Genomic DNA, 1,153,433 nt, shown 5'->3' with positions numbered 1-1,153,433 from the left:
GTTCTCTAGATAAGTTTCAAAATCCAGAGGCCGGGCCCGTTTGCGGGGCTGGCTGAGATCTGGACGGCTTGGTCTGACGTGGCTGTCCCTTTTGTGGTGGTTTGGCTGGTCTCACACGAGGTGGGTAGTACTTGTGTGAGCGATAAAAGGGTCTTCTGGCATCCGTTCTGGTGGTTTTATGAGCAGAAAAAGGAGGTTCCGTGGAGACTGTGGAAAGCTGATGCAGGGTCTCATGGTGATCTTTTGAGTCACTGCGTCCTGACTCTTGTCACCAAAGAGATTATCTCTGGTGCAGGGAGATCAAAGAGCTTGTCTTGAACTTCTGTTTGCAAGTCAGATGCTTTAAGCCAGGCCCATCTTCTGGCACTGATTCCTAGGGATGTGAATCGTGTCCTCGATCGTCTTAACGATCGATTTCGGCTGGGAGGGGGAGGGAATCGTATTGTTGCCGTTTGGGGGGGTAAAATATCGTGAAAAAATCGTGAAAAATCAAAAAAAACGTAAAATCGCAAAACCGGCACATTAAAACCCCCTAAAACCCACCCCCGACCCTTTAAATTAAATCCCCCACCCTCCCGAACCCCCCCCCAAATGACTTAAATAACCTGCGGGTCCAGCGGCGGTCCGGAACGGCAGCGGTCCGGAACGGGCTCCTGCTACTGAATCTTGTTGTCTTCAGCCGGCGCCATTTTCCAAAATGGCGCCGAAAAATGGCGGCGGCCATAGACGAACACGTTTGGACGGCAGGAGGTCCTTCCGGACCCCCGCTGGACTTTTGGCAAGTCTTGTGGGGGTCAGGAGGCCCCCCCCAAGCTGGCCAAAAGTTCCTGGAGGTCCAGCGGGGGTCAGGGAGCGATTTCCCGCCGCGAATCGTTTTCGTACGGAAAATGGCGCCGGCAGGAGATAGACTGCAGGAGGTCGTTCAGCGAGGCGCCGGAACCCTCGCTGAACGACCTCCTGCAGTCGATCTCCTGCCGGCGCCATTTTCCGTACGAAAACGATTCGCGGCGGGAAATCGCTCCCTGACCCCCGCTGGACCTCCAGGAACTTTTGGCCAGCTTGGGGGGGGGCCTCCTGACCCCCACAAGACTTGCCAAAAGTCCAGCGGGGGTCCGGAAGGACCTCCTGCCGTCCAATCGTGTTCGTCTATGGCCGCCGCCATTTTTCGGCGCCATTTTGGAAAATGGCGCCGGCTGAAGACAACAAGATTCAGTAGCAGGAGCCCGTTCCGGACCGCTGCCGTTCCGGACCGCCGCTGGACCCGCAGGTTATTTAAGTCATTGGGGGGGGTTCGGGAGGGTGGGGGATTTAATTTAAAGGGTCGGGGTGGGTTTTAGGGGGTTTTAGTGTGCCGGCTCACGATTCTAACGATTTATAACGATAAATCGTTAGAATCTCTATTGTATTGTGTTCCATAACGGTTTAAGACGATATTAAAATTATCGGACGATAATTTTAATCGTCCTAAAACGATTCACATCCCTACTGATTCCTGTTGCTGATAAGCAAGACGCTGTCTCGAAGGAATCATATGCAGATCTGACCTCATGTTTTCCTGTCTTGAGGCCTTTCTGGAGAATGGCAGTGAGGTTTTCTTGTTCTTGTGGAGGCAGAGTCCGCTATCCCTTGGACCTGCTTCCACAGGTTCCTCTGGTATTGTGTCATGTTTAATTGATATGCAGCTATGAGTGACACTAACATAGATCCCTGAAAGATCTTCCGGCCCAAACCATTCAAGAATTTTTGGTCCTTTCCAGGGGGAGCTGAAGAATGGGGGCGCAGCCTCTTGGCCTTCTTCTGTGCAAATTCCACTACCACTGACTGGTGAGGAAGATGTGGCTTCTGAAACCCTGGAGTGTGCTGGACCTGATATGTTGCAGCTGTCTTTCTATTAACTGGTTGGACAGTGCAAGGATCCAAGAGCACCGAGGAAGATGATGCAGATCCAAGAGCACCGAGGAAGACTATGCAGATGCCCTGGATGTTGTCGGTGACAGACGGTCACCGCTGCCTTGCTGCTCCCGGCAGGTTTGTTGATGGATTTTGTCGATGTTCCTGCCAGTGATGACTGGGTGGACGTCGATGGAGTTAGCTTTATCTTGAAAAGGGACTCCATCTTGTCCAGGTGGACAGGCCTGCCCTTTGGGGTCATTTGAGCACAGCTAGGGCATCGACGAACAGGAAGCAGGTGGTGGGAAAAAAGGTCCAATGCAGATGGATACTTAATATGAAGAGGTGTCAGCAATTATGGTCATCCACGCAACATCTTGATACGAGACTACATGTTTACATTTGCAGGGGAAGAAGTGTGTGGAGTAACTGTTGAGTGTGAATGATGAGGGGATATCAGGACAGTGTTTCTATTCTAAGACTCTTACTACGAGATACAAATGCCTTGGGTCTTTGCTGTTGCACTGTAGAAAATGAGGTCCTCGCTAATAAATAGCTAACTGAGTGATTTAAGCTGTTTCATCACTTGCTTTTTTTTTCCTGTTTTTGAATGAGCGAAGAGAAATGGAAAAAAAAATAATCTAAATTATAGGGATGTGCAGCTAAAAAGAAAAGTGGTTTCATCCTTTTGTTTCATTTTAAAATTGTTCTAATTTTTTTTTATCTTCATTTCGTTAATGTTTAGTTTTGTATTAGATTTTTTGGGGGGGGGCGCATTCATTTCCAGTTTATTTTAGTGTGTACTAATTGAAACAAAAGGAAAAGACTGCTGCACATCCCAACTAAATTACTGCCTCACTACTGCAGATGGCTGAGAAAAATTCAAGTACTGTGATGGCACTCATGTGACTGCATCAAAACCCATTAACTAGACATTAGACAATGAAGCTGTAAAGGAAGCTTTAATGATGGTTGGCAATGACCAAATAGCAACTAAGGGTTTAATACAGGGGGTTCTCAACAATGTCCTCGGGACAGCCTTAGCCAGTCAGGTTTTCAGGATATCCACAATGAATATGTATGAAACAGATTTGCATACAATGGAGGTGATGCAAACAAATCTATCTCATGTATATTCACTGTGGAAATCCTGAAAACCTGACTCACTGGGAGGCTGATGCAATATCATATGTGTAAAAAACATGCATCTAAAGTGGATACACTTTTTTTTCCACTCCATGCAATAGGCATTGAGCTGCTGTGCTAAAAGGGATGTGCAATGGATAATTTGTGTATTCCTAGCACTCTGCATCAGGGCCCAGAAGTGGCTGTGCACCCACAACAGCCTGGCCAGAGCTTGCTCCTCACCCTTCCGGCAGGGCTATTCCCAATTGGTCCTTTTCACTGCCAACAGATCTGTTCACTGACAAGTGTCAGTAAAAGGACCAATCCCCTTTCAGGACAGCCTTTTGAAAGGGGATTGGCCCTTTCACTGACATGTGACAGTGAATGGATCAATCGGCAGTAAGTGAAGCAGTGAATAAATTAAGTACCCTGTGGGTGGTTACCAAAACAGACCCTCAATTTATGAGTGTCTATTTTATTCTGCAGCAGCTAATTTACCTGCATAATACACATGCACAATATACATGGCCATGAGCGTGTACATTATGGGTGTATATTGTGTGCCCAATTTTTTTTTTTTTTCACATCAATGTTTGCATGGTGCTGCTCTCTGGGGTTCTTCCTACTTAGTATTTTGACAATATTAAGTAGGAGGAACCACAGAAAAGCAGTTTTTTTTTTTGTTTTTAAGTTGAACCTTTGAGCCGCCGGAAGACTTTATGCCTGCTTTGCACAGGTGTAAAATCTGACAGGTTAAAAAGTGTGCCTCAGGCGCACAGGGATTTTTTACATCACAGGGTAATAGCCATTAGCACATTTTGGAAGCGCTGATCCTCTTATTGCATCAGGAGTTATGAATGTACGACCAAAATACATGTCCAAGTGCTCAACCTATGCGCTAGGCTCAGCACACAATACTGCATCGGCCTGTAAGTGGGTCCCAAGGACGGGGTTGAGAACCACTGGTTTAACAAACCACAAAATTATAAACATGTATTTTTATTTTGAAAACATAGCTTCTTGGCCCCAGAAGATAATATAACTGCAACACCATACTAGAAGTATGGATTAAAAGATTTTTATGCATGTCTTGTGTTATTGCACAATTTATGGAGATACTCAATTAGCCTCACCCAAGTTAGCTTACTATAATATAGCAGGATAAATTAGCCATTACATATGGGTGATGTTATCTGGTGGCACCGAATGGACTCCTGTCATGAAGATAATAGAGCTTTGGGCTCTACTGAGTATATGCAGGTGTTGTCTCAAGAGCCTCCTCAGTCAGTCCCAGAGAAAGCTTTGTAGTTGATTCTCTAGGGAGGAAGGTGGGTATTCTATGGTTAATTTATTCTATTTACAGAAAACACCATTTATGGTAAGCAAGTTTGCTTTTTCTGTCAATAAGCAGGAGTCCCAAGCTGAAGGTCGCAGTGGAGCATTTATTTAGTAAGCAACCCAGACTACACAGTAATGAGTAGACTCCAGTGAGAACAGATTGTGCAAAACTGCTTGTCCAAATTTAGTCAGTCTTTGAGATATTAAGACAATAATGGGATGTGAAGGTGTGACCTTAAGAACATGTTGCAGCTTTGCAGATATGCTCAATGGGCACTTCTCAAACATGAGTGACAGAAAAGGCCACAGCTCTCACTTAATGAGCTTTAACTTTGTCTATAATTTGTATTCCTACTAAGGTGGATCAATGATGGAAGCACTGAGCTAACCAATTAGATAAAGTACGCTTGCCAACCTCTACTCCCAGTCAGCTAGGGTCATAAGAGAAGAAAAACTGATTGGTTCGACAATGTAGCTGAGTTCGTCAATAGGCCAATGCTTGCTTACAGTCTAATGTAGGAAGGCTTTTTCGCTGTCATGAGTGTGTGGCCTTGGAAAGGTAGGCAGGCAATACAATAGATTAATATGGAACACCAAGATTACCTTCAGTAGAAACTTGGGAGTTTGGAGAACTACACTATTATGAAAGAATTGAAAGTATGGAAGATAGAAGATGAGAGTTTGGAATTCGCTGCCTCTTCTAGCAGAGGTGACATTGATGAGAAAACTCACCAAGTTAAGAACATCAAAGAAATGGATTCCAAAGGCTCAAAGAGAGGCTGCTTCAGTTGAGAGAGGACCACATTTAGATGACACAGCACAGGTTTTTGAGGTGGGGATTTTACATGTCATAAGCCTTTCATAAAATGAGTGATCAGTAGATTAATGGAAATCTGCTTGTCATCCAGTGGAGTATGGTAACTGCTATGGTACTGAGGTACACTCATACAAAAGTAGCAAGTCCTGAGTTTTAGATGTGAAGATACAGCAGTAGATGAGGCTTACAGGAAAAAAGGGTTGAAATCATCCTGCAGGCACCATGTGGAATATCTATGACATTTGAAGGCATAGCTTCTTCTAGTTGATGGTTTTCTAAATTAGACCAATATTTTATTTATACTTTGCTTTCAGGAAATTCAAAGTGGATTACATGCAGATACTGTAGGAATATCCCTATTCCCAGAGAGCTTCCATCCTAAGTTTGTACTGAGGCAAAGGAGGGTAAAGTGACTTACCCAAGATGACAAAGAGCAGCAGTGAGATTTGAACCCTGGCTTCCCTGGTTTGTAGCCCACTGCTCTAACGTCTAGGTTACTCCTCCACTCATGATGGTTGCTAAGGCTGAGGGTAGTGATCACAACTATCAAATTTGACTTAACTGGAGGGGGTACAAAAAAAGTCCACTGCAACAGCATTTAACTTTTAAAAAGGTGACTATACTAAAATAAGGAAAATGGTTAGGAAAAAAACTGAAAGGTGGTTAAGAGTTTAGCTCAGGCATCTACGTTGTTTAAAAATACCATCTTGGAAGCCCAGAACAGTTGTATTCTAAGCATCAGAAAAAGTGGAAGAAAGACTAAATGACTACAGACATGGTTAAAAGGTGAGGTGACAGAGGCTATAATATCTAAAGACATCCTTCAACAAATGGAAAAAGTACACAAATGAAGAAAACAAGAAACGGCATAAGCACCGGCAAGTTAGATGTAAAAGCAGAAGTACAGAGAAGGGCAACCAAAATGATAAAGGGGATGGAACAGCAACCCTATGAGGAAAGACTGAAGAGGTTAGGGTGTTCAGCTTGGAGAAGAGACAGCTGAGGGGGGATATGATAGAGGTCTTTAAGATCATGAGAGGTCTTGAACAAGATGTGAATCGGTTATTTACAATTTCAAATAATAGAAGGACTAGGGGGCATTCCATGAAGTTAGCAAGTAGCACATTTAAGACTAATCGGAGAAAATTCTTTTTCACTTAATGCACAATTAAACTCTGGAATTTGTTGCCAGAGGATGTGGTTAGTGCAGTTAGTGCAGCTGGGTTCAAAAAAGGTTTGGATAAGTTCTTGGAGGAGAAGTCCATTAACTGCTATTAATCAAGTTTACTTAGGGAATAGCCATTACTATTAACGGATTCAGTAGTATGGGATTTTCTTAGTGTTTGGGTAATTGCCAGGTTCTTGTGGCCTGGTTTGGCCTCTGTTGGAAACAGGATACTGGGCTTGATGGACCCTTGGTCTGATCCAGCATGGCAATTTCTTATGTTCTTATAAGGAAGGCAAAGAGAATTTGAAAAGATGCTTGCCATGGAAGCAAAAACTCAGGTACATTAGAGGTAAAATGCCTGAGAGGAAATCAGTTGGACCATTAGATGATAAAGGGTAAAAGGGGCACTTAAGCATGACAAACCTAAAGTAGAGAGACTAAATGAATTCTTTGCTTCAGTCTTCATTGAGGAAGATGTAAGATATCCATGCCAGAAATGATATTCAAAAGTGATGATTCTGCACAACTGAAACAAATCTCAGTGAACCTGGAATATGAACTAGAGCAAATTGACAGAGCAGCAAATCACCTGGACCAGATGGTATACATGCCAGAGTGCTGAAAGAACTGAGAAATGAAATTGCGGACCTATTAGCAATTTGTAAACTATGATTAACAGTCTACGGTACCTGAAGATTGGAGGGTTGCCAATGTAACACCAATTTTTAAAAAGGGCTCAAGGGATGATCTAGGAAACTACAGACCAGTGAATCTGGAATCTGTGCCAGGCAAAATGATAAAAAAGTATCATACAGAACAAAATTGCTGAACATATAGTTATTCATAGTTTAATGGGAGAAAGCCAACATGGATTTAACCAAGGGGTGTCTTACCTCACCAATCTGCTACAATTTTTTGAGGGCATATACAAATGTGGATAAAGGTGAGCCAGTTGACAGTGTATCTGGATTTCCAGAAAGCATGTTGGTCCCTCATGAGAGCCTTCTTAGGAAATTAGAACGTCATGGGATAGGGAGCAGTGCCTTCTCATGGATTGCAAACTGGTTAAAAAATAGAAAAAGTAGGGATAAATGCTAAATTTTCCCACTGGAGAAAGATAAAATAGTGGAGTGCCACAGGGATCTGTTCTGGGACCATTGCTTTTTAATATATTTCTATTAACGACCTGGAAATGGGAACAAGTGAGGTGATCAAATTTGCTGATGTAACCAAATTATTCAAAATTGTCAAATCAAAAGAGGATTGTGAGAAATTGCAAGAGGACCTTGCAAAACTGGGAGACTGGGCATGCAAATGGCAAATGAAATTTAATGTGAATAAGTGCAAAGTGATCCATTTAGGGAAGAGTAACAAATTATAGCTACACAATGCAAGGTTCCACATTAGGAGTCGCCATTCAGGAAAAGGATCTAGGCGTCAACTTAGATAATATGTTGAAATCTTCTGCTCAGTCTGCAGCAGCCAAGAAAGCAAATAGAATGATAGAAATTATAAGGAAAGGAATGAAGAATAAAAACAGAGAATATCATAATGCCTCTGTATCACTCCATGGTGCAACCTCTTCCTGAATTTCGTGTGCAGTTCTGGTCACCACATCTAAAAAAAAAAAAGATAGCAGAAATAGAAAAAGTACAGAGAAGGGCAACCAAAATGATAAAAGGGATGGAATGATTCCCTTATGAGGAAAGGCTAAAGAGTTTAGGTCTCTTCAGCTTGGAGAAGAGACTGCTGAGGGGAGATATGAGAGAGGTCTATAAAATAATGAGCGGCATGGAACGAGTAAATGCCGAGCAGTTGTTTACTCTTTCAAAGAGTATAAAGACTAGAGGACACACAATGAAGTTAGTAGGTGATATTTTTTTTTTACTCAATGCATAATTAAGCTCTGGAATTCATTGCCAGAGGATATGGTGAAAGCTATTAGTGTAGCTGCGTTTAAAAAATGTTTGGACAAGTTCCTGGAGGAAAAGTCCATAAACAATTATTAATGTGGACTTGGGGAAATTCATTGGTTATCCATAGGATAAGCAGATTTGAATCTATCTAGCCCTTGGGATCTTGCCAGGTACTTGTGACCTGGATTGGCCATTGCTGGAAACAGGATACTGGGCTTTATGGAGTTTTGGTCTGACCCAGTATGGCAAGTCTTATGTTCTTATAATCATAGAAGGGCTGTCGTGGTGTGGATGGGAGCTCAAGGCCCACTGAGCAAAATTGAACTGCACATTCTCATTCTTTATCTGCATTCTTTATCATCAAAGAGACTGTCTGCGACAGGGAAAGTCTGCTAGCTTTTCATGAACATCCTCATGCATACTGATACACTCTGTGCATAGAATGTCTCAAGAAATCCTGTGGTCACCAGATGCAAGCTGCACTGCAAATGTCAATGCATGTTATGCTGACAGTTCCAAGAATGACAGAGTTGAGGGGGCTGGTGCCTATGCACTTCATTTGGAATGCTTGTATTTCTTAAGAGGCGAGCTCCAACAGTTCCAGCAACTGGTGGCACTTTTTCTTCGACACAGGGAGGCTGGCTGAATTCGACCCATGTCCTAGCTTGTGCTGATAGGGGAGTCTTGGAAGAGGTACAGCTCTGCACTATGGAAGGAGGATCTGCAGTGATTCCTTAGAGATTTGTGCAGCACTGTTATAATCGACATTTCTTTCACTACCTCCACCACTATTTACCTTGCCCACCCCTCAACACATTATCACATATACTACAAACCTATAAGGGCTACACCCCTCCCTCCATAATACAAATTGATAGACACCCTTGTTTCTAAGATTATCATTATCCATGTTCCATAGTTACTCACAGCACAGACCATTGTTGTAAAGAAGAAACCTATACAAATGGACTCCTTTGTATCTATATAAACTATGCTAAAGCAATGCTAAATCTATGATAAATCTTTACTAAATTCTAGGTAAATCCATATAAATCTATGCCATGGATTCCACTACCACTATGTAAACTGGTGTGATAACACTAGTTGAACATCAGTATAGAAAAACAAACAAACAAACAAATAAATACATACATACATACATACAGTGGAACCTGGAGTGTTGAGAATGCAAGGACATCTACCCACATGCATTAACAATTCTGAATGTCACGCCCCGGGCCCAAGCAGACGTAATATAACTCATGGCCAGCAGTAATGGATACTAACTTTCCACATATACACCACTTAAAACCGCTCACTGCTGGCTTTTTACAGGAAGGAAGGCCTCTAAAGAGAGGTGTGGAAAATTGGTATTTTTCTTCCTGTTTGTTTTAATTCGGTAGCACTGAAAAGTGCTTTTCTGGGGCTGCTGAGGAAGCAAAGTGACGAATTTAAGGAAGTATCAGAAGAAGAAAAATGAATTTTGTGAAAAAAGTCTGAGGAGAGGCAGACCACTTCTGTGCAAGTATTCAGACAAAAAAATGAGTGAGGCAGCACATTAGGATGCCTGTGTGGGAATTCCCACACATGCTAAGCAGAACTCAAAGCCCCATCATCTTAAAGCAATGAGCTGTTTGGTGCCACCTGATGAGGTCACCCACATGTAATGGCTAGTTCAGCCTGCTTATTGGAAAAAAAACCATACACTTGATATACATAGAACCATATGCCTGATAACTGCAATTGAAATGGGGAAAAGCAGAGTTGCTTACCAGGTGTTCTCCCAGGACAACAGGATGTTGGTCTTCACAGATGGGTGACATCATCAGATAGAACCCTGTCACGGAACACTTTTGTCAAAGTTTCTAGAACTTTGGCTGGCACACTGAGCATGTCCAGCATACCAACTCCGTGGCCACACGGGATACCCCTTCAGTCTCGTTTCATAGCAGAAAAGTACGCGTGAAAAATAAAGCAAACCCAACTCCGCAGGGTGGCAGGTGGGTTTCGTGAGGACTACGATCCTGCTGTCCTGGGAAAATACCTGTTACAGGTAAGCAACTCTTTCTCCCAGGAGAAGCAGGATGGTAGTCCTCACAGATGGGTGAATAGCAAGCTGCAGGCTGCTCCCGGAACACCCTGGGCCAACAGACACCCAATAACGAGCAACAAGCACAACAACAGGGGTGCTGTTGGCACCAACGGCGCAGCCTGATCATACTGGGCCCTAGGTAGAAAGAATTGGGTTTTTATACTGGAAACAGATTATGGAGGACAGACTGGCCAAAGTTGCTGTCTTGTCGACCATCCTTGTCCAGGCAGTAATGGGCTGCGAAGGTGTGGAGGGAGCTCCACGTCACGGCCCTGCAGATTTCAGGAATAGGGACTTTCCTGAAGTGCACCACTGATGCTGACATGGCCCTCACTGAGTGCACTTTCACTCGTCCCTCAAGCGGAAGGCCTGCTTGCTGGTAGCAGAAAGCAATACAGTCCGCCAACCAGTTTGACAGGGTCTGCTTGCCCACCGCAACTCAGAGTCTATTTTTGTCAAAGGAGACAAAAAAGAGTTGGGTGGACTGCCTATGAGCTGTCGTGCGATCTAAATAAAAGGCGAGAGTACACTTGCAGTCCAAGGTATGCAGAGCCCGGTCACCTGGATGGGAGTGTGGTCTCGGGAAAAAAAAGGTGGGCAACACGATGGACTGATTTAGGTGGAAGTCAGTCACTACCTTCAGCAGGAATTTAGGGTGAGTGCGGAGAACCACCCTGTCATGAAAGAACCTCATGTAAGGCGGATAGGTCACCAAGGCCTGTAGCTCACTGATTCTGCGAGCAGATGTAACTGCTACTAGGAAGATGGCCTTCCAGGTGAGGTGTTTGAACTCGCAGGAGTTCAAACAGAGGCCGCATGAGCCATGTGAGCACTATGTTGAGGTCCCAGGCCACAACAGGGGGACGTAGTGGAGGCTTCAGTTTTAGTAAGCCTCTCATGAAGCGCCCCACTAAGGGTTGTACCGACACTGGAGTGTCACCCACTCTGTGGTGGTAAGCGCTGATGGTACTCAGATGTACCCAGATTGAGGCAGTCTGTAGACCAGAGTCTGAGAGGCACCAGAGGTAGTCTAAGAGCCTAGTCGTGGGGAAAGACCTTCCTGCGTGCACCAGGACGAGAAACTCCTTCACTTTGTTTAGTATTACTTCCACGTGGAAGGCTTCCGCGAAGCTACGAGGACCTGCGAGACATTATCAGAAAGGTCAAGGGATTATAATATTAGACGTTCAACATCCACGCTGTTAGAGACAGCGACTGGAGGTTGGGGTGGTGCAGCCTGCCTTGATCCTGAGTGATGAAGTCGGGTGAGGTGCCCAGGCGAATGGGCTCCTGCACAGAGAGGCTGTGGAGAATGGGGAACCAGACCTGACACGACCAATGCGGGGCTATGAGGATCATGGAGCCTCGGTCCTGCTGTTGCTTCATGAGAGTCTTGGCTATTAGTGGAATCGGAGGGTATGCATAAAGGAGGCCTCCGGTCCAAGCGTGGGTGAAGGCATCCACAGCTGGTCTCGTTCAGCTCCCGTGCAGGGAGCAGAATCGGTCCACCTTGTGGTTCTGCGGGGACACAAACAGCTCAACATCTGGCTGACCCCACCAGCGGAAGATTCTGCCCGCTACACAGGTTCAGGGACCACTCATGGGGCTGGAATGTCCGGCTGAGTCGGTCCGCTATTACATTCTCTGTGCCCGCCAGCTAGATGGCCTCTGCAGGAGCATGGAACGCGACAGGGCCCAGGCCCAAATCTGCGCTGCCTCTTGGCAGAGGAGATAAGAGCCTGTGCCCCCGTTTGTTCACGTACCACATGGCTACCTGGTTGTCCATCTGGATCAAGATGACTTTGTTGGACAGGCAGTCCTGGAATACGTAGAGGGCATACCGCCTGGAGTTCAGGAAGTTTATCTGGCAGGCCATCTTGGCTCTCGACCATAGCCCCTTTGTTTGTAAACCATTGACATGGGCTCCCCAGCCTAGGTTGAAGGCATCCGTGGTCAAAGTTACCTGGGCAGCCCAGGGCTGAAAAGGAAGTCCCTTGCTCAAGTTGGATTCCTGCACCCACCAGGCAAGGGAGAGCTGGAGTGGGTTGGTTATCGGAACCATTGCCGAGAGTTTGAGTGGTTTGGTACCACTGAGACTGCAGGGTCCATTGTGTGACTCTCATGGCTAGACGGGCCATTTGGGTGACATGCACCAATGATGCCAGGTGGCCTAGCAACTGTAGGAGCAGATGGGCGGAGGCCATCCGCCGGTGACGGATGAATGTGGCCAGCCCAGTCAGGGTGGCTATGCATTTGCTGGGGAGGAAAGCCTTGGCCACTGTGGTGTCCAGGTCTGTCCGATGAAAGACAGTCTCTGGGACGGAGTCAACTGGGATTTCAGGTAGTTGATGAGGAAACCCAGTGATTGGAGGCTTAATGACACGTTGATGGACTAAAGAGCTCCCTCTTTCGATGGGCTCGTGATCAGCTAATCGTCCAGATATGGGAACACATGCACACCATTCCTGCGTAAATGTGCTCCTACCACTGCCAGGCACTTCGTTAAGACTTGGGGCACGGAGACCAACCCAAAGGGGAGAACCCTGTACTGGAAGTGTCGGTGGCCTACAATGAAGCACAGATATTTGCGATGAGGTGGAAAAATCGTAATATGCACGTATGCGTCCTGGAGATCCAGAGAGCAGAGCCATTCCCCTTGATTCAAAAGTGGAAGTAGGGTACCCAGGGATACCATCCTGAATTGTTCTCTGCAAAGGAATTTGTTTAAGATCAAGGATGGGACTCAAGGGTCTTTGCGTGTTCTACAAGGCTCCATGCCAGGAGGTCGGGGAGTCTGGAGGAACAGTGAGGAGATTTAGGTGGTAACCGTGGGCTGCGATGGACAGTACCCATTGGTTGGTGGTAATTGGGACCCAGTTGTTGAGAAGTGGCATAGACGACCTCTCATAGGTGGGTCGGACGGTGCAGGCAGAGGGCACTGGTTTCTGCTCTCTGGATGCCAGTCAAAAACCAGCTGCAGGACCAGAATGAGGAGCTGGTTGAGCTCTAGATGCTCTTTGTTGGCGAGGGTGGCCTCTTTGGGAGGACTGAACTGTATGGGCACAGAAAGCCGGATGGTAGTATCTCTGTTTGTAGAACTGCTTCCTGGTATTCCTACGTGGACCTCTAAGGGTTGCTGAGGAGGCAGTTGATAGCTGATGCAGGGTCTCATGGTTATCCTTGAGTTGGGCCACTGCGTCTCGTATCTTGTCCCCGAACAGGTTTTCTCATGTACAGGGGAGGTCGGCCAATTTTTCTTGGACCTCCGGACGAAGGTCTGAGGCCTTTAGCCAGGGCCAGCATCTGGCACTAATGCCTGCCCCCGAGACTCTTGACACTGTTTCAAAAACATCATAGGGAGCTCTCACCTTGTGTTTTCCAGCCTCCAATCTTTTTTAAAGGATGGATTCTAGGCCCTCCTGGAATTGCTATGGCAGGGTCTCCGTGAATTCCTGTTCCTGTACAACTGGTACGCCGCTATGCGAGTGATAAGCATAGAACCCTGGAAGACCCTTCGACCCAGGGCATCTAAGGCTCTCTGGTCCTTTCCTGGAAGGGCGGAGGAGTGAGGGCGGGTCCTTTTGGCCTTTTTCTGGGCGTATTTCACCACTACGGACTGGTGTGGCAACTGGCTCTTCTGAAACTCTAGGGCCTGTTGATCCAGGTAGGTGGCATCCGTCTTTCTAATGACCGGAGGCACAGTACCTGGATGTTCCCAGAGACTGTGAAGGAGGTCCAGAAGAACCTCATGTACCAGGACAGCCATCACCTCCTTAGGAGCGTCCACAAACTGTAAGACCTCCAACATCTTGTGGCGGGCATCCCCTTCTGTCGAAAGTTGAAAGGGAATGGTTTCCACTATTTCCCTGACAAAACTTGCGAAGGAGATATCCTCCGGAGGGGAGCGCAATCTCTCTTCTGGAGGGGAAGGCTCTGACAGAAGGTCCTCGGAAGCATCCCCCCCCATGGGTCATAAGAGGCCTCTTCATCACCAGCAAAATGTCTGGGTCGAGGAGTGGGGCTTATGTTCCAGGATATGGGGCACGGGCACAGATGGTCGGTGAAGTGGAACAGACAGCGGTGGTGTCAGCACCGAGCGCACCGGGACCTGCAAGGGACATCGGGGCACTGGGAGGCCCAATGTCCCGGGGACAGGATCTGGCATTGGTGGCTCCACCCGTGAAGATGGGCAGGGGGCCGCATCTTCCTCCTCCGAGGAGCCCGGAATTGGGATCGTGACTGGAGGAGGTATCGGTGGTTGGCAGGGTACAGAGAGGCCCGCCGGCATGGGCTGTGTTGGTAAGGCACAGAGCAGCATGTCCAGCCTGTCCAGGAGAGGTGCCAGCACAGAGGGCACCGGTTCCGAGGCCAGTATGGTGGCCAGCATCAGTGGCATCTGGAGGCCTCAAAGGGCATTAAGCACTGCCTGTTGGACAACTCAGTCCAACTCCTCTCGAAATGAGGGTGCAGAGAAAACCGACCCCGGAGTAGGAGGCAGGCTGGGAGTCACCAGAGTATCCAAGGGGTCCGTGGAGGCTCGGTGCCCAGCACCGATATCTGTGAGGAATGCCCTGGGCTCCCGGGTCCAAAGGAGGATGGGGCCTCTTCGGTGGGGGTTGGTGTCGGAATTGGTCGGTGATGACAGTCGGTGCCGGTGTTGATGCTTCCCATCGTGCTCGGCCCAGTCCTTCGGCGCACAGGATGACAATGCCGAAGTCTTTGAATGATTCAATGCCGGTGAGGGGCAGTCTCCCACTCCTCGGTGGGGCTTCAATTGGGAAGGTCCTGAGTCAGTTTGATCACCACGACGTGATGCTCCTGGCACTGGAGTCAATTGCTTAGAACCAAACAAGTGCTCCATCTTGTCCAGGCAGGCGCGCCGGCCTTTGGGGATCATCTGGGCACAGCTGGGACATCGACAGATGTCATGGGAAGGCCTGAGACACAGGACGCAGACGTCTAGACCGCGGACATTCCGGCAAAACCGGTCGCCATGATAAAAAAGAGGCAGCATGCGGTCAATGACCGGTCATCGAGGGGTGGACAGACAGGAACAGACTGTGAGAAAACGTGAAGGAACTTACCCAACGCTGGAGGAATCTGTGTGCGATGGGGAACCCTGGAACAGAAAAAAACTTTGAAAATTCCATGAGGAATAGTGTGAGGAAAGAAATTCTCACAGAGCTCCAGCAACCACTATGCGGAAAAGAGACTGAAGGGGTACCCCGTGTGGCCACTGGGTTGGTGGCATGCTGGTCATGCTCAGTGTGCCAGCCAAAGTTCTAGAAACTTTGACAAAAGTGTTCTGTGATACGGCTCCATCTGATGATGTCACCCATCTGTGAGGCCTACCATCCTGCTTGTCCTGGGAGAATAAGAATATTTGATTTATATTCTTTTTGGCACTTCAAAGCGGATTACATGCAGGTACTGTAAGAATGAAGCCTTACGATTCCAACCTTGAGGCTAAACAGAAAAAATAAGGCATACTTCAGAAAAAAAAAAGCATTCACCTAATTGCTTTTTGCAACATTTAAAAAAATGTTAATATAAAAGAACATACTTTGTACGAAGAGCAATTAAAAAAAGAATAATCTATATTATGTAGAAAGAACAATGAAAAATTCTGATTACCTTGGGGTTGGATGCCTCAAGGTGCAGTAGGTTGAGTGTATGTGTTTGTATCCGTAACTTTACTCATTATAATGCACAAAACATGTGCACACAAATTAGTATACCTCCATGCAAATTCCATTTTAATTAAGACATTAGGAAGTACTCCCCAATGCAAAGTGGTATTTTAAGTCCCTGAAGCACCTCATGGTTTTTAATGCTGGAAGTTTAATTTCTAGTTAAGAGGTTGATAAAATTAACTGGCAAGTCGGAGAGAAATTCAACGCTCAATTGAAAAGCCAATAGAGAGAGAGAGAGAGCGTGAAAACAATCTAGATTGTCCTTACTGTGCTTCTTACAATTATTTGTAACTTTATTGCAAATGCGAAAGTCTACCACTTTACAATGAAGATGTCCACTTAATGGGGGACACTATTCTGCTTTAAGTGGACATCTTCATTGTAAAGTGGTGGAATTTCACATTTGCAATAAAGTTCAAATAATTTTGTTGTAAGAGGCACCAGTAAGGACAATCTAGATTGTTTTTCACGCTCTGTCTCCGTGTTGGATAAAATTTACTCACATTTCTGGGTCTGTTAGTTTCTGGTGCTGTGCCAGTGTGGTCCCAGACCTAGAGTTCCTGGGTGTGGGAGCTGTGAACTCAGGGTCTCTCCCCATGTGTAGGGTGAACACTTCTGGGAACCCCAGGTCTCAGATCACACTGCAAAGCACCATAGACTAACACTAGCCCCGTAAAAAACCCGACAATACCCAAGTCAGAGATGAAATAAAAGTTAAAAACCTGGGGGTGGCTTCCGGTCAAGATGGTGGCAGGAAGTAAATGCTGAAAAGATCGCGGCTGAAAATTTCTAGATTTCCTCGAGAAATGCCTCCAAAAAGAAAAGGAAAGGTGAGGGTATATCCATCTGAGATAATACCCTCACCGATTCAACAAGAAATTTTTCGGTATTTGCTCTCACCTGTTACTCCAGGAACCGAGGATACTGCTGGACGCAGAGACCTGGGAGAGTCTCTGGTTCCCTTTGAGGAGGTTTCCCTGAGCCCAGATCTGAGGAGGCCACCGGAGCGAAGGGGCGATGAGAGTGACGCGACGATTGACCCGGGAAATTGCATTGCTTCCGGGGTCACTCGCGGACCTGATGGGGGAGCTGGATCGGAGACGCTGGAGAAGACATTGCCTTCGACCCCAGAGGGGTTTCCCGTGTTAGAAGTCTGGGACCCGGGAGAGCCACAGCAGCTAATTCATCCTATCGAAGGCACGACTGTGACGACCCCAAATACTGCTGGAGCAGGAGTGGGAGAGACCAGTGTCAGCATCGGATTCAGAGGTGACCCCCCCGCCCCTCAGTGGTGACCTTAGAAGGTATCTGGGATTTAGTAATGGGATTTAGATCCGAAATGAAAGCTGTTTGTACAGAACTAAGCCAAGCTTCCTCCAAGCAACATCAGGAATTAAAAGTCTTAGAAGGGAAACTAACTGAGACTAATTGCAGGATAACCCAATTGGAAAAAAAAGAAAAAACTTTGGAATTCAAAGCTGTTGTAGCCAAGGATCGACTGAGGTTAGAGAAGCGCATGGAGACTCTGGAGAATAATTCTAAAAGTTTAAATTTAAGATTTCTAAATTTTCCTCGTATTGTAGGAGAGTCTCCGTACACTACTTTGAAAAAGTTCATGATAGAGATACTAGGCTTTTCAGATTCAGATATACCTGCGGTAAATTCCTGTTATTTTTTACCTGTTTCAAGAAGTAGAGAATCCAATATTCCTTTTCAAGGAGACTTAACCAATTTTTTGGAAAATTCTAACTTAGTGGTAATTGATAAGGGTACATTATTGGTTTCTCTACTTACAACTTTTGATATAAATAAAGTGATGAAGGTTTACTTTAGGAAGTACCCGGTTATCTATCATGACATAAATGTAAAAATTTTTCCCGATTTAGCCATGGCTACTCAACAAAGAAGGAAGGCTTTCTTGACCTTGCGTCAAGAAGCCATAAATTTGGGATATAATTTTCAATTACGATTTCCGTGCAAATGCTTGATTAAAAAAAGGGATGAATGCAATATATTTTTTACTCCTGAACATTTGGCAAGGTTTACACAACTTAAAGGACAAAGGAAAATTAGGTTCTTACCTTTGCTAATTTTCGTTCCAGTAGTACCATGGATCAGTCCAGACGGCTGGGTTATGCCTCCCCTCCAGCAGATGGAGTCAGAGAGAAAACTGAAAGCACCCCCTAGATACACTGGTGTGCCACCTGCGATCCTTCAGTATATGTGATATCAAAGCAGAAGTAATAAATTAAGCACTTTCAACACTGCCCCCAAGAATCCCTTTTTTTTTTTTTTTTAACAAGTGACCAGATCAAGTAGAAACATCCTTGAGAACAGATAAAACCAGACACAACAAATAGGACACCAAGAGTGTACAGCAACACACGATACACTGGTATAACTAGAAACGGAACCTTAAACGTGTGGTAACAGTCGCAAGACCACTGAAAATGGAAAAAATAGAGAATACGAGCGGACTCCCAGAACCCTGTGGGCGGGCGTCTGGACTGATCCATGGTACTACTGGAACGAAAATTAGCAAAGGTAAGAACCTAATTTTCCTTTCCCAGTACGTACCAGGATCAGTCCAGACAGCTGGGATGTACCCGAGCCGCCTTAACTGGGGTGGGACCCTGAGAGTCCCGCTCGAATCACACTGCTCCCAAAGGACTCTGCAGGAGGACCACGGACATCCAGGCGATAATGCCTGGAAAAAGTATGCCAGGATTTCCACATGGCCGCCCGACAAATCTCTTGGCAGGAAACCAAGTGATTCTCTGCCCACGAAGTCGCCTGAGAGCGCAGCGAATGAGCCTTAAGTCCCGCAGGAACAGGCTTACCGCAGGCCACATACATGGATGCAATAGCACCCTTTAACCAGCGCGCAATAGTAGCCTTGGAAGCCTGAAGACCCTTCCTGGGTCCATTCCACAATAGGAATAGGTGATCTGACCGTCGAAAATCATTGGTAACCTCCAAATAGCGTAAAAGAATCCGACGGACGTCGAGACGCCTCAAATCCCTACCTTGCGAAGACTGGAGATCCTCCTCCGAAAAGGAAGGCAATTCCACTGTTTGGTTGACATGAAACGCGGAGACCACCTTAAGCAAGAAGGACGGAACCGTTCGCAGAGAAACTCCGGATGCAGAGATGCGCAGAAACGGTTCCCTGCAAGAGAGAGCCTGAAGCTCCGACACCCGACGAGCCGAGGAAATGGCCACAAGGAAAACCGCCTTGAGGGTCAGATCCTTCAAGGAAGCCGCCTTGAGAGGCTCAAACGGGGCCGCACACAAGCCACGGAGTACCAAATTTAAGTTCCAAGACGGACAGGGAAGCCTGACGGGAGGACGCAAGTTTCTAACCCCTCGCAAAAAACGAGCCACATCTGGATGACCCGCGAGGGAAGACCCTTCGACCTTACCCCTCAAGCAGCCCAAGGCCGCCACCTGAACACGAAGCGAATTATAGGCCAGACCCTTCTTTAGGCCATCCTGCAAGAACATAAGGATATCCGCCACTGACGAACGCCTGGGCGAGGTACCCACCGTGTCACACCAATCATGGAAAACCTTCCATACCCTTGCGTAGGCAAGCGTAGTGGAAGACCGACGCGCCCGAAGGAGAGTAGACACCACCGCCTCCGAATAACCTCTCTTCCTCAGTTGCTGCCTCTCATAAGCCAAGCCGCCAGACAAAAATGATCCGCCAGATCGAAAAATACTGGACCCTGACGAAGGAGATTGGGAAGATGACCGAGACGCAGTGGACCGTCTACTGCTAGGTTGACGAGATCCGCAAACCACGGGCGACGCGGCCATTCCGGAGCCACGAGAATCACTGGACCGCGATGGGACTCTATGCGTCTGAGCACCTTCCCTACTAGAGGCCACGGAGGAAACACATAAAGAAGGATGTGGCGCGGCCAAGGAAGTACCAGCGCGTCCACCCCTTCCGACGCGTGCTCTCTTCTGCGACTGAAGAAACGCACCGCCTTTGCGTTTTGGCGGGTCGCCATGAGATCCAATCGCGGAGTCCCCCAATGTCGAGTGATGAGAACCATCGCCTCCTCCGAGAGCTCCCACTCTCCTGGATCCAGGTGCTGCCGACTGAGGTAATCCGCCTGAATGTTGTCCACGCCGGCAATGTGGGTGGCCGCGAGACGTTCTATGTGCCGTTCCGCCCAGGCCATCAACAGCGCCGCCTCTGTTGCTACCGCTTGACTTTTTGTGCCTCCTTGTCGATTGATGTACGCCACTGTGGTCGCATTGTCCGACAGGACTCTTACTGCTCGTCCGCGCACCATCGGAAGGAGGCTGCGCAAGACCAGACGAACCGCTCTGGTCTCCAACCGGTTGATGGACCACGTCGCTTGGAGCGCTGACCAGGTACCCTGGACTGCACGGGACTGGCAGACCGCCCCCCAGCCCGAAAGGCTGGCATCCGTTGTCACCACCAACCAAGACGGGGGTTTGAGGTCCACCCCCTGTAGGAGATTGTCGGGAGTCAGCCACCAGTAGAGACTGGAGCGGGCCGGCTCCAGCAAAGGCAATTCTATCCCGTAATCCTCCGACCTGGGATCCCACCGAGATAGAAGTGCTCTTTGTAACGGTCGCATATGCGCAAAAGCCCATTGTACCATTTCCATAGTAGACACCATATGACCAATGACTTGTAAGTAATCCCAGACCGTAGGAGTCGCGAGGTCCAACAGGCGACGCACCTGAGCCATGAGATTGAGCATGCGTGGCTTCGGAAGAAACACCTTGCCTACCACTGTATCGAACCGAGCCTCCAGGAACTCCAGCTGTTGGGTCGGCTCGAGTCTGCTCTTCACGAAGTTGACTACCCAACCCAACGCCTGGAGCTGGCGCACCACTAGGGAAACCACCCGGGTGCAGGCCGCATGCGACTTTGCTCGGATGAGCCAATCGTCGAGATAGGGATGCACAAGGACTCCTTGTCGCCAGAGGGAAGCCGCTACCACCACGAGAACTTTGGTGAACACCCTCGGCGCGGTGGCCAACCCGAAGGGAAGGGCGCAAAACTGGTAGTGGGACCCCATCACCATGAACCTCAAGTATCTTTGATGTCGTTCTCGGATTCCGATGTGTAGATATGCCTCTGTCAGGTCCAAAGAAGCCAAGAATTCTCCCTTGTGGACGGCCGCAATAACAGACCGGAGAGTCTCCATCCGGAAGCGAGGCACGCGCAACGCCTTGTTTACTCCTTTGAGATCCAGAATGGGCCGGAAGGTGCCCTCCTTTTTGGGAACCAGGAAGTATATGGAATACCGACCCGTCCGGAGCTGGCCCTGCGGAACCGGAACCACCGCCCCCAGAGCCAGTAGATGATCGACCGTTTGGGCTATAGCCATTTGTTTTTCCACCGGACCGCAAGGCGATATCATAAAGAGATCCCGGGGGGGACGTACACAATCCAACTTGTAGCCGTACCGTACCACGTCGAGGACCCATTGATCCGAAGTAATTTTGACCCACTCCTCCCAGAACCAGGACAGCCGCCCTCCGATAACGGGAACGGAGGAGTGGGCCTGCGCACCTTCATTGCGCGGGCTTGATGGCAGCAAAACCTTGGGACGAGCCCCCACGTTGAGGCCTCCTGCCGCGAAAGGAAGGGGACCAAGACTGGGTTCTCGTTGTCTGCTGCCGCTGGGGAAAGGAACCACCTCTTCCCCCACGGAAACGCCTTTGCCCCCGGAGGCGAGCCCTGGCATTTCCAAACGACTGAGGTTGCCGGGGCTTATCCTCCGGCAATTTGTAAACCTTGTTGTCTCCCAGGTCCTTAATGAGCTGATCTAGTTCCTCGCCAAACAGCAACTTGCCCTTAAAGGGGAAGGAACCCAACCTCGCCTTGGAGTTGGAATCCGCCGACCAACGACGGAGCCACAGCAACCTCCTGGCTGAGACCGCCGAAGACATAATGCGAACCGAGGTGCGTAGCAAATCATATAAGGCATCCACCGTATACGCGACCGCAGCTTCCACACAATTGGCCTGCTCAGCTTCGCCCGGAGGAAGCTCCTGCGTGGTCAGCAGCTGTTGGACCCAGCGCAGGTTGGCCCTCTGCACGAGGCTGCTGCATGCTGCCGCCCGGACACCCAGTGCCGCCATGTTAAAGATGCACTTCAGTAGGACCTCCAGCTTGCGATCCTGGAGATCTTTCAATGCAATACCCCCCGTCACGGGGATAGTCGTATGCTTGACCACGGCCGTGACAGCCGAGTCTACCGCGGGTGTCTTCAAAAGCTCCAAGGAATCCTTAGGTAAGGGATATAGCTTTTCCATGGCACGATTCACCCGCAGGGAAGCCTCTGGTAGCTCCCATTCCTTCGAGACGATCTGCAAGACCTTGTGGTGAAAGGGAAAGGTCTGCGGGGGGGCTCTAATCCCTGCCATTGCGATATCCCCTGTAGACGTGTCCGCCTCCTGAGGCGGAGTCGTTAACTCTAGCTCCTGCAACACCTGGAGAATAAGGGAGCTTAATTCCTCTTTTCCAAACAAGCGTAGTACCTGGGGGTCATCCCCCTCTACGGCCCCCTGATCGTCCGTCGTCAGCAAGTCCGGAGCCCCCGGGGATTCCGGAGCGGCTCCTGTGTCTCCCAGGTCCTCAGCTCCCCCCCCTCGGGCGGGGACCCTTGACCCCGGAGGACCCCACGCCCGGTGGGCTCCCCCGGGGCACGGAAGTGGTCTTGGGGACCTTCGGGGGAGCGGGAGCCTCCGCCTCCCTGCCGGATTCTGCCTGCAAAAAGGCTTTGTGCATTAAAAGCACAAAGTCCGAAGAAAATGGCACTGACCGTTTTAAATTTTTCTTCGGGCCATCCGATGAGGGGGGGCCGCGAGGAGACGCCAAATCGGGCTGGTAGCGCGGGCTCTGTGCCTCAGGAGAGGGAGGAGGGGAGATTTCCTCCTCCGATGCTGAACATGCAGGCTGCCGCGTGTTCAAGATGGCCGCCGCACTCCTCCCCGGTGGAGGAGGGGCCGGAGGACGGCTGCCGGAGACGCTGCTGTGCCGCGCCGCAGAGGGGAGAGATCGGCTGCGGGCAGCGCTCGGCCCCCCCGAGGGTCCCTCACCCCCGGGAACACATCGGGGACAGAGACCCCCGCGGGAGAGTCGCGCCCCCGCCTCTCCACAGGTCAGGCAGACCGAAGATCGCGGCATCAGCACCGCGAGCGGATCAGCTAGGAAGAAATGGCGCCAAAAACCCCGGTGAGGAGATCCCCACAGCAAACGCGCGCCGGGTGAGCTAGCCACCCCCTCCGGGGTCCGAACAGGCACTGGCAGGCCGGGGTCAGGAGAAATGAGCGCACTGCCTGTCCCCAACAGGACTTAAATGGCTCTGGAAATAAAACTTTAAACTTTATTTATTTATTTATTTTTTAAACCCCCTTCAGGACTAAAACCTGGAATTGGGGGGGGGGAGGGTGATCGGCCCACCAGTAAGCTCTCCCCCAGCCTGCGGACACTCTAACCCGGGAATATCAGGAGGGTACTACCCTCCGAGCCTGCCTCACACTAATCTCTAGCTGCGCAGCGCAAGACACTCACACAGACATTCACGCAGACCGACAGGCAGACAGAGGAGAGAAAGGAAGCATCCACTGATCTTGTCCCCTGTCCTACCTCACTTTTTTTTTTTTTTTTTTTAATTTCCCAGTACCGAGAAAAACCGACCGGAGCAGGACCGCAGGTTATGCCTCTCAATCTGCTGGAGTCAGAGAATATACTGGAGGATCGCAGGTGGCACACCAGTGTATCTAGGGGGTGCTTTCAGTTTTCTCTCTGACTCCATCTGCTGGAGGGGAGGCATAACCCAGCTGTCTGGACTGATCCTGGTACGTACTGGGAACCCACTTCTACTTCTACCCCAGATACGTAGTTAAAATTACAGGTCTTATTATTGCTACTATCTTTTCTTTCTTTTAAAGCTTGTGTAAAATTTACTTCCTATTAATTTCAAGCCTCTAATTTGAATCATTGTATGTTATACTAAGAATTACCACATATATGCTTTATTTTAGATATTAAGTTTCCTCTTGTTTAAATGTTAATTGATATGTGTTAATATCTCAGATTTCGGTTATGAACTAATTTGGTTTGTAAAATTATTTGAAAAAGTCAATAAATAAAGAATTAAAAAAAAAAAACAAAACCTGGGGGTAAGCACAAGGGTATCTGAGTCTGGAGCCCCAAGCCAGACAGACTCTGTCCCAGGAACCCACCCACTTACCCCCTCCCACATACTTTCTAACAGCCTCCCCCCCCCCCACTAACCCCCCCTTCTACACTACAGGCCCCCCCCCCCTCAATACTTATCTCTCCCGGCTCTTCCTGTCTTCAGTGCCAACTTTTTCAGTTTTATGTGCACAAATCATGTTTTATACAGGCTACTCATACTGGGGCTGATGAATTAAGGTGTGCTACGCTGAGCACACAGTTTTATTTAGTGTGCACACATTTTTGTGATTTTTTTTTTTAAACCTCCGGATGCATTTGCATACCATTAGTTTACTACATCAGAAATTAACTTATTTTCCAGTGTTGAGTAAAGAAAATGAGTGCTAAAATTTAACACACAGTTTTTACTCATGTTTTATTGGCTCCTTGGAAAATAGGTGTGAAGTTCATGTCAAAAGAAGGAGCCAGAGCTTTGATTCCCATTTCTTTATGAGTGTTGCTCACCATATTTAACATACCAAAATCACCAAATAACTGTTAAATGTACAATCTACACACAAGTACATATTATAAATAACAAACCAAAAACTAGTAATACAATTTGGAGTTAGCTGCCAGATTTTAAAAAATTATTTTCTTGTGCCATTAAGTCAACATATAGATGAAAAAATTGTTCTAGCCTTCAAAGTCAACAGCCCGCAGGGAACAAAGCTTTCCAAAATAATAATGAATAAGCTTAGATTCCAATGATGATGCAGTCATGTGTCAGAACTGAATGCAAATATTAGAAATAATAGTAGTAATATGCAGGGCTGATGGAAGCACTAGGGTGCCAGGGTCCTAGGGGCAGCAGCAGCCATGATAGTGACCAACAATCAATCTGTCTGTCCTTACGCTTCTCTCTCCCTTGCAGGCACAGACAGCTTTCTCCACGTGGAGGAGTGGTGCGATAGGGGAAGAGCGCGTGACGAGGAGGGGAGGGGGGGGGGGGGTAGCGCAAGGCAGAAGGCACCTAGGGTGCCTAATACTCTTGCACCAGCCCTGGTAATATGGTAGTGAATAAGAGTATAAAAACAAACCGTACAAACATTAGGCGACAACACCATAGAGAACACATTGAAAAAGTGTTCTAACTTAGAATAAAAAGTTTTCATGTATTCTTATAGGTCTAGGATTTGAAGGAATACGTCTGTTTTGGGGATCAGAATAAAATCCCCACTACCTTTCTGTCAGGCCGATACAGTAAAAATCGCGGGAGAGCGCCTGCTCTCCTGTGCGCGCGATTCAGTAAATAAAATTATTCAAATTAGGGCCCGCGGTAAAAAGAGGCGCTAGGGACACTAGTGCGTCCCTAGCGCCTCTTTTTGGACAGGAGCAGCGGCTATCAGCGGGTTTGACAGCCGACGCTCAATTTTGCCGGCGTCTGTTCTCAAACCCGCTGACAGCCACGGGTTCAGAAACCGGACGCCGGCAAAACTGAGCGTCTGATTTTCAACCCGCGAGCCGATTTAACATTTTTTTTTTATTATTTTTAACTTTTGGGACCTCCGACTTAATATCGCCATGATATTAAATCAGAGGGTGTACAGAAAAGCAGTGCTTTTCTGTACACTTTCCCGATGCCAAGAGAAATTAACACCTACTTTCTGTATTGCGCGGGAATAACTAATAGGGCCATCAACATGCATTTGCATGTTGCGGGCACTATTAGCTTTTGGGGGGGTTGGACGCGCTATTACCCCTTACTGAATAAGGGGCAAAGCTAGCGCACTGTACTGTATCGGCCTGTGTGACTGGACAGGTTTGACTGTTCTGGCTTAAGCAGCTTCTGGAGCTGAGTGAGCTTTCATGATCTTTTGGGTGGATGATTTTTATGGAGTCCCAACAGGTGTAATCTGTAGCCTTCCTTTACTGCCCAAAGGACACTACTTTCCCAGTTACAGTGGGCCAATAGTTTATGAAAAACCTCAACCTTTTCCTTCCTCACCAAAAGAGTGGTCTTTAAGAAAAGAGACTGGGATTCTGTCAAAAAATCTTTAATTTTGACCAAATGGTTGTATGGGAAATCGAGCTCCTCTAATCTCATTGCAAGGCCTTGACCCTATTTGGAGCAAGTAGAGCCTGGAAAGTATTTCTTTTGAGGGAAAAACTGATTCCTAGATATATTACTATGAAACTAGATGTGATTGTGGAGGGTTTAGGCTCATATCTGCTTTGAAAAACACTAAATAAAATTGTGAAATAAGACTTGTAACATTCAATGCAGCAACAAGGCATCTTGGAAGTACCATTGCCACTTACAAGGATGGATACCATCTAAAAGACTATTTTAAGCCATTATTCAGGAAAACAAATCAAATATCAAAATAGTACAATATTTGCAAATTTTATTTTACAAACAAAATTAAAGGGTAAAACAAATGTTAACACCAAATAATGTATAGACTGCTTAAATTAAGCAGCACCTTAAGAGTTGCCCCCTGATAAGTCATTTATTTATTACTAAGAAATATGGCATACTAAAAATGTAATCAACATGCCACCACCCCTTCCCCCTTCAACTATCATAAGGTACACTTGTGACCTGGATCAGCAATATGAAATGATGACAAATCAACCTTTGTTCCTGATCATGTTTAAAAACACCTGCAGATAAAGAAATTTCAGAAGCACATGAGAAGATATAATGGAGGTAACAGCTCCAAGAAAACATTCAGTGCTCAAGTTCAAGATCACCACGTGAATATACTCAATACGCAAATAGCAAATCAATGAGCTAGTATTGTTTCCACTCCATGTCATCAGGTGGCTTTACTTCTACTTTCTTTTTGCCCACATCTGACCAGTTGGTGCTTAAAACAGTACCTCCAGACTCCATCTGCAAAAGGTAAAAACAGTTTCAGAAGTTCACTAATAGATCTGAAGTCATTAAAACAAGTAGGCAAAGTGCAGTCCTACCAGATGGACACAGAAATGCCAATCACATTCATTATAAAACAAACCCTGTCTCCTTTTCTCCACCAATACTAGATCACAGGTCAGAACGCCTACAAATACAAGACTGTAGCATAAGATAACAGAATTATACATGTATTAATACTATATATACATTTACAATAAAATAGTCTTTAAAGTTATTGAAAAGTCTGACCTCCATATTAAAGCAGAAGTTCAAGAAAACCTCTAAAATGCTGGTTATTTAAACATCAATATTTCTAACTACCAAGTATCGCTACATAAGTGATTTTTATTTTATTTTTTTAAAGTATATAGCCACATTTGTTTTGTAAGGATCCAAGTTATTCTTTACATATCCTCATGAATAACAGAGACATCAAAACAAAATAATTCATTAGGAGACAGGTGGGTAGTTTTTCTCTATAGGACTTTAGCATCTATCACACAGCTGACAGGGCAGGTAACTGAAGAACTTGTGTTATGCCCCCTACCCAAGAGCTGACACTATTACATAAGAAATGCCATGCTGCATCAGACTAAGGTCCATTGAGCCCAGCATGCTGTTATAACAGCAGTATACTCAGCCCATGGAGGCGGAGGAGTATAAGCAATGAAAAATTCAAGGCATTAATTTTAGACTAACAGGAGGGACTTTTTCTAAGTTTAAAGCAGAAATGAGTCCCAATAGTTCTCAGCACTGCTTAATGGTAGAGCTGTAAACATTCCTGAATTGAATACTATTGTAAGGTCAGACCGAAAAAAAATTAAGCATTGAAAAATTACTATTTGCATGTTTTCCCTAAATAAAATAAGTATCATGATATTTTTCAAAGTTATTATATGGTATTTGAATGTCAACCAAGAAAAAAAAATCTAGTGTCTTACAAATGACTTATTCATGGCACGTTTTACTTCATCTGTGCCATCCGCATAGATTTGCTGGAATAGCTGATTTAAAGCTGCATCTCCTTCTAACTTCTCAGTCTTCTCCTCCTCTTTGATCTCAACCACCAATTTATCCCAGTTCCTTGTATAGTGAGAGGATGATGGATACAAGTGCGTGGAATCTAGGAAGAAAATTCACTGGATATAAATCTTCACCCAACGTCAAAATTTCATGTCCTCAACTAGTCATACTAATGCATCATTAGAAAAATCGGAGTTAAGGCAAATTAGTTTGCCCTTTGACATTAAACCTGCATTTTAAATACGGAGGGGATAACTTTCAAAAGCATTTCAACAACAAAATTGCCTGCTCAATATGTGCGTAAACCTGCATGCATGTCGTGTTTCTCCAGGGACAAGCAGGCACAAAGTCAGCCACACAAGTGGGTGATATCTTCCAATGGCCCCCATGTTAATGCAACCTCTTTCTGAAGCTCAGCAGAAAATCTTTACTGAGCATGCACACGAATTGCTGCATTAGTGTTGCTGCACAAGTCCCACAATCTTTTTTCACCTGCTTTGCAAATGGTCAAGAATTTCTCTCTGTTCTATGATTTTTTTCAAGGGTTCTAGACTAAAATTTCACTTCTTTTCTTAAGTTTTCCATTTTTATTTCTCCACCTTTGTTTTTTGATTTCCAAAACTGTCCCCTCCTCCCGCACAAAAAAGTTAGATTAGTTCCTTTCTTTTAAGCTTCCAATTATGTCGAAGTCTTCAAAGGTAAGAAAGTCACTGTTTAAATCCTGCGCTAAATTTCACAGGAACCATAAGGTATGCTTCAAATATCTGGGGCCAGATCATGACACTTCTAGTTGTAGTCCATGAGGAAGGATGTTACCAAGGGCCAGCACATACAGAAAGCGCAGTTGCTTACAGGGAGAGACGGGGACGGTTTCCCGTAGTCCTTAGGCGTGGAGGATACAGACGCCGAAGTGAATGGTTTTGGAGAGCCAAAACGTTTCTCCATTTTGTCCAGGCGAGCATGACGCCCTTTGGGGTTCATTTGATCGGACGTTGTCCGAGGCCCCTCGTGCGAATCCATGATGGACATGGTCCGTGGACACTGGGGGCACCGTCAAAACCCCGACACCACCATTGAAAAAGAGGCCGGCACACAGTCGATGACGGACGGTTACCCAGAAATGGGAGTCTGGAATCGATTGCGAGTTGCGGAGGCAAAAGCCAAGGGTACCTACCTTGAACCGAATGCGAAGGTGGACCTAATGCAGAAAGAAAAACCCTGAAAAACAACACTTCAAGGGTTTGGGAGCTCCACATTTGTGAGGCTACTGCACCACGGAAAACGAGAGACGAGCAGATAGCAGCAGGCTGGACATGCTTAGTCTTCCAGTAAAAGTTTCTAGAAACTTTGACAAAAGTTTTCTGTGTCGGGCTCCATCTGATGATGTCACCCACATGTGAGGACTACCATCCTGCTTGTCCTAGAAGAAATGAAACTCACGTATGAGCTTTCTTCTCGTTCAGAAAAAAAAAGAATACTGGTCAGAACTCAAAAAAGGGTAAGGAGGATGTCCCCGATTCCCATGGCTCATAAAAAAACAAACAAACAAAAAAACCCCACCATCTCCTGCAGCGTTGGAGCCAGTTTCCATAAAGTATCATGCTGAACAAAGGCCACACTAGAAGTCGGCACCACCAGGTGCAGATAGCACAGAGGATTCATTAACACAGTTCACATCTATATTGTCTTCAGCACCAAGGACCATAGCGCCACCGTGCTTATCGTACCATCACGATGCCAGCATAGACTATTCGCCATAGCACTGAAAATTCGTCTGTGCTGAGCAGACCATTCCTTCTTGCAATTATCACCTTTAGTGGAATGCCTCTCTTTTGTGCAAAAGTTCTGGTCTGATTTTGTGGCATCATATGCAAGTAACATACCATCTACTTCTTCAGGGGTGAAAGTCATATAGTCTATTTTGGACAAATCTGCAAAAAAAAAAAAAAAAAAAGTCTGGATCTATCTGTTTTCAAAGGGGAGGGGGTTATCCAAGAGACATTCCACTTGTCTTGGAGTCAGAGGACTCAGATTCTTCTACATATTCATGCTGATCTTTTCAAACTTCACCAGAGCTGCCTTCAGACCCATTGCCAGAACCCACAAGAATCAACACAAATTATTTTTAACAAAACATATCTGAAGACATACCCTTTAAACTTGAAGAAAAGGCCACTCCAGAGGACTTCCAAATAATATAAAAAGTCATCCACCCTCCAAACCAGACTAAGGCTGTCCCAGTACATAAGGTGTTACAAGATCCACAATTATGGATCTGGAAAATGCCTCTCACAATATCACTGGTTGCAAAGACTGAGGATGTTAAATATAGAGCACAGCAATGGTCAGAATTCGATAAGATAAAGTTACCACATTACTCTTTGGTGGTAGTGTCTGCCATGAAGAGGATAAATAAATCAAAGATATACTCCAGTGTGCTATATGGGAAAGAGTCAAAACCAGTGGCGTAGCGAGAACTGATTTTTTGAGTGGGTTGTAGGCATACAGGTCTGAACTCTACTGGTACTCTTATTGATAAATAATGCCTTAGCATGCATCATGAGTGAAACTTTTTAGAATATTTTAACTCATTTCAAGCATTTACCAACATAAAAAAATCTTTATTATCTGTATTAATTTATTTTAAGTTTATTTCAGTTTATAAATACACAAAATATCATGTAAAAAGAAAAGTACACAAACAGATCCAATAAATCATGTCATAAAATCATGTCATAACACAAATATCCATGTATTATTTCATGAATCCTTTTTCCAGAAAGGCAGAAAGCATACCACAACCACAATAAAATAGCAATAATCACAAGTATGGGTGCACAGCAAAACTATGACAGTTCATATTACAACCCAACATGAAAAAATAACTTTTTCAAATTCTGGAGTCACTTCAGCAAAAAACCCCCAAAAACCAAACAAAAAAAACACCTCCCTCCGCTGCTAAACATTTTGTGAAGTAACACAAACCCCTGCAAAAAAAAGGTGTCTAGAACCTTGCCATAGCATATAATCAGAGTACTGACACTCTAGACTCAAACAGAAGCAGCCTTATGAAAAAACAGAAATGCAAATACTACACTAGGCCCTAGAACATTAATACACCACCTCCTGGGGTAACAGAACAAACAGGACAGTTACAAATCCCTACAGGTAATCTACACGTTAGCAGAAATATTGCACCTCAGTCACACACAGGTAGACCCTTACTTAATACAGAAGAAAGTTACTACAAATTAGAAAAAGAAAAATGCAAATAAAACTGAACTAGAAAGCCTGAGAAACCAGACTCTGAACAGTAGAACTCTAAAGAGCAAAATACAAAAATGTAAGAAATGCACATGCCTAAAGATGGCATATTCCAATTGCTAAAAACACATTTTTATTTTTTACCTTTGTCTGATCTTTTTATTTTTCTAATCAATTGGTCCTGGTCTCTTTTTTCTACTTTTCCCTTGTCATTCTTTTCCCAATTCTTTCTCTAGTGTCACTGTTTTCTCTATCTTCTCACTTCTCTCGCACACACACACACACACACACACACACACACACAAGCTCTCACTCATGTTCTACCACAAACACAAGCAAAACACCCAGGCTCCCATTCTTACACACACACACACCCAGGCTCCCATTCTCACCCCCCCCCACACCCCCCCCCCCCCCCCCCCCCACACACACACACTCAGGCTCCCATTCTTACTTGTATACACCAGGCCTCACTACCAAACCCCTTCTTCCACTGCCAAAGGGATGGGCTCCCATGGTGGCCTTACTCAAGCAGGTCTTCACTGTCGAAGGGATAGGCTCCCACTGGAGCCTTACATAGACGAGCTTTTTTCTTCACCGCTACAGGAATGGGCTCATAGTGGCCTTGCTTCAGCTGGGCCTTCTTTGCCACCACGGGGTTGGGCTCCAGTGGTGGCCTTGTTTCAGCAGGCTCTCTCCTTCTTCAGCCACCACAATGATGGAGTCCATGGCGGTCATTCTTCATGCCTCATTTAGTGTTGGGCAGCCCTACTTGGGTGGGCCTGAGCCCAAAATGGGTGGGGCATAGCCCACTTGTGGCTATGCTACTGGTCAAAACTAACTACTGGACAACTTTGGAAAGAGGGTTTTCCCACAAGGATCGCAGCTCATTTACTGCAAATGGTTCACTATATGTACAACACCCTGCAAAAGATAGAGGTTTCTTTACAATCAGAACTGCAGGTCCATAAAAAGATTAGTCCTCTACTAATAGAAACTGAAGAATGCATAAAACATTTGACTAGGTCCACATACAATGGTTTTGACACAGCCTCTATATCTTCAGCAGACACCACAGTGGCCAGACTAGCTAGGCTTAAAGCTTTTGGCGTGCAAGAGGATGTGAACAAGCTAGCTGATGCACCTTGCTCTGGAGACAACCTATTCAGGAGAAAAGGTGAAGGAAGCTATTGAGGTCTTAAAAAAGCATTCTACTGTCCTTTGAATACTAACAGCCACAGCTGACCAGTTTTCTCAAAGAAGACATCAACAATCATTTGGAAACCCATACTACTACTATACAAAGAGAAGATATAACTCATATTCCTATTGCTGACAACATGACTTGCCTCAATAGCGAACCCAGCCGCAAATGCTCTAACATCAGCAGCTATCAAGATCTTGACCTAGAGACAGAACACAATAATGTCTTACTTAGCAGTCATCCCAAAATACTGGTATGGGTTTTTGACTACCATCAGGTAAATTGCATTTCCCAATCTTAAAGTTTTCTAGTGGGGAGGGGATGAGACTTCAGTTTCTTCTACCCAATGTTCTCAAACAACTAATTTTAGCCAAGTCATATGACCAAAAATGTTAATTTTTTTATATTTAATTCACTGCAAATTAAAAATATGTATATGCCCTTATCTTGCTTGTGATTGTGTTACTTCAAGCCCTATTGGTTAATGCATTAGACTCCTCTGGCATGCCATTAAGCATGCTTCATATATAGACATCTCAAATTCTAATGGAATCAACATAGCCATCCTCTCTTGCAAAGTTCATATATTCCAAATGACTCATCCAGAACCTAGAATGGTGAACAGTTCAATCGAATCTTCTAAGCATTCTCTATTTTCATTCTCTTCAAGTTCAAAGCCTTCTCCTCAAGGCTGAAGGGCTCATCTCAATACGATTTGTACACAAGGTATGTGGATCCCTTCAAAGTCCATGCTACACATCAATTTGCTGGAACTCAGGGCCAAATTTAAAGCACATCAAGTCTTCGAGCCTTGAATAACGTACTGTTCTCCAGATCCAGACAATCAAATAGCAATGTTTTACATAAACAAACAAGGAGGAATAAGTTCCTTTCAACTTTGCAAGGAAGATCACAAGATTTGGAAGTGAGCACATATGATGAGCATTCATCTTGTCACAATTTACCTGCCAGAAAAAAACAATGTTATAGCAGATACGGCAGAGTTGCTTACCTGTAACAGGTGTTCTCCCAGGACAGCAGGATGTAGTCCTCACATGTGGGTGACATCACTGGACTGAGCCCTATCAAGGAAAACTTTTCTGTCAAAGTTTCCAGAACTTTTGACTGGCACCCTGAGCATGCCCAGCATGCCATAATCCCTGTAGCCACAGGGGTCTCCCTTCAGTCTCGTTTGTAGCAAAAGGTGCAAGCAAAAAAATAAAATAATAAAACGTTTCAGACCCAACTCCGCGGGGTGGCAGGTGGGTTTCATGAGGACTACATCCTGCTGTCCTGGGAGAACACCTGTTACAGGTAACCAACTCTGCTTTCTCCCAGGACAAGCAGGATGGTAGTCCTCACATGTGGGTGATTAGCAAGCTACAGGCTGACTCATTTAATTTGGACCAAGAGCATACAACTTGTGCAACAGGCACAACAACTGGTGTACTGTTGTGAAAAATGAGGAAGCCTGAAAATCACAGCAGATTGTATGTGGAAGGAGTTGGGATTATACTGGAAATAAGTTCAAGACGGATTGGCCAAAGGCAGTCTCTTGACGTCCTTCCTTGTCCAGGCAGTAATGTGCTGCAAATGTGTTAAGAAAGCTCCATGTTGCAGCTTTACAGATCTCAGCAATCGGTACTGAACGATAGTGTACTACTGAGGTTGCCATGGCTCTCACTGAGTGCGCCTTCACTCATCCCTGGAGAGGAAGGCCTGCTTTGTCATAGCAGAATTCAATTCAGTCTGCTAGCCAACTGGAGAGAGTTTGTTTGCCCACTGCAACTCCTGGTTAGTTTTTATCGAAAGAAACAAAGAGTTGAGTGGATTTCCTATGGACTGCAGTGCGGTCTAGGTTAAATGCAAGTGCATGTTTACAGACCAAGATGTGCAAAACCTTCTTGCCTTGGTGAGAGTGAGCCTTGGGAAAAATGTGGGCAAGACTATAGACTGATTTAAGTGTAAGTCAGTAACCACCTTGGGAAGGAATTTAGGGTGAGTACGAAGGACCACTCTGTCATGTAGGAAACCTTGTATAGGGTGAGTATGTGACAAGTGCTTGTAACTCACTAACCCTTCGAGCAGATGTAATGGCTACTAGGAAGAGAACTTTGCATGTAAGAAATTTAACATCGCAGGAATGCAAAGGCTCAAATGGGGAGCGCATGAGCCTGGTAAGTAATACATTCTGGTCCCATTCAGTGACCAGTGGCCGTAGAGGAGGCTTAAGTTGTAATAGAGCCCTCATAAACCAGCTCACAAGGGGTTGCGCTGTTACCGGGGCACCCCCAATTCTCTTGTGGCACGCCGAGATGGCACTCAAGTGTACCCTCACCGAAGAAGTCTGGAAACCAGAGTCTGTAAGGTGCCAGAGATAGTCTAATAGAGATGGAGTGGGGCAGGAAAAGGGGTCGATACCTTTTTGTGTGCACCATATGGTAAATTTATTCCACTTAGAATGAGAGTATTTTCGTGTGGAAGGCTTTTGTGAGGCTACAAGCACTTGAGAGACATCAGTTGAAAGATTGAGCGGTAGCAGGATCAAGTTTTCAACATCCAGGCCATGAGGGATAGGATTTGAAGATTCGGATGCAGTAACATGCCTTGGTTCTGAGTTATGAGAGTGGGCACCGTGCCCACGCGAATGGGTTCTCTGATCGAGAGGTCGAGAAGCATGGGAAACCAGACTTGTCGAGGCCAGTACGGGGCTATGAGTATCACCGACCCTTTGTCCTGTTGTAGCTATCAGTGGTATCGGGGGATACGCGTATAGGCGGCCTGTGTTCCAGGAGCGAGCGAAGGCGTCCATGGTTAACTTGTTTTGTTGCCTGTTCAGGGAGCAGAATCTGTCCACTTTGTGATTTAGTTGGGATGCAAAGAGGTCTATTGTTGGTTGACCCCAGCGTTGGAAGATTTTGCTCGTTACCACAGGATCCAGAGACCACTTGTGGGGATGGAACTGTCGACTGAGGCGATCTGCTACTACATTCTGTATGCCTGCTAAGTACGTGGCCCGGAGATACATGAACTGTGCAAGGGCCCAGCCCAGATCTGCATGGCTTCTTGGCAGAGGAGATAAGAGCCTGTGTCCCCCTGTTTGTTCAAGTACCACATTGCAACTGTGTTGTCTGTTTGTATGAAAACAGTCTTGTGTGAAAAGCAGTCCTTGAACGCATATAGAGCACAACTTATAGCTCGAAGCTCTAGGAAGTTGATCTAAAATGTTGCTTCGAGCTGTGTTCAAGTACCTTGAATTTGGAAGTTGTTCACATGAGCACCTAACCCAAGTTGGATGCATCTGTGGTTAAGGTCACTTGTGGAATTGGTTGCTGGAAGGGTAGACCTGTCAGCAAGTTGGCTTTGTTTGTCCACCAGAGAAGCAATAAACGTAGCTGGTGGGTTACTTGAAACCAGGATGAAAAAGGCTGAGTGGCTTGGAGCCACTGAGATTTCAAATTTCAGTAAGTGATTCTCATGGCCAGTCTGGCCATAGGAGTGACGTGGACCGTAGAAGCCATGAGGCCCAGCAATGTTAGGAATTGATGGGCTGAGGCTGTTTTCTATGTGCGCAGAGACATAGCTAGTTTGGGGAGTGTCTCTGCATGGTCGATGGGCAGGAAGGCCTTTGCGACTGTGGTGTCTAGATCTGCTCCGATGAAAGTAAGGAGATGAGATGGAGTGAGGTGGGATTTTTGGTGGTTTATGAGAAATCCCAATGCATGTAGCAGATTGATAGTGAGATTGAGAGCTCCTTACTTGGAATGCCTTCTGATCAGCCAATCGTCCAGGTAAGGAAACACGTGTATGCTTTTCTTGCGTAGATGCGCTGCAGCCACTGCTAGGCACTTTGTAAAGACACGGGGTGCCGAGGCAAGTCCGAAAGGCAGAACCTGGTACTGATAATGTTGATGTCCCACTAGGAAACGCAGGTATTTGCGGTGTTGTGGGGATATTGGAATGTGAGCAAGCGTCCTGAAGATCCAGAGAACAGAGCCAATCTCCTTTTTGCAGAAAGGGAAGCATGGTGCCCAGGGACACCATCCTGATTTCTTTGGAATGAGAAAATAGCGGGAGTAGAATCCTCTGCCCTGCAGTGCCTGGGGATCGGCTTCCACAGCCCTGGCACCCAGAAGGGTGGAGAGTTCTGACTCTAGAAGGGTTGTGTGATCTTTTTGCATCCACAGTGGATTGAGTGATGAATCCCGGGGGGTACCATGAGGAAGTTTAGATGGTATCCCTGGGTTTTGATGGATATAACCCATTGGTCTGTGGTAATGTTGAGCCAGTTGGTTATGAAATGGTGAATTCAACCTCTTACTGGCAAATCTGGGTCTGGATTTGTGGAGCAGTTGCTGTTCTCTGGATAGGTTTCAAAATCCAGAGGCTTGGCCTGTTTGATGTGTTGGCTGAGGCCTTGGTGTCTTGGGCTGTTGAGGATGTGCTCTCTGAGATGGCCTGGTTGGCCTCACACGAGATGTAGGTGGATAGTATCTGCATGGGCGATAAAATGGCTTTCTAGGGTCCCTTCTCGTGGATCTTCTTGCAGAGGAAGTGGTCTCGGTATTAACTGTGGATAATTGCCACAGGGTCTCATTATGGTCTTTTAGTTGAGCTACTGCGTCTTGTATCTTGTCTCTGAATAAGTTCTCACCGGTACATGGCAAATCAGCAAGTCCGTCTTGGACTTCAGGCCTCAAGTCAGATGCTTACAGCCAGGCCCACCTCCTGGTGCTGATGCCCGTCGCCGACAAGCGAGAAGCTGTTTCAAAGGATTCTTAAGCAGCAAGAACCTGTTTCCTAGCCTCAAGGCCTTTCTGAGGTATGGGGTTGAGACAATCTTGCTGTTGTTGGGGAAGAGAGTCGGCTATTCCCTGAACCTGCTTCCAGAGATTCCTTTGATACTGTGTCATGTGAAGTTGATATGCAGCTATGTGTGACACTAGCATAGAGCCCTGAAACATCTTGTGACCCAAAATATCAAGGAATTTTTGGTTCTCACTTTTTATGTTACCATTTTATATGTCATGTGTTTTATTATTTGTTTTATTTATTATCATGTATATATTTATTTATGTGTTGTAGCCCCTGATGCAGCCCCTTTGACAGAGGGCGAAACTCAGCCTGAGTCGGGCGTTTTTAAGATTTTAAGTCTTCAATAAAGGATTGAATTTTGGACATCTTGGCTTCTAATCCTCATTTTGTTGCCCCCACGGCTTTGTTAGATAGCCTTCCTTGTTGCTTTCTTAACGTACCACGGATCAGTCCAGACCATGGGTTGAGCCTCCTGTCCAGCAGATGGAGACAGACTAAAACTGAAAGGGTATCCTATATCAGGACAGAGCCTACCCTGCAGCCCTTCAGTATAACCATTGGCAAAGCAGTAAAAGGCATAAGATCAAGCAAGTAACAGATCAACTATTAAACTTTGGTAAAACAATCAAACAATAGAACCATCGAATGAACTGTGTGACTAAGTGCTCTTGCATGACTACCCAGATCTAGTCACATCATCAAAATCACAAACTTATTTACTACTCCAGAAGACCAGCACAGGACTCTATGGCATCAATTCCTTGGAATGAGGGTTTAATGTATGCATTCCCCCCAATCCATTTGATTGCAAGAACACTGAAGCTGAGAAAGGACACAGGGGACATTATTGTGGCCCCTGATCATCATGGAATATGCTTCCAGTGCCTATGATGAGAATCCAAGAGAGCCATGCAGAGACACAAGAAGGTTCCTAGGAGGAGGAAAGATCAGTGAATAGTTCGAGCGGACCGGATACGGGATGGCATCTGGACTGATCCGTGGTACTACAGGAACGAAAATTATCAGGTAAGAACTAATTTTCCTTTCCCTGTACATACCCGGATCAGTCCAGACCATGGGATGTACCAAAGCTTCCCTACAAAAGGTGGGACCGAGACAGTCCCGCTCCAATTACCTACTGAAGGAACAAACACTGGCGCCTGAACGTCAAGGTGGCAATGACGAGCAAATGTATGCAGGGATTTCCACGTAGCCACCCTGCATATTTCCCGAGGAGAGACCGCGTGACTCTCCACCCAAGAAGTAGCCTGAGAACGCAAAGAATGAGCTTTCAAGCCCTCAGGGATCTCATGGCCCTTACAGATATAAGCTGAAGAAATCGCCTCTTTCAACCACCGAGCGATTGTAGTCTTAGAGGCTTGGTCGCCCCTCTTTGGGCCGCTCCACAGAACAAAAAGATGATCCGAGACCAGAAAGTCATTGGTAACCTGGAGGTGACGTAGTAAGACGCGTTTAACATCCAGACGACGAAGGTCACTGCCTCCGGGCCCCGCAATATCCTCAGAAGAAAACGCGGGAAGTTCCACCGACTGATTGACGGGAAGAGAGGAAACAACTTTCGGCAAGAAAGAAGGTATGGTTTTGAGAGAGACGCCCGAATCCAAAAATCGAAGGAAAGGATCTCTGCAAGACAGAGCTTGAAGCTCCGACACCCTCCTTTCGGAGCAAATGGCAACCAGAAAGACAGTCTTAAGCGTCAAGTCCTTGAAAGTAGCCCGATGGAGAGGTTCGAAGGGAGCTGCACAGAGAGCCCGAAGGACCAAATTTAGGTTCCGCGAAGGACAAGTGGCCCGGACGGGCGGCTTTAGGTGCTTAGCGCTCCTAAGAAAACGAACGACATCCGTGTGAGAGGCCACCGCATGGCCCTCAATGGTGCCCAGGAGGGAACCGAGAGCGGAAACCTGAACGCGCAACGAGCCGATGGAAAGACTCTTGGAGAATCCCTGCTGAAGGAAGTTGAGAACCACAGAGACTGATGAAGAACAAGCCGAGACACCCAATTCTGTGCAGGCATTCTCAAAAACTTTCCAGACGCGACATAGGCCAGATACGTAGACTGCTTACGAGCCTGAAGCACAGTGGTAATAACCTCTTCTTTATATCCCTTTCGTCTCAAATGGCACCATTCAAATGCCATGCCGCTAGACAGAAGTGATCCGCCTGGTCGAAATATACAGGACCCTGCCGCAGAAGACGAGGACCGTCCGTCGCTAGATTTACCAGATCTGCAAACCACGGCCTGTGAGGCCACTCAGGGGCCCCGAGAACGACCGGTCTCCGGGTGAAGTTCTATTCTCCTGAGAATTTTTCCCACGAGGGGCCAAGGTGGAAACACGTAGAGGAGAATGTCAGAAGGCCAAGGGAGGGCCAGCGCATCCACTCCCTCTGAGCAATGCTCCCTCCAGCGGCTGAAGAATCTGGGAGCCTTGGCGTTGGCTAAAGTCGCCATCAGATCGAGGTGAGGGGGACCCCACCTGTGACAACCAGATCCATTGCCTCGTCTGACAACTCCCACTCACTGGGATCGAGCCATTGACGGCTGAGGAAGTCGGCTTGAACATTCTTCTTGCCCGTTATGTTAGGCTGCTAGACGATCCAAGAGCCTCTCCACCCAGGCGAAGAGCTTGCTGGCTTCCAGCGCCATCAGGCAACTGCGGGTACCCCCCTGAGGATTGATGTAGGCCACCGTGGTGGAATTGTCAGAGAAAACACGTACCGCTTTGCAGCAGATTAGGGGGAGAAAAACCTTGAGAGCCAGGCGCACCACCTGGGCTTCTAGACGATTGATATGCCAACGGGACTGGACTGGGGACCAGTGTCCATGAGTTGTTTGAGATTGACAGACAGCCCCCCCACCCAGAGAGACTGGCGTCCATCGTAACTATGACCCACGAGGGAGTCAGAAGGGCCATCCCCCTTCAGGAGATGCGCCAGCGACAGCCACCACTGAATGTCTGCAATGGTAGAGTCAGAGAGGGGTAGGATCTCCTGGAACTGTTCGGACACTGGGTGCCAGCGGGATAATAACGCTTTCTGTAATGGACACATATGCGCAAAAGCCCAGGGGACCAGATCGATAGTGGAGGCTATGGTCCCCAGGACCTGCAGGTAATCCCACGCTGTGGGAAGTGGCAGAGAAATAAAGTTGCGCACTTGATCGGTAAGTTTGAGCGCCCAAGCGTCCGGGAGAAATACTTTTCCCACCCGTGTTCCGAAGCGAGCTCCCAGGAATTCCAGGACCTGGGAGGACTGGAGAATACTTTTGGGGAAGTTGATGATCCAGCCGAGCGAAGTGAGAAGAGCAAGAACACGGCCGACTGCTCGTCTGCACAGAGCAGATGACTTGGCCCGCACGAGCCAGTCGTCCAGATAAGGATGGACTAGGATTCCTTCTCGGCGGAGGGCCGCCACCACTACCACCATAATCTTGGTAAAAGTGCGGGGAGCGGTGGCAAGGCCGAAAGGAAGTGCCCGGAACTGGAAGTGTTGATCCAGGATGTGGAACCGAAGATACTTCTGATGCTCTGGTCGAATCGTTATGTGGAGGTAAGCCTCCGTTAAGTCGAGGGAGGCTAGTAATTCTCCCGGACGTACCACCACTATCACTGCCCTCAGGGTCTCCATTCAAAAATGGGGCACCCTGAGAGCTCGGTTGACTCGCTTGAGGTCCAGGATCAGACGAAAGGCATTGTCCTTCTTGGGCACGATGAAGTAAATGGAATACTGGCCGGCGCCTTGTTCCTGCACCGGTACCGGGATTATCGCCCCTAGATCCTGGAGCCTGGCTAAGGTTTGGCAAACCGCAGGCCTCTTGAGGCGACCGCAAGTGGAGACGAGATGAAGATCTGGTAGGTCCCGGGCAAATTCTAATGCGTAACCTTTGTCTATCACCTCGAGGACCCATTGGTCGGATGTGATTTTGGCCCATTCCTCGTAAAACAGAGAGAGACGCCCACCTAAGTTTCGTGCGGAGGAATGGACCGGCCATATCTCACTGTGGAGCAGACTTGGTGGCCAGGTGCTGCTGACCCCCATCCTGGAAGGCACAGCGGCCACGAAAGGAATGAGACCATGACTGGGACCTGGAAGTACCACCCCGTGGAAAGGAACTGTGCCCATGGGTGTTGTACTGACGCCGTCCTCTGAAGCGGGTACGCATCGGAAAGAAAGACTTAGACTGCTTAGGGCAGTCCTCCGGCAGCTTATGGACTTTATTTTCACCCAAAGATTTAATAAGCTGTTCCAGGTCCTCTCCGAAAAGCAACTTGCCCTTAAAGGGGAGTGTGCCCAGCTGAGCCTTAGACGAGGAGTCTGCGGACCAGTTGTGCAGCCAGAGAAGGCGTCTGGCCGAAACTGCGGAAAACATTGCCATGGCCTGAACACGAAGCAAGTCATACAGGGCATCCACTCCATATGCAATGGTGCCCTCCAAGCGTTCCGCCTGCTCCGCCTCTGCAGACAGGAAATCCTGGGTACTGAGTAATTGCTGAACCCACCTAAGACTCGCCCGCTGCATGAGTCTGCTGCAGATTGTCGCCCAGACCCCCAGAGCCAGGACCTCAAAGATCCGCTTCAGAAAAAACACGAGCTTGCGGTCTTGGACATCCCTCAAAGCTGTAGTGCCCACCACTGGGATAGTGGTATGCTTGGTGACCGCAGTGACAGAAGAGTCCACTTTGGGAATCTTCAGCATGTCTAGGCAATCTTCGGGGAGCGGGTAGAGCTTATCCATAGCCCTCCCGACTCAGAGGCCCAACTACGGAGCTCCCCATTCCCGTAGAAGCAATTTATGCATAGGGTGGAAGGGGAACCTACGCGGGAGCGCCCTAAGTCCCGCCAGGACCAGGTCCGTGTTAGGTGGCATCGCCGCCGTCACCGAATCATCCAGAGGAGCATCAATCCCCAATTCCTGCAGGATGAAAGGGATGAGAGACTCCAGCTCCCCTCGCTGAAATAGGCGGAGGACACAGGGATCATCGCCTTCAAGCGGGGGGGGGGGGGGGGGGCCTGCTCCGAAGACTCCTTATCAGGATCATTAAGAGGATCTGCGGGAGGCTGATTCCCGGGACCACCCGCACCCGGACAGGGCCTTGCGGATCTGGAACCGCGGGGGGTAGCGACACGGGCATCCGAGGGATCTTCGGAGGGGGTGGAATTGAGGGGGTCCTCCTCCTTTTGCAGGCTAGATAAATATGATTTGTGCAACAGAAGCACAAAATCAGAAGAAAATCGGGCCCAAGATGATTTTCCCGCCGGGGGGGGGGGGGGGGGGGGGGGGGGGGGGCCGGGACATCCCCCTGAGAGCGCACCGGGCTCAAATCGGGAGGTAAAACGGGAAAATCCTGCTCCTCTGCTCCCTGTGAAGCAGAAACGGCATCGGGAGAAATACCCAAAATGGCCGCCGTTCCTGCGATTTGTCAGGTCAGGAACAGCCTGGCCATGCGTCAGGGAGCACGTCCCCGGACTTGAGTTTTGTGCGTTTCCGAGGAGGGGCCCTCCCCACCTGGCAGGCATCCGGAGCACACCCCATCTCTGGAGAGCCGGGAGGCCGGCTCTCCACACTCCACACAAAGATTTGAATGCGGCATGAAAATTGCAGCCCAGCCGCAAGACAAAAGAAAAACAGCTGAGTGGGGAACCCCAGAGGAAAAGTGCAGGAGATCGAACGCTGCTCTCGCCTTAATAGCCAACAAAGCCAAAACCTTTCTGCTTCTCTGCAAATAGTCTCCCTTTTTTTTTTTTTTTTTTAACAGGGGAATAAGCGTCCCTAAAGATTCACCCGAGGTATGGACGCCCCGGGGCAAGGCAGAAGGCTGAGGGGGAGTGACTGGCACCACCAGTATTGCCCCAGGTAAGGTGGTCACCGGGAAGGGAGCCTAGGTTGAACAAGTCAAGGAGCAAAGCCCCCCTAGGCAACCCAAGAGTGAGGGAGACAGGGCTGTCTCCCTGACATAGTCAAATACAGGAATTCAAATAAAGATCCTTTTTTTTTTTTACTAAATCAAATTCAGTGAATACTTTCTTGAGCTTGCCCCCCGAGAAAAGAAGCAAGGAAGAAACCCCGTAGGGGAAGGGCAAGCTAACAGGGAACCGCAGGGTGAGCTGTCTGGCATCTGCTGGAGACAGACAAATACTGAAGGGCTGCAGGGTAGGCTCTGTCCTGATATAGGATACCCTTTCAGTTTTGGTCTGTCTCCATCTGCTGGACAGGAGGCTCAACCCATGGTCTGGACTGATCTGGGTACGTACAGGGAACTTCATATTTTGGACTACAGGAAAGCTCTGCTGTTTTATTTAAACATAACTAAATCTTTCAGAAAGTCTTCATAATTATTTCTCTTTTATGAGGGAGCCAAGGAACATCTTCCCGTTTCTAAACAGATATAGTCAAGGTGGCTTTCACATTGCATTTCTCATTGTTTTTTCAGCAGCAGGAATGAATCTTTCACAAAAGATTAAAGCACACCAAGTATAGGCAACTGCAGCAATGATGGCGCAGCTTCAATCAGCTTCAGTTCAGGATTTATGCAAGGCTTTTACATGGTCATCGATACAAGTTTACGAAACATTACTATCTGGAATAAGAATCATCTGGAATAAGATTCACCTAACAACCATGCATTTGGCCAGATAGTTATGAAAAATCTATTTAAGTATAAGTTTCAACTACCCTCTTAACTCCATAGGCTATGTACTATCATGGTTTACCTCATATCTCACCCATAGAGAATACCTGGTCAACATTGACAACTCTGAGTCCCCACGCATACCCCTCCTCCAGGGTGTCCCCCAAGGATCCTCCTTATCCTCCACCCTCTTTAACATATATCTTCTTCCCCTCTGCTATCTACTTTCTAACCTCGGTCTCAATTTCTTCATGTATGCGGATGATGTACAGATCCTCATCCCCATGCAAAAAACCCTACAAGAAACTCTAAACTTCTGGGAATCCTGTCTTGCCTCCATTAACTCTCTCAGACAGCCTCCAACTCGCTCTTAACACAGCAAAAACTGAAATCATCCTCATTTCCAACAAACTCGAGGTTACCTCACAGGCCTCTACTAAAACTACCCCCACAACCCTCCCCATCCTGCCATCTGTAAGAGACCTAGGTGTTGTATTAGACAAACACCTTAATTTTCATCCACACATCAAATCCCTTCTAAAAACCGGCTTCTATAAACTCCACATCCTCAAAAAGCTCAAACCCCTCCTCCACCTTCAAGACTTTCGCCTTGTATTGCAGTCCACAATCCTATCAAAATTAGACTACTGCAATTCACTTCTCCTAGGCCTACCCTACGCCACAATTAAACCACTACAAATCTTGCAGAACTCCATGGCACGAATCATCACAGACACTCGTAAGAGAGAACACATCACACCCATTTTAAAAGAACTGCATTGGCTCCCCATCCCTTTCCGTATAAAATACAAAACCCTCACAATACTCCATAACATGCTTCACAAAAATGACCACGAATGGCTCAAGGAAACACCACGTTTCCGTACATCCAATCGTCCATCCAGAGCCTCCACGGCGGGCACTTTACACATCCCACCCCTCAAAATAGCACACCACTCAACTACCAGAGAGAGAGCCTTTACCATAGCCGGCCCCTCCCTCTGGAACTCTCTTCCCACGTATCTCCGCCTTGAACCTTCCTTACCCAACTTCAAAAAAGGCATCAAAACCTGGCTCTTCTTACAAGCATACCCTGACTCCAATCAGACCTAAACCCCCTCCACTGCCACTTCCAATTCCCTTACCCCTTCTAATCCGTTGATGCATCCTAGGGAATTGCTGATTTTGTAAATTTGTTAATTTTTTATTCTCAGTTTTTTTTAACACAGTTCCTATCAATTTCTCTCTCCCCTAGCACTTCACTACCTTTCTCCTTCCCGCAACTTCTGCGCTTACTGTCACCTGACCCCCATCCTCTCCTTTTCCTTCACTGCTCCACCTCCCCCCTCCCTGTTATTTGTAATTTCCTCTTCCTCCTTTACAATGTTGATTGTGAACCGGCATGATATGTCCTATGAATGTCGGTATATTTTAAAAGCATTTAAATAACTAAATAAATAAATATAAAGGGAAGAATGATCTAATAAAGATCGCAACAGCTAGGGAGTCCTCACTCATGTGTATGGACACTGTTCCAGCTTGACCATGGAGAATCAATGCTGCTTATTTGTAGCTGGTGTTATTCATGGACAGCAGAGCAAATAGTCACACAATCTCTCCCATGTCCCTGTATAATTGAAGTTAGTTTATTAAGAGACTAAGGAACTCGCATGGTGACATTAGCATGGGAATTACTGCACATGCTCAGTAAACATTTTCTACTGAGCTTGAGAGAGGATGCTCTGATAGTGCTGTCAGATGATGTCACCCACTTGTGTGGCTCTTTATTTTACTGTCTATGGACAACACCAGCTACAGGTAAGCATCTTTGCTTTGTATGCAATTTTACCAGAACTGAGCAAGGGTGCTCCCGGGAGCAGAGATCTGCCTTTTTCTCCTTCCTTTGGATTTTAGAAAGCATATACTAATATTTCTTTTTTACACCAAGAAGAAAGTAATTGCAAATCCATACTACATTAGCAATATGCTTTATAGAGAGATACTATTTATGTTATTAAAAATGACTAGGGATTTTGCTTCATATCAAATGGCTTAATATGGAAATGAAAGTAAGCTGTTTTTGAACAGAAAACATCCAATAGGCCAACAAACCTTGCGCAAAATGCTTTAAATTGAGGTCTTCATGCCCCTCAAGTTTCTCCCATCTTATAGCCTCCTGTTTTTTCAGCTTTATCTCAATCTGTGAAACAAAAGAAAATACAAGAGACAAATCAGTCATTCCAAAAGCTGGAAAGCCTGTAAATGCAGTAGTTTTAAAAGACAATATGTCCCTGATGAAAACTTCTGCATCATTAAATCAGTTTTATTACAACTCGACTGAACACCGATTTTTGTTTTAAACTTGGAATTCGTTTAGTACTTATTGGGTACCATAGAAACAGAATAGACTTCCAAAATGAGCACTGGGCTGGAGAGGAGTGTAATTTCCAGAATTAACTAAACACAGCAGAAGTATGTAGTGGTATACGACATTGGGTCTTTTGCTGACAAGGTTCAGTTTCAATCGAGACTAAAGTAAACAGATCTTGTTATTCTTCACTAGACTTGCAACAAACAATGACTGATGGTTCAAACCATTCATATTTACTTAAAATCAAAACCACTACATGATCTTTGGAAGTATAGGTTTTAAGGCAAAACTTTGAAGTTTATTGCGAAATAGACTTAACATTTTGCTGTCATCAATAAAAGTAATAGTGACATAACAAATGACAGCCCAGTGTCTTAGTGACATGTTTTGTACCGCAATGTGGAAGACCCAGATCTAATCAACAGGCCAGGTCTTTTGCTTTTTAGGCTGGCCAGGGCTGGAGATGCTGTGGAGGAAATGCTCACAGACCCTGGGGGAGGGAGTTCCAGCCACCATGCAATGGCAACACTTAGTGGCCAGATCTAGGGTCCATGATTACAGGGTTTCAGAAGGCAGTCTGGGGCATGGCTCTCGGCCAAGGACTATTGCTGCAATGATTGGGCTAGGTGCGTTGTGTGGAGGATGACCCTAATACCAATTAATCTCTCCCCCCAAAAACATAATGGATTAATGAAGAATTAAAGCTATTAAAATCTTAGTCATTTCAATCTGGGCTAACCCTAGAGCTGAATTGCATGCCATTAAAAGGAGCTCTGCTTTAGTCTCTCTGATTAGTCAGGGCCAGGGGAAGAAGGGAGTGTGGGGAAGGCCTATGGACATGATCCATTCAAACTCCAGAAGAACTGATACACAAATTTTTATTTATTTTCTTCAGATGGTTTAATCCTTGTGGTATGATCAGGCTCCAGTTTCATATACCAAATAGGATTGGGTGGCAGGGCATTAACTTCCCAATATCATACAGGTTCTCAATCTTAGTCAAAAGGTCAAAAAATGACCATCCTCAACTCATGGTTCAGCCTATCTTAGCCAAAAAGACAGAGAAGAAAATATGATGATCTCTTGAAGGCCACAAGCCTTATGGGAGACCCTCTCTGGAAAAAAGCACTAACATTCATTGTCAAGGAAGGTCCTCACAGATTGACACCATATCATCTGGGTTAAAATATCCAAGAATTTTCAGTATCAATTTAATTTCACTTTTATCAAAGTGAAAACATCTACATGTGCCAGGTATATGATACTTTTTAAACTAGGGATATTCAATTCAGGTCCTCAACTGCTACATACTGTCTAGGTTTTCAGGATATCTGAAATGAATATGGATGAGATGCATTTGAATAAAATGGAGGCAGTGCATGCAAATGCATCTCATGAATATTTAGTGTAGATCATGAAAACCTGACTGGCTTATGGCACTTGAGGGCTGGAGTTGCCTACCCAGGGGATTTAAATCATAGTCTGAAAAATGTAAAAGTGACTAATTTCAGCAGTCCCTTTTGCCACTTTTTTTTTTTTATTACAAGCTACTGAAATTATTTACAGAGAATCATAGCAAGAACACTGCATCAATAGTAATTAAAACTTGGGGAATGTGAAAAAATGAAATGTAATACTATATGCAAAGATGGAATTTACAAGTTAATGCTAGAAGAACCTCTATAATTCTAAGAGAAAGATGTCCAAGGCAAAGTAACATTAACTGGAAACCTTATCAATTCTGAGATCCAAGAAACTGCAAGTTCGATTGCTCTATGGGCTGATGTTCTAAAGGGATTTTCCCCCGTTTTGTGCCCATGGGAAAAATGCTTAGTACATCTATCTTAATAAATCAGAGAAAATCTGCTCTATTGATAAATTAACAGCAAAAAACAAATATAAGCACTGATATGAAACTTGCTTCACAAATGCTATTTGAAAACTAAGCTCATTTACATTTAACTGACAAATGAGCTGTGAATAATGGTGTATTAAAGCTACTCAATTAGTATGATATATTTTGAAATGGTTAAGTTATTTATAAAACTGAAGAGAAGAACTGGATTTATAACATTGATCATACTCATAATAGCCCAAGGCATTAAATCACAGATATGCAAAGAAGAACCTCCTAAAGGGAAACAGAACAGTTAACTATTTTTGTGTGTGTACACGGAACATCATTGTTTGTCCTTAAAGCAGATCTGCCATCAACTCAGACTGTGACTCAGGGGCTATAGAAATTAAAAGTAGCATGCCTGTACACTGAAACAAATTACTATTTTCAAGATTCTATTCAAGTTTCAAACAATCTAGGTAGCCTGGAGACATTTTGTTTGCTTGTGATGTAATTAATGGAATATACTGTGTCTCAACTGCATATTAGCCATTGATAGAGTATTTTTCTTTTCACTGGTTCCTTTGAATTTAGATTCACTGCACATCTCCAGAACAGTAAAAACAAATAAAATCTCCATACATAGAGCTGTCTTTGTGAAGAAACATCAGAAAGCATGTCCCCCTTCTCAACATACCAAAAATCAGTACTGATTTTAAAACCTTGTTTCCAAGATCACAATATCCTACATTAAGTGATTACCATGTCTATTTACAGCAATCTGCTTCAAAATACTATCAAAATACTATGATGGCCCATCTTTAAGGCAGCAGCACTACCTCATTCCTCAAAATGAAAACTGTTTTGGCTATATTCCTTCTGATATTGCTTTTATCCCTAAAGGTGGTTTACAATCTTTTCTAGCCAAAGTTTATTGTATTTTATTTCATATATATTTTCATGTCTCCTGTTTTATATTTAAAACCATCTGTCCCCAAATCATTTCATACTTATTCATATTATATTCTTATTTTGAATGCATGCAACACCAAAAGCCGCATATCACCAATGTTTTTCAAAGTATTAACCTGGACATCTGCACCTTTTAATCCCTGTCTCAATTATAGTCTTCCTTTCCTTCATTAGTGCAAAATATTTTATGTTTTCAGATGCGTTTATTTCTGCATTCAGTACTGAGATGCAAATGTTTAACAAGTAACACAAAGCGCAACGAAGCACTATTATGACCAACTCAGGCTTATAGTGATAGGAATAATTAATGAACTTTTACAAATTTCAAAGAGTTATCTATTATTATTATTACTAAGTCATAAAGGAAGGGGAATATTAGCACATTTTTTTATTCCAATTAGTTGCAGTCAGTAACAGATAATGCCAGACAAAGTGATTTAGAACTACATGGGTGCTACTGCTTTTCAAAATCTGCAATTATTGCAGAACCTGAGTATTTTATCTTGGGCAATCTCTAAAAATGTACCCAAAGACCAGATGATCTCTATAATGTTACTATGACAGAACAAGCAACAGTGAACAAAGCAATTACAAAATAAACTATTATTAAAACCTTGCGGTTTATTATTCCAGCCTTTATCAACTTTTGATTTTCATTCAGATTGTCATTTAAGGCAGATCGAAAACCATGAATCGCAACCATACAATATAAATCACGGAGTACCACAAGGATCTGCCCTCTCCTCTACTCTCTTTAATATTTATATCCTCCCTCTTTGTCACCTACTTACAGAACTTGGCCTTATGTACTTCATCTATGCAGATGACGTACAAATTGTTATCCCCATCACTGACTCCCTTAATGATGCTCTTAAAACATGGGATACTGCCCTCACCGCCATTAGTAACCTCCTTACTAGCATCAATCTGGCTATTAACCCTGATAAAACAGAACTTATGGTCATTTCCCCACAGAATCACAAAAACACAATTGCTGCCACTCACACATCACTCACTCCTCCTGACATCACTAACACTGTTAAAAACCTTGGAGTCACATTAGACAACCACCTTAACTTTAAAAACCATATCAACACCACCATTAAAGATGGGTTCTTCAAACTACACACTCTAAAAAAAATTAAGACCATTACTCTACCAACATGATTTCCGTACTGTACTGCAATCCCTCATTTTCTCGAAAGTTGATTATTGTAATGCCCTTCTTCTAGGCCTACCCAAAACTACCATCCTACCACTACAAATGCTTCAAAATGCTGCAGCACGCATACTCACCAACACCAGAAAATCGGAACATATTACTCCCATACTCAGAGATCTGTACTGGCTCCCCATTGCGCAGAGAATCATGTTCAAAACCTTCTCTCTAATACACAAGACCCTACACAATGAAAACATGACATGGTTCAATAATGATCTTTACTTCCAAAACACTCCAGAACCCCTAGAACACAACATGCAGCCACCCTACACACCCCCACACTTAAAACCACCACTCTTGAATCGACTAGGAAGCGTGCGATAACCATAGCTGGGCCGAGCTGCTGGAACAAAATGACACCGGAGCTACGGCAAGAAACATGCCCAATAAAATTTAAGCAAAAACTGAAAACATGGCTTTTCCTACAGGCTTATACTTAACTTTACGCTCTCCTTTCTCTCTTACTCCTACAGCCTTGCCCACTAACAGATCGATACAGTAAAGTGCGGCCGCGGTTACCCTGCTCCTAACTCGCCTTCTACTCACTTTCCGGCCGCGTTAGCCCTTCCCGCGATAAACTATCCCCTTTAACTCATCCCTACCGCCTCTTAAAATCCCCGGGTAACCCCTTCCACATGCGGCATGTATATTAAATGTAAACGAGCGAATTAGCTATTCCCTCCCATACAGTAACGCACGCCCCGACTATCGCTTTTTTACCCTGCCGTTTTGCCGCGCGTTTACCCTGCTAACTTACCGCCTACCCTTACCCCTGCGTTAGAGGCAGGGGTAAGGGTAGGCGGCAAACTTTCCCCCAGCCCCCGCTCACCTGCCCTGGCGCGTCCGGTCTCCGGTGCAGCACCAGTCCTGTCCCCTCCTCCCGAAGGAAAAAAAAAAAAAAACCCGAAAAAAAAAGTAGCAAGAGAGCGAGGTGAGAGACGGGCAATCCTACGCTCGGGCCTGCCAGTCCCTTGTCCTCTCCTCCCGAAGCAGGGCGCGAAAAGCAGCCTTGCTCCGGGAGGAGGGGGCAGTTTAAAGCGACTTACTTTTGCAGCCCCCCCTCCGGACATCAGCGACAACGACCGGGCAATCCTAGGCTCGGGCCTGCTAGTCTCTTCTCTCCTCCCGAAGCAGGGCGCGAAAAGCAGCCTTGCTCCAGGAGGAGGGGGGGCAGTTTAAAGCGACGAAGCGACTTACTTTTGCAGCTCCCCTCCTCCGGACATCGGCGACGACCGCAGCTCCTGCCTCCAGACAGACGCATCGCAAGTGGGAAAGCGGCCCCTATGCGTGCAATTGGCTGCTCAAGATGTGACGTCACATGCCGTGACGCCAAACGTCGTGACGTCACGTCTTGAGCAGCCAATTGCACGCATAGGGGCCGCTTTCCCACATGCGATGCGTCTGTCTGACAGCTGGAAGCTGGAGCCGCGGTCGTCGCCGATGTCCGGGGTGGGGGGGGGGGGGGCTGCAAAAGTAAGTCGCTTTGTCGCTTTAAACTGCCCCCCCCCCTCCTCCCGGAGCAAGGCTGCTTTTCGCGCCCTGCTTCGGGAGGAGAGGAGAAGGGAATAGCAGGCCCGAGCCTAGGACTGCCCGTCTCTCCCCTCGCTCTCTTGCTACTTTTTCGGTTTTTTTTTTTTGCTTCGGGAGGAGGGGATAGGACTGGGGCTGCACCAGAGACCGCACGCGGCCAGGGCAGGTGAGCGGGGGCTAATACCAGCGTGGCCGTGAAGTGTTAGGCCCGTGCACCCAGGATACTGTATAGGCGCTCTATACAGTAAAATGGGTTGCGCGGGCCTAACCTTCGCCTAACGCTTCGCAGACGCGGCATGCATTTGCATGCAATTTGAAGAGAGTATCGAGCGGTAGGTGAAGAGAACGTGCGGGGAACGAGGGTGCGCCTGGCACTGCCGCACTCTAACGCGGCATAACTGTATCGACCTGTTACTTAAGTGTACATCCCCATTCTCTCTCACCACACCTATAGCCTTATAGGCAACTACTCATATCTATTGTATTTCAATTGGACATAAGACTTCTATCCTATTTCTTTCTCTCAGGCCCAGCTTCTCTCTTTTCCAATTGTGTTTTATAAAACTCATTCTATTTATTTACAGACATAAGTTCAGCGAGAATTTGCTATGTACCACTATTTGATTTTTCCCTTCCATTGTTTCCACTGTTACCCCCCCGGTTAAATAAGTTTATTGTAAAGCACTGTTGCTTATTTTCATTAACAAGTTTATTGTAAAGTTTATTGTAAAGCACTGTTGCATATGTTTGTTCTAGTTTGCACAGCTGCAATATTTCTGTTATCTGTTAACCGATGTGAGGTTACTAAACAAATGTCGGTATATAAAAACTGCAAATAAATAAATAAATAGATCACATGCATAATCTCAATACATCACACTACATTTGTCAGTCAAGAGCAAGAAACAAGCAAATGACATGTATTGCTAGAAGATGTGACAAATGAACTCTCACTTAAAGCTTGGGTACTGTTTGAATAATTGCACAGGAAAAGAATTACAGTGCTACCTAAAGCCACTCTAACCTAGGGAACCATGCAGACCTTACAACAAAAAGGTCTTTGTGGAAGAGCCCAACTCCAAGCTCCTAGCAACAAGCTGCTTAAACTGTATCTTGCTGATCTGAAACTTCACACACAGTTCCTTTATTCACTACAGCAGCTTTAGGTAACCTTTGGCAATTTAAAAAATATTTAATTCTCTTAAATACAGTTACAAGGTGTAAGTATAGGAAAAATAAAAACATTCAAAGCTTTAGACTGTAAATTGTAATCTTGGGGTCTCTACATGTGCCTGCTCTAAGCTTTTCTTCCAATTTGCTCCTCTAAGTCTTTCCCTTTATCTGATGTCAAGCAGTTGTTTACTCACATGCTTCTATAGCTTAGGGAATTGCTTAGGTTTTCCTTCAGCAGACCTGTGGAGTTAAAGTCATCCCCCCCCCCCCCCTTAAAACAAAATGTGAACAGAAATTATGCTCACTGCTGTGTTAAAAAAGTGATCAATGTTTAAGTTTAGCTGGATTGCCACACTAAAATTCAAAGGATATTTTCTCTTAACCAGAGATTAAAAGATTTTAAATGTATGAGTTGAGTACAATTCCACAGTTTAACAAGTGCCATCCACAGGAGGCCTATATTCACTTCCTGACTGCTGCGATTTGAGCACACTGCATAAGTCATGTACTTCTGCAGGGCTAGATAAGCAGTGTGGGTGGAAGGGTGTCAAGCAGCTCTAGGTGATGTGGTCACATGATCTCTCTCTCTCAAATCACACATGACAAAACAATCCCAGCTCCTCAAAGAAATAATACCCCAAAATGGAAAATGCCCTCCATGCCTCAACTGTGCCACTTCTCATTTCGTCTATCCTTTCAAAACTGCCGTTCTCACCGGCTACTCTGCCACCCTGCCCACTTCCAGCACTCTAGGCTGCTGCCTACCCCACATTATGCTTCCACTAACCCTGTTGATAAGACATGTCCATACTGCAGGAGCAAACTGTATTGGCAAAAAGAGGAAATGAAAGGTGATGTTCCCTTCTAGGTGTTCAGCTTGTGGGGACTCCTGGTTCTTCTAACCCAGGGATGGCCAACTCCAGGGCCAGTGCTAGCATTTTGCTGCTCCATGTGAACAAGTAGCACACTGCCCTCCCCCGTAATTCACTCATTTTCCTCCAGCAATCCAAATCCTAAAATCTGACATTCCTCTCCACCCAGGTCCACCCCCTCTCCTCTGGAACCCATGGCCAATGCAAGAGCACTAGATGCCCAAGCACCCCCCTCCCCCCCTCTACAAACACACAATTACAAATTATGCATCTATAATAGCAGATTTTGCATTTAAATAACATTCAGAGTACAGTCTTCCAAGGCGAAAATATCCCCACAACCACCTGAACACTACAGCCACATGCACTGCTGTGTGCCAATCAGAAAACCCTGCAAACACACCCACATCCCACTAGGCCCACTGTAACGCATGTTGAATGTGGGCCCGGCCCCCAGAAAAACATCAAACTACAACATAGAAAACCCATGCCAAAACAGCACCAACTGCCAGCACTCAAACAACAATAATCCCGCCCATGAAAAAGCACTTGTGACTTGGATTGTCCACTGTTGGAAACAGGATACTGGGCTTGATGGACCCTTGGTCTGATCCAGTATGGCAATGCTTATGTTCTTAACTCTGCAAATACAACAGCAGCTCCCAAATTACCAATACACCTCCCATCAGGAAAACGGAAGCCAGGCTGTCACACAACCCCACACCTCTGCCACACATGCAAAACACTGACAGACCCCCACCAAACATAGAACAAAGAGACCACAAAGTAGAAATAGAAATGTGCAGAAAAAAAACGAACTAGACATCACAAGCCACAGCGCAACAATGCAAAAACAGAATCACCATTCCCCACAAAACATCAAACAAAATCAAGAAATATAAAACAATCAATAAAACCATATCAATAACAAAAAGAAATATTTCAAGACAGCTGAATAAACATCCAATATTTAAAAACTCAAATTGTCTTTTTTAATATCCCAAACACCAGCAAAATACCTCAAAACAGCAGACAGATCAAACACCCAATAACCAAAACGGATCAAAAAAAAAAAATCCCACTCTCCATAGCTAGGGATTAGTAGTGATGGGTGGGCACACAAACCTTTTCCCTTCTCTCTCTCAAATATGCACACACACTCCCTCTCTCACACATCCTCATGCTTCCTCACACACACACACACACACACACACACACACACGGGCTTCACCTTTTTTCTTTTCTTCCAATTTCTCCCTTGGGAGCTCTGGGCCTCTATCAGGTCGGGATCACAAGATGGCCTCCATTCCATTTGAGCTGCTGGTGGGATGCAGTCTGCCGGCAGCCAAAAGCCTCTTCTTCACTTAGACCATTGGCGAGCAGACAGATGGATGGGGTCCACTAGGCAGACTGCAGCCTCACTACCTCGGCTCCTTCCCCCACCTCTCATCCCCCTACCCCACCATCCCAGCTCCTCCTCCCCTCTCTCCCACCACCCCTCCTCCTTCCCCCACCTCCTCTCTCCCTCCAGAGGCTCCCCCCTCACACTACCTCAGCTCCTCCCCACCCATCCCTCCAGAGACTCCCCTCCCTCTCATCCCCTACTATCTGATTCCCATTTCTCATTGTATTTCCTCATTACCTCAGCTTTCTCCCCCCCCCTTTTCCCTCTCCCTCCTTCCTTTGCTCTTTCCTCCCATTCCTATGCTTTCATCACCTTCCTCCTCCTTCTCCCCACGCTGCTCCCCCACCCAGTCATGCCCCGGCTTTTCCTCCTCCCACTCCAAATGCAGGGATTCCTCAAAATAGTCTACTAGTGTCGGGCTTCTCCCTCATCCCACACGAGCTGGCAGCAGAAGCAGCACCTGAGTGACATCATCCCCCACCGCTGCAGAGCCAGTCTTACAGTAGGAGCTGCAAAATCTTGCTGCTCCTCTCATGAGATTGACCCCGCAGCAGCAAGAGACGACACAACCCAAATGCTGCTGCTGCTCCGGCTGCCATCTTGCACAGAGGATTCGTTTTCTCCCCTCCCCCCTACATGGGATTTCATAGGATTTGGCAAGCCTGCTTGCATCTTATGACTTTTTTTCACTTCAGCTGCCCGCGGGGTGGAGTCTTCCAGACAGCCCTGCAGCCTCTACTCCATCTCGGCCACCAGTGGACCCAGGCCTCCGCCTCCTCCTCCTCGGAGCTGCTGTCCTGTGCAAGTGCACGGCTTGCACAGTGCGTTGCGCCGGCCCTGGTCAACTCCAATCCTCAAGTGCCACAAAAACAGGCCTGATTTTCAGGAAATCTCCAATGAATATTAATAAAATAGATTTGCATACAATGGAGGCAATGAATGTAAATCTTTCTCGTGTGTATTCATTAGGCCTGTTTGTGGCTCAAGGACTAGAGTTGGTGAACCCTGATCTAACAGGAAAGTGCAAGAAAGAAAAATGGACACAAATATTAAATAAAAACAGTACAATTTATCACTCTGCCTCACAAATGTAAAAGAAAAATTTTCCTTCTTGTATGTTAGTCAAACATGAAAGTTTAGAGGACTTTCTCACACTACAAAACCATTCTAATAAGCTAATTTCTTGAGCAGCACCTGTTTGTACATGCAAGGTAAGCGATGCAAGTAGATGACAGTACTGCTTCATTAGAGCCCCTGAATTTAAGACAGCCTTGCCAGTGACATATAGAACTGCGGAGGTTAAGGTTTGCTTGTCTTACAGGTCATCTTTAGCTTATTTATGACTGATCAGGAATGAACTGCTATAGCAGTTAGAAAATTAGAAGATGACTGGAATAGATGGATTCCTGGTCTCTTTCCAAACTAACAGACTATGCAACTACACCTCATTCATGTTGATATTTTTGTAGTGCGCCTTCAGATTCTCTGCATTTGTTGCATACATAATAAAAACCATAAAACCTAAGTTTCCCTAAAAGGAAATAACAGATGTATACCTTATATAAATTACTTGTCTGAAAAGATCAGTTAAAAAAAAATGCTATTTTATGATCAAAGGCCTTAGTTTTCTGCCTTAGCCAAACGGCAGATGCTGTAATATTCTGTGGTCAAATGGAGAAACATCATTACACACAGATGGAAATTACTAATTTTGGAAACATTTCAGCTGATCAACTGAATATTTGCAAAGTAAATAAAGTCCAGAGAAGATGAAGAGGATCAAAAGTCCTAGAAAAACTGAGTCCTGACCTACAAGCGGTCATTATGACACTCAAATGAGCTAGACTCAGCAGAACATGCATTTCTTCTTCATAGTGGAGGCGATTAAGGCAAAAAGAAAGCATGGAGATAAGCACAATGAATCCTTAGTTGTGAAGAAGTGAAGGCTAGATGTCAACTGAAGTCAGAGGCACTGCAACAGAAGTAAACTGGGCATATTAGCTGGGCCTTAATGTTTATCGTATTCTATGTTTCTATGCATCAAGGAAAAAAAATAAAGGAGACAAACATGGAAAAGGAAATGAAATTTGAATGCAACGACCAAGGATTAGTACAGTCATGATAGAAATATACAATCCTAAAAGCAATATAAAAGCAAATGATCACAATGTCTCACTTTTACACGTTGTAAATGCACTGTTGCTTTTGGAAACAGAATTAAGCAAACCTTTTTGCAACAGAGGGCATATTTCTACAGTCAAGAATCAGCTGAATGATGCAGTTTCCTATGCAAAGCTCAATGTTAAGATGACAAACTGGTATTACCTCCAAGAACAAATGATGTAAAATAAACAAATAGGTCTTGCACCAGAAATTCAGATTAATGTTGACTGAAATATATCAATGTACAATAAACACAATAATCATATACAAAGCAGTCCAGTTTCTAAAGCAGTTGGAAGAAGTATTGATAATATACAATTTTAACTAGCCAAATGAGATAGCACTGGATCAACAGCATAAAATTATCCATAGCGAGTATCTGAACACTTAAGAGGTGATTACTCTGAACAATTTGTAAAGGAAGCTAAAGAGATTTCTGCATGTATAAGAAAACTATTTTCTATTTAGCTTGTAGTCATGCATACATATTTTGGAAGGCAACAAACTAAAAAGATTTTCCAATTTTCAAGATTTATTTTTTTTACTTTAATATAGAATTATATTGATGAGAAAATATTTGCTAGTAATAACATCTTGTTCTAGTACATATACATTGACATAGCATTTTACTAATTAATTTTATTCACACATGCTTATTTTTTGTGATTTAATATGCAAAAGTTTAAAGCAAAATGCTGCCATTTCATCGGTTTATAATAGTATATATGTATGTCAATCACTAGTAAACAAAACGATACTTTTCAATTGCTTATATCAAATTTTGAAAGTGTAAACTTTATTGCACAGACATTTTTCCTACCTTATAAAGAACTTTATTCAGAAAAGGAAAATGGCATTACATTTTACATTCCAGTACAAATGTATCATTAGCGAAATACAGATAACACTTCATGTCTATGCTGGCCTATATGGATGTAAACCGTTGTGACGGGAAAAATACTGAATGACGGTCTATAAAAGAATTCAAATAAATAAATATATACATATAACTAAAAAGTAGCTCTCCTTTAATGCTATTTCAAAAATTGTGGATCAGTAATCACTGCATTTGTGAAATGCATTATAAATTGGTTGCTCCCAGACTTCTCTATTTCTGCTTTAACACTTTGGCTCCCTCTACTGGAAAACTATATGAACAACTTTACTAGCTGCTCTGCTTCTGGACTAATATCTGCATAGCAGTTCTTTTTCATGTTTTCCTAGTAAGCACAAGCACAGATGTACATTTCTTTTCATGTCTTACAACAGATGTTAATTAAAAAGGTGCAGATTTTTCCTTCATTATTTGGTCTATAAAGACTCAATAAGTTGGATTTTATTTTCAAACACATTAAAGCAATGGTGCTCAATCTTTTTTGATCAAGGACAAAATAATCTGAGCTTATGTTAACATATTTTCTTCTTTTGTCCTCAAAATGTAAACTCAAGCTATCCCTGTGGCTTAGACCAGCGATTCTCAATCGATGTGCTGCAACACACCAGAGTGGTACCAAGCACCAGCAGATGTATTTCATGCTTCTCAGTCTCCTGCTGGAGCGACTGCTCCTCCCTCCCACTCCTCCACCCCAGTGAGAAGCAGACACTTCTCCACTAAGGGGCCGATGCAATACAGTGCGCTCAGCCAAGTGCACTGTTTAACCCGCTGTCGGACGCGGGTTAAATAGGTGCTAATCCACCCCCTAATGCAATAGGGGGATTAGCGCCTATTTAACATGCGTCTGACGCGGAGTGAATGAGTTAGCGCTCATCACATGCAAATGCATGTGAATGAGGCTATTACTCATTCACTCCAAATGCAAAGATAAATGTGCGTCTCAGACTGCCGAGTTATGAAGACTGATGCCGGTAAACTCAGCCTCGGTTTTCATAACCGGCCGTCTGCCAGTAATGAAAATGGCCGCCGATAAACTTGGTAGCCATTTTCATTACTGGCAGACAGGCAGGTTATGAAAACTGAGACCGAGTTTACCGGCGTCGGTCTTCATAACCGGCAGCCGTGGCGGATCGCATTAGTAAGGAGGCACTAAGGTCACGCAAGCGACCCTAGCGCCTCCTTCCTAGCGCGACCCCCTAATTTACATATTGATTGGTGCCCCCCCTTGTGGGCGCCATGCGTGCATTAAGAAAGCAGGCGCTGAAAAGTCAGCGCCCGCTTTCCACAAAGATTACTGCATCGGCCCATTACACTGTTGTCTTTGTCATCTAGGTCAGTGCTTCTCAACCAGTGTGAGGCCAAACACCGGCTGGTGTGTTGCGTGCTCCCGGTCTCTTCTGCTGCTCTTTCTTCCCTGCTGCCGTTTCCGCCGGGCTATCAGCACGTTCAAGCACAGTGGGAACGGCAGCGGTGCTAGAAGAAGCTGTGGCACCTGCGGCTGGCCTTTTCTTCTTCCCGCGCCTGTCCCCCACCCCCCTGTGACCCGGAACAGGAAGTGATACATAACATGGTGCGCGGGAAGGAGAAAGAGCCGTGCCGCATGGAAAAGTAGCAGCGGTGGCAACAGCATCGGCCCCCGAGCAATCGAAGCAGCCGGTAATCGGGAAAGGAGACAGCAGCATGAGCCTCCCGTGGCAGATGGGATTCTTCTTTCTTGGCCTGTGGGGGCTGGAGGAGGAGGCTGCTGCAGCTACCATTTGTGCTTGGGGAGGGGCGGGGGGGGGGGGGGGAGAGAGGAAGTGAGTGAGAGAAAGAGAGAGAAGCAGCTAGCCAGCCTGTGTGTAAGTGAGAGAATGTATTTGATTGAGAGCATGTGTGTGATTGAGATAAACTGGTCAGAGAGCTGATGTGTGTGTATATGTGAGAGACAATGAAAGTGACTGCTCAGGGAGATGACTGATGTGTATGTGAGAGAGTGTGTGTGTGTGAGTGAGAGAGAGAGAGAAAGCATAGAAGTGAGAAATCTGGGTATGTGAGAAAGCATGGGAGTAAGAAGCCTGGTGTTGTGGGGGTGTGTGTGCAAGAAAGCATGGAAGTGAGAAGCCTGATTATGTGAGTGGGAAGCCTGTGTGTGTGTGCATGCATGAGGGAGAGACTGGTTGGTAAGGTGAATATGTGTGTGAGAGAAAGAGACTGGTGTGTGTGAATGTGAGAGAAAGAATGTGATTCAGGGAATGAGAAGCCTGTGCATGTGGAGAGCGAGCATGGAAATGAGAGAGAGACTGGTGTGTGTGTGTGTGTGTGTGTATATGTGTAACAGACAAAGTGATTATGGGAATGAAAAGCCTGTGCATGTGAAGAGAGTGAGCATGGGAGTGAGAAACCTGGGTGTGTGTGACACAGCATGGGAGGGAGAAGCCTGTATATCTGAAAGAGAACATGGGAGTGGGAAGCCTGTGTGTGTGTGTGTGTGTGTGTGTGTGTGTGTGTGTGTGAGAGAGAAAGTGATTATGGGAATGAGAAACTTGTGCATGTGAAGAGTGAGCATGGGAGTGAGAAACCTGGGTGTGTGTGAGACACAGCATGGGAGTGAGAAGCCTGTATATCTGAAAGAGAACATGGGAGTGGGAAGCCTGTGTGTGTATGCATGAGAGAGATCAGGTGACTGGTGTGTGTTTGTGAGTGTGTGTGAGAGAGAGCAAGAAAGTGATTATGGGAATGAGAAGCCTGTGCATGTAAAGAGTGAGCATGGGAGTGAGAAACCTGGGTGTGTGTGAGAGACAGAGAAAGTGATAATGAGAGTGAGAAGCTTGTATATGTAAGTAGAACACGGGAGTGGGAAGCCTGTGTGTGTGTATGGCATGAGAGAAACTGTTCAGGAAGGTGACTGGTGTGTGTGTGTCAAAGACTGTTTGGGAGATGATTAGTGAAACTGGTCATGGGGGCATGACTGGTATTGTGTGTGTGTGAGAGACATGGGCACTAAGGAAGAGGACCATGAGTATAGAGCTTAGCCTCTACTGCTGCTTCTGCTGTGTGCTACGGCCTGCATGGAATAGGAGTAGGAGAGCTGCTGGAGGGGGTAAGTAAAAGTGGCTTTTTAAGTTTATTTTTCTTGATTGACTGCCATTTTAATTATTTAATATTATGTGATATGTCTGCTTTTTTTTAATATTTTATTGGTGTTTGGAGAATGTTTAATAGTTTTTATGAGTTTTTAATTGTTGGATGTTATTCTGTTCATAGCTGTTTTGAAACATTTATTCTGCTTATTAGTATAGTTTTACAATTATTTTTGTGTGGGGATCTATAGCTGCTTGCTAGATCTGTTTTCCTAATAAGAGGTGTATTGGTTTTTAGGGCCTGATTTAATATTTGTAGTGTTGCCTTTTCATAGATAGGGCTGCTCCTGTTTGAGTGTATTCCATAATACAGGCGTAACTGTGTGCGGATTAGTTTATGTGCATTACTACAGATCCTGGGAGTATGTTAGGTCGGTTCTCTGTCTGTTACCGAGATATTTTACTAGCATGTAAGCGTTTGTATCAGTCTTATTTGTTGTGTTTTCTCAAGAGGACATGCATTGGTGGTAAACTGTCTTTTCATAAGTAGGGCTACTGAGCCTGGAAGTAGAAGGAGTTTGAGTTGCTGTTACTGAGATGACACCAGACATCTTTTTTGTAGGGTGAGTTGTATGGGGAATGTCATAATTCTGCTTTACATCCATTATTGTGGGTCAGGGGGGTTCCCGTGGATGCAAACTGTACTTTTACATCTAGCCCCGTGACGATCATGGGTCAGTGTGTCATGCATGTGAGAACCATCTGTCAGGTGTGTCCTGACAGAAAAAAGGTTGAGAACCACTGATCTAGGTTATCAGCACATTCAAGCCTGGGTAGGAACGTCAACAGAGTCAATAGAAACTGGCAACAGCGATGTGGCTTTGTCTTCTTCCCGTTCTTGTGGCCCAAAAGAGGAAGCGATGTGCAGTGAGACGCATGGGAAGAAGAAATGGCCGTGTTGCATTTAAGAGTAGCAGCAATAAGCGGCAGCATTGGCTCTGAGCAGCAATACAGGCCTGGAGCAAAATGAGCAGCAGGCAATCAGCAATGGCAGGCAGTGTTAGACCCCGTGGCTAATGGGACTCTTCCTTCTTGGAGGAGGATGCAGCTATTTGTGCACGGGGGGGGGGGGGGGAGGGGAGTGAGAGAGAGCGCTTGTATGTGATTCAGAGCATGAAAGAACGTGTGCGATTGATAGCTTTGTGTAAGTATAAGAGCATGTGTGTAAGAAAAAGCGCTGTGACAGAGCGGGTGTTAATTGTGAGAGAAAGAGCATGAGTGTGATTGAAAGCATGTGTGTTGTGGTTCATTGAAACAGAACACTTAAAGCCACTAGCATGATTTCCCTCTCAAATGATTTTACTGATAAAAGCATTATGTAGAATATCAGTTGTATATTTCTAACCCCTAAACTAGGTTACATAATTGTCAGTTTCTGTGATTGGCTTTCTATTATAAACAAATAATCTGAACGGCCATATGGTAATTTAATTCTTGTCTCGTAGGTAAATGTTTTCTTGGAATTTGCAGCATTAGCAGCCTTGTGTCTGTTCTAAGAATATTTTCTGTAATCTTAAATGGAATGTCAACTAACCTTTTATCAGTTCAAAATGTTCTACAACACCTTGTGTCTCAGTATCTTTATGATGCTTATAGCGTCCGACTGTCTACAAAAATAAGGTTGTAACACAAATGTCATACAATGTTATACATGTTAAAGGCTGCCTATGATCAAAAATCAAAACCTTAGGAGAAAAGTAATAATGACTTGTGTTACATGTCAAAAAGTGTTTCACTGAGACTAAGGGCCTATGAGCACCCACATCAGTGTAAGTAAGAGAGCGCACATGTGTGTGATTGAGAGAAAGACTATCTGGGGAGGTGACTGGTGTCTGTGTAAAGCAAAATTGCTTACCTTGTAATAGGTGTTATCCCAGGACAGCAGGATGTAGTCCTCACATATGGGTGACATCACTGATGGAGCCCTATCGCGGGAAAAAACTTCTGTCAAAGTTTCTAGAAACTTTTGACTGGCAGCCTGAGACTACTGAGCATGCCCAGCATGCCATGATATGCTCTGCCACAGGGGTCTCACTCCAGTCTCATAGGTAGCAATAAGCTTTAGCAAAAAATAAATTAAGAAAAAATCTGAGACCCAACACCGTGGGGTGGCGGGTGGGTTTCGTGAGGACTACATCCTGCTGTCCTGGGATAACACCTATTACAAGGTAAGCAATTTTGCTTTATCCCAGGACAAGCAGGATGCTAGTCTTCACATATGGGTGATTAGCAAGCTAGAGGCTGAGTCATTTCAGATTGAGGCAACAGTGAAGTATTGTTGTTGAAATGAGTCAGGCAAAGATCACAGCAGGTTGATTGTAGAAGGAGTTGGGTTTAAACTGGAAACAATTTCTTTAAGACAGATTGTCCATAGGCTGAATCTTGTCATCCTTGTTTGTCCAAACAGTAATGAGCTGCAAAGGTGTGAAGAGAACTCCATGTTGCTGCTTTACATATGTCAATGATTGGCACTGAACGATAGTGTGCTACTGAAGTTGACATTGCTCTTATTGAGTGTGCCTTTACTCGCCCTTGGAGAGGAAGGCCTGCTTTTTCATAGCAAAACTGTTTGCAATCTGCTAGCCAATTGGATAGAGTATGTTTACCCACTGCTTTCCCTGGTTTGTTTGGATCATAAGAAACAAAAAGTTGATTGGATTTCCTGTAGACTGCAGTGCGGTTTAAATAAAAGGATAGAGCACGTTTACAGTCCAAGGTATGTAAAAAACCTGTTCTCGGTGAGAATGGGGCCTTGGGAAGAATGTGGGTAAAACTATGGATTGGTTCAAGTGGAATTCCGTATCTACCTTGGGAAGGAATTTTGGATGTGTGCGGAGAACCACCCTATCATGTAGGAATTTTGTGTAGGGTGCGTATGTTACAAGTGCTTGTAACTCACTAACCCTTCTAGCTGATGTAATGGCTATGAGGAAGATAGTCTTCCATGTGAGAAATTTAAGATCACAGGAATCTATGGGTTTGAAAGGAGAACGCATGAGTCTTGTTAATACCAAATTTAGGTCCCATTCTGTGACTGGTGGTCGAATTGGTGGTTTAAGTTGAGTTAAACCTCTCATAAACATACTGACAAGAGGTTGTGTGGAGACTGGTGCATCTCTTATTTTGTTATGGTAAGCTAAGATTGCACTTAAATGTACTCTTACAGATGAAGTCTAGAGACCAGATTCTGAAAGATGGTGTAAATAGTATAGTAGAGAAGTAATGGGGCAAGTGAAAGGATCAATACTCTTTTGCCTGCACCACAAAGTGAACCTTCTCCATTTCGAAGAATAGTTCATTCGTGTTGAAGATTTACGTGAAGCTATAAGCACTTGAGATACATTGGTTGAAAGATTGCGTGGTTGTAAAATCAAGCTTTCAACATCCATGCTGTCAGGGATAGGGACTGAAGGTTGGGATGGCGCAACTGACCCTGATCTTGAGTTATGAGAGTGGAAGCTATTCCCAGACGAATGGGATCCCTGACTGAGAGGTCGAGGAGTGTGGGGAACCATACTTGTCGAGGCCAATTTGGGGCTATGAGTATCATGGTCCCCTTGTCCTGTTGTAGCTTCACTAGAGTTTTGGTTATGAGCGGTATTGGAGGATACGCGTATAGTAGGCCGGAGTTCCAAGGGCGAGCAAAGGCGTCCTTGGCTGGCTGGATCTTCTGTTTGTGTAGAGAACAGAATTTGTCTACTTTGTGATTCAGATGTGACGCAAAGAGGTCTATTGTCGGTTGTCCCCAACGTTGGAATATCCTGGTCGCCACTGGGGGATCCAGGGACCACTCGTGTGGTTGGAACTGACGACTGAGTCGATCTGCCACTACATTGTGTATGCCTGCCAGATAAGGGGCTCGGAGGAACATTGAGTGGTTCAGGGCCCAGCCCCAAATCTGTGCAGCTTCTTGACAAAGGAGATACGAGCCCGTACCTCCCTGTTTGTTGATGTACCACATGGCTACTGTGTTGTCCGTTTGGATGAGAACAGTCTTGTGTGAAAGGCAGTCCTTGAATGCATGCAGCGCATAATGTATAGCTCGAAGCTCCAGGAAATTGATTTGAAATGTTGCTTTGAGTTTTGTCCAAGTCCCTTGAGTTTGGAGTGTGTCTATGTGAGCTCCCCAACCCAAGGTGGATGCATCTGTAGTTAATGTTATCTGTAGGACTGGTTGTTGGAAAGGTAGGCCCTTGCGCAGATTGTCCCTGTTTGCCCACCAAAGTAGAGAGGAGCGCACCTGAATTGGAGAATGTGGTGGTTGAATGGCTTGGATCCATTGTGATCGTAATGTCCATTGGGTTACTCTCATGGCGAGCCTTGCCATAGGAGTGACGAACTGTGGAGGCCATGTGGCCTAGTAAGGTGAGAAACTGATGAGCTGTTGCTTGTTTCTTCGAGCGAATCGAGTTTGCTAATAGGGATAAGGTTTCTCCTCGATCCTTGGGTAGAAAGGCTCTTGATAGGATAGTGTCCAAGTCTGCACCTATGAATTGAAGTAGGTGAGATGGAGTAAGATGGGAGTTTTGATAATTGATGAGAAAACCCATGGAGTGAAGTAGGAAAATCGTTCGACTGAGAGAGGTGAGAGCTCCCTCTTGAGAGTGACTTCTGATGAGCCAGTCTAGATATGGAAAGACATGCACATTTTGCTTGCGTAAATGTGCTGCTATTACTGCTAGGCATTTTGTGAATACTCTGGGAGCAGAGGCAAGTCCGAATGGCAGTACTCTGTACTGGAAATGTTGATGACCCACCATGAAGCGCAGATAATTGCGGTGAGGAGGGAATATTGGAATGTGAGCATAAGCGTCTTGAAGGTCCAGAGAACAAAGCAAGTCTCCTGTTTGAAGAAGTGGAAGCATGGTGCCTAGAGAAACCATCCTGAACTTTTCTTTTTTCAGAAATTTGTTGAGATTTCTGAGGTCTAGGATGGGACGTAGGCCTCCGGTTTTCTTTGGAATGAGGAAATAACGTGAATAGAATCCTCTTCCTTTCTGAGACCTGGGTACCAGCTCTACAGCCCTGGCTCTCAAAAGGGTGGATAATTCTATTTGTAGTGATTTTCATTGAGATGAGAGTGACTCGGTGGAAAATCGTGGGGAATTGAGATGAAATTGAGTTGATATCCTCGGTGTATTATTGATAGGACCCATTGGTCCGATGTTATTGATGTCCAATTGTTGTAAAAGTTGGACAGTCTGCCTCCTACTGGTAGTGCTGACTGAGGATTCGAGTAAAGGCTTTGTTCTCTGGATGTGTTTTCAAAATCCAGTAGCAGGTCCTGTTTGAGGAGCTGGTTGGGGCCTAGTTGTTCTCTGCTGCCTCTGTTGTGGTCTTTGCTGGGATCTGGGAGGTCTCGGTCTAGATGCAGGGGGATAATATATGTGTTGCCTGTAGAAAGGCCGCCTGGTCTCTCTTCGTGGGGGCCTGCGGCCAGTATGTGTGGAAGAGTCATGTGGAAGGGAAGATAACTGTCGCAAAGTTTCCGTGTGTTCTCGTAACTGTGAAACTGCATCCTGCACCTTGGAGCCAAATAAATTATCTCCAAGGCAAGGAAGATCGATCAGTTTATCCTGCACCTCTGGTCTTAGATCTGAGGCCTTGAGCCAGGCCCACCTTCTGGCACTGATGCCTGATGCAGCAACTCGTGAAGCCGTCTCATAACCATCATAGGCGGCTCGAACCTCATGCTTACCGGCATCTAACCCCCTGTTGATAATAGTTTGTGCAGCTTCCTGGTATTGTGTGGGCAGTGACGGCACAAACTCCTCCATTTGTTTCCAGAGGTTCCTCTGGTACTGGGTCATGTATAGGTGGTATGCTGAAATTCTGGAGTTTAGCATTGCACCTTGAAAAATTTACGGCCCATTTGATCCAAGAATCTGTTGTCTTTTCTGGGAGGTGTTGATGAATGGGCCCTTGTTCTTCTGGATTTCTTCTGCGCCGATTCTACAACCACTGAGTGGTGTGGGAGTTGTGTTTTTTTATATCCTGGTGTGGATTGTACAAGATAAGTTGTATCTACCCTTTTATTCACCGCAGGAATCGTGCAGGAATGCTCCAAGAGACGTTGCTGTAGTTGCAAGAGGACTTCATGAATAGGAATTGCAACTGTGTGTTTAGGGGGGTCTACAAATTGGAGTACTTCCAAAGTTTGTTGTCTGGCGTCCTGTTCAGCTTGCAGCTTGAAAGGGATGGAATCTGCCATTTCCTGCACAAAAATTGGAAAAGAAAAGTCTTCTGGAGGTGATTGTTTCCTGGCATGAGGTGGTGACGGATCAGACATAAATGCCTCTGATGAGGGATCTGAATCAGTGTCAGACCAAGTATCATAATCTGTAGGCTGATGATGAGGAGGTGTAGTCCTATGGGAAGGAGGTACACCAGAGGGTCCTGGTAAAGGCTCTTCTACTGGGTTAGATGGCAAGGAGGCTAGTAATTCATGGTGTCTCTTGGTAAGGATACCATGCAGTGCTGATTCTTCAGACCTTGGAAGCTCAGAAAATGTTGGTAGACGTTGAGTCATCGAAGGTTTTAACTTAGTCGATGACTTCGGTCTCGATATCGTTGCTTTCTTAGCCAGAGGTATGGTGGATGCCATAGTGTACACGGATATCGGTTGTGGAACCGATGGAACGGTCGATGTAGAGAGAAATGAAAACATCGATATTGGAGTAGTAATCGAAGATGTCGGTGGTTCCGAAGAACTTGGCATCGATGGAAGTTCTGATATCGAGAGAGGCACCGATATGGATGGTAATGGCACCGATGACGTAGTCGAAGACGGCATCGGCTTCAGAGTGGTTTGCGGCATCAGTATTATTGATGGCATCGGCTCGATGACCGGCATCGGCGATGTCGCCGGAACTTGTGCCTGCAAGGCCTCCATTACCATTTGCTTGATAAGAATGGCTAAGTCCTGAGTAGTTGGTGGTAATTGTGATGTCGATGTGGGCGTCGACGTCGATGGTGTAGACCAGCGGTCCCCAAACCTGTCCTGGAGGGCCACCAGCCAGTCGGGTTTTTGAGATATCCTCAATGAATATGCATGAGAGAAAATTTACATGTTATGGAGGCAGTGCATGCAAATTTTCTCTCATGCATATTCATTGAGGATATCCCAAAAACCCGACTGGCTGGTGGCCCTACAGGATAGGTTTGGGGGACCCCTGGTGTAGACAATGGCACCGTAGACACGGAGGTTAGCGGAACATCGGTGGGTTTATGCCGCTTTGTAGTCGGTTCTCCTGGGGGGGGGGGGGGGGGGGGAGCGACAGGGACGCAGAGGATCGACGATGCCGATGTTTATGCTTAGGCCTCTGTTCCGAGACTGACCTGGTCGATGATGTCGACGGGGCTGGCGATGAAGCGTCTCCGGATCCTTCGAAGTGTTGTTTTTTAAGCAGGAGTTTCTTTGTGACTCCTGTTGGAGATGACTTCGTCGAAGTAGATGGTGAGGGAACGAGCTGGAGATGGAAAAGATGAGTCATCTTTTCCTGCCAGAGCTTCCGACCCTTGGGGGTCATCTCTTGACATTGTTGGCATGATGAAATATCATGCTTTTCATCTAAACAGATCACACATTCAAGATGAAGATCTGTTACTGACATGGTCCGGTTACAGATCGGGCATTTTTTGAAGCCCGAAGCCATGTTTGTATCGACAGTCGTCGATGAAAAATTTTTGTGAAAAAAGAATCAATGAGAAAAGTGAAATAGCTATTAGTTTTGTCATCGTCCAGTGACAATTGTGAAGTGAGACCCGATACGGGAAAAATAAGTGACTTTTTTAGTCAAAATTGTGAGAAAACCTCACAGGGCTCCTGTCATCGCGATGCTGCTGGCAGCGCGGAAAAACGAAGACTGGAGTGAGACCCCTGTGGCACAGCATGTCATGGCATGCTGGGCATGCTCAGTAGCCTCAGGCTGCCAGTCAAAAGTTTCTAGAAACTTTGACAGAAGTTTTTTCCCACGATAGGGCTCAGTCAGTGACGTCACCCATATGTGAGGACTAGCATCCTGCTTGTCCTGGGATAAGAGACAGACTAATCAGCGAGGTGACTTGTGTATATGTGTGTAAGGGAAAAAGACTGGTCGGGGAGATATCTGGTGTGTGAGAGAGAGACTGGTCGTGAGGTTGTGACTGGTGTGCGAGAGAGAGAGAGAGACTGATCAGAGAGGTGACTGTGCATGTGTGAGAGACTGGTCAGGGAGGTGTCTGTGTATTGTGAGAGAGACTGTCAGGGGGGATGAGTGTGTGTGAGAGAGAGAGACTGGTCAAGGAGGAGGCTGGAGTGTGTTAGAGAGACAAGACTGGTCAGGGAAGTGTATAGTGTGTGTGTCTGTTAGAGAGACAGACTAGTCAGCGAGGTGACTGGTGTGTATGTGTGTAAGGGGAAAAGACTGGTCGGGGAGATATCTGGTGTGTGAGATAGAGACTGGTCATGAGGTTGTGACTGGTGTGTGTTTGTGTGACAGAGGAAGAGAGACTGGACTTGGAGGTGATGGCATGTGTGGGAGAGACTAGATGGGGAGATGACTGGTGTGTGGAGAGACAAAATGCTGAGGGAGGTGACTGGTGTATGTGTGAAAGAGTGAAACAGGTCAAGGAGATGACGTGTGTGTGTATGAGAGAGAGAGAGTGGTGGGGAAGATGTCTAGTGTGTGAGAAAGACCAGTCATGGGGTATGACCGGGGTGTGTGTGTGTGTGTGTGAGACTGGTCATGCAGGCGACGTATGTGAGAAAGAGGAAGAGAGACTAGTCAGAGAGATAACTGGTATGTATGTAAGAGAGCGAGAGTCTGGTCAGGAAGGTGACTGGAGTGTGTGTATGAGAGAGAGACTGGATGGGGAGATGCTGGTATGTAAGAAACAGAGACTAATTGTGGGGGTGTCACTGGTGTGTGTGAAAGTGAGACAGAGATTGGTTGTGGGCCCTAAGGAAGAGGACCGTGAGGCAGAGCTTCAGGAGCCACTACGCATCTGGTGTGTGCTAGTGACCTACAAGGGAAGGAAGTAGGAGAGTTGCTGGACAGGGTAAAGGTGGCTTTTTACGTTTATTTTTCTTGATTGATTGGGTATTATGTGATATGACTGGTGTTTTGAAATATTTTATTGATGCTTGGAGAATTTTTAATTTTTATGAGTTTTAAATTATTGGATATTATTTTATTCATCAGCTGTTTTGAAACATGTATTCTGTTTATTAGTAGACTTTTACAATAATTTTATATTTCTTGATTTTAATATTTGATGTTGTATGAGGAATATAAAAATAGAAGTGTGCAGACAAAAACTGAACTGGAAACAGCAAGAAACCATACTCTATGCAGTGCAACAATGGAAAAATAAAAACAATTTTATAGTTACTTATTCTGTATTTGGTGAGGCTCTATTTGTGTTCTGCATGTGTGACCAAGGTAAGAGTATTCTGCAAGATTGTAGTATTTCTGTGTAGGGTTCTATAGCAGCTTGGCTTGCTCTGTTTTCCTAATATGAGGTATTGGAGAAATTACTTACCTTATTTTGTATTCCTTAGTGTAGACAGATGGACTCAGGACCAATGGGTATTGTGCTCTCCTGATAGCAGAAGGGAGACCGAGTCCCATTTCAAAGCTGACGTCAGCCTACATATACCCGTGCAGCATGCTTAGATCTTCAGTAATCTCTTTGAAAAGCCAGTGTGGATATATGTTGCTTAATACTTGATTACACTTGATTAAACTTGAACTGGTTCAACTGACTATATAATTTTGGACTGGAGACCGCAAGTGCACTCAAACAAACGCTGACACCTGGGCAATTGCGGGTGTCTTGAACTAGAGGTAGGCCATGGCTTACCCGTACTTGCTTAGTCTAGAGATTTGATATCAGAGGTTCTCGATTTCTGGAGCAGCCGTGGGCGGGATGCTGAGTCCATCTATCTACACTAAGGAAAATGAAATTATCAGGTAAGTAATTTCTCCATTTCCTAGCATGTAGCCAGATGGACTCAGGACCAATGGGATGTACAAAAGCTACTCCCCTGCAGGGTGGGAGGCTGCCCGTGGCCCACTTAGTGCTGCCCTTGCGAAGGCTGTATCCTCCCTGGCCTGAACATCCAAGTGGTAAAACCTGGAGAAGGTGTGTAGGGAGGACTATGTCGCTGCCTGACAGATCTCGGCTGGCGACAGCAGCTTGGTTTCAGCCCAGGAGACTGCCTGGGCCCTTGTAGAATGCGCCTTGATCTGTAGAGGTAATGGTTTTCCTGCCTCTATGTAGGCAGCATTAATTACTTCTTTGATCCAACGGGCTATGGTGGCCCGTGATGCCTCTTCCCCTTGTTTCTTCCCACTGTGAAGAATGAACAAGCGGTCAGTTTTGCGCAAGGATTCTGATCTCTTCAGGTATCTTACTAGTATTCTGCCAACATTCAGGTGGCGGAGGAGGCGTGAGTCTTCCGAATCCCTGAGCTCATCCGGTGATGGTAAGGATATGGTCTGGTTCATATGGAAGTGGGAAACCATTTTCGGAAGGAAGGATGGTACCGTACGTAGCTGTATGGTGCCCGGGGTGAACCTGAGGAACGGTTACAGACAGGATAAAGCTTGGGGTTTGGAGATGCGCCAGACTTGAGCATATTGCGATCAAGAACACTGTCTTTAAGGTCAAGAGACGTAGAGACAGGGCGCTTGTTGGTCTGAAGGATTCCCCTGCTAGGAAGTCTAGTACTAGGTTGAGGTTAGATTGAGGCACTAGCCATTTTAGTGGTGGTTGGAGTTGTTTGACTCCTTTCAGGAAGCGGGACACATCAGGATGAGTTGATAGCTGATGTCGTCCACTTCGGACCTGAAACAGGCCAGTGCTGCGATGTGGACCTTGAGGGACAACCCCTTCTGCATGTCGTCCTGAAGGAATTCTAGGATTGTGGGAATCTTGGCTGTCCTTGGGAGGAGACCGCGGTCTTCACACCAAGCTTCGAATACTCTCCAGATCCATATGTAAGACAGAGATGTGGAGAACGTGCGTGCCTGAAGCAGGGTGTCAATCATGGCTTTTGAGTAGCCACGCTTCTTTAGGCTAGTTCTCTCAAGGGCCATACCATAAGAGAGAATTGAGCCGGGTCTTCGTGGGAGATCGGTCCCTGTTGAAGAAGGTCCCTGTATAGCGGTAGACGTAGAGCAGTGCTCCCCAAACCTGTCCTGGAGGGCCACCAGCCAGTCGGGTTTTTGGGATATCCTCAATGAATATGCATGAGAGAAAATTTGCATGCACTGCCTCCATAACATGCAAATTTTCTCTCATGCATATTCATTGTGGATATCCCAAAAACCCGACTGGCTGGTGGCCCTCCAGGACAGGTTTGGGGACCACTAACGTAGAGGATTCCCCGCCAATAGTCTTTGAATGTCCGCGTACCATGGTCTTCTTGGCCAATCCAGGACAACTAGTAGGACTAGTCCCCTGTGGTGATCTATCTTGTGGATGACCCTGCCCAGTAGTGGCCAGGGTAGGAAGGTGTACAGGAGGCTTTCCTCTGGCCAGTTCTGGACAAGAGCGTCGATTCCCTGACATTGTGGTTCTCTTCTGTGGGTGAAGAATCTGGGGACCTGGGCATTGCGACAAGCTGCTAGTAGGTCCATGACTGGGAGACCCCATCGATTTAATATCAGCTGGAAGGCTGTGTCCACCAGCAACCATTCCACAGGTCTAGGCTTTCTCTGCTGAGGTAGTCCGCAGAGATGTTGTCTTTTCCCGTGATGTGGTCCAAGATATGTCAATTGTTCATCTTCGTTCAACCTGGAATCCTCCTGGAGCCATTGACTCCCATGTAAAAACCTTTGAGCAGTTGGTTTTACGTGATATGATGACTTATGAGAATCAGGAACATCGTTGGCAATACAACCTTTCAGCTCTGTTGAGATCTGCTCTACAGTCACTTTCTCAAAATTCAGATTTAATTATCAAGCCAGCGGACAAGGGGGGAGGGGTAGTCTTACAAGACAAATCAGTGTATGATCAGGTTATGTTTCAACATTTAAATAACCCGTTGTATTACAAAAAGCTGGCTAATGATCCCACTGCAGGATTGTCTAAAATTCTTCAGGGTATAGTTGACAGCACTACATGCTTTACGGAGAAAGAGAAGAAGTTTCTGATCACTGAACATCCTCGGCTCCCTGTAATATACTCACTCCCCAAAATTCATAAAGATCTTCAAAATCCACCAATACGTCCCATTGTTTCTTTAAATGATTCGGTATTGGAAGCTCCGGCTGTATTATTGAATAAATTATTACAACATTACGCCACATCTTCTGCTTCATACATTAAAGATACTAGTCACTTGCTACAGAAATTACAAAGCACGATCTTGGATGACCAGACACAATACATATTGGTGACTATGGACATTAGTGCTTTATACGCCAATATTCCGCAGGTACAAGCGTTTCAAGTCATTGAACAATGCCTATTGCAAAGGTTGTCACATCAAAGGATCTCCAATTCAGTTATTCTGCAACTTTTGGAAGTGGTGTTATATAACAACTATTTCATGTATAATGATCAATTGTTTGCTCAAATACATGGAATTCCAATGGGTTCTCCGTTAGCCCCAACTACTGCCAATATCTATGTAGCTCACTTTGAACATAATATTGTTTACGTGTCCGAATGGTGGCGAGATATTGTGATTTGGGTCCGGTACATCGATGATATTTTTTTAGTGTGGAAAAATACCGAAGAGAACTTGGCACTGTTTTTTGAGTGGTTAAATCAGCAAGATTCCAACCTTCAGTTTACCAAACAGCAGTCATACATCCAAGTACCTTTCCTTGATGTTCTGGTGGGTTTGAAGAATGGTCAATTTACCACTACAGTATATCGCAAACCAACTGACAAGAATAACCTTTTAAAATTTCATAGTCATCATCCGCCATCATTCAAGCGTGGCTTGCCTGTTAGCCAGTTCTTTAGAATCAAACGGATTTGTTCTGATCAGAATCAATTTGAAAGACAATCCCAGATTTTAAGCAATAGATTTTTGGAACAGGGTTACCCGAAATCGGTGGTTAAACGAGCATATAAACGGGCAAAATATTCTGATAGGTTGTCTTTGTTATCTTATAAGCCCCTCAAACAAGACCCGGGTCTTGTGTGTGTATTAAATCAATCTGTTGCCACCTTCTGCTATAGCTGCTTCGATACGGCTACACTAGCCAGTTTTGGCGTTACATGAAATTTTTAAAGACCTTCCACTGATAGTCACAACACGGGGTAAGAACATTCGTGACACATTAATACATGCGGTGACTGATGGTCGCAGTCGTGAACCAGGAGGTAGCCACAATCAATGTGGACATTGTGCTCATTGTGCACAGAGTATCAATGGAGATACATGGATTGATCCCGTCACAGAATACAAAGTTTTTCGCAAGACCCACACCACATGTGAATCAGATCATGTGGTGTATGCCATTGTATGCACTTGTCCTAAGGTATACATTGGCCGAACCGTTAGGAAAATCAGAATTTGTCTAAATGAACATAAGTCTAAATTACATACTGCAACTTTAACAGCACCCATTGTTTCTCACTGTGTGCAGACAAGTCATGTTTTTACAGACTTGAAATGGACTATCTTGGATCAAGTACCATTACCTCCCCGTGGGGGTGATCGGATTCGACTCCTAAATAAGCGAGAAGCTTTCTGGATTTTCACTCTGCAATCACAAGCGCCAGCAGGGTTGAATGAACTATTAGACTGGAATTCAATTTTGTAATTTTTCAACTTTGTATTGATCGCGCACCGAATGGAGTCTGTTTCGTTTGATTGGTTGAACTTCTGTATACGTCATCTGTTCAGAACTTGATGGAGATTGGTTGCACAGCTAGCCTAGCATTGAGTTTAAATAGACGCTTCCGTTAGCCCATAGCGTTGTCAGCCTTGGATAGAGTCGCACGACTCACGCTACGAACCTAGCAGGCAATGGCTCAACATTGACCGACGAGACATCGCAAGAGGACTAATTCCCTGATGAAAGGTCTCAGTGTGGACCTGAAACGTGGCTACGTCGGTGACCCGCCAAACCACCAGATAAGTCGGGGTGTTGTACGAGCTTATTTTTAAGCCATAAGAGACTGCCGATTAAGCCTATCCAGGTCGTGTAATCAGCGTTTTTTAAAGATCCATCTATACCCTTTGTTGGGATCAGTTACAAGGCTGCGAGGAGCGTTCATTTGAAAACTTGGAGTGATTGATTTCACCTTGATTAATAGTGAAAAATGTTTTAGAGAAACACACACAAAAAATTATTTAAAAAAAAGCTTTTGGATTGTAGCACTGTTTGCACATTGACTGTACACACTGGTTGGAGGAGGGACGTTTATGATTACATCCTACAATCATATCACCCTGGTGGGGATTTATGATTATTGCATATGAAACGTTCCTCTCCTTCCAAAAAAAAATTTTTCTTGCTAAAAGTTGAATCTTCACACTCTTTCATGAGGATTAAGGAGTTGAATAGAGAAAAGCCATACAGGTATTATGAAGGATTAGTTTTGAGGTTTCTATTAGCATTGTAAGTATCCTTCTCAAATCGCTTTGGTGCCCATTGATAATAGGTCAGTATTTTGTTGAAGCATGGGCACTGGGGCAATTGCCTTCAGGCTGAGTAGTCTTGCTAGCGTGGTTTCCATTGCCAGTCTCTTGGAGTGGGAGTGGCACGGCAATTTCATAAATTTGTCTGGGGGAATGCTTTGGAATTCCAGCGAGTACCCCTCTTGAATGATAGTTAGGACCCACTTGTCCGAAGTTATCTCGACCCATATTTGGTAGAAGGTAAGTCTGCCCCCTTTGTCTTCTTCCTGTGGGTGGGTCTATGTCTTCTCATTGTGGGGTATGGCCGGGGCCTGCCCCTGAGCTTGCTCCTCTCTTAATGTGCCTGTTCCGAAAGGGCTGAGACCTTCCTGAAGGACGAGGTGCTTGGGACTGTGTATTCTTGTAAGGCTTAAAGCGCTGCGATCCTCTACCCTTGGCTCTTCTGGGGGAGGAGCGCTTATGTTCTTTTGTTCCTGTCCTCAGGTAATCGGGGTACTGGAGATTCACCACATTTGTTGGCTAATTTCTCCAGTTCGCTCCCGAACAGGAAGGATCCTTTAAAAGGCGTTTTTGTGAAGTTCACTTTGGAAGTCGCGTCAGCCGACCAATTCCGGAGCCATAATTGTCTTGCCGCCACTGCGGCGGCGGCGACACCCCTGGATGAGATGCGCACGAGGTCTGCGGTAGCATCGGTGAGGAAGGAGACCGCAGGCTCCATCGCTTCTCCAGGCGTGGTTGCATCTCTGGCAAGGATCAAAACAGGAACGTGCCACTAATGCACAGCAGGAAGCAATTTGTATCGTCATTGCTGATACATCAAAGGACTGCTTAAGTATGGCTTCCAGCCTTCTATCCTGGGCGTCCTTCAATGCCGCTCCTCCCTCCACTGGGATCGTAGTGCGTTTTGAGACTGCAAAGAGATCATAGCATCCACTTTGGGGAAACGTAGAAGTTCCTTAGCCGTGGGTTCCAGCGGGTACAGGGCTTCTAGAGCCCTCCCCACTTTGAAAGTGGCCTCTGGAGCATTCCATTCCAGGTCAATCAGTTCCTTAATGGGCTCCAACAAAGGGAAATAGCATGAGGCCTTACGGAGCTACACCAGCATGGGATTCTTCTTTGGTTCCCCTGTGGACTCCGTGCCTGGAAGACCCAGTGTCTTAATAGTCTGGGACACTAGGGTTGGTAATTTGTCCTTGTGGAAGAATCGGAGCATGGTTCGGTATGGCTCCATCCCTGGGGGAATTTCTCCTTCTTCCAGGGAGTCAGTTTCATCCTCTTGAGTTATCTGGATCCCCATCAGAGAGGCTCTTGGTTAGGAGAGGCATATCTCGAGAAGACCGGAGGTGCCGGGAAGGACTTGTGCTTCTGGCTGGGATTGAGTCAAGTGGGCAGAGGGGCTGGTTGTGCCTGGACAAAGGTTTGCAGCCCTTTGAAAAATTCCAACCAGGAGAAGGTTCCTGGATCCATGCTGGTTCCAGGAGGGGTTGCAGTGGTAGCCCCGGAGGAATTTTCCTGCGGGGGTGCAGAGGTGGAAATACTTAGGTCCGGGATGCCATCATCTGTGATACCGGATCCCTCTCCTGGCTGTAGAGGGTCTTGATTTGGTTCTCCCTGGTTCTGTTCACACTGTTGGCACAGGAGGGATTCTAATCTAGGCTGCGCGGCTCTTAAGTGGAAGGCTGGGCAAAGGAAGGGTCCCTTGGCTTTCTTGGATGGCGGTGCCATTATTTGTGCGCGTGTAGGGCTTAGGAACTTGTCCGCGTGTGGAGTTATGCGCGCGGATGCGCTTAGTTGTGAGAGTTGGATGAGCAGAAGTTATGCGCACGAAGTGCACACAAGTTGTGCGTGCGGGCAACGGAGTTTGTGCTCGCGGCACAGTTATGCACGTCGCTGTGCGCACAACCCAGATGTGTGCACCGCTGTGCGCTCAAACCGTAATTAAGCGCTTAAGTTAGGCGCTTCTGGCCTCCGGCCTGCCCCGCGCATATCGTTCTCAAAGGGGTAAAATGGCGTCAACAACCCCGAAGGCAATATGGCGACCCCCCCCCCCTGCAGGGCCTCCACGTGTGTGGACCCTCGCACCGAATCGGGGCCTGCCCAACCTGATTTAAACCTCGGAGGAAGGACGGTACGGCTGTTCGAGCCTTGGAGACCAGAGACTTAGAAGTAAAGGTTTCTACCTTACCTGGTCTCGGCGCTTACCGATCGTGTGCCGGGAAGTCTCCAGCTGCGGGGGGGAAAGGGGAATACCTTCACCGCCGCGCTCAAATCTGCACCCGCTGCCTTTCAGCTACCCTGGGGGCTAAGTCAACGCCAGGAATCGGCCGGCCGACTAAGGCTCACCTCTGAGGGATATCGAAAATCACCTCAGGAAAGTCTCGACTGGGGGAGGGACAGTTAGGTTTCACCGCAGGAGAAGCGGGGCTCTCTTCTTAAAGGTAAATTTTCTTTCTTCTTTCTTGTAAATGTTGCACTATTCTCGTTTGGGATAGTGTCCGCATCTGCTATGGAGACGGAGAAATACTGAAGAACTAAGCATGCTGCACGGGTATATGTAGGCTGACGTCAGTTTTGAAATCTGAGGAGGGGGATAAAATAATAGGATCAAGATGAAATGAGAGAAATTTAAATTGGGAAGAAATGCGAGAAATTTAAAGAGTAACAGTCAACTAATACAAAATGTAATGGAAAATACAATATCAATTTAACTTAAGGTGGCTTTTAGGGAGCCAGGGGTGTTGCAGGGATGTGAGGTAGTGAGAGGCTCACTATTCAGGGAATGCCTGTTTAAAGAGCCAGGTCTTTAGTTTTAAAATATTCAGGCAGAAAATGTTTAAATAAAAATGTTTTCAATAAGGTCTTAAATATCTTTAAGCAATCAGTTAATCTCAATTTCTGGAAGTGTTTTCTACAATTTTGGTGCAACAATTGAGAAGGAACGCTCCCTCATCTCTCCCAGGTGAGCATGCTTTAGAGAGGGAATATCCACACTGACAGGATCTTAACTGTTGCGTTGGGTTGACTCAAGTTTCAGTAATGAATTCACAAGTAAATGGAGAAATTACTTAACTAATAATTTTGTTTTCCTTAGTGTAGACAGAAGGACTCAGAACCAATGGGTTCTGCTACCCTGCCAGCAGATGGAGACAGAGTCAGGTTTCAAAGATGACATCATCCTAGATATGCTCCTGCAGTGACTTCAGCCCTTCAGTATTCTCTTCAAAAGCCACTGTGGACATAGTATCAAAAATCTTGAGTAAAAAAACTTGATTAAAAACAGATAGCTGTAACTGTACTCAACCAAACATTGAACCCCAGTAAGATTATAGATGCCCTGATCTAGGGACCTGGATGATGGCTTACCCATAATCTCTTGGAATCTATATCCAATCCACAGGTGAATCTTTGGCACCGATCTTGAACAGCCGGGGGGGAGGGGATGCTGAGTCCATCTGTCTACACTAAGGAAAACAAAATTATTAGTTAAGCAATTTCTCCATTTCTTAGCATGTAGACAGATGGACTCAGGAACAATAGAATGTACAAGGGGTACAGAGAAGGGCAACCAAAATGATAAAGGCGATGGAACAGCTCCCCTATGAGGAAAGGCTGAAGAGGTTAGGGCTGTTCAGCTTGGAGAAGAGTCAGCTGAGGGGGGATATGATAGAGGTCTTTAAGATCATGAGAGGTCTTGAACGAGTAGATGTGACTCGGTTATTTACACTTTCAAATAATAGAAGGACTAGGGGGCATTCCATGAAGTTAGCAAGTAGCACATTTAAGACTAATCGGAGAAAATTCTTTTTCACTCAACACACAATAAAGCTCTGGAATTTGTTGCCAGAGGATGTGGTTAGTGCAGTTAGTGTAGCTGGGTTCAAAAAAGGTTTGGATAAGTTCTTGGAGAAGTCCATTAACGGCTATTAATCAAGTTTACTTAGGGAATAGCCACAGCTATTATTTGCATCAGTAGCATGGGATCTTCTTAGTGTTTGGGTAATTGCCAGGTTCTTGTGACCTGGTTTGGCCTCTGTTGGAAACAGGATGCTGGGCTTGATGGACCCTTGGTCTGCCCAGCATGACAATTTCTTATGTTCTTAAAAGCTTTTCCGATCAGGGCGGGAGGCTGCCCACAGTCCGGCTAATACTGCCCTTGCAAAGGCTGCATCTTCTCGGGCTTGTATGTCCAGGCGAAGGAACCTGGAGAAGGTGTGCAAGGACCACCATGTTGCCGCTTAACAAATATCGACAGGGTACAGCAGTCCAACTTCCGACCATGAGATTGCCTAAGCCCTGGTGAAATGAGCTTTAACCTGAGAAGATAATGGCTTTCCTGCCTCCACATAGGCCCCTGTGACCACCTCCTTAATCCAGCAAGCTATGGTAGCCCGCAAATCTGGTTCTTCCTGCTTCCTTCCACCATGAAGGACAAATAAGCAGTCCATCTTTCGGACCCATTCTAAAACTTCCAGATATCACAACAAAAGTCTAACAACATTCAAATGATGGAGGAGGCAGTATTCCTCTGCATCCCTCTGCTTATCTAGGGAAGGCAACAAAATGGACTGAGTCAAATGAAACTCAGAGACTACCTTGGGCAAGAAGGATGGAACGGTATGAAGCTGTAACACTCTTGGAGCATATCGCCAAAGTTAATAAATGCCAGGAAAGTGCGTGCAGCGGCCGAAAGGCAGGGCCTGCCAAAAATTCCAATACTAGATTAAGATTCCAGAAGAGAATCGGCCACCGTAGGGGTGGCCGAAGGTGATTTACCTCTTTCAGAAAACGGGCCACGTCCGGATGAGCCAAAAGGGAGGTTCTGTTCACCTTGCCCCGAAATAGGAGAGAGTAGTTACCTGCACCTTCAAAGAGTTAAGGGCCAAACCTTTATTCAAGCCATCCTGCAAAAATTCCAGAAGTGGGATTTTGACCACCCAAAGGGGGACACTGCATTCCTTGCACCAGGCCTCAAATACTCTCCAGACCCGCATGTACACTAGGGACATAGAGAATGTCTGAGCGTGGAGTAAGGTGGCAATTACTGCCGCCAAATATCCTCGCTTCATCAGGCGAGTCCTCTCAAGGGCCAGACCATAAGACAAAGATGAATTGGATCCGTGTGAAGGACCGGTTCTTGCTGTAACAGGTCCCTGTCCGGCGGGAAGCACAGGGGAGTCTCAGCCAGGAGTCTCCACATGTCCACATACCATGGATGCCTGGGCCAATCTGGAGCTACTAGTAGGACTAATTCCCCGTGGTGCTCGACTCTGTGAATGATCCTGCCCAGCAGGGGCCAGAGAGGGAAGGCGTATAGCAACTTTTCTTCCGGCCATGTCTGAACGAGAGCATCAATTCCCAGGGACCATGGATCTCTTCTGTGACTGAAGAATCGGGGAACCTTTGCATTATGAGATGCAGTGAGTAGGTCGATGGACAGAAGATCCCAGCGATCTATCAGTTGAAAGGCATCGGCAGACAACACCCACTCTCCTGGATCCAGACTCTCCCTGCTTAGAAAAGTCAGCTCTGATGTTGACTTTTCTTGCGATGTGTGAGGCTGAGACTCTGTAGATGTATTTCAGCCCATTCCATAAGGAGGTCCATCTCCTGACATACCTGCTGGCTTAGTTCCTCCCTGGTGATTGATGTAGGCTACCCTCGTTGTGTTGTCCGACATTATGCGGACCGTTTGACCCTGGAGTATGTGGCTGAATTGCAAGCATGCCAGCCTCACTGCCCAGGCTTCCAGGCAATTGTTGTTCGAGAGGGCCTCTTCCTCTGGCCAACATTCCTGGGCTGTGAGTTCCTGATAGTGAGCTCCCCGGCCCTGAAGACTTACATAGAAACATAGAAACATAGAAATGACGGCAGAAGAAGACCAAACGGCCCATCCAGTCTGCCCAGCAAGCTTCACACATTTTTTCTCTCATACTTATCTGTTTCTTTTAGCTCTTGGTTCTATTTCCCTTCCTCCCCCACCATTAATGTAGAGAGCAGTGATGGAGCTGCATCCAAGTGAAATATCTAGCTTGATTAGTTAGGGGGTAGTAGGGGTAGTAACCGCCGCAATAAGCAAGCTACACCCATGCTTATTTGTTTTAACCCAGACTATGTTATACAGCCCTTATTGGTTGTTTTTCTTCTCCCCTGCCGTTGAAGCAGAGAGCTATGCTGGATATGCATCTAAAGTGAAGTATCAGGCACATTTGGTTTGGGGTAGTAACCGCCGTAACAAGCCAGCTACTCCCCACTTTGTGAGTGTGAATCCTTTTTTCTTCTCCCCTGCCGTTGAAGCTATGCTGGGTATGCGTGAAGTATCAGTTTTTCTTCTCCCCTGCCGTTGGAGCAGAGAGCTATGCTGGATGTGCATCGAAAGTGAAGTATCAGGCACATTTGGTTTGGGGTAGTAACCGCCGTAACAAGCCAGCTACTCCCGGCTTTGTGAGTGCAAATCCTTTTTTCCACATTTCCTCTTGCTGTTGAAGCTTAGAGTGATGTTGGAGTCACAGTAACCTTGTGTATGTTTATTGAATAAGGGTATTGTGTCCAGGCAGTAGCCATCATTCTGGCGAGTCACCCACTTGTAAGAACCAGCCAGTTTGGGGAGGACAGGGACACCCCCCCCCCCCTTCTCAGATGAGCCTCCTGCAACCACAACTTGAGGTGAGAGCAGACTCCCATTGGTAAGTGGAGTCAAATCGAATAATCTCGAGACTGAGGGTTCCAACGTGACAGCAGCGAGCTATTAAGTGGGTGCACGTGTGCTCTCGCCCAAGGCACTACTTCCAAGGTTGCTTCCATCAAACTGAGAACCTGGAGATAGCTCCACACTGCCAGGAGAAAAACCTTGCCTTGCCTGGTGTTGAACCGTACTCCCAGATACTCCAGTGACTGGGAAGGCTTAAGAATGTTCTTGTCCAGGCTTACTACCCAACTGAGGTCCTGAAGCAAGGAGTTCACCCTGTTGGTCACCCAGAGACTTTCTTCCACGGACTTGGCCCAGTTGGCCAAGTACAGGTGTACCGGGATTCCTTTTCTTCTCAATGCTGCTGCCACGACCACCATAATCTTGGAAAATGCTCTTGGGGCAGTGGCTAGGCCAAAGGGCAGTGCACAGAACTGATAAAAGATGACCCAGTACAGCAAATCATAGGAAGCGTTGGTGTTCTCGACGGATTGAAATATTTATGTAGGCCTCGGATAGGTCCAGGGAGGTTAGGAACTCTCCCAGTTGTATGGCCATTATCACGGAGCGTATGGTTTCCATGCAGAAATGACTCACTCGTAGGTGACAGTTGACACTCTTGAGGTCCAGGATGGGGCGAAAGGATCCTTCCTTCTTGGGTATGATTAAATAGATGGAATAACACCCCGTCTTTTCCTGGGGAGTAGGTACTGGGATTACAGCCCTCATACCAAGGAGCCTTAAAAGAGTAATCTCCACTGTCTGCTTTTTGTGCTGGGAGTGGCAATGAGACATCATGAATATGTCCCGAGGAGTGCTGTGAAATTCCAGTGTATATCCTTATTGTATGAGCTCCAGTACCCACTTGTCCGAAGTGAACTCGACTCACCTTTGGTAAAAGAGAGACAGTCGACCCCCTATCTCCTTATTGCGAAGATGGGTCGGTAAAATTACATTGGGAGATTCAGGACGATCCTGAACCTGCCCCTCTTAGACTGTCGACTACGAAAGTACTGAAACCTCTGAAATGTCAAGTTTCTATAGGGGCTTCCTATTATCTTCTGGTAGCTGGGGGACTGGAGATTCACCCCGTTTACTGGCCAGTTTTTCCAATTTGTTTCCAAATAGGAGTGATCCTTTAAAGGGCATTTTTGTAAGACTGGCCTTGGAGGTTGTAACGACTGACCAATTCCGCAGCCATAGCTATCTTCTGGCCACTACCACTGAGGCAACTTCTCTGGCTGAAGTACAGACTAAATTCGAGCCGGCGTCTGCTAAAAAGGTGGCGGCGGGTTCCATAACTGCTCTGAGGCTCACCTCCAAGTCATCCAGCTCCTGAGAGAAAAGTAGGCACAAACGCTATACCAAGGCACAAGAAGCAGCAATCTGTACAGTCATTGCTACTGCATCAAAGGCTTGTTTAAGGACAGACTTCAACCGTCCATCATTGCCATCCTTTAAGGCCTTTCCTCCCTCCACTGCAATAGTTGTTCTTAGAGACAGCGCAGACCAGTGCATCCACTTTAGAGAAACACAAACGTTCTCTCACTGCCGGATCTAGTGGGTACAGAGCTGCTAATGCCCAGCCCCCTTTAAAACTTGCATCTGGGGCATCCCATTCCAGTCAATCAACTCCTGGATGGCTTCCAGTACTGGAAAGTAGCAAGAGGCTTTGCGCAAGGAAATCAGAATGGGATTCTTCTTTGGTTTCATCAGATTTCGCTCCAGGAACTCCCAGTGTTTTCAGGGTCTGGGAAACCAAGGCCGGCAATTCATCTCTATGAAAGAACCTTTAACATGCTTCAAAACAGTTCTAATCCCGGGGGAATTTCCCTTTCTTCCAAGGGATCTTGCTCTTCATCTTGCCATCAGGGTCCCCACTAGGGATACCCTTGGTCAGGCGGGGCATGCCTCGAGTTCTGCCAACAAGAATGGGAGAGGGGACCGGCTGCGGTTCCGTCCGGAAGGGGCAAGCGAGGAAGTAGACTGCATGCCTGTACGAAGGCCTGTAGTCCCTGGAAAACTTCTACCCAAGAAAAGGCTGCCAGGTCCATGCCTAGGCCTGGGGGGAACTGGGGTGGGCCCATCTGAGTTTCCCTCTCTCATGGAAGACCCAGCCAAGGGGGTTACTCAGATCCAGAGTACTTCCAGTTAAGGTTGCCAATCTATCATCTGAATGGGAGCAGCTGGGCTCAGCAAAGTCCAGGGAGGCCAAATCCCCTTGGGCTTCCGCAGTGCTAACAAGTTGGAATTCAGGATAGGCTGGTGTGATAATAAAATTTATTAGGTGCATCTGTTTAGTGGAAATTTATCAGAGAGGTTCCAGGAGGCACTGCTAGGTCTTGAAACTGTCTGTAAAACCGTCTCCCACTTAGATAACAGAAAAGACAAATGTTTCTCTTTGTAGTTTTAGGAAACACAATGAAGAGTTATAAAAAAAATGCATGTCCTCAAGGTTGGTTAGCATTGCCAGGACGCTTAGGAATGTTAATATCAGCAAATGTTTTCACCCTGTGATCTTAAATCAAAGGAGTGTTGTACTAATTACTAGGGCAAAATTGTATTTAAGTACAGTCAATTGGATATCTGATTAACAGGCCGATACAGTAAAAATTGCGGGAGAGCGGGCGAGAGCCCGCTGTCCTATGCGAGCGATTCAGAAAAAAAAATTATTCAAATTAGGGCCCACGGTAAAAAGAGGCGCTAGGGACACTAGCACGACCCTAGCGCCTCATTTTTGAGAGGAGCGGCAGCTGTCAGCGAGTTTGACAGCCGACGCTCAATTTTGCCGGCGTCGGTTCTCTAACCCGCTAACAGCCATGGGCTCGGCAACCGGCAAAATTGAGTGTCTGGTTTTCAACCCGCGAGCTGCAGGCTGATTTAAAATTATTATTATTATTTTTTTTTTTTTAATTATTTTTAACTTTTGGGACCTCTGACTTAATATTGCCATGATATTAAGTCGGAGGGTGTACAGAAAAGCAGTTTTTACTGCTTTTCTGTGCACTTTCCCGGTGTCGGTAGAAAAGCAAGTTTGCTTACCGTAAACGGTGTTTCCATAGATAGCAGGATGAATTAGCCATGCTGTCTTGGGATCTGTCAATCAGGTCCAGGAGGCGGAGCTTGTCAAAGGAGAGATTAGAGTTTTTGCTCTCTGCAGCTGCGCGTGTGTTCCCGCGCAGGAAAGTAACGGAATCTCCTCAGTCTGGGATTAAGCTGAAGTGTAGTCGAAGACTAGGTGACTGCAAGGGAGGAGGGTGGGTCAGCATGGCTAATTCATCCTGCTATCTACGGAAACACTGTTTACGGTAAGCAAAATTGCTTTTTCCCGTCGATAGCAGGGCTGAATTAGCCATGCTGTCATGGGAGTCCCAAGCTCCCGATCACGTTGTTTATGATATATATATTTGTATGTGATCTTTGACAATGTGGCGGTCACCTTGAATAGGATGATAGAGATTGTAGGATTGCTTGCCCTATCTTCGCAACAGTGGCTGCCTGTTGATCAAGGCAGTAGTGAGATGTAAATGTATGAAGTGATGACCATGTAGCTGCCTTGCAATGTCTATGGGTTGCACATTCTTTAGGTGTGCCAATGATGCTGCTACTCCTCTGACTTGGTGAGCTTTAGGCTTTGAATGTAGTTGTAAAGTTTCTGTTTGGTCGTAACAGAATTTGATGCACTGCACTATCCAGCTGGAGATGGTATGTTTAGCCACTGGTAATGCAGGTGCCTTTGGGTCAAAGGAGACAAAGAGTTGAGAAACACAGGAGTCCGAGTTTGTCCCTTTCTTTATAGTATGCTAATGCTCTTTTGCAATCTAGTGTGTGCAGTAGTTTTTCCCTATCACTTGCATGAGGTTTAGGGAAAAAGGTGAGTAATTCCATGGTCTGATTGAGATGGAATTGAGAAACCACTTTTGGTAGGAAGGATGGGTGAGTTCGGAGAACCACCTTTTGGTGATGAAACTGTAAATACAGAGAATAAATGGACCAAGGCCTTTAATTCACTAACTCTTCGTGCCGATGTTACTACTGCGACCAGGAATACAACTTTCCATGTGAGGTATTTAATATGTGGCCGAGTCCATGGGTTTCAAACGGGAAAAGCATGAGCTGTTCCAGAACTATGTTGAGGTTCCATGGAACTGGAGGTTTGGAGATCGGAGGACAAAGGTGAGTTAACCCCTTGATGAAACGAGAAAGTAAGGGGTGATTGGATATAGGCATAATGTTAACTGGTCTATGATATGCCCCTATGGCGCTGAGATGAACTCTGATGGATGAGGTTGCAAGACCAGCTGTGTACAGTGTATGGAGATAATCAATGAGTAACTCGGGTGAACAGTCTAATGGTGGTACCCCCCGTTAGAAGTGCACCAGGTCGAGTATCATTTCCATTATTGTGTGGATGAGTTGAGCTAGGAGCAGAGTCTCTGTGCTGTAAAACTTTGAGGTGTTTTCCTCAATGGGATGGTTATTTGCAGGAAGGAAACTACATTTCCCAGGTGCCCTGGTAGTCAGCCTCAGGAAGGGTTGGGGCAGGAAACACCAGAGGCTGTGTCTTCCTAGGGAGGGGCACTCTATCTGACATAAAGAGAGTAGCCCTCCAAAGAGGAGAGAGGAGAGCTGGAGGGAAGGCAAGTAAGATCCAAAGCCTGAGGCTGGGGGATGGTGCCCAGGCAGACCTTTTCCACTAAAAAGCTAAGTCAGCTCTAATAGAAAATGGTTCTTAGAACGCACAGCAAGGGGAGCTTGTGGGCAGTGAAAAAGTTGTTTACTACTGAATTAAGGCAGCTGGAGGAAAGGAGGTAATTAGGACCTGGCAGCTGGCCTAGGGAAACGTTCCTGCAGTGGGGGAGGTTCAGTACTATGTTATATTTGGGGGAAGTAGAATGTACTGGGGGAAAAACCTACTTAGCCCACATGTTGTGCAGGGGAAAGTATACTAGAAACTCAGAGTGAGAAGCTTGGTGTTTTGGGATTAATGAATCATGCAGGTCTGGTAATACTGTTATGTGGAGTGTTTTTTCCTTCTGTGGAGTTTGGTTTATTAATAAACTTCAATACATAAGAAGCTTCTGCCTGAATGTAATATTTTATGTTAAAGGGCTGCCAGGGAGGTGACCCTTACGCTAGTGGAGAATGGGGGAAGTTTGGTCTCAGGGGCCTAGTTTGTAAGAAGGCCTTCCTCACAGGTGGGTCTGACCCTTAGCCTCCTTGCCTTATGGTTATCCTCTACTCCTGTCTCGCGGGAGAAACTTCAGGAAGGGATCTGCTATAAAGGACTTTGTGGAAGCAAGTCCTTGATAATTAGCCCCGAGCCCGAAGTCAACCGCTGAGGATCCTCCCTGCCACCCATGGGCACCATCATCGCCCACAATATCTATAGTTTTCCTTGCTGAGAGTTTTCCTGGATTCTAGCAAAATAAATTGTGCCGAAGTGGAAACTCCCTGTCCTGTTAAGAGGAGCCTTTCAATCTCCACGCTGTCAAATGGAGAGATGAGTGCAGTGGGTGTAGAAGCATCCCTTGATCTTGGCAGAGAAGATCTTGTCGATTCGGTAACCGAATTGGATCCATGATGGATAGTCGGAGAAGGAAACTGTACCATGGTTGCCTCAGCCAGGCCGGGGCGATGAGTATCAGTTGAGCTTTGTCTGCTATGCACTATTGAATTGTCCTTGTTATGAGTGGTATGGGAGGAAAGGCGTATAGGAAGGCCTGTCGTCCACTGAATGAGGAAGGCATCTTGCGCGATCCTGACTTGGCTTGGTCTATGGAACAGAATTTGGGAACTTGAGCATTGATCTCCGTTGCAAAGAGATCTATCGAAGGTGTCCCCCACTGCATGAATATGTCTTAGGCTATTTCTGTATTGAGTGCCCATTCGTGAGGATGAAAGAATGCGGCTTAGCCTGTCTGCTCTGTGTATTGCCACGCCTGGTAGGTAAGTTACTTGCAGATGTATGCAATTTCTGTGAGCATGTTCGAAGATTGTCAGGGTCTCCTTGCAGAGGGACCATGAACCGGACCCGCCTTGTTTGTTGATGTAAAACACTGCCTCTAGATTGTCCGTGTAGATCATGACCTTGAGGCCCTTCAGGTGGTCTTGGAACACATGTAATGCATTTCGAATTGCTCTGAGTTCCCAATAAATTTATTTACAGGTTCTGTTCCGAGATTGTCCATAACCCCTGTGTTTTCGTAAATCTCGAGGTGTGCACCCTAGCCCTTGCAAGACGCATCTTGGTTAAGACTGCATTGTGAGGAGGGGAACTAACAATGTTCCTTTGGACAGGGTGGAGTCCAGGAGCCACCATGTTATGTCCTTTCTCATCTCGGAGGTCAACGATAACTGCTGTGTCAATAGTTGCGAGTGTTGTTTCCATTGACGTTTCAAGCCCCATTGCAGGCGTCTCATGTGTAGCCTGGTGTTGGGAACCGTGAAAATAGCCGCCACCATATGGCCTAGGACTACTAAAACTTGTCTCGCTGAAGGTCTCTGAGTATGGTTTAATCCATGTAGAAGGTGACGGAAGTTTGATATTCTGTCGTTTGGTAGGTATGCCCGGTTGCAAGTGGTGTCCAGGCATGCTCCTATGAATTGTAGCTGTTGTGTAGATTGTAGGTGTGATTTTTGAAAATTGATCACCAATCCTAATTCCTGCAAGCATTGTATCACCCGATGGAGGTGATCGAGTAAGATGTTTGGAGCTGGGGTGATTATGAGCCAATCGTCCAGATATGGAAAGATGGTTATACCTTGTTGTCTGAGATGAGCCACCACCACAACCATGCATTTGGTGAAAACCCTGGGTGCAGCCGATAGTCCAAAGGGGAGAACTTTGTACTGGTAGTGTTGATTCTTGTAGCAGAAGCATAGGTAACGCCACGAGGATGGGTGGATTGGAATGTGTGCGTAAGCATCCTTCAGATCGATGGAACACATCCAGTTGTTGGTTTGAATCAAAGGAAGGATTGATTTCAACGATACCATTTTGAATTTCTCTTTGGTGAGAAATTTGCTTAATTCCCTTAGGTCTAGTATGGGACCAAGGCCACCCGACTTCTTGGGTATGAGGAATAAAATCCTACTGATTGGCTCCCCGGGGAAAATTTGTCAAATTGCTTGTTGTTTGCGAAGCAAAGCAATTTCCCTCCCCCAGCTGTGGTTGGAAGTTGTGAATCTTGAGAGTGGAAAGATGAGGTAGTATGGGTTTTGTGACAAAGTGGAGTTGGTAAACAGGCGTACTATCTCCAAAACCCATTGATCGGATGTTATCTTCTCCCAGGCTGCCAGGTACGAATGAATCCTGCCGGGGTGGTGCTTGATGCTATGATGGTGGCCTGGGTAACTAAAAAGATGGAGTCGATTTTACTGTAGTAGCCGGGCTGTTGTACCTGCTGTCTCTGGTTACGTGCTTTACCTCTATGTTGGTTGGAGGTATTCTGTTGTGGAGCAGGACTCTGGTAAGAAGGGTAATGTCTGTGTACGAAAGGACTGTTAAGACCTGTAAGGTCTCCTGGCATATGACTGTCGACAAGTAGATCCCATATAACAACGCATGGTCGAATAGTGGGGTTGTGATGTTAAGGATTGTACTGCTAGAGCTTCCTCCTTCAGTTTACCTACTGTGTCCTGGAATCGTTCTCCGAACAAGTTATCTCCTGTATATGGGAGGTTTGTTAGTTTCTCGTGTAAATCTTCACGTATCTAACTTGAACGTAACCATGCTAGTCTTCAGGCTGCAATGGCTGTTGCAGATGCCCTGGAAGATGTTTCATATGCTTCATAGATTGACCTCAAAAGTGTCGAGAACACTCTTTCCATGTCATAAAGAGGCGGAGGTATTTGAATCCGCAGTTGAAGACAACCTACCTTTTATAGCTTGTATGCACTCATATAGGTATTGTACCATGTAGAATTGATGGTGCATAATTCGGGCATTCAACATTGAGTTATGGTATATTTTTCTGCCAAACTCATCCAAATATTTGTTGTCTTTGCCTGGTGGGTATGAGGAATGCGATTTTGTTTTCTTAAATCTTTGCATCGCCGACTCTACTACAATTGAAGCATGAGGTAATTGTGGTATAGAGTAGGTGATGTTTTCCTCATATGAATTTTATATCCGTCTTCCTGGAAACCGCTGAGATTGCGTAGGGTGTTTCCCAGGATTTCTGTAAGACGGAATGCAGAAGTTCTTGTGGTGGAAGAGATGTTGGTGTTCTCCTGGAGTATCGGAATCTTTAGGAGACCCAGGGTTTTCTGATCTAGGGTCTGTCTCTTTTTGGACCTCTAGATGCAGTATTGTACCCAATTTTTCCAAAACCTTTGGGTAAGGTATTCCAGAGGGGAATATGGCTCCTGAGGTTGTTCTCCTGCGGATCCGATGGTAATCCCGTAGAGGATGATGGGGATGTTTGCGGTGAAGGAGAATCAAAAAGATGTATCCTGTTTATAATTCAGTGAAGCTGGTCGGTTCACTATGGGAGATGTTAGAGAACTGTCGGTGGAGCCTACATCAGTCTGTGTCTTATGTTCCGGAGAACTGACAGAGGAAAGATTAGACATTTTTTTGAATGATGACGGAAGTGTTTCATAAAATCCTGCTAAGGATTGAGACAATTGATAAAATGCCTCTTTTGTATGAGGGGGCATTATTGTACAATTATCTGGCTTTTGTGACTCACATGCTTTAGGTTGCATTGGAGTGGTTTGAGGTAACGTACTAGATACTCTATGATCTTTCTGTTTCTTTTCATATACTATGTCCATCGAATCCTCTGAAGCTGTAGAAGCGTTAGAGGAAACCACTTGTATTATCACTCTGTGGCAGAAGGTATTTGCATGTTGGTATATGAAATGATTTAGAAGTCAAAGGACTTACTTCCCATGTTGCACTCCTCTTTGCCAACTTTCCGTTGTGGGAGTGCCAAAAGTGCTTATAATAATAATGTGACGACGAGTCTGTATGACTTTTATGTGAAGACGGTGATCGCTTTCTACGTTTTATTGAAAACTCTGTCGAAGTAGCTCTCAAAGAGAGGGAAGTACCCGAACGAGGTGAGGTTATCGATGGAGAGGTGGAGTAAGACCTCTGTGAGCGTTCACGTCGTCTCTTTAACCCATGAGATGGGTGTTCAAATGTTTTGTGTGCTGATTTGGATGTGTGTGCAGATGTAGACTTGTGCGCATATCTTTTTGGCTCCATGCGTACAAGAGTTATCGGCACCGATGTCTCCGGCGCCGGGTGTGTAGAAATTCTTCGGTGCCATGCGCATAAGTATCCTCAGCGCCCTGCGCGCAGATGGTCTTCAGCGCCTTGCGCGCCGAAGTTTTGTGCGCCGTGCGCGCAGGGTCCTTCGGCACCATGCGCACAAGTGACTTCGGCGCCATGTGCGCAGTCTTGTGCGCCGATCCTTCTTCAAGCATGGATGTGTTATACGCCGTCGTTTCATGCGCATAAGGCATCTTAGGCGCAGAAGTTCTAGGCACCGAGATTTTATTTATTTATTTATTTAGCACTTTTATATACTGATATTCCGGTAACAGAGTTACCAATCAAGTCGGTTTACATTACAACAATAACCATGACATGAGAATGTCTTACAATAAACAGGATGAACGAACTTGGATACAACGAAATGGGTTTAACAGCGTAAATAAGATAGGAAATCAGAAATAAATAGTAGGACAAAGGAATCAAGATTTCACTACATCGGGCAAAAAAATAGGGCGAGAAATTCTCTTAAAGGGGTTACCAAAGACTAAGATCACTGGTGTGAAATCTAATATGATATTGAGTTAAGAGAAGGCTTGGTTGAACAACCAGGTCTTGAGTCTTTTTTTAAAGGTGACTGGGCATTGTATTAGCTTGAGGTCTGGTGGAAGAGAATTCCAATGCTTAGGGCCTGCAGTGGAGAAAGCTCTTTTGCTTAATGATGTTTTGATCGATGGGGCCTGAAGATTGTCTCTGTATGCATGTCTCACCGGTCTGGAGGAGGTGCGAGGTTGAAGTGGGATCCTAAGCTCCAGGGGGGTGATGTTATGAATCGCTTTGTGGATTGATGATAGAGCTTTGAACAAGATTCTAAATTTGATAGGGAGCCAGTGCAGGTTCTTCAAAATGGGTGTTATATGGTTTTTTTTGTTAGTTTTGGTTAGAATCCTTGCTGTAGCATTTTGTAACATCTGTAAAGGTTTTATAGTGCTCGCGGGGAGGCCGAGTAGTAGTGAATTACAGTAATCAATTTTAGTGAAAATGATTGCTTGTAATACTGATCGGAAATCTTGGAAGTGGAGGAGGTGTCTCAACCTTTTCAAGACTTGTAGTTTGAAGAAGCAGTCCTTTACTGTGTTGTTGATGAAAGCTCTGCAGTTCATTTGGTTATCCAGGATGACTCCCAGATTTCTGACTTAGGGGGATAGAATTAATTGAGAAGCGAGGCTTGAGTTAGATAATGGGCGATTCCCTTCTTGGGTGATGAGTAGGTATTCTGTCTTGTTGTGATTGAGAATCAAGTTGAGACTTGTAAGCAGATTGTTGATGGCTTGTAGGCAGGAATTCCAAAAGTCTAGAGTTTTGTGAAGTGTGTCAGTAATTGGAATCAAAATCTGAACGTCGTCAGCGTATAAATAATGGATTAGATTTAGATTGATGAGGAGCTGACAGAGTGGGAGCAAATATATGTTGAATAAGGTTGGGGATAGTGAGGAACCTTGTGGGACTCCCAGTGTGCAGCTGACTGGGTGAGACTCTTCTCTGTTGATCTTGACCTTATAATGCCTGTTCTGGAGGAATGATTTGAACCAATTGAGGGTGACACCTTTGATGCCAATATCAGATAGGCGGTCTATAAGTATATTATGATTGACCGTGTCAAATGCTGCTGTTAGGTCAAATAGGATGAGTAGACAAGCTTGTTTTTTTTTCAAGGTTCAGGAGGATGGTGTCTGTTAGTGAAATTAGTAGAGATTCTGTGTTACGGGATTGGTGGAAACCAAATTGTGACGAAGCGAGTATGTTGTTGTTGTTTAAGAATTCTGAAAGTTGTTTATTTACTATTCTTTCCAAGATTTTAGCGATGAGAGGGAGGTTTGCTATGGGGCGAAAATTGGCCGGATTATCTGGAGAGAGATTTGGTTTTTTCAAGAGTGGTTTTAGGATGGCGAGTTTGAGTGGGTCAGGAACTAGCCCCTGTGCTAGGGAGCAATTGATAATTTGGGCGATAGGCTTGGAGATGGTTTTAGAACAAGAGATGAGGAGGTTGGTTGGGATGGCATCCATGGGATGAGACGCTGGTTTGAGTTTCTTAAGCACATTTTCGATTTCTAAAGCGGAGGTATTTTGGTCGCCATTGTCTCCTGCGCCGGCGAGTCTATGGATTGTTTAAAATCCGATGGCCTTTGCCGGTCCGCCAAGTCCTTACCTCCAAAATTGGAGGACTGAGGATCCCATGATGATGCCCTCTTTTGTGGGGGAGCCGGTAAGATAGCTGGACCAAGTGACGAATGAGCCTCCGATGGATCCGGGGAGGCAAAGAGTTCCTGAAGCTTGTAGGCCCATTGTTTCAGGGCTCTCGGAGACATCCTTGAACAAAATTCACAATCCTCATGATTGTGATCTGGCCCCAGACTCGGTAACATCGGTCATGGCCATCCCTGACCGACATTACCTTGCCGCAATTACAGGGTTTAAACCCCGATTTTGACATGTTTAATGATTAACGCTGAGGAGAACAGCAGCTCCGCTTGCGATCCCGCGCGAGGAAAGAACAGACTGAGGAGATTCCATTATTTTCCTGCGCGGAAACACATGCGCAGCCGCAGAGAGCAAAAACTCTAATCTCTGCTTTGACAAGCTCCGCCTCCCGGACCTAATTGACAGATCCCATGACAGCATGGCTAATTCAGCCCTGCTATCAACGGGAAAATTAACACCTACTTTTGGGTAGGCGCTAATTTCTGAAAGTAAAATGTGCGGCTTTGCTGCACATTTTGCTTTCTGTATCGCGCGGGAATGACTAATAGGGCCATCAACATGCATTTGCATGTTGCGGGTGCTATCAGTTTCGGGGGGTTGGACGCGCGTTTTCGATGCGCTATTAAAGCTAGCACGTCGAAAACGCGCGTCCAAATGCGGGTTAACAGTGCGGCTCCGCTGGAGCGCACTGTACTGTATTGGCCTGTATGTCAGTCTCTCAAACTTAGGAGCTGACTTCCTTATGCGCATAAGAAATAAAGGCTTTTGATCATTAGAAATACACTGTCTGGGGCGCTATACTCCACGAGGCAAGATGGCTGCTTAAACCCGCTGCACCCGAAACCATCCACCTAAATCACCTGAAACGGCAAACGTCGCCGCATCCAAAGAGTGCAAAAGCCAGCAGAAAACTCTTACTAAAGATTGCCCTAATGGCCACGAAAAAAAAAAGTGAGTTACAAAAGTTCTCCTTTACAAAAGTGGCTACGGAATCGAGAAAAGGAGGGACTGAGATAGCTGACTGCATGGCGGGAGAGGGGGAAGGGATTGATATGGAGGCCCCGATACTCTCCCTGCAAGCGACGACGGACGCGGCACATTCTTTAGCTGACTTACCCACTAAATCGCTCATGCGAGAGTGGTTATTGGAACTGAGATCAGAAATTTAAAAAAATAACACCGATTTATTGGCATCCTTTGCCAAGCTCCGGAACGACTTTTCAGCCCGCGTTGAGGGTCATAACGCCACTATTCATGAATTAATACAAAATGAGGATGAGATGACTAAAGAATTCTCAATGCTCACACAAAAAAATAGAAGACTTGGAGTATCGGTCAAGAAGACAAAAATATGAAACTCAGGGGCATACCAGAAACTGCCGACTTTGCGAATAGCATGGCCACAGCAAAAGCATTCTGCATTCACATTCTAAGTCTTCAACCGGCTGGGAATGTAGAAACGAGGAAGAGATAGCCCCCACCATCCATATCGAACGGGCGCATAGGGCCTTAGGAACCCAACGAGATAATAGGCCCCGAGATATCATCATAAACTTTCAAAGTTATACCCAAAAGGAACAAATTTTAGCAGTCGCTAGCACAAAGAAAACATGGAGCTGGCAAAATGCTGAAATCGCAGTTTATCAAGACCTTGCAGGGAGCACGCTGAAAAAAAAGATATGAGTTGCGGGTGGCAACGGAAACGCTTCGGCGTGCAAATATTAAATATAGATAGAATTATCCCTTCGCATTGTCATTCCAGCACACAGGTAAAACATACGGCTAAAAACAAGTACAGTCAGGGCACCGATGAAAACCCAGCGCCATGACTCCAACAAAAGTTTAGCCACGGTGTGGTCGATGGCCAGTAGGCACGGAAGGGATAATTCGACAGGAATCGACCGCAACAAGGGTAAAATCTTACTTTTCAACCGCGGAGTATGGATATCGATGGGGGGGGGGGGGGGGGACACGACTCCTATGGGGTAGAATTTTTTGAAAAATTTTGAATGAAGTTCCGTGAGGAAAATTCCTGTCAGGAATCTCCAGAGAGCTCCTTAACCCGCGTGGATACTTCTGCGTGGTAAAAAGAAGACTGAAGGGGGACCCCTGCTGGATGCAGGGTCAGTGCATTGCTGGGCATGCCCAGTGGGTTGCCAGTCAAAGTTCTAGAAACTTTGACAAAAGTGTTCCGTGATTGGATTCCATCCTGATGATGTCACCCATATGTGAGGACTACCATCCTGCTTGTCCTGTGAGAACCAGGTAATCACTTTGGAATGCATGACAAGATATGAACTCCTTTTACAATCGGGGAATATTATCCTTCATTATTTCATCACTGTTCGGCCCTCACCCCTGCTACTTTACTACCAGAAATAATTAGCTTAGAAACCCCTGACCATGATTGTGCAATGCTAATGGAATATGAACTGCAGCCCAGGGAAATCTTAAAAGATATCCCTCTTTCTAATGCTGATGCAGTTTATTTTCTAGATGGCTCTGCTCTCTATGATGATCCAGGTTCACTGAAGGTTGGATATGCTGTATGTACCCAGTGGGAAGTGCTAGAAGCTGGACCTCTCACTCACGCACCGATCAGCACACACAGCATACAGACAGCAGAATTGGTAGCCCTTACTCGGGCTTGCTCTAGAGTCTAGAGGAAAGGGGTTACGTCTCACTGTTTACACTGATTCACGGTATGCCTTTGAGGTGGTCCATGATTACGGGGCATTGTGGTTTTTAACAGCCAATGGAGAAATAATTAAGAGTGGGTCCTTTGTTAAAGATTTACTGACAGTAGTTAAATGTGCTGGACATAGCAAAGAAGATTCAATTGTTGCCAAAGGGAACAACTTAGCAGATCAGGCAGCTAAGCATGCAGCTCTAACCAACAATACTGTGGGAATTGTGGGATGCCACTTGTTAACACACACGCCACATAAAGAAAACAAAGACTTTAATATTAAAATTTGATTCAGTGGCAGGTGCAGGATAAGGAAAAATTTTGGAAGCTGTGGGGAAACAAGGAGGGGCCACTATCCAAAAATCAGGGACAAGATCAAATATAGTTCAGCCCAAATGGCGAAATAGTGGCCCCCCCGACACTATACTGACCCCATATCTTACTTTCTATACACCAGGCATCCCATGCAGCCCCTGCAGCATTAGTGGTCATGTTCTTTCATCACTGGTGGAGGTTGATCTCAGCAGTCAGGGCTCTGGCTATTACCATATGTTTCTCAGTGCATGCAATGTAATTTGTACAAAGCATCCAAAGGCTTAGTCATCTCCCTGCACACCTAAAGCGCCCCCCTAGCCCTTTCTTGCAAATCCAAATTGATTTTTATCGAATTGCCTCTATGCCAAATATTACAAGTACGCACTAACAATGTTTTGCTGTTTCTCAGGGTGGGGGGAGGCTTTTCCAGTAGTGAAGGCAGATGCTATCTCAGTAGCTAAGATTCTGCTGAAAGAATTTATTCCAAGATATGGAATTCCAGAATCAATTGATAGTGATCAAGGGTCACACTTTGTTAATGACATAGTAGTGTCGTTAAGCAAGGCGTTAGGCATCTCTCTCATGTTCCACACCCTTTAACAAACCCCAAGCCTCTGCCCTTATAGGAAACTTCAATGGCAGGTTAAAAAAACTAAGCTGGGTATTATCATGGCTGCAACGAATTTAACTTGGCTACGGGCTCTCCCTTTAGCACTAATGGCCCTGCAGGCATCACCTCATTCCAAAAAAGGGCTTACCCCATTTGAAATAGTCACTGGACAACCAATGGCTATTGGGTCTAATACCAAAAACCCTCCACTGCCAATCATATTTTTCCCAATAAGATATTTAAACCATTATTTGTTTATGTTGCAGAAGTCTTGACTTCACACTGGCAGAAAGTACGAGCATCTTTTTCCTCCAGTGGACCCTGTGTCCTACTGAGAGTGTGAAACCTGTGATTTTTGTTTCTCAGATTTTTCCGATGAAAGAACTCCTTGACCCTCAGGTGGAGGGGCCCCTATCAGGTACATTAACCTCACATTCTGCAGTAAAAATTGGAAGGACACCCTACCTGGGTAAATCTTTCCCACTGTAAAAAAAAACAAACAAACAAAAAAAAACCAAACCAAACAACAGTACTACAACTATAGGAAGCTCTGAATATAGAACTCTCTCTCACGAGGCTGCAGAACAGACATGATACTGCTTTTGCTTCCGATTCATCTGCACCTCCGCAAAGGCATGGCCCTATCTTGGGCCCCATGTACAGACTTATCTGGCCTATACTAAAACACTGCAGAAATCTTTGAATCTTTCAGATTGCTGGCTATGTTATCATCTACAGCTGGATGGCTCTGGGTTTGTTCCTGTACCTTTTAATGAATCCTCCATCCTCAATTGGGATATTAAATTGCACCTACTGCTGTCTCTCTTACCCACGCTAACCCTTATGCCCTACCCCTGCGCACCAAACAGGCAGGGTGGTGTTTTCAGCCGGAGGGTGCCACACCTTGGGCAAACTGTACAGATACTATGAACGTCACTTATAAAAAGAGTTTACTACTGTATGGTGAAATATACCGTTTGTCTGCACAATGGAGCTTTGTGCATGAATGCTTTGACCAAGAAACTAAACAGGACTGTTCATCTATACAAGGTTAACAACAAGGTGGTGGCGGGGCATATCCTTCATACTGCAGAGACTATAAGCATAAGTGTCCTACCTATCCTCCATGCTTCAACAGGACTTTTACCTCGTTGTGACTACAGCAAAAGCAGCCAGTCAGTCCATGCTATTCACCAGCTGTGCCCTATGGAGGCTGAGAAAAGGATCCGGAGAACCTGCCCTACTGGTTATGGATGCAACATCAGGTGTACTGGGAACTATACACATGATGAGGTACACTCCTTTTCCCATGTTTTCTGCTGGCCAAAGCTTATCATGAAGCGCAAGGCTGTTCTGTGTTGGGCCTTCTTGTGTTACTGGAGGGGAACATATCAAAATCTACTTCACCACCTTTGAGGAAAGAGTAAATGACAGCAGGCTATCAGTCTATAATACCTCAGGACTATGATTCTTTGCACCGTGGGGAGCAGTAAAGACTATTTCCTTTAATACTACTGCACAGTTCTCATTTGGATACATTGTACCATTGTTTTTCCTAAACAAGCATCACCAGAACTGGTTTACCCTTAAGAGAATGCACAAGTCACTATTTGATTTCCAGATGGACAGTTTTGAGGACTTTTTTTCCCTGGTGTAAGAGTTTTTGAACTTGAAAGTACCTTTAAAAAAATCTTTCTGCACACTGTGGAAGTCACAATGAATGAGACAATGAAGATTATGGGACTAATGCAACAAGAGATTATGGGGTACATTTTAAAAGACAGCGCGCGCGAACAAACGTACGCTGGATTTTATAAGATACGCGCGTATCTTATAAAATCCGGGGTCGGCGCGCGCAAGGGGGTGCACACATTTGTGTAACTTGCGCGCGCTGCCCGTTCCCTCCGAGGACGCTCCGAAATCGGAGCGGCCTTGGAGGGACCTTTCCTTCCACACCCCCACACCCCCCGCACCTTCCCTCCCTAACCCACCCTCCCAGACCTATCTAGACACCCCCCCCCCCCCCCACCTTTATCTGAAAAGTTACTACTGCCTCCGGGCAGTGGTAACTTACGTGCGCCAGGCCCCGACACAGGCCGCGCCCCCGGACCACCCACACGCCCCCGAAACACGCCCCGATCAGAAACCACGCCCCCTGGCCACGCCCTCGGCCACCCCTTTTTGCAAGCCCCGGGATTTACACGCGTCCCGGGGCTTGCCGCGCGCGCCGCCGAGCCTATGCAAAATAGGCTCGGCGCGCACAGGGGTTTTTTAAAAGGGTTACGCACATACCTTGTGTGCATAACCCTTTTAAAATCCGACCCTATGTCTCTTGAAAAAAAGTTAAAAATAATCATATGGTGCTAGGTTATTAATACTTATAACAATAATAGTGTTTCTTCTTATTCTGTGTGTATCCGTTCAATGCATTTTTATGTAAAAAAAAGTATTCCTAAAATAATGGTCTCAGCCACACTTGCAGTGCCCCAGAATGTATCCTTAGATGAAGAATTTAATAGGTTATGCACTATGAGTGAAAATATAGTAGACATTTAAGACAAGCATTGCCCCCTGGGCCAAAAGGAGGGACTGTGATAATAAAATTTATTAGGGGCATCTGTTTAGTGGAAATTTACCAGAGAGGTCCAGGAGGCACTGCTAGGTCTTGAAACTGTCTCTGAAACTATCTCACACTTAGATAACAGAAAAGACAAATGTTTCTCTTTGTAGTTTTAGGCAACACAATGAAGAGTTATAAAACAAATGCATGTCCTCAAGGTTGGTTAGCGTTCTCAGGACGCTTAGGAATGTTAATATCAGCAAATGTTTTCACCTTGTGATCTTAACTCACAGGAGTGTTATACTAATCACTAGAGCAAAATTGTATTTAAGTACAATCAATTGGATATCTGATCAAGTCAGTCTCTCAAACTTAGGAGCTGACTTCCTTATGCGCATAAGAAATAAAGGCTTTTGATCATTAGAAATACACTGTCTCCGTTGTCCTCGTGTCCTTAGTAAACTTTACATTGCACTGGGAAGCCCCAATATGACAAGCAGCGCAGAGAGTAGGACAGTTATGTTTCTTGGCTGCTGGCACCATTGGCTGCGGTAACTGAATGTTGATCAGCTCGCGCTTAAAAGTTTATGCGTTCAAATTTTGAGCACCCGGCTTTTCCTGTACCCTGAGCTTACTTTATTGTGCGCAGAAGCTCACGCACAACATTATGCATGTGGCGCGTGCGCAGAGCAGACACATCGCGCATACTGACGTCCTATGGCAGGCAATATGAGACGCAGAAAGACGCGCACATGATAGCACCACCGTGGCCTACCACGCAGTCTGCCGACCAAGATAAAAGGGAGCCTAGCCCACTGAGGAGCTGCTCAACCTGCTCGTAAGCCCAGTTCCCTATGCCCCAATGTTGGTAGGGCACGCCGAGCAAGGAGACCAGAGGAAGTCTTGCCAAAACCCCTCTTCATAACATGATCAAATTTGAACTAACAACTGGAAAGGGAACAATAAGTAAATCTACAGCTCTAACACTAACTTTTCAAAAGGGAAACTTTGATAAAATGAGGAAAATAGTTAGAAAAAAAATGAAAGTTGCAGCTGCGAAGGTTTAAAAGTGTTCATCAGGCATGGACATTGTCTAAAACTACAATCTTAGATGTGCAGTCCAGATGTATTCCATGCATTAAGAAAGGTGGAAGGCAGGCAAAATGATTACCAGCATGGTTAAAAGGTGAGGTGACAGAGGCTATTTTAGCCAAAAAAACATCCTTCAAAAATTGGAAGCAGTATCCATCTGAAGAAAATAGGAAAAAGCATAAGCACTGGCAAGTTAAGTGTAAAACATTGATAAGGCAGGCGAAAAGAGAATTTGAAATGAAGTTGGCCGTAGAGGCAAAAACTCATAATAAAAACTTTTCTAAATATATCTGAAGCAAGAAACCTGTGAGGGAGTTGGTTGGATCGTTAGATGACCGAGGGTTTAAAGGGACTCTTAGGGAAGATAAGGCCATTGAAGGAAAGACTAAATGAATTCTTTGCTTCTGTGTTTATTAATAAGTATGTAGGGGAGGATACCAATTCCAGAGAGGGTTTTTAAGGGTGATGAGTAAGATGAACTGAACCAAATCACTGTGAACCTGGAAGATATACAGGACGATACAGTAAGGCCGCGGTAGAAACAGTGGTGGCAGTGTCAGGCGCACCCTTCCTCCCCGCACCACACAGTTCTCTTCACTAAGTCCCAGATACTCCTCTTCTAATTGCATGCAAATGCATGCCGCGGCTGTGAAGCGATAGGGAAGGGTTATGCCCGCGCAACCCATTTTACTGTATAGGCGCTTAATACAGCACCTATACAGTAACCTGGGTGCGCTGGTACCTGTCATTTCAAATGACATTTGGAATGACCAGGCACCGGGAGGAGGGAAGCGGCGAAGCGACTTACTTCTTGCTGTGTCTCTCCTCCTCCCGGAGCAGGGCGCGAAAGCAGCCTTGCTCCGGAGGAGGTGGGACACAGCGGCGAAGCAAAAAAAAAAAAAACCAAAGGCGCGTGTTCGATCAGGCGGGTAGGCGGCAGCAGCGGCGGCAGAGAAGAATAAAAAAAAACAAAAGCAATTTTTTATTTTTTTCAAAAAGCAAACATTTTGTTTTTTTCCAAAAGCGACTTACTTTTGGGATCTGTCAAGATCCCAAAAGTAAGTCGCAAAAGTAACTTACTTTTCTGAAGCCATCAGGAACAAGATCGTAGCTCCTCCCGATGAAGACGAAGATGGCCGCCCTGCACGGGAAAGCGTGCAATTGGCCGCTGAAGACGTGACGTCACGACGTTTGGCGTCACGGGATGTGACGTCACGTCTTCAGCGGCCAATTGCACGCTTTCCCCCCGTGCAGGCAGCCATCTTCGTCTTCGTCGGGGGGAGCTACGATCCTGCTGATGGCTTTCAGATCCCGGGGGGCGGGTGGGCGCGTGTCCGGCTCCCGCCGCTGCCCTGGATGGGTGGCGCGTGTCCGGCTGGATGAATGCCCGTGCGATTTTGGCGCTCATGGCATGAGCGCCAAAATCGCACGGGCATCCATTCCGGCGGGGGCCGTGCATTCATCCAGGCAGAGGGAACCGTGGGCCGTTTTTCGCCACCGGTTCCCTCTGCCTGGATGAATGGCCGTGCGATTTTGGCGCTCATGGCATGAGCGCCAAAATCGCACGGGCATCAATTCCGCTGCTGCCCCCGGATCCCGGATTGCCGCTTTTTTTGCTTCTTTGCTGCCCCCCCCGCTGCCGCTGCTGCCCCCGGATCCCGCTGCCCCCCCGCTGCTGCCCCCCGGATCCCGCTGGCCCCCCCCCGCTGCCGCTTACCCGCGAAATCGGGAGGAAGGGAGAAGAAGGGGACTACCGTAGCAGGCCCGAGCCTTGCTACTTTTTCGGTTTTTTTTTTGCTTTGGGAGGAGGGACCAGATGGGGCTGCAGGAGACCGGACTGGGGCTACACCGGACGGCTGGACCGGGGGACCAGGGCAGGTAAGCAATTTTTTACACTACACTAACTCCTACTAGGGGGAGGCGGTAAACTAGCACGTTAAGGCCGCGGCAGAACAGCGGGTTACTGAGGAGATAATATCAGCGCCCGTTACAGTATCGGAGGGGAAAAGCTTCATTATACAGCTTTTTCGTTCATTTTCATGCTGGGTGCGGAAGGGTTATGTGTCTATTTTAGGAAGCGCTAAGGACGCGTGAAACTGGAGACTGTATTGCTGGACCGCCTTACTCGTCTGTATTGTGCGCTCACAGCACGTTACAGACGGGGAATCTTTAACTGAACGTTACTGTATCGACCTGATAGTAGGCCAGATTGACAAACTAAAGAGCAGCAAATCACCTGGACCAGATGGAATGCATCCCAGGGTTCTGAAGGAACTCAAAAAATGAAATTTCCAATCTATTAGTTAAAATTTGTAACCTATCATTAAAATCATCCATTGTACCTGAAGACTGAAGGGTGGCCAATGTATCCCCAATATTTAAAAAGGGCTCCAGGGGTGATCTGGGAAACTATAGACCAGTGAGCCTGACCTCAGTGCTGGGAAAAATAGTGGAATCTATTCTAACCATCAAAATCACAGAACATATAGAAAGACATGGATTAATGGAACACAGTCAGAATGGATTTACCCAAGGGAAGTCTTGCCTCACAAATCTGGTTCAGTTTTTTGAAGGAGTTTATTTATTTATTTATTACATTTCTATACCGATATTAGTGGGGACATCACATCTGTTTACATCAAAACAAAATAACATAGAATGGAAAATACATAAACCAGGGCGGTGGGGAGGGAGAGATAGGATCTATAAGAACATAGCTTGAAATACATAGGAATCAGGCTAATCTGAAAAATGAGATAGCCAAGACGTTAACATTGAGCATGATATTTGTATAACAATAAACTATGTACAGGGTTTAGGTGTGTTAGAATGGTTCGGATGTTTCGGGGGGTTTGTATGGAGGGTTCGGGTTTATTACAAAACATGTGGAGAAAGGTGAACCAATAGATGTTAAAAAAAAATTAAAACCTCTGCTATTCCATCTGATTTTCGCTCAGTTACTCAGCATTGATATTCACAAATTTAGACTATTCTAATTCCTTATATTTAGGCCTACCCATATCATCTGTTCATCCTCTTCAACTTATACAAAATGCCACAGCTCGGATATTATTTAATTTAACGTGAAGAGACCATATTACACAAGTATTACAACATCTCCACTAGTTACCCATATCCTACCGTATTTCATATAAGATACTAATCACAATCCACAACCTCCTATATAATACTGATTCAGTTTGGCTCTGTTCATTATTACAAATATATAAGCCAACAAGACAACTTCGATCAATGGACAAATGTATCCTGGAAATACCATCCATAACAACAGCAAGTTTAGAGTTAACACGCAAACGAGCATTCTCTGTTGCAGGACCCATCCTCTGGAACTCTATTCCTGAAGAACTTCGATTGACAGCCAATAAGAAAGAGTTCAAAAATCCCTAAAAACGTATCTTTTTACCCTGGCTTACAAAATCAATTGAATTCTAAAGTAACACTACTGCTCCCCTCAACAGTCCCTCATTAGTCAATGTTGGAAACGAAGTATATGTTATGTTTTTATTTGTATTGTTATTTTAATTATGTATGTTAATTGTGAACCATCTAGACGGTCAGAATTCTGACCAATTCACTGTACACAAAATTGTTTAAATAAATAAATAAACAAATAAATAGTGTATTTGGATTTTCAGAAGGCATTTGACAAAGTCCCTCATGAGAGGCTCTTAAGAAAACTAAAAAGTCATGGGATAGGAGGCGATGTCTTTCATGGATTACAAACTGGTTAAAAGACAGGAAACAGAGAGTAGGATTAAATAGTCAATTTTCTCAGTGGAAAAGGGTAAACAATGCTCAGGGATCTGCATTTGGACTGGTGCTTTTCAATATATTTATAAATGATCTAGAAAGGAATATAATGAGTGAGGTAATCAAGTTTGCACATGATACAAAATTATTCAGAGTAGTTAAATCACAAGCAGATTGTGATAAATTGCAGGAGGACCTTGCAAGACTGGAAGATTGGGCATCCAAATGGCAGATGAAATTTAATGTGGACAAGTGTAAGGTGTTGCATATAGGGAAAAATAACCCATGCAGAAGTTACACGATGTTAGGTTCCACATTAGGAGCCACCACCCAGGAAAAAGATCTAGGCAGCATAGTGGATAATACTTTGAAAACCATCAGCTCAGTGTGCCAAAGCAGTCAAAAAAGCAAACAATTGTAAAGAATTATTAGGAAGGGAATGGTGAATAAAACGGAATGTCATAATGCCTCTGTATCGCTCCATGGTGAGACTGCACCTTGCGTACTGTGTACAGTTCTGGTCACTGCATCTGAAAAAAGATATAGTTGCATTGGAGAAGGTACAGAGAAGGGCAACCAAAATGATAAAGGGGATGGAACAGCTCCCCTATGAGGAAAGGCTAAAGAAGTTAGGGCTGTTCAGCTTGGAGAAGAGATGGCTGAGGGGGGGGATATGATAGAAGTCTTTAAAATCATGAAAGAGGATCTTGAAAACTGTTCTCGGCAGAGTAACCTATGATTCATAGATTTGCAGAAAGTGTGAGTGCGTGGGACCTTACAGCATTCTGTAATCTTGGCTGATGACTGTTTTCAAATTTATAAGTGGCCTGGAAGTTATACCAATAGAATGGGCCCATAGCTGGGGGTGAAGTAGGGACGACAGAGCAGTTTGCTGAGTGGGAGCCCTGATCAACCAATCATCTAGATAGGGGTAGACAAACACCTTGAGTCCTGAGGAAGGCTGCAACAACTACGAGGCATTTCATGAAGACTTGTGGTGCAGACGCGAGGCTGAACGGAAGCACTCTGTACTGATAGTGCTTGGGGCCTACCAGAAATCTCAGGTATCTGCGATGAGATGGAGTTATCGCAATATGTGTGTATGCGTCCTGGAGGTCTAGAGAGCAGAGCCAGTCTCCTCTTTGCAGAAGAGGAAGAAGAGAAGCCAAGCTTAGCATTTTGAACTTTTCTCGATGCAGGTACTTGTTGAGGGCACGTAGGTCCAGAATTGGATGAACGCCTCCCAATTTTTTGGGGATTAGAAAGTACCAGGAATAGAACCCTAGGCCGTGCTGAGAGTAGGGTACTGGTTCTATTGCTTTGGCCTGGAGGAGGAGGGAGACCTCCTGCTCCAGGAGTAGTGGAGTGGTTGGATGATCTCCACGTCGGTAGAGGTGGGGGAGGTCCGGTGGAATGGAGAGAAAATTCAGATGATAATCTTGAGCGATTATCGCAAGGGACCCACTTGTCTGAGGTGATTGAATGCCACCTGTTGTTGAAATGGCATAATCGACCTCCCACTGGTATCTCTGGCAGTAGAAGCTGGCTGCTGCTCCCTATGCAGGAGTCAAAAACCGGAAGCAGGGCCCGGCTGAGGAGCTGCTTGAAGCTTTTGTTTTCATAGTTGACGAAACTGGGTTTTTTGGAAAGGTCTTGTACAACGAGTTCTAGACGGTGGTGGGTAGGATTTCTTCGGACGGAAGATTGACTTCTTAGTGTCCTTCCGGAGATGCTGAGGAATACTCAGAAGGCATCAGAGAGAGCTTTCTCAGGGTCTCATTATGGTCCTTGAGTTCTGCCACAGTCCGTTGAATCTGCTCGCCAAACAGATTGTCTCCTACACAGGGCAGGTCGGATAATCTGTCCTGTACTTCAGGGTGAAGGTCCGAAGACTTGAGCCAGGCCCATCTTCTTGCCAAAATAGCAGCTGTAGATACCCTGGTAGCAGTGTCAAAGATATCGTAAGATGATCTTATCTCATGCTTGCCTGCCTCAAAGCCCTTGTTCACTAGGGTTTGAAGTTGATCTTGGAACTGTTGAGGCAGGGAGTCTGTCAATTCTTATATCTGTTTAAATAAGACCCTGTTGTATTGGGTCATAGAGAGCTGATAAAGAGGCAATTCGGGAGATGAGCATTGAGCCCTGGAAGACACAGCAACCAATGGCATCTAGAAATTTCTGCTCCTTGCCTGGCAGAAAGGAAGAGTGGGGTTTCGATATCCTTGCCCTCTTTTGGGCCGATTCTACAACCACAGATTGGTGATCCAACTGAGGCTTTTGAAAACCTGGGGCTGACTGAACTAAATAAGTGGTGTCAGCCTTCCTGTTGACTGGAGCAACAGAGCCAGGGTGTTCCCAGTTCTTTTTGAGGAGATCCAGAAGAACCTGGTGAATAGGGATGGAGGTTATTTCCTTGGGAGCATCCAGGAATTGTAATAGCTCCATCATTTGATGCCTGTCATCTTGTTCGGTCTGTAACTGGAAGGGAACCAATTCAGACATCTCCTTCACAAAATTTATGAAGGAAAGGTCCTCTGGAGGAGAACGCTTCCTGCTTTCAGTAGAAGACGGTGGTGAAGGCAAATCATCAGTGTCTGGGGAAAGAATCATCAGTCCAGATATCATCGGGATCAGCACCTGCCCTTCTAGGAACCAGAGGGGGACGGAGCGGTGGAATTCCCGAAGGTCCAGGTCTAGGCTCTGAAGGCAGAAGTGGAGGCACCGATGAAGGCATCGAAGGCACTGGTGCAAGCGAGGGGCATCAATGGACGGATCGGTGGTGCCGATGGACGCATCGATGGCTGAGGCATCGGTAGGACTCCCGATGGAGGGATGCGGAACGGTGTTCTCCTCCAGATGACCAAGTAAGCAAAGAGGGCACCGGAGCCATCAGTGGACCTGGGATTCATCGGTGGAAAAGCGGCAATAAGCGCTTCCATCTTCGAGAGCAGCGGTGACAGCGCTGCTGGAATCGGTCGGTGGTCGGTTCCACGATCAGCACCGGTGTCAGAGGAACTTGGAGTCGATGCATCGCCTTGTCGATGGCCTCCTGAACCATTTGGTCCAGTTCTTCACGGAGACCTGGAGCAATCAGCCCCGGCTCCGGAAGGGGAGAAGGAGGCAGAGGCATTTGCCGGAGGGACCACCGTTAAAGGTGGAGTCGTGGCTCCCGATAACCCATCCAGGTGAGGGTTGCCTCGGTGACCAGTCGCAGAAAAGGTCGGTGCCTTTTGTGGACAGGGTTTCTTCCATGGCGGCTCAGACAATGGCGAGGTCGATGATTTTGCTCCTTCGATGGTCCGAGATTTCCGATGTCAATGGCGATGTCTCTCTCTACGATCCCCTCGGTCCTGAGGGGGAGTAGAGGGCGTTGAAGGCCGAGAAGTCGTCGATGCTGGACAGTCACCGACCGGTGGTCGATACCGGGGTGAAGTGGACGGTGCCAGTTCTGACGTTGATGCAATAGAAGGCATCAGGGTTTGAGCATGGAAGAGAAGTTCCATCTTCTCCATTCTGGCCTTGCGACCTTTTGGTGTCATTAGGGCACATTTGATGCAGGTCAGGACATCGTGCTCACATCCGAGACACATAACGTAGACCTTATGAGGGTCTGTTATGGACATGGTCGGTTACAGTCTGGGCACCGACGGAACCCCAACGCCATGGCCTTGAAAAATTTGAGCTGCGGTACGGTCGACGGCCAGTTGGCTGCGAGGGCCAAACTCGATGGGAATCGACCGAAAACGGATAAAGAATTTACCGGAGTACCGCAGCTTGAAAAAGTTGAAGGAGGGACCCCCTGTGGGGTAGGAAAGTTTTCAGTTATTCCGTGAGGAAAATTCCTGTCAGGAATCTCTGTGGAGCTCCTTAACCGCGTGGCTACTGCTGCGCGGAAAAAAGTAGACTGAAGGGGGACCCCCTGCTGGCTGCAGGGTTAGTGCCATGCTGGGCATGCCCAGTAGATGCAGTCAAAGTTCTAGAAACTTTGACAAAAGTGTTCCATGATTGGGCTCCATCCTGTGATGTCACCCATATGTGAGGACTACCATGCTTGTCCTGTGAGGAATGTATTTACTGAGCTCCAAGCAGCAGCTTTACATACATCCTTAAAAGATAAGCCATTAAGGATGTATTGCTCTGACTTTCTGAACTTTTACATGACCTTGTAAGGTTATCTTCCATAACAAATTGATACATAATCTGAAATCCTGTTTGCAATTGTACGTTTGTAATGGATAATACAGATCTGTTAGTCATAACAGGAAGAGTTGGGTGGTTTTCTAAAAGATAGAGTTCTCTTACAATCCAAAGTATGTCAAGTTATCTCAGACACGTGTACAAGGTCTGGAAAAGAAAGTTGGAAAAATAATAAAGTGATTTAAATGAAAAATTGGAGACTGCTATTGGCAGAAATTCTGGATGCGTAAGTAACACTATTCTTTTAAAGAATTTTCAGTATGGTGAAGCTCACTGATTCTTCTGGTAGAAGTGACTGCTATTAAAAATACTACCTTTAAAGTTAGGAATTTGACATTACATATATCTATGGTCTCAAAAGATGGTCTTGTCAGTTACGAGATGACTACAATGAGATCTCAAGACCATATTGGTGGTTTTACAGGAGGCTTTAGGTGAAGTAGGCCTTTCATAAAACAAGTTTTCTGATAATGGGAATATACTGGCTTTCCCTCCTGACTGTAGAAAGCAGCAATTGCGCTAAGATTGACTGATGAGCCTACTTACTAAGCTGCAAAAAGGCAAATAACGTGTTATGAAGAAAATAACACATTATTTGGCAATTTTGCACAGTGTTTGCCTTTTCACAGGTTAAATCAGGCAAAATGTGAATAAACAGTAATGAACTGCTTTGCATGCAAATGTTTGTGAGGAAAAAAAAAAATCTGTTCTCTAAGGAAGCCTTGTGAACAAAACAAACCAAAAAAGTAAGAGCACCACAGGACATGTCTGACTTGTTCTTTGTACTTTTAGGGGTAATTTGTCGCACCACGGCTGAATTTACATGGCAAATACATGTGTAAATTACGCCAGTTTCAAAATGGACTTAAGCAAACAAGTCCACTATGAAAATAATCCCACAAAATTTACCTGCACACACTTACACCTATTTGGTGTACACACACTTTTGGGGATAATGTACATGCATGTTTGAATTTTCAAGAGTATGCCTATAAGCACAAACCCCTCCCCAACTCTGTGACCAGGAATGCCGCCACTCAGTTCAGGTAAGTTTACCTACATACAAGACAAACAAGATCAGGCAGACAACTTTGTAAACTGCTATTTCTGTGCATGACACAGAGTTTTACCCACAGAAGCCCATTTAAAAATCACCCTCTCAGTGCTTACCTTTGTTGAAAGCACTTTAAAAGTACTCTGCTCAGTTGCAATGGGATGAAGCAGCAACAGGTTTAACCTATAGTCTTCACCTGATGGAAGTCTAATCAATGCACTCAGCTGTTAAAAGAAACAAACCATTTTTATTAAGAACTACTAATGAGTATACTGGCTAAATGATTAAATGATAAATCTGTATACTGAAAACATTACAACATATATAATTTATGCTGTTATCTGCTTAGAATGGCTGGGGCTTATGATAGGGAGAAAATTGTAAATAAGAAATCCAAGTTGATTTGATCTCATCTTTGCTCATTATATAGAAAGTTGCCATAAAAGGAACAAAGGAGGACTGTATTTTCTAAAGTATATGTTATTTTCTACTTTGAGGTCAAAGTCCTTTGTAAATGAACAGTTTGTACAAAAGCACTTGTTCCAGTTTTCCAAATTACTGTTCAAAAAGGTTATCATCAAGTTCTTTGATTTGCATTTTTGGGCAAACCAGTTGCAGGATAATGGAAGGTTCCTGGAATATATTAACATTTAACACTGAAGCATTAGTTAATGGTGCAGATGGCCCTCTTCCTACACAGTTCACACTACACTACATAAAAAGTAGATAGTGATCATCATATATTTAACAATTTACTTTTAACACATCATATGCAGAATAATTAACAGTTAAAAACTACAAAAGTATGAGTAACAAACTTATAAAACAAAGCATAAAATAGTAAGTTATTTTAGATTAAATCTGTTTCTTGTAGTAATATTCTGAGGTATGACAAATATTTTGACATCAAAAGTCATATAGTTCACTACAAATTGGCCGGACCAGGGTTGAGGAGTTGGGTCCCCTTCTGAATTTATTCAGTGGTGGTAGTGGGAGTTTGTGAAGCAGAAGGAAAGGAGATACTGTATGTCCAGGCCTTTCAATGATTTCAAATGCTAGGAAAGGAGGGGAATCAGGTTTCCCTGAGGTGTTGCAGATAGTATCAGTAATATTTATACATTTCTTGAAAGCTGGCAATCCTGCCCCCTGCATCTGCTCCCTGGAAGAGTGAAGGTTGGGGTGTATGAGATACATTCCCTTCTCTCTCTCACCCACCTGCCATTCCCCGCTCCCCCCCCCCCCCCCCCTCACGTTTCCTGCGGCATTTTATCTCGGGGTTTGTGCAACCCTCTCCAGACTTCTTCTCATCTGCAACTTACTTTTTATGCACAGTGTTCGTTGTAATTTTAAACACTAGCACTGGCCGTGCTGCCACATGGGTCTTCATCTGCTGGGTGGGTTAGGGACTACACCAACATTACAGTAGTCACTGCTGTTTCAATGGGTTTAGCAAGCCACACAACACAAGAGATTTTATTTGACTGCCTGCCAACGATACACCAGGTGTGGAAGTACCTCATTGTGACACTGACTACAAGGATGCACCACCTGGGCTGCAGCCACTTCATTCAATGGTGCAAGATTTATTTTTTGAATGTGCCCTGATGCTTCTGACTGGGCCATGTGACAAAGGGCCAGAAAAAGACTCAGCAGGCTGGATTTGGCCCATGGGCCATAAATTGAGGACATTGATTAAATTCCTTAGCACAATTTTTACCCTTATCCTGTCCATAGCACTGCTAGAATATTGGGAGAGGTCTGCTTTTTCAGTTAAGGGAAAGCAAAGTAGTCAATGAAGTACTGCAAGCTACAGGCATACAATAGCTTACCACTACAAATCTAGGCCCCATTTAGCTCAATGGAGCAACCAGTTCTGGGAAACTGGTTCTGGGAGAATCATCACTTATTTCAGTCCAAATTAAACAAATGTAACTTTGTATGAGATCCTTATTAAAATTAATAGGAATACTAGCTTGAAAATAATACATAAACCTGATGGGTTTTCTTTGTATTACTATGTGAAGGTCTGCCAATAATCAAGATACTCATACCCCTGTGTTTTCTTTCTTCTATTGCAATATGGCATGTCTACAATGATTTGCAAAAAAAGTCCAGTTCTACACAGCTTAATTTTTCAGATCCTACATAAGAAAATGTAATAAAAATAAAATGTTACATTCAAAAAGCATAATATTAGTTTTATGCTTTGGTTCTCGAGATCTCAAAATCAGAAACCCATTTCAACATAGCTAACCAAGTGCAATCTTTGCTAATATGTACCAATACATTCCTTTATAAAGAAGGAAACGAACTATGACAATCAGAACAAAAACGTTTATGAATGCTTATCAGTGCAGTCAGGTACAAAAATTAGGATTTAGGATGCAAAGATTTAAAAAAAAAAAAAAAAAAAATTCATTGCCTCTTAAATCCAGCAAAAATATATCTATGAATTTGGCCTGGCCTGATCCTACAGTACTATGAGATACCATACAGGAAATATGGGATCAATTTCCAAGCTGAATTCTTCTCTTTGGGCTGGTAAGGCCTGAGAAGAGCAAATTTGCTTGCCATAAACTGTGTTTTCTATAGATACGGGAAAATAAACAAGCTACTGTACACTGATAACATCACTTGGGCAGACTTGGGTGCATGCATACCATTTTCTGGAAGGAGTCATACTCTGTAGCTCCAGGTCAAGAACAGTCACTGCAAGTCTCCACTAGATGGGGAGGAAAGGGAAATTAAAAATAGGGGAGAAACCCTGTGCTGCAAATGAAAGTTTATGGTGCCACAGACATAGAAGCCAGCTCTGATTAAGCTGGAAGCCCAAAGTGATATGGAGAAATCACTGGACAAATAAAAAAAAAATCTGAATGGGGAAAAAAACCCCCAAAACTACCACCACCTGATTTGGAGTCCTGTTGCTCAGCCCCTGTCCTAGGTCCATTGCTACAATGACCAGATTGGGAATAGTTGGAAAGTGGATTTATTAAAATAAGGAAAAAGCTCTGGGTAGTTGTGAATGAAGGTTCATGGTACCAGGATCGCAGCACCTGTTCCAACTGAGCTGGAAGAAAAGGGAGAAAGGAACAGCTACTGGGCCAAAAAATGCTTTTGTAGATTTGCAATTGTATATAGAATATAAAACATATTTCCCAGCACACATGCTCCTAGGAAAGCCTTCTTTCTTGCCCCATCTGCTACCTTATGAAAATGTTGCAGTTGACACGCAGAAAATACTCACCTCTTTTTCTGTAAAATGTATATTTACATCATTCTTCTGTAAATTTTTTATCATAACTGTAATGATAACTTGAGATTCTGTTTGGTACCAGTCATACCTGACAAGAAAGGAAAAAGAAACTTGAATAAAACTAGAATTTGTTTCCATTTTGTATTTGTTCCAAACATTTTCAACTTCACTATTTGAACTGTTCAGAAATAATGATTACTTTGAGATTTTACTTTTCACTTCATTCTAGTTAATGCTATCTATACATGTTAATGTAAACACAACCAGAGGACCTATAACAAACAAATCTCAATACAAAATATGTTCATACAAATTTACAACCTCACCTAATACATAGGAACACCTATCTAAACGGTATATATATTAAAACTCCATAACCCATACATTACCCTCCATTCATACATTACTCATTCATACCCAAACCACACACACCATTCTTAAAACCACCCAACATGATGATTAATTGTACTTCATTTAACACCTGTAAACATTCATAGTGTGTAGTATTCTACCTCACAGTATTTATCCAATTAAGGAAATAACTGTTTTTACATACAAATTTATCACCACCGATTTTACATACAAATTTGGTGGTGACAAATTTACAGGATCTGGAGGATTTTTGCCAAGAAAAATGCGTGGCTTTACCTCATGAGAAGGCCTCATTCGCAACTATCACAAGAGACTGCAAGCCATCACTGACGCAAAAGGGGGAAATACATGATATTAAAAACTAAGGGTATGCAAACATCTGAACATTATTCCCAGCCATTGTTTACACAATTTTTGATGTTCTGCTTTATCTAGATATTTCCTGAATCAAGGTGATATGAACTTTATCATTGCAGTGCTTGTAAAACCTTGCACCTTTTGATTACATAACCAATCCCCAATATGTTCCACACAGCACAACAAATAATTGATAATGTCATATTAACACTTGGCAGCATAACATACAATTCAGATGCATACACAACCTTCAGGCCCAGGTCTCCGAGCCTAAATCCAGTCATGTACAAATTCGAGCCAACCTCGTTTATCAGTCCATACATTCCCACTGAAACATTTCACATTCTCCTTTACACAAACAATTACCACCCCACCCTCCCTTTTTCCAAACATTAACCACCTCTCCTTCCCCCAAATTGCCCACCTTCCCCCTTGCGCCCTCCTTCCCAACCATTATCAAATACCTTTTCAAATATCCAACCATGGGTAACAGAGCTCATGTACATGCGAATGGACCCCACTCCCCATTTGTCTAATCTAACTAAGCCATGAAAAAGATAACAGATTAAAAAGGAAAAAAAATCAATAGTTTAGCAGTGCCCCCAGCAGCCCAGGAAGTGCAGTTCATAGTCAGCTGGAGCTTTTCTTTTTGCCCTGCCCTCGCCAAGCTTTTTCGGCCCAGCCTGCTCATCGCACAGTTTGTATCAGCCCAGGATCTGCAGGTCTCTGTGTGTCCATAGTTTTAAACCATCAAACTAACTAATAAAATAATGTTTGTTAGTGCCATAAATCTTCTCTTCCTTGGGCAGGATATAGCCATAATATTAAACACAACTGCTTGCACTATATATCAACTGGTTCATATGATTGACACTCAGGTTGCAGCTAAACCTGCTGATCGATCTGAAACCAAACTGGCAGCAAAAGCATCGGTTGCTTCACTCGATTTATAAACCACTATTTCCATGGGTCATAAGAACATAAGGCTTGCCATACTGGTCAGACCAATGGTCCATCAAGCCCAATATCCTGTTTCCAACAGTGGCAAAGCCAGGTCACAAGTACCTGGCAGGATCCGAAGGGGTAGACAGATTCCAGGTTGTTTATCCCAAGAATAAGCAGTGGATTTCTGCAACTCTCCCTTAATAATTGTTAATGAACTTTTCTTCCAGGAACTTGTTCAAACCTTTTTTTAAACGCAGCTATACTAATAGCTTTCACCACAACCTCTGGCAACTAATTCCAGAGCTTAATTATGCTTTGAGTAAAAAAAATATTTTCTCTTATTAGTTTTAAATGTATTATTCAGTAACTTCATTGCAGATCCCCTGGTCTTTGTACTTTCTGAAAGAGTAAACTGTTAACGTTTACTCATTCCATTCCACTCATTTTATAGAACTCTATCATATCGCTACTCAACCGTCTCTTCTCCAAGCTGAAGAGTCCTAACCTCCTTAGCCTTTCTTCATAGGGGAATTATTCCATCCCCTTTATCATCTTCTCTGTACCTTTTCTAATTCTGCCTCATCTTTCTTGAGATGTAGTGACCAGAACTAAACACAATACTCAAGATGAGGTCGCAACATGGAGCAATACAGAGGCATTATGATATTCTCTGTTTTATTCTCCATTTCCTTCCTAATAATCCCTAGCATTCTATTTGCTTTCTTGGCTGGTGCTGCACACTGAGCAGAAGATTTCAATGTATTTTCAACGATGACACCTAGATCTTTTTCCTGAGTGGCGACTCCTAATGAGGAACCTTGCATTCTGCAGCTATAATTTGGGTTACTATTCCCTAAGTGCATCACTTTGCATTTGTCTACATTACATTTTTTTTGCCATTTGCATGTATCTCCCAGATTTATAATGTCCTCTTGCAATTTCTCACAATTCTCTTGAGATTTGACAACTTTGAATAATTGTGTCATTGGCAAATTTGACCACCTCACAGTGTTCCCATTTCCAGGTCATTTATAAATATATTAAAAAGCATTAGTCCCAGAACAGATCCCTGAGGCACTCCACTATTCACCTTTTTCCATTGGGAAAATGTACCATTTAGTCCTACATTCTCTTTTTTCTATCTTTGAACCAGTTGGCAATCTACAATAGCACATTGCTACCTATCCCTTGACTTTCTAATTTCCTAAGTCTCTCATGAAGGACTTTGTCAAATGTTTTCTAGAAATCCAGATACAGTATATCAACTGGCTCAACTTTATCCACTTATTTATGCCGTCAAAAAAAGTAGGAAATTTGTGAGGCAAGACTTCCCTTGGCAAAATCCATGTTGGCTTTGTCCCATTAAACTATGTTTATCTATATGTTTAGCAATTTTGTTCTTTATGATAGTTTCTACAATTTTGCCTGGCACAGACGACAGACTCACTGGTCTAATTTCCTGGATCACCCCCTTGATCCCTTTTTAAAAAGCAGAGTTCCTTACCTGTAACATGTGTTCTCAAAGGACAGCAGGATGTTAGTCCTCACATATGGGTGACATCATCAGGCTGGAGCCCAATCACGGAACACTTTTGTCAAAGTTTCTAGAACTTTGACTGGCACCTACTGGGCATGCCCAGCATGGCACCAACCCTGCATCCAGCAGGTGTCCCCCTTCAGTCTCATGTATAGCAAGAAGTATGTGCGAAAAATAAAATAACAAAATCGCAAGCGAACCCAACTCCACGGGGTGGCGGGCAGGTTTTGTGAGGACTAACATCCTGCTGTCCTGTGAGAACAACTGTTACAGATAAGCAACTCTGCTTTTTCACAGGACAAGCAGGATGGTAGTCTTCACATATGGGTGAGTAGCGAGCTGAGGATGCCAGAGCAATGCACCAAACGCACCCAAAGACTTGCAACAGGCACAACAACAGGGGTGGATTTGGGTAGGAGGGCATCCTGAAAACCCTGGTAGGATTATGGGTGGTTAAGCTGAGAATAAGTTGCGTAGAATAGACTGGACAAAAATGGAATCTTGCCAGCCAGCCTTATCCAAGCAATACTGGGCCGCGAAGATATGGAGAGAGCTCCAGGTCGCAGCCTTACATATATCAATAAGTGACACCAAACAAAGGTGTGCCACTGAGGTTGCCACGGCCCTAACAGAGTGTGCTTTTACACGGTCTTGTAGCGGAATGCCTGCTTGCTGGTAGCAAAAGGAGATACAGTCCGCTAACCAGGAGGAAAGGGTCTGTTTTCCCACTGGATTTCCCAATTTGATGTTATCAAAAGAAACAAATAATTGAATGGATTTCCTGTGGGCTGACATGCGCTGCAAGGCACGTTTTCAATCCAGGGAATGTAGAGCCTGTTCTCCTGGGTTTGAATGGGGCCTAGAAAGGAAGGTAGATAAAATGATGGATTGATTAAGATTAAATTCCAACACTACCTCTGGTAAAAACATAGGGTGTGTACGGAGGACCACTCTGTCATGTAGAATTTTAGTGTAAGGCGGGTAGGTTTCTAATGCCTGTAACTCACTAACTCTGTGAGCGGATGTTATAGCGAGAAGAAAAATTACTTTCCAGGTGAGATAGCGGAGATCGCAGGAGTGAAGAGGCTCAAACGGTGGTTTCATGAGCCACCCTAAAAATACGTTAAAGTCCCAAGCGGGGGCCGGAGGGCACACTGGGGGTTTCAGGTGGAGCAAACCTCTCATGAAGTGTGTGACTAAGGGTTGTGTCGAAATAGAGGCATCTCCCATGCAGTTATGGAAAGCGGCTACCGCACTGAAATGCACCCTTATAGAGGAAGTTTTCGGGCCTGATTCTGACAGATGCCAGAGATAGTCCAGAACAAGAGAAGGGGTATGGACATGGACGTTCACCAGACCGTAAACCTTTTCCACTTAGAATGATAAGAGCATCTCATAGAAGGCTTTCGTGAAGCTACCAGAACTCGGGATACCGATTCCGAAAGGGGTTGGAGTATTAACCTTTCAACATCCAGGCCGTCAGGAATAGGGCCTGGAGGTTAGGGTGGCATAGGCACCTGTCGTTCTGCGTTATCAGAAGCAGATCCTCCCCTAGAGGGATGCGCCGACGAACTGATAGGTCCCGGAGGATAAGGAGCCAGACGTGGCGTGGCCAGTGAGGGGCTATCAGAATTATTAAGCCCATGTCCCTTCGTAACTTCACAAGAGTCCTTGATATGAGTGGAAGTGGAGGGTATGCGTAGAGGAGACCGCTGGACCACGAGAGGGCGAAAGCGTCCTTTGGCTGTGAGTGCGGCTGCAAGTGAGCGAGCAGAAGTTCTCTACTTTGTGGTTGTGGATGGACACAAAGAGGTCTATTTGTGGATACCCCCAACGTTGGAAGATTGTGTCCGCTACCTTGGGGTTGAGAGACCATTTGTGTGGATGGAAAGTTCTACTCAACTTGTCCGCTAGAACATTGTCCACGCCCAAGTAGGTCGCTCTGAGGTACATCGAGTGGGAAAGAGCCCACGCCCATATCTGTGCAGCTTCCTGACACAGAAGGTAGCAACCCATTCCCCCTTGCTTGTTGATGTACCACATTGCCACCTGGTGATCGGTCTGAATCAAGATGGCCTTGCTTGAGAGGCAATTCTGAAAGACTCTGAGGGCATATCTGATTGCACGAAGCTCCAGGAAATTTATCTGATGTTTGGCTTCCTCTGGAGACCAAGTTCCCTGAGTCTGCAATCCGTCGACATGAGCACCCCAACCTAGGTTGGAAGCGTCCACTGTCAGGATAATCTGAGGTTCTGGAATTTGAAAGGGAAGGCCTTGAAGATTGGAGAGCCGCATCCACCAGGCCAGCGACAGGCGGAGCTGCTAGGTAACGTGGACAATGCAGGACATTGAATGATAAGCCTAAGCCCACTGGGACTTCAGAGTCCATTGCATGACTCTCATGGCAAGGCGTGCCATTGGAGTGATATGTACAGAGGATGCCATGTGACCCAGCAAAATGAGGAAATGAGCTATCGTGTAATCTCGATCCTGGAGGCATTGCGCTAGGGACATGAGAGTACGAGCTCAATCCTGAGGGGGGAATACTTTTGCCTGCACGGTGTCCAGGTCAGCTCCTATGAAGGATAGGGCTTGAGATGGAACTAGGCTGGACTTGGGATAGTTGATCAGAAACCCGAGAGACAGCAATGTATGGAGAGTTATACGTAACGAGGCTAGTGCGTCCTTTTGAGTTGGAGCCCTTATCAGTCAATCATCGAGTTAAGGGTAGACATGGATGCCTTGACACCTCAGGTAGAACGCGACCACTACGAGGTACTTGGAAAAGACTAGAGGTGCAGATGCTAGGCCAAATGGCAGTACCCAGTACTGGAAGTGCCGGGGGCAGACTAGGAATCGAAGGAATTAGCGGTGAGACGGAGTGATCGAGATGTGTGTGTACACGTCCTGAAGATCCAGAGAGCAAAGCCAATCTCCTCTTTGTAGAAGAGGAAGTAGAGAGCCCAAGGTTACCATCCTGAACTTTTCCTTCTGTAGATACTTGTTTAAGGCGCGCAGGTCCAGGATTGGACGAATACCTGACTTTTTTGGAATGAGGAAATACTGGGAATAGAACCCCTGCCCCTGCTGGGAGAGGGGCACTGGTTCTATCGCCCGAGATTTGAGGAGGGTTGAAACCTCCTCCTCCAGAAGAGAGGAGTGGTTGGATGATCCCACGTCAGTCGAGGTGGGGAGTCCGCCGGTACAGTCAGGAAATTGAGGTGGTAACCTTGAGTCAGTACAGCGAGTACCCACTGATCTGAAGTGTTCGTGCGCCATATGTTGGTGAAGTGGCACAACCGACCGCCGACGGGTACGGACGGTAGAGGAGGTTGGCTTATGCTCTCCCGAAAGGAGTCAAAATCCAGCAGCTGGGCCCAGTGGAGGAGCTGGCTGAGTTTTTTGAGGCATGGATTCTCTGGCCTGACCTTTCTGGTAAGGTCTGGAGGGGCGACCTAGAGTAGCAGGAGGATAATATTTCCGTGGCTTGAAGGACGACCGCTTAGGAGTCTCTTCGGAATGTCCTTATAGAGGTGGACGGGAAATCAGAAGGCACAGATGGAAGCTGGCGTAGCGTCTCGTGATGGTCTTTAAGCTGTACTACGGTCTCCTGGATTTTGTCCCCGAAGAGACTGTCTCCAGCGCAGGGCAGGTCTTAAGTACTTCTAGTCTTAAGTCAGAGGACTTAGCCAGGCCCATCTTCATGCACTAATCCCCGCTGCGGACACTCTGGAAGCAGTGTGAAAAATGTCATAGGCAGCGCGGGCCTCATGCTTGCCAGCATCTAGACCCTTCTGAGCCAGGGCATTGAATTGATCCTGAAACTGGTCGGGTAAAGACTCAGAAAATTCCTGGATCTTTTTAAATAGGTCCCTGTTCTACTGGGTCATGTATAACTGGTAGAAAGCAATGTGAGAAATAAGCATTGAGCCATGGAAAACACGATGGTCAAAATCCAGGGAGCTCTGTTGCCTGGAGGTATGGAAGAATGAGGCTTAGAACATCGTGCCTTTTTCTGGGCTGACTCTACAACCACAGAATGGTGATCCAGCTGGGGTTTTTGGAAACCAGGGGCTGTCTGTACCAGGTAGGTGGTATCTGTTTTTCGATTCACCGGTGGTACAGAGCCTGGATGCTCCCAATTCCTCTTCAGCAAGTCCAGGAAGACTTCATGAGTAGGTATGGACATGATCTCCTTGTGTGCATCTACAAATTGGAGCATTTCAAGCATCTTGTGTCTGGAAATCTATTCCGTCTGAAGTTGGAATGGTATGGCTTCAGACATTTCTTTTATAAAATTAATAAAGGACAGGTCCTCTGGAGGAGAACGTTTTCTCTCCTCAGAGAGAGATGGCTCTGAAGGTAGATCATCAGAATCCTGGGAAGAATCATTGGTACAAGGATCGTAAGGCTGATCTCCTGCTCCCATAGGATCTCCAGAGGTAAGTAATGGTGCTATTCCTGAAGGACCAGGCCTAGGCACCGATTGAGGACGATGCGGTATCGATGGTTATAGTGATATCGATGGGCGAATCAGTGGCAAGATCGTAGACGGCCCGGGCATAGGTTTCGGCCTCGGCGTTTCCTTGTCTGATGACAAAGGAATCGGGATGGAAGGAGTTGGATATACCAATATCCTCAGTTCCACCAATGGAAGGGCACCGAGCAACGAATCCAGCCTGCCGAGTAGCGGTGCGAGTGCCGTGGGAATCGGGTCGGCAACTGGGACTGGCATCGGTGCTGGCTGCGATGGAGGATGGAAGCCCTGCAGTGCCTTTCTGATGGCCTCTTGGATCATCCGATCCAATTCCTTGCGGAAGCCTGGGATGTGGAACCCCAGCTCCAGAGTAGGAGGCAGCACTGGCTTAGCCGGAGGGTCCACCGGTGAAAGTGGAGTCGCGGCTCCCGGCAACAAAGGTGGGGAACGCCTCAGTGACCCAGTCGCAGAGGAGGATGGGGCCTTCTCTGGACGGGATTTCTTTGTCGGTGGCTCTGTCGATGCTGATGCTGAGGGCTTGCCTGGATTAGAGGACTGAGCCTTCCGATGACGGTGTCGATGCTTTTCACGATGTTCTCCTCGGTCCTTCTCCGGAGCCGAAGAGGAAGAAGTTGATGCCTTCGGATTAGTTGGTGCCGGGTGGACAGCACCGGTGTCCCGCTGCTGGTGAGAGGTCGATGGCACCGGCTCAGATGATGTCGAAGCGCTCGATGGAATTGGTGGCTTTGCCTGAAAAAGAAACTCCATCTTCTCTGAGCGGGCCTTACGGCCCTTTGGTATCATTTCGGCACATTTGGTGCAGTTAAGACTTCGTGGTCCGACCCCAAACACCACACACAGACCCTATGCAGGTCTGTGATGGACATTGTCCGAGGACAATCGGGGCACCGACAAAAACCCGACGCCATGGCTTCGTCAAAAATTTAGCCGCGGTGCGGTCGATGGCCAGTAGGCCATGAAGGGAAAACTCAACGAGAATCGACCGCAAATGAGGGTAAAGCCTTACCTTACGACTGTGGACTACGGAATTGATAGGGGAACCCTATGGGGTAGAATTTTTTTGAAATTTTGGAAATAAGTTCCGTGAGGAAAATTCCTGTCAGGAATCTCTAGAGAGCTCCTTAACCCGCATGGCTACTGCTGAGCGAAAAAAAAAAGAGACTGACTGAAGGGGGACCCCTGCTGGATGCAGGGTTGGTGCCATGCTGAGCATGCCCAGTAGGTGCCAGTCAAAGTTCTAGAAACTTTGACAAAAGTGTTCAGTGATTGGGTCCATCCAGATGATGTCACCCATATGTGAGGACTACCATCCTGCTTGTTCTGTGAGAAATTGGCATTACATTGGCAACCCTCCAGTCTTCAGGTACCATAGATGATGATATTGATACAAATTTCCAATAGCAGGTCCACAATTTCATTTCTCTGTTCCTTCAGCACTCTGGGATATATACCATCTGGTCCAGGTGATTTGCTACTCTTTAGCTTGTCAATTTATCCTAAACATCTTCCAGGTTCACTGAGATTTGTTTCAGTTCTTCTAAATCATCACCTTTGAATATCACATGGATTTTTGCTGGGTACAGTAATGCAAAGGAAATTTGAAGATTTGCAAGCTTCACACAAGCAGAAGAAAATGCCTTCCATTGTGCATATACTACTGCCAAAAAATCTTGAAATATAAACACTCTGGCACCTTCATATGTTATGGCACGATTTTTCCTATACTTCTGGAGCAGGGGTGGGCAAGTCCGGTCCTCGAGGGCTGCAAACCAGTCGGGTTTTCAGGATACCCCTAATGAATATGCATGAAATAGATTTGCATACAACTGAGGCAGTGTGTATGCAGGTCTCTCTCATGCATATTCATTAAGGATATCCTGAAAACCCGACTGGTTTGCAGCCCTCGAGGACCGGAATTGCCCACCCCTGGTCTGGAGGATTTCCTACTTATGTGCATAGTTCAAGAATTTAGCCAACACCAGGCGAGTTAATTTTTTTGTGCTGCTTTTATTCCCAAGTGATGAGCCTTTTCCACTCTCACTCCAACATGCTGATCCAATAAAGTAGGACCCAGAGGAAGGCAGGTTACTCTGTTTGTTATTTTCCTATTCATTGCTCTCGCTGGTCCTTTTTCTCTTCACAGCATTTTTTTCAGGCCATACAGGCTTCACCACACCACTTGCAAAGCACACCTGCAGCACTTGCACTACTACACACAAAAGTCCAAATATAGTCACTTTTTTAGCATTCTGGGGAGTGGGGTCCTGGAACTAGCAAGGAACAAGTCCTTACTCTCACATCAAATCATGTGATTCCTATGATAGCATCTAATTTTAAAAAGAGAGACTGATAGAATGAAAAAAAAATAAAATGAGCAATTGCAAGAGTTAAAACTGTAAATGAGGCATGGACTTGGTTTAAAAAGTACTATTTTGGAAGCACAGATAAAATGTATTCTGTGTATTAAAAAAAGTCAAAGGAATACTAACGAGTGCTAGCATGGTTTAATGGCAAAGTAATGAGGCAGTTAAAGCTAAAAGGGCATCATTCAACAAATGGGAAGCAGACCTCATGAAGAAAATAGGCAAGAGTAGGGGGTTGCCAACCTTTTGGGGAACATGGATCCTTTTCAACCTCCAAAGTTTTGTGGACCCCCACATTTCTCTTTCATTTTTACATGCAGTTACATGTCATATATGGAAAAGTTATTAGTGTAATAACAAAGAAATAATGATATGCATTCTAGGATCATTCATAATATATAAAACTTGTTAAATAATACTTACTGATATAAATTGAATGGATGGACCACATGGGTCTTTTTCTTCTGTAATTTTGTAACTGTCAGGCCGATTCAGTACGGTGCGCTCAGGCCGAGCGCACAGTTAGCCCCCGTTTGGACGCGCGTTTTCAACGCGCTATTATTAAACATGCATCTAAACCCCCCCCCCCCCCGAAACTAATAGCACGCTCAACATGCAAATGCATGTTGATGAGCCTATTAGTTAGTCCCGCTCGATACAGAAAGTAAAATGTGCAGCCAAGCCGCACATTTTACTCTCAGAAATTAATTCCTGCCCAAAGGCAGGAGTTAATTTCGGCCAGCACCAGGAAAGTGTACAGAAAAGCAGAAAAAACTGCTTTTCTGTACACCCTCCAACTTAATATCATAGCGATATTAAGTCGGAGGCCCCTAAAATTAAAAAAAAAAAAAAAATTCTGCCTGCGGCCCAGAAGACAGACGCTCAATTTTGCCGGCATCTGTGTTCCGAACCCGTGGCTGTCAGAGGGTTCGACAACAGACACCGTTAAATTAAGCATCGGCTGTCAAACCCACTGAAAGCTGCCGCTTCTGCCAGTAAGGAGGCGATAGGAACGCGTTAGTGTCCCTAGCGCCTCCTTCTTACCTCAGGCACTCATTTGCATACTGAATCACGCGCCCGGGAGACAGGCCTGAGCAGGCACTAGCCTCGGAGCGTCAGCTCTCCCGCGTGTTTTACTGAATCGGCCTCTATGTTACTAAAAGGGAGAGGTGGAAAGAAGCTTCATGCGCATCTCTCCCCCCCAAATTACCCCTCGCCTCCACCCCCCCCCCAAGGATGGTAAACAGCACTAGTTTAAAAAAATGCTGCAGTGTTCCCTATTGGTAGATAGAAATGACCTAGACAAATCTGTGGTGCGATTAGTGGTGCATAGATGTCTGTCAGTTTTCTTGGACATTCCTCCTTTTAAAAAAATGAAAGGAAGCTTCTCTCAGAACGATTTTGTCAGTGCTGGGTGGTGTTAGGTGAGCTCTAGACGAGGAAGTTAAAGGTTTTCTAGGTGTTGAGAATTGGTGGTGGTTGTTCGATTGCTGATTGGGATAGTTTGTGCTGCTTGTTTTTGCCTTGCTGTTTCCCATCCTTTTGTCTTCTATTTGTAATTTAAAGTAAATCTTTAGAGCTCATCTGATTGTTGCTCTATGACTGTCTTTGTCCACTTGTGTGTGTTTAGGCTCCTGAAAGAGCAGATAGCGTGCTTGTGGCTGTGGAGAGAATGAAGTGTGGAAGAGGTGGGGTGCGAGTGGGGTATCAAGGTGTGGAATCCTTCAAAGGATGTGATCAAGGCAAGTAGCATAGAGGGGTTTAAAAGAGGTTTGGACAAGTTCCTGGAGAAAAAGCCCAGAACACATTTGTAGCCAGGTACACTTAAGAAAGCTATTGCTATCGCTGTGAGTGGGTAACAGGAATTAGACCTATTTATGGCATGTCAGGAACTTGCAACTTGGGATTGGCCACTGTCAGACAGAATGCTAGGCTTGATGGACCTTGGATCTGACCCATCATGGCAATTCTAATGTCCTTAAGATAAATCTTAATTTATAAGGCGTAAGATACCGTCAAATAAGCCAAATATTCTCCATAACATTAGCCAAAATAGAGGATCTAATTTTCTGTATCAGCTCGAGACAATTTGCAATCAATATTCTTTCCCCAATTTTCCATGTGCTTATGCTTAAATATAGCATTAAAAATTTTATACAATTCAGAAATAAGGCCTTTAGTAGATTGCTTAAATTTGCACAATTCAAAAAAATGTTTTGAAAATACATAGATTCGCTTTAACATTCTTCCTAATAAATGCCTAATTTGATTATAACCATATAAATCAGGTATTCTTTCTTTGTAGTATACTTGAAAATATATGTGTGTTCCTTTGTCATGCAGTCTCTACATGTCATTTTATTGATACTGACAGCTTGAGTTCTCTATTTGTTGTTGAGCTCTCTTTCCCCTCATTGGCTGTCCTTTGATGATTCTGAGCTCCTTTATTAGATCTTTCCTGTTTGCTTTGTATCTCTGTCTTTTTTCTCTTGCCTGCTCTCATTGGTCCCTTGCCACTAGGAACACTTGGACAGTTTGCTTCCTGTGATTTTCTTCAGTTAGAACTGGGCTATTGCAGACTAGCAGTTCTTCTTACTCCTGTTTCAAGCTACACGGAGGCATTGCTTTCCACCATTCACATTTTACAGCTTCTATCTCAGCTCGGGTTGCCTCCTTCGGATGACTTGAGCTTCCAGTCAGAACTTATCACAGCTGAGACAGTCTCTCCTTTCTGTGCAGCTCCTCTTGATGCCTTCCCATTCCAGGAGTGTTTGAATTGTTCATCATTCAAATAAATGTTTGGTATTCAAGAACTGAGGTTGTTCTCTAGTATTTGAAGCTGGGAATAAAGTTTAACTAATTGTCTAAGCACTCAAGGTCAAGAACTGAGGACAGTACAAGAGGCTTGGTGTTTCTAAAGACATGGAATACCAATGCTTCCCATTTCCTCAATAACCCCGATTGGCCAGGAGAAAAAATTGGATTATAACAAATAGGAGAGAAACCTCTCTGTCAAACTCCTTACAACAGGAAATGGACAGTATATGTTGAAAGTATGGGACTTATATATGGCAACCAAAGTATTTTAAGGGGATTCCATTTGGATAACTCTATTCAATACATACCCATTGTTTAGCCCCACGTTCTAAAAGACATTCTATTAAAATAATTCCCCTCCATCTGCTGAATACTGCAGCATACATGATACGGCATTCAAAATAATGCAAGTCTCTATTTATTTATTTAACAGTTTTTTTTATACCGACATTAGTGGACACACCATATCGGTTTACAGTAAAACAATAGGTGGACAATACAGAGAACAGGGAGAGGGGAGGGGACAACAATGCAACACGTGCAGCAACAGTGCTGCTGTTAGGGTAGGCTATATAGGTGAGCCTGAGAGGGAAAACTGGAGTCTCTATTGATGGGAATGGGGTTTTACAAACTTCACTTGAAAGCAAAATGAAAAAGGCAGGCTAGATATGTGATTTGTTCTCATTGACACCTGCATAATTAAAAAGAATGCAATTAGTAGTGTTGCTTTAACATACTAATGAAGTTTCAAAAGGTTAATTGCTTACAAGTATTTATTCTTTGAAGGTATTTCAAAGATTCACATCAAATCAGTTTATTGCAGTCCACTTAAGGAGATTCCCTTAGAACTCCACCCAGCAGCCAACAGCCAACTATCCATTTCATCAGTTCCTATCTTACCAAAGAAAGTGCAGATCTAGAGAAAATTATGGGAAGACTCATCTATAGGAGATGAATGGCTTCTATGAATTCATGAATCCAGATAATAGTTACAAGTAAATTATTCTTTCTGTAAACAGAGGTATTCCTAATGAATTCACACTGATGTCCTCTGAGTTTGCTAATCCCCATTTACAACAACAAAAACTGAAAGCTTAACCCCCCCCCCCAAAAAAAAAGATTCAAAAACTAAAATGGAACCAGGAAGGAAAAGGAGTTATATAATTAAGAGAACATACAACAGTGCCAAGTGAGTTTATAACCAGCTTGCAACTTAGCATGCACTCCTAAAGAATAGGAGCTTCTAAAATGGAGAAATTACTTACCTGATAATTTTGTTTTTCTTAGTGTAGGCAGATGGACTCAGGACAAATGGATTATATGCTCCCCTGCTAGCAGACGGAGTCAGGTTTCGAAGCTGACATCACCCTAGATACACCCATGCAGTGACCTCAGCCCTTCACTATTCTCTTCAAAAGCCACTGAGAACATACTATTGAAAAAACTAGATTAAAAATTAAAACCAACTCGACTAAAAAACAGATAACCATAACTCTACGCAACCAAACAAACGCTGAATCCCAGCAAGATTATAGATGCCCTGATCTAGGGATTGGGCGACGGCTTACCCATAATCTCTTGGAATCAATATTTATTACACATGTGATTCCTTGGTACTGTTCTTGGGCAGCCGTGGGTGGGACGCTGAGTCCATTTGTCTACATGAAGGAAAACAAAATTATCAGGTAAGTAATTTCTCCATTTCCTAGCGTGTAGCCAGATGGACTCAGGACCAATGGGATGTACAAAAGTTACTCCTGATCAGGGCAGGAGGCTGCCCGTGGTCTGGTTAACACTGCCCTTGAAAAGGCTGCGTCCTCTCGGGCCTGAATGTCCACTCGGCAGATGTCAACAGGAGACAACAGTCTAGCTTCCACCCAGGAGACTGCCTGAGCTCTAATGGGATGAGCTTTAACCTGAAAGGGTAATGGCTTCCTGCCTCCACATAGGCTCTCCCGTGACCACTTTGATCCAGCGAGCTATGGTAGCCTGCGAGCTAGTTCGCCTGCCTCCTTCCATCGTGAAGAATAAACAAGCAGTCCATCTTGCAGACCGGTTCCGAAACTTCCAGATACCGCACCAAAAGCCTACTAACGCTTAAATGGCGGAGGAGACAGTATTCTTCCGCATCCTTGTGTCTGTCTAGGGATGGCAATGGACTGATTCAAATTAAACTCTGAGACTACCTTTGGCAAGAAGGTTAGAATGGCACGAAGTTGTAATGCTCCTGGAGTCATCTGGAGGAACAGTTCCTGACATGACAATACCTGTAGTTCAAAGATGCAACGAGCCAAGCATACAGCCACCAGGAACACTGGTTTCAGGGTTAACAAGCGCAAGGAAAGACTGTGCAGCGGCCGATAGGAGGGCCCAGTCAAAAACTCCAATACTAGATTAAGTTCCATAAGGCAACCGGCCACCGTAGGGGTGGTCAGAAGACAGAAGTTAAGGGTCAAACCTTTATTCAAGCCGACCTGTAAAAATTCCAGAATTAGTGGGATTTTGACCATCCAAGGGGAAACACCATGTTCCTCGCACCAGGCCTCAAATACTCTCCAGACCCGCACATCCACTAAGGATATAGAGAACTTCCACGTGTGGAGTAAGGTGGCAATTACTGCCACCGAATATCCATGCTTCACCAGGCGAGCCTACTTAAGGGCCAAACCGTAATTCAGAATCGAGACTGATTTTCAATCCTCGTGAAGGACCAGTCCCTGTGTGGTGGAAGGCATGGGGGGGGGGGGGGTGGTATCTCCACCAGGAGTCTCCGCATACCATGGATGCCTGGTCCAATCTGGGGCTACTAGTGGGTCTAATCGCCTATGGTGCTTGATTCTGGAAATGACCTGCCCAGCAGGGCCAAGGAGGGACGGTGTATAGCAAATCCTCTTCCAGCCAGGTCTGAACAAGAGAGTCGATCCCCAGGGACCACTGATCTCTTCTGTGACTAAAGAATTGGGGAACCTTCGCATAATGAGATGTGGCCAGTAGGTCGATGGATGGGAGTCCTCAGCGATCTACCACCAGCTGAAAGGCTTTGGTCAACAATGTCTATTCTCCTGGATCCAGACTCTCCCTGCTTAGAAAGTCTGCTCTGATGTCTTTTCCTGAGATGTGAGAGGCCGAGATAATCTATAGATGCGTTTCCGCCCTTTCCATAAGGAGATATATCTCCTTCGACACTGCAGGCTCTTGGTTCCCCCGGTGGTTGATGTAGGCTACCGTTCTTGCGTTGTCAGACATTACACGCACTGCCTACCTCTGGAGTATATGGCTGAATTGTAGACACCAATCTGACTGCCCGGGCTTCCGGGCAGTTTATGTTCCAGAGTGCCTCTTCCTCAGTCCAATGGCCCTGGCCATCAGTACTGACAGTGAGCTCAGCAGCCCCAGAAGCTCACATCATGAGGACCAGCCAGTTTGGAAGGGACAGGGTTACACCCTTGCCCAGGTGAGCTTCATGCAGCTACCACTGGAGTCAAGAACAAACTTTCATCGGTAGGAGGCGGCGAAACAAGTAGTCTTAGGATAGTGGGTTCCAACTTGACAGCAGGAAGAACTGAAGTGGTCGCATGTATGCTCTCGCCCATGGTACTACCTCCTCGGTTGATGCCATCAAACCAAGGACCTGAAGATAGCTGTTGCATTCGTGCCTCTTCTCGCCCCTCGCTCCACCCTCTCTACCTGGGATGCGACTCCCTTCGGCTCTGACGGACAGTGCAGCCGCGGCATCTCTACGCCTCTTGGTCCCAGTTCCCCCATGCTGGCCTGACACTACGGATCGCCATGTTCCCGATGACATAAGGGCGCGCGCACCAGATTTTGTACCAGCAAGGGTACGAATCTGAATGTATTGAAGACTCTCTGTGGCATAGAGACCATTGCAGACATCTACTATTGTGAGTGTACCATCTTGTATCCAGTATACACTGTCTCTACAGCTCAGCAACCCAGAGATTATATTCCAGTATCAGAAGGACTTCAGCCTTGCCGGACACAGCGACTCACTACTGTCACTCCTAGTGGTCCAGCTTCCAGTCTAATAAAGAACTATTGTGTTTATCTCATATTCTAGCCTAGCCGGTGGTTCCTCTCAGGATCTCCTCCTGGGGACGCTGCATTTTCTACCATCGGCCCAGGGATTCACCATTTCCTCCAAGTGGGAGCCAACCACTACAGACCACTAACTCCGTTCACGGAAGTATTATATAGACAGCTACTCCTCTTTCTCTGAGACTTGCCAGCAGCATACACATACAGATTGCTACTCCGTAGCGGGGGCATGATAGATTGCTATCTCAGTGGCGAAGTACAATATACCTATTGATACTCTTCTGAGGAGAGGAGTAACATTATACAAGTATGCCAACTCCACTTCCTTGGAGAGTTGATCCATAACAGATTGCTACTCCTTAGCAGATTGGTAACAGTGCGCTACTTCCTTTCCTTACAGAAGCATCTAACAGCAGTTCACTAACAGATCTACAGATAGCTAACTCCTCCCCTCTGGAGGAGCAGGTCATGTCATATCGCTACTCCTTCCCCTTTCAGGAGAACAGCAAAACAGCTTGCTAACTCCGCCCTCCTGGCGGAGTGAGCGACAGCAGATAGCTAACTCCTCCCTTCTGGAGAAGGAGAGCGTAACAATAGCTCCACACCATTGGGCGTATTGTGTTCGTCAACCGAAGCACTTGGGACATCAACTTCCTTATCCGCATGGACAGGGGAAGACACTGCCCTGTTTGGAGTCCAACCGGATTCCCAGATATTGCAAGGACCAGGAGGGTTTGAGACTGTTTTTGTCCATATTTACAACCCGAGTTCCTGAAACAGGGAGGTCACCCGGAGACTCTCTTCCACTGACTTTGCCTGGATCAACCAGTTGTCCAATTACGGGTGCACCAGGATACCCTATTTTCTCAGTGCAGCCACTACGACCACCATAATCTTGGAAAATGTTCTGGGGGCGGTGGCCAGACCAAAGGCAGGGCCTGGAATTGATAATGGCGGCCCAGCACTGCAAAGCTTAGGAAACTATGTTCTTGCTGGATTGGAATATGAAGGTAGGCCTTGGAAAGGTTCAAGGAGTTAAAAACTCTCCCCCGCTGTACGGCTGTTATCACAGAGCACAGAGTTTCCAAGTGGAAATTAATTACTCATAGATGTCGGCTGACAGTCTTGAGGTCCAGGATGGGGCGAAGGAACCCTCTTTCTTGATATTGATGAAATAAATGGCATAATGCCCCATATTTTCCTGGTGCACAGGTACTGGAATTATAGCCCTCAACCTGAGGAGCTTTACCAAGGTGGACTCCACTGTCTGTTTCTTGTGTTGGGAGAGGCAAGGAGATGACGAACAAATCCCAAGGAGTGGTGTGAAATTCCAGTGCATATCCTTCTCGTATGACATCCAGTACCCATTTTTCCGAAGTGATCTCAACCCACCGCTGGTAGAAAATGGACAATCAACCCCCTATCTACTCGTTCTGAGGGTGGGTCGGCAAAATTTCATTGGGGAGTTCAGGATGTACCTAAGCCTGAACATGCCCCTATCTTGGGCTGTTGACTCCAAAAGAACTGAGCCCTTCCAAAGTTCTGAGACCTCTGAAAAGTCGAGTTTCTGTAGGGCCAAAAGCACTGGGAGTCCCCTGGATCGAACCCTCATGGGAGAGGGGTGCTGTAACTGAACATAAGAAAATGCCATAATGGGTCAGACCAAGGGTCCATCAGGCCAAGCATCCTGTTTCCAACAGTGGCCAATCCAAGCCATAAGAACCTGGCACGTACCCAAAAACTAAGTCTATTCCATGTTACTGTTGCTAGTAATAGCAGTGGCTATTTTCTTAGTCAACTTAATTAATAGCAGGGAATGGACATCTCCTCCAAGAACTTATCCAATCCTTTTTTAAACACAGCCTCACTAACTGCATTAACCACATCCTCTGGCAACAAATTCCAGAGTTTAATTGTGCGTTGAGTGAAAAAGAACTTTCTCCGATAAGTTTTAAATGTGCCACATGCTAACTTCATGGAGTGCTTCCTAGTCCATTATCTGAAAACGTAAATAACCGATTCACATCTACCTGTTCTAGATCTCTCATGATTTTAAATACCTCTATCATATCCCCCCTCAGCCGTCTCTTCTCCAAGCTTAAAAGTCCTAACCACTTTAGACTTTCCTCATAGGGGAGCTGTTCCATTCCCCTTATCATTTTGGTCGCCCTTCTCTGTAGCTTCTCCATCAGAACTATATCTTTTTTGAGATGCGGTGACCAGAATTGTACACAGTATTCAAGGTGCGGTCTCACCATGGAGCGATACAGAGGCATGACATTTTCTGTTTTATTCACCATTCCTTTTCTAATAATTCCCAACATTCTGTTTGCTTTTTTGATTGCCGCAACACACTGAACCGATGATTTCAATGTGTTATCCACTATGATGCCTAGATCTCTTTCTTGGGTGGTAGCACCTAATATGAAACCTAACATTGTGTAACTATAGCATGGGTTACACAATGCATCACCTTGTACTTATCCACATTAAATTTCATCTGCCATTTGGATGCCCAATTTTCCAGTCTCACAAGGTCTTCCTGCAATTTATCACAATCTGCTTGTGATTTAACTACTCTGAACAATTTTGTATCATCTGCAAATCTGATTACCTCACTCGTATTTCTTTCCAGATCATTTACAAATATATTGAAAAGTAAGGGTCCCAATACAGATCCCTGAAGCACTCCACTGCCCACTCCCTTCTACTGAGAAAATTGTCCATTTAATCCTACTCTCTGTTTTCTGTCTTTTAGCCAGTTTGTAATCCACAAAAGGATGGCTTTCAGCACTGGAAAATAGCAAGATGTTTTCCGTAGAGAAACTAGAATGGGGTTCTTCTTTGGTTCCGTCATAAGAGTCCACCCCCAGGAACTCCCAGCATCTTCAGGGTCTGGGAAACGAAAGCTGGCAATTCATCTTTATGGAAAAGACGCAACATGGTCCGATATGGTTCTAAACCCAGAAGGATTTCTCCATCTTCCAAGGAATCTAGATCCCCTTCTTCCGTGCTCTCTGGATCCCTGCCAGGGATACCCTTGGTGAGGTGAGGCATGTTTCAAGGCCTGCCAATAGAATTGGGAGCGGGAGACCTTGCTGGCTGGGGTTCTGTCCGGACAGGGGCAAGTGAAGCAGACTGTGCCTGAAGGCTTGAAGGCCTTGAAAAAATTCAACCCAAGAGAAGGCAGACAGGTCCATGCCTAGCCCAGGAAGTACTGGGGGTAGATGCCATTGGATTTCCCTCTCCCATGGAAGACCCAGCCCCGGGATTATTCAGATCCGGGGTACTTCCTGTTAAGGTTGTGGCCGACCCATCCTCTGACTGGGAGGAGCCAGGCTTAGTAAAGTCTGGGAAGGCCAACTCTCCATGGGCCTCTTTACAGTGCTGACATAAGTAAGAATCTAGGTCAGGCTGTGTAGCCCTAATATGACCAGCAGCATAGAGAGAATGGCGTTTATGTTTCTTTGCTGCTGGAGCCATTAAGGATGGTAGCTGTGCGTTCAGTCGGTTTGCGCTTAAAAAAATTTGTGCGCTCAGATTTTGGGCGCCTACATGGGCTGCAGCGAGGTGCACGCATAGCCCATGCGCCCAGCTTTATCGAAAGTCTGTTCCTAGAAAATTGTGCACGAGCATTGTGCGTGGTGTTGTGCACACAGCGCGTGCGCAGACCCAGCACACGCCGCGTGTAGCGAAGCTCTACGGTGGGCAATGGAAGATGCACAAAATCGTGCGCAAGATGGTGCCACTGTGGCCTGCCACGCAGTGTACCTACTGAGCCTAAAGCGGGGCCTAGCCACTGGGGGCCACTCAACCTGCTCGGAAGCCCATTTCCCTTTACGCCAATGGAATCAAGAACAGCTTTGGTATGGCACGCCGAGCAGGGACACTGGAGGAAGTCTTACCAAACACCTCCAATGTCTCTGAATCGAGAGGAATCCTCTCTCTCTCTTTTTTTTTTTACTTACCTCGGCTCAGCGCTTACTGGCTGCGGGGGGAGAGGGCTTTGGCCGTCACCACCGTGCTCAGCTTCCTGCACCCATTGCCTTTCAGCTGCTTCAGCAGCAAAGTCCTAACCGGGAACCGGCTACCGGACCAAGGCACACCTCTGAGGGATCTTGGAAATCATCTCAAGAATTCTCAACTGGGGAAGGGACCTTTAGGTATTACCACAGGAGAGGGGAGCTCAATCTTTCTCCAATTTAAAAGTAGAATTTCTTCTTCTAAAAGGGTACAGCGATCACCATAGGGAAAGCATATCCACATCTGCTAGGAGCCGGAGAGATACTGAAGGGCTGAGGTCACTGCAGGGGTGTATCTAGGGTGACATCAACTTTGAATCCTGACTCCGTCTCCATCTGCTAGCAGGAGAGAATAGGGGAAAGACGACAGTCGCTCAGCAGCGCATGTTTCGGAGAGAGGTATCCTTAAAGGATACTAATGATGCATTAGAATTAGGGCATCCCGACAGTGAGGTTCCAATAATTAGAAAAGTAGTCCAAGTACCTGTAACTAAAAACTCACCTGAGCTAAAAAATTCTAACTTATCCCTATCAATTAAAAAGCAGAATGAAAATACAAACAAAAAACAAACTTTGAAATGTTTGTATGCTAATGCCAGAAGTCTAAGAAGTAAGATGGGAGAATTAGAATGTACAGCAGTAAATGATGACATAGACTTACGGTAATTGGCATCTCAGAGACATGGTGGAAAGAGGATAACCAATGGGACAGTGTTATACCGGGGTACAAATTATATCGCAATGACAGAGTGGAGCACTCGAGAGGAGGTGTGGCGCTTTATGTCCGGGATGGCATAGAGTCCAACAGGATAAACATCCTGCATGAGACTAAATACAAAATTGAATCTTTATGGATAGAAATCCCTTGTGTGTCAGGGAAGACTACAGTGATAGGGGTATACTACCGTCCACCTGGTCAAGATGGTGAGATGGACAGTGAAATGCTAAGAGAAATTAGTGAAGCTAATTAAATTGGTAGTGCAGTAATAATGGGAGACTTCAATTACCCCAATATAGACTGGGTAAATGTATCATCGGGTCACGCTAGAGAGATAACGTTCCTGGATGGAATAAATGATAGCTTTATGGAGCAATTGGATCAGGAACAGACGAGAGAGGGAGCAATTTTAGATCTAATTCTCAGTGGAGCACAGGACTTGGTGAGAGAGGTAACGGTGGTGGGGCCGCTTGGCAATAGTGATCATAATATGATCAAATTTGATTTAATGACTTGAAAAGGAACAGTGTGCAAATCCAAGGCTCTCGTGCTAAACTTTCAAAAGGGAAACTTTGATAAAATGAGAAAAATTGTTAGAAAAAAACTGAAAGGAGCAGCTACAAAAGTAAAAAATGTCCAAGAGGCGTGGTCATTGTTAAAAAATACCATTCTAGAAGCACAGTCCAGATGTATTCCACACATTAAGAAAGGTGGAAAGAAGGCAAAACGATTACCGGCATGGTTAAAAGGGAAGGTGAAAGAAGCTATTTTAGCCAAAAGATCTTCATTCAAAAATTGGAAGAAGGATCCAACAGAAGAAAATAGGATAAAGCATAAACATTGCCAAGTTAAATGTAAGACATTGATAAGACAGGCTAAGAGAGAATTTGAAAAGAAGTTGGCTGTAGAGGCAAAAACTCACAGTAAAAACTTTTTAAAATATATCCAAAGCAGAAAGCCTGTGAGGGAGTCAGTTGGACCGTTAGATGATCGAGGGGTTAAAGGGGCACTTAGAGAAGATAAGGCCATCGCGGAAAGATTAAATGATTTCTTTGCTTCTGTGTTTACTGAAGAGGATGTTGGGGAGGTACCCGTAATGGAGAAGGTTTTCATGGGTAATGATTCAGATGGACTGAATCAAATCACGGTGAACCTAGAAGATGTGGTAGGCCTGATTGACAAACTGAAGAGTAGTAAAACACCTGGACCAGATGGTATACACCCCAGAGTTCTTAAGGAACTAAAAAATGAAATTTCAGACCTATTAGTAAAAATTTGTAACTTATCAATAAAATCATCCATTGTACCTGAAGACTGGAGGATAGCAAATGTAACCCCAATATTTAAAAAGGGCTCCAGGGGCGATCCGGGAAACTACAGACCGGTTAGCCTGACTTCAGTGCCAGGAAAAATAGTGGAAAGTGTTCTAAAATCAAAATCACAGAACATATAGAAAGACATGGTTTAATGGAACAAAGTCAGCATGGCTTTACCCAGGGCAAGTCTTGCCTCACAAATCTGCTTCACTTTTTTGAAGGAGTTAATAAACATGTGCATAAAGGTGAACCGGTAGATATAGTATACTTGGATTTTCAGAAGGCGTTTGACAAAGTTCCTCATGAGAGGCTTCTAGGAAAAGTAAAAAGTCATGGGATAGGTGGCGATGTCCTTTCGTGGATTGCAAACTGGCTAAAAGACAGGAAACAGAGAGTAGGATTAAATGGACAATTTTCTCAGTGGAAGGGAGTGGACAGTGGAGTGCCTCAGGGATCTGTATTGGGACCCTTACTGTTCAATATATTTATAAATGATCTGAAAAGAAATACGACGAGTGAGATAATCAAATTTGCAGATGACACAAAATTGTTCAGAGTAGTTAAATCACAAGCAGATTGTGATAAATTGCAGGAAGACCTTGTGAGACTGGAAAATTGGGCATCAAAATGGCAGATGAAATTTAATGTGGATAAGTGCAAGGTGATGCATATAGGGAAAAATAACCTATGCTATAATTACACAATGTTGGGTTCCATATTAGGTGCTACAACCCAAGAAAGAGATCTAGGTGTCATAGTGGATAACACATTGAAATCGTCAGTACAGTGTGCTGCGGCAGTCAAAAAAGCAAACAGAATGTTGGGAATTATTAGAAAAGGAATGGTGAATAAAACGGAAAATGTCATAATGCCTCTGTATCGCTCCATGGTGAGACCGCACCTTGAATACTGTGTACAATTCTGGTCGCCGCATCTCAAAAAAGATATAATTGCGATGGAGAAGGTACAGAGAAGGGCTACCAAAATGATAAGGGGAATGGAACAACTCCCCTATGAGGAAAGACTATAAGAGGTTAGGACTTTTCAGCTTGGAGAAGAGACGACTGAGGGGGGGATATGATAGAGGTGTTTTAAAATCTTGAGAGGTCTAGAACGGGTAGATGTTCGAATCGGTTATTTACTCTTTCGGATAGTAGAAAGACTAGGGGGCACTCCATGAAGTTAGCCTGGGGCACATTTTAAAACTAATCGGAGAAGAGAAATGTTTTTTTTTACTCAACGCACAATTAACTCTGGAATTGGTTGCCAGAGAATGTGGTTTAGTGCGTTAGTATAGCTGTGTTTAAAAAAGGATTGGATAAGTTCTTGGAGGAGAAGTCCATTACCTGCTATTAAGTTCACTTAGAGAATAGCCACTGCCATTAGCAATGGTTACATGGAATAGACTTAGTTTTTGGGGTACTTGCCAGGTTTCTTATGGCTGGATTGGCCACTGTTGGAAACAGAATGCTGGGCTTGATGGACCCTTGGTCTGACCCAGTATGGCATTTTCTTATGTTCTTATGTTCTTATTGGTCTTGAGTCCATCTGGCTACAAGCTAGGAAAACAAGGGCTTAAATGTGCCATGACACATTTTATCACTGAAATGAAGGAAGCTTAAGAAGGTAAGAGTAACAATATGAACTTATATTAAATAATTCCACATATGCACTCATAGGACAAAAGGTAATTCAGCCAATACGAATGTATCAGACATCAGGCACTAGAAAAGAAGTATGGACAAGATATTTCAGATCAAACCAAGCAATAAAGTGCAGTGTCCATTACAACTGACCATATAAATCAAAATAATACACCTATGCTGAGGGAAGGGAAAAACAGATGTAGAAAAATGTCAGCATCAATAAAAATTCTAGTGCAATTTTGAAATAAACAATATAAAATGAGGAGACTGTGAAACTACACATGAAAGACACTGGTAGATGGAGTACATGGATGGCAGCTAGTTGCTCAGTATAAAGTTCTTGAATTCTAAACTTGGACAGCACATGTCATGTGAGCTTTTAGTGAGAGTCCATAGAAAATGCTCACGTCTGAATAAATTCAAATTGTTCTTACATAATTACTTAACAGGTCAACTTAGTATTTTAAATAAGCAGTTCTCAATGTTTTTTTCTGTCTGGACAGACCTGACAGATGGTTTTCACATGTGTGACACACTGTACACATCACCATCACAGGGCTAAATGTAAACACACTGCATTCATAGGAAGCACCCAGACCCCCTAACAATGGGTGCACAGGAGAACTAGAACATTCCCCTTACAATTCACCATACAAAAAAAGATATTTCTGGTGTAATCTCAGCAACAACAAAACCAGCATAAGCTCTCCCTACTACCAGGTGCAATAGCCCTATTTATGAAAAGACAGTAATTTACTACCAATGCATGTCCTATTGAGAAAACACAACAAATAAGACTGATACAAATGCTTAAATGCTAGTAAAATACCTCACCTCGGTCACACACACAGAAATGACCTTCACCAAGTACAGAAAGACCACAAATTACAAATCTGAGACACAGAAACTGGAATGGAAACCCAAAAAAAGCCACTGCATGCAGTGCAAAACTGGAGAAATGGAAAACAAATATAGCATCTAACATATTCCCAGCATCTGCAATCATGCATACAAACTAATCTGTAAAGTTACACCTGTATTATGGAACACACTAAAACATTAACATCCCTACCTATGAAAAAGTAACATTACAAATATTAAACTGAACTCTAAACACCAATATACCTCCCATTACGGAAAAAGACAAGCCAATATTCTATAGATCCTCATCCAGAAACTACAAGCTTGCAGAATATCCTTATCTGGATCACACACACAGAACACAGACAGACCCTCACCAAATACAAAATATGACGACCATAAAGTTAATGTTTTTGGTTTTCCATTATTGCACTGCATACAGAGTATAGCTTCTTGCTGTTTCCAGTTGTTTTTTTTGTCTGCACATTTCTATTTATACATTCCTCAAGAAATATAAAAATTCTAAAACTATACTAAAATAGAATAAATGTTTCAAAACTGATAAATGGAACATCCAATCATTAAAAACTCAGAGATTATTAAAAATTCTCCAAACACCAATAAAATATTTCAAACAGCAGACATCACACAATACCCAATAATTAAAATGGCAGTAAAGAAAAAACTTAAAAAACTATGCTTACTTACCCTCTTCCAGCAACTCTTACACTCCTTTTCCTTACAGACCAGTATCACACACCAGAAGTAGCAGTGGCTGCTGAAGCTATGTCCTCACGGTCTTATTCCTGAGGGCTCACAACCAGTCTCTCCATCTCTCACATGCACACACACACAGACCAATCACACCCCCACAACCAGTTTGTCTCTCATATACCAGTCATCTCCATGATCACTCACACACCCCAGTCATCACTTCCTGATCAGCCTCTCTCTCTCATACATACACACACCACTCACCTCCCTGATCTCTTTCTCTCCCACACACAGTCACCTCCCTGGATCAGTTTCTCTCATACATGCCTTCTCTCTTACTTACATACATGCTCACTCTTTATCTCACTTATTCCCCCCCCCGGGAGTGCACATGACAACCTGTAAGCTTGCAGCAACCTTCTCCTTCAGCCCAAGAACGAACAATCCCATTGACTGCGGGGGCTAACGCTGCTCCGCCTCCTCTTGTTGATCATCTATTGCTGCTGCTGCTCCTCCAGCCCAATGCTGTCGCTTTTGAATGCAGCATGGCCCTTTCTTCTTCCCATGTGCCCTGCTGAACATCACTTTCTTTTACAGGCCGCAGGGGCAGAAAGAAGAGAAGGCCATGCTGCTGTTGCCGACTTTCATGAACACTACTGCCCCTCCAGGCCAGGCTTGAATGTGCTATTAGCCAGGTAGGAACAGCAACAATGTTCGAACAACTGTATGCATATTGCTGGGTAGAAAGTGAGGGAAGAGCAGTGGGGGACCAGAAAGTGCATGACACTTGCTGGTACTTGGGGACAGAGTGGTGTTGCAGCATTGATTGAGAATAGCTGTTTTAAATGTTGCATGCACCAGAAATTTATTTCACCTGGTATATTCCTCCAAGACAATGCCACTAATTCCTAGTAAGGTAATGGAATAGAAAAGCTATTCTTATTAGTTATTCTGTTAGATAACTCCAGGTAATAAAATACTTGATAATTTTCCAATACAGGGGTGGAAAAATACATGATTAAAAGTATACTCCTGTCAATTGCTGTAGAGAGGCAAACAGGGCACTGCGGCCCAGTGTGGCCGAACAAGAGGAAGGCCTACTCTTGGGACCAGACATGGTCCAGCTGAGCTGTAGGAAGAACATCACCGATGTGAAAGCCCAGTGCAGACCCAGCTGGGTCATCAGAGATGACCTAATTAGATAGAAGGAAGGAGGAGACTAGAGGAGGAAAAATCCATAAACCACTATTAGCAGATTTGGGAAAGCCACAATATATCCCTGGAAGTAGCAATAAGGAATAGATTTACTCTGGGTTTTGCTAAGTTCTTGTCACCCAGTTTGGCCACTGTCAGAGACAGGATGCTGGGTTTGATAGACCTTTTGATCCGACTCAGCATAGAATATCTTATGCTAATATCTACTTGAATGGGGCCAGGTAACTGGAAAGTAAAGCTGTTTTTCGCTGTTGGAAGCCAGGCTAGCCTACATTTATATATCTGTATCTGTTTGGAATGTCCGCTGAGCTAAGCCACTGAACTGAATAATGAACTGTGAAATAGTAATAAAGAGACTAGACTATGCCTACATATGTTTTGTGCTTGGGAAGGGAGTCATTAAAATCCTACCCCAAGAGCCTTACACAGCCCCAACACCCCTTCCAAGCCTTCACAGCAGGTCAAAACAATTCAGAAAGATGTTTAATAAAAGTAAATGGCCTCCAACTGGAAAGGTTCTTGCAACCTTATCTGAAGACATACTCATCCCCTCCCTGGCTTCCGCAGTACTTTAAAACAATTCTAACAAGGAAATGCTTTAGTAAAACCCATGCTTTCAAAACCGTGGCAAAATAACCACTAATCATAATGGAGCTCCCTAGGGCTAGGGATAAAACTTAAAAGAGTGTGTTAGGATCACACTGCATCCTTCAGCGACAGGACAGCTAAAAAGGGCCTCACTAAAACCTTTCAAAACATGGGAAAGTATATAATGAAATAAGCGATCTCAGATATTGTAGCCTGTTCCAATTAGTACTTTAAAAGCCATCATTAAATCTTTATAATGAGCCTGAATTTCACAGGGAGTCAATGAAAAGCTTTTAATGTTGGAATAATGCTATTTCTTCAGCCAGCTCCTATAAAAACCCTTGTTGCTGCATTCTGTATAAATTGTAATCTATGGGTTAACTTCAGGAGAAAGCCAACATATAAGCCATTAGTATAATCAATACATGAGCTGACAAAAGCATAAATTAACTGCATAAAAGCTGTTATTAAAATCTCTGTGATGATGACATAAATGGCAAAAATGAAATAAAAAGCAGCTACATTTAAAATCTGACTCTCCATAATAAAGTTTAAATCCAGTGTTACCCCCTAGATTCTGGTCTTGTTTCTTGACTAAAGAGTGGCTCCATTGTTCTCCTAAGACAGCAGGATGATAATCCTCACATGTGGGTGACATCATCAGATGGAGCCCAGCAGAGACTGCTATCCGCGCATCCACCCGAGGTCCCCCTTCAGTCTCATAACATAGCAAAAACTACAAGCAAAAAAATAACATAACAAACCAAAGGTGAACCCAACAACGTGGGGAGGCGGGAGGGATTCCTGAGGACTAACATTCTGCTGTTCTAGGAGAACACTTGTTACAGGTAAGCAACTGCGTTGTCTCCTATGACAAGCAGGATGGTAGTCCTCACATGTGGGTGATTACAGAGCTCCAGACTGCCCCCTGTGAACAGAGGGACCCAAAGTGACCCAAGAAGGTGCCAATGGGCACAACACAACTGCGGCTTGTGGGAAAGAGGGGCAGTCTGGCCCCACCGAGGGTACGATGAGAACAATTGTGTTCAGGATTGGAATAGACTGCAGAGGACAGACTGGCCAAAAGCGCTGTCCTGGTGACTATCCCCGCTGAGATAGTAGTGGGCCGCGAATGTATGGAGAGAACTCCAGGACACGGCCCTGGAAATTTCGGCGACAGGGACCGCATGCAGATGGGCCACTGACGCCGCCATAGCCAAAACAGAGTGAGCCAGCCAGCTGGAGGCCTGCCTGCTCGTAGCAGAAGGGAATGCAATCCGCTAGCCAATTGGATAGGGTTTGCTTCCCCACTGCTGTTCCTAGCCTGTTGGTGTCAAAAACAGAAAGAGCTGGGTGGACTGTGTGTGACTCGCTGTACGGTCTAAGTAGAAAGCGAGCTACCGCTTGCGGTCTAGGGTGTGGAGAGCACGTTCCCCCGGGTGAGAATGAGGTCATGGGAAGAACGTGGATAAGATGATTGACTGGTTGATGTGAAAATCAGTCACCACCTTCGGCAGAAATTTTGGATGAGTGCACAGCACCACACGATCATGGAAGAATTTCATGTAGGAAGCGTACGTAACCAGAGTCTGGATTTCACTCCCCCTGCGAGCGGAAGTGATCGCCATCAGGAACATAACTTTCCAGGTGAGGAACTTCAGGTCACAGGATTTGAGAGGCTCGAACAGATGTCGCATGAGCCTCACCAGGACAACGTTGAGTTCCCACGGGGTTGCCAGTGGGCGATGCGGGGGCTTCATTTGGACCAGGCCCCGCATGAAGCGCCCGACCAGTGGCTAGACTGAAATGGGTGCCCCAGCAACCCCCTTGTGGTAGGTGCTGAGGGCACGGAGGTGTACTCGGACTGAGCTGGTCTGGAGACCAGACTCGGACAGATGCCACAGGCAATCCAGCAGGCGGGGGGAGTGAGCAGGAGAAAGGGTCCAGTCCGTGGCCCCCGCAACCAGATGGAGAAAAAACGTTTCCACTTTAAGCTGTAAGATTTCCGAGTGGGAAGGTTCTCTGGGATTCAATCAAGACCCTGGAGACCCAATCCGAGAGCTGCAAGGGCTGAGGATCATGCGCTCAACATCCACACCATGAGGGCCAGGGCCCAGAGGTTCAGGTGGCGCAAGGTGCCCTGGTTCTGTGATAGGAGGTTGGGGGTCGTCCTCAGTGGAACTGGTGCGCTCAACGACAGGTCCTGGAGTAGAGGAAACTACACCTGCCTTGGTCAGGAGGGCACCACCAGAATCATGGTCCCCCCGTCCCTTTGCAGCTTCATCAGAGTCTTCGAGAGGAGTGAAATTGGGGGGTACGTGTACAGGAGGCCTTGTCCTCAGTGAAGGGAGAAGGCATCACAGGCCGGACGGTCCTTCCCCAGGATCAGGGAGCAGAACATGCTCACTTGTGATCACGGGAAGAGGCGAACAGGTCCATGTCCGGCGTGCCCTAGCGACAGAATAGGCTGGCTGCTACCGCCAAGTTCAAGGACCACTCGTGTGGCTGGAAGGACCAGCTGAGGTGGTCTGCCAACGTGTTTAGGTGGCCCAGCAGGTATGTGAATCGCAGATACATCTCCCTGGGAGAGGGACCAATCCTAGACCTGCAATGCCTCCTGGCAGAGGGGAAAGGAGCCCGTGCCTCCCTGCTTGTTGATGTACCACATTATCCACTTGGTTGTCTGTTCTGATGAGGATGACCTTGGAGGAGAGCCTGTCCTGGAAGACCCACAGGGCGTACGGGATCTCCTGCAACGCCAGAAAATGTATCTGGCAATGGGACTTGGCTGCAGTCTAAAGGCCCTGAGTATACAGGTCGTCCATGTGGGCCCCCCACCCCTGAGGCGAGGCGGTAGTAAGGATCACCTGGGGTGGAGCGGGCTGGAATGGGAGCCCTATTTCCAGATTGGACAGTGCTTTCCACCAGGTAGGGAAAGATGGAGAGGGTCTGTGACAGTCACTGGCGCTTCCAAATCCTGGGATGCTGCCGCCATTGACACCGCAAGGCCCACTGCGGGTATCTCATGCGGAGGCGGGCCAAGGGGGTCACGTGGACCGAGGTCACCATATGGCCCAGCAGATGGAGCAGCAGATGGGCTGGTACTGTCGCCTTGGGGCGAACAAGGGTAGCCAGCGAAGAGAGGGCGACTGCTCGATCCCTGGGCAGGTTGTGCCCAGGGATCGAGCTTGTGCCATATCCAAACTGGCACCGATGAAGTCCAGCCGTGGAGATGGATTGGGGAAGTTGATAATGAATCCCAGAGTCTGTAAGGTGTAGACCATCAAGGCTAGAGCATTCGTGGTCCCAGAGTGTGAATCATTCCAGATCAGCCAGTTTGTCCAGGTATGGAAAGACGTGGACCGAGAGAGGCAGCCACCACTGCCAAGCATTTCGTGAAGACACGTGGGGCTGATGCCAGCCCAAAGGGCAGCACTTTGTATTGAAAATGTGCCGTCCCCACCAGAAAGCGGAGGTACATCCCGTGACTGGGGACAACTGCAATATGGGTGTAGGCCTCTTTAAAGTTGAGGGAGCAGAGCCAGTCTCCTCTTTGGAGGAGTGGAATCAGCGTGTCCAGAGAGATCATCTTGAATTTTTCTCTTATGGGAAAACGGTTCAATGCCCTGAGGTCAAGAATGGGGCGCAGGCCGCCGATCCTCTTCGGAATGAGGAAGTATCTTGAGTAGAAGCTGTGCCCCCATTGTTCGCGGGAAACCGGTTCTACCGTGCCCAATGCTAGAAGGGAGGAAAGTTCCGATTGGAGGACAACCTGATGGGCAGACAAATCCAACGATGGACATGGGGGAGCAGACTCTGGGAGCCTGCTGAAGTTTAGGCGGTAGCCCTGGCAGACAATGGAGAGGACCCAATGATCCGAAGTGATCACTTCCCAGCGGTGGGCAAAGAGCAAAGGAGCCAACCACCGACTGGGGGATCGACCACCATGGGAACCGATGTTTGGCTCGTGCCCCCTCGCCGCCAGTCAAAAGCCAGCAGACAGGGCCTGCTGGGGGGCTGGTTGGGCCCTCGGTACCAGCTGATGTCGGCATTGGCCTCTGGGACTGGGCCGAGGTGGCCAAGTGCGAGCAGCTGGAGGGAAGTATTTCCTCAACCGGTAGAAGGGCTTGCGACAGCCCAGCCTGGAAGACCTTCTGACGGCGGAAGGGCCTTCAGAGGGGCTGGTGGACAGTTGCTGAAGAGTGTTATGCTAATCCTTCAGATGCGCCATGACCTTTTTCACCTTGTCCCTGAACAGGTTCTCTCCTGTGCAGGGGAGATCCGCAAGTCTGTCCTGCACCTCCGGGTGGAGGCTCTGAGCCAAGCCAGTCGCCTGGCACAGACGCTCCCAGCTGCGGTTTCAAAAACAGCATAGGTCAACCTGACCTCGTGTCTATCTGCATCCAGGCCCAGCGTAGCGAGGGCCGTAAGGGACTCCTGCTGTTGCTGGGGGAAGTTCTCCGCAAAATCTTGGATCTGCTTCCACAAGTTGCAGTCATATTGTGTCTTGTACAGCTGGTAGGTCACAATACGGGCCACCAGCATCACCCCCTGAAACATCTTCCTCCCAATGCCATCGAGCTTCCGGTGTTCATGCCCCGGAGGGGCAGAAGCATGTGCCTGAAGTGTCTGGCCTTTTTGAATGCGGCCTCCACTATCGCAGACTGGTGGGGTAAGTGCCACCGTTTAAAGCCCACTGCCTGTTGAACCAAGTAAGTCGCATCAGCTTTCCTGTTCACTGGGGCCACCGACACCGGGTGTTCCCACATGCGGAGGAAGAGTTCTTTAAAGATGTCGTGGACCAGCACAGTCACAACCTCTTTTGGAGCGTCGATGAACTGGAGGACCTCTAGCATCTTATGACAGGAGTCCTCCTCTGAAAGGATTTGGAAGGGGATGACCTCTACCATTGCACTGGCGAAAGATAGGTCCTCTGGTGGGGAGCGACGCCGTTTCTCCAAAGTGGGTCATCGGAGAACTCTGACAATGCATCTGAGTCGTCATCGCCCACGGGTCATAGGTTGTCCTCCTCCTCACTAGGGTCCAGGTGCCAAGGGTGGGGACCAGGAGGGGCACCAAGCCTGGGCCCTAAGGGCTCGGAGGGCTGTGGAGGCACTGATGGCACCAATGGGCCCTCGGGTATCAAGGGGGGCATCGGCCAGGTACATTGGGGGGAAAACCAGAGGCGAGCCTGGGAACCACGGCATGGGTGCCCGGTCCCCGTGGCCTCATCCTCCTCGGAAGACCGGGATCGCTCCGGTGGAGGGCATCAGTGGCAAGGAGGCATCAGGGGCTTCTTGGACAATGGTTGCGTTGGTAGGGTGCCAAGAAGGATATCCAGACACTCTAGCAGGGGTGCAAGCATGGAAGGCAGAAGCTCGGGCACCAGTATGGGGGGGCCAGCAGTGCTGGCAGCTCAACGCTCTGAAGCGCTTTGAGCATGCCGATTGCACCCTGCGGTCCAACTCCTCCTGGAAGTCCTGTGTGGTGAGGACTGATGGAGAGGGATGAGGCATCGCCAGCACACCCTCGGAGGAATCATGAGGGGGCACGGTGCCCAGCACCATTGCCGGTGTGGAACATCTTGGGTTACCAGGGGCACCGAAGGATGGGGGCCTCCAGTGGCCGATGCGCTTCAGTGGTGGCTCGGTGGCCACCGATGCTGCTCTGGAACCAGAACAGTATAGGGACAGTGACCGGTGTCTATGCTTCCTGGGTTTCCGGCGCTCAGCCCGGTCTTTCCCCGGCACAGAGAACAACGACGACCCCGAGGTTAGGGGGAGGGGAGAGACCACTGAGGATTGATCTCACTCTCCGCGATCCTTAGGGGTACTGGAGAGCGGGACCGCTAGGGGAAGAGACAGGGATGGTTCCCCGCAGTCCTTAGGCGTGGAGGATACAGACGCCGAAGTGGAAGGTTTTGGAGAGCCAAATGTTTCTTCATTTTGTCCAGGCGAGCACGACACCCGTTGGGGATCATTTGATCACACAAGCGACACCCTCGGATGTCGTGCGAGGCCCCCAGGCAGAGGATACATACCTCATGCGGATCCATGATGAACATGGTCTGTGGGCACTGGGGGCATTGTTGAAAACCCAATGATGCCATAGAAAAAGAGGCCGGCGTGTGATCAATGACCGACGGGGACCCAGAAATGGGAGTCGAGAATAGACCGTGAATTGCAGAGGCAAAAGCCAAGGGTACCTACCAGGAAACGAATATGAAGGGGGACCAGACGCAGAAACAAAACCCCCGAAAAAACGTGAAAATCTTTAAAGGTTTGGAGCTCCACAACCGGGAGGCTACTGCACAGCAGAAAAGAAGGGACTGAAGGGGGACCTCGCGTGGACGTGCAGATAGCAGCAGGTTGGGCATACTCAGTCTGCCAGTGAGGACTACCATCCTGCTTGTCCTAGGAGAAGAACCTCATCAAAATTTAAATAATGTCTAGGATTTGATTTCTTGCACTGAGCTGCCCTTGAATTTCAGGTCATTATTTTTGAATCTTTTATTTCTCCCTCCCTTTTCCCTAACCATTCTCTTTTCCTCCCCCTTTTCCCTTTCCTTCCCTCCCCCCCCCTCCTTTCTCCTCCTGCATTTCTCCCTGGTTTTTCCCCTGTGTTTAAATGATATCTGATTTTTGACTGTTTCGCCTACCTGCTCAATATTTGATGGATCTTTGTTTTATAGACTCTTAGACGTTATGGTCCCCCTGACACAATCCCTGATGCAAAACACAGCTGTGTCTGGGTCCTTGCGTGTACCATTTCTATATGAATGTATATCTAAGCAACATTTTGTACCACACCTGTGATTGTATGTACCTATTAAAAGTCTACTGTGCGTAGTTATATTGACCAGTAGATTGATTACTGCACATTATTCCTCCTTCCATAAATCTCCCCTTCCCTTAAGAAGGCTCTCATAGACGCTTGTAGGTTTGCAATATGTAGAATATCGTCTGCAAAAACTGACAACTTAAAATATTCCATCAATCACTCCCCAATAGGAATACCCACAATATCCGTTACCCCGAACCACGTAAAGAAATGGTTCCAAAGAAAGAATAAATAGCAACAGGGACAAAGGGCAGCCCTGTCTTGTCCCCCTACACAAATGAAACTCTTCTGAATTAAATCCGTTGACAGACATATGCACATGGATCATGATATAATGTCTGCACCATCTGAAGAAAGGCTCCTGACATCCCAAAAGTTTCCAAGGTGCGCTCAACATAAAATTCCATTCCAACCTATCAAATGCTTTTTCGGAGTCTAGGCTCAAAAGCATAGAAGTAATTAGACTCTGCTTACTACGTATTAAAGCGGCAATAATCTTGCAAATATTCATAATTGTATAACAACCTTTTATGAAGCCCACCTGTTCCTTCCTATTATCTTTGGAAGAATATGTGCCTAGTTTGATTAGCCATAAGCTTCGCCAAAAGTTTAGTATCAAATTTTACAAGGAAATCAGATGATATTAAGCGTGAGAGGTAAGATCTCATCCTGCTTTCGGGAGCACTTATTATGACATTATTTGCTGCTGGGGGAACTTCTGTAATTCAATCAAATGTGTGAGTATACTTCCCAAGAGTGCCACCAAATTTGATACCAGTAATTTATAGAATTCTGCTAGAAGGCCATCGGCCCCTGGTGCCTTTAATAACTTAGCTTCTAATTTCCTGTGCAATCTCTTGCAGTTGGATAGGTTGGGTTAATTGCCTCTGTTGTTAGTCGAGGTAATCCCATAGAGCGTAAATACTCCGTGATATTCTCCTCTGAACCTGGGCATGCTGTATATAGTTCCTGATAATCTTTAAAGACCCTGCTAATATCTTTTTCAGCATTCACCAATTGCCCTGCCTTGTCTTGCATCGTTATTTATTTAGTACCCATCCAATTTTTTGTCAAATTAGCCAATGTTCTACCAATTTTATTTCCTTGCTGAAAAAAATTTGCCTTTATGCCATTCCCTTTTAGCCCTTTCATGAAGCTGCATATTTGAGAGGCATCTATCCCTGCCTCTCCATGCATCTAGCACTCTCTCTCTATCCTTTGTACGCTCACTTCTCCCATTCTGCGGATCCATATTTTTTGTAACTGATTTCTCTTTCTACTTCTCCCTGTTTTTGCATTGTAAACCGGCATGATGTCTCTGACGAATGTCAGTAAAGAAAAGCCTTAAATAAATAAATAAATAAAGCAAGCAACCTGTGTCTCAAAAAATTGTACCTTATATCTGTGGTCGGGCACTGATCATATTTTTGTTTAACCCTAGAGAGATGTTTCTCCAGAGATAAGATCTCTGAAGTCAAAGCTTTTCGCTTGGCAAACAAATGCAAAATAATATCCCTCCTCAATACCACCTGAGCGGTTTCCCAAAATAGAATTGGGGACGTCTGATGGCCCTGATTAAATAATTAAGTTAACAAGACTAAAAGCAGACAATCAAGCATAAGATTTAAAAGCACTTTCAAAAAGGTGGGTCTATAGATAGGCTTTAATCATGGCAAGAAAGGGAGCAGGATGCACCAGTTCAGGAAGATTATTCCAAGCACATGGCGCAGCCAGGTGGAAAGCACAGAATCTGGAATTGGCAGTAGAGGAGAAGGGCACAGATATGAGTAACTTATCAGACGAGTGAAGTGCACGAGGAGGGGTGTAGAGAGAGAGACAAGAGAGGAGAGGTGCTGCAGAGTGAAGGAATTTGTAGGTGGAGAATGAGGAGCTTGAAACTATATGCGGGAGCGGATAGGGAGCCCAATGCAGTGATTTCAGAAGAGGGGTTATATGAGCATAGCGACTTTGGGGAAAGATAAGTCATGCAGTTGAATTTAGGACAGAGTGCAGTGGAGAGAGATGGCTTGCTGGGAGACCTGTGAGGAGCAGGTTGCAACAGTCTAAGCGGGAAGAGATGAGGGGATAAGGATTCTGGTAGTGTGTTCAGAAAGGAAAGGACAGATTTTGACAATGTTATAAAGAAATAAATGACATGTTTTTAGCAGTGTTTTGGATATGCGCAGAGAGGGAAAGAGAGAAGTCGAGACGACTGCTAGGTTTCATGCTGATGGGATCAGGATAACAACCGTGCTACCCACAGAAAGAGGAAGAGGGGAGGTGGGTTTGGGGGGAAAGAAAAAGGTGCTCTGTCTTGGCCATGTTGAGTTTAAGGATACCGCACTACTAAACCAACTCCAACTCAAATCTACGATATCTTCTCTATCCCTAGAAAGAAAAAAAGGGGTGGAGGTATCCTCCTAGCAGCCAAAAAAAGAGCTAAAAATCACCCAATTCCCAATCAACTCTCCATCAAAAATAGAACAGCCTATTCAAATCTGACAGTCTACAAATCCTTCTAATCTTATGCTCCCTCCAGGCCTTCTGGAATCCGATGCTTCACCCATCCTAGAATTAACAACAACTTACCTAAATCTGGAGCATCCCGCTATAATATTGGGAGATTTTAACTTACACGTCGACGACCCATTTCTCTCAACCAATTGCGAATCCTTCCTGACCGCCATGTCGGCCATAGGGTTCAAGCAGATCATAAATAAACCCACCCACAGAGCAGGTCACACCCTGGACCTAATATTCGTAAACTCTAGCATCTCTCACTCAACTCCACCCAAATGCCAACCTGTTCCCTGGTCTGACCATACTTTAATATCTTCCGCCTTTCTGCTAGAACAAATAAGCAAAAAACCTGTCCCACAACATGAATTCATTTACAGGAAATCTTGTACATCCGAGGAATTACACAATCATCTTGGCCCAGAACTCCCTCTCATAGACATCTCATCACCCAACTCAGCCCTCCACTCTTGGTCCATGATAACAGAAACTGCAGCCAACAATCTCTGTCCTCTGGCAACAAAAAAACTCGAACACAACTCCTCCAAAAGACAACCTTGGTTTAAAGAAGAACTTCAAAAACTGAAACACTACCTCCGACAGAAGGAAAGCAAATGGCGAAAAACACCAACACAGACATCCCTCTCTGCTTACAAACTCGCACTCCACCAATACAAAAGCGCTACATTAAAAACAAAAAGGGACTTCTTTGCACAGAAGATCCACCATATTATCTTTGATTCCAAAGCCCCTCTTTGCCTATGTATCTAATTTAACGCAAACCATGACTCCTGACATCCCTGCCAACCTAGCACAAGAAAAAGCAGAGGAATTGGCCCTCTTCTTTAGCAACAAGATCTCCAACCTAATAACACAGCTGAGAACCAACACTTCAACGCCACCCAACACATACTTCCACCACAACAAAGACATTACTCTACAATCCTTCGAACCCATCACTAATTCTGAGATACTCTCTACACTGAAGAAAATGAAACCTTCATCTCACCCTTTAGACCACATCCCATCCAAACTTCTCCTGCTAATACCAGACACAATCTCCAATGCTCTGACAGACATTATTAACTGTTCTCTAGCACAAGGAATCTACCCGGACAACCTGAAGATTGCATCCATCAAACCGCTCTTAAAAAAACCCAACTTAAATCCTAATGATCCTACCAATTTCCGTCCTATATCCAATCTCCCTTTCATAGCTAAGGTAATGGAAAAATTAGTTAACTCCAGACTCTCCGACTACCTCGAAGAACATAAAATTCTGTTTCCATCTCAATATGGCTTCAGAAAAGCTTTAAGCACCGAATCACTACTAATTTCACTGACAGACTACCTCATCATGGGCCTGGACAAAGGTCACACTTATTTACTGATCCTCCTGGACCTCTCAGCCGCCTTTGACACGGTTAACCACTCCACCCTACTAATTCAATTAGCAAACATCGGAATAACAGGAACAGCACTATCATGGTTCAAATCGTTCTTAGGGAACAGAAAATACAAAGTCAAAATTCACAACAAAGAATCTCAACACTACTCTTCATCTACGGGAGTTCCACAGGGCTCCTCCCTTTCACCAACGCTCTTTAATATCTACCTGCTCCCTCTTTGCCAACTGCTAACCAACTTAAACCTCAATCACTTTCTGGATGCAGATGACGTCCAGATAGTCATCCCCGTCAAGGAATCATACACCAAAACTCTAGAATTCTGGGAAACTTGTCTTCAAAAAATTGATGGACTCCTCTCAAACCTTAATCTAATACTAAACTCTTCAAAAAGCGAACTCCTCCTAATTTCATCTGAAAACAGTAACATCGACACAAATCCTCCACCCAATTTACAAACTCCACAAGTAAGAAACTTGGGAGCTATCATGGATAACAGGTTAAACCTAAAAGCATTCATAAATCAAACTACTAAGGACTGCTTCTATAAAATCCAAGTCTTAAAAAGAATAAGACCACTCTTCCATTTTCATGACTACAGAACTATTCTACAATCAATAATTTTTTCAAAACTAGATTACTGCAACTCTTTGCTATTAGGTCTCCCATCATCTCACACCAAACCCCTTCAGATGGTCCAAAACACGGCTGCGAGAATATTAACTAACACACGGAGAAGAGACCACATATCACCAATCCTCAAAGATCTGCACTGGCTGCCAATCCATTACAGAATCATATATAAGTCCATAACCATTATTTACAAAGCTATACATCAACAGTCTCAGCTCACCCTTCAAATTCCTCTCAAAAAATTCACGTCCAAAAGACCAATCAGAGAGTCCTATAGAGAAACCCTACAAGTACCACCCTCCAAATCCATGAGGCACATAACCGCCAGAGACAGGGCTTTCTCCACTGCAGGACCAACACTGTGGAACTCCATCCCACCAGATTTGCGACAGGAACCCTGCCTTCCTACATTTAGGAAAAGACTTAAAACGTGGCTATTCATGAAAGCCTTTCCTGAACTAAACTGAACCTATTCATTATTACCTATTCGCTCAGACTTTGCCTTAATCATAGTAATTAATATCCCTACCTCATAAGGGCAATTCTTCAACGCTATAAGCACATTGACTGGCATATTGTTATCTATATTTAAACCCCTGCTTCTTTTCTCTGATCCAAGTTATATTACTCCCTTGTTTTATTGTAACTGCATTCCTTAGCCTTCTCTTGTTTAATGTTTTTTACTACATTACTGTTATTTTATATTATTACTTAGATCAATGTTATTTATTGCCTTTTTGTTCCCTATCTACTTGTTAATTGTAAACCGACATGATGCGATATTTATCGCGAATGCCGGTATAGAAAACTTAAAATAAATAAATAAATAAATAAGGTGGCGGGCGGGTCATTCAGGCAGCAATGTTCAGACAAGTAGGCCAAGATCCAGGACTAGATTTCAGGGGAGGAAATTTCTGGTATACAAAGATAGATCTGGGAGTCATCAGCATTAAAATGCATTGAAAACCATGACAGGAAATCACGAGCACCAGAGAATTAGTATATAGTGAGAAGAGAAGGGGGGCCCAGAACGGAGCCTTGAGGCACACCAATTGATAGTGGAATGGCCATAGAGGAACCACCAGAGGAAATGCTAAAAGTGCGAGTGGAGAGGTAGAGAAGAGAGCCAAGACAGGACAGAGTCCCGAATCCAAGTGAGGATAAGGTATCAAGGTATAGGTGGTGATCAGTGACAAAAGCAGCACAGGTTTAAGGAAGATAAGGTCAGAGTAAAGACCTTTGGCTTTAGCCAAAAACAGGTCACTGGAAACTTTGGCAAGGGCCACTTCAGTTGAATGTAGAGGGCGAAAACCAGACTGGAATGGATCGAGATGTAAGAAATCAAGATAGCAGTGGAGAACAGCATGTTCAAGTAGTTGGAGGCAAAAGGGAGAAGGAGATGGGAATATAGTTGGCAGGACAGGTAGGATCTAGTGAAGGTTTTTTAAAGGAGTGGTATGATTACAGCACCAGGGGATAACGTTATTCAAAGGTATAGAATGGGGAAGGCCATAATTTAATTTCAATGTTTTTGAATATCCTATGGGGCACTATCAATTCCATCATTGTAAGTGGAAACAGTTTGGCACCACAAGACATCCCTCCAAAGTCAGTAGCCATGGGATAAAGGAAACTGCTGTGGCAGGTCATTGTGAAGTCTTCGATTACTTTAAAAGAACTAAGAGGCTTTTTGGTCTCAATGCTAAGCAATGTTTGCAGCATAAAAACAAATTCAACACCATCTCTACAGTAAAGCATGATGTTGGCAGTATTACGTTATGAGGATACTTGCAGCAGCAGGGACAGGGAGGCTTGTAAAGATAGAGGGAATGATGGATAGTGGGCAAGTACAGGCAGATCCTGGAGGAAAACTTGTTCCAAGCAAATAGCAAACAATAGAGTGGCTCAGCAAAAGAAAGTAAATGTCCTTGAATGGCCCAGACTAAGTCCAAAAACGAATGAAATAGAAAATCACTAGCAAGAGTTGAAGACTGAGTGACCCCAGCCAACTTAAGAGTATTAGCTCTTCTACAAAGAAAAATGGGCAAACACCGTAGCATCCAGCTTGCAACGTTGCTAGGCATTTATCCTAAATGATTCATGGTTTTATTGCTGCAAAAATGGCTTCCTCCCAGGGATGTGAAGACTTGTACAAACAAGACTTAATGCTGGAATATTTCTCTAATTGTTCTTTCAAAATGAAAGCATAAAGCAGTAGATTATGTTGTGTAGATCAGTGAAAAACTCCTAGGCATTTTGATTTGTTTCAGGTAGAATGTAAAAACCATACAAGGGTGTAAGGACTTTTACAAGGCACTGTATTATACTAGCAATTCTCAACCAGTGTGTTGCAGCTCCTGGTATCCCACTGCCCCGGTTATGCTTCCCTTCTCCCTTTTTCCTGCCCCCGCAGGCCAATGGGAAGCCTCCTCTCTTCTTCCTGCCAGTGGAAGTAGGAGGAAGGGGAGAAACCTCTGATTGGCCAGTGGAGTAGGAAGAAGGAGCATCCCACACTGAAGAAGCCCGACCCCCGCAAAGCAAACCTGCCACGGGAGCACATCCCCATGGCAGCGAAAAAGAAGGCCTGCCTGAGTAAAGCCGAGGCGCAACTAGAGCCCATCCCTGTAGGACATACATTAGTGGTAAACTACAGTTTTTTCATAAGAAGGACTATAACACCTAGTAGTAGAGGGAGTTCATTTTGCTTTTACTGAGACGTTACCGGGGGGTGTGGGGGGGTGTGTGTCGATGGGGATCCTGTGGATACAGAGTGTATGTTTACATTTAGCCCTGTGATGATCACATGTTCAGTGTGTCATGCATGTGAGAACCAGTTACTCACCTTGGAAAGGTGTTGAGGTAGTGTGATTTGGTTTGAATAGGTACCAACATTTGTTAATCAAGAGAGCAGTTAGTCAGTTAGTCAGCCAGAGTGAAGTTAGACTGTTTGAATTTCCCAGCCCACCTACCCCTAGCTCATCCTTTAATTTATAGGCAGGTGCCACTTTCACAAAAAAAAAAAAAAAACTTTATTGAGAGTTTGATCAGACCCCTGTAGGCCACTACCAGACATATAGCGAATTCACTAATACATTTAAAGGACGTTAATTAGACACATTCCTATTCCCATAGCAACCTAAAACTTAACTAGGAACAGATCAAAATTGAGATGAAGGCAGCAGTCCAGCAGCAAGAGGGGGGCTTCCCCAGTCTTTTGCATCGAGTGTCGCATGTATGATTTTTTACCCACCGGTGAAAAGTTGCATGCGATGCAAAGAGCTCCTTGCTCTCAGAGAACAAGTCCGATCTCTGGAGGCTAGAGTGGCAGACCTGGAGGAGCTGAGACAGACAGAGGTATATAGATGAGACCTTCAGGGACGTAGTAGCCAAGTCCCAACTTCAGACTGACAGCCCTGGTGCTGCCTTGGAGGAAGAAGGTCTCATGATTGGAGAGCATTAACTGGTGTAGTAGGAAAGGATCCTGTAGCAAGGACCTGCTCTCCAGGTGATGCACTGTCCTTTCGTACCGAGGATATCTCCCCAAGGCCTACTGCCCAGGAGGGAAGGGTTAGGTTGGCAGTCATAGTTGGTGATTCGATGATTAGGAATGTAGATAGCTGGGTGGCTGGTGGGCGTGAGGATCGCCTGGTAACATGCCTACCTAGTGCGAAGGTGGCGGACCTCACGCATCACTTAGATAGAATTTTAGACAGTGCTGGGGAGGAGCCGGCTGTCATGGTACATGTGGATACCAACAACATAGGAAAATGTGGAAGGGAGGTTCTAGAAGCCAAATTTAGGCTTTTAGGTAGAAAACTTAAATCCAGAACCTCCAGGGTAGCATTCTCCGAAATGCTCCCTGTTCCACGTGCAGGTCACCAGAGGCAGGCAGAGCTCCAGAGTCTCAATGCGTGGATGACATGATGGTGCAAGGAAGAGGGATTCAGTTTTGTTAGGAACTGGGAAACCTTTTGGGGAAGGGGGAGTCTCTTCCAAAGGGATGGGCTCCACCTTAATCAGGGTGGAACCAGACTGCTGGCGCTAACCTTTAAAAAGGAGATAGAGCAGCTTTTAAACTAGAACAAAGGGGAAATAAGACAGTCGCTCAGCAGCGCATGGTTCGGAGAGAGGTATCTTCAAAGGATACTAATGATGCATTAGAATTAGGGCATCCCGACTGAGGTTCCAATAATAAGAAAAGTAGTCCAAGTGCCTGTAACTAAAAACTTTCCTGAGCTAAAAAATTCTAACTTACCCCTATCAATTAAAAAGCAGAATGAAAATACAAACAAAAAACAAACTTTGAAATGTTTGTATGATAATGCCAGAAGTCTAACAAGTAAGATGGGAGAATTAGAATGTATAGCAGTGAATGATGACAGACTTAAATTGGCATCTCAGAGACATGGTAGAAGGAGGATAACCAATGGGACAGTGCTATACCGGGGTACAAATTATATCGCAATGACAGAAAGGAGCACCTGGGAGGCGGTGTGGCACTTTATGTCCGGGATGGCATAGAGTCCAACAGGATAAACATCCTGCATGAGACTAAATGCACAATTGAATCGTTATGGGTAGAAATCCCTTGTGTGCCGGGGAAGACTATAGTGATAGGAGTATACTACCGTCCACCTGGTCAAGATGGTGAGACTGACAGTGAAATGCTAAGAGAAATTAGGGAAGCTAACCAAATTGGTAGTGCGGTAATAATGGGAGACTTCAATTACCCAGGAACGCTGATGCAGGTAAAAGAGTTCAATTCCATTCAACAGATTAAAGTTATTTTATTGTTGAAAGTAACAGCTTTTCAATACAGCAACTCCATTCATGGTGACAGTAAATAATTTAAAGTCCCCCGACACGGTCCCGTGTTTCGCGGTGGCTGCATCTGGAGGGACCAGATCACATGAATGGAGTTGCCGTATTGAAAAGCTGTTACTTTCAACAATAAAATAACTTTAATCTGTTGAATGGAATTGAACTCTTTTACCTGCACCAGCGTTCCTGAGTACTTGCTTATGTGCAAGGTTTGCTTCTGTGGATTATCAGACTTCAATTACCCCAATATTGACTGGGTAAATGTATCATCGGGACACACTAGAGAGATAAAGTTCCTGGATGGAATAAACGATAGCTTTATGGAGCAATTGGTTCAGGAACTGACGAGAGAGGGAGCAATTTTAGATCTAATTCTTAGTGGAGAACAGGATTTGGTGAGAGAGGTAATGGTGGTGGGCCGCTTGGCAATAGTGATCATAATATGATCAAATTTGATTTAATGACTGGAAGGGGGACAGTAAGCAAATCCACGGCTCTCGTGCTAAACTTTCAAAAGGGAAACTTTGATAAAATGAAAAAATAGTTAGGAAAAAACTGAAAGGAGAAGCTACAAAAGTAAAAAAAGTGTGCAAGAGGCGTGGTCATTGTTAAAAAAAAATACCATCCTAGAAGCACAATCCAGATGTATTCCACACATTAAGAAGGCGGAAAGAAGGCAAAACGATTACCGGCATGGTTAAAGGGAGGTGAAAGAAGCTATTTTAGCAAAAAGATCTTCATTCAAAATTGAAGAAGGATCCAACAGAAGAAAATAGGATAATGATAAACGTTGGCAAGTTAAATGTAAGACATGGTACGACAGGCTAAGAGAGAATTTGAAAAGAAGTTGGCCGTAGAGGCAAAACTCACAGTAAAAACATTTTAAAATAGATGATCGAGGGGTTTTAAAGGGGCACTTAGAAGATAAGGCCATCGCGGAAAGATTAAATTATTTCTTTTCTTCGGTGTTTACTGAAGAGGATGTTGAGGAGGTACCAGTACTGGAGAAGGTTTTCATGGGTAATGATTCAGATGGACTGAACCAAATCACAGTGAACCTAGAAGATGTGGTAGACCTGATTGACAAACTTAAGAGTAGTAAATCACCTGGACCGGATGGTATACACCCCAGAGTTCTGAAGGAACTAAAAATGAAATTTCAGACCTATTAGTAAAAATTTGTAACCTGTCATTAAAATCATCCATTGTACCTGAAGACTGGAGGATAGCTAATGTAACCCCCATATTTAAAAAGGGCTCCAGGGGAAATCAGGGAAACTACAGACCGGTTAGCCTGACTTCAGTGCCAGGAAAAATAGTGGAAAGTATTCTAAACATCAAAATCACAGAACATATAGAAAGACATGGTTTAATGTTAAAAATTCAGCATGGCTTTACCCAAGGCAAGTCTTGCCTCACAAATCTGCTTCACTTTTTTGAAGGAGTTAATAAACATGTGGATAAAGGTGAACCTGTAGATGTAGTATACTTGGATTTTGAGAAGGCATTTGATAAAGTTCCTCATGAGAGGCTTCTAGGAAAAATAAAGAGTCATGGGATAGGTGGCGATGTCCTTTCGTGGATGACAAACTGGCTAAAAGACAGGAAACAGAGTAGGATTAAATGGACAATTTTCTCAGTGGATGGGAGTGGGCAGTGGAGTGCCTCAGGGATCTGTATTGGGACAATTACTTTTCAATATATTTATAAATGATCTGGAAAGAAATACGATAAGTGAGGTAATCAAATTTGCAGATGATACAAAATTGTTCAGAGTAGTAAAATCACAAGCAGATTGTGATAAATTGCAGGAAGACCTTGTAAGGCTGGAAAATTGGGCATCAAAATGGCAGATGAAATTTAATGTGGACAAGTGCAAGGTGATGCATGTAGGGAAAAATAACCCATGCTATAGTTTCACAATGTTAGGTTCCATATTAGTTGCTACTACCCAGAAAGAGATCTAGGCATCATAGTGGATAACACATTGAAATCGTCGGTTTCAGTGTGCTGTGGCAGACAAAAAAAGCAAACAAAATGTTGGGAATTATTAGAAAGGGAATGGTGAATAAAACTGAAAATGTTATAATGCCTCTGTATCGCTCCATTGTGAGACCGCACCTTGAATACTGTGTACAATTCTGGTCGCCGCATCTCAAAAAAGATATAATTGCGATGGAGAAGGTACAGAGAAGGGCGACCAAAATGATAAGGGGAATGGAACAGCTCCCCTACGAGGAAAGACTAAAGAGGTTAGGACTTTTCAGCTTGGAGAAGAGACGGCTGAGGGGGGATATGATAGAGGTGTTTAAAATCATGAGAGGTCTAGAATGGGTAGATGTGAATCTTTTTTTTACTCTTCGGATAATAGAAAGACTAGGGGGCACTCCATGAAGTTAGCATCTGGCACATTTAAAACTAATCGGAGAAAGTTCTTTTTCACTCAACGCACAATTAAACTCTGGAATTTGTTGCCAGAAGATGTGGTTAGTGCAGCTGTGTTTAAAAAAGAATTGGATAAGTTCTTGGAGGAGAAGTCCATTACCTGCTATTAATTAAGTTGACTTAGATAATAACCACCGCTATTACTAGCAATGGTAACATGGAATAGACTTAGTTTTTGGGTACTTGCCAGGTTCTTATGGCCTGGATTGCCCACTGTTGGAAACAGGATGCTGGGCTTGATGGACCCTTGGTCTGACCCAGTATGGCATGTTCTTATGTTCTTAACCATCTGTCAGGTGTGACCCAGCCAAATAAAGGTTGAGAACCACTGTATTATACTATATGCATATACATATACAAATAACCAGATCTTCTACTTGGGAATTTTCCACAAAGAATTCAAGTAATTCCAGACACTAGTTTGCAAATCCTCACTAGGCTGATAGAAGCTAACTCCACATGTCCATTTGAGCTCAGTCCTGGTTTTTCTATTCGAAAGCACAAAGCAGTCCCAGTCCTTATTTTCCTCAGAATGCACTGGATGCGAGTTACAAAATGAGGGCAGGGAGGAAGGTCTACAATTCTACACCCTGTAAACCACTAAGTTAAGACTTAACTATTGTTTACTACTATGTATGTCAAAACCATATAACCAGACTCACCCCCCAAGACAAAATATATGAATTAAGCAAAACAGTCTTTAGCAAAATGATAAGTGGTTGACACAATATGCAATTAAATAACAAACCAGGATATACACACCAATAATGTGGTTTGTCTGGCCAAAACAATTGTATTTTGCAAGAAAATTCTCTTTTAAATGCAACTTACTTCACCTTTGATGTCAAGGTTTGCTGGGGAGTAGTCTGTATGCCACACGACAAATCATATAAATTAAAAAAAAAAAAGAAAGAAAGACATTAACAAGTCAGATGGTAATTAGTAGATTTAGATTTATTAGGTTTTATATACCGTTACAAAGGGCCCATCGTAACGGTTCACAACAATCATAAAACATCATGCTATATCAAATACATCATTGATAAGGCTAAAATACTTCATAAATACCTAAAATACATCAATTATAAATCTAAAATATATCATAATTAAGCTAAAAATACATCTTAAATAATCCTAAAAAAACTTCATAATAAAAATAAAATAACTAAAAGTACTATGTAATTAATCTAAAAGTAATTAATATCAGATCTAAAACATATATGATCTTAAAACTATTGACAACTCCTCAGTAAAATAGTAATGGTTAAAACAAGCTAAAACATTTAACAAAGTTCATCACCCAACTTTCAAACAAGGACGCCGTCCTCAAAACTGCCAGGGACAAAATGTTGAAACAAGGATCATATTAGGATTGGCTTGAGAAAGCCTCACTAAAAAGTCAAGTTTTAAGGTCTCTCAAACTGCTTATAGTTGGACTCTAGCCTAATTGCTGTCGGTATCAAATTCCAGATTTTGGGCCCTGCTAAAGACAGAGCTCTATCTCTCACCTGATTCAAGTGGGCTGATTGCAATGATGGTAAGGTCAGTAAACCTTTATTTGCAGAGCATGTAGTTTAATGGCAGCATTCAGCCAATCCACCTGTTCGCTGTAAATCAACTTATGCAAAATACAGATGGATTTAAATTTAACCCTGTATTCAATTGGAAGCCAGTGTAAGTTAATTAATATAGGAGTAATATGTTCAGTTTTCTTTACACCAGTTAAAATTCTTGCAGCCACATTCTGCAAAACTTGCAAAGGGCGAGTGGTGGAAGCGGGTAAACCTAATAAGAGTGAATTACAGTAGTCCAGACTACCAAATAGAAGTGCCTGGAGAACTGTATGGAAGTCATTCTGATTTAATAAGGGTTTCAGCCTTCTTAACACAAGTAACTTTGCATACCCATCTCTTACTTTAATGGCAATAGGTTTCTTGAAATTGAATTCAGGGTCAATAATCACGCCCAAGTCCCTAATATTTTCAGCTAGTTTCAGAGTAGTTTGATCTTGCAAAACTATTTAATTAGAGCTTTTAAGGGAAATTTTCCTTTCAAGAAAGATTATCTTAGTTTTTCCAATGTTCAACACCAGTCTCATTTGAGTAAGTACTTGTTTGATGGCCTTTAAATATATTGACATGTGCTTGTAAGCGTTATCGATTGAATCATCTATTGGCAACAAAATCTGAATGTCATCTGCATATAAAAAATAGGTCAACCCAAGACCCGACAGCAGATGACATAACGGCAACATGTAAATGTTAAAAAGGGACGTGGAAAGTGAGGAACCCTGCAGAACTCCAGTAGTAAGATCAATTTGTTAGAACAGGTGTTGTTCACTTGCACTTGAAAAAAACGATTTGATAAGAAAGATTTAAACCAATTTAACACTGTCCCTGTTGTTCCAATCTCAGATAGCCTCTCTAATAAAAACTGATGATTAATGGTATCAAAAGCCATGGATAAATCTAATAATATCAGAAGATATGACTTCCCGTGGTCCATCCCTCTAAGTACTGTATCAGAGTGATAACAACAAAGTTTCTGTGCTAAAATGCCACCTAAAACCAAATTGAGAGAGATATAAAATATCATTAGAATCTAGATAAAATGTAAGCTGTTTAAAAACTATCTTTTCAATCAATTTTGCTAAAAAAGAAAGATTTGAGACGGGCCGATAATTGTTCAAAATTGTAAGATCCAAATTCTTCTTCTTAAGAATAGGCCAGACTACTGCCCCCTTAAGGTTAATTGGGAGCTCACCCTCCATTAAAGATATGTTAATAATGTCAGTGATGGCTGGGGCAACAGTCTCAGAAATCAATTTCAATTCCGTGACTCGAATAGTATCAAGCAGGCGACTAGCAGTGTTTAGTGATTTTAACAATTGTTCAGTTTCTAATGTGGAAATTTCATCAAAATCAGACCATTTTTGATTATCCTTAGAATTTAGGGTAACCGGGGGGGGGGGGGGGTGGAGTTAAGATGGCGTCGCCTTCGGTTGCACTGTGAAGCTGCTCTGGCGTTTTTTCGGTGAGAGCGGGCTGGTTAATCCGGCTGTCGGGCCGGTGGAGGGAGCACACGACCCGACCACAGAATTGTTTTCTCTCAGTCCACTAGATCAGAGACTGCCTCCAGCGGAGCGGGAGCCTCCAACATTGAGCTTGAACACAGGATCCGAAGTGGGTGCCCTGACTGCTCGAGACGAGGGGGATGTGTTAGGAGGGCAGAACGCCTGGAGCTCCAGGTATGCTGGAGAGTTTGCAGCCGGAGGCCTTGAGCTGAACAAGGAATCGAGTCAGAACAACAGAAGCGGTGAGACCTTGACTTCTATTATTCCTCTTATTCCCGGCGAAACCATAACATCGAAAAACCGGAGGTAGTTACTTTGGAGTCCTTGTGGACTTTAACATCTATAATGACAAAGTCTTTAAATGAATGCGCTGCAAATATAAGTACTTTATCTTCTCAGCTATGCACGATGAATGATAATTTTGGGAAATCTAAATTTGAAACCATAGAAAACTTGAAAAAGATGGAAGAAGAATTTAAACAAGTGAAACAAGTACAAACTACTATGGTGCAGAACTTTGGGACCTTGAATAAAAAGATTGAATAGTTGGAGAATGCGAATAGACATTTAAATCTTAGGATTTTGAATTTCCCAAGAGTGGTGGGAGAGTTTCCTCGATCTACAATTAAGAGATACTTCACTGAAGTTTTGGATATTTCCACTGACAAATCTCCCCCACTGGACAAAGTCTATTTCTTACCTAATCGCAAATCCCAACAAGGACAAATAATATCTACCAATGTCCTGGAAAACCTTACAGAATTCCTGGAATCATCAGCGTACGAGGTGGCAGAGAGAGCTACTCTCCTGATTTCCTTCTTTAACGAAAAGAACTTGAGAGATATAATGAGGGCTTATTTTAAAAAGCCCAATAAAAATTTCATGGGGGTCAATGTTGGTATATACCCTGATGTATCTAAAATAACTCAGAGAAGAAGGGCTTTTCTAGAGTTAAAAACAGAAGTTTTGGCTCTGGGGGCATCTTACTTCTTACTCTTTCCTTGTAAGTGCATTGTAAAGTATAAAGAAAATACGCATATATTTTATCAACCAGAGCATCTTAAAAGCTTTGTTGAAGGAAAAAAAGCTTCCCTTCAATTAAATACCAATGTCTGATCGGTAAGGAAGAATAACGGTTCTAGGGATGCCTTTCTGTTTAAATGTTTCTTAATTATGTCTCCCTAGTATGCAATACCCGCCGCCCCCCCCCTTAGCTAGTGGTCTAACGGGTATCAATAGTAGAAGAGATTGTTATGTTATAATGTTTACTTGAAATGATTTCCTGTTTCTCTGTAATACCAAATTTCTGTTTTCAAAGTGGATACTTTGTATGTTTATTTGAAAATTAATAAATAATTTTTAAATAAAAAGAATTTATGGTAATCGTTCGTTGTTTAGAGCTATCAAAATTGATTAACAACTTCTCAATTTTGTCCTTAAAAAAACAAGCGAATTCGTTACATCGAGTTTCATCAAGATTTGAGTTTGGCTGATTCCGGTCAGAAGTTAACTTAACTTGTCTAAAATATTGAATAGTGCTTGTGATTATTAGAAAATTTATGGATCTTATTTCCATAGTATTCTCTTTTAGCTGTCTCTATTAAATTTTTTATAGTGCGCTAAGAATACTCAATAATTAGTTAAATCTTCTATGGATTTACTCCTTCTCCAACTTCTCTCTTTTTTCCTTAAAGTTTTCTTATTGGACCTGATTGTCGACCAAGGATTTTGTTTTTTTTCCTTTGTGATTGATTTTACACGGACTGGATTAATTCTATTAGCAATTTCATTGGTTATATCCAGCCAGGAATTTACTGCAGTCTGAGAAGAAGAATGGTTAAAGTCCATTAACTTTCCTGAGAGCTCCTTTATCAACTCCTCAGTCTGAAATGGTAGCTGCCAAGTGAATTAAAGAGGCTCAGCCGGTGTAGGTTTTAAAGTATTAACAGACTTAAAATTTGCCTGAATTAAAAAATGGTCTAACCAAGGGACTGGAGTGATGTTCACGCTGGAGTCTGCTTTAAGTAAATTATTATAAAAAATTAGATCTAAGGCATGGCCTAATTTATGGGTGGGTTCTTTACTCAATAAGTTATATCCAATGGCGGACAGAGCCTCAAGTAATGTTTCACAGCTCACAGAACAAGGATCTTTATCTACATGTAAATTAAAATCCCCTATAATAAGCGACGGCTTGTCAGGTTTTAAATTTGACATAAAAAATTCTACTATTGGAGAAACATTTAATTCCAGTAAGCCCGGAGGACAATAAATTAAGATTACCACTAGTATTTAATGAAATATTAAGGGACAAATGAACATGTGAAAATACATTTTCACATTATCTACTCTGTGAAACGGGTAGCAACAGTAATGTGGAAATTTATTTAAAGTTCCCCCCCCCCCCCCCAAAAAAAATAAAGTTCCTTTCATGTTAACCACAACTGACATTTCTTGAAGAAGAATAGTTGGAAATATTGCTCCATACTTGAAAGCCATTTCATTTTAGGATGTAATCAAATTCAGTTTGATAACCACCCCCAATGACTAATTTATAAATTTGATGAGGCCAATTTTAAAAATTTTTTAAAAAAATCTATAAAATCTAAAGTTTCAATTCAGTTATGAAAACAAGAAATTTGTTTATTTTCCTAAAAATGAACAAACTTTGTTCTAAACTTCTGTTTACATATAATCCAACATAAAGGGTGAAAATATCTTACATGATCTATCACTTGTCCGGTATTTTACTGAAAAGGCATCTGCCACCCCTTAGGCTATGACTTGACAGAGTATACCGTTTTTAATTTGAAATCCCAAATTCTATGTTTTTGTTTGTTTTTTTGTAATGCAATTAAAAATACCAGTCTTTTAAACATTTTATTAGTTTGTGTCATATTCAAAATCCCTCTCCAAAACATGTATTTTTGGTGGCTAGGGAACATATCTAAAATTTTTATTTTTGAGAGATGTGAGCAGCTTACGGTCATATCATGGTTCCCTGCCGACTTCCAGAGGTGACGACCTCATTGTCCTTGTTATGTTAATAGAACGAGCTCTAGTTTTTTTCCCAACTCCCCCATGGTCATGGTTTTCTGGTTAAGCACACTAGATAATACTGCTTTATTTATTTATTTAAAAACTTTTCTATACCGTCATTAAGATAGGTATCATCATAACGGTTTACATAAAATAAGGCACAAATATTTATATTGGAAACAGATAATAAATTATATCGCTAAACAAATGTCAAGACTTTACGGTAACATAGCTCATTATAATTACTCAGAATTGGATGTGTTATATCATGTCCATTCTTTATTGTAACAGGTTTTAAACATTGAGAGCTTATTGTTGTGTATCTGGGATTATTATAATATGTTTGACTGGACTCTAGCATAGCTACTATACAACATTATATAATCTTATTCTGTGGTGGTGAGCAAACATATTTAAAAATAAAAGGAGAATATATACCCATGTAGATTGCTTGTCCCAAACAGCTATCTGAAGCTGTTAGTTGGTCTAGACCAGGGGTGGGCACTTCCGGTCCTCGAGGGCCACAAACCAGTCTGGTTTTCAGGATATCCCTAATGAATATGCATGAGAGAGATTTGCATGCACTCTGCCTCAGTTGTATGCAAATCTATGTCATGCATATTCATTAGGATATCCTAAAACCTCGACAGGTTTGTGGCCCTCGAGGACTGGAATTGCCCACCCCTGGTCTAGACATTAATGTGTGGTGAAGGTGTGGATTGATGACCAAGTAGCAGCTTTACAGATGTCCTCTATGGATACATTTTGTAGATGTGCAACGGAGGATGCTGTGGCTCACAGTTGATGAGCAGAAACTGTATTTAATAAGGGGACCTGTGCTGAACTGTGTCAGAATTGAATGCAATTTGTGATCCAGTTGGATATTGTTCTTTTGGAGACTGCTACTCCTAGCGAATTAGGATTGAAAGATGAATAATTGCAAGGACTGCCGATGAGGCTGGGTCCTTTGTTTATAGTAAGCTAAAGCTCATTTACAATTCAAGGAATGGAGAAGAGAATCCCTTTTATTCTTGTGTGGTTTGGGAAAGAAGATGGGTAGTGAAATGTCTTGATTGATGTGAAAGGCTGAAACTACTTTAGTGAGGAATTTGGGAGGATTGTCATGATAAAACTGCAAGTAGGGAGAGAAGGGAACTAAGGCCTGTAGTTCACTCACTCTTCAGGCTGAGGTGATTGCTATGAGAAAGACCACTTTCCAAGTGAGCTATTAGAGAGGTTTGAAGGGAGCCTACATTAGAGCTGATAAGACCACTTTCAAATTCCAGGGCACCAGAGGTTTGCGGATTAGAGGATGAAGATTAAGGAGTCCTCTCAAGAAATGAGAAACTAAGTGGTGAGAAGCCACTGAAGAGTTTTTCTCTCTCATAAGTGGCCATAGCACTTAGGTGGACTGTGACTAATGAAGTCACTAAGCCCGACTTGGAAAGATTTAGCAAGTAACTGACGATATCCTTGGGTGCCAAAGAGAAGGGGCTAATGTCTCGAACTCGACACCACTCAGCATACCTCTTCCATCTGAAGGAATAGTTACATCTGGTTGATTGTTTTCTCGTTGCTATGATAATTCTCTGAATATCTGTTGAGAGAGTTAAGCCATGTAAGATCTCATGTTCAACATTCAGGCTGTCAGGTGGAGGGAGGAATGTAGCGGATGAAGAAGGGAGCCTTCCTCCTGGGTCAAGAGATCTGGGTCTTGACTGAGATCTAATGGGATTGCTTTTGGAGTATTGCACCAGATAAGCAAACCAGGGTTGTCTCGGCCATGTGGGAGCTATGAGAATCATGCAAGCTTTGTCCTATATCATCTTTTGAACTTTTCATGAGATGAGAAGAATCTGGGGAAAGGCATACAGGAGACCCTGTGACCACGACATTAGGAAGGCATCTTGTATCCTTCTGAATGGGCTTAGATGAACGGAGCAGAACTGAGGTTTTTTCCCATTTTGTTCTGTGGTGAAGAGATCTATCCAAGGTCGACCCCATTGGAGAAATATCAGATTTGCTACTGACGGGTTGAGCGACCATTCATGAGGATGAAATACTCTGCTTAGATAATCGGCCAGTGTATTTGCTATCCCTGGCAAGTATGTGACTCAAGGTTATCTCGTTGTTGAGGGCCCATTCCCAAATCCAAAATGCCTCCCTGCAAAAGAGCCAGGATTCGGATCTGACCTGCTTGTTCATGTAAAACATGGCTACTTGATTGTCCGTATGAATCATGAGGGCATGACCCTGTAGTAGATGTGTAAAAGCTATTATCGCATATCTCATGGCTCTGAGTTCCAGGAGGTTTATCTGGTAAGCTAGCTCATTTTGTGACCACTGACCTTGAGTTTTGTAATGGAGTAGATGCGCACCCCAACACTGTGCGGAAGCATCCGTGGTGAGGACTAGGGTCGGGGTGGGTCTCGAAGAGGTGCTCCCATGGACAGCACTTTTGGATCCAACCACCAACCTATGTCCTTCCGCATGGAGCTTGGTAAGGTTACAATGATGGACATTGGTTGAAGATACTAGGTCCACTGAGACTTCAAACACCATTTGAGGTGCTGCATGTATAGGCAAGGGTGAGATGCTGCATGGATGGCTGCTGCCATGTGACCCAATAGTATCACTGTTTCGTGGGCAGCATAAATGATGAATTTGATCAATCCTCTCCTAGGGAAGGAAGGCTTGAGATTGGATCAAGTCTATTCTGGCCCCTATGAACTCCAGTATCTGAGTCGTGTATGAGTACTGACGTCTCATAGTTGATGAGGAATCCTAGAGACTCCAGATAGGAGATTGAAGAATCTAGATGCTGACATAGGGATATTTGGTTGGGAGAAACTATCAGCCAATCGTCCAGATAAGGAAACAGGTGGATCTTCTGATGCCTGAGGTAAGCCACAGCCAAAGATTTGGTAAATACTATGGAAACTGAAGATAGACCAAAGGGTAGAACCCTGTATTGGTAGTGCTTGGTATTCACTTGGAAGCATAGGAACCACCAACAGGAAGAGTGTATTGGAATGCAGGTGTAGGCATCTTTCAGGTCCAACGAACATATCCAATCATTCTCTTGAATGAACATTAGTACTAGCTTGAGGGATGTCATCTTGAATTTCTCTTTCCGAAGGTATTTGTTTAGGGAGTTTAAGTCCAGAGAGCCCCTGAGCGTTTGGGGATGAGGAAGTATTGGAGTAGCATTCCATGTTGATCTGGTGCCAGAGCACCAAATGAATGGCCCATTGATGGAAAATGGCGTGGATCTCCTGTTCCAGAAGAAGTGACTGAGAAGCATCCTTCAATAGGGCTATATGACATGGAAGAAGAGGTTGAGAGAGGAAATTTAGAGATAACCCTCGCGGACAATTCAAAGAACACACTAATCTGAAGTGATGCAATTCCACTGTGAGGTAAAGGCTATTATCCTGCCCCCAACTGAAAGGTGAGGCTGTGGCTGGGCATCTCTCAAAAAGATGGCGGGGTTGTTTGGGCGACGTCTGTGAGGGTTTTTGTTGTTTCCTGTCCCTTGGACATCCCTAGGTGGAGCCAGTTGAGCTCGTGAATGCAGCTGCTGAAATGACTGAAACCGTTGTGGTCTGTAAGGTGGAAAATATTTGTATGGTTTGGCTGGTTGTAATATGGTTTCCTGTATTGCTGAAAGAAATGTCTTGCTGTCGCCTGGTAATATGAAATTGCCGATAGAGATTGTACTGCCATGTTCTGTTTTTTCAACTGGGCCACCGTATCCTTAAGTTTCTCACCAAATAAGTTATCACACAAACAGGGAAGATTGGCTAGCCTGTCATGCACGTCCTCCCTGACAGAACTAGAATGGAGCCAGGCTGTCCGCTAAGCAGCTACAGTCCGGGAAGATGTTTCAAAGGATTCATGCACTACCCTGAGCAAACATCACATACTCCTAAATGGCAGATGAAATTTAATGTGGACAAGTGCAAGATGATGCATATAGGGAAAAATAACCTATGCTATAGTTACACAATGTTAGGTTCCATATTAGGTGCTACTACCCAAGAAAGAGATCTAGTCGTCATAGTGGATAACACATTGAAATCATCGGTTCAGTGTGCTGCGGCAGTCAAAAAAGCAAACAGAATGTTGGGAATTATTAGAAAGGGACTGGCGAATAAAACGGAAAATGTCATAATGCCTCTGTATCGCTCCATGGTGAGACAGCACCTTGAATATTTATTTATTTATTTAAATTCTTTTACTATACCGATACTCAAGACGCGGTCTTATCGTACCGGTTTACAATAGAACAGGGGAAACCAATTAACAACTATATAAAAGGTAAAAAAAGTTACATCGAACAGGGAGCGAAAAACATGGGAGCTGGAGGACAGGAAAGATATTTTAAAAACGATAATAACTGAAGAGTACTAGAATAGTCATTGAAAACAATGAAAACACAAGAATATTGTGTACAATTCTGGTCGCCGCATCTCAAAAAAGATATAATTGCGATGGAGAAGGTACAGAGAAAGGCTACCAAAATGATAAAGGGAATGGAACAGCTCCCCTATGAGGAAAGATTAAAGAGGTTAGGACTTTTCAGCTTGGAGAAGAGACGGCTGAGGGGGGATATGATAGAGGTGTTTAAAATCATGAGAGGTCTAGAATGGGTAGATGTGAATCTTTTTTTTACTCTTCGGATAATAGAAAGACTAGGGGGCACTCCATGACGTTAGCATCTGGCACATTTAAAACTAATCGGAGAAAGTTCTTTTTCACTCAACGCACAATTAAACTCTGGAATTTGTTGCCAGAAGATGTGGTTAGTGCAGTTAGTATAGCTGTGTTTAAAAAAGGATTGGATAAGTTCTTGGAGAAGTCCATTACCTGCTATTAATTAAGTTGACTTAGATAATAACCACCGCTATTACTAGCAACGGTAAAATGGAATAGACTTAGTTTTTGGGTACTTGCCAGGTTCTTATGGCCTGGATTGGCCACTGTTGGAAACAGGATGCTGGGCTTGATGAACCCTTGGTCTGACCCAGTATGGCATGTTCTTATGTTCCTCCATCTCTGAGAGAGCAACCATCACCACCTCCGGAGGAGCAGCCTGATATAGGGCAACATTCCCGAGTAGCCAGTCACCACGACTCTGTGCCAGACTTCTCCCCGGACAGCTTAATGGGGATCCCATCTGACCCACCAGAGGGACCTCCAGACCACTCCTCTCCTCCTGAGGATCTCACTTATTCAAGATTCGTGGAAAAGCTGGGCAATGTACTAGGAGTAGAAGTCCATAAAATTCCTTACCCTTGAGAGGACATGTTTGGCATACTAAAATTTCTGGATGCACCGGGTGAACCAACAGCTCTGCCATCGCATAAGCTGCTGGATACAGTATTAACTAAGATGTGCGAGCCCCCTCACTCAATTATTCCTGTTTCCAGAAAACTGGATTTAAAATTCAGACTGCAAAAGTTAGCCTCATACAGCATTGTTCAACTACCTCATACATCAGTAGTATTTGAGTCGGCAATGAAAAGGGCAAAGAAGTCTAGACTCCATGCGTCTACTCTCCTGTGAAAGTATAGAATTCTGGATGAATATGCCAAGAAAACATTCCAGAGTGCCATGTTGACTTCAAGAATACAGCAGCACCGATTTTATATGGTGCAGTATATGTATGAAACCTTGCAACTACTAAAGCCATTTCTGCATACCGAATCAGGCCAGCAAATTACTCCTAAACCATTCTACGATATGCAGGAGGGTCTACGCCAGATCTGAATCTCCCCCTGGACCCAGGAGATATGGAGGAGAAAACTGTGGTTGTAAAAATGAAAATAGGTTTTTAATGATGGAGGAGATCTGGTCCATGGCTTGCTGTGAGTGCATGGCCTGTGGATCTGTAGCAGGTTTTGACTCCTGAAAGGAATGGGAATGCTTTCCCAGAAGTTGTACTTTTGCAGATAAAATGTCTGTGGGCGCTTGAAGTTTCCAGGATCCACGTGCAGGTGTGACCAGGAAGATAAGTCAGAGTACACAGGCTGATCGAGAACTAATTGAAACAGAATTGGAAGGCAAGACCCAAAAGGGCTATGATAATATAACCTGGAAGAGGCCCACAGGCTGGGATGGAGATCTGTGCTTATGTCGATGTGGACTTCGGACAGGTCTGGATTCGGCTCTTTCCACCGCGTCCTTCATTTTTAGTGATGCATGTGTCGATGAGAGCTTCACGTTGGTCAAGGCTGCGCCGTGTTTACGATGATGCATCTATGTCGATACGAAGTGCATGGTCAGACACAGCGCAGTATGCGCCAATGCTTCATCCCTTGACTTGTGTGCCATGGCCCTCATCAATGCATCATGCGTCAAGGCTTGTGCCGAAGCGTCGTGCGTCGAGGCTGTAACGGCGTGCTTCTTCTCCGATGCCTTTTCGGACGCATTCTACACACCTTGCTTTACTTTACTTGTGCATCAATCTTCTGGTGGCGCCGATCCATCTGCTTCGGGTCATTTTGCTGGCCAGTCTGGATTTGGGCCCTGAAGAAGTTTGTGTTTCTTTCCCTCAAGGTCTTATAGTTATAATAACATGGAACAAGTACGAGGAAAGCAGTGAGCATCCAGTAATGATATGAATGTCCGGATGAATGTGTTAATTTCTTTGTTTTACTTTGTAAATATTGTTTACATTTTTAAGAAAGTAAGATTGAAACCTTAGGCTATTGGAGATATTGTTTGTCATTAGTGTGATATTTGGAAATCTTGTAAACTGTTATGATGGTTGTATCCAAATAGCGGTATATAAATGTTTTTAAATAAATAAATAAAATAAAGTTCAATGGAAGAGGCCCTTCTGGTTACCTCATGTGAAGCGGTTTTCAGTCCTGCGGATGAATGCACGGAGCACCTGGGTGAGGGGGCATAACTACCCGAAGCCAACGAGGTGCCTTCTCGGTCACAAAGACTGGCAATCTTCGCTGCTGTCTTCTCGCCCTGGAAGACATTCAGCTGCTGTCTCTACAGGGTGCGTGTTCATGATCCGGACACAGGCAAATTGTGTCCGCACTGACAATATTTAAAGCTGGGCTTTTTCGCCGACATGATAGCACTGAAAAGTACTGTTTGAGAATCGCTAGCACGATAAGAGAAAAAGTAGCAGCAACAAAAAAAAACCTGAAGAGACACACGGAGAAGCACTAACACGTCTGTGCCCAAGCACGGGGGAAAAAAATAAAAATGAAGAGACCAGTCTCGTACTTCACGTGGGAATTGTCACACAGGCACAGTAAATCAAAACTTTGACTTAGAGAAGAGAATGTCCGCGAGACAGTGCTGTAGGTGACTTCACCCAAATAGCCTGCTTATCGACAGAAAAATATATACACACAAAGTTACTGTTCCTGAGCAGATTTAACAGTGTATATAGGTTTGTGCTGGTTACTCACATACCCATGAATCTTCCAACCTATCATTAAAATCATCCATTGTACCTGAAAACTAGAGGGTGGCTAATCTAACCCCATTATTTAAAAAGGGCTCCAGGGGCGATACGGGAATCTACAGACCAGTTAGCCTGACTTGTGCAGGAAAAATAGGGGAAAATGTTCTAAATATCAAAATCATAGAACATTTAGAAAGACATGGCTTAATGAAACAAAGTCAGCATGGCTTTACCCAAGGCAAGTCTTGCCTCACAAATCTGCTTCACTTTTTTGAAGGAGTTAATAAACATGTAGATAAAGGTGAACCAGTAAGATGTAGTGTATTTGGATTTTCACTAGGCATTTGCAAAGTTCCTCATGAGAGGCTTCTAGGAAAAGTAAAAAGTCATGGGATAGGTGGCAATGTCCTTTCGTGGATTACAAACTGGCTAAAAGACAGGAAACAAAGAGTAGGATTAAATGGACAATTTTCTCAGTGGAAGAGAGTGGGCAGTGGAATGCCTCAGGGATCTGTACTGGGACCCGTGCTTTGCAATATATTTATAAATGATCTGGAAAGGAACACGACGAGTGAGGTAATCAAATTTGCAGATGACACAAAATTATTCAGAGAAGTTAAATCACAAGCGGACTGTGATAAATTGCAGGAAGACCTTGTGAGAATGGAAAATTGGGCATCCAATTGGCAGATGAAATTTAATGTGGATAAGTGCAAGGTGATGCATATAGGGAAAAATAACCCATGCTATAGTTACACGATGTTAGGTTCCATATTATGAGCTATCACCCAAAAAAGAAATTTAGGCGTCATAGTGGATAACACATTGAAATCGTCAGTTCAGTGTGCTGCGGCAGTCAAAAAAGCAAACAGAATGTTTGGAATTATTAGAAAGGGAATGGTGAATAAAACAGAAAATGTCATAATGCCTCCGTATCACTCCATGGTGAGACCACACCTTGAATACTGTGTACAATTCTGGTCGCCGCATCTCAAAAAAGATATAGTTGAGAATGGAGAAGGTACAGAGAAGGGCGACCAAAATGATAAAGGGAATGGAACAGCTCCCCTATGAGGAAAGACTAGAGAGGTTAGGACTTTTCAGCTTGGAGAAGAGACGGCCAAGGGGGGATATGATAGAACAGGTAAATGTGAATCGGTTATTTACTCTTTTGGATAAAAGAAGGACTAGGGAGCACTCCATGAAGTTAGCATGTGGCACATTTAAAACCAGTCTGAGAAAGTTCTTTTTCACTCAATGCACAATTAAACTCTGGAATTTGTTGCCAGGGATGTGGTTAGTGCAGTTAGTGTAGCTGGGTTTAAAAAAAGGATTGGATAAGTTCTTGGAGAAGTCCATTACCTGCTATTAATTAAGCTGACTTAGAAAATAGCCACTGCTATTACTAGCAACAGTAGCATGGGATAGATTTAGTTTTTGTGTACTTGCCAGGTTCTTATGGCCTGGAGTGGCCACTATTGGAAACAGGATGCTGGGCTTGGACTCTTGGTATGACCAGTATGGCATGTTCTTATGCACATAAATCTACATTGAAATTCTGGAAAAGGCTGCAGGTAAAAAGTACCTGCAGACTAACTTATGAAGGCTATTTGAAAATTACCCTCAAACTCTCAAGTGTTCATTCTAGATAAGAGATGTGAATAATTTGCACAAAAAAATAGAAAAAGATGACACTGCAAACTACTCAATCACTAGCAAGTGCTTTCTCGAGTCTAACAGAGGAAAGTCTGTTTACACATAATTCTCATACAGTAGAAAAAGGAGTCACACTTGTGGGTCATGTGACCTGTCACATGAACTAGCTCACACTTGCGGAGCTTTCCAAAACAAATCAGCTGCCTATCAAACATTTCTTGCAATTCCATCTTTGTGGGTTTTGTTTTGTATTTTTTTTTTTTTACCGTTTCCTGTCTAAAAAATAGAAATTAAAATACATTAAAGTAGGAATTTATTTCACTAATCTACACAACATACTCTATGTACACTTTCATAATGAAAGAAAAATTATAGGAATATTCCAGAAGTAATTAAATGCATGCTAGAACAATGACACAAAGGTTTCTCTATGTAAGATAAGAGTACACAAATTAGACATTTTTGGAGTGGGAGGGAGGTATGCATGTGCGACGGGGAGATTGAGGTGGGGACTGTGGGTAGGGCTGGGATGCATTTACAAGTGGGAAGGTGGAGTCTTGGTGCGTAAATGAGTGGATAGGGGGAATGTGCAACCGTGTGGGTAGTAAGTGACTGGGTAAGGTATGCAGATCACCCCTTTCCTTCTCTTCCTTACTCTTCTTCTGTCTCATTTCACCCCTTGCCTCCTTCACCCCCCTTTTCCTACAGTTTACTCCCCTCCCCTTTCCTTTTCTTCCTGCCCCTCTCAACTCTTGGGTTCTTCTTTTCAGCCAACAAGAGTTGGGAGCCCTATTTGCACTGTAGCATTAATTGTATTAGAAACCCTACCAGCACTTCAGGGTATCTAATTCACAGTCCTAAGCTACTTTCATTTCAATTTGAAGTATTATCTTCAATACACATGAAGTTTTAATTTCAGAAGCGAACATGCTTCTGAAACTACAACATCATGCATGTGAACAGACAGACCATGGACAAGAGGTACCTTTACTGGAACAATGCACATCTAAAATGTTTGAAATGCAAATACACTGCGCATATTGTACATATTTAAACATTTCATAACCTCCATTCACCCAGCATGATCTCCAGTCGTCTCCCTTCTTCCCACCTATTGCTCAATCTCCTATCTCCCTCCTCAGCTGTTAAAGCCTTACTTTACTATTTTCATATCCTCCTCATTCAGCATGATCCCTAATCCTCGCTTCCTTCCCCCAGTTTGATCTCTGGTCAATCCCTGTGTTTGAACCCTCAAACTTCAATTACTGTTCTTATCACCTGCTGGTTTTTCTTAACCTCACCAGCCTGGACTTCGCTGCTTCTCCTCCTTGCTACTGAGGTTCCAATGAGGCTGTATGAATCATGCAGTGCCAGCTGGTCCCATAAGAACAGTGCTAGATCCTCATGGCACAATACAGGTCCATACAGCCTCAATGGAACTGTGCAGTAGCATGAGGTGACAATTACGTCAAACTGGGAGGGGAGGGGGGGGGCGGAGGCTATGGAACGAAGTGTCAGAAATTAGTTTGGGTGCAAAAGGTAGGCATAAAGCAAATGTTGCTTACCTGTAACAGGTGTTCTCACAGGACAGCAGGATTTTAGTCCTCACATATGGGTGACATCATCAGGATGGAGCCCAATCCCGGAAAACTTCTGTCAAAGTTTCCAGAATTTTGACTGGTCCCTACTGGGCATGCCCAGCATGGCACCAACCCTGCAGCCAGCAGGGGTCCCCCTTCAGTCTTATTTGAAAACTACAGGCAATGCTGAAAAATAAAACAAAACGTTACGAACCCAACACCGTGGGGCGGCGGGCGGGTTTCATGAGGACTAACATCCTGCTGTCCTGTGAGAACACCTGTTATAGGTAAGCAACATTTGCTTTCTCACAGGACAAGCAGGATGGTAGTCCTCACATATGGGTGAGTACCGAGATGAGGATGTCCGGACATGCACCAAACGTACCCAATGGCGTGCAACAGGCACAACAACTGGGGGGGAATTTGGTAGAGGGCATCCTGAACCCCTCCTGGCAGGTGGAAGGGTGTGGTATGTTACGTTGGAAACAGGTTACGCAGGACAGACTGGCCGAAGATGGAATTTTGTCTTCCGGCTTTGTCCAAGCAATAGTGGGCTGCGAAGGTATGGAGAGAACTCCAGGTGGCAGCCCTGCAAATGTCAGGAAGCGGCACCAAGCGTAGGTGTGCTACTGAAGTCGCCATGGCCCTCACAGTGTGTGCTTTAACACGGTCTTGAAAAGGAATGCCTGCTTGCTGATAGCAAAAAGATATGTAGTCCGCTAACCAGGAGGAGAGAGTCTGCTTACCCACAGGTTGCCCTAATTTGTTGGGGTGGAACGAGACGAATAACTGAGTGCTCGTCCTGTGGGCAACTGTACGGTCTAGATAAAAAGCTAGAGCCCGTTTGCAGTCAAGGGTATGCAGAGCCTGTTTCCCTGGATTGGAATGGGGCCTGGGAAAGAAGGTAGGTAGTATGATGAATTGATTAATGTGGAACTCCGAAACTACCTTAGGTAAAAATCTAGGGTGAGTGCAGAGTACCGCCCGGTCCTGCAGGAGTTTAGTGAAAGGCAGATAGGTAACTAGGGCCTGTAACTCACTAACCCTGAGAGCTGAAGTGAGAGCCAAAAGGAAAATCACTTTCCATGTGAGATATTTTAAGTCACAGGAATGAAGAGGCTCGACTTGTGGTTTCATGAGCCGACCGAGAACCAGATTAAGGTCCCAAGAAGGGGCCGGAGGACGTAAAGGTGGCTTGATGTGGAGCAAGCCCTTCAGAAAGCGTGCTACAAGGGGTTGTACTGATATAGGGGTATCCCCAACACCTTTATGGAAGGTAGCTACCGCACTGACATGCATTCTGATGGACGATGTCTTGAGACCCGACTGACAGATGCCAGAGATAGTCCAAATACTTCGGGATTGGACAGAAATGGGATCAAGGGACTGAGAAGCGCACCATGATGTGAACCTTTTCCATTTATAGGAGTAAGATTTTCTCGTGGAAGGCTTCCGTGAAGCAATCAAGACACGGGAAACTGGATCTGAAAGGTTAAGTGGTTGAAGGATTAACCTTTCAACATCCGTGCCATCAGGGACAAGGCCAGAAGATTGGGATGGCGTAGGCTCCCGCTGCTTTGAGTGATTAGCAGCGGGTCCTTTCCCAAGGGAATGTGCCTGTGGATGGAAAGATCCTGTAGTACTGGAAACCACACTTGGCGTGGCCAGTGAGGTGCTATCAGGATCATGGTTCCCTTGTCCTGACGTAGCTTCACGAGAGTCTTCAAGAGAAGAGGAAGTGGAGGGAATGCATAAAGCAGACCGGTTGCCCATGAGAGGGAGAATGCATCTCTGGGCTGAGAGCGTTTGCTGCGAATGAGGGAGCAGTAATTGTCCACTTTGTGGTTCTGAGGGGACGCAAAGAGGTCTATCTGAGGATATCCCCATTGTCAGAAGATGGAGTTCGCTACCAAGGGACCACTTGTGCGGTTGGAAGATGCGACTCAGCTTGTCTGCTAGAACATTGTCCACTCCCGGCAAGTAGGTGGCCCTGAGGTACATCAAGTGGGAGAGAGCTTCCGCCCAAATCTGTGCAGCTTCCTGACACAGAAGGAAGGAGCCTGTGCCTCCCTGCTTGTTGATGTACCACATGGCCACCTGGTTGTCCGACTGAATCAGGATGACTTGATTGGAAAGGCAATCCTGAAAAGCCCTGAGAGCATATCGCATTGCTCTAAGTTCCAGGAAATTTATCTGGTGTTTGGCTTCTTCTGGAGACCAAGATCCTTGTGTCTGCAGATCAGCCACGTGGTCTCCCCACCCAAGGTTGGAAGCGTCGGTGGTGAGAATGACTTGAGGATCTGGCATTTGAAAGGGAAATCCCTGGAGGAGATAGGTCTGATTTTTCCACCAGGCGAGAGACAGACGGAGTGAGTCGGAGATGTGGACAATTGTCGAGAGAGGCTGAATAGCTTGAATCCATTGTGACCTCAGAGTCCAATGCATGAGCATTGGTGTGACATCGACTGAGGATGCCATGTGTCCGAGAAGGACAAGGAATTGGCAAGCTGTTGCAGTATTCTGAGACTGCAACTGGTGAGCGAGAGACACGAGAGTTAGCGCTCGTTATTGAGGTAGAAATGCCTTTTCCTGCAAGGTGTCCAAGTCTGCCCCAATGAAGGACAAGGTTTGAGATGGGACTAAATAGGATTTTTCGTAATTGACGAGAAATCCTAGTGAAATTAGAGTGTGTAGAGTCAAATCGAGGGACGACCGAGCAGTTTGCTGGGTTGGAGCCCTAATTAACCAGTCGTCCAGCTAGGGGTAGACGTGAACACCTTCTTTCCTGAGGAAAGCTGCGACAACTACGAGACATTTGGTAAAGACTCGTGGTGCAGACACTAGGCCGAACGGAAGCACTCGGTATTGATAGTGCTTGCAGCCTACTAAAAACCTCAGGTACTTGCGATGAGTTGGAGTTATCGCAATGTGGGTGTATGCATCCTGGAGGTCCAGAGAGCAGAGCCAGTCTCCTCTTTGTAGAAGAGGTAGAAGCGATCCCAAGGTTACCGTCTTGAACTTTTTCCACTGGAGGTACTTGTTGAGAGCACATAGGTCCAGAATTGGACGAACACCCCCCGATTTTTTGGGGATCAGAAAGTACCGGAAATAGAACCCTAGGCCTTGCTGCGAGTGCGGAACGGGTTCTATTGCTTTTGATGGAGAAGGAGGGAGACCTCTAGATCCAGAAGAATGGAGTGGTCAGACTTCCCCCACATCTGTAGAGGTGGGGAGTCCAGTGGCAGGGCGAGAAAGTTCAGATGGTAACCCTGAGCAATGATTGCCAATACCCATTGGTCTGTCGTGATTGGCTGCCACATGTTGTGAAAGTGGCACAATCGACCTCCCACTGGTATGCTTGGCAGAGGAATCTGGCTGCTGCTCTCTAAGCGGAAGTCAAAAACCTGAAGCAGGTCCTGGCTGGGGAGCTGCTTGTGGTTTTTGTTTTCGGGCTTGGCGAGGATGAGACTTTTGATAAGGTCTGGTTGCACGGGACCTTGCTGGTGACAGATAGGCCTGTCTTGAGGAGAAGTCGGAAGGCATTGAAGAGAGCTGTTTGAGAGTCTCATGATGGTCTTTTAATTCGGTCACCATTTGTTGGATCTGTTCCCCAAACAGATTATCTCAGATACATGGTAGGTTGGATAACCGGTCTTGCACTTCTGGGCGGACGTCAGAAGACTTGAGCCAGGCCCACCGTCTTGCCGAAATCGCTGCTGCAGACACTCTGGTAGAGGTATCAAAAATGTCATTCGAATCTCATGCTTGCCTGCCTCAAATCCTTTGTTTACAAGGGTTTGTAGCTGGTCTTGGAATTGTTCTGGAACGGACTCGGAGAAGTCCTGTATTTGCTTAAAGATGACCCTATTATATTGGGTCATATAAAGCTGATAGTCAGCAATTCGGGAGATGAGCATGGCCCCTTGGAATACTCGCCAACCAATGTTATCTAGGAATTTTTGTTCCTTAGCAGGTGGGGTAGACGAGTGGGGATTTGACCTTTTTGCCTTCTTTTGTGCAGACTCTACCACATCTGAGTGGTGGTCAAGCTAAAATTTTTGAAAGCCTGGGGCTGACTGAACTAAATAAGTAGTGTAAGCCTTCCTATGTACTGGAGCAATTGATCCAGGGTTTTCCCAGTTCTTTTTGAGGCGATCAAGAAGGACCTGATGAACAGGAATAGAAGTGATCACTTTGGGGGTATCCAGGAATTGGAGTAACTCCATCATCTGGTGCCTATCGTCCTGTTCAGTCTGTAGTTGAAAGGGAACCAACTCAGACATTCACAAAATTTATGAATGAGAGGTCCTCTGGAGGAGAACGCTTTCTACTCTCAGTGGGAGAAGGTGTTGAAGGTAAGTCATCAGTGTCTGTTGAAGTATCATCACCCCAAGTGTCATAAGGATCAGCAGACTGTCCTTTAGGAAGTGAAGTGGGGTGGATACCTGAGGGTCCTGGTGTAGGCTCCTAAAAAATTGAACGAATCACTGGAGGCATAGATGATAGCATAGAAGGCACCAGTGCAGGCATTGAGGGATGACTCTGTGGTGCTGAACGTATCGGCATCGATGGATGAATCGATGGCAAGATACGCATCGGCATCGCTGGCTGAGGCAACCCACTCAATGGAGGGATGTGGAACGATGTTTCTCCTCCCGATGAAGCTGTCATCGGGGAGGGCATCAGAGGCATCGGAGACCCGGGATCCATCGGAGGAAGGGCGGTCATCAGCACTTCCATTCTGGATAGTAGCGATGCCAGCGCTGCTGAAATCGGGTCGATGACAGGTTCCACAATCGGTGCTGGTGTCAGTGCCGGAGGGACCTGGAGACGTTGCATCGCCTTGTCGATGGCATCCTGAACCATCCGGTCCAGTTCTCCTCGGAGACCTGGAGCAAGCAGCCCTGGCTCCGGAACAGAAGAGGGAGGCAGAGGCATAGCCGGAGGGACCACCTTTACAGGCGGAATCGTGGCTCCCAAACCCCAATCGGGTGAGGGTTGCCTCGGTGACCTGGTCGCAGGAATGGTTGGTGCCTTTCCTGGACGGGGCTTCTTCAACGGCGGCTCGGACGATGGCGAGGTCGATGATTTCGCTCCCTCGATGGTCCGAGTCTTACGATGTCGATGGCGATGTTTTTCCTTGCGATCCCCTCGATCCTGACGGGGAGTAGAGAGTGTCGATGGCCGTGAAGACGTCTATGGCGGTTGGTCACCGGTTGGTGGTCGTTGCTGGCGCGAAGTCGACGGTGCCGGTTCAGATGACGTCGATGCAATGGATGGAGTCTGGGTTTGAGCACGGAAGAGGAGTTCCTTCTTCTCCATTCTGGCTTTGCGACCTTTTGGTGTCATGAGGGCACATTTGGTGGAAGTCAGGACATCATGTTCACGGCCTAAACACATTACACAGACTCCATGGGGGCTTGTGATAGACATGGTGCGAGAACAGTCCGGGTACCGATGGAACCCCGATGCCATGGCCATTGAAAAAAATCGAGCCACGGTACAGTCGACGGCCAGTAGGCCACAAGGGCCAAACTCGACGGTAATCGATGGAAAATGGATAAAAACTTACCGGAGTACCGAGGTTAGAGAAAAGTTAGAGAAGGGACCCCTGTGGGGCAATTTAACTTTTAGTAATTCCGTAAGAAAAATTCTTGTCAGGAATCTCTTCAGAGCTCCTTTACCGTGAGGCTGCTGCTGCGCGGAAAAAAGAAGACTGAAGGGGGACCCCTGCTGGCTGCAGGGTTGGTGCCATGCTGGGCATGCCCAGTAGGGGCCAGTCAAAGTTCTGGAAACTTTGACAGACGTTTTCCGTGATTGGGCTCCATCCTGATGATGTCACCCATATGTGAGGACCACCATCCTGCTTGTCCTGTGAGAAAGGAGAAAACTACCCTTCTGATCCCAACATCTACGATCCAGTTTTTCAGAACTTCCACTGCCTTTCAGTGCCACAAGCTCCACTGTCTTTATATTAAACAAAACAAAAACCAAACACCCCTCTCCTCCCTCCCCTACAAAAAAATAAACTCTGCTGCATCTCTGCCTAGGTATATAAAAGGCATTTTCTGTGGAAGGATCTGAACAAAATTTGGCAGGAGAACTGGAATCTAAAATCATATCTAAACTTATCCCTGATGTGCAAGAACACACAGAGAGAGGGCAGTGCTGACAGGATCTTCTCCGACTGAAGAAAAAATTCTGAAGGTTAAAAAAAAGAATGGCAATTGCAATAATCCACAAAGTATTTTCCTCTTCTGCAGAAGAAAAAACAAACCTGGCAAGCAGCTAGTCCTGTGCTACAAGGAAAGTCACCTGCATACACAAAGTCTGAGCAGTATACTAGTGCATAGAATAAATCACATAAACCCCCTCCCTCCAATGGAGAAATTACTTTCTTAATTTTGTTTTCCTTACTCAGGACCAGTGGATTTATGCTCCCCTACCAGCAGATGGAGACGAAAGAAGCTGACATCACAGTATATGTAGTCCTGTAGTGACCCCAGCCTGCCAATATTCTCTTCAAAAGCAATTGTGGACAGACTAGCAAAAACTTGATTAAAACATGATTAAAACAGGCAACCTGAACTATACTCAACCAACAAGAAACCCTGAACTCACGCAAGATTCTAGGTACCCCAGGGTACCTAGGGACTGGATGAACACTTACAAGTAAAGCCCTTGGTATCTGTATCCCCGCAGGAGGACTATTGACACACTCAAGCAGCAGCCGAGGTCGGGAAGTTGAGTCCATCTGTCTACACTAAGGAAAACAAAATTATCAGGTAAGTAATTTCTCCATTTCCTAGCATGTAGACAGATGGTCTCAGGACCAGTGGTATGTACCAAAGCTACTCCCCAACAGGGTGGGAGGCTGCCCGCAGTCCAGTCAACACTGCACATGCAAAGGCTGCATTCTCCTGGGCCTGCATATCCAGACGATAAAACCTGGAAAAAGTGTGAAAGGAGGACCATGTCGCTGCTCATCAGATACAGACAGGAGACAACAAACTAACCTACACCCATTACACTGCCTGAGCCCTAGTGGAATGAGTACCCTGAGTAGGCAACGGCTTTTCAAGCAACCACATATGCGGCTATGACTACCCTTTAATCCAGCGAGCTATGGTAGCCCGCGAAGCTGGAGCTCCCTACTTACTCCCACCATGGAGAACAAACAGGTGATCCAACTTTCGAAAAGGTCCAGAAACTTCCAGATACCACACAAGTCTCTTGACATCCAAGGAGCGTAAGAGGAGATACTCCTCCGCATCCCTGACCTTATCCAGGATATGGTCTGATTCAAATGAAAGTCCGAGACTACCTTGGGCAAGAAGGATGGAACAGTAAGCAGCTGTATCGCCCCCAGAGTCACCCAAAGGAACTGCTCCTGGCAAGAGAAGGCCTGCAGCTCAGAAATTCAACGCATTGAACACACAGCCACCAGGAACACAGTCTTAAAGGTCAATAACCACAAGGAAAGGCTATGCAGCAGACGGAACGTAGGGCCCACCAAATATTCCAGCACCAAGACTCAACAAGGGAACCGGTAACCTCAAGGGAGGCCTAAGATGCTGCATTCCCTTCAAGAAACGAATCACATCAGGGTGAGATAACGAACCACCATTCATCTGGCCCCTGAAACAGGTAAGAGCCGCAACCTGTACCTTCAAGGAATTAAGGGCCAATCCTTTATTCAACCCATCTTGCAAAAAATCCAGAATGAGTAGGATCTTAACTGAACGAAGAAAAACACTGCGCTCCTCACACCAGGCCTCAAGAACTTCCAAACTCGCACATAAGCCAAGGAAGAGGAGAACTTGCAAGTGCGGAGTAAGGTAGCAATCACCACAGAGGAATAACCACGCTTCAACAGGCAAGCCCACTCAAGCGCCAAACCGTAAGACAGAACGGAGTCGGATCCTCGTAAAGAACTGGTGCCTGCTGCAACAGATCCATATGCGGTGGAAGGTGAAGGGGGGTCTCCACTTGGAGTCTTCGCAAATCCGCATACCACAGATGCCTGGGCCAGCCTGGCACCACCAGGAGCACTAGTCCCCTATGGCCTTCGATCTTGCAAATTATCCTGCCCAGCAAGGGCCACGGAGGAAAGGCATAAAGCAATCTGCCTTCCGGCCAGATCTGTACGAAAGTGTCTATTCCCAGGGACCACGGATCTCTCCTGCGACTGTAGAACTGAGGAACCTTTGCATTGCAAGAAGTCACCAGCAGGGCAAGATGGCCCCAGCGATCCACAATCAGCTGAAATGCTCCAGCTGATAGCACCCACTCTCCTGGGTCCAGACTCTCCCTGCTTAGAAAGTCCGCTCCCACTTTGTCTTTTCCTGCAACATGAGAGGCCGAGATCATCTGCAAATGACCTTCTGCCCATACCATAAGCTGGTCTATTTCCTGCGACACTGGCTGGCTCTTGGTTCCTCCCTGCGACTGATATTGGCCACCATCATCATATTGTCCATCATCACACAAACCGCTTGATCCCGCAGCCTGTGGCTGAACTGCAAGCATGCCAGCTGTTCCCCGTTCCGCCTGAGCTTCCAGGCGATTGATCTCCAGCAGGACTCTTAGGCACTCCAACGCTCTTGGGCCATCAACTCCAGACAGTGAGCCCCACAACCGTGGAGACTTGCATCTGTCGAGAGTAGCAACCAGGTCATAAGAGGACAAGGGTACTCCCTTTCTCAGATGATCCTCCTGCAACCACCACTGGAGGCAGGAGCAGATTTCCATCAGCAAATGGAACCAAACCGCATAGTCCTGGGACTACGAGTTCCAACAAGACAGCAGAGAGCGCTGAAGAGGACGCATATGCGCTCTCTCCCATGGCACCACTTCCACGGTTTCTGCCATCAAGCCAAGTACCTGTAGGTAGGACCACAGCGTCGGGCGCATGGTGTTCACCAACTGACGCCCTTGAGTCATCAATTTCTGAATCCAAACTCCCAGTAGGAAAACTCTGTCCTGCCCTGTATTGAAGCAGACCCCAGATACTCTGACAACTGGGATGGCTGAGTACTACTATTGATCAGGTTCACCACCCAACTGAGCTCCTGCAATAAGGAGATCACCCTGTATGTCACCAGGTGAGTCTCTTCCTGAGACTTGGCATGAATCAGCCAGTCGTCCAGATACAGGTGCACTCTTTACAAGGCCACCGCTATGACCACCATAACCTTGGAAATGTCCTGGGAGTGGTGGCTAGACCAAAGGGCAATGCCTGAAACTGATAATGGTGCCCTAACATCGCAAAGCATAGAAAGCGTTAGTGTTCCAATCGGATGGGAATATGAAGGTAAGCCTCTGACAGATCCAGGGAGGTCAGAAACTCCAACTGCACCGCCATTATCACAGAGCGCAAGGTTTCCATGTGAAAATGAGACACCTTCAAATGACGGTTGACCCTCTTGAGATCCAGGATGGGATGAAAGGAACCCTCCTTCTTGGGCACAACAAAATAAATAGAATATCACCCCATACTTTGAGACATGGACACCAGAAACACAGCCCTCAACTCATGGAGCCTTTGAAGCTTCAACTCCTCTGCCTGCTTCTTCTGCAGGGAGTGGCAAGGGTACACTATGTGCTGACCCGAACTGGCTTCCCATATAACTAGAGAAAACCAAAAATTTTTTAAGGAATGGAGGAAGGGTTTCATATATCTGAGTTTAAAACCCCCACCAGGGTGAACTCAATTCATGTGTGTATAATCATGAACCAAACCTCCTCCGTCCCTTGTTTTTTGTCTATTCTTTTTAAATTGTGTGCAACAAGCCTACACCCCTGTGTGTTTCATTTAATAAAAAATCATTTTCAAGTCTGAATGTGTCATTCTTCTTTTTTTGAATTATCAAAGACGGATAAACTTCATAGAATGGTTTAAAAGTCCCGACTTATCTGATGGAAGTTGACAACCCGACGTAGCCACGTTTCTGGTCCGAACCCGGACCTTTCCTCAGGGGATGTTATCCTGTTTGAAAATCAGTCGGTGTACCGAAGCTATCCATAATATTAAGAAACCTCTCTAAGGACGCCGAATGCGCTCCCTGCGTAGTTGAAACGCTGCATCCTACCCGCCACTGTTATTTAACCTGTGCACACAGATGGTGAACCCACCAATCGCAACATTCATTGTTGTGACGTAATGACGTCTGTTTGAAAAAGGCTTAGTCAGACACTGCTTTCAAGCTTCAGCTGGAAAGACGTCATCCTGCGTAGTGAATCTATTATTTAAATCAATGAGACCCAATCTAACGCTTCATTCAACCCCGAAGGGGCTTGAGTTTTTAACGTGAAAATCCAAAAAGCTTCTCTTTTATTGAGTAACCCTTCCCGATCACCACCTCGAGGTGGTGATCGGGAAGGATTACTTGAAAATGATTTTTTATTAAATGAAACACACAGGGGTGTAGGCTTGTTGCACACAATTTAAAAAGAATAGACAAAAAACAAGGGACGGAGGAGGTTTGGTTCATGATTATACACACATGAATTGAGTTCACCCTGGTGGGGGTTTTAAACTCAGATATATGAAACCCTTCCTCCATTCCTTAAAAAATTTTTGGTTTTCTCTAGTTATATGGGAAGCCAGTTCGGGTCAGCACATAGGCTTGACTGTCTCCCAGTAAAGTATTGCATCGAATTGAAATGATTCACGATTTGTGAGCATTAAAAAATTGATAGATTTGATGTAAAAAGAATTTCTTAAGGGGGAATTGGATGTGAATTGATTACGGATAATATAATTTCCCCAAAAAACATTTTTTGGTGCTTATTGTTAAAGGGTACACTATGAACATATCCAGAGGAATACTGTGAAATTCTAGTGCATATCCTTCTTGTATCACCTCCAGGACCCACCCATCCGATGTGATCTCAACCCACCTCTGATAAAAGAGAGAGAGAGAGAGATGTCCCCTATCTCTTGTTCAACGAAGGTGAATCAGCAAACCTTCACCGAGAGGTATGGGAGGTTCCACAACCCGAGCCTGCACCTTTGTCTGTCACAAACGCCTGGATTCTGCAGCAAGAAGTCTCATGATTTATTTTATTTTATTTATTTATTTAACTTCTTTTACTATACCGACACTCAAGACCAGGTCTTATCGTACCGGTTTACATTAAAACATGGGGAAACCAATTAACGTATAAGTAGAAATGAGAAGTTACATTAAAACAGGGAGAGTAATAACATGGATGTCAGAAGATAGGACAGAATTAAACAATAACAGAAATGGGAGATCAAGAATCAACCAATAAGTTAACAAAATTACAAACTATAAATTAACATAAAACAATAAATTAGTAATACAGAAACATGGATTATAATCAGCGGATATATACTTGGTATATATGATATACCTTATGATATATACTTATATCATATAAGTATATATCATATACATATATGATATACATATATCATAAGGTATATATGATATATATGATATATAGAAACATAGAAACATAGAAATGACGGCAGAAGAAGACCAAACGGCCCATCCAGTCTGCCCAGCAAGCTTCACATTTTTTTCTCATACTTATCTGTTTCTCTTAGCTCTTTGGTTCTATTTCCCTTCCATATTATATATATATATATATATATTATATATATATATATATATATATATATATATATATTATATATATATATATATATATATATATATATATATATATATATATATATATATATGATATACATATATATATATATATGATATACATATATACATATATCATAAGGTATATATGATATACCTTATGATATATACTTATATCATATAAGTATATATATGATATATACTTATGATATATACTTGGTATATATGATATACCTTATGATATATACTTGGTATATATGATAAGGAGGTGCTGCACCTGTCTCTTACCCTTGGCAAACAAGGAACTGGAGATTCACTCCACTTACTGGCCAGGTTCTCCAACTCATTGTCAAACAAGAGCGAGCAGGTAAAAGGCAATTTGGTGAGATTAGCCTTGGAGGTAGCATCGGCCGACCAATTTCTCAACCATAACTTATGCCTGGCCACCAGAAAGTCACCGATCTGGACAAGGTGCAGACCAAGGCACATCCTGCATCAGCCAAAAAGGAAGCAGCTTCTACCATAACAGTGCTAGCATTTACGTCAGAGACAGCAACCTCCTTGGAGAGAAGCAAACAAGAGCGAGCCACGAAGGAACACCACAAAGCAATGCAAGGTCACTGTCACAGCTTCAAATGTCTGTCCAAGGATAGTCTCAATCTTGCTAACATGAGCATCCTTCAAGGTCTTTCCCCCTTCCACAGGAATAGTGATCTGCTTGGAGACTGCACACACAAGTGCCATCTACCTTCGGAAAACAGAAGCACTCATTCACCACTGAATCCAGAGGGTACAGGCTTTCTAAAATCCAGCCCCTTTGGAAATAGCCTCTGGGGCATCACACTCAAGTTCAATCAGTTCTTGAATGCCATCCATCACAGAGAAAAAACAAGTAGCTTTACTCAAGGATACCAAACTATGATTTCTCCTTGGCTCAGAAACATTATGTGCCCCAGGAACCCCAAGCATCGTCAAGGTCTGGGAAAAACAGAGCTAGCAGATCATTTCTTTGAAAGAACAGTCACATAGTTCTATTCAGCTCCAATCCGGGGGAGGTGTGTGTATGTGTGTTTCCTCCCTCAAGAGAGGCAGGACTGGCGACATCCTCCGAGCCAGCCTGATCTCCATCCAGAGGATCCACTGCCGCTTGAGGGGCACTGCAGCGCTGAAAAAAGGCAGAAGCCACCTTCCCCTGCTAAGGAACAGTTAGTAGAAGGCCCACATCAGGTGCCCCAACTGAGACGTCTTCAACCAGACCACATCTGGTTGGGAAGAACCAGACTTAGCCTAAAGCAGAGGAAGACAAGGCACTCAGCCTCCAAGCAGCACTGGCACAAAGAAGCGGGCACTCCAGGAGGAGACGGCCAAAAAGAACAGGCAGTGCAAGATTAAGGCGCTTAGGCTTCTGAGGCACAGGCGCTACCATGGCTGACAATGCGCTGAGTGGCGGCATGCATTTAGCTGCTTTTTGCCTTTTTTTTTTTTTTTTATATATGCACTGAACTAGGTGCCTAAAAATTATGCATTCAAAACTTATGCGCGCACACCTAGGCAACCAAAATGAGTGCACAAAAAACTCAAGCGCACAGTGCCACTTAAGTGCTGATGGAAGCATGCAGCCACTAGGCAGCACTTAATGTGGGCACTCAAAATGTAAGGCTTTACTGTGCGCCCAAAAAACTGGGTGCAGAACTGGAAGCACAGCAAGTCACGCACGCTGGACCAAGAAGCCAGTAGAAGGCAGTCTCCAAAAGCATGCAAAAAACCGTTGCGGCCTACCACACTGTGCGCAGCGAAAAGCCTCACAGCAGGACCTAGCCTATAGAGGCTGCTCAACCTGCCAGGCTTCCCATATCCCTCGACCTCCCACAGAACAGGATGCATGTCCAAATGGTGTGCCAAACTCAGAAACCAAGCAGGAGAAGGAAGCACTGCACAGTAAAACCTCCCGTTAAGTCTCTGTATATATCTGCTTCCTCTTTTCCTTTTTAAACCTTACCAGAGCTCAGCCTTACCTGGCTGAGCACAGAGACGGTCTCCGGCTGCGGGGGGGGGGGGGGGCGCAATTGCCGTCACCGCCGTGCTCAGCTTTCTGCACCTGCTGCCTTTCAGCCGCTCAAACAGCTAAGTCCACACCGGCAAAGCTAGCTACCAGACCAAGGCACACCTCCGAGGGACCACGGAAATCACCTCAGGAATTTTCAACTGGGGGAAGAACCTTTAGGTATCACTGCTGGAGAGTGAGGCTTTCTTTACCTTAATTTAGATTTCAAATTTCTCCTTCCAAAAAACTCGAAGCAATCACCATAGGGAGATGCACTCCACCATCTACTGGAGACAGAGATTACTGGCAGGCTGGGATCACTGCAGGACTATATATACTGTGACATCAGCTTGCTCCATCTCCATCTGCTGGCAGGGGAACATAAAACCACTGGTCCTGAGTGTCTACACACTAGGAAAATGTTTGTTTCCCATTAAAAACATAATCCAATATAAAAGATTAACAATTAAGTGGAAAAACAACAGTACTGGATTGTTTAAATATTAGGAGCAGTTTTTTCCCCCACCTTTTAGAGATAGCAGAGTTGCTTACCTTTAACAGGTGTTCTCAGAGGACAGCAGGATGTTAGTCCTCACGCATGGGTGACATCAGATGGAGCCTGGTCCAGAACCTTGATCTCAAAGATTCTAGAACTTTCAAACATGTCCTATGAACAAGTTGTAGTTATCATCCTGCTCCCTAAGCAGAATCCCTCAGTCCATGATACAGCTCATACATAGAGAAACCAACTCCTAGGGGAGGCAGGTGGATTTCCTGCTGTCCTTGGAGAACACCTGTTACATGTAAGCAATTCTGCTTTCTCCAAGAACAAGAAGGATGGAGTCCTCACACATGGAAATTCCCAAGCTATAGGCTGTCCAAGCAGGACAAAGCGGGGAAACCCCAGTGCTGAAAACACCACCTCCCTCCCTTTTGCCTGTGAGGCAGCCAACCCACAAAGGGGTCTAGGCGGGAAAAAGAGTTGGGTTCTACAAAGAGAAAACCATAGAAAAGACAGACACCAAACCTCAAGGTGTAGCAGAGGTGCCTAAGGCAGGGGAGTGATGTGAATGCCAGCAAGAAACATTCTCGATCATAGAAAACATTACAAGCAGGGCTTTGGATCAGTAAATCCTGACAGTAGGTCTAGAACCTCTTGGATACAGAAATAGTCTAGAGATGCAAACAAGAGAAGAACACTTGGTCAAAGACTGCATAGTTTCCTTTGGTGTTACAAGACAACCGAAAAACCAACTGAAGCCAGAGAGCTTCCGAGAAAGAAACTGCGGTCCAAGGACAGAATGCATCTACAGAAGCATGCCCTGTGTTTGGCTGATAGGCACAAAGGACAGAAGAACCCAACGTTTGGGAGAATAATCAGCAACAGCAGCAGGGTGTGTGATAGACCCTATGTGCCAAAGTACCAGACATAGCTGACCACGCAGGACAGCATCAACAGTTTCAGGAGATAAAAGGGAAACCCCTGAATGGGATTGTTAGCCCAAACCCCCGTGCAGGGAGTTAAGTTAGGCCTGAGCGCACACCTACTGCACATTGTCAAGAGCAGGGTATTCATCCTGTCTACAGGACAGTTCAGGTGAGCAGGAAGACACTTTAGACAACTCAGTGAATTGAGAAAAGCTAAAGGCAGTACTGGCCAGAATTTGGTGAAAAAATATAGAAAAAGTGATGTATCATTCCCTGCAGGTATAAGATATAACACGAATGCCATAGCTTTTCTTTCCTTCTCCTCGATATTCCACCTGGAAGTCGAAAGGAGTGAAGAATACAAGGAGGCAGACCGCTGGACTACAGGGGTAAGAACAAATCTCTAGGTTATATATCTCAACGCCAAGCGAATAACTCACTGCTGATTTCAGTAAGGAGTTACTTCCCTGCCCCCCAAGATAGAGCCCTCAGCCTGCTTGAAACAGCTAAAACTGGGAGCAAACTCCCCAGAGAAGACATCCAGAAACACTCCACCAAGAGACAGGAAGCATGGATGCCCCCAAGTGCAAACCCCTGTAGAGCAGGATTTCTTCACCAGCCTGGAAACCCTAAAGGGTACCACGGCAGGGCAATGTGATCTCAGAAAAGACTGCCCACCTACCTGGCTTAGGTATTAATACCTCAGCCACGATTACGTATACTTCTCCCTGAAGGAAGCATGCAGTCCAGTTAATAGAACAAACGTTGCATGAACCAGGACTCTCCTGTCCACAGACAGGGTTATCCCAAATCTGGGGAAGTATAGCTTGCAAGCCATCCCAACTAACAAGTAGCACCTCTGTTAGGGGGTCCTATGTCCCCTAACTCCCTCCAAAATGGATATGGCGATAGGCTGAAAGACATATTTGCCAATTAGATGGACTAGAACTCTAACTGAGGTAGGATCCTGCAGGCAAGAATGATTGGCAATAATAGTCCTCCATGATAAATGTGCATTGAGCTCAGCAGGTATTAAAAGGCAACTCCCAGACAAGAGAAACCCCTAATCACCAGGGCGCTACCCCGAAAAGGAGACGCCTAGTACAATGGGGAGACCGAATCTGGAATGGATCCCTTGTGAATAGACCTGCTATGCCTTAGGACGACCTAAGGCAAGCGCTACCGCCCGATCGACTATCGGATCCCACGAAGAACAGCAACAGCTAGACAGAAGCAGTGACTTCCTTTCTCCGGGAAATGAAGTAAGAGGGACACCCATTGTAGGAGTGGAGAATTAAGTGTCCAGGGGGGACCCCATAAGGGTGGCCCTGGAAGCCCAGTAGTATCTCCACTTCCTGAAGGGACAGGGAATCAATGGGAATTGAGGGTCTCTCGATCCCGAAAAACCTTCCCAACTCTCCAGGTTACAGTCACTGATCGCCGAGGTTCAGAAGCGACCAAACCAGCCACTTGCAGCCACTCTCAGAAGGGGTAAGCCACTACGGAAATCAATTGAGGGATCCCCATTAAAAATGGTCCAATGACAACCACTGCTGTCCCCTGGTCCTAGCCTATAAGGAGATGCACAGATCCAAAAGAATCGAGGCTCCAATTTGGTGATAAACCTGCAAGGGACGGAGCCCAGGGGCTTCCCCACAAAGGGGATCTCGAACAGAAGGGGGTTGACAGAAGAAGAAGACATCTCCCGACACTACCCTCCTGGTATCCATTCCCATACGGGTTCAACCAGGAGCGCAGTCTTTGGTTAGTCCTATGGTTGCGGCGCACAACCTTTTGTGCTTGCCATGAGGGAAACACACAACCCCATACAGAAGAGGGCAACGCTGATCAGTACGCAGCGGTATCCCATCCTACCCATGCTTGTGGGTAGAATCCCATGGCACAGCAATGACTAAGCACCACTTGTAAGTTGGTGGCCGAGTGTTGTCAAAAAGCAATCACAAAGAGTGTGTTGGTGCCTCTCTTGCCAGAGCTCCCTAGCACCTTATGGTGCAGTTCAGACGAGGCTGCTGATACCTTGACACGACGATGGCAGAAACTTGGCATGGCTGTGTACTGCACAGACAGAGAAAATGCCACCTGTCAGTGCCTGAGGTGCTTGGAGGAGTAGATGATCCCTGCCGTAACGAGCTGCGCTCCACTGTTGCACTAACTCCTAATGGAATGAATAGAAACAGAGTGATTACAGCATCCCCAGTACCACTGGGATTATTATTATGGCGTGGTGATGGGTGGTGTTCTATGGCATCGCCCCCATGGTACCCCGGTACCTGATAATGCTCCAAAAGGCTGAATACAGCTCTTGAAATTATATTAGGAATGGCACACTGTCGTTTCCCTCATGGAACAGCAACGGCAAAGTCCATGGCGACTAACTGTATCCATGGTGCTCTACGATGGTGTTCTATGGCAACTGACCGCATACACTCATGCCCACCTTGATGACTGCACTTGTGGGGTCCATAGCCATCAATAGCACTAAACAATGCTGCACTGAGGGCTTCAATGGCATTTGTCTTGACCAGTTCGACGTTTATAGCGCCATCCCCAGCACCTGTGGACATCGACAGCCCAGCGGCATCGATAGGCGTCAATGGATCGGAGGTATAAAAGGATGCTAGGGGCTCCTGCAGCCCAAGGCTCTGCAGCCCCATCATGGCCCTAGCACGCCTCATTGGTGCCCAAAGGAACAAATGGCTGCCGGCGCCATCGACTGTTCCCCTCGGCTCACCTATATGTCTAAGGGTGTCGATGCTGTGAGCTTGATGGCGTCACTTGTCAGCAGCCATGGCTGACAATAGCCTCGACAGCAACCCTAGTGCCAATGGGGAATGAAGCCAGGCAATGTCTCCAATGCCTCCCGATACCAGTGGCTCAGAGCCCCCGAGATAATCGGCATCCATGGTGCCCGATAACTGTAGGCCAGTGATGGGACAGCACGATGCCCTTCAGTGCCCCGTCTGGACACCACAAAGGAGCTTCGAGGGCACCAGACCACTGTGCCTGGATGCTTCGGTGTTCTAGGTTGCCTCGGGTCAATGGCAACCCTGGAACTAGACAGCACAAAGGTCTTCCAAGGCCTGAAGCTCCTGTCGCCCAATGCCCTCCATGGCGGCTGCACAACTCGATGACATCGAGGGCGTCAATGGCCTCCATGGCGGCCCCGCAATTCGATGGCTCTGAGGGCGGCCATGCACTCACCTCAATGGAATCGAGGGCATCTATGGATTCAAGGGTGGCTCCAATGGCATCAAGAGTGACCATGGTGCTCGATGGCAATTCCTAGTCCCAGGCGCTGTCCAGACCGCGACGCTAGAGGCCAGTGCCGCCACTATGCTGCGTCAAAACCTAAGCACTTGATGTCACTGAGGTCAATGCCATTTCTCCGGTGCATCGAGACTAAATGTCTGCTGATGTCTATGGCACAGAAAGCTCAGCCAGCGTGCTCAAAGTGTGCACAGCGCTTGATAGTGCCCACGTGGCCCTTGTGGCATCAAGGGCGGTCACGCACCTCGATGGCATCAAGGGTGACCATGGCGCTCAATGACATTCTTGGTCCCCGACGCATTCCTAACATCGATGTGTCAGACTATCGATGTACTGGCACGAATATACACAGGAAACAGTTACTGAGCATGGCATCAAAGGTGCAGCAGTAATGCCACTTGCCCAGGCTCCTGCTCACGCTCTCACAAGGAGACTGCACTGCCATCACAAGCAAGTAGGAGAGGAGGTTACGTCTTCCAGGGTTCCTGCCCGTGGATACAAGTTCCTCTGAATGTGCGGAGGATTAGCTCTTCCCCCCCCCCCCAGGAATGGTGTGGTCCTTGATCTCCTCACTGTCCGAACCTCCATCAATGCCGATCAATCGGTGAATGACATAGAACTCCTGCCCAGGTAGAACTCAGGCGAATTCCCAGGCTCAGCGGCCTACATGGATCATCCACAGACTGCATTCTGTCAGTCCTGCCAGCACCTGATAATGGTACAAAAACAGATAGAGCAAAAGAGGACACATAAATGCTGCACCTGCAGTTTAGTGTATTTAACAAGGGATAGTATTAGACTCCAGGCCCACTATGCGGCTGGTAGACAGTGGAAAGAAGAGGAAAAAAAAGAAAATAAAACTACTGTAAGGGAAAGAAAAACAGCTGCAGCTCTAGAAAAAACATAAACAAAAACTGAGAGAACAAAGCTGAATACAGTGATACGCACAGCTCCTGCAACCACATGGCTCTGTGGAAAAGAGAGAGAGACTCTGTCTAGGGGGCAGGGTGATAACTACAGCTGCACATGTTCAGTAGGGAATGTTTGAAAAATGTAGAATCTTTGAAATCAAAGTTCTGGACCAGGCTCCATCTGATGTCACCCATGTGCAAGAACTACCATCCTGCTTGTCTTCGGAGAAATGGAAGTGCAGATTATGTTTGCATAGTACACGTGAGCCATCAGAATTACTAAAACCACCCTTAGCAAGTAGCTAAATAGCATTTGTGGGTTTAGGACTTGCTGGAAAATTGAATTTAATGGCTACTTAAAACAGACGTTTTTACTATTATTACTGTATTTAGATACTTTTGCACACTTCATTTTTCTTTAACTTTTTCAGAACATATAACACCATAAACAAACTATACCTCATTTCATATAACATGTAAGGCAAAACTGTTATTTAAAAAATAATAATTTTAAGCATCTAAAAGAATGCAACTTACCACTTCAATCTGTTGCCCTGTTGGAACAAAAGATAAAATTTCAGACAAAAGCAATACATAGCACACCTTAATCTGAAAACCAAAATATTTTTCTGGTTCTCTTTTAATTAAAGGCAATGCAAATGTTTACTAGTTTCTTTAAACAGTTTGAGTCTTAGAGTAATTAAATCCATCCACGATACCTGGAGCATCTGAAAAAGGACTAGAAGCCCTATCTAGAAGTCGAATTTGCAAATTTCCCTAGTATATCAAGATTTTCCAGGTTCCCTGATTTTTCCTTAGTTGTTGATTTGCCTGACTATTTATTACTGGGAGTAGCGAGATGGCTACTATAAAATAAAAATCATTTCTTACATGCAAGCAGCTTTCAACAGTGCTATAACAGAGGGCTGACCTCACTGAGAAAGCCAGAATGAATCAATCTATCTTATCTGATTTATGCTCACAGCAAATATATCCCAAATAAATTTAAACCAAAGCTTCAAGTTCTTTTTAAAATGTTCCATTTTTCAAAAGATTTTAAAAGCAGCTTTGAAAACCAAATAGTGCAAAACCAAGTAATATAGGCCTAAAAAATATATATTGGTAAACTCCCCAGATATTATTCGTTTCATGACCTGATGTTTTTACAAAACTAGTCCAAGAGTCATTCTAAAATATGGTCATCCTAAAAAAAAAAAAAAAAGAAAGAAAAGAAACAATGGACCTTCATCCTAACAGCAAGCTAGTGGGTGACAAAAAAAAAGTAAAGATGGTATTAAAAAGCATCAATGTAAGATGAAAACAGATCGAAAGTAGTCTCAATCAAGTTTGCCATGTCCCTGGGCCGATACTGTTGTTGGGCCATTTGAAATTCATTTGGATGTGATGGTTTAAGTCAATAATACAGAGATAGCGTTGCTTACCTGTAACAGGTGTTCTCACAGGACAGCAGGATGTTAGTCCTCACATATGGGTGACATCATCAGGATGGAGCCCATCATGGAATACTTTTGTCAAAGTTTCTAGAACTTTGACTTGGCACACTGAGCATGCCCAGCATGGCACCAACCCTGCATCCAGCAGGGGTCCCCCTTCAGTCTTGTTTGAAATAAAAGTACGAGTGAAAAATAAAATAATAAATCGTAAGCAAACCCAACTCCGCGGGGTGGCAGGCAGGTTTCCTGAGGACTAACATCCTGCTGTCCTGTGAGAACACATGTTACAGGTAAGCAACTCTGCTTTCTCACAGGACAAGCAGGATGGTAGTCCTCACATATGGGTGAATAGCGAGCTGAAGATGCCCGAGTAAATGTACCAAAAGCACCCAATGACGTGCAACAGGCACAACAACAGGGGTGGGTTTGGTTAAGAGGGCAGCCTGAAACTCCCAGTGGGTCGCTGGAAGGAAGTTGGGTTAAGCTGAGAATAAACTGCGCAGAACAGACTGGCCAAAAATGGAATCTTGCCTGCCAGCCTTGTCCAGACATTAATGAGCTGCAAAGGTATGGAGAGAACTCCACGAAGCAGCCCTACAGATGTCAGTAATAGGCACCGAATGGAGGTGTGCTACTGATGTTGCCATGGCTCTTATAGAGTGCACTTTCACACATTCCTGTAGCAGAAGGCCTGCTTGTTAGTAGAAGGAAATACAGTCCGCTAGCCAGGAGGATAGGGTCTGCTTGCCCACCGGAATTCCCAGTTTGTTCTTATCGAAGGAGACAAACAGCTGTGTGGATTTCCTTTGGGCTGCCGTGCATTCCAAATAAAAGGCAAGTGCACGTTTACAGTCCAAGGAACATAGCGCTCGCTCACCTGGATGCGAGCGGGGTTTTGGAAAGAAAGTAGGTAGTATAATGGATTGATTCAAGTGAAACTCAGATACTACCTTTGGCAAAAATTTTGGATGAGTGCGAAGCACCACTCTGTCCTGGAGAAATTTTGTGTGTAAGGTGGGTATTTTACCAATGCCTGTAGCTCACTAACTTTGCAAGCTGACGTTATAGCTAGGAGAAAAAGCATTTTCCAAGTGAGATAACGCAGTTCGCAGGAGTGGAGAGGCTCAAACGGAGGTTTCATGAGCTGTGCTAATAACACATTGAGGTCCCAAGCAGGGGCCGGAGGGCGTAGTCGGGGCGTTAGATGTATGTTGAAAATATGTTGATTGTTCACAAAACCCTACTGTTCCCAACTACTATGTTAACTCCATTTGATTGTAAGATAATTGCATATGTTGGATGATAATTGCAGATTTGTAAACCGTTATGATGGCTCTACCGAATAACGGTATATAAAACCCTACAATTAACTAATTAAATAAATAAATAAATACATAAATAAATAAATAAATAGCAAACCCCTCAATAAAGCACGCCACTAAGGGTTGTGTTGCTATCGAGACATCCCCTATGCCTTTATGGAAAGCGGCCACTGCACTGACGAACTCTAATGGAGGAAGTTTATAGACCAGACTCTGACAGGCACCAGAGGTAGTCTAGGAACTTCGTTGTGGGGCAGGTAACGGGATCTATTTCCTTTGATGTGCACCATAAGGAAAACCTTTTCCATTTGGAATGATAAGATTTCCTGGTAGAAGGTTTTTGTGAAGCTACGAGGACTTGGGATACGGAGTCTGAGAGGTTTAGTGGTTGTAATTGGAGAAATTACTTACCTGATAATTTCGTTTTCCTTAGTGTAGACAGATGGACTCAGAACCAATGGGTATAGTGTACTTGTGCTAGCAGTTGGAGACGGATCAGATTTCAATCTGACGTCAGCCCCTAGTACATATACCCCTGCAGGAAATGCAGAACCTCAGTATTCTTCCTTGCAAAGCATTGTGGATATATGTTTGACTGACCGATTGGTTAATTTGATTAACTTGTATAACTTCGTAACTATATAAACGTTATAACTTGATTAACTGGATTAATTTGAACTGGTCGATTGAGTATAGCTGGAGACCGCCAGGGAGCTCAACCGGAAGCGTCAACACCCAGCCGGGTGGAGACCTAGGTAAATGAAAAGGAGGCTTACCCTTGAATCATTTGCAATACCATGCGTGACGGCAGCCAAGGGCAGGCTGTTGAGTCCATCTGTCTACACTAAGGAAAACGAAATTATCAGGTAAGCAATTTCTCCATTTCCTAGCGTGTAGCAGATGGACTCAGAACCAATGGGATGTATAAAAGCTACTTCCGAACCGGGTGGGAGGCTGCCTGTGACCCACTCAGTATTGCCCTTGCAAATGCCGTGTCCTCCCGGGCCTGAACATCCAGACGGTAGAATCTGGAGAAGGTATGGATGGAGGACCATGTCGCCGCCCTGCAAATCTCAGCAGGTGACATCATTCTTGTTTCTGCCCAGGATGCTGCCTGGGCTGTGGTCGAATGGGCCTTGATCTGTAGAGGCGGAGGTTTCCCTGCGTCTACGTAGGCCGCCTTGATGACTTCCTTGATCCATCGGGCTATGGTTGCCCGCGAGGCTGCTTCCCCTAGTTTTTTCCCGCTGTGAAGGACGAAAAGGTGGTCCGTCTTCCGTACGGGTTCTGACATTTCCAGGTATCTGGAAAGGGTTCTGCCAAAGTTGAGGTGACGCAGACTACGGGCTTCTTCCGAATTCTTCAGGGCTCCTGCCGACGGGAGTGAGATGGTCTGGTTCAGATGGAAGTGGGAGACCACTTTGGGAAGGAATGACGGTACCGTGTGCAGCTGGATGGATCCCGGAGTGAACCTAAGAAAGAGTTCACGGCAAGACAGCGCTTGTAGTTCAGAGATGCGTCGCGCAGAACAAACTGCAAGTAGGAAGACAATCTTCAGGGTCAGCTGATGGAGTGATAGCCCTCGAAGAGGTCTGAAGGTGGTTCCAGATAGGAAGTCCAAGACGAGGTTGAGATTCCACTGAGGTACCGGCCACTTCAGAGGTGGACGAATGTGTTTGACTCCTTTCAGGAAACGTGACACATCTGGGTGAGAGGCTAGGCTATCGCTCTCGCCCCTGGTGCCGAAGCATGCCAGTGCTGCCACCTGTACCTTGATGGAGTTGAGGAACAGTCCTTTCTGGAGTCCGCTCTGTAGGATCTCCAGCATCACGGGAACTTTAAGTGAACATGTCTTGATGTTGTGATCCTTGCACCAGGCTTCAAATATTCTCCAGATCCTTATGTATGTTAACGATGTGGAGAACTTGCGTGCTCGGAGGAGGGTGTCTATTACCGCCCCCGAGTATCCGCTCTTCTTCAGGCGAGCCCTCTCAATGGTCAGACCGTAAGAGAGAATTGAGCTGGGTCCTCGTGGAAGATCGGACCCTGTTGTAGCAGGTCCCTGAGAGGGGGCAGGGGTAGAGGGTTCCCTGCCAGCAGTCTTCTCATGTCTGCGTACCACGGTCTTCTTGGCCAATCCGGGGCCACCAGAAGAACTAGTCCCTTGTGTAGCTGTATCTTGTGAATGATTGCGCCCAAGAGGGGCCACGGCGGGAAGGCGCATAGTAGGGTCCCCCGTGGCCAGGCCTGCACTAGGGCATCGATCCCTTGGGATTGTAGATCCCGCTTGCGGCTGAAATATCTGGGTATTTGGGCGTTGGTTCTGTTCGCCAGAAGGTCCATTTCCGGTGTTCCCCACCGGTTTACTATCATCCGGAAGGCTGCGGGAGACAGCTTCCATTCTCCTGGGTCTAGACTTTCTCTGCTGAGGAAGTCCGCCGTGATATTGTCCTTCCCGGCGATGTGGACGGCGGAGATCTCCTGTAGATTTGCTTCCGCCCATGCCATCAGTGGGTTTATCTCCAGTGACACCTGTTGGCTTCTGGTTCCCCCTTGCCTGTTGATGTAGGCAACCGTTGTGGCGTTGTCGGACATCACACTGACCGCTTTGCCTCGGTGTCTTTGTCTCCTGGCCGCCACCACCAATGATACTCCTCTGGCCGCTGTGCATACGAGGTCTGAGGCTGCATCAGTTAGAAAGGATAGCGCTGGGTCCAGGATATCTCCCGGGGTGCCATTCCTGGCCTGGGATAAGCAGGCACGTGTCACCACGGTGCAGCAGGCCACAATCTGAAGAGACATAGCGGCCACGTCAAATGACTGTTTAAGCATGGCTTCTAGCCACCGGTCATGCGTGTCCTTGAGTGCTGCTCCTCCCTCTACCGGAATGGTGGTGCGCTTGGAGACTGCGCAGACCATGGCATCCACTCTAGGGCAAGCGAGCATGTCTTTGGTTGCTGGATCCAGGGGGTACAAGCTGGCCAAGGCCTGCCCCCCTTTAAAGGCAGACTCTGGGGTGTTCCATTCCAGGTCAATTTGCTGTTGAGCGGCTCGCAAGAGCGGGAAATGACGGGAGGTCTGTCGAAGGCCTTCCAGAAATGGGTTCTCCACGGGATCCCCCTGGGTTTCTGAATCCGGAATCACCAGTTCCGCCAGGCATTGGGAGACCAGATCCGGGAGCTCCTCCCTTGTGAAGAACCGTCTCATGGTTCGGTGGGGTTCTGTCCCCGGGGGGAGTTCTCCTTCTTCTAAGGGTTCGACTTCTTCTTCTGAGATGTCCGTACCCCCGAAGGTGGGACTACTTGGCGGTAAAAGCCTATGCCTAGGTCTTGAGGGGCCTGGAGCATAGGGGTCCTCCTGCGTCGTATGTGGTTGGTCCGCCCGGGAATCCGTTTGCATTCGGACAAAGGCGTGAATCTCCTTGAAGAGTTCCACCCAAGAAATAGACGAGGGGTCCACATTGAGTGGCGCTGCTTTCCCTGGGAGCCTCCGGCTGAGAGGGAGTCCCGCTGGGGGTTGCTAGCTCCAGGGAGCCCCCTGAAGAGCTAGTCCCCGGCCCTGGGCGAGACTGAGCCTGTGGTGGATCTCCCAGGGCCTCCTCGCATTGGGTGCATAAGGCATCGGCTTCCTGGCACTGGGCGGCCCTGAGGTGGCATGCTGAGCAGAGGCCTAGGGATTTTACTTCCGTTATTGGAGGTGTCGAGGTTGCCTGCGCGTACATGTTTCGCTCCGGAGCGCCTGGCTGCGTGCATGCGTATCTGTGCGCTTAGCCGGGGTTTGTGCGCGTATCTGAGCGCTTAACCCGGGATGTGCGCGCGGGTAGTCGAGTGTGCGTAGTCCGTGCGACCGGGACTTGCGCGCGCCGCTTATGCGTCCAAGGGTTCTTGTGCGTATAACTTACGCGCAGAAGTAGGTTTGTGCGCACAGGTAAATTTTGTGTGCTCGGCCGGGCGGCGATGTGAACGGCGAGAATAAGGCCAAGATGGCGACGACGACCATGGGGGCAAGATGGCGACTACTTCGGAGGGTCTCCACGTGGGAAGGCCCTTGGAAATGCCGGGGTCTGGCCCAGCTAGGGCGAGTCAACCCAGTGGCACTGGCTTCGGCCGATGGCCTGCGCTCGTCCTCAATCCTCGGAGACCAGCACAAGTAAGATTTCTACCTTACCTTATCTTCGGCGCTTCCCGGTCTTCGACCCGGGCGGTTTCCGGCTGCGGGGGGAGAGGGCAAACTACCTTCACCGCCGCTTTTTGAGGGTGCACCCGCTGCCTCTCAGCCGCGCCCGAACTCCTCTCGCTCGGGGGCTGTAAGTCCTCGCCACGATACGGCCGCCGGACCGAGGCTGCCTCTATGCCGCGCCCGATCCTTCGGGGGCTAGGTCCCGCCGCGATTCGGCCGCCGGACCGAGGCTCACCTCCGAGGGATCACGGAAATCACCTCAGGAATCTCGACTGGGGGAGGGACCCGAGGGTATCACCGCAGGAGAGCGGGGCTCGTTTTCAGTAGAATTTTTCTTCTTTAAATTTGGTTCCAACGCTCTGAGAGCGTGCAGATAGCTCCTAACTGCTATGGAGACGGAAAATACTGAGGTTCTGCACTTCCTGCAGGGGTATATGTACTAGGGGCTGACGTCAGATTGAAATCTGATCAGTCTCCAACTGCTAGTACGAGTACACCATACCCATTGGTTCTGAGTCCATCTGCTACACGCTAGGAAAATTAGCCTTTCAACATCCAGGCTGTCAGCGACAAGGCCTGGAGGTTCGGATGACGCAGCTGTCCGTTGGTTCTGAGTTATCAGGAATGATCTACTCCCAGGCGAATCAGAGGGTGGACTGAGAGGTCGCGTAGGATGGGAAACCAAACGTGTTGCGGCCAGTAAGGGGTTATAAGAATCATTAAGTCCTTGTCCTGCCATAACTTCACGAGAGTCTTGCTGATGAGAGAAGTGGAGGGTACGCATACAGGAGACCCTTTGACCATGAGAGGGCGAAAGCATCCCATGGTGGTGTCCTGTAGCTGCGACGTAGTGAGCAGCAGTTCTCTACCTTGCTGTTGTGAATTGACGCAAAGAGATCTATGTGCGGATAACCCCATCGCTGGAAGATTTTCTCTGCTACAGTGGGGTTTAGGGACCATTTGTGGGGATGAAAGGTCCAATTTATCTTGTCTGCAAGTACATTGTCCATGCCTGCCAGGTAGGTCACTCTCAGGAACAGAGTGGGAGAGCGCCCAGGCCCATATCTGCGCTATTTCTTGACATAGCAGGTACGAGCCCGTTCCACCCTGTTTGTTGATGTACTACATCGCTACCTGGTTGTCTGTTTGGACCAGGATTGTCTTGTTGGATAGGCAATCCCGAAAAGCCATCATGAGCTCCAGAAAATTTATTTGATGTTGTGATTCTGCTGCAGACCAGGTTCCCTGAGTTTGCAGACTGTTGACATGGGCTCCCCAACCGAGGTCGGAAGCATCCGTTGTCAGTGTGATTTGAGGTTCTGGGGATTGAAAAGGTAGTCCCTTCAGAAGATTGGACCCTTGAATCCATCAAGCTAGCGAGAGACGGAGCTGCCTGGTGACATGGACAATGCTGGACATTGGATGGTGGACCTGAACCCACTGGGACTTTAGGGTCCATTGTATTACTCTCTTGGCTAGACAAGCCATTGGAGTAACATGAACAGAGGATGACATGTGACCCAACAAGGTTAGTAAATGACGAGCCGTTGTGGATCGACAAGTCTGCACTAGTTTCGCAAGGGTTGCAATAGTGTGTGCACGATCCCTTGGGAGAAACACTTTTGCCTGTATGGTGTTTAAATCCGCTCCAATGAAGGAGAGGATCTGCGATGGAACCAGATTGGATTTTGGATAGTTTACTAGAAATCCGAGTGATAGTAGTAGCTGTAGGGTTAGATCAGAGCTTTCCAAACTGTGTGTCTCGACACGTTAGTTTGCCACCTGCAGTGTGAAGGTGTGTTGCCCGGTCCACACAGCAGCAGGGCCGGCGGAAGCAGGGAACTACAGCAGGAAGATTGGCGGGACCGTGGTGGAGCTTGCCTCACCAATGCACGAAGAAAAGGGTCACGTTCACTCCTCCCTCCTCAGCCCTGGAAGAAAAACGTTGCCGAGCCGCATGGGCAGGAAAGAGAAGAAGCATCTACCGTGTACAGAAGAAGAGCATCGTTAATGGGCCGCCGCATATCCCACGTTGCAGTGGCCCGAGAAGAGGAGAAAACCAGGTAGTAGAGCCGCTGGGAGAATGAGAACCCGATTGTGTGTTTGAGGGAAGACAGATGGAGAGAAAAGAAATAGAAAAAAAAAAAGACCCTGTAAAAGGAATTGGCAAAAAAAAACAAGAAAGGAAAGGTGGGAAAAAAAAGTCTGTGACCAACCGATTAGAAAACTAAGATCAGACAGCAAATGTAAAAAAAATTACTTTTTAGTGATTGGCATATGTTATCTTTGGGAATGTGCAAGAGTAGCACTTTATGCCGATCTCGCAATGTACGAGATCGGCATGGAGAGAGTGGAAGCCCGCAAATATTTAATACCGCGGGGCCTGCACAAAGGAGGCAGCAGAACGGGCTTCAGTGCCAGTAGCAGCAATCAGCACCTCCCCAAATATTCACATGGCAGCAGTGACAGTAGCAGAAGAATGAGAAAGGATCTGAGGTTGCTGGCAAAAGAAAGAGAGGGGGGTCTGCCTTCAGTGTGTGCAAGTGTATGAATAGGAGTCTACCTGGGGTTGTATATGTGTGAATGTATGGGTGCCTGCCTGAGGCTGTATCTGTGTATGAGAATGAATGGGTGTCTTCCTGGGGTCTGTCTATGTGAGAATAGATGCCTGCCTGTGTGTGGTGTGGCGCCTGTGTGTGGTGTGGCGCCTGCCTGCCTGTCTGGGGGTCTCTGTGTGTTTGAGAATGAATGTGTGGATGCCTGGGGGTTGGGGAGGGAGCAGTGTGAGAATGAATGGGAGCTGCCTGGGGGTCAGTGTGGGTGTAACATTATGTAATCCACAAAAATGTATGTATATATTTAAGGAAACATACATAAATTGTCAAAATGCATTTTGTTCGTTTAACCTTTAACCTCTGGTTTGCTAGTAGACTGAATTACTGTGTCGTGAAATTATGTTTGTCTAAAAAGTGTGTCACCAACATGAAAAGTTTGGAAAACTCTGGGTTAGATGTAAGGAGGTTAGAACCTCCTTCTCGGATGGGGCCCTTAGCAACCAATCTTCTAAGAAAGGGTAGGCATGAATGCTCTGCCTTAGGTATGCTGCTACTACTGCCAGGCACTTTGTAAAGACTCAAGGCGCTGATGCTAGGCCGAACGGGAGCACCCAATACTGGAAGTGTCGGTGTCCGACTAGGAAACGGAGATATTTCCGATGAGACGATGTTATTGCTATGTGCATCCTGTAGGTCTAGAGAGCAAAACCAATCTCCCTTTTGAAGAAGAGGGAGTAGGGAGCCCAAGGTTACCATCCTGAACTTCTCCTTCTATAGATGTTTGTTTAAGGCACGAAGATCCAAAATTGGACAAATGCCTCCTGACTTTTTTGGTATTGGGAAATAACGAGAACAGAACCCTTTTCACCGTTGCAGAGAGGGCACTGGTTCTATTGCCCTGGATCGGAGAAGGGTTGTTAGTTCCTCCTCTAGAAGTGGTGAGTGGTCAGATAAACCCTATCCCGGCCGAGGTGGGGAATCCGACGGTACTGAAAGGAAGTTGAGATGGTAACCTTGAGTCATTACAGAGAGGACCCATTGATGTGTAGTGATTGTGTGCCAGATGGCGGTGAAGTAGCACAAGCGGCCACCCACTGGCAGGGATGGTAGTGGAAGTTGACAGCTGCTCTCTAGCAGAGAGTCAAAACCTTGAAGCAGGGCCAGGCTGCGGAGCTGGCTGAGTTATTTGAGATCTAGATTGACGGGTTTGACCCTTCTGGTATGGCCTGGTTGGGCGAGTGTGAGACAGGGAGGATAATACCTACGAGTTTTATAGGTTGTCCTCTTGGAGTCTCTTCTAAACAGCTGTTTAGAAGTAGAGGGAAAATCAGAGGGTACAACAGAGAGCTAGCGCAAGTCTCATGGTTGTCCTTGAGCTGTGCGACAGTTTCTTGGATCTTATCCCCGAATAAATTATCGCCTGCTCAGGGGAGGTGCGCCAACCTCTCCTGAACTTCGGGTCTTAAATCGGAAGACTTCTGCCAGGCCCATCTTCTGGCAGTAATCCCCACTGCAATCACTCTAGAAGCCGTGTCAAAGTTGTCATATGCAGCCCAGACCTCGTGCTTGCTAGCATAGAAGCCTTTCTTGAGCATGGAGTTTAGCTGGTCTTGAAACTGCTCTGGAAGGGAATCAGAAAAGTCTTGTATCATCTTGAACAGGTTTCTCGTGTACTGCGTCATATATAGCTGGTAGGCAGCTAATCGTGAAATCAGCATGGAACCATGGAATACTCGACGTCCTAAGGCATCCAGAAACCTTTGTTTTTTTCCTGGAGGTGTAGAAGAATGGAGGCCGAGGTCTCCTAGCCTTCTTCTGAGCGGACTCCACTACTACAGAATGGTGAGAGAGCTGGGTCTTCTGGAACCCAGGAGCAGTTTGAACCAAGAAGGTGGCGTCCGTTTCCCAATTACGCTGGAGAAGTTCAAGAAGGACTTTGTGAACTGGTATGGACATAACCTCCTTGGGGGCATCTACAAACTGGAGTACCTCAAGCATATTGTGCTTGGAGTCTTACTCTGTTTGAAGCTTAAAGGGAATGGCTTCTGACATTTCCTTTATAAAACTTATGAAGGACAGATCCTCTGGAGGGGAACGTCTTCTCTTTTCAGGAGGAGAGGGCTCCGAGGGAATGTCATCAGAATCCTGGTTGTCTGAGGAATCATCAGACCAGGGCTGGTATGTCTGAGGAATCATCAGACCAGGGCTGTTCTCCAGCATCGGTTGGGCCTCCTGATGGAAGGTAGAGGTCTATTCCAGCTGGATCAGGTCGTGGCACCGATGGAATCGGCAGGGGCATCAAAGGTGGCACCGATAAGGGTCAATGCGGCACCGAAGACGGGAGAGGCACCGATGGAATCGGCGACTTCGATAGATGTCTCGGTGGAAGAACACCCGATGGTCCTGGAATCGGTTCTGGCATCGATGATTCCTCTTCCTCCGATGACAGGGGAATCGGTGTCGATGGTGTTGGACATATCGGTATTTTCGGGGGCACCGCAAGAGCCCCGATGAGCGTGTCTAATCTGTCCAGTAATGGAGCCAGCATCATGGGCATTGGATCGGAGTCAGAGATCGGAGTCGGCGGTTCAATTCCTTGCGGAAAGCTGGCGCTTGTAACACCAGTTCCGGAGTAGGAGGCAGTACAGGTGTCGCCGGAGGGTCCTCCGGTGAGAGTGGAGTCTCTGCTCCAGGCACCACTGAAGGTAGGGGAACGCCTCGATGTCCCAGGCATGGAGGAGGATGGAGGCTCCTGTGCGCGGGCTTTTTTCCCCCCTCGGTGGCTCTGCAAACGTCGAGGCCTTTGCTGGGTCAGTGGACTGAGCCTTCTGATGCCAATGCTTCTCTCGGTGCTCAGCCCGGTCTTCCTCTGGTGTCGAGGACGGAGAGGTGGACAACTTTGAAAGGGATCCAGCCGGGCGAGAACCACCGGTGTCCGGCTAGTGCCAAGAGGTTGAAGGCGACTGTGCCGATGACGTCGAGGTCTTCGATGGAGTAGGCTGTTTAGCCTGAAAAAGAAACTCCATTTTCTCTAAACGTGCCCTGTGGTCCTTGGGGGTCATTTGGGCACAATTGGTACATGTTGCGACATCGTGGTCAGCCCCTAAGCATAAAAGACAACTCCACCACCCCTTCCTTTACTTGCCAATCAAATGAACTCTATTCTCCCTGTCACCCACACCAGAAACCTTGGAATTATTATTGACAAAGAACTTTCATTCAAAAACCATATATCAAACAAAATCAAAGAGGAATATCACAAACTACTAACCCTACGATGTTTAAAACCGTTTCTTAACCCTTATGACTTCAGAACTGTATTACAGCTACTCATATTCTCTACCATCGACTACTGCAACTCCCTACTGATTGGAATACCATCTTCCATCCTCAAACCTCTACAGATTTTGCAGAATTCTGCAGCCAGAATTCTGACAGGAACAAGGAGAAATGATCACAACGTCCATACTGATTTCACTACACTGGCTTCCAATTAAAGCACGTATTGAACACAACATAAGAACATAAATTGCCATGCTGGGTCAGACCAAGGGTCCATCAAGCCCAGCATCCTGTTTCCAACAGAGGCCAAAACCAGGCCACAAGAACCTGGCAATTACCCAAACACTAAGAAGATCCCAAGCTACTGATGAAATTTATAGCAGTGGCTATTCCCTAAGTAAACTTGATTAATAGCCATTAATGGACTTCTCCTCCAAGAACTTATCCAAACCTTTTTTGAACCCAGCTACACTAACTGCACTAACCACATACTCTGGCAACAAAATTCCAGAGCTTTATTGCGTGTTGAGTGAAAAAGAATTTTCTCCGATTAGTCTTAAATGTGCTACTTGCTAACTTCATGGAATGCCCCCTAGTCCTTCTATTATTCGAAAGTGTAAATAACCAAGTCACATCTACTCGTTCAAGACCTCTCATGATCTTAAAGGCCTCTATCATATCCCCCCTCAGCCGTCTCTTCTCCAAGCTGAACAGCCCTAACCTCTTCAGCCTTTCCTCATAGGGGAGCTGTTCTATCCCCTTTATCATTCTGGTTGCTCTTCTCCATCATACATAAAATACTAACCATCAGGGTCTACCTGGCTTAAACATTACCCCCCAAAATCCTCAAAGAAACCTACACTCAAACAACTCAGGACACTTAAATGTCCCCCCCATAAGAGATGCTCACTTGACAACAACCAGAGAAAGAGCTTTTTCCATTGCCTGCCCTAAAATTTGGAACTCCCTCCAAAAAGATCTGAGAACACAACCTAACCTCAAAACTTTTAAAAAAGACCTAAAGACAAGGCTGTTCCGCAAGGTCTACATTGACAGTCAAACTTATCATCATCCTAACACCCAAAGGAACTTCCAACCAAATCCACAAAAACAATTGACTCCAACCAGCTCCAAATAAACCCACCTCACTCATAAATGATTCTCTTCTTGACTATAATTGTTTAATCTATTGTTTAATATGCATCCTGTTATTCCTTTTTTCACAATTGTTAAAAGTACTATTTGAATCTTGTAAACCGTTATGATGGCTTCACCGAATGACGGTATATAAAACTCAACAAATAAATAAATAAAGATTTTTGATTATGAGAAATACACTGCTCTGTTGTCCTGTCCTATGGTAAACTTTTTTCATTACATCCCAAACAAAAGCGAGCCTTTAAAAAGGCAATACCATAAGATTAGCTTTGGAGATTTCATTGGCCGATCAATGTTACGGCCATAACTAACTCCTGGCTGCTATTACTGAAACCACTCCTCTAGCCAAGGTACGGACGAAATAGCAGCCCGCATCTGCTAAAAAGGTGGCAGCAGGTTCCATAACTGCTCTGAAATTCACTCCAGAATCATCAACCTCCTCAGAGAGAAGCAGACAAGAGCGAAACACCAGGGAACAACAGGAAGCTATCTGCAATGTCATTGCCACTGTTTCAAATGCTTGCTTGAGGATGGCCTCAGTCCTCCTAGCATGGACATCCTTCAACACTACTCCTTCCTTCTTGGGGACAGTCGTCTGCTTAGAGACGGCACAGACAAGCACATCCACTTTCTGAAAACGCAGACACTCTTTTCACCACTGGATTCAAGGAGTACAGGCCTTCCAAGGTCTGACTCCTTTTGAAATTTGCCTCCGGGACACCCCATTCAAGATCAATCAATTCTTGAATGGCTTCCAAAACAGGAAGGCTTTAAGTAAAGAAACCAAAATAGGATTTTTCTTTGGCTCAGACATGGAATCTGCCCTAGGTTCTCCCAGCATCTTCAAAGTCTTGGAAATCAGGGCCAGCAGATCATCTCTATGAAAGAACCGCAACATAGTCCTATACAGTTCCAATCCCGGAGGAATTTCCTCTTCTTCCAGAGAGTCAGGATCTGCCTCTTCATCAGTGCCATCCGGATTCCTATCGGGAATACCTATGCCAGCTAACAGAGGTGTGCTTTGGCACTTAAACTTAGTACTGGAAGAGGAAGAGGCCACCGCTTGAGGATCTGACCTGGCATGAAGGATTACAATCTTTGAAAAAAAATTCTACTCAAGAGGCGCAAAAGTATCCATGTCAAAACCAGAAAGCACTTGTATGGGACCAATTGAACTGCCATCCCCTGCTGAGGAACCTGACAAGGAAGTTCCAAGGTCAGGTGTTCCTCCAGACAAGTCCTTAATCAGGCTATCATCAGGCTCGGAAGAACTAGGCTTAGTAAAATCAGAGGAAGATAAATCTCAGACAGCCTCTAAACAGTGCTGACCATGCAACATAGAGAGAAAGGCGCTTAGGTTTATTGGTCACCAGCTCATTAGTTCGTCGGTACACTCAACAAGCGACTGAAGATGTACATCCTCACCTCTGTACTCACCCATATGTGAGGACTACCATCCTGCTTGTCCTGTGAGAAAGCAAATGTTGCTTACCTGTAGCAGGTGTTCTCACAGGACAGCAGGATGTTAGTCCTCACGAAACCTGCCCGCCGCCCCGCGGTGTTGGGTTCGTAACGTTTTATTATTTTATTTTTCGGCAGTGCCTGTAGCTTTTAAATAAGACTGAAGGGGGGACCCCTGCTGGCTGCAGGGTTAGTGCCATGCTGGGCATGCCCAGTAGGGGCCAATCAAAGTTCTGGAAACTTTGACAAAAGTATTCCATGATTGGGCTCCATCCTGTGATGTCACCCATATGTGAGGACTACCATCCTGCTTGTCCTGTGAGAATGTATTTTTAAACAATGTTCATGTCTGTTGAACACTTTTAACCTCTGCAGCTGCACCTTTCAGTTTTTTTCTGTTTTCCTCATTTTATCAAAGTTTCCCTTATGAAAACTTAGTGTTAGAGCTGTAGATTTACATATTGTCCCCCTTCCAGTCTTTAGTTCAAATCTGATCATGTTATAATTACTGTTGCCAAGAGGCCCCACCACAGTTATCTCTCTCACGAAATCCTGCAGTCAACTAAGAATTAAATCTAAAATAGCTCCCTCTCTCGTTGGTTCCTGAATCAATTGCTCCATGAAGCAGTCGTTTATTCCATCCAGGAACTTTATGTCTCTAGCATGTCCTGATGTTACATTTACCAAGTCAGTATTTAGGTAATTGAAATCTCCCATTATTACTGCACTGTCAAATCTGTTAGCTTCCCTGATTTCTCTTAGCATTTCATCATGTCTGGTCATTTTGGCCAGGTGGACGGTAGTATATTCCTATCACAATACTCTTACCCAACACATAGGGGATTTCTAACCATATAGATTGTACTGAGCATTTAGTCTCTTGTACGATCTTTATCCTGTTGGATGCTATACCCTCTCTGATATAAAGGCCACACCCCCACCAAGTTGATCCTTCCTATCATTGCTATATAATTTGTACCCTGATATAGCACTGTCCCATTGGTTATCCTCCTTCCACCAGGTCTATGAGATGCAAATTATGTCTATCTCATCATTTACTGCTATACACTAACTCTTCCATCTTACTTCTTAGACTTCTGGCATTGGCATACAAACATTTTAAAGTGAGTTTTTGTTTGTATTAACAACCTGCTTTTCAGCTGATAGGGATAATTTGGAATTCTTTAGCTCAGGTGACTCTTTACTTATAGGCACATGGACTACGTTTGCTTTTATTGGAATCTCTCTGTTGGGATGCCCTAACTCTCCTGTTTCATTACTATCCTTCAAAGATACATTCCTCCAAACCATGCACTTCTGAGTGACTGTTGGCTTTCCCACTTGTTCTAGCTTAAAAGCTGCTCTATATCTCCTTTTTAAAAGTTAGCACCAGCAGCCTGGTTCCATTGGTTAAGGTGGAGCCTGTCCTTTTGGAAAAAAAAAAAGTCTCCCCTTTCCCCAAAAGGTTCCCCAGTTCCTTACAAACTGAATCCCTCTTCCCTGCCCCATTGTCTCATCCACATTGAGACTCTGGAGCTCTGCCTGCCTCTGGGGACCTGCACATGGAACAGGGAGCATTTCAGAGAATGCCATCCTGGAGATTGTGGATTTCAGCTTTCTACCTAAATTAGGCTTCCAGAACCTATGTCAATAGTGCCACATGTACCACGATAGCCGGCTCCTCCCCAGCACTGTCTATAATCCTATCTAGGTGATGCATGAGGTCCACCACCTTTGCACCAGGCAGGCAAATTACCAAGAGGGCCTCAGGTCCACCAGCCAACCAGCTATCTACATTTCTAATAATCGAGTCATCAACTATGATGGCCGACCTAACCCTTCCCTCCTGGGCAGTAGCCCTGGAAGACTTGACCTCAGTGCGAGAGGATAGCACATTACCTGGAGAGCAGGTCCTTGCTAGAGGATCACTTCCTGCTACACCAGGGTGATGTTCTCCATCCAGGAGACCTTTCTGATCCAAGCAGCACTGGGGCTGCCAGACTGGATTTGGGGCTTGGCTACAATGTCCCTGAAGGTCTCATCAATGTACCTCTCTGTATGCCTCAGCTCCTCCAGGTCTGCCACTCAAGCCTCCAGAGATCAGACTCGTTCTCTAAGAGCCAGCTCTTTGCACCAGTTGCACACATACAATCTCTCACCGGCAGATAAGGGGATGTAAAGGTTATTTGTGGAGCAGGGAAAATGTGTGTTTTGGTGCTGTTCACACACCAGCTATAGTGAAAAAGGTATGAAAGGTTGCATGCAAAAGAGAGACATTCGGAAAAGGTAGATGCTTTAATGGTGTGTACATTGCGTTGTACCCCTTCTCCCTGAGAAGACTTATAATACATGTATTCATTATATATGATCTAGTATTTTGCTTTATTATTGCAGCTTACAAAGCTGATACATTATGTATGAGAACTAGATAAATAATCACTAATTTTTTCTGTTATCAGATTACTAATAAAATTATTACTACAAATTTATAACAAGTCTTCTTGTCTAATTGGGAAAAAGAGAAACATGTGTAGAGTTAGGGGGAAGCATCGTCCTGAAAGGTTCAGCCACAAAATAGTAGCCTTCTGAAAATAACCCAACTAAAAGAGGGAACTGAGAACTTCTGTATCCAATTAATAAACAGAAGTTCAGGGCAAAAGCCAAAACATGTAACACTCAATGTAAAAGACTGGAAAGCCCCTCTCTTGCTACTGGACTGCTGCCTTCATCTTAATTTTGTTGAGTTCCTAGTTAAGTTTAGGATATTAAGGGAGTTGGAATTAGAGTACTTTAAATTTACAGGTATATTTGCAGTGTTAAAACATTTATGTTGTCACACTTGATTTAAATAGCTTTATGCAAAAAATGTCCAGCATGATGTTTTTACTGAACAGTTATATACAATATATAGCGGAAACATCCTGTACTGAAGCACTGCTTACTTTTTGTCCATAAAAGGAAACTAACCACAATTTTTAACAAATAGTTCAAAAGAACATAAGGTAAACAGCAATTCTCATACTGATTCAGTTATAAGTTTTAGATCTTAGCTAGTGTAAAGGCCGGTAAAAAATTATGGGCACAGGGGACTTCCGGTGATGTCTGTGGATAGAATGGTGGTCTAATCGCACATTCTGACCACCCACAAGCAAAATTCGTGACAAAGCGCATCAACCCGCCGAGAACCAGAGCAATTTCTACTACCCCCTGCAGTGCAGAAAAACGGGTAGGATGGCCGCAAAAAAAAACAAAAAAAACATCGACCTTAAGCAGTTTTCTTCTACAGAGCCTGGCAATGGGCTGACCGAATCAGCGGGGGATGGGAGGCAAGATGCTGCGTTTCCCCCGAGCAATGTGGGGAGAGCATGCCTGCAGACAAATCGCAGGCAGGAAATAGCCTGCCTACCCATGAGGAGTTTACGAGCTGGTTTTGTGAGCTCCGCTCTGACATGAAGAATAATAAACAAGAAATTCTGGAGCTAGTGTCAGAGCTCAGAGAAGATATCACTGAACTGGCCGGAGGGTGGACGACACTGAAAACCATGTGGATACCTAATCAGAATCTCTGGCACAACTTGATGGGAAATATCAGGCGTTGCAGAAGGAACATATAGAGCTCCAAGACAAATTGGAGAAATTACCTGATAATTTTGTTTTCCTTAGTGTAGACAGATGGACTCAGGACCAATGGGTTTAGTGTACTCCTGATAGCAGTTGGAGACGGATCAGATTTCAATCTGACGTCAGCCCTAGTACATATACCCCTGCAGGAAGTGCAGCTCTTCAGTATTCTCCTCGAAAAGCTTTGTGGATATATGTGTGACTGACTAATTTGAATAACTTCATAACTCGAATAACTTGATTAACTCTATAACTTGAATTGGTTGAGTTGGCTATAGCTGGAGACCACCAGTGCCCTCAACCGGGAAATGTCGACACCCGGTAGGGTGGGTGTCCTAGATGAAGGAAAGTATGGCTTACCCTTGAATCACTCGCTCTCGGGGATGTCCCCCGAGAATTCCATGAGTAACGGCAGCCGTGGGTGGGATGCTGAGTCCATCTGTCTACACTAAGGAAAACGAAATTATCAGGTAAGTAATTTCTCCATTTCCTAGCATATAGCAGATGGACTCAGGACCAATGGGATGTATAAAAGCTACTCCCGAACCGGGTGGGAGGCTGTCCGTGACCCACTTAGTACTGCCCTTGCGAATGCTGTGTCCTCCCGAGCCTGAATATCCAGGCGGTAAAACCTGGAAAAGGTGTGGATGGAGGACCATGTCGCCGCCCTGCAGATCTTGGCGGGTGACAGCATCTTGGTTTCTGCCCAGGACACTGCCTGTGCTCTAGTAGAATGGGCCTTGACTTGTAGAGGCGGCGGCTTGCCTGCTTCTACGTAGGCCGCCTTGATGACTTCCTTGATCCAGCGGGCTATGGTTGCTCGCGAGGCCGCTTCCCCTTGCTTCTTCCCGCTGTGAAGGATGAACAGATGGTCCGTATTTCATACGGATTCCGACATTTCCAGGTATCTGGATAGGAGTCTGCCGATGTTGAGGTGGCGTAGACATCTGGCCTCTTCAGAATTCTTATGTTCATCTCGCGATGCTAGCGAGATGGTTTGGTTAAGATGGAAGTGAGACACCACTTTGGGTAGGACGAGGGAACCGTGCGTAACTGGATGGTTCCCGGGGTGAGCCTGAGAAACGGCTCACGACAGGACAGTGCTTGTAGCTCAGATATACGACGGGCTGAACAAACTGCCAGCAGGAAAGCTGTTTTCAATGTTAATAGTCGGGAGAGACAGGCCACGGAGAGGTCTGAAAGAGGCTCCTGCTAAGAAATCCAGGACCAGGCTGAGGTTTCAAAGAGGTACTGGCCACTTTAGGGATGGTCGGATGTGCTTAACTCCTTTCAGGAAGCATGAAACATCCGGGTGAGAGGCTATGCTGTCGCTCTCGCTTTTGGTTCCATAGCATGACAATGCGGCCACCTGTACCTTGATGGAGTTAAGGGACAATCCCTTCTGTAGGCCGTTCTGCAGGAATTCCAAGACCTCAGGGATTTTGACTTAGCGTGGTATGATGTTGTGGTCCTCGCACCAGGCTTCGAATACCCTCCAAATCCTTATGTATGTTACAGATATGGAGAACTTGCGTGCTCGGAGCAGGGTGTCAATTACCGCCCCCGAGTATCCGCTCTCTCAGGCAGGCCCTCTCAATGGCCAGACCGTAAGAGAGAATAGAGCTGGATCCTCATGGAGGATCGGTCCTTGTTGGAGCAGGTCTCTGTATGGAGACCTGCTCCAACAAGGGGGGTCCCTGTCAATAGTCTTCGCATGTCTGCGTACCATGGTCTTCTTGGCCAGTCCGGGGCCACCAGAAGTACTGATCCCCTGTGTTGTTCTATCTTGTGAATGATGGCGCCCAATAGGGGCAATGACGGGAAGGCGTATAACAGTCTCCTGTGGCCAGGCCTGTACCAGAGCGTCGATTCCCAGGGACTGGGGTTCCTGCCTGCGGCTGAAGCAACTGGGCACCTGGGTGTTGAACCGGTTTGCCAGGAGGTCCATGGTTGGTGATCCCCAATGGTTCACTATTAGTTGGAACGCTGCGGTCAACAGCTTCCATTCACCTGGGTGTAGACTTTTCTCTGCTGAGGTAATCCGCTGTGATGTTGTCTTTCCTGGCGATGTGGATTGCAGAAATCTCCTGGAGATTCACTTCCACCCACGACATTAGGGGGTCTATTTCCAGAGACACCTGTTGGCTTCTGGTTCCTCCCTGACGGTTGATGTAGGCCACTGTTGTGGCGTTGTCCGACATTACTCTGACCGCTTTGTCTCGGAGCCAGTGACCGAACCGTAGGCAGGCTAGTCTGACTGCCTGGGCTTCTAGGCAATTGATATTCCATCCCGACTCCTCTGCGCTCCATTGCCCTTGGGCGGTTAGCTCTTCGCAGTGTGCTCCCCATCCTCGTAGGCTGGCATCCGTGGTGACCAGGATCCAGGGTGGTGAGGATAGTCTTGTTCCCTGGCTCAGGTGGTCATCTTGTAGCCACCATCGTAGTTGGGTCCGAACTCTTCCCGGGAGCTGTAGATGTACGGTGTAGTTCTGGGATAGTGGATTCCATCGCGATAGGAGCGAGCGCTGTAGGGGTCTCATGTGAGCTCGTGCCCATGGCACTACTTCCAGTGTGGATGCCATGAGACAGAGGACTTGTAGGTAATCCCATGCTGTGGGGCGAGGTTCGCTCAGCAGGGTTTGCAACTGGTTCCTCAATTTTGACCTCCTTGTTGGTGTCAAGATGACCTTGTCTTTTTTGGTGTCGAATCGGACTCCTAAGTATTCTAGAGACTGTGAGGGCTGCAGACGGCTCTTGTTTGTGTTGACCCTGTTGGCTGCCTGCTGGCTTTCCTCTGGGGATTTCGCCCTGATCAACCAATCTTCTAGGTAAGGGTGTAAGAGGATTCCTTCCTTCCTCAGTGCTGCCGCCACTACCACTATGATCTTGGTGAACGTCCGGGGCGCTGTGGCTAACCCGAAGGGTAGTGCCCGGAACTGGTAGTGACGGTCCAAGATTTTGAAGCATAGGAAGCGCGGATGTTCTTGATGGATCGGAATGTGTAGGTAAGCTTCCGACAGATCCAGGGATGTGAGAAACTATCCCAGTTGTATCGCCCTTATTACAGAGCGTAGGGGTTCCATGTGGAAGCGGGGAATTCTCAGGTGATGGTTGACAGACTTGAGGTCCAGGATGGGCCTGAACGTTCCCTCTTTCTTGGGGACAATAAAATAAATGGAATAATGCCCAGTATTTATTTATTTGTTGAGGAGGCACTGGGGTTATGACCTCTAGGGCCAGTAATCTGGTCAGTGTAGCTTCCACTGTCATCCTCTTGGAGGGGTCGTTGCATGGGGATTCCACGAACTTGTCCGGGGGAGTTCGGAGGAAATCCAGGTAATACCCCTCTCGAATGATGGTTAGGACCCACTTGTCCGAAGTTATCTCGACTCATCTTTGGTAGAATAGGGCAAGTCTGCTCCCTATGGCTTCTTCCTTTGGACAGGTCGGCTGATTCTCATTGTGGGGTGCGGCTGTGGCCTGGGCCCGAGCTGGTTCCCCTTTTGTTGTGCTTGTTCTGAAAGGACTGGTTCCTGCCTGTAGGACGGGGTGCTTGATAAGTGTTTCTGTATGGATTGAAGCGCTGAGAACCTCTGCCCCTGGAGGGAAGGGTCGCTGGTTTCTCTTATTCCTGTCCTCCGATAGCTGCAGCAGTGGGGACTCTCCCCATTTGTTAGCAAGTTTCTCTAGCTCGCTGCTGAACAGGAGGGATCCCTTGAAGGGCATCCTTGTGAGTCTCGTTTTGGAAGACACGACGGCCTACCAGATTCGGAGCCAGAGTTGTCTCCTGGCTGCCACCGCTGATGACACTCCTCTATCTGCGTTGCGCACCAGATCAGAAGCAGCATCCGCAAGGAATGATACTGCTGGTTCCATGGCTTCCCCAGGGGTGTTGCTCCTGGTCTGTGATAGGCAGGCACGTGTCACCATGGTACAGCAGGCCGCTATCTGCAGGGACATAGCGGCGACGTCAAAGGACTGTTTAAGGATGGATTCCAGACGTCGGTCTTGAGCATCTTGAGTGCTGCTCCTCCCTCCACTGGGATAGTAGTGCTCTTCGAGACCGCACAGACCATGGCATCCACTTTTGGACATGTCAGAAGGTCTTTGGCCGCCGGGTCCAGAGGGTACATGGTTGCCATAGCCCGTCCCCCTTTGAAAGTAGACTCTGGAGCAATCCATTCCAGGTCAATTAGCTGTTGGACGGCTTGTAACGGGGAAAATGGCGGGAGGTCTGACGGAGTCCCTCTAGCAGAGGATTCGTCTTAGGTTCCCCCGAGGCACTTATGCCCGGGATAGCAAGTTCCTTCAGGCTGTGGGTGACCAGATCTGGAAGCTCATCCTTGGTGAAGAAGCGCCTCATGGTCCGGTGAGGCTCTGTCCCCGGAGGAAGTTCCCTCTCTTCCAGGGGCTCAGACTCCTCCTCCGAGTCGTCCGTGTCCCCGTAGGTGGGGCTTCTGGGTGGTGGATTCACTTCTCTGGGCCTAGAGGGGTCCAGGGCATAAAGTTCCTCTGGTGGAGGCTGTGGCCGTGTTATCGGAGGCTCCGTCTGCATGTGAACGAAGGCGTGCAGGCCTCTGAAGAAATCCACCCAGGAGATAGACGCTGGGTCCAAGCTAGGAGGCATTGTGTCCCTGGGGGGACCCGTTTGAGAGGGGGTCCCGCTGGGGTTCGCTAGGTCCGGGGTACTTATTGAGGAGCTAGCACTCAGTCCCGGTCAGGGCTGGCCCTGGGCTGGATCCCCCAGGGCCTCCTCGCACTGGATACACATGGCGTTGACCTCTTTGTGCCATGCGGCTCTGATGTGGCATGCAGGGCAGAGGTCCTGAGCCTTGAGCTCCTTTTCCGGTGGTGCCATGGATATAGGCTCGAAAAATCTGTTATGCGCTCCAGTGCATCGAAGATAAGAACATAAGAACGTAAGAACATGCCATACTGGGTCAGACCAAGGGTCCATCAAGCCCAGCATCCTGTTTCCAACAGTGGCCAATCCAGGCCATAAGAACCTGGCAAATACCCAAAAACTAAGTCTATTCCATGATAGCGTTGCTAGTAATAGCAGTGGCTATTTTCTAAGTCAACTTAATTAATAGCAGGTAATGGACTTCTCCTCCAAGAACGTATCCAATCCTTTTTTAAACACAGCTATACTAACTGCACTAACCACATCCTCTGGCAACAAATTCCGGAGTTTAATTGTGCGTTGAGTAAAAAAGAACTTTCTCCGATTAGTTTTAAATGTGCCCCATGCTAATTTCATGGAGTGCCCCCAAGTCTTTCCACTATCCGAAAGAGTAAATAACCGATTCCCATCTACCCGTTCTAGACCTCTCATGATTTTAAACACCTCTATCATATCCCTCCTCAGCCGTCTCTTCTCCAAGCTGAAAAGTCCTAACCTCTTTAGTCTTTCCTCATAGGGGAGCTGTTCCATTTATTTATTTATTTGTACAGCTTTTTTATACCGTTGTTGAGAGACTATGTCTGTATCTCTACGGTTTACAACATATTTAAAAAAAAAAAAAAACCAATGAAATACTAAAATCTGATAGTGTAGAATAAAATTACAATAAATCGGCTAATTCAGATAAAAAACTTAAAAAATAAATAAAATTTTCATTAAAAAATTAGCCCTTCTCTGTACCTTCTCCATCGCAATTATATCTTTTTTTAAATGCGGCGACCAGAATTGTACACAGTGTTCAAGGTGCGGTCTCACCATGGAGCAATACAGAGGCATTATGACATTTTCCATTTTATTCACCATTCCCTAATAATTCCCAACATTCTGTTTGCTTTTTTGACTGCCACAGCACACTGAACCAATGATTTCAATGTATTATCCACTATGACGCCTAGATCTCTTTCTTGGGTTGTAGCACCTAATATGGAACCTAACATTGTGTAACTATAGCATGGGTTATTTTTCCCTATATGCATCACCTTGCACTTATCCACATTAAATTTCATCTGCCACTTTGATGCCCAATTTTCCAGTCTCACAAGGTCTTCCTGCAATTTATCACAATCTGCTTGTGATTTAATTACTCTGAACAATTTTGTATCACCTGCAAATTTGATTATCACACTCGTCGTATTTCTTTCCAGATCATTTATAAATATATTGAAAAGTAAAGGTCCCAATACAGATCCCTGAGGCACTACACTGCCCACTCCCTTCCACTGAGAAAATTGTCCATTTACTCCTATTCTCTGTTTCCTGTCTTTTAGCCAGTTTGCAATCCACGAAAGGACATCGCCACCTATCCCATGACTTTTTACTTTTCCTAGAAGCCTCTCATGAGGAACTTTGTCAAACGCATTCTGAAAATCCAAGTATACTACAAGTACTGGTTCACCTTTATCCACATGTTTATTAACTCCTTCAAAAAAGTGAAGCAGATTTGTGAGGCAAGACTTGCCTTGGGTAAAGCCATGCTGACTTTGTTCCATTAAACCATGTCTTTCTATATGTTCTGTGATTTTGATATTTAGAACACTTTCCACTATTTTTCCTGGCACTGAAGTCAGGCTAACCGGTCTGCAGTTTCCCGGATTGCCCCTGGAGCCCTTTTTAAATATAGGGGTTACATTAGCTATCCTCCAGTCTTCAGGTACAATGGATAATTTTAATGATAGGTTACAAATTTTTACTAATAGGTCTGAAATTTCATTTTTTAGTTCCTTCAGAACTCTGGGGTGTATACCATCCGGTCCAAGTGATTTACTACTCATCAGTTTGTCAATCATGTCTACCACATCTTCTAGGTTCACTGTGATTTGATTCAGTCCATCTGAATCATTGCCCATGAAAACCTTCTCCAGTACGGGTACCTCCCCAACATCCTCTTCAGTAAACACCGAAGCAAAGAAATCATTTAATCTTTCCGCGATGGCCTTATCTTCTCTAAGTGCCCCTTTAACCCCTCGATCATCTAACGGTCCAACTGACTCCCTCACAGGCTTTCTGCTTCGGATATATTTTAAAAAGTTTTTACTGTGCGTTTTTGCCTCTACGGCCAGCTTCTTTTCAAATTCTCTCTTAGCCTGTCTTATCAATGTCTTACATTTAACTTGCCAATGCTTATGCATTATCCTGGTATTGCTCAGACACTGGGTTCCACCGCGACAGTAGATCTCTCTGCAATGGTCTCAGGTGAGCGAAGGCCCAAGACACCAATTCCAACTTCGAAGCCATGAACCCCAGAACTTGTAGATAATCCCACACTCTGGGGATTGGAAGCTGTAACAAGAGACGCAATTGTTGCTGCAATTTGTACATCCTGTCATCCGTGAGAAACACCCTGCCCTGGAGGGTGTCAAAACGAGCTCCCAAATACTCCAGACACTGTGACGGAGTCAGATGACTTTTCGCTTCGTTGATTACCCAGTCTAGGGACTGGAGACAATGGATCACACAAAGAACTGTCCGCGCGCCTTCCTCTTCAGTTATGGCTCGAATCAGCCAATCGTTGAGGTAAGGATGGGCCATTATCCCTTCCTTCCGGAGGGTCGCCACCACCACGACCATCACCCTGGTAAAGGAGCGCAGGGCCATTGCCAGTCTGAACGGCAGCGCCCGGAACTGAAAATGCTGACCCAGGATCTTGAAACGTAGGAATCTGTGGTGAGCGCTGCGAATCGGGATGTGTAGATAAGCCTCGGTGAGATCCAAGGGGCAAGGAACTCTCCCTTTTGAACCGCTGCAATGACGGTTCGAAGTGTTTCCATTCGAAAACGGGGCACCTTCAAGCAGTGATTCACCTTCTGTAGGTCAAGGATGGGTCGGGAAAGTGCCATCCTTTTGGGAACCTCGAAATAAATGAGTACGTCCCCTCCCCCGTTCCTCGTACGGCACGGGGACGATCGCCTTCAGGGCCAGCAAACTTTGTAGAGTGTCTTCTACCGCGGCTCGCTTGTTGCGGGAAATGATTCGCGATTCCACAAAGACCGGCATGAAAGGCCAAGAAAATTCTAAGGCATAACCTTCTTTTACCACCTCCAAAACCCAGCGATCGGAGGTGATCCTGGCCCACTCCTCGTAAAATTGGGACAACCTGCCCCCTCCCCCATCATCCCGTCCAAGAAGTGGACAGGCCTGATTTCATTGGGCAGGCTTCTCAGTTCCGGTTCCCTGACCTAAACTACCTCTGACAGGACGACAGGAGCCGCGAAAGGACTGTGTACGGGAAGAGGTCTGTCTGGAACCAGAGGGTGGAACACTCTTCCCCGACCTGCTTTTTCAGAAATCCCGAAAATGGGATCAAGGGCCAAATGATTTCCTGTAGCAATTTCTATCTTCTGGAAGTTTATTGCCCTTGGAATCCGCCAGAGATTTCATCAGCTGATGCAAATCCTCTCCAAACAGCAACTTCCCTCGAAAAGGCAGACTGCACAGTTGTGACTTGGAGGAAGCATCCGCTGCCCAATTGCGGAGCCATAGGAGTCACCAAGCCGCTACCGAGGAGACCATAGTCTGGGCCACCGAACACACTAAGTCATATAAGGCATCCGCCACATACGCTACCGCCGCCTTCATCGAGCCAGCTAAGAAGCTGACAAAGTCCCAGAAGACGAAGGGTCCTGCGGTTTTTGAATCCAACAAACACTTTCTTTGCATCATGCTTGCATCGCCCGGCCGACCTTAAGCCCCGCCTCCAGGGATTCCCACTCCCGGCTGATGAGCTTTTGAATCTCCCTCGGGATAGGAAAAGCACTAGGTGGACCCTGGAGCCCGTCCAGGACTGGGTTCACTCCCTCGCTGTCTGAATCTTCCAGCGAGGGTCTCACCCCCAATTCCTCAAGCACCTGGAGAATAAGGGGGCGCAATTCCTCCTCTTAAACAGCCGGACTACGCGGGGGTCATCCCCCTCCACACTAGGTTCTACCAGATTCTGATCTTCATCGCCCGTATCTTTATCTGTAGGGACCTCACCCTGATCTGCAGCAGTGTCCCTCGGGTGCAGAGTGGAGTCGTTCCCCTGCTGGTTGACTGCACCCGCTAGATCCTCCCGAGCCAAAGTTGCCCAGGATGGACGACAGTCAGTTTGCAGATGGGGACGTTTGGGAACTCCCACGCTCCCATCCTGGGCTCTGCACTTCACGAGCTTCCGAGCCAGAAATGCTTCATGCATGAGCAGCACAAATTCCGGTGAAAATCCCCCCGGTCCCGTCTTGTCACTACTAGAATCAGTGTACGTGGCTCTCGATTCCTCCAGTCTCTGAGTCCGCGCAGTGGGGTCAGCGGGGGAGGGTCATCCTGGGAGTCCATTTGCACAGAATGCGCAGTGGGAATTGGGCTACTTCTGATAGTTCCAGCCGCTGAGCCTGACCTGCGTACAGACATTTTAGGTTTGGTCCTGTCTGAGGCCCCTTCCCCACCCAGTGCACAGTCCATGCACAGTGACAAGGGGGTCTAAATAAGCTGACCATACCCCGCAAGACTAACAGGGTTCCACCAGAGGAGTTTCTGCCATGTTCCTCCTGCAAAAAGGGGCATATAACTCCCCACCCCCGGAAGAAAACAGGTGCTGCCACCCAGCCCTGGTGACTCCCACCTAAAACGCCGCGAAAATCAGCCCCAGGAACATTGGGGAGCCGTGTGGGAGGTCGAAAAAGAAAAAACAAAATGGCTGCCGCAGTAAAAGTAGCTCAGGAGCCAGCGGTGAAAACGTCCTTGGAGGTTCTTAACAGGGCTGAAACACTCTACCCTCCTCTTCAGGGGAACAGAGGGAACTTGGAGCTGTTTTTTTGTTGTTGTTGGGTTTTTTTTTTTACACAAAAACTTTAACTTCAAGTAACAGAAAAAAAAAAAAGCCTAAGCCAAGAATAATAGAAAAAAATCACCAAAGGAGCTACTTCCCTGTACCACAGACACTGAGGAGGAGCCTTTGGGTTGCTGAGGGAGCCAGTCCCCTGGCTATGAGGGGACCTGGAACCACATGGGCTAGCATCGCCAGGGGTAATCAACCCCCTGTTCGCCTGGCTCTACCTGAGGGATGGCCCAGACATGGAACCTAGCACTTCAGGGAGCAAGAAAGATCTGTCTCACACAGAGCTGCAGGTATACACGACCACCATCTGCTGGAGTCAGAGAAATGCTGCAGGTGGCACACTTGGGATACTAGTGCCTTGAAGCTTTGCTCTCTGACTCCATCTGCTGGTGGGAGTGCATAACCCACTGGTCTGGACTGATCTGGGTATGTACAGGAACGGCAGATTAGGGAACTAGAGGAGAAACATAAGCAGGATTGCTGGGTTTGATGATTGAAAAAAACATGAGGTAGACGAAAAAAACATGAGGTAGACGAAACAGCGTTATGAATTTGGCAACAAAGCAGGCTCCCTACTGGCAAAGGAAATAAACAAAGTGATTTTTCTGCTATCTACAGGGTGCAGGATGGTCAGGAGAATATACAACAGTTACTCCTGGCTATTAATACTCTTTTTGCTGAACACTTTTCTAAATTCTATCATGGAACACAAGAACCGGTAGAGCAAGCTGTTGATTCCTTCTTAGATGGCCTGCAGCTTCCCAGGCTTTCAGAGGATGAGATACACTACTTACTGGCGGATATTACTATGGTGGAGGTGGAAAAACTCTCAAAGGGAGGAAAAGTCCCAGACCCAATGGCTATCCAATACAATTTTATATGGCTTTCTTGGAAGAGCTAACCCCTTTACTGGGTGAATTATTTAACTATTTGCGCACATCGAGTGCCAGAGTGGGGAATTTAATTAAAGCATTGTTAGTGTTAATCCACAAAACTTCCAAAAACCCGCTAGACTGTGCTTTGTACTGTCCTATTTCCCTTATCAACACTGATAAGATTTTGGCAAAAATATTGCAGTTTAGATTAGAGGACCTAATGCTGGGATCAGTGCACCCTGACCAAACCGGGTTCATGAAGGGAAGACTTGACTACAGCACACCTATTCTATACAGGTGGCTGGGGCTATTATATCTATGGACACAGATAAAGCTTTTGATCATGTGTCCTGGTCATATTTGTTTCTCTGTTGAAACGATTTGGTTTCCCAGATGATTTTACTGCATGGATCAAAGCGCTTTACACAAAGCCCACAGTTAGGGTTGTTTCCAATGGAGTATTTGCCTTCTTTCCAATAGACAGGGAAACATGGTAAGCATGCCTTATGACTCTCTTGCTATTTGACTTGGCTAAGGGAATCTAAGCACAGACCATCTACCACCATTGAACAAAATTTCCTTATATGCGGATGACGCACTCTTATTTCTCACAAATTTGTCTAAATCCCTGCTGGTGCTGTTAGACCTTTTACAACACTTTCACCAGGCCACAGGTTATGCGATTAACTACTCTAAATCAGTAGTTAATCACATAACCTGCAGTAGAAGAGGACTAAAGGCTCATCTGCATACTGCTCCCAGCATCTCACAGAAGAGGACTCCAGAGGTCACAGCAAGCGATCCAAGCTTTGAACTCCACAGCCCCAGCTTCCAGAGGTCCCACACCCTTTGCAGTAGAAGAGGACCGGAAGCGCGCGCCTAACATGCGAATCTCAAACCTTTCAAATCCTTTGAGTGAAGATCAACCTGTAATACTATTCTGCTTACTTTTTGTTTTTAAATTTAACTTCTATGTGCCCTCTCTCTTCCAGCCCCCATTTCTTCTGGTTTATCTTAGGTCAGATGAAAGGGTCATAAAGCAAAATTGCTTACCTTGTAATAGGTGTTATCCCAGGACAGCAGGATGTAGTCCTCACATATGGGTGACGTCACTGACGGAGCCCTGAAGCAGGAAGCTTTCTGTCAAAGTTTCTAGAAACTTTTGACTGGCCCTGTGAGGCCACTGAGCATGCCCAGCATGCTATGATATTCTCTGCCACAGGTGTCTCTCTTCAGTCTCGTATATAGCAAATGCATTAGCAAAATAAAATAATAATAAAATGTATGAGACCCAACTCCCCGGGGTGGCGGGTGGGTTCTGTGAGGACTACATCCTGCTGTCCTGGGATAACACCTATTACAAGGTAAGCAATTTTGCTTTATCCCAGGACAAGCAGGATGCTAGTCCTCACATATGGGTGATTAGCAAGCTAGAGGCTGAGTCATTTGGTCGTGAATATTGTTGTTGAAATGAGTCAGCCGAGGATCACGTAACATTGGATGTAGAAGGAGTTGGGTTTAAGCTGGAAACAAGTTCTTTAAGACAGATTGTCCATAAGCTGAATCTTGTCTTCCTTGCTTGTCCAAACAGTAATGAGCTGCAAAAGTGTGAAGCGAACTCCATGTTGCTGCTTTACATATGTCAAGTATTGGCACTGAGCGATAGTGTGCTACTGAAGCTGACATTGCCCTTACTGAGTGTGCTTTTACTCGCCCTTGGAGAGGAAGGCCTGCTTGTTCATAACAAAATTGTATGCAATCTGCTAGCCAATTGGATAGAGTATGTTTACCCACTGCTTTACCTGGTTTGTTTGGGTCATAGGAAACAAAGAGTTGATTGGATTTCCTGTGGACTGCAGTGCGGTTTAAGTAGAAAGACAGAGTACGCTTGCAATCCAAGGTGTGCAAGGCCCTCTCTCCCTGGTGAGAGTGAGGCCTTGGAAAGAATGTGGGTAAAACTATAGATTGGTTTAAGTGGAATTCCGTGACTATCTTAGGGAGAAATTTAGGATGAGTACGGAGAACCACCCTGTCATGTAAGAACTTAGTGTAAGGTTCATATGTGGCAAGTGCTTGTAACTCACTAACCCTTCTAGCTGAGGTAATGGCTATGAGGAAGATGGTCTTCCATGTAAGGAATTTTAGATCACAGGAATCTATGGGTTCAAAAGGAGAACGCATGAGTCTTGTTAAAACCAAATTTAGATCCCATTGTGTGACTGGGTGTCTAATTGGTGGTTTGAGGTGAGTTAAACCTCTCATAAATCTGCTAACGAGAGGTTGTGTAGAGATAGGTGCATCTGCTACCTGATTATGGTAAGCTGAAATTGCACTTAAGTGCACTCTTACAGATGAAGTCTGGAGATTCTGAAAGATGGTACAAGTAGTCTAGTAAAGAATTTGTAGGGCTAGTGAAAGGATTAATGTCATTTTGCTTGCACCATAAAGTGAACCTCTTCCATTTGGAAGCATAGTTCTTCCGTGTGGAAGGTTTACGTGAAGCTATAAACACTTGAGATATATTGGATGAAAGATTGAGTGGTTGTAAGATCAAGCTTTCAACATCCAAGCTGTCAGTGCTAGGGATTGGAGGTTGGGATGGCGCAACCGACCCTGATCCTGAGTTATGAGAGTGGGAGCTACTCCCAGGCGAATGGGATCCCTGACTGAGAGGTCTAGAAGTGTGGGAAACCATACTTGTCGAGGCCAATATGGGGCTATGAGTATCATGGTCCCCTTGTCCTGTTGTAGCTTCACTAGAGTTTTGGTAATGAGCGGTATTGGAGGATACGCGTAGAGTAGGCCTGAGTTCCAAGGGCGAGCAAATGCGTCCTTGGATGGCCTGTTGTTCAGGTTGTATAGGAAACAGTAGTTGTCCACTTTGTAATTGAGATGTGATGCAAAGAGGTCTACTGTTGGCTGTCCCCAACGTTGAAATATCCTGGTCACTATTGTGGGATCTAGTGACCATTCGTGTGGTTGGAATTGACGACTGAGTCTGTCCACCACTACATTGTGAATGCCTGCTAGGTAAGTGGCCTTGAGAAACATGGAGTTGTTCAAGGCCCAACCCCATATCTGAGCTGCTTCTTGACAAAGGAGGTACGAGCCTGTCCCTCCTTGTTTGTTGATGTACCACATGGCTACTGTGTTGTCCGTTTGGATTAGAACAGTCTTGTTTGTAAGGCAGTCCTTGAAGGCATGTAGAGCATAACGTATAGCTCGAAGTTCCAGAAATTGATTTGAAATGTTGCTTCGAGCTTTGTCCAAGTTCCTTGTGTTTGGAGATTGCCTATGTGAGCTCCCCAACCCAAGGTGGATGCATCTGTAGTCACAGTTATTTGTGGGACTGGTGGTTGAAAGGGTAGGCCCTTGCGCAAATTGTCCTTGTTCACCCACCATAGCAGGGAAGAATGTAGTTGGTGGGTTATTTGAATTTGAGTATTTAATGGTTGAATGGCTTGGATCCATTGTGATCTTAAAGTCCATTGTGTTATTCTCATGGCTAGACGTGCCATGAGTGTGACGTGAACCGTAGAGGCCATGTGGCTTAGCAGAGTTAGAAACTGGTGGGCTGTTACATGTGTTTGTAATGTGAACCACCTTGCTAGTAATGAGATTGTTTTCTGCCTGGTCCTCTGGTAGAAAAGCTCTTGCCAGGTTGGTGTTCAATTCTGCTCCTATGAATTGAAGCAGTTGTCCTGGTGTGAGATGAGATTTTTGATAATTGATCAGGAATCCCACTGAATGTAGTGTTGTAATTGTTTGATTGAGAGAATCGAGAGCTCCTTGTAGAGACTGACTTCTGATGAGCCAGTCGTCTAGGTATGGGAATACATGAGCACCTTGTTTGCGTAGATGTGCAACAATGACTGCTAGACACTTTGTGAACACTCTGGGAGCAGAAGCGAGTCCGAAGGGAAGGACTTTGTATTGGAAGTGTTGATGACCTACTATGAAGCGCAGGTACTTGCGATGAGGAGGGTATATTGGGATGTGAGTATAAGCATCCTGAAGATCCAGAGAACAAAGCCAATCTCCTTTTGAAGAAGTGAAGCATGGTGCCTAGAGAAACCATCCTGAACCTTTCTTTCTTTAGAAATTTGTTGAGATTTCTTAGGTCTAGGATAGGTCGTAGGCCTCCCGTTTTCTTTGGAATGAGGAAGTAACAAGAGTAGAATCCTCTTCCCTTCTGAGATTGGGGCACTAATTGTATTGCCCTGAGTTTCAGAAGGGAGGATAATTCTGCTTGTAGAGGAATTAGTTGAGATTCTTGTTGTGGGAAGGCTCTCGGTGGAAATTCTGGTGGAATTGACAGGAAATTGAGTTTGTAACCGTGTGCCACTATAGAGAGCACCCACTGGTCTGTTGTTATTGTTTGCCAGTGTGTGTAAAAGTGAGACACTCTTCCACCTACTGGGATTTGTGTGTGAGGGTTTAAAGGAGTGACTTGTTCTCTGGGCAGTATCTCAAAACCCAGTAGCAGGGCCTGTCTGAGGTGGGGATTGAGCACGGGGTGCTCTTGGTTGTCTAGTCTGGGTTCGTTGCAGCTGAGGTCTGGTAGATCTACCCCGAGATGTTTGGGGGTAGTATCTTTGTGGCCTATAATAAGGCCTCCTTGTTTCCCTACGAGGAGGTCGGCGAGGAGGCTGTGTGGAAGGATCCTGAGGCATCTGAGACAATTGACGTAAAGTCTCTGTGTGTTCCTTCAGTTGCTGGACTGCCTCTTGAACTTTTTCTCCAAATAGGTTGTCTCCCTTACATGGAAGATCAACAGTTTTTCCTGTACCTCAGGCCTGAGGTCAGAAGCCTTGAGCCATGCATATCTGCGTGCAGCAATGCCACAGCTGCAGTTCTGGAGGCAGTATCGAAACTGTCATAGGCCGCTCTTACCTCGTGTTTCCCTGCTTCCAGGCCCTTGTGATTTATGGCTTGTGCAGGTTCTTGAAGCTGTTCAGGCAGTGAGTTGGTGAGTTCCTCCATCTGCTTCCATAAATTTCTCTGATACTGTGTCATGTACAGCTGGTATGCAGAGATTCTGGAGTTAAGCATTGAGATTGACAGATCTTCCTTCCCAAAGAATCAAGGAAGCGATTGATCCTTTGCCCGGTGGGTTTGAGGAATGAGGTCTGACTTTTTGATTTTTTCTGTGCAGATTCAACTACCACAGATTGATGTGGTAGTTGAGCCTTTTGGTACCCTGGAGTTGATTGTACCAAAATAAGATGAATCCACTCTCTTGTTTACAGCTGACACTGTGGGATGGGTGCTCCAGATTCCGATGTTGTAGTCTAAAAGCACCTCGTGTATGGTATAGCCAAGACCTGTTTGGGAGGGTCCACAAACTGCAGCACTTCTAAGGTGTGTACCTTGAGTCTTGCTCAGTTTCCATTTAAATGGAATGGTGTCCTGCCATATCTTGATGAGTTGGAGAAAAGAGAGGTCTTCAGGTGGGGACTTCTCTTGGTTCTGGAGGAGAGGGGTCGGACATAAAGTCCTCAGAGGAGGATTCTGTATCCTGACTGTCCCAGGAATCTTCTTCTTCCTGTCCATAGATATGTCTTGGTGTGGTTTTATGAGGCAGATGGAGCCCTAATGGACCTGGTAGTGGATCATCAGTGGGTTGAGTTGAAACACCTGTTCTGTATGTTGTTTTGGCATTGTGTGAAGGACATCCTGGTATTTTGGGAGCAGATGATGTAAGGAAGGTAAATCCTGAACATCTTCGACATCTATGGTTGATGTCCTCGATGGTGCTGATGGTTGCCTCGACATCGACGTCGAGAGTGGTCTCGTACTCGATGGAGGTAACATGGGCATCGATATCAAAGTCGTATACGGTATCTGCGCATATATGGATGTCGACGTCGAAGTTAGAATTCTTGGTGTCGACGTCGATTCCTTCAGTGTCCTCGCGTCATGGTAGACACCGGCATCGGTGGTCCCACCGGCATCGGCAATGTTGCCAGCATCGATGCTTTGTAGCATCGACGAAGTCGTCGGGATTAATTGTTCCCTCAAAGCCTGTGAAATCGCTTGTCTTATCATGTCAGATAATTCCGGCGTTACAACTGCTGTTGTGAGAGTAGTGTACGCTGTGGCGAAGGCTGAGGCGTTGGAACCGCTGCAGGGCCCTGTAGGGGTTCCGGTGTCGAGAATCGGAGCAGGTTGTCGTCTGAGCGTGGCCGCTTTGCCGCCGACGGATCTTGGGATGTGGATTCGGATGTCGACGACCTTCGATGTCGATGTTTATGTCTTTCTTTTTGAGATTCTCCGGATTTCGCCGAGGTAGACAAAGACGAGAATGATCCCCGGACGGTCCCCCGATCGATTTTTTAAGTAGGTATTCGCTTTCTTCGCTCCAGCCGGAGACTTGGAAGAAGTGGAAGGTGACGGCATTAACTGGAGGTGGAATAAATGTTCCATTTTTTCCAGTCTAACATCTTCTTGTCTTCGGTGTCATTTCGGCACACTGCGGACAGTTTTTAACGTCATGATTTTCGCCGAGACATAGGACGCACTCGAGATGCGGATCCGTAAGGGACATTTTTCGTGCGCCATACCGGACACTTTTAAAACCGTAGCCATAGTGTGATCGACGGCCGTCGAGGCAAATAACGGAAATTATGTGAAAAATGTTTGAGAGAGGGGGGCGCCTGTTCCTGCCGGCGACGGTGATGGCCGCTTGAATTTGAGCTCTCCCTCCCAGGACTCTAAATGCGCACTTAAACTGGCTTCTAACACTCGCAGAAAACCCCAGGAGAATTTGCCTACTTTGTCCGGGTGATCGTTCCGATGGCAAGCAAGCGGAAACCTACGGATTTTAAAGGCAGTTCTCGTTCTCTAAATTTACCGCCGGAACTGTCGGGAGGATCACGAGGGCAGGCCGGAGCAGGCCGCGCTGGAGAGTGCCCGCAGTCAATTTTGCAGCAGACCAGGGGAGTGCGGCGGTTCGCGGAAATTGAGCCCCCGGCGAATCTCACTCAGCTGCGGGATGAGATACGCGGCTGGTTCATCGAATTTCGGGCGGATCTTAAACATTCATAAGAAAGACTTGTTGGCCTCTATATCAGACCTACGTGAAGATTTTGCTGCGTTGGGGCCCGCGTGTGGATGAGGTGATGTGCGGACGGAGGGACACGCGGGCTGCTATCAACACTCTAAACGAGCAGCAGGGGGCCCTGAGTGGTGAGCTGTCTTCTATTCAGGATAAAATAGAGGACCTTGAAAATCGCTCCAGACGCTGTAATCTGCGGATACGAGGGGTCCCCTGAATTGCCAGCTTATAATAATGCTAATGAGATCGCGGGGTGTATATGCAGCTTCCTTCTCTCTGAGGGTAATATTCCTAGTACCGACGCTTCAGACCAAGCCGGTTATTAAATTGGAAAGGGCCCACAGAGCCCTGGGACCCAGGTCTGATGCCAAACCCAGGGATCTGGTATTGTGCTTTCATAGCTTTGCCCAGAAGACTGCGATTATGGAGGCGGCTCGGAAACAGAATAATTGGCTGTGGGAGGGTCATCCTATCTCCATTTTCCAAGATTTAGCCGCCACCACATTGAGACGGCGGTTTGAGATGCGAGACGTCACTACTTTTCTGCGACAGGAAAATATTCGGTATAAATGGACTTTTCCGTTTGGCCTCCCAATTTGCTGTGAAAGGGACCACCTACAGGCTTAAACTCTGCATGCCGCAGTGGAAGCCTTGGAAAAAGCTTGGGTTTCACCTTCCCATTGCTACTCCACGGACCACGGCGAGCTCCCGCAAGTTGGTTGATCAACCCCGCTGGCACAGAGTTGGTAAAGGGGGCAAACGCCTTCGTAGGCAATCAGAGGACTCAAGAGCAGCCTTATCAGATCAAGGCTGAGCTGTTGGTGCCTTATCATTGTTCAATCTACTTGTTAGATCACCTTTATGGTTATCTTTTCTGGTTGTACCAAGTTGCATGTATTTATGTATGATTAGTAACTCCACGTTATCTGTGAGAGCATGTGTGTAGTAATGTAATGTTAGCAGTTTCAGCTTTTTCTTGAATGTTGTGTAGTCTGGGGGGGGGGGGTGCTGATGGCGGCTGTTAGCGCTCGGGCTGGTGACCCTCCGGTTCATGGTATACACCATCTTGTGTGATGGATGGTGGGGGGGGGGGGGGGGGATCGGGGGGGGGTATGGGGGAATATTTTTTCTCCATGTATTTGGATGTCATATCCTGTTTTTCTGAACGGATCATGGACTATGGTTATGGGCATATATAGCCCGTCAGGGGCTACTTTAATATATAGGTCATGGCGGGGATGTTGAGGTTTGTTTCTATCAATGTTAAGGGTCTTAATCACCACCATAAACGTGCTCTTCTAGAGAGGGAGTTGATGACCCATAATGCTACGGTTGGGTTTTTACAGGAGACCCATGTCCGTAAGCGTTATGAACACTTATTGCGGTATAGGCAATACCCACATAAATATCTGGCAGCCAGTACCAAAAACACTAAGTTTGCAGGAGTGGGAATCTTACTGGCCCGGGATCTCACACATGAGGTTCTGGTTTTTGTATCTGATCCCCTTGGTCGGTACGTGCTACTGAAACTTCGTATTGGAGATGAAGTTATGACAATGATCACTGTTTATGCTCCAAATACGGGACAGGGCGCCTTCTTTCGCACCCTTGATAATTTATTGCTTTTGCATGCGGAAGGCCCAGTGATAATTGGAGGGGACTTTAATGTTTCCCTCAACCCCGCCTTGGATAACTCTGGGCAATCCTTGCCTACCGCTCGGGGTGCGAGGTCCTCCTTGAAATCCTTAATGGCGAGGTGGGATCTTAACGATATCTGGCGTCAGCGGTTCCCTACCTCCAGAGCTTATACGTTCTATTCGCATGCTCATCACTCCTATTCTCGGATTGACTTTTTTCTTGTGGACTCTCTGGTACAAAATAGAGTAGTGAGGGGGGACATTGACCCTATTACCTGGACGGACCATGGTCCAGTCACTTTGACCCTTACCCTAACTAAGGCCCATTCCGGACAAAGATTCTGGAGGTTAAATGAAACGTTATTGGCGGATAAGAGCTTTCTGCTCAAATTAGGGCAAGACCTACTTTCCTATTTTCAGACTAATGCTACCCCAGAGTGTAAGCCCCCTATGCTATGGGAATGTTCTAAAGCGGTCGCTCGAGGCTTGCTAATCTCGCAGGCGACCTATTGCAAAAAGGTAAAGGGGGAACGAAGAGCCCTTCTACATGCCTCTATTGCCCAGCTCTCTCGGCAACACCAGGTACAACAGAGTGCAAAAATTTTTAGCCAATTGGAGAAAGCTAGATCTGAGCTTTAAAACGTTAGATCTGGATGCGACTAATTTGCCTTAAATATCACCAAACAGCAGTTTTATGAGGAAGGGGATAAAGCCGGTCGACTCTTGGCAAGACGTCTTAGGGTGGTATTAGCCCAAAATAATATTGCTAAAATTAAGAATCCTCGGGGTGAGGTTGTCACGACCTCTGACGATATTCGCCACTGCTTTACTGAGTTTTATGCTACTCTATATGCTGAGGATCCTGCTATTACAGACCTAGATATAGATAATTATTTAACCCCAGTTGATTTGGCGACTCTGTCCCTTGACCAACAAGCGAGACTTGAGGGGCCCATTACTGCCGGCGAGGTTCAATATGCTATTAAGCTGCTGAAGGCGGGTAAGGCCCCTGGCCTTGACGGTCTCTCGGGGGGTTATTATAGAAAGTTGTCGCACATCTTGATTCCACCCCTCACAGACATGTTCAACTCTTTGAGGGGGGACTCGCGGCTAGCTCCACACTCAAATGTAGCGGGTATCACGGTACTGGCTAAGCCGGGGAGGGACCCGGAGGCTTGTGGCTCCTATCGCCCGATCTCTCTAATAAACCTTGACCTTAAGATTCTGGCCCGGGTGATGGCGGAACGGTTGAAGTCTATTCTCCCTAACTTAATTCATAATGACCAGGTAGGCTTTGTACCAGATCGCATGGCCAGTGATAATATCCGTAAAGTAATTGATCTGATTGATTGGGTTCAGGTTAAAAGAATACCGGCAGTTCTCCTGGCCATCGATGCTGAAAAAGCTTTTGACCTGGTCCACTGGCCCTTCTTATTTAAAGTTCTGCAAAAAATGGGCTTTGGTCCTTATTTTCAGGGTTGGGTGCGGGCCCTTTATGACTCCCCACAGGCTAGGGTTAAGGCGAATGGTGGTTATGGCCCTTGTTTTCCTATCCAGAGGGGTACCCGACAGGGCTGCCCCCTGTCCCCTATGCTATTCGCTCTCTTCTTGGAGCCCCTTGCCTCGAAGATCCGTAGTTCCTCTCAGGTGGTGGGGATTGAGCTCCCGGGTATTCATTGCAAAATGTCGCTTTTTGCGGACGATGTTCTCTTTACATTGACAGACCCCTTTGATTCTCTCACAGCGGTGAAGGGTGAACTTGAAGCCTTTCCAGAGGATAGCGGGGTCCGGGTCAACCATGATAAATCGGAGTTATTGAATCTCACTATGAGCCCCTCGGAGATTGAACGCATAAAGGCGGCGTTTCCTTTCCGGTGGCCACACATTTATTAAATATTTGGGGGTCCATATTGGAGCACGTACCGCTGATTTATATAGTCATAACTATACCAAACTCTGGCAGAAGATTGAAGGTGATCTCCACCGATGGAGTAGGGAGGCCTTTTCTTGGATGGGTCGTATTGCCATCTTGAAAATGAATGTGCTTCCCCGTCTATTATATCTGTTCTCTACTCTTCCCATCCTAGTGCCTAAGAAGGTTCTTGACACCTGGCAAAGGAAGCTTTTTGCCTATATTTGGAGGAAGCGACCGCCCAGGGTGTCGCGGGCTGTCCTTTATCTGCATCGTAAAAGTGGGGGGAGGGGAGTCCCCAACTTGGCATGGTATCATGGGGCGGCTCATCTGCGACAGGTCGTTGCCATGTATCAACAACGTGATATTAAGCAGTGGGTCCGGATCGAACAGGCCATGATTGTGGGCATGCCTCTTCAAGCCTTGTTTTGGCAGCCTAAACATACATTCAGGCCCATTGAATACTTGCCTGGGGCGTTACGAACCACCCTCACCGTGTGGTCTCAATGGCGCACTTCGCTTGTTGGCAACCACACCTATTATCAGTTGTCTCATTTGTTCCATACCAATGATTTTCAGATGGGATTTAGCTCCCCAGTCTTTCTTAATTGGCAACAGCAGGGGGTGGTAACCATAAGTCATTTCTGGAGGGATGGAGATGTCTTGCCTACACAGGATTTTATGTCTCGAATTTTTGGGGGCCTGGGAGATTTTTTGTGTGTTGCGCAGGTAAGGCACTTTCTCCAAATGCTTAGGGATAAGCATCTAGTACGTGCCATCAAATCAATGTTTGAGACTTTCTGTGATAATGCTGATAAACTTAGAGGTGTTATTTCTAAATTGTATGGTTTACTAAATGCACAGTCCCCCTTCGCTTTTCCTCATATTAAAGCGTGGGAGAAAGAGTTGGGAGATACTTTATCTGAGGAGGACTGGGACGTTGTTTTTCACAACACAGCTAAAAGTTCCATTTCTGCAGCTATTCAAGAACATTGTTATAAACTCCTGTATCGTTGGCATTTGACCCCTGCCCGGCTACATGTTATGTTCTCTCAAAGGTCTGACCAATGCTGGAGACAATGTGGCCAGGTGGGTTCTTTCATCCATATTTGGTGGTACTGTCCCGTCGTGACTGTATTTTGGGATACAGTATTTACCTGGTTGCGGGCTGTGCTGCTCACGGATCTCCTTCCCGGCCCTTCACAGGTACTGTTGAACTTGCCTTGTGAGGATACGGACAAATTCCGGCAAGTCTTTATTACTCATGTGTTTATTGCAGCACGCTGTGAGATAGCCAAGGCCTGGAAAAACCGGACTTACCTTCTCTGTCGGTGGTGATTCATAGACTGCATATATGTCATCGTATGGAATACCTCACTGCGTTGCGCAGGGATAGGGTTGCCAAATTTCAACGGATATGGGACCCCCTTTCTCAAGTGGCTTCACAACCAAACTACCTAAGGTGCACATGGAGTGGATTCTGCCATATGATCTGGCTTCCCCCTGGGGATTATACCTCGATTATACTTCACATCTACCTATTAGTGGACTGGATATCTCTGACCGTTCAAGTCTTAGCTCATGTTTTATTATATTTTGTTGATTTTGCATATGGGATCCACTTGGATTTTATTGGAATGTTATGGAGAGGGGACGGGGGGTGGGTAGGGAAGGGGACAGAGGGGCTTGGGGAATGTTTGATGAAAACTGTATTGGTCTTATTGTATTCTTTCGGTTTGCTATATATTTACTGTGATCAATAAAATTTTATATACAAAAAAAAAAAAATGTTTGAGAGAAAATTAAATTTTGAGACTTAGGTACTCACCAGCCGGTGTAAAAGTAACCTTTTTGAGAAAAATGTGAGAGAGAATATGGTTAATTGACTTTTCAGTCAGAATTTTCTCAACGGCTCCTATACCCGCGATGCTAACTGCAGCGCGGAAAGACGAAGACTGAAGAGAGACACCTGTGGCAGAGAATATCATAGCATGCTGGACATGCTCAGTGGCCTCACAGGGCCAGTCAAAAGTTTCTAGAAACTTTGACAGAAAGCTTCCCGCTTCAGGGCTCCATCAGTGACGTCACCCATATGTGAGGACTAGCATCCTGCTTGTCCTGGGATAAACATGAGTATCTGTAAAAGTGCATGGATATTTACATTACTGTATACAGAATAAATTTGACTATCTCTCACTCCGAAGAACTAAATTAAAAACAGGTTCAGAGAAATTTGGAACATTGCCACTGGCATAGAATGATATGTAAAAGCATGCCTTTTATTACTTTGAGAAAACAGGAGTAGACTAACATTTTCATCATCATTTTATATGTCACAAAACTAAAGCCAAAGGCAATATTAATATCAAAGCACAAACTTACTGTTTAGATTTTCATCACATTTTTTAATCCATATACTGAAAGTGCTATCAGCATCTAAGACAGTAAAGATATTGGGAAAGGTCAATTTTTTAAAAATACAGATTATTGTAGACATACACTCCTTTCCTATGCATTATCATGTGTCATGTTTAAAAAAGCAAATTAGGGGACAATCTAAATGGTACTAACACAAAAAGTGAGGAATATATTGTGTTAAAAGGTTCTGTTTCTGTTGCCTAAGACACACGGTAACACACACTTCTAGAAGTTACTTATTCATATTTCATAGTATCAGATCATTACAGAAGAGGACTTTCAACAGTATACTGTAGTAATTAAATTGGTATACAGCCTAAACTAATTGTATCAATGTTTACCTTTCAGGTAAGTTGTGTCTTCTATTCAAGCTACAATAAAGCATTTAAAACCATCCAATATTTTTTCATTTCAAACTTTTGATACTTACTGTCAAATTTTTGCCCCTCACTGAAAGTCTGGTGAGCAGCTGTATAATCTTTTAAATGGTATTCTGCCATCCTGATATACACAAAAGAAAATACAACCTTTAAATCATACATGTATAAAAGTGTACATACTCAGTAAGCCGTAATAGCACAATGATGGGCAAAACCCAACCACAGATATTTTTGTCTTGCATTACTTCTGTGTTGCAGTCAGCCATATATATAATAAAGATCTTTAAAATATAGAATTTTTTCATATTTTGTTGTTCTGGTTCCAGTGTGGCAGTTCAGTTTTAGAATCTCTCATTACTAAATTGTCAGAACAAACCTGGTAATATAAGTGCTAATGTACAAATATGCATTAAAAGGAATGTACGCCATGTAGAAAGGTCCCCCCGACTTAAGGAAAGTGAAGATGCTTACCTGTATATGATGTTCTCCATGGACAAAGAACAGCTAGACAAGTGGTTGATGTCATCCAAGAGCATCATGTAGGAGCATTCTCTCTTCCAAGCTCGGCAAAAAGCTTTCATTGAGCATGCACAGGAGCTCCCGAGCTACTGTCATCACAGAAACCTCTCACAGTCTCTTATTAAGCTGACTTCAGCTATACGAGAATTGACTATGTAGCTGTTTGTTCTGCTATACACAGAGAATACCATATACAGATGAGCATCTTTGCTTTTTTCGTGAGCAGCAGGAACAAAGTCAGCCAAACAAGTGAGGATGCCCTAGGTAAGGACTGCAAACCTAACTCTTAACCTTCCTCTTTTACAAATGGCAACCCTTGAAATTAGGAAGAAGCTAGAATTTGAATAGGTTTTTAGGAACTACCTGGCCAAATGCACTGTCATTACAAGACTCCTGTTCCAGATAGTAATGTTTTGTTGGAGTATATATTGATGATCATGTAATGATATCTTGCAGCGATACTGATTGAAGGTAAGCCATCAATACTGCAATTGATCAAATTTGATGCACTTTATATTTTGTGAAAGATTTATTCCTGCTGTTGAAAAACAATAAGATATACATTGCTATTGCCATCTTGATGGGGGTCAGTTTAGAAACAGGAAGACTTTACTTGGCTCCTCAATACATGAGAAATAATTATAAAGATTTTCTGAAGGGTTTAGTTCTGTTTAAATAGAACAGAACAGTAGAGCCCTTCTGCAATCCAGCGTATGAAGTACCTGGTGCTCTGGAGATAAGTGAAGCTTCTAGGAAAAAATTTGGAAGAATAGTCTGAGTTATGTGAAATTGTTACACTACTTTATGTAAAAAGTTTGGATGCATTCTCAAAACAACTATTTTTACACATTTCAGTATAGAGTGCATAATGCAACAAGGCTTGAAGCTCACTGATTTTGAACTAAGGTGAATATCAGGAATAATGTTTTCTATGTTAAGAATCTAAAATCCACAGTTGCTAACAGCTAAAACATTGATTTCATTAACTGCGATAGGACCACATTTAGAATCCACTGAAGCAAAGTTTGATTGGAGACTAAGTAATATAAATCTTTTATAAAACAGGATACTAGAAATGGGAAGACCTTCTGAATGCAGGTATGCTGCAATTGTACTCAATGTAATCTTACCAAATTTGTTTTTAGACCCAAATCTGTTAAGTGTAGAAGATATTTAAGGTCCTTCATTTTCAGTTGAAACTGATTTTCACCCATAAATTCCCAGATATTTCCAAAAGTGACAGTTGGTTTAAACAGATTTTCACCCTAATTTTAGGATAATTAAAGAGTAGCTCCAGAGGTGCAGAGTCTCAAGGCCTCCAACAATTGCTGGAAGCCTGTAAGGAACAAAGCACCTGCAGCGTTTCAAGTCCTGCCACCCCCCCCCCCCCCCAGTAACAGCGTTCCTCCACCAGTGCCGCAGATATGGTGTTTCAAGTTCTGCTAAGCAGCCAAGGTGCCTGCTGCTTGGTGCTGCCAGAGCAACATTCGAAGCGGGCCATACCCACCAGAAGCATTTTCTGGGAGGCTCCCTCACCCTGCACAAAAACACAAGTGCAGTGCTGCAGAGTCCAGGAGCCTTAGTAAACATGCTGAAGAAGAATGAAGCCTGAAGCCACCAATAGTATGGATGAATGCTGTTGCAATTAGGGGGAAAAAGATTTTTGTGGTTGAGGAGAGAGCTAGAGACATGCTAGGCAAAGGATGGGGCTAGAGATAGGGATGATGCTGAATGGTTGAAAGAAGAATCTTCTCAATATTGTTTTATCGTCCTGGCTTCTGTCCACTAAAATAAACCCCCATATTTACCCATAAAAATAAGCCACATTTTTCCACTGATTTTCTCCTGTTTTTCTTCTTGTCATAATAAACCCTGGTAAATTCCCAGGAAAATTTAAAAAAAAATGAAAATGAAGGTCTCTATAGATATTACAGGAGAAAGCAGGGTGACAGGTGAATTGATCATTATGTTCAGTACACCAATTGGAAAATATTTTCCAGCTGAAATTATATGAACACCTGGTAGCTGGCTTTCTAGTTACCAGGAGCACCAAGCACTTTCTTTATTTCTAACAGTAATGACAAGTTATCAATTCACTTTCAATTTCCATGCTGTGAGGGCTAGTAATTGGAGATTAGGATGAAGTAGTATTCCCTCAAATTGAGTTAGTAGGTCTGGATAAAATCCTCAAGTATATTGGTAGATCCATCAACTGCCTTTGCAACCAAGGAAACTAAATATGTCAAGGCCAATAAGGGGCCACAATGTTATGTCTCCTGTATCCTCTCTCAGCTTCAGTATTGTTCTTATGGTCAAAAGGATCAAAGATAATGCATATATTATATTTATTTATTTATTTTATTTATCGATCTTTATATACCATCATTCGGTTTCGCCATCATAACAGTTTACAGAAATACGAAGGTTTACAAGGTTAAGGAGGATAACAAGGTTTTCAAAAAGGTTTAAAAGATTGTTAACATAGGGATATCATATACAAGTTAGTTGATGTTCAGTTTTTTCATGTTTCAATTCTTTGTTATAATACATACTTGCGTTGAGTTTCATTTTTCTTCAGGTTAGACCGGAGGGGGTTGATGTTGTTTTGTTCATTGGATGAGTTGATATACTTTGGTGAACATCCATGTTTTTAGATCTTTTTTGAAAGTTTTTAGGTTTTCTTGAGTTCTGAGTTCTGTTGGGAGGGAGTTCCAGAGTTTTGGGCTTCCTAGAGAGATTGCTCTCTTTTGGGTTGAGGTAGGTTGTCCTAAACTTGTCCTAAGAAATTGAAAACAGACACCATAGAGTCCTGTTTTGGGGAATAAAGAAGAAGTTTGTGATTTTGAGGAAATGCAAAGAAATATATCCTTGGAACTTCCCAATGACAACTTAAGGCATCTATCACATTGTTCTTTCCTGAAAAGTAAATGGGCTCATTTGTGCCCATTTCCAAATCTTGAATACTTCCATGCATAGTTGAACAGAATCTATTCCTCCTTGCTTATACAAAATATTGCCGATTGTCTGTCTGAATTTGACTAAGACTAGATTGAGATATCCAAGGCTCAAAGTCTTGAAACACTTTGAACATGGCTCCAAGTTCTAATAAGCTGATGTGCTTCCTGTACTTTGATAGTGTTCACGTTCCCCATATACAAATTGCAAAGAGATGAGCTCCACATCCTTGATGGGATCTGATTAAATGTTTCATGCATTTTTCCATCTGTTAGTAGAGGATCAATTTTCTCTTGGATCTGTTAGTCTGACTGTACTGGCACTTATCTTCTGTAGGGTTTTATATATGCATTGAACTATCTGTAGCTGATGAGATGCAATCCTTGATTGCAAACAGACCCACTGGTAAACTCTTATTCCAAAGTTATTCAATAATGGATTCTTTCACAGATGATATGCTAGTAAATATTCTTGATTTCTTTCTCTTTTCCTGGCATATTCTACCACAAAAGTCATGTGGTAACTATACTTTATTTAAACCTTGAAAATTGCTGTTCGCTTGTTTGTGTGATCAGTTTTTTCCCCCCTTATTGAGACATCTTTTAAGGATAAGAGCATGATTTTCCACGTTTAAGGTCTGCAAGTAATTTTGTATGCTTTGGTGTTGTTTCTACATGTTTTTACATGAGCTTCCGTGCTGATAAATTTTCTGTTATAAAGAGTCTGTATTCAGCGCGAAATCAACCTTTTGGAGACTGTGATTGGCATTTAATTAAGCGCTAAACTTGGAGAGTTCCCTCTTGTTGATATACTACCTGTTAGAGGATTTGTCTACCCTTCCGAAATTTTTTGATTGACAGATGTCGGACGTCATATCCGGTGGATATGGTTAAATACCCTGCATTTCCGCCATTTGCATTAGCAGGTCCTAATGCGGACCGCCATTGAATGACTAAACAGGAAACGCCGTTTTGCTTGCCGTTTTGGGAACAACATCGTGACTCCATTATTGAGGATTTAGAAGTTTTAACCCCTGAAGCAGGACCTAAATGGTCCGAAACGTGATCACGTCGGGACTGCATTTTTGAAGCTAAGTACTGTTACTATTTTGTTGCGAGTTTTGGATTAAACGAAAGCCTGGTGTGGCTTCGTCATTTCCCATGGCAATATTTTTTGAAACATGACTCAGGACTAAAATTACTTATTAAATAAAGCAATGTGACTTCTCCTATGTTGGGTCTGACTGATTAGCAGATCCAGTCGGTAGTGGTCCTACATATATAATTTCTTTACATAATATTAGAGATTAGCGTCTATAAATTGTATTATTTATCTGGAAACCCTATTTGTGTCTGTATTTAACATCCACATTTTTTTCAACTTCTGCTGTTTTCCAAATCTCAACTGCAGATCATGTAATGCCTTTATGTATTGGAGCAGCCTTGATTTGCTTTGGAAGTTGTATGAATTTCAAGATTTCTTGGAATTCCTCTCATGGAGTATAGAGTCTTCCTCTAGTTTAAACAGAATAGCTTCAGCTATCCTATGAACAAAAGCTAGGTATGTCAAATCCTCTATTGCTTCTACCCAGCTCTGGTGATGGTTGGAAAGAGCAGAGAGAAAATGTGGAATATGAGTCTGATTAATCCTCCAACTCTGAGATGACAAGCAGTAGATCCCAAGTAGAACTCTTCTCCTTTGAAGGCTCAGATTGTAAACCCTATTTAAAAGGGTTTTTTTTATTTTTTTAAACTTATAATCTAAAAAATAAACAAAAGAAAGTAAACTGAAGAAATTAAATGCACTAAAAAAAAAAAAACCGTGAAAATCATGGCGACAGAGAAAAATTGCTTGACTGTTCGCAATGTGGACTAAAAAAGACAGATGCTCATGTGGCGATTCCTGTGCATGTTCAGTGAAAGCACTTTGCTTAGTTTGGGAGAGAAGATGCTCTGACACTGCACCATCCGATAAAGTCACCCAATCGTGTAGCTGACTTTGTTCCTGCTTGTCCACAGAGAAAGAACACTGCATTAAACGTTAACAGGTACACAGCATGCTAATGACCTCAGTCAATATCATGCTGTAAATAAGGGGCTCGGAGCAAAATAAATGTGTTTTTTAGTGCTTAAAATGTAGCTTTTTTCAGGGGCTAGTAGTAAATTGCTAGCATCACTATTTTGGTGGGGAGGATTCAGAGAAGAATATATCCTTGGCCTTCTCCCCCAAGTATATCAAAAAATCTTGGGGGAAAACTGCAGCTCTTACCCTCTCCCAATCTGCACCTCCCCCACTCCCTTCAAAATCTCTCCTGCATTTGCAAAATAAAGAATTTCCCCCATGTCTGATTACCCGCCCCCCCCCCTTCAAAATCACACCCCAAAATTTCTTAATGCCGAGCCAGCAAGGAGACAGCTTCACATCTTACCAGCCCGGCATCCAATGACCTCTGGCCCCCCTACCAGAGGCCTCAAGCTCCAGAAGCCCGAAGGCAGGGCAAGCACACTGCTGAATGTTAGATGAGGCTGCCAGCTCAACAATAGGATATTTTCAGAGGGTGCTGGGATTTTATAGATTTCTACACTTTGCAATACCCGTGACGACAGTCACAAACAGACCAATCAGATCCAGTGAGCAAGGAAATGAAATACATAACATGGCAGCAATTGGGACTTAAAGGGACCTACATGAAGAATTTGAAAAACATAGTATTAAAAAGTTAAAACCTTTATTAAAATGTTGTGCATAGTGTTGTATGTTTCTGAAATACAAAGTATATAAAGATACAGCTTTCTAGCAGATTAAATTTAAAAAAAAGACCTTAATAAATAAAACACCTAAGAAATTAAAAGCTTGGCCCTTAATATTTTAAATGTAAATTGTTTGCCTATTTGAGCATTTTAAAATTTCAGCAAAACTATTTGACATATTAGACTAGCGCATTCAAAATACTTCTTTGTCCTCTGTGCTAATTCAATCCCTTGTTGAGTTACTTCTAAGCAAGCTCTTCTTTATATCCTCCTTGCATAAGAGCTTATATTCTATAAAAGTTTGGTGCTGGTGTAATTATACCCAGCACTGTGAATTAAGAGGTAAATGTGTCCTATTAAGTTCCTGCAGCTTTAAATTCAGAGCATACTAATGGTGCCAAAACCCAAGCAAAACTATCCTGGTAATACATGAAGAGCTTGGTCTTCATCTATGAACAAATTCTCAAAGGCATTTATACAAGACATTTGAAAAACAGAGAGACTGACTGAATATGGTGAGCAGGAGCAAAGCTAAAACTCTTCATAACTAACCTGAGTTTTCTCACCCTGTTTGGTGATCCTGAAGGCTTATTCGCACATGGAACACAGGCTGTCTGGTATTATGTGAATTGACAGAAACATTATTACTGGACAGCTTTATGAGCATTTGGTTCTATCCTGTATCATGACATCACTACACATAGGGCTGCTAGAAGGCTACAGGAAGCCAGCAGTTTCCTATTTTAATTTATATTGTTTTGCATAATAGGGAAACCTAGGTAACTTAATATTTGGAGTTTTTATGTTAGAAATTTTGACTTATTTTGGTATAGCAAACAGTGGTGCATGGACAATTAAACAGCCTCTATTTGCTCAAACTGAAAAGCTTGTAAGACAATATTCCATAACAGTAAAAGACTGCCATGCATTTCTCTTAATTGAAAACAGACCAATTTGTGGAAAAAGCACAACACAGAAACCAAAAACTCCAAAAAACGTAACCGTTTAGAATTTTGGCCTAATTTAAGAGCACCTGTTCCATCTCCAGCATTTCTAATGTAAATGGACACACATATATGGCAAGAGACACTAAAGCAGAGTTGCTTACCTGTAACAGGTGTTCTCCTAGAACAGCAGGATGTTAGTCCTCACATGTAGGTGACATCTTCAGTCTCTTAACTGAATTGGTTTTCAACCCAGCCTCCGAGAGGTGCCACAAATAGTCCAGGAGCTTCGGAGTGAGACAGGCGAATGGATCCAAGCTATGAGCCTCGCACCAGATGGAGAACCTCTTCCACTTCAGTCGGTAAGATTTCCTGGTGGAAGGCTTCCTAGAAAAAAAAACAGCACCTGAGACACATCATCAGAGAGGTCAAGGGACCACAGGACTAGCCTCTCAACATCCAGGCCATCAAAGCTAATGACCTGAGGTTTGAATGGCACAGCCTGCTCTGATCTTGTATAATCAGATCGGGGGAGGTCCCCAGACTGATCAGATTTCTGATCAATAGGTCCCGCAGAAGCGTGAACCAGACCTGTCTTGGCCAACAGGAAGCAACCAGGATCATGGTCCCCTTGGTCCTGCTGGAGCTTCAAGAAAGTCTTCATTACCAGCGGAAGCATACAGAAGACCCTTCCCCCAATGGTGGGTAAAGATGTCCGAGGTTGGTAGTCCATCTGCCCTGAACAGGGAGCAGAAGTGGCTCACCTTGCTGTTGCAAGGGGAGGCAAAGAGGTCCACGTCTGGAGTTCCCCACAGGTAGAAAATCCAGTCTTCTACTGTTTGATCCAGTGCCCACTCGTGCGGTCGGAACGCTCGACTCAGGCAGTCCACAACTACATTCTCTGTCCCTCCTAGGTACACTGCTCGTAGGAGCATGCCTTGTGACAGAGCCCAGATCCATATCTGCACCACCTCTTAACAGAGAAGGAACAAACCAGTGCCCCCGTTTGACTGTCTGGATCTGGAATGCTTTGTGGGACAAGCGATCCTGAAACGCCCAAAGAGCATAGCAGATCGCCCGAAGCTCCAGGAAGTTGTTCTGGCATTGAGATTCTTGAGCTGTCCACCGATGCATCCCCCTTACAAGGGGATGCATCGGTGGTCAGTATGACCTGGGGTAGAGAACTTGAAATGAAACCCCTTGCTCCAGATTGGACAGATCCTCCCACCAGGACAGGGAGACCTAGAGAGGCTGCGTAATGCAGATACATGTATTGAGGTCCTGGGTCACCTGCGTCCAACTGAGACCACAAAATCCACTGCGATCTGCTCATGCACAGACGGGCCAGAGGGGTAACAGAGTTGATGCCATGTGATCCAGAAGATGCAGAAGAAGGCGAGCCGAAACCTGCCAGCGTTGGCGGGATCAAGCTCACAAGGGATGATAGGGTGAGTGCTTGATCGTGGCAGAAGCACCCTGGCTTGAAACTGTGTCCAGTCCTGGCCCTAATGAATGCCAGGCATGGCATTGAGATGAGATGGGACTTTGAGTATAGATAAACCCCAGAGATTGCAGCACTGCAATGGTCAGATTGAGAGCGCGTAACGTACGAGGGTAGGGGAACATGTATACCTCCTGATGGCGGAGGTTGTGCCCCCATAACTGCCAGGCACTTGGTGAAAACAAGAGGGGCTGATGCAAGGCCGAATGGCAACACTCTGTACTGGAAGTGTTCCCTGCCCATAACAAATTGAAGATACTTTCTGTGACCAGGGAAGATCCTGATGTGGGAGTAGGTGTCTTAAGCCGAGGGAGAACAGCCAGTCTCCTTTTTGCAAGAGTGGGCTCAGGGTGCCCACACAGACCATCTTGAACTTTTATCTTTGAAGAAATTTGTTCAAGGCTCCTAGGTCGAGAATAGGGCAGAGGCCCCCCTGTTCTCTTTGGTATCAGGAAATACCGAGAGTAGAACCCTCATCCCCACTGATGCAGAGGAACAGGCTCAATCACTCCGGCCATTAGAAGGGCAGAGAGCTCTGTTGAAAGTATTTCCTGATGAGCAGATGAGGCCCACGATGAACATGGGTGAGAGTCCGTGGGGACATCCTTGAAGTTTAGCCTGTACGCTTGGTGAATGATGGAGAGAACCCACTGCTCTGAGGTAACGTGGGACCAGAGTTCCGCAGAAAGACGCAGCCTGTCCCCAACTGGAAGGCAGGACGCTGAGGGTATGGTAGTCTGGCTCTTGCTCCCCCACTCCCAGCCAAAACCCCGGAGCAGGGCTCTGCTGGGAGGCTAGCTGAGTCCTGGAGGCCCTCTGTTGCCTGGAGTAACCTCAGGAAGATATGTGTGCCCTCGAGGCAGAAGGGCAATATTTCCACTGGCGATATAAGCACTTCCTAGTGCCCTTAGCAAGAATTTTCTTAGGACAGCAAGTCAGAAGTACCTGCCGAAAGTACTGCTGAAGGGTCTCATGGTGGTCCTTAAGCTGGGCCACTGCGTCCCTCCTGTTTAACCGCCTCCAGACCGTACCACTGCCAAAAAGATGTTCTGCTGCTGTTGAGGCAAGCGCTCCAACAATTCCTGGACTTGCTTCCACAAGTTCCGATTATACTGGGTCATATATAGTTGGTAGGAGGCAATGCAGACAAAGAGCATAGCGCCCTGGTAGACCTTTCTATCCAGAGCGCCCAATGTCCTATGCTCCTGACCTGGAGGAGCAGAGGCGTGGGTGCGAGAGCACTTGGCTTTCTTGAGGGCAGAATCTACCATAACAGATTGATGTGGGATGTGATGCCTCTCAAATCCCAATGCTTGCCGTACTGAGTACTGATGCCTTCCAATTGACCGGAGGAACGGTCACAGGGTGTTCCCAGATCCTGAGTAGCAGCTCCTTGAAAATGTCATGGACTGGGACCACCACTAGTTCTTTTGAGGCATCCACAAACTGGAGGACTTCAAGCATTTTGTGCCAGGGTCCTCCTCAGTGAGGAACTGAAATAGGATGGCCTCTGCCATTACCCGAGCAAAGCCAGCAAAGGAAAGGTCTTCTGGAGGGGACCTACGCCTCTTGTCCAGTGGAGACAATTCCAAGAGAAGGTCACCCAAGTCATCTGAAGAGGACTCAGAGCTATCATCCCTCCACGATCATATGGGGGCTCCTCCTCGCTAAAGTCCCCTGGGGGCCAACATGGAGGATACCTGCCCAAGCCTCTCAGTTTGGGCACCAAGGGCAATGAAGGTCTCAATCCCTGATGGCCCAGGGCCTGAATCAGGGAATCACAGTCGCAGAACTAGCACACTCATGGGTGTCGTTGGTCGCATCAGTTCTTCCTCCTCAGAGGACCCGATGATGGAAATTGCTCCAGAGGAGGGCATTGGTGGCCGCTGGGGCACCGATGGTACCCCGGGAACAGGCTGCATCAAAAGTATGCCCTAAAAGGACTTCTAGACGATCAAGCAGGGGCGCCAAGAGAGACAGCACAGGCTCCAGCACCAGCATGGGATCCAGTGCTAATGGCGACTCAATACCCCGCAGGGCTCGTAGCACCGCTACTGAACCATGCGATCCAACTCCTCTTGAAAATCCACTGAAGAAACAATGGACTGATGAGCATCCTCGGAGCCCCAAGGAGGCTCAGTGCCCAGCACAAACACCGATGGAGAATACCTGGGACTCCCAGGTCTGATAGAAGCCGAGGCCTCCTCTCCAGGATGGCATAGAGTCCAACAGGATAAACATCATGCACGAGACTAAATGCACAATTGAATCTTTATGGGTAGAAATCCTTTGTGTGTCGGGGAATACTGTGATAGGACTATACTACCGTCCACCTGGTCAAGATGGTGAGACTGACAGTGAAATGCTAAGAGAAAATAGGGAAGCTAACCAAAACCTCAATCACAGGTAGGGGTCCCCCGACACTGCGGCCCAGTGATATTGTATTTGCACTCCCTGTTAACCTGTTGCTGAAACTCTTTAAGATTTTGTGATTACATGGTGTTGTTCCTCCCGACGCAGCCAGCGGGCGAAACACGGGGTCCGTGTCGGGGGACCCCCTACCTGTGATTGGAACCATTCGTAAAATTTGACAGTGGAGTTGCCATATGAATTGTTACAAATTAAATGAACTTTGGATCCAACGAGTTATTCTGCACTTGTTGTGTTTTGGATTTCTGATTGAAAGTGCAGTTCCAGCCCGAGTGGTGTTTAGACTTCAATTACCCCAATATTGACTGGGTAAATGTATCATCGGGACATGCTAGAGAGATAAAGTTCCTGGATGGAATAAATGATAGCTTTATGGAGCAATTGGTTCAGGAACCAATGAGAGAGGGAGCAATTTTAGATCTAATTCTCAGTGGAGAACAGGATTTGGTGAGACAGGTAAAGGTGGTGGGGCCGCTTGGCAATAGTGATCATAATATGAACAAATTTGATTAAATGACTGGAAGGGGGACAGTAAGCAAATCCACAACTCTCTTGGGAAACTTTGAGAAAATGAGAAAAATAGAAAAAAACTGAAAGGTGCAGCTACAAAAGTATAAAGTGAGCAAGAGGCGTGGTCATTGTTAAAAAATACCATCCTAGAAGCATAATCCAGATGCATTCCACACATTAAGAAAGGTGGAAAGAAGGCAAAACGATTACTGGATTGGTTAAAAGGGGAGGTGAAAGAAGCTATTTTAGCCAAAAGATCTTCATTCAAAAATTGGAAGAAGGATCCAACAGAAGAAAATAGGATAATGCATAAACGTTGGCAAGTTAAATGTAAGACATTGATAAGACAGGCTAAGAGAGAATTTGAAAAGAAGTTGGCCGTAGAGGCAAAAACTCACAGTAAAAACTTTTTAAAAATATATCCAAAGCAGAAAGCCTGTGAGGCAGTCAGTTGGACCGTTAGATGATCGAGGGATTAAAGGGGCACTTAGAGAAGATAAGTCCATCGCGGAAAGATTAAATGATTTCTTTGCTTCGGTGTTTACTGAAGAGGATGTTGGGGAGGTACCCATACTGGAGAAGGTTTTCATGGGTAATGATTCAGATGGACTGAACCAAATCACAGTGTACCTAGAAGATGTGGTAGGCCTGACTAACAAACTTAAGAGTAGTAAATCACCTGGATCGGATGGTATACACCCCAGAGTTATGAAGGAACTAAAAAATGAAACTTCAGACCTATTAGGAAAAATTTGTAACCTGTCATTAAAATCATCCATGTAACCCCCATATTTAAAAAGGTCTCCAGGGGCGATCCGGGAAACTACAGACCGGTTAGCCTGACTTCAGTGCCAGGAAAAATAGTGGAAAGTATTCTAAACATCAAAATCACAGAACATATAAAAAGACATGGTTTAATGGAACAAAGTCAGCATGGCTTTACCCAAGGCAAGTCTTGCCTCACAAATCTGCTTCACTTTTTTGAAGGAGTTAATAAACATGTGCATAAAGGTGAACCTGTAGATGTAGATGTAGTGTACTTGAATTTTCAGAAGGCATTTGACAAAGTTCCTCATGAGAGGCTTCTAGGAAAAATAAAAAGTCATGGGATAGGTGGCAATGTCCTTTCGTGGATTACAAACTGGCTAAAAAACAGGAAACAGAGAGTAGGATTAAATGGACAATTTTCTCAGTGGAAGGGTGTGGGCAGTGGAGTGCCTCAGGGATCTGTATTGGGACCCTTACTTTTCAATATATTTATAAATGATCTGGAAAGAAATATGACAAGTAAGGTAATCAAATTTGCAGATGATACAAAATTGTTCAGAGTAGTTAAATTACCAGCAGATTGTGATAAATTGCAGGAATACCTTGTGAGGGTGGAAAATTGGGCATTAAAATGGCAGATGAAATTTAATGTGGACAAGTGCAAGGTGATGCATATAGGGAAAAATAACCCATGCCATAGTTACACAATGTTAGGTTCCATATTAGGTGCTACAACCCAAGAAAGAGATCTAGGAATCATAGTGGATAACACATTGAAATAGTCGGTTCAGTGTGCTGCGGCAGTCAAAAAAGCAAACAGAATGTTGGGAATTATTAGAAAGGGAATGGTGAATAAAACGGAAAATGTCATAATGCCTCTGTATCGCTCCATGGTGAGACTGCACCTTGAATACTGTGTACAATTCTGGTCGCCGCACCTCAAAAAAGATATAATTGCAATGGAGAAAGTACAGAGAAGGGCGACCAAAATGATAAAAGGAATGGAACAGCTCCCCTATGAGGAAAGACTAAAGAGGTTAGGACTTTTCAGCTTGGAGAAGAGATGGCTGAAGGGGGATATGATAGAGGTGCTTAAAATCATGAGAGGTCTAGAACGGGTAGATGTGAATTGGTTTTTTACTCTTTCGGATAATAGAAAGACTAGGGGGCACTCCATGAAATTAGAATGGCACATTTAAAACTAATCGGAGAAAGTTCTTTTTCATTCAACGCACAATTAAACTCTGGAATTTGTTGCCAGAAGATGTGGTTAGTGCAGTTAGTATAGCTGTGTTTAAAAAAGGATTAGATAAGTTCTTGGAGGAGAAGTCCATTACCTGCTATTAATTAAGTTGACTTAGATAATAACCACCACTATTACTAGCAACAGTAACATGGAACAGACTTAGTTTTTGGGTACTTGCCAGATTCTTATGGCCTGGATTGGCAACTGTTGGAAACAGGATGCTGGGCTTGATGGACCCTTGGTCTGACCCAGTATGGCATGTTCTTATGTTCTTCTGTATGATGAGTGGGCCTGAACAGAAAACCAACATGGAGAAGGAAATCCCCAGAATCCTCTGCTTTTCTTTAGCCTGCCTGGGCTGAATGAACTCTAAGTGACTTTCTGAGCATGACTTGCAGAACTTCCCTGGATATCTATAAAGACAGGCAAGCTGGCACCAGAAAGGTGAGGCCTATTCATTGGGTCACAAAGAAGAAACCAATGGCGGGAGCTTCAGGCACTATTCTCAGGAGTTTTTATCAACATAGCCACAGATGTGTTAATTATCTTGACCAGTAAGATTTTAACAGAACAAAAGGACTCTCTCGAGAGTGAGGGCAAATAGGCCATGCCTGGGAAAACTAATCAGGGCAGTTCAGAGATAGGTTGTCATGTCAACAGCATGATGTGACCATGTAAATGATTCTTTGGGCAGTCACACAAGTCTAGAAGCTTCCACAATATTGTCTGTTATCTATAAAAGAAGGATCACTTCCTGTATATGATGAGATGCTGGTGGACAGGTTGTCAGAGGCATGGCATCAGCATCTCCCAAGAATACTTATATTGTTCAATAAAAGATTATGTTTTACACTGAAAATCTAAGTGTTCTTGTCTCCCTGGCCATAAGCATCCTAAAAAATGGCATGGCGCTTAACAGGTACCGGCACAGCAGACGCTGGTGCCGTACCTGACCTGGTGCCGTGTAAAGACAGCGACCAGTGATGATGCTTACAGGCCTTCCCTTGGTACTCGGCCTGGTCCTTCCCCTGCACCAAGGAAGGCAAAGATCCCAATGTCTTGGAATGCAAGGACACCAGAGATGGCCTATATCTGGCTCCTCTCTCTCGAGAGGGTCTGGATAGAGAAGTGGCTAGGGACAGCATATCTAGTGGCTTCCCGCAGCCTCCCGGTGTCGACGCCCCCGATGCCGAAGTAGATGGGTCAGATTATTTTGTGCCCAAAAATCTTTTCGATCTTATCTAGCCGGGCGTCATTTGATGGCAGAGCGTGCACCCCCGGACGCCCTGCAACGACCCCAGGCAGAGGATACAAAACCCTCATGCGGATCAGTGATAGACATGGTCTGCGGGAACTGGGGGCATCATTGAAAACCATATGATGCAATAAAAAACAGCTGCGAGCAGATGATGGCTGGCAGCCACTGAGAAGCAACACACCAGTAACCGACCACAACATGGGGAAAATTCAACCTACCTCATCACAAAGGATACCGACCGGTGGAAGAGGGACCCAGCGCCGAAAAAGCCGAAAAATACAATGGAAAGACTTAAAAACAAATAAAAGAGCAGAGCTCCACTACTGCGAGGCAAACACTTCACAGAAAAAAAGAGACTGAAGAGGGACCCCACGTGGACACGCAGATAGTGTCTTGCTGGGCATGCTCAGTGTGCCAAAGTTTCTAAAAACTTCGCGAAAGGTTTTTTGTGCCAGGCTCCATCTGATGATGTCACCCACGTGAGGACTACCATCCTGCTTGTCCTAGGAGAAAATATATTATCTTAGAAATGATAGCAAAATTGGACCAAATGATCCATTCAGTCTGCCCTGAAAGCTTATTATGGTAATATCTAGCACTCTGTTAAGTTACCCTGTTTCCCTTTTACTGGGTGATGAGCCTTTCTGAAAATTCAGACAGTGGTGCTTGTCGTGCATCATTTATGGACTTGGCCGCTGACGCAGACCTGTGTTTTTTTCCCTAATGTCATAAAAGTCAGATCATAAAAGTCAGGGCCCCATGTTGATTGTCTGAATTCAGTTCCTCTCCACCCACCCCTGCTATCAAAGCAGAGAGTGATGTTGTAGTTGCATCAAAGGCATCAAGGCTTATTAGTTAGGGGTAGTAACCCTATGCCTTTTATTAAGGGTAGTAAATGCTGCTCCATACAGATTACCCTCAGGTTTATCAGTTCTCAAGTCTATAAAAGTTGGGGCCCTTGTTTGATTGTTGTCTGAATTCAATTTCCCTTTTCCCCCTTCCACTGAAGTGGAGAGCAATGCTGCAGTTGCATCAAAATTTAATGGTTAAGTATACTAATCCCTATGTCTTCGGTTAAGGGTAGTAACCACCGCACCAGCAAGTTACCCCTATGCACCCTTTCCCTCATTTCATCCTCTAGCCTTAAGAATCCGTGTTTATCCCATGCCCCTTTGAATTCTTTGACTGTTTTGTCTTCACAACCAGTACACATCTTTTTTTTCTCTAAATATATTTGCCTGCTTTCTACTATACAATTGTGAAAAAATATTTTGAAACTCTTCTCCCCAAAGCCCAGTCCCTGAACCCCCCCCCCCCCCCCCCAAAAAAACCAAAACATTTCCACACGGCTAACCTAGTTTCTATACTAGATATAACTACTAACACAAGAAAAGCAAAACAAAAAATACACCTTATGTCATATCAGTTACAAAATATGTCTAGACTAGATGCAAGCAAAAAGTACTGATAACTAAGCTCCCAAACATAACTTTAGAATATGAAATCACATACCCTTTCCTTAGGAATGCGATGGCAGAGTTTGGCTGGAGTTCAAGGGACTTTTTTGCATCTTTAGCGGCATCTACATTAGACCAAAGCATCACAAATTAACAGCTAATGTGTATTATTCCACTGTTATTTCCTCTACCACTAAGTTGTACACAAACAGAGAAATCTGCTATAATGGTGTAATCAGTGTTTCTTCAATTTCCTCATGAATTTAAAATGTATTGCATTTATAAGCAGCCTATTCACAAACAAAAATGAAATGTGATCCTGCCATCCTAGTATGAACAAGATGAATACCTGCCTTTCCTGGGCATTTGAAATTTTATTTCACCATCTAAAATGACATCAGTCAATTATAAATGAGAAAAAATACAGAGTAAAATATCTTTTTCCATCAATAGCAAGATGAATTAGCCATGACATGTAAGTGATGTCATCAGGCGGCACCAAATGGACTCATTTCTTTAGCTCTGAGCATTTGCGTGAGCCTCCTCGGTTATTTTTTTTTTTGTCTGAGCACAGCATGGATCTATACTCAGTCTCTTCAGATAATTTTTTCCATATCTTTAGAATTTTTTATTCTTTTCTTCACTTTATTACTATTTACCGTATTTTCCGGCGTATAAGACGACCCCCCAAACTTTTCCAGTTAAAATATAGAGTTTGGGATATACTCGCCGTATAAGACTACCCTTCTGTGTCACTACATAACCATACTGTATGTGGTACCCAGTATACAACAACCAGCCAATCAGGGCAAGCGATGTACCTTACCGGCGATTGGCTGGTTGTTGTATACAAATCCTGCTTGGATTGGTCAGCTCTCCCTGCTTGCCCAGCCCTCCCTGTCTCCAACACTATCAGAGCGGTAACGCATCCCTCTGGCCCACCCTTGTATCCTATTATCGGTACCTCCTTCTCTGCCTCTCAGATCTTACTCCTGAGGACTGCAGTGAAGCGGTGCAGACGTGCATGTGCGAGATCTGAGAGGCAGAGAGGAGGTACTGGTAATAGAGATGTGAATCGGAAACCGGAATCGGTTATGATTCCGGTTCAGATTCACATCGTGGGTTTTTTTTTCGTCCGGCCCGATCGGATTTTTTTTTTTTTTTTTATCGGCTGCGCCCGAGCCAATAAACAAAAAACCCACCCTGACCCTTTAAAACTAATCCCTCAGCTTCCCCCACCCTCCTGACCCCCCCCCCAAGACCTGCCAAATTAATTAAATACAACCCCCACCCTCCTGACCCCTCTAAGACATGCCAAATTAATTAAATACAACCCCCACCCTCCTGACCCCTCCAAAACCTGCCAAATTAAATACAACCCCCCACCCTCCTGACCCCTCCAAAACCTGCCAAATTAATTAAATACAACCCCCCACCCTCCTGACCCCTCCAAGACCTGCCAAATTAATTAAATACAATCCCCCACCCTCCTGACCCCTCCAAGACCTGCCAAAAGTCCCTGGTGGTCCAGTGGGGGTCCAGGAGCGGTCCGGGAGCGATCTCCTGGACTTGGGCCGTCGGCTGCCAGCAATCAAAATGGCGCCGACGGCCCTTTGCCCTTACTATGTCACTGGGGTCGACCAATGGCAGCGGTAGCTCCTGTGACATAGTAAGGGCAAAGGGCCGTCGGCTGCCAGTAATCAAAATGGCGCTGACGGCCCTTTGCCCTTACTATGTCACAGGGGCTACCGCTGCCATTGGTCGACCCCAGTGACATAGTAAGGGCAAAAGGCCGTCAGCGCCATTTTGATTGCTGGCAGCCGACGGCCCAAGTCCAGGAGATCGCTCCCGGGCCGCTCCTGGACCCCCGCTGGACCACCAGGGACTTTTGGTAGGTCTTGGGGAGGTCAGGAGGGTGGGGTGTTATAGTAAATTAATTTGGCAGGTCAGGAGGGTGGGGGGTTTTGTTAGATTTTTATTTTTTTTTTTTATATTCGCTCTATAAGACGCAGATATTTCCCCCCCCCCCCCCTTTTGGGGGAAAAAAGTGCATCTTATGGAGCGAAAAATACGGTAATTATTCGCCCTATAAGATGACCCCCGGCGTATAAGACGCCCCCCAACTTTTGAGAAGATTTTCAGGGGTTAAAAACTCGTCTTATACGCCGGAAAATACGGTAGTTGCCTCACTGCCCTGCCCAAGCACTTTTCAGCATTACCAAAAAAAGAAAAAAAAAAAGTTTGCCAACAAATGAAGATTCCTTTCTTTTTCAAAATGTCCAGCAAAAAGAAAGCCTCTATGAGCAGATTTAAGAGCTGCCTCTGTGGTAAGATAATGTCTCTTTGGATACAAACTATGTTACTGTTATCTCAGTCCAGATCACAACCAGGCAAACTGTGATGACTGTAGAAGGATGACACCCCGCACTCAGCATCTCAGGGCACGCAGAATGGAGGAAAAACAAATGTTGCTTACCTGTAACAGGTGTTCTCACAGGACAGCAGGATGTTAGTCCTCACATATGGGTGACATCATCAGGATTGAGCCCAATCACGGAAAACTTCTATCAAAGTTTCCAGAACTTTGACTGGCCCCTACTGGGCATGCCCAGCATGGCACTAACCCTGCAGCCAGCAGGGGTCCCCCTTCAGTCTTATTTGAAAGCTAAAGGCAGTGCCGAAAAATAAAACAACAAACATTACGAACCCAACACCGCGGCGCGGCAGGTGGGTTTCGTGAGGACTAACATCCTGCTGTCCTGTGAGAACACCTGTTACAGGTAAGCAACATTTGCTTTCTCACAGGACAAGCAGGATGGTAGTCCTCACATATGGGCGAGTACCGAGCTGAGGATGTCCGAACATGCACCAAATGTACCCAAAGGCATGCAACAGGCACAACAACTGGGGCAGAATTTGGGAGAGGGCATCCTGAACCCCACTGGGCAGGCGGAAGGGTGTAGGTACGTCACGTTGTAAACAGGTTACGAAGGACAGACTGGCCGAAGATGGAAACTTGTCTTCCGGCTTTGTCCAAGCAATACTGGGCTGCAAAGGTGCGGAGAGAACTCCAGGTAGCAGCCCTGCAAATGTCAGGAAGCTGCACCGATCGTAGGTGTGCTACTGAAGTCACCATGGCCCTCACAGAGTGTGTTTTAACACGGTCTTGGAATGGAATGCCCGCTTGCTGATAGCAGAAGGATATGCAGTCTGCCAATCAGGAGGAGACAGTCTGCTTACCCACAGGCTTCCCTAACTTCTTAGGGTGGAAAGAAACGAATAATTGAGTGCCTTCCATGTGGGCAGCTGTACGGTCTAGGTAAAACGCTAGAGCCCGTTTACAGTCAAGGGTATGCAGAGCCTGTTCTCCTGGGCTGGCATGGGGCCTGGGAAAAAAGGTAGGTATTATGATGGATTGATTAAGATGAAAATCCGAAACTACCTTAGGTAAGAATTTAGGGTGAGTGCGGAGTACCGCCCGGTCCTGCAGAAGTTTAGTGTAAGGCGGATAGGTAACTAGAGCCTGCAATTCACTAACTCTGCGAGCTGAAGTGATAGCCAAAAGGAAAATCACTTTTCATGTGAGATATCGAAGGTCACAGGATTGGAGAGGCTCGAATGGTGGTTTCATGAGCCAATCCAAAACCAGATTAAGGTCCCAAGAAGGGGCCGGAGGACGTAGTGGAGGCTTGATATGGAGCAAGCCCTTCAAAAAACGTGTGACCAGGGGTTGTACTGATATAGGGACATCCCTGACACATTTATGGAAGGCGGCTACCGCACTGACATGCATTCTAATGGAGGAAGTCTTAAGACCTGACTCTGATAGTTGCCAGAGATAGTACAGAAATTTCGGGATTGGACAGGAAAAGGGGTCAAGGGAGGGAGAAGAGCACCATGACGTGAACCTTTTCCATTTATAAAAGAGTAAGCTTTTTTCGTGGAAGGCTTCCGTGAAGCAATCAAGACACAGGAAACTGGCTCAGAAAGGTTAAGTGGTTGAAAGATTAACCTTTCAACATCCATGCTCTCAGGGACAGCGCTTGAAGATTGGGATGTCATAGGCACCCGTCGTTTTGAGTGGTCAGAAGCAGGTCCTTTCCCAATGGAATGTGCCTGCGGATGGAGAGATCCTGAAGTATTGGAAATCACACTTGGCGTGGCCAGTGAGGTGTTATCAGGATCATGGTTCCCTTGTCCTGACGTAACTTCAAGAGAGTCTTCGAGAGAAGAGGAAGTGGAGGGAAGGCATAGAGCAGACCGGTTGCCAAGAGAGGGAGAATGCGTCTCTGGGTTGAGAGTGTTTGCTGCGAATGAGAGAGCAGTAGTTCTCCACCTTGCGGTTCTGTGGGGACGCAAAGAGGTCTATCTGAGGATATCCCAATTGTTGGAAAATGGAGTTCACTATCGAGGGGTTGAGAGACCAGAGGAAGTGGCACAATTGACCTCCCACTGGTATGTGAGGCAGTGGAATCTGGCTGCTGCTCTCTAAGTGGAAGTCAAAAACCTGAAGCAGGTCCTGGTTGAGGAGCTGCTTGTGGTTTTTGTTTACGGGCTTGATGAGACTGCAGTTTTTGATAAGGTCTCATGGCACGGGATCTGGATGGTGGCGGGTAAGACTTCTTCGGACAGAAGAATGACTTCTTAGAGTCCTTTCTGAAGGGCTGTTTTGAGGAGAAGTCAGAAGGCATCAAAGAGAGCTGTCTTAGGGTCTCATGATGGTCTTTTAATTCTGCTACCGTCCATTCAATCTGCTCACCAAAAAGATTATCTCCGACACAAGGCAGGTCGGATAACCGGTCTTGTACTTCCGGGCGAAGGTCAGAAGACTTGAGCCAGGCCCATCGCCTTGCCGAGATGGCAGCTGCAGACACTCTGGTAGAAGTGTCAAAAATGTCATAAGATGTTCTAATCTCATGCTTGCCTGCCTCAAAACCCTTGTTGACTAGGGTTTGTAACTGTTCTTGAAATTGTTGAGGCAGGCAGTCTGAGAAGTCCTGTATCTGCTTAAAAATGACCCTGTTATATTGGGTCATATAAAGCTGATAGGTGGCAATTGGGAGATGAGCATGGCCCCTTGGAATACTCGGCGACCAATGTTGTCTAGGAACTTCTGTTCCTTTCCAGGAGGAACAGATCGGTGAGGCTTTGACCTTTTTGCCCTTTTTTGTGCAGACTCTACAGCGACTGAGTGATGATCAAGCTGAGATTTTTTAAAACCTAGAGCTGATTGTTCCAGATAGGTAGTGTCAAGCTTTCCTGTGTACTGGAGCAACTGATCCAGGATGATCCCAGTTCTTCTTGAGGAGATCGAGAAGGACCTGATGGATGGGGGCATCCAGGAATTGGAGCAATTCCATCATCTGGTGCCTATCATCCTGTTCAGTCTGCAATTGGAAGGGGACCAATTCGGACATTTCCTTCACAAAGTTTATAAAGGAGAGGTCCTCTGGAGGAGAACGCTTCCTACTCTCAGAGGGTGAAGGTGGTGAAGGTAAATCATCGGTGTCTGATAAAGTGTTATCACCCCAAGTGTCGTAAGGATCAGCACCTGCTCCTCTAGGAACTAGAGGGGGACAGGGTGGTTGTAAACCTGAAGGTCCCGGTCTAGGGTCCGAGGGAATCTAAGGAATTATCGGAGGTACCGATGATGGCATCGAAGGCACCGGTGCAGGCATCGATGGATGACTCTGTGGCGCCGGATGTATCAGCATGATGGGGGACTGTGATAGACATGGTGTGGGTACAGTCCAGGCACCAACGAAACCCCGACGCCATGGAAAAAAATCGAGCCCCGGTACGGTTGACGGCCAGTAGGCCGCAAGAGCCAAACTCGACGGTAATTGATGGAAAAACAGGTAAAAACTTACCGGAGTACCGCAGACTGAGAAAAGTTAGAGGGGGACCCCTGTGGGGCAATTAACTTTTAGTAATTCCGTGAGGAAAATTCCTGTCAGGAATCTCTTCAGAGCTCCTTTACCGCAAGGCTACCGCTGCGCGGAAAAAAGAAGACTGAAGGGGGACCCCTGCTGGCTGCAGGGTTAGTGCCATGCTGGGCATGCCCAGTAGGGGCCAGTCAAAGTTCTAGAAACTTTAACAGAAGTTTTCCATGATTGGGCTCCATCTTGATAATGTCACCCATATGTGAGGACTAACATCCTGCTTGTCCTGTGAGAATGCATAAATCTCACAGAAGCCGCAGTTAGTCCTCCTCCCACAGTGCAGCTTCATTTACCTCACTGGGACACGAGTTGAGCAGGACTTCCTCAAAAACTCTGACAATGCACCAGGCCAAAGCTTCAGGATCGAGTACTATTGCATGCCTTGCATCAAAGAAAAAGTGGCATCACTCAATAGACCCACTGGATCCATTAGCAGTGAAGAAATAAAAAGCCAAGCAAAGTGCTTCGGCACCATTGATGCACAACATAGGGAGCCTTGAAACACTACATAGCCACTGCTGCCACTCAATGTATGGGCACTGCTACTGCTCGGTGTGTTGGTTTCCATAGTGCATTGACACCACTGATGCATGGCCCACTGCCTGGCTAGTCTCATTCGCCAGGGTGAAGTCGATGCAAGCAACACAAATACAGTTGATGCTTCCATAGTAACAGTGGCAAATAAAGAACAGATGGTCCATCAGACTGCCTAGCGAGTTGCTAATGGTATAAACTGACGCTCCATACAGATTACCCCCATGCCTTCTGTTGAGGGTAGTAACTGCCACTCAGTGCAGGATACCCCTATGCACCCTTTTATGCATTTCTAACCTCTAGAGATCCACAGTGTTTATCCCATGCCCTTTTGAATTTGTTTACTCTTTTTGTCCTCATCCCCTCGTCTGGGAAGGTATTCCAAGCATCCACCACCCTTCTCTGAAGAAATATTTCCTAATGCTGGCTCTGAGTCATCCTCCTTGAAGTTTTATTTTTTGACCCTAGTTCTACAGCCTCCTTTCTAACGGAAAAGGTTTGAAGTTCTTGCATGATTAATACCTTTTAGGTATCTGAAGGTCTGTATCATACCTCCCCTGTACCTCCTCCAGGGTATACATCGAACTACCATTTAGCACTGGCCTCATTTACAAGACGAACTGCCTCAATGTAGTCAAAGTATATCTCCTCTAAAACTGCAAAACTACCCGTCTCATTATGTATAAGCCTAAACTAATATGTCAGTCAACACATCAAACTTCAGACCATGGTCAGCAGGTAGAATTGCCAACGCAGCTTTATGTTGGTACGCCACCAACAGAGGCAGAGGGCGATAAGCAAGCTATACCCTCTCGCAATCCCAGAGCATTTTTGCCCTCCAAGTTTCTGACACAGAGCTACTGCTTAGATCAGCGGTTCTCAACCGATGTGTCGCGACAGTGAAGGCAGTTACTACCCGAAGCACACACAGATGTGTCATTACACTTTCCGGTCCCCCACTGACCCAGAGCTCCCCCTGCCCCACCGAAATAGGAATTCATCCTCCGCCTGGGCATAAAATGCTGATAGCCCGGGTGGAATGCAGCAAGATTGCTGGAGTCAGCGGCACCAGCATGGTCTCTTCTTCCCACTCCCCGTGGTCCGGAAGAGGAATGCACTGGCCATGCGCGTGAAAAGAAGAGACCATGCTACTGCTATCAGTGTGTCCCGAAGAAGAAAGGTGCGACTTTAAGAATGAGCAGCGCGGCACAGAGCACAAGAGGAGCAACGTCAGCCCCCACAGCCGATGGGAATCCTTTCTCAAGGCTGTGAGGACTGGAAGTGGAGAAGGCTGCTGCTGCCGCTAGTTAGGTGGAGAGTGAGCAAGCATGCATGCATATGCATGCATATGCATGTGTGTGTGTGTGTGTGTAAGAGAGAGAGAGAGACAGCATATTATTATTATTATTATTTTTTAATTTTTATATACCGGTGTTCCTGTATGACATACAAATCACATCGGTTTACAGTGAACATGGAACAGTTTACATGGAACGGTTTACATTGAAAGTGGAACGGTTAACATTGAAACATAGAAAAGAATTCACCCGGAGACGGTACATGGAACAGGGGGTACATGAACTTGGATAGGGGAAACTGTTCTAAGTTATGGCTTGGTCCATAAACAAACAGTTAACTGTCTAAAGAATAAAGTAATCTGTACAACGATAATGGGGAGTAGACGCAAAATACAGCTTGTGAGTAATAATCAGTAACCTGTGGCAAAGAAATGCTGGTAGGGTATATTGTGCCTAGAACGACCTTAATTAGATCAGAAAATGAGAATAGGCAGAGGAACAAGCAGGCTGGATGCGAACAAGGGGCTTATGTTTCTGGAAAAGCTTGGCAGAAGAGCCAAGTTTTGAGTTTCTTTCAGAAAATCGAGTGGCAAGGTTCTTGTCGGATGGAGGGAGCGCGTTCCACTGTGTGAGGCCTGCTGTAGATAAGGCGCGTTTCCTAAGGGAGGATTTTACTGGGGGGCATAGAGTGTGCCTTTGTAAGCTCCTCTGATTGATGTATGAGGACGCAGTTGGGAGCTTAGGTGGAGCAGGGAGATGTTGTTCGTGGCTTTATGGATAGTTGTGAGAACTTTAAAGAGGATCCTGTATTTAATGGGCAGCCAGTGGAGGTTCTTAAGGATGGGGGTGATGTGTTCTCTTTTGTTGGTGTTGGGAAGAATTCTGGCTGCGGAGTTCTGAACCATCTGGAGGGGTTTGATGGTGCTGGCCGGGAGCCCAAGCAGGAGAGAGTTGCAATAGTCGATTTTGGATAGGATGATGGATTGTAATACCATACGGAAATCGTTGGAAGTGAAGTAGTTGTCTTAGCTTTCTAAGGACTTGCAGTTTGTAGAAACAGTCCTTAGTGGTGGTGTTTACAAATTTTTTTAAGTTTAGCTGGTTATCAAGCATGACTCCTAGATCTCTCACATAAGGAGATTGATTTAATTTTGGTATGGTTGATAGGAGGGTGCCAGTTGGGTTGAGAAACCCGTTGTTATCTTGTGAGATGATTAGGATCTCCGTCTTGTTGTTGTTAAGGACTAGGTTGAGGCTGGAGAGCAGGTGATTGATCAATTGCAGGCAGTTGTTCCAGTGTGTCATAGTTTTGTATAAGGAGTCTGTGATCGGGATGAGAATTTGTATGTCGTCCACGTAGAGGTAATGGGTTAGTTTTAGACTTGTGAGTAGATGGCAGAGCAGAAGGTAAATGTTGAAGAGGGTCGGTGAGAGGGAGGAGCCTTGGGGGACTCCCTTGTTGGAGAGGACTGGATGTGATTCTTTGTTGTTAATCTTTACCTTGTAATGTCTGTTTGATAAGAAGGAAGCATATAAGTGAGTGACAGAGCCTGTATGCATAAGTGTGTGATTGAAAACCTGTTTGTTTAAAAGAGTGTGTGTGTATGATTGAGATCCTTTGTGTGAGAGAGATAGCATGAATGTAAGTGTATGACTGAGAACCTGTATGTATGAGAGAGATCATGTATATGTATGATTAAGAGCATGTGTGTTTGTGTGTGACTGAGAGCCTGTGTAGGTGAGAGTATGTGATCTAGATCCTGTGTGTAAGTGAGAGAAAAAGAGAGCATGTTTGTAAGTGTATGAATGAGAGTCTGTGTGAGTGAGTGAAAGACACAGCATGTATGTATGTATGTAAGTGTGTGACTGAAAGCCTGTGTGTATGTGTGAAAAGACAGCATGTGTGTAAATGTGTGATTAAGAGTGTATATAAGTGAGAGAGAAAAGGCATATGTAAATGTGCGTGATTGAGAGCCTATGTAAGTGAGGGAGACAGCATGTGTTTATTTGTGTGATTGAGAGCCAGTGTGAGAGAGAGAGCTACTGTGTGACAGAGAGAGGAGAAAGTTGCAAGCAAACCATCCTGGTAACTCAAAACAATCTCAGGGCCCCTAGATATCAAACATTCCCAGGTATGCAGAGTAAAGCATTTTTTTTATCATTATTATTTTTCATTATTGGGTCTTTGTGCCTGCGATTTGGAAATATTTTATTCATCTCTAAAAATTTTTGGTATGAGTTTTTAATTATTGGATATTTCATTCATCAGCTGGTTTTACTGCTATTGATTTTATATTTCTTGATTTGTTTTATGACACTGGAGATGTTTCTCTTTTTCCTTTGTTACACTGCACACCGAATCTCTAGCTTGTTGCGGTTTCCAGTTCAGTTTTCCTTGGCATGTTTCAATTTATGTTTTATGGTCTCTTTATTCTTTGTTAGGTGAGGATCTGAACGTGTGATTGAGGTGCAGTATCCTGCTGGCGTGTAGTTTCTGTGTAGAACTCTATAGCAGCCTGGCTTGGTCCGTTTTCCTAATAGGAGGAGTATTGGAGTTTTATGGCCTGGTGTAGTATTTTCAGTTTTGCCTTGTAAATTTGAGTGCTGGAAATTGGCGCTGTTTTGGTATGGAATGTTTATGCAATTTCTGTTCAGAGTACTTCTCTTTCCCTTGTGTCATTCTTAACAATAAAAATAATACTGGGCCTTTATTTATTTCCACCATGAATTGTAATGAGCAGTGTGTCACAGATGTGAGCGCGGTCTGTCAGGTGTGTTACGATGGGAAAAAGGTTGAGAACCACTGGCTTAGATGATTGGCCCCATATATTCCATGGTCCAGCTTGCCTCCAATAAGTTTCCTGTTCCAAAAACGAGAACCCATTCTTGTCTCCGAAGATGTACCAGGTCAGAGGACACGACCGTCACTCGACAAGATAACTGAGTTGGTGAAAACTTTCTTTATCCCTTTGGCCGATGAGACAGAAGGAACCTTCCATCCTCTCCTTTCTAACTGCTACAGTGATGCCTCAGAGTGGAGTCTCAGTTTCTCCAATCTGAATGAACACATCATCAGAACCCTTAATAAGACGTGTTTCATCATCCCACTCAACTGCAGGGGAGTCAAGTCAGTCAGAGGTTGTAAACCACAGATTATCTCCTCAGAGACAACTGGGGGGCGGGGGGGCGGGGGGAGAACACCCCTCTACTTCGGCACTAGGGTCCTGGATCAGTGTCCCTACTCCATTACGTTCCAAGGAAGGTTCAAAAGGAATCCCTTCTGACCTGCTTCTGGAACCTCTAGAAAATACCCTGCCTTCAGAAGAACTAGCTTATTCAAAGTTTGTTGAAAAAACAGGAAAAGCACTTGAAGTGAATGTTTGCAAGGATTAAGATCCCAGACGAAAGTCTTTGTCCTCCTTCAGATTCTGGACACACCATTGGAACAAGAGGCTTTACCAGTTCACAACATTCTGAATCAGTTACAGATGAGAACGTGAGAAAACTATATCTTGCGTACCTAAAAATTAGACAAGTTTAGAGTTCAACAGTCTCATGGGTAGTTCAATTGCCTCATCAATCCATGGTTGTAGAATCGACCCTGAAGGCGGAAAAGGAAACAAAGAATTTATTCAAATTCACCCAGGAAAAGATCACAAACTACTGGATAGTTTTGGAAAGTGCAGTTGCTTACATGTAACAGGTGTTCTCCTAAGACAGCAGGATGTTAATCCTCACATGTGGGTGTGATGCCCTTGGAGCAGTCTAAGACAGGAGAAGGTCGAAGAACAGACCAGGCTGAAGTCTGTTCTGCTTTAACAGTTTAATTACAAAACGTTCAGCAAGGCAGAATCAAAATGGCTGCTTACCTCAGCAGACTGACAATGCAAGAATAGTTTTTCCAAAAGAGCACAGCACTCCATTACAGCTTCGTTCTTCTCCCTGGGGCCTATCTAACTCTCTCAGGGCCTCACCTTTGTATCCCTTACCTCAGGGGAAACGCCCCCACCCGAGGATCCCTTTCCTGTCTGTCTTAAGGTGGACCGGGCCAGATAGCTGGAGCCGGTCCGTTAAGGCAGTCTGAGGCTCTCTGTCATATACTCTATCACATTCCCTCCCCCTCAGCTCAATCTTCCTTAGTTGAGTGCCTGCCTGTACAAGGGAGACTTCTCTAGAAATGAAGTCTGCATTTATATTCGCCTTCCCTGCTCTGTGTCGGACTTTAAAGTCAAATGGTTGGAGTGCCAGAAACCATCTCATTACTCGTCCATTGGACTCTTTATTCCGAGCGACCCAGACAAGGGGTTGGTGATCTGTTACCAGCGTGAACTGGCGGCCCAGTAGGTAATAACGAAAAGCCTCCAAGGCCCATTTGACAGCTAAGGCCTCTTTCTCTATCGTTCAGTAGCGTCTCTCTCAGGATAGTAGCTTCCTGCTAATGAAGGCTACTGGGTGTTCTTCATCTCCTTTCTCTTGTGTGAGGACGGCTCCTAGCCCCATCTCTGATGCGTCTGTCTGTACTATAAAGGGCTTGGTAAAGTCCGGACTTAGTAGAACAGGCTCCGAGCATATATCTTTCTTTAAACCCTGGAAGGCTTCCTCTGCAGCTGCAGACCATCTATCCTTCTCTGGGGCTTTCTTTTGTAATAGGCATGTGAGGAGCTCCGCTTTTTCTGAAAAGTTTTGTATGAACCGTTGATAGTAACTGATGAGGCCTAAAAAGGCTCTCACCTTATTCTTTGTCTGTGGGACTGGGACCTGGGTAATTGCTTCTATTTTCCATGTCTGTGGGTAGACTTTCCCTCTCCCAAGGCAGTATCCCAGATATTGTACTTCTTGACCCCCTAATTTACATTTCTTGGGGTTGGCTGTCAATCCAGCCTTTCGAAGTCTTGTAAGTACGGCCTGTAATTGCCTTAGATGTGTCTCCCAGTCTCCATGGTAAATGACGATATCGTCAAGATAGGCCGCTGCATAACCCTGATGTGGGCGTAGTAAGCGGTCTACCAAGCGTTGGAAAGTAGCTGGAGCCCCATGAAGTCCGAACGGCAGGACTGTAAACTGGAAATCTCCCTTCAGTGTTGAAAAAGCAGTCTTCTCCTTCGCAGTTGGCGCCAGGGGAACTTGCCAGTACCCCTTTGTCAAATCAAGCGTGGAGATAAATTGGCAGTTCCCAAGCGTTCAATAAGTTCATCCACGCGGGGTATCGGGTATGCGTCCAGCTTCGAAGTCTCATTGACCTTCCAGAAGTCAATACAGAACTGGATACTACCACCCGGTTTAGATACCATTACAATAGGCGAGGACCAATCACTATTACAATTACCTCTATTACTCCAAGTCGAAGCATTTCTTTCACCTCAGCTTCTACCACCTGCCTCCTGGCTTCAGGAATCCGGTAGGGCTGTTGTTTAACTATTACTCCAGGAGTTGTAATAATATCGTGACAAGCTAAGTGAGTTCTCCCAGGCATAGTCGAGAAGACATCTTTATTCCGAGTCACTAGTTTATCCAGGTCCACTTTCTGCGTGGTGGAAAGTTGGTCCCCATATGGGATCATCTGGGGTTCGGAAGTTTGTGAAACGTCTGGACCAGGAGATATTTGTTTCCGCAGCTAGACCTCTCTGAGGGGCCTACCAAGTCCATAGCGACCCTCTCAAAAGGTGTCTCTATAATTGGCATAAGCAGTAGGGGAGCTACATGAGTTGCTGCCAGTCTGTTCAGCTGACAGGTACGGCAGGACTTACAATAGTCCTGAATGTGTCGATACAAGCCAGGGCAATAGAACTGGGCTAAAATCTTCTCTCGTGTTTTCTCTTCCCCTAGGTGGCCCCCCCAAAAGGTGACTATGGGCGAGCCGCAACACTTGCTGACGATACTGCTGGGGAACCAAAAGCTGTTCAACCGTTTCGCCCTCCAGATTCCCCTTTGCTACTCTGTATACTAGATGTTTCTTGAGTACAAAAAAGGGGGGGCTAGCTTTTGACCCTCCACCCCAGAGACTAATTCCCCATCTATTATCTGTATATTCTCCCGGGCCCCTTTTAGGGTCCCATCTTCTTATTGGGCCCGCCTAAAATTCCCGGGGTTTCCCTCACCTATCCAGTCTGAGTTGGGTTGGGGAGCCCCCTCTAACGCCACGACTGCCTCTAAACCTTGGGAATAATTATACTTTTCTATCCTACGTTGTATACGAGGCTTGGGTATCTTAGGATTATTAATATACAAGTCCAGGTCTTCTAACGTAAAAACCTCCGGAAATGAGATCTCTTCCTCTCTGAAGTCATCTGGGCCCCTCATGAGCCGGGCCCAAAGAGTCCCAAAGTCTGGATAATCTCGTCCCAGTATCACCGGATATCGTATCCAGGTAAGCACTCCCACTTCTATTTATTTATTTATTTATAACTTTTCTATACCGAAGTTCAAATAACAGAGTTAATTATCACTCCGGTTTACATTGCAACCATCGCTTGTCCCACTGGAGTCTTCAATAGGACCTGGCTGGTCGGGTATTGTCTCTGGTATCCATGTATACAAGTGAGGCTCACTGCCTGTTCATAATCAATCTGTGTTCTTTTGACCAGTTCCCTCCGAATGAGAGTTTTTACACTTCCCGAGTCTACTAAGGCTTTGGTCGAATCGCCATCTAGCTCCACCGCAACCATGAAAGTTGTAAACCCCAAGCGGGGAATGTCCACAAACGAGCAGGAGTAAGGGGCCACCAAATTGACGTTCATAAATTCATCCTCCACTCGATAGCAGTACTGAGCAAAGTGCCCCCTCTCTCCACAATTGAAGCAGGTCCCTTTTGGCTTCAACTGCTTCTAGGTGTTTTAGAGGGACCTGAGGGCGGAACGAGTAATGTATTATCAGGGTCTCGTGAGGTAGGGAGACTCTTCACTTCTCGGCTGATATAACGGCTTAGGGTTCGTCCCTCGATTCTCTTCTTCCTTTCTCCAAGCCCTTTATTCGGGAATTCTTCTTTGTTGGAGTAAGCCCACGGCCTGTGTCTGCAGCATCCAAATAACGCTCTACTAGGGAAACCACATCCTTCAGGGTCCCCGCTGTCTGTCACCGCAACCATTCACGCACTCGGGAGGGGAGAACATCCACAAACTGTTCTGCCACGACAGTCTCCGCAACTTCAACTCCCCATTTATTATCGGGTTCTAGCCACCGCCAGCACCGGTTCTTTAATTTCTGAGCCAGAACCCGGGGTCTCTCTCCTGGTGAAAAGGTTAAGCCCCAGAAACTTTTCCGATAAGATTCCTTAGACAGTCCCAGTCTATCGAGTATGGCAGCCTTGACCTCCTGATAGTCTTTGGCTTGCTGGTTGTCAAGGGCCTGGTATGTGGCCTGAGCCTCACCGGTTGCCCACTGGGACCTAGGCCAGGAAATGGCCTTCACCACCCTTTCAAAGGTGACCAGGAATGCCTCCGAGTCATCTTGGGGCCCCATCTTTGTCAGTCAAATTTCCAGTGTTGGTGGGGTTGGACTCTGTTCCGTTCCGGTATGTACCCCATCGGACCCTGGCGCTGGTGTCCTTCATAGTAATTGGCCATTAAGCTGTGCTTGGGCTTCCAGGTGTTGCTGCAATTGTTCCAGTAGCTGCTGGTGCTGTGCATACTGGGTCTGAGCGGCTGCCCGGAGCTGCTGTTGTCCCTCCATCAGGGCTTGTAGTAGCTGCTCCATTTCTCAGAGAGGTTCCTGCAGAGGCTATTCTGAGCTCCTGCCCCTTCAAGACCGGAAACTTTTCCCCTTCTTCCAAACAAAAGAAAAGCCTGCTTCATCAACTCTAACTCACTTCTTCTGTTCCCTCCCTCCGGCGGAGCTTCTCTCCTTAGCCGGTACCAACAAACAACAAAAAAAATCCTGTGTGGCTACTGTTGCAACCAGGCCCCCCCCCCAAAAAATGTTCTGCTAGTATGGGTCCCTGTCTCTGATGCTTAGAACAGGTAATCCCACTTCTGCCACTATATGTGATGCCCTTGGAGCGGTCTAAGACAGGAGAAGGTCGGAGAACAGACCAGGCTGGAGTCTGTTCTGCTTTTCAACAGTTTAATTACAAAACATTCAGCAAGACAGAATCAAAATGGCTGCTTACCTCAGCAGACCTACAATACAAGAACAGTTTTTCCAAAAGAGCACAGCACTCCATTACAGCTTCCTTCTTCTCCCTGTGGCCTAGCTAACTCTCTCAGGGCCTCACCTTTGTATCCCTTACCTCAGGGAAACACCCCCACCTGAGGATCCCTTTCCTGTCTTAAGGTGGACCAGGCCAGATAGCTGGAGCCGGTCCGTTAAGGCAGTCTGAAGCTATCATATACTCTATCTAAGTGGGTAACATCATCCGATGGAGCCCGGCATGGAAAACCTTTGTCAAAGTTTCTAGAACAAGGTCCCGCTTAAAGCGTCCAACAAGAGGCTGGACTGAAATAGGTGCACCAACAACACCCTAGTGGTAGGCACTGAGTGCGCTGAAGTGCACACAGACCGAGCTGGTTTGGAGGCCAGACTCAGAGATGCCAAAGGTAATCCAGTAGGCAGGGGAACAGACAGGAGAACGGGTCCAGCCCTTGACCACTGCACCATATGGAAAAATGTTTCCACTTCAAACTGTAGGATTTTCAGATGGAAGGCTTCAGGGACTCATCAAGACCCTGGAAACACCATCCAAGAGCTGTAAAAGCTGGAGGGATCAGGCACTCAACATCCACGCCATGAAGGAGAGGGCCCGGAGGTCAGGTAGTGTAGGGTGCCCTGGTTCTGCGATATGAGGTCAGGAGTCGTCCTCAGCGGGACTGGTGCACTCATTGATAGGTCCTGGAGAAGAGGAAACCACGCCTGCCTTGGCCAGGAGAATGCCACCAGGATTATGGTCCCCCCCATCCTCTTGCAGTTTTGTCAGAGTTCTCGAAAGGAACGGGAGAGGGGGGTACGTGACATGAGATCCTGTCCCCAGTGGAGGGAGAAGGCGTCGCAGGCTGGATGGCCCTTCCCCGGAATCAGGGAGTAGAATGTGCTCACCTTGTGATTGTGGGGGGAGGCGAATAAGTACATGACCGGCGTGCCACAGCAACGGAACAAGTCGGCTGCTACCGCAGGGTGCAGGGACCATTCTTGTGGTTGAAAGGACCGGCTGAGGCAGTCTGCCACTGTGTTCAGGTGACACGGCAGATAGATGGCCCATAGGTACATACCTCTGGAAATGCCCAATCCCAGACCTGGATCGCCTTCTGGCAGAGGAGGAAGAAGCCCATGTTGCCCTGCTTGCTGATGTACCACATCACCACCTGGTTGTCTATTCTGATGAGGACGACCTTGGAGGACTGCCTGTCCTGGAAGGTCCAAAAGGCGTAACGGATCATCCGAAGCTCCAGGAAATATATCAGGCAGTCCAGAGACCCTGAGTTTGCAGGATGTCTGTGTGGGCCCCCACCCCTGTGGTGAGGCATCGGTGGTGAGGGTTATCTGGGGCGGCATGGGCTGAAATGGCAGCCCAGTTCCAAATTGGGAAGGGCTTCCCACCAGATCAGGGAGAGGGGGAGAGGGTCTGTGACCGTAACTGGCGCCTCCAAATCCTGGGATGCCTGCCACCACTGGGACTGCAAGGCCCACTGAGGGTGCCTCATGAGGAGGCAGGTCAAGTGGACCAAGGCTGCCATGTGGCCTAAGAGGCGGAGCAGTAGACAAGCCGGCACCCTCTTTCTGTTGCGAACGAGGGCGGCCAACAAGGAGAGGGCAGAAAAGCCTTTGCTTGTGCCGTGTCCAACCTGGCGCCGATAACGTCTAGCCATGGAGACGGACAGAGATGCAACTTGGGGAAGTTGATGACAAAGCCCAACGTTTGCAGGGTCTGAACCGTCAGAGCCAGTGCATTCAAGGCCCCGGAGTGGGAGTCGCTCTGGATCAGCCAGTCGTCCAGGTAAGGAAAGAGATAGACTGAGCGATGCCTGAGGTAGGCAGCCACCACCGCCAAGCATTTGGTGAAGATGCGTTGGGCTGATACCAGCCTAAAGGGCAGCACTTTGTACTGAAAATGTGGCGTCCCCACCAGAAAGCGGAAGTGCTTCCTGTGGTTGGGGACAATTACAATATGGGCATAAGCTTCCTTTAAGTCAAGGGAGCAAAGCCAGTCTCCTCTTCGGAGGACCAGGATCAGCGTGCCCAGAGAGACCATTTTGAATTTTTATCTTAAGAGACACCTATTTAATGCCCTGAGGTCGAGAATAGGGTGCAAGCCACCATTCCTCTTTGGAATTACGAAGTATCTCAAGTAAAAGCCTTGGCCCTGCTGCTCTCTGGGGACTGGTTCTACTGCGCCCACTGCTAGAAGGGCAGAAAGTTCCGATTGAAGGATGACCTGATGGGCGGGCAAACCACACAATGGAGGAACCACACAATGGAGGCTCCCAGAGACCGCACAATAGGAGGATGGGGCCTCCGGTGGCCGATGCTGTTTCGAGTGCGGCTCGGCATAAGAACATAAGAAATTGCCATGCTGGGTCAGACCAAGGGTCCATCAAGCCCAGCATCCTGTTTCCAACAGAGGCCAAACCAGGCCACAAGAACCTGGCAATTACCCAAACACTAAGAAGATCCCATGCTACTGATGCCAGTAATAGCAGTGGCTATTCCCTAAATCAAGTTGATTAATAGCCGTTATTGGACTTCTCCTCCAAGAACTTATCCAAACCTTTTTTGAACCCAGCTACACTAACTGTACTAATCACATCCTCTGGCACAAAATTCCAGAGTTTTATTGTGCGTTGAGTGAAAAAGAACTTTCTCCGATTAGTCTTAAATGTGCTACTTGATAACTTCATGGAATGCCCCCTAGTCCTTCTATTATTCGGAAGTGTAAATAACTGATTCACATCTACCCGTTCTAGACCTCTCATGATTTTAAGCACCTCTATCATATCCCCCCTCAACCGTCTCTTCTCCAAGCTGAAAAGTCCTAACCTCTTCAGTCTTTCCTCATAGGGGAGCTGTTCCATCCCCTTTATCATTTTGGTTGCCCTTCTCTGTACCTTCTCCATCGCAACTATATCTTTTTTGAGATGCGGCAACCAGAATTGTACATAGTATTCAAGGTGCGGTCTCACCATGGAGCGATACAGAGGCATTATGACATTTTCCGTTTTATTAACCATTCCCTTCCTAATAATTCCTAACATTCTGTTTCCTTTTTTGACTGCTGCAGCACACTGAGCAGACTATTTTAAAGTTTTATCCACTATGATGCCTAGATCTTTTTCCTCGGTGGTAGATCCTAATATGTAACCTAACATCGTGTAACCATAGCAAGGATTATTTTTCCCTATATGAAACACCTTGCACTTGTCCACATTAAATTTCATCTGCCATTCGGATACCCAATCTTCCAGTCTTGCAAGGTCCTCCTGTAATATATCACCATTCGCTTGTGATTTAACTACTCTGAATAATTTTGTATCGTCCGCAAATTTGATAACCTCACTCGTCGTATTCCTTTCCAGATCATTTATATATATATACTGAAAAGCACCGGTCCAAGTACAGATCCCTGAGGCACTCCACTGTTTACCCTTTTCCACTGAGAAAATTGACCATTTAATTCTACTCTGTTTCCTGTCTTTTAAACCAGTTTGTAATCCACAAAAGGACATCGCCTCCTATGCCATGATAGCCGCTCCAGAACCGGAATCATGGCAAGACATTTACCATGTCGATATTTATGGATTTCCGGTGCGCATCCCGGTCTTTCCCCGGCACAGAGGATGACGAGGACCCAGAGGTTAGTGGAAGGGGAGAGACCACTGAGGATCAATCCCCCTCTCCTGGATCTTTATGGGTACTGGATAGTGGGACCGCCAGGGGAAGAGATGGGGACGGTTCCCCGAGGTCCTTGGGCATCGAGGATACCGAAGCCAAAGTAGAGGGTTTAGGAGATCCGAAGAGCTGTTCTATTTTATCCAGGCACGCTCAACGCCCTTTGGGGGTCATTTGGTCACACAAACACCACCCTCGGACATTATGCGAGGCCCCCAGGAAGAGTATACATACCTCATGCGGATCTGTGATGGACATGGTCTGCGGGCACTGGAGGCACCGTCGAAAACCTGATGACACCATCGGAAAAAAGAGGCCGGGGTACGTCAATGACAGACAACATCGCAGTGCAGAATTCGGAAATCAACCAAGAAGATCAAAAGGCAAACAAACAAACAAACGGAGGAACTGAACGCGAAGGGGGACCAGACACAGAAAAAACCCCCGAAAAAGTTGAAACAATTTCAAGGAGTTGGAGCTCCACCACCACGAGGCTACTGCACCCTGGAGGAGACTGAAGGGGTGCCTCGCATGGACAGCAGCAGGCTGGGCATGTGAGGACTACCATCCTGCTTGTCCTAGGAGAAAAAAAGTCTTTCAGAGCGCAATGCTAATAGCTCACAACCATTCACCAATTTTATTCGGTATAGAATCTGCATGACTATACAGAAGCTATACAGAAGCTAAACCTTCCTTACAGCAGGCTGATGATTGCCTTTAGTCAAGAACGAGTGCATTCCACACCTTCTTCGTTCTGTCCATGAATCCTTCAATACTATAATCACGTACCTTAACAGCCTCAACTGAAGCTAGACGTATGGCCTGATTCAAAGCCAGCAGTATTTGTGACAACTTCCACAAGAAATTAGACGTGCCATGTCTCAGGGAAAACCTATTCGTAGAAAAGCTCAGAGAAATGGTAGCCCAAATAAAAGAACAAAATGTGGTGGGTCCAATTTCAATAGGACCCAAGCAGCAGTCTTCTTTGAGATGCTCCTTTTACTTATTCAAGAGACCGTATTTTCAAAAATGTCCTTTCCAACCTTTTCAAAGATACCAGCTCCCGACCATCTAGCTCAGCAGCAACTTCTGACCAGAGTCTGACAACAGCCTAAGATGACACAACAGGCCCAGCCAAATCCTGGGTCTAGATTTTGATCCCAAAGACTCATTATCTGCCTGATCCAGTGGAGGACAGAATCTAATCCTTCCTGCAAGAGTAGCGACCAATAAACAAGAATCTCTGGGTTCTCAAAATTGTGGAGTTTGAATACAGTTTGTGATTCTCCTGGTTACTGTCTCTTCCCCATTGTTTGACCTCCAATCTAGAGCAGTCTCACTTGACAATTCCATCTGGAAGTGGATTTGCTTCTTTAGCAGAGCGCAATAGAACCAGTGCCTAGGCACCAGCAAGGTCAGGGTTTTTACTTTCTTACCCCCCCCCCCCCCAAAAAAAAAAAATCAGGAGGGGGTGATGGGGAAGTGGAGACCCATCCTGGATTTGAGAAAACTGAACAACTCTGAGAGAAATTCAACATGAATTCTCTCAACACCATACTCCCCTACATGCAGGAAAGGGAGTAGATGTGTATTCTTGACCCGAAAGCTCCATATACTATATACTATTCATCCCTCCCACTGGCGCTACTTTTGCTTCCAGGTTTCCTCCCATTTCCAACACACAGAGTACTTCCATTTGGCCTCTTGTCAGCTCCAAGAGCCTTCACCAAATGCCTAGTGGTAGCAACACCACACCTGCAAAGTCAGGGAGTCCAAGCGTTCCCCTATCTGGACTGGTTGATCATAGCCCACTTCCAAGAGATGGTATTAAACTCACTACAAAAGACAGCTCAACTTCTTCAAAAACTGGGTTTCCTGGTGAATTTCGAGAAGTCAAACCTAGTACAGACCTAACGAATAAAGTTCATTGGAGCATGGGTAGATTGCTACAAGAGAGCCTTTCTACCACTGGAACGAGTAAACATAAGATCGCTCACCCACGACACCTGATGACCAGAGCGCTTCTGGTTTTAGGTCATATGGCAATTGTAAGGTTTGTCTATCTGAGATTTGCAAGTGTACTTTTTCAGGAGTGGCTCCTGATCTCTGGAATCAATTACCTTATAAGATGAGATCGTTACAATGTATAAAAACCTTTAGAAAGCAGATGAAACCTTACTGTTTGAACAGATCTAAAAATAACTTCTTTGTAGCTTTAATGCCTTTTTGTTTCCTTGAGCTGCAAAATGACTATTTATGTTTTATATTTTAAGTAATTTTATGTGTATTTTTATGGGGGGGGGGGGGGGGTTACTATATGTTTTGTTGTTAGCCACCTAAGGCCTTTTCGCATAGGTAGCATATAAATAAAAGAACCATAACCATAATCATGTAATGCCACTAACCCACCTCCACATCTGCTACCTGCAATGGGGTCTAGGTTCTCAATGGGACCAGCTAATTAGCAAGTGTTGCTTACCTGTAACAGGTGTTCTCACAGGACAGCAGGATGTTAGTCCTCACATATGGGTGACATCACAGGATGGAGCCCTATCACGGAAAACTTCTATCAAAGTTTCCAGAACTTTGACTGGCCCCTACTGGGCATGCCCAGCATGGCACTAACCCTGCAGCCAGCAGGGGTCCCTCTTCAGTCTTATTTGATAGCTACAGGCAGTGCCGAAAAAATAAAACAACAAAACGTTACGAACCCAACACCGCGGGACGGCGGGCGGGTTTCGTGAGGACTAACATCCTGCTGTCCTGTGAGAACACCTGTTACAGGTAAGCAACACTTGCTTTCTCACAGGACAAGCAGGATGGTAGTCCTCACATATGGGTGAGTACCGACCCGAGGATGTCCAATCATGCACCAAATGTACCCAACGGCGTGCAATAGGCACAACAACTGGGGTGGAATTTGGTAGAGGGCATCCTGAACCCCACCAGGCAGGTGGAAGGGTGTTGGTACGTCACGTTGGAAATAGGTTACGCACGACAGATTGACCGAAGATGGAATCTTGTCTTCCGGCTTTGTCCAAGCAATAGTGGGCAGCGAAGGTATGGAGAGAACTTCAGATGGCAGCCCTGCAAATGTCAGGAAGCGGCACCGATCGTAAGTGTGCTACTGAAGTCGCCATGGCCCTCACAGAGTGTGCTTTAACACGGTCTTGAAAAGGAATGCCTGCTTGCTGGTAGCAAAAAGATATGCAGTCCGCCAACCAGGAGGAGAGAGTCTGCTTACCCACAGGTTGCCCTAATTTGTTGGGATGGAAAGAGACGAATAACTGAGTGCTCTTCCTGTGGGCAAGTGTACGGTCTAGATAGAAATCTAGAGCTCGTTTACAGTCAAGGGTATGCAGAGCCTGTTCCCCTGGATTGGAATGGGGCCTGGGAAAAAAGGTAGGTAGTATGATGAATTGATTAATGTGAAACTCCGAAACTACCTTGGGTAAAAACTTAGGGTAAGTGCGGAGTACTGCCCGGTCCTGCAGGAGTTTAGTGTAAGGCGGATAGGTAACTAGGGCCTGTAACTCACTAACCCTGCGAGCTGAAGTGATAGCTAAAAGGAAAATCACTTTCCATGTGAGATATTTTAGGTCACAGGAGTGAAAAGGCTCGAATGGTGGTTTCATGAGCCGACCAAGAACCAGGTTAAGGTCCCAAGAAGGGACCAGAGGACGTAAAGATGGCTTGATATGGAGCAAGCCCTTTAAAAATCGTGTTACAAGGGGTTGTACTGATATACGGACATCCCCGACACCTTTATGGAAGGCGGCTACCGCACTGACATGCATTCTGATGGAAGAGATTTTTAGACCTGACTGACAAATGCCAGAGATAGTCCAAAAACCTTGGGATTGGACAAGAAAAGGGATCAAGGGACTGCGAAGTGTACCATGATGTGTACCTTTTCCATTTATAGGAATAAGATTTTCTTGTGGAAGGCTTTCGTGAAGCAATCAGGACACGAGAAACCGAATTTGAAAGGTTAAGTGGTTGAAGGATTAACCTTTCAACATCCATGCCGTCAGGGACAAGGCCTGAAGATTGGGATGGCGTAGGCATCCGTTGTTTTGGGTGATCAGATGCGGGTCCGTTCCCAAGGGAATGTGCCTGCAGATGGAGAGATCCTAGAGTATGGGAAACCACACTTGGCATGGCCAGTGAGGTGCTATCAGGATCATGGTTCCTTTGTCCTGACGTAGCTTCACAAGAGTCTTCGAAAGAAGAGGAAGTGGAGGGAATGCATAGAGCAGACCGGTTGCCCACGAGAGGGAGAATGCATCTCTGGGCTGAGAGCGCTCGCTCCGAATGAGGGAGCAGTAATTGTCCACTTTGTGGTTCTGAGGGGACGCAAAGAGGACTGTCTGGGGGTATCCCCATTGGCGAAAGATTGAGGTCGCTACCGAGGGGTTGAGAGACCACTCGTGTGGCTGGAAGACGCGACTCAGTTTGTCTGCCAAGACATTGTCCACTCCCGGCAAGTAGGTGGCCCTGAGGTATATCGAGTGGGAGAGCGCTTCCGCCCAAATCTGTGCAGCTTCCTGACACAGGAGGAAGGAGCCTGTGCCTCCCTGCTTGTTGATGTACCACATGGCCACCTGGTTGTCCGTCTGAATCAGGATGACGAGATTTGATAGGCGTTCCTGAAAAGCCTTGAGAGCATATCACATTGCTCAAAGTTCTAGGAAGTTTATTTGATGTTTGGCTTCCTGTGGAATCCAAGATCCTTGGGTCTGTAGATTGTCCACGTGGGCTCCCCACCCGAGATTGGAAGCGTCAGTGGTGAGAATGAGTTGAGGATCTGGCACTTGAAAAGGCAGTCCCTGGAGGAGATTGGTCTGATCTTTCCACCAGGCGAGAGACAGACGGAGTCAGTTGGTGATGTGGACAATGGTCGACAGAGGCTGAACAGCTTGAATCCATTGTGACCTCAGAGTCCAAGGCATGAGTCTCATGGCCAGGCGGGCCATTGGAGTAACATGGACAGAGGACGCCATTGTCCTAGCAGGACGAGGAATTGGCGAGCTGTTGCTGTATGTTGAGACTGCAACTGGTGAGCGAGGGCCACGAGTGTTAGCGCTCATTGTCGAGGTAGAAAGGCTTTTGCCTGTAAAGTGTCCAAGTCTGCCCCAATGAATGACAACTTTTGAGATGGGGTTAAATAGGATTTCCCGTAATTGACAAGAAATCCTATAGAAATTAAAGTGTGTAGAGTGAAATCGAGGGACGACCGAGCGGCTTGCTGGGTTGGAGCCCTGATTAACCAGTCGTCCAGATAGGGGTAGACGTGAACACCTTCTTTCCTGAGGAAAGCTGCTACAACTACAAGACATTTGGTGAAGACTCGTGGTGCAGACGCTAGACCAAAAGGAAGCACTCGATATTGATAGTGCTTTGGGCCTACTAAAAACCTGAGGTACTTGCGATGAGTTGGAGTGATCGCAATGTTTGTGTATGCGTCCTGGAGGTCCAGAGAGCAGAGCCAGTCTCCTCTTTATAGAAGAGGTAGAAGCGAGCCCAAGGTTACCATCTTGAACCTTTCCCGCTGGAGGTACTTGTTGAGAGCATGTAGGTCCAGAATTGGACGACCCCCCCCCCCCTCCCGAATTCTTTTGGGATCAAAAAGTACCGGGAATAGAACCTAGGACTTGCTGCGAGAGTGGGACGGGTTCTATTGCTCTTAACTGGAGAAGAAGGGAAACCTCCTGCTCCAGAAGGACAGAGTGGTCGGATACTCTCCCGCCTGCAGAGGTGGTGAGTCCGATGGAAGAGTAAGAAAGTTTAGGTGGTAACCCTGAGCAATGATTGCTAGCACCCATTGGTCGGTTGTGATTGATTGCCACATGTTGTGAAAGTGGCACAATCGACCTCCTACTGGTATGCTTGGCAGAGGAATCAAACTGCTGCTCTCCAAGTGAAAGTCAAAAACCGGAAGCAGGCCTCGGGGCTGGGGAGCTGCTTATGGCTTTTGCTTTCGGGCCTGGTGAGGCTGAGGCTTTTGATAAGGTCTCGTAGTTCGGGACCTTGCTGGTGGAGGATAATACTTCCTTGGACGGAAGAATGACTTCTTAGAGTCCTTCCCGAAGGTTCTCTTAAGGGGAAGTTGGAAGGTATCGATGAGAGCTATTTAAGGGTCTCATGATGGTCCTTTAATTCAGCCACTATTTGCTGGATCTGCTCACCGAACAGATTGTCTCCTACACATGGTAGGTCAGAAAGCCTGTCTTGTACTTCTGGGCGAAGGTCAGAAGATTTGAGCCAGGCCCATCGTCTTGCCAAAATAGCAGCTGCAGACACTCTAGTAGAGGTGTCGAAGATATCATAAGCTGTTCTTATCACATGTTTTCCTGCTTCAAACCCCTTGTTGACAAGGATTTGAAGCTGGTCTTGGAATTGTTCAGGCAGGGTTTGAGAGAAGCCTTGTATCTGTTTGAAGATGACCTTATTGTATTGGGTCATATATAGCTGGTAAGCAGCAATCCTGGAGATGAGCATGGCCCCTTGGAACACTCGTCGACCAATATTGTCTAGGAACTTGTGTTCCTTAACAGGAGGGGGTAGATGAATGAGGCTTCGTCCTTTTTGCTTTCTTTTGAGCCGATTCTACCACAACTGAGTGGTGGTCAAGCTGAGATTTTTGAAAGCCAGGGGCTAATAGGTAGTGTCAGCTTTTCTATGGACTGGGGCAATGGATCCAGGGTTTTCCCAGTTCGTTTTGAGGATGTTAAGAAGAACTTGATGAATAGGAATGGAAGTGATCACTTTAGGGGCATCCAGGAACTGGAGCAACTCCATCATCTGGTGCCTATCATCCTGCTCCTTCTGAAGCTGAAAAGGGACCAACTCCGACATTTCCTTCACAAAATTAATGAAAGAAAGGTCCTCTGGAGGAGAATGCTTTCTACTTTCAGTAGGAGAGGGAGGTGAAGGTAAGTCATCGGTGTCTGAAGAAGAATCATCACCCCAGGTGTCATAAGGATCAGCAGACTGACCTGTAGGACGAGAAGGGGGTTGGATACCCAAAGGCCCCGGACGAGGCTCCAAGAAAAATCGAAGGAATCGCTGGGGGCACCTTGGACAGCCTGGAGGGCATCGGTGCCGGTATCGAAGGCGCCGATGTACATATCGCCCCCGATGAATGAATCGGCGGCAAGGGACGAATTGGCATCGATGGCTGAGGCAAAACTCCCGAAGGAGGGATGCGCAACGGTGTTTCTCCTCCCGATGAAGCTGTCAACAGGGAGCGCACCGGAGCCATCGGAGACCCGGGAATCACCGGTGGAAGAGCAGTTATGAGCGCCTCCATCCAGGATAGCAGTGGTGCCAGCGCTGCTGGAATCGGGTCGATGACCGGTTCCACAATCGGTGCCAAAGGGACCTGGAGTCGTTGCATCGCCTTGTCAATGGCCTCCTGGACCAGCCGGTCCAGTTCTTCTCGGAGACCTGGAGCAAGCAGCCCCGGCTCCGGAACAGAAGAGGGAGGCAGAGGCATAACCGGAGGGACCACCTTTAGAGGCGGAATCGTGGCTCCCAAACCCCAATCAGGTGAGGGTGGCCTCGATGACCCAGTCGCAGGAATGGTCGGTGCCTTTCCTGGACAGGGCTTCTTCGACGGTGGCAAGGTTGATGATTTCGCTCCCTCGACGGTCCAAGTCTTACGATGCCGATGGTGATGTTTCTCCCTACGATCCCCTCGATCCTGAGGGGGAGTAACGGGTGCCGATGGCCGTGAAGATGTCGATGGCGGACGGTCACTGGACGGTGGTCGATACTGGTGCGACGTCGACTGTGCTGGTTCAGATGACGTCGATGCGATGGACGGCGTCGGGGTGTGAGCACGGAAGAGGAGTCACATCTTCTCCATCCTTGCCTTGCGACCTTTGGGTGTCATGAGGGCACATTTGGTGCAAGTCAGGACATCAGGCTCCCAGCCTAAACACATTACACAGACGCCATGAGGGTCTGTGATAGACATGGTGCGAGTACAGTCAGGGCACCGGCAGAACCCCGACGCCGTGGCCTTAGAAAAAATCGAGCCGCGGGATGGACGACGGCCAGCAGGCCACAAGGGCCAAACTCGACAGTAATCGACGGAAAACTGTCAAAAAAACTTACCGGAGTACCGCGGCTAGAGAGAAGTTAGAGGAGGGACCCCTGTGGGGCAATTTAACGTTAGTTAATTCCATGAGGAAAATTCCTGTCAGAAATCTCCACAGAGCTCCTAAACCGCGAGGCTACTGCAGCGTGGAAAAAAGAAGACTGAACGGGGACCCCTGCTGGCTGCAGGGTCAGTGCCATGCTGGGCATGCCCAGTAGGGGCCAGTCAAAGTTCTGGAAACTTTGATAGAAGTTTTCCGTGATTGGGCTCCATCCTGTGATGTCACCCATATGTGAGGACTACCATCCTGCTTGTCCTGTGAGAACAACTCTTGTCAACAACAACGATATCTGAAAAAATGAGGAAGGAATTATGCTGGTGGTTGACACCTGGCATACTTCAACAAGGTGCTCCACTTCAGGCTCTCCCACACCTAATAACCTTGGCAAGAGACACTTACACAAAGGGATGGGGCACCCAAACAGGATCTTTTCGAACCCAAGGCACTTGGTCTCTTGCAACTGGAACTGAGAGTAATCAGAAAAGTACTGGAAAATTTGCATATTTTTTCTGAGGGAAAAGCATGCTTATCCAGACCAACAACCAGGTCACCATATTCTACATCAACAAACACGACGGCATAGGGTAATGGCCTCTCTGCTAGGAGGCACTGAGATCTGGCAATGGGCCTGCAAGAATCAAGCTCTTACAAGCCACTTTTCTCTAAGGAATCTTCTAACATGATAGTAGATCATCTCAGCAGAGTTTTCCAACTGCACAAGAGATCACTACAATAAATCGAAAGTAAATGCACTGTTCGATTTATGGGGTATACCAATGGTCAACCTTTTCGCTTCAAAACAAAAACAGAAAGCTTGACAGTTTTTGTTCAATTCTATCCAGCTTCCGGAGACTAGCCCAGGTTGCTTTCCTTTTCCTGCTCAGCTGGAACACTGGACTTATGTACATTTTTCCACCAATACTCTTAAGCTCCAGAACAGTTCAAAGTGTCTTAAAGGATCAGGCTCGACTGATCCTCACAACTCCAGCATGGCCCAGACAAATTTGGCATGCATATCTCATGCAGCTTTCCAGAAGTCCTCCAATTCATCTGGTGACAGACCCTCCCTTGCTAACTTAGGACAAAGGGGCCTTCTTTCACCCAAACATTCCAGCTCTCAACTTGACAATTCAGATGTTCAATGCTCAGTAATTGCAAATCTCTATCAGAGACAGAGATGTAATAGTGTCGGCTAGAAAGCCATCAACAAGAAAAGCCTATTGCCTTAAATCAGTGGTTCCCAACCCTGTCCTGTGGACCACCCATCCAGTCAAGGTTTTCGGGATATCCACAATGAATATGCATGAGAGAACATTTGCATGTTATGGAGGCAGTGCATGCTCCTTATGGCAATGACATCGGCCAGAAAAGTCAGCAAATTCCAAGCTTTTTGTTCTCTATCCACCATATTGGAGAAAATGATTTACCTGATAATTTCTTTGCTGCCAGAGCCATAGTTGTCTTGGCATTCAGCCAGCTAGCACTCATATTCGAGAGCACACAGATCCGCCCCTGCTGGTGCAATAAGTATCAGGCCTGATCGTTGAGCAATTTTTGCCCTGACTTGGCTATCAGCAGAATTGGTGGGGAAGCAAACACAAGAGCTGCATTACAGGTGAGTAGAAAAGTATCTTGAGTGGATCTGAGATTACTGGGAAGAACTGAACAAAATCCTTCCATGTTTCTAATTTCCTCCAATGCAAAAAGATCACTTGAGGAATGTCCCCAAAGGTGAAACTGCCTGTCAGCTATTGACTGACATAGGGACTATTCATGCGGGTGAAACATCCTGCTGAAGCGATCTGTTCATGTGTTGGTGATCACTAGAAGGTAGGTCATAGAAACATGAAGGCAGAAAGAGACCATTTAATTCATCTCATCTGTCCATCTGTCTAATTTATTTAGCCCTTACAATTCCCATCACTCCCTCAGAGATATCCTGCATTATTCCCATGCTTTCTTGAATTCAGATACTGTTCTTGCCTCCACTACCTTTAACTGCGAAACCATTCCATGCATCCACTACTCTATCTGTAAAGAAATATTTTCTAAGATTACTCAATTCACTCTCATCCCATGAGGGTGAATGGAGGGTGACTGGAGCCTTCTGTGCATGGAAACCTTGGAAATATTTAAATGTCTATCATATCTCCTCTATCTCACCTTTCCTCTAAGGTGTACACAGTAAGATTTTTTGAGTTTATTACCATATGCTTTAGAACGAAGACCACTGATCATTTTAGTAGCCAAACTCTGGACTGACTCCAAACGGTTTATTTCCTATTGAAGGTACGGTCCACAGAAAAGTTTTTCAAATGAGGTCTCACCAGGGACCTGTACAGGGGCAATATCTCCCTTTTTCTGCTGACCATTCCTCTCCCTATTTAGCCAATCATGTTTCTGGCTTTTGCTGTCACATTATCCATGTATTTGGCCACCTTAGGGTCATCAGATACAATCGTCCCCCAAATGCTATTTCTCTTTTGTTCTTGTAGAACTGCTTGACGGTCTCACACACATATTTTAATGGCCTTTTGGCATATTCCCGTGCCTCCTTGCTTATTGAAAAGGCATGAGTACTTGGTTTCTGTTTGGATGTGAATTCTCTTTCCCTCAAGAAGATAAGAGAAGGCCATTCCAACAGTTGATTTGAATTTGCTTTTCCACTGTTGATCAAAACTCTTGAGTTTGGAAGAGACCAATACATGCTCCCCATCGCTTGGTGGAAGCATCTGTCATTAACATCACCTGATGAGGAAATGGAGAGAGAGGAGCTCCCTCCTGTAAGATGTAGGGATCTAGCCACTATTGGAGCTCTCATTTCATTTCCTGCGAGACATTCACTATAGTTGTCAAGGGTTGAGTTAAAATGGTCCCACTGTGAGTAGAGGCCCCATTACAGGACTCACGGGTTAGCAGTACTACATGAACTGCCACTGTGGCCAAGAACAACTAGCAAATCTTTGCCTATTTGCTCCATGTTCATCAAGTGATGCCCCAGGGACCTCAGAATATTCACTCAATCTATAGGAAAGAACATGCTCGCCTGCAAAGTCTATCCATGCCCAAATGGATTTGATTTTCTGAGACAGGATGGTTCTTTTTTTGAAATTCACTAGGAATCCTAGGGATTGTAAGATATGAATTGTTTTTTGCAAGGAGGTCAACACTCCTTCTTGGGAAGTCGCTGATAACCAACCAGCCATCCAAATAAGGGAACACATATACACAGACGATGGAGATGCATTGCTACCACAGCTAAGCATTTAGTAAAGATCCTCAGTGCCACTGAGAGACTAAAAAGGAGCACCCAGAACTAATAATGAGCAATTTCACCACAAAGCATAAACGGTGCTGGTGAGTAGGATGGATGGATATATGGGCATATGCATTCTTCAGATTCAAGGTATATTTTCATTCTCCTGCCTGGATAAAGCAGAGTTGCTTAACTTTAACAGGTGTTCTCACAGGACAGCAGGATGTTAGTCCTCACATAAGGGTGACATCATCAGAATGGAGCCCAATCACGAAACACTTCTATCAAAATTTCTAGAACTTTGACTGGCACCTACTGAGCATGCCCAGCATGGCACCAACCCTGCATCCAGCAGGGGTCCCCCTTCAGTCTCGTATATAGCAAGAAGTACGTGCAAAAAATAAAATAAATCGCAAGCGAACCCAACTCCACGGGGTGGCAGGCAGATTTCGTGAGGACTACCATCCTGCTGTCATGTGAGAACACCTATTACAGGTAAGCAACTCTGCTTTCTCACAGGACAAGCAGGATGGTAGTCCTCACATATGGGTGAGTAGCGAGCTGAGGATGCCCGAGCAATGCACCAAATGCACCCAAAGACGTGCAACAGGCACAACAACAGGGGTGGATTTGGGTAGGAGGGCATCCTGAAAACCCTGAACGGGTCGCTGGTAGGATGTTGGGTAGTTAAGCTGAGAATAAGTTGTGTAGAACAGACTGGCCAAAAATGGTATCTTGTCTGCCAGCCTTATCCAAGCAATAATGGGCTGCGAAGATATGGATAGAGCTCCAGGTCACAGCCTTACAAATATCAATAAGTGGCACCGAACGAAGGTGTGCCACTGAGGTTCCAAGCCCCTAACAGAGCGTGCTTTCACACGGTCTTGTAGAGGAATGCCTGCTTGCTGGTTGCAAAAGGAGATTCAGTCTGCCAACCAGGAGGAAAGGGTCTGTTTTCCCACTGGATTTCCCAATTTGATGTTATCGAAAGAAACAAATAATTGAGTGGACTTTCTGTGGGCTGACATGCGCTCTAGATAGAAGGCTAGGGCACGTTTGCAGTCCAGGGAATGTAGAGCCTGTTTTCCTGGGTTTGAATGGGACCTTGGAAAGAAAGTAGGTAAGATGTTCTTATAGTTAGTGTAGCTGGGTTCAAAAAAGGTTTGGATAAGTTCTTGGAGGAGAAGTCCATTAATGACTGTTAATCAAGTTTACTTAGGGAATAGCCAATGCTATTAATTGCAACAGTAGCATGGGATCTTCTTAGTTTTTGGGTAATTGCAAGGTTCTTGTGGCCTGGTTTGGCCTCTGTTGGAAACAGGATGCTGGGCTTGATTGGACCCTTGGTCTGACCCAGCATGGCAATTTCTTATGTTCTTCTTATGGATTAAGATGAAATTCCGACACTACCTTTGGTAAAAACATAACGTATGTATGGAGGACCACTCTGTCATGTAGAATTTTAGTATAAGGCGAGTAGGTGAGTAATGCCTGTAACTCACTAACTCTGCGAGCGGATGTTATCGCGAGAAGAAAAATTACTTTCCAGGTGAGATAGCGGAGATCGCAGGAGTGGAGAGGCTCAAATGGAGGTTTCATGAGCCGTCCTAAGACCACGTTAAGGTCCCAAGCAGGACCCGGAGGGTGCAATGGAGGTTTCAGGTGGAGCAAACCTCTCATGAAGCGTGTGACTAAGGGCTGTGTCGAAATAGAGACATCTCCCACGCCATTGTGGAAAACGGCTTCCGCGCTGACATGCACCCTTATAGGGGAAGTTTTCAGGCCTGATTCTGACAGATGCCAGAGATAGTCCAGAAACTTCGCAGTGAAACAAGAGAAGGGGGTCTATGGACATGGACGTGCACCAGACCGTAAACCTTTCCCCACTTAGAATGATAAGAGCGTCTCCTGGAAGGCTTTCGTGAAGCTACCAGGACTCGGGATACCATCTCCGAAAGGTTAAGGGGTTAAATTATTAACCTTTCAACATCCAGGCCACCAGGGACAGGGCCTGGAGGATGGGGTGGCGTAGGCACCCGTTGTTCTGAGTTATCAGAAGCGGATCCTCCCCTAGAGGGATGCGCCGGCGAACTGATAGGTCCCGGAAAATTGCGAACCAGACTTGGCGTGGCCAGTGAGGGGCTATCAGAAACATTAAGCCCTTGTCCCTTCGTAACTTCACGAGAGTCTTCAATATGAATGGAAGTGGAGGGTACACGTAGAAGAGACCGCTGGACCACGAGAGGGCGAAAGCGTCCCTTGGCTGTGAGTGGTAACTGCGAGTGAGCAAGCAGAAGTTGTCCACTTTGCGGTTGTGGATGGACGCAAAGAGGTCTATTTGTGGATAACCCCAATGTTGGAAGACTGTGTCCGCTACCATGGGGTTGAGAGACCGTTCGTGCGGATGAAAGGACAGACTCAACTTGTCTGCCAGAACATTGTCCACGCCCGCCAAGTAGGTTGCTCTGAGGTACATCGAGTGGGAAAGAGCCCACACCCATATCTGTGCAGCTTCCTGACACAGAAGGTAGGAGCCCATTCCCCCTTGCTTGTTGATGTACCACATCGCCACCTGGTTGTCGGTTTGAATCAGGATGGTTTGTTTGAGAGGCAATCCTGAACGACTCTGAGGACATAACTTATCACCCGAAGCTCCAGGAAATTTATCTGTTTGGCTTCCTCTGGAGACCAGGTTCCCTGAGTCTGCAGGCCGTCAACATCAGCACCCCAACCTAGGTTGGAGGCATCCGTTGTCAGGATAATTTGAGGTTCTGGAACTTGAAAGGGAAGGTCTTGAAGGAGATTGGAGAGGTGCATCCACCAGGCCAGCGACAGGCGGAGCTGCTTGGTAATGTGGACAATGCTGGATATTGGATGATAAGCCTGAACCCACTGGGACTTCAGAGTCCACTGCATGACTCTCATGGCGAGGCGTGCCATTGGAATGACATGTACAGAGGATGCCATGTGGCCCAGCAAAATGAGGAAATGACTAGCTGTCGTGTAATCTCGACCCTGGAGGCACTGCGCTAGGGACATGAGAGTACGAGTTCGATCCTGCGGGAGGAATGCTTTCACCTGCACGGTATCCAGGTCGGTTCCTATGAAGGATAGGACTTGAGATGGAACTAGGCTGGACTTGGGATAGTTGATCAGAAACCCGAGACACAGCAATGTATGGAGCTGTTTAAGGGTCTCATGATGGAGAGTTAAACGTAACGAAGCTAGTGCGTCCTTTTGAGTTGGAGTCCTTATCAGCCAATCGTCGAGATAAGGGTAGACATGGACGCCTTGACACCTCAGGTAGGCTGCAAGGCACTTGGTAAAGACTCGAGGTGCGGATGCTAGGCTGAACGGCAGTACCCGGCACTGGAAGTGTCGCGGGACGACTAGGAATTGAAGGAATTTATGGTGAGACGGAGTGATCGAGATGTGTGTGTACGCGTCCTGAAGATCCAGAGAGCAAAGCCAATCTCCTCTTTGTAGAAAAGGAAGTAGAGAGCCCAACGTTACCATCCTGAACTTTTCCTTCTGTAGATATTTGTTTAAGGCACGCAGATCCAGGATTGGACGAATGCCACCTGACTTTTTTGGAATGAGGAAATACCGGGAATAGAACCCCTGCCCCTGCTGGGAGAGGGCACTGGTTCTATCGCCTGGGACTTCAGGAGGGTTAAAACCTCCTCCTCCAGAAGAGAGGAGTGGTCGGACGATCCCCACGTCAGCCGAGGTGGGAAGTCTGCCGGTACAGTCAGGAAGTTGAGGTTGTAACCTTGAGTCAGCACCGCGAATACCCACTGATCTGAAGTGATCATGTGCCATATGTTGGTGAAGTGGCACAACCAACTGCCGACGGGTACGGACGGTAGAGGAGGTTGGTTTATGCTCTCCAGCGAAGAGTCAAAATCCACCAGCTGGGCCCAGTGGAGGGGCTGGCTGAGTTTTCTGAGGTCGGGATCGTCTGGCCTGACCTTTCTGGTAAGGTCTGGAGGGGCGACCTCGAGTAGCAGGAGGATAATATCTCCATGGCTTGAAGGACGGCCGCTTAAGAGTCTCTTCGGAATGTCCTTTTAGAGGTGGATGGGAAATCAGAAGGCACAGATGAAAGCTGGCTTAGCATCTCGTGGGGGTCTTTGAGCTGTGCTACAGTCTCCTGGATTTTGTCCCCGAAGAAATTATCTCCAGCGTAGGGCAGGTCAGCCAACCGGTCCTGTACTTCTGGTCTTAAGTCAGAGGACTTCAGCCAGGCCCATCTTCGTGCACTAATCCCCGCTGCCGACACCCTAGAAGCAGTGTCAAAAATGTCTTAGGCAGCGCAGACCTCATGCTTGCCAGCATTTAGACCCTTCTAAGCCAGGGCATTGAGTTGATCCTGAAGTTGGTCGGGTAAAGACTCAGAAAAATCCTGGATCTTCTTAAATAGGTCTCTGTTATACTGTGTCATGTATAACTGGTAGGAAGCAATGCGAGAAATAAGCATTGAGCCATGGAAAACACGACAGCCAAATGCATCCAGGGATCTCTGCTCTTTCCCTGGAGGTATGGAAGAATGAGGCTTAGAACGTCGTGCTTTTTTCTGGGCTGACTCAAACCATTATTACTTCCAAATGATTTTCGCGTAATTACTCAAGCATTAATTTTATCTGCGCTGGACTATTGTAACTCTCTGTATCTTGGCCTACCACAGTCAACGATTTATCCACTTCAATTGGTTCAAAACGCAACTGCCCGAATGCTCTGTAATTTATCACGCAGAGATCATATCACTCCCACTTTACAATATCTACACTGGCTTCCTATTCCATTCCGTATAACTTACAAAATACTGTCAATAACACATAATCTGTTATATAATGTGAACTCTACATGGTTATGTTCATTACTAAGAATTTATAAGCCTACCAGACAGCTCCGATCTCTCGATAAGTGCATTCTTGAAATTCCATCCATAAAATCAATTAGCTTATCTTTAACACATAAACGTGCTTTCTCTGTAGCTGGACCTACTTTATGGAACTCCCTTCCAGACAATATCCATTTGACATCAAATCGAAGAGAATTTAAAAAACTGCTAAAAACTTACCTATTCATGCAAGCATATAACCTACAATAATGTTATTATATAACGTACTATATTTCCATCAATAAACATTGCAATGTATTTAACTTTTGTACAGTTTTGTGTCAAGTGTATTATTTTAATTACGAATGTTTTACTTTGTTTTAATTATGAATGTTTTATTTTGTAAACCGCCTAGATGGATAGACGTCTACCCCATTGTGCGGTATATAAAACATATAAATAAATAAATAAATAGCCACAGAATGGTGATCCAGTTATGGCTTTTGGAAACCAGGGGCTGTTTGTACCAGGTAGGTGGCATCTGTTTTTCGATTCACCAGTGGTACAGAGCCTGGATGCTCCCAATTCCTCTTCAGCAAGTCCAGGAGGACTTCATGAACAGGTATGGACATGATCTCCTTGGGTGCATCTACGAATTGGAGCACTTCCAGCATCATTGTGCATGGAGTCTTCTTCTGTCTGAAGTTGGAATTGGTATAGCTTCAGACATTTCCTTTATAAAATTAATAAAGGGCAGGTCTGTTGGAGGAGAACGTCTTCTCTCCATAGGGGGAGATGGCTCTGAAGGTAGATCATCAGTATCCTGGGAAGAATCATCGGTCCAAGGATCATAATGTTGATCACTGGCTCCCATAGGATCTCCAGAGGGAAGTAATGGTGCTATTCCTGAAGGATCAGGCCTAGGCACCGACAGCGGCAGTGAATGAGGACAATGCGGTATCGATGGCATAATAGGTACCGATGGAATCTGTGACATCGACGGGCGAGTAGGTGGCAAGATTCCAGATGGCCCTTGCATAGGTTCCGGCCTCATTTCCTCATCCTTCGATGACAAAGGAATTGGGATGGAAGGCTTTGAAGCATACTGGTATCATCGGTTCCACCAGTGGAAGGGCACCGATCAACGCATCCAGCCTGCCGAGTAGCAGTGCAAGCGCCGTGGAAATCGGGTTGGCGACTGGGACTGGCATTGGAGCCAGCGTCGATGGAGGTTGGAAGCCCTGCAGTGCCTTTCCGATGGCCTCTTGGATCATCCGATCCAATTCCTCGCGAAAGCCTGGGGGGTGCAACCCCAGCTCCGGAGTAGGAGGCAGCACTGGCTTAGGCGGAGGTTCCACTGGTGAAAGTGAGTCGCAGCTCCCAGCACCAATGAAGGTGGGGAATGCCTCGGTGACCCAGTCGCAGAGGAAGATGGGGCCTTCTCTGGACGGGATTTCTTTATCGGTGGCTCTGTAGACGCCGATGCAGAGGGCTTGCCTGGATCAGCGGACTGAGCCTTCCGATGACAGTGTCTATGCTTTTCACGATGTTCTCCTCGGTCCTTCTCCAGAGCCAAAGAGGAAGAGGTCGACGTCTTCGGAGTAGTTGGTGCCGGGTGGGCAGCACCCTGGCGAGCGATAAATGGCACCGGCTCAGACGATGTCGAAGCGCTCTATGGAGTCTGTGGCTTTGCCTGAAAAAGAAACCCCATGTTTTCTGAGCGGGCCTTACGGCCCTTCGGCGTCATCTGGGCACATTTAGTGCAAGTTAAGACGTCATGGTCCGACCCCAAACACAACACACAAACCCTATGCAGGTCTGTAATGAACACTGTCTGAGGACAATCGGGGCAGCGACGAAAACTAGACGCCATGGCTCCGACAAAAAGTTAGCCGCGGTGCCCTGACAAGAATTGACCGCAAATGAGGGAAAAGCCTTACCTTACGACTGCGAACTACGGAATCGATAGGAGGACCCCTATGGGGTAGAATTTTTTGAAATTTTGGAAAGAAGTTCCATGAGGAAAACTTCCTGTCAGGAATCTCTAGAGAGCTCCTTAACCTGCATGGCTACTGCTGCGCAGAAATAGAGAGACTGAAGGGGGACCCCTGCTGTCTGCAGGGCTGGTGCCATGCTGGGCATGCCCAGAAGGTACCAGTCAAAGTTCTAGAAACTGACAAAAGTGTTCTGTGATTGGGCTCCATCCTGATGATGTCACCCATATGTGAGGACTACCATCCTGCTTGTTCTGTGAGAAAGGGTGGAATGGCGTGGAGGAAGTTCATCTCGAATCAAACTAACATTTCGACACCTAAAACCATTCCTGTCACACAATGATTTCAGAACAGTACTCCAGCTACTCATCTTCTCCAACCTAGATTACTGTAACTCTCTGCTGTTCAATTTACCGCTCACCACCATCCGGACCTCTCCAAATCCTACAAAATACAGCCACCAGAATACTCACAGGAACAAGAAAATTCGATCACATTACTCCAATCCTCATCTCACTTCATTGGCTTCCAATAAAATACAGTATTGACTACAAAATTCTATCCATAATTCACAAAATAATATACGAAAAACAAATTGGCTGAGCACATCCATAAAACTTCACTCAAAGAGAAATCTCCGATCAGTGAACAAAGACCTAACTCAAAGTCCCTCCATCCCGTCACAAACTCATCTCAACCCGGAAGAGAGCCATATCCCTAGGAAGCCCCTAACTTTGGAACTCCCTCCCAACGGACCTGAGAACACAACAAAGCCTAAAACCTTCAAAAAAGAACTAAAAACATGGCTGTTCACTAAAGCCTACCAAACTCCGAATGACACTATACTTAAATGACTATTCCAGATTTACTAGCATCCAAATTTGTCATATTAACTGCTGCATGATTTTATGATTGTGAAATCGATCCTTTGTAAACCGTTGTGATGGCGATACCGAACGATGGTATATAAAACTCGATAAATAAATAAATAAATACATTTCTCCCGTAACAAGATTCTTTTTCAGACTTCTTTAATCCAGGATGGGTCTAAATTCTCCGTATTTCTTGAGAATAAGAAAATAGCAGGAGTGGAACCCCTGGCCATGCTGACTGTGCAGGACAGATTCTATCACCCACTATCTGAAAAGTTATCATTTCCAAGTGGAGCTGCACTGAATGACATGGATCCAGAGAAAGGCTAAACAATGGGAAAGTGTAGGACACTGGAGAAAATGCAATTGGTAACCAGACTCCACAATCTTGAGTACAAAGATCATTATTGATTTTGCGCCACTCCTCCAGATAGAGAATTTCTCCCCACCACCACAGAGCATGTATCCTGGGTTTGGAGACTGTTCATAAACTTAGCCCGGGTTTTGATTTGACCTACTGTGTTTATTTTGAATTGGCGTCTTTCATGCTGCAGGGCTTGTGCTGGAATTTGCTCTTACTGGGCTGCTCCTGTTTCTAAAGCAACACTGGAATTGCCAGAAGGAGCATCTCTGAAAATAACCACTTAACAGTGAAGTATGGCCACCTCAAAGACAACTGTTGATCAGAGCCAGTCAAGAGTGACTGGATTGCTACATGTTGCTCCTTGATCTGAGCTACTCTCTCTCTTAGTTGGTCTCCAGAGAGATGATCTTCCAGGTAAGGTATATGTCCACTAGCTTATCATGGACATCATCACGAAAATTGCTGGCCCTCAACCAAGCCATCTGGCATGCTCCAATGAAGGCTGATGAGGAGCGAGCCATCAGGTCAAACGTTTTGTAAACTGACCAAAAAAAGATGACGTATACACTTTTCTGCAATAATGCAAGTATTGCACTATATAAAACTGGTGTGCAGAAATGCAAGCATTAAGCATGGCATTCTGGAATACCTTTTTCCCCAAACTTGTCCAACAGTTTGGAAGCTCTCTCTGGTGGAATATAGAAGAATATTCTGGTTTTCTATGCTCAATTTAATATGGACGCCATCGCAATGGACTAGTGAGGTAGTTGTACTACCTCAAAACCCAGTGTTTTCTGGACTCTATTTAGGTCTAATTTCCTGGCTACTTGGGCACAGGAAATTTGATTTTCCCAAATTCTTGTCTGCAATTCTTTCAGGATGGAATGAATCGGAAGGGATGCCTGGTCCACAGGGTATGCAGAATCTGAAGAAAGCCAATGATTTGTATGAAAGTGTCCTTGTCCTTATGGACATTAACTCCCAGCACCTTACGCAACTCATTCTGAAATAGGAGAGGTCCAGGTGGAGACAAATATTTTAGAGGCTCGGGTAAGGAGTCAGAGAGGATTCCCATCTATCCTTTCTCTGATCATACTTGAGAAGAGACCCCAATAATGAGGTAGGCGGTTGAGGAGCAGGTCGTTTGTCACCTCAGAGTAATCCTAATAAATATCCTCCGACTGGCTGGACTCCGCTGCAAGAGAATGGCAAGGACTCAAATCACCTCACAGGGATTCTGATGGAGTATGCCTTGTGTCAAGAGTACAGGACTCCCTCTTAAGGGAGCAAATCCAATAATCTGCAGAGGAGAGGTTGAAGAGTGCCCTCCTTGTCCTTAGCCACCAGAGAGGCTAAGAAAGTCTTCACCCATTCTGCCACTTGGTACAAGGGCTGTCATGGTCTCTGGACAGGCATTGGTGGTGGAAAAGCCTCTTCAAAGACCAGATGGAGTCTTATTGTAAACCCTCTGGACTTTGCAAATTTGTCCCAGGGACTTTTAGAAATTAAGGGCACCACGGATTAGCTCTGATCTGGTATGTCCAGACACAGGCCTTGCTCCAGCAGCTTTGATAGGGGAATTCTCCTTGAAATAGGTGACAGCAGCATTGGGACTCAATGCATTAGTGAATGGTGCAGCTTTGGCACCAAGGGTCGGTGCTTCCTTGGTGCCAGTTGCACTGCTGGCTGAGGAATGGAGTTTCTTTTTACTAGGTCCCAAGCCTTACAATGTATGCAAAGAGCAATTTGAAGCCTGAAAACGGTTTTTTATGCTTACTCAATAAGATGGTGCTGCCCCAGGCCTGCACCTTAAAGAATGGAGGCTTACTAGAGTAGCTCCTGCTCAACTCGGCACCCAGGAGGTTAGAAGAGGATCTGACCTGCTCAGAGACATACATGGTTCCTCCATCTTCCAAGCTCTGCACTTCTAAGAATGCAGAGACATCCAGCCACAGTAGCAGTCATGGTTCGGTCCTAGGCACTGGGAACAGATGTCTGTTCCAATAATAATGGACATTTTCCTATCACATATGCGGTATCTGAAGACACCGATGGTGGGTTTCTTAGTCCCAGATGTTTTTTTGTGAAGGTGGGGGGGGTTTTTTGCACTTAAAGGCAATGTATTAAAAGAAAAATTTAGAAGAAATGTAAAAATTCTAAAAGGTGGAGGCAAAGGACTGAGAGAACCAATTTACTCATTACCTGTAAGACCAGGGTAAGGAGTAATTTCATTAGCCCCGGGAAATTATTTTCTGCAACATTTGGATTGGTTCGCGTTATCATCGAGGGACCAGCTGAAGATTTAAAAACCGGCTCGTTTGCTGCGCGCGGCTTTGTTTTAACATCTTAACCCATGGGTTATTGCAGTAAACTGTGAGTAACAGAAATAAGTTTACAGTTCTTTCATATACTTTGCCTCCATTCAGGAGGAAATAGGAATTAATTTGAGTGAGGTGTTTAAACGGGGTGTCCAAGAGACTGTTTTCGTCACTTGATAATAATGCCTCATACAAAACGAAAGGCCAAAATAAGGGAGTTGGCTGCTTCTTCTCCCTTGTTACAGCCTTCTCAACCACGGATAACAACGTTTTTTATACCTACATCTGGTACGATACCAGGGAATGTGGCTGCTGAGGGAACCGATATAGAGCAGCTATCGGACCCTATGGCCGAAACATCGTTGAGCCCTGGTGCACCAAGCACCCCTCCTCCCCCTAATCTTTTACCAATAGATTTTCTTAAGATTGGAATGGTTTCAGGAGGAACAGTAGAGGGAACCACAACCACAGAGGGTAAGATGGAATCAGGAATAATATTGGGATTTACGACACTCTTGGATAAATCTGTGGAAATCACTATGGACAGCAATAAAATCCTTAGAAGGGGCGATAACTAATTTGACAAGACTGACTTTGGACTTTAATCAACGATGTAACAATATAGAGGCCTCTTTGGTTAAAACTGCAGGAAAAGTTGATCAGATGGGGTTGAAAGTGGGTAAATTAAAGAGCTGGCAGCAGAAGTTTGCTAAGGCAGAGATAATATACGATAAAAAACTCGAAGCGATAGAGAATACATTGAAGTATTTAAATTTGAGAATTATAAATTTTCCAAGGCATGAACTAATCTCTGCGTATGATATGTTTAAAGAGTATCTGCTTCAAGTATTGAAACTGCCAGAACAATCATTACCTGTTCTAAGATATATTATGTATTATCTAAAGGCAATATAGCAGATAAGAATAAATCATCCGAGAGACAGTTAAATCTGTCCGAAGTGATTGAGGCTTCAGTTGAGACACCTATAGAGAATAGAGCTATATTACAGGTTACTTTTACGTTTGCCTCAGATAGGGAAACTGTTTTAAGATTATATATGCGAAACCGTAGTGTTTTATTCCATGGTGATAGTATACGGATATACCCTGATTTCAGTAGAGCAACACAAGATAGGAGGAAAAGATTTCTTGATTTGAGATCTGAAGTAGAAGCCAAGGGAGGGAAAATGTTAATAAAATTTCCATGTAAGTGTGAAATCACTTACAAAAATCGTAAATATCTATTTTTTGAACTCTCACAGTTAAGAACTTTTCTAGATTCTCACTCCCTAGAATATGTGGAAATGGGGCTTGATGCAAGTAGTAAATAAGCCAGGTGATATTAACTCATTAGTTTTTCAATTGTTTAAAAGAGGAGTTTACATCATCTTTTTTTTTTCCTTATCCAATTTTTCTTTAACTATTAATCCTTCTGAAAATATTTCCTTTAATTTCAGATATAACTGATTTGATCAATTTAAAATGGGACCATGTTTTCAGGCCGATACAGTACAGTGCGCTGCGACGGAGCGCACTGTTAGCCTGCTATTGGACGCGCGTTTTCCCTTACCCCTTAATTCAGTAAGGGGAGGAAAACGTGCGTCCAACCCGCGGTACCTAATAGCGCCCTCAACATGCAAATGCATGTTGAGGGCCCTATTAGGTATGCACGCGGGATACAGAAAGTAAAATGTGCAGCCAAGCCGCACATTTTACTTTCAGAAATTAGCGCCGACCCAAAGGTCGGCGCTAATTTCTTCCGGCACCGGGAAAGTTTTTCTGTGCACTTTCCCGACTTAATATCATAGCGATATTAAGTCGGAGGTCCCGAAGAGTAAAAAAAAGTAAAAAAAAAAAATAATAATAATTTTTGAATTTGGCCCGCGGCTGTCAGGCCGAAAACCGGACGCTCAATTTTGCTGGTGTCCGGTTTCCGAGCCCGTGGCTGTCAGCGGGCTCGAGAACAGACGCCAGCAAAATTGAGCATCGGCTGTCAAACCCGCTGACAGCCGCCGCTCCTGTCAAAAAGGAGGCGCTAGGGACGCGCTAGTGTCCCTAGCGTCTCCTTTTACCCGGATCTACCGCCGGACCTAATTTAAATACTGAATTGCGCTTGCCCGCTCTCCCGCAGACTTTACTGTATCGGCCCATATGTAATTATGAGATCTGAAAATTGATGTATAAGTTTATGTAATTGTTTATTGAATAAGCATAAATAAAAAATTTAAAAAAAAAATTCTGAAAGGTATCAAAGAAAAACAGAGAAATAAGGTACATAACCGTGCTGATGCTCGGACGAAAAAATAGACTAAGGGGCTGACAAAGCAACACCTGTGCAGGAACTCCAGCACATACACAGAGCAAAAGATCTATAAATTTGGTGCCACTGGATAAAGTCACCAATGTGTCATGGCTAATTCAGTCTTGCTGGTTGACAGAGAAATTTACTTTTATCTGTTTCTCAGTGTAAGATCTAAGTTTCAAAGATTTTTTTTTATTCCTGAAAAAAATTAACAATTCTACATCAGCAGCAACGAAAAATGGGAATTTTAGTTGTAAAGTGTCAAGCAGGTATCTTATAGTTGTTTTATGATAAGGAACACAGTTAAATAATTTCTCTTTACAAATGTTTCATTACATAATTACTTTGTTTAAAATGAGCACATTATGAAAAACCTTACCATCATAATTCTGTAGAAGAATGTGGGCATATGCTCTTTGACTATAATACTCTGCATCATTTGACTTCTGTTCCAAGGCCCGAGTCAACTCCTGGAAACAGCAAATTAAAATTTACAGATTAAATGCCTCCTGTAAAGCTATCATCAAAAAAAAAAATTCAAGCAATACAGTCTTTACAAAGTTGTGACAATTTTTCTGAGTAGGTAAACTGGAAGGACATCTCTTTACCTGATCAGTTTGAAGAAGAGATGATTGAGGGGAGATATAATAGAAATCTACAAAAATCATGAAAGGACTTAAACAAGCTAATATAAATCGGTCATTTACTCTCTCAGATAATAGAAGGACCAGGAGCACTCCATGAAGTTAGCAAGTAGCTCATTTAAAACAAATCAATGAAAATTCTTTCACTCAGCACATAGTTATGCTCTGGAATTCACTGCCAGAGGATGTGGTTACAGCAGTTAGTGTAACTGGGTTTAAAAAAGGTTTAGATAAATTCCTAGAGGATAAATCCATAAACTGCTATTAGGTAATAAATCACAAACTACTATTGCTTATTAATCTAATGTTTGCACACTTGCCAGGTACTTGTGACTTGGATTGGCCACTGTTAGAAACAGGATACTGGGCTTGATGGGCCCTTGGTCTGACCCAGTATGGCATATTTTATGCTCTTATAAACCTGATTATAATCAAAGTTCCTAAATGGAAAGTTTATTCATTGGAGCTGACCATGAGAACAAGCTAACACTAGTTGGCTGCTTCCTGCACCTCATAATCCCATTTCAATTACTGAGCATGACAGACATTAAAAGACTTATCAGAAATCTCACAACAAGATGTACATTTGAGATGCATTGCCAGCTCTGTATGTCCTTACTGATTTCCCCATCACTCGAAAGATAGAGTTGCTTACCTGTAACAGGTGTTCTCCTAGGATAGCAGGATGTTAGTCCTCACACATGGGTGACATCATCGGATGGAACATGGCACGGAAAATTTACATCAAAGTCTCTAGAACTTTGACTAGGCATACTGAGCATGCCCAGCATGCCCTATACCTCAGGTCCACACAGGGTCCCCTCTTCAGTCTCGTAACATAGAATTACGATAAAATAAACAAAAAATAGGAGAAACCCAACTCCACGGTGTGGTGAGCACGTTTTGTGAGGACTACTAACATCTTGCTGTCCTAGGAAATCACGTGTTACAAGTAAGCAACTCTGCTTTCTCCTAGGACAAGCCCACTAGACATCTCCAAATTCTGTGTAGAAGGGGAAAAGTTTGGAAGTTTTTTTGTCCCAGTTGTCCTAGAGCGCGACCTGCTAGATGAAAACCAGTTCAGATTTAGGAGTCACAATACTGAATTGTTGATGGTGAGTTTACTGGATTTCTTATATAGCCATCTAGAGAATGGACATACTGGTGCATTGGTCCAACTGAATATCTCTAGTGCCTTTAATACCACAAAGCATAACATTCTAATTGCCCGGTTAAAGGCACTTTGGATTTCAGGAAATGTATTACAATAGTTTGCCTCCTTTTTAGAAGGCAGATTCCAACATGTTCAAATTAAGGATCAGTTTTTCACTTGATGGAACTTGAAAATTGGACTACCCCAAGGCTCTGCATTATCCTCCATTTTTTTTTAGTTTGTTTCTCACATCCCTAGGGATGGTTCTGTAGAAACTGGATGCTTTATATTTCTTATATGCTGATGATGTTCAGCTGTATTTCCCAGTGAGGTGTATGGTATTGTTCCTGAAAGTTAGTTGCACACGTGTACTTGAGATAAAGACTTGGTTGGCCTCTAATGGGTTGGTTTTAAATGTGTTAAAAACAAGAATTCACTGGGTGGGGTAAGCTAATGACTTGCTTCCAATTAATCTTGAGGGTGAGCCTGTAGCTATTTGATCAGAAGTTAAGAACTTGGGGCTACTACTGGACTCCCAACTTACATTTAAACCTTATATCAAGACAATGGCAAAAACAACTTTTGATAAGCTGAAAATGTTAAAACCATTAAAATTTTTAAATTCCACCTCTTCACTTGGTGGAACAAAATGGCTGCAAGAGGCTACATGGAGGATGCTGACTTTATACTTCCCTTTGTTACTTTTTCCTTGTGATCACAATGGACTTTTTTCTCAGTTCTTTTTAATTTGTTTAGAGGAAAGGTAAGGTAGGCATTTTCCCGCTGAGCCTGTTTATTTATCCAATCAACAGACCATCACATCTCTGGAGTCTTTACTATCTGGGGTCGTGGTCCCCACTGTCGGATCTGTCGAGGGAACGGCGGGCCAGCCAGGGGACAAGGTTTTCCTCAGTCCCCGAGAACAAGATTTCCCACCGCTGCAGAGATCTGGCTCCCCTCAATGACATCGGTTCAGGCTGATATTCCTGCTTTGATATGGGTGGGGAAAGAGGAGATAGCCATGTCTCTGTCAGCAGGGTCTTCTTTGGCTGTCCATATTCCTGGTTCAAGCATCACCAGAGGAGAGTCAACTTTATCATCACAGGACTCCCAAGCTGGTGGTGTTCCCAGGCTGCCCTGTAGGACCAATATATCTGTTTCTCCTGAATAGAGAGTTGCCAGCCAGACTTGTGAAGCCAGAGGTGATCACGTTAGATGCCAAGGGGGAGCTCACACAGCATGTTAAGGTTTTGGCAGTGACTGTTGCTAAGTCAGAGACTGTCCTCGGTAGACTGGATCCTCAGGCTTCTAGTCATGATTCTTTGCTTCAGTAACATGGAAATTGATTAACTTGGATATAACAAGAAGTGACCAGGATTCAATCAGTTCAAACCACTTTGATCCAGGAGAGAGCCCTGCTCTCATGAAGATTGGAGTCACTTGAAAATTCCTCATGTAGGATTAATCTTAGTTTATTACATTTTCCTAAAATTATTGGGGAACTGCAAATGGTGACCCTAAGATATTTCATTGACATTTTAAAGATTTCATCTGAAAAGCTTTCTCCACTAAATAAAGACTACCATTTTGCCAACCTCTGCTCGTTCTTCTGATCAGTAGTTTAAGCTTCGGATCTGGCTAACGACAATATCTAAAGATGTCAGGTCCAGAAATTGAGGAAAGAGCAACCCTCTTAACTTCTTTTGTTTCAGAATCTGATGTTAGTCTTGTGATGTTTTCTTACTTTAAAAATTTGAATTCCCTTTTTTATTGTTAGATTGTAAGAATTTTTCCTGACATTTCCAGACTTACTAAGGAAAAGAGAATGGGTTTCTGGCCCTGCGGAAAGATACCTTAGAATTGGGAGCTACATTTATCTTAAGATACCTATGTAAATGTTTTGTTAAATTTCATTCAGATTTTTTTTTTTTTGTTTTCTCCTGAACAGCTCAAATCCTTTTTAGATGCAAGGAGAATGGTAACATCTTCTCTGGTTCCCTTGTCGTCTTAATAATCATCTTGAAGTGCATAGAGCTATAGGCTTTTGCCTCTTAAAAAAAAAATAATAATAATGCATTAACAGAGAATTCTTTAGTCCAAACCCCTGCATCCATCCACATGCAATTAAGGCCCTTTTGCAAACGGTCCAATTGCCCCCTGCTTGACCTTGGAAATGCATGAAGCCTTAGATGCTGAAATTTCTCCACCAGAAATTTTTCTGGCCATCAAAAACCCTTAAAACAGGAAAAGCTCCAGAATCTGCTGGACTATCACCCAGATTCTACAAGCAATTTGCCTCCTATTTAGTGGCCCCCTGCAGAGAGTTTTCAATTATTTGTAATCGGGTGGCTCCTTACTTCCAGACTCTAATTTAGCAGGTATTACCATAATAGCCAAACCGGGTAGAGACCCAATATTGTGTGGCTCCTATAGGCCTATTTCTTTAATAAATATAGACTTAAAGCTCTTAGCTAAAATATTAGCGAGACGCCTTAATGTTTTCATCTCTCAGCTAATTCATCACGATCAGGCATGGTTTATTCTTGGTAGAATGGCCAGCAATAATGTTCCTAAAATCCTAAATATAATTTGGGGAGCCCATAAAGACCATATACCCACTCTTTTGCTGGCAATAGATGCAGAAAAGAATTTGATGTGGTCCATTGGCCATTTCTGTTCGCTACCTTGGAAAGAATGGGCTTTGGCCCTGTCTTCCAGCAATGAGTGCATTCCCTCTACTTTCAACCTAAAGCTTGCCTTAAAATCAATGGGGGCTATTTGGACTTTTTCAAAGTCCAGAGGGGAAGTAGACAGGGGTGCCCTTTGTCACCCCTGTTATTCGCTATTTTCCTTGAACCCTTAGATTATCCCTGATATTTATAGCTATCTGTTTCGGGTTTTCAGTTAGGACCCCAATCCTTCAAGCTTTCACTATTCGTGGATGACAGTTTATTCACCATTAGTGACCCACATACATCGCTGACCGCGATCAAATCCACTTTACAGCCTTCAGTGATGTGTCTGGCTTTAAAATAAACTGGGAAAAGTCAGAACTTATTAACATTTCCTGTGATGCCCAAATGGTCACCTTCCTGAAATCAGACCACCCTTTCCAGTGGGCACATCATAAACTCAAGTATCTGGGAGTATACTTAGGCAGAGACTTAAAAGACCTTTTTACACTGAATTATACACCTCTATTAAGGAGAATCTTCTGGGACCTTGAATCGTGGAATCGCCTCTCCCTCTCCTGGCTTGGGAGGGTAGCTTTGATTAAGATGAACATTTTATCTAGGGTCCTGTATCTATTTCAAGCCCTCCCCATCTCAATACCTGTACCACTCTTAAAATCATGGCAAAAGAAACTTCGCTTTATCTGGAGACACTGCCCCCCCGGGTAGCACGTACAGCCCTAACCAGGTCAAACAAAATGAGGGTCTGGGTGTTCCAAACCTTTTGTGGCTTTATACAGCAGCCCAAACTCCATCCAATTATTGAATGACAATTCCATCATGGTCAAACAATGGGTAGAGAGAGAGCAGTTCTGGCTACATGACTTACCCCTTTTGGCCACTCTTTGGCAACTGCATCATTCCTGGTGTCAGTGTCCGGATCTGGTCCCATAACTCGGCACATCTTAACTGACGTACCTGGAAAGTTCATCTAGAGGGGTCCTCATCCTACTTTCAATCTACATATCTCTTTTACAATCTTCAGTTCCCCCCGTTTGCTTACTTGAGTATTCCAGGCATGGAAGGCCAGAGGTAGAGCACATCTACCCCAATGACAAAATGTCTTTTGACACTCCCCAGGCTAAATATGATCTCCCCAGAACTAAATTTCTCCCTTATCTACAGCTTCGACATTTTATACTAGATCTTTGGAAAAGGTCTCTACTTTCCAGGGAGAGATCTTTGTTTGAAGGGTACTATGCTTATGGGAATCAAATTAAGAGGATGATATCTAAATTATATGTATCACTGAATACTACATTGAGAGACAGACGCGTATCCCTTTCCGACCCGCCGCATGTATATGACATGTTAATGATCGGATTAGCTATTCCCTCCGATACAGTAACGTGTGCCCAAATTATCGCCCTGTTAAAGACGCGATAAATAAGCTGGTTAACCTGAATATTTACCGCCTACCCTGTCCCTGGCATTAGTGTGGTGTTCAGTCAGCTTCGTACCAGACAACGCCATGGACAACATGTATACACTGGCTCTGGCGATATTTTTCATACAGGCGGATATAGGCAGGAAGGTCCATGAATAGACGCCGCGACCTTGGATGTCCGAGGTCGTGGCTTCCATTCATGGACCTTCCCGCCTTTAGGCCCTGCTGCCTTGAGCGCCCGGCCGGACATCCAAGCCGCGACACGTCTGGCCAGGTGCTCAAGGCAGCGGGGCCTCCGATCATGGACGCCCGGATACAGGCGGGAAGGTCCATGAACGGAAGCCGTGACCTCGGATGTCCAAGGTCCCTGCTGCCTTGAGCGCCCAGCCGGACGTCCAAGGTCGCGGCTTCCGTTCATGGACATTTCTGGCCTGGCACTCAAGGCAGCGGGGGGACCTTGGACGTCCGAGGTCGCGGCTTCCGTTCATGGACCTTCCCGCCTGTATCCGGGCATCCATGATCGGAGGCCCCGCGGCTTGGACGTCCGGCCGGGCGCTCAAGGCAGCGGGGCCTACAGGCGGGAAAGGTCCATGAACGGAAGCCGCAACCTTGGACGTCCAAGGTTGTGACGTCCGTTCATGGACCTTTCCGTCTGTATCCAGGCATCCATGATCAGAGGCACCGCTGCCTTGAGCGCCCAGCCGGACGTCCAAGGTCACATCTTGGATGTCCGGCCGGGTGGTCAAGGCAGCGGGGTCTGTAGAAAAGAACCATCCATTTACCTGGTGGAATGACATTTCAAATGACATTTGAAATGATATTTGAAATGTCATTTGAAATGACAGTTACCAGCGAACCCTGGATACTGTATAGGCACTGCACACCGCTCTATACAGTAAAATGGATTGCGAACGCCTACCGCTTCACTGGCGCGCTTTGGACGCCACTTGGATTTGCGTCTAATTTGAATACTGAATCGAGCGGTATGTGAACCAAAATATGCGCGCGGCAAACGAGCAGGCGCCCGGCACTGCCGCACTGTTTCTTACGCGTCCTCACTGTATCAGCCCTTAAGTGAGTTATGTTGGCGGGGCTCTCTTCCTAGAACTTATATTCATATGTGGTGGGACTGTCCCAGTATACGTTTCTTATGGCTGCAGATCACTGATGCTTTATCTAAAATCCTTAAGAAACAGATTCAACTAACAGCTCTATTAAGCTTCCCTGCCTCATAGAAATCTTTATCAACGCAAGCTTTGATCCAGCAATTCTGTACTGCTACTAAAATGGAGATTGCCTATTCCTGGAAACGTAACTCTACACCACCTGTACGGGGAGTGTTATCTCAGATGGACAACAAAGTCTGCATAACGAGCAAAATCACCGCCTCTAAATATCACGAACATAAAAGGTTTACTTCCATTTGGGGCTCATACTATGCTGGAGACGCAGTGATTCAACTTGCGCTGATATATACAAAACTTTTAGATCTTTACTTTGTATAGACCCACGGTGTCCTTCATGTTTTGCTTTGTCTCATTTAAGTGCCAGATTCCTACTTGATGTAGGCAAATTTACACTGGAGCATACTGGTGTATTTGAAAAGCATATACCTGTTGTCACATAAGAACATAAGAAAAAGCCATACTGGGTCAGACCAAGGGTCTATCAAGCCCAGCATCCTGTTTCCAACAGTGGCCAATCCAGGCCATAAGAACCTGGCAAGTACCCAAAAACTAAGTCTATTCCATGTTACCATTGCTAATGGCAGTGGCTATTTTCTCAGTGAACTTAATATCAGGTAATGGACTTCTCCAAGAACTTATCCAATCCTTTTTTAAACACAGCTATACTAACTGCACTAACCACATTCTCTGGCAACAAATTCCAGAGTTTAATTGTGCATTGAGTAAAAAAGAACTTTCTCCGATTAGTTTTAAATGTGCCCCATGCTAACTTCATGGAGTGCCCCCTACTCTTTCTACTATATTTGTATACAACATGTTACCTTTCTATGGTTAACTTTTTTTTTTTTTTACTTATGACAATAAAAACTACTAATTAAAAAAAGAAGAGATGTTGAGGAGTTTTCTGTCAGATGCTATTTATGTCCTCAACTTCTTTGGGGAAGGAAACTGGGCAATCAACAAGCACTTGCTAACTAGGGGGCACTCCATGCAGTTAGCAAGTAGCTTATTTAAAACAAATCTAAGAAAATTATTTCACTCAGTGCATAGTTAGGCTCTAGAATTCATTGCCAGAGGATGTGGTTACAGCAGTTAGTGTAACTGTGTTTGAAAAAGGTTTGGATAAGTTCCTGGAGGAAAAATCCATAAACTGCTATTAATTAATAAGCAATAGTAACTTGGGATTTATTTAATGTTTGGGTACTTGCCAGGTACTTGTGACTTGGATTGGCCATTGTTGGAAACAGGATACTGGGCTTCATGGACCCTTGGTCTGACCCAGTATGGCATATCTTATGTTCTTATATTATGTTCTTAGCTAAGCTATGAAGATATGAGAGGGAAGTTCAGATGATATAGATGTACTTCTTGTGTTAACAAGGCTAGAGCAGCCCCTAGACTAGGGAAGGGAGGGCTAATGGATAACTGTACCAGTAAATTATCCATACTTGTCTGGGGCATGCTGGAATAATAAGTATTAGATGGACCCAGTCTAAGCATTTTTTGTACATCTTGGCTATCAGTGAAATTGGTGGAAACGGTACATGAGGCTTTGCATTCTAGCTAAGTGGAAAAGCATCCTGAGTGAATCTGAATTTGCTGGGAAGAATGGAACAAGATCTTTCCACTCTTCTGTTTTCTTCCAATGTGAATAGGTTGATTAAGGGCTGACCCTGCAGTCTGCTGACTATTGACTGTTGCCAGGATCATTTGTGCATTAGAAATACCCTGCTAAGGTGGTCCGCTAATGTGTTGGTGACCCTTGGGAGGTAGGTTACTTGATGATCTCAATGATTGCATGCCCATTGCCATATTATCATCACCTCTTGGCAGACAGTCCATGATCCTGTGCCTCCTTGTTCACCGACATAAAACATGGCTATTTGATTGTCGATTTTAATGAAAATGCATTTTTCCTTGAAGAGATGCAAGGAAGTCGTGAAGGCATGCCTAATCATTCTTAGTTCTAGGTGGTTCATCTGAAACTGCCTTTCTGCTAATGACAAAAGTCCCTTGAATTCAGAAGGGACTCTTGCAGGCTAACCATCTCTAGTGAAGGCTTCTGTCGCCATCACCTAATGAGGAAGCAGAGGGAGTGGTGCACCCTCTTAAAGATGTAGAGGTCTAGCCACCAATGACCTTCTTGCTTCATTTCCTGTGACACACTGACAGAGTATGGCAAGGGCTGAGTTAACTGGTCACACTGGGAATGGAGGCTCCATTGCAGGAATCGTATGTCAAAGTTGATTAGTCATATCACATGAACTGCCACCACCACATGACCCAGAAGTGGTACTTCCCTGGCTGCTGCTTGATCTGTGTTCCAAAGTCGTTGGATAAGGCACCTGAGCGTTCGCTCAATCTGTCTGGAGAAACACTCTTTCCTGTAGAGAGTGTATCATGTCCTGATAAATTCGATTCTCTGAGGCAGGATAATGGTTGATTTTTCAAAATTTACTAGCAATTCCAGGAGTTGAACTGACTTCTATAGGCAGCTCAGCACTCCTTCCTGGGAACATCCAGTCACTAGCTAGTTATCCAGGTAAGGGAAAACATATCTTGACAATGGAGATGTTCTACTATTACAACTAGGCATTTGGTAAAAACCCTCGGTGCTGCTGACAGACTGAAAGGTAGCACCTGGTACTAGTAGTGAGAGGATTCCACCACAAACCATAGATTGTGCCAATGGGAGGGATGGATGGGTATGTCAGCATAGGTGTCCTTCAGATCTAAGGCATATATTCACTATCCTGCCTGGATGAAGGGTAGAATTGTTTGCAGGGAGTTCATTTTAAATTTTTTCCAAAGCAGATTCTTATTCAGACTTCTTAAATCCAGGATGAGTCTCAATGCCCTGGATTTCTTGTGGATAAGAAAATAATTGGAATAGAACCCCTGGCTATGCTGATCAGGCAGGACAGGTTCTATTGCCCACTGTCTGAGAAGAGACATCACCTCCAGGTGGCACTGCGCCAAGATGGATCCTGATTGAAGGCTGAGCGATGAGGGCATGTGGGAAGCTGGGAGAAATGCAAGTGGATACCAGACTCCACAATCTTGAAAACCCAGTCATCTTTAGTGATCTTGTACCATTCCTCCTGATAAGATGCAAATCCTCTCCCCCAGTGGAGAGGATGAATGCTGGTTTGGAAATTGGTCAAAAACTTGCACATTGTATTTGCAGATGGCAGTTTGTAAGTTTCTTTAAATAAAAAGTTATTCTAAAAAACTGATCCAGGTTTTGGCTGGACTTACTACGCTAGTTTTGGTTGGCATCTTATGTGTTGTCTGCTTCGAACCAGAAGCTGCTGTTGTTGCTGCGGAGGCAGAGCCGGAACTAGGTATCACTGGAAGGGGCATCTCTGGAGATATGATTGCTTAAAATGAAGTAGGGCCACCTAGAAGTGGACTGATGTGCTGAGCTGGTTGAGAGCAACTGGACTGCCACAAGTTAATCCTTGATTTGAACAATTTAAGTTAGTATCTGAAGAGATGGATCTCTCAGGCAAGGGACATTACTAATTCGTTATCACACAAACTGCTGTTTCTCAATTAAACCATTTGGCCTGTCCGAATGGAGGCTGAGGAGGAGTGGGCCATGGTAAAAAGCCTCAAACTGATCGAATCAGATAGCATATACACTTCGCATTGAGGAGTGGCTGTGGGTATGCAGAGCCACTGTCCACTGGAGGAAAAAATGGTTTTGAATGCAGTCATATAAGACTGTACCATGTAAAACTGGTGAGCAGTAATGTGTGCTTTAAACATGAAGCTCTGGAACACATTTTTACAAAACTGTCTAAGAGCTGGGATCAGTGGAACGCCTGAGATTGCTGAACCCTGAACTTCAGGTTCAATTTTCTTGCAGTTGGCATAAGAGAAGGAATCTCCCACATTCTTATCAATAGAGCACTGATATTCATGTGCAAAGGAAAAGCCACTGGTTCTGACAGCATAGAGGATTTGTAAAAGGACCAGAAGCTCAGAGCGAGGGTCTTTACCATCATGGACCGCCAGGCCAGGCCATCTTTTTAATGAATTTAGAATAATAAAGGTCCTCTGAAGGTGAAGTATGTTCAGGCAGGTCTGGCAAAAGTTGGAGGATACTCCTGTAGAGTCTTCATCTGACCCCAATGGCTAAGGATCACTCACTCAAGAATGGTAATGAGGATGAGGGGAATTCAGTAGACTTCTCCAACAGAAGCAGAGGTGTTGCTGAGCAGTTCAGCCCCTCTGACCTTGAGGACTTCACTGTAATGGAGTGAGATGAAGAAACCTGTAGAATGGCACAAAGGATATATGTAGTCTTATAAGGGAGACAGGGATCCATTAAGTGGAATTGCTGCAGCCAGGTTCTCAAGAATAGGCTGGAGTGAAGGCCCAGACTGCTTGAATAATACAGAGAATTAACATTTTTACTAGAATTGTTACATGGTCCACATATTGGTATAGCATCTGGCTCACTGTAGGTAGTGGCACATCTTCTTCTGATACCAGGAGAGGTTCCTGAGATTAGTCCTGTGGAAGGTCCAACATGAATGGAAGCACAGAACAGACAGATATGGCATCTCTAGTTGGAACTCAAGTGGCTAGAAATTGAATATATCTCTCAATCAAAACACTCAAATCCTGCTTGCAACCTACCCCAGGGGGTAAAATATAAAAATAAGCAGCAAAATGCCACTGCTAGCAGCTTGTCTCTGTGGGACAGACAGAGAGACCGTCTGAGATCAATAAAAAAAAAAATGGGGTAAAAAAAAGCATGGCTAGCTGGGGCAATGCAGCAAAATCGAACAAATATATTTTCTAATGGAAAATTCTATCAAAGTAGGTAGCAATTGAATACAGATTTGAGACACTCAGACTAGCTCTGAGTACAGCCACCTCCCCGAACCAACCCCGCAAAGAAAGAGCATGGCACGCCACGTGCTTAACGTATAAATAGTATAGCGTCATCAGGAACAGCGTCACAGAGCACTGAGTGAGAGCGGCGATTGGCTGCATTAGAAAAATGCTTAGCTCTGATAGGTTGCATTCTCTTCTCCTTGCCAACCTGTCTGACCCATTCCATTACAGGGCTGTGAGGTAAGAACATATGAAATTGCCATACTGGGTCAGACCAAGGGTCCATCAAGCCCAGTATCCTGTTTCCAACAGTGGCCAATCCAGGCTTCAGGTATCTGGCAAGTACCCAGACACTAAGTAGATCCCATGCTACTGATGCCAGTAATAGCAGTGGCTATTCCCTCAGTCATCTTGATTAATAGCAGTTAATAGACTTCTCCTCAAAGAACTTATCCAAACCTTTTTTAAACCCAGCTACACTAACTGCACTATCCACATCATGTGGCAACAAATTCCAGAGCTTGTGTATTGAGAGAAAAATAATTTTCTTCGATTAGTTTTAAATGTGCTACTTGCTCACTTCATGGAGTGTCCCCTAGTCCTATTATCCGAAAGAGTAAATAACCGATTCACATCTACTGGTTCTAGACCTCTCATGATTTTAAAGACTTCTATCATATCCCCCCTCAGCCGTCTCTTCTCCAATATATATATATATATATATATATATATATATATATATACACACACACATACACATATACACACAGACACATATAAATACTGCATATGCATGCATTTTATGTGGAATATAACATTGGTTTCATATTATCATCCTCCATAAGCAGGAAAGGGCTGGTTTTTGCTATGGATACTGCCACATGGCCTTCTATTTCAAACGGCCGCTAAGAAATCACTGAGAGCCAAAAGAATGAAACTAATATGATATGTTTTATTTGTGGGGGATCGCGATGCATTTCGCAAACCCATGAATACAACGAATAGGGACTTATACGTTGCAGATTGCACATTCGTTGAAAACGAATGCACATCCCTAGTAATTAATAAGCAATAGTAGCTTGTGATCTGTCTAATGTTTGGGTACTTGCCAGGTACATGTGACTTGGATTGACCACTGTTGGAAACAGGATACTGGGCTTGATGGACCCTTGGTCTGTCCCACTATGGCATTTCTTCTGTTCTTATGGCACTATGCCACTTGAGCTCCGACTAGAACCATGCATTCCGAAATTCAAAACAGGGGTTAAAACATGGCTCTTTAAAATGGCCTACCCTGACTTGGATCCTACGTAGTCCCCCTGCTCCCTCTACTCCTTCACAGAAAGAGCCCTGTCATTCCCGTACTTATATCCTTCCCTTTATTCCTTTAAATTGTACTATCTACAGTCTGGAGAATTGATGGACCAGAGGCAGCATGGATTCACCAGGGGAAGATCCTGTCAGACAAATTTGATTGACTTTTTTGACTGGGTAACCAAGGAATTGGATCAAGGAAGAGCACTAGATGTCATCTACTTGGATTTCAGCAAAGCTTTTGATACGGTTCCGCACAGGAGACTGGTGAATAAAACGAGAAGCTTGGGAGTGAGTGCCGAGGTGGTGTCCTGGATTGCAAATTGGTTGACAGACAGAAAACAATGTGTGATGGTAAATGGAGCCTTCTCTGAAGAGAGAGCGGTTTTAAGTGGTTGTACCGCAAGGATCGGTGTTGGGACCGGTCCTGTTCAATATCTTTGTGAGCGACATTGCGGACGGGATAGAAGGTAAGGTTTGTCTTTTTGCGGATGACACTAAGATCTGCAACAGAGTGGACACGCCGGAAGGAGTGGAGAGAATGAGACGGGATCTAAGGAAACTGGAAGAGTGGTCGAAGATATGGCAGCTGAGATTCAATGCCAAGAAGTGCAAAGTCATGCATATGGGGAGTGGAAATCCGAATGAACTGTACTCGATGGGGGGGGAAAGGCTGATGTGCACGGAGCAGGAGAGGGACCTTGGGGTGATAGTGTCAAATGATGTGAAGACAGCGAAACAATGCGACAAGGCGATAGCAAAAGCCAGAAGAATGCTGGGCTGCATAGAGAGAGGAATATCGAGTAAGAAAAGGGAAGTGATTATTCCCTTGTACAGGTCCTTGGTGAGGCCTCACCTGGAGTACTGTGTTCAGTTCTGGAGACCGTATCTACAAAAAGACAAAGACAAGATGGAAGCGGTACAGAGAAGGGCGACCAGGAAGGTGGAGGATCTTCATCGGATGACGTACGAGGAGAGATTGAAGAATCTAAATATGTACACCCTGGAGGAAAGGAGGAGCAGAGGTGATATGATACAGACTTTCAGATACTTGAAAGGTTTTAATGATCCAAAAACAACGACAAACCTCTTCCGTAGGAAAATAATCAGCAGAACCAGGGGTCACGATTTGAGGCTCCAGGGAGGAAGATTCAGAACCAATGTCAGGAAGTATTTCTTCACGGAGAGGGTGGTGGATGCCTGGAATGCCCTTCCGGAGGAAGTGGTGAAGACCAGAACTGTGAAAGACTTCAAAGGGGCGTGGGATAAACACTGCGGATCCATAAAGTCAAGAGGCCGCCAATGAAGAGTGGGTGACTCGCCAGAATGATGGCTATTGACACAATACCCTTATTAAATAAACATACACATGCTTACTGTGACTCCTACATCGCTCTAAGCTTCAACAACAAGAGGTAATGGAAAAAAAGGATTTGCACTCACAAAGAGGGGAGTAGCTGGCTTGTTACGGCGGTTACTACCCCAAACCAAATATGCCTGATACTTCACTTTCAATGCATATACAGCATATCTCTCTGCTTCAATGACAGGGGAGAAGAATAACTGACAGGGGAGAAGAATAACTGATACTTCACACATCCAGCAGAGCTCTCTGCTACAACGGCAAGGGAGAAGAAAAAGGGTTCGCACTCAAAAAGCGGGGAGTAGCTGGCTTGTTACGGCGGTTACTACCCCAAACCAAATGTGCCTGATACTTCACTTTCCATGCATATCCAGCATGGTTCTCTGCTTCATCGGCATGGGAGAAAGACTGATACATCACGCATTTCCAGCATAGCTCTCTGATTCAACGGCAGGGGAAAAAAAAAAAAAAACCAAAAACAAAAAACTGATGCTTCACGCATATCCTGCATAGCTTCAGCGACAGGGGTGAAGAAAAAAAGGATTCGCAATCACAAAGCGAGGAGTAGCTGGCTTGTTACGGCGGTTACTACCCCAAACCAAATGTGCCTGATACTTCACTTTCAATGCATATCCAGCATGGCTCTCTGCTTCAACGGCAGGGGAGAAGAAAAAAAAAAACCAACAAGGGCTGTACAACATAGTCTAGGTAAAACAAATAAGCATGGGTGTAGCTTGCTTATCGCAGCAGTTACTGCCCCTACTACCCCTAACTAATCAAGCTAGATATTTCACTTGGATGCAGCTCCATCACTGCTCTCTACATTAATGGTGGGGGTGGAAGGGGAATAGAACAAGGAGCTAAGAGAAACAGATAAGAATGAGAGAAAAAATGTGTGAGGCTTGCTGGGCAGACTGGATGGGCCATTCGGTCTTCTTCTGCCGTCATTTCTATGTTTCTATGTTTCTATATATATGATTTGTCTCTCATATCTCTGCACCTCCTTATTTACCCCTTTTTATGCCCATTATATACCTCTTTCCCCTGTCCTTAAACCCTACTTTCCCAATAGCAACCCCTGCTAGACTATATATAGTTGCCTTTCTGAATGTATAATTTGTAATGTTATATGTAGTGTCTTCTGTATGTACTAGTTAAAGATAGTGGGGCGGATTTTAAGAGCCCTGCTCGCCTAAATCCGCCCAAATCCGGGCGGATTTAGGCGAGCAGGGCCCTGCGCGCCGGTGAGCCTATTTTACATAGGCCTACCGGCGCGCGCAGAGCCCCGGGACTCGCGTAAGTCCCGGGGTTTTCTAAGGGGGGCGTGTCGGGGGCGGGCCCGAACCGCGCGGCGTTTTCGGGGCGTGTCGGGAGCGGCCCGGGGTCGTGGCTATGGCCCGGGGCGGTCCGGGGGCGTGGCCGCGCCCTCCGGACCCGCCCCCAGGTCGCGTCCCGGCGCGCTAGCGGCCCGCTGGCGCGCGGGGATTTACGTCTCCCTCCGGGAGGCGTAAATCCCCCGACAAAGGTAAGGGGGGGTTTAGACAGGGCCGGGCGGGTGGGTTAGGTAGGGGAAGGCAAAAGAAAGTTCCCCCCGTTCCCTCCGAGGCCGCTCCGAAATCGGAGCGGCCTCGGAGGGAACGGGGGTAGGCTGCGCGGCTCGGCGCGTGCCGGCTATACGGAATTGATAGCCTTGCGCGCGCAGATCCAGGATTTTAGCGGCTACGCGCGTATCTACTAAAATACCGCGTACTTTTGCTTGCGCCTGATGCGCCAGCAAAAGTACGCCAAATCGCACGGTTTGAAAATCTACCCCAGTGTATATTGTTGTATACAGTGCTTTTTGGAGTGTATAATTTATATTTATTTATTTATTTTATTTATTTATTTAACGGTTTTATATACCGACATTCATCAAAGATATCACATCGGTTCACAGCGTAACAAGAAACTAGTGCCAGTGACGGCGCTTTACATCGAACAGGTTTAACATAATACAATTAAAAAATATTGGAACATAATAACTAGAGCAAGAGGAAAGGAAGGGGAAATAAAACATTAAACTAAAATTAGAATAACATGATTACAAGATAGTAAAAGCAGAGAAAAAAGGGGGGAAGAAGTGACAGAAGAATAAAATTAGATTAGTAAATTATTGTAAGCGAAGATTGCAGGTATATACAAAATGTACAATTATAGGGAATAATATAAAATAACAATAGTTCAGGGAAGGGGAGAGGTGAGGTGAGAAGGGGAGGGGGAGAGGTAGGGAATGGAGGGGGGAAGGGTAACACAGGAGGGAGGGAGAAGAGGAATGGTGTAAGCTTAGGTAGAAGCTTATATATAGTGTATAATGTTATACACTGTCCCTTTTTGAGTGTATAATTTGCAATGTTACATATTATGTTCTTCGGTTGTTTTTCCATCAGGTACTGTTCCTAATTCTCCCCGTCCTCTTTTTCCCCCTCTCTTCTCTCGCTCCTTCTCTCTTCCTAGCTGCACCCTTCCCCCCCACGCTCGTTTTTTGTATCTTCCTCCTTCAGTTATATTGTAAACCGGCATGATGTACCCACGAATGTCGGTATATAAAAGCTAATAAATAAATAAATCTCCAGATGTAATCCCTCTACCAATAGTCGAGTTGGGGAAAATGGTCTAGTGATTGGAGGGGGAAGAGGTAATCTTATATGTTCCTCAGAAGATCTAGGGTGCACTGTATACAACTGCATTGGTAGAGCAGCTGCTAAAATTGGCAACTGGGATGGAATAGAATGCTTTGAGGAGTTTGAAGACTTAGAATTGCCATGCTGAGATGAACAGTAGTCGGATGGCACTGAAGAATCAGCTAGATCATGTTGATGCTGTGCCACTGGAAGTGCTAGCTGCATCACCGCTGCACTGTGCATATAAATCCAGGTGCATCAAGCAACTGAAAAGCAGAGGTCTGGGAATGGTACAGTACTTCATTATGGATGTGCCATGCATTGAGTGTGCCAACTCCATCTACATCAAATGGTGCAATGGCAATCACTTTGAAGCTTGATGCATCAAAGAGCTCAATACCTCGTGCATCAGATGCAGAGTATGTTGTAGTCTAACAGTTTGCACCAATGGCGCAGATACTGACCACGTCAATGGTGCTGGTGCACTTCAAATGCTCATGTTTCTTTGACGCAGGCTCCAACGCTTCTAGCAATTGGTGGGGCTTTTTCTTTGACAAATAACTGTCAGAACTTGACTCTGCAGATTCAACCGGTGCCAATGGGGGAGATTTTGAACAGCTGCCACTGTGACCTATTCCAGATGAGGCTGCACTGCGACTCCATAGAGATTTATCCAACTTCTCAACATATTATGACCTGAAGCATTGTGAGCATGGGGGACATCCATGCACAGGCATAACAATTTTGCTGGTCATTCTCCAGGCCCAAGCAGATATAGCAGAGCTCATGGCCATTGGTAATAGACAGACTTACCTCAAGGCTGCAAGACCTCTTGGAGGAGATTTCCTCTTTAACAGTTTGTTTGGTTTTTTTTTTGTTAGCACTGAAAATTGCTATTGTGGGACTATTGAAACAGCGAGGCAACAATAAATAAAGTCAGAAAAATGAATTTTGATAATTTAAGAGAAATGAAAGGAGAAAGATTACAGGTCTGTGTTTCAGCTTAGACAAAATAAAAATCACTTGATGCAGCTCACAAAGGAAACGCTCTCATGGAATTCCTGCATATTCAGTAGAGCTCCAAGCTCCACAACCTTGGAGAGATGAGTCCATTCGGTGCTACAGGAGGATGTCACCGGATTGTCATGACTAATTCAACCAGCTCATCAATGGAAAAAGTCTTCAACTCTGCCACTTGGTCCAAGGGTTGACATCCTCTTCCAAAACTAGAATGGAAGATTACTGCACATCCTCTGCATGTTGTATAAATTTGTCCTGGGATGGTTAGAAATTAATGGAGAAATTACTTACCTGCTAATTTCATTTTCCTTAGTGTAGACAGATGGACTCAGGACCAATGGGTATAGTGTGACCTGATAGCAGTTGGAGACGGAGTCAGATTTCAATCTGATGTTAGCACTACATATACCCCTGCAGGAAGCTCTGCTCTTCAGTATTATCCTCAAAAAGCAATTGTGGATATATGTGTGTTTGAATAACTTGATTAACTTGGTTAACTTGAACTGGTTGACGTGAATTATAGCTGGAGACCACCAGTGCACTCAACCGAGAAACGCAGACACCCGGTAACTATGGGTGTCCTAACTAGAGGTAAAGCGTGGCTTACCTGTGCTTGTCTTGCTCTTGGGGATTGTCACCCGAGGTTTCCATATTCTGAGGCAGCCGTGGGCGGGATACTGAGTCCATCTGTCTACACTAAGGAAAATGAAATTATCAGGTAAGCAATTTCTCCATTTCCTAGTGTGTAGCAGATGGACTCAGGACTAAATGGGATGTACAAAAACTACTGCTGAACTGGGCGGGAGGCTGCCCATGGCCCACTTAGTACTGCCCTTGCAAATGCTGTGTCCTCCCAGGCCTGAACATCCAGGTGGTAGAACCTCGAGAAGATGCGAATGGAGGACCATGTCGCCGCCCAACAGATCTCGGAGGGTGACAGCATCTTGGTTTCTGCCCAGGACACTGCCTGGGCTCTGGTGGAATGGGCCTTGACTTGTAGAGGTGGAGGCTTGCCTGCCTCTAAGTAGGCCGCCTTGATTACTTCTTTGATCCAGCGGGCTATGGTTGCCTGCGAGGCCGCTTCCCCTTGGTTTCCTCCCGCTGTGAAGGACAGTGGTCCGTCTTTTGTACAGATTCCGATCTTTCCAGGTATCGGACTAGGAATCTGCAGACGTTAAGAGGGCAAAGAAGGCGTGAGTCTTCTGAGTCCTTATGCTCGTCTGGAGATGGCAGCGAGATGGTTTGTTTAGGTGGAAATGAGAAACCACCTTTGGAAGGAAGGAGGGGACAGTGCGTAGCTGTATGAATCCCGGTGTGAATCTGAGGAATAGTTCTCGACAGGTTAGTGCTTGAAGTTCGGAGATGCGACGGGCTGAACATATTGCTACTAGGAATGCAGTCTTCAAGGTCAGGAGCCGTAGGGACAGACCGCGTGAAAGTCTAAAAGAAGCTTCCGCTAGGAAGTCGAGTACTAGATTGAGATTCCATAGGGGTACCGGCCACTTTAGAGGTGGTTGGATTTGCTTGACCCCTCTCAGGAAGCAGGAGACATCTGGATGGGAAGATAGACTGAGGCCGTCCACTTTGGCTCTGAAGCAGGCCAGCGTGGCCAGTTGAACCTTGATGGAGTTGAGACAACACCCCTTCTTCAAGCCATCCTGCAGAAATTCCAGGATCATGGGAATTTTGACTGTCCACGGAAGGATGTCACGGTCTTCACACCAGGCTTCGAATATTCTCCATATTCATATGTAGGTTAAATATGTGTAAAGCTTACATGCTCGGAGCAAGGTGTCAGTCACTGCCCCCGAGTATCCACTCTTCTTCAGGCGAGTCCTCTCAATGGCCAGACCGTAAGCGAGAATACAGTTGGGTCTTCGTGGAGGATTGGTCCTTGCTGGAGCAGGTCCCTGTGTGGAGGGAGACACAAAGGGTTCCAACTCCAGAAGTCTTCTCATGTCTGCATACCACAGCCTTCTTGGCCAGTCTGGGGCCACTAGAATTACTAGCCCCCTGTGGTGTTCTATCTTGCGGATGATCCTGCCCAGTAGTGGCCATGGAGGAAAGGCGTACAGCAGGTCTTCCTGTGGCCATGTCTGGACCAGGGCGTCGATCCCCTTGGATTGTGGTTCTCGTCTGCGGCTGAAGAACTTGGGGACTTGGGCATTGGACCAAGTTGCCAGAAGATCCATGGCTAGAGTTCCCCAGCGGTCTATTATTAACTGGAAGGCTGTTGATAGTCTCCACTCCCCTGGGTCTAGACTTTCCCTGCTGAGGTAATCTGCAGCGACGTTGTCTTTTCCCGCTATGTGGGCAGCCGAGATCCCTTGTAGGTTTGCTTCTGCCTACGCCATCAGGGGGGTCTATTTCCAGGGACACCTGTTGGCTTCTGGTTCCTCCCTGTTGATTAATGTAGGCCACTGTTGTGGCATTGTCCGACATGCCTGACCGATTCGCCCCGGAGTCTGTGACTGAAGCGTAGGCAGGCTAATCTGACTGCCTGGGCTTCCAGACGGTTGATGTTCCATCCCAACTCTTCCTTGTCCCATTGTTCCTGGGCTGTCAGTTCCTGACAGTGGGTTCCACACCCTCATAGGCTCGCATCCTTGGTGAGCAAGACCCAGGACTCACTTATCTGACTTATCTCGACCCATCTTCGGAAGAATCGGCCAAGCCTGCCCCCTATGGCTTCTTCCTGTGGATGGTCTGTTGATTCTCATTGTGGAGTGCGGCTGGGGCCTGGACCTGAGCCAGCTCCCCTCTTGTTGTGTTTGTTCCGAAAGGACTGGCCCCTGCCTGCGGGGGGAGGTGCTTGGTAAGTATTCTTGTACGGTCTGAAATGCTGTGATCCTCTGCCCCTGGATGTTCAGGGAAAGGGGCGTTGGCTTCTCCTGATCTTGTCCTCCGGTAATCGAGGTACTGGAGATTCGCCCCATTTGTCGGCTAACTTTCCAGTTCGCTTCCGAACAGGAGGGTTCCTTTAAACGGCATTCTCGTGAATTTCATCTTGGATGTCATGTCAGCTGACCAGCTTCAGAGCCAGAGTTGCCATCTGGCTGCCACAATGGATGAGACGCCCCTGGCTGAAGTGCGCATCAGATCGGAGGTTGCATCCGTGAGGAAGGATATTGCTGGTTCTAATGTTTCAACGGGCGTGGTTGTGTTCTTGGCCTGTGACAAGCATGCGCGTGTCACCACGGCACAGCAGGCAGCAATCTGCAGTGACATAGCTGCTGCCTCAAATGACTGTTTAAGGATGGACTCCTGACGTCTGTCTTGGGCATCCTTGAGTGCCGTTCCTCCTTCGACTGGAATGGTGGTGCACTTTGTGACTGCGCAGACCATGGCGTCCACTTTGGGAAACCCCAGGAGTTCTTTGGCTGAGGGTTTCAGTGGATATAGGGCTTCCAGGGCCCGTCCTCCCTTGAAACTGGCCTCTGGGGCATTCCATTCCAGGTCAATCAGCTGTTGTACGGCTTGCAGCAATGGGAAATGGCATGAGGCCTGATGGAGCCCGACAGAAGAGGGTTCATCTTTGGCTCCGCTGAGGCGCTTGTGTCTGGGATGGCCAGCTCCCTCAGGCTCCCAGACACGAGGTCTGGTAGTTCGTCTTTGGAGAAGAAACGCATCATGGTTCGGTATGGTTCCATTCCTGGAGGGATTTCCCCTTCCTCCAGGGAGTCTTGGTCTTCCTCCAAGGTATCCGTGTCCCCTAAGGTTAAGCTTTTGTCCGGAGGCGGCACGTCTCTGGTAGGCCGAGAAGAGCCTGGGAGGTTTGGGTTCTCTAGTGGAGATTGTGGCATCGGTGGCACCAATTGTGCCTGGATGAAGGTTTGCAGACCTTTAAAGAATTATACCCAGGAAAAGGTTCCTGGGTCTATATTGAACCCAGTGGTGTTCCCAGAGGACCCCGTCTGGAGGGCCGAGCTGGGGATAGAGAGGTCCAGGGTACTATTAGTGGATCCGGATTCCTGTACTGGCTGGGGGAGACCTTGCCCTGGTTCTCTCAGAGCTGTCTCGCACTGTAGGCACAGGGCAGTATCCTCTTCATGCTGTGCAGCTCTTATGTGGCAGGCTGGGCAGAGGGCTTGTGCTTTGGCTTTCTTGGCCGATGGTGCCATGGTTTGTGCACGTAGGGGGCATTCAAACCCAGTCTGTGCGTTTATATGTGCGCGCTGGGAGGCTTAGATATGGGCTCCGGGTGCACAGAGGGTGAGTGTGCAGGCTGCGAAGATATGCTTGCAGGCCAGTATGTGCACTTACGGGGATGCGCACGCAGCTGAACTTGTGAGCGTGGCGCTATGCACCCGACACCCTCGTGTGCCTCGCTGTGCTCACGGCACCTATGCACGCGCTACTGTGCGCACACGTATGTTATAAGCCCAGCTCGCCGTTGTGCACACGGCTCAGTTAGGCGGACAGTACGGGGATCAAGGGGGGGAAATGGCGCCAGCGACCACGCGATTAAGATGGTGAAACACTCCCCCCCCCCCCCCCCCCCGGAGGGTCTCCACGTGGGAGGACCCTCGAGCCGGATCGGGGTCTAGCCTGGACGGGGTTGCTCAACCCAATGGGACAGATGCCGACGGGCGATCTGTGCGGCTATCCCAGCCTCGGAGACTGGAGACTTAAGGAAATTTTCTACTTTACCTTGTCTCAGCGCTTCCTGGTCTCGTGCCGGGCGGTTTCCGTCTGCAGGGGGGAGAGGGAAATACCTTCACCACGGTGCTCGGTCTTGCACCCTATGCCTCTCAGCCACTCCCTCCTGGGGGCTAAGACCATGCCGAGAAGCGGCTGCCGGACAGAGGCTTACCTCTGAGGGATCTCGGAAAACACCTCAGGAATTAGACTGGGGGAGGGACCTTTAGGTATCACCGCAGGAGAGCGGGGATAGTCTTGTAGAGGTAAGATTTTGAATTTTCTTTCTTCTTTGGTTTGTATTTCCTAATGCTGAGCAAGCGTGTGTAGAGTCCCAAACTGCTAAGGAGACAGAGAAATACTCTGTCTCCTTAGCAGAGCTTCCTACAGGGGTATATGTAGTGCTGACATCAGATTGAAATCTGACTGTCTCCAACTGCTATCAGGAGCATACTATACCCATTGGTCCTGAGTCCATCTGCTACACGCTAGGAAATGACACCACGAAACAAATGGAGTCTGGTTTGTCCATGCCTTGTTCCAGTAACCTTAATAGGAACATTGTGCTTGAAATTGCCCCTGAAAATATCCCTGAATGTATAGAAGGAAAGAGCAGTTGCTTACCTACAACAGGTGTTCTCCTAAGACAGCAGGATATTAGTCCTCACATGTGGGTGACATCATCTGATGGAGCCCAGTACGGAAAACTGTTAAAGTTTCTAGAAGCTTTGACCAGCACACTGAGCATGCCCAGTATGCCGCTATCCGCGTGAGGTCCCCTTTCAGTCTCATAACACAGAAGGAAAAAATTAAGAGCAGAAAATAAAACCGAAGGGAGAACCCAACTCCATAGGAATGCGGATGGGAGTCTCGAGGACTAACATCCTGCTGTCCTAGAGAGACACCTGTTACAGGTAAGCAACTGCGCTTTCTCCTAGGACAAGCAGGATGGTAGTCCTTACATGTGGGTGAATACCAAGCTCCAGACCATCCCTGAGAACAGGAGAGACCAACAGCGACTGAACAAGGTGTCAACGGGCACAACACAACTGCGGTGCTGTAGGTCAGTAAGGGACTCTCTGGTTCCTATAGAAGCATGGAGTTTGGTTCAGGAGTGGAACAGGTTGTGCAGGACGGTTTGACCGAAAGCACTGTCTTGGCACCCGTCTTTATCCAAGAAATAATGAGCCGCAAATTGTGAAGAGAACTCCAGGTTGTGGCACGGCAGATTTTGATGACAGGGATTGCACATCAATGATTCACCGATGTTGCTACAGCCCGCACAGAACGAGCCTTTACTCTGCCAGAAGACCCGCCGGCGCATAGCAGAAGGCAATGCAATCTGCAAACCAATTCGACAAGGTTTACCCACTGCAATTCCCAGCCTATTGGGATCTAAGAACACAAAACAGCTGAGTGGACTGCCTTTGGGACGGCGGTGCGATCTAGATAGAAAGCCAAGGCCCTTTTACAGTCCAGAGTATGAAGAGCCCATTCCCCCGAGTGAGAGTGAGGCCTAGGAAAGAAGGTGAGTAAAACAGTAGACTGATGTGAAAATCAGTGACAACCTTAGGCAGAAATTTAGGATGTGTATGCAGGACCACACGATCATGGAAAAACCTCATGTAAGGAGGGTACGTGACAAGGGCCTGAAGATCACTGGCCCTACGAGCCGAAGTGATGGCCACCAGGAATATGACCTTCCAGGTGAGGAAGGTCAGGTCACATGATTGCAGTGGCTCAAAGGGAGGGTGCATAAGCCATGCTAGGACAACATTAAGATCCCAGGAAGCAACCGGGGGCCGCAAATGGGGCTTCAGCTGGAGGAGGCCCCGCATGAACGGCCTACTAAAGGCTAGACCAAAACCGGCGTGCCAGCAACACCCCAATAGTAAGCACTAATAGTGCTAAGGTGCACCCTGACTGTGCTAGTCTGAAGCCCAGACATGGACAGATGCCACAGGTAGTCCAACAGCCAGGGAAGGGGACATGAGAAAGGATCTAAATCCTGTCCCACACACCAGAAGGAAAATGTTTTCTGCTCCAAGCTGAAGGACTTCCTGGTAGAAGGCTTCCGAGATGCCACCAGAACCTGGGAGATGCAGTCCAAGAGCGCCAAGGGCTGGAGGACTATGCGCTCAACATCCAAGCCATCAGGGTCAACACCCGAAGGTTCGGATGGTGCAAAGTGCCCTGATTCTGCGAGATGAGATTGGGCACCGTCCCCAGCCAGATGGATGCCCTGTAGGTCCTGTAGAAGCGGGAACCAAACTTGTTGGAGCCACAAGGATCGTGGTCCCTCTGACCTGCTGAAGCTTCAGCAGCGTTCTCAAGAGGAGCAGTAAAGGGGAATATGCATATAGCAAGCCCCTCCCCCCCAGTGGAGGGAGAAGGCATCGCAAGCTGGACGTCTGCCCATCCCCCCCCAATAGGGAGCAGAACCCACTCACTTTGTGGTTGTGAGTGGAGGCGAAGAGGTCCACATCTGGCGTACTCCACCGGAGAAATAGTTTGGCCACTACCTCTGGGTTGAGGGACCACTCATGTGGCTGGAAGGAGTGGTTTAAGTGGTCTGCTAGTACATTGAGATGACCCGGTAGGTATGTCACTTTGAGAGACATTCCCTGTGAAAGAGCCCAGCTCCACACTTGCACCACTTCATGGCAGAGGAGGAACGAGCCCATGCCGCCCTGCTTGTTGATGTACCACATCACAACCTGGTTGTCCATCTGGATCAGTACATCAGAGAGCCCGGTTGTCGCACGAGGAACGCCACACAAGACATATCGGATTGCCTGAAGCTCCAAGAAGTTTATTTGACAGCGGGCTTCCCTGTCCAGAGACACTGCATGTGGATTCCGTCCACATGGGCTCCCCAGCCCTGAGGAGAGGCATCGATGGTGAAAATCACCTGAGGCAGATCAGCTCAGAAGGGAAGCCCCCACTCCAAATTTGAGAAGATCTCCCACCAAGACATAGACACTTGCAGAGGGTTTGTGACTGCGACAGGAGCCTCCAGATCCTGGGACTGCAAGGTCCACTGAGCCCTCCGCATGCATAGGCAGGCAAGAGGAGTCACATGGACGGAAGCTACCATGTGGCCTAGCAGGTGAAGCAGAAAGCAGGTGGATACCTGTTGACTGTTCTGGACAAAGGTGGCTAGCAAGGCGAGGGCGACAGCCCAATCCCTGGGCAGAATCTCCTTTTCCTGCAACATGTCCAGTCTAGCCCCTATGAAGTCCAGCTGAGCAGATGGACAGAGATGAAACTTAGGATAGTTGATAACGAACCCCAACGTATGTAGCGCCTGCATCGTCAGAGCCAGCGCACTCAGGGCTCCTGCCCGGGAGTTGTCTTGATCAGCTGGTCGTCAAGGTACGGAAAAACATGTACCAATCAACGCCTAAAGTAGGCCACTACCACTGCCAAGCATTTGGTGAAAATGTAGGGGGCGGAAGCTAACCTGAAGGGCAGCACCCTGTATTGGTAATGAGCCTTCCCCACCACAAAGTGGAGGTACTTCCTGTGGCCGGGGAAAATGGCGATATGAGCATACGCTTCCTCGAGGTCGAGGGAGCAAGGCCAGTCTCCTCCTCTGAGGAGGGGATTAGCGTGCCCAGAGCGACCATCTTGAATTTTTCTCTTGTGAGAAAATTTGTTCAATGCCCAGAGGTCGAGGATGGAGCGAAAGCCACCATTCCTTTTCGGGATGAGGAAATACCTCGAATAGAACCCTTGGCCCTCCTGGGAGCGAGGGACTGGCTCTACCTACCTTGCTGTGAGAAGGGCGGAGAGCTCCATTTGAAGTATGACCTGCTGGACAGATAAATCCCACGAAGGACAAGGGGGAGAGGTCCCTGGGGGATAGCTGAAGTTGAGACGGTACCCCTGATGAATGATAGAAAAAAAATCCACCAGTCCAAAATGATCTCTTCCCAGCGATGGGTGAAGCCGATAACCCTGCCCCCTACTGGGTAATCCGGTGTCACGGGTACAGTCAACTGACTTCCGCTCCCTCGCTGCCAGTCAAAAGTCCGTAGCCGGGGCTTGCTGGGGCACCAGCTGGGGTCTGGTGCTCGCTGCTGGCGAGGACAGTCCCTGGAGCCGGTACGTGGCGTACAAGCTCGGGAGGCCGGAGGATAATATTCCCTCTGCCGGTAAAAGGGCTTCTGTGAACCCGGCCTGGAGGACTTCCTGGATGAGGACAGGTCTTCAGAGGCGCTGGTGAGTAGCTGATGAAGGGCATCGTGATGATCCTTCAGCTGCACTACCGCATCCCAGACTTTGTCCCCAAAGGGGTTTTCATCTGTGCAGGGGAAGTCAGCTAGCCATTCCTGGACCTCTGTCTGGAAGTCAAAGGCTCTATGCCACGCCATCCTCCGGGTACTGCTGTTCACTGCGGCGACACGGGCCGCTGTCTCAAAAGACATCACAGGTGAATTGAACCTCATGCTTGCCAGCAACTAGACCCAACAGAACGATGGCTGAGAGGGCTTCCTGCTGTTCTTGAGGAAGGCCTCTGGAAAGTCCTGAACCCACTTCCAAAGGTTGTGGGTTGTACTGGGTCACATAGAGTTAGTAGGCGGCGATGTGGACCCTAGGCCCAGAGGGGAAGAGGCGTGGGATCGCCGGGCCCTCAAGGCAGACTCCATGACCACCAACTGATGGGGGAGGTACCGCTCCTCAAACCCCACGGCCTGCTGCACCAAATAGATGGCATCAGCCTTTCTGTTGACGGGGGGAGATAGAAATGGGGTGCTCCCACATGTGGAGGAGGAGGTCCTTGAAGATGTCGTAGATGGGAATTGCCACGCTTGCCTTCAGAGCATCAAACTGGAGCACTTCTAGCATTTTGCGTCACGCATCCTCCTCTGTGAGTAACTGAAAGGGGATGGCTTCAGCCATGGCTCTTATAAACCCCGCGAAGAACTGGTCCTCAAGGAGTGACTGATGCCGTTCTTCCGGTGGGGAGGGCTCTGAGAGGGGGTTGTCCAAATATTCAGAGGACGACTCTGTAGAATCATCTCTCCAAGGGTCATAAGGCCCTTCCTCCGCACTAGGGCCTGTGTGACATGGACAAGGCCCATGAGGGTCATCAATCTTGGGCTCCAATGATCTTGGAGGCCGCACAGGAACCGCGGGCATCGATTCCCCTGGAATCGAGGGGACCGACCGTGGAAGACTGGACAGGCCCGGCAGAGACTCAGGAAATTGTGGTCTTGGAGCTTCTGCATCTCTTCCTCCTTGGAGGACCCGAGAACCGGAATCGCTCCGGTGAAGGGCATCTGTGGCTGTTGAGGAATCAAGGGTCCTTCGGGCACTGGTTGCGTCAGTAGGGCACCTAAAAGGACGTCCAGATGCTCTAGCAGAGGTGCTAAAACTGACAGTGGGGGCTCAGGCACCGGAAGGGTGGCCGGTGGCATTGGCAGCTCAACAATCTGAAGCGCCTTGAACACCCATGGACTGCACCCTGTGGTCCAACTCCTCCTGAAAGTCCGGTGTAGCCAGCACTGAGGGAGGGGGACAAGGCATCAGTGGTACTTCCTTGGATTCCCGAGAAGGCACGATGCCTGGCCCTGATATTGGTGGGGAATGCCCAGGACTTCCGGGGACATTGGAGGATGGGGCCTCTAATGGCTGATGTCGCTTTGGTGGCGGCCTGGCAACCACCAGTGCCATACCGGAACCAGAGCCGTGCGTCAACGGCGATCAGTGACTTACGTGATGTCCCTCAGTGCTTGGATTGGTTTTTCCCCGGTACCGAAGAAGCAGAGGATCCCGAAGTGCAGGAGAGTGGTGAGATCAAAGTTCTCTCATCGTCCCCACGATCCTTCCAAGGACCAGGGAGAGGAATAACAAGGGGAAGTATGTCAAGAGGCTCCCCACAGCCTCTCGGAATCTAAGGATCCGAAGTAGGAGTAGAAAGAGCAGACTTGGGCACCCTGAAAAGTTTCTCCATCTTATTGAGATGTGCCCGTCATCTGGTCACACAGAGGACACCCACAGACATTGTGCGAGGCCCCCAGGCAGAGGATACAGACCTCAAGCAAATCCATGATGGACATGGTCCGCAGGCACTGGGGGCACCGCCGAAAACCGGTCGACACCATGAAAATTTCCCGGCGTCAGGTTGATGACTGGCGGTATCGCACAGTGAATAGTCTGGAATCGACCTTGGAAAAGGGTGACAAACCTACCACACTGAGGCGGCACTGACTGCAAAGGGGGACTCGATGAGGAAAAACCCAGGAAAAGACCAGATACTTGTCAAGAAAATAAGAAAAGGTAAGAGCTCCACAAACCGCAAGGCAACTGCATCGCAGAAAAGAAGAGACTGAAGGGGGACCTTGTGTGGCTGCGCGGATAGCGGCATGCTAGCCATGCTCAGTGTGCTGGTAATTGTGAATGAAGGCTCCTGGCGCAGATCTCAGCCCCAGTTCTGACTGAACTGCAAGCCCAAAAAGAACAAGAAGAAACTGCCAGCATGCCTCCCCCCAAAAAAAACTCCCAACCTAAAACCAATAGGTGCTTTCATTCATTATGAACCGCACCTAAAAAGACAATTTCGATAGCATAATACTCATAGGAAATATGAAGGAAACTGTAAATCAGTGGACTAAGTCTTAGGTAGGTCAATATAAATAAGTATCTTTAATTTTCTTCTAAAAATAATCAAGGATGAAATCCCTTAAACATCATTGTAGGGTGACAGAATAATTCTTGTGAATTTTTATATTCTTAATACTGCACTTGATTCAAAAGGAGGTAATTTCGAATAAAAGGCTAAAGACCAATTGAAGTTTCTGGGGTTTTTTTTTAAATAACTAATAAGCTGATTTCAGAAGAAATGTACACAGGTGACCTGAGCAAAAATTAGATGGCCATATGGTGCCTATTACCACAGAGATTACTATATATGACTAGTGTTATCAATCTCCACCTAGATGAGACCAAAAAGTATTTAATCTAGTGTCCACAAAAAACAAAAAAATCTCACCCTATTTTTTTTTTATTTGTTGTAAACTAGCAACGCATTTTAAGAATAATCAAAAATAATTGAATGAATAATCCCGCATTCAATTATTTTTTATTATTCTTAAAATGCGTTGCTAGTTTAAACAAATAAAAAAATATAGGGTGAGATTTTTTGTTTTTTTGTGGATACTAGATTATATATGACTAGTAACATATAGCCTGATTGTCCATATGGAACATTATATATTAAGTCTTTATGGCAATTTGAACATACAAGATCCAATGAATAAGCAACAAATGTGTTCTTAACTGCATCTAAGAAGATTATAAAAGCATTGTTAGATCTGTAATTATTGGAGACAGAAAAAGAAGAAGAAGAAGAAGAAAGAAAATGACTTCATCTCAGTGCTCTACTCAGTAGCACAAATCTCCCCACTGAATTTCTAGCTTGACTAGCTAGCAAAATCTCAGACAGCGAGTATCATGTAAAATGCAGGAATCTAAAATTATATTAGTTGTTTGATATACCACACTTCCATTAACAAAACCATAAACTAAATAAAAACATCTAGAATTTCTTACAAACAGTTAACTAAAATATCCTAACACAAACAAAATGAAGATCATAATATGAACAGTAACTATTTTTCACTATAAGCTTGCTTAATTAGCCATGCTTTCAAAGTTTTCCTCAATTTGAATTGAGGGGGGAAGAGTATGTCACAAGCAAGAGGCTGTATAATAAAAATCAGATCTTCCAGTATGTTCTACCCATATCTGACTTGGCGAAGGGATGATTAATGATTCTTACTAAGAGGATCTTAATGCATGAGAAGCTTTGTAAGGGAGCAGTAGACTAGAAAGATACTGGGAGCAAACAGTATGTAGAAATCTATACACTATAAATAAGGCAGCAGTAAAGGTAACCAGTAAATTATATAAAAACAAATAGGGGTTACTGAATCGGCTGTTTTGCCTTGAAGAGCAGAATATTGGCAGTATTTTGTGCCAACTGAAAGATACTTTAGTAATTTTACAGTACACCCCAGATATAAAGTATTACAGTAATCTAAACAACTGAATGAATTATTTAATGAATGTTAATGAATTAGAGCCTCTACGTCCATTTTGTCAAAATAAAATCTGCTTGAATGAAATCTTAAAAAGAAAAATGCCAAGGATGAAATTTCTAACCACAGACAAATTTTGCTCACTCATATTCAGCTTATCTAATTTTACTCTCAATATCTGTATCTTTATTTAAGATTTATATATCACCTATATCCTACGTGATGTACAAAGGATCCATAGGGAAACCTAAAACATACATAATAGCAAAACATAAAAATCGAATACATAACATACATTAGTAAATTAAGACAATAAAATCATATGTACTTATAAACAAAAACATAAAAGCATGTAAAATGTATATAAAAGAATGACAAAGTCATTAGTCATGGAGGGGCTAGTAAAATGGCTGTCTGAATAGCCAAGTTTTGAAAAGGCTTTTAAATGACTTCAAGCCATCTGCCTGTCTCAATTCAAAAAGAAGAGAATTCCAAAGAGTTGGTACAGCCACCGAGAAGGCACAGTCTCTAATAGTACAAAAGTCTGGCTTGCTGAGGTGAAGCAACATCAAGCAATGCTCGTTGAGAAGAGCGTAGTTGTCGACTAGGATAGTAAAGAAGTAAGAGAGCATTATCCCAAGGAGAGGCAGCAGATGTTACCAATTTGAAAGTGATTAGTGCAACCTTATATTTATGCCCAAATTTTCAAAGGCCCGCGAGCATAAAATACGGGGTTTATGCGGGTGGCTGGGCCTTGCGCGGACTGCGCACATTTTAAAACAGGCCCAGCCTTGCGCATAAACCCTGTTACGCACACAAGTGCCGGGCCTTGGGCCAGGACAGCGCCATTGTACGCTGTCCCGGGGAAGCGTGTGCCGGCAGTCGGCTGGTGCACATAACTTGCTTCTGCTCCGGAAGAGAAGTAGAAAAATTAGAAAAAAAACTGGGGTAGCTAGATAGGTGATGGGGAGTGGGATGGAGAGGGGAAGAGGAAGGAAGGTTAGGCAGGGGGTTAGGGAAGTTCCGTCCTTAATTAGAGCAGACCGAGAGGGAACTATGGGAGGCTAGATTGCATTGCCGTGCGAATTTAGGGAAAATCTGCCCCCCCCCCCCATCGTGCCCCACCCACACGTGCATGCGCGGATTTTAAAATCCAGCGCACACGTGTATGTGGCCATCAGATTTTATGTGCACCGGCCCGAACATGTAAAAGTGGCGCGTCCATGTGGACATGCTCCTTTTAAAATTGACCCCTTAATGCACTCAGCAATGTGTAGCCAATGTAACTCAAAAAGAGTAGGAGAAATGTGATCTCGCTTCTTCGTGCCAGCGATCAAACGAGCAGAAGCATTAAATCAGTAACTGTAATGGTTTTGAAGTGGCTGCAGGTAAACCCAAATGCACAGAGTTACAATAACCCACTAATGGAATGATCAAGGCCTGTATCACAGTTCTGAATTCAGGAGGGTCTAACAAATGTTTAAGCCCATAGAGAACATGAAGCTTAAAAATGCAGATTTCATTCGACTTTTAAATGTGTGATCGAAAGGAAAGTGTAGGGTCAAAAATAACGCCTAAATTGCGAATGCATGAGTCTAGTCAAAACAAGGAATTGTCAATCACAATCAAAGTATGCACAATTTTGGAGAGGGGGCACTGGACTAATAAACACTGTCTTGGACAAGTTAAGGGAAAGTTTATTGTAGAATAGCTATCTCTTAATAGTGACCATACAAAGGTTGACCAAATCAACAGGTTTGGACCAGGAAGGTCGAACTGGGACAAAAAATTGTATATCATCTTCATATACCTTATATCCTTCACATAACCCTGCTAATACTTTACACACAAAGGAGAGAGATAAATGTTGAAAAGCATAGCCGAAAGAGCTGAGCCTTGGGGTAGACCAGTAATCACATCAGCCCAATTCAAAATGTTATTACTGAACTCTATTCATTAATGGTGCTCAGATAAAAAATATGAAAACCAGAGTAGACTGTTAAGTAGTATAGAATGATCAACTGTGTCAAAGGCAGCTGTAATGTCCAGTGACACTAAAATATAGCTATTTCCAGCATCCATTCTTCTTCTCAGAAAACCTAGGAGAGACAGAATAAGTAGTTCTGCACTTATAGATTTTCTGAACCCATATTGATGAGGATCAAGAATCTGCTTAGTTTCAATGTATTCTGATAGTTGACAGAGAGCACAATTTTCAATCAATTTACCTAAGAAAGGAAGGGATGAAATTGGCCTATAATTGTGGGGATCAGATGGATCCAATGTAGAATTCTTAAAAAGGGGCTTAACCAAAGCTTAAGACAATTACGTTTTTAGGATAAATCAGAGAGTTTGTTTGTTTTTATTTGGGGGGGGGGGAACTGAGTGGTTAGATTCAAATTACTAAGCCTCAAGGTTTCTGTTTCAGGATTAGAGGTGGCCAATTATCTAGGTATCAGACTCACTAAAAGCCACAAGCCGAAGATCAGTGCAGATTAATACATAAAGTCTAAACCTGCTGACTTATATAAAAGAGTGACTAGTGAGATAAGGTACACATTAAAAAGAATAGGACTCAAGATAGAGCCTTGAGGAATGCCAAACACTGGTATAGATTCAGATTCAGCCTGGTTCCAAATTATTTTGTGTGTGGATAGTTAGGTAAGAGTGGAACTATAATAGAGCCACACCCCCACAACCAAGATCATATAGGTGCTGCAATAAAATATGATTATTAATAGCAACAAATGCAGCAGTCAAATCAAATAAGATAATCAAGGCGTGCATTCCAGTATCAGTCTTAGCTCTAATTTCATTTAAGGGTACAATTTAATGATGTTTCTGTGCAAAAACAAGCCCTAAACCCAGATTGATGAGGATGAAGACCATTAACCTTTGTCAGTTACTTAATTGATAACTTTCTCTAATAGTTTAGAAATAAATGACAAGTTAGAAATAGGCCTATAATTTACTAGGCACAATCAAATCAAGATTTTTCTCTTCAAAACACGCTGGATAAGAGACTCCTTTAAAACTAATGCACCAGAACCTTGCTCTAAACTAGCATTTACTATTGAAGCCAAATAAGGAGCAAGGACCAATTCTGGTAATTTTATCAATTTTGGAGGCAAGAAATCCAAAGAAAATTGAGAAGAGCCCACAAACTGGAGCACTTTCTGTATGCCAACCTGAGAAAGTATATTAAAAGACGAAAGTTTACTTCAGCCAAATGAACTATTACTGTCCTGCACTGCTGCAGTGTTTAAAGATTCAAGATGAGTTTGACTTTTCAATCTTGAACTATTCAGCAAAAGTACATAAGAACATAACATAAGAAATTGCCATACTGGGTCAGACCAAGGGTCCATCAAACCCAGCATCCTGTTTCCAACAATGGCCAATCCAGGCTACAAGTACCTGGCAAGTATAAAAAGCGCACTTGCTTACTTGTAACAGGTGTTCCACTAGGACAGCAGGATGTTAGTCATCACATGTGGGTGACATCATCCAATGAAACCTGGCACAGAAACTTTTGTCAAAGTTTCTAGAAGCTTTGACCAGCACACTGAGCATGCCCAGCATGCTGCTATCCGCGCGTCCACGCAGAGTCCCCCTTCAGTCTCGTAACATAGAAAAATATGAGCAAAAAATAGAACAAACCATGAGAACCCAACTCTGTGGGGAGGCGGGTGGGATTTCGGCGGACTAACATCCTGCTGTCCTAGGAGAACACCTGTTACAGTGTAAGCAACTGCGCTTTCTCCTGGGACAAGCAGGATAGTAGTCCTTACATGTAGGTGGATACCAAGCTCCAGACTGTCCCTGTGAACAGGGAAGACCAACAGTGACAGAACAAGGTGCCAACTGACACAACACAACACAATACAACTGTGGTGCTGTAGGTCAGTAGGGGATTGTCTGGTTCCCACGGAAGCACGAAGAGTTGGGTTCAGGTCTGGAACAGGTTGCGCAGGAAGGATTGACCAAAGGCGCTGTCCTGACGCCCATCTTTGTCCAAGCAGTAGTGGGCCACAAACGTGTGAAGAGAGCTCCAGGTCGCGACCCAGCAGATTTCAATGACAAGGACTGCACGGAAATGCGCCACCAACTTTGCCATAGCCCGCCAAGAGAGCCTTCACTCTGCCAGCCAGCGGGAGGCCTGTCTGCACATAGCAGAAGGCGATGCAATCTGCCAGCCAGTTCAACATGGTCTGCTTACCCACCGCCACCCCTAGCCTGTTGGCATCAAAAGACACAGAGCTCGGTGGACTGTCTATGGCCCACAGTGCAATCCAGTTAGAAAGCCAAGGCCTTTGTACAGTCCAAGGTATGAAGAGCCCATTCCCCTGGGTAGGAATGAGGCCTCAGAAAGAAGGTGGGTAAAACGATGGACTGATTGACATGAAAATCAGTTAAGAACAAGGGAAAAAACTTAGGATGCGTATGCAAGACCACATGATCGTGGAACAACTTTGTGTATGGTGCATACGTAACCAGAGCATGAAGCTCGTTGACACTATAAGCTGAAGTGATCGCCACCAGAAACATCACTTTCCAGGTGAGGAACTTCAGGTCACAGGACTGCAGCGGCTCAAAAGGTCGTCGCATGAGTCGTGATAGGACAACTTTGAAATCCCAGGACGCAACCAGAAGTCGCAGAGGGGGTTTCAGCTGGAAGAGGCGCTGCATGATATGACCCCTTAAGGGATGGACCGAGACGGGCATGCCAGCAACACCTCGGTGGTATGTGCTGGCAATGCTGAGATGTACCTTGATCGAGTTGGTCTGAAGTCCAGACTCGGACAGATGCCACAGGTAGTCCAATGGCTGGGGAAGTGGGCATGAGAAAGGACTCAAATCATGACCCACACACCAGACGGAAAATCTTTTCCACCTCAAGCTGTAGGACTTCCTGGTGTAAGGCTTTCGAGATGCTATCAGGACCTGGGAGACACAGTCTGAGAGCTCCAAAGACTGGAGGGCTACTCGCTCAACATCTAAGCCGTGAGGGCCAGTGCCCGGAGGTTCCGAGGACGCAGAGTGTCCCAATTCTGCAAGATGAGGTCGGGCCCTGTCCCCAGCCAAATGGGTGCCTGTACCGACATGTCCTGCAGAAGCAGATACCAAACCTGTCGGGGCCAAGTAGGTGCCACGAGTATCATGGTCCCTCTGTCCTGCTGAAGCTTCAGCAGGGTCCCCAGGAGGAACGGTAGCAGGGGGTACGCATACAGCAGGCCTGACCCCCCCAGTGGAGGGAGAAGGCATCACTGGTCAGATGGCTATCCCCAGGCAATACCTGCTCACTTTGTGATTGCTTCGGGAGGCGAAGAGATCCACATCCAGCGTGCCCCATTGGCGAAACAGCTCGGCCGCCACCTCTGGGTTGAGGGACCACGCGTGTGGCTGGAAGGAGTGGCTCAAGCGGTCTGCCAGAGTGTTGGTGGCCTGGCAGGTAGGTTGCTCGTAGCAGCATTCCATGGGAAAGGGCCCAGGACCAGACCTGTAGCACCTCATGGCAGAGGGGGGAACGAACCCAAGCCGCCCTGCTTGTTGATATATCACATTGCAACCTGATTGTCCATCCAAATTAGGACAACCTTGGACAACAACAGGTCTCTGAACGCCCACAGAGTGTACCGAATCGCTAGAAATTCCAGGAAGTTTATCTGAGAATGGGTTTTGGAGGGAGTCCAGAGAACTTGCGTGTGGATTCCGTTCACATGGGCTCCCCACCCCTGAGGGGAAGCATCGGTGGTGAGAATCACTTGAGGCAGAGAGGGCTGGAAGGGAAGTCCTTCCTCCAGGTTGGAGACATCTTCCCACCAGAACAGAAACTCTCTGAGAGGGTCTGTGACTATGACGGGTGCTTCGAGATCCTTGGAAGCCTGCTGCCACTGGGACCATAGGGGCCACTGGGCTCTCCTCATACAGAGGCGAGCTAAAGGGGTCACATGGACGGAGGCCGCCATGTGACCCAGTAGGCAGAGCAAAAGCGGGCTGGTAACCTTCGACTGTTGCAGACTAGGGTAGCCAGAGAGGCAAAGGTCGATCGCTCGGTCCCTGGGCAGAAAAGCTTTCACTTATGCCGTGTCCAGCCTGGCGCCTATGATATCCAACCGAAGGGACGGACAGAGATGTGATTTGGGGAAGAATATAACATACCCCACAGACTGTAGTGTCTGTACCATCAAGGCCAGAACATGCAAGGCTCTGGAGAGAGAATTGCTCCTGACCAGTCAGCGTCCACGTAGGTGAACACATGGAATGAGCGACGCCTGAGGTAGGCAGCCACCAATGATAAGCATTTGGTGAAAACGGGGGGGGGGGGGGGTCCAATGCCAGCCCGAAGGGCAGCACTTTGTACTGGTAATGTGCTTTCCCCACATGAAGGGGAGGTACATCCGGTGGCTGGGGACTATCGCAATGTATGGGTAAGCCTCCTTGAGATCGAGGGAGCAGAGCCAGTCTCCTCTTCTAAGGAGAGGGATCAGCGTGCCCCAGAGACCATCTTGAACTGTTCTCTTATGAGAAACTTGTTCAATGCCTGAAGGTTGAGGATGGGGAGTAGGCTGCCATTCCTATTCAGAATGAGGAAATACCTCAAATAGAACCCTCGGCCCTGCTGAAGGGGAGGGACCGGTTCTACTGCGCCCGCTGTAAGAAGGGCGGAGAGTTCTGCCTGAAGAACGATCAGATGGATGGACGAACCCCACGATGGACATGGGGGAGAAGTCTCTGGAAGCCGTCTGAAGTGTAGACGGTACCCTTGGCGAACGCTAGAGAGGACCCAGCGGTCCAATGTTATCTCTTCCCAGTGACGGGCGAAGCTCATGAGCCTGCCTCCAACTGGGGGATCCGCCGCCAGGGGTACAGCCGATGAACTCCTCCCTCGCCGCCAGTCAAAAGCCCATGGCCGGGGTTTGCTGGGGCGCCGGCTGGGGTCTGGGTGCTCGCTGTTGGTGAGGACGGCCCCTGGAACCGATGCGTGCCGGATGAGCCCGGGCGGCTAGAGGATAATACTTCCTCTGCCAATAAAAGGGCTTCCGAGGGCCTGCCAGGAGGACTTTCTGGCCAAGGAAGGGTCCCCAGAGGCACTAACGGATAACTATTGAAGGGTATCATGATGGTCTTTTTAATTGTGCCACCGCATCCCGGACCTTATCCTCAAAGAGGTTTTCACCTGTGCAAAAGAGGTCGGCCAGCCTGTCCTGGACCTCCGGCCGGAGGTCAGAGGCCCAGAGCTACACCATCCTTCTGGCGCCGTTGCCCAATGCGGCTAAGTGGGCTGCTGTCTCAAAGACATCGTAGGTGGAACGCACCTCGTGTTTTCCCACCTCAAGACATCAACAAGCAATATTTATTTATTTATTTAAATCTTTTCTATACCGTCATTAAGGTGGGTACCGTCACAACGGTTTACAGTAAGGCACCAAAAATAATGTTATTAAAATTTATCAGTTTACACAGGTGCCGTTAGGTTCGGTAACAGTTTTTAATCAATGCTAGATTTTAAATGAGTGTGATCACTATTCTGTCCAGGTCAATTCAATAGAGGAAAGGGCTTCCTGTTGTTGCTGGGGAAGGCCCTCCACGAAATCCTGGACTCTTTTCCAGAGATTGCAGTTGTACTGGGTCATGTAAAGTTGATATGTCACGATGTAAGCCACCAGCATGGTGCCTTTTCTCCCCAGGGCATCCAGCTCCCTGTGCTAGCGTCCCGGAGGAGCAAAGGTATGGATGCGGGAGCACCGGGCCTTTTTCAAAGAGGATTCCACGATCACCGACTGATGGCGGAGTAGCTGCTTTTCAAATCCCACAGCTGCTGAGTCAGCCTTCCTATTGACGGGGGAGATGGAAATGGGGTGCTCCCACATGCAGAGGAGGTGGTCCTTAAGAATATCATGGATAAGGACCACAACAATCTCCATAGGAGCGTGAAACTGGAGAACATCCAGCATTTTGTGTCGCGCATCTTCCTCTGTGAAGAGCTGAAAGGGGATGGCCTCGGCCACGGTCCTGACAAACCCCACAAAGGACACTTCCTTTGGGGGGGGGGGGGGGGGGGGAAGACCGCACTGCTACTCCAGAGGGGAGGGCTCCAAGAGGGGGTTGTCTGAATACATGGAGGATGAGTCCTTGGAGTCATCTTCCCAAGGGTCATAAGGCCCCTCTCCTCTTCAGTGGGACCAGTGCGTCGTGGGCGAGGTCAGTGAGGGGTATCCATCCTGGATTCCGATGGTCTCAGAGATCTCAAGGGCACTGCAGGCATCGACAGTTCCCCTGGCTTCGAGGGGATCGGAGGCTGCAGTAGGCCGGAAGGACGCGGCACAGGATTGGGGAAACCGTGGTCTGGGAAACACGGTACCAGCCGTATCCTCCTCCTCAGAGGATCCGAGAACTGGGATGGCTCCAGTGGAGGGCATCTGTGGCCGCTGGGGAACAGACTGTCCCTCGGGCACTGATTGCATCAGAAGGGCACCCAGAAGGATGCCCAGACACTCCAGCAGGGGTGATAGCATCGAAGGTGGAGGCTCGCACATCAGTATGAGGGCTGGCAGCAATGGCAGCTTAACACTCTGGAGGGCTTTAAGCACTGCAGACTGCACCATGCGGTCTAACTCCTCTTGAAAGTCCAGAGAGACCAGGACTGAAGGAAGAGGATGAGGTGTCACTGGCTCTTCCTCGGGTCTCTGAGGTGGCCCAGTGCACAGCACCAGTGTCGGTGGATAACGCATAGGACTGCCGGGGGCATCAGAGGATGGGGCCTCCGATGCCAGCGTCGCTTCGGTAGCAGCTCGTCAGCCGCCGGTGCCGCCCCAGAACCGTTGCTGTGAGTCAATGGTGACTGGTGGCAATGCTTCCGGGACCTCCTCCAGTGCTCGGACAGGTCTTTCCACGAGGCAGAGGAAGTAGAAGATACCAATTGCCCGGGACAGTGGTAAGACCATCAAGGTTGAAAATCACCATCTCCTTGATTCTTAGAGGTACTAGCAAAGGGGATTGCCAGGGGAAGTGTGTCCGAAGGCTCCCCGCGACCTCACGGCATCGATGAAACTGAAGGAGAATATTTTGCAGCCTTGAAAAGTTTCTCTATCTTATCGAGGCACGCCCAACACCCTTTGGGGGTCATCTGATCACACAGACGGCACCCACGGATGTCATACGAGGTCCCCAAGCAGAAGATGCAAACCTCATGCGGATTCATGATGGTCATGGTCTGCAGGCATAAGAACATAAGAAATTGCCATGCTGGGTCACACCAAGGGTCCATCAAGCTCAGTATCCTGTTTCCAACAGAGGCCAAACCACACCACAAGAACCTGGCAATTACCCAAACACCAAGAAGATCCCATGCTACTGATGCAATTAATAGTAATGGTTATTCCCTAAGTAAACTTGATTAATAGCAGTTAATGGACTTCTCCTCCAAGAACTTATCCAAACCTTTTTTGAACCCAGCTACACTAACTGCACTAACCACATCCTCTGGCAACAAATTCCAGAGCTTAATTGTGCATTGAGTGAAAAAGACTTTTCTCCGATTAGTCTTAAATGTACTGAGGGGGGATATGATAGAGGTCTTTAAAATTTTATTTATTTTTATTTATTTGTGTTTTTCTATACCGGCATTCACGGCAGTTCGTATCATGTCGGTTTACATAAAACAAGGGGTGAGCAATACATTATAACGTACATAGCTAAAACGTACATAGCTAAAATCATGAGAGGTCTTGAATGAGTAGATGTGAATCGGTTATTTACACTTTCAAATAATAGAAGGACTAGGGGGCAATCCATGAAGTTAGCACGTAGCACATTTAAGACTAATCGGAGAAAAGTCTTTTTCACTCAATGTACAATTAAGCTCTGGAATTTGTTGCCAGAGGATGTGGTTAGTGCATTTAGTGTAGCTGGGTTCAAAAAAGGTTTGGATAAGTTCTTAGAGGAAATGCTGGTCTTGATGGACCCTTGGTCTGACCCAGCATGTTAATTTCTTATGTTCTTATCTTCTTATTTGCTAACTTCATGGAATGCCCCCTAGTCCTTCTATTATCCGAAAGTGTAAATAACCGATTCACATCTACTCATTCAAGACCTCTCATGATTTTAAAGTCCTCCATCATATCCCTCCTCAGCTGTCTCTTCTCCAAGCTGAACACCCCTAACCTCTTCAACCTTTCCTCATAGGGGAGCTGTTCCATCCCCTTTATCATTTTGGTTGCACTGGGGCACCGAAGAAAGTCTGACGACGCCATAAAAATACTCGGCATGCGGTCAATGACCAGCAGTCACCACGAGGCGAGAGCCGGGAATAGACCGCGAGATGGGAAAAATAAGTAAGAAAACATACCACGCCGCGGGTGCACCAACCGCAAAGGGGGACCTGACGAGGAAAAAAACGCCAAAAATAGAAACTTGATCGAGGAAAATAAGAAAAAGAAGAGCTCCACAACCGCGAGGCAACGGCACCGTGGAAAAGAAGAGACTGAAGGTGGACCCCACGTGGAAAGCAGCATGATGGGCATGCTCAGTGTGTTGGTCAAACTTTTAGAAACTTTTACAAAAAAGTTTCCCATGCCGGGCTCCATCAAATGATGTCACCCACATGTGAGAACTATCATCCTGCTTGACTTAGGAGAACACTAAGTAGATCCCATGCTACTGATGCCAGTAATAGCAGTGGCTATTTTCTAAGTCAATTTAACAGCAGGTAATGGACTTCTCCTCCAAAAAAACTTATCCAATCTTTTTTTAAACACAGCTATACCAGAGCTAAATTGTGCATTGAGTGAAAAAGAATTTTCTCTGATTAGTTTTAAATGTGCTACTTGCTAACTTCATGGAGTGCCCCTAGTCCTATTATCTGACAGAGTAAATAACCGATTCACATTTACCCATTGTAGACCTCTCATGGTTTTAAAGACCTCCATCATATTCCCCCCCTTCCCCCAGCAGTTTCTTGTCCAAGCTGAACAGTCCTAACCTCTTTAGTCTTTCCTCACAGGGGAGCTGTTCCATCCCCTTTCTCATTTTGATCTCCCTTCTCTATACCTTCTCCATCGCAACTATATCTTTTTTTTGAGATGCAGCGACCAGAATTGTACACACTATTCAAGGTGCAGTCTCTCCATGGAGCGATACAGTCATGTCATTTGAAACAAATGCATAAGAACTACTATTACCAGAGAACTCTGATTATTTTATAAAGTTAATGAGGGTGATCTTCAGCCTGTTTAAATCTGTATAACAACTTTTTTTTGCTTTTTTAATCTGAAACTTGTACTTGTTAATGCTATTTTTACTGGCTGCTTTATCCTTACTCCAATTTATTCTACATTTACAGTCCTGAGATAATATGATGAAATACACTTATGTAATTATTGGTTGAATAGCATTTCTTAGCTTGTTAGATCTGAAATATTAACTGAACTTTTTGTAGTTTGAAAGATTTACTAAACTAAATTGTTCCTTTCATTGATAATACATTTTATGGTAAAGGGCGCCATCTAGCAGCTAAAGAAAATATAGCAAACATTTAAACCATTTTAATAAAAAAATTTACAATTTATGTTATACCAATTAAACTTTGACAATCAGAAGAGATATTTTTTCAAAGACAGGGTTTAAAAGAGAGAAAATGCAGAAAAATGAGAGGATTTAGTAAGAATACAGGAGAGTAAAATCATAACAGGAAACTAAGAAAAATTGATAATGAGGAGCAGAATCAATAATGAATTTGTAGGCAAAAACAAGTAGCTTGAATTGCACCATACTACAAAACCAGTGCAGAAAACAGAATAATGGGGGGGGGGGGGGGGGGGGGGCGGCGTGTGTGAACAATGGTGAAAAAGGAAAAGGCTTCAGACTGCAAAATTTAGGAGACATTGCAGGAAAGGTGAGGAGTTTGCAAGTTTTAATTAATCCTGTGGGTAGTTTGATATTTATCTTTATGTGCCAGGAAAGTAATTTGGAAATTTGAATTAATCCAAAGTTGTGAGAGCTGCTGAAGTTAGTATATGTGGATACTAATAACATAGGAAGATACAAAATGGAGGTTCTAAAGAATAAATTTAGGGTTTCAGATAGGAAATGGACATCTGGGACCTCCACAGCTGCATTATCAGAAATGCTCTCTGTTATACATGCAGGTCTCCAGAGGCAAGCTGACGCCAGACTTCTCAAAGGCATTCAGGGAACAGAGCTTTAGATTTGTTAGAAACCGGGCAACATTATGGAGAAATGGGAGCCTTATTCTGACAAGATGAGTTCCACCCTAACCAGCTGCCAGAACGAAAATGTAAAAAGGAGATAGAGCAGCTTTTAAATTAGACCATGAGAGAAAGTTGAGTCAAAGGGAGATATGTCAGTAAGGCAGCGAATAAACAGAAGTTAGGACTGTATTTTTAAATTGTCAGTCAGTAAGGCAGCTAGCAAGCAGAAGTTAGAGTTTGTATATTAAAAACAAAAATAAAACCCACGGACATCTTTGCAAGGGGTAATGGAGGAGCTTCATGGCTTTTCAGCAGTGTCCGGCATGCGGGTCAACTATGAAAAGTCGGAGTTGCTTAATTTGAATTTGCCCCCTGGAGAGGTGCAGGAGCTGAGTGGTAAATTCCCCTTCCTGTGGGCTACCTCCTCCCTTAAATATTTGGGAGTTAGAATCGGACCCCGTAACCATCAATTACTTGATTTAAATTATAAACCTTTAGTCACCAGCTTACATGAGCAACTTAAGACGATGGGGCAGTCTTGCTCATTCCTGGTTGGGGAGACTAGCTATAGTAAAAATGACGGTACTGCCCCGATTTCTTTATTTTTTTATGACTATACCTATCCATATCACCACCAAGTGTCTCAAGCAGTGGCAACAAATTATTTGCAGCTTTATCTGGCGGAAACGGCCGCCGAGGGTGGCCAGACACATTCTGTATCTACCTAAGGCTCGGGGAGGCTTACAAATGCCCAACCTAGCCTGGTATTACTATGCGGCGCAACTGCGGGCGCTTGTGGCCATACACGCCACACGGGAAATTCCACAATGGGTGCACATTGAGCAGGGACTCCTGGGCTATTTCCCCATATCCGCGTTGGCGTGGCAGCCACGCTCCACCTGGGAAGCTATTCAGTATCTCCCGTACGTGCTCTGCACCACTCTACGCATATGGGACAGATGGAGGCCTTCGTTGATAGGGGGGGAGAGCTACTCATTAATGACGCATCTCTTTACTAACACAGCCCTTCCTCTTCAGGAACGTTCCTTAGCTATTAAGCGTTGGTTGGGTTCTGGACTTACACGGTTGCACCACATTACTCAACAAGGAGGGACGATACCCAGGGATACCTTATGCACTTTATATTCGGAAGAGACTATTGACTTCTTCCTCTATGCTCGGCTCCGTTCCTTTGTTAGCAGGGGGCTCCGTTTGCATACCGTGGCACAACCAACACATTATTTGAAACGCTATGCCAGCATGCGTCGGCTATTAAAGGTGTTATTTCTAAAATATACACACTGTTTAATAACCTGCGGCCCTCAGAGTCTAAATACCGGGTGTTGTGGGAATCTGACTTTGGGATACAGTTGGATGATAGCGATTGGGACACTATCTATCTCATGGCTCGCAAATGCTCACTATCAACTGGACTCCAAGAAAATTGTTATAAAATGATTTACCGCTGGCATTACACGCCCGCTACGCTTCATAGGTTCTATCCTTCTATCACTGCTCACTGTTGGCGGGGATGCGGAGATACTGGCACATATTATCATGTTTGGTGGCAATGCCCAAAGATTCGCTCCTTCTGGGACACGGTGTTTCAATGGTTAGCACAGATGATGCCAGTCACAACTACCATACAGCCTTGGCACGCTCTCTTGGGGCTCCCGTTGTCAGAACAAAACACTCAGACACAGAAATTACTATTGCAAATCTTTATAGCAGCCAGAGCGGAGATCGCATTGCATTGGAAGCAACAGGCGGCGCAAACCTTAGCTGGGGTTCAACATAGGGTACTCTCTTATTACCAGTTAGGGCGGCTGACCGCCGTACACCAAAATAAAGTACCAACTTTCCAGATTACTTGGGCACCTTTCACGACATGGTTGGACAATCAGAATTCCTCCTAACAGTTTAGATCCTGACGGCAGTGCTGCAGGTTATGGTGGCACCCTAGCGCCCAGTACAGCTCTTTTTCGAGGCTCTGGTACCGAGTATCTCACATACCCAATCTTCGTAGTGGTTCCCCTACTCTCTTTGTCGTATCATGGACTATGTACTTCAGTTGCAACTGATACTGGTTACTCATATGATTCTGGTTTTTCACGCTGTACCCAATTTTCATGCTCTGTTTCATTTTGTTTTGTTTTATTCTCCAGCAGGGGGCGGGTGGGGGGGGGGGGAGGGCTGAGGGGGGGTTTGTTTACCTTGTATAATGGTAAATTGTCTCGGTGACACATATATACTACTACTGGCTGTCAGCTGTTTATATCTGATATGTTCTGATTCTTTCTAACACACTGTATCTGTGCTGTATTGGATATGTTGAGTTACCCAGATTTGCTCTTGATTTGTTTTGTATTATGTTTACCAGTTGAGACAATAAAACAGATTATATACAAAAAAAAAAAACAAAAATAAAAAAAAAAGTAGCCAGAAGCTAGAAATAAGCTAGGAGCAGTGTATACCTAAGTAAAAAGATTGAAAAGTTCAGTTCACTCACTCACCTTGGAAAGGTGTTCAGGTAGTGTGATTTGGTTTGATTAGGTACCAACATTTGTTAATCAAGAGAGCAGTGAGTCACTCTGGCTGACTTAACTGAAGTTAGCCTGCCCTTCGTTTGCTAACAAACTGACAGGCCGATTCAGTAAAGTCCGCGTGAGAGCGGGCAAACGCCACTCGCCTGTGCGCGCGATGCAGTATTTAAATTAGGTCCGGCGGTAGAAACGGGAAAAGGAGGCGCTAGGGACACTAGCGCGTCCCTAGCGCCTCCTTTTGGCCCGGAGTGGCGGCCCTCAGTGGGTTTGACAGCAGACGCTCAATTTTGCCGGCGTCTGTTCTCGAGTCCGCTGACATCTACGGGCTCGGAAACCGGACGCCAGCAAAACTGAGCATCCGGTTTTCGACCCTACAGCCGCCGGCTGACTTTGAATTTTTTTTTTCTTAATCCTTCGGGACCTCCGACTTAATATCGCCATGATATTAAGTCGGAGGGTGCACAAAAAAACAGTTTTTACTGCTTTTCTGTGCACTTTCCCGGTGCCCGAAGAAATTAGCGCCTTTGGGTAGGCTAATTTCTGAAAGTAAAATGTGCTGCTTGGCTGCACATTTTACTTACTGATTCGCTCGGAAATACCTAATAGGGCCATCAACATGCATTTGCATGTTGAGGGCGCTATTAGGTTCGGCGGGTTGGACGCGCGTTTTCCACCCCTTACTGAATAAGGGGTAAGGGAAAACGCGTGTCCAATGACAGGTTAACAGTGTGCTCCGGAGCACACTGTACTGTATCGGCCTGTGAGTTAGCAAGGATTGGAATTGCTCCGGTCTAAGCTGCTCTGCCGCTTCCTAGCTGCCGCAGGAGGCTCTCTCCGACCTTCGGGGTAATTCTACATTAACTTGGGTACCCGCTCCTCGGGGCCCTTCTATCTTCTTTCAGGTGCCTATCCTGGGATACCAGGTACTCGCTCCTCGAGGGCCTGCTCTCCCTAATCTGGTGCCTGCCACTCTACAACTTCTGACTGCCAGGACTTCCAAAGTTACAGCTTTTGCTTCAGTGAGTACTAATCTATCAGTCTATCGCACCTACAGCTTCCGCTCTCTATATCCGGGACTTGTTCCTGTTCACCGCGCTGTCTTCACCTACTCGAAAGTGAGACGGGCCCTCTCTGCTGAGGATCCCTGGACTATACTGCTAGAGCTACCTTCCACTGCTGTCCACTTCCCGGGCAGTGCCACCGTGCTGTACAACAAAATACAACTCTCTGTGTTTGCACATATAAGGTCTAGCCTGGTACTGCAGTTCCTCACGGGGCTCCTCCCCATGGGAGTGGCCATCACTACAGTACCCAAGAATCCACTCCAACACATTATAACCATAACATGTGTGCACCAACGATATAGGAAAATGTGGGAGGGAGGTTCTGGAAGCCAAATTTAGGCTCTTAGGTAGAAAGCTTAAATCCAGAACCTCCAGGGTAGCATTCTCTGAAATGCTCCCTGTTCCACACGCAGGTCACCAGAGGCAGGCAGAGGTCCGGAGCCTCAATACATGGATGAGACAATGGTGCAAGGAAGAGGGATTCAGTTCTGTTAGGAACTGGGGAACCTTTTGGGGAAAGGGGGAGTCTCTTCCGAAGGGATGGGCTCCACCTTAACCAGGGTGGAACCAGACTGCTGGCGCTAACCTTTAAAAAGGAGATAGAGCAGCTTTTAAACTAGAACAAAGGGGAAAGCCGACAGTCGCACAGCAGTGAATGGTTCGGAGAGAGGTATCTTCAAAGGATACTAATGATGCATTAGAATTAGGGCCTCCAGACAGTGAGGTTCCAATAATAAGAAAAGTAGTCCAAGTGCCTGTAACTAAAAGCTCACCTGAGCTAAAAAATTCTAACTTATTCCTATCAATTAAAAAGCAGAATGAAAATACAAACAAAAACCAAACTTTGAAATGTTTGTATGCTAATGCCAGAAGTCTAAGAAGTAAGATGTGAGAATCTATAATATATCGGGCATGGTAGTGTGTCCATCAGTGCTCATGCATGCTCCCCAGCCCACCGATAGATGGTGCAGGCAGCTCAAACACGCCAGAGGTACGAAGGTCAGTGGTCATCGCGGGACAGGCAGAATATAGCAGGAGACCCTGGCATGCCGCGAACTGAGCGCGACCCGCGGCACACGCTCCATTCGCGGTGAGGATGAAGGCCCGGTGCGCCATTCGCGGCGAAAAGGGAAGGCCCCAGTGTGCCGCGATTGGCGCACCCGGGCCTTCACCTTCGCCGCAAACGGCGCATGTGCCGCGGGACACGCTCCGTTCACGGCATGCCGGGGTCTACGCTGCTATTTTCTGCTCAAGGCGAAAATGTAAGGCCCCTGTGTGCTGCGAACGGTGCGCCGGGGCTTCATCTTCGCCACGGACGGCGCAGGTCCCGTGGCATGCCGGTGAGAGAGAATGTGTGTCGGTGAGAGTGAGAGAGAGCAGGAGGGTGTGAGAGAATGTGTGTGTGAGAGGGGGGGTGACAGAGAGCATGGTTGGTGAAAGGGGGGTGGGGAGGGTATGAGAGAGCATTGGAGGTAAGAGAGGGTGGGTGGGGGAATGCTTGAGTGTGGGTTTCAGAGAGAGGGAACCTATATGAGGAGAGGGGGATGCCGGTGAGAGAGAATGTGTGTGTGAGGAAGTGCGAGAGACAGCTTGGTTGGTAAGAGGGGGGAGTGCGCGGGATGCTTGAGTGTGGGTTTCAGAGAGGGAGCCTATATGAGGGGATGTGTGTGTGTGCCAGAGAGATTGAGGGAGCCTGTATGAGGGTGTGTGTATGTAGAAGGGACACTCTTACAATGAATTTCTAGGGAAATTCAAAACAAGAGCAGATGTGCCAATAAAAAGGTTCGCCGCCCGGGCGTAGAACGGGTACAGTTGCTAGTTAGATTGTATAGCAGTGAATAATGACAGACTTAATTGGCATCTCAGAGACATGGTGGAAGGAGGACAACCAATGGGACAATGCTATACAGGGTACAAATTATATCCCAATGACAGAGAGGAGCAAACGGGAGGCGGTGTGGCACTTTATGTCCGGTATGGCATAGAGTCCAACAAGATAAACATCCTGCCATGAGACTAAATGCACAATTTAATCTTTATGGGTAGAAATCCTTTGTGTGTTGGGGAAGACTATAGTGATAGGAGTATACTACAGTTCACCTGGTCAAGATGGTGAGACTGACAGTGAAATGCTAAGAGAAATTAGGGAAGCTAACCAAATTGGTAGTGCGGTAATAATGGGAGACTTCAATTACCCCAATATTGACTGGGTAAATGTATCATCGGTACATGCTAGAGAGATAAAGTTCCTGGATGGAATAAATGACATTTTTATGGAGGAATTGGTTCAGGAACTGACAAGAGAGGGAGCAATTTTAGATCTAATTCTCAGTGGAGCACAGGATTTGGTGAGAGAGGTAATGGTGGTGGGGCCGCTTGGCAACAGTGATCATAATATGATCAAATTTGAATTAACGACTGGAAGGGGGACAGTAAGCAAATCCACGGCTCGTGTGCTAAACTTTCAAAAGGGAAATTTTAATAAAGTGAGAAAAATAGTTAGAAAAAAAACTGAAAGGCGCAGCTACAAAGGTAAAAAGTGTGCAAGAGGCATGTCATTGTTAAAAAATACCATCCTAGAAGCACAGTCCAGATGTATTCTACTCATTAAAAAAGGTGGAAAGAAGGCCAACCGATTACAAGCATGGTTAAAAGAGGAGGTGAAAGAAGCTATTTTAGCCAAAAGATCTTCATTCAAAAATTGGAAGAAGGATCCAACAGAAGAAAATAGGATAATGCATAAGCGTTGGCAAGTTAAATGTAAGACATTGATAAGACAGGCTAAGAGAGAATTTGAAAAGAAGTTGGCTGTAGAGGCAAAATCTCACAGTAAAAACTTTTTTTAAATATATCCAAAGCAGAAAGCCTGTGAAGGAGTCAGTTGGACCGTTAGATGATCGAGGGGTTAAAGGGGCACTTAGAGAAGATAAGGCCATCGTGGAAAGATTAAATTATTTCTTTGCTTCGGTGTTTACTGAAGAGGATGTTGGGGGAGGAACCAGTACTGGAGAAGGTTTTCATAGGTAATGATTCAGATGGACTGAACCAAATCATGGTGAACCTAGAAGATGTGGTAGGCCTGATTGACAAAATGAAGAACAGTAAATCACCTGGACCAGATGGTATACACCCCCGAGTTCTGAAGGAACTCAAAAATGAAATTTCAGACCTATTAGTACAAGTTTGTAACCTATCATTAAAATCATCCATAGTACTTTAAGACTGGTGGATAGCTAATGTAACCCCAATATTTAAAAAGGGCTCCAGGGAGGTCTAGAACGGATAGATGTGAATCGGTTATTTACTCTTTCATATAATAGAAAGACTAGGGGGCACTCCATGAAGTTAGCATGGGGCACATTTAAAACAAATCGGAGAAAGTTCTTTGTCACTCAACGTACAATTAAACTATGGAATTTGTTTCCAGAAGATGTGGTTAGTGCAGTTAGTATAGCTGTTATTTAAAAAAGGATTGGATAAGTTCTTAGAGGAGAAGTCCATTACCTGCTATTAATTAAGTTGACTTAGAAAATAGCCACTGCTATTATTAGCAACAGTAACATGGAATAGACTTAGTTTTTGGGCACTTACATTTTAAATTAATACAGAAAAAAGTTATTACTTAAAGATGCAGAATTTTAAATATTTTGAGCAGAATTTCCCTAGAAATTCACTGTAAAAGTGTCCCCCTCCCACTCGCTCTCCCTACGCATAAAAATGGCTATTATGAGATGGGAAGGCAGCAGATTCCACCAGCGCTTCAAAGATTTTGAGGATGCCCATGACTTCCGCACGGGAGTCAGGCACCTTCTTTGTCTCTACATTCAACTTGTTCCCCACCTTCTCCACGAACTTTGAATAAGATAGGTCTTCCAGTGGGGAGGCAGGTTCCAGCGGGCCCTCTGGCGAATCTGAAGGATATCCCATGGATGAGCTTGGAGATGAGAGCAGAGAAGGTAATGGCTCTTTCCCCAAGTTAGTTATCTTGGCCCAGACTCGGCGGGAGCCGTGGCGATGGAGGGGAAGTCCCCCAAGGTGAAGGGGCCCGTGGGAGGGAACCTGGTGGGGTTCGATTTTGGTCCTTCACCAAGGACAGAAACTTTGAAAGGATGTCCGAAATCTGTGTCGTCAGACACCAGAGACTCCTGGCTGTATCCGCGGTGGAACCGCCGCCTGGAGAATATCGGAGGCAGACCCACAGGGGCATATGGGAACACATTCCACCCCTGGAGTTGGCTTTTTCCATTTGTGTAGAGGTTCCTGCAGCTACGGGGGTTCCAGTCGGTTCTTGGATACGGAGGAGAGGTCAGAAAAGTCCTTCTCTGATGAGGTGGTGGATTGAGCGCTTGATAAGCGAGGTACTCTTCTGAGACAGTGAGGTCTAGCCTCAGGTGAATTGCCCCTCCTAATATGGGTGTCACGACCAGTGTTCCTGAGGAACTGGCTGCACAGTGTGGTGTGGGTCCCTGCATCGATGTGTGTCGCCGAATCCACCGGCGTGATGCACCATGAGTGATGCTCCTTGCCATAGTCCAAGTCATCTGTGAAAGACCCAGGCGTTTTTAAATAATAAGGGCCTTTTATGAACCCTGAAGTTTGGGTCTATTTAAAAATACATCGCAAGTGCAATCGTATAATACTGGACGTCCAATGCAATAAAATGTATAGCGCTATGAACACTATGTTTTGAATAACACACGTCTTTTTCATAGAAACATAGAAATGACGGCAGAAGAAGACCAAACGGCCCATCCAGTCTGCCCAGCAAGCTTTACACATTTTCTCTCTCATACTTATCTGTTTCTCTTAGCTCTTGGTTCTATTTCCCTTCCACCCCCACCATTAATGTAGAGAGCAGTGATGGAGCTGCATCCAAGTGAAATATCTAGCTTGATTAGTTAGGGGCAGTAGGGGTAGTAGGGGTAGTAACCGCCGCAATAAGCAAGCTACACCCATGATTATTTGTTGTACCCAGACTATGTTATACAGCGCTTATTGGTTGTTTTTTCTTCTCCCCTGCCGTTGAAGCAGGGAGCTATGCTGGATATGCGTGAAGTATCAGTTTTTCTTCTCTCCTGCCGTTAAAGCAGAGAGTTATGTTGGATATGCATGAAGTATCAGCCGTTCTCCCATGCCGTTGAAGCAGAGAGCCATGCTGGATATGCATTGAAAGTGAAGTATGCTTTTCATTTTTTATTCATTTAAATATTGCATCCTGGTTAATGACAGATTGCATGTGCGCTGAAAATGCGTGTGTACCTAATAAGACGTATTTTGTTTAAGCATCTTACATTGCATCGGTCCCTTTAACTTTAGTTAATGCCATGAACCCACTTTTCTGAAAACTGACTGAGGTTTACCTCACTTCCAATCTTATTTGTGTTCATTTCATATGATCCGGCTCCTGGCCCTTCCACAATGAAGACCAAACAAATATTTTTAAATAATTTTGCTTTTTCATCATCAGGCTCTATATATTATACACCACCCGAGTCTCATAGTGCCACTTTTGCACTTCCTTCTATCAATATCAAATCTAATAGTCTTCTCTCCTTGTTTTACCTTATTTGCATTCCTACTTTCACAGCATCTTAGTTTTTCCAGATATGGTCACCTGTCTTCCTCTTTTTGTGATCTACTTTGTGAATTCTAACTTTTTTTCCTTACTTTTTCAGCTACTACTTTAGAAAAATATAGCAGCCTTTTTTCCTCTTTCCTTTATTTAGATTAACAATAAAAGTTAATTGCCCATTACTCTTCTAGTTCCTCTAGATTTTCCCTTCCAGCTAACTCCTCCTTGAGGTAATCCTCCATTTTAAGAAAGCTAGTTTTTCTCAAGTCTTGGACCCTTGCCTTTCAATTAATCTTTCTCTCCTATGCTGTAATACTGAACACACTATCCAGTGATCATCAGATTCCAGATGACTGTCCACTACAACATCAGAAACTGTCCTCATTAGTACGCATCAAATTCATTTCTCTCTGCTTCTAAAAGACACTGCAGGTGACATGTCCCAATTAACATTCAGCAAATTTAAGTGCCCTAGCAATAGCACCTCCACTTTCAGAGTTTTGAGAATAGTCTCCATTAAATCTCTATCCATTTCTTCTGTCTGTGACAGAGATATGTATATTACACCTTGGACGTCCGGCAGGGTGCTCAAGGCAGCGGTGCCTACAGGCAGGAAGGTCCATGAACGGAAGCCGCAACCTCAGACGACCAAGGTCGCGGCGTCAGTTCATGGACCTTCCCGCCTGTATCCGGGCGTCCATAATCGGAGGCAACGCTGCCTTGAGCGCCCGGCCGGACATCCGGCCGGGCGCTCATGGCTGCGGGGTCTGTAGAAAAGAGCCATCCACTTTCCTGGTGGAATGACATTTCAAATGACATTTGTAATGACATTTCAAAGGACAGGTACCAGCGCATCCTGGATACTGTATAGGCGCTGCATACCGCTCTGTACAGTAAAATGGATTGCGAGCGCCTACCGCTTCATTGACGCGCTTTGGACACCGCTTGGATTTGCGTCTAATTTGAATACTGAATCGAGCAGTATGTGAACCAAAATACACGCGGCAAATGAGCGGGCGCCCAGCACTGCCGCACTGTTTCTTACACGTCCTTACTGTATCAGCCCGTTAGTTTTAATAACTGGCACTATTCCTCACAAGTTTCAAACTTGTACTAATCATTTTTCTGTATGCAAAGCCCTACACTTTAATTTGTACAAACAAAGTAAGTGGGAGCCATTAGTTACTGGATATTTTCAAACTTTAGCTCTAAGTCTCCCTTCTCTAAAATGCAGCTAAAAGGCAGACTAGAACCAAATTTAGACATAGGCAACTGCCTAGAGTGCCAAATTTTGAAGGCACCAAATATCTAGGCCAAAGAGGAACCTGCTTTCACTTACTTCATGGCAGTGTGCCAGCACAGTTTCAATGAGGTGTCATCAAGGAACTGTGCTTATGGGTGCCAAAATTATAAATCTAGCTGCAAAGCAGATTGTAAGCCAAATTTTAGGGTATTTTTGCAATGTTTTATCTCACAAATCAGACCATTAAAACTAGGTGTTATCCACAAAATTGGTCTTCACTCTCTTGACCCTTCATATCCAATCATACCCATCTCTGAATCCACAATCCCTTGTCTCAAACCTTATCTCCCCTCTTCTCTCCTCATCTTTGATTCTCCTTCCCTCTCTTCACCAAACCACCTGAAAAAACTGTAGCATATTATTGGGAAGATCATAAAGGACAATTAAGGTCTGCAAGAGACAAGAACACAGTTCAATGGTTTCTTTAACAGCCTCATCATCAATGGAGGAAAACTATTTTGAAATCTGGATGTCAACTAAAATTATTAGGTGCTAATGACAAATTTGTTTCCCTTTATAATTTGTCAATCATATTTTCATTTTCATGTATCATTTTCCTTTTTTTCTACCCAGACGTCATCCCTGTCTAACCATGTGGTCCAGCAGCAGGAAGCTGTGGCTCTGGTTCCACCTCCTCCCTGCAATTGCCCCACTTGACAAAGCTCCTCCTGAGGCTGGGACAGCAGCAAGTGCTACATTTTAGACACAGTTCATTATTTTTCAGGCAACCTCTCCTCAATACATGACAGTCCACAGGCAACCAACTCAGGTTCTTGAGGTCCACATATTGGTTGGATTTTCAGGATATTCACAATATGCATAACATATCTGCATGCAGTGAAGGAAAGGCATGCAAATACATCATGTTAATTTTCAGGGTGAATATTCTGAAAACATAACAGGCAAGTGTTGAAGGCCAGCACTGCCTACCCACATGATAGACTAACCTTTTTCCAATACCTCCTTCATAGTCCGTTTTAACTGAGCATGCTCTGTACTATAAGATTATTATGTAAAACAAATATTTAAGTGCTGCAAAACTCTAATAATAATGTTTAAAAAAAATAGAAAAATACCAACTACAAGAACTTAATTCTTCCCTTACAACTTGTTTCTCCACGGTTCTATGCGTCCACAAGCAATAACAATGATAAATGAAGACAACCAATGCTAAACATTTTATAGCACAAAGACATTACATCATCATCGTAACCATTTATGACCTCACCAACGTGGTCATCAAGTCAGGCATTAACGTTGTTTCAGGTAACAAGCAAAAAATTTTTCTGGGTACTTTTCTTTGCAATTTTGAAGCCATCAAAGGGGAATGACGCTTCTCCAGTGCTCACAGATTTCTGGCTGCGCTTCATTCGGCAGTGTTACTGAATTAACAGCAGCACCAAGAAACAGACTGTAAATAAAAGGGCAATTACCATACACCTAATCCATTCTTGATAGACTTCAGAATGCATTTAAAAATCACAACCTTTAGCATCGCCTTCAACCCTGAACTTTTTAAAAAACCTGATGTGACCACCAGTTTTCACCAGAGAGAAGGGAATACTACTAAGTACTGGGTGGGAGGCACTCTTACTCGCACATGCCCTGGGAAGGGGGAATCAGGAGAACCAAGGGGCAACGGTAGCCACTCTCGCCCTCTTCCAGCGCAGGAACCGACTCACCTCCAGGGCTCTATGCGGGTCTTCAGCCACGAAACTGTCCAAAAACAACCTGCCGGGAGACAGAACCAAACATAGCACGTCAGCAGGGCAAAGGGCAAAGAGGAACAGCGGTGCCGCGGAGATGGACGAAGACTCACTGCGAGGCGCCGGCCATCCCTCCTTCGCACGGACTTCCGAAACTTCTGGATGCGCCGCAGCGCGCGTGCTCGGCTCCGTTACCAGCAAACACTCGAGAAGGGGGGGTGAGGGGAGAGGGCGGTGCGCGCGAGACGCTGCAAGTGAAAGAGAGGCGAGCAGCCGCAGTATCAGCAGCGCGGGCTCAAGCCACAGCGGCACCCAGCGGCCTGGGGGGGAGAGTGAGCGCGATTGCCGCTGTGCCACAGCGGGCGGGGGAGATGGGAGCAGCAGCTATAGGTGGTTCTCGAATGTATGGTGTCTCTCACTCTGTTTGCTTTTCCCCTTATGTCGGGAATAAAACCTCTCATTAACCAGATGATGGACACGATCTTCAGCTCTCACTTTTAGTGCTAGTGCACATCTTAATACTTTTTAAACTTGTGTCGGAGGTGAGAGCAGGGCCAAGGATGAGAAAAAGGGTTTGAAAGGCAGAGCCGCAGCCAGGCCATTTGGCACCTATGGCCAAGTAATAAAGTGCGCCCTCACCTTGATCATAACATACAACACCATCAGCCAGGAGACTCTCAAATGTACAGGGCTTTAATTTTTGTTTTGACTTCGTAATTTCGTCCTGCGCCTTTAGGCTTACAACTCAGTCGGAACCAGTAAGGGGATCCTGGAGCCATGACCCCTTTATTCACAACTACCATGGATCTGTTTTCCACCCTTTTTTTTTTTTTAATTTTTAATTTATCATTTTCAACATTATATCTTACAGATATTTTGCCAGTAACAGATAAGTCATAAATCAAGTCCATATCAATTTCTCAAACAAGTCATTTTAACAGCTCTTTCATATCTGTAACTTCTATTTATTTTATTTATTTATTTAACAGTTTTTTATACCGACCTTCATAGTAAATTACCATATCGGATCGGTTTACAGTTTAACAAAGGGAAAAAACTAGAGTAACAAATTCAGGTAAACGAAAGATAACAATAAGTAGGAATAAGTCAAAGTTACAATCAACAGGGGGAGAGAACTTGGAAGCTTGCAACAAGCTGGAAAGAAGATAGGCCGGTAAAAGAAATTTTACCATAGAGTGTACAAGTTAAAAACTTAAGGACGGTGCTTTAACCTGCATGTCTCAGAGTCTATTTATTTTTTCTTTGAGAAATGGAGTGCCAGACCCGGTAGGAATGAAGGCCAACTAGTGATTGTCTGGTGGTTCAGGGAAGGCTTGTTGAAAGAGCCAGGTTTTAAGTCTTTTTCTGAAAGTTAAAAGGCATGGCTCCAGTCTGAGGTTTGATGTAATCCATGGGAGAGAAATAATTGAGCAGTTATTAAATTACAAATAATTTCCAACTTTTATACCTAGCATGCTGAATGAATAAACAGGTTATAATCTAACTTGCACTGGTCACACTTCTGGACTAATAAGGATTAATGGTTCCAAAAACTTTTGCAACTGCATAGGTTCAAAAAAATATATATTTAGAATTTTGATGTCTTATGATACATCTACTAGGACATCTTAAATTAAAGCTGGCTCCTCTGGCTATCACCTCTGGTCGCATAGATAGAAATTTCTTCCGCCTTTCCTGCGTAGGTCTAGATATATCCCGGAAAATCCAGATTTTCCTGCCATGAAAGAGTTCTGTTTGATTACGCAGAAATCTTTTCATTATCAGCTCTCTGTCTGCATTAAACGTACAAGAAACAAAAGTTGTTCTATTTGTAATTTCAGTTTCTACAGACATTTCTAATATTTGAGTTAAATTTAAATCAATGTTCAGTTCTTGATCTTCCTTTTTCCTCTCTTTTGATGGTAAATAGTAGATTCTTGAAATCTGGAAACTTTAGTATTTTAACCAAGTAAGCCTTAAACATTTCATAAGCAGAAATTTCTCTCAGATATGGAAGTTAAGAACTCTTAAATTCAAGAATTTTGTCTGGTTTTCCAAGTTCTCTAGCCTCTTTAAATTCACGTCACCAATTCTTAATATCTCAATCTGTATCTTTTCCACTTTTTCAACTCTCGTATCTAGTTGCTGAATCTTATTCACTTGAAGATTCATTTCTTTTTCCATATTCTGAAATTTCATATTAGATTCGAGTTATTTTTGTTAAATTTAACATTGCTGTTTCCAGGCTCTTTATGGTATACCAAAGGGTGTCCATATTTATGACCTTTGGTTTCTCCATTTGAGTCAGTATATAAGTAAATGTTTTCTTTACCAAAACTTCCCTTCCTGAGGTGCTCCACCGCACTATCTCCTCGATGGCTTCCATTTCCCTCTCCTCACTGCATGTGGGTGAGTCACCCCTCGATAATTCAGATCCAAGTTGAGTAACAGGTCAATTCACTATTCCAAATCTTTGGGGCCTCACCTCTAATGACGCTGTGTCGGGTGGGATAGGAGATGGGGGAATAGCCGGTGCGCCGGGGCTCAGGGTGATTTCATCAGCCATCAACACCACTGCCTGCTCTGCATCAGTAGTTGTAGCGGCTGCTTCCTCCGGCTGATTCCCTGTTACAGCGGCAAAGAAAGTCTCAATTCTCATCTGTTGCCCTTCAAATATTGGAGATGAGGTAGCGGCTTCCCTTAGCTTTTCGTTTAGAATGAGGCATTCTTTGTCAATAAGGAAACAAATTTTAAGAAACGAGAAGAGAGTGCCTTGCCGACCTTTTCATGCAGCGGCCATCTTGCTTTCGCTCCCCCTTCCACCCTTAGAGGTAGATCTTAAATAAGTACGCCGGATTTTATAAGATACGCGCGTATCTTATAAAATCCGGAGTCGGCGCGCAAGGCTGCGCAAAATCGGCAGCCTGCGCGCGCCAAGCCGAGCAGCCTGCCTCCATTTCCTTCCGCATCTTCCCACCTTACCCTCCCTTACCCTATCTACCCCACCCCCCAGCCCTACCTAAATCCCCCACCTACCTTTGTTGTGCAAGTTACGCCTGCTTGAAGCAGGCGTAACTTGCGCGCACCGCCTCGACATCCCCCCGGCACAGGCCGCAGTGCCGGGGGACTCGGGACCGCCCTCCCGGCCTGCCCCCAGACCCGCCCCGGACCGCCCAGACACGTCCCCGGACATGCCCCCTCCCGCCCCTTTTACAAAGCCCCGGGACTTACGCGCGTCCCGGGGCTTTGCGCGCGCCGGCGGCCTATGCAAAATAGGCGCACTGGCGAGCGAGTGCCCTGCGCGTGTAAATTCGGCAGGATTTACACGCGCAGGGCTTTTAAAATCTAGCCCTTATTTTATATCCCGTCCCAACTTATATTATTGTGGTGGCAGTCCTAGGCTGGGGGCCATGCACCAAGACTCCCTTCAGATCCCTGCAATACTGGGCCCCTAGTTCAACCACTAGGTGTCCTCCTTAGGCGGGGGCAGACTGTAGGAAAATATCAACCCAGGGTTTTTGGTTTTGTTTTTTTTTTCAAAACCAGCTCATGGGATATCTGACTCACTCATATGCTTATCTCACCTCGGTCTGATAAAGACCCTCATCAAATACAGAATAAAGATACCCTAAACATATAAACAGAAATGTGCAGACAAAAAGTGAACTGGAAACTGCAACAAGCCAGATTCTGTATGCAATGCAACAATGGATAATTCCACATAAAACATCAAACAAAATCAAGAAATATAAAATATTAGTAAACCATACTACACAAATGAACGAATATTTCAAAACATCCAATAAATAAAAACTCATTGGGAAATATTTAAAATATTTCCCAAACACCAATAAAATATTTCAAAACAGCAGGCACATCAAACAACTAATAAAAATGAAAAAAATTCACTCTCCATACCTGAGAATGTTTTTATTCTAGTCACCAAAAATAAATGTGCAGATAAAAATTGAGCTGGAAACCGCAACAAGCCAGACACTGTATATGTCAAATAAAAACATTACCATTCCTCATAAAACATCAAACAATAAAACTAAGAAATATAAAAACAACAATAAAACCATACTGAAATAATGAACAATATTTCAAAATGGCTAACAAATAGAAGATCCAATAATTAAAAAATTACAAGTACATTTTAAATGGCCTACGCACGTAAATTTTGGGGTTTTGGCATGTGTCTGGGCCTTGTGTGCGCAGCGCGCATTTTACAATGGGCCCAGCCACGCATGTAAACTGCGGTATGTGATGAAATACCAGGCCTCTCCAAAGGAGCGGGCTGGGAGCAGGGTCTTGGCGGGGGGGGGGCGGGCCAGGACAGCAACATTTGAAGCAGTCCCGGTGTAGCGCACACCGGCAGCTGGCCAGCATGCAGAGATTACTTATGCTCCAGAGGAGCAGTAAGTACTAAAATAAAAAATGTGGGGATAGGTTAGTTTTAGGGGGCAGGGAGGAGAGGGGAAGAGGGAGGAAGGTTAGGTAGGGGGTAGGGAAGTTCCCTGGGAGAGAACTGGGGGAGGCCCAATTGCGTCGCCACAAAAAAATCCCCTCCCCCGTGTGCGGGCATTGGATTTTATAATATGTGCGCGCATGCATGTTATAAAATCAGCATGTCCACATGCGCGCGCCAGGAACCGCGAACACATGGACGCACACGCACTGCTTTTAAAATTGACCCCTTATTTTTTTTATTTACTGTTTTGAAATATGTTTTTGGTGTTTGGAAGACACATTAAACAACATCCCACAATTAAAAATAAGGATAAAAAAAATCTTGTGCTCTACATACCTGGGAATGTTCGATTCCCAGTCATCCTAAGATTGTCATACAATAGCAAGAAAGAGTGGATGCACAAATTCTCCTCTCTTCCTTTCTCCCACACACCCACATACACCCTGACAGAAGCAATCTTCTTTTCTCACACACACACATAGAAGCACGCTCCCTATCTCTCTCACAGCCACAGACAGCCAGAAACATGCTCCATCTCTCTCTCACACACACAGACAGAAGCATGCTCACACACACATAGTCGCACCCTCCTCTCTCACACACAACACACACAGAAGCACCCTCCCCCTCTGACATTCACATCACACACAGAAGCACCCTCCCCTTCTCACATGCACACCACATACACAGAAGAACCATCCCCTCACATACACACTCACACACACACAAGCCCCCTCCTTCTGTCACATATGTACACACACACACAGAAGCACTCTCCTGATCTCAAATACCTACACACACACTCTAGCCCCCAGCTGAGCAGCTCCAGTCTTTGGCCCCACCGGTCTGGTCTCCGCCGGCGGCTAATGGCTCCAATCTTCGGCCCTGCTGGCCTGGTCTCCAGCAGCGGCCAGTGGCTCTAGTCTTCGGCCCCACCGGCCTGGTCTTCAGCGACTCTAGTCTTCGGCCCCGCCAGCCTAGTATCCGGCAGCAACCTGCAGCTCAGTCTGATATGGGCTGATGTTGGACACAGTGGCTCCGCAGGCATGGGGCCACTGCAATCAACACCAATCACGTGATTGGGCCTACCAGCCCACCGAGGCATGTCCGAAGCCCCAATAGGCCAATCCACCCCTGGCCTTAGGCAATGGTCATGACTCCTTCCTCCCTGGGGGCTGTGAACATGGCCTCTGCAACATCCCCAGACTCGGCCAACCCAAGGAGCAGAAAATCTGACCCCAAGATCAAACCAAGGATCTTCTGCATGGCAGTGCACAGTACTTAGCAACTGGGCCACTGGGACAACCCTGGCTTAATTTTATTTAAACAAAAAACACTAATCTTATTTTTTATTTATAATCTATAGGTGTGACTTCAGTTCCAAATAGGTGACCTTTCACTCTATATGGATGCAGTCCTTAACCTCTAATAAAAATGAGTATTAACCTCTATCCAGCAGATTACTAATCTGTACCTTATCTATATTTAAAAATGTGTTACTCGCTTCCTCAAATATTTGAAGGAAGGTACAACAACTCATCCATCAATACATAAAACAACAAATAGTACATCAAATTACAGATAATAAACCTCCCAACCCATACAATTAAAAACCTATTCATCCCCAGTTAAGCAATAAGAAGTTTGTACTTTAAAATTGTGATGTCAATTACAGACCCTCAACAAATACAGAATAAGTGACCACAAATTAGAAATATGCAGACAAAAACTAAACTGGAAATCCCAAGAAGCCAGACTCCGCTTCCCATGCAACACCAAAGAAATAGAAACAGAAAATTATATTTACACATACTGCTGAAGTGCCAACCAGAAAACTGCAAAAAAAAAAATTAGAACCCATATAGTATTAGGCCTATTTAGGGAACATCATTTTCATTTTTTATTTCATTTTTCCTAAGAATTAGTATTTAATGCCACAAGAATAAAAATGGGGAAGATGATTCATTGTTTATATGGGTAAATATTTTTGTTCTTGTAATAAACACTGATAAATTCCTGGGGAAAATAAAATAAAAACTGAAAAGGAAGATCTCTAGGCCTATATTAAAGCATTTTGGGGTAGATTTTAAAAGAAACGTGCGCGGCCTATATGTGCACTCGCACCGAGCCGCACTGGCTTCCTCCGTTCCCTTCCCCCTAGCCTGACCTTCCCACCCCCTAGCCCTACTCTAACCCCCCGATCTTTATTTTACCTTTTGCGCCTGCCTCCAGGCTGCGGCAAATGGCCGCTGTGCCAGGAGCTGCTGACCCCGCCCCTGGACCGCCCACACCCCGCCTCTTTTTTCAAGCCCCGGGACTTACACAAGTCCTGGGGCTTTACGCGCACCGCTGGGCCTTTTGAAAATAGGCCCGGTACGCATAGTTCTTTGAAAATCTGCCCCATTGTGTGTGGACATGGCCCTCAGAAAGCCATGAGTAAACTGAATTACAATTACTAAATAGTAAACTCCCGTACCAAAACAGCACTAACTGCCACCACTCAAACATTAACAACATTATCTATGAAAAGGCAACACTGCAAATATTACACCAGACACTGAAATACAAATAAATACACCTTCTATTAGGAAAACAGAACAAGCCGGGCTGCTACAGATCGCTGCAGAAAAACTATATACTAGTATAATACCTCATCTCTGTCACACATGCAGGACACAGACAGCCCATCACCAAATACAGAATAAAGAGACCATAAGGTACGAATAGAAACAATACAGACAAAAACTGAACTGGAAACATTAAAAAAAGCCATTCTATGTATGTGGTGCAACAAAAGGAAAATAGAAACAATAACACCAAGAAATATAAAACATCAATCATAATACTAAAACCATAATACTAAAACCATACTAATAAAAATAATATTTCAAAACAGTTGACAAAATATCCAATAATTAAAAACTCATATAAAAATCTTGCCCAAATGCCCATAAAAATTTCAAAACAGCAAATGCCTCAAATAACATCCAAGAATTATAATGAATACGGATAAGAAAAACTCCCCTGCTTTCCGTACCTGGGAACGTTTGATTTCCAGATACTATGAGATTGTCATGGATTAGAAGGGAGGAGGTTGTTAAACAATTGTTCTTCTCTCTCTCACATGCTCAATCATATACATACACACACATGCTTATTTGTAGTCTCAATCAAATACACACACACACATGCTCGTTGAATCATACACACACACTCATTCCTTCTATCACATACACATACACGCTCATTTGCTCTATCATACACACACACACACAAGCTAGTTTGCTCCCACTCACACACACAAACACATGCTTGTTCACGCTCTCTGTATCATACCCACACACATGCTTGCTCATGCTCTCAATCATACACACACACACACACACACATGCTTGTTCACTCTCTGAATCATACACATACTCAAGCTTGTTCGCTCTCTCTCTCAATCATACATATACACAGAAACATATGCTCTTTCACTTGATTCCCCCTCTGGATGCACAAGGGGCAGCTGCAATAGCAGCCTCTTTCTTCAGCCTCCATGGCCTGCCAGATTGTTCTAACCTCCAAGCAGTGTTGCTTTTGCTCCTGGCTATGGGAAGGGGGAGGGGCATTTGCAATGCTTCGGCTTGAGGCCTATGTCTGTGCTGCTTCTGGAGGAGGATGGAGGCCAATGATTCTTGCAGCCCCATGGCTGTGCTGCTCCTGATTGCTGCCGGGATGGGAGAAGTTCGATATTTCTAGCAGCCCTTCAGCCATTGCTGCCCCTCACTGGAGGGAAGGGAAAGGAGGCCGCGGGTTCCTACAGCCCACAACTGCATTTCTTCTCACTGCCAGAGGGAAAGTATAAAGAGGCCATTTCATCTGGCAGCCCCACAGTCACCCTGCTCCTCACTGCAAATGTTTCTTCTTCTGGCCAGCTGCTCCACAGAGGAAGGTAGGTAGGGGCCGTGCAGGCTGCACAGGAGCTAGATGGCAGTGTTAGTGCAGATTTGTATGGATTTGCCCTCTCCCCGCACTGCCTTTAAGGAGGGCTCTGAGAGGAGAAGGCACAGCAGCTCTTCTATCTCTGGTGCAGCGTTCTTAAGAGTAAGGCCTGTATCGGATAGTGGGGAAATGCATCTTCAGCCACAGCTTGAGGGAGTGGTGGTGCCCCCTGGAAGATAGCACCTATGGCCAAGGCCAAGGCCATATCGGCCATAGGCTAGCTACGGCTCCGTTGAAAGGAGTGCACGCAAGGATCAGCTTCGGGAATATGAGCAATAGGGGAATCAGTGGGAACAAGAGAGAAAGGGGACCAAGTTGGAGGAAGGACTGAGAAAAGGATTTATTGGAGACGGGTTTAAGAACGGATCAACTAGTGAGAGAGTAGATAACGCAAGGGAGAGTGTGGTAAGAAAAAGGGTATTCACTGGTGAAAAGATGAGATAGATAGAGGATCAACTGGGGGATGATGAGAGCAGGGTAGGAAGAGGATAAAATAAAGGTGTCTGAAACTGTCCAATTGAAATCTTAATTTTGCTACATTGTACTTGTGGCGAACCCCCCCGCCCTCCCGGTTTGCCCACCAGATGTCACTGTCCCTACATTGAACACACTTTTAAGGAGCCTTTCATCCCCCCAGTCCCTCCAACCTGGAGGGCTGTGGTTGGATGCCTCAACACAATTTAGCCCAGCCATTTTAGGGCACTTTGGGATCAGTTTGAGGAAGCTTTTGAACAGTAAGGAAGTTTGTTTTACACTCTGGTGAGGCCTCCCAGCTTCACCTAGATAGAGTTTCATTTGAAAGTGACACTTCATTGCACACTCGCTGCCAGAGGGACGTTCTACTAATTTATAGAAGAGAGAGATTTTTATGCCTGATACCTTTTGGGGGCAAAAGGGCTCTCTCCAGACAGTGTGAACCCTAACCCTAGGTGGGCAAGTACCAATGATGGATCCTGCTGCGAGAGACAATGAGGGTTGAAGATGTATCCAATTTAAACTTTAGAAGCATTTTTTGGACCTGAACAGTCTAGGGAGATTTTGGATCCCCCCCCCCCCCCTCCCCACTAGAACTGCAGTGCTGAGGTAGTCTGATCCCACTTGATTTTCCCCCTCAAGAAGTCCCCCAGAAATATCACCTAAAGATGAAAAAACAAGAGCGGGAGACCCCAACTGGATCTCCACGCCTTAGGACCAGGACAGACTGCGTGTCCAAGGAGAAGATGGTTTAAGGTATAGGACTTTTGCTGTGAAGTTAGGACCTCCTGGATAGATATCGGGTGAACTTTGCGCATTAAATATCACCATGGGACTATACCCAGATGCCCGAATAAAAGAACACATACCTACAGAGAGATACACTTGTACCAACGGTCAGATGTAACTTCACTCTTATGGACAAATGGACTTAAAAAGAATCTCCCCAAAATTAAGAGTCAAACATGGGATGGAATTTGCTAGCCGGAGCAGCCCCTAAAGGAAAAATAAATAGGTTTGTGTGCCCTTGGGGTTAAAACACCATTTTATTTGTTTAAAATACTTATATCCGACATATCCAAATTTCTATGCGGTTTAACATGAATACATTCATAATAAACTCTTTAAAAGACAAAGCCAAAAATAATAAAACATTAAAATAATATAAAACACCATAATAACATTCATTACATTTACAATTTACTCAGCAATTTAGTTTAAATCCCAGACTTAAGACCTAGGTTATTTACAGTACTCTGAAAGTTATTTATTTAACATTGTTTCTTCTACAGCCATGTATCAAAGTATGCCTGAAAAAATAAATGAACCTTTAGATGTTTTCTAAATCTTAGTATCAATATCTCCTCTTTTACCTCAAGAGGCAACGTGTTCCCTAACACTGGCCCCTGAACCATAAAAAGCCTCTTTTTCATCTCATTAAGTTTAAAATTTTCAGGTGCGGGTATTACGCGTGCAGCCCACGGCAGACCCGCAGCGCGGCCCTCTCACTTTCTCACAAGGACTCCAGCTCCTGGTTCCTCTTCACTGGCAGCGGTGGGCTGCCAGCTTCGACCTCAGGTCACCTCTGGTGCCTCCAGCTCTGCCATGGTCCCCAGTGTTGCCAGCCAAGGTGTCCTTGCTCGTTGGGCCTCTCTGCATGGCCCACGGAGAGACGCCGCCATTGGTGCTGTGCCCCTCCCTAGGCGTGCGCATCGCTAGTTCTTTTAAAGGGCGCGCGGCAGGAACCTGGCCACAGCCCCAGATGCTGGCGTCAGACTCTTCAGTGTATATAAGCTCAGGCCTCGCTCCATAGTGTTGCCTTTGCAACAGATCTCCTAGTATTCGCTGCTGATAGAGAATCCTCTCTACTTTGTGTTCCTGATTCCTGTGGTTCCCGGTTCCTGTCTTCCTCGTTCATACCTCATCTATGTGTTGGTCTGACTCTTTGGATTTCGACTCTACTTTGTTTGACTACTCTTCAGCCTATCTCCAGTCCCGGACCTCAGCCACGCTTGACTACGCCTGCCTTCTCCGTGCCCTGACCACTGCCTTGCTTGACTACACCTGCCTTCTCCGTGCCCTGTCCATTGCCTTGATTGACTATGCCTGCCTTCTCTGCGCCCTGACCATTGCCTTAACTGACAACGCTACAGACCTCTCCGTGTCCAGAGTTCTACATTGCTTGCCACGACCTCCGCTTGCCACCGGCTCTGATCCTAGCCTGTCAGTGACACCTCCTCTCGCCTATTCTCTGGATGTAGACTTACAAGACTCCAACCTTTCTTTGCTTGAGCACCTCCAGTTACCTCCTGTTCCTTTGGTGCCTGAGTTCCTGTACCGAACCCAGTCCAGGGTAGGACTACGCCACCTATCGTCTGCTGTCTCTGGGCTGAACCACTTGTCTTTACTAACTATCCTCGAGACCCACCTAAGTCCTGCCAGCCTCGGCACCCAAAGGCTCAACCCGAGGGGAACGAGGGCTGGTATAGGTGAAGCTCCAGCGGCCTCTAACTTCAGCCCACTCCACCTGCCAATGGTGTGGACTGGTAGGTCCCTACCTACGGGTTACGTCAACTCCACCTCGGCCCAAGGGTCCACCTCCGACGCAATAGGAGGTACAGCTAAGAGATGTTGAAATGATGACCTTAAGCACCGAGAAGTTTGATAAGGTTTCAATACTATGTTCATACTAGGGGAAGATAATTCATTAATAGTTTTAAACACTAACATAATAACTTTAAAAGTAATCCTCCACTTTATTGGTAAAAAGTGTAAACTCATCAATGAGGGAGTTATGTGCTCCCTCAACCTCACCCCAGTAATAATCCTAGCCGCAGAATTTTGTATCATCTGAAGGGCTTTCAATGATTTTTGTGGCAACTCTAGATACAGGGAATTGCAAAAGCCAAGAGGAGACAAGACTATAGACTGTATAATGGTTCTCAAGTCTCCTTAACTTAAAAACGGTTGAAGTCTCCATAGCAAGTGCAATTTAAAATAAGATGTCTTGATCACCTTGGCAATTTGAGATTTACCAGTAACTGACAAAGTTGTATCCATAACAACTCCCAAATTTCTGGCTTCATTCACTATAGGAATTTTTTATCATCTAATGTCAATGATTTCAGCAAACTAGAGACCATGGATCTTGCCAAATAAAATATTTCTGTTTTGGATACATTTAGCAATAGTCTGTTTTCAAAAAGCCATTCCTTCAAAGTTTTCAGACATAGTGTAATCCTCTTTAGTGAGGATTCAAGTGATTCTTGGATAGGTATGTAAAACTGGATATTGTCTGCATAAAGATGATATCCAAATTCTAGTTGTGCTAAAACTTTACATACTGGAGCTATATAGATGTTAAAAAGTACAGGGGAAAGGGAAGAACCTTGTGGACCTCCAGTATTAAGCTCAAACTTATCAGAACATTCACTTGCAACACGGATACATTGTGAGCAATATTTTAAGAATGAGACAAACCAATTTAAATAAGTATTACCAATCCCAGTACTACATAAACAATGAATTAGAATCGAATGGTCAATAGTAGGGATGTGAATCGTTTTTTAACGATTAAAATTATCGTCCGATAATTTTAATATCGTCTTAAATCGTTATAGAACACAATACAATAGAAATTCTAACGATTTATCGTTAAAAATCGTTAAATCGTGTTAGTGCGCACTAACGGGAGTTAGTGCGCACTAACTCAAATTAGTGTGCACTAACTCCCGATAGTGCGCACTAACAGAAAATGATACAAATTGACACTTTCCAGGTCAGTAAAGGTCAGTTAGGAATGAATATGTATTCCTATTGGCTGGCTGCCCTCTTATCTATTGATGTTACCAAGGTTCCCACTGAGGTGATGGTTGGGGGGATGGGAAATGGAAATGGAAACTCAGGAACACTAACAGAAAATGATACAAATTATTGACACTTTCCAGGTCAGTAAAGGTCAGTTAGGAATGAATATGTATTCCTATTGGCTGGCTGCCCTCTTATCTGTTGATGTTACCAAGGTTCCAACTGAGGTGATGGTTGGGGGGATGGGAAATGGAAACTGTTGGTAGTTGACAAAAAAAGTAATGTGATCAGTCAATATGACTAGAACCTGTGCCCTATTCCTGATACCAGGGGTGTTGTGATCTTCCTGCACTCAGTGCCCTATCCCTGATACCAGTTTGAGACAGCTCCCTCCCTGCATTACTAGTGAGAGGCTGGCTTCACAGACAGGGGGGAGCTGCCTGACCCTCACTCCTGACTTCCCCCATGTCCCAGCCAGTGAATGGTGTGTGGGTGAGGGGGGGAGGATGGTGAAGTCTGAGACAGCTCCCTCCCTGCATTACTAGTGAGAGGCTGGCTTCACAGACAGGGGGGAACTGCCTGACCCTCACTCCTGACTTCCCCCATGTCCCAGCCAGTGAATGGTGTGTGGGTGAGGGGGGGAGGATGGTGAAGTCTGAGACAGCTCCCTCCCTGCATTACTAGTGAGAGGCTGGCTTCACAGACAGGGGGGAGCTGCCTGACCCTCACTCCTGACTTCCCCCATGTCCCAGCCAGTGAATGGTGTGTGGGTGAGGGGGGGGGAGGATGGTGAAGTCTGAGACAGCTCCCTCCCTGCATTACTAGTGAGAGGCTGGCTTCACAGACAGGGGGGAGCTGCCTGACCCTCACTCCTGACTTTCCCCATGTCCCAGCCAGTGAATGGTGTGTGGGTGAGGGGGGGGAGGATGGTGAATACTGAGACAGCTCCCTCCCTGCATTACTAGTGAGAGGCTGGCTTCACAGACAGGGGGGAGCTGCCTGACCCTCACTCCTGACTTCCCCCATGTCCCAGCCAGTGAATGGTGTGTGGGTGAGGGGGGGAGGATGGTGAAGTCTGAGACAGCTCCCTCCCTGCATTACTAGTGAGAGGCTGGCTTCACAGACAGGGGGGAGCTGCCTGACCCTCACTCCTCCCCTCCCCCATGCCCGAGCCAGTGAATGGTGTGTGGGTGAGGGGGGGGAGGATGGTGAGGCTGAAACAGCTCCTTCCCTGCATTACTAGTGAGAGGCTGGCTTCACAGACAGGGGGGAGCTGCACTGTGTGCAGGAAGATCACAACACCCCTGGTATTAGGGATAGGGCACTGTGTGCAGGAAGATCAAAACACTCCTGGTATTAATAGGGATAGGGCACTGTGTACATGAAGATCACAACACCCCTGGTGCCAGGGTTAGGGCACTCTGTGTAGGAAGATCACAACACTCCTGGTATTAATAGGGATAGGGCACTGTGAGCAGGAAGATCACAACACTCCTGGTATTAATAGGGATAGGACACTGTGTACATGAAGATCACAACACCCCTGGTGCCACGGTTAGGGCACTGTGTGCAGGAAGATCACAACACCCCTGGTATTAATAGGGATAGGGCACTGTGTGCAGGAAGATCACAACACTCCTGGTATTAATAGGGATAGGACACTGTGTACATGAAGATCACAACACCCCTGGTGCCAAGGTTAGGGCACTGTGTGCAGGAAGATCACAACACCCCTGGTATCAGGGTTAGGGCACAAGTTCTAGTCACATTGACTGATCACATTACTTTTTTTGTCAAGCTTCCAACTGTTTCCATTTCCCATCCCCCATATATTGTCAGTGGGAACCTTGGTAACATGAATAAATAAGAGGGCAGCCAATAGGAATACATATTCATTCCTAAACTGACCTTAACTGACCTGAAAAGTGTCAAATTGTATCATTTTCTGTTAGTGTGCACTAACTGGGAGTTAGTGCGCACTAACTCCCGTTAGTGCGCACTAATCGGAAAAAACGATTTTTAACGATTTTTTAACTAAAAAATCGTGTCTAACACGATTTTCTTCTCCTTCCACACGATTTCTATCGTTAAGACGATATGGCACACGATTCACATCCCTAGTCAATAGTGTCAAAAGCTGCACTAAGATCTAAAAATACCAAAAAGAAACCTTGACCCTTGTCAAAATCTTGCCGAAAGTATCTGTAAGAGATAATAAATCTACTATATTGAACTTTGGCCTAAAACCATATTGAAAATCAAGCAGTATCTGATTGGTGTCCAAAAACTCATGGAGCTGACTGAGGACTACTTTTTCCAGTAGTTTAGCTACAAATGATAAATTACTGATGGAATAATATCCAGCAAGGTCCATCAGATCTGAATTTGTTTTTTTCAAAACTGGTCTTACTGTAGCGCTTTAAAAATAGCGAGAGCATGGCCTTGCATTAAGAAGTAGTTAATTAGTTCACTAAGAAAAAGAGCAAGATCTGTCCCTAATAATTTAAACCAAATGTTTGAACAATTTGACAATGGACAGAAATTTGATTTCAGACTCCCAATAAGATGAAGAACTTCTTTTGAACTCAATAAAGCAAATGATTCCCAGATACAGGTCACTCCCTCACTGTCGATATCATACTTATCTCCAAAACAGGAAGCTATTTTATTAATTTTCTCACTAATAAATAAACCAAATTCCTGAGCACTAGGGATAGCCTGAGTTTCAGGCAAGACAGGAGCTTTGGAGGTCAACTGTTTTACAATGTAAAATAATTCTCTTGATTGATTAATTACCCCTTGTATCTGCTTTGCAAAATATTCTCTTTTCTGCTTGTTTGACTCTTCCCAGAAATCTTCACCAAGCCGATGCAATATAGTGTGCTCAGGCTAGCGCACCAGGCAACACTCTATTGGATATACATTTTGGACGCGCTAAAATAACCCCTGATGCAATACAGGGATTAGAATGTCCAAAATACGCGACCTCTTAAATGCATTGCTAAAAGTGCTCATCACATGCAAATTCCATGTAGATGAGAGTATTAACTATTTCCCGTTGATAGCAGGGCTGAATTAGCCATGCTGTCATGGGAGCTGTCCTTCAGGTCCCGGGAGACGGAGCTTCTCCAAGCAGAGGTTAGAGTCTTGCCCTCTGCGGCTGCGCGTGAGTTCCCGCACAGGAAAAATAGAATCTCCTCAGTCTGTTTTTTTCTGTGTGCGGTATCGCACGCGGAGCTTCATTTCTCCTCAGCGGTTTTTGTTTTGAAGAGAAAACATGTCTTAAAAACAGATCAGACTGTCAGGGTTCAAACCCTGTAATTGCGGGAAAATTATGTCTATTACTGATGGAAATGATTTGTGCTATCGTTGCCTGGGACCCGACCACAGTCAAAGCGAGTGTACACATTGTGGACGCATGTCGCCAAGGGCCCAAAGGCAACGAGCCCAGAAAATCGAAAGTCTAAAAACCAGCGAGAGAGGCTCGTATGCCCTCCATCAGAGGCACACTCATCACTGGGGCCCTTCAAACAACAAGCCCCAATAGTGAAGAGAGCGGCCTCATTGGAACCCAGACTCTCCAGGCTTGGAGAGGATGTGAGATCCTCTGGTAAATTGAAAATGACCCAGGGGAAGGGATCGAAAACGGGGCGGGAGTTGCACCCGATACCCTTGGCGCAAGGTGGAGTCAGTACAGCTCACTTGCTGACACCGAGGCCTTCCACTTCGAAATCGACAAATTCAGCGCCGAAGGTACCAGCATCGGCGCCAAAACTGACACACCGCCAGCCAAAACCGGCACATCCGGCACCAAAGCCAGTGCCCCCGACGCCAACGCATCAACTGCCAAAGCCGGCGCATCTACCACCGAAGCCGGCGCACTCAGCATCGATGACAAAGCAATCGGCACCGAAGTTGACGCACTCTATAAAGTCGACGCATAAGGAGCCTAGGTCGACACATTCGGCATCGAAGACGCACCGGGCGCCTGAGTCGACACACTCGACGCCTGAGTTGACGCACTGAATGCCTAGGTCGATGCACTCGGCGTTGCAGCCGATGGACTCAGCGCAAAAGAGGAAACATTACCGACACTCCGTGACACGCTCAACACATTCGACTACAGAAGGCTCTCCACCTAAACATTCTCAACAACCAGCACCATCACAGTCATAAGACACTTCTACAACACTGAAAGGTCAGACTTTGTCGCTGGAGCCTCACGCCAAACAGATGAGAAAACACATTACTGCCCAAGGTGCCTGTCGACACCACCATACCAGCCGTAACAAGCGTAATGATGAAACTGCAAGCAGACCAGGTGAACTGGCTAGCCCATATCTCTCACACTGCTCCAGTTTATCATGTGCCAAGAGGGCTGTGAGAACCAGTTCTTCTTCTGAAGTGGAATGGGTACATGTAACCTCCTCTTCTGCATCCTCACGGAGTCTCTCTGAAATATCATACATATCATGGCCACGTTCAGTAGAATACCAACCTCCAGAACCTGAACCAAAGGTGAAGAAGGTCACGAGACGTGACAGGCCAAACGGCAAAGATCCGGTAAACCTTGAGTCAGACATGCTGGGCTCAGCGGTACCGACGTAGAAACCTAATCACCCTCTAATGCCACCGCAGACACAAAAAGCATTTTTTCAGTTGTCCGAAGCACTAACTTGGCTAGTCAAAAACCTTCAGTCAACTTTCTCTTTACCTCATGCATCTTCCTCCAGTTCTCCGGGAACACCACAACCCATGAGGGAACCATCTCCAGATCCTACAAGGTCTCCTCATTCATTTCAGTCTCCTTCACCAACTTATAGACCCCAGTCACCCCAGGATACGGATTCACCTCATTCCTCGCCCAATTCCTCCACCGGGTATCCATCGGACCCACCAGAACAACCACAGGAGCCAAATTCACCACCTGAGGACTTATCGTATCCCAGGTTCTTGGACAAGATGGGAGCGATACTACATTTAGAAATTCAGAAACTCCCTGATCCAAGAGATGAGACTTTGGGTCTCTTAAAAATTTTTGATGTTCTGGCGAACCAATGTCACTTCCTCCTCATGAGGTACTTGACAAAGTACTTGGAAAATCCTGGGAAACTCCTTTTTCACTACCAGCAGTTGCCAGGAAAACTGATTTAAAGTTTAAAATGCGAAAATCCCCATTTTATTCTTTACCACAATTACCACACACGGCCATAGTAGTAGAGTCTGCTATGCAATGTGCTAAGAAGTCGAAACTCCATGCATCTGCTCCGCCTGGTCGTGAGAATCGTTACTTAGATGAATTTGCTAGAAAGGCATATCAGAACGCCATGCTCACTAGTTGCATACAGCACCATCAATTTTACATGGTGCAATACCTATATGAATGCATTCAAGCAACCAAGGGCATGCTCGTATCCACGGCAGACTCCATTCCACAGCCAGTTCAGGACATGGAAGAGGGTATCAGACACTTGCTTTGATCCATTTATGAAGGATTGAAAGCTCTTCCAGAGCCTCTGCTATGGCCATTGCAGCCCGACGTATGGCATGGCTCTGAGTGAGTGCCATACGAAAAGATCTACATGATAAACTAGCCAACTTACCATGTATGGGTGACAATCTTTTCGGAGACTGCTTTCAAGAGGCAGTGACAAAGCTAAAGGATGAAGCGGTAGCAGTACAATCTCTGACCAGACCCTCTCACTACTTGACCTCTCAGCACTATTTCGGATCCTCACGCCATCAACAATATTCACGCCGACCATACAGGTCTTATCAATCTTACAGACCTTCAACTTACCAGCCATATCAACGACCTCAACAACAACAACCTTTAAACAGAAGAAGTAAACCCAGAACCCAATGGCCACAAGGCCAGCAATCAGCACCAGCATTCTTTTTAAAAATTCTGCCGCTACCACCACATCAAGCGCTCCTGGGAAGGATCACAGCTCGCTTTCAGGCATGGAGGTAGATAACATCAGATTGATGGGCTCTGGACATTGTAAAACAGAGCTACCAGCTCCAATTCACAACCAAACCCTCACTTCCTCACCCATCTATTCAAACAGTAAGGATGTCTCATCCCCAACTTGAAAAAGAGATCCTATCATTCAAACAGCAAGGAGCAATCCATCCTGTTCCCCAGGAAGCCCAGAACAAAGGCTTCTATTCACCATATTTCCTCATTCCCAAGAAATCTGGTGGCCTTCGACCAATCCTGGATCTCCGCGAGCTCATCAAATGTCTTATCAAGGAGAAATTCAAAATGGTATCCCTAAAATCCATTCTACCATTCCTTCAACACAATGATTGGATGTGCTCAATAGATTTGAAGGATGCTTATACACACATTCCTATCCATCCATCCTCGTGGCGCTACCTTTGCTTCCAATACAAGAATCAAAGCTACCAATACAAGGTTCTTCCTTTCGGCAGCCCCCAAAGTTTTCACTAAGTGCATGGTGGTGGTGGTGGCATACCTCAGACAGCGGGGCATGCAAATTTTTCTGTACCTGGACGATTGGCTTCTAGTAGCCTCGACCCCCACAATACTCATCGAACACCTTCAACAGGTGATCGAATGTTTGGACAAATTGGGACTAGTCATCAACTTCCAGAAGTCGACTTTACATCCAACACAAATTCTGCAATTCATAGGAGCTCAATTGGACACCATATGGTGCAGAACATTCCTACCAGAAGACAGGAAACTTCTACACTCCCTCAAAACTATGCACAGACCTTCGGCATGTCAAATTCTCACAGTCTTGGGGCATATGGCAGCGTTCATTTTTACGGTGCCGAACACCAGATTACATATGCACTGTCTGCAATGGGGATTGAAACGACAGTGGAAGCAGTACTTACAACCGCGAGGCCGGAGGAGAACAGGCCTGTAATGGCGTCTGCCACGTGGGAGGTACGCGGACGGGGGGCCTCCCGGGGCCTGGGCTGGTCAGAATCCCACGGCTGCCAGAGCGGAGGTAGGCGGGCCTGAGCCCGATCAGGAGAGGGGCGGTCGGGACCGCAACAGTACCCCCCCCCTTTACGGCCCCTCTTCAGAGGCCCGGGTTTCTCAGGATGGTCAAGATGAAATTGCTGAAGAAGGGACTTGTACAGGATGTTACGACTGGGTTCCCAGGTGTTGTCCTCATCGCCGCAACCCTCCCAGGCGAGGAGGTACTCCCATCTTCGGTTGTGGAATCATACGTCCAGCACATCGTGTACCTGGTTCGTAGGATCATCAGCTATGGGAGTAGCTGAAGGGTCCGGCGGCTTGCAATGGTAGCGGGAGAGGACCAGAGGTTTTAGCAGAGTGACGTGGAAGACGTTGTGGATCCGTAGCGAGGATGGCAAACCCAAATGGTAGGAAACGAGCCCCACCCTTTCGGCAACCCGAAAGGGTCCACAGTACTTGGGCGTAAATCTCCTAGAGGGCAGCCTCAGGTGGATGTTCTTAGTACTGAGCCAGACCCGGTCTCCAGGCTGATATACGGGTGCCAGACGTCGGTGACGATCAGCTGCTCGCTTGGCAGAGGAGGCAAAGACAGTTAACTTGGCCTGGGTCATCTGCCAAAGAGTCTGCAGTTGTTGGGCCGTCAGCTGAGCAGCCGGGGAAACACTGGACGTGGAAATGGGGAGCGGAGGTTTAAGCTGTTTCCCATATACCAGTTGGAAGGGTGAGCGTCCGGTGGCGGCGTGACACTGGTTATTATAAGCAAACTCGGCCCAGGGTAGGAGCTCAGTCCAGTTATCCTGCTTCTCATTGATGAAGGCATGCAGGAAGGTCTTAAGGGTGCGGTTCATCCTTTCGGATTGTCCATTGCTCTGAGGGTGGAAAGCTGTGGAGAAGCTGAGCTGGACCTTGAAGCATTTGCAGAGAGCCCTCCAGTACCGCGCGGTGAACTGCGGCCCACGGTCAGAAACAATATCCTGAGGAAGCCCATGAATCCGGAATATGTGTTGAGCGAAAAGAAGGGCCAGTTCGGGCGCGGATGGCAGCTTGGGCAGGGGCACAAAGTGCGCCATTTTGGAGAAACGGTCGACGGTGACCCAGATTACCGTCTTCCCTTGTGACAGCGGTAGGTCGACCATAAAGTCTGTAGCGAGGTGGGTCCAAGGTTCTGTGGGGACCGGCAGAGGCTGTAGAAGGCCACATGGAGGACCTGGACTGGGTTTCTGTTGGGCACAGGTAGGACAAGAGCTTACGTAGGTGCGAACGTCTTGCCGAATGTTCGGCCACCAGTAGAACCGGTTGAGGAGTTCCAGTGTTCGCACCCGCCCGGCGTGGCCTCCAGTGAGGGAGTCGTGGGCCCAGCGCAGGGTCTTTAGTCGGTCTCGTCGGAGGACCACGGTTCTCTCTTGAGAAAGAACCGTCAGGGCGGAAAGGCGGACCTTGCTGGGGTCCAGAATGTATTGAGGAGGCTCGAGGTCCTCTTCAGACATGGAGGTCCGTGACAGGGCATCAGCCGAAGGTTCTTTGCTGCAGGGCGGTATTGCAGTGTGAAATCAAAGCGGCTGAAGAACATAGACCACCGGGCCTGCCGGGGGTTTAACCGCTGGGCTTGGGACAGGAACTCCAAGTTCTTGTGGTCAGTGTAGACGGTGACCGGGTGGTTAGCTCCCTCGAACCACTGCCTCCATTCCTCGAAGGCGAGTTTAATTGCTAAAAGTTCCTTATCTCCAATAGAGTAATTCGCCTCGGCGGGGGAGAATTTCTTGGAGAAATACGAGCAGGGTAGTAATTGGCCTGAAGCGGAGTGTTAGCTGAGCACCGCGCCAACAGCCTCGCTGGAGGCATCGACTTCGACGATAAAGGGTCTTACCGGGTCCGGGTGGCGGAGACAGGTGTCGGCCAAGAAGGCCTCTTTTAAGTCAGCGAATGCCCTGACGGTGGCGTCGGGCCAGGTCCTGGCATCGGCTCCCTTTCTGGTTAGGGCAGTGAGGGGAGCGACCCGATGGGAGTAACGAGGAATAAAATGTCTGTAGAAGTTAGCAAACCCCAGGAATCTTTGGAGAGCCTTGAGACCCAGGGGCTGAGGCCATTTGGTTATGGCTGAGACCTTCTCGGGGTCCATCCGGAAGCCAGTGGACGAGATGATGTACCCCAGAAAGGGCAGGGACTCTGCCTCAAAGACGCATTTTTCTAGCTTGGCATAGAGGCGGTTATCCCTTAGGGCCTGTAGAACTTGTCTGACGTGCTGGCGGTGAGATTCCAGGTCTTTAGAAAAGATTAACACGTCATCAAGGTACACGATGACATGAGAGTGCAGCATCTCGCGTAAAACCTCGTTCATGAGGTTCTGGAAGACGGCTGGGGCGTTGCAGAGTCCGAAGGGCATCACCAGGTACTCGTAATGCCCGTCCCTGGTATTGAAGGCCGTCTTCCATTCATCTCCAGGACGTATACGGACGAGGTTGTAGGCCCCCCGAAGGTCTAGCTTAGTAAATACTTGGGACCCCTGGAGGCGATCCAAAAGTTCAGGGATCAGAGGGAGAGGGTAGCGGTCCCTCTTGGTGATGGCGTTCAAGCCTCGATAGTCTATACAGGGACGGAGTGAGCCGTCCTTTTTTGCCACAAAAAAGAAGCCGGCTCCAGCGGGGGAACGAGAAGGGCGAATGAAGCCCTTGGCGAGGTTCTCTGTAACATACTGGGACATGGCCACGGTCTCAGGCAGGGACAGTGGGTAAACCCGGCCTCGAGGGGGCGTGGTGCCAGGCAACAAGTCAATAGGGCAATCGGACGGCTGGTGTTGAGGGAGAATCTCCGCCATCTCCTTGGAGAACACATCGGCGAAAGCTTGATACGGCTCCGGTAAGAGAAGAGATGAGCAAAGCCGGAGTGGCGGCGGAGGACGTGGGACCTTCAGGCAGTGTGCAAAACAGAAGGGACTCCACTGAGTCAGCTGGAGGGTGTCCCATTGAATTACCGGGGAGTGATGCTGCAGCCACGGCAGACCGAGGACCAGAGGATGCACTGCACGTTCTAGAATCAGCAGGGAGATCTCCTCAGAGTGGAGCAGTCTGGTCTGAAGGGTCAAGGGACCTGTGCAGCAGGAGATGGTCCCAGGGAGCAGCGTACCTCGGATGGAAGAGATACGCAGTGGGGGAACCTTGGGCTCTGTGGGAAGCGATAACTGGTTCACCAGGTCCACTACAATGAAGTTGCCCTCGACCCCAGAGTCGATGAAGGCACGAGTCTGGAGTTCCCCTCCGGGGTATTTAAGAGTCACTGGTATGGTGCATTGAGGAGCTGAACCCGCAAAGCCTAGGAGTAGCTCCTCAGGGTGACCTAGGCACAGTCGTTTCCCGGACGCTCCGAGCAGTTGGCGAGGAAGTGCCCCTTGCCACCACAGTAGAGGCAAAGGCCCTGCGAATGGCGTCTCCTCCTTTCTTCTGCGGTCAGTGGGGACCTGCCCAACTGCATGGGCTCCCCGAGGGTGGCAGAGGTGGGAGGCGTCTTGGGTGCTGAGGACAGGGTGGTACCCTGGAGAACCGGTGGAGACCTTTGATAGGAGCGCGTCTCCTTGTCTCGTTGTTGTAGATGACGGTCCACCCTTCCGGCGATATCAATTAGGTCATTGAGGTCATCCGGGAGATCTCGACCCGCTAGTTCATCCTTGATACGGCTAGCTAGGCCTTCCAGGAAGATCCCCCTCAGGCAGTCGTCCCGCCAACCGACCTCCATAGCGAGAGTGCGAAAGTCTATGGTATAGTCCGCCACTGAGCGCCCTCCTTGTCTGAGGTGCAAAGGTTCAGAGGTGGCCGTAGTTTGGCATGCCGGGTTGTCGAAAGCTAAGTGGAAGTTGAGTACGAACTCCTGAAGGTTCTGTAACAGGGGATCCTGACACTCCCACATGGGAGAAGCCCAGTCAAGTGCCTTTCCATCCAACAGCGAGAATATATACGCTACTTTGACTGCGTCTGAGGGGAACTGTGCTGGCAAGAGAGTGAATTGGACATAGCACTGATTCAAGAAGCCTCGGCAAGTCTTAATGTCCCCGGCATAGCGAGTCGGTGCAGGCAACTGGGTTACCGACGTGGTGCTAGGGAAGGAGGCAAGAGGCGGAGCTGGAGGCGGGTCCGGCGGAGAAGCCTCCAGGCGGTTGACCAGCTGTTCCACGGTGGCAGCAAGGGTGTCGATGCAATGCTGTTGTTGTTGGAGGCGTTGTGCCATTCCAGGGATGGCCTGTAGACCGGGAGCCTCCGCCGAGTCCATGGCCTTGCAAACTGTTGCGGCTAGACTGCTGTGAGGGTAGATGGTGGACCCTTGGGCCGGCCTACCGGAGATCACAGGGCAGGCCGGGAGGCGGAGGCACGATCTGGCGAGGATTCACCCGGAGCCTGGGGTCCCCCCGGGAGGAGCCCGTAGGGACCTAGGCCCTTGGGATTTGGGCACTGCAGTGAATGTCCTGAAGAGCTAGTGCCAATGGAGGGCAGAAGGCCCACTAGGAGCAGAGCCAGCTAGCGGAAGGTCAGAGAATTAGGCCGGGTCCGGATGCTGGTCCAGAGAGGCACAGTCATGGCCTGAGCAGGCTGGCAGGCAGCCGAGAGTCCGAGGCAACCCGGGTCAGGGCAGGTGGCAGACAACAGAGAAGTCAGAAGCTAACCGGAGTCTGGGCAGGCAGCAGGTGTGGCGAAGTCTGAGCGAACCGGGGTCAAAGGCAGGCAGCAGGCTGTAGCGAAGTCAGAAGCAAACCGGAGTCGAAGGCAGGCTGCAGGCTGTAGCGAAGTCAGAAGCAAACCGGAGTTAAAGGCAGGCAGCAGGCTGTAGCGAAGTCAGAAGCAAACCGGAGTCAAAGGCAGGCTGCAGGCTGTAGCGAAGTCAGAAGCAAACCAGAGTCAAAGGCAGGCAGCAGGCTGTAGCGAAGTCAGAAGCAAACCGGAGTCAAAGGCAGGTATCAGGATACAACAGGAAACGCGAACAGGAAGCAACTAGTCAGCTAGGAACCTCGTTGCAAGGCGTTTAGTGAGTGACTGAACGCCGCTTATATCGGGAGCTGAGCGTGACGTCAGGCGAGGAGGCGGAGCCGGGTTTCTGGGAGCTGGATGCACAAGAGAAGCCTCCTCGCACGCGCGAGGCCGGAGGAGAACAGGCCTGTAATGGCGTCAGCCACGTGGGAGGTACGCGGATGGGGGGCCTCCCGGGCCTGGGCTGGTCGGAATCCCGCGGCTGCCGGAGCGGAGGTAGACGGGCCTGAGCCCGATCAGGAGAGGGGCGGTCTGCACCGCAACAAAATACACATAAATAAAAACATAAACATTTAAAAACAAAAACAAACACAGCATAAAGCATATTATCAAAGCCCATTCATTTTTATTTATTTATTTATTTAGATTTATATACCGCTTTTTGCACTTTTTTTTCAGCGCTTAACAGGTGTGGCCATCTCCAAACTTCAAGAGCCACAAACAGATCTGTTTTTCAGGATATCTGTAATGAATATGCATGGGATGTATTTGTATACACTAACTCCATTGTATGCAAATTCATGCATACTCATTGTGGATATCCTGAAAACCAGACATGTTTGTACTTTTGAGGACTGGAGTTGGCCACCCCTGGCACAGAATAATTAGATTAAGTATTCCGAGGAACAGCCAAAAAGTAAAAAAAATCAAACCATTGATGACAGTGCTATGCTATCTTTCTCAGGAAACTTGCAAGGTTCACCACCATAAACAAGTTAATCATTAAAAGCCAGTGTAAATAAGTACTCTCTAAAACATGGTAGAGATGACTGTGATTTAAGTGTCTCCAGAAGGGAATTCCAGAGGAGGTCCAGCAACAGAAAACAATCTCTCATGTGACTCAGCCAATTTGATCACCTTTGGGGATGGAACATCCTGCAGGTTAAGAAAAAAGAGTAGAGAAAATGAGGAGGATGATAAATCTTCCAAACAGAATTAAAACTATGTAGAGCTAGGCCATTGATTGCTTTATAATGATCCTGAATTTGATTCTTCAAGCCAGGGCTTCTCAGCTCAGTTCTCATGACACAATTAGCCAGTTGGTTTTCAGGATATCCACAATGAAAAATAATGAGATAGATTTGCATGCACTGCCTCAATTGTATGCAGATCTAACTCATGCATATTCATTCTAGATATCCTAAAAACCTGACTGGCTAGGTGTGTCCAGAGGACTGGGTCGAAAACACCTGCTCCAAGCTACAGGTAGCCAATGAAGCCGATGCAAAGTAGGGGTAATATACTTATGCATAGAAATACCTGCTATGATACAGAAAGTGGCATTATGTATCAGCTGCAGAACTTGAATTACATGTTGTATCAAATCAAGGATCTCATTTACTAAGCCATGATAAGTGACTAACTTGCAAAAAACAGCATTTATTGCGTGATAATTGCATATCAGTAATATCTATTTATTTATTTTATTTATTTAATTGCTTTTTTTATACCGAAGTTTAGCTAGCTGCCTTCACTCCGGTTACAGATACAACAACTTAATACATTTAGGCAACATCTAGGCCAAAAAACTACCATCTATTGAAATTACAGTGGACCCTTGACTTACGAACTCAATTTGTTCCAGAGGGCTGGTTATAACTCAAGTTGGTTGTAAGTTAAGACTATTTTTTCCATAAGAAATAATGGAAATACCCATAATGCGTTCTGAACCTCCCAATGCACCCCTTACTTAACATTTTCATAATAAAAGAAGGGTTGTATAATGTGCGTAATTACCAGAAACACCTATAATTTTCCTAGTGTACTCACCAAAAAGTTATAAAATGTGCCTAGCCTACCAGAAACAACAATTTCATACTGTACTCACCATTCAAGTTGACATATATATATAAATGATCTAGAAAGGAATACGACAAGTAAGGTTATCAAATTTGCGGATGATGCAAAATTATTCAGAGTAGTTAGATCACAAGCAGACTGTGATACATTACAGGAGGACCTTGCATGACTGGAAGATTGGGCATCCAAATGGCAGATGAAATTTCATGTGGACAAGTGCAAGGTGTTGCATATAGGGAAAAATAACCCTTGCTGTAGTTACACGATGTTAGGTTCCATATTAGGAGCTACCACCCAGGAAAAAGATCTAGGCATCATAGTGGATAATTCTTTAAAATCGTCGGCTCAGTGTGCTGCAGCAGTCAAAAAAGCAAAAAGCAGCACTTACTGAAGCCGTAGTAGCAGCATTCAGAGGCAGATTGGATGCTATATTTATTTATTTATTTATTTATTTATTTATTATTTTTGTTATACCGAGTTTCATGACTAATATCACATCAACCCGGTTTACAGCTAACAATGTGTGTAGGGTAAAGCGTAATATAATAAACAAATTTCCCAATTGAAACTTTAAATACAGTAAAACGATAATAAGGATGTGAGAAAGTTACAATAAAACAGGGAAAATTAACTAGGATCAGAAAAGGGGGGGAGAAAGTGTATAAAGAGATATTTACAAATCAGACAGTTTCATCAAGTAACATAATTGTATAGCAAAGTGAGTACATCTGCTCAAATAGCAAGGGTGCAGAATTCGATAGTGGAATTTGTATGGACATGGTGGAAGGCAGGATCAGGTTAATAGAGGACGACTCTACTGCAGCTGCAGTGAAAATACAGCAATTGGAAAAGCTGTTCTTGGATCAGTCGGCAAAACTTGAAGATTTAGAGAATCATGCTCACCGAAACAACCTAAGAGCTGTTGGTATCCAGAAATCGGTGGAGGAGAGGCTCTTAAAATTGGTTTTGGAAACTGGCCTAGCTAAAGAATCAGGCTTTCCGCTGAACAGCGGGCCTCTCATTATTGAGCGTGCGCACAGGCTCAGCGGGGTGTCAGCTGGGAGAACAAGGCCGAGAGTAGTAATTTTTAAATTACTCCATTATGTGCAAAAAGTAGAAATTATGCAACTCTATTGCAAGCGGAAAGAGCTCACGATATGTGATCAGCGTATTCTCCTATTTCAAGATTTTACTCCTGGCGTATCTGCTAAAAGGAAGGAATTTGTGACGGTGTGTTCCAAGCTCATCAACAGCAAATTTGCTTTGCGCTTATCTACCCTGCATGTTTGAAAGTCTGGATACAAAATAAGTTTCACTTTTTTGAGTCACTGGTGGAGGCTCATAAATTCCTAGATGACCTGCCAACATCGGGAGAATGAGAAGTTGGTCTTTTATATGTCATTGGAGAGGCATTTTACCCCAATGGGAAGGAAACTGCAGCGGATTTAAGTTTAGGATTTTGAGTGTTGGACATCCACCATTTTGTACTATTTATATGCAGCACTGTTGGTGGTTCTCTAAGGTTGCTCTTAATGTGGCACAGAGGACCAGTTATAAATTACCATCTTTATTGCTACATTAACATCGTGATTATTCTTTTGTCTTTCCAAAGTAACAAATATATGTCGTATGTATTGTGTTTTTTCAATTGCATACTATTTTCATTACAGGGGCAGCACCTGAGTGCATCTAAGTATGCTCCTGGCCTTCTCTTCTAGCAAGGTGCTCCTTTGGGGGGTTAGCATGGGTGAGAGGGAGGAAGGGGGTGTAGGGTAGGGTTTTTTTTTCCGGAGTTAGGAGAGTATGAAAGTTGTTATATCGTGCCTGGATCAGGGGAGGTTCCCATAGGTAAAGAATCTACCCGATGGTACTCTTTCTTTCCTGGGGATAAGGGAAGGCTGGAGCTCAAAAAGGGACAGGCTGACCTTCCTGGTGATTTGAAGATTTCTTTTCTCTATTGGTCTCCAGAAATATGGGATGAGGACCCCTACTGAATTCATACAATGGAATGTAGTGGGACTGGGATCCCCAATAAAGAGAGAGAAAGTACTATCCCAATTGAAGAGACTTAAGGGCAATATTGTTTTCTTACAAGAGACCCATATGTTACAGAAGGAACATAGGAAATTGAGGAAGCTGTGGGTATCTTAAGTGTTCTCTGCACAAGGAACTACTACTAACTGCTGTAGAGTTGCTGTTTTAATTAATAAAAATGTTTCTTTTCAAATGAAGAAGGTGCAAGCAGATCCAGCGGGGCGCTATGTGCTGGTTAAAGGTAAATTATTTGATAGTGATGTCATCCTTGCATCCATTTATGCACCCAACACCTATCAGCATTCCTTTACACAACTATAATTACATGCTTACAGCAATTGGGACCTGCTCCTATCATAATGGGAGGAGATTTCAATTTTGCAGCAGATCCAGCTATGTATAGGTGGCCGGCTTACAGTATTCATTTGTTGAAAGAGAATAAAGGGATTCATTTTTTGTGTTCTTCTATGGCCTTTGTTGACAGTTGGCAAATATTGCATCCCGGGGAAAGGGATTATACTCGCATTGCTGTTGCGACCGTCACTGTCCGTCTCCACTCCGCCCTCCTCACCTCCTTGGCGACTCCCTCTTGCTCAAGTGGAAGGTTGGCCATCTGTCTCCGGAGCGGCTCGACGGTGCAATCCGCCATGTTTCACAAGGTCCTAAGGGTGCGCACGCGGCGCGGCCCTGACTGATGTACCAGCAATGGTGCGAACCTCAGGGGCGTCCCCCTGATGATGACGTCAGCAGTACCGGATATATAAGGTCTTAGAAATCGCTAATGAATCGAGTTAGCAAGGACCAGTTTTGCACTCTCCTAGCTACTCTGCCTCCTAGGATTTACCAGGGGTACCTGCTCCTCGGGGGGCTCGCTCTCTCTTTGTTTTTCAGGTCACAGTCAGCAACCGGCACTCGCTCCTCGAGGGCCCATGTTCCCAGACTGGTTGCTGAATACTTACTCTGCCTGGAAGTCATCACTGCCTACTACACCAGTGAGTTACCATCTCTCTCTCAGAGCTTTCCCTGGAACCAGGTACTCGCTCCTCGAGGGCCTAACTCATTCCAACACCTGGACTACTTCTAGAGACTATTGTGTGAGAGTTACCATCAAGGTTCTGTTCTTGAACTCTGCATACTCTGCCTACTCACTATATTCAGTTTCTCTACAGCTCAGTTATCCAGGATTGCTGTTCCAGTACCTGAGGGACTACAGACCTGACGGGCACTTCCAGCTCACTACTGCCACCTCTGGTGGTTCAATATACTGTTTAATAAAAGAACTAGTGTGTGTCTGTCTCCATACTCTTGAGCCTGACCGGTGGTCCCTCTCGGGATCTTCCCCCGGGGGCGTGGTCATCTGCCACCGGCCCAAGGATCCACCCACAACTACCTCAAACACCAACAATTGCGAGGGTGCAAGGGACTAAGTCTCAAATAGACTATATCTTGATCAGTGAGTCACTCTTCCCCTATATTACTACTGCTAAGATTGGCCCATTAGTGATCTCCGATAACTGCCCAGTGCAATGCACTTATGACCGCCAGCTCTGTAAAGTGCATTCTTTGTTTTGGCGGATGCCTCTCTGGTTAACTACTGATGACCAATTCCAGGCTTATCTGGAGGATAGGTAGAAAACCTATGACTTTTATAATCGTCAGCATAGGGAGGATCCCATTTTATACTGGGAAATGGCTAAAGCTGTGTTAAGGGGAGATATTGTTAACTACATCTCTTCTAAATGGAAGGCCCTTAATACAGCTATTTTGGATCTTACAAAAAAATTAGAGGATTGTAAACAAAAACTTAATGCTACCAGACATGGCAAGTGGCAGGATGAATGTTTATCTACTCAGAAATACTTAATGATCATTTACACCAAAGAGCAGTGAAGTCTGTATTTGCTTATAAACATAAGCTATATCGTTACGGTAATAAGCCTGGCAGGTTACTTGCCAACTTAGTGTGGGCACAGAGAGGTGCTGTTTATGTTAAGCAGTTGCGAGACAGTAGGGGAGTGTGGCACTCGGACACCAATGTGATTGGGATCCTGTTTAAGGAATCTTATCAGGCCCTTTACTCTTTGGAAGTGGAGAATCTAGTGGCTCGAGGGGAATTCCTCTCCCAGGAAAGACTGCCACAGTTGGGTGAGGTGGGATTGGCGAAGCTAAATTGTCCCATTACAGAATACGAGATAGCACTGGTTATAAAAGAGTTGAAACCTCTTAAATCCCCTGGACTGGATGGCCTACATTACCTTTTTTTACAAATTGTTACTTGAACATGTACAGGCTCCGTTAACATATTTGTTTAATTTTATGATTCAGTAGGGGAGGATGCCGGAATCTTCTCGGGCAATGGTGGTAATTGTGTTTCTAAAACCGGGCAAAGATCCTGGTTGCCCAGCATCATATCGTCCATATCAATAAACTTAGACATAAAAATTTGTGCTAAACTGCTTGGCAATAGGTTGAAATATATCCTCCATTCTTTAATCTCATGGGAACAATCTGGTTTTGTTCATGGGGGGCAATCTAATGTGAACATTAGGCGTTTGTTATTGGCAATGGAAGCGAGTGTATATAATAAGTGCCCGGAGCTGTTAGTGGTTAGTTTTGATGAGGAGAATGCCTTTGATAGGGTTTCCTGGTCTTTTCTATATTTTACTTTAGATGCCTTTGACTTTATTGGGCATATTATGGATGCAATTAGGGTTTTGTATGCCAGCCCATCGGCATATATTCAAGTTAATGGGATGTTGTCTGAGGCCTTTCCCTTATTTTGTGGAACTAGACAAGGTTGTCCTTTATTGCCATTATTATTTATTTTAACTTTGGAACCCTTGTTATGGAGAATTATTTATGTATTTATTTATTTGTTTTTATATACCGACATTCAACACAGGATATCACGACAAGGCTGTTAAGGGCATCCCATTTGGTCCAATAGAATCGAAAATAATGCTATATGCTGATGACATCTTAATGACCCTGTCAGAGGCTTCCTCATCACTCCCCTGCGCACTGCAGTTAATAATGGAGTTTGGAAAATTTTCAGGTCTCAAATTGAACTTAAACAAATCAGAAGTATTAGATCTGCTATGGACCTTAGAGGCGGGATGGCTCTTTACGTTAGGCGGGGGACAGGATTAAATATTTAGGAGTCATATTACATAGACACCCGAGCCTTTGTTATTCTTGCAACATCCAACCAGTTTTACAGAAGTTTCATCAGAAGACGGAGGCATGGATGGATCTCCCAATTTCGACTTTAGGGTGGGTGGCAATATTGAAAATTATTCTTATCCCTAAGTTATTACATATATTACAAATGGTACCTATCTTACTCTCAGTGAAGGATATTCATATTATCAATAATATATGTGCTTGATTCATATGGAAATCTAAAAAGATTCGGTTTTCTGTGGGAAAATTAGTTTATCCTAAAACCGAGGGTGGCATAGGCTTTTCCCATGTTCAATATTATAACAGGGCATGTCATATAGTGACCATTGCTGAGTGGTTGGGTGGTTGACGAGGCTTCAGCACGATGGATATAGAAGCTAATTATGTATTCCCTCTTGAAATTTGTGCTTCATGCCTCTAGAGAAACCCTTCCAGTATGGATTGCATGCTGCTTATATTTTGGCACAATCCGAAAGGAAATTCCTGAGGCAGTTACTTCACTTGCCCTGGGAGATTTCTCCTTGTCTTCCCTTAACTGGAAATCCTCACTTTAGGGCTGGTGAATTTACTGTATTTTTCCTGCATTTGGAGGCTCAGGGTCATAACTCCGTACAAGCATTCTATGAGGTGAGGTCGGGACAGTTCATTCTATGGAATTTTGTATTGATAATTTGGACTTTGACATTAAAGATTTTCTCTTGTATGCTCAAATATGCAGTTATATCATGAGCTTAATAAAATTTGGGCTTGGTTAGAGTACTTCTGGTGCTGTCCAAAAATTTCTTCATGTGGGAAGGGTGTGTAAGATGAACATGTCTGCGGCCTATAAATTTATTCATTCTGTTACAGACTACAGGTTATTGTCAGTCATGGCTGCAGTCTGGGGACATGACCTAAATGTTCAAATCTCAAAACGGGAACTACTTACGGGGGTTTGATTATTAATAAAGCTACAGTTCCCTGAACGTACCCGGATCAGTCCAGACCATGGGTTGAGCCCTCCTGTCCAGCAGATAGAGACAGACCAAAACTGAAAGGGTATCCTATATCAGGACACAGCCTACCCTGCAGCCCTTCAGTATTTGTCTGTCTCCAGCAGATGCGACAGCTCACCCTGCGGTTCCCTGTTCTTTTTGCCTATTCCCTTTGGGGGGCTATTTTCTTCTCTAATTGTGTTGGATCAAGCAAGTATTGATTCTATTTTTTCAGTTTTTACTTAAAAAAAAAAAAAAAAAAAGTTTCTCTGGACTCTGTTGATTCCTGTTAGGGGACAGTTTTTCTGTCCCCTCACTCTTGGGGGGACCTAGGGGGGCTTTGCCCCTTGTGTTACACAGCCTAGGCTCCCTATCTCCAGTGTTCCTTGGCTGTGGGGTGAAATTGGTGGTGCCAGTCACTCCCCCTTTACAGCCTTCTCTCTCCCCCCTCGGGACGTTTCTTCCCCGATGCTGCCTGATTTAAAAAATAAATAAATATATATATATATATAAATCAATAATACAGGTATCGGGTGAATTTAGTGTTGGCAGCCTGTTCAGAGAGAAGGGAGTGTGCAGGGTTCGTTCCTCTGCCTCCGCTCCTTCAGCCCCGGCGGCCCAGCTGATTTCTTTGCTCCTCCTCCCTGCATCGGGGCCATGCCGCAATCCCCTCTCTGTTTAGCCTGTGGGGAGTCATCGATCCAACTCTCCCGCGAGGGGTTCTGCTCTAACTGTCTGCCAGGAGGGGAGGGTCCCTTTGTGGCAGCAATCACTTCAGGACCCCGGGCCAGGCCTCCTAAGCACATGGCTGCACCGTTCCCAGGTCGGCAAACTGCGGAATTGGCGGACATCTTGGGTTTTTCTGATGCTACTATTACAGGGCAGCAGGACTCACAGGATCTGGATTTTTTTAGATTCCCCGCCCCCCCCCCCCCCATTTGAGCCCCGTCCAGTTCCCTGATGCAGGTCCTGACCCCCCTCCGTCGCCCCCCCCCCCGGAGGTTCCAGACCTCATTTCTCTTCAGAATTTGTGCTTTTAATGCACAAATCCTATTTAGCCAGCCTGCAAAAAGAGGCAGGACCCCCCCCCCCCCCCCTGCTCCTCCTCTCCCTAAAATTCCTCGGATTGCTGTTCCGTCCGCCCCAGCGATTCCTGATGCACAGAGGTCTGTCTGAGTGCAGGTGATCCTGGGGTCCCTCCTCCCCCAGACCCCCCCCCAGCTCCCTTGCATGCCCCGGATCAGGATCCAGATCAGGATTTTGTTGACACTCCCCCCCCCCCCCCCAGAGGTGGATGAACCCAGGATCCTACATTTCTTCAGAAGGGAGGAACTGGAGCCACTTATCCCTTTTATCTCTCAGGAGCTGGGGACAGAGTGCCCTGCAGTGGATGAGTTTTCGGCCGCAATGTCGGCTTGCGTGGACCCGGTCCTGGCAGGACTTAGGGCTCTTCCGTGCACCTTCCCCTTCCATCCGATGCATCGGCTAATGCTCCTTAGGGAGTGGGAGGCTCCCGAATCGGTACAGCTATGGAGAAGCTTTATCCTCTCCCGGAGGAGTGCTTAGACATGCTGAAGATGCCCAAGGTGGATTCCTCTGTGTCTGCAGTTACTAAGCACACCACCATCCTGGTGGTGGGTGCTATGGCCCTAAGGGATGTCCAAGACTGCAAGCTAGAATTCTATCTCAAGCACATCTTTGAAGTCTTAGCCTTGGGTGTCCGGGCGTCGATCTACAGCAGTCTCATGCAACGGGCAAGCCTCAGGTGGGTTCAACAATAGCTCAGCACCCAGAACTCCCGCCTGCAGAGGCAGAGCAGGCTGAAAGGTTGGAAGGATTTATAGCATATGGGGCAGATGCCCTTTACGACATGTTCCAGGTCCAGGCCAAAGCGATGGCTTCCGCGGTCTCGGCCAAATGGCTCCTCTGGCTCTGTAATTGGGTGGCCGACTCGTCTTCCAAGGCGCAGCTGGGCACGCTCCCCTTCAAAGGTAAGTTACTTTTTGGCGAGGACCTGGAACAACTTATTAAATCCTTGGGTGAGAACAAGGTTCACAAACTTCCTGATGATCACCCGAAACAAGCAAGAACCTTCTTCCCTACTCACACCCGCTTCAGGGGTCAGCGGAGATATAATCCTAGGGCGCGGGGTGCCTTCTCTAGAGTAAATTCCTCCAAGTCTCAATCCTGGTCTCAGTCCTTTCGAGGGCACCGTGCCTTCTGTGATGGTAATCCACAGCGTTCCGCGTCCAAGCCTGTCTCTCAATAACATTCGGCCGGCCATTCCTCCGTTCCAAACTTAGGTGGTTGACTGTCCCTGTTCTTGGAGGAATGGGGCAAAATCACGTTGGACCAGTGGGTCCTCGAGATAATCGAGAGAGGTTATGCTTTAGAATTGTGCGGGACCTGCCGGATCTGTATATGGTCTCTCTGTGCGGCCATCGGAAGCGGGCTGCTGTATGTCAGACCCTCGCCAGACTCCAGGGGCTAGGGGCTATAGTCCCTGTTCCCGTGGAGGAACGGGGCTCCAGCCAGTATTCTATTTACTTCATGGTTCCAAAGAAGGACGACTCCTTTCGTCCCATCATGGACCTCAAGAGGGTTACCCGAGCCCTCAAAGTGCCCCATTTTCAGATGGAAACCCTGAGGGCAGTTATAGCGGCTGTTCATCCCGGAGAATTTCTGGCCTCTCTCGACTTGACGGAGGCCTACCTGCACATTCCGATCTGTGCCGAACATCAGAGGTATCTTCGGTTCCACATCTTGGGGCAACATTTACAGTTCCAGGCTCTCCCCTTCGGTCAGGCCACGGCACCACCACCATTACCAAGGTGATGGTGGTGGTGGCGGCGGCCGCCCTCCAGCAGGATGGAGTCCTAGTCCACCCTTATCTAGACAATTAGCTAGTGCGAGCCAAGTCAGAGGCCTCATGCAAGCTGGCAGTAGACCACGTCCTTGCTCTCCTCTCCTCCCTGGGGTGGATAGTCAATTTTTCCAAGAGCAATCTCCGACCTTCCCAGGTCCTAGAATTCCTAGGGGCTCGGTTCAATACTCGGGTCGGCAAGGTATTCCTACCGGACTCTCGAGCGTTCAAGCTGATGGATCAAGTCCAAAGCTTCCTTTCCATGCCTCTCCCCATGGCGTGGGACTACCTACAGGTTCTGGGGACCATGGCTTCTATGATCGACTTGGTCCCCTGGGCTTTTGCGCATATGCGTCCTTTACAGAAAGCTTTGCTCTCCCGCTGGAAACCGGTGTCAGAACTGTTTCAAGCGCAGCTTCCTCTCTCCGACTCTACCATCAGAGACATACATTGGTTGCTATCGCTCAAGCACCTTCTGAAAGGCATCTCCCTTCAGACTTCACAATGGATTGTCGTCACAACAGACGCCAGCCTCTCTGGCTGGCTGGGGAGCAGTCTGCCAAACACAGGCCAAGCAGGGGTACTGGTCTCCTGCCCAATCCCGCTGGCATATCAATCGCCTGGAGGCTCGGGCAGTTTGTCTGGCTCTTCAAGCATTTCTCCCCCTGCTTCGCCGAAGAGCAGTTCGGGTACTCTCAGACAACTCTACCACGGTAGCGTACATCAGTCGCCAGGGGGGCACCAGGAGTCGCCTGGTGGCCCTCAAGGCCAGCCAGCTTTTCGCTTGGGAGGAGCGCCATCTGCAGTGCTTAGCAGCGTCTCACATTGTGAGCAAGGAGAACGTTCAAGTAGATTTTCTGAGTTGCCAGTGGCTCGACCCCGGCGAGTGGGAGTTGTCTGATGTGGCAATTGAGTTGATTGTCAACTGGTGGGGTCCTCCTCACCTGGACCTAATGGCAACCTTGGACAACGCCAAAGCTCCCAGGTTCTTCAGCCGCTGGAGGGAGCATTGTTCGGAAGGGGTAGATACGCTGGTCCTTCCCTGGCCCCGCGACGTCCTTCTGTACGTGTTTCCCCCATGGCCCCTGGTGGGCAAGGTGCTCAGACGGATAGAGCTCCACAGGGGTCCGGTCATTCTCATAGCTCCCGAGTGGCCCTGCAGACCATGGTTCGCGGATCTCATAAACCTGTCGACGGACGGCCCTCTTCGTCTCGGTCATCTTCCATACCTGCTCCGGCAGGGCCCTGTATTTTTTGACCAGGTTGATTGCTTCTGTCTAGCGGCCTGGCTTTTGAACGGCGGAGACTGAGGAAGAAGGGATACAGGGAAGACGTCATCTCCACTATCCTGCGTGCTCGCAAGACTTCTACTTCCCTCGCCTGTGTCCGGGTCTGGAAGGTTTTCGAGCTTATCTGTGCGGAATCAGGTGTCTCGGCACACTCGGCCCCGGTTTCACTGGTTCTTTCCTTGGTCTAGCGTGGTCTCTCTAAGGGCCTCACGTTCAGTTCACTCCGGGTACAGGTCTCTGCCCTTGGCTCCCTCTTGGGAAGTCTTGAAGGTTATGCGATTGCGTCTCATCCAGATGTTGTCCGTTTCCTCAAGGGAGTTAAACATTTGAGGCCACCACTGCATTCCACTTGTCCTTCATGGAGCCTTAACTTCGTCCTTCAGGCTCTCTGTCTTGCTCCCTTTGAACCCCTCTGCCGCTCTACTCTCAAGGATTTAACACTTAAGGCAGTGTTCTTAGTCTCTATTTGCTCCGCCAGGAGGGTGTCAGAGATCCAAGTGTTGTCTTGCCGAGAGCCATTCCTACGTTTTTTGGACTCGGGGGTCTCCCTCAAGACTGTACTCTCTTTCTTGCCGAAGGTTGTTTCTGCCTTTCATGTCAATCAGTCGGTGGAGCTTCCCGCTTTTTCTCCCACGGACCTTGCAAGTATGGTTGGGGATGATTTACGCCATCTGGATGTGAAGCGCGTTCTCATGCGTTATCTGCAGGTAACTAATGAATTCCAAGTCTCGGATCATCTCTTTGTCTTATGGAGTGGGCCCAACTGGGGCAAACATGCCTCTAAGACTACGATTTCTCGCTGGTTGAAGGAGACGATCGCCTCGGCTTATATCTGTCAGGGCCAGGTGGTCTCGGAGGGCCTGAAGGCTCATTCCTTGGTTCTCAGGCTACAGTAAATCTGTCTCATTTGGTGTCTGTCTTCAGGTGTCTGGAGTCCCCTTCCGGCTGGGCCTCTTTCAAGCGCTGACCGGATCCTCTCTCCATCCTGTGCTTGTTCCGCTCCCCGCGTGGTCTTCGACCAGCCTCTCAGGTTGTGTAGGGCGCGCAGCGGGACAGGGTGGTCCGTGACCAGTCCACGTCGGGCTGTGTAGGGCGCCCTGAGGGACAGTACCTTCCAAGTCTCCAAGAGTCTCGTCTCATCCAAGTCTCCAAGAGTCTCGTCTTGTCCAAGTCTCCAAGAGTCTCGTCTCATAGTATCAGGAGTCCTCGTCTTCTCTATGTACTCTGACTCTTCTCTAGTTTCTAGGATCCGGAATCTCCTGTTCCAGTTCCTTGTCTCGTCGTTCCCAGGCCTCTACCTCCGTCTGACTTCACTGTGCGTGTTAGCTCAGCGGGGGACTGATCCTGTTTTGTACCAGCTCCTGTGTACTTGCTCCGCCCATGCCTGCACTCACCTACCTTGGGGCATGTCTTGAGGCTCCTCCCTGAGTCGCCCCGTGGGCCAAGGGCTTACTCCCAGGAGCAGATGATCACGCCTCCACGTCCCTCCTCAGGGCGCGTTCATAACATAGAATTTACACATAACTAACTTTTCTAAGAGGATACTGTCACCATTCTACAGAAAAGGAGTGGCCAACTCTGGTCCTTCAATGCATACAAATCTCTCTCATGCATATTTATTAGGATATCCTGAAAATCAGGCCTGTTTGCAGCTCTTGAGGACCGTAGTTGGCCACCTCTGATCTAGCAGGTAAATAAGCATATTACCAAATTGTACACCAATATTGACAATAAAATAAATAGCATGTTAGCCTGACCATGGGATCAATGTATAGACAGAGCATCCTTCTAATGAACAAATTGGAACACTGTCCACCAATCAGATGGTAGCAAGTGACCTAATAGTGTTAAGAATTTCTTTAAGGGTAGTAAAAATCTCAATTTGTACCTGATTACATATTATAACCCAAGAAATATTATTTTCTAATAGGTATTCTTCTCACACTAAGGTTGGTGATGTAAAGAGCAAAAGTATGAACAATTACACTGGATACTTTAGAGAAAGCCTTATTAATTGTAATTTGTATGGCAAAACGTTTGGAAGCATTTTGAGATGTGGATCTCATCTTATTACAGAGCAGTTCTAAATCAACTGAATTAAGGACACAAAGTGCAGCTCCTGTGCCATGTAAAGTTCTATCGAAATTGATTAGCATGGTGTGTGCTGACTGCATATCAAACCAAACATTAAGCATATGCATGTGGCTGGTGACAAACTGAAAAACAATTTTGATATTTTTTAGTAACCAAAAACAATTTAGGAAACAGATTCCAAGCAAGAAAATGGGATTCCACATCATATAAAACATCATGCTTAACCTGAAAAGGATGTCCTTAGAATATAGGAGGGGCAGAGATGAGAGGAGGACTGGTAGGTAAATAAAATACATAAAAAAGTAAAGTCCTGGTAATATGTTGTTGATTGGTAACTGTTGTTGTTGACTGGTAACTATCCAGGTACTCTCTAGCTTGACAGGAGATTTTGTATGGAATCTAGGTAGGAGGGCCAAGAAAGTAAGTCTCCAGGGAAATCTTTCACTGTTGTGTTCTTTCTAAAGAAGTGAAAATAGTTTTTTTTCCATTGTGTTTCGTGAAAAGAACACAAGCTCTTTCTGTACAGAACAGAAATTTAGGATGACAAATTCTTTTCTCTCAGGAAAAGATGGGAGTACTTCCAGCTAGTGGTGTACTCCATCTGTGGAATTAATCCAACATTCGAATAATAGCTTAGGTTAATGAAAGCACAAACAGCAATAAAACAAAACAGAAGCAAGATAAAAGCAATCGATGTGGGATAATTCAAGCAATAAGAACTAAATAAAATGAACAAAATGTGAGATATGATAAAAGCTAAGTAAAATGAATATTCCTTTTTATATAGAATAGAATAAAACTTTATCACTTTCCAAAATATTTAAAATAGACCTGTTATATAGGACTCATCAACTATACAGCATAAATGAATACAATGTAGCTGTTATCATCCCATAAGAAATCTTTTTACAGAGCACAGGCATTAGTGCAGTGTCCCAGCCAGTAATATCTGGAAACAGAAATCTATAAATACACATTAATCATTAGGGGTGGGAAGAAGTAAAAAATTTCATTTTGTTTTTGGGGAAAGTTTAACCTGAAAATTCTATTTCATTTACTGTAATTTTGTTTAGTTTAAAAAAACGAAATACACATTTAAAAAAATGGAAAAAAAAAAGAGACCTCCCGTCCCCACGCCCATCCCTCCCATCTGACAAAATGCCGGGGCCAGGCTCCTCCCCTGCCTCCACTTACTTGGTCCGAGTAGGTCACAGCAACCTTGGCCTAGGCCCTACGCAAGGCCCAGGCTTGGAGGCTTGATCCTAATGATGGGGCCTTAGCTTAGACTGGGGATCAGTCCAGAGGCTGGCTCCTGATGCCTGGCCCGGTCCCAATACTGGGGCCTGGCTCAGAGGCCAGGTCCTAGCTCCTGGGCCTCAAGCCCAGGGTCAGGCCCAGGCTTAAGATGTTCTTTTCTTCTTGGTTTTCTTTCTCCTATCTTCAAATGACGCCATCTGCTGGGGATGCACTGGAGGAAATTAACTGTAGTGCGTCCTCTGCAGTGGAGGGCATCATTTGGTGTACGGCAGTGAATTGAACTAGCTGAGGAGCAGAACCTATTTCTGTAGAATTATGGAGTGGATTTAAGAATTAGTTTATGTGTAGGTCTTTCACTTCATAGAACAGTGAAATTGTCTGAGCTATTAATTATGGACTAGTTAATGGGGATTAGGATATGCGGCAGAGTTGTGGATGGTAGTTTGTCCTCAGATCTAATCGAGATAGGTAAGAAATGCACCAGGTAAAGGAAACACACAGAATCATCAGGTTCTATCTCTTCACCTCCTATACTGGAATGTCAGACAAAATCATCAAGACAAACATCTAAGTACTACAACAGCTGATAGAGAATTGCCACGCCTTTGTACAAAAATTATGGGAGGCTTTCTAAAGACATACATGAAGCAAATGCCTAAAAAATACTTCTTACACTCAACTGATTCTAAAAAGATTGAGAGTATCTGCAAACCAACCCATCACCTTCTGCATGTCTGCCTGTGCTAGGGGGGGAGGGAGGGGAGGGGGGAATGCAGATGGGGTGGTAGAGAGTTGGGAAATGGGAGGGTGGGTAACAGGGTTATCTGGTTGGTTGTTAGATATGGTTTCTGTAATGGAGGGTGCGGGTGTGCAGAAACAACGCCCTCCCCTCATCCCGAACTGTTTGTATCATTTTCTTACTGTGAAAAATCAATAAAACTGTTGAAACATTAAAAAAAAAAAGGAAGAGAAAAAAGTAGAAAAGAAGCAAAGGTTTGACAGCATTATTTGTACAGACAATTTCAGATTGTTCACGGAGTTCAAGTGACTATTTTATTGGACTCAGATATACCATCATCAGATTCACTATCAGATTCCACACCGGAACAGCCCAGGAGTTCCAATACCAGGGGAAGATTCAATATACCCAAATTTCTTACCAAAAACGTCCGAATCAAAGCCATTCAGTTTAGAGGAAGATTCTGAAGAAACTAGTAACGTTCAAGAGCCCTAAGGTTTATCCAGCCACCAGAACAGTGCAAAGCACTGCCAATGCATGATGCTCTGATGAAGGTTCAAAGATCTGGAAAACGCCTTTCATAGGGCTAGCACTGGATTAACCATTAAGCAAAATAGGGTTAGGACACCAAGGGAAAGCAGAATTGCTTACCTGTAACAGGTGTTCTCCAAGGACAGCAGGGTATAGTTCATACACAAGGGTGGCATCATCAGATGGAGCCTGGCACGGAAAACTTTTGTCAAAGTTTCTAGAAACTTTGACAGACACACTGAGCATGCCCAGCATGCTACTAACCACATGTCCACGCAGGGTCCCTCTTCAGTCTTATAACAGAGTTCGCGAAAAATAAAACAACAAACCAAGAGAAACCCCAACTCTGTGGGGTGCCAGGCGGATTTCGTGAGGACTAACATCCTGCTGTCCTTGGAGAACACCTGTTACAGGTAAGCAACTCTGCTTTCTCCAAGGACAAGTAGGATGGTAGTCCTCACACATGGGTGATTATGTAGCTCTAGGCTGCTCCCAATATGTGCAGCATAGAACAAGTGCCAATGTGCACAACAACTAGAGCTGCTAGAATTAGGGGAGCAAAACTGCACCCAAGGAAAGGGCCCAAGGTAGAAAGAGTTGGGGTTTCATGGCTGAAAAATGTTAGAGGACTGACTGACCAAAATGACTGACAGACACACTGAGCATGCTGGGCATGCTCAGTGTGTCTGTCAAAGTTTCTAGAAACTTTGACAAAAGTTTTCCGTGCCAGGCTCCATCTGATGATGCCACCCTTGTGTATGAACTATACCCTGCTGTCCTTGGAGAACACCTGTTACAGGTAAGCAATTCTGCTTTCCCTTGGTGTCCTAACCCTATTTTGCTTAATGGTTAATCCAGGGCTAGCCCTATGAAAGGCGTTTTCCAGATCTTTGAACCTTCATCAGAGCATCATGCATTGGCAGTGCTTTGCACTGTTCTGGTGGCTGGATAAACCTTAGGGCTCTTGAACGTTACTAGTTTCTTCAGAATCTTCCTCTAAACTGAATGGCTTTGATTCGGACGTTTTTGGTAAGAAATTTGGGTATATTGAATCTTCCCCTGGTATTGGAACTCCTGGGCTGTTCCGGTGTGGAATCTGATAGTGAATCTGATGATGGTATATCTGAGTCCAATAAAATAGTCACTTGAACTCCGTGAACAATCTGAAATTGTCTGTACAAATAATGCTGTCAAACCTTTGCTTCTTTTCTACTTTTTTCTCTTCCTTTTTTTTTTTTTTTTTTTTTAATGTTTCAACAGTTTTATTGATTTTTCACAGTAAGAAAATGATACAAACAGTTCGGGATGAGGGGAGGGCGTTGTTTCTGCACACCCGCACCCTCCATTACAGAAACCATATCTAACAACCAACCAGATAACCCTGTTACCCACCCTCCCATTTCCCAACTCTCTACCACCCCATCTGCATTCCCCCCTCCCCTCCCTTATCCAAACAATAATGAGAGGCGAACATGTGGAGGGAACTCCAGGTTGCCTCCTTGCATATCTCGTGAATGGGGACAGCATGAAAATGAGCCACTGAAACCGACATGGCCAGAATGGAATAAGCCTTGACGTGACCTTCAAGCTGCAGTCCCACTTGAGCATAGCAAAAAAAAAAAAAAATACAGTCCGCTAGCCAATGGGCTAAGATCTGTTTCGACACTGTGACTCCCAACCTGGATCGGAGGTCGTGAGGCTAGCTCTCGTAGAAGCGGAAACCAGACCTGGAGAGGCCAAAAAGGTGTGACCAGGATCATGGTGCCTCGGTCGTGTTGGAGCTTTTCGAGTGTTTTCGAGATCAGCAGAAGGGGAGGATAAGCGTACAGCAAACCAATGCCCCAGTGAAGTGAAAAGGCATCTGATACTGATCCCCTGCTCGCCTGTCTCAGCAAGCAGAAGCGATCCACTTTCTTGTTCACTGGGGAAGCAAACAGATCCTTGTCTGGGGTCCCCTACAAGCAAAAGATGTGGTTCACCAACTCTTGATTCAGGGAGCACTCATGGGGGGGGTCAGATGGCCCGACTCAAGGAGTCCGCTAGAACCTTGTCCATCCCGGGGAAATACACAGCCCGGAGGAAGATGTCATTCTCGAGGGCCTAAGACCAGATCTGGACTGCTTCCTGACAGAGGACGTATGACCCTGTCCCTCCCTGCTTGTTCAGATACCAAATTGCCACCTGATTGATGGTCTGAACCAGGACCATTTTGTTGTGCAGGTGCTCTCTGAATGCCCATAGGGCATAACAGATCGCCTGTAACTCCAGGAAATTTATCTGGGATTGCTTCTCCTGCAAGCACAAAAGACCCCGAGTATGGAGGTCTGCAACATGGGCTCCCCTCCCTGTCAGGCCGATACAGTAAGGACACGTAAGAAAGAGTGCGGTAGTGCTGGGCGCACCTGCGTTTGCCGCACGCACAGTTTGGTTCTCATACCGCTCGATACAGTATTTAAATGGGACGCAAATGCAAGCCGTGTCCATAAAGTGGTAGGCCCACGAAATCCATTTTACTGTATAGAGCGCTATACAGTGCCTATACAGTATCCTGGGTGCGCTGGTACCTGTCATTTCAAATGACATTTGAAATGACAGGTACCAGGAAGTGGAGCGCAACAAAGCACCTGTGCACGCAGCTCCGATTTCCGTGACAGCACGGCCAAGCTTGGAATACAGCCGACCCGCATGTAAACCTTCGCCACCACTTCCAAATCCCTTGTAAGCCCTTCACTGCCTCCAAACCAGCAGCTCCTGGAAAGGTTCCCCCCCCCCCCCCCCCCGCTCTAAAATGATCCCCAGCAGCTGTTCAACTACAAAAAAAAAATTGGTTTACTGGAAGCTCACAAAGCGTTTCGTCGTTTCATAGGAACCGAACACAAATCCTCCGCATTATTTTTCAACCATAAACTCGGCATGTGGGAGAGGAGGGCGAAGTGCAGTCCCCAACCCAGTTCCTCTCGTAAAACAGGGCACAGTACCAAAGGCAAAGCCCCTCAGGCTGCTGTCAAACCCCAGCCCGTGACACTTTCCGCGGCGGGGGAGGGGGCATGAAGGAGGCGATCAGCGTCAACCCTCCCCCCACCCCATTTTTGCACCTTGTGCCTTTCCAGCTGCCAAACTCTTCCCTTCCAACGTGGGTGACTGCAGGGCTGCCCATCACCGAGAAGGAGAGGTGGGGGGAGGGGGGAGCGAAGCCGAGAGGCGCCAAGACAGCCCTGCATCCCGAGGGTGCCCGGTGGTCATTCCTAAAGAGCAAAGCCCGGGGCATTGATGACAACAGTAGAAAGAGGACAAGAAAGGAAGAAGGGGGGAACTGGCATGTCTTACTGCCAGCTCGGGGTTGTTGTTGTCTCGGTGAGTCACGGCTCGGATCACCCTGGCTCGCCAACACCGGCGCCCGATCTCCCCGAGAACCGGCAGCTCCTCTCCGCCAACAGTGCACAGGAACCGCTTCCCCACCAGCTCCGGCCGTGCTTCCACCGCCATGGCCTCTACGTCCAATTTTGAGTGCTCAAGGCAGCGAAGGCGCATGAGCGTACACCGTGACCTCGAACGTCCAGCCGGGTGCTCAGGTCACGGCGTGCGCTCATGCGCCTTCGCTGCCTTGAGCGCCCAAAATTGGACGTACTGGCGTGCGTTCATGCACCTTCGCAGGCGGGGGCTGCTGGAAGCCGCCTCGGGCTGCTGAAGCCGCTCTCACCGCCGGCTGCCCCCGGGAGGCAGGGGAGCCGCGGTGCGTGCCTCGGGAGGAGGGGAGAGAGGACTGGGGTTGCTCCGGAGCTGTCAGCGCACCCACATGGGAGATTGGCACCGGTGGGGAGCACCCGATCCGGTCATGGTTTTAGTATGACTAGTTTGCAGTTCTTTCCGCTGGCAACATATCTGTTGGTCATTCAAAAGAAACTTCACATGCAGTAAGTTTACTTTGTTACAGTTTATTCACTATTTGCTTTAATAACATGTCGAGTTGATTTTCGCCCTGCGCCTTGATTTATTTTTTGTAATAATTTTTCCCCCTTGTGCGAGAAGCATTTTTTTCTGTGGACTGGGTTGGTTTGGGACTGGGCGGCTAAGTTCACCGCACTAACGCCAGGGTCAGGGTAGGCAGTAAATTTGCAGGTTAAAGACGCAGCAAAACAGCAGGTTAAAAAGGCGATAATCAGGCCGCACGTTACTGTATGGGAGGGAATAGCTAATCTGATCGTTTACATATCATATACATGCCGCGGGTGGAAAGGGATACGCGTCGATTTCAAGAAGCGGTAAGGATTGGTAAAAACGGATAGTGAATCGCAGGTTAGACTTACGCGGCCAAATTGTGGGTACAAAGCGGGTTAGAAACAGGGTAACCGTGGCCGCGCTTTACTGTATCGGCCTGTGTGTGAGTCGCATCTGTAGTGAGGACAATTTGGGGCTGCGGGCCCCAGAAGGGCATCTACTGCTCCAGATTGGATGGGCTTTCCCACCATATGAGGGCGTGCCGGAGGGGAGTGGTGATCCAGACACGAGCCCGAAGATCCTGGGTGGCTTGACACCACTGGAAACATAGTGTCTACTGAGCCCTGCGGCATGTGAAGCCGAGCAAATGGGGTAACTTGCACTGTTGCCGCCATTTGCCCCAGAAATCTTAGAAACTAGTGTGCGGAGACATGGGAGCAACTGGAGACTACCCAAGCGAGGACAGAAGGGTCTCTGCCCTGGTTCGAAGCAGAAAGGCATTTTTCTGGACGGTGTCCAGCCTGGCCCTGATAAAGTCCAGCTGCAGCGATGGCTGGAGATGGGATTTTGGATAGTTGATCAAAAACCCCAGGTTTTGCAAGGTGCGTATGGTTGCTTGTAGGGAATGCAGCGCTCCTTGCCTGGAGTTGTTTTTGATAAGCCAATCATTGAGGTAAGGGAAGACATGAAACCCCCCCACCACCACCTTCAAAGATAGGCCCCCACTATCGCCAGGCATTTGGAGAAGACACGGGGTGCTGATGCCAGGCTGAAGGGCAGTACATGGTACTGGTAGTTTTCCCCCTCTACCAGGAATTGTAGGTATCTCAGATCCGCTAGAGAAATGGGGATATGCGCATATGTGTCTGGGATCAAGGAAGCAGAGCCAGTCCCCAGCCCTGAGGAGGGAAATCAAAGTACCCAACGAGACCATTTTGAACTTCTCTCTGACATTTTGAACTTCTCTCTGACAAGAACTTCTCTCTGACAAGCCCCCTTATCTCTGTTGGGCAGTTTATCGTTATATGTAAACCGGAGTGATTTATAGTCTCTATAAGAACCTCGGTATATAAAAATTAAAAATAAATAAAAATAAATAACATCCTCAGATCCAGAATGAAGCAAAGGCCACCAGTTTTCTTGGGAATCAGGAAATACCTGGAGTAGAACCCATCCCCATGTTAGCCAGACGGGACTGGTTCGACAACTCAAGCCATTAAGAGGGCACAGAGCTCTATTCAGAGTATCTGATGGTTCTCTATGCTTCTCCACCGGGGACAAGGAGGAGAACGGGGTGGAGTTAGTTGGAAATGCAGCTTGTACCCATGCCTTAAAATGGACAGAAAGCAGTGGTCTGAGGTGATTGATATCCATCGGTCTGCAAACAGCTGCAGGCGGCCCCCCACTGGGGGGTTGGCACCCTGGAGTAGGGCTGGCTGCCTCGAACTCCCTGGCTGCCAGTCAAAATCCTGCGATGGGATTTTTGCGTTGGGGCAGGAGCTGGGCAGGGCATACAAGGTTGCCATGCCCTCTGTCTTGCCGAAGCATGCTCAGGTTGTGACCTAGGGGCTGGCGAGCAGTACTTGTGTGGCTGGTAAAATGGTGGACTTGGATATTGTCTAGGAGGCTTTTTGCTGGAGGGCTGGGTGTCCGAGGTGCTGGCTGACAACTGTTGAAGGGTTTCATGATAGTCCTTCAGTTGGGCCACTGCCTCTTTGATCTTGTCACTGCCTCTTTGATCTTGTCCCCGAAAAGATTCTTGCCTGTACAGGGCAGATTGGCTAGACGGTCCTGGACTTCGGGGTGCAGGTCAGAGGCACTCAGCCATGCCATACAGCAAGCCCCAGTGCCTGCTGTGGCAACTCTCACAGCTGTCTCAAACACATCATACGCAGAACAGACTCTCGCTCGGTCCCCTGCCCGCACCTTGGGATCAAGGAGCGGTAGTGGAAGGGAGACCGAGGGGGGGGGGGGGGGGGTCCAATGCTGAGACCCCTTTCCCTTGCATAGTAGAAGTCCCGGACACTGATGACGGATCAGATTTCTTAGATCTGAGCAACTTTTCCATTTTGTCTAACCACACCCGAAGGCCCTTAGGAGTCATCTGGGTGCAAAGATTGCAACCACTGACGTTGTGCGATGCCCCCAGGCAAAGGACACAGACCTCATGGGGGACCTGTGATGGACATGGTCTGGGGGCACTGGGGGCACCAGCGAAAGCCGGCCGCCACCATATCAAAAAGGATGCTGTGCGCAGTCAGTGGCCAGCAGCACTGGGAGACGACACCATCAGTAATTGACTACGAGTACCAGAAAAAACTTACCAAAAGCGATCAAGGAAAAACCCGTGAAATGCAGAGGGACCCTATGCAACGCTGGAAGTGAATTTTCACTGAAAAGGTGTGAGCTCCACAACCGCGAGGCTTCAGCTTCGTGGAAAAAAGAGAGACTCCGCGTGGACGTGTGGTTAGTGGCATGCTGGGCAGCCTCAGTGTGTCTGTCAAAGTTTCTAGATTTATGGTTCCTTCAATCCCACCTCAAGTGTATCTGCAAGAAGGGTGATTTGGCTAAGAGCATCAGGCCTCAGAGACGATGTCAGTGAGAAACAGCAGATACACCATCTGGAGGTGATTATCTATTTGGGGACAAAGTTAGAGAGACGATGAGGGCAATGAAAGTTAAAACATGGTTATTTATTACAAAAATGTATTAACTGCCTATCAACATTTCTAGGCAGTTTACAATTAAAATATTCACAATTAAAACTGAGTAGGTTGTTGGGCAAGGGGCAGTTAGTTCTGTGGGTGGGATGGATGATGCAGCTTTACTTTGATTTTATTTTGTTTCACTTTCTTGGTTTTATGTTATATGAATTTTTATGATGTTTTGTCTGTTTTTATTATGCATGTTGATAGTCTAAATTGCACTGGGCAACCCCCTAAGTGGTTGGGGATGTAATTAATAATAAATTTAAATAAATATTTGACTAACTGGCTTCTTACATACTACTTATGAAACAGCAATAGTAAATGAGGAAAATATGTTTTATGTAGGAATTATGTTAAATGATCACATTGTACTGTAGCTGATATATTCAGCATATAATACTGTATTTATTTCAATAAAGGTTTCTAAAATTATAAAAGGGATGGGTTCTAGTAACCTGCTTGGCTTGTTGCAGTAGAGACACTCAGATATAATGCTATTGTCTGCATGCATGCTGAATTTCCTATATTTCTAATCATTGCTTCCTAAGAGTGTATGTAATCAATGTATCTTGGTACATCCAGAGCGATGATGAGGAAGTGATACATTCAGCTTCATGAAGAGTTTTTGGACATTATGTCTTGATGAAGTGTCTTATTGATGAGGTGAATGCTACAGAAAACTTTCTTGGACAGTTTGTTATTTGAAAGGAAAGAAATAGACTGTTCCCTGAGGTAGGAAGCTTGGTGACTTCCAAAACATGGACTACGTTGGAGTCAGTCTTCTTTCTTTTGGAAATTTATTGTGATATTTGGATGGGCACTCACAACAGTTATTTAAGATTAGTTTTTCACAGTCTTTCACTAAATTTCACAAAAATATAAAAATAAGGTGGAAGGAGGCATAGACCGATGATTAAACTGTAAATCAGGCAATGAAAAAAGTTGCAGTAAATATTGCTTTAAGCCTGGAGATATGATGGTCTTGCCTTTCATCTTTTATTGATTATCATTGTTCATGAATTCCAGGCTGAAAATTGAAGGAAAGTTTTGATTATTTTGATTCAAATATTTTTATTAAACATTATGCTTATACTTCCCAACTCTAATGAATTCAAGTGGACTTGATCTAGTTTCATACAAAATGAACTCAGGGTTTTCTATATGGAACTGGTTGGCTTTGCTTGAATTCATCAAAGTTGGGAAGTATCCATTAAGGGGGTAATTTTGTAACTATCCACATTTGTGTAAAGTTTGCAGGTAGTTTTTACCGACAGACATTTCCTTTGAAAATTAGTGGAAAGCATGCATGTACTTTTGTTTGAAAAATGACCTACACACAATTACACTTGCTAATTTGTGTACAGATTTTTTTTGGTGGAAAAATGTGTGTATACTTTTGAAGATCTACATGTATCTGCGTAATTCTAAACCTCACCCACAAGAACTTCTCTTCAAACTGCGGATAAAGCAAGTTTACTTACCTGTGAACAGGGTTTTCTGTAGAAGCTAGATTAATTAGCCATAATGTGTAGGTGACATCATCCAACAGTGCCAACATTACTTAAATCTGAGACCTGTGTCCTTAGTCTTAAAGGTAAATTTTAAAAGCCCGGCACGGGCCAAAACCGGGAGATATGTCCATAAGTCTGGCCGACGCGTGCCAAGTGGATTTTAAAAGGCGGGTTATCTCCTCCTACATGCACAACATTTTTTTCTCTACAAAAGGGGTGGGGGCGTGGTCGTGATCTGGGCGAGGCATGGGGTTTCCTGGATTTCTGAATGAAACCAGTGTATAAATACTTACGCATGCAAGTGCGCGCTGGGGTCCCCCTACAGCCTAACTTTACTTCTGCTATAGATGGCATGTAAGTCATCAAACAAAAAAAATATAGGCATGCCAGCAGGGTTTTAAGGATCCATGTTAACAGGAGAAAAGAGAAGCTGCATGAGACTAAATGCACAATTGAATCTTTATGGGTAGAAATCCCTTGTGTGTTGGAGAAGACTATAGTGATAGGAGTATACTACCATCCACCTGATCAAGATGGTGAGACCGACAGTGAAATGTTAAGAGAAATTAGGGAAGCTAACCAAATTGGTAGTGCGGTAATGGGAGATTTCAATTATCCCAGTATTGACTGGGTAAATGTATCATTGGTACATGCTAGAGATATAAAGTTCCTGGATGGAATAAATTACATTTTTATGGAGCAATTGGTTCAGGAATCGACAAGAGAGGGAGCAATTTTAGATCTAATTCTCAACGGAGCACAGGATTTGGTGAGAGAGGTAATGGTGGTGGGGCCGCTTGGCAATAGTGATCATAATATGATCAAATTTGAATTAATGACTGGAAGGGGGACAGTAAGCAAATCCACGGCTCTCGTCCTAAACTTTCAAAAGGGAAACTTTGATAAAATGAGAAAAATAGTTAGAAAAATCTGAAAGGAGCAGCTACAAAGGAAAAATGTGTGCAAGAGGCGTGGTCATTGTTAAAAAATACCATCCTAGAAGCACAGTCCAGATGTATTCCACACCTTAAAAAAGGTGGAAAGAAGGCAAAACGATTACCAGCATGGTTAAAAGGGGCTATTTTAGCCAAAAGATCTTCATTCAAAAATTGGAAGAAGAAGAAGGATCCAACAGAAGAAAATAGGATAAAGCATAGCGTTGGCAAATTAAATGTAAGACATTAATAAGACAGGCTAAGAGAGAATTTGAAAAGAAGTTGGCCGTAGAGGCAAAAATTCACAGTAAAAACTTTAAAAAATATATCCAAAGTAGAAAGTCTGTGAGGGAGTCAGTTAGACTGTTAGATGATCGAGGGCTTAAAGGGGCACTTAGAGAAGATAAGGTCATCGTGGAAAGATTAAATGATTTCTTTGCTTCTGTGTTTACTGACGAGGATGTTGGGGAGGTACCCGTACTGGAGAAGGTTTTAATGGGTAATGATTCAGATGGACTGAACCAAATCACGGTGAACCTAGAAGATGTGGTAGGCCTGATTGACAAACTGAAGAGTAGTAAATCACCTGGACCGGATGGTATATACCCCAGAGTTCTGAAGGAACTAAAAAATGAAATTTCAGACCTATTAGTAAAAATTTGTAACTTATCATTAAAATCATCCATTGTACCTGAAGACTGGAGGATAGCAAATGTAACCCCAATATTTAAAAAGGGCTCCAGGGGCAATCTGGGAAACTACAGACCAGTTAGCCTTACTTCAGTGCCAGGAAAAATAGTGTAAAGTGTTCTAAACATCAAAATCACAGCACATATAGAAAGACATGGTTTAATGGAACAAAGTCAGCATGGCTTTACCCAAGGCAAGTCTTGCCTCACAAATCTGCTTCACTTTTTTGAAGGAGTTAATAAACATGTGGATAAAGGTGAACCGGTAGATGTAGTGTACTTGGATTTTCAGAAGGCGTTTGACAAAGTTCCTCATGAGAGGCTTCTACGAAAAGTAAAAAGTCATGGGATAGGTTTCAATGTCCTTTCGTGGATTACAAACTGGCTAAAAGACAGGAAACAGAGAGTAGGATTAAATGGACAATTTTCTCAGTGGAAGGGAGTGGGCAATGGAGTGCCTCAGGGATCTGTATTGGGACCCTTTATAAATGATCTGGAAAGAAATACGACGAGTGAGGTAATTAAATTTGCAGATGATACAAAATTGTTCAGAGTAATTAAATCACAAGCAGATTGTGATAAATTGCAGGAAGACCTTCTGAGACTGGAAAATTGGGCATCGAAATGGCAGATGAAATTTAATGTGGATAAGTGCAAGGTGACGGTCCAATGAAACAGGAGGGTAGGCTATCTAAAAATGCCGTTGGAGCAACAATATAGGTTAGATGCCAAGGTAGTCCAAGTGTAACTTTATTTGGATGGAGACATCAATTCACACAACTGCCCGACTCAGGCCGAGTTTCATACACATCGTAGTAAGTAATTGGTATACACATGCCTTTTACATAACTTATTTGTTTATATCGGATGGATACATATTCTAAGTTGTTTGTAATCGACAGCCACATTAGGTTTAATGGGCGCCATTATTGATTTTTTGTTTTTCACTTATTCAAGTCTCAAAAATCATTCTGCACCGTAAGATGTTGTATTTCCTGGCAGCCTGTAACTTAACAATGTAAGGCGCAAATCTGTTTGCATCGGTCCGTGTCGGACGTTGGCTTTTTATATTGTTTAGTTAGCATTTTCATCTAATATCTCTCCACGATATTTAGTAACTTTTTTATACTGACTGACTTTATTTAGTATATATAGTGGTTTGGTAGGACAAGATGTATATCGTACTGTAGATGATAATATTTTAATATGGTAGTGACAATATAATTACCATTTATACAATCTTTTGCATTCATGTCTATAGCTTTGTATTTATTGTCTAGAGTTTATTTGCACATAATGGGGCGGATTTTAAAAGCCCTGCGTGCGTAAATCCTTCCGGATTTACGCGCGCAGGGCCCTCGTGCGCCAGTGTGCCTATTTTGCATAGGCGCGCGTAAGTCCCGGGGCTTTCTAAAAGGGGCGGGGAGGGGGCGTGTCGGGGGCATTTCAGGGGCATGCTGTGTGTTTCGGGGGCGGGCCGGGGGGCATGGTCGAGGCCTCTGGACCAGCCCCCAGCTCGGGTGACGGCGCGCCAGCAGCCTGCTGGCGCACGCAGATTTACGTCTGCTTTTAGCAGGCGTAAATCTGCCAACAAAGGTAAGGGGGGGGTTTAGATAGGGCCAGGGGAGTGGGTTAGGTAGGGGAAGGGAGGGGAAGGTGGGGGGAGGGCGAAGGAAAGTTCCCTCCGAGGCCATTCCGAAATCGGAGCGGCCTTGGAGGGAACAGGCAGCAAGCGCTGGGCTCGGCGCGCGCAGGTTGCACAAATGTGCACCCTCTTGTGCGCGCCGACCCTGGATTTTATAAGATACGGGCAGGTACGTGCGTATCTTATTGATTAATACTTCATTTAAATTTTCACATTTAAATTTTCACACATCTTAGTGTTCAGATAGTACAAGTTATGGGATATTTCTTTATTATTATTATTCAAAAAAAATTTTTTTTTCATTTTTTATTTTTCACTTTTCATTTTTCAATTTCTAGACTATGCAGATTTAATATAAAAGATTGCTCTTCTTTTTTTACTGTGTGTCTGCATACTGTGTTGATTTTATGTATTTATTTACAGAATATCATATTATTAACATACTAGATGTTTTTAATCCAAGAGAGATATATAGAAAGCACCATTGGATACAGGTACAAACGTCAATATTACATTTCATATTTTAATGTAACACTTTGGTCATCTGCTGAGCACAATTCTTATCCTTTTATGTATAATTTATGTTCTTATTGTTCTTTGTGGTACCTTTTATATGTTTAATATTTTTTACATTATTTATTTTTTATTATTGTTCAAGTCCTACTGTATGTCTTATTGAGTTTTATTCATGTTACATATTTATTGTTTTTAGCCCCGGAGGCAGCCCTAAGCAGGGCGAAACTCGGCCTGAGTCGGGCAGTTGTGTGAATTGATGTCTCCATCCAAATAAAGTTACACTTGGACTACCTTGGCGTCTAACCTATATTGTTGCTCTAAGTGCAAGGTGATGCATATAGGGAAAAATAACCCATGCTATAGTTACACAATGTTAGGTTCCATATTAGGAGCTACCACCCAAGAAAGAGATCTAGGCATCATAGTGGATAACACATTGAAATCGTCAGTTCAGTGTGCTGCAGCAGTCAAAAAAGCAAACACAATGTTGGGAATTATTAGAAAGGGAATGGTGAATAAAACGGAAAATGTCATAATGCCTCTGTATTGCTCCATGGTGAGACCGCACCTTGAATACTGTGTACAATTCTGGTCGCGCATCTCAAAAAAAGATATAGTTGCAATGGAGAAGGTACAGAGAAGGGTGACCAAAATGATAAGGGGAATGGAACAGCTCCCCTATGAGGAAAGACTAAAGAGGTTAGGACTTTTCAGCTTGGAAAAGAAACGGCTGAGAGGGGATATGATAGAGGTGTTTAAAATCATGAGAGGTCTAGAACGGGTAGATGGGAATCGGTTATTTACTCTTTCAGATAATAGAAAGACTAGGGGGCACTCCATGAAGTTAGCATGTGGCACATTTAAAACTAATCGGAGAAAGTTCTTTTTCATTCAACACACAATTAAACTCTGGAATTTGTTGCCAGAGGATTTGGTTAGTGCAGTTAGTATAGCTGTGTTTAAAAAAGGATTGGATAAGTTTTTGGAGGAGAAGTCTATTACCTGCTATTAATTAAGTTGACTTAGAAAATAGCCACTGCTATTACTAGCAACAGTAACATGGAATAGACTTAGCTTTTGGGTACTTGCCAGGTTCTTATGGCCTGGATTGGCCACTGTTGGAAACAGGATGCTGGGCTTGATGGATCCTTGGTCTGACCCAGTATGGCACGTTCTTATGTTCTTATTAAACTAGGGGGGCTTGGAAGTCCTAACCCTTGCCTTGGCGAACTGGGAACAAACTGGTGAAACCGGCAATGGCACGGATGCGCACCCCTTTTAAAATACCCTCAGTTACATGGAAGTGGGATTTGCATGCACATGTGTGCACCCACTTAAAACTGTGCACACTAGGGAAATTTTATAATTTTGCGCGAGCGCGTACTTTTGTTCACGCACCAGGCGCGAACAAAAATACGCTGGATTTTATAAGATACGTGCATAGCCGCGCGTATCTTATAAAATCCGGGGTCGGCGCGTGCAAGGGGGTGCACATTTGTGCAACCTGCGCGCGCTGCCTGTTCCCTTCGAGGCCGCTCCGATTTCGGAGCGGCTTCGGAGGGAACTTTCCTTCGCCCTTCCCCCACCTTCCCCTCCCTTCCCCTACCTAACCCACCCCCCCGGCCCTATCTAAACCCCCCCTTACCTTTGTTGCACGATTTACGCCTGCTAAAAGCAGACGTAAATCTGCGAGCGCCAGCGGGCTGCTGGCGCGCCATCACCCGACCCGGGGGCTGGTCCGGAGGCCTTGACCATGCCCCCGGGTCAGTGCCACGCCACCGGGCCCGCCCCTGCAACGCTGCGGCACGCCCCCGAAACGCCACGTCATTTAGGACACCCCCCCGACACGCCCCTTTTACAAAGCCCCGGGACTTCCGCGCGTCCCGGGGTTCTGCGCGCACCGGCGGCCTATGCAAAATAGGCGCGTAGGGCATTTAAAATCCGGCCCACTATTTCCTCTTTAACCAAAGTTACTTTGGAAACAAACCATCATGTTTTGGCAAATGTGGACTTGATTTCTTGTTATGGAACCAAATTGGAGACTTTGGATACTTGGCTTACCTCAGTTGAGAAATTTCAACATGTTTTTGTTCAATGGGAGCAGATCTCCTAAAAGAAATTGGAAAATATTGAAAATTCACTGAGAAGTCATAATTTGAGGATTTTAAAATTTCCTGTTATAAAATTGATTTCTCCTTCAGAGCTGTCAAGAGTTATATTTCTCATGTTTTCAAAATCCCAGCTGCTGCAATGCCAGTAATAACCAAGGAATTTTTTTTTGCCTCAACCAGAAGAAGATCCTGCTGGAAACCTCCCACAAGATTCCTTTCTTAATCTTACTGACATACTTGAATCTTCACATGAGACGGATGTCCAACAGAGGAACTTTGTTGGTATCTTTTGCCTTTTTGTCAGATAGAAATAATGTTCTTAAGTTCTTCTTTTGTAATAGGGCATCAATATTCTATGGACAGAAATTATGGATTTATCCCAATGTTACTAGAGTAACTCAACTTCATAGGAAAAGATTTCTTACCATGCGCTCCGAGGTATTATCAAGGAGGGGGGGCTCAATTTATTTTGTTATATTTATGTAAATGTCACGTTAGATACCTTAATGTTAATTATGTTGTCTTTGAACCATCACAACTTTGGACATTCCTAGATTCGCACACCTAAAATTACTCTTTCAGGGTCGGCTATTTAGTAGTTTAAGCTGGTGTTTGTTTCCTCTTTAATTCTTATTGATATTTTTCATTGTTTATTTGCACTTTTCTTTTGATCTCCCTTTTTCTTTTTTTTAGTTGAGAAATGTACAGATGTTTTTTCTTATTTTTGTTTTTCCACTTGTTTTATATTACCTGTACATCTCAATTCTGTACAAGAAATTCTTGTGTGAAATGTAAAAAGAAAAGAAAAAAAATCTGCGTGCACAAATGTGCATGCTCAGCCTATTTTATACCGTGTGTGCATATGCGCACCTATATTATAAAATAGCCATGACCCTAGGTATGAGCTGGCAAATGCACACACATGTGCGCCTATGCGCCCTTTTAAAAGTTACCATCCCTGAGTATGTGGCAGAGTTCTGCACATACGCACTGCCTCGTGAAACCCCGAGATTCTTCCAGAGCTAAAGTTTTAGTGAGGTAGTTAACTCCAGGGAGGCGAATGAGTATTGAGTATGACCAAATCATCCTGTTTACAGAGAACCTTGTTTACAGGTAAGCAAACTTGCTTTCTTCATTAACAAGCAAGCATGAATCAGTCGTAATGCATGGGGAGGCCCAAGCTGAAGGTTGCATTGTATAGCAGCTACGAACAGACCATCCAGACCCCATCAGTAGAAAGTGGACTACTGGGTGAATAGGCTGCACAGAACTGCTCCCACTGGCTGAGGGATCCATTGTACTAGAGTGGGGGGGGGGGGGGGGCACATCCTCAGAAACCCAGATTAATTCATCCTCCTTAAGGGCTGCCAATGCTGGTAATGCTGAGTAGGAGCTTGATGCTATAGTGGTTGCAACTTTCGAAGCAGCAGGGTCTGGATGCGCTCCATGCTGGCCAGCACCAGGTCTGATCATTGGCACTGGTAGAGACTTCTGGGCCATTGCTGTATTCTCCATGATGGAAGGACTCTTGTGCTTATGTGCCGGGGCACTCCACTCTGATGAAATCACAAAAACCTTGGTCTGCTATGCTGACAGGACCAGTTGTGTCCTGGTATGTCATGTGTGCTCTGCGCCAATGAGACAGATGGCACCCTGGCCTGTGTCTGATCCAGAATGAATAAATAGCTTGGTACCATGAGGGTTTTCTGCACCATTAAGAACCATGCAGAAACCTCGTCTCAGCATCGATGACAGATCTGCTCCAGCAGAGCCCCATACACATGGCCCTTGTTTCTTTGGCATTGAGGGAAATGGCCTAAAAGGTATCCCTTGCACCGTTTAGTCACTCTTCTGGACACCTCACCTGGTGCCATGTTCTTCTGCACCTCGCTCAAACCTTGACCTATGGTAGATCTGGGAACCAGCACTGTGGGAGGGGGAGGGGAGAGACAAGCTTTCCCTGATTTTTGGGAAAGAGGATGAGAATCCTTCTTGGATTTCATGTGGCACCGAGAATCTAATGACACTTCATTCCAAAAAGAGGAGTGGCTCCGCTACCCGATTTTAGTCAAAGCTTCAGACTCTTACCTGCTGGTGTCTTCCATAGGGCCTCCATTTTCCAGACGTGGAACTGCTGCACCCTCATGTACATCTGACTACAACTATAACAGTTGGTAGTGATATGATCCCAGGCCCAGGCAATAATGGCAGTCAGGGTGGGTATTTGTATTAAACATCCAGCGTCCACAGATGCAGACCTTAAACCTGTTCACCAGTGGCAGCATGAAAGAAAGATGAAATGAGGCAGAAACAACTAGGCCAAAGAAAAAAGGCTAACAAAATATTAGAGTAGGAACACATTCATGCAATAGCTCAAACAAAGAAAAGACCGAGGGGTTCATGAAAGAGCATGCTTGTACAGTATGCCTTCAAAATTCAGTAAACGTTTTAGTGAGAATGTGCGAGCTGGACCCAATGGAGTGAAATTCATTTGCCTCTTACTCAACCTGTTTCTAACCCATTTTACCACTGTTACATGGCTAAGTTGTTCGAGAAGGCCTGGGGGGGCATAAATGAGGCAGACCTGCAGAGAGTTAGATTTAAAAAGCCCAGTTTCTAATCTACGGTGGGGGGAGGTTTGGAGTTTGAGGTTGAGGGATTTTCTGGCAGCCAAGAGTAAACCACCACCTTTTTTTTTAGGTCTCGGGATGGAGAAGATGTTGTAGGTCTGTAGGGGGAACTGGTTAAGGAAGACCTGATCTGAATCTTTTAACCAGGACTCAGTGATGGCACCAATATCAGGATTGGAGTCTGTGAGCAGATCATGGAGGATGGGTGCTTTTTTAAGGATGGATTGCGCATTGAATAAAGAGATGACTAGTGTAGCTAGGCCTAGAAATTGTGTAAGGGGTGAAATCATGATGAGCACTAATGATTTGTGAGAACTGGAAAGCTGTGGATTGGCTGGGTGAATTTTGCGCAGGGAGAGGTGGTGCAAAATAGGTATAGTCAAGTGACACATTTCAGATAACAAGGTGGGTGGGGTGCAAGAAGTCTGCAGGGAATGCGGAGAAGCAATTAAATAAGCGAATAACAGATTTGGCAATACTACAGGAAAAACAGTGCGGGAGATTACAACTAATTGAGGCTGAGCCTAAATAAGCATTTCACAGAACTTATTAAAATACATAAGGCAGAGCTATTATTAGGCCAAATATAGCAAAAGGACTGCAACTAAATACTCATATAACAAAGATAGCCAAACTAGGTGTCAAAGTAGTAATTAATACTGGTGATTAATGCAGCAAAGGGTACAGTGGAGAGTTCATTCAGAAAATGGTGACAGTTGTATGTTACTTGTTGGAAGAGAGAAACAGTTCTTGCTGTGGGCAGAGGCAGATAGAGAGGATTCCGAAGGGTCGTGGATGCAGGCAGTACGCAGCGAAAGGTCGAGGTCTGGGAATCAATCATCGGAGATGCAAGAAGGTCTGAAGGCTTCTGCGGAGAGGGTTCTACAAAGGGTGCACCAAGGGGCGCACCAAGGGGCAAGCTCCTTGGTCGCGCGACGCCTGCATGAGAAGGAGAGATTTAATAGCAGAATCTTTTAGCTTCTCTGACATGTTCCAACTGGGGGAGGGGTTAGCAGCCTCGTGGTGGAGGGGAGGAGTGGGTCCGATCGGAGGGCTGAGCGCAGGGGAAACTCAATCCAAGCCCTGGACCCTGGCTTGGAGAGCAGTTGAAGCAAGCAGAAAGTAGGTACCTGCGTGAGAAGGAGAGATTTAAAAGCAGAATCTTTTAGCTTCTCTGACGTGTTCCAGCTGGGGGAGGGGTTAGCAGCCTCGTGATGGAGGGGAGGAGTGGGTCCGATCGGAGGGCTGAGCACAGGGGAAACTCAATCCAAGCCCTGGACCCTGGCTTGGAGAGCAGTTGAAGCAAGCAGAAAGTAGGTACCAGTGTGAGAGTAAACGAGTGTGTGTGTGTATGATTGAGCATATGAGAGAGTGAACAAGCTTCGTCTGTATGAATGAGCATGAGTGAGAGAATGAATGAGCATGTGTGTGTTAGAGAGAGGGGAGAAAGTTTGTATGCAACCAGCAGCTCCCCCCACCACCCTACTAATCCACGACAATCTTAGAGCATCTGGAAATCAAAATTTCCCAGGTATGGAAAGCGGGGGATTTATTAATCCCGGTTATAATTATTGGGTGTTATTTTATAAATCTGCTGTTTTGAAATATTTTATTGCCATATGGAAAAATGTTATGAGTTTTTAATTATTGGATGCTGTTCTATTTGTCAGCTGTTTTGAAATATTTATTTTTATTAGTATGGTTTTACAATTATGATTGATGTTTTATATTTCTTTATTTTATTGTTTGATATTTTATGAGGAATGGCAATGTTTCTGTTTTTCTCTTGTTGCTCGGCATACAGAGTCTGGCATTTTGCGGTTTTCAGTTCATTATTTGTCTGCACATTTCTATCTATAATTTATGATCTCTTTATGCTATATTTAGTTAGGTGCATCTATGTTCTATACATGTGACAGAAGTGAAGTATTCTGCTAGCATATATTTTCTGTATAGAGATCTATAGCAGCCTGGCTTGTTTTGTTTTCCTAATAGGAAGTATATTGGTGTTTTAGGTCCTGGTGTAATATTTACAGTGCTGCCTTTTCATAAGTAGGATATTTAGTGTTTGAGTGCTGGTAGTTAGGGCTGTTTTGATATGGGAGATTTACAATATTGTAATTGCAATTCAATATGTGGCTTTCCCAGGGCCAAAACCACACCAACATGCATTACCATAGGCCTAATACTATATGGGTTCCAAGTATCGTTTTATTTTTTTTTGCATGGTTTCTGGTTGGCACCACAGTAGTACATGTATATATAATATTCATGCTACAAGTGATTTTTTTTTTTTATCTCAAAGTCCTTTCTCATGTAAAATCTATTATAAAGGCATAATTTTGAATTGTGTATGGGGAGGGTTCAACAGGGGAGGAGGTGGGTGCAAGGCTGTAAGGTTCATCTAGGGTGCTTAATACCTATAAACCAGCCCTAGGGAAGAGTGAAAGGTATGATTGGTTGGAATATGACTGGAAGATGAGAGAGGGGGGAGGGGGGAGGGGAAGAAGAGGATTTGTGTTATGCTCAGGCTTATGAACCCCTTGGCCGACGGGAGGATGGTATGCCTTTCGGAGGATCCGTAGGTTCTCTCATCGGGTGGCAAGGCAGAGCAGAAGACAGGGCCAGCTGACCCTGGGTACTGGAGACTGAGGTGACTGCGGAGGCGGATGAAGAGATGAGAAGAGGAGCTGTGTCTTCACCACTGGAAGTCTGTGGTCCCCCCAGGAGGAGCCCGTAGGGACCCAGACCGCTGGGACTTAGGCGGACCTTTGAGAGGTCAGGGTGTCGGTGCAAGGGCTGACTGGAGCTTCACCCTGGAAGCCTGCGGTCCCCCCGGGAGGAGCCCGTAGGAACCCGGGCCGCTGGGACTTAGGCGGGCCCTTGGAGACGGTAGTCTAGGAGTCCTAGGTCGAGTGCCAGAGGGTCATCGCTCACCAGTCCGAGGTCACACACCGAAGGATCACCACTTGCCAGTCCGACGTCACACACCAGAGAATCACCGCTTGCCAATCCGAAGTTGTACACCAGAGAATCACCGTAAGCCAATCCGAAGTCAGGAACCGGGAACACCAAGATGAAACAGGAACAGGATCCAAAGCTCAAGGAACTCACCGAAGCAAGCAGACCAGACAGTGCTGGAGGACGTTGCCAAGTCACTGAATGAGCAGAGGAAGCTTCCCTTTATACTTCCCCTGCCTAGGCTGGTCAGGAACAGGTGAAGCCAGATAAAGGGATTAGGTCCCTTTAAATCTGTAGAGGAGGCGCGGCCTCGCGCCTAAGGATGGCGGCGGCCATCTTGGAATTTTCTCCGCGGAGGAGAGATGCTGCTGGATGCCACGAGGGGGGAGCAGGACAGCTCCCCCTGCAGCGAGCAGCACCGGAGGCTGCGCGGGAGCGACAGCCCGGATCAGAGCCCTCCCCCGGGGCTCCTGCGGTGAGGGAATGCCGCGGACGAGGTAGGGGGCCACGGTTGTGGAGCGCCACGGCCGCGGAACACAACAATTTGGAGATGAGGGGTTTTCAAGAGCAGAAGAAAGGATGCAGCTGTTGAGGGGAAGGACAAGGGGAGCTGGAGATGGTAAAAGGAGCAACTCAACGAGGGGAAGATGGAGGACTGAGAGGGGACAATAAAGGGGAGATCTGGGGAGATGTAGGATTTGCACAGAGAGCTGGAGGGAGAGAAGGGGGATGAAATCTAGATGAGTGAATAGAGAGGCAGAGATAAAGAGAATGAAGAAAAAGGAGAATAAAAGGGAAATATCAATATTAGACAGAGGCGTATGGAGGTACTGAAGAGACAGGAGAGAGATGAAACAGAAAATGAACAGGAGACCCTGTAAAGGAATTAGGAGACCAAGAAAAAGAAAGCAGTAGAAAGAGATGAGGACCAAAGTGATTAGAAAAATAAAAGTCCAGATGGCCAAAGTAGGAAAAACCATTTTATATTCAGTTTAGTAGATGGACTCTGTCGACTTTGGGAATGTGCAGCTTAGGATATTTTATTTTGCACAATACAGGAGGAAATGTATTTCGGTTTCTGTTTCTCTAGTGTTGCATGGCATGCAGAATCTGGTTTCTTGGTGTTTCCAGTTCAATTTTTGAATGTAGGCTTATGGTGCCAGGATCCCTGTATTGGTTCCGATTGAGCTGGAAGCCTATAGGGGCAGGAGGAAACTGCTGGGTCAAAATGAAAATGAAAATGTAACAGAGTGTCCTGGCTCGTGGAGTCATGTGTTATGTTAAAGTTGAGGGTGCCCTTTTCTAGTTGGCCATAGGTGCCAATAGCCTGGCTACGGCTCTGATGCCAGTGTTCTCTCCTTTTCTAGTGGGGTTCTATTAATTTACCCACCACTGAAGTTAGTTTGACTGCCTTGAAGTTAGCCTCCTCCTTTATTACCATTTAGATGTTTAAAGAATGTATAAAGTTCTATTTTACTATGATTAATACATTAAGGGTCGGATTTTAAAAAGGTTACGTGCGCCGGGCCTATTTTCAAAAGGCCCGGCGACTTGCGTAAAGCCACGGGACGCGTGTAAGTCCTGGGGCTTTACTAAAGGGGCGTGGGTGGGGCGGTCCGGGGGCGGATACAGGCTCCCAGCACAGCGGCCATATTTGCAGCTTGGCCGGTACGCGCAACTTGCACCTGCCCAGAGGCAGGTGCAAAAGGTAAAATAAAGGTCAGGGGGGTGTTAGAGTAGGGCTAGGGGGGGGAAAGGTTAGGGGAAGGGATGGGAAGGTCAGGCTAGGGGGAAGGAAACGGGGGAAGGCAGTGCGGCTCGGCGCGCGCAAGGTGCACAATTGTGCACCCCCTTGCACGCGCCGACCCAGGATTTTATAACATGCGCGTGCCTGCGCACGCATGTTACAAAATCAGGCATTCATGTACGCGCGCCATGTAGCATGCAACCTTTTAAAATCTATCCCTAAGGATTCTTAGAAATTAAAGGGAGTATGGACAACTCGAGCAATGATTTATCTGTTAGGAACTGAAAAATAATTCAGCATGCAGATTTACATCTGTGCACTTATGTTCAGAGATCACTTGGGCATGGAGACTCATGTTATCTCTGCAGGACAGCAGCAAGATACCATTGTTTGCAATGAGCAAAACCCTTTGCAGAAACAACCAAGGGCACCCAGAACTGAAGCGTGTAACAATAAAACATTTATTATTCTTATCTGTTTTGTAGTAAAGCCAACTACAGTATAGTACAGTATTTCGAGGCTTAGGTGTCAGAATAAGCAATGAATGAAGTATACAAGCATTTCGTTCAATATATAATTTTTAATCAGTACACATGAACATTCAGAAAACTTACTTTGGTTCTCTGCTCATATGATTTAATTATTCTTGTAATAAACCAATTCAAAATACAAAAAGGTTGAAAGAGGCTTTAAAAATTTAAAAATTTCTTTTAAATACAAATCCACTCTGCAATAATATGAATACATACAGTATAATATTGGACTTTTAAACAAACATATCTGTTCTGCATCTATAAAAACGTATCATTTCATCTATTGTACGATTATAGAAATTATCTTGTATTAACTTTTTCTCAAGTAAGGTTCAATGTACATTATTTACAAGTGACAATCCTAAATTAGACCAACCTCAGAATACCAACTTAATTATAGTACACATTTATTTTCCTCATAGCATACTCTGAAACTGAAGGCACACTAGTTAGATATCCATTTATTCATATAAAAGAATTACACCTATATTTGTACAATTATCTTTATTAACAAGTCCATTATGTTCATAGGGAAAAAAAACCCCATACCAACCCTGATCTGCCTTTTGTTATATGTGTACTATTTGCACAGGAGTGTGTTTTTTTAAAATTATTTTTACTTTGGATACTTATGAATTTGTTTTACCCAGCTAGGGCAGTCTGTACTGTTGCTGGCAGCCCTGTAACTATCATAGTTAACAGGTATGATATATCAGAACTTGACAAAGGCAACACATATACATGTACAGTTCAGCCAAAAAATAAAAAAAGAAACAAACAGCATATTCAGAAAGATTTTGTTCTTGGGTAAACAGGAAAAGCTGATGCACAGAGCAAGGCAGCGGCAGTAGCACACTACAGAAGACAGAAACAACTGGCATAATAATAAGAGCCCTCAAGAATATCCTCATAGCACACAGTGCATGTTCCTTCATGCTTGCTGATTGTAATTCAGCCCCAGCATGATTTTTCTTAAATTCATCTCTAATGGAAATATTCAGCAAACTAAAAAAATCAAAACCTATTCTAAAATTGCAACATTTACAGAAAAATTAGGACATGGTATAGGTAGCTTACAGGCCCCAAAATTATATCCTATGTATAGAACCGAGAAAGGCCCTATCACATTTTTAAAAAAATCATCATATCCACTATTTTTGGTCAATTTGAACAGCATTCTCACAGATCACTTTCTTGCTTAATTTCCACTGGAGATGGGAATCCATTTGGGCTGGCTACCACCAACACACATGGCTGCTGGAACTTCAGCTCTGCATTTTCACCCGTGCTCTCTGGCTGCTCTGGTCTCCCAGCACCGTGTATGACAGAATGCTTGGACTCTGGTGCTTTTATTACTGATGTGATCACTGTGCCAGATGGATGAGCAACCATCTGCGTATTGCTGGGCGAAAAGGTGACCACAGGCGTAGAGGCACTGAAGGATGGGGATGAAGGCACGCTAAGTGTTCCGTTGCAGATAGTCTGCACATTGCTGGTGAAAACCTGCTGAACTTGGGCAGGGCTCAAGACAATTGATGATGTCGGTGAGACAGGCTTCGGAGACTGCAGCACTACATTCTCTTTCAGCATAGTCATGGACTGAGAAGATGGAATGGCTTGTAGAATAAACTTCTGGGCCGCTGCTGGTGAGCCTGGCTCTGTGCTTGTAATGACTGTTCTAAGAGGCACTGTCTGGAGCGTTACAGTATGCAGCTGCTGGCTCCCAGGTGAAACCACCACTGGAACCTGCCCTGGGGTTTGTATTGTCCTATCAAAATGAGAACACAAAAATAATTAGAACAGTTCTGCTGCAATCATGCTGAATCCCTTTAAATACATTTTGACATTTGGAGCTTTTAAAATACTGAACCGAGTTTTCTGACTGCAGCTTATATCAGTAGGAATGTTCTTTCATCAGAAAAGATATTTACATGTATTCAATTTACAAGTAAGAAAATATTTATTGCAATATATATTTTGGATAAATTGTCCAAGAAAATGCCATGCCTTACATTTTTGAAAGACTGAATGCAACTAATCTTCGATAATCTTTTCTTTTGGTTTCACAATCATTTGTTATATTCGCAATCATCAATTCTTCAATTTCTATCCCCCCATCCCTAATTCCATTTTTATGTCATTTATAACAACCCTTCTTCTGAGTATCCACAAACCACAGGGGAAAACAAACCCATTTTTCTCTCTGTTTCAAAAAGTGAACCAAACCAAGGCCAAAGTTTACACTGATACAGCTCAATATCTGCCAGACATTGTTTTGCAAGAGTATGAGCAATAATGTGCTTGTACAATAGTGGTTTCTTAACCTAGGATTCAAATCTGTTTAGATCAAAACATATCATGCAGGGCATATTTTAAGATTCCTAAGGGTCCATATTCAGCAGCATTTAGCCAGATAACTTGTGAGTTATCCAAGTAAATGCAGACATTTTAATATTTTGGGCACTTATCTGGCTAAAGTTTAGCTGACTATCTCATTATCTGGCTAAAATGTATCTGAATAATGTAAGGGCATGCCAGGGGAGTTTCTAATATTCAGAGTTAGCTGGATAACATAGGCAGCTAACTCTGGTCATGCCATAGACTAGAGTAATCTTAAAGTTGGCAAAATAAATTTATCTGGCTGTATTTAAGATAGCTGGCAATATTCAATGGTGCAGCTACACCACTGAATATCCCTCCAAAATTAGCTGGATAAGTTTATCCAGCTAACTTTGCAATCTGGTTAGTAACTGATTATTATTCCCCTACTGCATTGCAGTTAAGCCATTCCAGCTTTTAATTGAGTTTAGACAGACATGCCTGGTGTTTTTTTAAACCTGCAGAGGTCTAGCACAGTATTATCATCTGGTTAGTTGTGACTAATTAGGGTTCACAGTAGAATCTAGAATAAAGGCCATAAAATATTCTCTGCGTCACATTGAGGATCTTGGTCTCTGCTAAAATAAATACAGAATAACTGATTTGTAAAGGCATCCACAGTAATGAGACAAGAACCTGAAGCATGCCATGATGAACAGCGGCAAGTCATTTATCTCTGAAGACTTATGTTTGCATCTGTGTACAGATATTTTTCCTCTGGATTAAATGGACTGACCTCCGTGATTCTGAGGGTACTGCATTTAAATTAACAAGATGAAAAACAAATCTTATCCTTACTACAATACACCAATCAATCATTCATAGAGTCGGCTCCTAACATGGCAGTAGGTGATGCACATACATAGCCAGGAGGGAGCAAGAAAGCCAAGATTTGAGGTCTGTTTTATCAATGTTATTTGCTTACTCTGCATTAGCAGGTAGAAAATCTCTTGATTAACTACAACCTCATTTTTCAACTAAGATCACAGGGCAGACATTAGACAAAATGGCACCCCAGGCAGGGGTACCTTTAGGTGCTCACTTTCTCTTTTGAGCTCGGGTGTTCACAGGTTCACAGACTGACTCAGAAAGGTGATGTGGTACCCCCACTCCCACCCTGGCTTGGTGCCTGGGGTGCTGCCCTTCTTGCCCACCATTTCTGATAGCTATGATCACAGTCTCGTCGGTATTTGAGCCACCCTCTGCTCAATGCTCCTGGTAAATAGCTGTTTTGTCTTGTTTGACCAAGATCTAAGAATAATGTCCTGACCAATGAAACTACTAGGCTAACTAAGAACTTTAAGGAGGATACCACTGTCCAAAAAAACCCCAAAACCTTTAAAAACTAATCAAAACACTCATAATTTTTATTAGTAATTTTTCATTATTATCTACTACTTGAGGCATAAAGTTCAAAAAGGATCTAGAGTCACACAAGGCACTGTGAAATCTACAGCCAACAGGCAGACATGAACATCACATACAGTATGTTAATTACAACATACCAGTTTAAAATGGTGTCTCTCAGATTACAGTATGCCAAATGACTTTCACATATCCCATTTTAAAGTAATATAGTAGTTTCAAACTTATATTTTATGCCATCATGATGAATTCCAGAATTATCTGTTCTTATCCTAAGGTTTTTATTTGACCACAACCTCCAAGTCTTTCTGTGCTCACTCGAGGCCCAATTCACTAAACTTTATTCCTAGAAACACAGAATAGGAGAAAAAGCTTTGTAAATCAGGCTCTTATTGTCATATACTTCAACTTGTAGGGATATTCTAGCAACGCCGGGCCAGTTCAAGAGCTGATTCCATTATCTCGTTGCTCGCTTAATTATTTTCCCTTGTTTGGCCTCTTATTCTCAACTGCCTTCCCTTCTTCCCTCTGTCTGCTTTTCCTTTGTCACTGCTCCTCTCTGTAATCCCTTAAGCCTTCCAAAGGCTGCTCTTTTTATCCTTACCTTTACAACCACCTCTTGCAAAGCATAGTAATCTTTGTTTTTATTTCTCTGATGTATAAATATGCTGCCCCTACTTTTAATAGCACTGTTTATATACTACCCAAAATCCTTGACACATTTTACCAAAGTAGTATTCTTAAGCCATCTGTCCTACTCTGCCACTATTGTTATACCAAACCAAACCTTCTGGATATCACTGAATCTGAGTGGCCTCCCACTGTCACAGCAATCATTTTCTGGTTTGTGGACTGTCCACCCACTCCCTGATCAGCACCAGCAATAAGTTATCAGTTATAATTCTGTAACTACCCTCTTATCACACAAACTGGAATTATGCACTCCTCACCAGAAATACCAAGGGAAATTTTCTTCCTAAAAATTCCTTTTATTGTGCTCAGAAAAAAATCTGTGCTAGAACCAACAGTCAGAAATGTATATGGCAGGCTAAGTCTTGGGCCCAGTGGCAGATTTCTGCAAAGTCAGGTGGGATTACCTATGCTCGGTTCCCAGATCCAGTTCTTGTTCCTTGGGCTAGCTAGGGTTGGGAATGCTGCCTTCATAGGGAGGCAGTTCCATTCACAGAGACTCCTACTGACAGATTTACAAGTGCACTTTAGCTTGGTCAAGGAGAGAACTGTAGTTTGTGCTTCTCAGCTAAAGGCCTGTGACTATGATAGCTAGGCTAAATGTGATGGGGAATAAAACAGGGTAAAAACCCTGGGTAGCTGCAAATGAAAACTTAGTACACCATAACCCCAGTAGATACAGGCTCTTCTTGAGCTGAAAATCTGAAATAGCAGTTGGAAGCTGCTGGATCTACAACGGATACAGTTTGGATTGTCCTGATGGCTCAGCAGCTATGCTGCCCACTGGCATGACAGGGATGGGGATTCAATTCCTGAATCCAGCTCAGGCTGGCCTGGGGAGGGGGATGCTGTGAAGGCCATAGAAGCATTTATAGGTGTGGCTTAAGGAATTTGTTCATGATTCTGCGTTTGACAGGAAGCCAATTTAGGGATAGGATTTAAGGATTATGTATAGCCAATTGTGGTATGAAATAATAATGTACTATTAACTAAGCAACGATACTGAAGCAGAGCCCATGATTATTCTTACAGCTAAAATCTGGCACAGCTTAAAAGCATCTTAAATTATCTGGCTCTAGCAGATACAGAGCCCCCAGGTGCACAGAGCTAGTGCAAAGGTGGGGAGACACTATACTTTGAAGTCACTGTAAAGTGATACGGTGTAATTCTGATTTAATGAATGCCACCAGCAGTGATCCCTCTACTTTTGAGGCTCAGATAATGCAAGAAGTGATGTACACAGCAGTGCCTGAGAAAGCATCCAAAGCTCTTGGAAGGTTTTCAGTGTTCATAAAACATGCTAGCAATCATTTAAATATGCCAAACTGCTCATCAAAGTTCAATATCAGATGCCAACGTTCGTAAAGACTTCAGCAGTTATAGCAAAAGGCAGAGATTGGCAAACAAAATCTAAAGTTTTCTGGAGAACTAGCCCTGAATTTTTCAGCTGCTAACAGCGTGCCCTTCAAACACCTAGGCATGTTTTCTATGCAACATCCTCGCAAACATAACAGGCTCACAGTCTATTTTATTCATGTGATTGTCATGAAGACAAACATTTCTTTCTTCTAAAAGAGGTTTAATCCTCCTGGTTTGGCCAGCATCCAATTTATGCCCCCAAGGGTAGGGCGCTATCCCTCTATTTGGTACAGAATCTTGGCCAAAAGACCAATAAGAGACAGTCCTCGGGTCATGACTCAGACCTTAAGTTAATCTTATGCATAAAGAGGTCGAAGAGGAGGATTCTCTTTAGGAATAATTCTAACTACACAGAGGTGCAAGACAGGAAACACCTTTCCTCAATTATAGTATAAATTCACTTCATAATTTTATTCAGAGGCCCCAATGGATGTTCCTCAGCTACAGACTAAGGGGCTGATGCAATAAAAGCACGCAGTAAAACGGGTGTTCGTCTTGAGCACCCATTTTCCTAATGCACACAGACATCCATAGCCCCTAGGCATCCAATGCAATAGGCAAATGAGCTGCCGCGTTAAAAAGGACGTGCTAGAGAAAATTGTATGTCCCTAGTGCGTCCTTGGCATCGGGTGCCTAGGAAATGTGGCTGTGTGTGGGTTAGGAAAATGCGAGCATCCATTTTATCCTGCTACCAGCACAATATACATGCACAATATACACGGCCTGGAGCATGAACATTGTGTCTGTATATTGTGTGCCCAGTATTTTTTTTTCTCCTTTCCAGTTTTTCCCCCTTTTCATTTTGTCATGGTAGAGCTTTCTGTGGTTGCAATCCTAAGAAGGAGGCACCACAGAAAGCCAGATGTTTTTGGTTTTTGTGAGCCCTTGACATGCGGCAAGACTTAACACCAGCTCCAGGGCCAACAAGGTACGTTGGGCGAGCGGTAATTTATTGCATCGTGGTGTAATAGCTAATAGCCTCATCCACATGGAATTTACATGTGATGAGCGCTATTAGCTACGTGCGAATTTAGACATGCGTTATGGAATGCTGATGTCCTTATTGCATCGGGGGTTATGGATACACATCCAACCGCTCATTAAGGTGGGCGCAAGGCTGGGCGCACTTTATTACATCGGCCCCTAAGAGGCTTGGTACACTAACAGCAGAGAATCCCAAACTTGATATGCTACAATGATGGGAACCCATGAAAAAAGTTACTTCAAAATCCATATTAAATATAGTGATTATCACAATTTCAGCACTTCTGATAGTGTGTTCCCAGTGGAGCTTTGTGGCAGAACCCATGAGCGGTCCAGCCTGGACACTGAACTAAGAAAGTTTTGCTATGTCCATACCACAATAGTCTGACTATGAAGAAGTTGCATGACTGACATCCCAATAGCTGAGAGAGGACTACCATGGAAAGAAACACCTCAGACAACTGAGAAACTCACATGCCATGCCCTCAGAATAAAGATTTGCAAAAATCTGAGATGTTACACCTTCATACCTGATATTCTGAACAGACGGCAGAACCGCTTCATCTTGACTGGTGCTGGCTATGGTTGTGTGTCCCTCAGGGTCTGCCGGTCCCTGTTGCATTAAATGCACTGTCCGATAAAGCTGGGTAGGGTGAGGCTGCAGAGGTGTCTGTACAGTCTGTATCGTTCTCAACACCTCTGACGTCACCACAGGCAGCTGCTGCTCTCCAGGGTCTTTCACTTTTGAAGACCTGCTGTTTCCTGCTGTTTTCAAGACTGTGGCGGGTGTCCCTCTCATCCCTAGATTAGAAGTCCCTCTGGCTTTGCCACCATGGTTTCTACTAGTCCCAGTTGTAGAGGAGAGCAAAGCTGAATCTGAAGGCAGACTCCCTGAAGACTCGGTGCTGGAGCCGGCATCCTCATCATCTATGTAGACAAGGTCTTTTGGCATTTCTTTGAACTGATAAACTAAGCGTTGACCTTCTACTTTAGCCAAAATACCTCTCTGGTAATAGTATCTATGAAAGAACAGAAATCAATAAAGCACTCTGCAGCTATTATATCAAACAAGATAAACACAACACACTTCTCAGAAAGGAGAGAGAATTTAGGGAATCCCATTGAAAGAGACTTCCAAATTAAAAAGCTACTGTTTAAAATAAATGCACATTTTAATTTGGGTTTTAAGGACCATGCAAAAGTGCTGGTCATAACATCAAAAACTCAGTTTCACTTAAATCATGTGGAGGCTTATCAAAATATGATTTTGGTGAATTCTCTTTTTATTGGAACAACAAAATGAAGTTGGTATTAGTGTTCACATAAAGAGGACCTATTTTCCCTAAAAAGTTTGGCTGTAAATGCAGAAAAAAAGAAAAGCTTTTGACAATAGGTCTGGCAGCACAAGCAAAGGACTGTAGCGGGTGAAGGCACACCCAGGTACAGTGGCTGAGAAACTTTTGCAAAACAAGGGATTGTACTTGAAAGTTGATAATGTACCCATACAACCTTCAGGTTTTGTCAACTAAGCTTTAAAATCAAATAAAAAGTCAAATAAAAAGGACATGTTTAAAAAAAATCAAGGAGAGATGTGACATCACTCCAAGATGGCTGGTTAGATCTGGAGCTCTGGACCCATCTGATATTAAAAAACTTCCCTCTCAGTGATTCTCCTGCAAGGTGTTATAATTTTGATGTCAGAAAATGAGAGAGACAGGTACCTATTCTGTCCCATAAAAACAAAGTGACTGAACCCACTGGAAAAAGCAGTGCTGTAGCCTGAAGTGCACATGGTTGAGTGGCTTACAGAAGCAATTTCAGGAAATTGCAATGAAATTACTATTTTCCTAGTGGAGCAACATTTGACAAAATATTGCGAATTGGAAGAGCTGGAACCAGGAGAAAGTCTGCAGAGAGACAAAGAGATCAGATGACTACAAATAGGTTTCTCTGTCAGGACTGCAATGATCTCAGAGATTCTGCAGAATTTGGGATGCTGTTGTTGAAAAATAGAATGAAAGTGAGATGTGAGGTGTGTCTGGCAGTAATTGGTGTGAATCTCTAGGAATACTGCTGGAAGGATAGTAAGGACTGGGGTTTTCTGGAGTTACAGAGAAAAAAAGGGGGGATTGCTATTGCCATATGGAAATATCCAGTAAGAAAGCTAGTTGAAGTGGAAGAAATGAAGGTCCATGAATGTAATACTGGGATGAGGAGGTGGTGAGGTGGGACAGTTGTCCTTTGCTTCTGTCTATTGTTAGGCTTCCTTGACTCTTAAGTGTATTTGTTTTTTTTTTTTTTTCAGAATAATTTTTATTGAAAGAGAAAGAAGCATATTAACATAAGAACCCCCAAAGCCCCAAACAATAATACTGAGTACATATGAACCATCGATCAGACACATCGGCCAGATCAAACAAGGAAGATATACAGAAAGTGCAGGAATACAGTGTTGTAAGTAAACCATAGGCAAAACTGCAAACTCCATGGGGCAGCTTTACAAAAAGAACCAGGAACAGCCTCCTTCTCCTTCTCCTTTTCCAATTTTCCCCCTTCCCAAAGAAATGTCATCTGGCTCACCAAAAAACACCATCCAAACCACATGCACTCCTCACTCATAAAACCACAAACTAATATCCTCTACCCCGGAGGCACTAACACTAATCCCCCAAAACTCGCTTTCTCCCCCCCCCCCCCCCCCACCACATGTCAAATCAAGACGTCGAGAGATGTACAAACAGGTGACTAGCCAAGTCCCCAGAATCACAGGGTCACCTCCTATACGAGGGGAGACATAGTACGAAAAACCGCTCCAATGTCTGTGCAGGGCCAGCACTTGCCCCTGAGTCCACAGCAGCAACACCCCAATGGGAGGCCATAGGCTAAACCCTCCACAGAGTTTCATATCCTGTATTCGTCAACCCTGTCTGAATATCTAGAGGCAGTAAATGGAAAAGGGTTTCCCACGCCGAGCAATAGGTCTCATCAGGCCTTCTTCTGCCTAACTTAACATCCAACCATTCCATCTGCATCGCCAGAGCCATATGCTGAAACCAAGATCGAATAGAAGGTGGTATCTCTTCTGTTCACACTGTCAGAATACATCGACAGGTGGTCAACAAAGTAAGTCGTGCAAATCTATCTTGCAGTGTAAACTTACCAACTGTCCCCTCTACCACTCCAGAGAGGAGAGCTCGGCCATGTTTCGCCACCGTTAACTCAATACATCTAATAGTGGACAGCATTTCATTCCAGAACATCTCTAACCTCAAACAGTATAGTAGGTGATGTATTATGTTTAATTTTGTGTATTAATAAATTGAAAACAATGGAATGAAAAGAACCCTGAGTGCGTATACTCTGCAACACCCTGACAGCAATTGCACAACAATACAATCAAACAAAACCCAAGTCCCCTCCCCATCAAGGTGGACAGTAACACCCCCCCCCCCCCAAAAAATAAAAAAACCAGCAGAAAAAAAATTAAGATACAGTAAAACCATTGAAATGACAGATACCATCCAACTATGATTATGAAGTGAAATCATTCAAGATTAAGCTTCATGCACGGGGAGAAAGATATTGCAAGTATAAGTCCCAAATTTTCAGGAAAGATCGACGTTTCTTATGGAGCTCTAATTGCTCAACATATTTTTCCAAATGGCAGGTTTGGAAAATGCCATTCTTTAATTGTCCAATGGTAGGAGGATCACTACTCGTCCAGTGTTATAAGATACATTTTTTAGCTAATAAGAGTACCTTCCAGCACCACAATTTTATATACCTGGTGGGAAATGCATAAGAACGGAGATCATTAAATAAAAACACTTTGACATCAAAAGCTAATGTCCCAGTCATAATTGTGCACAATTTCTGCACATCCCTTCAATAGGCTTGAATATGATTACATACCCAAAAACTATGCCCCAATGTCCCTGTCACATTATGATATTTCAGACATAAAGCAGAGATTACTAAGTTACATTTAAACACCGGAGACTGAAAATAAAATGCCCAAAGTAAGAATTTAAACTGAGTCACTCTGAAAGGACCATTGGTAGTGATATTACGAGCCCTGGAGAAACAACTGGAGAGAAAATTTCTCGTAATGTCTATGTTTAACTCCCAATTCCAAATCCTCGCTACCCTCCTCAAGACCAGGCTCCCAGTAAGGATTCCTCAGCATTTTGTACCAGAGTGACGATATGTATATTCCACATCAAACAACTCCAATTGAATTTCCCGCTGGGCACCGTGCAAGGTGTCGAGGTTCAGAGACCGAAGGTAGCACAGTTGAAGGTATGTAAACTCCTGTTTATGTGAAATGTCAAATTTGGCACAGAGCTCTTCAAAAGACATAATCGAACCCTCTTCAGTTAGAACATTTTGAATAGTTCTTATACCCCTCTGTGCCCTATCTCGAAAGGGTCAAAATTGATGTTTCCCAGAATGGGCAGGAAATAAGATATAGCAAATGTTGCTTACCTTATGTAACAGGTGTTCTCACAGGACAGCAGGATGTTAGTCCTCACAAATGGGTGACATTGAGGATGGAGCCCACCACGGAAAACTTCTGTCAAAGTTTAATAGAACTTTGACTGGCCCCTACTGGGCATGCCCAGCAAGGCACTGACCCTGCAGCCAGCAGGGGTCTCCCTTCAGTCTGATTTTCAAAGCTACAGGCAGTGCCTAAAAAAGTAAAAACTAAAACGAACCCAACACCGCGGGGTGGCGGGCGGGTTTCGTGAGGACTAACATCCTGCTGTCCTGTGAGAACACCTGTTACATCAGGTAAGCAACATTTGCTTTCTCACAGGACAAGCAGGATGGTTGTCCTCACAAATGGGTGAGTACCGAGCTGAGGATGTCCTGGCTTGCACCAAATGCACCCAACGACGTGCAATAGGCACAACAACTGGGGTGGAATTTGGGAAAGGTCATCCGCACCCTACTGGGAAGGTGGAAGGGTGTTGGTACATCATGTTGGAAAAAGGTTACGCAAGACAGATTGGCCGAAGATGGAGTCCTGTCTTCCAGCTTTGTCCAAACAATAGTGGGCTGCAAAGGTATGGAGAGAACTCCAGGTTGCAGCCCTGCAGATGTCAGGAAGCGGCACCGATCGAAGGTGTGCCACTGAAGTCGCCATGGCCCTCACAGAGTGTGCTTTTACACGGTCTTGAAAAGGAATGCCAGCTTGCTGATAGCAAAAAGAAATGCAGTCCGCTAACCAGGAGGAAAGAGCCTGCTTACCCACAGGTTGTCTCAACTTGTTAGGATGGAAGGAGACAAACAATTGAGTGCTCTTCCTGTGAGCAACTGTACGGTCTAGATAAAACGCTAGAGCTCGTTTACAGTCTAGGGTATGCAGAGTCTGCTCCCCAGAGTTGGAATGGGGCCTGGGAAAAAAGATAGGTAGTATGATGGATTGATTGATATGAAATGCAGAAACTACCTTAGGTAAAAATTTAGGGTGAGTGCGGAGCACCGCCCTGTCTTGCAGGAGTTTAGTGTAAGGCGGATAGGTGACTAAGGCCTGTAACTCACTAACCTTGCGAGCTGAAGTGATAGCCAATAGGAATAATACTTTCCATGTGAGATACTTCAATTCACAGGAGTGCAGAGGTTCGAAAGGTGGTTTCATTAGACGACCAAGAACCAGATTAAGGTCCCAAGATGGGGCCGGAGGACGTAAGGGTGGCTTCAGATGGAGCAAGCCTTTAAGAAAGCGTGTCACCAGGGGTTGTACTGAAATAGGGACACCTTCTATACCTTTATGGAAGGCGGCTACCGCACTGACATGCATCCTAATGGAAGAGGTCTTTAGACCAGATTCTGATAGGTGCCATAAATAGTCCAAGAACTTAGAGATTGGACAGGAAAGGGGATCAAGGGACTGAGAAGTGCACCATGATGTGTACCTTTTCCATTTATATGAATAGGATCTTCTGGTGGAGGGCTTTCGTGAAGCTATCAGGACACGAGAAACCGAATCCGAAAGGTTAAAAGGCTGAAGGACTAACCTTTCAACATCCATGCCGTCAGGGACAAGACTTGGAGGTTGGGATGGAGGAGGCATCCGTCGTTTTGAGTGAGCAGATGCGGATCCGTTCCCAGAGGGATGTGCCTGCGGATGGAGAGATCCTGGAGTATGGGAAACCACACTTGGCGTGGCCAGTGGGGAGCTATCAGGATCATGGTTCCCCTGTCCTGGCGTAGCTTCACGAGAGTCCTTGACAGAAGAGGAAGTGGAGGGAATGCATAAAGCAGACCTGTCGTCCACTTGAGGGAGAAGGCATCCCTCGGCTGAGAGTGTTGGCTCCGAATGAGAGAGCAATAATTGTCCACTTTGTGGTTCTGAGGGGACGCAAAGAGGTCTATGCGGGGAAAACCCCACTTGTGAAACAGAGAGGTCACTACCAGAGGATCGAGTGACCACTCGTGTGGCTTGAAGACACGGCTCAGCTGGTCTGCCAATACATTGTCTACTCCCGGCAAGTAAGTGGCCTTGAGGTACATGGAATGGGAGAGGGCTTCTGCCCAAATCTGCGCAGCTTCCTGACACAGAAGGAAGGAGCCTGTGCCTCCCTGCTTGTTTATGTACCACATGGCCACTTGGTTGTCTGTCTGGATTAAGATTATCTGATCTGATAGATGATCTTTGAAAGTTCTGAGCGCGTAGCGAATTGCTCGAAGTTCCAAGAAATTTATCTGGTATTCGGCTTCCTCTGGCGACCACAACCCTTGGGTTTGTAATCCGTCCACATGGGCCCCCCAACCGATGTGGGAAGCATCGGTGGTTAGGATTACCTGTGGATCTGGGAGGAGAAAGGGTAAGCCCTGAAGGAGATTGACTTGAGTCGTCCACCAGGTTAAAGACAGGCGTAGCGCTTGTGTAACTGTGACGATGTAGGACAGAGGCTGGAAAGCTTGAAGCCATTGGTGTCGCAGAGTCCATTGCGTTACTCTCATGGCTAGTCGGGTCAAGGGAGTAACTTGAACCGAGGATGCCATGTGTCCTAGGAGGATGAGGAATTGGCGAGCTGTTGCAGTGTGTTGAGACTGGAGCTGGCGAGCTAGAGACATGAGAGTTTGGACTCGTTGAAGTGGAAGGTAGGCTTTTGCCTGTAAGGTGTCCAAGTCTGCTCCAATGAAGGATAAGGTCTGAGATGGGACCAAGCAAGATTTCTCGTAATTGACAAGAAACCCTAAGGAGAGGAGTGTGTGAATTGTCAACTTTAGGGAGGATTGCGCAATTTGAGGGGTGGAGGCCCTGATTAGCCAATCGTCCAGATAGGGGTAGACGTGGACACCTTCCTTCCTGAGAAATGCTGCTACTACTACGAGACATTTGGTAAAGACTCGTGGAGCAGATGCCAGCCCGAAAGGTAGTACTCGGTATTGATAATGGTCGTGGCCTATCAGAAAACGCAGATACTTGCGATGAGATTGTGTTATCGCAATGTGGGTATAAGCGTCCTTGAGGTCGAGAGAGCACAGCCAATCCCCCTTTTGCAACAGAGGGAGCAAGGCGCCCAGGGTTACCATCTTGAACTTCTCTTTTTGCAGATACTTGTTGAGGGCCCGAAGGTCCAGAATTGGACGTAACCCCCCTGATTTCTTTGGTATTAGGAAGTATCTGGAATAGAATCCTTTCCCTTGTTGACAAGGAGGGACGGGTTCTATAGCATTTTATTGTAGAAGAAGGGATACTTCTTGATGTAATTGAGTCAAATGGCTGGTTAGACTCCATGCCTGAAGGGGCGGGGAGTCTGGCGGAAGTGTTGTGAAGTTGAGGTGGTAACCCTGTGCGATAATTGCTAGCACCCAGTGATCTGAGGTAATCTGTTTCCAACGGGGTAAGAAGTGGTACAGCCGACCTCCCACAGGGATGTGTGGAAGAGGGAGTTGGCATGTGCTCAGTACAGGGAAGTCAAAGGCCCGCCGCAGGCCCAGGAGGTGGGGCTACAGTAGGTCTTTGCTTTCTCGGCTGACGAGGCTGAGGCCTGTTAGAGGACCGTGCAGTACGAGCCCTAGTTGACGGAGGGTAGTAGCGGCGTGGTCGAAAGAACGACTTCTTAGAGTCCTTCTTTTGCGGTTGCTTGGAGGTCACCTCAGGTGGGACAGATGAGAGTTGTTTCAACGTCTCATGGTGGTCTTTTAACGCCGCCACAATTTGTTGAATTTGCTCTCCAAACAAATTGTCGCCTAAGCAGGGCAAATCAGCAAGACGATCTTGGACCTCTGGGCGAAGGTTGGATGACTTTAACCAAGCCCAACGTCTGGCTGAGATGGCTGTGGCTGAAACCTTCGTGGAAGCATCGAATATGTCGTAGGCAGTCCTAATCTCGTGCTTCCCTGCCTCAAATCCCTTGTGAAGAAGGGCTTGAAGCTGCGGTTGGTATTGGTCCGGCAACGTGTCAGCATAGTCTTGCATCTGCTTAAGGATGGCTCTGTTGTATTGAGTCATGTAAAGTTGATATGAAGCTATGCGTGAAATCAACATAGCTCCATGATACACTTTCCGTCCCACACTATCCAGGAACTTGTTGTCCCTGGTAGGTGGGGTAGAAGAGTGCGGCTTAAGACGCTTGGCCTTCTTCTGCGCGGACTCAACCACAACAGAGCGATGATCCAGTTGAGGTTTTTGGAAACCTGGTGCTGACTGGACAAGGTATGTGGAGTCAGCTTTCTTGTTAACTGGTGACACCGATGAAGGAGATTCCCAGTTTTTCTTGAGCAGATCCAAAAACACCTGGTGTATAGGGATGGAAGCGATGATTTTTGGAGCATCCAGAAATTGAAGTAGTTCCATCATCTGGTGTCTGTCATCAGCTTCAGATTGTAGTTGAAAAGGTACAACTTCTGACATCTCTTTCACAAAATTAATGAAAGATAGATCCTCAGGAGGAGATCTTTTTCTACTCTCTGTAGGAGATGGTGGCGAAGGTAAATCTGTGTCAGAAGAGGTATCATCATCATCACCCCAGGTATCGTAAGGATCATGTGGGGCTTGTAGCCCTGATGGACCTGGCTGAGGCTCTGAAGGCATCGATGGAAACCGAGGTGGAATCGGTGCGGTAGGTGGAACCAGAAATGGCATCGATGGCTTCGGTGCTGCCGATGGAATCGGTGCCTGGCGCGGAATCGATGGAGCCGAAGGATAAATCGGTGGAGATATACCAGAAGGTACCGATGGAACTACCCCGGAAGGGGGAATTCGAAACGGTGTTTCTCCTGCCGATGAGAAACCAGTCGGAGACGGTGGTGTTGTCGATGGCACTGGAATCACCGATGGAAGGGCCGTCATGAGTGCCTCCATGCGGCTCAGTAGCGGTGCTAGCGCTTGTATCAACGGCTCGGTGGTCGGTTCTCTCCTCGGTGGCGAAGCCGGTGCCGGTGTCGGTGCCGGGGGCGGTACTGGAACCGGTGCCGGAGACGGTGCCGATGGAGGTTGTAATTTCTTCATCGCTTTCTCGATAGCCTCTTGGACCAGCCGGTCCAGTTCTGCCCGGAGACCAGGGGTAACCATACCCGGCTCGACGGGAGAGGGAGGCTGAGGCAGGGCCGGAGGGACCACCGTAACCGGTGGGATCACGGCCCCCACACCCCGAGAGGGTGAGGGTTTCCTCGATGCCGGCAAACGAGACGTGGAGGGTGTCCGGTCTGTTCGCGGCTTCTTTGTCGGTGGCTCGGCTTGAGCAGAGGTCGATGGCTGTGGATCCTCGACAGGCCGAGACTTGTGCCGTCGATGGCGGTGCTTTTCCTTCCGATCCCCTCGCCCATCCGGGGAAGGGACGGGAGTCGACGGCCGAGAAGTGATCGATGGCGGACGGTCACCGGAGGGTTGACGATGATGGTACAACTTCGACGGTGCCGGTTCTGATGACGTCGATGCTATCGATGGCGTTGGGGTGGGTGCATGGAAGAGGAGCCCCATCTTCTCCATCCTGGCTTTGCGACCCTTGGGTGTCATTAAGGCACATTTGGTGCAAGTCAGGACATCATGCTCACTACCCAAACACATTACACAAACCCTGTGGGGGTCTGTGATGGACATAGTCCGGGTACAATCCGGACAACGACGGAACCCCGTTGCCATGGCTGGAAGCCAAAATTTAGGCTGGGGATCGGTAAGTGCCAACAGGCCTCGAGGGCCAAATTCGACGGCAGTCGATGGAAGAAGGCAAAAAACTTACCGGGTTCCGTAAGATGACTAAAAAATTTGTCGAAGGGAGACCCCTGAGGGGCAAATTTTCTTAGGAAATTAAGTTCCAAATTCCTGTCAGGAACGTGGTTAGAGAGCTCCTTTCACCGCGTGGCAACTGCTGCGCGGAAAAAAGAAGACTGAAGGGAGACCCCTGCTGGCTGCAGGGTCAGTGCCTTGCTGGGCATGCCCAGTAGGGGCCAGTCAAAGTTCTATTAAACTTTGACAGAAGTTTTCCGTGGTGGGCTCCATCCTCGATGTCACCCATTTGTGAGGACAACCATCCTGCTTGTCCTGTGAGAAACGATAGTCAACTTTGGTAAGCCTGCAGTACCAATGCCTCGCTTTTATTATAGGGACTATAAGAGCAGTACGCTGAAGATGAGATGGCAATGTTTATTTTATTTAAAGCTCTTCTATACCGTCGTTAAGTTAGATAACTGTCACAACGGTTTACAGCAAGGCACGATAGTGAATAAAGTAAGTGGTATAGATTACAATTAATCATGTTAGATGTAATTTATACAAAATATAACGAAGCTCTTGAGGGGCAACCAAAAAGGATTCAATAATTAGAGGAGTAAAAAAAGTCATCCCCATCAACCAATTTCCCACATGGTGCAGATTACACATTTCATTATAATACCTCATATTTGCTAATCCCAACCCACCATGTGCTCGAGCCCCCATTAACCGGGTCAGGAGTAACCTAGGTCAAGCTTTGCGCCACACAAATTAACACATCTGCCTGTCAATCCCCGCTATCTCCCCTCGTGTCAACCAACAAGGCAAAGTTTGGAGTAGTATAACCACCGTGGAAGGATCGACATTTTATATATATTCACCCGTCCCATCAAAGACAAAGGTAGGTCCATCCAAGAGTCTAAAAGGATAGAGGTATGATGGAGAACTAGTTAGAAATTTTCACTTTTATCCTGGACAAATATCTATGTAATATAATCCCCAAATATTTGAAGGCATCGGATACCCAGAGAAAAGGAAAACAGGACCCATAGAGCATTCTCACGGAGTCCATCATTGGTAAGGCTTCAGTCTTATCCAGGTTGAGTTTGAACCCTGATAACACCCCATATTCCCAGAACTCCTCCAAGAGGGCAGGTAGGGAAGTGTGTACATCTGTAATATGAACCAAGATGTCATCTGCAAAAGCCAAAAGCTTAAACAGCCCCCATTCCCATGGATATACCTCGAATATTCGTATTATTCCTAATCATTATCAACAAAGGTTCTAATTAGAGAAGGAATAATAATAGGGAGAGTGGGCAGCACTGGCGACTGCCTTTGTGAAGCTCAAAACTCTAAGATGGGGTCCCATTAACCAAAATAGATGCAGTGGGATTACTGTAAAGCAGATACAATACCGCACGAAAATGGCCCTCAGTTAGGACTTTTCAGCTTGGAGAAGAGACGACTGAGGAGGGATATGATAGAGGTGTTTAAAATCATGAGAGGTCTAGAACGGGTAGATGTGAATCGGTTATTTACTCTTTCGGATAGTAGAAAGACTAGGGGACACTCCATGAAGTTAGCATGGGGCACATTTAAAACTAATCGGAGAAAGTTCTTTTTTACTCAACGCACAATTAAACTCTGGAATTTGTTGCCAGAGAATGTGGTTCGTGCAATTAGTATAGCTGTGTTTAAAAAAGGATTGGATAAGTTCTTGGAGGAGAAGTCCATTACCTGCTATTAAGTTCACTTAGAGAATAGCCACTGCCATTAGCAATGGTTACATGGAATAGACTTAGTTTTTGGGTACTTGCCAGGTTCTTATGGCCTGGATTGGCCACTGTTGGAAACAGGATGCTGGGCTTGATAGACCCTTGGTCTGACCCAGTATGGCATTTTCTTATGTTCTTAAGCACCTCCCACAGGTACTGCCAGGTAACTCGATCAAATGCCTTCTCGGCGTAAAAACTAAGAAGAAGGGTTGGTAAAGTTCTCAATTTATATATTCCATAGAGGCCACCACTTTGCAAACATTGAACACTGAATTTCTTCCCTGTACAAACCCCACTTGAGAATCGCCAATCAGGCCCAGCATGCAGCTAGTCAACCTATCTGCCATAATCTTCGCCAATAATTTCACTTCAAAATTTAGCAGTGAGATAGGGCGGTATGACCTAGGTAATAATGAATCACGGCCTGGCTTGGGCAAAACCACAATATAGGCCAAATTCGGTGTCCAAGGAAAACATCCTTCTGCTATAAGGTCCCCATACATTCCCTCTCCAGAGGTGACATGATTTTGTCTCCCATTAATTTGAAAAATTCCCCAGAGTACCCGTCTGGGCCAGGCGCATTCAAAAGTGATGCTTGATGAATTACTCTTTGTATTTCTTCCAAGTGGTCCAGAGCATTTAACTTATCTTTCTGATGATCCTGAAGTTTAGGAAAACCAACTCTTTGTAGATAAGAGGCAATGTCCACATCCGCGACCAAAGAGCACTGTATAACCTCTTATAAAACTGGCGGAATATAGCACTATATCTTTGGTCAAGTTCTTAATCTCACCGGAGTCATCCTTCACGGCCCTAATGTATTTCTGGCTCCCCAAGGTAGGTAATGTATTGAAGAGCCATCCTCCTGCCTATATTTAATGCACAAAGGAAGTCAAGCTCATGTGATGTCTTTGCACATCATCAAAATAAGCAAGGTTTAATAGTTTAAACTGCAGTTCCCGTAGACTGACATCTGTATTACAGCAATGCAGTACCGCAAAACAGCCAGCCAGAAATTCCACTGTAATAGTTTCCTCCAAGGCGGAAGACCAATAGGTAGCAAGAGGTACAAGAAGCTGGGCCTGCAGTCTCTATTTTCACATTTTATGCCAACCTGCAATAGAATTATTCATGAGTGCAATCTCATGTAGAATATCCACAAAGGAAATTTCCTTGGGGAAAGAATCTGACTCCCAATGTAAAGATCTCAAATAGACACTGGCCTGGAGATAAGCAAAAAACTGTCGGGACAGAATCCGAAAAGTTTGACCCAGTGTAGCAAAGGATACCATGTCTGGCATGTTTGACACACATAAGTGTAAAAAAAACTTTATCCCTGACTTTGCCCAACCCTGAAAAGTAGGAGAAAACCTGTGTTGCCCTCGAGCAGGAGCAATAAGGACTGGAAGTCTTTCAAACCCCACTTATTTCTCAGCCATCTCCAAGCCAGCATGCAAAGATATGTCAGGGTTCTGGGAAACGCCAGTTTTCGTAGCTCTCCAGGCAGGGCATGAATTAAATAAAGTGGGGACCAAGGGTCAGACAGACTGACCAACAGCTAGGTTTCACAGCAACAATATTTGCCAGTAAGCCATTCACCTACAAGTCGCAATTGACAGGCTACATTATATAAATGCAGATCTGGAAGGTCTAGCCCACTCCCCCATCCCTGGGGTATTCCAATTTAGTATGGCCTATTCATGCTCTCTTACCATTCCAGAGGAAACCTAGGAAAGAGGAATACAACCTGTTCAAATCTTGTGCTGTAAGCCAGCAGGGTAGCATCTGTAGCTTATCTAAAATCTTAGGGACAATCACCATCTTTAGTAATGCACTCCTACCGAAAAGGGATAGAGGCAGGGATTGCCATGCTGTCAATTGCGACTGCATGTGTGCAATAACCTCTTTGATATTCAATTCATACAGTGTGTTTAAATGCCTAGGGATCCACACGCCCAGGTATTTTATTTTAGTTTGGGCCCATGTAAGGGGGAAAGGACCCTCTCAATCTTCCATCAACTTAGGGTTTGATGCCAAGGCCTATGACTTTGAGAAGTTAATTTTCAGGCCCTTAAACTGTTGGAATTGCGAAAATATATGTATAATGGCAAGAATGCTTCAACAAGGGTGATCTACAAATGGAAGGATGTCATCTGCGAACATAGTAGTCTTAAGAATTTGATCACCTATAGAAAGGCCCTTAAATTCTTGCTCTTGTCGTAATCATATCGCTAAAGGTTCTATGGCTAGAACAAACAATATCGGGAGAGTGGACACCCCTAGTGGGCTCCACATGGTAGTGCAAATGAATCGGAAAGAGCGTCATTGATCAGTATGCGGGCACTAGGATTGCTATATGTAACTTTGAGCCATCCTAAAATCTGGCCGGAAAAAACATATTGTTGTAGTGCCCAAAACATGTAATCCCACGAAAGTGAATTAAACGCCTTTTCCGCGTCTAGGCTGAGAAGTACCAGCTCTGTGCATGAAGTCTGTCCCAACGCAGCAATCAGCCTGCAAACATTTTTCATTCCTTGCCTCCCCTTTACGGATCCAGTTTGGCCAGTACTGATTAAGTGAGGGAGAGCAGCATTCAGTCTGCTAATTAAGACTGCCACCAAAATTTTCATGTCCACATTACTCAAGGAAATGGGATGGTAGGAGCCCACCTCCAAAGTGTCCTTATCTTTCTTCAGCAATACAACTATAACAGACTGAGTCGTATCCGGGGCCCAAATCCCTGTAGAAGTCAAGTCATTATAAAAGTGAGCTAACACAGGGAGCAGCGGAAATTTCAAAATGTTTTAAAAATTCAATCCCCAACCCGTCGGTCCCACAGCTTTTCCCAACTTTAAAACTCTGGATCACTGAAAAAATGTCATCATTCCTAATGGGGGCAATGATTGTCTCTACCACCATATCCTGTGGTAGGCTAGGCCACGAGAAATCTTGGAAAAAAACAACATCCTGAGCCTCCAGATTCACTGTTTTATGACTATAGAGTTCACTATAGTACTCCAAAAAACATGCTGAAATATCAGCTTGTGCATACCTGTGAGTACCAGAGCAATCCCTAATACCAGCTATGCTAGATCTGGTGCCACCCACATAAACTAAATTAGCAAGCAGCTTACTTAACCGGTTCCCAAATCGGTACAGCTGGTATTAAAAAAAAATCGAAGAGATTTGGAGGCCCTCTGATATAGCAAATTGTTCAATGCTTCGCGTACTTGCTCCACATTAAATTTAGTGGAGTTTGTCATATCAGTTGTGTCGGTATTGCACAACTTTTAAGGCAAAATTTCTACATTACGCAGGCGTTTGGTTTTTGCCACTTACGCAATAATTTGACCCCTCATTACAGCTTTTCCTCCCTCCCAAAGCACAGAAGGATGAAATATCTGGCATGGTATTAAACTTCAAATATTCCTCCCAACACCCTTTTCAGGACCTCGTGAAACGCTGTGTCATGATATAGCTTGGGTCTCATATGCCAGTAAAAAGAGGAGTGCTGTGAACACTCTAGTTCCACCCCCACAGACCCCGGTACGTGATCAGAAATGGAGGCACTGCTTATAGTAGCCTCCCGGGTGCAAGGAAAGAGTTTTTCAGACACTAAAAGACAGTCCAACTTGGAGTAGGATTGGTGAGGATTAGAACAGAAATTAAAACCCTGTTCTCTTGGGTGTAAATCCTGCCAAACATCCAGCAAGCCCAGTTCCTGACACAAAAAGGTAACACCCAGCTGAGTCTCCCTTCTATCCGCAACCTTAGCAGGTTTGCAATCACTAGTCTTATTGGCCACGATGTTAAAATCTCCACCCACCACTAAATTGTAATCAGGAAAATTTGAGAGTAGGCAAACCAACGGGCCGATACAGTACAGTGCGCTCCGGAGCGCACTGTTAACCCGCCATTGGACGCGTGTTTTCGACACGCTAGCATTACCCCTTATTCAGTAAGGGGCCGAAAACGCGCGTCCAACCCACCGAACCTAATAGCGCCTGCAACATGCAAATGCATGTTGATGGCCCTATTAGGTATTCCCGCGTGATTCAGAAAACAAAATGTGCAGCCAGGCCGCACATTTTGCTTTCAGAAATTAGCTCATCCCTCCCTGTGTCTTTGTTCTTCGCTTGAGTCTTCGGTGTGGTCCGTGACCAGCCCCATGTGCTGTGTAGGGCGCCTGAGGAACTCGCCTTCCTTTCCCAAGTCTACATTCCAAGTCTACATCTCCTCGTCTCCACGTTCCAAATCTACATCTCCTTGCCTCCACATTCCAAGTCTATGTTCCAAGTCTTCATCTCCTCGTCTCCACGTTCCAAGTCTATGTTCCAAATCTTCATCTCCTCGTCTCCACGTTCCAAGTCTTCATTCCAAATCTTCATCTCCTCGTCTCCACGTTCCAAGTCTTCGTTCCAAATCTTCATCTCCTTGTCTCCACGTTCCAAGTCTTCATCTCCTCGTCTCCACGTTCCAAGTCTTCATCTCCTCGTCTCCACGTTCCAAGTCATCTCCTCGTCTCCACGTTCCAAGTCATCTCCTCGTCTCCACGTTCCAAGTCCACGTCCCAAGTTCCACGATGTATTCCGAGTCCCAAGTTCCACGTCATACTCCTCGAGAGTCCCAAGTTCCAAACTCTTCTCTGACTCTTTGTGCTCTAAGCTTTCCTTGAACTTTCCTATGTTCCAAGTTCCTAGTCCTAGCCAGAGACCCATGTTGTAGTCCTGTGTTCCAAGCTCCGTCCAGCTCTGCTCCTGTGCCGCCCCATCCTGCACAAACACCTCACCATGGGCGCGACTCATGTCTCTACCTGAGCCGTCCTATGGCCCAAGGGCTCCGCTCTCCTATGAGCTAAGTGACGCGCACTGAGCCCGCTCCATCGGCCCCTGAAGGCTGCGCTCGCAACAAATGATCCCAAGCACAAGGTCAAAGCAACACAGAAATGTCTGAACAACAAAAAGGTGAATGTTCTTTAATGGCCAAGTCAAAGTCCAGATCTCAATCCGATCAAGAATCTGTGGCACATTTGAAAATTGCAGTCCATAAGCGTTATTCAACCTATTTGAACACTTGGAGAAAATCTGCCAAGAAGAATGGGCAAAAATCACTCCCAAACAGTGTGCAAAGCTGGCAGAAACTTATCTCACAGACTTAAAGCTGTTATTGCAGCAAAAAGTGGTTCTACCAAGTTCTAGTCTGAAGGGGTTGAATAGTTATGCAAGCAGCATTTTTCTGTTTTTAATTTTATTTTACAAAAAATGCAGAGAAATAATGAATTGTGACTTTGAAATTTTACTTTAAGAGCATACTGGTTTACAATAAACACTGTTAGGGACAATCTGTTTAAGTGTCATTTGTAATCCACACAAATCTGCTGATGTTTTAGAGGGGTTGAATACTTTCGCAAGACACTGTGTGTGTATATATATATATTTTTTTTATTTATATATATATATATATATATATATATATATTTTATTTTTTTTTTTAAATATAGTTTATTAAACAGAAAGCAGACGATTTTTGTGCAAGACAGCATCTTTATGAAATATAGATGAGCAGCTGTTTCCACATAAGCAATTTCCAGGTGTTTTCTTAACTTTTGTTAAGATTAAAAAGAGGAGAATGGAGATGATTTTGCCAAAAAACCTGTTTTGTAGAAAAGAGTACAGTTAGGCATAAAAGAGGGAGGTATTTTTTTGATAAGGTATTTTTGGAGAGAGAATTAATTATTTTAGGTAACTTGCTGGTGTGGGGGTTACTATCCTTAACCAATAAGCCTTCATACTGTTGATGCAATTCCATGATTGCTCTCTGCTTTAACAACAGGGGGAATTAGTTTCAGACAGCAACCAACAAGACATTTAATTTTATGGTCTGGGAAAACAGATAAGCATGGGGGTAACTTGCTGATGTGGCTGTTACTATCCTTAACCAATAAGCCTTATACTTGTGATGCAAATCCAACACTGCTCTCTGCTTCAATGGCAAGAAGTAAGGGGGACTTGGACTCAGACAATAACCAACAAGGGCCCTGACTTTGATAGTTTGGGAAACTAAGTGCGGGGTAACTTGTATGGTGTGGCAGATGCCACCCCTCTGATGCTACCATTATGGGGGAGACCTGTATGGCACGGCTAATGCTACCATAAGCTTGTTGGGCAAACTTACTGGATGGACCTGTCATTTCTATGTTTCTATTATTTATTTAAAAATCTTATAGTCCGCAGACTTCCAAAACAATTCGTTCAGCACGGACTACAAAATCAACAGTCATAAAACATATAAATCACATGTACAATAAAATTGACAATAAATAAGACACTTTAACGCTTTATTAAGGCTAGCTATGATAAAATCATGTAGAACTAGTAGTTTAAATAAAAGACTGTGGAACAAAAATAAACCTGAATGTGAAGCAGTTTGGATTGGTTGACAGTTGGTGATTTTTGCTGCCAAAGAGAATTGAATATTCTTTTTTCTTTGCTGCCAAAGAGAGTTGAGTATTTTTTTTCTTTTGGCTATATCCAGTCAGTTTATTTTACACCCGCTCTCAAAGGGAAAGTTTGAGCATACTTTCCTTATGAAAACTGTCTAGGGAAAAAGCACCTACAGAGATGTGTGCCTGCATTTTTTTTTGCGAAGTAATATGCGTCAAGTGGAAAATGCAAAACTATTAACATTGTTGCCTCCCCCAACTTAATCTTGCCTACAAACTCACTTTACTTTTCTTTGTTGATCTCCACGCTTACTTTTACCCGGGGAAGGGGTGGGCAATTTTCAGATAGCCTATTCATCTGGTTAAATGGCTTTTGAGAACTATCCTGGAGAAGTGAATTATGGTATGATTTCCGGTCAGATCAGGCTCCAGTGAATGTGGAATTAGTTAAAAGCACATGCTACAGAAGAGAATTTTCATGGGTTCATAAGGAGAGATTAAAAAGTTCAGATATAATAAAGGGAGGAAATTAATAATGACTTTAAAGAAAAAAATAATGGAGAGGTGGGAAGAGATCTTCTGTAGTTACATGTTAGGTTCCATATTAGAAGTCACCACCCATGATAAAGATCTCGGCATCATAGTGGATAATACATTGAAACTGTAGGCTCAGTGTGCTGTGGCAGTCAAAAAAGCAAACAGAATGTTAGGAATGATTAGGAAGGGAATGGTTAATAAAACGGAAAATGTCATAATGCCTCTATATCGCTCCATGGTGAGACCGCAGCTTGAGTAGTGTGTACAATTCTGGTCACCGCATCTCAAAAAAGATATGGCTGCACTGGAGAAGGTACACAGAAGGGTGACCCAAATGATAAAGGGGATGGAACAGCTCCCCTATGAGGAAAGGCTAAAGAGGTTAGGGCTGTTCAGCTTGGAGAAGAGACGGCTGAGGGGGGATATGACAGAGGTCTTTAAAACCATGAGAGGTCTGGAACGGGTAGATGTGAATTGGTTGTTTACTCTTTCAAATAAGAGAAGGACTAGGGGGCACTCCATGAAGTTAGCAAGTAACTCATTTAAACTAATCAAGAACATTCTTTTTCACTCAACGCACAATTAACCTCTGGAATTTGTTGCCAGAAGATGTGATTAGGGCAGTTAGTGTAGCTGGGTTTAAAAAAGGTTTGGATAAGTTCTTGGAGGAGAAGTTCATTAACTGCTATTAACCAAGTTGACTTAGGGAAGAGCCACTGCTATTACTCGAATCAGTATCATGGGATCTACTTAGTGTTTGGGTACTGGTAGCCTGGACTGGCCACTGTTGGAAAACAGGATGCTGGGTTTGATGGACCCTTGGTCTGACCCAATATGGCAATTTCTTATGTTCTTATGTGAATGGTTCAACCAACAGCAGACCCCAAAAAGCAAATACTTTGTTGACTGCTGATTGTTGCAGAGACCACTCATGTGGGCAAAATACTCTTCCTATGCAATTTATCAACATGTTGGAGATACCTGAAAGATAGGTGGCTTGAAGAACAGCTTGATTCTTAATCTCCCATTGCCAAATCTTTAATGCTTCCTGGCAGAAGGCCCACAATCCTTTGTCCCCTTGTTTGTTGATATATAACATTGCAATTTGGTTGTTGGTTTGAATCAAGATTTCTTGCCTTGAAGATGTGTGAACTTCATCAGAGTATATCTGATTGCTCTTAGTTCTAGCAGATTGATTTGAAAGTGACTTTTCTTGAGACCAAGTGCCTTGAGTCCAAAACTATCCATCCCTTTGTGGAGGCATTCATCTTCAGGGTTACTTGATTGGGGAGAGTGCAAAGGAGAGCTCCCTTTTGAAGCTTGCAGGGATTTAACCACTAGTTCAATTCCCATTTCAAGTCTCTTGAAACCTGCTCTATCATTGACAACTGTTGAGTTAGTTATTCCCATTGACTGTGCAGATCCCACTACAGTCAATAGATGTGAAGATGGCTTTGTGGGACCACATGAATGGTCGTCGCCATATGATCTAACACAACAAGAATCTGTGTGGCTGTCAAGCACTGAGAGGTGAGCAGCTTGAAAATGAGTGATCTCATGGTGCTCGCTGAACCTGACAATAAAAATGTCTTTTCTTGTAATGAATCTATCCACTCTCCAATGAATTTTATCCTCTGAGTCACTATTATATTCGACTTTGAAGTTCACCAGAAACTCCAAATCCTGAAGAAGACAGATCGTCTTGCATAGAAAAAGCAACATTCCTTCCTGAGAGGTCACTGTGACTAGCTAATCATCCAGGTACAGGAAAACCTGAATTCTCTGAGGACGCAGGTGTGAGGCATTTGGTGAACCAGTCAACAGGCCAAATGGGAGTACTTTGTACTGATAATGGGAATAATCCACCTTGAAGCAAAGACAGCACTAGTAAGAAAGATGGATGGGTGTATGAGCATACACATCTTTCAGATTGAGTGTGCTCATCCATTTTCTCTTCTGGATATTGGGGAAAATCATGCAAAAGGAGTTCATTTTGAATTTCTCTCGGTGTAGATGTTTGTTCAGGAGTTTCCAATCCAGAATGGATCTCGATCCACCTGAATTTTGGGGATGAGGAAATATCAGGAGTAAAAACCAAGTCCATGATAGGATGCTGGAAATGGCTTTATCGCCCATTGCTGGAGGTGTGACTGCACCTTCAGATGAAGCTGCATCAGATGAGGTGATCTGGATTGAGAGTCAAGCAATGCAGAAAGGATGGTAGCTAGGAAAAATGCAAATGGTATCCAAACTCCACAATCTTTAGGACCTAGCGATCCTTGGCTATCTGACACCATAAACCAAAGAAGGCCTGGACTGTCTTCTAGTAAGATGGAGGTTTGATGACTACTTGGAGAGATCAAAAATTGGGCCCAGGTTTAAGCAGGGCCTATTTATTTATTTTTAGAAATATGGAAATAAAATATGACGTTATCTCAACATGATGTAAACTCTTTGCAAATGTCTTACCAAACTGAAGCGCTAATTATATCATCACTATGACCAGTCTGACTCCGTGTGACCCAGTGTCCAAAACCAAAGACCAGACACAGTCCTTGTTTTGAAAGATGGAACTTTCTGCTTCAGGGGGGTATCGACCATTCAATGTTTCCAACTGCTTTAAAAATGGCCCTTTAATGTAACATGTCAAGTGTTTCTACCATCTTGGGAACTGGCACTTTAGCGTAGTGTTTGCCCATTGCCTAAGATGTGACCAGTGGATCCTGTGAAATCTATATGCAATGTTTCTAGCGCTAAATACCAAGGTTCTTTATATTGTATTGTAACATGTATGAAAGTGTGTATTAAAGTGTTTGTTTCCACTCGAAAAAATAAAATATAAGGGAGTAGAATTTTGTCATATGTTGGATTTTTAGACTTTTTCAACATTTGGACTACATTATTAGGCTTTTATTTGAACAACCATTTGTTTAAGCTTTTCATCAAAAAGGTTGTCCCTAAACAAGGGAGGTCTGCTAGCTTGTCATCTTATATGCTACTGGCCTTAAGCCACATTGAGTTCTGATGGAGGTTGCCTTGGTACAAGAGATGGAATTGAATGACTCAGACAGAATGGAGATGATGTCTTATGTATTCCTCCACATCCAACAGTGGTTGGGGGTAATATGTATCACCATTTGCGGGTTGCAGAAAAGGCTTTAGTTTATGAATGTATCATTCAGATATTGCACCATATAAAACCAGTGAGTAGAGATATAAGCAATAAGAATGGAACTCTGAAATATTCTCTTTCCAAAATTGTCTAGTAGCTTATGATTCTTGCGTGGAGGCGAATTTGAATTAATTGTCTTTTTCATCTTTTTTAGAATGGCCTTGACAACGATGGAATGGTGAGAAAGTTGGATAAGAACATAAGAAAATGCCGTTCTGGGTCAGACCAAGGGTCCATCAAGCCCAGCATCCTGTTTCCAACAGTGGCCAATCCAGGCCATAAGAACCTGGCAAGTACCCAAAAACTAAATCTATTCCATGTTACCATTGCTAATGGTAATATGGTAATGGATGATTTCGAATACCAGCAACTTCTGAACTCTATATTTGAGATCTAGTTTTCTTGCCATAGAATGCCAGAAATTGGAGTTTCCCATATTTTCATCTCTAATAGGTTCAGAATTGGTCTGGAAAAACTGCTAGCTCTGAAGGCATGTCCAATATTTGGAGACCAAAATCCTCCATTGTGTACAATGACGCACAATGTCTTTCCCATCTTTTCCACAAATTTTGAACAGGTAAGGTCTTTCAGAAGTGATGTATGATTAGGAGGATCTGGATGTGGATAAGAAATAATGCCTGTGGAACCTTATTCTGCACCTAATGGCATGGAATCACTAATCCAGGATCCCAAATATTATGACGACGATTTGGGGAGTTCTCCCAGTTGTCCTAGAGGGGAAATATCCTGGTCTACCACCTCTGAATGACTTGACTCTGCTGCAAGTGATTGGGGTAATAAACCACCTCATAGTAAGAATTCTGATGTGTTCACACCAATAGGCGAAACTGGGGTTCTGGTCTGAGGGATCGCCATAGCGAAGGTGGAGAGGAGAGGTTGGATAGTTCCATCTCCTGAGTCAAAGAGGTAAAGAAATTCTTCACCATATTTGTAATCATGTCAAGTGACTGATGTGTACTATAAAGTCTGCGAGTTACGCGTGCAACTCTTAAACAAATGAAATTCCTAAAAATATGCATATAATTTGGTTTCTGCATGCACTTTTATGCAAACTGAGCAGACACATTCTGGGGTGTGGATTTGGGGGCAGAGTCAGCAATTATGTGCACATTTTTTTATTTGAAAAAGTATGCATGCATATTTACTTGCATAAGTTATGCCTTCCGAAGAGGTGTAACTTTATGTGAGTGAATCTCTGTGCATACACAAGGATTTTCAAAGCAAACTTATGTGCATAAATTCACTTTGAAAATATTTGTAAAGTCTGCATGTACAATACATTCCCTAATGCTCACAGTATGAGAAATAAACTCCCAGATCTTAAGGCAGTCATGGAAGAGGCTGACTTGGATGTAGTGGCTGTCATGGAGACATGGTACATGGAAAACCACAACTAGGATATAGTTATACAGGGCTACAATCTATTCAGGAAGCACAGGGTAAGAAGAAAGGGAAAAAGAGTGGCACTATGTATATAAAAAATATATTAAAGCAGCAGAACTGCAGGAGGCGGCACTATGGATTAATCTGGAAAGAGGGAATCAAGCATCTATTTAAATTAGTGCAATATACAGACCTCCATTGCAGGTGGAAGAAATGGATGGAGATTTAATGGAGGATACTCACAAAATTGCTATGAAAAAAGAAGGTACTATTCTAGGTGATATCAATCTGTTGAATGATGATTGGGACATCCCAGCTGCAATATCTTTAGGAGGAGGAGGATTCTGGATTCCTTGCTGGAAGATCTATTGAACTGTTCCGTCAACTGTTAACAGAACCCACACAGGAGGGAGTGATATTGGATCTGGTGCTTATCAATGGGGAGTGTTTCTGATGCCATAGTGGAATGATTATCTGAGATGTAGTGATCACCGGATGCTATGGTTCAGTATTAGAATGCAGGCAGTGAAGGTTCAAAGACAAGGGTCCTAGACTTCAGGAAAACTAACTTTGTGAAAATGGAAAGGGGAGGAGGATACCTCAAGGAGTCATTAGCTGGATGGGAAAATCTAGGGGAAACAGAAGAACAGCAGGCATAACTAAAAGCAGATATTGTATGGGTAACTAACCATTTTTTTTTTAGAAAAGTAAACAAAGTAAGAGCAAAGAGAGGATGTTGTGGTTTTTTTAAAAAAAGTAGTTGAAAAGCTAAGGGAAAAAAAGGTTAGTCTTCATAAACTACAAGAGATTTCAGAAAGAGGAAGACAGGAAACAAGATCTGGAAAAGCTAAGAGAATCTGGGAAAGTAGACAAAGTGAAGAAGATGTAAATGGAATTAAAAATAGCTAATATGGGATAAACAGTGAAGATCCTGGAGACAAAGAATGGTAAAGAAGCACTGGGTTATCTTTAAGTAGCTGCAGCTCAGTCCATAACAGCAATGGTATGACTGTTTTGTACTTCCAGGAATGCACTGGAGTAATCCACATGAAATGGCAGTTACAATCTTAAATAGCATTAGGTTGGAACATGCATTCATTTTATTTTTGTTTTTTAGTGCACGCTAAATAGAAACAAAAATTAACAAAAAAACCAGAAAGAAACGATGAAACATTAAAAAAAGGAATATTTAAATGAACATTTTCTGGTTGTCTACCTCTAACATTTAGCAGACTGGATGTACCATTTTGGTCCTTGCCATCATTTACCATGTTACAGTGTAAAAGCAAACTAGTTGAGCTGCCAAATGTGTTTTAATTTCTGGTAGTATCAGATACACTCTTTTGTTTATGCTTATACAGCATTTTTTGGAGACCCCCATAAAGCTCTGTCAAATAATTTTAAGCATATGCTTTAATATTTCTATTTTCTTTGCCTCTGATAGCACTTTAATCAGAGACATTTTAACTATAAATTAAAGCATGGTGCTATTTCTTCATATTTGCTTATTCCTAGGTTGCCTTTATTTTTTTATCCATATATATAAACATACCATGCTCCTTTCCATCCTTTTTTTTGTCTCTCCATCTTTATCAGCTCTGGAAACCCTCTCCAGTTCTAATATTGGAGAGGTTCCTTCTCTGAGATGGTAAAGGATGGCATGGCAATAGTAGTAGTCTTCCTTTCCTCCTTAGGACTAGAGCTTACCATCTCTGTGGCATGACCAACCCCAAGGAATGAAAGATTCAAACCCAGGTCTCCTGCATTGCTTCACCAGTGCGTGCTATAGTCTGACCCACAAGGCTACTTCATTTTCTACATTTTTATACTTTTGTGGAGCAAACATTTATTATGGGCACATCCCCAGTCTTCAAAAATTCTCTTCTTACCTATTCATGCTATGTTTATTTATTCTTTCTAAGTATCAGCATGATGCTTGCATGGGGGTTCTGAAGAGGGTCAGCACAGCAACGCCCCATGTTTCATTCATAATGGAGAGAGCGGCAAAGTAGGAGGAGCTTTCCAAAAACGTTACATATCTAGTATCCTTAGAAATGAAATAAAAATCAGTTCTTAATTTTGTTTTGATTACCAACTGACACAAACTATTTTTGGATAGTCCTACTGCTTTAATCACCCATTTCTAAGCAGTTCATTGCTGCAAATAAAAACAGTGGAATGTGCATCTCTCAAACAGCTGTCAAGAGAGTTTATTTAAACACTGCGGTTCCTATAATACATTTTTTTAAATTATTAATTGGAAAAGGTAAATGTTTAAAACAATAATAAAAAAATAAGCATGACAATGAATAGGATAGGAAAATATCTCACAATGAAGTCTTGGTAATTGAATGGAGAGAGACTAGAGAAAGACAAAGAAAGACGCAAAGCCTACCTACCTGAGCGCTCTGCCCATGGTCTCATAGTTCATGTCTGGCTTGTTTTTGTGCTTTCCCCACAACCTGGACACAGCTTTAGAATCTACCAGTTTAAAGATGCCTTTCTCTCTTTGAGTCCACTTGATATACTTTGGACATGTAGCCTTGTCCTGTAGCAAAGCTAATAAGAACTCCCACAGATAAATAGTGTTTCCTGAAATGCATACAAATAAATAACTTTCAATAACATCAATAACCTTAGCACAGATCGGCTGAGGGAATTACGCTGTGTTTAGTTGGCAAAAGGGGTTCTGACCACGATGGTGGATTATTGTTCAGCTACTTGCCACTGAGAGAGCAGCAGAGGTGCCATTTTCAGTGGTTGCTGATACCCTGTAGCAAGTTTCTATTAGCCCATCCATGTATTTACATGTCTTGCTGTAACCAGGTATCTGGAGTTGCCACTCATACTTGAGTAAGACTCTCGCCTATATGTAATACTATGTACAATTTTCACCTGGTTCTTGGATGAGGAAGCACAAATCAAGCTGTGGAAGCATACCAGTAGCCTGCTGCCAGGCATTACAGACCCTCTTCTGGGTATATCAAAAACTTGTCTCATGCGACTCTTGCAATGCCACATGCAAGGATGTGGATGCATGACCACATAAGTCCATGTACAAAAATCACTTCTCATATCTCACTGATTATGCATACTCATCCTGGAACTTGTGCTTCTGATGGGGACCTGCATTGTGCTGTTTTCATCCTTATCTCCATTGAATATGTAGCTTTGAATGAGTTCGCTCAGCCCCCCACCTCGCCTCATGTGCCATATACCTTTCATCTACGTTTGAGAAACGTGCTTGATAGACTCCTGGTGGTCAGTAATTCAGGTATACCATATCCCCCTTGCATTATTATTACAGCATGCAGCACACCTGGCACAATAACTTCTGTGGGTTTCAGGATGGGGTTTTGCCAGTTACTGGACAATATACAACATGTTTTACAGTGCCTGATCTGCATAGGTAGGTACCAATCTGCAATATACTCCCTGGGCTTCAGAGGGGCTGTGCCATCTTAGCAGCAATGTGCATTATGTTTACTGTTTACAGCATTATTAATGGTTTACGATTCTGAATGAATGCAACTGCATCTGTGGGTGCCATCCTGCAATATCCTCCATCGAATGAGGAAGGGCTATGCTATCTCAGCAATAATATGCAATATCCTGCGGAATTTATCAGGGCATACCATCTTGTGCAGCAAGAGTCTCAATGGTAGCTACAGCTGAAGCTAATTTCTTTTTTTGCTCTGATTAGGTAGGTCTTGTAACATAGAAAAAATACGAACAAAAAAATAAAACAACAATCCAGAGGCGGGTGGGATTCCTGAGGACTAATATCCTACTGTCCTAGGAGCGCACCTGTTAGAGGTAAGCAATTGTGCTTTCCTCCTAGGACAAGTAGGATGGTAGTCCTCACATGTGCATGAATACCAAGCTCCAGGCTGTTTTCCGTGAACAGGAGAAACCAACAGATGCTGAACAAGGTGCCAACGGGCACAACACAACTGCGGCTCTGCTGGTCGGCAGGAGACTGCCTGGCATCAACCAAGGGCACTAGGCTGGAAGAGTTGGGTTCAGATATGGAAAAGATTGCGCAGGATGGATTGACGAAAGGCCCTGTTGTTGTCCAAGCAGTAGTGTTCTGCAAGCGTGTGAAGACAACTCCATGTTGCAGCCCGGCAAATTTAAAAAACGGGACTGCTCGCAGATGAACCACCAGAAGGCCAGCTTGCGCATAGCAGGTGGTGATGCAATCCACCAACCAGTTGGATAAGGTCTGTTTACCCACCACCACTCCCAGCCTGTTGGTATCAAATGACACAAAAAGCTGAGTGGACTGCTGTGCTATCCAAATAGAAAGCCAAGGACCTTGTTGTGGAAACACGAGTAGCGGTTCCATCTCTGGTGTTTTTGTGTGCCCCTGGGCCCCGATACAGCCGCAGAGGAGCTCCGGCAAGCACCGAGGCAGGTGAGAGGTGTACCAGCATGGGCTGAAGATGGAAATGATGACCTTAACCACAGCCACACCTGTACGCAGCAGAAAGAGACCCAAACAATGCAATGTTGGTCTCATGGGTGGTCCTCAGACTACTCCAAACCCTTTCGGACCTGCCGTACGGAGCAGCAACTGCGACAGGGTGGACAGTGGTCAGAGGATGAGGACATCAAAGATGAAGACTTGAAGTGACACAAGACCCAGGATACGCGAAGTGGAAACATCACTCTGGATACGAGGAGAAGAATGCAATCTGGATACGTGGAGTAAAAAGGAACTCTGGTCAAGTATATGAAGAAACTCTGGAAGGCCATGAGTTGCTTGAAGAAGACTTGGTTGGTACCAGATGTCACGCGCCCTACACAACCTAGCCAGACTGGTCTCGGACCACGCAGGCAGCGCGCGCCCTACACAGCCGGGGTAGGCTGGTCGCGGACCAAGCTAGTGGTTCCCCACACAAGTTGGCAGAGCTGAGTCGGTACTGCACATCACGCGCCCAAATACTCAGCCAATGAAGACAGGTCACGGACCACACTGGTGGTTCCCCACACAAAGAAGATAGGAGATGAAGTGAAGACTCCGACGAAGCCTGTTCCTAATGCACCCTGCACAGCTGATAAAGGCCAGGCAGGGCCATGCCAGAACAGATCGGATAAAGAGTTCATTCGTGAATGGAAGCAGGGTGCAGGCTCCAAGGATCCAGGCGAGGTTTAGGGTTCGAGGGGATACCTCTACAATGAAGGTTAAAATAAGAAGCTGGAACCTCTTGGAGACTTGCGCTGCCAGGATGAAGATGTACCGGATAAAGAAGACATCAAGACGAGACATCTGGAGACCTTTAGATGATGAAGACAAAGACGTAGCGTGAGGACATCACAAAGACACAGGATCCTACATATAACAAAGTGCCTTGAGAAGCAGATGACAAGAAGTCCTAAGGAGGACTGGCTCCTTGCGAAGGCGAGGAAGGAATGAAGACAAGACCTTTTTATGCTGAAGAGGAGGCGACTCCCTGATAACATCATTGGTGGACCTCCTCCCTTACTGTCCCTTTAAAAAGGGAAGGAAGAAGCGGCCTCGCCCTCTAGGAGGAAACTGGGGAGTACAGGACCATGGAGAGCGGTGTCCCTGCCGCTGAAGATGCTGGTGAAGGAAAAGCAGGCCGCAGGCAGGCCCCGATGATACAGGCGGTTTCCTGCTGCTGAGGAACAGCTGTGGGTGGCCCAGGCCGCAGGAGAGACCACGGAGGGGGGAAAGGTAGGACCAGTGGCCTCCAGGCCACATGGAAATGGTGTTGGTGACCTCCTGCCGCATAGAAGATAGCAGCGCGGCCCCAGCCGCGTGAGGAAGATGGACGGCCTCCAAGCTGTACTAAAAATAGTAGCGTGGCTCCTGCCGCATGTAGAACACTGTAGAAAAAAAGACCCTTAATATCATAACATGTAATCTCAACCTGAACAATATAAGACCTGTTAGATCGATGTCTGATTTGAAATATGTGATGCTGAGTGTACCTTCATACGATGCTGCTCAATAATTCAGCTATCGTGTCTATGAGCCTGAAACAAGGCTTCTAAATCATTAGGTACCTCAGTGATGCTCTTTGAAATGTCCACATCCAAATTATTATAATGTTGGTAGTAACTGTGCCATTACTGTCACTTATCTTATATCCAGTCTGTCACAGCCGACATCCAGATGTTTCGGAGACTGGCTCCTTCATCAGGGGCTGGTACCTTAGAGAGAGACTCTTGGAATGTAGATTCTATGAAGAGCAAATATAAGGACATCTTTAAGTTATTGAACGCTATTTCACTTAACATTGGCTAATGGAAGTGCGATACCTACGTTACACAATGGCAGCTGTCATTCTTCAAATTGTGGACTGTATCGCTGAATACGCGGTTTGTGGAACTCCGCTAAGAGAGTGGAGAAAATTTTTTTTTTCTCAAATGTGTCACTACCCGATTATTTAAAAAGCCTTGTTTCAGGCTCATAGACACGATAGCTGAATTATTGAGCAGCATCGTATGAAGGTACACTCAGCATCACATATTTCAAATCAGACATCGATCTAACAGGTCTTATATTGTTCAGCATGTAGAACACCGGCAGCTTCTGGACTGCTAGAAGAGCAGTAACGCGGCTCCTGCCACGTGTGCAGTCTCGGCATGGCACCAGCTGTGCTGAAAAGCATCGGCAGCCTCTGGGCTGCTGAAGAAGGCAGGGGGAAAAAAAAAGGTGGAGAAGCTGCCCGGGAGGGCGAAATTGTAACAGACCTCTTGCAGTCCAAAGTATGAAGAGCCCGTTCCCCTGTGTGGGAATGAGGACTAGAAAAGAAGGTGGGTAAAATGGTGGACTAATTAAGGTGGAAATCAGTCACAACCTTAGGCAGGAACTTAGAATGCGTATGCAAGACCACACGATCATGAAAGAACCTCGTGTATGGCAGCTACGTAACCAAGCCCTGAAGCTCATTCACTCTACGAGCTGAAGTAATTGCCACCAGAAATATAACTTTCCAGGAAAGGAACTGCGCATCGCAGAAACACAGTGGCTCAAAGGGAGGATGCATGAGCTGAGCCAGGACAATGTTGAGGTCCCAGGACACAACAAAAGGCCGAAGAGAAGGTGTCAGCTGAAGCAGGCCCCTCATAAAGCGACCTACTAAAGGCTGCACCAATATAGGTATGCCAGCGACACCTCGATGGTACGCACTTACAGTGCTAAGATGAACCCTGACTGAGCTGGTTTGAAGCCCAGACTCAGAAAGGTGCCATAAGTAGTCCAACAGCTGGAGGAGGAGGCATGTGAAGAGATCCAAGCCATGCCCCACACACCAGATGGAGAATCTTCTCCACTTCAAACTATAGGACTTCCTGGTAGAAGGTTTCCTAGAAGCCACCAGCACCTGGGAGCCACTGTCCGAGAGGGCCAAAAGCTGAAGGTCTAAGCGTTCAACATCCAAGCCGTTAGGGCCAATGCCCGGAGATTCAGATGGCTCAGATTGCCCTAGTTCTGCGTGATCAGATCAGGTGTAGTCCTCAGCCGGATGGGGGTCCTGACTGACAGGTCCCTCAGGAGAGGGAACCAGACCTGTCGGGGCCAAAAGGGCGCCACGAGGATCATGGTTCCTCTGTCCTGTTGAAGCTTCAGCAAGATCTTCAAGAGGAGTGGGAGAGGAGGGTACACATACAGCAGACCCCTCCCCAGTGGAGGGAGAAGGCATCGCAGGCCAGATATCCGCCTCCAACGGCAGGGAGGCAAAGAGGTCCACATCTGGTTCACCCCTCCGATGAAACAGTTTGGTCGCTACCTCCGGATTGAGGGACCATTCGTGTGACTGGAAGGAGCGACTCAGTCAGTCCATCAGCACATTCAGAGTTCCAGGCAGATACATTGCACTCAATGACATCCCCTGCGACAGGGCCCAGGTCCACACCTGTATCACCTTGTGACAGAGAAAGAACGAGCCCGTGCCTCCCTGTTTGTTGATATACCACATTACCACCTGGTTGTCTGTCCGGATCAGAACTTTTGTGCAACAACCGGTCTCTGAACGCCCACAGGATGTAACGGATCGCCTGAAGCTCCAGAATGTTTATTTAACAGCAGGCTTAGTGAGCGGTCCAGAGACCCTGCATGTGGATGCCATCCATATGGGCTCCCCAGCCCTGGGGAGAGGCGTCGGTAGTGAGAATCACTGGAAGCGGGGCAGTTTGGAAGAGAATCCCCCGCTCCAAACTGGAGAGGTTTTCCCACCAGGACAGTGACGCATGCAGAAGTTCCGAGACTGCAATGCAAGTCTCAAGGTCCTGAGAGGCCTGTCGCCACTGTGACCGGAAGCTCCATTGAACCCTCCGTATGCACAAACGGGTGAGAGGGGTAACATGGACAGAAACACTGGCTAAGGCCTGGATGCTCGCTACTGACAAGGGCGACCTCCTAGAGCTAGTTGCATGGTGTGTGAGCTCTGGAGGTCGGATGATAATATTTCCCCTGCCTGTAAAAGAGCTTCCTGGAACTGGGCCTAAAATATTTCTTGGCAGAGGAAGGGGCATCAGAGGCGCTAGCCAGCGAGGTGAGGGCAAGAGCCCGATTGCAGGGCAAAAACGCTTTTGCCTGCCTCGTGTCTAGTCTGGCACCTATGAAATCCAGCTGAGGAGAAGGGCAGAAGTGAGACTTTGGGTAGTTGATCACGAACCTCAAGGCTTGCAGAGTCCGCACTGTCAGGGCTAGAGCACTCAACGCCCCTGTATGGGAATCGCTCTTCATTAACCAGTCACCTAGGTACGGGAAGACATGCACCGCATGATGCCTGAGATACGCAGCCAGCACCGCCAGGCATTTGGTGAAGATGCGAGGGGCTGAGGCCAACCCAAAAGGCAGCACCTTGTACGGATAGTGAGCCTTCTGCACCACAAAGCAGAGGTATTTTCTGAGGCTGGGGAAAATGGCAATGTGTGCGTAAGCTTCCTTGAGATCGAGGGAGCAGAGCCAATCTCCTCTTTTGAGAAGGGAATCAGCTTACCAGGGAGACCATCTTGAACTTTTCTCTTGAGAGAAACTTGTTCAATGCCTTGAGGACAGGATGCGGAGTAAGCCACCATTCCTTTTCAGAATTAGGAAATACCTTGCTGGGCGTGAGGAACCGGCTCTACTGCGCCTGCTGCGAGAAGGGCGGAGAGTTCTTTTTACAGTATGACCTGCTGGGCAGACAAACTCCACAATGGACATGGGGGAGAGGTCCCTGGGAGCCTTTTGAAGTTGAGTCAATACCCCTGACGAACATTAGTAAGGACCCATCGATTGGAGGTGATTTCCTCCCAGGGATGGGCGAAGCTGAGGAGTCTGCCCCCTACTGGAGGATCTGGCGTCAGGGGTATACTTGGATGATTTGTGCTCCTTCGCCGCCAATCAAAACCCCTAGCTGGGGTTTGCGGGGGCACTAGCTGAGGCCTGGGTGCTCGCTACTGATGAGGGTGGCCCCTAGAACATAAGAAATTGCCATGCTGGTTCAGACCAAGGTTCCATTTAGCTCAGCATCCTGTTTCCAACAGAGGCCAAACCAGGCCACACGATCCTGGCAATTACCCACACACCAAGAAGATCCCATGCTACTGAAGCAATTAACAGCAGTGGCTATTCCCCAAATAAACTTGATTAATAGCAGTTAATGGACTTCTCCTCCAAGAACTTATCCAAACCTGTTTGAACCCAGTAACACTAACTGTACTAACCACATCCTCTGGCAACAAATTCCAGAGCTTTATTGTGTGTTGAGTGAAAAATAATTTTCTCCAATTAGTCTTAAATGTGCTACTTGCTAACTTCATGGAATGCCCCCTAGTCCTTCTATAAGACCTCTCATGATCTTAAAGACCTCTATCATATCCCCCCCTCAGCCATCTCTTCTCCAAGTCCTAACCTCTTCAGCCTTTTCTCTTAGGTAGCTGTTCCATCCCCTTTATCATTTTGGTTGCCCTTCTCTGTACCTTCTCCATCACAACTACATCTTTTTTTGAGATTTGGCGACCAGAATTGTACACAGTATTCAAGGTGCGGTCTCACCATGAAGCGATACAGAGACATTATGACATTTTCTGTTTTATTAACCATTCCCTTCCTAATAATTCCTAACTTCTGTTTTGACTGCTGCAGCACTTTGAGCCAACGATTTTAAAGTATTATCCACTATGATGCCTAGATCTTTTTCCTGGGTGGTAGCTCCTAATATGGAACCTAACATCGTGTAACTACAGCAAGGGTTATCTTTCCCTATATGCAACACCTTGCACTTGTCCACATTAAATTTCATCTGCCATTTGGATGCCCAATCTTCCAGTCTTGCAAGTTCCTCCTGTAATGTATCACAATCCGCTTGTGATTTAACTACTCTAATTAATTTTGCATCGTCCGCAAATTTAATAACTTCACTCGTCGTATTCCTTTCCAGATCATTTATATATATATTGAAAAGCACCGGTCCAAGTACAGATCCCTGAGGCACTCCACTGTTTACCCTTTTCCACTGAAAAATTGACCATTTAATCCTACTCTCTATTTCCTGTCTTTTAACCAGTTTGTAATCCATTAAAGGACATCGCCTCCTATCCCATGACTTTTTAGTTTTCTTAGAAGCCTCTCATGAGGGACTTTGTCAAACGCCTTCTGAAAATCCAAATACACTACATCTACCAGTTCACCTTTATCCACATTTATTAACCCCTTCAAAAAAATGAAGCAGATTTGTTAGGCAAGACTTCCCTTGGGTAAATCCATGTTGACTGTGTTCCATTAAACTATGTCTTTCTATATGCTCTATGATTTTGATCTTTAGAAAAGTTTCCACTATTTTTCCCAGCACTGAAGTCAGGCTCACTGGTCTATAATTACCCAGATCGCCCCTGGATCCCTTTTTAAATATTGGGGTTACATTAGCTACCCTCCAGTCTTCAGGTACAATGGATGATTTTAATGATAGGTTACAAATTTTAACTAATAGATCAGAAATTTCATTTTTTAGTTCCTTCAGTACCCTAGAATGCATACTATCTGGTCCAGATGATTTGCTACTCTTTAGTTTGTCAATCTGGCCTACTACATCGTCCAGGTTCACAGTGATTTGGTTCAGTTCGTCGGATTTATCACCCTTGAAAACCATCTCCAGAACTGGTATCTCCCCAACATCCTCATTAGTAAACACGGAAGCAAAAAATTCATTTAGTCTTTCTGCAATGGCCTTATCTTCCCTAAGAGCTCTTTTAACCCCTCTGTCATCTAATGGTCCAACCAACTCCTTCACAGGTTTCTTGCTTTGTATATATTTTAAAAAGTTTTTATTATGAGTTTTTGCCTCTATGGCCAATTTCATTTCAAATTCTCTTTTCGCCTGTCTTATCAGTGTTTTACATTTAACTTGACAATGCTTATGTTTTATCCTATTTTCTTCAGATGGATCTTTCTTCAAATTTTTGAAGGATTTTTTTTGGCTAAAATAGCCTCTTTCACCTCACCTTTTAACAATAACGGTAATCATTTTGCCTTCCTTCCACCTTTCTTAATGCGTGGAATACATCTGAACTGCACCTCTAGGATTGTATTTTTAAACACTGTCCATGCCTGTTGAACAGGATAATATTTCCTCTGCCTGTAAAAGGCCTTCCTGAAACTGGACCTAGAAGATTTCCTGGCAGAGGAAGGGGCATCGGATGCACTAGCAGAGAGCTGCTGAAGGGTGTCATGATGGTCCTTCAACTGGGCCACCACATTCCAGACCTTATCCCCAAAGAGGTTGTCACCTGTGCAGGGGAGGTCAGCTAGCTTTTCCTGCACCTCTGGACAGAAGTCAGAGGCCCTGAGTCAAGCCATCCTATGGGCGCTGATGCCCAAAGCAGCTACACGAGCAGCATGTCAAAGACATCATAGGTGGACATAACCTGTGTTTGCCAGTCTCCAAACCTTGCAGGACAATAGCTGAAAGCAACTCCTGCTGCTGCTGCAGGGCCTCCGTGAAATCTTGGACATGCTTCCATAGGTTCTGGTTGTACAGAGTCATGTACAACTGGTAGGCGGCAATACGGGCGATGAGCATAGTGCTGTAGAAGACTTTGCGGCCCAAGGCATGGAGCTCCCTATGCTCGTGCCCCAGAGGGGCCAAGGCATGGGTATGGGAGCGCCTGGCTTTTTTAAGGGTGGACTCCACAACCACTGAGTGGTGGGGGAGGTGCCGCTTCTCAAAGCTCATGGCCTGCTACACCAAATAGGTGGCATACGCCTTCCTATTGACAGGGGACATGGAGATCGGGTGCTCCCACATCCAAAGGAGGAGGTCCTTTAAGATGTTGAGGATGGGAACCACCACGATCTCCTTTGGAGCGTCAACAAACTGGAGTTCCTCCAACATCTTATGTCGCGCATCCTTCTCTATAAGCAGTTGGAAGGGAATAGCCTCGGCCATGGCCCTGACAAAGCCCACGAAGGACAAATCCTCTGGAGGAAACTGATGTCATTCCTCAGGCGGGGAAGGCTCAGAGAGGTGGTCATCTGAGTATTCGGAGGAAGACTTTGTGGAATTGTCCCTCCAGGGGTCATAAGGCCCTTCCTCCTCACGAGGGCCAGCGTGACACGGCGAGGCCTGTGGGGGATATCAGCTCTGGGCTCCAAAGGCTTCAGAGGTCTCGAGGGCACTGCAGAAATTGATTCTTCCCTGGCATAGAGGGGACTGGGGGCGGCAGGAGGCCAGATGGTCCTAGTAAAGTCCTGGGGAACCGAGGTTCGGGAACGTGGCAACGGTCGCATCTTCCTCCTCGGAGCACCCGATGATAGGGATTGTTCCAGATCGAGCACCAGTTGCATCAGTAGGGCTCCTACCAGGATGTCCAGACGCTCAGAGGTGCTAGGACAGACAGCAGGTGCTCCAGCACCGGCATGGAAGCCGTGGCACGGGCGGCTCGACTCTCTGAAGAGCTCTGAGCACCACGATCTACACCCTGCGGTCCAACTCCTCCTGAAAGTCTGGGGAGGCCAAGACTAAGGGAGGAGGATGAGGCGTCACCGGCTTCTCCTCGGTCCTCCGAGGTGGCACGGTGCCTGGCACCAAAATTTGTGGGGAACACCTAGGACTCCCAGGGCGTCTGAGGATGGGGCCTCCGATGGCAGGGTTGCTTTGGTGGTGGTGGGGCCGCTGGAGGCACCGCACTGGAACCTGAGCTGAGTGGCATTGGTGACCAGTGGTGATGCTTGCAGGATCTCCCATGGTGCTCGGCCTGGTCTTTCCCTGGCACCGAGGAGGCAGAGAATCTTGATGGTCCAGGACACCAGTGAGAGCATGGAGGATTGGTCACCGTCCCCGCGATCGTTCAAAGAGGTGGCGAGAGGAGTAGCAAGAGGGAGCATATCTAGGGGCTCCCCTTGATGTCAATGACTCAGACATGGGCATGAATAGAGCGGACATCGCGGAGCCGAAAATTTTCTTCATCTTATGGTGTGCACGACGCCCTTTGGGGGTCATTTGGTCACACAGCTGACACCCTTGGACATCGTGGGAGGCTCTCAGGCAGAGAATACACACCTCATGTGGATCCATGATGGACATGGTCCGTGGGCACTGGGGGCACCAACGAAAGCCGGATGATGCCATAAAAGCTACTCAATGTTCAGTCAATGACTGGCGGTCACCGAGAGGCAAAAAGCCAGGAATCGACCGCAAAAAAGCGAAAAACAGTGACTTTTACCTACCACGCCGAGGAGGCACCAACTGAGAAGGGGGATGGAACTGGGAAAAAAACACTTCATTTTTCAGTACAAAACAAGAAAAAGTGGAGCTCCACTAACTGTGAGGCAACTGCACCTCGAAAAGAAGAGACTGAAGGGGGACCTCACGAGGACACATGGGTAGTGGCATGCTGGGCATGCTCAGTGTGCTGGTCAAAGCTTCTAGAAACTTTGACAAAGGTTTACCATGTTGGGCTCCATCAGATGAAGTCACCCACATAAGAGAACTACCATCCTGCTTATCCTAGGAGAAGGTACTTTCTGCCTTTGGCAGCATTGATGCTATTAGAATATGGCTACTGCTAGGTTGGCAGGGAGCTCACAGCAAGTGAGGTGTCACTACCATGAGCTTGTGGCAGGGGTGACCATGCCCTAGGGGTGCACAGCAAGTGCTAATTTAAGTTGTTCATGTATAGAATACCAAACAGGTACTACTGTTGATACATTGTGCATGGCATGTGCAATCTGAAAGCTGGTCAGGCAGTGAATTCCAAGCAGATAGCTCCTGCCACTAAGTTGCTTGGGTGAGTGAGAGTGTAGATGAATTGCCAGTCAAGTCTTCGGTTTTGATAGCCAAAATTGGCCTGATCACCCTCCCAACCCCCATACATCGGCTGCATCCTGAACATGTGGATGAGTCCTGCTCTTGCTATGGACCAGGACATAGTCAGATGGGCGAGGCTTTAATGGCCCTGCGACTCCAATGCCAGAATACTGCATTTAACATGATACATAATGAGCTTTTATGAACTGCAACTAAAGCAAGGGTATGGTCAGCCTATAGGGATAGCATAATGTTCTTGAGTTTAATCAATAGTTGAATTTAATATTGTAAATTGACCTATGCTGTGGTCATATTCATCCAATAAAGATCTTCATTTGTGAACAATGTTGTGCCAGAGAGCTTCCTTCACGGCAATAAATGAACTGTAACTTGAAGGGAGTCGATGGGGATAGTGGGGGGGATGGATTTAGAGAGATTGTATGGGATTGAAGGAGGAGGCAAGTATGCACCTGACATGGTTGTGAGGAATAGTCAGAAGACCTTGTGAGATTGACAAATGAAATTTAATGTGGACAAGTGCAAAGTGATACATATAAAGAAGAATAATCCTAACTATTGGCACATGTTGCTGGGTTCTATATTAGCTGTCACCAGTCATGAAAAGGATGTTAGTATTATTGTGGACAGTACATAAGAACATAAGATATGCCATACTGGGTCCAGACCATGGGTCCATCAAGTCTAGCAGCCTGTGTCCAGCAGTGGCCAATCTGAATCACAAGTACCTGGCAAGTACCCAAACATTAAATAGATCCCATGCTACTAATGCTGGTAACAAACAGTAGCTATTCCTTATTGATTAATAGCAGTTTATGAACTTCTCCAAACCTTTTTTAAACCCAGTTATACTATTGCTGTAACCACATCCAGAGCTTAATTATGCATTGAGTGAAAAATAATTTTCTCCAACTTATTTCAAATGTGCTACTTGCTGACTTCATGGAGTACCCCTTAGTCCTTCTATTATCTGAGTAAATAACTGATTTACATTAACCTCTATCATATCCCCCCTCAGCCATCTCTTCTCCAAGCTGAATAGCCCTAACCTTTTTAGTCTTTCCTCATAGGGGAGACATTCCATGCCCTCTTATCAATTTGGTCGCCCTTCTCTATAGTTTCTCCAGTGCAATTATATCTTTTTTGAGATGCGGCGACCAGAATTGCACACATTATTCAAGGTGCAGTCACACCATGGAGCAATACAGAGGTATTATGACATCCACTGTTTTATTTGCCTTTCTCTTCCTAATAATTCCTAATGTTGTTTGCTTTTTTAACCGCCACAGCACACTGAGCCAACAATTTCAATGTACTATCCACTATGAATCCTAGATCTCTTTCCTGGATGGTAACTCCTAATAAGAAATCTAACGTCATGTAACTATAGCAACGGTTATGTTTTCCTACATGCATCACCTTGCACTTGTCCACATTAAATTTAATCTGTCATTTGGACATCCAATCATCCATCCTCACAAGGTCCTCCTGCAATTTATCACAATCCACTTAATTTTGTGTCATCTGCAAATTTGATCACCTCACTCATTGTACTCCTTTCCAGATCATTTATAAATAGATTAAAAAGCACCAGTCCAAGTACAGATCCGTGAGGCACTCCACTGATTACCTTTATTCACCATGAAAACTGACCATTTAATCCTACTCTCTTTTTCCTGTCTTTTAACCAGTTTGCAATCCACAAGAGGACAAAATCCTATGACTTTTTAGTTTTCTTAGAAGCCTCTCATGAGGGACTTTATCGAACACCTTCTGTTTTTCTCTTCTCTAATGTATATTGTATACTGTTAATTTTGTGAAATTTTTATATCGTCTCAGTTTGAGCAATATTGTTAAATCTCTGTAAACAGTCTCATTTGTTTGTTGTAAACTGATGTGATATCTTGGCTTGAATGTTGGTATATAAAAATAAATAAATAAATAAAATCTGAATATACCACATCTACCGGTTCACCTTTGTCCACATGTTTATTCACTGCTTCAAAACACTGAAGGAGATTTGTGAGGCAAGACTTCCCTTGGGTAAATCCAAGCTGGCTGTGTCCCATTAAACCATGTCTATCTAAATGTTAAGTGATTTTATTTTTTGTAACAGTTTCTACGATTTTTACGGAACCAAAGTCTCGCTCACTGGTCTATAGTTTCTTGGATCACCCCTGGAGCCCTTTTAAAATATTGGGGTTACATTGGCCATCTTCCAGTCTTCAGGTACAATGGATGATTTTAATGATAGGTTACAAATTAATTGTAATAGATCTGACATTTCATTTTTTAGTTCTTTCAGAACTCTGGGGTGTATACCATCCAGTCCAGGTGATTTACTACTCTTCAGTTTATCAATTTGGCCTACCTACATCTTCCAGGTTCATCGTGATTTAGTTCAGTTCATCTGAATCGTCTCCTTTGAAAACCATCTCCGGAATGGGTATCTCCCCAACATCCTCTTCACTAAACACTGAAGCAAAGAATTTGTTTAGTCTTTCCGCAATGGCCTTATCTTCCCTAAGTGCCCCTTTAACCCCTCAATTGTCTAATGGTCCAACCGACTCCCTCGCAAGCTTTCTGCTTCTGATATATATAAAAAAGTTTTTATTATGAGTTTTGCCTTTATGGCCAGCTTCTTTTCAAATTCTCTCTTAGCCAGTCTTATCAATGTCTTACATTTAACTTGCCAATGCTCATGTTTATCTTATTTTCTTCTGATGGATCCTTCCAATTATTGAATGATGATCTTTTGGCTAAAATAGCCTCTTTCACCTCACTTTTTAACCATGCCAGCAATTGTTTGGCCTTCCTTCCACCTTTCTTAATGCACAGAATACATTTGGACTGCAGTTCTAAGAATGTAATTTTTAACAATGCCCATGCCTGTTGCACACCCTTAACCTTTATAGCTGCACCTTTCAGTTTTTATTTTTAAAACTATCTTTCTCATTTTATCAAAGCTTCTCTTTTTAAAGTTTAGAGCTAGAGCTGTGGCTTTACTTACTGTTCCCCTTCTGGACATTAATTCAAATTTGATCATGCTATGATCACTATTGCCAAGCAGCCCCATCACCATTTCCACTTTCACCAAATCTTATGTTTCACTGAGAATTAGATCTAAAATCGCTCCCTCTCTTGTTGGTTCCTGAACCAATTGCTCCATAAAACTGTCATTTAATCTATGCAAGAACTTTATCTCTCTAGCATGTCCTGATGTTATATTTACTCAGTTAATATTAGGGTAATTGAAATCTCCCATTATTACTGCACTACCAATTTGGTTAGCTTCCCTAATTTCTTTTACCATTTCACTGTTCATCTCATCACTTTGGCCAGGTGGATGGTAGTATAGTGTGAGGGAATGTATAGCCATCTCCCTCAATCTACCTTAAAGGTTCATGCTCAGATGTCCTGTCCAGTCCTCCTTAAGCTTGGGCTCCCCAAGATATCCTGGGAGGAGTTTAAACCCTGAGCATAAAACTTAAGGGCCTAGACAGGCTAGATGGGCCCCAGGGAGCTGACGGAGTCCCAGACTACAGAGAGACACTTATTTGTGAGGTGGGTAAACCTGTATGTGTTTAAGCCAGAGTCTGCCCAAGTTCAAAGTGCCTGCTTTATTGTTTGCTGTCAAATGTTTACTGTCTCATATCACTGTAAATAAAGAGACTTAAAGCACAGCTAGAATGTATGTATGCATGCATGTCTCTGGCTGTACCACGCCATTGACTGTCCTGTGCCACATATACTCCTATCGCTATACTCTTCCCCAATACATAAGGGATTTCTATCCATAAAGATTCAGTTGTGCATTTAGTCTCTTGCAGGATCTTTATCCTGTTGGACTCTATGACATCCCAGTCATAAAGTGCCACCCTACCACCAAGTTGCTCCTCTCTATCATTGCGTCATAATTTGTACCCTGGTATAGCAGTATCCCATTTGTTATCCTCCTTTCACCATATCTTTGAGAAGGCATTAATTCTATGTCATCAATTTCTACTATACACTCTAACTCTCCCATCTTACTTCTTAGACTTCTGGCACTAGCATACAAACATTTCAAAGTGTGTTTTTTTTTATCTGTGTTAACATTCAGCTTTTCAGTTGACAGGGATAATTTGGAATCTTTTAGCTCAAGTGATTCTTTACTTATCGGCACATGGGCTACTTTTCTTATTATTGGAACCTCTCTGTTGGGATGCCCTAACTCTAATGCTTCATTAGTATCCTTCGAAGATACCTCCTTTGAGTCATGCATTGTGGGCAACTGTTGGCTTTCCCCTTTGTTCTACTTTAAAAGCTGCCCTATTTCCTTTTTAAAGGTTAATGCTAGCAGCCTGGTTCCAGCCTGGTTAAGGTGGAACCCATCCCTTTGGAAAAGACTCCTCCTTTCCCAAAAGGTTCCCCAGTTCCTTACAAAACTGAATCCCTTTTCCTTGCACCATTGTCTCATCCACACTTTGAGACTCTGGAGCTCTACCTGACTCTGGGGACCTGCGCATGGAACAGGTAGCATTTCAGAGAATGCTACCCTGGAGGTTCTGGATTTCAGTTTTCTATTTAAGAGCTTAAATTTGGCTTCCAGAACCTCCCTCCCACATTTTCCTAAGCCATTGGTGCCCACATGTATAATGACAGCTAGCTCCTCCCCAGCACTGTCTAAAATCCTATCTAGATGACATGTGAAATCCACCACCTTTGCACCACGTAGGCATGTTTCCAGGCAATCCTCATTCCAACCAGTCACCCAGCTAGCTACATTCCTAATAATCAAATCACGAACGATGATGGCTAACCTAACCCTGCCCTCCTGGAGACACATCCTCAGTGCGAGAGAACAGTGCATCAGCTGGAAAGCAGGTCCTTGCTACAGGATCATTTCCTGCTGCACCAGGTTGACGCTCTCCAACCAGGAGAACTTCCTCCTTCAAGGCAGCATCAGGGCTGCCAGACTGGCTACTATGTCCCTAAAGGTCTCATCTATATAACTCTCTGGCTGCCTCAGCTCCTCCAGGTCTGCTACTCTAGCCTCCAGAGATTGGACTCGATCTCAGAGAGACATGAGTTCTTTGCACCAGGTGCACACATACAACCTCTCACTGGCAAGTAAAAATTATACATGTGATACTAGATGCAAAAGACTGGAAGGGCCCTCCCCCCCCTCTTGCTGCTGGCCTACTGTCTTCATCTTAATTTTGTTCAGTTCCTAGTTAAGTTTAGGTTGTTTTCCCATAGATAAGCAGCATAAATTAGCCATGCTGTCTGGGACGTCCTCCGGGCCACTAGGTGGCGGAGCTCTCAAACATCACTGAATTTTGCCGTGAGGCGTTCCTGTTTGTATCTTTCCGCGTTTCCCTGAGCCTCCTCAGTCCTTTTTTTTCCGCGCGACTGAGTGTATGCGGAGCGCTCCTTCTCTCTCAGAGAAACTGGTTTTCTGTAAAAAAAAAAAAAAAAAAGGTAAAAACACCGGCATACTTCTGATGCCTCGACCACCAGACTTAAGTTTTGTCAATGTGGCAAAATTATGTCTGCCACTGATGGGCACCACCGGTACTATGTCTGCCTGGGTCCAGACCACAACCAGCCAAATTGTCGAGACTGCGGCCACATGTCCCCCCAGTACCAGTGGGCTGCTCATATCGCCCAACTCCAAGGATCGGCGACGGGTTCCTATGCCCCCTCGGAGGTGTTGACTAGATCCTCTCCAGGGCCACACCGGAAGTCTAAAACACTCTCCCATCATTGGGCCACCTCCACGGACCCCCTGGTCCATCAGAATCAATGCCGAAGCAAGCCCTCGTGAAACCAAGGCATGTCACGGGAGATATGTCATCGGTGCCGAGGAAGCAATCGGCGTCGAAGACGTCGACGCACCGATGCATTGAAGGAACACCGACACATTGAAGCATCACAAGGGCACCAACGTCGAAGACAAGACCCACCGACACACCGCCGACTCCCGCGCTAACCCCTTCGACTCACCACGCTGCAATAGCGTCAGCATCGACACAGCCAACAAAGGCAGCTTCCAGGCCACCGAAGAAACACTCCTCGGGACATAAATGGCCCAGGGAGCCTTTTCCTCTTCTTGTTGTAGATTCAGAGGGGGATCTTTCTTCTCCTAGAATCGCCTGCAGTTCCTCAGCCTCGTCAGACATTTTCTCTGATCTCTCCATGGTCTCACACCACCAAAGTGGATCAAGCCTTTAGGACCCACTGTTTGAAAAGGACAGGAGCCCCCCTGTGGACATCACTCAACCCAGGGACCCTGACAGCGACATCCTGCGGGCAGCAATACCCCCAAGTGGCATTCCAACCCAACCAAGGCCACCCACTTCGGCAGACTTAGTCTCCCAAGCCATGTCACAGATCTCTATGATCCTGACTCAATTCCTAACATCCATTGAACAGCAAAGTCAACAACTGCCCGGAAAGCCCATTGATGCTCCAATGTCACCGTGGGGCAGCCCAGGCTCTTCGCCCATCGACGAACCTCGGCAGCAGTCTCCTGCAGAAGACTCCCCCCAGCCATCTTCTCACCAGGTTCCTCCATGGGATACCCATCAAATCCCACGGAAATTCCACCTGAGCCCATTTTCCCCCGGAGGATCTCTCCTACTCGAAATTCCTGGAGAAAGTGGGCCAACACCTGGATGTAGAGACGCAGAAGGTCCCAGACCCCAGGCAGGAGATGATGGGAATCTTAAAAATTTTCGACACTCCTGCTGAACCTACAGCATTGCCTTCCCATGCGGTCTTAGATTCAGTAATGACCAAAGCATGGGAATCCCCCTTCTTGGGACAACCAACTTCCTGAAAGATGGATCTCAAATACCGCATCTGGGAGTTTCCGTTTTACTCAATGATCCAGTTCCCTCATGCATCCGTCAATGTGGAGTCAGCGATGCATAGGGCAAAGAAATCTAGACTCCACTCAAATACCCCCCCCCCCCCCCGGCAAGGACTGCAAATATCTTGATAACTTTGGCAAGAAAACATTTCAGTTGGGAATGTTAAACGCGAAGCAACAGCACCACCAATTCTACGTGACGCAGTATCTGATTGAATGCCTCCAGTCCCTAAAGCCCCTGTTACAGGCCTCGTCCCCGGATGATCGACTCCAACAGGAGTTCCATGACATGGAGGAAGGCCTAAGTCACCTCCTTCGCTCAATATACGAAGTCTTTGATACTTCAGCAAAAACCACTGCCAACGCCATGGCAGCGTGCCACTTAGCATGGCTACGAGCGAGCGCCATTAGAGATGACATTCATGAAAAACAGGCGGATCTTCCTTGTCTTCCAGACAATCTTTTTCAAGACAAGCTGACAGAGACAGTGGCAAAACTCAAGGAGCAGAAGGTGGCTGTCCTATCATTGACCGCCCCTCCCGAAGGTCCTTCATCCAGGCGCCCCTTTTCCTCATATAGGAAAACAACCTACACTCGACGGACATATACACTATATCAGTCTTATCGGCCCTCCTTATACCAACCAAGCTGTCAGCAGCCCTTCCAGCAGCACGGGCCACGTCAGCGCCCTCGCCCACCTTGGCAATCTGCAGACCCTCATCCCCCGAAAGCCCAGCAGGGTTTTTAGGAACGTCTTCCCCACCGCTACCACCACCTGTAGTAGGAGGCAGGTTATCCCAGTTTCTTCCAGCCTGGGACAGCATCACATCCGACCGTTGAGTCCTAATCATCATACGAGATGGATATTCCCTCAATTTCCTCTCTCTTCCAACCTTACCGCACCTAGTCCACCAGAAACATCACAATGCACACCACGGATCTCTGCTTCAGGAGATCAACCATCTTCTCCAACAATAGGGCTTTCGAGAGTTGCCTCCCTCGCAATTCCAACAAGGTTTCTATTCTCAATACGTCCACATTCCCAAGAAGTCCAGGGGCCTCCGGCCAATCCTGGCCCTACACCTTCTCAACAAGTACTTACAGAGGGAAAAATTCAAGATGACATCCTTCAAATCCATCCTACCTTTTCTTCGACCCAGGGATTGGATGTGCTCACTGGATTGGAAAGATACATATGCTCATATACCAATGCATCCTGCCTCTTGGCAATTCCTCTGTTTCATTGTGAACGGGCAGCACTTCCAGTACAAGGTTCACCCATTCGGCCTCTCCTCCGCCCCCAGAGTCTTCACAAAATGCCTAGAGGTGGTGAACCTCCATCGACAGGGCATCCAGATATTTCCTTACCTGGATGACTGGCTACTTGTGGCCCCCAACCAATCCACTCTCTGAAACAATCTTCTTCAAACCATATCTTGCCTAGACAATCTAGGCCTCCTCGTAAACTACGAGAAGTCAAATCTGCAACCTACTCAAATCTTACAGTTCATCGGGACTCATATCGACACCATTCAAGACAGAGCCTTCTTTCCAAAATCCCAGGTGCTTGCTCTGACGACACTTGCTGGTCGCCTCCAAAAGACCACAACTGCCCCAGCCTGCCAAATCCTCACTATTCTGGGACACATTGCAGCATTCATCTATGTCATACCTCACAAGCAACTGCATATGTGACGGTTGCAATGGGGCCTGAAAACCCAATGGAGCCAGTTCTTCAGCCCCCTCTCCGCCCCGATCAAACTAAAATCCAGCATGAAGAGGGACCTGCGGTGGTGGATGACACCATCGGCGCTAGAGACAGGATTGCCTCTTCCACCCCCTCATCATATGGTCCTCACCATGGACGCTTCCACCACAGGTTGGGGAGCCCACCTCACCCACCTACAGATTCAAGGACTGTGGTCCAAATGGGATTGAATACAATAAATAAACCTCCTGGAGCTCCAAGCCATCTGAAATGCCCTCCAGGCTTTCGAGCAGACCCTCTGCGGACACTGTCATGATCCACACAGACAACCAAGTCACCATATTTTACATAAACAAGGGAGGGGGGTCAGATTCCTGGAGCCTTTGCAGAGAAGCCTTAGAGATCCTGGAATGGGCAAACAGCAGAGCCATCTCCCTACAGGCCACTTACCTGCCCGGAGTCAACAACTCCAGAGCAAACAAAATGAGCAGAATCTTTCACCCCCACAAGTGAGAACTCCATCAAGATGTGGCCAATCAAATTTTTTCCACTTGGGCTCTTCCCCAGATCGACCTCTTCGCAACAGAACAAAACAGAAAAAAGTAAACCTCTTTTGCTTGGTGTACCACAGTGCACACTGACTGGCACAGGACGCGTTCCTCATAGATTGGATGAAGGGCTTGCTTTACACTTTCCCTCCGATACCTCTCATCTCCCGCACAATCCAGAGGTGCATCGCAGACAACGCAGACTTGATACTTATCGCCCCAGTGTGGGCACGTTAGCCGTGATACAGCTACCTAGTCCGACTGTCGACACACCAACTGATCCCCCTGGGCAACAGCCCACACCTATTCACCCAGGAAGGGGGATCTCTGCTTCACCCATCTCTGAATCTCACTGCGTGGAGATTGAAAGGCTCGTATTCCAAGACCTGAACATTTCTCCTCATCTTCAGGATATTTTAGTCTCCTCCAGGAAACCCTTGACTAGACTCAGTTACCAACGGAATGGGCACGTTACGCTTCCTAGTGCTCAGCCAAAGGAGCAGATCCACTCACTTGCCCGCCAGAACATCCTGGATTATCTCCATCTACTTTACCGTGAAGGGCTCGCCACAGCCTCTGTTCGAGTGCACCTCAGTGCCATAGCTGCTTACCACACTCCTCTCAATGAAGAATCTATATCTTGTCACCCGCTCGTCTCCAGATTCATGAAAGGGATCCGCTCTGGCCTCCAACTCAGAAGCCTCCAGTTCCATGGGACATAAACATAGTGTTGTAACAACTCATGTGACCACTCTTTGAACCATTGGACACTTGTCATCCCAGGTTCCTCTCCTGGAAAGTGCTATTTTTGGTCGCCCTCACCTCCGCAAGGCATATCAGCGAGCTAGAAGCCTTAGTTCACTACCCGCCCTACCTAGATTTTTACCATGACAAGGTTACGCTGCGTACGCATCCCAACTTCCTACCAAAAGTTTCTGCTTTCCACATCAACCAAACCATGTCCCTCCTGACCTTCTACCCAAAACCTCATGCGAACAAGGGCGAGCGAAGACTCCACACATTAGATTGCAAATGAGCACTCGCTTATTATAAACAGCGCACTCATTCTGACCACAGAGCCTCTCAGCTCTTTCTCTCCTTCAACTCGAATGCCCCAGGATTCCCTGTATCCAAGAGAACACTATCATCCTGGATCTCGAACTGCATTCAATTTTGCTACAAAAAACGCTCAGAGACCCTGTCCGCCACACCCAAGGCACTCCAGCTCCATGCTATGGCTGCTTCAATAGCTCATCTCCACGAAGTGCCTCTTCTGGACATTTGGAAGGCAGCCGCCTGGTCCTCACTGCATAAGTTCACGTCCCACTACTGTTTAGACAAGCAGACTGCAGACGATGCATGCATGGGGCGGACTATTCTCAAGTCAGGCACATCTTGAGCACAGCGACAGCAGTACATGAGAACTGTCCACCTCCTGTTTACCATATTGAGTGCACTAATCTTCTCTTCATCATAGACACATGATATGGACAATTTTTGCTCAATACTCAGCTGGGGACGTCCAGACAGCACGGCTAATTCATGCTACTTATCTTTGGGAAAAGAGCAACTTTGCTTACCATAATTGGTGTTTTCCATAGATAGCAGATGAATTAGCCATGCTCACCTGCCCGCCTCCCCGTACAGTTCCAGCATTGCATCTCGTCTTGCTTGGTTACGGACTGAGGAGACTCGGGGAAATGCAAGAAGATACAAGCTGGAACACCTCACTGAAAGTTCACTGATCTTTGAGAGCTCCGCCACCTAGTGGCACAGAGGACGTCCTGGACAGCATGGCTAATTCATCTGCTATCTACGGAAAACACCGTTTACGGTAAGCAAACTTGCTCTTATGGGAGTAGGAATACATACAATTAGAATCCTTTAAATGTACTAGTGTATTCACTTTTTGTCTGGTAGTGACCTAAAAGGGGATGATTACATTCTTGATAAGGCCTGGGGCAATTCTGAGTTTAAATTAAAAGGCTAATTTTTTTTTTTTTTAACCGAAAGTGTCTCCTGCCTATAAATCAAAGGATGAGTTAGGGGTGGGTGGGAGGAAGTAAAATACAAACAAACTCCTGCTTTTGCCTGCTTCTGACTAGCTATTTAATACAAACACACAAACTCCTGGCTTTTAGAATTTTCAGCCCAGAGTGCAACAGCAGTTAAAAAAAAGTATGTAGAATGTTAGGTTTTATTAGGAGAGAAATGGAAAACAAAACAGAGGATATAATAATGCCTCTATAACAATCTATAGTACAACTGTACTTTGAGTACTGTGTTCAGTTCTGCTCATTTCATCTCAATAAAGATATAGTGGAACTAGAAAAGGTATAGATAAGGGCAACCAACATGATAAAAGGGGATGGAACAATTCCCTAATGGTTAAACAGATTACGGCTCTTTAGCCTGGAGAAGAAAGAGCGGTTGCGACCATTGCTGCTCGACGTCTCCACTCCGCCCTCCTCACCTCTTGGCGACTCCCTCTTGCTCAAGTGGAAGGTTGGCCGCCGTGGCGTCTCTCTGCCATCTTCCTCTGGCATCCCCGGAGCGGCTCGACACTGCAATCTGCCATGATTCACAAGGGCCTAAGGGCATGCGGCGCGGCACGGCCCTGACTGATGTACCGGCAGTGGCACGAACCTCAGGGGCGTCCCCCTGAGATGACATCATCAGTACCGGATATATAAGGTCTTAGAAATCGCTAACTAATCGAGTTAGCAAGGAGTTGAATAGGAGTTGGTTACGAAACAGTTTCGCTCTCTCCAAGCTACTCTGCCTCCTCGGACTTACCAGGGGTACCCGCTCCTCAGGGGCCTCGCTCTCTCTTTGTTTTTCAGGTCACAGTCAGGAACCGGCACTCGCTCCTTGAGGGCCCATGTTCCCGGACTGGTTGCTGAATACTCTTCCTGCCTGGAAGTCATCGCTGCCTATTACACCAGTGAGATATCTCTCTCTCTCAAAGCTTACCCTGGAACCAGGGTACCCTGGAATACCCTGGAACCAGCTTACCCTGGAACCAGGTACTCGCTCCTCGAGGGCCTAACCTATTCCAACACCTGGACACTAGAGACTATTGTGTGAGTATTACCATGAAGGCTCTGTTCCTGAACAATGCATACCCTGCCTACTCACTATATTCAGTTTCTCTACAGCTCAGTTATCCAGGATCACTATTCCAGTACCTGAAGGACTACAGCCCTGCCGGGCACTTCCAGCTCACTACTGCCACCTCCGGTGGTTCAATATACTGTTTAATAAAAGAACTAGTGTGTGTCTGTCTCCATACTCTGAGCCTGACCGGTGGTCCCTCTCGGGATCTTCCCCCGGGGGTGTGGTCATCTGCCACCGGCCCAAGGATCCACCCACAACTACCTCAAACACCAACAAGAGCTGAATGGAGATATGATAGAGGTCTACAAAATCTTGAGTGGGGTAGAATAGGTAAACAAGGAACAATTATTTACCCTTTCAAAGTGTACTAGGAGACAAATCAGCAAACTATTGTTTTCACTTAGCATACAATCAAACTATGGAATTTGTTCCCAGAGGAGTTAGTGAAAACAATTAGCATAACTGAGTTTAAAAAGGGTTTAGACAAGGATGCTGGACTTGATGGATCTTTGGTCTGATCCAACATGGCATTTCTTATGTTCTTAAACTGCATGGAGCCACAATTATAACCCTAAACGGAAAAAGAAGCACAGAATGGCAATTATAAACCTAAATATCTTACTGGACAGACTGGATGAGTCATTTTCTGTGTTCCTATACTATTTACAATGAAGCTACATTCTAAGCTGCAGGTGGACATAAAATGAGTATTAATTATTTTTTATATACATTTTTGAACTTCGCCGATTTACAATTGAAACAATGTAGTTACTAGTAAAAGTCAGCCAAATCAAGTTTTGTGCAAAGTCTTGGATTAAAAGAACCACTTTTGATCTGTTTTAGTTTTAAGATTCCCTGTATAAATTCAGTAAAGTCTTTCTGGTCAGAGTGATGCCTTTGAAGATTCAGAAACACAGAAGAGTTCAGCTTTCCATCACTATCCTAATCATTTTGGAGGCTTTGTAACACACTGCTCTTAGAAGAGAAACACATTCTATTAACTGTATAAACAATGGATAGTTTGCTTCAATAAAGCATGTTAAAATCCTGGACGCTACCTTTTCCATCTTTGTTCCTCTTTTTCACTGAGATGTTTGGTGTTGTAGGTGATTCAGGGCGAGGAGTTTTTGGTTTTCTCCCTAAAACAAATAAAAATTTCATATAAATATAATTTTAAAAAACTGGGAAGGAATTGCCATAATTGACTTCTTGTATCTCAGAATAAATGGTAGATCCCCAACATTCTCATCCATCTTAAAAGAGAATACCACAGATCTTTTTTCCTGGTAATCACTTGCTATAGGAGGCTGTGGTTTTTGAAAAGTTCATCTGTTCTAAAAACTAGTTCTTTAATATTTGGCATTGTAGCTTTCCTTTCTGATATCCTTGCACTTAAGCACTTCCTGCAATGACATTGAAAGCCAAGGTCCCATCATCACAGTACTACTGGAATCAATGACAAGCACTAGTACAAAAAGTATAATAAAAACAGCATTAGCTGACAAGTATAATTTTATTTTTGGCTAGTGCAGATGAATCTAAAATTTCATGTCCTGACATAAAAAAAAAAAAGATTTATTTTGATTCTTTTAGTAGTTTCACAGCTTTATAAACTGCTGTTTAGAGCTTTTTTTTTCCCCTCTCTCTAATTTTTTGAGAACTATGCAATGTATGAAACCTCTAGGAAGAATGCTCAGAGCTGTTTCCTGAACACTGAAGCCAGCAGGCATATCTCCAAGGAACAAACTGAGCATTGTATTTGCTATTTTAATTTTAGCTTCTACTTTTGAAGCAGCCATTTCTGCCAATGCAGATCACATAAATTAATTTGAATTGACTCTATGGTTCTGTGCTTCAATAAATCATGGAATCCTCTCATATTATTCGGTTTTGACAAATAACATGCTATGAAAAAAAAATGGTGAACTTTAGAATATTCTAATTTTGAAATTTTGAAATACTGTATAACAAAAAATAAACCAAACTATGCAGACATCATTTTTATATTTCAACGTCAAATTGCATTCTTAACTAGAGATGTGAATCAGAACCGGAATCTGATCGGTTCCGGTTCCGATCCAAATCTTAAAATTTTTATTGCCCAGCCCGATTTGAGTTCTGATTATCGGCTGCGCCCGATCCGATAATCAAAAAACCCTCCCCCACCCTCCCGAACCCCCAAAAAAGGTTTTAAAATTACCTGGTGGTCCATGGGGAGCGCGGGGAGCGATCTCCCGCTCTCAGGCCATCGGCTGCGTTAATAAAAATGGTGCTGATGGCCCTTTGCCCTTACCATGTGACAGGGCAAAGGTAGCGCCAGCGCCATTTTGAATATTGGCAATACGGCCTGAGTGCAGGAGATCGCTCCCGGACCCCCGCTGGACCCCCAGGGACTTTTGGCCAGCTTGGTAGGGCCATCGGCGCCATTTTTATTAACGCAGCCGATGGCCTGAGAGCGGGAGATCGCTCCCCCGCGCTCCTGCTGTACCACCAGGTAATTTTAAAAGGTTTTTTTTTGGGGGGGGGGAGGTTAAGGGGGTCATTTTAAAGGGTCGGGTGGGTTTTTTTTTAATCGGGTCATCGGCGCCATTTATATTAGTGGCAGCCAAAATGGCGCCATTGGCCCGAGAGCGGGAGATCGTGCCGGGACCCCCCCCACTGGACCACCAGGTAATTTAAAACATTTTGGGGGGGTTCAGGAGGGTGGGGGGATTTGTGTTAAAGGATCGGGGTGGGTTTAGGGGTTGTTTTGGTGTGCCGGTTTTCCCGTCCTCCCCCCTCCCTTCTCCCCCTTCTCCGATTTACGATTTTTCACAATAAATCGGGGGAATTTCTATTGTATTGCGACTAACGATTTTTGACGATTTAAAAAATATCTGACGATTTTTTTAAATCGTCAAAAAACGATTCACATCCCTATTCTTAACATTTTCTTTTTTTGTTGCTCTTTTCTCTGGGGTACCTATTCAGTCACTGTCAGGACAGATAAACTTATCTGGCAAACTCTGGAGGTATATTCAATGGTGCAGCCGAACTATAGCAAATGTTGCTTACCTGCAACAGGTGTTCTCACAGGACAGCAGGATGTTAGTCTTCACACATATGGGTGATATCACAGGATGGAGCCCAATCATGGAACACATTTGTCAAAGTTTCCAGAACTTTGACTGGCCCCTACTGGGCATTCCCAGCATGGCATCAACCCTGCAGCCAGCAGGGGTCCCCCTTCAGTCTTGTTTGAAAGCTACAGGCAGTGCCGAAAAATAAAATAAGAAAATGTTACGAACTCAACACTGCGGGGTGGCGGGCGGGTTTCGTGAGGACTAACATCCTGCTGTCCTGTGAGAACACCTGTTACAGGTAAGCAACATTTGCTTTCTCACAGGACAAGCAGGATGGTAGTCCTCACATATGGATGAGTACCGAGCTGAGGATGTCCGAGAAACGCACCAAATGTACCCAGGTGTGCGAAGCACTAGGACTGGGATAAAATTTGGTCGAGGGCATCCTGAACCCTAACGGGCAGGCGGAAGGGTGTTGGTACGTCACGTTGTAAACAGGTTACGAAGGACAGATTTGGCGAAGATGGAATCTTGTCTTCTGGCTTTGTCCAAGCAATAGTGGGCTGCAAAGGTGTGGAGAGAACTCCAAGTGGCAGCCCTACAAATGTCAGGAAGCGGCACCGATCATAGGTGAGCTACTGAAGTCGCCATGGCCCACACAGAGTGTGCTTTAACACAGTCTTGAAATGGAATACCTGCTTGCTGATAGCAAAAGGATATGCAGTCCACCAACCAGGAGGAGAGAGTCTGCTTACCCATAGGCTTTTCTAACTTGTTAGGATGGAAAGAGACAAACAATTGAGTGCTTTTCCTGTGGGCAGCTGTATGGTCTAGGTAGAACACTACAGCCCATTTACAGTCAAGGGTATGCAGAGCCTGTTCTCCTGGATTGGAATGGGGCCTGGGAAAAAAGGTAGGTAGGTATGATGGATTTAGATGAAAATCCAAAACTACCTTGGGTAAGAATTTAGGGTGAGTGCGGAGTAGTGCCCGGTCCTGCAGAGGTTTAGTGTAAGGCAGATAGGTAACTAAGGCCTGTAATTCACTAACTCTGCGAGCTGAAGTGATTACCAAAAGGAAAATCACTTTCCATGTCAGATATCGAAGGTCACAGGAGTGAAGAGGTTCGAATGGTGGTTTCATGAGCCGACCCAAAACCAGGTTAAGGTCCCAAGAAGGGGCCGTAGGATGGAGTGGGGGCTTGAGGTGAAGCAAGCCTTTCAGAAAACGTGTTATAAGGGGTTGTACTGATATAGGAATATCCACGACACCTTTATGGAAGGTGGCTACCGCCCTGACATGCATCCTGATGGAAGACTTTTTTAGAACTGACTTTGACAAGTGCCAGAGATAGTCCAAAAACTTTGTGATTGGACAGGTAAAGGGGTCAAGGGACTGAGAAGTGCACCATGACGTAAACCTGTTCCATTTGTACGAGTAAGATCTTCTCGTGGAAGACTTCCATGAAGCAATCAAGACACGGGAAACTGGTTCAGAAAGGTTAAGTGGTTGAAGGATTAACCTTTCAACATCCATGCCATCAGGGACAAGGCTTGAAGATTGGGGTGGCGGAGGTACCCGTCGTTTTGAGTGATCAGAAGTGGGTCTTTTCCCAAGGGAATATGCCTGCAAATGGAGAGATCCTGAAGTATTGGAAACCACACTTGGCATGGCCAGTAGGGGGGCTATCAGGATCATGGTTCCCTTGTCCTGACATAAATTCACAAGAGTCTTCGAGAGAAGAGGAAGTGGAGGGAATGCATAAAGTAGACCGGTTGCCCACAAGAGGGAGAATGCGTCTCTTGGCTGATAGTGTTGGCTGCGAGTGAGAGAGCAGAAGTTCTCTACTTTGCGGTTTTGAGGAGACGCAAAGAGGTCTATTTGAGGATATCCCCATTGTTGGAAGATGGAGTTCGCTACTGAGGGGTTGAGAGACCACTCGTGTGGTTGAAAGATGCGACTCAGCTTGTCTGCCAACACATTGTCCACTCCCGGCAACCAGGTGGCCCTGAGGTACATCGAATGGGAGAGGGCTTCTGCCCATATCTGTGCAGCTTCCTGACACAGAAGGAAGGAGCCGGTGCCTCCCTGTTTGTTGATGTACCACATGGCCACCTGGTTGTCTGTTTGGATCAGGATAACTTGATTTGAGAGGCGATCCTGAAATGTCCTGAGAGCATATCTGATTGCTCGAAGCTCCAGGAAATTTATTTGGTGTTTGGTTTCCTCTGGAGACAGAGATCCTTGTGTCTGCAGATTGGCCAGATGGGCTCCCCAGCTGAGCTTGGAAGCATCGGTGGAGAGAGGTAATTGAGGGTCTGGAGCCTGAAAGGGCAAGCCTTGGAGGAGATTGTTCTGATTTCTCCACCAGGCAAGAGACTGACGGAGTGAGTCGGTTATGTGGACAATGGTCAACAGGGGCTGAATGCTTTGTGTCCATTGTGACCGTAGAGACTACTGCATGACTCTCATGGCCAAACAGGCCATTGGTGTGACTTGCACTGAGGATGCCATGTGTCCCAGGAGGATGAGAAAGTGGCGTGCAGTCATGGAGTGCTGAGACTGCAGCTGGTGCGCAAGAGACACGAGAGTGAGAGCTCGCTGTCGAGGTAGAGAAGTCTTTGCCCCAATGAACGACAAGGTTTGAGATGGGACTAAAGAGGATTTGTCGTAATTGACGAAAAATCCTAATGAAATTAGAATGTGTAAGGTTAGATTGAGGGACAACGGAGCAGCTTGCTGAGTGGGAGCTCTGATTAACCAATCGTCTAGATAGGAGTAGACATGAACACCCTGAGTCCTTAGGAAGGCTGCAACCACCACGAGGCATTTCGTGAAGACTTGTGGCGCAGACGCTAGGCCGAATGGAAACACTCGGTACTGGTAGTGCTTGGGGCCTACTAGAAACCTCAAGTATTTGCGATGAGATAGAGTTATCGCAATATGAGTGTATGCGTCCTGGAGATCGAGAGAGCAGAGCCAGTCTCCTCTTTGTAGAAGAGGAAGAAGTGAGCCTAAGGTTACCATCTTGAACTTCTCTCGCTGGAGGTACTTGTTGAGGGCTTGTAGGTCCAGAATAGGACGAACGCTTCTCGATTTTTTGGGGATTAGAAAGTACCGGGAATAGAATCCTAGGCCTTGCTGAGAGTAGGGTAAGGGTTCTATTGCCTTGGACTGGAGAAGGAGGGAGACCTCCTGATCCAGAAGGATGGAGTGATCGGATGTTCTCCACGTTGGTAGAGGTGGGGAGTCCGGTGGCATGGAGAGAAGGTGCAGATGGTAACCTGGAGCAATTATTGCCAGTACCCATTGGTCTGAGGTGATTGAGTGCCATATGTTGTTGAAGTGGCACAATCGACCTCCCACTGGTATGTGAGGCAATGGAAGCTGGCTGTTGCTCTCTAGGTAGAAGTAAAAAACCTGAAGCAGGACCTGGCTGAGGAGCTGCTTGTGGTTTTTGTTTCCGTGTCTGATGAGACTGGGCTTTTTGAAAAGGTCTCGTGGAACGGGATCTGGCTGGTGGCGGGTAGGACTTCTTCGGGTAGAAGAATGACTTTTTAGAGTCCTTTCAGAAGGGCTGTTTTGAAAAGTAGTCAGAAGGTATCAGAGAGAGCTAAGAGTCTCATGATGGTCCTTAAGTTCCGCCTCCGTCCGTTGAATCTGTTCTCCAAACAGATTATCTCCTACACAGGGTAGGTAAGATAACCTGTCTTGTACCTCAGGGCGAAGGTCGGAAGACTTGAGCCAGGCCCATCTCCTTGCCGAAATAGCTGCTGCAGATACTCTAGTAGCAGTATCAAAGATATCATAGGATGATCTGATCTCATGCTTTGTCGAGTATCTGAAACAAAAAAGGCCAATGGACCGTATCAAATGCCTTTTTGGCATCGATAGAGAGTAACAAAAATGGAATTCTCTAGACGCCCACCATAAAATATCAGTGACTTTCCTGACATTATCAGCTGCCATTCTTTGTGGAATAAATCCCACCTGATTTGGGTGGACCAAAGCAGGAAGCAACCCATTTAAATGGTTAGCTAATATGCTGGCTAGGATTTTGAGATTGACATTAATAAGTGATATGGGATGGTAAGACCTACATAATGTAGGATCACGTGCTGGATTTATTATAACGGAAATCCCAGGTAAATTTGAATGAGGTGGGGGGGGGGGGGGGACACACGGACAGACTCCTTCACTTTTAATTCTTTAGCTGGTTCCACTGTCAAACCTTATTCAAGCTCATTGCCTTAGTGGTTTTCTTTTCGCACGAAGGTACACAAACATTTATTTTTCTTCAGGGTTGCTCCGGCTAGCAAATTTATTCCCATGCTTTTCCTAATCCTGAGCAATTCTTTTTATGGGGATAAGCTCTTGCTTTTGGCCTGGACCATGGTGTCATGCTTCATAGTATGTTTAAATGTAGATGCATCCCATGAGGTGAGGCTGTGATAAATCAGACAGGACCAAGGTCTGGGTGTTAAAATAAATTAAATTCTATTTGTCAATAATGTTGAAGTTACATCTGACTGCTGGCACAAGTGTATCTCTATGTAGGTAAGTGTCCTTAGACATATGGGTAGAGCTCCATGGTACTATTTACTGCGGAAAACTCACCCAGCGGGTATCTGGGAATCCTATTTGAGGGGTCCCAAACTTCACAGCAAAAAGTCCTACCTTAGGTCATCTTCTCCTCAGACACCCAGCCTATCCTGGTCCCATAATGTGGAGATCTGGTTAAGGTCTCCCAGTCTTGTTCTTTCATCCTTAAGTGATATTTCTGGGAGGTCTTCTTGTGGGGAAAAGTAAAGGGGGATCAGGCAACCTCAGTACTGCAATCCCAGTGGGGAGGCAGGATCATAAAATCTCCTCACGCTGATCAGATCCAAAAAATACTTCAAAAGTTAAAACTGGATACATCTGTCCTTGCTGTTACACATGGATGATGTCAAAGTGGTGGCTTATTTAGATCCCACAGAATCTGATCTATTTAGGGTGAACTACTGTCTGACTGCCATATCTCATGGCTGACTGATCACAAACATAAGTTAAACATGCATAAATATTAGGTCCTGTTGGTTGCCAGAGGTGACCATCCACTGACTCCTCTTCTTCCTATAGCAGGGGTAGATTTTATTCCAAAGGAGTCAATCTCCTTGGAGTTAAACTGGACTCCAAATTATTAATATCTGATCAAGTTTCCTTTATTATTCGCATCAATTGTGAAATGTGCTTGATAAAAAAGATTTGGAGAGAGTTGTATTTTCGTTGATTTTAGGTTGCATAGATTAATGCAATTCCCCGTATCAGGGGTGCACAGCATGATTATTGATGAAGAATATGTTCTACTGGTAGGAGACAAGAACTGTCCAACAGGACCTCACACTATCATGCTGAGAAAGTATGTAAGGCATTTTAACTTAGTGTAAAAGTGTTTGCAAGTTCTATCAGTTTTAAGCTTAGAATCACATGGCATAAGCACAGCAGATGAGAAGGTGCATGGGCGCAGTTATGTCATATGAACCTTTACAACCTATGAAACTCTTGTAACTACAACTGAAAAGCCAAGAACTTTACACTGTGGTATCTATCATAGTGGATAATGGGGGTTTATCTTTCTTCCCCACTGATTTCTTAACAAACATGGGAATTCTTTCATAGGTCAATCCTTGGATTGATTCATAGCCAGAGTCTGACTATGAAAGAATGAAAAAATCCTATGAAAAAATCCTTGGATTGTACTGTTAGCAAGGTCAGTGGTTACCTAAAAATCAAGATACACAGATAAGCAGAAAAAAGTAGGGCTGCCATAACCACCGGAAGTACAATCTAGAAAAGATACCTTCTCTGTTTTAGACAGCGGTACCTATTTATATCACTCGGACTGTAACATCTCCTTTATCTTCTTAACAAAGACTGTTTAACCTGTCAATCTGTTTGAAAATCAGCCGAACATTACACTACCAAGCTGCAAGCCTTTGAATTACAGTATTTCTGTTTTCCTGATCCAACTTTTTTTCTTTATACAGGGCTCAGATTATAGGACAAGTTAATAAAATTATAGCCAAACCATTAAACAGTATACATTGTAGTAATCTATGCATAAGAAATTTTCTAACCAATTTTTATTCCTTTTACTGGACATTTATGAAGAAAATGTTATTTTAGAAAATACATTCTGATCCAGTACACACAAAATGCAATTCATTATTTTTAAAGATTATATTATCTATTACATCTTAACTTTTAGTATGCGGAAAGCAGAGTTGCTTACCTGTAACAGGTGTTCTCCCAGGACAACAGGATGTTAGTCCTCACATGTGGGTGACATCATCAGAAGGAGCCTGTCACAGAACACTTTTGTCAAGACTGGCACACTGAGCATGCCCAGAATGCCACTAACCCTGTGGCCACACTGGGGGTCCCCCTTCAGTCTCGTTTGTAGCAAAATGTATGAGCGAAAAAATAAAATAAGAAAATGTTATCGGACCCAACTCAGCAAGGTGGCAGACGGGTTTCATGAGGACTAACATCCTGTTGTCCTGGGAGAACACCTGTTACAGGTAAGCAACTCTGCTTTCTCCCAGGACAAGCAGGATGGTAATCCTCACATGTGGGTGAATAGCAAGCTACAGGCTGAGTCAAACAAAGTAGGTCAATCGGCACACAACATGTGCAACAGGCACAACAACTGGGGTGCTGTAGGCCACGATGAGGCAGCCTGAAATTCACAGCGAGTCGAGGTAGGATGAGTTGGGTTTCTACACTGGGATTAAATTCCTTAGGACAGACTGGCCAAAGACAGAGTCTTGTTGTCCAGCCTTGTCTAGACAGTAGTGAGCTGCAAAGGTGTGGAGAGAGCTCCATGTTGCGGCCCTGCAGATGTTGGCAATCGGTACTGAACGGTAGTGTGCTACTGACATTGCCATGGCCCTGTCTGAGTGCACCTTCACTCGTCCTTGAAGCGGAAGGCCTGCTTGTTGGTAGCAGAATTCTATGCAGTCTGCCAACCAGTTGGATAGAGTTTGCTTGCCCACCGCAATTCCAAGTTTGTTTTTGTCTAAAGAAACAAAGAGTTGGGTGGACTTTCTGTGGGCAGTAGTGCGGTCTAAATAGAATGCTAGTGCACACTTATAGTCCAAAGTGTGTAGAGCTCGCTCACCTGGATGAGTGTGAGACCTTGGAAAGAAAGTCGGCAAGACTATGGTCTGATTTAAGTGAAAATATGCTACCACCTTAGGAAGGAATTTAGGGTGAGTTCGGAGAACCACCCGATCATGGAGGAACCTTGTGTAAGGTGAGTAGGTCAGAAGGACCTGTAACTCACTTACCTAGGAAAGTTACTTTCCATATAAGATATCGGAGTTCGCAGGAGTGCAGTGGCTCAAAAGGAGGAAGCATGAGCCATGCAAGAACTACGTTGAGGTCCCATGCCACAACCAGTGGTCGCAGAGATGGCTTAAGCTGTATTAAGCCTCTCATAAATCGACTCACCAGGGGTTGAGCTGTTATCGGGGCATCCCCTATTCCTTGATGGTAAGCAGAGATAGCACTGAGGTGTACTCGTATGGAGGAAGTCTGTAGGCCAGAATCCGAGAGGTGCCAGAGATAATCCAAGAGTGCTGGTGTGGGGCAAGAAAAGGGGTTAAAGTCCCTTTGTGTGCACCACCCTGTAAACCTTTTCCATTTAGAGTGGTAAGACTTCCACATGGAAGGCTTATGTGAAGCTACAAGGACGTGAGATACGCTAGTAGAAAGGTTGAGGTGTTGTAGTATCAACCTTTCAACATCCAGGCCGTCAAGGATAGGGTCTGGAGGTTTGGGTGATGTAGTTTGCCGTGATTCTGTGTTATGAGGTTGGGCACTGTGCCCAGGCGAATGGATTCCTGGACAGCGAGGTCGAGATATATAGGAAACCAGACTTGGCGTGGCCAATACGGGGCTATGAGTATCATTAAGCCTCAGTCCTCCTGTAGCTTCACGAGAGTCTTGCTGATTAGTGGAATTGGAGGGTATGCATAGAGCAGACCTGCAAGTCCAGGGGCAAGCGAAGGCATCCATGGTTGGTGCTTCTTGGTCCCTGGGCAGTGAGCAGAAGCATTCCACTTTGCGGTTCTGGCTGTACACAAAGAGGTCGATGTCCGGTTGACCCCACCTGTGGAAGATTCTGCCCGCAACAAAGGGATTAAGAGACCACTCGTGGGGCTGGAAACTTCGGCTGAGGCGGTCCGCCACTGCATTCTGTGTGCCTGCCAAGTAAGTGGCTCGCAGAAGAATTGAGTGCGACAGGGCCAGGCCCAAATCTGCGCTGCCTCTTGGCAGAGCAGGTAAGAGCATGTGCCCCCCTGTTTGTTAAGGTACCACATTGCTATTTGGTTGTCTGTCTGAATCAAGACTACCATGCTTGAGAGGCAGTCCTTGAATGCATAGAGAACGTACCGCATCGCTCGAAGTTCCAGAAAGTTGATTTGATAGGATGCTTCTGTCTGTGTCCAAGTCCCTTGGGTTTGAAGGCCTTTGACATGGGCTCCCCAACCCAGGTTGGAAGCGTCCGTAGTTAAGGTCACCTGAGGAGCCGGTTGCTTGAAGGGAAGACCTGTTCGTAGGTTGGATTTGTTTGTCCACCAAGCAAAGGACAGACGAAGCCTGTTGGCGGTGTGGACAAGGGACGAAAGCGGCTGAGTGGCTTGCTGCCACTGAGTTTTTAGGGTCCATTGAGTCAGTCTCATTGCTAGTCATGTCATCGGAGTGACATGGACTGTTGATGCCATATGGCCGAGCAACGTGAGTAATTGGCAAGCCGAGGTTGTTTGTCAACTGCAGATAGAGATGGCGAGGTTAGACAGCATGGTTGTGTGGTCCATGGGTAAGAACCCTTTGGCCAATGTGGTGTCTAAGTCTGCTCCTATAAAGGAGAGATGGTGAGACGGTATCAAATGGGATTTCAGATAGTTGATCAGAAACCCCAATGAGTGCAGAAGGTGGATAGTGAGATTGAGTGAGACAAGAGCTCCTTGCCTGGAATGGCTTTTTATGAGCCATTCGTCAAGATATGGAAAAACATTGACACACTTGCGGCATAAGTGTGCAGCCACGACTTCCAGACACTTTGTGAACACTCGAGTCGCTGAGGCCAGGCCGAACAGAAGTACCCTGGTATTGGTAATGCCCATGACTCATACAAATCGCAGGTACTTGCAATGAGGGGGGAAGATAGCTTTACGGGCATAAGCGTCCTGTAGGTCTAGAGAGCAGAGCCAATCCCCCTGTTGTAGTAGGGGAGCATGATGCCGAGAGATACCATTCTGAATCTTTCTTTGTGAAGAAAGATGTTTAAGGAATGGAGGTCCAGAAAAGGGCAGAGGCCTCCGGTCCTTTTTGGGATTAGGAAATAGCAGGAGTAGAACCCTCTCCCTTTCTGAGTCGAGGGAACCGGTTGCACAGCCCTGGCCGACAAAAGGGTCGAAAGCTGACCCCAGAAGTCCTGTGTGATCGTCCTGGCTCCACGCTAGAATGGGAGGGGAGTCTGGGGGTATAGTGGAAAAATTTAGATGGTAACCGTGGGTTATGATGGACAGTACCCATTGGTCCGTGGTAATTGGGCACTAATTGGTTGTGAAGTGCAGAGGCGGCCTCCGACTGGTGGATCAGGTTGTTGGGATTGGGGGGGTGGCTGCTGCTCTCTGGAAAGGAGTCATAATCCAGTCGCAGGACCAGCTTGTGGAGCTGGTTGCGCTCTAGGAGTTCTGATTTGCCGTGCATGTCCTCTCTGAGGGGCCCGAGCAGGTCGTGCCCTGGACATGGGAGGATAATACATATGTGGTCTATAAAATTGTTTCCTGGTGTCTCTATGAATGGCCCTGCGGGCTACGGAGGTTACCTCTGAAGTGATAGTGGGTAGCTGATGCAGGGTTTCATGGTGGCCCTTTAACTGGGCCACTGCGTCTTGAATTTTGTCTCCAAACAGGTTTTCTCCTGTGCATGGTAGATCTGCAAGCTTGTCCTGCCCTTCCGGGCGTAGATCTGAGGCCTTAAGCCAGGCCCAGCATCAAGCACTAATACCCGCTGCCAAGACTCTGGAAGCTGTTTAAAAAGAGTCGTAAGCAGCTCTCACCTCATGTTTACCTGCTTCCAAACCCTTTTGTACGATGGAAGTTAAGGTCTCTTGGTGTTGTGGAGGCAGGGTGTCTGCTAATTCCTGGACTTGTTTCCAGAGATTCCTGTTATATTGGGTCATGTATAATTGGTATGCAGCTATTCGCGCTATCAACATGGACCCTTGATAGACTCTGCGCCCCAATGCATCTAGTGATTTCTGTTCCTTACCAGGAGAAGCAGATGAGTGTGGATGGGATCTTTTAGCCTTCTTTTGGGCTGATTCCACCACTACAGAATGATGGGGCAATTGACTTTTCTGAAAACCTAGGGCTTGCTGGACCAGGTATGTAGCATCCATCTTTCTGTTGACTGGAGGCACAGTTCCTGGATGGTCCCAAAGGTTAAACTTCAAATATTTCCGTGAGGAAAGTTGTGAGAAATTTCTCACAGAGCTCCTAAACTGCGAGGCAACTGCTGCGCGGAAAAAAAGAGACTGAAGGGGCACCCTGTGTGGCTACAAGGGTTAGTGGCATGCTGGGCATGCTCAGTGTGCCAGTCAAAGTTCCAAAAACTTTGACAAATTGTTCCGTGACAGGGCTCCATCTGATGATGTCATCAACATGTGAGGACTACCATCCTGCTTGTCCTGGGAGAAAAAGTATTCTGTTAGAAATATAACAGAAATCTGGTATGATTCTTAGATGAGTAAAGTAAGGCAAGGGCAGATATTGGTACATGCTCACAAAGAGTCACAGGACAGCAAGATTTGGCTTCCTGGATATTCGATGCACTCCTGTCCAAATCTCCTAAATATGGCTTTAGGACCTTGGTAAAGCGCATTGTTTTTAGCATTTCCTCACCTTTCTTTTTCTTGGGTTGCTCTGGAATCAGAATTCCTGGCAATTCCTCAAAATTCTCTTGAAACTGTTGAATTTCCATCACTTCGGGGATCCCGTCCACTGTCACCGATACGTGCGTGATAGGTGCAATAATCAAGTCATCTTCAGAAGCACCAAACATGGTGGCTAAAAAGGAAAACCAGAATACACTATTAACCTTTAGGGTACTACCATAATGAGTCTTTCCAAAATTCCTCTCTTTAAAAGCAATATAATAAAGTCAGGATTAAAATAAACACATAATTCATGTTTTTCTTTCGATGCAGAAGTTACAAATATTTAATTTAGTATTACATTTTGTGCATTCTTCTATAGCCTCTCTCTTTTGACAAGATGGCTCAGTGCGGCACATTACCATGTGGAAGTAAGGGTTTCATTTCTGATCTAGCTTCTGCTCTAAGAGTTGGATGGGGCTGAAGCTGGGGATGCTGCAGAGGCTTGTTTTCCCAGTAAACTTGAATAATACCTACTATAAGCAATGAAACACTGTAGTCTCTTGACTGGATGCAATAATCCTTCCCAACGATCAGGTTAGACGTATCCCTCAGGTAGACAGAGGCTTGATTTGTCTTGGCAACCCAGGATACCTCCCTTGAAGCTTGAGATCAATCAGCTTATGTTTTCAAGGTTTGCAGCCTTTGCTGGTGACCCAAGATGCAAAAACACACACTTCCAGGCAACTGCAGCACTCTCCAATTTGCCTGATTCCCTGAAACCATAAATCTACAGCCTCTCTCTGTGAAGATAGCATGAGTCAGGTCTCTCTCTCTCTTTCAGGCCTATCCAATAAATATGCATGGAAAACGGGTGCTCAGTGTTGAGCACCCGCTTTCCTAATGCATGTCCAGCCACCTCTCCTGGGCATGCGATCTAATATTTAAATAAGAGATTGCGTTGCCAAGGAGGTGCTAGGGAAAAATGTGCAACCCTAGCGCCTTTGTCAGCTTTGTATCTCCACCCAAGACAGAACAAATCTAATCCTGCTGATCTCCAGAACTCTCTGCTTTGCCTCTTTTTTTTTCCAAGCTCCACTTGGAGAGGAGCAGTGGCCTCTGCTCCCATTGGTCCAAATAATAAAAACATGTTCTGTGGGTCAACTCTTTGCCTGCAGTTCCTTTAATGTCCAACAGAAAGCACTCTGATTCAGCAGATATCAGCTGGAGCAGCTAAAGTTCATCCATCACAAAAGAAAAAGAGGGCAACTTAATGCACCTGTCACAAGAAGCAGCACACGTTCTCATTAAGGTGTAGATTTTCAAAAAGAATGTGCGCGCTACCCGATGTGCACACATGGACATGCGATTTTATAACATGCTGGCGCACACATGTTATAAAATTCCGGGTCAGCACGCGCAAGGGGGGATATAATTTTGCAAATACGCGGGGTGACACATCGGGGCCTTCCCCAATTCCCTCCCAGTCCGCTCAAATTAATTTTATTTTAACTTACCTTTTACTCCTGCAAAGGAGCAGGAGCAAGTTGCTCGTGCCGGCAATCCTCCGGCACAGCGGCAAATGGCCGCTGTATGGAGTGCCTCTAGCCCCACCCTGCCCAGAAAATGCCCCCTGGCCTGCCCCTTTCAGGAAGGCCTGCGCTTATGTGCGTACCGGCCTTTACGCACATGGCCGGGCCTTTTTGAAAATAGGCTCGGCGCGCGCTAGGTCGTAAAGGCCGGATTTTACATGCATGGCCTTTTGAAAATCCACCCTTAAGTGTTTTATTCACTATATAGCTTCTCTCCCACCCTGTGCTATGGTTAAACATGTATAAGGCTTGATTCAATATGGAACTCAAGTTAGCAGCAACCAAGTTTCATACCTCCACAGGATGGCTCTCACAGGTCTACGCCCATTCATAAAAGCCATCTTTGGGCTGGAATGTGGGATCCAGCACCACACCTGTGATCTGTCTTCCTTGCCTATGATTAGAACGATTTACATGGGACTCCACTGAGCATGTTTAGGGGTCGTCTGAAGTTAGGAAAAGGAAGATCCTCAGATTGTAGCCTACTGACGGATCTTAGCTTCTGCTTCTACTCTTATTATTATATGCACCTGATCAGGACTCTGATATTCAATTTAAGGACCAAATATGCCATAAGTTATAGTCCATGACTCGGGATAAGAAAAGTGGGAGTCATGTATTTCTTTATTGCTGATTTAGCCTTCTTGACCTGCTAAGCAACCTTCCCTTAGGAGAGTGTGTGTGTGTGTGTGTGGGGGGGGGGGGGGGGGAGGGAGGGAGAATTCCTATATACAAGGTCTCCCTCCTTTAGAGAAGTTTCCTAGTAAACATGTTGGGAAGAAAGCTTCCTGATAAACAGGCCTACTCTGAATTGTTTTACTTTTTAGACTGTCTTTCCGAAACAAAATCAAAGCGGTTTACAATCAGATTCAAAGGTTACAATTATACATTGGGGTAGATTTAAAAAAATTGCGCGATCGCGTACTTTTGTTCGTGCACCAGGCGCGAACAAAAGTACGCTGGATTTTATAAGATACGCGTGTAGCCGCGCGTATCTTATAAAATCCGGGGTCGGCGCGCGCAAGGGGGTGCACATTTGTGCAACCTGCGCGCGCCGAGCCCAGCGCGCGCTGCCTGTTCCCTCCGAGGCTGCTCCGATTTCGGAGCGGCCTTGGAGGGAACTTTCCTTTGCCCACCTTCCCCTACCTAACCCCCCCCCCAGCCCTATCTAAACCCCCCCCCCCCTTACCTTTGTTGGCAGATTTACGCCTGCTAAAAGCAGACGTAAATCTGCACGCGCCAGCGGGCTGCTGGCGCGCCGTCACCCGACCCGGGGGCTGGTCCGGAGGCCTCGACCACGCCCCCGGGCCGGCACCACGCCCCCGAAATGCCACGTCGTTTCGGGAACGCCCCCGACATGCCCCTTCCCCGCCCCTTTTAGAAAGCCCCGGGACTTGCGCGCAGGGCTTTTAAAATCTGCCCCATACTGAATACATTAAAAAAAGGTTCTATAACATAATTAAAATGTTAAAATTCCAAAAAATTAGAACAGTTTCTACTCTACATACCATTGTATCATATTGTATTCTAATAATTCATATACCAGTGAAACTAGCTCTCATAAGTCTGCCTGAAAAGCCATGACAATTATTATTTTCCTGAATTAATATTTTCAAGTAAAGATCATGGGATGCCTTGTTGAATCAAGTGATAGTATTCTCAGTCTGGTTTAGGCCTAACATGGTCTGTATACTCAAAGTAACCCAGAGGTTGGCTTCCCAGGTAAGTGATCTAAAAGGGCCCTAAGGCAAGAAGATAGCAAAAACATATTAAATATGTAGTCTATCCAAAGTCGTTCTAATTTAATTATTTAAACTTTAAAGCAGCACATAAGCATAAGTAAACTCAAAAATATATTGAGCTGAACTGCTCTTCTGACAGATGTACTATATAGCATACTTGCTGTTTAAAAGGATGCTATTGTGACTGAAAGCTCTATCCAGGATACTTAAGATGTCTGCAGTCACTCAAACGATTTCAAAGTCAGATTGCTATAAACCCTCTTGAAATATATATTGAAAATGTAAAAAGTATAATACAAGCTGATTCTGCTTTCGGTTTGCTATATAGAGAGCAGTGGCATTATTATAGAGGACCTTATTCAAATAGTTTGTCGGGCTAAACTTCGGATTTGAATTTTCTGCCACACTGATCAATGAAAATTTATCTGGTAAGGTTTTACCCAGATAAATCAGAGGTATTTTGGGCTGGAGCTAACTTTCCTGAATAATGCCAATATTCAGCATTATCTGGGTAAGTTAACAGGGCAAGTCAGAGTGCAATCCTAAAGTTATCCAATTAACTTTATCCAGGTACCTTGGACTTTATCCAGTATATTCAGCGGAATGCATAATCAGCAGCTTTGTGCTAGATATCAAAGCTTGCTTGCCAGCTGACTGAATATGGATCTCATAGTAGTTTAGATACATCCATTCATTGTCCATGAGAACAACTACCAACCTCCTTTCCTCATTACAGTATAAAGACAACAGCTTTTATTTTTTATTATTAGTTCACAGAAATGCTTTAGAAAAAGCAGTTCTACCTTCCTCACCTCTGTAAGATGAGCCCATCTTCTTGTCAGAAATACATCTCATTTAAATGTTAAATAGTATAACATCCAAAGATTCTAGAAACTTCAGCCGTGTATACCTTCTGAGAATATTTGGACTACTGAAGTCTAACTCCAAAATGTGGTTTTGTTATGTTGTTCATATAAAGTGCTAGTTGTCTGGCTGAGCCTTCTGAAGTAGACACAAATTGTTCAAAATGCTTATAAGGAGGGAGAAAAGCTTTGGATCTACACATAAACAGCATGACCTAAAACTATGGACATGGAATGGCCATTAGCAAGCTACACTGAAATATATTAATTTTACTTTTTGTATAGTAAATGATAAGCTGGAAATTCAAATACACTGTGAAACAACCTCAGTGACGCTCATGTTGCAAACTGGTGAAAATCCCCTTTACTCCTAAATACACCACTGTAGTCTGACATACATCAGAGCCTGCATTAAAAACAGTCACTTAGACCTTCTATATCTCTGTTTAGAGATCAGTACTGCAATTACAGCTTTATATTTTTAAGTTCTGGAAACTCAGAAGGGGCTACTCAATGGTTAACAGATCCCTTAACATCAGAAATAATTAAAGAGATAGGACTGTATCAGTTGCATACTTGCAACATGCAAATGCACACAAGAAATTATGCCTGTGTCGTAGACAGTCAAACTTACGTCGTCTGCTTTCAGTGGCATTCAGAGGAGTCAACACCAAATAGCAAATGTTGCTTACCTGATGTAACAGGTGTTCTCACAGGACAGCAGGATGTTAGTCCTCACAAATGGGTGACATCGAGGATGGAGCCCACCACGGAAAACTTCTGTCAAAGTTTAAACAGAACTTTGACTGGCCCCTACTGGGCATGCCCAGCAAGGCACTGACCCTGCAGCCAGCAGGGGTCTCCCTTCAGTCTGATTTTCAAAGCTACAGGCAGTGCCTAGAAAGTAAAAACAAAACGAACCCAACACCGCGGGGTGGCGGGCGGGTTTCGTGAGGACTAACATCCTGCTGTCCTGTGAGAACACCTGTTACATCAGGTAAGCAACATTTGCTTTCTCACAGGACAAGCAGGATGGTTGTCCTCACAAATGGGTGAGTACCGAGCTGAGGATGTCCTGACTTGCACCAAATGCACCCAACGACGTGCAACAGGCAGTACAAGTGGGGTGGAATTTGGGAAAGGGCATCCGCACCCTACCGGGAAGGTGGAAGGGTGTTGGTACATCAGGTTGGAAAAAGGTTACGCAAGACAGATTGGCCGAAGATGGAGTCCTGTCTTCCAGCTTTGTCCAAACAATAGTGGGCTGCAAAGGTATGGAGAGAACTCCAGGTTGCAGCCCTGCAGATGTCAGGAAGCGGCACCGATCGAAGGTGTGCCACTGACGTCGCCATGGCCCTCACAGAGTGTGCTTTGACACGGTCTTGGAAAGGAATGCCAGCCTGCTCATAGCAGAAAGAAATGCAGTCCGCCAACCAGGAGGAAAGAGCCTGCTTACCCACAGGTTGTCCTAACTTGTTAGGATGGAAAGAGACGAATAATTGAGTGCTCTTCCTGTGAGAAACTGTACGGTCTAGGTAAAAGGCTAGAGCTCGTTTACAGTCTAGGGTATGCAGGGTCTGTTCTCCAGAGTTGGAGTGGGGCCTGGGAAAAAAGATAGGTAGTATGATGGATTGATTGATATGAAACTCAGAAACTACCTTAGGTAAGAATTTAGGGTGAGTGCGGAGTACCGCCCGGTCCTGCAGGAGTTTAGTGTAAGGCGGATAGGTAACTAGGGCCTGTAATTCACTAACCCTGCGAGCTGAAGTGATAGCCAAAAGGAATAACACTTTCCATGTGAGATACTTTAACTCACAGGAGTGCAGAGGTTCGAAAGGAGGTTTCATTAGACGACCAAGAACCACATTAAGGTCCCAGGATGGGGCCGGAGGCCGTAAGGGTGGCTTCAGATGGAGCAAGCCTTTAAGAAAACGTGTTACTAGGGGTTGTACTGAAATAGGGACACCCTGTACACCTTTATGGAAGGCGGCTACCGCACTGACATGCATCCTAATGGAAGAGGTTTTAAGACCTGATTCAGAGAGATGCCATAAATAGTCCAAGAATTTGGAAATTGGACAGGAAAGGGGATCAAGGGACTGAGAAGTGCACCATGATGTGTACCTTTTCCATTTGTATGAGTAAGACTTTCTTGTGGAAGGCTTTCGTGAAGCTATCAGGACTCGAGAAACGGAATCTGAAAGGTTGAAAGGCTGAAGGACTAACCTTTCAACATCCATGCCGTCAGGGACAAGGCTTGGAGGTTGGGATGGAGGAGGCATCCGTCGTTTTGAGTGAGCAGATGCGGGTCCTTTCCCAGAGGAATGTGCCTGCGGATGGAGAGATCCTGGAGTATTGGAAACCATACTTGGCGTGGCCAGTAAGGTGCTATCAGGATCATGGTTCCTCCGTCCTGGCGTAGCTTCACGAGAGTCTTTGACACAAGAGGAAGTGGGGGGAATGCGTAGAGCAGACCGGTTGTCCACTTGAGGGAGAATGCATCCCTCGGCCGAGAGTTCTGGCTCCGAATGAGAGAGCAGTAATCGTCCACTTTGTGGTTCTGAGGGGACGCAAAGAGGTCTATGCGGGGAGAACCCCACTTGTGAAACAGAGAGGTCGCTACCAGAGGATCGAGTGACCACTCGTGCGGTCGGAAGACACGGCTCAGCCGGTCTGCCAATACATTGTCTACTCCCGGCAGGTAAGTGGCCCTGAGGTACATAGAGTGGGAGAGGGCTTCCGCCCAGATCTGCGCAGCTTCCTGACACAGAAGGAAGGAGCCTGTGCCTCCCTGCTTGTTTATGTACCACATGGCCACTTGGTTGTCCGTCTGGATTAAGATTATCTGATGAAAGAGATGATCTTTGAAAGTGCGGAGCGCATAGCGGATTGCTCGAAGTTCCAGGAAATTGATCTGGTGTTCGGCTTCCTCGTTGGACCATAACCCTTGGGTTTGAAAATTGTCCACATGGGCCCCCCAACCGATGTGGGAAGCGTCGGTGGTTAGGATAACTTGCGGATCCGGTGGAAGAAAGGGTAAGCCCTGAAGGAGGTTGACCTGAGTCGTCCACCAAGTTAAGGATAGGCGCAGCGCTTGTGTGACTGTGATTATGGAGGACAGAGGCTGAAAAGCTTGAATCCATTGTTGTCGTAGAGTCCATTGTGTTACCCTCATGGCTAGTCTGGTCATGGGAGTGACTTGAACCGAGGATGCCATGTGTCCTAGGAGAACTAGGAATTGGCGAGCTGTGGCAGTGTCTTGAGACTGGAGCTGGTGAGCTAGGGACATGAGAGTTTGGACCCGTTGTAGCGGAAGGTAGGCCTTTGCCTGTAAGGTGTCCAAGTCTGCCCCAATGAAAGATAAGGTTTGAGATGGGACGAAGCAAGATTTCTCGTAATTGACAAGAAACCCTAAGGAAAGGAGTGTGTTGATTGTCAATTGTAGGGAGGACCGGGCAATCTGAGGGGTGGAGGCCCTGATCAGCCAGTCGTCCAGATAGGGGTATACGTGGACACCTTCCTTCCTGAGGAATGCTGCTACAACTACGAGGCATTTGGTGAAGACCCGTGGAGCAGATGCCAGACCGAAAGGCAGTACTCGGTATTGATAATGGTCGCGGCCTACGAGAAACCGCAGATATTTGCGATGGGATTGTGTTATCGCAATATGGGTATAAGCTTCCTTGAGGTCGAGGGAGCATAGCCAATCCCCTGTCTGCAGCAGAGGGAGTAACGTGCCCAGGGTTACCATCTTGAACTTTTCTTTTTGCAGATACTTGTTGAGGGCTCGAAGGTCTAAAATTGGACGTAGCCCTCCTGATTTCTTTGGAATTAGGAAGTATCTGGAATAGAATCCCTTGCCTCGTTGAGAGGGAGGAACGAGTTCTATAGCATTTGATTGCAGAAGAAGAGATACTTCCTGTTGTAATTGAGCCAAATGGCTGGATAGACTCCACGCTTGAAGCGGCGGGGAGTCTGCCGGAAGAGTTATAAAATTGAGGTGGTAACCCTGTGCGATAATCGCCAGCACCCACTGGTCTGAGGTAATCCGTATCCAATGCTGTAGAAAGTGGCACAGACGACCCCCTACAGGGATGTGGGGGAGTGGGATATGGCATGTGCTCCGAGTCGGGAAGTCAAAGGCCTGCCGCAGGCCCGGGGGGTGGGGCTACAGCAGGTCTTTGTTTCCGAGGTTGGCGTGGCTGAGGTCTGGTGGAGGATCGAGCCGGACGAGGCCTAGTCGACGGAGGGTAATAACGACGTGGCCGAAAGAATGACTTTTTGGAGTCCTTCTTAGGTGGTGGTTTGGAGGATACCTCAGATGGAACAGACGAAAGTTGTTTCAACGTCTCGTGGTGATCCTTCAATTCCGCCACAATTTGTTGAATCTGTTCCCCGAACAGATTATCCCCTAAGCAGGGTAAATCGGCTAGACGATCCTGAACCTCTGGGCGAAGGTTGGATGATTTTAACCAAGCCCAACGTCTGGCTGAGATGGCAGTAGCTGAGACTTTCGTGGAAGCATCGAAGATATCGTAGGCCGTTCGGATCTCGTGCTTCCCAGCTTCAAATCCTTTGTGAAGGAGGGCTTGAAGCTGTGGCTGGTATTGGTCCGGTAAGGTGTCAGCGTAGTCCTGCATTTGTTTAAGGATAGCTCTGTTGTACTGAGTCATATAAAGTTGGTATGAAGCTATACGAGATATCAACATAGCCCCATGATACACTTTCCTTCCCACACTATCAAGAAATTGGTTGTCCTTGATAGGGGGAGTGGAAGAGTGTGGCTTTAAACGCTTGGCTTTCTTTTGCGCAGACTCAACTACAACAGAGCGATGATCCAGTTGAGACTTCTGAAATCCTGGTGCTGACTGAACGAGGTAGGTTGAGTCAGCTTTTTTATTGACTGGTGACACAGATGAAGGTGATTCCCAGTTTTTCTTTAAAAGATCCAGAAATACTTGGTGAATGGGGATGGAAGCGATGATCTTGGGGGCATCCAGAAATTGGAGCAGCTCCATCATTTGGTGCCTGTCATCGGTCTCAGATTGCAGCTGAAAAGGCACAACTTCTGACATCTCCTTTACAAAATTTATAAAGGAGAGATCTTCAGGAGGAGATCGTTTTCTACTCTCTGTAGGAGATGGTGGGGATGGTAAATCTGTATCTGAAGATGAATCATCACCCCAGGTATCATAAGGATCATGTAAGGTTTGCTGTCCTGAAGGACCTGGTAGAGGATCCAAAGGCATCGATGGAACCGGTGCTGCAAGCGGAACAGTGAACGGCATCGAGGGCTTCGGGGCCACCGATGGAATCGGTGCCGATCTTGGAATCGATGGAGCCGAAGGATAAATCGGTGGAAAGGTATGTGAAGGCACCGATGGAACGACACCGGACGGAGGAATCCGGAACGGTGTTTCTCCTGTCGATGAATGTCCTTCCGGAGATGATGGTGTAGTCGGTGCTAATGAAATCACCGATGGAAGGGCGCGCATAAGTGCCTCCATACGATTTAGTATCGGTGCCAACGCTTCCACTATAGGCTCGGTGGTCGGTTCCATCCTCGGTGGCAGAGTCGGTGCTGAGGTCGGTGCCTGAGGCGGTGCCGGAATCGGTGCCGGAGGCGGTGCCGGTGGAGGCTGGAATCTTCGCATCGCATTCTCGATGGCCTCCTGGACCAGCCGGTCCAGTTCTGCCCGGAGACCAGGGGTAAGCATACCCGGCTCGACGGGAGAGGGAGGCTGAGGCAGGGCCGGAGGGACCACCGTAACCGGTGGGATCACGGCCCCCGCACCCCGGGAGGGTGAGGGTTTCCTCGGTGCCTGCGAACGAGACGTGGACGGTGCCAGGTCCGACCGAGGCTTTTTCTTCGGTGGCTCGGCCTGTTCAGAGGTCGATGGTTGCGGATCCTCGACGGGCCGAGACTTGTGCCGTCGATGGCGATGCTTATCCTTCCGATCTCCTCGGTCATCCGGGGAGGGGACAGGAGTCGACGGCCGAGAAGTCATCGATGGTGGACGGTCACCGGCGGGTTGGCGATGGTGGTGCAACTTCGACGGTGCCGGTTCCGATGACGTCGATGCTATCGATGGCGTTGGGGTGGGTGCATGGAAGAGGAGCCCCATCTTCTCCATCCTGGCCTTGCGACCCTTAGGTGTCATTAAGGCACATTTGGTGCAAGTCAGGACATCATGCTCACTACCCAAACATAAAACACAAACCCTATGGGGGTCAGTGATGGACATAGTCCGGGTACAATCCGGACATCGACGGAACCCCGTCGCCATGGCTTAAGGCCAAATTTAGGCGCGGGCTCAGTAAGTTCCCACAGGCCTCAAGGGCCAAAATCGACGGCCGCCGATTAAAAAAGGGAAAAAACTTACCGGTTTCCGCGAAAGTGACAAAAATTTGTCGAAGGGAGACCCCTGAGGGGCAAATTTTCTTCGGATAGAAAAATACCGAATTCCTGTCAGGAACGTGGTAAGAGAGCTCCTTTCACCGCGTGGCAACTGCTGCGCGGAAAAAAGAAGACTGAAGGGAGACCCCTGCTGGCTGCAGGGTCAGTGCCTTGCTGGGCATGCCCAGTAGGGGCCAGTCAAAGTTCTGTTTAAACTTTGACAGAAGTTTTCCGTGGTGGGCTCCATCCTCGATGTCACCCATTTGTGAGGACAACCATCCTGCTTGTCCTGTGAGAATTCTTAATACACTGAGGCAGTTAAAAATAAGAATGTCTCTAATAGTGAGTATGTCCTGAGCCATAATGGACCACCTTGATAAGACTTAACTATTAGCAGGGACCTCACTACAGGCAGGCAAGATGGATGTCTGTCCAGGGCACCAAGCTCGGGGGGGGGGGGGGGGGGGGGAATCCAAAGAGGTGGAAAAGCGAGGCAACCTGTGCACCACTGTCCCTTCCATCTCCTTCCTACCCGTTACCAGATATGTGTATTTGGGCATCTCAAGGCCCAGTCTGAACTGTACAGTCAGCTCAGGGAGTCTGATGTCTCCTTCCCCAGACATGTATGAGTTCTTCCTGGGCTGGGCAACAGCCCTGCCTGACCCAGCAAGGAGACAGGAGCTCCACAACCAGCTGGTTAGCCAAAACCCTTTTCCAAGACGAGAGGACTGGTTTGTAAGATACTTAAAAACATTTTCTCCTCATGTCACAGTCAGAGCTGAGCAAGTTAAAGGAGAATTATCATAACCTGCTCTCGCAATAAACATCCGTTTTGAAAACATCATAACATTGCACTACCTCAGACCCACCCTCAGAAAGAAGATCCACTGCTAGTTTACTTTAAATGTTGAGTTGGCTTTCATGATTTTTTTATTTTTTTATACAGATGTTCGTGGTAGCTTCACACTGGTTTACAGTACAAATAGCAAAGTCATATTAATGAGTACATTCATAAAACACATCACTAAATAACTATAAAACATCAAATTCTCATATAGATTGGCATAAAATACTGTACATCAGAAATAAAACAATTTTTAAATAAGAATTAATACAAATGGAAATAAAATAAAATAAGCAGAACTAAAAAACAAAAATCTTCAGTAATGCTAAGCTCATCAGGTAAAAGCCTGTAAAAATAACCAAGTTTTTAAGTTCTTTTTAAAAGTCTGAGTATTCACTTCTAGCCGTAAGTCAGGTGGTACTTCGTTCCGTAATCCTGGACCTGTCTTGGCACTAAGTTGAAAGCATTTTTCTATCCTAACACTTTTCTGGGAGTCACCATGTTGAAGAAACTCCAGACTGTATTATCTCATTAGCCTGGCAATTCCCATATACTGGACATAAAACCAATGCTTGGCTTCAATCTGTCACCTGTGAAATGGAAGGACAGCATACCATTCATTGAACACAAACGATCAAACACTTTAAATATAAATGTGTTTTGTTTAGAAACTAAAGCAGAAAGGGGAGGTCACAGGTTATACCACCTTTGGTTCACTTTTATTATTTTCAAGATAGAATATGATTTTACATCCATAGGGGAGGTAAATACTGTACATGTGAAGAATTATTTAAGGACAAAAATGTATAATAATTGATCAAAAAGGCAATTGAATGAGCACAATTAGAGGCTTTTCTTCAAGCTGTAGTGGCATATCCCCAATGACTAACACTGGGACCGATGTAATAAAACCCGTGCTATAACTGGGAATTACATTTTGGCACAGGTTTAACTTTACGCCAGCGGTAAAACCCTGTGGCTCCCCAGAATGTAGTAAGCTAATAGCATGCAAATGGCCTGTAAATTAAAAAAAAAAAAAAAAGCATACAAAAAGCTTCCTTTTTTTAAACTCATGAGCCATTTGCTGCCATAGAACAGTAAAAAAAAAAAAAAAAAAGCTCATGTGCAAACAAAGCAGCAAAAGGGTAGCACAATAGAAGATTCCTTCACCATCAAATCTCAGTGAGATCCACAAATTTCCAACCTTCCCATCCACCAAGCTAAACTTCAAATGGTAGAGAGAGTTGAGCAGGCGAAACTCCTCCCTCTCATGAGCACAATATTAAAAAATTAATAGCAGCCGAGGGCACACATTCCTAACCCTCCCCTCCTTCAAACAGAACTTCCAGCCAGAACAGAACGCAGGCTCAGCAGCGACCACCATCTTTCTCACTCATCCAATTAAAAAAAATTAATAAATAAAAGTAGTGGCCAGAGCACCTATGTTCTCAAGCCTCCCCACCCTAGAACTCCCAACTCCAGCTGGAGGAGAAGACTACTTTACCTTCTCCTGTCAGGCTGCTGGTAGAGCTCTCAGTTCTATCTGCATTAATATTAACTTATTCACTTCACTGGTTTGCCACTGATTGGTCCCTTCACTGATAGCTTACTGACAGAATTCAGGTTCTGAATGGGATTAGTCTTTTCACTGATAGCTGTCAGTGAAGAGACCAATCAATGGCCAGCCAGTGATGTATTATTACTTGGGTGGGTGGATGGGCAGGTGAAAGGGAGGGGATTTGCCTGTTCAGCCCATTTCCTGTGGGAAGTTTAACTTGGGGGAAGAAAAGTTTGCTCTGGGCCAGTACTTTTCATTTATTTATTTTTTAAAACTTGGGTGGGTGGGTGAGCAGGAGAAAGAACGGGATTCTTCTGCTCAGCCCATTCTTCTGCAGGAAGTTTAACTCCTGTTTTGAAACAGGAGTTAAATTTCTGGCAGCAAAACAATCCGTGCAAAGGTGTATGTCCTTTAGTGCACTTCCCTGCATTGAAGGCTAACACTTAAGTTCACTACCCTATAATTTGCATGGGGATGCGCCAATCGTAGCGTGGGTTTTAATGTCCATTTTACCGTGTGTTTTTTCAGGTTAAAACCCCTATTGCATACTGCGGTTATGTTAGTACTGAAAAATCCTTGCAAAAGCAGGAGTTATAAACTATGCTAGAATCAGCGTGGTTTATTACACCGGTCCCTCTATGACTGTTAAGGTTGCGCTCTGTGCCTAGAATGAAAGCAATTTGGTTTTGTGTTTTTGCAGACTGTGTTGCAGCTACTTTTTCTGCCAGTAGATGGTGGCAAAAAGGAATACAAGTCTCCTTCAGGTTCCCCTATTCCTGTCCCAATGCCCTGCACATGGCACCTGCTGAAAAGAAATGCGACATGGGACGAGGAAGGCATTGCTGTATCACTCGATACAGTGTGAATGCTAAGATTAAAGGGATTTCTGAGTCGTACAGCAGGTAATGCAAGGGGAAAGCAGAGTTGCTCACCTGTAACAGGTATTCTCCCAGGACAGCAAGATGTAGTTCTCACATGTGGGTGACATCACTGGATGGAGCCCTATCACGGAAAACGTTTCTGTCAAAGTTTCTAGAACTTTAGACTGGCACACTGAGCATGCCATAATCCCTCGAGCCACAGGGGTCTCCCTTCAGTCTCGTTTGTAGCAAAAGGTGCGAGCGAAAAAATAAAATAATAAAACGTTTCAGACCCAACTCCGCAAGGTGGCAGGTAGCTTTTGTGAGGACTACATCCTGCTGTCCTGGGAGAACACCTGTTATAGGTAAGCAACTCTGCTTTCTCCCAGGACAAGCAGGATGGTAGTCCTCACATGTGGGTGATTAGCAAGCTACAGGCTGACTCATATTTAATGTGGACCAACAGCGTACAACTTGTGCAGCAGGCATAACAACTAGTGTACTGTTGGTAAAAATGAGGCAGCCTGAAAATCACAGCAGGTGGATGTGGAAGGAGTTGGGATTATACTGGAAATAAGGTCTTCAAGACTGACTGGCCAAAGGCAGAGTCTTGACATCCTTCCTTGTTGAGGCAGTAATGTGCTGCAAATATGTGAAGAGAGCTCCATGTTGCAGCTTTGCAGATGTCAGTAATCAGTACTGAACGATAGTGTGCTACTGAAGTTGCCATGGCTCTTACTGATTGTGCCTTCACTCATCCCTGGAGAGGAAGGCCAGCTTTTTCATAGCAGAATTCGATACAGTCTGCTAGTTAGTTGGAGAGAGTTTGTTTGCCCACTGCAACTCCTAGTCTGTTTTTCTCAAAAGAAACAAAGAGTTGGGTGGATTCCTATGGACTGCAGTGCGGTCTAGGTAAAATGCAAGTGTACGTTTACAATCCAAGGTGTGTAAAACTCTCTCGCCCTGGTGAGAGTGAGGCCTTGGGAAAAAGGTGGGCAAGACTATAGACTGATTCAAGTGCAAGTCAGTAACCACCTTGGGAAGGAATTTAGGGTGAATACGGAGGACCAATCGGTTATGTAGGAACACATTTATATTTAAAATGTTTGATCGTTTGTGTTCTATGAATGGTATGCTGTCCTTCCATTTCACAGGTGACAGATTGAAGCCAAGCATTGGTTTTATGTCCAGTATATGGAAATTGCCAGGCTAATGAGATAATACGGTCTGGAGTTTCTTCAACATGGTGACTCCCAGAAAAGTGTTAGGATAGAAAAATGCTTTCAACTTCGTGCCAAGACAGGTCCAGGATTATGGAACGACGTACCACCTGACTTACCGCTAGAAGCGAATACACAGACTTTTAAAAAGAACTTTAAAACCTCTTTGCATCTGAACTGAATCACAAAGTGGACAGATTCTGCTCCCTACACAGGCAACAAAACAAGTTCACCACGGACGCCTTCACTCTCCCCTGGAACACAGGCCTCCTATACGCATATCCCCCGATACCGCTGACAGCCAAAACTCTTGTGAAGCCACACGAGAACAAAGGGTCAGTGACATTCGTAGCCCTGTATTGGCCTCGACAAGTATGGTTTCCCATGCTTCTCGACCTCTCGATCAGAGAACCCATTCGCCTGGGCACAGCGCCCACTCTCATAACTCAGACCCAAGGCATGTTACGCCATCCGAACCTTCAAACCCTATCCTTCACAGCCTGGATGTTGAAAGCTTGATACTCCAACTGCTCAACCTTTCAAATGATGTCTCTCAAGTGCTTGTAGCCTCACGAAAGCCTTCCACATGAAAATCCTATTGTTCTAAGTAGAAAAGGCTCACCACATGGTGCACGCAAAAAGGTATCGATCCCTTTTCCTGCCCCACGCCATCTCTATTAGACTATCTCTGGCACCTTTCAGAGTCTGGTCTCCAGACTTCTTCGTTGAGGGTACACCTGAGTGCCATTCTCAGCATATCACAAAGGAGTTAGCGATGCCCCAGTAACAGGGCAACCCCTTGTATGTAGATTCATGAGGGGCCTATTACAACTTAAGCCCCCTCTATGCCCACCAGTCACCGAGTGGAACCTGAATGTAGTACTTACAAGGCTCATGTGCTCCCCATTTGAGCCTTTGCACTCCTGCGATGTTAAATTTCTTACATGGAAAGTTCTCTTCCTAGTAGCCATTACATTTGTTCTATTGCAGAAAATGTTTTGTGCCTTGTCTCCTCCTCTGTAAAAAGATCAAAGGGGATTGTCTCTGACATCTCTCTAGTAAAATTGGCAAAGGAGAGGTCTTCTAGGGGAGATTTTCTCCTTTCTTCCAGAGGAGATGGTTCCGACAAAATATCCTCCATGGATGTGTCGGTGTCTACATCTTCCCATGTGTCAGAAAAGGTCTCTAGTCGAGATCCTGAAGGATGGAAGAAGGCTGGTGCTGTAGGACATATTGGCATTGATGGATCCTTCGATGGCCTCGATGGATGGCACGGTGGCACCGATGGAGGTTTCGGAGGCATCGACGAAAGTCATGGGCATCTTGGTCCCGAGAACACTGATGGACCAAGCATCGGTGAAATGGGGCTGGAATCTAAGTCCTCATCGTCTGAAGAGCCGGGAATGGGAATCGGGGCCTTCAGAGGCTGCATGGGTTGCTTTGGCATCTGTGGTGCGGGTTGCGTTGGAAGAGCACCGATGAGTATCAAGTCTGGTTAGCAACGGTGCAAATATCAATGGCTCCGGTGTCGTTGCTGGTATGGGGGTCGGTACTGGTGGCTGTAGGTCTTGGAGAGTATCGAGCACTGCCTGGATAAAACTGTCCAGTTCCTCCCTGAAAGCTGGTGAAGACATTGCAGCTACAGGGGGTGGCAGGCCAGGCATTACTGGCACCACCGCAGGAACCTATGGGGGCTCAGTACCCGGCACCGATGTCGATAGGGATTGCCTTGGTTGCTCGGATGGAGAAGGTGTTAACAGCTCTTCTAACAGTGTCCTCTTTGCAAGCGGCTCGATAGCCATCGAAGCTAATGCGGTGTCGGAACCGGCACCGGGGGTAGACTCACGTCAGTGCTTCCTTCGGTGCTCGGCCCGGTCTTTCCCCAGCGCCGAGGTAGATGATGTTGATGACTTTGACGGAGTTGGTGACGGATGGTCACCACTGCCCTGGTGCTCCCGGCGAGGTTTTATGACCAGTTTTTTTCGATGCTCCTACCAGTGACGATTGGGTGGACGTCGATGGAGTCAGTTTAATTTTAAACAGGGTTTCCATCTTGTCGAGGCGAGCCCGCCTACCCTTCGGAGTCATTTGGGCACAACTTGGGCAAGTAGACACATCGTGTGATGAGCCGAGGCACAGCAAAGAGACATCATGTGGGTCGGTAATCGACATGGTTTGGGGGCATTCCAGACATTTTCGGAAACCTGTTGCCATAATGGCAGAGGTTGAGGCCCAAAAACCGTTGACGGCCTGCAGACACCGAAAAAATGGTGGGAGTGGCACCGACCGGGAATAGTGATTTTACTCACCGAACGATGGAAAAAATATATCCCGAAGGGAGACCCCTATGAGGGAATGTTTTTCTGAAGTAAATTTTAGGATTTTTCCGTGAGGAAATTTGTATGAGAATTCTCACAGAGCTCCTATCTACGAGGCAAACTGCAGCGTGGAAAAAAAGAGACTGAAGGGAGACCCTGTGGCTCGCGGGATCATGGCATGCTGGGCATGCTCAGTGTGCCAGGCAAAAGTTCTAGAAACTTTGAAAGAAAAGTTTTCCATGATAGGGCTCCATCCAGTGACGTCACCCACATGTGAGGACTACCATCCTGCTTGTCCTGGGAGAAAGGCAACAATCATAGGGGAGATAGCTAGCAAGAGAGAAGGGGAAACAAGAGCCAGTGTGAAGGCACAGAGTCAAGGAGCCTGAGAGTAGAGAGCCCAGGCAGCCCAAGTTTGTAGGAGGGACTGAGGGAGGAGGGGGAAGGACCTGCAAATAGAACATACCCCTGTCTTGGTACCACAACCTCTCCCAAATCATTAAATATTTGTTGCAAATACTAAGTATGGAATATGGAGCTAGTAAGAACAGAGCGGTACTATGTTAATTCTTACACATTAAAGAAGTGCTGTCCTACACTACCACTGTAATCAAGAGGCTGTCATCAGCTCTGCCACACTTGTTGAGACACCATTATTAAACCCTTCACCACATCATTGTATGCAATAAAGAAAAAACTGTAAACAGAATAAAATAATATAATGTTTTAAGTTACATTCCAACCACAGGATTCTTGTCAGGGTTTGATACTTTTTCTTGGCTTAACAGGAATTATCCATAAATGTTGTGTAATCCCTGGGCTAAAGTCCCCAGGAACCATACCTCACAGTCTTAGATGCTACAGTTCTCATCCAGATGTTACTTTACTCTGAGTGTCTGGATTCCCTGGTGGGAGAAAGATGATGATTCTAGGCCCTGTACACTGCTTATGTCTCAATCAAACATTAATATTCATTGTAAATAGCACTAATAATCATGCTGGAAGCTGATGTAGCTTCCAATTTAACCTTTTACTGATTAACAATGGAAACTGATGCAAAAGTTCTTTTACAGCTCTTGATATATGCAAAGTCCCTCTTACAGTTTACATCTTTAGTAAATTTGTGACCAAAGGCTTCCAAGTAAATTTATTCAGATGGTAAAGCCAATTTCATTAGTAATTTGGTTCCATCTCTGAACCAGGAGGAAGTTTTTAAGCTTCCTCCCAATAGCTAGTGGTTAGGAATTTAACCCAATTCAGTTGTGTTAAATTCAAATCACATCTGTCATACCTTTCCTGTATTTACTCATTTTCTTTTTTTTTCTCCCGGTTCATACTTTGTGGTACCTTCCTTCTCCTTTCCTTCATTGAGGATCTCCTTCAAATGGTCGCCGATACACCTGGGTGGTACCACTGGTCTCCACCTACTTTACTTCCCTTACCCCTTTCTCCCTGAGAATGAATATAGATTCATTCCTCCATAAGGAAACACATGGTCCTGCGGATCTCTCTCTGTGAGAGACACAGTTTCCTCCAGATGTTAAAGAATATGAGCCCCTGGGCCCTAGGTTAAAAACAAAAGGGAAATTCTTAAGCAAATGAAGGAAACCCCTTTCTCCTTTTGTTTTATTGTTTTATTACTGAAGCCAGTCAAAATCGTGCTATCTCCCTATAATTATTTTAGGAGACAACCCCACAGTTTCCTTCTTTGAGGAGCAATGAATAGATGCTGTTCCCAGTTTAAAACATTATTGAAATGAACACTGCAATTATGATATCTACAAGGTACAGACAGGCACTTTTCACCTGGAGCTGTCTTTGTTTACACCTTCTAAAGAATTATAAGTCTGATGGGTTTAGGAAACTTCTGCTTGCATCAGAAAACTGGCACATCATCTGGGAAGTCGAAAGTATCATATTCCTCATGTCTGTATATCTAGCTCCAAACAGCTGCTGGACATTCTTTATTTTCATAAAGAACTATACCAAAATGATAAAAGGCCTTATGCTATCACGGGTTAAAAAAAAATTCCACAGGTAATTTGCAAAGATCCTTGAGAAACAGTAGATAGTATTTAAACAGCTACTATAGTGTAATAATCAGAATTCCAAAAGGCATGGGACAAGCACTCCTGAGGGGTATGGAAATGGGGAAAAGCTGAAGATCAAGCCAGCTCTGCGGTATTGCATTAGGAAGGGGAATTGGGCAGACTAGGTACACTTGGCAGCCTTTCCCCTATGGTATCAATACTTACACAGCCTCTTCTCATCCAGCATTGGGCCAGGAGAATCCATATTGAGGAGTGCCTCTGCTGCTTCAATTGTCTCCATTGTTTCATCTCCATTCTGACATGAAGCCTCCACTGCAAGGCAGGAAAAATAAAGACACATGAAATCAAGTTCTCATCCCCTTAATACCAAATCTCTTCAAAGCCTCTATGTCATTAAAAACACTTCTTATATTTATACACAGAGGAGAAAACACAGGATATTGCTTGAAGGAACACACATATTAAGAATTCAAGCCATAAAGTTTCTAATGTTCTCCCTTATTAAGTTAAATAGCAAGAATTATTTAATGCTTAAATCTTTTTGTTGAAATTACAATAAGTAGAAATAACTTGATACAGTGATGTTTGTTTCTAAACACACTATGTCAAGAACAAGCAAGAAAACATTTCTAGCACAAATAAGCGAATATACAGCCAGGGCTAGTGCAAGGGGATTAGGTGCCCTTCTGCCTTGCACTGGCAGCCCCGACTCCTACCTCTTGTGAGCGGCCCCCACTCCTCTTTGCCACCACCGCTCGCGCCCCCTAATGGTTGACGCCCTAGGCCCAGGCCTTGCTTACCTAGTCCTTCTGCCAGCCCTGTACACAGTTCAAGTCCTCCCCTACACCCACAAGCAGCAAAGACATGAACCATACGTCAAAAATGAAACCATGTTTCCTTTCATACAAAACCAAAAGGCAATGAGATAAAAAAAAATTCCCTTCATCTTAAAATCATTCAAAATCTGGCTTCTTAGCAAGAATGATTTTAAAGCATCACAAATGTTATCTAACAGTAAACTCAAGACAGGATTATAATTTAGAAGGAGTTGGACACAGCATTTGAATTCATGATAAATGTACTCTGTGGACAATGCCACAAAGGTGCAGTGTTTCCCAACCAGTGTGCCATCAGATCTGATCAGCTGTGCCATGGAACAGTCCCTACTGCCTGATGCTCAGTCCAGAACAGCACCTGGGGTCTGCTCTCAGCACCTCATAGCAAGAAGACATGCTAGCAATGACTCAAATGTGCAGAAGCTCCTTTCTGAGCACATATTGTAGTCAGGCATGCATCTTCTGCCTTGCTAAGATGACTTTAGGAGGGTGTGGGGACCTGGGGAGAATCAACTGCAGAGGGTACTGGAACGCTGACGAGCATGGGTCCACTCCAAGCTGACAGGAAATGATAGAACATAAGAACATAAGAAATTGCCATGCTGGGACAGACCAAGGGTCCATCAAGCCCAGCATCCTGTTTCCAACAGAGGCCAAAAACCTGGGCTATCTTGGTGGTGTGGGTTCCAGAGCAGTTGCCCTTTTTCAGCCCTCATTGAAGGGTGGCTCTGCTGCAGAATAAGCCCCCGACTGTAGAAATTAATGGGCAGTATGCGCAGCACAGACAGCCAGGCCCTTTGTGCAACCCATATATTATACATAGAATCTCCTCCAATGCCCCCCCTCCTGAGCATTCGCTCTTTTGAGTCCTTCCAGCCTCTGTCTTATCCACAGACTGAGCAAGATTGGGGACAGCATGCATTGTGTACTGGATGTAACTCATTCTGAGTGTTGGGAGTAGCAGCAGTGGAAGAGCTCCAGTGGAGAAGGCAGGGCTTCCCAAACTTATCCTGGGGACCCCACAGCCAGTAGGGTTTTCAGGATATCCACAATGAATATGAATTAGATAAATATGCATACATAGAAGACTCATGTATATTCATTGTGGATATCCTGAAAATCTAACTGGCCGTGGGGTACCCAAGATAGGTTTGGGAAGCCCTGGGTGAAGGTAACTAGCTGAGACAGTTGCCTACCCCAAACCATAGAGATTTCTATTTTTCTCTGCATATAGAGGAAGCTTGCGTCCAGGAATGTGGAGGTTAGTTCACGCGAGGAGCTGAAGAGATGGAAAAGAGAAAGTCCATGCGTAGGGAAGGAGCAGGAACAGGTGGGTGATGTGCCTATGTTAAAAGTCAGCTGAGAATAAAGAAAGCAGAGTTGCTTACCTGTAACAGATATTCTCCAAGGACAGCAGGATGTTAGTCCTCACACATGGATGACATCATTAGATGGAGCCCAATGCAGAACTTATGTCAAAGTTTCTAGAAAGCCCAGCATCCTGTTTCCAACAGAGGACAAATCAGGCCACAAGAACCTGGCAATTACCCAAACACTAAGAAGATCCCATGCTACTGATGCAATTAACAGCAGTGGCTATTCCCTAAGTAAACTTGATTAATAGCCATTAATGGACTTCTCCTCCAAGAACTTATCCAAACCTTTTTTGAACCCAGCTACACTAACTGCACTAACCACATCCTCTGGCAACAAATTCCAGAGCTTTATTGTGCGTTGAATGAAAAAGAACTTTCTCCGATTAATCATAAATGTGCTACTTGCTAACTTCATGGAATGCCCTTTAGTCCTTCTATTATTCGAAAGTGTAAATAACCGATTCACATCCACTCGTTCAAGACCTCTCATGATCTTAAAGACCTCTATCATATCCCCCCTCAGCCGTACACTGAGCATGCCCTAAACTACGTGTCCACGTGTGGGTCCCTCTTCAGTCTGGTAACACAGAATTCTGATAAAACAAAAAATAGGAGAAACCCAACTCCGCTGGGTGGTGGGTGGGTTTCATGAGGACTTACATCCTGCTGTTCTCAGAGAACCACTGTTACAGGTAAGCAACTATGCTTTCTCCGAGGACAAGCAGGATGGTAGTCCTCACACATGGGTGAATCCCTAGCTACAGGCTGCTCCGCAACACAAAAGGGAACTAACAGACATCTAACCAGGTGCCAACGAGCACACCACCAGTGCTATTGGTAATAGAGGGGGGAGGCAGCCTGAACCCAAACAACAGGCTCAAGGTCGGAAGAGTTGGGTTCTACACCTCAAACAGGTTCCGGAAGACAGACTAGCCGAACCAACTGTCACATCGGCCATTCCTATGCAGACAGTAATGTGATGTGAATGTATGGAGAGAACTCCATGTCGCAGTTTGCAGATCTCCTCCACGAGAACTGCTTGCAAGTGGGCCACTGACGCTGCTTTGGCTCTGACAGAATGAGCCTTGACATGATCCCCAAGAGGCATTCCCGCCTGGGTATAACAGAAGGAGATGCAATCTGCTAGCCAATTGGATAGTGTCTGTTTGGCAATGGGATCACCCAACTTATTCTTATCAAAAGAAACAAAAAATTGGGTGGACTGTCTATGGGCTTCTGTCCACTCCAGAAAGAAGGCTAAGGCTCGATTGTAGTCCAAACTATGCAGTGCTCATTCAACTTTGTGCGAATGGGGTCTGGGAAGGAATATTGGCAAGATGATTGACTGGTTAAGATGGAAATCCATCACCACCTTAGAGAAAACTTAGTATAAGATAGATAAGTCACTAAGGCCTGAAGCTGGCTGACTCTACACGCTGAAGTGATAGCCACCAAAAATATGACCTTCCAGGTCAGGTACTTCAGGTCACAGGTGCACAGTGGCTCAAAAGGAGCTTTCATCAGCTGAGCTAACACCACGTTGCATCCCAAGACACAGTGGGAGGTCTTAGGGGAAGCTTCGATTGAAGCAGGCCCCGCATGAACTGTACAATTATAGGCTGTATAGAAATGGGCACACCATCTATAACGTGGTGGTATGTGCCAACTGCACTAAGATGAAATCTGATGGAGTTGGTTTTTAAGCCAGCCTCCGAAAGATGTAGAAGGTAATCAAGTAGTTTTTGTGTTGGGCAGAAGAACGGATCTAGGGCCTTCTGCTCACACCACACTGAAAAACTCCTCCACTTCAGTCCATAGGACTTTCTAGTGGAAGGCTTTCTAGACGCCATCAGAACCCATCACATCCTCAGAAAGATCAAGCAGCTGCAGGATTAACCTCTCAACATTGTATCCTGCTTTGATCTTTTTTGAACATAATATTTATTGACACAACATGATCAAACCAATACAATGTACAACAGTGCAGATATAGATCATAGCAATGACAAAGATATCAAAGCAGTAAACTAGGTGAAAATAATGATGGGTGCTCCATGTCGCTTCAGCATTTTTTTTTTTAACAATTCCCCCAAGCTAATTGAGTTACAGGCCAAACTCACTCATTCATCACACACACTCACACATACAAGCCAGGGAATCCATTAAGTTGACTACCATTTAGAGAATCTGTCCCATAATGCAAAGTATTTTTTCAAGAACAGAACAGCTTCCTTAAAGCTTCTAATGCAGCAAAATGAAGCAGTGCTTGGCGCCAGTCCCGAAAGGCCAGAGCCAGGGCTGTGTGCCAAGTAGATAGTAGCACCTTCTTTGCCAACGTTAGAGAGATTACCACAAACTTCTGTCCCCCACCTGGAAGGATAAGGTCTTCCTCGAACAGGTATAAATAAATGAGGCCACATGACCATGTGATTGGGGTGTCCAAGACTTGCTCTATTGCTGAGCACACTTTACTCCAGAAAGGTTGAAGTATCGGGCATTCCGTGAATATGTGACAAAAATTGCCCCACATGTGAGAACACTTCAAACATTCATTAGAAGACCATAACTTTAGTCTTCCTCCTTTATTTCTGGTTAAGTACCAACGGTGAATAAATTTGAACTGAATCTCACGCAGGTTGGCAGGAACCATACAGCGATAAAGCATGATAAATGCTCTGCCAATTTCTGACGCAACATAAGAACATGCCATACTGGGTCAGACCAAGGGTCCATCAAGCCCAGAATCCTGTTTCTAACAGTGGCCAATCCACGCCATAAGAACCTGGCAAGTAACCAAAAACTAAGGGGCAGATTTTAAAATCTGCGTGCGCGGGGTACATTTGTGTGTGCTACCCGGCGCACACAAATGTACACCCGATTTTATAACATGCGCTCACTGCCGTGAGCATGTTATAAAATCCGGGGTCGGTGCGCACAAGGGGGTGCACACTTGTGCACCTTGCGCGCGCCAAGCCCTAGGGGAACCCCGATGGCTTTCCCCGTTCCCTCCAAGGCCACTCCGAAATCAGAACGGCCTCAGAGGTAACTTTTCTTCTGCTTCCCCCACCTTCCCCTATCTAAATCCCCCCCTACCTTGTTTTCAATAGTTACGCCTACCTCTGGCAGGCGTAATTTGCGCATGCTGGCCGGCTGCTGGTGCGCCATCCCCTGGCATAGCTGCTGTGCCGGAGGCCTCGGTCCCGCCCCCGGACCGGCGCCCCACCCATGACTCCGCCCCTTTTTCAAAGCCCCGGCACATGCGCACGTCACCAAGCCTATGCAAAATAGGCTCGGCGCGCGCAGGAGCAGGTTTTCGTGGTTACGCGCTTAACCCTTTGAAAATCTACCCCTAAGTCTATCCCATACTACTGATGCTAGTAATAGCTGTGGCTATTTTCTAAGTCAACTTAATTAATAGCAGGTAATGGATTTCTCCTCCAAAAACGTATCCAATCGTTTTTTAAACCCAGCTACACTAACTGCACTAACCACATACCCTGGCAACAAATTCCAGAGTTTAATTGTGCATTGAGTGAAAAATAACTTTCTCAGATTAGTTTTAAATGTGCCACATGCTAACTTCATGGAGTGCCTCCTAGTTCTTCTATTTATTTTTTATTTATTATTTATTTAAAAAGTATTTATATACCGTTTTTTAAAAAAGAAATTTTATCAAAAACGGTTCACAGATTTAAAACCAAAAATAAAATAATCAAAATAAAATGGAATTTTTAAACTTTACATAAAAATTGGTAATAACTAGACAGAATGCTAGTATATAAGGTTATTAAAAATATAAAAAGTTTGGAACCATGGGCTTATTGTTTTGGGGGAAAAGGGGAAAAAGGGGGGGGAAGGGGAACGGGAGGAGGAAGGGGAAGTGGGAGAAATAGAGCGTAAAAATTATATGAGATAAAGGGAAGAAGGGAGAAGGGTATGATAGTTGGAAACGTGTGAATGAGCAGGTATGTTGTAGTTATGTGTAGTATAAATGGGATTGTAATGGGTGTAACTATGTTTAAGAGGGTAATTTCGGTATTGATGATTAAGTTTAATTAGAAGACGTGTTGAATGCAAGTTGAAAAAGATATGTTTTGAGAGATTTTTTGAAATGTGCAGGGTTGGATATCGAGCGAAGATGGTTTGGTAAAGTGTTCCAAAGTGTTGGACCGGCTATTGAAAAGGCTCTTTTTCTAGTGAGGTCTAATCTGGCTTGTTTAGGAGAAGGGATATCTAGTAAATTTTGGTTAAGTGATCTTAAGTGTCGCGTCGGTTTGTATATGCGCAGTATTGAACAAAGCCAGGTAGAAGTATGATTATGGTTATGAATTAAACTATGGATAATAGAGAGAATTTTGTATTTTATTCTGAACTTTATGGGTAACCAGTGTAATGATTGTAGAATAGGGGTGATATGATGACGTAAAGATGTTCTGGTTAGTATCCGGGCTGCAGAGTTTTGGATCAGTTGAAGGGGGTATAGTGAAGAGTCTGACAATCCTAGGAAGAGAGCATTACAATAGTCTAAGCCAGAGAAGATTAAGGATTGAAGAATGGTTCTGTAATCTCGGTAAAATAGTAGAGGACGAAGATGTTTTAACAGACGTAGTTTGAAAAACGATTTTTTTGTAAGTGAGGATATGTGTTGTTTTAGAGAAAGATCTGAATTAATGTTTACACCTAGGCTTATAGCAGAGCGTGTTATGGGGATAGTAACATTATTGATTGTAAGATGTGATGGTGGACCTAATGAAGAATCAGAGATGGAAGTTAAGTATACGAGCTCAGTTTTTGCTGGATTCAGTTTTAATCGATTGTGGGAGAGCCAAGAGTTGATTGTAGATAAGTATAGAGAAACTAAAGATAGAGTGTCTGACCAGGATGATTTATATGGGACAAAAAATTGGATGTCGTCTGCATAAATTTTGAACTGAAGATTAAGAGAGGATAGAATGTAGCATAAAGGAAGTAGATATATGTTGAACAGAATAGGAGAAAGAGATGAGCCCTGAGGAACGCCGGAATTAATGATATATGGGGAAGAGCAGTGCTGACTATAATTGACTTGTTGAGGTCGGTTGGAGAGGAAGGATGTAAACCAGTTCAAAACTGTACCTGTGATGCCTATGTTTTGAAGACCTGAAATGAGTATCTGATGATTAATGGTATCGAATGCTGCTGATATATCTAAGAAAACTATAATGTAGTCTGTATATGAGTCGAATGCACGGAAAAAAGTATCAAAAGAGGATAGAAGAAGTGTTTCTGTGGAATGACCTTTTCTAAATCCATGTTGATTAATATGAAGAATATTGTGCTCTGTAAGAAAATCGGTTAACTGATGGAGTACTACAGATTCTATTAGTTTGGCCAGGGAAGTAAGAGATGCTATAGGTCTGTAATTGTTGAGATCAGATGTATCTTTTGCTTTAGCTTTTAAGATTGGTAGTATAGAGGTCTTTTTTAAAGTGTGGGGGGAATTCACCTGATTCTAGAGATTGATTAACTAGAAGAGTAAGAAAAGAGCAGGCTTCAAGTTTGAGAGCTTTGAAAAAGGCTCCAGAGCATGGATTATAAGGGGAGTTGGAGGGTTTTTGTTTGTTTATAATGGCTAGAATAGAAGTGTCTGAGGTAGGGGTGAATTCTGACCATGATTGACTGGGTACTTCATTTTTTTGAGTGGGATAAGGAAGGTTTGAGAATTCAGCAGAAATGTTAAGTACTTTAGTTTCAAAATGTTTAGCGATTTTATTACAGAAGTTGGTATCGACATTTATGAAGTTTTCATTTTGGGAAGAGGTTAAGGTTTTTACTATATTGAATAGTGTATTTGGATTGCCATTGGCTTTGGCAATGATGTTGGCATAGTAGAGTTTTTTTGTTTGATTTATTTCTTTATTATAACGGCGTAGGGTACAGCGATAGTTGTTTTTTAGTTCTGTGGTTTTATTGTTACGCCATTTACGTTCTAGTTTCCTAAGGAGAGTTTTAAGGGTGTGCAGTGATTTTGTGTACCAGGGAGCATCTATTTTCTTTTTATTTCTATTTTGTTTGATCTGCTTAAACGGAGCAATTGTATCGAGGGTGGTTGTAATTGTAGTATTCCAAGAGTGTATTGTATCATTTATGTTGGAAAGAACTGTGGTAGGTATGTTAGGGGCGATTGTCTCTACAAATGTGTCTGCGCTAATGAATTTCCTTCTATGTATTATTGATTGTTTCTTTGTTGTTGTATATGGATTTTTATTTAAATTTAGAGTGAAATGAATTCTGTAGTGATCAGACCAGGGAATGGGTACTACTGTGATGTTGTTCGGAGTTGGAAAATGTTGAAGTGGGTTGAAAAATACTAGGTCTAATGTTTGACCTTTGATATGCGTAGGGGTTTTGATGAGTTGATCCCAGCCGAGGCCAGACATGGCATCCAAAAAGGAACTAGTGATTATGGAAGGATTAGAGATATGTAGATTAAAGTCACCCAGCAGTATTGTTTTGTTTAGATCTATAGGAAGTGTAGAGATAGTTTCTAGAAAATTTGAGAGTTCAGAGTTGAGACAACCAGGGGGACAATAGATAATTCCTATGTTTAGTATTGTAGTGGCAATCAAAAGTATTTCAAACGAACCTGATGATATTATTTGTTTTTTTATTGGATTCAAGGAGGATTTGATGATAGCTATTATCCGAAAGAGCAAAGAACTGATTCCCATTTACCCATTCTAAACCTCTCATGCTTTTAAACACCTCTATCATATCCCCCTTCAGCTGTCTCTTCTCCAAGCTAAACAGTCCTAACCTCTTTAGTCTTTCCTCATAGGGGAGCTGTTCCATCCCCTTTATCATTTTGGTCGCCCTTCTCTGTACCTTCTCCATTGCAACTATATCTTTTTTGAGATGCGGCGACCAGAACTGTACACAGTATTCAAGGTGCGGTCTTCACCATGGAGCGATACAGAGGCATTATGACATTTTCCATTTTATTCACCATTCCCTTTCTAATAATTCCGAACATTCTGTTTGCTTTTTTGTCTGCCGTAGCACTGCCGCCTAGATCTCATTCTTGGGTGGTAGCTCCCAACATGGAACTTAACATTGTGTAACAATAGCATGGGTTATTTTTCCCTATATGCATCACCTTGCATTTATCCACATTAAATTTCATGTGCCATTTGGATGCTCAATTTTCCAGTCTCACAATGTTTTCCTGCAATTTATCAAAATCCACTTGTGATTTAACTACTCTGAATAATTTTGTATCATCAGCAAATTTGATTACCTCATTCGTCGTATTCCTTTCCAGATCATTTATAAATATATTGCAAAGCACGGGTCCCAGTACAGAACCCTGAAGCACTCCACTGCCCACTCCCCTCCACTGAGAAAATTGTCCATTTAATTCTACTCTCTGTTTCCTGTCTTTTAGCCAGTTTGTAATCCACGAAAGGACATCGCCACCTATCCCATGACTTTTACTTTTCCTAGAAGCCTCTCATGAGGAACTTTGTCAAATGCCTTCTGAAAATCCAAATACACTACACATACCGGTTCACCTTTATCTACATGTTTATTAACCCCTTCAAAAAAGTGAAGCAGATGTGTGAGGCAAGACTTGCCTTGGGTAAAGGCTAACTGGTCTGTAGTTTCCTGGATCGCCCCTGGAGCCCTTTTTAAATATTGGGGTTACATTAGCCACCCTCCAATCTTCAAGCACAATGGATGATTTTAATGATAGGTTACAAATTTTTACTAACAGATCAATCTCTATTCGCAAGTCCTAGTTCCATTGCATGGCCAAAGAATCCAGATGTGGCGAGGACTGGTTTTGGGACAAAAAAGCATACCCAGATTCCAAGTCTGTTGAAGCGAGGAGTGGTTTCCAAAAAAGTCTTCTCCTCTTCTGAAAAGGTAATTACTTTAATATTTCTCTGACTGACCTCCAAGGCATAGTGCCTAGCTTGTAAATAAGCAAAAAACATTTTCCCCGGTATAGCCCATTGTCCTTGAAAAGACCATAGATTTTGTGCATCTGGATCTACTAGTTGCCCAAGGCAAGACAACCCTAGTTCTCTCCAAGTATGAAATACCGAAAGTGTGAGAACCTCTGGGAAATCTTTATTGCAAATAAAAGGTAAAAAAGGAGAAACTGCAATAGAGCTCTGTGTGGTTGCCCTCCACCATTTCCACGTGTTCTGAAATGCCCCTGGCCAAAATGTATGAAGATTTAAATTGAGAAGGGCAAATTTAGATATGTGAAGCAAAAACATCCCATAGTAGGGAGCAGCCCACTCATCCAGTAGCCCCTCTGGATCAAATTTATGATGATTAGAGGCCCAATCCTGTATGTAGTGGATGGCCCGTGCCATTTTGTAAGATGGTGCCAGCCATCCATTGCACCGACCATGTGTGACAGGGGCCGGCCAATGGCACCGATGGCCCCTGTCACATGGTAAGGGCAAAGGGCCATCTGCGCCATTTTGTTTACTGGCAGACGACGGCCCGAGAGCGGGAGATCGCTCCCGGGACCCCCACTAGACCACCAGGTACTTTAGAAAAGTTTTGGGGGGTGGGTCGGGAGGGTGGGGGATTATAAATAATTTGATTTAAAGGGTCAGGGTGGGGGTTTTTTTCGGCTCGAGACAGCCAAAAAAAAATAGCGTTCAGAACCGTGGGAAATGAAGATACTGGAAACAATTCACATCTCTAATAATTTGTATTTATAGTATTGCAAATTTTGTCTTGCCTTGAGATCCAGTAATGCATCCAGTTCCCTTCTAGCGGAGGCCAATTGTCGAATTGAGGTCATACAACTAATGTGAGTATGTTTGAGAAGGGTCACTTGTTTGGACAATTCCAATTCTTTTTGGGCAGCCACGCACCTCCTTCTGAACCTGGTAGGCCAAAATATTGCCCCTAAGCACAGCCTTCATCGCATTCCAAAAAATAGTAGCCAACACATCCTGCGTGAGATTCAATTCTTTATACTTCTCCCATTTGGCACCCAAGAACCTGATAAATTCTTTATCATGAAAAAGCAAGAGGGACATTTTCCAAGGGGGTCTGATCTGCCCCTCATCAGCAAACGCAAGGGTGCATACAAGTAAGGAGTGATCAGAAAAGGAAACATCGTACATGTCACATTTACGCAGCTGAAAGAAACAGGATTCTGAGACAAAAATGTAATCTATTCTCGAGTATACATTGTGGGCATGAGAGTAGGAGGAATACTCTGCATCGTGAGGATGAAGGATATGCCAACTACCAAAAATTTTCAACTCTTGGGTTAAAAAAACAATAGGTATATTGGCCTGCAAACTCTTGGGGGTCTTGGGAGGTTGACAGTCTTCCTGAGGGTTATCCGTGATGTTAAAATCGCCACCCAAAATAAAAACATACCCCTCCCAGTGCATTCATTTGGCCACCAGTGAGGTGAAAAATTGGTGGGAGTAACGGTTAGGGGCATACACGTTAGCCATGACAATTTTCGTGCACACAGGGAACCCGCTATGAAAAGAAACCTGCCCTCAAGATAAGAAACCTGTTTCTCAAGTATGAATGGAATGGCCTTGTGAGTTAATAACACAACCTCCCGCTGTCTCGTTGAACAGGAAAAATAGAAACACTGTCCCACCCAGTCCCTCCATAATTTGGCGTGCTCAGTAGTATCTAAATGTGTTTCTTGTAAGAAAGCTATAGATAGCTTTCTTACAAGCTATCTATATTATTATCTATAATATATATTTCTTATCAGCATAGCTCTCTGCTTCAACGGCAGGGGAGAAGAAAAACTGATACTTCACGCATATCCAGCACAGCTCTCTGCTTCAACGGCAGGGGAGAAGAAAAACTGATACTACACGCATATCCAGCATAGCTCCCTGCTTCAACGGCAGGGGAGAAGAAAAACAACCAATAAGGGCTGAATAACATATTCTGGGTAAAACAAATAAGCATGGGTGTAGCTTGCTTATTGCGGCGGTTACTACCCCTACTACCCCTAACTAATCAAGCTAGATATTTCACTTGGATGCAGCTCCATCACTGCTCTCTACATTAATGGTGGGGGTGGAAGGGAAATAGAACCAAAGAGCTAAGAGAAACAGATAAGTATGAGAAAAAATGTGTGAAGCTTGCTGGGCAGACTGGATGGGCCGTTTGGTCTTCTTCTGCCGTCATTTCTATGTTTCTATGATATGCCCCGCTTCTTGAAATCCATTAATATTTTCTTTTGTTTGTGGAGTCCATACACATTAAGAGAGCATAAGGAGGGGGCGCTATACCAGCGTGCTTGGTAATGGATGCTTGATTGCTGAGCTCCTCCAACCTCCCTGTTTAAACTAGCTTCCTTCGCTCTTTTTTAGCCCCGATTCACTAATTTTTTGCTGTGCTGTGATACCATTTATTAGCATGGCTACCCGGAAAAGAACGATGAACCTTAAACAATTCTCATTTAGCAAACACGCTTTGGAGCTGAGTGGTGAGGCCTGTGATCAGGATGTGAAGGGGGTGGCAGACCACGGTGGCACAGAGCTGGAGACTGATTCTTCTTCTCCGGCGCATGAAGATGATCACACCGAACTTACCTCTTGAACAGAGCTACAAGAATGGGTCCTAGAATTGAGAGCTGATATGCGCCAACACAAATCGGATCTCCTAGCCTCCATTACAGAGATCAGAGAGGATTTGATAGCGATGAGATACCGAGTAGATGATATCGATGCACGAACTGAGAACCTTGCTGTTGTGCTGGACACTGTAAATGCACACAATAAATCACTAGCTGCCAAGGCTGCGGCCCTAATAGATAAATTAGAAGACCTCGAGAATCACTCAAGGCGAAAAAACATTCGCATCTGGGGCCTCCCAGAGATGGAAAACTACACGGATTGTGCTGCCATTGCCTGCCAGCAAGATATGTACCTTCATTCTTGCTAACAAGCTGGATTCCTCCAGTGACCCCCCTGATCCTGCACCTTCTGTCAAAAAAGAATGGCCATAGGGCCTTAGGCCCCAGGCGCGACAATCGCCCCAGGGACATAGCTCTCTGTCTGTCTCCCAGAAAGAAGACATTGTGGCAACAGCCCGGAAAAAGGCGGACTGGAGATGGGACGGTCACAAAATATCCATATTTAATTATTTGGTGCCAGCCATGCTACGCTGGCGCTATTAATCTAAAGAGGTTACTAGTGCCCAAATTGAGAAGGAATCCGCTACTGCTGGGCGTTCCCATTCACTCTGCAATTTCAACATAAAGGGATCTCTCACCGGCTTAGATCCCTCTCCGAAGCTGCAGTGGTTTTTCGTCAAGGGGGTGGTGTCTGGTTGGGGGCTGTCCCTGGTCAGGGAGCCAGCCTCCGATGAATAGATCTGGAATAGATGGAAAAGCTCCTCTATGAGGAAAGGCTGAAGAGGTTAGGGCTGTTCAGCTTGGAGAAGAGACAACTGAGGGGGATATGATAGAGGTCTTTAAAATCCTGAGAGGCTTAAACGAGTAGATGTGAATCAGTTATTTACAGACTAATCGGAGAAAATTATTTTTCACTCAACGCACAATTAAGCTCTAGAGTTTGTTGCCAGAGGATGTGGTTAATGCAGTTAGTGTAGCTGGGTTCAAAAAAGGTTTGGATAAGTTCTTGGAGGACAAGTCCATTAACTGCTATTAATCAAGCTGACTTAGGGAATGGCCTCTGCTATTACTGGCATCAGTAGCATGGGATCTTGTTGGTGTTTGGGTACTTGCCAGGTTCTTGTGGCCTGGTTTGGCCTCTGTTGGAAACAGGATGCTGGGCTTGATGGACCTTTGGTCTGACCCAGCATGGCAATTTCTTATGTTCTTGGAATAGGCGGATCAGATGGTGTTTAGGGGGTTATCTGGGATTTTCTGGGATTTGAAGTTACTCTCATTCTCATGTCCATATTGCATTCTCCTCATCTTTTGTGTTTTGCTTATTTATTCCTATCTCATTTCTCCAAGTGAATTTTCTGGGTTCTCTTCATTAATGAATGAGCACTATTCATCTCTGAATAATAATGGTGTTGAAAGTACTCTCCCTTAATGTTAAGGGACTTAATTCCCCACTTAATTCTTCCATGAATTAGTCTCCCAAAAAGTTATGATTGCTTTTTTACAGGAGATGCATCTTCGGAAAAGATATGAGCATCTACTGTCATTCAAAAATTTCCCACACAAATTCTTATCCGCTTGTTCAAAAGACTCGAGATACTCCTGACTGGGTATTCTTATCTCCTCCCATTTAGCCTTTGAGCTGCTTTTTCTAGCTCCAGACCCTCATGGTCAATATGTCCTTATTAAAATCCGATTAGGAACTGAAGTTTTTACTTTAGTTTCCTTGTATGCTCCTAATCACGATGAAGGCCCATTTTTCCAGTCCCTCAGGATAATTTTGGAGTCCCATGAGGATGGGTTCTTAATCATGGGTGGGGATTTTAAAGTTACCATACACCCAAATTTGGATAACTCGTGGTTCACAAGCTCCCCAGCTTAGAGGCCGAGGAAGAACTTGGCCTCCATTTTCTCTGATTGGAGTTTGGTGGACATATGGAGACGGAGATTTCCCACTTCCCGTGTTTATACTTTTCATTCGCTAGCACATGATTCATACTTGCGCATTGACTATTTCTTGATTGATAAAACCTTGGAACTGTGGGTATGCTCAGTTGGAATTGAATCAATTACCTGGTCCAACCACACTCCTGTGTGGATCGAGCTTCAACTTAATGACCTAGATCGAGGGCAGAGGTGTTGGCGACTGAATGACACATTACTTAAAGATGACACTTTCGTCACCCTTCTGGGGGGACCGTTTACATGAATATTTTGAATTGAACTCTAAATCATCTATTACCCAGGGGATGGTATGGGAGTGTTCTAAGGCTGTAGCCAGAGGCTTACTCATATCTAAGGCGGTTGCCTGCAAAAGGGAAAGGGAAAAGAAAAGGTCTTCCTTGTTGATTAAGATTAATTTATTAGCATCTCAGCATATGCTCACCCAGTTTCGGATTATTTATCAACAGCTTTTAGGTGAGTTACAATGACTGGAGGATGAGTGTTTGGCCCAGCAGTTAGATCAGGCCAAACAAGCCTTTTACGAAGGGGGCAATAAAGCAGGTCCATATTTGGCCCAGCAGCTGAAAGCCCAGACTGCTCATGATATTGTCCCCAAAATAAAGGATTTTTTGGGCAGGCTTCATACCACAGTTAATGAAATATGGGGATGTTCACTGAGTTTTATGCGTCTCTGTACAGCCGCAACACTGGGATCAATGAGGCTGATATTGATAGTCCATTTCCTTACCTCTGCTTATGCTTGAACAGCAGGAGTATCTCGATAGTCCAAACACCCCTCAAGAAGTTTTACAGGTCATCAAGATGCTCCTGGGTTTGGATGGATTTACAAGTGGGTACTATCGCAAGTTATCACATATTCGTATCACCCCTCTAGCTGATATGCTTAACTCTCTTCATGCAGGGGGATCCCTACCTATACATTCTAATGTTGCTGGTATTTCAGTTATAGCAAAACTGGGTAGGGATCCTTCGCTCTGCGGGTCTTACAGGCCCATTTCCCTAATTAATTTGGACCTGAAGATACTGGCTAGAGTGTTAGCCCTGCATTTAAATGCTTTTTTTTTTTTTACCAGTGCTAGTTCATTCTGATCAGGTGGGCTTTGTTGACCATTGATGCGAAGATGGCCTTTGACTTAGTCCATTGGCCATTCCTGTTTAAGACTGCAGCAAATGAATTTTGGACCATTCTTCCTTCAATGGATACAGAATCTTTATAAGCTCCCCCGGGCGAAAGTTAAAATAAATGGGGGTTTCGGGTCGAGTTTTGAAATTTGCAGAGGGACTCGGCAGGGATGCCCTTTATCTCCATTGCTGTTTGCATTATTTTTGGAATCTTTTGCAATGTGTTCGCGAGGCTCGTCTCGGATTCAGGGGGTGTGCCTAAGTGACCATCATTATAAACTATCATTATTTGAGGATATTTTGTTCACCCTAACAGATCCTTGCCTGTCTTTGGCTGGTGTGGAATCCGAATTGGAGCGGTTTAGCTCGGTGTCCGGTTTCATGGTGAATCTGAACAAGTCAAAACTTCTAAACATCAATTTACCAGTCCAGGATGACTCTTTCATTAAGCAGCAATTCTCTTTTCGGTGGGCTAAAACATCTCTCAGATATTTAGGAGTCCATATAGGGGGCTCACACTTCCAAATTATTCAATCTCAATTATACTCCTCTCCTCTCTGCTACAGAGAAAGATTTGGAGAAGTGGCAAAGGGGGATTTTTCGTGGCTTGGCCATATAGTCATAGTTAAGATGAATGCGCTACCATTGTTTTTATATTTGTTTTCCACCTTGCCATTCTTTTTACCAAATGCCCTTCTTCGCCGGTGGCAGAAGAGGTTTTTTGATTTCATCTGGAGGCATTGCCCCCGAGGGTGGCCCACCATGTCCTTTTTTATCCTAAGAGTAACAGGGGCCTTGGAGTCCCTAACCTTACCTGGTACTAAGTAGCTGCACAGTTAAGGACGCTTGTAGACTTAAATAGGGCCTGGTCCATTAATCAGTGGGCATTGACAGAGCAGGAGATTATCGGTACAATACCACCAGCTATCTTACCTTGGCAACCCCGTTCTTCCTGGTGGCCACTGCAATGTATGCCTTTCTCTCTCCACACTATTCTAAAAGTATGGGCACAATGGAAAGCTAAATTGGTAGGGGATTCATCTTATTTCTACCTTTCTTCCCTTTTTTTTTTTATAATCACCATTTTCCCGGCTGGCTTTCAAACTAATCTGTACCCTAACCTGTATTTCCCTTGGAAATACGCTGGGATCCGTACCATAGGTCACTTAATGAGGCAGGGTGGGGTTTGTTAGATTTGCATGCACTTGCAGAAATTCTTCTAACTGGAGTGATTACATTTTTGGCTTTTGCTCAAGTTCATCATTTTATACAATCTTTGCTGCGCTCTGGAGCCCTGAGACATGGAAAGTTGCAATTTGAAAATGTTTGCACTCAAGCTGACTCCATTTGGAATATTGTTTAAAAAATGTATATGCTCTTTCATGGCCAGGAGAAGGAATCCTTTTTCCATATTAAACATTGGGAAGCAGACTTGGGACAGTCTAAGTCCAAATGAGTGGAGTCTGGTCTATATTAGTATCAGTAAGTGCTCCATTTCAGCTCAATTGCAAGAGAATAGTTTCAAGCTACTATATAGATGGCACCTAGACCCCATGAAACTGCATATATTATATCCTACACGATCTGACCTGTGTTGGCATAACTGAGGGTTAAAGGCACTGCCACATATGGTGCCACATTTGGACAGAACTTAATGGGTGGCTTAAAACTGTTCTAAGTACAGATATCATCCTTGAAGTAGGGTCTGTTTTAATACCCTGACCAATCCCGGGGCTGAATAAATACCAACAGCGATTTTGTTCGCAGGTCTTTATTGCAGCACGCAGCATAATAGCCACAAGTAAGAAACAGAGAAGAAGGCCTTCTTTTCAAAATGTCCTGGACAAGCTCCATATTTATTGGCATCTTTGACGACTGTATGCCACAATAGGTTGTCTTCTTTCCAGGCAGTTTGGAAACCTTTCCTTAAACTAACCAACAGGATTAGGTAATTCTACCATATATATCAACTTTTTTTTTTCCTGTCGATACCTTGTTCTCTAGAGTTTATGTGACGTCTTGCATAGATATTTATGTCTTGCTCATATGTACATACCCATAACTTGGTTTCTTCTCTCATAAGCAGCTTCTGATGTACTGTGACAGCTGGAGATTATGATTTTGTCTTATAATTCTTAAGACTATAGGCCTGATATTGTTGCTTACCATCTTACTGTGAACTACCATCTTACTGTGAACTTCCTCTCCTTTTTCTCCCCCTATCTCATATCAAATACTGCCCAATTTATTATGTTATCTGCTCATAATGTACATATTTGTATATATTGTTCTTAACGTTCAGTTCTATATTCAAATCTCCCCTCATAATCCCCTTATCATTCCCAGCTCATAATGTATATATTTGTAAATATTGTTCATAACGTTCAATTCTATACTCAAATCTCCCCTTATATTTCCCCTCCCTCAATTACTATCTTGTTGCCGTGTTATAACTGAATTCTGTTCGATGTAAAAACGCTACTCCAGGTGTCTGTGTTACACTGTGAACCGATGTGATATCTGTGATGAATGTCGGTATATAAAAACTTTAAATAAATAAATAAATAAATAAACTAGGGAGCAATGTAAGATTGTTATATTTTATACTATGTTCCTCTCTGCTTTTTGCATTGCAGTATTGTATGAAAATTCAATAAAACTGTTAATTTCAAAAAGAGCTTAAGGAAACCTTAGTCATCAAATAAGACATTTTTCAAACCAACACACGAAGGAAAAAGGATATATAAGCAGAGGTAAACCCCCAGCCCAGGCTCCCTCCAACAGAACAAATATTGACATGATCAAGCATCTCAAATGGGAGAGAGAAATGTTAGCAATGTCACCTAGATAGGATTTTAGACAGTGCTGGGGCGGAACCGGCTGTCGTGGTACATGTGGGCACCAACGACATAGGAAAATGTGGGAAGGAGGTTCTGGAAGCCAAATTTAGGCTCTTAGGTAGAAAGCTTAAATCCAGAACCTCCAGGGTAGCATTTTCTGAAATGCTCCGTTCCACACAGGTCCCCAGAACCAGGCAGAGCTCCGGAGTCTCAATACGAGGATGAGACGATGGTGCAAGGAAGAGGGATTCAGTTTTGTAAGGAACTGGGGAACCTTTTGGGGAAGGGGGAGTCTCTTCCGAAGGGATGGGCTCCACCTTAACCAGGGTGGAACCAGACTGCTGGCGCTAACCTTTAAAAAGGAGAGCAGCTTTTAAACTAGAACAAAAGGGAAAGCCGACAGTCGCTCAGCAGCGCATGGTTCGGAGGGAGGTATCTTCAAAGGATACGGTACTAATGATGCATTACAATTAGGGCATCCTGACAGTGAGGTTCCAATAATAAGAAAAGTAGTCCAAGTGCCTGTAACTAGAAACTCACCTGAGCTAAAATATTCTAACTTATCCCTATCAATTAAAAAGCAGAATGAAAATACAAACAAAAAACAAACTTTGAAATGTTTGTATGCTAATGCCAGAAGTTTAAGAAGTAAGATGGGAGAATCAGAATGTATAGCAGTGAATGATGACAGACTTAATTGGCATCTCAGAGACATGATGGAAGGAGGATAACCAATGGGACAGTGCTATACCGGGGTACAAATTATATCGCAATGACAGAGAGGAGCACCCGGGAGGCGGTGTGGCACTTTATGTCCAGGATGGCATAGAATCCAACAGGATAAACATCCTGCATGAGCCTAAATGCACAATCGAATCTTTATGGGTAGAAATCCCTTGTGTGTTGGGGAAGCCTATAGTGATAGGAGTATACTACCGTCCACCTGGTCAAGATGATGAGACGGACAGTGAAATGCTAAGAGAAATTAGGGAAGCTAACCAAATTGGTAGTGTGATAATAATGGGAGATTTCAATTACCCCAGTATTGCCAAGGTTCTTATGGCCTAGATTGGCCACTGTTGGAAACAGGATGCTGGGCTTGATGGACTCTTGGTAATGCACCAATAAGCACATTGAGCTTCTCCAGAAGCAATACAAGGATGGGTGGTACTGGCTCCTGTGCTGTCAGTGCCACAGGACTGAAGCCCTGTAGCTCCTGCTCCACCGCCAGCTGCACTAGACACTCTGGCTCCTCCTTGAATGTGGCCAGATCTTCCTTGGACCCACAAGGGGGATCGGCGACTGGCATCAGGACCGGTGGAGATGGTTGTGGACCCCGGGCATCGATGAAGGATGGACATTCCTTGCCACGGGATCACATCAGGGGCAATATTTCCATGCCCAGCACTGTGCATTGACAGGGACTAGTGCTGAGGCTTCTTAGGCTTCCCTCAATGCTTTGCCGGTCCTTCCCCAATGCACAAACCCTGGAGTCCTTGGCCTAGAGGAAATAGAAAATGGTTGGTTTCTGGCACCCCTATCCACTGGTGACCTTGATGGAACCATCAGTGCAGCTCCGAAGTCCTTCAATGCTGATGCTGCCGATACCGAAGCTGATGGCTCGGACTTCCTCAACCCTAAGAGCTAATCCGTCTTGTCAAGTCGAAGCAGATGTCCCTTTGGGATCAACTGGGCATACATGCGGCAACCCCGGACGTCATGTGATGCTCCCAGGCAGAGGATCGGTGATTGACATGGTCCTTGGGCACTGGGGGCATTGGCAAAAGCCGGACATGGCCATGACTGGGCGAAATAAAAGTGTAGGACGGAACAATGGCAGTGGACGTCAATGTCTGGTGAGCATGGAGGCACCGCCACCACAGGGGGAACAGAGTGTGAAAATAAATTTACCCGAAATGCCGAAAACCCTGACTGGAGACACTACAGGGAGGCACCAAGAGGGACCAGTGATGGATCGAAGAGAAAGATCGTGAAAAACTGCAAAAAAATGAAGTTTTCCACAAGGCAAAAGCCAAATTTTTAAAGCTCAATCAAACTTCAAGGCTCATAGCTCTGCAGGAAAAAAGACTGAAATGGGACCTCTCATGGACATGTGGTGTAGGGCATGTTGGGCATGCTCAGTGTACCTAGTCAAAGTTTCTAGTAACTTTGACATAATTTTCCGCATTGGGCTCCATCTGATAATGTCACCCATGTGTGATGACTACCATCCTGCTTGTCCTCAGAGAAAGAAAGTAACAGAGTGACACAGGAAGGGACCCCCAAGACAAAATGCAATATTGTGTTGCTGAAAAACCATGCTGAAGCAACTTGGACATCATCCTCCAATGCTAGAGGAACCATGCAGATGGAGGGTATGGGTTAGGATCTTATAGGTATTGGCTGTAGGATGAAATCTAGCAGCATATGTGTCCTCTCCATATCCACCCTGCATGCCTTAAAGATTGGTATGCCACACAACATTTTTGTGAATGAAGCATTGGGCTTGAAAAGTAAGGGCAATGCTGCTAGTATCCCCCAGTATGAATTCTTCAACTCTAGACAGACCCTTACATAGTTCCATAGTCTCAGGAAGTTGCTCTGAATCTCATCTTTAAAAAAGAAGGCCACATAAATGATATGTAACTTTGCTACATGAATTCCGGTATATAAAAATGTTAAATAAATAAATAAATAAATAAATAAATATGATGATTTACAAAAGTAAATGCTAAAATCCATTTCTCAGTGTGATCAATGAATTTATCCACTCTTTTTCTTTCCAATTAACTTTGCAATGCCCCTGTGATGTCAGAACGCACAGAAGTACCTCATGAGAGATTCTTGAGGAAATCAAAAAGTCATGGGATAGGAGGCAATGTTCTATAGTGGTTTGAGAACTGGTTAAAAGATAGAAAACAGAGAGTAGGGCTAAATGGCCAATTTTCTCTTTGGAGAAAGGTTCCTAGTGGAGTGCCCCAGGGTTCTATACTGGGATCGCTGCTGTTTAACATATCTAGAGATGGGAATAACAAGTTCTTCCTGGGGGAATTCTGCGCAAAAATTTTTTTAAAAACTGCACACAAAATCTTTTAATTCTGCAAAATGTTGGTTCAAATAACACAATGTAGAGATTTCTTACCTGATAATCTCGTTTTCCTTAGTGTATGCAGATGGACTCAAAACAAGTGGGTATAGCGTGCTCGTGCTAGCAGTTGGAGACGGATCTGACGTCAGCACGGGTACATATACCCCCACAGGAAGTGAAGCAATTCAGTAATCTTCCTTGCAAAGCTGTCATAGTTCTATGAGTACTGACCGATCGATTAATTAAACAGAATTACCATGACCGGTTGATAGTAGCTGGAGACCGCCAGGATTCTCAACCGGAAGGCGTCAACACCCAGCAGGGTGGATGCCCTATGTAATAAAACATGCCTTACCTTGAGCCTGTGAACTCCCATGAATATTGGCAGCCGGGCGGGATGCTGAGTCAATCTGCATACACTAAGGAAAACGAGATTATCAGGTAAGTAATCTCTACATTTCCTAGCATGTAGCAGATGGACTCAAAACAAGTGGGATGTACAAAAGCTACTCCTGGACTGGGCGGGAGGCTGCCCGTGGTCCGTGCAGGATTGCCCTTACGAATGCAGTGTCCTCCCTGGCCTGGACATCCAGATGGTAGAATCTGGAGAAGGTATGGAGGACCACGTCGCCGCCTTACAGATCTCAGCAGGCGATAGCATTCGAGTTTCTGCCCAAGAGGCTGCTTGCGCTCTGGTAGAGTGAGCCTTGACCTGTAGAGGCGGTGATTTTCCCGCATCTACGTAGGCTGCCTTGATAACTTCTTTGACCCAGCGGGCGATAGTTGCCCGTGAGGCCGCTTCCCCTTGCTTCTTCCTGCTGTGTAGAACGAACAGATGGTCCGTCTTTCGTATTGCTTCGGACACTTCCAGGTATCTGGACAGTAGCCTGCCGATGTCAAGATGTCGTAGAATTCGACCTTCTTCTGACTTCTTCAAACCTTCTGTGGTAGGTAAAGAGATGGTTTGGTTGAGGTTGAAGTGCGAGACTACTTTGGGTAAGAAGGAAGGGACTGTGCGAAGATGGATGGCTTCTGGCGTGATTCGGAGAAATGGATCACGGCAAGACAGTGCTTGTAGCTCTGAGACGCGTCGTGCAGAGCAAACAGCCAGCAGGAACACCATCTTCAAGGTTAACAAACGGAAGGACAGGCCTCGAAGTGGACGGAAGGCATGTCCCGCTAGAAAGTCCAAAACTAGGTTGAGATTCCACAGAGGTATGGGCCACGTCAGTGGCGGACGAATGTGTTTGACACCTTTCAGGAAGCGTGAAACGTCTGGGTGTGTGGCGATGCTATTGCCGTCACTCCGGGGACCGTAGCAGGAAAGTGCTGCCACTTGGACTTTGATGGAACTGAGGGACAGACCCTTCTGAAGACCATCTTGTAGGAAGTCCAAAATGATAGGAATCTTAGCGGCATGAGGATTGGTGCTATGAGCTTCGCACCAAGCTTCAAATACTCTCCAGATCCTTATATAAGTTAGTGATGTGGAGAACTTGCGTGCTCTAAGGAGTGTATCTATTACTGGTCCTGAATATCCCCGTGACTTCAGTCTAGCCCTCTCAATGGCCAAACCGTAAGAGAGAACTGAGCCGGATCCTCGTGGAGTATGGGACCTTGTCGCAGCAGGTCCCTGTGCGGCGGCAGGGGTAGTGGATTCCCTGCCAGTAGTCTTCTCATGTCTGCGTACCAGGGTCTTCTTGGCCAGTCCGGGGCCACTAGAAGAACTAGGCCTCTGTGCTGCTGAATCCTGTGTATAATGGCGCCCAGCAGGGGCCATGGTGGAAAAGCATACAGCAGGATCTCCTGGGGCCATGGTTGCACCAGTGCATCGATCCCCTGAGACAGAGGATCCCGCCTGCAGCTGAAATATCTGGGTACTTGAGCATTGGACCTGTCCGCTAGTAGGTCCATGCCCAGGGTCCCCCACTGATTCACAATCATCTGGAACGCCGTGGGTGACAGTTGCCAATCCCCGGGATGTAGACTTTCTCTGCTGAGGAAGTCCGCTGCAGCGTTGTCCTTCCCGGCGATGTGGACGGCGGAGATGTCCTGGAGATTCGCTTCTGCCCAAGTCATCAGGGGAGCTATTTCCAGTGATACTTGTTGGCTTTTGGTTCCGCCCTGTCGGTTGATGTATGCCACCATGGTGGCGTTGTCTGACATTACTCTGACTGCTCTGTGTCGTAGTCTGTGGGCAAGTCGCAGGCATGCTAGCCTGACTGCCCGTGCCTCTAGTTGGTTGATGTTCCATCCCGACTCTTCTCTGCTCCATTGCCCTTGGGCGGTGAGTCCTTCGCAATGTGCGCCCCAGCCGCTCAGGCTGGCGTCAGTTGTAAGCAGGGTCCAGGTCAGAGAGGACATCCTGGACCCCCGGCTCCTGTGGCATTGCTGCAGCCACCATCACAGCTGATTCCGTACCCTGGCTGGCAGAGGGAGGTGTACGGTGTAAGGTTGTGATCGCGGACTCCACCTGGATAGGAGTGCGCGTTGTAACGGCCTCATATGCGCCCGTGCCCATGGTATCACCTCCAGAGTGGATGCCATCAGGCCGAGGACTTGTAGGTAATCCCAAGCTGTGGGCTGGATGGCGTGCAGCAGGGCTAGCAGACGATTCTTGAGCTTTTCTCTTCTTTTGGGAGTCAAGCTGACTGTCTGCCTGAGTGTCGAATAGGACTCCTAGGTATTCCTTTGACTGAGACGGCTGTAGGGAACTCTTGTTTAAGTTTACTACCCAGCCTAGGCTCTCTAGAAGAGCAATCACTCCGCTGGTTGCCCGATGGCTCTCTCCTGGCGATTTTGCCCTGATCAACCAATCGTCCAGGTAGGGATGGACGAGAATCCCCTCCTTCCTGAGGGCCGCCGCCACTACTACTATGACCTTGGTAAAGATCCGCGGCACTGTGGCTAACCCGAAGGGTAACGCCCGAAACTGAAAGTGTTGGTCCAAGACCTTGAAACGTAGGTAGCGCTGATGATCCCGATGGATTGGGATATGCAGGTAGGCTTCTGACAGATCTAGGGATGTGAGAAACTCCCCTGGCTGTACCGAATTTTTGACAGACCGTAGGGTTTCCATGCGAAAGCTGGGTACCCGTAGATAGCGGTTGACTGACTTGAGGTCCAGGATGGGCCGGAAAGTGCCCTCTTTCTTGGGCACTATGAAATAAATGGAATAATGACCAGACTTTATCTCCCCTGCAGGCACTGGAATTATGGCCTTGAGGGAGAGAAGCCTCTGTAAGGTAACATCTAGCGCCGCCCTCTTGAGGGGGGAACAAGAAGATTCCACAAACTTGTCTGGCGGGAACCGAAGAAAGTCCAGGTAGTACCCTTCTCGGATGATGGTGAGGACCCACTGGTCCGAGGTAATCTCGGCCCACCTGCGGTAAAAGAGGGTCAGCCTGCCCCCTATGGCTTCTACCCCCGGATGGGCCGGCTGATTGTCATTGTGGGGTACGGCCGGGGCCGGAACGCGAGCCAGCTCCCCTCTTATTGTGCTTAGGCCAAAAGGACTGGTTCTTGGCCTGCGACCGAGGTGCCTGGTAGCGAGTCCCGTAAGGGTGGAAGCGCTGAGAGGTTCTACCTCTGGGTGGTCTTGAAGACGGGCGCTGCCTCCTCCGTGGTCTGTCTTCTGGTAGACGAGGTAAAGGAGAGGCGCCCCATTTATTGGCCAGCTTCTCCAGGTCGCTGCCGAACAGGAGAGATCCCTCGAAGGGCATTCTCGTGAGGCGAGTCTTGGAAGAGGAGTCGGCCGACTAGTTACGTAGCCAGAGCTGCCTCCTGGCTGCCACTGAGGATGACACTCCCTTGGCTGCCGTACGAACGAGGTCGGAGGCTGCATCAGTAAGGAAAGAGAGAGCTGATTCCATCCCTTCTCCTGGGGCGTTGTTCCGAGCCTGAGATAAGCAGGAACGCGTCACCACCGTGCAGCAAGTCGCAATTCGTAGGGACATGGCTGCCACCTCAAAGGCCTGCTTCAGGATGGCGTCCAAACGCCGGTCATGTGTATCCTTGAGGGCCGTCCCTCCTTCCACCGGGATGGTGGTGCGCTTCACAATTGCGCTGACTATGGCGTCTACCTGCGGGCACGCCAACATGTCCTTAGTTGCCGGGGCTAAGGGGTACATGCCAGCCAAGGCCCGACCTCCCTTGAATGGAGCCTCCGGCGCCGCCCATTCCAGATCGATTAGCTGCTGTGCCTCTCGTAGGAGGGGCAAGTGGTGAGAAGTTTGGCACAGGCCCTCTAACAGGGGGTTCACTCTAGGTTCCCCTGGGGTGTCATGGCCCGGAAGGGCCAGTTCCGACAGGCATTGCGAGATCTAATCTGGAAGATCCGCTCTGGTAAAGAAGCGCTGCATGGTCCAATAAGGTTCTACCCCCGAGGGAAGCTCTCCCTCCTCGGGGGGCTCATCTTCTTCTGCCGGGTAGTCTGAATCCCCAGAATTGGGGCTATCAGGTGGCGAGTGGCCGCGCGGGTCCAGGGGTCGGGTCATTCTGGACGTACGGACCCGGTCGGGAAGCTGACTGCATCGTGACAAAGGAATGAATCCCTTTGAATAACTCCACCCAGGAGATCAAAGCCATATCTGGCCACATGGGAACCAGGCCCCCCTGGTTCACTGGCTGCTCCCCGCTGCCTGCTGGTTCCGGGGTGTTCCCTGAGGAACCGACACGAACGCTGGGCTGGAACCGGCCCTGGCCTGGTACTCCCAGGGCCTCTTCACATTGGGCACATAGGGAGTCTGCATCCTCATTCTGTGTGGCCCTGAGGTTGCATGCAGAGCAGAGATTGATGCCTACTTCTGGAGGTGCCGGCCCTGCCGAAGCCTGGTCACTCTTACTCTCCATGCCGCCCGAATACTCGACAAGAGTCTGTGCTGTGCGCGAAAGCAGGCGCCTGAAACCAGCGCTCAGCAACGTGCGCCTAACAATGTGCGCCTATAGCAGTGCGCCTAGAACGCGCGCCTATAATCGGGCGCCTATAATCGGGCGCCTATAATCGGGCGCCTATAATCGGGCGCCTAAGGACTTGCGCTTAGCAATGTGCGCCTATGAACCGATCGCTGTGCGCGTATCAACGGCCTTGCGAGTAGCAACGGACGCCTATCGCCGTGCGTAGGAATAGGCAGGATGCTTTAGGTAGAAGACAATGGCGAGCAGGCTGACGAAATGGCGGACGAAATGGTGGCCTACTCAACTGGCCGCTCCAGAGGCATACTCTGCTGATCCTCGGAGACCAAAAAGTAAATATATATATACGCCTTACCTTGTCTTCGGCGCTTCCCGGCTGCAACCCGGGCGGTCTCCGGCTGCGGGGGGAGAGGGGGGTTACCTTCACCACCGCGCTCGAGGAGGTGCACCCGCTGCCTCTAGGCTGCGCCCGAACTCGTCTTGCTCGGAGGCCAAGTCCACGCCGGGACCGAGGCTGCCTCTAGGCCGCGCCCGAGCCCTTCTCGCTTGGGGGCAGATCCCTGCCGCGAGTCGGCCACCGGACCGAGGCACTTACCTCCGAGGGACCACGAAAATCACCTCGGGAACTCAACCGGTGGAGGGACCGACTGGTATCACTGCAGGAGTGCGGGGCTCGTTGTTCGATAGATATCGTCTAAAGAATTTAGTAGTTAGAATTTGGAAGAACGCTCAGCGAGCGTGAAGGAGCTCCAAACTGCTTTGGAGACGGAAATTACTGAATTGCTTCACTTCCTGTGGGGGTATATGTACCCATGCTGACGTCAGATCCGTCTCCAACTGCTAGCACGAGCACGCTATACCCACTTGTTTTGAGTCCATCTGCTACACGCTAGGAAATATACATGACAGTCTAAGTAATTAATTTAAAATGTAATACAGAAAAAAGTTAATACTTAAAGATGCAGAGCTTTAAATATTTTGAACAGAATTTACCTATAAGTTCATTGTAAGAGTGTCCCTTCCACCCTCTCTTCCTACTCTCCTGGTCAATCTCCTTTCACTTTGCTCTCTCAAGCTCCCAACTCCTCCACCTGCCACAACCTCTCCTTTCCCCTTCTAGGCTCAACTCCTTCCGCTCTATCTCCACTCCCAGATTTTGACCCCTCTCTCAGTACTGTCCCTCTCACACAGGGTCCCTCTGTCCCTCCCTCTCTCTAGTGCACATACACACTCCATCATACAAGCTCCCTCTCTCACACACACCCCTCATATAGGCTCCCTTTCTCTCTCACGCATACACACCCTCACAGGCTCCCTTTCTCACGCATACACTCTCACACAGGCTACCTATGTCTCTCTCTCTCACACACACCCTTGCACACTGCCTCCCTCTCTCTCTCAAACATACACATCCCTTCACACAAGCTCTTTCTCACACATATACAATCCTTTCACATAGCCTCTTTTTCTCACACATACACACACCCTCACACAGATTCCCTCTCTCACAAACAAGCAAGCACCCTCACTCCCTCACATACACCCAATCCCTTTTTCACACACATCAGTTCCCAATCTCACACATGTACACACTCCTTCACAATCTCCTCACATAGGCTCTCTCTGGCACCCACACCCACACATCCTCACATATGCTTTCTCTCGCCCCTCCCCTGGCTCAGTCTTACACACAGACTCACTCTTCACTGCAAGCAGGACTCGCTCCGCTTGCGGCATGCCGGGGCCTGCTTCATCTTTGCTGTGAGCAGGATGGGCTCAGCTCACAGCACGCTGGGGGGCCTGCTCAATTTTCACCAAATAAATGGAAATTCTGTGCAGGAAGGGAATTCTGCACAAATCCTGCAACCCGCAATAGCACAGAATTCCCCCAGGAGTAACGAGTGAAATGGTCATATTATCTGATGATACAAAATTATTAAAAGTTATTAAATCACAAGAAGACTGTGAAAAATTGCAAGAGGACCTTGTGAGACTGGGCATCCAAATAGCATTTAATATGGACAAGTGCAAAGTGACACACATAGGGAAGAGGAACCCAAATTATAGCTATATGATGCAAGGTTCCACATTGGCAATCACCACTTAGGAAAAAGATCTAGGCTTCATTGTGGATAATATGTTGAAATCCTCTGCCCAGTGTGCAGCAGCAGCCAAACAGAATGCTAGGAATTATTAGGAAAGGAATGGAATATCATAATGCCTCTGCATTGCTCCATGGTGTGACCACACCTTGAATACTGTGTGCAGTTCTGGTCATCAATTCTCAAAAAAGATATAGCAGAATTAGAAAAGGTACAGAGAAGGGCAACCAAAATGTTAAAGAGGATGGAACGATTCTCCTATGAGGAAAGGCTAAAGAGGTCAGGCTCTTCAGCTTGGAAAAGAGACAACTGAGGGGAGATATGATAGCAGTCTATAAAATAATGAGTGGATTAGAATGGGTAAATGCGACTTGGTTGTTTATGTTTTCAAAAAGTACAAAGACTAAGAGACATGAAATGAAGTTACTAGGCAATACATTTAAGACAAATAGAACAAAATATTTTTTTTTACTCAACACGATTAAATTCTGGAATTTGTTGCCAGAGGATGTGATAAAAGCTGTTAGTGCACCTGGGTTTAAAAAAGGTTTGGACAAGTTCCTAGAAGAAAAGCCTATAAACCATTACTAAGATAGACTTGGGGAAATCCACTGCTTATCCCAGGAACCTATTGAACTTAGGACTCCTGTCAAGAACTTGTGAGCTGGATTGGCCACTGCTGGAAACTAATGGACCTTTGGTCTGACTCAATTATGTGCTTAGCCTGTTTATCTCTAGTCATGCATTTTCTTAACAAGAAACACATAGAGGTCCATATTCAGAAAGCTGGCGAATATATGAGTCATCAATATCACTTTATCCATATGTTTACAAGAACTTATCTAGATAAATATTCTGCTGAATATATGGATAAAATTACTTGGATAACTGTAGGCTTGCTATTTGTATAGACCAATTTGTTTGCATAAATTTAGCCAGGACCATCAGAAGGGGTGGATGAGGCAGGCAATCACCTAGGGCACCAAGGTGCCTCATCTGGGAACAGGGCAGGACACCAGCACCGCAGGCTGTTACAGAGTGGCAGAAGCTCTCCAAAGCTTCTACATGGTTGCTGGACTGTGGTCATGTCATCTGAGGGGGACCCAGGCCAGCTGTCTGCCTCATCTCAAAACCCATCCCCCAGACTTCCTGGGATGCCACTTGGCCCAGTGATGGGCCTGCCTGTATCTCTCAGGCCAGCGAGGACTCCTGAGTTGCTCAAGCCTGCCATCTGGAGTGGGGAGTAAAATACTGAGGGGAAAACATGTGGGTAAAAAGACATTGCAAAGTAATATAACAATTGCAAGAAATTTTCATATATGTTTAACTTCAGTCCAATACAGTACAATGCACTCCGTTGGAGCGCATTGTTAGCCTGCATTTGGACGCGCTAGCTTTACCCCTTATTCAGTAAGGGGTAATAGCGCGTCCAAAACGCGTGTCCAACCCCCCCGAACCTAATAGTGCCCGCAACATGCAAATGCATTTGGTGGCCCTATTAGGTATTTCCGCGCGATTCAGTAAGTAAAATGTGCAGCCAAGCTGCACATTTTACTTTCAGAAATTAGCGCCTACATTTATTTTATTTATTTTTAATTTTTATAGACCGAAGTTCTTGTAGGAACTACAAATCAATCCGGTTTACATACAACTTTTAAATGCCCAAAAAGAGTAGGGGGCTTTACATAGAACAATTGAACAATAGCGCCTACCCAAAGGTAGGTGCTAATTTCTCCGGGCACCGGGAAAGTGCACAGAAAAGCAGTAAAAACTGCTTTTCTGTGCACCCTCCGACTTAATATCATGGCGATATATGCCGGCGTCCGGTTTCCGAACCCGTGGCTGTCAGCGGGCTCGAGAACAGACGCTGGCAAAACTGAGCGTCGGCTGTCAAACTCGCTGACAGCCGCCGTTCCTGTCTGAAAAGAGGCGCTAGGGACGCGCTAGTGTCCCTAGCACCTCTTTTTACCACCGGGCCTAATTTAAATAAATGTATTTACTGTATCTCGCGCACAGGAGAGTGGCCTGTGCACTTGCCTGTGGCCTGTGCCTGTGGCCTGTGCACTTGCCTGTGCACTTGCCCGCTCTCCGCGTTTTTTACTGTATCGGCCCACTTGTGAGTTGACACAAAACCTTTGCTACAGATAAAAAGAGAGAATATAATAAACTAATGGAAAATCCATTCTAACCCAATGGTTCCCAATCCCAGTCCTTGTGAGACACCCTGCCATTATGGTTTTCAGGATATCCACAATAAATATGCATGAGAAATATCTGGATGCACTGCCTCCACTGGATGCAAATCAATCTCATTCATATCCTGAAATCTAGACTGGTTAGGTGTGTCTCGAACTCTGGGTTAAGAATGACTATTCTGACAATTTCTTTAGAAGTAATCAATTATAGCTTCTAGAACTCAAAAAATGCACAACTGGCAGCAGACACACTGAGTTACTGCCATACTATGAAGTTATTTCTTGCACTAACAGAAATCAAGCAGTACAAATTTTAGAAAGGACATACCTCCTTGCAGCTTATAGACCATTATTTATGTTGTTATGACTGATTGTAACCCTATGATGTTATATTGTTAGTTCAGTTAACCGCTTTTCTTGGTTTTCTCTGATTATAAAATTATTTTGTTGTTATATCTGTAAATCGTTGTGAAAGCCAGTTCCAAACAACGGTATATAAAAGCCTACAAATAAATAAATACTAGGACACCTTCTGGAAACCCCATACACTTACTGAGAGGCGCAGGAAACAATCCCTTCTTTTTTTGTACATTTGTTTTTCTACCTATTACTTAATAATTATGTCCAACTGCAAAACGGGATTTCAAGCTGCATATGACAGACATCCCTCCACGCTACTACTACTTAACATTTCTATAGTACTATACGACATGGACAACACTGTACAGCTATACAAAAAAAAAGACAATCCCTGCTCAATGGAGCTTACAATCTAATAAGACAAACATACAGGACAAGAGACTTGGGCCATTTCATAAGGTAAGAAAATGGTTAACAAGAAAAAGAAAGTTAGTTAATAAGGCTAAAAGCAGACAATCTGGCCTAAGATTTAAAAGCAGCCTCAAAAAGGTGAATCACACGGACCAAACTCTAAACATCTGATGTACCCTCCATGCTAGCAAGTCAAAAGAAAACTAACCAGCACTTTACCTCTATCTCTGCTTCCTAAATGTATGACAAAGAGCAGGAAAGGTTTCACAGGGTTCACTCCTGCATCATCAGTTAACCTCCCCTTTCTCCCAGGCGTGGACAAATCTTTGATCTCAGCAATGCACCTGCTCCTTTTCAGGCAGGAGGCTGAAACACAATGCTCCTGCATCACGTGGTGGACAGGATGTCATGAAATAGACTGTGCAGAATCTCACGACTACTCAGACTACCCAAGCAAGGGATAAGCAGGTGAACGAGAAAAAAAGGAAAACTCAGAGCAATGGTTTCCCTGGGCAAAAATGTTCAAAAGGAAAAGCAGTTTTCACGAAATGTGCCCACCCAGTAGCTTTCATTTTGCTTATGTTTAAGCCCGCTGCTTTCAAATAAAATTTCCCTCAAGGACAATTGGTTATTGCTTACTGTTTTTTGCAGCTTAATTATTTACAGTCTGTTAATCAGCATTTGCTGGCAAAGCATCTAACAGCTCCTAACTGTCCCCAAGGATAATGGTAGGCCTTTCCTGGTGCACAGGAAAGCAAAACTCTCCATAACTGTTTTGTAATTTTTTTTTTTAAGTCAGACTTATTATGACAACACAGAAAAACCACAAAGCTTGACGGTTACCATCTGGTCTCTCTTAACAGCATTAGCTAAGCACATTAAAAAATGGCTGCAGCCATGTTTGAAGCAGAGCAGGTTCAGGCTTGGCAAGCAGTGAAATTGAGAGCAGGGGCAAATTAATGGGGGGGGGGGGGGGGGGGGGGGGGGGGCGGGAAGCGGAAAGTTGTCACAGGATACGTATCAAGGATTGAAAATAGGAACTGTGAAATGTAAGATGTATTGATAGACTATGTTTCATACAACATCATAAACACAAGCTGAAACAAATTTTTTTTCAAAATATTTTTGGCAAGAATATTTGAAGAAGCCTACGAAACACGTATCGTGTCGGGTCAGTCCGGTGTTGTCAAACAGCTGTCACCACCTACGCTACGCAAAACGATAAGTGCCTTGTCTCTTAAAATAACAAAACATAAAAAAGAAAAAAAATGCAAACTATAGAATGTGGATACCAATGATTAAAATCAAGGTTAATCTAGTCAAACAGCTCTCAAACATACTGGCGAACAGTATTTGTGCAAGTTTGACATATTCGCTGTGAGCATTCTCTGATAAACATTGAGAAGCTCAATTGACATATGAGATATCACATTCTTGCCAAAAATATTTTGAAAAAATTTTTTGTTTCAGCTTGTGTTTATGACGTTGTATGAAACACAGGATACATATATCTTCAGAGGATAGCATTTTCTGAAATAGCAGCAACACTGGTCAGCAATGAAATTCACATGGAGTCTGGAGTTGGCATGCAGTCTCAAGTCACACACCATCCTCTAACTATTGCCACCAGCAATCACCAGGCCCAGGAATGGCTGTGGGCCAACAATATTCCCCACTTCTGGACATATGAAGTTAGGAGCAGGGAGTGAAGGCTTAGCAAGAAGGGGAAGACATTTTGATTGGCCCCCTTTGTGCAAAAAATGTTAATCAGGGCCTGAATGAGGTACACACAACCAGTAAAGAATGCTGTAGTGTGGTTTACTACTGGCTTCCGCAAGGATGCTACTTTCTCCAAGCTAGCACAGAACCAATGCCCTACATTGATGTTGGGGGCATTGCTCTATCAAGGGTTCTGGGACTGTCATTTATGCCATGAGTTTCTGGGTTCTTATTACCACAGTCTGTGATCAGTGTTAAATACATTCCACCTGTAGGCAAATACCAGAATTATGGGTGGGGTTTATGACCACAGATCATAATTTTTCATATCTCCAATTTTAATTTCAGGCTAGAAGCATCCCTTTGATATAAATCTGATGTGCGTACACCCAGGAGTTATGCTGGCCTAGCTCTTTATTATGTTTGTAAAACCATAAAACACTTATTGTAAACACCCTATAGTTCTCCAAAAATGAGAGAGCAATTCTGAATAGTGCTGTTATTACAGTGTCTCATATAGCAAAAGTGACATTTTTGTGGAAAATACCCACAGGGAAAACAAGTTAACACTGTCATTTGGATTTCTAGCAGATAAAATGCTCTTGATGAAGGTCCTTTACAATCTTCAGAGGCTATCTCCATGTAGATAACTTGACATAGTTATTTGTATCCACAGGGGCACTACTGAGACCAGAAAAGCAAGAGGAAAGGCTAATTAATTATCGAAAAAGAATAATACTGGAAAAAGAATCCCATCCTGCAGTGAAAGCAGACAGACAAAGTTTGTGTCAGTTCTTGATTTATTACTTGAATACAAATAAAACTGCAGTTTTCGTTTCAGGCAAATGGATCTCTGGTTTTATCCTGCACACATGGATGACTAGTTCTAACTTTCCTAAAGAAAAACACACCTACGAATCCAGGCCTGCTATGAGATCAAACCAGACTACAATGGAGTGGTCTAAAAATGGAGCCCCACCCTAGTTACAGAATTTAAGGCTTGAGGACTCAGATTGAACTGAATTATTTTGTGGCAAGTTGTGTGATTTTGTTATTAGTCTTGAATCCCAAAAGGCTAAAATCAATAGCAGCTGACACATTTTGCCTTGGACTGCCAATGCAGTAAGAGGAGGTAGGCAGACAACAAGCATAGTTCATGCCATGTACTACATCATCTGCTCACCTTCTACCAAATGTTCCTTGGACAGACTAGATAGGCTGGAATGGTCTTTTTCTGCCATCATGTTTCCATGAGGAGAAAAATAAAATGCAGGTCACAGTGCAGGACAAGAAGAGACAAAAGCATCTCTGCATGGCTGTGTGCACATCTGTGGGGCAACAGGTATTATCTGGGCTGGAAAAGTGCAATATTTTCCTCCCCAGCCTCTTCGCTGCTTTAATTTAAGAAATGCAACTAGTTCTTTGATGCTTTGCCACCACCATAATCCTAAGCATTTTGCAGTTCTTACAAAGTTTACAAAAAGCATTGCCTGGAAAAGGAAGTCTATCCCAACCCTGGAGGATTGGAGAACTCAGGTTCACTCTGTGGCTTTGCTTGAGAAATTAACTTTTATGTTACGTGATAATGTATCTCTTTATGGCAAGATTTGGGAAAGATACTGGAATTTTTTCAATTCATCTTAGATCATTTACTGTATTAAGTGGGCTTGCTTTTGATATCCTGTCATTTGCGTCTCTTAATGTATTGTTTTGTATTGCCCTATGTATGCCTTGACCCTGACTTATAAAGAGTTATAAAAAAAAAAAAGTTTACAAAAAGCCAGAAATCTATTTTTAATAATCCAAGAGTAAGCGATCTTGCTTAACAAGTGCTTCATAGGTTCCCCAAATCTGTGCCTTCTCCTCAATCACAACAGCATAGGACAGAGCACACTAAAAGAAATAAGAGCTGCATGTAGTTATAAACACGCACTTATAGCAATAAATCTCAGAGTCCTGGCATCGGTTGTTGGAAAACCTCCTGGATAAAGGTCTGACTATGGCATGTGCACAGTAATGGTAGATAGTCCTTGCCCTACTGCACATGGGCCATGAGGTGGGTTTTAGGATGGGAGCAGTGTTACAAGGGTCTACAGGCTCTTGCACCCTAGGCAGACCACTGTAACACTGCCCTCCAAAACTCACCCTAAGTTGAAAAGCCCCTCTAACAGTGGGAGATATATAGTGTGTCAGATTGTCTCTTTAAAAGAGTATCTCTCTTTCCCTCCCCCCCCCCCCCGTGTTCAGGATCCCTCTAGCCCAAAATCTCCAAACTTGTGCTTCATCAGGACCAGTAGTAAAGTTACGCAGATAACATGGCGCACATTGCCACGATCAGCCTTGCAAAATTTGGGGGTTGTGCATGTACGTATTGGCACCTACTCTGGAATGCCCCTTTTCTGCCTCCTTATTCTTGTCACATGCATAGATATATATGCGCGTACCTCCCATCTTCTTAAAATTTGTGTTGCTTGCGTGTGGCCCACATACTTGTGTATGGGGCTGTTTTTGCGCAAGCAACATTTTAAAAAACTCCCTGTCTATGTACAATTGTCTGTCACTGTCGCCTCATTCTTCTCCAGATTTGTATAATTCCTAGGAGAATAGGTGACATTACTGTTGGCCAGGCAGGAGCTGTACGATAGCAACATGTGGGCCTTAGGTAGCAAACCTGAGAAGCTTGAGGCAGCAGCGATAGACAGTTATACATATGAGCACTAAACAATGGCGACAATTGTGCTACTATAAGTGCCTACCCTAAAGAGCCTACATAATGATTGATAATTGCACATAGAACAAATCTGCATCTAGGATCCCCGCCCAGGAACTCTAGGTCTGGAACAATACCACAGGCTTATGCTAGACTCATAAATGCAAATTTACTTTAAACAACCTTTGACCCATGAGTTACATTTCCAGTAGTAAGAAAACCTGAGTTAAACCTTCAGGATTTTAACATACCTCCCTGCATTAGGGAGTAATATCTAAAGCATTTATTAACATAGGATTTATATGGAGGCGCATTAATTTTGAATGCCTTTTTACTTCCATTTATGAAATTTTTGTGCACTAAAATCTTTATTAAATCATGAGTATAGGTGTGCAAAAATGGAAGTAAACATGCATTCAGCCTAGCGTACCTTATTATATCAGCCTCTGTAATCATAAAACTTTGCAGTTCACAGAGCCTGATAATTGGTGAAAAGCCAATGTCCTTACTAAGTCCTTTTTTGTTTGTTTCTGAAGTGTTTGATCACCTTAATTTCAAATGTTTTATATTCTTCTCTACTCTTAAAATTCCCTTTAAGTACCCTGATTGTAAGGTCGTTGAGAGTGATCTTTTGAGAAATATTAATTTATTGAAGTGTCAATGTTGCTCTTCTCTGTATCTTCCCAGACATAAAATACTGTTCAAGAAGAAGAGAGTTGACCCTTATTTCTACATATTGAAATGGACTACCATGGCAACCACAATACTTTCCTCTTCACTTTGGAAGGTTTTGTACAGCTCTTTTGCTATAAATGTGCTGGCATTCCATTCACCCCAAATGTGTGCTTACATTTAAACTGAAAAACAAAATGTTATATGGATAACTGTTACATCAGTACCAGAGACAATGATAGTGGAGCGAGAAATAAGGAATGAATGATGTGAAGTACCGTATTTTTCGCTCCATAAGACGCACCTGACCATAAGACGCACCTAGGATTCAGAGGGGGAAAATTTAAAAAAAAAAAAATTGTGCTAAACCGGCTCTGCGTCTGGGCGTCTTATGGAGCAAATTAGGGGAGTGCATAGTTTTTTTTTTTCTCCCCATTTTGTTTTCGGGTCTGGGGAGGGCCATTTCGGTCCACTCCCCAGATCAGAAAATTTTTCTTTCTGTGGGAACCCCCAAAACCCCCCCCCCATCCCAACCCTTTAAATTAACAACCTCCACCCCCCTGACCCCCCCAAGACCTGCCGAATTAATTTCCTGCAACCCCCCACCCTCCTGACCCCCCGAAGACCTGCCGAATTAATTTCCTGCACCCCCCCACCCTCCTGACCCCCCCAAGACCTGCCAAACGTCCCTGGTGGTCCAGCGGGGGTCCAGGAGCGGTCCGGGAACGATCTCCTGGGCGTGAGCCGTCGGCTGCCAGTAAACAAAATGGCGCCGACGGCCCTATGCCCTCACTATGTCACTGAGACCGACCGCTGCTATTGGTCGGTCTCAGTGACATAGTGAGGGCATAGGGCCGTCGGCGCCATTTTGTTTACTGGCAGCCGACGGCCCTATGCCCTCACTATGTCACTGAGACCGATCGCTGCTATTGGTCGGTCTCAGTGACATAGTGAAGCCATAGGGCCGTCGGCTGCCAGTAAACAAAATGGCGCCGACGGCCCTATGCCCTCACTATGTCACTGAGACCGACCAATAGCAGCGGTCGGTCTCAGTGACATAGTGAGGGCATAGGGCCGTCGGCGCCATTTTGTTTACTGGCAGCCGACGGCTCACGCCCAGGAGATCGTTCCCGGACCGCTCCTGGACCCCCGCTGGACCACCAGGGACGTTTGGCAGGTCTTGGGGGGGTCAGGAGGGTGGGGGGTTGCAGGAAATTAATTTGTCAGGTCTTGGGGGGGGGGGGGTTGTAGGAAATTAAGTCGGCAGGTCTTGGGGGAGTCGGGGGGGGGGGGGTGTTTGTTAGATTTTTGTTTGGTTTTTTTTTTATATTCGCTCCATAAGACGCACATACATTTTCCCCCCACCTTTGGGGGAAAAAAAGTGCGTCTTATGGAGCGAAAAATACGGTATATTGTTAGTAGAACTGGAACTTGTATTTACTACTAGGTTGACCAAAAAAATGAATGAGCATGAACTAGATCATGTAGTAGATAGCGTGATGTCCTAGAATATTTACGATTATGAACTAGAATATGTGTACGATATGGTGTTGAACTAGAAGGTGAATGCTGACACACAGTATGTGATCATTGACCATGAATATGGATATTGTAAACCGTTCTGAATTTCCTTTGGAACCATGATAGATAAAACGCCTAAGTAAATAAATAAAATATCACAGTTGTAGATTTGGAAGTTTCTGAACAACGATCTGGCTAGCCCAATGTTACTTCTGGTCATTGATTTGATTATGCCTTTATTTATTTATTTAGGGTTTTTATATACCGACATTCTCGATATACATATCAAATCAAGTCGGTTTCCATATAACAAAACTGTCGCCGGTAAGGCGTTACATTAAACAATAGACAAAGTATTGAACAGAGAACGTGCAGCGTAACATTAAACAATCAACAAATTATTGAACAAAAGAACGTACATTTACATTTCTTTTAGCCTTTTGCAACTTTTGTTTACCTTCTCAATGAAAGTTTGAAAGCAATAGGGCCCTGGTTTGCCACACCATAAACAAATGTCCAACAGTGCAGCAGCAGCAAGGATACTCTAATTAATCCACACAGTCTCAGCAAAAGCTGAATGGGAATGGACTCTGCAGAAGGGCCAACCCTGTTCTTCAGTATTTACATCTTGGCTATCACACTGTGGGGCAGATTTTAAAAGGTGTGTGCGCGCTACCTAGCACGCACAAATGTACGCTCGATTTTATACATGCATGCGCAGCCACGCGCATGTTATAAAATCAGGAGTCGGCGCGCGCAATGGGGTGCACACTAGTGCACCTTGTGTGCGCCGAGCCCTTGGGAAGACCAGCTGGCTTTCACCGTTCCCTCAGTGGCCACTCTGAAATCGGAGCGGCCTCGGAGGGAATTTTCCTTCCCCCCCCCCCCCACTGTACCCTACCTGTCCCGCCCCCCAGCCCGAAACTCCCCCCCCCCCGTACCTTTATCTCACAAGTTACGCCTGCCAGAGGCAGATGTAACTTGCGTGCGCAGCCAACTGCCAGCGCGCGATCCCCCGGCACAGCGGCCATGTGGAGGCCTCTGGCCCCGCCCCGCCCCTTTTTTCAAGCCCCGGGACTTACACGCGTCCCGGGGTTTTACGTGCGCTGCTGGGCCTTTTGAAAATAGGCCCTACGCGCGTAGGTCTTTGAAAATCTGCCCCAGTGGTTGTAAACAAATAAGCAATTATGAACTTATCTTTCCAGTTCTGATATGGTCCCCTTAAAAGTTCTGGGAATCTGGATGAAAGGTGAAATAGAAATCCCAACTACAATCACCATTATTGCTTTAGAGCAGGGGTAGTCAACTTCAGTCCTCAAGAATCATAAACAGATCTGGTTTTCAGGATATCCACATTGAATATGTATGAAATAGATTGCATGCATTGCTTCAGTTGTATGCTCATGCATATTCATGTCTGTTTATGGTCTTGAGGACTGAAGTTGTCCATCCTGCTCTAGCAGCTCCAGTTTTTCATCCAAATGCCACCAAATACACACTGGGTAACTTTGGAGGCATAGTAGTTTTTAAATTTGTATCCCTGTGCTTTCTTTAAACTGTCCTGCTATTTTGAAAATTTTACATATTTTCACTAGCTGTGCTGAACCAATAAATCGCCAAAGCAGTGGATGTGATGTAGAAAATAATACTGTTGTTGTTTCCCAATACATTTTATTTACCCAATTTAATAATTATTCACACAATAATGTGTGCAGTTACATAAACACAGTGTTTGTCTAGTCTAAACCAGATCTTACTTACATCTTCAGCAAAAAATAAATAAATAAATAGTCCACAGCTGACAGCTGTGGCAAATCAAATGTCACTGGGAAGAATTCAAGCAATATTTAACTCAATCCAGAACAATAATTTCTAGTCACAGGCTAACAAATACTTTTAAAGATTGTAAGGATTCAGTTGGGGACCCTGTGTGAGAAGAGAGGCGACTGCTGGCAAACCTTGCCGGGAGAGATGACAGACCTGCACCCTTTCCCCACCTTAGATGAGCGTGTGACACCATTACAAGTGGCTAATAACACCATTTAAGTGGCATGCCTGTGGTGCGTCGCCAGTGGCGTTAGGAGACTTTTTATTTCTGGAAATTCCTTCCTGCATATGGGAAAGAAACCCTCTCCAGATTTGTTCTGTATCCCCCCCTTATTTTATATCTCTTTCTTTATAGCCACCGAGTTTCGCTGTATTTTTCTCTCCCAGTTTGTTCCATGTAAACCGATGTGATGTCCTCGAATGTCGGTATAGAAAAGTGTTAAATAAATAAATAACTCCCGGCATCTATTCAACCAACTAGAGGTCATGATGAATCAACATGTCTCACATCCATTGGCTCCAGCACCTTTGGGCACTTCGAGGGAGGGCTCAAGCCCCTCAGGAGAAGCGGGGCTTATCTATTGGAGTTACATTTTTTCTTAAACTCCCTTGCAAATGCTTGATTTCCTTTCAGCAGAACACTTTTGTGTTCTCAGATCCATTGCACCTTAAATCTTTCTTGAATAAGGAGGTTAGTAGAGTTGTTAATGAAAATCCTTGAGGCATTAAGGAATTGGAATATAACTATATTTTTGCCTCTCCTTTTCTTCCTTCTCTAATTTAGCTTCTTGTGCATATTTGGGTCCCCTTTATATGGGCTAGAGAGCATGCTGTTTGTTTATTAAAGGCCCAATTTGTAAAAGCTGGCACGTCTGAAAACTGGGAGATGTGTGTGGCTGGGCTGTACACGTGCCATGCACATTTTTAAAGACCCGCAATCATGCGCATATCTCTTGGTACGCGCCGAAGACTGGCTAGAAGACAAAGGGGCAGGGCGGGACAGCATTATTAAGGCACTGTCCCGTTGCTGTGAGTGCCGAGAACACCAGACACGCGCAACTTACTGCTGCTCCGGAGAACAGGTAAGCTGCAGAACAGAAAAAAAAAAGTTTGTTAGGGGGGGTTTAGGGGTTGGGGAGGATAGGGGAAAGGCAGGCAGGGTAGGTAGGGGGTTTAGGAAGTTCCCTCCCAGTCCTCTCATTTATTGAAGCGGACTGGGAGGGAACTGGGGAAAGGCCCTATTGCATCGCCGCTCACATGTACTAAAATTTCCCTCCTTTGCGTGCATGAGTCAGCACTCGTACACGCCAATATGGACACCCGCGTGCAGGTTTAAATATCTACCCTTAAGTTTCTTTATTAAATACTATTTTCCTTTATGTAAAATGGAGAAACAGGGCACTATATTATTGTATAGATCTTTATTGTATAAGACTTGAATTTAATAAAGATTAAAGTATAAAAAATAAGGGCCAGATTTTAGTAGCTACGCACGGGCGTAGATCTCCGATTTTATAACATGCACGCGCAGCCGCGCGCATGTTATAAAATCCAGTGTCGGCGCACGCAAGGGTGTGCACACTTGTGCACCTTGCGCGCGCCGAGCCCTAGGGGAGCCCCAATGGCTTTCCCCGTTCCCTCCGAGGCACTCCGAAATTGGAGCGGCTTCGAAGGGAACTTTCCTTCCACCCCCCCTCCACCTTCCCCTACATAACCTGCCCCCCAGCCCTACCTAAATCACCCTCCCTACCTTTATTTTCTAAGTTACGCCTGCCTCTGGGCAGGCATAGGTTGTGCGCAATCCCCTGGCACGGCCGCTGTGCCAGAGGCCTCGGTCCCGCCCCATTCCCGCCCACTCCCCACCCCTTTTTTCAAGCCCCTGGACATTTATGCGCCCCAGGGCTTTTGAGCTTGTCGCTGGGCCTATGCAAAATAGGCTCGGTGCGCGTAACCCTTTTAAAATCCACCCCTAAGGATTCAGTTGAATGTAGTTACTATATCAAACAAAACATTTGTATGTCCTCTAAAAACAACATGCAGTCTTAAAGCTGTGATCCTTTCAGATTCTGGAGTCGGGAATAATAGTAAATGTCTCATCAGTTTCCAAATTTAAAAACCACAATAGAATAATTAGCAGTCATTTTACAGGTGAAAGTCCATTTCAGTTCAATACAGTCTGGTATAAACAATACCCACATTAAAATCCTTACAGTGTGGTAATTTTGTATCTTCATTCCGTTTGTAAAAATCCCTTTAACAATATATAAATGACATACAAGGGCTCCATATTTACAATGCCAGCTGCATTTATAATGCAGTGACTGGGAAGGAATCACCGTAGTTTTGAATGTGCCTTTCTCAAAGCATGCAACAGCTTAGAAAAAGCTACTGCTATTCATTCATTTAGGTGTTTTATATACCGTCGTACCAAAGCAGATCACAACGGTTTACAAATCCGCATACATATTCATGGTCAGCGATCATATACTGTGTGGTAGCATTCACCATCTGGTTCGACATCGCATTTTATACACTTTCTCATTCATAATCATAAGTATTATAGGAAATTACACAATCTACTGTATATTCTAGTTCATATTCGTGCATTTTCATGGTCAGCCTAACAGGAATACAGGTACTAATCCTATTAACAATGTACATCATATCATTCATTGTTATTGCTAGTTCCATTAATATCACTGTACATCCTTCCTTTCGAACCCTGAGATTAACACATTTCCAATAACTTGTGAGGCCTCAACATCTAACATCCAACCCAGGAACTGTAGCAGTCAACTTGGACTTTTTTTTTTTTTTTTTAAAGCAGATGATTTAATCCTCCTATTTTGGCATTGGTGCTAACAATTGTTTTCCCTGTGGGGTTGAGTGGCAGGATGTTAACCTCCCAGATTTGTACATGTTTTTAATCTAATCAAAAGGCCAAGAATGCAGCTCTGATCCTATACATGGCTCTTAGCCAAATGGTCAAAGAGCTTGACACCGAGGGAGATTCCATCAGATTAATGCAGTACAACATTCTAGTAGACGTACTGACCCTGACAAAAAGATGGGACGTTTTGTAAGTTTTGGTACCTTTTATTAGACCAATGTAAGAAGCATCCAAAGAAGGTGTTGTACATGACCTTATGAGATCAGACAGGTCCTCCTTATTCTGATACCAGGTGATGAAATCATCTAATTGGTCTGTATCAAAATAAGTATAGCAAATGTTGCTTACCTGATGTAACAGGTGTTCTCACAGGACAGCAGGATGTTAGTCCTCACAAATGGGTGACATCGAGGATGGAGCCCACCACGGAAAACTTCTGTCAAAGTTTAAACAGAACTTTGACTGGCCCCTACTGGGCATGCCCAGCAAGGCACTGACCCTGCAGCCAGCAGGGGTCTCCCTTCAGTCTGATTTTCAAAGCTACAGGCAGTGCCTAGAAAGTAAAAACAAAACGAACCCAACACCGCGGGGTGGCGGGCGGGTTTCGTGAGGACTAACATCCTGCTGTCCTGTGAGAACACCTGTTACATCAGGTAAGCAACATTTGCTTTCTCACAGGACAAGCAGGATGGTTGTCCTCACAAATGGGTGAGTACCGAGCTGAGGATGTCCTGACTTGCACCAAATGCACCCAACGACGTGCAACAGGCAGTACAAGTGGGGTGGAATTTGGGAAAGGGCATCCGCACCCTACCGGGAAGGTGGAAGGGTGTTGGTACATCAGGTTGGAAAAAGGTTACGCAAGACAGATTGGCCGAAGATGGAGTCCTGTCTTCCAGCTTTGTCCAAACAATAGTGGGCTGCAAAGGTATGGAGGGAACTCCAGGTTGCAGCCCTGCAGATGTCAGGAAGCGGCACCGATCGAAGGTGTGCCACTGACGTCGCCATGGCCCTCACAGAGTGTGCTTTGACACGGTCTTGGAAAGGAATGCCAGCCTGCTCATAGCAGAAAGAAATGCAGTCCGCCAACCAGGAGGAAAGAGCCTGCTTACCCACAGGTTGTCCTAACTTGTTAGGATGGAAAGAGACGAATAATTGAGTGCTCTTCCTGTGAGAAACTGTACGGTCTAGGTAAAAGGCTAGAGCTCGTTTACAGTCTAGGGTATGCAGGGTCTGTTCTCCAGAGTTGGAGTGGGGCCTGGGAAAAAAGATAGGTAGTATAATGGATTGATTGATATGAAACTCAGAAACTACCTTAGGTAAAAATTTAGGGTGAGTGCGGAGTACCGCCCGGTCCTGCAGGAGTTTAGTGTAAGGCGGATAGGTAACTAGGGCCTGTAATTCACTAACCCTGCGAGCTGAAGTGATAGCCAAAAGGAATAACACTTTCCATGTGAGATACTTTAACTCACAGGAGTGCAGAGGTTCGAAAGGAGGTTTCATTAGACGACCAAGAACCAGATTAAGGTCCCAGGATGGGGCCGGAGGCCGTAAGGGTGGCTTCAGATGGAGCAAGCCTTTAAGAAAACGTGTTACTAGGGGTTGTACTGAAATAGGGACACCCTGTACACCTTTATGGAAGGCGGCTACCGCACTGACATGCATCCTAATGGAAGAGGTTTTAAGACCTGATTCAGAGAGATGCCATAAATAGTCCAAGAATTTGGAAATTGGACAGGAAAGGGGATCAAGGGACTGAGAAGTGCACCATGATGTGTACCTTTTCCATTTGTATGAGTAAGACTTTCTTGTGGAAGGCTTTCGTGAAGCTATCAGGACTCGAGAAACGGAATCTGAAAGGTTGAAAGGCTGAAGGACTAACCTTTCAACATCCATGCCGTCAGGGACAAGGCTTGGAGGTTGGGATGGAGGAGGCATCCGTCGTTTTGAGTGAGCAGATGCGGGTCCTTTCCCAGAGGAATGTGCCTGCGGATGGAGAGATCCTGGAGTATTGGAAACCATACTTGGCGTGGCCAGTAAGGTGCTATCAGGATCATGGTTCCTCCGTCCTGGCGTAGCTTCACGAGAGTCTTTGACACAAGAGGAAGTGGGGGGAATGCGTAGAGCAGACCGGTTGTCCACTTGAGGGAGAATGCATCCCTCGGCCGAGAGTTCTGGCTCCGAATGAGAGAGCAGTAATCGTCCACTTTGTGGTTCTGAGGGGACGCAAAGAGGTCTATGCGGGGAGAACCCCACTTGTGAAACAGAGAGGTCGCTACCAGAGGATCGAGTGACCACTCGTGCGGTCGGAAGACACGGCTCAGCCGGTCTGCCAATACATTGTCTACTCCCGGCAGGTAAGTGGCCCTGAGGTACATAGAGTGGGAGAGGGCTTCCGCCCAGATCTGCGCAGCTTCCTGACACAGAAGGAAGGAGCCTGTGCCTCCCTGCTTGTTTATGTACCACATGGCCACTTGGTTGTCCGTCTGGATTAAGATTATCTGATGAAAGAGATGATCTTTGAAAGTGCGGAGCGCATAGCGGATTGCTCGAAGTTCCAGGAAATTGATCTGGTGTTCGGCTTCCTCGTTGGACCATAACCCTTGGGTTTGAAAATTGTCCACATGGGCCCCCCAACCGATGTGGGAAGCGTCGGTGGTTAGGATAACTTGCGGATCCGGTGGAAGAAAGGGTAAGCCCTGAAGGAGGTTGACCTGAGTCGTCCACCAAGTTAAGGATAGGCGCAGCGCTTGTGTGACTGTGATTATGGAGGACAGAGGCTGAAAAGCTTGAATCCATTGTTGTCGTAGAGTCCATTGTGTTACCCTCATGGCTAGTCTGGTCATGGGAGTGACTTGAACCGAGGATGCCATGTGTCCTAGGAGAACTAGGAATTGGCGAGCTGTGGCAGTGTCTTGAGACTGGAGCTGGTGAGCTAGGGACATGAGAGTTTGGACCCGTTGTAGCGGAAGGTAGGCCTTTGCCTGTAAGGTGTCCAAGTCTGCCCCAATGAAAGATAAGGTTTGAGATGGGACGAAGCAAGATTTCTCGTAATTGACAAGAAACCCTAAGGAAAGGAGTGTGTTGATTGTCAATTGTAGGGAGGACCGGGCAATCTGAGGGGTGGAGGCCCTGATCAGCCAGTCGTCCAGATAGGGGTATACGTGGACACCTTCCTTCCTGAGGAATGCTGCTACAACTACGAGGCATTTGGTGAAGACCCGTGGAGCAGATGCCAGACCGAAAGGCAGTACTCGGTATTGATAATGGTCGCGGCCTACGAGAAACCGCAGATATTTGCGATGGGATTGTGTTATCGCAATATGGGTATAAGCTTCCTTGAGGTCGAGGGAGCACAGCCAATCCCCTTTCTGCAGCAGAGGGAGTAACGTGCCCAGGGTTACCATCTTGAACTTTTCTTTTTGCAGATACTTGTTGAGGGCTCGAAGGTCTAAAATTGGACGTAGCCCTCCTGATTTCTTTGGAATTAGGAAGTATCTGGAATAGAATCCCTTGCCTCGTTGAGAGGGAGGAACGAGTTCTATAGCATTTGATTGCAGAAGAAGAGATACTTCCTGTTGTAATTGAGCCAAATGGTTGGATAGACTCCACGCTTGAAGCGGCGGGGAGTCTGCCGGAAGAGTTATGAAATTGAGGTGGTAACCCTGTGCGATAATCGCCAGCACCCACTGGTCTGAGGTAATCCGTATCCAATGCTGCAGAAAGTGGCACAGACGACCCCCTACAGGGATGTGGGGGAGTGGGATATGGCATGTGCTCCGAGTCGGGAAGTCAAAGGCCTGCCGCAGGCCCGGGGGGTGGGGCTACAGCAGGTCTTTGTTTCCGAGGTTGGCGTGGCTGAGGTCTGGTGGAGGATCGAGCCGGACGAGGCCTAGTCGACGGAGGGTAATAACGACGTGGCCGAAAGAATGACTTTTTGGAGTCCTTCTTAGGTGGTGGTTTGGAGGATACCTCAGATGGAACAGACGAAAGTTGTTTCAACGTCTCGTGGTGATCCTTCAATTCCGCCACAATTTGTTGAATCTGTTCTCCGAACAGATTATCCCCTAAGCAGGGTAAATCGGCTAGACGATCCTGAACCTCTGGGCGAAGGTTGGATGATTTTAACCAAGCCCAACGTCTGGCTGAGATGGCAGTAGCTGAGACTTTCGTGGAAGCATCGAAGATATCGTAGGCCGTTCGGATCTCGTGCTTCCCAGCTTCAAATCCTTTGTGAAGGAGGGCTTGAAGCTGTGGCTGGTATTGGTCCGGTAAGGTGTCAGCGTAGTCCTGCATTTGTTTAAGGATAGCTCTGTTGTACTGAGTCATATAAAGTTGGTATGAAGCTATACGAGATATCAACATAGCCCCATGATACACTTTCCTTCCCACACTATCAAGAAATTGGTTGTCCTTGATAGGGGGAGTGGAAGAGTGTGGCTTTAAACGCTTGGCTTTCTTTTGCGCAGACTCAACTACAACAGAGCGATGATCCAGTTGAGACTTCTGAAATCCTGGTGCTGACTGAACGAGGTAGGTTGAGTCAGCTTTTTTATTGACTGGTGACACAGATGAAGGTGATTCCCAGTTTTTCTTTAAAAGATCCAGAAATACTTGGTGAATGGGGATGGAAGCGATGATCTTGGGGGCATCCAGAAATTGGAGCAGCTCCATCATTTGGTGCCTGTCATCGGTCTCAGATTGCAGCTGAAAAGGCACAACTTCTGACATCTCCTTTACAAAATTTATAAAGGAGAGATCTTCAGGAGGAGATCGTTTTCTACTCTCTGTAGGAGATGGTGGGGATGGTAAATCTGTATCTGAAGATGAATCATCACCCCAGGTATCATAAGGGTCATGTAAGGTTTGCTGTCCTGAAGGACCTGGTAGAGGATCCAAAGGCATCGATGGAACCGGTGCTGCAAGCGGAACAGTGAACGGCATCGAGGGCTTCGGGGCCACCGATGGAATCGGTGCCGATCTTGGAATCGATGGAGCCGAAGGATAAATCGGTGGAAAGGTATGTGAAGGCACCGATGGAACGACACCGGACGGAGGAATCCGGAACGGTGTTTCTCCTGTCGATGAATGTCCTTCCGGAGATGATGGTGTAGTCGGTGCTAATGAAATCACCGATGGAAGGGCGCGCATAAGTGCCTCCATACGATTTAGTATCGGTGCCAACGCTTCCACTATAGGCTCGGTGGTCGGTTCCATCCTCGGTGGCAGAGTCGGTGCTGAGGTCGGTGCCTGAGGCGGTGCCGGAATCGGTGCCGGAGGCGGTGCCGGTGGAGGCTGGAATCTTCGCATCGCATTCTCGATGGCCTCCTGGACCAGCCGGTCCAGTTCTGCCCGGAGACCAGGGGTAAGCATACCCGGCTCGACGGGAGAGGGAGGCTGAGGCAGGGCCGGAGGGACCACCGTAACCGGTGGGATCACGGCCCCCGCACCCCGGGAGGGTGAGGGTTTCCTCGGTGCCTGCGAACGAGACGTGGACGGTGCCAGGTCCGACCGAGGCTTTTTCTTCGGTGGCTCGGCCTGTTCAGAGGTCGATGGTTGCGGATCCTCGACGGGCCGAGACTTGTGCCGTCGATGGCGATGCTTATCCTTCCGATCTCCTCGGTCATCCGGGGAGGGGACAGGAGTCGACGGCCGAGAAGTCATCGATGGTGGACGGTCACCGGCGGGTTGGCGATGGTGGTGCAACTTCGACGGTGCCGGTTCCGATGACGTCGATGCTATCGATGGCGTTGGGGTGGGTGCATGGAAGAGGAGCCCCATCTTCTCCATCCTGGCCTTGCGACCCTTAGGTGTCATTAAGGCACATTTGGTGCAAGTCAGGACATCATGCTCACTACCCAAACATAAAACACAAACCCTATGGGGGTCAGTGATGGACATAGTCCGGGTACAATCCGGACATCGACGGAACCCCGTCGCCATGGCTTAAGGCCAAATTTAGGCGCGGGCTCAGTAAGTTCCCACAGGCCTCAAGGGCCAAAATCGACGGCCGCCGATTAAAAAAGGGAAAAAACTTACCGGTTTCCGCGAAAGTGACAAAAATTTGTCGAAGGGAGACCCCTGAGGGGCAAATTTTCTTCGGATAGAAAAAAACCGAATTCCTGTCAGGAACGTGGTAAGAGAGCTCCTTTCACCGCGTGGCAACTGCTGCGCGGAAAAAAGAAGACTGAAGGGAGACCCCTGCTGGCTGCAGGGTCAGTGCCTTGCTGGGCATGCCCAGTAGGGGCCAGTCAAAGTTCTGTTTAAACTTTGACAGAAGTTTTCCGTGGTGGGCTCCATCCTCGATGTCACCCATTTGTGAGGACAACCATCCTGCTTGTCCTGTGAGAAATTATATTACATGGCCTCTCACCCTAAATTTTACATGAATACCACAGATCAAATGGAGCATCAACATCCAGAACCTTTTATACTCTTCTTTTGAGCTTGACTATCTTTGCTACATCTTTAAGTATCATAAATATCTGACCTACAAAGGATACTCTTCATTTACATCTATAAAGAGTAACGTGCCACTCCCAAACAGCATCAAACTGAAAAGCTCCCAGGTGAGTACCTTTAACAGGTGTTGCACCTAATGTCAATCAATTTCTGACAAATTCCATCAAGGTTACAGCCCCAGAGCAAAGAGGACTACATAGTTATAACAAAACTATTTGTTCTGCTCCAGGGAATCTCTTCACTCTCTGTTTTCTCCCAGAATAAGGACATTTCCTGCAGGGGAGTGAGATTAGATTTCTAATAGTTCATTTCTAAGTAACCATGGATATCTCCTAATCTTTTTGTTTTTGTTGTTTTTAGTAAAAATGTCTGAGTAAATCTCTCATCTTAAAATGATTTTTTTTTTTTTTTTTTTTAGTACTTTTCAACTTTTGGCTGAGTGTTACATTGTACTGAATTCTGGCATTAACAGCAACTTGAGTAGTAGACAGTGTTTCTCTCATTGCATTTTGTTACCAAACTGGTCTTCGGTCTTCTTAAGTTGCTCAATTTGGAATGCCTACATATTATCTCACTTAGAACCAGCACCCTCAATGCATTACCCAGGGTTAAAATGAACTAACTTCCCATTCTGCATATGCAATGGTTATGCTAACTCTGCCATGGCTCTGATTATAGTTACCCCACAAGTGCCTCTCTGTGTCTGGAACAAACCCCAGAAATAAATTGCATTTTCAACCCTGCCTATTAGTTTGATAATCGTCGCTTTCCCCAGATCCTTTTAATATTTTCGCATTCACACACAGTTTCCAACCCTTCCAAGGTGGCAACAGATGTATTGCTTCAAAAGGCTCAGACTACCAAAAACTCAGGAGAGACAGATCAGAGTGCAGTTACTCAGAATGCAGTTTGAGGAAATCAGTCCCCTCCTGTTTTCTTTTTTTTGGGGGGGGGGGGGGGGGGGATTATATGTGAAAATATTCTCTCCTCCTTCAGGCCGATACAGAAACGATTGTGGGAGAACGGGCGCTCCATGTTGAGCAGGCTTTAATTTATGTGCGTAAAATGTACAGACTGGCCGCACATTTTACTTTTTGAATCTCGGGTGATTGACTAATTGGCTCATCAACATGCATTTGCATGTGATGAGCGCTATTAGTTTTCAGAGGGTTTGGCCGATCGTTTTCGAGGTGCTAAACCCCCTACAGTATAATGGGGTAATGGACTCCCCTTGAAAACACGCGGCCAAACGCAAGGCCCAGCACACTTTACTGAATTGGTCTGCTTATGCTTAGTGAGTCTGCATGCGGAATCTCATGGGTTCCAACAGAGCTACAGAACAAAAAAATAGTAACTTTTTAGCAAAAGAGGTTTTTTCTTCCCCCATTACCTAATGCTACGTCAGCATATATTAAATGCCCAATGGGGAGTAGTTCAACATTTATTTATTTATTTATTATTTTTATTATACCGAGTTTCATGATAGGAATCACATCAACCCGGTTTACAATTAACAATGTGAGTAAAGGCAGAGAGTAACATAGTAAAACATTTCCCAATTCAACGTCACATATAGAATGAAACTTAACAGATATAATAACAATATTTAGGATGTGAGAAAGTTACAAAAAACAAGGAAAAATAACTAGGATCTGAAAGGGGGAGGAAACTGAAGGAAGAATATTAACATTTTAGCCAACTGTATCAATTAATAAATATGTATAGTATTATAAAAATATAGATGAGTAGCAAAAATGATCAAATATGATGCTGTTGTGAAGTATAATAATAAGATGCTGTGACTGAGTATGAAGTTAGTGGGTTTATTACAGTTCACTAACTTTGTGTTTGTGCTGATGGGTGGGGAATTTAATCCAGTTCTGGGAACGCTTTTTTAAAAAGCCACGTTTTTAGTCTCTTCCTAAAAGTTGGGGCGCATGGTTCTTGTCTTAAGTCCGGTGGGATGGAGTTCCAAAGGATTGGACCTGCTGATGAAAGAGCTCTTGAACTGTAGGATTTATGTTGGTAAGTTTTGGCATGAGGTACCTGAAGTGATTCTTTGTAATGTTCCCTGATGGGTCTGGCGGATGTGTATTTTTTAAAAGGGATTTGTAAGTCAAGTTGAGTGTGTTGATGGATGTTCTTGTAGATAATCATAATGGTTTTGTACATAATTCTGAAGTGGATCGGTAACCAATGAAGGTCTTTGAGGATGGGGGAGATATGGTCGATTTTCCTGGAGTTTGTAAGTATTCTAGCTGCTGTGTTCTGTACCATTTGTAAAGGCTTGGTGTAAGTAGCTGGGAGGCCTAGTAGTAGAGAATTGCAATAATCTAGTTTGGAGAAGATTATTGCTTGCAGGATTGATCTAAAATCTTGCGCGTGGAAAAGTGGCTTTATTCTTTTCAGAATATGTAATTTGTGGAAGCAGTCTTTTGTAGTTCGGTTTATGAATGGTTTGAGGTTAAGACGGTTATCTAGGATGGCTCCTAGATCTCTTACATGGGTGGTTTGTAGGAGGGTAGGTGGCTTTGAGAGCGTGATGTTGTTTTCAGGTGCTATAAGGAGATATTCCGTTTTCGACGCATTAAGGACTAGGTTTAAGCTGGTAAGGAGGTGTTTGATTTCTAATAAGCAACTATCCCAATATTCCATTGTTGACGAGATTGAATCTTTTATAGGGATCACAATCTGTACGTTGTCCGCGAAGAGGAAATGTTTAAGGCTTAGTTTTGTGAGTAGTTGACAGAGTGGTAGGAGGTATACATTAAATAGGGTGGGTGAGAGGGATGAACCTTGTGGCACCCCTCTGGTGGAGTGGTGATATTGGGATTCTGTATTGTGAATTTTGACCCTATATCCTCTGTTTTCCAGGAAGGTTTTGAACCATGTTAGTGAAGTAGCTGTCACTCCATATGTATTTTCCAAGCTTAAATGTTCAAATGTAAACCGGTATAATGTCCCCCACTAATACCGGTATATAAAAGCCTTTAAATAAATAAATAAATAAGTATGGAACAGCAAAAATAGTTCTTTGGTTACACATTTCTTTGTCTGCTATATGCTTGCATGTGTGTGCCATTGTGACTCCACACAGTATTTGCTGAAGTTTAGGTTGAAACATTAGGACCCTTGGAGTACAGCAGGTAAAATAGAATTTGCTTTCATTAGAAGAACTATTAACATGTTTTTCTGCAGTAGCTTGCAAATTCATTACCATATAGTATGTGATAAAGACTGCAGATAAACACCAAATTGTCCCATTCAGTCTGCTCAATTAAGATTTATTCATTTTGGGTATATTTGGCATATAAATTCCCACCTGCAACCCCCCCCCCCCTTCCCCTATACAGGAATTCATATGCACATCTACCCGAAATGGATGAATCTCAATTGGGCCGACTGGAACATTCTAGTTTCATTTGTCTGTGGAAACAAATGTCTCAAGCAACAAATGGACTGGGATATGACTTGAAGTTAGTTAGTCATCTTGAAGTGTTGTAACTATATACTGCATAAACTTCATTACCATAGAAATCTGATAAAAAAGGAAGTTTAAGCAAAAAAAAAAAGCAATGAGCAAAAAATGTGTTCATTACTTGCATAACAATTATAAATTACATTCAAATGACTGGTCAAGCAGAGCATGGCAATTGTTGATACTATACCAGTGGATGATGCAACTATGTACATGACCATATATCAGGTTTTTATTCACCAGAAAGTCCCATATCTGATAATCATAATAGCCAGTTCAAGTTTTACCATTAAACAAAGCCAGCAGCTAAGGAGAGTGAAATAGAGCTTGTTCTTGCAAAAATATGATCTGTGTGAGGAATAGCCTACAGGTTAGAGCAGCTGGCTAAGAACCAGGTAAGTAGGTAAGTTGGGGTCCGAATCCTGCTTCTCCCACTGACTCTTCTTGTAACCTTGGGCAAATCACAATGCCCTCCATTATCTCAGGTACCAAATTAGATTGTAAGCCCTCTGGGGAAGGGACCTACAATTTAGGTACCTGAATTGTAACACGCCTTGAGTTTGGGTTTGGAAAGATGAGTAATTAAATCCAAATCCAATATATGGAGATTTTACCCCACATTCATAAAAGCTGGCTTCATCCCAACAATGATCCCTGTGATAAGAAGCTCTATCACCAGATAACTGCTAAGCAGCCAGAGACGAAGGTGGGCAATTGCTATTAACAACTTGAATCCTTGCTCATCATAAAACGACTAAATAGATTTAAAACAAACACAAAGCATGTAAATTATTTTTAGCCATTATAAATTTCCAGTAGAATTATTCCATCAGCCAATGCTCACAGCTAACTGGATGGTAAATGTATGCCATTCTCTGAGAAGGGAAGAAAACAAATACATACATTTTTTTCAATTGTTGGGCTTCTTTTGTTATTATAGTTTTGCTTTTCAACCTTTTAGCTGAAATGTCCCAGGATAAGAATCTAAGGGCCAGATTTGTTAAGGGTTTTCTCCCATTTTGTGTCTATGGGAAAAACCATTAGTGAATCAGGTACTATGTGAGCAAAAGATCTTTCTCACACTATCTATGAATGCATGTGAGAAACAGTAAGGGAATATGTTCCTATCAATGTCTTTCTCCTTTGTTCATCACCACAGAAACTGAGTGTAACAGAGCCAAACTACCTTCAAACTAAGTTAATACCAGAAACAGCTGGATATGTACATTATATGCACCCATTGTCTCATATCCCAGTCCATTTGTTGCTTGAGACATTTGTTTCCACAGACAAATGAAACTAGAATGTTCCAGTCGGCCCAATTGAGATTCATCCATTTCGGGTAGATGTGCATATGAATTCCTGTATAGGGGAAGGGGGGGGGGGGGGTTGCAGGTGGGAATTTATATGCCAAATATACCCAAAATGAATAAATCTTAATTGAGCAGACTGAATGGGACAATTTGGTGTTTATCTGCAGTCTTTATCACATACTATATGGTAATGAATTTGCAAGCTACTGCAGAAAAACATGTTAATAGTTCTTCTAATGAAAGCAAATTCTATTTTACCTGCTGTACTCCAAGGGTCCTAATGTTTCAACCTAAACTTCAGCAAATACTGTGTGGAGTCACAATGGCACACACATGCAAGCATATAGCAGACAAAGAAATGTGTAACCAAAGAACTATTTTTGCTGTTCCATACTTATTTATTTATTTATTTAAAGGCTTTTATATACCGGTATTAGTGGGGGACATCATACCGGTTTACATTCGAACATTTAAGCTTGGAAAATACATATTAACAGGGAGTTAACAACTGGGAGGGGGGTAACAAGATGCAGTATGGAAATATAGATTAAAAAACAAAACAACTAGAAAACCTTAACTTCAGAGACAAGGGTAAAATCATCCAAGAAAACTCCAACAAAGAGAAAATTAAAAAACGATACAGTCCCCCAACATGGGCCGTGTTTCATCAGGGAGGCTGCATTGGCAGGGACAAGGCAGGTATACACCTTATATCATTCTTGTGCAGGACATCATTTTCATTCTCACAGAGCATAATAGGTACTTAAAGGTTTTTCAGACATTTGAGTGGAGCTCCCTTCTAAACTGGTAGCATGTCAAAACAAAAACACAAACCAGCTCTCTCAAAAGTCAAAATCTTCTGCTCAGAGCTCTCCTAATGCATCCCACTATTGTAGACTTGGGGGGGGGGGGGGTGTTTACTGGGATCCACACTGAACAGCAGCTTCCACATCCAATGAAAACTACATCCAACCACACCTTCCTTGTGCTCTACCCAGCTTATAAAGGGGAGCTCAGCCAATCCCAAAAAAAGTGGGAATGGTCAACCAACTGAGAAGTATCTAAAAATCCAAAACTCTCCCAGCAGATGGAAAGGAGGCAAAGACATCTAGTAATGAGCAAAGCCTTTACATGTAAAATAAAAAGTAAACTTGCATTTTATTTTTAGAAGCTTTTAGTGAATTTGTATTACCTCTTTATAATTTCTATGGATTTATATTTGATATAATTCCTTAATTGCCTTCTATTGTTATCAGTTTATGAAGATTCTTATTTTGTTGTTAAATTTCAAAACTTAATAAAAAGGTACTTAAGCTTGTATGATATTGGGGAATGCAACCTTTGGTTTTGTGATTTTACTGGAATCTTTTGCTGGTTGTATTTTCCATGTTTCACTGTTTCCTGCTATTCAAGATATATTATTTCAGCCTCAGCACTATTTTATAGTATTACAGATGATTCATTCACTTGCAGATGCTTACTTTCTATTAAGCCTTTTGAAAAGTACATCATTTTTTTTAGCATCTGTTCAACTATTCATTAATCAGATCCAAAATTAGGGAAAAGGTGGAGCAGATAGGTAATGCTGAAAACTGCATAGTCTGTGGATGAGAGCAACATGCTACCCTGTAGTAACTTAAAAATAAACTAATATTGCATTTTGATAACTAACAGTAATATTTCTAACATGTACCTGACATGTAACTTTTGAAATATGGCATGATACGCAAAGAATTCATAAGAAAAAGCAGAGTTGCTTACCTGTAACAGGTGTTCTCCCAGGACAGCAGGATGTAGTCCTCGAATATGGGTGACGTCACTGGTCAGAGCCCTATCATGGAAAACTTTTCTGTCAAAGTTTCTAGAAAGCTTTGACTGGCACACTGAGCATGCCCAGCATGCCATGATCCCTTCAGTCTCATTTGTAGCAAAAATGTGCGAGCGAAAAATAAAACAACAAAACGAAAGTGGACCCAACTCCGCGGGGTGGCGGGTGGGTTTCGTGAGGACTACATCCTGCTGTCCTGGGAGAAACACCTGTTACAGGTAAGCAACTCTGCTTTCTCCCAGGACAAGCAGGATGGTAGTCCTCACATATGGGTGATTAGCATATTACAATAGGCATTAGCAGACAACTCGTGCAGCAGGCACAATAATTGGGGAGCTACTGGCAAGGATGAGGCAGCCTGAAATCACAGCAGGTAGTTGTGGATGGAGTTGGGGATTATACTGGAACAAAGTTCTGCAAGACAGATTAGCCAAAGGCAGAGTCTTAATGGACTTCCTTATCTAAGCAGTAGAGGGCTGCAAATGTGTGAAGAGAGCTCCATGTCGCAGCCTAGCAGATGTCGGCAATTGGTACTAAATGATAGTGTGCTACCAATGTTGCCATGGCCCTTATAAAATGTGCCTGCACTCACCCCTGAAGAGGAAGGCCTGCTTCCTCATAGCAGAATTTGATACAGTCTGCTAGCCAGTTGGAGAGAGTTTGTTTGCCCACTGGAACTCGCAGCTTGTCTTTGTCAAAGAAGCAAAGAGTTGGGTGGATTTCCTATGGATTGTATTGCGGTCTAGATAGAATCCAAGTGCATGCTTACAGTCCAAGGTGTGCAAAACCCTCTCGCCCTGGTGAGATAGAGGCTTTGGGAAGAGTGGGCAGACTATAGACTAAGTAAGGTGAGAGGCTGTGTCCTCCTTAAGAAGAAATTTAGGGTGAGTACGAAGGACCATTCGGTCACGGAGGAACCTAGTGTCGGGTGAATATGCAACAAGGGCTTGTAACTCACTGACCCTTTTAGCAAAGGCGTTGGCTACGAGGAAAAGAATTTTCCATGTTAGAATTTTAATGTTATAGGAATGCAAAGACTCGAACGGGGAGCGCACGAGTCTTGTAAGCACTACATTTAGGCCCCATTCCGTAATCAGTGATCGTAGAGGAGGCTTAAGTTGTAGAAAACCCATGAAAAACCAACTCATAAGGGGATGAGCCGTTAACAGGGCATCCCCTACTCCCTCCTGGTGGTATGCTGAGATGGAACTGAGGTGTACCCTTGCGGAGGATGTCTGGGGACCAGAATCCAAAAGGTATCCTAGATAGCCTAATAGAGATGGAGTGGGGCAGGAAAAAGGGGCCAATACCTTTTTGTGCACACCATTTGATAAATCTTGCCCATTTCGAATGGCAAGACTTACGTGTTGAAGACTGTAATGAAGCTACAAGTACCTGAGAATATCAGTGAGTCTGTGTTATGAGACTGGCTTGTGGGCAGGTGATCCTGGAGTGATAGGTTGAAAAGTATGGGGAAGCATACTTGTCGAGGCCAGTACGGGGTTATGTGAATCATTGAAAACCTGTACTGCTGCAGCTTCACGAGAGTTTTGGCTATGAGCAGTATCGGAAGAGACGCCTAGAGGAGGCCTCTGTTGCAGGGGTGAGCAAAGGCGCACCCCTACACAGGGATTTGTATGCCTATGTAGGGAGCAGAATCTGTCCACTCTGTGGTTCAATTCGGCACAAGAGGTCGATGGTTAGTTGACCTCAGCGCTAGAAGATTTTGCTCACTACACATGGATTCAGAGACCACTCGTGGGGATGGAGACATCGATTGAGATGCTCTGTTATTATGTTCAGTATGCCTGCTAGATAAGTGGCCTGGAGATGCATGGAGTGTACGAGGGCCCAGGCTCAGAACTGTGCGGCTGCCTTGTAGAGTAGATAAGAGCCTGTACATCCCTTTTTGTTCGAGTACCACATTGCTACTATGTTGTCTGTCTGAATCCACAAAGTTTTGTGTGAGAGGCAGTGTTGGAAGGCATAAAGGGCATAACGCATGGCTCAAAGCTCCAGGAAGTTGATCTGAGACTTGTTATGGAGCGGAGTTGATGCATTTTGGGTTTGGAGGGTATTGATATCAGTTCTCCAACCCAAGTTGGATGCGACCGTGGCCAAGATCATGTGAGGATTTGGTACAGGATCGGTGAAATGGAGCAGGGACGAAAGCGGTGAAACAGCTTAGAGCCACTGAAATTTTAAAATCCACTGAGTTCTTCTGATGGCTAGACTGGCCATAGGAGTGACGTGGATCGTGGAATCATGTGGCTCAGCAATGAAAGATTTGATGGGCCGAGGCTATGTTGGATGTGTGCAGAGATATGGACAATTTGATAGGATGTCTGCGCGGTTGTTGGGCAGGAAGGCCGTTGAGACTGTAGTGCCCAGATCTGCTCTAGATTTATAGTGAGTCTTAGAGAATTTAGAGCTGCTTGTTTGGATTGACTCCTTATTAGGCAGTCGTCCAGGAAAGGAAACACGTGAATGCTGTTGTTCTTTTGTTGTGACAGTCTGTCTTCGATGGCTTCGCCCCACCTACCTCTCACTACTTGCGGCTCCTCCCGCTCACCTCAGACTACTGGCTGCCACGGCGTCTGTTTGCCGTCCTCTCCGGCATTCCCGGACTGGCTTTGGTGCTGCCTCCCGCCATGCTCCTCCAAGGTACCTTAGGGTGAGCGTGCGCCGCCCTCATCTTTATTTCCACGTTGGCGCGAACCTCAGGGGCGTCCCCCTGAGATGACATCACACTGCCCGGATATTTAAGCCTACAGTATTTGCTAGCTCATCGAGTTAGCAACGGAAACCCTACGGATGGGATTCACTCTCCGTGGCGAAGGTAACAGACGGTTACTGTGGCAGTGACGATATTTCTCTCTCTGCTTGGCCGGTCATTCTCCAGCACTGAGGAAGTTGCCACTGATGTCCAGAATGGCGTAGGTGACAGACGGTCACCGTGGCAGTAACTATGTTTCCCTCAGTGCTCGGCCCGGTCATTTTCCAGCACTGAGGAAGATGCCACCGATGTCATGGATGGCGTTGGTGACGGACAGTCACCATGCCGTTGACGATGATTCCCACGGTCCTCGACCCGGTCATTCTCCAGCACCAAGGAAGATGCCCTTCACTGTCTTGGATGGCACTGGTGATGGACGGTCACCGTGTCTCTATTGCTCTTGGCATTGTTTGTCACCCAAGGATTACAAAGGGCTCTAGTTTAGAACCCGAAGTATGGAGCATTTTCTTTAGTGGAGGGCATCGATGGAGGTATTGAAGGCATCGACGGAAGCACCAATACATTGACGGAGGCACCAATGGCATTGATGGGGGCATCGACGGGGCGTGGATGGCATTGACAGCGGCCCTGGCAGCAATGGGAACCATGGACGTCCCAAACCCTCTAGCCCCGATGGACCTGGTGGAGGTTCGCAGCAAGGACACTCGCTGAAAAGAAGGCCGCAATTCGGTTGGTAACCCGGGGGAACCAATAGTGAGGTGACAGGAAAAGACCGAGAAACTGACCAAGAAACCGAGCGTCGATGAAATGTACGCGAAGGGAGACCCGTGTAGGGAAAATTATTTGTGAAGTAAAACTTCAAGTGTTTCCGTGAAGTTGTGAGAAAAATCTCACAGAGCTCCTAAACGCGAGGCAAACTGCAACGCAGAAATAAGAGACTGAAGGGAGACCCCTGTGGACACAGGGATCATGGCATGCTCAGTGTGCCAGTCAAAGCTCTCTAGAAACTTTGACAGAAAAGTTTTCTGTGATAGTGCTCCGTCCAGTGATGTCTCCCATGTGTGAGGACTACCATCCTGCTTGTCCTGGGAGAATAAGATATGCCATTCTAGATTAGACAAAGTCCATCTAGCCTAGCATCTTGTCTCCAACAGTGCCCAGTTCAGGTCATGAGTACTAGGAAAGATCTAAAAAAATAGATCTATTTCATGTTGCTTACTCCCAGTAAGCAACATGAAATAGATCTTAAATGGCTTTCCCGAGTCTGCCTATTAACAGTTTATGGACTTTTCCTTCAAAAACTTAAACCTCTCTTAAACCCCACTATGCTAATCACCTTGACCACATCTTCTGGCAAAATATTCCACAACGTGGTTATGCATTGAGTGAAATCATACTTTCTATGATTTGTTTTAAATCTAGTATCCACTTCTTTTATTAGAAAGAGTAAATGACCATCCCCTATTTACCTGTTTCACCCCACTCATGATTTTATAAATTTGTATCTTATTCCTTCTCAGTTGGTTCTTCTCCAAGCCGGAGAACCCTATCCTGTTTAATCTTTCTTCATAGGAGAGCTGTTCCATCTCCTTTACCATTTTTGTTGCTCTTTTCTATACCTTTTCCAGTTCTGCTATGTCTTTTTGAGATGGGGGTAACCAGAACTTCGGGCAATACTCATCTTTAAAATTTTGCTCTGACAAATGACAGCTGCTCAGTATACTGCAGTGTATAATGTGCAAACCACCAACAATAAAGACTACAAACTGGGTAGAAGATCTGCAGCTGTGTTGTGTCCGTCGCTGTCCAACTTCTCTGCTCCGCCCACCTTACCTCGTTGGCGACTCCCTTCGGGGTTGATGGAAGGCTAGCTGCTGCGGCGTCTCCATGTCGTCCTCCTCCGGTGTTCCTGGACCGGCTCAGCGCTGCAAGCCGCCATGTTGACCAGATGCCTAAGGGCGCATGCGTGGCCCAACTGATATACCAGCATTGGCGCGAACCTCAGGGGCGTCCCCCTGAGATGACGTCACCAGCTCCAGATATTTAAGGTCTCAGTTTTTGCTAACAAGACGAGTTAGCAAGGGATTGATTTACCTAGCTTCCTCCTGGTCGCTGTGGATGGGATTTGCTCTCCGCAACTCTAGCTACTCTGCCTCCTTGGACTTCATTAGAGGTACCCGCTCCTCGGGGGCCTCGCTCTCTCTTTTTCTTTTCAGGTCACAGTCTGGAACCGGTACTCGCTCCTCGAGGGCCCACGTCCCGGACTTGTTCCTGAATACCACTTCTGCTAAGAAGTCATCGCTGCTTCAACATCAGTGAGTTTCTTCCATCTATCTCTCAGAGCTTTCCCTGGGTCCAGGTACTCGCTGCTCGAGGGCCTAATGCATACCAACTCCTGGGCTGCCTTAAGAGACTATTGTGTAAGAGTTACCATCAAGGACTTGTTCCTGAACTCTGCATATACTGCCTACTCACTTTCTTAGTTTCTCTACAGCTCAACCACCCTGGGATCGCTGTTCCAATATCTGAGGGACTACAGCCCAGCCGGGCGCTTCCAGCTCACTACTGCCACCTCTAGTGGTTTACTATATTGTCTAATAAAAGAACTAGTGTGTGTCTGTCTCTACACTAAGCCTGACCAGTGGTCCCTCTTCAGATTTCCCCCGAGGGCGTGGTCACCTGCCACTGGTCCAAGGATCCACCCACAACTATTCTAAATAACAACAGCTTGCTAACTACCAGCTTTATCAACAGAGCTGTAAATGACAGATTGTTAACTCCTAGCAGAGTTCACATCAAGCTTCTACTTTCCTACTTTCAGATGTATGTTTTATGTTTGACAAAAGGCAAATATTTCCTTGTTTGACATTTTATTTGATGCATGGGTCTTGGCATAGAAAACAGTCCTTTGCAAAGCACAATGTGATTAATGGGAGAACACATTTCAGTACAAGAGAAGAAAGGAAATGAGAGGAACCAGGGCCCCAGTTTCACAAGGCTTCTCTCTCAGGGACGGCAGCAAACACAAGACTCAGCAGCAGTTAACACTAGATAACAGATTTCAAGTTATTCCACACATCTGGCCTGTACCAGGAGCATAACCATAGGTGAAATGTGGCCCGTCCTCAGACTGGAGGAAGGCAGAGACCTTGCTCCACTTAGTCCCTGCCAAAAAAAACAAAAATCTGTTCTGGCTATGCCACCGACCTACCTAACATTTAAAGTTATTTTGTAGTTTTACACTTGTTCCCTCAATAAAAACAAAATATAGCAATGCAAATCTGATGGCAAAAAATACATTTTAACTTCTGGGCTCTAAATTTATCAAAATGCATCAGTTATGTTGACATGCTCTCTATAGATAAAAAAAGACTAAAAATTACTTCTCCATATATACTCAGAAAAAGAAAGGGTTTTTGATGGGTGGAAGCGGGAGGTTTCCACTATAAAAATAGGTTTTCATTAAGTTAATACCATGAAAACTTTACTTCCTTCTCCACCAGTGCCTCACCTTCCTGCTAAGTCTATTAGAGAACCCCATGTTCCAGCAGCAGCTACCTGATTGACTCAGCAGACAAAGAGCAGCCATGTGCACCATATTATGGCCGCCGGCCACGGCAGTCCGCGACCGGGGCCGGCCACTCACCCTCGTGGACGTCCCAGACGCTCTCTTCACGGCCATTCTAGCCGCTGCTGAACTTGGCCGCGTCTTCGGCTTGTCTCCCTCCTGCTTGCTGGCTCTTCCCCCGCCGGGCCTGCCTAGAGCCGCACATGCGGCTGATCATTGAATTTAAAGGAGCCACGACAGGAAATAGTCGCGGCCCCTCCCTGGGGACTCCTCCTTCCTGAATACTATTTAAGGCAAGGTCTGTTCCTCAGACCTTGCCTTGGTTTCTTGGCTCCTGGTTCCGTGTTGTTCCTGAGTTCCTGTTTCCTGTGCTCTGCTGCCTGCCCTCCTCGGACCTGCTCCTGTCCTCCTGCCCAGTCCCAGCTCCCGCTCCTTTCCTCCTTGGACGGATCTTCTGGCTTCTGACTCCTGGACCGGCTTCCGACCATTCTTCTGGCTCTGTTGTGCACTCTGATGCACAACATTGACTTCTGTAATAAAGAGGGTAAAAAGCTAGTGCTGATGGTTATAGGGAAAGAACTTAGCTCAGACTCCCCCTAGGGCCAGAGTGCTATTCCAAAATTCTGCAAGTAAGCTGGTAAGGTCAAGTATGCAGTACTGCTAAGAAATTTTCTATCAGTACACCCTTGCAGGGGAAAGACAAAGAACCAGGTCCCAGGGAACACCCCCCAACAGCTGAGAATTAGGGACATCGCCCACAAGGCTAATGCCAATCTATTGAATTAGACATTTTGTAATGCATATTGGATGTGGGCTTGGTCCTCAGAAAGCCATGAATAAAAAGAATTACTGTTCCAATACAGTAAACCTTCCATACCAAAACAACCCTAACTATGAAAAGGCAACACTGCACATATTACACCAGGCCCTAGAATACCAATAAAAGCTCTTATTAGGAAACCAGGCTACTATAGATCCCTACACAGAAATTACATGCCAGCAAAATACCTCACCTCAATCACATATGCAGAACACACACAGACCCTTACCAAATACAGAATAAAGAGATCAGAAACAGAAACGTGCTGAGAAGAACTGAACTGCAACCACAAGCCAGCCTCTATATGCAGAGCAACAATGGAAAAATAGACATTACCATTCTTCATAAAAACATTAAATAATAAAATAAAGAAATATAAAACAATCATAAAAGTAAAATCATATTCATAAAAAGACAAATATTTCAAAGTTAATGACTAGAACATACAAAATTTCCCAAACCCCAATACAATATTTCAAAACATTTGATGAGTAAAAAATCCAATAATAAAAAATGTTCTATTCCCCCAAAAATGTAATATTTCAAAAGAGCAGAATTATCAAATTACACCCAATAATTAAAACTAATAAGGATTTTAAAAAATCTCCTGCTCTCCATACCTGTGATCTTCTGATTTCTAGTCACCCTGAGATTGTAGTGGATTCGGGGAGGTAGGGACACCCAAATTTTATCTTCTCTCTCACACACATGCATTATAACACATTCATTCTCACACACCCTCCCTCTCTCTAACATACCCAGGCTCCCTCTTCCTCACAGATACATTATGTGTATGTGTGTGCCTGTGAGAGCCTGTGTGTGTATATATGGGCTCTCACAGGCACATAGGCTTGCACACAGGGTTTCATACAAACACATTCACAGGCACACAGGGTCTCACACACACACTCTCCCCCCCCCCCCCCCCCCCACTGGCCCCCACAGAAACACTCTCTCACACACGCTGGCTCCCACACAAAATGCACTTGCTTACATGCTCTCTCTCATGCACAGACATGCACGCTTGCTCACACACATGCACAGTCACTCACATGCTCTCTCTAATTCACACACATGTGCAAGCTTTATTGACTAACTCACTAGCATTCTCTCTCATTTTGACCACTGACAATTTAAAAAAAACAAAAACATTTTTACTTACACTGATCTTGAGGGATAAAGGCAGGGCTGCTATTGATAATCCTGGCGGTGCCCCATAGTGTGGGAAGAGGATGGCTGAAAGGACCAGAAGCTTTGGTCGTGGTGTGGGGGAGGGGGCGGTAAGGACCTAATATTTTTTGCCATGGATGAGCATTAGGAGGGACCGACAGAAGGCAGCAGTGCAAGAGATCTGCTGGCTGCCTCCCACCAGCATAGGCACAGACAGGCAGAGAGGAAGCTATAAAAGTGCTTCCCGCCACCACAGTGCTTTATGGGAAGGAGCGCCTGAGGCAAACAGGCCCAGGCTCTTGCTACCGTGATCCTGGTTGGGGAAGAGAGCGGGCAAGCAGTCCATGTTGCCATGGTACTGGTTGGGGAGGGGGAAGGAGAGCGGGAAGCCAGCTCATGCTGCCATTGCTGATGTCTTCGGGCTGTGACTGGATAAGCTCCCCCATGGCCTTTCTTGATTCGGGGGGGGAACGGGTCAGCGGAAGCTGTGCGCACATGTGCACATGCAAATGGCACACTGCCTCTTTGATGGCCGGCGGCGGCTTGCATCCTCTCTCCATGTTCAGCTACCAGCGGCCCCGCAGCCTCTCCTGTTGCTGCTGGTCTGCCGCCTCTCCCGGGTGTGCCGCCCCATGCAAATGCACGGTATGCACACCCGGTCGCACCTGGCCTGTGGCCAATATATAGAATCTCAGGCAGCAGAAACAGCTTTCTGCTTTAGTCCTTCTCTAGGCAGATATAGGAAACAGGATAGGAGGGGCTAGAGAAAGAGCAGAACAATTTTTTTTGTCTGTTTTGTCTTCTCCAGTCTCACCTTCTCCTATCATATTCTCACAGTTCCCATGCCAACACCAGCAGGTTTCCTGAATCTGAATCTGACCTGGGAGGAAACAAGAGGGGAGGGGCTGAGGAAAGGGCTGTAGTAAACACTCTGTGATGCCAAAGTGGCAGAGGAGGATGAAGCAGTGATGCAAGTAAGCCAGAAAGTACCAGGATGCATTGTCAGCCTAGGACACTCACAGCAGCTGAACGAAGGCTGTGAAGCAGAGAAATCTCCTCCATTGTTCTGAGAGGGCTCAAACTCCTAACCTCTTAGGACAGGGCGAGAGGAGCAGCTACCTCAGTATAGAGCAAGCACATATTTATGCCAATTTCCTTCTCGTTGCACGGTTTGTTCTGTATTTTTTCAGTTGGTCACATGGAGTGCATATGGGAATACAGTGACAAAGAGGACAGTGGTCAACTAAACGGCTACAAATGCACTGGAAGCGGGTACCAATGCAATTCCCCATCCTGCTTTCACCCCATCCCAATTTACAGTTGCTGCTCTTTGCTGCCTGACTGCTTACAAAGACACAGTGTCTCAGCCAAAACCCACCACCTCTCTAGGCCCAAGGTGGTTGCCCAGAGATAGACTCCTCTGCTATTCCAGGTGAAACAAAATCATTTCTGACCACTGCTGTGCCACATGTAGGGCCAAAACTGCTGCTGCTCTTCTTCTTCTTTTGGGTTGGGCCAGTCACTTGTGGACAAATGGAGGAAAGAAATTGCTTATCCAGCGGTGTTTGTGCTGTTGCTGCTCTTCCCCAGGCCTGCCAATCTTTGAACTGGGAGGATGGCAGTGGAGCTGTAGTCACAGGGGGCGACACTCACCCAGGTCAAACTGAAAAAGCTAATCTAGTCCTGGTTTTTGCCTCATTACATACATGGAGAAATTATCCCTACTTTTCTTAATTTTCCCAGAAGTATAACTCTGATCATGCAATGGGGCAGAGGCAGGAATCTGATCAGCCAGTTTGGGATGACTCAGGTGAAATCACAATCCTATTGGTGGAGAAGGGGAAGAAATCTTTTATAGGTTTGCTTGTTACTAGGGTTGCCAACAGTCCTGTTTGGGTTTTTTTTTTGTACAATGTCCAATTATGATAGTAACAAAGGGATAACCTTATACCGTGGAAAGATTTTCTTAAACAGCCCGACTCCGGCTACTATAAGCAGCAATCTTGGCTTTTGATATATCTCTGCGTTTCAAGTTCTTTATATTTTCTAAATTGGTGATGGTATAATCACAATACCTAGATTGATACACTAGCTAAGGCAGCAGTGAGAGCTACCTGTAGGACCAAGGTCCTGGTTTATCATCTTTTTACTACACAGAACATATAGAACCATGTAGTCTTCACTTGTGACTTGAGCCCCTGATGCAGCCTTAATAGGCGAAACTCAGCCGGAGTCGGGCTGTTTAATAAAATCTTTCCACGGTATAAGGTTGCCCCTTTGTTGTTTTTTGGCCTTGGCTACGTGGGATTGCCTTCCGATTTGTTTTATTGGACCTTCCCTTGCTCCAATTATGATAGTAACCAGATGCTGCAATTATGATAGTAACCAGTCAAACCATGGTTGTAGGGCAAGAAGTTTGCATTGTGCTGCCGATCTGAGCCCTCATGACTCCAGTGTCAGTTTCTGAACCTAAGCTGTGTCATTTCTCCAGATGGCTTGTACAGTTGCATGAAGCAGCCACCAACTCCCATTGCATCTGAAGAGGACATACTAGGATAGGGATGCATAGGAATGGGTTCAAACAGCAGCACAAGGGAATAGTCATGTATTTAATTTTCCTAGTGTTGCACTACAGCGTCTGGTTTCTTGAGGTGGAGTTTCCATTTCAGTTTTTGTCTGCACATTTTTATTTCTAATTAGTGGTCCCTTATTCTATATTTGAAGAGGATCTATCTATATTATGTATTTGTAACCAAGGTGAGATTCTGTGTAAGGATCTATAGCCCTTTGGCGTTGTCTCCTTTGCTCCACTACCTGTACAGTGGCATCAAACACAGCATGGTGCCAAATGTCCCAGCAATATATTGACATTCTGCCGCACAGTTAAAGCTTAGCTTGTTAACCAAGAGTTCTCTCTCAACCCCCACTATCAGCAACAGTGCATATGTACCTACCTACAAAACAAAGAGGTAGGCAATCTATAATAGCCGTCAGGATAACAAAGAAGAAGAATAGATGCCTTGATCTTTTTCAACTATTTTATTAAAGTAGAGACATTTTCTTTTAAAAATGCCCAACTCAGGCCGAGCACTAGGTTGTTCTACCCCCTATCCGATTCCAGTCTCCTTTCAATTTGATTCTCAACTCATTTTTCTTTCCAGCTCTGTTCGTTACCTTGTTGTTCATCTGAACTCAACACTATCCATTCAATCGCATATAAAAATTGGCATAAGGTCTCCATTCTATAAATGACACCTTCTTCGTATTTAAAACCCCTGTTAGACCCCCAACTATTTTAGAACAATTTTACAATCTCTAATTTTAACTTCACTTGACTACTGCAAAGTATTATACGTAGGTCTTCCATATATCATCATCAAACCTCTGCAATTAATTCAAAATGCTGCAAGACTGCTTACCAATACTCAGAAATGTAAACATATTTCTCCAGTTCTACAAACCTTATACTGGCTACCAATTGAATATTAGATCCAATACAAATTTGCTTCACTGGTTCATAACTTATACCATATAAACTCACCCTGGGTCAACAGCTCTCAAATTCTATATACCATCTAGAACACTTAGATCCTCCTCCTAAGTGTTATTGGAAACTGCCTCCATGCGAACAGTAAGATTGTCATTTACACGTGAAAAAGCATTTTCACTGGCTGAACCAATACTCCGGAATTTTCTCCCGCAAAACATACAACTTTTAACAAACAAAAAAGATTTCAAAACAGCTTTGAAAACACATTTTTTCACAACTGCTTTCTCCTTAATGCCGCCTTAAATTTTCCCTCCTAGAGGCCGTTGCCTTACAGAATTGAAGGACTTAAGAACATAAGAACATAAGAAAATGCCATACTGGGTCAGACCAAGGGTCCATCAAGCCCAGCATCCTGTTTCCAACAGTGGCCAATCCAGGCCATAAGAACCTGGCAAGTACCCAAAAACTAAGTCTATTCCATGTTACCATTGCTAATGTCAGTGGCTATTCTCTAAGTGAACTTAATAGCAGGTAATGGACTTCTCCTCCAAGAACTTATCCAATCCTTTTTTAAACACAGCTATACTAACTGCACGAACCACATCCTCTGGTAACAAATTCCAGAGTTTAATTGTGCATTGAGTAAAAAAGAACTTTCTCCGATTAGTTTTAAATGTGCCCCATGCTAACTTCATGGAGTGCCCCCTAGTCATTCTACTATCCGAAAGAGTAAATAACCGATTCACATCTACCCATTCTAAACCTCTCATGATTTTAAACACCTCTATCATATCCCCCCTCAGTCGTCTCTTCTCCAAGCTGAAAAGTCTTAACCTCTTTAGTCTTTTCTCGTAGGGAAGTTGTTCCATTCCCCTTATCATTTTGGTAGCCCTTCTCTGTACCTTCTCCATCGCAATTATATCTTTTTTGAGATGCGGCGACCAGAATTGTACACAGTATTCAAGGTGCGGTCTCACCATGGAGCGATACAGAGGCATTATGACATTTTCCGTTTTATTCACCATTCCCTTTCTAATAATTCCCAACATTCTGTTTGCTTTTTTGACTGCTGCAGCACACTGAACCGACTATTTCAATGTGTTATCCACTATGACACCTAGATCTCTTTCTTGGGTTGTAGTACCTAATATGGAACCCAACATTGTGTAATTATAGCATGGGTTATTTTTCCCTATATGCATCACCTTGCACTTATCCACATTAAATTTCATCTGCCATTTGGATGCCCAATTTTCCAGTCTCACAAGGTCTTCCTGCAATTTATCACAATCTGCTTGTGATTTAACTACTCTGAACAATTTTGTGTCATCTGCAAATTTGATTATCTCACTCGTCGTATTTCTTTCCAGATCATTTATAAATATATTGAAAAGTAAGGGTCCCAATACAGATCCCTGAGGCACTCCACTGTCCACTCCCTTCCACTGAGAAAATTGTCCATTTAATCCTACTCTCTGTTTCCTGTCTTTTAGCCAGTTGGCAATCCACGAAAGGACATCGCCACCTATCCCATGACTTTTTAATTTTCCTAGAAGCCTCTCATGAGGAACTTTGTCAAATGCCTTCTGAAAATCCAAGTATACTATATCTACCAGTTCACCTTTATCCACATGTTTATTAACTCCTTCAAAAAAGTGAAGCAGATTTGTGAGGCAAGACTTGCCTTGGGTAAAGCCATGCTGACTTTGTTCCATTAAACCATGTCTTTCTATATGTTCTGTGATTTTGATGTTTAGAACACTTTCCACTATTTTTCCTGGCACTGAAGTCAGGCTAACCGGTCTGTAGTTTCCCGGATCACCCCTGGAGCCCTTTTTAAATATTGGGGTTACATTTGCTATCCTCCAGTCTTCAGGTACAATGGATGATTTTAATGATAAGTTACAAATTTTTACTAATAGGTCTGAAATTTCATTTTTTAGTTCCTTCAGAACTCTGGGGTGTATACATCCGGTCCGGGTGATTTACTACTCTTCAGTTTGTCAATCAGGCCTACCACATCTTCTAGTTTCACCGTGATTTGATTCAGTCCATCTGAATCATTACCCATGAAAACCTTCTCCATTACAGGTACCTCCCCAACATCCTCTTCAGTAAACACCGAAGCAAAGAAATCATTTAATTTTTCCGCGATGGCCTTATCTTCTCTAAGTGCCCCTTTAACCCCTCGATCATCTAACGGTCCAACTGACTCCCTCACAGGCTTTCTGCTTCGGATATATTTTAAAAAGTTTTTACTGTGATTTTTTGCCTCTACAGCCAACTTCATTTCTCTTTGAATTAATCTCTATGAATACAGCTAGAAGTAAACAGAAAAATATAGCTGAGGTTTAATTTATTAACTGATCACATCATCATAAGATCTCTTTTCATTTAAGCATCATTGTTGTTTGTTTTTAAAGATTGTATATGTGAATATTTGCTTTTATGCTAGTAATATTGTAACCTGCCCTGAACACTGGAGGGCATGCGTTAGAAATAATTCAAAATAAACAAATAAATAAATAAATAAACAAACAAATATATATATATATATATATATATGTAAACTATCTGATAACCCTGTACCTCACTCTGAGAAGTATGGTAGGAGAGCGAATAATAAATCTTTGTAATATCAACAAGAGGCAAGACAATCTCGCTCTCAGAACTACAGTGGGAGGGAGAGTAATATATTTTTGTAATAACAACATTAAGAGGTAAGTCAACAGACAGTAGACCCTCCCTACTTCTCAGGCTCAAAGGGGACCCTATCCCCCCAGTGCTGAAGCTCAACTATCTTGTAGCAGACACATTAAAAAAAAAAAAAAACCAGATAAAAAAATCTCTATAGAACCTCCTAGTTAGGATTACTCTGTTCTGTTGTTGCTTGTTAACATCCTTTCTCTTTGCATATGTCACATAAACTGTAAATAATGTTATATAGACAATGGATTGAGCTGGTGTGAAAAAGTTATAGGGCTGAAAGAACTTTGTATTGGATAGATTAAAAAGGCAGACAGGACTAAAAATCTTCATAGAACAAGAGGGAGGCACCTAAATACTTTCTCCTATGAAGCTAAGCAGATTTCCATGTCTTCTTTCTTCTAAATTATTCTGTTGTTCTGTTAATAGCTTGTTAATCTTTTCTTTTGCAGATTTGTCATCTGTCGATAGTTTGACCAGAATGTATCAGGATGGGGTTTGTCAGAAACAAGACAGACCTAAAATCTCTCTCCAAGAATTGGGTGATTTGGCAACTATGAATATTCTCTTTCTGGTATACATTATCCATCTCTAAACAGATCTGATAATAATCCTAAATAATCCCATTTGAATGACAGGCTCTATGTAAATATATATAACAATAAATGACAGTAGGTGAAGGCCTATTGTCTCATGTAGTCTTACCAGTGGGGGGGAGGTGGGGTCAGTACATTACCAGTAAGATTTAAACTCTACTTGCAGCCCTGGCTACCTCCCAGATATAGTCAAGGTAAAACCTGAATCAGGAATCAAACGGGTCCTCCACAGGGCCAGTGCTAGTTTTGTTGCAGCCCTATGCAAAAAATTACTGTGCTGCTCCACCCCCCCCCCCCCCCCCCCCCCCCCCCCCCCCCCGCCGATTCATTCAGTGCCTGTCCCGGGCTTATCAAATAAAGCTCAGCTCCATCCTGCAATCTATATATTAAAAAACTGACAAGCCCCACCCCACCCCGACCAGAACCCATGGATAAGGAAGTGTATTATGTATCCTAGGCAAACCTTGCAGCCTTGCATGCACATCACATCACCCCACCACACAAACACACATACACACACTCCCAAATCCTTTTCTGACACACACAATTAAATTATGCATTTATAACAAATTGTACATGAAAAAGAACATTCAAGAGTACAGTCTTCTGAGGCAAAAATATCACTTACAACATGCACAGTATATTTACATGCACTTCTAGGGTGCCAACCAGAAAAGTTTGCAAAAAAGAAACTTGGAACTGCTATGGAATTAGACTTTTTGTAATACATATTGGTTGTGGGCTTGGCCCTCCAAAAGCCATGAATAAAAAGAATTACCATTCCAATACAGTAAACCTTCCATACCAAAACCACCCTAACAACCTTATCTATGAAAAGGCAACACTGCACATATTACACCAGGCCCTAGAACACCAATAAAAGCTCTTATTAGGAAACCAGGCTGCTATAGATCCCTACACAGAAATTACATGCTAGCAAAATACCTCACCTCGGTCACATATGCAGAACACAGAGAGACCCTGACCAAATACAGAATAAAGAGATCAGAAACAGAAACGTGCTGAGAAGAACTGAACTGTAACCCACAACAAGCCAGTAGAGCAACAATGGAAAAATAAACACATTACCATTCTTCACAAAACATTAAATAATATAATCAATAAATATAAAACATAATAGTAAAGTAATATTCATGAAAAGAATATTTCAAACAAGTTAATGAATAGAATATTGACAATTTCCCAAACACCAAAAAAATGTTTAAAAATCTGATGAATCAAAAATCCAATTAAAAACTTTTCTATTCCTCCCCCTCCAAAAAAATTTTTTTTTTCAAAAGAGCAGAATCATTAAATTATGCCCAATAATTAAAACTAATAAGGATTTAAAATTCTGCTCTCCATACCTGGGATCTGATTTCCAGTCACCCTGAGATTGTCATGGATTGGGGGAGGTAGGGCCGCACAAATTTTATCTTCTCTCTCACACACATGCACAATAATACATTCTTCTCTCACAAACTCCCTCTCTCTAACATACACAGGCTGCCTCTCCCTCTCCCTCTCATTACTGAGACTTCTGGTTGTTAAGCGCTGGTCACGGCGTCCTTAAGTTCTCTGTGGGTCCTGGTGGACATAAGCAATTTTGAAGTGGTTCATTATATTTTAACGTTCTTCATTCGATGTCAGTGCTGTTGTGAGTTGACAGATTTTAAGGAGGATTGAATATTTGCAACCACCGGTCTAACAATGAAGTTGTGTTTAGTCTGAGAAAAACACACAAGACTTTACTAAGGAGACAGCCTTTAAAATCGTATTGACCATCATAGCCCCTGAAGCAGCTCGACACAGAAGCGAAACTCGGCCTGAGTCAGGCTTTTTAACGACGTTTTGTGCTAATAAAGAATCCTAGTTTTTTTACCAATCTTCTGCTTCTGGTCACGACTTGGCAATGGGAAAAGGCTATCAGCACTGCAGGGCCTTTTCTTCTGCCACTAGCTTGGAGAAAAGGCGGCGGCACAGCAGGACCTTGCTTTTGTGGGAGGGGAGTAGGAACCCCGCCAGCACGTTACTTGGCATCGCTGCGGGACCGTGGCATTAGCACCCCTCCCCCTGTTATCACCCATGGCAGACCTCCCATCTTGCCCCCCCCCCCTCCATAGTACGCCACTGCAGCCCACTGATCTTCCTGCTTGGGGGGGGGGAGCGGAGGCTGTGCGCTGGCATGCATGCGCACATTGGCCTCTCCTTCCGTCGCCGGCGCGCTCTCTTTCTTCGGTTGCCGGCTGGTTAGGCTCCGCCGACGGCCTGTGGTCTCTTCTGCTGCTGCTGGCCCGCTACCTCCCCGGCTGTGCTGCTCTGTGCAAATGCACAGTATGCACATCTGGTCGTGCCAGGCCTGGTCCTCCACTATACCATCCATAGGCTTCTGTTTCTTTTGTCATTTTGTCTCGAATGGTTGTATTGTACTAATCAGAGTGTTATGCATCCCTTAGCAAAAAGTATCCATTCAATTATTTAGCTATACTTTCAATACATTCCAGAAAGCATGGAATGCAGAATCTCTTTAAAATAGAGCAACGAATCCACATGTAATATTAAACACTATTAAATAGACCACAAAATGGTTACTCAGGCATGCCAATATTTAGTAATCTAAAATCTATCCTGACATTAAACATCAGCAAGTTTTTGATCTCATGATAAAATCTTTATCAAACTGAAAACAATCTGCTCAAGCCTGAAAGCTTCCTGCTGCTTAGTTAAAAACACATTTCTAATTGTTTTATCATCTTATTGGAGCCCCTTGTTTACCTGCCTGATAGCATATTATGGGGCCGACGTAATAAGGTGCGCCGAAGCTGTCGCGGGTTTGTGTGTGCACAAATGCATGTTTGTATGCAAGTTTTCCCATGTAAAGCCCTATATGGGGATGTAATAAGGGTTTTGTAAGCGGGAAATAAGCTCATACAAACGTGCTTACTGACCTGCGTTTTTTTCTGCATGATGCATGCTAATGGCATGCAAAGGAGGCGATTACCTAATCATAGGCAATGCATGGAGCTGCGGTAATGCTAGTGTGGGGTTTTTTTAATGCAGGTTTTTTTTACCGCCACAGTCAGGGCACGAGTTATAGCACCTCTCTCGGCGCCTGAGTAGCAAGATTCGTAAGTATCTAGGCGCCTTTCTGGGTGCCCGATCGTCCAGACTGGTGATTACCTAGGCACCTTTCTGGACACCCGATCACCAGATTTGCAGCTAGCTGAGTACCTATCTCGCTACCATGCCAGTGTGAATTATCACCCATGAAAATATTTGCCACTTTTTTTCTGCAGAAGAGAGTTATTCGAAATATTAAAAATACATTCCAGAGTCATACTTTCACAGAATAGCGAGACCCATTCACTCACTCATTTTTATGCATGGATTATCATTGTAGCTTTTCAATGAGGATGTGGCTGCTTATTACATAGGGCTTTGCCACGCTTAAGTATGCGCATTTCATGTGTGTGTGGATTTCTGCGTGCAAATCATTTGCATAATTTATTTTTTTTACATCCCGCAGAAGCACCTGCGAGGTAATCAAAACCCGTGCTCATAACTAGCGCCTGTTTTGCCGCAGCATTATTAGATCAGCCCCTATAATAGTAAAAGAGAAACTGAGGAACTTGGCTCTGAATGAATTAATCTCTACATCGGATATTTATTTTAAAGAACTTTTACCCATTATGATCCAAATACATTTTTGAAAAATATATTATAAGAGCGATATTAAAAAAAAACTAAACTCCTAAATTAAGGACATAATTATGTGTTTAAATTAGGCACCTGTTTTCTTCCAAATTTAGGAGCTTAAGTTTTCAGCTGAAATTTCACCTAAATTTAGGACTGCTATTCATTTTGCCTAGATTTAGGGTCACAGGTGCCTAGTTCTGAAAATCAGTGCTAAGCACCTAACCCATTACCCCCCTCTCTAAATCCACCCTGTACCTACCCACTTTTTAGAAACCTAAAGTTAGAGACTCAGCCATAGCACATTTTCAAAGCATCCAATTAAGGCTCCTAAACCCTTTGGAAAGTGACCTCTATATTGGCAAGACAAAAATGGAAAAAAGAATTTAGAAGAACAAAAGTCTCCTTTTCTCCCTTATCTCCCCTTTTCCTTAATTTCTTCACTCTGAAAGCATTTACAGTAAAAATATTTTAGATTTGCCATAAGGAACATGTTTTCATGTATCAATTCAAAGACAGAAAAAAAAACTTAAGTGAAAAATGTAAATATTTTATGGAGTTTGAGAGAATTTAAGTGGAGATTCTGCCTTAAAGTTCTTTAGGATGGAACTTTGTGGCCTCTTTAGTTCACTTGCAATTTTTCTGTCCTATAATTAGGCAATTAGATAGAGGGAGTATTTTGTAATGAGATAATAGCACACCCAGGGAGGGAATGTGAGTGTCCTCTTTTGTATCTGCAATCCCCACTTGGTTCGAGGTCCCTAATACAGGGGCCACACTCACTGTCCCGGACCTCTCACTCTTCTCACAATTTCTCTGCAGTAGTTAGCACCTGGGAAGCTGGGGTCCAACCGGTGGGAAGGAGAACTAGCTTCCAGAGTCCTAGGCTCTTGAGGGTGGGTACCCTGTATGATCTTTCACTGCTCTTCTCAGTGGCACTTCCAAAGTATTAAGATTTCTAGATCTCAGCAATTCTCAGGAGGCTGATTCACAGGTTGAAGAAAACACAAAGATGTGGAGTGTTATTTAAACAAAAATTTACTGTAACTTAAAAAATAGTATCCAGGCAAGAAGGCAAAAAATCATCATCATAAAAAGAAGAACAACTCCAAGTCCTACAGTCTCTGTATCCATGTTCAGCCTCTGAATAAATGTACAATGTCCCTTGCCAGTGATAGGAAAGAAAACTCTCCTTCAAAGGAGATGGTGATGGAAAAATATCTCCCTCTTTTTCAAGGGGAAAACAAAAACTTCACAACAGTTTTTACTCCTGGGACACCACATACACTAATTTTACTGGGCAGAGGGTGATGTAGTACACTGACCCTGCTTTAACTGGACACAGAGTACAGGGGCCAAAATCCAGTCCCCCTCAGACAGTGGGGTTTTCCCTTCTGAACTGGGGAGCTGTTCCAAAAAATAGCTAACTCTTTTAAAGACAAAAATCTCTCTGTTCTTCTCTTCTACCATAAGACAGAATCCTCAAGGTCTGTGGAAGGCTCTAGCTGGGCTTCTGTGCTTGAATAATCTCATTAGTACAGCTGTGGGACCTAGAGGGATCCACCAGAAAATTCCACTTCTTTCCAGAACAGAATCTAACAACCAAAGAAAACCTCCAACCACAACTGCTCATGCTCAGACATGGGTTTATATAGCCTGAGCAGGACCAATCTCCACACCCTGGGTGGGGAAAAATCTTCATGATGGTCATAGAAATTACAAAATCCTCTCCCTGTAGATGGACTAGGGCAAAAATATTGGTAAGAGAACAAAGCACTCCTTACATCTCTATGGGAAATGCTTTATATTTCTGACCCTATCTGTCTTTCTGCTAGCTTTTCAGCCTTTGTTGTCTGTGTTCCAGTTGTTCAGAATGAGTTTGCTTGGAGGTTCGCCCAGTAGCTCAGCACTAATTAAGGATTATTATTATTTATATACCGTTGTCTCAGCAAGCCTTCACAACGGTTTACATTTCAATAAATATGCAGTGAGGAAATTACATTCAGTCATAAAAGATAAAACAGCTAAAATTTATAAGAGAGAAATTACTAAAACATATTAGCTGTTAAAAGATATAAAGATATAAATATAAAATAAAGCTATAAATATTAAACCAATAAAACCATTAAAACAATAAAAGATATATACAATTCAACATTGCCTATGGATTAATCGGAAGCAGCCTGTGCATAATGAACTTAAACGCGTGTTTGTTGCTCATTTTCAATGTAAACTGCGTTGAATAACCATGTTTTAAGTTCTGCTTTAAACTTGCTTTTTTCTCGCTGTGTCCTTAATTGAACTGGTAGTGAATTCCACGGTTTCGAACCTGCAATGGATAACGCTCTTTCTCGAACTTGGCTAAGATGTGCTGATTTTATTGTAGGAATTGATAGAAGACCTTTGTCAGCCGATTTTAAGTGTGGTTGAGGAGTATGCAATCTCAATACTGCATTTAGCCATTCTGTTCTTTCTCCATAAATTATATTGTGAATTATACAGACAGCTTTATACAGAATTCTAAAATGAATAGGCAGCCAATGCAAAGTTATCAATGTTGGGGTGATGTGGTCAAACTTCTTCTTTCCTGTCAAAATTCGAGCTGCTGTATTTTGAAATACCTGCAAAGGTCTAATGGTAGATTGAGGTAGGCCTAGGAGGAGAGCGTTGCAATAATCTAGGTTGGAGAACAGTAAAGCTTGTAAAACAGATCTAAAACCAGAAGGTTCCAGCAATGGCTTCAGTTTTCTTAAGGTTAATAATTTAAAATAGCCATCCTTTAACTTAGTTGCTATATGTTTTTTCATATTAAGCTCTGAGTCAATCACTACTCCCAAATCTCTAGCAAAAGGAGAAGGCATCAAATCGGTATTTTCAAATCTAAAGGCTGGAATCTTTACTTGGGAGAGCTTTCTTTCTAACTAATGTAGTGGGCGTTTGATTCCTGAGTCCAGCCTCTACGTCTTAGGCTACTGTGGAAGCAGTGTTTATAACCCTCCCCCTTCCCCCAACACAAAGAGGGAGTCCCAATCCACACATCTACTGGCTAAGGTCAGGGTGCATGTGAACCACAATCCAGAGAGAGTCACAGCTTGTGGTTCCTGGCCAAGGGTGGTTACTGCAATGGGTAGCTTTAGTTGCCTTGGTTTAGAGCCTCCCACAGAAATACAGCACAAAAAGTAAACACTGTATATAGTAACTGGATTGTTTGATGCTACCAGAGTCTATACTGGTAGAATTTTTATTAGCATTCCTTGAACTTATCTGCCAGTAAAACTATTTAAAAAAAAAAAAAAGTTTTCCCATTGTCGTCTGGCAGAAGTGGTCTCACTGTACACATTCACTTCCTGGGATTTGTTTTAGTACTATGGAATGTTGCAACTGTTTTATTCAGTTATGTTATGGTAGTGCCATAGTGAGGAAAAAGTGCTAAACTGCCATGACACTCATCAACAACCTGTACTAGAGAGATTTTCAGCTTGTAAGGCAGTTTTTACCAATCTTCTCCTGGAGGCATGCCTAGCCAGTTGAGTTTTCAGGGTTGCCACAATGAATATACATAAAAAAGATTTACGTATTGTAATGGGAAGTACATCTCATTACTCAGATTAAAGGGGAGTGAAAGGGAAAAGGAAGCCAGTATAGGCAGAACTAGGGGTGGGGGAGGGGATAACCACATTTCCCAGAGAGCCACAGGGCTGAAGGAAAAGGAAGTTGTGCAAGACTAGGAACCAGGTGATGATCTGATTAAAAAGGAACTAAAAGATATACGGGCATATACAGTAAAGTGTGGCCGCGGGTGCGCGGTTTTTAACCCGCTTTGAACACGTAAGATGGACGCGCGATTCAGTATCGACTTTTATGCATCCTTAGCGCTTGCCGAAAAAGATGCATATCCATTTTCGCCCGCCGCATGTATATGATATGTTAATGATCGGATTAGCTATTCCCCCCGATACAGTAACGTGTGCCCAAATTATAGCTTTTTTAACCAGCTTATTTACCGCGTCTTTAACCTCTATATTTACCGCCTACCCTGACCCTGGCGTTAGTGTGGTGTTCAGATGGAACACAAAGGCAAAATCAACCAAACAGAAGTGAAGCACATGGGATAAAAAGGGAAAATCACCCCAACAGAAGAGGTGCACATGCAGAGCTTTCAGATGTCCGGAAAGGCAGCGGGGCCTCCAATCATGGACGCCCGGAAAGAGGCAGGAACGTCCATGAACGGAAACCCCGACCTTGGATGTCCGGCCGGGCGCTCAAGGCAGCGGCCATGGACGGAGGCCCTGACCTTCCCAGACGCCCAAATGTCTTTGCACATCCATGCTCGGAGGCCCCGACCTTGGACATCCAGCCGGGTGCTCAAGGCAGCCATGGACATTGTAAGGCAGCGGGGCCTCCCCTCCGATCGTGGACGCCCAGAAAGAAGCGGGAACATCCATGAACGGAAGCCCCAACCTTGGACGTCCGGCGGGCGCTCAAGGCAGCAGCCATGGATGTTTGGAAGGCAGCGTTCCCGTCTCTTTCCGGGCGTCCATGCTCTGAGGACCCAACCTTCACAGATGCCCGGACGTCCTTGCACTTCCTTAAGCGCCCGGACGTGGAAGGTTGGGGGTGGCCTCCGATCAAGGACGTCCGGATGCTCATGGCAGCGGCTCCGGTGTCCATGCGGGGTCTTGTAGAAAAGAACCATCCACTTACCTGCTGGAATGACATTTGAAATGACATTTGAAATGACAGGTATGGCGCCAGCGCACCCTGGATACTGCATAGGCGCTGTATACCGCTCTATACAGTAAAATGGATTGCGAACGCCTACCGTTTCATAGGCGCACTTTTGATGCTCCTTTGCCGCCGCTTGGATTTGCGTCTAATTTGAATACTGAATCGAGCGGCTTGAGAACTAAAATGTGCGCGCATCAAACGAGCGGGCGCCCGGCTCTGCCACATTTTTTTTTACGCATCGGTACTGTATCGGCCCGATAGAGAGCTGGTGGGGAAACCAAATGGAAGATGATTGAACGGGGAAAGGAGCAGGGGAAGCTCCTGGCATTTAACAGCAGAGAAAGTTCCCAACTGGTTTGCAGTGGGAAGAGTAGGAAAAACTGAAAGGTTTGGCATTGAAAAGTGAATAATTCAGCTTGTGGGTTTCCCACGAAGGGGGAGGTGACCATCCTCCTCAGCCAGGGAAGAAGTAATGGGGCTAGGGGCAGGGCAGCTGGCTTTCGAACTGCTGTACATTAAAATACTGGTGCTGGGGACAAAACAGCCAGCACTGCACTGCTTTACATTAAATACTGGTGTTGGGGACAAACTAGATAGCAGGGAACTGCTGTCTATAAGTGACAATACTGGAAGGGAAAACCAGAGCTAATCCAGACTCAGTTGTGCTTCCAGCCCTATTCCGGTTCTGCTGGTCGTAGGATAATGCAGAGGGAACTGGCCTGGGGAAGCTCAAGCAGCGGAATTTTACCGGGTGGGTCTCTACAATATAAGAACATGCCATACTGGGTCAGACCAAGGGTCTGTCAAGCCCAGCATCCTGTTTGCGACAGTGGCCAATCCAGGCTACAAGTATCTGGCAAATATCCAAACTAAGTCTATCCCATGCTACTGATGCTAGTAATAGTTGTGGCTATTTTCTAAGTCAATTTGATTAATAGCAGGTAATGGGTCTCCAATGTATGCAAATCTATCTCATGTATATTCATTATGGTGTGCCTCCAAGAGAGGGTTGGAAAACACTGTTTTAAGGAAACTCCCACATCTATGCCAAATTATCTTTTTATTTTAGTGAGGGAAGCTGGGCAGGGGTTAGAAAATCAAGTAAAAATAATCAATAGTAATATTACTATATTTTGCTTAAACTGCCATCTTTAAAATGTCAACTTGCACATTTCTTGGCTTCATAGATTCCTCTTGTGGCCTCTTTCTTTCTCTTCTCGTGGCCTCTATTTCTTTCTCTTCTTTTTTTGTTACTGTATTTTTACAATAATGTGGGTATAAAAAAATGAACATTTTTTATAATGATCACATCCTTTTTTTTTTTTTTAAATGTCATTTTTCAACCATCTGTGTTGTTTTCCTGCTGTACATGTACTGCCTATATGGGATTCTGAAAAAAGGTCAGCATTAGAAAAAGAAACCCAATTTACTTGGGGTCATAATTATAAAAATGTTGAAAGAGAAGTAGCTGTTAAAATCTTAAAACTACAATTTCTGCTGAGACATGAAATACAGGTCAGAACAAAAAATGTGATTTTTTTTTTAAATTGCTTTTCAATATGCATAAACAAGAACAATCTTGTCAAGAAACAAAGAAACATTTACATAGGAAATAATGAAATAAAACTAATGCACATGCATTAGTCCGCAACAATGTTCCCTCTACTTTCCGATATGCTATGTGCGCAAAAATTGTTGTGTGCAACTTTTCCGAAACTTAACTTAATGTTTTGCGTCCAAAATTACAACTCAGCCTTCTAGAGTTAAAAAAGAAGTGAAGACCAAGTGAAATGTTAACGTTTATATGCTTAACTAAAGAGGCTACTAAGGTATAGCAAGTAGGAAGCGTAACAGTTTATTTGTTTTATACCATATATACTGGGCAACTGTGCCTCATAACTCAGTTTCACAACTTCACAGTCCATAATATTTACATTTTTTCCCTGCGGTCTTTGACATTTGTCCATTCATTATAGATTCTATCAAGATCTATATTTCCGCCATCTAGTTGATAGTTCTTCACACGCATGATCATATCCAAATGCTCCATCTGTAACCAATTCCGCGATTTGGTTTTTGTAGTGTTCATTAAACTGAAGCCATATTCACAGTCTACACTAGATACCATGAATGTTTCTCCAATATCCATCAACCCAACGAGGTCTTTGAATTGTTCATTTTGAGTTACAAACGACAACATAGATGACAAATTTTAAACAACTTTGTCTTTGATTTTCTCAGCAACAACGAATTTGAAGTTGTTGTATTGATCAACTACTGTTAACTCCTCAGGCAGAAAGTCTTTATATTGAGCACAAAGTGATTTTATGTTATCAATTCCAAAATCGAAGTCACAATTGACAAGTGACCCAATATCAAATGCAGCCCATGCCTGTACTTCCTGGATTGGCCACTGTTGGAAACAGGATGCTGGGCTTGATGGACCCTTGGTCTGACCCAGTATGGCATTTTCTTATGTTCTTATGTTCCTCTTCTGGAAACCTTTCATCCACATAGGGAGAGGGAAGGCCGCGGTCGGTTGGCAGGCCAGGGAGATGTCAAGAACCAACCGAAAAACAGGGCATAGTACTCACTGAGCGTCAAATAAATGTACGTGAAGGGAGACCCGTGCAGGGAAAAAGTGTTTGTGAAGTAAAAGTTTCCATGAGGAAAAAGTATTAGAATTTCTCACAGAGCTCCTAACCGCTATGCTTACTGCTGAGCGGATAAAAGAAGACTGAGGGGAGACACCTGTGGTCACAGGGATAATTGCAGGCTGAGCATGCTCAGTGCACTCAGTGTACCAGTGTCAGTCAAAGCTTTATAGAAACTTTAACAGAAAAGTTTTCCGTAACAGGGCTCCATCCTGTAATGTCACCCATATGTGAGGACTACCATCCTGCTTGTCCTGTGAGAAAAATCTTTATGCGGTAGTTGGAATGTAAGTTGCAAGTCTTGAAAACTACACAGGATACCAGTGTTTTCTATAAACGATTGTCGAATGCGGGTAAGCCCCCTTTTACCCCCGTCTAAACATGTCATCCCATCCCTGGAGGAAAAGAAGGGTTCCCACCTATATCTAAGTGAGCAGAAAGATTTCCCTTCTGTCCAGACAACTTGCATAAGAATTTCCAAGCTTGTCTAGTAGAAGTGACCACCAAAAAAGACTTTAAATCCTTCAAAGGTCAAAGATCACATCATTCCTCTTGTAAAATAGATGAAAGGGAAAAGTCACCCAACCACACTTTCAGGTTATTCATTTGGTGAGAAAAAAGAAGAACCCAGAAGCCAATCACGAATAAATTGTAGCATGCAGGCAAGATTATGATGTTGTAATTCTGGCAGTTCAGCCCACCCCGTAACAATGGTAATTGTAAAAGTTTTAGAGGGAACCTGGCTTTCTTTCCATGCCATAGAAATTTCTTAAAAGACTTTTCTAACTTCCATAGGTCTTTCCAAAGTAGCCAAACAGGTAACATCTGCATCAAGTACAACCATTTAGGAGCCTCTATCATTTTTAATAGATGGATCCGGACAGAAAGCATCAAGGGTAAATGTATCCATTGGCTAAGATTAGTTTGCATGGACCGGAACAAGGGTGTCACATTCGCTCTGTAAAGGGAACAAACATCCGAGGGGATCTGAACTCCCAAATATTTCATTTCTGAGTTAATCCTTCGGAGAGGAAAGGTCCCATCCCAAGCCTGGAGTAAATTCCCTGAAACATCTAAGGCCTCTGATTTATCTTGGTTGATTTTTAGACCTGCAAACATGCTAAAATGGACTTGTTGGTCCAAGACTTTAGACAATGAGTCTTTGGGGGGAGGTAAGGAAAATTAAGATATTGCCAGCAAATGCTGCAATTTTGAAAGAAATGCCTCCTACTTCCAATCCCAATATGGATTTGTCATCTGCAATTATTCGAAGAAGGGGTCCATGGAGAGTAGGTATAATAGCGGAGAGAGGGGGCATCCCTGTTTTACTCCTCTATTAATAGGGAAGGGGGTAGATTTGCCTCCATTTGCCAAGATATTGTTATTTATTTAAAAATCTTTTATTCTACTGCCTTCATATAATAGTTCGACGTGGATTACAAAAGAACAATCATGAAAATTATAAAAATGGATTCAAGATGGCGTCGAAAGGAGAGGTCGGAGTTTGAACGGCTTCTCGACAATTGACCTGTATTCTTTGTTATCTACATGTCGCACACGAAGAGGAAGGGAAGGATTTGCCTGGAATCCCCTGCATCAGCCCTATCTATACCTTCTCAACCTACAATTGAAGGGTTTTTCTCTCCGGCTAAATGTTTCAACCCCGGGAGGGAGGTCCGTTGAGGAGCTGGGTGAAATCACACCCTGGCCCTCCTGGACATGCGAACATCGTTAAGCCCCAGGGATCCTGAGACGCCCTCCCCTCCAACCAACGGCATTATCCGAGCCCAAGACTGGCCCTCACGGCAATTACTAACCAGTGAGGATCCGGTGGCAGTGGCTGGACCCGGGTTACTTGCGGTGGGTGCTACAATTGGAGACGCGACGGTCCTGAAGGAGCTACCAGGAAAGGTGCGGGCCGTTACGGAAGAGCAGGCCACTTCGGGCCTGAGCGCCCTGCTTATCGATCAAGAGAGGGGAGAGGAGCCAGAAAACGAATCCGAAAGGATTGCAGCAGTTTGCTGTGAAGGTGGGGTAAGCGCAACTCCCAATTTAAAACTGATTAAACCACAGGAGATTATTTTAGGAATAGTTTGGGATGCTTTAATGTTGCCTGAAAAATCGATTTCCTCTTTAACTGTGGCAATAAATAATTCTCAGAAAAGTATACAAGTGATGGAACCAATGTTAAATTCTCATGATTTGAAGATTAAAGATTTGGATTTAAAGTTACTTCCTGTGTCGACACTTCCACAGCCCAAGAACATATTGCAACTAACAGCAGCCTGGGTGAAGTGTATTTGATTTTTGCTCAATAAAAATTGTTTGAACATAAAAGTTACTTCCTTACAAGAAGTTCAAACTAAACTACTACAAGATGAAACAGTTACCACAAAAAAAAAATGAAGAACTTAGAAAATACTCAGATATTTAAATCTCAGAGTGTTAAATTTTCCTCAAGTAAAATTGATACCTGTGAGAGATCAATTCAAGAAATATTTGGTTGATATACTTCAATTACCGGCTGAGGCAGTTCCACCAATATCAAATATCTATTTTGTACCTCCAATAAAGAAAGAGAAAATTGCTCTGACTGAAATGCTCTAGAACATAGATACAAATCTGACTGCATTCCTGGAAACATAAATGGACGAACAAGTAGAATTTCATGGGACTCTCTTGGTGTCTTTTGTTTTCTCAGCAGACAGAGATTCTGTTCTGAGACTTTTCTTCCGTAACAGGGGAAAATTATTTTATGGGCAAAAGATATGGGTATACCCTGATGTCACCAGAGCTACCCAAATGTGCAGGAAAAAGTTTCTGGAAATGTGACAAGAGGCCAGACAGTTAGGAACAAGGATTACATTTAGATATCCCTGTTACAAACCAGGAGGTGGACCATTAGTCCGAGGTAGGGTTAGCACTACCTAGGAGAGATTCAACTCTCTTAGGTTCTTACTGTCGGAAGGCGAGGCCTAGTAGACTGGCAGTCACACCGGTACTTCGCCACTGGAAACCTGTGGTCCCCCCAGGAGAAGCCTTAAGGAACCCAGGACGCTTGGACTTAGGTGATTAAAAGAGGACGGAGGATAGTCTGGATGCAGGCGCCTCCTGCAGGTCAAAGAATCCAGACGGCTGGCGCCCCTAGCAGGTCGGTAGTCCAGTCCAGTAGTCCAAGCCAGGAGAATGGTCGGAAGCCAGTCCAGTGGTGAATCCGGGAGAATGGTCAGAAGCCGGTCCAAAGTCAAGCCAGGGAAACGTTCGGAAGCCGGTCCAAGAGTCAAGTCCAGAGAATCCATCCAACGAGAGAGGAGAAGCAGAACTCAGAAGAACCGGAACAGGAACCAGAAATCCAACAGCGAGGATCAGGAACACCGGAACCAAACAGGCTTGAAGTCACGATACCAAGGCAAGGACTGAGGAGCAGACCCTGCCTTATATACTGAAACTATGGCAGGAGTCCCCGGGGGGAGCCAAGACAACTTCCTGTTGATACCCCTTTAAATCAGATCTTCAGCCGTGCGCGCGGCTCTAGGCAGAGCCATAGGGGGAGGAGTCAGCCCGGCTGAGAAGGAAGCCATGCGGCCAGGCCCAGCAGTGGCAGCAGCCGCAAAGGCACCGTTAATGAAGCCTGCCTGCCTCTGCAGGATCCCCAGAGGCGACCCGACACCTCGGGTAAGCTTTCGGCCCCAGTCGCGGACCACCACAGCCGGCGGCCAAGACACCTGGTCCCGGTCGCGGCCCGCCACGGCCAGCGGCCATAACAATCCCTGTAAATGTGTTGTGAACTTAAATAATACTCAATATCTTTTTTTTGAGCCATCTCAGTTGCATTTTATGTAAGATAATTATAGAATTGAGAGTAGTGTGACCTAGCTGACTCAGGGTATTAAAGAATAGGATAGTGCCTCCTTTCTTTCTTTTTCCCTTTATTTCAGAATAAATGTTCTTGTAATCCTTGGATCTCCCTATTACCGCTTAATAGGTTAAATATGGATGATGATTTGAAATGTAAATTTATACTTTTGTTTTTTGTAACTTTTTGCTTTTTTATTGAATGTTACGCTTCAAATTGGAAACTTTTCTTTTATAATAATGTTAATAATTGATAAAGAATTATAAAAAAAAGAACATATGGAAATAAAACATACATAAAACAATATACAGACATTTGTAAATCACTATGTAATTAATAAAAACTGCATATTAAAACAATGAGCCTCATCCAAATGCTGCCTCAAAGAACACTGCCTTCAGCGCCTTTCTAAAATCTTTTAGATCCTGCAACTGCCTCACATCTTGTAGGATCTTGTTCCATTCACTAGGAGCAACTACAGCAAAGGCACACTCTCTGGTTCTAGATAACTTAAATTTTCTTACTGAAGGAATCTCTTACAAATTTGATTGTGTGGAATGCAAAGAGCGGGAGGGGACCTAAGGTCTTATCAGCTCACTCAAAGAACAAGAAGAGAGATCATGAACAATTTTAAAACCTTAGACATAAGTCTGAATTTGCTTGGTGGGTGACCTAGAGGTTGCATAGAGAAGAGATTTTTTTTATAGTATTCCTACTGAATCTGAATCTTCCTAAGACAGAAAATAAATACAGCCAGGAGACTCTAACAAAAGCTTTTTCGGAGTCAATGCTACCGCTAGGGCTGGGATACCCCTATTTTACAGCAAGTCATTGCTATATTTATTTATTTTATTTACAGGTTTTTATATACCGGTATTAGTGAGGACATCATACCGGTTTACAGATGAACAGCAAGAATTGAAATTACATTATAACAGGGGAAAGGAACTGAGAGGGAGGTAACTTAAGAGCAGCAGTGAAAGAAAGGTTATAAACAAAGGGGTGTAAACACAAAGAGGAACTTAAACTACAGTATCATACAATATCATACTATGGCCACTAGGTTGTGGTGGAGAAGCTAATCTGGGTAGGCACGTTTAAATAACCAGGTTTTTAACTTCTTTTTGAATTTAATGGAGCATGGCTCGAGTCACAGGGCAGGTGGGAGAGCATTCCAGAGGGACGGGCAGGCAATTGAGATAGCTCGATCGCGTGTGGTAGTGTGTTTTGAGTGGGGGGACAATGAGGGTGCCTTTATTGGCTGTTCTGATAGGTCTTGAGGAATGATGGGGGTTGAAAAGCAGGTCGAGCCAGTTGGAGTTGTGAACATTGAGGGATTTGTGCACAATGGTCAGAGTTTTGTAGTGGATGTGGGAGAGGACTGGAAGCCAGTGTAGCTCCTTGAGGATAGGGGTGATGTGGTCGCCCTTGTGGATATTGGAGAGGATGCGTGCTGCTGCATTTTGCAGCATCTGTAAAGGTTTTATCATGGAGTAAGGAAGCCCAAGGAAAAGGGCACTGCAATAGTCTAGTTTGCTGGGAATGGTGGCTTGGATCATTGTACGGAAATCTTGGGGGTATAGTAGGGGTTTCAGTTTTTTTTAAAACACTCAATTTGAAAAAGCCATCTTTAAGTATGGAGTTAATGTAGTTCTTCATGTTTAGTTGTTGATCGAGGATGACACCTAGATCCCTGACAGATGGTCAGGAGGAGGTGATGCAGATCTTGGGGTCATTAGATGGGGGAGGGGGAATGGTGGGCTGAGATAAATAGCAGTTCGGTTTTGTTGGTGTTGAGTGCCAACTGGAGGTTGGTGAGCAGGGAGTTAATGGCTGTCAGGCATTCACCCCAGTGGTTTAGGGCATCAGAGATGGTGTTGTGGATTGGTATGATGATCTGCACATCATCAGCGAAGAGAAAGAATTTGAGTTTAAGCTCGGTGAGGAGTTGGCATAGGGGGGTAAGGTACAGGTTGAAGAGGGTAGAGGAAAGTGATGAGTCTTGCGGGACACCCTGTTGCAGTGGGTGAGGGGTAGATAAGGAGTCTCCAAATTTAACGGAGAACTTTCTGTTCGATAGATAAGACTTGAACCATGCTAGGGCAAGGTCAGTAATGCCAATGTTTTCCAGCCAGTCAAGGAGGAGTTTATGGCTGATGGTGTCGAAGGCCGAAGAGATATCTAAGAGGGCGAGGAAGAAACTGTGCCCTTGGCCCATACCTCTGAGGATGTGGTCGGAGAGGGTGAGGAGTAGCAATTCCGTGTTAAGATGTTTACGGAATCCGAACTGAGCTGCATGGAGGATCTCATGGTTTTCAAGATAGTCCATGAGTTGAGAATTTACAACCTTTTCCATTACCTTTACCTTTCCATTTCCATTACTATAGTCAGCTTATCATAGATCCCTGCCACCCTGCAGTTAACAAAACCCCCTTGGTGAGATGAAATATCAGGAAGTACTAAACTCATCCTATCGGCAAGAATTTTAACAAAAATCTTCAAATCACACTTAAGTAGGGAAATCGGCCGATAGGATGCTGGCAGAGTGGGATCCTTACTCAGCTTTGCCAAAACTGTAATATGTGCAGTGTGAAAGTCACTCGGAAATTCCTCCCACAGCAGTGCATCTCCAAAAAAAAGCCTGCATCAGAACAGCAATATGATCTTTTAAAATTTTGTAGTAACTGAAGGAAAACACGTCCGGGCCTGGAGCTTTGCAACTTTTACTTGCTACTATAACATTTAAAATTTCTTTACGTCTTTATAGGTCTATTTAGAAATTCTAATTGACTCTCTGAAATTGTAGGCAAGTGAAGATTCTGAAAAAACACCACCTCTTTTTTAGAACCCTCTACTCTATCTTCGGAATAAAGAGCTTCATAGAACATATGAAAAGAGGCACATATGTCTGTCCAACTAGTGGCCCAGGTGCCCTGAGGGGTCCGAAGCTTCTCTATATATGTTCTCCCTTTCCACATTCAGACTGTATTGGCCAAGAGCTTCCCAGCTTTACTTCCAAAGTGGAAAAAACGGTGTTCCGAATGCTGTAACATATGTTGTGCCCTGTGATGAAGACAGGTGTTCAGCTCTCCGAGATAGAAAAATAGGCAGATTTAGTATTTTGTGACAGACTATGTATCATCCTATCCTTGGCTAGTTTCAATTGGGCATCTAAATTTGAAATCATTTTATTAAGTTTAGCATTCCTCCCTTTTGGAAAAGCAATAATCTCTCCCCAAAGAACCGCTTTACTAGTCTCCCAAAATAACCCAGGATTGTCGACATGTGCATATTATAGAAAGCAAACTCCTCCCATATTATTTGGAAAAACTTTTGGAATTCCTTATCTTCACAAAGGAATGATGGGAATTTCCTCAAGGCAGTGCTCCCTTCTGGAACTGTAATATAAAAATCTATCCAGATAGGAGTGTAGTCCGAAACACCTGTGGTTCCTATTATTGCTTGGTGAATTTGAGGGAAAAAATCTTGAGAGCCTAAAATGTAATCTATCAGAGCCTAAAATGTAATCTATCCTAGAAAGAGATGTGTGCCCTTGAGACATGAGTGAAATCTTTTAGTGTAGGATTAAGAACTCTCCAGTAGTTTAATAATAGCAACATATTACATAAATACTCAATCCCTTTGTTCTGCATGGTATCTCTGTTAGCCATGGGGGGTGGGAGTCTATCCATAAGAGATTCATGCATACAATTAAAATCCCCCACAAGAAAGAACCAATCCCTCATATTCAAGAGCAGTAACTGAGCAACATTCTCAGAAAAAACATGATTGTACTCATTGGGGCCATAGACGTTACAGATAGTTGCTTCCCTACCCTTAAGTTTCCCCACCAGGATCAAGAACCTTCCCTGGGTCCTTAAGTTCCGTATGAATCGGGAAAGTAATATTTTTATGCAAAAGCATGGCCAGTCCTGCTTTCTTACCAGATGCCATTGAATGAAAAACAGGAGCCTACCCAATTCCGCTGTACCATTTAGTTTTCTGCACCGGACAGGTGGGTTTCTTGTATACAGGCAATATCCACCCTGTGTCTTTATAACTCTTGCAATATCTTGGCTCATTTGAAAGGTTATCCTAGGCCATTTACATTTAATGATACCAGCCTAACCAGGTATGCTTCCAGAAAACCCAGATAAAGAGCAAAGAGCCAATCTTTCCCTTATCGCCATAGGCCTCCCAGTCTGGACCCACAGCCATATACCAGACACACCTGGCTCACTACTAAACCTGAAGGATCTAGTCCCAGAAAATACCAACCTCCAAAATTCCACATTGAAAGAAATCCTTTGCCTGACTATAACTGTATCCTCTGAAGTCCAATAATAGTAATGATAATGATCCCCCCACCCTATCCCCCCTCCCCAAGAACATTTGAATACTCGCCAATAGAATAGCTCAGCAATCGTGAAGTAAGATTTGAGGTGTGGATGGGCACCATCTCTCCCATATAGCGATAGAAAACGTCTTAAGGAATTGAAAAAAAATCATCCAAGAGCCTAAAAAGGCCAAATTTAGAAGCTCAGTAGGATAGAAGCCTAAAACTATGCCCACCCCAAAAGAATATGTGCATAATCCAGAAATGTGCCATTATAATATTTCTGAGAAAGCAAAGGGAAAGTTCTTTCTGGAGTGGAAGCAAAGTCAACACTCCTGGAACTGCCTCTGGCACGGCTCCTCACAGCAGGGAAGGTTGAGAAGAAACTTAAATGAGAAAGAAGAAGGCTAGAATGATTTCCCCCCACTAGAAAGCATCATCACTTTGTTCCCTGGCTGGAGGAGAGGATTTCTGATAGGTGACACACCTATCAGAAATCCTCAAAAGGAAAAAAAAACAAAACTCCAAGAGTCCATCACAGCATATTCCTGTGACCTAGCCAGAGGTAACAGCCAGATATTCAGAAACTACCAGACACGCTTCCTTCAGCACCTACGGGCCGATACAGTCCCTAGCGCCTTTTTTTGGACAGGAGCGGCGGCTGTCAGCAGATTTGTCAGCCGACACTCAATTTTGCCGGCATCGGTTCTCAAACCCGCTGACAGCCACGGGTTCGGAAACCGGACGCCGGCAAAATTGAGCATCCGGTTTTCAACCCGTGAGCCACGGGCCAATTTCAACATTTTTTTTTTAACTTTTTTTTAACTTTCGGGGCCTCTGACTTAATATCGCCATGATATTAAGTCGGAGGGTGCACAGAAACGCAGTTTTTACTGCTTTTCTATGCACTTTCCCAGTGCCCGGAGAAATTAATGCCTATCTTGGGGTAGGCGTTAATTTCTGAAAGTAAAATGTGTGGCTTGGCTGCACATTTTGCTTTCTGAATCGCACAGGAATACCTAATAGGGCCATCAACATGCATTTGCATGTTGCGGGCACTATTAGGTTCGGGGGGTTTGGACGCGCGTTTTCGACGCGCTATTACCCTTTACTGAATAAGGGGTAAAGCTAGTGCGTCAAAACGTGTGTCCAATTGCGGGTTAACAGTGCGCTCCGCTGGAGCGCACTGTACTGTATCGGCCTGTTAGTCTCTGTGCTATGAGTTCCGTTTACCCATTGGGATCACGAGACTCTGACGCATGGGCAACGGCCATTCAAATGCAACTAAACTTTATTCGCACTTTGAATGGGAAAGAAACAATAACTTGTATAACAGCAAATAATTGAAAAAGCTAGAGTAAATTGGCCAAAAAAGAACCTGAAATGGCATGTAATAATTCTGTTCCCAATTAAGGCAATCCTTCCAGGAAAACTTTAGCCTGCTGAAGATCATTGAAAAAATGCATATTGTTTAAATGCCAGACCCATAGACTAGCAGGAAACTGGAGCGTGAATTTCAGCTGTTTTTTCGCTAAGGCTGCACAGATGGGTTGAATTCTTTATACCGCAGAGAGACTTGCATCGAATAGTCTTGAAAAATGCGGATTTGTACCGTTTGGTATTTGTCATCATGAGTTTTGCGGTAAGATTGCACGATCTCTTGCTTATGAGACCAGTTCAATATTTTAGCAATAACGATCCTTGACCTCGAATCTCCTTTGAGCCTGCCTCACAATCTGTGAGCCCTCTCAATTTTCAGGGTAGACAACAGGGCCAGGATCTCTAGAACATTCGGCATCCATTTCTCCAGAAAACCCACCAGGTTCCCATCTGGAATGTACTCTGGAAGCCCAGTTAAGTGAATATTATTCCTGTAGGACCTATTCTCTAGGTCTTCCAATTTATCAGCTTGTGCTCCCAGCCATTTTTCTAAATTGGAAATCTTTACTGCAGTGAGTGTCAAATCTTCCAGCCTGGCAATCCTCCCATCCACCATTTCTAGTCCCGGTATTATTTGAGCCAGGGAGCTTTTAAGATCAGTGATCTGGGCTGAGATGCTTTTTAATTTAACATATAAATCAGCGAACATTGCATTGGTTACCTTCTCCATTCCTCAGAAGCAGAGTGAAGTAGGGAATCTGAAGAATCTCCTCCGTCTGCGGCCGTTTTCTCTGGCATTGCTCTCGTCTTCTCTCTTTCCCCCCCTTCATAGGCTTTGTCCCCAGTGATTTATGCATATATTTGTCTATTGACATATGCTCTTCATGTTAATCGAAAAAATATGTAGTTTGGGGTCCAGATGTCACAGATTTTGCCTAATGAAGAGAGATGGTGCCCAGAGCCCAGGAAAGTACATCTTCCTCGGCTCACCACATCATGTGACCCCCGCACTAGTTAGGTTTTAAGAAATCTTTTAGCACTGAAACTTTATTGACCTCCCCTATTGGATGATCTGCTTTGTGCCCTGAACTGTGATGGAGGAGTAGCTGTGATTTTGCTTGACCTCTCAGCTGCCCTTGGTATGGTCAACCATTTCCTTCTGGTTGATCATTTAAAGGCAGCTAGGAAAAGTGAGAAGATTTTACACTGGTTTGCTTCATATTTAACAGATTGCCTCCAAAATGTTATTTTGGATTATTATCAGATGTCTGGGCACTCCCATGTGGATTCACCAAGGGATCAATGCTGTCCCTTTGTTTTTGTTTAACATTCATGGTCCTCCTTTGTAAATTGCTGAAGGAGCTGAGTTATGGAATGTTTTGCAGATCATGTACAGTTTGCTTCTCCATTGAATCATGGGGTTTAAAAGAACAAGCTTTGATAAATCAATGTCTGTCAGAAATTTAAATTTGGTGTCAGGCTAATAGTCTATCTTAAACCTAGCAAGACTGGGTAGGCCAATATGATATTGATCCCAATTTTATTTACTTATTTATTTAAATATTTATGTTCTGCCTAAGTAACAATGTCATGCTAAGCAGATTTCATAGGTGCTTAAAATACAAATTGTTAAAATCAACATATAAAACATATAGAATAAAAAAGTTACTATACAATTGAATGGGCAGATACTATCATTTAGATGGTTGTGCAAAACCTGGGAATCCTGGTGGAATATGATCTTTCAATGCAGGTTCACGTAGTCCCAATTAAAAAACTGCACATTTTTATCTGCATTTTATCCATCATTTACAATCTATTTTTTCTCCAGGAGATCTAAGGACAGTTGTCCAATCTTTGATGCTGTCTAGGCTGGACTACTGTAATATGACTTTTGTTGGATTACCCAAAAGGATATTAACACAGTTATAACTTATCCAAAATACCACTGTAAAGCTGAGAGGGGAATTTAAGGTGAAAAATTCTGATATTCCTAGCTTTGTGAACTCTACTGGCTCCTAGTTCAATTTTAAGTCCAATTCAAATTGGCAGAATTGCTTTTTAAGGTACTTCATGGTATGGCTCCCGCCTACTTTGCCAGGAAGATTATCCATTCTGCTCCTTCTAAGTCTCTAAGATCTTCACAATTGGGGTGTGAGAGGTTAGATCTGAAAGGATTCACTGGTCTTCTCTGTTACTGTAAATTTTTGGAACTCTCTTAACTTTAAAGATAAAATCCATTGATTTTATAAAAACTTTATAAGCATCTTAAAGTCTGGCTATTTGTTGCTGCTTATGGATGAGTATATATATTTTTTTCGTTTGCTGGGCCAAATTTGGTTTAAGGATTTCCTGACCTCTATTTGTCTTTTTAGTTAGTTGACTATGTTTAATGTTAGTACTGCCATAGTACTGTGAGTTTTTGTTATTGATCTGGGTTTTTATTCTTATTTGTATTATATGATTTTGTTCTTTTGTTTTTTGTTTTTTTTATTAACATTTTTATTAAAGTATTCAAATATATAAGATTGTTCACAACAATGTTATACAATAAAGTATAACTGGTTTACAAAACAATGCATAGTCAATCATTCAATCATTTACTGTATATAATTATCCTTAATAGCCCATCCCCCCCTCCCCTGTCCTCTCGTTGAAGTTGAATGTGATTGGGAGTGTTCCTAAATCCAATCATGTGGTATTTCTAGACAGACAGACCTTCTAAACACTTCTTCGCCTGCCATTCTCAGAACGTTTGCCACACCTTCTTGCTGGAAGCCGCATCCCGAGACCTAAGGAATCCCATTTTTGCATGTAACAAGCTGAGTTTGCTTAACCTAGAATAAACTTTTTCAATAGACAGAGGGCCAGGCATCTTCCAGTCGAGAGCTATGTTACACTTTGCTGCCGATAAAATATAGGTAACAAGTTTTCCCTGGTCTGCTGGAATATCAGAGGGCAAATTTAACAAAACTTGCTTGGGAGTGGGAACTATCTCCGTCCCTATGATATCTCTTATAAGTTGAGTAACACATGCCCAAAATTGTGCTAGATAGGTGCATGTCCACCACATGTGGTAGAATGTGCCTTCCTCTCCACACCCCTTCCAGCACCAAGTATCGTAGGTAGGTTTAAACTTGTGTATCTTTGCAGGTGTGCAGTACCACCTCAACAAAATCTTATACTGGTTTTCAGCCAGTTGGGAGTATGGTGGTCCACGTTTTGTGTGGTAAAAAACCTGATCCCATGAGTCATCTGACAGAGTGTGCTAAATCCCTCTCCCAGGCCTGCATAAAAGCTGGTTTAATCTTAGGATCCTTGTTAAGGACTTTGTAAACCTGAGAGACAGCTTTCCGCAGTGTGTCTGCTTGATCGTACCACGATTCAAATTGTGTTTTACCTAGGGCTAAATCCTGCCCAACCTTCTCTGTTTGGAAGAAATGTCGTATTTGCAGATATTGGTACATATCTGTGGGTAATAGGTTATATGTATTATTGTATTGTTTTATTGTATTGTATTGTTTTATTGTATTCCGTCCCTGAGGCGACTGTTCAGTTCCTTGTAAACCGGTGCGATATGTATACTATACAGGAACATTGGTATATAAAAATTAAAAATAAATAAATATGTCGTCCGTAAAGAGGAAAATGAGATAAGGCCTTCAATTCCCCAAAGCTGGCCAAAACACCGGATACCCTTTATGTTCCATTCACGAAAGGATTTGGAAGATGCGCCCATACGAAACAGACTATTAGTTCATAGACTAGAGCTATAATAATACCTTCTGTCTCCTGTCAATGGGCCTTTCCACTTCTCCCACTCTTTGTTCTTTTGTTTTAATGATATTTTACTGTATATCACATTTAGTTTTTTTGCATTATGCAATTCATACATTTAATAAATTCAAGGCTTACAATTTTGGGAGATTTTTTTTTTAAAGAAAAATTAAGAGCCCAGTGGGGTCCCTGAACTGCCTACAGCACAGCCTTCCTATTGCTGCCAGTTATAGCAGCAGCGTGGTATTCACAGCTGAAACCACTGGGTTGCTGCTTCTAACAGCAGCAGAATGAAGTCTGTACTACCAACAGCTCAGAGCTTCATCAAGCTTTCTGCCTTGCCAAATACAAATTCCCCCAGATCATAAGACTCACTTCAAGATTTACTGTTTTGATTAGATCAGACTTTTTATCAGCTTAGTGACAGCATTCCAAACAAAATCACCCTTTTAACGTCACTAAGTCACAATAACCATGGCACCTGATCGGAGAATCAGAAAACGAAAAGACAGAAAAACATTGAAAAACAGAGAAAGGCTGACAGAAGAAGCAATATCAAGAATTCTGAATAGGTGCAGGAGTAGTACTTTTTTTGGGGGATTATTTATGTCCTAACAGCTCGAGTCCTGCTGTCGCTCCTTGTCACTTTACCCTCCATTGCCTCAGGTACAAACTTACAGGCCTATCCTGTAAAGTGCGGACGCGTTTACCCTGCTCCTAAGCCGTTTTTAACTTCGTTTTCGGCCGCGTTAGCCCTTCCTGCGATCCCGAATCCCCTTTAACCTACTCCTACCGCGTCCTAAATTCCCCGGGCAACCCCTTCCGCCCGCGGCATGCATATTGCATGCAAACGAGCGAATTAGCGCGATATTGCATGCAAACGAGCGAATTAGCGCGATATTGCATGCAAACGAGCGAATTAGCTATTCCCTAGCATCCCGTAACCCGCGCCCCGACTATCGCTAGTTTTCCCTGCCGTTTTGTCGCGCGTTTAACCTGCAAACTTACCGCCTACCCTGACCCAGGCGGTAGAGGCATGGGTAAGGGTAGGTGGAAAGCTTTCCCCCCCCCCCCCGCTCGCCTGCCCCGGCCGCGATCATGGGTGCCGGTCTCCGTGGCAGCCCCAGTCCTCTCCCCTGCTCCCGAAGCCAAAAAAAAAAAAGCGTAAAAAACGTTGCAGCCCCCCTCCGATGTCCGGACTGGGGCTGCCACGGAGACTACAACGGCAAAGCGACTTTTGGGTTTTTTTTTTGCTTCGCCGCTGTCAGTGTGCCCCCTCCTCTCGGAGCAGGGCGCGAAAAGCAGCCTTGCTCCGAGAGGAGGGGGAGCACACTGACAGCGTCGAAGCAACGGCGAAGACAGCGGCGAAGCAACACGAAGACAGCGGCGAAGCAACGGCAAAAAAAAACCCAAAAGCAATTTTGGTTTTTTTTTTTTTTTCAAAGCGACTATTTTTTTTTTTTCCAAAAGCGACTTACTTTTGGGATCTGTCAAGATCCCAAAAGTAAGTCGCTTTTGGACGCCTGCAAAACTTACTATTCTGAAGCCATCATCAGGAACACATGCGATCATAGCTCCTCCCGACGAAGATGGCCGCCTGCACGGGGAAAGCGTGCAATTGGCCGCTGAAGACGTGACGTCACGAAGTCACGTCTTCAGCGGCCAATTGTACGCTTCCCCCGTGCAGGCGGCCATCTTTGAGTTCGTCGGGAGGAGCTACGATCGCATGTGTTCCTGATGATGGCTTCAGAAAAGTAAGTTGGCAGGCGTCCAAAAGCGACTTACTTTTGGGATCTGTCAAGATCCCAAAAGTAAGTCGCTTTCGGAAAAAAAAAAAATTGTCGCTTTGAAAAAAAACAAAACAAAATTGCTTTTGGTTTTTTTTTTGCCGTTGCTTCGCCGCTGTCTTCGTGTTGCTTCGCCGCTGTCTTCGCCGTTGCTTCGACGCTGTCTTCGTGTTGCTTCGCCGCTGTCTTCGCCGTTGCTTCGACGCTGTCAGTGTGCCCCCTCCTCCCGGAGCAAGGCTGCTTTTCGCGCCATGCTCCAAGAGGAGGGGGCACACTGACAGCGGCGAAGGAAAAAAACCAAAAGCAAGAAGTAAGTCGCTTCCCCGCTTCACTCTTCCCTCCACCCGGAGCAGGGCGCGAAAAGCAGCCTTGCTCTGGGAAGAGTGAAGCGGGGAAGCGACTTACTTCTTGCTTTTGGTTTTTTCGCTTCCTGGTATCTGTCATTTCAAATGACATTTGAAATGACAGATACCAGCGTGCCGTGAAGCCTTAGGCCCGCGCACCCAGGATCCTGTATAGGCGCTCTATCCAGTATCCTGGGTTGCGCGGGCCTAAGGCTTTTCGGACGCGGCTTACATTTACATATAATTAGGGTTCAGGATCGAGCGGTAGGTGAGCTGCACTGTGCGGGCGGTAACCGCGGGTGCCGTAGGCACTAACGCAGCTCTTCCTACCGCTCGGTACTGGATTGGCCTGTTAGATTGTAAGCCCTCTGGGGATAGGGAAATACCTACAGTACCTGAATGTAATCCACTTTGAAGCGCTGAAAAAAATGTGAAAAGCGGAATATAAATCTAAATAAATAAATATTTCTATTTACCTCTGTAAGGCAATGTGTTTTCTGTATTTTTATGTTAATCAGATGCATTCTATGAAAACCAGAACCCCAGTACTTATAGAAGAAAAGCAGAAGAATAAATTAGAGCAACAGTTGAGAAGATTTATGTGCAAACTACTGTGGCACTAGTTCCTGGACTGTTCTTGTGCTGTCCTCTCAGGAAGAAGAAAAGGAAGTTGTGGTGTCACAGTGTTTATAAGTTATGAGCGTGATATCTCTTATGTCAGTCACAGCACAATGCAAGTTGCAGAATTTTATACTGGGAAACAGGAAAATCCAAAATGCTTTCAGATCGGATGGACTTCATTGTTAGGTGGTCCTTACAATCTGAACAGTGTGGTTGCAGGTCCGTCAATAATATCAGAGTTGCAGAATTAGATTTAAGAACTGTATGAAAAGGAACAGTGAAAACAAGAGGATAATGATATTTATGGCTTCAGATGACACCACACACTGATTACACCCAGGGAGATTGTTTCGCTACTGGATCTATTATGTCAGGACTGACATTAACTAATTCTGTATTAAATATACATGAATAGAGTTTGGAGTCAATGCCAGGATTAGGTTTGGAAACAAATCGAGAGTAATCCATGTTGAATCCCAGACTAGTTCCCCAAGATGAAAAGAACTAATATATGCCATACTGGGTCAGACCAAGGGTCCATCAAGCCCAGTATCCTGCCTCCAACAGTGGCCAATCCAAGTCACATGCACCTGGCAAGTACCCAAACATTAAATAGATCCCATGCTACTAATGCCGGCTACAAGCAGTGGATATTCCCTATTGATTAATAGCAGTTTATTGGCTTCTCCTCCAGGAACTTATCCAAACCTTTTTTTAAACCCAGCTACACTAGCTGCCTTAACCAAATCTGCTGGCAACAAATTCCAGAACTTAATTGTGGGTTGAATAAAATAATTTTCTCAGATTTGTTTTACATGTGCTACTTTCTAACTTCATAAGAACATAAGAAATTGCCATGCATCCTGTTTCCAACAGAGGCCAAACCAGGCCACAAGAACCTGGCAAGTACCCAAACACCAAGAAGATCCCATGCTACTGATGCAATTAATAGCAGTGGCTATTACCTAATTAAACTTGATTAATAGCAGTTAATGGATTTTTCCTTCAAGAACTTATCCAAACGTTTTTTGAACCTAGCTATACTAACTGCACTAACCACATTCCCTGGCAAAATTCCAGAGCTTAATTGTGTGTTGAGTGAAAAAGAATTTTCTCTGATTAGTCTTAAATGTGCTACATGCTAACTTCATGGAATGCCCCCTGGTCCTCTTATTATCCGAAAGTGTAAATAACCAATTCACATCTACTCATTCAAGACCTCTCATGATCTTAAAGACCTCTATCATATCCCCCCTCAGCCGTCTCTTCTACTGTTATGTTTGTGGCGAATTGGACCCTTGGTCGTATTGGAGATGACTCCTCCCTCGGAGAGGGGCCCCGTGAGGAACCAATACAATAGGCTAGACTCAGATAGCAGACACATAGTAGATGGAGGGCTTTATTGTACTGCTGTAGATAGATGGTATGAAGCAGGAAGGTAAGGCACTGAGGTCCGCGAGGAGCCAATATGTTCAACAGTCTCATATGTAGAATCTCACCCAGATGTTCAAGAGAGGTGGGGACCCGCGGTGTGGGTCCCCACCTCTCTTGCGGGCCGAGCCTGGTGGGTGGATTTGGAGCACCAGATCGTAGAGGTACTCACAGGAGTGTAGGCTTCTTCCTGGTAGTGAGATGGTGGGACCGAAGGTCTGTGGTACAGGATACATAGACTGGTTGGCCCTCGAGGAGCGAGTACCTGATAGTCTGGAGATCCTGAAAAGAATAAGAGAGACCCCCGAGGAGCGGTTGTCTCAGTTAGTAGAGGCCCCGAAGGGTGATGAAAGTGAGAGACCCCCGAGAATCGTGTGTCCTGAGCTTCTAAAGGAGCGAGGCCCTTGGAGTGTAGAGCGGTGTCTAAGCGAGCAGCTTAGAGCGGTCAGAGTAGCTTAAACCGAAGTCCTTGCTAACTCAACCACCAATGGTGAGTTGAGTGTTTAAATACCTTAAAAAAGGTGGAGTCCTCCCTGGGTACTGCCCAGGGTTTCCCACGCTTTCCCCTTTAAGAAAGGGGCCGGTCCTGCCGCGTGTCCTAGTCAACGTCAGGGGGGCGGGGCTTCAGCGATGATGGCGTTCCTGCCGCCGGAACCAACCTTGGAGGAAGCAGCCCGCTGACGGGGAAGGTAAGCTCGGTGGGCCATGACAGCATTGGCCGACCGGCGCAACATCTCTAAGCTGAACAGCCCTAACCTCTTCAGCCTTTCCTCATAGGGGAGCTGTTCCATTCCCTTTATCATTTTGGTTGCCCCTCTCTGTACCTTCTCCATCGCAACTATATCTTTTTTTTGAGATGCAGCGACCAGAATTGTACACAGCATTCAAGGTGTGGTCTCACCATGGAGCGATACAGAGGCAGAGATGTGGATCAGCAGTGGACCAATCTAAAAGGAGCAATAGCCAAGGCAACTGCTCTATACGTTAGAAATGTAAAGAAAAGCAAAAGAAAATTGAAACCTATCTGGTTCTCAAAGGAGGTGGCTGACAAAATTAAAGCTAAAAGAACAGCATTCAAGACATATAAAAGATCCCAAAGGGAGGAACACAAAGAAGAATATTTGTATCAACTGAGGGAGACGAAGAAATTAATCAAGTTGGCAAAAAGTCAAGCAGAAGAGAGGATTGCCAAGGAGATAAAAAATGGTGACAAAACATTTTTCAGATACATCAGCGAAAAGAGAAAGATCCAAAGTGGTATAGTTAAATTGAAAGGTGGTAATGATCAATGTGTGGAGGGAGACGAAGAAATGGCAGAAATATTAAACGAATACTTCAGCTCTGTGTTCACTAAAGAAGACCCTGGAGAAGGACCATCTCTACACAACTAAAAACTGGTGGGAAGTGGAATAGATGAAAATCCTTTTACAGTAGAAAATGTGTGGGAAGAGCTAAAGAACCTGAAAGTGGACAAAGCCATGGGGCCTGATGGGATTCATCCAAGGATATTGAGGGAGCTCAGAGATGTTCTGGCGGCTCCGCTGTGTGACCTGTTCAATAGATCCCTAGAAACAGGAGTGGTGCCGAGTGATTGGAGAAGAGCGGTGGTGGTCCCGCTTCACAAGAGTGGGAACAGGGAGGAGGCTAGCAACTACAGACCAGTCAGCCTCACTTCGGTGGTGGGAAAAGTAATGGAGTCACTGCTGAAAGAGAGAATAGTGAACTATCTACAGTCCGGAGAATTGATGGACCAGAGGCAACATGGATTCACCAGGGGAAGATCCTGTCAGACAAATCTGATTGACTTTTTTGACTGGGTAACCAAGGAATTGGATCGAGGAAGAGCGCTCGATATCATATACTTGGATTTCAGCAAAGCTTTTGACACGGTTCCACACAGGAGACTGGTGAATAAAACGAGAAGCTTGGGAGTGAGTGCCGAGGTGGTGACCTGGATTGCAAATTGGTTGACGGACAGAAGACAATGTGTGATGGTAAATGGATCCTTCTCTGAAGAGAGAGCGGTTTTAAGTGGTGTACCGCAAGGATCGGTGTTGGGACCGGTCCTGTTCAATATCTTTGTGAGCGACATTGCGGACGGGATAGAAGGCAAGGTTTGTCTTTTCGCGGATGACACTAAGATCTGCAACAGAGTGGACACGCCGGAAGGAGTGGAGAGAATGAGACGGGATCTAAGGAAACTGGAAGAGTGGTCGAAGATATGGCAGCTGAGATTCAATGCCAAGAAGTGCAAAGTCATGCATATGGGGAGTGGAAACCCGAATGAACTGTATTCGATGGGGGGGGAAAGGCTGATGTGCACGGAGCAGGAGAGGGACCTTGGGGTGATAGTGTCTAATGATATGAAGTCTGCGAAACAATGCGACAAGGCGATAGCAAAAGCCAGAAGAATGCTGGGCTGCATAGAGAGAGGAATATCGAGTAAGAAAAGGGAAGTGATTATTCCCTTGTACAGGTCCTTGGTGAGGCCTCACCTGGAATACTGTGTTCAGTTCTGGAGACCGTATCTACAAAAAGACAAGGACAAGATGGAAGCGGTACAGAGAAGGGCGACCAGGAAGGTGGAGGATCTTCATCGGATGACGTACGAGGAGAGATTGAAGAATCTAAATATGTACACCCTGGAGGAAAGGAGAAGCAGAGGTGATATGATACAGACCTTCAGATACTTGAAAGGTTTTAATGATCCAAAGACAACGACAAACCTTTTCCGTAGGAAAAAAATCAGCAGAACCAGGGGTCACGATTTGAAGCTCCAGGGAGAAAGATTCAGAACCAATGTTAGGAAGTATTTCTTCACGGAGAGGGTGGTGGATGCCTGGAATGCCCTTCCGGAGGATGTGGTGAAGACCAGAACTGTGAAGGACTTCAAAGGGGCGTGGGATAAACACTGTGGATCCATAAAGTCAAGAGGCCGCCAATGAAGAGTGGGTGACTCGCCAGAATGTCAAGAGGCCGCCAATGAAGAGTGGGTGACTCGCCAGAATGATGGCTACTGCCTGGAGACAATACCCTTATTCAATAAACGTACACATGCTTACTGTGACTCCAACATCATTCTAGCTTCAACAGCAAGAGGAAATGTGGAATAAAGGATCTGCACTCACAAAGGGGGAGTAGCTGGCTTGTTACGGCGGTTACTACCCCAAACCAAATAAGCCTGTTACTTCAATTTCTATGCAAATACAGCAGAGCTCTCTGCTTCAACGGCAGGGGAGAAGAAAAAAGGGTTCACACTCACAAAGCGGGGAGTAGCTGGCTTGTTACGGCGGTTACTACCCCAAACCAAATGTGCCTGATACTTCACTTTCGATGCATATCCAGCATAGCTCCCTGCTTCAACGGCAGGGGAGAAGAAAAACAACCAATAAGGGCTGTATAACATAGTCTGAGTAAAACAAATAAGCATGGGTGTAGCTTGCTTATTGCGGCGGTTACTACCCCTACTACCCCTAACTTATCAGCTAGATATTCACTTGGATGCAGCTCCATCACTGCTTTCTACATTAATGGTGGGGGTGGAAGGGAAATAGAACCAAGAGCTAAGAGAAACAGATAAGTATGAGAGAAAAAAGTGTGTGAAGCTTGCTGGGCAGACTGGATGGGCCATTTGGTCTTCTTCTGCCGTCATTTCTATGTTTCTATGTTTCTATGTATCATGACATTTTCCGTTCATTAACCATTCTCTTCCTAATAATTCCTAATATTCTATTTGCTTTTTTGACTGCTGCGGCACACTGAGCCGACAATTTCAAACTATTATCCACTATAATGCTTAGATCTTTTTTCTGGGTGGTAGCTCCTAATATGGAATCTAACCGTGTAACTACGGCAAGGCTTATTTTTCCCTATATGCAACAGCTTGCACTTGTCCACATTAAATTTCATCTGCCATTTGGATGCCCAATCTTCCAGTCTGGCAAGGTCCTCATGTAATGTATCACAATCCGCTTGTGATTTAACTACTCTGAATAATTTTGTATCATCCGTAAATTTGATAACATCGGTCGTCATATTCCTTTCTAGATCATTTATAAATATATTGAAAAGCACAGGTCCAAAGTACAGATCCTGGAGGCACTCCACTGTTTACCCTTTTCCACTGAGAAAATTGACCATTTTATCCTACTCTCTGTTTCCTGTCTTTTAGCCAGTTTGTAATCTACGAAAGGACATCGCCTCCTATCCCATGACTTTTTAGTTTTCTAAGAAGCCTCTCATGAGGGACTTTGTCAAATGCCTTCTGAAAATCCAAATACACTACATCTACAGGATCACCTTTATCCACATGTTTATTAACCCCTTCAACAAAATGAAGAAGATTTGTTAGGCAAGATGTTCTGTCCCCATAAATGGGTACATGTTTGTGTTTGTAGATAGTGCAGCCCACCTGTGTTTACCACAGCCCCTCCTTACTAGTAATTGTGACACTTTCAGTAACCCAGCAGAGAAGTCTGAAAGCCCTGCCTTTAAAAGGGAGTATGCCGAGGTCACGTGAGGGGATGAGCTGAAGCAGACGTGCCTAGCTTCGGCTCCCTGCTCCACAGCACGAACTACAGGCAAATATCCTTTTGCAAGGCGAAAAATACCTGATTCTATCCAGGGTCAGGTAGCACATGTCGATTGTAAACTTCATGAACCGATCGCCGGGTGCAATGACGAGCAAGAGCACAAGAAAAGAAAAAGAAAAGACGAAACCGGCGGCTGAGCACAAAATGGCCGCGACCGCATGCGATCCCGGGCCCATGCAGCATGGCTCCCTTACGGCAGAGGCTCTAAAGGAAATCATCGCAACCACTTTAGATGAGAAATTAGCCGGGATTTCTGAGAAGCTATCGGAGGTAAGGGAAGCCCTCACAGAATTAGCCCCCCGAATTGATCACGCAGAGGGACGTATTTCCCTGCTTGAGGACGATATGCTGACGCAAACGGGGAAAATAAGCAAGCAGGAAGAAATAATAAAAGAGTTACAAATCAAACTGGATGATCTCGAAAATCGGTCAAGGAGGGCTAACCTGAGATTCTTAGGTTTACCGGAGACAGTAGATGAACAACAGCTCGAGACCTTCCTGGAAGATTGGCTACCGGAGGCGGTGGGGGAGCCAGAGCTTAAGGGTAAGCTGCACATTGAGAGGGCGCATAGGGTAGGTCCGCGAAAAGACACGGACAATCGACCCAGGATCGCAATAGCGAAAATCCTAAGTTATGCTCATAAACAAAAATTATGGTTGGCATCCAGGAAGAAGGGAACCATTGAATATAAGGGGCATAAAGTCAGAATAACGCAGGATTTTTCCATAAAGGTCTCTCAAATGAGAAGAGCTTTTTCACCAACATGCTCTACTTTGGTGGAGAAGCAGATTAAGTTTGCAATGCAATACCCTGCCATCCTCAAGATATGGCATGGGGGGAAAGGACATACGTTTAATCACCCGGAGGATGCCCAAAAATTTCTGACCTCGCTAAAATTATGAGGTCACTGCTATCTCCTATAATTGTGCGTCACTTTGGAAATAATGTCGACATACTACTACAAAGTGGGCTGTGGAGCAGGGCCACTTCATAAGCGTGATCTCCGAGAGCCTCCGTGAGAGGTTTTTTTTCAGAAGATCCCTGACAAGGGATGGGGGTGGGGGTAATGGGAAACGGGCGGGGGGGGGGTAAGGAATTACGATTTAGGATCTGGGTTTGGGGAGGACCGCAACTGGGACGCACTGAATTTGGACACTGTTATTGCTCTTATAGACCTGCCGGTGGGGGAACAGGGGAGGTGCAAGCGATTTGAGGAATGCCACCTGGTACCTCTGACGGAAGCTGAGGGACAGGTTAGGCTGGGAGCCTGGACCTCTCATGAAACAGTCTTTTGGTTCTATCAAAGTGCTGTGAATCCTTTCAATGAGTAAGATTAGGATAATATCGTGGAACGTGGACGGATTAGGTTCGCCGATAAAGCGGAAGTCCGTTTACCAGCATCTCCGAAGATTGAAAGTCAATATTGCATGTATCCAAGAAACCCATTTGCAGGAAAAAGAAAACAAAAAACTGCGCAGGGAATGGGTCTCCGATTGCTACTATTCTTCAGCTAAAGGGAAAAAAGGGGGAGTTTCCATTTTAATTAATAAAAACACACCTTTCACTCTCAGTAAAGAAGTAGCAGATCCCGAAGGCCGGTATTTGATACTGACTGGTACACTTGCAGGGAAAACCATCACTCTCTGTAACATTTATGGGCCGAACTCGCCGGATCATTTATTTTCCAGAATATTATTAACCTGTTGATGGTGCATGCTACTGGTGACATTATAGTGGCCGGGGACATGAATTGTGTCTTGGATGCAATACTGGACAAATCTCAACTTCCCAAGGGCTATCGCCAAAAAACGAAAACAGGAGTACAGCAGCTATGTCAACAGCTCCACTTGATTGATCCATGGAGAATATTGAACCCGACGTCCAGGGATTACACTCACGTGTCGAGAGCTCACGGAACGATGTCCCGAATAGATTATCTCCTAGTGGCGGATAACATGTTTACAAAAGTGGGTGCGGCAGAAATAGGAGCCATGGGGATAGCAGACCATGCTCCAGTCTGGATTGATTTGTGGTCATCATCCGATAGAAAATCACATAAATCGTGGAGGTTACCTGGCCATCTCCTCCAGGACAAGGAATTTCATCAGTACTTGAGGTCTCAATGGAATACTTTCCAAGAACATAACAGCCAACATGCGGAAGATGTAACCCTATTTTGGGAAACAAGCAAAGCGGTGCTGAGAGGCGCTATAATTGCTTATACGGTGAAAAAGACTAAACAATTGAATAATACAATTCTTGCCCTGGAAAAGAAACTACAACAAGCAAAGGCCAACTTGGCAGTGGATCCCTCTCAACATAACAAGATTTCGTATTGGGCGTGTTTACAATCTTTGAACGCGCATTTACACCTCCGAGCTCGAAATTCTATTAAAGCATCGGATCATTTCTTTTTCCGACAAGGAAATAAATCGAGTAAATTGGTGTCACGCCTAGTAGCCACACAACGGAAAAAATCCTATATAACCGGATTAAAATCCACTTCTGGAACTTACGTGACGTCTACAGAAGGTATCCTGGATATCTTAAGGCAATTTTACGAGCACCTATATAGAGAGGACCGAGAGGGAACACAACTGGATGAAGCAGTTTTTTTTCAGGACATTGATATGCCTTCTCTTACAGATTTACAAAAAGAATTGCTTACCAGACCAATAACAGCGGGGGAGGTGTTGGGAGTGATAAAGATAGGGAAAAGTAATAAATCGCCAGGACCGGATGGATTCCCAGCGGAATATTATAAGATCTTGGGGGACCAGCTTAAGGAGGTGCTTGCATCTTTTTATAATAAAGCTTGGAAGGAGACTGGATTCCCTGCGACTTTCAATTCAGCATTTATCACAGTTTTACCTAAACCTGGGAAAAATCTGGAACAAGCCGCCTCATACAGACCAATCTCCCTCCTGAACTATGATTTGAAACTTTATGCCAGACTTCTCGCAATTCGGATGGGAGCTGTTTTGCCTCATATTATATCCCCTTACCAAGCAGGCTTCGTGAAAGGGAGGAATGCGGGAGCGCATGTGCTTCGGTTGGTGGCTGCTCTGGAGACTTCACATCATCTTCAGGCCCAGGCTATGGCCGTCAGCTTTGACTCCGAAAAAGCTTTCGACCGCGTGTCGTGGGCATACATGTTTTCCGTGTTAAAGAGATTTGGCTTTCCGGACACAGTAATCAAGGCGATTTCTATCCTATACGCTACTCCGAAGTCGTATATCGTGGCCAACGATTCCATCTCAGCAGAAATCCTGATACAGAGAGGCGTGAGACAAGGATGCCCTTTGTCGCCGATTTTATACATCCTTTCCTTGGATCCGCTGCTTAGGAAGCTGGGAAACTCTCCGGATATCAAAGGACAACCGATAGGACGGGACAGCTTTACAGTAGCGGCTTTCGCCGATGACATGCTGGTATATATGACTAATCCCTTGACAGCCTTGCCGCATGTCCTGCAGTTACAATCCGATTTTGGCAAATTTGCTGGATTAAAAATTAATGTGGATAAGTGTGAAGCCTTGGATGTTGCTGGAAGCCTGCAGAATAGCTGGCCAGGCGGCTTTCCTTTAAAATGGGTATCCACGTCCTTGAAGTATTTGGGTATCCAAATCCCGGCGCAACCAAAAAACCTATACGCGATGAATGTAGTCCCTAGGAAGGAAAAGCTTCTCAATAATCTGCGAGCCTGGCAAACATTGCCGCTATCCCTAACTGGAAAAATCTTACTCATCAAAATGAAAGAAATTTCGAAATGGCTATACTTATTCAGCATGCTTCCAATTTGGCTGAAGAAACAGGATGTGATGGACATCAACACTGCATTGCGTAAATATTTATGGAATGGGAAGCGAGCACGAATTCCTTTAACAACGCTCATGAAATCAAAAAGAGAGGGGGGCTTGAATTGCCCCAGTTTACGAGCTTATAATTGTGCAAGCCTAATGAGACACATTAAGGACTGGATATTTATAGAGGAAGGGTGTGCCACTCTACAATTTATCATGCAATGGGTGGCACCATTTCATCCAGGCGCAATCTTACAATGTCCACCTAGGATGTTCCCACAACGTTTTCAATCAAGTGTGCTCATACAACCGCTGCGCTTGACGTGGAAACACATATGCTTTTTATTGCACATTCAATCGGAGAATACTGCATGCCAGCCGATCACGGGGAACCCAATGTTTATACCGGGGTCAATGCATGGACTTTTCCAAAGATGGCGACAGCAAGGCCTGTCGACGATTATGCACCTGTTAGATTGGACGACGCAATCTGTTCATTTATACAGCTTCCAAGACTTGCAGGATAAATACGGTATACCGAAAGCAGATTTCTACGGATACTTACAAATTAGAAGCTATGTACAGGAGCATTTTCATGCCATTTCGTCCTTCTCGGCATCGTACCGTATCAAACATATCCTACAAGGCCCGGATGGAAAAAGGGTTAGGTGCGCTGAATATTACCAGGCGATTATGACACTATCGTATCCGAAAACTTTTACTGTCTTGACAGAGAAGTGGAATAGGTGGTTGCCAAGCACTATCTCAGAGCAGGATCTGGAAGAATGTCTCAGTAGAATACCCAAAATTTGCGAGAATGTGGCTTTACGGGATAAATTATATAAATTTTATTATCAAGCCTTCTATCCCCAGTATATAGCCTTCCAAATGGGCCTCATTACAGAAAAAGCTTGTCTTCGATGTAAGGCGGACAAACCTGATTACTATCATAGTTTTTGGTTATGCCCAGTAGTGGAAAGATTCTGGCAATCGTTACAGAAGACTTTGCATCAGATATGGGGCATTTCTATAACACTGGATCCCAAGGTCTGGTTATTTGGAGTGGGAGTGGAAGAAGAGGTCTTCGACGATACGTATCAATTTCAATTCTTTTGCAAACTTACTATGACTGCTCTGGACGCTATACTAGCCCAATGGCTAAATCCGAAACCCCAATATCAGGCGGTTTGGAAAACTAAATTTCACCAACTACTTCATAGAGAGCAGTTAACAGCAGCTCACAAATCTGTGGCGTTCCAACATATCTCGACAAACATATGGAAAGACTATTTGTCACTACTGCCGCAGGAGGCGTTACCATACTTGCAGTACCCGGAGGACAGCCGAGAGCTGGATGGAGACCGGTAATTGTATATATGGACTCTGACATTATATGTGATCTACTGGCAGAAGTTTGGGGACAATGCAACTCGAGATGCTATGATTGTGGAGTATGGGAGATGCAAGTACGCACTCAATTGGGAGTCCTCTCTAGTCATGAACAGAATTTCCCTATTTTTGTAGAAAGTTTATACTGCATATCGGAGGTCATTTATTGCATGTCGTAATGTTGAGCTGCATGATAATTAATAATCCTGGTGCATGTGGTCAGTGAAGTGTATTGACATCCTATTGAATATATGTACCAGGAGGGACTACCCACTGCTGGAGAGAGAGCCCGGAAAAGGAATATAGAGAGCACCTGTAGTTATGGGGAGAGCAATTCTGGCTGTTCTAATAGCTGCGGTTATACTAAATCCGAAAATGTACTATTGTTATATGGGTCTACCAGGGAGGGGGGGTGGGGGGGAAGGGAGGAGGGGGGGGATATCTCTGATAGGTTCACCTAAATCTATATATAATCTGGCTCTCTAGAGGGTGAGGAGTAGTACTTCAGGCTTGGTGAGCCATGGAGATTGGGAGATTGGGAGAAACAAAAAACTCTAATGGTGGAGAGACATTCCCGGATTGGGGGGGTCAAACAGGAACCATAACCGGACGGATATGGCGGAGGCTCCGAGGCTGAGCAGTGGGAAGAGAGTATCAGTAAAACACAGTCTAAGTTTAAGGCCCAACGGAATGACTGTAGGAGGATTAAGTGAGCCGCCCAACAAGCGGGATAAGCCTTGAGCGTTGATATCGACTATGTATGGAGACGGGCATACATTATATGAGGCATTATGGTTGGGTAAACAGGCCAAGAAGGGAGGGCTGTTATGTTATGTGATGTTTTTGTATAAGCTCTGTAGTGACGGATAATGCCTGGGAAGCTACCCTGTACTAATTATGTTTACTGTACTTATTATGTTTATGGTACTTATTAGGATCCATGTACTTATTATGCTGGATGTCCTGTCCCTTTCAATTTCATGTAGAAATTATGTGAAGGGACGTCTTCTAAATGTTTCTTTTATCAAGTTCTTTATCAACAATTTATTTTTCATGTTATGCATGGACAGCATTACCTGGGTTGGCAAAGGTAGAGTTATGTGAAGACCTGTTAACTGCTGAAATTTGTGCTCATTGACACTGAACAGTCTTGTATCTGAATTCTCTGCTGTTAATAAAAATATTTAAACAAAAAAAGGGAGTATGCCTTTAACAAAAGCCCCCTCCCTTCAGGTTCCCTCCTGAGTCACTGGGTCCTGGGCTCTCTGCTATTGGTTCTCGCCCTTACCTCAGCCTGAGGAGAGTTTCTCCGGTATTCATTGCCATGACGGTGGGTTAGTCCCAGCCAAGCCAGCAGCAGACTTACGTGCCTATAACCGTTGTTACAGAACAGCTTTTTACGTTCCTCCTACCGCTTATTTATAAGACTAATCAGCCTCAACCCCACGTTTTCTTTCCCTGTGCCCCAAGAATCTTCACCTTCCTTCCCTTGCCTTCATCCAGCTACAAGGATCTCTGCCAGTGGCACAGACGTTTGAAACCAACTCTTGTAAGTAGTTATAAATTAGCTTTACAATAAAGATTTCAAACTTAAAGATCTTTGTGTGAGGACTGATTGGGTGGAACGTTAACTGCTTTGAATGAGGGAACTTGGAAAGTTTCTGTGAAACAAAACAGTAAAAAAGCTGTACAGTGAAATGCTGTACAGTTGAGAACTGTACAGTAAAAAGCTGGTCTCTACAAAGGGTTACCAGTAAAAAGCTGGTTTCTCTGAAGAGGGTTACAAGCGGAAGCTAGTCTGCCTTAGTGGAGCATATTACTGGGAGCTGCAGAGAAAGGCAGCCAGTGATCTATAAATAAAGCTCAGATCACACAGAAGGTAAAAAAAGTAAAAGCTGCTTGGAGAAGAGCAAAGAAGGAACTCGGTTAAATTCACTTGTACAATCTGTGAAACTTTGAACTGAAAGCCTTTCAAAAACCTGTGTGCAGTAGAAGGAAAAAGGGATTTCAGCCTGCCACAGAAGGTATACATTGAATAAAAGCAGTAAAGAAACGTTGGCTTTGTGTGAGCAGAGACGAGGCGGGAAGTTTCTAAGCTGAGGAACTCACCCCTCCCCCTTGCAATTGCTACAAGCAGAGAGCAGTCAGTTGCCATAGAAACCAAAGCACGAGTCCTTCTGTTACAGGGACTAGAGAGAACAGAAGCCACGGCAGGAAGGCAGGGAAAGAAGTTATTCCAACCCTCCACACATCCCTGTGTTACACTTCGCTGCTAAAACTTCTCACCCTCTTCACCACGCTCTGACAGGCTAGCAAAACAAACCTTTGTAGTGTCAATTAAGAGAAACTCAGCCTGAACAGACACAATTACAGGGAGCATCATGGCTGAAACTGCAGAACAGCTGGTCAAAGCCATCACAGTACAAAGTGACACACAAGAGGGGAAGGAAGGCAGAGAAGAGAAAGATGAAAGCAGGGAATCAAAGAGATTGTGTGCGCTTACAGAGAGAGCTGCACAGAGATATGAGGAAAAGAAGCTGAAGTATGAAGACAAGCTAGAAAGAGAATGGCATACCATTACTAAGAAAAAAGAAAAGATTTTAGAAAACCCCACCAATCTTAAGTATCACATAGAGCAGCTGAGGCTTTATGTTCAAACTTATCAGCTCAACACAGAAGAGTATCTAGGGTTCTTAACACGGATTAATACTGCAGAAAGCCTTGAAGAAAAGGGCCGCCAGCAGAGTTTACACCAAATACGCCAGAGAATGGTAACAGACACTATTAACAGTGCAGAAGCAGGTGACGTAATAGATGAGACCAACTCTCAGCACTCTCACACCTCTAAGTGTACATCAAGATCTGTAAGGTCACAAGGGTCAAGATACTCGAGCTACTCTCAACTCAGCTCTATCATCCTTCAAAAGAGAGCAGAGACCCAAGCAGCTATGGCGCGCATACAGTATGCTGAACAAGCAACAGCCCTCAAGATGGAAGGGCTCAGAATAGAAGAACAACAGAAAGCCGCCGCCACAGCTGCCGCTACAGCCGCCGCTGAGGAGCGCAGAAAGGCTGAGCTAGAGATCGCCTTAGACCTGTGGCAGCAAAAGGGAGAAGCAGCAGCCCTTGAAGCTCAAATTAAAGTACTGGATGCGCCCCCGGATCAGGACAATGGGGAGGACCTACTCAAATGCACGGCCCAACAAGAACCAGTCCAACGGACGCTAGAGTACGTCATAACTCATGCCAGCGCGTCGCCTCCTCCAGAGCAACCCCCGCATCGGGAAGAGCACACCTCCCTTCACAAATAGAGACTTCAAACAGAGAAATCAAACTTGAAGCACAAATGGCCATGAGTACCAAACCTCATGGCAGCAGTCCACTGGTTCTAAATCATGCGAATGTAAGGCAGCCACACACAGGAAACATTCCAGCCGAACACCCCGAGCCAATGCACAACAGGAGAGATGTGCATAGTCAACCACAGGATATCAATCCAGCGAGGCCCGTCACCTTTCAGGAGGAGCCTTCAGAAAGAGAAGACTTATCAAGGTACATGTCTCGCCGAGAACTCATAACCACCAGCCTCTATGTGTTCAACGATCAGCCCAAGGATTACAGGACATGGAAAGCTGGTTTCCAAAATGTTGTGAAGGATATGAAGTTGGGATCGTCAGAAGTGATGAACCTGATGATGAAATGGTTAGGACGTGAATCGGCCGAACACGTGAGCAGAATGAGAACTGCCCACCTAAAGAATCCCTCTGCAGCATTAAAGGAAATGTGGGAGAGACTCGAGCAATACTATGGAAACCCAGTTCCCATAGAAAATGCATGGTTCGAAGAACTGGAAAACTTTCCAGAAATATCCAGAAAAGACAACCGAAAGCTATTAGAATTGGGAGATCTTCTCCAAGAGGTGGAGACAGCGAAAGCCGAACTAATTTACCCGAGTCTCAGCATCTTAGACACACCACGGGGCATGAACACCATCATAAATAAACTGCCAAGTGATATACAAGACAAATGGGCATCTCACGGTGCACAGTACAAAGAGGACAACAACAGGCACCCACTGTTCCATGTCCTAACAAAATTCATACGTGACTTGGCAAAGCACAGGAACGACCCTAGCTTCCAGTTCAGCACACGTGAGACACACCGAATCAGCTACCGAGTGGATGAAAAGCCAGCCAAAAAGTATGGCAGCAACAGGAGGCCCATTTCGTGCACAAAACGGAAGTGTCACACAAGACATCTACACAAGATGAACTTCCTGAAATGAGTGGGGTGGAGGATCCAGAACGGCAGTGCCCCAAACACAAAAAACCTCACCCGCTCAGAAAGTGCCGAGGGTTCAAAGGGAAACCCTTGAAAGAACGCAAAGAACTGTTGAAAAAGTACAGAATTTGCTACAGGTGCTGCTCTTCGTCTAGCCACATGGCTAGAGACTGTAACACAATCATCAAGTGTTCAGAGTGTGGGAGCGACCGACATAATAGCGCTCTACACCCTGATAAAGCAAAACCTTATCCTTCAAGAACTTCACACCCCAGTTCAAACCATGGCGGGGAGGAGAAGGTTGAACAAACGCCAGAACCTGAAGTGGTCCCAAAATGTACACAGGTGTGCGGGAGAAATAGCAAGGGGAAATCCTGCACAAAAATATGCCTGACCAAAGTGTACCCCAAGGGGCGGCCTGAGCAAGCAGTCAAAATGTACGCCATCATAGATGAACAGAGCAACAGATCCCTGGCAAGGCCGGAATTCTTTGACTTGTTCGATATCCACGAACGCTATTCGCCGTACAGCCTTAAAACCTGTTCAGGAGTTGTCCAAAGGACGGGGAGGAGGGCAAGCGAATATGTAATAGAAGCGATAGATGGCAACTACAAGTCAAACTTACCCATACTCATAGAGTGCGACCAGATACCTGACAACAGAGACGAAATTCCTACGCCGGAAGCTGCTCAACACCACCCTCATCAGAGATCTATAATGCATCGGCTTCCACCGCTAGATCCAGAAACAGAGATCCTGCTGCTATTGGGCAGAGACACACCAGCACTGACCAAGGTCTTAGAGACTCGTGATGGCCCAACAGCCAGTCCCTACGCATACCGACTCACCTTGGGATGGGTAATAGTTGGCGAAGTCGGCTTGAAGCGAACAAAAGGACCAAGCGTTCAGACATACGCCACGAATATCTCTGAGGATAGAAATCCTACCCTGTTTGAACCGTGCCCTAACCACCTAAGCACCAAGGAGATCCTAAGCTGTGAAGGACCAAATCTCAATTCAGCTACCAGCCGGATCACCCCCCCCATCAGATGCAGTGGAACATCTAGGGGACCCAGTGCTTCAAGTCGCCAGGGATGACGACAAACCTACCCTTTCGGTAGAGAATAGTCCATCGCCTGCAGTAGCCACATACGGGCTCAGGAGGACAGCCCAAGAAGGAGAAAAAGAGTATGGCACAGAGGCCAGACGCTTTGTGGAGAAGGACTTCTACGTAGATGATGGATTAAAGTCCTTACCTACCGCAAGGGAAGCGATTAAGTTAATAAAGGCAACGCAAGCAATGCTAGCAGGCGCAAATCTGAGACTCCACAAAATAGCCTCAAATAGTCCTGAAGTAATGAAAGCATTCTCTTCATACGATCGCACCAAAGACTTGAAGAACTTAGACCTGAGAGTGGACTCACCCCCTCTCCAACGAAGTCTTGGGTTAAGTTGGGATGTAAAGAAAGATGTCTTTACATTCAAAGTTTCAATCCGAGATAAACCACCCGCCGAGGTGTCTTAGTCACAGTCAACAGTCTGTATGACCCGCTGGGGTTTGTAGCCCCAGTCACAATACAAGGAAGAGCCTTGTTAAGAGAACTCTCATCCAGCACTATCGAATGGGACGCCCCATTGCCCCAAACAAAGAAATTGGAACGGGAAAAATGGAAGAACTCCCTGAAAGTGCTCGAACAGCTCCACATACCACGTACTTACGTTCCAATCTCACTTAGTACACCCAGCTATAAAGAGATCTGCATTTTCTCCGATGCATTGGTCAAAGCCATAGCTGCGGTAGCCTTTTTGAGAGTAAAAGACGCAAAAGGGACAGTACACGTGGGCTTCATCTTCGGCAAGGCAAAATTAGCACCACAACCCGACCACACCATACCACACCTAGAATTGTGTGGAGCGGTGCTAGCAGTGGAAATAATGGAGCTGATAACAGCCGAGATAGACACGCAAATTGACGCTATTCACTTCTACACGGATAGCAAAGTAGTACTAGGTTACATTTACAACCAGACAAGAAGGTTCCACGTGTATGTTAGCAACAGAGTTGAACATATACGCAAGTCAACGCACCCAGAACAATGGCATTATGTGCCCACCAATCAGAATCCAGCAGATCAAGCGACAAGAAGTGTGCCAGCATCCCATTTAATGGAAACGATGTGGCTGACGGGACCAGAATTTCTCCAGAAACCAGAACACAGGTCTCCCGAATGCTTATTCGATCTCGTAGACCCCGACGCCGATTCGGAGATTCGCCCAGTCACAACTACTCTCCTCACCGGTATTGTTCCCAGGAGCGGTCTGGGAGCTCACCGTTTCCTGCGCTTTTCAAGCTGGACGATACTGAGAAGAGCGATGGCGCTTCTCATCCATATAGCGCTATCAAGACACCTGCCAGCTAACAATTGGCAGAACACCTGTCGTCGATGGCACCTCTGTGCAGAATCCTTCTCGGTGAACGAGCTCACCCGAGCGGAGAACACCATCTTACGCTGTGTACAACGGGAAATGTATGCAGAAGAATGGAAACGCATCAGCAGAGGTGCGGGCTTGCCCAAAGACAGCTCCCTCCGAAAGTTGAATCCCTTCATTGACAAAAACGGCCTGCTGCGAATTGGTGGCCGTCTCACCCAAGCAGAACTGGACATGGGAGAGAACCCCGTTGTTGTTCCTGATCAGCATCACATAGCTGTCCTGCTTGTACGACACTACCATGAACAGGTGCGGCATCAAGGTTGACACTTCACTGAAGGAGCTGTCAGAGCAGCAGGGCTGTGGATTGTGGGAGCAAAACGATGCATCACCTCCGTAATTCACAAATGCATCAAGTGTCGCAAACTACGTGGTACCTTCCAACAACAACAAATGGCCGACTTGCCAGCAGATCGACTCAGTACCGAGCCTCCGTTTACTTATGTGGGGCTAGACGTCTTTGGGCCCTGGCTGATCACATCCAGGTGCACCCGGGGGGGGATGCGCGAACAACAAACGCTGGGCAGTGATATTCACCTGCATGAGTATTAGAGCTGTACACATTGAAGTCGTTGAGTCTTTGGATACCTCTAGTTTCATAAATGCATTGCGCAGATTCTTTGCGATCAGAGGTCCAGCCGCCCAAATCTGCTCCGACTGTGGAACTAACTTCGTAGGAACTTGCAAAGAACTGAACATTGCCTCTGTTAAGATTGACTATCCTACCATTGAAAGATACCTTGGCAATCAGAAATGCACATGGAAGTTCAATCCGCCCCACGCCTCACACATGGGCGGATCATGGGAGCGAATGATTGGGATGGCCCGCTGAATCCTCGATGCCATGCTGATAGAAACTAGTCTGACTCGACTCACCCATGAAGTCCTAACCACTCTCCTAGCAGAAGTGGTGGCTATCCTCAACGCGAGACCACTAGTCCCGGTATCCACCGACCCTGAGTCACCACTGATCTTGACCCTAGCCATGCTTTTAACACAAAAGACTCATAACATTCCTGTGCCGCATGGGGACTTTGATGGCAAAGGAATTCATAAACGCCAATGGAAACAAGTCCAACAGCTTACCAACTCCTTTTGGAGTCATTGGAAGAAAGAGTACTTACCGATTCTCCAGTTTCGAAGCAAATGGCAATCCAACAAACCCAACATCCGAGAAGGGGACCTTGTTCTTCTCAAAAATGATCAAACCCAACGCAACAGCTGGCCCCTGGGGCTCGTCATCAAGACTCACCCCGGAAACGACGGACGAATTCGTAAGATCGAAGTAAAGACTACGAACCAAGGAACAGCCAAGATCTTCTACAGACCCGTCAGTGAAGTGGTACTCCTCATGCCACGTGAAGAAACCTGAACTTTGTGGACCGTTGTCCACACCAAAGACTCTCTCTTTTTGTGTTGTCTGTCTTTTGTTTCAGCTTGGTGAAGCTCCTTGAGGAAGACATCATCCACCGCCTAGATGACTGGATGACCGAGACGACTGTGAACTACCCCGAACGTCGAAAAGATCCAGTTACAATGAACTTTTCACTGTTGCATGTTTATATGATAACTGATGCTGTGGTATCTTGTGATACCAGACGGGGAGTGTTCTGTCCCCATTAATGGGTACATGTTTGTGTTTGTAGATAGTGCAGCCCACCTGTGTTTACCACAGCCCCTCCTTACTAGTAATTGTGACACTTTCAGTAACCCAGCAGAGAAGTCTGAAAGCCCTGCCTTTAAAAGGGAGTATGCCTTTAACAAAAGCCCCCTCCCTTCAGGTTCCCTCCTGAGTCACTGGGTCCTGGGCTCTCTGCTATTGGTTCTCGCCCTTACCTCAGCCTGAGGAGAGTTTCTCCGGTATTCATTGCCATGACGGTGGGTTAGTCCCAGCCAAGCCAGCAACAGACTTACGTGCCTGTAACCGTTGTTACAGAACAGCTTTTTACGTTCCTCCTACTGCTTATTTATAAAACTAATCAGCCTCAACCCCACGTTTTCTTTCCCTGTGCCCCAAGAATCTTCACCTTCCTTCCCTTGCCTTCATCCAGCTACAAGGATCTCTGCCAGTGGCACAGACGTTTGAAACCAACTCTTGTAAGTAGTTATAAATTAGCTTTACAATAAAGATTTCAAACTTAAAGATCTTTGTGTGAGGACTAATTGGGTGGAACGTTAACTGCTTTGAATGAGGGAACTTGGAAAGTTTCTGTGAAACAAAACAGTAAAAAAGCTGTACAGTGAAATTGTCAAATGCCTTCTGAAAATCCAAATACACTACATCTACAGGATCACCTTTATCCACATGTTTATTAACCCCTTCAAAAAAATAAAGAAGATTTGTTAGGCAAGACTTCCTTTGGGTAAATCCATGTTGACTGTGTTCCAATAAACCATGTCTTTCTATATGCTCTACGATTTTGATCTTTAGAATAGTTTCCACTATTTTTCCCGGCACTGAAGTCAGGCTCACTGGTCTTTATTTTCCCAGATCGCCCCTGGATCCCTTTTTAAATATTGGGGTTACACTGGCCACTCTCCAGTCTTCAGGTACAATAGATTTATTTATTTATTTTATTTATTTATTATTTTTATTATACCGAGTTTCATGATATGAATCACATCAACCCGGTTGATGATTTTAATGATAGGTTACAAATTTTAACTGATATATCAGAATTTCATTTTTTAGTTCCTTCAGTATTCTAGGATGCATACCATCCGGTCCAGGTGATTTGCTACTCTTTAGTTTGTCAATTTGGCCTAATACATCTTCCGGATTCACAGGGTTTAGGTTCAGTTCATCTGACTCATCACCCTTGAAAACCATCTCCGGAACTTGTATCTCCCCAATATCCTCATTAGTAAACACAGAAGCAAAGAATTCATTAAGTCTTTCTGCAATGGCCTTATCTTCACTAAGAGCCGCTTTAACCCCTCCGTCATCTAACGGTCCAATCGACTCCCTCACAGGTTTCTGTTTCGGATATATTTTTTAAAGTTTTTATTATGAGTTTTTGCCTCTACGGCCAACTTTATTTCAAATTCTCTCTTCGCCTGTCTTATTAATGATTTACACTTAACTTGACAATGCTATTGCTTTATTCTATTTTCTTCCAATTTTTGAAGGATTTTTTTGGCTAAAATAGCCTCTTTCACAACACCTTTTAACCATGCCGTTTTGCCTTCCTTCCACCGTTCTTAATGCGTGGAATACATCTGGACTGCGTGTCTAGGATTGTATTTTTAAACAATGTCCATGCCTGTTGAACACTTTTAACCTTTGCAGCTGCACCTTTCAGATTTTTTCTAACTATTTTCCTCATTTTATCAAAGTTTCCCTTTTGAAAATTTAGTGTTAAAGCTGTAGATTGACTTATTGTCCCCCTTCCAGTTATTAGTTTAAATTTGATCATGTTATGATCACTATTGCCAAGTGGCCCCACCACCATTACCTCTCTCGCCAAATCCTGCGTTCCACTAAGAATTAAATCTAAAATAGCTCCCTCTCTTGTTGGTTTCTGAACCAATTGCTCCATGAAGCAGTCATTTAGTATATCCAGGAACTTTATGTCTCTAGCAAGTCCTGATGTTACATTTACCCAGTCAATATTGGGGTAATTGAAACCTAAATATACGAAATATCTCTTTATATGTGATCCCACGATTTGTATAAACATAAATTAAGAACGTGGTGTTGTTCACTTTTTTGTTTATAAATGCTGTGTCTCTCCTTGAGCTTTTTTCAACTTAATATAGAAATATTAGTATTGAATTAGGGACCATCATACCACCCACTGTGCTTTCAAGTTAGTACTTGCATTTTGCACTTTGATGGGTCTTCTTTAATCAAAGGTCCAGAAAGTCCAATATTTAAACTTTTTTTACTTTTTGAATTTTTGCTTAAAATATAGAAGATATTACTTCCCTTATATTGATGTCAGAGTCAGTGGTCCGACGCACGCGTTTCGCGGTCTGCTGCTTCAGAGACATGGTTCAGCTGACTCTCCTAGTCCAGCGTTCCCCGCATTACTCAGGAACGGGACTTAGCTGACTTTCTTAGTCCGGTGCTCCTCGCATCACTTCGTCGAATGTTGCTATGGGCGACTAAATAAATTTAAGGTCCCTCATGGTTTCTAAAGGGTTGAGACACTAAGTTAGATCATCATTGTTGCATTTTTTAAAAGCATTTTTTAAAAGAATATTTTACGATGTATACATTTTACACATTTGGGACGACATTGCTTTAAAGACACTTACCAGACCAGACGCCATTTTTCTATCTCGGCATTTAGCAGAGAAACGGCTAAGGCAGAGTCTGATTTTATATGCTGAATTCTCTGAATTCACCTGATACTCAGTTTACCCCTGATTTCGGCGGGAAATATCTTCTATATTTTAAGTAAAAATTCAAAAAGTAAAAAAAGTTTAGAAATTGGACTTTCTGGACCTATGATTAAAGAAGACCCATCAAAGTGCAAAATGCAAGTACTAACTTGAAAGCACAGTGGGTGGTATGATGGTCCCTAATTCAATTCTAATATTTCTATATTAAGTTGAAAAAAGCTCAAGGAGAGACACAGCATTTATAAACAAAAAGTGTACAACACCACGTTATTAATTTATGGTAATTGAAATCTCCCATTATTATTGCACCACCAAATTGGTTAGCTTCCCTGATTTCTCTTAGCATTTCGTCATCTGTTTGACCATTTTGTCCAGGTGGACGGTAGTATTCTCCTATCACTATACTCTTACCCAACACACAGGGGATTTCTACCCATATAGATTCTACTGAGCATTTAGTCTCTTGTATAATCTTTATCCTGTTGGACTCTATACCCTCCCAAAGTGCCACACCCCCACCAAGTTGATCCTCCATATTATTGCGATATAATTTGTACCCTGATATAGTACTGTCCCATTGGTTATTCTCCTTCCATCAGGTCTCTGTGATGCCAATTATGTCAATCTCATCATTTACTGCTATACACTCTAACTCTCTCATCTTAATTCTTAGACTTCTGGCACTGGCATACAGACATTTCAAAGTGTGTTTTTTGTTTGTATTAAAAACCTGCTTTTCAGTTCTTAGAGATAATTTGGAAATCTTTAGCTCAGGTGATTTTTTTTTACATATAGGCACATGGACTACGTTTGCTTTTATTGGAACCTCTCTGTTGGGATGCCCTAACTCTCCTGTTTCATTAGTATCCTTCAAGGATACATTTCTCCAAATCATGCACTGCTGAGTAACTGTCGGCTTTCCCCCTTGTTCTAGTTTAAAAGCTGCTCTATCTCCTCTTTAAAAGTTAGTGCCAGCAGCTTGGTTCTACTATGGTTAAGGTGGAGCCCATCCTTTCGGAAAAGTCTCCCCCTTCCCCAAACGTTTCCCCAGTTTCTTACAAAACTGAATCCCTCTTCCCTGTACCATCGTCTCATCCACGCATTGAAACTCTGGAGCTCTGCCTGCCTCTGGGGAACAGGAAGCATTTCAGACAATGCCACCCTGGAGGTTCTGGATTTCAGCTTTCTACGTAAAATCCTAAATTTGGCTTCCAGAACCTCTCTCCCACATTTTCCTATGTTTTTGGTGCCCACATGTACCACGACAGCTGGCTCATCCCCAGAACTGTCTATATTCCTATCTAGGTGACGCGTGAGGTCTGCCACCTTCGCACCAGGCAGGCAAGTTACCAGGCGTTCCTCACATCCTCCCTAGTCCTCATGTCCACCCTAGTCCTTGTATTATCTGAAAGAGTAAATAACAGTTTCACATTTACCCTTTCAAGTCCTTTCATGATTTTGTAGATCTCTATCACATCCTCATTCAACAGTCCCTTCTCTAAGCTTAACAGTCCTATCCTCTTTAGCCTTTCTTCATAGGGGAGCCATTCCATGCCCTTATCATTTTGGGTGCTCTTCTCTGTATTTTCTCCAGTGTAACTATATCTTTCTTGAGATGCAACAACCAGAATTGCACACAGTATTCAAAATGCAATCTAACCATTGAGCGATACAGAGGCTTTATGACATCTTCCGTTTTATTTGCTATTCCCTTCCTAATAATTCCTAACATTCTATTTGCTTTATTGACCACCACAGCACACTGAGCCAACGATTTCAATGTAATATCAACTATGACGCCCAGATCTTTTTCCTGGTTGGTAACTCCTAATATGGAACCTAATATCGTGTAGCTACAGCATGGGTTATTTTTCCCTATATGCATCACCTTGCACTTGCCAACGTTAAATTTCACCTGTAATATGAACACCCAGTCTTCCAGTCTCATAAAGTCCTCCTGCAATTTATCACAATCCGCTTTTGATTTAACCATTCTGAATAATTTTGTGTTAACTGCAAATTTGATCACCTCATTCATCATACCTCTTTCCAGATCATTTATAAATATATTAAAAAGCACCGGGACGAGACCAGGAAGTGGAGAGAATATCCCGAGAGCGTGCTTGTGGTGGTGGACTGGAGGCCTGTCGGGGCTGGAGCTTTCCGGGAGGGCTGACGAGGTGGGCCGAGGACATGCCCCTGAGTGACATCACCGGTGTGCGACATCAGAGGAGCTTTAAAAACTGCTCTAATAGCTCCTTCCCCAGGAGACTGGGAAGTGGAGAGAGAGTGTGTCCCGAGAGTGTGCTTGAGGTGGTGGACCGGAGGGAATTCAAGAAAGGACAATCTAACTCAGCTAAGTACCCTTTGTTTCTAAATTTACTTTTCTTTAAGTAATGCCTCACTCGGCCCGTAAACGTAGGGCTCGAGAAAGGCCTATAGTGGAAGATACAGTAGCTAGTCCGGTGTTGGGCCCAATGGATGCCCACATCAGAAGAGGGGTCACAATTCCGGGTGAAATGTCGCTTGAAGGGCTCCAAGAAGGCATGGTATCCCTTCGTGACTTAAGACATTTCATTGTCACCGGATCATAGAGCACCCCCTGAGAACCCTGTGACGGTTAGACCAGAATCATATAAGGGCACCCTTTTACTTCTTGGAAAGAGTGGCGAAATTGAGGGTAACCTAGGAATAACTTTGACTCCAGTCGCAGGAGAGGCCAATTTAGTTGGCATCTCAGAGGGAAATGTTATAGAGGGACAAGTGCTGCCCCATGATATTGATCAAAGTTCTGTTAACTTAGGTAGTGACGTAGTTGGTATACTTCCGATTGTAAGACCACCTGTATTTTCATTAGAGGTTATTTGGGAAATTTTAGTGGTTTTAAATAAAAATGTTACCTTGCAATTTGAAACCTCTGTTTAATAATATGGAAAAGTTGGAATTTAGGGTTAAGATAATTGTGGATGACAGTAAGAGAGATCAGGCTATAGAGAATGTTACTACTGAATTAAAAAGATTCTGCGATCAAAATGTAATGATAAAAGAAAACCAATATTTAGCTAGAAAAATAGAAAATCTTGAAAAGCAAGTGAGAAGTAGGAATTTGAGGCTGGTAAACGTTCCGAAGTTGCCAGCCTTATCAGCGAAAGAAATGTGGAATAAATTTGCTTTAGAATTCTTGAAAATTCCTCAACAAGCTATGCCTCCTCTTACTCAAATTTATTATATTCCTTCTTGGAAAATTACCTCTGAGAAAGAACAAGATTTTCAGTCAATAACACCTTTAAATGTTACTGAAATTTTGGAATCCATAAATTTGGAAATGGCTCAGCCATCCACGTTATTTCCTTTTTATTAAATTCCGACAAAGAGTGGGTCCAAAAGTTATTTTTCAGAAATATTAAAGAAAACTTTTTTGTCAGTTAAATGTAAGATTATTTCCAGATGTCACTAAAGACACTCAAAGAAGAAGGAAAGAATTTAATTTGAGACCTAAACTTTTGCAAATGGGAGCTTTGTTTAAATTAAAATTTCCATGCAAATGTTGCGTAACTTATCAGACTGTTAAGTATTGCTTTTTCCAGCCGTCACACCTGATTCAGTTTATCACAGACAAAGATACAGAATGTAATCCAGGAGCACCAATCCCTCAGTAATATAACTAGAATAGCTCTATAAATGGTAGTAAGACTCCCTTAGTAAGACCATCTGTATTTCTTATAAAAAATGTTTGTGGTATAAGCCTTTAAATGTTTCTTCATGAATCCCCCCTATATAGAGGACTTGGAAACCAAATATGGTCTTGTTATGTTTCTTATTGGTAAGCTTTATATGTTAGAATTTGCGAATGGCCATGTTTATGTTTATCAAGGTATTCTTGATTGTAATGCTTAAAACCTGAATAAATAAAAAATTAAAAAATCAACCTAATAAATGAAGCTTGACCGACGTGCCGCAAATGCGCAGTAGAGAGCAGCCCTACTGCGCATGTGCGGGCGAGCACATCGGTCATATCACAGCGTCAGCTGTTTGAAAACATGGCGGCTGCAGCGAGGAGCTGTAGCGGCGGCATTGGCGAGGGGCGGTAGAGGCGGCGGCGAGCAGTAGCGGCCTCGGCGAGAAGCAGCGAACCCGGTGGTGAGGGAGGAGAGAGTGAGAGTGAGGGGAGGTGGGAGGGAGAGTGAGGAGAGGTGGGAGGGATGGTGAGAGTAAGGAGAGGTGGAAGAGGGTGGGAGGGATGGTGAGAGTGAGGGGAGGGGTGGGAGGGAGGGAGAGAGAGGGAGGGAGGGTGAGAGGAAAGGAGGGTGAGTGAGAGGGGTAGGTGGGAGGGAGGGTGAGTGAGAGGGGTGGGTGGAAGGGAGGAGAGAGTGAGAGTGAGAGGGAGGGGTGGGAGGGTCAGAGTAGCCCTTTGTTACGGGCTGCGAGCGTCAGCTGGATATCAACATGGCGGCAACGAGGAGCGGCAGCCAGTAGTGTCAGCGAGGAGCAGCGAACTCGGTGGGGAGGGAGGAGAGAGTGAGAGGAGGGAGGAGAGAGTGGGAGGGAGGTGAGAGGGAGGGGTGGGAGGTGAGAGGGAGGGAGGAGAGGGGTGGGAGAGAGGTGGGGAGGAGTGAGGGGAGAGGGAGAATGAGGGGGAGGTGAGAGACAGAGGGATGTGAGTAAGTGGAAGGGTAAGAAGTTGTGGAGCAGAGAAAAAGGGAGTGGAGGAGGGCTGAGGGAGAGGGGATGGGATTGAGAAAGGGTGGGGAGTGACTGAGGGAAGGGGAGGGAGGTGAGAGTGAGGGGAGGGAGGCAGTGGGAGACAGAGGGTGAGTAAGACTGAGTGGAGGGAAGAGGGTGAGTGAACGAGGGGAAGGGGGAGTGAGGGAGAAAAAGTATAGAAGGGTGCTGTGTTCGAAAATGGACTGAAAAAAAAATTTAATGTAGCCCCGTTAACGGGCTTAACGGCTTGTAAAAAATAAATAAAAAGCACCGGTCCAAGTACAGATCCCTGAAGCACTCCACTGTTTCTTGTTCCACTGTGAAAATAGACCATTTAGTCCTACTCTGTTTCCTGTCTTTTAACCAGTTTGCAATCCACAAAAGGACATTGTCTCCTATCCCATGACTTTTTAGTTTTCTTAGAAGCCTCTCATGAGGGATTTTCTCAAACTCCTTCTGAAAATCCAAATACACCACATCTACCGGTTCACGTTTATCCCCATGCTTATTCACCCTTTCAAAAGAATGTAGATTTGTGACGCAAGACTGTGTCCCATTAAATCATGTCTATCTGCAGGTTCTGTGAACAAGAAGTGAAGCTATATTAACTAACCCAGAACTGAAGAATGGAGTAATTAATCCAGGAACAAAAGGATTTGTGTGTGTAACCAACACTGTTGGTTACACACACAATAAGGAATCAATTTCTTCTTTCTATAGCTTTAGTCAAGGGAGCACATACAAATACATATAGCATATACATACACACACACATTTATGTTCCTGTTGTCTTCAACTAACAGAAGAATTAACAGACATGTTATAGTAATGACGTGTACAGAACAAACCTGTAAGAGTGATGTCATCGTCGTCATCTATGATTTGTTCTTCTGCAACATCCAGCGAACTTTCAGTAATCATGTCATTAGGTTCATCAACACAGGCTAACCCTGAGTAATTGTGAAGGAGGTCAGCACTTGGAACATGCTCCACAATGACCGCAGGGAAGATGGAAGGATCTCCAAGCTATAAAAAGAAAATGATTTTTAGAAAAACAAATCAAAGGAAAATAAAACCCACAGTATTACAGAGTATAACTTTGATAAAGAACTGGCCCATCGTGACAAAAGGAGGGAATGAAATTAGTTTCAGAAAACACAGTTCAATCTATTGCAACTACTGTCCTCTTCTAGTACTAACACATGGACACATATACTCCTAAATACTGACTATCCAGCTATAATTGTAAACAATTTGCTTTGAGAGTTGGATGTGAGTGTAAATGCTAGAAAGAACCTAAATGGGAATGGAGAGACTTGATAAGATCTCATGCAAACTAGTGTGTGCTTTCCTTTTCCAGTACAAAGCTGAGGAAGGATATTTTTACCCATGATAATCTGAAAGTGCTTATACATCAGTAAAAATTGAGTCCTAACAAAACAAAGAGCAAATGATGAGATGCTTATAAACTTGGGTTACAGTTACAGCTTTAACATCAAACACCTCAATTTAATCAAATCACACTGACTATCTTTTACATTTCAAGACAATCATTTTATACAATAACAGAAAAGTGGTTTGTAATTATTAAGCATATGCTGAAGTTGACAAATAATATGAAATGTAAAGTTGAAAGACAGGAAAAATTAGAAACCACTGTACAGTTAGTAGCAAAAACAAAATAAATGTAATGTAAGCCACAACTTTTACAGAAGGGTGTATTGGCCCATTAGGGCTTTGGGCATGCTCCGGTGGATCAGTCCAGCCAATCATGTGATTAATGTTGGTCACAGTGGCCCTATGCTTATGGGACCACTGTGACTAACACCAGGGCCCCAGCTGCGCTTCTTCCAAGTTCTGCTCACTGACTGGTCCCCATGGTGGCAGCGCCCTAGTCCTTCTCCCACTGCTCTGTGGCCCCACTCCCCACCTTCAGTCGACTCCCCTCAAAAGCTTCAATTCTGCCTCTCCCTGTGAAAGGTAGGCGATAGCCCTTCCATGTCTGCTCCTCTGCAATAGGCACCACTTTTTCTGGAGCAGCTGAAAAAAAACCCATAACTTAGTATGGAAGGCCCTGCAGTCTCATCCCTTCCTACCAAGCTAATGTGTAGCCAGCTTTCTTGAAATTAACAAATTCCTTGCATTTTGTAATGGCCAGCGTGGTTCCCTAGCCCATGGCAGAAGCATCTGTGACTAACATCACGTGATGAGATAACTGTTCAAAGGGGAGCTCCTTCCAGCAGTCTGGTTGATTGTAACCACCAAGTATCTCTTCCTTCATCTCCTGAGTAAGAATGTGTGCAGTGGTTGAAGGAGCTGGTTCCATTGAGTCCTTGGATCCCCACTTAGACAATGCATGTACAAGTACTTCAACAGAACTATGTGAATCACCACTGCTAGGTGTTCTAAGAATATGAGAATGCAGCGAGCTATTATAGAAGTTGATTTCAATTGCACTTTGGCAATTTTGTGGAACATTGTTATTCTTTCCGAAGGAAGGAATGCTCTCACTTGTGTGGTATCTATAATGGCTCCAATAAATTGAATTTTTGGAGTTGGCTCTATAATTGATTTTTCAAAATTGATCATGAATCCAAGATTGAAAAGGTTTATTGATGACTGGAGATGTAATTTGAGGATGTCTCTTGATGGGGCTTATCAATAGCTAGTCCTCTAAGTCCCTGATGGCATAAATGTGCCACTCCCACTGCAAGACATTTCATGAAGGTGGGTCGCTGAAAATCCAGATGGAAGAACTTTGTATTGGTAGTGACGTGTTCCCACCCCAAAAAAAAAAGGTATATTGGGATATGTGCATAAGTATCCTTGAGATCCAGAGAGCACATCCAATTGTCCTATTGAATGAATGGAAGGATTGTGCTCAGAGAAGTCATTTTGAATTTCTCCTGATATAGATATTGATTGAGATTTTGGAGATCTAGGTTGGAAGACCTCCAGTCTTCTTGGGATTAAGAAATATTGGGAGTAAAATCCCTGACTGTGAAGGGAGGGAAATACTTCTTGAATTGATTTTGCAGCAAGAGGTGCTGTACCTTGTGCTGCAGAAGTGGAAGGTGAGTAAGGTCAGATGGTAGCACAACAGTATGCGGAGTCAGCAGTTGACTTGTAAAATGTAGACGATAGTCCTGCTGTAGTATATTTTTTAGGCCCCATTGATCTTTTGTTATTTGATTCCAAACTGAAAAAGAAAGTTGGATTCTGCCACCTACTTGTTCGCTATCAAAAACTTTAATGGGGTTTTACCTGTTGTTGTTCTTGTGTCTTTTGTTGGCAACATCTTGTTGGAGTCAGTTGAGATTGTTGATTTGTCAGCAATGGCAGTAGTCTATATTGATAAGATCTGTTTGACCTTTTCAGGTATTATGGATGTTTGTAGGACAGGAAAGGCTTCCTGCTATATGAGTGTGGATCAGCTGAGGTGGATAGCGATCAAATAGCAACTTTTTTCCCTTAATTTGGGGTATAATTTCTCAGGGTTTTTCACCAAAAGGTTGTCCCCCAAGACACAGTAAATTGGCTAGCTTTTTATGTATATCTTCCCTTTTACCACTTGCTCTGAGCCAAGCCATGCAACATGTTCTAGTGAACACAACAGATATTTATGCCCTTGTATCAAAAGACTTGTACAGTGTATGAAGAAGGTGTCTGATAGCTTCCTCTAAATTATATAGTGGAGATGAGGAGATTTGCTCCTCTGTTTCAGAACTGATGAATAATTTTGAACACATTCATAAATGTATTGAACCATTTAAAACTAATGTTGTGTGATTCTTGCTGTGAGCATGGTGCCCTGAAATACCTTCTTCCCAAAATCATCGAAGATACAGTGATCTTTTCCTAGAGGAATATTTGAATGAAGGTGAGTCTTTGTGGCTTTTTTCATGGCTGACAGCACCACCACAGAATTATGTGGGAGTTGCACTATTCCATAACCCAGTGATTGTTTTTCATTCTGAGCTGTAATGCCTGAGTAAGGAATCTCCCAAATTTTCATGAGAACGACATCCAATACTGCATGTGTTGGTAGGGTGGAGTGTTCTGCCTGGATGTCTAAAATTTTCAATATTCCTATGACCTCTGCTCTGGATCTGGGTCTTTACATACTGCTTCTTTGAGTGCTATACCCATTTTCTTCATGAATTCTGAGTAAGTTAAATCTGCTGGTGGAGAAGTGTGATCTGACAGCCCTGGAGATGGCACTCCCCTGGAGAATAAAAACTGGAACAAGAGGATTATGGCAAGCAGGAAGGGCTCACAACTCTTGAGGGAACTGCAGTAGTTGGAAATCTTTCATTAGATGTAGATCTCCTGCGCCCTGAAGATGATGTTGGTAATAGTGGTGCTCCCAGTATTACTTTTCAGGCAAAAGGGGTACTTACTGCTGGGTAAGCCATTGGAAAACTTGGCTGTTCTGGTATGAAAGAGGCGAAAAACTCCGGTACTATGTTCGTAATCTGTTCCATGGATTGTGTGTGATTGGTGAAGCATCTTCTTCAGAAACTAGAAGAGATTCTTGTTCCCTTTTTGATGGAGGATTAGATGATAATGGAAGGATAGAAGAAATGGGATCCGGAGAGTGTAGACTGAGACCTTGGCTAAGTAGTTGGGGAAATTGGAAAGGCTCTGGTGATTGGAAGGAGTTGAAGCCTAGCTTCTGCCCTCAAATCACTGTATGCCATGTACAGTTACATAGGCAAAGTGGCTTTCAAGATTTCCTGCATATAACACTCTCACAGGTGGACTGGCAGAACTGGGAAGGCTTGATCACCCTCTTGATCTTTTAGAAACTGTACAGTATGGTGACAAAGGAGAAAGGTTTGGAGCATAATCTAAACTGATATCAAGTGTTTCGTGTTGTGTGTGTGTTGATTCTGCAAGGACTTGCATCAGGTCTGATCTTTGATGTGTTGGGTGTTTATCTAAAGCAGATGATTCATGTGTTGGCTGTGCTGGTTCATTCTGTGACTTAAGGTATTTTAATGCTTTGAGTATTGCTTTGGTTCATCTTGCTTAAAAGACTTAGATGCATCTTGTGTCAGCTTTTCCAATAGAACATGCATTGAGTGCATCATGCTTCAATTATACAATGCATCATGTGTTGAATACACTGATATGCCATGCATCAGTCTGATGCAGTATCTTCTGGTGGTTTGGTCACTACAGCAACATGCTTCAGGGATTTTGACTGTTTTTGCATTGATTGCTTCCATGTTTCCGATGATACTTTTGCTTTTTTCTTAATGCTGCATCGATGCCTTAGCGTTTTTAGATAGCACTGGGGCTGACTGCACAGAGTGCGGTGGAGTCTTGGTGCTTTGCCTTAGAAAGCATTCTTACCAATTTCATGGACTTGTGCCTTTTTGGGATCGATGCACCTTGGGTCATCCAATCTGGGTCTTCCCTATGGGGAATACGTTACTCTGGAGGATCTCCTTTAGCTGCTTTTTTTTGAAGGGGAAAAGAATGACTCCTAGAAACTGATCTACTTTTACTCCTGGCATTCAAGTTGCTATCTTTTCTGCTCTTGAGCATTGGGATCTCAGGGACATCTGGTTACATGCTGGGCAGTTAGGCTGGTTATGGTCAGGGACAAACAGTGGTAGCAGAGTTCATGGCTATTCTAATTGACATTATTTGGCCACAGAAGCAAGACCTAAAGCCACTGATAACCTTCTTCGATGTAATTGGGAAGGTTCCAGATATTTCTCAAAGAACTTCCGCATCTTCTTTGCCTTTTTTTTTTTAAACAAAACAATAATGTAGCACTGAAAAAGTGCTGTTGTGGGTCACTGGAATCAGTGAGATAGAAAATATATGGACTTAGAAGAATTTGAGCGACAGATAAGACAAAAACGGACTGAGGAGAAACTAAAGCAACACCCATGTGGAAACTCCCGTACATGCTCAGCAGAGCTCAAAGTTCCACCAGCTTGGAGATGCAGTTCCATTTAGTGCCACCTGATGACATCACCCACAGATCATGGCTAATTCAGCCCTGTTTATCAGTGGGGGAAAAAAGGTAATCTGCATGGAGTGGCAAATTTTTTAAAGAAATTAAAAAAAAAATTGCTGGGCAGACTGGAAGGACCACTTGAGTCTTTTTCTGCTGTCACTTACTATGTTAACCAAATTTACATGGGGGGTGGAGGTGGGCATCAGGGAGCCAACCAGCTGAATGAATGGAAGGGGGACTGCAGTTCAGTTTGCTCATCTCTGATCTAGGGTGTGCTCTACTTGTTAGCTATTTAGGGAAAATGTGAAATTTACATTAAAGATATTATGGCTCCTGGTCACATAATGTATCTTTCAAGGGTCAGTTTGGCATGGTTTTGGGAGCTATTGAAGCATGTACTGCTCAGAAAGTGCACAAGGTGTCAGACATATATACTGTGGGCCTGTTTTGAAAAAATTCCCCAGGCTATTTTCCTGTAATCAGCCCCTGCCTACCAGGCTTTAAACCAACCCCCTCTGCCCCTAAGCATTCACTGATTCCCCATTCCTCAGTTCTTTCGTCCTCCACTTCCTTCCAGCAAGACCCATGTTTTCTCGCTTTGCCTCCCCCTAGTTCTCTCTGCTCAAGGCACAAATATCCTTCCCCTCAATTCTCTCATTCTCCCCACCAACAAGCAAGATCTACAGTTTTCTCTCTGACTCTGCCTCCAGGTTTGGTCCTCCCCTTCTTCTTCAAGCTTTCTCTCTGTGTCCAAGCAAACTCAAACCCTCCTTCCCCGCATGATCCCCTGCAGCTTTCTCTCTCAGCTCCCTGCTTCCCCAGATTTGACCCCTTCCCAGCTCTCTCTCTCTGCTCCCTGTTCCCCCGGGCTCCTCTCTAGCTGTCCTCCCAGTGCTCACTTCTCTATGGTCGGACCTCCACCACACTGCAGTCTCTTCTCTTTGGGCCCACACAGACTAGCACTCATGGTCTCAGCCTCTTGTCTTCTAGCTTGTATGGGCTGACGACTGGATGTGTCCTCCTTCTAGCCATGTCAGCCAAGGGCAACACTTCCTCCTCCCAATTTGTGCTGTTGGTTGGTGTTCCCACACTGCATTCTCCCAGGAGTATGAAATATTGCAAAAGACTGCCCAAATACCAAACATAAGTTTCAGTCAATGACCTGTTCTAAGGGTAAGACTTTTGAAGGACAACATCCTAGCCCTATTTTCAAAAGGCCTTCTATCATACCAAGGTTTTTATAATGTTTTTCTTTTCAAAATATATTTTAGGAATCCTTATCTTACAATGATAACAGCTACCATTAAAAATGAAATGTTTGCCTTTGTAAAGAAAAGCTATGTATAACTGAAAAATACGTGTAAAAAAGATCTGTTATTTAATCTTGGGTTTTTTATGACCTTTCTCATTAAGTTTCATGCGGACAAACATTGGGTCCCTCACAGAATACAATGCTGTAATTTAGCAGAAAGGATGACTGACACACTATATAATAGGACAGCTCATACAAGTTATGAATAGTAAGGAAATGCTGTGATTAGATTACTAGATTCTGATAGGCACCATACATTGTCTTTCATATAACTATTGTTGATGAAAGAAAAAACTGAATAAAAACAAAAGTCTTGCATATGTGTGTGTGTACGCATACAAATATATTACAAGAGGAATTACAAAAAGCTCTAATTAAAAAAACTATATAAATTGATAGCAAAAAAGGCAAATAATTTAGTGTATATCCACAGAAAATATAATTAAAACCTATTTGTTTAATTTTGAAGACAACATAGCTATCTTCCCAAATGGCTAATAAGATTGGCTAATTTACTAAACTTCCCTTCTCCATCTGGCAATAGACACAGAATAGGAGAAAAGCTTTAATGAATCAGGCCCTAAATTTTTTACATCTCTTTTGGATAAAGAGTGTCTTCTTTTAAAGTTTGTTTTCTCTATTGTTTTTCCTCATTTTTACAGCTAAGGCAACATAACTTGGCAACTCTCCAGGAACGCTTGCCAACCCCAGAAGTTAGAGGGAAGTCTCTTCCAAGATTATGCCTTAATGCTCTTCTATGGCCAGCAGGGGTCACCACCATAGCAGCAGTCACCTTTCCTCCTCTCCTGACTCAAGCATGTCACCTTCATGGAAAGAAGATGTCTTGAAACAAATCATCATTGGAATATTTCCTTGTCACAAAAAATGTGTTTTCAGAGTTACTTTCAATCAATTTATTAGATGTCTATAGTGGTATTGTCACTGTTTTGCCTGCCATGCAGCCTCACAGTGTCCTGATCTTGTCTGCTATGACACCTCCCCACCAGCAGAGGTCTCCAGTGAGCTCTATTTCTAGCTACCTGAGCCATCTCCTCACTAGCTAATTGATTCAGCCTGTGGTGCACCCTCCTCTCTACCAGGGGTCCTCAGCAAGCTTCACCTCCAGCTTTGCCAAGCTCCTTACTACTCACACCACACCCAAGCTCCAGCCCTACTTAACCCTGTTTTGCCAGAACCCAGATACTGTTTAATGGAGTCACCCTTGGCTCTCTGACCTGGCCACCCTTACCTTGCCTTGTGGCCTCCAGGCCTTCTGTCTCCTTGTACCCAGCTCTGTGGCCTATTCAGGCTTTACCTTGCCTTGTGGCTTCTGGGCCTGCTTTTACCTTAAGCCTTGCTCTGTGGCTTACTCAGGCCTCTCTTTGTTTAGAGGCCTCCAAGCCTTATGCTTAGCAGCCTACAGGCCTTCTATGTTGCTATCTTTGGGCCTCAGTGTTCTCTGTTGTCCTTGTCTAGACCTACCCTTGTCAGCCTTTAGTCCTGTCCTTACCTGGTCTTGACATGCTCTGCCCAATCCAGTACCTAGCCTCCATTCCCTGCTTTGTCTTGCCCAATCCTATATCTGTACCCAGTTCCTGCCCTTGTTCAATATCCTGCTACTCTCCTGTCCCAATATCCTGTTCTCAGCTCCTTGCCTGTTCTAGTATCCAGTCCTCAGATTCTTCCAGTTCTCAGACCTCTGCTTCCAGTCTATCACTGCCCACCATATCCAGCCTGTATCTGACCTCAAGTTCCAGCTTATGTCTGCCCTGCCTTGTCCAGCCTTATCCAGTTAAGCCCTACTGGTTCCCAGAACCCAAATACTCAACCTGCAGGGGAGGGAGCTGACTAGGTAGAAGACCAGCCCTGTAATCCTGTACCACATCTGTGGGAGTGTATCCTGACCCCAGCCACCATGACAGGTATCATATACTATATAGTAGATGTGACAAATGACAGGCCATTGCCAAAACTGGAATGCTCCAGAGTTTCTGTTGCTGTTCTGCCAAACTGAGTTCTGGATCCTGCTTATTAAGTGTTGCCGAGGTCCTTGCCAGCCCTTGACAGGATGATTAAGCCAGAAACCATGGATACTGCACCCAGTCAATTCAGTGGCAGAACTAGAAGCCATCTATCAAAGGCATCTGCTATAATGGTTGATAATCTTAAAGGAAAGAGAGTCTACAAATTGATCTGATTAATGATAACTGCCACAGTCTCCTTCACCTTGTCTCAATATAAATTATTCTATTTTTATTTATTCATCCAATTTATGGCCTGCCTTGTCAAAATCCCTCAAAGCAGGGTATCTAACTGTAATAAAAAAAGGAAGATGTCCTGCACATGCATCGCTAGTATGCAAACTGAGCTCCACTTCTCTCCCTGTACACTCCCAGCTCCACCCCACTCTCTCTCTGTATTGTCCAATCCACCTCTACTAACACAAATGGAAATTGAGCTCCATCCCTCTCTCTGGCTAAACTCTCCAGCTCTGCCCCCTTTTCTCTCTGAATTGCTCTCAACTACCACATAGTACACCAGAACTCAGCCTGTATGCTCTATTACCATACATCTCGATCATGCATTTTCTACACTTCACACTATTTCCACATCCTTGGAGGGGCTTTTACTACTAGTAATAAGCATAATACATAATAAATCATATATCAAAATATAAAACAAAAAATGTATAAATATTCATTTAACTAGCATCAGCAAGCCTGTTCTACATGTCTTCTCTGATATTATATAAATGTATCCAAGCACCACCATGTAGATTAATGGCCACAGCATAGGCCCTCAATGTCATGTCAAATGCATCAAAGGCTGAATGGACTAAATGCATTTCACATGCCTCTTAGTCAAACTTAAGTACAATTCCTCCTGCTTGTCCTGAGGGAAATATTGAGCAAAATGTTTGTACTTCTGTCTACAGTGCACCTGTTAGTCTGCTGTGCTGGAACAGAACATAGCATTCTGGTAAAACATTTTGCTGAGAAGATCAAGCCTTTTAGATTCCTAGCCTGGTGGAGGAGAATGAATCTTAGGGTTCTTTGTCTTCTTAAGTGATGATCTAACCACTGTCTTCTGATGAAGGAGCTAATGGTGGTAAAATCCAAGAGCTTGATCTGCCTTCTTATTTAGCTGTTGCAATGAACAGGGTTGTTATCCCATTCTCACTACTACATTTAAGATGTGAGGGTAGACAGAAAATTCAAACTTCTCAGGGGCATCCAGATATGTTAGGAAACTCAAATGGTGTTGTAGGAATCCCACTGAAAAACTATAGGGTTCTTGAAATCAAAAGTGACAACTTTATCCATCTTCTGAATAAACAAGGGGAATGAAAAGTGAAGAATGATTCCCAATGGGCTCAGGAAATGGCTCTGAAAGAAGGTCTAGAACAGAGACATCTTCAGGCCTCTGAGATCAAAAACAATAGAATTCAGAGCATTTTTCTCTCTCTAACTTCTATCCCTCTTTGTGAAAGAGCTGCAGCTGGAGGAGAACCTATCCAAGAGCAGGAGAACCAATCTCCCCCCCAAGGGACTTAGCATCATTTAGAGTGTAAAGTCATCTGGAAACGATACTGTAATGGCAGTAACATAACTATTCAAGAAAAACAATCCAGTGCAGGCTCCAGAACAGTCTGGGTCATGACCAGTGAGGAAGATAAGTCTTGGCAGATGCAGAGTTGCAGCATCTGATGCTGGTGTTCCAAGATTCCCAGATGACTAAATAGAGCTTATATCATAGCTCTGGCAATCTCACCAGTGACCTGTTCCAATCTACAGTACTGAGAAAAATTTTGTAAACCCCCCTAAGTTTAAAAGTTCTTGCTATGATATTCTTGTTTAATTGAAACCAGTCTTTTCTTATGCAAAAAAAGTATACATTAAACAAGTCCATGTTTCTTGAGACCCAATAATGTACAAAAGTAGGTACAATAACACTAATTCAGAATCAGTGTATGTAAAATAGTAAAGGATACCCTAGCTTCCTTAGCACAATTAACTGGCTAATTAGAATTCGGTGTTTAAATAATTGGATAAGAAGTTAACACCCTGCAGAGTAAATCTTCATGGCTGGGATTGGGCATCCTGTACTACATAAAAGGTACAAAAAATTTAAAGTTTGGTCACCATAAAAATTAATGGAAACTCATGTTGTGAACAAAAAAAATTTCAGAGGACCCATGAAAAATAGTTGATGCTGGACAGGTTTATAAGACCATTTTTAAACATTTGGGGTTCCATCCATCCACAGTCAGACAGATAGTCTACAAAAGGAAAAAGATGAAGACTACAGTGATACTACCTAGGAGCAGTCATTCTGCCAGATCATCCCAAGAGCAAACCAGAAAATCATCCAAAAAGTCGCAAAGAACCCAGAATAACATTAAAAAATCTGCAGGCTTAGATGAACTCCCTACTTTTTTGAGCTGGAAGATATTAATGAAACCATGTCAATACTGGAAAAAATGAAATCTACTGAGAAACAAAATACCAAAAAGACAAATACTGACTTGTATATTCCCTATTGGGAAAAAGTTGCAACTCTGACAGGAATAATTTTGGACACTATGGAAACCTTCTAGACAATAAGGCATAACCTGGATTGTGTGAGAGATGACCAATTGCTATGAGTGTGTGTGTGGCAGCCAAGAAAAATGGGCTCTATCCAAATAATATAGATTCTATCTAAATGGCAGTGCCTTCGCTCGCAAAAATGGATGTGCAATCTCCACTAGCAGCACTATTGTTGAGTTTATGATTTCTGCAGAGCATTAAAGAGTGGCTCCCATTACGGATTTGTTTACATGAGGTTGATCTCTAAGCTTGATGCTTCCTTAAATGGTCCCAAGTTTCAATGAGAGTCTAAGTCCCTGAGGCAGCCGTCAAAAGGACGGCAAAACTCGGCCTGAGTCGGGCAACAATTTTAATTGAAACATCTCCAATACAATAAAAGACTGAAAAAGACTTGGGCATCTAATCTTTTTGTGTTCTATATAAATTTAGCCATTGCTTTGTGTAGATCTGTAAAAACATGCGCAGGGCAGGTACTGAAAAAGATAGAGCAGTTTCAGGAGCAGGCACATCTTCAGGAGATTTATATGCCCCACCCAGGAGATAGTTAAGTGGTCCCAATCTAATAGATCTTGTTTAAGACGGGCAACACCTGGGCTATAATTGTTATGATAAAGATCATTAAGATTCCGCGTAACCTGAAGACCCAAGTAAGTCAAGCCGCCCTCTGTTCTGCGAAACATAGACAGACAAGCTGGCAGGGGAAATTTAGGATCAAGGGGAAGCAGTTCGGACTTATCATAATTAATCTTATATCCTGAGAGCTGACCAAACTCTGTAAGAGTAGAAAGTAAAGCAGGACCAGACACCTTAGGTTTAGTGAGATACAGCAGCACGTTGTCTGCATACAGAGATCTTGTGTATGTGATCTCCTATATACATATCATGGAAAATGGGTGTTGTCGGATAGCCTTAGCGAATGGCTCAATGGCTAAATTGAAAAGAAGTGGAGACAAGGGGAATCCCTGATGGATGCCCCTGCCAATCAAGAAAAAGGGAGAAAGATGGCCATTGGCCAGCAAGTGAGCTCTGGGAGATTGATATATCGCGTGAATCCAGGCCACAAATCGTGGTGGGATGCCTACCTGAGTGAGAACTTCAAAGAGAAAGGGACATGACAACCTACCAAAGCCTTTTCTGCGTCCAGGGAAAGAACCACCCCAGAGACACCTCTCCATCCAGCCATGTGAAGAATATTAAAAAGGCATCTCATGTAGGATGTAGATATGCGTCCCTTAACGAAGCCTGTTTGATCATTATGAATTAAGCTGGAGAGAACCCGTTCCAAGTGTAATTGCAAACTTTTGGCTAATATTTTAATAGCAGAGTTTAAAAGAGATTGGTCAATAGGAACTGCATAAAGTCATGTCCTTCCCAGGTTTGGGTAACAAAACTATAATAGCATCGGTCATGACCCGGAGGGAACCCTCTAAGCCAGCATTATTGAAGATGGGGTGTAGAAACTGTATCGTTTCAGAAAGAAATTTCTTATAGAATTCCATAGGATATCCATCCAGGCCAGGGCTTTTACCCTTAGGAAGTGCTGCAATGGCCATGTGAATTTCCTGTACAGTTATAGGTTGCATCAACATTTCAATTTGAGAGTCAGAAAGGGTCGGCAGATTCAGTCTATTAAGATATCTTTGAATTTCGTCATCCATGGTAGTGACGAATCAGTGTAAATGTTAATGAAGAATTGAAGAAAAGACTGTTCAATGTTGCAAGGGGCAGCTGACATAGATCCATCCGATTTCATGATCTTAGAGATATAAGATTTCCCCAATTTCCATTTGACTGCTTTTGCCAAGAAGGCACCCATCTTATTACCATGTTCATAAAACTTAAACTTTAGTAAATTTCATGTCTTTTAAAATTTTTCCTATTTCAAGGGAACGCAAAGCCCGGTGCAAAGCGAGTGGATTCTAATTCACGTAACATGCGGGGCGAACAATTTTGTTTATGAAGAGTTTCGAGTGTATGAAGCCAATAAATCATTAATTTGCTTATGCCTCTCCTTACAACGAAAACTGGAATAGCTGATCATTTTCCCTCTTAGGAAGGCCTCCCAGCATAAAATAGGATCATATTCTATGTCAGGATTGTGCTCATTGAATTTGGCCGTAGCCTTTGCAACTAAGTCTAAAAAAACCCCTTGTCACCTAACATTATTGAGCCTCCAGGAAGGCGTGGGAGAGACAGGGTCTTTGAAGGAGAGTCGCAGTTGGACAGGGTGGTGGTCTGAGACAGTACAAGATAGGATGTCACAACCTGCAGCATAAGATAAAAAATTCTTAGTGCAAAGGAAGTAATCAATATGACTATAAGTACCATGTCTAAGAGAAAAGAAAGTGTAGTCTCTATCCCCATTATGAGAATCTCACCATATATCTATTAACTGTAAGGTATCTATAAGAGTCTGCAAAGGAGAAGGAGAAGAAAAAGAAATGCTCGTCCCAGAATAAGAGGATTTATCCAGTCGAGGGTCACGACACACATTTCAGTCTCCCCCCTATACACAGTGAAGTAAACCCAAAGCTAACCAGAGTGTCAACAAGGTTCAAGAAAAATCCAGACTGTCAGGTATTGGGACCATAAATGTTTGCAAGAGTGAAAGTATAAGAGCCCAGAGTGCAGTCTGAAAAAAACATATCTGCCATTTGAGTCACTCATCGAATGATTAACTGTCAAGGTATATTTTTATCAATAAGGATACAGACCCCCACGGCTGCATGAATTATATGAAGAATAAGCCGCATCGTAATTTATCATGTTCAGCGTTTGTAGGATGGGTTTCCTGCAAAAATAAAATCTGTTCCTGTTGTCTTCTGGCTAGCTGTAGTATACGCTTTCGTTTAATAGGAGAAGAGATCCTCCTAGCGTTTAGCGAAAGACATGAGAAAGGAGACGCCATCTAAGACAGGGGACAAAAATGGCTGCTGAAATGGCGGTCCTTTTCCAAATAAAGACCAGGAAAAGAGAGGCAGGTCAAACAATTCAAGACTGAATATGCCAAATAAATATACAATGTATGCCCTTTTCTTTGTACAAATCAAACATTCATAATGAACCTGTCTCTGAACACAGTGAACCAACCCCCACCAAAAAACCTCCAACTCTCCACCCTGTTTCCCAATCCAAAGAAAAACCATACCTCCTGAACCCCCTGAGTGTGTGTGTGGGGGGGGGGGGGGGGGGGAAGAGAACAATGAGACTTAAAACAAGTAAACAGTACAGCCCTACAGCTGTACAGGACTTTCATAGAAAACCCTCCCCAAATTGAGGTACTGCCACTCCATGGATCATATTGTCAGCAGAGACATCCGCCAAATGAGAACCATGAGCTTTCCCCAAATATATATTGGCTGTAAAAAAAATAAAGCGTGGCAAATGTAACAAGGGTATAACAAAGGAGGCCCCTTTGACAAAAGAAAACAGAAAATATGAAAAGCATAAAAGCGAGCCTCATATAATTAAAACAAAGATTTTACTTAAAAATTGTAAGAAACAGTGAGAGTCTAAACTAGTTAGCCATGAACTAGTTGTGAAAGAGTGTCCGCCCAGTCACAGAAGCAGCCTTAGGATATGGCCAGCAAAAATCGAGAAAGCCATAGAAGGGAGAACATCTTAATTCTGCTGAAAACCGCTGGCGCAGAGAGAAAAAAAAGAAAGCTCAAAAAACAAAACTGCTACTCCATGTCAAAACCTGGCTGACCAGTTTTTATCCTGGCTGCGAAAAAATAGGCACCAGGGCCCTGATGTTGCATGACCTGGTTAGAACGTAAGAAGGCAGACTGAGGAAGAACAAAGGTAATGAGACATAACAAAATGGTGGAGTTTGCTTTTTATAGGGGAAGTAAAAAGAAAGCCATGGAGAGGCATCCGCCGCAGACAACTGCAGCGAAAAATCATGTCCCACAATTACACCACTGCTCCAGTCAAAACTGGAGCATGGTGAGAAAAATTAAAAGTGTAGGGAAAAAATAAATTTAAAAAAGTACATAAATAGACCAAAGCATATGAGACCATCAAACCAGAGGCTGGAAGAGTCAGGTATCTTGTGAACGGTGATCATGATGTTCCTTGATCCACTGCACTGCGGCAGGTACTTTCTCCAGAATCGTTGAGCCGCCGTTAACGAAGACGCGGAGCTTAGCAGGATATATCAGGGTGTATTTCAGGTTCAAAGCCTGCAGGTCTTTCTTAACCACCGCAAATTGTAGCCGCTTCCTCTGGAGCTCGGGGGAAAAAGTCTGGATAGATGAAAATACAACTGCCTTGGTATTCCAACTTTCGCAGGTCTCAAGCAGATTTAAAATCCAGTGAGTTTGTTGGAAATGCAATTTGTACCCCTGCCTAACGATGGACAGGACCCAGAGGTCTGAGATAACTGAAGTCCATTGTTCTGCGAATAGCTGCAGGTGACCCCCCACTGGTGGGTCAGCACCCTGGGATAGGGTTGGCTGGCTCAAACTCCCTTGCTGCCAGTCAAAATCCCACGAAGGGGTTTTGCAGTGGTGAGGAGTCGGATGGGGCATACAAGGTTGCCGTGCCCTTGGTCTTGCCAGTGCCCGCTGAGATGTCGCTCTAGAGACCAGCGGGTAGTACTTGCATGGCCGGTAAAAAAAAGCAGCCTTGGATATTGCCTGGGAGACTTTTTGCTGGAGGGCTGGGTGTCCAAAGTGCTGGCTGACACCTGTTGAAGAGTTTCATGATAATCCTTCAGTTGGGCCACCTCCTCTTTAATCTTGTCCCCAAAAATGTTCTCCCCTGTTCAGGGCAGATCTGCCAGATGGTCCTGCACCTCAGGGCGCAAGTCGGAGACGAGCAACCAAGCCATGCTGCGGCAACTCTCATGGCTGTCTCAAACACACTGAATGCAGAGCAAACCTCATGTTTATCACAGTCCAGGTCCTGCTGAACTATTGTCTGGAAGTCATCCTGAAATTGTTGCGGGAGGCGATTTCCCAACTCTTGGGCTTTTTTCCAGAGGTTTCTGGAGTACTGCTCCATATAAAGTTGATAGCAAGCAATCCTGGCTGCAACATTGTGTGTGGAACACACGGCACCAGAGAGCATCCAGAGCTCTGTGCTCACAGCCCTGGGGGGAGGGGGGGCCAGGCATGAGTCCGAAGTTGACAGCGTTGAAACCCGGTGGACCAGATAGACCGCGTCTGTCTTCTGGTTCACAGGAGGAATGGAAATGGGATGTTCCCAGAGTCGAACAATTAGCTCCTTAAAGATGTCATGTACTGGAACAGCCACCACTTCCTTAGAAGCATCAAGAAATCGCAGGATCTCCAATATCTTGTGATGAAAATAGCTGGAAAGACACTGACTGTGCCATGGTCTTCACAAACTCAGCAAAAGAAAGATCCTCTGGAGCGGATTTTTGCCTCTTCTTTGGTGGAGAAAGTTCAGAAGGCAAGTCCTCAGATTCCTCCGAGGAGGAAAAAGATGTCTCTCCTTACCAAGGATCATAGGGGGCTTCCCCTTTGCTTCAAATGTCCAGAGACTTGAGGGATGGAGCTTCCACCTGAGTTCTAAGCCTCGAGCCAGAGGGCCGCGGGAGCACTGGCGGAACCAAAGACAGTACCCAGAGCACCGGTGGGATCCTGGGCCACATGGGCACCAATGGATCCACCGGCATCAAGAGCACCAGTGGCATCAATGGCACTGATGGATCTTCCTTGTCCGAGGAGTCGCTCACCGGAATGGGGACCGATGGCAGCAACAGCAATGCTCCCTTCGACAGCGAAGGGGTTCAGTGCATCGTAGCTGACTGTGTCGGTAAGACACTGAGTAGCAGCTCCAGCCACTTCAAGAGAGGTGCAAGCACCAATGGAGTCGGCTCTTGTGGCAGTGGTGGTCCCGGAGGAATCAGAGGCTTGATGCCCTGCAGATCCTGACTGCCAGCCACATGCGCCTCTCTAACTCCTCCTGAAAAGATGCTGAGGACAGGAAGGCTTGAGGAGGAGGCAGCAGCGGAATTGGATTGACCCCGGAGTCACAGGGTGGAACCAAACCTTCCACCGGTATCGGTGGGGACTGCCAAGACTCCTCAACCGGAGAATATCACCTCCTCCACACAAGAATCACAGACGCGGCATTGCAGTCAATGCCTTCCCGTGGTCTGACTTCGAAGAGGATGATCGGTGTCTGTGTTTCCTAGATTTATCTCAGTGCTCACCTTGGTCCTTCCCTGGAAATGACGGAATGAAGAAAAAACAAACTTGGAGCACGAGGATATTGACCTCACTCGGCCCCTGCCTCTACCTCAGGATCAAGGATTCGTAGCGGAGGGGACACTGAGGGGGAGGGGGAGGGTCGATGCCGAGACGCTCCTCTGCAGTGTAGAAGTCCTGGATGCTGTTGACGGTTCCAATTTCTAAGCGCTGAAGAGCTTTTCCATTTTGAAGAGCTTTTCCATTTTGTCTAGACGCGCCTGACAGACCTTAGGGGTCTGCGGGCACCGAAGAAAAACGACAATGCCATGAAAAAACCTGGCATACGGTCGATGACTGGCAATCACCGCGAGGCAAGGAGTTGGGAATCGACCACAGAAGAGAGAAAAAAGGCAGTAAATAACCTATCACGCCAAGGAGGCACCGACCGCGAAGGGCAACCTGACGAGGAAGATGGGGAAAAAAAACCAATACTGTCTAGAAAATAAGAAAAAGAGAAAAGCTCCACTAACTGCGAGGCAACTGCACCGTGGAAAAGAAGAGACTGAAGGGAGACCTCACGAGGACGTGAGGATAGTAGCATGCTCAATGTGCTGGTCAAAGCTTCTAGAAACGTTGACAAAAGTTTTCCATGCCGGGCTCCATTGGATGATGTCACCCATGTGTGAGGACTATCATCCTACTTGCCCTCGGAGAATAGGCTTTTCCTGTCATCACCTACTATGCAAAACATTTTTCCTTGTATCTTTGTATGTGTGAATTTTGGGTGGCTTTTATTCAGGTTTTAATTTATTTTGTCTATTTGATTTTTTTTCTTTTTAACTTTCTTGCTTTTGTTTTGACATATTTGGAAATTATTTTCTTGATTATGGTTTTTTTTGTCTTCTCTCTCCATTTTTCTTACTCCACCTCTTTTTTAGGAACAGAGAGTAGCTCCATATCACAGTAATAGTTGCTCATCCTGGGCCCAGACCCATTGCAGCAGCAGCTCCTGAGCCCACATCTGTTGTGACAGTTCTCTTTATAGCAACATAGAATGTAACAGTAAGTAAGGAATGTAAGACTCATCTAGTTTGCCCAATTTCATTACTGGTGCAATACCATAGTCATAAGCTGATCTCTGGCTTTTCCTTCATTTCTTTGTAACTAGAGATTTCTCTGCGCCTATTCTATGTTTTCTTGAATTGTTAATATTTTTGTCTCCACCATCCTCTCTATGAAGAAATATTTTCTGATGTCCCCAAATCGGTAGGGCTCCCCTTGGAGCCCTCATGCCATGACCACTCAACAACATTCTTTCCTCTGAAAAAGGTTTGCTTCTTGTGCATTATTTATTCCTTTGAGATCACATCTCTCTCTCTACTCTTCTCTATGGCATATGTCTGCCATAGCAACAGTGGCTCTTCAGAAATGCAGGGCAGCTACAGCAGCAGCAACTCCTCCCAGGCCCAGACCAGTGGTAAGCATCAATTTTTAGACAGGGAAACCAGATGCCCAGGAATTTTCCACCTCTGTTGGTTTCTCATTGATTATTGACAGTCATTAGATTGAGCTAATTATATCTGTCTTAAAATAAAATCATTAAACCGTAAAGCTGACTAGGCTTTCCCATAGGATTAAAAAAAATAAAATCATTAAACTGTAAAGCTGGCTAGGCTTTCTCATAGATTAAAAGAGTGATAATTTTTAGCAATGGGAGATTTGAGTGAAAGTGAGGGTTCATACCCTACAGAGAGGGTGAGTGGTCCAAAGGTTATAAATTATACACTGCTTTGATGAATATGTTTGAATAGCAGTATATCAAATAAATTACATTACATTAAATTACATAAAAGGGAATTCCATGAGTCTCTGGAGAGAAGTCGTCCAGGTAGCGGAGATGCAACCAAGACCAGTGTTCTTCTGGGCTCCAGGGAAGGGAAGAATAGCTGCCTTTCTCGTCCTGAAGAGGAGGAGTTCTTTTCCTGTTTCTTGTTGGGAGTGTTATTTCAGGACCCACATATCACAGGGAAAAGGATTAGTCCTCATTGCATCAAATATTAATGTAATTAAGAATTATTTCTGAGTAGAAGGACCTTCTAAATTCTAGCAGGGTTTCCCCTTGAGCTAGTGCTCTGTGGAGAACATGGAGGAAATCCCAGCCTTATACTATTCTACTAAATCGGTTTGAGACATTGATTTTTGTATTTCTGAACTGTTTATTTATTATTTATTTATAGACAGTTGATATTCTCCCTTTTTTATGTGTGGCCAGAAGGCAGATTACAAAACAAGTTTTAACTAACAGTTACAGTACAATGGTTGAAAGCCATTGACAATATATATACATGTATTAAATTTATAGATCGCCTAATGCAAAATAGGTCTAGGCGATTTACAAAAGAACAGGCATAAAAATGGCAATAATAAGCTTAATATATAAAGTAAAACATCACAAAATCATAAAATAAAAGATTAAAAATAAGCAAATTTAAACAAAAATGTTTTAAGGAGAGATCTGGTTTTTGCCAGAGTTGCATTTTCGCATCTCGATAGGGAGAGAGTTCCAAAAGTCAGGACCTGCGATGGAAAAGGAACATTCACTGTGATATAGAGATGTGCAACTTTTGGTGAGGGAACTTCCAAGAGGCAATGCTGTGATGAATGTAGGGAGCGAGTAGGTTGATAGAATTTGAGTAAGGAGTTAGACCAAGGACAGGCGTCATCGTTAATGAGCTTGTGTATTATCATTCCAAGTTTATATTTGATACATTCAGTTATGGAAAGCCAATGTAGGTGAATTAAAGTGGGTGTAATATGATCTGAGCACCTTTTTTCAGACAGAAGTTGTACAGCTGAGTTAATGAGTAGTTGAATGGGTCGTAAGGTAGCAAACTGAAGCCCAATGTAAAGCGCATTGCAATAATCCATGACAGGAAAAATAGAAGCCTGGAGCACTGTGCGAAATTCAGACGGAAAAATACGTTTTTTTTGAGACCAGCCAGTAGACAAAATCTGAAAAAAACCTTGTCTTAAAACCATTGCTTGATTTGAGGGTTAAATGAGAGAGTACTGTCTAGGAGAACACTTAAACTTCTGAACTGATTACTAATCACAGTTGAATCAAAATTACAATGGATAGCATTGTGAAGCATGAGTGTATAACTTACAATCCTTACTTGACAGTTCAGATTCATAGGTTGGAAAGATAGTGGCTCTGCCAAGGGGACTCTAAGGGAAGGGTGTTGCCAAAGAGCCATGTCATAGCTTTTTTCCCTAAAAATGTGGACAAGACTGCTCGAGGTGTAGGGGTAGCAGTACTGTGTTCCAGATTTTTGGAGCATAACAATTGAAGGCATAAAGTCTCGTACAGGATAGTCTAACTAAAGCCAGGGTAGGAAAGAAGAGCCATTTGGGAGGATCAGAGTCCTCTAATGGGACTGTGTGAAGTAAAAAGAGAGAGCTACTCAGGGGCTTCTCTACTCATACATTTGTACATGAAGCAGAGAATTCTATCCTACTTTCAAATGGGAGTCAATGCAGCTGGTATAGTACTGATATTATGTGCTCAATTGCTTTGGCCACTAACAAGATTCTAGTGGCTGTATTCTGTAGAAACTGGAGTCATTTCAGACTATATTGTGAGATGCCATTAAATAGAGATTTATAACAGTTATTTCAGCTGGTGATTAACACAAGTATCATGGTAGCAAGATTGTGTTTATCAAGATAGCTGCACTGTTGGCAAATCTGGTGCAGATGCATAAAGGAAGATGAGAGAGATGAGTTTCCATTGTGAGATTCTAATAAAGTTGAACTCCTAGGCTTCTCACTGATTCCTTAGGTTGCAAAGAGGTACCGGCCAGGGAAGATAAAGATCAGAAGGGATGATCTTGACAACTGATCCAGAGTAGTTTCGATTTGGCGGTGTTTAATTTGAGTTTGTGGTTGCTAAGCCATTGGACTACTACCATAAGACAGTGTTACTCTGATAAAGTGGAACCTAGGTCGAAGACCGCCTACCTTGAGTCCGAGAAACACAGGAACTGAAGATCGCCCACTCAGGAACCAAGAAGAGACAATCCCGAGGATAGGCGACATGTAGAGTAATCCAGAAATGCAGTCCAGGTCAGGGCTGGCAGCAGACACAGGAACCAAGGCAAACAAATCCAGTAGGCAGGCAGCAGGCAGAGAAATCCAATTAGGCAGTCCAGGTCAGGGCAGGCAGCAGACACAGGAACCAAGGCAACAAATCCAGTAGGCAGGCAGCAGGCAGAGAAGTCCAATAGCAGTCCAGGTTAGGGCAGGCAGCAGACTGAGGAACCAAGGCAAACAAATCCAGTAGGCAGGCAGCAGGAAGAAGTCCAATAGCAGTCCTGGTCAGGGCAGGCAGCAGACTGAGGAACCAAGGCAAACAAATCCAATAAGACAGTCCAGGTCAGGAACTGAAGCAACAGGCACGGCAAGCAGCAAAAACACTCTCCAAACGCACTGTGGCCGAAGCGAAGAGCCCAGGAAGAAGCTCTCCTTAAATCTCAATCCCTTCCCGCGCAAACTGGAGCCGGTCGGCGTCTGACGTCAGGGGGCGTGGTCAAAGCGCGAATCGCGCGAGACTTTGCCTGCAGCGTCAGAGATGATTTCCTGACGTCCTCGGAGGATGCCGAGCCCCGTGAGGGGCGAAGGCGCGCTGCTGGCGTCGCGGGACCGATCGTGCCGGACGCAGGATCACGCTGACATCGGGGGGAAGTTCCGCCGGTACTGGAAATGGTAACAGTACCCCCCCTGCAAGGCCCCCCTCTCTGCCCCTTGGGTCCGGGTTTGAGAGGAGAACGAAGGTGAAATTTCTTAAGTAATCGGGGGGCATGCACATTCCCCGCAGGTTCCCACGTGTTCTCCTCAGGCCCAAAGTGTTTCCATGAGATTAAATATTGCAGTTGCCCCCTCACTCTTCTGGAATCCAAAATTTCCTGTACCTCAAATTGATCATCATTTTGTACTATGTGGGTATTGGCCTTTCGCCTCCTATTCGGCCAGGTCATGATAGCAGGTTTTAGTAAGGAGATATGGAAGGCGTTGTGAATCTGTAATGAAGGTGGTAAATGCAGTTTGTAGGTGACAGTGTTTATCTGTTTCTCAATGGGGAAAGGCCCAATGAAACGAGGAGCAAATTTTGCTGAGGGTAGACGTAATCGAAGATTGCGGGTACTCAACCAGACTGAATCTCCACATCGAAGTTGAGGAGCCATGCATCGTCCCTTATCCGCTTGAGCTTTCATCTTGACCGCGTTCTTTACCAATAAGGCCCAAGTCTTCGTCCAAAGTCTGGACATGGACGCAATAGTCGTGTTAACTGCAGGACAGTTCGAGGACTCAGTAATGGGCAAAGGAAGACGAGGGTGTCTACCAAACACCACGAAAAAAGGGGACTTCCCAGTGGCTTGACTCTGATGATTATTGTGACACATCTCGGCCCACACCAGAAGAGAAGCCCAATTATCTTGACTTTGATTAACATACGCTCGCAAGAAGGTCTTTAATGATTGATTCGTCCGTTCCGTGAGTCCATTGGACTGGGGATGGTAGGCTGAGGAAAATTCAAGTTTGACTTTAAGGAGTTTGCATAAATTAGTCCAGAATAAAGCAGTAAACTGTACTCCTCTGTCAGAGACAATACTGATGGGCAGACCGTGAAAGCGAAAGATATGCTGAATAAAAAGGTGAGCTAACTGGGAAGCAGAGGGTAGTCCTGGTAATGGAATGAAATGTGCCATCCTGGAGAAGCGGTCCACTACCACCCAAATAACTGTGTTCCCATCTGAGGCTGGCAGATCCGTGATGAAATCTGTGGCAATATGAGTCCAAGGTGAATCGGGAATGGGTAGAGGTTGTAACAAGCCGAAGGGTTTTCGTCGAGGAGTCTTTTGTGCTGCACAAACTTGACAGGAGTTCACATAACTTTTAACATCAGTCTCCCAGCGTGGCCACCAATAGTGTCTGGAAAGTAGGTCCTTGGTCCTGGAAATTCCGGGATGTCCCGCTAAATGCGCATCGTGAGCCCAGCGAAGGACTTGTAGGCGTAACCGTTTTGGGACAACGGTCTTCCCCAAAGGAACTGTGAAAGTAGCAGCTATCTGAATGTGAGCTGGATCTATGATATATCGAGGGGGGTCCGGAGTCTCGTCCATATCAAAACTTCGGGAGAGAGCGTCGGCCCGAATATTCTTTTGGGCCGGTCGAAAATGTAGGAGAAAATTGAAACGGCTAAAAAAAAGTGCCCATCTGGCCTGTCGTGGGTTTAAGCGCTGCGCCGTAGCCAGATATGCCAGGTTTTTATGATCCGTGTAGATCGTAACAGTGTGCCGGGCGCCCTCTAGAAGATGACGCCATTCCTCCAAGGCTAACTTAATGGCTAGCAGCTCGCGATCTCCAATGGTGTAGTTCTTTTCTGCCTGTGAAAATTTCTTGGAAAAAAAAGCACATGTCACCAAATGATTGTCATCGGTTTCCTGAAGAAGAACTGCCCCAACACCTACTGCGGAAGCATCTACCTCCACAATAAAAGGTTTAGTGGAGTCGGGACGTCTGAGGCATAAATCCTTGGTAAATTCGTCTTTAAGTTGAAGAAAGGCCTTCACAGCCTCCTCCGGCCAACTGTGTGTCGGAGCCCCCTTTCTCGTGAGACGCGTGAGGGGAGCTACTAACGAAGAAAAGTTGGGAATAAATTGTCTGTAATAATTAGAGAAGCCCAAAAACCTTTGTAAGGCTTTCAGTCCCACTGGTTGGGGCCAAGTCAGAATGGCCTTGAGCTTGTCTGGATCCATGGACAGTCCTTTATTGGAAATAATATATCCAAGAAATGATAACTTGTGCTTGTGAAAAACGCATTTCTCTAATTTAGCGAACAATTTGTTTTCACGAAGACGTTGAAGAACCTGTCGAACATGAAGCTGATGTTGTTGCAAGGTATCAGAAAAAATTAGAATGTCATCTAAATAGACAATGACATGCGAGTACAAAATATCCCGAAAAATGTCATTGATCATATCTTGAAAGACCGCAGGAGCGTTGCATAGCCCAAACGGCATAACTCTATATTCGTAGTGGCCGTCATGAGTGTTCAACGCAGTCTTCCATTCATCCCCTTTGCGAATTCTTATCAGGTTGTAAGCCCCACGTAAATCTAATTTAGAAAAAATTTGAGCTCCTTTAATGCGGTCAAATAATTCGGAAATAAGCGGAATAGGGTACTTATTCTTCCTAATGATGCTGTTGAGCCCTCGGTAGTCGATGCAGGGTCTCAAGGACCCATCTTTCTTTTTGACAAAAAAAAAACCTGCTCCTGCAGGGGATGTTGAAGGTCGAATAAAACCCCGAGCTAAATTTTCCTTGATGTATTGTTGTAACGCCTCAGATTCAGGCTCTGAAAGAGCATAAATTCTCCCTCTGGGTGGAATCTTCCCCGGAAGAAGATCTATAGCGCAATCATACTGTCGGTGAGGTGGTAGTGATTCTGCTTGTTGCTTACTGAAGACGTCCTTGAAGTCTTGATAGGGAGCTGGAATACTAGAGGAGAGTTGCGTGGTCTGGATGGCAGTTCTTTGAAGATAAGTTAAACAGTTCTGGAAGCAAAATGGACTCCAGGAGGTAAGTTGCAACGAAGCCCAATCCAGAAGGGGTTGATGAATCCGTAACCAGGGTAGGCCTAAAATTTATTTATTTATTTATTTATTTATTTATTTAGTATACCGACATTCGATCGAGATATCACATTGGTTTCCAGATAACTAAAGGAATAGGGTGGTAACAGCCCTATTTTACATTATAACATGGTATTAAATAGATATAAGAATATTTTACATTATAACATGGTAATAAATATAACAAGAATATTTTACATTATAACATGGTAATAAATATAACAAGTTGTAACAGAACTAACAGGAGTACATGGAACAAATGATTTGATTGACCGAAGATGGAAGTATGTATAACTGCATACGTTCTTGGTGCAAAACTCCCGTGTTGAGTAAGATGGGTTTGGTGATGTAACAGATTCGCATTCCCACAGAATGACCGGATACTGAAGTGACAGAGAGGAATGGCTAAAGGTTTGACCGGTATCTGATATATCTTGACCAGTCTCTCCTGAATGAAATTGCCTGCCGCTCCCGAATCTATGAAGGCCTGAAATGAATGTGCTTCCTCCTTTAGCCAAAGGGTAACTGGAAGTAATAGTTGAGGAAAGGAAATGGTGGGACCCAGGGAGGCCTCTCCCACCTGTCCTAGGTCCGGGAGTTTCCCACCAACCAGCATACTCAAACAAACATCATTGTATCGTCGGAAGTGACGTCGCACGCCGTCACTCGCTGAAGTACCTGAAGTCACCAGCTGAAGTACGCTGAAGTGACGGCGAGTGACAGCGTGCGACGTCACTTCCGACGATACAATGATGTTGTTTGAGTATGCTGGTTGGCGGCCCCGTATAAAAATGGAGTGATTTGAAAGCAAAAGTGTACAATTACCATTGAGGGCAACGCCGTACAACATGGACTCTGGAGTGTGGTTTCAGTGAGAGCGTATGAATATTATATTCGAAAAGATTAGTCCCTGAGGAAGCCCCCATCAACAGGGGTGAAACGAAGATATCTTTTGTCGGACACAACGAATACACGATTTTAATTATACGAATGTGGATACATTGGACTCATCACGATGATTAATGAAAACATTATAGTAATAATCTGCATCAATATATGAAATCAAAGTAAGAAATATGCATTCAGAATTGTGATTTAATATCTTAGCAAGTTTAAATTCTGTATTGTTGAAGATTTAGTCTCTAGTTTCATAAAGTGCCTTTATGGTAAAAACAAGACATGTTAATTTCAATTTTGACATCTCAAATGAACATCTGCTGTTTTATCTGGTTGTATGAATGTGTGAGTGTGCTAGCTTAGTTTTAAATGTCTATGTAGGTATATATGTGGATATTTTCAATAAACATTAAATAGGTTTAAGATGTTGTCTCTCTAAAATTTGCGGTTGAGTCTACAATAACGATATAGAGAGTTGTATTACCCTTCGTGTTATAATACCATGTAAGTCACAAGTACCTGGCAGGATCCCAAAGGGTAGATTGATTCCAAGCTGCTTATCTCAAGAATAAGCAGTGGATTTCTGCAACTCTCCCTTAATTGTTAATGGACTTTTTCTCCAGGAATTTGTCCAAATCTTTATTAAATGCAACTATACTAACAGCTTTCACCATATCCTCTGGTAACAAATTTGAGCTTAATTATGCAATGAGTAAGAAAATATTGTCTCTTAATAGTTTTAAATATATTACTGAGTATCTTCATTGTGTGTTTCCTGATCTTTGTACTATTTGAAAGAATAAACAACTGATTAACGTTTACTAGTTCCATTCCACTCATTACTTATATAGACCTCTATCATATCTGTTGAGTCTGTCGGTCTCAGACGGCTTCGACCTCTGTGCCTCACCTTTCTTCCTTCTCTCTCCTCAAGCCTTGGGAAGATGGCTGCTGCCGCGTCTTCATGCCGCTCTCTCTGGTGTCCCCGGATCGGCAACTGCGACGGTGTTCGCCATGATTTTCCTGAGGGCCTCCTAGGGTGAGCGCGCACACGCCACCCACATCTTTATCCATGTCATGGCAGGAACCTCGGGGGCATCCCCTCCGAGTGATGTCATCACATCCTGGTATTTAGCCTGCCCTTCATTTGCTAACAAACTGAATTAGCAAGGATTGGATTGCCTCCGGTCTAAACTGCTCTGCCGCTTCCCAGCTGCCGCAGGAGGCTCTCTCTGCCCTTCAGATTAATTCTTCACTAACCTGGGTACCCACACCTCGGGGGCCCTTCTGCTTTATTTCAGGTATTTATCTTGGGATACCGGGTACTCGCTCCTCGAGGGCCTGCTTTCCCTAATCTGGTGCCTGCCACTGAACAACTTCTGCCTGCCAGGACCTTCAACAATACAGCTTTCTGCTTCAGTGAGTACTCACCCTGTCAGTCTGTCTCACCTTCAGCTTCAGTGCTCTGTGTCTACATCCAGGACCTGTCCCTGCTGTGCCGCGCTGCCCATCACCTACTCGATTGTGAGACTGGTCTCCTCTGCCGAGGACCCCGGACTGCTTCACTGGGTTACCTTCACTGCTGCCCACACCCCGGGCAGTACTATCAAGCTGTACAATAAATACAACTTCTCTGTGTCTACGTGTAGAGTCTAGCCTAGTACTGCGGTTCCTCACAGGGCTCCTCCCCGTGGGAGTGGCCATCACCGCAGTACCCAAGAATCCACTCCAACACCTGATAACCATAACAATCTCCCCCCCTCAGCCATCTCTTTTCCAAGCTGAAGAGTCCTAACCTCTTCAGCCTTTCTTCATAGGGGAATTGTTCCATTCCCTTTATCATCTTGGTCACCCTTCTCTGTATTTTGCTAATTCTGCTATATCTTTCTTGAGATGTGGTGACCAGAACAGAACACAATACTCAGATTAGGTTTCACCATGGGGTGATACAGAGGCATTATGATATTTTCTGTTTTGGTGTTTGTTTGTTTTTAATTTTAAATTTTAGACTTTTTCAATAATTACAACATACCAATTTCTGTTGTTAGAGAAAACAACGAAATCATTATTAGCAAAGATTTTTGAGGCATTAATCTTACTTATCTACTATTTTTTTAAGGAAATGGGGAGAGCAAGTACAACTGAGCAGCAACTAAGGCAATACAAACAATTCTCAAACTAAGGTCCTCATTTATTAAGCATTTTTCCCGTAGACATAGAATGCGAGAAAAGCCTTAGTACATCAGGCCCTAAGTTTGAGCCATCAGAATCTATTACTTCTCTGCACCAAGCCTCTAAACAGGATCAGCTTGGGAATGTGTATCCAAGAACAAACATAATTGCTGTGGATCTAGAAAAATACTTGAAATTTAAATAATTCAAGACACATTTACAGGGATATTTCAGGAGAAAAGTGGATCCCCTTGCCAACACCTCCGAACACATAGTTAAGAATTTCTTTCTTCTCTCCTGAGAGATTTTTGATAAATCTGGAAATATCCAGATTTTCCCTCCATGATATTGTGCCGTGCAATTACGGATAAACAAGCGCAACACCATGTCCTGATCAGATGGTAAAGCAAAAGACACCAGAAGCATTGCTCTAGTTGTAATTGTAGCATCCATTGATGATTCCAACAGTTCTGTCAGATTTACTGGATTTTCAGGTTGATATATCTTTATATTTTCTTCCTTTAATAGCATGTAATATATCCTGGTTACTACAGGCATTGCTTCAGTGGAAATTTTCAAAACTTGATTTAAGTAGTTTCTAAACATCTCATAAGCAGAGATTAATTTCAGATAAGGAAAATTAAGAATTCGTAAGTTTAGAAACTTCACTGTATTTTCAAGATTTTCCAATTTTTTTTTTTTTTTTTTTTTTAAGTTCAGGGCTTCCGGATGGAGAAAATTGTGCTGGAGAGACTCCAAAGTATCCACACGTATTTCCAACTGTGTCACTTTAGTATTTAATGAAGATATTTTATTTTCAACATTTTCAAAACGCTGATTGGAAGCTAAAGTACTCTCAGTTAACTTCAATATCACTGTTTCCAGTGATTTTATAGCTGACCATAGCGATTCCAAAGTAATCTCAAGTGGCCTGATCAAAGGAGTCAAACCTTGAATCTTAGTCTGCACTTCTCCCTGTTGTGGTTATGTTAGTTTGGTGGATCCTTGGGTGCTGTGGGGATGACCATGCCCATGGGGAGGAGCCCTGGAGGAACCACAGCACTGGGCTAGACTCGGACTACGCACACACAAGCAAGTTCTTTTATTATACAGCTTTGTAGAAAGCCACCAGCGGTGGCAGTAGTGAGGCAGTTGGTTGTTGCAGACTCAGGGACCTCGGCAGAGGGAGCCCTTCTCTCCTTGATGATGTCAGGAGGTTCTGCAGCAGGAATTCCCCAAGGAGTTACTGTGGAAGAGAGACTGATGATTAAGGTACTCACTGGATGTTAGCTGTAGGTTAGCAATTCCACCAAGTGTAGTATGAGATACAGGCACCGAGGCAGGGAGAGCAGACCCTCGAGGAGCGAGTACCTGTTCCCTGTAAGGCACCTGAAAGAAAACAGAGGGCCCCCGAGGAGCGGGTACCCAAGTTAGTAAATACCCCAAAGGACAGAAAGGAAGAGCTTCCTGCAGCAGCATGGAAGCGGCAGAGTAGCGTAGACAGGAACGGATTAGATTCCTTGCTAACTCGGGGAGCTAGCAAATTGATGAAGGTAATATATCCAGATGGCGTGACATCAGCATGAGGGAACGCCCTCAAGGTTCGCGCCAAGGGTGGTACAAAGTCGTGGGTTGCGCGCACGCACCCTAGTAGATCCTGGGAGGAACAATGGCGGAAGGCAACATCATAGCCGTTCTGGGGATGCCAGAGAGGTTGGCACAGGAGACGCGGCGGTAGCCATCTTTCCCAGGTGAGCGGGAGGAGCCATAAACAAGGTGAGGCAAATGGGGCAAAGCCGAAGACCGACGAATGCAACACTCCCGCTCTTTTTGAGTCACTTCCCTCCTCCCAGAATTAGATACTCTTTCACCTTTAGCAAGGCACACTGCTACAAGTCAAGGGAAGGCTTTCTTAGTGGTAAAAAATCACTTTTACCTGATTCAATATCTGCTTGCCTCCCGATATGTAAGTTTGTTCCTTCACCTCCTGCGCCTGCTATCGCAGTAATCTTCTTCGAAGTTTGAGGTGGGGAGGGGGCGCTCAGTGAGCTGGGGCTAAGAGATATTGTTTCGGCCAAAAACGCCAATACCTGCCCCATGTCGGCATCTAAAGCAGCCCTGTCCTCTGGCATTTCTTCTGATGTCGGCAGGAAAAAGGTTTCTATCCGCGGCTGTACTGACACTGGCAAGGGAGTAGATGTAGATAACTCCCTCAATTTCGCCTTGAGTTTATAATGAGGCATTGTATTTAGGAAAAAATTTTCAAAAGCAAGCAGAGAGAGCCCTCTGCATGTCCGACTCAAATGGCGGCCATCTTGCTCCCTCCTCTGTTTTGTTCTCCATTCCTTTTCTAATAATCCCTAGCATTCTATTTGCTTTCTTGGCTACTGCTGCATTCTGAGCAGAAGATTTCAACATATTTTCAACGATAACACTAGATCCTTTTCCTGAGTAGTAACTCCTAATGTGGAACCTTGCTTTTTGTAGCTATAATTTGAGTTTTTCTTCCCTAAGTGCATTACTTTGCACTTGTTTACATTAAATTTAATTTGCCATTTGCATACCCAGTCTCCCACTTTTGGAATGGCCTCTTGCAATTTCTCACAATCCTCTTGTGATTTGACAACTTTGAATAATTTTGTGTCATCGTCAAATTTGATTACGACTTTGAGATGTTGCTGAACTGTATATCCTTTGTTCTAGTTTAATCAGATGTAGGAGTTGAAGAAAAAATGCAAATAGACTGTATTTTGCCTTTTGCTTGTGGTGTTAGTTTTTTCTTCTAGGATCTGGGATGCATCCAGTGTCCATGTACTGAGTTTTGTTGGGACTTTGTTTTGAAGAGAATGACCTGCCCTCCAAATGTGTTGGAAGATCCTAAAAATGCTGCTAGGGCTTGGTGACCCTTAGAAAGCTGAGGACTGAGTTTTGAAGCTACCTTTTGAAAAAAATACAAAAAATTGCAAAACTGCAAAATGCATTTTGGAAAATGTAGTCCTTGAATTTATTTTTAAGCTACTGTTGCATTCGTGCCTCTTCTCGCCCCTCGCTCCACCCTCTCTACCTGGGATGCGACTCCCTTTGGCTCTGACGGACAGTGCATCCGCGGCTTCTCTCCGCCTCCATGGTCCCGGTTCCCCCGGGCTGGCCTGACGCTACGGATCCACCATGTTCCTGATGACGTAAGGGTGCGCGTGCTCCAGACTTTGTACCAGCAAGGGCGTGAACCTCCGGGGCATCCCCCCGTAGTGACGTCATCCATTTGCACTTTAAAAGGTCTTTGTTTGATAACCTCTAACAAGTTAGCAAGGAACTCCAACGGGACTTGCTTCGGCAGTCCACGATACTCGCAACAACAATCTGAGTCAGCCGGGGAACCCGTCCCCACTGCTCGGCCTTTTCAAACTTACCAGGAGTACCCGCTCCACGGGGGCTCCGTTCTCTCTTTTTTTTTTCAGATTGCCAGAACACTCAAAAGACTCCTCATTTCCTGGAAGCAATCACAGACGTGAACACAGTGAATTCTATTACATAGGAATTGGTACTCGCTCCACGAGGTCCTACATTCCTATTGCTCTGAAGACTCCCTTCCGTCCAAGACGTTATCGCAGGTACAGAGATCAAGAGTTACATTGGCAAGATTACAGATAGGAACCGCTACTCGCTCCACGAGGGCCCATGTTCCTAGAATCTTATACAGACTCTCTTCTACTCTAGAAGACATTTCATATACAGCAATTGTGAGTTCTTATTACAGACTGTTTATGGGAACCAGTGCTCACCTACGGCTCCTGTTCCTGAATGTACTGAAGACTCTCTTTGGCATAGAGAACATTGCAGACATCTACTATTGTGAGCATACCATCTTGTATCCAGTATACCCCGTCTACTCATTACTTCTAGTCTCTCTCTACAGCTCAGCGACCCAGAGATTATATTCCAGTATCAGAAGGACTTCAGCCTTGCCGGACACAGCGACTCACTACTGCCACCTCCGGTGGTCCAACTTCCAGTCTAATAAAAAATTATTGTGTTTATCTCATATTCTAGCCTAGCCGGTGGTTCCTCTTAGAATCTCCTCCTGGGTGCGCTGTCATCTGCCATCGGCCCAGGGATTCACCATATCCTCCAAGTGGTCATTCTTTCCACTATTGTCACCCTGTGGGAACCAACCACTACAGACCACTGACTCCGCTCACGGATGTATTATACAGACAGCTACTCCTCTCTGAGACTTGCCAGCAGCTTATATATATATATATATATATATATATATATACACAGATTGCTACTCCGAGCGGGGGGCATGATAGATTGCTATCTCAATAGCGAAGTACTATATACCTATTGCCAACTCCTCTTCCTTGGAGAGTTGATCCATAACAGATTGCTACTCCTTAGCAGATTGATACAGCTTGCTATTTCCTTTCCTTATAGGAACATCGAACAGCAGTTCACTAATAGAATTACAGATAGCTAACTCCTCCCCTCTGGAGGAGCAGGTCATGTGATATCGCTACTCCTTCCCCTTTCAGGAGCACAGCAGAACAGCTTGCCAACTCCGCCCTCCTGGCAGAGTGAGCGACAGCAGATTGCTGACTCCTCCCCTCTGGAGGAGGCGAGCATAGCAGATTGCTAGCTCCTCCCCTTTGGAGAAGGAGAGCCTAACAGATTGCTAACTCCCTAGCAAGGTCGATAACAGTTACCTATTAAAGCTAACTTTACCTTTGTAGGTTGGACTCGAAGCAGTAGCGTCCATCTAGTGTTATTAATAACTTTGTATTTGCAGGAAGATGCCACAGATTAAGGAGTGGACCTGCCTAGCATTGTCATCTGTTCTCTCCCCAAGTATTGGAGGAACATCTATCATTGTTTCTCCTTATCTACTGAAGCTTAGAGTAACATCTGTTCTCCATCTAGGAGGACTCTAGGAAGTTCATCTTCCATTATAGGAGAGGAATTTGAGTGTACAATGTTGATGTGCTTATGTTTCACAGGATGGTGGGAGCATCCACTACATTCCAGGGTTCTGAGGGGACTCTATGTTTGCCAGCAATGGCAGTACTAGCCATTTGGTCAGTATTTTCCATTCTCCATACAATTTTGGTGGATATGTAGTAAGGTATCTGTGATAATTTTTCCTTTGTAGGATGAAGCTTGCATGCCAAATAGGGCAGCACCTACACCAGGTGTAGAGCCTGCCTGGGGGGTGGGCCCAGCCCAGGTAGAATTGGCTGCTCAACTCTCTGGTGAAATGTACTATTTGTGTCGGTGTTTATCATTTTCTAGTATGTGTATTAAATGCAATATTGTGTGTGATCATTGTGAAAATCATACATGCATTTCCATACTCGTGCCCTGATTTTGGATAAGTGGTGGTGGTGGGCGCGTAATGGCCCCTCCAGTCACATTACCAGTAGTACCATGGGTGATCTCCTTGAGTTAGGGATAGTGCAATTAGAGTGAGAAAAAATGAGGAGAGGATCCATTCATATTTAGCCCCTCCTTTTGAGGGTGCTAGAATGGTTATCCCCTTTTTGAGAATTTATAAGCAGCTCTCTCATGGGAGCTCTGGAGCCAGTATTAGTTTGGAGTATTGGAGGAGGTTGAAAAGTTTTTTTCCTCTGAGTTAGTTATGGCTTACCTGGAGGTTTGGACTCTATCCTGCCTGGAACCCTTGGATTAGGTCAGAGATGCCACTCTTGCAGTCCACTCCTTAGGTGCAAGGTGGTTATCTCAGGATATTTTGGGGGAATTTTTATTTTTCGTTGCAAGAGGACTGTGATACCTCAGGGTAGTTGCTTGGAGAGAGGTCTTGGGAAAATCTCTCCTCGGACTCTGGGTAGGGAAGACCATCATTGGGTCCTGCCTAGGAAGTAGAGAAATGGTGGTGACCTGCTGCAGCATCTTTGGAGTTTGATCCTGAGTTGGGGAAAGAGAGATTTTTGGGTTGTTGCCCAGGAGGAAGCATTTTGCCCCTTTCCTGCCTAGGGCCAGGAACAGATGGAGTTGCTTATTCCCAAGGGAATCCCTCCTATCTGGGATCTAGAGAGAAAGAAAGAGATAAAGAATACCTACTAACTGTAGAAACAAGTGTGAGACCTTTGAGGACCCGCATCTGTAGTATATGTACCCCATGAGGAGAGAGAGGAGTTAACTCTCTGGGCCGAAATTGTGTTTTACCAGCCTTAGAAGGGGTTTCCCACCCCCAGCTCAAGGATTCCCTGACCACCTGGGAACTCCACTTTGCTAAACCCTGGAGGGTGGAAGTTTTCCTTTGTCCTTGTAATAGAGACCCATGCACAGACTGAAAGCTACTCTGGTGCTAAGGGCTGAGTTTGTTGTGACATTTAACCATCAGAATCATCTTCAGTAAAGACTTTATTTTGGACACCAAATTTGAAGTCTCCAGTGTTTTATTTGGCAGTACCGGCACACAGTGAAGGTAACATATCCCTCTTCCAGGGACAAGAAAATTAAAGGCACCCTTAACACTCCGGACCCTGAAAGAGAAAATCTTTCCTGCCCACCAAAAAGGATCCAGACCCTGAGGAACTAGACAGTAAGAGAGCAAACAAAAAGTGGTTGCAGCCTCCTCCCCCCCGCAGACAGTAAAAATTTTTATGTTTTATCAGAGTGCAGTCAGCTCCTCAGAAGGGGTTACACAAAATTCATGGAACTCAGTGATATGTCAATATGTGAAAATGAACACTTGTTTCTAGATGCCTTGTGAATTCTCCATCATGGCCACCCAGTTTGTTAATTAAAAAGTTTATTCTCTACCTACCCCATTATGAAACACTGCAAATAGAAAACAAAGCTCAGGATACATTCTTGCAAAAGCTGATGTCAAATACTTAATTGTTCAAAGAGAGTTATCCTAGTGTTTGCTGAGATTAGCAGCAGAAACACATCCGATGTTCTGTATTCTGTTTTCATTGAACAATAACAGAGGACCTCAAATGACTCAGGCCAGGCCATGCACACAGTACTTTCTTCATTTCTTATCTCAGATTTCAGAATAAACTATGCTATCATTTTCTGCCATAGGATGCAGAATGAGCTTCATTTACAATGGATATTTTACATGAGCATGCTTTTAAGTTTTAGAACTTATTTTCTTATGTTATATATATTTTTACTGGAAACTGAACCTTTTAGCTAGGCGGTCCAGAAAATTTTTTAAATGAGAAAAACATCAGGAAAATGTGGCACATTGTGCCTGAATTTATAAAGCCATGACTTCAACACATTACTAGCACACAGCCTTATATTTTACAATCCATTTGGAATGGGAGATAAGTGGCTATACATATTTTAAATAAATAAAATAAATAAAAATCAGTTTTAATTACTGTAGGTTTTGTTTGGTCTTTTATTGTTCTATTGCTCAGCTCAGCTTCTTCCCCAAACCACAGCTGCCCAAAGTAATTCCTGTGAAGTCAGATGAGGCCTTACCAAATAAAAACAAAGCATCATTACAAGCTTTGGGTGGTGAGGCCCTGAGGGAAGGTAAGAGAGAATCAATAAAACTTCCAACCACCTACACAAAGTGTGTTTTACTTCATGGAAAAAGTAAGTATTCTGCAGAATATGGTCCTGATATGCTACAAATTCAAGCATACTGAACGGTATGCAAATTAACTTGCACCTTAATTTTGGATTGAAATGGTTTCACTCCTTCCTAAGCAACAGATTCTACAAAGTAAGGATAAACAACAAAGAATCGCATCCAATCCTTACAGAGCAAGGAGTCCCGCAAGGATCCTCACTTTCTCCCACCCTATTCAATATCTACCTCCTCCCTCTCTGCCTCCTACTCTCAAACCTCAAGCTTACCCATTACCTCTATGCAGACGACATTCAAATCCTTCTCCCGATTACAGAATCCCTTCAAAAAACCATCACTTACTGGAACGAATACCTACAGCCCATTAAGGAATTACTCTCAAGCCTCAACCTAGTATTGAATGCCAATAAAACCGAAATGTTCATTGTCTCTCAGGATCCCCTCACAATCTCTTCTAGCCTCTCTCTACCAAACGCTAATAACATGTTCTCACCAGACGTCAGAGACCTTGGAGCATGGCTTGACAATCATCTTAACCTAAAAAAGTTCGTAAACAATACCACGAAGGACTGCTTTTACAAACTGCAAGTCCTCAAAAAACTTAAACCCCTCCTTTACTTCTCCGACTTCAGGCTAGTACTTCAATCCATTATATTATCTAAGCTCGACTATTGCAACTCCCTGCTACTAGGTCTACCCAACCACACGATCAAACCATTACAGATGGTACAGAATTCTGCTGCCAGAATTCTAACAAGCACTAACAAAAAAGATCACATCACCCCAATCCTTAGTAACCTACATTGGCTTCCCATTAAACAAAGGATACTCTATAAGGTACTCACAATCATCCACAAAGCGACAAACAAAATAGCTCCCATCACGTTAAGCTTTCAACTCCAACCGCACACGTCTTCTAGACCAATCAGAAGCGCTTACAAAGGAACACTGCATGCCCAACAAGTAAAATCATCTCTGAGCAAAAGAGCGCTATCCTTAGCAGGCCCCCACCAGTGGAACATGCTCCCCCCAAATCTAAGACTTGAACCCAATCATCAAGAGTTCAAAAAAAGACTAAAGACTCTTCTTTTCCAACAAGCCTTCCCAGACTCACAATCCTACCAAGACGGAAAGTCTTCCCAAATAAGAAGTATCCCCTAATTATGGTCACCTTACCAAGTCCTACCTTCAGGTCTCTGCAACTGGACAACAATCTTTGAGCTCTAAAAATTAATCTTATTATTTATATTTTCCTCTGCAATTGGACTACAATTTCTAAGTTCAAAAATTCATTTTATCTTATTATTTATATTTGGCATGGTTAATATGTCACTATATCCAAGTTAAATAGTTAAATTATACAGATTATATTACATAATTTTATTAATTACAATGTTAAACTATACTATATTATTTATTATCATTATGTTAAATTGTCATCCAGTTATATTGTTCCATATGTGCCACTGTTCTATGTAAAGCCCCTTATCTCTGTTGGGCAGAGTGATTTGTAGTCTCTATAAGAACCTCGGTATATAAAAATTAAAAATTAAAAATAAATAAATAATAAATTCTTAAATAAAATAATGCCAAAATAGTAAATCTCCGAAAGCTAGAATGCCTGATATTCTGTAAGAAATAACAGTGCATGTATTGGTATAGAATGCAAATAACTAAATATTTTGACTTCCAAAAAGTGCAATAAGATTGTCTGGCAAAGAAACTAAACAACTGTACAAAAACCCTCTGACTCAAAATTCAACTCATTACAAATTCAAAATACTTACAATATATGTTATGAAGTAGAACACCTAAACTTTAAATCCTTGAAATGTATTTCAACAAATGATCCACACAAACAGCAAACACATTTTTCCATCGAGCATTCTTCTCTGAAGAGTGTATTAAAAATGGATTATATATATATTTTAAAGTTTTGATTTGCCATACCTGGTGCTCATCTTCCATAACATTACTAGCAAATTCAAAAACCAGCTCATTCTGTTGCACAGCTGTAGTCATAGTGAAGCATTCCTTGGGTCTCAGTTCCTCATCAGAATATAAACTGATGTTCTCTTTTTTTTTCTTTTTTTTACAGAAAGAAAATTAACTGTGCAATGAACAACCAACAAGGAGAAAAAAAAAAAGGGCCAATGTCCAGGGTCCTGATTGTCTGGGTTCTCAATTCTGCTACCTTTCTAGGATTCTTCTCTGCAGCAATAAATCAGGGAGATAGGTTATTTTTCCCTTAAATTTTCCTCTTGCTCACAAACATCTCAGGCCCTGAAAAACAAAAACAAAGCATTCCTTTTAGCCAAACATTCATCAAGACAATATCATTCACAGGGGAGGCTTGGAGATACAGTAAATAGCTTACTTCTCTCATTGGGTCATCCAATAAAACTAAGAGTTCTCAGAACTCAGACGCACATTTTTTTTTTTTTTGTAAGTTAATTTGTGTTTGGAAACCTGCCAGTGCTATCCAATTGGGTTTCTGGGATTGTCAGCAGTAATTGTATTTATTTTTTAAGTTTCATGCATAATGGTAGATTGATTTCATACCAATATTCAAAGGGAAAAAAAAAAACAGAATAGCAACGATAATTTTGAATACGTTTTCACCCATCCTGAGCTTCTGCTAAAACTCTTGAAAATGAAGCTCTGAAATGTCAGTTCTAAGCCTGACCCTCCACAGCTTCAGGTAACAAAAACCTGTTTTATTTTGAGCAGTTGAACAGTTAAATATTATTTCATTTAATCACCTAAAATATCAAAAGTTAGGTTAGATACCATTTACAATTTAAAAATTTTAACAAATATCTCTTAAGATACTCAGCAGAAGGGAATATTTAAAAATGCAATACATACTGCTTAAAGCCTTAAAAACGCAGCAAGCTCGTAGAGTTCTTATACTAAAGGAGTAGGTCTTCAGCTTTTTTTTCCTAACTGTAGTGTAAAAGTGCTCTTATCTCTAGACCAGGCTTGTAAGCAGCAGGAAGGAAACTGCACCAACCACGTCATGGCACATTCGAACATGCAGAGAATGAACTGCATACATTATAACCCCAGAAAAAAAAAAAAAAGAAGTGCAAGGCCAAGTGAAACAGCCTGGTGAGAGAACTTGACCACATTCTGTTCCAAGCAACAGTGCTCTGATAAAGGAAGCTGCAAGGCGACAAAATAGAAGGCTCTACCCAGATCACAATCCAACTCTGAAACTAAGCCAACAATCCTGCAAGACCCAGACACCTGGCAGCCTCCATCACATGTATTCGGCTAGGGAGTTTTGTGCTGTTACCTAGAATATTTATCCTGCTTGAGAAAAACAACTTTTAAATATTACCAGAAAAACAAAGTAAAGCATTCTCTTGCATTATTGTCATCTGTTTCATATTAGATGAGCTCTAAGTTTTTCTGTTTTTAGTTTCCCCATTTGTGTTGAGTCAGAAAAATTCAAATTATTTAAGTAACACAAACAAAAAACATCCCCAGTAACATTTCAACATGCATATTGAGGCAAAAATACTCCCACCACTGAGTGTTCTCACAAAATAATTGCATTTTTTGGACCCCTAAACACAATCAAATGGATTCTTTCCAATTGTATTCACATTTCTTTGCTGGAACCAAGGCTGCTTTAACACTTAAAGGGCCCTGAGCAAACTTTTGTGGATGGGCCCCACTTGTTATTGTTTTCATATTGATGTTACCCACCATTGCATCCCTGACCCCAGCACTCTCCTCCTTCCACTCCACTCCCTGCCCCTGTTGATTTGATGCTGCAGCCTCCTCTTCAGTCAGCCCTGTATGCTGCCTCCTCCTGAGGGCTGACACAAGCATAGTGTTAAGGACCTTGCATTATGGGCAGGACCCATGTAAGGGTATTAGGCACCCTAGGTCTGCAGTTCCCGAATCTGTCCTGGAAGACCCCCCGGTCAGTCTGGTTTTCAGGATATACAAAATGACTACACAAGACAGATTTATATGCACTGCTCCACTGTGTGCAAATTTATCTCATGTATATTCATTGCAGATATCCTGAAAACCTAACTAACTAGATATCCCCCAGGACAGATCTGGGAATTACTGCCCTAGGTGAACCTTCAGTCTTATTTCCCCCCCCCCCCCCCCCACCATACACAATTATCTTGTAAGCCCACAGACTCCCCCGCCCCATTCAGATTTTGATAATTAATCATTAAGAGCCCTCCCTTTATCACCCCCAGAGCAATCCTGTAACACACATATATGTACGAAACAAAGCTTAATATTTAAACTTTTAAATATTAAACCTGGTTTCGTACATAGATACATAACACAAATCTCTTTCATAATTCATGTCACAGTATCTGAAGAATGTGTAGGGACCTTCGTTTTCAGTTTTTATCTTACTTTTCCCAGGAATTGTTCAGAGTTTATTACAACAAGAACAAAAATTATATTTACGCAGAAAAATTGAGATCTGATATTTTTCCACGAGTTTCTTCCATTTTTGTTCTTGCTATAACACTGATAAATTTCCAGGAAAAATAAAATAAAAATTGAAAACAAAGGTTCATATTAATGTGTCATCTCTGATTTTTGGGGGTAGACTACATAGAAAAACAAAATATAGACATACATTACACTATTCACCATGCAAAAAAATATTCAAATTCTGGTGTCACCTCGGTAATAGCAATACAGATTCTCTTCACTACAAGGCACTTTGTGAAATAAATCAAAATCCTTTAAAAAGACACTAAGAACCTATAAAGCAAACTCACTACAACAAAATATCACAAACTGCCTGGACTTAAACAACCCAATTTATGAAAAATATTACAACAGATACTAGATAATTATTACACCTCTTATATGAAAACAGAACAAGCTTGACTTCTAAAGATCCTACACAGAAACTACACACTAGTAGTATCCCTCATTGTGGTCCATACATGCAGAAAATGGACCCTCACCAAATACACAATTAAGTGCCACAAATTAGAAAATTTACAGACTCAGTCCCCAATCAAATCCATAATCTACAAATTTTCTACTCAATACCAGACAGAGTTCCTGCTTTTCTTCTCAATCCCCCATTCCCTACTTGCCCCTGACCCCCACCCAATCCAAAATTTCTGGTGTCCCCACCCCACTCAAACTCCCAGGTCCTGCATTTGCACTGGGTGGCACACCTGGGAGGGGGGCGGTGGCGGCGATCAAACTGCTGGCGGACAAAAGAAAGGCCGCAGCAGTTTCTGCTATTAGCTGTGTGTGTACGCACAGTTTTCTGGCTCCTACCCCCCCTTTGCAGAAAGGCCAGCGGTGGGGCCGAAGAAAGAGTAGCCTGTAGGCTCATGGTGGAGCTCATCCCACCACGGTCCAAAGTGAAGAGGTCAGAGGGGGCTGCAGTGGAATCCATCCCACCCTGCCTGGAGAAAGGAAGCCGTGCACGTATGTCTGTGTGCGAGCTTGAGTGTATGTCTGTCAGTGCTTGTGTTCATGTGCATGTGTGTGTCTGTGGGAGAATCTGTGTGCTTGTGTGTGTGTCTCTGTGTGACAGCCTGAGTGCATGCCCATAAGAGCCTATGTATCACATATAGGTTCTCACAGGCATGCTCATGTGTCTGTGAGGGAAAGAGAACAAGTGTGTGAAAGAGCATAGGCATGTATATAAGAGATGGAGTGTGTGAGAGAGTGAATGTGTGTGTGTGTGTGTGTGTGTGTATATATGTGAAGATAAGTTTGTGTGGCCCTACTTCCCCAAACCAAGACAATCTCAATGTGACTGGAAATCAAATGATCCCAGATATGGAGAGCAGGAGATTTTTTAATCCTTATTAGTTTTAATTATTGGGTGTAATTTGATGTTTCTACTGTTTTTAAATATTTTATTGTTTTTTGGGAAATTTTAGAACATTTTAATTTGATTTTTTTTTTATTCATCAGATGTTTTGAAATATTTTATTGGTATTTGGGAAATTAGATATTCTATTTGTTAACTGGTTTGAAATATTTATTCTTTTTGTGACTAGTTTTACTATTATGATTGATGTTTTATATTTCTTGATTTTATTTTTTAATGTTTTATGAAGAATGGTAATGTTTCTGTTTTTCCATTATTGCTCTGTTTATAGAGATTAGCTGCTTGTGGGTTCCAGTTTAGATCTTCTTAGTATGTTTCTATTTATACTTTCTGGTCTCTTTATTCTGATTTGGTCAGGGTCTGTGTTCTCCATTTATGAATGAGGTGAGGTATTCTGCTACCATATAATTTATTTGTAGTGATCTATAGCAGTCTGATATGCTCTATTTTCCTAATAGGAATTGTATTGGTGTTCTAGGGCCTGATGTAATATGTGCAGTGTTACCTTTTCATAGATAAGGTTGTTACTGTTTGAGTGCTGGCAGTTAGGGTTGCTTTGGTATGGGAGGTTACCATTGCTATATTGGAATGGTAATTCCGTTTATTCATGACTTTCTGAGGGCCAAGCCTACACCCAGCATACATTACAAAAAAATGTAATTCCATAGGAGTTCCAAGTGTCTTTTTTGCAGGATTTTCTTTTTGGCACCACAGCAATGCATATAAGTATAATATGCATCTTGTAAGTGATATTTTGCCTCAGAAGATTACTTTTGAATGTTCTTTTTTCATGTAAACTCTGTTATAATTGCATAATTGAATTACGGGTGTGGGTCTATAGAGGGTGTGTGTGTGTAAGGCTATAAGGTTTGCTTAGGTTACCTAATACCCTTCCTTTGACCATGGGTTCCATTTGGGGGGTGTCAGTTTTTACAAATATAGATTGCTGGAGGGAGCTGGGCTTTTTCGATGGCCACGGGACAGAGACTGAATGATTTGGGGGGGGGGGGGGCAGCACAATAATTGTTCACACAAGGCAGCAAAAAAGCTAGCTCCGGCCCTGCAGAAGAGGGAGCCAGGTCAAGGGTCCAGGGCTTTTATGGCAGTGTTTCCCAAACTTTTCAAGCCCAAGTCACACCTACATTAATAAAAATGTTGCATAGCACACCATTTTCCACTGAACAAGCAGCACAGATATAGAGAGGATTCATGTGAGCTTCAGAAGCACTTAAAGCCCATCCATCTCTTACAAATTTTAAAACAAAAGGATGGAATAATGACACATTAATTCATCACAATGGACCAGCTCCCTCTACATACAAGTACAGAAGGCGGGAGAAGTTGGTGTGGTACAGGAATCTGGCTCGGTTAGTTACCTTGGCTGCTTAATGTGGCTGCTAGAGCTCCTCCCAACAATCAGGGTGAGTCTCATTCAGTGTTCTGTGCATGATCTCCCTGTCTCACTCAGCCTGGGGATAAGACAGAGGCTGGAACACTCAAAGGAAGCTCAAGAGGGGGAGGAGGATCGGGTTTTGTGTGTACACAAAGCTGATCCCAGCTATCTATACTCTGTATGCTGCCCTTTAATCAACAAAGTCCAGGGCTCATGCTGTAGCTAGGAAGAAGCATGCACTATTACACATGTTCTCAGAAAGGAGTTCCTACATATTTAAGAGCCAATGCTGATATCTTTTGTTATTGTGAAGGGCAAAGGGCAGAGAACAGAGCCCAGGTGCTGGCCTGGATCTGGGTATCAGAGAGTGGTGACTTTTTTGTGGCATACCAGATCAGGTCTGAAGGCACACCCTGTATGCTATGGTACAGTGGTTGGGAAACACTCTTCTACAGTTCTCTCTGCCCATATCGAGAATAAAGCTACATACACACTGGCTGATGCCGTTGTTGTGCTTTTGCTAATTTTATGGTTTGAACCACATGGTATCATGTAAATCACTGAGATCTATTGACACTATGCAGATCAAAATGCAGAACTAGGAAGAGTATGGTAGACACGGCAGCCAGGAGATATGAAGTGCCACTTCCTCCCTATCACTTTAGTTGGGGACGGGGGAAATGGGAAGACCATAGATTAAGGGCATGAGAGGACATGGGAGAGGGGAGTGGGAAGCCAAATGTACTATGCATTTTTTCCAAAAATACAAAATGAGTAAATTCCTTTAGTATGCCAGCCCTGCTCCACTGGCTAGTAACAACTAGAGGCACAGTTGGCAAGGCAACTGAAATACCCCATTGCTCCCTGGGTCCTTCTTCTAACAGGGGGAAAGTCTTTCAAATCCCTTAGGCCTGTGGAATGTCCTTTGAAGCTTCCCAGTAGAGATAAACATGACAACATAATCTAGTGTTGCTCCAAAAGCAAAATAATTTACTGGGGTATGTGATTCATATGAATACTGGGGTATGTGATTCATATGAATAATATGAATCACATACCCCAATCAACTTGCATCTAGTGCAATCCATACAAAATAAAAAATCCAAACACACACTGTCAATAGACACCATCAAAAAACTTCTTTGCACTAGGGAATCCTATCCTCCAGAACTCCTCATAATGCACAATTTAGAGATATTCCCCTTCTAGGACTTTCCTTCTATTTATACCTGCTTGTTGGTGTGCCGACATCCAGGTTCCAGCAAATGAAAATTGGAAAAAATCTCCTGAGCAGATAAAGATGTGTCCCTGCTGTCTGTTGAACCAGCAACTCAGTAGCAGATCTGTTTAGAAATCCTCCCTCTGACTCCCATAAGATCCACTGTTAATACACTTAATGTGATCCTTCAGAGAAACCAAGGCGTATGATACTAACTCCTCTTTCACCACTTTCTGGTTCTCTTAGTCTCCTGAATCCCAATTATCCTCCTCTCCAGGATGCCCAAGAGCTCTAGCTTAAGGTTTTAGCACAAACCTAGGACCAAAGTCAGGGAAAAGGTGAAAAATGAACAGCAGCCAAAGTGGGATTAAGAGTTTTATAGAAACACATCCTTTATAAGACACTTCTCACCGCAGCATGTCTGACAACTACTACATTCCTACTCTCTGAACTCATCCCTCAGTGTCTGCAAGGACACTAAAGCAAACAATAGGGGATACATTTGGGAGACCCTTTCAAATATATCTGACCTATATGAACAAACAACCATTCTGATTCCCAATGTCCAACCATGACAAACTACTCTACTAGTCTGCGTATTTAGTAAGGATTTTACTTTAGTCTGGTATTAAAAAACAAGAACAAACATTAATTTTTCTTTATTTCTTATTAGATACTGACGAAAAGGGATTTTGGTTAAAGCTCAGCTTTTACTTTTTACAATCTCAGAATGGTGAATGCAATGAGATGCAATGGAGATCTGAAAAAAATATATAGATATATAACCAAAAAATGTAGGCACAAGCAGTGCCCTTGGTTCCCTGCAGCAGATTTTTCATGATTCTGCATCGAGTTAGCAAATTCTGTGGCAGATTTTTCAAAATTCAATGACAAGTATGTAGCAAATGTGCATAATATTGCATATATTTGTATATTTAAAATGTTTTATAAAAATAGTCATTTTCTGACATTTTTGTCGCGTTAATGTATTTGGGTCTATATTAGAGAGATAGGGTTTTAGTGACTGGGACTGTAGAGCAAGGAGGGGAAGGGATATATGAATGGAGAGAGAAGGATATCAGAAGAGAAAAAGAACCTCAGAGGTAAGAAACAAAAAAGGGATCTCATGTAGGAGGAGGAGTGGAATAAGGGCTGGATGAGAGGATGGGGGGATTCATGGAGGATAAGGAAAGGGAAAGAGAGGAGGGGAGTAAACAGAAGAAGGATCTACAATGTGAGGGAGGATCAGGGATGTGGAGGAAGAGAAGGAAACAAGATTGGCATAGGAGATAAAGAGGAAAGAACTGGGGATGAGGTGGAGGATGACAAAAGGTCAGGGATGGGGGCAGGAGAAAACATGAGGAGAGAGTTTTCTTGGAAGGGAGGTGGGTGGGGAGATCTGGAGAGAGGAAAAGGATGGGGAGGAAATAACAGGACGGGAGAGAGAAGGAGGTGGGTGGGGAGATCTGGAGAGAGGAAAGGGATGGGGAGGAAAAAGAACAAGAAGGGAGAGAGAAGGAGGTGGGTGGGAAGATCTGGAGAGAGGAAAGGGATGGGGGAGGAAAAAGAACAGGAAAGGAGAGAGAAGGAGGTAGGTGAGGAGATATGGAGAGAGGAAAGGGATGTGTCTTTCCCCTTTTCTTCAGTCATGCTCCTACACACAACCCAACCCTGGTCCTTACCCTCTCTTCCTTTCCTCTTTCATTATCCCCCATCCCACCTGTCTATACATATACACACAGATCCATCATTCCTCATCATCTTTTTCACACAAATCCCAATTCCCAAGACCCTTATCACTCAACCACAATCCCTTGTCACACACATCCCTACAATCCCTCTATCATACACCCAATCTCCCAGGCCTTTTTACATAACCCCATCCCCTCTTTCCCTTAACCCCTTCCCCATCTCTCCCCTATTTCACATAACCTAGACCCCTCTAAAATTACACTTCTCCCATCTTTTCCTTTCCTTATCCCTCCCCCCCCCACCCCCTCTGTAACAACTCCCTCCTCCCACCCTGCCCAACGTGCTGCCATTCTTCTTCTGCTATGTGATGGACACACAGGAGAAAGGGGAGGTTGAACTAGAAAGCAGTTTGGCAGCAATGATTGAAATCCATCATGGAATAGCAGCCATTAGCTTCCCCACCCAACCGGACCTGCCTCTCGGTTCTCCTGCGGCAATTCCACAGGGACCAGTAAATTCAACATGAAAGGGCAGATTTTGTGGCCCTTCTCACAACTATGCAATCTTGAGAGACAAGGGACCCTAGATATAAGTATTTCTATAGAGGACACTATGTAAATTCTGATTGTGGACATTCACTGCTTTATTTTATGTGGACTCTACAGAAAGCAAGCACAGAAATAATTGTGGCAGTATGCATTAGAGTCAGAAAAAATGATAACCACTCTTAATCATAACCTAAAATCTCACCCAGAATCCAAGTATCCCCCAGCAAAAGGAGCTTATTTAATCACAAGCAGAAATCTTTCCTCGATTCTTTAACTGTTCTTAACTGTTGACCACCCTGCTGGCAAAAGCTCACTTCTCTCTGACAGCACCGAAGATTTTGAAAATGTAGAGTAAGAAAACATGAATATTTCTTCAGTAATAAAAGTAATTGTGGAACTTCACAACCGGGATTTAATATATAACCTTCCTCTAACTTCTGAGGATGTTCAACTCAGTCTTCTAACTTCTATCTTTTCAGTCTTTTAGTTACTATGAGCAGGTCAACCTATAGAAGCTGATCTAGTCCTGATTTGTCTCACTGCATGCATGGAAATGTAGTCCTGCATTTGTTAGGGAAGTCGCAACTCCATGCATGCAATGGGCAAAACCAGAACAGGATCAGCATCTTCCAGTCATCTTGAGTGAGGTGACAACCCAAAGTGAAAACAGCTGGATAGCTCGGCAAACGTTTTGTAGGCTGATCATCCGAAGATGTCATAAGCAAGAAAACCAAAAACATAACCTGAGTTAACAATTCATTTTCAATACTGAGTAACTGTTATAACAAAAAAATGATTTTAGAAAATCTAATTTGCTATGGACCTGGAAGTCATCAACAAGCAAACTGCTTTTTTTTTTATTTATAAAAGATACAACTGCAGAGCTTGAGCTATAAGCTGAGGATCATCTTTTTCTTGGTCTTTTGTCTAAGGCTGAGATCTAGAAGGTGGGTGTTAAGTCATGCCACCTGACTCCACTGGGAATTGCCAAAACGGGAGGATTAAACCTCCTCTTAAAACATGACTCAAGCGAAATTGTGGAACCCAAACATATTGTCTTTACAGCATGATTTTTGATAAAGGCAATTTAAAACTTACAGTCATGACTGGACCGTTAGATGATCAAGGGGTTAAAGGGGCAATTAGAGAAGATAAGGCCATCACGGAAAGATTAAATGATTTTTTTGCTTCTGTGTTTACTGAAGAGGATGTTGGGGAGATACCCGTATCGGAGAAGGTTTTCATGGGTGATGATTCAGATGGACTGAACCAAATCACGGTGAACCTAGATGTGGTAGGTCTGATTGACAAACTGAAGAGTAGTAAATCACCTGGACTGGATGGTATACACCCTAGGGTTCTGAAGGAACTAAAAAATGAAATTTCAGACCTATTAGTAAAAATTTGTAACCTATCATTAAAATCATCCATTGTACCTGAAGATTGGAGGGTGGCTAATGTAACCCCAATATTTAAAAAGGGCTCCAGGGGTGATCCGGGAAACTACAGACCAGTTAGCCTGACTTCAGTGCCAGGAAAAATAGTGGAAAGTGTTCTAAATATCAAAATCACAGAACATATAGAAAGACATGGTTTAATGGAAGAAAGTCAGCATGGTTTTACCCAGGGCAAGTCTTGCCTCACAAATCTGCTTCACTTTTTTGAAGGAGTTAATAAACATGTAGATAAAGGCGAACTGGGAGATGTAGTATATTTGGATTTTCAGAAGGCGTTTGACAAAGTTCCTCATGAGAGGCTTCTAGGAAAAGTAAAAATTCATGGGATAGGTGGATGTCCTTTTGTGGATCACAAACTGGCTAAAAGACAGGAAACAAAGAGTAGGATTAAATGGACAATTTTCTCAGTGGAAGGGAGTGGCCAGTGGAGTGCCTCAGGGATCTGTATTGGGACCCATACTTTTCAATATGTTTATAAATGATCTGGAAAGAAATATGACAAGTGAGATAATCAAATTTGCAGATGATACAAATTTGTTTAGAGTAGTTAAATCACAAAAAGATTGTGATAAATTGCATGAAGACCTTCTGAAACTGGAAAATTGGGCATCCAAATGGCTGATGAAATTTAATGTGGATAAGTGCAAGGTGAAGCATATAGGGAAAAATAACCCGTGTTATAATTACACCATGTTAGGTTCCATATTAGGAGCTACCACCCAAGAAAGAGATCTAGGCGTCATAGTGGATAACACATTGAAATCATCGTTTCAGTGTGCTGTGGCAGTCAAAAAAGCAAACAGAAAGTTGGGAATTATTAGAAAGGGAATGGTGAATAAAACGGAAAATGTCATAATGCCTCTGTATTGCTCCATGGTGAGACCGCACCTTGAATACTGTGTACAATTCTGGTCAGCGCATCTCAAAAAAGATATAGTTGCGATGGAGAAGGTACAGAGAAGGGCGACCAAAATGATAAAGGGAATGGAACAGCTCCCCTATGAGGAAAGACTAAAGAGGTTAGGACTTTTCAGCTTGGAGAAGAGACGGCGGAGGGAGGATATGACAGAGGTGTTTATGTGAATCAGTTATTTACTCTTTCAGATAATAGAAAGTCCAGGGGGCACTTCTTGAAGTTAGCATGTGGCACATTTAAAACTAATCGTAGAAAGTTCTTTTTCACTTAACGCACAATTAAACTCTGGAATTTGTTGCCAGAGGATGTGGTTAGTGCAGTTAGTGTAGCTGTGTTTAAAAAAGAATTGGTTAAGTTCTTGGAGGAGAAGTCCATTACCTGCTATTAAGTTGACTTAGAAAATAGCCACTGCTATTACTAGCAACAGTAGCATGGAATAGACAGTTTTTGGGTACTTGAATTTATTTATTTAAAAGTTTTATATATCGCACAAATGGATATAATATATCCGTCTAGGCGGTTTACAATTATTCAATACACATGCATAATTTTAAAACAAATACCAACATTTATATACAACACAAGAAAATTATGTAGGGTTCATTTTTAAGTAAATTGTATAAATATTATTGTAACTGGAAAGCTCGAGTGAAGAGATGAGTTTTTAGTAACTTGCCAGGTTCTTATGGCTTGGATTGGCCACTGTTGGAAACAGGATGCTGGGCTTGATGGACCCTTGGTCTGACCCAGTATGGCATGTTCTTATGTTCCTCACATTGTATTGAATAACCTTAGGGAAAGAGATACATACTCTATGGTATCAGTTAGATCCACAACAGTAGCTTAGAATTCCAAACTCTCCCACTGACTTGTGTGTGCAGTTATTTTATTTCCCTGTGCCAAGTTTGCTTAACTATAAGAAGTTTAAAATAGTATTACATAAGAAACTGCTTTACTGGGTCAGACCAAGGGTCAATCAAGCCTAGCATCCTTTTTCCAACAGCGGCCAATCCAGGCTTCAAGAACCTGGCAAGTACCCAAACACCAAGTAGATCCCATGCTTCTGATGCCAGTAATAGCAGTGGCTATTCTCTAAGACAGTGGTTCTCAACCTTTTTCCCATCGTGACACACCTGACAGACCACGCTCACATGTGTGACACACTGCTCAGTACAATTCACGGCGGAAATAAAAAAATAAAGGTCCAGTATTATTTTTATTGTTAAGAATGACACAAGGAAAACATGTGTATTCTGTCTGAACAGAAATTGCATAAATGTGCTGACCCTAGAAGCATGTAGACAAAAACTGAATTGGAAACCGCAACAAGCCAGAGTCTCTATATGCAGTGTAACAAAGGAAAAACGAAACATCACCCATCCGTGTAAAACAAATCAAGAAATATAAACTCAGTAGCAGTAAAACCATACTAACAAAAAGTACAGATTTCAAAACAGCTGATGAATGGAATATCCAAAAATTAAAAACTCATATCAAAAATTTCTAAATACCAATAAAATATTTCGAAATAGACACAGACCCAGTAATGAAAAACAATAAGGATACAAAAAATTTTGCTCTGCAAACCTAGGAACATTTGATATCCAGGTGCCCTGAGATTGTTTTGAATTAGCAGGAGGAGGGATAGTTTGCCTGCAACTTTCTCCTCTCTCTCACACTGGCTCTCAATCGTCGCTTACATTTACACATGCCTTTTCTCTCTCACTTATATAGGCTCTTAATTACACATTTACACACATGCTATCTTTTCACGCTTACATACACAGGCTTTCAATCACACACATACATGCTGTCTTTTTCTCTCACACACAGACTCTAATTCACATGCTTACAAACATGCTCTTTCTCTCATTTACACACAGGCTCTCAATCACATACTCTCTCACCTAAACCAGCTCTCAGTCACACACAGACACACATGCTGTCTTTTTCTCTCATTTACACACATGCTCTCAAATCATACTCACATGCTCCCTCACCTAAACCAGCTCTCAATCACACACATAGGCTCTCAATCATTCACATACATGCTATCTCACACACACACACACACACACACACACACACACACACACACACAGGATATTAAACACACATGCTTGCTCATTCACTCACTCTCACCCCTCCCCCCGAACTAGTGGCAGCAATAGCCTCCTCCCAACCCTGAAGGCAGCAGCAACCTACTTCATTTTCAGCCCTCACGGAGAAAGGAGTCCCATCGGTCACGAAGGCTGACGTCGTTCCTCATTTTACTCTGAGTCTCCTCTGCTCATTCTTCCGGGGTGCAGGAAGAAAAGACCATGCCGGTGCCGCTGACTCCAGCTGTCCTGCCACGTTCCACCCGGGCTATCAGCATTTTAAAGCCCAGGTGGAGGACCTATTTCGCTTGGGCAGGGGGAGCAGCTGGGTCAGCAGGGGACCGGGAAGTGTGGCGACACACCGGTTGAGAACCGCTGCTCTAAGACAACTTGATTAATAGCAGTTAATGGACTTCTCTTCCATGAACTTATCCAAACCTTTTTTAAACCCAGCTACACTAACTGCACTAACCACATCCTCTGGCAACAAATTCCAGAGCTTAATTGTGTGTTGAGTGAAAAAGAATTTTCTCTGATTAATAATAGTAGCACATTTAAAACTAAACAACTATGTTCATTCTTCACTTTAGAAATTCTCAAGCACTTCAGGCACCAAAATTGGTATCTAGGCTTCACTTTAGAAGTTCTCAAGCACATCAGGCACCAAAATTGGTATCTAGGCTTTCCAACTACAGAGGTAACTTGCATGAATGTTTGAGATATTAAAACCACTCAGATATTAAAACAACTCCTGCCTGAATCAAAAGTTCTATATAAAAGCAAATTATGATTTGGGATATTTGTGCTCCAAAGTGAAGAGAAGCTATGTGCATATGATACATGTTGGGTTGGGGGAGAGTGCTCAGCTGTGGATCAGAGGTGCACAAACTGGTAGGGTACAACTGTCAAGTCAGGTTACCATCTTATCACAGAAACATAGAACATGACAGCAAACAAAGACCATACGGCCGATCTAGTCTGCCCTTCCACATCTACTGCTTAGCTTTATAGTCCCTTCCTCTTCCTTATCTCAGGTCAACCAAACAGGCTGACCCATTTCTGGTTTTATCTCATTGTATACATGAATTTGTAGCACCAGTTTTCCCACTGATGGCCTTAAAAATCAGAATTTCAAGTTCATGCATGCAATGGTGCAAAACCAGGTCTGGATCAGCTTGTTTGGCTGATCTGGGGTGAGGTGGCAACCCTGCTCCCAAGGAGTACTCAAATGGAGTCTGTTCTTCCAGCTGCCCAATTCTCTGCTGCTGAAGTCAGTGGCAATGGAAACAATAGTAGCAGAACAGAGATACAGTGAAAATACGTCTTGTCTCCGCAGTTCTCCCACTTTCCCCGACTCCCATGCACACTTCCCTGTTTAGAAAGAAAAAGTGCACAATGTTGTAACTTTTCTTCATTTTCCCTTTCTGGGGGGAAATTAAACTCACTTCCTAAACCTTGGAAACTGTGCAGACAGCTTGCAGCTTAGGACTTTTCAAAGGCATAGACATAAAGCAAATTAAATGACTTAAAAAATAAAAAAGCACAAAAACTCACAAAACTAAACAAAATCTTAAGGAAAAGCAATACTTGGTTTGGCTGTTTATTTGTGCACATGAAAGATGTGAATATAAAAATTATTAAACATGTTGATGGCTTTTAGGTTTGTGTGGCCATCAGAATTTGGCTGTCACTACTCTTTGCCACTGCCAGAAGCTGCCACAATGTGCAAATGCATCATTTGCATAGCCTGTTGCACCAGACCTGCTATCTTCACCTAGATCAGGGGTCAGGAACCTATGGCTCGGGAGCCAGATATGGCTCTTTTGATGGCTGCATCTGGCTCGCAGACAAATCTTTAATAAAAAAGTAAAAATCTAACAAAATCCCCCACCCTCCTGTCGCCCCCCAAGACCTGCCAAAAGTGCCTGGTGGTCCAGCAGGGGTCCAGGAGTGGTCCAGGAGCGATCTCCTGGACTTGGGCTGTCGGCTGCCAGTAGTCAAAATGGCGTTGACGGCCCTTTGCCCTCACTATGTCACTGGGGTCGACCAATGGCAGTGGTAGCCCCTGTGACATAGTAAGGGCAAAGGGCCGTCGGCTGCCAGTAATCAAAATGGCGTCGACGGCCCTTTGCCCTTACTATGTCACAGGGGCTACCGCCGCCATTGGTCGACCCCAGTGACATAGTGAGGGCAAAGGGCCGTCGGCGCCATTTTGACTACTGGCAGCCAACAGCCCAAGTCCAGGAGATAGCTCCCGGACCCCCGCTGGACCACCAGGGACTTTGGCAGGTCTTGGGGGGCGTCAGGAGGGTGGGGGGTTTTGTTAGATTTTTACTTTTTTATTAAAGATTTGTCTGCAAGCCCTGGACCCCCGCTGGATCACCAGGGACTTTTGGCAGGTCTTGGGGGGGGGTTAGGAGGATGGGGGGTTGTAGTAAATTAATTTGGCAGGTCTTGGGGGCATCAGGAGAGTAGGGGGTTGTAGTAAATTAATTTGGTAGGTCTTGGGGGAGTCAGGAGGGTGGGGGGTTGTAGTTAGTATGGCTCTCATGGAATTACATTTTAAAGTATGTGGCGTTCATGGCTCTCTCAGCCAAAAAGGTTCCCGACCCCTGACCTAGATGCTTCCAGAAGAGGTGACGAGGATGATAACAGTAAACAAATTCAAAAGGGCATAGGATAAGCACTGCGGATTCTTAACTGCTAGAGGCTGGAAATGAAGAAAAGGGTGAATGGGGGTAACATGCATGAAGTAGCAGTTACTACCCTTCACAGAAGGCATGAGATTTACTACACTTAACCAATTAGCCTTGATGCTTTTGATACAACTGCAACATCGCTCTTCACTTCGACAGCGGGGGGGGGGGGGGGGGGGGGGGGGGGAATTGGATTCAGACGACAACTAACACTGGGCCCCGACTTTTACAATCCAGGGTACTGATACACAGACATTAGGGAAAAGCACAGGACTGTTTCTACAACCAAGTCCAAAAGCAAAGCACAGTCAAACAGCATTATCAAGAAGACTGCTCACCCTTCAAAAATGTTGATAGTAGTAATTGTTATGGATTTGACAGAAGGCAGAGACTCTTCCCTCTACTACCTGAAGGCCAGCATATGCCCACAACCTTGTCCACTACTGGAAAACTCCTACCTAGTTTATTCTTAATACCTTGGCACAAAGTACTTGCCTTATTACAGTATATGTGTCTGTATTCTTGTACCCATCTTTATATTCTTGCTATCCATGTTACTTACTGAACCCTTTTGTTATCCACTCTCTGTTCTGTTTCAACCTAGATGACTTCTTACGATCTACCTCTTGCCTTTAGCCAGATCTATATACATGCTCTAACCTAATCTTTAATGGCTGACTTGTTTGATTGCAATTTGGATTGTAATTTCAATAGTAATTTTGATTGTAATCTACTTTGAGAATAACTCAGGAAAGGGTGGAATATCAAATAATTATAAATAAATTAGTTCATTATAAATGTAAACAAGTTGAAGTGTATGCTTCCAGTATATCAAAAAGTAGGTTAATTTTACAGTAATCCTGTTTTTCAATATATTTATCGATTCTCAATAAATTCAAACAGTGCGGTATTTACTGTGGGCAGAGACCCTATCTGAGCAGCATCAACAGGGTGTAAGCAGCCTTCAGAAGTAGAAAGCCTAAGAACCAGTAAAGTGCTATTTAACATATGAAAAGACATATAACAAAAAATGCCTCTTCTAACAATGGATACTCCAGCAACCATAAGAGACCAAGAAAATGAAGTGAAGTATATATACAACACAAGTCACTTACAAGGAATGAATACAAATATTTAACAGATTCAGTTACCTGAAACATCCACCCATAAAACCATGGACCCGATTCAGGATTTTCCCATTAGAACAAACATTTCTTACAAATCAGTTCCACATCTTTAGCATGACTACATTATCTCAAAACAACTCTATATGCTTCACTAAACTGGATTTTAAAATTAAAGATAATGATATACATAACCCCATAAAAATCTCCTAATATTCAGTTCAACCTGCTTTCACTCAGTATTTGAATGCTGACATGAGGGAAAAATCACTCATTTTGGCCTTTTCCTCCAATTGCTTTCATTCTCTTCCTGGGATGATTACAAAGATCCATGTCCTCTCACCAGCTGACAACTAAAGAAGTCTCCTCTTAATTTGAGCCAGTCAGACTGCTCAGCATTGGCACTTATTCTCTTTTCCACCCCAGGTCTGGACAATATCACGTTTGCAACACACTGGACATCCACTGGTCTTAAGGAACTGATCGCCTGGACTATTGTGCAAATTGGCCACTGAGCCACAGGAGTCAACCCCTCATTTTTTTCTGAAGAACAAGTTTGGTTGAATCTGATTTTGCCAAACTGTTTACACTGGGCTTTCCCATTTGATTTTTTTTTTGTTTTGTTTTTTTAATGCCCATCAAAAGTTTAAAGTGGTGGAAAAGAAGGTTCAGAACTGGAAGCAAAATTTGCTGTCCTTTTATTTATGTTGAAATTGCAAGAGATTCTCAACAAAATCATAAGCACAAAAATTGTTTTATCAACTTCACAAAATCCCTTCAACAAGCTGTAAACATTGGACTAGTAACAGAAGCACAAAATTTTGCATCCAGGGAGAAAAAACAGACTATAAAAGTAAAAATATGTTTTAAGAAAGGTACTTTTGAAAGACAACATTAAGCCAAATAATGAAGGCTTTGAAACTAACCATGCTGCTCAATCCTTGGTGAACAAATTTGTGACAGAGACTGCCATTCATTCTTAAGAGTACTAGAAGATAGACAGGTGGACCCCTCTAACTGTGATAGAGTAAATGGCAGAAGACATATAACATCCTTACCATGTCAGCATCTAGGACTGACAGAATCTCCCCAGTTTCAACATTTTCTTGGTATGTGCACAGAGAAGCAAACAGATTTGTTTGAGAAAGCAGTTATTTAGAATTCTCTCTCATGTGCATCCCTAACCTCTCCTGTAAACACATGTCTGAAAGAAGTGGTGATATTCTCAAAGCCTTGCCAAACTGGTTTATGCAGAGAATGAGACAAAGCCTACCTAGACAAAATGTAAGTAACAAACATTTGTGAAAACCAAGCATTTGTACTTTGTACTAAAAGAGATTACTAGTTAAATTTGTGGCATGGATCAAATTAATATCATTCAAATCCATAAATTCATAATGTGCAATTAATTTAGTCTAGTTAATATATTTAGATTTTCTTTGACCATATACAGGAACTAAAATAGAGGTAAAACTGGACTTAAAAAAAACAGAAGTGTCTATGTGGGATAACACCGTGTAATCTTCTCTGCTTCTATATGGATGTATTAAAGCCCCTAAAACATTCTCACCAAGCCTAAGCTGATTCTGATCTCTGTGGACCTCACAAATAAATAAATCTTACCTTGCTGGTGACCATATTAATATACATAGCATGGCAGTGGTGCAGCCTGGACAAGACTCCCTCATTTTTCTTCCTTTCCCCTGTCAGACTGTTCGCAGTCTTAACAGTCACAGGCTGCTATTACTAGTCTGGACCTGAAATTCCAGTTCTTTTACATTGCTGCCTACTTTTCTTCATCAGCTTGCCCATCCTACTTGGTATCAGATTACATGGAGCCAGCATTTGTAGCCCTTTGCACAACAGCCAAGCATATCACATACCTAGATCTGTCTGTACCTGTTGACTTCATAGTTAACCCTCTCAGTTCTAAACAGCATGATTTCCCTCTAGCTCCACAAAACTGGCAGCAGAAATGTAACTTTTCCTTGCCTATTAAGAACCAATTATAAATAACATGTAGTAGCTAATTGCATGCATCTTCCACAGGGGTTGAATCCTTGAGGATAACATTTTTGCTCACTTTCAAATTTGGGCTAATTCAAACTACATTTCTGCAAAAACAACAGGGGCAATCCTTAAAAATTAGATGAGAATGGGCCATCCATTGGCATAAGAATGAGTGTTCTGTATTGCCAAATGTAACCTGGGTTAGGTTTCTGACTTTAATATCTGTTTCTTGGGCATTCACAGAGCCTCTGGAAAATCAAACTACTATTGCTTAAATCAGGGGTGGGCAAACTATGGCTCACAGTCCAGAACCAACCCATCACATTGATTTTATTGGCTTGCATATCATTTTTTGGTTGTCGTCAAGTCTGGCCTGCAGACGCTGGATACGAAATCATCATCATGAGACGTTGTTGCACACTTTAGCGGGCCTCTTTTGATGACATCCATGCATTAGGAGGCATCATGATGTGTCAACGGGACTCTGGATTAGCACAGGTCTTCTGATGACGGAAGCAGACGGTATTGCATGCTTGCAAAGTTGCAAGACTAAGGAGCACTAGGAGGAACAATGTAATGAAAACCTTCAGATCCCCTTCAACTGTTGACAGCAGCTAAAGGGAATGTCTTTTTTTTTTTTCCTTTAGTCCTCCATCCTTGTGCTCATTAATCCATTCCTGTTATTAAAATATGCACTGACAGATGAAAGTCCCTTAGCTGGGACTCTGGTGGCACACTGAGTACAATCTAGCTTGCTTTCTTTAAGAAGCACTTTTGTATTTTTTCTGCTATTGCTTTCTTTTTTTTCCATTGTGGGTATTATGTCATTATTGGTGCTGTTTATCAAAACATTGCTGGCATTTTTTTTTTTAAGTACTGCTGTAGTTATCTGTTGCTAATTAGTTCTTCTCATTGTGTCTTCAAGTGGTATAATGCCACTTTTCTAGTTTACTTGCCTATATCTCAGTGCTTTGGGGTGTTTATGTCACTATTGGTGCTGCTCTCAAAACAGTGCTGGCATTTTATTTTTTAAGTAATGTATTAATCTCTCTACTGCTTTTTTGTTCCTCTCACTGGGACTTGGGGTATAATTGCCACTTTACCACCTTACTTGCCCATATTTCACTGCTTTGTGGTGTTTGTGTCACCATACATGTCAATTTTAGTTCACTAATACCCTGACCCTCTGCACCAGGAGCTGCAAGGGGGACCTCCAAGCCCCCGACCTCTGTTGTGGATGAGAATTTGTAATGTAGCCATGATACACAAAAAAGTTTGCCTACCCCTGACTTAAGATAACTCCCCAAGTCAAAGATCAGCACTGAAAGCAGTTATGGATGGCACTGTCACAGAAATTTTATGTATTTATTTATTATTTATTTATTTATTTGAGGTTTTTATATACCGGCATTCATGAGAAACACATCATGCTGGTTTACATAAAACAGGAGTGCAATAGATACATCAAACCGGAACTGTTGTGGCAGAAGGTACAGTTACAATTAACAAGGGTAGAAGAACTGGGAGAAGGAGGAGATGAAAGAATATATTAGTAACAGTTAAGCAATATACAAACTATATACAAAAACATGGTTGTGAGCTGCTTGTTTCGAGAAAGATAAAGGTGAAGACATTAGTTTGTGTCCGGGAAAGCTTGCTTGAACAGCCAAGTCTTAAGTCTTTTTCTGAAGGTTAGGAGGCAAGGCTCCTGTCTGAGATCTGGAGGAATGGAGTTCCATAGGGGAGGACCAGCTGTGGAAATGGCACGATCTCTTAAAGTAACATGTCTGGTAGTTTTCGCGGGAGGTACTTGGAGAGAACCTCTATAGGCATCTCTGGTGGGTCTTGAAGAGTTGTATGTTTGGAGGGGGATTTGCAGGTCAAGAGTGGTGAGTTGATGGATGGTTTTGTATATGACAGAGATGGTTTTGTACATGATTCCGGAGTGTATTGGTAACCAATGAAGCTCTTTCAGGATGGGGGAAATGTGGTCCCTTTTCCTGGCGCCTGTCAGCAGACGGGCTGCTGCATTTTGTACCATCTGAAGCGGTTTGGAGTAGGATGAGGGGAGACCTAGTAATAACGAACTGCAGTAATCTAATTTCGAAAAAATGACTGCTTGGATGATCGTTCTGAAATCTTGTGCGTGGAAAAGTGGTCTTATCCTTTTTAGTACCTGGAGTTTGTAGAAACAATCTTTGGTTGTTCTGTTGATGGACGCCTTGAAGTTCAACCGATTGTCTATTATCACTCCTAAGTCTCTCACTTGTGTGAAACTGAAAGAAGTTATGGATGGCACTGTCACAGAAATTTTATTGGAATATGTTTGGAAGAGATGCGAGAGAAAAATAGAAAATGCTGAAGGGCCAGGTAGGATCGAATGAGAAGTAATAAGGAGAAAGTCAATGTAGCGAAGTATATACAGAGGAAATAAAATTCTGTATGCATTGTGAATTCTTTCAGAAATGAATCCTGAAAAACTGCAGGAGTATGAAGAAGCCTCAGAGTTAATACACTATCTAGTACTTTGAAATCCACTATTCCCACTCCATTACTGATCACCAGCATAGTGACTCCCTCCTCAATAATCTACCAACCCCTATGCCAGTCATTCATTTGATATTCTGATATTTTCTTGAAAATTAATGCCACAAACTCTGAAATTAATGAACAGGCAGGATGAGGAGATGACATTTTAACAGAGAAGGTTTCACCGACACAGTGATTCATTATAGCTTTTTAGTATTAAGGTAAGAACAACCAACTATCAGGCCAACTATCAGGCCACTCTCCTGGGCGCGCGATTCACTAAACTGAGGCATGCAAATGAAGGCCCGCGGTAAAAGGAGGCGCTAGGGACACTAGCATGTCCCTATCGCCTCCTTTTTGACAGAAACAGCGCTGTCAGTGGGTTTTGTCAGCCGATGCTCAATTTTTCCGGTGTCGGTTCTCGAGCCCGCTGACAGCCATGGAAAACGGATGCCGGCAAAATTGAGCATCCGTCCTCCAACCCACGGACCGCGGGCAGATTTTCAATTTTTTTTTTAACTTTTGGGGCCTCCAACTTAATATCGCAATGATATTAAATCGGAGGGTATACAGAAAAGCAGTTTTTTCTGCTTTTCTGTACACTTCCCCAGTGCTAGTCGAAATTAATGCCAGCCTTTGGCAGGCGTTAATTTCTGAAAGTAAAATATGTAGCTTGGCTGCTCATTTTACTTTCTGTATCGCGCAGGAATAACTAATAGGCCCATCAACATGCATTTGCATGTTGTGGGCGCTATTAGTTTCGGGGGGGTTGGCCACGCATTTTCGACGCACGATACCCCTTACTATATAAGGGGTAAAAAATAGCGCATCGAAAACGCGCGGCCAAACACGGGCTAAAAGTGCGCTCCGCTGGAGCACACTTTACTGTATCAGCCTGAAAGATAGTTTTTATGAAAAGAAATAGTCTTAGCCCCTTAATGATATGCTCTTCCGTTTATCAAAATAAAAGTAAATGATAAAAAAAAATTAGCAAAGTGATATTCTTTGAACACATCATTAACTATATAATAACCAGATGGGTTTCTGCATGTTGTGTTTGTTTTACCCAAGCAGTTTGCACACATGCCAGACCTTCTGGGTGAAGTTGAAACACAGACCTGAGTTCAGTGCTGGCCCCAGCAAACGGCACAGCCAGTAAGGTGACTAGACCCTGCTGAAGGACAAGTGCCATGCCTCCTGCCTCTGCACAAAGACAGCAGTGCAGATAGTATCTCACTGGGGCTTCTATACAGACAACACCACTAGGGGAGAAAGCAGTCTGCTCAGGCAGGTATGGGGAAGCTGCAACAGAGGAAAGAGGGCAGAGAGTTAGAGGCAGGGCTGGCTTTAGCACCGTTAGTGCCCTCATGCAAGAACTGGTAATGATGACCTCCATGCCCAAGGTAGCCTCCCTGTACCCCTCCTCCCCCAGGAGTGCTGCAGAGGTAGTGCCCATGAAACAATGTACGACTGCAGAGGATGCACACCCTAAAGCTGGCCCTAGGCGGAGGCGCAAAAGCCATCAACTTTTTTTTGACAGGTCTTTTCAACTAGAATAGTTAATAACCACAACAGTGAACCTGTTTGGATAGTACTCTCCAAGTTCTTTCTACTACAAAAATAAATTACCTTACAAGTAAGAACTGGAAGCCTGTTTTATTTCAGCATTTTATTGTTGTAGTAGCTATTTTGCATATCATTGGACAACATTTATGTGTTCAGTTCAGCTTTTTTTTTTTACAAGCATTTTCCCATTTAGTATCTTGCAGGTATTTGAATTCAATGAAGGACACAAGTGTAAGAGCTTCCTTAGTCTAAAGCATCAATTGCAACTTGTTTTCTCTTACTTATCTCATGCCTGTAAATATGACTAAATAGAAAGTGCCTTATTCCATTAATGTCTTTCAATATGCACAACAATCCTTCTGGAGACAAGATAGCAGCTATGAAGAGCTAAAGCTGATTAAAAATATACAAGGTGGCCTCTTCAATGGGCTCATTATACATTTATTACTAAATTACTGTGATTGTTTTAGTCCACTTAAGTTACTTCAATAAAAATTTATCAGCTATATCTTCGTTTATTGACCTTTATTGCTATATTTGTTACTAAGTCATTTTAATGGCTAGTTTTTATTAATTTAAATTTAAAAAATAGCCATTCCTTGACATACTTGCCAAGGTACCAATCCACTTTTCTGAAAAAGTCCCATAATGCACTGGAAAACTGCATAAATATGATATGTACAAACACCTGAGTGCCATTGGGACATTGTGAAATCTTCTGACTAGTGTTATGGCCAAAGTGGAAGAGACACATATTTATCCGTCCCCCCCTGTTTAAATATGTAAGATTCTACAAACGTTTCATAGATGATTTATTCTGGATTTGGGTGGGGGATGATAAATCGTTGCACATGTTCAAATGATGGATTAATCAGGTGGATGAGAATCTGGTCTTTACTTTACAAATTGAGAGATTTTGTATCTCCTTTTTGGATATGAAAATATATTGGGAAAATGATAAACTAGTAACCACAGTATATGTGAAGCCGACAGACAGGAATTCCATTCTTCATTTTGAATCTTTCCATCTGAGGAGACTAAGGGAATCTATCCCTATTAGCCAATTTCTGAGGTATAGGAGACTTTGCTACTCTACAGATGAATATAAATATAAGGCACAGCAGTTGATGAAAAAAAGTATTGTCCGGGGGTACCCCAGAAAATGTGTGAAACAGGCATTTAAGAGGGGCCTGTATGCTAATAGGGATAACCTGTTGATAAAAAATGCTCATACTCAGTTAGACCAGATGGTTTGCTGTATACCTTATTCTTCTAAGGTGATGTCTATTAAAAAAAAGCCATATTAAAACATTGGCCACTACTAAAATCCATTCCGGGATGTAAGGAACTCCCGGTGTTCGCATACACAAAAGGAAAAAATTTAAGATCTTTAGTAGCCCAAGATGGAAATAAAAAAAATACAGAATGTAGGTAGTAGCAGTGTGGGTCAGATAACATGCCAGGGATGCTCGGTATGTAGAAATGTATTGGTAGGTGATAGGTTTCAACATTTGTGGAAGAAAATAACATTTTTTGAAGGGTGAATTTTCCTTTACTTCTGAGAAGGTTGTATATGCCATTATATGCCCATGCCAACTGATATATATAGGATATTCAAAATGAATGATCTGACAACGGATCATTGAACATAAGAGTAACATTTGGATACAGAAAGAGGGCGCGCCCCTTGTGGCTCACTGGGTTAATGCACAACATCAGATTGTTGATCTAAGATTTTTTGTGGTAGTGCAATGTGTAGAGGAGTATCGAGGAGATGTGATGAAATGGTTATGGCGTACTGAACAGAAATTTATTTTTCAATGGGAGACTGTGCACCCATGGGGGTCTTAATAGCGAAATTGAATGGGCAGCATACTATCTATAACAGCGTATGAAGATGACGACTATTGAGACTGACAGGAATGCCGGGGGGTGTTTGATAGAGAGTAGAATTGGATTGGTTGGAAGAAGAATGGGTGTGTCTTCTATGGCTTATAAGGGAGATTTAAAAGGAAGTAGAAGAATTCAGTTTCCATTGTGATGATACGTTGGCTGAAGGTGTTTTGAGGATTGATGGAGATATACGACTGATGCAAGTACTGTGAGTGACTATTGAAACATTGGGTATACAGATGTAATAATGGGGTATAAAGATCTGATAAGGTATTTGTATGTGTTATAGGTTAATGGTGAATTACCGGACGATATCATGGAGCAGTGAGGAATAATGGAATAACGTTGATACCATTTTATTAGTATGAGTAAGTGTATGGATATGTGGTGTTAATGTGTATGAGATTAAATTAATTGGTGAGAGATGATATATATGACGTATTATTTTGTAGATAGTAATTCCTGTAAATGGTGATGGAACACATTGGAAGATTATTGATATCGGTATGAGATGAGTCAAGTGATATCGGAGGTGTAGAAAGAGTGAGTAATATGGGAGATTTAGGCTATAGTTATTTGGCTTGTATCTTGGCATGAAATTAGTAATATTATTTATACGTATTATAGGATATCTGGGATGCCCGTGCACAAGGCATTGAGTTTGGAACTGCAGGGAGTATTTATACTGCCAAGTATATGAAGATATTGAAGAAAAGAACCCCTGAGAAGCCACATACGGCGAAACAAGGGTCCTTGTAGGGTTGTGGTGAATAATATATGTAAAAAACTTGGGGTGTGGAGATGTCACTATATGAAAAAAATCTAGTTGGGAAGTGGAGATAAAAGAATATTAGGGGGGTGGGATCAATTTTAGTGTTGCCCTGTAAAGGGACAAGTAGGTGAATGTGGATGGATGAATGTGATAGATGAATGTGATGAGAATTTTTAGGGGATTAATCAATACTAGTGAAATAGGGAGATTATGTGCACAAAGTGGGTGCCCAAATAATATGTAATCAAATATCTATATGTATTGAAATGTTGTAATGCTAATATGTTGATATGTTGAAATGTTTAATACTATTTTAGTAATTTATTAAATAAAGGATTGTGTTGTGATATGTGTAATAGTTAATATTACTAAATATACTATTCTTATGTATTGGTATTTTGATTAATTAGTATAAGGGTAGATAATAATCTCTTGTATTTGTTACCATATAATGTTAAGTTAGTACAAGTTTCAAACTTGTGAGCAGTAGTGCCAATCATCATGGCTTCAACCCTAGCTGCTGTCCATTTGTGCACCTATCATATAAATTTGCAGTTCAGTACAGTCATAATTAAATTATCTTAAAAATACAAAATTGAAGTACATCTTACATGTTACCATATGTTCAATGTATGCAATATGCATGTGCATTTTTTTCATCACTTTGGAAAATTCTGAATAAATTAAAGCCCACCAAAAAACAAAACAAAACAGAAAACTGAAGTCAGAGCCTAGCAGATAAAGAGTTTGTATTTATAAAACTGTGGAAACCCCAACAGTAAGACTTTTATTCAAATTTAATATCTTGATGGCTCTGTAATTTGTTTGACATGTTGGGAATTATTAGAAAGGGAATGGTGAATAAAACAGAAAATGTCATAATGCCTCTGTATCGCTCCATGGTGAGACCGCACCTTGAATACTGTGTACAATTCTGGTCGCCGCATCTCAAAAAAGATATAATTGCGATGGAGAAGGTACAGAGAAGGGCTACCAAAATGATAAGGGGAATGGAACAGCTCCCCTATGAGGAAAGACTAAAGAGGTTAGGACTTTTCAGCCTGGAGAAGAGACGACTGAGGGAGGATATGATAGAGGTGTTTAAAATCATGAGAGGTCTAGAATGGGTAGATGTGAATCGGTTATTTACTCTTTCGGATAGTAGAAAGACTAGGGGACACTCCATGAAGTTAGCATGGGGCACATTTAAAACTAATCGGAGAAAGTTCTTTTTTACTCAACGCACAATTAAACTCTGGAATTTGTTGCCAGAGGATGTGGTTAGTGCAGTTAGTATAGCTGTGTTTAAAAAAGGATTGGATAAGTTCTTGGAGAGGTCCATTACCTGCTATTAAGTTCACTTAAAGAATAGCCACTGCCATTAGCAATGGTAACATGGAATAGACTTAGTTTTTGGGTACTTGCCAGGTTCTTGTGGCCTGGCTTGGCCACTGTTGGAAATGGGATGCTGGGCTTGATGGACCCTTGGTCTGACCCAGTATGGCATTTTCTTATGTTCTTAACTAAGTTTGGGAGCATTGGGATAGGGAAAGATGGGAGCAGGGGATTGGAGCAACCTGCAGTGCTTATGGAGAAAATATAATTTGGCACACCATTAGTCCTCTCACATACAGGCCGATACAGTACAGTGCGCTCCAGTGGAGCGCACTGTTAACCCGCGTTTGGACGCATGTTTTTGACGGGCTAGCTTTACCCCTTATTCAGTAAGGGGTCGAAAACGCGCGTCCAACCCCCCCGAAACTAATAGCGCCCGCAACATGCAAATGCATGTTGATGGCTCTATTAGTTATTCCCGCGCGATTCACTAAGTAAAATGTGCAGCCAAGCCACACATTTTACTTTCAGAAAGGCGCCGGGAAAGTATACAGAAAAGTAGTAAAAACTGCTTTTCTGTACACCCTCCGACTTAATATCATAGCGATATTAAGTGGGAGGTCCCAAAGTAAAAAATAATTTAAAAAAATTTTTTTTTTAAATCAGCCCACGGCTCGAAAACTGGATGCTCAATTTTGCTGGCGTCCAGTTTCCGAACCCGTGGCTGTCAGCGGGTTTGAGAACAGACGCCGGCAAAATTGAGCGTCGGCTGTCAAACTCGCTGACAGCCGCTGCTCCTATCAAAAAAGAGGCGCTAGGGATGTGCTAGTGTCCCTAGCGCCTCTTTTTACCGCAGGCCCTCATTTAAATACTGAATTGTGCGCACAGGAGAGTGGCCTGTGCACTCGCCCGCTCTCCCGCAACCTTTACTGAATCGGCCCAATAGGTTGCAGAAGAGCAATAGGCGCAGCTAGAATGAGAGATGAGAGTGGAACTACACTGAAAAGTCTGAACCACAAATAAAGCCCAAATCCATATTTTCAGCTTCAAATAGGAAGTTGTATAAGATTACTTCTTGTTCCTCTTCCTTCTGCAGCTGAACAGAAAAGTGTGAGCATTTCTCTAGCAATTCATGATCAGAAATGCACATCTCAGGCTCACAGAGAGAAGTTTTGCTGTGTCCACACATAACTGGGGAAAGCAAGGATGTAAGGAGGCTAAACCGAAGGTCTTGCTTTAAGGAGTGATAAAAGAAACTAAAGTCCTCAGCTAAGGACCCGGTGAAAAGTATAGCTTAACAGGGTACTATCAGTCTGCCTGGCAAGATGGGGGCCATGGGGAGGAAAACCTGTGGTCTGACTGGGGATTAAGGCAATACTGCTGCTGACCCTCTGAGGCTGCCATGACAGCACTTTTCCCCCATTTAAAGCAACAACAGTTCTACCCTATCTGACATTAACATAAGACTAGATGGGAAGGACCAATTGAAGAAGAGACTAATGCAACTTCTCCTTTGAAAATTCTAATTTCAATTATAATTCCCAAGAAGTAGCGCCAAAAAGTCATGACAGCCAGTAAGTGTAATATAAAATTAAACATATTTTTCTCAGTATTTGATGGATTATTCTAGACTCTAGTTATCCATGGAGAGTCAGGTTGAGGCAATCACAGAAAAGGCTGTCATTTACAATTAATGAAACCACTTAGACCATTTTTTCATCCTCAGGATTTAACTGTTCTGCAGGCGGGTTTGTTATGTCACGTAGATTACTGAAATGCCTTCTATATAGGTCTACCAAACAAACAGGCCAATAAGAAAATTGCAATTACTACAAAATGCTACCATATAGATTTTAACTTGCAACAGTTGATGGGAGCGAGCCTCTCCATTGTTGATGGCTCTTCATTGGGTCCTTGTAGCATCCTGGGTCCAATTTAAAGCATTGTGTCTTGTTTTTCATGCTCTCACAGGTCTTGGGCCTAGTTATTTGGCAGGAAAGAGTAACACATTATATTCTAGTAATACATTTTGACTAGAGGTGCCTTTTGTTAAATCTATTAGCAAGGTCAGGACTAGGGAGCGGGCCTTTTCAGGACTGACCTCTATCTTTATGGAATTCACTACCTGAAGCATTCAGGAATATATCAACTTACCTGTCTTTTTGCCAGCACTTGAAAACTTGGCTGTTTAGTTGGCTATCATCACAGATTAGATTGGGTTTTACTATTATGGGAGGACATTAGTCATTCAATTAGTTTGTTGGAATTGCATTATTACGTATTTATTTATTTTGTTTTTAATGTTAATTTGTTAATCATTATGTTGTATATATTATTTGAGGGTAAGAGCTTTGGTTTTATTTAATATATGGGTCAGAATTTTATTATTGCTCTGTTAATGTGTGACTCATTTGTATTGTTTATATCTATTGGTTATAATTTACCTTGGAATGACCTTTAGCTGTGGAAGGCAGAATATAAATCTGTAAATTAAATTAATTAGTAAGGGAGAGAACTGGTAAAGAAAAACATATAGAAACAGATGGAAGGATACTGAGAAATACGAAAAAGAATAAGGTGGAAATAATTGATGACAAGAAAGCAACAGGCAGAAAACAGAAGAAAAAAGACCCGTCTTGGCCCTTTTCAAGGGGGGGGGGGGGTTAACCACTACAGACTAGTTGGCAGTTGGGACTGGATGAATCCCTCAGCTGCCTGGACACGGTACTTAATGTCTGTCTTCTTGACAACTGGAAGTACAGAGTATGTGGGGTTTCCAACATTCTCCTGCATGCATCATATAATAGAGAGGATGAATGGGCACTGTCACCAAATCTTTAGGGGCACTGAAGTACTTCAAAAGACCAAAAAAGGATTGGCTTAGATTATTCAATGTCGCCCATTTTTGACAGGTGAGTCACTTATCTTCAGAAAAGCAATATTAATTTAAAAAAGGTGGAAGCCACTAGAGGGATTTAAAAAAGGAAAAAGTTGAATTATATCATTAGAACTGAAAATTCTTACTTAAACATTCTGGATTTGCAGGAAAGATGAGGGTTAGTAAGGTGGAGGTTACATTAATCAAGATCTCAAATGAGGAAGGCTTGACAGCAAGGATGGAACGCAGTGGATATTAGCAAAGATAGAATTTAGCCATAACAATACTGGAGGAAGAAAAAGGAGATGGAAGAGTTGAAGATGATACAAAGAAAACTTGTGGGACTGGAAAGAAAAGAGTTTCATGGGAAGAGTAGGAGAATGAATTGAAATTATGGGTAAAAACACCAGATACAATATAACAAACACTGTCGGGTCCATCTATTTTGCCAATTTTCCCAAACTACCGCAATACTTAGGACTTTGTTCAATCTCTGGTTTACCTATACTTCCCAAGGGCATGTTCTCAAAATTCCAATACAGTTTTTGTTCCTCTCCTACTCTGCTCAGAGGCTTACATGCATCCATTGCCTTTGATAATTAAAATACTTCCTTCCACTATTCTAAATTCTGTCACTTACTAGCCTCTTTGGCAGTAATATTCAGCCACTGGCCAGCTTGCAAATTAGCTGGATAAGTTTATCCAGCTAACTTTTGAACTAGTCTATGGCACAACTCTGGGTTAGATGGATAACTTACCCAGCTAACTTAACACTGCCCCTGAATGCCCTAAATTTTAGCAGGACAAATAGTGAAAATAATCAAGTGTTGACATTTAGCCAAATAATTTACAAAATAACCAGCTAAATGTCACTGAATATGGACCCTTTTATCCCTTGTTCTAGAAACTCTTCTCCAAAGAAAATGGTCTGCTCTTTAATATTTGCAGTATATTCTTGCAGTTTTGATATCTCCATAACGTACTGTATTTCCCATAATCTTCTCTTATTCAGCTTTCCTTCTTCAGATCCTTTTCATAAAACAAATTATCAATAACAAATCATTTGTCAAGATTACCATAGAATATTATGGATTTTATAGCAAATAAAATATTCACAATGGAAAAAAATTACGGTAAATGTACTGAATCAACATAATTTCCTTTTGTTCCTAGAGGTGTTGGGCCAGGAATGAAACATTTTCTTCTGGTGTTCTAGCTATTCCAATTAAAGAACATTAGCTTGACACAAAGGAGATATAGAAACATAGAAACATAGAAATGACGGCAGAAGGAGACCAAATGGCCCATCTAGTCTGCCCCGCAAATTTTCTCTCTCATACTTATCTGTTTCTCTTAGCTCTTGGTTCTATTTCCCTTCCACCCCCACCTTTAATGTAGAGAGCAGTGATGGAGCTGCATCCAAGTGAAATATCTAGCTTGATTAGTTAGGGGTAGAAGCCGCCGCAATAAGCAATCTGCACCCATGTTTATTTGTTTTACCCAGACTGTTATACAGCCCTTATTGGTTGATTTTCTTCTCCCATGCCGTTGAAGCAGAGAGCTATGCTGGATATGCATCGAAAGTGAAGTATCAGGCACATTTGGTTTGGGGTAGTAACCGCCGTAACAAGCCAGCTACTCCCTGCTTTGCGAGTGCGAACCCTCTTTTCTGGATGTGTGAAGTATCAGTTTTTCTTCTCCCCTGCCGTTGAATCAGAGAACTATGCTGTATATGCATTGAAAGTGAAGTATCAGGCTTATTTGATTTGGGGTAGTAACCGCCGTAACAAGCCAGCTACTCCCCTCTTTGTGAGTGTGAATCCTTTTTTCCACATTTCCTCTTGCTGTTGAAGCTTAGAGCGATTTTGGAGTCACAGTAAGCCTGTGTATGTTTATTTAATAAGGGTATTGACTCCAGGCAGTAGCCGTCATTCTGGCGAGTCACCCACTCTTCATTGGCAGCCTCTTGACTTTATGGATCCACAGTGTTTATCCCATGCCCCTTTGAAGTCCTTCACAGTTCTGGTCTTCACCACATCCTCCGGAAGGGCATTCCAGGCATCCACCACCCTCTCCGTGAAGAAATACTTCCTGACATTGGTTCTGAATCTTCCTCCCTGGAGCTTCAAATCGTGACCCCTGGTTCTGCTGATTTTTTTCCTTCGGAAAAGGTTTGTCGTTGTCTTTTGATCATTAACACCTTTCAAGTATCTGAAAGTCTGTATCATATCACCTCTGCTCCTCCTTTCCTCCAGGGTGTACATATTTAGATTCTTCAATCTCTCCTCATACGTCATCCGATGAAGATCCTCCACCTTCCTGGTCGCCCTTCTCTGTACCGCCTCCATCTTGTCTTTGTCTTTTTGAAGGTACGGTCTCCAGAACTGAACACAGTACTCCAGGTGAGGCCTCACCAAGGACCTGTACAAGGGAATAATCACTTCCCTTTTCTTACTCGATATTCCTCTCTCTATGCAGCCCAGCATTCTTCTGGCTTTAGCTATCGCCTTGTCGCATTGTTTCGCCGACTTCAGATCATTAGACACCATCACCCCAAGGTCCCTCTCCTGCTCCGTGCACATCAGCCTTTCCCCCCCCATCGAATACAGTTCATTCGGATTTCCACTCCCCATATGCATGACTTTGCACTTCTTGGCATTGAATCTCAGCTGCCATATCTTTGACCACTCTTCCAGTTTCCTTAGATCCCGTCTCATTCTCTCCACTCCTTCCGGCGTGTCCACTCTGTTGCAGATCTTAGTGTCATCCGCAAAAAGACAAACCTTACCTTCTATCCCGTCCGCAATGTCGCTCACAAAGATATTGAACAGGACCGGTCCCAAAACCGATCCTTGTGGTACACCGCTTAAAACCGCTCTCTCTTCAGAGAGAGTTCCATTTACCATCACACATTGTCTTCTGTCCGTCAACCAATTTGCAATCCAGGTCACCACCTCGGCACTCACTCCCAAGCTTCTCGTTTTATTCACCAGTCTCCTGTGCGGAACCGTATCAAAAGCTTTGCTGAAATCCAAGTAGATGACATCGAGCGCTCTTCCTTGATCCAATTCCTTGGTTACCCAGTCAAAAAAGTCAATCAGATTTGTCTGACAGGATCTTCCCCTGGTGAATCCATGTTGCCTCTGGTCCATTAATTCTCCTGACTGTAGATAGTTCACTATTCTCTCTTTCAACAGTGACTCCATTACTTTTCCCACCACCGAAGTGAGGCTGACCGGTCTGTAGTTGCCAGCTTCCTCCCTGTTCCCACTCTTGTGAAGCGGGACCACCACCGCTCTTCTCCAATCTCTTGGTACCACTCCTGTTTCTAGGGATCTATTGAACAGGTCACACAGCGGACCCGCCAGAACATCTCTGAGCTCCCTCAGTATCCTTGGATGAATCCCATCAGGCCCCATGGCTTTGTCCACTTTCAGGTTCTTTAGCTGTTCCCATACATTCTCTTCTGTAAAAGGATTTTCATCTATTCCTCTTCCCTCCAGTTTCTTGTTGTGTAAAGATGGTCCTTCTCCAGGGTCTTCTTTAGTGAACACAGAGCTGAAGTATTCGTTTAATATTTCTGCCATTTCTTCATCTCTCTCCATACATTGATCATTACCACCTTTCAATTTCACTATACCACTTTGGACCTTTCTCTTTTCGCTGATGTATCTGAAAAATGTTTTGTCACCATTTTTTATCTCCTTGGCAATCCTCTCTTCCGCTTGACTTTTTGCCAACTTGATTAATTTCTTTGTCTCCCTCAGTTGATACAAATATTCTTCTTTGTGTTCCTCCCTTTGGGAACTTTTATATTTCTTGTATGCTGTTCTTTTAGCTTTAATTTTGTCAGCCACCTCCTTTGAGAACCAGATAGGTTTCAATTTTCTTTTGCTTTTCTTTACATTTCTAACATATAGAGCAGTTGCCTTTTAGATTGGTCCTTTTAGATTGGTCCACTGCTGATCCACATCTCTTTCATTCTCCCATCCTTTTAGTTCTTCCTCCAGGTACTTCCCCATTTCCTCAAAGTCTGTGTTTTTGAACTGTAAAACTCGGGTCTTTGTGGTTCTTTTCCCTATTCTTTTAGTGATATTAAACCATATCGTTTGATGATCACTGGTGCTGAGGTGGGTGCCCACCTGGACATCGGAGACATTATCTCCATTAGTGAGCACTAAGTCTAGAATAGCTCCTTCTCTCGTGGGTTCCAACACCATTTGTTTGAACAAAGATACTTGCATGGCATCCACTATCGCTCTGCTATTTTTAGATTCTGCAGATGGGATTTTCCAGTCTACATCTGGCATATTATGTTTACCTGTATCAGGTGTTCTTGGAAGATAGTAGGATGTCAGTGTTCACGAGTGGGTATCGCCTTCAGATGATGCCCATTATGGAACTTTTATCCCAAACTTTCTAAAACTTTGAGCATGCCCCGCTGGGCATATACAACATGCCATATTTGACACACATCTACATAGAGGCCCTTCCAGTCTAATCTCTTAGCTTAAATTTGGAGATGCCAACTCCAAAGGAAGGCAGGTCCTCATTGAACACCTGTCATAGGCAAACTACTCTGCTTTCGCTGAGGACAAGGAGGACAGCAGTCCTTCACATGTGGGGAATTCCTAGTTACAGAATGCCCTGAATTTAAAAAAAAAAGAGAAAAATGAAATAGTGCCAACAGGCACAACAATAACTGTTTATGGTAGTAACAAGCCTTTTTTTTCTATATATCTGTTTATATAGGACAGTGGTTCCCAACCCTGTCCTAGGAAACCTCCCCCCCCCCCCAGCCAGTCAGGTTTTCAGGATATCCACAATGAATATGCATGAGAGAAAATGTGCATGATAAGGAAGCAGTGCATGCAAATTTTCTCTCATGCATATTCAGTGTGGATATCCTGAAAACCTGACTGGCTGGGTTGTCTCCAGGACAGGGTTGGGAACCACTGATATAGAAGAAGCCTGGAACAAAAACAATGGGCCCTAGGAAAGATGGAGATGGGTTCTACACCTCAAAGAGATTCCTCAGGACAGACTGGCTGAACCTTCTGTCATGTAGGGAGTGTGTCCAAACAGCAATTTGATCTGAATGTGTGGACAGAATTCCATATTGCAGCTTTGTAGATCTCCTCCATCGAGACCAGTCTTAGGTGGGCTACTGATGCCACCATGGCTCTGACATGATTCACCAGATTCAGGCCCAACTGGGCAAAACAGGAGGAGATGCAATCTATTAGCCAGTTGGATAGTATGTGTTTGGTAACAGTTTGGTAACTGTTGGCATCAAAAGAAACAAAAAGCTGGGTAGACTTTACATGGGCTTCAGTCTGCTCCAGGTAGAAGGCCAAAGTTCTTTTGCCATCCAAACTGTGTAGTGCCTGTTCACCTTTGTGGACATGTGACCAGGGAAAGAATGTTGGAAAAACAATGGGCTAATTAAGATGGAAGTCCAACACTACCTTAGGCAAAAACTTGGAATGCGTGCACAGAACCATCCTATCATGAAAAATTTGGGTATAAAGGTGGATAAGTCACTAGAGCCTGGAACTCTCCAGCACTGAACACAGAGATCACCACCATAAAAAAATACACTTTCCAGGTTTGCTATTTTAGTTCACAGGAGTGCAGTGGCTTAAAGGGAGTTTTCATCAATTAGATCAGTACCACATTGTGGTCCCAAGACACAGTGGAAGGCTTAATGGGAGGCTTCAAATGAAGCAAGCCCCACATGAATCGGGCAAACAAAGGCTGTATGGAGATGGGTATACCTTCTACATGGTAGTAAAAGGCACCAATTGCATTGAGATGAACTTTTACTGGTCTTGAGACCAGATTTAGAAGCTATTCAAGCAACTTTTATGTGGAGCAGGAGAAAGGACCTAGGGCCTTCTTCTCACGCCACAAGGCAAACCTCCTCCACTTTAGTCCATAGAACTAACTTGTAGAGTCCTTTCCTGATGCCAGAAGAACATGAGACATTCTCTGAAACATCTAGATGTTGCAAAGCTACTCTATAATCATCCAAGTTGTGAGAGCCAGGCATGGCATAGCAACCCCTGATCCTAAACTATGAGCATTGGGGAATCCCCCAGCCTGATTGTATCCCAGATGGACATCTCCCACAGGAATGGGAAGCAAATCTGTTACAGCCAAAAGGGTGCTATGTGAATCATAGTCTCCTGGTCTCTTCTGAGTTTCAACGAAGTCTTTCCGATGAGTGGAATGCATCCATGGTCATGATAATTTGGACTGAAGGATTTTGGAAAGGTATACCTCTGGTCAGACTGAAATGGATCTGCCAGCAGGACAGGAAGTCCTTGAGCGGCTAGGTGATGTGGATGCTATCTCAAGGATCCTAAGTGATCTGAAGCGACTGATCTGAGGGTCCATTGGGCTCTTCTCAAATGAAGTTATGGAAAGGGAGTAACATGCATTGTTGATACCTTGAGACCAACAACCTCAACATATCCCATGCTGATGCCTGCTAACTTACTTAAATCCTCTACACAGCAGAAATTAACAAGTTAGCCCTTTGTCTTGGGAGGAAGGTTCTTGCTTGAATGGTTTCTAGCAGTATTCCTATAAACTCTAATTAAAATGATGGGATTTGGGTATTTGATGATGAACCTTAGCAACTCCAACACTTGGATGGTTCTGCTTATTGATTCTGTGGCAGCTGCCTGAGATGTATTCTTGACTAGTGAAATGTCCAGGAAGGGGAACACATGTACTCACAGTTTGCATAAGTTCACCACCATGATGATGAGGCATTTTGTAAAATTATGAAAAGCTGACATTTAGCCAAAGGGCAACATGAGATACTGGAGGTGATGATCCCCTACTACTATGACCTGGAGATCTCTCTGAAGGTGTAAGCATACTTTAGAGATTGAGAGAGCATTGCCAGTCCCCTTTTTCAAAAAAGGGGATTAAGGTGCCCAGGAAAACCATCTTGAACTTTTCTGTTTTTATAAATTGTTTAAAGCACTTAAGGTCTAGGATAGGACAGAGCCTCCTGTTTTCTTTGGAATCAGGAAATATTGGTAATAGAATCCCCGCCCTCTTTCCCATAGTGAAATAGGCTTGACTACATTGTCTCTAAGAGGAGGAAAGCTAATTCTTGCAGCAGTTCCTAATGCTGACACCTTCTCCAAGAAGGGTCTGAAGGATAATTTGGAGAGACAGCCAATAAGTGCTGAGGACACATATCTGAAGTTATACTGGGTCAAGGAATTACAAAGAATCTCAGCCTGCCTCAACAGGAAGGTCACCAGCATGGGTACTGGGAAATGGGCTATGCTCTTGGCAATCCAGTCAAAACCCATCCCATGTATTGACTGGGATGATGTTATAGTTTAGGGATCATCTGATGCCTTGGGCAAGTATGAGAAGCCTGCTGCTGAATGAAGTGAGGGGACAGAGGAAAATACCTCATTGACCCCATCTTGAATACCTCCTGTCTTAGAAGGGTGTGTCTGGAGTGGCAGTGGAGAGCTGCTGAAGTGTCACACAGTATTCTATGATCTAGGCCACCACTTCTTTAACCCTATCTTCAATGAAATCCTCTCCAGTACACGATACCCCCATGGCAGAAACTCTTGATGCTATTTTGAAATCATATGTCTACATGACCATGTGTTTTCTGCATTCCACACCCTTGCCCACTAGTGCCCGGAAGTCATCATGCTGCTTCTGACGAAATTGCTGGTATGTCTCCCTGGTCCTTCTTGGTCCCAATGTTGAGGAGGTTCAATGCCATCTGGATGCCAGTGTACTACCAGCATCCAGTGCAGATCTTGGGTCCTTTGATGCTGATTCCTCTGTTGCCAATACAGATAGGTCAATCTTAATGCTTTCTGAAGTATTTTTCCATCAGGTGTCATGGTCACACAGAGATGATATCCCAGATGTTGTGATTCATCCCCAGGCACAGGGGGATCTGTGATAACCATGATCCTGTTGCACTGAGGGCATCTTTTGACTCTGTTGGGGTACTTTTTCATTTGGAGAACCAGACAAAACATAAGCAAAGTAAAATCAAACAACTAAATGATTGCTTGAAGACCATTGAGTGATTGACACCACCTTGACACATTGGTATCAATGCACCATGCAGACATCTGAATACTAAAGTTAAGGAGCAAACTGAAAAACCTACCTAAGAACATAAGAAATGCCATACTGGGTCAGACTTAGGGTCCATTAAGCTCAGTATCCTGTTTCCAACAGTGGCCAATCCAGATCACAAGACCCTGACAAGTTCCCAAAAAAATAGATCTCATGCCACTAATGCCCAGGGGTAAGCAGTGGCTTTCCCGAAGTCTACCTGGTTAATAACAGTTTATGGACTTTTCCTCCAGAAACTTGTCCAAACCTTTTTGGAACCAGTCTATACTAACTTCCTTTACCACATCCTGAGCATTGAATGAAAACATATTTTCTCATATATCTTTTAAATGTGCTTAGTAACTTCATAGAGTGTCCCATATGCTTGTTATTTTTTTTGAAAAAGTAAACTGATATGCATCTGTCCTATTCCACTCATGATTTTATAGACAACTATCATATCTCCCCTCAACTGAATCTTCCCCAAGTTCAAGAGCCCTAACCTCTTTAGTCTTTACTAATAGTAGAGCTGTTCCATACCTTTTATCATTTTGGTTGCTCTTCTCTCTATCTCTTGCAGGTCCACTACATCTATTTTGAGGTGGAACAACTAGAATTGCCCACAGTACACCAGGTGCTGTTTTACCATGGAGCGATATAGAGGTATTATGATAGTCTGTTGTATTTTCCATTCCTTTCCTAATAATCCTAAGTGTAAGATTCGTGGACCCTTGTACTATGGTTGGCTCAAACTACAGGGAAGGTCCTGAGGTCCTCATTGAGAGCTGGTGGAGCTATGCTAGATAGAGACAGTTCAGGAGCTTCACCTATACCAACCCCTTTTCTCTTAGTGGAGCCATTGGTTCTGGAGGGCCGGCAGGACTTCGGAGGGAGTATCTAAGGAGATGATGTGGGCATAGGTCCAGTATCAGGCTAGGGTCAGAGGCAGGCAGCAAACAAGAAGGACCAATGTCCATGCAAGAATCAGAGGCAGGTGGCAGGCAAGAATGGTCAGTATCCAGGCAAAGGTCAGAGGCAGGCTGCAGGCAAGAATGGTCAAAGTCCAAGCTAGGACCAAATCCAGAAGTTAATCCAAGAGCAGGCGGAAACAAGGAGAAGGAGCAACACGGAAGGGCAGGGAAGAAGGCAAGGCTGGGTAGGATGAGGCAGGCTGGGCTGGAGAGACAAGGTAAGCAGAGGATCAGGAATGCAGGAAGAAGCAGTAACTCACACTATACACAATGCAGGAGAGTTGTTGCTGAGGCATCTGTTTGTTGTGTGGCTGGGGTTTAAATACCCAGCCGCATGACATCATCTGTGAGTGCCGGTTGCAAAGGTTCCTTCCCTGGGGCCTCAAAGTAGGTACGCACTGTACGCATGCACCTATGGAGTATCCTGGAGGCAGCATGGCGGTGGCAGCATTCCTGCTGCCGCAAAGAGGAGTACAGCATCGGCAGGTCCCAGGGTGAGTGCACTGGCTTGCGGGGTGTCCTGCAAGCCGGCAAACATAACATTGACATTGGGTTTGCTTTAATGACTGCTGCATACCAACCAAGGATTTCAACATATTGTCCACAGTGACACCTAGATCCTTTTCCTAAATGGCAACTCCTAATACGGAACAGTCTATCATTTGTAAATATAATGTGGATTATTTTTCCCTATGTGCATCACTTTACCTGTGAATGACTAAAGGGGAAAATATAAATGTAGAGCTCCATGGTGATGTGATTTCTGCCTGGATAGGAACCCAAAGAACTCAGGAAAAACAGGAGAGTAGAGATCTATGACCAGTGGACTCCCTAGAAAAGATAAGACTGAAGAGGCCTTTATGTGGATGCATGACCTCAATGTGGCATGCTCAAGGTTCTAGAATCTTTGAAATAAAAATTCCATGTTTGCCATCCTGCTTGTCCTCAAGAATGTTATTTAAAAGTACTGTATGTTCACAGCTCTGCATTTCAACTATTTTGTCAGCTATGTTGAAATGATTTAGACTTAAATGATACATAACATTGTTAAATTATTAATAGACTACTCAGTCTTTATTCAGGGTACTCCAAATTTTAAGGCACTCAAATAACAGCTTTTATAAATTTCTTTTGAATGTAAGTGAGTTGCAAAGAGGTTTGCAGAAAATATCTTATAGGAAATGTTGTCTTTTTCTCTAATTGTTTTTAATTAAAATTAGGTATTTGTTCCAAAACATAATTCTAAGAAAAAGAATAAAATTAGTACACTGTCTTTTACAGGAAATATTACTATGACTGGGAGGTTTAGTTTCTTTGACAACAAAGAAAACAGATTACTGATGTATAAACACTTAATATATAGAACCTGTAAAGACAAGAGATACAGAGAGGAGAGTCAACCACTAAGCTGAACCAAGAACCATTCATGAGTGGATAAGCAATAACAGCTGAAAAAGGGAGAGGGAAAATCTTTCAGAAAGGGCAGGGTTAAATCTTACACATTTTATAAAATAAACTGACCAATCTATAAACACACTCTTTTCACTTCTTGGATTTGTGTTTATATTTAGAATGAAATTTCATTAACATGTGTAACAGCTGAGGTACAGCTAGAGTTAAATATTTTTAGCAGGCTTTTTTTTCCCCCAAGAAAGTTACATCACATCCAACAATGACTTCAAGGGGCCTATGTACTAAGTATTTTTCATAAAAAGATACAAAATGGGAAAAATATGTACGTCAGGCCCAAAGGTTGAGCTTTGTTACTGTTTTGCATCACTGAAGCATTATCAATATACATGAGCCAATATCAAAGCAAGAGGAAATATGAATTACCAGTATAGTTCATAGAGGAAAATAGCAACCTGATGAAGTAAACAGTGACCCGCAGAGGAAAATATTGCCCAGTGGATCATGGGGATCATGCAGTTGCTACGGGAAGGAAGGAGAGATTCTTGGAGGTATGGAGAGAGAAAGGGATATGATGGGAAAGGGGGTAGAGATGGAGATGCTGCTAAGTGGTTTATTGTTCTGGCTTCTGTTCACCAAAATAAACTTGAATATTTACCCAGAAAAATTAATCATTTTCCACTGAATTTTCTCCTCTTTCTGTTCTTGTCATAATAAACCCTGATAAATTCCCGGGAAAATGTATAAAAATTAAAACCGAAAATGAAAGTCCCTAGAGATGAGGCAGTGTCCTATAGTGAATTGTTAACTGATTAAAAGACATGAAACCAAGGGTAGAACTAAATGATCAGTTTTCCAAATGGAGAAAGGTTATTAATGGAATACCACAGGGAATCGGTACTGGGACCTGTGTTCAACAAATTCATAAATGATCTGGAAAAGGGAATGAGTGAGGTGATCAAATTTGCAAATGACACATTATTCAAAGTTGTTAAAATGGCAGATTGCAAAGAAATACAGGAGATTTTGCAAGAGTAAGAGATTGGGCATCTGAATGGAAATGAAAATTATAGTGAAAAAGTGCAAAGTGATGTACAAAAGGAAAAAATAATCCCAACTACAGGCATATAGTGCTGTGTTCTGTGAGAGTCGCCACCCAGGAAAAGGACCTGGGTGGTGACTTCTCAGCTCAGTATGGTCAAAAAAGCAACTAGAATGTTGGGGGAATGGATAATAAAATGAAAAATATAATATTGCCTATGTATTGATCCATGGTGCAATCATATCTTGAATATTGTATGCTGTTCTAGATGCCCCATCTCAAAAGACATAGCTGAACTAGAAAAATTGGAGAGGAGGGCAATCAAAGGTAATAAAGGAAATGGAATGGTTCCCCTATGATGAGAGGCCATGCAGGTTAGGGCTCTCTAGCTTGGAAAAAAGAGATGGCCGAGAGGTGATAGAAGTTTAGAAAATCATGAGTGGTGTGAAAAAATTAAATAAAGGACAATTATTTACACTTTCAAATAATACTAAAATGAGGGAGCACACCATGAAATAACCAATAAATTTATAACAAATCGTAGAAACTATTTTTCACTCAGTGCACAATCAAGCTGTTGAATCTATTGCCAGAAGATGTGGTCAAGGCAAATAGTGCAGTGGGGTTTAGAGGTTTGGATACATTTCTGGAGGAAAAGTCCATAAAACATTATTGAGGTGGTAATCTGGCTAGGTGTAAAATGTGGCAAAATTTGTCTTTTAAAATCCATGGGATATAGAGGTTCTGTGATGTTTTATTGTATATTTAAGTCCTCTTGAGCAAAGAAATAACTGAAATACCTGAATTGTAACTCTCCTTAAGTTCAGATTTGGAAAAAGTGAATAATTAAATCTAAAATCCTCAAATTAATTTATTTTTTGTTAGTATTGTGTTTTCTCCCATTACTTTAGCACTATTTTTTTACATCTTGTTTGCTAGAATAGTGCTTCTCAACCAGTCCTTGAGGCACACCTAGCCAGACTACCACCTCAATACTCTGTACTCTGCAGCATTGCGCTTCTGCTTTTGTGCGGGGCCAGGGAAACTGATGGGAAGTGCTTCTGGTGGGCATGGCCTGCTTCAAATGCTGCATTGGTGGAACTAGGCAGCAGGCATTTAGGCGGAATTTGAAATGCCACATCAGCAGCACTGGAGGGCATATGCTTTCAATGGTGGGGCTTTGAGACTTGAAACACTACATGTGCTTTGGCCCGCACTGGTTTCCAGTAGTTACTGGAAGTCTTGAGACACTACCTGCAGTTCTGGAGCTGCTCTTAATCTTAAAATTAGGGTGAATATTAGTTTAAACCAACTGTCACTTTTAGAAAAATCTGGGAATTTATGGGTAAAAATGGGTTTAAACCAAAAACAAAGGACCCTTTGCGTATCCCATGACTTTGTAATTTTCTGAGGAGTCTCTCATGGAGGAAATTTATCAGATGCCTTCTAAAAATCCAAACACGCTATATCAACCCGCTCACCTTTACTTACAATTTTATTTACACTTTCAAAAAAATGTAAAACATTGGTAAGGCAAGACTTTCTTCTGCTAAAACTATGTTTCCCCTTTCCCATTAAGCCATGTCTATTTATATGGTCAACAATTTTGTTGTTAAGAATAGCTTTTACCATTTTGCCAGGCACACTACAGACAACAAGTTCACCAATCTATATTTGCCAAGATCACCTTTGGAGCCATTTAAAAAAAATCTGTATTACATTGACTACCCTCTAGTCTCCATGCTGTTTTAAATTATAGACTATTAGTAACAGGTTTAAAATTTCATGTTTGAATTCTTTTAGGACTCTGGGGTGGATGTCATCCAGTTCTAGTGATTTGTTACTCTTCAGTTTGTCAATTTGATCTATTACTTCCTCCGTTTTACAGAGATTTGTTTTATTTGCTCAGCAAAGCAAGTTTGCTTACCGTAAAAAAAAATTTCCGTAGATAGCAGGATGAATTAGCCATTCTGTCTGAACATCCTCCAGGCGGCCTAGGCAGAGCTTCACAAACATCACAGAGCTTTGGCTCTGTGCAGCTGCATATCCTTTCCTGTGCAGCGCCATTTTCCCTCTTCAGTCTATAATACAGCTTATTCAGCGAAGTGAAGAACTCAAAGGCTGTCCAGGGAGGCGGGTGGGTCAGCATGGCTAATTCATCCTATCTATGGAAATCACCGTTTACAGTAAGCAAAAATGCTTTTTTTCCCATTAAGCAGGCTGAATTAGCCATGTTGTCAGAGTCCCCAGCTGAGGGTTGTGAGTACAGTTTGAAAACTCAGAGTTGGAACCTAACAGAGTCCTGCAGTCCTGGATGGTCACTGTGCACGCAACCCACCCTTGTTGTGAACAGTCTCATTAACTTGTCGCTGATTTTAGCACTGCCGAGCCCAGCACCGTGTCCGAAGAGGCCTCCTGGTCAAGACAGTAATGAGACGTGAAAGTATACAGTGATGACCAAGTGGCAGCTTTACAAATGTCCAGCAACGGTACCTTGTGGAGATGAGCTACTGAAGTTGCTACTGCTTTTATTTGGTGTGCCTTTGGCGTGTCAGAAAGGCCTGTTGCTCGCGTAGCGTAGCAGAAGTGAATGCACTGAGAAATCCAACTGGACAGAGTTTGTTTGGTTACCAAGAGGCCGGTGCATTTCGGTTAAAAGAAACAAACAGTTGAGAAGTCCCTTTCATGAAATGTGTTCTTCGTTTATAGTAAGCTACGGCTTTCTTATAGTCCAATGCATGGAGTAGTCTTTCCCTCTCGTTCCCATGCTGCTTTGGGAAGAACATCAGCAACGTGATGGTTTGATTCAAGTGGAAAGCAGATACCACCTTAGATTAAAAAAGAGGGATGTGTTCGCAGGGTGACCTTGTCATGGTGAAACTGTAGATATGGGGAGTAGCGAACCAGTGCCTGTAGCTCACTGACTCTTCTTGCCAAGGTCACCGCAACTAGGAAGAGCACTTTCCATGTTAGAAACTTCATATGGTTGCTATGCAATGGTTCAAAGGGAGGAAGCATGAACTGTTCCTGTATGCCACTTCGTTCTCATGAGACTTATGTCTCTTCTCGAAGGGTTCTTGTAAATGAGGGGAACTCATCTTCCTTTTGGACACAGAAGACATGTCCAAGTAAACTATCCCCAAAGAGTCAGAGGAACCAGTGGAACGATATTCCGAGAATGGCTCCATGCCTGAGAACCCGAGTTCAGCCATCTCCTCTGGAGAGAACATGAGCTGAGGATCCATGGCTGGTCCTGGCTTGTGGGGAGTCTTGCGAGAAGGCTTGCTCAGCAACTGTTAAGTCGGACACGACTCCTGTACCTTTTGCGTCGTATGCTTCAACGACGCCCGAGTCATCGCCGGCATCTGCATCATGCCTTGCTTCATCTTTGAAGCATACTTCGCATCAGCAGTACATCAGCTTCAATACTGGCATCGGCGGGAGGGCTTCCACAACGCTGGCCAACACAACCTTATGTAAGAGCTTTTGTGGTGCATCGCCCGACACCTATTGCTTCACCAAGGTATGGGGGGCACTTTGGCGGGGTGACCCACCTGTCTCGTTTTACCAAGTGGCCTAAGGGAGGAGGCCCTTCTGGATTTCTCCAACCGATCCATGCTGGGCCCCGGTGAGGAGTGGGCCAACAGCGGCTCCATCGGGGTATAGGACCCTGTGCACTCCTCCCTTAGACTGGCAGTATTCTGCACTCGCTGACACTGGGCCCAGGGCGACATACAACCGCAGTCCCAGCAAGAGGACTGGTCGTGGTCCCGGCCCAGCAAAGATAACAATAATTATTCCCGTCGGTATCAGATATTATCTTGCCAGACTGGCAGTATTTAAAGCCAGGTGGTTTCAGGGCCATTGTAGCACTTAAAAGTGCTTTTGTTGAGCAAAACTTGAGAAAAAAACACTGAAGACGACGAGAAACTAAGCTCCGTATGCAGACTGCAGCGTGGAAAAACAGACTGAAGAGGGAAGATGGCACCGTGCGGGAAAGGACTTGCAACCTCGCAGAGCCAAAGCTCTGTGATCTTTGTGAAGCTCCGCCTATGCCGCCCGGAGGATGTCCAGACAGCATGGCTAACTTAGTCTGCTTATCGATGGGAAAATCATCACCAACAAAGAATGTTTCAGGTGTGGATATGTTCTCAACATCCTTATCAGTAAAGACTGATGCAAAAAATTAATTTGATTTTTAGAAAATATTTCTTTGTCCTCCCTGAGCACACCCTTTTTACTCCTTGGTCATCTAGTGGTCCAACTGACTCCCTTAAAAGCTTTATGCTTCAAATGTACTTTAAAAAGTTTTTGACTTTCTGGCAAGCTTTTTCTCAAAGTCTCTCTTGTCCTGTCTTACTACTGTTTACATCTAACTTGCCAGTGCTTATGCTCTGACCTATTTTCTTCATTTTGTCTGTTTTCCATTTTTGAATGATGCCCTTTTGGCTTTATCTGCCTCTTTTACCTGACCATTAAACCATGCTAGCAGTCATTTAGTCTACTTTGATTTTTTTTTAATGCATGGAATACATTTTATCTAGGCTTCCAAAATGGTATTTTTAAACCATGTCCATACCAAATTTTTCCCATATGCAAATAAACCCATGTATAGACACTTTCCATAGAATGCCTACTTAGTTTTCTGGTCTGGCAGTTTTTTCCTCCTCCTCAGTTTTCAGCACAACAGGAGCTGGTTTTTACTGAGCATATGGTGCTACCTAAATTCACAACTACTCATAGTTTTCCCCCTACATTTTTAGCCCCATTTTCCTCTAGCCAAGTCAATGCAGTGACAATCAACTGCCAGAGAACACAAACCACAACTCCCACTAGAACCTGGTACACTCCTCAAATCTGGCCATTGGGTCTTGCTTTTGAGAAATGGCTGAGACACCTTTTCTCTGGGGCTGCCTTCATGGCATCTTTAGCTCTGGCTAGCCTGTGCAGCAGCAGAGCTGGCCTTGGGAATGAAAGCCAGGTCACCCACATGGCAACATGCAATACTGCTAGGAATCTTGGGTTGGCTCCTATTTAGTTTGCTAATCGGAATCACCTTATTACCTTTTAATTAAAGGTTAGAAAAGCCATGAAACCAAATCTATTACAATGAAGTGAAAGAAAACTTGTGCTGGTTATTCTCATCTTCTGGACATCTGAACATTACATATCTGAGACTCAAAACAAAAAAAATGTAATAAAGTGTACTTTTTTTGATCACTGGCTTTCTCTCAGAGTGGTATTGGCAAGGTTCATTTGTGGATACTGATATTGTGTTCTTAGAATCAACCTCTGGGTCAGTTCTTGAGCAGGGATTAATTTTTAATGTATGTAGACTCAATAACCGTTAGAGAAACACTTATGTAACAATATTACAGGCAACATTATATTATTGCACTTTGTTAAGCAGCAGTTCAGAAATTTCCTGGGATACTACGCAACTTTTCAGTGAACTCTTACAACCATGCACATAAGTTAAATGTTACAGAGGCCTTGCATACTGTTACAGAAGGGGAGCGCTAGGAGAGCGATCCCATCTTGAGGGGATTGTGTGCCCTTGGGCCTTGGCACGACCCCAGAGAACTCCAAGGCAGCACCGAGGGAAGGCGAGGCATATCCCAGCATGGGTGGAAACGGACGGTCTGACCCTCTGCCGGACCTGCATGCTTCTGGAGCCAACACATGGTGTTGGTTATTGAATAGTCCTCAGACCGTTCCCAGCCCTTTCGGACCTGCCACAAGGAATGACAAGAAGCAGCAGGCCGGACTACGGATGAGGGCAGACGAAGGCTCTGGAACATAGAGACTCTAGACGTAGACAAGGAACTTGGAGGTACAGACGAAGACTCACTTGAATGCGCAGATGAAGACTCGTGCAAGGATTTTGGACGAAGGTTCAGAAGCAAGGTACTGCAGGCAAAGGTATTCAGGAGCAAGATAAAGTACTGGGTTGAGACTGTGACACAGTGCGCCCTACACAGCCACTACCCATGGGCTGGTCGCGGACCATGCTTGAATGCGAAGCAGACTCTAGACGAGGTGTGGAATAGATGAAAACTGGAACATGGCGAAGATTCGGTTGAAGCCTGTACCAAGGTGCGCCCTACACAGCCCATCCTAGGCTGGTCGCAGACCACGCTGGAATGGCGCAGGTTTAGTCAGAGTCTTTGGCATGGATGGACGCAATGCAAGGAGCTCCGAAGACCGGGACGGAGGCAAGCAAGGATTCAAAGACAACTCAGAACTGAAGCAGAAGTCTTCTGGAGGCTTGTACTTGCGCAGGTGAAGATGGCCTTGTACCATGAGCGCCCTACACAACCACTACCCATGGGCTGGTCACGGACCACAACATGGCACGCCAGGAAAGTAGGCAACGAGGAACCTGGGGTACAGGACATCAGGAACAGGCGAGGAACATCAGGACTGGATCACAGACATCAGGAACAGGCATCAGACATCAAGACGAGACATGGAGCTCCAATGAAGAACGAAGGCCTGACGGAGCCGCTGGAAGGCGAGACATCCAGGAGCATGTAACTCCAATGCAAAGCAAAGCAGAACTGAAAGAGAAGTCCTTTTATAGTGCAGGAAGCAGGCAACTCCCTGGGAGGAGTTTAGATGGGCCACACCCAGCTGGCCCTATAACTAGAGAGAAGAGCTGCGGGCCGGCCCCTTAGGAAGAAGGGGCGAGGCCCAAACCAGAGAGTCCAGGAGGAAGCAGAGCAGGCCCCAGACAGGCCCAGATGGCAAGGAAGGCCTCCCAGGCCATGGAGCAAAACGGGGACAGACCGTCCAGGCAAGGCCCCAGCCCCGCCCCCAGAGAAAAGGTGAGAGGCCTCCTGTGGCACAGCTACAGGAGGAAGCATAACATTAAATATGACAGTTCAACCAGAAACAGAGCATCAGAACCTTTTATTTAGGTTTCAAAGGAAATATTTTTCACAAATTTTTTTTATTTTTGCTTTTTTAAAGTTTCAATATCAATCTGTGTAACAGCAATAAAAATCCTCTATGGTGTCTTGTCACATGATATTCACAGACTTCTTGAAGGTTACACGCCTCGTCTCAGGTATCAGGATACTCTAAAGAGTCTGCGTCTTTCGTTGACCCAGAGCCCCTGTTCAGTTTTATTCCTTACTTAGGGGCCGATGCAATTAAATTTGCGGAAAGCGGGCGCTGACTTTTCAGCGCCCGCTTTCTTAGCTCACGCATGGCACCCGCAAGCAGGGCACCATGCAATAAACAAATTAGGGGGTCGCGCTAGCAAGGAGGCGTGACCTTAGCGCTTCCTTGCTAATGCGACCCCGCGGTTACTGGTGGTCTGTCGGTTATGAACACCGATGCAGATAAACTCGGTGTTGGTTTTCGTAACTGCAGTCAGCCGGTTATGAAAAGCGACACCGACTATATCGGTGTCTGTTTTCATTATTGCAGCCGGCCGGTTATGAAAACCGACACCGAGTATATCAGCGTTGGTCTTCAAAGTGGCCGGCAGAGTTATTTTTTTGTATTTGGAGTGAATGAGAAATAGCCTCATTCACAAGCATTTGCATGTGATGAGCACTAACTCATTCACTCCGTGGACGCGCGTTAAATAGGCACTAATCCCCCTATTGCATTAGGGGGTGGATTAGCATCTATTTAACCCGCATCCGACAGCGGGTTAAACAGTGCGCTCGGTTGAGCGCACTGTATTGCATCGGCCCCTTAAAACACTAAGCACTGCCTTACAGTTGGAATGTAGCAATGCAACAGATGTCTCAGACTATTCAGGTGTAACCTGTTGTCACAGTCTGCTGCATTCTCAGTGGTCCAAGACAACACAAATGTAACACTCACACCAAAATAGCAACATTAGGAATTAACTTAAGAAGAATCTATGCTTACTATATATTTTGCAATATTTCAAAAAGGCACACAATAAATATGTACTTTGTGATGACTGACTGCAATTTTTGGTATATGGAAATTAGCTTTTTCTTTCGGGCAGGTATGGATACACCCCCTATCTACCCATGAGACACAGGGAAGCATTTACAGGCATCACATCGCCAATTATAGCTTGTATGGCTGTACCTTTATCTCTCCAAAATACAGACACTATATCACATTCCCACCTCATGTGAATATATAAAGCAACTCTCCCACAATCCTGTCAACACAAAGGACTAGAGTAACACAATTTGGCAAAATATAAATGATATCTATAAGCCAGGTATAACAATCTAAATAATTCCATTTTTGTTACAGATGGATAATTTGGAGAGAGAACACCAGATGGTACTCCAGTCATCGTTATCCAAGGTTCAAAGAAAGATCCTTTTTCTATTTTGTAATTAAAGCATTATTAGTTGGGTTCAATTGAATCTCCTCTTGGAAAGGACAATAAATTTGTGAAATAAATTGATTTGGTGTGTCCTTTGTAAGAATTAATTCAAACCAATCCTTACACCAAAAACCAGTAACAGCACCTTGAGACTTAATATCCATTCGGATTTGTAAATATATATGCAGAGTATGAGAAATGCCAAATTCCTTCAATAAATCAGCAAAGGTCTTAAGTGTACCATTACTGCACAAATATCCAAACAACCAAAGACCTCTCTCTTCCCATAACTGAATGTCTACAGACAAGGTAGCTTGGGACAGGAGGAGTTTATTAATCAACAGTGAGAGAGGGGAAATGCCACTCAAATCCCTGCCCTGCAATCTATTAGCTTCATACAAAACCTTTAACATATGAGACACTATAGGGCTTGTTCTGTGTATTTGGCAATTATAGGTAAGATGGGAGGAGAGCACAACAAAGCAGCTAAATTGTAACTATATGTATCCAATTCCTCTAATCCCCTCCATGGGCAGAGAGCTGAATCCTTTTCCAACCAACGTCTTACCACTGCCAACCTGGCAGATAAGTAGTAAAGATATAAGTTTGGGATGTCCAGCTCCCCACAGTCCACTCATAACTCTAAAGTAGAAAATATTATACAAGGTGTCTTGCCTCTCCAAATAAAATAAATATCTCCTTTTATTCTTTTGAAACATTTCAGGGAACAGTGCAGGGGATGTAAATAGATCAATTTTTGGTATATAATATATTTAAAATTCTTTGAACTGCTTTCATGTAATTCTTTTTTTTAAACTTTTTATTTAACTTGACAGATAACAGCTTCACAGCAGCCATATTTATAACAAATTATCTCACACACCAAATATAATTGGACCATATAAACATTATAAATGGAATACAGACAAACTAACAATCCAGTGGGAGCACTGAGAGAAGAGGATCACCTTGCTGGTGGCTGAAAGGAATCAGTAAGTTTTGCTTGGGAAATTTTCTTTTTTAAATGTATTGGGGCGAAGTTAACTATTGGGGAATATTATTTAGTGTATTGGGTTTTTAATAGTCATTAAGGCAGTGAATAAACAGAAGTTAGACTTTGTATTTTTAAATAGTCAGTAAGGCAGCTAATAAGCAGTAGTTAGAGTGTTTGTGTGTATGTGTATATATATATATATATATATATATATATATATAAAAGGTAGCCAGAAGATAGAAATAAGCAAGGAGCAGTGTATACCTAAGTAAAAAGGTTGAAAAGTTCAGTTACTCACCTTGGAATGGTGTTAAGGTAGTGTGATTTGGTTTAAGTACCAAAGTTTCTTAATCAAGAGAGCATTGAGTCACTCTGGCTGACTAACTGAAGTGTTAAGGTTGTGTGTTTGATTTGATTAGGTACCATCAATTGATAATCAGAACAGCAGTGAATCACTCAGGACAACTAACTGTAGTGTGAATCTCCAAATGATTGTTTTGCACTAATTTACCTTAGAAACACAATATATATTGCAAGGGAAGAGCTCAGTAACCCACAATCCAGTGGGAGCACTGAAAGGAGAGGATCATCTTGCTGGTGGCTGAAAGGAATCAGGAAGTTTTGCTTGGAAATGTTCTTTTTTAAAAGTATTGGGCCGAAGTTAACTATTGGGGAATATTATTTAGTGTGTTTGTGTTTTTAATAGTCAGTAAAGCAGCGAATAAACAGAAGTTAGACTGTTCTTATGTTCTTACTAATACTACTTAATACTTGTATAGAGCTACTCGATGTTCACAGCGCTGCACAAAAAACATAAGACAGTTCCTGATCAATAGAGCTTACAATCTAATCAAGAAAAACATACAGGGCAAAAGAGTCTTTGGGAATTTCATTTATTAAGTCAATGGTTAAAAATTAAATGAGGCTGTAAGCGGGACAATCAGGGGTTACAATATAAAAGCAGCCTCAAAAAGGTGAGTTTTTTAGACAGGATTTAAATAAAGCAAGAGGGCGTACGAAACACCATCTCACAAATTATATTCCAAGCATATGGTGTAGCCTGATGGAAAGCACAGTGTCAGGAACTGGTGGAAGAGGAGAAGAGCATAACTAGGAGTGACTTGCAAAATTAAGCAAGTCACAGGAAGTCACTCCTACTTACGCCCTTCTCTTCTTCCGCCAGTTCCTGACTCTGTGCTTTAAACCTGGCTGCATCATATGCCTGTCAGCTGCATAACTAAGCTCTGGAATTCATTGCCAGAGAATGTGGTAAAAAGCTATTCCTTAAGGATTGCTATCATTAGTCATTCTTGCCTGCGAGACCCTCCTCTGTGAGGAGAGTTTCAGTCCATCAGCTGGGCAATCGTGCCTTTCACCCTTTTGCCTTGTCCATGGCTGAAAGAGTTGGGAGCCGAGTACCCCGCAACAGAGGGTACTTTGCTCACGGTAACGTGCAAGCTATTCTTCCCCCTTTTTCAGGATCACCCTGTCATGCAACATTGTCCATTTCTGGACCAAGTGCTCCCTTAGGGAGGGGAAGTATATGCACTCATATCTGAGGTAGTGATACCCCAAGGTGGGTGCTTGGCACGCTGTTCCGAGATCGCCTTGGGCCTGCCCTGATGCCTGTTGGGTTTCCAGGTTGCTAACAAAATCATGTTCTACTGGGGTTTGCGCATGCGACTCCCCGGCTTCCCATCTCCTAGTGGAGCCTTCAGGATTTCTCCCCTGGGGCAATCGCTCTGTTTCCACTGTTTCAAGAAGACTGAGGGCTCTATCTCAGTGGGTTACTCCCTGCTGGTTTTGGCAGCGAGTTATTCGCTTAGGGTTGATAAGACAACCAGACGATTTGTGCTTGCTACAGCAGTCCACCGGTCTGCCTCCTGTGTTCTTCACTCCTTCCGAATGGATTGTCGGGGGGGGGGGGGGGGGGGGGGAGGAGGGGAGATAAAACTAAGATGCCCGTGATATATCTCTGTATATCTGTAGGGAAGGATATACCACATTTTTCCACTTATTTTCGTCATTCTCTGGCCAAAACTGCCTTAGTTTTTCCTCATTCTCTAGATTACTAAAAGGCCTTCCTGCTCCCCTTGCTATACCCTGATAGGATAGATGAACCTGTTCTGACAGGTGCTCTTGAGTAAGCTTCAGGCCTATTTCATCTCCCTGCTTGGGAGGTTTGGGCTACAGGTCTGTTTCGGGATTGTTTCTCATCCTCTGAAACCCTTGAAGCTGTCCTGCGCAGTCAGCTAGGTCTGATGCTTTGGCACGAATTGTCTATCACAGTTACTGCCATGGTTTGCTGTTTGTTCTTCCAAGCATTGATTGGATTTCTTCTGCCCATTTGGCATGGGCAGCCAAACTTGGGCATTCTTCTCCAGATCCATTCAATCCATTGGATGTCAGTGGAAGACAGTTTCTTTCTGGAGGGCTCTCAAGCCCCAGGTTGTTTTTTCACACTAAAGGAAACTGTGTGGTTTTCATCCAAGAGCCTCTCTTGTTTACATCTCTGGGTCCTTCCTGTATCCACTGTTTTTGTCAGGGCATACTTATCAGGAACCCTACTTGTACTGATTTCCATGATGTGGAGTTTGATTCTGCTTGCACTCGTATCACTCCTCTCTGCCTCAGGCATCACTGCTATGCATGAAAGTTTGAGTCTCATGCTTTTCTTTTTTTTTTTTAATTTATCAATTTGCACAATACATTTCAAGAAAATACTTGAATTTGCAAGCAGAGAAAGGTGACTGAAAGGAATCAGTAAGTTTTGCTTGGGAAATTTTTTTTTAAAGTATTGGGGAGAAGTAAACTATTGGGGTTTATTATTTAGTGTGTTTGTGTGTTTATGCTTTTAATAGTCAGTAAGGCAGCTAATAAGCAAAAGTTAGTGTGTGTGTATTTCCCAACCCACCCACAGCTCATCCTTTAATTTATAGGCAGGTGCCACTTTCTCCCAAAGAAAAAAAAATCTGCCTTTTAACTTCATGAATTCCCCACATCTTATTGAGAGTTTGATCATTCCCCTGTAGGTCACTACCAGACATAGTGAATACACTAATACATTTAAAGGATGCTAATTAGACACATTCCTACTCCCATAGCAACCTAAAACTTAACTAGGAACTGAACAAATTTTAAATAAAGGCAGCAGTCCAGCAGCAAGACGGGGGCTTCCCAGTCTTTTGCATCGAGTGTCACATGTATGATTTTTTTTACCCACTGGTGAGAAGTTGTACGTGTGCATCCGATACAAAGAGCTCCTGTCTCTCAGAGAATGAGTCCGTTCTTTGGAAGCTAGAGTGGCAGACAGAGGTATATAGATGAGACCTTCAGGGACATAGGAGCCAAGCCCCAACTTCAGACTGGCAGCCCTGGTGCTGCCTTGGAGGAAAAAGGTCTCATGATCGGAGAACATCAACCTGGTGCAGCAGGAAAGGATCCTGTAGCAAGGACTTGCTCTCTAGGTGGTGCATTGTCCTTTCACACCGAGGATGTGTCTCCGAGGCCTACTGCCCAGGATGGAAGGGTTAGGTCGGCCGTCATAGTTGGTGATTCGATTATTAGGCATGTAGACAGCCGGGTGACTGGTGGGCGTGAGGATCGCCTGGTAACATGCCTACCTGGTGCAAAGGTGGCAGACCTCAAGCATCACCTAGAAAGGATTTTAGTCAGTGCTGGGGAGGAGCCGGCTGACGTGGTACATGTGGGCACCAACAACATAGGAAAATGTAGGAGGGAGGTTCTGGAAGCCAAATTTAGGCTCTTAGGTAGAAAGCTTAAAACTAGAACATCCAGGGTAGCATTCTCTGAAATACTCCCTGTTCCACGCGCAGGTCCCCAGAGGCAGGCAGAGGTCCGGAGTCTCAATGCAAGGATGAGACGATGATGCAAGGAAGAGGGATTCAGTTAAGGGACCCGTACTTTTCAATATATTTATAAATGATCTGGAAAGAAGTATGACGAGTGAGGTAATCAAATTTGCAGATGATACAAAATTGTTCAGAGTAGTTAAATCACAAGCAGATTGTGATAAATTGCAGGAAGATCTTGTGAGACTGGAAAATTGGGCATCCAAATGGCAGATGAAATTTAATGTGGATAAGTGCAAGGTGATGCATATAGGGAAAAATAACCCATGCTATAGTTACACGATGTTAGGTTCCATATTAGGAGCTACCACCCAGGAAAGAAATCTAGGCGTCATAGTGGATAATACATTGAAATCGTCAGTTCAGTGTGCTGCGGCAGTCAAAAAAGCAAACAATGTTAGGAATTATTAGAAAGGGAATGGTGAATAAAACGGAAAATGTCAAAATGCCTCTGTATAGCTCCATGGTGAGACCGCACCTTCAATACTGTGTACAATTCTGGTCACCGCATCGCAAAAAAGATATAGTTGTAATGGAGAAGGTACAGAGAAGAGCGACCAAAATGATAAAAGGGATAGAATAGCTCCCCTATGAGGAAAGACTAAAGAGGTTAGGACTGTTCAGCTTGGAGACGAAATGGCTGAGGGGGGAAATCATAGAGGTGTTTAAAATCCTGAGAGATCTAGAATGGGTAAAAGTGAATCGGCTATTTACTCTTTCGGATAATAGAAGGATTAGGGGCACTCCATGAAGTTAGCCATGTAGCACATTTAAAACTAATCGGAGAAAGTTCTTTTTCACTCAATGTACAATTTGTTGCCAGGGGATGTGGTCAGTGCAGTTAGTGTAGCTGGGTTTAGAAAAGGTTTGGATAAGTTCTTGGAGGAGAAGTCCATTATTTGCTATTAATTAAATTGACTTAGAAAATAGCTACTGCTATTGTCTGATCTAGCATGGCAATTAAGAAAAGAAAGAAGAAAAAAAAAAAAAAAAAAGATCGGGACCTCCCGATCTTGAAAGACCTAGCAACTTCTCAAAGGAGAGCTGAGGCACAATCACTGATCCAGAAGTATCGAAGCAACCAATCCACCACAGGCAGCCAGCCTCGGCCAAGGGAGGTTGCCACTACAATCCCCAGAAGAGCCCCAGCTGAAGATGGTCCAACTACCACCATTGCTGCTCCAAGGAGATGCTCTGATTCAGAGGATCGGTGCCCCGGATCAGCGAAAAAACTTTTCAGGGACAGAGCCCCAGAGACAGTTCCATAAGAAAGGAGAGTCTGACATGGTAGAGGTCAAAAGATACATTCCTCTGCTAAGAAAGGAGAGGACTCCCGAGCCACTCTCTCGATGTTTACTCTCCTCAGGATCCGACCAGGAATGCAGTCCTAGATCAGTCCTGCGGCTGCGGAACACAACCTGATTTGACCGCCTGGAGGGAAACCCTACACACACACACACACACACACACACACACACACACACACACACAAACGCCCAGGTGGCAGAGGGCAACTGGAAGCCCTCTACTGTGCCAGAGTCGGTGGCTACACACTGCCCCACAATCAAGCACAAAGTGTGTAATAACACCTCCCCTTCCAGTGCTCCTCAGCACTGCGGTGCAACATGGAGGCTGAGATCATGACGAAAGATAGCAGAACCCTAGTAAGGCTGAGGACTGCACAGACAGGGAGAATGCTGCCTACCATTGTCTGAGGCACTTGGAACATATACCTTATCTTTCCCAACCACGCAAGCTGCGCATCAACATCACAGTAAATCCAGTGAAGTAGAGAGAACAGGGTGACAATGGCGTCCCCAACACCACTGGTGCTCTGGATAAGGCATGCTGGAGGGTGGTGGTCTATGACATCACCCCCTCCAGTACCTGATAACGCTTTGAGAGGTAGGCCCTTGAAACTGCGTCGAAACCGGCTCACCTGCAAGACCCATAGTGAACAACAGCAGTGAAGTTCCTGGCGATCGCAGGTGCTTATGGAGTACGGCGGACATGTCCTGTGATCTCTGAGTACCAACCCTGGACCTTGACAGCATCAAGGTTGAATATGGTACCCAAAGGTGGACCCGGTCCCTGACACGGTCCCCACATCGATGCATAGGATGAATGGTGCACTGGTCACAGCCATGCATGGGCAGCCATTCATGGGCATGGCACAGAGGTGCAGCAGCAAGCTGCTAGCCCAGGCTCCGCTCACCCTCTCTCCCAGAGAGACTACATTGCCAAGGCTGGCAAGCAGGAGGGGAGGCAATGTCATCCAGGGCTCCCACCTGTGAAGACTAGTTCCTTGAGACGGGGGAGGATGAGCTCTCCCCTCCACAGGAATGGCATGGTCCTTGATCCTTCCACTGTTCGAATCCATTGATGCCACTCGATCGGTGAACCGCCATGGAATTCTAGCCTGGGTAGAACTCAGGCAAGTCCCCAGGTTCAGCGGCCTACATGGATCACAGACGGACTGCATAAGTCAGATTTGTCAGTACCGTGGAAAAAGAGAAAAAACAGATTGTTACGATTCTGCTCACGGCTAGGCCCGCAAGCAGCCTCTCAACTTCACCTCCAGCCTGCCTGCTCTCCAGCTGCCGTCTCTTGCACTCCGTGGCAGTCAGAGCCACCGGCCTGGAGGCCGCTGAAGTCACCGCCCATCTTCTGTGGCGGTCAGAGCCGCCACCATTGCTTGGCCCTGTGGCCCAGAGGCCGTCTTCCCTGCGCTGGCAGGACCACTGTAGTTCCTTCTGTGGCCTGGTGCCACTCTTGCCAGGACCCTCTACGTGGCTTGGAGCCGCCCCCAGCCTTCTCTCCTGCAGCAGGAAGCCGCCTTCGATGCTGGGCCCTGCTTCACGGCCTAGTGCTGCTCCTGTTCCTTCGTTGCGGCAGGGACATTGCTCTCCTGGATCCTGCCTCTTAAGGCACATGGCTGCACCTCCTTCAGTCTCTTAAAGGGCCCGTGGCGGGAGTAGCCCTGTGGCTCCATCTGATGACCTCATCCGGGTATTTCCTCTTCAGCCCTATAAAAGGGCTCTTCCTTCAGTTCGTCTTAGTCTTCGTAAGGAGCTGCTTGCTCCTGGACTCTTTATTGTTTCAGCTCTTCAGTCCAGGAAGTTCCAAAGTCCTTCTCTGCTTCTGCAAGATACTCTGTTAAGAACATAAGAACATAAGAAAATGCCATACTGGGTCAGACCAAGGGTCCATCAAGCTCAGCATCCTGTTTCCAACAGTGGCCAATCCAGGCCATAAGAACCTGGCAAGTACCCAAAAACTAAGTCTATTCCATGTAACCATTGCTAATGGCAGTGGCTATTCTCTAAGTGAACTTAATAGCAGGTAATGGACTTCTCCTCCAAGAACTTATCCAATCCTTTTTTAAACACAGCTATACTAACTGCACTAACCACATTCTCTGGCAACAAATTCCAGAGTTTAATTGTGCGTTGAGTAAAAAAGAACTTTCTCCGATTAGTTTTAAATGTGCCCCATGCTAACTTCATGGAGTGCCTCCTAGTCTTTCTACTATCCGAAAGAGTAAATAACCGATTCACATCTACCCGTTCTAGACCTCTCATGATTTTAAACATCTCTATCATATCCCCCCTCAGTCGTCTCTTCTCCAAGCTGAAAAGTCCTAACCTCTTTAGTCTTTCCTCATAGGGGAGTTGTTCCATTCCCCTTATCATTTTGGTAGCCCTTCTCTGTACCTTCTCCATCGCAATTATATCTTTTTTGAGATGCGGCGACCAGAATTGTACACAGTATTCAAGGTGCGGTCTCACCATGGAGCGATACAGAGGCATTATGACATTTTCCGTTTTATTCATCATTCCTTTTCTAATAATTCCCAACATTCTGTTTGCTTTTTTGACTGCCGCAGCACACTGCACCGACGATTTCAATGTGTTATCCACTATGACACCTAGATCTCTTTCTTGGGTTGTAGCACCTAATATGGAACCCAACATTGTTTAATTATAGCATGGGTTATTTTTCCCTATATGTATCAACTTGCACTTATCCACATTAAATTTCGTCTGCCATTTGGATGCCCAATTTTCCAGTCTCACAAGGTCTTCCTGCAATTTATTACAATCTGCTTGTAATTTAACTACTCTGAACAATTTTGTGTCATCTGCAAATTTGATTATCTCACTCGTCGTATTTCTTTCCAGATCATTTATAAATATATTGAACAGTAAGGGTCCCAATACAGATCCCTGAGGCACTCCACTGTCCACTCCCTTCCACTGAGAAAATTGCCCATTTAATCCTACTCTCTGTTTCCTGTCTTTTAGCCAGTTTGCAATCCACGAAAGGACATCGCCACCTATCCCATGACTTTTTACTTTTCCTAGAAGCCTCTCATGAGGAACTTTGTCAAACGCCTTCTGAAAATCCAAGTATACTATATCTACCGGTTCACCTTTATCCACATGTTTATTAACTCCTTCAAAAAAGTGAAGCAGATTTGTGAGGCAAGACTTGCCCTGGGTAAAGCCATGCTGACTTTGTTCCATTAAACCATGTCTTTCTATATGTTCTGTGATTTTGATGTTTAGAACATTTTCCACTATTTTTCCTGGCACTGAAGTCACGCTAACCGGTCTGTAGTTTCCCGGATCGCCCCTGGAGACCTTTTTAAATATTGGGGTTACATTTGCTATCCTCCAGTCTTCAGGTACAATGGGGGTTCAAAGTCCTGATGTCCTTGTCTTGGATGCCCCAGATGAGTCTGCCTTCAGATGTCTTCGTCTTTTGTTGTCTCCGATGTCCTTGTCTCCAGATGATCTCGATGTCTAGTCTTCAGATGTTCCGCCTTTTGGCATTTACCATTTCTGGCCCCTCTTCTGGAAGCCTTGTCCTCGAATGTCCTGATTCCAGATTCGACTCCAAGCTTCCTGCAGTCCTCTGTTTCACTTTGAGATGACCTTCTGGTGCGGCGATCACACTGGGTCACTGAAGTCCTTAGTCCAGGTCGGAGGTTCCTTCAAGTGCTGTCTGGATTCCTCTTCATGCTGAGTTTTAATCTTGCTTCTTCTGTTCACTCATCAAGTATCCTCGTTGATGTTCCTGCTGTGCCTTGCTTCAGCCTTGCCTCAGCCCTGCCTAGTGTCTTTGCCGACCATGTCTGCAAGTGTCTTCGTCTTGACCATGTCTGCAAGTGTCTTTATCTTGTCTCAAGAACCATCGCCTGTCCTCAACCTCTGTCCGTCCTGACACATCTACCGTTCCCAGGTGGCAGGTCCGAAAGGGCTATTGAGTGGCCAGAGGGCTACCCCAGAGACCAGCATTGCATTGTTTGGTCTCTTCCAATGCGTTCAGGTTTGGCAGAGGTCAGAGTTCCTGGTCTTCAGCCTATCTGCCCGTGCTTGGACACGTCTTACCTGCCTCGGCACTTCCACGGAGCTCCTTTGCAGTCGTGCTGTGGTCCAAGAGCACACTAACCTTTCCGGAATTGGGACCGCTCCCTAGCGCTCCCACAACACAGATAGAGCAAGGAGAGGACACAAATACAAAAACTACAAAAGCAGTTGTTTTGGGGTTTTTGATTTTTTTTAATTAACAGACTCTGCCAGGCTGCACAGAGGAAAGCCCACCATGCAGCCAGCAGAAGTTGGAAAAAAAGAGTAAAAATAGAAAAATAAAATTACCTTAAGAGAAAAGGGAAGAAAACAGCTGCAGCTCTAAAAAAAAATCATTTACAAAAATGTGAGAAGAGAGCAAAGCTGAATACGATGAGCACATGGTTTCCACAACCAAATAGCTCCGCGGAAAGAAAAAAAAAAAAAAGAGACTGAATGACTCTGCCTAGGGGGCAGGGTGATGACTACAACTGCATATGCTCAGTAGGGCATGCTGAAAGCTCTAGATTCTTTGAGCCATGCCAGGCTCCATCCAATATTGTCACCTATGTGTGAGGGCTACCATCCTGCTTGCCCTAGGAGAAAATCCTAGTTGCCATGGTGATCTGGTACCCAGGATTTGTTGAGCCCTGCCTTACAGGTGGGTAAATTCATTTTCACTTTCTGATGGGAGAGTCAACTAATTTTGCAGCAGCTTCCACAATGGTACACAAATATTTAACTGTATAGAGCTGGTAAGAATCTATGTGGGATTTTAGCATATCATTCATATATTTTTGCCTCTCTGTCCCTACATCATAAACCCAAAACCTTGGACCTTATTGAGAGGCAAAATTATCTGATTATGCTACACTACTCCTGGGCTTTTAAAGGGTGGATTCAGTGATCACACTGATGATGTAGTTGGGGTTTGTTGAATCCTATAGCTGCTTGGACATACTACTTTGCATCTACCTACTTTTCCCATCAGGAGTACATAAGAAATGTCATGTTGGGTCAGATCAATGGTGCACACCCTGTCTCCAACAGTTACAATCTAGATAACTTGGAACTACCCAGCAGATCGTAATGGGGAGATCTATTCTTTGCTGCTTTCTCTAAGAAGATATTGTTATTCCCATATTTACCTGGTTAATACTGTTAGTAGATGTGTTCTCCCAAAATTTGCCCAAACCTATTTTAAACTCATGTATCCTATTTATACTTGTCAACATCCTCTGAAAAACTCCACAGCTCAACTGTGTATTGATGTAAATAACATTTTCTTACATTAGTTTTAAATCTGTACTATATATTTGTATGTACTGTCCCCTGGTCCTAGTGCTATTTGAAAGGGTAATAACTGTTCCCTACTAACTTGTTCCACGCCACTAATGATTTTATAAACCTTTATCATATGCCGTCAGTCATCTCTTCTCCAAGCTGGAAAGCCCTAACCTGTTATGCCTTTCTTCATAAGGAAGCCATTACATAGCTTTAAAATTTTTGTTGCCCTTCTCTGTAATATGTAAGATTTCTCATATCCTCCTATGTAATTCCTGGAAGAAAAGGTGGACTGACACTACAACTAACTCTTTCAAGGCATCAAAGTACTTCAGGAGAACAAGCACAGATGCTTTAGGTTCTCATTTTACCGGAAAATTACCTAACTGCGCTGGATGACATGTTGGAGATTTCACAGCCATTAGTACTGTGGTCTTTCTCCAGAAAAAGACAGCACGTCTCAAAGATGATGAGCAATGGACATATTACGTGCACACTTGGGACAGAATTTTAAGTCACTTGACTTCTTCACAGACACTGGAATGTGAAAATGACAACGCAAAATCAAGAAGAAAACATTTTCTTCAGAGAAAATAACGCAAGACAAAAAAAAATTATTGGAGGCCTGCCCGATGCCCCCTTTTCTTGCACAAAAATCAGTGGTGGTGGGGGGAGGGGAGGGGTAATTTGATATGCAGATCATTGAAAAAGAAATTAAAACTATTTAAAAAGCTGAAACCTGATTAGGGAATTAAGAGGATAAAATATTAAAATTCCTGACTGAAGCCAAATGGAAAAAATATAAACACCAAATTGTTTTAAGGGGCCTGTAAAGCTAAAATGAGAACTCCCAGAAAATGACTGCAGTTAAGTCGCAGCATCTCAGACTTCCTTGCAGAATCTTTAAAATGACTTGTCAGATGAAAAGCCCCTAAATGGGTGGAACCTGCAAGAAGTAGCAGAACTACTGTAGCACTGGAAGTACCACATGTGCAAAACAAAAAAAAAAAACCCTTTCCCAGAAAGCTCAAAATTTTCTTTCATTCTGCATCATGCAGGGTCATAAGACCTATTTATCTGACACATGAATCTGCTTGAATGCAGCATTAGCTTTTGCTCTTAAAGCAGTACCCATTTGGGAGCGTCTCATTAGACAAGTCATTTTAGAGATCTGAAAGGAAGTCAGAGATGCTGCAAATTAACTGCAGGCATTTTCTGGGAGCTCACATTTTAGCTTTACTGGCCCTTTAAAATAAAACCAACACAAAGTTTAAAAGACCATAGAAAACAGATTTTTTTTCCCCATTCCTTGTCAAGGTCCTTTGCAGCAAGTTATTTAAATAAAACTACTTAAAACAGCATTGTTAAAGTATGCTACAACAGTGACATTCTGCTATAACAAATCCTCTTTATCATTCCATTTTTTTAATTAAGATCAGTAATTTGACATACTACAAAGTCTCCATTCCAATGTCTTATAAACAATCTAAAAATATATTTGAAACAAGTTTAGGGAAATGTGTTTTTATGACAAATTTGCTGGCTTCTGGGTAATTTGCAATAAAAACCGACCAGTGTACAAGCTAAAAATTCTATTTTAATACATTTTTCTTGCTAATGAAACTTTGCACACAACAGAGCTCTCTGTCTGAAGTTACGGTAGTAGCCCTCTCCCCCTTGTACATCTGCTCTTGCCCCAGTGGTTTAACTGACAGGAAGTAGAAGATAAGCAATCTAAGTGGCAAGTGTTCACTGGTCTTAAAATTTGACACCTTTTAGTTCTTATGTACCAAAAAGAGCTCATTGTGCTGAATGGATCAGATAAAAGTTCAGTAGGATAAAGGCAGCACACTGACCATATATATTATTACTTTACACACAAGTAATTATTTTGCCAACAGACATAGGACATTATTTTATGCAGACTGCATGCAACACTGGACAGAAAAACAAAGTAACCAGTTCCTTCCTCAGAAAATCTAGTTTTTAATAAAGACAAACAGAATTTTCATTTTTTTTTATCATCCAGTAATATCCACCTGCTTTTAATGGAATCTAGGACTGGGATCCAATGTCATGAACCTTCATTCACAACTACCCAAGGAATTGTTCCCTTATTTTATGTCCCTTCCCAACTTACATTAGTCCAGCCATTGCAGTGACAGATGTTGGCCGGGGGTAATTCAACAGAGCTCCTTCCAGGTCCCTGTGATCACGGGCTATGAATCTGGTGTCAATGTCGCACACTGACTGGGACACCCTCTCCGCAAAGGCCATGAATGCTACTCCCTGGATGGTCTGGGGAGTGGAAGATCAGACCAGGGAATCAAACCCAAGTTTCCTCTGCAGGGCAGAGTGCAGTACTGTGATCAAAACACTAGGCTGTCCCCCAGAATTTTCATTCTTAATACCAGTCATGAGGAGAGACATGACACCTGTGCAACATCTGCATTTGGTACTGCAATTAACAAATTAGCATTTCTGAATTTCCCCACAAATGCAAGGGATATATGAAATACATTTATATGAAATGAACCAATTATATTGACCTGTTCCTAGGTTCTGTAGTTTGCATTTTTGCTGTTGTACCACAGAAGAAAATGAAAGTAGAACATGGGATAAAAAAAAACCCAACAACAAATAAAGGATCCACAGAGACAGGAAAACGGTAGTGAGAACTACAAAATATTGATCCTGAAATAAATGGAGAGTGGGTATCAAAGCTCAGAGAGACCTCATATTTAGATGCCAAAAGGCTAAGCTAATGAAAGCTTTTGATAGCATTGATAGCATTGAATTATTTAATCATTGGTCTCTGTGGGCTGTGTGTAAAGGGTGCTCAGCCATGAAAGCTACCCAATATGCACTTTAAGTCTGCAGGTACTTCCAACACGGATTGCTCAAATTTTAAAGCTTAAATCCAAGAGATGTACTTATCTTGCAATGTAATATCCGTCGACAAGCCTTAAAGTGATGTTGAAAAAATGGTATACTCCGACATTGTCCCGACACAAAGTGTTTCGGAGAGAACCTCCTTCTTCAGGGGCTCGGGTACCAATGTGATCAGCTCTGTCATTGTCCGGGAATGTTTTACATGTGATGCAAGGGTGATTATTTGTGCAGCAGCACCAATGGCGTCTCAATATAGCTTTTCACGATGCACAACTGGTAGCAATCGCTTGGCCGTGAGACAAAGGCATACCATAGTAAGTTCTCTTCTCTCCAGCGTAACACAGAAATTAACTAAATTTGCATTCAAAGTACTTAAAGTGATTGTATCATAAATGCAAACTCATTTTTTTCTTCTTCCTCCAGGGTGCAGCAACAATTATGCACAAGTCAAAGCAAGAGGACTGTCCAATGTTGAGCTCCATAAATATCGACCAGAACCACACATGACACATCAAAGCTTCAAACCAGTCTCAGGACCCTGCAGTCAATGGAGTGCTTAGGATATCCATAAGGAACACACTTAATATGAGATAAATCTGCATTTATTTGAGAGCCAGTATATTTATAATCAAACCCTCTAAAAACCCCATACAAACCAAATAAAAGTATAACTGAAATTACATTAGAAAAATTGCTACACTACTACCTTTGTTTTTGGAACTCCCTTTTTCCTATTAAAACAACCCTGACATTGTCCCTTTAATTGAGCTACTGGTACTACCAAAGTTCCTAAGCAGATTGAAGGTTATTTAATTGGAGACAATTCCTTTGTATACTTTTAGCATATGGCAGCAGCAAATCAATCCCCAAAACTTCTCTATAGCTCAGAAGATTATTATACATGATATCTAATTGTCGCTGAACCCTTGTTTCAATAAAAACAGTACTGGTCTAACAAATTAATAAATGCCTACCGATCTAACTGATCTCAAAGTCTGGGTTCTTCTATTAATTGTTACGCAAGCTGGCCACAGCAGACCCGCGGCTCGGCCCCCTTACCACTTTCAAAGTAATAAGGAATATAAAACAGAGAAGCCAAAGTCCTCAAAAGTATTTATTGAAAAGGCAATATTCCAGTGAATACTTTTGAGGATTTCGGCTTCTTTGTTTTATATTCCTCACGTCTTTGCTAGACCGACTTCCTTCTTGTTTTTTGGGCCCCTCTTTCAAAGTAATCCAGTGCCTAGTCGCTCGTCTCTGGCAGCTGTGGGCCACCGGCTCCGTCCTCGGACTGCCCCTGGTGCCTCCGGCTCTGCTACTGCTCCCGGTGCTCCACGCCAGGCCTCTCCGCGTGGCCTGCGGAGAGACGCCGTTCCAACCAGCACCGCATCCCTCCCTAGGTGCGCGCGCACAACCAGACATTAAGTAGGGCCCGTGGTGGGAACCTAGTCGGAGGCCCCGGATGATGACATCAGCAGAGCTCTGGTATATAAGGCCGGGCTCCGCTACCTCAGACTGCCTTTGCAACAGGTCTTCTCGTTTGTCGAGTGCTCGTTGCTTCTGCTGTTCCTGATCCCTTGTTCCTGTTTCCTCGTTCCTGAATTCATAAGAACATAAGAACATAAGAAATTGCCATGCTGGGTCAGACCAAGGGTCCATCAAGCCCAGCATCCTGTTTCCAACAGAGGCCAAAACCAGGCCACAAGAACCTGGCAATTACCCAAACACTAAGAAGATCCCATGCTACTGATGCAATTAATAGCAGTGGCTATTCCCTAAGTAAAATTGATTAATAGCCATTAATGGACTTCTCCTCCAAGAACTTATCCAAACCTTTTTTGAACTCAGCTACACTAACTGCACTAACCACATCCTCTGGCAACAAATTCCAGAGCTTTATTGTGCGTTGAGTGAAAAAGAATTTTCTCCGATTAGTCTTAAATGTGTTATTTGCTAACTTCATGGAATGCCCCCTAGTCCTTCTATTATTCGAAAGTGTAAATAACCGAGTCACATCTACTCGTTCAAGACCTCTCATGATCTTAAAGACCTCTATCACATCCCCCCTCAGCCGTGTCTTCTCCAAGCTGAACAGCCCTAACCTCTTCAGCCTTTCCTCATAGGGGAGCTGTTCCATCCCCTTTATCATTTTGATTGCCCTTCTCTGTACCATCTTGATCGCAACTATATCTTTTTTGAAATGCGGCAACCAGAATTGTACACAGTATTCAAGGTGCGGTCTCACCATGGAGCGATATAGAGGCATTATGACATTTTCCGTTCTATTAACCATTCCGTTCCTAATAATTCCTAACATTCTGTTTGCTTTTTTGACTGATGCAGCACACTGAGCAGACGATTTTAAAGTATTATACACTATGATGTCTAGATCTTTTTCCTGGGTGGTAGCTCCTAATATGGAACCTAACATCGTGTAACTACAGCAAGGGTTAATTTTCCCTATATGCAACACCTTGCACTTGTCCACATTAAATTTCATCTGCCATTTGGATGCCCAATCTTCCAGTCTGGCAAGGTCCTCCTGTAATGTGTCACAGTCTGCTTGTGATTTAACTACTCTGAATAATTTTGTATCATCCGCAAATTTGATAACCTCACTCGTCATATTCCTTTCCAGATCATTTATATATATATTGAAAAGCACCGGTCCAAGTACAGATCCCTGAGGCACTCCACTGTTTACCCTTTTCCACTGAGAAAATTGACCATTTAATCCTACTCTCTGTTTCCTGTCTTTTAACCGAAAAGACATCGCCTCCTATCCCATGACTTTTTAGTTTTCTTAGAAGCCTCTCATGAGGGACTTTGTCAAACGCCTTCTGAAAATCCAAATACACTACATCCACTGGTTCACCTTTATCCACATGTTTATTAACCCCTTCAAAAAAATGAAGCAGATTTGTTAGGCAAGACTTCCCTTGGGTAAATCCATGTTGACTATGTCCCATTAAATCATGTCTTTCTATATGCTCTACGATTTTGATCTTGAGAATAGTTTCCACTATTTTTCCCGGCACTGAAGTCAGGTTCACTGGTCTATAGTTACCCGGATCGCCCCTGGATCCTTTTTTAAATATTGGGGTTACATTGGCCACCCTCCAGTCTTCAGGTACAATGGATGATTTTAATGATAGGTTACAAATTTTAACTAATAGATCAGAAATTTCATTTTTGAGTTCCCTCAGAACCCTAGGATGCATACCATCTGGTCCAGGTGATTTGCTACTCTTTAGTTTGTCAATGTGGCCTACTACATCTTCCAGGTTCACAGTGATTTCATTCAGTTCGCCTGACTCATCACCCCTGAAAACCATCTCTGGAACTGGTATCTCCCCAACATCCTCATTAGTAAACCCAGAGGCAAAGAATTCATTTAGTCTTTCTGCAATGGCCTTTTCTTCCCTAAGAGCCCCTTTAACCCCCTCTGTCATCTAATGGTCCAACCGACTCCCTCACAGGTTTCTTGCTTTGGATATATTTTAAAAGGTTTTTATTATGAGTTTTTGCCTCTATGGCCAACTTCATTTCAAATGCTCTCTTTACCTGTCTTATCAATGTTTTACACTTACCTTGACAATGCTTATGTTTTATCCTATTTTCTTCAGATGGATCCTTCTTCCAATTTTTGAAGGATGTTTTTTTGGCTAAAATGGCGCTCCATGTTTGATCTGAAAGATTGAATTATAACAATGGTCCCACCCGATGCAGCAACAAGCGAAACACGGGACCGTGTCGGGGGACTTATACAAATGACTCTGTGATTCATGTGGAGTTGCCGATTATAAATTAAATTTTCTGCAAAAAATAATAATTAAATTGCATTTGAATATTTGGTGGATCCTCAAAGTTGTATTCTTGCACCGTTGTCTATTGATACTTGCTGATGTGCAAGGTTTGCTTCGTGGTTTGGATGGTAATTGAAATCTCCCATTATTATTGCACTGCCAAATTGGTTTGCTTCTCTGATTTCTCTTAGCATTTCATCATGTGTCTGACCATTTTGTCCAGGTGGACGGTAGTATACTCCTATCACTATACTCTTACCCAACACACATGAGATTTCTACCCATATAGATTCTACTGAGCATTTACGCTCTTGTATGATCTTTATCCTGTTGGACTCTATACACTCCTTCGGACTGCTGACTTGGTTTGACCTCTGCATCACCCGACTACTCCGTTGCCTCTCTCCAGTCCCGGACCTCTGCACTGCCTGACTACTCCGTTGCCTCTCTCCAGCCCTGGACTTCTGCTTCATCTGACCATCCACTTGCTTCTCTCCTTGTCCAGACCTCAGCCTTGCTTGCCACTGCTTCCAGATTGCCACCAGCCCTGAACCCAGCTTGCTCAACGACACCTCTTCAGCCCTTGTCCTGGATGTGGCTTATTCAGGCTTTGGCCTGCTCTTGCCCGGATGCCCCCGCCCCCCTCAGTCTGACTGTGTTCCTTTTTGGCGCCTCTGGGTCTCCGGGGCTCCGCCTCATCCAGTACAGACTGATACCCTCACCTGTTGCTGCCTCTGGGCTGACCTCAATCCATCCATCGATGGCCACCGACCAAGGCCACCTAAGTCCAGCCGGCCCCGGCACCCAAAGGCTCAACCAGTGGGGAACAAGGGCTGGTATTGGTGAAGCACCAGCCAGCCTCCGCCCATCAGCCCTCTCTGCCTGCCGACGGTGGGAACCCATAGGATCCCTCTTACGGGTAGCGTCAACCCCACCTCGGTCCAAGGGTCCACCTCCAGCGCAACATTAATCTGTCATCATGTCTTAATGGCTTATTAGGTACTATAATAACCCAGCAAGTAGAATGATTACTAGTCTTATTGCTTCCAGCCTCAGCTTTACTATTGGTTATGGCTGCATGTAGTAATGTCAAGATGGCTAGGCAGCTTAAGAACTCAAAAAGGTTCAAGTAAAAAACTGATTGTTGCTGAGATTCAGGTCAACTTTAATAATCATGGGTGATTTCAACATAAATTTTGATTAAGATAACTCAAGAGTGGAAATGTAATTTGTCTTTCATGAGTTGTCTGAGCTTTATCTAATTGGTAAAGGACAAAACACATCAGGCCAGCCATATGTTACATCTGATTTTCTATCCAAGCTCAACAAATGGCAGACCTTCAGCTTGAACCTTTAACTTGTTCAGACCATTTTTTACTCAGTTTTGTTGTGAACTCACTTTTGCCCCTAGCACACAGATTTGGTGTCCCTTTGGCAGAAGACAAGTCCCTAGCCCAGTAACTGTCCTTACTTTCCTAGGGATCGAGCTACAGACGAGTTTGAGACTATGTTCTTCCCGGTTGCATTTGCGCTGGCATTCTTCAGGGCCTCGCGCATTAGCGAGTTTACAGCGCCATTGTGGAATGCATCACAGCTATTTAGCTTACTGGGGAGTGCGTCAGTGTCTCAAACGACACCTTATACCTAAGACTGAGTCAGTCCAAGAGCGATCAGGGGGCCTGCAGTCAAGACATCACATTAACAGCGGTTAGAGGTTTGGTGACATGTCCGGTCACAGCCATGACCCTATAACTTAACCTTAAGCCCAAAAGGGTCTGTTTTTGCTTCACCATGATAAATCCTCTTTAGGCTGCTACCAGTTTTCAGCTGTTTTCCAGAAAGCCCTAACGAAGGTAGGGCTTCAGAGCGAATACTCTGGCATCACTCATTCCGCATTGGAGTTGCTTCCAGTGCTGCCACTGCCAGTATCCCACAGGCTGTTATACAGCAGATGGGTCGATAGAAGTCAGGAGCCTATGCGTCATACATTAGGCATGATAACTGTTCCCCTGAGTTGGTGCCGGGTTGGGCATGTGCTAAGATTTAAGTTCTCCTTTCACTTACAGCTGCCGTTCGATGTCGTTCTGCATGAATCGGCCACTCATTCATCACGCACACTCGGAAAAGGGCCATGAATGGGAAAGTTGGGCACAACCTCAGGTTGTCAGGAGAAGGATGGACAATCAATTGGCTGGGGTAAGGAGGCATGCATTGGCACCAACTCTGGCTCATGCTGCCGTCGGGAAGAGTGAGATCGACACCGCCAGACTGTATCATCATATACCTTGTTGGCAACGATTTAGGGAATGGCATTGGTCTCAATCTGTTGAACACAATCCAGGATGACTTGAGCCGCCCTGCCTCATATTAAGGCTGTTTTCAAAAATCTGCTGGTCCGAAATCATACCTTGACAAAAAATGATGTTCACTGGATGGTGGGGAAGGTACTGTGCCAAGTTCAATCGGCAGCCAAAGCCGTCCAACACTGGGGTGGTTATCATTTGAGACTTGAACGGATGGACGGACATTGTGCGGAATTGTAAGCTCTGGACGGAGTTCACTTGTTAAACACGGGAAACAATCTGTTTCTACAAGCTATTCAGAGGTTATTCATTAGTTTGATGCATACACCGTAGCAGTTTGTTTGGGGGGAGCCTTGTCACACATGGGAGGAAGAGTTCTTCCTTGCCCTTGTGTGCTGGGATACCTGTGACAGCAGCGACCGAGTCCAGGAAAGCCTATTGTAACACGGGAGGCATTAGAAGGAAACTGGGAGATGCCGGTATGGATGAGAGGGGCCTAGGGGCCACCACTCTGTTTGGCCACGGATGATCAATGTCAAGCCCAGGGTTTAGGAGGGGCTTGCTGCATGGTGGCCAGGTCAAGACCCCCTCCGGCATTGGTCACAACACCTATCTGGGGGCTCGCAGGGAGCGAGACCCTTGCGATTCTGCTTGGGCAGAAAGAGTCAGCGTTATTGCCTCCTGCCTGGTGGCGAAAGCTCTGTGCCTAAATTAGACTCCCCTGTTATGGACTCTAATAAATGGCTGCAGCCATTTCATCCAAGTTATATGTCACGTTTTCCTTGTGTGTGTAATTGGAGGAGTCCAGCTAGGCTGGGTGGGGGCAGGGTAGAATCATGGGAGTCTGGGCTGCCCAGTTATTGCTTTAGGTGCCCTTGGATATAGGAAGATAAAAATACAGTAGCTGATTTATGACATCAAGAGATAGTAAGAGTTATTGACTAAATTACTCCTATAAAAAAGCACTGGTTACCAATTTAAGCTTCAATAAGTTGGTTTACAGGTAAATTGAAAAAGATGAAGCAAAAGTTAGAGAGGCAATGGAAGAAATCACAGAATCACAGTCCGTGAAACATTTAGGATTTTGCCATCCTTAGGCACTGTTGATGCTGTCACCCTCCTTCTGACTCACCAGAAAGTCAGACAACAGGGAGATAATGATCTAAGGCACAGCCCTACAATTTCTTGTGACAGGAATTAGAAAATTCTGAAGCAGATTGGCAAATATTTCCATCTTTTATAATTACATTGCAAAAATAAACAACCATGCTTGTTTCTGTATAACAATTTTCATAGGGGTTACGCATGGAAAATTAGCATTTATACACATAACAGCCTGTATTCAGATACATATTTTATAAACATCGAAAGCAAGCATATATTTTTTGTTTTGCATGCACATTTACCAGTGTAAAAAAAGGGGTGCCGGGAGCGCCGGCAGCTGGAGGCAGGGGAGCCGCGGTCTGTCTCCGCCGATGTCCGTCTCCGGAGGGGGGCTGCAAGAAGAGTAAGTCGCTTCATTGTTTTACACTGCCAGTCCTCTCTCCCCTCCTCCCGAAGCAAGGCTGCTTTACGCGCCTTGCTTCGGGAGGAGGGGAGAGAGGACTGGCAATACCGAGCGTAGGAGAACCGTCCACTTCCTGGTACCTGTCATTTCAAATGTCATTTGAAATGACAGATACCAGCGTGTCCGTGAAGCGTTAGGCCAGCGCACCCAGGATACTGTATAGCGCTCTATACAGTAAAATGGGTTGCACGGGCCTAACGCTTCATGGACGCTTCTTGGACGCAGCTTGCATTTGCAAGCTATTTACATACAGTATCGAGCGGTAGGTGAGCCTGTGTGGCGAGTGCCCGCTCTCCCGGCGAGCGCACAGGCCACTCTCCTGGGCGCGCGATTCAGGAGGGTGGCCTATGCAAATTAGGGCCCGTGGTAATAGGAGGCCATAGGGACACTACATAAGAACATAAGAAATTGCCATGCTGGGTCAGACCAAGGGTCCAGCAAGCCCAGCATCCTGTTTCCAACAGAGGCCAAAACCAGACCACAAGAACCTGGCAATTACCCAAACACTAAGAAGATCCCATGCTACTGATGCAATCAATAGCAGTCGCTATTCCCTAAGTAAAATTGATTAATAGCCATTAATGGACTTCTCCTCCAAGAACTTATCCAAACCTTTTTTGAACCCAGCTACACTAACTGCACTAATCACATCCTCTGGCAACAAATTCCAGAGCTTTATTGTGCATCCCTAGCGACTCCTTTTTGACAGGAGCGGCGGCTGTCAGCAGGTTTGACAGCCGACGCTCAATTTTGCTGGCGTCTGTTTTCAAACCCGCTGACAGTCACAGGTTCGGAAAACGGACGCCGGCATAATTGAGCGTCCATCTTCTGACCCGCGGGCCGATTTAAAATTTTTTTTTAATTTTTACTTTTTTTTTTTTTTTTAACTTTTGGAGCCTCTGACTTAATATTGCCATGATATTAAGTCGGAGGGTGCACAGAAAAGCAGTTTTTACTGCTTTTCTGTGCACTTCCCCGGTGCCAGCAGAAATTAACGCCAGCCTTTGGGCAGGCGTTAATTTCTGAAAGTAAAATGTGCGGCTTGGCTGCACATTTTACTTTCTGAATCGCGCAGGAATAACTAATAGGGCCATCAACATGCATTTGTATGTTGCGGGCGCTATTAGTTTCGGGGGAGGGGGTTGGACGCGCGTTTTCGACACACTATTACCCCTTACTGAATAAGGGGTAAAGCTAGCGCGTCGAAAACGCATGTCTAAATGCGGGTTAACAGTGCGCTCCACCGGCCTGTTAGTGCAGAAATCATCTGCCAAGTAGGATGAACCCAAAGCAATAATAGTGTCTCAGCTGCAGATAGGCAAAGTAGGATCTAGGTGTCACATCAAAGAATTGCTGAAAAGTTTGGAATGATTGCATCATTCCCTCCCCTAGGGAGTACATGACAAATCTGTAATATTTTATAAAATTCTATAGCTCCTGCCGCACAGATTATAAAATATTTGGGTAAATCTTCACACATCCATTTATATATATTAATGCTTTACTGCAAATAGGTTTGAAAGTTATCCTCAATTTATTTTGCTTTTATTATGTGAGAAGAGATTTTAAGAAATCTTGGGGATGGGAAGAAGAGAAGTAGAGGGTGAAAAGACCAGGGATGTGGAGAGGAGAGGGAGGGCTAGGGACTGGGAACAGAAATAGATGAGACTGGAGATGGGGAGGAGAGGAAATGGGGAAGATTGAGGAAGAGGGGGGAAGATAAGAGGGGAAGGATCAGGAAATTGGGATGGGGCAAAAGGTATGAGGGGGGAACTAAGATTAGGAGTTAGAAGGGAAAACTCCAGGATCTAGGTGGAGAGCGAGATAAGAAGGAAGAGATGTTTAAAGATCTGAGTAATAAAATGCAAGATCAAGGAAGGGAGGATTCAAATTTCAGTCAGCGGTGGGGGGGGAGATGTTTCTACTATCTCCAGTCCTACTCCTCCTTGCATTCTTCCACCCAGTCTGGCATATACACATACATACACACACAGGAACCAATTTCTTCTTTCAAACACACATATACAGTACCCAAATTCCCTTCTTACACACAGACCACTGCTCCCTGTCAATCCCCTGTCATATATCAATTCCTCCCCTTGCCCCCCAAATAATCCCCCACATCCCCTTCTAAACCTCTCCAAAACAGTTGCTCCTTTGCTATCTGCTGCAGGCTCACCCCCTCCCCTCTTGTTCCCTGCAGCTGGATAAGGAAACAGAGCCTTGTTCTCTTCTAAATGAGATTCAGCAGAGCAAGAAGGGAGAGGGAGCAATTCTTCAGCCATTCTGGTGCCCATTGGCCTAGGTGCAAGCCTAATTTACCTAGTGAGAAATCCAGGTCTAATCATAGTGATAAATTTTGTTTGAATCATCTTAAAGAGTACAAGAATTCAGTGATGGTAGCGCAAAGAAAATCCTTCTCCGTTAAACTTGTGAAAGTAGAGAATTAACTAAAAAAAATTATTTCAAATAGTAAATGCCTATTGAAACAGCTCACTTCTGCTTTAGAGGAATATTCTAATATAAAAAGTGAGGAAACTGCAGCTTTTTTCCATGAAAAAGTTAAATCTGTATATACTGACTTGGAGAGAAAGTCCTCACTGTTCGATTTCTTTGAATGTTGATTGTGTGTTGGTATCATGTTGGGAAGAAATTACAGACAAACACAGTTGAGGTAAGAAACTCCTGCAGGATTTAAACCCTATGTATTGCCTTCTACATCCAAGGCCTTCCTGATTTTTATAAAACCAGGATATTATCAATACAGCAGACCACATAGGGCTGCTGTAAACTACTAGAGGTAGCAGAGTTGCTTACCTGTAACAGCTAAGATGTAAGTCCTCACACATGGATGACATCATCCGATGAAGCGCAGCACAGAAACTTAAGTCAAAATTTCTAGAGCTTCTCCGAGCATGTTTGGGCATGCATTATACTACATGGCCACACAGGGTCCCTTCAGTTTAATATCAAATCAAAGAAAAACCTATAAAGTGGAGACCCAACCTCAAGGGGAGGCAGGCAGTCTTGTGAGGACTGACATCCTGCTGTCCTCAGAGAACAACTGTTACAGGTAAGCAACTCTGCTTTTCTTAGATGGCAGTCCTCACACACAGAATGAATCCATAGCTACAGGTGGCTCCCCCCAATAAAAAAAGGGGACCATCAAAACAGGTGTCAATAGGCACAATAACAGCAATGTTTTGGTAACAGAGAGTGGGGGGGGGGGGGGGGGGAACAGAGTTGGGTTCTAAATCTCAAACAAGTTCCAAAGGACAGATTGGCCAAACCAGCTGTCACATCAGTCATCCCTATCCAAACAGTAATGAAATGTGAATGAGTGGATGGAACTCCATGTTGCAGCTCTGCAGATCTCTTCCATGGGGACTGCTCACAAGTGGGCCACCAATGCCACCATGGCTTGAACAAAATGAGTCTTGGTGTGACCCACGAGGTTCAATCCCACCTGGGCATAACAGAAGGACATGCAGTCTGCTAGTCAATTGGATAGCATCTGTTCGGCAACAGCGATTCCCAGCCTGTTCTGGTCAAATGAATCAAACAGCTGGATGGACTGTCCTTGGGCTTCTGTCAGCTCCAAATAGAAGGCTAAGGCTCTATTTCAGTCCAAACTGTGCAGGGCTTGTTCATCTTGATGAGCATGAGGCCTGGGAAAGAATGTTGGCAGGATGATGGACTGGTTAAGATGGAAGTCTAACACCCAAGGCAGGAACTTAGGGAGCATATGCAGGACCACCCTAGCCCTTGTGGAGGGCAAAAGCATCCGAGACTAGCTTGCCATGTGCCCTATACGTGGAACAGAACAGAGGAACCTTCCTGTTCCAAGGGGCTGCAAACAGGTCCACCGCTGGGGTTCTCCAGAGACGGAAGATCTGGTTTGTTACTCCTTGGTTCAGAGACCCTTCATGGGGTCTGAAGGAGCCATTCAGTCTGTCTGCTACCCCATTCTCCAGACCAGCCAGATACGAGGTCCTGAGCACCATCCCGTGGGAGAGGGCCCTATGACCAAATCTGGACTGCTTCTTGACACAGGAGTTAAAAGCCCATATCTCCCTGCTTGTTGACATAGTACATTGTTACCTGGTTGTCTGTTTGGATCAAAATAAATTTCTTGAACAGCAGATCCGTGAAAGCCCACAGCGTGTACTTGATCGCCTGGAGATCAAGGAAGTTGATTTGACAGAGTCATTCCTGGGCAGAATACAGACCCTGAGTGCTGAGCCCATCTATATGCGCACCCCATCCCAGGGTGGAGGCATCCATTGTCAAAACAATTTGCACCTGAGGAATTTGGAAGGACACCCCCCCCCCCTTCAAAGTAAAAATTTCTCACCACCAGGAGAAAGAGTTCCAAAGTGACTCCGATACAGTCCTGCAGATCCTGAGTAACCTGAAGCCACTAAGACCTTAGTACCTATTGGGCTTTTTGCACATGTAGGCGTGCCAAGGGAGTAACATGCACAGTTGCGGCCATATGGCCTAACAGTCAACATGTGCCATGCTCGTGCCTGCTGGCTCCTTTGAATCTCTGCTGCGATGACCAGAGTGATAGCCTGGAGCCGTGGCAGGAAAGCCATAGCTTTAGCCATGTCTAGCAGGGCTCAGATGAACTCCAATTGAGGTGACAGGCTGAGATGGGACTTGGGGTAGTTGATGACAAAACCTAGTGACTCCAGCACCTGGATGGTTGAATGTATGGACTCCTTGGCCCCTGCTGGAGAGGTGCTCTTGACCAGCCAATCGTCCAAGATAGGGAAAAATGTGTACCACCATGACGGCCAAGCTTTTGTAAAGACCCGTGGGGCAGACACTGGCCCAAATGGCAAAACACAGTACTGGAAGTGCTGTTTTTCGCCCACAAATTGAATTTACTTCCAGTGCTGTGGAAGATCTTGATGTGAGTTTAGGTGGTGGTGGGGGGGGGGGGGGGGGGTTGTGGTGGTGGGGGGGGGGGGGGTTGTGGGGTTTTGGTTTTTTTTTTAAAGATCAAGAGAGCATAACCAGCATAACCAGTTCCCTTGTTGCAGTAAAGGGATCAAGGTGCCCAGGAAATCATCTTGAACTTTTCTTTTTTTAGAAATTTGTTGAAGGCCCTTAGGTCTAGGAGGGGACAGAGTCCCCTGGTTTTCTCTGGAATCAGGAAGTACTGGGAGTAGAATCCCCGCCCTCTCTTCCCTGGTGGAATGGGCTTGACTACTCTAGCCATTAGAGGGAGGAGAGTTCCAACAGCAGTAGTTCCTGATCAGCTACTGGTCCCCAAAATGGACTCAGGAAGGATTTAGTGGGACACTCAATAGGTTTAATTTGTACCCTCTGTGAATGATGCAGAGGACCCATTGGCTCGCATAGAACCACAACCTGCCCCTAACCAGAAGTCCTTTGGCACAGTACCAGGTTCTTGGCTGGTGATCTGACACAGAGGCCCTGTAGTACCTCCTTCATGGCTAGTTACACATTTCTCTAGTTCCTCCTTGAAAATCACAGATGCCAAAATTGCCTGGGAGCCAGGAGGAGTGATCAGATCCTCCTCATAACCAAGAGGAGGATCGGTGGCGGTCATCTGAATTGGTGGAGGCCTTGACAAACATCTGGAAACCATGAAAGATTAGAGCTCCTCACCACAGGGTCACTTCAGGGGCTTCACAGCCAAAACTGGAGCAACTCCATGCCTGGTGCTGATGCTTCTTGGGCTTCGTCGATGCTCACCATAGTCCTTCCTTGGTGCTGAGGCTGAAGACAACAAACTAGACATCTTCGGCCAGGAAGAGCCAGGCGATGGCCCATCTCTAGAGTCCCTGACAGTCACCAATGCCAATGGAGCTGGTGGCCCGGCTGACATCGATGACTCAACAGCAATTGGTGTGGCTCCAAGGTCCCTCAATGTCGATGCATCTGATGCTGATTGATTGATCTTCCAGTGCCCGAAGAGTTGGTCCATCTTCTCCAAAAAGGCCTGGCGTCCCTTGGGAGTTATTTGTGCGCACTTGTGACCACCCCGGATGTCCGCAATGCCACCAAGCAGAGGACACATCTATAATGGGGATCCCATAGTAGTCCTCTCGCACTAGGGACATCACTGGAATCCCATTAATGACAAACGGGATGCAAGATCGAAATTGATGGTGGTGGCCCTTGATAGTCGGCAGGCACAGAGCACACCACTGTCCCAGGAATAGACTATGAAAAGAAACTTAGCAAAATGCTCGAAAAACGTAGCTAGTGAGATAAAAGAGAAACAAGGGACCCTGCGTCGACCTGTGCAATCCAGATAACTTTTGCAGCCAAAAAAATCACTTTAAGAGTTAAGAAAAATGAGAGACTCACTTCTCCGTGAAATAACCGGCTCCACAGAAAAAGGAAAGACTAAAGGGACTCCATGTGGCCATATGGTATAATGCATGTCCAAGCATGCTTAAAGAGGTTCAGTCAAAGTTCTAGAAATTGACATAAGTTTTCCATTCTGCGCTACTTCGGATGATATCATCCATGTGTGAGGACTGCCATTCTGTTTATCCTCGGAGAAACTTATCTTCTACCTCCACAAACATGCCATACTGGGTCAGACAAAGTTCATTGAGCCCAGCATCCTGCTTCTGACAATGGTTAATCCAGATCATTAGGAAATATTTGGCAGATCCCACAGAGCAGATCCAGTTCTTTGCTGCTCATTCCCAGGGATAAGCAGTGGGTTTCCCTGAGTCATCCTGGCTAATAACTGCTTATGGACTTTACATTAGGAATTTGTCCTAACCCTTTTTAAACTCAGCTATGCTAGATACCTTAACCATAAACTCTGGCAACAAAATCCATAGATTGATTGTATGCTCAGTAAAAAAAATACTCTCTCCAATTTGTTTTAAATCTACTACTTTAGTTGCCTTTCTCTGCACCTTTTCTAGTTACAATATCTTTCTTGAGATGGAGCAACCAGAACTGCACACAATACTCCAGGTGTGATCTCACTATAGATTCAAAAGAAACAGTATGATATTCAGTTTTATTTTCCATTCCTGTCAGAGTAATTCCTAGCTGAGGATTTCAATATATTGTCCAAAATGACTGCAAGATCCTTTTCCTGAATGGTTACTCTAATATGGAACCCAACACATTGTATCTATAGAGAGGATTATTTTCCTTCTGTGCATCACTTTGCATTTGTGCACATTAAATTTCATCTGCCCAGTTCCCAAAAATGCAGACCTTCTGCAATTCCTCATAATTTGCTTGCTTTTGTTTTTTTAAACTACTTTGAATATTTTTGAATCATCTGCAAACTTGATCACTTCACTAGTTGTTTCCTTTTACAGATCATTAATGAATAAGTTAAACACTCGTCCCAGTACAAATCCCTAGTGCACTTCACTATTTGTCTTTCACCATTGAGAAATGTTGCAGGTATGGATCCTTGGACCGAGGCAGAGTTGACGCAACCTGCAGGGAGGTGCCCTGCAGGTCCCCACCTTCGGCAGGTGGACCCGGACAAGGCAGTGGCCCAAATGGAGTTTCACCTTTACCAGCCCATGTTCTCCTTGGGTTGAGCCTTTAGGTACCAAGGCCAGCAGGTCTTAGGTGGGGGCCTCAGATTGTGGAGAGATCTGTGGGCGTAACAGGGTTGGATCAGGAGAAGATGAGGTGTATCTAGTGGCAGGCTATGGTCAGATGTAGGTGGCAGTCAGGCTGGTCCAGGAGTCAGGCAATGGGCAGTGGTGGGCAGCAACGAGAATGTCCGGAATTCGGGCAGAGATCAATTTCAAGCATCTGTCCAAAGAGAAAGGAGGGACGGATTGGCAGGGTAGGCAGACAAGGAATGGAACAAGCAAATGAGGCACACTGAAGAACTGAAGAGGCAACCATAGGAACGGACAAGTAAGACAATGGCCATGGAGGCTAGAGACGAAGACAGAAGACACAGCGTGAAAGATGCTGGAACTGAAGACACAGGACGAAGGACACTGGAGGATAACTCGCTCTACTAGGACATAGGGAGTAGGGTTGCCAACTGTCCAGCTTTTTCCCAGACAGCCAGGTTTTCAGGCATTCTGAACAGTGTCCGGTCAGAAATACAGACTGGACACTAAATGTCCGGTTTTACAGGTGGATCCTTCTTTTTCCCACAGCCTCTTAATTAAAGAACAAGAAAGGCAGGTTGGAGCCTATTGGAGGCACACTGAAGAACTGAAGAGAGAAGCATAGGGAGAGGAGGTAGTTAACAGCACAGCCCTCAGCTCCCAGTGGTTCTGCAGACATACAGATACACTGTTTAGGCAGTTCACTGGCAGGATCTAAAATTTATGCAAATGAGGGGGTACCATTCCCCCACCCCACCCCCTGTTCCTCAAGTGTCCAGTCCTGGTCTATGGAAAAGTTGGCAACCCTAGTAGGAAGACTTGTTGCTGAGGCTACGACGGAAGAGAACAAGGGCCTTTAACAGGGCACAACCTAAGAGGTCATCAGTGGGTGCCACACAGAATTTCCTGCCACAGGCCCTTTAAATTGGGGCACATCAGGCAAGCATGTGCCTAGAGGAACCTGGGGAGAGAATGCAGGAGCAGCAGTGTCTCACCATGTTGAGGAGCGGCCAGCTCGGCCAGGATCACCACCAGTGTCCTGCCATGAGTGCAAGAGTGGGCCTGTTGACATATAACAGCCTGCTGCGTGACTGTGCGAGGGGACCCTGGCAATGTCGGGCTGATGGTGGTAGCTCTGGCCCGGGGTTGGAGGTAAGAGTGGTGGCCAGTGGGACAACTCGTGGACTGCCGATCGTAACAGGAAAACTATTAAGTCCTACTCTTTGTTTCTTATCTATTAACCGATATCTTTTGCCGATAGAACAGAGAGTCCAATATAAAGCATTAAACATCTTACATAAGGCAAATCACAGCAAGAAGGTAGAATGGCTAAACGCAGCAATAAGGCTACACACCCCGCAGAGAAATTTGAGATCTGCCAACAAAGGCTTGTATTATCTATTCAATCTTTGGTATTTGCAAAACTAACATCTGTAAGACAGAGAGAATTGTCACTAGCCGGGCCCAAAATTTGGAATAACCTTCCAACTGAATTAAGATTGGAAACAAATGTACATTAAAAAAAAAAAATAAAATTAAAACATGGCTATATCAACAAGCATTTGAGGTTGAAAACAAGTGAGGCATGAAAGGAATATATTGAAATAACAACTGCTTGCGAGCACGCAGCAAAGGCCTGAGAAATTGAGTATATAACAAATGAAAAGAATGCAATTATCAGTGGTGTGAATGTTTAGGTGTATGAATCAGATTAAGACTAAATTGTAAATTGTAACTAATTCTAATATTGTGAGAATGAAGTTATTGTATTTTTATACGATATATTTTATTAGTTAGATAAGTGTTAAGTATTGTAAACCGATATGATGGTTATAGCCAAATACCGGTACAGAAAAGTTTTTAATTAAATAAATAAATAACCAGTTACCAATCCACAATAAGACAATTCCTTCTATCCTATGACTTTAGTTTTCCGAGGAATCTCACAATCAGGACTTTATCAAACATCTCCTGAAAAACCAAATACACTATATATTGATTGGCTTACGTTTAGCCACATGCTTATTCATACAGTCAAAGAATTCTAAAAGATTACTAAGTCATGACCTCCCTTAGCTAAATCCATGATGGCTCTTCTCCATTAAGCCATGTTTATCTATATGTCCAGTTATTTTGTTATTAATAGCTTCCACCACTTTACATGAGGCTCACTTGTCACCCCTGAAGTCTTTACAGAAAAATGGCATTATATTTGCTACCCACCAGTCCTCAGGTACAGAGGCAGATTTTAATGGTAGGTTACAGATGATCAGTAGCAGGTCTGAAATATTATACTGATGTTCTTTTAAAATTAACTCTGGGATGAATGCCATCAGGTTCCAGTTATTTGCTGAAAGAAGCTTGTATGACTTCCAATTTACAAGGCTTCAGAAAAATAATTAAAACATAGCTATTCACTATGGAGGCAATTTTTAAAAGACTAAGCGCGTAAATGGGCTTTTGAAAATTGCTACGATATATGGAGAAATTACTACTTACCTGATAATTTCTTTTCTTCTAGTAACTTGGGTACCCGCTCCTCGGGGGCCCTTTGCTTATTTCCAGGTGCCTATCCTGATCCAGGTACTCGCTCCTCGAGGGTCTGTGTGTCTATCCTGGTGCCTGCTACCAATTCTTCTACTTGCTGGAACACTATCAGCTACAGAGAGTGAGTACTACTTCTCCCAGTGGGTTATGCACCTCTATCCGCAGATGGAGAGTAAAAGCTGACATCACGGCCATATAGTCCCACCCTGACATCAGCCAGTATTCTCTGGAAAAGCCAAACTGTGGACGAAACTGATTATACTTGAACATTATCAACAGCCAAACATTCATGTTTCCTAATCAATAGGAACACTGAGCTCAGCTAAAAGGAGGAACATATCTAGCAAACTAAGGGCTAGAGAAACCACTTACCAGTTTTCAACAAGAACAGTAATCATACTCTGCATAGCTCCCCAAAGAAAGGCTAACCACAAATTTAAATATCGGCAGCTGAGGGTGGGTCAAGGATTGACCTGCCCTTACTAGTGGAAAGGAAATTATCAGTTAAGTAATAATTTCTCCTTCCTCAGCATTTGGGCAGGTCAATCCCCACGAGTGGGATGTACCAAAGCTGATTTTGAAAAGGGCGAGAGGCTGCCAGCGGTCCAGTAAATTCCACCCGTGCAAATATGGCATTCTCCCTAGCCTTAACATTTAAGCGGTAATGCTTGAAGGAGGTGTGCAAAGAAGATCATGTAGCCACTCGGCAAATTTCACCAGGCGACAACAAATGAAATTCCACCCACGATACTGCCTGAGTCTTTGTGGAATGCGATCTAATCTGTTTCAGCAAAGCAACCTCAGCAGCCACATAGGCTGCCATCATGACTTCCTTAACCCAGTGAGCTACTGTTGCCCACATTGCCGATGCTCCCTGTTTACCTCCATCATGAAGCACAAACAGGTGATCAGACTTCTGAACAGCTTTAGTCGTCTCCAGTCACCACAGTAAATGACACTACTTGTCCAAGAAATGCAAAAGATGGTCTCAGCTTCATCTCTGTCCCTGTCCAAGGCAGGCAGAGAAATAGACTGATTCAAATGAAACTCTGAAACCACTCTGGGGAAAAAAAAGAGGACACTGTCTGAAGTTGAACCAAATCATATGGAGAAAAGGCTCATGGCAGGAAAGAGCATGCAGCTCAGAGACCAGATGTCCCGAACAGATTGCTACCAGAAAAAACTGTCTTCAAAGTAAGCAGTGACAAGAGTAGACAGGGGTCAAAAAGTTGGACCTTCCAAAAACTTGAGGACCAAGTTAAAGACCCACAGAGGCAGTGGAAGCCACATCTCCCCTATAACCAGCCAGGGCTACAACTTGAACCTTCAAGGTGTTCAGGGCCAAAACTTTAAGCAAGCCGTCCTGTAAAAATCCCAAAATCAAAGAAATATTCACCTTGAGCGGTTGAGTACCTTGCTCAGACATCCAGGCCTCAAAGACAGATTAAAGAAGTAGAAAATTTCCAGGCCCAAAGAAAAGTGGAAATTACAGCAGGAGAAAAACCCCACTTCAACAACTGAGCCCTTTCAATGGCCAAACCATAAGACAGAATCAATCCAGATCCTTGTGCAGAATGGACCTTTGACATAACACATCTGTCTGAGATAATATCCTGAAGGGACTGCCCACCAGAAGTCTCTAGAGATCAGCATACCATGGTCTTTGAGCCCATCCAGAGCCACTGAAAGGACGGCTTTGGTTTGGTCTGGACTAGCCTGCTTACCAGAGTTCAGGGCAGAAACGCATACAGAAGAGCACCGCATGGTCACTCCTGAACAAGAGTGTCTATGCCCATCACTTTTGGGTCCTGCCTGTGACTGAAGCAGTGTGGAACTTCTGTGTTGTTGAAGGTCGCCAACAGATCTTAATCTGGTAGGCCTCAGTATATCATCAGGAGCTGAAGGGCCTCATCCACCAGCTCCCATTCTCCTGGGTCCAAGTTTCTCCTGCTGAGGAAATCAGCTCTGATATTGTCCTTTCTGGCAATGTGAAAGGTGGATATGCTTAGGAAATGCTGCTCTAACTGCTTGGCGAACTGCAGGCACACCAACTGAACCACTTGTGCCTCCAATTTGTTGATGATCTACTGCCGCTCTGAAGCATTCCAGTGCTCTTGTACCACCAACTCCTGAAAATAAGCCCCCCCAGTCCCAGAGGCTCACATCTGTCTTAAGTACAAACCAATCTGGTGGCATCGGAGAAATTCCCTTCCTGAGATGATCTGCCTGTAACCACCAGTCTAACTGGGATCTCACCTCTAACAAGAATATCAGCCTCATACAAAGTTCTGCGACTGCGGACTCCATTGGGAGAGCAACACAAGCTGAAGAGGGCGCATATGTGCCCTCTCTCAGGCAACCATTTCTTATGTGGTGGCCATCAACCCCAAGACCTGCAGATAAGACCACATGGTCGAACAACGAGTTCCGTAGGGATTGAACTCACAACATCAACATATAGATCTGAAACTCTATCAGAAATACTCTGCCCTGCCTGTATTGAATCGAATTTCAAGATACTCCAGGGTCTGAGATGGCTGCAAATTGCTCTTAAAACAGTTCTTGCTTGTGAGAGGAAAAGTGTTAGGCTTCTTGTAGTCTTGTTCACAAACACCAACTCTTAGAATTTGGTTATAGTGTTAAGAATACTTAGTTATCCAGCTAATTTGGTTTTATTCAATACCTTCCTACAACTATCTGAAATTAGAAACTAAAATCTTCTATTCAAAAGAAATCTGATGATGCAGCAAAGAGAACAAGCAGCTCCCTACAGACCCTGGAACTTATTGCTTGTAAAGGATGTGGACATTCAATCCAGGGAGGGGCTGAAACACAACTATTTCATGGGCTGTTGACTATAGTACTTTCATTCAGTAATCTAGGACCAACCTATTTATAAATCCAACACTTCTGACAATTGTGTATATGCAGCTTTTATATGATTTATAACAGTTTCTCAGTTTCAGTGTCAGAAGCTATATCAGAATTAAGAGTAAGCAAACAAGTTAAAGGTGATACCTTTTTATTGGACTAACTTAATACTTCTATTACTAGCTTTTGATAGTTATCCTCTCTTCATTAGGTAAGTGAGAAAACAGCATAGCTACACTAGGTTTAAATAGTAGAGTTAGCCAGGCCTTAGATTGTTTGTATATATCATTACAGCTCTTTAAAGGGATTGGGGGAGGTTGACAGAGGTGGTGGATACAGTGCAACTTTACAGTTGAAAGGGCCATTGTTTCCTCACAACCTGTTTGTTCACCCTTTCTTCTACATACTCAAGCAGACTAACACAGTAACTACAATACTTTATACAAGCTACTGTATATCAAACATTTCTGCAGTGCTATCATGATTTTAATATATTACAAAGTGAAAAGGAAAAATGATAAAAAGGGAAGGGGATGTGCCCGGTGAGCTCTTGCTTTATTTTCCAGTTCTCTAAGAATGGTATATACAATAGAAATACAATTAAATAGTTCATTTCCATAGAAGACTCAGCAGACAACTGAAAATTAGTCTGGCAAAATGGACTTTAATTGCATATTATTAAAAACAAATGTCTGGACAAATATTCAAGACAAAGTCAGAAAGAAATACATAAACCTTCCCATGGCAATAATAAATCTGTGGTCACAATACTGTTTACAGAGAAAACTGGTTTTGCTGCAGGTTATACTTTTACTGAATTTACCATTAGATTTATCCAAAGATGAGGATAATCATAATAAGTTTTCAAGATCACATAGATCTCTTCTTCATATGTGGCCTATGTTAATTTTGAAAACTCATGTTATATACCGCTATTTTGGGATAATTCTTAAGGTTACTTTAATAAAATGTTTAAAAAATTACAAAGAATCTTGGGTATTAAAAACATATTCAGGATGCCATCCCTACAGTTGGGTCTCCCAGATGCCTGAATTTTCTAGGCTTGCTTGTTAATATTTATTTCTGACTAATGCTGATTAGTACTATTTTAAATGCTGATTAGTTTGCAGAGATATCTGAAAAGGCATCCTTGGAAGTTGTGTAAGCACATATATAATATGATCTATATGTGAAAATTGTTTTTGTTGGTTCGGTAAAATATATCACAAGCTGCAAAAGTAACCAAATGTGACAAGTACTTGTGACCTGCTCCAAACACCTGCTGCATCACCCAAAAACATCTTAAGCTAAGCATCTATTTTCCTTCGGTATTTGCACCTTCACAGATGACAACACATTCCACTTCCTGAGACATCAGGATCACTTCAGATCTATACAGCAGATGTTTAAAACACATGCTGACATAAACCCTATGCAGCAAACAAAAACACACTTCTTTACTGTCTCCTGTTATGCTACTGCCCCTAATATGGAACCTGTCCAGTCTTCTTTCAGAGATATGTACACCTGGAATTGTAGCTCTCTGCCTCTGAGAGTACTCTGCCTCTCTGGCAGTCTCCTCCCCTGGAAAGATTCTGCTCTCCTTTAGCTATCCTTACCTGAATCCCCCAATTAATGCTATTTTCCAAATCTATTGGTTCCTTCATCCTGACTGTTTATAGGTTAAGTCTCCCTGGGATTACAATTCCCTGCAGCCTTCTGTTCTATGTGCTTCTATTTCTTAAAAATGACATCTCCTTTCGCTTCTCTGGGGTTTTATTTACAGTGCCCTCTGTATCTCTAGGTAGCTACTTTCTCTGTTTCTGGCTGTATAAGAAACCCACCTTAGCACAACAGTATTGTAGGTAAGAAATAATTAAACTATTACAGCCAACAGACAGTACTTTTGGTACTTTAAAGTGTTTGGTAGGTTCATCAGGAAAACTTGCTTCTGATTAGTTTAAAAATGTACCTAAGATTTCAATTTAATCTCTTGATCTGTGAAAAAAGGTAGTGAATATAGGTTGTTAAAAAATTATTTTACCCATTTTTCAACAGAATACTGGCTCCATACTCCTGCCAGCAGATAGTTTACAAACCAGTGGAAGCAGCATGAGGTGTGGAATAGTAAAATAGGCAACTAAATGGTTTTTTGCTCCCTGAGCCTCCCTCTGCTTTTTCAGCGAACAGGAGGGAGATAATAACTTTTTAATGATTTAAAATCCAGTAAGATGCAGCAAATAAGAGAAAAAATGACCACCAAGTAGTTCAATATGCTGCAGCCATCAACTCATTGTCTTTTTTAAAAGCACTGAGAAATGACACCAAAATTTAGAAAATTTACAAACAAGTCCCGGGACCTTTTTAAGATTCTGTTCCAACAGAAATTGATAAGAGGAAAAGGAAAGCTTGCATTACAGGCCAGCCCCATGATTTTCCATAAAAGGCTAAAAATTTTAAATCTTTCTTCCTCCAAATAAAATAATTGGAGTGATGAGGGTAAAATGGAGGCTGCTCAGACTCGTTCCTGTTCTAAGCAGGAGTAATGTATTTAGGGTAGAGCCAAGGGTTCCCAATAAACTACGCACACACATGTATATATAGACAGATAGCATATAAGCTTTTACCTGTAAACCATTACATTCACAAAACAAATTGCATAAATGTCTAGTGCAATGCTCTAGAACTGAAATTAAAAGAAATGCAATGACTATTAGAATCAGTTTCTTTCCATGTGATCAATAGCACCACAGTCCCTCTGTCAGTTACAGTAAAAGGATAACAAGAAAAAGGCAAAACTGGCCACATATTTAAACAGTGCATATACGGCAACAGAACAGAAACAGGCCAATTCAGTAAGAAACGCGGGAGAACAGGTGCTCCGTGTTGAGCACCTGCTCTCACAACGCGCGCCCAGCCATCTCTCCTGGGCTCCCAATCCTGTATTTAAAATGAGGTGTCGTGCTAAAAGGAGGGGCTAGGGATGATTATGCATTCCTAGCGCCTCCTTGGCCCAGGAGAGGTGGCTCTATCAGCGGATTCAGGAAACAGACGCTAAATTTTACGAGCGTCTGTTTTCCAAACCCACTGACAGCCATCGGTTAGGGAAATGGATGCCGTTAAAAATGAGTGTCTGTTCTAACCAGACCAGCCGGCACATTTTTTTAATATTTACCTTTATTTGCTATATTTTTGGTTCCTCCAACTTAATATTGCTAAGATAATAAGTAGGAGAATGTACAGAAAAGCAGTATTTTCTGCTTTTCTGTACACTTTTTCGAGCTGCTCATAAATAATCGCCTGCCCTTGGGCAGGTGTTAATTTCTGTGCATAAAATGTGCGGACTAGCCACACATTTTACTTTCGGTATCCTGAGTGACTAATAGCCTCATCAACATGCATTTGCATGTGATGAGTGCTATTAGTTTCCAGGAGGTTTGGCAGCACGTTTTCAACGCACTAAACCCCTTACAGTATAAGGGGTAATAGACGCACGTAGAAAACACGCAGCCAACTGTGTGCTAAACAGTGTGCTCGGCCAAGCACACTTTACAGAATCAGCCTGAATGGTTTATCCCATTAGATGTGAGATTTGCACTTACTGTCACATTTAGGGAGGGGTTTCCATCAATACTTCCTGGCATTGCCTCCACTCACTTCCTTTTACTCTTCAGCAAGAAGCTAATGGGCAGCCATTATAGCAGGGAGAGAGAAATGAGTTAATCGGCTCCAGAAACTCCTACTGGAGTGGAGTCACAGATTGGGAAGATACTTCAGAATCTTCATGGTTTAAAGATGAGAGTATTCACAGAATGTTATGAGCCTCCATAGAAGGCAGCAGATATGTCAAAAGGCACCACCTGGCCAACATCAAAAGAGCCTTTTCAGGATGGTCCCATGGTGTATTTACTTTATTTCAGGGAGGGAACTAGATCCAGTGCCAAGAACTAACCAAATCCTCTCATAACCTCTGCCATGTGCTTTGCTATCCAGGTTCAAACACTTGTTCACAAACAGCATTTTGCTTACCAAATATCACCTATTTCAGGGGTTACATTAAAGAAAAGTCAAAACAGGGATTCACCACTAGGAACATTAAGATCTGGACAACACCTGACTGAAGAGAATGTGCACAAAAACCAGATCATATACTGTGCTCACGTCTCACTTGATAATAAAACTGCACCATCTCTCAGAACTGCTGAAGTCGTATACCTACACAAAGTGACAGAGCCCACAGATTGGGTATTTAAAGATGAGGCTTAAGCTATCATATGACGACTACTGTCAAAGGCATGGCCGCTTTTAAACCAGAAAATTCAGTTGTATTTCTTTCCATTCCTCCCCGCTCTCTGGGAACCACGCAAATTGCGCTATCAGTGGGATTCTGTGTTAATGATAACTAAAAACCAATTCTGATTAGTTGAGCCAAACATTCCATCTAATACATTTAAGGTCGCTATGACAGAATAGCATTAATATATAAGAATAAGGCGATACAGTAGAAAAGAATAAAGTGATTTAATAAACAGAAACTGGAAAACAGAAGGTAGCTGGTTCCCACCACAAAGATTCATGTATCTGAATTCTTCACTATGTTGTACAACTAGATCATAGAGATGTTTCCATGTATAAGATAGTACTTTGTACAAAATCTTAGGTAAGTAAAAAGTAGAGGAAAAAAAGTTACAACAGTTGAAAACAATTGCTTAGATTTTATTTTTTCAAAGTTCACATGAGTCTGAAACAATCTTTTGTGATTTGTAGTCAAAGTTCATACACACATACACTTTATTTCTGAAAGACTGCCAGTGTCTGTTTATTACATGTACTTCTGTGCTTGGCTCCTACTTCTCCAGCAAGAAGCTCTATTGTTTTGCAGACAATTTTTTTCTGTTTGCAGGAGGTCTGTGCATACACGAGACCATCAAGCAATGCTCAAAGGGTAGTGGGAGGCTGGGGGTTTGAATAAAAACTAAGGGAATTCTGCTATTACTACTACAGGCTAAATGAAACAGCAAGCCAAGAACTCATGAGATTAGAGGAGAATTCACAGGACTCCCCCGCTCCCCTTATTTGATTTCTGGCTGTTATCACCTCATATGCTTTTAAAATAAAAATCACTTAATTAAAAGATCCCAATCATTTGCCAAAAAGGGACAATGTATTGCATAGTGGTTACATGCCTGCTTGTTTAGGAGAATAAAAACCAATACATTAACAAAAAAATTATGTAATCAGATCTATAACAGTCAGTTCCACCAATAAAGAAGAGTTCAGCTATAAATGAGAGAGGACATCAAAACATGTAAGGGTTTTGAAGAAGTGAATTAAAGTCCATTGTGAAGCAGATTACAAACCACACCTGAATCTGTAGCATCCGAGTAGCAATTTTCCAAAGAATATACCGAGGTAAACTGGCCAAGTCTGGAAAGTGCTCTCCTGCCTAGCTATAAGCACATATGGACTTCACCAGCATGCTTTTAGCAGGATTGTAAACAGATGTCTCTGGAGGTATTTAGATTGGGGGGAGAAACCTCCCAAAGACATTTGATTTAAAAAAATTGATGTGCTAATTCCCCTCCTGGAGCTCAAACAAACCGAAGGTGCAAGTACATGGATGCTTTTATTGTGCATACTTTGCAAGTTAGCTACAAGGTATGCGTGTATACTTTGCAACTACATGGGCCAGTGAAAATTGCTCCCCCACATACATACACACACAAATACATATATATAGATCCCATGTAATCTAAAATTATTTACACACACAGACATCTCTCTTGCTATATATAGGGTGATTCACTTGAAAGAGGCCCCGAAGATTCTGTAATAACTCTCACTAGGATGAAGCAATCTGAACGGAACCATGTACAATGCGCTCCTCAGTATATGGAGCTTTGAACAAGCCGGGATGCCCCCGCGTTGAAGAAATGAGGTAGGCGCTATTAAGTTCACTTAGAGAATAGCCACTGCCATTAGCAATGGCAAAATGGAATAGACTTAGTTTTTGGGTACTTGCCAAGTTCTTATGGCCTGGATTGGCCACTGTTGGAAACAGGATGCTGGGTCTGACCCAGTATGGCATTTTCTTATGTTCTTATGTTTAACCTCCGTTTGCGAGAAGGAGCAAAGTGTTACACATCGGCAAAGAGCATAGCAGAAATTGAGTCCTATTTTGGCAACAGGGTAATTTCAAAGGGGCTTTGGCCACCACAGTCGACGGATCTGACACCACCAGACTTCTTCCTTTGGGGTATGCTCAAAGGAAAAGTCTATCGGAACAAGCCCCACACTGTGGAAGATTTGATGGAAAACATCCAATGTGAAATTGCTGCTATTCCCCCCTCCCCCCCCCCCCCCCCGATATGCTCGCAGACACGTTCAGGAACATGGAGCACCGCGTCGAAATGTGTCTGGCGGAAAATAGTCATCACTTCCAGCATCGCATGTAATGCAAAAGATTACACATACATCAAGGTATGTAGCGTATTTTTTTGGTTCAGATTGCTTCACCGTAACAGAAGTTACAACAGAATATTTGGGGCCTCTTTCGAGTGAATCTCCCTGTATATATACATACACACACTGTGTGTATGTATATGTAACCCTTTTTTGAAGGATTTTACTGTTTTCTAAGAGCACACAAAAAATTTATTTCTGGGAATGTCTCCACGGGCATATTTCTCCCCTAGCTGCATGTCCCTGTGGGTCCTTTAGATGGGGGGAGACTGAACTTCTTGGCCCAGGTGATATAATGAAATCCCTTCCACATGTGGCACTTAATTCCTTTAGAAGTTATGCTGCAGGGACTAGACTGGACACAGAATGTTGAGATTACTTACCTGATAATCTCCTTTTCCTTAGTGTATGCAGATGGACTCAAAACAAGTGGGTATAGTGTGCTCGTGCTAGCAGTTGGAGACGGATCTGACGTCAGCACGGGTACATATACCCCCACAAGAAGTGCAGCAAATCAGAAATCTTCCTTGCAAAAGCTTTTATGGATGTATGTGTGACTGACCGATCGATTAATCAGCAGGATTACCCTGACCAATTGATGGTAGCTGGAGACCGCCAGTGTACTCAGCCGGAAGGCGTTGACACCCAGCAGGGTGGATGCCCTATATAAGAAAACATGGCTTACCGTGAGTCGGTGAATCCCCATGTATACCGGCAGCCGGGCGGGATGCTGAGTCCATCTGCATACACTAAGGAAAAGGAGATTATCAGGTAAGTAATCTCAACATTTCCTAGCATGTAGCAGATGGACTCAAAACAAGTGGGATGTACAAAAGCTACTCCCGGACTGGGCGGGAGGCTGCCCGAGGACAGTTTAGGATTACTCTCGCAAATGCTGTGTCCTCCCTGGCCTGGACGTCCAGACGGTAGAATCTGGAGAAGGTATGGAGGGAGGACCACGTCGCCGCTTTACATATCTCTGCAGGCGACAGCAGCTTAGCTTCTGCCCCAGAGGCCGATTGTGCTCTGGTAGAATGAGCCTTGACCTGTAGAGGCGGTGGTTTTCCCGCCTCTATGTAGGCTGCCTTGATAACTTCTTTAATCCAGCGGGCGATGGTTGGCCGTGAGGCCGCTTCCCCTTGCTTCTTCCCGCTGTGCAGGACGAACAGGTGGTCCGTCTTTCGTACTGCTTCTGACATTTCCAGGTATCTGGACAGCAGTCTGCCGATGTCGAGATGGCGTAGCATTCGACCTTCCTCCGACTTCTTCAAACCTTCCGTGGTAGGCAAGGATATGGTCTGGTTGAGGTGAAAGTGAGAGACCACTTTGGGTAAAAAGGATGGAACTGTGCGAAGATGGATAGCCTCTGGAGTGATTCTGAGAAATGGATCACGACAGGATAGTGCTTGTAGCTCTGAGATGCGGCGTGCTGAACACACAGCCAGCAAGAACACCATCTTCAAGGTTAACAAACGGAGGGACAGGCCTCGAAGGGGCCTGAAGGCTGATCCCACCAAAAATTCCAAGTATCTGTTGAGAGCTCGAAGGTCTAGGATGGGACGTAACCCTCCCGACGTCTTGGGTATGAAGAAGTATTGGAAATAGAAGCTCTGGTGGAACTGCGTTGCAGGCAGTTCACGGATGCACTGTTACTGAAGTAAGCTGTTGATCTCCAGGTGCAGTTGACTGCAATGTGCCGACAGGTGTTTCTGGTGCACCAGGTGTGGAGTGGAAGGGGAGAAGTGAAAATTGAGGGAGTAGCCCTCCTGTATAATACGTAGAACCCAGAGGTCGGATGTGATGGCCTTCCATGCCTGAAGAAAATGGGAGAGCCTGCCCCCCACCGGGAACGGTAACGGTGGGTTTCTTCACCTTAAAAACCCTGGGAAGGCATAGGGGGGTTGGGATCCTGAGATGGCAGAGGTTGTCTGGGAGCACACTGGCGTTGCCGAGCCCCCTGTTGCTGGGAAGAATGAGGGTGAGACGGAGTGTATTGTGGAGGCCGCAAGGCCAGGTATGGTCTGTACGGTCGTCGCTTGTAATAGGGTTTGCAGTATGATGGGAAATACCGCCTCGAGGAAGTCGTATCTGCAGGAGAAGCCAAGGACATTACTGCTATCTTCTGCTCTTTGAGCTAGGCTACCGTTTCCCTAAATTTGTCCCCAAAAAGGTTATCTGGGAGATGAGGTAGGTCTGCGAGCTTTACATGAACATCCTTGCAGATGGCACTGGCTCACAGCCATCCAAGACCTCGGGCCACGATGGCATTGGCCGTGGACTTGGCCGACATCTCAAATCCCTTGTATACAGTTCGCAAGAGATGCCTCAAGCCCTCCTCCATATTGTGAAATTCTTCCGGGGGTTGATGGTCCGGGGACGCCTCTTGAAGTAAAGGCTTCAACAACTGCAGACACTCATATACATATTGCATAATGTAAAATTGGTGTTGCTGGATTTTTGCATTAAGCATCCCGGACTGAAAGGCCTTCTTTCCGAAGTCATCTAGATACTTAAAATCCTTCCCCGGAGGACTGTTTGAATGAAGGTGAGATTTTTTAGCTCTCTGCAGGGTGGACTCTATGACTACAGAAGTGTGAGGAAGCTGTACTGCAGAGTGGTACAGGGATTGCCTCATACGAAATTTGAGGTCAATCTTTCGTGAGGTTGATGGGCCCGCAAAGGGAGTTTCCCAGGCCCTGGCCATGACTGAATCTAATACCTCGTGAGTGGGTAAGGCCGTGGGCTCCGCAGGAGACTCAAAAATCTTAAGGCTGCCCATGACATCTGCTCTTGGGTCAGGGACTTTCCTTGTCTCGACATTGAGGCATTGCCCCACCTTCTCCAGAAACTCTGAATAAGACAAGTCTTCCAGAGGAAAGACTGGCTCAGGTTGTTCCTCCGGCAGATCAGAGGGATACCCTGTGGAGAATCCCGGTGATGTGGACGGTTAGGGGAACAGATCCTCAGGAGGAGGAGATGGCAGAGGTTGGCCAGGGGAAGGCATGAGGCTGTCCTGCGGGGACGGGGGAGCTTCCAACGGTGTTTCTGCCGGATGTCCACTTTGCTGCTCCACTGTGGTGAGAAACAGACAGGATGAGAGAAATTTGGGACATCGCCTGCGAGGCCAAGGTGACTTGAGGGGCTGGCAGAGGCTGTCCATGTGGCTCGGTGGGTGGAGGTGCCGGATCCCTGGGAGGAGCCCTAGGGGGTATCGCAGCTAGCAGTATGTCAGTGTTCGGACCTCTGGGTAAAGGCGTGAGGAGCCTCTTGTGCCTCTTTTGTGAAGGCTCTTGAAGGCCCGATCTTCTTGAAGTCGAGGAAGCATGCGAGGAGGCCGGTGAGGAGGGTGCCACGTCCAAATCTACGACCAGGAGAGGGGAAGGTTCTCTGGGCCTTTTGTGTCCTGAAATGCGCTTCTTAGGTGTCTTAGCCAGTGAGCGCGTCGATGGCGTCGGCGCCGACTTGTTTGGAGCATGGATGTTCTATGCTTATACTTCGAGCCCAAAGCATTGTACAGCATGGGGCCGGCTTCCTGAGTCAGACGCATCGGTGATGCATTGGAGCCCCAACGCCACTCAGTGCAGGTGTTGTCTTCGGTGCCGTCAACGCCCTCAACGCATCTCCTGCGTCGTGCGTCGGCGCTGTTGTTACTCGCTTTGGCGCCGGACCGGACGAACCGGAAGGCCCCACTGAAGCGGCCCTGGGGAGCGGGCCTGGGGAGGACCGCATTGACTCCTCTGAAGGGGCATACTAGCCCAATGCCGCTTCTCTCAATTTTGATATCTTGGCAGCTCTCTGTCTTTGGACGTGGGGGGACATGCATCCATATTCTCTACAGGTCGCCGGTGGCGCAGCATGTCGAGTAAAGTGTGAAGAAGTACAAGGCAAAGATGAAAAACACCTTTTCTCCACAGATTTTCTGTTTTTAAACTTTTTTTTTTTTTTTTACTTCGATGAAGTGTTCGCTGAGGAGAGTGAAGAGTTCCACGTGCAGTCAGGTGCAAGGACAAAAACGGACTGAGGCGGATGGGGTAAGCAGGGGAGGATCCAAGCAGGTATACTGCACTAAAAGACTGTTCTAAGAGATCTCAGCCACCTAGCCACCCGGAGGACATCCCCAGACAGCATGGCTAATTCATGCTGCTTATCTACAGGAAAATGTATGCTACAAAAATGAAAAAAAAAACAAAACCAGAAATCTTACAAATGATCAACTTTACAGTACAGTCCTGGGGGGAGGGGGGGAGGGAGGAAGAAAAACTTTATTTCACAGATAGCTGCCCAACCCCAAAATGAGAACTTCAAACCAATCTTGCATGTAATTATCACTATAATGAGATTTTCCACATCAAAGCAGCACTGCCTTACATTTCCTGAGATCTACTCTCAAAATAAGATCTTTTTACCTTATGCATTTCCTATCTTACCATTCACAACAAAACCATTCATTCTTATACACTTCATCCCTATACTTCATGAAACTTACCCCAAGAATGATGCTCTCTCATTAAGGGGCCAATACAATACAGTGCGCTCAGCCGAGTGCACTGTTTAACCCGTTGTCGGACGCAGGTTAAATAGGCTCTAATCCACCCCCTAATGCAATAGGGGAATTAGCGCCTATTTAACACGCATCCGACCGCGGAGTGAATGAGATAGCGCTCATCACATTCAAATGCATGTGAATGATGCGATTACTCATTCACTCCAATTGCAAAAAAAAAAATAAATGAGTGTCTCAGACGCACATTTATTGCTCAGCTGTTAATGCCTGCCTGGAGCAGGTGTTAATAGCTGAGCGCATTGAAAAAAGTACAGAAAAGCAAAAAAACTTGCTTTTCTGTACTTCTTTAAAAGTAATAAATAAATAAATAAATAACCTCAGCCGGCCGCATTAAAGTCAGACGCCAATATGCTCGGCATCAGTGTTCATAACCAGCAGACCACCGGTAACTGCGAGGTCGTGTTAGCAAGGAGGCGCTAAGGTCGCACAAGCGACCCTAGCACCTCGTTGCTAGCGCGACCCCCTAATTTGTTTATTGCATGGTGCCCCCCTTGCAGGCGCCATGCACATGTTAAGAAAGCGAGCGCTGAAAAGTCAGAGCCTGCTTTCCGCATTTAATATTGCATCGGCCCCCTAAGTGCAGTTGCAGTCCTGTCCCCCCCCCCCCCCACCCTAAATAGGGACAATTAAACCTTACAGTAGAATTTCCTCTCGATTCTTAGCCTTTATTCCAACATCAATATTTTTAACAATTTTACTGTAGTGTAGTCAAAGGACAAAATTAAACATACGAACTGCCACTTCTTCACTCTCAGGACAGTGGATCTCACCTGTTTAATACTGGAGCAGTCTTAACATACAAACCTCAAAAACAATGCACAATCAAGTAGCACAGCACTAGGAGGACAATTTTCAAGCCATTTAAGTGTGTCAATAGCTAATTAACAGGTCGATACTGTAACGTGCGGTTGAAGATTTCCCGTCTGTAACGTGCTGGGAGCGCACAATTCGGACGCGCAAGGCGATCCAGCGATACAGTCTCCAGTTTCACACGTCCTTAGCGCTTCTTAAAACAGACGCATAACCCTTTCCGCACGCAGCATGTATATGACATGTAAATGAACGGATTAGCTGTATAATGAAGGAATTAGCTATTCCCCTCCGATACTGTGACGCGCGCTCAGATTATCTCCTTTGTAACCTGCTATTTTGCCGCGTCCTTAACCTGTTAGTTTACCGCCTACCCTCTACTTGGTGTTAGTGTGGTGTTCGAAAATTAAAACGGGAATAAAGTGTAAAAAATGGGGGTAAAACCAAAGGGAGTAAAGTGTAAAAAACATTGCAGCGTAAGTTGTTTATATATATATGTATAAATACCTGTCACTTTCCTGTCACTTTCCGAATCCCCCAGGCGTGCAGTCATCGAGGTGGCGGCGGGAGCCGGGCGGATGGGCGCCCGTTCATCCAGGCGGCAGCGGCAGGAGCCGGCGAGCGGGTGGGCGCATGTTGGATCCAGGCGGCGGTGGGAGCATGTTCGATCCAGGCCGCGGCCGGGTGGGCGTGCATTCATCCAGGCAGAGGGAGCCGGCGGCGAAAGCAGCCTCCGGCTCCCTCTGCCTGGATGAATGCACGGCCCCCGCCGGCAGTGAATGAATGCCCGTGCGATTTCGGCGCTCAAGGCAGTCACATGTCGTGACGTCACGCCTTGAGCGCCGAAATCGCACGGGCATTCATTCACTGCCGGCGGGGGCCGTGCATTCATCCAGGCAGAGGGAGCCGGAGGCCGCTTTCGCCGCCGGCTCCCTCTGCCTGGATGAATGGCCGCCTTGAGCGCCGAAATCGCACGGGCATTCATTCACTGCCAGTGGGGGCCGTGCATTCATCCAGAGGGAGCCGGAGGCCGCTTTCGCCGCCGGCTCCCTCTGCTTGGATGAATGCACGCCCACCCGGCTGCCTTGTGCGCCGAAATCGGGAGGAGAGGAGAAGGGACTACCGTAGCAGGCCCGAGCCTTGCTACTTTTTCATTTTTTTTTTTTTTTGCTTCGGGAGGAGGGGACAGGACTGGGGCTGCACCGGAGACCGGACGGGGCCAGGGCAGGTGAGCGGGGGCTGGGGGAAAGTTTGCCGAGCATCGGGGAACATAACTGTCCACTTCCTGGTACCTGTCATTTCAAATGTCATTTGAAATGAAGATACCAGCGCGGCTGTGAAGCGTTAGGCCCGCGAACCCAGGATACTGTATAGGCGCTCTATACAGTAAAATGGGTTGTGCAGGCCTAACGCTTGCCTAAGGCTTCGCAGCCGCGGCATGCATTTGCATGCAATTTGAAGAGAGTATCGAGCGGTAGGTGAAGAGAACTGTGCGTGCGGGGAACGAGGGTGCGCCTGACACTGCCGCACTGTTTCTACCGCGGCCTTAGAGTATCGATCTGTAAGCAAGCAAATCTGGCTGTCTAAAGACCGCTCTCACACAACACAGTTACAAGTAAGTGTGTAGTTTCACAACATGCCTACGTTTAGCTGTATTTAGAGGAGGCATTCTCTGGGTGGGGGGTTAGGTCAGGGGAGGAAAATAGAACTGAAAATGTAATCCTGTCTTAAATGTATTATTTTCCATGGAAAGAATAACTGCACAAAAAAGCAGCTGCAAATGTCTGTGGGTACTTTGTACCTGTGACAAATTTCAAAGTGTAAGTATGCATGCACACTCTTTGAAAATTGGCATAAAGTTTGTGGGTAAAATTATGGACAGTTTGAATACTGCTCCCAGGACTGAAGGGAAAGTGTTTTAACTCTGTATATCACATCAAAGTCTTTCTCCATGTCTGCAGCTACTGGTCCATCATGATCCACTTCCTTTTGGTACCCTACATACAGCTCAGGTAACCATACTTCCTGACCTTGAATGTTTTTCCCTGATTTCCTTCTAGCCCTCATCCTCGGTTCTTCCTCAAGTATGTTGCTGTAGCAACTACTGTAGTTGTGCTGTCAAAACAGAACAGCAGCTGGCCTACACATTATCCCTAGATGAACAGTACTCAACTCTCTATTCCACTCTTACTCCCTCCTGATATTAGTGCTGCCTCCTCTCCAATGCATCTTTCTCAAAAGCAGGAATCCACTAGCTTACAATATGTTTATGTGCTTAACAACCACTGGGTCATCTGATGAGCACTATTTAAAAATAACAAATGTCATTACAATGATATGTTGAAAATATTTACAGCCTATATCTTGATTTTCTCTTTATTCCCAGCCCCCTACTCTGGTTACTCTGATTCTTACTTGAATGTAGCACTTCAAAACAGCCAACTAAAAGTTAGCTGTGTTGAAATTAGGAGCCACTGCTAGAAAAGCAGATTAAAGAAAAGTTTCAGTGACTGAATGTTGCATCCTAGGTTCCTGTGCATCAGGTTTCTCCTGCTCAGGCCTATATGAGATATTCAACAAATATGGGACTCCTGATATAGGCCCAGGAGTGTGTCAGCTGGAAAGATTTAACACTTTAACATGCTACATCCATCACAGTGAGTGCTGCTGCTCAGCTTCAGCAGTAGCGAATACAGGATATATACAGTAACCTTGCTGGCATACATTAAGCAGGCTGTGGTGGTGATGCCACAACAGTAGGTCATAGGTTCACAGGTCAATGTGCAAACTGGCATAGGAAGAACTGTGCTACAGCTTACCTACAGAGAGAGCTTATTATACACAATTCTTTTCTACACCCAAAAGTGATAGAAATTGCATAGGAAAATGCAGCTAAGAGTAACACAAGCCCATATTATGGAGTAACAGAAAGCACATTTGTTTACAGATATATTAGTCACGACACATGGGTGACATCATCAGACAGCGCTGAACAGACCTTTCTATCTTAGCTGCTAGAGATTTTGCTCTACTGAGCATGTGAAGGACTTCTTATGCAGGTATTGTCTTATAAGCCTCTCAGTCAATTTTAAAGCTAAGCTGTAGTCAGCTGGTCAGCTCTCTAGGGAGGTAAGCAGGTAGTAAGCATGATTAATTCATCCTGCTGTCTATGGAGAACACCACTTATGGTAAGCAAAATTGCTTTCTCTATTAACAAGCAGGGCTGAATTAGCCATGATACGCAGGGATGCCCAAGCTGAGAGATGCCCACGTTGAGGGATGCAGCGGAGCACTTACTAATAAGGCAATCCAAACCTCACCATGGAGAGTGACAACTGGGTGAACAGACTATACAAAACTACTTGCCCAGATTTACTGTCACTTTTTGATAGATTGTCCAGATAGCAGTAGTGTGCATGGACAACCAAGTGGCAGCTTTGCAGATGTCCTCGATAGGTACAGCTCATACCTGAGCCATTGATACAGCTATGGCTCTCACCTGATGAGTCTTAATGGCCAACTTTACTAGGTACAAGAACCACACTTGTCTGGACCTTATTGGTGCAATAAGTATCAGGCATTCCCAGTCTTTGAGCACTTTTTGCATGATCCTGGTTATTAGCGGGGTCAATTGAAAAGCATTCATTAGATCTGCATTCCAGATAGGCAGAAAAGCATACAGAATGGATCTGAGTTTGCTTGCCTATTGACTGATACAGGGACCATACATAAGGATGAAACACTCTGCTAAGACGATCCACCATGTATTGGAAATCCCTGGAAGGAAGTTCACTTGCAAGACAGCTTGGTAGTCGCACTCTAATTCCTAAATCCTTATGGCCTCTTGGAAAACGGTCCATGATCCTGTGCCTGCTTGCTTGTTGATATAAAACATGCTACTCGGTTGTCGGTTTGGATGAGAACTCTCCCTCTAGAGGAGATGTGAGTAGCTCTAAAGAAATGTCTGATTGCTCAAAGCTCCAACCAGTTGATTTGAAACTGTCATTCCAAAGATGACCATGCTTCCTGGGTTCAGAAAGGACTCGTGAGCTTTCACCATCCCTTAGTAGACCCATCTGTCACTAACGTGACCTGATGGAGAGGACAGCCTCCCCATAAAATACATGGATCTAGCCATTAGTGGAGTTCTTTTCATGTCCTGTGAGACATTTACTAGAGTTGTCAAGGATTGAATCAACTGGTTCCATTGCAAGTGGAAGCCCCACTGCAAGACAAGCATGGGAAGGTGGGTTAGAGAAATAACGAACTACCACCACCTTTTGGCCCAGGGCAACTAGCACATCTCTGGCTGCTGCCTGATCCATCTATACTATCTAACGAGCTAAGGACCTGAGGACATCCACTCGATATGTCGGAAAAAAATGCTCTTTTCTGTAGAGAGCTTATCCATGCCCAGATGATTTTGATTTTCTGAGACTAAGTCAGGGTCAATTTTTCTAAAATTACTAGGAAGCCCAGTGACTGAAGAAGTTGAATTGTCTCCTACAAGGAGGAAAACACGCCCCTGTGGGAAGTGATTAACCAGCCAATTGTCTAGGTAAGGGAAGACACATATGCCCAGACAATGAAAATGTGCTGCCACTATAGCTAAACATTTGGTAAAGACCCTTTGTGTCGCTGAGATTCCAAAAGGGAGCACCTTGTACTGACAGTGAGAGGGGATGGATGTGTATGTGGGCATATGCTTCTTTCAGATCTAGGGCACACATCCACTTCCCTGCCTTGAAAAATGGCAAAATGATGTGAAGGGAAAGCAGAGTTGCTTACATGTAACAGGTGTTCTCCTAAGACAGCTGGATGTTAGTCCTCATATGTGGGTGACATCATCAGATGCAGCCCGGCACACTGAGCATGCCACTAACCATGTGTCCACGCGAGGTCCCTCTTCAGTCTCGTAATATAGAATTACGAAAAAATAAAAAAAAAAACTAGGAGAAACCCAACTCCACAAGGTGGTGGGAGGGTTTCTTGAGGACTAACATCCTGCTGTGCTAGGAGAACAGCAGTTACAGATAAGCAACTCTAAGACAAGCAGGATGGTAGTCCTCACATGTGGGTGAATCCCTAGCTACAGGCTGTTCTCGAACAACAAGCAAGACTAACAGGCACCTAACTATGTGCCTGAACCTAAACAATGGGCCCTAGACAGGAAAAGTTGGGTTCTACAGCTGAAAGATATTCTGAAGGACAGACTAACTGAAACTGCTATCGCGTCGGCCATCCTTGTCCAGACAGTAGTGAGGCGTGAAAGTATGGAAAGGACGACACGTCGCAGCCTTGCAGATCTCGTCCATGTGTATCGCATGCAAGTGGGCCACCAAAGTCGTCATGGCTCTGAAAGAATGAGCCTTGACATGGCCCCCAATCTGCAGTCCCACCTGAGTGTAGCAGAAAGAGATGCAGTCCACTAACCAGTTAGACAGTGTCTGCTTGTTAACAGCAACTCCCAATCTATTCCTATCAAAAGAGATGAAGAGTTGCGTGGAATGCCTGTGGCCTGCTGTCCACTCCAGGTAGAAGGCTAAGGCTCTCTTGCAATCCAAGCTGTGCAGAGACCATTTGCCCTGGTGCAATTGTGGCTTGGGAAAAAAGGTGGGTAGGACATATAGAAACATAGAAATGATGGCAGAAAGGAACAGCAAGTTTATGGTAGTTTCTGTTGAACCATATAAGTCCCCCTATTCTTATCAGCTTCCCAGGCAATCAAAGTCAGGGCCCTTGTTCTCTATAGGTAGGCCCCTACCACAGCTAGGCACTTGGTGAAGACTCAGGGCGCAGATGCCAGGCCGAATGGTAGCACTTGATACTAGAAGTGTTCTTCGCCCACCACAAACTGGAGGTATTTCCTGTGGACCTGGGAAATCCTGATGTGGGTATAGGCATCTTTTAGGTTGAGGTAGCAAAGCTAATCCCCTTCCACAGGAGAGGAATCAGGGTGCCCAACAAGACCATCTTATACCTTTTCCATTTCAGGAAATTGTTCAAAGCCCTCAAGTCCAGAAGCCCCCAGTTCTCTTTGGAATCAGGAAATATCTGGAATAGAAGCTGTTCCCTCATTGCCTTAGTGGATCGAGTTCGACTGCCCTGGACATTACAAGGGCAGAAAGCTCCTTCAAGAGTAAGTCCTGATTCATAGAAGGGTCCTACGGGGGACACTGCTGAGAGTCTGGAGGGACACCCTGAAAGTTCAACCTGTATCCCCAACGAATAATTGATAAGACCCTCCGGTCTGAGGTAACAGTTGGCCAATGGTCCACGAAGAACCATAGCCGGCCTCAGACCGGAGGGTCCGCCATCGAGGGCATGGAAGGCTAGCCTATGCTCCCTCTCAGCCAGTCAAAACCCCAAGGCGGGGCTTTGCTGGGGCTCAGGCTAAGTCCTAGGGACCCACTGTTGCCTTTGGCATATCCTAGGGCTCGTCTGCTGAGACCTCATCCTCGCCACCAGAGGATAGTACCTCCGCAAACTGTAAAAAGGGCTACCTCGGCCCTTGCCGTGAGGGTTTCATGCCGGAGGACTATGGGTCAGAGGTGCTGGCTGAAAGGTCCTGGAGGGTCTCATGATGATCCTTGGCTGGACCACCACATCTTTAATTTTTTCCCCAAAGAGATTCTGTCTGGTACAGGGTAAGTCCACAATCCTCTCCTGAACCTCCGAGCGAAGGTCAGAGGCATGGAGCCAAGCCATGCAGCAGCCACTCATGCCACCATTTCAAAGACATCATATGTGGACCGGACTTAGTTTGTCACACTCCAAGCCCTGTTGGACCACCTTCAGCAAGTCCTCCTGTAGCTGCTGGGGCAGGCACTCAACCAGTTCCTAGATCTGCTTCCAGATGTTCTGGGAATATTGTGTCATATACAACTGCTAACAAGCAATGAGGGCAGCCAGCATGGAGCCCTGAAAGACTTTCCTGCCCAGGGCATCCATTGCCCTGTGCTCCCAACCCGGGGGAGCAGAGGCATGGGTACGAGAACGTTTTGCCTTCTTGAGGGTGGACTCCACCACATCAGACTGGTGTGAGAGCCGACGCATCTCAAACCCTGTGGCAGGTTGAACCAGGTACACAGCATCAGTCTTCCTGTTCACAAGGGGCACCGAAATGGGATGCTCCCAGAGCCAGACAAACAAATCCTTAAATATGTCATTGACTGCGGCAGCCACCACCTCCATCCACAAAATGGAGAACCTCCAGCATCTTGTGCCTGGCATCCTCCTCTGCCAGGAACTGGAAGGGGATGGATTCCTCTATAGGCTGCACAAAGTCCATGAACGTCAAGTTCTTGGGAGGGGACCTGCATTGCTCCTCTAGAGGCAACAGCTCAGAGGGCAGGTCCTCAGAGTCAGCAGAAGGGGACTCGGAGGCATCATTCCCCTACGGGTCATATGGGGCGTCCTCATCACTGAGATCGCCCGGGGACACCAGTGGGTGAGCCCAAACTGTACCCCAGCCCCAGGGTACAAAAGGCACAGAGGTTATTGAAGGCAACAGAGGCGCCTCGGGCAATGCCAGCCACAGGGTTGACACCGAGGCGATGCCATGGCCTCGATGGACCTACCTCATCCGAAGAATCAACGATGGGAATGGTCTCTGCTGGAGGCAGCACTGGTGCTCCACAGGCATCGAAGGCACCTGGGCTGCATTGGTAGCACACTGAGGAGAAGTGTCCAGGCGTCCAGCAGAGGTGCCAGCATCAATGGTGCAGGCTCCGGCATCGGTGGCAGGCTCAATGGGCTGGCAGCTCAATGCTTTGTAGAGCTTGGCCAATTGCCAGCTGTACTCTGCATTCTAACTCCTCCTCAAAAACTGCCGAAGACAGGACAGCTCGAAGAGGAGGCGGCCTGACCAGGTCTCCCTCAGAGCCCCAAGGGAGACTGACATCTGGCACCGGAATCGGTGGGGACCTCCTTTGGCCCCTGTCCTCAATGGAGGGCAATGCCTTCTCAGCACAGGAGCGCTTCTGGGGCATCTCGGCCGGAGCCGGTGCCCATCCAAGCTTGGTCTTGTTCAAAGATGGAGACTTGTGACGGTGCTTCTTAGATTTCGCATGGTGCTTGGCCCAGTCTTTCCCCTGCACAGAGGAAGATGGCGCCGATCCAGACCTGGAACGAGAAAAGTTAAGAGGAAGGCTGGTCTCTGGCATCTAATTCCTCCTGGAGATCTGGTGATGGATTCAGTACGGGGACAGTGGCCATTGGTTCCTGCTTACCCAGAGGAGTCAATGCCCCCGATGCTGAGGCTGAGGGATCAGACTTCCTGAGGCAAAACAACTTCTCCATTTTATCTAGGTGTGAGCAGCAACCCTTGGGGGTCATCTGGTCACAAAAATGATACCCCCTGATGTCGTGTGATGCCCCCAGGCACAACACACGAACCTCGTGGGGATCTGTGATCGACATGGTCCGGGGGCACTGGGGACATCACGAAAGCCTGATGCCGCCATACTGAAAAACAACCGACAAGCAGTTGATTGCTTGCGGACACCGGAGGACGGCACTGTAATGGACTGACTGCAGGGAATGTAGAAACTTACCATGATGCCCTCTAAGGCCGGGAGGCGATGAGGAACCCAGCTTGGGAAAAAACCAGAGAAAACTTGATCGTGGAAGTTTTCAGGAGAAAAATAGCACAAGCTCCACATCCGCGAGACAACAGCTCCGCGGAAGAGACTGAAGAGGGATCCCGCGTGGACGTGTGGTTAGTGGCATGCTGGGCATGCTCAGTGTGCCAGTCAAATTTTCTAGAAACTTTGACAAAAGTTTTCCGTGCCGTGTCCCCATATGTGAGAACTTCCATCCTGCTTGTCCTAGGAGACTTCATCTTGAATTTCTCCCACAGTTATAAATCAATTTTAAATAAATTAACTGATTCTTGTTCAGACTTCGTAAACTCAGAATGAGCCTCAGTCCTTCGGATTTCTTGGAAATAGGGAAGCAGTGAGTAGAACCCCTAGCCAGTTGGTCAGGAAGGACAGATTTTATCACCTGCTCCAATAAGAACATAAGAAATTGCCATGCTGGGTCAGACCAAGGATCCATCAAGCCCAGCATCCTGTTTCCAACAGAGGCCAAACCAGGCCGCAAGAACCTGGTAATTACCCAAACACTAAGAAGATCCCATGCTAATGATGCAGTTAATAGCAGTGGCTATTCCCTAAGTAAACTTGATTAATAGCCATTAATGGACTTCTACTCCAAGAACTTATCCAAACCTTTTTTGAACTCAGCTACACTAACTGCACTAACCACATCCTCTGGCAACAAATTCCAGAGCTTTATTGTGCATTGAGTGAGAGGAGGAGTAACCTAGTGGTTAGAGCAGCAGGCTATGAACCAGGAGACCAGGGTTCAAGTCCCCTGTTGCTCCTTGTGATTTTGGGCAAGTCACTTTACCCTCCATTGCCTCAGGTACAAACTTAGATTGTAAGCCCTCTGGGATAGGGAAATACCATGATTTCAATTAGCTAAGCCAAAAATGACAATGAAGAAATTGATTGGTAATTGTTAGGATCAGATATGTCATTACTACACTTTTTTTTAACAGAGGTCTTACAAAGGCTCTCTTCAATACAGCTGGTAGATTACCTTAGGATAATGATAGATTAACAAGAGCACTCAAAGCTGGTGCGAGGATTCAAGGAACAGTATGAGGGATTTAACTTTGAAATGTTTTGAGAAGTCTCCATTATGGAAGTGTTGTCAAATTCACTCCTAATAGAAATTTGATCAACATTCTCATTTAGGTACCAGGCAGGGACTGATGCAAAGCTGGCAGTAGGGTTTGTATTTAAATAGGGTTTGTATTTAAAATGATACATAAAATCCATGCTTTCAATACTGATTGTCATGATGATTGGTGATGGACATTTTATTTTTTTTATTTACAGTGGGGTTTGTTTTTTTTGGATAGCACTGAAAAGTGCAGTTTTGGAGGCTGTCAAGTCAGCAAGGCAACACAGTCTGAGAAAGATATTTTTCTATATTTCTTAATTTAAGATATAACCAAGAAAAAAAAACAGAGAAGGGTACATATCCGTGCTGCAGCTCGGACAAAAAACACAGAAAGGTTTACGAGGCAATGCCCATGAAGGAACTCCCACACATTCTCAGCAAAGCAAAAGCTCTATGAGCTAAGGGAGACGGGTCCATTCAGAGCCATTGGATTACATCATCCATGTGTCATAGTTAATTGAGCCTTGTTTGTTGGAGAATCATGTATTTGAAGATGATTCTCATGGGCATCAGGAAGATTAGTTCATGTACAAATTTACTTATCACTGCACAAGTCATAACTGAAATGTATTTTATTTCACAACTTATTCATGTTGACTTTTTAAGATTAAAATCTCACAAAGATAAAGATCTAGAGAAGTAAATAACATTTTAGAAATTCTGCTATACGACAACCCAGGAACTACTCATTTACTGTATATCTCTCGGTGTCAAAGCCTTGTCCAAAATAGCAAGAAATTTAAGACTATTTAATCTACCTATACATTTCTATAAAGAAATACCAATCACATTCAAGAGGGTCAATGAAGCGGTTTTGGTGAAAAATAAAACAAGACAGAAAAGAATTGCAGAATTCGTATGAGTACCTTTTTCCTAATAGTAGACACACATGTTTAATAGGAAAAAGGCATTTTTTTTTCCAATTTTGGGCTAGGATACGAACGTTTTCTAGGAAAACCTTATTTCATTTTCTAGATTATATATATAATATATCTCCTGAAAACTAATTGTAGGTTGAATGATTTGGGAGATTAATGTGTAGAGGGACAAGAAAAGCAAATAGCTAAGAAAATGTTTTTTCTACAAAAACCACTAAAAAAGGGGGAAAAAAACCTTGAAATCAGAGCAATTTGATCATTTGAATGAGAAGAAATATAAGACTAGGAGTCTGAAAGTTAATGTTTTCAGTAGATGAAGGTTCATTCAAAGACGAGGGTCCTAGACTCCAGGAAAACTATTAAAATGGGGAGGGGGGAGTACCTCAAATAATCATTAGCTGGATGGGAAAATCTATGGGAAGTAGAACAGTGGGCAAAACCAAAGAGACATGTTGTAAGGGCAAATATCCTTTGTTAAATAAAGTTAAGAGGAAAAAGAAGTTGCTATGGTTTTTGAACAAAGCAGCTGTAAAAGTAATGAAAAAGCAGAGAACAAAGCAGCTGTAAAAGTAATGAAAAAGCAGAGTTGCTTACCTGTAACAGGTGTTCTCCTAGGACAGCAGGATGTTACTCCTCACATGTGAGTGACATCATCAGATGGAGTCCAGCACAGAAAACGTCTGTCAAAGTTTCTAGAACTTTGACTGGCACACTGAGCATGCCCAGCACACCACTATCCACGCGCCAATGCGGGGTCCTTCTTCAGTCTCGTAATATAGAATTCACGAAAAATAAAATAAACTATTAGAAATCCAACTCCATGGAGTGGAGGCGGGTTTCCTGAGGACTAATATCCTGCTGTCCTAGGAAAACACCTGTTACAGGTAAGCAACTCTGCTTTCTCCTAGGACAAGCAGGATGGTAGTCCTCATGTGGGTTAATACCTAGCTATAGGCTGCTCCTGTATGAACAACGAACACGCAGCACTTAACTAGGTGCCAACAGGCACAACAAACTAGTGCTGCTGGCAACAGAGGGAACGAGCATGAACCGGAATAAGGGGAATCAGGTTGGAAGAGTTGGGTTTAATTACCGAAAAAGGTTCTGCAAGACTAACTGACTGAAATGGTTGTCACGTCAACTTTCTCTGTCCAAGCAGTCGAGTGAAGCAAAAGTGTGGAGGGAACTCCTGGTTGCTACTTTGCAAATTTCATCTACGGGGACTGCCCGCAAGTAAGCCACCGAAGTCGCCTTGGCTCGAATGAAATGAGCCTTCACATGGCCACCCAGTTGAAGAAACCGCCTGCGTGTAGCAGAAAAAGTTGCAGTCTGTGAGCCAAGTAGACATGGTCTATTTGGATATAGCAACTCCCAACATATTTTTGTTGAACAAAATGAAGAGTTGTGTGGATTGTCTGTGGCCCGCTGTTTGTTCCAGGTCCTGGCAAAGCTGGAATGACCCCGTTCCTTCCTGCTTGAGTTACCACATGGCTACCTGACTGTTGGTCTGGACAAGCACAACCTTGTCGACCAGTTGATACTGAAACGACCACAGGGCACAGCGGATCACCTGTAACTCTAGGGAACTGATCCGGCACCTCCGTTCTTGGGCTGAGCAGTAACCCTGGGTGTGCAGATCCCCTACATGTGCTCCCCAACCCAAATGAGAAGCATCCGTGGTGAGCACAACTTGATTGCGGGAAGCCTGGAAAGGAACCCCCACCAGGTCTCTTTGTCATGGTGGGTAACCCTTCCAAATCTCCAGATTTGGAAGGGTTACCCACCACGACAAAGAGGTAACCCTTTCAAATCTCCAGATTTGGAAGGGTTACCCACCATGACAAAGAGACCTGGAGCAGTGCAGTGATCTGAATGAGTGCCCCAAGGTCCTGAATGGCTTGGCATCATTGAGACTGTAGGGTCCACTGCGCCCTGTGCATATGAAGGCATATGGACAGTTGCTGCCATGTATCCCAGCAAGCGTAACATGGTGCATGCCAAGACCTGGTGGCTTCGTGAAACTGTCCCCACCAGAGAAGCCAAGCTGATCACTCAATTCCTGGGCAAAAACGCTCGAGCTTGAGTTGCGTCTAATCTGGCACCTATAAAGCTCTGGCACGGGGACAGGACCAGCTGGGACTTGGGGTAATTGATTTAAAATCCTAAGGTCTCCAAGGTCCATATAAGTAGTCTGCAAGGATTGCAGCACCCCCTGCCTGGAGGGGCACTTGATGAGCCAGTTGTCTAGATAGGGAAACACCTGCACTCACTGCCTTCGCAGATGTGCAGCCACCGGTGCAAGGCATTTTGTGAAAACGCGGGGCACAGATGCTAGTCCACTACAAACCAGAGATACCACCAGTGGGTGTGGGCAATCCCTATGTGAGATTATGCATCTTGTAGATTGAAGAAGCAAAGCTAGTCTCCTTAGCGTAAGATGGGAATGAGGGCTCCCAGCGCGACAATCCTGAACTTTTCCCATATGAGGAATTTGTTCAAGGCCCTCAAATCCAGAATCAGGCAAAGACCTCCTGTTCTCTTTGGGATGAGGAAATACATAGAATAGAAGCCGCTCCCCCATTGATTGGAAAAATAGGTTCGACCGCCCTGGCCATTGTGAGGGTGGAGAGCTCCTTGAGAAGTATTTCCCAATCTTTGGAAGACCTTCAAGAGGGGCACAGGGGAGAGTTCAGGGGTATTTCCTGGAAGTTCAACTTGTACCCCTGGCAGATGATGGAGAGGATCCACCAATCTGAGATGATGGCTCTCCAACGGTCCGCGAAGGATGTGAGTCGACCTCCCACTAGCTGTATCATTGACTGGCTTAAACTCCCTCGCAGCAGGTTAAAAGCCAGTGGCAAGGGTCTGCTGCGGTGCTCGCTGAGTTCTAGGAACACACTGTTGCCAAGGACAAGACCTCGGACCGGCCCTTTGAGGCTGTGTCCTCCCTGCTGAAGAATAGTACTTCCTTGGTCAGTAAAATGGTCATTGAGGTCCCTGCCTTGAGGACCTTTTGCCCAAGGACTGGGGGTCCGAGGTGCTAGCCGAGAGATGCTGCAAGGTCTCATGATGGTCTTTGAGTTGCACTACTGCCTCCTTGAATTTGTTGCTGAAGAGATTCTCTCCGGTACAAGGTGGGTCAGCAATATGGTCTTGTACTTCGGGCCAGAGATCGGAGGCCCTTAACCATGCCATATGATGAGCCCCAATGCCTGCCGGGGCCACTCTTGCTGCTGTCTCAAACACATCACATGCAGACCTAACTTTATGCTTATTGCATTCTAATCCCTGCTGCACAACTTTCAGGTGGTCCTTCTGGAGTTATTGAGGGAAGTGGTCTGCAACTCCTGCAGCTGTTTCCAGAGGTTTCTGGAATATTGGCCCATATATAGTTGTAGCAAGCAATGTGGGCTGCAAACATAGATACCTGGAAGACTTTATGGCTCAGGGAATCCAGGGCCTTGTGCTCACGGCCTGGGGAGCAGAAGCACAGGTGCAAGACTTTTTCACTTTTTTAAGGGAGGACTCCACCACCACTGATTGGTATGGTAGGTGGCGCCTCTCAAAACCTGCAGATGGTTGTACCAGGTGTATGGCGCTGGTCTTCCTGTTTACCGGAAGGACCTAGATGGGATGTTCCCAGAGCCTGCCAACCAAGTCCTTGAAGATATCGTGGACTAGAACGGCAACTACTTCCTTAGATGTGCCCACAAACTGAAGGATCTCCAGCATCCTGTGCCATTGCTGGTGTCTCTTGTTTCTGTGAGGTGCTGAGAGCAGAGCCAGGGTGCTGATCTAGATCTGAGAATCAGGCAGTGGTGACTTTTCCATGGCATATCTAATCAAGATTGAAGGCACACTAGTTGGGAAAAACTGGTCTAGAGGCTGGCAGCTAAGATTTAATACTAAAAAATGAAGGGTCACGCAGTTGGGCTACAAAAAAACAAGGGGGCAGTACAGTATAGGGAGGTGAAATTCTTCTGAACATGAAATAAGAGCAGAATATGGGTGTGATCATATCTGATCATTTCAAGGCATATAACAGGTGGATAAGGTGATGGCAAAAGCCAGAAAGATGTTTGGGTGCATAGGGAAAGGAATGGTCAGCAGAAAAAAAGTTGTTATTGCCCCTGTATAACTCCATGATGAGACCTCATTTGGAATACTGTATACAATTCTGGAGACTGCACCTTCAACAGGACAAACTGGATGGAATCTGTCCAGGTGGTAGCTACTAAAATGATCAGTAGTCTTCATTCTAAAGCATATAAGAATAGATTTAAAGATCTAAACATGTATAACCCCTAGAGGAATAAAGGGACAGGGGAAATATGATATAAACATTTAAATACCTCCAAGATAGTAATGCACATGAAGCAGGCCCTTCTCCTCTGGAAGGAGAGGTCATTGAATGTGGGTGAAAGGGGGTAGACCCAGGAGTAATCTGATTTTTTTTTTTTTTTTGTTATACAGAGGGTAATAGATGCATGGAACAGCCAGAGCTGAGTAATTTAATGTAGATGGGCAGATTACATAGGCCATATGGTCTTTTCTGTTGCCATGTTGTTATGTTTGTCTGAAAACTAGCTTCAAAATGCCAAGATAAAGGGCAAAGCAAGTCTCTATTCAAAAGCATCATATTTGCACTGCCTTTAATGACCCTCACATTTTGGGGGGAAAAAAGGTACTTCATGAAAATCTTAGTGACAACACATCTGTGGTCATCACTCTTGTTAGCAAAAGGCTGATACATTATGCTGTTAATACATGTAACAGCTGGGAAGTTCGAGAGTCGAAGAGATTCCAGACAAGGTATTAAAAGTTAATCTTCTTTGTGTACTAGTATTATGCTGTTACAAATATATACAGACATAAATCAACACTTTCTCTTCTCTCCAAATTCCCTACACTATTAACTGCACCACTTTTGTATCTGTACATCTCTTTTCAGCAAGGCTTGCTATTTATGTTTCCCACAAATTCATTAAATGATTATGTAACAAACTAAATGACAGCAGATAAAGACCCAACTGGTCCATCCAACAAGTTGTGCTGCAAACACCAAAACCTGGAGTACCCAGGTCTGCAGATAAAGAACATAACAAAAACAGAACATTAATATCAAAGATTGAAATATTCTAGAAAACAAAATATTTCCATGGCATAGTAACAGCATTTGTTTTTATTCTCAGCCTCCTTAGTAGAAGAGACTTGTTAACCCGACATAGGGCATGGGCTTGCAAGACTTGCTCCTTATAATTCATATCAGTAGTTAGAAGGCAGACCTTGGGAGTCGGCTCACTGGCATGCACTACCATACAGAGGGATCTGGGTTCCATTCCAGGATCAAATCTTCAACCTCTCCCCCATCCCCAACTTCAGCCTCACTTAGGTAAGCTTGGGCATGTGGTGGAGGCAGTACTTGCAGCCCCTGGGAGCAGGAGTCCCAGCCATTACATAACAGAAACACTCAGAGGCCAGATTTGGGGTCCATGATTGCAGGGTACCAGAAAGAGTTGGGAGACAATAGAAAATTGGGGGGGGGGGGGGGAATCCAGGTAGTTGCAATTCAAGGTTCATAGCGCAGGATCCCAGGCATAATTCCACCTGAGCTGTAAGCCCAGAAAGAAGAACAGGAGGAAAAGCAGACCTTGGCTATGACTACCCTACAAATTGAATCTCTATAAAGTTGTGTATCTGTTAGTTAAATGTGGGGGTGGGCAGGAAGCTGCACAAATCATCACCTCTGATAACTTGCCCAATGGCCCAGAAGACTCTGTTATTCATATACTGGAAATAAGAAAGGTTGTCAAAGCATTCTGTGCTTCGAAGACCTTTTTTTGTGTGTATGTCAAAATATTTTATTGAGAAAATACAATTTTCTGTCTGATATATACACAAAAAAAAACCCAAAACAACATAGCAAAATAAATGTTATTTGCCTAAGGGTTTTTCAATGAGAAGCAGATAAATTTGTGGAACCAATCATATGCTAAGAGAAAAACAAGTTAGAAAGAGTTATGCATTGTATAGTATAGGGGACCAAGCTGAACCAAATTTGTGATTCCCCAAAACTTTCAGTAGACAACCATTGTACCTACCAATTTTCATGCAGATTGACAAATGTGCCTAAAACTGGAAAAAAAAAAAAACCTAGGAGAAAGTGAAAGAGAAATAAATATCTGCCATCTATAATTTTCCATTCTTAAACCATACAGCATTTTTTAACAAATATGCTGTAGAACTGGAAATATATAAATAAAAGACTGCATAACTTTCCCTTTATTAAAAGATAAAGGGAGGGTTCGGTTGCATTCCAAATTATCTGACTGGGTGGATCATCATGAAAGATAATATAGAAAACATAAAAATAAATCTGACCTTATACTACACACTAATTCCTTCTGACCAAAATATTTACTCACAACTGGTATGGGTTGTCTAATGATTAAACTAATGGATAGAACTAGGTGACTTGGGTTGAAATCCTACTTCTGCCACTGCCACTTATCATCTTAGACAAGTCACCTTGGGCCAGATGCACCTAAAGGGATTTTATCAATTTTGTGTCAAAGGGAAAAATGTTTAATACAGCCAGCCCAAATCTCCCATTGCCTGTTTAAGAATGTAAGCTAACTAAGGAAGGGATTCACCTTGCCTGTATGTATTTTGCTCGAAATTGCCTGGTTTAGGGTGCTATATAACTGCTAAAATTATAATAGTAAAAATAACATGTCTGAGTTTTCCAATTCCTTCACAGAGATCTTAACTGCCATATCCAGGGGGATTAGTGTTCAACTGAGGGTGTGCAGAAAATTCCATTTTAATGCTAAATTCTGGGATAATCCTAAACAAAGCTGGGCACTCAGCCTGCTTTCCTAACACTAGAGGAAGATACCTTCAAGTATGCAGATAGTTTGGGATTTATTTTTTTTTAATAAATATCATGGTACAAAACTTATAAAAAAAAAAAAATAAAGCATCATGTGTCTGACATAGAAAATAAAACTTCAAACATAATTAAATGTAGCATCAATATGTCAAATGAATTATAAAGCAAACTATATAACATGATCATTTTACAGATATATACAATAGAACGCTTGCGTTCATACAAAGACAACACTCTTCATCCCATTCACACACATTTAGCCGAAGAGAGTCAACACCATTGAGTAGTAAATCCCAACAATTTCAAATGATCTTTAATAGAATCAGACAAGAGAATGTAAAACTATATCCATGCCTGTTTATAATCTTTGGATAGACGACAATACGTAACTAAGACATCTAATCTCTCTATGTGCATCCAATCAGGCATAAGATTCAACCAAGAAATAAAAGAGGGAGACTCTGGGTGAATCCAACACTTTAAAATACAGAAAAAATCCAGCAACAGGGTTACAAAATTAAACTGTAAATATCCATTTGAAACAGGCAGAGAAAATAAAGGAGCCCATCAATATAAAACTATCATCAGAAGCAGATTGGAACCCGGTAACCATATGACTCATAGAAAACACTTCTTCCCAAAAATAAAAAACCTTATGACATAAGAATTTATGTATTATCGAACCTTTCTCAATCTTATATCTAGGACAAAGATCTGTTTGAGACATACCAAATCCATATGCTTTAATATTATCAATATAGCTATGATGTAATAGTTTGAAGAATAATTCTTAATATTTTGCAGCCATAGAAATTTTTTTACAATGTTGAAAACATAACATAATATTGGATACTGCAAGTCCCAGGGCTTGTGACCACCAAGAGGAGAGGTCAGATAATATATCAGGAGACTGTTTTATCAAACGCAATTTATTTATTTATTTATTTAAGCAATCTTATATACCGAGTTTCGTTGGGAACTTCACCTCGGTTTAATCTCCCAGTTATATGGTTTTACAATATAGCATATACCACCAGGATAGCTTATCCAAATATTTTATTTATTTATTTAAGCTTTTTATATACCGACAATCGTTGGGAGCATCTTATCGGTTTACAGAGAAAATAATGCAGCAACAGGCTTTACATGGAACACTTAATATGGGTAATATTAACGGGAATCAAAAAAAAAACAGGAGAGGAATTATAATGCATAATTGAAGATAATATGATGTTTAAATAACATATATACATAGGTGAACAATGCAGTAGAATAATATTTACATATATACATGGTCAAATAATGAGCTAGAAAAATGTTTACTGAGGAAGGTCGGATATACCACCAGGATAGCTTATCCCTCTTTTCCCCCAGGTAGCATATTGACTCTACCAAAGAATCTGACGAGAACAACCCTGAAAATTCTTTTTTAAACAGATGCACAGAGTGTCTAGCCTGTAAAAAAGCATAAAATTGAGTGCGAGACAGACAGTATTGGTCACACAACTGTTCAAAGGAATAAAAATACTGGTCTCTAAACCAGTAAAAAAAAAAAAGAAATATTTATTATTCCTTTTGAATGCCATTCTTTGAACACTCCTCCAGAAATACCTGGAGGAAACTGGGAATTTGCAACTAAGGGAATCAATCCTGATATTCCTACAGGTTCTTTCCAATATCATCTTGCCAAATTGAACTGGTTTAAACAAACAGCAATTTCGTAATACTTCTGGCAGCACATATGACATGGCACATGGAGCTAAGCCAAAAGTGAGGAAGGAGCCACCTTAGCAGTCAACAAATGAGGGGTACAAAAAGTAAGTTTAAGAGAAATCCACTCCCATAAAAAAAATGAAGTTGGCATGCTATATTGTAAAACCATATAACTGGGAGATTAAGTCCTCCAAGATGTTTATGGCACATTAATTTAGCATAACTCCCCCATGCCCTCTTCCCATGCCACAGAAATTATATCAAGATAGAGATTTGGCTCAATTGAAGTCTATTAGATATCTAAAAGTACCATTTGCATTCTATACAACAATTTCAGAAATACCATTTTATACAAAGCACATCTACCAAGTAATGAGATTGGTAAATCAATCTAAGCCTGTAATTGTGATTAAATTTCAGTAATCAGCAATTTAATATTAAGATGATAGAGTAAAGATTTGTTCTGAGGTACCCTAACCCCCTATATATTTAATTTTATTTAGTGCCCAGCTCAGTGGGAAGTCCCCTTGCCAAGTATGCCAAGTTTTACCTTCAATAGCCTTAGCTTCAGACTTAGCAAAATTGATTGTTAAATCTGCAAAGCTTCCAAATAAATTGAATAAGACTAAAACATGTGTTAACCGCTCCTGAGGGTTACTCAAAAATCGAGCATATCATCTGCAAATAAGCAGATACGAAACTTTGAAGAACCCAAAAGTAAACCTCTAGGAAGACAGTTTTTAGTGCAAGCGCCTCCACTGTTAATAAATATAATAATGGAGAGGGGGTTACCCCTGCCGGGTACCGGGTACCACTATATAAAAAAAAGATTGAGATATCATCCCATTGACTCATAACCTGGCTTGGGGCGAAGCATACAAAAGTCTTGTCCACTGTTTAAAAAAAAAAAAAAAAAAAGCCCGTTATTCCAAATGTTTCCAATACCCAAAACATATAATTCCACTGCACTTTATCAAAAGCTCTCTCAATGTCTAGGCTTACTATCAATCCAACTTCATCATCTGGGGGCCTACCATAAAGAGCTTCCAACAACTTACAAATATTAAACACTCCGTGTCTGCCTTTGACAAATCCAGTTTGATCATTCGCAATTAAACAAGGTAAAATCACTCCTAACCTTTTTGCCAAAATAGATGCCAAAATTTTGATATCAACATTGATAGGGAAATAGGTCGATATGATCCAGGATTGATGGGATCTTTGCCAGGTTTCAGAAAAACAGTTATCAAAGAGTGATTAGCTCCAGAAAAAAAAATCATCTGTCTCCAGACAAAAAGAATACATGTCTAATAATGGTCTTGAAATAAGGGGAGATAATTTATAAAATTCTGCTCCCAGACCATCAAGTCCTGATGTTTTTGCTAACTTTACTGTCCTGATGAGATGTTCAATTTCAAAAGAAGTGGAGCATTTAAAAACTGCAATTGTGTATCCAAGACTGATGTAAGGAGAGACCATCAAAAAAATTAGAACAGGTCTCCTGAGCCATAGGTCTACTTGAATACAAATTAACAAAAAATTTCATCAAGACATCTGTCAGCTGGATGATATTTACCATATTCCCTCTAGAATCTTTCAAGGCACAAATAAATTTCTTTCCCTTGGCTCCATGCACCAACCGCACTAATGGTTTACCAGGCTTATTACCATATCTAAACAGTTTACTACGAAAACAATAATGATTCTGAAACATCCTTTGATGGATCAATTGATTTAAAGTTTGTCAAATATTTAACATGTGAGATCTCACTTCTTTAAGAGTACCCACAAGTAATGTCTTTAGAGCAGCAAGTTCCTTCGTTAAGCGCAAACATTCAGCATTAGATCTCTTACATTTTCATGCCTCATATGCTATGCTTTCTCCCTGATAACCACTTTTCCAGCCTCCCATAAAATATCCAAAGCATTATCAGGGGAAGTGTTAAGTTCAAGATAATCTTTTCATTTACTTGAAAAAAATAACTTTAAATTAGGATCAAAACACAAAAGGAATTCAGTCGCCATTTAAAGACTTTAGAAGAAGGAGATCCCAAACATAGTTGAAAAGATACAGGAGTATGATCTGATAGAGTTGATAGCCCAATATCCACAGCTTTGATCATGGAAAATAAACCATCAGAAATCAGAAAATAGTCTATGCGAGAATAACATTGACGTGCATCAGAGAAAAAAAAATCTTGTTCCCTAGGATGCAATACTCGCCATACATTTAATAATTATAGTTCCTTAAAAAGAAAGGGTATGCCAGCAATTTGAAGGTATTTTCTAAGCAATCTTGGTGGTTTCACATCAAGGCTAGGATCAGCAGTGACATTAAAACCTCCAGCCAAGATAACCATAAGAACATGTCATACTGGGTCAGACCAAGGGTCCATCAAGCCCAGCATCCTGTTTCCAACAGTGGCCAATCCAGGCCACAGGAACCTGGCAAGTACCCAAAAACTAAGTCTATTCCATGTTACCGTTGCTAATAATAGCGGCTCAACAATGTAACTAAATGAGAAAAGGAATGATTATAAACATTAGGTGCACATACATTACAAAATAACAGTTTCCTCTGTAACAGACTTCCACTGATCAAAATAAATCTGCCTTCAGGATCTAATATTTGCTATTCTAATTAAAAAGATAGATCTTTATGTATACGTAGAGCTACACCCCTCTATCTACTACTAAAAGAGAGGAAAAAAAACACCTTGTCCCACCCAATGTGATTGCAGTTTCTTTTGTTCAGCACAGGGGCAGTTCAAGGCAAGCTGTTGCTTAAGGTGAAGGATGAAATGGCGCTCCCCTCTCCCCCCCACCCCACCCCCATGGTCCAGTGAAGGTGAAATCACAGAGGGCAAGGGTAGGGGAAAGGCAATGCAGGGTGAAGTGACTTGCCCAAGGTCACAAGGAATGGCAATAGAATTTGAACCCTTTTCTCATTTAGTTACATTGTTGAGCCGCTATTATTAGCAACGGTAACATGGAATAGACTTAGTTTTTGGGTACGTGCCAGGTTCTTATGGCCTGGATTGGCCACTGTTGGAAACAGGATGCTGGGCTTGATGGACCCTTGGTCTGACCCAGTATGGCATTTTCTTATGTTCTTAACCCTGACTTCCCTTGTTTGCAGCTCACTGCTCTAACCACTCAGTTTTTGGTCCTGTTATTTTTTGTTCTCAGTCTTCAATGTCCACATTAGCGGGCGCCGGACAAATATTTAACAGGGCGGGGCAGCCTTTGACCATCCCACCTCCTGGGTATAGAAATAGAACTCCTCCATTCCCTATTGCCTGCCTCCCACCCTTCTCCAGGATCTGTTCCGTGGGGGTGTGAGAGGTTGGTGAATGGTGGGAGTCTGTGTTTGTGCCACACTCTCTCTTAAGGCTGATACAAGGGTATTAGATGTCCTAGACAAACCTTACAGCCTTTCATCCCTCCTCTCCCCACATATTAAAAGTTATTTGTTTTCCATTTTAAAACTGATTAACTTCCTTAACCTAAAAATCAGACTGTATATGGAAAATAGACATTCAAAGTACAATCTTCTGAAGTAAAAATATCACTTACAACAACATATATATTATATAGGCATACACTGCAAAAAAAAAAAAACCCAACACTTTCAATAGTAATAGTTTAATAGACTTAAACTACCTTTCTCATAATAATCAAAGCGGTTTACTGGATCCCATATGGTATTAGGCCTATGATAAAATGCATTGGGTTTGGACTTGGCCCACAGAAAGCCAGGAATAAACTGAACTAGAATTCTATCATAATTGCAAGCACTCAACCTATGAAAAAGCCATACTGCAAATATTACATCAGGCCCTAAACACCAATACACCTCCTATCGGGAAAACAGATTAAAACCAGGTTGTTGTAAATTCCTTCACAGAAATTACATGCTAGCAGAAAGCAGAGTTGCTTACCTGTAATAGGTGTTCTCCCAGTACAGCAGGATGTAGTCCTCACATATAGGTGACATCACTGGACGGAGCCCTATCACAGAAAACTTTTCTGTCAAAGTTTCTAGATCTTTTGACTGGCACACTGAGCCCACTGAGCATGCCCAGCATGCCATGATCCCTGGGTCCACAGGGTCTCCCTTCAGTCTCGTTTGTAGCAAAAAGCACGAGCAAAAAAAATAAAATAATAAACATAAGTGGACCCAACTCTACGGGGTGGCGGGTGGGTTTCATGAGGACTTCATCCTGCTGTCCTGGGAGAATACCTGTTACAGGTAAACCACTCTGCTTTCTCCCAGGACAAGCAAGATGGTGGTCCTCACATATGGGTGATTAGCAAGCTACAGACTGACTCATATTACAACAGGCCAATAATAGACAACTCGTGCAGCAGGCACAATAATTGGGGTGCTATTGGCAATGATGAGGCAGCCTGAAATCACAGCAGGTGGTTGTGGAAGGAGTTGGGGATTATACTGGAACAAAGTTTTTCAAGACAGATTGGCCAAAGGCAGAGTCTTGTAGAGATGTGAATCATTTTTCTAACGAATTGAAATATCATACGATATTTCTAAATTCGTTAGAAATCGGTTAAAAGAAAGAAAGGATCAATTTTACCCCGATTTTTCGTAAAATCGTTTTTCGGGTTAGTGCGCGCTAACTCATGTTAGCGTGCACTAACAAAAATGTTTATTTTTGTTACTTTTTGTTATTTTTTGCTATTTTTGTTAGTGCGCGCTAACTCCCATTAGCGCGCACTAACCCGAAAAACGATTTTTCACTAAAAAAAAAACCAGGGAAACGTGGGAAAACTATTTTTTCCCGCGGCCAGACGATCCCGAAACGGGAACGATCGGGCACCTGATTCACATCCCTAGAGTCTTGACGGACTTCCTTATCTAAGCAGTAGAGGGCTGCGAATGTGTGAGGAGAGCTCCATGTCGCAGCCTAGCAGATAGTGTGCTACCAATGTTGCCATGGCCCTTACAAAATGTGCCTGCACTCACCCCTGCAGAGGAAGGCCTGTGTCCTCATAGCAGAATGCGATACACTCTGCTAGCCAGTTGGAGAGTTTGTTTGCCCACTGGAACTCGCAGCTTGTCTTTGTCAAAGAAGCAAAGAGTTGGGTGGATTTCCTATAGAGTGCAGTGCGGTCTAGATAGAATGCAAGTGCACGCTTACAGTCCAAGGTGTGCAAAACCCTCTCGCCCTGGTGAGAGAGAGGCCTTGGGAAGAGTGGGCAGACTATAGACTAAGTAAGGTGAGAGGCTGTGTCCACCTTAAGAAGAAATTTAGGGTGAGTACGGAGGACCACTCGGGCACGGAGGAACCTAGTGTCGGGTGAGTATGCAACAAGGGCTTGTAACTTACTGACCCTTTTAGCAGAGGTGATGGCTATGAAGAAAAGAATTTTCCATGTTAGAATTTTAATGTTATAGGAATGCAAAGGCTCGAACAGGGAATGCACAAGCCTTGTAAGCACTACATTTAGGCCCCATTCAGTAACCAGTGTGACACACTGAACACATGACCATCATAGGGCTAAATCTAAAAGTACAGTGTGCATCCACAGGAACCCCCCTGACCCACAATTATGGATGTAGAGCAGAATTATGACATTCCCCGTACAACTCACCTTACAAAAAATATATTCTGGTTCTAGTGACATCTCAGTAACAGCAACACAAACTCCAACTACCAGGCTCAATAGCCCTACTTATGAAAAGACAGCAGTTTATCACTAATGCACTTCCTCTTGAGAAAATACAACAAATAAGACTGATACAGTAAAATACCTCACCTCAGTCACATACACAGAACCAACCTAACATACTCCCAGGATCTGCAGTAATGCACATAAACTAATCCGCACACAGTTACACTTGTATTATGGAATGCACTCAAACAGTAACAACCCTACCTATGAAAAGGCAACACTACAAATATTAAATCAAGCCCTAAACACCAATACACCTCCTATTAGGAAAACAGAACTAGCCAAGCAGCTATAGATCCCAACACAGAAATAATTGTATAACTATACCAGAGCTTTCCAAACTGTGTGTTGCGACATGTTAGTGTGTCGCTTGCAGTGTGAATGTGTGTCACCTGGTCCACATAGCAGCCGGGCTGGTGGAAGCAGGGAACTACAGCAGGAAGATCGGCGGGGCCGTGGTGGAGCTTACCTCACCATGGCCCGAAGAAGAGAGTCACGTTCACTCCTCCTCCTTCCCTGCCTGTTTGCAGCCCAGGAAGAAAAACGTTGCTGGAGCCACATGGGCAGGAAGGAGGAGGACATCTGCCGTGTACAGAAGAGCAGCGTTAATGGGCCACCGCATATCCTATGTTGCGGTGGTCTGAGAAGAGGAGGAAACCCGATAGAAGGGCTGCTGTGAGAATGAGAACCTGATTGTGTGTTTGAGGGAAGAAGACAGATGGAGAGAAAAGAAATAGAAAAAAAAAAGACCCTGTAAAAGGAATTGGCAAAAAAAAAAAACAAGAAAGGGAAGGAGGAAACAAAGCCTGTGACGAACCGATTAGAAAACTAAGATCAGCCAGCAAAGATAAAAAAATTACTTTTTAGTGATTGGCATATGTTATCTTTGGGAATGTGCAAGAGTAGCACTTTCTCTATGCCGATCTTGCAATGTACGAGATCGGCATGGAGGAAGTGGAAGCCCGCAAATATTTAATACCGCAGGGCCTGAACAGAAGAAGCAGCAGAACAGGCTTCAATGCCAGTAGCAGCAATCAGCACCTCCCCAAATATCCACATGGCAACAGTGACAGCAGTAGGAGAGAAATGAGAGAGGCTCGGAGGTTGCTGGCAAAAGAAAGAGAGGGGGGGTCTGCCTTCAGTGTGTGCATGTGTATGAATGGGAGTCTGTCTGGGGATGTATATGTGTGAATGTATGGGTGCCTGCCTGAGGCTGTATCTGTGTATGAGAACGAATGGGTGTCTTCCTGGGGTCTGTCTGTGTGAGAATAGGTGCCTGCCTGTATGTGGTGTATGTATGTGTGAGAATAAATTGGTGCCTTCCTGCCTGCCTGCCTGGGGGTCTGTGTGTGTGTGAGAATGTATGTATGCATGCCTGGGGGTGGGGAGGGAGCAGTGTGAGAATGAATGGGAGCTGCCTGGGGGTCAATGTGGGTGTAACATTATGTAATCCACAAAATTGTATGTATATATTTAAGGAAACATACATAACTTGTCGAAATACGTTTTGTTCATTTAACCTTTAACCTCTGGTTTGCTAGTAGACTGAATTACTGTGTCATGTTTGTCTAAAAAGTGTGTCACCAACATGAAAAGTTTGGAAAGCTCTAACTATACTATTAAGCAGAATAAGTGTTTCACAACAACTATGAACAGAATAATATCCAACAATTAAAAACTCATAAAAATTATTTAAAATTCTCTAAACACCAATAAAATATTTCAAAACAGCAGACACATCACATAATATTCAGTAATTAAAATGGCAGTCAATCAAGAAAATAAACTTAAAAAGCCACCTTTACTAACCCCCTCCAGCAGCTCTCCTACTCCTCTTCCATGCAGGCCAGTAGCACACACCAGAAGCAGTAGTGGCTGAAGCTCTGTACTCATGGTCTTCTTCCTTAGCGCCCACGACCAGTCTCTCTGTCTCTCTCTCACACACACACACACACACACATACCAGTTATACCCCCATGACCAGTTTCTGTCTTTTACACACCAATCATCTCCCGACCAGTCTTTCTCTTACATACACATCAGTCACTTTCCCGATCAATCTCTCTCTCACACACACACACACAGGCTTCCCACTTCCATGTTCTGTCTTACATATACAGGCTTCTCACTCCCATGCTGTGTCTCACACACACCCATGTTTCTCACTCCTATGCTAGCTCTCTCCACATGCACAGGCTTCTCATTCCCATAATCACTATCTCTCTCGCACACACACACATACCAGTTTCTGTCTCTCACACACCAATCATCTCCTGACCAGTCTTTCTCTTACACACACACACACCAGTCACCTTCCCAAACAGTCTCTCTCTCTCATGCACAAACACACACAGGCTTCCCACTCCCATGTTCTGTCTTACATATACAGGCTTCTCATTCCCATGCTGTGGCTCACACACACCCATGTTTCTCACTCCTATGCTAGCTCTCTCCACATGCACAGGCTTCTCATTCCCATAATCACTTTCTCTCTCACACACTCCAGTCATCTCCCTGACCAGTCACTTCCATTGTCTCTCCTATATACACACACCACCTCTCTGACCAGTTTCTCTCAATCACACACATGCTCTCTCTCACACACTTTCCATAGATGATCTCAATCAAATGCTCTCACTTACACACGGGCTCTCAGTCACACATGCACACTCTCAATCACACATACATGCTCTCACTTACAGACAGACTGGCTGTCTCTCTCTCTCTCTCTCTCACTTCCTGCCCCCCCCCCCCCCCCCAAGCACAAATGGTAGCTGCAGCAACCTCCTCCTGTAGCCCCCGCAGGCCAAGAAAGAAGAATCCCATCGGCCACGGGAGGCTAATTCTGCTGTCTCTGTGCCGATTTCTGGCTGCTTATGATTTTGCTTCAGGCCCACTAACACTGCTGCCGTTCCCATCCAGGCTTGAACATGCTGATAGCCCAGACAGCAATGGCAGCAGTGGAAGATAGCCTGCCTCTCACTCAGTGAAGGAAGAGGGAGTGGGGAAGAGCAGCGGGAGACTGGTAGCACGCGACACACCTGCTGCTGCTTGGCGACACACTGGTTGAGAAGTGCTGTCCTAGATAGCCTAATAGAGATGGAGTAGTGCAGGAAAAAGGGGTCAATACCTTTTTGTGCATTCCGTTTGGTAAATCTTGCCTATTTCGAATGGCAAGATTTACATGTGGAAGGTTTTCGTGAGGCTACAAGCACCTGAGAATATCAGTGAGTCTGTGTTTAAGAGGTTGACCTGTGGGCAGACGAATTGGTTCCTGGGGTGATAGTATGGGGAAGCATACTTGTCAAGGCCAGTACGTGGTTATGAGAATCATTGAAAACCTGTCCTGCTGTAGGTTCACAAAAGTTTTGGCTATGAGCGGTATCGGATGAGACGCATATAGGAGGCCTTTGTTGCAGGGGCGAGCAAAGGTGTCCATGGCTAATGCATTTTGAAGCCTGTGTAGGGAGCAGAATCTGTCCACTTTGTGGTTTGATTCACGCAAGAGGTCGATAGTTGGTTGACCTCGGTGCTAGAAGAATTTACTCGCTACATATGGATTCAGAGACCACTTGTGGAGATGGAGACTGATTGAGATGGTCTGTTAGCATGTTCAGTATACCTGTTAGATAAGTGGCCCGGAGATGCATGGAGTGTGCAAGGGCCCAGGCCCAGAACTGCGTGGCTTCTTGGCAGAGCAGATAAGAGCCTGTGCATCCCTGTTTGTTCGAGTACCACATTGCCACTATGTTGTCTGTCTGTATCCACAAAATTTTGTTGAGAGGCAGTGTTTGAAGACATAAAGGGCACAACGCATGGCTCGAAGTTCCAGGAAGTTGAACTAAGACTTTTCATGGAGCGGCGTCCACGCAATTTGGGTTTGGAAGGTGTTGATATGAGCTCTCCAACCCAAGTTGGATGCGACCGTGGCCAAGATCATGTGAGGATTTGGTTACTGGATCGGTGATATGAATCGGGGACGAAAGCGGTTGAACGGCTTAGAGCCACTGAAATCTTAAAATCCACTGAGTTTTTGTCATGGCTAGTCTGGCCATAGGAGTGGCATGGATCATGGAAACCATGTGGCCCAGCGATGGAAGAATTGATGGGCTGAGGCTATGTTGCATGTGCGCAGAGATGTGGACAATTTGATAGGACGTCTGAGCAGTTTTTGAGCAGGAAGGCCGTTGCGACTGTAGTGCCCAGATCTGCTCCATATGGGATTTATGGTAGTTGATCAGAATTCCCAGCCAAATGTAGTAGATTTATAGTGAGTCTTAGAGAATTTAGAGCTCCTTGTTTGGATTGACTCCTTATTGGGCAGTCGTCCAGGTAAGGAAACACGTGAATGCTGTTGTTCTTTGTAGATGAGTGGCAGTCACTGCTAGGCATTTGGTGAAATACACAAATTGTCGAAGCTAGTTTGAATGGCAGAACTTGGTATTGAAAATGTTGTTGCCTCATTATGAAGTGAGTAGAAAGTCCAGAGAATAGAGGCAACCCCCTTGTTGTAGTAAGGAAAGCATGGTGCCGAGAGACACCATTTTGAACTTTTCTTTCTGAAGAAATTTGTTGAGATTTCTGAGGTCCAGAATGGGTGGAGGTCGCCTGTTTTCTTTGAAAGTAGGAAATAGTGGGATTAAAATCCTCTGTCTTGTTGTGTCGGGGGAACGGTATCCTGAGCCCTGGTCCTCAGTGGGATGGACTGATCTGTTCTCTGGCAAGGTTGAAAAATCCAGGAGCCTGCCTGACTGGCAGAGCTGGTGTGATCTGGATATCAGCTGGTCTCAAGCGGGAGCGTGAGCGGTAAAAGGTCCTTCTAGCATCCCTCTTTGCTGTGCAAGAAATGTAGAGAGCTGTCGCAGGCTCTCGTGGTGGTCTTGCAATTGAGCCTGTCTGCTGGACCTTGTGCACGAAGAGATTATCTGTGGTGCATGGCAGATCAGGCAGTTTATCCTGGACTTCGGGCCGTAAATCAGGGGCCATAAGCCAGGTTCACTATCTAGAATTGAGACCTGTTCTGGCAAAGAGAGGACGTTTTGAAGCAATCACATGTTGCTCGAATTTCATGTGGATAGTGTCAAATATAGCTGGTAAATAGCAATATGTGACACCAATATAGTTCTTGGAAGAAGTTATGACCTAGACCCTCCTGAAAACTTCTGGTCCTTTTCAGTGACCAGGTCGAAAGGATGGTTTCAGACACGTCCTTTACTTAGGTCTCAATGGGATCAGTGCTGAAGCAGGATTAGAGTGCCCATTGCCGTTCGAGGATCCTGGAATAGGTATAGGGGTCAGTGGAGGCTCAGAAGGATGAGTCAGCGTCGATGACTTAGGCTGTTGTTGGTAGGTGCCACAACGGTGCGAATATCGATGGCTCCGTGTTAGTAGATTCCGGAAGGCATCAAGGACAGCCTGACGGACAAGGACGTCCAGCTCCTCCCTGGAAGTTGCTATAGGTAGCACAGCTACAGGGGGAGACAGGCTAGGCGTTACTGGCACTGCCACATGAATCTGTGGTGGCTCAGTACCCGGCACCGGTGTAGGTGGGGGAACGCCTCGGTGTCTCAGGTGCAGAGGAGTATGGAGACTCTTGTACCCGGGCCCACTTCGCAACTGGCTCAATGGACATTGATGCCGGTGCAGTATCAGTGCAGGCACTGAACGTGGAACCATGTTGGTGCCAGCAAAGATGTTTCCCTTGGTGCTCAGCCCGGTCATTCTCCAGCACCGAGGAAGCTGCTACCGATGTCCAGAATGGTGTTGGTAATGGACGGTAACTGTGGCAGTGACGATGATTCCCAAGGTGCTCAGCCCGGTCATTCTCCAGCACCGAGGAAGATGCCCTTGCTGTCCCGGATGGCATTGGTTTCGGACGATCACCGTGCCTCTATTGCTCCTGGCATTGTTTCTCGCCCAAGAATTGCATGGGGCTCTGGTTGAGAACCTGAAATATGGAGCATTTTTCTTTAGTCGAGGGCATCGATGGAGGTGTCGATGGCGGCTTCAATAATATCGACAGCATCGATGGCGGCGTCAAAGGCATGGACGAAGTTATTGACGGGGGCATCGACGGCGACTGCAACGGGAACCATGGACGTCCCAAACCCTCTAGCCCCAATGGCCCGGTAGGAGATCGCAGCAAGGACACTCGCGGGCATCATGGGGCGGACAGAGGGTGAAAAAGAGAGCCGCAATTCGGTTGGTAACCCAGGGGAACAGATAGTGAGGTGACAGGAACGGACCGGAGAACAGGGACAGTACTAACCGAGCGTCAATGAAATGTACACAAAGGGAGACCCGTGTAGGGAAATTATTTGTGAAGTAAAACTTCAAGTGTTTTCGTGAGGAAAAGTTGTGAGAAAAATCTCACAGAGCTCCTAAACGCGAGGCAAACTGCAGTGCGGAAAAAAAAAAGAGACTGAAAGGGAGACCCCTGTGAACACAGGGATCATGGAATGCTGGGCATGCTCAGTGTGCCAGTCAAAGGTTCTAGAAACTTTGACAGAAACGTTTTCCGTGATAGGGCTCCATCCAGTGACGTCATCCATATGTGAGGACTACCATCCTGCTTGACCTGGGAGAATACCTAAAACCTGTCGCACAAGCATAACACAGATAGATTCTCACCAAATACAGAATAAAGAACATAAGAAATTGCTATGCTGGATCAGACCAAAGGTCCATCAAGCCCAGCATCCTGTTTCCAACAGAGACCAAACCAGGCCACAAGAACCTAGCAAGTTCCCAAACACCAAGAAGATCCCATGCTATTGATGCAATTAATAGCAGTGGCTATTCCCTAAGTCAACTTGATTAATAGCAGTTAATGGACTTCTCCTCCAAGAACTTATCCAAACCTTTTTTGAACCCAGCTACATTAACTGCACTAACATCGTCTGGCAACAAATTCCAGAGCTTTATTGTGTGTTGAGTGAAAAAGAATTTTCTCCAATTAGTCTTAAATGTGCTACTTGCTAACTTCAGGGAGTGCCCCCTGGTCTTTCTATTATCCGAAAGGGTAAATAACAGATTCACATCTACTCGTTCAAGACCTCTCATGATTTTAAAGACCTCTATCATATCCCCCTTCAGCGTCTCTTCTCCAAGCTGTACAGCCCTAACTTCTTCAGCCTTTCCTCATAGGGGAGCTGTTCCATCCCCTTTATCATTTTGGTTGCGCTTCTCTGTACCTTCTCCATCGCAACTATATCTTTTTTGAGATGCGGCGAGCAAAATTGTACACAGTATTCAAGGTGCGGTCTCACCATGGAGCGATACAGAGGCATAATGACATCTTCCATTTTATTAACCATTTCCTTCCTATTAATTCCTAACATTCTGTTTGCTTTTTTGACTGATTCAGCACACTGAGCCAATGATTTCAAAGTATTATCCACTATGATGCCTAGATCTTTTTGCTGGGTGGTAGCTCCTAATATGGAACCTAACATTGTGCAACTACAGCAAGGATTATTTTTCCCTATAGACAACACCTTGCAATTGTCCACATTAAATTTCATCTGCCATTTGGATGCCCAAACTTCCAGTTTTGCAAGGTCCTCCTGTAAATTATCACAATCCACTTGTGATTTAAATACTCTGAATAATTTTGTATCATCTGCAAATTTGATAACCTCACTCATCATATTCCTTTCCAGATCATTTATAAATATATTGAAAAGCACCGGTCCAAGTACAGATACCTGAGGCACTCTACTCTTTACCCTTTTCCACTGAGAAAATTGACCATTTAATCCTACTCTCTGTTTCCTGTCTTTTAACCAGTTTGTAACCTATGAAAAGACATCACCTCCTATCCCATGACTTTTTAGCTTTCTTAGAAGCCTCTCATGAGGACCTTTGTCAAACGCCTTCTGAAAATCCAAATACACTACATCTACTGGTTCACCTTTATCTACATTTTTTTAATACCTTCAAAAAAAATGAAGCAGATTTGTGAGGCAAGACTTCCCTTGGGTAAATCCATGTTGACTGTGTTCCATTGAACCATGTCTTTCTATATGCGCTACGATTTTGATCTTTAGAATAATTTCCACTATTTTTCCCGGCACTGAAGTCAGGCTCACTGGTCTATAGTTTCCCGGATCACCCCTGGAGCCCTTTTTAAATATTGGGGTTACACTGGCCACACTCCAGTCTTCTCATACAATGGATGATTTTAATGATAGGTTATAAATTTTAACTAATAGATCTGAAATTTCATTTTTGAGCTCCCGGTCCAAGTGATTTGCTACTCTTTAGTTTGTCAATCTGGCCTACTACATCTTCCAGGTTCACAGTGATTTGGTTCAGTTCGTCTGACTCATCACCCTTGAAAACCATCTCCGGAACTGGTATCTCCCCAGCATCCTCATTAGTAAACAGAGAAGCAAAGAATTAATTTAGTCTTTCTGCAATGGCCTTATCTTCCCTAAGAGCCCCTTTAACCCCCCAGTCATCTAATGGACCAACTGACTCCTTCACAGGTTTCTTGTTTCGGATATATTTTTAAAAGGTTTTTATTATGAGTTTTTGCCTCTATGGACAGCTTCATTTCAAATTCTCTCTTCACCTGTCTTTTCAGTGTTTTATACTTAACTTGACAATGCTTATGCTTTATCCTATTTTCTTCAGATGGATCCTTCTTCCTCCCCAGCACTGTCTAAAATCCTATCTAGGTGACGCATGAGGTCCGCCACCATCGCATCAAGTAGGCATGTTACGAGGAGATCCTCACGCCCACCAGCCACCCGGCCATCTACATTCATTCCTAAATCGAATCACCAACTATGATGGCCGAGCTAACCCTTCCCTCCTGGGAAGTAGCCCTGGGAGACACATCCTCAGTGCGAGAAAACAATGCACCACCTGGAGAGCAGGTCATTGCTACAGGATCCTTTCCTGCTGCACCAGGTTGATGCTCTCCAATCACGAGACCTTCTTCCTCCAAGGCAGCACCAGGGCTGTCAGTCTGAAGTTGGGACTTGGCTACTATGTCCCTGAAAGTCTCATCTATATACCTCTCTGTCTGACTCAGCTCCTCCAAGTCTGCCACTCTAGCATCCAGAGAATGGACTTGTTCTCTGAGAAACAGGAGCTCTTTGATTCGGATGCACACGTACAACTTCTTACCAGCGGGTAAAATAATCATACATGTGGACATTCAATGCAAAAAACTGGGCCCCCCCTCTTGCTGCTGGACTGCTGCCTTCATCTGAAATTTGTTCAGTTCCTGTTTAAGTTTTAGGTTGTTATGGGATTAGGAATGTGTCTAATTAGGGTTCTTTAAATGTATTAGTGTATTCACTATATATCTGGTAGTGGCCTACAAAAAGGAATGATCAAACTCTCAATAAGGTGTGGGGAATTTGTAAAGTGAAATTATAGGGTTGATATTTTTTCTTCTGTGAAAGTGGCACCTGCCCATAAATTAAAGGATGAGCTAGGGGTGGGAAACAAACACACTAACTTGTTTATTGGGAGGGCTGGAGGAGCCCAGTCTCTGAGGCCCACAATAATGGCCACGGGTCGGGTGGGGCCTGGAGTGGTTAGAATCCTCTGCTGCCTCCCCCCCCCCTTCTGTTGTATTTAATTTTTTTTAATTTGGTGTGTCTGGGTCAACCCCCGGGACCCCAATGGGTCCGATTGGTTGGCCCTGGTGCACCAAGGTCTGAATATTTAGATGCTCTGTGAGGATTTAAAAAGGTTGGTACCTGATTGTGCCGCCCCCCTTTGCTCGAGTGGCCATGCTGATTCCCTCCCTCTTCTCTTGTTATTGGGCATTGTTGTTTGTCGCAGCTTGGGGGGGGGGGGGGTTGGCAGAGTTACCAGAGCCATGATTCTTGTGGGGCGGGGTTTAGAGCAAGGAATCTGCTAGGTGGCAGCCTTTCTTGACTCTGGCTTTAGTTGCATGTGACTGGGTTCAGCCACATGTTGGGACCCCTTACTGGGCTGTGTGGGGGTCCCCGTTAGCAGCGGGATGCTGCTGGAGATTGCAGGTTTGGTGGCCTGTGAAGGGGTCATCTTGCTGGGGCGTGGCAGGTGATTCCTTGGGGTGGGCATTTGCATTGACTGGTTGGCTCTGGTGATCTAATTACTAATAAAGCTGCGGCCTTGTTTTACTCCCATTGATGTCTCGAAAATATTATTTGTGTGTTTCTGTAAGAAGCCGAGGGGAGGGGCCATCAGTCCTGGCTGCCCATTTTATAGCTGCTTTACTTTATTAAAAAAAACCAAACACTATTTAAAAAACAAACACTAACTTCTGTTTATAAGCTGTCTTACTGACTATTTAAAAAACACACACACTAATTAATATATCCTAGTAGTTTACTTCTACCCAATACTTTTAAAAAATTTCCCAAGCAGAACTTATTGATTCCTTTCAGCCACCAGCAAGGTGATCCTTTTCTCTCAGTGCTCCCACTGGAAGGTTTATTATACTATAATTATTTACTCATGGCCAAGCCCACACAATAAATGTTACAATAGGCCAAATGGCAAATGATTAGGTGGAGATAATGAATATATACACTGGTTACAAACCTTATGACCACAGTATAGCGCTAAAGGCTCTGGGATCTTTGCAAGAATAATCAAAATCAAGAATCAGTCAGTAAGGACGTTGCCAAGCAATTCCATATTTTATTCGAGTGCTCAGCAGATTTCAGTCCCTTGACACAGACCGTGTTTCACCACTAGGGCTGCATCAGGAGGGACAGAAGCCAAAGACTGCCAACAGATAAAAGAGAGGGTGTAGACAAACAAGGATTCAAATTAAACAACCAAAATGGCTATATAAAACACATGAAACAATAAAATCAATAGCTAATGAACAGGAGTTCTTTATACATTTCATTGCTGTTTTCACCCTTGTTCATATGCTCCCTTTATCCCCTTTTGATAGTGTTTGGAGCCACTGGGGCTGATGCAATAAATTTTGCAAAAAGCGAGTGCTGACTTTTCAGCACCCGCTTTCTTAGCACACGCATGGTGCCCGCAAGGGGGGGCGCCATGCAATATGCAAATTAGGGGGTCGCGCTAGGAAGGAGGCATTAGGGTTGCTTGAGCGACCTTACCGCCTCCTTGCTAACGTGATCTCGCAGCGGCTACTGGTTATGAAGACCGACGCCTGTAAACTCAGCATCGGTTTTTATTACTGGCAGACGGCTGGTTATGAAAGAGAGGGGCAAGGAAGAGTGGTATGATATGAAGGGGTAAGGAAGAGTGAAGAAATGGCAAAGAGAAAGATAAAGAGATGGAGATTGGCAAGTTTGAGGGGGGATGGTAGTGTGGGTGACAGCAATTGGAGGATAAACCCCTACTGAAAAAACCAACTGCATCACCCACGGACCCAGCCAACTTCAGACCCATTGCAAACCTGCCCCTGATCTCCAAACTGATGGAAAAAGCCGTAAATAAACAACTTTCCGAATATCTCGAGGAGCACAACATTCTTTCCCCTGCACAATATGGTTTTCGTAAATCACTAAGCACAGAGTCTCTTTTGCTTTCTCTCACTGAATTTACTTTTGAACCTGGAGAAAAAACAGTCTTTCTTACTGGTCCTGTTAGACCTATCTTCAGCGTTCGACACGGTAAATCACTCACAACTACTAGAACAATTATCAAACATAGGAATCAAAGGCACAGCTCTCAGTTGGTTCAAATCATTCCTATTAAACAGGTTTTACAAGGTCAGAATTAACAACAAGGAATCTGACCCCATCCTATCAGACCAAGGTGTACCACAAGGTTCATCCCTCTCTCCCACCCTGTTCAACATTTACCTCCTCCCCCTCTGCCATCTCCTATCACAACTCAAGCTTACTCATTACCTCTATGCAGATGACATCCAGATCCTCATCCCCATCACAGAATCAATTCAAAAAACCTTCGCCTACTAGGAGAATTGTCTTCAACCAATTAAACATCTACTCTCCAGCATGAACCTAATTCTAAACTCCAGCAAAACAGAGTTGCTACTGATTTCTCACAAACCGAACACCCACGCACACAGCTTGGCACAAAACATGGAGCTCTCTGCAGACGTCAGGAATCTAGGAGTATGGCTTGACAACCAACTTAACCTAAAAAAATTCATTAACACAACCACCAGGGATTGCTTCTTTAAACTACAGGTCCTAAAGAAACTAAAGCCACTCCTTCACTTCAATGACTTTCGCCTCGTTCTTCAATCCATTATTTTTTCGAAACTTGATTACTGCAACTCAATCTTACTTGGCCTCCCCTCTAACAGCATCAGGCCCCTACAGATGGTGCAGGATGCCGCAGCCAGAATCCTAGCTAACACTAATGGAAGAGACCGTGTTACCCCCATCTTGAGCAACCTCCATTGGCTGCCCATCAAGCAGAGAATCCTGTATAGAACCTTGGCCATCATTCACAAAGCAATCCATAATGCCGCACCTATATCTCTACAAATTCAACTTCAGCCACACTTATCTTCCAGACCCATCGGAAGCGCCTACAGGGGCACATTGGTCGCGGCTCCTGCCGGATCAACACTAAGAAAGAGAGCACTCTCCACGGCGGGACCACACCGGTGGAGTGCGCTCCCACCAGACCTACGACTCGGGCCCAGTCTACCAGAATTCAAGAGGAGGTTGGAGGCCTGGCTCTTCAGGCAAGCATTCCAATTCACAGAGTGTAACTAAGCACCTCCTCCTGAATTTCAGATCCAACCATTGTAGGGTGTCACGAATAGCTTGACACTTAATTTCTTACACGTACTTGCTTATTCGCAATGCCTATTTAACAGTCATTTAACAGAGGACATATTATATAACCGTTTACTGCAGTCGATATACGCTACTAAAGTCCATTGTAAAAAAAGGGGAACACACACATACTATTCAAAACACGAACAAGGTTATTTATTATTTGTTAAATATTATTGATACTTTCATTGTTCCTTGTAAAAATGTTCATTGGTTGATTGTTATTGTTCAATGTTCCTTGTAAAAAACCCCGGTCTAACCTCCCAGACCAGGGCAACCTTTTTGTTACTTGTAAACCGGATTGATTTGTATTGCATACAGGAATTCCGGTATATAAAAATTAAAAATAAATAAATAAAATAAATAAAGACAAGGGAGCCAGATATCTGGAGATCAGTGAAGGTAAGATGGCGGGAGGGGTGAATTCTAGCTATGAGGGGTGAATTCTAGCTATGAGAGACCAGAGGCAGATGAAAGGAAAAGATCAATGTCAGAGGGAAGAAATGAAGCAAGATAAAACAATTTAGCGGAGTAAGTTTGGACTTAGAAACCAAAAGGAGAGAACCAGCTATCTCAATAAACAGTCCAACTAAATAAGAGATAGATATTGATACTGCTGGGATTAGAAAAAGAAAAAGAATATTTTTCCAATTTTGAGCCCTTACCGACATTCTTTCCTGTTCTTATGGGATAAATGATTGAGAGGACTGGGTTGTCTGTATAACATTAACAGCTGTCCATTAAGACTTAAAGAATTCCTGGCTTGCTGAACTTCCTTATTTCACACACTTTGGTTGTGAGTATGGAACCTTAAAACAATTTTATCTCTCTCTTTTATTTGGCAAGTTTGGATTTAGCCAGTTAAGTGGCATCACTTGAATATCCACCTGCAGTCAGCAGCTGCTACTTAGCCAACTAACTTTTTAAATAGCTAAAACGTTACTTGGCTAATTGAGGGGTGAAGCGAGGCATTTCAGGGAGGGGACACTTGTCCTAACTCAGCCAGTTAAATGCCAATATTCAATGTTAGCCAGCTTAGACAGCTGAATAAGTGTGGCTGCTATTTGATTGTTCTACAGTTAGGTTGATAAACTTATCCAGCCAACTTTATGATAGCCAAGTATATTCAATGGTATGAAGAAACAGATCGGAAATTGATCCAATATTGCAGTAGCGACCAAAAGAAAAAGAGGATCTTTCTGGTGAAACGCTGACCGACTGTAAGCTGGTGTTATGTTCGGTGCGGTGGCTCTTGATCGACTTCTGCTCGACTGAGCTATCAGCCGATGTTAAGTGTATACACAGTTGTGGTGCACACTGAAAAAGTTCACCAGATGTATGGAGACAAATTATCAGCAATAGAATGAATAGCCCCTGAAGCGGCTCAATGAGCGAAACTCGGCCTGAGTCGGGCTTTATTACGTTCTGTGCTCAATAAAAGAATTCCTGGTGCTCACTGATCCTCTTTTTCTTTTGGTCGCTATTCAATGGTATGGCCATGCCACTGACAATCTTGGTCAAGTTAGCCAGATAAGTTTATCTAGCTAACTTAAGCAGCCAGAAAGTGGCTGATTATCAGGCTCTTTAGTGTTATGTGTTTTTATGCTTTGAAAATATTGTATTAATTCTGTTAGCTGCTTCAGGCCAAGGGGGGGGGGGGGGAAGCAGATACAAATATTAGAATATAGTTTCTTTAGAAATAAAACTTTCGGCAAGCACTTTTGCCTGGAACTGTATACACACTTAACCTGAATATATTCCAGGTCTTCACTATCTAGGACTTGACAATGGAGTAAAACAGACCAGTCAATTAATTAGCTCAAAATGGAAAGCCTAACGCAACTGGGAGATGTTTCTTGTGGTAAAGACTAGTTTGATAGTTGATATTTTATGCTTCAGTCACATAAAACCATTCCTTAGAAAGTATTGGAAGCACATGTGACCTTATGAAAGCAAAAAACAAGCAGTTATATAAAATAAGGCTTAGCTTGAACAAATTTCAAGAGCTCACTAGCAACATCAATTAGACCAGAAAGCATCATTATCATGTACACAGGGTATCACATTGCTCTTTGTACCTTTATTGCACAGTTCACTAAAAGTGGTTCATGGGCACCAAAGCACAGAGTCCCATTACTAGTATCCCCTTCATTATCAGCATTACTGAAAAACTCATGTTACTATTATTCCTCCATAGTGCTTTTTAAGTGCTGGGATTTGTAAAGATGTTCATCTCAAAGGAAACCCATCCACGTTGATTTTGCAAATATTTCCTTTCCTGGCTAAAATCCTATGAGTCAACATCATGTTCTGTACATTAAACACTCTCAGTGTAAAGAACCCCTTCCTCTAAGTTAAAGTAAGGCAGTATTTCACAACTACATATAGTATGTAGTAATACTCACCTATATCAATTCACTTTCTAAGCTGTAATCCCTTTTGTGGATCAACATGAGAATAATCCAAAGATGCAGTACAAAAGTTTCTAAGACCACAGAGATACTTCAAAGTGGGACAAGCTGCAGGGCCGCTGCTTCCATTAGGCAAAGTAGGCAGTCAAAGCATCAACATTTTAGGGGCAGCAAAAGCCTACCAGCATAAGTTCCAGAAGGGTGCTGTGCCAGGGCAACTACTACTACTAAAGAAGGGAGTGCTGTGGTAGAACCACTGCCATTGGTAGGAGGGAGCATGTGCTGGAGGTAAGTTAGGGGACAGGGGTGCATAACCATAGTTTTGCCTAGGGTGCCAAATACTCTTTCACTGGCCCTGGTAAGCTGATCCTGCCACAGACCTGCCTAAATTGATTCACCTTCTTCCAGCTTCATTTGGCACCCAGCTTCAGCACTAACACAAAAAGCAGGTCACATCTGCTGCATGGGAGACCTAATTCCAGCAGTGGGGGTCCTCCTACTGCTTTTTAATCACTCGGCTGTTAAGCTTTAGGGAAAAGAATGCAGATGGAAAAGGGTTAAAAGATAAGTAGGCATCCAACATTTTTTACCGTTTTTATTTAACAGTCCCAGATGTGCCTCTATTCAAAAAGATACTATCACCAACATAAATTTTACACTAGAAATGAAAAATGTTTGCTGTGAATAAAATGCTTTGTTTTAGCCATGGATAAGATACTATGATGTCTATTAACCTACATAATCGTGTCCATCCATCTTCCTGTGGACATTATTCATTAAAAACTGAAGCAAATGGCATCATTTCTCTAAGTAGCAGTGCAACACATCCAATATGCTCTTTGTTGGAAAGACACAAAAGGATTTAAAAAAAAAAAACAAAACAAAAAAAAACCCTTCCCTTCCTATAGTCTTTTTATAAAGTTATTCCCAGCTGTTTGCATAATCTACATATTACAGTAAGGGCTCTCAGAAGCAGCATAAACCCCCCATATACAGACAAATATTTGACCATTTTATTTATATGTAATTGGAGAAGACAATACCCAGCCCACCTTACTCCCCTGGAAGTTATGGCAATTATATTAACAATAATACACTGAAAGTTGACCTGTTTGTCTAAGTGTAAAATGCTCCCAGCAAGAACTTTAGTTGCTACTTTCTATTTTAATGTTAGCTCTCCAAATCCAGTTTGGGTTTTTCTCATCTCAAAACACACAGCCATAACCGGATTTCCCAACCTTTTCAAACCCAAGGCATCTACATTTACAAAAATGTTGTGTGGACAACCAAGCTTGCATGGGGCAGACAATGCAGACTATGAGAAGATTAATGTGGTCAAAAGAAAAGCAATGGAAGCACTGAAAACTCCAGTCTCTTCCAATTTTTAAAACAAAGGGGAAGAGGGGGCAGAGACATACATGAATTCATCAAAACGAGCCAGTTCCCTATATATTAGTCCTGCGGGAATTCTGCGCTACTGTGGAGCACAGAATTTGTGCAGAATTCCACCACCCCCCCCCCCACGCTCAGAAAATGGCAGAAGATGAAGGCCCTGGCATGGCGCAAATGGAGTGTGCGCGTTCGCAGCGAAGATGAAGGCCCCCGCAGGACGATCTCTGCTCATAGCGTAGATGAAGACCCTGGTGAGAATGAATGTGTGTGGAGAGGTGTGTGTGTGTGAGAGGTGTGGAGAAGGGAGTGTGAGAGACGGGAGGGGGTATGGGGGAGAGGAGAGCAGGGAGGGTAAGCAGAGAGAGCAGAGGATGTGAGAGAGAGCAGGGGGGGTGCTTGAGTGTGGGTGCCAGAGAGAGGGAGCGAGAGCTTGGGAGCTGGTGTGTATGAAAAAGGGATGGTGTGTATGTGAGGGTGCTGGCCTGTGTGTAGGGATTGTGTATGTGTGAGACAGAGCCTGTGTGAAGGGGTGCATGAGAGAGAGACATAGATAGCCTGTGTGAGAGTGCATGCATGAGAGGGAAAGGGAGCTTGCGTGGGTGCATATGCAAGAGAGAGGGACCCTGAATGAGAGGGTGTGTGTGTGCGCGAGAGAGTGAAGGAGCCTGTATGAGGGTATGTGTACTGAGAGAGGGAGCATGGGTGTGAGAGAGGGAGGGACAGAGGGAGCCTGTGTGAGGGGCAGTACTGAGAATGGGGTCAAACTCTAGGAGTGGCAATAGAGTGGAAGGGGTTGAGCCTAGAGATGGAGGGGAGAGATACTGGCAGGTGGAGGAGTTGGGGCCTGAGAGGGAAAAATGGCTAGAGGAGTAGGGAAAGCGAGTGGAAGGGACACTCAAAGTGAATTTCTAGGGGAATTCTGCTCAAAATATTTAAAATTCTGCATCTTTAAGTAATAACTTTTTTCTGTATTAGTTTAAAATGTAATTAAAGACTGTCATGTAAATTGTGTTATTTTGACCAAAATAAAATATGCACAATTTTAAGTTTTTGTGCACAGAATTCCCCCAGGAGTAATATATACACGTGCAGGAGAAAGGAGAAGTACTGGTAACCAGTTCAGGTAGTTACCTTGGCTGCCACATGTAACTGCCAGAGCTCCTCCACTACTTCTGCTCCCAACGCTCAGAGGGATTGATTAATAAACCAAGCTGAGTCTACCACAGGTTTTTACTCTGGTTTTTCAGCACTAACCTTACTCATGTATATAATATGGATTTTAGACTAAAAAAAAGCTGCATTATGCTTAACATGAGTATATGCAAATCACATCTAAACAAAGCTATTTATTTATTATTTAAAAACTTTTCTATACCGTCGTTTAGTAGTATACCATCACAACGGTTTACATATAGGCACATAAATAAGTTTGGTTAGGATTATAAATTAGCTAGTAGGTGCCATTAAAGTTTCGGTTACATGAATCAAATAATATATGCTATTTGGATTGTGGATTGGAAATTCCATTTATATGAATAATAGGATATCCATATATGAGAATACTGTACTCTTAATCTATATGTATGAGAAAAAATAATAAAGGTGGGATACTGCTATTTGTTGACTTTTAACAGTGTGCCGGAGTTCTCTTTCTTGTCCACTAGTATTCCTTACTCCCCACTCTCATTGTGGAAAGCTTTTTTGAAGAGCCATGTTTTTAAACTTTTTTTGAAGAGTTTTAGATCTTTCATTAGTCTTATTTCGAGTGGTAGTGTGTTCCATAATATTGGACCGGCTAGGGATAGAGCTCTCTCTCTTACTTGCGTCAGTTTTGCTGTCTTTACAGAGGGTATGGTTAGTAGAGCTTTATTGGCTGATCTGAGATTTCTCTGGGGGACATGCAGTCGTAGTGCAGTGTTTAGCCAGTCAGTATTTTCCTCATAGATTAGTTTGTGGATTGTGCATAGTTTTTTAAATTGCACTCTTTGATCAATTGGCAGCCAGTGTAATTCGGCGAGTGTTTGAGTGATGTGATCTCTTCTGCTTTTTCCAGTTAGAATTCTGGCTGCAGAGTTCTGTAGGATTTGTAGTGGTCTTAGTGTTGTATATGGTAATCCAAGGAAGAGTGTGTTACAATAGTCTGTGCTCGTGAATATAAATGCTTGAAAACAGTTCTAAAGTTCGCTTGGGTTAATAGGGGTTTTAGCCTTCTAAGCACCATAAGTTTGGCATAACCTTCTCTAACTTCCACTGATATGTGTTGCTTAAGATTGAGTTCATTGTCAATTATTACACCTAGGTTTCTGGCTTTTTCGTTTAGTTCCACTATCTGATCCTTTTTAAGTTTGATGGGATTCTGTATTAATTCAGTGGTTTTTCTTTCAAGGTGTATGAATTCTGTCTTATCAATATTAATTACCAGTTAATAGTTGTTTTATTATATCTAGGTACACCATTGCTAAGTTTAGTGTTTTTTCAATTGTTTCCTCTACTGGTAGGATTAGCTGAATGTCGTCAGCGTATATGTAATGTATGATACCTAATCCTGCCAAGAGGTGGCATAGAGGCAGCATGTAGATATTAAATAGAGTTGCCGAAAGTGCTGGTTTAATTATTGCACCTTTAAGAGAGTCTGGCATTAGTCCTTCACTAAGTGATAGGTTAATTATTTTTGCTATAGTATAGGAGGTTATATCAGCTAGTTTTTTGATGTCCATGGTGGGAATGGTGTCAATCTTATGTGGAGCAGGGTTCAAATTTTTTATCATGGATTCCACTTCTCTCTGGGATACCTCGTCGAATGTGTCCCATGGTGTTACATCTCTTTTGTGCATCTTAATTTCCTGCTTAGTTAAGATCGGTATCTTCGCTTTAAGGCTAGTGATTTTATCTGAGAAATACTGTGCTATTTCGTTGCATTTATTTTCTTTAGGGGTTTGGGGCGCCTCTGTGTTATCATTAGTCAGATTTTTTACTATGTTAAATAGAGCTCTTGGGTTGTTTGTAAATTTCTCAATTTTTGCACTAAAGAATTGTTTTTTTGCATCTAGAATTACTTTTTTATAATAAGCTAGTTGTTTCCTAAATTTGGTTAGGTTTTCTGCTGATTTGTCATTTTTCCATTTTTTTTCTTTTTTTCTCAGACTTTGTTTGATTTCCTTTATCCTCTCGTTAAACCATGGGTTTTTTGTTTTAGGCTCGAGTATTTGCATTGTTTTTGTGGGGTTAATGTCTTCAGCCAATTTATTTGTGCTAGTCAGCCATTCTGTAGTTGCAGTTACACAGTCTTTGTGGTCAAAGTGTATTAGTGTCTCTTCTAGTTTATATTTTAATGTTTCAATGTTAAAAGGTGGACGATATTTAAACTCTAATGTTTTATTTTCCTGTAGTTCTTTTGGTTTTATGCATTTAATAGTGGACTGGATTAGGAAATGGTCTGACCATGGAATTTGCTCATATTTAGTGTTCATGTGTTCAAACAATCTATGGTTGATGTAAGTGAGGTCCAGTGAGTGTCCCGCTTTGTGAGTAGGTCTATCTGTGATTAATGTGAATCCTAGTGCTGTCATCAAATCGTTTAGTCCAAGAAAACAAAGAGGTAGGCGATCTATGATAGCCGTCAGGAGAACAAAAACACAATAGATGCCTCAGTCTTATTTCAGTATTTATTAGAACAGAGATGTGCTCAATAAATGCCCGACTCAGGCCGAGTTTCGCAGCTCGTTGGCCGCTGCCTCAGGGGCTTGAACACTTCAAATTCTAGGTGGAACTTCACACAACAAGTTTCATCAGACGTACAGCAAATGTATGATCAATGTTTCGGGTGGTATACCGCACTCAGTTTCACAAATCGTTTAGTGTTTGGCATGTACTAGATAGTGGATTTGTGTCCATGTGAAGGTCGAAATCTCCAAGTACGATAGTTGGTTTGGAGGGATTTAGATTAATTGTTAAATATTCAATTAGTGATGATATGTTTAGCTCAAGTAAGATGGGGGGGCAATAGATAAGGCATATTTGAGTATGTTCGGTGTCAAATATTGCAATTTCATGGTTATGAGGTGGTGTTGTTGGTATTAGTTTACATTTGAATTTTTTTTCAATAATTAGTACTAAGCCGCCTCCGTGTTTGTTCATTCTGGGCATTGAGAATACGTTATAATTCTGGTGTGCAATTTGATTTTTTAGGATATTGTCCGATTTTTTTAACCAAGATTCAGTGATAGCTATGAAACTATTAGCTATTACAGAGCAATGCAGAAAGCCACATTAGCAGGGAGACATTTTAGTACATGTTTAATACCTGGGTCAGAGCAAAAGTAAAACTTAACTCATATTTCTGGTGGTAATGTTATACTATGGCTCTACTCAGTGTGGTAGCATCTAGCTGCTTTTCCAGACCAGGTACAGCAATGAAATAACTTTGGCCACCAGAAATGTGAGTTTACTCCACTTTGGACCAAAATGTTTAATTTCTAGAGTAAGCTCTTGGGGCGGGCAACTATAGTTGAATAGTATACTGGCACTGAACATCTGACTTTAGCATACTGTTTAACTGCAGATGCCCACGAAGGGAGCTTACACTTTGATCAGCTAGCTGCAGGTGCCCACTTCAGAGAGCAAATTCTTGCATCCAAGGCTATTTTGGTAAGGAATGGCAAGTAAAATCAAAGCATAAGCTCTCTGGAGGAAGGGAGGGAAGCACCTTTGGCTGAACAGGATTCCAAAGTCAGATGCACAGCACCAAAGTTTATGCTGTTCAGACGTAGGTGCATGCCCTAGAGAGCTTATGCTTTGATTTTTCTTGCCATTTCTTGCCAAAATGGCATTGCATGTGAGACTGGTGCTATGCAATCCAACTTGTGGACACACGTTTTCATTCAAGGCCATTTTGACAAGGAATGGCAAGTAAACAAAACAATATGCTCTCTGGGGAAGGCACCTAGAGCTAGATTAACAATGCATAAGCTGTCTGGATGGGCACCAATAGCTGAACAGTACACACTGTAGCATTGAGTGCGCACCGTCCAGCTATTCTGGAAAAAGCAAAATTGCTTACCTTGTAATAGGTATTATCCCAGGACAGCAGGATGTAGTCCTCACATATGGGTGACGTCATTCACGGAGCCCTTAAGCGGGAAAAAACTTCTGGCAAGTTTCTAGAAGCTTTTGGTTTGGCTGCCTGAGGCTACTGAGCATGCCCGGCATGCCATGATATTCCCTGCCACAGGGGTCTCACTCCAGTCTTGTATGTAGCAATAAGCGTTAGCAAAATAAAATAATAAAGTCTGATGTCCAACTCCGCGGGGTGGCGGGTGGGTTCCGTGAGGACTACATCCTGCTGTCCTAGGATAACACCTATTTCAAGGTAAGCAATTTTGCTTTATCCCAGGACAAGCAGGATGCTAGTCCTCACATATGGGTGATTAGCAAGCTAGAGGCTGAGTCATTGTCCATGCAGGTAACCAGAATGCTTTGTTGAAGAAATGAGTCAGCCGAAGAATATATCAGGATGGATGTAGAAGGAGTTGGGATTAAACTGGAAACAAGTTCTTTAAGACAGATTGTCCATAGGCTGAATCCTGTCTTCCTTCCTTGTCCAAACAGTAATGAGCTGCAAAGGTGTAAAGAGAACTCCATGTTGCTGCTTTACAAATGTCAATAATTGGCACTGATCGAAAATGTGCTACTGAAGTTGACATGGCTCTTACTGAATGTGCCTTTACTCGCCCTTGGAGAGGAAGGCCTGCTTTTTCGTAGCAGAATTGTATGCAATCTGCTAACCAATTGGATAGAGTATGTTTTCCCACTGCTTTACCTGGCTTATTTGGATCATAAGAGACAAAAAGCTGATTGGATTTTCTAAGGGATGTAGTGCGATTCAAATAAAAAGACAATGCACGTTTACAGTCCAAAATGTGTAAAGCTCTTTCCCCTTGGTGAGAGTGAGGCCTTGGAAAGAATGTGGGTAGAACTATGGTTTGATTTAAGTGGAATTCCGTAACTACCTTAGGAAGGAATTTTGGATGTGTTCGGAGAACCACTCTGTCATGGAGAAACTTTGTGTAAGGTTCGTATGTGACAAGTGCTTGTAACTCACTAACCCTCCTAGCTGATGTGATGGCTACGAGGAAAATAGTTTTCCATGTGAGAAATTTAAGGTCACAGGAATCTATGGGTTCGAAAGGAGTATGCATTAACCTTGTTAAAACCAGATTCAGGTCCCATTGTGTAGCTGGAGGCCGAATTGGTGGCTTAAGGTGAGTGAGACCTCTCATGAATCTAGTGACGAGAGGTTGTGTGGATATAGGTGCATCTCCTATCTTGTTATGATAAGCTGAGATTGCGCTGAGATGTACTCTGATTGATGATGTCTGAAGACCAGAGTCTGAAAGATGGTACAAATAGTCTAAAAGAGAAGTAGTGGGGCAAGTGAAAGGATCAATATGGTTCTGCTTGCACCAAAAAGTGAACCGTTTCCACTTGTAAGAATAATTGCGTCGTGTGGAGGGTTTGCGGGAAGCTATAAGTACCTGAGAAACATTAGTTGAAAGATTAAGGGATTGTAGGATTAAGCTTTCAACATCCATGCTGTCAGGGATAGGGATTGAAGGTTGGGATGGCGCAACCGACCCTGATCCTGAGTAATGAGATTGGGAGCTACTCCCAGGCGAATTGGATCCCTGACTGACAGGTCTAGCAGTGTGGGAAACCATACTTGTCGAGGCCAATACGGGGCTATGAGTATCATGGTCCCCTTGTCCTGTTGTAGCTTCACCAGTGTCTTGGTGATAAGCGGTATTGGAGGATATGCATATAGTAGGCCGGAGTTCCAAGGGCGAGCAAAGGCGTCCTTGGCTGGGTGGTTCTTCTGTTTGTGCAGAGAACAGAAGTTGTGCACCTTGTGGTTCAGATGCGACGCGAAGAGATCTGTTGATGGTTGTCCCCACCGTTGGAAGATTTTGGTCGCAATGGAGGGATTCAGAGACCACTCGTGTGGCTGGAACTGGCGACTGAGTCGGTCTGCTAGGACGTTGTGAATCCCTGCTAGATAAGTGGCCTGCAGGAACATTGAGTGGTCTAGGGCCCAGTCCCAGATTTGTGCTGCTTCCTGACAGAGGAGATACGAACCCGTACCTCCCTGTTTGTTGATGTACCACATGGCTACTGTATTGTCCGTTTGGATTAGCACAGTCTTGTGTGAAAGGTAGTCCTTGAACGCATGCAGCGCATAACGTATAGCTCGAAGTTCTAGAAAATTGATTTGATATGTGGCTTCGAGTTTTGTCCAAGTCCCTTGAGTTTGAAGAGTGTGTAGATGAGCTCCCCATCCCAAGGTGGATGCATCTGTAGTTAATGTTATCTGAGGGATCGGTTTTTGGAAGGGTAGGCCCTTGCGTAAATTGTCCTTGATTATCCACCATTGTAGCGAGGCTCGAAGTTGGTGGGTTACCTTGACTTGATAATATAGCGGTTGAATGGCTTGGATCCATTGTGATCGTAGAGTCCATTGGGTGAGTCTCATGGCAAGTCGTGCCATAGGAGTGACGTGAACCGTGGAAGCCATGTGGCCTAGCAGGATTAGAAACTGATGAGCTGTCACTTGTGGTTGAATTGATATATAGTACGCCAGCTGGGACAGCGTGTGTGCACGGTCCTTTGGAAGAAAAGCGTGTGCTAGGTTTGTGTTTAATTCTGCACCTATATATTGGAGTACATGAGACGGGTGCAGGTGGGATTTTTGATAATTGATGAGGAATCCCAACTTGTGTAGTAACTGTATTGTGCAATGAAGAGAAGTTACTGCTCCTTGCTGTGACTGACTTTTTATGAGCCAATCGTCGAGATAAGGGAACACATGAACACCTTGTTTGTGCAAATGTCCCGCCACCACCGCTAGGCATTTGGTGAATACTCGTGGAGCTGAGGCTAGGCCGAACGGCAAGACTCTGTATTGGAAATGGTGATTTCCCACCTTGAATCTGAGGTATTTGCGATGAGGTGGGAAGATTGGAACGTGAGTGTATGCGTCTTGAAGATCCAGAGAACAAAGCCAATCTCCTTGTTGTATGAGTGGAAGCATGGTTCCTAATGATACCATCCTGAATTTTTCTTTTCTGAGAAATTTGTTGAGATTTCTGAGATCTAGAATGGGACGTAGGCCTCCGGTTTTCTTTGGAATGAGGAAATACCGGGAATAGAATCCTCTTCCCTTCTGATTGTGTGGTACATGTTCCACAGCTCTTGCTGTCAGAAGAGCAGATAATTCTTCTTGTAATTGAGGATTGTTGTCTAGATAGGAGTTTATTGGTGGTAACTCCTGAGGGGGAGATGTGAAGTCTAGTTGGTAACCTTGACGAACTATTGATAAGACCCACTGATCTGTTGTAATGTTTTCCCATTGCGTGTAAAATTGGGAAATTCTTCCCCCAACTGGCAACTGTGGATGAGGGTTGGGTAGTTGGCAGTGTTCTCTGGAACGGTTTTCAAAAACCAGAGGTTGAAGTTGTTTGAGGTGGTGGCTGAGGCCGTGCGGCTCGTTGCTGTCGCTGTTGAGGACGCTGTTGGGTTCTCGCAGGCCTTGGTCTAGTGTTCTGCAGATAATATCTCCTTGGCCTGTAGAATGGACGCTTTGTGTCCCTACGGGGCGGCCTACGTGGAGGATGAGATGATGTATCATGTGACAAAGTGGAGAGCTGTTTCAAAGTTTCAGAGTGATCTCTAAGTTGTGCCACAGCGTCTTGCACTTTTGTGCCGAACAAATTGTCACCCTGACACGGCAAGTCCACCAATTTGTCCTGTACTTCTGGACGCAAGTCCGAAGCTTTTAGCCAGGCCCATCTTCTTGCAGATATTCCAGATGCTGCAGTCCTAGCAGAGGTCTCAAAGGCGTCGTATGCTGCTCGAACCTCATGCTTTCCAGCATCTAGGCCCTTTTGGACAATCTGTTGAGCTGCCTCTTGTTGTGACTGAGGCAGGGAGGGTATAAAGTCCTCTATCTGCTTCCATAAATTTCGTTGGTGCTGCATCATATATAGTTGATAAGCAGCAATTCTGGAATTGAGCATAGCCCCTTGATAAATCTTTCTGCCGATGAGGTCTAGAAACCTGTTATCCTTTCCAGGGGGAATAGAGGCATGCGTTCTGGATCTACGTGACTTCTTTTGGGCAGATTCCACCACTAGGGAATTGTGAGGAAGCTGAGTTCTTTCAAATCCTGGTGCAGTTTGGACCAGATAGGTAGAGTCCACTCTTCTGTTGACTCCAGGGGTTGTGCAAGGGTGTTCCCAGATTCTTTGCTGGAGTTGCAGCAACACCTCATGTACTGGAATAGCCATATTATGTTTTGGGGGATCTACGAATTGTAGGATTTCCAATGTTTGTTGTCTTTCGTCCTTTTCAGCTTGGAGTTGAAAAGGAATAGATTCTGACATCTCTTGGATAAACGCCGAGAATGATAAGTCCTCTGGAGGGGACTGTTTTTTTGCTTGAGGAGGAGTATGTTCAGATAGGAAATCCTCCGAAGAATGGTCAGATTGTGTATCTGACCATGTATCTGATATGGGCTGGGTACTTATGAGAAGTTTGTACTCTAGATGGGGACATCCCAGATGTGCCCTGCAAGGGATCTTGATGGTCAGGTGAAGTGTCACTTACTTCCATTTCTCTCTCTATTTCTTCCTCTTCTTCAGGCCCAACAGGCAGGGATGCCAAAAGATCTTGGTATCGCTTCGTGAGGATTGCATGTAATTTCCTTTCAGAAGAGATGTCAGGGACAGGTTTGGAAGTGTGTTTAAACTTCCCTGGTGCCTTTTTTGAGGAAGAAATTAGGCCGTGTACAGGAGGTTCCGTTGAAGCTATTGTATAGTGAGGTGTTACTGTGGAAGTAACTGGTATGGAGATGGGAATCAGTGAAGAAATAGGCCTGGGAATCCATGAGGATGCAGAGGTCATCGATGCCATCGATGGCTGCAGCTGGATCGACGATGAGGCTAGTGATATCGAATCGGTAGCCCGTGTCGTATCTGAGCAGGTCAGGAACGTTGTCGGTACAGATAGTGTTGTTAAAACATCCGTTGATATCGGCATCGTCATCGAGGTCGATGGTTGTAGAGCCATGGAGATGGATGGTGGCATCGACACCGAAATCGATGGCGTCATCGACTCTGTAGTCGGCATCGACTGGTCCTTCGGCATCGGCTCGATGGCCGGCATCGACTGTAAAGTCGGCATCGACCCGGTGGTCGGCATCGACACTGAGGTCGGCATCGGCGATGACGCCGGCATATTCTCTTTGAAGGCATCCGTAACTATTTGCTTGATTAAAGCCGTTAAGTCAGGTACGGATGTCGATGGCAGCGATTCTGTAACGCTGGTCGATGACTTTTTTCGGTGTTTAGGCACCGGTTCCTCTGGCGGTGGAAGTGGAGGAATTAAATGATGTCTATGGTGCTTATGTGGCGGACGAATGTCCGACGCCGATTTTGTCGACGATGTGGATGGGGTTGGCGAAGAGGCGTCCCCCGATCCTTCGGTGAGGCGTTTGGTTATCACGTCCCCCGATCCTTCGGTGAGGCGTTTGGTTATCAATAACTTTTTTGTTACGCCGGCCGGCGAGGATTTAGAGGAAGTTATCGGTGATGGCGGTGTTTGAAGTTGAAATATTTGGGCCATCTTTTCGTATCTGAGTTTCCTACCTTTCGCCGTCATTTCTTGGCACTGGGTACAGGCCGCGATGTTATGGTCCTTTCCCAGGCAGCGAACGCACTCGACATGCGGGTCTGTAATTGACATAGTCCGGTTGCAGGCCGGACATTTTTTGAACCCTGAAGTTCTGTCGGTCGACATCCGATCGATCGGTGTTTCTTTTTGAAGAAAAAGTTATGGTGTTTGTCACCAGCTGGTGACAAACCGAATGAGACCCGGTAGGGTCAAAAAAGTTGTAAAAAACTTGTAACGTTGTGAGGTAATCACAGGCTCCTAAGAAGAACGCGATGCAGTCAGCAGCGTGGAAAAAAGAAGACTGGAGTGAGACCCCTGTGGCAGGGAATATCATGGCATGTCGGGCATGCTCAGTAGCCTCAGGCAGCCAAACCAAAAGCTTCTAGAAACTTGCCAGAAGTTTTTTCCCGCTTAAGGGCTCCGTGAATGACGTCACCCATATGTGAGGACTAGCATCCTGCTTGTCCTGGGATAACAACATATGTGACTGGTGGAGTAAACTCATATTTTTGGTGGCTAATGTTTATTATTGCATCCAATGTGAACTCCACCTCAGATCCAGGAAGAACATAAATTTCCAATGTAAGCTCTCTGGGACTGGCACCTACAGGTAAACAGGATGCCAAAGTTAGGATGCACAACACGAAAGTGCTTACTATTCAGCTAAAGGTGCCTGCCTCAGAGAGCTTATATTTTGTCCAGCTCTAGGTGCAAGCCCCAGAAAACATACACTGGAAATATAATGCCTTCTTTGGTCTGAGATAGAGTAAGCTCAAACGTCTAGTAGACAAAGTTATTCTATTGCTGTGCCCAGTGCAGTAGAAAAAGCTAGACACTACCACATGGAAACAACAATAGAATATCATGGCCACAAAAAAATGTGAATTAACCTTTTCGCCACCTCAGGTCAAGGAGTTAACAAAACACAGGAGCAAGAAGGTTAAGTAGTTGAAGTTGGAAGGAGTGTGACCAAAATGGCCTTACATGGAAGATAGGCACTGGGCTTCCCAACTTGAGCACAATTTTGCAGGCAAGGACATTTGGACAAGGCATACCAAGTGAAATCAAAGGGGACGCTCTCAGGAACAGGCAATTAACTATTAGGGATGCACAGCACCTAAGTGTGTACTGTTTGGCTGTAGGTGCCTGCCCTAGAGATCTTACCCTTTGATTTAACTTGGCATGCTTTACCCAAATGGCCTTGCATGCGAGATAGTGCCCAAGTCAGAATGCCCAATACCAGTCTTCCATGGAAGGTCATTTTGTTCACATTCCTTCCAACATCAAGCACTTACCTCCCTAATTCCTGTTTTAAAGCACTTTATTTGCATTAGTGTGGATTTTTCAGGTTAACTCATTTTAGCGCTTCTTTTCATTTAGCACACTTTTTAAACAATTGCTTACGCATCCTGCAGGGACCCCTGATTTAACCCATGTGATAAGTAAAACCAGCGCTATAATTTAACTCCAATTTTAGTACAGGTTTTATTACACTGGCCGCAGAATGAGTCATATCCAGTATTCAGTGTATGTTCTCTCTGTCTCAGTCATCCTGAGGACAAGACAGAAGCTGGAAGGACTTAAAAGAGGAAGCTCAGGAAGGGAAAGAAGAGGTGACTCTGTGTGGGCTGAATAAAGTGGGTCCAGCTACCCAAGCCCTACATGCTGCCCATTAAATATCACCCTCCAGAAGTCATGTAGCTAGGAAGAAGAGGCATGCACAATTACACATTTTCTCAAAAAGAAGCTCCTACTTAACATGTTTAAAAGCCACCGCTGGTGACTCTTGTTGCTCTGAGATGCTGAAAGCACAGGTACTGGTTCGGATATGAGCATCAGGCAGTGGTGATTTTTCTATGGAACACCAGTTGGAAAACACTGCCATAACACACCCCTCAGCAGTAACTTTGGACTTTTTTCTGCAATTTGGAATTGAATAGTATCTGAACTCACTAAAGTGATACAATATTTATTCTATTCTAAGCCCAAAAGGCTGTAAAAATTCTCTTTCCTGAAATGGTACAATAGCCAGTAAGGCAGACTAACACTCTTACTAATTCCTTCCTTTGTTGGCAACCTTAGTTGAAGAATTATGAAAGTTGTGAAGCTCATAGAACAGATGTTATGGTTGTGCTATGATTTACTGGAGAAATATCATACCAGCCTGAGGATCCACTGATTTCAGTGATACCAGTCACAAGTCAGAGTGGTAACAACTAGCAAATTTACATGATGCCAACAGATTGCCAGAAAATTGAAGCAGCAAAGACTTTATATCCTGTTTTATACAGATGATCTTAGCTTTTGCATTTGAAATGTTGGCATGTGAAATATATTATCACACCAAACTGATATTGCTGTATTAGGAATGTTATTACTTGTATGAATCAAGCGCACAGCAAAACAGAAAATGATTGCAACACTGAAGTCATGCATCAATATAACTACTAGGGCTTCAATTTGCAAAGTTTCTGAGTGACAAATATGTAGAGGTACTTGGCCTTCAGCACTTTTTCTGATATTGCAGTGATATTTAGGCTGGCTTGGAAACATTTGTGTATTCTTGCATACATAGGTATATATTCTACACACTACAATTCAGTGTTAGACATCTGCAAGCTGTTGTTGCAATGATTTTAAGGGAGCAATCCCATACTTGTGGAATGAAAATGGAAAAAAATTCCATCTTGACTTCCATCAAGACTCTGACGATGCCTCACTCCTAGACAAGGAGTGGTTCCACTACCCAACCTCACACAGAGGCTGCAGGCTGTTACCTGCTGGTACCTATCTTAGGGCCTCCATCTTCCAGGAGAAGTGCTACTGTACCCCGTGGGACATCCAAACACAGCTGTATCAGTTGGAGGAGTCATGGTTTGGGCCCAGGCAGTGATAGAGGATGGCATTTTTATCCATGATGGACATCCAGCACTCACAAATGAAGGCCTGGAAGCCGCAGACCACAGGCTTCTTGGTGTTGGAGTTTTCCATACTGACCATGATTTCTTCTTTTTTTTTGTTAGAACTTTGCAGAAATTCCTCACACCTTGTTTTAACAATACTACCATTCCGATTTCTCAAACTGCACATAATCTAGGCATTATCTTTGACCCCCACATTGAACATCAAGTCACATATTAAGACTCTTATGCAAAGCTAAGACTCCTCCGCCATATCAAACCTCTGCTAGAACTCTATGATTTCCTCACTGTTCTCCAATCATTAATTCTTACTGGACTAGATTACTATAATTCCCTTTATATTGGACTCCCACAAAACACCATCAGTTCACTTCAGCTTATACAGAATTCTGCATCTAGTCTCCTTACATGTACAAAATTACATGACTACATTACCCCAGTACTGCAATCTTTATACTGGCTGCCGATCAGGTGGATATCACATACAAGTTAATTTCCATTGCACAGAATCTAACCCATAACATCACCAGTCCCTGGATACTATATACTTTACATTTTATATTCCCTCACAAAACCCTCAGATCAGCAAATTAATCTCTTCATGAAATTCCTTCTGTAAGACAAACCAGATTGGCCATGACACTACAAACACAGCAGGACCCACCATATGGAATTTGCTTCCTCTATCCATTAGATCTATATCTAATGCCAAAGATTTTAAGGCAGCTTTGAAAACCTTTCTATTTAACCAGGCTTTTCAAGAGCCAGTTTATTTTCAGTTCCTCCTTAGCAGTGCTTAACTTGCATTGTTTGCTTGTCCTACATTTTTATGACACTGCTTGTATGTTTTTGAATTTGTTTGTATTTCCTTGATTATATATGTTTTTCCTGTAACCCACCCTGAACGTTGGAAGGCACAGGTAAGAAGTGGTTTTAAATAAATAAACTTAAAAGTTCTGTTTGAGAGGCTACCAAGGCAGCAATAAAAAGACAGAAGCAGCAACAAGTAGCAACAAGAAATAAGACCAAAAAGTTGAAAAAAACAATTAAGAGACTGGGACATGTCCATGTTGTAGCACAAATGAAGAAAGTCAGAGGAGCTCTCAAGGCAGTGTGTGCGCTCAGGAACTAGGCTCTGAGCGCTAGATCCATACCAGCGCCACTGGATGACATCACCCGTGTGTTATAGCTAATTCATGCCTGCTTGTCAACTGAGAATGCTGGAAGTCCAAAACCAAACTACGCAGAAATTTGATGCACATATGGAGCACTATCCTATTTTTATGGAACAATATAAAGTGGCTAAGTCACTAAGATCTTAAGCTCACTGACCCTGCAGGCTGAAGTGTTCACCACCAAAAATGCAATTTTCACGTCAGTTATTTGAGCTCACGAGAGTCTAGTGACTCAAGAGCTTTTTTTTCTAATTGCCTTTAATAATCAGTACAACATCAACAAATTACAAAGCCTGAGAGCACAACATGTGTAAGTATATAACAAAAAGATTTCTGGCATGTTATACCATATCATTTTACCCCCCATTTTCTCCCCAACTGGTACACCTGTAAAATAACCTATTGCAATATTCCATATGATATAACTAAGACTTGAGGAAAACAACTTAAAACAATCTCAGAAATGTCAATTTATTCAGCAAACAATTCTCTTCCTTATTTCTTCAGGTAAAGATAGAAGAAACGAATGGCAGATATTAAGGAGTCTCCATTTAGAACTTGGAGAGCACAACATAAACATTTTGGAAGAATATGTTGCATAATATAATGCTTCTGTAACCCCATCCCAGGGTGCCTGTCCTGCACGGGTGGGGACAAAAGAATTTGTTACTCTTTGGGGCTGGAACCCATCACTGGCTAGCTCTTTCACATTTCCTCCTTCTTCCAAGGTCAGATCCTTTGTAGTTGGGGGAAGACACTTCCAGGACCTAATGTGACAGGGGTGACCTTTTTGCACATTCCTTAATATTCTGTGTTCCCTTGGGGAGGATGCTTGTTCTTAAAGTGGGTGCAGTGAGTGCAAAAGAAATGCTCCGGAGACATTGGCACAAAACAAACTGTAGTACCACAGAATTATCAAATCTTAAACTCTCTTTCCTCTACTTGTGCAGGACTCACCTATATTAGGGCAAGGGAAATATCCACGCTCTTGGATTAAGTGAAGTGGAGCTCCAAGATGGGCAGGGTCTCTTAGGATGGTCAAAACTCCTTCCAAAACTGATAAAAATGGTAAAAGTCTATGGCACAGAGTGTAAATCTTCTTTTCCTCTCCCCAGAGTGGTGAAACACCAAATGGGTGTCCCCAGTGATGTTGCTTTCCTTTGCTCACGGTTAGCAGATCTTCTGGATCTTCTTGGTTTTACACAGTCTCTTTGGTTCTCTCCTTAGATCCCTGATGGGAATGATCCCTTTTTTTGAAACAAGCAGTTCTCTTGCCTCAGGAAGGAAGGGTAGCCAAAAACTTACTCCTGGATCTTTTAACAAAATACTTTTTTTTCCCCAAAAACTGATATGAACAATGGGAGTTGTTCCTTGCAGTGGGTCACCATTTCTAGAGCAGGTCTTCCGTATCCCTGGGCGTCCAGACACAGGGTTCCCAGACACAGGGTTCCCAGACACAGGGTTCCCAATCCCTGTGATCAAGAAGGCCCAGATGTCTCACAAGGCTCCATCACAAAAAAGCTCAAAAGCCTCAAACACAACCCCAAAGGGATATCCCAACCAGCTAGTGAGTAGACTGGATGGGAAAACCCTCCCGACCCTAGTCAGTATCCTCAGGCTGGGTTAGCCTGCTTCCACTGACTGAGTCTGAAAAACAGAAAAAAGATAAATGCCTCTCTACCACCTAATTCTCAGCAACCCTAAAGGGACTGCCTCTTGAGCTCACTGTGGAGGGCTCCTAAATAGACTCTTAGGGGGACGGCCATTCCAGATCCTCAAAGGGAGGGGGCTGCATTTTAATGTTACCTCCCTTCACACTAACCTGCACTCTTTCCAGCTGAAATAAGGGCTTACCCAGGTCTTAATGGTGATGTGACCATAAGATCCGTCACACTTATAATCTACAGAGAAGTTCCTTGGAGCCGGGCTTTTTGCATTCTGGGTCATATTTTGGATTCAGTTTATATTACTAAAACTGAAACGTTTTTTGGCCAAAGGGGTTTTTAAAAGCAAAACGTTTTATACTGGCAAAATGGTTAAATACAATAAGGTTTTGACTTTCTTATGTGGAAAACTTGTATGCTGGAATTCCTTCTCTTTGAGCAGCAAGCTGATTTCTGGACATTCCCATATGCAAGGAAATAAAAAACAGTCTGAACCTTTGCACACTTGAAACAACTATTTGACTGTGTTAGGCGAGCTCTAAGCACCTTCAAGGTCCAGAATATAGTACTATGTAACATTTTTTAAATAAAGTTCCCACATAGGTATGCTAACTGCCATAGTCGTTATCAAACTACATTTGTAAATGACTTATTTTGTTACCACAATATCCAAATCTAACTTCCATACATCAACAAGAACTTTCAACACTTTATATTCAGTAACTGGGTGCAAAAACCTATAAAGAGAAGTTAAAGAATTAAATCCCTTAATGTAGACCCGAACCTCTGAAAAGCATTACCTATATAACCTGATTCTATACTTTTAAAAGGTAGTTTAGATCTACAGAGGGATAGCTGTGTTAGTCTGGTGTAGTAAAAATCAGCATCTGATGAAATGGAGTTTGTCCTCGAAAGCTTATGTCTCAATAAATTGGTTAGTCTATAAAGGTGCCACTTGCCTTTTGTCATTTTTATAATTTTAAAAGTAACCATTAAGTAATGCCTAATTTGTAAGTATACATAGAACTCCCTTTGACAAAACATATAGGTGTACATATTCAAAAGCCATTTAGACGGATAACGGGAAAATTCTCTGCCTAAATGGCTTAGCCGCATATTTAAAAGGCTTATCTGGCTAAATTCTAGCCGGATTCAGAATTATCTGGCTAGAATTTAGTGGAGTAAGTCAGGGGCATTCCTGGGGTGGAAGGCAGGCATTCCAGGAAGGAGTGGTGTTAGCTGGTTAACTTAACTGGCTAACTCTAGACGTGCCATAGAGCAGGTCTAAAGTTAGCTGGATACCACATATCCAGCTAACTTAACTAGCCGCTCAGCAGCTGAATATTTACCCTCAAATTTGGCATACAATAAGTCAAGAGATTGAATTTGCCCAATATGATCTACAATAAAAGTCTTGAATCTTTCTAATAAGAGATGTTTCCAGTCTTTTAAATACAGTGTAGATCTCCCGTGTCAAGAAAAGATTACCTATCAGCAGCAAAAAGTAAGAGACTTCCCAAGGTAAACCCAATAAATTCTGAACAAATCTCCAAGCATATCACGCAGCTCAAAAGGGTTTTAATAGCAGGATTAGACCATGTTACTGTCCCATGACACAGTGGAAGTTTCAACTGAAATATAAACCTGAAGACTAAAGGCTGCATAGAAATCAGGTTTCATTCTACAAGATGGTGATATGCACTAGTTCCATTAAGATGAACTCTAGATGCAACTCTATATGTAGAGATAGAAATATCCTAGGTACTTGGTCAACCAGACAGCTAGAATTTCACTCGTGGCAGCTGCCAACAAGAGTCCTAGTCTTCAGGCCATGGAGGTGCCACTACAGTCTTGTTGGCACCTAAGCTGCTGGGACATGAAGGGGAGGTGTGGCTGTGATTTATAGATGTTGGGTGGTAAAGTCTGTGGAATGGGGATCAGCTTTGACTGGAAGGAGAAGAATGTTGTGGGAATGATGCATAGAAAAACTGGACAGAAAAGTGTGAAAGTGATTGGAAAGAAAAAGATGAAGAGGTTTGGGAAGAGAAGCAAAGAGCTGGAAAAAACAGGCAAAATAAATGAAAACAGCAAAGCACAAGGAAATAAGATGACTAAAAAAACCATCACCACCAAGAAAAAAATAGCACAAGTTACAAGGAGAAAACATTTTTTCCCTAGCTCCTAAAAATTATGGTTAGTGCCCAAATGTTCTTTACATTTATTGCAGCTATGTATGTACATATAAGCCTCCTTGAAATCCAGAGATAACAGCCAGTCTCCATTATGACTGGAAGAATGGTATCTAGAGAAGCCATTCTGAACTTTTTCCAATGTATTTATTTCCATTTGAAATTCCATTTTTTTCTAGGAAGGCACAAGGCAGATTATAAAGAAAAATGTGAATTGCAGTATATATTTCTGGGGTGGGGGAGAGGACCTAAGAACAAGAAACTGGGAAGTAAACAATGCAAAACTATATAAGTAACAATATAGGGTGTACATGTACACGGATTTAGGAATGTATAAATGTCAAATATACAATGGGTCTAAATCTCTCAGTAATTTTGGTATCCAAAAAGTATCTAAAAGTGAAATCCCTGCCCCCTCTGTTGTGGTGGGGCATGGTCAATCACTATGGATCACAAGAGGAAGAGATTTCTAATCATAGAAGGTCCTGGGGTAGACAGCCAGCCTGAACAGAGGGTGTAATATGTAGCTGACCTTGACAATTCAAAGGACCCAGAAGGCTTGATGGTACAAAGAGTTAATGGTTTGCCAAGAACATCAGGCTTCTCTGTATAGAAGAATCTTCTGGGCCCTGAGTTAGAAAACCAATTACTTCTCCCAGACCCAGTCAAAATTCCCAACCTCTGTTTTGACTAGGTGAATGGCAGTGAGAACCTTTGATCACCCTGCCAATGCCTTGGTGTCTTGTTGAAAACACCATGTAGATGTATGCTCCTTTAAGAAAAGGGCTGCTTCTTCTGAAATTCGCTCAAATACTTCTAAAGTGTGAAAATGGGACCAGAAGTGGAAGCGGAGAAGGTCTGGAGATTGTAGATTTCATTAACACAAGACCAGTCCCAATCACCTTCTCTCCAACAATATTGTTACTCAAGGATGGCACATCAGCAAGCTTTACTGCATGTCTTCCAGAAGACCAATTCCCTTATGCATGCTACTCTGCCATGGTAGAGGTTTTCAATGCCATCTCAACTGCATCATAGGTCGACCAGACTAGATTAGGGATGAACTCCAACTGATTCTCTATCAACTTCAACATCCACTTTCTTCTCTTAGCCTCCACCTGGTCAAGCTGATCGCCTTACATCCCTCTGCCTCATCTCCCCAGCCTACCCCCCACCCCCTTTTTGCATTCCCTCAATTGATCCTTTCAGCCTAAGCCCTTCTTATAACCCCCAACTGATTCTCTATCAACTCTCCTTCTCACCTCATCCCCTCCCACCATAAATCCTCACCTCCTCCTTACAACCCCCAAGCTATTCCCTCTCACACCCCATCTCCTCTCACATTATCCAGTTGATTTTCAGTCATCAACCCTCTCTCACTTCCTCAGCCAATCCCTTTCCAGCTGATTTAACCCTAAAACCCCTCCTGCATCTGATCCCTCCTTTCAAATAGTGCCTTCTCTAAAAATCCCCCTAGGTCAGGGCCAGTGGCAACATTTTTCTTTGGGTCCAGATCGAAAGTAGATGACCAACTGGTGAGAAGAGACAGCAAACTGTTGACAGGGGCAACATTTTTCTCTTGGACAGAGAGAGAGAGAAGCTATGACAATCTTCACCGGCCCATGATCATTCAACCCTCTCCTACCCTCATGGCTGGTCTCAAGCTTGATGGTGATCTCCAAGCAGCATCAGCATTCATAATGAGTCAGCGTAAGAACATAAGAAATTGCCATACTAGGTCAGATCAAGTGTCCATCAAGTCCAGTATCCTGTTTCCAACAGTAGCCAATCCAGGCTACAAGTACCTGGCAAGTACCCAAACACTAAGTAGATCCCATGCTATTGATGCCAGTAATAACAGAGGCCATTCCCTAAGTCAACTTGATTAATAGCAGTTAATGGACTTCTCCTCCAAGAATTTACCCAAACATTTTTTAAATCCAGTTACACTAAGTGGACTAGCCACATCCTCTGGCAACAAATTCCAGAGTTAATTGTGCACTGAGTGAAAAATCTTTTCTCCGATTAGTTTTAAATGTGCTACTTGCTAACTTCATGGTGTGCCCCCTAGTCATCCTATTATCTGAAAGAGTAAATAACTAATTCAAATCTAACCATTCTAGACCTCTCATATCCCCCCTCAACTGTCTCTTCTCCAAACTGAACAGACCTAATATCTTTAACTATTCCTCATAGGGGAGCTGTTCCATCTCCTTTATCATTTTGGTCGTCCTTCTCTAACTTTCTCCAGTGCAACTATATCTTTTTAGAGATGCGTGACCAGAACTGTACACAGTACTCAAGGTGGGATCTCACCATGGTGCGATACAGAGGCATTATGACATTTTCTATTTTATTCACCATTCTCTTCCTAATAATTCCTAACATTGTTTGCTTTTTTGACTGCTACAGCACACTGAGTCAACAATTTCAATACATTATCCACTATGATGCCTAGATCTTTTTCCTCCTGGGTGGCAACTCCTAATATAGAGCCTAACAATGTGTAACTACAGCATGGGTTATTTTTCCCTCTATACACCTTGCACTTGTCCACATTAAATTTCACCTGTCATTTGGATGCCCAATCTTCAGGTCTCGCAAGGTCCTCCTGTAATTTATCACAAGCCGCTTGTGATTTAACTACTCTGAATAATTTTGTATCTGCAAATCTGATTACCTCACTTATCATATTCCTTTCCATATCATTTATAAATATATTGAAAAGCACCAGGCCAAGTTCAGATCCCTGAGGCACTCCACTATTTACCCTTTTCCACTGAGAAAATTGACCATTTAATCCTACTCTCTGTTTTCTGTCACAATATGGTGCTCAGTTGTAATCCACAAGAATGTCATTGCCTCCTATCCCATGACTTTTTAGATTTCTTAGAAGTCGCTCATGAGGGACATTGTCAAACACCTTCTGAAAATCCAAATGCACAATGTTTACTGGTTCACCTTTATCCACATGTTTATTAACCCCTTCAAAAAAATGAAGCAGATTTGTGAGGCAAGACTTGCCTTGGGTAAATTCATGCTGTGTTTCATTAAACCATGTTTTTCTATATGCTCTTTGATTTTGATCTTTAGAATAGTTTCCACTATTTTTTTCCAGCACTGAAGTCAGGCTCACTGGTTTATAGTTTTCCGGATCACCCCTGGAGCCCTTTTTAAATATTGGGGTTACCTTGGCCACCTTCCAGTCTTCAGATAAAATTTGTAACCTTTTTTAAAATCATCCATTGTAACTAATAGATCTGAAATTTCATTTTTGAGTTCCTTCAGAACCCTGGGATGCATACCATCTGGTCCAGGTGATTTGCTACTCTTTGGTTTGTCAATCTGGCTACTAAATCTTCCAGGTTCACAGTGATTTGGTTCAGTTCATCTGACTCATTACCCTTGAAAACCATCTCCAGAACTGGTATCTCCCCAACATCTTCATTTGTAAACACAGAAGCAAAGAATTAATTTAGTCTTTCTGTAATGGCCTTATCTTTCCTAAGAGTCCTTTTAACCCCTCTGTCATCTAACAGTCCAACCGACTCCCTCACGGGTTTTTTGGGTTTTTTTTCCTTTGGATATATTTTTTAAAGTTTTTATTATGAGTTTTTGTTTCTATGGCTAACTTCATTTCAAATTCTCTCTTAGCGTGCCTTATCAATGTTGACACTTAACTTGACAAAGCTTATGCTTTCCTATTTTCTTCAGATGGATCCTTCTTCCAATTTTTGAAGGCTTTTTTTGGGGGGCTAAAATAGCCTCTTTTACCTCACCTTTTAATCATGCCAGTAATTGTTTTGCCTTCCTGCCACCTTTCTTAATGTGTGGAATACAATGTAAGCTCACAGACCTTGCAGGTGTTCCAATCCCTCTTCACACAGGGCTTTCTATTACCACTGAAATTCCTACAAGGATGGGGCCAATGTAGGGCATGTGAGTGCATGTAGGCCCCATGTTTCCTTCCACTACTAAGGCTTCTGCTTCTGGTGCATGAGGAACACTGCCATTTGAGGCACTAATGACCCCAGTGGAAGGTTTTGTGACCCTATTTGGGCTCCCAACCCACAGTTTGGGAAGCCCTGGACTAGATGCATCTCACAAACCTCTCCTTTAGTCATAAGAGAGTAAAAGTCTTCTGTGACTACTATGGGAATCTCTGGAAGCCCCTGGTTTGCTTCTCAGTCTGTGGGGGAGGTGGGGGGGCAGGAAATAAACATGAAATAAAATTTTGAAATAAATCTTTAGAGCTGTGAAAAAAAACATTGTGGCCAGGCCACTAGCATTATTTATTTATTTATTTATTTTGTATACCGACATTCGATCGAGATATCACATCGGTTTCCAGGTAACAGGTTGAATAGGGCGAGATCTGCCCTATTTTACATTTAACAAGATAACAATTGATTAAACTATTGAAGTAAAAAACATTGTAACATATGAATACAAATGAATGGGAGTATAATTTGTAGCATATATTCTATACATGTTTGTATAGAACATGTATAGAATATACATATGTATATGTATATTCTATACATGTTCATAGAAATATATATGTATAGAAACATGTATTCTATATATGTTTGCATGAAAGACCTACATTACATGTAGGTCTTTCATGCAATGGGCATAAGGCAATGATGAAATTAAAAAAAAACTTGTAATCACCAAAAACATAGCAAAGGCTGCTAAAGAGGTAAAAAGCAGAAAATCATGACTGATAAAAATGCTCCAGACAGTACAAGAACAAAAAAAGAACTGAAGAATTGATTACAGTAATGGTCTAGATCTAGAAGGATATCTTCCGATGATGGAAAATAATTAAAGCTGAGGTGCTGCAAGCCTAGCAATGTATTAATAACCAGAATCACCAATCATTCCTAGAAAGGTTTCGTAAAAAGTTCTGGAAGGATCCTCTGTATGGCTCCACTGAACCTACTTGTCAAAGAAATGTAAATTTTAAATTATTCTGTGCTGTTTTCATATTAAAAGTCTTCCAAGTTTTCTGATATATTCATAATTACACAGCACAAGCTGTCTTAAAGGACCACTTCATGTTGAAGCTCTGCTTTTGAAAAACAATGAATTGACAACTTTTTATAATATACTGCAGGGCAGCTAGCTGCTTTTGATGCAGTCTCAAACAGCACATTAGCGTGCATAGCATTAGAATAAGTAATATTTAACGCAACACTTCCTATTACTGCTGCTCAGGAAATACCTAGGTAAGAAAAAAGTAGAATAAAAACTCTGATCCAGAAAATAGAGTTAAAGTGCCAATTCTCAGTCACATCACTGCCATTTAAGAAGGTAATGGTACACCATTATTAAAGCCACTGCACTCAAGCTTTGCAGTTAACATTTACAAATTGCCAACTGACATATAGGATTCCCTATCATTTCCCCAAAGCAGAGAGCACAAAATGTGATCACAAGTTTCCAGGCAAAAAAATAAACACACTGCAGTCTTCTCCTTCAACCACATTTCAAAAGGTATTTAGCCAAAATCTCTAGACTCATTTTCATGCTTCAGAAGCAGCAGCTCTTGTTCCTTGGTTGAAGAGTTATATAGAACACCTGTGCTTGTTTACACACAGTCCCTGAACAAACACTACTGCACTTCAGTGGCAAATCATCTGGACATTTCAGCTTTAGTCTGCAAACTCATCTTGCCATGATTTTCAACTCATCTTTCAGATCCAATCTGAAGGACACACTAAAACCAATTTTACTTTCAATGGCACTAGAAGTGCCAATCTTCTAGTATAGTATCTGGAAAAGGTTTCCCATAACCCAGCTTAAGTTAATTTGTTTATGCATTATGTACAGAAATATACTTTTCTACATTTTATAATTGCATGAACACTTACTCAGTATGATGCAGAACCTCAAAGTAGGGCTCTTACTCTTATTGGCAAACTGCACCTCACTGCACACACCTCCTTTTATAATAGATATATATTTAATTTGGACATTCAAAAATCAGACTGTAAGATATAGTTGATTATACTAAAGCAAATAATACCTTTGTTCTGAAGAGCAACTATAGAGAGAGGAGGTCCTGTGCTTTTAATAAAGAGTTGGACACTGAACTCTTGCTCCATTTTGACAATTGTAATCTAACAAAAAACTTTGCTGAACTGTTCAGCAACTGGAACTGGTAAAGCTTACCAGTACATGGGACAACACAGTAAGAACATAATTTCATTCTAAACAGAAATACCACCATTTTTCAGCAGCTCAGAAGTGACCAGGACACCAACCCTACATCTGCTTTTCGAGGCAGTCCTAAAATCAAACATCTCCCTCCGTTTGGGGGTAATAATAACGCTATTATGTGTTTTAACATTATTGTTGGTAACGGCCACAACGTTCAAACCACAGATCTGCAACAAAGTGAGCAGCTGTCTTAAAACACAGGCCTCAGCTGCATGGCCTTCCTAAGCTCAAAAATAAACCCTGTCGACATCAGTCCGATTTTCACCGGGGGGCTTAATGACAGCAGTGAAACTTTTTCAGCAAGAGGAATCACCCCTGAGATTCACAGTAGCTTACTCTCTTGAAGAAAAGCAGCACAGGATGTCAGAACTGCTTACAAATAAATTTGACAAACTGATTTTAGATTACAAAATATATTACTGGATTTTTTTTTGAGCTGGCTTATTTTTTTGAGGAAACTTCAAAGTTAATTTCAGAGAAACAAGAAAAGATTAACCTAGCACCAAACAAACTGACATTCTCTGTTTTCTCCTTGCAGTTACATGCAGTGAAGCATGTGACGAAGGCGCTACCTTCACAAGAGACAGAGGGCATAATCAAGCAGAATCCTCGACAGGTACAGTGCAGTACTTGGAAAAAAAAAAAGACCACAAACAAACCACTAGCACAGAAAAATGCTTTACCTTAATTCCTTGTTTTTCACTCAGTCTGTGCATAGTGCCCAATGACAGCTTGTGAAAGGAAGCTAGCAGTTTTCTTGCAGTTAAGATGGCTCCTGTAGATTGGGGAAGTGGTAGTGTCTGTGCTTCAGTTTATGAGTCATACGTGAAACCAAGTGTTTCTAAGGGAGGCACGCCCATGTTGCTGTGGGCCCAATTACTCTGCTAGGTCAACATGCAAATCTGCAGGTAAGAGAAAAAAAAAAAAAGCAAGCATCTACACACACACACACACAGCAGCAGGCAGGACAGGAAGAGAGCACCGCCTGTGCCAAAACACCCAGCCGTACCTTAAGCCACCAAGAGCAAAGGCCAAACAGCCTCTACAGCAAAAGTAAATACAGCACAACCACCAGAAAAGAGAGGGAACGCTGATCCTTAAATCCAGTGTAACAAAAAGACTATAGTGCACCTCTTTCTGATACAAGTTACACAAATAGAAATGATCATTTGTAAAAGGTAATGTGTTAATCCAGTCAAATGCAAAAAAATAAAAGGTCAGCTAACACGCTGTAGGTGATAGCTTTGTAATACAGTAGCATAATACAGCTATGAGTTAAACTCCTATCAACAGGTCCTTGCAAAATGAGGTAAGGATATTCTTCAACATGCAGCTGAGCTGACTACTGAAAGAAAGGCAAATATCAAAATATTTGCATTTTTTTTTCAAAGAACAAAAAAATAGAGAAATCCCTAGCAAATCCTCCCAAATATACTAACCTGATACCCACCTGTGCATACATGTGTTCTCAAAAGAGCCGATGTGATAAACTGTACATTTAAGCTGTGTGCTAAAATTCACTGCACAGTTTAATAAATATGCAAAAAGAAAAATTTAACTCCTGATGCAGTAAGCTAATAGTATACTAATGCATTAGTTAAAAAAAGTGTGCTAACCCATAAACGTATGCAGAAGACATGCTTACCAAACATAAAACACATTCTCTGCAGTGTCCTGTGTGCATAAAGCAAGATTTATGCACAAAAATTATACATTAAGCCTACATGCATCAGGGTGTAATAGTCAATGCCTTCATTAACATGAGATTTAAACAGAGGAGTGCTAATATGCGCACACAATTTTACCCAGGCTTATGCACATATTTCTTGCACACAAAATGCCTCGGATGCATCAAAAGCAAAGTCTGCACATAACAAATGTGTGCACATTTGTGGGTAAAACTGCGAGTATAGCTCAGCACAGCTTATTACGCTGGCTCTTCAGAGTGGGCAGAAGCATGTGCAGCTGGGATCATCAGGTTTTTGTTCAAACTCATCACATAAAAATAATGTCACCAGTTTCTTTAAACAAAAAAAATTATTCAGAGGTACTTTTTTTTTATATCTGTGTTTATAGATTGTTGTGTACCAGGGTGCTTTATAACAAATTACAGTACATACAGAAACAAGTCCCAACCCCAGAAAGTTTAAATAGGTACCTAGGCAAAGAGAGTCAAAAATGATTTGCCCAAAATTACAGTGAGTGTCAGTGATAGACGTAGGATTTAAAACTCGGATCTCCTGCTTTCCAGCCCCCTATTCTAACCGTTAGGCCATGCCACTACGAAATGATGTTAAACCCAGATTATTAATGTAACACCCTCAATCTAGTAAAGGTCTGTGGCTTGTTAAATAATTAAAAAGATATGGACATATGATTTAACAGATTACCCACAATAAAATAACAGCAACTTAATTTTGTGTCACATATGCACACAATTTCCAAAAAAAAAAAAAACCATCCTGTTTCACAAGTGCATTTCTGTCTAGCCAACAATTCTCTGTGTCCTTTTTGAAGATTCTACAGAAATATAGAATATAAAGACCCTAACCTAAATTTCAAACAGTCCACCACTCAGCGGCAATAAGACAGAAAAATCTGCATTTTTCAGAAAAAGCAGAGTTGCTTACCTGTAACAAGTGTTCTCCCAGGACAGCAGGATGTTAGTCCTCACATATGGGTGATATCATCAGATGGAGCCCTGTCACGGAACACTTTTGTCAAAGTTTCTGGAACTTGACTGGCACACTGAGCATGCCCAGCATGCCACCAATCCTGTAGCCACCAGGGTCCTCCCCCCCTTCAGTCTCGTTTGTAGCAAAAGTACAAGCGAAAAATAAAATAATAAAACGTAAGCGAACCCAACTCCGCGGGGTGTCGGGCGGGTTTCGTGAGGACTAACATCCTGCTGTCCTGGAAGAACACCTGTTACAGGTAAGCAACTCTGCTTTCTCCCAGGACAAGCAAGATGGTAGTCCTCACATATGGGTGAATAGCAAGCTACAGGCTGAGTCATACATATGAGGCCAAGCAGCATACAACATGTGCAACAGGCACAACAACTGGGGTGCTGTTGGCAAGGATGAAGCAGCCTGAAATTCACAGCAGGTCGAGGTAGGACGATTTGGGTTCCTACACTGGGAACAAATTTCTTAGGACAGGCTGGCTAAAGACAGAATCCTGTCATCCAGCCTTGTCCAGGCAGTAGTGAGCTGTGAAGGTGTGGAGAGAGCTCCATGTTGCAGCCCTGCAGATGTCAGCAATTGGTACTGAACAGTATTGTGCTACTGACGTTGCCATTGCTCTGACTGAGTGTGCCTTCACTCGTCCCTGTAGTGGAAGGCCTGCTTGCTGGTAATAGGATGCAATGCAGTCTGCCAATCAGTTTGGCAGTGTTTGCTTGCCCACCGCATTCCCAAGTTTGTTTTTATCAAAAGATACAAAGAGTTGGGTGGACTTCCTGTGGGCTGTAGTGCGGTCTAAGTAAAACGCAAGAGCACGCTTACAGTCCAAGGTGTGCAGAGCTCGCTCACCGGGTGAGCGTGAGGCCTTGGAAAGAAAGTGGGCAAGACTATGGACTGATTTAAATGGAAATCAGTTACCACCTTAGGAAGAAATTTAGGGTGAGTGCAAACAACCACCCAGTCATGGAGGAACCATGTGTAGGGTGAGTAGGTCACAAGGGCCTGTAACTCACTTACCCTACGAGCAGACATGATGGCTACTAGGAAAAGAACTTTCCATGTAAGGTATCAGAGTTTGCAGGAGTGCAAGGGCTCAAAAGGTGTGTGCATGAGCTGTGCAAGGACAAATTGAGATCCCATGCCTCTACCGGTGGCCGTAGAGGAGGCTTAAGCTTTAATAAGCCTCTCATAAAGCGACTCACCAGGGGTTGAGCCGTTATCGGGGCATCCCCTATTCCCTGATGGTAAGCAGAAATGTCACGAAGGTGCACTCGGATAGATGATGTCTGGAGACCAGATTCCGAGAGGTGCCAGAGATAGTTTAACAGACTCGATGTGGGGCAAGAAAAGGGATCCAAGCCCTTCTGTGTGCACCACAAGGTAAATCTCTTCCATTTAGAGCGGTAGGATTTCTGCGTGGAAGGCTTCCGTGAAGCTACTAGGACTTGAGACACGTCACTTGAAAGGTTGAGTGGTTGTAGTATCAACCTTTCAACATCCAGGCCATCAGAGAGGGCCTGGAGGTTCAGGTGGCGTAACTTGCCGTGATTCTGTGTTATGAGATTGGGCGACATGCCCAGGCGAATGGGGTCCTGGACAGAAATGTCGAGAAGTATGGGAAACCAGATTTGGCACAGCCAATACAGGCCAATGAGAATCATTAAGCCCCGGTCCTGTTGTAGCTTCACGAGAGTCTTGCTTATGAGCGGAATCAGAAGATAAGCACCAGGCCTTTGGTTCCAGGGACAGGCGAAGGCATCCCTGGCTGGTGCTTGCAGGTCCCTGTGCAGAGAGCAGAAGTGTTCCACTTTGTGATTCTGACTGGATTCAAAGAGGTAGATGGTTGGATGGCCCCACCGGTGGAAGATTCTGCTCACAACAGAGGGATCCAGAGACCATTCGTGGGGCTGGAAACGTCGGCTGAGGTGGTCTGCCAGTGCATTCTGAGTGCCCGCTAGATAAGTGGCTCGCAGAAGAATGCAACAGGGCCCAGGTCGAAATCTGCACCACCTCCTGGCAGAGCAGATAAGAGCCCGTGCCCCCATTTATTCAGGTACCACATTGCAGCTTGGCTGTCTGTTTGAATCAGGACAACTTTGTTGGAGAGGCAGTCCTGAAATGCATAAAGGGTGTATCACATTGCTCGAAGCTCCAGAAAGTTGATTTGATGGGTCGCTTCGGCTGTTGTCCAAGTCCCTTGAGTTTGAAGGCCTTGGACTTGGGCTCCCCAACCTAAGTTGGAGGCATCCATAGTTAAGGTCACCTGAGGAGCCGGTTGCTGGAAAGGAAGACCCACTTGTAAGTTGGCTTTGTGTGTCCACCATGCAAGGGACAGATGAAGCTGGCTAGTTATGTGTACCAGAGACGACAGCGGTTGAGTAGCTTGTCGCCACTGGAATTTTACAGTCCATTGGGTCACTCTCATGGCAAGGTGTGCCATAGGGGTGACATGGACTGTTGATGCCATGTAGCCAAGCAACCTGAGTAGCTGGCCAGCGGAGGCTCTTTTCCCGCGGCGGATAAAGCTGGCAAGGTTAGACAGCGTAATCACATGGTCGAGGGTAAGAATGCTCTGGACAGTGTCTTGTCTAGGTCTGCTCCTATAAAGGAGAGAAGATGAAACTGTGTCAACTGGGATTTGGGATAATTGATTAGAAATCCCAATGAGTTTAGAAGCCTTATGGTGAGACCGAGAGAGTCGAGGGCTCCTTGCTTTGACTGGCTTTTTTATGAGCCAGTCGTCCAGGTATGGAAAAATGTATACGCCTCTGCTGTGTAACTGCACAGCCACGACTGCCAGGCACTTTGTAAAGACTCAAGGCGCCGAGGCTAAGCCAAATGGTAGTACCTTGTATTGATAGTGACCGTGACCCACCATGAATCGCAGATATTTGCGATGAGGTGGGGAGATTGCAATATGACCGTATGCATCTTGAAGGTCCAGAGAGCAAAGGAAGCATGATGCCCAGGGATACCATTTTGAACCGTTCCTTGTGAAGAAATGTATTCAAGGCATGGAGATCCAGAATAGGCCAGAGGCCGCCGGTCTTTTTTGGAATTAGGAAATATCTGGCGTAGAACCCTTTTCCCTGCTGATTCGGTGGAACCAGTTCCACGGCTCTGATTGACAGAAGGGTTGAGAGCTCTGACTCGAGTTTCCCTGTGTGGTCATCCCAATTCCAGGATGGATTGGGTGGGAAGTCCAGGGGTAATTTTGAAAAATTTAGACGGAAACCATGGGTTACGATGGACAATACCCACTGGCCTGTGGTAATTGGATGCCAATTTGTTGCAAAGTGGCACAGGCAGCCTCCCCACTGGAATATGGTTGCTGCTCTCTGGGAAAGAGTCAAAATCCAGATGCAGGGCCAGCTTGTGGAGCTGGTTGTGTTCTAGATATTCTCGCTTGGCACGCATATCCCCTCTGAGGTGCCCGAGCCGGTCATGCACGGAATGCAGGAGGGTAATATCTGTGTGACCTTAGAATTGTTTCTTGGGTTCTCTATGCGTGACTCTGTGGGCTACGGAGGGAACATCTGGGGAGATAGTTGACAATTAACGCAGGGTCTCATGATGGTCTTTTTTTTTTTTTTTATATCTTTTTATTAAACTTAAGTGTAAAGATTTCCACAATGAACATTTTGTACAATGATCTGGTACCTCTTAACAAGTCATTTCCATAAAAAGCTCAGTCTGACAAATCATTGAATGGAACTGTAGAGAAAACATCATCAACTTTTAACAGATATATTAATAAGTGTATTAGCCATATATGAATATCTCCCCCTCAAGTATTGATTGAGTTTTTCTTTTTCATTTTTATGTTTACTCTTCATCATCCACCCTCCACCCTCCCATTCCCTTTCCTTCCTATGTCCAACATGGATTGGGATGTGCTGAGGTATACAGTATAAAGTAAGTTATTAAGTGATTAAGTGATTTTCTCATTAATCACATATAAGAGTACCTATAAAAGTACCTATGCAATTATGAATGCCAGAGACTGTTAACTGGAGTATTTTGTAACTAGATAGCTCAATATTTGTAATTGGAGACCCCATGAAGATATAGGTACCAGTGTTTCTGAGTTAAACACGATTTAAACAGGACTATGAATTTCTGGAGGATAGTCTACTATCACAGAATTCTGCTTCACCGATGGTCTTTTAATTGGGCAACTGTGTCCTGGATCTTATCCCCAAACAGGTTGTCTCTGGTATAGGGTAGATCTGCCAGTTTGTCCTGTACTTCCGGGCGTGGGTCTGAGGTCTTAAGCCAGGCCCAGCGTCTAGCACTGATGCCCGCTGCCGAGACTCTGGATGCTGTTTCAAAATAATCGTAGGCAGCTCTGACTTCATGTTTGCCTGCTCCATTCCTTTTTGTAGGATGGAGGATAAAGTTTCCTGTTGATGTTGAGGCAATATCTCCGCAAATTCCTGGACTTGTTTCCAGAGATTTCTGGTATATTGGGTTATGTACAATTGATATGCTGCAATTTGCAATATCAACATGGACCCTTGGAAAACTCTTCGTCTCAACGCATCCAATGCCTTCTGTTCCTTACTGGGAGGAGCAGAGGAATGTGGGTGCAATCGTTTAGCCTTTTTCTGAACTGATTCCACAACTACAGAGTGGTGGGGCAGCTGACTTTTTTGGAAACATGGGGCTTGTTGAACCAGGTAGGTAGCATCTGTCTTTCTATTGACTGGGGGTACTGTACCTGGATGTTCCCACAGGCGGTGCATGAGGTCCAAAAGAACGTCATGCACCGGTACTGCCATTATTTCTTTTGGAGCATCTACAAATTGTAAGACCTCCAACATCTTATGGCGAGCATCTTCCTTCGTAACTAGTGAAAATGGTATAGTCTCAGACATCTCTTTGACAAAACTGACAAAGGAGAAGTCTTCTGGAGGAGATTTTCGCCTTTCCTCTGGCAGTGAATGCTCTGAGAGCAAGTCCTTGGACATCCATGATGAATCATCTGAGGATGCATCGTCCCATGGATTATAGGGACTTTCCCCTTCTCCCGGCGGAGCTCCTGATGGAGGAAGCATGCCAAAGCTGAGAGGGCGGGAAGGCATCGATGTATGTGGCACTGGCATCGATGGAATCTGTGCTGGCATCGAGGGCATTTGGGCAGATGAGGTGCACTTGAGTACCTGTAGTCCCGATGCCCTGGCATGGGCTCCAGCATCGAATGTTCCCATGGAGGGACGTGGCCAGGAATCGATCCTTCCTCCTCCGAGGAACCCAGTACTGGAATCGGGACCTGTGGAGGCCTCGATGGACAACTCGATGCCAGCGTGTCCGGTGGCAGAGGAATCAATAAGACACCAATGAGCGTGTTGAGGTGCTTGAGGAGCAGTGCAATCATTGAGGGAGACGGTTCTGGGGCTGGTATGGGGGCTGGCACCGGCGGCAATTGAAAGCCTCGTAAGGCTTTCAGCACTGCTTCTTGGACCATGCGGTCCAATTCCTCCCAGGAAGCCAGCATGGGTGGCATGGCTATTGGGGTAGGAGGCAGGCTAGGAGTCACCGGAGCTTCCACGGAGGCCCATGGAGGCTCGGTGCCCGGCGCCGGTATCTGTGGGGAATGCCTAGGGGTCCTGGGTCCAGAGGAGGATGGGGCTCCTCTCTCCCTGGGCCCTCTTCGCAGGCAGCTCGATGGAAGTCGATGCCACTGTGGTATCGGTGTCGGCACCGGTCGGGAACACCCGTCTGTGCCGGTGTCGATATTTCCTTCGGTGCTCGATCCGATCTTTCCATGGCACCAAAGACGATGACACTGATGTCCTCGATTGAGTCGGTGACGGACGGTCACCCTGTCCATGATGCTCCTAGCGAATCATCTCAGAAGTCGATGGACCCTCCACGATTGGTGGCATTTGAACTGGCGTCAATGGAGCAGTGTGTTTTGAAGCAAACAAGTGCTCCATTTTGATCAGGCAAGCGCAACAGCCTTTGGGGGTCATTAGTAAGCAACTAGGGTATCGACGAACGTTGTGCGAGGGGCCTAAGCACAAAACACAAACTTCAAGCGGGTCAGTTATGGACATGGTCCTCGGACACTTGAGGCATTTTCTAAACCCGGTCACCATGTTAAAAATTGGCGGGCGCGCAGTCTGTGACCATCGGGCACCGAAGCAGTAAGCTGCCGGGAACAGACTGCAAGTACTGGAAAAAATACTTACCGAGCATCAGAGGGAATGGAGCGCAATGGGGGACCCCAGTGAGGGATTTTTAAGAAAATAAAATTCAAATATTTCCATGAGGAAAGTTGTGAGAAATTTCTTATAGAGCCCCTAAACCACGAGGCAACTGCTGGGCGGAAAAAAAAGAGACTGAAGGGGGACCCCCTGGTGGCTACAGGGTTGGGGGCATGCTGGGCATGCTCAGTGTGCCAGTCAAAGTTCTAGAAACTTTGACAAAAGTGTTCCATGTCAGGGCTCCATCTGATGATGTCACCCATATGTGAGGACTACCATCCTGCTTGTCCTGGGAGAATGTAGATCCTGCAGTATTAGGCCTCCTACTGCAATACAAGTAGGGCTTTAAATATAAATTAAATAAACTTAAATGTTTGTTAATAAACCTTTTGACTTGGTTGGTGCATGTTTTACCTCAAATTACATTTTTATTAAGATAAACTTGATTTAAAACTGGGGGATTTTTCCTATCCTTACCATCTCTTGAAAGATGTCATTCTTAAATGGCTCAATCAAGACAAATTATTTAAGAGAGAGATATTTATTGTGCTGTGTGACAACAGAAATCAGAGATCCAGACACCAGGATAACTTGCAGGTGAACAGTTAATGTTATTGGTTGCACCTTTGCATCCATTAAGAACACATTGCAGTACTGGGCTTTTTGTTTCCTTGCTATGACCATCTTTAAACATTTTAGTACAGCTTTGAAAACCATCACCACTATTGTAATTAGGGATGTAAAACTCACCATGTAAAAATGATAATATATCTGCCAATATGAGCAGGGACCTAGTCAAGTAATCCAATGGCTGACTTCCAGGTTCCCCTTTCCTGGCATGCTGCGCAGCTCCCCACAGTGAAATAGGCTGGGCTGCTACTGGCCACCCCAAGAAGTGTGCAGGCACACTGGGGTATGGATCGTCCCACTGCACCTACAGGCTGCATTTATCATTTAAATGGTTAACTGTTTAAATTTCAGTAGTTTAAACTGTTACAGTTAACTGTTTAAACAATATTTACATCCTTGATTGTAATGCAACAATGTAGTTGCATTACAATCTAGTTGCCTATGTAGTTGCATACTCTGGCAACTTTACAAATAGCTCATTCCGTGTCAACCTAATGAGCTAGCTATAGTTCTAGAAAGCTAGTCACAAATATATTAAGCTAGACCAGTAATAAGGTATTACCTATAAATTATGTGTTGACCTTCATTTCCTCTGTATCCCAGGGGATTAGCACGGCAACCCAGTACCTCATTCTAAACATTGTAATGGAATGCCAATGGAAATAGTTATAAGATCTATATCTTGATCAGCGGCAGTCCAAGCAGGCCTCTACACGCAGCAATGTTATGCCTTTTGTTGAGAAATGTGCATGCACTTCCTTCCTCAGAGATGGTGCTAAAACTGAGCAGAAAACTCTGTGCTTACCCAGAGTTTAATTTTTAATAAATGATAAACAACCCACGTTCTTTTGACAAAGTTAAACAATGTTGATTGCCAAGAGGCAAAATTATTTAAAGTCAGAAGTGGATATTAAACAAAAATGAACAGGAAAAAAAAAAGTAAGGTGCAAATAATAAAAACTGAACCAATATGCAGAGCTACAGAGGCAGGATCCTGAGTTGGGGGGAAAGCCTCGACAAAGTCCAGAGGAGATAGATTTTTGCAAGTAGGAGGATCCTATTACGATAAATGGATATGAAAAATCTTGGCCAAAGCTTCCTAATGCCAATGCTAATCAGATCCACCTCATTTTCACCTCAGTGGGAGAGTTGGTAGCACATCACTCAAAGGCCAATGCAGAAAGGTGTATTCAGGATAAGCGGCATTGGCTCATCAGGAATGCCTCCTCCCCACCTTCCCAAGTTAAAATGCAGGTTCGGCCTGGGCCAAACACACATTTTACCACAAAATATGCTTTTTTTTTTTTTAATTCCTGATGCATTAGCTTATTGCATCAGGAGTTAAACAAACAAATTAAGGTGGGCAATGAAAATATGTGCTGAAAACCAGGGCAATTTCTTAACACTCAGATTACTATATCAGCCTATCAGAGAGCAACTCTAGTCACTGGAACAACTGGTCTTGGGAGGATCAAAAACAGGGTAGCAAGCTAGCTGTTGTATTCTTTGATATTTATCTATTTATTCATTCATTCTCAGTCTTTCTATCCCTCCTCTGACAATCATGTTGGGCACTCCTAATCTCCTTATTTTTACAATGGACAGCTCAGGCTTTGCTAGAGTGATGGGACACCTTCAGTAGAAAGGCTTATTTTTACAATATAATATGTGTGTTCCTATAACCCAAACAGAATGTTCAATTGGATTCAAGTGATCTGATTGTTTGGAACACAATGCTTCATTCTCCCAGAAATGACCCATTCCACAGATTGTTTCCTATTTTTATTTAATTAAAAGATTTTTTCAGAAAGAAAAAAACAAACAAATCAAAAATAATGGAGTTTGTCCTATAAAATGCCCTAGTCCTGTCAGAACAGAGCATCCACTAGCAGTCACAGGTCTTCTATGGTATATATTAATTGCCAGCACATACTATATATATTTCCTACTCACAGCAAAATATACTTTGGCTGATGAAAAGAACACTAACCTGTAAATCATAACAAAGCACTGCCAGAGCTCTATTTTTTTTTTTAATAGCAAGTTAGGAAACATGTTTTTTTGGGGGGGGGGGGGGATGGGGGGTGGCAACTCAGTAGTTTCTCCTTTTTTTCCCCCCATCTCATTCGGAACCAGGTCTAGTGAGCTATAATTTGCAACAACCCATGGAGTTTTCCCTATTTCAGCAGACCCTACATCACTGCTCCTAGTCTAGTCATAACAGCACCAGTCCTGAGGCCAGAAGCCAAGCACCGGAGCTCCTTCCAGAAACTTATATCATGAGCTCTTAATCTGGCTACCGGGTGTCACACACTTATTGATGACCATGACTCCTTCCCCACCCCCACGGCTATGACTTTCTCTTTGTTTTTGCATTCTCCTAAATACTAATAAGGTATTTTAGAAGTGTCAACTTAATTGATGGTTTTCGGTTTGATGAAAAAATGGCATGTGGGGGAAGAAACCAGGTCTCTGTTTCCAGTTACCTGAAGTGGACCCCCATTTTTATCTCAATTGGGACTACTAGGAGAGGAGTAGCCTCCTAATGGTTAAAGCAGCAGGCTGTGAAAGAGGGAAGCCAAGGTTCAAATCCCACTAAAACTCTGTGACCTTGGGAAAGTCTTCACCCTTTTTTTTTTTTTTTTTTTTGACTCAGGAACAAATTTAGGGGATCATTTACTAAGCATTTTTCCCCATAGACACAAAATGGGCAAAAAGGTTTAATAAATCAGGTTCTTCAATTGTAAGCCTCTGGGATCAGGGAAATCCATACAGTACCTAAATGTAATCTGCTTTGAAGTGTGGCTGATCAGTCATGAAAGCTGAATAAAAATCAAAACAATTTTTATGTATTAAAAAAAAAAGTATCTTTAGTTTCCATATGCTTCAAGATAACCAATTTTTCTACAAGTCAAACACTGGTAAAAAGGAAAATGGCATACTGTTCTAAGGAATATGCTTAAAAAAAAAAAAAAGCCAAAAAGTTCTGTGGAGTAAAACACAGAATGCAGGGGAAGTGAACTTGTTGGAAACTGGAGATTAAAAGTTGGTAGAAAAGGTTGTAAGCTGAATGAGAATATTTACTGTCCTTTGTGCTATCTGTGATCTCAACCAAAACAAACATAGCAGGCAATCAGGTAATAATCTACAGAAATGAACTGGTGTGGTCCAGCTTCACCTGTCACCTCAAAGTAAACACAAACAACCAGCTGAAGATCTCAGTAAGAGACCTAAATACACTCGCCCTGCACAAAAAACTAGAATGTCAGACAGGCTACAGCCATCCCACAGCAGGTGCAGAACTCAAAATCATCTAAAAAGTGCTGTTCTGAAAAAAAAAAAAAAAGAGGACAGAAAAGTTCTGAGAGATTAACTGTTTGGATGCTGAAACAAGAGGTCGGCCCTCCCTGTGCTGACCAGTCAGGGTCAGGGGAGGTGGACCTGAGGCAGGAAGAGTGGCCACCTAGCACCGGAATCCCCCGAGCCGGACAGGAACAGAAAAAAAAAAAAAAAAACATGGTAAGCCCGCCCTCGCCGGAGCAGACGTCAGCCAGGCGCCCGGAGCCCTTTAAAGGGCTCGACGGCACTAGGTGTCGCGTGCCTAATGAGCGCGACAAAGGGGCCTGCGCACCGGAACAACATCCAGCAAGGCACCTTTCCTTCCAAACCATCAGCACAGTCTTGCACCCCCAGTCTCATTCACTCCATATATCTTCATCATACAAACACTCTGCATTCATTCATCCTTGCTCCTCACTCAGATCGACACTCTGCAGACTCACGCTACAGACAGACACTCAACGGACTCACTCGACAAACTGACAGATAACATCTACAAATGGACACCCACCCATCACTCACCTCCCTCACTCAGCAGACAGGCGCTCACCCCTCATCAGTCGGAAGCTCTATCATTATTCATTCATCCTCTATCTTTTAGCAGAAGGACGCCCCTCCTGCTATTCTGAGAGAGACTATCCAGTCTCTCTCAGAATAAGGACACCCAATCCTCCCATAGCCTCTTCCAGTCCACCAGGACACCCAGCTCCTCACACCTCCTGTTTCAACTCCACAGGATTCCCACCCTAACCCCAGACGCTCATCCAAAGCCCGACCAGCCTGAACACAAGTGGAACATGACACAAGGATACCCGATTCCCATCCTCCACCACAGCACCCTTATCAGGGAAAAATCTCACACATTACTCCGGACACACACCACTAGATCCCTTATCCCGATCATGGTCTCGCCTCTCACCCAACTACTGGGTCTTGCACTACTCTCAGTATCTCTTTTTAATGTTCAATCGATCACAAAAAAATCACACATTTTGAATGATTATCTCCTCGACGCAAACCCAGACATCTGCACCATAACAGAAACCTGGCTTAAACCAACAGATGCAGCCCTGACAAACCAACTACCTACTCATCAATACGACATCTTCTCTCTTCCCAGACAGAAAAAAAAAATCGCGGCGGCTTGCTCCTAGTGGCCAAAAAGGAACTTAGGCTTACCCTTCAACCAATTAAGTCAGCCTCTAAATTAGAACTAGGCCTGTTTAAAGCCGACCATCTGCAAATCCTCCTTATCTATGCCCCACCTGGTCTCCTAGACACAGATGCCTCCCCCATAATTGAAACCATAGCCAAACATATCAACCTAGATGCCCCCGCTTTGATATTAGGGGACTTCAACCTACATGTCGATTCAATCCCGCTCTCTACCAACTGCGAAGCATTCCTCACCTCTCTCAAGGCCATGGGCTTCACACAAATCATCAACAAGCCCACCCATAAAGCTGGGCATATTCTTGACCTCATCTTCATCAACTCCTGTTTTTCACCCTCTACCCCCCCCGGAATGCACACCAGTCCCCTGGTCTGACCACGCTGTGATTACCATCACCCTCACAAGCAAGGAAAACCCCAAAGCACAACCCACTCAATCTACAGTTCACTACAGGAGATCTTGCTCCTCAGAAGTCCTCAGCGAGCATCTAACAAAGGAACTCCACAAACTAGAAGTCTCTGACCCCCAACTCGGCACTCTGCTCATGGCTTAGTATCACAGAATCAATAGCGAACAAAGTATGCCCTCGGGCAGCCAAAAGAATCAAACAGACGCCTAATAGGAAACAACCATGGTTCTCTGATGAACTCAGAGAACTTAAATGAAACCTCAGACAAAGAAAAAACAAATGGCGCAAGACCCCGTGCCCGAGCACAATGAATGCATACAAATCAACCCTACACATATACAGAAACGCCACCCACAGAGTGAAAAAAAGATTTCTACGGTCACAGAATATATGACCTCGTCTTTGATCCTAAGGCTCTATTCTCCTATGTATCAGAGCTCACTAAAACCGCTATCCCATGCATCCCAGACGAACAGGCACAAGCAAAAGCAAACGAACTGGCAATTCTTTTCCACAACAAAATATCTAACTTATTAACACTCCTGCCTGTAAATTCTACCTCCACTCACATCACCAGCCCCCCCCCCCCTTCAAACTCCGGACCCTCACTGGATTCATTTGAGCTCACCTCTGCTCTGGAAATTGAATCCCTTATAAAGAAAATGAAACCCTCTTACCACCCACTCGACCAAATTCCAACCAAGCTTCTTCTATCGGTGCCAGACTCCATCTCCAAGTACCTAGCCGACATCATAAACTGCTCACTATCTCAAGGAATCTTCCCGGACTTCCTAAAAATTGCCACCCTCAAACCCCTTCTTAAGAAAGCAAATCTAGATCCTAGAGAACCCAACAACTTCCGCCCCATTTCCAACCTACCTTTTCTAGCAAAGATCATAGAAAAAATAGCCAACACCCAATTATCAGAATACCTGGAAGATCACAACATTCTCCACTCATCGCAATATGGATTTCGCAAAGCTCTAAGCACCGAATCCCTCCTCATCTCCCTCACAGATCATCTCATCATGGGTATGGACTCCGGTCAATCATTCCTTCTAATACTCCTCAACATCTCGGCAGCATTCGACATGGTGAATCACTCCACTCTCCTTAAATGACTTTTGGACATCGGGATAACAGGTACATCCTTCAAATAGTTCGACTCCTTTCTCACGAACAGAGGCTACAAAAAGTAAAGATCAACAATAAGGAATCTTCGCTCATCAACACCACAAGAGGTGTTCCACAGGGCTCCTCGCTGTCGCCTACACTATTCAACCTATACCTTCTTCCCCTGTGCCAACTGCTTATGAATCTTAAACTCAAACACTATCTCTACGCTGACGATGTCCAAATCCTGATCCCTATAACCGAATCCCTCACAAAAACACTGAAGTTCTGGGACAACTACCTCCAAGATATCAACGACCTCCTTACTACCTTAAACCTTGTTCTTAACACGTCTAAGACAGAAATGCTCCTTATATCTCTCAACCACAAAGATAACACACATTCAAGTCACACCAACACCCTGGTAAGCCAAGCAAGAGACCTCGGAGTTATACTTGATAACCAGCTAAATCTAAAAAAGTTCATCACCAACACAACCAAAGACTGCTTCCTTCAAACTTCAGGTACTAAAAAGACTCAAACCGCTACTGTACTTTCAAGACTTCAGATCGGTACTCCAGGCCATCATTTTCTCCAAATTAGATTACTGCAATTCCATTCTGCTAGGCCTTCCCGCCTCTTCCACCAAACCGCTTCAGATGCTACAAAATTCAGCCGCTAGAATTCTAACAAACTCCAACAGAAGAGACCACATCACACCCATCCTGAAAAACCTGCATTGGCTCCCAGTAAACTTTAGAATTCTACACAAGTGTCTCACCATCATCCATAAAGCTATTTACAAGAGAACACCCATCGATAAACACTACCCACTCACTCTGCACTTCTCTTCCAGACCCATCAGAGAAGCATACAAGGGCTCACTACACACACACACCCCCAGCCAAATCCACACATCTCTCATCCACCAAAGATCGAGCCTTCTCGAAGCATAATTGTATGACACCTCCACATTTAGAAATAAAATGTACATTTACCTGCTTTATCCATTTTGATATTATACTGCTGAAAAACAATACCATACTATTTTCTGAATCTATTTGAAAGCAATATCAGGAACAATGCTTTCTAAAATAGTTTAGTCAGCAGAAGAAACCATTGAAGCTTTTTTCATTATTTAAATGAAATAAATGATTTATGTAGTAAAAGATCAACTATTAAAAATTCCAGGCAGCACTCAAAAAAAAAAAAAAAAAAGTTCCATTAGTCTTGTGTGGAACTTACTTTCCAGAGGATGCACATGCATGACTGAAAATCTGGTGTTGATTGGATACCAAACGCAACAGTTATTAGGGTGGAGAGACATATAGACAGTGATGCTATAAACCATGCTACCAGTTATGATTTCTACATTTCACTTTCTTTCCTAATCAAAATTGTATTGCTCAGGAAATAACTGTCAACTTTATGAAAGCTCATCCTCAGCCATTGCCATTATGATAGCATATAATAAAATCAGAAGGTTTTGTCAGCACCACTGTGAGATCTCAAATACATAAAATGTACAAGGGGGCACAACTACTGTCTGCAGGCCACAAACAGCTCTGGTTCTAGGATATTCATGGAAAATTATAAGATATTTGCATATATTTGGCCAAAATAACCAGACTAAATTGCATATTTTGGTTAACTTGAAAACCAGATCTGTATGTGATCCTCAAGGACCTGAATTACTCGCCCTGGACCTCAGCATAAGGTTTAGCGACCAAGCTGATTCTCAAAAAAAAAAAAAAAAAAAAGAATTTTACAAATGAAATACATGGCCATAAAAATGTACATACATTGTATTCCAAAAACACAAATTTAATTCAAATACCATATATAATAAAGGTTATCTAGGAACCCCATCACAGCACAAACAGAGCCAGGAAAAAGGTGATTTCATATTTGAAGGATCTTAGGGTTGATGCTTTAAAGTTTTTGAAATAGATTTGGCACAATATAGGTTAGTTGCTTCTGTGACAAAAAAAACAAACCCCACACTACAAATTAGTACTACTAGAAATTGCTTTTAGGTCCTCCTATTTCATTTATATTAGCAATTTTAAGCCAGTTTGGGAATGCTACAACACACACTCATCAGAGCCCATTTGAGGTGCCACAGTAATAACCTGACCATGGATTGTGAGGAACTGCAGATGGATCTTGCAAGAATAAGAAACTTGGCAACTGAATTGCAAATGAAATTAATATGGAAAAGTGCAAAGTGATGCGCATAGGTAAAAAATAATCCCTACTACAGGTACATGATGCTGGTTTCTGTATTGAGAGTCACTACCCAGGAAAATGACCTTGGAAACCTTGTGGACAATACATTGAAATCCTCTGTTTAGTGTTTCGCAGCAGTCAAACAAGCAAATAGAATGATAGGAATGATCCAAAAAGGAATGGAGAATAATGGAGAAAATATCAGATTGCCTCTTTATGGAGCCATAGTGCGACCACACTTCAAATACTTTGTGCAGTTCTGGTTGCCTCTTCTCAAGAAAGGCATAATGGAACTAAAAAAGATGCAGAGGAGGGGAACAAAAATGATAAAGGAAATGGAACATTTCTCCTACGATGAGAGGTTACACAAGCTAGAGCTTTTGAGCTTGAAAAAGAGATAACTGAAAGGGAACATAAGAGAAGTTTATAAAATTATGAGGGGGGTTGAATGAGTAAATAAAGGATGGTTATTTATCCTTTCAAATAATACTGAAACAAGGGATCAATACAATGACACCAACAACCAGCAGATTCAAAACAGATCATAGAAAGTATTTTTTTCACTCAGTGCACAATCAAGCTGTGGAATCTGTTGCCAGAGGATGTGATCAAGGCAACTAGTTATTACTATATCTGGGAGCGAGTAACAGGAATTAGATCTACTTTATGGGGCCTGTGACCTGGATTGGTCCCTGCTGGAGACAAGATGCTGGGCTCGATGGATCTTGGTCTGACCCAACATCCCAATTCTTATGTTCTAATGTCCTCACATTGGGAAAGGACACTCACTGCACCTTGGATTTCAAAAGGTGCAAAACAGATGACCTTAAGGAGCCCCAAAAGAGAAAGGTACACTAGAAATAAGAACAGAAGCTGGGAAGAAAACACGAAGAAACAGGCATGTGGATGCAGAGTTAAACCTAGGTAACAGTGCTGTTTGTTCAGTCCATAACACCAAAAGCCTGTCTCAATAAAACCAATGCAAATGTAGGAAATCTCGTTTTCACTAAGAGGAGCACACTAACTCAGTGGTTCTCAACCTTTTTTCTGTCGGGACACACCTGACAGATGGTTCTCACATGCGTGACACACTGACCCATGCTCGTCATGGGGTTAGATGTAAAAGTACAGTTTGCATCCACGGGAACCCCCCTGACCCACAATAATGGATGTAAAGCAGAATTATGACATTCCCCATACAACTCACCCTACAAAAAAGATATTCTGGTTCTGGTGTCATCTCAGTAACAGCAACTCAAACTCCTTCTACTTCCAGGCTCAATAGCCCTACTTATGAAAAGACAGCAGTTTACCACCAATGCATGTCCTCTTGAGAAAACACAACAAATAAGACTGATAAAACTCTTACATGCTAGTAAAATATCTCATCTTGGTAACAGACACAGAACCGACCTAACATACTCCCAGGATCTGTAGTAATGCACATAAACTAATCCACACACAGTTACAGGAGCAACCCTATCTATGAAAAGGCAACACTACAAATATTAAATCAGGCCCTAAAAACCAATACACCTCTTATTAGGAAAACAGAACTAGCAAGCAGCTATAGATCCCCACACAGAAATAATTGTAAAACTATACTAATAAGCAGAATAAATGTTTCTAAACAGCTATGAACAGAATAACATCCAACAATTAAAAAACTCATAAAAACTATTAAAAATTCTCCAAACACCAATAAAATATTTCAAAAAAAAGCAGAAACATCACATAATATTAAATAATTAAAATGGCAGTCAATCAAGAAAAATAAACTTAAAAAGCCACCTTTACTTACCCCCTCCAGCAGCTCTCCTACTCCTCGTCCATGCAGGCCATAGCACACAGCAGAAGCAGCAGTAGAGGCTAAGCTCTATACTCATGGTACTCTTCCTTAATGCCCATGTCTCTCACACACACACACACACACACCATACCAGTCATGCCCCCATGACCAGTTTCTGTCTCACACACCAATCATCTCCCAAACAGTCTTTGACACACACACAGCAGTCACCTTCCTGAACAGTTTCTCTCATGCCATACACACATACAGGCTTCCCACTCCTGTGTTCTACTTACATATACGGGCTTCTCACTCTCATAATCACTTTCTCTGTCTCTCTCTCTCACACACACACACACTCACTCACCAGTCTCTCACTCCCATGCTTGTTCTCTCCACATGCACAGGCTTCTCATTCCCATAATCACTTTCTTTCTCACACACAAACACACACCAGTCACCTGATCTCTCTCATGCATACACACACACAGGCTTCCCACTCCCATGTTCTTTCAGATATACAGGCTTCTCACTCCCATGCTGTGTCTCACACACACCCAGGTTTCTCACTCCCATGCTCACTCTTCACATGCACAGGCTTCTCATTCCCATAATCACTTTCTCTCTGTTACACACACATACCCACACACACCCACACCAGTCTCTCTCTCATTTCCATGCTCGCTCTCCACTGCACAGGCTTCTTATTCCCTGAATCACATTCTCTCTCTCATATTCACACACACCAGTCTCTTTCTCTCACACACACACCATCACCTTACCAACCAGTCTCTCGCTCTCATGCATGCACACACACACAGGCTTCCCACTCCCATGCTCTCTCTCTCACATAATCAGGCTTCTCACTCCCATGCTTTCTTTCACACACATCCACCCCCACCACCCCCCCAACAGCAGGCTTCTTACGCCCATGCTTTCTCACATACCCAGATTTCTCACTTCAATGCTTTTTCTCTCTCTCACACAGACACACACACACATCAGTCACCTCCCTGACTGTCTCACACTCTCACATACACATCAGTCATCTCCTTGAGCAGTCACTTTCATTGTCTCTCACATATACACACACATCAGCTCTCTGACCAGTTTCTCTCACTCACACACATGCTCTCAATCACACGCAGGCTGGCTGCTTCTTTCTCTCACTCACTTCCTCTTCCCCGCCCCTCCCCGAGCACAAATGGTAGCTGCAGCAGCCTCCTCCTCCAGCCCCAGCAAGCCAAGAAAGTAGAATCCAATCGGCCGCGGGAGGCTCCTGCTGCTCTCTCCTTTCCCGATTACCGGCTGCTTCAATTGCTCGGGGACTGATGCTGCAGCGGCCGCTGCTACTTTATCACGCGGCACTGCTCTTTCTCCTTCCCGCGCACCGCGTATCACTTCCGGTTCCGGGTCACGGGGGGGGGGGGGGGGGGGGGGGGGGGCAGGCGCGGGAAGAAGAAAAGGCCCAGCCACAAGTGCCACAGCTTCTTTTAGCACTGCTGCCGTTGCCACTGGGCTTGAACGTGCTGATAGCCCGGCGGCAACGGCAGCAGGGAAGAAAGAGCAGCGGGAGAGACCGGGAGCACGCGACACACCAGCCGATGCTTGGCGACACACTAGTGTGTCGCGACACACCAGTTGAGAACCGCTGCACTAACTGACTGGGGAGATTCTGTGCCTAAATAAGTGACAGAGGTTTGGGCTTTGCTCCCCTATGTGGGAATATTCCAATAGTATGTGCAAGTTGCTTATCATCCCACAGCACCTGCTGCTCTTTAGGATTTTAGCTTGGATTTTATTGGAGAGGAAGCTCTCTGGTTTATGTCTTCTAAATTTTCTTTCTGATATATGGGAAAGGAGTAAAGAAGTTTCCACTTAGGGATCAGCCTCCCATTGATTAATCTACCTGCCTTTGAAGATTGTTTAGACTCTTTTTAAGCAATTTTTATTTTTAGACTTCCCTTTGAGAGCCCATCCCCCTTGTTGCAGTGGATTGTGGGGTTCCTGTATGCGAGGCTGGATATGGGGTAAGACCTGCTTGTGATATGTCTCCTAATGAGCATACACAGTGACCTACTGCAGAGAAAGAATATTTTTGCATTAACTATTTTGAGCTATGTCTTATATTGAAGGAACAGAAGTTTTATTCCACCCTTCTTGTATCTTGCTTAATTTTTCCCTTTTTGGGTTCAACTATTAGTTTTTCCACTTGGAGCTGATAACCCATGGTACCTAGGAGTCAGTATACCAAACCTTTGGAAGAGGGAAGTCTTTCAACCAGAAAGATACAGATGTGCTGGCAGGTCTGCTGAAAGTCCTGTTCAATAGATCCCTGAAAACGGGAGTGGTGCCACGAGATTGGAGGAAAGCGGTGATAGTGGGCGCAGAGAGGAGGCTGGAAACTTCAGGCCAGTTAGCCTTATCTCGGTGGTGGAAAAATTAATGAAGGCTCTGCTGAAGGATAGTGAACTATCTGCAATCTGGTGGATTGCTCAACCTGAGGCAGCCTGGATTCCCAGGGGAAGGTCCTGTCAGACAAATCTGATGATTTTTTATTGGGTGACTAGAGAATTGGATCAGGGAAGAGCACTCAATGTGATTTACTTGGATTTTAGTAAAGCTTTTGATATGGTCCCACATAGGAGACTTGTGAACAAAATGAGAAGCTGGGAGTGGGTGCAAGGTAGAATTGTGGATTGCAAACTGGTTGACTGACAGGAGACAGTGTGCAATGATAAATGGAACCTACTCCAAAGAAAAAATGGTGTTAAGTGGAATGCCACAGAAATCTGTTTTGGGATCGATTCTGTTCAATATCTTTGTGAGCGACATTGCAGAAGGGCCAGAAGGTAAAGTTTGCCTATTTGCGGATGATTCTAAGATCTGCAACAGAGTGGACATGCGCAAGCCCGGTGCACATGACAGTGTGTCACGTGCACCGGGCTTGCGCGACACACCAGCACACCTCAGGCGACACGCTAAAGTGTCGCGACACACACTTTGGAAAGCTCTGCTCTAAAGGAAAGTGAACAAAGATATGTGAGAAGTGATCAATGGAGGAGAGGGGGTTAGGGTGGCAGAAAGGGAAGAGAGAGGTGGAAAGGTCATGATGTGAAATCTGGTATGACCACTAGCCCCTCCATTGTTGGAAGTGATATGAAGGTTTTAGTACATACAGGTTTTAAACTTCTGCTACTTCAATCAGTTTTCTCTATGTTCTCCTCTGTCATTTGAAAATATGAGGGCTCCAAATTGTAGTGATCTGTACTCACAAGCTCACACCATACTTTGAACTTAACTTCTTAGTGAATAGCCTGCTGTCTATGGTTTGTCTTTTATTAATCAGTTTTACGAGTTCTGTAAATACTGCTTTTTTCCATAGATAAGCAGGCTAAATTAGCCATGCTTTCTGGGAGTCCCCAGCTCAAGGATTTGGAGCACAGATCTTCAGTAGTGTGAGCTAGTCTACTCCTTACTTTCTCTTTTTTTTGTGTGTGTGCAGAGAAATTCCATATGTCAGTGGACAGTGCTGTGATATAGTATCTTGAGGCAGACTGATTCTATTAAACGTTTTAGGAAACAGGTAAAAACCTATTTATTTAATTTAGCTTACTTTTTTGTTTTTGTCAAAATACTTTTTATTAACAGGGAAAGTGGTACATCAATCACCACAACAGTGTCCATCCAGAGCACCAGATACAAACAACAAATCATTTTGACCATGAAACCCAAACAAGTAAGAAGTCACTCAGTATCATCAGCCCCTGGCTTTCAATGTCTTCCCCAACCTGCCCACCCCCTCCACCCTCCCTACCCTGCACACCCCAGACATCCCGCATACACACCTTACTTTCCCCCCCCCCCGCCCACCCCTCCTGCATCCTTGGGGGACCAGAGCAATGTGTATCCATTAAGGTACAGTCCATCTTGTAAAGACTTGGGAAAGGCATCAAAGCATTTGGTCCAATAGTCACAGTAAATATCATCCGGTTGTCTCCTGCCTGCCAGAAAGTCCATTATTTTTTGGTTAAATTTTAGTTTTACCTTGTACATTTTTATTCTTTGATGTATTTTGCATTTTGATTTTATTTTAATTTGAGACTGAAGAATTTTATGATTTTATGTATGTTTTTCTGTTTTAACCTTGTCTCATTGTTATTTTTATGATTATGTATGTTTCTGATGTTCATCGCTCAGGCCAATCTTGTGTTGAGCAATTCATAAATCCAATAAATGTAAATGAGGGCATCCGATTTACCATGATGTTGGAGGCAGTAGTGGGAGGTGAACGTGTGTAACAATGACCAGATTACTGCTTTGCATATGTCCTGAAAGCGTACCTGCCGTAGGTGCGCTAACGAAGCAGCCATAGCTCTTAACTGGTGAGCTTTCACCTTTGAGGATAAAGATTCTGATTGACTGTTGTAACAGAAGTAGATGCATTGGGTTAACCAGCTAGCCAATGTGCATTCAGTCACTAGGAGGCCTGGGGCATTCAGGTTGTAGGAAAGGAAAAGCTGTGAAGGCCTGTTAGGTGAATGAGTTCTCTGTTTGTAATAAGCCAGGGCTCTCTTGCAATCCAGCTTATGTAATAATACCTCCTGTTCCGAGGCATGTGGCTTCGGGAAGAAGGTCGGTAGCGTGATCGTTTGATTGAGATGGAAAGCTGAAACAACCTTGGGAATAAAGTAAGGATATGTCCGTACTGTTACCTTTTTGTGGTAAAATTGCAGAAAGCGCGAGTAGTGTACCAGTGCTTGCAATTCGCACACCCGTCGAGCTGGCGTGATGACCACAAGAAACAGTACTTTCCATGTGAGAAACTTCAACAAGGCCATCTCCATAGGTTCAAAGGAGTAAATCATTAGCACCTGAAGGACTACGTTGAAGTCCCAAGAAACTGCAGGTGATGTGATAGGTGGCCTGAACCGTAGAGCGTCCCTCATGAAGCGAGATATTAAGGGATGTGTGAAGATGGAAATGCCTTGAATGGATTTATGGTACGCTGCTATGGCACTGAGGTGTACCCTGATGGACAAGATCACCTGTCCAGATTGGAAAATCAAGTGGACTATTCAAGTAATTGTTCTGACACGGAGAGGAAGGGATCCATGGAGGCCTTTATGCCAGGGCTGCCTAAACCTGTCCTGGGAACCCCACAGCCAGTGGGGTTTTCAGGATATCCAAAATAAATATGCATTAGATAAATTTGCATATCATGGAGACTCCGTATATGCAAATTTAACTCATGAATATTCAGTGTGAATATCCTGAAAACCCTACTGGCTGTGGGGTCCCCAGGAAAGGTTTGGGAAGCTCTGCTTTATGCACCAATAGCGGTATCGTAACCATTTGGCCGCATTATTTCTCCTTGTGGAAGGTTTCCTTGCTGAGATGAGGATATCCTGAATTTCTTGAGCGATAGAAGATGGCCTAATAGCTCCCTTTCAATCTCCATGCTATCAAGTGAAGGGAGACTTGCATGGAATTTATCACTGTCTCCCCTTCCTGAGTCAGGAGGCTGACCCTGTTGCGAAGGGGAAATGGGTGGTTGTATGGATAGGTGAATCATGTAGGCATACCATGGCTTTGCCAGGTATGCCAGGGCGATGAGGATGAGATTTGAGTTGTCTGTGATACATTTTTGTACAACTCGTCCTAGCAGGGGAATTGGATGGAATGCCTAGAAGAGGTTTCCCGACCAAGGTATCAGGAAGGCATCTTGGGCAATCCTTCAGTCGCTCAGGTAGAGGGAGCAGAACTGTTGCACTTGTGCATTGGGGTGTCCCCCACCAGCAAAAGATGTCGGAAGCTATGTCTTTGTTCAGTTCCCACTCGTGGGGATGAAACATTCAGCTGAGCCTGTTAGCCTCTGAGTTCCATTTGTCGGGGAGATAAGTGGCTTGTAGCTGTATTGAATGGGCTAATGCCCATTCCAATAGTAGCACGGCTTCTTTGCACAAAGTCTTGGAATGGGACCCTCCTTCTTTCTTTAGGTAATACATGGCTACCTGATTGTCTGTGTATACCATGACTGATTTGTCTGCCAGGAGTGTGTTAGGGCTACCTTGCTCGATAGAGTGAGAATGCTGGTACCACTGGGCCTTTTACCCCACTGGAGTTGACGCATGTGGAAGCGGGCATGTGGAATGACATGTCGCCACCATATATCCCAATAGCATGAGGACCTGATGCGCAGTTGGTTGCACTGAACGTTTCAGATGTTTGGCTAGAGTTTGAAAGGTGGAGATCATGTCTCCTGGGAGGAAGGCTTTGCAGAGTTGTGTGCTGATGAGTGCACATATAAATTGTAATGTCTAAGAAAGGTCGAGATGAGACTTCTCATAGTTGACTGGGAAGCCCAAGCATTCAAGACAAGCTAGAACTCAAATTTGTTGGGTGCAAAGCAATTCCAGGATTGGAGCTACCAGCAGCCAATGGTCGAGGCAGGGGAAGATCTTTATGCCCTCCTTTCGAAGGTGGGCCACAACTACCACTAGACATTTGGTGAAGACCCTGGGCACTGATGACAGGCCGAAAGGTAGAACTCGATATTGATAATGTTTCTGAATCTGGAAGCACAGGTAGCGCCAAGATGAGGGGTGCACGGGGATGTCGCATAAGCATCTTTGAGGTCCAGTGAGCACATCCAATCCTTGGGTTGCAGGTAGGGCAAAATGCTCTTGATAGAAGTCAATTTGAATTTTTCCCATTCTATGACCTTGTTGAGAGTTTGGAGATTCAGTGTGGGTTGCAGTCCTCTGGTCTTCTTAGGGATGAGGAAGTACTAGGAATAGAATCCCTGGGACCGTTGAGAACATGGAACCATTTCTATCACTCTCTGGTGCAGGAGGTACTCGACTTCTTTTAAAAGGGCAGAATAGCTTTCTTCTGTGTAGGGGGAGCAAGGTGAGGTAATGTGGGGGGTGTTCTGAAATGATAGATTGTATCCATTTCGGATGATGTTGAGAACCCAACGGTCAGATGTAATTTGTCCCCTTGCTGGCGCAAATGAAGAAAGGTTCCTTCCTACTGCTTCTGGTAGCTGTGGCCATGATGGAATCAAAAAGATGATTGGGTCTTGGGGGCAGCAGCTGGGATTGATTTGGGGGCGCATTGGGCTCAGCCTCGGCCCCGCTGTTGCGCCTATTGAGGTTGAGTCCTCTGTGTTGTTTAAGAGGGAGGATAGTATAGTGGGTATGGTCTGTAAGAATGCCGGGGATAGAATAGCTTCCTGTAGGAAGGATATCATTGTCTTGGAGTCATCTGGTCAGAAGGAGATATGAGCGATGACACTGCCACACTTTGCTCTTTCAATTGAGAGACTGTTTCTCGAAGCTTGTCACCAAATAAGTTATCTCCTTTGTAAGGTAGATCTGCAAGTTTGTCATGTACATCTTCGCAGGTCACACTTGCTCGCAATCATGTTATGTGCCGGGCGACTATAGCGGCGGTGAAGGTTTGGGCAGACAGCTCAAATCCCTCATAGATAGTGCATAAAAGGTGTCCTAGGCCCTCTTCCAAGTCAGTTACAGCCTGTTTACGATGACCAGGTTCCATAGGCCGACCTTTCTCAGACTTTAGTTGCTGGAGGCACTCATATAGATACTGAGTGATATAGAATTGGTGTTGCACCTTGGCGTTTAGCATAGAGCCCTGAAACACCTTTTGTCCAAATTCATCCAGGTAGCGGTTATCCTTGCCTGGTAGAGCATGAGATTAGAGCCTTGTCTTCCGGGCTTTCTGCATAGCAGATTCCACCATCACCGAAGCATGTGGTAGTTGCACTGTGGAGTAGTGGGGGAATTTCTGCATCCGGAACTTTAGTTCCGTCTTTCTGGATGTGGTGGGAGTAAAGAAAGGAGTTTCCCAAGCTTTATCCATGTCGGCATCCAAAACCGAATGAGAGGGCAGAGCCATAGGTTCAGTCGGGTCGTCAAAGATTTTTAGGAAGTTATGAACCTCTGTGCGTGGGTCAGGTAGTTTCTTGGTCTCCAAATTTAAGACAGAACCCACCTTTTCAATGAATCTGGAATAAGAGATCCTCTGGGGGTGACAATGGTTCCAGCTGGTCCCCCAGGGGGTCAGAGGGAATTCCCATAGAAGAGCTTGGCAATGATAGAGAGGGACAATGCAGTACCCTGTCATATGCAGTCCTTTGTGGACTTGAACCTCTGTCCAAGTCTTCAACATCAGCATGTGGAAGAGAAGGGAGGGTGGACAGATCTGAACCCTGTATGGAAGGGCTTGAGGGGGAATGAGGCTGGTGAGAAAGGACCACTAAGTCAAAAAAGTTTTGCAGGAGTCCTGTGATTTGTGATAAAATGTGGGAGGCTACTCCCTCTAGCATATCTGAGGAGCGTCTAGCCATTCTCCTCTTCTTCGGGGGTGGTGAGGTGTCTGATGGTTTTCCGTGTGAGGCTTGCATACATGTGGAAGATTTTCGATTTGCCCACCACTTTAGGGCACTGTCCTGGTCAGAAGTAGATGAAGAAGAGTGTTGAGAGTGACGGGGCACTTCCCCTCAGACTCCCTGGAGTTTTCCAGATCCGATAAGAGTGGTAGCATTGGGGAATCAATGCGCCGGGGGCTCTTTGCAGTAGAGTCTTTGGACTGTCTAGCTTTGAATTTTGAGACCCGGTGTTCAACATTGTGTGTCTTTTCCATTGCTTTCCCATGTTTTGAAGTGGAATGCGTCTAATGCATCGATGGTTCACCTGATGCTCCGTGGTGCATTGGGTGTGTCGAGACTGGTGCCTGAGACTGCATCGAGAGTGTCAGAGCCCTGCTTCAGATGCAAACGATGTGCATCAGCCCTTGCATAATGCTCCACCTCCCGTGTCAAATCTGGCACACCCCCTCCATCCAGCTATGGGTGTCCCTGCAGCGTTGACGATGCAGCCAGGGTGCGGGCCAAGTCAGGAGTCAGCTCTTTTTGGGGACATTTATGGGAATGTTCCCCAGCCTTACCTCTGCTCTCCAAGATTTTAGTTTTGGAGGAGGGTGTAGGGAATAGGCCCTTTTTACTCCCTTGGTCCGTTTTGGTCCCTGGCCTGGGGAAGAGTGGGCTGAGAGTTGTGGGGCATAAAAGCCCAATGCAACATGGTCTCCGTCCTTCAGGTGGGCGATCTTTTTAGCCCTCTGACCCTGGGCTCTGTGGGACATTCTCCCACAGTCCCGACAGGCCGCCATGTCATGATCAGGTCCAAGGCATAAATAACAATAGTTATGCCCATCTGTTACTGACATGATTTTGGCACACTGGCAAAATTTGAAACCATGGGCTTTAGGAGCCTTAATAGCACTGAAAAGTGCTGTTGAAGGTTCACAATAATGAGAGAAGAGATTCACGAGAGGAGAAGAGTCCACGCCCGATCGTTGTGCGGGAAAGGCAAGAACTGAGAAAAGATCGTTGATTGTGTGGGGAAGGCACCGTGCAGGCGTGCAGCAGCAAAGCTTTGCTGCTGCTAGGAGAAGTTCCCGCCGAGAGCCACCGAGGGCGCTCCCAGAAAGCATGGCTAATTCAGCCTGCTTATCCGAGGAAAACGTTTGAGGTCGTGGTGGGAGGGAAGAGTTATTCCTCAGGGCAGAAAAAGAGGAGAGAAGGAGCAGGAGTTAAGTAGCCAGTATGCAGCCAAAACTTCCCAACCAGTTCCCCAACTAGATCACAGAGAGGGTAATTTTTAAAGGCATTTATGTAGGAAAAACAATTCTTTACTCTTTACCTGCACAAATGGCCTCTTGTAAAACTGACTGCTCAATATGCAAGTAAAAATGTTCGCATGCATCCTGCATCCGCTTATTTTTATCTAAATAGAAGGGGTAATTTGGGCAATGGGGTTTGGACGGGCTTAGCATTTGCACACATACTTTTCAATTTTAAAAAGTATGCACATAAATTTCTCTGAGAAAACTATCCTCACACGTTAGTAGGGAAAATATGTGCATACTTTTGCTTTGAAAGTATAGAGTCAGAGGGTAAAAAATACTCACAGACTTTACACCCATTTGAAAATCACCCCCATAATGTTCCTGGGGAGGTTCATGGAGCACACCCTGAACTGATTTCTAAGCTTTTCCATTTTGTATCTATGGGGAAAATATTTAGTATATAGGCTCCCAAAGGGACTCCAGAAGAGTATGTAAAGTGGGGTCCTATCTAACTCAATTATCCCTGAAATTTAATTGAAACACAAGATAAAAAGTTCTGCTTCAAATACAGTTCTTACTAGGAAGGAAAGGGGACAATTTTTTTTTTTTTAGACAAAAGCTGGAATTTCCCTAAAAGTCAGGTGGGAGCAGCTGTATTTATTACAGGTCGCTATGCTAAACAGAAACTGAAAGCTGTTACTCTCACTGCTTTCTGTGAAAGAGTGACCTCTTCAAATCAATTCTCTCTTAGAGATAAGGGAGTAGTTCAGAAATTGCACCCAGGACATCTACATTTGTGAAAAGTCAGGGACAGGACTGGTTTGTGGGACATAGAGAATTTCTGCCTTCAGTGTATGTGTATGTGAGTTCCACCTGCACTGCACCACACACCATCCTGACAAAGGAATAGGAAAAACTCTATACCAATCAGGAAATCCTCCTTGAGTACTACACACAAAATTAACATTGAAGAATTATTCTATTACAACTTGTTCAAATTTACCCATCAACTGTGTAACAATATTTTCCAATGCCTTAAACACAACTATATTTTCAAGACACTGACACTTTATACTGTTTGTTTGTTTGTTTTTTAAATTTACTTTCTGAAGGGAAAGGATTAAAGAAGTGGCAGATTTATACCCCTGGCTACCCTTAGGCATGTGGACAGCGGCTGCAGCCCTCCCCCACCCCAGTCCTCTCCCACCCCACAAAATATACAAATTTGTTCAGATAAGATGGCACCACAGCTGATGTACTGTAAAACAAGAGATTCACACAGGCAGGGCAGCTGCCCATAGGCATTTGCTTTCTCTACCTATTGGAAAATCTGCCACTGCTTATAAGATCAGGACAATACGATTCCGACATGGGTGGGATTTATTTTTTTTTTTTTTTTTTTACTTCATGCATATATGCAGACAGCACCTGAATACATCCTAGAAAGCAAAAACTCTATTAGTTCTGAGTGGAACTTTGTTATGAATAATAAATCTAATCAAAGTGTGCCATTTAGAAGCATTTTTAAAACTCCTTGTGGTATAAAAAGATCTCTCATGGACACAATGTTTTGCCCACATTTTGAATAGCTAAACACCAGGCTATTCCATCATTTTACTGAAGAGAAGAGAGCAAAACTAACATCTAAATAAATTCACTGTTCAAATGTCACTTTTTTCTAAACTTATGATGTTCAAGAAAAATGTTTCCTACTATATTGAAATGTAATTTCCTTACAACCAAATTACTGTATTTTGCCTAAAGTTCTTTCTGCAAAGCTGCATGGAATGACTTTCTTATATACGGGCTGATACAGTAAAAATCGCGGGACAGCGGGCGAGCGCCCACTCTCCTGTGCGCACAATACAGTAATTTAATTTATTTAAATTAGGGCCGGAGGTAAAAAGAGGCGCTAGGGACACTAGCGCGTCCCTAGCGCCTCTTTTCAGACAGGAGCGGCGGCTGTCAGCGGGTTTGAAAGCAGACGTCGGTTCTCAAGCCCGCTGACAGCCATGGGTTCGGAAACCGGACGCCGGCAAAATTGGGCGTCTGGTTTTCAACCCGCAAGCTGCGGGCCTATTTCAATTTATTTTTTATTTTTTTTACTTTCGGGACCTCCAACTTAATATCGCCATGATATTAAGTCGGAGGGTGCACAGAAAAGCAGTTTTTACTGCTTTTCTGTGCACTTCCCTGGCGCCGGCAGAAATTAACGCCTACCTTTGGGTAGGCGCTAATTTCTTAAAGTAAAATGTGCGGCTTGGCTGCACATTTTACTTACTGAATCGCGCGGGAATACCTAATAGGGCCATCAACATGCATTTGCATGTTGCAGGCGCTATTAGGTTCGGGGGGATTGGACGCTCGTTTTCGACATGCTATTACCCCTTACTGAATAAGGGGTAAAGCTAGCGCATCAACGTGCGTCCAATCGCGGGTTAACAGTACGCTCCACTGGAGCGCACTGTACTGTATCGGCCTGATAGTGAGAAGACATTTCTCAGTGCCTCTTAATATACTGATCCTACAGGATTTCTAGTTGTTCTTCCCTGTGGCCTTTATTTCACAGGCTCCTCCACCAGCCATCAGCAGCCTTCAGAACAGTGAGACAGTACCAAACATCTGAAACAATATTCAACCAAAAGGGAAATTAACTTACCAGCAGCTATACAAATGTTGTTAGTTTTGTTGGCATTTTTACCAATTCACACAGTATTCTATTACTTCCAATATTATCACACTATCCTCTGCCTGTGTTTCTTCAGGTATTGAGAGATTGTTTTTGATTTGTTGAAGTGCTGTTTCCCAGTCTCCAAAACATTTCCATACAGATAATTTTAAACCCACTTTTTCTGCTCCTCTCTCCCCCTGACAATTCTAACTGGACTAAAGCAGCAGGAACCTAACCAGATGCCCAGCCATCTGTCTTAATCACTGAGCCATTAGACTTAATTATAAAAAAAAAAAAAATCAGCACATTTTCTCTGACCTTGTGAGATAGGAACAGCTCTGCTGATGTCACAATATCCAAAATACAGTCCAGAATACACCACTGTTAATAACTGCTAGACGTTCATGGTCATATGTACAAGGATTGTTCCCAGAGATACAAATGGTAGAATCCATTTAATAGTTCTGCTCTTCAAATGGCTTTTAACAAGTATTATTTCTATAGTGCTCCTCTAAATGAAAAACAGAGATCTGTACAGGAGCAGCAAGACCACAGTAAAGTAAAATATATTAGTGTCTGGCATGGAAGTTTGTTCATGTTCCATTATCTTTTGCATGGTACAGCTCTCCTGTCATATTTCCTGATATAGTATAATACACAAAAAAGTGGGGAACAGACACATTGATTTTTCAGAGTCAACAACTTTAAAATTACTTCTACAGGGAAATGCAAGCCAAGTAAAACTGTCTGTGTTAAGATCAGTGCTTCTTTATCTTCTGCCATTCAACACTGAACAATCCCACAATACCAAACAGCCACAACCAAATGTCCTTTAAGCAATCCCAGTAGATATTTCAAGATACCCATTTATATATTTGACCCTTTTGCTTACTCGTTTGATGTTAACTATAGATCTCCTTTCCTTATTATTCCAGTATTTAACTTAGAATTTTACACTTTTATTATAATTAGGAATGGAAAAAATGTAGGGAAAAAAATTCAGCTCCAGCCAAAATTGCTTATGGAGTAAAGGAAAATTGTTTTGTTTATAGTACATATTTTTGGTTTTCACTTTATTTTTGCTTTGCTTTTTTTCTTGCTTGGTCTTTTTGCGTTTGTTTCTTTTACTTTCCTTTCTGCCCACTTGTTGGGAGTGTGCTTTCTAAGGTTATTTCTTTTAACCTTTTTCTCTTCCTCACCAGTTTCTCAAGCTTCAGATTGCTAATCTTTCAATCTCCACAGGCTACAACAACTCTTCCCACATTTCACTAGTTGGTGCCAGGGCCACATCTGCTTCTCCCATACTTCTGTTGCTCTGTGCAGGTCAGGGAAAAAGCAGATGCGAGCAATATTATTTTGGTAGCCCAGAAGACCAGCCACCTGGCATATTTCCACCCCGATCATGACCTCTGAGTTTACATTTCAGTTGCTTATGCATTTGAAAAGTATATCCATACTTTTCATTTCTCATGGCAATGCCTGTATAGATTTTTGTTAAACACGTGTCCATAATGGTGGAAGCGGCCAAGAAGGGGAAACAATTTTCAAAACTTTAAATGCTAATATTTCCTCAGGAATTAAAAATTTCTATGATATTGAAAATGTATTTTCATGTTAAAATTTGTAATTTTCTTGGATGTAAAATGTCTGTTTTTCCAGATGTTGACAGAACCACTCAATATAGACGGAAATATTTCTTTTGCAACAGAGGGTTTTATCTGTGGGCACTACTTTTGCCTTACATTTTCTTTGCAAATGTCATGTTAAGTGGGGTGGCAATAAGTTTGTATTTTATGAACCTTGTCAGTTAGGTTTTTTTTGTCTAATAAAGAGTTGCCAAAATCAGTTGTGAGATAAGATCCATGAATTACTACCAAAATATAACAAGTATACTTGGGATTATCAAAGTTGTATTTCTTCTTTTATGGTTTTTAATATTTGCCCCCTATATGTGGTCTGTTTCCAAATATGGTACTGTAGGATATTTTTCTGTCTTGTTGGAATATTTCCTGATGTTAATTTGTTTCGACTTATACAGTATATTAAAATTTTTTAATAAAAATAAAAAAATTAAAAATTCCTAATTCTGCTGGAAGTTAAAGCAAAATTATTTAAAAAGAAACTTTAATATTACTGCTTTATATTATAAAATTTCAACTCTGCTTCATACATTTTTTCCTGTAGCATTAGTCAAGAACCCTGAACAGATACAAATAGATTCCAAGCTCCAACTGAATACCACACAGATACAGGTGTATGATGAGCTTAAAATTTTCCACTGTGCTACACAGTAGCTGGAAAAACTCAAAAGTACATATGAAACAGGTTGAACTCTTCAACATGGTTACAAGAATGTACAGCTATTAGATTAGAGAAGTTGATCACTTCCCAGATATACTGGCTCATTTTTAGATAAAAATAGAGAAAGGAAATGCAGCAAATTTTAATGAGTCCCAGAACAACTTCAACGTTGTAAATAATTTTAGCTTTTTATTGGCGGCAACTCCATTGCTTGAGAAAAACACACGTTTTTAAACAAAGTCCCCTGACACGGACCCGTGTTTCGCCAAACGTGGCTGCATCGGGAGGGACGTATTTAGGGCGGAGTTCATATGCTGTAACAGAAAACAATATTTCAAAAATGGGAACTCATGGTAAAGGATCCATACAGTAAAACATATTTAGTGAGCATAACAGAGAATCGTTACTAATCCATAGAACAACTCAATGAGGTATTCGGATACATTTAAATAGCAAGTGAGATTCTAAGGAATAGTGTAAAAAGAAAGTACAGGAAACATAAAACATATTCCTAACAAATAAACATTTAAATGCAAAGTGAGCACAGGCACAGAATACAGTTAAACAAGGTTCAATGTAACGTCTATAGATTTATGATTATGGCCCTGACAAAGAATTATTTTGAATTTGAGCATTCTATTTATCAGCAAGTAAAAGGTACAGCAATGGGGGCCACAATGGCACCAAGTCTAGCATGCCTTTGTGTTAGTCAATTTGAGGAGGATTATGTTTATTCATCTATGTGGTCTCAATTCATTCTCTCCTGGCACAGGTATATTGACGATATTTTTATGGTATGGACTGGCACAGACATTCAATTTTTTGTATTTCTGGATTGGTTGAACCAGTGCAATGAACACCTTCAATTCAATTTTTCAATTCACTGTTCCACTGTTGCCTTTTTGGATGTATCCATTTAATAGCTGGTGTTTTTCAGACTTCGATTTTCCGTAAGGACACTGATAGAAACACTCTACTTAGGTTTGACAGCCATCACCCTTCAGCTTTAAGAACAAACATTCCAGCTGGTCAGCTATTAAGGTTAAGACAGCTGTGTTCGTCCCGAGAAGATTTCATCTGCGAAGCTAAGCAGATGATGTTGAGGTTCCAGGCAAGAGGGTACCCTCGTCGCATATTACACAGAGCCTTCAAGCGTGCATTATATGCACATAGAGACTATCTTTTTCTTCCACCAAATAGACCAGCTGATGATTGTATTAATTGTATTTTGCCCTATTCGACACATGTTCATAAGGTTACTACAATTATTCGACAATATTGGCCAATTTTAGCTTCTTGCGGAGTTTTCAGTGTCCCCATTCGGTTTTCATTTTGTAGGGGCCGGAACTTAAAAGATATTCTGATTCATTCACATTTGAGCAGTAATTTACAAAATGTATCAGTACAATTTTCTGGTCATACCCCGTGTGGGCATTGTTCGGTGTGCCCCCTTTCACTTTCTTTGGTAATCTTTGAACATCCCATTTCTCACGTACATTATAAATTGAATTTTAGTTCATCTTGCCAGACCCAGGGAGTCATTTATGTGATTCTATGCCCATGTCCGAAATTATATGTAGGTCAGACTACCCGTCCGGTAAAAACACGGATAATTGAACATCGTTCAAATATTAGGAATAACCGGGAATCGGCTCCCTTGGTATCCCACTGGATAGCAATGGGTCACGATGAGAATGACTTGAAATTCTTCATCATTGATACTGTATCTTTACCTCCGCGGGGCGGTAACTTCTCTGAGATCTTGATCAGGCGCGAGCAAAAATTGATTTTTAGGTTGGACAGTTTGATACCTCATGGCCTTAATTCGGAGTTTGAGTGGCGTTTTTTCCTATAAAAACGCTTTCATTAAATCATCTGTTCACATTTTATATGACTGTCAAAATACCCCGGCTCTGTTCACATCTCATACGGCTGTCAAAATACCTCGGCTCTTAGTTCAGTTATCTAATTGGATTCTGCGTTTTGATTGGTTTATTCTTTGAAGCTCTGTGATTGGCTGTCTTCCTTTTTGGCGCCAATTTTAGGTTGTTTTAAATGTTTGGTTTTGCCGGCACTGCCCGCTCTCCTTGCTGAACACAAATAATTTCAAGCGCGAAGTGCTTAAGGTATGTATGCGCGTTAAATTACATCTGTTTTGCATTTAATTTCGGGGGGTTGTTTGCGTGGTGAATTTTGCGTGTCTATTGACTAATATTCATCAGGAAGCCTTGCCTCACATTTAGTTAGGAGTATTTTCTCTACCGCGGGTTTGTTTTATGCCGCTATAATACTATGATTGTGTTTCTTGCTTGGTTTCTAAATTCGGATATTTTGTTATAAACGACTCATATGCCAGTGGTTTTTTTAGTAATTATTGAGGGGTCAGTTTTATGTTTTATCGTTAGGCTAACTTCCTTTTATTAGTGATCTTGATGTGTTGTTACAAGCATCTTCTGTTTGTGAGCACATAAATTTATTTTACGAGGTATTTGAATAATTCTTGATGTTCCATTTTCTTCATATTTGGCCATAATCATAAATCTATAGACGTTACATTGAACCTTGTTTAACTGTATTCTGTGCCTGTGCTCACTTTGCATTTAAATGTTTATTTGTTAGGAATATGTTTTATGTTTCCTGTACTTTCTTTTTACACTATTCCTTAGAATCTCACTTGCTGTTTAAATGTATCCGAATACTACATTGAGTTGTTCTATGGATTAGTAACGATTCTCTGTTATGCTCACTAAATATGTTTTTTTTTGTTTGTTTTTTTTAATTCTTTATTTATGATTTTAATTGACAGAAATAAAATCACCACATTTCTTGTAATTACCATTACAATGGAATTATTTTCAAGGAAAGGAGTTAACATAATTCTAATATTATCTTAGAACATTATTTAACATCATACATCAAAACACTCCTCCCAGTTACTAAACAATATTGGGGAACTGCTAATGAGCATACATTCTAAGGAAAAATAGTACCTTTACATAATACAGAAGTTAAATCAGGTGTTTATACATTATACCAAACAGTTGTTTACTGGATAATGCTTCTATCCTCATCTCCCCGGGCTTTCTGTTCTTCTAAGAATTTTTCCATATCATCAGGATCATAGTATATATATTTTTTCTCCTTTACCCACATTACACATTTACAGGGAAATCTTATTACTGTTCGTATTCCAAAAGTTTTAGCAATAGTTGCTAAAGTAATAAATTTTTTTCGCCTGGCTTGGGTTTCCCTTGCTATGTCTGGGTAGATCCAGAGCCTCTGGCCCAAGTAGAGAGAGGTCCTATTTAACATATAAAGCTTAAGAATTTTATCTCTGTCCTCTGACCGAGAAAATTTTACCACAAGGGTACCTCTTTTCTCTACTTGGGCACTAAGAGATGTCTCGATCAAAAAAGTAATCTCAGGCCGATCTTGATTTATATTTCCATTTTGATTACTCTGACCTATGAAATAAGCTTTAACAATTAAAGGTAAATCTTCAATTGATAAAGAAAGAACACTTGAAAAGTAGTTTTTTAGTTGTTCTACTGTTGAAATTAATTTACACTTAGGAAAATTTATTATCCTAAGGTTTGAATATCGTACTACATTTTCCAAGGATTCTATTTTCTTAGTTATTATATTTTCACCTTTAATAATGCTAGCCTGTACCTTTTTTACAGAGTTTAGTTCTTCTTCAACTTTTACTAGTGTAACACTATTACTTGTAACCAAAGGGTTTATATTTAATATCACATTCTGCATCTCTTTAATATTCACACTCAAATTGGTAATATTAGTCTGTAAGGCTGTTATTGCCTGCCATAACATTTCTAGGGAAACCTGTTTAGGAGGTGACAATGCAAAAGTAGGAGTTGAGGATATAACCCTTTGCATAGAATTTTCTTGTCTGTCAGAATTCCCGGCGTCTGGGGAGGGAATAAATTCTCCAGCAATCATTGATCTTCCGTCGGGTCTCTTTACTTTCCCCCCGACATTATATTCTCCCTCTGGCGTTGGACCAGCTGCTCCTTCAAGCACACTTGCAAGAACTGGCTTTTTACCTTGTTCCTCCTCAATAGGACTTTCTAGTAACAACGCCTTCCGTATGTCTAGAAAGCCAGGTTCAATGGTATAGCCAACAATCAGAGGGGGATTCGGTACTGTTGGAGCCCCGGGACTAAGAGTCACTTTGCCTGATAGAGGAGATATTTGCTCCTTATCCTCCTCTATAATAGGCCTCTCCGGGGTTAAGACTCCTGATGGTGAATAAAACCCAGTTATCTTTGCTTGTGTGGGATTAGGTCTGGCAGGTGTTGAGGTCTCCTGCCTGACCTTCCCCTTACGTTTAGTATGAGGCATTATGACAATAAGAGTTATCAAAGAGTCTGGTTATTTACTCACGCTTCTGTAGTCAGTCTCTTAATTCAGAATGCCGATTTGGAGCCGGTTTCCACCGTTCTGGAGTAAGTTTCCTGGCGCCTTCTTCGCCTTCGCCGGCCTAAGCCGGACCAAGCCGCGCGTCCCTTACGGAGCGCGTGGCTTAGGCAGCGTGCGCCGACGGCGGCGGTGCGCCGTCTGCCGCTTGATTTTATAGCAGCAGACGCGAACTGCTCACGTGACCGAGGGACCTCCTTCCGGGTCAGGGCAGCTGATTCCCGCTGCTGTTCCAGGGATGAATAAAGTTGTTAATGAGTCTCCCGGTAAGGGCAATGGCGAACCACTCCTCTCCGTTCAGCAGCTCCCAAACTCCAGCGTCTGCCGCTTGATTTTATAGCAGCAGACGCGAACTGCTCACGTGACCGAGGGACCTCCTTCCGGGTCAGGGCAGCCGATTCCCGCTGCTGTTCCAGGGATGAATAAAGTTGTTAATGAGTCTCCCGGTAAGGGCAATGGCAAACCACTCCTCTCCGTTCAGCAGCTCCCAAACTCCAGCGTCTGCCGCTTGATTTTATAGCAGCAGACGCGAACTGCTCACGTGACCGAGGGACCTCCTTCCGGGTCAGGGCAGCCGATTCCCGCTGCTGTTCCAGGGATGAATAAAGTTGTTAATGAGTCTCCCGGTAAGGGCAATGGCGAACCACTCCTCTCCGTTCAGCAGCTCCCAAACTCCAGCGTCTGCCGCTTGATTTTATAGCAGCAGACGCGAACTGCTCACGTGACCGAGGGACCTCCTTCCGGGTCAGGGCAGCCGATTCCCGCTGCTGTTCCAGGGATGAATAAAGTTGTTAATGAGTCTCCCGGTAAGGGCAATGGCAAACCACTCCTCTCCGTTCAGCAGCTCCCAAACTCCAGCGTCTGCCGCTTGATTTTATAGCAGCAGACGCGAACTGCTCACGTGACCGAGGGACCTCCTTCCGGGTCAGGGCAGCCGATTCCCGCTGCTGTTCCAGGGATGAATAAAGTTGTTAATGAGTCTCCCGGTAAGGGCAATGGCGAACCACTCCTCTCCGTTCAGCAGCTCCCAAACTCCAGCGTCTGCCGCTTGATTTTATAGCAGCAGACGCGAACTGCTCACGTGACCGAGGGACCTCCTTCCGGGTCAGGGCAGCCGATTCCCGCTGCTGTTCCAGGGATGAATAAAGTTGTTAATGAGTCTCCCGGTAAGGGCAATGGCAAACCACTCCTCTCCGTTCAGCAGCTCCCAAACTCCAGCGTCTGCCGCTTGATTTTATAGCAGCAGACGCGAACTGCTCACGTGACCGAGGGACCTCCTTCCGGGTCAGGGCAGCCGATTCCCGCTGCTGTTCCAGGGATGAATAAAGTTGTTAATGAGTCTCCCGGTAAGGGCAATGGCGAACCACTCCTCTCCGTTCAGCAGCTCCCCCACTAAATATGTTTTACTGTATGGATCCTTTACCATGAGTTCCCATTTTTGAAATGTTGTTTTCTGTTACAGCATATGAACTCCACCCTAAATACGTCCCTTCCGATGCAGCAGTGTTTGGCGAAACACGGGTCCATGTCGGGGGACTTTGTTTAAAAACGTGTGTTTTTCTCAAGCAATGGAGTTGCCGCCAATAAAAAGCTAAAATTATTTACAACGTTGAAGTTGTTCTGGGACTCATTAAAATTTGCTGCATTTCCTTTCTCTATTATTATTGTATGCTTGAAGTGCAGCATCTGCTCCATTTTCTGTTTTGTTCATTTTTAGATAAAGCCAGAGCTGAAGGTGGTCTGCAAGCAGCCAGAGGATCTGATACCCCCCAACCACTGATAATTGTGTCTCTGACTTTTAAAATTTACCAGTGATGATATTTTCATTTCATTGCACTATAATTCATAAGTTCATAGAAAAATGTCAAATCTCTTATCTTTGTCCTTTGAGTCTTTCAGATCCATCTACAGTTTACAAGGTAACATAACTTTATTTATCCATAGAGTTAATTTGGTACAGGCACTATCACTGCAAGAGACTTGCATGAAGCCCTAAATAGCCTAATTTGTTGTTGGTACTGGCCTTATTTTCATTATTTGTAATTGAACAAATACTGAAATCTGTCCTCATGGCTTTTCCTTTTTTCGCTCCCTAGTGATTTTGACACTTTAAACCTAAGTCAGCCAGTCTTTACTTCTACCAGTTGCTCAATTTACTGGAGCTTAAATATTGTTTCATTTTAATGATGCCAAGCATTACCTTTTTAATTTTATATATACCCAGGTGAGGCAAGATAGTATGCTAAAATAAAGTACTAAATAAAAAGTTCTAACGATAAAGGCACGTTCAGTTCACCAGGCCATTTTTCTAGGACTTCCCTATCTAAAAAAAGAGAGAATTATAAAACACATGTTCATCATGATTTGTTTTATGTAAGAGAACAAGATTTCCATATTGTACAAAGTGGAAACAGAAAGCAAAACATTATGCCTTCTCATGACAAAAGTACAGACCAAATATAAAGATTGTATAACAAACGTGCCAAAACTGTACCAGCAACAGATGTTTAGTCTATATTGTGGAAAGTTTGAAAGTATATTCACTGCATTTCATGGTTAGAACAAAAAGCGGCTTAGCATTAGTAAGCAAAATAGTGTACAGTCCACAAGACAGCTCTGCCTTCTAGGGCAGGAATCACGTGCAAAAGACATATGCCAACTGCCTTATAAAGCACAGAAGGACTTTCAGCCCAACAGATTGCTCAATTGTCTGAATATACCCAATGTTCCACTCCCACTGGTAATGCTGCCTCAGACAACAGAGAAATAGAAACAGAGACCAATCCCATTCTGTTATAAAGGGATAAATTATTTTGTAGATTGTGATACCTTTTATTGGACCAACATAAGGATTATCCAGACATGTTGGCTGGACATAAGCTTTAAAAATCACATGGGTTCATTCTTCATTTGTAATAGCAAGGCTCAAGGAAAAAAGCATGCATAAATGCTAATAGATTCTATCATATTAGGATGAACATATATCATCTCAAAAGGCCACATGCATCGTCTTCAGATAATTCTCAAGTTATTCCAATAAGAAGTGTAACATGCTTCCACTGGTCCTCCCCTTTGCAGACAAACAGGCCATATTCAGGTGCTTCAGAATCCTGAACAAACATACTGCAGCCCCAGGACAGTGTTCTTCCAATGAGGTGTAACTAGTGGACCAAGTATAACCCCTTAAAGTGCAGGGCCCCGAGGAGGGAAATTTTGCTCACCCAGCTCTTGGCAGAGCACTACACAGGCCTGACTACTGGCAAAGTGGAGGATTTCACTCACCAATGGACTGTAGATGGCATGCTCTGCCTCCTCCCTCCTCCCTCTTATTTGCCCTTCATTTGTGCCTTTAGTACCCCCACCAGTTTTCTCTCTTTATTCCCCTCTTTTCTTTTAAGGATTCAGGAAGGCCTATTAGGTCTATAGAAAGGCAGTAAGGCATCCCCACCCTTTTAGGCCATCAGCCTCAGATCACACTTTGGGCAAATGCAAGCAACCCCTAAGCCTCCCTGGCCAATGTTATGGCACCCATCTTTCCCTCCTCTCCCAGGTTTCAGAATCCTAAGAGCACATGGGTAATAGAAATTCATCACGAATTTGTAGGATTAATGGGTGGGATCTTTTTCCGTTGATGTTCCGGGAGTGCCCAGGGTTGCCGACAAGGATTGTACTGTCACATATTTCCCTTAATTTGGGAGATTGTTTCTCTTAATTTCTCTTCCGAATTAGCCATGCTGTCTGGGTGACGTCATCTGATAGCACACCCCACAGAGCTCTCAGTAATCAGTTTTGCTCTGCTGCACATGTATGGTGGTTCCCACGCAAACGTGAGGTACGTTCCTTCTCAGTCTATTTTTTTTTCTGCACTTCGCACGGACGTGTAGAAGCCACGACCATTTTTTTCCCTCAGTTCTCTAGTTTCACGCAAGCGATCTCTAAACAGCACTTTTCAGTGCTACTTATGTCTGGAAAAGCCAGGCTTTAAGTACTGCCAGTGTGGACATACCATGTCAATCTCTGTCAGTCATAATTATTGTTACCGCTGTTTGGGCTCGGACCATAATCAAGCATCGTGCCGCAACTGTAGTTGTATGTTGCCTAGCGTCAAAAATAGTGCTTCGGGAGCAGGAGGCCAGAAGCGGCATCTATGCTCCATCGCCACGTTTATCAACTAACTCTTCACCCAGGCCTAAGAAGCATCATCTGGACCAGGACAGAAGGATGGTGTCAGAAGGACCATCTTCTAAACACTACAGGCCTGCCCAGAGTGAATCCACTACCATCATTAGGGTAAGTGAGGCACTGGAATCCTTGGCCACTATAGCATCAAAACTCCACCTCATTGAAACAGACACCGAAGCCGTCCGAGTCACTGAAGATCACGTTCAAACGCGCTGAGACTACAGGAGCACTGCTGATGCACAATGTGTCGAACAGCGTTGAAGCAAAGAGGGCGTCATCAATGCAGGGTCACCGAGTCACGTCGAAGGTAAAAGGGCATTGTCACAGGATGCGCCAAAAGACACCGCGACTAAGAAAGTGTCTGATCTCACATCGCAGAGTGAGCCAAGGTCTTCCCACAGTGCAACACCACATGAGAAAGTCAAGTTCCCACATTGGAATGATGCAGTCGACATCTCGTGGTAAGTCAACTCAATCTAGCATCAACAGGAGGTCACAGTGCAATGCTTAGAGTACTGAGGTGCTGAAGCCCTATTTGATGTCATGCCTAAAATCTATGTTGCAAAAATCAACACATCCTAAAATACAGTCAGGGGATCACCAGCAGTCTAAGTCGAAGTGTCTAGAGGAGTCTGACCTGCAACTAAGGCCTCATCCACCTTCTCAGAAGAGGAGAGAGAATTGGACATCTCCTGCCAGCTGTTAAGTGAATCCAATTCTCGACATTTTGGCAGCAGAGCCATGGTCATCACCATCTAGTCCTTACTCCGTACGCTCTGCATCAATTCAGGAACAGGATGAATCCCACCGAAAGTGAGGGGGAGAGAAGCCCAGTTTCTCACACTGGTACTTCCAGTACTCAGCAGGGATTCCCATCTCCTCTGATCTCTGAGACACCTAGACCTCCTTCCCCGGTAAACCAATCCGCACCAGCTATACAACAGATTGAGATGATCATCAAGAATTTGTATTTCTCTCTACATCTCTTGGGTGCTGCCACCTGCATTTCTTTGTCTGGATTTGCCACCGGCCCATCACATGCCAGGGCCCCAGAGTCCTCATCATACTGGGACTCTGAAACCCAAAGAAGAGCCTGCATCTCCTTGGTGGGAGGATCCTCTGTTCATTCGGACTCTCCCTCTTCAGACTATCAAGGGAACCAGTCTCGGCATCCCTCACCTTCAGGTTCTACAGGGAACCCTTTGGATCCCCCAGAAGAACTGCCAGAACCCTCTTCCCCCTTGGAATACATCTTGTACTCAAAATATGTGTTGAAGTTTGCAGTCCTTTGGAAAATAGAGATTAAGAAAACGCTTGATCCTCATGCAGAAGTGTTCAGAATTTTAAGGATACTTGATGTGCCTGTGGATCCTTCAGCCTTACCTTTCCATGTATTCTAAATAATCTGTTACTGAAATCCTGGGAGACCCCATCTTAAATTATGCAAGTATCCAGGAAGCTGGATTTGAAGTTCTGATTTCGGAAATATCAGACTTATGGGGTGGTGAACTTGCCACACGCATCTGTAGTAATTGAATCTGTGCTAAGGAAAAGCCAAGAAGCCCAAGCTGCATTCAAGTGCTCCACCTGGGAAACACCACAAGATATTGGAAGACTTCGGAAAGAAAATCTTCCAAAGCGCCGTGTTAACTTTCAGAATCCAACAGCATCAATTTTATATGGTTCAGTATCTCCACAAGTGCCTACAGCTCCTTAAGCTGTTCATCAGCTCAGAAGCAGGAAAGCAGTTAATCCCTCAAAAGAAAATATACAACACTTGCTTATGACAGTCTATGAATCATTTGAGACCTCCTCTAAAATATCGGCAAGTGCGATTGCAGCACATCTGATGATTTGGCTCAGGGCCAGCAATATACGGGAAGATGTTCACAATCAACTGGTAAATCTTCCCTGTCTGGGGGACAATTTATTTGAAGAGAAATTAAGAGAAACAATCTCCCAAATTAAGGGAAATATGTGACAGTACAATCCTAGTCGGCAACCCTGGACACTCCTGGAACATCCAAGCACTATTACCCCCAGTACTATAAATACTACCAAAGGAAACCTCTCCTTCATATCGGCCATAATCTTACCAGCAATCAAGTGTACAGCCTCAGCAGTCACAGCCAAGAAATCATCTTCATGACCACAGACAGAAGCCAGCACAGCCAGTTGCGCCAAAACCGGCACAATCTTTTTAACCAAGGATCAGCCACAGCCCTTCCCTCCAGTTGGAGGCAGACTGTGCCATTTTTGTGCGGAATGGAGGAAAACAAAAGATCATTGTGTTCTCAGCATTATCCGTAACAGAATCGCCTAGATTTCAAGAACTACCCCAAACTCCCTCATTCTATGACTATGCAACAACACCATTTGCAAACTCAAGCATTACAGCAGGAAATTCAAAAGCTGTTGTTTCAGGGGAAGACCTGGAGGTGAGAGGGGTTTGGCCCTTTGTTTTTCCTGCCTCCCGGTTTTAACTAAGGGAAGTTGAGAGACCTGGGAGATCTGCCCTGACATCCCGACCCAGCTGTACCAGCTAATTAACATCCAGAGGCATGGCCAGTGACATCATCGGGAGCCGACTGCTGCCTTTAAAATCCACGGCAGTGTGGCGCACCACCTCCGCCGGTGCGTCGCCTAAGCCATGCAGCTCTGTCCGGCTTCGACCAGTTGAGACTGGTAGATGGAGGATATTGAATTTCTCTTAAATGGGAAAGAAAAGAAAGGCAAAAATTATAATATCTTCTCCTGTTTCAGGAAGTACACGGGGTCCAATGGTCAATCACGTGATTAATTCGCCCTTAGAGGACTGTGAGGGGGCTATTTCATTAGCATCCCTGAGTCCTGGCGGGGATCAGACTTCTCCTCCCCAAACACCGGTTACATCATTGGTGGGTGAGAATAAGGTAACTGATATATTACTTGCAAGTAATATATGCTTAGCAAAGCATAATGATTCCATACAAGTTGGGAATTCAATATCTAGTCAAATAAATATGTCTGGTAAAGTTGTTACATCTGTGGAAACAGATAAGTTGCACAACAGATTATAGTACCGAATAATGTTACTCTTATTGATCTCTGGAGGATGATATCCAAGTTGGATTCAAATGTATCTTTAATGAATGTATCATTGTCTTCAGTAGTTAATAGAGCATTAATTGAAGAGCAGACTAAGAAAATTTCTACTTTTGAGAATATTGGTGTATCTTCAAAATTACAATTATTACAGAGCTCGGAATGTATGCATATTAAAGATAACTTAGTCATACATAGTGAGAATTAAATTTGGAAAATATGATGCGATCAAAAAACTTGCGGTTGGTTAATTTTCTCATAGCATGATTGCTATCACCATGGGAGATGTTTAAGAAATTTTTGAAGGAAATATTATTATATGAGGAAGATATGTTACCTAAGATATCAAAGATATTTTATTTTCCTAAAAGAATAATAAGAACCGATAAGACTCAAAATGAAGAAATGGTTGAAGTCTCCAGTGTGGGTGTATCCACCTTCCTAGAGGAATCAATAGATATTAACAACAATAGATCTACACTTTTCGTCTCATTTTTGTGTGAACAAGACAAAGACAATGTATTTCAAAATTTTCTTAAAAATAAAGATGCTCTATTTTGCGGACAGAAAGTTCAAATCTTCCCTGATGTCTCCAGAGCCACACAAGCTCGTCTGAGAAAATTTTCTCTCTAAAAAAGCGGACGGTGGCTCTGGGAGCTTCTTTTTTCCTAAAATGTCCTTGTTTTTTAGTGCATTTTCAGGGGAAGAAGTTTAGATTTTCTGATCCTTTACATTTGAAGACCTTTTTATCTGATAAGAACCCAGCTCAGATAACAGAGAACGACGACCAGTAAAGTGATATTTAACTCCTCTCCCCTTAATATTTTTCTTGGGTTTGTATGTATATTCCTGTAGATAGATACTATGGGTTAACATATATTAAATTCTTATTTCTCCCCCTGATTATGGGTTATAAATGCAGATATATGTTCATTATGGTAGAGAGTTATGTTTTTGTTTATTGATGCATGTTATTTCCTTTATTTTATAAATATAAATGTAATTTCATTGGAAAATTTAATTTAGAGAAAATTATAAAAAAATAAAACACAGCTTTTTTTTTGTATTGTTTCAAAGGGCTATCCATCAGATTCTAGAACAGACCATCTCCGCAGGGTTCTACTACCATTACTTTCTCATTCCAAAGCGTTTGGGAGGTCTGCGTCCCATATTGGACCTCCACTCTAAACAAGCACCTTCTAAAGGAGAAATTCAAAATAACTTCTCAAAAGTCAATTCTACTTTCATATAACTGAATGATTGGATGTGTTCCCTGGATCTGAAGGAAGCCTAAACTCACATCCTGATCCACCCTTCCTATTGGCAGTACCTCTGTTTCAGAGCAAGTTCAGCACACTACCAATTCACAGTTCTCCCTTTTGGCCTCTCTTCCACCCCCAGAGTTTTCACAAAATGCTTGGCGGTGGGTGTGGCCCATATATGTTGCCAGGGAATTTGAATTTTTCCTTATCTGGATGACTGGCTAATAGTTTCACCCAATCCATCGTCCCTACAGAGCGACCTACAGAAAACTAATCAATGCCTAGATTTTCTAATCAATTACGAGAAGTCGATTTTCCAGCCCATCCAAATCATTTAGTTCATAGGAGCAAAGCTCTGATTACTGAGAAAGAGCTCTGCAGGGTATGCCGTTGGATGACATCACACTGACAGCATGGCTAATTTATCCATTCTATGAAAAACAGCATTTACAGTAAGCAAACTTGGAGTTTATTATTGTCCCTCTCATCTCCCATCCTGGTTTATAGTATTATTTTGTTTCATTTCTTCTTTATGAGGCTGGGTCTTAGTATTAGTAGCACCAGTTGGCATACAGGTATTTCCAGGCTATCCCAGGAGGGGTGCTTGAAGAATCTTTCTGTGATGCTGATCATCAGTGTGGGTGGGCACCCTTCTGCCCACCCTGCCCTGAAGATTGTTCTGTCTGCTTTCTCTATTTCCAGCCAATCACAACTTGAAAGATTAGAAGAGAAAGCATTTGTTCAACCATGGAATTTGTCTTTAGCTAACTGAAGGCCTAATGATTAAATTAAGTTTTTGAGCCTTAAGTAATAGCTTTTTAAAACAAAAGTAGAAATGAATCAACTGAAAGGGTGTCCTAACCTGTGCTCTCACACATTCACCTCACATCACACCCTCTTCGGAGCTCTGCCTCTTTTGTATCTGCTCTATCGCTAACCATGTTCTGTTGCACTATGCTATGTTCCCTCAAAATTGTTCAGAAGCACTTCAACCTCCAAAATATGACAACAAATCTCAAATCACTAGGCATGCTATCACACCCTAAATCTTTTTCTTCTCTCAGTGATCATAAGAACATAAGATATGCCATACTGGGTCAGATCAAGGGTCCATCAAGCCCGGCATCCTGTGTCCAACAGTAACCAATTCAAGTCACAAGTACCTGGCAAGTTCCCAACATTAAATAGATACCATTCTACTACTATTCCTTATTGATTAATAGCAATTTATGGACTTCTGTTGCGTGTCCCAGCCACATCCGCTCCACAGCCGGCCCTGCTCACCTCGCTCTCCCCATCTACTAGCTCCAGGCTCTCCTCCTCTGCAGTCTCTCCCAGTTCACAGCGTCCCTGGCTCCCCCGCTTGCAGTCTGCCATGCAGGCGTCACAACGGAGCTCGTGTCAGGGCTCCGCAACCTCGGCCCCGCCGCTAGGAGCGCGCGTGGCCATCCTGTAGCCCTTTAAAGGGCCAAGCATGGGAAAACCCTGAAAGGCGCCCGCTGAAGACATCACGGAGACTCCATATATAAGGCAGGGCTCAAGCCCATGATCCCTGCCTTGGCAATCGGGTCATACACTCCGGTGTGTCTAGTTTACCTTCCCAGCATTCCAGCATCTCCTGTTCCAGCGTCTCTCCATTCCTGGTAGTACCCTTCGGACTGATCTCATGGTACTGACCTTTGCTTGTTCTTGACCTCATCTGACTGCTGCCTGGATTTGACCTCTGCCTGACCTGCCCATCCTTGATCGCTGCCTGGATCCTGACTTCTGCCTGACCTGACCATCCTTGATCGCTGCCTGGAACAACATTAGATGGATTAAAATAATTAAGTTTAGACAAAATATCTACCCTAAATATGTTAGGGTCTATATGAGTAGATTTGTTAAATTGTATCCGATCACTCTTTTTTGGCAAAGAATATATAATGCACATCTGACAAGAAATTAAGAAGTGGTCAGACTAAAGAACATTTTCAACCTTTCTTCTACAAGTATCAGAGGTAACAAACTAGGGATTCACAAAAATTAAATCCTATAAATGTCACAACTTATGGGTGGGTCCTTTAATCTGTTTATTCCATCCTAAAGCAAGTATAGCCTTTAAAATCTTTCATAGGGAGGCAGTAAAGGTTTCAAATCTATATATAAGTTTTTAATTTTTTGTATTTTTCAGTTTATATCATTTATGCAATGAAATAAAACAAGAAATAAGAGAAATTAATAATACAAACATTAATACTCCCAATACTGAGCCTAAGAAAATTCCAAACTACTAGACTACACTGAGTAGAAATGTAAAAAAAAAATAAATCAGAACCATGAGGCAATCTGCTCTTTAGACTGTACAGCCTTTCTAACCACCTGCTTATCATGCTATGTATTACAAATTCTCCAATCTTTCATAGGGAGGCAGATACATAATGCCTCTGTATCGCTCCATGGTGAGTCCGCACCTTGAATACTGTGTACAATTCTGGTCGCCGCATCTCAAAAAAGATATAATTGCGATGGAGAAGGTACAGAGGAGGGCGACCAAAATGATAAAGGGGATGGAACAGCTTCCCTACGAGGAAAGACTAAAGAGGTTAGGACTTTTCAGCTTAGAGAAGAGACGACTGAGGGGGGATATGATAGAGGTGTTTAAAATCATGAGAGGTCTAGAACGGGTAGATGTGAATCGTTTTTTTTACTCTTTCGGATAATAGAAAGACTAGGGGGCACTCCATGAAGTTAGCATGTGGCACATTTAAAACTAATCGGAGAAAGTTCTTTTTCACTCAACGCATAATTAAACACTGGAATTTGTTGCCAGAAGATGTGGTTTGTGCACTTAGTATAGCTGTGTTTAAAAAAGGATTAGATAAGTTCTTGGAAGAGAAGTCCATTACCTGCTATTAATTAAGTTGACTTAGATAATAACCACCGCTATTACTAGCAACTGTAACATGGAATAGGCTTAGATTTTGGGTACTTGCTGGGTTCTTTTGGCCCAGATTGGCCACTGTTGGAAACAGGATGCTGGGCTTGATGGACCCTTGGTCTGACCCAGTATGGCATGTTCTTATGTCTCCTATTCCTTCGTCTCCATTCCTGGTAGTACCCTTCGGACTGATCTCACGGTACTGACCTTTGCTTGTTCTTAACCTCATCTGACTGCTGCCTGGAACCTGACCTCTGCCTGACCTGACCATCCTTGATTGCTGCCTGGAGCCTGACCTCTGCCTGACCTGACTACTCCCAAATGGAGTACAGGTACTGACCCCTGCTTCGGCTGACTATTCTGGACTGATACTCTGGCCTTGATCCTTGCTATCCACTCGGACTCTCTGTTCTGGCCTCCTGTGACTTCCGAACCTTCCTGTCTGGACATCGACCGTGCACCCTTGTTCATGGTGGGCACTCCCCTGCGCTTCATCTCTAAGAGACCCTGCGAAGCCCAGCTAAGACTAGGCAGCTAGGATAACCAAGGGCTCAACCTGAGGGAAGTGGAGTGGTGAAACTCCAGTAAGCCTCTGTCTCCTCCTGTGCTCCGCCTCCTGGTGGCAGGCGCACTCCAGGTCAGACCGGAGGGCAGAACCAATCCTGCACCAGGCCAAGGGTCCACCTCCAGCACAACACTTCTCCTCTAGGAACTTATCCAAACCTTTTTAAATCCAGTTACACTGAGAAGAGACGGCTGAGAGGGGATATGATAGAGGTGTTTAAAATCATGAGAGGTCTAGAATGGGAAAATGTAAATCGGTTATTTACTCTTTCGGATAATAGAAAGACTAGGGGCACTCCATGAAGTTAGCATGTGGCACATTTAAAACTAATCAGAAAAAGTTCTTTTTCACTCAAAGCACAATTAAACTCTGGAACTTGTTGCCAGAGGATGTGGTTAGTGCAGTTAGTATAGCTGGGTTTAAAAAAGGATTGGAGAAGTTCTTGGAGAAGTCTATTACCTGCTATTAATTAAGTTGATTTATAATACAGGCACTGCTATTACTAGCAACGGTAACATGGAATAGACTTAGTTTTTGGGTACTTGCCAGGTTCTTATGGCCTGGATTGGCCACTGTTGCAAACAGGATGCTGGGCTTGATGGACCCTTGGTCTGATCCAGTATGGCATGTTCTTACTAACTACCGTAACCACATCCTCTGGCACTAAATTCCAGAGCTTAACTATGTGTTCAGTGAAAATTCATTTTCTCTGATTTGTTTTAAATGAGCTACTTGCTAACTTCATGGAGTGCCCCTAGTCCTATTATCTGAGAGAGTAAATAACTGATTTATATTTACCTGTTCCTTTCATTATTTTATTTAAACTCTTTTTTATACCGTCGTTAAGCTAGTAGCCGTCACAACGGTTCATAATGAGGCACATAAATTAATGTTGCTAAATGCGTTTATTATAACAACTAGACAGGTGCCTGTAGGTTACGGTACATAGTTTCATAATAACTATAGGATGATAAGTGAGATAGAAATGCTTAGAATTATTAGAACAGTTTTTAACAATATACAATCTACATGTTATCTGTTTCTACTTAAAAGTAAAACATACTCATATTGAGTAGGTGTGTTTTGTTAGTGCACAAACTCATTGCTCTCTACAATTCCCTGGATTCTATTCTCCATTCTCTTTGTGGTATGCTTGTTTAAATAGCCATGTTTTTAGGATTTTTCTGAATAGTTTGATGTCTTTTTGCAATCTGATTTCTAAAGGCATGGTGTTCCATAATGTAGGCCCTGCTAATGATAGGGCTCTCTCTCTTACTTGAATTAGCCTTGCTGTTTTGACTGAGGGAATAGTTAGTAGTGCTTTGTTTGCAGATCTCAGGTTCCTATTGGGGACGTGTACTCTAAGTGCAGTGTTTAGCCAATCTGTTTTTTTTGTCATGGATTAATTTATGTATGGTACATAGTGACTTGTATTGTATTCTCTGCTCAATGGGTAACCAGTGTAGTTCAATTAGGGTGTTGGTGATATGGTCTCTCTTACTTTTTTCCCGTTAGAATTCTTGCTGCCGTGTTTTGCAGTATCTGGAGTGGTCTAATTGTTGTATATGGTAAGCCCAGTAGTAGGGCATTACAATAGTCAGTGCTTGCAAAAATTAATGCTTGTAGCACTGATCGGAAATTGTTTGGTGTTAGCTTGGGTTTTAGTCGTCTAAGAGTCATAAGTTTGTTGTAACCTTCCCTTATTTTAAAAGATATATGTTGCTTTGTATTTAGTTCAGTATCGCATATCACTCCTAGGTTTCGTACTTTCTCAGCTAGTTCTATCTTTTGGTTGTTTCTGAGTGTGATTGGGGTTCTGAATAAATTCTAAGTTTTTTCTTTCTAGATGTATGAATTCTGTTTTCTCTATGTTTATAATTAACTCCATTTGGTTAAGAAGCTGTTTAATAATATATAGGGCGATCACAAAAGTCCTATAGCACCCAATTTAAAGTAGGGAATAGCTGCCCAGTAACACAAAAATGAATATCAGCCAAGGACCCAGATTCTAAACTCGATAATAGTGTAAGTACACAATGTAGTCCTATATATAGCAGACCTCATACATAGTATACATATTTCATGCTAATTAGCATAAGTATACCGCAGTATAATCATTGGTCATATAGTGTCCAAAATTTTTTAATATTTCATGCTAATTAGCATAAGTATACCGCAGTATAATCATTGGTCATATAGTGGCATCCTTTATAAAAGACACTAAATCCATGCTTACTCGTTTGGATTCTATACATGTAACTACTACCTGTATGCTTGTGACTCTTGATATAAAATCTCTTTATACCAGCATTCCGCAGGATATGGCCCTTCTAATACTGGAACAATTTCTGGATACTCGTCCCAGACCCCATCGGGTTCCCACTACATTTTTGGTTACTTTGGCTGAATTTGCTCTGTGTAAAAATTATTTTTTGGAAAATGATTATTTTTACAACCAGACACATGGAACAGCGATGGGGGCCACTATGGCCCCCAGTTTAGCTAATTTGTATATGGCAAACTTCGAGGAACAGTTATTATATCCAGCTCCTATTTTTGCATATATCTCCAATTGGACACGGTACATTGATGACATATTTTTTCTTTGGCACAGTGATGTCACCCATTTAAATAATTTTTTACTGTGGATAAACACTTTGGATCCTAATCTTTGCTTTTCTATGCAATATCACCATTCTTGTATTTCATTTTTGGATATCTCAATTTCATTGGATAATGACCATTTTGTTACTACTCTTTACAAGAAATCCACAGATAGAAACACATTACTCCATTTTTCAAGTTTTCATGCTTACAGTTTAAAAAAAAGCCTTCCTATTGGCCAATTTTTGCGCATTCGTCGCCTATGTTCTGACAAGGCAGAGTTTGCCATTCAGGCTCATGTCCTGGTATCCCGATTACTTCATCGCGGTTATCCCCCGCCTATAATCAGAAAGGCTTTAAAGAGAGCTTTTAACGCTCAGCGCGAATGGCTGTTATTGGACTCCACTGAAGCACGATCAGAACCTTCGCTGGTATGTACCATTCGTTATTCTTCTAGATCTCAAGACATTGTCAGGATCCTTCGAGAGCATTGGTATATTGTTCAAATACATTCAATTTTCTCTGAATTTCCATTAATAGCTTTTAGCAGAGGCAAAAATCTCCGAGATCTGTTAACTCAAACCAGGACATATACTGATACTTCTACCTATTCTGCAGAATTGCCCGGTCATTGGGCTTGTGGCAAATGCTCAATGTGTGCACAATCATTGGATGGCCCTGTTTGGACTGACAATGCTGGTATGATCCATGAGGCTTACTTTCATTCGACTTGTCTTTCTACCCATGTGATTTACATAATTGTCTGCCCTTGCACCAAAATTTACGTTGGCAGAACAAAACGCAGCATCAAGACACGTCTAATTGAACATCGTAGCTGCGTGAACACGGGCAAAACGAATGCACCAATTGTTCAGCATTGCCTTGATAAAAAACATCTGTTCACTGATCTTAAATGGCGGGTCATTGACCGCATCCTTCCTACAAAGAGAGGAGGAGATTTTCAGAAACTTCTCAACATGAAGGAACAGCGCTGGATATTTCAATTACAATGTGTGGAACCTGAAGGACTTAACGCAGCTATTGAGTGGTATTCTTTGTTGTAATTTTTTGTTGCAATTCACCTAGCAACCATGTGCGTCATTTCCTGGGTGGAGCCGGGATTCTGATTTGTTGCAGCTCCTTGAAAAATGGCGCGAGAGCGTCCGCTCCGGCAGAGGAGAAAAATTTCATTGCTTAAGATGCAGCTGACTTATTCACATGTTGGTACCACCGCTATATAATGTTTATAAATGCATGAATTGTGATGTGATCTTTTTTATTTATTATGCGTTTTGATTTGCAGACACTATTTGCCCTTGAAGAAGGCTTTTAAGCCGAAACACGGTCCGTGTCGGGCCTGCCACCGTGCTCGTCCTCACCTCCATGTCTCTGCTTACTCCTCGGAATTACTAAGCTAAGTGCTTGATTGAAATGTTATGCAAAATTTGCGAAGTCACAATATGCCAATAGGCTTTAATGTTCACGTATGCAGAAGAAAATTCTTAAAAAATTTTGGACACTATATGACCAATGATTATACTGCGGTATACTTATGCTAATTAGCATGAAATATTAAAAAATTTTGGACACTATATGACCAATGATTATACTGCGGTATACTTATGCTAATTAGCATGAAATATGTATACTATGTATGAGGTCTGCTATATATAGGACTACATTGTGTACTTACACTATTATCGAGTTTAGAATCTGGGTCCTTGGCTGATATTCATTTTTGTAATAATATATAGGTACATATTGGCCAGATCCAGTGTCTTTTCGATAGTGCTATCAATGGGGAGTATTATTGAATATCATCAGCGTATATGTAATGTGATATGCCCAGTCCAGCTAATAGGTGGCAAAGTAGGTGGCAAAGTGGCAGCATGTATATATTAAACAGTGTGACAGACAGGGCGGACCCTTGTGGGACTCCTGTTTGAAGGTCTGTTTTATCTGATATTACATCCTTGATCTGTACTTGGAAGTACCTGTTATTTAGGTAAGATTTGAACCATTTAATTGTTATATTGCTTAGTCCTATTTCTTCTAGTCTATCTAGACCTCTATATCATATCCCACCTCAGCCGTCTCTTCTCCAAGCTGAACAGCCCTAATCTCTTTAGTCTTTCCTCATTAGGGAGCTATTCCATGCCCCTTATTTTAATCGCTCTTCTCTGCACTTTCTCCAGTGTAACTATATATTTTTTTAAATGCATCGACCAGAATTGCACATAGTATTCAAGGTGCGGTCTCACCATCGACAGATACAGAGGCATCATGACATCCACCATTGTAATTGCCATTCCCTTCCTAATAATTCCTAGCATTCTGTTTGCTTTTTTGACTGCCACAGCACACTGAGCAGACATTTCAATGTATTATCCACTATGACACCTAGATCTCTTTCCTGGTGGTAACTCCTAAGATAGAACCTAACATCGTGTAACTACAGCAAAGGTTATTTTTTCCCATATGCATCACCTTGCACTTATCCACAATAAATTTCATCTGCCATCTGGAAACACAATCTGCCAGTCTCACAAGGTCCTCCTACAATTTATTGCAATCCACTCGAGATTTAACTACTCTGCATAAGTTTGTGTCATCCATAAATTTGATCACCTCACTCGTTAAACCCCTTTCCAGAACATATTAAAAAGCACCAGTCCAAGTACAGATCCCTGAGGCATGCCACTGTTTCCCTTTTCAACTGTGAAAACAGACCATTTAATCCTACTTTCTCTTTCCTGTCCATTAACCAGTTTGCAATCCACAAAAGGACATCGCCTCCTATCCCATGATTTTTTAGTTTTCTTAGAAGCCTCTCATGTGGGACTTTGTTGAACGCCTTCTGAAAATCCAAATACACCACATCTGCCAGTTCACCTTTGTCCATGTTTATTCACCCCTTCAACAAACGTAGGAGATTTTTGGAGGAAAGACTTCCCTTGGGCAAATCCATGCTGGCTGTGTCTCATTAAACCATGTCTATCTAAATGTTTTGTGATTTTATTCTTTATAACCCTTTGCCACATTTTTTTCCTGGTACTGAAGTCCGGCTTACCTGTCTATAGTTTCCCAGATTTCCCCTGGAGCCCTTTTTAAATATCAGGGTTACATTGGCCACCTTCCAGTCTTCAGGTACAATGGATGATTTTAATGATAGGTTACAAATTAATTCTAATAGGTCTGAAATTTCATTTTTTAGTTCTTTCAGAACCCTAAGTTGTGTTCCATCCGGTCCAGGTGATTTACTACTCTTCAGTTTGACAATCTGGCCTAGAACATCATCTAGGAGGATCACCACAATTTGGTTCAGTGCATCTGAATCACCACCCTTGAATACTATCTCCAGAATAGGTATCTCCCCAACATCCTCTTCGGTAAACACTGAAGCAAAGAATTTGTTTAGTCTTTCCACAATGGGCTTATCTTCCCTATGTGCCCCTTTAACCCTCGATCATCTAATAATCCAACTGACTCCCTCAAAGACTTTCTGCTTTGGATATATTTTTGTTTGAAATATGTTTATTAAAGTTTTACATAAAACAAAGGCTTGAACAAATATCATACAATAATAATTGGAACAGCACAACCCCTCCCATCCTCCACATTGCAACTCAATACAACAAAGACATTCAGAGTCACAAATGGCACAGAACCAGCCATAGAAATAAGACTGCAACAGCCAGGTGGTAATTAGAAATAACAGCTCCAAGGAATCATCCATCAGCACCCTACTTTTTTTTTTCCAACCAACATTGTAGAGTATTTGTTTACATGGAAACCAAATTTGGTGAACACGTTCTTGTGTCTTCTTAGATTCTTCTCTAATGGAGACCATTTCCATTAAACATCCATCCACAAAGGATATTTTCCATAACTCCAATGGTGGGCTTAAGGGATTTAATCAGTAACGTAAAATAAGGTGTAAAGCAACCAAACAGCCCTTAATTAGTAGCAATTTATGGGGCATATCCAAAGTTGTTGCGGGACCAACATACCCCAAAAGACTGAAGGCTGCAGACCAGCCTGCTGTTGAGACCTGGATAGATTCAAAGAAAAGTTTGATAGAACCCCAAAATTTATATATAGCATCACAATCCCACAAACAATGAACAAGAGAAGCAGTCAAGCACCTACGCTTCAGACAGCAACTAGATGTAGCTATTTTCACTGCAAAGGCTTTACTTGGCTAGAATATAGCCCTGTGTAGAACCTTAATATGAGATTCCCAAAGCATTATGCAATTCATAGCGTCTATTTAGGTCACATTCTAACATATCCTCAGCCACTAAAGTGATCTGCAGGTCTCGTGACCATTTCTCTGCAAGCATACCATAAATATCATACTTGCTCGTCTCATGCATACATTTATACAGTCTAGAAACAGAGATGTGCCTTTTTGCCATTAGATGCAACAAACACTGAAAGGCACCATTAACAATATTCTCTGTACCGTAGGACAGTATGGTCCGCACATAACTTTGAATTTACAGGTAAGGTAGATAATTTATTTTATCAAAATTAAAATGCCCGATACAGTAGTTGAATGAGTGAATGTCCCCCGATTGCAGATTAATAAAAGGCAGAATATTCACCACTCCTTGAGTGTGAAGACTTTGAAATAATCGACTAGTATTCCCAGGTAGAAAATTAGGATTACCTACTAAAGGCAAAGAGATAGTTGCCAACTGAGACACAGGTGGTGCCCTAAATCTCTTCCAAATCGTCCTAATAGTAGTACTAACAAGGAATGTGTGGCAGTGAAGGGTAATTCCTTCAATTTAGCATGAAGCATATTGGGTAAACTCATAGGCACTAGATAAGTTTTCCAAAGTAGCAATCGACCTGCTTTTCAAGGGGCCCAACCATTCCTTTAGCACCAGCAATAAACATGCAGAGTTATAAAAACATAGATCAGCGAACCCCATCCCTCCCTTGTCTTTGGGAGTGATCCGCACTGAAAATCTCAATTGTGCTTTGCGTCCCTTCCAGAAAAAAATGTGTAAATATTTTCTGCAATAGTCTAAGATCTTTATTCAAGATAATAAAAAGGAACAATTTGCAGTTTGTACAAAATTTTGGGGATTAGTATCATTTTAACTAGGGTTAAATGACCAATGAAAGACAATGGAAAGAGAATCCAACTACTCAGTTTCTGCAAAATCTCCCGAAGTAAGGGTTTAAAATTAAACCCATACTATAGTTTGGGGGAATTATGAACCCTGATCTCTAAATATTTAATATCATCAGATGCCCAGCTTAAAGGAAAATTTGACCAAGTGTTCCTTAACTCCCTAAAACATCCATAGCTTCTGATTTAGTAAGGTTTAACCATAAACCGGAAAACCTACCAAACGTTAAGATACAATCTAGCACCTTAGGTAGCACATTCCTGGAATTTGTTATTAACAGCATGTCATCTGCAAAGAACATAATTTTCACCTCTAATTCCCAGCGTAACACCAGTGATAGCGCTATCTTCGTTGATTTTGCGAATCATTGGTTCCAATGATAAAATGAAAAGTAAGGGGGACAAGGGGCATCCATGTCTTGTACCCCTCTTCAGATAAAAGCTAGGGGAAGTGTAACCATTAATACAAATATAGGCTTGCAAATGTTTATACAAATCTTAACTGCCCACAAAATAAAGCCCCCAAAGCCACACTTTTCCAGGACCGCAAAAAGATATTCCCACTCTACCCTATCAAAGGCTTTTTCAGCATCAAAGCTAATTAAAAGGGGGTCCGTTAATTTGCGTAAATGACAAGATTCAAGTGCTAGTAAAAGGCATCTAATGTTGGCACTCAGCTTTCATCCCATCACGAACCCAGTTTGTTCAGGGGAGATCATAAGAACTTGCCATGCTGGGTCAGACCAAGTGTCCATCAAGCCCAGCATCTTGTTTCCAACAGAGGCCAAACCAGACCACAAGAACCTGGTAATTACCCAAACACTAAAAAGATCCCATGCTACGGATGCAATTAATAGCAGTGGCTAATCCCCAGGTAAACTTGATTAACAGCCGTTAATGGAATTTTCCTCCAAGAACTTATCCAAACCTTTTTTGAACCCAGCTACACTAACTGCACTAACCACATCCTCTGGCAACAAATTCCAGAGCTTTATTGTGCGTTGAGTGAAAAAGAAATTTTTTCCGATTAGTCTTAAATGTGCTACTTGCTAACTTCATGGAATGCCCCCATTCGAAAGTGTAAATAACTGATTCACATCTACTCGTTCAAGACTTCTCATGATCTTAAAGACCTCTATCATATCCCCCCTCAGCTATCTCTTCTCCAAGCTGAACAGCCCTAACTTTTTCAGCCTTTCCTCATAGGGGAGCTGTTCCATCCCCTTTATCATTTTGGTTGCCCTTCTCTGTACCTTCTCCATTGCAACTATATCTTTTTGAGATGTGGCAACCAAAATTGTACACAGTATTCAAGGTGCGGTCTCACCATGGAGCGAATTAGAGGCATTATGACATTTTCCATTTTATTAACCATTCCCTTCCTAATAATTCCTAACATTGTTTGCTTTTTTGACTGCTGCAGCACACTGAGCAGACGATTTTAAAGTATTATCAACTATGATGCCTAGATATTTTCGTCGGTGGTAGCTCCTAATATGGAACCTAACATCGTGTAACTACAGCAAGGGTTATTTTTCCCTATATGCAACAGCATGCACTTGTCCACATTAAATTTCATCTGCCATTTGGATGCCCAATCTTCCAATCTTGCAAGGTCTTCCTATAATGTATCACAATTCGCTTGTGATTTAACTACTCTGAATAATTTTGTATCATCCGCAAATTTGATAACCTTACTCATATTCCTTTTCAGATTATTTATATATATTGAAAAGCATCGATCCAAGTACAGATCCATGAGGCACTCCATTGTTTACTCTTTTCCACTGAGAAAATTGACCATTTAGTCATACTCTCTGTTTCCTGTTTTTTAACCAGTTTGTAATCCACGAAAGGACATCACCTCCTATCCCATTACTTTTAGTTTTCTTAGAAGCCTCTCACGAGGGACTTTGTCAAACGCCTTCTGAAAATCCAAATACACTACATCTACCAGTTCACCTTTATCCACGTTTATTAACCCCTTCAAAAAAATGAAGCAGATTTGTTAGGCAAGACTTTCCTTGAGTAAATCCATGTTGACTGTGTTCCATTAAACCATGTCTTTCTATAGGCTCTACGATTTTGATCTTGAGAATAGTTTCCACTATTTTTCCCGGCACTGAAGTCAGGCTCACTGGTCCATAGTTACCCGGATCGCCCCTGGAGCCTTTTTTAAATATTGGGGTTACATTGGCCACCCTCCAGTCTTCAGGTACAATGGATTATTTTAATGATCGGTTACAAATTTTAATAGATCAGAAATTTTATTTTTTAGTTCCTTCAGTACCCTAGGATGCATACCATCCGGTCCAGGTGATTTGCTACACCCTTGAGCCTATTGGCAATTACCTTGGCATACATTTTGATGTCCTGATGTAACAGGAATATGGGCCTGTAGGAACTCAGATCAGTGGGGTCCCTTCTAGGTTTAGGTAGAACTATAATTGCTGCTTTGGACATAGAATTTGGGATCGTCTCCTCTTCCACCACAGAATTAAACAAAGCTGCAAGCAAAGAAGTTAGAAGCAGTTGTAACATCTTATAGAATAAAGAATTTAGACCATCTGGGCCCAGTGGCTTATGTAGTTTCAAATCTTTAATGACCTGAGTGATTTATATTTCCGAAAAGGGCCTATTCAAACTCTCTAATTGAGCTGCTGTTAATTGGGGAAAATTTAGGGTCTGGAAAAAACGTACCTGTTTCCCCACATCAGGACTTTCTGAACTATATAGGGTGGCAAAGCTTCCATCATGCCTTTTAATACTACTTATAAATTTGGAAGCATTTTGGGCCTTAGTCAAATTCGCCAACAAGCATCCAGACTTATTTCCATGCAAAACAATTTATGTTTAAACAAACAAAGCATCTTTAGCTTTTTGATACAGTAGATCATTTAATAAGCGTTGAATGGTAATGAACTTCTCTGTCCAAAAAGTAGAATTCCCTTTGTGCCATTGTTCCTTTCAAAAGTTCAGTTGTTTCCCAAGGTGCATTATTTGTTTAATTTGTTTTTTCTCTTAAAAACCACAAAACTAATAATGTCCCCACAAAGCACAGTCTTGGCCATTTCCCAAAACAAGGTTGTATTATCTCTATGTATGGAATTCGTAGTGGCATATAACTACCACTTCTCTCCTAAAAATCAGGATCCAAGCTCAGCCATTCCCGCATGCGCCACTGAAATAACCCTGGAGGCCCACACATAATGCTCATTCTACAAAACACTGGGCAGTGATCAGAAATGTTCAGGTTTCCTACATCAGCTGATTCAACTGCACTGAATAAGGAATCAGTTAAAAGGATAAAGTCTATCCTGGACTTAGTTGAGTGAGCTTTAGTATGGTGGGTGAAATCCTGCTCACTAGGATGGAGAGCCCTCCAAATATCAGTCAGGGACAAGTGATCACAAATTGAATTTATTTATTTTTGCCCAATTTTCTATTTCTTAGTGGAGGAGCTTCTTCCAAATCTGGATCCAAAACACAATTCAGATTACCTCCTAAAATCACAGCTCCTCATCCTAAACCTGAATATCCCGCAATCATCTTTGTAAAAACAAAACAAAAAAAAGTTTGATCATACTGATTGGGTGTATAAGTAGAGATCAAAATGACCTCTTTACCAAATAATCTCTTCACTATAATAATTATCCTATCATCATCACTCCAGGATTTCTGCAGAACACATGCTTATGAATCAGAATGGCCACTCCTTTGTTTCTAGTGGTTCCAGAAGGAAAAAAAAAATCTGAGTGAGCCAATTCCTCTTCAGCTTCCCATGCTCAACATTAGCCATGTGTGTCTCTTGGAGAAAAATAATCTCTTCTTTACGACGACGGATATGTGATAGTATCTTTTCTCTTTTTATTGAGGACCTGATACCCGCTACATTCCAACTCATATTTTAGGTACTTAGCCATTAAACTTTATAACTGAGCTATCCCAGCAGGTATTATTGCTTATTACATCCGCATGTTACAAGATTATAAACCAGAACTTCAAGAAACTTCGTTAGCTTGGTCTGCTGCATAGTAGTCAATAGGAATACTGCTTTCTCATTAGATATAAGCATCTCAGCCATCCCTTGCACATCCACCCTCACCCCCCCCCCCCCCCCCCCCTCCCCTTGGTTCCATACAATGAACACCTCCTCTCTTCATTAGAAGAGACCAAACCATTTTAGTGTGATAGGGTGCCATTCCCCCATAAACATACTACTAATTGCTTCTCAAAGAAAGACCCCCAATCTCATCTTCACAAAGGCTGAATCCTCATATGTTAGACCTAAAAAGGTAAACCAGTATATAAGACAAAGCAAACCAATTTATAAAGTATTTCTGATTGTTTTTAATTCCTCTCATCAAACTGAGATCTGCAGTTAATACAGGGATCTCGTGTATTCGCCAGCAGTCATATACCCCAGATTTTCAGTATGAAAATAGAAGTTCTCCCAGTGGTTATAATCACTGGATAATATAAAAACTTTTTAACATGCCAGAAAAGCCACATTGCCTAACAAGCCAAAGTGTTCATCCTGTTCTTTCACCAAAAAAAAAAAAAAAAAAAAAAAGCCATGCCACTCTCAACTGTTACATTACACCCAGAATCAAGTCCCAGAGGTTCCTTACACCTGCGGAACAAATATCTTCTTCATAAAGAGAAGAAAGTATAAATGTAGAAGAAAACAGCAATATCATCTTTGTGAGACTTTCCTCACTCCAAATGACATCAAATCTTCACCTAGGTGTACTGTGCAGTTGCTCTGTCTCACTCTGTATGTAAAACTGGCTCTTAAACCACCAACAACTCACCTCGAGCTATTAGATGGCCCTCCTATAGTCATATATAGTCATATATATTAGATGGCCCTCCTATAGTCATATATAGTCATATAGTCATGTTGTTGTAATGTAACTTTTGTTCTCCTTGCACTTGTTTTTCGTTTCTTGTTCTCACCCCTTGTTTTATGTAAACCGGCATGATGTGGTTTCTAATCATGAATGCCGGTATAGAAAAACGCTAAATAAATAAATAAATAAATATAAATAGTTGAATACTGTGAAGGCCTCCCTAGAATCTCTCTCTTTCCCTCACCCAGAAATGGCCAAAATGCAATTTGCAAAATTTATTGCAAATTGCGTTATGGTTGTTTTGGGCATATCGCACAGCTTAACACCAGGAAAAAAGGTGCAGTTATTTCCGGCGTTAAATCCGAGCTATAGCATGCTTTATGCTATCACATGATGCGATATTGTCCCTCATTTTAATTAATCCCACCCAAATACTTCCCCTATCCTACCCCTTCTAAAAATTTGCATTTGTGCCATGCGATAATCATATTATCGCATGGCACAAAATGCCGTAACGCGTTTTGATGAATGACCCTATTGGTTGGGAGGCACCATCTTTCCTGCTCCCCAGTCTGTGCAGCCATTCTATGGCCAACGCCATTTTGAGATTTGGTAGGCTTAAAGCCTCTGGCAGCCAAGCAGATAGCATTTCTCCAATTTGCCATTTTCCACTTCCTCCACAAAATGCAAGTTATTACAGCATGATCTATTCTCCAATTCATCGATTTTCTCCTCCTGCTCAACAACTTTCTTAAGGCTTTCCAGTTGCCAGGTGTTAGCCAGAGCGTCATCTTCCACTGAGGAGACGCATCCTTCCAATAACTCCACTCTCGGACCAAATTCACAGAGGGAATTTCTGAGCTCGGCAATTTGTTCAAATATAGTGTCCAACTTGCCATTTATCCCAGCTGTAACCACCTGGGTCAGCATCTTCGGCAAACTGGCTCGGCTGGGTTTTGACCGCCACCACAGCCATTTTAAGATCTCCCAATTTCGTTTTTTGTCCTTTTTTCCAGGTTATCATCGGCATACCCATCGGCAATTTAGATATATACTTGTCAACATTCATGTGCTCTGTAAACAACTGAGAGTAGCTGACAGTTGAGTTAATATAAAATAGTAAGATTTCATTGTAGTAGGGGATGGCTCCCGGAGCCTGTAGGATGACATCACATGACTCTGCTTCGGATATATTTTTTTTAAGTATTTATGATGAGTGTTTGCCTCTATAGCCAACTTCTTTTCAAATTTTCTCTTAGCCTGTCTTATCAGTGGAGGAGTAGCCTAGTGGTTAGAGCAGTGGGCTATAAACCAGGAGACCAGGGTTCGAGTCCCACTGTCACTCCTTGTGACCTTGGGCAAGTCACTATACCCTCCATTACCTCAGATACAAACACATTGTAAGCCCTCTGGGATAGGGAAATACCTACAGTACCTGAATGTAATCCTCTGAAGTGCTGAAGCAAAAAGTGGAATATAAATCTAAATAAATAAATATCAATGTATTACATTTAACTTGCCTGTGCTTATGCTTTATCCTATTTTCTTCTGATGGAACTTTCTTCTAATTTTTAAATGAAGATCTTTTGGCTAAAATAGCCTCTTTCACTTCACTTGTTCGCCATGCTGGTAATTGTAAATGTGCGAATACATCTGGACTGCGCTTCTAAGATGGCATTTTTTAACAATGAAAATCAAATAGACATGTGCATACCAATTTTCAATATCGATAAAACTTTTTTATTTTTGTTGCTATATCGTACACATTAGTGCTAAAAAAAAAAAAAATTACTCAAAAAATAGTCTAACAATGTCCATGCCTGTTGCGCACACAACCTTTATAGCTGCTCTTTTCAGTTTTTTTCTATTTTACTCATTTTATCAAAGCTTCTCTTTTGAAAGTTTAGTGCTAGAGCCATGGATTTACTTACTGCCCCCCTTCCAGTCATTAATTCAAATTTGGTCGTGTTATAATCACTATTGCCAAGTGGACCCACCACAGTTACCTCTCTCACCAAATCCTGTGCTCCACTGAGAATTAAATCTAAAAGTGCTCCCTCTCTCGTCAGTTCTTGAACCAATTGCTCCATAAAACTCATTTATTTCCATTCAGGAATTCTCTCTCTCTCTCTAGCATATCCTGATTTTACACTTACCCAGTCAATACTGGGGTAACTGAAATCTCCCATTATTACTGCACTACCAATTTGGTTAGCTTCCCTAATTTATCTTAGTATTTCATTGTCCATCTCATTTTGGCCAGGTGGATGGTAGTATAATCCTATCATTATACTCTTCCCCAACATAGAAGTGATTTCTACCCATAAAGGTTTGATTGTGCATTTATTCTCTAGCAGGATCTTTATCTTGTTGGACTCTATGCCATCCTGGACATAGAGTGCCATCCCGCCACCAAGTTGCTCCTCTCTGTCACTGTGATATAATTTGTACTCTATTATAGCACTATCCCATTGGTTATTCTCCTTCCACCATGTCTCTGAGATGACAATTAAGTCTGTGTCATTCACTGCTATAGACTCTAACTCACCCATCTTACTTTAGACTTCTAGCATTAGCATACCAACATTCAAAGTGTGTTTTTTGTTTATATTAACATGCTGTTTTTCAGTTGTCAGGGATAAATTGGAATCTTTTAGTTCAGATGATTCTTTACTTATAGGCACATAGACTACTTTTCTTATCATTGGAACCTCTCTGTTGGGATGCCCTAACTCTAATGCATCATTAGTATCCTTTAAAGATACTTCCCTCTGAACCATGTGCTTATGAGCGACTGTTGGCTTTCCCCTTTGATTTAGTTTAAAAACTAATCTCTCTCATTTTTAAAGGTTAGCGCCAGCAGCCTGGTTCCACTCTGGTTAAGGTGGAGCATGTCCTTTCGGAAAAGTCTCCCCCTTCCCCAAAAGGTTCCCCAGTTCCTTAAAAAACTGAATCCCTCTTTCCTTGCACCATCATCTCATCCATGCATAGAGACTCCAGAGCTCTGCCTACCTCTGGGGACATGCATGTGGAACAGGGAGCATTTCAGAGAATGCTACCCTGGAGATTCTGGCTTCCAGAACCTCGCTCCCACATTTTCCTGTCGTTGGTGCCCAAATGTTCCACGATAGCCGGCTCCTCCCCAGCACTATCTAAAATCTTATCTAGGTGGCGAGTGAGATCCGTCACCTTCGCACCAGGTAGGCATGTTACCAGGTGAGCCTCACATCCAGTCACCCACAGTTGGTCTCTGTTGGTCTCCATCTCCCCCCCCCCCCCACTCTCTTTTTCAGGTCCCCTGCTTAGAAAGCTTAGGATACTACCTCACTGGCCCATTTCCTGGACAGTCATCTCCTCCTAAAGACATCCTTAGAGCTGTTCATTGTTTGAGGCCATCACAGTAGTAGCAACCTTGTTCCCTCCTTCCCCAAGCCTGAGCACACCACCACCAGTCAGACCCAACCAGCCCCGACAGAGAAAAGATCTGATTTTGAATCCCACATGCCATTTTCTTGGTTTTAAGAGAGATTGAATTCAGGACTCTAATTTTCTTATTGTATCTTCACTTACCCCTCTCTCTTCTCTTGTTGCAGCTTTTCAGTACATTCCTCTCATTTACCTGCTTCCTCACTCTTAGTCCCAATTCATTCTCCTTATAACTTGGTCACAATCAACAGAGGCAAGCAGAAAAGGAAACTCCTTTAATACTGTTTAAATCCCAGGAGAATGGGGTTTCTTTTACTAAATTCAATCCATATTGAAGTATCCAGTCATATAGTTCTGGGTCTGACATTTCTGAGATTTTTGCTGGTCAATACAGCTTCAGTTAGAAAAAATCGGAATGCTACCACTTCAATGGTAATCACTTTAATCAGCATCATGTAAAACAAAAAAAAACACAGTTGATATAATTTTTTACTGCATATTTTCTTTATTTTTTTCTGGTTGCTCACAATGTAAATTGATACCTCATTAATGTTTAGCCTCTTTTATCCAAAATAGCCCTATTTTGAAAAGGACTTCTCCCATTGAAAATAGGGCTTCAAGTTTAAAATATTGTAATTTTCAAGAAGAAAACTCAATATTCACATTTTAAAACTTTCAGTAGTTAGTTATTCACTATTTCAGCTATTATGTAGCTTTCAGACAATATATTTCAAATTTTGGTTTCTCGTTCTTCCTTCCTCAGTGGATGTAGCTTCTGTGGCTGTCATTTGAGCCTGAAACCTCAGGAATCTCATTTTGATTCTTGCTCTTCCTGACTACTGAAGTTTAGCCCTTTTTTCCCTCTTCCTCCACCTAGTTGAAATAAACTATTAACTGAATCTCCCTGGACACCAGACACAACATCTCTATCATGAGTTTCCCAGTAGGCATTTTGCCCTTGTGACATCACATAGATCACTAGGACATGTTTATTTTCTTTAAATTGCATTTGATGGAATTATAGTTAACCCATTCATTGCTAAGAGTGGTTGTCAACTCTGGGGCAAAGTAATTTTGGGGAATTTTGTAATAACCTTTTCAAAAAGAATCTAACCAGCTAACTAAAGGAGTTACCCAGTTCAGTTGCCAGGTGATAATTCTCCCCCATGTCGTCACTACACAGATAGATTTATCAGCAGTAAAAAAGGCCCATTCCAGTGGTGGGTATAGATTAGGGGAGGCAGACAATGTGCATAGTGGTGATTTTCAAATCTACCTGCACTGTTGTGCCCAGCTCTGCCACCTGTAGCTAAAGCACAAGTAAATGTACATGGATACTTTGTACCCATGTACCTTGTAGGCAATTTCCCCTTGACATTTTGCTACAAAGTTAACATGTATAAAAAGCACATTTTAATGTTCAGTCACTGTTTTTGGAGAAGACATGGTTTAATGGAACAAAGTCAGCATGGCTTTACCAAAGGCAAGTCTTGCCTCACAAATCTGCTTCACATTTTTGAAGGGGTTAATAAACCCCTTCAAAAATGAACCGGTAGATATAGCGTATTTGGATTTTCAGAAGGCATTTGACAAAGTTCCTCATGAGAGGCTTCTAAGAAAATAAAAAAGTAATGGGATAGGTGGCGATGTCCTTTCGTGGATTACAAACTGGTTAAAAGACAGGAAACAGAGAGTAGGATTAAATGGACAATTTTCCCAATGGAAAAGGGCATACAGTGGAGTGCCTAAAGGATCTGTACTAGGACCCATGCTTTTCAATATATTTATAAACGATCTGGAAAGGAATAAGATGAGTGAGGTAATCAAATTTGCAGATGATACAAAATTATTCAGAGTAGTTTAATCACAAGCAAAGTGCGATAAATTGCAGAGGACCTTGTGAGACTGGAAGATTGGGCATCCAAATGGCAGATGAAATTTAATATGGATAAGTGCACGGTGATGCATATAGGGAAAAATAACCCATGCTGTAGTTATACGATGTTAGGTTCCATATTAGGAGCTACCACCCAGGAAAGAGATTGAGGCGTTATAGTGGATAATACTTTGAAATTGTCGGCTCAGTGTGCTGTGGCAGTCAAAAAAGCAAACAGAATGTTCAGAATTATTAGGAAGAGAATGGTGAGTAAAATGGAGGATGTCATAATGCCTCTGTATTGCTCTGTGGTGAGACCACACATTGAATACTGTGTATAATTCTAGTTGCCGCATCTCAAGAAAAATATAGTTGCAATGGAGAAGGTACAGAGAAGGGTGACCAAAATGATAAAGGGGATGAGGAAAGTCTAAAGAGGTTAGGGCTGTTCAGCTTGGAGAAGAGACAGCTGAGGGGATATATGATAGAGGTCTTTAAAATCATGAGAGGTATAGAATGGGTAAATGTGAATCTGTTATTTACTCATTCAGATAATAGAAAGTCTAGGGGGTACTCCATGAAGTTAGCAGGTAGCACATTTAAAACTAATAGTAGAAAGTTCTTTTTCACTCAATGCACAATTAAACTGGAATTTGTTGCCAGGGGATGTGGTTAGTGCAATTAGTGTAGCTGGGTTTAAAAAAGGTTTGGATAAGTACTTGGAGGAGAAGTCCATTACCTGCTATTAATCAAGTTGACTTAGAAAATAGCCACTGCTATTACTAGCATCAGTAGTGTGCGATATACCTAGTTTTTGGGTTCTTGCAGTTTGGATTGGCCACTGTTGGAAACAGGATGCTGGGCTTGATGGACCCTTGGTCTGACCCAGTATGGCAATTTCTTATGTTCTTAAGATCATGGCATAATGTATGACCCAGTATCTCTTTTCTCTGTGGATACGATGTCTGAACAACAAGGTATGCCAGCAAAATTTATATTTTCCAAGTCTACACATTATGAAAGAGTGGCATCTGTTTATCTCACAATCTTATTGTACTCCAGGTGCCCCTGGAAACAGCCGCAAATTTGAGATGTCTCTTTTTTTTCCCAATAATGTTTTATCATCTTTATGAATTTTTTTAAATTTTTCTTTGAACTGTACACATTTATTAAACATTTCCATTCAATGTACAAAATAATTCATTTGGATAAGGCACTACAGCCATTCTCAGTTTAACTTCTCATTAAGCAAGTGACCAATCTCAAGGAGCCATATTTTTTATATTTGGGATATACTCTGCACAAGGATACTTGATGTCCAAGGGTTTAAACTACTGCAAGCAGCACATCCAACCAGCAGGTGAAGTGAAAACCAACTCCAGGGAGGAGCATATTATTCATTCTGGCTAGGAAGTCACATTATCTAAATAGGTCCCTGGGCAGAGTCCTGGAAAGTGGGTGTGTCAGGAACTCTAAGCTTAGGTGCATTAAATCCCTATTTAAAGGACTGTGAGAAACAACCTGTGTGTTGAGCGAAGCAGGACAAAAATTAGAGGGCATGACTGTATCCGCAAGCCTGAAAAATGTTTCTGCTAGTATTGCAACTGACTCCACAATCTTGCTGTCAAGGTAAGGGACTTTCTACTTGAGATTTATGACTATTTCCTGAGCTTAGAGTATCATGAGAAACAGCCAATTCCTTTCCATATCCTCCACTATGGAACAAATACAGCTGATTGGGAAGACTACAGCCATTTTGTTAAGGTGAGGACTTCATTGTGCTGTTATGTTATGTTCCATGTCCAGCAGATGAAGTCAGAACACAAAATTCCCAGGGAAGGAACCATATAACCATGCCTCCCCTGTAACAGCTCTCAGTAACTAGACTAACAAAGCCCAAAAGAGAGAGACTAAAAACAGAGGGATCAAGTAATCAAAGAAGGAATTGAAATAACCACTGTCCAAATAAACAGCAACTAAATTCTGAACAGTGAACTTGCGAACAGCAGTGCGTGAACAAAAAAAGACGCGCAGTATTCGAAATACAGAGTAAAAGATTGTTAAGACAGGTAGGCAGGGATGTCCCACAAGCAAACCCCCAAACCAAGGGAGGGTGTCTGGAATGATCCATGGTATTACAGGAACGAAAATTAGCAGGTAAGGAATAATTTTCTTTTCCCTGTACATACCAGGATCATTCCAGACGGTGGGATGTACCAAAGCTTTCCCATCACGGGTGGGTCGCAGACAGCCCTGCTCGTATTACCTTGTCTCCAAGCTGACCGCCCGACGGAGCACCGACGTCCAGGCGATAATGTCTCGCAAAAGTATGGATCGACTTCCAGATGGGCGCCCTACAAATCTCCTGAGTGGAGATGGAGGAGCTCTCCACCCAAGATGTCGCCTGGGCTCGAAGAGAATGAGCCTTGACAACCAGCGGAGGGGGACTTACCTACGCCAAGGTATGCCACTATGATCGCTCCCTTCAACCACCACGCTATAGATTGTTTGGTGGCCATGCAACCCTTCCGGGGTCCGGACCAGAGGATAAACAGATGATCGGAGAGCCGAAAATTATTAGTCACCTCCAGATAGCGTATCAGAGACCGCCGTACATCCAGTCTACGCAGGTCTCCAGACTCAGAAGAGGCAAAAGATGGTAATTCCACCGATTGGTTGAGGTGGAATGCCGAAACCACTTTAGGGAGAAAAGAAGGAATCATCCTCAGCGAAACCCCTTCAGGCGAGAAACGAAGGTATGGTTCACGACAGGATAGGGCCTGCAGCTTGGAAATACGTCTTGCTGAACTAATTGCCACGAGAAAAATGGTCTTGAGAGTGACGTCCTTGATGGTAGCCAAGCTTAGAGGTTCGAATGGCGAACCACAGAGGACTCGGAGCACCAGATTCAGATTCCACGACGGACAAGGTGGGCGAATCGGAGGCTTCAAGTGTTTCACTCCTTTAAGGAAACGGGAGACGTCCGGATGCGAGGACAGAAACTCCTTATTTCCACTGCGATGAAAAGCCCCCAAGGCCGCCACCTGAACCCGAAGAGAATTGTGAGCAAGACCCAAATCCAAACCTGCCTGCAAGAAGGAAAGGACTTGTGGCACTGAGGCCTGCCACTCTGGCGCCACAAGGATCACCGGCCCTTGGTGTGCCTCTATCCTGCGGATGACCTTGCCCACGAGGGGCCACGGTGGGAAAACATATAGGAGACAGTGGCGCGGCCAGGGCAGGACCAGCGCGTCCACGCCCTCGGCGCCGCGCTCCCGCCTGCGGCTGAAGAAGCGGGCGGCCTTTGCATTTCCGGCGGTTGCCATTAGGTCCACGTGCGGTGTCCTCCATCGCCGTACTATTATCCGCATCGCCTGCTGCGAGAGCTCCCACTCTCCGGGATCCAAGTTTTGTCGGCTGAGAAAGTCCGCCTGTATGTTGTCCACTCCCGCTTTATGCGAGGCCGCTAGTCGTTGGAGGTGAAGCTCTGCCCACTCCATCAATTTGTCAGTTTCCAGAGAGACCAACCGACTTCTCGTGCCTCCCTGGCGATTGATGTACGCCACTGTAGTCGCATTGTCTGATAGCACCCTGACTGCTTGATGGCGTACTATGGGGAAGAAACCCTGTAACGCCAGACAGACCGCCCTGGTCTCCAAGCGGTTGATGGGCCACTTCGACTGTTCCTCCGTCCATCGACCCTGGATTGAGCTGTCCCGACAGACCGCTCCCCAGCCTGTGAGGCTGGTGTCTGTGGTGATAATCAGCCAATCCGGGTCCTCCAGCGACACCCCCTGAGCTAGGTGCCGCGGTTCCAGCCACCAATGGAGACTGATGAAGGTTCCTCTCAGAATCGGAAGGATTGCCTGGAAATCTCTCGACACTGGCTGCCACTGGGAGAGTAGGGATCTCTGCAGAGGCCTCAGATGCGCAAATGCCCAAGGAACCAGATCAATGGTCGAGGCCATGGTCCCCAGTACCTGCAGGTAGTCCCAGGCAGTGGGCATCTCGAACGCCATAAATCCTTGAATCTGCTGATGCAGAGAATGAGCTCTGTCCGGATGCAGAAAAACCCTGGCATTCTTGGTGTCGAAGTGAGCTCCCAGAAAATCCAACGACTGGGACGGGACCAGGCTGCTCTTGGTGAAGTTGACAATCCATCCCAGAGATTGGAGAAGTTGTACCAATCTGTTGACTGCGAGGATACACTGCGCTCGTGACTTTGCACGGATGAGCCAATCGTCTAGGTAAGGATGCACAAGGATGCCTTCCTTGCACAAGGTTGCCGCCACTACCACCATGATCTTCGTGAAAACCCGTGGAGCTGTGGCCAGGCCAAATGGAAGAGCACGAAATTGGAAGTGTTGACCCAAAATTTTGAAGCTTAGGTAACGCTGATGAGCTTGACAAATTGTTATGTGGAGATACGCCTCCGTGAGATCCAACGAAGCCAAGAATTCTCCCGGATGAACTGCCGCTAACACTGAACGGAGTGTCTCCATGCGGAAACGAAGGACTCTGAGGGACAGGTTGACCTGCTTGAGGTCCAGGATAGGACGAAAGTACTTTCCTTCTTGGGAACCACAAAGTAGATTAAATAATGCCCCCGGCCCAGTTCGGCGGCTGGCACCGGCACTATGGCCCCCAATTGAAGGAGACGATAGAGGGTCTGCCGCATGGCTCCCTGTTTAAGGACCCGCAAGGGGAAAACAGGAACCGGTCCCGAGGAGCGCAAACAAAATCCAAAGCGTAAACCGCGTCTTAGAATATCCAGAACCCATTGATCCGACGTGATTTGGACCCACTCTTCGTAGAAGAGAGCAAGGCGACCCCCCAGTCGAGGGACCACCTCACGGGTCCGTCTGGCATCATTGGGTAGATTTAGCGGATGTACCAGCACCCTGCGCTTCCTTACCCTGGCGGCGCCCACGAAAGGGCCGGTTCCAGGAGTGCGAACGAGAAGAGGGAGCCCGAGGTGGCTGTTGCCTCTGAGGACGCGCTCTCCGCTGGTTACAATAACGGTTTCTGAAGTAATTATATGATCTTGACGAACGGGGGTCGATCTTCGGGCAACTTGTGCACCGCGTTCTCATTAAGGGACTTGATGATCTGATCCAAGTCTTCACCAAAAAGATACCTACCCTTAAAAGGAAGGGACCCCAAACGTGTCTTGGAAGAGGCATCAGCCGACCAATTGCGAAGCCAAAGGAGCAGACGCGCTGAGACCGCTGCCACCATGGTTCGGGCTATAAAGCATCCGCTCCATAGGCAACCACGGCTTCCAGTCTGTCCACCTGGTGAGCCTCAGCATCTGGTAAGGACTGGGAGGTGAGAAGCTGCTGCACCCACCGAAGACCCGCTCACTGTGCGAGGGAACTGCAGATAGCCACCCGCATCCCTAAGGCTGAGACCTCAAAGATACGCTTGAGGTAAACCTCCAGCTTCCGATCCTGCATATCCTTCAACGCCATCCCTCCAGTGACAGGAATAGTAGTATGCTTTGTGACCGCTGATATCGCAGAGTCTACGGCGGGAACTTTGAGAATTTCCAAAAAATCGGCCGGCAGAGGATACAATTTTTCCATGGCTCTACCGACCATAAGGTTGGCCTCCGGGGAATCCCATTCCCAAGTGATCAACTGCAAGATCTTGTGATGAGTGGGAAAAGACTTGGCTAGAGGCCGCAGTCCTGCTAGGAGGGGGTCCCCCTTCTTGAGAGCCGGGTCAGGCCCCACCGGTTCCGGAGGGAGATCAATATCCATTTCCTGGAGGATGTAGGGAATGAGGTCATCTAACTCCGCCGCTTGGAAGATGCGGAGGACCCTAGGGTCGTCGCCCTCCACCTGGGCCACCAAGGTGGTGTCGTCCATGTCAGGGTCCTGGGATTGTCCTTCCCCCGAAGTCTGTATTATCGATGGTGTCCTGGTAGGGCCATGAGATGTCCCCACTCCCCCGCCTACTAAAGGGGGGCGAGCCTGAGGGAGGGTCCCACCCAGGAGGGGGGTAGGACATGGTATCTTGGGGGGAGAGGGTCCCCAGGTCCCGAAGGTCGTGTCTCTGCTCTGAAGAAAAGCCCTGTGCATCAGGACTATGAATTCAGGGGAAAAGGCCTGGCATCCTGAGGGGTCACCCACCGGGGGATCCGCCCTCTGCCAACCAGGATTAGACTCTGAGTAAGGGTCCAAAACGGGCCTAGAAGTGGGGAACGGATTATCCGTGTCCTCCTCAGAGAGCGCGGCATCAGAATCTTGCAACAAAATGGCCGCCGTTCCCGCGTTGAGAGGGAACGGGGCCTGGCGCTTTCTTCTCACGCGGTCTGCAGCTCGAACGTCCTTGTTAGTAGCTGGCGCACATTCCCCCTCGGAGAAACAGCCTGAGCACAAACCCTCTTCAGAAAATAATCCGGCCCTGTCGGAGCCCTCACAAGGCGCCACGGACTGCATCGCCGCAGGGAGAGGGGGGGGGGGAAGCTCTACAGGTGGCTCGCGGCTAAAATGAGCGCCGACCCGGCAACGGACGCTTGCTGCGGTCCCCCACCGACCTGAAGAAGAACTGACGGGGAATTACCCTCCCGACAGCAGGCGGCCCCGGGGAATTGTGCTTCGCGGGGCCGCAGGTCGGGACGTCGGTCGCTCCCCAAAAGGGAGGGGGGAAAACCTGGGTCAGGAGGGAGAGGCTGGCGCTACCGACTTTCACCTCAGAGAGCCGAACGGAGTCCAAAAAATTGCAGTCTTCTGCTGAAAAAGAAGATGAAACAAAAATACACTTACTCCAACTGAGCCCTCAGTGAGGAAAATGAGAAAAGAAAGAAAGAAAACAGGCAACAACCTGTCAGCAAGTCACCAAGGCTAGAGAGCGATGAGCCAGCACCAGCGGAGAGCTCTCCCCCTGCTGTAAGAGGAGCCTTAGCAAAGTGACCTAAACTGTAAATTTAAAACTTCCTTTTTTTTTTTTTTTTTTTTTAAGCTTGATCCCCCTGAGGAGGTAGCCCTAAGCTAACAAGCTGGGGACCACAAGTCCTCTGCTCACATCTGCTGGAGTCAGAACGTTACTGAGAGCTGTTACAGGGGAGGCGTGGTTATATGGTTCCTCCCCTGGGAATTTTGTGTTCTGACGCCATCTGCTGGACATGGAACATAACCCACCGTCTGGAATGATCCTGGTATGTACAGGGAACTAACCTTGTCTGCCTTTTTGTCCTGTAGAACCACCCAGAGTGGCTTACAATAAATGGAAATAAGATTTCATAAATAAAAATAAATTAAATTCATAAAAGCAAGTTTGCTTACCGTAAACGGTGTTTCCGTAGATAGCAGGATGAATTAGCCATGCTGTATGGGAACTGTCAATCAGGGCCCAGGAGGCGGAGCTTCTTAGCAGAGTTAAGATCTTTTTGATCCTCTGCGGCTGCGCGTGGGTTCCCGCGCAGCATCAACGGTTCTCCTCAGTCTGCAATTAAGCTTGAGCGTAGCGGGAAAAAACCACGACTGACAGGGAGGTGGGCGGGTCAGCATGGCTAATTCATCCTGCTATCTACGGAAACACCGTTTACGGTAAGCAAACTTGCTTTTTCCCGTCGATAGCAGGGCTGAATTAGCCATGCTGTATGGGAGTCCAAAGCTCCCGTATACATTGTATATAATGTTTGTTAGCGTGCCTAATAGTGTGGCAGTCGTGGATATTACCCAGAAATGGTGCGTAGAACTGACTGTCCCAGTGTAGCATCTCCCGCAGATTGTTCATCTATGCAATAGTGGGACGTGAAGGTATGCAGCGAAGACCAAGTGGCTGCTTTACAGATATCCACGGGCTGAACGTTCTGTAGATGAGCTAACGATGTGGCCATAGCTCTTAGTTGATGGGCGTTTGGCATCGAAGAAAGCTCGGTTCCCTTCATAGAATAGCAGTACCGGATGCATTGTGCTATCCAGCTGGAGATTGTACGTTTCGCTACTGGTACGCCAGGAGCGTTTGGGTTGAAGGATATAAACAGTTGAGAAGACCTATTGAGGGAATGTGTTCTTCTCTTATAGTATGCTAATGCCCTCTTGCAGTCTAGGGTATGCAATAAGCGTTCTCTATCATTTGAATGAGGTTTTGGGAAAAATATCGGTAAGTCAATGGTTTGATTGAGATGGAACGAAGAAACTACCTTTGGAAGGAATGATGGATGAGTTCGTAGGACAACTTTATCATGATGAAATTGTAGATGTGGCTCGTAATGAACTAGAGCTTGCAGTTCACTAACCCTACGGGCAGACATTATCGCAACTAGAAACACTGTCTTCCAAGTGAGATATTTCATGTGTGCGGATTCCATGGGTTCGAATGGATATAGCATAAGCTGTTCAAGAAGTAAGTTGAGATTCCACGGTATCGGTGGTTTAGCCACCGGTGGGCGTAAATGCAGGAGACCTTTGAAGAATCTAGATAGAAGCGGATGTTCTGCCACCGAGTGATTATCTAGTGGCCTATGATAAACTGCAATCGCACTAAGATGCACTCGGATAGAGGAGGTGGCCAACCCTGATTCATACAGAGAGTGCAAATAATCTAGCAAGGATGTTGGGGAACAGTCTATGGGTGAAATATTCTTTTCCCCACACCAGGCAGAGTAGCGTTTCCATTTGAAGGAGTAACTTCTCCTGGTGGACGGCTTCCTAGATTCGAGAAGAATAGTTTGCACCGTGTGGGAAACCCCTTGTTCGGTTAATAATGCCCGTTCAATCTCCACGCAGTCAGATGGAGTGATGAGAGAAGCGGGTGAATGAGAAGGCCGTTGTCTTGAAGGAGAAGGTCCGGACGGTCCGGGAAGCAGATCGGCTCTTCTACTGATAGGCGTAGGAGATAGCTGTACCATGGTTGTCGAGGCCAAGCCGGTGCAATGAGAATGAGATGGCTGCAGTCTGTGATGCATTTTTGTATCGTTTTCGTGATCAATGGAATCGGCGGAAAAGCGTATAGAAGAGTTGGGGCCCAAGGAATCAGGAAGGCATCCTGAGACAACCTGTGCTGACTGGGCCGGATGGAACAAAACTGAGGAAGTTGAGTGTTGGTTTCCGTGGCAAACAGATCTATTGTTGGTGTACCCCAATTGTTGAAGATTTCCTGCAGTACTTCGGGATTTATTCTCCACTCGTGAGCGTGAAATATACGACTCAGTCTGTCCGCTCTTGTGTTCACAATTCCCGGTAAGTAAGAGGCTTGTAGGTGAATGGAGTGTCTGTGAGCGTGAGCGAAAATCTGTAGCGTCTCTCTGCAGAGGGACCATGAACTGGACCCGCCTTGTTTGTTTATATAGAACATGGCGACTTGGTTGTCCGTGTAAATCATGACCCTCCGACCACGTAGGTAGTCCTGAAAGGTGAGCAGGGCATTCCGAATCGCTCTGAGCTCCAAGAGATTGATTTGTAATTGCTGTTCGGTTGGCGACCATAAACCTTGTGTTTCTAGGAGATCCAGATGAGCTCCCCAGCCCTTCCGCGAGGCGTCTGTTGTGAGGACTGCATTGTGTGGCTGAGGGTTGAATGGAGCTCCTTTCCTCATCGTTGGTATCTTGAGCCACCAAGTGATGTCTTGTCTCATTTGGTTGGTTACACACACTCTTTTGTTTAATGGTTGAGTGTGTTGTGTCCATTGACGTTTCAGACCCCACTGTAGGCGTCGCATATGAAGTCTTGTGTTTGGGACTGTGAAGTTCGCAGCCGCCAAATGGCCCAGAAGTCGTAGTACCGTCCGAGCCGTAGTTGTTTGCATGCTCTGTAGGGCTAAGAGCAATGAACAGATTACTAGCCTCCTTTCTTCCGGTAGGAATGCTCTGGTTTGACACGTGTCTAGACACAACCCTCACAAATTCTACAATTCATAGGGGCGCAACTTGGACTTTGGGTAATTGATAATTAATCCTAGTCGTTGTAGACAGTTTATTGCAATGTTGAGATGCGATTCCAAGAGGATCAGGTCCGACGCTACTAGCAGCCAGTCGTCTAGGTAAGGGAATATTGTTAGTCCCTGTAAGCGAAGATGAGCCACCACTACCACCATGCACTTGGTGAATACCCTGGGTGCTGCCGACAGTCCAAAGGGTAGCACCCTGTATTGGTAATGTTGGTTGTGATACTGGAAACATAGGTATTGCCAACATGATTTGTGGATCGGAATGTGGGTATACGCATCCTTGAGGTCTATCGAACACATCCAATCTCTGTGTTGAAGTAAGGGTAGGATGGATTTTAGGGATACCATCTTGAATTTCTCCCAGACTAGGTGCTTGTTGAGTTCCCTGAGGTCCAGGATGGGCCGAGTGCCCCCAGACTTCTTTGGAATGAGGAAATATGGGGAGTAAAACCCCTGGCCCTTTTCTTCCCGAGGGATAGGATGAATTGCCTTTTGATGAATCAGCGTGGTCAATTCCTGGGCCAGTTGGGGCTGACAAGGTTTTCCCTTTTTCAGGGGAAAATGAGGAATGATGGGTTTGGATAGGAAATGTAAGTGATACCCGTCTTGAATTATATCTAGAACCCACTGATCTGTCATGATGGATTTCCATGCAGTGTAACAAGCAGTTATCCTGCCCCGGGGGATGTTCTGGTAAGGATGGTGGCAGAGGTGGCAGTGGAGTCAAAAAGACTGAACAGTTTTAGCTGGGACTGTTGTCTGTTGTTGTTGCTGTGGCTGCCGTTGTGCTCGTGGTTTTCCCCTTCTCTGCTGTTGTTGAGGAGGGTTATTGTGTGTTTGTCTATGGTAAGGGGTAAAGGATTGTGCTCTGAAGTTCTGGTAAGACCTATACGGTCTTCTGGCGTAAGGTTGTCTGCGTGAGGATGGGAAATATCGTTTCGCAGACGGTGGAGCTGCTAGCGACTGGACTGCCAGAGCCTGATCCTTGAGTTTACTCACGGTATCGTGCAAACGGTCTCCGAAGAGGTTATCACCCGAGCATGGTAAATTTGCCAATTTTTCATGTAGATCTTCTCTGATGGCACTAGCTTTGAGCCATGCTAGGCGTCTGGCAGCTATCGCCATAGCCGAAGCCCTTGATGAATTCTCAAATCCTTCATATACTGCTCTCAGCATATGACGCGTGCATTCCTCCATATCTGATATCGGGGACGGAATGCTTTCCCCCACTGCCGTGAACATGCCTTTGGTGGCTTGTAGACATTCGTATAAATACTGCACCATATAGAAATGGTGGTGATTAATCCAAGATGTAAGCATTGCGTTTTGATAAATTCTTTTCGCAAAGTCGTCTAGACATTTATTATCCTTTCCCGGCGGAGCAGAAGTATGCGTCTTTGTTTTCCGGTACTTTTGTAGTGCCAACTCTACCACTATAGATTCGTGTGGTAACTGGGGGATGGAATACATGGATGGCTTTTGTAGTTTAAATTTTAAGTCCGTCTTCCTCGATACTGCTGATAGAGTATAGGGTGTGTCCCACGACTTCTGTAGAACTCCATGTAACACCGCGTGTGGCGGCAGGGCTGACGGCTCCCCAGGGGCATCGAAAATTTTTAATAATCCAAATGTTTCCGCCCTTGGTTCTGGCAATTTTTGAATATCTAGTTTTAAGATATTACCCATTTTGTCCACAAATTTAGGATACGTGAGATCCTCCGTGGGGGAGTATGGTTCCACTGGTTGTTCCGGCGGGTCGGAAGGATAACCAGTAGATGAAGCAGGCGAGGAACGTGCTGATATAGAATCTGTGTGTTGGGACGGGGAGATGGGATATATTGGTGGAGAGTGAGCTAAAGAGGCAGGCATATCCAGTTGAGTTTGCGGTGGAGTGTGCGCTGACTCCTCCGGGATAGCAGATTCTGGAGGAAGGGTGTACGTTGATTGCAGGGATTCGAAGAATCCTGCTAAAGATTGTGTAAGGTCCCAAAACGCCTTAGAAGTGTGTTGTGGCATTGATGGATGTTGAACACCTTTAGGTGACTGTAACGGAAGAGGATTGGTATCCTTATCCCGATCTGAGTGATCACTCCAATTAGATTCCCTGTGACTCCTGGACTGCACCGAGTCTAAAGTGTTGGGGGACTGCGACAAGGAAATAGGAATCACTCTGTGAAAGGACGAGGCAGAACGATTGGAACTACTCCTATAGTGAGAGGATGAAGAGGGGGAAGATTTCCTTCTCTGGAGATGTGTTCCGTGATGCTTCCTCGCTTCGCCATGGTGTCTCCTCGGGGAGGGCGATGAAGTCGAATGATGATGACGTCTCTTTCTTGAAGAGGAAGTTTTGCTGTCTTTCGACCCTTTGTCTGAACTTGGCCTTCGGATTGAGTGTTTTCCTACTTCCAGAGATTCTTCTCTTCCTGAGTGGGCATATGCTGACTCCTGGAGAGGGTTTGCTGTCGTGATAGGCTGTGGGTCTGGAGTGGATTGCTGATTCCCACTAGTTGCCTCTGGATCCCCTGAATCGCTTATTTTACGTCGTTTATGGTCCGTGGATTTAGTAGATATTGTCTCCGGACCGTGTGTTTTTGATGTTTCACGTTTAGAAGTCAACTTTGATTTACTCTTTTCCGAGTCCTTTGTTGGCGGCGCCGAATGTGTCTTCTGTGCCGAATGCGCCTTCAACTTCGGGTCTTTTTCCCGCTCCGGCTGCTTCGGCGCCGGTTTCATACTTGGCTGTGGGTGTTTCGGCGCCGGTCTCGGCTCCGGGTGCTTCGGCCCCGGTCTCAGCTCCGGGTGCTTCGGCGCCATGCGATCTTTCGGCTCCGGCTGAGTTGGCGCCGTATAAGTGTCCAGCTCCAGATGCTTTCTGGGCGCCGAGAGTGTCTTCGGCGCCGATTTCGAAGTACTGGGTGGTGATGCCTTTCTCTGCGCTGACAATGTTTCCCCTTCCGGGTGCGATTTCTTCGGCGCCGATGACGGCCTCGGACCCGCGGCCTTGGAAAGTAACAAGGCTCTTACCGGATTTTCCCCCTGAGGTCTTTGGGAACAGGGCTCGGTCAACTTGAATGGCTCCTGTTTCCCGTCTTCCCTTCCTTTGGAGTGAAGACCAGGTCCCTGGCCTTCATTGTCCCTGGGCCTTCTTTTCGTCTCCCTTACCTTCGGGGACTGAGGGTTCCAGGACGATGCTCGCTTAGTGGAAGATGAAGATTTAGATTTCGGTCCCGGCGAAGAATGTGTGGTGGAAGCCTTTTCCTCTACTTCCAGCCATCGGTAGCTTCGATGACGACGAGCTCTGGGCGACATTCTTTCGCAGTGCTCACAGTCGGATTGTGGATGCTTGCGCCCGAGACATCGGTAGCAGCGATCATGCCCATCCGTGACGGACATGATCTTGCCGCAAGGGCATGGCTTGAAACCTGACTGTTTTTTGGACATCTTTTCTTTGTTCTTCTGAGGAGAAGAAGGGCTCCGCGTGCGCTCCCGCACGCAGAAAAAAACAGACTGAGGAGAACCGTTGATGCTGCGCGGGAACCCACACGCAGCCGCAGAGGATCAAAAAGATCTTAACTCTGCTAAGAAGCTCCGCCTCCTGGGCCCTGATTGACAGTTCCCATACAGCATGGCTAATTCAGCCCTGCTATCGACGGGAAAATACATATACAATTTAAAGAAAATATCCAAGAACAATTTATAAGCAATTTTGTAAGTACAAATTACAAGATATATTAAAAATATGAATATGCTATATCAGGAGGGCTGGAATGGAGAATGAAGCTTCAGAGTTGAAAAAAGCAGCTAGCTATCTTCCAGGACATATAGGAAAAGCACATTAGATCTTTTATATTCAAGGATATAAGAGTAAAACCTGAGATCAAGTATGCATTGTGATAATGCATCAGGAATGGGCAGACTAAATAGGCCTTGTGGCCCTCATCTGCCATTATTTGCTGCTAGCTGCAATCAATTGACAATTCAACAAAGAATGTGCCCCTGCCACATTGCTCAACCAGACACCAAGCCTTCTCTCCTTTCCACCCTGCTACCACTGCAGCTGTGGGAGTCCTATTCCTGCTTTTTCGGTCTCCCTCCAACCCCTTGTCAAGTGTGCATTCATATGCGACTGTTTCATTTTGTACACACACAGCTGGCAGAGTTCTCTCCCCACCTCCCTGTCTGTCCATGGTCCTGCCTACCTCCAGCCCTGCAACTTTATTGCAACAGGCATTTAGTGAATCATAAAGCACCCCCTAAGCAATCAGAGTTGGCAATGCATGAACAAGAAAGGAATACCATGGCTTTTGCTATATATATATATATATATATATATATATACACACACACACACACACACACACATATACATACATACATATACATATATGGATAGATAGAAGAAAGATGTTTCTATATTTGTGATTATAACTGTCTTAACTGATGTGCAGTGCTGCTGCTAAAAAAATAAGGGAGAAGCAGTGTACACAACATTTTTTATCCTTTTATTAACTTGCACATACATACATGCAAGCCTGGTTTAGGGAACTGTACAAATGCTGAAATAACACATTTATACAGCACTCTGTTAGCTCATTCTAATTAAACATGTTTTGTAGCAAAGTGAAATATATTTTATTTCTCTTTTCTCCCCATTGCATCATATGAAGTAAGACTGCATAAATGCTTTTACCCATATTAATAAAGGCTGTAGTGGTAATTGAAGAATGGCTGTTTTTGGATTCTCCTTACCTCCTGGTGAAAACCAATGAGAACATACTCAATTCTAGATGGTGGTGATTATCAGGAAAGTGACTCAGCATACTGGGAAAGGGAAAATGAGGCATACATATTTTCATAAAACTGATAAAATACTACATGATTCAAAGGCGGGACCATCTAGAAAGGCATATAAGAAGGGTTTACAAAAGTTTTCCATTATATATGGGGACTGAGGCATTTTTCTTAACAAAGGGTAAGAATTTTTTTTTTTTTGCCAAGGCTGCTGATTACCCAATTACTTAATGACCTTCAATGTTTCTAATCCCTAAATCTGAGTGAATAAAGCCCATTAAGACCAGTCATAACGTTCACAGAGTAACTATAGTGCACTTTAAGTTTAACAAAATATAGACCAGTGGTATTCACTTCCAGTCCTCAAAGACTGCAAAAGGTCAGGTTTTCAGGATACCTGTCATGAATGCGCACAAGATAAACTTGAATATAATTGAAGTAATGTGCATGAAACTCTCTCTCATGCATATTCATGAGGGGTACCCTGAAAACCTGACCCATTTGTAACCCACAAGGACTGGAAGTGAATACCACTACCATACAGTATCATGTTACTAAATACAGTATTTGTTGCCTTATTAAGTTTCAGCAGTAACATGTACACATCTCACAGCTATAAATTATGGTAAGACCATCAGGTACTTGGTGACCTTCTTTCCACTTTATGTGAGAAACTATTTTGATAACTAAAATGTTTTGCATTCCGATTTCTAAATGGTAAAAAAACCAACCTTTCAACAGTACACAGGAGTTTGTTTTTCAGGGGAAAGAGAGAAGATACAACTAATGGATTTTGCATTTGTTTGGTTGTAAGAATTTTAGACATTTTATCATGCTAGTACAGTTTAGTTGCCATGATTCAAAGATCATCATTAAAGCAATTTTGCAGGTTAGCGGCTACATTGTGTATTGGGCTGTGGAGTATACAAGTTTATCCCTCTATCTATATTACAGTCAGCAAAGTCCAACTGCACAGCAGAAATGACACAGCAAAGTTGCTTACCTAACAGGTGTTCTCCAAGGACAGCAGGATGTAAATCCTTAACATCCGATGGAGACCAGTACAAAAGATTTAAACAGACGTTTCTAGAAGCTTTTGGCTCATTCAACTGAGAATGTGCAACACAACCCACATCACTGTGCAGTGTGAAGGCCACCTCTGTTTTTACAGCTATTACAGTGAACAAGATGAACCAACTCCAAAGGTAGGCAAGCAAGTTCTGCTAACTTTCAGAAAAAGGTTTAAGACGTGGTTGTTCAAGCAAGCCTTTCCAGACAACAACTGATCCCTAATTCTCCGACAACCACAGTCAGACATTCTTAGAACACTGTAATCAATTTTAAATAATTGCTCTTCTGTTAAATTCCTCTCGCTTTTTTCTCCTTCTCCAAGTTTTAAACATCCCTGTTTTATTGTAACTGCAGAGTTTCTCCTCACTTGTTACAGTTCTATGTTATTTTCATTTTACACCCCTTGTTAAATGTAAACCAGCATGATGTGAACTATTCTCGCGAATGCCAGTATATAAAAAACACTAAGGGGTAGATTTTCAAATAGCACGATTTGGCGTACTTTTGTTGGCGCATCAGGCGCCAACAAAAGTACGCTGGATTTTAGTAGATACGCGCGTAGCCGCACGTATCCACTAAAATCCGGGATCGGCGCGCGCAAGGCTATCGATTCCGTATAGCCGGCGCGCGCCGAGCCGCGCAGCCTACCTCCGTTCCCTCCGAGGCCGCTCCGAAATCGGAGCGGCCTCGGAGGGAACTTTCTTTTGCCCTCCCCTCACCTTCCCCTCCCTTCCCCTACCTAACCCACCTGCCTGGCCCTGTCTAAACCCCCCCTTACCTTTGTCGGGGGATTTACGCCTCCCGGAGGGAGACGTAAATCCCCGCGCGCCAGCGGGCCGCTAGCGCGCCGGGACGCAACCTGGGGGCGAGTCCGGAGGGCGCGGCCACGCCCCCGGTCCGCCCCGGGCCGTAACCACGCCCCCGGGCCCTCCCCCGAAACGCTCCCGACACGCCCCGAAAACGCCACGCGGATCGGGCCCGCCCTCCGACACGCCCCGACACGCCCCCCTCTGAAAACCCCGGGACTTACGCGAGTCCCGGGGCTCTGCGCGCGCCGGTAGGCCTATGTAAAATAGGCGCACCGGCGCGCAGGGCCCTGCTCGCCTAAATCCGCCCGGATTTAGGCAGATTTAGGCGAGCAGGGCGCTTAAAATCCACCCCTAAATAAATAAATTGTGCTGTCCTTAGAGAAAATGTTATAAGTAAGCAATTTTACCTTCTCCGAGCACAAGCAGGATGCTAAGTCCTCATTAGTGGGAAATCCCTAACTACAGACTGCCCCGAACATAAGAGGGGGAAAAAAACCCAGAAAAACACTGGATTACAGGCAAAATTGTTTTTGATGGCAACCAGCCACTTTCTTTCCTTTATTCCTTTTTTTTTTTTTTTTTTTTTTTTGAATAGGGACAGACCGTAAAACAAAGAAAGGGACCCATGGGGAAGGGAGTTGGGTTCTACACCTCAATCAGATTCCACAGGACAGATTGACCACACCTGTCACATCAGGAGTCTCTATCCCAACAATAGTGAAATATGAATGTGCAGAGAGAACTCCATGTCCAGCTTTGCAGCTCTCCTCCATAGAGGCCAATCTCAGGTGGGCCACCAATGTTACCCATTTGTTTTAATATTATGAGCCTTGTCATGCCCTACCAGACAGTCCTGCCTGGACAAACAGGAGATGCAGTCTGCTAGCAAATTGGAAAGTGTGCACTTAGCAATAGAAGTTCCAGATTTGTTGGGGGTCTAATGAAACAAAAAGCTAAGTGGATTTTAAGGCTTCAGTCTGCTCCAGATCGAAAGCTAAGACTCTTACAATCCAAACTGTGCAGTGCTTGCTCATCTTTGTAGACATGTGGTCTGGAAATGAATGCTGGAAGGATGATTGACTGGATAAGGCAGAATTCTGACACTATCTTAGGTAGAAATTTAGGATGTGTGCACAGACCCACCCTGTTAATAAACTCCTTATAAGGTGGATAAGTCACTAGGGCTTGGAGCTCATGGACCATATACACTGAAGTGACTGCCAGCAAAAAACATGACTTTCCAGGTCAGTTATTTCAACTCACAGGAATCTAGTGGCTCAAAAGTAGCTTTAATCAGCTGAGTCAATACCATGTTCAGGTCCTCTGACTCAGTGGAAGGCTTGATGGAAGGCTTCAATTGAAGCAAGCACTGCACAAACAGAACTAAAGACTACACAGAGGTGGATTTACCTTCTGCATGGTGGAGATACATGACAATTGCATTGTGATGAACCCTAACAGAGAATCTCTAAACAAGACTCTGAAAGACGTATAAGTTATTCAAGTAGTTTGTGTGTGAAACAGATGAAAAGGTCTAGTGCCTTCCCCTTACACCAGAAGGCAAGCCACAAAAACTATAAGAGTTCCTCATGAAACCCCTTCCTAGAAGGTAGAAGAATACAAGACACATCCTCAGATAGGTTCATGCAACATCCAGGCTGTGAGGAATAGGGACCTAATACTGGGATGATGCAACATTCCTCTATTCTGAGTGGAAAGAGATGGGAAATTCCCCAACTTCACTGGATTTGTGATTGACAGCTCCCACAGGAATGGAAATCAAATCTGTCTCAGTCAATAAGGTCACAAAAAACACTCCCTTGATCCTTCCAACCTATCCAACCTCCGTCCCATCTCCAATCTCCCTTTCCTCTCCAAAATCATTGAGAAACTAGTTAATTCCCGCCTCTCTGACCACATAGAACAAGCCAACATACTCCCACCTACACAACATGGCTTTCGTAAACACCTCAGTACCGAATCCCTACTCCTTTCCTTCACAGACACCATCATCAAAGGAATGGATGCCGGTAAATCCTATCTCATTGCCATGCTAGATATTTCCGCTGCCTTCGATACTGTAAATCATAACATCCTTATCAACACGCTCACCAGTATAGGAATCTCAGGTACTGCCCTCTCCTGGATAAAGTCCTTCCTCCAAAACCGCACCTACACAGTCCTCATTGATAATTTCACATCCCCCCCTGTTAATCTCGACTGTGGCGTCCCCCAAGGATCCTCCCTCTCTTCCACGCTATTCAACATTTACATGCTCCCCCTCACAAACCTCCTTTCCAACCTTGGTATTACACACTTCATCTATGCAGATGATGTGCAAATACTCATTCCTTTCACAGATACTGTACTCACTGCTTTACATAGATGGGACACCATTCTCACTTCCATTAACCAACTTCTCACCAACATGCACTTAGCCCTCAACCCTCAGAAAACTGAACTCCTCCTCATCTCCTCCAAACAAGCACCCATACCCTGTCCCTCCACGCTTCAGACTCCTAACTTTATCTCCGACACAAGAAACTTGGGTGTTATACTTGACAACCAACTAACCTTCAAACCATATATCAAATCTATCCTTAGCAGTTGCTATTTCAAACTCCAAACCCTCAAAAAACTCAAACCCCTCCTCTACTTCCATGACTTCCGCACAGTACTCCAATCACTAATTTTTTCAAAAATCGATTACTGTAACGCACTCTTACTTGGACTCCCTGCCACCCACCTCAGACCTCTCCAACTCCTTCAAAACGCTACTGCACGCATCCTCTCTAATGTCAAGAAGAAAGACCACATTACCCCCACCCTCATCAATCTCCATTGGCTGCCCATCCATTCACGCATCCTATACAAGACCCTTACCCTCATCCACAAAAGTATTACTAATGAACACTACAACTGGTTAAGCCCACCCTTCCTCCCTCGTACCTCCACAAGACCTACCCCGCTCCTCCCTTCGTGGAACTCTTATCCCCCCATCTATAAAATCCACAAGACTCATCTCCACCACCAATAGGGCCCTTTCCCTCGCAGGCCCTTCCCTGTGGAACTCCATGCCACTTGACCTTCGCACCGAAACCCCCACACCCACCTTTAAAAAGAAACTCGAAACCTGGCTCTTCCTCCAAGCATACCCCCAATCACCTTCACCACCTATAAACACCTTAACCCAACCTCCATCTAGTACTAGTACTAACACCCCCACCACAGGACCTACACCCATCCCCTCAAGACAACCACAAACCCCTCACTTATCATGCACACAATAATTTATCTCTTATTAGCACCGTACATATCTTCTTACCCCTTTCACTGTTGCCCATGTGCATTTTCAAATATTGCACACAACCTATGTACATACCACTTGTTCATTGTTTCCCTGTACATATTTTCTCCTCACGTTTCCGTCTTCACCCCCCCTGCCCCCCCCTTTGTCTCGACCACCCCCTCCCCTCCCTCCCCTATTTAGTTATTGATCTGTTACTATGTTCTAGGTTACACAATGTTCCTTGTAAAGGCTTTGCCTATATATATCTTTGTTTTAAGTTATCTGTAAACCGGCACGATGTGCAAACGGTTGCCGGTATATAAAATTAAATAAATAAAAAAATAAAAAATAAAGCTATGAGGATCATGGTCTCTCAATCTCTTGTGAGTTTCAGCAGGGCTGCACCAGAGAAACTGGAAGATAAGTATACAGAAGACCTGTTCAGATTCTACAAAAAAAAACAAACAACATGTCCAAGGTTAGTTTGCCTGTTTGTCCCGCTTCTGGAGCAAAGGTTCAGGACCTTTCTGTTCAGAAAAGACACAAACAAGTTTACCATGGGTATCCCCTATTTTATTTAATTCTTGATTAACTGCAAAATCATTAAAAACATCAATGCCCTTTAAAAAAAATCCAGCAAAAATACATAAAATACTAATTATATATAATATAAATCCATCATTATAACACATACCATAATAAGCAAAGTATATTAAAATATCCGCCATCCATAAGCAATATAAATCCATAAAAACAACTCACAATCTAGTCAATTCCCAATAATAAAATTTAAAAATAATGCGATAATTCAATCTACAAGAAAATAGTTCCACATAATAAATTAGATAGAACGAAAAATTTAGCTAAAAAAGAAAAGGAAAAGAATCCTGCCTCAAATATCTGAACAAAACAAACTACAGGGAGGAACATGAAATCTTAAGTTACAAACCAGAGCAAACATACAGATAGAATTACAAAAAAAATGTAATGATAACATTACTACTAGATAAAGCTAGCAGTTAAATGCTTGAATAAGAAGCCAGCATCCGATTTCCTTCCTAAATTTAAAATAATCTTTTTCCACTTTTAAATCCAGCAGCAGTGTTCCCAAATATGGGAGTAGTATAACTAAATACTGTACAACATGTGGTTTCTAGACTGACTTTGGAGAAGGGAAGAACAACATGTGAGTCTGAATGAGTTGACTATAAAAACCTAGTAGACTGGTAAGGCATCAAATCCACTAAATACCATGGTCATCCCCTGTGCGCACGTTTAAAAATGCTGCATAAAGTTTGCATCTAATTATTTGAATGATAGGCATCCAATATATAATTCAAACAGTACATGATCAAGTTTTTTGGCTCAAAAAATTATTTTAGTTGCAGTGTTCTTTAAGAATTATAAAATGTTTCAATAAAATCATTGGTAAGAACATAAGAAATTGCCATGCTGGGTCAGACCAAGGGTCCATCAAGCCCAGCATCCTGTTTCCAACAGAGGCCAAACCAGGCCACAAGAACCTGGCAATTACCCAAACACTAAGCAGATCCCATGCCACTGATACAATTAATAGTAGTGGCTATTCCCTAAGTAAATTTGATTAATAGCCGTTAATGGACTTCTCCAAGAACTTATCCAAACCTTTTTTTAACCCAGCCACACTAACTGCACTAACCATATCCTCTGGCAACAAATTCCAGAGCTTTATTGTGCGTTGAGTGAAAAAGAACTTTCTCCAATTAGTCTTAAATGTGCTACTTGCTAACTTCATGGAATGCCCCCTAGTCCTTCTATTATTCAAAAGTATAAATAACCGATTCACATCTACTCGTTCAAAACCTCTCATGATCTTAAAGACCTCCATCATATCCCCCCTCAGCCGTCTCTGATCCAAGCTGAACAGCCCCAACCTCCTCAGCCTTGGTATAAAATATTGCAATATTGCAATAATTCAAGCAACTAGTAATCAAGGCATGAACAAGAGAAAAGACTAAAGGTTATTTCTTTCTAAAATACTATGGAATTGTTGAAAAACATGTAGATAGAAAAGTACACCCCACGGCAGCAACTTGAGATTACAAATACAGTTTAGAGTTTAATCTAATACCCAGAATACTAAGAAACCACATCGGATGATTTTATTAAAATATCTGCAATTTTGGGAAGAATTCCCTACTCGTGGAATATCTAGTTTACTACTCCCTTGTCCAGGGATAATGCGTGAAGTTCTGAGTGTCAATTTAGACTCTAAACTGTCTTTGCAAACTCAAGTTGACACTGTAGTGCGTACTGGCTCCCAGAAAATCTTATGTCTGAGAGGGAACAAGGTTGCTCTTGGTCCTATTGATTACCCAGCCGAGGGATTCCAAGAGAGTGGTCACCTTGCGGATCGCTTCCACACAGCAATCCCTTGACGTGATCCTGATGAGCCAATCGTCCAGGTAGGGATGAATGAGTAGGCCTCGTCTCCGGAGGGATGCCGCCACAACCACCATGACCTTGGTGAATGTATGGGGTGTGGTCATGAGACCGAAAGGCAGAGCGCAGAATTGGTAATGCATTCCCAGGACCATAAAGCAAAGGAACTTTTGATGATCTTCGCGGATGGGAATGTGCAAGTATGCCTCCATCAGATCCAGAGAGGCCAGGAATTCTCCCTTGCATACCGCCACGATGACTGAACGCAGAGACTCCATGCAAAAGTGTGGCATCTTGAGAGAAACAAGTTTGCTTACCGTAAACGTTATTTCCGTAGATAGCAGGATGAATTAGCCATGCTATCCTGGGATCTGTCAATCAGGTCGGGGAGGCGGAGCTTGAAAAAGCAGAGGATAGATTTTTGTTCCCTCTGCGGCTGCGCGTGGGTTCCCGCGCAGGAAGTACAGATTCTCCTCAGTCTGTGATTAAGCAGTGGTAGATCGAAAAACTGGTGATTGCCAGGGAGGAGGGTGGGTCAGCATGGCTAATTCATCCTGCTATCTACGGAAACAACGTTTACGGTAAGCAAACTTGTTTTTTCCCGTCGATAGCAGGGATGAATTAGCCATGCTGTCCTGGGAGTCCCAAGCTCCCTGTCACGTTCAGTGTATTTTGTTTTTGGAACGTGAAATGGTTGTGGCAATCACTGCGTGTGAGTTGTTGCGGACTGTAGGATTATTTGACCTAACTTTGTATCCGCTGTAGCTTGCTGATCCAAGCAGTAATGTGCTGTGAAAGTGTGAAGGGACGTCCATGTTGCCGCTTTGCATATATCTATGGGTTGAATATTGCTGAGGTGTGCCCACGTAGTGGATAGGGCCCGCACCTGGTGAGCCGTAGGTTTTTGAAGTAAAGGTAAGTTCTGTTTGGTATAGCAGAACTGGATGCATTGTATTATCCAGCTCGATATGGTCCGTTTTGTGACCGGAAGACCAGGTCCTTTAGGGTCAAAGGACAAAAATAGTTGAGATGGACGTGATGAATTAGCAGTTCTATTTCTGTAATAAGCTAATGCTCTCTTACAATCTAGGGTATGTAATAATGCCTCGCGTTCATTGGCATGCGGTTTTGGAAAAAAGGTTGGTAGGTCAATAGTTTGATTAATATGAAATTGTGAAACGACCTTTGGTAGAAAGGAGGGATGCGTTCTTAGCACTACCTTCTGATGGAAAAATTGTAGGTATGGTTCATAATGAACTATTGCTTGTAGTTCGCTGACATGCCTCGCTGAAGTGACTGCGACAAGAAATACCACTTTCCAGGTTAGGTATTTTAAGTGTGCTGATTCCATGGGTTCGAATGGAGAATGCATAAGTTGTTCCAATACTATGTTGATGTTCCATGGAACTGCCGGTTTCTTGGAAGGTGGTCTAATGTGGAGTACACCCTTGAGGAATCGAGCAAGAAGGGGGTGAGCCGCTATTGTTACATTATTAACTGGCCTATGGTAGGCTGCAATAGCGCTCAAATGGACTCGAATAGATGCTGTTGCTAAGCCTGCTTCGTAAAGGGTGTGTAGGTAGTCCAGTAATTGTTGTGGTGTGCAATCCACCGGAGATATCTGGTTCAAATGACACCATGAGGTATATCTCTTCCACTTGTAACTATAATTTAGTCTAGTGGAGGGTTTTCTGGATTCAAGTAGTATGAGTTGTGCCCTCTGGGAAACTTCTTGTTGTGTTAGCAACCACCTGTCAGTCTCCAGGCTGTCAAATGGAGGGAGGCATGCAGCGGATGGAGCAGGGTTCCCTGTTCCTGAAGTAGAAGGTCTGGACGATTTGGGAGTCGGATCGGATCATCCATTGAAAGGCGAAGGAGGTAACTGTACCATGGTTGGCGTGGCCAAGCTGGGGCGATGAGTATCATTTGTGCACTGTCTGCTATGCACTTTTGTATGGTCCTGGTGATCAGGGGAATCTGTGGAAAGGCATAGAGGAGGCCTGAAGACCACGTGATCAGAAACGCATCCTGTGCTATCCTGAGCTTGCTTGGATGGATGGAACAAAACTTGGGAAGTTGTGTGTTGTGTTCTGTAGCAAATAGGTCTATTGACGGAGTTCCCCACTTGTTGAATATGTGGAGTGCTACCTCCCCATTGAGGGACCATTCGTGGGGATGAAATATACGACTTAACTTGTCCGCTCTTGTGTTTGCTATACCTGGAAGATAAGTCGCTTGAAGATGTATGCTCTGTTGTTGAGCTAGGTGAAAAATCTGTAGTGTTTCCCTGCACAGGATCCAGGAGCCTGAGCCCCCCTGTTTGTTTATATAGAACATTGCTACTTGATTGTCCATATATACCATGAGCCTGCGGCCACGCAAGAATGTCTGGAATGCCTGCAACGCCAGGCGAATGGCTCGAAGTTCCAGCAAGTTGATCTGCAGGGATTGTTCTGCTAACGTCCATAAGCCCTGCGTTTCGTATACTTCTAGATGTGCTCCCCAGCCCTTTCGGGAAGAGTCTGTCGTGAGGACTGTGTTGTGTATGGGCTGTCGAAAGAGAGCCCCTTTCACTAGGGTGGATGGAAGGAGCCACCAAGTTATGTCCCTGATCATTTCCTTTGTTAGGAGGATTGGCTGAGTGAGAGGCTGCGAGTGCTGTTTCCACTGTCGTTTGAGTCCCCACTGTAATCGTCTCATGTGTAATTTGGTATTCGGAATTAGGAAATTGGCTGCTGCCATGTGGCCGGGGACTACTAGTACTTGACGTGCCGATGTTATCTGTTTTGTGCGCAAACTCTGTAAGAGTTGTCGTAACTGAAGTTGTCTGTCCTGCAGCAGATATGCTCTGGTTCGCGTGGTGTCCAGATATGCTCCTATAAATTGGAGTTGTTGCGTCGGTTGTAGGTGAGACTTTTGGAAGTTGACTACTAACCCCAATTGGTGCAAGCATTGCAGGATGCGATGCAGATGAGAGGTGAGCAGTTCCTGGGTCGGAGCTACTACTAGCCAATCGTCCAAATAAGGGAAGATTGTCATTCCCTGTTGTCTGAGGTGAGCCACCACCACTACCATGCACTTGGTGAACACTCTGGGTGCAGCTGACAACCCAAAGGGGAGTACTCTGTACTGGTAATGATTGTGCTTGTAACGAAAGCATAGGTAACGCCAGGAAGAGGGGTGCATTGGAATGTGAGTATATGCATCCTTCAGGTCGATGGAACACATCCAGTCGTTGGTCTGCAAGAGTGGAAGGATTGACTTCAGGGATACCATCTTGAATTTTTCCTTTACCAGAAATTTGTTGAGTTCCCGCAGATCTAGGATAGGACGTAGACCACCTGATTTCTTGGGAATGAGGAAGTAGGGGGAATAGAAACCTTGGTTGTGAGAGGTTTTGGGGAGAAGTGCTATGGCCTTTGCTTGACAAAGAAGGGATATCTCCTGTTGAAGCTGTGGGTGAGTCCGCAGCTGCTTTGGAGAGCTGAATTGTGGAAGGTGAGGCTTTGATTGGAAATGTAGATGATACCCTTGACGTACAATGTCGAGAACCCACTGGTCCGAGGTTATGTGTTCCCACACTTGCAGACGAGATTGGATTCGTCCCGGCGGTAGTGATGGATGTGGTGGTGGCATTAGATTCAAAAAGATTGAGCCGGCTTAGCTACCGCCGGCTGTGGTTGGGTCTGCTGGCGTGGGGCACGTTGTTTGCCCCTGCGTGGGATTTGTGCCGTGTGTTGGTTATTCTGTGGTATGTAGAATACTGTTGAGCACGGTATCCCTGATAAGAGCGATATGGACGACGTCCATATGACGACCTGCGAGGAGGGTATGGGTAGCCCCGTCTGGAAGATTGATAAGGTTGGTGGGATTGTAGCGACTGTACTGCTAATGCTTCTTCTTTTAGTTTTCCCACCGTCTCTTGTAGTTTGGTGCCGAAAAGGTGTTCTCAGGTGCATGGAAGGTTGGCGAGTTTCTCATGCACATCGTCTCTAATAGAGCTGGAGCGTAGCCACGCGGTCCTCCGCGCCGCTATGGCTGTCGCCGACGCTCTTGATGAAGTCTCCATTCCCTCGTACATGGAACGGAGGAGATGTCTTGAACATTCCTCCATATCATGAAGTGTTTGTGGTAATTTCTCCGCTGTCGTGGAGAGCAATCCCTTAGTGGCTTGTATGCACTCGTACATGTATTGAATCATATAAAATTGGTGGTGGATGATACGAGTAGTGAGCATCGAATTCTGATAGATCTTCCTACCAATTTCATCTAGGTATTTAAGGTCCTTATTGGGGGGATATGTGGCATGGAGCTTTTGTTTCCGAAATCGCTGCATTGCTGACTCTACAACTACGGATTCGTGAGGTAGTTGAGGAAGCGTGTACGGGCTTTCCTTCTTTATACGAAACTTAATATCTGATTTTCTGGAAACTGCCTGTATAGAGAAGGGAGTTTCCCATGACTTTAACATGAGCTTATGCAGGGGATCGTGCGGAGGAAGGGTGGTGGGTTCCCCCGGTATATCAAATATTTTCAACAGTCCTAGGGTCTCTGCTCTAGGGTCAGGCTCCTTTAGGAACTGTAATTGTAGGATGGTCGCCACCTTCTCTAAAAAGCGAGGGTATGACAAGTCCTCCGGTGGTGAATATGGTTCCGGTTGAGTGTCTGGAACATCAGAGGGATACCCTGTAGATGAAGTGGGGGACTCAGCCGGTGATTGAAAGTGTTCCGGTGAGGTCCAATGATGTGGAGAGGGTTGTGGAGTGTCTCGGTCAGGCGAGGTTGGTGTATCATCCCTCTCAGGCCTTGGAGGTGTGTCCTCCGCCTCCGGTCTTGTGTCCATGGGATCTTTCCCCAACTTGAATGATGATTCTAATGTGTTATAAAATCCCGCTAAAGATTGGGATAGTTGCCAGAAAGCATCCTTGGTGGCTTGTGGCATCTCCGCTCTATGTTGTCTAATACTAGGTCCAGTCGCACCTCTTGGTGTGCTGGAGGTCTTGGATGGAGAGGATGCCTGGGAAGAGGTTACATAAATAGGTGAATGTGATTTCCGTGATCTGGATATTCTGGAAGATCTGGAGGTAGAAGGGCTGACTGTCGTCTCCTGTCGGCGTCGATGGTGAGTTTTCCGTACATGTATAGAATGTTTTGTTTTCGAGATAGTCGAGTCATGTGAGGACTGCCTCTTGTGGTCCCTAGATTCTCTTGAAGGAGATCTCTTCCTACGTTTGTGGGAATGATCCGTATGATGAGTTGGTAGGGAGTATAATTCTGGCCGTTTGCCCGTTTCTGTGACGAACCTCCCTTCTGGGCGTGTTAGTTTCTTTCCTGACGCTCTTTCACTTCTGTAGGATGATTCAGGTGAGTCAGGAAGTGGTCGCTTCTTTGGACGTGTTTGTGACCCCAGATCGGAAGTCCTCTTTTTATGTACACTTGCCTTGTGTGAGACCGGTGGTACTGGAACCTGTCTTGGAGCTGATGTTTCTGATGTATCAGTCCTGGAGGATGGTTCCCGCGCCGGTGTCGGCGCCGTTGTCTCTTGCGCTGGTATCTGTGCCGGCGATTCATGTATCTTCGTCGGCTCCAATATCTCTTGCGCCCGTGTCGGCGCTGGCGCTCGTGCCGGCGCCGTAAGAGACAGCGCGTGGCTGGTTTTCTCCCGTGCCGACTGAGTAGATTGTTTCGGCGCCGTATGTTTTTGAACCCTATGGTGGGCCGATTTTGTCTTGGCCTGGTGTTCTGATCCCGGCGCCGTACGGTGTTCGGAGCTCGGCGCCGTTGAACTTGGCGCCGCCTCGTGACGTATCTTCGGCGCCGTGAGTGTCCGCGCCCCTGGACACGGCGTCATCGTCTGCGCCGACGCACTCCATGGGACTTCCGGCGCCGTCTTACGCAATTTTTCTTGCGCCCTGTCTGTGCGTTTGTTCGGCGATAGGCCACGCTTCGAGTCTCTGCTCGAAATACTGGGCGCTCCTTGCTTTTCGGGGAGAACAGAGCCCTGTTTCCCTACCTTTTTTTCACTGGGCCGTGAGGTGTCCGACGATGCCGTTCTTGGAGCGGAATATTTAAATTTCTTCACCAGGCCCGGTGAAGAGTGTACCTCCGAGGGGTCTGAGGTACTTAGGAGTTCTTGAAGGCGATATGCTCTTTGTCGCTTGGCTCTGGGAGACATTTTGGAGCAAAATTCGCAATTTGGGACATCGTGGCTACCGCCTAGGCATCGGTAACACCGGTCATGGCCATCCGTGACCGACATCACCTTACCACAGCGGCAGCGCTTGAAGCCCGATTTAGACATTTTGAGGAGAGTGTTGGCTCCGCATGCGATCCCGCTCGCGGAAAGAACAGACTGAGGAGAATCTGTACTTCCTGCGCGGGAACCCACGCGCAGCCGCAGAGGGAACAAAAATCTATCCTCTGCTTTTTCAAGCTCCGCCTCCCGGACCTGATTGACAGATCCCAGGGACAGCATGGCTAATTCATCCCTGCTATCGACGGGAAAACTTGTTTATCTTCTTCAGGTCCAAAATTGGCCAGAAGGACCCCTCTTTCTTTGGAACTACAAAGTAAATAGAGTATTTTCCTTTCCTCCAATGTTATGGGGAGACCGGTTTTACTGCTCCCAGAGCCAGGAGACGTTCGAGAGTCTGACGAACAATCTGCCATTTGACTTGTGGACCGCATGGAGATATTAAGAAGTCTCTGAGAGGCCGAGCAAATTCCAAAGTGTAGCCTCGTTCTATGATGCTTAGCACCTACTGATCAGAAGTAATTCTGGCCCATGCCTTGTAAAACCGGGACAGGTGACCCCCTACCTGAGGGATCGAGGGATGGGCCGGCCCCATCTCATTGTGTAGTCTTGGAGGCGAGAAAGGAGAAAGTATCACCCTCTCGGGAGGTTCTGCATCCCCAAAAGGACAAGGACCAAGCTTCATTCCTGGCCAACAGCTGCCGCTGTCCAGCCGCTTGCTGTCTGTACTGCAGAAATCTCCGCTGCCCCCAAAAATGAGAGCGGGATGATGGAAACTCCCTAGAGGGTTTCGGTCTGTCCTCTGGCAACTTGTGAACTTTGTTCTCCCCCAGGGACTTTATCAACTGCTCCAAATCATCCCCGAATAAAAAAAATCACCTTTAAATGGAATAGCACCAAGCTGAGCCTTGGATGAAACATCTGCTGACCAGTTGCGAAGCCACAAAAGCCGCCTTGCCGACACTTCCGACGTCATGGTGCGAGAGGACATGCGGAGCAGGTCATACAGCGCATCTGCTCCATATGCTACCGCAGCTTCCAAATGCTGCACCTGCTCTGACTCATCCAGAGGAAGATCTTCTCTGGACGTCAGCAATTGCTGTACGCAGCACAGGCTCGCACGCAGTATTCAACTGCTACACATCACCGCCCGGATACCCAGGGCTGACACCTCAAAAATGCATTTAAGCAGGACTTCCAGCTTGCGGTCCTGAAGATCCTTGAGAGCCGCTGAGCCTGCGACCGGAATAGTGGTCCACTTGACAACAGCCGAAACTGAAGCGTCTACCTTAGGGGGCCACAGGAGCTCCAGAAACTCATCCAATAACGGATACAGTTTATCCATGGCTCGCCCCACTCGCAAACCAGCATCTGGAGCATCCCACTCCCTGGTCATCAGCTGTAGAAGCCCGGGTCGGTGTTCACAATCCCACCAGGACTGGATTCACGTTTCCTGTGGTGGAGCATGCAGGGGAAGTTCCAGCTCAGAAAGCACAGCCGGAATGAGGGGTTCCAATTCCTCTCTCTGGAACAGACAGACCACCTTAGGATCATCTCCATCCAAGGTGGACTGTTTCTCCTGGTCATCATCCAATCCCCCCCGGTGGGGGGGGGGGGGGAGGAGAGATCCCTGCATATGCAGCCTCAGTGCCCAGGACCCCCAGAGAGGCTGAGCCTCCCGAAGCCACAGTGCCTTTTATCTTCACGATCCACAGAGACGCAGGCACATCCGTGCACTTGGCTATCTTGGGGGACGGTCCCTGCGCTTGTCTCATCAGCAAAGCACCACCTTGCAGAGACTGGGAAGCCAAAAATGTTTTATGCATAAGGAGGACAAAATCCAAAGAAAAGGAATCAGAATCAACATCCTGTCCTCCTGGAACAACAGGATCCTCATGTAAAGAATCCTGGTCCTGATCTAAACTATCCTCAGAACTGGCAGGGACAAGTCACAGTGCTGGAGGAAGCTCCCCCTCCCCCATAGCCCTTGCCTGAGCTGCAGCAAAGGTGTTTAAGATGGCTGCCGTCCCTGCATTGAGGGGGAAAGGATCAGCCTGAAGCTCCCATGGAGCAGATTGTTTTTGAGCCCCCTCAAGGCTTGGCAGATGCTGCAGACCCTGAAAAAGAACTGCTTTCCCCACCAGGTTTAGTTTAGTTTATTGGTTTTTATATACCGACACATCAGACAAGCCTTACACATAATAAAAAGATTAGAAATACAATAATCATAAATAGTAACAGCTAAAACTATATAAGGTAAAAGAATAAATTAGCTGTTAAGAAAGATAAAATCATAGATTAAATAAATAGCATAATCATAAAACACTAAGATACAATTAAACTAAAATATAGGGAATAGCTCATCAGAATGGTTTGCTTATTTCTGGTCATGCTGGTTAGCTGATTAAATGCGCATTTGCAGAATATGAAACAGCCAAGTTTTTAAATCAGCTTTAAATTGCTTTTTTTCAGTTGTTAATCTCAATGCTGTAGGTAAGGTATTCCATAGTTTTGTTCCTGCAATGGAAATAATACGATTCCTTACATGAGACAATCTAGCTGATTTGATAGTTGGTACTGACAGAAGGCCTTTGTCTGCCGATCGCAAGTCTCTTTGAGGTACGTGAAGACGAATTGAGGTATTCAGCCATTCGGTGTTTTCGCCATAGATAACATTATGGATTATGCAGGCTGCTTTGTACTGAATCCGGTATTGGATAGGGAGCCAGTGCAGTTCAATCAAAGTTGGTGTGATATGGTCGCACTTTCTCTGTCCGGTCAAAATACATGCTGCAGCATTCTGCAGCACTTGTAAAGGACGAATACTAGATTGTGGCAATCCAAGAAGTAAAGCATTGCAATAGTCAAGATTTGGAAATATAAGACACTGTAAAACAGATCTAAAATCGGAAAATTCTAAAAACGGTTTTAATCTCCGTAATATAAGTAATTTAAAATAACCGTCTCTTAACTTCAAAGAAATGTGTTTTTTAAAAGAGAACTCGATATCAATAATAATGCCTAGGTTACGAGTGTTAAAACAGGGATTTATCATTATAGTATCTGAAAAGGACAGCGCAGGAATACTAGTAAAGTGACATTTTCGTTCAAGGAACAGAATTTCTGTTTTGTTTGTATTTAAAATAAGGTGGAGATGATGTAGTAATTTTTTTAAAGATAACATATATATTTTAATTAAAGCTAGCGTATCTGGAATCGAAGTTTCAATAGGTACTAAAAATTGGCTATCATCAGCATACACATAAAATTTCAATCCTAAACCGTTTAAAAAGTGGCAGATTGGTAAAACATAAATATTAAAAAGTGTAGCAGACAATGTGGACCCCTGTGGAACACCTGTAGGTAAAATCACCTTTTCTGAGACGGTATGATTAATTTTCACTTGATATGAGCGGTTAAAAAGAAAAGAAGAAAACCATTTAAAAACAGTGTCCCTTAAACCAATCTCCGATAGACGTTTCAGTAATGTGCTATGATCAACAGTGTCGAATGCCGACGACAGATCTAATAAAACTAAAAAGTAACTTTTTCCAGTGTCCTCTTAGTACAGTATCCATAAGAGCAATAAGTAACGTCTCAGTATTAAAATTTTTTCGAAATCCGAATTGATTGGGAAACAAAATATGATTGGATTCTAAATAATTGTCTAGTTGTTTTTGGGCGACCTTTTTGCTAAAAAAGGTAAATTAGAAATGGGTCTATAATTGTTTAGTTGTGTGTTATCTAGTGTTGGTTTTTTTAATATGGGTTTAAGTATTGCATTTTTTAATATATCAGGAATATTTCCTTCATTTAATGATGTATTGACAATATTGGTAACCATGGGTGCTATGATTTCAGATACTGAGGCAGCAGGAGCAAATACCGGCCCTAGAAAGCCACATGGACGATTCTCTACATGCCACACCTAAAACACGTGAAAAATGCAGCAAAATTATCAAAAACACGGCAATTATGATGGGGAGGGGTCCTGGATTGCAGCAGACCAAAAAAGAAAATTTTTCAAAAATGTCGATTTTTTTTTTTTTAATTTTAAAGCTCAGAAGCACCACAGGTTAAGAGAGGGACTGGACCACCACTAATCTCTTCCCCAGGTCCTTACCTGGCTGGAGCCCCACGGGATTACCAACCCCAGCTCCAATAACCTGCTACCAGAGAGGATGACCCCGCAGGATCTAACAACCCTCTGGGAGGATTGGGAAAACTTCCCTCTGCAGAAGAGCTTCTTCCTCTCTTTTTTTTAAACTTGCTTGATTCACAACTTATAGCTAGTTCACTCTTGGTTAATTTTAAGGGATAGCCTAAACCCCAGACACAGGGCAAGAGCGCAGGGTTTGTACCACCTCTATCTGCTGGAGACAGAGAAATACCAAAGGGATGCAGGAGGCACACTAGGTTAAGTGAGGGTGCCTTTCAAGTTTTTCTGTCTCCACCTGCTGGAAGGGAGGCATAACCCATGGTCTGGACTGATCCTGCACTCTTTGATCACCCCAAATGCAAACAAATAAATGTGTGTTTCAGAATCACATTTATCGCTCAGCTATTAACGCCTGCCTGGAGCAGGCGTTAATAGCTGAGCGCATTGAAAAAAGTACAAAAAAGCAGAAAAAACTGCTTTTCTGTACTTTTTTAAAAGTTGAAAAAAAAAAAACCTTTGCTGGCTGCTTTGAAGACCGATGCCGCTGTGCTCGGTGTGAAAACCGGCGGACTGCAGTTATGAAAACAGACGCGGAGTTTATCGGCGTCAGTGTTCATAACCAGCAGACCGCCGGTAACCACGGGGTCACGTTAGCAAGGAGGCGCTAAGGTCACGCAAGCGACCCTAGCACGACCCCCTAATTTGTTTATTGCATGGCGGCCCCCTTGCAGGCGGCATGCATGCATTAAGAAACAGAAAACAGGGCAAGACCGCAGGGTTTGTACCACCTCTATCTGCTGGAGACAGCGCCCGCTTTCCGCATTTAATATTGCATTGGTCCCTTTGTTAACTTGCCGGGGCTCTTTATCTGCCATCACTTAGTAGGCCACTATGTTGCATACTCGGTGCTCATCTATTGACACCACTGTAAAACCCTGACCTACTTAAGACAGTTGGTGAGAATATACTGAACAAGTTTACCAGTCAATAGTTAGGGCATTAAACACCGTTAGGTACAGATTAGTAAAAAGAGCCAATATAGCCGTGATACGAGTCAAAGATAAAAGTGTGGTAACCCCTCTGACCTAAAAAAAGTCTCTAGAGAGTGTCCCGGGTATTTTGTGGGCGTAACCACCCAACACCCAGCCAATCACTGGACGCCAGGTGGATGATTTACCAGCAGTAGGAAGTGGGCTAATATCCCCAGCCCCTCAACCGGGCGGGAAACCAGACAGCTCTGCATCACTCCCTCCCCTCCCGCTCTGGGGGAAAAAAAAAAAAAAAAAGCTAGCGGAGATTTCGGTAGTAAAACAACAACCATTTTATGCCACGCCTAAAACCATGCTAAGCGTGGGAGAATTTACTTAGTTCAATTTAATCAAAACCTAGCTTGAGAGAAGGGGCGAGCTGAATTTATTTAAAAGCGAAACTGAAGTACCAAAGTTGTAAATCGCTTGCCTCAGAAGTCATTGTAAAATACTTTCTATAAGCAAAAACGAAACTAACTCCATTGCTAGTAGTTCCACTTTCTCAGTGTTGACAACTGAAATATTTCTGCCTCTTGGTGGGTCAACTGAAATAAACGTTTAAAAATAATGAATAATTTTATTCTACATAAGCGGCAGCCAAGATAACAAATAAACATAATAAACAAGAGAAATTTTAAAAAGAAAAAAAAAAAACAGAAACTTTCCCATACCGGGAGTCGAACCCGGGCCGCCTGGGTGAAAACCAGGAATCCTAACCGCTAGACCATATGGGAGGCGTCGAAACAGGCGCCTTCTCAGCTCCTCTAGTGATGTCAACCCTCTTCAGTTATCTCGAAATAGATAAGTCAAACGTTCTTATATAAGAACTCCCAACTCTTTCCAGACTGCCACTGAATAACTTCAGCCCCACTCTAGACTCTCCAGCTTCCCAGCCGCAGACTCTCGACTTTTGCTGGACAGTTATGGTGACTGCAAGCAGAGGCTTACACTTACCTCTCTCACCTGCGGTGCGCGCTCTCCTCTCAGCAGTCAGAACAGCGCTGGCCCAGCTCTGGAGACCTCCGGCACGCGCGTGCGCGCAGCACTGTGGCAGCCTTCTCAGCCCCCCTCCCAAAAAAAAAAAAAAAAAAAAACTTAACTGCTGGCTGAACCCTCTCGGCTTCGGTAGCTAAGTGACGGAGACTGACGTCCAGGAAAGCGGAAGACGTCGGTCTGGAGCCCCGCAGTTTCTCAGTAGTTGAGTGAGTAGGACGGGAAGCGATTCTGCAGTATTCGGGGCTGCGTCACGATGTGAGTGTGCGCGAGCCTGTAGCGGCACTTGCAGGTCTGACAGAGAGAGACTCAGACCGGGCTGGGGAGGTGGGGATTATTTTTCCGGGACAGAGACCGAGGATGAGCCATGGGGCCTCAGAGAGCGAGCCGCGTATGGGGGCAGGGGCCTTTACGGCCTCGATGGGAGGTGCGAAGTGGAAGGGGCATGTGTAAAATTAGCTAAAAGCAACGCAGCGGGGAAACTTCTATGAAAGAGTAGTTAAAGATGCAGAATTTCAGCCTTAGGCGGATATGTTTAGACGTGCGCAAACGTTTTGCAGTTATCTCTGCCTGACCAATTTTGTTGGCCCTTGTTGCTAGTTTTAACTTTGGGTGGGGTAACGGACCTCATTGCCTTCTGGAAAGCACTAGATAAGAATGTTTGTCGGGGCTACAGCGACTCGTAGAGAAGAGCGGCTTGGTACAGGAGTAAATGTAAATGCTATTGGCTTGAAAGTTATTTTTATATGCATTGTCAAAGTAATACAGAAAGTGATTTAAAAGAAAAAGGGAAGAACGATGTAAACTAATAGTTTGACTGGTGGGGTTATTTGCTATATGCCACAGCTGCGGGATTTAGCGATTGGCAGGATAGCCCTGACCTGCCCCCGATGCCCCTTTCTGCCGTTGCTCTCCAACTTCATACAGCACTGGCAGTCACAGTTAGTGTTACTTTAATTGATTCCATGAGGTTTGAGGTATTTTATGGTGTTACAAGAGCTATGTGGTGAATATTGAAGAGTTGCGTGATTACCTGACGGTCCCTTAAAGTCAGGTTAAACAGCTCTGTTGCTGATTCAGTGTAAATTTGAGCAGGGTCATTGTACATCTGGTTCAGAGTACTCTGTATGGTAGTATTTTACACATCGTTTTAATACTCCTGAAGCAACTAAATGATCCTCCTGGAACAAAAAGAGCCTGCTTTCCAGTACCCCGTACATGTGGCTGTGGATATGCATGGACGGGGGGGGGGGTTAGAACATCCTCATTTCCCTGCTTACTTTCAGGCCGATACAGTACAGTGCGCTCCGGAGCGCACTGTTAACCTGCCCTTGAACGCGCGTTTTCCCTTACCCCTTATTCAGTAAGGGGAGGAAAACGCGCGTCCAACCCGTGGCACCTAATAGCACCCTCAACATGCAAATACATGTTGATGGCCCTATCAGGTATGCCCGCACGATACAGTAAGTAAAATGTGCAGCCAAGCCGCACATTTTACTTTAAGAAATTAGCGCCTACCCAAAGGTAGGCGCTAGTTTCTGCCGGCACCGGGAAAGTGCACAGAAAAGCAGTAAAAACTGCTTTTCTGTGCACCCTCCGACTTAATATCATGGCGATATTAAGTCTGAGGTCCCTAAGAGTAAAAAAAAGTTTCTGCCGGCACCGGGAAAGTGCACAGAAAAGCAGTAAAAACTGCTTTTCTGTGCACCCTCCGACTTAATATCATGGCGATATTAAGTCTGAGGTCCCTAAGAGTAAAAAAAAGTTAACAAAAAAAAAATTTTTAAATGGGCCGGTGGCTATCGGGCCGAAAACCAGACACTCAATTTTGTCAGCGTCCAGTTTCCGAGCCCGTGGCTGTCAGCGGGCTCGAGAACCGACGCTGGCAAAATTGAGCGTCGGCTGTCAAACCCGCTGACAGCCGCCGCTCCGAGCTAAAAGGAGGCACTAGGGACGCGCTAGTGTCCCTAGCACCTCCTTTTGCCCGTTTCTACCGCACCACCTAATTTAAATACTGTATCGCGCGCACAGGCAAGTGGTCATTCGTCCGCTCTCCCGCGGACTTTACTGAATCGGCCCGTATATGTTCTCAAAATTTGACGTCTGGTCCCAAGTTGCAGAGGAGGAGAATGAGATCTGATGTACAACCTGCCTTATCAATGGTGAGGGGGAAGGATCTGAAGAGATTAGAAGAACATTAGTTTATGGGTGTGAAGGGAGGAGGCAGAAGTTGAAAGGACCTAGTAGATTAGCTGGGTGCATGTGGGGGGGGCTGGGGGGAACAGGAGTTTGTGGGGCCGATGTAATAAAACAATGCGGCAAAATGGGCACTCATACTGAGCGCCTGTTTTATTAATGCACGCACAGCCACCTCTCCTGAGCATCCTATGAAATAATCAAATGAGCTGACATGCTAAAAAGGACATGCATCCCCAGCACTCCAAAGCATCAGGTTCCCAGAAGACGTGGCTATGAGTGGGTTAGGAAAACGGATGCTCAATACGAGGTCAGTTTTATCCTGCCACTTCAGATATTCATAAGCTGGCTGATCCAACATCACTTGAGAGAGGACATCTTACATAATTACATGAGGGAATGGCCAGCAGAAAAATTAAAACTATATCATGATTAATGCAAAAATAGTAAAATGGACAAATTCTTGACAGTTCATTGCTGTAATATGCTGAATCTACATAGTAAGAGGTTTTATTTAAACAGGAACCACAGAAAGCAGTATTGTTTTGGATTTTATTTGAGCCCTGCGCACGATGGTTAACTTAACACCAGCTCTGGGGTTGGTGTTAAATTTGCCGTGTTACAAAAGGTGCATTTGCCAAGAAGTGATTTTCTGCATCGGGAGGTAATAGATAATAGCCTCATCTAAATGAATTTTACATGTGATGAGTGCTAGTATCTATGCGTGAGTTTGGATGCGCTAATCCCCTTATTGCATTGGGTGTCAGCCTCGCACGTCCAGTCGCATGTTAAACTCTGCGGTAGGCTGAGCACACTTAATTGCAGCAACCCAAGAGTGAATATATGTAGGTATGTATGTGTGTGAGAGAAGGGATTAGCTTGCAGGCTGAGAGAGCATGCTAGACTTTGGGAGAGGGGAATGAGAGAAGAGCAAGCCTGGAGCCAGATGGGAGATATCTCCTACCCTACTCTTTTTCTAGAACCTAAAACCTTCCCAGCCCCCCCAGATATTATCCCCTTCCATTGTCGATCCAGGATCCTTTCTTATCTTCTCTCTTCATCCCTTGTCCTCTTTCCATCTCCTTTCACTACCCCTATTTTTAACAAAATTTTTAAAAATGTATTTCAAATAATGTTTGACAATTGAATTGGGTATCAGAAAATGTTTGGAAATAGATCATTTACCTTGCCGAAGCAGCATTCACAGCCTCTTTGGGGAGGGAATGTTAGTTATTGCACAACAGCGATGCCCAGAGGCTGGATTGCAGGTTTTGTGAAGGAAACATGGTCCCTGGCCAGTGACTAGGCTACATGTGTTGGGAGGGGATGTAAAATAGGGGGCAGAATCTTCAGTTAGTTGCTATTAGTGCCAGACCTAGTTTAAACTGAACTGAAAGCTGAAAGGAGCAAAAAGAAATTGCAGGGTTAAAAAGGAAAAATTCACATAGGGAATCACTAGAATGCATTGTTGTCTGTTTAGATGTTCACTTAAAAGGAGAAGATTTTTGAATAGATAATTCATGGAGCCATCTCTTATAAGAGATGCCTTCCCTTGTTCCCAGTTACTATATGGGCAGTTATTTAGTTTTATATAGCATATTTTCTTCCAAACAAAAGTCCAACATCTCTTAAATGGTATCACAATACATGAGAAACATGTAGCCATTCGTGCCAGTTTTTCAGCACAGAGTGATTACATGAGAGCTTCAGAAGGCCAGAGGGCTGTAATACGATTGTGTAAAGTAAATGAGAGGAGAGCCTTTTAATGAGCCATTATTTCACTTCATAGTTGGAAAAGAGTGAATACATTTTTCATCTTCTTAGCCACTGGGTTTACCATAGAAATTTTTTTTATTAAAAAAAAAAAAAAAAAAAAAAATTGGTTATGCTAATGGAATACAGTGGAGATAAAGAGTAATGACTGTCCTTCTTTATGAGTGTGAATACTGCTATCTATTCACTCTTTTTTTTTTTCTTCAGGCTAGGTTAATCCCTCAACCATTTTATATCCATAGGTTATGTTATCTAACTTGCCCCATCATTCATCAAAATGCATTATGGCGTTAATGTGCACGTTAACACCATAACACATGCAAAAGGTATGGTAACACATGGCTCGAATGCAAATTTTTGAGGGGGCTGGGATCAGGGGAGGAGTTTGGGTGGGATTTAGTTAAAGTAGGGGCAATATCGCACCATGCGATAGCATAATGCATGCTATTGCACGGTTTTAACACCAGAAATAATTGCACCTTTTTTAGAACATAAGAACATAAGAACATAAGAAATTGCCATGCTGGGTCAGACCAAGGGTCCATCAAGCCCAGCATCCTGTTTCCAACAGAGGCCAAACCAGGCCACAAGAACCTGGCAATTACCCAAACACCTAGAAGATCCCATGCTACTGATGCAATTAATAGCAGTGACTATTCCCTAAGTAAACTTGATTAATAGCAGTTAATGGACTTCTCTTCCAAGAACTTATCCAAACCTTTTTTGAACCCAGCTACACTAACTGCACTAACCACATCCTCTGGCAACAAATTCCAGAGATTTATTGTGCGTTGAGTGAAAAAGAATTTTCTCCGATTAGTCTTAAATGTGCTACTTGCTAACTTCATGGAATGCCCCCTAGTCCTTCTATTATTCGAAAGTGTAAATAACCGAGTCACATCTACTCGTTCAAGACCTCTCATGATCTTAAAGACCTCTATGATATCCCCCCTCAGCCGTCTCTTCTCCAAGCTGAACAGCCCTAACCTCTTCAGCCTTTCCTCATAGGGGAGCTGTTCCATCCCCTTTATCATTTTGGTTGCCCTTCTCTGTACCTTCTCCATTGCAACTATATCTTTTTTGAGATACGGCGACCAGAATTGTACACAGTATTCAAGGTGTGGTCTCACCATGGAGCGATATAGAGGCATTATGACATTTTCCGTTTTATTAACCATTCCCTTCCTAATAATTCCTAACATTTTATTTGCTTTTTTGACTGCTGCAGCACACTGAGCTGACGATTTCAATGTATTATCTACTATGACGCCTAGATCTCTTTCTTGGGTGGTAGCTCCTAATATGGAACCTAACATCGTGTAACTACAGCTAGGGTTATTTTTCCCTATATGCATCACCTTGCACTTGTCCACATTAAATTTCATCTGCCATTTGGATGCCCAATCTTCCAGTCTTGCAAGGTCCTCCTGTAATGTATCACAGTCTGCTTGTGATTTAACTACTCTGAATAATTTTGTATCATCTGCAAATTTGATAACGTCACTCATTGTATTCCTTTCCAGATCATTGATATATATATTGAAAAGCACCGGTCCAAGTACAGATCCCTGAGGCACTCCACTGTTTACCCTTTTCCACTGAGAAAATTGACCATTTAGTCCTACTCTCTGTTTCCTGTCTTTTAACCAGTTTGTAATCCTGGCGTTAGGCTGTGCGATATGCCCAAAATGGCCATAACGCAATTCGTGATAAATTTTTGAAATTGCATTTTTGCCATTTCTGGACTTGGAGAGGGAGAAGGGAGAGAGGAGTGGAGTGTAGAGAGAGAGCCTCTGGGGAGGGCCTCACTGTGTGCATCTATTTATCTCTATAGGAGGGCCACCTAATAGGTCGATGTGAGGTGTTTGTGGTGGTTTAGGGGCCAGTTTTGCATGTAGAGAGAGACGTACGAACAGCACTGTACACCTTGGTGAAGATTTGACATAATTTGGAGTGAGGAAAGTCTCAAAAAGATGAACTTTCTACTATGTTCTCTCACCCTAGCTTGATGGACTCTATGGTACCATCAAGCTAGGGTGAGATAACATAGTACAGAGGTAAAGTAGGTAGTTAAACTTAAAGGGCATCTTAAAAAATGGAAAGCAGATCCAAATGAAGAAGATAGGCAAGAGCATCAGCATTGACAAGTTAAATGTAACATAGTAGTTAGGCCAAGAGAAACTGAGAAAAAGTTTACCAGTGAGGCAAAAACGAATAAAACCTTTTTCAAGAACATTCGAAGCAAAAAGCCCGTGAGGGAGTCATTTGGGCTACTAGATGACCAAGGAGCAAAAGGGGTGCTCAGGGAGGACAAAGAAATAGAAAAACTGAATTAATTCTTTGCCTCAAGTCTTTATAGAGGAGGATGTTGAGAACATACCTACACCTGACGCATTCTTTAATCATGGAGATTCTGAACAACTAAAATACCAGTAATTATCTGTGACAACGAAGGATGTAATAGATTGATCGAAGAGTGACAAATCTCTGGGATTGGATGGCTTTCGCTCCAGAGTTTTAAATGAAGTAAACCATGAAATTGCTAACTTGTTACTAGTAATCTCTAACCTATCATTTTAAAAATGACACGATTCCAGAAGACTGGAAGGTGACCAATGTGACGCATAAAGGGCTCTTGAGGTGATCCTGGAAACTATAGACTGGTGAGCCTGACGTGGATGCTAAGCAAAATGGTAGAAGCCATTCTTTAAAAAATCACTGGCCATATAGAAAGACATGACTTAATAGAGAAATCCAGGCACTTAAATGACTTGTGAGAAGTTCAGAGCAGTTGAAATTATTGGTCCAATTTTTATTTTAAAAGATCTCTTTAAAGTGTTTTTCAAAAAATTGGACCAATGATTACAACTGCTCCAATTCTCTTTGAATGTGTACATTTGGTTTACTTTTTTCCAAACTTATATAGCATTGATTTTGTATATTAGTGTTTAATGGAGAAGTCAACATGATTTTAGCAAAGGAAAGTTTTCTCTTACCAATCTTTTAGAATTTTTTGAATGTGCAAATAGGTGATAAAGGTGAGCCAGTTGATGTAGTTTATTTGGATTTTCAGAAGGTATTTGACAAAGTCACCCATGAGAGACTCCTCAGGAAATGTAAAAAGTCATGGGATAGGAGGCAGTGTTATATTGTGGATTGGTAACTGGTTAAAAGGCTGGAAACAGAGGATAGGACTAAATGATCAGTTTTCCAGATGGAAGAAGGTAGTTAATAGAGTACTACAGGGATCAGTACTGGGACCTATGTTGTTTAACATATTTATATATGATTTTGAAAAGGGAACAAAGAGTGAGGTGATCAAATTTGCAGATGGCAAAAATATTCAAAGTTGTTAAAACCAGTGAATTGCAAAGATCTGCAGAAAGACCTTATGAGATTAAGACTGGGCAATGGCAGATGAAATTTAATGTGTAAATGTGCAAAATGAGGGCATATAAGGAAAAATAATCCAACTACAGGTACACAATATTTGTTTCATATTGGGAGTCATTACCCTAGAAAAGGACCTGTTCTGGGACCACTGCTTTTTAATATATTTATAAACGACCTGGAAATGGTAACAACAAGTGAGGTGATAAAATTTGTCGATTACACAAAATTATTCAAAGTTGTTAAATCGCAATAGGATTGTGAGAAATTGCAAGTGGACACTGCAAGACAGGGCATGCAAATAGAAAATGAAATTTAATGTGGACAAGTGCAAAATGATGCACTTAGGGAAGAGGGACATTCCAGGTCTAGTGGACCAATTTAGAAAATCATCCACACTTGACCTCCTTCAAATTGAATTAAATTTTGTGTGGATGTTCGCTAAGGCCTCAAAACAAAACTAGGCAACATTATTTGGCTGAATCTCTATTGGAAGAGCTAGAGGCAGCTGAATGAAGGTCACTCTTAGAGTACTATGCTCCGTGCAACACAAAATGGCCACTTTGTCCGGGCACTGCAGCCAAACACCATCTGTTACGGGCCTGAAATTTTGTGGTGGATGTTCGCCTCAGTTTAAGCAATTCTCATATGTAGTGTCTTACCTTTTCTTGTTTTGTGCATAAATAAAAGCTTGGAAACCTGTGGCTGGTACTTTTGGCTGTCTGGAGTGACCCCCTAGGCAATGGGGTTGTCAATTTTGCTGAATTGGCAGTGGCTCAGCCACTACCGACCAATGCAAGGTAACTAATCAGCATCAAGGTTTTGCTCTGACTTTGACTAATTTATGAAAATATGACTAAACAAATGTGTCGAAAGCTAAAACTGTGATAAGCACAGTAAACTGAGCTACATTGTAAAATTTCACATCTCTAGCTCATTTGCATGTTTTACAGCTGGGTGCCAAAGGCAGCTCTTTTTAACATAATACATTTACGCATGCAAATGATACTTGTCTTTAGGAGTGTAATTCTGACTAAAGCAAGGCTGGATCCAAGATGAAACAGAGTGAGTTGTAGCAAAAAAGATGCTCTATCAAATGACATTTGAAAGAAAAAAATTAAAAACTACACACTAGAGATGTTTGCAACCAAAAAATGGTAAAAATTTACATAAAAAGGTGACATGTCTTTATGTAACTATATCTTCACTTCCAGTTGGCTACAAAGCCTCCTAGTGAAAATCCTAGATGTAGGTCATGGGCCATGATTACTGATCCAGTTATGGGTTGAATTGAAGTATACATCAGGAGCAATGAGGAGTTAAAGAAGGTCTTAAATTTCTTTTGTAAAATTTGTCACATAATTTGCTGGCCCATAATAAGGGAGGCAAGCTCACGTTATGTTTCAAACTTTGCACTGGGACTTACCACCAGGGGTTGTACTAATCCCCAAAATTTCAGGCCCCTGAGAGGTGTTGTCAAGCTGCAGCACCTGGATATCATGGCCATTTTAGTTTGTGTGGGGCTTGGTACTCAGAGGTGACTTCCATTCAACTGCTTCTAGCACTCCAACCAATGGAGATCCAGAAGAAAAATTTAGTACGGTGTTTGAGACCCTGGAGATCATCAGTGCAAAATTTGAGTTTGAGCGTGGACCCCTGGTCCACTTAATACGGAATGATCCAAATTATAGCTATACAATGCAATGTTCCACATTAGGAGTCACCACTCAAGAAACGGATCTAGGCATCATTGTTGAAAATACGTTGAAATCTTCTGCTCAGTGTGTAGCAGGAGCCACGAAATCAAACAGAATGCTAGGGATTATTAGGAAAGGAATGGAGAATAAATTGGAGAACATCATAATGCCTCTGTATTGCTCCATGGTGTGACCTCATCTTGAGTATTGTGTTCTGTTCTCGTCACCATATCTCAAAAACCATATAGCAGAATTTGAAAAGGTATAGAGAAGGGTGACCAAAATGATAAAGGGGATGGAACAATTCCCTTCTGAAAAGCTAAAGAAGTTAAGACTCTAAAGCTTGGAGAAGAGACGGCTGAGGGGAAGTATGATCAAGGTCTATAAAATAATGAGCAGAATGGAACGAGTAAATGTTAATCAGTTGTTTACTCTTTCAAAAAGTACAAAGGCCAGGGGACACACAATGAAGTTACTGGGTCTTACATTTAAAACTAATAAGAGAAAATATTTCTTTACTCGACACATAATTAAACTATGGAAGTCCTTGCTAGAGGATGTGGTGAAAGTTATTAGTGTAGATGTGTTTTTAAAAGGTTTGGAAAGTTCCTGGAGGAAAGGTCCATTAACCATTATTAAGGTAGAGTTGCAGAAATCCACTGCTTATCCCTGGGAGAAGCAGCTTGGAATCTAACTACTGCTTGGTATCCTGCCAGGTACTTAAGAACATAAGAAATTGCCATGCTGGATCAGACCAAGGGTCCATCAAGCCCAGCATCCTGTTTCCAACAGAGGCCAAAACCAGGCCACAAGAACCTGGCAATTACCCAAACACTGAGAAGAAACCATGCTACTGATGCAATTAATAGCAGTGGTTATTCCCTAAGTATAATTGATTAATAGCCATTAATGGACTTCTCCTCCAAGAACTTATCCAAACCTTCTTTGAACCCAGCTACACTAACTGCACTAACCACATCCTCTGGCAACAAATTCCAGAGCTTTATTGTGCGTTGGGTGAAAAAGAATGTTCTCCGATTAGTCTTAAATGTGCTACTTGCTAACTTCATGGAATGCCCCCTAGTCCTTCTATTATTCGAAAGTGTAAATAACCGAGTCATATCTACTCGTTCAAGACCTCTCATGATCTTAAAGACCTCTATCATATCCCCCCTCAGCCGTCTCTTCTCCAAGCTGAACAGCCCTAACCTCTTCAGCCTTGCCTCATAGGGGAGCTGTTCCATCCCCTTTATCATTTTGGTTGCCCTTCTCTGTGCCTTCTCCAGCGCAACTATATCTTTTTTGAGATGCGGCGACCAGAATTGTACACAGTATTCAAGGTGCGGTCTCACATGGAGCGATACAGAGGCATTATGACTTTTTCCGTTCTAATAACCATTCCCTTCCTAATAATTCCTAACATTGTTTGCTTTTTTTGACTACTGCAGCACACTGAGCTGACCATTTTAAAGTATTATCCACTATGATGCCTAGATCTTTTTCCTGGGTGGTAGCTCCTAATATGGAACCTAACATCGTGTAACTACAGCAAGGGCATATTTTTCCCTATATGCAACACCTTGCACTTGTCCACATTAAATTTCATCTGCCATTTGGATGCCCAATCTTCGAGTCTTGCAAGGTCCTCCTGTAATGTATCACAGTCTGCTTGTGATTTAACTACTCTGGCTTGGCCACTATTGGAAGCAGGATACTCGGCTTGATGGACCTTTGGTCTGACCTAGTATGGCAAGACTTAAGTTCTTAGAATCTTGGATTCCTTGTGGAAAATACATTGAAATCCTCTACTCAGTGATTGGCAGCAATCAAAAAAGCAAATAGCATGTAAAGGAATGGAGAATAAACTGGAAAATTTATTGCCTTTTTATCAAGCCTTGATTTTGACTGTACTTTAAGTATTGTGTGTAGTTCTGGTTGCCCTATCTCAAGAAAAACATAGCAGAAGTAGAAAAGATGCAGGGGAGGCTGACAAAAATGAAAAAGGGGGTAGAAATCTCTCCTATGATAGGTTATGCAGGCTAGAGCTCTTCAATTCGGAAAAGAGATGGCTGAGAAGGGGACATGATAGAAGTTTATAAAATCATGAGTGGGGAAGAATGGGTAAGTAAAGGTAATTAGTTTCACGGAATGACCAATGTTTTGATATTTCAAATAAAACTAAAACATTGGACACTCCATGAAACCAATAACCAGCAGATTCTAAACATCGTAGAAAGTATTTTCCGCAGATAAGCAATCTGAATTAGCCATGATGTCTGGGAACGACCTCTAAGTGACGGAGTTCCTCAAAGCACACAGAGCTTTGCCCTGTGTGCATGTGAGAGTTATATACCATGTGACTCCCAGTCTGCCTCAGTCTTGTTCTTCTGTGCTGCACTGTGCATGCAGAGTACTCCTCTCTCTTACCAAATTACTACTTTACTACAGGAATGGCTCCATGTGGTTGAGTGCTCTCATATGGGTAAAGGATTACCAATGTGACCTCAGGTTTGGCCCGGATTTACTCTGGGCTTGGATTTAGGCTGGCACCCCATGGAGGAGCAGGAATCCAGGAGAACTTCACTATTATTCCTAGGGTCAGCAGTTCAAGATCCCGTGGGTCCTTACAGAGTTCTCTCTCCCAAAAGCAGGAGGAAAGAACAGCAGCCCTTGGCAGAGCATTGGACCTACACCCCGTACCTGGGCATTCCACCTGGCCCCAGCTGGGACACCCCGAGAGCAGAGACAGAAAGGGCCTCCTCGGGAGAGCCCTTTGGTGACCAGAGGGGCCCACTCAAGAGCCCCCCATGCTGCTGAGGCACCAGGTGCATTGGAGATGCGCTGTCTTATGACTTAGCACAAACTCCGGATGCGCATGACACCGATACATGATGCCAACAAATATGGGTCCAAATATGGCGAAGTACAGGCTCACCATGCGTCAGCGAAGAGTGCGCTGAAGCATGACTCCACGCATAAGAGAACCTCAGATCAGGTCCTGTGTGTTTCCGCTTCTCTGGCAGACAGGGGCTTACCACCTCCAGCCCCGGTCACAAGGAGCGTTCTCCCCCCCGCCCCCCACCCCAGGGTAGAAACTGGCTTCCGGATACGGACCAAGTTTCAGGCAAGGGGATCATCCCGTGTCCTCCCAGTCTAGCCTCTGTATCCAGACCTAAGCAGTCTGGATTCTACCTTCAGGAGCCCCTGGAGAAATGTCACAGGTAGGCTCCCAACGTGGAGGGGGTGCACTCAGAGGTTTGGACTCGATTGTTTGCCTGAGACACAGTCTCCCAGGAGTTCTCCAAGGGAGCCTGCCTCCCCCCCCCCCCCCCCCCCCCCCCCCCCGAATGGAAATGGGCCTCCCAGGTGATATCCAGATTTCCCACTTATGAAACCAGTTCCTTACCTCAATGGAACAATAGCACAATGGAAATCGGGTGGTGAGCGTTCCTCCCCTTCCCCCCCCCCCCCCCCCCCCCCCCCCAGGTAGAATCTTACCTTCATCGGGGGAAGAGGGCACTAGCCAGGATGGTGGTCCCTAAACATATCCCCACATTCCTAGACTCTCCGGATTATCTCTGACGCCCGCCCCCGCCCCCCCCCCCCCCCCCCCCCCCACCGAAGAACAGCCTTACCCTATTCCCCTGCTGGAAGATCTCTCCCACTTACAGTTCATGGAGAAGGTGGGAAATACTTTCAGCATGGAGGCCAGGAAGGTGCCAGACCCCCTGCGGAGGTCCTTGCCATACTGAGAACATTGAGACATTGGCGGAGCCAACCGCCTTGTCTTCACATGTGATACGGGATGCAGTGATGATGAGTCTCCCGACTCGGGGCCCACAACATCTCAGAAGTTAGATCTTGAGTTCCAGATGTGCCAATCTTCATTCTACATTACAGCCCAGCTCCCGCTAAGGTAAAAAAAAAAAAGGGGGGGGGGATCACCCCTCCAGGGTGTGACAAGTATCTGGGCGACTTCAAAAAGCGTACATCCCAAGTGGGAATGCCAAGGTATTTGTGAGAGTGCCTTCACTCCTCGTAGCCCAGGTCATTGCTGCCGCTCTGGACAACAACCACCCAGAACAGCAGCAGCATGCTATGCGGGGAGGCCTGCGCCGTCTATGAGGCACTTGACACGTCAGCTAGAATTGCCACAGGAGCCATTATGGCCAGACGTATGGCACGGCTCTGGGCCAGTGTTGTCAGGGAGGACGTGCAAGAGAAACAGCTGAACTTCCCTGTTCACCGGACAACTTGTTGGAGATAAACTTCAGAAGACGGCAGCCCAGATGAAGGAGCAGAATATGGAGGTACAGTCCCTTGCTTCCCTAGGGACCAGTGTACACCAGAAGACACTACCGGGTTCTCTGGAGGTCTTATACTCAGGTACACAGGCCATACCCTTCCTTCACTCACAATCATATCAATAATCTAAGGCCCTGCCACCCTAACAGCTATAGGGCTGCGGCCAACAGCAAAATGCATGCCCCAGTGGGGCCCCTCGGATACCACTAATCCTAAAACCCAGCAGGGGTTTTGAGGGCTCCTGAGCCACCTCCACTGTACCAGTGGGGGGTGGCCTGTTTATTTCTACCAGCCTGGGGAAGCAACCAGCATCGACCATTGAGTACTCCAGATCATCAGGGAGGGCTATGCTTACATTTCAGAACACCGAATCTTCCTCCTTGCTTACGATGGCACAGGGACGGTGCTGACAACAGCTTCGGCTTCAAGTCCTCCAGAACGCACAACAGTGGGGCATCTGCTGAGACCCTGCTTCCCAACGAAACCAGGGGTTCTACTCCCTGTACTTCTTCGTTCCCGAGAAATCTGAACGCCTTTGCCCAATCTGGGACCTTTGGGCTCTGAACAGGCCCATCACCAGGGAGAATATCAAGATGACTTCCCTCCAGTCCTTTTCTGCCTAGTTACAATTCAATGACTGGGGGTGTGTGCTAGTTCTTAGGGATGCATACTCTCGCATCCCTATTCGCCATACCTGAGGACAGTACCTCTATCCAGATCAGTGGATATCACTTCCAGCACAAGGTACCCACATTTGGATTTTTGTCAGCCAGGAGGGCCTTCACCAAGTGGCCCAGCAATGGTAGTGACCCATTTCAGGAATTGAGAAATACAGATGCTTCCTTGCCTCAACAACTGGCTGCTGGTAACCCTGGATCCATCCACCCTGCATTACAGCCGGTTTCGTCTAGTGCCAGGAAGTGTTGGGCTTACTTATCAACCACGGGGAGTCCAACCTGCAACCGATGCAGACCCCTCAATTCATCAGGGCTGCAATCAACATGTTACTGAACAAAACAGCTCTACTGGCCTGCCTACAGTAAGGCCTGAATTCGCAGTGGACGCAACACTTGTACCCCTTGCCACTCCAGGTCAACATCACGACAAACATGAGAAGGGACCTTCAGCGGAGGTTGCGCCCGACGCAACAGGTCAGTCTGACCGCGTACGCTTCAGATGAGGGGTAGTTGCCCACATGAAGTAGAGACAAACCCAAGATCGATGGTTGGATTGGGAGAGAACCCAGTGGATAAATCTTCTGGAGCTACAAGTAGCGGGACGCTTCACGTACATTCAAATGCTCCCTTTAAGGGAAGACAGTCATAGTCCACACAAGACAACCAGGTGGCAAATGTATAAATAAGCAAGGAAGGAAAGTCCAGTTCCTGGAGGCTCTGCCAGAAAGCCATACATATCTCGAAGGGCCTCATAGCTCTAGAGTGGCCCAACAACCGTGGTCTGCCATTGGGTCCACCCATCCATTGGGTAGCTAGAGACCCCTGAGCATGCATGGGACCCACGATCTCAGGAGGGAAGATCTTTTTCCACCTCATGCATCACTCCCTGCGTCCACAAGCGGGGAGATTGAAAGGACAGTATTCACACATCTTAACTCACCGCTGCAGATCCAGGAAGTGTTGATGTCTTCCAGGAAGTGTTCCACCAGAAAGAACTACCGGGACAAATGTATCAGACACTCAAAGTGGTGCAAAATACACAGGGAGGACCCCCCCCCCCTCCTGCTCCCAGGAACGTCGGTTAGAATACTCTCTCTCACCATACTGGGCAGGATCGGCGACTGCATCTGTTATAGTTCATGTTAATATCAACGCAGCCTATTCATAATGATGTCCTGGTGTCAAGTCACCCGTGGATTCCCAAGTTCATGAGTAGTATCCTCAGGCTGTGCCCACCAGTTCAGAAGCCCTGGTCCCGTGAGACCTAAATCTAGTCCTAGAGCAACTGATGCTCCCACCCTTCGAACGTTTGGATAGCAGGTGTCTGAGAGATCTCTTCTGGAAAATTCTCTTCCCAGTCACCCTCCCCTCAGCAAGGGGAGGTCAGTGAACTACAAGCGTTGGTCCACTATTCATTATACCTGGAGTCTTGCCACGTTAAAGTGACATTACAAACACATCCCTCCCTCCTTCCACAAAGTAGTCTCATTGTTTCATTGCAACCAGGCTGTCGTCCTACCAACCTTCTTTCCGAAGCCACCAAAGACTGAAGCAGAGTAGCGGCTTCGCACATGGGACTGCAAACGTGCCAGCTTATTACAAGCACTGCATACATTCAATATCCAGGGCTTTCAACTCTTCATTTCCTTCAACCCGAGCGCCCTGGCTTCAGGTTTCCAAAAGAATTCCTAGTCTTGGATCTCTTAATGCATCTGTTCTGCTCCAACAAAGGATTAGAAGCCCTAAACACTGCACCGAAGGCCATCAATTCAGAACAATGGCGACGTCCATCGCTTACTTAAGCAGAGTGCCTATCCTAGACCCATGCAAGCTGCTACATGGTCGTCGCTCATACCTTCGTTTCACACCACTGCCTCGACCAGTAGGGAACCACGGACGCGATGGGCCGATCCATCTCCCTGTCATGATCAAAGTAAAGAGACTGTCCGCAACCAAGCACCAGGTTGAGCACACCTCCAAAGCCGGAAGGAACGGTGCACCACTTCCAGGCGCCCTCAGGTGGCACTCAACCTCCAGCTAAGGACTCCCAGACATCATGGCTAATTCAGAATGCTTATCTGCGGGGGAAAAAGTAAGTTTGCATACCGTAAACAATATTTTCTGTGGATAGCAGGATGAATTAGCCATGTTATCAAGCCTGCCTCCCTGGACAGTCTCCACTCCAATTCCATCCAAGCTTGGATAACAGACTGAGGCAGGCTGGGAGTCACATGGTTATATGACAGCCACATGCATACAGGACAAAGCTCTGTGTGCTTTGAGGAGCTCTGCCACCTGGAGGACGTTCCCAGACATCATGGCTAATTCATCCTGCTATCCACGGCAAACACAGTTTACGGTAAGCAAACATTTTGCTTTTTTTTTTAACTCTGTACACTATCGAGCTGTGGAATCTGTTGCCAGAGGATGTGATTAAGGCAACTATCGTAACAGGGTTTAAAAAAAGTTTTGGACAAGTTCCTGGAAGAAAAGTAACTAAAACATTATTAGCCAGGTAGACTAAAGAAAGCTATTGTTATCCCTGGGAGTGAGTAACAGGAATTAGATCTACTTTATAGGATTTGTCAGGTACTTGCAACCTGGATTGGCCTTTGTTGGAGACAGTATGCTGGGCTCAACGGACGATTGTCTGACGCAGCCTGGCAATTCTTGTGTTCTCATCGCATTATGGTGTCGTCTTTTTTTTTTTTTTTTTTAATTACGGTGTTGTATTAATGACACTTATTTTGTGCTATACTATAGCTCCAAAATGTCATTCCCCATTTTGTATTTATGCATTTGGCTAAATAGGAAGATTGCAAAGATTTTGAGCAGTAATATCACCTCAGGAATTAAATGAGTATCTGAACAGAAAAGGACAATATTTAATGATGGTAGTATTGTAATATCCAACTGAACTATCTAAAGCAATTTTTTTATAGTACTACTTGATTTAAGAAAATATTTTCCTGCATTAAGTTAAAGACAAAATCACTTGTCTTTCACCCCAGGAGTGATGTTTAGAGGGTGAAACCCTTTGTAGTTGAGCAGGATTCAGGGAAGCTTGGGCATGCTGCTGTTACTCTTATCTTTTTCCCCCCTCTGCTTTAACATTGCAAGGAAGAGTATCCCTATACTCTGACCCGCTGAGACAGTGCTATTTCAGCACACTCAGTCTGTGCTGTGATCTGTTACTTATCTGCATTGTACAATTCATTTATATTTTTTTTGGTTTATTTTCAGGGCAGACTACTGGAAATCACAGCCCAAGAAATTCTGTACTTACTGCAAGTGCTGGATAGCAGACAATAAGCCTGTATGATGATATGTTACTGAATTTGAAGTACTCCTAGATTTGGCATTTTATTACCTTATTCTTGTTTTTTCCTCCTGCTTGTGCTACTTTGTAAATACATAGCTAATACCTGCTGAAACTTGAGTGATGAAGAATTATAATTGAATCCAGCACCCATGTCAAATCCCCCCTCCCCCCCCTCTTCAGTCCCACATGAGCAATAACCCACTCCCAGACTCTTCCTCTGTCCCCCCTTGTACTTGTTAGTCTGTGTTCAGCCTATCTTTTTCAGCTTACCAGGCCCACTGTCTGTTGGTTAATGCCACTGTGCTTTACAGATCAGTGCAGTGTTGCTGATTATGCACAGCAGACAGCATCCCCTGGCAACTCTGCACGTACTGCGCAGTGCCTCCTCCCTCCTCCCCAACAGACACCACCATGTGTATTTATATGTAATACTGCACCAGAAGAAAAACAAATAATATCTAGTAATTGTTTGGGCTGTTTATAATGAAGCAGATCAGCTCCAGACCAGAAGAAATTTTGGTTGTATAGGAAGCCCTGCAAATATAGAAGCTGTCAATAAACTATTCCTAAATTATTCTTTAAGAGATCAGACCAGATGTAACTAAACTGGTTCATATTCCCAAAGTATTTAGTTCTGATGCTATGCCACTGATTCTAAAAATGTGGTTTTATAAATTAAAGGGAAATGTCAGGAAACAATTAGGATTTGCTTTCCCAGTTTGTATGAGGTTTGGGATACTTCATTTTTTGATTTGACTATATTCTTAAGAGGTATGGGGGCCCACATTCATTATGTATTTGGCTATAGACACAAAATGAGAGAAAATCCCTTGGTAAATCTAGTGCTTTCAGTCTTATTGAAACTCATTTATTTATGCCCATATTTATTGCTGAATGCTTGAAATTGTGTCCCTCTGCCACATAGGTCGAAAATATGTAGACCACCTCATTTACTGCGGTCAAGCGGGCAGAATCTTCTAAGATGTGCTTTCTTTGAAGGTAGCACATTTGGACGAGACCAGGGAAAGTACCTTTTTGGTACTGCTGCTATGTCGCTGCTCTGCAATTTTCAGTTAATATCTGCTTAGTTTTGTAGTTAAATTCCCCTATTTATGGTCTGTCTTTGTACAGTGATTGTGGATTACCTGGTTTAGGTAGTATTCTTTCTCTAAATGTGGTCATACACAGTAAGATAATCACCTAATGATGAGAGAACATCAGCTAAAATAAACTCGGAACTCTGTGTCCTATTTTCTCTCTGTAGTAACTGTGGAAACAAAGCCCATTTTAAATAGTTAACTGAGCAGGTTATATGAGCTGGAAACCACTCTCAAGGCAACATGAAAGATTTTCTTTTCAGAATGATTTTTATTATCAGATGGATATAAAACAAATGCTATTTCTCTCTTACCTACAGTTGTTCATGTTTCTGTATTAGTAATTGAGTGCTAGTATGAAACAAATCCTAGATTGCTGCCTTCTGCACTTCTTTAAAAAACAAAGAATGATTTACAGACCAAAACATTGTAAAATACGGTGTCTGCTTTATGCAATTGTAAACACATTTTTATATAATCACATTCACTCTTTTGAGCATATGGGGTTGTGTGCTGCATGTTCATTATTTGCAGAGAAAAATCTTTTATAGCTGTGGTTCCCAACATAGGGTTTGCTTGACCAGGGCAGGGCTTCTGCCAGAAGGGATGAAAGCAGGTTTAACTGGGGAGAAAAAGAGCAGGCTGCAGCTACCTGTGATTAGTTGAGCTGCTGTTGCAGACCAGGAGCATGCGAGTAGGACCCATTGCTCTCCCTGAAACTTCAAGCCTCATTGCTGCAGACCAGAGTAAGGAGGAGCAAAAGAGATAAGCTGGACATGGACCTTAGGAGCCTCAAATCTCACTGCTGCATGTCCAGTGGAGTTGGGGAAGAACAGGGCCAATCATAATCCTCCAAAGCCATAAACTGGACTGCTATATAAAAGGTAATGTGGGGAAGAGAGGGTCAATTGCAACTATCAAATCCTTCAGCAGCCACTGCTGCAAACTGAGGAAAGCAGGGACATCAGAGCGGTGAGGAGCATTTCTGGTTACTGCCTGACTAGCCTGATTAAAGAGAGGAGAGCTGCACCAAAAAAAGTCACTAGAATAGCTGGCTGAGGGAGGAGAAAAGAGGACTGGGATTGATTATATGAGGGAGAAGGAAGCAGACAGGAATGAAGGAAGATAAGGAGGAAGAGAGGAACTCATGGTTTGACCTGGTTAAGGGGAATGAGAATGCATGGCAGCCTCTCGGGGAAGAGAGGACCAGCAGAGACTGAAGGAGGGAAGGAAAGAGCCCCCAGGAATCATGCTGGACCAGAGGTGGGGAGGGAGGAAGGGACAGATGATCACCAGGGATCCAGGAGAAGAGGGGAAAGGAAGAGGTAGATAAGACATTAAACAAAAGTTATTTGGGGGCTAAATATGGACATGATAATCACATAAGCATTCTTTGTTTTCGCCAAGCAGGCTAAAAAGGGGTCAGTTTTCATGGATAATTTTCAAAACTAAATTTATTTTAAAAATGTATATACCACAATATCCAATAATCTGTGGTGTACAAAAGAATAATCAGAAAAAAAACATTAAAACATAGCAAAACAATACAATGCCCTTCAGCTGATTCAAAATAACATTTAAAAAGAGATGACAAATCAATACCCAGATGTTAAAAGTGCACACAAATTTCTTATCGTCACAACAGACTTCTAATTTAAAGCCCCAACTCTAACCTTCCAGCTTTACTGGTTAGGGTAAGACTTGCTACTCAAAAACTTTACAAAACGGAAATGCCTTATGATGTTTTTAAAAGTTGACAAACATGTTTCAGTGCTGCTTAACTTTTATATGGAATTAAGTTCCATAGAAATGAGCCTGCAACAGAAAAGGTACTTTCCCTGGTCTTGTCCAAATGTGCTACCTTCAAAAAAGGCACATCTTAAGATTCTGCCTGCTTGACCACAGTAAATGAGGTGGTCTACATATTTTCGACATATGGTTAAGAGAGTTCAGGGGCCTCAGCATTCTTTGTCTTATGTATCAGTACCAAAATTTTGAAGCTGATCTTAAAATGAGAGGGAAGCCAGGGAAGGGAGGTCAAAATTGATGAAATACATTCTTAAACTGCTCCCTGACAGAATCCTATTGGCTGTATTTTGTACCATCTGCAAGGGTCTGAGAGTAGAAAAAGGCAGCCCCAGATCTATAGAGTTGGGGTAACCCACAAAGTTAAGGAGCAGAGCCTGTAACACAAACCTAAAATCTTCTGATATAGCAGGAGATTGAGTCGGAATTTAAAAAAATATGGTCGTGACCACATTTTTTTTACCTGAGGGTGTAAAGTTGAAGAACTATCAAAGATAACCCCCCCCCCAAAGTTCCACACTTATTGAAAAATTGGGACATGCCCATCAAAATGAAAACAATCTGGAATGGTATCAGACTCGAACAGCTGCAGAAGCAAAATTCTATATATTGAAAAGCATAGCTGCAGGGCAGAACCTGCAGCACTCCAGTATGCAAGGGCCCGGGGGTTTGTCTGTTAAATTCCAGTTTTCCCATGTGAAAAGGCCCTTCAAAACTTGCCCTTCTCTTGAGAGTAAAAGTACCTGTGCTGTGAACTGATATACATTGATATTTGCAACCCCCCCCCCCCCCAAAAAAAAACAGGAAAATATGTACAGAGATTTGATTTTGAACTCCTTGTGCTTACTTTCATGCATGTGCTTTGCACCTTCTTCAGAGCAGGTGCAAACTACACAGGCACAAAGCACCCACTTTCTCCTGCTGGCCCAAGTTTTCAAAAGGGAAAGTCCCCCAGGGAATTTCATTTTGAAAATTAAATACAGATATCCACGGGCCTGCAGGTTGCCAACAAGGAACTGTTTTGAACCACCGCAGATTGCCTCGTTTTTCCCTATTGCAGCTGGAATGGAGGGTGAAGGTCGCTGCTAGCCCCTACCTGCAGTTATGAGGGCAGTTTTTAAATAGCTGGGGAAATTGCCTTCCCTCTGCATTTTGTTTAGATTTTAGCAAACATAATGTATAAACCTTAATATTAAATAGTGACTCTGGCATGCATAACATTGTTAGGATATATAACTGCATGCAGAAAGTAGAGAGAAACGGGGGGCTCCACCAAAGTTGCAGAGGCTGAAAAGGGGTCCAGAATGGTTGGAACCCCTGCTTTTATACCATAACTGTAAAGGCAAATATGTTAACTGTAGCTGAATTTTCATCTTCAAGCTTTAGCTGAATTGTGGGATGTTTTTTGTGTTTATTTTTTGTCTTAAGAGCGTTGAGTTTCATGAAAGGGGAAAGAAGCATAAGGAAAATGTGGTCCAGAGAATCAGCGAGGTAATGCAACTTTGAACAGCTTTTTCATTTCAAACACTTTTTTGTTTCCAGCACCCCTGGCTCTTCTGTATTACCTGATTTGTTTAAATTGTAGATCAAAAAAAAGAGTGTGGATAAGGCAAAACAAGAAGAAAAGTCATCAAAAGAATTTGCAGCTATGGAGGAGGCTGCCCTGAAAGCTTATCAGGAAGATTTGAAAAGGCTTGGGGTTAGTCCAGGTAATTATCACAAAACTGTCTTAGAAATAGTGGCAGAAAATGTTTTAATATGATTCAACATTGTTTATTATTGGAATGAGCTTATTTATCCTTGTTCATTCCAAAAATAATCTGTCCTGAGCTGTGTAGGGTGACCCCTTTTTACCTTTTATGTTTTTAAGTTTGTTGAGATGGACTTAAGGGCCTTGAAAGGGCATCTAAGCTTTTAACTTTACAGCAGATAAAACAGGTATCTGGCTTGATCTAAAGCCATACCACCTTGGGTTTTAATCCTAATAGATCGCGGAAGCAAAGCTAGGCCATGCCTGTCGCTTGTTTGGATGGGAGAAATCCAGAGATCCTGGCCTTAAATCTAAGATCTCAAGTGGGGAAATAAGTAGCTTCTATAACTGAACTGACTTCTTCTTTAACCATTTTACCTTTCTGTAGCAGTTCCTCCTTAATTAAATAATTCTTTCTAAAAGTCATTTAAATTGTTGGAATTCAGGAAGTTTTGTGGTTCGTGCTGCCACATTTTGCCTATGACACTTGCACTACAGCATGGAAGTCCACACAGAAATGCCACAGTCCCTGGAGCTTGCAGAGAGCTCCTCTAAAATGGTGCAGATGTTGAATTCTCTGAAGAGAGGTCCTAAAGCTCCAATTAACAGAGGAAAAGCTTCTAAATGTGCAGATAAATACATAGGAAATGGGATAGCAGGAAGGTGGGGAAGCTATATGAGGCTACTTTCACTTTAAAACGACTTTGGAGCTACTTTGTGTCCAATTAGTAGAATTTTAGAAGCACGGGTTACAGTAGATCAGTTTTGTATAATGTAACTATTTTTTAAGCTCCTGAAGATACCACCAGTTCAATACAGATTAAACCACAGAAGAGCAAAAAGAAAAAGGAGAAAGTTGCCTTGGCTGTGCAACCAGCCAGCAAAGATGAATGGACGAAAGGAGTCTCTCCTGAGGGATACCCCTATTACTACAACACTCGAACAGGAGGTAAATCTGACTTAGCAGTAGCAGGCTAGTGAGACACTGAGCAAACCCTGTGTGTGCAGCTTCACTTGGGATAATCTCAACGTTATCATTCAGCAATGTGAAACTGTGTTATTAACGGTATATCACATACTATATACATTTTTAAAACAAACTTAACATTTCCTTTTTATTGTGCTAATTGTAATTCTCTTGATGGCTGGCAACTCAGTATATGTGATGTACTTTTATGCAGATGAAAACTGCGTGATTTTTTTAAGCACTGTCATTTTATGTGGCGTTTTGTCACAGTGGGCCATCAGGAAATAGCCAGTGCTTGCAGTGTGACCTTTTCATAGAACAAAGAAAAGAAATAACTTCATGGGGCTCTCTTTTGGACTTTGGTATTTTTAGAATCTCAGTGGGAAGAACCTGAAGGATTCCAGGAAGGCACCCAAAACTCTGACAAGGTGTGGTAATCTTGTAATGTACTGCTCTCTAGAACAAGTTTGGTTTGTGCCATTTCTCCTCTGTTTTTCGATCCCTGTATTGGTTTTGTATTATAATGCTATATCTTTTTTTTTCCCCCCCATTTGCAGCCAGTTGTAGCATAGGGCCTGCACTGCTAAGCTTTTTTTGCATAGACACAGGATAGGGAAAAAAGCCTTTAGTAAATCAGGTCCATAGAATCATTAACTGGGCTGGGGAAGAAAATATTGTATTCTAAAGACTGAATTCATTTTTTTGTGATTCTATGTCCATCACAGAGGATTAAAGGGAGAGAGGGACAAAAGCTGTGAGTTGGGGTTTTTTTTTCCCTAGCAGAATGGCATAAAGAAACCTTTTAGCAAACAGGCTTCTGTTGCCTCCACTGAACCACTCCTGCACAAACTTGGACTCTCTCCCTATGCTGGCCCCTTAGTTTGCCTGTGAAATGGCCAGAGGAATCAACAGAGGGGGTGGTCCTGGAGCTCACGCTGAGGTAGATCTTAAAAACATACGTGTACGCGTGTAATTTTGTTCACGCCACTGGCGCGAACAAAAGTACACCGGATTTTATAAGATACACACGGCTACGGGCGCATCTTATAAAATCCGGGGTCAGCGCGCGCAAGGCTGCGCAAAATCGGCAGCCTGCGCGCGCCGAGCCGTGCAGCCTGCCTCCGTTCCCTCCGAGGCCGCTCTGAAATCGGAGCGGCCTCGGAGGGAACTTTCCTTCCGCGTCCCCCCCACCTTCCCCCCCCCCCCCTATCTTTTGTTGTGCAAGTTACGCCTGCTGGAAGCCTCAGCATCCCCGGCACAGGCCGCAGTGCAGGGGGATTCGGGACCGCCCTACCGGCCCGCCCCCTCCCGCCCCTTTTACAAAGCCCTGGGACTTGCGTGCGTCCCGAGGCTTTGCGCGCACCAGCGGCCTATGCAAAATAGGTGCGCCGGCGCGCGTAAATCCGGTAGGATTTACGTGCGCAGGGCTTTTAAAATCTAGCCCATTGTGAGTGAATGCAATCTGGGGCCCGAGTTGATGCCTGCATGCTCTCAGACTCTGTGATGGTGCTTCCCGACGTTGTGCAGGTGATGAAGCGGAACCTTCTACTACTATTTATCATTTCTAAAGTATTCGTAGACATATGCGGAGCTGTGCATATATACATAAGAGAGAGACTGCGCTGCATGGAACCTGGGAACTTTTACATGCTCAGGACCCAGGCCCTGCTGTGCTCACTCATAAAGTACTAATGCTACTGCTGGCTCTTTGCAGCTTCCTCCAGCTGCTTCATGGGCAGTGACCTGTGGGGACTAGCCTGGGGAGGGAGGTCGGGTTTATGGGTGGGAAGGAGCTATGTATGAACAGGCATGAGAGGTCAGTATGTGGGGAAAAGGAAGCTGGTTGTAAGCATGTGGCAATTGTAGGGAGAGGGAGGAGGGATTGAGAATAGACAGAGGGAGAGGATCAGGGGTATGATTTGGGCAGGGTCAGGCAGAAAGAATCTGGAATAAAGGGGAGACGGATCCAGAGTTGGTTGGGGCCCAGAAAACTGAAATCCACTGGACCACAACATTTCTGTTCACAGCCCTGACCAGAGGAACTGGGGGAAACACCAAGGAGAGAAGCAAAGAAATTGGGTGAGAGGAAATGGAGCCCTGATTCCTGGAAAAGAGGTGGGGGAGGTGAATTCTTGGCCACAGAGCATGGTTTCAGGCCTGGGCCATTCTCACGCTACAAGAGAATGTTGTTCTCTGTGTGTAGGATCGCACCCAGTTTCAGATCAGTTTACAAACCATTGGATTTTTATATGCACTTGTTAACCATTTTTCTATGTCACTGAATGTGTTCACTGAAGGTGAACTGGTAGTACAATGCACATTCCTCCTATTTATTTAAAATATTTCTATTCTCTATAATGACTGTCATGCTAGGCAGACTGAAGAGTGTACTTAAGTAGCATAAAACAAATATACTGTAATTTTTTGTAAAATACAATCATTTTGAAATTCACATAAGATGAAATCGTCGGTTCAGTATGCTGTGGCAGTCAAAATGCCTCTGTATCGCTCCATGGTGAGACCGCACCTTGAATACTGTGTACAGTTCTGGTCGCCACATCTCAAAAAAGATATAATTGCGATGGAGAAGGTACAGAGAAGGGCAACCAAAATAATAATGGGAATGGAACAGCTCCCCTATGAGGAAAGACTAAAGAGGTTAGGACTTTTCAGCTTGGAGAAGAGACGACTGAGGGGGGGATATGATAGAGGTGTTTAAAATCATGAGAGGTCTAGAACAGGTAGATGTGAATTGGTTTTTTACTCTTTCAGATAATAGAAAGACTAGGGGGCACTCCATGAAGTTAGCATGTGGCACATTTAAAACTAATCGGAGAAAGTTGTTTTTCACTCAATGCATAAATAAACTCTGGAATTTGTTGCCAGAAGATGTGGTTAGTGCAGTTAGTAATAGCTGTGTTTAAAAAAGGATTGGATAAGTTCTTGGAGGAGAAGTCCATTACCTGCTATTAATTAAGTTGATTTAGATAATAACCACCGCTATTACTAGCAACGGTAACATGGAATAGACTTCGTTTTTGGGTACTTGCCAGGTTCTTATGGCCTGGATTGGCCACTGTTGGAAACAGGATGCTGGGCTTGATGGACCCTTGGTCTGACCCAGTATGGCATGTTCTTATGTTCTTAATTCCCAACATTCTGTTTGCTTTTTTATTAGAAAGGGAATGATTAATAAAACGGAAATTGTCATAATGCCTCTGTATCGCTCCATGGTGAGACCGCACCTTAAATAATGTGTACAATTCTGGTCGCCGCCTCTCAAAAAAGATACAGTTGCGATGGAGAAGGTACAGAGAAGGGTGACCAAAATGATTAAGGGGATGGAACAGCTCCTTTATGAGGAAAGGCTAAAGTGGTTAGGACTGTTCAGCTTGGAGAAGAGACGGTTGAGGGGAGGGTATGATAGAGGTGTTTAAAATCATGAGAGGTCTTAAAATGGATAAATGTGAATTGGTTATTTACTCTTTCGTTTAATTGAAGGACTAGGGGGCACTCCATGAAGTTAGCATGTGGCTCATTTAAAACTAATCTGAGAGAGTTCTTTTTCACTCAGCGCATAATTAAACTCTGGAATTTGTTGCCAGAAGATTTGGTTAGTGCAGTTAGTATAGCTGTGTTTAAAAAAGGATTGGATACGTTCTTGGAGAAGTCCATTACCTGCTATTAATTAAGTTGACTTAGAAAATAGCCACTACTATTACTAGCAACAGTAACATATGATAGACTTAGTTTTTGGGAACTTGCCAGGTTCTTATGGCCTGGATTGGCCATTGTTGGAGACAGGATGCTGGGCTTGATAGGCCCTTGGTCTGACCCAGTATGGCATGTTCTTATGATTTTGGAATGAACAGAGTGGGATTGAATAATGAATGGAAAAGGCTACAGAAAGCATAAGAGAGTTCTTAAATCCATTTTTTTTTTTTTTAATAAAGAAAAAGCACTGAGCAAGAGTAAACCAATTATTCACTGTTTCTTGCCTGGATAGCTTCAGTAATATCCCTACCCATAATTTTTTGCTTCATTAATTTCTGACCACAAATCATTTGTTTTTGCGAGAAATATGGGAACCATATCCTTCATATCTCTTTGTGTTTGCTTCTCTCTAACTTTCAGAGCTTCCAGCCTTACTCATCACTATTTTGATTGGGGCTGAGGAGGCCTAATTTATACCCCTTTAAGCTTTTATTATCAGCTTGCCAGGGTTTATCCCAGTTTTTGTATTCTCATCCAAACTTTTTGCCATTTGTGTCCTAGATCACAAGCCTGATATAAATCTATTGGATTTATCAAACAGCGGATGTAGACTGGAGTATCCCTTCTGTGGAATCTACAAGAAGTAGAGAAATAGTGGATGCCCTTCAAGGGGCTATACGCAAACAAATGGTAATGGGAGCACATGAGGGAGGGTATGATATGTGACTTAGTGCTTACAAATGGGGATAATATCTCTAATGTCCAGACAGGTGCTCACCTGTGTACAAGTGATCATCAGATGTTATGGTTTGATATCGCAAAGAAGATACAAAGAAGTCACATGAAGACCCGAGTGTTGAATTTCAAAAGTATGAACTTTGACAAAATGGGGATGTACCTGGAGGAAGAACTAGAAGACTGGGAGAAAATGGGCATGGTGGAATAACAGAAGGGATACTCCAGTCTACATCCTGCAGATTAAAATCTCTGGAAGTTCATCTTTTAGTATGACAATGACCCAAGTCACACAGCCAAAGCCATATTGGAGTGGCTAAGTAACCAAAAAGTAAATGTCCTAGAGTGGCTCAGTTAAGAGTCCCTACTTCAATCCAATCAAAAATCTATGGCATGACTTGAAGACTACTGTCATCAACTCCAAAGAACCTGATAGAGCTTGAACAGTTTTGTAAGGAAGAATGGCCTAATATTGACAGATCAGGTCTATTTGGCAGAGACCAATCCTAACACTTGTAATTACTATCAAAACCACTGGACCGCTTTTTGATAAATCCAATAGATTTATATCAGGCTTGTGATCTAGGACACAAATGGCAAAAAGTTTGGATGAGAGTACAAAAACTGGGATAAACCCTGGCAAGCTGATAATAAAAGCTTAAAGGGGTATAAATTAGGCCTCCTCAGCCCCAATCAAAATGTCGGAAGCAGTACGAAAGACGGACCACCTGTTCGTCCTTCACAGTGGGAAGAAGCAAGGAGAAGCGGCCTCACGGGCGACTATTGCTCGCTGGATCAAGGAAGTTATCAAGGCGGCCTACGTAGAAGTGGGAAAACCATCACCTCTATGGGTCAAGGCTCACTCTACCAGAGCCCAAGCGGCTTCCTGGGCAGAAACTAGGATGCTGTCGCCTGCAGAGATATGTAAAGCGGCAACGTGGTCCTCCCTCCATACCTTCTCCAGATTCTACCATCTGGACGTCCAGGCCAGGGAGGATCCAGCATTTGCAAGGGCAATCCTAAACGGACCTCGGGCAGCCTCCCACCCAGTCCGGGAGTAGCTTTTGTACATCCCATTTGTAATGAGTCCATCTGCTACACGCTAGGAAATGGAGAGATTACTTACCTGATAATCTCGTTTTCCTTAGTGTAGGCAGATGGACTCAGCATCCCGCCCGGCTGCCGATATACATGGGGTTTCACCGATTCGAGGTAAGCCATTTTTTCTTACATAGGGCATCCACCCTGCCAGGTGTCGACGCCTTCCGGTTGAGAACACTGGCGGTCTCCAGCTACTATCAATCGGTCAGGTTAATCATGTTCGGTTAATCAATTGGTCAGTCACACATATATCCATGAAGCTTTTGCAAGGAAGATTACTGAGCTGCTGCACTTCCTGCAGGGGTATATGTACCACGTGCTGTCGTCAGATCCATCTCCAACTGCTAGCATGAGCACACTATACCCATTTGTAATGAGTCCATCTGCCTACACTAAGGAAAACGAGATTATCAGGTAAGTAATCTCTCCATTAGTATCTGACCCCAGTCATTGATGGCTCGGAGGTATATACCCTTTGAAAGCACCCGACTTCCAACATCCAATCCGCTGAATTACCCTGCTGGACAAACCAGCGCACGCCGTGGATGTAGCCGCCCCATTACAGAAGGAGTGAGTGCCGAAATGGAACACATCTAACCCGAGAGCACTCAAGCTCGACCTCAGCATTGCCTCAAACTGAAATTTGGTTAGTGGGCGGGAATCCGCATGTATCAAAAATCTGGCCCCCTCCACTGGGCGTACCACTACAAAATCCGCGTAATTCGCTACAGGGAACGTCTTGCATCCAGGCATGGCTCTCAAGACAATGGATGCGCCCTTTCCCTGTTGATCAGTCTTCGATCTCGGGATAAATAATATAATAGAATCTGTGGCCAAAGTAACAAAATGAGTGAGTAGCCCAGAAGATTCCCAACCTTTAGTGGCTCTGGCCACTAATTTGCTAACCTGAAAAGCCCCAAAAAAGGCGAATACGAAAGCTATGCGAAACAAATAGCACTCGTATTGGAGCTACAAATGCCTGCTAACACGTCCCACAATCTCTAGAATGTCATGCGTAATGGGCAACCTTCCAACAGAAACTCGCATTCCCTCCCTAGACCATCCTAGCAATAGTCGACGTATCAGGAAACGTCCGCATGGGAAACCCCAACTTGTATTTGTATTTGTCAGGTTTTCTATACCATCTGTGTGCTCGCATGAAAAAAGAAAAACCCATCAACTGCCTCGAAACCGCCGCCCTGAAGCACCCGTCCATCTTAGCCTTCTCAATGTAGCGCATGATACCAAAATCAGATAAAGAGTCCCTGCGCCAACCACTCTCCGCAAAAAAGGACCCCACCTTCTCAGCTCCTCGTACGTAAGCTGACCACATAGAAGGAGCTAACGATGCTCAAAGCAGCCTCCAGGCTTCTGGAAACCAAATCACCATAGGAAAGCAGGCACTAAAGCTCCCTGTGAATCTGTCTCCAGCGCAAGCTTCCTGAATAGGTTCCACTTCGAACGAGAGAGAGAATCAACCAAAGCATTAGAAACTCCCGGCACATGGCACACCCATACAGTCGCGTTCAATTCCATGCAGCATAATATAAACTTGCGTAACATCTCAGAAACCACTAAACATTTTGCTGCTCTTTTGACTTCTACCATGCCCAAATTGTCACACCAAAATATCACTTTTTTTATTCCTAATGCGCTCACCCCAAAGCACAACCAATACTACAGTAGGGAAGAGCTCGAATAAGCCCTAAATCCGTTGGATCCAGCCGCATCTGTGAATAGCTCCAAGTCGGCACTGGTTACCGTCTCCGACTGCCAAAGCATTGAGCCATTAAAATGAGTCAAGAACCGATTCCAAACCAGAAGATCTTCACGAATCCCCCGCAACACCCTAATATGATGATAGCTTTTTTTTTTAACCCTGGACATTGCCGTGGACAATCGACACAAGAAAGCTTGTCCCATGGGAAGGATCCTACATACAAAATTTAAACTTCTCACCAAAGATTGAATCTGCTGCAAAGTCAGCTTCTTTGCGCCAAGCGCCTGTAGCACGATTCTTTTGAGCTCACACATTCTTGCCACCGAATCTAGTTCAATGCCCAGAAAAACGAGACAAGTAGAAGAGCCTACTGTTTTGCCTTCAGCAATCAGAATGCCAAAAGAATCAGCCACATAAGAACATAAGATATGCCATACTGGGTCAGACCAAGGGTCCATCAAGCCCAGTATCCTGTGTCCAAAAGTGGCCAACCAAGTCACAAGTACCTGGCAAGTACCCAAACATTAAATGATAAGATCTTAAGCTACTAATCCTTATTGATTATTTATTTATTTATTTATTTATTTATTTATTTATTTATTTATTTATTTAACAGTTTTATATACCGAAATTCTTGTAAGGGTTTACAAATCAGTTCGGTTTACATTGAACAGAAACAGTGCTTCAGTAAATGAAAGCAATTACATTGAACATTGACAGAGCTTCAAATGTGAACAATTACAAAGAACTAATAATAAAATATCTTATTAACCAAAAAACAAGCAGAATAACATTTAACATTTGTACAGAAAACAATGTCTCAAAGAGAGTAAATATAATACATATATGATCGCAGAGGCTTAGGTCTTGGACTAAGCAACAGAAACTAGGGGTTGACGCTAAGGTATAGCACCAAACTGAAATCTTGGAACAGAGGGGCATAAGGGTGTCACTGTACAAATATAATAAACGGCTAGTGGGGTGAGGATTAGGTATGTGAACCGTAGTGAAGGCAACAGGAGCTAAGTAGAGGAGCAAATCTGAACATGAAATTTTGACCTAAGGAGATATAAATGAATAGGAAAGTGTAAATACTGCTGAGGAACTGGGAGGAATTTAATTCAGAGGATTATCTGAATGGGAAAAGGCCTGATTGAACAACCAGGTTTTGAGTCTTTTCTTAAAAGTAACCGGGCAGTGTTCTAGCCGTAGGTCTGGAGGGAGAGAATTCCAGTGTTTTGGACCAGACGCTGAGAGGGCTTCTCATTCCTGAAGTTGTTTTTAGAAAGGGAACTTGGAGGGTGTCTTTATATGCTGCTCTTACCGGCCTGGATGGTAAGTGCAGTCTGAGAGGGAACTTGAGATCCAAAGGTGTGATGTTGAATATCGCATTGTGGGTGATGGTTAGAACTTTGAACGGTATTCTGAAATTGATAGGGAGCCAGTGGAGGATCTTCAGAATGGGGGTGATGTGGTCCCATTTTTTGGATCTGGTTAGAATCCTGGCAGCGGCATTTTGTACCATCTGTAATGGCTTGATAGTATTTGCAGGGAGGCCGATCAGGAGTGAGTTGCAATAGTCTATCTTTGAGAAAATGATTGCCTGAAGTACTGTACGGAAGTCTTGGAAGTGGAGGAGAGGTCTGAGTCGTTTTAAAACTTGGAGTTTGAAAAAGCAGTCCTTGGTGGTGGTGTTGATGAAGCTTTTGAAGTTAAGTTGTTTATCCATGAGGACTCCTAAATTTCTGACTTCGGAGGAGAAAGAAGGAAGGGTTGCAGGAAGTGGGTTAAGCTGTGTGAAATTGCCGTCGTGTGAGATAAGTAGATATTCCGTCTTTTTTTGTGTTCAGGATCAAGTTAAGGCTTGATAGAAGGTTGTTTATGGACTTGAGGCAGGTTGTCTCAAAACTCGAGGGTTTTGCTTAATGATTTGGTAATGGTAAGAGAATTTGTACGTCGTCTGCGTACAGATAGAAGATTAGATTAAGACTAGTGAGGAGATGGCAGAGAGGGAGGAGGTAGATATTGAAGAGGGTTGGGGATAGCGAAGAGCCCTGGGGAACTCCCAACGTAGAGCAGGGATTCTTCACTGTTGATTTTGACCTTGTGTTTTGAAGGAATGACTTGAACCAGCTTAGGGCGGTGCCTTTGACGCCGATGTCCGATTAATCGCAGCCGATGTCCGATTAATCGCAGTTTATGGACTTCTGCTCTACAAACTTATCCAAACCCTTTTTAAACCTAGTTACACTAACTGCCGTAACCATATCCTCTGGCAATGAATTCCAGAGCTTAATTATGCGTTGAGTGAAAATTTTCTCTCTGATTTGTTTTAAATGAGCTACTTGCTAACTTCATGGAGTGCCCACTAGTTCTTGTATTATCCCGAAAGAGTAAATAACCAATTCACATCTACCTGTACAAGTCCTTTCATGATTTTGTAGACCTTTATCATTTCCCTCCCTCAGCTGTCTCTTCTCCAAGCTGAACAGCCCTAACCTCTTTAGCCTTTCCTCACAGGGGAGTCATTCCACCCCCTTTATCATTTTGGTCGCCCTTCTCTGTACTTTCTCCAGTGCAACCATATCTTTTTTGAGATGCGTCAACCAGAACTGCACACAGTATTCAAGGTGCGGTCTCTCCATGGAGCAATACAGAGGCATTATGGATACCCACCATTTTATTCGCCATTCCCTTCCTAGTAATTCCTAACATTGTTTGCTTTTTTGACCATCACAGCACACTGAGCCGACAATTTCAATGTATTATCCACTATATGATGCCTAGATCTCTTTCCTGGGTAGTAACTGCTAATATGGAACCTAACATGTAACTACAGCAAGGGTTATTGTTCCTTATATGCAGCACCTTGCATTTGTCCACATTAAATTTCATCGGCCATTTGGAAGCCCAATCTTCCAGTCTCACAAGGTCGTCCTGCAATTTATTACAATCCACTTGAGATTTAACTATTCTGCATAATTTTGTGTCATCTGCAAATTTAAGCACCTGTTCACCAGAATAGTTGAGCAAGTGAATGTATTTCTGTATTGTTCGAGCAATGAGAGGAACTAGCAGAAATACATACAGCAGACCCGTTGACCACAATAGCAGGAAAAACGTTCTGTGACACTACTGGGACTGGGTAGAAGGGAACAGAACCTGTCCAGTTTCCTGTTTTGTTCCTTGTAAAAAGATCTATCATCCATGGTAGGCCCCAACAGCTGAAGATGTCATTGGCTATTCTCTGGTCAAGGGACAACTTGTGCGGGTAAAACACTTGGCTGAGTCTGCCCACCTTTATGTTCGCTATTCCTGGTACATGTAAGTTACTTGGAGGGAGATAGAGCGGCTGTCTGCCCATTGTGATATCTGAATGGCTTCTCTGCAGAGGATCTGTGAACCGCACCCTCCTTGCTTGTTTATATAAAATATGGCTACCTGATTGTCTATGTGCACCAAAACATCAACACAAGCACTCGATCCAGCACTACCAGCAATAAGAAATCATCCAAATAGTACACGACATTAGACGAACTGGATTCCTGCTCAATCACCCAGTGAACAAATGAACTAAAAGCTTCAAAAAAGGCACAAGCAACAGAGCAACCCATTGGAAGACATTTGTCTACAAAATAACTGCCCTGGAAACGAAAGGCCAACAACAGGATGAATTGGCAGAAGCCTGAATGCAGATTTGATGTCCACCTTGGCCATCAAAGCCCACGGGCTGCACTACTGAACTAAATGGACGGCTGAGCCGAAGGAAGCTTATCGAACCACACAAAGCTCGTGAGGAATGAAATCGTTGACCGATCTACCTTGAGGGAAGGACAAGTTTTGTATTAGTCGGAACTTTCCCAGTTCTTTTTTTAGGGATGATTGCTAGGGGTGACAACACTAAATCATCAAAGGGCTCCCCCTGAAATGGACCCGTGATACGTCCCAAACCAATCTCAGTTTCTAATTTATCCAACACAATTTGAGACGTGTCTAACTGAGGAACAATTGTCTCTCCCGCCGACCCCTATGGGCCCCATAAACGGAATTGTGAAACTGTCCAAAAATCCACGCAACAAAAATAGACATTTCAGATTTTGGGTACTTGAGCAGCCAAGGCTTCAACGCCTCAACTCTCACAGGTGTCAGGGCCAAGCCAAGATTCTCATTTCTGAGCATCTTTCGGTGTCCCTCTGGTAGCAGACCCGCTACTCAAAACCCCGTCTCCTGCACATTTGCCATATCTAGAAACTGGGTGTCCCGCTCCGCAATTGGAACAAATGTGGCGAAACTTGCAATCTGCGAAATTACACGCCACTCGGTTGAAACACCAGCAGATATCCGAAAGTCCTGCTCCCGCTCTACTCGCTCCGCCTGATCCAGAGCTACTTTGAAAGGAATGCCACTCAACCCAGTGGCTAAGCCTGTCACACTACCGGACGCAGATGAAGGAATCTTAGCACTCATCTGTGTAAGCCACAATCCCACGTCCCGCGTACCCCAGGACATGTATTTGTTCTTTTCCATACGGTCGCAAAAACGCTCGTCGTAGTTTAACCACGACCAGCCTTTGTACTCCTTACTTGCTGCCAAAATCGCATCAGTGTATGCAAGCATCGGACCATACTGGTCCCTATCGTGATGCCCTATCACGCTTGCTAATCACAAGAAAGCTCTAATCCAGTTCAAGGCATTCCGTGCGACCTTTTTCTGAGTTCCCGGGAAACGCTCTATCCTTCTCTTCTTTAGTTCCTTTCTCCACCCCCTCCGGCCTTCTAAAAGCTAAAATATGGGTATGTACTTTCTCTGCCAAATTTCTTTCAAAGCGCTCTAGGCACATCCTTCCACAATTTGGAAAATGTCACCAAAGCCAGCGCACCCCCATCCTGAACCTTGTCCCCTTTTCCTAATCTATCGCCCGAGGAAGAACTCGTTGCGCTTGATGAAGAAGAGGAGGAGGAAGACTAAGAATTAACGAACTAGATTTGTTACACTTACGCTTATGCTTAGCCTTATCCTGATCCTGAACATTCCCATCCTCCCCAGAGCCGATCACAGGAGCGGCCAACCTGGGGAGGATGGGACGGAGCAGCTAAACTGACACTAACTGACTCAGCACCCAGCCCAGGCTCACCAATGTTCGTAGCACTAGCGCCTCTGTCGCCTGACATGAGCTCCATAGGCCTGGTGACACCCGCAGCTGCCGAGCAAGGATTACTGCGCCATTCTTCATCGCGGGAAGTACTGGGACCTTCTGCGGAGGCCTGTGGTCCTGGCATCTGCAAAGACAAAGCCACAGCAGGGAGACCAGACATGCCAGCAGTGTTCGCGTAAGCCGAAACAGACCGGGCCATATCACCTGCTGGGCCCCAAACAGATACAGGTCCCGGAGATCTCCATGCTCCTGAGAAAGGACACCCAAAAGGGAAGCCCCTTTCAGCTCCACCAGGCCAGTAGCCTGTGGGACTGCTCCAACCACTGCCCATTGGGGATGATAACCGGGCCTGTGGATCGCAACCCACCCAGGGCACTGTACCGGGCCAGGCCCCCTGAGGGCCCTTCCCTGAAAAAAGGGGGCCCCAGCCATAAAAGGAGTATCCCGTGAAAAGCCCTCCCGCTCCCCATTCCCTGGTAAATGTGGGACAGGGGAAGCCAGACCAGCCTTCTTAAGGCCTCTCAAGACCACCTGTATGGATATTGAAGCCAGCACTATCACCAGCTGCACCTCCTGTCATATGCCTGACCGCCCCTGTGACCATTCTCTGAGGGATGCCACCTGGTGCAGAGCTGGCGGAAACCCGAGCCGAGCAAACCGTGGCCGCAGGAGGATCCGAGCTGGCAGCGGCCATCGCTCTCCACCCAGGGCCGGACTGCCCCTCACTTAAGTAAGGCAACAGACCTGCGAGAGGAGGAACAGCCCTGCTGGATAAAGTAGCAGCAAGATCAGCACCATCCCTGAAGGACAGCGACAAGGCAGAAGCAGCTATCAGCGGCCCTCTCCCTAATGCAGAAACAGAATGGGAGGGGCCTGGAACCGAGCACGTGTCGGAAGGGGGAGGCCTTCGCACCACATGCTCCTCTTCCGGGCCCCGACTGCATGCGCACCTCCGAACACCCTTCAGGCCTGATAGGCCCGCCTTCCCCAATGCGGTGACTGGCGCGGATAGCAACATTGCCTCAGGCCAGACCTCTACAAAAGGAGCGCTGCCATGCGCCGCACCTCCTCCCCCTGCCCCAACCACAACTGTGTACTCCTCACCCGATGTCTGGGCCTCGCTGGACGTGCCAAGCTCAAGTTCAGCGACTGCTGCCTCCTCGGAATCCATTGCGACGGGAACCAAAGGTGCAGCAGCAGCTTAGGAGAGCAACGGTAGGCAAGTGAAGCCGGCTGTTGCTCCCTCGGATACTCCCCCTAAAGCTCCTCCCCTCTGGCGACCCTTGGGCCCAAGGGAACCAATAGCTTCCCGGCTTTCTCCCTCGAGGTTTGTAATTCAAACCTCTCCATGCTGCCAGCCAATGGGCTGGCACACTGGGCCCTGAAGCCCCACCTTCAGCACTCAGCAACCCACCCTTCCCCCCTCTGTGCCGGCATAAATCTTGCCTGGCACCTACATTACACCAGGCACCCTGATATCCTATCAGGGTGCCCTTCTTATTATATATATACACACTAACGTAAGCATGCCCAACTAAAGTTTTTTACATTACAGTCTTGGAGTTCAAAAGGGTGGCAACCAGAAACCAATCAGCTTGTTGTACACACAAGAGCTGACAACACATACAAAAAGACCGCGGTTTAACTGGTCTGGAATTCTGTATAAATTACAAGCAATTAGGTACAAATATTCAATGTATAAAGAAGTCATTTACTCATACACCATTCATTATATTCAGCTTCATGTTTTTTCTTTCTTTTTTGTTCTCTTAATATTATCTCAATAGGTACCGAATACTTAAAATGAACACTGATATTTAACTTACACGTTTTGCGTAAACAGGTAAATTATTTTCAATACATGGTGTGGTGCCATGGTCTTTGTTTAAACGTGCCTTTGTTTTAATTTACACCTTTGTCTGCTTTGCCTTATTTCATTTTATATCATGAGTTTTTATGAATGTATTATGTTTTGTGGGATTTTTACAGCGTCATCCATAATATATCGGGCTTGGTAGTGTGTCCGTCAGTTCTTGCGCATGTTCTCCAGCCCACCGATAGATGGCACTATAATATATCGGGCTTGGGGCACAGGCGGCTCCCTGGACCCCTTGGAGGCTCAAACACGCCGCAAGAGGTACTCCTGTGGGAATTCTGCAGCAGCCATCACGGGACAGGCTGAAAATAGCTAGGGAGACCCTGGCATGCCGCGAACGGAGCACATCCCGCAGCACACGCTCAGTTCGTGCCAAAGATGAAGGCCCAGCGCACCGTTCGGCGAAAAGGGAATGTCCCCGTGTGCTGCAATCGGCGCACCCGGGCCTTCATCTTCGCCGCGAATGGAGCATGTGCCGCGGGATGCGCTCCGTTCGCGGCATGCCGGGGTTTCCGCTGCTATTTTCTGCTCAAGGCGAAAATGGAAGGCCCCCGTGTGCCGCGAATGGCGTGTCGGGCCTTCATCTTCGCCGTGAACGGCGCAGGTCCCGCAGCATGCCGGTGAGAGAGAATGTGTGTGTGTGAGGTGGGGTGACAGAGAGCATGGGGAGGTAAGAGGGGGTGGGAAGGGTGTGACAGAGCATGGGGAGGTAAGAGGGGGTGGGGAGGGTGTGACAGAGAGCATGGGGAGGTAAGAGGTGAGTGGGGGATGCTTGAGTATGGGTTTCAGAGAGAGGGGAGCCTATATGAGGGGAGGGGGATGCCAGTGAGAGAGAATGTGTGTACGAGAGAGGAGAGGGGTTTGTGGGGGAGTGCGAGAGACAGCTTGGTTGGTAAGAGGGGGAATACGGGGAATGCTTGAGTGTGGGTTTCAGAGAGGGAGCCTATATTTATTTATTTATTTTATTTATTTAAGATTTTTTTATACCGGCATTCATGAAGCGTTCACATCATGTCGGTTTACATAAAAACAGGGGTGCAATGAATACAACAATGAACATAAATAAATGTGATGAAGAGATGCAGTTACAATTAACAAGGGCTATTGAACTGGAGTGGAGGAAATAAAGAGAGATAGAAGAAGGGGATGTGTGTGTGTGTGTGTGCGAGAGAGTGAGGGAGCCTGTATGAGGGTGTGTGTATGTGGAAAGGACACTCTTACGTGAATTTCTAGGGAAATTCTGCTCAAAATATTTTAAAATTCTGCAATTTTAAGTAATAACTTTTTTCTTTAATAATTTAAACTGTAATTACTTAGACTATCATGTAAATTGTGTTATTTTGACCAATATAAAGTTTGCATAATTTTCAGTTTTTTTTTCACAGAATTTTCAGTTTTTGTGTGCAGAATTTGAAATTTTTTTCCGCAGAATTCCCCCAGGAGTAAAGAGGAACTCAAAGCTAACGCCGATAGCCCTGGCTTTAGCAAATGTGCCTCCATGTCCCTTTCCCTGGGTGAAAACAATTTTGTTTTTCCTTTTCAGATAACGCTTCCATACAAGAGCATATGTGCCAATAAAAAGGCTCACTACCCGAGCATAGAACGAGTACAGTTGCTAGTTATATGTTTTTCTTTATTTATTAATGTTTTATGATTGTTTTTAATTATTGTTCTATTGATTGCTTATATTCTGTGGCCCCTGAAGCAGCCCCCTGTTTATGGGCGAAACTCAGGCCAGAGTCGGGCATCTACTGGGCAATTCGTTTCCTCAATAAATACTTTCCAAGGACTTCTGGATCTATCTCTGTTTTTTAACCCTCACGGCTTTGATAGACCGTCTTACTTTTTGTTTTCTGGGTCCTTGGGAAGCCTTACCCTCGAGTACTGTGTTCGTTTCAGGAGTCCTTATCTCAGAAGGGATAGAAGCAGGTTGGAGGCAGTCCAGAGAAGGGCTACCAAAATGGTGTGGGGTCAGTATCAGAAAACCTATGAGGTGAGGCTGAAGGATTTTAATATGTATATCCTGGAAGAGAGAAGGTTCAGGGGAGATATGATATAGACCTTCAGATACCTGAACGGGTTTATTGATGTACAAACATCAAACCTTTTTCGTTGGAAACAAATCAGTAGAACTAGGGGATCATGAAAAGAAACTCCAGGGAGAACATCTCAGAACCAACATCAGAAAGTACTTCTTCATGGAGAAGGGTGGTGGATGCCTGGAATGCCCTACAGAGGAGGATGTGAAGACCAAAACAGTGAAACAATTGAAAGAGGCATGGGATAAATATTGTGGATCTCTAAATCGAAAGGATGGAAATGAAGAAAAGAGTGCATGGGGGTAACTTGTTGTGGCGGTTACTACCCTTAACCAGTAAGCCTTGATGCTGTTGATGCAACTCCATCATTGTTCTCTGCTTCTATGGCAGGGGGAAAAGGAGAATTGGATTCAGATAGCAACCAACAAGGACCCTGATTTTTGCGATCTGGGAAACTGATATGCAAATGGGGTGGGGGGACGACACAGAACTGCTTCTACAGCCAAGTCCATAAGCAAAACATGTGAAACAACACTGTTTGAATTTTCAAGAAGGCTCATCACCCCAAAAAATGTTGCTAGCAGTAAATTTTTATGGGTTATTATAAGGCTCGGGGATAACTGTACAGAGCAGCAGTTGCTACCCTTAAGAAAAACATGGAGTAACCTGCATGGTGCGGCGGGTACTACCATGGGAGGCTTGCTGGGCAGACTGGATGAACCAATTTGGTTCTTTTCTGCTGTCATTTCTGCCAGTTTGTGTGATTTATATTTATCTTATTGTATGTGTTTTTAAGCTGTAAGCCGCTTTCACTTTACAATAAAGCAACATATAAATCTCAAATAAATAGTCATGTATATTTAACTACTGAATTGTTTTAAAAAGAGATTAGTTGAAAGAAAAGTTCACAGGACAAGCAGGATGGTAGTCCTCACATATGGGTGACATCATCAGGATGGAGCCCAATCACAGAACACTTTTGTCAAAGTTTCTAGAAATTTGATTGGCACCACTGAGCTTGCCCAGCATGGTATCAACCCTGCATCCAGCAGGGGTCTCCCTTCAGTCTTTTTTTTTTTTTTTCACACAGCTTTTGCCACGCGGACTTAGGAGCTCTCTCACAAGTTCCTGACAGGAGTTTTTTTTCTCAGGAATTTCTTTGCAAATTGCAAAAGTTTATACCCCTTTGGGGTCTCCCTTCTCCGACGACGATAGCCGCATCCGTATGGTAGGTTTACCCCGTTTTTCGGTCGGTTCCTGTCGGGGACCGGTATAGGCCTCTCAGGCACCGACCACGACTGGCCTAAATTTTCGACGGCAGCAATGGTGACGGGTTTTCGTAGGTGCCCTGATTGTCCTAGGACAATGTCTATCACAGACCCTCACCAGGTCTGTGTACCGGGCGGCCCATACGGGCTCTGAACCTGGCAACAGAGAGCCTGAGGAGCTCTCTGATTCTTCCTCCTCCTCTTCGTTTGCCTTGGAACATGCGTTTCATGCAGAAGGTGTTCAAAGCTGGCAAGTCAGCCAAGCAGTACCAGGGCAAGCCTACTAAGAAGGCAGGGGGCTCCTGTCAAGCACGGAGACCTGAAGCAGCGGCGGATGAGGTCTTCTCTGCTCATGCATATAGCGGACAGCTCCTCGGAGGGTTGGAGGCTGGATGATCCACAGGAGCAGGACCCCCCCAGGGATGGATCCTGTGCTGGGTCTTCAGGATCTGGACCGCGATTCCTCACAGGTGTCTGCAGTTGGGAGAAATGATCCCAAGGTGGTCCGACTGTTCCGCAGGGAGGAGGTAAGCCCACTAATTCTAGCAGTCTTGGAGGAGCTGGGTATTGACAATTCTCCTGAGAGCTCTAAGCTGAGTGCAGTGGACCCAGTGATGGTGGGGCTCAGAGGTCCCACCAGGGCATTTCCTCTCCATCAGCCGTGACTGCCTTGCTTTTCCAGGAGTGGGATATCCCGGACACAGGGCTGAAGGTCACGCGTGCCATGGACAAGTTGTATCCACTTCCAGAGGAAGCGCTGGACCTCCTGAGGGATACCTAAGGTGGATGCTGCTGGGTCGGCAGTCACTAAGAAAATGACCATTCCAGTCACTGGCGCGACGGCGCTGGAGGGTCACCTTAAAAGATTTTTGAAGTGTAAGCGCTGGGTGTCCGAGCTGCGAAGTGTAGCAGTTTTATGTTGAGAGCAGGCCTATGCTGGGTTCAGCAGCTGCAGATGGACAGGTCTTTATCACCTGCGGAGTCTGGTCAGGCCGAGCGGCTGGAAGCTGTCATGGCCTATAGTCTCTTCTGCCAACCAGCTTATCTTGCCATATAAAACCATACCTTCATAGAATTACATAATGTAAATGGCATACACAGCAATGGTCTCCAAGAATGCCTTGGTTGCCATGTTAAAGCTTGGAGAGAAATTGACGTAATTAAAAATTGCTCCGACAACACCCACTGCTTTACATTATTTCTTTTGTTCTAGTCTATTATTCTCAGCTGGGATGCCGCAAAGTACCAGAGCAAATTAGGGACACCCAAACCCCCTCGAGTTTTTGGTTGATATAAAACTAGACGCAAGACCCATGGCACCTAATGCAATTCTTTATGGCTTGTTTCACCCTTGATAGTTTTGGACTGTAGGAGATGAACAGTGGCCAAATACTGTTTTTTCCTGAATATCTTTAGTCAGAAAAGAGAATATTTGTATGCTGTTTGCTATGTTTTCAAATTTTCAAGGGTTCAAACAAAGATATTTAGGGCATGCAGGCAGATCACACTTCTACTTTCCATTATTGAGCTTCACTCCTGCCCACTAATTATTCACCCCTCTACAAAATGCGGCTTTTTTTTTTTTCCCTGGAGACCACTACCCCAAAGATATTTACTCCGGCTAAGACAGTCTTGATTTCAGCTAGACCAGGGGCTTAGGGTGACTGCTGAAGTTGGTGGAGCATCAGAAAATTTGCTGCTGCCATGTGACAAACTCTGAGTTGCCTCCCAAGCCTGGACATCAATAAAGGCCAGGCTGAAAATGTCTCTCTTGACTGCTAACAAGTGCGACATTGAGCCAGCCTTTGATGATGTCAGTCTGTGGGAGGTTGTTCAGAGAGTTGGCAGCCCAGAGCAGGAGCAGAGCTTTACTTTATCAGTAACTGATGCCAGCAGTTAGGAACAGCTCATGGCAATCTGCTGCCTGAGGCTGCTGCCCCTGCTAAGATACCCAAAAGGAATGCGCTGTCCAAGAGACACAGCCCACACCAATTCACCATACAAAAGAAAACACAAATTCTGGTGTCACCTCAGTAACAGCCACACAAACACCTTTCAGTGCTAGAAACATTGATAAATGCTGGAGGGGCTGTGGGGAGTTGGGCTCTTTCATATTTGATTGCGTTGTGGGTTGATTTCTAATTATTGGAAACGGATAGCGTTATGGACTTCCTTTGTGTTGGGGGTGGGAAATATTTTTCATCCTAAATATATTTTGTTAAATGTACCGGTGTCAGGAATTGAGCAACAGAAGTTGTCAGCAGATATTCATTGCTGCATGGTGTGAACTCTCAGCTTATTGGAAGCGAACGGAGGCTCCTCCTTTAAATGTGGTATTGATTAGGCTACATAAATGCTACGGTCTAGCAAGGATTTCTGCTTTACAGCATAATTCTGTACTTAAGTTTGATAAAACTTGGGCTCCTTATGTAGCTTGGAAGGAAAAGCAACAACCTAATAGTTGATTTACTAGTGGATGCTTAATGGAGGAAAACAGCCTCATAATATCTAGAATGGCTATAGCAGCGTGGTTTGCAATATGGTTTAATGTTCAAGGTCAATGACTGGGGATATGTAACTGCTGCAAAGAGCAGTTGTACTATTGTGATGTTTTGTATAGAGCTGATGCTTATCCTGTTCTAATGTGGGTGATACTCCCAATTTGCTTTTATGTTTTTCTTCCTTTTCTTCTGCATCTTGTTTTAGGGATCCTGAAGGGAGGGGGGGGTGTGAGTGGGTTCTTGATGGGAGTGATATGTGAGGTATATTGAAACTGAAGTGACAGTGTTTTGTACCTATTTAATGCTGTAATCATTGTTTTGTTCACAGTAAAAAAAAAAGTTTAAAACAAATTACAATAGGTTTAATTACACTCTACTTTTTGAGATGGTCATCTGTTTTTCATTGTGTCTGTTACTTTGTGAGGCTTTTAATTCTTTTCCATTAGAACAGACTGCCTTTGGCTTTGGTTTGGGGCTCTGCACATGTATAGTCTTACCTCTCCTCATCTTGGAACTGGTTGCTGTCCCAGGGAGGCAGTTGTGAAATGCAGGGACTTTCAGTGCATGTGACTAGCAGGTCATTCCTTCTAGTCGCTGCTATGGCGCTCATAGCTCTCCACCTACTTTTTATCACACTGTGAAAGTCTGTTCTGCCAGCAATCTTTCATCCATGTAAGGTTGTCCTTACCTTCTAAAAAATATCAGTGAGCTCAGGGATCTATAATGAACAAAACGTTTTTTTTTGTCTATTTTTTTTTTAAGCAGATTATGTATATTTTAAACTGTAAATTGTTTTGATTAAATTTTATTTGTAAAAGCGGTATACAAACACTTTAAAATAAATAAATAGTGGCCAATACCCTCAGAAGACCGAGCATGATGACTATATGTCTTTATTCAGTATGAAAACTGTGTAGTTACAGAAATTGCTTTACATGCCAAAAGTCACAGAAGCAATGAGAGAAGGTTGGGTTTTGCTTTTAGTTTGCAAATAATGTTGCTATACTGAAGTATGAAACATCGCACCACACACCTCATCTTGTTCTATGTTTGTTTTAATTAGAAAGAACATCATCTACATGGGTTAAAGGTGTTACTGAAGAGGGTCACATCTATTATTATAATACAGAAACCGGAGGTAAGCCAGCTTTTGCTACTGAGTGGAATGTCTAACTAGCGGTTCATTCTGAGATTAAATTGGTCTTTTGAAACATGTGGTTTCTGGATATTGTTCACACTAGATGCCTGAAACAAAAGTTACTTCTCAGCTGAGAATCAGATGACTGCTGTGCTCTGTAAAGTCCTTCTGATGACCCACAAGGCTGTGGGTCATGCCGTCTTGCTTAAGTGGCTGCTGCTTCACCAGAAGTGGGTCATGCAACAGTCTTGTCTCTACAAGCAGGATAGATTTCTTAAACTTTCAGCCATTAATGTAAAAGTCAGAGTTGCAGCCGCATGCAGTAAAAGATTGTCTTGTGGTTGGAGCCCAGAACTATGAAAACTGGAGAACCTTGGCACAGTCTTTTTAATATGTACATTGCCATCTTGGGTGATCTTTTTTTGATTGGGAATGCGGTCTAAAATGTTAAATAGATTTTTCTCTTCCCATCTATTACCTTGTAACCCATGAGCAAACCATGTATGTTCTCTGTGCTCAAACTCTAATTGTAAGCCATATGTAAACAATAAAAGTGGCATTATGGTTTATAAGACTCTCTAAAAACTGCAGACTCCTGTGAAACTTCCACTAGTCCTGCTCCAGATGGAGCAACCTGTTATTTTATTGAATTTCACATATTTCCTGATCTCATAAGTGTATCAGCTTCCATGTGGAGATAAAAGGAGATTCTAGTGCCTTGCCTGTCATTTGGTGTTTGGCTCTGAGTGAATTATTTAACCTCTTCATTGAAGCGATCTTGTGTGAATTGTGTACTGCACTATGTAATCTGATAGCACTAGGTGAAAATATATTATAACAGCATGATGCTGATAATGCACTATAAAATAAGAGCAGCATTTCCTAAGGACGGGACAGTGAGAGTGGAAGGAAATCTAATGCTTATTAATTTTGTACTGCGTGATTTAACCAAACATGTTTCAAGAGAGCCAAGTCAGCAAATTCCAGTATTTCTTGATATTTAATGCACTGATTTTAATTGAAAATATTTAATAATTGGTATGGGCATTGCTTGTCATTTGAAATTTTGCTTTGCATCACTTATTAATTGATAACATACATTTCGGAGCCTATGGGAACAAGCACACATAAGGGGACCCTTTATATAGTTTATGCAGACCTCTGAGTTGGCCAGTTGTATGAAAACATTTCAAAGGGAGCACTTGGCTATATTAAGTAATAAGGGCACTTCTCATTTCCAACTATATGTTTGTGTATACAACTGTGTGTCGATTCATTGAAAGAACCTAAATAGGACATTTTAACTGACTGATCTAGACTTCCCCAATTTTCAAAGTCCCAGTAAGCAGCCACTCCAATCCTTTGAACACAGCCCTAGAAAGACTACAGCATTATTAACTGGAAGTCCTGATAAATCTGTGTAGTATTTAAAAGGGGAAGCCATGTTCAGAAGTCAAGGTGGCTTATTGCTCAGCTGGGTGAGCGTAACTGTTAGTAACTTTTTGATCTGAGTGATTCATGAGCTAACTTATTTTAAAGCTTCAGGGAGCATCCATTTGGGTCCAGCAGCAGCAAAACTGACATCAGCAAGCCTCATGTATGGCTTAACTGATTCTGGCACAGTTAGAAAAACAGAAGTTAGCCACCTTTGTTTATCTGATGTTTGGACTGTCCCATCCCAAATGGGCAATCAAAGCAGAAAGCGACAAAGAAAGCAGAGCACTCCTGAGAAATTCTTGTGGTTTAATGTAGTGTAATGTACCTTCATTTTCAAATTATTGTAGCGTGCTTTGAAAGCAGCAGTATCTTGTGCAGTTGAAGACCTGATATAATATAACAGTGCGAAATGCAATCAGATATCCACTTGGAGAGAGTTTGCTTGCTAACAGACACGCCCTGGTTTACTGGGTTAAAGGAAATAAACAACTGGGAGTATTTCCTATAAGCCTTTGATCTTTCCAGATACAACAATCCAAATTATTTTACAGTTTATGGTGCAATGAGCTTATTCACCTTTATTAGAATGTGGTTTTGGAAAGAAAGTTAGTAGAACTGTTTTTGATTTAAGTGAAACTGAGAAACTAGTTTTGCAAAACGTTTTGAGTCTTTAACACTACTCTATTTTTAAAAAATGTGAGTATAGGGAGAGGCCTGCAGCTCGCTCACTCTGTATACTGAGGTTACTGCAGTTAAAAACACAAATTTCCAGGAAATAAACTGAAAGTCTTTAGATGCTAAGGGAGCAAAAGGTGATTTAATGAGTTGTGCAAGCACAACATTTAAATCCCACAGTGTAGGTAGGTTCTTTAGCGGAGTTTGAAGATGAAACTGGCCTTTCTAGCTACTATAGGTTGCTGAGAGCTAGGAAGACCTGAATGTTGGTGTACCATTATAGACTCTTAAGTATTACAGCACAAAAGAACATCTTTTCCCTTTTAAAACTATTAGATCTTCTCAAGGAAAGTGTTCTTGCAGCAAGAACAACTTCTACTTCTGAGGGTAGATCCATAGCCTGCACTAATTTACTTCCAGCATGCAGGCTGAAAGTGTGAAAGATGGAAGATGAGATGTTCCATTGTATTGTACGATCAAGTTTGGGAAGATGTTCAAGCAAATAGACTGAGAAATGGCAAGGTGTTGAAACCATACTTGACATGGCCAATAGGGAGCTATTAAAATTGCCTTTCCCCATCTTCTCTTAATTTGAGAAGCATTTTGGGTATGAGAAGTATTGGAGGAAAAGCATAGTTTAGTTTAACAACAGTTTGTGTCCCGTATCCTCAGTAAATAGTTCAAAGAGGATGACAATGTTAACATACATAACCTGTATTGTATTATTTTATTTTTAATTATCTAGAAATTAAGCCTAGCTACCAAATATTCTGTACTATAGTTGTATCGCCTAGCATGAAAAATACATTGAGTAAGTAAGTCTTTAGCACCTTCTAAAAAGATTTCTCACAGGTCTATCCAGTACCGAGCGGTAGGAAGAGCTGCGTTAGTGCCTGCGGCACCCGCGGTTGCCGCACGCACAGTGCAGCACACCTATCGCTCGATCCTGAACACTAATTTTATGTAAATGTAAACCGCGTCTGTGAAGCCTTAGGCCCGCGCAACCCATTGTACTGGATAGAGCGCCTATACAGTATCCTGGGTGCGCGGGCCTAACGCTTCACGCCACGCTGGTATCTGTCATTTGAAATGACAGATACCAGGAAGTCGGGACTGCCAGAAGCAAAAAAAAAAAGTTGCTTCGCCGCTGTGTCTCTTCTCCCCTCCTCCCGGAGCAGGGCGCGAAGAAGAGACACAGCGGCGAAGCAACTTTTTTTTTTTTTTGCGTCAGTGTCTCTTTTCCCCTCCCAGAGCAAGGCTGCTTTTCGCGCCCTGCTCCGGGAGGAGGGGAGAAGACACAGCGGCGAAGCAACTTACTTTTGCATCCCCGACCTGACCCGACTTACTTTTGCAGCCGTCCGGCCATCTGAAGAAGATATCGTGGCTCCTGCCTCCCGGAGGAAGATGGCTGCCAGCACGGGGGGAAAGCGGGCCCCTGTGCATTCAATTGGCTGCTCAAGACGTGACGTCACATGCCGTGACGCCAAAAGTGGATGTTCTTGTCTGGCCGTCTCTAAATGGACGAATGTCCCCATGGAGGGAGAAGCGGCCCTGAAGGATGTGCATGATTGGAGGATTGAGGCCATCCCTAAGAAAGCAGTTGAAGCAGTGATAATGACACTGTAGTTAGCTTCTTGTTGTTCCCTGGTGGCTCGCTCTTGTTTGCTTCTCTCTCAGGAGGTTGAGGACTCTGAACTGAATTCCAGGGCATTTATGGAACCTGCAGATGAGGACTGCGATTTGGTCCTCACCTCGGCCAGAGAAGCGACTTCGGTAATAGTGGCCAGGCGTTGGTTATGGCTGAAAAATTGGTCAGCCAATGTGACCTCCAAAGCTAATCTTACAAAATTGTCTTTTAAAGGCTTGCTCTTGTTTGGGAGCAAGTTGGAGAAACTGGCCAGTAAGTGGGGCAAATCCCTGGTTCCTCGGTTGCCGGAGGATAAGAAGCAGTTGCTGCGCCCCGTTGGTATGAGGGGTCGTCTGAGGGGCTGCAAGCAGTTTCAGCCCTACGGAGGAACAACCTTTCAGAGGGCTGGGCCTTTTGACAGATCTCAGTCCTTTCGTCCCAGACAGCCCAAGCGAGGCACAGACTCAGGTAGTTGAACTTCCCAAGGCTTCCAATGAAGGTTTGCTAACCCACTCCCGGGAACAGGAGATGGGGAGCGCCACTCTCTTTTATCAGAGGTGAGTCAAGATCACTTCAGATCAGTGGGTCCTGGAAGTGATATGAGGATATGTGCTGGAGTTTTACAGTGGTCCTAGGGATGTGTTCATGGTTTCCCCTGCCACTTCCCACAGAAGAAGCAGGCAATGGAGTGTATACTGTCAAGGCTCCTCAGTCTGAGGACTGTGGTTCCAGTACCTACATCTCAAGAAAATACAGGTCGATATTACATTTATTTTGTTGTGCCCAAGAAAGGGAGGGCTCCTTTCATCCCATCCTGGATCTCAAAGGGGTCAACTGTCATTTGCAAGTGACTCATTTTCACATGGAAACATTGCGCTCAGTGATAATGGCCATGCACTCAGGAGAATTTCTGACATCCTTGGATCTGTCCAAGGTGTACCTCCATATTCCTATCTGATTGGATCACCAATGTTTTGCGGTGTTGGGGTGTCATTATCAGTTTTGAGTGCTGCCTTTGGGTCTTGACCACCATTCCCAGAACTTTTTCCAAGATTATGGCGGTAGTGGTGGCAGAGTTGAGAGAGAATGGAATCCTAGTACACCCATATTTGGACGACTGGCTGATTCGGGCCAAGTCTCTGGAAGAGAGTTGCCTGGTGACCCACAAGGTGATCTCCCTGTTGCAGGAGCTCAATTGGGTGGTTAAAATAGCCAAGAACAATCTTCAGCCATCTCAGTCGTTGGAGTACCTGGGTGTTTGATTCAACATGAGGCAAGGCAAAGTTTTTCCTACCAGAAGCTTGTATTCAGATGTTGATGATACAGGTACCTCTTTTGGTGAACACTATACACTCGACAGTGTAGTTCTATTTACAGGTACTCTGTTTGGCGGCAACTGTGGAAGTGATGCTGTGGGCGAGGATGCATATGCGTCCTGTTCAGCGCCCCCTGCTGTCTTGTTGGAACCCGCAGTCTCAGGACTATTTGATTCAGCTCCACCTGCTGATGGAAGTCTGCTCTCGCCTCCAGTAGTGGTTGCAAGCGGCTCATCTGAGAAAGGGAGTTTCCCTAATATTGGGCTGGTTGGTACTCATGACAGATGCGAGCCTCCAGGGTTAAGGAGCTCCCTGTCAGGAACTAATCGCACAAGAGCGCTGGAATATAGAATAGTCTCTCTGGAATATCAATCGACTGGAAGCCCGGGCGGTCTGGTTGGTGTGCTTGTAGTTCAGCTGCAGGGTCGAGCGGTCCAAGTAATGTTGACAATGCAATGATGGTGGCTTACATCAATCAGCAGGGAGGAACCAAGAGCCAGCTAGTATCACAGGAGATAGACCAACTTATGGAATGGGTGGAAGTGCATCTTCAGGAAATCTTGGCCTCGCATATTGCAGTAAAAGACAATGTAAGAGCAGACTTTCTCAGCAGGGAGAGTCTGGACCCAGGAGAAATGGGTATTGTCAGTCGGTTTTTCAACTGATGGTTCACCGAGACCTTCCGTTTCTAGACCTGCTGGCAACTTCTCGCAATGCGAAGGTTCCTCAGTTCTTCAGTCGCAGGAAAGATCTTGGGCATCGATGCTCTCATGCAGGTCTGGCCAGGGGACAGCTGTTGAATGCCTTTCCCCCGTGGCCCATGCTGGACAGAATAGTTCGGAGGATCAAAGGCTACAGGGGATGGTGCTCTTTGTGGCTCTGCATTGGCCCAGGAGACCATGGTATGCAGATCTGTGAAAACTCCTGGTAGACTCCCCCTCCCCTCAGACTTCCAGCACATAGGAATCTGCTGCAGCAGGGACCTGTCCTTCATGAAGATCCAACTCTGTTTTGTCTTACGATATGTCCCTTGAGAGGGCTTACTTGTTGAAGCGTGGATATTCTACTGCAGTGATTGCCACCTTGTTCGAGCACGCAAGAGCTCCATCTCCTTAGCCTGTGTATGGGTTTGGTGAACGTTTGAGGCTTGGTGTGAAGATCGAGGATCCTGCTTATTTTGGAATTTTTGCAGGATGGTTGAATAAAGGGTTGGCCCTTAATTCCTTGAAGATACAGGTAGCAGCTCTTGCCTGTTTCAAGGGCCAGGTGAGTGGCAAATCCTTATCTCATTCTGATATGGCCTGTTTCTTGAGGGGAATGAAACATCTTTGTCCTCGCTTGCGGTTACTGGTACCCTTGTGGAGTCTTTTTTTTAACTTTGTATATTTGAAAATTTAATAAACAAAGTATAAACTTTACATAGCAATTTGAGAGATATTATAGGGAACCTAAAAGAACCAATATACCAAAGATAAACAGTATATAGAAAATCATTCTCTCACTTATTACAAAAGAAATTGGGGGGGTAAGAAAAAAGAGAACAAATAAGAAACTCAGAGAGAGGTGCATGATTAGTCGCTCTGGCATTTAAGAAGTCCCAGAATTGCTCTGGACTAAAAAAAATAAATGAATTAGCATTCAATTTAATTATACATTTACAATGATATCATAGCAAAAAGCTTGTGCCTAGAGCCTGAGCTTCAAGGCGCATATCCAGAAAAGCTTTATGCCATTCTTGTGTAGCTCTGGCTAAATCAGGATATATCCTGACTAAACCACCATGAAAGGAAACATTTAAATTTTTGAAATAAGACTAAATTACCAGGCCTAGGTCCTGCTCAGAAAAGAAGGAAACCAACATTGTAGACCTCTGTCACTTCCATAGCTGAATTTTCCAAAAATGCAGATAGATTAGAAAGATGCACTGCATTTTGAGTAAATCCTGACTGATTAGAACTCTGCTTATAAGGAAGAAACAGATATTTATTAAAGGCAGGAATTTTATCAGGTGGCATTTTCAAGATTTTAAGAAAATATCTCTTGAGTGTAACATAAGGCAATTCACCAAGAACTTTAGGAAAATTTACGAATCTCAAATTTAAATTCCTTAAATGGTTTTTCATGGATTCCAACCTTCTAAGAGAAGACAAACACTCACAGATAATAGAGGCATTAGTGGCCTGTAAACGTTTAATATTATTCCCTAAAACTTGAATGGAGGTCGAATGTTCCTGAAGAATTTGCTGATGATTGTGAGCAACAGAATCCCAGTTTCTGGGAAACAGTCTCCAATCGCTAGGATTGATCGTTAAACATCTGGGACAAACCAACAATCAAATTCCTGAGGGACTCCAAAGTTGACCACCGCTGGGTTAATAATCCCAAAAGAGGGTTGAGGTGCCATATGCTCAACTTCTAAGATGGTCCCAACCTCGGATGCACTCCCCACCAGGAACTCCAGGGACAAAACGCCACCAAAGGCACCTTCCTCTGCGGGATGTTCAAAATGCGGAGGCTTAGAATAACTCTGCCCTCTGCCAGACGAGACGCCGACATCTCCCTCCATGTAGGATTGTAGGATGAGGTCATCATCCAGCACCTCAATGAGATCACCGCACTGGGTGGAAGCAAGCAGCGGGGTTCTAAAATCCAGCGGGCTGAGAGGCTTCCCCAGGCGACAACAGAGTTCCTTTCTCTGTTTCGCCAATGGGGCTCGAAGCCTGAAAATCTGGGGTAGGGACAGTGAATTTGGTGCTCAAGTGCTAGTCCAACTGGTGTGAGAATTCGGAGGGAAAAATCCTCACTCTCCCCTTTCTCTTGTGGGTCATAATTCAAACAATCGAGAAACAAGTAAGTGTCTGAGAAGGAAAAAACCCGCATCCCACACCACACCTTGTTGAGTCATAATCTGGTGTTGGATTTCTTGGCGGGCCCTACGTTTCATCTGTTGCGTGGCCTTTCATTGCAATTACTGACCTTGAAAATGATGTTTCTGGTGGCGATATGTTCTGCGCATTGAATTTCCAAGTTGCAGAACTTGTCTTGCCGGGAGCCATTCCTTCAGGTGACTCCAGGAGTGATACAGCTGTGTACTGTTCCTTCTTTCTTGCCTAAAGTACTCTCAGATTTTCACTCGAATTTGTCCATTTCCTTGCCGTCTCTGGATAAGGAAAGAGATGCAGAGGAATATTGCCTGTTGCGTCCCTTGGATGTCAAGAAATATGTCTTGAGGTATCTGGAAGTTTCTAAACGTTTCCAAAAGACAGATTGCCCATTTGACCTTCATGGTAGAGGTAAACAGGACGAGCCAGCTTCGCAGGCTACAAAAGCTTGCTGGATTAAGGAGGGAGTCACAGCCGTGTATGTGGCCGCTGAAAAGCCATTGCCTACTCATATTAGGGCTTATTCCACTAGGGCTCAGGCAGCGTCATGGGCGGAGGTTAGATTGTTGTCTCCTGTTGACATTTGCTGAGCTGCAAAGTTGTCCTCCTTACACATCTAAGTGTAGGCTTAGGAGGACGCAGCCTATGCACTTGCAGTTTTGACTAGACCGCGAGAAGCCTCCTGTCCTATTCAGGACTAGCTTGGGTACATCCCACTGGTCATGAATCCATCTGTCTAGATGCTAGGAAATGAGAAATTACTACTTATCTGATAACTTCCTTTTTCTTAATCTAGACAGATGGAATCAGCTTCCCGGCCTTGGCTGTCGAATGATTTGTGTTATGGTCCTCCTGTGTGGCTACTTTTTCCAGGGATTACTGGTAAGTGTTCATCCAATCCCTAGATTAGTGTTCAGACATTCTTTGCCTGAGTTCAGTGTTTCCTGTTGGTTGATTACAGAAATGGTTATCTTTTATTAATCAAGTTTTGTTGCTGGTCTGACCACAATTGGCTTTTGAAGAGAATACTGGCAGGCTAATGTCACTGCAGGAGTATATATACTGTGAAATCAGTTTGCTCTGTCTCCATCTGCTGATAGAGGTGCATAGCCCACTGGTTCTGAATCCATCTGTCTAGATTAAAGAAAAGGAAATTATCAGGTAAGTAGTAACTTCTCAGTGCAAAACTGTTTAACAAAAAGCTGAATATGGCTGTACAAAATGCCACAGTGGCTTCATTACTTTACATAGCACTGCCCACAGGTTTCCATTAGATTTGGCAGCTCTTCAGAGATCTGCACTGAATGTAGAACGAGTTACTCATTGAATTAAAAAAAAAAATGCCAAGGTCAGTCTGTGGTGTGTTTGACTCTCTGTTAATCTTCGTAGTGCTTTACCTAAGGAATAAGTAGATTCTTCACAAGCTACAAGTGAGCCCCCAACATACAGGTTAAGGTATATTCACTGTGTTCAATAGAATCCAAGTGGGAAAAGCCAGAAGGCTCTGGGGCCTGCAGTGATGATCCCCAATCTGGCAAGAGCAGTGAGGATGAAACTGCTGCAGAAGAAAGTAAAGCAGTAACTTCGAAGGAATCCACATCCACAGCTGATGAAAGCACGGAGCAAGGAGAGGAGAAGACAATGGAATCCAACACAGAAACACAAAAGCCTAAAATAAACTTCAGGGTAAGTTCTCATTTCCAACTCTTTTATATGAGCAACCATGATTATCGTATCCTTGCAGGGCCATAATTTTCTGAGCAACTGTAATCTTTTTATTAGATTTTGACCTTTTGATTATTGCTGGTTGGGTGGTTTAGTGACTTTGTACAGAATGACAGCGGAGTCCCTTCCACAGGTTATGGTAATTGGGTATATGACAGCAATGTTCCAGATATTTGTGAAAAAGATTAGGACGCTCATTTTCGATTTTTATTTTATTTTCCTTGGGAATTTGTGTTATAACCCAAAAAAAAAAAAAATCAATGGAAAAATTACTTTTCCACTGATTTTTCTCCTGTAACAACAAAATTTTTACACAGATTTTTTTTTTTTAATGTAGAAAATCCCAGGGAAAATAAAAACTGAAAACGAAGGTCCCTAGAAATTAATAATTGACACTTTTCTGGCATCATAGATAGTGTCGAAGATGAATGTCACACTTCTGGCAGACTGTGCCGCCGTCAGCCATAACTTGGTTAGGAGGAGTTTTACATGACATCTACAATAGTGGACAGTATGTTAAAAGAATATTGTTTCCTTATCAGCTAAAAGTTTATCTGTTTCATTTCCTGTGAAATGCTCTCAAACATAGGGGCTAATCAGGGATGGTAAATCCAGGCTCAAAACTCCAAAATGCTTGGTTCCTGGTTCAGATTTGCAAAATGGTATAAATTTCACATGAGTGGAGCTTCTGAGACCCTAGCCGGAAGATTTGGGATTTAGGCCAGGGAACATCCTGTGTTGGCTGGTGTATGGAATTAATATATAAACAAAGGAGGAGATGGATGTGGCCATTGGATCCCATTCCACCAAAGATAAGAACCCCTTCCTGGTTAGTGAAGCTGCTGACAGCTGACCATAGGGTAGCAGTAGAGCTTATCTTGCCAGCATTTAACATTTAAGTACAATAAGGTAATGATGGAGAAAGGCAAGGGTGGAGTTGGCCATATGAGGCACGTACATGGGGGAGACTTAGAGAAATCAGAGCAGAGAAGATTTCTAAATTTATATCCTTACAAAAACTAACCTAGTAAAGGTGGGACTTGGATATATTATTATATTTTTTGGCTTGGCAGAAAAAGGTTGAAGGATCCTTCAAAGGATTATGGAGCTGTTGTATATTGGGTTTATACCAGAATAAAAGTGATAGTGCTCCCAGTGAACTTTATGGCTTGCAGAAAATCTGTCATTTTTTACATAAGATAACATTTTTATAATATGCTTTACCACAAAGCATGGAACAAAAAAGAAAATAATGCAAACAAAATCATATATAATAAAACATCATAAAATACGATAACCATAATTTATCTGTAATTGTGTGATCCAAAAAAAGTAAATCCAGAGCGCAAAAAATGTTAAATGGGCAAAACCTGCATAGTACAGGGTAAGCACCATTGTATTTAGTAGTTTGCACTTTCAGAGAGCACGGAAAATGAACTGGCTACTCAAGTCACCAAATGGTTCCATCAGGTTTCCCTTTATTTATTTATTGAACCATGTTGTACAATAAAATGCCTAGAAACAAAAAAATATAATGAAATCTAGTTTGCCCAATTTCATTCAAAGTGCATTGCTGTAGGACCTTAATTGATCTCTGGCGCTTTTACCTTCTTGGCAACTAGAGAGCCTTTTGTGCTTATCCCAGGCTTTCTTGAATTCCCTGTTCACCACCTCCTCCAGGAGCTCATTCAATGCATCCAGCAAACTTTCTATGAAGCTTTAACCCCTTGGAATCTCTTACTGTGATGACTTGTTCTACAGCATTCTTTACTCTCTAAACGTTTTTCTGCCTTATTTATATGTTTGAAGTGTTTGAATGTGTTTGTCATATCCTTTGCCATCATCTCTTGTCCTTTAGCATCTATAGTTCTGTTTAAATGCTTAGTCATCTCTGGTCTATCGTAATTTTCGATGCATCTCTAAGTGAACAGAAGCAGACACAAAATCTGTACATGGCTCAAACTTAAAAGTGGCAAGTTTCTGAAGTTTTAAATTCAAAATTACTAATTATTTGCGATTTCAACAGATTGAAAATAAAAAAAAAAAAAAAAGAATATGATGCATGCAAATGTTTGGACATCCTTCCAGTTGATTCATTACTACTTAAAAAAAAAAAAAAACAAACCTTGTTGAATAGGTCCAAAACGTTGCTGATTCATTAGGCCTTCGATTAGTTGAAACAATTCCACAGTTTTAACAAATTATTCCTGATCATCTGGCCAGACTAGTATGAACAAGTGGGGGACTTATTATTAATTTATTCACTCCTTCATTTATTGCCCATTGGTCCTTTTCACTGACACTGACAACTGGCAGTAAGTGATGCAGTGAATAAATTAATATTAAGTGCCCTGTGTGTGCAGGTTACCAAAACAGATGCTAAATTTATAAGCATCTGTTTTATCCCGCAACAACTAGTTTACTGGCACAAAATGCATGCATAATATACACGGCCCTGACTGTGTATATTGTATGCCCTGGAATTTATTTTTTTTTACTCAAGACTTTTTTTTTTTTTTTTTTTTGCATGGTGCTGCTTTCTGTGGTTCTTCCTACTTAGAGTACTTTCCATATAGAAGAGGGCAACAGACAGGTTTATTGAAGCCAATAAAATCTATTTTGTAACTTTTGGAATAATAGTTCAGTGCTAACTGTATATTTATTGAGGGAAGTATTATTTTGTGGTTGGTTTTTTTTTTTGTTTTTATTTTGGGTGGGTGTATATAGATAAATATAGATAGATAGATATCTCCTATCAGCAACCTGAAGAGAATTAAAACTGGAATTTTGAGCTTCTGGCTGGCAGCATGATTGCCTGCCTTTTGGCAAATGGTTCAACAGCTGATTGTTTGAGAATTTCTCTGCCAGCCAGAAGGTCAAAATTCCAGTTTTAATTCTCTTCAGGTTGCTGATTGGAGCAATCAGATATACACAAACACAAAGAGAGGCAGATATCACACCACATCCAGGCAGGTACCTCACAGTAACAGCAGCACAAACTCCTTCCACTGCCAGACACATTGTAAAAAAAAGGCACTCAACATCTATACTGCAAACTTATCACAACATAACAGTAGTAACAGCAAGAACTCAAACAAGAACCCTACCTCTTAAAAAGCAGCACAGTAAACATAACACTGATTCCCAGAATACCAAGATAAATCCGATTGCTATAGATCCCTACACAGACACCATATGCTAGCAAAATCTGTGCCCTTGGTCACACGCACAGAGCAGAGACAGATCCTCACCAAATACAGAATAAAAGATCATAAATTAGAACCAGCATTTTGCAGATAAAAACTGAAATGGAAACTCCAAGAAACCAGACTCTGTCTACAGTGTAACAATGACAGAACGACCATTCCTCATAAAATAAAATCAAGAAATGTAAAGCATCACTTATAATAGAATCATACTAATGAAAGAATAAATATTTTAAAACTACTGACAAATAGAACAAAATCTTTTAAAGTCATATACATTTTTTTAAATTTCCCAAGCACCAATTAAATATTTCAAAACCGCACACGTATCAAATAACACACAATTAAAACTGAGGATAAAAAAAGTCCCTGCTGTCCATACCTGGGAACTTAATTTCCAGTCACTCTGAGATTGTCGAGGATTAGGGGGCTAGGGCGACACTCAAATTTTATCCTCTCTCGCTTACACACACACACACACACACGCACTGGTATGTTCATTCTCTTTTACCATCTTCATCTTCATACACAGGCTCTAAGTCCCTCTCCGCCCCCCCCCCCCCCCCCCTGCACACAAAAGCTCTTAATCCCCCAGATTCCCTCATATACACACACAGGCTCTCACCCACATAGACCACCCCAGGCAGGCATCTATTCATTCTCACATATATATACACACACAACACAGACCAACCCCCAGGCAGCACCCATTCTCTCACACACACAAACCCCCATGCAGGCACTAATATATTCTCTCTCTCTCAGACCCCCAGGCAGGCACTCATATTCTCTCTCACTCTCATCCACAGACAGGCACCCATTATGTCACACGCACAGACAGACCATTAGGCAGGCACCCATTCTCACACACACACACACACACAAAAGGCAGGCCTCTCTCTTTGTTTTGCTGGCAGCCTCGGAGACTCTCTCATTCCTGCTGACACTGTCACCGCCACCGCATGGCTGTTGGCTGCTCAGATCTGAAAAGCAGAACCCACAGAGTACTGCAAATGATCTGGAATAGTTGTCCACAATACAGTGTTACTTACACAACAATATTCTACATGGGAGCATTATTGGAAGGAGAGATTGTTTACGACATTGTCATCTAAAGTATATAAAACAAAACTTTTTGACAAGGTTGAAACTTTCTGGAATATATGCTAATGTTGTACAGTCAATAAAAAAAAAATTGAAGCTGAAAAGAAGTTGGATATTTCAGCAAGACAACAATCCAAAACATCCCTCAAAATAAAGCATGAAGTACTTACAGGAAAGAAACGTGAAGGTTTTGGAATGGCCTTAAGTCTCCAGACTTGAATATTATTGAAAATCTGTGAGAAATACATGCAAAAAGACCTACAAATATATCTGAGCTAGAAGAGTTCTGCAAGGTGGAAGGGGAAACAAATTCCAAAAGCCTGTTAGCTGGCTACAGGAAACATTTGGAAACTGTTATTTCTAACAAAGGAGATGTTACAAAGTACTGACTGAAAGGGTGTGGTGTCAAAACATGTTTTGTGGTTTATTATTTTGCCCTATGACTGTTCTCTCCTGAGAGCTCATTTCCTCTGTGCTGGCCTGCTGGTCGTGTTTGACCTCATCACTGTAGTTCAAACGGCTTGGGATGCTGACGTTACTCAGAATGAGGCATGGATAGCACACATATGGCCATTGTTTAGGGAGCTAATGCTAGTACTGTGTACTCTGATTGGCCCTTCAGATGGGGAAATAGCCCCAAAGTTGCTAGAATTCAGTAAACTTAGCTGGGAGTACAGAGAGCAGATCTCTGTACTAAGACCCTACTACAACTCAGGTGACAGCAAATTTCCTGAAGTTCTCCAAGCACAGGTAAGTAGTCAAAAGTATTTAGCTAACTTTTATTGTTTAATCTTTGGTTTGTTTTGGGTTTTTGTTTTTTTTTTACCTGTAGCTGGTTACAAAATTGTTTTTCCATTCACTGTTCCCACTTTTTATTAATAAACTAAATAGTTTGCTAGCTTTGCCTGCCCTGGACTGATTAATGTTTCCAGTTTTCTCTGTAGTTCTTCTCCAGGTGTATTTCTAGGAACTGTGTGACCCCTGGGTTATGTGGGGTCCCTAGAAACCACCAGTGGATAGCTTGCAGGTGGAGTACTTGCCCAGAGGCAAGTAGGTCCTAATTGGTAGGTGAGAGGATGCCAATGTGTAAGCTCGTGCAGATACAAGCAGGCCTGGGCAGTGCTTAGCAAGACCCTCCAGGTGGCCACAGGATTAACCTGAGTGGGTATTAGAGATAGCACTGAGGCATTACATCAAATTTCCCTGTATATATCGAGATCAGAACAGACTCCTGGGTTTTGCCTCCCTTCCAGCAGATGGAGACAAAGAAAGTTTCACGGACACTGTCTCTTAACCCAGTGTGCCACCTGCAGCTCCTCAGTATTTCTCTGTCTCCAGCAGATGGAGGAAGTGCAAAATCTGCAGTTCTATACCTGAAAAAAAATAAGAAGAAGTTTTGATCAAGCGAAGATTCTCTCCCAGGAGGTTGGCAGGTCCTGATGGGACCATCCCTCCTGGTTGCAGCGGCGGTCAAGCAAGCTTTGGGGACCCTAGATTGCTCACTGGATTTCACCTGAGGTGAAAGCTGGTGGTCCAGTTCCCTCACTTCCGGGAGGATTGGGAGAAGCCTCTGCCACACTTCAGATAAGATTATTCCTTTTTTGTCTTTTATAAAGTTTAAAACAAATAAATAAAAACGGTAATGAGGAAATCAAGGGAAGCAGATACGTTTACTTTACTTTGTTTTAATCTCCTATTGCCGGTGGTAGAGGGCGACAGCTTCAGCAGTGCATATTTTGTTTTAGGCTCTCCCGCTGCCTTTCCTCCCTCAGGCGTCTGCCACGCGGTCGCAGCCAGGCCTGATCATGCCAAAGGAGTGCCGATACACCACATATGATGACAGCTCCATGCACCTTTCTCATTCCAGCTGCTGTTTCCGTTGCCTCTCTGGTGGAGAGGGCATATCGGGAGGGACTGCAGTGGCAGCTCAGAAGTAGCATGATTCTGGTGAGCCAAAGGCTGCAATGCAAGCGTGGGAATGGCAGCCATCTTAAATACGCTTGGCGCTTAGAGGAAGACTGCAGCGAGGGGAAGTGATCTTCTGCCCCAGCTTTTTCCAGCCAAGTTCAGGCCCGGGGGCCCATGGAGGGCAGTTGGAGGATTCTAATGGTGCATCTCCTTTTTCACCTGTTTGTCCTGTTGATGCACAAGGCATTTTTAGCCCGCAGAGTTGCCCTTTCCTAAGCAGAGGATAGCAGAACCTCACCACAGGAAGAAGTCCAGATTTTTGGGGGCCACTAGGATTTGGAAGGTCCTTCTGGTTCAGGGGCCACCGAGGAGAGGGTTCTTTGGAGGACTCTGATCAGGGATTGCCATCTGGGGATGGTTCTCCCGATGCTGATCCTTCTCGACAGTTCTGACGATGGAAGGCGACAATCCCAAGATGATTCGCCTCTTTCTGCAGGACCAGGCTGACCTGGAGGAAGTATCTGGTCATGACCGGCTTGAGGGGTCCAGCCAAAACTTTTCCTTTTCACAAGTCAAAGAGTTGGTAGTCAGGGAGTGGGGTACTCCAGAGACTGGCCTTAAAGTTAGGTCTATGGATAAGCTTTATCCTTTGCCCGAAGACACTTTGGAGCTCTTGAGGGTGCCGAAGGTGGATGCTTCGGTCTCTACTGTGTTAAAAAAAAAAAAAAAAAAAAAAAGACCACCATTCCAGTAGCTGGCACAGCAGCTATTAAGAATTTGCAGGACAGGAAGCTTGAAATACAGCTCAAGAAGATCTTTGAGGTATCTGCTCTGGGCATCCATGCAGCTGTGTGTAGCAGCTTCATGGTCTGGGCTAGTTTGAGATGGGTACAGCAGTTGCAGAGTGCCAGAGATATGTTACCCCAGGAGTACAAACAAGCTGTGCGATTGGAGGTTGTGATGGCTTATGGTGTGGATGCTTTTTATGACCTCATTCGCACTTCTTCCAGGATCATGATGTACATGGTTTCCGCTAGGAGGCTTCTTTGGTTAAGAAACTGGTCAGCGGACATTTTGTCAAAGGCTCAGCTGGGAGTGTTGCCTTTTAAAGGAAAACTTCTGTTTGGGGAAGACTTGGAGCAGCTGATCAAACATCTGGGAGATAACAAAGTGCACAAGCTACTGGTGGACAAGCCAAAAGGGTCCAAAGGATTTCTCCCAGAATGCTCTCAGTTTTGGGGGCAAAGGCATTTCCATCAGAACAGAGCTCTGGCTGCTTGCCAAAGGAAGACCCTTGGGGAGGTCGCAGTCCTGGAGCCAGTCATTTTGGGGACGCAGAGCAGATTGAGACACCTCCAGTCAGGGTAGTGGCAGAGCCAAGCCAGCACAATGAGGCGAGGCTGACCCACTCCTCTGTTCCAGTCATCGGGGGTTGTCTGACTCATTTTTACGAGGAGTGGGTTAGGACCAAGTTGGACCAGTGGGTTCTAAATGTGAATAGGACAAGGCTATGCTTTAGAATTTGCTCGGCCACTCCGAGACCTGTTTATGGTGTCTCCCTGTGCGTTGGCAGAGAAGAAGTTGATCATTCAGCAGACCATACAATGGCTGCAAATGCTGGGGGCCATTAATACCATCCATCAGGATGAGCAGGGGACGGGGCGTTATTCCATTTATTTTGTGGTGCCAAAAAAGGAAGGAACCTTTTCGTCCCATACTGGAATTAAAGAAGATAAATGTAGCTCTCAAAGTTTCCCATTTCCGGATGTAGATTCTGAGGTCCGTCATAGCAGTGGTGAGAATCGGGGAATTCTTGGCTTCCTTGGATCAAACGGAGGCGTATCTGCACATAGGGATTCACCCAGACCATCAGAAATACCTCAGATTTATAATCCTAGGGAGGCATTTTCAATTTTGCGCTCTTCCATTCAGCCTAGCGACAGCCCCAAGGAATTTCGCCAAGGTGGTGGTGGTGGTGGCAGCAGCCCTCAAAAAGGAAGGCGTGTGCTGGTCCATCCATAGCTGGACGATTGGCTCATCCGGGTGATGTCGGAAGACATTTGTAGACGAGCGGTGGACATGGTGGTGCAATGCCTTAGTTCGTTGGGATGGATAGTGAATCTGTCCAAGAGTCACCTTTCTCTTTCACAGGTTCTGGAGATTTTGGGCACACGCTTCGGTACCCGAGTGGGGAAGGTTTATCTCATGGAGGAGCGGATTGTCAAGCTGCGGACGCAAGTTCGGAACCTGTTACAGATCTGGGATTACTTGCAGGTATTCTGTTCCATGGCCTTGACCTTGGAGATGGTCCCAAGGGTGTTTGCTCATATGAGGTGGAGGGGGCTGCCCACCAGCACTGGGCACTTTTGAGATGCTTCACTAAAGAGAAAAGCTCAAAAAATGAAAAAAATCAGCTTTAAAATGTGGAGATCGCTATGAAGAAAAACAGTGAGCATGAGACCCGCCCCTTTGTGATGTCATCCAGCCAAGCGTCGAGCCGGTAAACTGCACCATTCCACCTGGCACCAAGGCGGAGGGGGCTGCCCACCAGCACCGGGTACTTTTGAGATGCTTCACTGAAGAGAAAAGCTCAAAAGAATGAAAAAAATCAGCTTTAAAATGTGAATGAAGATCACTATGAAGAAAAACAGTGAACATGAGACCCGCCCCTTTGTGATGTCATCCAGCCCAGCGTCGATCCGGTAAACGGTGCCATTCCACCTGGTGTCGCACGCCGAAGGGGCGCAACAAAGGGGCACTCCCCTTTGTGTACCCCTTCATGCAACCCTTGGTGCAACCTTTTTTCGTTTGTTTGTTTTTTCTTTTTAACTTCTATGTTTCTTCCACTTTTGTTTACCTTTCTCTTTTTTTCATAGTTATCATTCCTTGTTAACAATTTTCATTGTTATTAATGTTAAATGTATTTGACAAAGGTAACTTTTTTCCTGCATCTCCTGTTTTAATGTAAACCGGTATGATTTGTATATTATACAAGAATGTCGGTAAATAAAAATAAAAAATAAATAGAGGCCTTTACAGAAAGTGTTGCTATCCCAGTGGGATCCGATTTCATAGCAGTTTCATCTTCGACTACTGCTTACAAGTCTGCCAGATCTAGTCTTTCGTGGTGGCTTGGCTGGAATCATTTGTGCCGAGGGGTGGACCTTAAGGTGCCACAGTGGATGGTGGTGACTACCGATGCCAGTCTCTCCAGTGGGGGAGCTGTGTGTCAGTCCCAGTTAATGCAAGACCAGTCGTTGGCAGAGGAAGCGGCTTGGTCCATCAATCGCCTAGAGGTAAGAGAGGTATGGTTGGCCTTGCAGGAGTTTCTTCCTCTTTTGCCCAACTGTGCAGTCAGTCCTGTCCAACAATGCAACGACTGTGGGCTACATCAACTGCCAGGGAGGTTGCTCTGGAAGCGAAGATGCTGATGTCCTGGGCAGAGCAACATTTGGCCTCAATAGTAGCCTCACCCATAGCGGGATGCGACAGTGTGCAAGTGGATTTTCTCAGCCGGCAACGTTTGGACCCAGGAGAATGGGAGCTCTCAGAGGAGGCAATAACCTTAATTTATCACAGATGGGCATTACTCATATGGATCTTATGACAGCTCAGAGGAATGCCATGGCGCCATGCTTCTTCAGCCGGAGAAGAGAGCACAGAGTGGAAGGGGTCGATGCCCTTGTTCTTCTTGGCTACACGACATTTTGATCTATGTGTTTCCACCATGGCCCCTGGTAGGCAAGGTGGTGAGGAGAATAGAGGTCCATCCAGGAAAGGTGATTCTCATGGCTCCAGAGTGGCTACAAAGGCCTTGGTTTGCAGATTTGGTCAACATAGCAGTGGATGGCCCCTTAAGACTGGGCCATCTGCCAAAGCTTGTACGACAGGGCACTATATTTTCAGATCAGGATCACTTTTGTCTAGAGGCTTGGCTTTTGAAAGGAAGCAATTAAGAAGGAAAGGATATCCTGAGGATGTTATTTCTATTCAGATGCTTGTTCGTAAGACTTCTACTTCCTTGGTATATCAGGGTTTGGAGAGTTTTTGGGGCTTGGTGTACGGAGCAGGAGGTTGATCCTCTGCAAGCTTCAGGGGTGCAAATTCTGGCCTTTTTGCAGAGAGGTCTGTCGAAAGGTTTGTCTTCTAATTCCCTGAGAGTGCAGGTATCGGCCCTGGGCTGCTTGTGAGGCAAGGTTCATGGAACAGCCGTGGCTACATTTCTGGATGTGGTACATTTCCTCCAAGGGGCACAGCATCTGCGCCCCCATGTTCATCAGATGTGCCCCTCTTGGAGCCTTAATTTGGTCCTCAAGGGCATGTGTGAGGTGTCATTTGAGCCTCTAAAGAGGGCCACCAATAAAAGTCCTGACTTTGAAGGTGGGTTTTTTTTTGGTGGTGATTTGTTCAGCCAGAAGGGTGTCTGAGCTTCAAGTCCTATCATGTAGAGAACCCTTTTTGCAGTTTTCAAATTCTGGGGTCTCTCTGAGGACAGTTCTGTCTTTTCTGCTGAAAGTAGTTTCAGCGTTCCACTTAAGTTAGTCAGTGAAGCTTCCGGCCTTTACAAATTTGGAGGTTGTTGTGCCTCATGCAAAAGAGTTAAGACGGATGTCATAAGGGCCTTGTTGCGGTATCTGGAGGTCATTAACAGTTTTAGATTGTCAGATCACCTTTTGTGCTATGGAGTGGTGCGAAAAAGGATCATAAAGTGTTGAAGAACACTAATGTACGGAGGTTGAAGAAGGCGATTGGGTCCAAATATATCTGTCATTTGTCCTATCCTTGAGGGATTAAGGGCTCATTCTGCCCGTTCCCAGGCAGCCTCCTGGGCAGAATGCCAACTGGTGTCGCCGGAAGAGATTTGCAGGGTGGTTACTTGAAAGTTTTTACATACTTTTGCCAGGCACCTACCAATTGGACATCTGGACTCCAGACATTGACAGCTTTGGTGAAAGTGCTCTTCGAGTGGGACTCTTGCAGTCCCACCCCAGTTAGGGAAGCTTTGGTACATACCAGGAGTCTGGATTGATCTGGGTATGTACAAAGAAAGGAAAATTGGTTCTTACCTGCTAATTTTCGTTCCTGTAGTACTATAGATCAAGCCAGAATCCTGCCCAGTGGTGGAGAGAAGTTTTAGAGAGTCCGCTCAATCTGTTTTCTGTTCTTGAATAACTCTGAAGAATGGCACAGGTTTTTCGTTAATTCTTTCAATAGAATTTTTGTATTGCATTATAAATTTTACTCTTTCCTCTGCTCGTTCCAGGGAATTTGAGTATTAGAAGCCTTTTTGACATTTTATGCTTGGGTACTTGGTAATACTGAGGAGCTGCAGGTGGCACACCGGGTTAAGAGGCGGTGTCTGTAAAATTTTCTCTGTCTCCATCTGCTGGAAGGGAGGCAAAACCCAGGAGTCTGGACTGATCTGTAGTACTACAGGAACAAAAATTAGCAGGTAACATCCAATTTTCCTATGCACTTTATTTTCAATCTGCTAAAATCAGCAAATAGTAGTTTTGCATTAACAAAATAAAGAAAGATGTCATGTAAAACTTTGTAAATATCCTAATGTAAAAAGGCTCTTAGGTGTATCCAACCAATATCTCTTAAAAAAAGAAAATATATATATATAATATATATATCACACCTCCTCCTGTCTCTGCAAACAATTTGTATTTGTATTTATCAATACTATTTTCATATTACTTATAGGCTGAACAATCTAATTTACTTCTCTAGACTTATTTTAATACCCACAACCAGAAGTTTGATGTCCAACCCACTATAGCTATTTTGTGGTTTAAAATATATCTATTAGAATAAGGGGAAAAATACCTCAGGAAGCACACATTATTAAATGTCACAAATCGACAACTTTTAACGGTGCTTAAAGCCACTGGGCTGCCATCATTGGAAAAAAAACTTTTTTTTTTTTAGAAATACTATAGTCACTAAATCTTTTATAAAGCTCAATATATGTTGTTTATAATAAATTTTTCAAAAAAAAGTCTGGTAAAAGCAGTACTTATCTAAAAAAAAAAGTCAGAATCAACTTCTGGAGTCAGACCAAAAATGCTGACATGACCATGTTTTGCAGCTTGAGCTGCTGCTTCAGGGCGTTCCAATTCTTTACTCCATTTCCAGCCACTAAAACAAGTTTGAAACAAGCTACATTTTAACAACTTGCAAGACAAAATTTTCAGCCAATCAGGGAATTTCACAATTTCTTTCCACCAATCAAAGGGGATACTACTTTAAATCCTCCAAGAAACGTCCAGCCCATTACTTTCTGTTTGCAGAGACAGAAGGAGGGTGTATTTATTTTTCAGAGATGTAAAACTTTGTACCATGTAGTGGTTATGTCGGCTTTTGTTTACTTAGAGATTCATTGAAACACACAGTGTGGCCAGAGTGCCTAAACTTTTGCATCAACTGTACATATTAGGTCCTTCATTCTCATTTCATATGACTTTTGGTGTAGACCCTGAACCATTTTCATAGCCTTTTGATGAATTGCCTCCAGCCTCTCTGCTTTTGGAAGTGCAATCTGCAGAACTGGTGAGGTCTCACCAGGAATTATCACCAACTGTTTTTCTTCTTGTGCCTCTTGCTGTTTTGTACCTTGAGATCGTGTATGTTGCTCCCTTGGATTTATCACCCCAAAGTAAAAAAAAAAACTAGAAAAAATATATATAATAATGACAGCAGAAAAAGACCAAATGGTCCATCCAGTCTGCCCAGCAAACTCCCCATGGTAATAAATTCTGCTCTGTGCAGGTTGCTTCGTGTTTCTGTTAAGGGTAGTAACTGCCGCTCTGTGCAGGTTACTCCCATGATTCTGTTAAGGGTAGTAACTGCCACTCCATGCAGGTTACCCCCCAGCCTTTTCATTCATTCCCATCCTCTAGCCTTTAGGAATCCACAGTGTTTATCCCATGCTCCTTTAAAATCCTTCACAGTTTGTCCTTCATCACTTCCTCCAGAAGGGCATTCCAGTCATCCACCACCCTCTCCGTGAAGAAATATTTCTTGACATTTGTTCTAATTCTTCCTCCCTGGAGTTTCAAATTGTGACCCCCTAGTTCTACTGATTGTTTCCAGTGGAAAGGTTTTGTGGTTGACCATGGATCATTTAAATCTTTCAAGTATATGAAGACCTGTATTATATCACCCCTGCTCCTCTTCTCCTCAAGGGTATACATATTCAGGTTCTTCAACCTCTCCTCAAAATACATTTGATGGAGATCACCCACCATTTTGTTTGCCCTTCTCTGGCCGCCTCCATCCTGTCTCTGTACCTTTTGAGATATGATCTCCAGAACTGAGTGCAGTACTCTAGTTGAGACTTTACCAAGGACCTGTACAAGAGGATTATCACTTCCCTTTTCCTACTAGATATTCCTCTCTCTATGCAGTCTAGCATTCTTCTGGCTTTAGCTATCGCCGTGTCACATTGCTTCGTCGACTTCATGTCGTTAGAGACGATCACCCCAAGGTCTCTCTCCTGCTCTGTGCATATCAGCCCTTTACCCCCCAACACATACAGTTCTTTCAGATTACCACACCCCAGATCCATTACTCTGCACTTCTTGGCATTGAATGCAAGCTGCCATATATTTGACCACTCTTCCAGCTTCCTTAAATCCCATCTCATTCTCTGTACTCCTTGCAGCGTATCCACTCTGTTGCAGATCTTAGTATCATCCACAAATAGACAAACTTTACCTTCTATCTCTTCCGCAATGTCGCTCACAAAGATGTTGAACAGAACTGGTCCCAACACCGATCCCTGTGGCACTCCATTTAACACCATTCTCTCTTCAAAATAGGTTCTATTTACCATCACACGTTGTCTTCTATCTGTCAACCAGTTTGTAATCCACGCCAACACCTTGGAGCTGGCTCCCAAGCTTCTCATTTTGTTGATGAGTCTTCTATGTGGGACCATATCAAAAGCTTTACTAAAATCCAAGTACATTACATTGAGTGCTCTTCCCTGATCCAGTTCTCTAGTCACCCAATCAAAGAAATCAATTAGATTCATCTGACAGGACCTTTCCCTGGTGAATCCATGCTGTGATCGAGCAACCCACTGTATTGTAGATAGTTCACTATCCTTTCCTTCAGCAGAGTCTCCATTGATTTTCCCACCACTGAGGTGATGCTAACCAGCTTGTAGTTTCCAGCCTCTTCTCTGCCAAAAATGAATGCCAAAAATTCTTAGCACATGAGAGAAGATGAATTTTAATATATTTATAAATAATCTGGAAAAGGGAACAATGCATGAGATGATCAAATTTGTAGATGAAACAAAAATATCTGAAGCAGATTGTAAGACATTGCAGGATCTTGTGAAACTGGGCATCCAAATGGTATATAAAATTTAAAGTGGACAAGTGCAAAGTGATGCATATAGGAAAATTAATCCAAACTTTAGTTACACAATGTTGTTTGTTTATTTATGAACTTTTAATATACCGACATTCGTAGAACACATCACACCGGTTTACAATGAACAAAAGAAGGAAAATTACATTGAACAGGGAGAGGGGAGTTAGGTTCCATATTAGGAGTTACCACCTATGAAAAGGATCTAGGAGTCATTGTAGACAATATGTTGAAATCCTCGACTCAGTGTGTGGTGTCGGTCAAAAAAGCAAACAATATTAAGAATTATTAGGAAAGGAATGGAGAATAAAACTGAGAAAGTTATACCTTTGTTTCGTTCCATGGTGCGACCACACCTAGAGTACTGTGTGCAATTTTAGTCATTGCTTCTCCAAAAAAAAATAAAAAGGAACAGAGAAGGATGACCCAAATGAATGGAACAGCTCCCCTATGGGGGAAAGCATAAAGAGAGCAGGGCTTTTCAGCCTGAGGAACGAAGAGATGGCTGAGGGGAGATACAGTAGAGATCTATAAAATCATGAGTGGAATAGAATAGTAAATACGAATCAGTTGTTATACTCCTTAAAAAAAAAATAAAAATAAAAAAGTTAGGAACACTTCATAAAGTTACTAAGCATCACATTTAAAACAAATTGGAGAAAATATTTTTTCACTCAACACAAAATTAAGCTTTGGAATTCATTGCCAGAGGATGTAGTAAATGCCTGGAGGAAAATTCCATAAACCATTATTAACCAGGTAAACTTGGGGAAAGGCACCTCTTTTCTTTGGGTGTGTAAGCAGCATGGGATCTGTTTACTGTTTGGGATCCTGCCAGGTACGTATAACCTAGATTGCTCACTGCTGGAAACAAGATGCTGGTCTTGATGACTTTGGTCTGATCCAGTCTGGCAATATTTATGTAATTTGAGTAATTTTTTAAAGATAGAAGAGGAAGAATCTGGTCAGGCAGTTGAGGGAATATGCAGAGTTCCTATATTTCTCTTGTCATTTTAGGACAGAAAAAAAGCAATTGCTAACAAGCTTTTGTCCTTTCCCGCGCTTTAATGTCCCTTTCTCTGTACGTACCAGGATCAGTCCAGACTGCTGGGTTATGCCTCCCCTCCAGCAGATGGAGTCAGAGAAAAGCTGAAAAGCACCCCCTAGATATACCGGTGTGCCACCTGCAATTTCTCAGTATTTCTCTGACTCCAGCAGATTGAGAGGCATAACCTGCGGTCCTGATCCTATTCTGATTATCCATTGTTTGTACAGGTTTGACTGTCTTGTAGGACTTTTGACTAGACCAAATTTCTTCCTTTGTTTACTTTTAAAAAAAAAAAAAGAGGAACTTTTGGCTCTTATTAATTTTGTGCAGTTTTGCTTGTGGGGGTTTTCCTTAGGGCAGGCTTGGTAGGGCAATGCCCTAACGCCAGGTACCCGGAGTGTCCATATCCTCGGTGGCCTGGGGAGTATTTACCGGTGGGCCGGTCCCTCTCCCCAATCTATTCCAGGGATGTCTTTTCCCCTGAAGGGGGCTTGTAATGTACTTTTCCGCGTGATTTGATCAGTCAGCCATATTATGTCTAACAGGGCTTGTGCAGGTTTTTTTTAGTTGAATTTGGAAAAAAAAAAAGACATTTTATAATATAAAGCACAGCCCTTGTTCAGCCCCAGCCTGCCCGAATTGGCCCTGGGGCTCCGGAAGGGGTGGAATTTATCACCCGGTCCGGCACAGGGACTGCATTTTGCTGTTTTTTGCGTGCTTTTGTGGTCAGGCCCGCCTTTGATATGCCGCGGGCTTCTGCCTGCACGGCCTGCGGGGAGTCGGGGGCTCGGCTCTCTCAGGAGGGTCTTTGCTCCCGGTGTATCCCCGGGGCGAGAAACCCTCTCGATGGCCGATGGGTACCTACGGCTCCCCTCTATCATGGCCGCGTGAGCCGCGAAGAAGTCTGTCGGCTCGGGGGCAGAAGTCTGCCCCGCCCCCATGGGACGAGGGAGCGGTGGCCATTTTGGCCGCGCCGAGTTTATCTTTACAACGGATGCCAGTCTGACAGGTTGGGGAGCAGTCTGTCAGTCCAGGGCGTCACAGGGGCGATGGTCACCTCGTCAAGCCAAATGGTCGATCAATCAGCTGGAAACCAGAGTGGTCCGCATGGCCTTCCATCACTTTCTTCCCTTGATTCATCGCCGAGCAGTACGGCTTTTGTCCGACAATGCAACAACGGTGGCGTACATCAATCGGCAAGGAAGTACAAAAAGTCGCCCAGTGGCTTCCGAGGTGGACTTGTTGATGGCCTGGGCAGAGCATCATCTAAGCTGTCTCGCAGCTTCCCACATCGCAGGAGTGGACAATGTCCAGGCGGATTTTCTCAGTCAGCAGCGACTGGACCCAGGAGAGTGGGAACTGTCGACCGAGGTGATGCGGCTCATAACTTGCTGCTGGGGGACCCCCACGCTTGCATTTGATGGCGACTCGGATCAAAGCCAAGGCGGCTCGCTTCTTCGGTTTCAGAAGAGAGCATGGCTCGGAAGGGGTAGATGCTCTGGTGCTTTCGTGGCCTCCAGACATTCTCCTTTATGCGTTTCCCCCTTGGCCACTGGTGGGGAAAGTTCTACGGCACATAGAATCCCACTGGGGGCTGGTTATTCTAGTGGCTCCGGAGTGGCTGAGGAGACCATGGTTTGCAGATCTCTTCAACCTGGCAGTAGAAGGTCCCTTGCATCTGGGGCACATCTCGAATCTTCTGCGGCAGGGTCCCGTATTTTTCGATCAAGGGGATCGCTTTTGTCTAGCGACTTGGCTTATGAAAGGAAGCAACTGAGAAAGAAGGATTATCCGGAAGCCGTAATTTCCACACTTCTTAAGGCCTGCAAGACCTCCACTTCCCTTGCCTATGTTAGGGTCTGGAAGGTTTTTGATTCATGGTGTAGTGGGTTGAATGTGACCCCATGGCGGGCATCTATAGTGCATATTCTAGCCTTTTTACAAGAGGGCTTGAGAAAGGGCCTGGCAATTCTCTTCGAGTACAGGTGGAGGCCTTGGGCTGTCTGCGTGGTAAGATTGAAGGTTCTTCTGTTGCTGGTTACCCGGATGTGGTTCGTTTTCCACGTGGTGTCAAGCATTTACGTCCCCCGGTGCGAGCTCGTTTTCCGTCCTGGAGCTTAAATTTGGTTCTTCGTGGTCTCTGCGCCTCGCCGTTTGAGCCCATCAAGCGTGCCACCTTGAAGGATTTAACTCTCAAAACAGTTTTTCTCGTGGCTATTTTTTCGGCACGTCGGGTCTCCGAAGTACAGGCGTTATCGTGCCGGGAACCATTTTTGCGTATTACAGACTCGGGAATGTTCCTGAGGACGGTACCCTCCTTCTTACCTAAGGTGGTCTCGGCTTTCCACGTCAATCAGTCGATAGACCTTCCATCTTTTTCGTCGGAGGATACCCATTCTGTTCACGGTCGAGACTTGCGGCAGTTGGATGTCCGGCGGACCCTTTTGCGGTATTTGGAAGTCACTAATGAGTTCCAGCGGTAGGATCACCTTTTTGTCTTGCGGAATTATCCAAAGAAGGGACATATGGCGTCTAAAGCTACCATCGCTCACTGGTTGAAGGATGCTATTGCTTCCACGTATATATGTCATGGGCGTCATGTTCTTGATGGTCTCAAGGCTCACTCTCTCCGCTCTCAGGCGGCATCATGGGCGGAAAGCCAATATGTTTCACCCCAGGAAATTTGTAGAGCGGCTACTTGGAAGTCCTTGCACACGTTTGCTAGACATTATCGGTTGGATATCCGGGATCCAGCTGCAGATTCCTTTGGCAGCAATGTGCTTCGAGCGGGACTCTCTGGGTCCCACCCCATTTAAGGCGGCTCGGGTACATTCCAGCAGTCTGGACTGATCCTGGTACGTACAGGGAAAGGAAAATTAGTTTCTTACCTGATAATTTTCGTTCCTGTAGTACCAAGGATCAGTCCAGACGCCCGCCCAAGATTGTATATTACAGGAGAGTCCACTCGTCTTCATGTCATATTTCTGTTGTCTTCTCTTCACAGCTGGGTTCAACATGTTATTGGTTTTAAAAAGGTTTTCTGGTATTTTTAGAGTATACTTTTGCTCTAGTCATTGGTTCTTGTTAAAAAAACAAACAAAAAAAAAAAACCTCAGGATGGGATATATGTTTCATTCTGCTTTTAATATTGAGTATACTGAGGGATCGCAGGTGGCACACCAGTATATCTAGGGGGTGCTTTTCAGCTTTTCTCTGACTCCATCTGCTGGAGGGGAGGCATAACCCAGCAGTCTGGACTGATCCTTGTACTACAGGAAGGAAAATTATCAAGTAAGAAACTAATTTTCCTTTTTCTAAGGGATTCATCGTTCCTTGTTCTTGGTCATGGAATGTCCCAGAACCCAATGACTACAATACATTATTTGCATTGACTGAATTCTTCCTTCTCTTAATTGTCCCAGCTACTTCTCTTCAAAAATAATTATGTCCCACATTGGGGAGATCTTGTATAGTTATCTTCTGGGCTGTGAGTCATCGGCTTTGAGCAAACATGAGAACTAAAAATGCTGTTTTAAAACAAAATTGGAAGAGGGGAATCATAAAAGGAGAGAAAGATGTGTATAGGGAAATGTCAACGACAGAAGATTCAAGGAAAAAGTTGTTATAGCAACTTGTTGTGAATTGGCAGCTTGGTGGAAGAAGCCAGTTACACCAATGTTCCAATGTTTACCTCAGAATGTCAACGGTTACAGGGTGTTTATGGTCTGGGGAAGTTGACAGCCATTAAAAATAAGATGCCTGTTCATTTTAAACATATCTGGAAACCATTTCAACTTTGATCAAATATTTAGGTACTGGAGTTAAAATTCCTCATGAATACTGGCCCTTGCGGCAAACAAATAGATATAGTTGTTGAAGGGAGGGAGGACAAAAGGATAAGGTGAGGGGGGGTGGGATGGAAGAGGACTTGGGAGAGACATAAAATCTTATATTGTGATTGTATACTCAATATGTGTTCTGGATAGTCATTGTTCTACAATGTGTATTGTCATCATTTTGTTTGGTTTAATAAAACTCTGAATTGAAAAAAAAAGATTCCAAGGAAAAAAGGGATGTCCAGTGACCTGCGCCTCATGACATATGCAGGAACACAGAGCACAGAGATGAATACGTTGAAGCTTTTCATGTTTGTTTAAACTTAGTTTTCCATGCTAATGCAAAAGGCAATTTTGGCAGAAGCAGTGTTCTGACAGCATTGTGACACGTTTTGAAGTTGTTTTTACATCAGAGAATGCGCTGCATCATTTTTTATTTTTTTTTTATTTTCTTTTGTCTCCACTTTATTGAAGAAGAACAAAACAGAGCAAATAAACATTGCTGAAGAAATCAAGCCTGAATCCAAGGAAGATGATACCAATGCAACAGGTGACCAGGAGTCCAGGGCTATCCCAGAGGAAAAACAACCAAAAGCACCTAAAAAATCAACCCCTTATGGAGAATGGGAGGAAATTCGGGAAGAGGAGGACCCCTAGTAAGTATTGCTCCATAGTCTCTATAGTTTGGTCCTTTTAGCTTCATAAACAAGCCATATTTTGTCCTCTTCCCTAATTCTGGTTCCTCAAAATGCCCATTTCACACTTAAGGCAGCACTATATGTTTGTTACTGATTTCTCCATTCAGCATTATACTGGGTTATGTATATATGTACAGTCATTTTTAGACAAAATATCGGAAAATGAGTTCAAAAATACAGTTATTGGAAACTAAATTACTAATCCTGGAAAATATAAAAAGTGTGTGTGTGTGTGTACATATATATATATGTATATATATATATATATATATATATATGTGTGTGTATATATATATATATATATATAATTTTTATTTTTTTTTTACTGTTTATAGGGTAGATTTTTTTTTTTATGGATGCGCAATTTTATAAAATGTGCGCACTGGCGCACACATTATAAAATCTGCGGTCCATGCACAGGGGGGGGGGACAGATTTTAGCTAGTTTCGTACGGTGACGCATCACAGCTTTCCCCAGTTCCCTACCCCCTACCCTAGCCTCCCTTCCCCTCTCCTTACCACCCTCTAAATTTAATGTGGACAAGTGCAAGGTGTTCCATATAGGGAAACATAACCCTTGCTGTAGTTACATGGTTAGATTCCCTATTAGGAGCTACCACCCAGGAAAAAGATCTACGCATCATAGTGGATAATACATTTAAATAGTCAGCTCAGTGTGCTACAGCAGTCAAAAAAGCAAACAATGTTAGGAATTATTAGGAAGGGAAAGGTTAATAAAACGGAAAATGTCATAATGCCTCTATATCGCTCCATGGTGAGACCACACCTTGAATACTGTGTACGATTCTGGTCGCCGCATCTCAAAATTTTAAGATATAGTTGCGATGGAGAAAGTCCAGAGAAGGGCAACCAAAATGATAAAAGGGAATGGAACAGCTCCCCTATGAGGAAAGGCTGAAGAGGTTAGGGTTGTTCAGCTTGGCGAAGAGACGGCTGAGGGGGGGGATATGATAGAGGTCTTTAAGATCATGAGAGGTCTTTAATGAGTAGATGTGAATCGGTTATTTACACTTTCGGATAATAGAAGGACCATTCTGTGAAGTTAGCAAGTGGCACATTTAAGACTAATCGGAGAATTTCTTTTTCATTCAACGCACAATTAAGCTCTGGAATGTTTTGCCAGAGGATGTGGTTAGTACAGTTAGTGTAGCTGGTTCAAAAAAGGTTTGGATACGTTCTTGGAGAAGTCCGTTAACTGCCATTAATCAAGTTTACTTAGGTAATAGCCACTGCTATTAATTGCATCAGTAGCATGGGATCTTCTTAGTGTTTGGGTTCTTGTGGCCTGGTTTGGCCTCTGTTAGAAACAGGATGCTGGGCTTAATGGACCCTTGGTCTGACCCAGCATGGCAATTTCTTATGTTCTTAAACCTACCTGCCTTACCTATTTTTTTTTTGTTTTTTAACTTGCTGCTTCTCCGGAGCAGAAGCAACTTGCGTTGTATCGGCACCTCCAGCCCCGGCACTCAATCACATACCGGGGTTTATGCACGTGGCCGGGCCTGTTTGAAAACTGGCCCGTCACGAGTAAGGCCCAGCCATGCGTGTAAACCCCGGGGTTTTACGTGCATCAGGGTTTAAAAATATAGCCTTATATTTACAAAAAATAATACACTTGTTAAGAAGGATGGAATGGAAAAAAAGAAAAACAAAAAATTGCAACAGTCATGCATATCATCCATTCAATCAGGTCCAAAACGTTTGAGGCAAATACCCTTACCCATAGATCTTATAGCAGACCTTGGAGAAAAAATATCAAGAAAAGGAACAAAGACTTGACAACGAAGCACCACAACCTAACCAAGGAGTCTCAAATGTCAGAATGGCAACTCTGGAATCTGATAGTTCTATCATAGGAGGTGATAACAGTAGAGGCAACTAGAACCTTATCGCTCAGAAAAATTATCTAAGTTGAGTCAAAGAAAATATATTTTACATTATATTTACAAAGAAATTTAAAGAAATTTCCAATCTGCAGAACTCTAGGTTTCATAATAAGAAACAGATGTTCCCTGTACGTACTAGAATCAGTCCAGACTGCTGGGTTATGCCTCCTCTCCAGCAGATGGAGTCAGAGATATACTGAGGGATTGCAGGTGGTGTGCCACCTGCAATCCCTCAGTATATCTCTGACTCCAGCAGATAGAGAGGCATACCCTGAAGACCTGATCCTTCTCAAAATTGTCAATTGGTGCACAGGTTTGCTCCTAACTCCTCTGACTAGATCAATTGTTATCCCTTGGGAAGACAACTGTTTATAAAAAAAAAAAAAAAAAAAGATTGCATATTTTGAATTTATTTCTCTTACGGCGCTGGCGAAGCTGAGGCATATGTTGTGGCAGGCCAGGTAGGGCAGTGCCCTGAAGACTCGTTCCCGGAGCTTAGATACCTGAGTGGCCGGGGGGAGAAATTACCGGTGGGCCTGTCACTCTCCCCCCTCCTAAGTTTTATGCTAGAGATTTTACTTCTCTGAAGGGGGCTTGCGCTTAAGGCTATATTTATACATTTTAGCTGGCTGGTTTCTTGTAAAAAAAAAAAAAAAAAAGGCAAAAGCAAAAAGAAGGGAAAAACAAGCTGGGTTAGAGCTGGGTTCCTGTTCCCTCAGCCCAGGCCTGCCACGCTTCAGCCCCGGGGCTCCGGAGGGGGTGGACTCTCCACTCAGCGCATCGGGTTTATTTTTGCGCGCCTTGGCCTGTCTGGCCTGTGGAGGTTCGGGGTCCCGGCTTTCTCGGGAGGGTCTCTGCTCCCGGTGTATTCCCGGGGGCGAGGGACCCTCCCGACGGCCGGGCTCGGCCCACACTCTTCCTCTCTCGCGGCCGCGGGAGCCGCAAAGAAGTTCGGCGATTAGGGGGCAGAGGCCTGCCCTGCCCCCACTCGGTGGCCATTTTGGACGCGCCGAACGCGCAGGGAATGGACGCTGATACAGCATCGGAGGAGGGAGACTTCCCTCCGGCTTCTCCACCTGCATTAAGCCTGCAGCGCCAGCGTGAGCAAGATTCCTTAGCGATTCCTTGGGTGACTCTTAAGAGGCCGCAGCCCTTTTCATCCAGATTTGTGCTTTTAATGCACAAATCCTACCTAGAGGCAGAGGCTGACTGGCAGGAGTCCCCCCTCCCCCCTCCTAAGTTTTTTAAGCCGACACCAGACCAGGGAAAGGCGGGAACCCGCCTTCCTCGCCCTCCTGTGGATCCAGATCCGGTGATTCTCGAGGTTACAGACCCTTACAATCAGGATATGGGAGGAGATATAGACACTATGTCAAGGTAACTGATTTCCTTATTAACAAACCTTACGACGCTTAGATCTTGACCGTCGTACTAGGCATATCCATTAAGGTACAGTCCATCTTGTAAAGCTATTCTAAAAGAAATTAAGCCTTTTATTATTCACAGGCATCTTCTGATCTGTCCCTTTGATTTGTACTATTTTTTGATTCATTTTGGGTCTCACTTACTACCATATTTTTCGCTCCATAAGACGCACTTTTTTTTCTCCAAAAGTGGGGGGAAAATGTCTGTGCGTCTTATGGAGCGAATATTAAAAAAACAAGGGGAGAACAGTTTGCTGCGCTCCACATTCGGCCGGGACATCCACCTCCCCCCGAGCCCGGAAGCCAGAGGGAGGAGCCGAAACACGCCTCAAAGGCAGCGTGCCTGTGAGTACCATCGGGAGAACAGTTTGCTGCGCTCCACATTCGGCCGGGACATCCACCTCCCCCCGAGCCCGGAAGCCAGAGGGAGGAGCCAAAACACGCCTCAAAGGCGGCGTGCCTGTGAGTACCATCGGGAGAACAGTTTGCTGCGCTCCACATTCGGCCGGGACATCTACCTCCCCCCGAGCCCGGAAGCCAGAGGGAGGAGCCGAAACACGCCTCAAAGGCAGCGTGTTTCCGGCGCGCCGCCAGCGCGCGGCCAAGCCGTGCGCGCTAAGGGGTGCGCACGGCTTAGACCGGCTTTGGCCGGATTTGCTGGATTGTTGGGCAGCTCTGTTTTCGTTTCCTGAGACATTGGAAAGGTTTGCACAAGTCAGTGCCGGTGTCTAGTTGTGAGTATGCCACCTAAGAGGAAGGGGAAAGTAAGGGTTTTCCCGCAAGAACCCTTACCTCCTCTTCTCCAACTAGAAATTGACCGATATCTGACGCAGCTGGAGAAAATAGAGAGTTCCAATGAACCCGTTGGAAGCCCTATAGAAGGAGAACTAGGGGCTTCCTTGGAGGAGGCCTCTTTAAGTCCGGACGCACGACCGCCTCCCGCTCAACGCGGCGCAGATGGAGAGCTGATTGAGACATCTACCTTAGGAGAGGAACGAACTCCGGCTCCTGAAGGAATCAGCTCAGCGTTGGAATCAGTAAATGAGGAAGAAGCTGGAGTGGCAGCAGTTCAACATCAAGGAGTCCTCAATTCTGAAGGTCCAGAAGCTACGAGGCCAGAGTACAGCAGGCCAGAGACGGTAACTTTAGGTGCTATCTGGGACTTGGTTAATGGTTTAAGTGCTACTATAGATAGACTAGAAAAGAAAATTGATACAGTTTCCCTAAATGTACAACAACAATTTCAAGGTGTACAGAATCAGACAAGTGAAGTTGTTACTAAAATAGAACAAATAGAAACAAATGTGAAATCATTACAAAGTGTGAGTAATTGTTTAATAAAGGATCAATTAACCTGTTCTAGAAGATTAGAATACATAGAAAATAACATTCATCATTTAAATGTACGAGTTATGAATTTCCCTAAAATTGCGGGTGAAATCCCTTTTCAAACCTTTAAGAGGTATTTAGTTGAGGTTCTGGGGTTTACAGAAGAAAATAATATGTTATCACTTAATTCCTGTTTTTTTGTTAAGAAAAGAACCTCAACAGCTACCCCAATAATTCCAGCTAATTTGACAAGTTTTTTGGAGGAATCTTCAGTACAAATATTAGAAAGGGAAACCTTAATTGTTTCCTTTGTTTCCACGTATGATATAAGTAAACTGATGAAAAAATACTTTCAAAAGTTTCCTACGTTATATTACAGACAGGTTATTAAGATATTTCCGGACCTAGCGCCGATTACACGCAATAGAAGGCGTGAGTTCTTAGAATTAAGATCCAGAGTAATATCTTTAGGATACTCTTTTGTGTTGAAATATCCATGCTGTTGTAACATTAAGAGAGGAACTGATTGTTATGTATTCACACAGGTAGAACAATTACGTTTATTTCTAGAAGCACGGCAACCTGCGACCTCCTCCCCTGTAGATACCTAAATCCAGGACTAGGAATGGAAAAAGCTGATTGTGCTATTAGATTATAGAAAAGGTTTTTTCTTTATTTATTTTCTCCTTTAATATTTCATTCCTTTAGTCTCAGGTTTCTAAATAGATTCCTAATGAATATAATGTTAAAATTGGAAGGTTATTCTTAAATATTCATTTGTGTTGAAATAATTTGTGGTAAGAATAAATATTCGTAAATTTTGTTTACAAATAACAAGTGAATAATCTAGATAACCAGTGAAATATATTTTCATTTCAAGATTGAATGTAAGTATTTCCAAATTTGTAAATGTTGAAAACTATAAATAAAGAATTAAAAAAACAAAAACAAAAACCTAACTCCAACCAATGTTTGGGGGGTTTTTTGTCCCCATTTCCCATCCCAAACCCTTAAATTTAATTAACTACAACCCCCTCTCCTGACCTCCCCCCACAAGATTTGCCAAAAGCCCCTGGTGGTCCAGCGGGGGTCCGGAGCGATCTCCTGCACTTGGGCCGTCGGCTGCCAGTATTTAAAATGGCGAAGATAGCCTTTGCCCTTACTAAGTCACAGGGGCTACCGGTGCCATTGGTCAGCCCCTGACACATGGTAGGAGCACAAGTCTTGTGCACAAGTCTTTAATATTCGCTACATAAAACGCACAGACAAGTCTGTTTATAACATGATCATTTTATGCATGAATTTATAAGACAGAAAATGTACTCTTGTTATTCCATTAATTTAGTTTCCAAAGTTTATGTCCATAGGCTGAAATGAATGTATAGTTATCTGCACTCCACAGCATGTTGCTGAGTTTGGACTTGTGTGCACAATGCCGCTACTTGTTAATATTCTTCTTCACTTGTTTCTTACTCCTGCACAGTGAGTGTATAGATTTGCAGCTTCCCAGTGCGGAGGAAGACATTCTGGCTGGCCCAGCACTTGAAGTTGCACAGGAGCCCAAAGTGAAGTTCAGAGAGAAGACAATCACTTCCCTGGGGGATGACACTATAGTGGGAGAGCCTGTTTTCAGAAAGAGGAAAATTGAAAATGGAAAAAGTCGAAACTTAAGGCAACGAGTAAGTGATCAGTGAGGGAATGCTGTGCTCCTGCAGTGTGGACTGTGTGAATCAAAAAACAGAATTTTAAACAAAGTCTATCTTTTTTTTTTTCTTTTTTAATGCTGTTAAAATGTATTCTACATATAAATATAAATTGGCTGTGAATTGTAATAAATTTTTATTTTTCTGTTAATGCTAGTGTGTCTTTTGACTAGGAGAGGTTTGTAGTGCTCTATTTATGCAATGTGATATGTTTAAAGCAGCATTATCCTATTTTTCTCTGCATACTTATCTGGCTGCTTATTCTCCAGTATGGTTCTAAGAAGAAATTTCTTACTTGTTAATTTCCTTCCTTTAGTCCTTCTGCACTAGTCCAGACTAGTGGGTTGTTCCTCCCTACCTGCAGATAGAGGTAGAGAGCATAGCTTTCTCTGTCACATCATCACAGCTACTAACATGTAGTACAGTCCAGAAAATTCTTCAGTATTCTAATAAAAGCATTAAATGCATCCCAAACATTAATAGATAATAAACTTGTACAAATTTCTGAATCAGATGCTCTTATATAAATACCTCTGCATAACAGGAGATAAATATAAATAAAACTAACCCATACCTAGTAAAATTCCTGTGCATAGGCACTTCTTATCCATATGATCAGGAAGAAGAATGTCCTATAACATACCATGACTCTACTACCTGGGTGGACTGATGTAGCAGGAGTAAAGGTAAGGAAATTAACAGGTAAGAAATCAGGTCTTCCCACTTGTCTGGATTTGTGTAGCACAATGAGGAGGAGGGAGAAAAGCCCAACTAATTTGAGAGGGAGGAATCAAGGGCCATCTTAATGACACCAGTTTCAAAAACTGGTGGTTCTCCATAGCCTGAATATCCAAATGGTAGTGCTTGACAAAAGAGTTCAAAGAGGACCAAATAGCCACATTACAAATGTCATCTGGTACAATAACCACAACTTCAACCCAGAAAGAGAATTGAGCCCTGGTAGAATGAGCTTAGAAAAAAAACAGAACCTGATTACTCTTGAGTACATTCACTAAGAAGATGGTATCTTTAATCCATCTGGCCAAGTTAGCTTTGGAAGCAGCCTTATCCTTGCGAGGAAATCCAAACACAAATAACCTATCCAACCACCGAAAGGAATTAGTAACTTCCAAATATCTTAGAAGAAACTGATGGACATCCAAAAATATCAAAAATCTGTAGGGTAAACACCACTGACCCTAAAGAGGTTGTGCATCATGAACTTGAGACCTACTGCCATGCATGCAGGCCTAATGGATATTGTTCTAACATTTGTTTTGCTGGTGGATTCTGAGTGTTTTATTTTTATTTTTTTTTATTTATCGAGTTTTATATACCGTCGTTAGCTTTTGCTATCACAACGGTTTACAATGTTTGAGAATATCCCTATGCGTTGGGACTCAGACGACAACTTTTGCATTCCACCAATCCTGTGTCTATAGGAGGTGGCAATATCCAATCCTAATCAATGTTGGAATATTATAGAACTGAATATTCAATGAGTTTGGACTCTGAGAAAAGGAACTCTGTTACCCAGATGGACTTTTGACTTGGATGTCGGACATTATCTGAAAGAGCCATTGCTAAGGGCTTTTCCCCGTGGCTTTTCCACAGTTTCCCCAAGCTCTGCTAAGAGAGCTTTGTTAACAGAACTTATTGCAGTAAACCTGAAAGCTAAACTGAGTTTCAGGTACTCAGTACAGTCTGCTCCGTAATTGAGAAGCAGCTGTTCTTGCCAACACCTCTTGAAAGACTTTGGCAAGCTAGTAATGTTACCCTTTTTCTACCATTTTTTGGGGTTTTATCTGTCATCCACCAAAAGGTGGCATAGCTGGATAACCCTGTGTAACAGTGACACTGGACTTGTGCAGTTCCTTGGAGGGTGAGAACACTGGTTTAATTACCTTTCAGCTGGGCTAATTTAGTGTGGCAATTACATAATTCTTAAGTGCACTGTTGAATTTAGATAGTGCGTATGTTCTGTGCTGCAAAACAAAAACTATACCAAACCAAAGAAAGAAAAGAAATAATTGTACCATATTACACTTGTTTACCTATGCTTCTAATTGACTACCTCACAAAAGTGTCTGTATCTGCTCCCTAAAACTAATGAATTTGTATCATAAGGTTACCAGATTACATTTTGATAATCAAATGTAAAATATCTATACCAGATCTTCCTACAGCCCTGCTAGCACCTTGATACTTGTCCGTGAAAAAGGGCGAGAGGCAAATTGACTGATTCAGATGAAACACTGAAAGCATCTTGGGTAAGAAAGTAGGCACTGGCCAAATAGTTACTAAATTAGAAAACACCAGGAAAGGATCCTTACAGGATAAGGCTTGCAGCTGAGAGATAATGCTGAGCTGAGCAGATCGCAACCAAAACCACCATTTTTAAAGATAAATCTTTGATGGACACCTGCTTCAGGTAGTGGAAGACAAGGCCCTATAATCAAAGGTTCCACTGAGGAACCACTAGTCTTCAGGGAGGTCTTAAAGGAGGTCATAGTCTCTTAACCCCCTGAAGAAAGCAAACACAACAGGAATAGGAAGCCACCAAGACTTACCTTGCATCTTACATCTATAATAGGAAATAGCTGCAACCTGGTCTTTCAGTGAATTCAATGGCAAATCTTTATCCAGACCCTGCTGGGGAAAGACTAAAATGACAGAAACACCAGCCTGTCATAGAGAAATCAAACACTCCTTGTAAAATGCCTCAAAAGTCTGCCAGACTTGGATGTATGCCAAAGAATTAGATCTCTTAATGAGCTTTCAACAAAGTGGAAATTAGAGGAGGAATAGCCTTTCCGTTGCTTCATGTTTTTGAAGGGGTTAATAAACGTGGATAAAGGTGAACCAGTAGATTAGTGTATTTGGATTTTCAGAAGGCGTTTGACAAAGTCCCTCATGTGAGGCTTCTAAGAAAACTGAAAAGTCATGGGATAGGAGGCGATGTCTTTTTGTGGATTACAAACTGGTTAAAAGACAGGAAAAAGAGTAGGATTAAATGGTCAATGGAAAAGGGTAAACAGTGGAGTGCCTCAGGGATCTGTACTTGGACTGGTGCTTTTCAATATATTTATAAATGATCTGGAAAGGAATACGACTAGTGAGGTTATCAAATTTACGGATGATACAAAATTATTCAGAGTAGTTAAATCACAAAAGGATTGTGATACATTACAGGAGGACCTTGCAAGACTGGAAGATTGGGCATCCAAATGGCAGATGAAATTTAATGTGGACAAGTGCAAGGTGTTGCATATAGGGAAAAATAACCCTTGCTGTAGTTACACGATGTTAGGTTCCATGTTAGGAACTACCACCCAGGAAAAAGATCTAGGCATCATAGTGGATAATACTTTGAAATCGTCTGCTCAGTGTGCTGCAGCAATCAAAAAAGCAAACAGAATGTTAGGAATTATTAGGAAGGGAATGGTTAATAAAACTGAAAATGTCATAATGCTTCTGTATTGCTCCATGGTGAGACCACACCTTGAATACTGTGTACAATTCTGGTTGCCGCATCTCAAAAAAGATATAGTTGCGATGGTGAAAGTACAGAGAAGGGCATCCAAAATAATAAAGGGAATGGAACAGCTCCCCTATGAGGAAAGACTGAAGACATTGGGGCTGTTCAGCTTGGAGAAGAGACGGCTGAGGGGGGATATGATAGAGGTCGATCATGAGAGGTCTTGAACAAGTAGATGTGACTCGGAGGACATGGGGGCATTCCATGAAATTAGCAAGTAGCACATTTAAGACTAATCGGAGAAAATTTTTTCACTCAACACACAATTAAGCTCTGGAATGTGTTGCCAGAAGATGTGGTTATTGCAGTTAGTGTACATGGGTTAAAAAAAGGTTTGGATAAGTTCTTGCAGGAGAAGTCCATTAACTGCTATTAATCACGTTTACTTAGCTAATAGCCAATGCTATTAATTGCATCAGTAGCATGGGATCTTCTTGGTGTTCTTGTGACCTGGTTTGGCCTCTGTTGGAAACAGGTTGCTGGGTTTGATGGATCCTTGGTCTGACCCAGCATGACAATTTATTCTTATGTTCTTAAGCAACTTCTCAAGAGCCAAGCCATAAGTGAAAAAGGAGAAGAGTCATACATGATGACTGAAACCTGAAAAAGGAGGCCTCTAGTCTCTGAAAACCTTAAAAGTCTTACTAGATCTGTGTACCAGTGTGTTCTCGGCCAGTCCAGTACTAAGCAGTTCATCTGTGGACCAGTTACTTCTCAACATTCTGCTTATTAAGAGCCATGGAGGGAACACATACAGCAAAACCCGTCTTGGTAAAGATGGACTAAAGCGTCTATGCCTTTGGATCAGACTTCCCTGAGTCGACTGAAGAATCAATGCATCCTATGGGTCACCATAAGATCCATTTGAAGAGGACCCCAACAGTTCACAATCATCTGAAATGCTGCATGGCAGAGTTCCCATTCTACTGGGTTCAGAAGATTCCTGTTCAGGAAGTCCACCCAAATATTCTCCTGTCTCACAATATGTGCCTCTAAAAGTTGAGCGAGGTTCTCTTCTACCCAGCAAAAGAGAGGAGTTGTTTCATCTGACATTCCCAGTCTCCAAGTGCCTCACTGTTCATATACGCAACTGCTATCACATTGTTGGAGAGCATTGATACCACCTGTCTCTTGACTAAGGGAAGAAACTGCAGCAGAGCTAGTCATATTGCCTTTGTTTCCAGCCTCCTGAAACCATAGTCCTTGAGCTACCTGATCCAGGCAGTGTGCTCCCCAATCTGATAGGCTCATATTTGTGTTGAGAAATATGGATGAGAGATGTTCCAGAGTCACGCCTTTTAACACCTGTAACTTCTGGATCATAGTCTACACCACCACCCTTTTGACAGCTGAGGTGCAATGAGAAAACATAAAGGTGTCAGGGATTGGAGCAGCTAACTTTAGAGCACCAGCCATGCTGAATAACCTCCAAGACTCACTGTTTCAAAGTTATGTGGGTGCACTCCCAGTAGAGCTGCTGCAGAAGGCCGCCTATAGGTAACATTATAGAGTAAACCCACCTGATATCATTGGGAAGCTCTACTGTTCATAGAGGAGACTGTAGAGTCTGATCTTATTTATTTATAATTTATTTATAAACTTTTCTATACCGATATTCGAAGCGACATCATATCTGTTTACAGTATAACAGCAGGTGGAAATTACAATGAACAGGAAATGGGGGGGGGGGGATACATAGGAACAGAAGCTTAGCAAGGAAATGACACGATAAACCAGTCAAACATCAACTACTTAAATAACAATAAGAAATATAAATACTTATAGGTATAATTATAGTTATAGTTATGACAATAGTTGTAACAGAATTATGTAAAGGGTTCATCTAAGAGCTGGAATGTCGAGTAGAGGGGAGGCGGAGCTGGGATTATTTGGGGTATGCTTGTTTGAAGAGCCAGGTCTTTAGGTTAGCTCTGAATTTGGAGGGACATGCTTCGAGCCATAGGTTGGTAGGTAAGGAGTTCCAGTGAGAAAGTCCAACTATGAAAATAGCTCGTTCCCTTGTGGATGTGAGATGAGCTTGTTTTAGGGCGGGCACATGAAGGGTCTCATTATTGGAAGCTCTAGTGAGTCGCTTTGATCGTTTGGGTTGGAATGGTTCTTCTAACCAACTGGAATTATGAATTTGTATGGCTTTGTGGATTATGGTGATGGTTTTATAGATGATAGCCATGATGGTTCATGCCTCTAAATTGAAAGGATTGAGAAGCAGACTGCTTGCTTGTCAATACCTCCTGTTAATCACGATACTAAGCCCGACCTCTGCTGAGCTGATAAAAGGCAGGTCCCTTATCTTCCGGGAGCCTATTAGGCTTGAAATCTCCCAAATCTTTCACCAGCTGAGCTAGGTCCTCGCAGAAGAGTAGTTTTACCCTAAAAGGAAGTTTACACAGAAGGTCTTCGACCAAGAATCCATTGCCTAATGTCTTAGCCACAGACACTTATAGCAAACCACTAATGAAACAACTGAATTGGATGAAATCCTGATAAGATCATAGAAGGTATCTGCAATGAAGGCTGCAGCTGACTCAGGGCAGGCAGTCTTGTCCCCTTCGGGAAGTTATTGGATCCAGCTAGAGCCATCATGCCACCACAAATTGCTAACTATATTGACAATGCAGAAATAATAAATGTTTAAGGGAAATCTCAGTCCTCCTATCCTGAAGATCCTTGAGAGAAGTGCCAACTTGTACAGGAATAGTTATTCTCCTTATGACAATCTTGGGCATCAAGGCAAGCACTGAGTTGGCTCCTGCAGTAGCAAATACAACTTACTCTGTTTCAACGGCAAGGGAGAAAGACTGATACTTCACTTGTTATGGCGGTTACTACCCCAAACCTAATAAGCCTGATACTTCACTTTCAATGCATATCCAGCATAGCTCTCTGCTTCAGTGGCAGGGGGGAATGAAGAAAAGTGGATCTATATACAGACAACAACCAACAAGGTCTGAATTACATAGTCTGGGTAAACAAATAAGCATGGGTGTAGCTTGCTTATTGCGGCGGTTACTACCCCTAACTAATTAAGCTAGATATTTCATTTAGATGCAGTTCCAACACTGCTCTCTACATTAATAGCGGGGGTGGAAGGGAAATAGAACCAAAAGGTTACTAAGGGCCAAGAGTAACAGAAATATGAGAAAAAAAAAAGTGCAAAAGCTTGCTGGGCAGACTGGATGGGCCGTTTGGTCTTCTTCTGCCGTCATTTCTATGTTAACTCCCTTGAGCCCAGAATCTGGAGGTTATCATTCCGCTATCACCTTGGAATGAAGGTGAAAAGTCTTAGCGAACGTATGCAGACCTTTAATAACAGGATCCCAATCAGGAGCCTCTTCTGGTTTGTCTTCTGAAATTTTTAGAGCAGCGACCAGCTGATCAATAAAGGACGCAATCTCATCCCTGTAGAAAAGCTGAATAACTGAATCATCCTTTCTCACTGAGGATACTTCTCTCTTTTCCAAAGAGTCTAGGCTGCCTGTATCCATAAATTCATCCAGGTCCTCCAAAATGCACTGCTCTGAGGGGAGAGGCATCTCCCAAATCACAAGACCCCTGGGGCTCATTTGGAAAGTAACAATTGAGCCATAGATTTAGGAACAGGTCCTTTGCCAGAAGACCATGAGAACTGCATGTCTCCAGCAGGCCTCTGAATAGCACAAAATGCCTGATGGAGAAATCTAAAGAATTCTGTGTAGAACTCCCTTGAAGGAGTAGGGCCTGAAGGAACAAGAGCTTCAGAGATCACATCCCAGTTGGGGATAAGCATGGAGGCTCCTAAAAATGACCAGAGTGCTCCGTGAGGGCCATATATTCTGAGGGTCTGCAGCAAAAATGGTGGCCGTTCTCACTAAAAATGCTGGCTCCATAGACCCTGGTACCCTACTCCCAAGAGCGAAGAAAAGAACTTTCCCATGGCAACTGACCCTGCTGATATAGAAACCAGAGGCCTTAGAACTCTCTTCAGGCATTCCTCTGGATTTGAGACAAGCTACGCATAAAATCCCCACAGAAAAAGCGCACAGCCACAAGCTGAACAGCAGCTCTTTTCCTTCTCCAAAGAGTGTGTGCGGTCACATCAGAGTGGTACTGAAGGAGCTCACCCCCAAAACTCAGAGGAACTTACCCCCCAATGCCAGCAACACTGCTCCTACAAAGAGAGTCTCGAGCTGTTCTGGAGTTGCTCTCCTATTTCCTGTTCTTTGTTTTATTTTTGGTTGTTTTTTTCATCTTTAAGGGCACAGAAGTCAAAAGAAGGAGAGAGGGAGGCAGACTCAGATCCTTTCCCCCCCCCCCCCCCCCCCTTTCTTTATATCTGCCGACTCAAACCCCCTCAGGCTCAACCAAACCCCCTCTAGGGCTGGGAACAGACTGAATGGGCACATTTATTTATTTATTTATTTAAAAACTTTTATATACCGGTATTAGTATGCATACATCATACCGGTTTACAATGTAACTTTAAAGGTAGAAATTACAATGAACAGGGAGGGCGAACAAGGAGGAGTATACAAAGAGCAGGAGGTGGAGGAATTAAAGCAATAAATAAAAACTGCAACGGACTATTTACAGGAATATACAAGGCGTAGGCAAGATACTTGCAGAAGTCGGTGTACTTAATCAGGGTAGGCTTGTCGGAAGAGCCATGTTTTAAGTTTTTTTCTGAACTTGGCGTAACATGGCTCTAGCCTGAGAGTGGTAGGGAGGGTGTTCCATTGTTTAGGGCCTGCAATGGATAGTGCACGGTCCCTAGTAGAGGAGAGGTGGGCTTTTTTCAAAGGGGGAATGGAGAGGGTGCCTTTGTTGACAGTGCGAGTGGGTCGTTCAGTGCGTATAGGACGAAAGGGTTCATCCAACCAATTGGAATTGTGCGAGTGGATGGACTTGTGCACTATGGTTAGAATTTTGAAGAGAATTCGGGATGCGATGGGGAGCCAGTGGAGTTCTTTGAGTATTGGGGTAATGTGATCAGCTTTCCTTGAGTTGGTGATGACCCTGGCGATGGCATTCTGGAGCATTTGTAAGGGCTTGGTGGTGGAGGAGGGTAGGCCAAGGAAGAGGGCATTACAGTAGTCCAGCTTTGAGGAAAGGGTGGCTTGGACGACGGTGCGGAAGTCATGATAGTGGAGGAGGGGTCTGAGTTTCTTCAGGATGTGAAGCTTGAAGAAACCTTCTTTGAGGATGGAGTTGATCTGTTTTTTGAGATTGAGTTGTTGATCTATGATAACCCCAAGGTCTCTTACTGTGGGTTGGGGTGTTATGACGTTGAAAGCTGGATCGTTGGAGATCGGTGGTTTGGGAGGGAGGTGAGGAGAGATAAGGAGCAGCTCTGTTTTGGAGGAGTTTAGAGCGAGGTGGATGTTGGTGAGGAAGTCATTGATGTTGGCAAGACATGTGTTCCAGAAGGCAAGGGCATCTGAGAGAGAGTTGTGAATGGGAATGACGATTTGAACGTCATCTGCATAGAGGTAGAATTTGAGGCCGAGGTCTGTGAGGAGCTGACATAGAGGTGTGAGATAAATGTTGAAAAGGGTGGAGGAGAGGGAGGAGCCTTGTGGGACACCTTGAGACAAGGGATAGAGTGTGGAGTTGGCGTTTCCTATCTTGACGGAGAACTTTCTGTTAGATAAGTAGGATTTAAACCATAGTAGGGCTAGGCCTGAGATGCCTATTTCGGATAGCTGGTTGATGAGGAGGTTATGGTTGATGGTATCAAAGGCAGCTGAGATGTCGAGTAGGGCGAGGAGGTAACAGTTGCCTCGGTCCATGCCTATGAGTAAGTGGTCCGTGAGGGAGAGCAGGAGGGTTTCTGTATTGAGGTATTTACGGAAGCCGTATTGGGCTGGATGCAGAATGTTGTTGCTTTCTAGATATTCTGTAAGTTGGATGTTTACAATCTTTTCCATAATTTTGGATAGGAAGGGCAGGTTAGAGATAGGGCGGAAGTTAGCGGGGTCTTTAGGGTCTAGTGTTGGTTTTTTTTAGGAGGGGCTTGACAATAGCTTGTTTTAAGAGCATCTGGGACAGAGCCTGAAGAGAGGGAGGAGTTTATGATGTCTGCGATGGGTTTGGATATAGTGTTCGGGATGGAGAGGAGGGATTTTGTGGGAATGGTGTCTGAAGGGTGGGAAGCTGGTTTAAGTTTTCTGAGAATAGATTCCACTTCTTTAGCGGAAGTCAGGTCAAGGGTTTGGAGGGTGGGTGAAGTGGGGGAAGGTTGGAGGGAGGGGGAAGGGGAGGTGGATGGAGAAGGGTGTTGAAATCTGCGGAGGATGTTGGTGATTTTTGTGAGGAAATACTGGGCGATTTCTTCGCTCTTAGTGGAGGCATCATTCTCAGGGATAGTGGGCTGAGAGGATTTGGTGAGGTTGGCAACATAATTGAAAAGGGCTTTCGGGTTGTACATGTATTGGTGGATCTTAGCTGAAAAGTAGTCTCTTTTTGTTTTGAGGGTGGTTATTCTATATTGGTGAAGGGTAGTTTTGAAACTTGAGGCGAGTTGGGGTGAGGGGGCTTTACGCCAGTTTCTCTCACGCTGCCTGAGGGTATTCTTTAGGGATCTTAGTTCAGTCGTGTGCCAGGGTTGATGATTTTTTGTGGGTTGGGTAATGTTACATCTGGAGATGGGGCATAGTTTGTCAGCAATTTCAAGAGTCATGCTGAGCCAGGATTTGATGGCAGTCTCTGGACTGGAGCAGTCAAGGCTAGTGGATGTGTTGGAAATGGCAAGAGCCAGTTCATCTCCAGAGCAGGGTTTCCTGAAGGTGAAGGTGGTGTTGTTTGAGGGAGTGGGGGTAGTAGGGAAGTTAAGGGGGAGGAGGGCTTTTATGAGGAAGTGGTCTGACCAAGGTACAGGGGAGCAGGTGGGGGGGTGGGATGGTAGGAAGCAGTGGTTGATGAATATAAGGTCAAGGGAGTGACCAGCTTGGTGCGTGGGGGAGGCAACAATTTGTCTAAGGCCTAGAGCTTGGAGTGCAGTAAGGAATGCCTCACAAGAAGGGGTAAGGGGGGTGGCATCGACATGGAGGTTGAAGTCTCCTAGTATGATGGAAGGGATTTCAATGTTTATGTTGGCAGATAAGAATTCAATTAAGGGGGAGGGGTCCCGTTCGATGGATCCAGGAGGGGCATAAATGAGACAGATTTGCAGTGAGGGGGCTTTGAAGAGGCCAATTTCTAGCTTGGAGGGTGATGTGGTGTGGGAGAGTTTGAGATTAAGGTGTTTCTTGAAGGCTAGGAGGATGCCACCTCCTCTTTTCTTGGGTCTTGGAATGGATAGGAATTCGTAGGATTGTGTAGGTAGCTGGTTCAGGAGGACAATGTCTGTTTCTTTGAGCCAGGTTTCCGTGATGGCACAGATGTCTGGCTTGGTGTCAGTGAGGAGGTCATTTAGGATGGGGGTTTTTTTGGAGAGTGATTGGGCGTTGAACAGAATGATGGAGAGGGTAGTGAGTCCAAGGAATTGGTTGAGGGGGGTAGTGAGGATAGGGAGGAGGGATTTGTAGGGGGGGGTGGGACGGGGGGGATGGGAATGGGGGAGTCTGTTGTGGGGGAGGTGGATGCGGTTGATGTGTTGTGTGGTCATAGTGGGTGGGTAGGCAAAGGAGGAGGGAGGGAGAGGGGGTAGGTAAAAAGGAAACTGATATTAGAAAACCAGGAGTCTGGCACTAGGATACCAAATAATTCCTTTACTCCAACCTCGAGGTTTAGGCAGGCCTTGTCAGAAAAAGTCCTGCTGCACCACAAATGTGGCCTACCATCTGCTGGCGGTAGAGAATACTGCGGAACAGTGTTGCCAGCTCCTTTAGATCCACTGTGAAACGTCTCTAGATTGGGTAAAAAGTGAAAACCATGTTAATGCAATGGTGTCAGCATAGCTGCTGAGCCTAACATTGGTGGGGAAAGAGGGATGGGATCACATTCACACATTCTCTTGCTTGCTGAGAAACTGACACTCACACTTTCTTAGGGTCAGTGTTTAAGCATGTCTTTCTCAGACATTGACACACATCCCTACTACTGCTCAAGTGCTCAATTAACGAGTATCTCCTCCCCTGGACTCACTAACCAAGGGCACTACAGGATCATCACGTAAAGTTCTGCACTTGCTATTAGCCCTGACCCAGCCTGCAGCAGCCATCTTTATTTACACTTCTTCCTCTTCAGTACACTCACTGTGTCCATGGCCTACTGCATTGCCCTTCTCTGAGCTTAACCTGGCCAGCTCACACAGAGGCTTGACTAGCAGGGCAGACAACTTCCCCTGATTCCCCAGTAGCACAGCAAAAACAAAAAAAAAACTGAAGATGAAACATAACCTTCTCCTTGTCTTCTGTTCTGCTGCTGCTGTCAGTCTGTCATAAGGTGATGATAATGTTGCTGCTACTCCTACATTTTTTTTTTTTTTTGCTAGCTGTGATTTGTACTTTCTCCTTTTAGCAGAGAGAGCTTGGCCATGATGTTATCAGATTCTCTAGGGGAGGGGTAAGAGACTGAACCAACACAGCTTGTTCTGAGTGAGGGGCTGTGGTGAGGGAAGCAAAGGCAGGAGCAGCCAGGGGAAATCTCACTCTTTTGCAACACTGTTCCAGACATGCTCCGTAGTTAGGGAGCCAGATGGAAATTGTAGAGCTATGAGAAAGTCACTAACTTTGTAGCTAAATTGTCCAAAAATAGCTAGATTAGCTCCCTGTCTCATTCACATATCTAAAACCTCCATTTGGTTCAAAAGGTTGCCAAATGTAGCTACAAAAATCGCTAAATTGGCAACACTGCTGAGGAATTTTCTGGACTGAACCACACATTTTAGTAGCTTGTGATAATGTCACAGACAAAGCTGTACACTCTACCACCATCTGCTGGTAGGGAGGAACAACCCACTAGTCTAGACTGGTATAGCAGGATGAGAAGGAAAATCATGCTTTTGATTTAGAGCAGGGCTTCCAAAACCTATCCTGATGACCCTACAGCAAGTTGGGATATCCATAATAAATATGCATGAGATAAATTTGTATACACTGGAGACCTAGTATATGCAAATTGATCTCCTGCCTATTCATTATGCGTACTTCTGAAAACCCAACTGGCTATAGGGTCACCAGGCCAGGTGGGTGTGGAAAGCCCTGATTTAGAAAGTGATAGTACTGTGGCACATAACCATCAAACCCCAGACCCAAAACTGGAACAAACCATTTGCATTCTTAAAATATGGGGGTCTATGTGATAAACAATCATGGCAGCAACTATCAGACTTTGGATTCTGTTGTATTGCTCCTGAGAGGTTAGCCAGATCTAACTTCTGTTTCATAAATATTTACTTGTTCTATCAGGGACACCAAAGTCCACAATCCAGCGACTGAATATGGGACTGCACATCCAAATCAACATTTAACTATGTTATAATTGTTTTGTTTTTTTAATTTAAACATTTTAAATGTAGAGATACATGTCTAAGAAACCTTTCATTTTGTTTTTTTAGTGCTTAGTACATGCACTTTATTTGTAGTTTGGGCAGGCACTTCTGAAGTAAAATAAATAAAAGCTATTTTACAAATATACAAAAAAAAGTGCTACTTTAAAGGACTGCTGCAGATTGTTTTTAAAGAACATTGCTGTAAATTAAATTTAGCTATATAATCACAGTAGAGGCTATGAGTTTGGAAACTGCATCTATTTTTAAAATCAGTCCTCTGTATATTTTGAATGTGGTACTGTCCAATGACATCAGAAGTTTTCACTATTCTAGCACTGCTGGATAGTTATTTCTAATAACTCATCCACTTATAATAAATCCTTACGATAATATTAAAAAAAAAAAAAAAAAGGCTTGTGGTCTGGCTTTAAAGGCTTCAAGGGTGTTCGATTACTGTCAGTATCGCATCTTGTTCCAATTTTTTTTTTTTTCTGGTACTCAGCCTCACCATGGAAGTCCTCATAGTGAGGAAAAGTATAGTCAGGGACTGCAAACTGATTTTCACAAGTTGATAAGTATCAGTGATTTCAGATGATGTTATAAACCAAACCAACCAAGCTCATTATCCCTGCTAGCAATTAGCTGCCCACACAGCCTTTCACAGATTTATTATTTGAATTGTATGAATTCTCAGTTCAAGGTTTTTGTTTGTGTTTTTTCTTGGGGGGGGGGGGGAGGGGGAGTGGTACTATGTGAGACAATGTATTTAAGAGTCTTGTTCTCTGAGTTTTTCCTAGTTATGGGAAAAACACTTAAAAAATCAATTATCCCTTTTCATTTGACACACGACTCCCAACAGGCAGGATTCAGTTAACAAAAAAGGCCAAATTTGTTATTCGTATTAGTTAGTGTGTTCTTTTCTGGTGCATGATTGCACTTCTGTGCAACTGAATTGTACCCAGTGGAAATGGTGAAGTGATTGCAAGTAGGGAACAGCATATAAAATACTAAAGCAACTAACTCTATTGTGTAACTCAAGGCAAGCCCCATGGATATGTACATTCACAAATTGGGTGAGAGCGAGCAGCTAGACTTACCCTCTGAACTCTGGGATCTGCCCATCTTAGTCCTTGAGAAACAAACAGGTTTGGTTTTTCAGTCCAAGGAAAATTTGCAAATTAGTTTGGATCATATCTCAGGATTGTTCCTTGTAGCTATTCTGCAAACTTGTCCTAAGTTTGGTCCTTGAAAGTTCGGCATTTGCTGCTTCTGCTTTAACTTGACATAACATTCCCTAAATAAATAAAGTGACTAGGGTAACATGCACAGAGTGGCAGTTACAACCCTAAAAAACTTGCTGGGCAGAGTGGATGGGCCATCTGTGTCTTTCTGCCATCATTTATTATGTTACTGTGATAAATACTATACTGAACTGTCTGACAAAAAGAAACAAGTTAGTAGTTATGAAGATAAATAAACAACCACCTACATTTATATTTATCTTCATAGCCTGACTGCTTTAAATCTGGCCCTATATCTGGTGCTTCTACTATTTCTTGTCTCACAGACTTGCTGTTGATCACAATTAAAAGAAAATAAGCTAAGATATTTTTCAATAAAATGCTTTACTCTGTTACTGCATTATCAAGTACGTGCTTTGTAGATAGTCTTATGACCTTTGTCATCTAGCTGCAGTATTTTTACTTTTGTAATTAAAATTATAATTTAATATTCAATAGCCTTGAAATTTGAAAGCAGTTTAAACCAAGATGCACTACTCAAGTTTATTTTTAAGCAGATGTCAAATCATAATTTAGTTGTTGGTGCTCTGTATTTTCGCTTTAGTTGCAGATTTTCCTTTTATGTCTGAAAAAGAAACACAGATAAAGGTATGTAAGAAGAGCAAAAAAAAAGCTGTCAACTAATGGCCCAAATCTTTTTCTCTATTACCTGCTTTTCCTATTTCCTTACCCCAAAGGATTTGCCCCCATCCTCATCGACAGTCCTGTCTACTGACAATATGTTCCCTACATTATCTCTACCTACCAAAGCATAATTCCACTTTTTTCATATTTATTTTTATTCATATGTGATTATATCATATTAAAATTTTACCTTTGTTATACAGATAATGTGCATTAATGAATTTTAGGACAGGTAAGAGTCCACAAATCCATTAGAGGCATCATAAAACCAAGCAATGACAGAATCTTAAAATTCTCAAGCTATCCACACCTGTCCCAAAGTTCACAGTAGTCTCACTGGTCTCTAATAGCATAGACCATTTTTTTTTTTCTTAAAAACGATTTCCACAAAAACTACAGCTTTTATTGCTTCTGTCTGAATAATGTAAGGCAATGGGAAATGCCTAAAATGTCACATAAATAGTGAGTTCCTCAATAGTTAGAGATTATATAACAAAAAAAGAGCAACATAGGACTTTGAGTTCCCCTACCATCTAAGGAAAGATGGTAGGGGAGCTCTTTCCACCAAAACTGACGTAAATCACTACTCCTCTTACTAAGCAACCTATCTAGTTTCTCCTGTAAAGTAATACAGATAATTTCCACCCTGATGCAATGGCTGCTGGACATTGATAGGAAGATCATCAGCCCAAGGATGCTATGCAAGGGTGAAGGTAAAATAGAGGGTAAATTAATGGAGACCTGCTACTGCTTTAGCTCTATACTAGAGTCACTGGCTGTGAAGTACAAAGTTGTTACAAGTTCAAATCCTGAAACACAAGTTGGAATGCAGCAGTGACAGTAATACTGCAATGCAAATTACAATTCCAGTGCCGCTTCATGCATTTAAAAATTAAAAAGATAATGCCATCTGCTGACCTAATTATAAAAATAAACACTAATTTATAACTCTGCTTTCCACATATCACACTCTAAATAACATAACCTCTCTCTCATATGCAGGGCACAACATTATTATATATTGATTTATTTTATGTAAACTAATTATTGTTTTAGATGCTTTTTTATGTTTATTGGATATTTTTTGTAATTTTGTGCTTTTTATAATTTTGTTTCTTTTAAGTTTAATTTCTATTTGGTTTTTTTTTATTTTAGTTATGTAAACCGTTTTGATTAAACTCTGTTTGTAAAGATGGTATACAAACACTTTTAAATAAATAAATAATAAATTGTATCAACATCTCAAGTGAAATCAGAATTTAGAATTTGTTAGCTCTGGCACTGATGCCAGAGCTAACACATCCCTCAAGTGATGTGGGAGTTCGCACACAGGAATAAAAGGATTTTCAGGATTTAAAAATCTTGCTAGTTGCTAAGAAGCAAAGTCCATATTCACTTGTAACTGTCTGTAATTTTGTATACAATTTTGTCCTTTCTGAGAGAGCAATACTGTTTGTAATGATTGCATGTAGTTTTGTGCTACTGAGAAACGTTTTTGCTTTATAGTCTCCTCTGGCCCCTGTCTTTTCCCTCCTCGTATTACAGAAAGTACAACTTAGACTCCATTATTGTGCATCAAGCCAGCACATAGCTTGTTAGGGAGTAAAAGATAACACAGAATACAAACTTGTGGAATGTTAGGCAGCTTCCCACCCCCATCCTCCTTTGCTACACTGCCCTCCCTTTCTCTAACTTGAAGCCTGCAAACTTCAAGGTCACCCAGCACAAAATGGAGATACAGCATAAGCTTTACTATTGCTGGGAGCCGAAACATCTGACAGCTACCCAGGACAGAATATGTTAGATTTAAAGGTAGTGGTCACAGTATGGCAAGTAGCAGCAGTGAACAAAGACAAAGATTTCCACCATCTTAGAGATTATAAACAGTAAGTTTTTCTTATCAGCAATTTGGTAATATATCTAGAAGGGTGACAAAAAGAAATACAAACAGCGCATGTCCTATTCCAAAAGGCAGACCACCAGAGCCCACCAAATGCAGATAGATTTCCTGCTGAGAGAGCTGACACTGAACAGATAGCATGACCAATCTCATACCAATAGGGATCTCCAGTACTGACCTGTCTCCAAACCAAGAATTTGCTTAAATCACCATTTGGGAAGACTAGAGACAGTTTTCCAGGAAAAGGTGACAGCTTCTGCTAGGCTTTTGTATATAATTATTCCTTATTAGTTGGGGAAATTACTCTTGCTTATTGTGCTGATATATTGTATATATATTTTTTTTGTCTCAGGTGTTCACTTAACCACTTGTTTTGTACATAGAGCTTTTCATTGTTTCTCATAAGACATAGGGCGTGCTTTTATTCTCCTAGTTTGTTTGCGTAATACAGACTACAAAGCAAATACCACTTTCCCAAAGAACCCACTACTACACTGTGATCCAAATTTTTTCTGTCCCAGAACCATACTCTAGCAGGAAGAGAGTTCAGCCTTTGTACCTGTAGACAGCACAGAAAAGGACAAGCAGGATGGTAGTCCTCACACATGGGTGACATCATCAGGATGGAGCCCAATCACGGAACACTTTTGTCAAAGTTTCTAGAACTTTAACTGGCACTACTGAGCATGCCCAGCATGCCACCAACCCTGCATCCAGTCTTTTTTTTTTCCATGCAGCTTTAGCCACGCGGAGTGAGGAGCTCTCTCACAGATTCCTGACTGGAATTTTTCCACAGGGATTATTTTCAGAATTTGCAAACTTTTCACTCCATCCGGGGTCCCCCTGTCCATCGTCGATACCCATGACCGCAAGGTAAGCTTTATCTCTATTTTCGATCGGTTACCGTCAGTTCCAGGGTTTAGGCCCGATGGTCCCCACCGCGCCGCAGCCTAAATTTTCAACAGCAGCGATGGTGACGGGTTTTCGTAGGTGCCCCGATTGTCCTTGGACAATGTCCTTCACAGACCCTCACTAGGTTTGTGTACTCTGTTTGGGCCCTACCCACGACGTGGATGCATATACCAACTGTGCCCAAATGACCCCTAAGGGACGTCGGGCCCGGTTAGAAAAGATGGCTTTGCTGTTTCATACAAAACAGCTACCGCCATCTAAGGCCTCCACGTCATCAACATTGTCGCCTGCCAAGTCTCGTCATCGATTGGACACGACGACTCTTGATCAACATCGAAGATTTCAGCTTCTACATCCTCTGCACTGGGCACGGGCAAGGCCGAGCATCGGGACAAGCATCGACATCAACATTGAAAGACCGCGCGGTCTGATCCAGGTGCACCGGTGGCCTCGACTTCAACATCGATCGAGCCACCGAAGAAGGCCTGTGCCGAGGAGCCCCCAACCTCTTCCGTGCCGGATACACCAAGGCATTCCCCGCCTTCGGTGGGGGCGGCAGCCAAGACTCCACATGTACCGGTGGACCCTCCAGCGACGCCTATCCAGCCTCCCACTCCGGAATTGGTCTTAACAACACCAGCTTTCCTTGAGGAATTGAACCAGATGGTTCAACAGGCAGTGGTGCAGGCCCTCCAAGGACTTCCAATTCCATCAACACTGATGCCAATTCAGATCACTGCTCCGGATCCGATGCCCACACCATTATTTGACAGACTGGACGCCCTCATCGGTGCTCTGCCATCGGCACCGGTGAAAACACAGATTTGTCATGATCCATCGACACCCATCCATCTCTCCTCTGAGGAGGAGGGAACCATTGATGCTGGATCCGATTCCAGGGCCTTCTGGAATAGTTCCCTCCGAGGTCACCGAGTCCTTCAGTGCCCCCTCTGATGCCGCATCAACCTTTGCCAATGCCGATGCCACCGGTGCCTCCTCCAATACTTTTGGAGCCCCGACCTCCTCTGGCCGGAGAAGGCCCTTTGTTGCCATCTGGAGGCCCGTTGGATGCTGGGGATCAACCCTACCAGCCCTGGACCGAGGATTCCCTGGATTCCCAGGACACCGGGGATATCCCGTCTGAACCCTCTCCTCCAGAGGAAAGGCAAAGATCCCCACCAGAAGACCTCTCCTTCATAAATTTTCTCATGTCAGAGGCCATACCATTTACCCTCCAGCCTGAAGAAGACTCCAGACACAAAATGCTAGAAGTCCTTCAGTTTGTCGATGCACCTAAGAAGGTTATGTCCATCCTGGTTCATGAGGTCCTCCTTGACCTTCTTCAGCGCAACTGGGAGCACCCAGGTACGGTCCCACCTGTCAACCGTAAGACTGATGCTACTTATTTAGTCCAATCAGCACCTGGCTTCCAGAAGACTCAACTGTCCCACCATTCAGTGGTGGTCGAATCTGCCCAGAAGAAGGCCAGAAAAGCACAGCCTCTTCCGCTCCTCCGGGGAAGGAGCAGAAATTCCTTGATGCTTTTGGTCGTAGAGTCTTTCATGGATCTATCTAATTTCCCGTATTGCGGCCTACCAACTATATATGAGGCAATACAACAAGAATCTATTTACACTGCCAGTTCCTTTCTTCCCTCCTCCCGGAGCAAGGCTGCTTTTCGCGCCCTGCTTCGGGAGGAGGGAAGAAGGGACTCACCTTTTGTAGTACCTTCCGGACATCGGACGACCTCTCCTGCTGCTCACGAAGATGGACGCCTGGACGGCCGCTGAAGACGTGACATCACATGCCGTGACGCCAAACGTCGTGACGTCACATCTTCAGCGGCCGTGCAGGCGTCTTTCTTCGCGAGCAGCTGGAGGCAGGAGAGGTCGTCCGATGTCCGGAGGGGGCTGCAAAAGTAAGTCGCTTCGCGCTTTTCGCGCCCTGCTTCGGGAGGAGGGGAAGGGGAACTGGCACGGGGGAAGCCATGATGTCCGGAGGGGGGCTGCAAAAGTAAGTCGCTGAACGTAGGATTGCCGTCCTCTCCCCTCTCTCTCTCTCTCGCTACTTTTTTTTTCACTTTTTTTTTGCTTCGAGAGGAGGGGAGAGGGGACGGCAATCCCGACTTCCTGGTATCTGTCATTTCAAATGACATTTGAAATGACAGATACCAGCGTGGCCGTGAAGCGTTAGGCCCGAGCACCCAGGTTACTGTATGGGCGCTCTATACCGTAAAATGGGTTGCACGGGCCTAACACTTCGCAGACGCGGCATGCATTTGCATGCAATTAGAAGAGAGTATCGAGCAGTAGGTGAAGAGAATTGTGCGTGCGGGGAACGAGGGTGCGCCAGGCACTGCCGCACTCTTTCTACCGCGGCCTTAGAGTTCTAAAAACTTTGACAAAAGTGTTCTGTGGTTGGGCTCCATCCTGATGATGTCACCCATGTGCGAGGACTAACATCCTGCTGTCCTGTGAGAACCCCTGTTACAGGTAAGCAATTCTGCTTTCATCCACTCGCTGTGGTCTTAGTCCTCCCCTTTCTCACTCTCTCTTACTATGGTCACACACCCTAGTCCAATGGTTCTCAACCCAGTCCTAAGGACACACCCTATTAGGTTTTCATTAGATCTATAATGAACATACATGAGAAATTTTGTATGCATTGTCTCCAATGGTATGCAAATAATCTCAAATGTTAATTATAGATATAGTGAAAACCAGATCCTAAGGACTGGGTTTAAGAACCACTGTGAGCCTCAGTACCCCCTACAGTCATTCTTTCACATACTTACCCCCTCCCATCACACACCCCTTCCAATGTGAAAGCAGTGGGACCTCATCCCTGCTGCTTCTAATAATCTCTACATGTAAAAATGCTATAATGCCAGTCTGCACTTTTAAAACTTGCAGAACCAATCTTCCTGCAAAACAGATTAAAGCATAGCAGAGAGCTTTAGAAGTGAAAAATGTAGTATCTCAGCATTTTGATTGGGCAGAACCAGTAGTGATATCCAAAGCAGCAAGGACAGGCTCCCACTGCTTCCACTGTAGGGGATGGAAGGAAAGGATAGGATTGTGTGGCGGAGACAGGTAGAGGACTGGGAGAAAGGCTGCATTGGACAGAGATGGAGGGAAAGAGGAAAGATTGTGCGAAGGGAGAGAAGCTGCAGGAAGGGAGTGATAGAGGGAAAGGAGAGACTGTGGGGAAGAGTGATTGAGGGAAGGGGAAGAGGTTGTGGAAGAGACTGATATAAAAAATGGTCGGGGGGAGAGTAATGGGCTAAGAAAAAGGTGAGGGAGAGAACAAGAAGACTGGGCTGTGGAGGGAAAGAAGGTCATTGTGAAGGAATGAGAATAGTGTAGGGAACGAAAGGAGAAAAAGTGATTCCATGAGAGACTAGCCTAAAAACCAACTCTGTTACAGTTCATCTAAATGCAATTTGAGCATACCACAAGGGTGTAGATGGTATGCCCATCTCTGTATAGCCCACAGCCGTACGTTTCATGCGGGGCCTGCTTCAGTTGAAGCCTCCCATAAGGCCTGCCAGTGTGTCTTGGGACCTCAAAGTGCTGCTAGCTCAGCTGACGAAAGCTTCTTTTGGGCCACTGCACACCTGTGACCTGAAGTATCTGACCTGGAAGGTCATATTTTTGGTGGCAGTCACTTCAGCGCACAGTGTCAGCGAGCTCCAGGCCTTAGTAGCTTACCCACCTTATAACAAGTTTTATCATGACCGGGTAGTCTTGCACACATACCCTAAGTTCCTGCCTAAGGTGGTGACAGACTTCCATCTTAACCAATCATCCTGCCAACATTATTTCCCAAGCCCCATTTACACCACGGTGAATGAACATTCCACAGTTTGGATTGCAAGAGAGCCTTAGCCTTCTACCTGGAGCGGACTGAAGCCCATAGACAGTTCACCTAACTTTTCATTTCTTTTGACAGAAACAGATTGGGAGTTGCCGTTGCCAAATAGACAATATCCAATTGGCTAGCAGACTGCATCTCCTTCTGTTATGCCCAGGCAGGACTGCATCTTGGGGGGTCGTGTCAAGGCTTAGTCTGTCAGAACCATGGCAACATCAGTGGCCCACTTGCGAGCAGTTCCCGTGGAGGAGATCTGCAAGGCTGCAACATGGAGTTCTCTCCACACATTCGCATCTCACTACTGTCCAGATAGGGATGGTTGAAGTGATAGTAGGTTCAGCCAGTCTGTCCTTCGGAACCTGTTGATGGTGTAGAACTCTCCCTACCTAGGGCCCGTTGTTTGGGTTCAGGCTGTCTCCCCCTCTGTTATAAATTGCCCAACAGTCCAGCGAGTATTCCAACAGAGGATCCAGGTCCTTGTCCTCCTGCCATCATCAGAAAGCATGCTATTAGCCCTTTGGCAAGGACCCTATGAAGTCATAGATAAAACAGAGCCCGTGCACTACAAGATAGCTCAGCCAGATAAGCAAAAGAAGACCCAAATCTACCACATAAACCTCCTGAAGAAATGGGTGCCACAAAAGTGTGGCATGGTTTAGGAAGAATTTGACCAAGAAGTTGAGCCTAAACTGGACCAAGCCCCACTACCTTTCAGCAAAAAGCTGTCCACCAAACAGACAGTTGACCTGAAGCAGGTGGTAGAGAAAAACAAAGAGAACTTCTCGAACCTGCCTAGTCGTACCCAGCTGGTACAACATGATATTATTAGGTCTCCTGGACTAAGGGTATGCCAACGACCTTATTGGATTCCTGAGGCCATAAACCCATGACATTGAGGCCGAAGTGAAGAAGATGCTCCAACTCAGTATAATAGAGGAGTCCAATAGTGACTGATCCTCACCCATCATATTGGTGCCAAAGCCAGATGGCAGCATCAGGTTCTGTATCAACTTCAAAAAGGTTAACGAAGTCTCAAAACATGATGCCTATCTGATGCCATGAGTGGATGAACTGATTGAGCATCTGGAGGTCATCCTAGTTCAGCTCTACCCTCAATCTTACGAAAGGGTATTGGCAGGTACCTCTCATGTCCTCGACAAAAGAGAAGACTGCGTTCTCTACACCCATGGGGCTGTTCCAGTTCACGGTACTCTGGTTTGGCCTTCATGGAGTCTCCACCAAGTTTCAATGATTTGTCAACTGCCTGCTTCGCCCACATCAAGGGTATGCAATTGCCTACTTCGATGACATCATGATCTACAGCCACGACTGGAAGACCCATCTTAGCCAACTCCAGGCCGTATTAAGCAGTCTGAAGAAAGTAGGAATGATGGTTAATTCCAAGAAGTGCATGCTAGGTGGACAAGCGATCCAATATCTTGGCTATACCCTGGGGAAGGACAAGGTTCTTCCACAGACCAGAAAGAATGAGGTGATCACCCAGTTGCCAGGCCCACAAACAAAGGCGAAAGTGAGAGCATTTTTAGGCCTCAGGGGAAATTATAGGAGGTTTATCCCTAACTATTCAGAGAAGGCTACAGGTAAAGAAAACACCAGAGCAGATCCACTGGTCAGCAGAAGTGGAAAAGGCCTTCAAAGCCCAGAAGGAGGTGATATATTCTGAACCAGTCCTAGTCAGCCCAGACCTCACCAAACCCTTCACGGTGCAAGCAGATGCCTCAGAGGTTGGCTTGAGGGCCATCTTGGCCCAGAAGAAGGATGGCCAAGAACATCCTGTGGCATACATCTGCTGGAAGCTGATGCCACGGGAGAGATGGGACTCAACTATTAAGAAGGAGGCCTTGGCGATCAAGTGGGCCTTAAAGGCCTTGCACTACTACCTACTGGGGTGGCAGTTTACGCTCATAACAGACCGCTCTTATGGATCAATAGGAACAAGGAATCCAGTGCAAGAGTGATGTGGTAGTTCCTGGACCTGCAGCCTTTCAACTACAAGATCCGACACAGCAGGAAAGGAGAATGTGAATGCAGATTTCCTGATAAGAGAGATGTCCCTTGTACAGGCAGACACTCATCCCAGCAAGGCTGAGCTAAGAGGGAGGGTATATAAAGGAGTGTATAGGAAACTCCCTCAGTCTACCTTAAAGGACCAGGCCCAGCTATCCCACCCGGTCCTCCTTAAGATAAAGAGCCACAGGGAATCCTGGTTAAAGGGAGGAGCCCTTCCCCAGAGGATAAGACTTCAGCTCCTAGAAGAGTTAGACAGGCCCCAGGGAGCTGATGGAGTCCCAGCATATGCCAAGACCTGATATGTCTAAGGTTGGTAGAGACTCTCTGTTTAAACACTGTGCTCTTGAAAGACTGTGCAGTGTCTGAGGTTAAGGTGAACTGCTTGCAGTATTTAATTTTTTGTACTACCTGCTTTGGCATACCTGAAGTCTGCAGCCATTTTTGTTTTTCCACTGTAAATAAAAGTGCAATTAAGCCAGAGTCTACTTGTGGTTTCCTCTGGCTGTTACCAAGCCACTCACTGCTCCAGCTACCACACGGACAAAGAAAAGGTGCACAGGAACATGACAAAAGTGATAAAGGGGAAGGAAAAGCTCCCTTATGGAGAGAGGCTAAGCAAGAGGGCTCTTTAACTTAGAAAAGAGACGACTGAGGGGATATGATTGAGATTTAGAAAATCATGAGTGGGGTGGGGTGGAATGGGTAAATAGCCTTTCCAAAAAACAGTAGGACTAGGGGACACTCCATGAAACTAGCAACTAGCAGATTTAAAACAAATCATAGGATGTATTTTTTCATTTGGAGCACTATAAAGCTATGGAATCTGTTGCCAGAGGATGTGGTCAAGGCAACTAACATAATGGGATTCAAAAGAGGATAGGAGAAGTTCCTGAAAATAAAGTCCATAAACAGTTATGAGCCAGGTAGACTTGAGAAAGCCAGCACATACCTCTGGGAGATTCAAAAAAATAGATCGGCTGGGTACTTGCGGCCCGAATTGGCCACAGTCAGATATAAGATGCCAGGCTCAATGGACTGTGGTCTGTACTTCTTTTTTTTTTTCTGTTCCTAACTGTACCATCCATGCCATCTGCTGAAAGACATGGTAGCCTTTTGACATTTTATATTTGAAACTGCACTTTGTTTGATGATTAAAGATGAATCTTAAAGGAATAATTCAAAGATTATTCAGGGGGACACTAGCAGCTGTTCTTCAGTTTCAGAAAGAATTTAGGCAATCAGAACCATACACAGGAGCAAATTATAGGCCAGCTCTATAAAGTTTTTTTTCTCCCATTTTGATGTCTGGGGGGAAAAATACTTAGTACACAGGCCCTTATATTTGCCAAAAAATCGATAATGACCATTAGCATCACAACCATCCACCGCATGATGAAGCCTTCTCCTGGAACCCAAAAGATGTCCCTGGCCGACGTGACCATTATGTTTGTACAGCAGCAATGCTTAGTTTATGGCTTGTCAACCACATGTGGCTCCTTCAAAGTCCTCTGACAGTTGGTTAGTTGACTGTATAGTACACTGTTATACACTGACTGGCTTACCGTTTGCAAACTGTCAAGGCTCATGAAGTGAGCCTTGGTGACCTCAGTGGCTCATCTCAAGATTCATAATAAAAGTCAATACAAACAACAAAAAATTACCTCCACTAGACAAAACAAGTCCAGAACTGAGGACACACTACTCGGTAAACAACTTATGTCACAGTATGCATGTCAGGAAAGAGAAGTTTTCAGTAGCTTCTCGAAACCTTTTGGACAGCCACCTTCTGTTCCATGAGTAGAGTGTTCCACAGAGCCAGCCCAACCACAGAAAACAATCTGCACCCAAGAATCAGCAAGTTGAATTTGGTGCACAGAGGGTACTTCAAGAAGGCCTCGCTGAGAGGATTACAAGAATCTGGGAGGATTGAAAAATGGCTTCTATTTAAGACATTTGCAAAATTGTTAGTTATCTATTCACACCTTTATGTCACACTGCTGTCCGGACAGCATGTCCCAAGGAGACATAACTTTGGACAATCAGGTTTGCATAGCCTGTTTATCCACTAGTCTATTCTCCAGTGGTGGGTTTGGGTTGTCTTTAAGTATTTGCTTGGCTTATGCAACCCTCAGCTTGGACCTCCCCACACATTATGGCTAATTCATACCTGTTTATCAGTGGAGAAAGCAAGTTTGCCCATCCTTAAACAGGGTTCCTTATAAACAGTAGGCTGAATTAACCATACTTAATACTTGCCACTTCCCTGGAAAGTCAGCTTCTTCACTAAAATTTAAACTCTGAAAGAGACTAAGGGCTCACAAGTTAGTGTGTGCATGCTCAGTAAAGGATTTGCTGAGCTCTGAGAGCAGGGTCTGTGTCAGTGCTGTCGGAACACATCACTCACATGCTATGGCTAATTCATCCTGCTGTCTATGGAGAACCCTTTTTACAGGTAAGCAAAACTGGTTTTGTTATGAAAGATGTCATTTGAAAATGTTTCAAGGAAAGCCCTAAAGAGATATGGGAATCTAGTAAGCTATATCATCTGTTGCAAATGCAAGATGCACTACCTCTTTTCACTTCAGCTTTCTATTCTCTGGCTCCTTTCTGATTTGTCTCATTCTCATCTTGAACCTTTCACGTCCGTTTTCAAGCACATAGACAGCCTGTAAGAAGACAATGCTAAAAAAAAGCTCCTAAGGCAGAAACAGTAACATTAAACTATATCATCATTTTTTTTTTCACTCTGTTTTTCATCACAGAAGCAGTTAAATAGGGTGTAGTCTGCTCTGCCAATGACCTATATGGAGAACAAACTACTATGCTAGGAAAGCACGCCCAGTGAGTTCTGCAGGTAGAAATATAATATTGACAAATGTCAGTTTCTGTATTCATCGGTGGTTTTGAGGAAACGCTGTCAGGAAATCATGCTGGCATAACAGGGCAGCCCAAGGCCCAAAGATAATGGCTGATGGCAGTTTATAAGTACTCCTCTTATTTGGAAAAGATTTATGAAGCAACACTCTGATGCAACATTGCTTGAATACAGATACTGACATCCTACTGAGGAAGCCAGTTTCTAGTGGGTGAAACAGGTGTTTTGTTGGGGCTAGAGGAGTTCCATAAGACAGTTTATAAATATGAAGGATGTATGATGTCTGACGCTACAACTAAGTTAAATAACCAGAGAGCATCTGCTGGTTTGATCAGTGCAGAGACTACTTAGTTTATCGGAGGAGAATATAACAACGATTTGCAACCTGGAACTTTTATAACATAATTTTGTATCCTTTGGGAAAGCTATTTACACTAATAGGATAATGAGAGATGGTTTGAGTCAGGAGTGATGCTTCAATGTTGCAAGACGCCAAGGAAAAGAAAGTGTCAAAGTGCTAAAATTGTAAGAGCAGACTTTGGAATAATACTGCTGCCATTATTGCACATTCAGTATGGTTTGTTTTTTAGTAATTTGATATGGGATATTTTGGATAAGAATTGCTGTGAATAGCATGAGTGTGCTGTGAATGCCAGGATCATTAGTTAGCTGGGAACATGGATATTTTGTAATAATATGTGATTCAATAAAGGAATTAATGTAAGAGAATTGAAAGATTAAAACAATGGAGTCATTTGACAGATAATGTTATGAGAAAGTCTTTCTTGAGTATAAACAGTCGTGCCCATAAGTTTACATACCCCTGGCAGAATTTGTAAGACGTGATCAGACAAAACACGTCTGTTATTTTTAAACTGTTTTCAAATTAAACTATTATGCATCACAGAATAGCACAATCATTAAACAAACCATAGCAATAAAGGGAATAATAAAATGGTCCTGTTCAAAAGTTTGTATACCCTTAGTTCTTAATATTGTGTATTACCTCCTTTTGCATCAATGACAGCTTGCAGTCTTTTGTGATAGTTGTGAATGAGGCTCTTTATTTTCTCATGTGGTAAAACTGCCCATTCCTCTTGGCTAAAAGCCTCCAGCTCCTGTAAATTCTTTGGTCATCTAGCAAGAACCGCATGTTTGAGTTCTTCCCAAAATGACTCAATGATCTTAAGGTCAGGAGCCTGTGATGGTCACTCCAGAACCTTCACTTTCTTCTGATGCAGCCATTGAAGGGTCGACTCTGCCTTATGTTTTGGATCATTATCATGTTGGAAAGTCCAAGTGCGCCCCATGTGTAGCTTCCTGGCTGATGAATGCATATTCTCCAATATTTTCAGATAAGGTGCTGCATTCATCTTGCCACCAATTTTGACCAAAGGCCCTGTACTGCTGTAGCTCACACCCCACCCTCCCTCCAAAACAGCAGAGATCCACCTCCATGCTTCTTGATAGACCTTGTTGACTCCTCTCCAAACACAGTGTTTATGGTGATGACCATAAAGTTCAATTTTGGTCTCATCACTCCAAATTATTTTGTTCCAAAAGTTTTGAGGCTTCTCTAGGTGCAGTTTGACATATTGTAAACAGGCTGTTTTATGGAGTTGGTGCAGCAATGGCTTTTTTCTGGCAACTCTATTATGCAGCCCATTTTTGTTCAAGTATCTCCTTATTGTGCATGCGGAAACACCCACATCATTCTGTTTCAGAGAAGTCTGTAGTTCAGTAGAAGTTCCTTGAGGATTTTTCTTTGCATCCCGACAAATTTTCCTGACAGTTGGGTCTGAAATCTTTCTTGATCTTCCTGACCGTGGATTGGTATTAACAGAACCCATACTTTTCCACTTCTTGATCAGATTTTGAACAGTATTGATTGCCATTTTCAAATCTTTTGATATATTTTAATATCTTTTTCCTGATTTATAAAGTTGAACAACTTTTGCTCAGTTCTTTGACAGTTCTTTTGCTTTCCCAATGTTTCAGTAACCACCAAAGTCTGTGCAGCCCTGGATGAAATGCATAAGGGTTTCTCAAGAGCTAAGAAACTCATTGACAATTTATACACAGACACTAATTGTAATCAAACAAGGCACACATGTGGTTACCTACCCTTCACTGCCATCTCAACTTGTATCAACTTGAGTATATATTATCAGCCCAAACATTCTAAACAGGACCATTTTATTATTTCCTTTATTTCTATGGTTTAATGACTGCATAATAGTTTAATTTGAAACACATAAAAAATAACAGATGTGTTTTGTCTGATCACTTATGATTTCTTAAAATGCTAAACATCTTACAAATTCTGTCAGGGGTATGTAAACTTATGGGCACAATTGTGTGTGCACGTGTGTGTGCTTATATATATATATATATATATATACATACACTTCATCCACCCACTTTCAGCACCAATATGCTCTCAAACCTAAATAGCCTCTAATGGCACTCTGCTCCCTTCAAGGCATTATTCCCAAAAGAGGGGCTGCTGTGACTGGCAGCATAGTATATCTGGGAGAATGCCTTTAAGGGGTTGATTTTCAAAGCATTACAAAAATTACACAGGGGGTTGTGCGTGTAAACCCTATTTTGTCCATTATTTTTGCCCGCACTAGCAAAAGGATTTTCAAGAGGGAGGATTTGGGGATGGGGAAAGCATTTACTCAAATACTTTCATTTTTTGAAAGTAAGCCTATAAATGTACAAGCACAAAGCTACACCTGCTCAGAAGGAGGTGTAACATGTGCGTTTGTGTAAGTACATACCAGGACAATCTGTGGACTCTTAACAGCAGACTTATTTGCATAAGTCTGTTTTGAAAATTAAGGCTAAAGTCTGCAGTACTTTAGCCCTATGTAGGCTGTTATAAAATTTCCCTCCCTACATACTGTAAGCCAGCAGATAACACACGTTAGAGAGTTTAGGGACCTTTAATGGCTGCAGGTGATTTTCCCCCTACATCCCCAATCCCCTCTCCTCAGATTAATAGCTGAAAACATGAATGCTTTTTCTAAGACTAAAGCCCTGGGACAATAATTTTCATACTTTTGGAAGCTCTCATAGTTGTAAAATTAGTGAAAAGGCACTATGATACATCAGAGCTGCAAGTCTGTGACCATACAAAACCACCATTTAATACAGAATATTGCTAAATGGGAGGATGGTTGAGGATAGTATAATAATTAAACCAAAATGTATCAAATGTTAATAGTCTTGATGCTCTACTTACATAGCTCCCACCCCCAGCGACGGCTCCAATTATAAACGTACATAAGATCATGTTCTTCAAATTCCCAGATGCGCTGAGACTTTCACTGCTCATTTTCACCTTTCCATTGTACAAGGGACCCTGTTGGCACAGTAAACCTGCAACATTTACAATTTCCGAGAAAAGAAAGAAAAGTCATTAATCTCTTACAAACTTTTCAGTGGCAAGCATATGAAATAGAAACACTGAATATGATGGCAGATAAGGACACTAAGGTACATCTAGTCTATTTGGTTCTTAATCATCTGCTACCACCATGGATATCTGTGTTTCTGTTAGCATTTGTTTTGATTCCTTTGATCCTGTCACTCCTGAACTGGTAAACTGCTAGCTTGGGAAAGAAAAGCCCCACCACCTATGAAAGACAGCAGGGGTGGTCAACTCCAGTCCTTGATAACCACAAACAGGTCGGGTTTTCAGGATATCCACACTGAATATGCATGTTAGATTCGCATACAATGGAGGCAGTGCATGCAAACCTGTCTCATGCATATTCAGTGTGGATATCCTGAAAATCTGGTCTTTTTCTGGCTCTCGAGGACTGGTGTTGGCCACCCCTGAGATGAACCCTGGCCCCTCATGGCCTATTAAAGCAACCAGAGAGGAGTTAGAAGTTATGTTAGCTAGGATCATAAATGTATCAGTCGAAAGGATCTTTCTTGCCAGCTCTACTTTAAAAAGCAGCTATTAGAGGTCACGTGATGTGGTGAGCCAAGGTTTCTCAGAGCTCCAAGTGTGTCTCCCCCCAGTCATCTGCAATCAGACCCTGATGATATCCAAAACCGGTAATTTTAATCAGGAACCTCGAGTCTTTATGTCTATTGTCCGTTTTATGTATAAACCGCCCAGCAATAAGCCCATTAAAGGGGCTAAAAAAGATAAAGAGAGAATCAGACAAGAGAAGGGAAAATGGCTGCTGTAGTGGAGAACTCCCCTGGGCCTAGTCTTTCAAGTGAGGCATTTAAGGAACTAAGTGAGGCAGTGGCAGAGGCTTTAAAAGATTCTTTGTCCTCAATTTCGGCGCAGATCACAGATGTGAAATCCCACAATTTCTGATTTTAATTCACGATTTGAAAATGTTGAGGGGAGAATGTCAGTTATTGAGGATGGTGCGACTGCGCAAGAAAGCAGACAGTTTAAACTGGTGAAATTACAAGAGGAGAAAATCGATGACCCAGAGAACCGTTCACATAGGAATAACATTCGTATAGTTGGTTTACCAGAGGTGATCTCCAATATAAATATGCCAAATTTCTTGGAAAAATGGCTTGCGGATGCGCTCTCACTACCTGATTTACAGGGCACCATAACAATAGAGTGTGTACATTGTTTGGGAAGCAAGAAAGAGGGAGACCCCCGACCGAGAATTACCTTGGCAAAAATGCTGAACTTCGCGCATGAACAAAGAATATTGCAGGTCTACTGGAAAGAAAGAGAATTGAGATATAAGGGCACAACTATTCGGCTTTTTCAAGACTACTCAATGTATGTCTCACCAACCAGCGGGCATTCAATCCACTTTGTTCAAAGCTGGCACAAAAACAAATCAAATTCACGCTCCAGTATCCTGTAAAACTGCGGATATGGTTTGAAGGTTCGGCGCAGATTTTTGAAGTTGTAGAGAAAGTGCAGCAGTTTATAAATAAATTGTAGAACTTCTTTAATTTTTTTCAGTTTTGCCGGTTTCTGGCTGCAAGGTTTTTAAAGTTATACAAAAGGGACCAAACCCATGTTAAAAGCTCAGTTTGCTTATTTTCAGGAAAGCAAGTAAAGTTTGGGCTCGCCTTGACCTGTCTGCTGTTAGAAAATGTTCTGGATAGGGAAAGCCAAAAGCTTTGGGCTGACACTGCTCTCAATAGTAGCTTCATTGCTGCTCAAATAAGTGATCGAGGAGGATACCAGATCCTGCCTTGCTTTCTACAGCTCACATAATCTCATTTTGCAATCGTTCCTAAGAACTAAGCGAATAGATTCTTATTGGATGTGCCGAGCTGCTCAGTTGTGCTGGATCTAAGTACGGAAACACTGGGCAGACTTGACTGATGGAAAATATACACCTTGAAAACTACATCCGAATACTCTGGGGGAACAAGGAGAGACATGTTCTGTAACCTCCACCAGTATACCTGAGTTAAGTATGTATGAAAGGTACATATTGCAGAATTGATCAGTGCTGGTCTGACACTGTTGACTGCAGTTGCTGAAAGTTTGGCAGGGGAAGTCTGACAGCAGTTCACATGGGAGGTGGCTCCCTCTTTTTTTTTTTTTTTTAAATAGAGTATCATTGTACGAAAATAGCCGGATGAGAAACTCCTGTAAAGGAAAGGACAAATGAAAGTCGTAAATTACACAACCCATACTTAAGAACTCTGGTGTTGGAACTTTTTGGGGACCCGGTTTCAATAGGTTATCTTTCCTTTGGGAGGATGAGACATCCGTACACATAAAACGAACCTCCTGCTCTCCTACAGAGAGCATATATCTTTTGGGGAGGGAAGGCAGAGGGAGAGAGGGGGGAGGGGGGAAGGGATGAGGAAAGGGATGTGTTTAAAGGGTGCTTTGTGTTCAATATCTGAAGTTAAACGGACTTGTTTCTGAGGTGTGGTTGGAGTTAGAATTTAAGAAGGAAGTGTGGGTCAAGGCTGGATGACCTACATTGAGATAAAAGGATCTCTTTCTTTTAAGATGTGGAGATATTAAGATAATGGGTGAAGTTATTAGGCTGGTATCCTTGAATGTAAATGGGCTGGGATCTCTATCAAGGGGAACAAAGATACTGCAGGTGTTGAAAAGGAATAAAGCTGAAATTGCGTGCATCCAAGAAACACATTTATCAGATTTGGAGAGTACAAAACTAAAAAGGGAATGGGTAGGTTCCTGTTCCTATTCAGTAGCACAGGGGAGGAAAGCTGGAGTAACCATACTTTTTCATAAGAATATAACCATCCAGGTTGAAAAGGAAATTCTAGACCCAGAGGGCAAATTTATAATACTTATTGGGTAATTGAAGGTAAAGCAGTTACTATATGTAATCTTTATGCCCTAATGCAGGGCTCCCCAACCCTGTCCTGGGGGCCCAACAGCCAATCGGGTTTTCAGGATATCCGCAATGAATATGCATGAGAGAAAATTTGCATGCAGTGCCTCCATAACATGCAAATTTTCTCTCATTCATATTCATTGCGGATATCCTGAAAACCCGACTGGCTGGTGGGCGCCAAGGACAGGGTTGGGGACCACTGCCCTAATGAATATAACCATGCTTTCTTTGTCATATTGGTTCATCTTCTAATAACAAATATGAAAGGATTCCTATTGTTAGTTGAGTACATGACCCATTAACTGACAAGTCACCCAGTCATAAAAAGCTGTGTAAAACTGAAAAGAAAGATATAGTAACATAGTAATGACGGCAGAAAAAGACCAAAATGGTCCATCTAGTCTGCCCAGCAAGCTTCCCAAGGTAGTAACTGCCGCTCCGTGCCGGTTAAGCTTTTTTATTTATTCCCATCCTCTAGCCTTTAGGGATCCACAGTATCTCTGCCAAAGGCTACAGGTTCTAGATGTATGGTGGACTTTGAACCCAGAGGTGAAAAACATCATAAGAGCATAACATAAGAAATTACCATACTGGGTCAGACCAAGGGTCCATCAAGCCCAGCATCCTGTTTCCAACAGTGGCCAAACCAGGCCACAAGAACCTGGCAAGTACCCAAACACTAAGTAGATATCATGCTACTGATGCCAGTAATAGCAGTGGCTATTCCCTACATAAGCTTCATTAATAGCAGATAATGGACTTCTCCTCCAAGAACTGATTCAAGTGAAAATCTGAAACCACTTTTGGCCAAAAAGGAAAGAACAATATGCAACTGTATCACCCCCAGAGTCACCCGAAGGAATGCTCCCAGCAAGACAAGGCCTGCAGTTCGGATACTCTATGTGCTGAACAAATTGCCACAAGAAACACAGTTTCAAGGTCAATAACCGCAAGGCGAATCACACATCAGTCCAAAAGAAGAGCCCACTAAAAAATCCAAAACCAGATTAAGAATCCATAAGGGTACCTTAACTGTACAGGAGGATGAAGATGTTTCACTCCTTTCAAAAAAATGGGCCACATCTGGATGAGCTGTCAAGGGACTACCATTCACCTGACCCCTGAAACAGGCAAGAGTCGCCACCTGTGCCTTTAATGAAATAAGGGCCAACCCTTTATTCAATCCATCCTGCAAAAATTCCAAAATGAACAGGATCTTAACCGAATGAGGAAGAACCCCTCGATCTTCACATCAAGCCTCAAAGACTTGCCAAACCCACACATAGGCTAAGGAAGTGGTGAACTTTCTTGTTCGTAGCAAGGTGGCAATCACCACAGTAGAATATCCATGCTTCAGCAACTGAACCTCTCAAGGGCCATACCGTAAGACAAAATTGAGCCAGATCTTCGTGAAATACAGGCCCCAGCCACAGCAGATCCCTGTCCATCAGAAGCCTTTGCAGATCTGCATACCATCGTCTCCTGGGCCAATCTGGTGCCATCAAAAGTACCATCCTCTTGTGACTCTCATTCTTCAGAATCATCCTGCCCAACATGGCCATGAGGGGAAGGCATACAGCAGCTTGCCCTTCGGCATCTCCTGCATGAGGGGATTGATGCCCAGGGACTTTGGTTCTCTCCTGAGACTGAAGAAACAAGAAACCTTTGCAGTGCGAGAAGTCACCAGCAGGTCCAGAAACAGAAGACCCCAGTGATCTACTAACAGCTGAAACACCTCATTTGAGAATTCCCATTTTCCTGGATCCAGAGTCTGACTGCTGAGAAAGTCTTACATTGTCTTTTCCTGCAGTGTGCGAGGCTGAGATCTCCTGAAGATGTACTTTCGCCCATTCCATAAGTTGGGCAAGTTCCTGCAACACTTGCTGGCTCTTGGTTCCTCCCTTCCAATGAATGTAAGCCACTACCATTGCACTGTCCTACATTATTCGGACCGCTTGACCCTATAAACAATCACTGAACCGCAAGCATGCCAACTGGAAGGTGCAGGCTTCCAGAGAAATTCATGCTCCAGAGAGATTCTTCTGTACTCCAGTGCCCTTGCACTGTCAGCTCCTGATTGTGAGCTCCCCAACCCTGGAAACTCGCATCTGTTGTGAGTACTAGCCAGTCCGGTGATCTTAGAGAAACCCCCTTTCTCAGATGATTCACTTCTAACCACCACTGCAGCTGTGTGCAGACTTCCATCGGCAGGTGAAGCCAAATCAAATAGTCCTGAGATTGTGGGCTCCAACAAAGACTGCAGAGTGCGCTGAAGAGCATGCATATGCACCCTCACCCATGGCACCACTTCCAGGGTTACCACCATCAATCAGAGCACCTATAGATAGGACCACACTGTCGGATGTATTGTGTTCATTAATAGATGCACCTGCGCCATCAGCTTCTAAATACGACCCTCCGGCAGGTACACCCTGCCCTGATTTGTTTCAAACCAACACTGAGATACTCTAGTGACTGGGATGGCTGAAGACTGGCTCTTGGCTAGGTTTACTATTCAATCTAGCTCCTGCAACAAGGAGATCACGTTGCACGACACCCGGAGGATCCTTCCAGAGACTTGACCCAAGATAGCCAGTCATCCACGTATGGGTGGACCAGAATCCCATCCTTTCTTAACACTGCCGTCACCACCACCATAATCTTGGAAAAAGTTCTGAGCGCAGTGGCCAAACCAAAATGTAGCGCTTGAAACTAATAATGATGCTTCAAAGCTTCGAAGCACAGAAATCGTGGATGCTCCAACTGAATGGGAATATGCAGGTACACCTCGGACAAATCCAAGGACGTCAGAAACTCCCCCGATTGCACTGCCATTATCACTGAGCGCAAAGTTTCCATGCGAAAATGAGTTACCCGTAAATGACGGTTGACCCTCTTGAGATCCAGGATGGGGCAAAAAGAGCCCTCCTTCTTGGGCACAATGAAATAAATGGAATACTGACCTGTATTTTCTTGAGACTTAGGCACTGAGACCACAGCCCTCAGACTGAGGAGTCTTGATAATGTACACTCCACTGCCTGCCACCTCTGCGGGGAGTTTCAGGGAGACACCATGAATACTTCCCAAGGAATACTGCAAAATTCCAGTGCATATCCATCTCCTATCACCTCCAGGACCCACTGGTCTGACATGATTTCAACCCACCTTCAATAAAAAAGAAAGAGGCGACCCACTATCTCCTATTCCCGGGGGTGGGTCAGCACACCTTCATTTGGAGGCTCAGGGGGCTCCACTACCCAAGCCTGTGTCCTGTCTGGGATGAAAGAACAGAGACCTACCCAAAGGTTGAGCCCTCTGAAAGGCTGCTCCTCTGGAGGGTCGAAAACATTTGGATCACCTAGTTCAACCTCTCATGCTAAAGGCATGCAGTATCTGTTTCTTATTCTCTGGTATCCGAGGTACCTGGGACACACCCCACTTATTGGCCATTTTCTTCAGCTCACTCCCACACAAGAGCGAGCATTTAAAGGGCAATTTCGTAAGGTTAGACTTGGAGGTTGCATTAGCCGACCAATTTCTCAGCCAAAATTGATATCTAGCCGCTATTACTGAAGCCACCCCTCTGCTGAGGTATGGCCCAAAAAGGCAGTTGTTGGTCCCATCACTGCCCTGGAATTCACACTAGATTCATCAACTCCTGAGAGAGAAGTAAACAAGAGAGAGCCACCAGAAAACAACAAGAAGCTATCTGCAAAGTCATTGCCATTGCTTCAAAGGTTTGCTTAAGGATGGACTCAATTCTCCAATCATGTGCATCCTTCAAGGATGATCCTCCCTCTACGGGAATAGTCGTTCTCTTGGTGACGGTACACACAAGTGTATCCAGTTTCGGAAAATGTAATTGCTATCTCGCCACTGGATCCAGGAGGTGCAGTCCTTCCAAGACTCATTTCCCCTTTGAAATTAGATTCCAGGGCACCCCACTCAAGATCAATCAATTTTTGAATGGCCTCCATAATCTATTGACTCCAAATTTTTCAAAATACTTGGGAAATATTTGAGGGGAAATATTTTGAGAAATTTGGACTCAATAGTATTGAATTTGTATTATATGAAAAAGAAGAGAGGTGTAAGTGATTGGCTTGAGAAATGATAATTATGAGATATGATGTTCTAAAATATTTACAAGTCTAACTATACTCTTTAAACATTATCAATATTTTCTGTATTTTTTATTGTGTATGAATGAGGGTGGTGAGTGTGACAGATAGATAGCTTTTAACATGTATAGATAGGATTTTATGTATTGTAAGGATTCTGCGATATGTTCTTGCAAGATTCCACATCACCATATGTCTAGCTGATCTTGCAGCTGGTCCTCTTCAACCTATAACTACAGATTTAAGTCTGCCACCTCCCCTTTGCACACTATCCTTAGGATGGCTTCTATTGTGGCCATATCCATCCATTCCCTTGGTAATGGCAGCCTATAAATTATGCCTACACACTTTTTTTTTCCTTTAGGTTCTTTCAAGACAACCCAGAGCAACCCAACTGCTTCTTCTGCACTTTGAATTCAATAGTTGTAATGTTCTCCCCTATATAGAGCTATCCCCCACCTCCCTTTTTCACCTATTTTGTCCATTCTGAAAGGAATATATCTTGGTATGGTCATCTCCCAATACTAGCACTGAACCATGATTCAGGGCACAGCTGGTGTTAAAGAAATAATGGACGGAAGCTCCCATGCAAAAAGCGGCTCTCTGGGCCCACTACTGCTGGCAGCCCAAAGCTGAAAAACGTATGACCTGGATCTAGGCTCAACTGAATAGTGGAGGTCTTCAGGCAGCAGCAATAAGAAAAAATTGGCAAGGTGCCAATTTTAAAACTGAAAGTGAAGCATGATAGAAGTTGTTCATAGAACTTCCTATAAATAGATCCATGCACAAGATATCCGGCCAGTTTTGTTCTAATCTAAAGTAGCCCTGGCCCTCGGACAGATAGCCACAGTAGCAGGAAGCTTATGAGCAATGGGTGGGTCATCACAAAGTCTGTGTTGACTCACAGGCCTCACACTAATTTGTTCCTATTGCTGCATGAAGACCTTCACCAGCTTGGGGTCAATCAAATAAGGTTAAGGGGAGGGCAGGCCCAATGCTACCAGGTGTGCAAACTGTGCAGTTGCACGGAGCAGCACATCTGGGGTTTGATAACTGCAGAGAAAAAAAAAAAAGACAGCATTATGTAATATTTTACATGAGTATTTTTTAGGAAAGAATCATGTTTAAAAACATCTCAAGACCTACCTTTTTAATGAAGCTTTTAGACCACCATAGATAATCTCTGCTCTATATATATAACTTTTTCTGTGTGTCTATTGTAAGTGCTTTGACTGACCTTCTGTTTACCATAAAGCATGTTTTTGGACAGGATGATGTTATAATGCTCCAATTACTGTGGTTATCAGTATTTTGCTGTTTCTTTGTTCTGTTTATAGTAACAATTATGTTATGTGAGCAGCTGAGGACTTTTGATTATGAGACATATAAGAATTTTGTAAATATAAATATATATAAAGAAAAAGAGAGATGCATTTATTTGATACCCTAGCAGTAGCTGATGCCCAAAGTGACTTGCATATCATACTTCACATAGGCTAGGAGGACTGCATGATAACTGGACACGATTACACATAAGACATGAAGACGCTTCCTGTAAAATGCATTCTCTGCAGATCCCCTGCCTTTCCCAAAATACTATATGGTGCCCCCCATTTCCCTTGCCACTCTATATGGGCCTTGCTAAAATCCTATGTAAAGAGAGGAGGGCCACCTTTCTTTGGAGGCAGCCAGCGCAGCCTGTGGCATCCTACAGGCTCCCACCACATCCACCTTACCGAGCGTGGCTCGCGCGCCCCGGCTGGCGGAGGACAATAAACCCCGGAGCAGGAGATTGGGCAGGCGACCACGGGCCATGCTGCGCGGTCTGACCCCGAACATGGCGAGGGCGCGCGCTCAGCAGCCTCTGTGACCGCACAGCTGCGCCATTGTGCGCTTTGCCCCGCCCCTCCCCCTCGCGATGGCGCTGCAGTAAGGCAGCGGCGCTCCCTCTTCCACTTTAGTTGGACTGCTGTGTCCTGTTTGCGTGCCGAGTAAACTGCGCCCTACCATTGACCGTTATCTTGCCTCACTCACCCAGGTTCATTTACACTCAAATGCTGCCAAAGCCGTCAAGTTCACATATTGCTTTGAACCTTTAGTTTTAAAAAGTTAAAGTACCAAGCATCTCACGTGTAAAGATTGTGTAGAGCACAAGAATCGGACTAATACGCTTAGCTAGCGTGCAGACACTTTTTTTTTAGCTTGTGAAGGAAGATGGAACATCTTTATACTTGCATATAAAACAGTTATAGGGTCTGATTTGCAAAAGCATTTACTGGGTTTTACATATGTAAATGTATTTTAGCCATTAAAGTGGGCTTCTGATAATTGATGCAATATATCCCATTGAATTGTCATAGGTTGTACCCGCCAAAGTGCAATTTAAGTGTATAAATGGGCTTTTGAAAATTGCTACATTGGTATGTTACATTTACCTGTGTAACGCTTTTGAGTTACCTCCATAGTGTGCATATTTTCGCTTCTAAAATGGTGCACACACTTCTTATTAAACATATAAGTAAAGTTTAGCAGTGGCACAGTAAATGGAAAAAGGAGCATCAACAGAATTATTTGGTCTATATTACTAAGTCTCAATCGTAAATATACCAATAGAAAAGCCTGTCAAACAAGGTTAAAATTTGGTGTGCACTGTGGCCAATCCCCTACTTTACCTTTGTGGTTCTTCATAATAGTGGCTACAAATCTCTTTAATTCCAGGTAATATTCTGTATCTCCTGTCTCTTCACTGTCTTCTTGGCCTTTCTCTGCTGTGTCTTACGCTCATTCTGGGATTAAGGCAACTGTTACAGCTATTTATAGGTTGATGCTGCCTTGTGGCTGTTATATTTTGCTGTTTTCATTCTTCTTGTCTCTGTTGTTACTTTAAACTTGTGTATTGATTGCTAGCTGGGTAATACAATGCAACATGGCACCTATTCACGAGCAGCTTTCAGTTGTCTTTATTTTTACATATGAAGCATGGTGGCAGAAGTATCTGAACCTGCAATGCTTCCTTCTCTGAAGAAGAGAGTTTCCGTAGTGCAGTGGGCTCGAATTAAATAAACTACAGTTCTGTCAGCTCAACTGTTGTGGAAGTGGACCCTTAGGACGAGGCAGTGTTGGCACAACCTGCAGAGAGGAGCCCTGCAGGTCCCACTGTGGAACTGGCAGCAACAGAGGCCCAACTGGAGCTTCACCAATACCAACCCTCGTTCCTCTTAGGTTGAGCTCTCAGGTGCCAGGGCCAACGGGACTTAGGCACGGGCCTTTGAGGAGGTGAAGATCTGAAGCTTGGTAGATGAGGCAGGCCAGGAAGCACAGTCGGGTCAGGCCACAATCTGAACAGGCGATAGGCAGCAGAGTCTGGATGAGGCAGGGGTAGTTGGAAGGCAGAGTTCAATCGAAGACAAGGTAGAGGCTGTGATCAGTGGCAGGCAGAGGTCAAGTAGCCTCGAGGTCCAGTCCATAGTCAAAGCCAGAAGATCAATCCAAAGAAGTTGATGAAGAGAAAGAAGATGAGGAACCACAGGAACACAAGGAGACGCTAAAGACAGACGAGAAGAAGACTGACCACAGACGAGGGGACCCAGAGACAAACCAGATGGCAGGAACCAAGGACAGAAGACACGGACTCAGAAACACCACAGCGGAAACAGGAACCAGGAAGCAGGATACAGAATCAAGAACACCGGTAAAGCACTTCTCCAGGAAGAGTCGACCTAATGCCGAGGCACTGGAGGAGTGAAGACCCCAGCCTGTTTATAGGACAGAGCTGCCGTTGTCATCAGGAGCCACCACCTGGAACTTCCCACCTCTGGCTCAATAAGAGCAGAGCTATTGACACGCGTGTGCCCTAAGGTGCTGGGCCTCATGGCTTCAGCGGCCTTCTGCCGCATAGGAAGAGAGCGGCCTGCAGGAATGGCACAGCACGGCCTCCCTCCATATGCTGGATAGAGCACCAGAGACACATGGTAGGGATCCTGGGACGGATACCGTGACTAACTGTGCCCACACAGGGAGGCTAGCCACAATTCCGGGAGAGCACTTGGTCGGGCCCAGGCTGGAGGTAAGAGAGGTGGGCCACGGCACAGGACTATGGCTCGCCCATCGCTACATGAAATCTGGGGTGACATGTAAATGCATGTATCTGAGAGACACATGGCATGTATCTGAAAGACCCCAAAACTGGTTAACGTTTTAAAGTTATTCAACTACATGTAGCCGGATAACTTGAGGCTAGCTCATTCAGCGGGACATTTACCCACTGAATATCCAGAACACGTTTCCTGGCTAACATGAGCTGGATAACTTGTCTGCTCAACAGTTTACTGAATGTTGGCCTCATTCTGTCTTGTTCAGTATTTCTAAAGTATACATAACTAATAAACTAATACACATCCTATTTTAGTTTTAAAAAATGGCTTTAATAGTTATTTTGAAAGTAAGCAACTCCCCTAGGATTCCCCTGAGGAGAAGCCATGTTTGCAAGAGTAATAAACTCTCTCAGACTTCCTGGGTTTGATTGCACTTTATGATGTCACAAATGACACAAAAAACCCCCACATTAATAAATCGGTCACCATTCCATGATGTGAGGTGATAATTGATGATATAAATAGGGTTGATTTCCAAAGATCAGGAAAATATAAATGAACAGCTGTAAGCACTTCAAAATCAATGACTTAGTATAAGTACTTGCTGTATGTACTGCTTTCCAATTTTTGCCCAGCAGTTTCCTCCTGCTCCTTGGGCTACAACATCATGAGCCATCTGAGTCTTCATTTGCAACCAGGGCCAGTGCAAGGGTGTTATGCGCCCTAGGTGAACCTTCTGTCTTGCGCCTGCCCTCCCCCCGCTTCTGGTCTCAGCCCCGGCCCTGACCTCATTCACTAAGACAGCGCTTGTGGCCTGCCGAGTGTCTGTGAGCAGGATGGGCACTGCTTGCGGTCCGCCAAGTCTCTACTCCTCTCGGCCGCGAGCAGTATAGGCTCCACTCACGGTCCCACATGGCTGCTCTTCGCCGCCCTCTAATGGTTGGTGACTAGGTGACCGCCTAATTCACCTATTGGGATGCTCCGGCCCTGTTTATAACTACCTGGAAATGTTTCCCTTATTTTCTATCTCCCCTCCACCTTTCCAATTCACTTAGCCTCGTTATTATGGTGATCAGAGCTGGGGCAGTCCAACAGGCGAACTAGGCAGTCACCTAGGGCACCAGCCATTAGGGGGCAGCAAAGAGCAGCCATATGGGACCGCCAAAAGGAGTAGAGACTCAGCAGGCTGCAAGCATCCTGCTCGCGGCCGAGAGAAGCAGAGTCTTGGTGGGCACGAGTGGCGCCTCTGTTGGTGTGTGTGTGCGTGAGATGGATTGTGTGTGTACGAGAGAGCAATGGTGTTAGTAAGAGACAGGGAGGGAGCCTGTGTAAGGGTGTGTGTGTGTGTGAATGAGACAAGGAACCTAAATACGTTTAAGAAAGGGGGCCTGTCTGAGTGAAAGAGATCAGGGCCGGAGCCAGGGCCTGGAATTGGGGGGAGTGCAAGACAGAAGGTTCGCCTAGGGCGCCTAATACCCTTGCATCGGCCTGGTGGTGAGAGTCCTCAGACAGAGGGCCACACACCGGGACTCCTTCCGGAACCCTGCATTCAGGGAGCCCCAATCCAATTACTAGGTATTGCGATTGTATATTGACTGTAACTCCCTCCCCTCCCCCCACCTTCCTCATATCTCCAGCTCGCGCTGGCTAGGGAGCAAATGCCTGGCCTGGGAATCAAGGCGTACAGGACTGGCTGCTGAGCCAGCAGGTCAGCATATGCAGCTTTACCTTCCCCAATAAGAAATTGCTGCACTGCGTTTCTAGAAGTTAAAGGAGTCTACACTCCTAGGGATCTGATTATGGGATTCCAGTCGTGAGGAACTGATGACCCATAGGGTAAAATCATGACTTCTTCTTAATTTTTAACTAAATTAACTTTTGCTTTGTTGTGGTTACTTCATAGCAACTTGCAAAATGTATGCAAAAAAAAAAAAAAGACTTTTTCATAGCAACATATCCTCCTACAGTTTCATCCACTGGTCTTCTTGATAGAAGATACCACACTCCATGGTGAGTATTTGAGTAATGAATATATGTCTTACATATAATCATGTTTCTTTTAATGAGAAAGCAGATTTCTTTGCCTTTTATTTAAAAAATAAATTCTTCCTTTGCTGGTTAGAGTATATCACTGTGACCCAGCAAATAAGTGCTATCATTTGAGCTTGAGGTGAACACACTTCTGCCTCGGGCAAGGCATATACTAATTTAAAGGCAGTCAAACAAAACAAGCCGGATCTTAGAATCAAAAGCAGCAGCAGCTGCATATTTCTGAAAACCAAACTTTTAAAGGTGAACATTAAACTGTGATATATCGGTTTTTTTCCTTTGGTGGCCGATTGTGAATCAGACATAATAGATACAAAATTCAGGGGGCTTTTTGGTTTAATTTTTGTTGTTTGTATTGACTTATGTTTTATAGTGGACTCGGGGCTCCTGATCGGCATGCTGACATAGCAAACACTTAAACAGAAACTTTTTTTTTTCTGAATGCAGAGGGTGGTCTGTTGCTTTCAATAAGCAATTCCACCCAGGACTAAAGGAGCCTACTTTCTGGGAGAGGTAGGCTAAAAATTGTTCTCTTCAGGTGAAGGGGGTGGAGGGTGTTTGTTTTTTTTAAACGTAATCTTTTATTGGGATGAAAACATAATTGCTGATATACATTCGAGACGTGCTACAAAGTCTACTCCTTGGGCTTTTATCATAACCATTAAGATCATCTAGGATTGTAGGAGAAATGTAATCCATAGATAACCCAGAAAACATTGGAACAGCTGCGCACCAGGCTGGTTGATTGAAATGTCACATGAACTCCTAAAAAAAAAAAACAACATTCAGAAACTGCAAACAGATAGAGGAGGAATTTGCCAGGCAAAATTACCAGGAGAAAACAAGGGGGGCAGGAAGGGAGATGCAACGAGCACAGGCTGAAACAGAGGAGTATACTGCACAGAGAATTATTCCAAGAGGGGAAAGTATGATTGCTAACTATGTAGATGAGATGGGACTCTTGCTGCCAGCCAAGCACACACACACACATCTCGTTCAATGAAACTTTCTTATCATAAAAAGAAATGTGTACGGAAGTTAAGCTTTCCCCCTTGTTCTGCAATATGCATGTAATTCAGAAAGGAAGACCAGATAGAATGTCACCGCAATAACTTGTCTAGCTGAGCCGGGGAGTTGGGAATGAAGGCTCATAATGCCAAATCCCAGCCCTTGTTCTGACAAAGTTGAAGCCCAAGGAAGCAGATGGAAACTACCAATCCTCTCCCACCCCCCCCCCCCTCCAAAAAAAACCAGTTTTCCTTGAATCTCTCTTTTTGTCTACATTAGATTTTAGATAAGGGTTACTACTTTTGATCCTTTTTTCTGTCTCTCTTGTTGCGCGGAGGTGAACCCTTGGGCCGAGGTGGGGTTGACGCAACCCGTAGGCAGGGGTCTACGGGTTCCCACCGTCAGCAGGCGGAGAGGGCTGATGGACAGAGGCCAACTGGAGCTTTACCAATACCAGCTCTTGTTCCCCGCAGGTTGAGCCTTTGGGTGCCGGGGCCGGCTGGACTTAGGTGGGCCTCTGTATGATGTCGATGAGGAGATGGTAATCAGCCCAGAGACAGCAAAGGGAAGATGGTACAGTCTTACACTGGACAAGGTAGTGTCCTGGAAACTCGAGTGCCAAAGGAATGTAGGCAGACAAGGGGGCACATGAGCAAGAGCAGGCCGAAGCCTGAATAGACCAAGTCCAGGAAGTAGGCTGAAGAAGCATCAAAGAACAGGCTTGAGTCAGGGCTGGTGGCAAACTGGACGTAGTGTCAAGCAAGGCTGAGGTCTGAACACAGAGAGGGTCAAGCATAGTCAAATGATGCTGAGGTCTGGGTCTGGAGAGAGGCAACAGCGTAGTCAGGCAATGCAGAGGTCTAGGTCTGGGTCTGGAGAGAGGCAACAACGTAATCAGACAATGCAGAGGTCCGGATCTGGAGAGAGGCAACGGCGTGGTCAGGCAATGCAGAGGTCCGAGTCTGGAGAGATGCAATAGCGTGGTCAGGCAAAGCAAAGTCAGAGTCTGTGTAGACAATCCAAGGGAAGGTATAGAACAGGAACGAAGAAGCAAGGAGTCAGGAACCAAGAACAGCGAGGAACGGGAACACGGGAGTGACACGAAACTCTCAGGAGGCTACGAGTACTCAACCAGCGAGGAGACATATTGCAAAGGCAAAGCTATGGAGCGGAGCCCGAGCTTAAGTATCGGTGCTCCGCTGACGTCATCATCTGGGGCTACTTAAACATTGGAGATGCGTGTGCCTAGGGAGGGGCGTGGTGCCATGTAGCAGCGTCCCTCCACGGGCCACGCAGAGAGGCCCGACGCAAAGCAATGGAGGTGGTGTCTAGACCGGGAACACCAGGTACTGTAGCTAAGCCGGAGGCACCAGGGGAGGCCCGAGGATGCAGCTGGCGGCCCACCGCCGCCAGAGACGAGGAACCAGGAGCTGGAGTTACCGCAGAGAGGTGAGAGGGCCGTGCCGCAGGTCTGCCATGGATGGCACGCGTAACATCTCTCTCTCTCTCTCTCTCTCAGTATATATATCATATATCTATATACTGTACTGAATACAGCTTTATTGCTTTAAAATGTTAAATGCTGAAGTAATGCAACAATGGTTGGATGAACCGATCGTGCCTCTCTTTCCCCCGTTTTGACATGATCTTTGACATGGTTTTGCATAGGCAACTTACAAACAAACTGAGCACCCTAGGTATAAGACCTAATTTGACAGACTGGGTTAGAAACTGGTTGAGTGGAAGGCAACAAAGGGCAGTAGTGGATGAGCAGTGGTGTGTTGGGCTCCGTCCTCAGTCCAGTTCTTTTCAGTATTTTTGTTAGCAATATTGCAGAAGATTTAATGGGAAATGTTTGGCTTTTTGTGGATGATACCAAAAAGTGGTTGACACTTTGGAAGATGTTGAAAAGATGAGGAGGGATCTAGTGTAACTTGAGGATTGATCTTGAGTCTGGTGGCTAAAATTTAATGATAAAATATATAGGGTTATGCATTTGGGTTGCAAAAAGCCAAGGGAGGTGAAGTTCTGTGCACAAAATAACAGCTGAATCTAGGGATTATCATATCTGATCTTTTTAAGGTGCCCAAACAGATAGAGAAGATGAAGACAAAAGCCAGAAGGTGTTTGGGTGCATAGGGAGAGGAAAAGTTAACAGGAGACAAGATGAAAATGCCTCTCTATAAGTCACTGGTGAGCTCTCATTTGCAGTACTGTATACAATTCTGGAAACTGCTTCAGAACAATATAATGGAGTTGGTCCAGAGAGCATCTACTAAGATAGTCAATGGTCTTCATCATAAAGCATATGGGGACAGACTTCAGGATCTAAACATGTATATCCAGAAGGAAAGAAGGGAAAGGGGGAGCTATGTTAAGAGACATTTAAATACTTCCAAGGAATAAATGCACAGGAGGCAGATCTCTTTAAACAAAAAGAAGGCTCTATAACAAGGGGTTATATAGGGAGGGTAAAAGAGGGTAGACTCAAGAGAAATCTAGGCAGACTGAATAGGCCTTTAGCATATTCAGGCTTGTTGCAGCCTCAGGAATTGCCCAGGAACACAACAAGACTTAACTAGTCCAGTTCTGGTCCAAGTATTTATTAACAGTGCTTCACACTTACAGAAACAAAATAGTGAACATCCTTTTAGTTCTTGTAGACCTTTCAAGCTTTGTCCCAATCACTATTATTGTCACCTTGCATTAGGCACAATTGTCAGGTAAACATACTCCGTATAGATATACCAGTTCCATGGGGCCTCCTCTAGCTTTCTAGGCCTGTGTTCTTATAGTAGGGTGAAGGGAACCTTTCACCCAGCATCCCTTGCGGTTTTCTACCTTAAGGAGGACTCGGTTAGAAACCTAACTGGGCTCCTTAAGGTTGAATGAGGTAGTGGTTGTTACACTCAGTCATGTACCTTCCCCCTCAGCTTGGCCTTGTCAGGTCGAGTGTCCAGACATGCCTGGAACACACCCAGGCTCTGTCTCAAGTGCCTCCCTGCTCCAACTGTATTGTCCCCAACACTCATGAGTTGTCTCCATAAGGTTGCAAAATGGGGATAATTTTGACCCAGGACTATTGGTACAGAAGCTCAAGAAGGAAACCACCTCTAACACTGGAACAGTGTAATGGCAACTAGTACTACTGCTGGGTAGTCGACCTATTGCTGAGGCAAGGAGGTAGAGCAGGAGAGCGCTTTAAATAGGTACCAGGCGGTGATGTCATCAGAAGGCGTTCCAGTCCCATTCCTGCCACTTGCCCTTTAAGTAGGCCATGATCAGGCATGTGCGCACCTAGAGAGGTGCCAAAGAGTTTGCAGCATCAAGCCCAGGAGGAGCGTGGTGGCCTGCCACAAGCAGCGTGGGGGTCTGCCTCAGTGTCAGGTGAATCTGACAGGGCTCTGGGGCCTGAGGTGAGTTTGGCGGCTCGCAGGAGGCTGTGGGCCGCCAAATGCAACATTTAGGCACCCACATCTATAAGAATTTTCAGTTGAAAACTTAGGACCCTAAATTCAGCTAGATATAGCTCCTAATTTAGGTGCCTACATCTAAGAGCTCTTTTTTTTTTTTTTTTTTCGGAATATTGGCCACCTTGGGTCTAAATCTGGCACTGCTTCCACACACAGATACAAACAGAAACAGGAGAGGCTGGGGGAAGGGAACTTCTGAGGCTGAGATTAAACCTGGTTGAGGGGGGTGGATTTGTTGAAGCTGAAGGAATTGAAGTTGGGGCTGCTGAGACAAGAGATTGAGCTGCGGTGTGTGTGTGTGTGTGTGTTTGTGCTGGGGGAGGACACTAAGAGTGATGATTGAGATTTGGTGGTGCAGAGGACATGGAGGAAAGGGTGTATTGAGCAGAGGAGGGGAGAATGGACTGAGAATTGAGCAAACACACACAATGAAAAGAACACTGTTGGAAATGTTGTTTCCCTGTATGTACCAGGATCAGTCCAGACCGTGGGTTATGTCCCCCTTCCAGCAGATGGAGTCAGAGCAAAAACTGAGAGGGCGGTCCTTCATGACTGGTGCGCCCTCTGTAAACCTTCAGTATTTCTCTGACTCCAGCAGATTCGGGTTGCACCTTCGGTTCTCCCATTTTCTTTCTGTGAGAATAGTCTTTGTTGATTTATTTCTCCTGTTTTCTTGTTAACACTTTTTACTTGGATGGATCTTATTTAAAAAAAAAAAAAAGAAGCCAAAGGCTTTTCATTGTAGCTTTGCTATACTTTCTATGGGCTGTCCTGCTGCATTCAGTGACAGACCTGTCATCTTTTTTCTTTATTGCTGTATCGTTTTGGGGGTAAGTTTGTTAACTTTCCTTTTACAGGGCTGTCATTTGCTGCCTTTAGGGGTGAAGTTGGTGGTCCAACCTCTCCCCCTCAAAATCGACCCGCTGCCTGGAGATGTCTTTTCTTCAGGGCAGCCCCTAAGCTTCAGAGACGTGAAAAAAAAACAAAAACCGGAACGGGTCGTTAAAGTTAGGCAGGCAGCACAGGACTTTGATTTCTTTCCTGCTATTGAAGGTTTTCGGAGGTCTGGGTTCCAAGCCCTTCTTTACTTGCCTCCATGCCACGGCTGACGCGATGCAGCGCCTACGGAGAGCCCGGATCGCGGCTCTCCCGGGAAGGCCTGTGTGCTTGGTGCCTCCCCGGCGGGGAGGGCACCTCGAGCCCTAGAGGGCGGTCTGGTTCACGCGCAAATGTGCGCCAGGCTCTGAGGAGGTCAGCCCCGTTCCCGTCCAATGCGGGAACGACGGCCATCTTGGATCCACTACTTGCTGCTCCAGTGCTGCCTCCCGGGGATTCAGACCTGGACGGACCTCAATCCCCTCCGGATCTCTTTCCGGCGCACCTCCCCGACGCAGAGCTGCCCTCAGAGGACCCTCCGGCCATCCCTCCCCCGGAGCCTTTTTCCACAGAATTTATTCTGCTGATGCATGGGGCTTATTTGGCATGGCTCAGCCAGCACCAGGATGTGGTTTTGGCTCCCCTTCCTCCTAAAGTCGTCAGTCTGGGGGAACTCCCGGACGTGTCAGGGGGGCCTTGGAGATCGGTACCGTCACGGCCCGGTACAGCACCAGTATTTCTGGTCCTGCCGTTCCAGTGGCCCCTTTGGGATCCTCTAGGGTTCAGCCGGTTGCCCATCCACCCGGTCCTGACCCTCCACCCCCGATGGACCCTGCAGTGGACCCTGATCGAGATGACCCGACACCCTCGGCGCAAGTTGAAGGGGATGTTCCTCGGGTTCTACGCCTTTTCCAGAGCGATGAGATGGTTCCACTTATCTCACATGTCCTGGCTGGATTAGATATTGAGGCCCCCCAGGAGGCTCCTGCTGCCAGCACTGCACCAAAGAGAGGGGATCCCATCCTACCAGGGTTCAAGCCACCTTCAAAGACTTTCCTTTTCATCCTCTGCTCCTCCAATTGCTGTCCAGGGGGTAAGAGACTCCGGAGGCCTCTCTGCGGGTTGGCAGAGTGATGAACAAACTGTATCCACTCCCCGAGGAGCCCCTGCAACTGAGGAGTCCCTGGAACTACTTAAGGTACTGAAGGTGGGTGCGTCAGTATCAGCAGTCACGGCTAGGACACCTATTCCTGTGACTGGAGGAGCAGCCCTCAGGGATTTGCAGGACCGCAAACTTGAGGTATATTTGAAGAGAGTGTTTGAGGTGTCCGCCTTGGGAGTTCGGGCTGCTGTTTGTAGCTCCCGGATGCAGCATGCATGACTCTGGTGGGTCCAACAACTACTTGGGACTCAGGACCTGCCTCCTGGGGAGGCACAACAGGCGGAAAGGCTAGAAGCTGTCATAGCGTATGGCATGGACGCGCTGTATGATCTTCTCCGGGTGCTGGCGAGGTCTATGGTTTCCATATTCTCAGCTCGGCGCCTCCTCTGGCTCAGGACCTGGTCTGCGGATTCCTCCTCTTAGTCTCAACTCGGCTCCCTTCCCTTCAAGGGTAAGTTGTTGTTTTGGAGAGGAGATGGAGCAACTTATTAAGTCACTCAGGGAGCATAAGGTACTTAGGTTACTGGAAGATCGTCCTCGATGATCCAGAACGTACAGCTCCGGGCGGAACCGTTTCAGAGGGCAACAGCGCTTCTGCCAGGTGCGGCCAGTGCCCCACAGGCCTCCCTCATCTAGATCGCAGTCCTGGCCTCATTCCTTTCGGGGATGAAGATCAGCCCAAGACACCATCGCCCAAGGGACTGCCACTACTTCTTCACAATGAAACGTTGCTGGCCCACTCTTTGATTCCCTGGATAGGAGGATGCCAGTCGCTCTTCTATGAGGAGTGGGTCACAATCACCTCAGTCCAGGGTGTCCTGGATATTCTACAGAGACAGGTTTGTCTTTTCTCCGTGTGGACTAAGGAAACAGGGCGTAGTACGTCAAATGCTAGGCCGCCTCCTGAATCTGGGAGCCATTCTTCCGGTGCCACTACCGAAACAAGGACTTGGCCATTATTCCATCTATTTCGTAGCCCCCAAGCAAGAAGGCTCCTTCCGGCCAATCCTGGATCTCAAGATGGTCAACAGGACGCTCAAGATACCACACTTCAGTATGGAAACTCTACGCTCAGAGATTGTTGCGGTGCACCAGGGAGAGTTCCTGGAGTCCTTGGACTTGACGGAGGCTTATCTTCATCCTGAAGGAGCATTAGCGCTTCCTTTGCTTCAAGATTTTGGGGCAGCACTTCCAGTTCCAGGCCCTGCGCACCACTCATGAGGGACCGCCCTCTCAGTTTTTGCTCTGACTCCATCTGCTGGAAGGGGGACATAATCCATGGTCTGGACTGATCCATGGTACTACAGGAACGAAAATTAGCAGGTAAGGAAATAATTTTCTTGTATTCTATGGCGTATACCTTTCCAGCATTGCGAGAGAATGAAATCTGTGTTTACTACACCCTGAAATTCTTGAACTCTCAGTTCTCCATGGACAAGCAGGATGAACAGTCCCATATGTGTGTGATGCCACTGCATGGCACCATATATGGAAAGTTTTGCATATGTGCAGTAGTCACTGATTCAAACAATCCTTAGTGAAGCCTTCTCTGAATTTATACTCTCTTCTGGAGAAGACACAGGAGAAACTCCAGGAGATTTCTGAGCTACTTGCAGATATAATCTCTGAGGGCAAGAAATGTGGCAAACATCTTGTCCAATTTTGACATGATTACCAGGGGATCAGCGCTGTCTATAGGAGCACACAGAATTGTCTGGCTGGAAGCCTCAGATTTCCATGAAGATGTGCATGATAGATTGACCAATATACCCTTCTTGAGTGACAATCTGTTTGGGGTTAAGGTCAATGGGACAGTCGACTTTCTAAAGGCCCATTGTATTACATTGCAGACTCTACACATTGCCATGCAGGAGCAATATCAGCCTGCTAAGCGAGAGATTAAAGTTTTGCGAAAGTTAGATTTTTTAATGTTCATATAAAATGCTGACATTACCAAAGTTTTGTTACTGCTGCATCAGAACTTTCAAATGCTATCAAAAACACCTCTATGGGGAGTCACGTGATGTGGTGATCTGGGATAGACGTGTCTACCCCGGCTCCAGGAGCTAGCCCCAGAATCTATTATTTTTCTCTAACATCCGCGCCTGTACCGCTTCCAAAGTTCACCTGTGAGCACTGCCTATGAATATCGACCGCTATATGAATAGATCCCCGGTCGCCATGCCTGCTAAAATAGCGAAAAAGGACAAGGAAAAACCTAAGCCTGGAGAAGACAAAATGGCGACTGGTGGTGACAAAACTGCTGCGGGCACGGTCGATGCAGCGACGCTTAATGCCTTAACTAATGCGGTCACATCAGCGGTGTCGGACAAACTGGACAAGATCTCGGAACAGCTCACCTCGATGCAAGCGGCGTTTGCAGAGCTTCCTCCGCGGATTGATGCCTTGGAACTCCGAGTCTCAGCGGCAGAAGATGAGGCCTTAGCGAATGAGGGCAAACTTCGCAAAATGGAAAAACTGATTCAAGCGCAAGATGATCGTATCGACGATCTGGAGAATAGATCACGGCGCAACAACTTGCGTTTCGTTGGCCTACCTGAATCCATCCCGGACAATGAACTTAGTGAGCAATTGTTTCAATGGCTGCCATCGGCCTTGGGCATTCCGGAGCAACTTGGCGCCTTAAAAATCGAGCGCGCACATCGGCTGGGAAATCGTGCGGGGCCAAACCAGCGGGCTCGTGTGGTTATTGCTCGTATTCTTGATTATGCGGACCGGCAATGGATTTGGAGTGCCTCCCGGAAGGTCCCGGCTCTTAAATATAAAAATGAGCAGGTTCGTATCTTTCAGGATTTTTCTGCCCGAGTGGCGGCCAAAAGGAAGGAATTTGGATCAGTGTGTTCCCAGCTCGCCAATAAACAGGTGCGATTCGCACTCCAATTTCCTGCTAAGTTGCGCGTGTGGCATGAGGGGCAATCGCAGGCTTTTGATTCGGCTCCTGAAGCCCTGAAATATATGCAGCAAACATTTGAAAATGCGGCGGATGGCTGAGGGGCCTACTCTGAGCGTTCGCAGCTACTGCGGAAGGTGTTTGCAGTAATAAGGGATCTCGACGTGTTCAGATCTACATCTTTAGCTTCTTGTACTTTACTTGGTGCTCCTCGGTGCTTTTCTACCGGGCACTTGATGTTACATTTTTTGTACTGATCTACTGGGGACTAGCTCCTGACCACAGAATTTGGCTCCAGCTCTCGTTATTGAGAGATTTGTTAGAAGAATGGATGTATGGGGTTTGGGGTTGTGTGATGGGGGTGAGGGGTGGGGAGGGGGGGGGGGACGACACCTAGCATGTAACAATCTTATCATTGGAGGTATTGGGCATCTTGTTGGATTGGGGGTGAACCGAAGGGTTCTGCCTGTATCAAAGTCTGTATTGTATGCCTTGCTTGTACTGGTCATGATTCTTGTTATTGTTAATTACCATGATTCCTAAAGTTAATTATATGAGTTGGAATGTGGCGGGGTTGGGGACTCCTATCAAGCGGGAGAAGGTTCTGGCTCATTGTCGCAGATCCAAAGGGGACATTGTGTTTCTCCAAGAAACACATATGCGTGACAAGGAACATCTTAAGCTGAAAAACAAAAAGGGGTACTCACAGGTTTTCTTTTCCTCTGGCACCAGTAAACGTAATGGTGTGGCTATTTTGATTCAAGGTTCCACTCCTTTTCAAGTGCACTCTCAGTGGTCTGATACCGAAGGCAGGAGCATTATTATTAAGGGCCAACTGTATGGTAAACCTATTGTGCTGGCCTCCATATATGGCCCTAACCATTATTCCCACTCCTTCTTTTCCAAATTGGTGTCCCAGATTTCGGCGGTGGGAACTGATTCAGTCATTTTGGCTGGAGACTTTAACTGCCTAGCTGATAATGTTCTGGACAAATGTTCTACAGTTCGTACTCCTTCATTGGGAAAGGGGAAAGGTATTGCCTTCCTTTGTCATGCCCTGCAACTTATTGATGTCTGGAGGGTGTTACACCCGTTGGAGAGAGACTACTCTCATTATGCTAGGGCTCACCCAGCTAAATCCAGAATCGATTATATATTAATCTCTGAATCTCTTTTTACAGAAGTAGAGCGGGCAGACATTGGTGCCCTGGTCATCTCCGATCACTGTCCTGTTTCTTGTGTCATTGGGGAGGCAGCTAGGCTTCCTTCATTGTTTCAATGGCGGATGCCGGAGTGGCTAGCTACTGATACTGAATTTGGGAAATATTTAGAGCAGAGGTGGTCACAGTATGAGGAGTTCAATGGCCAACATGCAGACACGCCAGTCTTATACTGGGAAACTGCCAAAGCGGTCATAAGGGGAGATATCCTTCAATACACAATCCGAAAAAAGAAACAGCAGAGTGCTCAAATATTGGATCTGGAACGTAAATTGAAATATTATAAGGCCCAGTGGAACAGACAGAACTCCACCCTGTGGAAGGACAGGTTCCAACAGACTCAGGTTTTGTTGAACGATCTCCTCCACCGTAAAGCCACTGGGAGTATGTTTTCCTATCGGCATAAGCTTTTTCTTCATGGTGACAAGCCGGGCAAGCTTTTAGCTCGGCTTTCTAAATCGGCTAATCCGACTAAATTTATCTCTCATATTAATAAAGCTGATGGCTCCAGGGCTGTGTCCACCTCTGAGATAGGGATGGTATTCCAACAGTTTTATGAAACTCTATATGCCTCTGAACCACCACATGAGACTAATCAACAGGCTTTTTTTTCAGAACTTGCAACTTCCCTCATTGAATGACTCGCAGCGTGAGGGATTAAATAGGCCCATTTCTGCTATTGAAATTTCCAATGTAATTTCGGACCTTAAATTACACAAATCTCCAGGGCCAGATGGAATGACGTCCTTGTTTTATAAGTTGCTGAAAGAAAATGTGACCCTACCCTTAACTATGCTTTTCAATCACATGATCACTAGTGCCGTTTTGCCGGACACGATGAAAGTAGCGGCCATTACTATCCTACCAAAACCTGGGAAAGACCCAGCACAACCAGGTTCCTATCGCCCAATTTCACTCCTAAATCAGGATGTCAAGATTTATGCAAAAATTTTAGCTAATCGTTTAAAGTTAATTCTCCCTCATCTCATATCCCAGGAACAGACTGGTTTCGTTTATGGTAGAAAGCCGGTTGCCAATATTCGACGTTTGCTGGTGGCCCTGGAAACATGTCATCGGGATAACACCACCGATCCCCTGCTAGTAAGCTTCGACGCTGAAAAAGCGTTCGATAGAGTAGCATGGGCCTATTTGTTTGATGCCCTGAACTATTTTGGTTTCAATGGACCCTTCCTTTCAGCCATTAAGATACTATATGGAGATCCCAAAGCGTTTATTTGTATAAATGGTTCCACTTCTCCTTTATTTACGTTGGGCAGGGGAACTAGACAGGGTTGCCCCCTATCTCCCCTTCTGTATATTCTTTCATTGGAGCCGTTAACCCAAAAAATTAAGCAATCCCCTTTAATTTCTGGCATTACTTCCAGGGGCATTGAGCAAAAAATGATGCTCTTTGCAGATGACATGCTGATGACCATTTCTCATGCTCGTCGCTCCCTACCAGAGCTTTTGAGGCTTATTCAGACCTTTGGCACCTTTTCAGGGCTAAAGTTGAATCTCACTAAATCCGAAGCTCTAGATATTACGGGATCTCTTCGGGCTCTTTGGCCGGATTTTCCGTTATTATGGGCAACGGATACGATCAAGTACCTTGGGATTCGAATTCATGTGAACCCCCAGAGCTGGTATTTTCACAATATTACCCCCTTAATTAAATTATTTCAACAGAAAGTCAATAGTTGGATATCCTTACCTTTATCTATTTCAGGCCGAATAGCTTTAGTTAATATGATTTTGCTTCCCAAATTGCTTTATGTTTTGCAAATGACTCCCTTTTATTTGAAACCTAAGGATGTACGGGTACTGCATCGGATCCTGGGTACCTTTTTTTGGAGTCCTAGGAGAGCTAGGATGTCCTTTCCCAAATTAATGGTACCCAAATCGGCAGGTGGCTTGGGAGTTGCTAATCTGCGATTTTATAATATTGCCTGTTTGTTATCTACCTTGCGAGAATGGTTGGGATATGGGGGTGAGTCTGAGGTCCTGCAACTTGAAAGGGCAGCCTTCTCTCCATATCATTTGACATTTGTACTGCATTCCCCTGCTGGAATGCTGCCGCTTTACATCACTAATAGCTTACTGGCTAGCGGTATGCGTAATTGCTGGAAGTATATCCGGGTATTTCTACATTTGGATTGGAAGGTGTCTTATTGTCTTCCGTTACTACATAACCCGATGCTTCCTGCTGGGATGCCTAACCGTTTGTTGCAGAGAATACAAGAGAGGGGTATTGATAACATTTTACCTTTTGTTGATTTGCAGTCCCACATGCCTCGATCTTTTGATTACTGCTGCCAAAACCTTAATTTTCTCCCTTCAGACTTTCTTACTTATTTACAGATTCGTAGCTATATCCAGACCTGTATAGCGGGTTGTAAATGGGGGATGACCAACGGTCCTTTCCAGAGACTGTTACATGTTAGTTCACTGAAATCGGTGAGATTATCTATGTACTATAAATTTTTGCATGATACCTCTCATTACCACTTACATCGCACCTGTGCCAGTGTGTGGTCCTTGGATCTGGCATGTGACATTTCGGTGAAAGCCTTACGAATGAGCGGGCAAGCAACCCATAAAGCAGCCATTAGTATACCTCTTAGGGAAACACACTGGAAGGTTCTCCATAAGCTGGTGTTTTGGCCTCGTAAAGCATTTCTAGCAGGCATAGCTAGTTGTGGTGATTGTATTAAATGCTTTTTCCCTAATGCTACTTTATTACATTGCCTGTGGGACTGTACATGTATTCAGGCTTTTTGGCTCCAGGTTTTCCAACACTATTCCAGTGAGACCATGTTGCACCATGAATGGACTGCCCAGTTTTGTTTGCTGGGCATCAAGAGTGGAAAAGGATCTACTCTTAGCATGTCTTCCCTTCTGCTTCATAAAAGTCGACTGCTTGCCTTACGCCTCATCCTACGTCATTGGCTATCTGATTCTGCGCCTACTATCCGTGAATGGACTGAGGCTATGCTTACTTTGTATCTGCTGGAAAAGAAATCACTAGTGACGACGTCCCGCAAACAACAGCTTCGATTTGCAGCTCTATGGGACCCATTTACTCAACCACTACCCGCCTCCCGGAAGGCGGACGTACCAACCGTTTCCTCTCATACTACAGACTTATGATCATATTTCTGAAGCTTGTTCTTGCTTTCTGCCCCTCTGACTTGGACTGGAGGTGGACTTCAATCCCCTATGTGGTAGCAGTTAGTTTGATGCTGGTGTCGTGGGGTGGGGGGGGGGGGTAACTAGGGGGCCTACAGGGGACTGGGGGGTCGGAAGAGGGTTATTGTTATTTCGGATACTCTCTTATTGTTTATTCGGTGCTAGTCTTATTTTCAGACATACTGTTGTGTTGTTGCTATGTGCACTGTTTTGTTCTTTTGTCATTCCTCAATAAAAAAGATTTCAAACAAAAAAAAAAACACCTCTATACAGCATCTTCCACCCATCATATAACATTGCTTCTCTGCTGCTCATGATCTTTAAGATTTATTTTTCCTTGCATTTTTTTTCCTTCTTAATAAAACCAGAAAAAGATAAGTAATTTTTAAGATTATTTTTAAGAGAAAGATTTTCAAGAAAATTAATAATTACTAAAGAGCACGATCATTAAAATGTAAATGGAAAATAGAGGTTTTTTTTGACCTAAGATTGAGAGAAGGATCTGCCAATAGGCTTGAATATCCTGGCAGTTTTACCCTGAGGTCTTTTCCTCTGACACACTGTGTATGCACAAAATTCTAAATAATAAAAAATATAGAAATAGAATAAGAAGATATCAATATTTTAAAGGACATTTTCAAGTGGTCTGTATTTGTTATATTATTCTCACCACTTCTACTACAGGTGCAGTATTCCCAGTAAAGAAGACTTACAGATGGTACAGTGAATTTTAGATGAAAAAATGCCTAATAAAGCTCAAGAGGTAAGCAATGCAGAATATTCCCTTTACAGTCATTTATTTATTTAAACATGTTTTGTATACCGTATATTCGGTTTTGCCATCATAACAGTCTACATTAGAAGAGTGACAGAGTTTTAACAAATACAATTTAAAGATAAAGTTGGGTAGCAATGGGGGTAAAAAAGGGTTAGATTATATAGGGAAAATTTAGATTTCTGCTGTAGAGTTTGTGGTTTGATTAGTCTGTCGTAAGTTGATAGGATGGTGTCTTTGTGTTCTTTGGAGTAATGTTTGATTACATCATAGAAACATAGAACATGGCAGCAGATATAGAAGATATGGTCTATCCAGTCTTCCTCTCTTCATAGTCCCTTTCTCTCCCTCTGAGATTCTCTGTGCTTGTCTCATGTTTTCTTGCATTCTGATTCTGTCCACAGTGAGGCTGTTCCATCAACCCATCAATCTTTCTTAAAAGAAATATTTCTATAGATGAAAAAACCTGAAGATTATTCTGCCTTACAATTGTGCTCATTCATCAGAGAACAGTCACCTGTTTCCTGATCCAGTCCCTCTTCTCCCAGGCAGCCAGGGAGGTAAACCTTGACCAGACAGAGCAAAGGGAGCTCATTTGGGAGAGGGTAGGAGGGCTGAGTGGGGATCATTGAGGGGTGAGGAGAGAGGATCGGCTGAGGAATATGTCTGTGTGTCAGAGAGAAAGGAACAGGGAAAGGGGCAGTGTTTGTGGGTGTCAGAGAGAAGGGATTTGTGCCAGCTCTGTGCGTATGCCAGACTGAATGGGAGACTAGAGAAGGGGATACAAGGAGGAGCTAAACCGAAGCACAGCAGGAATACCTCCTCTTCCCCATTCCTATCAGTCCTATTCAAATCCTCTCTTCCTTGACCTCAGATACCATCTCCCAGATCCTGGAACCTCCCTTCCATTTCTACCTCTCCTTTTCTCCCCAGATCCTGGAATCCACCCTCATCCCCTACTCCTCTTGCTCAATCCCAGAGCCTCCATCTCTCTCCTTCCTCTTCCCCATCCCAGATTCCCTGTTCTGCCCTCCCTTTCCCCTTTTCCTCATCTCCCATCCTCTTCATCCCTGGTCTTCTCTCACTCTCATCCTCTCATCTTCTTCTCACACTCCCCACCTCCTCCCCATTCTTTGGACATCTTTCCTTCTCCTCCCCCATTCCTGAGAGCTCCTCGATCCACAGATGCCCGAGATCTATTTTTCCTATCTAATAAAAAAAAAATTATACAGACACCAGCAAGTTTGGAAAATGACTTCAATTTCCAGTGTGCTTCAGAATATTCTTATTTGTGCCACAGAAAATACCCCTGAGCTGCTGCAGGAAACTGTGGGTCTGTGCCTTGGACTTTCTGCTGTCTGTTGTCTGACTTTATTGTGGGTGGAGGGTGGAGGATCTCAGCACCAACAGTGCAAAACCGTAAATCCATCACTGCTCATAACCCCTTGTTCTACAGTTTCCTATCTGTTGAAAGAGGCCTGCCTCCTGTGCATTTATTTCTTGGAGATATTTAATTATCTCTATCTCCACTCTCCCTCCTTGACTCCAGGGATATACATGCTTAGATCTTTAATTCTGTCCCTGTATGCTTTATGATGAAAACCACTGACCATTTTAGTAGCTGCCTTCTGAACTGACTCAACCCAGTTTATATTCTTTTGAAGGCATGGTCTCCAAAACTGTACACATTACTCCAAGTCAGGTCTCATCACAGATTTATACAGAAAAAAATATCACCTCCTTTTTCCTGTTGACCATTCCTCTCCCTATCCTTCTGGCTTTTGCTGTCGCGTTTGCCCACCTTCAAATTCAATCACCCTCAGATCCCACTCTTGTTCCGTGCACAGAAGAACTCAGTGCCTTTACTTTACTGCGTCCTTGGGCTTTTGTAACCCTAATGCATGCCCCTGCATTTTTTATCATTACATTTTAGCTGCCAGACTCTTGACCATTCCTCAAGCTTCATTAGATCCTTCCTCATGCTTTCCACACCTTCCAGAATGTTTACTCTGTCACAGATTTTGGTTTCATTCTCAACAAGGCAATTCTTTTCTGATAATCCTTCTGCAGTATTGCTTAGGAAAATGTTGAACAGAACCAGTAAGAGGACTACTTTCGGTGGCATAACACTGGTAACCCTTTTTTCCATGGGGTGAACTATGTACTACTACCCTTTGTTATCTCCCACTCATGGCCGGTGCTAGCTTTTTTGCTGCCCTGTGCGAAATATGCCTGTGCTACCACCACCCCCACCCCGATTCATTCAGTGTCTGTCCCAAGCCATCAAATAAAGCCCAGCTCTGTCCTGCAATCTATATTTTTTAAAACTGACAAGACCCCCCTCCCCCACATGAACCCATAGATAGGGAAGGGTATTAGGTCCCTTAGGCAAACCTTACAGCCTTGCACACACACCACCCCACACCCCCTCACATCCTTTACAGACACACACACAATTAAATGATGCATTTATAATACATTTTACATGAAGAAGAACATTCAAAAGTACAATCTGCTGAGGCAAAAATAACACAACATACATATTATATTTACATGCATTTCTGTGGTGCCTTCCAGAAAACTCTGCAAAAAAGACATTTGGAGTTCCTATGGAATTAGACGTTATGTAATGAGTATTGGATGTGAGCTTGGCCCTCAGAAAGCCATGAACAAACAGAATTACCATTCCAATATAGTAAACCTCCCATACCAAAACAATCCTAACAGCCTTATCTATGAAAAGGCAACACTGCACATATTACACCAGGCCCTAGAACACCAATAAAAGCTCTTATTAGGAAACCAGGCTGCTATAGATCCCTACACAGAAATTACATGCCAGCAAAATACTTCACCTCGATCACATATGCAGAACACAGACAGACCCTTACCAAATACAGAATAAAGAGATCAGAAACAGAAACGTGCTGAGAACTGAACTGTAACCCACAACAAGCCAGCCTCTATATGCAGAGCTACAATGGAAAAACAGGAACATTATCATTCTTCATAAAATATTAAATAAAATCAAGAAATACAAAACAATCATAATAGTAAAATCATATTCAAAAAAAGAATATTTCAGTTAATGAATAGAATATTCAAAATTTCCCAAACACCAAGAAAATATTTCAAATATCTGATGAATAAAAAATCCAATAATTAAAAAATGTTCTATTCCCCCTAAGAATTTAATATTTCAAAAGAGCAGAATTATCAAATTACACCCAATAATTAAAACTAATAAGGATTAAAAAAAATCTCCTGCTCTCCATACCTGTGATTTTCTGATTTCCAATCACCCTTAGATTGTCATGGACTGGGGGAGGTAGGGACGCTCAAATTTTATCTTCTGTGTCACACATGCACAATAACACATGCATTCTCTCACACACTCCCTCTCTTAACATACACAGGCTCCCTCTCCCTCACAGATACATTGTGTGTGTGTGTGTGTCCGTGAGAGCCTGTATGTGACACATGGGCTCTCACAGTCACACAAACATACACACAGATTCTCACATAGACACATACATACATACATACACATAGACTCTCACACAGATATGCACAAACATACAGGCTCTCACACACACGTTCTCAGTCACTCACACACATACACACATGGTCTCCTGTTGTCTTCGGGCTGTGGTGGAATGAGCTCCACCACGACCCCGACCTCCTGATGTCTTCAGGCTGGCCCCATGGGCCTTCTTATTTGGGGTGGGGATGGGAATGGAAGCTCTGTGCACATGCAGGCATGCGCACACATACAACCGGAAGACAGGCCTCCGGCAGCTTGCAGCCTCTCAGCTTTTTCGGCTGCCAGCAGCCCCACCGTCTCTCCTGCTGCCACCAGCTCGCTTCCTCCCCCGGATGTGCTGCCCTGTGCAAATGCACGGTATGCACACCTGGTTGCACTGGGCCTGCTTCCACAGTCAACCAGTTTCTATCCCAATCAGTCACTTTACGGCCCAAACCTAAGGTGCTCAGTTTGTTTATAAGTCACTTATGCAGAACCTTGTCAAAGATTTGCTGAAATTTAAAGACTACGACTAGATCTCTGCTAACTCTCTGGTAACCCAGTCAAAGAAATTGATTAGCTTCATCTGACAAGACCTACCTCTGGTAGAAACCATGCTGCTTTGGATCCTGTAATTCATTGGATTCCAGAAACTGTATTACCCTCTGTTTTAGCAGCAATTCCATAGTTCTCAGACTCTTCTTTATTTCTGCTTTTGTGATGAGGAACCACAGCTGCCTGTCTCCAGTCCTTTGGAACCAGTCCCAACTCTAAAGAAGCATTGAAATGACTAGACACAATTAAGCTTTGCAATTCATTGCCAGAGGATGTGGTAAAGTCAATTAGCGTAGCTGGATTTAAAAAAGGTTTGCACAAGTTCCTGGAGGAGAAGTCCACAAACTGCTATTAATCAAGTTAACTTAGGGAATAGCCACTGCTATACTGGCATTAGTAGCATGGGATTTATTTAATGTTTGAGTACTTGCCAGGTATTTGTATCCTGGATTAGCCACAGTTGGAAATAGGATGCTGGGCGTGATGGACCCTTGGTCTGACCCAGTATGGCAACTTCTTATGTTCTTATGACAGCAGACCTGCCAGAACTTCCCTAAAAATCACTTAATATCCTTGGCTATATCATGTCCGGCTCCACTACTTTATCTACTTTTAGTTTGGCTAGCTCTTTGCAAACACAGTCTTCTGAAATTTGTCTGAGGTCTACCTCACTTCCATTTATATTTGAGACAGTTTTCTGTTGTCCTCCTCCAAGCATTTCCTCAGTGAACACTGAACTGAAAAATGTGTTAAGCAATTCTGCTTTCTCCTTGTCATTGTCTACACATTCCCCACTTCATCTTAAAATCTTAGAATCTCTCTTTTGCACTTCCTCCTGCCATTAACATCTTTTCTTCAGTTTGCTCTTTCATTCTCTTGACTACCTTCCCAGCTTCTCTTAGGCAATAATATCTGGAAAGCTATCTTCTTCTTTCTGCGATCTCTTTTTTTTCCTTACCTTTGCAGTCACTTCTACCACAGTGGCCTCTTTTTCCTTTTACCTTTATTTACTTTTCTAACAAAGAGGTTTTCTTGCCCTTATATTTTTCTTTCAGTTTTGCCCACTGCTCTTCTGCCTCCCCTAGCTTATCCCATGCAGTTAATGATTCCTTGAAGTTCGCCCTCACTTTAAATTTATTTAAGATTTTTATATACAGCACTCTATTATATAACCTAAAGCGGTTATATAAATTTAGTTTTTCTGAGGTCCAGGACCCTTGGTTTTGAATGAACCACTCCATCACTGGCTCCTAGGTGATCGAACCCTCTGCTATGACATGAGGAGCTCTCTGCTCATTTGTAAACATCAGGTTCAGTATCGTCCTCTCCTGTGTTGGTTCTATTCCAGATGCTGGAATACGTCTTTCTACAGACAGTCCAGGATCTCCCTGCGTCTAGATGATATTGCAGCCCCTGGAGGAGGTGAAATTTATTAACGGTGGTAGCTAGGATTAAGATGAGTCAAGCTGAATGTCCAAAAACTATCTACAGTGGTGGCGAGGTTGCTCCATTCTCAGATTTTTATGGGGAACATCAAATTCTACAACAAGGGGCATATGGTATAGCATCATGGGAAACCAAGAGTCTTGGCTTTAGACTTTTGATATTTTAGCCTTTGAGTTCACCGATGATGTCATAATATTGCACATAATACTTTTTCAGCAAGTTTGAATGCACCACCTTGCTGTACTGGCCATGTGACATTCCTTTATACTATCAACAGCTGAATCTGGGCTTATCCACTTTGATTAAATCATCTTTTGCAGAATTTCAAGTTTAATAATGGATTAATTTTGAAATCATTACATTTTAACTAATAGAAACCATGTGATTATGTACACAACAGGATGCTGTGATTAATCTGAAATCAGTGCAAGAGCTGGGCAAGCAGCTTGGTTTTGAATGGACAATTGTTGCATATGAGCTGGGATTCAGCAGAACAGAAGTGGGGCAGTTTCACATAGCTTCCGTGGAAAAGAAGATCCAAGCACAGAAAATGCTGGAATGCTGGTATGTGGTCCAGTTATTTTCTCACATCTTCAGATGAGCATTAAATATTATGTTTCATTTTGTTTACATAGATCTTCCATAAGAAAATACAAATGGAAAAAGTGCATAGTGTATCAAACGCAGGGTTTCCCTACACTGGTCAGGCCATCTCTACAGCTAATCGGGTGTTCGAGATATCAACAATTAATATGTATGAAATAAATGACATAGATCAGATCTCCAATGTATGCATATTTATCTCATGCATATTAATTGTGGATATTATTTTATTTATTGTTAAAGATTTATAGCCCATAGTCAACAAGGTTTGAAGCAGGGTACAGTGGAACAAGCATAAAATGTTATAAAACAAAAACACAAAAGTTCTTAACAGCATGAGACTTCACACAGCTGAAACACTGTACGTATCTTCCTGAAAAAGTGTAGAAACCTCCTAAAAAGCTGTACATACCTTCCTGAAGAATACCTAATAATAATTCATGTGCTTATGCGAAAACCATCCTTAAAGAAGTGGTTGAAGCCTTTTAACACCAGATGTCAGCTATGAGCCTGATCTGTCTGGAAGGGAATTTCATAGGAGGGGGATGGCGATGGAAAAGGCCCAGAGCCTAGTCTTAGTGAGGTGGACTAACCTTAATCACAGTGTATCTAATATACCCAAAGCAGACATGAACATAAATTAACAAAATCTCAAAACACAAACTATTTTTTATAAATAATAGTGAAATGGCAGCAAATGTGGAGTGTCACCGAGAGTTTCTTTGAAAAGAGACTTGCCACTCAGCAGCCTTCTTGGAATTAATTTACTTTGTATGAAGATGTTGTGTTCATGAAGCGGCCTTATGCAACGGACAAGACAAGTAATGTTTCAGTAGTGTTGCGTCGGACGTGGACCCTTGGGCTGAGGTGGGTTTGATGCAACCCGTAGGCAGGGACCTACGGGTCCCCACCATCAGCAGGTGGAGTGGGCTGAAGGTAGAGGCCGCTGGAGCTTCACCTATTCCAGCCCTCGTTCCCCGCGGGTTGAGCCTTTGGGTGCCTGGGCCGGCAGGACTTAGGTGGGCCTCGAGGTTGGTGAGAGAAGAAATGTGGTTCAGCCCAGAGACAGCAGTCGATAGGTGGCGTAGTCCTACCCTGGACTGGGTTCGGTACTGGAACTCAGATGCCAATGGGATGGAGAGTAACTGGAGGTACTCAAGCAAAGAAAGGCCAGAGCCTTGTAAGTCTACGTCCAGGGAATAGGCTAGAGGAGGCGTCAAAGACAGCCTTGGATCAGGACCGGTGGCAAGCGAAGGTCGTGGCAAGCAATGTAGAATACTGGACACGGAGAAGTCTGTAGCGTAGTCAGTCAAGGCAATGGTCAGAGCACGGAGAAGGCTGGCAAGTCGTCAGGCATAGCAGAGGTCCGGGGCTGGAGATAGGCTGAAGAATAGTCAGGCGTAGCAGGGTCGAAATCCAGAAAGTCAGTCCAACACAAACAACAGGAACGAGGAAGACAGGAACCGGGAACCACAGGTGTCAGGAACACGAAGTAGAGAAGATTCTCTATCAGCAACGAGTACTCTGAGGACAAGGAGACCTATTGCAAAGGCAACGCTATGGGGCGAGGCCTGAGGTTATATTCACTGAAGAGTCCGACATCAGCATCCGGGGCTGCGGCCAAGTTCCCGCCCCGGGCCCTTCAAAAGGACTAGCGATGCACGCGTGCTCGCGCCTAGGGAGGGACGCGGCGTCGATAGCGGTTGCTATCCATGGGCCATGCGGAGAGGACTGACGAACAGGGACATCTTGGCTGGTAACACTGGGACCATGGCAGAGCCAGAGGCGACCCGAGGTTGGAGCTGGCGCCCCACTGCCGCCAGTGAAGAGGAACCAGGAGCTGGAGTCCGTGTAAGAAGGTGAAAGGGCTGCGCCGTGGGTCTGCAATAGGCAGCACACGTAACAGTACCCCACCCTTTATGCCCCCCTCTTGGAGTTCGGGATTTGGCCGGATGGGCACGATGGTAATTCAAGAGGAAGGTCTTGTCCAGGATGTTTTGAGCTCGTTCCCACGAATTCTCTTCGGGTCCGTATCCCTCCCAGGAATGGAGGTATTCCCACCGGCGGTCCCTTCGGCGGACATCTAGGACTTTGTGGACCTTGTACATCGTATTGGTTTGAGCCACCAAAGGAGGTGGCTCAGGGGCTTTCTGGACAGGCCAAGATAACATCACAGGTTTTAAGAGCAATACATGGAATGTATTATGTATTCCAAGCATAGGAGGCAGCCGAAGCTGGTATGTAACAGGTCCAATGCGTCGGGTAGCAGTGAAGGGACTGATGGAACTGGGAGTGAATCTCTGAGACAGAATTCGAAGTCAGATATATCGAGTACTTAACCAGACTTTCTGGCCAGGGAGGACTTCAGGAGCCGAGCGATGTCGACTATCAGCAGTTCTCTTGGACCGGGAGGTGGACTGACGCAAGCGGAGGTTGTCTGCTCCCATAACATTTTGAAGGCATCCGCAGTAGCCTGTCCACAGGGGACGGCATTGATAGAGGCATGGGTAGTGGTGGTTGTGGTTGTTTCCCATAGACAACTGAAAATGGAGATGTTCCAGTAGCAGTGGCGATATGAGAGTTGTGAGAAAACTCTTCCCAGAACAAGAGGTCTGACCAATTATCTTGTCAGTCATTGATATAAGCACACAGGAAGGCCTTCAAGGAGCGATTCATCCGCTCAGCTTGCCCATTGGCTTGGGGATGATAGGTGGTCGTAAGGCTGATGGTTATACTGAATTTTAGGCAGAGGGAATGCCAGTATCTGGCAACAAATTGAGGACCTCGGTCTGAGACAATGTCCGTGGGTAAGCCGTGTTAGCTCTGGAACAGATGGTAGGCCCGGTAGAGGTATGAAAAGGGCTATTTTTGAAAATCGGTCTATGGTGACCCATATTACGGTGTGACCCTTTGAAGGCGGCAAATCACGATAAAATCCGTAGACAAATAAGTTCACGGCTCTTCGGGTGCTGGAAGTGGTTGTAAAAGACCCCAAGGTCGCCCAACCGGGGGTTTTTGCTATGTACATACGTTACAGGCCACCAGAAGAACCGTTGGAGCAGTGCCATGGTTCGTGGTCGTCCTGGGTGACCAGCGAATTTGGAGTCATGTGCCCAGCGGATAACTCTTTCTCGGAGTCGTCAGGGCATGACTGTCTTTCCAGCAGGAACTGGATCAGTGGCAGATAAACAAATACAGGCCAGGTTGATTATATGAGTTGGTTCTTCCGGAGTATCTTCGGGTTCGAAAGATCGTGATAGGGCATCTGCCTGGAGATTTTTTTTGGCTGAGCGATAGCGAAGCTCGAAATTGAATCTGGTGAAAAACAGAGCCCATCGAGCTTGACGGGCATTGAGACGTTGTGTTTGACTCAAATGTTCCAGATTCTTATGATTGGTGAACACAGTAAATTTGTGTTGTGCGCCCTCTAGCCACGGGCACCACTCTTCGAAAACAGTTCACGATCCCCGTTACTGTAATTTTGTTCTGCAGATGAAAATTTACGGGAGTAAAAAGAACAGGGAACCACGGTACCAGAGGCGGTGCGTTGACTCAGGGCCGCCCCAGCCCCAATGGCGGAGGTGTCAACTTCGACTAGAAATGGGCGATTCGGGTCAGGATGGTGCAGACAGGACCCCTTCTGGAAGGCTTCCTTCAGATGATGGAAGGTGGCAATGGCCTCAGGAGGCCAATTTCACATGTCTTGGCCTTTATGGGTCAAGGCTGTCAACGGAGCAGCCAGACTAGAGTAGTGTGGGATGACGTGGCGATAGTAGTTGAGGAATCCCAGGAAGCGCTGGAGCGCCTTGAGGCCCACTGGCTGTAGCCAATCCCGGATTCCCTTTAGTGTGGCTGGATCCATAGAGAAGCCTTCCAGAGAGATTATATAACCAAGGAAAGGTAGACTGGATTTCTCGAACAGGCATTTGTCCAATTTCGTGAACAGATGGTTTTTGCGTAGGCGCTGGAGGACGGTCCAGACATTGGCATGGTGAGTGTCGAGGTCTTTGGAAAAGACAAGGATGTCATCCAGATAGGCCACGACTTTAGTATACATAGATCTCTGAAGATTTTGTTCATCATTCGTTGGAATACTGCAGGCACGTTACAGAGGCCGAAGGGTATTTGTAGTGCCCCATCCCGGGTGTTAAAGGCAGTTTTCCAAATGTCATCGGGATGGATTCTCACCAGGTTATACGCCCCCGCGTAAGTCCAGCTTCATAAATATGGAGGCACCCTGGAGACGGTCAAATAATTAGGAAATTAATGGCAAGGGATATTTATTCTTACGGGTGATGGCATTTAGACCACGGTAGTCAATACACAGCCTAAGTGACCCGTCTTCCTTGGTCACAAAAAAGAATCCCGCCCCAGCAGGAGATGTAGACGGGCAAATTAATCCCTTTGCGAGGTTTTCCTGGATATATTCCGTCATTGTCTTCGTCTCGGGCAGAGACAGAGGGTAGGTGTGTTCTTGTGGAAGCGTGGTACCTAGAAGGAGGTCAATTGGACAATTCTATCCCGTCCGCAATGTCGCTCACAAAGATATTGAACAGGACCGGTCCCAACACCGATCCTTGCGATACACCACTTAAAACCGCTTTCTCTTCAGAGAAAGTACCATTTACCATCACACATTGTCTTCTGTCCGTCAACCAATTTGCAATCCAGGTCACCACCTCGGCACTCACTCCTAAGCTTCTCGTTTTATTCACCAGTCTCCTGTGCGGAACCGTATCAAAAGCTTTGCTGAAATCCAAGTAGATGACATCGAGCGCTCTTCCTCGATCCAATTCCTTGGTTACCCAGTCAAAAAAGTCAATCAGATTTGTCTGACAGGATCTTCCCCTGATGAATCCATGTTGCCTCTGGTCCATCAATTCTCCGGACTGTAGATATTTCACTATTCTCTCTTTCAGCAGTGACTCCATTACTTTTCCCACCACTGAAGTGAGGCTAACCGGTCTGTAGTTACCAGCCTCCTCTCTGTTCCCACTCTTGTGAAGCGGGACCACCACCGCTCTTCTCCAATCTCTCGGTACCACTCCCGTTTCTAGGGATCTATTGAACAGGTCACACAGCGGACCCGCCAGAACATCTCTGAGCTCCCTCAGTATCCTTGGATGAATCCCATCAGGCCCCATGGCTTTGTCCACTTTCAGATTCTTTAGCTCTTCCCATACATTTTCTACTGTAAAAGGATTTTCATCTATTCCACTTCCCTCCAGTTTCTTGTTGTGTAGAGATGGTCCTTCTCCAGGGTCTTCTTTAGTGAACACAGAACTGAAGTATTCATTTAATATTTCTGCCATTTCTTCGTCTCTCTCCACACATTGATCATTACCACCTTTTAATTTCACAATACCACTATGGACTTTTCTCTTTTCGCTGATGTATCTGAAAAATGTTTTGTCACCATTTTTTATCTCCTTGGCAATCCTCTCTTCTGCTTGACTTTTTGCCAACTTGATTAATTTCTTCGTCTCCCTCAGTTGAATCAAATATTCTTCTTTGTGTTCCTCTCTTTGGGATCTTTTATATTTCTTGAATGCTGTTCTTTTAGCTTTAATTTTGTCAGCTACCTCCTTTGAGAACCAGATAGGTTTCAATTTTCTTTTGCTTTTCTAACATATAGAGTAGTTGCCTTGGTGATTGCTCCTTTTAGATTGGTCCACTGCTGCTCCACATCTCTCTCGTTCTCCCATCCTTTTAGTTCTTCCTCCAGGTACTTCCCCATTTCCTCAAAGTCCGTGTTTTTGAACTGTAAAACTTGGGTCTTTGTGGTTCTTTTCCCTATTCTTTTAGTGATATTAAACCATACCGTTTGATGATCACTGGTGCTGAGGTGGGTGCCCACCTGGACATCGGAGACATTATCTCCATTAGTGAGCACTAAGTCGAGTATAGTTCCTTCTCTTGTGGGTTCCAATACCATTTGTTTGAACAAAGATACTTGCATGGCATCCACTATCGCTCTACTATTTTTAGTTTCTGCAGATGGGATTTTCCAGTCTACATCTGGCATATTAAAGTCACCAACGATCACCACTTCTCCCTTCTTACCTATCTTATGGATGTCTTCAACCAGATCTCTGTCCAGCTCTTCCTTTTGGTTTGGAAGCCTGTAAACCACTCCAATATAAATGGATGCTCCGTCATCTTTTTTTAGGTCGACCCATAGTGCTTCTTCCTTGCCCCAACTTCCTTGCAGCTCAGATGCTTGGATGTTGTTTCTAACATAAAGAGCCACACCTCCCCCTTTTCTATCCTCTCTGTCCTTCCTTAACAAGTTATAGCCTGGTATTGTTGTATCCCAATCATGAGATTCTGTGAACCATGTCTCTGTGATAGCAACAATGTCCAGTTCTGCCTCAGACATTAGGGCCTGCAGATCTGGGATTTTATTTCCCAAACTATGAGCATTTGTGGTCATAGCCTTCCAGGTACTCTCTTTAAGGTTATTGCTTTTCCTGGACTCCTTATGAGATTCTATTTGAGATTTGTTATTCACTTCACTCTTTCCTTTTGCAGTTGTGCCACTGTTGACAGAGTTGTCCATCTCAATTAGATTTTTCTTTTGTTTATGGATCTTGAAATTCTGCATGCATTGTGTTTGTTTTCTCTTTTCTGGTAACACTTCAAAGTTTTTCTCAAGAACTTCTTCAGTTTTTAATATAGAGAAGGCTTTTTGTTCTTTTTGCATTCGGTACATTGTGTGTCTCCTCATCACAGGTCTAATTCTACCAGAGCCCACTGTAATCCTGGATATTAAAGAATTTCTTAATGACCTGTTTGAGTGGGAGGGTGTATCTGTTGGCTGTCCATCTGTCAAGAATGGGTGACTGTGGGTCCTACCTGAGCCTAATGAATCACTTTTTCTTGACTTCTGGTTTTTCTGTGATGTTGGGGAATTATTTTCTGAGTAATACAATGTGGGTGTAATTCTTGTAATTGAAGCTAATTGAGCTTTAACCTCAGTCAGCTCCTTTTTCAAGGAAGAGAGTTGTGCACAAATTGGGCAAGCTCTAAGTTTCCAGATGCTTTCCCTCAGAATAAAGGCTCCACAGCAGTTACATTGGATAGTCCTCATTTTGGTAAGTTTTGATTTTTGATGAATAGCAATTATGGAAATACTAATTTACCTTGTTGCCATTTATGAATCTAGGCAGGTTATATAAGAAACACAAACCTAGGGGTGGGTGGGTAGACGGGTAGGGTGGGAGGGTGTTAAACAGTTAAAGCAGACTAACAGCACTCCCAACTTTCTATTTCAGTTGTGCTTCGTTTTAACAGACAGTGCACTAGTTTTGGCAAATATAATCCCTACTTCTAAGCACAGATAACAACCAAAATGGACTTAACTTTAGCAGGAAAGGTTCTGGCTCATGTAGATCCCAGCTCCAAAGTGAATTCAGTTCCCAAAGCACATGAGGATGCTTAAGAAACTTTAATCCAATTACTGCCTCCCCTACAAACCCAGGCTGAGGAGGAAGGGACTGCTTTGAACTAATGGCTGAAACAGTTAAAGCAGACTTTCGCGCCGGTTTGACGGGTGGAAGGCGTGATATACGCCATCGATTCTCGCATGGCCTTCTCGGGACCCAAAGCAACATGGCCACCGAGGCCAGTAGCAGTAAGCAGCTTGCGGCAATTTCAGCTGAGGTTCTCCTTCAGATCTCTGCCAGCGTTTCCGCAGTGTTTGATGAGAGGCTCTTAAAAATACAGGCATCTATGGAGGACATTAGATCTGCTGTGGAGGGTCAAGCCCGGAGGATTGAGATGGCAGAACAGCATATTTCAGATCAGGAAGTCAGGCTGAGCTCCACGGAAAGGCAAGTGCAAATCCTAAACACCCAGCAAGCCAATTTTCTACCCAGGTTGGAAGACCAGGAGAACAGAAACAGGAGAAATAATATTAAAATCATAGGCCTCCCTGAGTCCTTGCCTGACCGTGAACCGTATTCCCTGATAAACTGGGCCTGGTGCTCGCTCCTGACTGCTTATGCTGTGAACGAGTCCATAGGCTGGGCCCCCCGAGGGAGGCAAATAGCAGACCCAGACCAGTAATGGCTCGAATTTTGAATTGGTCCCACAAAGTGCAACTGTTAAAAGCTTACCAGCAACACCCTGGAATGGAATATCAGGGACATAAGATCTTGCTCTTTAATGATTTCTCCGCAGCTGTAGCAGCGCAGCGAAAAGCAATGTCTCCTGCCTATTCGGAGTTGCACAAAAGAGGGATCTCTTTTGCCTTACTATTTCCTGCGAAGCTGAGGGTGCAGCATGATAACAAAATCCTCTTTTTTAACAAGAAGGAAGAAGCGACTTCTTTTCTGGCATCACTGGACCCTGCCGCTGTTTCTTAAGCCCTGACCACCCTAATATGGGACTTGTTTGATCTCATTAAGGGGGGTGCAAGCAGTAATGTTATGCTTTATACTGAGCTATGTGTGGACCCCTGAACTTGTTACCAAGTACTGAAGGTCGCAGTCTATACTCTTTTAGACAGTGCTGAAGTTAACCTGTTTTTGTGTTTTCTCAAGTTATAGCCTATTGATAGTTCATACTCAATGTGTTTTACTTCTTGGTCAGATCCTGCTATTTGGATGGCTCTGTTTGGAGCGGGGGCTGAGGAGGGGGGGGGGCTAGAGGAAGGGCCTGTGAGTCCCGTGTTCGCGGGACTGATGGGCACCTTGAGCCTCTTGGAGCATTGAATGTGGTTCTGGGGCGCATGTTAGGATGGCTATACGGAGTGTGTGTGTGTGTGTGTGTATGTCTGAAGTTATATGGCAGCTGGGGGGAGGGCAGGGAAGAAACTAAGGGAGACCAACTGAAGAAGTGGGGACGGCCACAGGAACCAATAAAAATGGAATGTCTTTTTGTGCAGGACGAGGCTCAGGCTGGGGAGCGTCGGACCTACTGTATGTTCCAGGATTACTGTATCACATGATAGGAAGCTGGGACCCAACTTAAACAGCTGAAATGGCCATATGAAAGGTATCTTCGCTAAATGTGGATGTCTACACTCGCCCATTAAAAGGAAGAAATTGCTCTCCCTGTTTCACCGGCCGCGGTCTCATGTGATATTTTTACAAGAGACTCATTTAACAGATAATGAGCATGCTAAATTAAAAAGGGAATGGGTGGGCAGCTGTTATTACTCTTCCTATTCCTCCTGAAAGAGGGGTTTAGCGATTTTGTTCCAATTCAGCTGGATAAGGTGTGGAAGGATATGGAGGGGCATTATCTTGTTGTTACTGGCTTGCTCCAGCAGCAGAGAGAAGCTTTTTGCAATGTTTATGCCCCAAACTCCCACTCACACATTATAGCCATCCTGGCTAACTTGTCTGACCATGCCCTGTTGGTGGGTGGGGACTTTAATACGTTTATGGATAAACAATTGGACCGTAAGCCCCCTCGTTTACAAAGAACTAGAGATCACCTTATGGGAGTGCATTTTGTCAGTGCAGAGCTGGGTTTGCTAGAAATATGGCGGACCCTGCACCCCGGGGAGCGAGACTTCTCATTCTTCTCCCACCCCCACTTATCTTACTCAAGACTTGATTATTTTTTACTTTCTGAATCCTTGTTTTGTAGGACAAAAGAGGCGACCATAGCTACTATATCACTATTGGATCATGCACCTATATCAGTCACCCTAGAGATAGGAAGATCTCAGAGGCCAGCTTTCTCCTGGCGTATGCCCCCAGACCTTATTTTAGACAAATCTTTCAGCCCTATTTGCAGAGGAGTTGGGAAGACTATGCCCAACTCAATGCCTCTCCCGATGTAATCCCAGATATTTTCTGGGCCGCAGGGAAGGCGGTGATGCGTAGTGAAATCATTGCTTATGTAGCCAAACGAAATAGAAAACACAATGAGAAAATTCTACGCTTAATGGCTGATCTGAAAGCGGCCCAGTCAAGACATATATCTGGAGTAAAGACAGTGGCTGTAAAACTGCCGTAGAGGATATTACCTCTAGTTTTCTGGACTATTACCAATCCCTTAACAGTGCAAAACCCAGGAACGCTGAAGCCTCTGAGGTCTTTTTTCAAGACTTCCCCTGGCGAAAGATAACTCAGGAGAGACTGGGGCTGTTAAATACCCCCATTAAAGATAGCGAGATTTATGCTGTTATACAAAGGTTGAAGATTAGCAAAGAGGCCGGACAAGACGGTTTAAGCAATGATTTTTATAAGATACTAAAGTTTCCCCTGCTACTGACTTTAACCTGTTATTACAATAATCTTATTACTCACAAACATATACCAGAGGTAGACAATCGATCGACGATTGTCCTAATCCCGAAATCAGGGAAGGATCCCTGTGATGTGGGTTCTTATCGGCCGCTCTCACTTTTTAATGTTGATATTAAAATTCTAGCGTCTGTCTTGGCCGCCCGTTTCAATGCTATCCTTCCCGAGCTAATACACTCTGAGCAGACGGGCTTTGTTAAAGGACGGCAAGGGGTACAGAACGTAAGGCGATTGACAGCAGACCTTAGCTATCATCCCCAGGCTGAGGCGCTGATCCTCAGACTAGATGCAGAAAAAGCATTTGATTCCCTGTCTTGGGACTATTTGTTCTGGGAGCTCCAGTGCTATGGTTTTGAGGGAGAAATTATGCATTGGTTACAGGCGCTTTATGCCAATCCTAGTGCTAGACTGCTAATTAATGGTGCGTTGTCCTTCCCTTTTCCCTGCACTGCAGGGTGCATCAGGGATGCCCTCTCTCTCCCCTATTATTTGTCTTAGCGATTGAGCCTTTAGCTCCCATACTTCAAAGTGACAACGAGTTCTGGGGCCTGCGCATTGGCAATCATGTGTTGAAAGTGGCAATGTTTGCTGATGATATTCTTTTGTTTGTGGGTCACCCCTGGGTGAGCATCCCCACCATAGTTTTGATTTTCTCACAGTTTCAACAGATAGCGGGCTTACATATAAATTTCTCTAAGTCTGAGGCGTTACCCTTAAACCCGCAACTGCAGGCAACTTGGCCCAGAGCTTTCCCCTTCCTATGGGCTTCTGGGAAACTAAAATATTTGCGGGTATGGATTCCTAGAGATCTCACTGCCCTTTATGATATGAATGTACGGGAAACAATCACGAATATCGGAGCCCAGCTGCTGGCCTGGTGCCCTTTACCCTTGATATTCTTTGGGCGATGTGTCCTATTAAAAATGGTGATAGTTCCTAAGCTATTATATAAGCTGCATATGCTCCCCTTTTGGCTATCTACTGCTGATTTATGGTGTCTACAGTCCGTTTTCCAAAGCTTTGTATGGGCTGGTAAGAGAGCACGCATTAAGTACCAGGTCGTGATGAGCTCTAAAGGGGGGGGGGATTTGGACTCCCAGACTTCCGGAGATATAATGTTGCCTGCCCGATGCGTTTTGTGAGAGAATGGCTTTTAGATTCCTACTCTTATTGTCAGCAAGGCTTGCTTACTAATATGTCTGCTCCATGGTCTCCTTTATATCTTCTGCAAGTTAGTCCGCAGACGATTCGGACCTTGGACACCCCAAAAGTGCTTCTTCGACCTTACTGGCAGGGCTTGGCGGTGGCTATGGTGACAATGCAACATGGAGGGCTCCTACTCTTTATTGCTGCCACTAGTGGGAAATAAAGACTTTTTTGCCTGGGCTCAATTGTAGTGCCATATTCCAAGCTTGGGCCTGTAATGGTCTGCCATTTATTTTCCATCTCTATCAAGAAGACAGCCCAGTCGTCAGAGAGTTCACATCCATGGCTCGCTCAAACCACATACGTCGAAACACTTCTTTCTGTATCTGCAGATGCGACATTATCTCCACTCCTTTCACTGGACACGAGAGCGATTTCAGCGAGAATCCTCCTTTGCTAAAAACATATTTGACACCGCATACTCTCACAACTCTATAAAGGGCATATTGCTCGGTTGTAGCAATAAGCTACAACCGAATTCTTAGACATGCTCGCTGCTTACTGGTCAACAGTATGGACAGAGCCAGGCACTAAGCCCTATGTACAATTCTGTTTTAAGACTGCACTGTCACATCCCAGATTTGGGACTGTGTGAATTGCAGTTCATAATCCTTCATCATACGATCAACGATGATGTGCGTCGATTTTAAAATGGGCCGTCTGCCCTCACCGCTATGTATTAAATGTATGCAAGAGCCAGGTACCACGTTTCATCGGCTTTTCACCTGCTCCAGCCTTGAGTCTTTTTGGGCTACCGTATTGGAGTTCATCGAGAAATGTATTAATAGACAGCTCCCGAAATCAGGTAGACTCCTTATAGCGGGGCTGAAAGGGACCTTAACACCATCCTTTGTTTCCCATGATCGTTTCGGAAGACTTGCTATTCTTTTAGCTTGCAGAGAAATGCTGGCGGGATGGACTGACCCTCTTGCGGTACCTCAAGTGACTGCCTGGTATCGTCGGGTGGCAGCTCTCATGCAGCTGGAGTGGATGGACAGTGTAAAGAGTTGCACAAAACCTGATAAGAGATACTGAGAGTTGGTCCCTATGCTGCCATCTTTTACCTGCGGATATACAAACCAGCTTGCTGGTGGCCAGATACTGGGTGAACTGGCTGTAGTGTGAGTGGGCTGGCTCTCTGAGCTTATGCCTCAAATTCCCATTTTCCTGAGTTCGGAGGAGGAAGTCTGCAGTGCAGGCTGTGGTTCTCTTTATATCTCCATGTATTATCTGTTCCTGTGCTATGTACAGGGTTGTTGGGCTCCTGGGGATGGGGGGGGTTTAGGGAAAGGATAGGTAGGATGTGTGGCTTGAAAGTTAGACAGATGGATGATGGCTGGAAGTGTTGGGATGTCTGTGAGTGAGTTAGTGGATGAATGGGGGTGCTTTCATTGGTTTAAAATTGAAGATTGCAGGCTGGTGATTCTGTCAGAGCAGTGGGGGAGGACATGATACTTGCTTCAATTTTCTATCTGAATACTCGCTGGCTCTGGTTTTGCCTTGTATTCATATGCTAATGTTCTGCCTATGAGCTGCCTATCTTCTTAATAAAAATGATTCTGTTAAAAAAAAAAAAAAAAGACGACCTTCTTCGCTTTAACCCATGAAAGGGAGCATCTGAAGGACATACAAGACTTTAGGAAAAATTAGCAGTTTAACCACAGCATATCTACCAAGAAAAGATAATGGGTAGTCTGCCCATTTACTTAAAAGTTGCTTACAGTCAGATGGTACTCTAAGTATGTTATTTTGATACAGCTCTGGTGCTGTACGAGTAAGATGAATTCCTAAGTATTTCAGTCCCCCAAAATTCCACTTAAAGGGAAAAGGAGCTTGCCAGGTTATTTGTAAGGCTGGGAAGACTGAAAATGCTTCAGATTTTCCATAACTGATTTTCAAACCTGAAAAAGACTCAAACATTTGAAGAGCTGCAGTGATGAAGGGCACACTGTGTTCAGGGTTGCCCACAAATAACAGCAGATCATCTGCAAACAAGCTGAGGTATCCGAATTTAGAGGTATCCGTCTGCCAATTTGGATACCTCTAAATTCCCCTATCTCTCGTAACAAAATGGCCAATGGTGCAAGAGTCAGCACATAAAGCAGAGGAGATAGGGGGCATCCTTGTTGCGTGCCACACAGGATGGGAAAAGAACAGGACAAAGATCTGTTAACTAAAATTTGGGCCACAGAGCCTGCATAAAATAGATGCACCCAAGTAATAAAACTATGTGGAAAGTCAAACTATTCCAGAACATACGAGAGGTAAGGCTAACCCACCCGATCAAAGCCTTTTACTGAGTTGAGACTGAAAAGAAGACCCACAAGGTTGGCAGCGGGGGCGCCCTGAAGAGCTACCACGGCTTTCAGAATGTTTGCAGTGGAGTTACCACCTTTAATGAAACATGATTGGTCAACCCCCACCAGCAAGCGGACTGCATTATTCAGACATTCAGCAAAGATAGCCACAAGCAGTTTAATATTCTGATTACGTAGTGATGTGGGGCGGTATGATTCCAGCAATAATGGATTTTTACCTGTTTTAGGGAGAAGGATGATCGTGGCTAAATTATGGCCTACTGTGAAGACCCCTTGATCACGAGCAGCTGAAAACGTCTCGTAAGGGGGCCCGCAGTGTTTGAGTTTAGTAATTTATACATCTCAGACCCAAAACCATCAGGACCTGGTGCCTTGCCCAGCTGCAGTGACTGGATAGCGTTCTGAATCTCTACAATTTGTATAGGGGATTCCAGCAGAAGTTTTTGATCAACAGACAATTTAAGCAATTGAATAGCTTCAAAAAATTTCACTTGGGATTCCAAATCTGCAGGCTCCCCTATGGGGGTCTGAAAAAAAGGTGGTTAGCGACTGCAAAATACCTTCTGTATCACTATACACCCACCCTGTGGAAACATTCTTTAATTTGGCAATCACTCACAGTTTTAGAAGATTCGCTAGTCTTATTACCATATTGAAAAAGTTTAAACTTAAAACAAATTAGAGTTTGATTGGTCAGGATGTCGATCAATTTTTTTTTTTTACTGCTGACAATTTGGCTTTATGAACCGCAGTCAAGAATATGAACATGAAGCCTCTTAAGCTCTGCTAGCTGTTTACTTAAGAATAGTATCCTGGCATTGCAACATTTATACAACCTGGCACTATAAGAAATAATATGGCCCCGAAGGACCGCCTTGGCTGCATTCCAGAAAATTAGCAGATCTACATCAGCAGTGAGATTAGTAGCTTCATATTCTTTCCATTTACACAAGAGGAACTCTCTAAACTACCTATCATTATACAAATGGATGGGAAATTTCCAGCTCCCCCCCCCCCCCCCTATTTTAATATCAGTAAACTCTACAGCAAATAAAGTAAAGCATGATCTGAATAAGGGATTTTGCAGATTTCACAGCTCTGAATCCTATCAAACCAGTTTTCGGATATTAAAAAATAGTCTAGTCTTGAATAAATGTAGTGTACATGAAAATAAAAGGTAAAGTCTGAGTCATTAGGGGTACATTTTAAAAGGAGCATGTGCATACATGTGTGTGCTGTTTCCGGCGTGCGCACATGGATGCACCAATTTTATAACATGTGCGCTCATGTCATAAAATCCGTGGGCCGCCCATGCATGTCTGGGCGGCACGCGCGCGGGGGGGGGGGGTGTGAATTTTAGTAAATTATGCATAGCAATGCAATCGCGCCTCCCCCAGTGCTCTCCTAGTCTGCTCCAATTAAGGAGGGGACTGGGAGGGAATTTCCCTACCCCCTACCTAAACTCCCTCCCTCTTCCCCTCCCTTCGTTTGAACTTACTGCTCCCCTGGAGCAGAAGTAGTTTGCGCACACCGGCCAGCTGCCAGTGCGCACTTCCCCGGGACAAAGGCTACTGGCCGCTCTCCCATCTGGCCTCCATCCCATCCCGCCTTGACCACACCCTCCGGCCCAGCCCTTGTGCTCATATTGGGCTTTACATGCATGGCTGGGGCCTTTTGAAAATGCACGCAGTGCGGGCAAGGCCCAGCCACACGACTAAAGCCCGATTTTTGCACGTGCAGGCCTTTTAAAGTCTGACCTTTAGTGTGCAGAAATCTCTACATGTCAACCAAGCCCATTTCTTTTACAAGGAAACCTATGCCTATATTAGGGGTGGGCAGTTCCGGTCCTCGAGGGCCACAAACCAGTCTGGTTTTCAGGAAATCCCTAATGAATATGCATGAGAGAGATTTGCATGCACTCTGCCTCAGTTGTATGCAAATCTATGTCATGCATATTCATTAGGATATCCTAAAACCTCGACAGGTTTGCGGCCCTCGAGGACTGGAATTGCCCACCCTTGGCCTATATGATCTTGATTTCTTTTTGACTGCTTGGGCGGAGTACAGTCAACTAGAGGGTTGACTGTAATATTGAAATCACTCCCCCATAATACAGAAATAGTCATCCCATTGAAGAAGTTTAGCTACCAGAGTTGAGAAAAAAAACATGGGAATACACATTGACAAGCATCTTTTCTTTTCCCAAACCGATGATATAACGTCCATTGATACCTTTTCTTTTTGAAAAACAATTCACAGATAAGTTTTTATTTAGGAGAACTGCCACGCCTAGCTATCTAGATGAGAAGGAGGAGAAATAGCAACTACCCACCCAGTCTCTGCATATTTTCCTATGTTCAGAATCAACTAGATGGATTTCTTGGAGGAAAACAATGTCAGAGCCTCTTTTCTTCAGATCTGTTAATTTTCTTTCGCTTAATTGGGGAGTGCAGGCCATCCACATTCAAAGACGTAAGGTGCACTTTTACCATGAGAGATAAGATGCCCAGTTAATGAACAAAATGCATAACAGTGGGTCCCCCAGCTAGACCTACTGTCAAAAACAAGGGGAGACAAGACAAAACACAACAGAATGATGGCAATGATAGGACCAGGCCTGACAAGGAAGACAAGGACTGGGCAAGACAAGGCGAGAACTCAGGAATAAGGCAGGAACAGAGCAGAAATATTGCAACACAGAGACACCAGCACAAGACAGGAATACAGGAACAAGGCAACATGTACTGACGAGTAATGCTCATCAGGAAACCTGTTGCTGAGGCAAGGAGTGCAGGATCCAAGGGTCCTGCACTCCTTGGATTTAAATCAATCTAGCACATGCTACTTCTGGGACACCTACAATCCACTGACTACATCCCAGAGAATACCATTCTGGCAACCATGAATGTTGATGCCCTCTACTGTGAGAACTCTCATAAAGAAAGACTACAGTCCATCGGAAATATCTCAAATGTTGCAACAGCTGACCTGGCCACCACACTTTGCCTTCAAACACAACTGTTTATATTTGAAGAGGATTTGTATAAATAGCTCAGTGGTATTGCCATGGGTATAGCATGGCCCCACAGTATGCCAACATTTTTATGGGGGATCTAGAATGTTCCCTCAGCTCCTACTCTGCAATTCAGTCCTATAATTCTTATTATCTGGACCCACAGAAATGAAGCCCCCAAAAAAATTTCACCAAGACTTCAACAACTTCCACCTAACCAATAACCTAAGTGCAAACAGCTTATTCAGCATCTTCCCTTTCTGAATACTATACTGTAACTACACAATGGAAACAAATCACCTTATACTGGAAACCCACTGAACACTAGGGATGTGTTTTCATTTTGTTTCTGAAATGGAAAAAAAAGCCCCTAAACAAATCAAAATTCTATTTTCATTTCATTTTCAAACCAGCTGCCAGACCCACCCCCAAGTTTTATGCTTTTTTTTTTTTGTCTCCTGAGGCTCTTTCCCTATTGCCTTCCTATATATCTCACTTAACCAAATTTGTTGTTTAAATAGAGCAGGAGAAATCCCATTACTTTTGCCAGGCTGGTGTGTTTATTAATAATGCTCTAGTTGACTTGAGGTAGACACCATTTTGAATTTCTGTTGTATGACAAAATGGTGCCAGCAAACAGGAGAGTGATGGGGTGAGTGGGTGTGGTAGGAGAACTGGAGTTCAAGGACTGGGAGAGGGCCCAGGACGTTTGTTTTTGTTTTTTTAAGTTGTTTGTTTCATGGCTGGGCCCAACATTTTAATGTTTTTTATTCCTTTTATAAAATAAAAAAAAAAAAAAAATCACACTAACATTTCAAATAAATGAAACAAACAATAAAAGAAAGGAAACATGTGAACACTTCTGCTGAGTCCTCACATTTCTACATGGTACCTACCAAAGTACATGGTCTAAAGCCATTCCACAATTCTATAGATTGTACCTTAAATCTACTTCACTGTGCCAAGATAATAATGTACTCTCCCATAAGCGGTTTCCTTCCCCCAGGTATATACATCCAACTCCTTCATGCATCTGAGGAAGTGGACTCTTGTCCTCCAGCTTACATCTCAATAAATATGCTAGTCCAAAGGAGTCACTAGCCTCTGTGATGTATAAAAAACAAAAACTGATCCTGCAGAAGGAATACTAAACTTACCATCACTTAATCCTCCTCACTGATATTTTACAGATTTTTTTCATATCACTTTTTTTTAACCAATATGTTTGCTATTTCTAATCTAAAAATTTTTTTAAATGAGTTTTAAAGATAACAAAAACAAGAGAAGTACTCTCACCATGAAATCAGTAACTTAATTTATTGGGAAAAAAACCAATTCATCTTAAAATTAACATCCGGATAATTTATCAGTAATCCTAAATACAAATATTTTTGGATTTTCAAGCTGTAGGTAAACATAATTCTTATCTAAAAGGTTACTTTAGTTATAGTTCTATGGACACCCTGTTTTGTTTTTTTTTAAATGAGAAAAGATCAGACTTGTTTCAGTTTCTCTGCTTCTTGTCACAGGTATGAAAGGTCATGGAATAAACTGAACAAGACCAAACTGCTTCAGGATGCGCTAGAACGGGCTGGCAGGAAGGACCTGGCCGACAAGCTGCGCTGCCTGCACTGGGGCCATCAGAAACTGAGCAGCAGAGTGGAGCTGCCCTCTGCCTTTCCTTTCCTCATCACTGTGCACAAGACCATCAACAACAAGGAAGGCCTCAAGAAAATTAACCAGCTCAGCTGCAAGTACACTTGAGCTGCTCCATCTAACAACTCACCCTTTTAACTTCAATTAGGCTACGGTTTGATTCACAGACAGCAGGAAATGTTTGAAATTTGTTACACTAGGGCATAGTTATTAATATTGTTTGATGTCAAACATGTTCTAGGAATTTTCTAAATTCCTGTTTCAAGCACATGCAGCTAAAAATAGTTTTACCCACTGTTATTTTTCTCATGCCAGCTGGGTTCCGTATTTCTGACATATAAAAAACTATTTCTTTGAAATAATGCAAATGTAAATATAGCATTTTTTCCTTTCGTATATTGACATTACCTATGAGAGCAAGCAGCATCATGAGAAAGTTGCCTGTGCTAATAAACCAATGCCCTCAATACGGCATCCAGCAATATAATTAGATGCTGCCAGGCTAAAGGTCTCTAGGGGAAAAATCCTCAATATATATCTATCCTTATTGCTTTTTTACACTGACAGCCTGATCCATAATTTCCAGGGTAGCATTCTGTGAAATGCTCCTTGTTCCCCGCACAGGTCCCCAGAGGCAGGCAGAGCGCCACAGTCTCACTGCGTGGATGAAATGATGGTGCAGGGAACAGGGTTTCACTTTTGTAAGGAACTGGTCAACCTTTGGGGAATGGGGAGTCTTTTCCAAAGGGACAGGCTCCACCTTAACCAGATTGGAGCCAGGCTGCTGGCACTGACAATTAAAAAGGATGCAGAACAGCTTTTAAACTAGAACAAGGGAGAAAGCTGACCGTTGGAGGGAGACATCTTCGAAGGATATTAACAAAACAGGAGAGTTAGGGCATCCCAACAGAGAGGTTCCAATAAAAGCAAAAGTAGTCCATGTGCCTCTAAGTAAAGAACCACCTATGTTAGAAGATTCCAAATTATCCCTGTCAACTGAAAAGCAGGTTGTTAATACAAACAACAAACATAAGTCGGATGGCGAATTACAATGTATAGCAGTGAATGATGAGAAAGACATAACTGGCATCTCAGAGACCTGGTGGAAGGAGGATAACCAATAGGACAGTGCTACATCAGGGTACAAATTATATCACAATGATAGGGTGGATCAACTTGGTGGAGGGGGTGGGGTACTGCTTTATGTTCAGGATGGCATAGAGTCCAACAGGATCCTGCAAGAGACTATATGAACAGTAGAATCTTTATGGGTAGAAATCTCATGTGTATTGGGGCGAGTATAATCATAGCAATATACTACCTTCCTCATGGCTCAAATGATAAGATGGAGAATAATATAAGAGAAATTAGGAAATCTAATAAATTTGGCAGCACAGTAATGCAAGTTTACAATTACCCCAATAATGAGTGGGTAAATATAACATCAGGATAAACTAGAGAGATAAAGTTCCTGAATAGAATAAATGACTGCTTCATGGAACCGATGACAGAGGGAGATATTTTAAGTCTAATTCTTAGTGGAATGCAGGATTTGGTGAGGGGTAATGGTATGGGGACACTAAGCAAGAGTGAACATAACATGATTCAGTTTGAATTAACGACTGGTAGGGAACAATAAGTAAATCTAGAGCTCTAGCACTAAACTTTCAAAAGGGAGACTGATAAAATGAGTAAAACAGTTAAAAAAAAAAAGAAAGAAAGAAAGAAAGGTGCAGCTACAAAGGTTAACAGTGTACAACAGGCGTGGACATTGTTTAAAAATACCATCTTAGAAGCATAGTCCAGATGTACTTCATGCATTAAGGGGCCAAAGTAATAAGACCCACAGCAAAACAGGCGCTCGTTATGCTCACAGGTTTGGAATACCGCACGCGGCTGAAGCTGCCACTTCCGCGGGATGTTTAAAAAAAAAAAAAAATGTAAATGATTTGCTCAAAGAAATCCATACATGTACGGAAAAATGCACGTACCTAAGCATGGTACAGGGCCTATGTAATAAGCAGCCGCATCCGTGCTCAAAACCCACACTGATAATCCTCGCATAAAAGCGAGTGAGCGGTCTCCCTATTAAGTGAAAGTATGATCCTGGAAAGTAATTTTAATATTTCCAATAACTGTGCTGCAGAAATCATGGCAAATACTTTCATGGGTGATAATTCACAACAATCTTGCCGTTCTTCTGGCCGTGTATCTGTCCACCCAGGGAAGCGCCTACCTCAGATGCCGTGAAAAGTGCTTTGCTAAGCTGGCCATTCCAAAGTCGAGATAGGCATTCAGCCAGGTGCTTATCAGGACGCTCATGCCTAGCTAATATTGCCATTTGGGCACTGAGCTAGGTGCTTATCAGGCTGCTCATGCTTTGGTCGGGCCAGAAAAATCTATACAATCAGGCACCCATAAACTCACCTAGTTAATCTTGCTGCTCAGGCGCTCTTCTGGCCACTGGGGCACTGAGCTAGGCGCTCAGCACGGCACCTACCTAAGCTGGCCTTTCCGACACACAGAAAAGCGCCTAGCTAAGCTGGCCACTTGGTCGCCGAGATAGGTACTCAGCTAGGTGGTTTTCAGGACGCTCTTAACACTGACATAGGCCCTCTGAGTCGACGCTGACACTTAACTCATGCCCTGACCATGGCGGTAAAAAAACCCACATTAGCGCAGCTCCCTGCATTGACTACGATTAGCTAATCGCTTCCTTTGCATGCATTCGCGCAGGAAAAACTGCAGGTCCATAAGCGCATCTGTACATGCTTTTTCCCTGCGCACAAAACCCTTATTACATCCCCATATAGGGGCAGTCCTATGCACTGCAATGCAGAAGAGTCCCCAGTTCGAACCTCAACTCAGGTCTTTCGTTGATTGGGTTAGTTGCGGCTGAGGATTCTGTGTCACAGCAGCCCAGGCGTGGGGGAGTTGTGGTTATTGCTTAAGCCAGATTCATGGCTCATAATTCCATAATTTTGGAAAAGAGGGAGGGTGTCAGGACACGGAATAAGATGGGTGGAACCCTCCCCCCCCTCCCCCCGATAGCTGCAAATAATGGCTCATGCTGCCATATTCCAGACCTAGTTCCATCAGAGCTGAAAGTAGAAAGGAGCAAGAGGAAGCAGCCCGTTGGGGAAAAAAAAAATCAAATATATCCATCCATAGTGAAACGACATTCCTCACACTGTTACAATGAGGCAGTTTATTACATGAAACTGGACTATCTTATTATCACCTCTTAATTTTATGTATGTACAGATTGTACTAAATGATCTGGGGAAACAGCTTTCAGAGGACAAATTCCCCGCCCCCCAGCCTTGCAAAAAACTGATAGGAATGTCAGTGGTTTTGTGGTATTGGGTAATACGAAATTACTACTTACCTAATAATTTCCTTTTCTTTAGAACAGATGAATTCAGGACCAGTGGGTTATGAAACTCTCCAGAAGATGGAGCAAACTGACATCATAGTATATATACTCAGTCAGTGACAATAGCCTGCTAGTATACTCTTCAAAAGCCAACTGTAGGCCAGACTAGCAAAATCTTGATTAATAACAGATAAACATTCCGGTATTCAGCCAACAGGAAACACTGAGCTCAGACAAAGAATGCATTAGAACTAGTCTAGGGACTGGAGTAACACTTACCAGTAACCCATGGAACACGTAGCCACTCAGGAGGACCATAACACAATCATTCGGCAGCCAAGGGCAGGAAGCTGAATCCATCTGTCTGGTCTAAGGAAAAGGAAATTATCAGGTAAGTAGTAATTTCTCATTTCCTAGCACCCAGACAGATGGATTCAGGACCAGTGGGATGTACCCAAGATACTCCCGAATAGGGCGGGAGGCTGCCTGTGGTCAAGCTGCATCCTCCCGCGCCTGCACATTCAGATAATGCCTGGAAAATGTGTGTAAGGAGGACTACATTGCACCTCGGCAAATGTCGATGAGAGACAACAATCTAACTTCACCCATGACACTGCCTGAACCCTAACTTGAATAGCCAACGGCTTTTCAGCATCCACATACACAGCCGTAACTACCTCCTTAATCCAGCTAGCTATTGTAGCCCGCGACGCTTGCTAGCTCTGTTTAACTCCACCATGAAAGACAAACAGACTATCCATCTTTTGGAAAAAAGTTTAGAAACCTCCAGATACCTCACGACATGTCTCTTGACATCCAAGAGACGCAACAGGTGATATTCCTCCGCATCTTATTCCCTGTCCAGAGACGGCAGGGAAATGGACTGAATCAAGTGAAAATCAGACCATTTTTGGTAAAAAGGAACAGTATGCAGTTGCATCGCCCCTGGAGTCACCCGAAGGAACAGAATCCAGCAAGTCAAGGCCTGCAGCTCAGAAATTTGACACGCAGAACATACTGTCCCAGAAACACTGTTTTCAAGGTCAGTAACCGCAAGGAAAGACTACCCATCAGTTGAACCGTAGGGCCCGCCAAGAAATCTAAAACCAGATTAAGACTCCACAAGTGTAGTGGTAATTGCAAGGGAATATGAAGATGTTTCACTCCTCTCAAGAAACAGGCCACATCTGGGTGAGCCGATAAGGATTCACCAGTCACTTGACCCCTGAAACAGGCAAGAACGTTACCTGTACCATCAAAGAATTAAGGGCCAACCCTTTATTCAATCCATCCTGCAAAAACTCCAAAATGAGTGGGATCATAACTGAACGAGTAAGCACTCCTTGATCTTCACACCAAGCCTCAAAACACTTACCAAACCCGCACACCTGCTAAGGAAGTGGAGAACTTTCTCGCTTGTAGCAAAGTGGCAATCACTGCAGAATATCCACGCTTCAGCAAATCTGGCCCTCTGAAGGGTCATACCGTAAGACAAAAGAGTTATTTTCCTAAAGAACTTGTTCCTACCGAAGCAGATTCCTATGCACTAGAAACCAGAGGGAGGAGTCTACTAGGAGCCGTCGCAAATCCGCATACCACGGTCTTCTGGGCCAATCTGATGCAAGCCTCTGTGACCCTTGACCCTCAACTATTCTGTCCAACATGGCCCATGGGAGAAAAGCATACAGCAGCTTGTCCTCCGGCCAGTCTTGCATGAGAGTATCGATACCCAAGGACTTCGGATCTCTCCTGTGACTGAAGAATAGAGAACCTTTGCATTGAGAGAAGTTGCTAGGTCCAGAAACGGAAGGCCCCAGCGATCCACTATCAGCTAACACATCTTGTCAGACAATACTGATTCTCCTGGGTCCAGACTCTCCCTGCTGAGAAAGTTTGCACTTACATTATCTTTCCCTGCAATGTGCAAGGCCGAGATCTCCTGAAGAATCATTTTCGCCCATTCCATAAGTTGGTTTATCTCCTGAAACGCTTGGTTTCTCTCTGCCGATAATTGTAAGCCACTGTCGTTGCATTGTTCGACATTATCCGGAACGCTCGACCCTGCAACCTGCTGCTGAACTGCAAGCACACCAACCTTAACGCCCAGGCTTCCAGGCGATTGATGTTCCAGAAAGAGACTCTTCCGCACTCCAGTGCCCTTGAGCTGTTAGCTCCTGACAGCGAGCTCCCCCAACCCTGGAGGCTCGCATTTGTCGTAAGTACTAAACAGTCTGGCGATTTCAGGAAAACTCCCTCTCTTATATGATCCATTTGCAACCCACCACTGTAGTTGAGATCAGACCTTGATCGGCAGGTGAAGCCGAATCGAATAGTCCTGGGACTGTAGGTTCCGAGACTGCAGGGAGCGCTGAAGAGGACTCATATGCGCTCTCACCCATGGCACCACTTCCAGAGTTGCAGCCATCAAACAGAGTATCTATAGATAGGACCACACTGTCGGGCATACAATGTTCATCAAGAGATGCACCTGTACCTTCAACTTCTGAATACGAGATTCCAGCAGGAAAAACGTGCCCTGCTTCAAGTCAAACCAAACTGAAGACTGCTCTTAGCTAGGTGCACCACCCAACCAAACTCCGGCAACAAGGAGTTCACTTTGCAGGTCACCAGGCGGTTCTCTTCCAGAGACTTGGCCCGAATCAGCCAGTCGTCCAATACGAGTGTACCAGAAACCCATCCTCTCTCAACTCGTTTCCTTCTAAAAACATCCGCTCTTACCTCCGACGAGCTCCCTCACCGACCACGCGGCTCTCCTTGCCTCGACCCACCGGCTCTTCGGGCGACACGCCCCCGCTGCGATCGGCACCCAATCCAGGCACAGACCTTCAGCCGACGTCATCTTCAGCCGGCCTTCTTCTTCGGGGATTTAAATCCCTGCCTACTCACGGCGTCGCGCGCCGGGCGTCGCGCGCACGAAGGGGCCTGCCCCTTTGAGCGCCCCTTCGTGCGCCCATTGTGACCCAAACAGAAAGATCTGTACATTCCCCTGCTATTAAATGCCTTTTCAACCTAATAGAAAAGAATAACTACATTAGATACAGCCCATTTCGAAGCAAATGCTTACCTGTCTTAACCTAGTTTGTTGGATACAATAGGACCTAAAGCCACTGTCCCTTCACCCCTCTATCTCCGTAAAACATCCCTAGCTACATTCCTTTACACTACCGTTTCTGTCTCTAATGACTTCCCTGAAACACCCCTCTTTAGCACTCACTCATGCCATCTTCTACGTGCTCTAATATAATGATAACTTCTCGTACTTAAATTCCCTTTTCTTCCCTCCTCTCTCCCTCTTCCCCCTATAAATTTAGACAATCAACCCCGATTCCTTTTATCCCTCTTATTGTCTGCCCCTCCCCACTGAAATTTACTGGCCACTACACACAACACTAAATACAACCTCACTGTACATAACACATAAACATACAATTACCCATTCACTTTTATCTTTCTAGTTTCAAAATGCTAAACATCCCAACACTCAGCTACTATAGACACAGACCTGCTGCACCCCATGCCATACGACAACGTTCATACCTCAAAAACATTCACACAACCATGATCTCCCCACCTCTCACACAAATCATCGGCCTCACAGCACTCACACTCATCCTCTTCAATGCACAATCACTAAACAAAAAAACCTCCATACTCAATGACATCCTTTCAGACGAAACACCAGACATCTGTGCTATAACAGAAACATGGTTGAAAGACACGGACAATGTTCTCCTCAATCAGCTCCCCAACATCATTTATGATAGTCTCCATCCCCCGTTCTAAAAAGAAAGGTGGTGGCATTCTCTTAGCTACTAACAAACAACTCAAACTCACACTCCAACCTATTCCCCCCCCTCAGCTAAATTAGAAATTGGCCTGTTCAAAGCTCCCTCCTTACAAATCTGCCTCATTCATGCTCCCCCTGGAACTCTTAACAACCACCCTTCATCTCTTATAGAATACATAGCCAAAAATATCTCCATCGACTCCCCAGCTATTATCCTAGGAGACTTTAATCTCCACATCGACACAACTCCTCTTACACCTAGCTGCTCCTCCTTCCTAGAAGCCATGAAATCACTAGGATTCATGCAAATCATAAACATGCCTACACATAAAGCTGGTCATTCACTCGACCTCATATTTACCAACCGTCATATCGCAACTGATTCTCTATCATGCAATCCCATCCCATGGTCGGACCACTATATCATTAGAACATCCAACACCCTACAAAGACCTCCGCCCCTCCCATTCAGCTCTACCACTATACAATACCGAAAATCCTGCAATAGAGATGAGCTTACCTCAGCTCTCTCCAACACCCAGTTTAGCCTTGACCTATCAAACGCTGACACTGCCCTAACATCATGGAAAGAATACACCCTCACAGTTGCTAATAACATATGCCCCCTCATTACAAAAAAAGTCTCTTCTCAAAAAAATACAAAAAAACCCTGGTACACCCCCGCACTAAAAGATTTAAAACAAGCCCTTAGAAAAGCTGAAAAAAACTGGCGTAAAGATCCCACACCTACTCTACTTGCACGTTACAAATCTTCCCTGCAAAGCTATAGCGAGATGATAAACAATGCTAAAAAGAATTACTATGCTGGCAAAATCCACCAATTTCAATTCAAACCAAAAATTCTATTCGAATACGTCACATCACTTACTAACCTCACTCCAAATATCATCCCAGAAGAAGAAGCCAAAATCAAATGCGAACAACTGGCCTCTTTCTTCCAAGACAAAATCAACAAAATTATGACACGCTTTCCCCACAATTCTCACATGCCCCAATACAATCTCCACTGTCACATAAAAGACTCTGCCCCAAAGTTAGCAATCTTTGACCGCACTGCAACATCTGAAATTGAATCCTTACTCAAAAAAGCTAGACCATCCTCTCACCCATCTGATACCATCCCCACAAAACTCCTCCTCACTGTCCCTGATCTAATAGCCAGCCCCATCTCTGACATTATCAATGCATCCATCGATGCTGGGCAAGTGCCTAACTCTCTGAAATATGCTATACTTAAACCCACTCTAAAAAAAAAACCCAAGCTTGACCCATTAGACCTTGCCAATTACCGCCCAATCTCTAATCTCCCATTTATTGCTAAAATCCTAGAAAAAACTATTAACCGTCAACTTAGTGAATATTTAGAAGAACACCAGATCCTCTCTCCTTCGCAATACGGATTTCGCAAATTACATAGTACCGAAACCCTTCTCTTATCGCTGTCTGATTACCTTCTCAAAAGCCTAGATAAAAATCAACCTCATCTTCTAGTGATCCTGGATATCTCAGCAGCTTTTGATACAGTCAGCCACCAAATACTCCTCCAACGACTACATGAGATCGGAATAACTGGTACTGCCCATAACTGGTTTATATCCTACCTGTCCAACCGAAACTATAAAGTCAAAATTGGCAACCACTTATCAAAGGAAATCCCCCTGACGCAAGGAGTCCCTCAAGGCTCCTCACTTTCATCTACCCTGTTTAACATTTATCTTCTACCGCTATGCCATCTCCTCGCCAACCTTAAGCTTCCACACTTTTTGTACGCTGATGATGAACAAATCCTCATTCCAATAATGGAATCCATACCCAAAGCCCTTGAAATTTGGGACACCACCCTCGCTGCTATCAATAACCTTCTAACTTCCTTACAACTTGCCCTTAACTCCACAAAAACAGAACTCATGATCATCTCTTCTCCTACCCCCCTACATTCCTCTCCTACATCACCTATAACATCTGCTCACATACAATTCTCCCATCAAGTCCGAAACCTAGGAGTCATTATTGATGACCAAATGACCCTTAAAAAATTTATTAATACAATTCTTAAAGAATGTTTTTTCAAAATACATACACTCAAAAAATTGAAACCTTTGCTTCATGCATCTGATTTCCGGACAGTCCTACAAGCCATGTTATTTTCTAAAACGGACTATTGGAACTCTCTTCTCTTAGGCCTTCCCAAAAATGTCATCCGCCCCTTACAAATTCTGCAAAATACCGCAGCCCGTATCCTTACTAACACAAACTCAAAGGAACACATTACACCAGTTTTGAAAGAGTTACACTGGCTACCCATTCAATCTCGCATACAGTACAAGACACTAACACTTCTCCATAAAGCCCTCCACAACCCTGAAATGAAATGGTTTAATAACTCGCTACAATTTCAAACATCTATTAAACCTACCAGAAATCCTTACCTCACAACATTACAGACCCCCTCGCCCAAACTATATAACCATGCCTCTACCAAAGCACGAGCGTTTTCATTTGCAGGCCCCCTGCTATGGAATACCATGCCCTCCGAACTACGCCTTGAACTGTCCCCCAAAACATTCAAGCAAAAGCTCAAGACATGGCTATTCACGCGTGCTTATACCTGATATACATTTTTCTATTTACTCCTCTATAAGCCTTGCCTCTAACTACCCAATACTTCCTTTTATGCATCATTTCTGATTTCCCTTTATATCTGCTTACTACTTTCAATACCCTTCTTTACAGCTGCTCCTAGTTGCAATCTAAGTGCTTCTCTCCTTTCGGCATCTCCCCCTCCTACCACCTCTAATTTAGAATCCTTTATCTTCTTTCTCCTCCCTAACCTCATACCTAAATTTCCTAGAATCCCTATTCTCTACAGCTCTATTTATCTCAGTTCAGTTAAGTTGTACCTAAATGATTGTTTTTGATTTAATTACTCCTACTAGTTTATGTTTAATTGCCTATATCTTAACCATTGTTAAATGTATAACGCTCCTAAATGAATGTTTTGACCTAATTACTCATACTTGTTTTATGTTCAATTATATATATTTTAACCCTTGTTAAATGTATAACGCTCTAGCGTAAGTTCCTGTTCTCTGTACACAGACGTGATATCTCTGATGAGCGGCGGTATATAAAAAACTATAAATAAATAAATAAAAAAACTCTGCCACCACCATAACCTTGGAAGAAGTTCTGGGAGCGGTGGCCAGACCAAAAGGCAGTACCTGAAACGGATAATGGCACCTCAACCCCGTGAAAAACAGAAAATATTGGTGCTCCAATTGGATGGTAATATGGAGGTACGTCTCGGACAGATCCATTATCACTGAGTGCAATGTTTCCAAGCAAAAATGATTCACCTGCAAATGACGACTGACCCCTTTGAGATCCAGGGTGGGACAAAAGGAGCCCTCCTCCTTCTTGGGCACAAAATAAATGGAACATCAACCCATATTTTCTTGAGACATAGGCACTGGGACCACAGCCCTCAAAATGAGGAACCTTGGCAGTGTACACTCCACTGCCTGCTTCTTCTGCATTGAGTGACAGGAAGACACTATAAACACATCCCGAGGAACACTTCAGAACTCTTGCGCACATCCCTCTCGTATCACCTCCAAGACCCACTAATCCCATGTGATTTTGACCCACCTCTGATAAGCGAAAGGCACCCCGGGGGTGGGTCGGCAAACCTTCAATGGGAGGCTCAGGAGATTCCATTACCCGAGCCTGCACCACCCCCACCCCCCCTCCTGGGCTGGTTGGGACAAAAGGACTGACACCTACCTTGATAGAGTCCTCTGAAAGGTTGAAAACGCATGCCAAAGGGGGTGTGGAGTCTGCTTCTTATCCTCCAACAACCAAGGAACCGGGGGATTCGCCCCACTTACTGGCCATATTTTCCAACTCGTTCCCAAACAAGAACAAACCTTTAAAATGCAATTTCTTAAGATTAGCCTTAGAGGTAGAATCGGCCGACCAATTTCTCAGCTATAACTGACGCCTGGCCTCTATTACTGAAGGCACCCCTCTGGCTGAGATGTGGACCAAATTGCAGCCCGCATCTGATAAAAACGCTGCAGCTGGCTGCATAAGTGCTCTAGCATTCACTCCAGAGTCATCAACCTCCCGAGAGAGAAGAAACAAGAGCGAGCCATCAGGAAACAACAAGAAGTGACCTGCAAGGTAAATGCTTGCTTAAAGATGGCCTCAATCTTTCTATAGTGCACATCTTTAAAGGCCGTTCCTCCCTCCTCGGGGATAGTCGTCCGCTTAGAGACTGCACAGACAAGCACATCCACTTTTGGATCCAGGGGCTAAAGGCCTTCCAAGGACCGACCCCCTTTGAAAATTGCCCCCCCAGAGTGTCCCACTCAAGATCAATCATTTCTTGAATGGCCTCTATAACTGTGAAAAAACAAGAAGCTTTACTCAGAAACCAAAATGGGATTTTTCTTTCACTCAGATATGGAATCTGCCCCAGGTACTCCCAGCATCTTCAGTGTCTGGGGAAATCAGAGCCAGTGGCTCATCTTTATGAAAGAACTGCAACATAGACCTTATGGTTACAGTCCTGGAGGAAAATTTCCCCATCCTCCAAAGAGTCAAGATTGGCCTCATCATCAGTGCCAGGCTAGTAAAATCAGGGGCAGATATTCTCCCTGAGCCTGTAAGCAGCGCTGGCACAAGTTAGAGGGCACTGCAGGCTAAGATGCCCAAATTGACAGGCAGCACAGAGGGAAAGGCGCTTAGGTTTCTTACCCATAGGCACCATTAGTCCGTCAGTATGCTTAACAGGTGACTGAAGGTGTGCAGCCAGCTGAATTCACGCTGCAAAATTTAGGCATCCAAGGCTAGGTGTCGCAAAACTAGGCCCATTTCTGCCGCGCCAAACCTAAGTACACAAACAATGCATTTCAGATTATGCGCACAAGCAGTGCACCCAAAAAGACTGGGTGACAACCCAGATGCACTTGCACACACTTGACGGCTCCGAAGAGGGCAGCCTAATGCGCAGAAAAAAAGCTCGTGAAAACATTGCCACGACTTACCATGTGGCACAAAGAAAAAAAACCTAACAGGGGGGCCTAGCCCTCCTGGGCTGCTGATTCCACCAGACTGCCCAAATCCCTGAACCTCCCACACGAGTGAGATCACATGTCGGAACGACACAATGAGCACAGAGACTGGAGGAAGGAGAAGGCCTACAAACAACCCTATTTTGTCGGCTTTGTTTTTTTTGTTTTAACCTTATCCGAGTTCAGTGTACAGAGAGTCTCTGGCTGCAGGGGGGGAGAGCGCATATACCTTCACCACTGCGCTCGGCTTCCTGCACCCACTGCCTTTAAGCTTTACAATCAGCTAAGTCCATGTAGGCTCCGAAAACCAACTACCGTACCAAGACACTCATCTGAGGGACCAGGGAAGTCACCTCAGGAATTCTCAACTGGGGGAGGAACCATTTGGTATCACTGATGGAGAGTGGGGGAATTAAATCTTTTCTCCTCTAAAATTTGAAGCAATCCCCAGTAGGGAAATGCACAACCACCATCTGCTGAAGAATGAGAATATGTAATCCTGCAGTGACAGCCTGCCAGTATACAGCGACTGTTTGGTCCATCGCCATCTGCTGGTATAGGTATATATCTCACTGGTCCTAAATCCATCTGTCTGGGTGCTAGGAAAAGTAATAGCTATTGTTTCAGGCAGAACCCAGACACCAGGCAGCTTTCTGTGAAAATACTACACTTCCAATCAGCCATTTAAGTGGGAAAGGATGACATGACAGAAGAATTCAAGCAGCACAAAATAGTATGTTTTCCACTTTATGACTAAACCTTACATCAGCAGTAGATCCCATGCAAAAACTGATTTGAACCAGAAGTCTGATTTTCAAATATTTCAGGGAGCAATAAACACCTTATGTAAAGTTTTGCAGTATACAATCCACTTCAAACTTCTGCATTGCATCAGTGCCTTTTTTTTCTGACAGGTAAGGAATTTTGTACCATATAATTCCTCTATGGAAATAACATTTAGTCTAGCTTCCAAACGTTTATGATGTTCTATGTAAGAACATAAGAAATTGCCATGCTGGGTCAGACCAAGAGTCCATCAAGCCCAGCATCCTGCTTCCAACAGAGGCCAAACTAGGCCACAAGAATCTGGCAGTAATTGAATTATTGTTCACAACACTATTTTCAGATAAAAGAGATGGCAGGTGACAGGCTGTGTCATGGCATCTCTGACCCACAATCCATTTTTCCTATAACAAGATTGGAAGTGTTCTCATGGAATACTCAAAAATCTTCAAAAGGTGTTCTTTATCTCCTGCACTTACTCAACAAGGTTGACATGCACTTACCATCAATGTTAATTTAAAAAAAAAAAAGAAATTACTACTTACCTGATTAAAAAAAAAATGGACATGTTTTAAAATAAGGACAAGTGGATCCAGAACCAGTGGGTTATACACTTCTACCAGGAAATGGAGCAAAGCTAATATATATATATATATATATCTACAGTGACATTAACCAGCTAGTATTCTCTGCAAAAGCCAATTGTGGACAAACTAACAAAAACTTGATTATTAACAACCACTCCAGCACTCAGCCAAAAGGAAAAGAATGAGCTCAGACAGAATGCAATAACACTAAGGATTGGATTGACACACACGATTAATCCCTGAAACACACAGCCAGGCAGGACAATAGCACAACCATCCGGCAGCCAAGGGCGGGAAGGTGGATCCACATGTCCTTACTAAAGAAAAGGAAATTATCAGTTAAGTAGTAATTTCTCCTATCTTAACATATGGACAGGTGGATCCAGAACCAGTGAGATGTATCAAAGCTACTCCTGAACTGGGCAATTGCTCTCTCGCAGCTGGATCCAGAGGGTACATCCTTCCAAGACTTGCCCTCCCTTTATCTTCCGAGGCACCCCATTCAAGTTCAATCAGTTCTTGAATGGTCACAATAGGGAACAAACAAGAGGCTTTACCCAAAGAAATCAAAATGAGATTTTTCTTTGGCTCAGACATGGATTCAGCCCCCAGAAATCCCAGCATCGTCAATGTCTGGGAAATCAGAGCCAGTAACTCATCTCTATGAAAGAAATGCAACATAGTTCTATATGGATCCAATTCTGGAGGAATTTCCACATCTTCCAGGGAGGAAGGATTGGCTTCATCATCTGTGCCATCTGGATCCCTATCGGGGAGACCTGCAGCAGATCTAGGCCTACTCCAGTGCTTACCCACAGTACCAGGCATGTGGGAATCCGCAGCCTGCGATCCTGACCTGTCAAGATTGGCTGAGGTCTGTGCCTGAAGAAAGGACTGCAGCCCTTGAAAAAAATTCTACCCAAGAAAAGGCAGAGGGATCCATGCTGAAACCAGGGTGCATTCGACCTGTGCCCACTGAACTACCTTGTTGCCCGATTTTGAGTCCCCCAAACTCTGGTGACACCTCTGGCAGCTTTTTCCATTCCAGCACCAGGCTGGGAAGAATCAAGCTTCGTAAATTCAGGAGGCAGTTCTCTCTGAGCCTCCAAACAGTGCTGACATATGTTAGAGGGAACGCCAGGCTGGTATGCCAGAGTATGACCAGCAACACATAGGGCAAGGAGCTTAAGCTTCTTTGCTATGGGTGCCATCAGTCTGTCAATACGCCCTAACAGGCTTCTGATAATAGTACCTCCAGCTGTGTTTGCACTGCTAAAACTAGGTGCCCAAAATTTAGGAGTCCAAAAATTAGACTCTCAACACTGTGCCTTGATAAGCACACAAACTGAGCTCCCACCAGGACGTTCAGATAGTGTGCGCAAATAAGTGCGTGCATGTGTGCACAACTGAGCACCCCGGTAGGCGCTCAACTAGGGCTCCCAAACAGGCACACAACTGGACACACAAGCACGAACTGACAGAACTGAAGAGGGTAGTCTTATGCGCAGAAAACGCGTAAAAATGCCGCTGTAGCCTACCATGCGGTGAATAAGACCAGGCTAAGAGCAGGGCCTTGCCCAAAAAGGGCTGCTCAACCTGCCCACTTCCCCTAAGCTCCCCTGGAGGCAGGAATGACTGTCGGATCAGCGCATCAAGCACAAAGACCGGGGGGGGGGGGGGGGGGGGATATTTAAAATTACCCTTTACCTGAACTCAGCCTGTCCCAGCTGAGTACTAGGTCGGTCTCCGGCTGCAGGGGGAGAAGGAAAGGACCTTCACTGCCGTACTTGGCCTGCTGCACCCGCTTGACTTTCAGCTGTTTTTTTTGTTTTTTTTACAGCTAAGTCCATGTCGGCTGAAAAACCAGCTATTGAACCAAGGCACTTATCTGAGGGAAGGATCCAAAGAAATTGCTGCAGGAATTCTCAGCTGAGGGAGGGACCATAAGGTATCACCACAGGAGAGCGGGGGGAATAATTCTCTTCTCCTCTGAAATTATTTTTTTAAAGCAATCCCCAGTAGGGAGATGCATGTCCACCATCTGCTGAAGACTGGGAATACTGGCAGGCTGATGTCAGCTTTGCTCAGTCTCCATCTGCTGGTAGAGGTGCATAACCAATAAACCTTCATACTGTTGATGCAACTCCATTATTGCTCCCTGCTTCAACGGCTGGGGGAAATGGGGAATTAAATTCAGACAGCAACCAAGGACACTGAGTTTTACAATTGGGGAAAACAAGCATGGAGGTAACTTGCTGGTGCGGTGATTACTACCCTTAACTAATAAGCCTTGATACCTTTGATGCAACTCCAACATTGCTCTCTGCGTCAACGGCAAGAGGTAATGGGGAACTGGACTCAGACAGCGACCAAGAAGGGCCCTGATTTTGACAGTCTAGGAAGCTGGTGGTGACTTGTATGGTGTGGCAGATGCTGCCATAAGCTTGCTGGGCAGACTGGATGGACCATGTGGTCCTTTTCTGTTGTCACTTCTATGTTTCTGTTTATATAACCCACTGGTTCTGGATCCACCTGTCTGTATGCTAAGAAAGTACCATCTTCCAATCCAACTACGTCAGGGAAAAAAAAGAAAGTTCAAAAAGGTTCCATGTTGGGGATATGGGGGAAAAAAAAAAAAAAATCAACATGTACTCCCAGCTCCACACCTACCCCATCCCAAATAATTTTTATAGGGATACGGATTGCAGGAGCACATGGCGCGTATATTTCTGCACTGTCAAGCATATAACCCCTTTCATTCCAATTCAATGCAGCCTCCTCTTCATGCCCCACCACCTGTCTTGATGTGGTCCTCTATACCCCCTCCAACCCAACCTCCTTCATCTCTCCCCAATTCCCTTCTTCACGCCCACCTCTTTCCTTCCCATTCTCTTATGTCTCTTCCTCCTGCACCCACGCTCAGCTCATCTATGCACCATCCATTCATCTTCCAGCTGCATTGCTTTTGTGGATTTTCTTTTTCTTTGGCTGGCAGGACCTCCCCATTAGCCACAATGATTGTGCCACCTACTTCTTTGCTGTTCTCTATTGTGTCCTTTTTTCACCTATGCATGCAAAATGGTTTACATCTGTGAACTGTCGCTGCATGGACAGATGAAAAAGGACAGACTGATACCACTAGCAACAATGCGTCACTGTAACCATGCCTAAAAAGAATGTTTACAAAAAGAGACAAGCTAATAAGTTTTATCTCCTTAAACTACACAAACTGAAATTTCAAAACAGTGATAATTCTTCCTGCAGAATTGCTCTACCCACAAGTCCCTTCACAATGGAGCATTACTTAAAAGTTTGATGATTTTATACATTTGCTCCTGTTAGAAATTGGTTATAAGAAAGGAAATATTGTGAAGAAACTTTTTTTTATGTATTTATAATGGTCTCTCTTTATAGAAGTTCAAAATATATAGATTATATGAGACTCATTTAGACCTGTTTGTACCATGAGGCACCCTGATCAAATAATAATTCCACATAAATAAAGAAAATAAAGCATGGGTATGGGCAACATTTCTCTCTCCTGAAAGTCAACTTTACACACAATTCCACTTTAACTGGTGCTGTAGGGAGAAACCTTAAAATTCACTATTGTACATGTATCAAAATGGATTCTGATTTCACAACATGGACACTTGCCTGTATTTCTAAGCACAGAGATGAGGAACTACTGACAGGCTGCTGTGTTGGGCCTGAGGAGTGGAAGAGCTCAGAAGCCTTCTTGGGAGAAGAGTGTGTATAAAAGCACAGGGAGAATGAATTTAAGGTCTCTCCTACCCTTGATAATCCACACCAATCTCAGGATGATCACAACTCAAAAATTCATAGGTATAACAGTAAGGCATCTTTATAGTTGCTAAAATTAGACAAGGGTTTTGCAGAGGGGTGACATTTTTGCCTTGCAAATTTGTAGTACCCATAATCCTCTTGAGCTCAAGAAGTACTACTGAAAAACACTACTTGCCCACTAAAAACAAATCAGGATAAATTTAACTAAATAATCACCAGCTCGGTGACAAAAAGTTTTCATGTGCAAGTAACAACGTGTAGCTTGCCCAAACAAATATAGTTCACAATTATTTAAAAACTTTATTTTACCTCCTCCCACCCCTCCAGTTCCTTTGGCCACTGATGTAGAAAACATTACTAGCAGTAAAAAAAGATAGTCTGTTTTAAATGATGCAAAACTCCACCCCACCCAAAACAAAACACCTGAGACTTAATTACAAACAACCTAATTTTGCATAGCACATAACTAGAAATAAACACTGAAATTAAATTTTACCACAGTAAACTATTAAATAAGCGTCCATCAATCCACAAGATTTCTTGAACAGTATTTTTTTTATCATAAATGTGGATGTGCTTAACATCCACCTTGTTACTGTTCTCAAAACCTTCGAACAAGAAAATAATTAACATTCCACTGTCTATATTTCCAATTGTTAGGTTTCTTATTACAAAAACCATCTTCTGGGAGGAATATGAGACTTGTGGTCCCATTCTCAGCTTGCGCCAAGTATGTATAAATTGTGCAGTGGTGCAGAGTATGGGTGCCAATTCTCATCATCGGAAAATGAGCTTGAACTGCCAGATTCTGAGTTCAACTCACTGAAGCCATCCATGGCCCAATCTGCAGTGGACTGGCTAGGCACATCTTCCTCGTCAGTAATGAAACTCTGTCCTGGTTCCAGGCAGCAAGGGTAAACCCGTGCAGAGAGGCAAATAAACTCACAGTCATAGTGCAGGAGACCCAACATTGTACCCACATTAACCCAACGGTCGGTGGCCACCTCATATTCATATACTGTGACCTTGTTCTTGTTCCACTGTGGTGGTGTAGAGGTGATGAGTAGCAGTTTGTTGCCATGCTGCACAATTTGGTAGTTGTAGATGTTTTCATCCACGGGAATGTTACAGATCACACGCCACTCACCACGGGCTGGGCTATACACTTTCACAACAGGGACATCACAGATGCAATAGATTTCATCATTGAAAACACAAGCCTGCTGGAAATCTCTCCTCTTCAGGGAGCTGCAGTTCAGCCAGCGGTTCCTGGTAGGGTCATAGCACTGCATTCTCTTGCTGTTCACTGCATATAGACAGTTGTTCACAGTAACAAGTTCAAAAGAGCAGAAAGAATGCTTAAGTGGTGCTACCAGGGTCCACTGGTTTCTCTGGATGCTGTAACATTCAACCTCTTTCAACTTGGCCCCAGAAGAAGGGTCACAACCCCCAAGAATGTAGATGTGCCCATTGAGGTAGGCTAAGTCCATGCCCTCTCTGCAGAGCAACCGATCCGCCAGCTGCTGCCAGCTGTTCTGCATAGGGCTGTAGACCCAGAGCTGCTTGCCTGGCTGTGTCGCTAAGTAGATGTCATTCTCTGGAGAGATGCAAATGGAAGACGATACAAAAGCCTTGCTGTGGGCCAGGCTGCTGAGAGGCGAGGGCATGGCATAGATGTCTCCAGAGAAAGGGTCATAGCACAAGAAAGGTTCTTTCAGATGCCCAAAGAATATAACCATGTCCTTGGCCAGCATTCCGATCCTAGGTGTGACAGGGCTCTCAGAGCTAGCCGGTGGAACCAGTCCATAGCGCAATTCAAGGATGCCCTGCACATAGGCCAAACAATGCTTACGGACAAAGCGCTTGGCCTTCAGTGCCTCCAAGATGGGACGATCCTTGTCTGTAAAGAGCTGCCAGCGCACGCACTGCAGTAGCTCCTGTGCCACTGGTGCCCGTTCTCGCAAGTGAGCCTCAATCCAACGCACAGCCGCCGCAGACACCCTTTGCTCACTGTCCACATCCAACTTGTCAGAACGCAACAGTTGTTGCATCTGTGCCAGGCTCAATTCACACAGTCCATTACCCAACTGCTGGAAGTGCCGCGATGCAAAGGCCAGAGCGCTCCCGTTCAGCTCCAAATCGCCAAAGGCTTCAGCCAGACGTAGAATGCCCGCCCAATTGGCCGGATCCATGTGGCATACTAGAAAGTCGACACAGACCCGACGTAGATAGTCCAGCTGCAGCATGTCGGCGGCAGCATAGAGGCGCTGCACGTTAGCCTCACTCACTGCCACGCGGCCCGTGTAGCAGTACTCGATGATGAGCGCCATGGAGGCCGCGTCCATGTCGTGCAGGGTCACTTTCTGCTGTTTGCTCTCGGACAGGCCGCCCGTGAACATGCTGCGAAAGTAAGGGCAGGCGGCGGCCAGCACGTTGCGGTTACAGGCGAAGAGGCGGCCGCCGGCTCCGGCCTCCGCTCCCCCTCCGCTGCCCAGGACTTCGATAGTCACGTCGCACAGCAGCCGCGAGTCGTAGAAGGACTTGAGCTGCGCCAGCAGGGTCGCAGCATGGTTCGGGTCCTCCCGCAACTCCGGCCCGGAAAAGAAAGAGAGTTCGGCGGTAGAGTTGGCCATGCCCTTGCCGTTAGGGGCGAGACGCTGGGGGTTGCTATATGCCCGGCGGCCTCTCCCGCTCGTTGGCTCAACTTCGTGCTACACGCGCGCAATACCGGTCGCCGTGTAAGTGGGACTCGCACGGCTCTGCCGTTTCTTTTCTGCAGAGGGTCCGTCCGAGTCCGCCTAGAATGACGTCATAAAGCGTGCGACACTCAGTTTCACCTCGGGGAACGGGGGGGGGAGGAGTTACAGAGTCTCTCTCTACTGCTTCTTTCCAGGAAGGTGGCTGGTTGATGGCAGATAAGATCTCCTCCTCGTAGGCTGCTTTTTTTTTTTTTTAATGTAATGCGAGTCTCATGTTGCTGGACTCATAGCATTTTTTGTTTTTGAGAAAGACTTTGAATTATTTTTAGCTGTAAGTTGCTTTGATTCTCGTGGCTCAGTTAGATAAGTTACATTATCACATTTTTTTGCATTGGGAGTTGGGGTAGGAGACGAGTTTCCCCTTTAGTATTCAGCCCCCATATGGTAGGGCTGAACTGGTTATGCGCGCTCGCTTCACAAGCCAGTGGCTTGATGGTCAAAGCTGGGGCAGGAAGGTGCAGTGTTGAAGCTAGAAGCAGATTAATAAGCACGCGAGCCCTGGGCCAAGTTTTCATATTGGATCCCCGCCCCAGTATAAACACATAATCCCCATTCCTCCCTCATACCCAATATTCTCACAGCACCATCCACTGCTCTCATATCAGCTCCCAAACCTGCCCAAATTCCACGTGCTCTCACCTTGCAAGCCGCACCCTGTTCTGATTTCACATTCCCCACCTCCCATCCATAGGCCCACTGTTCTCATATGCTACTCCCCCCCCCCCCCCCCTTCCTCCTCCTAATGCTCTCATTCAACACTCACCCTATATGACTTTCCAGTCAGTGCTCTCCCTATCTACATTTCTCCCACCTTCTCCACTCATTTCCACATGCCCCCTCTCTGCCGGCAGTCACTCCCTACTCAGGAGTTAGCTAGACAAATTTACTGTTAACTGTTCCAATTTCCCCCACCAACTAAATTTTGTATGGGCACGTTAGAGCCCGCATAAAATGTATCCAGACAAAAAGAGGCGCTCTTGGGGTTCGACCTTTTCCCTTCTCTTCTATTGTAGTACCAAGGAATATTATTTCACCCTTATCTCACACCCTCACTATAAGTAATATGCTCCTTTGGTCTCACCCCTCCACTGTCTCAATTACTTCTGGTTTCCAGGAAAAAATCCACTAAAATGAAGATTGTAGAATTGTGAATGGAGGTTTGCAATCCAGGATGTGGGCAAAACCAGATTCTTTTTCCTGTGTGTATATATATATATATATATATATATATATATTTAAAAATCCTGTTTGAATATGTTTTATATAGTTCAGAGCCTGAAACATGTTAGGGACATGTATGATTGGCATATACCATTATGGAGTGTTAGGATTTGTGGACCCTTGGCCTGAGGTGGGGTTAACGCTACCTGAGGGGTTGGGCCCCGCAGGTCCCCACCATTGGGAGGTGAGGCTGGCTGGGAACAGAGGCAAACAGGAATTTCGCCAGTACTGGCCCTCGTTCCCCGCAGGTTGAGTCCTTGGGTGCCGGGGCCGGCTGGTCTTAAGCGCACCTCTGTGTGGCTGGTCCCGGAGAGAGTAGGCGGCTGGAGGCAAAGAGTGTTAGCAAGGTTAGGTATAGTCCAAGACCAAGGTACTCTTGGAGGGAGAAGGTGAGAAGGCCTCAAAGGGTGAAAGACCACTTCAGTTTCGAGGACAATGGGGGCAGGACCATGTGGGAGTACCCCTGAGGAGAGGAGGTACAGAAGTAGAGGCTTGTATGCTGAAGTAGGGCTAGAGCAGGGATCCACTGTAGCAGGTACGAATAGAGTAGTAGCACAGAGAGACTGCCTGAGACACAGCAGCGCAATAGCAGGACCTTGCAATGTAGAAGCGCTGAGAAGTGCCCTGAGGAGCGGGGACACAGAGACACAGTCCAGTAAGGTCACAGCGCTGAGCTAGGTCTTGAAGAGTGAAAGCACTGAAGGAGGATCTCAGATGTAGAAGTGCTGAGCCAGGCCCTGAGGATCGGGAAGTGCGGAGACAGGGTCCCAGGTGTGGTAGCGCTGAGCCAGGCCCCGAGGAGCGGGAAGTGCAGAGACAGGGTCCCAGGTGAGGTAGGCGCTGAGCCAGGCCCCAAGGAGCAGGAAGTGAGGATGCAGGGTCCTAGGTGGGGTAGCACTGAGCCAGGCCTGAGGAGCGGGAAGTGCAGAGACAGGACTCAGACATGAAGCACAGGGATCCGTAGAGCAGGAACACAGGTCTGGAGTACTGGAGCAAGCACCAGAAGGAACCAGGGAACTCGTTGCCAAGTCGGTTAGTGGTGGCTGGAGGTAGTCCTTAAATATCCCTGTGCCGTCTTCAGCCGGGGACGAGCCTGAAGTTCCCGCCATTGGCCCTTTAAAGGGTGGACAGATGGTGCGCGCGCCTAGGGAGGCCCAGAGTCGGAACGCTGGTCGGCGGCATCCCAGCCGCCACGTGGAGCATAGGGAGCCAGGGGGAACATGGTGGCAGCAGCTGGCCATAGCTGCGAGTGTACTGGGAGTAGAGAGTTGAACCGGCTGCAGGCAGCTACGGCCATAACATGGAGAAAGCAGACTAATTTCTTTAAACACTTAAGTTTACGATTGATGCAGGACTTCCTCCACTTGAAGCCTCGCACTGTCTCACTGAACCTCAATATGATTTAAGACAGCTAAGTAAAGGCCCTTCTCAGCTTTTAAACTCTTGTAGACAAATGTACTTGAGATGGAAGGTTGCTTTCGATGTTTGGGTGCTTTCAGCCCACAGAATAAGAACTTTGCAGGTCCTAGTTTCTTATCCATCTCGAATTAAATTTTACTATAACAGGGTGGCACTCTGCCTCTATCCTAAATGTCTTGCCTAAGGTGGTGTTGGTTTTCCATCTTAATTAGTCAATCATCCAACCATTTTTCCAAAAGTTACATACCAAAAATGTGAGCTACTCAAGACTGCCATTGTTTTCTATCTGGAAGACACTATTAAACAAAAACAAAATGGTGGGTAGACTTTCTATTTGCTCTAATAATCGTGGGATTGCTGTTTCAAACGAGAGTATTATCTAAGTGGCTAGCAGTTTGCCTGTCTTTCACTTATGACTAAGCAGGACTGATTTAAAGAGGACATGTCAAAGCTGACAGCCTTTAGGCCTATGCAGGCAGTTTGAAAATTACCCTTTTAAACAATAGCAATAGCTATTAAATGGAACCAGCCTGCTGGCACTAACTTTTAAAAAGGAGACAGAGCAGCTTTTAAACTAGAACAAGGGGGAAACCTGATAGTCACTCAGCGATGCATGATGCGGAAGAATGTATCCTTGAAGGATACTAATGAAACAGGATAGTTAGGGCATCCCAAGAGAGAGGTTCCAATAAAAGGAAAAGTATTCCATATGCCTATAAGTAAAGAATCACCTGACCTAAAGAATTCCAAATTATCCCCATCAACCAAAAAGCAGGTTGTTAATACAAACAAAAAATGAACTTTACAATATCTGTATGCCAATGCCAGAAGTCTAAGAAGAAAGATGGGAGAGTTAAGTGTATAGCAGTAAATGATGAGATAGACATAATTAGCATCTCAGAGACCTGATGGAAGGAGGATAACCAATGGGAGTGCTATATCAGGGTACAAATTATATCACAATGATAGGGAGGATCAACTTGGTGAGGGTGTGGCACTTTATGGCCAGGAGGGTATAGCATCCAACAGGATAAAGATCATACAAGAGACTAAATGCACAGTAGAATCTATACAGGTAGAAATCTCATATATATTGGGTAAGAGTATAGTGATAGGAGTATACTACTGTCTATCTGGCCAAAATGATCAGACAGATGATGAAATGCTAAGAGAGATCAGGGAAGCTAACCAATTTGGCAGTGCAGTAATAATGGGAGACTTCAATTACCCTAATATTGACAGGGTAAATGTAACATCAGGACATGCTAGAGACAAAGTTCCTGGATGTAATGAACGACTGCTTCATGGAGAAATTGGTTCAGGAACCAACAAGAGAGGGCGCTATTTTAGATTTCTTAGTGGAATGCAGGATTTCATAAGCGAGGTAACAGTGATGGGGCCATTTGGCAATAGTGATCATAACATGATCAAATTTGAACTAATGACTGGAAGGGGATATGTAAATCTACAGCTCTAACATTACATTTTCAGAAGGGAAACTTTGATAAAATGAGGAAACTAGTTAGATAAGAACTATGTTCTTATGTTCTTAAAAGGTACAGCTGCAAAGGTTAAACATGTACAACAGGTGTGGACATTGTTTAAAAATACAATCTTAGAAGCGCAGTCCAGATGTATTCCATGCATTAAGAAAGGTGGAAGGAAGGCAAAACAATTACCGGCATGGTTAAAAGGTGAGGTAAAAGAGGCTATTTTAGCCAAAATTTATCCTTCAAAAATTGGGAAAAGGATCCTTCTGAAGAAAATAGAAAAAAGCATAAGCATTGTCAAGTTAAGTGTAAAACATTGATAAGGCAGGCTAAGAGAGAATTTGAAATGAAGTTGGCCATAGAAGCATAAATCATAATAAAAACTTTTAAAAATATATCCGAAGCAAGAAATCTGTCAGGAAGACTGTTGGACTGTTAGATGACCGAGGAGTTAAAAGGGCTCTTAGGGAAGATAAGGCGATTGCAGAAAGACTAAATTCATTTTTTGCTTTTGTATTTACTAAGGAGGATGTTGGGGAGATACCAGTTCCGGAGATGGTATTCAAGGGTGAAGAGTCAGTTGAACTGAACCAAATCACTATGAACTTGGAAGATGTAGTAGGCCAGATTGACAATCTAAAGAGTAGCAAGTCACCTGGACCGGATGATATGCACCCCAGGGTTATGAAGGAACTCAAAAATGAAATTTTAGATCTATTAGCTAAAATTTGTAACATCATTACAATCATTACAATTGTACTTAAGACTGGAGGGTGGCCAATGTAAACCCAATATTTAAAAAGGGCTCCAGGGGTGATCCAGGAAACTATAGACCAGTGAGCCTGACTTCAGTCCTGGGAAAAATAGTGGAAACTATTCTAAAGTTCAAAGTCACAGATCACATAGAAAACATGGTTTAATGGAACACACTATGGATTTGCCAAAAGGAAGTCTTGCCTCACAAATCTGCTTCATTTTTGGAAGGGGTTAATAAACATGGATAAAGTTGAACCGGTAGATGTAGTGTATTTGGATTTTCAGAAGGCCTTTGATAAAGACCCACATGAGAGGCTTCTAAAAAACCTAAGAAGTCATGGGATAGGAGGCGATGTCCTTTCATGGATTACAAACTGATTAAAAGACAGGAAACAGAGAGTAGGATTAAATGGCCAATTTTCTCAGTGGAAAAGGCTAAACAGTGGAGTGCCACAGGGTTCTGTACTGGGACAGGTGCTTTTCATTATATTTATAAATGATTTGGAAAGGAATACAACAAGTGAGGTAATCAAAATTTGCAGATGATCAAAATTATTCAGAGTAGTTAAATCACATGCATTTATTTATTTAAAATCTTTTCTATACCGTCGTTAAGTTATACACCATCACAACAGTGCATATTGTGATAAATTGCAGGACCTTGCAAGACTAGAAATGAAATTGGCAGATTACAAATGGCAGATAAAATTTAATGTGGACAAGCGTTAGGTGATACATATAGGGAAAAATAATCCTTGCTGTAGTTACACAATGTTAGGTTCCATTTTAGGAGCTACCACCCAGGAAAAAGATCTAGGCGTTATAATGGATAATACATCAAAATTGTCGATTCAGTGTGTGGTGGCAGTCACAAAAACAAACAATGTTAGGAATTATTAGGAAGGGAATGGTGAATAAAACGGAAAATGTTTTAATGCCTCTGTGTCGCTCCATGGTGAGACCGCACCTTAAGTTCTATGTACAATTCTGGTCGCCGCATTTCAAAAAATATATAGTTGCACTGAAGAAGGTACAGAGAAGGGCAACCAAAATGATAAAGAAGATGGAACAGCTCCCCTATGAGGAAAGGCTGAAGAGGTTAGGTCTGTTCAGCTTGGAGAAGAGACGGGTGTGTGTGTGTGGGGGGGGGGGGGTATGATAGAGGTTTTTAAAATCATGAGAGGTCTAGAGCAGGTAAATGTGAATCGGTTATTTACTCTTTCAGATAATAGGACTAGGGGGCACTCCATAAAGTTAGCAAGTAGCACATTTAAAACTAATCAGAAAATTCTTTTTCACTCAATGCACAATTAAGCTCTGGAATTTGTTGCCAGAGGATGTGGTTAGTGCAGTTAGTGTAGCTGGGATTAAAAAAGGATTGTATAAGTTCTTGGAAGAGAAGTCCATTAACTGCCCCCATAAAAGTCAGGGCCCTCATTGGTTGCTGTTTTTATCCAGTTTCCCGTTTACCTTCCCCCCCACCCCCATGCTTATCAGTTTCCCATACTAGCCCTTGTTGATTACTGTTGAATCCAATTCTCTGTTATGCCTTGCTTTGGAAGCAGAGAGCAATGTTTGAGTTGCATCACAATAACAGTCTTGTTGTTTAAGGGGGTAACTTCTGCAATGGATGGCCGGCACCATCTTAAAAAATGGCGCAGGCCATCCATTGTTCCTACCATATGACAGGGGCCGGCCAATGGCACCAATTGCCCTTACCATGTGACAGGGGCTAAGGGCCATCTGCGCCATTTTGTTTATTGGCAGCCGACGGCCCGAGAGCGGGAGATTGCTCTTGGGACCCCCGCTGGACTACCAGGTACTTTAGGAAAGTTTTGAGGGGTCGGGAGGGTGGGGGATTCTAAATAATTAGATTTAAAGGGACAGCCGAAAAAAAAAAAGCGGTCAGAACTGCGAGAAACTAAGATTTCCCGCGGTTCTACGAACCCAATATCGGAAACGATTCACATCTCTAATAGCCACTGCTAATTACTGGCATCAATAGCATGGGATCTACTTAGTTTTTGGGTACTTGCCAAGTACTTGTAGCCTGGATTGGCCATTGTTGGAAACAGGATGCTGGGCTTGATAGACCCTTGGTCTGACCCAGTATGACAATTTTTTATGTTCTTATGAAATCAAGTGAAATTCAAAGGATTAAAAGAAGAAACAGGAAACCATGCTCCCTCCCAATAAGTGTAGAAATTAAGGAAAGTTTATCTTTCTTTTAAGACATAAAACCTATTCCATAAATCTTATCTCCTCTAGAAAACATAATCTGACAGAGACATTTTTAAAAAAGCAGCTTTGAAACTCTAAAAGGAATAATGAAATTATTAAATTGTTCCCAAAACACCCCTTTTCTCCCACCACTTTCCTAATTATATTCTATGATATTTTACACATCCTTTCCTGTCATTTTCCTTTCACCGATTATTGCCCAGCCTCAAATATACCGTTTCTGGATAAGATAATTGAAAAAAGCAGCCTTTACCCATTTCAGTCCAGTTTCAGGCCCTATTTTAGCAATGAGATAGAACTAGTAAGCCTGACTGATGAATTATTGCTGTGCATGGTCAAGTAGCCCTACTGGTACTACTAGACCTTTCTGCGATGTTCAACATTATGGACTATGACTTTCTAATCTCTCATTTAAAGAACCTGGAGATGAACATAAGCTTCTATAAACTACAAATACTGAAAAAGCTCAGACCTCTCCTCCATGTCTGTGACTTTCAGACAGTCCTCCAAGCTACCCTGTTCTCAAAAATTGACTATTGCAACTCCCTTCTCCTTGGCCTCCCCGCAAACACCACAAAACCTCTACAGATTCTCCAGAATGCCGCTGTTAGAATCCTAACAAACTCCAACAGAGGTGACCACATCACTCCCATCCTTAGGAACCTACCTTGGCTCTCCATAAGCTTCAGAATCATTTATAAGTCTCTTACGATTATACACAAAACCATCCACAATCAGCACTCGTTCTTGCTAAAATTCCCACTCCAACTCCACACCTCAAATAGACCGGTTAGAGAGGCCTATAAACAAACTCCCCACACCTTCCCCCCACCAAATCCACTATTCACACCTACACTAGCAAACGGGCCTTCTCCACAGCTGGACCATCTCAGTGAAATGCCATGCCCTCTGACCTACGCCAGGAAAGCTGCCAACTGACCTTCAAGAAAAAACTTAAGACCTGGCTGTTCACACAAGCCTTTCCTTAACATCACAAATGTCATTAGATTCCTAACCTTTACAAATGTTATTTGATACCCTACAAATGTCAATGGAAACCCTACTATGTTACATTAATCTGCAGGAGACTTAGCGAATTCTAATGTCGTTATAACTTGACAAGGGTCAACCGAATCCTTACTTTGTCATGTTATATTGCAAGTGTCTTATTGAATTTCTAACTTTGTTGTAACCACTACATTTTATGTTCCTCGCTCTTAAATGATTAGGTTATTGTTAATCCACCTTTGTTTGATGTAAACTACCTTCGTTTGATGTAAACCGATGTGATATGACTTGTGTCATGAACTTCAGTATAGAAAAGAATTTAAATAAATAAATAAATAAATGACCTAGTACGAGCCTGGTTGAAATCCTCTCTCTAAAATCATTCTTCGACCATCGTACTAGGGTGCCATCACATCCTCTATCTCCTGTGGAGTACCACCGGCTCTACATTACCATCCATAATATTCAATGGTGGCATGCCCAATCTCCCCCCTCCCCACCTCTAGGTAAACTCAGAGATTATCAGATCAATTATTACTCATATACTGCTCCCTCTTCATCCTGATCCTGACAAAATGAATGCTAACTTGAATGACTGAAAAATGCAGTTGGGTCGAGATGGCAGAAGAGGATGACAAGTCAATACGCTGGCATTTCCTAACATGTAGCAGATGGACTCAGGACCAATGGGTATAGTGTACTCCTGATAGCAGTTGGAGACGGATCAGATTTCAATCTGACGTCAGCCCTAGTACATATACCCCTGCAGGAAGTGCAGCTCTTCAGTATTTTCTGTCTCTATAGCAGTTAGGGACTACCTGCACGCTCTCACAGCGTTAGAGTAAATTTAATGGAGAAAACCCGAAACAAGAAGAAATCTTACCTCTACAGATGAGCCCCGCTCTCCTGCGGTGACACCCTTGGGTCCCTCCCCCAGTTGAGAATTCCCGAGGTGATTTCAGAGATCCCTCGGAGGTAAGCCTTGGTCCGGCGGCCGACCTTTGACGGGGACCTAGCCCCCGATTTCGGGTGCGGCTGAGAGGCAGTGGGTGCAACCTCAAGCGCGGCGGTGAAGGTATTTGCCCTCTCCCCCCACAGCCGGAGACTGCCCAGAACAAAACCAGGAAGCGACGAGACAAGGTAAGGAAGACGCTTCTTCAAAAACGAGCTTCCAGACCTGGTCACCCACAGCCTGAAGGAGCATGCTATCCCGGGCACAAGTGCCTTGGGGGAGCCTAAGACGAATCCCCTGCTAGAGGGACTCCGTCAGACCTCCCGCCATTTCCCTCTGTTACAAGCCATCCAACAGCTAATTGACCTGGAATGGATTGCTCCAGAGTCTACATTCAAAGGGGGACGGACTATGGCAGCCATGTATCCTCTGGACCCGGTGGCCAAAGACCTTCTGATATGCCCAAAAGTGGATGCCATGGTCTGCCCGGTCTAGAAGCGCAGTACTACCCCAGTGGAGGGAGGTGCAGCACTCAAAGATGCTCAAGACAGACGTCTGGAATCCATCCTTAAACAGTCCTTTGACGTCGCCGCCATGTCCCTACAAATAGTGGCCTGCTGCACCGTGGTGACACGTGCCTGCCTATCACAGACCAGGAGCAACATTCCTGGGGAAGCCACGGAACCAGCAGTATCATTCCTCGCGGATGCTGCTTCCGATTTAGTGCTCACCGCAGCTAGAGGAGTGTCATCAGCTGTGGCAGCCAGGAGGCAACTCTGGCTCCGAAGCTGGGGGGCTGACGTGTCTTCCAAAACAAGACTCACAAGGATGCCCTTCAAGGGATCCTTCCTATTCGGCAGTGAACTAGAGAAACTGTCTAACAAATGGGGCGAGTCCCCACTGCTGCGGCTACCGGAGGACAGGAATAAGAGAAACCAGCGACCCTTCCCCCGATCCTCCAGGGGCAGAGGTTCACAAAGCTTCAATCCATACAGAAACACTTATCAAGCGCCTCGTCCTACAGGCAGGAACCAGTCCTTTCAGAACAAGCACAACAAAAGGGGAACCAGCTCGGGTCCAGGCCCCAGCCGCACCCCAGAATAAGAATCAGCCGACCCGTCCAAAGGAAGAAGCCATAGGGGGCAGACTTGCCCTATTCTACCAAAGATGGGTCGAGATAACTTCTGACAAGTGGGTCCTAACCATCATTCGAGAGGGGTATTACCTGGATTTCCTCCGAACCCCTCCAGACAAGTTCGTGGAATCCTCCTGCCACGACCCCTCTAAGAGGGTGGCAGTGGAAGCTACACTGACTAGATTACTGGCCCTAGAGGCCATAACCCCAGTGCCTCCACAACAAATACTGGGCATTATTCCATTTATTTTATTGTCCCCAAGAAAGAGGGAACGTTTAGGCCCATCCTGGACCTCAAGTCGGTCAACCATCACCTGAGGATTCCCCGCTTCCGCATGGAAACCCTACGCTCTGTAATAAGGGCGATACAACCGGGAGAGTTTCTCACATCCCTGGATCTGTCGGAAGCCTACCTATACATTCCGATCCATCAAGAACATCAGCGCTTCCTATGTTTCAAAATCCTGGACCGTCACTACCAGTTCCGGGGACTACCCTTCGGGTTAGCCACAGCACCCTGGATGTTCACCAAGATCATAGTGGTGGTGGCGGCAACACTGAGGAAGGAAGGAATCCTCGTACACCCTTACCTAGACGATTGGCTGATCAGGGCGAAATCCCCAGAGGAAAGTCACCAGGCAACTAACAGAGTCAAAACTCTACTGGAGAACCTCGGATGGGTGGTCAACACAAACAAGAGCTGTCTGCAGCCCTCACAGTCTCTAGAATACTTAGGAGTCCGATTCGACACCAAAGAAGACAAGGTCATCCTGACACCGACAAGGAGATCAAAACTGATGAACCAGTTGCAAACCCTGCTGAGCGAACCTCGCCCCACAGCATGGGATTACCTACAAGTCCTCGGTCTCATGGCATCCACACTGGAGGTAGTGCCATGGGCATGAGCTCACATGAAACCCCTACAGTGGTCACTTCTATCGCGATGGAATCCACTGTCCCAGAACTACTCCATACGTGTACAGCTTCCGGGCAGAGTTCGGACCCAACTACAATGGTGGCTACAAGACAGCCACCTGAGCCAGGGAACAAGACTATCCTCACCGACCTGGATCCTTCTCACCAGGGACGCCAGCCTACGAGAATGGGGAGCATGCTGCGAAGAGCTAACCGCCCAAGGGCAGTGGAACACAGAAGAATCAATCGCCTAGAAGCCCGAGCAGTCAGACTAGGCTGCCTACGGTTCGGTCACAGACTCCGAGACAAAGCGGTCAGAGTAATGTCGGACAACCCCACAACTGTGGCCTACATCAACCGACAGGGAGGAACCAGAAGCCAACAGGTGTCTCTTGAAATAGACCCCCTAATGTCGTGGGCGGAAGTGAATCTCCAGGAGATCTCAGCCGTCCACATCGCTGGGAAAGACAACATCACGGCGGATTACCTCAGCAGAGAAAGTCTAGACCCAGGAGAATGGAAGCTGTCGACCGCAGAGTTCCAACTGATAGTGAACCATTGGAGAACACCAACCATGGACCTTCTGGCAAACCGGTCCAATGCCCAAGTGCCCAGTTACTTCAGCCATAGGCGGGAACCTCAGTCCCAGGGGATCAATACCCTGGTACAGACCTGGCCACAGGAGACTCTGTTATATGCCTTCCCGCCGTGGCCCCTATTAGGCGCAATCATTCACAAGATAGAACTACACGGGGACCAGTACTTCTTTTGGCCCCGGACTGGCCAAGAAGACCATGGTATGCAGACATGCGAAGACTACTGACAAGAGACCTCCCTGCCACTACCTCCACACAGAGACCTGCTCCAACCTGGCCTTGTTGGGGCAAATGCCGCTAAGGATTACACTGAAGCCAGAGGATTTAAATTGAAGATAAGTGTCATTTGAGATTATGCTCCATTTTTGAATGACGGGTGGGCGACCTGTGTTCCTCTGTTTTAAACTGTTTTGTCACACTTACATCTAAAGATGTTTTTTTGAATATACACAAAATAATAGAATAAATAAAAAGAAGTTTTTTTGAGAAAATAATTAAAGGACTATAAGGTGGACGGTGGTGCTTATGATTAAACAAAAAAGTAAGTAAGGTACACTGGATGGTGCCCCTGAAGTTTGATGAAGCATCACTTTATACCTTTTAAATATTTTTTAGATATCTCAGTAAGATATGCAAGTGTGATGAATACAGTTAATAATATAAAAAAACTTTTTTAGGATTTATGAAAAGGAAGAAAAATTAAAAAAATAGCAAAAATTTCCTTAGTGTGGGTTATTTGAAGCCACGTCAATTCTTCATTCAATACCTCACTGTTCAGCCTTAATACAAATGCTGCATAGATGCTATCGTAGAATCACAATCTACCACGTCAGTCATTCATTCATACTGCCTTGATGTTCAGCTACATGCAATCGAGCGGCTTTAGCCACATAGGGGGTCATTTTCCAAGGATTTACTGCAGGAGATAATTACGCAAATCGCGCTAAAAGCCGTTAACGCGATTTGCGAATGCAAATTTTTAATTTTGTATTCAGGGGGTGGAGTTGGGGCAGAGCATATGTAAAGTAGGAAAGAGTTATCATGTGCTGTGAAACAGCCACAGTATTAGCGCAGCCAATAGCTACACCTCTTTCATTTGCGGTACGTTGTGTGCTAGAGGCCGGTAAAGGTTTATCGCGGTTCACAATGTTTCCGGACAGCCTGTTTCAGTATGCTGGGGGGTGGGGGAAGAGAGAGAGAGAGTTGCTATAATGCCTCCTCCCTAGACAGGTATTTGTATCCCTATGGGAAGCCCACCTAGTAACTCGAGGTGGGGATTAGGTATGAGTGTAGGGGGTTGGGGGCCACTTTCACATTCAACATGAGACGTACGGACAGAACAGTGGTCTCTTGTGAAGATTTGATGGCCTTCGGAGTGAGGAAACTCACTCCAAGATGAGATTTGGGCAATGTTCTCTCCACCTAGCGCAACAAGCTAGGTGGAGAGAACATTGTCCAAATCTCATCTTGGAGTGAGTTTCCTCACGCCGAAGGCCATCAAATCTTCACAAGAGACCACTGTTCTGTCCGTACGTCTCATGTTGAATGTGAAAGTGGCCCCCAACCCCCTACACTCATACCTAATCCCCACCTCGAGTTACTAGGTGGGCCTCCCATAGGGATACAAATACCTGACTAGGGAGGAGGCACTATAGCAAGGTGCTCTCTCTCTCCTGCTGAAACAGGCTGTCTGGAAACATCGTGAACCGCAATATATACTAGCAATGTAGCTCAAATTGGGTTAATAGCGCGATTTGCATAGCTGTTATCGCAATTTGTGAAACACATGCTTATTAGCATAAGGTAACACCCCTTTTTGGTATCGCATGCGATACAATGCGATATTGGAAAATGAGGCCCATAGTTTTTTACATGGGCATACACTCGCGTAAAAACAAAATTGGTACTACAAGTAAGAAAATATGTCTCTTTAGGAATAGGATTCTCAAATCTTTGGTGGTAAGTGAAATTTTAGATATAAAACAGTGTTCACCTTTAAAGCATCCCATCAATTTCTTCCCAATCAGACTACCTTGGATTTTCTCTTTTATTGGCAGCAAAGGACTTTATTTTCTTTATAAATTTTATTTACACATTTTTATTCCGCCAATGTGCTGAGACCTGGCTATACCCATGATACATGTCAAACCAATCTTGGGGAGTCTGTATTCCTGTAAATTTCTACCTTTTGAAAATGTAAACTATAAAGATAAATCTGCAGAACAAGGATGAAGAGACGTTGGCCAGTGTTTTCTAATAATTTTCCATTATTTTGGCTGATGCATGAGAATGTTGCAGCACACAGGTTAGTGTCTTTGTCCTCTCCAACAGATCTAGAACTTGGTGATAAAAGCAATTCATAGCTGCTATATGGCACCCATTTCAATGCCTTATATATTTATTTATTTAAAAGTATTTATATCCCACCTCTCCCAAGTTTGGGCTGAGTTACAATGTAACATACATAATATCATTTAAAATACACATAGAATAAATACAACACAAACATCCTTAAAATGAAAAAAAAAATACAGGCATAGCTTGAAAGCAATAAATAACTGAGTTGAACTAAAAGATAGGGCAAATTCACGTATCAAGTTTGCATTGATCAGGAAAGGCCTGAATAAAGAGGTAGTGTTTTGATGGCTTTTTTGAACAGATTTTTATCTGAAATTAAACTGATTTCTGATGGAATAAACTGTTTCTGATATAGTGATTTAATAAGTGATCCAATATCTGTCTTCTGAACTCAAAGATTCAAGAACGATATTCACTTAAAATCATAGGTGTGGGTAAACTGAATAGTGTCAGCATAAATATGCAGCCATTGGTGAAATAACAAAAGCTGCTCCACTGTGCCTTCCCAAAGAACAAAAACATTTATGAATCTTCTCTAAAATCTAATGATGAAAAATAATATACCCATGCAGATTCAAAGAATGCCATGTACAATTTTTTTTAAATGACTGCCGTGCTGGCACTCATAAGAAATTGCCATGCTGGGTCAGACCAAGGGTCCATCAAGCCCAGCATCCTGCTTCCAACAGAGGCCAAACCAGGCCACAAGAAACTGGCAATTACCCAAACACTAAGAAGAGCCCATGCCACTGATGCAATTAATAGCAGTGGCTATTCCCTTAGTAAATTTGATTAATAGCCGTTAATGGACTTCTCCAAGAACTTATCCAAACCTTTTTTGAAGCCAGCTACACTAACCACATCCTCTGGCAACAAATTCCAGAGCTTTATTGTGCATTGAGTGAAGAAGAATTTTCTTCGATTAGTCTTAAATGTGCTACGTGCTAACTTCATGGAATGCCCCCTAGTCCTTCTATTATTCAAAAGTGTAAATAACCGATTCACATCTACTCGTTCAAAACCTCTCATGATCTTAAAGACCTCTATCATATCCCCCCTCTGCCATCTCTTCTCCAAGCTGAACGGCTCTAACTGCTTCAACCTTTCCTCATAGGGGAGCTGTTCCATCCCCTTTATCATTTTGGTTGCCCTTCTCTGTACCTTCTCAATTTCAACTATATCTTTCTTCAGATGCGGCGACTAGAATAGTACACAGTATTCCAGGTGTGGTCTCACTATGGAGCAATATAGAGGCATTATGACATTTTCCGTTTTATTAACCATTCCCTTCCTAATAATTCCTAACATTGTTTGCTTTTTTGTCTGCTGCAGCACACTGAGCCGACGATTTTAAAGTATTATCCACTATGATGACTAGATCTTTTTCTGGGTGGTAGCTCCTAATATGGAACCAAACATCGTGTAACTACAGCAAGGGTTATTTTTCCCTATATGGAACACCTTGCACTTGTCCACATTAAATTTCATCTGCCATTTGGATGCCCAATCTTCCAGTCTTGCAAGGTCCTCCTGTAATGTATCACAATCCGCTTGTGATTTAACTACTCTGAATAATTTTGTATCATCCGCAAATTTGATAACCTCACTCATCGTATTCCTTTCCAGATCTTATATATATATATATATATTGAAAAGCACCGGTCCAAGTACAGATCCCTGAGGCACTCCACTGTTTACCCTTTTCCCCTGAGAAAATTGACCATTTAATCCTACTCTCTGTTTCCTATCTTTTAACCAGTTTGTAGTCCACGAAAGGCACTGAAGTCAGGCTCACTGATCTATAGTTTCCCGGATCGCCCCTGGAGCCTTTTTAAAGTATTGGGGTTACATTGGCCACCCTGCAGTCTTCAGGTACAATTGATGATTTTAATGATAAGTTACACATTTTAACTAATAGATCAGAAATTTCATTTTTGAGTTCCTTCAGTACCCTAGGATGCATACCATCTGGTCCAGATGATTTGCTACTCTTTAATTTGTCAATCTGGCCTACTACATCTTCCAGACAGTGATTTCGTTCAGTTCGTCTGACTCATCACCCCTGAAAACCAGCTCCGGAACTGGTATCTCCCCAATATCCTCATTAGTAAATACGGAAGCAAAGAATTCATTTAGTCTTTCTGCAATGGCCTTATTTTCCCTAAGAGCCCTTTTAACCTCTCTGTATTCTAATGGTCCAACCGACTCCCTCACAGGTTTCTTGCTTCGGATATATTTTAAAAAGTTTTTAGTATGAGTTTTTGCCTCTATGGCCAACTTCAATTCAAATTCTCTCGTCGCCTGTCTTATCAATGTTTTACACTTAACTTGGCAATGCTTATGTTTTATCCTATTTTCTTCAGATGGCTCCTTCTTCCAATTTTTGAAGGATTTTTTTTGGCTAAAATAGCCTCTTTCCCCTCACCTTTAACCATACCCAAGTCTTGTTGGTAAAAATAGTATCCTAAAAAAAAAATTAATTCTCTTCATTTCTAATGTTGCCAATTTCACAATAAGTTCCATTGGAATACAATGTGGTCTTGTACATTTGTCTAATGTATCACATATAACTTTCAATGCTTTATCCTGTGGGATAGTAGTATAAAGAGAAATGATATCCAAGTGACTAAACAACAGTCAGTTGTACTGCCTTCCAACTGTGTTAATATATTCATAACATGGGTTGAATCTTTAATAGAAGATGAAACAATAAAACCACATGGTCTTAGAAATTTGTCTATGAATACTGAAAGAGGCTCGATAACTGACTCGTTATTAGAGACCTGAAGAAATGACACGTGTGAATGGAATTGGTCCATGCCATTATATTATAGAAGCTTTGGCACAAGTTAGATTGTACCTTTCAGCATGGGAAGTAGACGTCTGTCACTAGGTAAGTGTGATGGCTGATTTAAATTGCTGATTGAAGTATTGTTTTTAAACACACTTATGAACGATTTCTCTTTTAGAACTTGAGAGCTTTTGAGCCCTAAAGCAACTCATAATGAAACGTGTTTGTGTCAATCCAGCTTCCATTTGACCTTTTAAAAGACTAGTCGTTACATTTTTCATTTTCTGTATCAAGCACAAAGACCACAATAAGTATAATGTTTTCACACAATGCATAAATAAAAATATGAGGTTTAGACCAATGATTGAAAATCTGACTAAATGTTATCCAATCAGCATTACTGAGGTATTTTCCTCCATTAAAAAGGCTTTTTTTGGGGAGACATTAGAGATTTAAACTTAAAATAAGATAGATTTAACAAAGTGGAGAATTAATTTGACTTTGACCAAAAAACAAAAAAAAGTTACAACATGCAGGGCAGTCTCCTCTCCATAACTTGGCTTTGTTTGTCAGTCACATGTAATAGCCCTGGTCTCCTGCATCAATTCTACAGAGACCAGCAAAATCCATGGAGAGAAGCAGATTTTGCAGCCCTTCTCAAAAATCCATGAAATTGCAGGAGACTGGGGGCTATGGTCATGATCAGTTACGCTGATCTAGTATCCATCTAACTTTGTTCTGTTTTGTAAAACAATATATAATGTCAGGGGTGATCTTAGATTGAAGTGATCAAAGCAGGACATTGATAGACTCCCCAGACCTTGGGTTACAGGACATCAAGCAAATACTGTTACAAAATGCTTCATAATTTTAAACTGTGAACCTTTAATAAAAATTAGAATAATTTGTTAGTAGTCAATTCCATTTACAAATACAATATAATATATTTCAGTACTATAAGAAATAAGCCATGTACACATGCACTGGGATGAAGATATTTTTCATTAAAAAACAAAAAAAAAATTTTTTTTACTGGCACTTGAAGCAATATTTTTGATAGCAATTAGAAAGAGAGATTCCCTTCTAAGAGTTTAAGGCAAACTTTTCCACTCTATAAGGTTACCTTTTACTTTACACGGCTATAGAAATTGTGCATATTGTTTTACATCAGAAAATTTTATTATAATATTCTTGGATCAGGTCTTCCCAGGTTGGATGGAGATGCTGTGAAGGAAGCATTCACAATCACTGTAGGGGAGGGAGTCATGGTCACCAGTAAGGGCAACATCTGGTGGCCAGATTTAGAGTCCATGATACAGGATTCCACAAGAAGCACTAATACATTGTTTTTGGGTTCATTACCATTACTAAAAAGACTGGACTAGAAACACAGTAGACGTGAGGATCCATTAAAATGGCGGAAAAAAATCCCTGGGTAGTTATAAATGAAGGCTCGTGGTGCTAGGATCCTAGTTATGGTTCCAACTGAGCTGGAAATAAAAGGGGAAGATGTACTACCAGGTACCCCCCCCCCCCAAAAAAAGAAACATTTAGCAAATTTAAAAACATGTACACTCATCCATAGTGAATTGAGATTCCCCATTCTGTTACGTCGAGGCAGTTCATTGAACACATGAAACTAGAGCAGCTTTATTTTATGCACAGATCTTCTTGAATGCTCATGGGAGATGAAAACTTTCAGAGGCAGAACCCCTCAACCTTGCCTGCCTGACGAAAAACTGACAAAGCTTTTTCCAAATTAATTCTATCCAGTTAGGGAATCTTATAATGGCTTTCTAGTACTGGATAAAGCGATAATAGTTTTTGTTTCAAGCAGGACCACACACCAAGCAACTCTCCATCAAATAACTATACTCCCAGTCGGCCATTTATTTAAGAAGTAAAGGGTGTGGAAACAGCAGAATTTCAGCACTGCAAAACAGCACGCTTACCATCCTTCTGACTAAACCTTAGACTAGCACTTAAGGAATCAGTGATATTAAGCTATACAAAAAAAATAATATCTACTACAAGTCAGTTACCAGAGATACACAATTCAGATTGGCTTCATTAAATTTCTAGTGAAATAAAATTTTGTTCTTTTGTCCTACAAAGTGATGTTCAGTTCAAGGAGGGTAAGTAGGTAACAAAATCTTATTTGAGAAAGTTATAACATTCCTGCATGCAACAGTTTTAGAAAGTATAGCTTGAGACAGGATTTTTTTCTGCAGATGTTGTATTTACAAAGAAAAGAAGGGTTGGGGCCCAGGCAACCAGCCCCATGTCAGACACTGCTTAAGGCCCACTCCTTTCCCCCATAAAACAGTCCCTGAATAGTAAAAAAGCATTGGCACAAATTAGAATTTCAGAAACTAGACAATAGTACAACCTTCTTAGTTTTGTTAAATGTAATGTCCTTGAACAGAAGCATTATCAGTTCATGCATTAAAATACATTTAGCTTTACTAAATAAAAGGATTATGGGTAACAAAAAATCTTTGCAGGAAATATCAATCATCCTGTGTATAAATTTTAGTGCCCAATTTACTAAGCGAGTAACTAATACTGGCACGTGGGCACACACGTGCGCATGTTTGCCGGCTCACATCCATTTTATATGCGTGCATATGCACGCACCCATGTTATAAAATAGCCTGCACGCGCACACAATTTAAAATGCATGTGCACATGCTGCTTCTACTGCATAAGCAGGGCAATTTTATAAGGGATGCTCACTGATGCTATTTTTCCAGTTTGCCCAGTTAAAAGGATAGGACTTCATTTCCCCCCTCCCCAGTTAAATAGCCTCCCTTCTACCCTGTTAGCCCCGACCCTTAAAACACCACTGACATGCCTAGATGTTTTTATGTCATTACTTACACCACCATCCATAGCAGAAGTACATTTACGCAGCAGGGGATCCAGGTGTGCACATGGATGCGTATGTATTTATGCACATGTTTCTTGGCCAGGCCCCAACATGCCCATGCCCCGCACCTTTCTGAATCTTTTCATTTGTGCGTGCAGCGGGAGATTCATGCGTTCATGGGTGGCTTACAAAATCCACTTGGCGCGCACCGGCTCAACTTGTTCACATATCTCCCAGTTTTGCCACACCACACGCGGGGCTTTTAAAATTTGCCCTTAAGGCTTTTCTCCCATGGTGTCTATGGGAAAATACTTTGATGAAACAAACTATTAGTAACGTTAGACAGCATGAATTTCTGAGAAGCTAATTTGTTTAGTCACAGTTTTCAGAAAAGAAAAAGGCAGTAGATCTCAAACTAAAAGCAGACTGATTTGAAGCAGAAAGCATCAAGCCATAAGAATGATTTTCTAAACAAACTTTTCAAGGAGTGAAAAACACGTTTTGTAAAGATTTGCTGTATACATTTCACTTCAAACTTCAGCATTGCTTCACTACTTCTTCTGTAATGAGTACACCTCCCCTCCCCCCCCCCCAAACTGTGAATGATGACTAAATTCCTCTTCTCCAGAAATCTCATTGTCTTGTTTCAAAAAGTATAAATTGAGGTTAGTTTCATTTTTGTTCAAAACACTATTTTCAAAAGTAAGCAGAGGCACATTACAGGCTGCGTCATGGTTATATCTGACTCATCATTCCATTTCTCCCATTTGCACAAAAAGACAAGCTGACAAGTTTTAGCTCCTGAAACTAGACAAAATGAGGTCAACAAGGAGCAAAGATTTTCTACCCACAAAACCCTTCAAACTGGAGCATTACTGAAAAGTCTGATGCTTTTATATATTTTCTCCTGTTAAGAGAAACATTACAAGCAAGGAAATATTGTGAGGGAAAATTTTGTATGTATTTGTAATGGCCTCACTTAGCAGAAATTCAGAACATATAGATTGTTAGTGTCTAAACAAGATGAGAGACATCCTGTTTACAAAGAGGGAAGCAGGTCTTGAAGCCATCATGGCTCAAGACCACACTATTATTTCTTCTATAAAAGTATCTATACTACAAGGTTCCCTGCTTAAATTATAATTCTTCATAATCCATAAATTAATCAAAGAAGGCATGGGGATGGGTGACACTTTTTTTCTCCTGAAAAGCAACTTTATGCACAATTCCACTTTAACTGGTGCAGAGGTGGTAGTGTTAACTACTTTATCTGTTTTTGCAGACTTTGGTGAGCATGGCCTACCACGTGACCATGCAGTTCTTGGTAACATACTGCAGTGGTTTGTTGTTCCCTTCTACAGCCAATAGCACCTAATCTTCCTAGATAGTTTCTCATCCAACCTGATCCTCCTTAGCTTAGGTTTGATGAGTTCAGGCTCACTTAGGGTGGTGTTGCTGTGGAGTTGATGGGGGACACTATTGAAAAATACTCTAATTTCAGACATTTGCTATGTTGAAAATGGATTATAGGTAATAGGCTTGGCAGAGGACAGTACCTTATAGTACAGAAATGCTCATTCTATATCATTCCAGAATTAAAACTTGTGGCAAATGTAATTTTTAAAAGGAAAAAAAGAGTGGGTCAGTTATAATCATCAGTAACCAAATGCCTAGGTCTCCTATAAAACCAACATGTACAATAAGGTATCCTTATAGTTGCTGAAAATAGACAAATTGAGTTTCACAAATGGATGACAATTCTTCATTCTGAAAACTTTTCCTGTCCTTCACCCCCTTGAATATGAGCATTACTAAAATAAAAAATAAAAGAAAATCATAGTTCCGTCTCTTGTTCCACCTAAAAAGGGACCAGGGTAAATATGATCAAGTAATCACAAACTTTGTAACAAAGAAAGCTTCATGTGCAAGAAGCAACTTGCATTCTTCCTAAACACATAAAAGAAGCATAGCTTACAGAGATTTAAAAATATTATATTTAAAAACCCACAATCTTTTTGGCTATTGAACATTGCTGACAATAAAGAAGATTGCAACCTCCTTCATCAATACAAAATAATAATAAAAAAAAATGCAACTAAGTCTTAATTCCCAACCAGCTAATTTTGCATAGCACATAACTAGAAAACAAAATTAAACTCTGAACTCAATTTTACCAAAGTAAATTATTAAATAAGTTTCCTTTCACCAGTCCATTAAGATCCTCAAACAGCAATTTATTTATTTAACTAGGACATGCCAAACATCCATCTCACTATTGTTCTGAAAACCTCCAAACAACAAAATGATTAACAATGTTCAACCTTCTATATTTCCAATTGTTAGGTTTCTTATTATAAAAACCATCTTCGGGGAGGAGTGTGTAACTTGTGCCCTAGCATGCACCAAGTACATGTATGTTATGCCGAGGTGCAGGGGCCGCATGCCAGTTCTCATCGTCTGAAAAAGAGCTTGAGCTACCAGATTCAGAGTCCAGCTCACTGAAGCCATCCATGGCCCAGTCTATACTAGACTCGCTACGCACATCTTCCTCCTCCGTTATAAAGCTCTGCCCTGGCTCTAAGCAGGAAGGATAAACCCGCGCAGAAAGGCAAATGAATCCAGAGTCGTAGTGTAGGAGGCCCAGCATTGTGCCCACGTTTACCCAACGGTCAGTGGCCACCTCATACTCATGCACCGTGACCCTGTTTTTTTTCCACTGTGGAGTAGTACAGGTGATGAGAAGCAACTTGCTGCCATGATGCACGATCTGGTAGTTGTGGGTGTTATCATCTACAGGGATATTACAGATCAAACGCCACTCGCCACGAGCTGGGCTGTATACTTTCACAACAGGAACATCGCAGATACAATAGATCTCATCATTGAACACACATGCCTCCTGGAAGTCACTTCTTTTCAGGGAGGCGCAGTTCAGCCAGCGGTTCCTGCTAGGGTCATAGCACTGCATCCTTTTACTGTTCACTGCATACAGGTAGTTATTCACAGTGACCAACTCAAAGGAGCAGAAAGAGTGCAGAAGTGGGGCAACCAAGGTCCATTGGTTTCTCTGAATACTGTAACATTCAACCTCTTTCAGTTTGGCTCCTGAAGAAGGGTCACGGCCCCCCAAGATGTAGATGTGCCCGTTGAGGTAGGCCAAGTCCATTCCCTCCCTGCAGAGCAGCCGGTCGGCAAGCTGTTGCCAGCTATTCTGCACAGGGCTGTAGACCCAGAGCTGCTTGCTAGGCTGCGTGGCCAGATAGATGTCATTTTCTGGAGAGATGCAGATAGCTGAGGAAGTAACAGCCTTATTGTGAGCCAAGTTGTTAAGGGGCGAGGGCATGGTATAGATATCACCAGAGTAAGGGTCATAACACAAGAAGGGCTCTTTGCGGTGCCCAAAGAAAATGACCATCTCCTTGGCCAGCATGCCAATCCTAGGTGGGGCACGGCTCTCTGGGGTGGCTGGCAGCACCTGCCCATAGCACGACTCCAAAACATCTTGCATATAAGCTGGGCAATGCTTGCGGACAAATCCCTTGGCCCGTAATGCCTCCAAGGTTGGTCTGTCTTTTTCAGAGAAAAGATGCCAGCGCACGCACTGCAGCAGTTCCTGAGCCACTGATGCCCGCTCTCGCAGCCGAGCCTCAATCCACCGCACTGCCGCTGAACACACCCTTCCCTCACTATCCACATCCAGCTCGTCTGAACGCAGCAGTTGTTGCATCTGTGCCAAGCTCAGCTCACACAACTCGTCTTCCAACTGCTGGAAATGGCGCGCTGCGAAGGCCAGAGCACGCCCACTAAGCTCCACGTCACCAAAGGTTTCAGCCAGGCGCAAGATGCCCGCGCAGTTGGCCGCCTCGAGACGGCGTGCCAGGAAATCAGCGCAGGCGCGGCGTACGTAGCCCAGCTGCAGCATGTCGGCGGCAGCATAGAGGCGCTGCACGTTAGCCTCACTCACTGCCACGCGGCCCGTGTAGCAGTACTCGATGATGAGCGCCATGGAGGCCGCGTCCATGTCGTGCAGGGTCACTTTCTGCTGTTTGCTCTCGGACAGGCCGCCCGTGAACATGCTGCGAAAGTAAGGGCAGGCGGCGGCCAGCACGTTGCGGTTACAGGCGAAGAGACGGCCGCCGGCTCCGGCCTCCGCTCCCCCTCCACTGCCCAGAACCTCAATGGTGACGTCGCACAGCAGCCGCGAGTCGTAGAAGGACTTAAGCTGTTCTAGCAGCGTCGCAGCATGGTTCGGGTCTTTCATTTCCTCCGGCCCTGAAAAAAACGGGAGTGAGGCAGCAGAGTCGGCCATATCCTTACCGCTAGGAGCGGGAAGTTAAAGAGAGTTGTGTGTTCAGAGGCTCGTGAGGCCTCTTTCGCTCCCTTTTTAATCGGCGCCGCGCGCTTAGCGAGGGCGGGCTCGCATACAACACCGGTCGCCTTCTGATTGGAGCTCGCGCTCAGGGCCTGCTGCTTTCTAAACAGGATTTGCGCGCTTCTGTAGCAAAACGAACTTCAGAGACCTGACAGTGCCCGGCGCTCCCGAGTCGAGCTGAAATGACGCCATAAAGCGCGCGCCTCCCACTGTCCAGTTGGGCGGTACAGTGGCTTCCTTACAGGTTCTTTCCTGACACGTGACGGCAGATGGGTGTGTTTGCGAGTTTCTCTTATCTGGAGCGTAGTACCGTAGTTACAGCTGCTTAGTTTACTTATGTAGTGGGATTTTCGTTTTGCTGGGCTCGTGTAATGGTTCTATGTGCGACTCCAGGGAAAAATAAACAGTTGTTCCGTAAATGTTTTGTCGCACAGCCTTGTCAGCGTATGCTGACTATGGAAAGTGATAGGTACACACGGTACAAATCAGGAATCCAATTCTTTGTTTGATTTTTGTTAGTAGGGCTGGTCTTTGGGATTACCCTCTCTATATTGCTAAATGTGACTGGTAGGAAAGGTTTCTTTCTGGATTCAGAATGATAGATGACATAATACCATTAAATTAAGACACTGGTGCCGGGGCTGATAAACGGAATTTTAGCAGCACAAACATTTAGAAATTTCCCCACCTTGGTACCCTACTATCCCATGCCGCCTCTCTTACAAAGTACCAGAGTGACCCCTGGCTCTGCTGCATCTGAGAGCAGAGAGCAGGTGCTGGGTTGGAGCTGAGCCTAAAGCAGTAATGACTTTTCTGTGGCATACCTGAGTAGATAGGTCTGAGGGCACACTGTTTAGGAAACACTAGCCCTATCGCATACTTTATCTTTTCTGGGCAAACAGATGATGCAATTTCATTCTTTGAATAGCTGATCACTTTAAAATAATTTTTGCTACATTTATGTGATAATGGCAGTGTATCACTCCATAGTAATACCACACCTTGAATACTGTGTGCAATTCTGCTCTCCGCATCTCAAGAAAGATAAGAGTTGCACTGAAGAAAGTACAGAGAAGGGTAACCAAAATGATAAAGGCATGGAACGGCTCCCCTATGAGGAAATGTTAAAGAGATTACGGCTTAGCAATAGCAACATTACTTCTTCCCTTCCTGTGTACAGGGACTGCAAGTCCCTTCCTCCTGGCGAGATGTAATTATTTTGCCTATAGACATAAAAGAGGTGAGGAATGCTGGCACTGTCAACAGATTGTAGAGAAGTGCTGTTGCAAAAGAGGTATATAATGGTACTGGGTGCTTCGAAGAATCCTGCTGAAGTGAATGCAATGAAATCAGGAAGGAGAAAGGATAGCAGTGGCAGAGGTTTGTTAGCATCTTTCAGGAAGCTGTACAAACTCCCTATCATCAGTAGCCAGCTGTACTGCTTAACAAATAGCAACAGCCCAGTTCCAACCATGAGCTAGTCTTCATTATAAAATAATTCAACAAGGGACTCCTGTAGATGTAAACTGGGCAGACAACAGCCAGGCAGAGCAGAATGGTAGCATATGATTAGAGGAGGCATTGTGAGGAAGGAGAAAGGGTGGCAACAGTAGGGGTCGATGGTAATGTTATTGCTACTCAAAGCAGTTTGCTACAGCCATCTATAATAGCTAACAGGTAACACTAACTCTGTTCCACTTACAATCTAAGTCCTCTGGGAATAGAGAAATACTTACAGTACCTGAATGTAATCCGCTTTGAAGTGCCAAAAAGTGGAATATAAAAATCAGATAAAGAAAGTCTTTTATAACAAAGTGTAGGTTAACAAGTGTCAGCTGTAAATTGAAATGGAAGGCTTGAAGTAACCACCTGTTCTAGAATGAATATGAGCATGAACAGGAGCAGCTTTTAAGTTTCAATCATGAAAATTAAGCCGAGCTGTCATGACCAGAGATCTCATTCTCATATCTTAAAAAAGCTGACAAATGCAGCAGGAACTTACTCTTTTGTTTGAAAAAAAAATACAAACAAGGCTTCTTTCTGGAGGATATTAATGGAAAGAGATTCCAAATGCATTGTAACAAAGATCATAAGAACATAAGATATGCCATACTGGGTCAGACCAAGGGTAAATCAAGCCCAGTATCCTGTTTCTAACAATGGCCAATCCAAGTCATAAGTACCTGGCAAGTACCCAAACATCAAATAGATCCCACGCTACTACTGCTGGCAACAAGCAGTGGCTATTCCCTGTTGATTAATAATAGTTTATAGTTTATAAACTTCTCCTCCAGGAACTTATCCAAACTTTTTTTTAAACCCAGCTCCACTAACTGTCTTAACCACATTCCCTGCAATGAATTCCAGAGTTTGTGTCTTGAGTGAAAAAGAATTTTCCCTGACTTGTTTTAAATGTGCTACTTGTCAACTTCATGGAGTGCCCCCTAATCCTTGTATTATCTGAAAGAGAAATTAACAGATTTACATTTATCCGTTCAAATCCTTTCATGATGTGGTAGACCAGTATCATATCCCACCTCCGCTGTCTCTTCTCCAAGCTGAATAGCCCTAATCTCTTTAGCATTTCTGCATAGAGGAGCTGTTCTATGCCCTTTATCATTTTGGTCACCCTTCTCTGTACTTTCTTCAGTGAGATGCGGAGAGCAGAATTGCACACATTATGCAAGATGCGGTCTCACCATGTAGTGTTACAGAGCCATTATGACATCACTGTGGCAAAAATTCTTTTAATGTGATCAGCTATTCAAAGATTGAAATTGCATCATCTGCTGGATGTGGGGTTGGTGGCGTGCTTGGCATGCTCAGTGGGCCAGTCAGGGTTCTGGAGACTTTGGCGGAGGGAGGTGTTCCGTGGTGGGGCTCTGTCCCGATGGTGTCACTCATGTGTGGGGACTACCATCCTGCTTGTCCTGGGAGAAAGAACTATGCATACAATCAAGTTGACTTAGGAGATGGCCTCTGCTATTACTGGCCTCAGTAGCATGGGATCTATTTAATGTTTGGGTACTTGCCAGGTTCTTGTGGCCTGGTTTGGCCTCTGTTGGAACCAGGATACTGGGCTTGATGGACCCTTGGTCTGACCCAGCATGGCAATTTCTTATGCTAATCCAGAGAACTATATCATTATTAATGAGTAGTTTATGGATTAGCATTTACACTTTATCCACCATTCTACGGGCAGTCAATGTAACGCCTAAAGTATAGGTAACTTGAGAATTCTGGCTGGGGTATTCTGAACAATTTGTAACACTCACAATGAGGAAGTGGGACGACCCATTAGTAAAGAATTGTAAAAATCCACCCCAATAAACACAATGGTTTGCAAAACAGAATGTAAGTCATTAGAATCAAGAAACTTTTCAGTCTCTCTAATATGTAAGTTTATAGAATGAGGTTTTCTTCGGTGCTTTCACTGACAATTCAGAATCAATGATCATATCAAGATTGCGGACTTGTGATGAAACTGGCAGCAATAAGCCATCAAACTCAAATATAAGCAGGGTATCGGGAAACAGAAATAGATTCAAAACAATTCCACTTTTTTCCCCAAATAGAGAGCCAGACGATTGTGTATATGCCAGGCCCTAATAATCGAGACACAGTGAAAAACAGTTTCTGAGTGACAGTCCAAAAAGACAACATAAGCATAAAAAATTGTCATCTGCATTCAGCTTGAAATTTACTGCTAAATTGGCTAGCAATTTATACAAAGGGGCAATGTATTTTTATTTATTTATTTTATATACCGACATTTGATCTCAACTGAGATATCACACCGGTTTACATTCAGGTACTGTAGGTATTTCTCTATCCCCAGAGGGCTTACAATCTAAGTTTTTGTACCTGAGGCAATGGAGGGTAAAGTGACTTGCCCAAGGTCACAAGGAGCGACAGCAGGACTCGAACCATGGTCTCCTGGTTCATAGTCCACTGCTCTAGCCACTAGGCTATTAAACAAGACTGCTGAAAGAGCAGATCCTTGAGGAAAGTCAGTGGTATCAGTTAGATGAAGCTGATGCGATAGACATACATTGTACTTGATTAGACATGTAGGACTTAAACCACTGTAAAACTGTATCAGACATGCCAATCTGAGACAGCCAAAAAAAGAGGATGGAATAGTTGAGGGTATGAAAGGCTGCAGTACTGCCAAAAGGAATACTGAATAACTTGTACCACAATCGCATTCACATCTATTTAAAGACTGATCAATAACAGTGTTTCTATGTTTAAGAGTTTTCTAAAACCAAATTGGAATTAATCTAAAATTTCATCATTTAAAAAGTAATTCAGTTGCAATAATAGAGCTCACGCAATATTTTTTCTCAAAACTGGTAATGTGGAAATTGTTTTTTCCAGCAAGTTAAAAGGGTTGCCATGGTGGCTCAATCGCCCCCGATTTAGCAAATCTTTATGTGGGGATATCAGTAGGGTTTTTTGAATCATGAAAAAGATATATAGTTGACATCATGCTATGGATAGGGGATTTAGATACATTATCTCATTTTATTTGTTGGTTAAATACAATAGACAATTTACAATTCTCTTATGTAGCAGCTGCTCATGAGGTTTTCTTGATAATTTGATTAGATATGACGGTGACAAGTTTGATTTTGATTTATTGAAAACCAACAGACAAACACTGTTACATTATTTTAGCTGTCATGCCCATAGTTTACGTTGGAACCTGCCAACAGGACAGTTCCTGATATTGTGGAAGCTATGCTTATTCCTGTTAGAATATAAGATCAAAGCAAATTAAATAAAAGAACAGTTTGTGAAGTGGGGTATCCACAACAGGTGATTCATAAATCATACAAATGCGGGAGATGGACCAATAGAGAAGAATTGTTGCTTCAGCCATAACAAAGGGAGGTTAAAATAGTCTAGTTTGCATATTACCATATACTCTGACGTGGAAGGTCCAACAGAGCATCCAGAGAAATAGAGAAATTACTACTTAATGATAGGATCCAGAACCAGTGGGTTATGCCCCTCTACCAGCAGTGGGAGATGGAACAAAGCTGACATCACGGTATATATAGCCCTGCAGTGACATCATTTCGCCAGTATTCTCTGCAAAAGCCAACTGTGGACAAAGTAACAAAACTTGATTACTAACAGAGAACCATTCCAGCACTCAGTCAATGGGAAAACACTGAGCTCAGACAAGAGTGCAATAAGACTAGTATAGGGACTGGAGTAACACTTACTAGTAACACCTGGAACACTCAACCACACAGGAGAATCATAGCAAACCATCCAGCAGCCAAGGGTGGGAAGGTGGCTCACCTGTCCTTATTAAAGAATAGGAAATTATTAAGTAAGTAGTAATTTTTCTTTTCTTAGCATACAGACAGGTGGATCCAGAACCAGTGGGATGTACCAAAGCTATTCCCAAGCAGGGTGGGAGGCTGCCCATCGACCAATCAACACCGCATGTGCAAAGGTTGTGTCCTTCCGGGCCTGCACGTCTAGGTGGTAATGCCTGGAAAAAGTGTGTAAAGGAGGACCACGTCGCAGCTCGGCAAATGTCGATAGGAGACAATCTAACCTCCGCCTATGACACTGCCTGAGTTCTAGTAGAATGAGCCCTAGGCAATGGCTGCTCAGCATCCACAAATGTGGCTGTTGCTGCCTCCTTAACCCAACAGGCTATCGTAGCCAACGAGGTTGGCTTGCCCTGTGTACTCCCCCTGGTGGAGAAATAACAGGCGATCCATCTTCCTGAGAGGTATAGAAACCTCCAAATACACAGAGCATATAGAAAGACATGGTCAACAGGGATTTACCCAAGGGAAGTCTTGTCTCACAAATCTGCTTCAGTTTTTTGAAGGGGTTAATAAACATGTGGATAAAGGTGAACCGGTAGATGTATTGTATTTGGATTCTCAGAAGTCGTTTGACAAGGTCCCTCATGAGAGTCTTCTAAGAAAACTAAAAAGTCATGGGATAGGAGGTGATGTCCTTTCGTGGATTACAAACTGGTTAAAAGAAAGGAAACAGAGAGTAGGATTAAATGGTCAATTTTCTCAGTGGAAAAGGGTAAACAGTGGAGTGCCTCAGGGATCTGTACTTGGACCAGTGCTTTTAATATATTTATAAATGATCTGGAAAGGAATACAGTGAGTGAGGTTATCAAATTTGCAGATGATACAAAATTATTCAGAGTAGTTAAATCACAAGTGGATTGTGATACATTACAGGAGGATTTTGTGAGATTGAAGATTGGGCATCCAAATGGCAGATGAAATTTAATATGGACAAGTACAAGGTGTTGCATATAGGCAAAAATAACCCTTGCTGTAATTACACAATGTTAGATTCCATATTAGGAGCTTCCACCCAGGAAAAGGATCTAGGCATCATAGTGGATAATACTTTAAAATCGTCGGCTCAGTGTGCTGCAGCAGTCAAAAAAGCAAACAATGTTAGAAATTATCAGGAAGGGAATGGTTAATAAAACGGAAAATGTCATAATGCCTCTATATCGCTCCATGGTGAGACCGCACCTTGAATACTGTGCACAATTCTGGTCGCCACATCTCAAAAAAGATATAGTTGCGATGGAGAAGGTACAGAGAAGGGCGACCAAAATGATAAAGGGGATGGAAAAGCTCCCCTATGAGGAAAGGCTGAATAGGTTAGGGCTGTTCAGCTTGGAGAAGAGACGGCTGAGCGGGGATATGATAGAGGTTAGTGCAGTTAGTGTAGCTGGGTTTAAAAAAGGTTTGGATAAGTTCTTGGAGAAGTCCATTAACTGCTATTAATCAAGTTGATTTAGGGAATGGCCTCTGCTATTACTGGCATCAGTAGCATGGGATCTTCTTAGTGTTTGGTTACTTGCCAGGTTCTTGTGGCCTGGTT

The 1,153,433-nt window shown here is 44.5% G+C and overlaps 5 protein-coding genes and 1 non-coding gene across 17 annotated transcripts; 1 reads left to right on the top strand and 5 right to left on the bottom strand.

Moving 5' to 3' along the window:
- Window positions 1-26,597: 26,597 nt before the first annotated feature.
- SUGT1 (SGT1 homolog, MIS12 kinetochore complex assembly cochaperone) lies at window positions 26,598-355,547 on the bottom strand. Of its 7 annotated transcripts, XM_029602979.1 has the most exons (16): window positions 355,345-355,533; window positions 355,208-355,256; window positions 354,754-354,936; window positions 300,220-300,310; window positions 267,433-267,513; window positions 256,194-256,263; window positions 239,851-239,921; window positions 239,385-239,438; window positions 197,254-197,270; window positions 161,476-161,510; window positions 113,949-114,045; window positions 110,818-110,925; window positions 46,204-46,291; window positions 29,973-30,092; window positions 28,080-28,261; window positions 26,598-27,114 (listed from the first exon to the last, which is right to left on the bottom strand). In XM_029602979.1, the coding sequence occupies exons 7-16, from the start codon at window positions 239,918-239,920 to the stop codon at window positions 27,013-27,015; spliced, it is 873 nt and encodes a 290-aa protein (XP_029458839.1). In that variant the 5' UTR covers window position 239,921; window positions 256,194-256,263; window positions 267,433-267,513; window positions 300,220-300,310; window positions 354,754-354,936; window positions 355,208-355,256; window positions 355,345-355,533; the 3' UTR covers window positions 26,598-27,012. The 7 variants fall into 7 exon arrangements, with proteins under 7 accessions (XP_029458839.1, XP_029458834.1, XP_029458837.1 ...); XM_029602974.1 differs by lacking the exon at window positions 267,433-267,513 and having other exon boundaries at window positions 355,345-355,547; XM_029602977.1 differs by lacking the exon at window positions 267,433-267,513 and having other exon boundaries at window positions 30,045-30,092; window positions 355,345-355,536.
- A 63,269-nt stretch (window positions 355,548-418,816) lies between these two features.
- ELF1 (E74 like ETS transcription factor 1) lies at window positions 418,817-939,578 on the bottom strand. 6 transcript variants are annotated; one of them, XM_029602973.1, is made up of 10 exons: window positions 836,924-837,073; window positions 673,068-673,400; window positions 664,828-664,936; window positions 635,597-635,774; window positions 509,402-509,509; window positions 489,781-489,945; window positions 476,819-476,899; window positions 451,649-451,841; window positions 426,279-426,767; window positions 418,817-420,679 (listed from the first exon to the last, which is right to left on the bottom strand). In XM_029602973.1, exons 4-10 carry the CDS (start codon window positions 635,667-635,669, stop codon window positions 420,091-420,093), a joined length of 1,698 nt encoding a protein of 565 aa, XP_029458833.1. In that variant the 5' UTR covers window positions 635,670-635,774; window positions 664,828-664,936; window positions 673,068-673,400; window positions 836,924-837,073; the 3' UTR covers window positions 418,817-420,090. The 6 variants fall into 6 exon arrangements, with proteins under 6 accessions (XP_029458833.1, XP_029458828.1, XP_029458827.1 ...); XM_029602968.1 differs by lacking the exons at window positions 664,828-664,936; window positions 836,924-837,073 and adding an exon at window positions 939,467-939,578; XM_029602967.1 differs by lacking the exon at window positions 664,828-664,936 and having other exon boundaries at window positions 836,924-837,076.
- On the bottom strand, window positions 939,175-939,246 carry TRNAE-UUC. The gene has a single exon. It is a non-coding gene; the product is annotated as a tRNA-Glu (tRNA).
- A 55-nt stretch (window positions 939,579-939,633) lies between the features above and the next one.
- On the top strand, window positions 939,634-1,020,092 carry WBP4 (WW domain binding protein 4). The gene is made up of 10 exons (XM_029603179.1): window positions 939,634-939,763; window positions 956,787-956,859; window positions 961,197-961,259; window positions 961,354-961,477; window positions 962,309-962,467; window positions 962,858-962,915; window positions 983,662-983,732; window positions 993,147-993,355; window positions 1,013,356-1,013,537; window positions 1,019,722-1,020,092. Coding segments are annotated over exons 1-10 (1,152 nt in total). The 5' UTR covers window positions 939,634-939,761; the 3' UTR covers window positions 1,019,933-1,020,092.
- A 98,955-nt stretch (window positions 1,020,093-1,119,047) lies between these two features.
- LOC115092243 (kelch repeat and BTB domain-containing protein 7-like) lies at window positions 1,119,048-1,122,520 on the bottom strand. The gene has a single exon (XM_029602965.1). The coding sequence runs from the start codon at window positions 1,122,294-1,122,296 to the stop codon at window positions 1,120,380-1,120,382; it is 1,917 nt and encodes a 638-aa protein (XP_029458825.1). The 5' UTR covers window positions 1,122,297-1,122,520; the 3' UTR covers window positions 1,119,048-1,120,379.
- Window positions 1,122,521-1,144,144: 21,624 nt separating this feature from the next.
- On the bottom strand, window positions 1,144,145-1,146,738 carry KBTBD7 (kelch repeat and BTB domain containing 7). The gene has a single exon (XM_029602964.1). It carries the CDS (start codon window positions 1,146,480-1,146,482, stop codon window positions 1,144,566-1,144,568), a length of 1,917 nt encoding a protein of 638 aa, XP_029458824.1. The 5' UTR covers window positions 1,146,483-1,146,738; the 3' UTR covers window positions 1,144,145-1,144,565.
- Between the last annotated feature and the right edge of the window lie 6,695 nt (window positions 1,146,739-1,153,433).

The sequence above is a fragment of the Rhinatrema bivittatum genome, chromosome 5 (assembly GCF_901001135.1).
Source record: "Rhinatrema bivittatum chromosome 5, aRhiBiv1.1, whole genome shotgun sequence".
Taxonomy (NCBI): domain Eukaryota; kingdom Metazoa; phylum Chordata; class Amphibia; order Gymnophiona; family Rhinatrematidae; genus Rhinatrema; species Rhinatrema bivittatum.
Note: the sequence above shows the minus strand (reverse complement) of the source record. Positions and strands in the feature narration are given on the sequence as shown.

Coding starts and splice junctions, on each gene's coding strand:
- ELF1 (XM_029602968.1), bottom strand. CDS start 673,139: ATGACTACAGCTGTGCAACAGAATGAGCTGGTTTTTGAATTTGCTAGT. Junction 509,510..635,596: donor CGATGACATCACTCTTACAG/GTTTGTTCTGTA, acceptor CCTGCCTTGCAG/TGGAGGCTTCATGTCAGAAT. Junction 420,680..426,278: donor CCGTCTGTTCAGAATATCAG/GTATGAAGGTGT, acceptor TCATTTTGATAG/GACAATACAAACCCCAGGGC.
- SUGT1 (XM_029602974.1), bottom strand. CDS start 354,843: ATGGCTTCAAAATTGCAAAGAAAAGTACCCAGAAAAATTTTTTGCTTG. Junction 114,046..161,475: donor ACCTTGACATCAAAGGTGAA/GTAAGTTGCATT, acceptor CTTTCTTGTCAG/GTATGACTGGTACCAAACAG. Junction 30,093..46,203: donor TTTAAAGCATTTTGCGCAAG/GTTTGTTGGCCT, acceptor TTTTTTTTGCAG/ATTTGTCCAAAATAGACTAT.
- LOC115092243 (XM_029602965.1), bottom strand. CDS start 1,122,296: ATGGCCAACTCTACCGCCGAACTCTCTTTCTTTTCCGGGCCGGAGTTG.
- KBTBD7 (XM_029602964.1), bottom strand. CDS start 1,146,482: ATGGCCGACTCTGCTGCCTCACTCCCGTTTTTTTCAGGGCCGGAGGAA.
- WBP4 (XM_029603179.1), top strand. Junction 956,860..961,196: donor GGATAGCAGACAATAAGCCT/GTATGATGATAT, acceptor TTTTGTCTTAAG/AGCGTTGAGTTTCATGAAAG. Junction 993,356..1,013,355: donor AGCCTAAAATAAACTTCAGG/GTAAGTTCTCAT, acceptor ACTTTATTGAAG/AAGAACAAAACAGAGCAAAT.